Source organism: Pelmatolapia mariae, linkage group LG23, assembly GCF_036321145.2.
Source record: "Pelmatolapia mariae isolate MD_Pm_ZW linkage group LG23, Pm_UMD_F_2, whole genome shotgun sequence".
In the NCBI taxonomy this organism is placed as follows: domain Eukaryota; kingdom Metazoa; phylum Chordata; class Actinopteri; order Cichliformes; family Cichlidae; genus Pelmatolapia; species Pelmatolapia mariae.
This window is the reverse complement of record NC_086246.1, coordinates 19,786,552-20,772,500: the sequence shown is the minus strand read 5'-3', so window position 1 is coordinate 20,772,500 and position 985,949 is coordinate 19,786,552. Positions and strand designations below refer to the sequence as shown.

The 985,949-nt window shown below is 43.4% G+C and overlaps 20 protein-coding genes, 1 long non-coding RNA gene, 781 other non-coding genes and 17 pseudogenes across 814 annotated transcripts in view; 414 read left to right on the top strand and 405 right to left on the bottom strand.

Annotated features, from left to right (window-relative positions):
• The window catches only part of LOC134620895 (NLR family CARD domain-containing protein 3-like), an 8,941-nt gene extending 6,463 nt beyond the window's left edge, over positions 1-2,478 (top strand). Inside the window, exons 5-8 of the mRNA XM_063467238.1 lie at positions 425-598; positions 785-955; positions 1,426-1,472; positions 1,645-2,478. Of these exons, the coding sequence (XP_063323308.1) occupies positions 425-598; positions 785-955; positions 1,426-1,472; positions 1,645-2,180 (928 nt within the window). The 3' untranslated portion in view covers positions 2,181-2,478. The remainder of the gene's footprint in view (positions 1-424; positions 599-784; positions 956-1,425; positions 1,473-1,644) is intronic.
• A 15,760-nt stretch (positions 2,479-18,238) lies between these two features.
• Positions 18,239-19,739, top strand: LOC134620851 (C-X-C chemokine receptor type 2-like). Its single transcript, XM_063467169.1, has 2 exons — positions 18,239-18,370; positions 18,486-19,739. Exons 1-2 carry the CDS (start codon positions 18,334-18,336, stop codon positions 19,115-19,117), a joined length of 669 nt encoding a protein of 222 aa, XP_063323239.1. The 5' UTR covers positions 18,239-18,333; the 3' UTR covers positions 19,118-19,739.
• A 16,385-nt stretch (positions 19,740-36,124) lies between these two features.
• Positions 36,125-36,243, bottom strand: LOC134621683 (5S ribosomal RNA). Its single transcript, XR_010092430.1, has one exon. It is a non-coding gene; the product is annotated as a 5S ribosomal RNA (ribosomal RNA).
• A 357-nt stretch (positions 36,244-36,600) lies between these two features.
• LOC134621624 (5S ribosomal RNA) lies at positions 36,601-36,719 on the top strand. The gene has a single exon (XR_010092373.1). It is a non-coding gene; the product is annotated as a 5S ribosomal RNA (ribosomal RNA).
• Positions 36,720-37,566: 847 nt separating this feature from the next.
• On the bottom strand, positions 37,567-37,685 carry LOC134621531 (5S ribosomal RNA). The gene has a single exon (XR_010092285.1). It is a non-coding gene; the product is annotated as a 5S ribosomal RNA (ribosomal RNA).
• Positions 37,686-38,042: 357 nt separating this feature from the next.
• On the top strand, positions 38,043-38,161 carry LOC134622096 (5S ribosomal RNA). Its single transcript, XR_010092801.1, has one exon. It is a non-coding gene; the product is annotated as a 5S ribosomal RNA (ribosomal RNA).
• An 848-nt stretch (positions 38,162-39,009) lies between these two features.
• LOC134621698 (5S ribosomal RNA) lies at positions 39,010-39,128 on the bottom strand. The gene has a single exon (XR_010092444.1). It is a non-coding gene; the product is annotated as a 5S ribosomal RNA (ribosomal RNA).
• Positions 39,129-39,485: 357 nt separating this feature from the next.
• On the top strand, positions 39,486-39,604 carry LOC134622161 (5S ribosomal RNA). The gene has a single exon (XR_010092863.1). It is a non-coding gene; the product is annotated as a 5S ribosomal RNA (ribosomal RNA).
• Positions 39,605-40,445: 841 nt separating this feature from the next.
• Positions 40,446-40,564, bottom strand: LOC134621603 (5S ribosomal RNA). The gene has a single exon (XR_010092354.1). It is a non-coding gene; the product is annotated as a 5S ribosomal RNA (ribosomal RNA).
• Positions 40,565-40,921: 357 nt separating this feature from the next.
• LOC134621650 (5S ribosomal RNA) lies at positions 40,922-41,040 on the top strand. The gene has a single exon (XR_010092399.1). It is a non-coding gene; the product is annotated as a 5S ribosomal RNA (ribosomal RNA).
• An 848-nt stretch (positions 41,041-41,888) lies between these two features.
• LOC134621517 (5S ribosomal RNA) lies at positions 41,889-42,007 on the bottom strand. The gene has a single exon (XR_010092272.1). It is a non-coding gene; the product is annotated as a 5S ribosomal RNA (ribosomal RNA).
• Positions 42,008-42,364: 357 nt separating this feature from the next.
• Positions 42,365-42,483, top strand: LOC134622102 (5S ribosomal RNA). Its single transcript, XR_010092806.1, has one exon. It is a non-coding gene; the product is annotated as a 5S ribosomal RNA (ribosomal RNA).
• An 860-nt stretch (positions 42,484-43,343) lies between these two features.
• On the bottom strand, positions 43,344-43,462 carry LOC134621700 (5S ribosomal RNA). The gene has a single exon (XR_010092446.1). It is a non-coding gene; the product is annotated as a 5S ribosomal RNA (ribosomal RNA).
• Positions 43,463-43,819: 357 nt separating this feature from the next.
• LOC134622095 (5S ribosomal RNA) lies at positions 43,820-43,938 on the top strand. Its single transcript, XR_010092800.1, has one exon. It is a non-coding gene; the product is annotated as a 5S ribosomal RNA (ribosomal RNA).
• An 848-nt stretch (positions 43,939-44,786) lies between these two features.
• Positions 44,787-44,905, bottom strand: LOC134621555 (5S ribosomal RNA). Its single transcript, XR_010092308.1, has one exon. It is a non-coding gene; the product is annotated as a 5S ribosomal RNA (ribosomal RNA).
• Positions 44,906-45,262: 357 nt separating this feature from the next.
• LOC134622101 (5S ribosomal RNA) lies at positions 45,263-45,381 on the top strand. The gene has a single exon (XR_010092805.1). It is a non-coding gene; the product is annotated as a 5S ribosomal RNA (ribosomal RNA).
• An 841-nt stretch (positions 45,382-46,222) lies between these two features.
• On the bottom strand, positions 46,223-46,346 carry LOC134621776 (5S ribosomal RNA). The gene has a single exon (XR_010092518.1). It is a non-coding gene; the product is annotated as a 5S ribosomal RNA (ribosomal RNA).
• Positions 46,347-46,703: 357 nt separating this feature from the next.
• On the top strand, positions 46,704-46,822 carry LOC134622160 (5S ribosomal RNA). Its single transcript, XR_010092862.1, has one exon. It is a non-coding gene; the product is annotated as a 5S ribosomal RNA (ribosomal RNA).
• Positions 46,823-47,670: 848 nt separating this feature from the next.
• Positions 47,671-47,794, bottom strand: LOC134621774 (5S ribosomal RNA). Its single transcript, XR_010092517.1, has one exon. It is a non-coding gene; the product is annotated as a 5S ribosomal RNA (ribosomal RNA).
• A 357-nt stretch (positions 47,795-48,151) lies between these two features.
• On the top strand, positions 48,152-48,270 carry LOC134622094 (5S ribosomal RNA). Its single transcript, XR_010092799.1, has one exon. It is a non-coding gene; the product is annotated as a 5S ribosomal RNA (ribosomal RNA).
• An 848-nt stretch (positions 48,271-49,118) lies between these two features.
• On the bottom strand, positions 49,119-49,237 carry LOC134621736 (5S ribosomal RNA). Its single transcript, XR_010092480.1, has one exon. It is a non-coding gene; the product is annotated as a 5S ribosomal RNA (ribosomal RNA).
• A 357-nt stretch (positions 49,238-49,594) lies between these two features.
• On the top strand, positions 49,595-49,713 carry LOC134622159 (5S ribosomal RNA). The gene has a single exon (XR_010092861.1). It is a non-coding gene; the product is annotated as a 5S ribosomal RNA (ribosomal RNA).
• An 848-nt stretch (positions 49,714-50,561) lies between these two features.
• Positions 50,562-50,680, bottom strand: LOC134621735 (5S ribosomal RNA). Its single transcript, XR_010092479.1, has one exon. It is a non-coding gene; the product is annotated as a 5S ribosomal RNA (ribosomal RNA).
• Positions 50,681-51,037: 357 nt separating this feature from the next.
• Positions 51,038-51,156, top strand: LOC134622158 (5S ribosomal RNA). The gene has a single exon (XR_010092860.1). It is a non-coding gene; the product is annotated as a 5S ribosomal RNA (ribosomal RNA).
• An 848-nt stretch (positions 51,157-52,004) lies between these two features.
• Positions 52,005-52,128, bottom strand: LOC134621773 (5S ribosomal RNA). The gene has a single exon (XR_010092516.1). It is a non-coding gene; the product is annotated as a 5S ribosomal RNA (ribosomal RNA).
• Positions 52,129-52,485: 357 nt separating this feature from the next.
• Positions 52,486-52,604, top strand: LOC134622157 (5S ribosomal RNA). Its single transcript, XR_010092859.1, has one exon. It is a non-coding gene; the product is annotated as a 5S ribosomal RNA (ribosomal RNA).
• Positions 52,605-53,452: 848 nt separating this feature from the next.
• On the bottom strand, positions 53,453-53,576 carry LOC134621772 (5S ribosomal RNA). The gene has a single exon (XR_010092515.1). It is a non-coding gene; the product is annotated as a 5S ribosomal RNA (ribosomal RNA).
• A 357-nt stretch (positions 53,577-53,933) lies between these two features.
• On the top strand, positions 53,934-54,052 carry LOC134621608 (5S ribosomal RNA). The gene has a single exon (XR_010092359.1). It is a non-coding gene; the product is annotated as a 5S ribosomal RNA (ribosomal RNA).
• An 848-nt stretch (positions 54,053-54,900) lies between these two features.
• Positions 54,901-55,024, bottom strand: LOC134621771 (5S ribosomal RNA). The gene has a single exon (XR_010092514.1). It is a non-coding gene; the product is annotated as a 5S ribosomal RNA (ribosomal RNA).
• Positions 55,025-55,381: 357 nt separating this feature from the next.
• On the top strand, positions 55,382-55,500 carry LOC134622091 (5S ribosomal RNA). Its single transcript, XR_010092797.1, has one exon. It is a non-coding gene; the product is annotated as a 5S ribosomal RNA (ribosomal RNA).
• Positions 55,501-56,348: 848 nt separating this feature from the next.
• On the bottom strand, positions 56,349-56,467 carry LOC134621731 (5S ribosomal RNA). The gene has a single exon (XR_010092475.1). It is a non-coding gene; the product is annotated as a 5S ribosomal RNA (ribosomal RNA).
• A 357-nt stretch (positions 56,468-56,824) lies between these two features.
• LOC134622182 (5S ribosomal RNA) lies at positions 56,825-56,943 on the top strand. The gene has a single exon (XR_010092883.1). It is a non-coding gene; the product is annotated as a 5S ribosomal RNA (ribosomal RNA).
• An 848-nt stretch (positions 56,944-57,791) lies between these two features.
• Positions 57,792-57,915, bottom strand: LOC134621770 (5S ribosomal RNA). The gene has a single exon (XR_010092513.1). It is a non-coding gene; the product is annotated as a 5S ribosomal RNA (ribosomal RNA).
• A 357-nt stretch (positions 57,916-58,272) lies between these two features.
• On the top strand, positions 58,273-58,391 carry LOC134622156 (5S ribosomal RNA). Its single transcript, XR_010092858.1, has one exon. It is a non-coding gene; the product is annotated as a 5S ribosomal RNA (ribosomal RNA).
• Positions 58,392-59,239: 848 nt separating this feature from the next.
• On the bottom strand, positions 59,240-59,363 carry LOC134621778 (5S ribosomal RNA). The gene has a single exon (XR_010092520.1). It is a non-coding gene; the product is annotated as a 5S ribosomal RNA (ribosomal RNA).
• A 357-nt stretch (positions 59,364-59,720) lies between these two features.
• Positions 59,721-59,839, top strand: LOC134622131 (5S ribosomal RNA). Its single transcript, XR_010092834.1, has one exon. It is a non-coding gene; the product is annotated as a 5S ribosomal RNA (ribosomal RNA).
• Positions 59,840-60,687: 848 nt separating this feature from the next.
• On the bottom strand, positions 60,688-60,806 carry LOC134621607 (5S ribosomal RNA). Its single transcript, XR_010092358.1, has one exon. It is a non-coding gene; the product is annotated as a 5S ribosomal RNA (ribosomal RNA).
• Positions 60,807-61,876: 1,070 nt separating this feature from the next.
• LOC134621704 (5S ribosomal RNA) lies at positions 61,877-61,995 on the bottom strand. The gene has a single exon (XR_010092450.1). It is a non-coding gene; the product is annotated as a 5S ribosomal RNA (ribosomal RNA).
• Positions 61,996-62,352: 357 nt separating this feature from the next.
• On the top strand, positions 62,353-62,471 carry LOC134622252 (5S ribosomal RNA). Its single transcript, XR_010092948.1, has one exon. It is a non-coding gene; the product is annotated as a 5S ribosomal RNA (ribosomal RNA).
• Positions 62,472-63,319: 848 nt separating this feature from the next.
• On the bottom strand, positions 63,320-63,438 carry LOC134622181 (5S ribosomal RNA). Its single transcript, XR_010092882.1, has one exon. It is a non-coding gene; the product is annotated as a 5S ribosomal RNA (ribosomal RNA).
• A 357-nt stretch (positions 63,439-63,795) lies between these two features.
• Positions 63,796-63,914, top strand: LOC134621631 (5S ribosomal RNA). Its single transcript, XR_010092380.1, has one exon. It is a non-coding gene; the product is annotated as a 5S ribosomal RNA (ribosomal RNA).
• Positions 63,915-64,588: 674 nt separating this feature from the next.
• LOC134621783 (5S ribosomal RNA) lies at positions 64,589-64,707 on the bottom strand. The gene has a single exon (XR_010092524.1). It is a non-coding gene; the product is annotated as a 5S ribosomal RNA (ribosomal RNA).
• A 357-nt stretch (positions 64,708-65,064) lies between these two features.
• Positions 65,065-65,183, top strand: LOC134622090 (5S ribosomal RNA). Its single transcript, XR_010092796.1, has one exon. It is a non-coding gene; the product is annotated as a 5S ribosomal RNA (ribosomal RNA).
• Positions 65,184-65,857: 674 nt separating this feature from the next.
• On the bottom strand, positions 65,858-65,976 carry LOC134621733 (5S ribosomal RNA). The gene has a single exon (XR_010092477.1). It is a non-coding gene; the product is annotated as a 5S ribosomal RNA (ribosomal RNA).
• A 357-nt stretch (positions 65,977-66,333) lies between these two features.
• LOC134622167 (5S ribosomal RNA) lies at positions 66,334-66,452 on the top strand. Its single transcript, XR_010092869.1, has one exon. It is a non-coding gene; the product is annotated as a 5S ribosomal RNA (ribosomal RNA).
• A 674-nt stretch (positions 66,453-67,126) lies between these two features.
• On the bottom strand, positions 67,127-67,245 carry LOC134621516 (5S ribosomal RNA). Its single transcript, XR_010092271.1, has one exon. It is a non-coding gene; the product is annotated as a 5S ribosomal RNA (ribosomal RNA).
• A 357-nt stretch (positions 67,246-67,602) lies between these two features.
• Positions 67,603-67,721, top strand: LOC134622089 (5S ribosomal RNA). The gene has a single exon (XR_010092795.1). It is a non-coding gene; the product is annotated as a 5S ribosomal RNA (ribosomal RNA).
• Positions 67,722-68,395: 674 nt separating this feature from the next.
• LOC134621649 (5S ribosomal RNA) lies at positions 68,396-68,514 on the bottom strand. Its single transcript, XR_010092398.1, has one exon. It is a non-coding gene; the product is annotated as a 5S ribosomal RNA (ribosomal RNA).
• Positions 68,515-68,871: 357 nt separating this feature from the next.
• Positions 68,872-68,990, top strand: LOC134622103 (5S ribosomal RNA). Its single transcript, XR_010092807.1, has one exon. It is a non-coding gene; the product is annotated as a 5S ribosomal RNA (ribosomal RNA).
• A 674-nt stretch (positions 68,991-69,664) lies between these two features.
• LOC134621515 (5S ribosomal RNA) lies at positions 69,665-69,783 on the bottom strand. Its single transcript, XR_010092270.1, has one exon. It is a non-coding gene; the product is annotated as a 5S ribosomal RNA (ribosomal RNA).
• Positions 69,784-70,140: 357 nt separating this feature from the next.
• LOC134622088 (5S ribosomal RNA) lies at positions 70,141-70,259 on the top strand. Its single transcript, XR_010092794.1, has one exon. It is a non-coding gene; the product is annotated as a 5S ribosomal RNA (ribosomal RNA).
• An 848-nt stretch (positions 70,260-71,107) lies between these two features.
• On the bottom strand, positions 71,108-71,226 carry LOC134621601 (5S ribosomal RNA). Its single transcript, XR_010092352.1, has one exon. It is a non-coding gene; the product is annotated as a 5S ribosomal RNA (ribosomal RNA).
• A 357-nt stretch (positions 71,227-71,583) lies between these two features.
• Positions 71,584-71,702, top strand: LOC134622087 (5S ribosomal RNA). Its single transcript, XR_010092793.1, has one exon. It is a non-coding gene; the product is annotated as a 5S ribosomal RNA (ribosomal RNA).
• Positions 71,703-72,550: 848 nt separating this feature from the next.
• On the bottom strand, positions 72,551-72,669 carry LOC134621514 (5S ribosomal RNA). The gene has a single exon (XR_010092269.1). It is a non-coding gene; the product is annotated as a 5S ribosomal RNA (ribosomal RNA).
• A 357-nt stretch (positions 72,670-73,026) lies between these two features.
• LOC134622086 (5S ribosomal RNA) lies at positions 73,027-73,145 on the top strand. Its single transcript, XR_010092792.1, has one exon. It is a non-coding gene; the product is annotated as a 5S ribosomal RNA (ribosomal RNA).
• Positions 73,146-73,993: 848 nt separating this feature from the next.
• Positions 73,994-74,112, bottom strand: LOC134622179 (5S ribosomal RNA). Its single transcript, XR_010092880.1, has one exon. It is a non-coding gene; the product is annotated as a 5S ribosomal RNA (ribosomal RNA).
• A 357-nt stretch (positions 74,113-74,469) lies between these two features.
• Positions 74,470-74,588, top strand: LOC134622166 (5S ribosomal RNA). The gene has a single exon (XR_010092868.1). It is a non-coding gene; the product is annotated as a 5S ribosomal RNA (ribosomal RNA).
• An 848-nt stretch (positions 74,589-75,436) lies between these two features.
• LOC134621768 (5S ribosomal RNA) lies at positions 75,437-75,560 on the bottom strand. The gene has a single exon (XR_010092511.1). It is a non-coding gene; the product is annotated as a 5S ribosomal RNA (ribosomal RNA).
• Positions 75,561-75,917: 357 nt separating this feature from the next.
• LOC134622085 (5S ribosomal RNA) lies at positions 75,918-76,036 on the top strand. The gene has a single exon (XR_010092791.1). It is a non-coding gene; the product is annotated as a 5S ribosomal RNA (ribosomal RNA).
• Positions 76,037-76,884: 848 nt separating this feature from the next.
• LOC134621606 (5S ribosomal RNA) lies at positions 76,885-77,003 on the bottom strand. The gene has a single exon (XR_010092357.1). It is a non-coding gene; the product is annotated as a 5S ribosomal RNA (ribosomal RNA).
• A 357-nt stretch (positions 77,004-77,360) lies between these two features.
• Positions 77,361-77,479, top strand: LOC134622165 (5S ribosomal RNA). Its single transcript, XR_010092867.1, has one exon. It is a non-coding gene; the product is annotated as a 5S ribosomal RNA (ribosomal RNA).
• Positions 77,480-78,327: 848 nt separating this feature from the next.
• Positions 78,328-78,451, bottom strand: LOC134621767 (5S ribosomal RNA). The gene has a single exon (XR_010092510.1). It is a non-coding gene; the product is annotated as a 5S ribosomal RNA (ribosomal RNA).
• A 357-nt stretch (positions 78,452-78,808) lies between these two features.
• Positions 78,809-78,927, top strand: LOC134622084 (5S ribosomal RNA). Its single transcript, XR_010092790.1, has one exon. It is a non-coding gene; the product is annotated as a 5S ribosomal RNA (ribosomal RNA).
• Positions 78,928-79,775: 848 nt separating this feature from the next.
• On the bottom strand, positions 79,776-79,899 carry LOC134621766 (5S ribosomal RNA). Its single transcript, XR_010092509.1, has one exon. It is a non-coding gene; the product is annotated as a 5S ribosomal RNA (ribosomal RNA).
• Positions 79,900-80,256: 357 nt separating this feature from the next.
• Positions 80,257-80,375, top strand: LOC134622083 (5S ribosomal RNA). Its single transcript, XR_010092789.1, has one exon. It is a non-coding gene; the product is annotated as a 5S ribosomal RNA (ribosomal RNA).
• An 848-nt stretch (positions 80,376-81,223) lies between these two features.
• On the bottom strand, positions 81,224-81,347 carry LOC134621765 (5S ribosomal RNA). Its single transcript, XR_010092508.1, has one exon. It is a non-coding gene; the product is annotated as a 5S ribosomal RNA (ribosomal RNA).
• Positions 81,348-81,704: 357 nt separating this feature from the next.
• LOC134622082 (5S ribosomal RNA) lies at positions 81,705-81,823 on the top strand. The gene has a single exon (XR_010092788.1). It is a non-coding gene; the product is annotated as a 5S ribosomal RNA (ribosomal RNA).
• An 848-nt stretch (positions 81,824-82,671) lies between these two features.
• On the bottom strand, positions 82,672-82,790 carry LOC134621554 (5S ribosomal RNA). The gene has a single exon (XR_010092307.1). It is a non-coding gene; the product is annotated as a 5S ribosomal RNA (ribosomal RNA).
• Positions 82,791-83,147: 357 nt separating this feature from the next.
• On the top strand, positions 83,148-83,266 carry LOC134622080 (5S ribosomal RNA). Its single transcript, XR_010092786.1, has one exon. It is a non-coding gene; the product is annotated as a 5S ribosomal RNA (ribosomal RNA).
• Positions 83,267-84,114: 848 nt separating this feature from the next.
• LOC134621764 (5S ribosomal RNA) lies at positions 84,115-84,238 on the bottom strand. The gene has a single exon (XR_010092507.1). It is a non-coding gene; the product is annotated as a 5S ribosomal RNA (ribosomal RNA).
• A 357-nt stretch (positions 84,239-84,595) lies between these two features.
• LOC134622137 (5S ribosomal RNA) lies at positions 84,596-84,714 on the top strand. The gene has a single exon (XR_010092840.1). It is a non-coding gene; the product is annotated as a 5S ribosomal RNA (ribosomal RNA).
• An 848-nt stretch (positions 84,715-85,562) lies between these two features.
• On the bottom strand, positions 85,563-85,681 carry LOC134621553 (5S ribosomal RNA). The gene has a single exon (XR_010092306.1). It is a non-coding gene; the product is annotated as a 5S ribosomal RNA (ribosomal RNA).
• Positions 85,682-86,038: 357 nt separating this feature from the next.
• On the top strand, positions 86,039-86,157 carry LOC134622079 (5S ribosomal RNA). The gene has a single exon (XR_010092785.1). It is a non-coding gene; the product is annotated as a 5S ribosomal RNA (ribosomal RNA).
• An 848-nt stretch (positions 86,158-87,005) lies between these two features.
• Positions 87,006-87,129, bottom strand: LOC134621763 (5S ribosomal RNA). The gene has a single exon (XR_010092506.1). It is a non-coding gene; the product is annotated as a 5S ribosomal RNA (ribosomal RNA).
• Positions 87,130-87,486: 357 nt separating this feature from the next.
• LOC134622136 (5S ribosomal RNA) lies at positions 87,487-87,605 on the top strand. Its single transcript, XR_010092839.1, has one exon. It is a non-coding gene; the product is annotated as a 5S ribosomal RNA (ribosomal RNA).
• Positions 87,606-88,453: 848 nt separating this feature from the next.
• On the bottom strand, positions 88,454-88,572 carry LOC134621552 (5S ribosomal RNA). The gene has a single exon (XR_010092305.1). It is a non-coding gene; the product is annotated as a 5S ribosomal RNA (ribosomal RNA).
• A 357-nt stretch (positions 88,573-88,929) lies between these two features.
• LOC134622129 (5S ribosomal RNA) lies at positions 88,930-89,048 on the top strand. The gene has a single exon (XR_010092832.1). It is a non-coding gene; the product is annotated as a 5S ribosomal RNA (ribosomal RNA).
• Positions 89,049-89,896: 848 nt separating this feature from the next.
• LOC134621762 (5S ribosomal RNA) lies at positions 89,897-90,020 on the bottom strand. The gene has a single exon (XR_010092505.1). It is a non-coding gene; the product is annotated as a 5S ribosomal RNA (ribosomal RNA).
• A 357-nt stretch (positions 90,021-90,377) lies between these two features.
• Positions 90,378-90,496, top strand: LOC134621522 (5S ribosomal RNA). Its single transcript, XR_010092277.1, has one exon. It is a non-coding gene; the product is annotated as a 5S ribosomal RNA (ribosomal RNA).
• An 848-nt stretch (positions 90,497-91,344) lies between these two features.
• LOC134621512 (5S ribosomal RNA) lies at positions 91,345-91,463 on the bottom strand. Its single transcript, XR_010092267.1, has one exon. It is a non-coding gene; the product is annotated as a 5S ribosomal RNA (ribosomal RNA).
• Positions 91,464-91,820: 357 nt separating this feature from the next.
• Positions 91,821-91,938, top strand: LOC134621745 (5S ribosomal RNA). The gene has a single exon (XR_010092489.1). It is a non-coding gene; the product is annotated as a 5S ribosomal RNA (ribosomal RNA).
• Positions 91,939-92,398: 460 nt separating this feature from the next.
• Positions 92,399-92,522, bottom strand: LOC134621761 (5S ribosomal RNA). The gene has a single exon (XR_010092504.1). It is a non-coding gene; the product is annotated as a 5S ribosomal RNA (ribosomal RNA).
• Positions 92,523-92,879: 357 nt separating this feature from the next.
• Positions 92,880-92,998, top strand: LOC134622135 (5S ribosomal RNA). Its single transcript, XR_010092838.1, has one exon. It is a non-coding gene; the product is annotated as a 5S ribosomal RNA (ribosomal RNA).
• Positions 92,999-93,846: 848 nt separating this feature from the next.
• LOC134621551 (5S ribosomal RNA) lies at positions 93,847-93,965 on the bottom strand. Its single transcript, XR_010092304.1, has one exon. It is a non-coding gene; the product is annotated as a 5S ribosomal RNA (ribosomal RNA).
• Positions 93,966-94,322: 357 nt separating this feature from the next.
• On the top strand, positions 94,323-94,441 carry LOC134622127 (5S ribosomal RNA). Its single transcript, XR_010092830.1, has one exon. It is a non-coding gene; the product is annotated as a 5S ribosomal RNA (ribosomal RNA).
• An 848-nt stretch (positions 94,442-95,289) lies between these two features.
• Positions 95,290-95,413, bottom strand: LOC134621760 (5S ribosomal RNA). Its single transcript, XR_010092503.1, has one exon. It is a non-coding gene; the product is annotated as a 5S ribosomal RNA (ribosomal RNA).
• Positions 95,414-95,770: 357 nt separating this feature from the next.
• LOC134621521 (5S ribosomal RNA) lies at positions 95,771-95,889 on the top strand. The gene has a single exon (XR_010092276.1). It is a non-coding gene; the product is annotated as a 5S ribosomal RNA (ribosomal RNA).
• Positions 95,890-96,737: 848 nt separating this feature from the next.
• Positions 96,738-96,856, bottom strand: LOC134621511 (5S ribosomal RNA). The gene has a single exon (XR_010092266.1). It is a non-coding gene; the product is annotated as a 5S ribosomal RNA (ribosomal RNA).
• A 357-nt stretch (positions 96,857-97,213) lies between these two features.
• LOC134621744 (5S ribosomal RNA) lies at positions 97,214-97,331 on the top strand. The gene has a single exon (XR_010092488.1). It is a non-coding gene; the product is annotated as a 5S ribosomal RNA (ribosomal RNA).
• Positions 97,332-97,791: 460 nt separating this feature from the next.
• On the bottom strand, positions 97,792-97,915 carry LOC134621758 (5S ribosomal RNA). Its single transcript, XR_010092502.1, has one exon. It is a non-coding gene; the product is annotated as a 5S ribosomal RNA (ribosomal RNA).
• Positions 97,916-98,272: 357 nt separating this feature from the next.
• LOC134622153 (5S ribosomal RNA) lies at positions 98,273-98,391 on the top strand. The gene has a single exon (XR_010092856.1). It is a non-coding gene; the product is annotated as a 5S ribosomal RNA (ribosomal RNA).
• Positions 98,392-99,239: 848 nt separating this feature from the next.
• Positions 99,240-99,358, bottom strand: LOC134621510 (5S ribosomal RNA). The gene has a single exon (XR_010092265.1). It is a non-coding gene; the product is annotated as a 5S ribosomal RNA (ribosomal RNA).
• Positions 99,359-99,715: 357 nt separating this feature from the next.
• Positions 99,716-99,834, top strand: LOC134622078 (5S ribosomal RNA). Its single transcript, XR_010092784.1, has one exon. It is a non-coding gene; the product is annotated as a 5S ribosomal RNA (ribosomal RNA).
• An 848-nt stretch (positions 99,835-100,682) lies between these two features.
• LOC134621756 (5S ribosomal RNA) lies at positions 100,683-100,806 on the bottom strand. Its single transcript, XR_010092500.1, has one exon. It is a non-coding gene; the product is annotated as a 5S ribosomal RNA (ribosomal RNA).
• Positions 100,807-101,163: 357 nt separating this feature from the next.
• LOC134622077 (5S ribosomal RNA) lies at positions 101,164-101,282 on the top strand. The gene has a single exon (XR_010092783.1). It is a non-coding gene; the product is annotated as a 5S ribosomal RNA (ribosomal RNA).
• Positions 101,283-102,130: 848 nt separating this feature from the next.
• Positions 102,131-102,254, bottom strand: LOC134621755 (5S ribosomal RNA). The gene has a single exon (XR_010092499.1). It is a non-coding gene; the product is annotated as a 5S ribosomal RNA (ribosomal RNA).
• A 357-nt stretch (positions 102,255-102,611) lies between these two features.
• LOC134622152 (5S ribosomal RNA) lies at positions 102,612-102,730 on the top strand. The gene has a single exon (XR_010092855.1). It is a non-coding gene; the product is annotated as a 5S ribosomal RNA (ribosomal RNA).
• Positions 102,731-103,578: 848 nt separating this feature from the next.
• On the bottom strand, positions 103,579-103,697 carry LOC134621509 (5S ribosomal RNA). Its single transcript, XR_010092264.1, has one exon. It is a non-coding gene; the product is annotated as a 5S ribosomal RNA (ribosomal RNA).
• A 357-nt stretch (positions 103,698-104,054) lies between these two features.
• On the top strand, positions 104,055-104,173 carry LOC134622075 (5S ribosomal RNA). The gene has a single exon (XR_010092782.1). It is a non-coding gene; the product is annotated as a 5S ribosomal RNA (ribosomal RNA).
• An 848-nt stretch (positions 104,174-105,021) lies between these two features.
• Positions 105,022-105,140, bottom strand: LOC134621651 (5S ribosomal RNA). Its single transcript, XR_010092400.1, has one exon. It is a non-coding gene; the product is annotated as a 5S ribosomal RNA (ribosomal RNA).
• A 357-nt stretch (positions 105,141-105,497) lies between these two features.
• LOC134622074 (5S ribosomal RNA) lies at positions 105,498-105,616 on the top strand. The gene has a single exon (XR_010092781.1). It is a non-coding gene; the product is annotated as a 5S ribosomal RNA (ribosomal RNA).
• An 848-nt stretch (positions 105,617-106,464) lies between these two features.
• LOC134621600 (5S ribosomal RNA) lies at positions 106,465-106,583 on the bottom strand. Its single transcript, XR_010092351.1, has one exon. It is a non-coding gene; the product is annotated as a 5S ribosomal RNA (ribosomal RNA).
• Positions 106,584-106,940: 357 nt separating this feature from the next.
• On the top strand, positions 106,941-107,059 carry LOC134622073 (5S ribosomal RNA). Its single transcript, XR_010092780.1, has one exon. It is a non-coding gene; the product is annotated as a 5S ribosomal RNA (ribosomal RNA).
• Positions 107,060-107,907: 848 nt separating this feature from the next.
• LOC134621550 (5S ribosomal RNA) lies at positions 107,908-108,026 on the bottom strand. Its single transcript, XR_010092303.1, has one exon. It is a non-coding gene; the product is annotated as a 5S ribosomal RNA (ribosomal RNA).
• Positions 108,027-108,383: 357 nt separating this feature from the next.
• On the top strand, positions 108,384-108,502 carry LOC134622108 (5S ribosomal RNA). The gene has a single exon (XR_010092812.1). It is a non-coding gene; the product is annotated as a 5S ribosomal RNA (ribosomal RNA).
• Positions 108,503-109,350: 848 nt separating this feature from the next.
• LOC134621549 (5S ribosomal RNA) lies at positions 109,351-109,469 on the bottom strand. Its single transcript, XR_010092302.1, has one exon. It is a non-coding gene; the product is annotated as a 5S ribosomal RNA (ribosomal RNA).
• A 357-nt stretch (positions 109,470-109,826) lies between these two features.
• On the top strand, positions 109,827-109,945 carry LOC134622107 (5S ribosomal RNA). The gene has a single exon (XR_010092811.1). It is a non-coding gene; the product is annotated as a 5S ribosomal RNA (ribosomal RNA).
• Positions 109,946-110,793: 848 nt separating this feature from the next.
• On the bottom strand, positions 110,794-110,912 carry LOC134621547 (5S ribosomal RNA). Its single transcript, XR_010092300.1, has one exon. It is a non-coding gene; the product is annotated as a 5S ribosomal RNA (ribosomal RNA).
• A 357-nt stretch (positions 110,913-111,269) lies between these two features.
• LOC134622072 (5S ribosomal RNA) lies at positions 111,270-111,388 on the top strand. The gene has a single exon (XR_010092779.1). It is a non-coding gene; the product is annotated as a 5S ribosomal RNA (ribosomal RNA).
• An 848-nt stretch (positions 111,389-112,236) lies between these two features.
• LOC134621613 (5S ribosomal RNA) lies at positions 112,237-112,355 on the bottom strand. The gene has a single exon (XR_010092364.1). It is a non-coding gene; the product is annotated as a 5S ribosomal RNA (ribosomal RNA).
• A 357-nt stretch (positions 112,356-112,712) lies between these two features.
• Positions 112,713-112,831, top strand: LOC134622071 (5S ribosomal RNA). Its single transcript, XR_010092778.1, has one exon. It is a non-coding gene; the product is annotated as a 5S ribosomal RNA (ribosomal RNA).
• An 848-nt stretch (positions 112,832-113,679) lies between these two features.
• Positions 113,680-113,798, bottom strand: LOC134621546 (5S ribosomal RNA). Its single transcript, XR_010092299.1, has one exon. It is a non-coding gene; the product is annotated as a 5S ribosomal RNA (ribosomal RNA).
• Positions 113,799-114,155: 357 nt separating this feature from the next.
• Positions 114,156-114,274, top strand: LOC134622070 (5S ribosomal RNA). Its single transcript, XR_010092777.1, has one exon. It is a non-coding gene; the product is annotated as a 5S ribosomal RNA (ribosomal RNA).
• An 848-nt stretch (positions 114,275-115,122) lies between these two features.
• LOC134621667 (5S ribosomal RNA) lies at positions 115,123-115,241 on the bottom strand. The gene has a single exon (XR_010092415.1). It is a non-coding gene; the product is annotated as a 5S ribosomal RNA (ribosomal RNA).
• A 357-nt stretch (positions 115,242-115,598) lies between these two features.
• LOC134622100 (5S ribosomal RNA) lies at positions 115,599-115,717 on the top strand. Its single transcript, XR_010092804.1, has one exon. It is a non-coding gene; the product is annotated as a 5S ribosomal RNA (ribosomal RNA).
• Positions 115,718-116,555: 838 nt separating this feature from the next.
• LOC134621682 (5S ribosomal RNA) lies at positions 116,556-116,674 on the bottom strand. The gene has a single exon (XR_010092429.1). It is a non-coding gene; the product is annotated as a 5S ribosomal RNA (ribosomal RNA).
• Positions 116,675-117,031: 357 nt separating this feature from the next.
• On the top strand, positions 117,032-117,150 carry LOC134622068 (5S ribosomal RNA). The gene has a single exon (XR_010092775.1). It is a non-coding gene; the product is annotated as a 5S ribosomal RNA (ribosomal RNA).
• An 848-nt stretch (positions 117,151-117,998) lies between these two features.
• Positions 117,999-118,117, bottom strand: LOC134621545 (5S ribosomal RNA). The gene has a single exon (XR_010092298.1). It is a non-coding gene; the product is annotated as a 5S ribosomal RNA (ribosomal RNA).
• A 357-nt stretch (positions 118,118-118,474) lies between these two features.
• Positions 118,475-118,593, top strand: LOC134622130 (5S ribosomal RNA). The gene has a single exon (XR_010092833.1). It is a non-coding gene; the product is annotated as a 5S ribosomal RNA (ribosomal RNA).
• An 848-nt stretch (positions 118,594-119,441) lies between these two features.
• LOC134621508 (5S ribosomal RNA) lies at positions 119,442-119,560 on the bottom strand. The gene has a single exon (XR_010092263.1). It is a non-coding gene; the product is annotated as a 5S ribosomal RNA (ribosomal RNA).
• A 357-nt stretch (positions 119,561-119,917) lies between these two features.
• Positions 119,918-120,036, top strand: LOC134622116 (5S ribosomal RNA). The gene has a single exon (XR_010092819.1). It is a non-coding gene; the product is annotated as a 5S ribosomal RNA (ribosomal RNA).
• A 675-nt stretch (positions 120,037-120,711) lies between these two features.
• LOC134621720 (5S ribosomal RNA) lies at positions 120,712-120,830 on the bottom strand. Its single transcript, XR_010092465.1, has one exon. It is a non-coding gene; the product is annotated as a 5S ribosomal RNA (ribosomal RNA).
• Positions 120,831-121,187: 357 nt separating this feature from the next.
• On the top strand, positions 121,188-121,306 carry LOC134622067 (5S ribosomal RNA). The gene has a single exon (XR_010092774.1). It is a non-coding gene; the product is annotated as a 5S ribosomal RNA (ribosomal RNA).
• Positions 121,307-121,981: 675 nt separating this feature from the next.
• LOC134621505 (5S ribosomal RNA) lies at positions 121,982-122,100 on the bottom strand. The gene has a single exon (XR_010092261.1). It is a non-coding gene; the product is annotated as a 5S ribosomal RNA (ribosomal RNA).
• A 357-nt stretch (positions 122,101-122,457) lies between these two features.
• On the top strand, positions 122,458-122,576 carry LOC134622066 (5S ribosomal RNA). Its single transcript, XR_010092773.1, has one exon. It is a non-coding gene; the product is annotated as a 5S ribosomal RNA (ribosomal RNA).
• An 848-nt stretch (positions 122,577-123,424) lies between these two features.
• Positions 123,425-123,543, bottom strand: LOC134621504 (5S ribosomal RNA). Its single transcript, XR_010092260.1, has one exon. It is a non-coding gene; the product is annotated as a 5S ribosomal RNA (ribosomal RNA).
• A 357-nt stretch (positions 123,544-123,900) lies between these two features.
• On the top strand, positions 123,901-124,019 carry LOC134622115 (5S ribosomal RNA). Its single transcript, XR_010092818.1, has one exon. It is a non-coding gene; the product is annotated as a 5S ribosomal RNA (ribosomal RNA).
• Positions 124,020-124,694: 675 nt separating this feature from the next.
• Positions 124,695-124,813, bottom strand: LOC134621520 (5S ribosomal RNA). The gene has a single exon (XR_010092275.1). It is a non-coding gene; the product is annotated as a 5S ribosomal RNA (ribosomal RNA).
• Positions 124,814-125,170: 357 nt separating this feature from the next.
• Positions 125,171-125,289, top strand: LOC134622065 (5S ribosomal RNA). Its single transcript, XR_010092772.1, has one exon. It is a non-coding gene; the product is annotated as a 5S ribosomal RNA (ribosomal RNA).
• Positions 125,290-125,964: 675 nt separating this feature from the next.
• LOC134622164 (5S ribosomal RNA) lies at positions 125,965-126,083 on the bottom strand. Its single transcript, XR_010092866.1, has one exon. It is a non-coding gene; the product is annotated as a 5S ribosomal RNA (ribosomal RNA).
• Positions 126,084-126,440: 357 nt separating this feature from the next.
• LOC134622064 (5S ribosomal RNA) lies at positions 126,441-126,559 on the top strand. Its single transcript, XR_010092771.1, has one exon. It is a non-coding gene; the product is annotated as a 5S ribosomal RNA (ribosomal RNA).
• An 848-nt stretch (positions 126,560-127,407) lies between these two features.
• LOC134621702 (5S ribosomal RNA) lies at positions 127,408-127,526 on the bottom strand. Its single transcript, XR_010092448.1, has one exon. It is a non-coding gene; the product is annotated as a 5S ribosomal RNA (ribosomal RNA).
• A 357-nt stretch (positions 127,527-127,883) lies between these two features.
• LOC134622063 (5S ribosomal RNA) lies at positions 127,884-128,002 on the top strand. The gene has a single exon (XR_010092770.1). It is a non-coding gene; the product is annotated as a 5S ribosomal RNA (ribosomal RNA).
• Positions 128,003-128,850: 848 nt separating this feature from the next.
• Positions 128,851-128,969, bottom strand: LOC134621503 (5S ribosomal RNA). Its single transcript, XR_010092259.1, has one exon. It is a non-coding gene; the product is annotated as a 5S ribosomal RNA (ribosomal RNA).
• Positions 128,970-129,326: 357 nt separating this feature from the next.
• Positions 129,327-129,445, top strand: LOC134622062 (5S ribosomal RNA). The gene has a single exon (XR_010092769.1). It is a non-coding gene; the product is annotated as a 5S ribosomal RNA (ribosomal RNA).
• An 848-nt stretch (positions 129,446-130,293) lies between these two features.
• Positions 130,294-130,412, bottom strand: LOC134621502 (5S ribosomal RNA). Its single transcript, XR_010092258.1, has one exon. It is a non-coding gene; the product is annotated as a 5S ribosomal RNA (ribosomal RNA).
• A 357-nt stretch (positions 130,413-130,769) lies between these two features.
• LOC134622061 (5S ribosomal RNA) lies at positions 130,770-130,888 on the top strand. The gene has a single exon (XR_010092768.1). It is a non-coding gene; the product is annotated as a 5S ribosomal RNA (ribosomal RNA).
• An 848-nt stretch (positions 130,889-131,736) lies between these two features.
• LOC134621544 (5S ribosomal RNA) lies at positions 131,737-131,855 on the bottom strand. The gene has a single exon (XR_010092297.1). It is a non-coding gene; the product is annotated as a 5S ribosomal RNA (ribosomal RNA).
• A 357-nt stretch (positions 131,856-132,212) lies between these two features.
• LOC134622178 (5S ribosomal RNA) lies at positions 132,213-132,331 on the top strand. The gene has a single exon (XR_010092879.1). It is a non-coding gene; the product is annotated as a 5S ribosomal RNA (ribosomal RNA).
• Positions 132,332-133,179: 848 nt separating this feature from the next.
• Positions 133,180-133,298, bottom strand: LOC134621501 (5S ribosomal RNA). The gene has a single exon (XR_010092257.1). It is a non-coding gene; the product is annotated as a 5S ribosomal RNA (ribosomal RNA).
• Positions 133,299-133,655: 357 nt separating this feature from the next.
• On the top strand, positions 133,656-133,774 carry LOC134622059 (5S ribosomal RNA). Its single transcript, XR_010092767.1, has one exon. It is a non-coding gene; the product is annotated as a 5S ribosomal RNA (ribosomal RNA).
• An 848-nt stretch (positions 133,775-134,622) lies between these two features.
• LOC134621499 (5S ribosomal RNA) lies at positions 134,623-134,741 on the bottom strand. Its single transcript, XR_010092255.1, has one exon. It is a non-coding gene; the product is annotated as a 5S ribosomal RNA (ribosomal RNA).
• A 357-nt stretch (positions 134,742-135,098) lies between these two features.
• LOC134622058 (5S ribosomal RNA) lies at positions 135,099-135,217 on the top strand. Its single transcript, XR_010092766.1, has one exon. It is a non-coding gene; the product is annotated as a 5S ribosomal RNA (ribosomal RNA).
• An 848-nt stretch (positions 135,218-136,065) lies between these two features.
• LOC134621725 (5S ribosomal RNA) lies at positions 136,066-136,184 on the bottom strand. The gene has a single exon (XR_010092470.1). It is a non-coding gene; the product is annotated as a 5S ribosomal RNA (ribosomal RNA).
• A 357-nt stretch (positions 136,185-136,541) lies between these two features.
• Positions 136,542-136,660, top strand: LOC134622177 (5S ribosomal RNA). The gene has a single exon (XR_010092878.1). It is a non-coding gene; the product is annotated as a 5S ribosomal RNA (ribosomal RNA).
• Positions 136,661-137,508: 848 nt separating this feature from the next.
• LOC134621498 (5S ribosomal RNA) lies at positions 137,509-137,627 on the bottom strand. Its single transcript, XR_010092254.1, has one exon. It is a non-coding gene; the product is annotated as a 5S ribosomal RNA (ribosomal RNA).
• Positions 137,628-137,984: 357 nt separating this feature from the next.
• On the top strand, positions 137,985-138,103 carry LOC134622148 (5S ribosomal RNA). Its single transcript, XR_010092851.1, has one exon. It is a non-coding gene; the product is annotated as a 5S ribosomal RNA (ribosomal RNA).
• Positions 138,104-138,951: 848 nt separating this feature from the next.
• Positions 138,952-139,070, bottom strand: LOC134621497 (5S ribosomal RNA). The gene has a single exon (XR_010092253.1). It is a non-coding gene; the product is annotated as a 5S ribosomal RNA (ribosomal RNA).
• Positions 139,071-139,425: 355 nt separating this feature from the next.
• LOC134622056 (5S ribosomal RNA) lies at positions 139,426-139,544 on the top strand. Its single transcript, XR_010092764.1, has one exon. It is a non-coding gene; the product is annotated as a 5S ribosomal RNA (ribosomal RNA).
• Positions 139,545-140,392: 848 nt separating this feature from the next.
• Positions 140,393-140,511, bottom strand: LOC134621496 (5S ribosomal RNA). The gene has a single exon (XR_010092252.1). It is a non-coding gene; the product is annotated as a 5S ribosomal RNA (ribosomal RNA).
• Positions 140,512-140,868: 357 nt separating this feature from the next.
• Positions 140,869-140,987, top strand: LOC134622055 (5S ribosomal RNA). The gene has a single exon (XR_010092763.1). It is a non-coding gene; the product is annotated as a 5S ribosomal RNA (ribosomal RNA).
• Positions 140,988-141,835: 848 nt separating this feature from the next.
• On the bottom strand, positions 141,836-141,954 carry LOC134621495 (5S ribosomal RNA). Its single transcript, XR_010092251.1, has one exon. It is a non-coding gene; the product is annotated as a 5S ribosomal RNA (ribosomal RNA).
• Positions 141,955-142,311: 357 nt separating this feature from the next.
• On the top strand, positions 142,312-142,430 carry LOC134622054 (5S ribosomal RNA). The gene has a single exon (XR_010092762.1). It is a non-coding gene; the product is annotated as a 5S ribosomal RNA (ribosomal RNA).
• An 848-nt stretch (positions 142,431-143,278) lies between these two features.
• LOC134621754 (5S ribosomal RNA) lies at positions 143,279-143,402 on the bottom strand. The gene has a single exon (XR_010092498.1). It is a non-coding gene; the product is annotated as a 5S ribosomal RNA (ribosomal RNA).
• Positions 143,403-143,759: 357 nt separating this feature from the next.
• On the top strand, positions 143,760-143,878 carry LOC134622053 (5S ribosomal RNA). The gene has a single exon (XR_010092761.1). It is a non-coding gene; the product is annotated as a 5S ribosomal RNA (ribosomal RNA).
• Positions 143,879-144,726: 848 nt separating this feature from the next.
• On the bottom strand, positions 144,727-144,845 carry LOC134621494 (5S ribosomal RNA). Its single transcript, XR_010092250.1, has one exon. It is a non-coding gene; the product is annotated as a 5S ribosomal RNA (ribosomal RNA).
• A 357-nt stretch (positions 144,846-145,202) lies between these two features.
• Positions 145,203-145,321, top strand: LOC134621519 (5S ribosomal RNA). Its single transcript, XR_010092274.1, has one exon. It is a non-coding gene; the product is annotated as a 5S ribosomal RNA (ribosomal RNA).
• An 848-nt stretch (positions 145,322-146,169) lies between these two features.
• Positions 146,170-146,293, bottom strand: LOC134621753 (5S ribosomal RNA). The gene has a single exon (XR_010092497.1). It is a non-coding gene; the product is annotated as a 5S ribosomal RNA (ribosomal RNA).
• Positions 146,294-146,650: 357 nt separating this feature from the next.
• On the top strand, positions 146,651-146,769 carry LOC134622052 (5S ribosomal RNA). Its single transcript, XR_010092760.1, has one exon. It is a non-coding gene; the product is annotated as a 5S ribosomal RNA (ribosomal RNA).
• A 674-nt stretch (positions 146,770-147,443) lies between these two features.
• Positions 147,444-147,562, bottom strand: LOC134621671 (5S ribosomal RNA). Its single transcript, XR_010092419.1, has one exon. It is a non-coding gene; the product is annotated as a 5S ribosomal RNA (ribosomal RNA).
• A 357-nt stretch (positions 147,563-147,919) lies between these two features.
• Positions 147,920-148,038, top strand: LOC134622051 (5S ribosomal RNA). The gene has a single exon (XR_010092759.1). It is a non-coding gene; the product is annotated as a 5S ribosomal RNA (ribosomal RNA).
• Positions 148,039-148,886: 848 nt separating this feature from the next.
• On the bottom strand, positions 148,887-149,005 carry LOC134621493 (5S ribosomal RNA). The gene has a single exon (XR_010092249.1). It is a non-coding gene; the product is annotated as a 5S ribosomal RNA (ribosomal RNA).
• A 357-nt stretch (positions 149,006-149,362) lies between these two features.
• Positions 149,363-149,481, top strand: LOC134622050 (5S ribosomal RNA). The gene has a single exon (XR_010092758.1). It is a non-coding gene; the product is annotated as a 5S ribosomal RNA (ribosomal RNA).
• Positions 149,482-150,329: 848 nt separating this feature from the next.
• Positions 150,330-150,448, bottom strand: LOC134621530 (5S ribosomal RNA). Its single transcript, XR_010092284.1, has one exon. It is a non-coding gene; the product is annotated as a 5S ribosomal RNA (ribosomal RNA).
• Positions 150,449-150,805: 357 nt separating this feature from the next.
• LOC134622049 (5S ribosomal RNA) lies at positions 150,806-150,924 on the top strand. Its single transcript, XR_010092757.1, has one exon. It is a non-coding gene; the product is annotated as a 5S ribosomal RNA (ribosomal RNA).
• Positions 150,925-151,772: 848 nt separating this feature from the next.
• On the bottom strand, positions 151,773-151,891 carry LOC134621492 (5S ribosomal RNA). The gene has a single exon (XR_010092248.1). It is a non-coding gene; the product is annotated as a 5S ribosomal RNA (ribosomal RNA).
• Positions 151,892-152,248: 357 nt separating this feature from the next.
• Positions 152,249-152,367, top strand: LOC134622048 (5S ribosomal RNA). The gene has a single exon (XR_010092756.1). It is a non-coding gene; the product is annotated as a 5S ribosomal RNA (ribosomal RNA).
• An 848-nt stretch (positions 152,368-153,215) lies between these two features.
• LOC134621490 (5S ribosomal RNA) lies at positions 153,216-153,334 on the bottom strand. Its single transcript, XR_010092247.1, has one exon. It is a non-coding gene; the product is annotated as a 5S ribosomal RNA (ribosomal RNA).
• A 357-nt stretch (positions 153,335-153,691) lies between these two features.
• Positions 153,692-153,810, top strand: LOC134622047 (5S ribosomal RNA). Its single transcript, XR_010092755.1, has one exon. It is a non-coding gene; the product is annotated as a 5S ribosomal RNA (ribosomal RNA).
• Positions 153,811-154,658: 848 nt separating this feature from the next.
• Positions 154,659-154,777, bottom strand: LOC134621489 (5S ribosomal RNA). Its single transcript, XR_010092246.1, has one exon. It is a non-coding gene; the product is annotated as a 5S ribosomal RNA (ribosomal RNA).
• A 357-nt stretch (positions 154,778-155,134) lies between these two features.
• On the top strand, positions 155,135-155,253 carry LOC134622045 (5S ribosomal RNA). The gene has a single exon (XR_010092753.1). It is a non-coding gene; the product is annotated as a 5S ribosomal RNA (ribosomal RNA).
• An 848-nt stretch (positions 155,254-156,101) lies between these two features.
• On the bottom strand, positions 156,102-156,220 carry LOC134621648 (5S ribosomal RNA). The gene has a single exon (XR_010092397.1). It is a non-coding gene; the product is annotated as a 5S ribosomal RNA (ribosomal RNA).
• A 357-nt stretch (positions 156,221-156,577) lies between these two features.
• Positions 156,578-156,696, top strand: LOC134621518 (5S ribosomal RNA). The gene has a single exon (XR_010092273.1). It is a non-coding gene; the product is annotated as a 5S ribosomal RNA (ribosomal RNA).
• Positions 156,697-157,544: 848 nt separating this feature from the next.
• On the bottom strand, positions 157,545-157,663 carry LOC134621487 (5S ribosomal RNA). Its single transcript, XR_010092244.1, has one exon. It is a non-coding gene; the product is annotated as a 5S ribosomal RNA (ribosomal RNA).
• Positions 157,664-158,020: 357 nt separating this feature from the next.
• LOC134622044 (5S ribosomal RNA) lies at positions 158,021-158,139 on the top strand. Its single transcript, XR_010092752.1, has one exon. It is a non-coding gene; the product is annotated as a 5S ribosomal RNA (ribosomal RNA).
• An 848-nt stretch (positions 158,140-158,987) lies between these two features.
• On the bottom strand, positions 158,988-159,106 carry LOC134621678 (5S ribosomal RNA). The gene has a single exon (XR_010092426.1). It is a non-coding gene; the product is annotated as a 5S ribosomal RNA (ribosomal RNA).
• A 357-nt stretch (positions 159,107-159,463) lies between these two features.
• On the top strand, positions 159,464-159,582 carry LOC134622043 (5S ribosomal RNA). The gene has a single exon (XR_010092751.1). It is a non-coding gene; the product is annotated as a 5S ribosomal RNA (ribosomal RNA).
• A 674-nt stretch (positions 159,583-160,256) lies between these two features.
• LOC134621703 (5S ribosomal RNA) lies at positions 160,257-160,375 on the bottom strand. The gene has a single exon (XR_010092449.1). It is a non-coding gene; the product is annotated as a 5S ribosomal RNA (ribosomal RNA).
• Positions 160,376-160,732: 357 nt separating this feature from the next.
• On the top strand, positions 160,733-160,851 carry LOC134622042 (5S ribosomal RNA). Its single transcript, XR_010092750.1, has one exon. It is a non-coding gene; the product is annotated as a 5S ribosomal RNA (ribosomal RNA).
• An 848-nt stretch (positions 160,852-161,699) lies between these two features.
• On the bottom strand, positions 161,700-161,818 carry LOC134621486 (5S ribosomal RNA). Its single transcript, XR_010092243.1, has one exon. It is a non-coding gene; the product is annotated as a 5S ribosomal RNA (ribosomal RNA).
• Positions 161,819-162,175: 357 nt separating this feature from the next.
• LOC134622041 (5S ribosomal RNA) lies at positions 162,176-162,294 on the top strand. The gene has a single exon (XR_010092749.1). It is a non-coding gene; the product is annotated as a 5S ribosomal RNA (ribosomal RNA).
• An 848-nt stretch (positions 162,295-163,142) lies between these two features.
• LOC134621485 (5S ribosomal RNA) lies at positions 163,143-163,261 on the bottom strand. The gene has a single exon (XR_010092242.1). It is a non-coding gene; the product is annotated as a 5S ribosomal RNA (ribosomal RNA).
• Positions 163,262-163,618: 357 nt separating this feature from the next.
• On the top strand, positions 163,619-163,737 carry LOC134622040 (5S ribosomal RNA). Its single transcript, XR_010092748.1, has one exon. It is a non-coding gene; the product is annotated as a 5S ribosomal RNA (ribosomal RNA).
• An 848-nt stretch (positions 163,738-164,585) lies between these two features.
• LOC134621677 (5S ribosomal RNA) lies at positions 164,586-164,704 on the bottom strand. The gene has a single exon (XR_010092425.1). It is a non-coding gene; the product is annotated as a 5S ribosomal RNA (ribosomal RNA).
• Positions 164,705-165,061: 357 nt separating this feature from the next.
• LOC134622039 (5S ribosomal RNA) lies at positions 165,062-165,180 on the top strand. Its single transcript, XR_010092747.1, has one exon. It is a non-coding gene; the product is annotated as a 5S ribosomal RNA (ribosomal RNA).
• An 848-nt stretch (positions 165,181-166,028) lies between these two features.
• Positions 166,029-166,147, bottom strand: LOC134621484 (5S ribosomal RNA). The gene has a single exon (XR_010092241.1). It is a non-coding gene; the product is annotated as a 5S ribosomal RNA (ribosomal RNA).
• A 357-nt stretch (positions 166,148-166,504) lies between these two features.
• On the top strand, positions 166,505-166,623 carry LOC134622038 (5S ribosomal RNA). Its single transcript, XR_010092746.1, has one exon. It is a non-coding gene; the product is annotated as a 5S ribosomal RNA (ribosomal RNA).
• Positions 166,624-167,471: 848 nt separating this feature from the next.
• Positions 167,472-167,590, bottom strand: LOC134621676 (5S ribosomal RNA). The gene has a single exon (XR_010092424.1). It is a non-coding gene; the product is annotated as a 5S ribosomal RNA (ribosomal RNA).
• A 357-nt stretch (positions 167,591-167,947) lies between these two features.
• LOC134622037 (5S ribosomal RNA) lies at positions 167,948-168,066 on the top strand. Its single transcript, XR_010092745.1, has one exon. It is a non-coding gene; the product is annotated as a 5S ribosomal RNA (ribosomal RNA).
• Positions 168,067-168,914: 848 nt separating this feature from the next.
• Positions 168,915-169,033, bottom strand: LOC134621483 (5S ribosomal RNA). Its single transcript, XR_010092240.1, has one exon. It is a non-coding gene; the product is annotated as a 5S ribosomal RNA (ribosomal RNA).
• A 357-nt stretch (positions 169,034-169,390) lies between these two features.
• On the top strand, positions 169,391-169,509 carry LOC134622036 (5S ribosomal RNA). Its single transcript, XR_010092744.1, has one exon. It is a non-coding gene; the product is annotated as a 5S ribosomal RNA (ribosomal RNA).
• Positions 169,510-170,183: 674 nt separating this feature from the next.
• LOC134621635 (5S ribosomal RNA) lies at positions 170,184-170,302 on the bottom strand. Its single transcript, XR_010092384.1, has one exon. It is a non-coding gene; the product is annotated as a 5S ribosomal RNA (ribosomal RNA).
• A 357-nt stretch (positions 170,303-170,659) lies between these two features.
• On the top strand, positions 170,660-170,778 carry LOC134622034 (5S ribosomal RNA). The gene has a single exon (XR_010092742.1). It is a non-coding gene; the product is annotated as a 5S ribosomal RNA (ribosomal RNA).
• A 674-nt stretch (positions 170,779-171,452) lies between these two features.
• LOC134621707 (5S ribosomal RNA) lies at positions 171,453-171,571 on the bottom strand. Its single transcript, XR_010092453.1, has one exon. It is a non-coding gene; the product is annotated as a 5S ribosomal RNA (ribosomal RNA).
• Positions 171,572-171,928: 357 nt separating this feature from the next.
• Positions 171,929-172,047, top strand: LOC134622033 (5S ribosomal RNA). Its single transcript, XR_010092741.1, has one exon. It is a non-coding gene; the product is annotated as a 5S ribosomal RNA (ribosomal RNA).
• Positions 172,048-172,721: 674 nt separating this feature from the next.
• LOC134621543 (5S ribosomal RNA) lies at positions 172,722-172,840 on the bottom strand. Its single transcript, XR_010092296.1, has one exon. It is a non-coding gene; the product is annotated as a 5S ribosomal RNA (ribosomal RNA).
• A 357-nt stretch (positions 172,841-173,197) lies between these two features.
• LOC134622032 (5S ribosomal RNA) lies at positions 173,198-173,316 on the top strand. The gene has a single exon (XR_010092740.1). It is a non-coding gene; the product is annotated as a 5S ribosomal RNA (ribosomal RNA).
• A 674-nt stretch (positions 173,317-173,990) lies between these two features.
• On the bottom strand, positions 173,991-174,109 carry LOC134621482 (5S ribosomal RNA). Its single transcript, XR_010092239.1, has one exon. It is a non-coding gene; the product is annotated as a 5S ribosomal RNA (ribosomal RNA).
• Positions 174,110-174,466: 357 nt separating this feature from the next.
• On the top strand, positions 174,467-174,585 carry LOC134622114 (5S ribosomal RNA). The gene has a single exon (XR_010092817.1). It is a non-coding gene; the product is annotated as a 5S ribosomal RNA (ribosomal RNA).
• Positions 174,586-175,259: 674 nt separating this feature from the next.
• LOC134621612 (5S ribosomal RNA) lies at positions 175,260-175,378 on the bottom strand. Its single transcript, XR_010092363.1, has one exon. It is a non-coding gene; the product is annotated as a 5S ribosomal RNA (ribosomal RNA).
• A 357-nt stretch (positions 175,379-175,735) lies between these two features.
• On the top strand, positions 175,736-175,854 carry LOC134622183 (5S ribosomal RNA). The gene has a single exon (XR_010092884.1). It is a non-coding gene; the product is annotated as a 5S ribosomal RNA (ribosomal RNA).
• Positions 175,855-176,528: 674 nt separating this feature from the next.
• LOC134621481 (5S ribosomal RNA) lies at positions 176,529-176,647 on the bottom strand. The gene has a single exon (XR_010092238.1). It is a non-coding gene; the product is annotated as a 5S ribosomal RNA (ribosomal RNA).
• Positions 176,648-177,004: 357 nt separating this feature from the next.
• Positions 177,005-177,123, top strand: LOC134622031 (5S ribosomal RNA). The gene has a single exon (XR_010092739.1). It is a non-coding gene; the product is annotated as a 5S ribosomal RNA (ribosomal RNA).
• Positions 177,124-177,797: 674 nt separating this feature from the next.
• Positions 177,798-177,916, bottom strand: LOC134621480 (5S ribosomal RNA). The gene has a single exon (XR_010092237.1). It is a non-coding gene; the product is annotated as a 5S ribosomal RNA (ribosomal RNA).
• A 357-nt stretch (positions 177,917-178,273) lies between these two features.
• On the top strand, positions 178,274-178,392 carry LOC134622030 (5S ribosomal RNA). Its single transcript, XR_010092738.1, has one exon. It is a non-coding gene; the product is annotated as a 5S ribosomal RNA (ribosomal RNA).
• An 847-nt stretch (positions 178,393-179,239) lies between these two features.
• LOC134622180 (5S ribosomal RNA) lies at positions 179,240-179,358 on the bottom strand. The gene has a single exon (XR_010092881.1). It is a non-coding gene; the product is annotated as a 5S ribosomal RNA (ribosomal RNA).
• A 357-nt stretch (positions 179,359-179,715) lies between these two features.
• Positions 179,716-179,834, top strand: LOC134622028 (5S ribosomal RNA). The gene has a single exon (XR_010092737.1). It is a non-coding gene; the product is annotated as a 5S ribosomal RNA (ribosomal RNA).
• Positions 179,835-180,682: 848 nt separating this feature from the next.
• On the bottom strand, positions 180,683-180,801 carry LOC134621479 (5S ribosomal RNA). Its single transcript, XR_010092236.1, has one exon. It is a non-coding gene; the product is annotated as a 5S ribosomal RNA (ribosomal RNA).
• A 357-nt stretch (positions 180,802-181,158) lies between these two features.
• LOC134621537 (5S ribosomal RNA) lies at positions 181,159-181,277 on the top strand. Its single transcript, XR_010092291.1, has one exon. It is a non-coding gene; the product is annotated as a 5S ribosomal RNA (ribosomal RNA).
• An 848-nt stretch (positions 181,278-182,125) lies between these two features.
• LOC134621752 (5S ribosomal RNA) lies at positions 182,126-182,249 on the bottom strand. The gene has a single exon (XR_010092496.1). It is a non-coding gene; the product is annotated as a 5S ribosomal RNA (ribosomal RNA).
• Positions 182,250-182,606: 357 nt separating this feature from the next.
• Positions 182,607-182,725, top strand: LOC134622027 (5S ribosomal RNA). The gene has a single exon (XR_010092736.1). It is a non-coding gene; the product is annotated as a 5S ribosomal RNA (ribosomal RNA).
• Positions 182,726-183,573: 848 nt separating this feature from the next.
• Positions 183,574-183,692, bottom strand: LOC134621478 (5S ribosomal RNA). The gene has a single exon (XR_010092235.1). It is a non-coding gene; the product is annotated as a 5S ribosomal RNA (ribosomal RNA).
• Positions 183,693-184,049: 357 nt separating this feature from the next.
• Positions 184,050-184,168, top strand: LOC134622026 (5S ribosomal RNA). The gene has a single exon (XR_010092735.1). It is a non-coding gene; the product is annotated as a 5S ribosomal RNA (ribosomal RNA).
• Positions 184,169-185,016: 848 nt separating this feature from the next.
• Positions 185,017-185,135, bottom strand: LOC134621476 (5S ribosomal RNA). The gene has a single exon (XR_010092233.1). It is a non-coding gene; the product is annotated as a 5S ribosomal RNA (ribosomal RNA).
• A 357-nt stretch (positions 185,136-185,492) lies between these two features.
• LOC134622025 (5S ribosomal RNA) lies at positions 185,493-185,611 on the top strand. Its single transcript, XR_010092734.1, has one exon. It is a non-coding gene; the product is annotated as a 5S ribosomal RNA (ribosomal RNA).
• Positions 185,612-186,459: 848 nt separating this feature from the next.
• On the bottom strand, positions 186,460-186,578 carry LOC134621474 (5S ribosomal RNA). Its single transcript, XR_010092232.1, has one exon. It is a non-coding gene; the product is annotated as a 5S ribosomal RNA (ribosomal RNA).
• A 357-nt stretch (positions 186,579-186,935) lies between these two features.
• On the top strand, positions 186,936-187,054 carry LOC134621535 (5S ribosomal RNA). The gene has a single exon (XR_010092289.1). It is a non-coding gene; the product is annotated as a 5S ribosomal RNA (ribosomal RNA).
• Positions 187,055-187,902: 848 nt separating this feature from the next.
• On the bottom strand, positions 187,903-188,026 carry LOC134621751 (5S ribosomal RNA). The gene has a single exon (XR_010092495.1). It is a non-coding gene; the product is annotated as a 5S ribosomal RNA (ribosomal RNA).
• A 357-nt stretch (positions 188,027-188,383) lies between these two features.
• Positions 188,384-188,502, top strand: LOC134622024 (5S ribosomal RNA). The gene has a single exon (XR_010092733.1). It is a non-coding gene; the product is annotated as a 5S ribosomal RNA (ribosomal RNA).
• Positions 188,503-189,350: 848 nt separating this feature from the next.
• On the bottom strand, positions 189,351-189,469 carry LOC134621473 (5S ribosomal RNA). The gene has a single exon (XR_010092231.1). It is a non-coding gene; the product is annotated as a 5S ribosomal RNA (ribosomal RNA).
• A 357-nt stretch (positions 189,470-189,826) lies between these two features.
• LOC134622022 (5S ribosomal RNA) lies at positions 189,827-189,945 on the top strand. Its single transcript, XR_010092731.1, has one exon. It is a non-coding gene; the product is annotated as a 5S ribosomal RNA (ribosomal RNA).
• An 848-nt stretch (positions 189,946-190,793) lies between these two features.
• Positions 190,794-190,912, bottom strand: LOC134621599 (5S ribosomal RNA). Its single transcript, XR_010092350.1, has one exon. It is a non-coding gene; the product is annotated as a 5S ribosomal RNA (ribosomal RNA).
• A 357-nt stretch (positions 190,913-191,269) lies between these two features.
• Positions 191,270-191,388, top strand: LOC134622021 (5S ribosomal RNA). The gene has a single exon (XR_010092730.1). It is a non-coding gene; the product is annotated as a 5S ribosomal RNA (ribosomal RNA).
• An 848-nt stretch (positions 191,389-192,236) lies between these two features.
• LOC134621598 (5S ribosomal RNA) lies at positions 192,237-192,355 on the bottom strand. Its single transcript, XR_010092349.1, has one exon. It is a non-coding gene; the product is annotated as a 5S ribosomal RNA (ribosomal RNA).
• A 357-nt stretch (positions 192,356-192,712) lies between these two features.
• LOC134622146 (5S ribosomal RNA) lies at positions 192,713-192,831 on the top strand. The gene has a single exon (XR_010092849.1). It is a non-coding gene; the product is annotated as a 5S ribosomal RNA (ribosomal RNA).
• An 848-nt stretch (positions 192,832-193,679) lies between these two features.
• On the bottom strand, positions 193,680-193,798 carry LOC134621597 (5S ribosomal RNA). Its single transcript, XR_010092348.1, has one exon. It is a non-coding gene; the product is annotated as a 5S ribosomal RNA (ribosomal RNA).
• Positions 193,799-194,155: 357 nt separating this feature from the next.
• On the top strand, positions 194,156-194,274 carry LOC134622020 (5S ribosomal RNA). The gene has a single exon (XR_010092729.1). It is a non-coding gene; the product is annotated as a 5S ribosomal RNA (ribosomal RNA).
• An 848-nt stretch (positions 194,275-195,122) lies between these two features.
• LOC134621472 (5S ribosomal RNA) lies at positions 195,123-195,241 on the bottom strand. Its single transcript, XR_010092230.1, has one exon. It is a non-coding gene; the product is annotated as a 5S ribosomal RNA (ribosomal RNA).
• A 357-nt stretch (positions 195,242-195,598) lies between these two features.
• LOC134622019 (5S ribosomal RNA) lies at positions 195,599-195,717 on the top strand. The gene has a single exon (XR_010092728.1). It is a non-coding gene; the product is annotated as a 5S ribosomal RNA (ribosomal RNA).
• An 848-nt stretch (positions 195,718-196,565) lies between these two features.
• Positions 196,566-196,684, bottom strand: LOC134621596 (5S ribosomal RNA). The gene has a single exon (XR_010092347.1). It is a non-coding gene; the product is annotated as a 5S ribosomal RNA (ribosomal RNA).
• Positions 196,685-197,041: 357 nt separating this feature from the next.
• On the top strand, positions 197,042-197,160 carry LOC134622018 (5S ribosomal RNA). Its single transcript, XR_010092727.1, has one exon. It is a non-coding gene; the product is annotated as a 5S ribosomal RNA (ribosomal RNA).
• Positions 197,161-198,008: 848 nt separating this feature from the next.
• On the bottom strand, positions 198,009-198,127 carry LOC134621595 (5S ribosomal RNA). The gene has a single exon (XR_010092346.1). It is a non-coding gene; the product is annotated as a 5S ribosomal RNA (ribosomal RNA).
• A 357-nt stretch (positions 198,128-198,484) lies between these two features.
• Positions 198,485-198,603, top strand: LOC134622017 (5S ribosomal RNA). The gene has a single exon (XR_010092726.1). It is a non-coding gene; the product is annotated as a 5S ribosomal RNA (ribosomal RNA).
• Positions 198,604-199,451: 848 nt separating this feature from the next.
• On the bottom strand, positions 199,452-199,570 carry LOC134621593 (5S ribosomal RNA). The gene has a single exon (XR_010092344.1). It is a non-coding gene; the product is annotated as a 5S ribosomal RNA (ribosomal RNA).
• Positions 199,571-199,927: 357 nt separating this feature from the next.
• On the top strand, positions 199,928-200,046 carry LOC134622016 (5S ribosomal RNA). The gene has a single exon (XR_010092725.1). It is a non-coding gene; the product is annotated as a 5S ribosomal RNA (ribosomal RNA).
• An 848-nt stretch (positions 200,047-200,894) lies between these two features.
• LOC134621592 (5S ribosomal RNA) lies at positions 200,895-201,013 on the bottom strand. Its single transcript, XR_010092343.1, has one exon. It is a non-coding gene; the product is annotated as a 5S ribosomal RNA (ribosomal RNA).
• A 357-nt stretch (positions 201,014-201,370) lies between these two features.
• On the top strand, positions 201,371-201,489 carry LOC134622015 (5S ribosomal RNA). Its single transcript, XR_010092724.1, has one exon. It is a non-coding gene; the product is annotated as a 5S ribosomal RNA (ribosomal RNA).
• An 848-nt stretch (positions 201,490-202,337) lies between these two features.
• On the bottom strand, positions 202,338-202,458 carry LOC134621811 (5S ribosomal RNA; annotated as a pseudogene).
• Positions 202,459-202,815: 357 nt separating this feature from the next.
• On the top strand, positions 202,816-202,934 carry LOC134622014 (5S ribosomal RNA). Its single transcript, XR_010092723.1, has one exon. It is a non-coding gene; the product is annotated as a 5S ribosomal RNA (ribosomal RNA).
• An 832-nt stretch (positions 202,935-203,766) lies between these two features.
• Positions 203,767-203,887, bottom strand: LOC134621804 (5S ribosomal RNA; annotated as a pseudogene).
• A 357-nt stretch (positions 203,888-204,244) lies between these two features.
• Positions 204,245-204,363, top strand: LOC134622012 (5S ribosomal RNA). The gene has a single exon (XR_010092722.1). It is a non-coding gene; the product is annotated as a 5S ribosomal RNA (ribosomal RNA).
• An 848-nt stretch (positions 204,364-205,211) lies between these two features.
• LOC134621803 (5S ribosomal RNA) lies at positions 205,212-205,332 on the bottom strand (annotated as a pseudogene).
• Positions 205,333-205,689: 357 nt separating this feature from the next.
• LOC134622011 (5S ribosomal RNA) lies at positions 205,690-205,808 on the top strand. The gene has a single exon (XR_010092721.1). It is a non-coding gene; the product is annotated as a 5S ribosomal RNA (ribosomal RNA).
• Positions 205,809-206,657: 849 nt separating this feature from the next.
• Positions 206,658-206,776, bottom strand: LOC134621666 (5S ribosomal RNA). The gene has a single exon (XR_010092414.1). It is a non-coding gene; the product is annotated as a 5S ribosomal RNA (ribosomal RNA).
• A 357-nt stretch (positions 206,777-207,133) lies between these two features.
• LOC134622009 (5S ribosomal RNA) lies at positions 207,134-207,252 on the top strand. The gene has a single exon (XR_010092719.1). It is a non-coding gene; the product is annotated as a 5S ribosomal RNA (ribosomal RNA).
• Positions 207,253-208,100: 848 nt separating this feature from the next.
• Positions 208,101-208,219, bottom strand: LOC134621633 (5S ribosomal RNA). Its single transcript, XR_010092382.1, has one exon. It is a non-coding gene; the product is annotated as a 5S ribosomal RNA (ribosomal RNA).
• A 357-nt stretch (positions 208,220-208,576) lies between these two features.
• On the top strand, positions 208,577-208,695 carry LOC134622112 (5S ribosomal RNA). Its single transcript, XR_010092815.1, has one exon. It is a non-coding gene; the product is annotated as a 5S ribosomal RNA (ribosomal RNA).
• Positions 208,696-209,543: 848 nt separating this feature from the next.
• Positions 209,544-209,662, bottom strand: LOC134621591 (5S ribosomal RNA). The gene has a single exon (XR_010092342.1). It is a non-coding gene; the product is annotated as a 5S ribosomal RNA (ribosomal RNA).
• A 357-nt stretch (positions 209,663-210,019) lies between these two features.
• Positions 210,020-210,138, top strand: LOC134622008 (5S ribosomal RNA). Its single transcript, XR_010092718.1, has one exon. It is a non-coding gene; the product is annotated as a 5S ribosomal RNA (ribosomal RNA).
• An 848-nt stretch (positions 210,139-210,986) lies between these two features.
• LOC134621810 (5S ribosomal RNA) lies at positions 210,987-211,107 on the bottom strand (annotated as a pseudogene).
• Positions 211,108-211,464: 357 nt separating this feature from the next.
• Positions 211,465-211,583, top strand: LOC134622007 (5S ribosomal RNA). The gene has a single exon (XR_010092717.1). It is a non-coding gene; the product is annotated as a 5S ribosomal RNA (ribosomal RNA).
• An 832-nt stretch (positions 211,584-212,415) lies between these two features.
• LOC134621471 (5S ribosomal RNA) lies at positions 212,416-212,534 on the bottom strand. Its single transcript, XR_010092229.1, has one exon. It is a non-coding gene; the product is annotated as a 5S ribosomal RNA (ribosomal RNA).
• Positions 212,535-212,891: 357 nt separating this feature from the next.
• Positions 212,892-213,010, top strand: LOC134622006 (5S ribosomal RNA). The gene has a single exon (XR_010092716.1). It is a non-coding gene; the product is annotated as a 5S ribosomal RNA (ribosomal RNA).
• Positions 213,011-213,858: 848 nt separating this feature from the next.
• LOC134621802 (5S ribosomal RNA) lies at positions 213,859-213,979 on the bottom strand (annotated as a pseudogene).
• A 357-nt stretch (positions 213,980-214,336) lies between these two features.
• LOC134622005 (5S ribosomal RNA) lies at positions 214,337-214,455 on the top strand. The gene has a single exon (XR_010092715.1). It is a non-coding gene; the product is annotated as a 5S ribosomal RNA (ribosomal RNA).
• An 832-nt stretch (positions 214,456-215,287) lies between these two features.
• On the bottom strand, positions 215,288-215,406 carry LOC134621470 (5S ribosomal RNA). Its single transcript, XR_010092228.1, has one exon. It is a non-coding gene; the product is annotated as a 5S ribosomal RNA (ribosomal RNA).
• A 357-nt stretch (positions 215,407-215,763) lies between these two features.
• On the top strand, positions 215,764-215,882 carry LOC134622004 (5S ribosomal RNA). The gene has a single exon (XR_010092714.1). It is a non-coding gene; the product is annotated as a 5S ribosomal RNA (ribosomal RNA).
• An 848-nt stretch (positions 215,883-216,730) lies between these two features.
• LOC134621469 (5S ribosomal RNA) lies at positions 216,731-216,849 on the bottom strand. Its single transcript, XR_010092227.1, has one exon. It is a non-coding gene; the product is annotated as a 5S ribosomal RNA (ribosomal RNA).
• A 357-nt stretch (positions 216,850-217,206) lies between these two features.
• LOC134622003 (5S ribosomal RNA) lies at positions 217,207-217,325 on the top strand. Its single transcript, XR_010092713.1, has one exon. It is a non-coding gene; the product is annotated as a 5S ribosomal RNA (ribosomal RNA).
• An 848-nt stretch (positions 217,326-218,173) lies between these two features.
• On the bottom strand, positions 218,174-218,292 carry LOC134621685 (5S ribosomal RNA). Its single transcript, XR_010092432.1, has one exon. It is a non-coding gene; the product is annotated as a 5S ribosomal RNA (ribosomal RNA).
• A 357-nt stretch (positions 218,293-218,649) lies between these two features.
• On the top strand, positions 218,650-218,768 carry LOC134622002 (5S ribosomal RNA). Its single transcript, XR_010092712.1, has one exon. It is a non-coding gene; the product is annotated as a 5S ribosomal RNA (ribosomal RNA).
• Positions 218,769-219,616: 848 nt separating this feature from the next.
• On the bottom strand, positions 219,617-219,735 carry LOC134621468 (5S ribosomal RNA). Its single transcript, XR_010092226.1, has one exon. It is a non-coding gene; the product is annotated as a 5S ribosomal RNA (ribosomal RNA).
• Positions 219,736-220,092: 357 nt separating this feature from the next.
• On the top strand, positions 220,093-220,211 carry LOC134622001 (5S ribosomal RNA). The gene has a single exon (XR_010092711.1). It is a non-coding gene; the product is annotated as a 5S ribosomal RNA (ribosomal RNA).
• An 848-nt stretch (positions 220,212-221,059) lies between these two features.
• LOC134621467 (5S ribosomal RNA) lies at positions 221,060-221,178 on the bottom strand. The gene has a single exon (XR_010092225.1). It is a non-coding gene; the product is annotated as a 5S ribosomal RNA (ribosomal RNA).
• Positions 221,179-221,535: 357 nt separating this feature from the next.
• Positions 221,536-221,654, top strand: LOC134622000 (5S ribosomal RNA). The gene has a single exon (XR_010092710.1). It is a non-coding gene; the product is annotated as a 5S ribosomal RNA (ribosomal RNA).
• Positions 221,655-222,951: 1,297 nt separating this feature from the next.
• On the top strand, positions 222,952-223,070 carry LOC134622134 (5S ribosomal RNA). The gene has a single exon (XR_010092837.1). It is a non-coding gene; the product is annotated as a 5S ribosomal RNA (ribosomal RNA).
• An 848-nt stretch (positions 223,071-223,918) lies between these two features.
• LOC134621466 (5S ribosomal RNA) lies at positions 223,919-224,037 on the bottom strand. Its single transcript, XR_010092224.1, has one exon. It is a non-coding gene; the product is annotated as a 5S ribosomal RNA (ribosomal RNA).
• Positions 224,038-224,394: 357 nt separating this feature from the next.
• Positions 224,395-224,513, top strand: LOC134621610 (5S ribosomal RNA). Its single transcript, XR_010092361.1, has one exon. It is a non-coding gene; the product is annotated as a 5S ribosomal RNA (ribosomal RNA).
• An 848-nt stretch (positions 224,514-225,361) lies between these two features.
• Positions 225,362-225,485, bottom strand: LOC134621786 (5S ribosomal RNA). The gene has a single exon (XR_010092527.1). It is a non-coding gene; the product is annotated as a 5S ribosomal RNA (ribosomal RNA).
• Positions 225,486-225,842: 357 nt separating this feature from the next.
• Positions 225,843-225,961, top strand: LOC134622138 (5S ribosomal RNA). The gene has a single exon (XR_010092841.1). It is a non-coding gene; the product is annotated as a 5S ribosomal RNA (ribosomal RNA).
• A 1,297-nt stretch (positions 225,962-227,258) lies between these two features.
• On the top strand, positions 227,259-227,377 carry LOC134621998 (5S ribosomal RNA). The gene has a single exon (XR_010092708.1). It is a non-coding gene; the product is annotated as a 5S ribosomal RNA (ribosomal RNA).
• Positions 227,378-228,225: 848 nt separating this feature from the next.
• LOC134621464 (5S ribosomal RNA) lies at positions 228,226-228,344 on the bottom strand. Its single transcript, XR_010092221.1, has one exon. It is a non-coding gene; the product is annotated as a 5S ribosomal RNA (ribosomal RNA).
• A 357-nt stretch (positions 228,345-228,701) lies between these two features.
• On the top strand, positions 228,702-228,820 carry LOC134621609 (5S ribosomal RNA). The gene has a single exon (XR_010092360.1). It is a non-coding gene; the product is annotated as a 5S ribosomal RNA (ribosomal RNA).
• Positions 228,821-229,668: 848 nt separating this feature from the next.
• Positions 229,669-229,787, bottom strand: LOC134621684 (5S ribosomal RNA). The gene has a single exon (XR_010092431.1). It is a non-coding gene; the product is annotated as a 5S ribosomal RNA (ribosomal RNA).
• A 357-nt stretch (positions 229,788-230,144) lies between these two features.
• Positions 230,145-230,263, top strand: LOC134621996 (5S ribosomal RNA). Its single transcript, XR_010092707.1, has one exon. It is a non-coding gene; the product is annotated as a 5S ribosomal RNA (ribosomal RNA).
• An 848-nt stretch (positions 230,264-231,111) lies between these two features.
• LOC134621750 (5S ribosomal RNA) lies at positions 231,112-231,235 on the bottom strand. Its single transcript, XR_010092494.1, has one exon. It is a non-coding gene; the product is annotated as a 5S ribosomal RNA (ribosomal RNA).
• Positions 231,236-231,592: 357 nt separating this feature from the next.
• Positions 231,593-231,711, top strand: LOC134621995 (5S ribosomal RNA). Its single transcript, XR_010092706.1, has one exon. It is a non-coding gene; the product is annotated as a 5S ribosomal RNA (ribosomal RNA).
• An 848-nt stretch (positions 231,712-232,559) lies between these two features.
• LOC134621620 (5S ribosomal RNA) lies at positions 232,560-232,678 on the bottom strand. Its single transcript, XR_010092370.1, has one exon. It is a non-coding gene; the product is annotated as a 5S ribosomal RNA (ribosomal RNA).
• A 357-nt stretch (positions 232,679-233,035) lies between these two features.
• LOC134621790 (5S ribosomal RNA) lies at positions 233,036-233,144 on the top strand (annotated as a pseudogene).
• An 848-nt stretch (positions 233,145-233,992) lies between these two features.
• Positions 233,993-234,111, bottom strand: LOC134621463 (5S ribosomal RNA). The gene has a single exon (XR_010092220.1). It is a non-coding gene; the product is annotated as a 5S ribosomal RNA (ribosomal RNA).
• Positions 234,112-234,468: 357 nt separating this feature from the next.
• On the top strand, positions 234,469-234,587 carry LOC134622111 (5S ribosomal RNA). The gene has a single exon (XR_010092814.1). It is a non-coding gene; the product is annotated as a 5S ribosomal RNA (ribosomal RNA).
• Positions 234,588-235,435: 848 nt separating this feature from the next.
• On the bottom strand, positions 235,436-235,554 carry LOC134621462 (5S ribosomal RNA). Its single transcript, XR_010092219.1, has one exon. It is a non-coding gene; the product is annotated as a 5S ribosomal RNA (ribosomal RNA).
• A 357-nt stretch (positions 235,555-235,911) lies between these two features.
• Positions 235,912-236,030, top strand: LOC134622184 (5S ribosomal RNA). The gene has a single exon (XR_010092885.1). It is a non-coding gene; the product is annotated as a 5S ribosomal RNA (ribosomal RNA).
• Positions 236,031-236,878: 848 nt separating this feature from the next.
• Positions 236,879-236,997, bottom strand: LOC134621529 (5S ribosomal RNA). Its single transcript, XR_010092283.1, has one exon. It is a non-coding gene; the product is annotated as a 5S ribosomal RNA (ribosomal RNA).
• A 357-nt stretch (positions 236,998-237,354) lies between these two features.
• Positions 237,355-237,473, top strand: LOC134621994 (5S ribosomal RNA). The gene has a single exon (XR_010092705.1). It is a non-coding gene; the product is annotated as a 5S ribosomal RNA (ribosomal RNA).
• A 674-nt stretch (positions 237,474-238,147) lies between these two features.
• LOC134621670 (5S ribosomal RNA) lies at positions 238,148-238,266 on the bottom strand. Its single transcript, XR_010092418.1, has one exon. It is a non-coding gene; the product is annotated as a 5S ribosomal RNA (ribosomal RNA).
• A 357-nt stretch (positions 238,267-238,623) lies between these two features.
• Positions 238,624-238,742, top strand: LOC134621993 (5S ribosomal RNA). Its single transcript, XR_010092704.1, has one exon. It is a non-coding gene; the product is annotated as a 5S ribosomal RNA (ribosomal RNA).
• Positions 238,743-239,590: 848 nt separating this feature from the next.
• LOC134621528 (5S ribosomal RNA) lies at positions 239,591-239,709 on the bottom strand. Its single transcript, XR_010092282.1, has one exon. It is a non-coding gene; the product is annotated as a 5S ribosomal RNA (ribosomal RNA).
• A 357-nt stretch (positions 239,710-240,066) lies between these two features.
• LOC134621992 (5S ribosomal RNA) lies at positions 240,067-240,185 on the top strand. Its single transcript, XR_010092703.1, has one exon. It is a non-coding gene; the product is annotated as a 5S ribosomal RNA (ribosomal RNA).
• Positions 240,186-240,859: 674 nt separating this feature from the next.
• Positions 240,860-240,978, bottom strand: LOC134621590 (5S ribosomal RNA). Its single transcript, XR_010092341.1, has one exon. It is a non-coding gene; the product is annotated as a 5S ribosomal RNA (ribosomal RNA).
• Positions 240,979-241,335: 357 nt separating this feature from the next.
• Positions 241,336-241,454, top strand: LOC134621991 (5S ribosomal RNA). The gene has a single exon (XR_010092702.1). It is a non-coding gene; the product is annotated as a 5S ribosomal RNA (ribosomal RNA).
• Positions 241,455-242,302: 848 nt separating this feature from the next.
• Positions 242,303-242,421, bottom strand: LOC134621615 (5S ribosomal RNA). The gene has a single exon (XR_010092366.1). It is a non-coding gene; the product is annotated as a 5S ribosomal RNA (ribosomal RNA).
• A 357-nt stretch (positions 242,422-242,778) lies between these two features.
• On the top strand, positions 242,779-242,897 carry LOC134621990 (5S ribosomal RNA). Its single transcript, XR_010092701.1, has one exon. It is a non-coding gene; the product is annotated as a 5S ribosomal RNA (ribosomal RNA).
• An 848-nt stretch (positions 242,898-243,745) lies between these two features.
• LOC134621681 (5S ribosomal RNA) lies at positions 243,746-243,864 on the bottom strand. Its single transcript, XR_010092428.1, has one exon. It is a non-coding gene; the product is annotated as a 5S ribosomal RNA (ribosomal RNA).
• A 357-nt stretch (positions 243,865-244,221) lies between these two features.
• On the top strand, positions 244,222-244,340 carry LOC134621989 (5S ribosomal RNA). The gene has a single exon (XR_010092700.1). It is a non-coding gene; the product is annotated as a 5S ribosomal RNA (ribosomal RNA).
• An 848-nt stretch (positions 244,341-245,188) lies between these two features.
• LOC134621730 (5S ribosomal RNA) lies at positions 245,189-245,307 on the bottom strand. Its single transcript, XR_010092474.1, has one exon. It is a non-coding gene; the product is annotated as a 5S ribosomal RNA (ribosomal RNA).
• A 357-nt stretch (positions 245,308-245,664) lies between these two features.
• Positions 245,665-245,783, top strand: LOC134621988 (5S ribosomal RNA). Its single transcript, XR_010092699.1, has one exon. It is a non-coding gene; the product is annotated as a 5S ribosomal RNA (ribosomal RNA).
• Positions 245,784-246,631: 848 nt separating this feature from the next.
• Positions 246,632-246,750, bottom strand: LOC134621659 (5S ribosomal RNA). The gene has a single exon (XR_010092408.1). It is a non-coding gene; the product is annotated as a 5S ribosomal RNA (ribosomal RNA).
• Positions 246,751-247,107: 357 nt separating this feature from the next.
• On the top strand, positions 247,108-247,226 carry LOC134621986 (5S ribosomal RNA). Its single transcript, XR_010092697.1, has one exon. It is a non-coding gene; the product is annotated as a 5S ribosomal RNA (ribosomal RNA).
• Positions 247,227-247,900: 674 nt separating this feature from the next.
• Positions 247,901-248,019, bottom strand: LOC134621461 (5S ribosomal RNA). The gene has a single exon (XR_010092218.1). It is a non-coding gene; the product is annotated as a 5S ribosomal RNA (ribosomal RNA).
• Positions 248,020-248,376: 357 nt separating this feature from the next.
• LOC134621985 (5S ribosomal RNA) lies at positions 248,377-248,495 on the top strand. The gene has a single exon (XR_010092696.1). It is a non-coding gene; the product is annotated as a 5S ribosomal RNA (ribosomal RNA).
• A 674-nt stretch (positions 248,496-249,169) lies between these two features.
• Positions 249,170-249,288, bottom strand: LOC134621460 (5S ribosomal RNA). Its single transcript, XR_010092217.1, has one exon. It is a non-coding gene; the product is annotated as a 5S ribosomal RNA (ribosomal RNA).
• Positions 249,289-249,645: 357 nt separating this feature from the next.
• LOC134621984 (5S ribosomal RNA) lies at positions 249,646-249,764 on the top strand. The gene has a single exon (XR_010092695.1). It is a non-coding gene; the product is annotated as a 5S ribosomal RNA (ribosomal RNA).
• Positions 249,765-250,612: 848 nt separating this feature from the next.
• On the bottom strand, positions 250,613-250,731 carry LOC134621729 (5S ribosomal RNA). Its single transcript, XR_010092473.1, has one exon. It is a non-coding gene; the product is annotated as a 5S ribosomal RNA (ribosomal RNA).
• A 357-nt stretch (positions 250,732-251,088) lies between these two features.
• On the top strand, positions 251,089-251,207 carry LOC134621983 (5S ribosomal RNA). Its single transcript, XR_010092694.1, has one exon. It is a non-coding gene; the product is annotated as a 5S ribosomal RNA (ribosomal RNA).
• Positions 251,208-252,055: 848 nt separating this feature from the next.
• On the bottom strand, positions 252,056-252,174 carry LOC134621697 (5S ribosomal RNA). Its single transcript, XR_010092443.1, has one exon. It is a non-coding gene; the product is annotated as a 5S ribosomal RNA (ribosomal RNA).
• A 357-nt stretch (positions 252,175-252,531) lies between these two features.
• On the top strand, positions 252,532-252,650 carry LOC134621982 (5S ribosomal RNA). Its single transcript, XR_010092693.1, has one exon. It is a non-coding gene; the product is annotated as a 5S ribosomal RNA (ribosomal RNA).
• An 848-nt stretch (positions 252,651-253,498) lies between these two features.
• On the bottom strand, positions 253,499-253,617 carry LOC134621695 (5S ribosomal RNA). The gene has a single exon (XR_010092442.1). It is a non-coding gene; the product is annotated as a 5S ribosomal RNA (ribosomal RNA).
• A 357-nt stretch (positions 253,618-253,974) lies between these two features.
• LOC134621981 (5S ribosomal RNA) lies at positions 253,975-254,093 on the top strand. Its single transcript, XR_010092692.1, has one exon. It is a non-coding gene; the product is annotated as a 5S ribosomal RNA (ribosomal RNA).
• Positions 254,094-254,941: 848 nt separating this feature from the next.
• On the bottom strand, positions 254,942-255,060 carry LOC134621694 (5S ribosomal RNA). Its single transcript, XR_010092441.1, has one exon. It is a non-coding gene; the product is annotated as a 5S ribosomal RNA (ribosomal RNA).
• Positions 255,061-255,417: 357 nt separating this feature from the next.
• On the top strand, positions 255,418-255,536 carry LOC134621980 (5S ribosomal RNA). The gene has a single exon (XR_010092691.1). It is a non-coding gene; the product is annotated as a 5S ribosomal RNA (ribosomal RNA).
• A 674-nt stretch (positions 255,537-256,210) lies between these two features.
• Positions 256,211-256,329, bottom strand: LOC134621658 (5S ribosomal RNA). The gene has a single exon (XR_010092407.1). It is a non-coding gene; the product is annotated as a 5S ribosomal RNA (ribosomal RNA).
• Positions 256,330-256,686: 357 nt separating this feature from the next.
• On the top strand, positions 256,687-256,805 carry LOC134621979 (5S ribosomal RNA). The gene has a single exon (XR_010092690.1). It is a non-coding gene; the product is annotated as a 5S ribosomal RNA (ribosomal RNA).
• Positions 256,806-257,479: 674 nt separating this feature from the next.
• On the bottom strand, positions 257,480-257,598 carry LOC134621458 (5S ribosomal RNA). Its single transcript, XR_010092216.1, has one exon. It is a non-coding gene; the product is annotated as a 5S ribosomal RNA (ribosomal RNA).
• Positions 257,599-257,955: 357 nt separating this feature from the next.
• Positions 257,956-258,074, top strand: LOC134621978 (5S ribosomal RNA). The gene has a single exon (XR_010092689.1). It is a non-coding gene; the product is annotated as a 5S ribosomal RNA (ribosomal RNA).
• A 674-nt stretch (positions 258,075-258,748) lies between these two features.
• On the bottom strand, positions 258,749-258,867 carry LOC134621457 (5S ribosomal RNA). The gene has a single exon (XR_010092215.1). It is a non-coding gene; the product is annotated as a 5S ribosomal RNA (ribosomal RNA).
• Positions 258,868-259,224: 357 nt separating this feature from the next.
• Positions 259,225-259,343, top strand: LOC134621977 (5S ribosomal RNA). Its single transcript, XR_010092688.1, has one exon. It is a non-coding gene; the product is annotated as a 5S ribosomal RNA (ribosomal RNA).
• Positions 259,344-260,191: 848 nt separating this feature from the next.
• LOC134621693 (5S ribosomal RNA) lies at positions 260,192-260,310 on the bottom strand. Its single transcript, XR_010092440.1, has one exon. It is a non-coding gene; the product is annotated as a 5S ribosomal RNA (ribosomal RNA).
• Positions 260,311-260,667: 357 nt separating this feature from the next.
• LOC134621975 (5S ribosomal RNA) lies at positions 260,668-260,786 on the top strand. Its single transcript, XR_010092686.1, has one exon. It is a non-coding gene; the product is annotated as a 5S ribosomal RNA (ribosomal RNA).
• Positions 260,787-261,634: 848 nt separating this feature from the next.
• On the bottom strand, positions 261,635-261,753 carry LOC134621456 (5S ribosomal RNA). Its single transcript, XR_010092214.1, has one exon. It is a non-coding gene; the product is annotated as a 5S ribosomal RNA (ribosomal RNA).
• Positions 261,754-262,110: 357 nt separating this feature from the next.
• LOC134621974 (5S ribosomal RNA) lies at positions 262,111-262,229 on the top strand. Its single transcript, XR_010092685.1, has one exon. It is a non-coding gene; the product is annotated as a 5S ribosomal RNA (ribosomal RNA).
• Positions 262,230-263,077: 848 nt separating this feature from the next.
• On the bottom strand, positions 263,078-263,196 carry LOC134621455 (5S ribosomal RNA). Its single transcript, XR_010092213.1, has one exon. It is a non-coding gene; the product is annotated as a 5S ribosomal RNA (ribosomal RNA).
• Positions 263,197-263,553: 357 nt separating this feature from the next.
• On the top strand, positions 263,554-263,672 carry LOC134621973 (5S ribosomal RNA). Its single transcript, XR_010092684.1, has one exon. It is a non-coding gene; the product is annotated as a 5S ribosomal RNA (ribosomal RNA).
• An 848-nt stretch (positions 263,673-264,520) lies between these two features.
• On the bottom strand, positions 264,521-264,639 carry LOC134621692 (5S ribosomal RNA). The gene has a single exon (XR_010092439.1). It is a non-coding gene; the product is annotated as a 5S ribosomal RNA (ribosomal RNA).
• Positions 264,640-264,996: 357 nt separating this feature from the next.
• Positions 264,997-265,115, top strand: LOC134621900 (5S ribosomal RNA). Its single transcript, XR_010092615.1, has one exon. It is a non-coding gene; the product is annotated as a 5S ribosomal RNA (ribosomal RNA).
• Positions 265,116-265,789: 674 nt separating this feature from the next.
• On the bottom strand, positions 265,790-265,908 carry LOC134621604 (5S ribosomal RNA). Its single transcript, XR_010092355.1, has one exon. It is a non-coding gene; the product is annotated as a 5S ribosomal RNA (ribosomal RNA).
• A 357-nt stretch (positions 265,909-266,265) lies between these two features.
• Positions 266,266-266,384, top strand: LOC134621972 (5S ribosomal RNA). Its single transcript, XR_010092683.1, has one exon. It is a non-coding gene; the product is annotated as a 5S ribosomal RNA (ribosomal RNA).
• Positions 266,385-267,058: 674 nt separating this feature from the next.
• Positions 267,059-267,177, bottom strand: LOC134621657 (5S ribosomal RNA). The gene has a single exon (XR_010092406.1). It is a non-coding gene; the product is annotated as a 5S ribosomal RNA (ribosomal RNA).
• Positions 267,178-267,534: 357 nt separating this feature from the next.
• LOC134621971 (5S ribosomal RNA) lies at positions 267,535-267,653 on the top strand. The gene has a single exon (XR_010092682.1). It is a non-coding gene; the product is annotated as a 5S ribosomal RNA (ribosomal RNA).
• Positions 267,654-268,327: 674 nt separating this feature from the next.
• LOC134621454 (5S ribosomal RNA) lies at positions 268,328-268,446 on the bottom strand. Its single transcript, XR_010092212.1, has one exon. It is a non-coding gene; the product is annotated as a 5S ribosomal RNA (ribosomal RNA).
• A 357-nt stretch (positions 268,447-268,803) lies between these two features.
• LOC134621970 (5S ribosomal RNA) lies at positions 268,804-268,922 on the top strand. Its single transcript, XR_010092681.1, has one exon. It is a non-coding gene; the product is annotated as a 5S ribosomal RNA (ribosomal RNA).
• An 848-nt stretch (positions 268,923-269,770) lies between these two features.
• LOC134621691 (5S ribosomal RNA) lies at positions 269,771-269,889 on the bottom strand. Its single transcript, XR_010092438.1, has one exon. It is a non-coding gene; the product is annotated as a 5S ribosomal RNA (ribosomal RNA).
• Positions 269,890-270,246: 357 nt separating this feature from the next.
• On the top strand, positions 270,247-270,365 carry LOC134621969 (5S ribosomal RNA). The gene has a single exon (XR_010092680.1). It is a non-coding gene; the product is annotated as a 5S ribosomal RNA (ribosomal RNA).
• Positions 270,366-271,039: 674 nt separating this feature from the next.
• LOC134621656 (5S ribosomal RNA) lies at positions 271,040-271,158 on the bottom strand. The gene has a single exon (XR_010092405.1). It is a non-coding gene; the product is annotated as a 5S ribosomal RNA (ribosomal RNA).
• A 357-nt stretch (positions 271,159-271,515) lies between these two features.
• LOC134621968 (5S ribosomal RNA) lies at positions 271,516-271,634 on the top strand. The gene has a single exon (XR_010092679.1). It is a non-coding gene; the product is annotated as a 5S ribosomal RNA (ribosomal RNA).
• A 674-nt stretch (positions 271,635-272,308) lies between these two features.
• Positions 272,309-272,427, bottom strand: LOC134621452 (5S ribosomal RNA). The gene has a single exon (XR_010092210.1). It is a non-coding gene; the product is annotated as a 5S ribosomal RNA (ribosomal RNA).
• A 357-nt stretch (positions 272,428-272,784) lies between these two features.
• LOC134621967 (5S ribosomal RNA) lies at positions 272,785-272,903 on the top strand. Its single transcript, XR_010092678.1, has one exon. It is a non-coding gene; the product is annotated as a 5S ribosomal RNA (ribosomal RNA).
• An 848-nt stretch (positions 272,904-273,751) lies between these two features.
• Positions 273,752-273,870, bottom strand: LOC134621451 (5S ribosomal RNA). Its single transcript, XR_010092209.1, has one exon. It is a non-coding gene; the product is annotated as a 5S ribosomal RNA (ribosomal RNA).
• Positions 273,871-274,227: 357 nt separating this feature from the next.
• Positions 274,228-274,346, top strand: LOC134621965 (5S ribosomal RNA). Its single transcript, XR_010092677.1, has one exon. It is a non-coding gene; the product is annotated as a 5S ribosomal RNA (ribosomal RNA).
• Positions 274,347-275,020: 674 nt separating this feature from the next.
• On the bottom strand, positions 275,021-275,139 carry LOC134621450 (5S ribosomal RNA). The gene has a single exon (XR_010092208.1). It is a non-coding gene; the product is annotated as a 5S ribosomal RNA (ribosomal RNA).
• A 357-nt stretch (positions 275,140-275,496) lies between these two features.
• LOC134621963 (5S ribosomal RNA) lies at positions 275,497-275,615 on the top strand. The gene has a single exon (XR_010092675.1). It is a non-coding gene; the product is annotated as a 5S ribosomal RNA (ribosomal RNA).
• An 848-nt stretch (positions 275,616-276,463) lies between these two features.
• LOC134621449 (5S ribosomal RNA) lies at positions 276,464-276,582 on the bottom strand. The gene has a single exon (XR_010092207.1). It is a non-coding gene; the product is annotated as a 5S ribosomal RNA (ribosomal RNA).
• A 357-nt stretch (positions 276,583-276,939) lies between these two features.
• LOC134621962 (5S ribosomal RNA) lies at positions 276,940-277,058 on the top strand. The gene has a single exon (XR_010092674.1). It is a non-coding gene; the product is annotated as a 5S ribosomal RNA (ribosomal RNA).
• A 674-nt stretch (positions 277,059-277,732) lies between these two features.
• On the bottom strand, positions 277,733-277,851 carry LOC134621448 (5S ribosomal RNA). Its single transcript, XR_010092206.1, has one exon. It is a non-coding gene; the product is annotated as a 5S ribosomal RNA (ribosomal RNA).
• A 357-nt stretch (positions 277,852-278,208) lies between these two features.
• LOC134621961 (5S ribosomal RNA) lies at positions 278,209-278,327 on the top strand. The gene has a single exon (XR_010092673.1). It is a non-coding gene; the product is annotated as a 5S ribosomal RNA (ribosomal RNA).
• Positions 278,328-279,173: 846 nt separating this feature from the next.
• On the bottom strand, positions 279,174-279,297 carry LOC134621780 (5S ribosomal RNA). The gene has a single exon (XR_010092522.1). It is a non-coding gene; the product is annotated as a 5S ribosomal RNA (ribosomal RNA).
• A 357-nt stretch (positions 279,298-279,654) lies between these two features.
• On the top strand, positions 279,655-279,773 carry LOC134621960 (5S ribosomal RNA). Its single transcript, XR_010092672.1, has one exon. It is a non-coding gene; the product is annotated as a 5S ribosomal RNA (ribosomal RNA).
• An 848-nt stretch (positions 279,774-280,621) lies between these two features.
• Positions 280,622-280,740, bottom strand: LOC134621647 (5S ribosomal RNA). The gene has a single exon (XR_010092396.1). It is a non-coding gene; the product is annotated as a 5S ribosomal RNA (ribosomal RNA).
• Positions 280,741-281,097: 357 nt separating this feature from the next.
• LOC134621959 (5S ribosomal RNA) lies at positions 281,098-281,216 on the top strand. Its single transcript, XR_010092671.1, has one exon. It is a non-coding gene; the product is annotated as a 5S ribosomal RNA (ribosomal RNA).
• Positions 281,217-282,064: 848 nt separating this feature from the next.
• Positions 282,065-282,183, bottom strand: LOC134621719 (5S ribosomal RNA). Its single transcript, XR_010092464.1, has one exon. It is a non-coding gene; the product is annotated as a 5S ribosomal RNA (ribosomal RNA).
• Positions 282,184-282,540: 357 nt separating this feature from the next.
• LOC134621958 (5S ribosomal RNA) lies at positions 282,541-282,659 on the top strand. Its single transcript, XR_010092670.1, has one exon. It is a non-coding gene; the product is annotated as a 5S ribosomal RNA (ribosomal RNA).
• An 848-nt stretch (positions 282,660-283,507) lies between these two features.
• LOC134621646 (5S ribosomal RNA) lies at positions 283,508-283,626 on the bottom strand. Its single transcript, XR_010092395.1, has one exon. It is a non-coding gene; the product is annotated as a 5S ribosomal RNA (ribosomal RNA).
• A 357-nt stretch (positions 283,627-283,983) lies between these two features.
• Positions 283,984-284,102, top strand: LOC134621957 (5S ribosomal RNA). Its single transcript, XR_010092669.1, has one exon. It is a non-coding gene; the product is annotated as a 5S ribosomal RNA (ribosomal RNA).
• An 848-nt stretch (positions 284,103-284,950) lies between these two features.
• On the bottom strand, positions 284,951-285,069 carry LOC134621645 (5S ribosomal RNA). The gene has a single exon (XR_010092394.1). It is a non-coding gene; the product is annotated as a 5S ribosomal RNA (ribosomal RNA).
• A 357-nt stretch (positions 285,070-285,426) lies between these two features.
• Positions 285,427-285,545, top strand: LOC134621956 (5S ribosomal RNA). Its single transcript, XR_010092668.1, has one exon. It is a non-coding gene; the product is annotated as a 5S ribosomal RNA (ribosomal RNA).
• Positions 285,546-286,393: 848 nt separating this feature from the next.
• LOC134621644 (5S ribosomal RNA) lies at positions 286,394-286,512 on the bottom strand. The gene has a single exon (XR_010092393.1). It is a non-coding gene; the product is annotated as a 5S ribosomal RNA (ribosomal RNA).
• A 357-nt stretch (positions 286,513-286,869) lies between these two features.
• On the top strand, positions 286,870-286,988 carry LOC134622126 (5S ribosomal RNA). The gene has a single exon (XR_010092829.1). It is a non-coding gene; the product is annotated as a 5S ribosomal RNA (ribosomal RNA).
• An 848-nt stretch (positions 286,989-287,836) lies between these two features.
• LOC134621785 (5S ribosomal RNA) lies at positions 287,837-287,955 on the bottom strand. Its single transcript, XR_010092526.1, has one exon. It is a non-coding gene; the product is annotated as a 5S ribosomal RNA (ribosomal RNA).
• Positions 287,956-288,312: 357 nt separating this feature from the next.
• LOC134621955 (5S ribosomal RNA) lies at positions 288,313-288,431 on the top strand. The gene has a single exon (XR_010092667.1). It is a non-coding gene; the product is annotated as a 5S ribosomal RNA (ribosomal RNA).
• An 848-nt stretch (positions 288,432-289,279) lies between these two features.
• On the bottom strand, positions 289,280-289,398 carry LOC134621643 (5S ribosomal RNA). Its single transcript, XR_010092392.1, has one exon. It is a non-coding gene; the product is annotated as a 5S ribosomal RNA (ribosomal RNA).
• A 357-nt stretch (positions 289,399-289,755) lies between these two features.
• LOC134621954 (5S ribosomal RNA) lies at positions 289,756-289,874 on the top strand. Its single transcript, XR_010092666.1, has one exon. It is a non-coding gene; the product is annotated as a 5S ribosomal RNA (ribosomal RNA).
• Positions 289,875-290,722: 848 nt separating this feature from the next.
• Positions 290,723-290,841, bottom strand: LOC134621741 (5S ribosomal RNA). Its single transcript, XR_010092485.1, has one exon. It is a non-coding gene; the product is annotated as a 5S ribosomal RNA (ribosomal RNA).
• A 357-nt stretch (positions 290,842-291,198) lies between these two features.
• Positions 291,199-291,317, top strand: LOC134621952 (5S ribosomal RNA). Its single transcript, XR_010092664.1, has one exon. It is a non-coding gene; the product is annotated as a 5S ribosomal RNA (ribosomal RNA).
• An 848-nt stretch (positions 291,318-292,165) lies between these two features.
• On the bottom strand, positions 292,166-292,284 carry LOC134621739 (5S ribosomal RNA). The gene has a single exon (XR_010092483.1). It is a non-coding gene; the product is annotated as a 5S ribosomal RNA (ribosomal RNA).
• A 357-nt stretch (positions 292,285-292,641) lies between these two features.
• Positions 292,642-292,760, top strand: LOC134621777 (5S ribosomal RNA). The gene has a single exon (XR_010092519.1). It is a non-coding gene; the product is annotated as a 5S ribosomal RNA (ribosomal RNA).
• An 848-nt stretch (positions 292,761-293,608) lies between these two features.
• Positions 293,609-293,727, bottom strand: LOC134622311 (5S ribosomal RNA). The gene has a single exon (XR_010093003.1). It is a non-coding gene; the product is annotated as a 5S ribosomal RNA (ribosomal RNA).
• A 357-nt stretch (positions 293,728-294,084) lies between these two features.
• Positions 294,085-294,203, top strand: LOC134622150 (5S ribosomal RNA). Its single transcript, XR_010092853.1, has one exon. It is a non-coding gene; the product is annotated as a 5S ribosomal RNA (ribosomal RNA).
• An 848-nt stretch (positions 294,204-295,051) lies between these two features.
• Positions 295,052-295,170, bottom strand: LOC134622310 (5S ribosomal RNA). The gene has a single exon (XR_010093002.1). It is a non-coding gene; the product is annotated as a 5S ribosomal RNA (ribosomal RNA).
• Positions 295,171-295,527: 357 nt separating this feature from the next.
• LOC134621951 (5S ribosomal RNA) lies at positions 295,528-295,646 on the top strand. Its single transcript, XR_010092663.1, has one exon. It is a non-coding gene; the product is annotated as a 5S ribosomal RNA (ribosomal RNA).
• Positions 295,647-296,494: 848 nt separating this feature from the next.
• On the bottom strand, positions 296,495-296,613 carry LOC134621589 (5S ribosomal RNA). The gene has a single exon (XR_010092340.1). It is a non-coding gene; the product is annotated as a 5S ribosomal RNA (ribosomal RNA).
• Positions 296,614-296,970: 357 nt separating this feature from the next.
• LOC134621950 (5S ribosomal RNA) lies at positions 296,971-297,089 on the top strand. The gene has a single exon (XR_010092662.1). It is a non-coding gene; the product is annotated as a 5S ribosomal RNA (ribosomal RNA).
• An 848-nt stretch (positions 297,090-297,937) lies between these two features.
• Positions 297,938-298,056, bottom strand: LOC134622309 (5S ribosomal RNA). The gene has a single exon (XR_010093001.1). It is a non-coding gene; the product is annotated as a 5S ribosomal RNA (ribosomal RNA).
• A 357-nt stretch (positions 298,057-298,413) lies between these two features.
• Positions 298,414-298,532, top strand: LOC134621949 (5S ribosomal RNA). Its single transcript, XR_010092661.1, has one exon. It is a non-coding gene; the product is annotated as a 5S ribosomal RNA (ribosomal RNA).
• Positions 298,533-299,823: 1,291 nt separating this feature from the next.
• On the top strand, positions 299,824-299,942 carry LOC134621948 (5S ribosomal RNA). The gene has a single exon (XR_010092660.1). It is a non-coding gene; the product is annotated as a 5S ribosomal RNA (ribosomal RNA).
• Positions 299,943-301,233: 1,291 nt separating this feature from the next.
• Positions 301,234-301,352, top strand: LOC134621947 (5S ribosomal RNA). Its single transcript, XR_010092659.1, has one exon. It is a non-coding gene; the product is annotated as a 5S ribosomal RNA (ribosomal RNA).
• An 848-nt stretch (positions 301,353-302,200) lies between these two features.
• On the bottom strand, positions 302,201-302,319 carry LOC134621588 (5S ribosomal RNA). The gene has a single exon (XR_010092339.1). It is a non-coding gene; the product is annotated as a 5S ribosomal RNA (ribosomal RNA).
• Positions 302,320-302,676: 357 nt separating this feature from the next.
• LOC134621946 (5S ribosomal RNA) lies at positions 302,677-302,795 on the top strand. The gene has a single exon (XR_010092658.1). It is a non-coding gene; the product is annotated as a 5S ribosomal RNA (ribosomal RNA).
• An 848-nt stretch (positions 302,796-303,643) lies between these two features.
• LOC134622308 (5S ribosomal RNA) lies at positions 303,644-303,762 on the bottom strand. Its single transcript, XR_010093000.1, has one exon. It is a non-coding gene; the product is annotated as a 5S ribosomal RNA (ribosomal RNA).
• A 357-nt stretch (positions 303,763-304,119) lies between these two features.
• LOC134621945 (5S ribosomal RNA) lies at positions 304,120-304,238 on the top strand. Its single transcript, XR_010092657.1, has one exon. It is a non-coding gene; the product is annotated as a 5S ribosomal RNA (ribosomal RNA).
• An 848-nt stretch (positions 304,239-305,086) lies between these two features.
• LOC134621587 (5S ribosomal RNA) lies at positions 305,087-305,205 on the bottom strand. Its single transcript, XR_010092338.1, has one exon. It is a non-coding gene; the product is annotated as a 5S ribosomal RNA (ribosomal RNA).
• A 357-nt stretch (positions 305,206-305,562) lies between these two features.
• On the top strand, positions 305,563-305,681 carry LOC134621944 (5S ribosomal RNA). The gene has a single exon (XR_010092656.1). It is a non-coding gene; the product is annotated as a 5S ribosomal RNA (ribosomal RNA).
• Positions 305,682-306,529: 848 nt separating this feature from the next.
• On the bottom strand, positions 306,530-306,648 carry LOC134621585 (5S ribosomal RNA). The gene has a single exon (XR_010092337.1). It is a non-coding gene; the product is annotated as a 5S ribosomal RNA (ribosomal RNA).
• Positions 306,649-307,005: 357 nt separating this feature from the next.
• On the top strand, positions 307,006-307,124 carry LOC134621943 (5S ribosomal RNA). Its single transcript, XR_010092655.1, has one exon. It is a non-coding gene; the product is annotated as a 5S ribosomal RNA (ribosomal RNA).
• Positions 307,125-307,972: 848 nt separating this feature from the next.
• On the bottom strand, positions 307,973-308,091 carry LOC134621718 (5S ribosomal RNA). The gene has a single exon (XR_010092463.1). It is a non-coding gene; the product is annotated as a 5S ribosomal RNA (ribosomal RNA).
• A 357-nt stretch (positions 308,092-308,448) lies between these two features.
• Positions 308,449-308,567, top strand: LOC134621941 (5S ribosomal RNA). Its single transcript, XR_010092653.1, has one exon. It is a non-coding gene; the product is annotated as a 5S ribosomal RNA (ribosomal RNA).
• Positions 308,568-309,415: 848 nt separating this feature from the next.
• On the bottom strand, positions 309,416-309,534 carry LOC134621717 (5S ribosomal RNA). Its single transcript, XR_010092462.1, has one exon. It is a non-coding gene; the product is annotated as a 5S ribosomal RNA (ribosomal RNA).
• A 357-nt stretch (positions 309,535-309,891) lies between these two features.
• On the top strand, positions 309,892-310,010 carry LOC134622143 (5S ribosomal RNA). Its single transcript, XR_010092846.1, has one exon. It is a non-coding gene; the product is annotated as a 5S ribosomal RNA (ribosomal RNA).
• Positions 310,011-310,858: 848 nt separating this feature from the next.
• Positions 310,859-310,977, bottom strand: LOC134621584 (5S ribosomal RNA). Its single transcript, XR_010092336.1, has one exon. It is a non-coding gene; the product is annotated as a 5S ribosomal RNA (ribosomal RNA).
• A 357-nt stretch (positions 310,978-311,334) lies between these two features.
• LOC134621939 (5S ribosomal RNA) lies at positions 311,335-311,453 on the top strand. The gene has a single exon (XR_010092652.1). It is a non-coding gene; the product is annotated as a 5S ribosomal RNA (ribosomal RNA).
• Positions 311,454-312,301: 848 nt separating this feature from the next.
• LOC134621716 (5S ribosomal RNA) lies at positions 312,302-312,420 on the bottom strand. The gene has a single exon (XR_010092461.1). It is a non-coding gene; the product is annotated as a 5S ribosomal RNA (ribosomal RNA).
• A 357-nt stretch (positions 312,421-312,777) lies between these two features.
• Positions 312,778-312,896, top strand: LOC134621938 (5S ribosomal RNA). The gene has a single exon (XR_010092651.1). It is a non-coding gene; the product is annotated as a 5S ribosomal RNA (ribosomal RNA).
• Positions 312,897-313,744: 848 nt separating this feature from the next.
• On the bottom strand, positions 313,745-313,863 carry LOC134621583 (5S ribosomal RNA). The gene has a single exon (XR_010092335.1). It is a non-coding gene; the product is annotated as a 5S ribosomal RNA (ribosomal RNA).
• A 357-nt stretch (positions 313,864-314,220) lies between these two features.
• LOC134621937 (5S ribosomal RNA) lies at positions 314,221-314,339 on the top strand. Its single transcript, XR_010092650.1, has one exon. It is a non-coding gene; the product is annotated as a 5S ribosomal RNA (ribosomal RNA).
• An 848-nt stretch (positions 314,340-315,187) lies between these two features.
• On the bottom strand, positions 315,188-315,306 carry LOC134621581 (5S ribosomal RNA). Its single transcript, XR_010092333.1, has one exon. It is a non-coding gene; the product is annotated as a 5S ribosomal RNA (ribosomal RNA).
• A 357-nt stretch (positions 315,307-315,663) lies between these two features.
• LOC134622125 (5S ribosomal RNA) lies at positions 315,664-315,782 on the top strand. The gene has a single exon (XR_010092828.1). It is a non-coding gene; the product is annotated as a 5S ribosomal RNA (ribosomal RNA).
• An 849-nt stretch (positions 315,783-316,631) lies between these two features.
• LOC134622307 (5S ribosomal RNA) lies at positions 316,632-316,750 on the bottom strand. Its single transcript, XR_010092999.1, has one exon. It is a non-coding gene; the product is annotated as a 5S ribosomal RNA (ribosomal RNA).
• Positions 316,751-317,107: 357 nt separating this feature from the next.
• On the top strand, positions 317,108-317,226 carry LOC134621936 (5S ribosomal RNA). Its single transcript, XR_010092649.1, has one exon. It is a non-coding gene; the product is annotated as a 5S ribosomal RNA (ribosomal RNA).
• An 848-nt stretch (positions 317,227-318,074) lies between these two features.
• On the bottom strand, positions 318,075-318,193 carry LOC134622305 (5S ribosomal RNA). Its single transcript, XR_010092997.1, has one exon. It is a non-coding gene; the product is annotated as a 5S ribosomal RNA (ribosomal RNA).
• A 357-nt stretch (positions 318,194-318,550) lies between these two features.
• Positions 318,551-318,669, top strand: LOC134621935 (5S ribosomal RNA). Its single transcript, XR_010092648.1, has one exon. It is a non-coding gene; the product is annotated as a 5S ribosomal RNA (ribosomal RNA).
• An 848-nt stretch (positions 318,670-319,517) lies between these two features.
• On the bottom strand, positions 319,518-319,636 carry LOC134622304 (5S ribosomal RNA). The gene has a single exon (XR_010092996.1). It is a non-coding gene; the product is annotated as a 5S ribosomal RNA (ribosomal RNA).
• Positions 319,637-319,993: 357 nt separating this feature from the next.
• On the top strand, positions 319,994-320,112 carry LOC134622124 (5S ribosomal RNA). Its single transcript, XR_010092827.1, has one exon. It is a non-coding gene; the product is annotated as a 5S ribosomal RNA (ribosomal RNA).
• An 849-nt stretch (positions 320,113-320,961) lies between these two features.
• Positions 320,962-321,080, bottom strand: LOC134622303 (5S ribosomal RNA). Its single transcript, XR_010092995.1, has one exon. It is a non-coding gene; the product is annotated as a 5S ribosomal RNA (ribosomal RNA).
• A 357-nt stretch (positions 321,081-321,437) lies between these two features.
• LOC134621933 (5S ribosomal RNA) lies at positions 321,438-321,556 on the top strand. The gene has a single exon (XR_010092647.1). It is a non-coding gene; the product is annotated as a 5S ribosomal RNA (ribosomal RNA).
• An 848-nt stretch (positions 321,557-322,404) lies between these two features.
• On the bottom strand, positions 322,405-322,523 carry LOC134622302 (5S ribosomal RNA). Its single transcript, XR_010092994.1, has one exon. It is a non-coding gene; the product is annotated as a 5S ribosomal RNA (ribosomal RNA).
• A 357-nt stretch (positions 322,524-322,880) lies between these two features.
• LOC134621932 (5S ribosomal RNA) lies at positions 322,881-322,999 on the top strand. The gene has a single exon (XR_010092646.1). It is a non-coding gene; the product is annotated as a 5S ribosomal RNA (ribosomal RNA).
• An 848-nt stretch (positions 323,000-323,847) lies between these two features.
• Positions 323,848-323,966, bottom strand: LOC134622301 (5S ribosomal RNA). Its single transcript, XR_010092993.1, has one exon. It is a non-coding gene; the product is annotated as a 5S ribosomal RNA (ribosomal RNA).
• Positions 323,967-324,323: 357 nt separating this feature from the next.
• On the top strand, positions 324,324-324,442 carry LOC134622123 (5S ribosomal RNA). Its single transcript, XR_010092826.1, has one exon. It is a non-coding gene; the product is annotated as a 5S ribosomal RNA (ribosomal RNA).
• Positions 324,443-325,291: 849 nt separating this feature from the next.
• On the bottom strand, positions 325,292-325,410 carry LOC134622299 (5S ribosomal RNA). The gene has a single exon (XR_010092992.1). It is a non-coding gene; the product is annotated as a 5S ribosomal RNA (ribosomal RNA).
• A 357-nt stretch (positions 325,411-325,767) lies between these two features.
• Positions 325,768-325,886, top strand: LOC134621931 (5S ribosomal RNA). The gene has a single exon (XR_010092645.1). It is a non-coding gene; the product is annotated as a 5S ribosomal RNA (ribosomal RNA).
• Positions 325,887-326,734: 848 nt separating this feature from the next.
• LOC134622298 (5S ribosomal RNA) lies at positions 326,735-326,853 on the bottom strand. Its single transcript, XR_010092991.1, has one exon. It is a non-coding gene; the product is annotated as a 5S ribosomal RNA (ribosomal RNA).
• A 357-nt stretch (positions 326,854-327,210) lies between these two features.
• LOC134621930 (5S ribosomal RNA) lies at positions 327,211-327,329 on the top strand. Its single transcript, XR_010092644.1, has one exon. It is a non-coding gene; the product is annotated as a 5S ribosomal RNA (ribosomal RNA).
• Positions 327,330-328,177: 848 nt separating this feature from the next.
• LOC134622297 (5S ribosomal RNA) lies at positions 328,178-328,296 on the bottom strand. The gene has a single exon (XR_010092990.1). It is a non-coding gene; the product is annotated as a 5S ribosomal RNA (ribosomal RNA).
• A 357-nt stretch (positions 328,297-328,653) lies between these two features.
• LOC134621928 (5S ribosomal RNA) lies at positions 328,654-328,772 on the top strand. The gene has a single exon (XR_010092642.1). It is a non-coding gene; the product is annotated as a 5S ribosomal RNA (ribosomal RNA).
• Positions 328,773-329,620: 848 nt separating this feature from the next.
• LOC134622296 (5S ribosomal RNA) lies at positions 329,621-329,739 on the bottom strand. The gene has a single exon (XR_010092989.1). It is a non-coding gene; the product is annotated as a 5S ribosomal RNA (ribosomal RNA).
• A 357-nt stretch (positions 329,740-330,096) lies between these two features.
• Positions 330,097-330,215, top strand: LOC134621927 (5S ribosomal RNA). Its single transcript, XR_010092641.1, has one exon. It is a non-coding gene; the product is annotated as a 5S ribosomal RNA (ribosomal RNA).
• An 848-nt stretch (positions 330,216-331,063) lies between these two features.
• Positions 331,064-331,182, bottom strand: LOC134622295 (5S ribosomal RNA). Its single transcript, XR_010092988.1, has one exon. It is a non-coding gene; the product is annotated as a 5S ribosomal RNA (ribosomal RNA).
• A 357-nt stretch (positions 331,183-331,539) lies between these two features.
• Positions 331,540-331,658, top strand: LOC134621926 (5S ribosomal RNA). Its single transcript, XR_010092640.1, has one exon. It is a non-coding gene; the product is annotated as a 5S ribosomal RNA (ribosomal RNA).
• An 832-nt stretch (positions 331,659-332,490) lies between these two features.
• Positions 332,491-332,609, bottom strand: LOC134621629 (5S ribosomal RNA). Its single transcript, XR_010092378.1, has one exon. It is a non-coding gene; the product is annotated as a 5S ribosomal RNA (ribosomal RNA).
• Positions 332,610-332,966: 357 nt separating this feature from the next.
• On the top strand, positions 332,967-333,085 carry LOC134621925 (5S ribosomal RNA). The gene has a single exon (XR_010092639.1). It is a non-coding gene; the product is annotated as a 5S ribosomal RNA (ribosomal RNA).
• An 848-nt stretch (positions 333,086-333,933) lies between these two features.
• LOC134621801 (5S ribosomal RNA) lies at positions 333,934-334,054 on the bottom strand (annotated as a pseudogene).
• Positions 334,055-334,411: 357 nt separating this feature from the next.
• Positions 334,412-334,530, top strand: LOC134621924 (5S ribosomal RNA). The gene has a single exon (XR_010092638.1). It is a non-coding gene; the product is annotated as a 5S ribosomal RNA (ribosomal RNA).
• Positions 334,531-335,204: 674 nt separating this feature from the next.
• On the bottom strand, positions 335,205-335,323 carry LOC134621524 (5S ribosomal RNA). Its single transcript, XR_010092278.1, has one exon. It is a non-coding gene; the product is annotated as a 5S ribosomal RNA (ribosomal RNA).
• Positions 335,324-335,680: 357 nt separating this feature from the next.
• LOC134621923 (5S ribosomal RNA) lies at positions 335,681-335,799 on the top strand. The gene has a single exon (XR_010092637.1). It is a non-coding gene; the product is annotated as a 5S ribosomal RNA (ribosomal RNA).
• Positions 335,800-336,647: 848 nt separating this feature from the next.
• On the bottom strand, positions 336,648-336,766 carry LOC134621701 (5S ribosomal RNA). The gene has a single exon (XR_010092447.1). It is a non-coding gene; the product is annotated as a 5S ribosomal RNA (ribosomal RNA).
• A 357-nt stretch (positions 336,767-337,123) lies between these two features.
• LOC134621922 (5S ribosomal RNA) lies at positions 337,124-337,242 on the top strand. The gene has a single exon (XR_010092636.1). It is a non-coding gene; the product is annotated as a 5S ribosomal RNA (ribosomal RNA).
• Positions 337,243-338,090: 848 nt separating this feature from the next.
• Positions 338,091-338,209, bottom strand: LOC134622293 (5S ribosomal RNA). The gene has a single exon (XR_010092986.1). It is a non-coding gene; the product is annotated as a 5S ribosomal RNA (ribosomal RNA).
• A 357-nt stretch (positions 338,210-338,566) lies between these two features.
• LOC134621921 (5S ribosomal RNA) lies at positions 338,567-338,685 on the top strand. Its single transcript, XR_010092635.1, has one exon. It is a non-coding gene; the product is annotated as a 5S ribosomal RNA (ribosomal RNA).
• An 848-nt stretch (positions 338,686-339,533) lies between these two features.
• LOC134622292 (5S ribosomal RNA) lies at positions 339,534-339,652 on the bottom strand. Its single transcript, XR_010092985.1, has one exon. It is a non-coding gene; the product is annotated as a 5S ribosomal RNA (ribosomal RNA).
• A 357-nt stretch (positions 339,653-340,009) lies between these two features.
• LOC134621920 (5S ribosomal RNA) lies at positions 340,010-340,128 on the top strand. The gene has a single exon (XR_010092634.1). It is a non-coding gene; the product is annotated as a 5S ribosomal RNA (ribosomal RNA).
• An 848-nt stretch (positions 340,129-340,976) lies between these two features.
• LOC134621542 (5S ribosomal RNA) lies at positions 340,977-341,095 on the bottom strand. The gene has a single exon (XR_010092295.1). It is a non-coding gene; the product is annotated as a 5S ribosomal RNA (ribosomal RNA).
• Positions 341,096-341,452: 357 nt separating this feature from the next.
• On the top strand, positions 341,453-341,571 carry LOC134622176 (5S ribosomal RNA). Its single transcript, XR_010092877.1, has one exon. It is a non-coding gene; the product is annotated as a 5S ribosomal RNA (ribosomal RNA).
• Positions 341,572-342,419: 848 nt separating this feature from the next.
• On the bottom strand, positions 342,420-342,538 carry LOC134622291 (5S ribosomal RNA). Its single transcript, XR_010092984.1, has one exon. It is a non-coding gene; the product is annotated as a 5S ribosomal RNA (ribosomal RNA).
• A 357-nt stretch (positions 342,539-342,895) lies between these two features.
• LOC134621919 (5S ribosomal RNA) lies at positions 342,896-343,014 on the top strand. The gene has a single exon (XR_010092633.1). It is a non-coding gene; the product is annotated as a 5S ribosomal RNA (ribosomal RNA).
• An 848-nt stretch (positions 343,015-343,862) lies between these two features.
• Positions 343,863-343,981, bottom strand: LOC134622290 (5S ribosomal RNA). Its single transcript, XR_010092983.1, has one exon. It is a non-coding gene; the product is annotated as a 5S ribosomal RNA (ribosomal RNA).
• A 357-nt stretch (positions 343,982-344,338) lies between these two features.
• LOC134621917 (5S ribosomal RNA) lies at positions 344,339-344,457 on the top strand. Its single transcript, XR_010092631.1, has one exon. It is a non-coding gene; the product is annotated as a 5S ribosomal RNA (ribosomal RNA).
• Positions 344,458-345,305: 848 nt separating this feature from the next.
• On the bottom strand, positions 345,306-345,424 carry LOC134622289 (5S ribosomal RNA). Its single transcript, XR_010092982.1, has one exon. It is a non-coding gene; the product is annotated as a 5S ribosomal RNA (ribosomal RNA).
• A 357-nt stretch (positions 345,425-345,781) lies between these two features.
• LOC134621916 (5S ribosomal RNA) lies at positions 345,782-345,900 on the top strand. The gene has a single exon (XR_010092630.1). It is a non-coding gene; the product is annotated as a 5S ribosomal RNA (ribosomal RNA).
• Positions 345,901-346,748: 848 nt separating this feature from the next.
• Positions 346,749-346,867, bottom strand: LOC134621724 (5S ribosomal RNA). Its single transcript, XR_010092469.1, has one exon. It is a non-coding gene; the product is annotated as a 5S ribosomal RNA (ribosomal RNA).
• Positions 346,868-347,224: 357 nt separating this feature from the next.
• Positions 347,225-347,343, top strand: LOC134622174 (5S ribosomal RNA). The gene has a single exon (XR_010092875.1). It is a non-coding gene; the product is annotated as a 5S ribosomal RNA (ribosomal RNA).
• Positions 347,344-348,191: 848 nt separating this feature from the next.
• Positions 348,192-348,310, bottom strand: LOC134622288 (5S ribosomal RNA). Its single transcript, XR_010092981.1, has one exon. It is a non-coding gene; the product is annotated as a 5S ribosomal RNA (ribosomal RNA).
• A 357-nt stretch (positions 348,311-348,667) lies between these two features.
• On the top strand, positions 348,668-348,786 carry LOC134621915 (5S ribosomal RNA). The gene has a single exon (XR_010092629.1). It is a non-coding gene; the product is annotated as a 5S ribosomal RNA (ribosomal RNA).
• Positions 348,787-349,634: 848 nt separating this feature from the next.
• On the bottom strand, positions 349,635-349,753 carry LOC134622287 (5S ribosomal RNA). The gene has a single exon (XR_010092980.1). It is a non-coding gene; the product is annotated as a 5S ribosomal RNA (ribosomal RNA).
• Positions 349,754-350,110: 357 nt separating this feature from the next.
• On the top strand, positions 350,111-350,229 carry LOC134621914 (5S ribosomal RNA). The gene has a single exon (XR_010092628.1). It is a non-coding gene; the product is annotated as a 5S ribosomal RNA (ribosomal RNA).
• Positions 350,230-351,077: 848 nt separating this feature from the next.
• Positions 351,078-351,196, bottom strand: LOC134621541 (5S ribosomal RNA). The gene has a single exon (XR_010092294.1). It is a non-coding gene; the product is annotated as a 5S ribosomal RNA (ribosomal RNA).
• A 357-nt stretch (positions 351,197-351,553) lies between these two features.
• On the top strand, positions 351,554-351,672 carry LOC134622173 (5S ribosomal RNA). The gene has a single exon (XR_010092874.1). It is a non-coding gene; the product is annotated as a 5S ribosomal RNA (ribosomal RNA).
• Positions 351,673-352,520: 848 nt separating this feature from the next.
• LOC134622286 (5S ribosomal RNA) lies at positions 352,521-352,639 on the bottom strand. Its single transcript, XR_010092979.1, has one exon. It is a non-coding gene; the product is annotated as a 5S ribosomal RNA (ribosomal RNA).
• Positions 352,640-352,996: 357 nt separating this feature from the next.
• LOC134621913 (5S ribosomal RNA) lies at positions 352,997-353,115 on the top strand. The gene has a single exon (XR_010092627.1). It is a non-coding gene; the product is annotated as a 5S ribosomal RNA (ribosomal RNA).
• Positions 353,116-353,963: 848 nt separating this feature from the next.
• LOC134622285 (5S ribosomal RNA) lies at positions 353,964-354,082 on the bottom strand. The gene has a single exon (XR_010092978.1). It is a non-coding gene; the product is annotated as a 5S ribosomal RNA (ribosomal RNA).
• A 357-nt stretch (positions 354,083-354,439) lies between these two features.
• Positions 354,440-354,558, top strand: LOC134621912 (5S ribosomal RNA). Its single transcript, XR_010092626.1, has one exon. It is a non-coding gene; the product is annotated as a 5S ribosomal RNA (ribosomal RNA).
• Positions 354,559-355,406: 848 nt separating this feature from the next.
• On the bottom strand, positions 355,407-355,525 carry LOC134622283 (5S ribosomal RNA). Its single transcript, XR_010092977.1, has one exon. It is a non-coding gene; the product is annotated as a 5S ribosomal RNA (ribosomal RNA).
• A 357-nt stretch (positions 355,526-355,882) lies between these two features.
• Positions 355,883-356,001, top strand: LOC134621911 (5S ribosomal RNA). Its single transcript, XR_010092625.1, has one exon. It is a non-coding gene; the product is annotated as a 5S ribosomal RNA (ribosomal RNA).
• An 848-nt stretch (positions 356,002-356,849) lies between these two features.
• LOC134621723 (5S ribosomal RNA) lies at positions 356,850-356,968 on the bottom strand. Its single transcript, XR_010092468.1, has one exon. It is a non-coding gene; the product is annotated as a 5S ribosomal RNA (ribosomal RNA).
• A 357-nt stretch (positions 356,969-357,325) lies between these two features.
• Positions 357,326-357,444, top strand: LOC134621910 (5S ribosomal RNA). Its single transcript, XR_010092624.1, has one exon. It is a non-coding gene; the product is annotated as a 5S ribosomal RNA (ribosomal RNA).
• An 848-nt stretch (positions 357,445-358,292) lies between these two features.
• LOC134621540 (5S ribosomal RNA) lies at positions 358,293-358,411 on the bottom strand. The gene has a single exon (XR_010092293.1). It is a non-coding gene; the product is annotated as a 5S ribosomal RNA (ribosomal RNA).
• A 357-nt stretch (positions 358,412-358,768) lies between these two features.
• LOC134622172 (5S ribosomal RNA) lies at positions 358,769-358,887 on the top strand. The gene has a single exon (XR_010092873.1). It is a non-coding gene; the product is annotated as a 5S ribosomal RNA (ribosomal RNA).
• An 848-nt stretch (positions 358,888-359,735) lies between these two features.
• LOC134622281 (5S ribosomal RNA) lies at positions 359,736-359,854 on the bottom strand. The gene has a single exon (XR_010092975.1). It is a non-coding gene; the product is annotated as a 5S ribosomal RNA (ribosomal RNA).
• A 357-nt stretch (positions 359,855-360,211) lies between these two features.
• LOC134621909 (5S ribosomal RNA) lies at positions 360,212-360,330 on the top strand. The gene has a single exon (XR_010092623.1). It is a non-coding gene; the product is annotated as a 5S ribosomal RNA (ribosomal RNA).
• Positions 360,331-361,178: 848 nt separating this feature from the next.
• On the bottom strand, positions 361,179-361,297 carry LOC134622280 (5S ribosomal RNA). The gene has a single exon (XR_010092974.1). It is a non-coding gene; the product is annotated as a 5S ribosomal RNA (ribosomal RNA).
• Positions 361,298-361,654: 357 nt separating this feature from the next.
• On the top strand, positions 361,655-361,773 carry LOC134621908 (5S ribosomal RNA). Its single transcript, XR_010092622.1, has one exon. It is a non-coding gene; the product is annotated as a 5S ribosomal RNA (ribosomal RNA).
• Positions 361,774-362,621: 848 nt separating this feature from the next.
• Positions 362,622-362,740, bottom strand: LOC134621721 (5S ribosomal RNA). Its single transcript, XR_010092466.1, has one exon. It is a non-coding gene; the product is annotated as a 5S ribosomal RNA (ribosomal RNA).
• Positions 362,741-363,097: 357 nt separating this feature from the next.
• Positions 363,098-363,216, top strand: LOC134622170 (5S ribosomal RNA). Its single transcript, XR_010092872.1, has one exon. It is a non-coding gene; the product is annotated as a 5S ribosomal RNA (ribosomal RNA).
• An 848-nt stretch (positions 363,217-364,064) lies between these two features.
• LOC134622279 (5S ribosomal RNA) lies at positions 364,065-364,183 on the bottom strand. Its single transcript, XR_010092973.1, has one exon. It is a non-coding gene; the product is annotated as a 5S ribosomal RNA (ribosomal RNA).
• A 357-nt stretch (positions 364,184-364,540) lies between these two features.
• LOC134622147 (5S ribosomal RNA) lies at positions 364,541-364,659 on the top strand. The gene has a single exon (XR_010092850.1). It is a non-coding gene; the product is annotated as a 5S ribosomal RNA (ribosomal RNA).
• Positions 364,660-365,333: 674 nt separating this feature from the next.
• LOC134622278 (5S ribosomal RNA) lies at positions 365,334-365,452 on the bottom strand. The gene has a single exon (XR_010092972.1). It is a non-coding gene; the product is annotated as a 5S ribosomal RNA (ribosomal RNA).
• Positions 365,453-365,809: 357 nt separating this feature from the next.
• LOC134621906 (5S ribosomal RNA) lies at positions 365,810-365,928 on the top strand. Its single transcript, XR_010092620.1, has one exon. It is a non-coding gene; the product is annotated as a 5S ribosomal RNA (ribosomal RNA).
• An 848-nt stretch (positions 365,929-366,776) lies between these two features.
• LOC134622277 (5S ribosomal RNA) lies at positions 366,777-366,895 on the bottom strand. The gene has a single exon (XR_010092971.1). It is a non-coding gene; the product is annotated as a 5S ribosomal RNA (ribosomal RNA).
• Positions 366,896-367,252: 357 nt separating this feature from the next.
• LOC134621905 (5S ribosomal RNA) lies at positions 367,253-367,371 on the top strand. Its single transcript, XR_010092619.1, has one exon. It is a non-coding gene; the product is annotated as a 5S ribosomal RNA (ribosomal RNA).
• An 848-nt stretch (positions 367,372-368,219) lies between these two features.
• On the bottom strand, positions 368,220-368,338 carry LOC134622276 (5S ribosomal RNA). The gene has a single exon (XR_010092970.1). It is a non-coding gene; the product is annotated as a 5S ribosomal RNA (ribosomal RNA).
• A 357-nt stretch (positions 368,339-368,695) lies between these two features.
• On the top strand, positions 368,696-368,814 carry LOC134621904 (5S ribosomal RNA). Its single transcript, XR_010092618.1, has one exon. It is a non-coding gene; the product is annotated as a 5S ribosomal RNA (ribosomal RNA).
• An 848-nt stretch (positions 368,815-369,662) lies between these two features.
• Positions 369,663-369,781, bottom strand: LOC134622275 (5S ribosomal RNA). Its single transcript, XR_010092969.1, has one exon. It is a non-coding gene; the product is annotated as a 5S ribosomal RNA (ribosomal RNA).
• Positions 369,782-370,138: 357 nt separating this feature from the next.
• On the top strand, positions 370,139-370,257 carry LOC134621902 (5S ribosomal RNA). Its single transcript, XR_010092617.1, has one exon. It is a non-coding gene; the product is annotated as a 5S ribosomal RNA (ribosomal RNA).
• An 848-nt stretch (positions 370,258-371,105) lies between these two features.
• Positions 371,106-371,229, bottom strand: LOC134621749 (5S ribosomal RNA). The gene has a single exon (XR_010092493.1). It is a non-coding gene; the product is annotated as a 5S ribosomal RNA (ribosomal RNA).
• A 357-nt stretch (positions 371,230-371,586) lies between these two features.
• On the top strand, positions 371,587-371,705 carry LOC134621901 (5S ribosomal RNA). Its single transcript, XR_010092616.1, has one exon. It is a non-coding gene; the product is annotated as a 5S ribosomal RNA (ribosomal RNA).
• An 848-nt stretch (positions 371,706-372,553) lies between these two features.
• On the bottom strand, positions 372,554-372,672 carry LOC134622274 (5S ribosomal RNA). Its single transcript, XR_010092968.1, has one exon. It is a non-coding gene; the product is annotated as a 5S ribosomal RNA (ribosomal RNA).
• A 357-nt stretch (positions 372,673-373,029) lies between these two features.
• LOC134621899 (5S ribosomal RNA) lies at positions 373,030-373,148 on the top strand. The gene has a single exon (XR_010092614.1). It is a non-coding gene; the product is annotated as a 5S ribosomal RNA (ribosomal RNA).
• Positions 373,149-373,996: 848 nt separating this feature from the next.
• Positions 373,997-374,115, bottom strand: LOC134621674 (5S ribosomal RNA). The gene has a single exon (XR_010092422.1). It is a non-coding gene; the product is annotated as a 5S ribosomal RNA (ribosomal RNA).
• A 357-nt stretch (positions 374,116-374,472) lies between these two features.
• Positions 374,473-374,591, top strand: LOC134621898 (5S ribosomal RNA). Its single transcript, XR_010092613.1, has one exon. It is a non-coding gene; the product is annotated as a 5S ribosomal RNA (ribosomal RNA).
• An 848-nt stretch (positions 374,592-375,439) lies between these two features.
• On the bottom strand, positions 375,440-375,558 carry LOC134622273 (5S ribosomal RNA). Its single transcript, XR_010092967.1, has one exon. It is a non-coding gene; the product is annotated as a 5S ribosomal RNA (ribosomal RNA).
• A 357-nt stretch (positions 375,559-375,915) lies between these two features.
• On the top strand, positions 375,916-376,034 carry LOC134621897 (5S ribosomal RNA). The gene has a single exon (XR_010092612.1). It is a non-coding gene; the product is annotated as a 5S ribosomal RNA (ribosomal RNA).
• An 848-nt stretch (positions 376,035-376,882) lies between these two features.
• LOC134621673 (5S ribosomal RNA) lies at positions 376,883-377,001 on the bottom strand. Its single transcript, XR_010092421.1, has one exon. It is a non-coding gene; the product is annotated as a 5S ribosomal RNA (ribosomal RNA).
• Positions 377,002-377,358: 357 nt separating this feature from the next.
• Positions 377,359-377,477, top strand: LOC134621896 (5S ribosomal RNA). Its single transcript, XR_010092611.1, has one exon. It is a non-coding gene; the product is annotated as a 5S ribosomal RNA (ribosomal RNA).
• Positions 377,478-378,325: 848 nt separating this feature from the next.
• On the bottom strand, positions 378,326-378,444 carry LOC134622272 (5S ribosomal RNA). Its single transcript, XR_010092966.1, has one exon. It is a non-coding gene; the product is annotated as a 5S ribosomal RNA (ribosomal RNA).
• Positions 378,445-378,801: 357 nt separating this feature from the next.
• On the top strand, positions 378,802-378,920 carry LOC134621895 (5S ribosomal RNA). The gene has a single exon (XR_010092610.1). It is a non-coding gene; the product is annotated as a 5S ribosomal RNA (ribosomal RNA).
• An 848-nt stretch (positions 378,921-379,768) lies between these two features.
• Positions 379,769-379,887, bottom strand: LOC134622270 (5S ribosomal RNA). The gene has a single exon (XR_010092964.1). It is a non-coding gene; the product is annotated as a 5S ribosomal RNA (ribosomal RNA).
• Positions 379,888-380,244: 357 nt separating this feature from the next.
• On the top strand, positions 380,245-380,363 carry LOC134621893 (5S ribosomal RNA). The gene has a single exon (XR_010092608.1). It is a non-coding gene; the product is annotated as a 5S ribosomal RNA (ribosomal RNA).
• Positions 380,364-381,211: 848 nt separating this feature from the next.
• LOC134622269 (5S ribosomal RNA) lies at positions 381,212-381,330 on the bottom strand. Its single transcript, XR_010092963.1, has one exon. It is a non-coding gene; the product is annotated as a 5S ribosomal RNA (ribosomal RNA).
• A 357-nt stretch (positions 381,331-381,687) lies between these two features.
• Positions 381,688-381,806, top strand: LOC134621892 (5S ribosomal RNA). Its single transcript, XR_010092607.1, has one exon. It is a non-coding gene; the product is annotated as a 5S ribosomal RNA (ribosomal RNA).
• Positions 381,807-382,480: 674 nt separating this feature from the next.
• LOC134621634 (5S ribosomal RNA) lies at positions 382,481-382,599 on the bottom strand. The gene has a single exon (XR_010092383.1). It is a non-coding gene; the product is annotated as a 5S ribosomal RNA (ribosomal RNA).
• A 357-nt stretch (positions 382,600-382,956) lies between these two features.
• On the top strand, positions 382,957-383,075 carry LOC134621891 (5S ribosomal RNA). The gene has a single exon (XR_010092606.1). It is a non-coding gene; the product is annotated as a 5S ribosomal RNA (ribosomal RNA).
• A 674-nt stretch (positions 383,076-383,749) lies between these two features.
• Positions 383,750-383,868, bottom strand: LOC134621706 (5S ribosomal RNA). Its single transcript, XR_010092452.1, has one exon. It is a non-coding gene; the product is annotated as a 5S ribosomal RNA (ribosomal RNA).
• Positions 383,869-384,225: 357 nt separating this feature from the next.
• LOC134621890 (5S ribosomal RNA) lies at positions 384,226-384,344 on the top strand. The gene has a single exon (XR_010092605.1). It is a non-coding gene; the product is annotated as a 5S ribosomal RNA (ribosomal RNA).
• Positions 384,345-385,018: 674 nt separating this feature from the next.
• LOC134621538 (5S ribosomal RNA) lies at positions 385,019-385,137 on the bottom strand. The gene has a single exon (XR_010092292.1). It is a non-coding gene; the product is annotated as a 5S ribosomal RNA (ribosomal RNA).
• Positions 385,138-385,494: 357 nt separating this feature from the next.
• LOC134621889 (5S ribosomal RNA) lies at positions 385,495-385,613 on the top strand. Its single transcript, XR_010092604.1, has one exon. It is a non-coding gene; the product is annotated as a 5S ribosomal RNA (ribosomal RNA).
• Positions 385,614-386,287: 674 nt separating this feature from the next.
• Positions 386,288-386,406, bottom strand: LOC134621672 (5S ribosomal RNA). Its single transcript, XR_010092420.1, has one exon. It is a non-coding gene; the product is annotated as a 5S ribosomal RNA (ribosomal RNA).
• A 357-nt stretch (positions 386,407-386,763) lies between these two features.
• Positions 386,764-386,882, top strand: LOC134622113 (5S ribosomal RNA). The gene has a single exon (XR_010092816.1). It is a non-coding gene; the product is annotated as a 5S ribosomal RNA (ribosomal RNA).
• A 673-nt stretch (positions 386,883-387,555) lies between these two features.
• LOC134621611 (5S ribosomal RNA) lies at positions 387,556-387,674 on the bottom strand. The gene has a single exon (XR_010092362.1). It is a non-coding gene; the product is annotated as a 5S ribosomal RNA (ribosomal RNA).
• Positions 387,675-388,031: 357 nt separating this feature from the next.
• LOC134621888 (5S ribosomal RNA) lies at positions 388,032-388,150 on the top strand. The gene has a single exon (XR_010092603.1). It is a non-coding gene; the product is annotated as a 5S ribosomal RNA (ribosomal RNA).
• Positions 388,151-388,824: 674 nt separating this feature from the next.
• LOC134622267 (5S ribosomal RNA) lies at positions 388,825-388,943 on the bottom strand. The gene has a single exon (XR_010092962.1). It is a non-coding gene; the product is annotated as a 5S ribosomal RNA (ribosomal RNA).
• Positions 388,944-389,300: 357 nt separating this feature from the next.
• On the top strand, positions 389,301-389,419 carry LOC134621887 (5S ribosomal RNA). Its single transcript, XR_010092602.1, has one exon. It is a non-coding gene; the product is annotated as a 5S ribosomal RNA (ribosomal RNA).
• A 674-nt stretch (positions 389,420-390,093) lies between these two features.
• Positions 390,094-390,212, bottom strand: LOC134622266 (5S ribosomal RNA). The gene has a single exon (XR_010092961.1). It is a non-coding gene; the product is annotated as a 5S ribosomal RNA (ribosomal RNA).
• A 357-nt stretch (positions 390,213-390,569) lies between these two features.
• On the top strand, positions 390,570-390,688 carry LOC134621886 (5S ribosomal RNA). The gene has a single exon (XR_010092601.1). It is a non-coding gene; the product is annotated as a 5S ribosomal RNA (ribosomal RNA).
• Positions 390,689-391,362: 674 nt separating this feature from the next.
• On the bottom strand, positions 391,363-391,481 carry LOC134622265 (5S ribosomal RNA). The gene has a single exon (XR_010092960.1). It is a non-coding gene; the product is annotated as a 5S ribosomal RNA (ribosomal RNA).
• Positions 391,482-391,838: 357 nt separating this feature from the next.
• LOC134621885 (5S ribosomal RNA) lies at positions 391,839-391,957 on the top strand. Its single transcript, XR_010092600.1, has one exon. It is a non-coding gene; the product is annotated as a 5S ribosomal RNA (ribosomal RNA).
• Positions 391,958-392,805: 848 nt separating this feature from the next.
• Positions 392,806-392,924, bottom strand: LOC134622264 (5S ribosomal RNA). Its single transcript, XR_010092959.1, has one exon. It is a non-coding gene; the product is annotated as a 5S ribosomal RNA (ribosomal RNA).
• A 357-nt stretch (positions 392,925-393,281) lies between these two features.
• LOC134621534 (5S ribosomal RNA) lies at positions 393,282-393,400 on the top strand. Its single transcript, XR_010092288.1, has one exon. It is a non-coding gene; the product is annotated as a 5S ribosomal RNA (ribosomal RNA).
• Positions 393,401-394,248: 848 nt separating this feature from the next.
• On the bottom strand, positions 394,249-394,372 carry LOC134621748 (5S ribosomal RNA). The gene has a single exon (XR_010092492.1). It is a non-coding gene; the product is annotated as a 5S ribosomal RNA (ribosomal RNA).
• A 357-nt stretch (positions 394,373-394,729) lies between these two features.
• LOC134621884 (5S ribosomal RNA) lies at positions 394,730-394,848 on the top strand. The gene has a single exon (XR_010092599.1). It is a non-coding gene; the product is annotated as a 5S ribosomal RNA (ribosomal RNA).
• Positions 394,849-395,696: 848 nt separating this feature from the next.
• On the bottom strand, positions 395,697-395,815 carry LOC134622263 (5S ribosomal RNA). Its single transcript, XR_010092958.1, has one exon. It is a non-coding gene; the product is annotated as a 5S ribosomal RNA (ribosomal RNA).
• A 357-nt stretch (positions 395,816-396,172) lies between these two features.
• Positions 396,173-396,291, top strand: LOC134621882 (5S ribosomal RNA). Its single transcript, XR_010092597.1, has one exon. It is a non-coding gene; the product is annotated as a 5S ribosomal RNA (ribosomal RNA).
• A 674-nt stretch (positions 396,292-396,965) lies between these two features.
• LOC134622262 (5S ribosomal RNA) lies at positions 396,966-397,084 on the bottom strand. The gene has a single exon (XR_010092957.1). It is a non-coding gene; the product is annotated as a 5S ribosomal RNA (ribosomal RNA).
• A 357-nt stretch (positions 397,085-397,441) lies between these two features.
• Positions 397,442-397,560, top strand: LOC134621881 (5S ribosomal RNA). The gene has a single exon (XR_010092596.1). It is a non-coding gene; the product is annotated as a 5S ribosomal RNA (ribosomal RNA).
• An 848-nt stretch (positions 397,561-398,408) lies between these two features.
• LOC134622261 (5S ribosomal RNA) lies at positions 398,409-398,527 on the bottom strand. Its single transcript, XR_010092956.1, has one exon. It is a non-coding gene; the product is annotated as a 5S ribosomal RNA (ribosomal RNA).
• Positions 398,528-398,884: 357 nt separating this feature from the next.
• LOC134621533 (5S ribosomal RNA) lies at positions 398,885-399,003 on the top strand. Its single transcript, XR_010092287.1, has one exon. It is a non-coding gene; the product is annotated as a 5S ribosomal RNA (ribosomal RNA).
• Positions 399,004-399,851: 848 nt separating this feature from the next.
• On the bottom strand, positions 399,852-399,970 carry LOC134622260 (5S ribosomal RNA). Its single transcript, XR_010092955.1, has one exon. It is a non-coding gene; the product is annotated as a 5S ribosomal RNA (ribosomal RNA).
• A 357-nt stretch (positions 399,971-400,327) lies between these two features.
• Positions 400,328-400,446, top strand: LOC134621532 (5S ribosomal RNA). The gene has a single exon (XR_010092286.1). It is a non-coding gene; the product is annotated as a 5S ribosomal RNA (ribosomal RNA).
• Positions 400,447-401,294: 848 nt separating this feature from the next.
• Positions 401,295-401,418, bottom strand: LOC134621747 (5S ribosomal RNA). The gene has a single exon (XR_010092491.1). It is a non-coding gene; the product is annotated as a 5S ribosomal RNA (ribosomal RNA).
• Positions 401,419-401,775: 357 nt separating this feature from the next.
• LOC134621880 (5S ribosomal RNA) lies at positions 401,776-401,894 on the top strand. Its single transcript, XR_010092595.1, has one exon. It is a non-coding gene; the product is annotated as a 5S ribosomal RNA (ribosomal RNA).
• An 848-nt stretch (positions 401,895-402,742) lies between these two features.
• Positions 402,743-402,861, bottom strand: LOC134621632 (5S ribosomal RNA). The gene has a single exon (XR_010092381.1). It is a non-coding gene; the product is annotated as a 5S ribosomal RNA (ribosomal RNA).
• Positions 402,862-403,218: 357 nt separating this feature from the next.
• Positions 403,219-403,337, top strand: LOC134621879 (5S ribosomal RNA). Its single transcript, XR_010092594.1, has one exon. It is a non-coding gene; the product is annotated as a 5S ribosomal RNA (ribosomal RNA).
• An 848-nt stretch (positions 403,338-404,185) lies between these two features.
• Positions 404,186-404,304, bottom strand: LOC134622258 (5S ribosomal RNA). Its single transcript, XR_010092953.1, has one exon. It is a non-coding gene; the product is annotated as a 5S ribosomal RNA (ribosomal RNA).
• A 357-nt stretch (positions 404,305-404,661) lies between these two features.
• Positions 404,662-404,780, top strand: LOC134621878 (5S ribosomal RNA). The gene has a single exon (XR_010092593.1). It is a non-coding gene; the product is annotated as a 5S ribosomal RNA (ribosomal RNA).
• Positions 404,781-405,946: 1,166 nt separating this feature from the next.
• On the bottom strand, positions 405,947-406,065 carry LOC134621642 (5S ribosomal RNA). Its single transcript, XR_010092391.1, has one exon. It is a non-coding gene; the product is annotated as a 5S ribosomal RNA (ribosomal RNA).
• Positions 406,066-406,422: 357 nt separating this feature from the next.
• LOC134621877 (5S ribosomal RNA) lies at positions 406,423-406,541 on the top strand. Its single transcript, XR_010092592.1, has one exon. It is a non-coding gene; the product is annotated as a 5S ribosomal RNA (ribosomal RNA).
• An 848-nt stretch (positions 406,542-407,389) lies between these two features.
• LOC134622256 (5S ribosomal RNA) lies at positions 407,390-407,508 on the bottom strand. The gene has a single exon (XR_010092952.1). It is a non-coding gene; the product is annotated as a 5S ribosomal RNA (ribosomal RNA).
• Positions 407,509-407,865: 357 nt separating this feature from the next.
• LOC134621876 (5S ribosomal RNA) lies at positions 407,866-407,984 on the top strand. Its single transcript, XR_010092591.1, has one exon. It is a non-coding gene; the product is annotated as a 5S ribosomal RNA (ribosomal RNA).
• Positions 407,985-408,832: 848 nt separating this feature from the next.
• On the bottom strand, positions 408,833-408,951 carry LOC134621640 (5S ribosomal RNA). The gene has a single exon (XR_010092389.1). It is a non-coding gene; the product is annotated as a 5S ribosomal RNA (ribosomal RNA).
• Positions 408,952-409,308: 357 nt separating this feature from the next.
• Positions 409,309-409,427, top strand: LOC134621875 (5S ribosomal RNA). Its single transcript, XR_010092590.1, has one exon. It is a non-coding gene; the product is annotated as a 5S ribosomal RNA (ribosomal RNA).
• An 848-nt stretch (positions 409,428-410,275) lies between these two features.
• Positions 410,276-410,394, bottom strand: LOC134622255 (5S ribosomal RNA). Its single transcript, XR_010092951.1, has one exon. It is a non-coding gene; the product is annotated as a 5S ribosomal RNA (ribosomal RNA).
• A 357-nt stretch (positions 410,395-410,751) lies between these two features.
• Positions 410,752-410,870, top strand: LOC134622104 (5S ribosomal RNA). The gene has a single exon (XR_010092808.1). It is a non-coding gene; the product is annotated as a 5S ribosomal RNA (ribosomal RNA).
• Positions 410,871-411,711: 841 nt separating this feature from the next.
• Positions 411,712-411,830, bottom strand: LOC134622254 (5S ribosomal RNA). The gene has a single exon (XR_010092950.1). It is a non-coding gene; the product is annotated as a 5S ribosomal RNA (ribosomal RNA).
• A 357-nt stretch (positions 411,831-412,187) lies between these two features.
• On the top strand, positions 412,188-412,306 carry LOC134621874 (5S ribosomal RNA). Its single transcript, XR_010092589.1, has one exon. It is a non-coding gene; the product is annotated as a 5S ribosomal RNA (ribosomal RNA).
• Positions 412,307-413,154: 848 nt separating this feature from the next.
• Positions 413,155-413,273, bottom strand: LOC134621743 (5S ribosomal RNA). Its single transcript, XR_010092487.1, has one exon. It is a non-coding gene; the product is annotated as a 5S ribosomal RNA (ribosomal RNA).
• A 357-nt stretch (positions 413,274-413,630) lies between these two features.
• Positions 413,631-413,749, top strand: LOC134621873 (5S ribosomal RNA). Its single transcript, XR_010092588.1, has one exon. It is a non-coding gene; the product is annotated as a 5S ribosomal RNA (ribosomal RNA).
• An 848-nt stretch (positions 413,750-414,597) lies between these two features.
• LOC134621602 (5S ribosomal RNA) lies at positions 414,598-414,716 on the bottom strand. The gene has a single exon (XR_010092353.1). It is a non-coding gene; the product is annotated as a 5S ribosomal RNA (ribosomal RNA).
• A 355-nt stretch (positions 414,717-415,071) lies between these two features.
• Positions 415,072-415,190, top strand: LOC134621870 (5S ribosomal RNA). Its single transcript, XR_010092586.1, has one exon. It is a non-coding gene; the product is annotated as a 5S ribosomal RNA (ribosomal RNA).
• Positions 415,191-416,038: 848 nt separating this feature from the next.
• On the bottom strand, positions 416,039-416,157 carry LOC134621639 (5S ribosomal RNA). The gene has a single exon (XR_010092388.1). It is a non-coding gene; the product is annotated as a 5S ribosomal RNA (ribosomal RNA).
• A 357-nt stretch (positions 416,158-416,514) lies between these two features.
• LOC134621869 (5S ribosomal RNA) lies at positions 416,515-416,633 on the top strand. Its single transcript, XR_010092585.1, has one exon. It is a non-coding gene; the product is annotated as a 5S ribosomal RNA (ribosomal RNA).
• An 848-nt stretch (positions 416,634-417,481) lies between these two features.
• Positions 417,482-417,600, bottom strand: LOC134622253 (5S ribosomal RNA). The gene has a single exon (XR_010092949.1). It is a non-coding gene; the product is annotated as a 5S ribosomal RNA (ribosomal RNA).
• A 357-nt stretch (positions 417,601-417,957) lies between these two features.
• LOC134621868 (5S ribosomal RNA) lies at positions 417,958-418,076 on the top strand. Its single transcript, XR_010092584.1, has one exon. It is a non-coding gene; the product is annotated as a 5S ribosomal RNA (ribosomal RNA).
• An 848-nt stretch (positions 418,077-418,924) lies between these two features.
• Positions 418,925-419,043, bottom strand: LOC134621742 (5S ribosomal RNA). The gene has a single exon (XR_010092486.1). It is a non-coding gene; the product is annotated as a 5S ribosomal RNA (ribosomal RNA).
• Positions 419,044-419,400: 357 nt separating this feature from the next.
• On the top strand, positions 419,401-419,519 carry LOC134621867 (5S ribosomal RNA). The gene has a single exon (XR_010092583.1). It is a non-coding gene; the product is annotated as a 5S ribosomal RNA (ribosomal RNA).
• An 848-nt stretch (positions 419,520-420,367) lies between these two features.
• LOC134621580 (5S ribosomal RNA) lies at positions 420,368-420,486 on the bottom strand. Its single transcript, XR_010092332.1, has one exon. It is a non-coding gene; the product is annotated as a 5S ribosomal RNA (ribosomal RNA).
• A 357-nt stretch (positions 420,487-420,843) lies between these two features.
• LOC134621866 (5S ribosomal RNA) lies at positions 420,844-420,962 on the top strand. Its single transcript, XR_010092582.1, has one exon. It is a non-coding gene; the product is annotated as a 5S ribosomal RNA (ribosomal RNA).
• An 848-nt stretch (positions 420,963-421,810) lies between these two features.
• On the bottom strand, positions 421,811-421,929 carry LOC134621638 (5S ribosomal RNA). Its single transcript, XR_010092387.1, has one exon. It is a non-coding gene; the product is annotated as a 5S ribosomal RNA (ribosomal RNA).
• Positions 421,930-422,286: 357 nt separating this feature from the next.
• LOC134622169 (5S ribosomal RNA) lies at positions 422,287-422,405 on the top strand. The gene has a single exon (XR_010092871.1). It is a non-coding gene; the product is annotated as a 5S ribosomal RNA (ribosomal RNA).
• Positions 422,406-423,253: 848 nt separating this feature from the next.
• On the bottom strand, positions 423,254-423,372 carry LOC134622250 (5S ribosomal RNA). The gene has a single exon (XR_010092947.1). It is a non-coding gene; the product is annotated as a 5S ribosomal RNA (ribosomal RNA).
• Positions 423,373-423,729: 357 nt separating this feature from the next.
• LOC134622168 (5S ribosomal RNA) lies at positions 423,730-423,848 on the top strand. The gene has a single exon (XR_010092870.1). It is a non-coding gene; the product is annotated as a 5S ribosomal RNA (ribosomal RNA).
• Positions 423,849-424,696: 848 nt separating this feature from the next.
• LOC134622249 (5S ribosomal RNA) lies at positions 424,697-424,815 on the bottom strand. The gene has a single exon (XR_010092946.1). It is a non-coding gene; the product is annotated as a 5S ribosomal RNA (ribosomal RNA).
• Positions 424,816-425,172: 357 nt separating this feature from the next.
• LOC134621865 (5S ribosomal RNA) lies at positions 425,173-425,291 on the top strand. Its single transcript, XR_010092581.1, has one exon. It is a non-coding gene; the product is annotated as a 5S ribosomal RNA (ribosomal RNA).
• Positions 425,292-426,139: 848 nt separating this feature from the next.
• LOC134621665 (5S ribosomal RNA) lies at positions 426,140-426,258 on the bottom strand. The gene has a single exon (XR_010092413.1). It is a non-coding gene; the product is annotated as a 5S ribosomal RNA (ribosomal RNA).
• A 357-nt stretch (positions 426,259-426,615) lies between these two features.
• On the top strand, positions 426,616-426,734 carry LOC134621864 (5S ribosomal RNA). Its single transcript, XR_010092580.1, has one exon. It is a non-coding gene; the product is annotated as a 5S ribosomal RNA (ribosomal RNA).
• An 848-nt stretch (positions 426,735-427,582) lies between these two features.
• Positions 427,583-427,701, bottom strand: LOC134621662 (5S ribosomal RNA). Its single transcript, XR_010092411.1, has one exon. It is a non-coding gene; the product is annotated as a 5S ribosomal RNA (ribosomal RNA).
• Positions 427,702-428,058: 357 nt separating this feature from the next.
• Positions 428,059-428,177, top strand: LOC134621863 (5S ribosomal RNA). Its single transcript, XR_010092579.1, has one exon. It is a non-coding gene; the product is annotated as a 5S ribosomal RNA (ribosomal RNA).
• Positions 428,178-429,025: 848 nt separating this feature from the next.
• LOC134622248 (5S ribosomal RNA) lies at positions 429,026-429,144 on the bottom strand. Its single transcript, XR_010092945.1, has one exon. It is a non-coding gene; the product is annotated as a 5S ribosomal RNA (ribosomal RNA).
• A 357-nt stretch (positions 429,145-429,501) lies between these two features.
• On the top strand, positions 429,502-429,620 carry LOC134622154 (5S ribosomal RNA). Its single transcript, XR_010092857.1, has one exon. It is a non-coding gene; the product is annotated as a 5S ribosomal RNA (ribosomal RNA).
• An 848-nt stretch (positions 429,621-430,468) lies between these two features.
• On the bottom strand, positions 430,469-430,587 carry LOC134621579 (5S ribosomal RNA). The gene has a single exon (XR_010092331.1). It is a non-coding gene; the product is annotated as a 5S ribosomal RNA (ribosomal RNA).
• A 357-nt stretch (positions 430,588-430,944) lies between these two features.
• LOC134622145 (5S ribosomal RNA) lies at positions 430,945-431,063 on the top strand. The gene has a single exon (XR_010092848.1). It is a non-coding gene; the product is annotated as a 5S ribosomal RNA (ribosomal RNA).
• Positions 431,064-431,911: 848 nt separating this feature from the next.
• LOC134621578 (5S ribosomal RNA) lies at positions 431,912-432,030 on the bottom strand. Its single transcript, XR_010092330.1, has one exon. It is a non-coding gene; the product is annotated as a 5S ribosomal RNA (ribosomal RNA).
• Positions 432,031-432,387: 357 nt separating this feature from the next.
• Positions 432,388-432,506, top strand: LOC134621862 (5S ribosomal RNA). Its single transcript, XR_010092578.1, has one exon. It is a non-coding gene; the product is annotated as a 5S ribosomal RNA (ribosomal RNA).
• An 848-nt stretch (positions 432,507-433,354) lies between these two features.
• On the bottom strand, positions 433,355-433,473 carry LOC134621577 (5S ribosomal RNA). Its single transcript, XR_010092329.1, has one exon. It is a non-coding gene; the product is annotated as a 5S ribosomal RNA (ribosomal RNA).
• A 357-nt stretch (positions 433,474-433,830) lies between these two features.
• LOC134622144 (5S ribosomal RNA) lies at positions 433,831-433,949 on the top strand. The gene has a single exon (XR_010092847.1). It is a non-coding gene; the product is annotated as a 5S ribosomal RNA (ribosomal RNA).
• Positions 433,950-434,797: 848 nt separating this feature from the next.
• LOC134621576 (5S ribosomal RNA) lies at positions 434,798-434,916 on the bottom strand. Its single transcript, XR_010092328.1, has one exon. It is a non-coding gene; the product is annotated as a 5S ribosomal RNA (ribosomal RNA).
• Positions 434,917-435,273: 357 nt separating this feature from the next.
• Positions 435,274-435,392, top strand: LOC134621861 (5S ribosomal RNA). The gene has a single exon (XR_010092577.1). It is a non-coding gene; the product is annotated as a 5S ribosomal RNA (ribosomal RNA).
• Positions 435,393-436,240: 848 nt separating this feature from the next.
• Positions 436,241-436,359, bottom strand: LOC134622247 (5S ribosomal RNA). Its single transcript, XR_010092944.1, has one exon. It is a non-coding gene; the product is annotated as a 5S ribosomal RNA (ribosomal RNA).
• A 357-nt stretch (positions 436,360-436,716) lies between these two features.
• LOC134621859 (5S ribosomal RNA) lies at positions 436,717-436,835 on the top strand. Its single transcript, XR_010092575.1, has one exon. It is a non-coding gene; the product is annotated as a 5S ribosomal RNA (ribosomal RNA).
• Positions 436,836-437,683: 848 nt separating this feature from the next.
• LOC134621575 (5S ribosomal RNA) lies at positions 437,684-437,802 on the bottom strand. Its single transcript, XR_010092327.1, has one exon. It is a non-coding gene; the product is annotated as a 5S ribosomal RNA (ribosomal RNA).
• Positions 437,803-438,159: 357 nt separating this feature from the next.
• Positions 438,160-438,278, top strand: LOC134621858 (5S ribosomal RNA). The gene has a single exon (XR_010092574.1). It is a non-coding gene; the product is annotated as a 5S ribosomal RNA (ribosomal RNA).
• An 848-nt stretch (positions 438,279-439,126) lies between these two features.
• LOC134621574 (5S ribosomal RNA) lies at positions 439,127-439,245 on the bottom strand. The gene has a single exon (XR_010092326.1). It is a non-coding gene; the product is annotated as a 5S ribosomal RNA (ribosomal RNA).
• A 357-nt stretch (positions 439,246-439,602) lies between these two features.
• Positions 439,603-439,721, top strand: LOC134621857 (5S ribosomal RNA). The gene has a single exon (XR_010092573.1). It is a non-coding gene; the product is annotated as a 5S ribosomal RNA (ribosomal RNA).
• Positions 439,722-440,569: 848 nt separating this feature from the next.
• LOC134621809 (5S ribosomal RNA) lies at positions 440,570-440,690 on the bottom strand (annotated as a pseudogene).
• Positions 440,691-441,047: 357 nt separating this feature from the next.
• On the top strand, positions 441,048-441,166 carry LOC134621855 (5S ribosomal RNA). Its single transcript, XR_010092572.1, has one exon. It is a non-coding gene; the product is annotated as a 5S ribosomal RNA (ribosomal RNA).
• An 832-nt stretch (positions 441,167-441,998) lies between these two features.
• On the bottom strand, positions 441,999-442,119 carry LOC134621800 (5S ribosomal RNA; annotated as a pseudogene).
• Positions 442,120-442,476: 357 nt separating this feature from the next.
• Positions 442,477-442,595, top strand: LOC134621854 (5S ribosomal RNA). Its single transcript, XR_010092571.1, has one exon. It is a non-coding gene; the product is annotated as a 5S ribosomal RNA (ribosomal RNA).
• Positions 442,596-443,443: 848 nt separating this feature from the next.
• Positions 443,444-443,564, bottom strand: LOC134621799 (5S ribosomal RNA; annotated as a pseudogene).
• Positions 443,565-443,921: 357 nt separating this feature from the next.
• On the top strand, positions 443,922-444,040 carry LOC134621853 (5S ribosomal RNA). Its single transcript, XR_010092570.1, has one exon. It is a non-coding gene; the product is annotated as a 5S ribosomal RNA (ribosomal RNA).
• Positions 444,041-444,888: 848 nt separating this feature from the next.
• Positions 444,889-445,007, bottom strand: LOC134621661 (5S ribosomal RNA). The gene has a single exon (XR_010092410.1). It is a non-coding gene; the product is annotated as a 5S ribosomal RNA (ribosomal RNA).
• Positions 445,008-445,364: 357 nt separating this feature from the next.
• LOC134621852 (5S ribosomal RNA) lies at positions 445,365-445,483 on the top strand. The gene has a single exon (XR_010092569.1). It is a non-coding gene; the product is annotated as a 5S ribosomal RNA (ribosomal RNA).
• An 848-nt stretch (positions 445,484-446,331) lies between these two features.
• Positions 446,332-446,450, bottom strand: LOC134621573 (5S ribosomal RNA). The gene has a single exon (XR_010092325.1). It is a non-coding gene; the product is annotated as a 5S ribosomal RNA (ribosomal RNA).
• A 357-nt stretch (positions 446,451-446,807) lies between these two features.
• LOC134621851 (5S ribosomal RNA) lies at positions 446,808-446,926 on the top strand. Its single transcript, XR_010092568.1, has one exon. It is a non-coding gene; the product is annotated as a 5S ribosomal RNA (ribosomal RNA).
• An 848-nt stretch (positions 446,927-447,774) lies between these two features.
• On the bottom strand, positions 447,775-447,895 carry LOC134621807 (5S ribosomal RNA; annotated as a pseudogene).
• Positions 447,896-448,252: 357 nt separating this feature from the next.
• On the top strand, positions 448,253-448,371 carry LOC134621850 (5S ribosomal RNA). The gene has a single exon (XR_010092567.1). It is a non-coding gene; the product is annotated as a 5S ribosomal RNA (ribosomal RNA).
• Positions 448,372-449,203: 832 nt separating this feature from the next.
• On the bottom strand, positions 449,204-449,322 carry LOC134622246 (5S ribosomal RNA). The gene has a single exon (XR_010092943.1). It is a non-coding gene; the product is annotated as a 5S ribosomal RNA (ribosomal RNA).
• Positions 449,323-449,679: 357 nt separating this feature from the next.
• On the top strand, positions 449,680-449,798 carry LOC134621849 (5S ribosomal RNA). Its single transcript, XR_010092566.1, has one exon. It is a non-coding gene; the product is annotated as a 5S ribosomal RNA (ribosomal RNA).
• An 848-nt stretch (positions 449,799-450,646) lies between these two features.
• Positions 450,647-450,767, bottom strand: LOC134621798 (5S ribosomal RNA; annotated as a pseudogene).
• A 357-nt stretch (positions 450,768-451,124) lies between these two features.
• LOC134621847 (5S ribosomal RNA) lies at positions 451,125-451,243 on the top strand. The gene has a single exon (XR_010092564.1). It is a non-coding gene; the product is annotated as a 5S ribosomal RNA (ribosomal RNA).
• Positions 451,244-452,075: 832 nt separating this feature from the next.
• Positions 452,076-452,194, bottom strand: LOC134622244 (5S ribosomal RNA). The gene has a single exon (XR_010092941.1). It is a non-coding gene; the product is annotated as a 5S ribosomal RNA (ribosomal RNA).
• A 357-nt stretch (positions 452,195-452,551) lies between these two features.
• LOC134621846 (5S ribosomal RNA) lies at positions 452,552-452,670 on the top strand. The gene has a single exon (XR_010092563.1). It is a non-coding gene; the product is annotated as a 5S ribosomal RNA (ribosomal RNA).
• Positions 452,671-453,967: 1,297 nt separating this feature from the next.
• Positions 453,968-454,086, top strand: LOC134621845 (5S ribosomal RNA). The gene has a single exon (XR_010092562.1). It is a non-coding gene; the product is annotated as a 5S ribosomal RNA (ribosomal RNA).
• An 848-nt stretch (positions 454,087-454,934) lies between these two features.
• Positions 454,935-455,058, bottom strand: LOC134621787 (5S ribosomal RNA). Its single transcript, XR_010092528.1, has one exon. It is a non-coding gene; the product is annotated as a 5S ribosomal RNA (ribosomal RNA).
• A 357-nt stretch (positions 455,059-455,415) lies between these two features.
• LOC134621844 (5S ribosomal RNA) lies at positions 455,416-455,534 on the top strand. Its single transcript, XR_010092561.1, has one exon. It is a non-coding gene; the product is annotated as a 5S ribosomal RNA (ribosomal RNA).
• An 848-nt stretch (positions 455,535-456,382) lies between these two features.
• On the bottom strand, positions 456,383-456,501 carry LOC134621619 (5S ribosomal RNA). Its single transcript, XR_010092369.1, has one exon. It is a non-coding gene; the product is annotated as a 5S ribosomal RNA (ribosomal RNA).
• A 357-nt stretch (positions 456,502-456,858) lies between these two features.
• LOC134621789 (5S ribosomal RNA) lies at positions 456,859-456,967 on the top strand (annotated as a pseudogene).
• An 848-nt stretch (positions 456,968-457,815) lies between these two features.
• Positions 457,816-457,934, bottom strand: LOC134622243 (5S ribosomal RNA). The gene has a single exon (XR_010092940.1). It is a non-coding gene; the product is annotated as a 5S ribosomal RNA (ribosomal RNA).
• A 357-nt stretch (positions 457,935-458,291) lies between these two features.
• Positions 458,292-458,410, top strand: LOC134622110 (5S ribosomal RNA). Its single transcript, XR_010092813.1, has one exon. It is a non-coding gene; the product is annotated as a 5S ribosomal RNA (ribosomal RNA).
• An 848-nt stretch (positions 458,411-459,258) lies between these two features.
• LOC134622242 (5S ribosomal RNA) lies at positions 459,259-459,377 on the bottom strand. The gene has a single exon (XR_010092939.1). It is a non-coding gene; the product is annotated as a 5S ribosomal RNA (ribosomal RNA).
• Positions 459,378-459,734: 357 nt separating this feature from the next.
• On the top strand, positions 459,735-459,853 carry LOC134621843 (5S ribosomal RNA). Its single transcript, XR_010092560.1, has one exon. It is a non-coding gene; the product is annotated as a 5S ribosomal RNA (ribosomal RNA).
• An 848-nt stretch (positions 459,854-460,701) lies between these two features.
• LOC134621527 (5S ribosomal RNA) lies at positions 460,702-460,820 on the bottom strand. The gene has a single exon (XR_010092281.1). It is a non-coding gene; the product is annotated as a 5S ribosomal RNA (ribosomal RNA).
• A 357-nt stretch (positions 460,821-461,177) lies between these two features.
• Positions 461,178-461,296, top strand: LOC134621842 (5S ribosomal RNA). The gene has a single exon (XR_010092559.1). It is a non-coding gene; the product is annotated as a 5S ribosomal RNA (ribosomal RNA).
• A 674-nt stretch (positions 461,297-461,970) lies between these two features.
• Positions 461,971-462,089, bottom strand: LOC134621572 (5S ribosomal RNA). Its single transcript, XR_010092324.1, has one exon. It is a non-coding gene; the product is annotated as a 5S ribosomal RNA (ribosomal RNA).
• Positions 462,090-462,446: 357 nt separating this feature from the next.
• Positions 462,447-462,565, top strand: LOC134621841 (5S ribosomal RNA). The gene has a single exon (XR_010092558.1). It is a non-coding gene; the product is annotated as a 5S ribosomal RNA (ribosomal RNA).
• Positions 462,566-463,413: 848 nt separating this feature from the next.
• Positions 463,414-463,532, bottom strand: LOC134621526 (5S ribosomal RNA). Its single transcript, XR_010092280.1, has one exon. It is a non-coding gene; the product is annotated as a 5S ribosomal RNA (ribosomal RNA).
• Positions 463,533-463,889: 357 nt separating this feature from the next.
• On the top strand, positions 463,890-464,008 carry LOC134621669 (5S ribosomal RNA). The gene has a single exon (XR_010092417.1). It is a non-coding gene; the product is annotated as a 5S ribosomal RNA (ribosomal RNA).
• A 674-nt stretch (positions 464,009-464,682) lies between these two features.
• On the bottom strand, positions 464,683-464,801 carry LOC134621569 (5S ribosomal RNA). The gene has a single exon (XR_010092322.1). It is a non-coding gene; the product is annotated as a 5S ribosomal RNA (ribosomal RNA).
• A 357-nt stretch (positions 464,802-465,158) lies between these two features.
• Positions 465,159-465,277, top strand: LOC134621839 (5S ribosomal RNA). The gene has a single exon (XR_010092557.1). It is a non-coding gene; the product is annotated as a 5S ribosomal RNA (ribosomal RNA).
• An 848-nt stretch (positions 465,278-466,125) lies between these two features.
• LOC134621614 (5S ribosomal RNA) lies at positions 466,126-466,244 on the bottom strand. Its single transcript, XR_010092365.1, has one exon. It is a non-coding gene; the product is annotated as a 5S ribosomal RNA (ribosomal RNA).
• A 357-nt stretch (positions 466,245-466,601) lies between these two features.
• On the top strand, positions 466,602-466,720 carry LOC134621838 (5S ribosomal RNA). The gene has a single exon (XR_010092556.1). It is a non-coding gene; the product is annotated as a 5S ribosomal RNA (ribosomal RNA).
• Positions 466,721-467,568: 848 nt separating this feature from the next.
• Positions 467,569-467,687, bottom strand: LOC134621679 (5S ribosomal RNA). The gene has a single exon (XR_010092427.1). It is a non-coding gene; the product is annotated as a 5S ribosomal RNA (ribosomal RNA).
• Positions 467,688-468,044: 357 nt separating this feature from the next.
• Positions 468,045-468,163, top strand: LOC134621837 (5S ribosomal RNA). Its single transcript, XR_010092555.1, has one exon. It is a non-coding gene; the product is annotated as a 5S ribosomal RNA (ribosomal RNA).
• Positions 468,164-469,011: 848 nt separating this feature from the next.
• Positions 469,012-469,130, bottom strand: LOC134621727 (5S ribosomal RNA). The gene has a single exon (XR_010092472.1). It is a non-coding gene; the product is annotated as a 5S ribosomal RNA (ribosomal RNA).
• A 357-nt stretch (positions 469,131-469,487) lies between these two features.
• Positions 469,488-469,606, top strand: LOC134621835 (5S ribosomal RNA). Its single transcript, XR_010092553.1, has one exon. It is a non-coding gene; the product is annotated as a 5S ribosomal RNA (ribosomal RNA).
• An 848-nt stretch (positions 469,607-470,454) lies between these two features.
• On the bottom strand, positions 470,455-470,573 carry LOC134621690 (5S ribosomal RNA). The gene has a single exon (XR_010092437.1). It is a non-coding gene; the product is annotated as a 5S ribosomal RNA (ribosomal RNA).
• A 357-nt stretch (positions 470,574-470,930) lies between these two features.
• On the top strand, positions 470,931-471,049 carry LOC134621834 (5S ribosomal RNA). The gene has a single exon (XR_010092552.1). It is a non-coding gene; the product is annotated as a 5S ribosomal RNA (ribosomal RNA).
• A 674-nt stretch (positions 471,050-471,723) lies between these two features.
• Positions 471,724-471,842, bottom strand: LOC134621655 (5S ribosomal RNA). Its single transcript, XR_010092404.1, has one exon. It is a non-coding gene; the product is annotated as a 5S ribosomal RNA (ribosomal RNA).
• Positions 471,843-472,199: 357 nt separating this feature from the next.
• LOC134621833 (5S ribosomal RNA) lies at positions 472,200-472,318 on the top strand. The gene has a single exon (XR_010092551.1). It is a non-coding gene; the product is annotated as a 5S ribosomal RNA (ribosomal RNA).
• A 674-nt stretch (positions 472,319-472,992) lies between these two features.
• LOC134622241 (5S ribosomal RNA) lies at positions 472,993-473,111 on the bottom strand. Its single transcript, XR_010092938.1, has one exon. It is a non-coding gene; the product is annotated as a 5S ribosomal RNA (ribosomal RNA).
• Positions 473,112-473,468: 357 nt separating this feature from the next.
• On the top strand, positions 473,469-473,587 carry LOC134621832 (5S ribosomal RNA). The gene has a single exon (XR_010092550.1). It is a non-coding gene; the product is annotated as a 5S ribosomal RNA (ribosomal RNA).
• A 674-nt stretch (positions 473,588-474,261) lies between these two features.
• LOC134622240 (5S ribosomal RNA) lies at positions 474,262-474,380 on the bottom strand. Its single transcript, XR_010092937.1, has one exon. It is a non-coding gene; the product is annotated as a 5S ribosomal RNA (ribosomal RNA).
• A 357-nt stretch (positions 474,381-474,737) lies between these two features.
• On the top strand, positions 474,738-474,856 carry LOC134621831 (5S ribosomal RNA). Its single transcript, XR_010092549.1, has one exon. It is a non-coding gene; the product is annotated as a 5S ribosomal RNA (ribosomal RNA).
• Positions 474,857-475,704: 848 nt separating this feature from the next.
• Positions 475,705-475,823, bottom strand: LOC134621726 (5S ribosomal RNA). Its single transcript, XR_010092471.1, has one exon. It is a non-coding gene; the product is annotated as a 5S ribosomal RNA (ribosomal RNA).
• Positions 475,824-476,180: 357 nt separating this feature from the next.
• Positions 476,181-476,299, top strand: LOC134621830 (5S ribosomal RNA). The gene has a single exon (XR_010092548.1). It is a non-coding gene; the product is annotated as a 5S ribosomal RNA (ribosomal RNA).
• Positions 476,300-477,147: 848 nt separating this feature from the next.
• Positions 477,148-477,266, bottom strand: LOC134621689 (5S ribosomal RNA). Its single transcript, XR_010092436.1, has one exon. It is a non-coding gene; the product is annotated as a 5S ribosomal RNA (ribosomal RNA).
• Positions 477,267-477,623: 357 nt separating this feature from the next.
• Positions 477,624-477,742, top strand: LOC134621829 (5S ribosomal RNA). The gene has a single exon (XR_010092547.1). It is a non-coding gene; the product is annotated as a 5S ribosomal RNA (ribosomal RNA).
• Positions 477,743-478,416: 674 nt separating this feature from the next.
• On the bottom strand, positions 478,417-478,535 carry LOC134621654 (5S ribosomal RNA). Its single transcript, XR_010092403.1, has one exon. It is a non-coding gene; the product is annotated as a 5S ribosomal RNA (ribosomal RNA).
• Positions 478,536-478,892: 357 nt separating this feature from the next.
• LOC134621828 (5S ribosomal RNA) lies at positions 478,893-479,011 on the top strand. Its single transcript, XR_010092546.1, has one exon. It is a non-coding gene; the product is annotated as a 5S ribosomal RNA (ribosomal RNA).
• Positions 479,012-479,685: 674 nt separating this feature from the next.
• Positions 479,686-479,804, bottom strand: LOC134622239 (5S ribosomal RNA). Its single transcript, XR_010092936.1, has one exon. It is a non-coding gene; the product is annotated as a 5S ribosomal RNA (ribosomal RNA).
• Positions 479,805-480,161: 357 nt separating this feature from the next.
• LOC134621827 (5S ribosomal RNA) lies at positions 480,162-480,280 on the top strand. The gene has a single exon (XR_010092545.1). It is a non-coding gene; the product is annotated as a 5S ribosomal RNA (ribosomal RNA).
• A 674-nt stretch (positions 480,281-480,954) lies between these two features.
• Positions 480,955-481,073, bottom strand: LOC134622238 (5S ribosomal RNA). Its single transcript, XR_010092935.1, has one exon. It is a non-coding gene; the product is annotated as a 5S ribosomal RNA (ribosomal RNA).
• Positions 481,074-481,430: 357 nt separating this feature from the next.
• Positions 481,431-481,549, top strand: LOC134621826 (5S ribosomal RNA). Its single transcript, XR_010092544.1, has one exon. It is a non-coding gene; the product is annotated as a 5S ribosomal RNA (ribosomal RNA).
• Positions 481,550-482,223: 674 nt separating this feature from the next.
• Positions 482,224-482,342, bottom strand: LOC134622237 (5S ribosomal RNA). Its single transcript, XR_010092934.1, has one exon. It is a non-coding gene; the product is annotated as a 5S ribosomal RNA (ribosomal RNA).
• A 357-nt stretch (positions 482,343-482,699) lies between these two features.
• On the top strand, positions 482,700-482,818 carry LOC134621823 (5S ribosomal RNA). The gene has a single exon (XR_010092542.1). It is a non-coding gene; the product is annotated as a 5S ribosomal RNA (ribosomal RNA).
• Positions 482,819-483,492: 674 nt separating this feature from the next.
• Positions 483,493-483,611, bottom strand: LOC134622236 (5S ribosomal RNA). Its single transcript, XR_010092933.1, has one exon. It is a non-coding gene; the product is annotated as a 5S ribosomal RNA (ribosomal RNA).
• Positions 483,612-483,968: 357 nt separating this feature from the next.
• LOC134621819 (5S ribosomal RNA) lies at positions 483,969-484,087 on the top strand. Its single transcript, XR_010092538.1, has one exon. It is a non-coding gene; the product is annotated as a 5S ribosomal RNA (ribosomal RNA).
• A 674-nt stretch (positions 484,088-484,761) lies between these two features.
• On the bottom strand, positions 484,762-484,880 carry LOC134622234 (5S ribosomal RNA). The gene has a single exon (XR_010092932.1). It is a non-coding gene; the product is annotated as a 5S ribosomal RNA (ribosomal RNA).
• A 357-nt stretch (positions 484,881-485,237) lies between these two features.
• LOC134621813 (5S ribosomal RNA) lies at positions 485,238-485,356 on the top strand. The gene has a single exon (XR_010092532.1). It is a non-coding gene; the product is annotated as a 5S ribosomal RNA (ribosomal RNA).
• Positions 485,357-486,030: 674 nt separating this feature from the next.
• Positions 486,031-486,149, bottom strand: LOC134622232 (5S ribosomal RNA). The gene has a single exon (XR_010092930.1). It is a non-coding gene; the product is annotated as a 5S ribosomal RNA (ribosomal RNA).
• Positions 486,150-486,506: 357 nt separating this feature from the next.
• On the top strand, positions 486,507-486,625 carry LOC134621812 (5S ribosomal RNA). Its single transcript, XR_010092531.1, has one exon. It is a non-coding gene; the product is annotated as a 5S ribosomal RNA (ribosomal RNA).
• Positions 486,626-487,299: 674 nt separating this feature from the next.
• LOC134622231 (5S ribosomal RNA) lies at positions 487,300-487,418 on the bottom strand. Its single transcript, XR_010092929.1, has one exon. It is a non-coding gene; the product is annotated as a 5S ribosomal RNA (ribosomal RNA).
• Positions 487,419-487,775: 357 nt separating this feature from the next.
• Positions 487,776-487,894, top strand: LOC134621805 (5S ribosomal RNA). Its single transcript, XR_010092530.1, has one exon. It is a non-coding gene; the product is annotated as a 5S ribosomal RNA (ribosomal RNA).
• An 848-nt stretch (positions 487,895-488,742) lies between these two features.
• Positions 488,743-488,861, bottom strand: LOC134621618 (5S ribosomal RNA). Its single transcript, XR_010092368.1, has one exon. It is a non-coding gene; the product is annotated as a 5S ribosomal RNA (ribosomal RNA).
• A 357-nt stretch (positions 488,862-489,218) lies between these two features.
• LOC134621794 (5S ribosomal RNA) lies at positions 489,219-489,337 on the top strand. The gene has a single exon (XR_010092529.1). It is a non-coding gene; the product is annotated as a 5S ribosomal RNA (ribosomal RNA).
• Positions 489,338-490,185: 848 nt separating this feature from the next.
• Positions 490,186-490,304, bottom strand: LOC134621688 (5S ribosomal RNA). The gene has a single exon (XR_010092435.1). It is a non-coding gene; the product is annotated as a 5S ribosomal RNA (ribosomal RNA).
• Positions 490,305-490,661: 357 nt separating this feature from the next.
• LOC134621782 (5S ribosomal RNA) lies at positions 490,662-490,780 on the top strand. The gene has a single exon (XR_010092523.1). It is a non-coding gene; the product is annotated as a 5S ribosomal RNA (ribosomal RNA).
• Positions 490,781-491,628: 848 nt separating this feature from the next.
• Positions 491,629-491,747, bottom strand: LOC134621686 (5S ribosomal RNA). The gene has a single exon (XR_010092433.1). It is a non-coding gene; the product is annotated as a 5S ribosomal RNA (ribosomal RNA).
• A 357-nt stretch (positions 491,748-492,104) lies between these two features.
• LOC134622132 (5S ribosomal RNA) lies at positions 492,105-492,223 on the top strand. The gene has a single exon (XR_010092835.1). It is a non-coding gene; the product is annotated as a 5S ribosomal RNA (ribosomal RNA).
• Positions 492,224-492,897: 674 nt separating this feature from the next.
• LOC134621653 (5S ribosomal RNA) lies at positions 492,898-493,016 on the bottom strand. The gene has a single exon (XR_010092402.1). It is a non-coding gene; the product is annotated as a 5S ribosomal RNA (ribosomal RNA).
• A 357-nt stretch (positions 493,017-493,373) lies between these two features.
• On the top strand, positions 493,374-493,492 carry LOC134621769 (5S ribosomal RNA). The gene has a single exon (XR_010092512.1). It is a non-coding gene; the product is annotated as a 5S ribosomal RNA (ribosomal RNA).
• A 674-nt stretch (positions 493,493-494,166) lies between these two features.
• On the bottom strand, positions 494,167-494,285 carry LOC134622230 (5S ribosomal RNA). Its single transcript, XR_010092928.1, has one exon. It is a non-coding gene; the product is annotated as a 5S ribosomal RNA (ribosomal RNA).
• A 357-nt stretch (positions 494,286-494,642) lies between these two features.
• Positions 494,643-494,761, top strand: LOC134621757 (5S ribosomal RNA). Its single transcript, XR_010092501.1, has one exon. It is a non-coding gene; the product is annotated as a 5S ribosomal RNA (ribosomal RNA).
• Positions 494,762-495,609: 848 nt separating this feature from the next.
• Positions 495,610-495,728, bottom strand: LOC134622229 (5S ribosomal RNA). The gene has a single exon (XR_010092927.1). It is a non-coding gene; the product is annotated as a 5S ribosomal RNA (ribosomal RNA).
• Positions 495,729-496,085: 357 nt separating this feature from the next.
• Positions 496,086-496,204, top strand: LOC134621746 (5S ribosomal RNA). Its single transcript, XR_010092490.1, has one exon. It is a non-coding gene; the product is annotated as a 5S ribosomal RNA (ribosomal RNA).
• Positions 496,205-496,878: 674 nt separating this feature from the next.
• Positions 496,879-496,997, bottom strand: LOC134622228 (5S ribosomal RNA). The gene has a single exon (XR_010092926.1). It is a non-coding gene; the product is annotated as a 5S ribosomal RNA (ribosomal RNA).
• Positions 496,998-497,354: 357 nt separating this feature from the next.
• LOC134621734 (5S ribosomal RNA) lies at positions 497,355-497,473 on the top strand. Its single transcript, XR_010092478.1, has one exon. It is a non-coding gene; the product is annotated as a 5S ribosomal RNA (ribosomal RNA).
• Positions 497,474-498,321: 848 nt separating this feature from the next.
• Positions 498,322-498,440, bottom strand: LOC134622227 (5S ribosomal RNA). Its single transcript, XR_010092925.1, has one exon. It is a non-coding gene; the product is annotated as a 5S ribosomal RNA (ribosomal RNA).
• Positions 498,441-498,797: 357 nt separating this feature from the next.
• Positions 498,798-498,916, top strand: LOC134621722 (5S ribosomal RNA). The gene has a single exon (XR_010092467.1). It is a non-coding gene; the product is annotated as a 5S ribosomal RNA (ribosomal RNA).
• A 674-nt stretch (positions 498,917-499,590) lies between these two features.
• On the bottom strand, positions 499,591-499,709 carry LOC134622226 (5S ribosomal RNA). The gene has a single exon (XR_010092924.1). It is a non-coding gene; the product is annotated as a 5S ribosomal RNA (ribosomal RNA).
• A 357-nt stretch (positions 499,710-500,066) lies between these two features.
• LOC134621710 (5S ribosomal RNA) lies at positions 500,067-500,185 on the top strand. The gene has a single exon (XR_010092456.1). It is a non-coding gene; the product is annotated as a 5S ribosomal RNA (ribosomal RNA).
• An 846-nt stretch (positions 500,186-501,031) lies between these two features.
• Positions 501,032-501,155, bottom strand: LOC134621779 (5S ribosomal RNA). Its single transcript, XR_010092521.1, has one exon. It is a non-coding gene; the product is annotated as a 5S ribosomal RNA (ribosomal RNA).
• Positions 501,156-501,512: 357 nt separating this feature from the next.
• LOC134621699 (5S ribosomal RNA) lies at positions 501,513-501,631 on the top strand. Its single transcript, XR_010092445.1, has one exon. It is a non-coding gene; the product is annotated as a 5S ribosomal RNA (ribosomal RNA).
• Positions 501,632-502,479: 848 nt separating this feature from the next.
• On the bottom strand, positions 502,480-502,598 carry LOC134621637 (5S ribosomal RNA). Its single transcript, XR_010092386.1, has one exon. It is a non-coding gene; the product is annotated as a 5S ribosomal RNA (ribosomal RNA).
• Positions 502,599-502,955: 357 nt separating this feature from the next.
• On the top strand, positions 502,956-503,074 carry LOC134621687 (5S ribosomal RNA). The gene has a single exon (XR_010092434.1). It is a non-coding gene; the product is annotated as a 5S ribosomal RNA (ribosomal RNA).
• Positions 503,075-503,922: 848 nt separating this feature from the next.
• LOC134621784 (5S ribosomal RNA) lies at positions 503,923-504,041 on the bottom strand. The gene has a single exon (XR_010092525.1). It is a non-coding gene; the product is annotated as a 5S ribosomal RNA (ribosomal RNA).
• A 357-nt stretch (positions 504,042-504,398) lies between these two features.
• On the top strand, positions 504,399-504,517 carry LOC134621675 (5S ribosomal RNA). The gene has a single exon (XR_010092423.1). It is a non-coding gene; the product is annotated as a 5S ribosomal RNA (ribosomal RNA).
• An 848-nt stretch (positions 504,518-505,365) lies between these two features.
• LOC134621636 (5S ribosomal RNA) lies at positions 505,366-505,484 on the bottom strand. The gene has a single exon (XR_010092385.1). It is a non-coding gene; the product is annotated as a 5S ribosomal RNA (ribosomal RNA).
• Positions 505,485-505,841: 357 nt separating this feature from the next.
• Positions 505,842-505,960, top strand: LOC134621663 (5S ribosomal RNA). Its single transcript, XR_010092412.1, has one exon. It is a non-coding gene; the product is annotated as a 5S ribosomal RNA (ribosomal RNA).
• Positions 505,961-506,808: 848 nt separating this feature from the next.
• LOC134621738 (5S ribosomal RNA) lies at positions 506,809-506,927 on the bottom strand. The gene has a single exon (XR_010092482.1). It is a non-coding gene; the product is annotated as a 5S ribosomal RNA (ribosomal RNA).
• Positions 506,928-507,284: 357 nt separating this feature from the next.
• Positions 507,285-507,403, top strand: LOC134621652 (5S ribosomal RNA). The gene has a single exon (XR_010092401.1). It is a non-coding gene; the product is annotated as a 5S ribosomal RNA (ribosomal RNA).
• An 848-nt stretch (positions 507,404-508,251) lies between these two features.
• Positions 508,252-508,370, bottom strand: LOC134621737 (5S ribosomal RNA). Its single transcript, XR_010092481.1, has one exon. It is a non-coding gene; the product is annotated as a 5S ribosomal RNA (ribosomal RNA).
• Positions 508,371-508,727: 357 nt separating this feature from the next.
• On the top strand, positions 508,728-508,846 carry LOC134621705 (5S ribosomal RNA). Its single transcript, XR_010092451.1, has one exon. It is a non-coding gene; the product is annotated as a 5S ribosomal RNA (ribosomal RNA).
• Positions 508,847-509,694: 848 nt separating this feature from the next.
• On the bottom strand, positions 509,695-509,813 carry LOC134622225 (5S ribosomal RNA). The gene has a single exon (XR_010092923.1). It is a non-coding gene; the product is annotated as a 5S ribosomal RNA (ribosomal RNA).
• Positions 509,814-510,170: 357 nt separating this feature from the next.
• On the top strand, positions 510,171-510,289 carry LOC134622149 (5S ribosomal RNA). Its single transcript, XR_010092852.1, has one exon. It is a non-coding gene; the product is annotated as a 5S ribosomal RNA (ribosomal RNA).
• An 848-nt stretch (positions 510,290-511,137) lies between these two features.
• Positions 511,138-511,256, bottom strand: LOC134622224 (5S ribosomal RNA). Its single transcript, XR_010092922.1, has one exon. It is a non-coding gene; the product is annotated as a 5S ribosomal RNA (ribosomal RNA).
• Positions 511,257-511,613: 357 nt separating this feature from the next.
• On the top strand, positions 511,614-511,732 carry LOC134621641 (5S ribosomal RNA). Its single transcript, XR_010092390.1, has one exon. It is a non-coding gene; the product is annotated as a 5S ribosomal RNA (ribosomal RNA).
• An 848-nt stretch (positions 511,733-512,580) lies between these two features.
• LOC134621715 (5S ribosomal RNA) lies at positions 512,581-512,699 on the bottom strand. The gene has a single exon (XR_010092460.1). It is a non-coding gene; the product is annotated as a 5S ribosomal RNA (ribosomal RNA).
• A 357-nt stretch (positions 512,700-513,056) lies between these two features.
• On the top strand, positions 513,057-513,175 carry LOC134621630 (5S ribosomal RNA). Its single transcript, XR_010092379.1, has one exon. It is a non-coding gene; the product is annotated as a 5S ribosomal RNA (ribosomal RNA).
• An 848-nt stretch (positions 513,176-514,023) lies between these two features.
• LOC134621714 (5S ribosomal RNA) lies at positions 514,024-514,142 on the bottom strand. The gene has a single exon (XR_010092459.1). It is a non-coding gene; the product is annotated as a 5S ribosomal RNA (ribosomal RNA).
• Positions 514,143-514,499: 357 nt separating this feature from the next.
• On the top strand, positions 514,500-514,618 carry LOC134621616 (5S ribosomal RNA). Its single transcript, XR_010092367.1, has one exon. It is a non-coding gene; the product is annotated as a 5S ribosomal RNA (ribosomal RNA).
• Positions 514,619-515,466: 848 nt separating this feature from the next.
• On the bottom strand, positions 515,467-515,585 carry LOC134621708 (5S ribosomal RNA). The gene has a single exon (XR_010092454.1). It is a non-coding gene; the product is annotated as a 5S ribosomal RNA (ribosomal RNA).
• Positions 515,586-515,942: 357 nt separating this feature from the next.
• On the top strand, positions 515,943-516,061 carry LOC134621605 (5S ribosomal RNA). Its single transcript, XR_010092356.1, has one exon. It is a non-coding gene; the product is annotated as a 5S ribosomal RNA (ribosomal RNA).
• A 1,291-nt stretch (positions 516,062-517,352) lies between these two features.
• On the top strand, positions 517,353-517,471 carry LOC134621594 (5S ribosomal RNA). Its single transcript, XR_010092345.1, has one exon. It is a non-coding gene; the product is annotated as a 5S ribosomal RNA (ribosomal RNA).
• Positions 517,472-518,762: 1,291 nt separating this feature from the next.
• LOC134621582 (5S ribosomal RNA) lies at positions 518,763-518,881 on the top strand. The gene has a single exon (XR_010092334.1). It is a non-coding gene; the product is annotated as a 5S ribosomal RNA (ribosomal RNA).
• Positions 518,882-519,729: 848 nt separating this feature from the next.
• Positions 519,730-519,848, bottom strand: LOC134621568 (5S ribosomal RNA). Its single transcript, XR_010092321.1, has one exon. It is a non-coding gene; the product is annotated as a 5S ribosomal RNA (ribosomal RNA).
• A 357-nt stretch (positions 519,849-520,205) lies between these two features.
• On the top strand, positions 520,206-520,324 carry LOC134621571 (5S ribosomal RNA). The gene has a single exon (XR_010092323.1). It is a non-coding gene; the product is annotated as a 5S ribosomal RNA (ribosomal RNA).
• Positions 520,325-521,172: 848 nt separating this feature from the next.
• On the bottom strand, positions 521,173-521,291 carry LOC134621567 (5S ribosomal RNA). Its single transcript, XR_010092320.1, has one exon. It is a non-coding gene; the product is annotated as a 5S ribosomal RNA (ribosomal RNA).
• Positions 521,292-521,648: 357 nt separating this feature from the next.
• On the top strand, positions 521,649-521,767 carry LOC134621559 (5S ribosomal RNA). Its single transcript, XR_010092312.1, has one exon. It is a non-coding gene; the product is annotated as a 5S ribosomal RNA (ribosomal RNA).
• An 848-nt stretch (positions 521,768-522,615) lies between these two features.
• LOC134621566 (5S ribosomal RNA) lies at positions 522,616-522,734 on the bottom strand. The gene has a single exon (XR_010092319.1). It is a non-coding gene; the product is annotated as a 5S ribosomal RNA (ribosomal RNA).
• A 357-nt stretch (positions 522,735-523,091) lies between these two features.
• Positions 523,092-523,210, top strand: LOC134621548 (5S ribosomal RNA). The gene has a single exon (XR_010092301.1). It is a non-coding gene; the product is annotated as a 5S ribosomal RNA (ribosomal RNA).
• Positions 523,211-524,058: 848 nt separating this feature from the next.
• LOC134621565 (5S ribosomal RNA) lies at positions 524,059-524,177 on the bottom strand. The gene has a single exon (XR_010092318.1). It is a non-coding gene; the product is annotated as a 5S ribosomal RNA (ribosomal RNA).
• A 357-nt stretch (positions 524,178-524,534) lies between these two features.
• LOC134621536 (5S ribosomal RNA) lies at positions 524,535-524,653 on the top strand. The gene has a single exon (XR_010092290.1). It is a non-coding gene; the product is annotated as a 5S ribosomal RNA (ribosomal RNA).
• Positions 524,654-525,501: 848 nt separating this feature from the next.
• LOC134621713 (5S ribosomal RNA) lies at positions 525,502-525,620 on the bottom strand. Its single transcript, XR_010092458.1, has one exon. It is a non-coding gene; the product is annotated as a 5S ribosomal RNA (ribosomal RNA).
• Positions 525,621-525,977: 357 nt separating this feature from the next.
• On the top strand, positions 525,978-526,096 carry LOC134621525 (5S ribosomal RNA). Its single transcript, XR_010092279.1, has one exon. It is a non-coding gene; the product is annotated as a 5S ribosomal RNA (ribosomal RNA).
• An 848-nt stretch (positions 526,097-526,944) lies between these two features.
• LOC134621564 (5S ribosomal RNA) lies at positions 526,945-527,063 on the bottom strand. The gene has a single exon (XR_010092317.1). It is a non-coding gene; the product is annotated as a 5S ribosomal RNA (ribosomal RNA).
• Positions 527,064-527,420: 357 nt separating this feature from the next.
• LOC134622142 (5S ribosomal RNA) lies at positions 527,421-527,539 on the top strand. The gene has a single exon (XR_010092845.1). It is a non-coding gene; the product is annotated as a 5S ribosomal RNA (ribosomal RNA).
• An 848-nt stretch (positions 527,540-528,387) lies between these two features.
• Positions 528,388-528,506, bottom strand: LOC134621563 (5S ribosomal RNA). The gene has a single exon (XR_010092316.1). It is a non-coding gene; the product is annotated as a 5S ribosomal RNA (ribosomal RNA).
• A 357-nt stretch (positions 528,507-528,863) lies between these two features.
• LOC134621513 (5S ribosomal RNA) lies at positions 528,864-528,982 on the top strand. The gene has a single exon (XR_010092268.1). It is a non-coding gene; the product is annotated as a 5S ribosomal RNA (ribosomal RNA).
• Positions 528,983-529,830: 848 nt separating this feature from the next.
• LOC134621711 (5S ribosomal RNA) lies at positions 529,831-529,949 on the bottom strand. The gene has a single exon (XR_010092457.1). It is a non-coding gene; the product is annotated as a 5S ribosomal RNA (ribosomal RNA).
• A 357-nt stretch (positions 529,950-530,306) lies between these two features.
• Positions 530,307-530,425, top strand: LOC134621500 (5S ribosomal RNA). Its single transcript, XR_010092256.1, has one exon. It is a non-coding gene; the product is annotated as a 5S ribosomal RNA (ribosomal RNA).
• An 848-nt stretch (positions 530,426-531,273) lies between these two features.
• Positions 531,274-531,392, bottom strand: LOC134621562 (5S ribosomal RNA). The gene has a single exon (XR_010092315.1). It is a non-coding gene; the product is annotated as a 5S ribosomal RNA (ribosomal RNA).
• Positions 531,393-531,749: 357 nt separating this feature from the next.
• LOC134622141 (5S ribosomal RNA) lies at positions 531,750-531,868 on the top strand. The gene has a single exon (XR_010092844.1). It is a non-coding gene; the product is annotated as a 5S ribosomal RNA (ribosomal RNA).
• An 848-nt stretch (positions 531,869-532,716) lies between these two features.
• Positions 532,717-532,835, bottom strand: LOC134621561 (5S ribosomal RNA). Its single transcript, XR_010092314.1, has one exon. It is a non-coding gene; the product is annotated as a 5S ribosomal RNA (ribosomal RNA).
• Positions 532,836-533,192: 357 nt separating this feature from the next.
• Positions 533,193-533,311, top strand: LOC134621488 (5S ribosomal RNA). The gene has a single exon (XR_010092245.1). It is a non-coding gene; the product is annotated as a 5S ribosomal RNA (ribosomal RNA).
• Positions 533,312-534,159: 848 nt separating this feature from the next.
• On the bottom strand, positions 534,160-534,278 carry LOC134621560 (5S ribosomal RNA). The gene has a single exon (XR_010092313.1). It is a non-coding gene; the product is annotated as a 5S ribosomal RNA (ribosomal RNA).
• A 357-nt stretch (positions 534,279-534,635) lies between these two features.
• On the top strand, positions 534,636-534,754 carry LOC134621477 (5S ribosomal RNA). Its single transcript, XR_010092234.1, has one exon. It is a non-coding gene; the product is annotated as a 5S ribosomal RNA (ribosomal RNA).
• Positions 534,755-535,602: 848 nt separating this feature from the next.
• On the bottom strand, positions 535,603-535,721 carry LOC134621709 (5S ribosomal RNA). The gene has a single exon (XR_010092455.1). It is a non-coding gene; the product is annotated as a 5S ribosomal RNA (ribosomal RNA).
• A 357-nt stretch (positions 535,722-536,078) lies between these two features.
• On the top strand, positions 536,079-536,197 carry LOC134621465 (5S ribosomal RNA). The gene has a single exon (XR_010092223.1). It is a non-coding gene; the product is annotated as a 5S ribosomal RNA (ribosomal RNA).
• Positions 536,198-537,045: 848 nt separating this feature from the next.
• LOC134621558 (5S ribosomal RNA) lies at positions 537,046-537,164 on the bottom strand. Its single transcript, XR_010092311.1, has one exon. It is a non-coding gene; the product is annotated as a 5S ribosomal RNA (ribosomal RNA).
• A 357-nt stretch (positions 537,165-537,521) lies between these two features.
• Positions 537,522-537,640, top strand: LOC134622122 (5S ribosomal RNA). Its single transcript, XR_010092825.1, has one exon. It is a non-coding gene; the product is annotated as a 5S ribosomal RNA (ribosomal RNA).
• An 848-nt stretch (positions 537,641-538,488) lies between these two features.
• Positions 538,489-538,607, bottom strand: LOC134621557 (5S ribosomal RNA). The gene has a single exon (XR_010092310.1). It is a non-coding gene; the product is annotated as a 5S ribosomal RNA (ribosomal RNA).
• Positions 538,608-538,964: 357 nt separating this feature from the next.
• LOC134621453 (5S ribosomal RNA) lies at positions 538,965-539,083 on the top strand. Its single transcript, XR_010092211.1, has one exon. It is a non-coding gene; the product is annotated as a 5S ribosomal RNA (ribosomal RNA).
• Positions 539,084-539,931: 848 nt separating this feature from the next.
• Positions 539,932-540,050, bottom strand: LOC134621556 (5S ribosomal RNA). Its single transcript, XR_010092309.1, has one exon. It is a non-coding gene; the product is annotated as a 5S ribosomal RNA (ribosomal RNA).
• Positions 540,051-540,407: 357 nt separating this feature from the next.
• LOC134622121 (5S ribosomal RNA) lies at positions 540,408-540,526 on the top strand. The gene has a single exon (XR_010092824.1). It is a non-coding gene; the product is annotated as a 5S ribosomal RNA (ribosomal RNA).
• Positions 540,527-541,375: 849 nt separating this feature from the next.
• On the bottom strand, positions 541,376-541,494 carry LOC134622223 (5S ribosomal RNA). The gene has a single exon (XR_010092921.1). It is a non-coding gene; the product is annotated as a 5S ribosomal RNA (ribosomal RNA).
• Positions 541,495-541,851: 357 nt separating this feature from the next.
• On the top strand, positions 541,852-541,970 carry LOC134622306 (5S ribosomal RNA). The gene has a single exon (XR_010092998.1). It is a non-coding gene; the product is annotated as a 5S ribosomal RNA (ribosomal RNA).
• An 848-nt stretch (positions 541,971-542,818) lies between these two features.
• LOC134621660 (5S ribosomal RNA) lies at positions 542,819-542,937 on the bottom strand. The gene has a single exon (XR_010092409.1). It is a non-coding gene; the product is annotated as a 5S ribosomal RNA (ribosomal RNA).
• Positions 542,938-543,294: 357 nt separating this feature from the next.
• On the top strand, positions 543,295-543,413 carry LOC134622120 (5S ribosomal RNA). Its single transcript, XR_010092823.1, has one exon. It is a non-coding gene; the product is annotated as a 5S ribosomal RNA (ribosomal RNA).
• An 849-nt stretch (positions 543,414-544,262) lies between these two features.
• LOC134622221 (5S ribosomal RNA) lies at positions 544,263-544,381 on the bottom strand. Its single transcript, XR_010092919.1, has one exon. It is a non-coding gene; the product is annotated as a 5S ribosomal RNA (ribosomal RNA).
• Positions 544,382-544,738: 357 nt separating this feature from the next.
• On the top strand, positions 544,739-544,857 carry LOC134622294 (5S ribosomal RNA). Its single transcript, XR_010092987.1, has one exon. It is a non-coding gene; the product is annotated as a 5S ribosomal RNA (ribosomal RNA).
• Positions 544,858-545,705: 848 nt separating this feature from the next.
• On the bottom strand, positions 545,706-545,824 carry LOC134622220 (5S ribosomal RNA). The gene has a single exon (XR_010092918.1). It is a non-coding gene; the product is annotated as a 5S ribosomal RNA (ribosomal RNA).
• A 357-nt stretch (positions 545,825-546,181) lies between these two features.
• LOC134622119 (5S ribosomal RNA) lies at positions 546,182-546,300 on the top strand. The gene has a single exon (XR_010092822.1). It is a non-coding gene; the product is annotated as a 5S ribosomal RNA (ribosomal RNA).
• Positions 546,301-547,149: 849 nt separating this feature from the next.
• Positions 547,150-547,268, bottom strand: LOC134622218 (5S ribosomal RNA). The gene has a single exon (XR_010092917.1). It is a non-coding gene; the product is annotated as a 5S ribosomal RNA (ribosomal RNA).
• A 357-nt stretch (positions 547,269-547,625) lies between these two features.
• Positions 547,626-547,744, top strand: LOC134622282 (5S ribosomal RNA). Its single transcript, XR_010092976.1, has one exon. It is a non-coding gene; the product is annotated as a 5S ribosomal RNA (ribosomal RNA).
• Positions 547,745-548,592: 848 nt separating this feature from the next.
• On the bottom strand, positions 548,593-548,711 carry LOC134622217 (5S ribosomal RNA). The gene has a single exon (XR_010092916.1). It is a non-coding gene; the product is annotated as a 5S ribosomal RNA (ribosomal RNA).
• A 357-nt stretch (positions 548,712-549,068) lies between these two features.
• LOC134622118 (5S ribosomal RNA) lies at positions 549,069-549,187 on the top strand. The gene has a single exon (XR_010092821.1). It is a non-coding gene; the product is annotated as a 5S ribosomal RNA (ribosomal RNA).
• Positions 549,188-550,036: 849 nt separating this feature from the next.
• LOC134622216 (5S ribosomal RNA) lies at positions 550,037-550,155 on the bottom strand. Its single transcript, XR_010092915.1, has one exon. It is a non-coding gene; the product is annotated as a 5S ribosomal RNA (ribosomal RNA).
• A 357-nt stretch (positions 550,156-550,512) lies between these two features.
• On the top strand, positions 550,513-550,631 carry LOC134622271 (5S ribosomal RNA). The gene has a single exon (XR_010092965.1). It is a non-coding gene; the product is annotated as a 5S ribosomal RNA (ribosomal RNA).
• Positions 550,632-551,479: 848 nt separating this feature from the next.
• LOC134622215 (5S ribosomal RNA) lies at positions 551,480-551,598 on the bottom strand. The gene has a single exon (XR_010092914.1). It is a non-coding gene; the product is annotated as a 5S ribosomal RNA (ribosomal RNA).
• A 357-nt stretch (positions 551,599-551,955) lies between these two features.
• LOC134622259 (5S ribosomal RNA) lies at positions 551,956-552,074 on the top strand. Its single transcript, XR_010092954.1, has one exon. It is a non-coding gene; the product is annotated as a 5S ribosomal RNA (ribosomal RNA).
• An 848-nt stretch (positions 552,075-552,922) lies between these two features.
• LOC134622214 (5S ribosomal RNA) lies at positions 552,923-553,041 on the bottom strand. The gene has a single exon (XR_010092913.1). It is a non-coding gene; the product is annotated as a 5S ribosomal RNA (ribosomal RNA).
• Positions 553,042-553,398: 357 nt separating this feature from the next.
• On the top strand, positions 553,399-553,517 carry LOC134622245 (5S ribosomal RNA). Its single transcript, XR_010092942.1, has one exon. It is a non-coding gene; the product is annotated as a 5S ribosomal RNA (ribosomal RNA).
• An 848-nt stretch (positions 553,518-554,365) lies between these two features.
• Positions 554,366-554,484, bottom strand: LOC134622213 (5S ribosomal RNA). The gene has a single exon (XR_010092912.1). It is a non-coding gene; the product is annotated as a 5S ribosomal RNA (ribosomal RNA).
• Positions 554,485-554,841: 357 nt separating this feature from the next.
• Positions 554,842-554,960, top strand: LOC134621506 (5S ribosomal RNA). Its single transcript, XR_010092262.1, has one exon. It is a non-coding gene; the product is annotated as a 5S ribosomal RNA (ribosomal RNA).
• Positions 554,961-555,808: 848 nt separating this feature from the next.
• Positions 555,809-555,927, bottom strand: LOC134622212 (5S ribosomal RNA). The gene has a single exon (XR_010092911.1). It is a non-coding gene; the product is annotated as a 5S ribosomal RNA (ribosomal RNA).
• Positions 555,928-556,284: 357 nt separating this feature from the next.
• LOC134622233 (5S ribosomal RNA) lies at positions 556,285-556,403 on the top strand. The gene has a single exon (XR_010092931.1). It is a non-coding gene; the product is annotated as a 5S ribosomal RNA (ribosomal RNA).
• An 832-nt stretch (positions 556,404-557,235) lies between these two features.
• On the bottom strand, positions 557,236-557,354 carry LOC134621628 (5S ribosomal RNA). Its single transcript, XR_010092377.1, has one exon. It is a non-coding gene; the product is annotated as a 5S ribosomal RNA (ribosomal RNA).
• A 357-nt stretch (positions 557,355-557,711) lies between these two features.
• On the top strand, positions 557,712-557,830 carry LOC134622222 (5S ribosomal RNA). The gene has a single exon (XR_010092920.1). It is a non-coding gene; the product is annotated as a 5S ribosomal RNA (ribosomal RNA).
• Positions 557,831-558,678: 848 nt separating this feature from the next.
• On the bottom strand, positions 558,679-558,799 carry LOC134621797 (5S ribosomal RNA; annotated as a pseudogene).
• Positions 558,800-559,156: 357 nt separating this feature from the next.
• Positions 559,157-559,275, top strand: LOC134622210 (5S ribosomal RNA). Its single transcript, XR_010092909.1, has one exon. It is a non-coding gene; the product is annotated as a 5S ribosomal RNA (ribosomal RNA).
• Positions 559,276-559,949: 674 nt separating this feature from the next.
• LOC134622211 (5S ribosomal RNA) lies at positions 559,950-560,068 on the bottom strand. Its single transcript, XR_010092910.1, has one exon. It is a non-coding gene; the product is annotated as a 5S ribosomal RNA (ribosomal RNA).
• A 357-nt stretch (positions 560,069-560,425) lies between these two features.
• LOC134622198 (5S ribosomal RNA) lies at positions 560,426-560,544 on the top strand. The gene has a single exon (XR_010092898.1). It is a non-coding gene; the product is annotated as a 5S ribosomal RNA (ribosomal RNA).
• Positions 560,545-561,376: 832 nt separating this feature from the next.
• On the bottom strand, positions 561,377-561,495 carry LOC134621627 (5S ribosomal RNA). Its single transcript, XR_010092376.1, has one exon. It is a non-coding gene; the product is annotated as a 5S ribosomal RNA (ribosomal RNA).
• A 357-nt stretch (positions 561,496-561,852) lies between these two features.
• Positions 561,853-561,971, top strand: LOC134622186 (5S ribosomal RNA). The gene has a single exon (XR_010092887.1). It is a non-coding gene; the product is annotated as a 5S ribosomal RNA (ribosomal RNA).
• An 848-nt stretch (positions 561,972-562,819) lies between these two features.
• Positions 562,820-562,938, bottom strand: LOC134622209 (5S ribosomal RNA). The gene has a single exon (XR_010092908.1). It is a non-coding gene; the product is annotated as a 5S ribosomal RNA (ribosomal RNA).
• A 357-nt stretch (positions 562,939-563,295) lies between these two features.
• Positions 563,296-563,414, top strand: LOC134622175 (5S ribosomal RNA). The gene has a single exon (XR_010092876.1). It is a non-coding gene; the product is annotated as a 5S ribosomal RNA (ribosomal RNA).
• Positions 563,415-564,262: 848 nt separating this feature from the next.
• LOC134622208 (5S ribosomal RNA) lies at positions 564,263-564,381 on the bottom strand. Its single transcript, XR_010092907.1, has one exon. It is a non-coding gene; the product is annotated as a 5S ribosomal RNA (ribosomal RNA).
• Positions 564,382-564,738: 357 nt separating this feature from the next.
• LOC134622099 (5S ribosomal RNA) lies at positions 564,739-564,857 on the top strand. Its single transcript, XR_010092803.1, has one exon. It is a non-coding gene; the product is annotated as a 5S ribosomal RNA (ribosomal RNA).
• Positions 564,858-565,705: 848 nt separating this feature from the next.
• On the bottom strand, positions 565,706-565,824 carry LOC134622207 (5S ribosomal RNA). The gene has a single exon (XR_010092906.1). It is a non-coding gene; the product is annotated as a 5S ribosomal RNA (ribosomal RNA).
• Positions 565,825-566,181: 357 nt separating this feature from the next.
• Positions 566,182-566,300, top strand: LOC134622163 (5S ribosomal RNA). Its single transcript, XR_010092865.1, has one exon. It is a non-coding gene; the product is annotated as a 5S ribosomal RNA (ribosomal RNA).
• Positions 566,301-567,148: 848 nt separating this feature from the next.
• On the bottom strand, positions 567,149-567,269 carry LOC134621796 (5S ribosomal RNA; annotated as a pseudogene).
• Positions 567,270-567,626: 357 nt separating this feature from the next.
• On the top strand, positions 567,627-567,745 carry LOC134622151 (5S ribosomal RNA). Its single transcript, XR_010092854.1, has one exon. It is a non-coding gene; the product is annotated as a 5S ribosomal RNA (ribosomal RNA).
• Positions 567,746-568,419: 674 nt separating this feature from the next.
• LOC134622206 (5S ribosomal RNA) lies at positions 568,420-568,538 on the bottom strand. Its single transcript, XR_010092905.1, has one exon. It is a non-coding gene; the product is annotated as a 5S ribosomal RNA (ribosomal RNA).
• Positions 568,539-568,895: 357 nt separating this feature from the next.
• LOC134622140 (5S ribosomal RNA) lies at positions 568,896-569,014 on the top strand. Its single transcript, XR_010092843.1, has one exon. It is a non-coding gene; the product is annotated as a 5S ribosomal RNA (ribosomal RNA).
• Positions 569,015-569,846: 832 nt separating this feature from the next.
• On the bottom strand, positions 569,847-569,965 carry LOC134621626 (5S ribosomal RNA). The gene has a single exon (XR_010092375.1). It is a non-coding gene; the product is annotated as a 5S ribosomal RNA (ribosomal RNA).
• Positions 569,966-570,322: 357 nt separating this feature from the next.
• On the top strand, positions 570,323-570,441 carry LOC134622128 (5S ribosomal RNA). The gene has a single exon (XR_010092831.1). It is a non-coding gene; the product is annotated as a 5S ribosomal RNA (ribosomal RNA).
• An 848-nt stretch (positions 570,442-571,289) lies between these two features.
• On the bottom strand, positions 571,290-571,410 carry LOC134621795 (5S ribosomal RNA; annotated as a pseudogene).
• A 357-nt stretch (positions 571,411-571,767) lies between these two features.
• LOC134622117 (5S ribosomal RNA) lies at positions 571,768-571,886 on the top strand. The gene has a single exon (XR_010092820.1). It is a non-coding gene; the product is annotated as a 5S ribosomal RNA (ribosomal RNA).
• A 674-nt stretch (positions 571,887-572,560) lies between these two features.
• LOC134622205 (5S ribosomal RNA) lies at positions 572,561-572,679 on the bottom strand. The gene has a single exon (XR_010092904.1). It is a non-coding gene; the product is annotated as a 5S ribosomal RNA (ribosomal RNA).
• A 357-nt stretch (positions 572,680-573,036) lies between these two features.
• Positions 573,037-573,155, top strand: LOC134622105 (5S ribosomal RNA). Its single transcript, XR_010092809.1, has one exon. It is a non-coding gene; the product is annotated as a 5S ribosomal RNA (ribosomal RNA).
• An 832-nt stretch (positions 573,156-573,987) lies between these two features.
• Positions 573,988-574,106, bottom strand: LOC134621625 (5S ribosomal RNA). Its single transcript, XR_010092374.1, has one exon. It is a non-coding gene; the product is annotated as a 5S ribosomal RNA (ribosomal RNA).
• A 357-nt stretch (positions 574,107-574,463) lies between these two features.
• Positions 574,464-574,582, top strand: LOC134622093 (5S ribosomal RNA). The gene has a single exon (XR_010092798.1). It is a non-coding gene; the product is annotated as a 5S ribosomal RNA (ribosomal RNA).
• Positions 574,583-575,430: 848 nt separating this feature from the next.
• Positions 575,431-575,551, bottom strand: LOC134621793 (5S ribosomal RNA; annotated as a pseudogene).
• Positions 575,552-575,908: 357 nt separating this feature from the next.
• On the top strand, positions 575,909-576,027 carry LOC134622081 (5S ribosomal RNA). The gene has a single exon (XR_010092787.1). It is a non-coding gene; the product is annotated as a 5S ribosomal RNA (ribosomal RNA).
• A 674-nt stretch (positions 576,028-576,701) lies between these two features.
• Positions 576,702-576,820, bottom strand: LOC134622204 (5S ribosomal RNA). The gene has a single exon (XR_010092903.1). It is a non-coding gene; the product is annotated as a 5S ribosomal RNA (ribosomal RNA).
• A 357-nt stretch (positions 576,821-577,177) lies between these two features.
• On the top strand, positions 577,178-577,296 carry LOC134622069 (5S ribosomal RNA). Its single transcript, XR_010092776.1, has one exon. It is a non-coding gene; the product is annotated as a 5S ribosomal RNA (ribosomal RNA).
• Positions 577,297-577,970: 674 nt separating this feature from the next.
• On the bottom strand, positions 577,971-578,089 carry LOC134622202 (5S ribosomal RNA). The gene has a single exon (XR_010092902.1). It is a non-coding gene; the product is annotated as a 5S ribosomal RNA (ribosomal RNA).
• Positions 578,090-578,446: 357 nt separating this feature from the next.
• On the top strand, positions 578,447-578,565 carry LOC134622057 (5S ribosomal RNA). Its single transcript, XR_010092765.1, has one exon. It is a non-coding gene; the product is annotated as a 5S ribosomal RNA (ribosomal RNA).
• Positions 578,566-579,397: 832 nt separating this feature from the next.
• Positions 579,398-579,516, bottom strand: LOC134621622 (5S ribosomal RNA). Its single transcript, XR_010092372.1, has one exon. It is a non-coding gene; the product is annotated as a 5S ribosomal RNA (ribosomal RNA).
• Positions 579,517-579,873: 357 nt separating this feature from the next.
• LOC134622046 (5S ribosomal RNA) lies at positions 579,874-579,992 on the top strand. Its single transcript, XR_010092754.1, has one exon. It is a non-coding gene; the product is annotated as a 5S ribosomal RNA (ribosomal RNA).
• Positions 579,993-580,840: 848 nt separating this feature from the next.
• Positions 580,841-580,959, bottom strand: LOC134622201 (5S ribosomal RNA). The gene has a single exon (XR_010092901.1). It is a non-coding gene; the product is annotated as a 5S ribosomal RNA (ribosomal RNA).
• Positions 580,960-581,316: 357 nt separating this feature from the next.
• LOC134622035 (5S ribosomal RNA) lies at positions 581,317-581,435 on the top strand. The gene has a single exon (XR_010092743.1). It is a non-coding gene; the product is annotated as a 5S ribosomal RNA (ribosomal RNA).
• A 674-nt stretch (positions 581,436-582,109) lies between these two features.
• Positions 582,110-582,228, bottom strand: LOC134622200 (5S ribosomal RNA). Its single transcript, XR_010092900.1, has one exon. It is a non-coding gene; the product is annotated as a 5S ribosomal RNA (ribosomal RNA).
• Positions 582,229-582,585: 357 nt separating this feature from the next.
• LOC134622023 (5S ribosomal RNA) lies at positions 582,586-582,704 on the top strand. Its single transcript, XR_010092732.1, has one exon. It is a non-coding gene; the product is annotated as a 5S ribosomal RNA (ribosomal RNA).
• Positions 582,705-583,536: 832 nt separating this feature from the next.
• On the bottom strand, positions 583,537-583,655 carry LOC134621621 (5S ribosomal RNA). Its single transcript, XR_010092371.1, has one exon. It is a non-coding gene; the product is annotated as a 5S ribosomal RNA (ribosomal RNA).
• Positions 583,656-584,012: 357 nt separating this feature from the next.
• Positions 584,013-584,131, top strand: LOC134622010 (5S ribosomal RNA). Its single transcript, XR_010092720.1, has one exon. It is a non-coding gene; the product is annotated as a 5S ribosomal RNA (ribosomal RNA).
• Positions 584,132-584,979: 848 nt separating this feature from the next.
• On the bottom strand, positions 584,980-585,098 carry LOC134622199 (5S ribosomal RNA). The gene has a single exon (XR_010092899.1). It is a non-coding gene; the product is annotated as a 5S ribosomal RNA (ribosomal RNA).
• A 357-nt stretch (positions 585,099-585,455) lies between these two features.
• LOC134621999 (5S ribosomal RNA) lies at positions 585,456-585,574 on the top strand. The gene has a single exon (XR_010092709.1). It is a non-coding gene; the product is annotated as a 5S ribosomal RNA (ribosomal RNA).
• An 848-nt stretch (positions 585,575-586,422) lies between these two features.
• Positions 586,423-586,541, bottom strand: LOC134622197 (5S ribosomal RNA). The gene has a single exon (XR_010092897.1). It is a non-coding gene; the product is annotated as a 5S ribosomal RNA (ribosomal RNA).
• Positions 586,542-586,898: 357 nt separating this feature from the next.
• LOC134621987 (5S ribosomal RNA) lies at positions 586,899-587,017 on the top strand. Its single transcript, XR_010092698.1, has one exon. It is a non-coding gene; the product is annotated as a 5S ribosomal RNA (ribosomal RNA).
• Positions 587,018-587,858: 841 nt separating this feature from the next.
• Positions 587,859-587,977, bottom strand: LOC134622196 (5S ribosomal RNA). Its single transcript, XR_010092896.1, has one exon. It is a non-coding gene; the product is annotated as a 5S ribosomal RNA (ribosomal RNA).
• A 357-nt stretch (positions 587,978-588,334) lies between these two features.
• On the top strand, positions 588,335-588,453 carry LOC134621976 (5S ribosomal RNA). Its single transcript, XR_010092687.1, has one exon. It is a non-coding gene; the product is annotated as a 5S ribosomal RNA (ribosomal RNA).
• Positions 588,454-589,301: 848 nt separating this feature from the next.
• LOC134622195 (5S ribosomal RNA) lies at positions 589,302-589,420 on the bottom strand. Its single transcript, XR_010092895.1, has one exon. It is a non-coding gene; the product is annotated as a 5S ribosomal RNA (ribosomal RNA).
• Positions 589,421-589,777: 357 nt separating this feature from the next.
• LOC134621964 (5S ribosomal RNA) lies at positions 589,778-589,896 on the top strand. The gene has a single exon (XR_010092676.1). It is a non-coding gene; the product is annotated as a 5S ribosomal RNA (ribosomal RNA).
• Positions 589,897-590,745: 849 nt separating this feature from the next.
• Positions 590,746-590,864, bottom strand: LOC134622194 (5S ribosomal RNA). The gene has a single exon (XR_010092894.1). It is a non-coding gene; the product is annotated as a 5S ribosomal RNA (ribosomal RNA).
• A 357-nt stretch (positions 590,865-591,221) lies between these two features.
• On the top strand, positions 591,222-591,340 carry LOC134621953 (5S ribosomal RNA). The gene has a single exon (XR_010092665.1). It is a non-coding gene; the product is annotated as a 5S ribosomal RNA (ribosomal RNA).
• Positions 591,341-592,181: 841 nt separating this feature from the next.
• On the bottom strand, positions 592,182-592,300 carry LOC134622193 (5S ribosomal RNA). The gene has a single exon (XR_010092893.1). It is a non-coding gene; the product is annotated as a 5S ribosomal RNA (ribosomal RNA).
• Positions 592,301-592,657: 357 nt separating this feature from the next.
• LOC134621942 (5S ribosomal RNA) lies at positions 592,658-592,776 on the top strand. The gene has a single exon (XR_010092654.1). It is a non-coding gene; the product is annotated as a 5S ribosomal RNA (ribosomal RNA).
• An 848-nt stretch (positions 592,777-593,624) lies between these two features.
• Positions 593,625-593,743, bottom strand: LOC134622192 (5S ribosomal RNA). The gene has a single exon (XR_010092892.1). It is a non-coding gene; the product is annotated as a 5S ribosomal RNA (ribosomal RNA).
• A 357-nt stretch (positions 593,744-594,100) lies between these two features.
• LOC134621929 (5S ribosomal RNA) lies at positions 594,101-594,219 on the top strand. Its single transcript, XR_010092643.1, has one exon. It is a non-coding gene; the product is annotated as a 5S ribosomal RNA (ribosomal RNA).
• An 848-nt stretch (positions 594,220-595,067) lies between these two features.
• On the bottom strand, positions 595,068-595,186 carry LOC134621732 (5S ribosomal RNA). The gene has a single exon (XR_010092476.1). It is a non-coding gene; the product is annotated as a 5S ribosomal RNA (ribosomal RNA).
• A 357-nt stretch (positions 595,187-595,543) lies between these two features.
• LOC134621918 (5S ribosomal RNA) lies at positions 595,544-595,662 on the top strand. The gene has a single exon (XR_010092632.1). It is a non-coding gene; the product is annotated as a 5S ribosomal RNA (ribosomal RNA).
• Positions 595,663-596,336: 674 nt separating this feature from the next.
• LOC134622162 (5S ribosomal RNA) lies at positions 596,337-596,455 on the bottom strand. Its single transcript, XR_010092864.1, has one exon. It is a non-coding gene; the product is annotated as a 5S ribosomal RNA (ribosomal RNA).
• Positions 596,456-596,812: 357 nt separating this feature from the next.
• Positions 596,813-596,931, top strand: LOC134621907 (5S ribosomal RNA). Its single transcript, XR_010092621.1, has one exon. It is a non-coding gene; the product is annotated as a 5S ribosomal RNA (ribosomal RNA).
• A 674-nt stretch (positions 596,932-597,605) lies between these two features.
• On the bottom strand, positions 597,606-597,724 carry LOC134622133 (5S ribosomal RNA). The gene has a single exon (XR_010092836.1). It is a non-coding gene; the product is annotated as a 5S ribosomal RNA (ribosomal RNA).
• A 357-nt stretch (positions 597,725-598,081) lies between these two features.
• On the top strand, positions 598,082-598,200 carry LOC134621894 (5S ribosomal RNA). Its single transcript, XR_010092609.1, has one exon. It is a non-coding gene; the product is annotated as a 5S ribosomal RNA (ribosomal RNA).
• An 848-nt stretch (positions 598,201-599,048) lies between these two features.
• Positions 599,049-599,167, bottom strand: LOC134622191 (5S ribosomal RNA). Its single transcript, XR_010092891.1, has one exon. It is a non-coding gene; the product is annotated as a 5S ribosomal RNA (ribosomal RNA).
• Positions 599,168-599,524: 357 nt separating this feature from the next.
• Positions 599,525-599,643, top strand: LOC134621883 (5S ribosomal RNA). Its single transcript, XR_010092598.1, has one exon. It is a non-coding gene; the product is annotated as a 5S ribosomal RNA (ribosomal RNA).
• Positions 599,644-600,491: 848 nt separating this feature from the next.
• On the bottom strand, positions 600,492-600,610 carry LOC134622190 (5S ribosomal RNA). The gene has a single exon (XR_010092890.1). It is a non-coding gene; the product is annotated as a 5S ribosomal RNA (ribosomal RNA).
• Positions 600,611-600,967: 357 nt separating this feature from the next.
• Positions 600,968-601,086, top strand: LOC134621871 (5S ribosomal RNA). The gene has a single exon (XR_010092587.1). It is a non-coding gene; the product is annotated as a 5S ribosomal RNA (ribosomal RNA).
• An 838-nt stretch (positions 601,087-601,924) lies between these two features.
• Positions 601,925-602,043, bottom strand: LOC134622189 (5S ribosomal RNA). Its single transcript, XR_010092889.1, has one exon. It is a non-coding gene; the product is annotated as a 5S ribosomal RNA (ribosomal RNA).
• A 357-nt stretch (positions 602,044-602,400) lies between these two features.
• LOC134621860 (5S ribosomal RNA) lies at positions 602,401-602,519 on the top strand. The gene has a single exon (XR_010092576.1). It is a non-coding gene; the product is annotated as a 5S ribosomal RNA (ribosomal RNA).
• Positions 602,520-603,367: 848 nt separating this feature from the next.
• LOC134622188 (5S ribosomal RNA) lies at positions 603,368-603,486 on the bottom strand. The gene has a single exon (XR_010092888.1). It is a non-coding gene; the product is annotated as a 5S ribosomal RNA (ribosomal RNA).
• Positions 603,487-603,843: 357 nt separating this feature from the next.
• LOC134621848 (5S ribosomal RNA) lies at positions 603,844-603,962 on the top strand. Its single transcript, XR_010092565.1, has one exon. It is a non-coding gene; the product is annotated as a 5S ribosomal RNA (ribosomal RNA).
• A 759-nt stretch (positions 603,963-604,721) lies between these two features.
• LOC134620723 (transcription factor Adf-1-like) lies at positions 604,722-606,908 on the bottom strand. 3 transcript variants are annotated; one of them, XM_063466995.1, is made up of 4 exons: positions 606,551-606,908; positions 606,381-606,446; positions 606,168-606,248; positions 604,722-605,735 (listed from the first exon to the last, which is right to left on the bottom strand). In XM_063466995.1, the coding sequence occupies exons 1-4, from the start codon at positions 606,878-606,880 to the stop codon at positions 605,373-605,375; spliced, it is 840 nt and encodes a 279-aa protein (XP_063323065.1). In that variant the 5' UTR covers positions 606,881-606,908; the 3' UTR covers positions 604,722-605,372. The 3 variants fall into 3 exon arrangements, with proteins under 3 accessions (XP_063323065.1, XP_063323067.1, XP_063323066.1); XM_063466997.1 differs by having other exon boundaries at positions 606,381-606,415; positions 606,551-606,824; XM_063466996.1 differs by having other exon boundaries at positions 606,564-606,824.
• A 1,729-nt stretch (positions 606,909-608,637) lies between these two features.
• LOC134620991 (hepatic and glial cell adhesion molecule-like) lies at positions 608,638-615,082 on the top strand. The gene is made up of 11 exons (XM_063467379.1): positions 608,638-608,898; positions 609,449-609,610; positions 609,693-609,818; positions 609,932-610,092; positions 610,167-610,278; positions 610,375-610,467; positions 611,043-611,063; positions 611,678-611,698; positions 611,862-611,888; positions 612,000-612,056; positions 612,472-615,082. The coding sequence occupies exons 1-11, from the start codon at positions 608,817-608,819 to the stop codon at positions 612,495-612,497; spliced, it is 888 nt and encodes a 295-aa protein (XP_063323449.1). The 5' UTR covers positions 608,638-608,816; the 3' UTR covers positions 612,498-615,082.
• Positions 615,083-620,478: 5,396 nt separating this feature from the next.
• Positions 620,479-639,778, bottom strand: slc19a1 (solute carrier family 19 member 1). The gene is made up of 6 exons (XM_063467204.1): positions 639,499-639,778; positions 636,762-637,349; positions 633,283-634,063; positions 626,106-626,298; positions 625,314-625,455; positions 620,479-622,225 (listed from the first exon to the last, which is right to left on the bottom strand). The coding sequence occupies exons 2-6, from the start codon at positions 637,044-637,046 to the stop codon at positions 622,031-622,033; spliced, it is 1,596 nt and encodes a 531-aa protein (XP_063323274.1). The 5' UTR covers positions 637,047-637,349; positions 639,499-639,778; the 3' UTR covers positions 620,479-622,030.
• A 2,210-nt stretch (positions 639,779-641,988) lies between these two features.
• On the bottom strand, positions 641,989-643,889 carry LOC134620777 (C-X-C chemokine receptor type 2-like). The gene is made up of 2 exons (XM_063467071.1): positions 643,873-643,889; positions 641,989-643,166 (listed from the first exon to the last, which is right to left on the bottom strand). The coding sequence occupies exon 2, from the start codon at positions 643,162-643,164 to the stop codon at positions 642,091-642,093; it is 1,074 nt and encodes a 357-aa protein (XP_063323141.1). The 5' UTR covers positions 643,165-643,166; positions 643,873-643,889; the 3' UTR covers positions 641,989-642,090.
• Positions 643,890-649,094: 5,205 nt separating this feature from the next.
• LOC134620767 (uncharacterized) lies at positions 649,095-656,477 on the bottom strand. Of its 2 annotated transcripts, XM_063467054.1 has the most exons (6): positions 656,402-656,477; positions 655,859-655,897; positions 652,013-653,050; positions 651,763-651,918; positions 650,325-650,414; positions 649,095-649,705 (listed from the first exon to the last, which is right to left on the bottom strand). In XM_063467054.1, exons 3-6 carry the CDS (start codon positions 653,033-653,035, stop codon positions 649,388-649,390), a joined length of 1,587 nt encoding a protein of 528 aa, XP_063323124.1. In that variant the 5' UTR covers positions 653,036-653,050; positions 655,859-655,897; positions 656,402-656,477; the 3' UTR covers positions 649,095-649,387. The 2 variants fall into 2 exon arrangements, with proteins under 2 accessions (XP_063323124.1, XP_065325814.1); XM_065469742.1 differs by lacking the exons at positions 655,859-655,897; positions 656,402-656,477 and having other exon boundaries at positions 652,013-653,494.
• Positions 656,478-662,848: 6,371 nt separating this feature from the next.
• Positions 662,849-673,599, top strand: arpc2 (actin related protein 2/3 complex, subunit 2). The gene is made up of 10 exons (XM_063467314.1): positions 662,849-663,066; positions 664,801-664,835; positions 665,610-665,722; positions 669,695-669,740; positions 669,856-670,042; positions 670,203-670,296; positions 670,947-671,073; positions 671,168-671,268; positions 672,084-672,184; positions 673,267-673,599. Exons 1-10 carry the CDS (start codon positions 662,993-662,995, stop codon positions 673,286-673,288), a joined length of 900 nt encoding a protein of 299 aa, XP_063323384.1. The 5' UTR covers positions 662,849-662,992; the 3' UTR covers positions 673,289-673,599.
• A 2,787-nt stretch (positions 673,600-676,386) lies between these two features.
• Positions 676,387-680,351, bottom strand: LOC134621179 (keratin, type I cytoskeletal 18-like). Its single transcript, XM_063467615.1, has 8 exons — positions 679,968-680,351; positions 679,742-679,824; positions 679,470-679,626; positions 679,226-679,387; positions 679,018-679,143; positions 678,595-678,824; positions 678,003-678,037; positions 676,387-676,589 (listed from the first exon to the last, which is right to left on the bottom strand). The coding sequence occupies exons 1-8, from the start codon at positions 680,349-680,351 to the stop codon at positions 676,387-676,389; spliced, it is 1,380 nt and encodes a 459-aa protein (XP_063323685.1).
• Positions 680,352-680,717: 366 nt separating this feature from the next.
• LOC134621316 (intermediate filament protein ON3-like) lies at positions 680,718-684,183 on the top strand. The gene is made up of 9 exons (XM_063467750.1): positions 680,718-680,876; positions 681,599-681,807; positions 681,925-681,985; positions 682,068-682,163; positions 682,312-682,476; positions 682,567-682,692; positions 682,786-683,006; positions 683,392-683,417; positions 684,091-684,183. The coding sequence occupies exons 1-9, from the start codon at positions 680,718-680,720 to the stop codon at positions 684,096-684,098; spliced, it is 1,071 nt and encodes a 356-aa protein (XP_063323820.1). The 3' UTR covers positions 684,099-684,183.
• A 6,592-nt stretch (positions 684,184-690,775) lies between these two features.
• On the bottom strand, positions 690,776-691,801 carry LOC134621178 (G-protein coupled bile acid receptor 1-like). Its single transcript, XM_063467614.1, has 2 exons — positions 691,341-691,801; positions 690,776-691,265 (listed from the first exon to the last, which is right to left on the bottom strand). Exons 1-2 carry the CDS (start codon positions 691,799-691,801, stop codon positions 690,776-690,778), a joined length of 951 nt encoding a protein of 316 aa, XP_063323684.1.
• Positions 691,802-701,662: 9,861 nt separating this feature from the next.
• On the bottom strand, positions 701,663-709,258 carry aamp (angio-associated, migratory cell protein). Its single transcript, XM_063466332.1, has 11 exons — positions 708,968-709,258; positions 708,721-708,864; positions 708,508-708,627; positions 707,525-707,664; positions 707,302-707,446; positions 706,991-707,074; positions 705,381-705,496; positions 705,198-705,292; positions 705,019-705,109; positions 704,523-704,677; positions 701,663-702,248 (listed from the first exon to the last, which is right to left on the bottom strand). The coding sequence occupies exons 1-11, from the start codon at positions 709,056-709,058 to the stop codon at positions 702,173-702,175; spliced, it is 1,257 nt and encodes a 418-aa protein (XP_063322402.1). The 5' UTR covers positions 709,059-709,258; the 3' UTR covers positions 701,663-702,172.
• A 9,867-nt stretch (positions 709,259-719,125) lies between these two features.
• On the top strand, positions 719,126-799,104 carry LOC134621432 (histone deacetylase 4-like). Of its 7 annotated transcripts, XM_063467937.1 has the most exons (28): positions 719,127-719,957; positions 723,514-723,883; positions 742,980-743,048; positions 746,385-746,454; positions 752,771-753,084; positions 761,210-761,360; positions 764,690-764,813; positions 767,254-767,372; positions 774,862-774,990; positions 775,085-775,194; positions 775,691-775,825; positions 775,971-776,163; positions 779,274-779,497; positions 785,315-785,545; positions 785,861-786,056; positions 786,735-786,868; positions 786,973-787,075; positions 787,205-787,251; positions 787,370-787,477; positions 789,043-789,098; positions 789,393-789,480; positions 789,594-789,713; positions 790,658-790,755; positions 791,729-791,847; positions 792,037-792,170; positions 793,694-793,778; positions 794,165-794,309; positions 796,523-799,104. In XM_063467937.1, the coding sequence occupies exons 5-28, from the start codon at positions 752,821-752,823 to the stop codon at positions 796,563-796,565; spliced, it is 3,156 nt and encodes a 1,051-aa protein (XP_063324007.1). In that variant the 5' UTR covers positions 719,127-719,957; positions 723,514-723,883; positions 742,980-743,048; positions 746,385-746,454; positions 752,771-752,820; the 3' UTR covers positions 796,566-799,104. The 7 variants fall into 7 exon arrangements, with proteins under 7 accessions (XP_063324004.1, XP_063324007.1, XP_063324005.1 ...); XM_063467934.1 differs by lacking the exon at positions 746,385-746,454 and having other exon boundaries at positions 719,126-719,957; XM_063467935.1 differs by lacking the exons at positions 719,127-719,957; positions 746,385-746,454 and adding an exon at positions 719,984-720,473.
• A 4,467-nt stretch (positions 799,105-803,571) lies between these two features.
• On the top strand, positions 803,572-818,645 carry LOC134620642 (ribose-phosphate pyrophosphokinase 2-like). The gene is made up of 7 exons (XM_063466890.1): positions 803,572-803,885; positions 807,221-807,404; positions 809,507-809,605; positions 809,955-810,079; positions 812,086-812,259; positions 812,353-812,512; positions 817,562-818,645. Exons 1-7 carry the CDS (start codon positions 803,764-803,766, stop codon positions 817,652-817,654), a joined length of 957 nt encoding a protein of 318 aa, XP_063322960.1. The 5' UTR covers positions 803,572-803,763; the 3' UTR covers positions 817,655-818,645.
• Positions 818,646-821,023: 2,378 nt separating this feature from the next.
• On the top strand, positions 821,024-823,640 carry LOC134620775 (thymosin beta-12). The gene is made up of 3 exons (XM_063467069.1): positions 821,024-821,143; positions 822,420-822,532; positions 822,632-823,640. The coding sequence occupies exons 2-3, from the start codon at positions 822,433-822,435 to the stop codon at positions 822,661-822,663; spliced, it is 132 nt and encodes a 43-aa protein (XP_063323139.1). The 5' UTR covers positions 821,024-821,143; positions 822,420-822,432; the 3' UTR covers positions 822,664-823,640.
• Positions 823,641-862,414: 38,774 nt separating this feature from the next.
• LOC134620643 (transcription elongation factor A N-terminal and central domain-containing protein) lies at positions 862,415-867,979 on the top strand. Of its 2 annotated transcripts, XM_063466892.1 has the most exons (3): positions 862,415-862,516; positions 862,674-863,682; positions 867,882-867,979. In XM_063466892.1, the coding sequence occupies exon 2, from the start codon at positions 862,679-862,681 to the stop codon at positions 863,642-863,644; it is 966 nt and encodes a 321-aa protein (XP_063322962.1). In that variant the 5' UTR covers positions 862,415-862,516; positions 862,674-862,678; the 3' UTR covers positions 863,645-863,682; positions 867,882-867,979. The 2 variants fall into 2 exon arrangements, with proteins under 2 accessions (XP_063322962.1, XP_063322961.1); XM_063466891.1 differs by lacking the exon at positions 867,882-867,979 and having other exon boundaries at positions 862,674-865,454.
• A 7-nt stretch (positions 867,980-867,986) lies between these two features.
• On the top strand, positions 867,987-873,862 carry LOC134620645 (ras-related protein Rab-9A-like). The gene is made up of 2 exons (XM_063466893.1): positions 867,987-868,112; positions 872,070-873,862. The coding sequence occupies exon 2, from the start codon at positions 872,149-872,151 to the stop codon at positions 872,758-872,760; it is 612 nt and encodes a 203-aa protein (XP_063322963.1). The 5' UTR covers positions 867,987-868,112; positions 872,070-872,148; the 3' UTR covers positions 872,761-873,862.
• Positions 873,863-875,099: 1,237 nt separating this feature from the next.
• LOC134620098 (neuronal membrane glycoprotein M6-b-like) lies at positions 875,100-925,433 on the bottom strand. 2 transcript variants are annotated; one of them, XM_063466030.1, is made up of 7 exons: positions 925,314-925,433; positions 885,134-885,320; positions 882,002-882,161; positions 881,299-881,467; positions 879,213-879,286; positions 879,055-879,120; positions 875,100-878,410 (listed from the first exon to the last, which is right to left on the bottom strand). In XM_063466030.1, exons 1-7 carry the CDS (start codon positions 925,315-925,317, stop codon positions 878,258-878,260), a joined length of 813 nt encoding a protein of 270 aa, XP_063322100.1. In that variant the 5' UTR covers positions 925,318-925,433; the 3' UTR covers positions 875,100-878,257. The 2 variants fall into 2 exon arrangements, with proteins under 2 accessions (XP_063322100.1, XP_063322099.1); XM_063466029.1 differs by lacking the exon at positions 925,314-925,433 and adding an exon at positions 905,778-905,946.
• Positions 925,434-927,516: 2,083 nt separating this feature from the next.
• Positions 927,517-929,653, bottom strand: gemin8 (gem (nuclear organelle) associated protein 8). 2 transcript variants are annotated; one of them, XM_063466752.1, is made up of 4 exons: positions 929,585-929,653; positions 929,265-929,329; positions 928,716-929,058; positions 927,517-928,583 (listed from the first exon to the last, which is right to left on the bottom strand). In XM_063466752.1, exons 2-4 carry the CDS (start codon positions 929,265-929,267, stop codon positions 928,324-928,326), a joined length of 606 nt encoding a protein of 201 aa, XP_063322822.1. In that variant the 5' UTR covers positions 929,268-929,329; positions 929,585-929,653; the 3' UTR covers positions 927,517-928,323. The 2 variants fall into 2 exon arrangements, with proteins under 2 accessions (XP_063322822.1, XP_063322823.1); XM_063466753.1 differs by having other exon boundaries at positions 928,716-929,055.
• Positions 929,654-939,119: 9,466 nt separating this feature from the next.
• Positions 939,120-944,901, top strand: LOC134621077 (uncharacterized). The gene is made up of 10 exons (XM_065469758.1): positions 939,120-939,200; positions 939,325-939,505; positions 941,163-941,468; positions 941,548-941,671; positions 941,828-941,882; positions 942,025-942,146; positions 943,482-943,802; positions 944,109-944,253; positions 944,563-944,614; positions 944,694-944,901. Exons 1-7 carry the CDS (start codon positions 939,120-939,122, stop codon positions 943,510-943,512), a joined length of 900 nt encoding a protein of 299 aa, XP_065325830.1. The 3' UTR covers positions 943,513-943,802; positions 944,109-944,253; positions 944,563-944,614; positions 944,694-944,901.
• A 20,319-nt stretch (positions 944,902-965,220) lies between these two features.
• LOC135932286 (uncharacterized) lies at positions 965,221-966,393 on the top strand. The gene is made up of 4 exons (XR_010573398.1): positions 965,221-965,407; positions 965,720-965,858; positions 966,130-966,199; positions 966,283-966,393. It is a non-coding gene; the product is annotated as an uncharacterized LOC135932286 (long non-coding RNA).
• Positions 966,394-985,949: the final 19,556 nt, after the last annotated feature.

The following is a 985,949-nucleotide window of genomic DNA, read 5'->3' as shown; positions in this document are numbered from 1 at the left end:
CCCGAGTCATTTAGACAGCTGTTAGCACATGATTCTCCTTATGGGGACCTGATATGTTTAATATGCTGCTGAGAGTATACCCCAGAAGAAGCGTATAGTATAGCTTTTATTTTGGAAAGAGCCATTTCTCTGTAATAAACTCTCTTTTCCAAAGATGAGGGATTTCTCCATCAGATAGATTAATTTTTTTTATTACTTTGTTGTTTCAGCAACATTAAATTTAAAAACTGTACTTTGAGTTAAAATATATATTTATAATTTTAATAAATGACAAATTCAAAAAAAGCATGAACATTTTTTTGTATCGAAAAAATATCGAACCGTGACACCAAAGTATCGAACCGAACCGAACCGTGAATTTTGTGTATCGTTGCACCCCTAATATATATATATATATATAATTATTTTCTTGATGAATTTTCAGGCTGAGTAGCTGTAACCTCTCAGACCGAAGCTGTGAACTTTTGTCCTCAGTTCTCAGCTCCCAGTCCTCCCGTCTGAAAGAGCTGGACCTGAGTAACAACAACTTGCAGGATTCAGGAGTCATGCTTCTCTCTGAGGGACTCAAGAGTCCAAACTGTTTACTGAAAGCTCTCAGGTCAGGGTTCCTAAAGCTATTGATTTTACATGCTTATATGTATTTTGATGAACTCATTTAACATATTTTGTTATTTACTTTCTCCCTAAGCTATTGTAAATCAAAGCATCAAAGAGGAATCAGACCAACCTCCTGGTCCCGCAATAGCTTCAGATTCTGTGATTTATTGTGTGTTTGTTTCTGCAGTCTGTCAGGCTGTCTGATCACAGAGGATGGCTATGCTTCTCTGGTCTTAGCTCTGAGCTCCAGCGCCCACACTCTGGAAAAACTAGACCTGAGCTACAATCATCCAGGAAAATCAGGAATGAAGCCGGTATCAGCGGGACTAGACTGCAGGTTTCAAAACTTGGCTATACAGTTATTATTGCTTATGAATGCCAAACAAACCAGATTAGCTGATCCTGGATTACCCAGTAAATCTTCTATCTTTTATGACATGGTGGCTTTATGATATACCTTCATCTGTGGTAAATAGTCCTCCAGTCATTTGAAGCTCTCCTTGACTGAGGTCAGTTTATATCCCTAGTTTATATAAGGTTAGTTGGGGGCTCAGTTTGTGTAGTTTGCTTTCTCTCCAGGTATTCTGGCTTCCCGTCCAGAGCTCAAAGACATTTATGAATCTAAATTGGTTTGGCTAATCTTGTGATGAACCAGACAAATTGGATCAGCTAATCCTGGTCAGCCAGTTGACCTCTGATCTTTGAAGTGACATTTGGAGAAAGTATCAGCTGCCAATTTGAGCTGTAAACTGTGTACTAGAGTGATATAATACCCCTGTTAGCATGTTAAAAGGGACTGTGTTCATCTGTCGCCCCTCCTCTTTTCAGGGTGGAGCCCAATGGAGGCCGATGGTTGAGACCAGGTCTGAAGAAGTGTAAGTGTTTTTTTAATGTGATTCATGAAAACAAAGCAGCACACATTCAACCATCTTCAAACTCTCACATCACTCATTCACGTTTGCTGTTAGTAATCGTCAAAGTGTCAATGAACAGATCATGGATGATGATCAGTATCTGCAGCTCAATTGTGTTTGTTCTCTCCATCAGATTTCTGTGATCTTACCTTTGACCTGAACACAGTGAACAGACTTTTAAAACTGTCTGACAACAACAAGGAGGTGACACGTGGGAAGGAGGATCAGTCATATCCTGATCATCCAGACAGATTTGATATCTGGTGTCATCAGCTGCTGTGTAGAAATGGTCTGACTGATCGCTGTTACTGGGAGGTTGAGTGGAGAGGAAATGTCCACGTATCAGTGAGTTACAAAGATATCGGGAGGAGAGGATACAGTGACGACTGCGAGTTTGGAAGAAATGATCAGTCCTGGAGGCTGAGATGCTCTGATGTTGGTTACTCTGTCTGTCACAATAACAGAACAATAGTCCTGTCCTCCTCTGTCTCAAAGAAAGTAGCAGTGTATGTGGACTATTCTGCTGGCATTCTGTCCTTCTTTAGAGTCTCCTCTGACACTCTGATCCACCTCCACACCTTCAACACTGCATTCACTGGACCTCTTTATCCTGGGTTTGGATTCTGGGATCATAGATCTGGTTCTTCAGTGTCTCTGTGTTCTCTGTAGGAGAAAGAGTCAACCGACCTGATCTCTTACCAACTATAGATGCTGTACAGTTTTTGAGGTCAGAAAATCAGTGTTTTCTTAACACTCTTTTTAATTAAATTCAAATAACTATATATGTCCCTAAAAGGAAACAAAGGTAGTTCTTGTCCCACAAAACATTAAGCTTGCTACAAGACCGAGGCTGTGAGAGTTACAGACAGTGAAGAGCCAGGTATTGTCTTATATAAAACAATGACTTTATGAGCCAATGTTTCTCATCAGTAATCTATGGAACCACCTTTATCAGCAATAACTTGAAGTGTTCTGTTTTTCACACAGCAGTTCTGCATTTTGTTAAATAAATATTGGCATATATTATTAATATATCATGTGTAGTAGCTCATCCAAGGGTGTATTTAAATCATTTTAAAACCCAGTGAGGGCTGGTTGATGTTTTGTGTCCTCATATATAAAACCTAAGAATTTAAAAGAGGGTGTGCATTCTTTAGTCAGAGTAGATAAATAAACACATGACCAATTACTGTAAAAAAAAAAAAAAAAAAAAAAAACGGACAAGAGGGTTTCACTTCCTCCTGCTATGCAAAAGTGAAGCAAAACTTTCCAACATATGTAGGCTGGCATCTTGCATTTTTGTAGTCTGCACAGTAGTGATTTGGAGTGGAGTCATTTCAACCAGTTTAGAATTCTGCTGATGGTTTTACAGTCACTGGCAGCTCTTTGAATTAAGGTAGCTTCAGCTCCATTATATGATATATGTATATCATATTCTGATAATGATACAGATGGATATATTATTCCTTTGGACTTTTTGTCTTTAACATTCTCAGTGCTCAAAATATTTGTAGAGGGAATATAAAACCAGATGAAAGGGGGGGGGGGGTGTTTTAGATAGTTCTGGAGTGACATGCATTTTGGATTCTCAATTGGATCTTAAATCAGGACCTTGTTAGGGAGGTGTTCAATCAATAAACCAAATTCTAATTGCTTGTGAAAAATCCATTGCATTTTTTTTAATGTGACTTGCTGTGGTGTTTATTTTGCTTGTAAGGGAAAACATGCAATGCTGCTTGCAGAGTTTTGTTTGTTTGTTTTTTTTTTTCCCATTTCCTTTGGACAAGCTTCATACGACTGGATGAGTAAACAAGTAATAATACTTGAAACAGTTATTCCAATATTTTTTAGTACTTTATGCTTTTCTCTTGGCTCTTGGCGAAGGCGGTCGCACTTTTCTCCTCTCCTCTTCTCCCTTATCTTCCCTGCTTAGCCTCTTGTGTCCTTCTCTAGTCTCGTGTTTTTGTATTACTTTTCCCTGGAGCACTCTCTCACAGTCTGTTCTCTAAAACCTAAAAGAGGAATTATGGATTTGATCAACTGGTCCCTGAATGCAATTGACACCCTTTTCTCAACGAGAAGTCTGGGCTCGGGTGAGCCTGAGTGTCCTGGAGGTACTTTCCCTGCCGGATACACGATGGACAGGTGGCAGAAATGGAGGATCGTGTGCCTGGCGGGACTGTCGATCGAAGACGCTGAAGATATCTACCTATTCGGAACCATGATAACAGGGTTCTTGCTGATCGGAGCTGGCTTGGTCCTGGCTTATCGAAGAATTAAGAAAGCGGAACTGGCTGTTCAAACCCCCACAAGGCTGCCCGCTGGGACTGAAACGATGGGACGAGGCGTGAGTTCTCAAAATGGGCTCATTGAGTGCAGCACGGATAAGATCTTGGAGAAGCTTGCGGCTGTTGTGAACACTCAGAATAAGACCTCTGAGCGCAAATTGGATTACATCTTGGAGAAGTTCACTCAGATTAACACCTCTGAGCGCAAGTTGGATCACATTTTGGAGAAGCTCACTGCGGTCATGAGTTCTCAGAATCTGCTCTTTGAGCACAAGCATGACAACATCACGGAGCGTAAGTTTGATAACATCATGGAGAAGCTCACAGCTCTCCAACGGGAGATTGAGAGACCAGTGTCGGACTGTTAGAACAGCTTTGAAATGCTCATGAGTTGTTCGCACTAAAGTAAAAACCACCATCACTTCATGCGGATACCCCTTCGGTGCCAGCTGCGGTCTCAAGGCTGGAGCTGAACAACAACACCCTGATACGGACTGTGTTTAGACTGTTCTTCCCATTCTATGCAAGGCCACCTGGGTTGGCTGGAAGACTGTTTACTTAGCCTGGCAGGGCGAAGGACACTGTCTCAGCTGAACTCTGGACACACACACACACACACACATACACTGATACACACTCATCCCCCCTCCCTTTCCAAACGCCTTCGATGCTTGTCCCGTCCCGGGGACGACTGGACCAGCGCAGACATGCTGCAGGACCGGATGTGCTGTCTACACCGGCTCTCTCTTACCCTTTACCCGCCCCTGTTGCTTGTCTTGTGTTTCTATGGTGTATTGATGGTCATGTGCTTTTTGTGCTGAGGTGTTTTTTTCTGTTATCAAACTGTTTTCCCAGTAGGAGCTCAGTCTGAGTGGAGTTTTTTTTCTCCTCCTCTCACCTCATGTTGTGTATTTTTGTTGTTTTTTTCCTATCAGCCTACCTCTCTGACATGTCTTCCCAATGTGATGTTTGTGTAAAGTTTGGTCAGAAGGTTCCTTTGTAAGTGCGCATGCGCCATTAGCGTGCTGCCTGCTGTAACCTTAATTTCCTTCGGGATTAATAATGTATTCTGATTCTGAACTCCAACTTGCATGGGAATTTGTTATGTTAATTCTAAATTGCCATTTACTGTATCTCATCTTTTTTTTTTTCTTTATCACATCCGTTGCTTATCTTCATGATATAAATTCCAACCTTGTACAACAGAGTTTAATGCGGAAGAAGTGGCGAAGCTAAGCTAAGACAGAAAAATTAAAAGAAACTAGAAATAAATGCAGCAAAATGGCTACTTTGTTTGACTATTGATTTTGAAAGTTTTTTGAAAATGAAATATATACATAATATATGTATGCATGATTGATTGAGATATATATCCATCCAAAAAGATTTTACAATCACTTCCATTGACATTTTCATTTTTCATCGTTTCACATTTCACCACATTATTGGTTGATTTGTGTATTTTACTGTATTATTGCAAATAACTACAGTTGTAGTACACCATCACTTTTTTTTAAATCCCCAGAGAGGAAACAAAAGATTCAGTTAGCTTAATCAATTGAAATTCATTTATCATTTTAAAAGTATATCATGCATGAAAGTAGATGAAGAGAAAGAGAGTACACTGAAGAGGCCCAGTGTCAGTTTTGTGACTGAAGGCCGCAGGAGAAATTAGTATGACGATACTGTGATGTTTACAGAGATTTTATTTTGAAAGGTCGAATATAAGGCGAAAGGGGGGAGTAAGAAAAAGAACGAAAAAACTTTAGAGGAACAAGTTAGCGCTGCAGACTGTATTGCCGCTGCGAGCCTGAGAATTAAAGAATGGAACTGAGAAATACTGAAGGTGTCATCATTAATGTTTGAGGCATGCAAACATTACATTGGCAACGAGAGTAAAGGCTACAACCAAAGCAAGACGAAGGAATTTGCCCTACCCGAGCTTAGGAGACACAAGCATGGCTGCACACGCTTCTCCACTTCCACCCTTCGACACAGAGACCGACCTCGGTTCCGTCGGACCTCGCTGGACGAAATGGCTTCAGAGGTTTGAAAACTACACCACAGCAATGAATATTACTGGAGATGCGAGATTAAGAGCATTATTACTGCATGTGGCTGGTGAAAAAGTGCATGACGTTTACGACACTTTAGCAACAGATGGCGACAAGTACGCTGATACAAAACAGAAACTGTCAGCATACTTTGCACCTAAGAAAAACGTGCAGTATCAGATTTATCTGTTCAGGAAAGCGGTGCAGGAATCAGGTGAAACGTTGGACAACTATCACACCAGGCTGAGGATTTTAGCCAAAAACTGAGTTTGCAGACATGACTGCAGAGATTAAAACACAAATTATCCAAAGCTGTACATATTCACAGCTGCGTAGAAAAGCACTCAGAGAACCTGATTTAACGCTGGATGATCTGTTAAATCATGGCCGTGCATGTGAGTTGTCTGAATTGCAAGCTACAGGGATGGAAGCTGACAAGACAGCTGCAGTTAATAAAGTACAGCACAAGACAGGACGTGACACCACAGCTAGAAACAAATGGACACCCTCATGGCAGCCGAATAACCGCTGTCAAAACTGTGGAGGCAGGTATCCTCATGAGCAAGGCTGCCCAGCTATTGACAAAATCTGTAATGCTTGTGGCAAATTCAATCATTTTGCAAAGCAATGTCGCTCGAAGAGAAAAGAGACACACTGTGGAATGAAGTATAAGAAAAACCTGCCACAGCAAACTGTTCTTCAAGTAACAGATAGCGCTGCACATGTGGAGACAGGGCACACATCCAGCAGTGATGACGCTTATTTAATATGTGGTGAACACAGCTCAACATCCTAAACTCCCACACACTGAAGTCAGAGTAATTGGCACCCAGATACCGGTGCTAATCGACTCTGGGGCCACTGCTAACTGCTTATCTGAAGCCACCTACAACAAACTGACACCACGTCCTACGTGAACTTCTACAGACATTAAGATTTACCCATACCACTCATCTACGTCTCTCCCTGTGTGTGGTGCGTCCAGGTGCAGTGTGGAAAAACAAGACAAAACAGCTAGGTGTTCCTTCTTTGTCATTAAAGGAGAAGGTTTCAATATTTTGAGTTTTGAAACCTCAAAAGACTTGGGACTCCTTCATATTGTCACTGCGGTCTCTTCTCAGTCTCAACGTTCTGTTGCAGATAAGCTAGTAGAACAACACCCAGAACTTTTCCAGGGAATTGGGAAACTCAAAGATTTTCAAGTGAAACTGCACATAAACACAGATGTAAAATCAACCGGTCAACCACACAGACGTGTTCCCTTTCATTTACGTCAAAAAGTGGAGGACGAACTTCAGAAACTGGAAGCTGATGACATTATTGAAAAGGTTACGGGACCAACACCGTGGGTTTCACTCATTGTAACACTGCCAAAACCAAAGAATCCAGACGAAGTACGGATATGTGTGGACATGAGACAAGCAAACACTGCAATCGAATGAGAATGACATGTCACGCCCACGATTGATGATGTACTCCACGCGTTGAATCGATCTACGGTGTTCTCAAAACTTGATCTCAGGGCAGGATACCACCAACTTGAACTACACCCTGAGAGCCGCTACATTAAAACGTTCACTACTAATCTGGGACTTCGGAGATATAAAAGACTGAGCTTCGGAGTCTCTTCTGCAGCTGAAGTGTTCCAAAATGCTATTCATCAGACGCTGCAAGGACTGAACGGAGTCAAAAATCTCAGTGATGACATTATAGTTTTTGGCAGGGACCAGGCTGACCATGACAACAATCTTACAGTGCTCTTTAAGCGACCATCAGAGTCGGGTCTTACTCTGAATCGAGAGAAGTGTGAATTTAATAAAACAAAATTTGAGTTTTTTGGTTTCATCTTCTCCACAGGTGGCGTTTCAGCAGATCCTAAAAAGGTTGCAGCAGTTCAACACGCTCCCAACCCAAAAACACCTGCTGACATCAAAAGTCTCCTTGGCATGGCCAATTACTGCTCGAGGTTCATCAAGGACTTCTCATCGATCTCTGAGCCACTGTGCAGGCTCACAAACAAGGACACCCCTTGGACATGGGGTCAGGACCAAGAAACTGCATTGCAGGCACTCAAGGTCAGTCTCACAAGCGACACGACAATGTCCTACTTCTATCCCAGCAGACAGACTGAACTGATTGTTGATGCTAGTCCAGTAGGACTGGGCGCCATTCTCTGTCAAAAAGATGAAAAGGGGATGAAGCACATTATTGCATATGCAAGCAGAGCACTGAGTGACGTGGAAAGGAGATACTCGCAAACTGAGAAAGAAGCACTCGCCATTGTGTGGAGTTGCAAACATTTCCATTTGTACGTTTATGGACATCCATTCACACTAGTGACTGATCACAAGGCACTCGAAATCATCTGGAATAACCCACGATCAAAACCGCCTGCCAGAATAGGGAGATGGGGACTGAGACTTCAGCCATATAACTTCAGAGTGGAATACAGAAAAGGTGCTGATAATCCAGCTGATTTTATGTCACGTCATCCAGTGCCAACACAGGAGAATGAATGACTTCATACTCAGAGGCACGAGGATAGTTATTCCAACTGTCCTACAAGAAAGAGCAATACAACTGGCACACGAAGGGCACCAGGGTATCGTCAAGACCAAAGCGCTGCTACGTACCAAAGTATGGTTCCCAGAGAGCAATCGGAAAGCAGAATCTGCAGTTCAAAACTGTCTGCCATGCCAAGCTAGCACACCTGTCACACACACCGACCCTATGCAGATGTCTCCATTACCCGAAACACCCTGGCACAGTGTCAGTGCAGATTTTTATGGACCGCTTCCTACGGGGGAATATCTGCTCGTCATCACAGACGAGTATTCTCGCTATCCAGTCATTGAAAGTGTACGCTCAACATCAGCATCTTCTGTTATCCCAGTCAATGACAAAGTGTTCTCCATGTTTGGAATCCCAAGGACAGTAAAAACTGATAATGGTCCTCCTTTTAACAGTGAGGCTTTCTCAGTTTGCAGACTACCTAGGATTTCATCATTGCAAAATCACACCTTGTTGGCCTCAGGCGAATGCCATTGCTGAGAGATTTATGAGAACCCTAGGCAAAGCACTGAGAGTTGCCGAGCCACAGGGCACACCGTGGAAACAACAACTAAACATCTTTCTTCGTGAGTACAGATCTACACCTCGTAGCACAATGGCGAGCTCACCAGCTGAAATATTGTTTCAACGCCAGCTATACACCAAACTCCCCTTCTTCAACACCACTCCACGGAAGTGTTCAGATGCTGAAGTGAGAGCAAGGGATGAAGGTGATCACAGATGCAACCCATCACGCCAAACCACACTCACTAACTCTGGGTGACACAGTGCTGCATTGCCAACCCAAGCACAACAAATTATCCACACCATACAATGTAAAACCCTACAAAGTGACCAAGGTAAAGGGTTCTGAAATTACAGCTACAAGGGATGGACACTCGATTGTCAGGAATGCATAATTTTTCAACAAAATCAGACATGGACTTGAAAATGCCCCACCTGGACGGCATGTCGACCCCGCCTTAACAGACAAGCCCAGATACCCATCAGATCTAACAGACGCGTACCTATGCATCTGTCTGATTACATCAGATCTAAGACTTGAATATCTGAGTGACCAGTTAAAGGTTACGCTGTGTGAACATGTTTGATGTTCCTGAATCCAACACTGTAACCTGTATCCTAGTGTTGAATGTTGATAGTGTTTAGTCAGAGATATGTCCAAATGCAGTACTGTTCAATTGATGTTTAGATGTAGAGAAGCTTAAGTAATAAGAATGTTCAGTAATCTTGTCAGACTTGTTTGTCATAGGTTCAGATTAATAATTCACCTCACTGAGTACCTAAGTTTGTTTAAAAAAAAAAAAGAAAAGGGAGGTGATTGTGATGTTTACAGAGATTTTATTTTGAAAGGTCGAATGTAAGGCGGAAGGGGGGAGTAAGAAAAAGAACGAAAAACATTAGAGGAACAAGTTAGCGCTGCAGACTGTATTGCCGCTGCGAGCCTGAGAATTAAAGAATTGAACTGAGAAATACTGAAGGTGTCATCATTAATGTTTGAGGCATGCAAACATTACAGATACATGCACTAAAAATGCAGCCCAGACTTGGAAAATTATTTGGGTGATCTACAAACAGTGCGCTAGTTTATATAGGTGCAGTCAGTTCATTTCAATAATGGCCTACCAAGAATGGTACAGATTAGCAGCTCAAAAAAACAAGCATTTCCTGATGAGGTAGGGTAAAGAAACAAGTGGTGGCCTAAAAAACACCTTAAAAGCAGAGGTTTTACACATGTTTATCTCTGAAAAGAGCCTGGCAGTTCAGAGGAGGCTGAAAAACAATAAATATTTATTGGTTTTTCTTTATAAGGGCAAAGTACTAAAATTACTTACAGGGTTTTAAGGAAACTGATAAACACTCAATTTAAACAAAATTCCTTTTTAGGAAGATCTCAATTGCCCTTCCTCACGTACTATAGCAACTATTTTAAGGCTGTCCATTCAAACAAAGGACCCAACAGCTTCAGGGATCGTGTTGACATTCTATCACTTTATTAGTACACACTCTCACACACATACATCTTTCCAGTGTGCTTTGCCCTCATCCTCGCTTTTCAGCATGATGGTCCTACTGCTGCTGCCTCTGCTCTTCGACTCTTCTCTCCTCTGCATCCCAGCATGCTGCTTAAATAGGGGAGGCATGATTAAACAATGGTTACTAGCTGCCGACTCTCGACCATCTCCCCGGCACTGCCCCCTAAGCCCATTGCCCCATTCCCCCTCTGGAGCCAAACCACAAATAAACCACCTGTTACAACACTACCCGATCTAAAACCAGTTTTGGACCGGATCTAGAGTATGCTCCTTCTGACCATATCTTACAGGCTGATTACCAGTGACAATGCCTATTCAGTGGTCTAAAAACAATCATTTTTCTATTGTGCATTTATTAAAATTCACACAAGAACTTTCTGTACAAACAATCATGATCTTTTAGCCATTAATTATTTAACCACAACTCCTCCTGCCACACACCTACACCAGCAGCTATGGCAGCATTAATGATTAAGATTTTAGCAATATAGGCAATAAAAGGCACACACTGAGTCATATGAAAGGAAGCAATTTTTAAAGGTCTTTTTAATTAAATTCAGGAATGCACAGCTATGGATCTCTCTATGTGGGGCAGTCTGCACACAGAGAAGTGAGACACAACTCATAATTCATAGTATATATTAGACACATGAAAATAGGGAATATTTGTGATTGGTTATTGATGGGGAGAGGTTGTGGTTTAGACTCAGTGCTTTTGCAGTGAGAACAATTGCAGTTCACACCTTTGTGACTTTTTCTGCAGCACATACATTGCTAGGGCGTGGTGTTCACACCATAAATAAACCTTCATCCACAGTGTGATGTGTGGACAGCACGCCTTTGCTTAGAGTCATATTTTGAATTTGTTCACATGCAGGGTTTATGTCGGGTGAGCAATGGCCTCATGTTGATTTACTTATAGAAACCTTTCACTTTTAACGTCTTGATGCATTCTCAATCATCCAGGAAAATAAATCTCCAAAAGTTGAATCTGTTCATCTGGACGTAGCGTTTTGTGGGAGAAATGTTTCGTCACTCATCCAAGTGACTTCTTCAGTCTCAGCTGACTGCAGGTTTCCCCAATCTTATAAACAGTAGATTTGCATAATGACTGAAACCAGCCCGCTGGAGGAACAATGGGCTGTGAGGTCAGTTCCTTAATCATAATTATGCAAATTCCCATGACCATTGATCAACAATCACTGACCAAAACCCACTGATCACAGCCCACTGATCAATGGCCACGAGTACCATTCACAGAGAGTTGGGGAATGGCTGCAATGGCTGTTTATAAGGTTTGGGGAAACCTGCTGAGACTGAAGAAGTCACTTGGATGAGTGACGAAACGTTTCTCCCACAAAACGCTACGTCCAGATGAACAGATTCAACTTTTGGAGACTTTCACTTTTAAATAAATATCATAAATAAAAGGAATACTTTCAGATTCAAGATTTATTTATCGTCACTTTGTTGCTAGAATATAACAAAAAATACAGTGGTAATAGCCTAGTAATAAAGAAAACACAAAAAAGATAAATAAATAAATGAGACAGATTTTTTTTAAGGTAAACGCAGAAGTCTTAAGCAGTCTTTCGAGTACAGTAAATGGATGTGAGTGCACATGCAGGGGAGCAGAGGGAAGGGCAGGTTGGAAAAAGCAGTTCCTCAGCCGGGTGATGGTGGTCTTTATCTGTCTATACCAGGGGTGGGCAATCTCAGTCCACGAGGGCCAGTGTCCCTGCAGGTTTTAGATGTGTCCTCGAACCAACACAGCTGATTTAAATGGCTAAATTAGCTCCTCAACATGTCCTGAAGTTCTCCAGAGGCCTGGTAACGAACTAATCATGTGATTCAGGTGTGTTGACCCAAGGTGAGATCTAAAACCTGCAGGGACACCGGCCCTCGTGGACTGAGATTGCCCACCCCTGGTCTATACCATTTCCTAGATGGCAGCAGTACGAACAGTTCATGTCCCGAGCGAGTGGGGTTAGCAGCAATACGACTGGCCTTCCTTTGCAGTCTGCCAGCGTATACTGAATTGAGGTCTGTTAGCTATCCCCCGACAATCTGCTGGGCAGTTTTCGGCACCCGGGCCAAGTCTTTTTTGTCCTGGACTGTGCAGCTACATACCACACAGTCATGCTGTGGCAGAGGATGCTCTCGATCACGGCTCTGTAAAAGTTCTTGAGCAACTGGGGGAAGAGTCCAGCTCTCTTCAGTTTCCTGAGGAAGAAGAGTCTTTCTTTGGTCTTCCTCACCAGAAAGGCAGTGTTCAGTAATCAAGTCAGATCCTCCTGGACCTCCTGTAGTCTACTATGACCTCTTTGGTCTTGCTGGTGTTAAGCACCAGATTGTTCAGCAAACATCACTGGGACAGGTGCTGGATCTCCTCTCTGTAGAGCGTCTCAACATGGTTTGTCATGAGATCCACTTATCACAGCTTGGCCGTCAGAAATGAGAAGTAGACCCAAGAGCAGATTTAGATTCACACCACTACGGTGGTGTCATCTGCAAACTTCAGAACCGTGTTTGAGGAGTGGAGAGAACTGTGCAGTCGTTGGTGAATAGTGTAAAAAGGGCGAGAATAGCGTGAAATCCACGAATAGCATCCTAAGATAAGTGTCAGGATGCTGCAGGTGTGTCAGGGCTTTGTGGAGTGCAATGGAGACAGTGTCCTCTGTGGACCGGTTCCCCCTGTAGGCAAACTGATGCCTGTCCAGACCAGCAGGAAGGCTGTTCTTAATGTGTCCTCTCAAAGCACTTCATGGTGACTGCGGTCAGTGCGACTGGGTGGAAATCATTTAGGCAGCTGATTTTTTGGGCACAGGCACAATGATGGAGGACTTAAGGAACACAGGGACAGTGGAAAGTTGCAGGGACAGATTGAAAATATCCAGAAAGACCCCTCCCAGCTGGTCAGCACATGTCCTCAGAGCCCTCCCCGACACCTTGTCTGGTCCTGCAGCTTTGTTAGTGTTAATTCTCTTCGGAGAAGACGTCACTTGGTGAAGTTGCAGGATCAGGGCCATCAGGATGCCAGCTGCTCCTAAAGAAAATGTGACCTTTTATCACTATTAAATATTGAGTTAGGATTTAGAGTGATCTCAGTTGAAGTTTTTGTGTTGGATGATAAATCAGTTTCACTCTCGCTATCCTTTCTACATTACCATCAATGTTTTTGATGTAAAGCTGTGTAGTGGACTGAAACATATTCATCAGATAAAGACAAAGAACTGTCAAGATCCTGCTGCACAATGAAATAAAATACAAGATGAAATTACAGGATATTTAAATGAACTAAAAACATGTTTTTTGTACTATATCTACAGAATACTGCCTATTGTGGTCAATTACACTGGATATTTGGCTGTAACTTTGATATATTCTGACTTTACCTTACAATGTGGTTCAGTAATTCAGTTTAACTTCTAATCTTCTTTAAATCATAGGACAGGTGTCTGTCCAAGTGTATGACTCTGTCAAGGTTAGATCCACTTCAAAGAAACTTTCACTAACACTAGCTAACAGCAGCTAACAGAGGCTAGCAGTGACAAATACAGCAGCACTTTCTGTCAGAAAATTTTAGGAAATCCTCAACAACTCACCTCAGGATCATTGTCATTTGACAGAAGTGAGCTTCAGTGACTCACTGACTGATATCAGATAAGATACTTTAAGAAAAATGAGATAAGGAATACTGGAAAATGTTTAACTAAAAAGGTTAAAGCCTACACTTTCCATTTAGTATTTTATTTTCTTTACATGCAATTAAATATTTATTGCAATTCTGAGCATTTAGTGAACCATGGTGTTTTGGAAAACTGTAAATAATGACCGAAGAGTAGTAATAATAATAATGCTTATTATTAGCGGAAGTAGTATTATTTTTAAAGATGCTTGTTTAAATTTCTTAAGACGGCAAGGCTTTAATTTGCAGGTTCACATTCTGAATCTGTTCCATAAAGTACAAACAAGTTCAGGTACAGAAATATTGATAAATCACAGATTTGTGCATCAATGCTCATATACATGATTTTTAACACTGTTAGTAAATGTTTCAGTCATTGACAAAAGCACATGGAACTTCATCTTCATCTAACAAGGTTAGGCTTTGGTCGACAAGCTAGAACCATGAACTGAACATAAAGTAGAACTCTGATAATGTGTCCACTTTACCTTGTACACAGTTACACAATGTCCCCCACTGCTAATCTTCTTGATTGGGTTCCTTCTACCATCTGGGGTATCGCCCCAGCTGCCCTGTCAGATGTTTCGCCTTTGTTTAAGGTAAATGATTTAGCCCACTTTATGTTTTCTTGATGTGAAGAGTGAAGGCTTCTATTTCTTGGGTTTTCATTTTGACCCAGGGTTCATCCATATATTTGTACCAGTGGCTAGGTGCTGTCCCTTTGAAAGCGCTAAGAACTTTATGGATGAATGGAAATACTGTCATATCATTAAAGCTTTAGCCAACTTTTATTTTGATATAAGATGAATTGTGTTCCCCAATTTTGTGAAAGTAGTTTAACAGACAGCGTCATAATGTTTAATATTACAAGCAGTCTTTGACCAACAGACTGTGTCCTCCTTAGTGTTGCTCTCTCAGGCTGATGCTGCAGCAGTTTCCATTTGTTGCTTCAGTTGATGCATTTAAACACAATCATGGCAGCTGTCCAATTTTACATAGAAGCGATACCTGCAGCAAACAGGTGTGAGTCTAAAGGTGGGCACAGGGTGTACTAGACCAGGGGTGGGCAATTCCAGGCCCCGAGGGCCGGTGTCCTGCAGGTTTTAGATCTCACCTTGGGACAACACACCTGAATGACATGATTAGTTCGTTACCAGGCCTCTGGAGAACTTCAGGACATGTTGAGGAGCTAATTTAGCCATTTAAATCAGCTGTGTTGGTTCAAGGACACATCTAAAACCTGCAGGGACACCGGCCCTCGAGGCCTGGAGTTGCCCACCCCTGTACTAGACCATATTAATTACAAGATTTGTGTAACATTTTTCAGATTAAAAGTGAAATATTATTAAATATTGTATTAATTAAATATTAAACTGTTTAGAAATAAAAATGTAAAATAAAAGCGTTTCTAGCAGGCCAATAAAAATGTGCATGGGCCAGTAAACTCTGAGCCACTGACCTGAGGATTTTAGGTTGGACACTGAATTATTAGTAATATTAATTTATGGCTACATATCGTAACACAAAATCTTGACTTGTGTTAATGTCACAAACCCTTCCAAGATGACAGAGTAAAGGTAAATTTGTATGCCTTAGGTTAGATTGAGTATATATCTTATTGTTATTTGACTTTGACCTTTGACTGTACCTATGATATTTATATATTTTTCATTTAATGAAATGTTTTCTTTAAAAAACTACATTTCAATACACCACATACATACAAAGGCTTTGGTTGACGTTTTTTGACAGATGTATGCAGTTACATTTGAAAAGATTGCAATTTTTAAAATGGAAACAAATGAGCAGTTCATTCTGAAAGATCTGTTCTTCTCTTTTGAATATTTATAATTGCTCATTTATAAGAAAAGTATTTCTTATCTGATTAATCAATGGAATAATTCATAGATTAAATTAATTATTTCATCTATTACTAGATTAGATTAGTAAAATAACTGATAGCTGCAGCCTTTAATTAAATGCTTCATTTAGGTCAAGTAGTAAAGAACTGAACACTGGCCAGCATCAGCAGTTCTTAAGATACTATCATAAACCCTAAAAAGGAACAAAGTCTCTGTACTGTTTTGCTGTTTAAAACCTGCCTTAAATTTTTCAAACACGTTGTTCTGACATAATGCTTCAAGAAGCTGAAGACAAAGAAACTTCTCCAAGAGTTCTGCTATAACTTTTAGATTGTTCTACAATTGTTGGCCAGATTTTTTAGAGGACAAAGAAGTGTTGATTTTGGAAAAACAAACCAAGGGGCAGTGACATTCAGAACCTGACACAGAAATTTTGGACTTATGCTATCAACATGCCTTGAAGAATGCTTCAGTTGCACCGGAGTACTTAAAAGCTCATCTGCAGAGCCTGGCATAAATGAATATGAAACATTGTTTGGGTAAGGGACATCAACAAAGAATCAGGAGGTATTGTTTTGGATTAATTTTTATCCTTAAAAACGTTTAGACCGTTTAGAAATGTAAGAAATTCAAAATCTGACTAAAATTTGTAGGGTTAAAGAAATGGTCCACTTTATCAGAATTAATTCATGCATAGCTGACCCTTGACATCTTCACTGAATCATTAAAAGTGAACATTAACCTCCTAAGACCCAAACTCTCTCATGGCATGCATTTTTAATTTCTCTTTGCTATTTGGGTTTATTGGGACCTGATTAATGTAAAAACAAAGAATTATCTTTTGACCTGATTTTGCTCTACAAGGGCCTGATATCACATGTGAGGACATTCATTTTAAATTTCGATAGAACAGTGGCAGTATAATGTCCTCGTAAGTGGATATCAGGCCCTTGTAGAGCAAAATTTAGTACTGTGGTCTAGACAATCTAAAATGTCCACATATGTGTGCTTGTTTCCTGTCTTCTTTTGATAGTCTATTGTCCTGTGTGGATTATGTTCAGTTTTGCTTCCCGTCTCGCGTCTCGTTATGTCTGACTTGTTGCTCCTATGTTCCCACCTGTCGCCCAGCCTCGTTATCCTGTGTGTGTGTGTGTGTGTGTGTGTGTGTGTGTGTGTGTGTGTGTGTGTGTGTGTGTGTGTGTGTGTGTGTATTTGAGTCCTCAGTTGCCCTCTTGTTGTTGTGATCTCTCTCTCCAGCTATGTGTTCTCCCAGTTAGTTTGGTTTCGAGTTCCTCCTAGTTTGGGTTTTGTATGTTGTAACTTAGGAATATTTTTGTAATTTAGTTTCGCCTTTTGGTTCCTCAGTCTTGCCTGCTTCACACATATGGCAGAAACAGGAAATGTGTTTGCAAAGCTGTTGCTTTCTGCATGAATTCTGCTTGGTGTAGTACAAAAAGGGACATCACAGAGAAATCAGGGTTTATTGTCCTTTTGTTCCCTTTGCTCTTTTCCTTGTCTCCTTTTTGGATTTTTGATCGTCTGCTGCACACAGGTGAGTAGGTAAGCAGGGCCTTATCACCTGTCTTTTTTTTTTTTACTCATCCTGGCATCACCAAATGCCCACCTAAGCCACGGTAGTGTTGATGAGTGTAAGAATTTGGGCTCCGTCAAAATCAGCAACTTGGTTTTGTGTCTTTTTGAGGGTAAGACAAACAATTAGACTTGGGGCTAGATTTACTAAACTGGGCAAAAAGTTCTAAACACAGGCTCAATCTATGTCTCACGTATTGCCAAAGCTCATGCAGCTGAATTTGTGTAGGTTCACCACTAAAACGGGTGTTAGAGCACAGCTCATGCGATCACGTTGAAAACAGTGTGTGCTGTTCATGGTCCTAAAATTGCTTGATCAGCATCTATCAGAAACTTCAAAGAAAATGAAAACATCAAAATGAAAAATGGGCTGCTATGTCTTGTGCCTGACTTCCAGTCAAGTCTTGATCATTTTCAGGATAAGATCCAAAGTCTGTGTTGTCATCCCTTTATTTTTGTGCATACACTTCCAGGTTTGTTTGTTTTTTGTTTTGGTTTTTGTATATTTACTTTTGGCTAAGTCATTGCTTTTATTGCTATGGTTAAAATATCACTGTTTTCTGTCCACAGCCATGTCATTTGTCTATGTCTTTGAAGATGATTTATTTTGGAACAATCATTCCTATGATTACAACGAATCCAGTGAATCATTCTCTCCAGATCCAGATGCCTTAAAATGTGGAAATGAACCTCTGGAACCTACAGCAGTTGTGATCCTGTGTGTCATCTTCACATGCATCTCTGTATTGGCCATACTCGGAAACCTGCTGGTAGGATGGGTGATCAGAACCAGCCAAGAAATTTTGGCTCCATCAGATGTGTACCTGTTTCACCTGACAATAGCAGATGGACTGCTGGCTTTAACGCTTCAGTTTTGTGTTGCAGCACTAACTCGAGGATGGCTCTTAGGAGACTTTCTTTGGAAACTCCTCCACATCGTCATGGATGCAAACTTCTACACCAGCATCATCTTCCTCACCTGTATTAGCATCGATCGGTACCTTGTGATTGTGCAAGCCAGGGAGACACTCAAGAGTCACCAAAGCATGTACAGCAGGATCCTTTGCACAGTGGTGTGGGTTCTCGGTTGTGCCCTTGCTCTGCCTGCTCTTTTCATTCACTTTGACATCGGCAGATCTACCGTATGGAGGCTCACGATTCAGGGGTTCATTTGTGTTTTTGGCTTTTTGGTCCCTGCGATTGTCATGATCTCCTGCTACAGCATCACTGTTTCACGGCTGCTGCTCACTCGTGGTTTCCAGAAGCACCGAGCCATGCGGGTGATCATAACCATTGTGACTGCGTTTCTGCTCCTCTGGACACCATACCAGATAACCATGGTGATAGACATACTGCTGAGGGCTGATGTGGTACAGTATAGTTGTGATATGAGGAGGTCGTTAAACACAGCCTTGGTTGCAACCCACTGCCTGGCTCTGCTGCACAGCTGCATCAACCCTTTCCTCTATGCCGCTGCAGAAGAGAAGCTCAGGAAGAAGATGAAACTGTGTTTTTAGAGAAATGTCTGATGGGAAAGTATGTGACGCTCAAAATTCAGGAGGTCAACACTTCCAGTGCTTCCAATGCCTCAGAAGGTACTGGAACAGTTCTCTGAGCGCTTGGTGAACTTTTTGTTTTCACATGGTACCAGGGCTTCTACAAACAAGCTGCTTTTAAATGTTATCATCTCTGGCTCTCTTCCACGGCCTGTCTTTGTCCTGTCTTCCTCCCCCAACCAGCCAAGGTAGATGGCTGCCGTCTACCTTGGGGTATATGGTTGTTGGGCTTTTCTGTTGTTTTTTTGGCGGGTGATGGGGGTTGGACTATTGTTGAGTTTTTATCTTACAATGTAAAGCGCCTTTAAGCAACATTATGGGTTGTGTTTTTGGTAGTGTTTGTATGCGTGCCATTTTGTCATTCTGCCTGTAAACATGATAACTGCAAAAATTTGGGGATGAATTCAGGCAAAACATTGTAGGGGTGTAGAGCGGGGTCATGTTAACAATCCATTAAGATTTACTGTGCACCCACCAAGGTCTTTCAGGTCAACCTAATGATTCAGTAGTCAAAAATTAACAAAAAGCTTTATAACTTAACAAGTATGGTGTGTATTGTCAACATTTGACCTCTGACCTCTACTTTAAGGTCAATAGATTGATCTGACGCTCATAGTGATAATAATGCTATTTAAACTATGTTTCTTACTGCCATTGTTTGTACTGATAACAAATAACATATATTGGGAATGATTATATGGGGGATTCTAAATGTGTCACACTTGACCTCTGACCTCACTTTTACTTTTTATATCTGTTATTTTTACCACACTTTAAATCTTAAAGTATGTGTAAAAAGAAGAAAGATAACAAAATCAACATATACAAGTTACAATACTATTTCTGTAAAAGTAAATGCTGCCCAGGGAGTGAGCTGCCTTGGCTAAAATTTGGGCTCCCTGAGTGCGTCTTGCTTATTACTGTCATCATCACTAGTTGTAGTTGTACAAACTATCCAGCAGATGGCAATGAAGAACAAGAAGTTGTATAGACAAATATGTGACATTAAAATAATGAGAATTAGAAGGTACTCCCTCGTTTTTATCTTGCAGAATTTTCAGAAACAAATAAGTCATTAGTGAGGATCTGTTTCTGTCAGTGTCCCAAGGTGAGCAGCAACCTCCCGATAAACTTTGTTACTAGCCATTGGCTATGTTGAACCCGGCAGAGTCCCAAATGATCACTATTTGAACTTAAAGACTTAGACACACGACCTAAAATGTGTTTTCAGGCAGAGGATGAACAGAGGTACTGCATAAAGGGCCACTGTATGATAAATCATCACACCAAGTCAATTTACTTAAAATACAGAGCTGATAATGAGCACAGCAAAGTGTACTTAAATAATTGGACTAACTTTGAATTTGTGAGTTTAATTCTTTATTGACATCAGTTTTGTTTTGTTTGTTTTTCCCATTCAATGCACACTGTTAGAAAATAATTGTAACATGCTCTGCAGGCATTTGTTGTAAATTTTAGAGTGACCTTGATAAAATGTTGTATTAAAAATTGTGATGTAAGGTTTTTCTGTTTTGGTTTTGGTATATTAATTAAAAGTTCACGCCTGAACATGTTGTAGAACAAGCTATTACATATTAAATCTAAAACTGCACCCAGACGTAGAAAATGGTGTCAGTAGAGAAAGTAGGAAGTAAGCGCATCGCTTTTGTTTATACGCCATGTATGGGCTTAGAGTAGAGAAGTGAAGCGGACATGAAATGTGGGTGTCAAATCATCGTTATTTCTTTGATTCTCTTTGTTGTTTTCTTTTTGAGTAATCCAGATGAGTCTTTAGAGTCATTATATTTTGCCATTTTGATTTTGCAACTGTTTATTTGTGTATAACATCTGTCTTTGTGTGTAATAAAAATGAAGTAGGTCCTTTTGGCCTATTGAAAGGACAGGCATCTTTTCTTTTTCTTTGAATCTGTAAATGACATCCAAGTAATGGTACATCCATCCTGTCATGACCATATGGCCAAAAGTCACGTCTGTATTTGTGGTTTTATGGTCTTTATGGTCTTTTTTACCAGCAGGATTTTGGACTTTAACTGCTGGTCTTAAACATCAGTTGTTTTCTGAAATAATGAACATCCCAACAACTTATGAGGGCAGCTTTAAAAAAAAAATATCGTTAAAAATAAGTTAATATAGCTTGGATACTGGATACTGTATGTAGTGCTCACCAAGCAGAATTGAGCTTAGATGTTATTGTTGATCTAAATTTGTGTACTTTTATGATATTTTACTAAATTTACTAATTATGATGAAACAATATCTTCTACATTTCAAAAGAAAAAAAACATGATGAGACAATACAGACACACTGGGATCATAAGACTAAACCATAGTGCTCTAGTCTTGCATATCTAATAAATTGCCTCCATAGCCAGCATAGAGAGGTGAAGCTAATATGATGTGGATTCTGTGAGTAAGCAAATATTGGATAACGTATACGACTCACCCCACAGGGCCATTCTCCACCAGATTCACAGATTTTTCTTTGAAGATGTTTTCACCAATTAGTGCTGCACACACCATGAAATCATACCTAATGTAAAAGCAGAAACAGTAAAACATGAATCATGTTATGTTGATTATGTTGAGATTGGTTGTTATGGCAGTAACACAATGACGTGTTGTTACTGACAGCTTGGTGATGCTGATTCATCTGTCAAAGTATTATTGTATAATTTGTGTTGTTATTAATGTCCATATAGATCTATAGAGATGTATAAATGTAAATAGTAATTCATATTTTTATACTTGTGCTTGTTTCATATCTTCTTCTGGTTAAGGATTACAATGACACCCTCTCTTGTCTCCAATCGGACATTATTGCTGAGATGGCATGAAAACCAGATAAAGTAGTAACATAATAATTGTACCAATCTGTTTCTTTTGTCCTAGGACAGTCTGCTTATGACTCAATCACTTTATTTTCATATTTTTAAGAACTAAATGATTATATTTGACTCCTAAACTAAAACTGTGCTCGCAAGGCAAACACATATCCAGTCAATAGTTTTGTTTTTTTAATAAACCCAAATACATAAGTGGATCAAGCATAGTACTGCTGCTATTAGTTGAAGAAAATCATTTCATTACTTCTGGAAAACTGATTTGTTTCCACGCAAAAGTTCAAACCGGTCTGTTGCTGACTGACCCAGGAAAAGTGGTGCTGAGAAGTGGCAAAAAGCAGGACTGATATATTGTTATTTGACCCATAGAGAATATAAAACACAGACATAGTCACAGTAATATCACTCACTGGATTGGGACTCGACATTTTAAACCCTGAATTGTGCCGTTTTGGTCATCACTGTGTCATGTGGTATTTTTTGAAGCCATAAGTTACCTTATATCGATGAAAGGCTCGAGATGAAAGCAGCAAGCTCTGTTCATAAACTGTATCAGTGAAACATACAGAGACACATTTATATTAGTGGTAAGTAATTGACTAAATACTAGAATTTCACTCCCGAGATGGTCTGTAAAAACACAAATATTAGTCAGATATTAGTAATATTAGCTTAATATTAGTCAGATATTCAATTAATAATGGTTCAAAGGTCAACTCAGTGCACACACTAAAGAGATCCATCTTGGATGAGGCCTTGCAGACCTTTTACTGCCTACATCTGGCTGAATTAGGATGGCCACGCCCCTCAATTTTCCAGGTGAATCTGGCTGAGTTACAAAGAAATTCACCTCTATTTAATTAGATTGATTATGCAGTCTAGAACTCAGTGAAACTGTTTTTGGATCACGCTCTAAATATGCAACTTATAGGAAATGGCTTCAGGGTTTGTTTGGTATCCTGGATGCTCAGTTTTTTTTTGTGATGATTTACGGAAGAAAAGTTGAAGTGCATTTCCAGTAAACTTTCAATGGTCACGTGGGATAGGTGGCTGATCAAAAGTTACATAATATGAAAGGTCTTATTTTTACCAACAGTTTGATGCCACCCTTCATCTTGTAGCGATTATTTTTTCTGGGTAAAAAGAAATTCTCTCCATCCCACCTAAAAAAAAAAACAAAAAAACAAAAAGGTAAAAAATAATGTGTTAAAACAATGTAATCAGTGGCCGAAATTACTGATGAGACAGAGGGTTCCAGATAAAAAAAAAAGAAAAAAAGAAAGAAAAACAAAAAGGTGAAAATAGCTAAGAAAAACACTGCAATTCTTAAAGCATCGCTGTAAATACAGCTATTTATTGCCCACCAGTACAATAACACACACACAAAGCTGTTGTGTTCATCAGCTTTTCACAGTCATATCTGTAAATATTTGAGTATTTGTGAATATAAAAATGTTTGTAGTCTGGCCTCTCTACGCCACCGCAGTGGATTTTAAAAAACAATCAAGACTGTGATTCAAGTGTATCTTTTATGTAAGGGGTTTAACTTAACTATTGCATTAACTCTTTGGCTCTTTTAATATATATATTTGTTTTTATTTGTATCGTATTTGCTTTTATTTATTTTTTTTAGAGGGGGCAGATTATTTAACTTTTATATTTTACAGCTCAGTGTATATCAACCCACCAACCACTTCATTAGGCATGGCTATTCAACTGCTTATCAATGTGAATATCTAATCAGCCAGTCACAGCAGCTCATTGTATTTTGGTGCTTAGACCTGGTCAAGGTCACAAACTGAAGTTCATCCTGAGCACAGTGGCCCTTCCAGTCTTAAATCACCTTTCTTTCATTTTGGGGAAAAAAATGAATTCGAGCCAGGAGGAAGCCACACAGTTTTTCAGCCGTGTGTGGTTGTTGGTCCTGATGGCCATGTCATGCATTTTTATCCTTGCACTGTATTTTAGCTCATTTTAATCTTTCAGTCTTGCAAACATGCATGTTTTTGGAAAGATGTTATAAAATATTTGAGATGTTTAAAATGGAAATCCCTTTCTGTGCCAAACTCTGTTCTTAGATTATTAAGACTATTATTATTATTATTATTATTATTATTATTATTATTATTATTATTATTATTAAGACTAAGACTACAGTAACACCAAAACAGACCGAACTGTTTGAAGAGTACGGCCATCACCACCATCAGAATCAATGTCATTGAAGATATAAATACTGGAGCTCAATAAAAATACTAAAATGCCTTTAGTTGATTCAGCTCTCTTAGCTAATTATAGAGCAATCTCCAACTTTCCTCTTATTTTGGAAGAGTAGTTGTAGTAGATGAGGTCAGGATCTGGAGTGCTTTACTGACAACTGCTAAAGGTTACGAATGATCTAATCGCCTCTGATGATGGACTCATCTCTATGGTTGTCCTATAACACCTCATTGCAGTGTTTAAAACCATTGACCACAATATTTTACTACAGATTAAACATCATTGATATTAAAAGATATGCACGCCAGTATCTTGAACCGTATGAACCATGTGTCTTCTTCACACATGAATGTTAGTCAAGGAGTTCCACAGGGTTCTGTACTAGAACCAATACTTTGGCATTATACATGTTTCCCTTAAGTATTATTATTACTTTATCTACCCATGAAGCTAGGTAACACTCACCAATTAGTGAAACTGCAGAAATGTCTAAAGACATAAAAGCCGGATGACCTCTGATCTTCTTTTTCTAAATTCAGATAAAACTTAGGTTCTTGTACTCAGCCCTAAAACCCTTAAAAACATGGTGACTTGTATATACTTACTTGGCCTCCAGCAACGCTGTGAGCAACTGGGGAATTTTTGACAAAATATGTGCTTCAATGTCCATAATAAACAAATATGTAGGACTGCTTTCTTTCCTTTGCTCAACAACTAGAAACATTAGACATTAGAAACATCCTAAACAGAGTGAAAAGCTAGTCCATGATTTTTACTACTTCCAGGTTGGACTCCTGTAATTTGTTATTATCAGGATGTCCTAAAAACTCCCTGAAAAGCCTTCAGTTGATTTAAAATGCTGCAGCAAGAGTACTGACAGGGACTAGAAAGAAAGACCATATTTCTCCTATATTAGCCGATCTTCATTGGCTCCCTCAAAACCAGCTTCCTGTTTGGATTAAGGAGACAGACACCTAATCTATTTTTAATATTGGGCTTAAAACTTTTCTTTCATATAGTTAGCGTTGGATCAGGTGACCCTGAATCCTCCCTTGGTTATACTGCAGTAGGGTCAGACTGTTGCAGGTCTTCATGTGATGTACTGAGCACTTCTATACTAGTGACCTCTGTTCATGCCCCAGGTGTTTATAGACTACCACAGCATGTTTGTTTGTTTTTTTATATATTGGCCATGTCCAAGTGTCTGACCAAATCTCTAAAAGTTACAGATAAATAAAAAATAGAAACCAAAAATCTGCTTGTCATGCCAGTCACGTTCGAAACCATCAGGAACAACGTTAAAAAAATCTTCTTATCAGAAAATAAAACTTTCTCCCACCTTTCAATGTCCCATTTTTTGGTGCTCTATTGCAAAGTTGAAATGGTCAGTTCTGTGGTGTTCATGGAGACGGGGCCTTTGAAGACATTTTTTGCTTTTGAAGCCCTTCAGTCTCAGATGCCGTCTGATAGTTGTGGGGCTGCAGTCAGCACCATTAATGGCCTTAATTTGGGTCGAGGATCGTCCAGTGTCTTGACGGACAGCCTATTGGATCTTCCGGCTGATTGCTAGTGAAACTTTTTGGGTCTTCCACTTGACTTTTTTGTTCCATAACCCTCAGGATCATTTAAGAAGTTCCAAATCACTGTCTTACTACGTCCCACCTCAGCAGCAATGGCGTGCTGCAAAAGACCCTGCTTATGCAGTTCAACAACCCAAGGTTTTTTGCTTTTGCCATCAGAACATCATGACAGTGTGACCACCTGACAGAAAATGACAGTGAATCCACATTTTTGAAGTTAAGAAAACGTGGGATGAAAATGGTATATCCCTTGCCCACCATTACCTCCATTGTTTTCATCACATACTTAGAACAAAGAATGTATCAAATAATGGTTTTGCGTTTCTTCATAAAGGCTGTAGCTGTTGTGAATGCTGTTTGTGACCAGAAGTTACATAGTAATTCAATTTATTATTATTATTGAAGAAAGAAAAGAATTAGACAGAAAAGAATATACAGGGTGGGCCATTTATATGGATACACCGTAATAACATGGGAATGGTTGGTGATATTAAAGTCCTGTTTGTGGCACATTAGTATATTAGAGGGGGCAAACTCCTCAAGATGGGTGGTGACCATGGTGGCCATTTAGAAGTCGGCCATCTTGGATACCAGGGGCGATTCTAGGATCAGAGCTTTGGGGGTGCTGAGCACCCAGAGAACTGCCCATCCAGGCAAGGTAAACTTTACTCGTCACGATTAGACTTCTTCCCTGTCTCTGTCAGTCCCTGCATTCTTAAATGTCTCCAGTTGTCCCGAATTCCCTCTGACTGTCTCCTTGGTGCATTTAAACCCCTGTTCCTCCCTGTCCTCATCTTCTGTTGTCTTCATCTCCATTATCAGTCATCATAATTTTACCCTCTCTGTGCAAGTCTGCAAATTTCTTTATTAAATCATTAGATTCTTAAATTCATTAAGTCTCTCTGTGCCTGGGTCCTCGTCACAAAACATGACATCACTGTTTTGTACATTTTAACACAATTTAATCCCCACATTTGTGAAAGAAGAGCAAAACACTTCTTTGAAAAGTCTGTAACAAAACCATCAAATCTGATAAAGGTTATTTAAATGTTGCTAAAGTCGACTACTGCCAAAGAAGAATGGATTGGAATGTAAAACAAAAAATACATATCCTAACCTTAATTACTGGGGGAGAATAATGAATGATGCTCATAGTGAGTAAAAAGTAAACTGAGTGCATTTTTTGGACAGAGATTCACTTTTAAAGTGTGTGTATAATATAATATAGATACATAAAAAAAATACACTCCAAAAATAGAAGAGTGCTTGAAATGTACAAAATATTATTAAAAAATTTTGAAAAATTGAGACACCTTGGCCTATGGTACAATGTATACAATGTATGAAAAGATCTTTACTGCAGATACTACTATGGCTCTGCAGATTTTTTCTTTTCTTTCAACCTATGTCCCCAAACCTTGAGGTTGGTAAATCTGTCTATCACATTTTGGTGATCAAGTCTCTCAAGCATCTCTTTCTCAACTGACATCACAGCCAGGTGCTGGAGTCTGCTTTGACCCATGGTCCTTCTCAGCCAGGTATGGAGCTGACTCAAGACACTAAAAGACCTTTCACAGCTACAGCTGCTAACTGGGTTTGTTAGGGCAACCTGAATAACAGTTTTCAGTGTGGGGAAGATCCGATTATCCAGAAGATTGTACAATGTTAACATATCTGGAATGGCACCAGCCTCACTCTTGAGCTTCAAAAAGTTTTTGGCAACTGTGACTTCCTCTGACTGAAGTTCAATATGGTAATGCAGTGCCAGGGCTGACAACCCAGTTTGTTTTGCAGATTCTGTACAGCAGCTTTAATATAGGGAGGACACAACTTCCAGATTGTATGAGTAAAATCAGGTTTTTTCTCTTTGTCAGTTTAACAGTTTCTGTTTTGCCTGTTAGTATTCCCTGCCTGTTTTCTTACCTGGTTCTTCTTGACCTTGTACTTTCTCCTCATGTTCCCCTCTTTCCTCTCTCCCTCTTTGGACTGACAATCACACACAAATAGATTGTATTCAATAAGATTTAAAAAAAAAATACTATTAAGATCACTAATAAAAAAGTCCTCTCTCAGTGTACTTTCAACCAAAAGGCAAATAACCAAACCACATGAACATCTAATAAAAGATATAAATATTGATCCAACATTATTCTTGATTAACGGATCATTTGATTTTACACTTTTACCTGAATGTGGCTCCTTTTTTTGAAAAAACTTCCTTATATCCCTTATGAACCTGGCTGTCTCTCTGTACACACACACACACACACACACACACACACACACACACACACACACACACACACACCGGGAGTTATAAGGTTAATGGGCATTCAGTCAGTTAGCATCCATTTCAAACAGGACAGTGGTAACAACAGCAGGCTACGGCCAATTATAAGTTTTAGATTTTAAATAGGCTGTATACATTTCAATGGGAGCAACAGGACGGTCAAATGTCACTGATTTTACTACAGAGTAGGGCGGATTGTAGGGTAGCAAAAATCTTCGGAAAACACGTTTTCAACACTGCAGGTTACCTGGGTGTAATGTTTTTCAGCTAAAACCGTCTCAACCAAGTACTGTATGCTTTTTATATTTTTAGTAGTGTGTCACACAAATAGCAAATATTGTCCAAAAAAAAGTAAGAAATCTTTGGGGGTGCTTTGATTCATTTTGGGGGTGCTGAAGCAACCCCAAAAATGGGCTAAAATCGCCCTTGCTAGAGGGCAAGATCAAAGTAGCACGGAGGGAGGTTAGCCAACTAACGGAGTTGCAGAAAGGTGCGACAAAGAAGGTGCATAGAAAATACAGCAAGCTGTCCATACCTGAGGCCTTGGAAACTGCCAAGCAAAGACTCACAGCCTTGGCCAGCTGCTTGAGGAGGTACACCAGAGAGATAGAAGGCAGGAGAATAAACCAGCTGTTCTCCACAGAACCAGCAAAGGTGTACTCTCAGTGGCAAGGGAATAATAAGAGAACAGCACCACCAAGGCTGGAGACGGAGCAATACTGAAAGAGCATATGGGAGAAGGACGCAACCCATAACGGCAATGCTCGGTGGCTAGTGGATCTGAGGGCAGACCATAGCAACCTCCCTGAACAGGGTCCAGTAACCATCACGGTGGCAGACATCCAAGCAAGGGTCTCTAGTATGAAGAGTTGGACAGCACCAGGCCCCGACATGGTTCACGCCTACTGGCTGAAGAAGCTGACTGCACTCCACGAGCGTCTGGCAGCACAAATGAACCAGCTGCTAGTTGACGAGAGACACCCGGAATGGCTAACCGAAGGTCGGACGGTCCTGATCCCCAAGGACCCCAAGAAGGGACCGGTCCCATCCAACTACCGACCAATAACCTGCCTCAGTACTACATGGAAGCTCCTGTCAGGCATCATATCGGCTAAGATGAACAGGCACATGGGTCAATACATAAGCGGGGCACAGAAAGAGATTGACAAGAATAGCAGAGGCACAAAACACCAGCTACTGGTAGACAGGACAGTCAGCCGAGACTGCAAGACCAGGCTGACCAACCTGTGCACTGCCTGGATTGATTACAAGAAGGCCTATGACTCAATGCCCCACAGCTGGATACTGGAATGCCTAGAATTGTACAAGCTCAACAGGACCCTAAGAGCCTTCATCAGGAACTCAGTGGGGATGTGGCGTACAACACTAGAGGCCAACTCCAAGCCCATAGCACAAGTCACCATCAAGTGCGGGATCTACCAAGGAGATGCTCTGTCCCCACTGCTGTTCTGCATAGGCCTGAACCCCCTCAGTGAGATCATTAACAAGACTGGCTACGGATACAGACTACGAAACGGAGCGGTTGTCAGCCACCTCCTGTACATGGATGACATCAAGCTGTATGCCAAGAGTGAACGAGACATCGATTCACTGATACACACTACCAGGATATACAGCAATGACATCGGGATGTCATTCGGGCTGGAGAAGTGTAGTCGGATGATAACAAAGAGAGGGAAGGTAGTCAGAACTGAGGGGATCGAGCTACCAGAAGGCAACATTGCAGACATAGAGGACAGTTACAAGTACCTGGGGATCCCGCAGGTGAATGGGAACCATGAAGAGGCAGCTAGGAAAGCTGCAACCACCAAGTACCTGTAGAGGGTCAGGCAAGTCCTGAGGAGTCAGCTGAACGGTAAGAACAAGATCCGGGCCATCAACACCTACGCCCTGCCCGTGATCAGGTACCCTGCTGGGGTAATAGGCTGGCCAAAGGAGGAGATAGAAGCCACTGACATAAAGACAAGAAAGCTCCTGACCATGCATGGAGGGTTTCACCCCAAGTCCAGCACCCTGAGGCTGTACGCTAAGCGGAAGGAAGGGGGCCGGGGACTGGTGAGTGTCAGCACCACAGTCCAGGATGAGACAACGAACATCCAAGAATACATTGGGAAGATGGCCCCAACTGACCAAGTGCTCAGTGAATACCTCAGGCAGCAGAAACCCAAGAAAGAGGAGGGAGACGAGGAACCATCATGGAAGGACAGGCCCCTGCACGGTATGTACCACCAGCAGAGAGAGGAGGTGGCTGATATCCAGAAATCCTACCAGTGGCTGGACAAAGCTGGACTGAAAGACAGCACAGAGGCACTAATCATGGCAGCACAAGAACAAGCTCTGAGTACAAGATCCATAGAGGCTGGGGTCTATCACACCAGGCAAGACCCCAGGTGCAGGCTGTGTAAAGATGCCCCTGAGACAATCCAGCACATAACAGCAGGGTGCAAGATGCTAGCAGGCAGGGCATACATGGAACGCCATAACCAAGTGGCCGGCGTAGTATACAGAAACATCTGTGCCGAATATGGCCTGGAAGTTCCGAGGTCAAAATGGGAGACGCCCCCAAGGGTGGTGGAGAATGACCGAGCTAAGATCCTGTGGGACTTCTAGATACAGACGGACAAAATGGTGGTGGCTAACCAACCGGACATAGTGGTGGTAGACAAACAGAAGAAGACGGCCGTAGTGATCGATGTAGCGGTTCTGAATGACAGCAACATCAGAAAGAAGGAACACGAGAAGCTGGAGAAATACCAAGGGCTCAGAGAAGAGCTCGAGAGGATGTGGAGGGTGAAGGTAACGGTGGTCCCCGTGGTAATCGGAGCACTAGGTGCGGTGACTCCCAAGCTAGGCGAGTGGCTCCAGCAGATCCCGGGAACAACATCGGAGATCTCTGTCCAGAAGAGCGCAGTCCTAGGAACAGTTAAGATACTGCGCAGGACCCTCAAGCTCCCAGGCCTCTGGTAGAGGACCCGAGCTTGAAGGATAAACCGCCCGCAGGGGCGAGATGGGTGTTTTATATATGTATTATTTTTTTTTTTTATATATATATATATATATATATATATATATATATATATATAAAAATAAATAATACATATATAATACACACACACAAATTTTGGAAAACCACCGACAGAATACAAAGAGACCTGTAATTGCGTGTGTGATCACCTAATCCATCCCACACTTGATGGACTAATTAATTAATTAATTAATACTTTCATATGTCTTTAAACATGCATTATCTAAATAAACAATATTCTTTGAGTGAATTTGATCAATTTTGTTACTACTGTAATGATTTCAGTCAGAGTTGCCTGCTGTATGGTGAACATGATGGCAGACAGGTGATTTCATTAAATGGGAAAGGCAAGCTAAAAAACTGCATCTGCATGGTGTTGTGGTCACAGTCATCATATGTACATGATATATTCTAAACACAAACAGCGAAGTATGAAATCTTCACAGGCACGTTAAACTAGTGACGTAGGTATAGATGCAAATGATTACTTGAGGTGGTGCTACTCAAATGTATAAGAGTCGAAGTGCAGAGCCATGCATTATTTGCTCCTCTCTGACAGAAGTGAACCTGCTCAGGCAGACGTGACCTCTGCTCATTTCAACTCCTCATTTGGTAAGAATTTTTTATTTATGCATTTAAATCATTGTACAGGCACAAGCTTACACAGCGCTCTCTGCCGCCACACTTTTCAGGTCACATTCACTATCCAGACGGTTTGCGTCTTGATTTTTTATATTTTTAAAATGTTGAAATTTCAAAATAAAAGCTGTTTGAAAATGCTGCCAAAAATCACGTGACACATAAGGTCACAACACTGAGGACAGATCTGTGATAAGTGGGTGTTATAAAGTTGAAAATGTGCATCTGCAAAAGTTTCAAAGCATGTTATCCTGTTTGTTAGTAGAACAAGTTATAGTATCAACATTAACCAGAGTTAGTTGTAGTTGATTTTTGTTTGTATCCACATCTCATGCGCTGTGTAGCATTCCTTTAATACTGAACAGGTATATTGAATAGCTTAATAGCTTCTATTACCAGTATATTTAGGATCATTCATTGGCTTTAAATTGAGGGTTTATATCTGCAGACATGAAAAAGGTTCCACTGATCCTCCACTCCAGTTATAAACAACTGAAAACTTTGACCAATTTGACTTTAGTGCGTGTTCAATTTTAGTCTGCTTAAGACAAGAAGAAAAAAAAAAGAAAAAACCTCATCATCTCCCATATATGAACTGAGCCATATGACATAACCTTGATTGTTGATTTCTTTACATTTATGTATAGTTACAAATATACATATATGATTTTTACATTATATATAAGAACTCAAAGCAACCAACCTGAACTTTCAGAGAATTCTGTTCACTAAAGAGCTTCACCAACCGCTGTCTCATTCAGCTGACTCCTGTCAGACACCACAGGTGCTCAAGCCAGGCAATCACTCTTCAGCTCATTTTAAAACGAGGAACAGGTGAGACACCTCTACTCATTTTTAACTGAAGTGTTGGTGAAGATCATCGGTTTTAAATGTGTGATGGAATTTTGTTTTAATGTGCAAGCATGTTTAAATGGTAAAATGATTGAGAAACCAACAAAAAATACTGATTTACTTACATTACTTACTCTCACTAATAATTTATGTGTGTGTGTGTGTGTGTGTGTGTGTGTGTGTGTGTGTGTGTGTGTGTGTGTTGCGTGCATTTTGTTTTTGTTTATCTTATTACAGAAGTACGATGAAGATCTCAATTTTCCTGCTGGTGGTGCTCTCTGCCACTCTGCTCTGCGGTGACTCCGAGGCCAATGGAGATGTTACGAAATTCAAAAACCAGCACATATTTCCACAAGTACTTTGCGATGAATTAATTGAATTCAGGAAAATCAGAGATGACAATAACCACTGTAAGAGAGCGAATACCTTCATCTTTGATATGTTTGACAACGTTAAAAAAATCTGTGATGCAAAAAATCTTGTTGATTACCAAGTTTATGAAAGCCCTGACCTGTAGGCTGACTGCAGGAAAATACGGCTGTCCTTGTAGGTACAAAGAGGTCTGGCTGAAAAAAGAAGATTGAAATCATGTACGACACACATGGTCAGCCTGTACAATTTAAAAAGTTTGTTTGATCTGAGCGCTGATGTGTACTCGCTACGATCTTTATACATCATGTCATGATGTTGCTTTGGATTCCTTTCTTAAAAAATCATTACGTTTGATGAAATATAAATGGTAATTTGAATGTGGAATGTGGAAACATGCTAGACCTGACTTTCTTGTCTCACTTGCATTCAGTATATATTTGACGTTTTTGCATTATTTTCTCCATGACTGTGTTTAATCTTGCAGCACAGTCATTGTTTGCCTGTCAGCACTTGTTAAATAAACTAAAGATAACTAAGTTGCTGCTCCAGTGAATTTTATTATACTGAAAGCGAAGCACTTGTGAAACCACGTAAAGCTTTAAAATCTTAAAGTAAGAGCTTTATGTACATTGCCTGGATGAAGACTTTGGTTAAACAGAGCTAGCAAGAGTTGGTTATGAGACTTTCAGGCCAACTTCCAGAAAATATATTGAATCATCATTAGCAGAAAATCAAGGTTTAGATTCATCATCATTATAATGCTCTGCTGAAACAATCATAGAAGTGATCATTCTATTTCATGTCTTGATGCATGCTCAGTCATCCAGGTAAGAAAATCGCAAAAAGTTGATTCTTTTCATCTGGACTTAGTGTTTTCAGTGGGAGAAACATTTTGTCACTCATCCAAGTGTCTTCTTCAGTCTCAGCTGACTGCAGGTTTCCCCAACTTTTTAAACAGTACATTTGCAAAATAACTGAAACTAGCCCACTGAATGAACAATGGGTTGTTATGCAGTTCCTTGATCATTAATGTGCAAATTGTCATGACCATTGATCAACAATCACCGATCAAAGCCAATTCATCAAAGACCAGTGAGGAATTTTTTTTTTCTTCAAAACCTTCGCAGTTTTCTTCTGAGGTAGGTGTTAAATACCTGCAGAAGCATACAACATCCGTAACAGCAAATACTTTTTCAAATACTTAATTATTTGTAGACAGGATCTGCCAGGATCTGTGTTACTGTTCATTACCAGAAACACAAGAAATTACCAGGATTTCCTCTGATTACTCTGAGAAAACGCAACTAGCCTAGCTATTTGATATATAGTGGTCCCTCATTTATAGCACGAGTTACGTTCTAAAAGTAACCCACAAATGAGGGAATTCGGGAAGTAGCCATCTTTATTTTTTACAATTATTATAGATGTTTTAAGGCTGTAAAATGCCTCACTACACACTTTATACACTTTTCTCAGACAGGCATGGACGTTTTCACACTTTTCTCTCTTGTTTAAACACTCTCAAAGTTCAAACCTTCAAAGAAAAATCAATCCAGTATTATCCAGAAAGAAACCAAAGATCAAACCTTGTTTTCAGGTCCGGAACATGGGAATACAGCAGCAAGGAGAGAATTCAGCATTAATGAATCAATGGTACGGAAGCAGAGGAAGCAAGAAGAATGAGTTGAGTAAAGTTTGACTTATCTGACTGTTTTGTTTCGCTAATGCGCCTTCTACCTTCCTTTAGCATGTCCAGAAGTCCAACTTTTTGTGTGATGGTTAGCATCTTCCTCTGTCTTTTGGGTGCTACTCCAGGTGCCTTTGACTGTGCAAAACTGTTTCGTCGACATTGGTGTGTTTGTTGGGGAGAAAACTTCCAAATATACAGTACAGCACTTCAGAGTCTAACTGAAGATTTGACGATTGAAGATTTATGTAAATTTGACAAACTGAACGCATTCTGTACTGTACATGAGACACGGCACGAGATTGATTGACAATGGTCTACAGCCGATCAGGCAGCAGAACACAATGCACTGTAAAACAAAAACAAAAATAAAACATGCAAAATTGCACCAAAAAAAATCAGCGAAACAGAGAGGCAGCAAAAGGTGAACCTCGATTTAGCGGTCACATCGAGAATAGATGTGTAGCGTACCTGATAGGAAGTAGACTGCAATTTCACCTCTGTATGCCACCACAATTGATTTTAAATCAATTAATCAAGATGTGATTGAAGTACAGACTTTCAGCTTTAATTTAAGAGATTCAACAAATTTTTTCCCACCTGATGTGGAATTTCTCCAGTAAAAAGTCAAACCATGTCTGCTCACTCTGGATTAGACATGATGACCTGCAGGTTCATCATCTGGATTCATCCCATGCAGATATTGGGGTAGGCTGAGGTAAGTTGACCTACCGTTTCCTGAAGCTGTGTCCACTGAGTGAGCAGCAGCGCATTCTGCTGTTTGTGGTATTCCAAAGGGGGGCGCCGATCCAAGTACTGACGAGGTCAGATCCTGTTTAGCTTCCGAAATCAGACGTGTTCAGGGTGGTTCTTATTGGCTGCTGCCTGCATTCGGGAAGATTGATTTGCATCAATGTGATACCCTGACCAGGGAACATGATATCATGGAGTTTCTAACATGGAGCAAGGTGAAGGTGATGCTACTATCCAGGACCGCCCCTGCTTAACTTCAGAGGTCAGATGAGTTCAGGCGTGGTATGGCCATAAGTCAGAAACGTCCTCAATGACAGGGTTCATGTAGATACTGTAACCCATTTATTGTGATTTAAAAAACAATTTAGAGTGAAGGATATTGATTGGTTTCTATTTTTTTTAATACCTGCACATGACAGCACAGCTGTAATGCATACTCAATGCTGCAAACTTCACGTCATAAACATTTGTGAGTGTGTGCACAAAAACATCTACAGGTGCTCTGTGCATGTACAGTGATATTGATATAACGCTTGAAGATTTTGACATTACTACATCAGTGGAAGAGCTCTTTGCGCAAGACTAACCATCCTATTAGAAAATGAGCTAAAAGAGTGCCTCAGATTCGTTTCAATATTTAAACTGTCATTTGCGTGTTGAAGTGCAAAAGCTTACAGCACCCGGTATTCCCAGGCGGTCACCCATCCAAGTACTGACCAGGCCCGGCCTTGCTTGGCTGCCGAGATCAGACGAGATCGGGCGTGTTCAGGGCGGTATGGCCGTAAGCGAGGGAACGCTTCAGAAACAGCCTTTTTATATATGCTGTGATGACACAGTCATGCTTACGTTTCCATGTTCTGTATATAAGCTGAATTCTCCAAACCGCAAAAATGTTGGACTTCCAAATGGTCCTAACACACTGTGTGCTCGCTGTCACTTTAACACTGTGCTGTGAGAACCTAACATGTGTTATTATCGTGATGTTACTGCGGGAAAAGCATTTTTGCAGCTCAATGTTGAAGCTGCAGTTAACAACAAAGGTTTGCATGTTCTCGCTGTAACACATGAAGTTTAGCACAATACTATAGTTTAAACGGTGTGCCATTTGCAGCCTATAAAAGGTCTTTTATAGGGGGCTTCCCTCGCTTACGGCCATACCACCCTGAACGCGCCCGATCTCGTCTGATCTCGGAAGCTAAGCAGGGTCGGGCCTGGTCAGTACTTGGATGGGAGACCGCCTGGGAATACCAGGTGCTGTAAGCTTTTGCACTTCAACACACAAACGGCAGAGGGCGCTGCTGCTCACTCAGTGGAGGCAGCTTCAGGAAAAGCTTCGTGACAACGCTCCTGATTGCCTTTCGCTTTTGTGTAAAACAAAAAAACAACAAGAACGAAATATTTAGGAAATGCACAAACTTATTTATTCCGTAAATGCAGAAAATGTCTATGGCTAGTCCGTCTGGGCTCAGTAGTGAGGAACTTGTTAACCTTGTAGTGTGCAGCAGGCACAGTGTCCACCTGACACCCATGAGCAACGAGTTTTAATTCTTATTGGCTGCTGGCTGCGGTCCCGAAGAATACTGCGTAAATGCGCATCAATGTGATACCCTGAGCAGGGAACACGATATCATGGAGTTTCTAACATGGAGCAAGGTGAAGGTGATGCTACTATCCAGGACAGCCCCTGCTTAGCTTCAGAGGTCAGATGAGTTCAGGCGTGGGATGGCCGTAAGTGAGAGGCTTCCTTGACAACGGGGTTCATGTAGATACTGTAACCCATTTTGTTGTGATTTAAAAAACAATTTAGAGTGAAGGATATTGATTGGTTTCTATTTTTTTAATACCTGCACATGACAGCACAGCTGTAATGCATACTCAATGCTGCAAACTTCACGTCATAAACATTTGTGAGTGTGTGCACAAAAACATCTACAGGTGCTCTGTGCATGTACAGTGATATTGATATAACGCTTGAAGATTTTGACATTACTACATCAGTGGAAGAGCTCTGTGCGCAAGACTCACTAACCATCCTATTAGAAAATGAGCTAAAAGAGTGCCTCAGATTCGTTTCAATATTTAAACTGTCATTTGCGTGTTGAAGTGCAAAAGCTTACAGCACCCGGTATTCCCAGGCGGTCACCCATCCAAGTACTGACCAGGCCCGGCCCTGCTTGGCTGCCGAGATCAAACGAGATCGGGCGTGTTCAGGGCGGTATGGCCGTAAGCGAGGGAATGCTTCAGAAACAGCCTTTTTATACATGCTGTGATGACACAGTCATGCTTACGTTTTCATGTTCTGTATATAAGCTGAATTCTCCAAACCACAAAAATGTTGGACTTCCAAATGGTCCTAACACACTGTGTGCTCGCTGTCACTTTAACACTGTGCTGTGAGAACCTAACATGTGTTATTATCGTGATGTTACTGCGGGAAAAGCATTTTTGCAGCTCAATGTTGAAGCTGCAGTTAACAACAAAGGTTTGCATGTTCTCGCTGTAACACATGAAGTTTAGCACAATACTATAGTTTAAACGGTGTGACATTTGCAGCCTATAAAAGGTCTTTTATAGCGGGCTTCCCTTGCTTACGGCCATACCACCCTGAACACGCCCGATCTCGTCTGATCTCGGAAGCTAAGCAGGGTCGGGCCTGGTCAGTACTTGGATGGGAGACCGCCTGGGAATACCAGGTGCTGTAAGCTTTTGCACTTCAACACACAAACGGCAGAGGGCGCTGCTGCTCACTCAGTGGAGGCAGCTTCAGGAAAGGCTTCGTGACAACGCTCCTGATTGCCTTTCGCTTTTGTGTAAAACAAAAAAACAACAAGAACGAAATATTTAGGAAATGCACAAACTTATTTATTCCGTAAATGCAGAAAATGTCTATGGCTAGTCCGTCTGGGCTCAGTAGTGAGGAACTTGTTAACCTTGTAGTGTGCAGCAGGCACAGTGTCCACCTGACACCCATGAGCAACGAGTTTTAATTCTTATTGGCTGCTGACTGCGGTCCCGAAGAATACTGCGTAAATGCGCATCAATGTGATACCCTGAGCAGGGAACACGATATCATGGAGTTTCTAACATGGAGCAAGGTGAAGGTGATGCTACTATCCAGGACAGCCCCTGCTTAGCTTCAGAGGTCAGATGAGGTCAGGCGTGGTATGGCCGTAAGTGAGAGGCTTCCTCGACAACGGGGTTCATGTAGATACTGTAACCCATTTTGTTGTGATTTAAAAAACAATTTAGAGTGAAGGATATTGATTGGTTTCTATTTTTTTTAATACCTGCACATGACAGCACAGCTGTAATGCATACTCAGTGCTGCAAACTTCACGTCATAAACATTTGTGAGTGTGTGCACAAAAACATCTACAGGTGCTCTGTGCATGTACAGTGATATTGATATAACGCTTGAAGATTTTGACATTACTACATCAGTGGAAGAGCTCTTTGCGCAAGACTCACTAACCATCCTATTAGAAAATGAGCTAAAAGAGTGCCTCAGATTCGTTTCAATATTTAAACTGTCATTTGCGTGTTGAAGTGCAAAAGCTTACAGCACCCGGTATTCCCAGGCGGTCACCCATCCAAGTACTGACCAGGCCCGGCCCTGCTTGGTTGCCGAGATCAGACGAGATCGGGCGTGTTCAGGGCGGTATGGCCGTAAGCGAGGGAACGCTTCAGAAACAGCCTTTTTATACATGCTGTGATGACACAGTCATGCTTACGTTTTCATGTTCTGTATATAAGCTGAATTCTCCAAACCGCAAAAATGTTGGACTTCCAAATGGTCCTAACACACTGTGTGCTCGCTGTCACTTTAACACTGTGCTGTGAGAACCTAACATGTGTTATTATCGTGATGTTACTGCGGGAAAAGCATTTTTGCAGCTCAATGTTGAAGCTGCAGTTAACAACAAAGGTTTGCATGTTCTCGCTGTAACACATGAAGTTTAGCACAATACTATAGTTTAAACGGTGTGACATTTGCAGCCTATAAAAGGTCTTTTATAGCGGGCTTCACTCGCTTACGGCCATACCACCCTGAACACGCCCGATCTCGTCTGATCTCGGAAGCTAAGCAGGGTCGGGCCTGGTCAGTACTTGGATGGGAGACCGCCTGGGAATACCAAGTGCTGTAAGCTTTTGCACTTCAACACACAAACGGCAGAGGGCGCTGCTGCTCACTCAGTGGAGGCAGCTTCAGGAAAGGCTTCGTGACAACGCTCCTGATTGCCTTTCGCTTTTGTGTAAAACAAAAAAACAACAAGAACGAAATATTTAGGAAATGCACAAACTTATTTATTCCGTAAATGCAGAAAATGTCTATGGCTAGTCCGTCTGGGCTCAGTAGTGAGGAACTTGTTAACCTTGTAGTGTGCAGCAGGCACAGTGTCCACCTGACACCCATGAGCAACGAGTTTTAATTCTTATTGGCTGCGGTCCCGAAGAACACTGCGTAAATGCGCATCAATGTGATACCCTGAGCAGGGAACACGATATCATGGAGTTTCTAACATGGAGCAAGGTGAAGGTGATGCTACTATCCAGGACAGCCCCTGCTTAGCTTCAGAGGTCAGATGAGCTCAGGCGTGGTATGGCCGTAAGTGAGAGGCTTCCTCGACAACGGGGTTCATGTAGATACTGTAACCCATTTTGTTGTGATTTAAAAAACAATTTAGAGTGAAGGATATTGATTGGTTTCTATTTTTTTTAATACCTGCACATGACAGCACAGCTGTAATGCATACTCAATGCTGCAAACTTCACGTCATAAACATTTGTGAGTGTGTGCACAAAAACATCTACAGGTGCTCTGTGCATGTACAGTGATATTGATATAACGCTTGAAGATTTTGACATTACTACATGAGTGGGAGAGCTCTTTGCGCAAGACTCACTAACCATCCTATTAGAAAATGAGCTAAAAGAGTGCCTCAGATTCGTTTCAATATTTAAACTGTCATTTGCGTGTTGAAGTGCAAAAGCTTACAGCACCCGGTATTCCCAGGCGGTCACCCATCCAAGTACTGACCAGGCCCGGCCCTGCTTGGCTGCCGAGATCAGACGAGATCGGGCGTGTTCAGGGCGGTATGGCCGTAAACGAGGGAACGCTTCAGAAACAGCCTTTTTATACATGCTGTGATGACACAGTCATGCTTACGTTTTCATGTTCTGTATACAAGCTGAATTCTCCAAACCGCAAAAATGTTGGACTTCCAAATGGTCCCGACACACTGTGTGCTCGCTGTCACTTTAACACTGTGCTGTGAGAACCTAACATGTGTTATTATCGTGATGTTACTGCGGGAAAAGCATTTTTGCAGCTCAATGTTGAAGCTGCAGTTAACAACAAAGGTTTGCATGTTCTCGCTGTAACACATGAAGTTTAGCACAATACTATAGTTTAAACGGTGTGACATTTGCAGCCTATAAAAGGTCTTTTATAGCGGGCTTCCCTCGCTTACGGCCATACCACCCTGAACACGCCTGATCTCGTTTGATCTCGGAAGCTAAGCAGCGTCGGGCCTGGTCAGTACTTGGATGGGAGACCGCCTGGGAATACCAGGTGCTGTAAGCTTTTGCACTTCAACACACAAACGGCAGAGGGCGCTGCTGCTCACTCAGTGGAGGCAGCTTCAGGAAAGGCTTCGTGACAACGCTCCTGATTGCCTTTCGCTTTTGTGTAAAACAAAAAAACAACAAGAACGAAATATTTAGGAAATGCACAAACTTATTTATTCCGTAAATGCAGAAAATGTCTATGGCTAGTCCGTCTGGGCTCAGTAGTGAGGAACTTGTTAACCTTGTAGTGTGCAGCAGGCACAGTGTCCACCTGACACCCATGAGCAACGAGTTTTAATTCTTATTGGCTGCTGGCTGCGGTCCCGAAGAATACTGCGTAAATGCGCATCAATGTGATACCCTGAGGAGGGACCACGATATCATGGAGTTTCTAACATGGAGCAAGGTGAAGGTGATGCTACTATCCAGGACAGCCCCTGCTTAGCTTCAGAGGTCAGATGAGCTCAGGCGTGGTATGGCCGTAAGTGAGAGGCTTCCTCGACAACGGGGTTCATGTAGATACTGTAACCCATTTTGTTGTGATTTAAAAAACAATTTAGAGTGAAGGATATTGATTGGTTTCTATTTTTTTTAATACCTGCACATGACAGCACAGCTGTAATGCATACTCAATGCTGCAAACTTCACGTCATAAACATTTGTGAGTGTGTGCACAAAAACATCTACAGGTGCTCTGTGCATGTACAGTGATATTGATATAACGCTTGAAGATTTTGACATTACTACATCAGTGGGAGAGCTCTTTGCGCAAGACTCACTAACCATCCTATTAGAAAATGAGCTAAAAGAGTGCCTCAGATTCGTTTCAATATTTAAACTGTCATTTGCGTGTTGAAGTGCAAAAGCTTACAGCACCCGGTATTCCCAGGCGGTCACCCATCCAAGTACTGACCAGGCCCGGCCCTGCTTGGCTGCCGAGATCAGACGAGATCGGGCGTGTTCAGGGCGGTATGGCCGTAAGCGAGGGAACGCTTCAGAAACAGCCTTTTTATACATGCTGTGATGACACAGTCATGCTTACGTTTTCATGTTCTGTATACAAGCTGAATTCTCCAAACCGCAAAAATGTTGGACTTCCAAATGGTCCTAACACACTGTGTGCTCGCTGTCACTTTAACACTGTGCTGTGAGAACCTAACATGTGTTATTATCGTGATGTTACTGCGGGAAAAGCATTTTTGCAGCTCAATGTTGAAGCTGCAGTTAACAACAAAGGTTTGCATGTTCTCGCTGTAACACATGAAGTTTAGCACAATACTATAGTTTAAACGCTGTGACATTTGCAGCCTATAAAAGGTCTTTTATAGCGGGCTTCACTCGCTTACGGCCATACCACCCTGGACACGCCCGATCACGTCTGATCTCGGAAGCTAAGCAGGGTCGGGCCTGGTCAGTACTTGGATGGGAGACCGCCTGGGAATACCAGGTGCTGTAAGCTTTTGCACTTCAACACACAAACGGCAGAGGGCGCTGCTGCTCACTCAGTGGAGGCAGCTTCAGGAAAGGCTTCAGGAAAGGCTTCGTGACAACGCTCCTGATTGCCTTTCGCTTTTGTGTAAAACAAAAAAACAACAAGAACGAAATATTTAGGAAATGCACAAACTTATTTATTCCGTAAATGCAGAAAATGTCTATGGCTAGTCCGTCTGGGCTCAGTAGTGAGGAACTTGTTAACCTTGTAGTGTGCAGCAGGCACAGTGTCCACCTGACACCCATGAGCAACGAGTTTTAATTCTTATTGGCTGCTGGCTGCGGTCCCGAAGAATACTGCGTAAATGCGCATCAATGTGATACCCTGAGCAGGGAACACGATATCATGGAGTTTCTAACATGGAGCAAGGTGAAGGTGATGCTACTATCCAGGACAGCCCCTGCTTAGCTTCAGAGGTCAGATGAGCTCAGGCGTGGTATGGCCGTAAGTGAGAGGCTTCCTCGACAACGGGGTTCATGTAGATACTGTAACCCATTTTGTTGTGATTTAAAAAACAATTTAGAGTGAAGGATATTGATTGGTTTCTATTTTTTTTAATACCTGCACATGACAGCACAGCTGTAATGCATACTCAATGCTGCAAACTTCACGTCATAAACATTTGTGAGTGTGTGCACAAAAACATCTACAGGTGCTCTGTGCATGTACAGTGATATTGATATAACGCTTGAAGATTTTGACATTACTACATCAGTGGGAGAGCTCTTTGCGCAAGACTCACTAACCATCCTATTAGAAAATGAGCTAAAAGAGTGCCTCAGATTCGTTTCAATATTTAAACTGTCATTTGCGTGTTGAAGTGCAAAAGCTTACAGCACCCGGTATTCCCAGGCGGTCACCCATCCAAGTACTGACCAGGCCCGGGCCTGCTTGGCTGCCGAGATCAGACGAGATCGGGCGTGTTCAGGGCGGTATGGCCGTAAGCGAGGGAACGCTTCAGAAACAGCCTTTTTATACATGCTGTGATGACACAGTCATGCTTACGTTTTCATGTTCTGTATACAAGCTGAATTCTCCAAACCGCAAAAATGTTGGACTTCCAAATGGTCCTAACACACTGTGTGCTCGCTGTCACTTTAACACTGTGCTGTGAGAACCTAACATGTGTTATTATCGTGATGTTACTGCGGGAAAAGCATTTTTGCAGCTCAATGTTGAAGCTGCAGTTAACAACAAAGGTTTGCATGTTCTCGCTGTAACACATGAAGTTTAGCACAATACTATAGTTTAAACGCTGTGACATTTGCAGCCTATAAAAGGTCTTTTATAGCGGGCTTCACTGGCTTACGGCCATACCACCCTGAACACGCCCGATCTCGTCTGATCTCGGAAGCTAAGCAGGGTCGGGCCTGGTCAGTACTTGGATGGGAGACCGCCTGGGAATACCAGGTGCTGTAAGCTTTTGCACTTCAACACACAAACGGCAGAGGGCGCTGCTGCTCACTCAGTGGAGGCAGCTTCAGGAAAGGCTTCGTGACAACGCTCCTGATTGCCTTTCGCTTTTGTGTAAAACAAAAAAACAACAAGAACGAAATATTTAGGAAATGCACAAACTTATTTATTCCGTAAATGCAGAAAATGTCTATGGCTAGTCCGTCTGGGCTCAGTAGTGAGGAACTTGTTAACCTTGTAGTGTGCAGCAGGCACAGTGTCCACCTGACACCCATGAGCAACGAGTTTTAATTCTTATTGGCTGCTGGCTGCGGTCCCGAAGAATACTGCGTAAATGCGCATCAATGTGATACCCTGAGGAGGGACCACGATATCATGGAGTTTCTAACATGGAGCAAGGTGAAGGTGATGCTACTATCCAGGACAGCCCCTGCTTAGCTTCAGAGGTCAGATGAGCTCAGGCGTGGTATGGCCGTAAGTGAGAGGCTTCCTCGACAACGGGGTTCATGTAGATACTGTAACCCATTTTGTTGTGATTTAAAAAACAATTTAGAGTGAAGGATATTGATTGGTTTCTATTTTTTTTAATACCTGCACATGACAGCACAGCTGTAATGCATACTCAATGCTGCAAACTTCACGTCATAAACATTTGTGAGTGTGTGCACAAAAACATCTACAGGTGCTCTGTGCATGTACAGTGATATTGATATAACGCTTGAAGATTTTGACATTACTACATCAGTGGGAGAGCTCTTTGCGCAAGACTCACTAACCATCCTATTAGAAAATGAGCTAAAAGAGTGCCTCAGATTCGTTTCAATATTTAAACTGTCATTTGCGTGTTGAAGTGCAAAAGCTTACAGCACCCGGTATTCCCAGGCGGTCACCCATCCAAGTACTGACCAGGCCCGGCCCTGCTTGGCTGCCGAGATCAGACGAGATCGGGGGTGTTCAGGGCGGTATGGCCGTAAGCGAGGGAACGCTTCAGAAACAGCCTTTTTATACATGCTGTGATGACACAGTCATGCTTACGTTTTCATGTTCTGTATACAAGCTGAATTCTCCAAACCGCAAAAATGTTGGACTTCCAAATGGTCCTAACACACTGTGTGCTCGCTGTCACTTTAACACTGTGCTGTGAGAACCTAACATGTGTTATTATCGTGATGTTACTGCGGGAAAAGCATTTTTGCAGCTCAATGTTGAAGCTGCAGTTAACAACAAAGGTTTGCATGTTCTCGCTGTAACACATGAAGTTTAGCACAATACTATAGTTTAAACGCTGTGACATTTGCAGCCTATAAAAGGTCTTTTATAGCGGGCTTCACTCGCTTACGGCCATACCACCCTGGACACGCCCGATCACGTCTGATCTCGGAAGCTAAGCAGGGTCGGGCCTGGTCAGTACTTGGATGGGAGACCGCCTGGGAATACCAGGTGCTGTAAGCTTTTGCACTTCAACACACAAACGGCAGAGGGCGCTGCTGCTCACTCAGTGGAGGCAGCTTCAGGAAAGGCTTCGTGACAACGCTCCTGATTGCCTTTCGCTTTTGTGTAAAACAAAAAAACAACAAGAACGAAATATTTAGGAAATGCACAAACTTATTTATTCCGTAAATGCAGAAAATGTCTATGGCTAGTCCGTCTGGGCTCAGTAGTGAGGAACTTGTTAACCTTGTAGTGTGCAGCAGGCACAGTGTCCACCTGACACCCATGAGCAACGAGTTTTAATTCTTATTGGCTGCGGTCCCGAAGAACACTGCGTAAATGCGCATCAATGTGATACCCTGAGCAGGGAACACGATATCATGGAGTTTCTAACATGGAGCAAGGTGAAGGTGATGCTACTATCCAGGACAGCCCCTGCTTAGCTTCAGAGGTCAGATGAGCTCAGGCGTGGTATGGCCGTAAGTGAGAGGCTTCCTCGACAACGGGGTTCATGTAGATACTGTAACCCATTTTGTTGTGATTTAAAAAACAATTTAGAGTGAAGGATATTGATTGGTTTCTATTTTTTTTAATACCTGCACATGACAGCACAGCTGTAATGCATACTCAATGCTGCAAACTTCACGTCATAAACATTTGTGAGTGTGTGCACAAAAACATCTACAGGTGCTCTGTGCATGTACAGTGATATTGATATAACGCTTGAAGATTTTGACATTACTACATCAGTGGGAGAGCTCTTTGCGCAAGACTCACTAACCATCCTATTAGAAAATGAGCTAAAAGAGTGCCTCAGATTCGTTTCAATATTTAAACTGTCATTTGCGTGTTGAAGTGCAAAAGCTTACAGCACCCGGTATTCCCAGGCGGTCACCCATCCAAGTACTGACCAGGCCCGGCCCTGCCCTGCTTGGCTGCCGAGATCAGACGAGATCGGGCGTGTTCAGGGCGGTATGGCCGTAAGCGAGGGAACGCTTCAGAAACAGCCTTTTTATACATGCTGTGATGACACAGTCATGCTTACGTTTTCATGTTCTGTATACAAGCTGAATTCTCCAAACCGCAAAAATGTTGGACTTCCAAATGGTCCTAACACACTGTGTGCTCGCTGTCACTTTAACACTGTGCTGTGAGAACCTAACATGTGTTATTATCGTGATGTTACTGCGGGAAAAGCATTTTTGCAGCTCAATGTTGAAGCTGCAGTTAACAACAAAGGTTTGCATGTTCTCGCTGTAACACATGAAGTTTAGCACAATACTATAGTTTAAACGCTGTGACATTTGCAGCCTATAAAAGGTCTTTTATAGCGGGCTTCACTCGCTTACGGCCATACCACCCTGAACACGCCCGATCTCGTCTGATCTCGGAAACTAAGCAGGGTCGGGCCTGGTCAGTACTTGGATGGGAGACCGCCTGGGAATACCAGGTGCTGTAAGCTTTTGCACTTCAACACACAAACGGCAGAGGGCGCTGCTGCTCACTCAGTGGAGGCAGCTTCAGGAAAGGCTTCGTGACAACGCTCCTGATTGCCTTTCGCTTTTGTGTAAAACAAAAAAACAACAAGAACGAAATATTTAGGAAATGCACAAACTTATTTATTCCGTAAATGCAGAAAATGTCTATGGCTAGTCCGTCTGGGCTCAGTAGTGAGGAACTTGTTAACCTTGTAGTGTGCAGCAGGCACAGTGTCCACCTGACACCCATGAGCAACGAGTTTTAATTCTTATTGGCTGCTGGCTGCGGTCCCGAAGAATACTGCGTAAATGCGCATCAATGTGATACCCTGAGGAGGGAACACGATATCATGGAGTTTCTAACATGGAGCAAGGTGAAGGTGATGCTACTATCCAGGACAGCCCCTGCTTAGCTTCAGAGGTCAGATGAGCTCAGGCGTGGTATGGCCGTAAGTGAGAGGCTTCCTCGACAACGGGGTTCATGTAGATACTGTAACCCATTTTGTTGTGATTTAAAAAACAATTTAGAGTGAAGGATATTGATTGGTTTCTATTTTTTTTAATACCTGCACATGACAGCACAGCTGTAATGCATACTCAATGCTGCAAACTTCACGTCATAAACATTTGTGAGTGTGTGCACAAAAACATCTACAGGTGCTCTGTGCATGTACAGTGATATTGATATAATGCTTGAAGATTTTGACATTACTACATCAGTGGGAGAGCTCTTTGCGCAAGACTCACTAACCATCCTATTAGAAAATGAGCTAAAAGAGTGCCTCAGATTCGTTTCAATATTTAAACTGTCATTTGCGTGTTGAAGTGCAAAAGCTTACAGCACCCGGTATTCCCAGGCGGTCACCCATCCAAGTACTGACCAGGCCCGGCCCTGCCCTGCTTGGCTGCCGAGATCAGACGAGATCGGGCGTGTTCAGGGCGGTATGGCCGTAAGCGAGGGAACGCTTCAGAAACAGCCTTTTTATACATGCTGTGATGACACAGTCATGCTTACGTTTTCATGTTCTGTATACAAGCTGAATTCTCCAAACCGCAAAAATGTTGGACTTCCAAATGGTCCTAACACACTGTGTGCTCGCTGTCACTTTAACACTGTGCTGTGAGAACCTAACATGTGTTATTATCGTGATGTTACTGCGGGAAAAGCATTTTTGCAGCTCAATGTTGAAGCTGCAGTTAACAACAAAGGTTTGCATGTTCTCGCTGTAACACATGAAGTTTAGCACAATACTATAGTTTAAACGCTGTGACATTTGCAGCCTATAAAAGGTCTTTTATAGCGGGCTTCACTGGCTTACGGCCATACCACCCTGAACACGCCCGATCTCGTCTGATCTCGGAAGCTAAGCAGGGTCGGGCCTGGTCAGTACTTGGATGGGAGACCGCCTGGGAATACCAGGTGCTGTAAGCTTTTGCACTTCAACACACAAACGGCAGAGGGCGCTGCTGCTCACTCAGTGGAGGCAGCTTCAGGAAAGGCTTCGTGACAACGCTCCTGATTGCCTTTCGCTTTTGTGTAAAACAAAAAAACAACAAGAACGAAATATTTAGGAAATGCACAAACTTATTTATTCCGTAAATGCAGAAAATGTCTATGGCTAGTCCGTCTGGGCTCAGTAGTGAGGAACTTGTTAACCTTGTAGTGTGCAGCAGGCACAGTGTCCACCTGACACCCATGAGCAACGAGTTTTAATTCTTATTGGCTGCTGGCTGCGGTCCCGAAGAATACTGCGTAAATGCGCATCAATGTGATACCCTGAGGAGGGACCACGATATCATGGAGTTTCTAACATGGAGCAAGGTGAAGGTGATGCTACTATCCAGGACAGCCCCTGCTTAGCTTCAGAGGTCAGATGAGCTCAGGCGTGGTATGGCCGTAAGTGAGAGGCTTCCTCGACAACGGGGTTCATGTAGATACTGTAACCCATTTTGTTGTGATTTAAAAAACAATTTAGAGTGAAGGATATTGATTGGTTTCTATTTTTTTTAATACCTGCACATGACAGCACAGCTGTAATGCATACTCAATGCTGCAAACTTCACGTCATAAACATTTGTGAGTGTGTGCACAAAAACATCTACAGGTGCTCTGTGCATGTACAGTGATATTGATATAACGCTTGAAGATTTTGACATTACTACATCAGTGGGAGAGCTCTTTGCGCAAGACTCACTAACCATCCTATTAGAAAATGAGCTAAAAGAGTGCCTCAGATTCGTTTCAATATTTAAACTGTCATTTGCGTGTTGAAGTGCAAAAGCTTACAGCACCCGGTATTCCCAGGCGGTCACCCATCCAAGTACTGACCAGGCCCGCGCCTGCTTGGCTGCCGAGATCAGACGAGATCGGGCGTGTTCAGGGCGGTATGGCCGTAAGCGAGGGAATGCTTCAGAAACAGCCTTTTTATACATGCTGTGATGACACAGTCATGCTTACGTTTTCATGTTCTGTATACAAGCTGAATTCTCCAAACCGCAAAAATGTTGGACTTCCAAATGGTCCTAACACACTGTGTGCTCGCTGTCACTTTAACACTGTGCTGTGAGAACCTAACATGTGTTATTATCGTGATGTTACTGCGGGAAAAGCATTTTTGCAGCTCAATGTTGAAGCTGCAGTTAACAACAAAGGTTTGCATGTTCTCGCTGTAACACATGAAGTTTAGCACAATACTATAGTTTAAACGCTGTGACATTTGCAGCCTATAAAAGGTCTTTTATAGCGGGCTTCACTCGCTTACGGCCATACCACCCTGAACACGCCCGATCTCGTCTGATCTCGGAAACTAAGCAGGGTCGGGCCTGGTCAGTACTTGGATGGGAGACCGCCTGGGAATACCAGGTGCTGTAAGCTTTTGCACTTCAACACACAAACGGCAGAGGGCGCTGCTGCTCACTCAGTGGAGGCAGCTTCAGGAAAGGCTTCGTGACAACGCTCCTGATTGCCTTTCGCTTTTGTGTAAAACAAAAAAACAACAAGAACGAAATATTTAGGAAATGCACAAACTTATTTATTCCGTAAATGCAGAAAATGTCTATGGCTAGTCCGTCTGGGCTCAGTAGTGAGGAACTTGTTAACCTTGTAGTGTGCAGCAGGCACAGTGTCCACCTGACACCCATGAGCAACGAGTTTTAATTCTTATTGGCTGCTGGCCGCGGTCCCGAAGAATACTGCGTAAATGCGCATCAATGTGATACCCTGAGGAGGGAACACGATATCATGGAGTTTCTAACATGGAGCAAGGTGAAGGTGATGCTACTATCCAGGACAGCCCCTGCTTAGCTTCAGAGGTCAGATGAGCTCAGGCGTGGTATGGCCGTAAGTGAGAGGCTTCCTCGACAACGGGGTTCATGTAGATACTGTAACCCATTTTGTTGTGATTTAAAAAACAATTTAGAGTGAAGGATATTGATTGGTTTCTATTTTTTTTAATACCTGCACATGACAGCACAGCTGTAATGCATACTCAATGCTGCAAACTTCACGTCATAAACATTTGTGAGTGTGTGCACAAAAACATCTACAGGTGCTCTGTGCATGTACAGTGATATTGATATAACGCTTGAAGATTTTGACATTACTACATCAGTGGGAGAGCTCTTTGCGCAAGACTCACTAACCATCCTATTAGAAAATGAGCTAAAAGAGTGCCTCAGATTCGTTTCAATATTTAAACTGTCATTTGCGTGTTGAAGTGCAAAAGCTTACAGCACCCGGTATTCCCAGGCGGTCACCCATCCAAGTACTGACCAGGCCCGCGCCTGCTTGGCTGCCGAGATCAGACGAGATCGGGCGTGTTCAGGGCGGTATGGCCGTAAGCGAGGGAACGCTTCAGAAACAGCCTTTTTATACATGCTGTGATGACACAGTCATGCTTACGTTTTCATGTTCTGTATACAAGCTGAATTCTCCAAACCGCAAAAATGTTGGACTTCCAAATGGTCCTAACACACTGTGTGCTCGCTGTCACTTTAACACTGTGCTGTGAGAACCTAACATGTGTTATTATCGTGATGTTACTGCGGGAAAAGCATTTTTGCAGCTCAATGTTGAAGCTGCAGTTAACAACAAAGGTTTGCATGTTCTCGCTGTAACACATGAAGTTTAGCACAATACTATAGTTTAAACGCTGTGACATTTGCAGCCTATAAAAGGTCTTTTATAGCGGGCTTCACTCGCTTACGGCCATACCACCCTGAACACGCCCGATCTCGTCTGATCTCGGAAACTAAGCAGGGTCGGGCCTGGTCAGTACTTGGATGGGAGACCGCCTGGGAATACCAGGTGCTGTAAGCTTTTGCACTTCAACACACAAACGGCAGAGGGCGCTGCTGCTCACTCAGTGGAGGCAGCTTCAGGAAAGGCTTCGTGACAACGCTCCTGATTGCCTTTCGCTTTTGTGTAAAACAAAAAAACAACAAGAACGAAATATTTAGGAAATGCACAAACTTATTTATTCCGTAAATGCAGAAAATGTCTATGGCTAGTCCGTCTGGGCTCAGTAGTGAGGAACTTGTTAACCTTGTAGTGTGCAGCAGGCACAGTGTCCACCTGACACCCATGAGCAACGAGTTTTAATTCTTATTGGCTGCTGGCCGCGGTCCCGAAGAATACTGCGTAAATGCGCATCAATGTGATACCCTGAGGAGGGAACACGATATCATGGAGTTTCTAACATGGAGCAAGGTGAAGGTGATGCTACTATCCAGGACAGCCCCTGCTTAGCTTCAGAGGTCAGATGAGCTCAGGCGTGGTATGGCCGTAAGTGAGAGGCTTCCTCGACAACGGGGTTCATGTAGATACTGTAACCCATTTTGTTGTGATTTAAAAAACAATTTAGAGTGAAGGATATTGATTGGTTTCTATTTTTTTTAATACCTGCACATGACAGCACAGCTGTAATGCATACTCAATGCTGCAAACTTCACGTCATAAACATTTGTGAGTGTGTGCACAAAAACATCTACAGGTGCTCTGTGCATGTACAGTGATATTGATATAATGCTTGAAGATTTTGACATTACTACATCAGTGGGAGAGCTCTTTGCGCAAGACTCACTAACCATCCTATTAGAAAATGAGCTAAAAGAGTGCCTCAGATTCGTTTCAATATTTAAACTGTCATTTGCGTGTTGAAGTGCAAAAGCTTACAGCACCCGGTATTCCCAGGCGGTCACCCATCCAAGTACTGACCAGGCCCGGCCCTGCCCTGCTTGGCTGCCGAGATCAGACGAGATCGGGCGTGTTCAGGGCGGTATGGCCGTAAGCGAGGGAACGCTTCAGAAACAGCCTTTTTATACATGCTGTGATGACACAGTCATGCTTACGTTTTCATGTTCTGTATACAAGCTGAATTCTCCAAACCGCAAAAATGTTGGACTTCCAAATGGTCCTAACACACTGTGTGCTCGCTGTCACTTTAACACTGTGCTGTGAGAACCTAACATGTGTTATTATCGTGATGTTACTGCGGGAAAAGCATTTTTGCAGCTCAATGTTGAAGCTGCAGTTAACAACAAAGGTTTGCATGTTCTCGCTGTAACACATGAAGTTTAGCACAATACTATAGTTTAAACGCTGTGACATTTGCAGCCTATAAAAGGTCTTTTATAGCGGGCTTCACTCGCTTACGGCCATACCACCCTGAACACGCCCGATCTCGTCTGATCTCGGAAACTAAGCAGGGTCGGGCCTGGTCAGTACTTGGATGGGAGACCGCCTGGGAATACCAGGTGCTGTAAGCTTTTGCACTTCAACACACAAACGGCAGAGGGCGCTGCTGCTCACTCAGTGGAGGCAGCTTCAGGAAAGGCTTCGTGACAACGCTCCTGATTGCCTTTCGCTTTTGTGTAAAACAAAAAAACAACAAGAACGAAATATTTAGGAAATGCACAAACTTATTTATTCCGTAAATGCAGAAAATGTCTATGGCTAGTCCGTCTGGGCTCAGTAGTGAGGAACTTGTTAACCTTGTAGTGTGCAGCAGGCACAGTGTCCACCTGACACCCATGAGCAACGAGTTTTAATTCTTATTGGCTGCTGGCCGCGGTCCCGAAGAATACTGCGTAAATGCGCATCAATGTGATACCCTGAGGAGGGAACACGATATCATGGAGTTTCTAACATGGAGCAAGGTGAAGGTGATGCTACTATCCAGGACAGCCCCTGCTTAGCTTCAGAGGTCAGATGAGCTCAGGCGTGGTATGGCCGTAAGTGAGAGGCTTCCTCGACAACGGGGTTCATGTAGATACTGTAACCCATTTTGTTGTGATTTAAAAAACAATTTAGAGTGAAGGATATTGATTGGTTTCTATTTTTTTTAATACCTGCACATGACAGCACAGCTGTAATGCATACTCAATGCTGCAAACTTCACGTCATAAACATTTGTGAGTGTGTGCACAAAAACATCTACAGGTGCTCTGTGCATGTACAGTGATATTGATATAATGCTTGAAGATTTTGACATTACTACATCAGTGGGAGAGCTCTTTGCGCAAGACTCACTAACCATCCTATTAGAAAATGAGCTAAAAGAGTGCCTCAGATTCGTTTCAATATTTAAACTGTCATTTGCGTGTTGAAGTGCAAAAGCTTACAGCACCCGGTATTCCCAGGCGGTCACCCATCCAAGTACTGACCAGGCCCGGCCCTGCCCTGCTTGGCTGCCGAGATCAGACGAGATCGGGCGTGTTCAGGGCGGTATGGCCGTAAGCGAGGGAACGCTTCAGAAACAGCCTTTTTATACATGCTGTGATGACACAGTCATGCTTACGTTTTCATGTTCTGTATACAAGCTGAATTCTCCAAACCGCAAAAATGTTGGACTTCCAAATGGTCCTAACACACTGTGTGCTCGCTGTCACTTTAACACTGTGCTGTGAGAACCTAACATGTGTTATTATCGTGATGTTACTGCGGGAAAAGCATTTTTGCAGCTCAATGTTGAAGCTGCAGTTAACAACAAAGGTTTGCATGTTCTCGCTGTAACACATGAAGTTTAGCACAATACTATAGTTTAAACGCTGTGACATTTGCAGCCTATAAAAGGTCTTTTATAGCGGGCTTCACTCGCTTACGGCCATACCACCCTGAACACGCCCGATCTCGTCTGATCTCGGAAACTAAGTAGGGTCGGGCCTGGTCAGTACTTGGATGGGAGACCGCCTGGGAATACCAGGTGCTGTAAGCTTTTGCACTTCAACACACAAACGGCAGAGGGCGCTGCTGCTCACTCAGTGGAGGCAGCTTCAGGAAAGGCTTCGTGACAACGCTCCTGATTGCCTTTCGCTTTTGTGTAAAACAAAAAAACAACAAGAACGAAATATTTAGGAAATGCACAAACTTATTTATTCCGTAAATGCAGAAAATGTCTATGGCTAGTCCGTCTGGGCTCAGTAGTGAGGAACTTGTTAACCTTGTAGTGTGCAGCAGGCACAGTGTCCACCTGACACCCATGAGCAACGAGTTTTAATTCTTATTGGCTGCTGGCTGCGGTCCCGAAGAATACTGCGTAAATGCGCATCAATGTGATACCCTGAGGAGGGAACACGATATCATGGAGTTTCTAACATGGAGCAAGGTGAAGGTGATGCTACTATCCAGGACAGCCCCTGCTTAGCTTCAGAGGTCAGATGAGCTCAGGCGTGGTATGGCCGTAAGTGAGAGGCTTCCTCGACAACGGGGTTCATGTAGATACTGTAACCCATTTTGTTGTGATTTAAAAAACAATTTAGAGTGAAGGATATTGATTGGTTTCTATTTTTTTTAATACCTGCACATGACAGCACAGCTGTAATGCATACTCAATGCTGCAAACTTCACGTCATAAACATTTGTGAGTGTGTGCACAAAAACATCTACAGGTGCTCTGTGCATGTACAGTGATATTGATATAATGCTTGAAGATTTTGACATTACTACATCAGTGGGAGAGCTCTTTGCGCAAGACTCACTAACCATCCTATTAGAAAATGAGCTAAAAGAGTGCCTCAGATTCGTTTCAATATTTAAACTGTCATTTGCGTGTTGAAGTGCAAAAGCTTACAGCACCCGGTATTCCCAGGCGGTCACCCATCCAAGTACTGACCAGGCCCGGCCCTGCCCTGCTTGGCTGCCGAGATCAGACGAGATCGGGCGTGTTCAGGGCGGTATGGCCGTAAGCGAGGGAACGCTTCAGAAACAGCCTTTTTATACATGCTGTGATGACACAGTCATGCTTACGTTTTCATGTTCTGTATACAAGCTGAATTCTCCAAACCGCAAAAATGTTGGACTTCCAAATGGTCCTAACACACTGTGTGCTCGCTGTCACTTTAACACTGTGCTGTGAGAACCTAACATGTGTTATTATCGTGATGTTACTGCGGGAAAAGCATTTTTGCAGCTCAATGTTGAAGCTGCAGTTAACAACAAAGGTTTGCATGTTCTCGCTGTAACACATGAAGTTTAGCACAATACTATAGTTTAAACGCTGTGACATTTGCAGCCTATAAAAGGTCTTTTATAGCGGGCTTCACTGGCTTACGGCCATACCACCCTGAACACGCCCGATCTCGTCTGATCTCGGAAGCTAAGCAGGGTCGGGCCTGGTCAGTACTTGGATGGGAGACCGCCTGGGAATACCAGGTGCTGTAAGCTTTTGCACTTCAACACACAAACGGCAGAGGGCGCTGCTGCTCACTCAGTGGAGGCAGCTTCAGGAAAGGCTTCGTGACAACGCTCCTGATTGCCTTTCGCTTTTGTGTAAAACAAAAAAACAACAAGAACGAAATATTTAGGAAATGCACAAACTTATTTATTCCGTAAATGCAGAAAATGTCTATGGCTAGTCCGTCTGGGCTCAGTAGTGAGGAACTTGTTAACCTTGTAGTGTGCAGCAGGCACAGTGTCCACCTGACACCCATGAGCAACGAGTTTTAATTCTTATTGGCTGCTGGCTGCGGTCCCGAAGAATACTGCGTAAATGCGCATCAATGTGATACCCTGAGGAGGGACCACGATATCATGGAGTTTCTAACATGGAGCAAGGTGAAGGTGATACTACTATCCAGGACAGCCCCTGCTTAGCTTCAGAGGTCAGATGAGCTCAGGCGTGGTATGGCCGTAAGTGAGAGGCTTCCTCGACAACGGGGTTCATGTCGATACTGTAACCCATTTTGTTGTGATTTAAAAAACAATTTAGAGTGAAGGATATTGATTGGTTTCTATTTTTTTTAATACCTGCACATGACAGCACAGCTGTAATGCATACTCAATGCTGCAAACTTCACGTCATAAACATTTGTGAGTGTGTGCACAAAAACATCTACAGGTGCTCTGTGCATGTACAGTGATATTGATATAACGCTTGAAGATTTTGACATTACTACATCAGTGGGAGAGCTCTTTGCGCAAGACTCACTAACCATCCTATTAGAAAATGAGCTAAAAGAGTGCCTCAGATTCGTTTCAATATTTAAACTGTCATTTGCGTGTTGAAGTGCAAAAGCTTACAGCACCCGGTATTCTCAGGCGGTCACCCATCCAAGTACTGACCAGGCCCGGGCCTGCTTGGCTGCCGAGATCAGACGAGATCGGGCGTGTTCAGGGCGGTATGGCCGTAAGCGAGGGAACGCTTCAGAAACAGCCTTTTTATACATGCTGTGATGACACAGTCATGCTTACGTTTTCATGTTCTGTATACAAGCTGAATTCTCCAAACCGCAAAAATGTTGGACTTCCAAATGGTCCTAACACACTGTGTGCTCGCTGTCACTTTAACACTGTGCTGTGAGAACCTAACATGTGTTATTATCGTGATGTTACTGCGGGAAAAGCATTTTTGCAGCTCAATGTTGAAGCTGCAGTTAACAACAAAGGTTTGCATGTTCTCGCTGTAACACATGAAGTTTAGCACAATACTATAGTTTAAACGCTGTGACATTTGCAGCCTATAAAAGGTCTTTTATAGCGGGCTTCACTCGCTTACGGCCATACCACCCTGGACACGCCCGATCACGTCTGATCTCGGAAGCTAAGCAGGATCGGGCCTGGTCAGTACTTGGATGGGAGACCGCCTGGGAATACCAGGTGCTGTAAGCTTTTGCACTTCAACACACAAACGGCAGAGGGCGCTGCTGCTCACTCAGTGGAGGCAGCTTCAGGAAAGGCTTCGTGACAACGCTCCTGATTGCCTTTCGCTTTTGTGTAAAACAAAAAAACAACAAGAACGAAATATTTAGGAAATGCACAAACTTATTTATTCCGTAAATGCAGAAAATGTCTATGGCTAGTCCGTCTGGGCTCAGTAGTGAGGAACTTGTTAACCTTGTAGTGTGCAGCAGGCACAGTGTCCACCTGACACCCATGAGCAACGAGTTTTAATTCTTATTGGCTGCTGGCTGCGGTCCCGAAGAATACTGCGTAAATGCGCATCAATGTGATACCCTGAGCAGGGAACACGATATCATGGAGTTTCTAACATGGAGCAAGGTGAAGGTGATGCTACTATCCAGGACAGCCCCTGCTTAGCTTCAGAGGTCAGATGAGCTCAGGCGTGGTATGGCCGTAAGTGAGAGGCTTCCTCGACAACGGGGTTCATGTAGATACTGTAACCCATTTTGTTGTGATTTAAAAAACAATTTAGAGTGAAGGATATTGATTGGTTTCTATTTTTTTTAATACCTGCACATGACAGCACAGCTGTAATGCATACTCAATGCTGCAAACTTCACGTCATAAACATTTGTGAGTGTGTGCACAAAAACATCTACAGGTGCTCTGTGCATGTACAGTGATATTGATATAACGCTTGAAGATTTTGACATTACTACATCAGTGGGAGAGCTCTTTGCGCAAGACTCACTAACCATCCTATTAGAAAATGAGCTAAAAGAGTGCCTCAGATTCGTTTCAATATTTAAACTGTCATTTGCGTGTTGAAGTGCAAAAGCTTACAGCACCCGGTATTCCCAGGCGGTCACCCATCCAAGTACTGACCAGGCCCGGCCCTGCCCTGCTTGGCTGCCGAGATCAGACGAGATCGGGCGTGTTCAGGGCGGTATGGCCGTAAGCGAGGGAACGCTTCAGAAACAGCCTTTTTATACATGCTGTGATGACACAGTCATGCTTACGTTTTCATGTTCTGTATACAAGCTGAATTCTCCAAACCGCAAAAATGTTGGACTTCCAAATGGTCCTAACACACTGTGTGCTCGCTGTCACTTTAACACTGTGCTGTGAGAACCTAACATGTGTTATTATCGTGATGTTACTGCGGGAAAAGCATTTTTGCAGCTCAATGTTGAAGCTGCAGTTAACAACAAAGGTTTGCATGTTCTCGCTGTAACACATGAAGTTTAGCACAATACTATAGTTTAAACGCTGTGACATTTGCAGCCTATAAAAGGTCTTTTATAGCGGGCTTCACTCGCTTACGGCCATACCACCCTGAACACGCCCGATCTCGTCTGATCTCGGAAACTAAGCAGGGTCGGGCCTGGTCAGTACTTGGATGGGAGACCGCCTGGGAATACCAGGTGCTGTAAGCTTTTGCACTTCAACACACAAACGGCAGAGGGCGCTGCTGCTCACTCAGTGGAGGCAGCTTCAGGAAAGGCTTCGTGACAACGCTCCTGATTGCCTTTCGCTTTTGTGTAAAACAAAAAAACAACAAGAACAAAATATTTAGGAAATGCACAAACTTATTTATTCCGTAAATGCAGAAAATGTCTATGGCTAGTCCGTCTGGGCTCAGTAGTGAGGAACTTGTTAACCTTGTAGTGTGCAGCAGGCACAGTGTCCACCTGACACCCATGAGCAACGAGTTTTAATTCTTATTGGCTGCTGGCTGCGGTCCCGAAGAATACTGCGTAAATGCGCATCAATGTGATACCCTGAGCAGGGAACACGATATCATGGAGTTTCTAACATGGAGCAAGGTGAAGGTGATGCTACTATCCAGGACAGCCCCTGCTTAGCTTCAGAGGTCAGATGAGTTCAGGCGTGGTATGGCCGTAAGTGAGAGGCTTCCTCGACAACGGGGTTCATGTAGATACTGTAACCCATTTTGTTGTGATTTAAAAAACAATTTAGAGTGAAGGATATTGATTGGTTTCTATTTTTTTTAATACCTGCACATGACAGCACAGCTGTAATGCATACTCAATGCTGCAAACTTCACGTCATAAACATTTGTGAGTGTGTGCACAAAAACATCTACAGGTGCTCTGTGCATGTACAGTGATATTGATATAACGCTTGAAGATTTTGACATTACTACATCAGTGGGAGAGCTCTTTGCGCAAGACTCACTAACCATCCTATTAGAAAATGAGCTAAAAGAGTGCCTCAGATTCGTTTCAATATTTAAACTGTCATTTGCGTGTTGAAGTGCAAAAGCTTACAGCACCCGGTATTCCCAGGCGGTCACCCATCCAAGTACTGACCAGGCCCGGCCCTGCCCTGCTTGGCTGCCGAGATCAGACGAGATCGGGGGTGTTCAGGGCGGTATGGCCGTAAGCGAGGGAACGCTTCAGAAACAGCCTTTTTATACATGCTGTGATGACACAGTCATGCTTACGTTTTCATGTTCTGTATACAAGCTGAATTCTCCAAACCGCAAAAATGTTGGACTTCCAAATGGTCCTAACACACTGTGTGCTCGCTGTCACTTTAACACTGTGCTGTGAGAACCTAACATGTGTTATTATCGTGATGTTACTGCGGGAAAAGCATTTTTGCAGCTCAATGTTGAAGCTGCAGTTAACAACAAAGGTTTGCATGTTCTCGCTGTAACACATGAAGTTTAGCACAATACTATAGTTTAAACGCTGTGACATTTGCAGCCTATAAAAGGTCTTTTATAGCGGGCTTCACTGGCTTACGGCCATACCACCCTGAACACGCCCGATCTCGTCTGGTCTCGGAAGCTAAGCAGGGTCGGGCCTGGTCAGTACTTGGATGGGAGACCGCCTGGGAATACCAGGTGCTGTAAGCTTTTGCACTTCAACACACAAACGGCAGAGGGCGCTGCTGCTCACTCAGTGGAGGCAGCTTCAGGAAAGGCTTCGTGACAACGCTCCTGACTGCCTTTCGCTTTTGTGTAAAACAAAAAAACAACAAGAACGAAATATTTAGGAAATGCACAAACTTATTTATTCCGTAAATGCAGAAAATGTCTATGGCTAGTCCGTCTGGGCTCAGTAGTGAGGAACTTGTTAACCTTGTAGTGTGCAGCAGGCACAGTATCCACCTGACACCCATGAGCAACGAGTTTTAATTCTTATTGGCTGCTGGCTGCGGTCCCGAAGAATACTGCGTAAATGCGCATCAATGTGATACCCTGAGGAGGGACCACGATATCATGGAGTTTCTAACATGGAGCAAGGTGAAGGTGATGCTACTATCCAGGACAGCCCCTGCTTAGCTTCAGAGGTCAGATGAGTTCAGGCGTGGTATGGCCGTAAGTGAGAGGCTTCCTCGACAACGGGGTTCATGTAGATACTGTAACCCATTTTGTTGTGATTTAAAAAACAATTTAGAGTGAAGGATATTGATTGGTTTCTATTTTTTTTAATACCTGCACATGACAGCACAGCTGTAATGCATACTCAATGCTGCAAACTTCACGTCATAAACATTTGTGAGTGTGTGCACAAAAACATCTACAGGTGCTCTGTGCATGTACAGTGATATTGATATAACGCTTGAAGATTTTGACATTACTACATCAGTGGGAGAGCTCTTTGCGCAAGACTCACTAACCATCCTATTAGAAAATGAGCTAAAAGAGTGCCTCAGATTCGTTTCAATATTTAAACTGTCATTTGCGTGTTGAAGTGCAAAAGCTTACAGCACCCGATATTCCCAGGCGGTCACCCATCCAAGTACTGACCAGGCCCGGCCCTGCTTGGCTGCCGAGATCAGACGAGATCGGGCGTGTTCAGGGCGGTATGGCCGTAAGCGAGTGAAGCCCGCTATAAAAGACCTTTTATAGGCTGCAAATGTCACAGCGTTTAAACTATAGTATTGTGCTAAACTTCATGTGTTACAGCGAGAACATGCAAACCTTTGTTGTTAACTGCAGCTTCAACATTGAGCTTCGTCTGATCTCGGAAGCTAAGCAGGGTCGGGCCTGGTCAGTACTTGGATGGGAGACCGCCTGGGAATACCAGGTGCTGTAAGCTTTTGCACTTCAACACACAAACGGCAGAGGGCGCTGCTGCTCACTCAGTGGAGGCAGCTTCAGGAAAGGCTTCGTGACAACGCTCCTGATTGCCTTTCGCTTTTGTGTAAAACAAAAAAACAACAAGAACGAAATATTTAGGAAATGCACAAACTTATTTATTCCGTAAATGCAGAAAATGTCTATGGCTAGTCCGTCTGGGCTCAGTAGTGAGGAACTTGTTAACCTTGTAGTGTGCAGCAGGCACAGTGTCCACCTGACACCCATGAGCAACGAGTTTTAATTCTTATTGGCTGCTGGCTGCGGTCCCGAAGAATACTGCGTAAATGCGCATCAATGTGATACCCTGAGGAGGGACCACGATATCATGGAGTTTCTAACATGGAGCAAGGTGAAGGTGATACTACTATCCAGGACAGCCCCTGCTTAGCTTCAGAGGTCAGATGAGCTCAGGCGTGGTATGGCCGTAAGTGAGAGGCTTCCTCGACAACGGGGTTCATGTAGATACTGTAACCCATTTTGTTGTGATTTAAAAAACAATTTAGAGTGAAGGATATTGATTGGTTTCTATTTTTTTTAATACCTGCACATGACAGCACAGCTGTAATGCATACTCAATGCTGCAAACTTCACGTCATAAACATTTGTGAGTGTGTGCACAAAAACATCTACAGGTGCTCTGTGCATGTACAGTGATATTGATATAACGCTTGAAGATTTTGACATTACTACATCAGTGGGAGAGCTCTTTGCGCAAGACTCACTAACCATCCTATTAGAAAATGAGCTAAAAGAGTGCCTCAGATTCGTTTCAATATTTAAACTGTCATTTGCGTGTTGAAGTGCAAAAGCTTACAGCACCCGGTATTCCCAGGCGGTCACCCATCCAAGCACTGACCAGGCCCGGCCCTGCTTGGCTGCCGAGATCAGACGAGATCGGGCGTGTTCAGGGCGGTATGGCCGTAAGCGAGGGAACGCTTCAGAAACAGCCTTTTTATACATGCTGTGATGACACAGTCATGCTTACGTTTTCATGTTCTGTATACAAGCTGAATTCTCCAAACCGCAAAAATGTTGGACTTCCAAATGGTCCTAACACACTGTGTGCTCGCTGTCACTTTAACACTGTGCTGTGAGAACCTAACATGTGTTATTATCGTGATGTTACTGCGGGAAAAGCATTTTTGCAGCTCAATGTTGAAGCTGCAGTTAACAACAAAGGTTTGCATGTTCTCGCTGTAACACATGAAGTTTAGCACAATACTATAGTTTAAACGCTGTGACATTTGCAGCCTATAAAAGGTCTTTTATAGGGGGCTTCACTCGCTTACGGCCATACCACCCTGAACACGCCCGATCTCGTCTGATCTCGGAAGCTAAGCAGGGTTGGGCCTGGTCAGTACTTGGATGGGAGACCGCCTGGGAATACCAGGTGCTGTAAGCTTTTGCACTTCAACACACAAACGGCAGAGGGCGCTGCTGCTCACTCAGTGGAGGCAGCTTCAGGAAAGGCTTCGTGACAACGCTCCTGATTGCCTTTCGCTTTTGTGTAAAACAAAAAAACAACAAGAACGAAATATTTAGGAAATGCACAAACTTATTTATTCCGTAAATGCAGAAAATGTCTATGGCTAGTCCGTCTGGGCTCAGTAGTGAGGAACTTGTTAACCTTGTAGTGTGCAGCAGGCACAGTGTCCACCTGACACCCATGAGCAACGAGTTTTAATTCTTATTGGCTGCTGGCTGCGGTCCCGAAGAATACTGCGTAAATGCGCATCAATGTGATACCCTGAGGAGGGAACACGATATCATGGAGTTTCTAACATGGAGCAAGGTGAAGGTGATGCTACTATCCAGGACAGCCCCTGCTTAGCTTCAGAGGTCAGATGAGTTCAGGCGTGGTATGGCCGTAAGTGAGAGGCTTCCTCGACAACGGGGTTCATGTAGATACTGTAACCCATTTTGTTGTGATTTAAAAAACAATTTAGAGTGAAGGATATTGATTGGTTTCTATTTTTTTTAATACCTGCACATGACAGCACAGCTGTAATGCATACTCAATGCTGCAAACTTCACGTCATAAACATTTGTGAGTGTGTGCACAAAAACATCTACAGGTGCTCTGTGCATGTACAGTGATATTGATATAACGCTTGAAGATTTTGACATTACTACATCAGTGGGAGAGCTCTTTGCGCAAGACTCACTAACCATCCTATTAGAAAATGAGCTAAAAGAGTGCCTCAGATTCGTTTCAATATTTAAACTGTCATTTGCGTGTTGAAGTGCAAAAGCTTACAGCACCCGGTATTCCCAGGCGGTCACCCATCCAAGTACTGACCAGGCCCGGCCCTGCTTGGCTGCCGAGATCAGACGAGATCGGGCGTGTTCAGGGTGGTATGGCCGTAAGCGAGGGAACGCTTCAGAAACAGCCTTTTTATACATGCTGTGATGACACAGTCATGCTTACGTTTTCATGTTCTGTATACAAGCTGAATTCTCCAAACCGCAAAAATGTTGGACTTCCAAATGGTCCTAACACACTGTGTGCTCGCTGTCACTTTAACACTGTGCTGTGAGAACCTAACATGTGTTATTATCGTGATGTTACTGCGGGAAAAGCATTTTTGCAGCTCAATGTTGAAGCTGCAGTTAACAACAAAGGTTTGCATGTTCTCGCTGTAACACATGAAGTTTAGCACAATACTATAGTTTAAACGCTGTGACATTTGCAGCCTATAAAAGGTCTTTTATAGCGCTCTTCACTCGCTTACGGCCATACCACCCTGAACACGCCCGATCTCGTCTGATCTCGGAAGCTAAGCGGGGTCGGGCCTGGTCAGTACTTGGATGGGAGACAGCCTGGGAATACCAGGTGCTGTAAGCTTTTGCACTTCAACACACAAACGGCAGAGGGCGCTGCTGCTCACTCAGTGGAGGCAGCTTCAGGAAAGGCTTCGTGACAACGCTCCTGATTGCCTTTCGCTTTTGTGTAAAACAAAAAAACAACAAGAACGAAATATTTAGGAAATGCACAAACTTATTTATTCCGTAAATGCAGAAAATGTCTATGGCTAGTCCGTCTGGGCTCAGTAGTGAGGAACTTGTTAACCTTGTAGTGTGCAGCAGGCACAGTGTCCACCTGACACGCATGAGCAACGAGTTTTAATTCTTATTGGCTGCTGGCTGCGGTCCTCGACAACGGGGTTCATGTCGATACTGTAACCCATTTTGTTGTGATTTAAAAAACAATTTAGAGTGAAGGATATTGATTGGTTTCTATTTTTTTTAATACCTGCACATGACAGCACAGCTGTAATGCATACTCAATGCTGCAAACTTCACGTCATAAACATTTGTGAGTGTGTGCACAAAAACATCTACAGGTGCTCTGTGCATGTACAGTGATATTGATATAACGCTTGAAGATTTTGACATTACTACATCAGTGGGAGAGCTCTTTGCGCAAGACTCACTAACCATCCTATTAGAAAATGAGCTAAAAGAGTGCCTCAGATTCGTTTCAATATTTAAACTGTCATTTGCGTGTTGAAGTGCAAAAGCTTACAGCACCCGGTATTCCCGGGCGGTCACCCATCCAAGTACTGACCAGGCCCGGCCCTGCTTGGCTGCCGAGATCAGACGAGATAGGGGGTGTTCAGGGCGGTATGGCCGTAAGCGAGGGAACGCTTCAGAAACAGCCTTTTTATACATGCTGTGATGACACAGTCATGCTTACGTTTTCATGTTCTGTATACAAGCTGAATTCTCCAAACCGCAAAAATGTTGGACTTCCAAATGGTCCTAACACACTGTGTGCTCGCTGTCACTTTAACACTGTGCTGTGAGAACCTAACATGTGTTATTATCGTGATGTTACTGCGGGAAAAGCATTTTTGCAGCTCAATGTTGAAGCTGCAGTTAACAACAAAGGTTTGCATGTTCTCGCTGTAACACATGAAGTTTAGCACAATACTATAGTTTAAACGCTGTGACATTTGCAGCCTATAAAAGGTCTTTTATAGCGGGCTTCACTCGCTTACGGCCATACCACCCTGAACACGCCCGATCTCGTCTGATCTCGGAAGCTAAGCAGGGTCGGGCCTGGTCAGTACTTGGATGGGAGACCGCCTGGGAATACCAGGTGCTGTAAGCTTTTGCACTTCAACACACAAACGGCAGAGGGCGCTGCTGCTCACTCAGTGGAGGCAGCTTCAGGAAAGGCTTCGTGACAACGCTCCTGATTGCCTTTCGCTTTTGTGTAAAACAAAAAAACAACAAGAACGAAATATTTAGGAAATGCACAAACTTATTTATTCCGTAAATGCAGAAAATGTCTATGGCTAGTCCGTCTGGGCTCAGTAGTGAGGAACTTGTTAACCTTGTAGTGTGCAGCAGGCACAGTGTCCACCTGACACCCATGAGCAACGAGTTTTAATTCTTATTGGCTGCTGGCTGCGGTCCTCGACAACGGGGTTCATGTCGATACTGTAACCCATTTTGTTGTGATTTAAAAAACAATTTAGAGTGAAGGATATTGATTGGTTTCTATTTTTTTTAATACCTGCACATGACAGCACAGCTGTAATGCATACTCAATGCTGCAAACTTCACGTCATAAACATTTGTGAGTGTGTGCACAAAAACATCTACAGGTGCTCTGTGCATGTACAGTGATATTGATATAACGCTTGAAGATTTTGACATTACTACATCAGTGGGAGAGCTCTTTGCGCAAGACTCACTAACCATCCTATTAGAAAATGAGCTAAAAGAGTGCCTCAGATTCGTTTCAATATTTAAACTGTCATTTGCGTGTTGAAGTGCAAAAGCTTACAGCACCCGGTATTCCCAGGCGGTCACCCATCCAAGTACTGACCAGGCCCGGCCCTGCTTGGCTGCCGAGATCAGACGAGATCTGGGGTGTTCAGGGCGGTATGGCCGTAAGCGAGGGAACGCTTCAGAAACAGCCTTTTTATACATGCTGTGATGACACAGTCATGCTTACGTTTTCATGTTCTGTATACAAGCTGAATTCTCCAAACCGCAAAAATGTTGGACTTCCAAATGGTCCTAACACACTGTGTGCTCGCTGTCACTTTAACACTGTGCTGTGAGAACCTAACATGTGTTATTATCGTGATGTTACTGCGGGAAAAGCATTTTTGCAGCTCAATGTTGAAGCTGCAGTTAACAACAAAGGTTTGCATGTTCTCGCTGTAACACATGAAGTTTAGCACAATACTATAGTTTAAACGCTGTGACATTTGCAGCCTATAAAAGGTCTTTTATAGCGGGCTTCACTCGCTTACGGCCATACCACCCTGAACACGCCCGATCTCGTCTGATCTCGGAAGCTAAGCAGGGTCGGGCCTGGTCAGTGCTTGGATGGGAGACCGCCTGGGAATACCAGGTGCTGTAAGCTTTTGCACTTCAACACACAAACGGCAGAGGGCGCTGCTGCTCACTCAGTGGAGGCAGCTTCAGGAAAGGCTTCGTGACAACGCTCCTGATTGCCTTTCGCTTTTGTGTAAAACAAAAAAACAACAAGAACGAAATATTTAGGAAATGCACAAACTTATTTATTCCGTAAATGCAGAAAATGTCTATGGCTAGTCCGTCTGGGCTCAGTAGTGAGGAACTTGTTAACCTTGTAGTGTGCAGCAGGCACAGTGTCCACCTGACACCCATGAGCAACGAGTTTTAATTCTTATTGGCTGCTGGCTGCGGTCCTCGACAACGGGGTTCATGTCGATACTGTAACCCATTTTGTTGTGATTTAAAAAACAATTTAGAGTGAAGGATATTGATTGGTTTCTATTTTTTTTAATACCTGCACATGACAGCACAGCTGTAATGCATACTCAATGCTGCAAACTTCACGTCATAAACATTTGTGAGTGTGTGCACAAAAACATCTACAGGTGCTCTGTGCATGTACAGTGATATTGATATAACGCTTGAAGATTTTGACATTACTACATCAGTGGGAGAGCTCTTTGCGCAAGACTCACTAACCATCCTATTAGAAAATGAGCTAAAAGAGTGCCTCAGATTCGTTTCAATATTTAAACTGTCATTTGCGTGTTGAAGTGCAAAAGCTTACAGCACCCGGTATTCCCAGGCGGTCACCCATCCAAGTACTGACCAGGCCCGGCCCTGCTTGGCTGCCGAGATCAGACGAGATCGGGCGTGTTCAGGGCGGTATGGCCGTAAGCGAGGGAACGCTTCAGAAACAGCCTTTTTATACATGCTGTGATGACACAGTCATGCTTACGTTTTCATGTTCTGTATACAAGCTGAATTCTCCAAACCGCAAAAATGTTGGACTTCCAAATGGTCCTAACACACTGTGTGCTCGCTGTCACTTTAACACTGTGCTGTGAGAACCTAACATGTGTTATTATCGTGATGTTACTGCGGGAAAAGCATTTTTGCAGCTCAATGTTGAAGCTGCAGTTAACAACAAAGGTTTGCATGTTCTCGCTGTAACACATGAAGTTTAGCACAATACTATAGTTTAAACGCTGTGACATTTGCAGCCTATAAAAGGTCTTTTATAGCGGGCTTCACTCGCTTACGGCCATACCACCCTGAACACGCCCGATCTCGTCTGATCTCGGAAGCTAAGCAGGGTCGGGCCTGGTCAGTACTTGGATGGGAGACCGCCTGGGAATACCAGGTGCTGTAAGCTTTTGCACTTCAACACACAAACGGCAGAGGGCGCTGCTGCTCACTCAGTGGAGGCAGCTTCAGGAAAGGCTTCGTGACAACGCTCCTGATTGCCTTTCGCTTTTGTGTAAAACAAAAAAACAACAAGAACGAAATATTTAGGAAATGCACAAACTTATTTATTCCGTAAATGCAGAAAATGTCTATGGCTAGTCCGTCTGGGCTCAGTAGTGAGGAACTTGTTAACCTTGTAGTGTGCAGCAGGCACAGTGTCCACCTGACACCCATGAGCAACGAGTTTTAATTCTTATTGGCTGCTGGCTGCGGTCCTCGACAACGGGGTTCATGTCGATACTGTAACCCATTTTGTTGTGATTTAAAAAACAATTTAGAGTGAAGGATATTGATTGGTTTCTATTTTTTTTAATACCTGCACATGACAGCACAGCTGTAATGCATACTCAATGCTGCAAACTTCACGTCATAAACATTTGTGAGTGTGTGCACAAAAACATCTACAGGTGCTCTGTGCATGTACAGTGATATTGATATAACGCTTGAAGATTTTGACATTACTACATCAGTGGGAGAGCTCTTTGCGCAAGACTCACTAACCATCCTATTAGAAAATGAGCTAAAAGAGTGCCTCAGATTCGTTTCAATATTTAAACTGTCATTTGCGTGTTGAAGTGCAAAAGCTTACAGCACCCGGTATTCCCAGGCGGTCACCCATCCAAGTACTGACCAGGCCCGGCCCTGCTTGGCTGCCGAGATCAGACGAGATCGGGGGTGTTCAGGGCGGTATGGCCGTAAACGAGGGAACGCTTCAGAAACAGCCTTTTTATACATGCTGTGATGACACAGTCATGCTTACGTTTTCATGTTCTGTATACAAGCTGAATTCTCCAAACCGCAAAAATGTTGGACTTCCAAATGGTCCTAACACACTGTGTGCTCGCTGTCACTTTAACACTGTGCTGTGAGAACCTAACATGTGTTATTATCGTGATGTTACTGCGGGAAAAGCATTTTTGCAGCTCAATGTTGAAGCTGCAGTTAACAACAAAGGTTTGCATGTTCTCGCTGTAACACATGAAGTTTAGCACAATACTATAGTTTAAACGCTGTGACATTTGCAGCCTATAAAAGGTCTTTTATAGCGGGCTTCACTTGCTTACGGCCATACCACCCTGAACACCCCCGATCTCGTCTGATCTCGGAAGCTAAGCAGGGTCGGGCCTGGTCAGTACTTGGATGGGAGACCGCCTGGGAATACCAGGTGCTGTAAGCTTTTGCACTTCAACACACAAACGGCAGAGGGCGCTGCTGCTCACTCAGTGGAGGCAGCTTCAGGAAAGGCTTCGTGACAACGCTCCTGATTGCCTTTCGCTTTTGTGTAAAACAAAAAAACAACAAGAACGAAATATTTAGGAAATGCACAAACTTATTTATTCCGTAAATGCAGAAAATGTCTATGGCTAGTCCGTCTGGGCTCAGTAGTGAGGAACTTGTTAACCTTGTAGTGTGCAGCAGGCACAGTGTCCACCTGACACCCATGAGCAACGAGTTTTAATTCTTATTGGCTGCTGGCTGCGGTCCTCGACAACGGGGTTCATGTCGATACTGTAACCCATTTTGTTGTGATTTAAAAAACAATTTAGAGTGAAGGATATTGATTGGTTTCTATTTTTTTTAATACCTGCACATGACAGCACAGCTGTAATGCATACTCAATGCTGCAAACTTCACGTCATAAACATTTGTGAGTGTGTGCACAAAAACATCTACAGGTGCTCTGTGCATGTACAGTGATATTGATATAACGCTTGAAGATTTTGACATTACTACATCAGTGGGAGAGCTCTTTGCGCAAGACTCACTAACCATCCTATTAGAAAATGAGCTAAAAGAGTGCCTCAGATTCGTTTCAATATTTAAACTGTCATTTGCGTGTTGAAGTGCAAAAGCTTACAGCACCCGGTATTCCCAGGCGGTCACCCATCCAAGTACTGACCAGGCCCGGCCCTGCTTGGCTGCCGAGATCAGACGAGATCGGGCGTGTTCAGGGCGGTATGGCCGTAAGCGAGGGAACGCTTCAGAAACAGCCTTTTTATACATGCTGTGATGACACAGTCATGCTTACGTTTTCATGTTCTGTATACAAGCTGAATTCTCCAAACCGCAAAAATGTTGGACTTCCAAATGGTCCTAACACACTGTGTGCTCGCTGTCACTTTAACACTGTGCTGTGAGAACCTAACATGTGTTATTATCGTGATGTTACTGCGGGAAAAGCATTTTTGCAGCTCAATGTTGAAGCTGCAGTTAACAACAAAGGTTTGCATGTTCTCGCTGTAACACATGAAGTTTAGCACAATACTATAGTTTAAACGCTGTGACATTTGCAGCCTATAAAAGGTCTTTTATAGCGGGCTTCACTCGCTTACGGCCATACCACCCTGAACACGCCCGATCTCGTCTGATCTCGGAAGCTAAGCAGGGTCGGGCCTGGTCAGTACTTGGATGGGAGACCGCCTGGGAATACCAGGTGCTGTAAGCTTTTGCACTTCAACACACAAACGGCAGAGGGCGCTGCTGCTCACTCAGTGGAGGCAGCTTCAGGAAAGGCTTCGTGACAACGCTCCTGATTGCCTTTCGCTTTTGTGTAAAACAAAAAAACAACAAGAACGAAATATTTAGGAAATGCACAAACTTATTTATTCCGTAAATGCAGAAAATGTCTATGGCTAGTCCGTCTGGGCTCAGTAGTGAGGAATTTGTTAACCTTGTTGTGTGCAGCAGGCACAGTGTCCACCTGACACCCATGAGCAACGAGTTTTAATTCTTATTGGCTGCTGGCTACGGTCCCGAAGAATACTGCGTAAATGCGCATCAATGTGATACCCTGAGCAGGGAACACGATATCATGGAGTTTCTAACATGGAGCAAGGTGAAGGTGATGCTACTATCCAGGACAGCCCCTGCTTAGCTTCAGAGGTCAGATGAGTTCAGGCGTGGTATGGCCGTAAGTGAGAGGCTTCCTCGACAACGGGGTTCATGTCGATACTGTAACCCATTTTGTTGTGATTTAAAAAACAATTTAGAGTGAAGGATATTGATTGGTTTCTATTTTTTTTAATACCTGCACATGACAGCACAGCTGTAATGCATACTCAATGCTGCAAACTTCACGTCATAAACATTTGTGAGTGTGTGCACAAAAACATCTACAGGTGCTCTGTGCATGTACAGTGATATTGATATAACGCTTGAAGATTTTGACATTACTACATCAGTGGGAGAGCTCTTTGCGCAAGACTCACTAACCATCCTATTAGAAAATGAGCTAAAAGAGTGCCTCAGATTCGTTTCAATATTTAAACTGTCATTTGCGTGTTGAAGTGCAAAAGCTTACAGCACCCGGTATTCCCGGGCGGTCACCCATCCAAGTACTGACCAGGCCCGGCCCTGCTTGGCTGCCGAGATCAGACGAGATCGGGCGTGTTCAGGGCGGTATGGCCGTAAGCGAGGGAACGCTTCAGAAACAGCCTTTTTATACATGCTGTGATGACACAGTCATGCTTACGTTTTCATGTTCTGTATACAAGCTGAATTCTCCAAACCGCAAAAATGTTGGACTTCCAAATGGTCCTAACACACTGTGTGCTCGCTGTCACTTTAACACTGTGCTGTGAGAACCTAACATGTGTTATTATCGTGATGTTACTGCGGGAAAAGCATTTTTGCAGCTCAATGTTGAAGCTGCAGTTAACAACAAAGGTTTGCATGTTCTCGCTGTAACACATGAAGTTTAGCACAATACTATAGTTTAAACGCTGTGACATTTGCAGCCTATAAAAGGTCTTTTATAGCGGGCTTCACTCGCTTACGGCCATACCACCCTGAACACGCCCGATCTCGTCTGATCTCGGAAGCTAAGCAGGGTCGGGCCTGGTCAGTACTTGGATGGGAGACCGCCTGGGAATACCAGGTGCTGTAAGCTTTTGCACTTCAACACACAAACGGCAGAGGGCGCTGCTGCTCACTCAGTGGAGGCAGCTTCAGGAAAGGCTTCGTGACAACGCTCCTGATTGCCTTTCGCTTTTGTGTAAAACAAAAAAACAACAAGAACGAAATATTTAGGAAATGCACAAACTTATTTATTCCGTAAATGCAGAAAATGTCTATGGCTAGTCCGTCTGGGCTCAGTAGTGAGGAACTTGTTAACCTTGTAGTGTGCAGCAGGCACAGTGTCCACCTGACACCCATGAGCAACGAGTTTTAATTCTTATTGGCTGCTGGCTGCGGTCCCGAAGAATACTGCGTAAATGCGCATCAATGTGATACCCTGAGCAGGGAACACGATATCATGGAGTTTCTAACATGGAGCAAGGTGAAGGTGATGCTACTATCCAGGACAGCCCCTGCTTAGCTTCAGAGGTCAGATGAGTTCAGGCGTGGTATGGCCGTAAGTGAGAGGCTTCCTCGACAACGGGGTTCATGTCGATACTGTAACCCATTTTGTTGTGATTTAAAAAACAATTTAGAGTGAAGGATATTGATTGGTTTCTATTTTTTTTAATACCTGCACATGACAGCACAGCTGTAATGCATACTCAATGCTGCAAACTTCACGTCATAAACATTTGTGAGTGTGTGCACAAAAACATCTACAGGTGCTCTGTGCATGTACAGTGATATTGATATAACGCTTGAAGATTTTGACATTACTACATCAGTGGGAGAGCTCTTTGCGCAAGACTCACTAACCATCCTATTAGAAAATGAGCTAAAAGAGTGCCTCAGATTCGTTTCAATATTTAAACTGTCATTTGCGTGTTGAAGTGCAAAAGCTTACAGCACCCGGTATTCCCAGGCGGTCACCCATCCAAGTACTGACCAGGCCCGGCCCTGCTTGGCTGCCGAGATCAGACGAGATCGGGCGTGTTCAGGGCGGTATGGCCGTAAGCGAGGGAACGCTTCAGAAACAGCCTTTTTATACATGCTGTGATGACACAGTCATGCTTACGTTTTCATGTTCTGTATACAAGCTGAATTCTCCAAACCGCAAAAATGTTGGACTTCCAAATGGTCCTAACACACTGTGTGCTCGCTGTCACTTTAACACTGTGCTGTGAGAACCTAACATGTGTTATTATCGTGATGTTACTGCGGGAAAAGCATTTTTGCAGCTCAATGTTGAAGCTGCAGTTAACAACAAAGGTTTGCATGTTCTCGCTGTAACACATGAAGTTTAGCACAATACTATAGTTTAAACGCTGTGACATTTGCAGCCTATAAAAGGTCTTTTATAGCGGGCTTCACTCGCTTACGGCCATACCACCCTGAACACGCCCGATCTCGTCTGATCTCGGAAGCTAAGCAGGGTCGGGCCTGGTCAGTACTTGGATGGGAGACCGCCTGGGAATACCAGGTGCTGTAAGCTTTTGCACTTCAACACACAAACGGCAGAGGGCGCTGCTGCTCACTCAGTGGAGGCAGCTTCAGGAAAGGCTTCGTGACAACGCTCCTGATTGCCTTTCGCTTTTGTGTAAAACAAAAAAACAACAAGAACGAAATATTTAGGAAATGCACAAACTTATTTATTCCGTAAATGCAGAAAATGTCTATGGCTAGTCCGTCTGGGCTCAGTAGTGAGGAACTTGTTAACCTTGTAGTGTGCAGCAGGCACAGTGTCCACCTGACACCCATGAGCAACGAGTTTTAATTTTTATTGGCTGCTGGCTGCGGTCCCAAAGAATACTGCGTAAATGCGCATCAATGTGATACCCTGAGCAGGGAACACGATATCATGGAGTTTCTAACATGGAGCAAGGTGAAGGTGATGCTACTATCCAGGACAGCCCCTGCTTAGCTTCAGAGGTCAGATGAGTTCAGGCGTGGTATGGCCGTAAGTGAGAGGCTTCCTCGACAACGGGGTTCATGTCGATACTGTAACCCATTTTGTTGTGATTTAAAAAACAATTTAGAGTGAAGGATATTGATTGGTTTCTATTTTTTTTAATACCTGCACATGACAGCACAGCTGTAATGCATACTCAATGCTGCAAACTTCACGTCATAAACATTTGTGAGTGTGTGCACAAAAACATCTACAGGTGCTCTGTGCATGTACAGTGATATTGATATAACGCTTGAAGATTTTGACATTACTACATCAGTGGGAGAGCTCTTTGCGCAAGACTCACTAACCATCCTATTAGAAAATGAGCTAAAAGAGTGCCTCAGATTCGTTTCAATATTTAAACTGTCATTTGCGTGTTGAAGTGCAAAAGCTTACAGCACCCGGTATTCCCAGGCGGTCACCCATCCAAGTACTGACCAGGCCCTGCCCTGCTTGGCTGCCGAGATCAGACGAGATCGGGCGTGTTCAGGGCGGTATGGCCGTAAGCGAGGGAACGCTTCAGAAACAGCCTTTTTATACATGCTGTGATGACACAGTCATGCTTACGTTTTCATGTTCTGTATACAAGCTGAATTCTCCAAACCGCAAAAATGTTGGACTTCCAAATGGTCCTAACACACTGTGTGCTCGCTGTCACTTTAACACTGTGCTGTGAGAACCTAACATGTGTTATTATCGTGATGTTACTGCGGGAAAAGCATTTTTGCAGCTCAATGTTGAAGCTGCAGTTAACAACAAAGGTTTGCATGTTCTCGCTGTAACACATGAAGTTTAGCACAATACTATAGTTTAAACGCTGTGACATTTGCAGCCTATAAAAGGTCTTTTATAGCGGGCTTCACTCGCTTACGGCCATACCACCCTGAACACGCCCGATCTCGTCTGATCTCGGAAGCTAAGCAGGGTCGGGCCTGGTCAGTGCTTGGATGGGAGACCGCCTGGGAATACCAGGTGCTGTAAGCTTTTGCACTTCAACACACAAACGGCAGAGGGCGCTGCTGCTCACTCAGTGGAGGCAGCTTCAGGAAAGGCTTCGTGACAACGCTCCTGATTGCCTTTCGCTTTTGTGTAAAACAAAAAAACAACAAGAACGAAATATTTAGGAAATGCACAAACTTATTTATTCCGTAAATGCAGAAAATGTCTATGGCTAGTCCGTCTGGGCTCAGTAGTGAGGAACTTGTTAACCTTGTAGTGTGCAGCAGGCACAGTGTCCACCTGACACCCATGAGCAACGAGTTTTAATTCTTATTGGCTGCTGGCTGCGGTCCCGAAGAATACTGCGTAAATGCGCATCAATGCGATACCCTGAGCAGGGAACACGATATCATGGAGTTTCTAACATGGAGCAAGGTGAAGGTGATGCTACTATCCAGGACAGCCCCTGCTTAGCTTCAGAGGTCAGATGAGCTCAGGCGTGGTATGGCCGTAAGTGAGAGGCTTCCTCGACAACGGGGTTCATGTCGATACTGTAACCCATTTTGTTGTGATTTAAAAAACAATTTAGAGTGAAGGATATTGATTGGTTTCTATTTTTTTTAATACCTGCACATGACAGCACAGCTGTAATGCATACTCAATGCTGCAAACTTCACGTCATAAACATTTGTGAGTGTGTGCACAAAAACATCTACAGGTGCTCTGTGCATGTACAGTGATATTGATATAACGCTTGAAGATTTTGACATTACTACATCAGTGGGAGAGCTCTTTGCGCAAGACTCACTAACCATCCTATTAGAAAATGAGCTAAAAGAGTGCCTCAGATTCGTTTCAATATTTAAACTGTCATTTGCGTGTTGAAGTGCAAAAGCTTACAGCACCCGGTATTCCCAGGCGGTCACCCATCCAAGTACTGACCAGGCCCGGCCCTGCCCTGCTTGGCTGCCGAGATCAGACGAGATCGGGCGTGTTCAGGGCGGTATGGCCGTAAGCGATGGAACGCTTCAGAAACAGCCTTTTTATACATGCTGTGATGACACAGTCATGCTTACGTTTTCATGTTCTGTATACAAGCTGAATTCTCCAAACCGCAAAAATGTTGGACTTCCAAATGGTCCTAACACACTGTGTGCTCGCTGTCACTTTAACACTGTGCTGTGAGAACCTAACATGTGTTATTATCGTGATGTTACTGCGGGAAAAGCATTTTTGCAGCTCAATGTTGAAGCTGCAGTTAACAACAAAGGTTTGCATGTTCTCGCTGTAACACATGAAGTTTAGCACAATACTATAGTTTAAACGCTGTGACATTTGCAGCCTATAAAAGGTCTTTTATAGCGGGCTTCACTCGCTTACGGCCATACCACCCTGAACACGCCCGATCTCGTCTGATCTCGGAAGCTAAGCAGGGTCGGGCCTGGTCAGTACTTGGATGGGAGACCGCCTGGGAATACCAGGTGCTGTAAGCTTTTGCACTTCAACACACAAACGGCAGAGGGCGCTGCTGCTCACTCAGTGGAGGCAGCTTCAGGAAAGGCTTCGTGACAACGCTCCTGATTGCCTTTCGCTTTTGTGTAAAACAAAAAAACAACAAGAACGAAATATTTAGGAAATGCACAAACTTATTTATTCCGTAAATGCAGAAAATGTCTATGGCTAGTCCGTCTGGGCTCAGTAGTGAGGAACTTGTTAACCTTGTAGTGTGCAGCAGGCACAGTGTCCACCTGACACCCATGAGCAACGAGTTTTAATTCTTATTGGCTGCTGGCTGCGGTCCCGAAGAATACTGCGTAAATGCGCATCAATGTGATACCCTGAGCAGGGAACACGATATCATGGAGTTTCTAACATGGAGCAAGGTGAAGGTGATGCTACTATCCAGGACAGCCCCTGCTTAGCTTCAGAGGTCAGATGAGTTCAGGCGTGGTATGGCCGTAAGTGAGAGGCTTCCTCGACAACGGGGTTCATGTCGATACTGTAACCCATTTTGTTGTGATTTAAAAAACAATTTAGAGTGAAGGATATTGATTGGTTTCTATTTTTTTTAATACCTGCACATGACAGCACAGCTGTAATGCATACTCAATGCTGCAAACTTCACGTCATAAACATTTGTGAGTGTGTGCACAAAAACATCTACAGGTGCTCTGTGCATGTACAGTGATATTGATATAACGCTTGAAGATTTTGACATTACTACATCAGTGGGAGAGCTCTTTGCGCAAGACTCACTAACCATCCTATTAGAAAATGAGCTAAAAGAGTGCCTCAGATTCGTTTCAATATTTAAACTGTCATTTGCGTGTTGAAGTGCAAAAGCTTACAGCACCCGGTATTCCCAGGCGGTCACCCATCCAAGTACTGACCAGGCCCGGCCCTGCTTGGCTGCCGAGATCAGACGAGATCGGGCGTGTTCAGGGCGGTATGGCCATAAGCGAGGGAACGCTTCAGAAACAGCCTTTTTATACATGCTGTGATGACACAGTCATGCTTACGTTTTCATGTTCTGTATACAAGCTGAATTCTCCAAACCGCAAAAATGTTGGACTTCCAAATGGTCCTAACACACTGTGTGCTCGCTGTCACTTTAACACTGTGCTGTGAGAACCTAACATGTGTTATTATCGTGATGTTACTGCGGGAAAAGCATTTTTGCAGCTCAATGTTGAAGCTGCAGTTAACAACAAAGGTTTGCATGTTCTCGCTGTAACACATGAAGTTTAGCACAATACTATAGTTTAAACGCTGTGACATTTGCAGCCTATAAAAGGTCTTTTATAGCGGGCTTCACTCGCTTACGGCCATACCACCCTGAACACGCCCGATCTCGTCTGATCTCGGAAGCTAAGCAGGGTCGGGCCTGGTCAGTGCTTGGATGGGAGACCGCCTGGGAATACCAGGTGCTGTAAGCTTTTGCACTTCAACACACAAACGGCAGAGGGCGCTGCTGCTCACTCAGTGGAGGCAGCTTCAGGAAAGGCTTCGTGACAACGCTCCTGATTGCCTTTCGCTTTTGTGTAAAACAAAAAAACAACAAGAACGAAATATTTAGGAAATGCACAAACTTATTTATTCCGTAAATGCAGAAAATGTCTATGGCTAGTCCGTCTGGGCTCAGTAGTGAGGAACTTGTTAACCTTGTAGTGTGCAGCAGGCACAGTGTCCACCTGACACCCATGAGCAACGAGTTTTAATTCTTATTGGCTGCTGGCTGCGGTCCCGAAGAATACTGCGTAAATGCGCATCAATGCGATACCCTGAGCAGGGAACACGATATCATGGAGTTTCTAACATGGAGCAAGGTGAAGGTGATGCTACTATCCAGGACAGCCCCTGCTTAGCTTCAGAGGTCAGATGAGCTCAGGCGTGGTATGGCCGTAAGTGAGAGGCTTCCTCGACAACGGGGTTCATGTCGATACTGTAACCCATTTTGTTGTGATTTAAAAAACAATTTAGAGTGAAGGATATTGATTGGTTTCTATTTTTTTTAATACCTGCACATGACAGCACAGCTGTAATGCATACTCAATGCTGCAAACTTCACGTCATAAACATTTGTGAGTGTGTGCACAAAAACATCTACAGGTGCTCTGTGCATGTACAGTGATATTGATATAACGCTTGAAGATTTTGACATTACTACATCAGTGGGAGAGCTCTTTGCGCAAGACTCACTAACCATCCTATTAGAAAATGAGCTAAAAGAGTGCCTCAGATTCGTTTCAATATTTAAACTGTCATTTGCGTGTTGAAGTGCAAAAGCTTACAGCACCCGGTATTCCCAGGCGGTCACCCATCCAAGTACTGACCAGGCCCGGCCCTGCCCTGCTTGGCTGCCGAGATCAGACGAGATCGGGCGTGTTCAGGGCGGTATGGCCGTAAGCGATGGAACGCTTCAGAAACAGCCTTTTTATACATGCTGTGATGACACAGTCATGCTTACGTTTTCATGTTCTGTATACAAGCTGAATTCTCCAAACCGCAAAAATGTTGGACTTCCAAATGGTCCTAACACACTGTGTGCTCGCTGTCACTTTAACACTGTGCTGTGAGAACCTAACATGTGTTATTATCGTGATGTTACTGCGGGAAAAGCATTTTTGCAGCTCAATGTTGAAGCTGCAGTTAACAACAAAGGTTTGCATGTTCTCGCTGTAACACATGAAGTTTAGCACAATACTATAGTTTAAACGCTGTGACATTTGCAGCCTATAAAAGGTCTTTTATAGCGGGCTTCACTCGCTTACGGCCATACCACCCTGAACACGCCCGATCTCGTCTGATCTCGGAAGCTAAGCAGGGTCGGGCCTGGTCAGTACTTGGATGGGAGACCGCCTGGGAATACCAGGTGCTGTAAGCTTTTGCACTTCAACACACAAACGGCAGAGGGCGCTGCTGCTCACTCAGTGGAGGCAGCTTCAGGAAAGGCTTCGTGACAACGCTCCTGATTGCCTTTCGCTTTTGTGTAAAACAAAAAAACAACAAGAACGAAATATTTAGGAAATGCACAAACTTATTTATTCCGTAAATGCAGAAAATGTCTATGGCTAGTCCGTCTGGGCTCAGTAGTGAGGAACTTGTTAACCTTGTAGTGTGCAGCAGGCACAGTGTCCACCTGACACCCATGAGCAACGAGTTTTAATTCTTATTGGCTGCTGGCTGCGGTCCCGAAGAATACTGCGTAAATGCGCATCAATGTGATACCCTGAGCAGGGAACACGATATCATGGAGTTTCTAACATGGAGCAAGGTGAAGGTGATGCTACTATCCAGGACAGCCCCTGCTTAGCTTCAGAGGTCAGATGAGTTCAGGCGTGGTATGGCCGTAAGTGAGAGGCTTCCTCGACAACGGGGTTCATGTAGATACTGTAACCCATTTTGTTGTGATTTAAAAAACAATTTAGAGTGAAGGATATTGATTGGTTTCTATTTTTTTTAATACCTGCACATGACAGCACAGCTGTAATGCATACTCAATGCTGCAAACTTCACGTCATAAACATTTGTGAGTGTGTGCACAAAAACATCTACAGGTGCTCTGTGCATGTACAGTGATATTGATATAACGCTTGAAGATTTTGACATTACTACATCAGTGGGAGAGCTCTTTGCGCAAGACTCACTAACCATCCTATTAGAAAATGAGCTAAAAGAGTGCCTCAGATTCGTTTCAATATTTAAACTGTCATTTGCGTGTTGAAGTGCAAAAGCTTACAGCACCCGGTATTCCCAGGCGGTCACCCATCCAAGTACTGACCAGGCCCGGCCCTGCCCTGCTTGGCTGCCGAGATCAGACGAGATCGGGCGTGTTCAGGGCGGTATGGCCGTAAGCGAGGGAACGCTTCAGAAACAGCCTTTTTATACATGCTGTGATGACACAGTCATGCTTACGTTTTCATGTTCTGTATACAAGCTGAATTCTCCAAACCGCAAAAATGTTGGACTTCCAAATGGTCCTAACACACTGTGTGCTCGCTGTCACTTTAACACTGTGCTGTGAGAACCTAACATGTGTTATTATCGTGATGTTACTGCGGGAAAAGCATTTTTGCAGCTCAATGTTGAAGCTGCAGTTAACAACAAAGGTTTGCATGTTCTCGCTGTAACACATGAAGTTTAGCACAATACTATAGTTTAAACGCTGTGACATTTGCAGCCTATAAAAGGTCTTTTATAGCGGGCTTCACTCGCTTACGGCCATACCACCCTGAACACGCCCGATCTCGTCTGATCTCGGAAGCTAAGCAGGGTCGGGCCTGGTCAGTACTTGGATGGGAGACCGCCTGGGAATACCAGGTGCTGTAAGCTTTTGCACTTCAACACACAAACGGCAGAGGGCGCTGCTGCTCACTCAGTGGAGGCAGCTTCAGGAAAGGCTTCGTGACAACGCTCCTGATTGCCTTTCGCTTTTGTGTAAAACAAAAAAACAACAAGAACGAAATATTTAGGAAATGCACAAACTTATTTATTCCGTAAATGCAGAAAATGTCTATGGCTAGTCCGTCTGGGCTCAGTAGTGAGGAACTTGTTAACCTTGTAGTGTGCAGCAGGCACAGTGTCCACCTGACACCCATGAGCAACGAGTTTTAATTCTTATTGGCTGCTGGCTGCGGTCCCGAAGAATACTGCGTAAATGCGCATCAATGCGATACCCTGAGCAGGGAACACGATATCATGGAGTTTCTAACATGGAGCAAGGTGAAGGTGATGCTACTATCCAGGACAGCCCCTGCTTAGCTTCAGAGGTCAGATGAGCTCAGGCGTGGTATGGCCGTAAGTGAGAGGCTTCCTCGACAACGGGGTTCATGTCGATACTGTAACCCATTTTGTTGTGATTTAAAAAACAATTTAGAGTGAAGGATATTGATTGGTTTCTATTTTTTTTAATACCTGCACATGACAGCACAGCTGTAATGCATACTCAATGCTGCAAACTTCACGTCATAAACATTTGTGAGTGTGTGCACAAAAACATCTACAGGTGCTCTGTGCATGTACAGTGATATTGATATAACGCTTGAAGATTTTGACATTACTACATCAGTGGGAGAGCTCTTTGCGCAAGACTCACTAACCATCCTATTAGAAAATGAGCTAAAAGAGTGCCTCAGATTCGTTTCAATATTTAAACTGTCATTTGCGTGTTGAAGTGCAAAAGCTTACAGCACCCGGTATTCCCAGGCGGTCACCCATCCAAGTACTGACCAGGCCCGGCCCTGCCCTGCTTGGCTGCCGAGATCAGACGAGATCGGGCGTGTTCAGGGCGGTATGGCCGTAAGCGATGGAACGCTTCAGAAACAGCCTTTTTATACATGCTGTGATGACACAGTCATGCTTACGTTTTCATGTTCTGTATACAAGCTGAATTCTCCAAACCGCAAAAATGTTGGACTTCCAAATGGTCCTAACACACTGTGTGCTCGCTGTCACTTTAACACTGTGCTGTGAGAACCTAACATGTGTTATTATCGTGATGTTACTGCGGGAAAAGCATTTTTGCAGCTCAATGTTGGAGCTGCAGTTAACAACAAAGGTTTGCATGTTCTCGCTGTAACACATGAAGTTTAGCACAATACTATAGTTTAAACGCTGTGGCATTTGCAGCCTATAAAAGGTCTTTTATAGCGGGCTTCACTCGCTTACGGCCATACCACCCTGAACACGCCCGATCTCGTCTGATCTCGGAAGCTAAGCAGGGTCGGGCCTGGTCAGTACTTGGATGGGAGACCGCCTGGGAATACCAGGTGCTGTAAGCTTTTGCACTTCAACACACAAACGGCAGAGGGCGCTGCTGCTCACTCAGTGGAGGCAGCTTCAGGAAAGGCTTCGTGACAACGCTCCTGATTGCCTTTCGCTTTTGTGTAAAACAAAAAAACAACAAGAACGAAATATTTAGGAAATGCACAAACTTATTTATTCCGTAAATGCAGAAAATGTCTATGGCTAGTCCGTCTGGGCTCAGTAGTGAGGAACTTGTTAACCTTGTAGTGTGCAGCAGGCACAGTGTCCACCTGACACCCATGAGCAACGAGTTTTAATTCTTATTGGCTGCTGGCTGCGGTCCCGAAGAATACTGCGTAAATGCGCATCAATGTGATACCCTGAGCAGGGAACACGATATCATGGAGTTTCTAACATGGAGCAAGGTGAAGGTGATGCTACTATCCAGGACAGCCCCTGCTTAGCTTCAGAGGTCAGATGAGTTCAGGCGTGGTATGGCCGTAAGTGAGAGGCTTCCTCGACAACGGGGTTCATGTAGATACTGTAACCCATTTTGTTGTGATTTAAAAAACAATTTAGAGTGAAGGATATTGATTGGTTTCTATTTTTTTTAATACCTGCACATGACAGCACAGCTGTAATGCATACTCAATGCTGCAAACTTCACGTCATAAACATTTGTGAGTGTGTGCACAAAAACATCTACAGGTGCTCTGTGCATGTACAGTGATATTGATATAACGCTTGAAGATTTTGACATTACTACATCAGTGGGAGAGCTCTTTGCGCAAGACTCACTAACCATCCTATTAGAAAATGAGCTAAAAGAGTGCCTCAGATTCGTTTCAATATTTAAACTGTCATTTGCGTGTTGAAGTGCAAAAGCTTACAGCACCCGGTATTCCCAGGCGGTCACCCATCCAAGTACTGACCAGGCCCGGCCCTGCTTGGCTGCCGAGATCAGACGAGATCGGGGGTGTTCAGGGCGGTATGGCCGTAAGCGATGGAACGCTTCAGAAACAGCCTTTTTATACATGCTGTGATGACACAGTCATGCTTACGTTTTCATGTTCTGTATACAAGCTGAATTCTCCAAACCGCAAAAATGTTGGACTTCCAAATGGTCCTAACACACTGTGTGCTCGCTGTCACTTTAACACTGTGCTGTGAGAACCTAACATGTGTTATTATCGTGATGTTACTGCGGGAAAAGCATTTTTGCAGCTCAATGTTGAAGCTGCAGTTAACAACAAAGGTTTGCATGTTCTCGCTGTAACACATGAAGTTTAGCACAATACTATAGTTTAAACGCTGTGACATTTGCAGCCTATAAAAGGTCTTTTATAGCGGGCTTCACTCGCTTACGGCCATACCACCCTGAACACGCCCGATCTCGTCTGATCTCGGAAGCTAAGCAGGGTCGGGCCTGGTCAGTACTTGGATGGGAGACCGCCTGGGAATACCAGGTGCTGTAAGCTTTTGCACTTCAACACACAAACGGCAGAGGGCGCTGCTGCTCACTCAGTGGAGGCAGCTTCAGGAAAGGCTTCGTGACAACGCTCCTGATTGCCTTTCGCTTTTGTGTAAAACAAAAAAACAACAAGAACGAAATATTTAGGAAATGCACAAACTTATTTATTCCGTAAATGCAGAAAATGTCTATGGCTAGTCCGTCTGGGCTCAGTAGTGAGGAACTTGTTAACCTTGTAGTGTACAGCAGGCACAGTGTCCACCTGACACCCATGAGCAACGAGTTTTAATTCTTATTGGCTGCTGGCTGCGGTCCCGAAGAATACTGCGTAAATGCGCATCAATGCGATACCCTGAGCAGGGAACACGATATCATGGAGTTTGTAACATGGAGCAAGGTGAAGGTGATGCTACTATCCAGGACAGCCCCTGCTTAGCTTCAGAGGTCAGATGAGCTCAGGCGTGGTATGGCCGTAAGTGAGAGGCTTCCTCGACAACGGGGTTCATGTAGATACTGTAACCCATTTTGTTGTGATTTAAAAAACAATTTAGAGTGAAGGATATTGATTGGTTTCTATTTTTTTTAATACCTGCACATGACAGCACAGCTGTAATGCATACTCAATGCTGCAAACTTCACGTCATAAACATTTGTGAGTGTGTGCACAAAAACATCTACAGGTGCTCTGTGCATGTACAGTGATATTGATATAACGCTTGAAGATTTTGACATTACTACATCAGTGGGAGAGCTCTTTGCGCAAGACTCACTAACCATCCTATTAGAAAATGAGCTAAAAGAGTGCCTCAGATTCGTTTCAATATTTAAACTGTCATTTGCGTGTTGAAGTGCAAAAGCTTACAGCACCCGGTATTCCCAGGCGGTCACCCATCCAAGTACTGACCAGGCCCGGCCCTGCCCTGCTTGGCTGCCGAGATCAGACGAGATCGGGCGTGTTCAGGGCGGTATGGCCGTAAGCGATGGAACGCTTCAGAAACAGCCTTTTTATACATGCTGTGATGACACAGTCATGCTTACGTTTTCATGTTCTGTATACAAGCTGAATTCTCCAAACCGCAAAAATGTTGGACTTCCAAATGGTCCTAACACACTGTGTGCTCGCTGTCACTTTAACACTGTGCTGTGAGAACCTAACATGTGTTATTATCGTGATGTTACTGCGGGAAAAGCATTTTTGCAGCTCAATGTTGAAGCTGCAGTTAACAACAAAGGTTTGCATGTTCTCGCTGTAACACATGAAGTTTAGCACAATACTATAGTTTAAACGCTGTGACATTTGCAGCCTATAAAAGGTCTTTTATAGCGGGCTTCACTCGCTTACGACCATACCACCCTGAACACGCCCGATCTCGTCTGATCTCGGAAGCTAAGCAGGGTCGGGCCTGGTCAGTACTTGGATGGGAGACCGCCTGGGAATACCAGGTGCTGTAAGCTTTTGCACTTCAACACACAAACGGCAGAGGGCGCTGCTGCTCACTCAGTGGAGGCAGCTTCAGGAAAGGCTTCGTGACAACGCTCCTGATTGCCTTTCGCTTTTGTGTAAAACAAAAAAACAACAAGAACGAAATATTTAGGAAATGCACAAACTTATTTATTCCGTAAATGCAGAAAATGTCTATGGCTAGTCCGTCTGGGCTCAGTAGTGAGGAACTTGTTAACCTTGTAGTGTGCAGCAGGCACAGTGTCCACCTGACACCCATGAGCAACGAGTTTTAATTCTTATTGGCTGCTGGCTGCGGTCCCGAAGAATACTGCGTAAATGCGCATCAATGCGATACCCTGAGCAGGGAACACGATATCATGGAGTTTCTAACATGGAGCAAGGTGAAGGTGATGCTACTATCCAGGACAGCCCCTGCTTAGCTTCAGAGGTCAGATGAGTTCAGGCGTGGTATGGCCGTAAGTGAGAGGCTTCCTCGACAACGGGGTTCATGTAGATACTGTAACCCATTTTGTTGTGATTTAAAAAACAATTTAGAGTGAAGGATATTGATTGGTTTCTATTTTTTTTAATACCTGCACATGACAGCACAGCTGTAATGCATACTCAATGCTGCAAACTTCACGTCATAAACATTTGTGAGTGTGTGCACAAAAACATCTACAGGTGCTCTGTGCATGTACAGTGATATTGATATAACGCTTGAAGATTTTGACATTACTACATCAGTGGGAGAGCTCTTTGCGCAAGACTCACTAACCATCCTATTAGAAAATGAGCTAAAAGAGTGCCTCAGATTCGTTTCAATATTTAAACTGTCATTTGCGTGTTGAAGTGCAAAAGCTTACAGCACCCGGTATTCCCAGGCGGTCACCCATCCAAGTACTGACCAGGCCCGGCCCTGCTTGGCTGCCGAGATCAGACGAGATCGGGGGTGTTCAGGGCGGTATGGCCGTAAGCGATGGAACGCTTCAGAAACAGCCTTTTTATACATGCTGTGATGACACAGTCATGCTTACGTTTTCATGTTCTGTATACAAGCTGAATTCTCCAAACCGCAAAAATGTTGGACTTCCAAATGGTCCTAACACACTGTGTGCTCGCTGTCACTTTAACACTGTGCTGTGAGAACCTAACATGTGTTATTATCGTGATGTTACTGCGGGAAAAGCATTTTTGCAGCTCAATGTTGAAGCTGCAGTTAACAACAAAGGTTTGCATGTTCTCGCTGTAACACATGAAGTTTAGCACAATACTATAGTTTAAACGCTGTGACATTTGCAGCCTATAAAAGGTCTTTTATAGCGGGCTTCACTCGCTTACGGCCATACCACCCTGAACACGCCCGATCTCGTCTGATCTCGGAAGCTAAGCAGGGTCGGGCCTGGTCAGTACTTGGATGGGAGACCGCCTGGGAATACCAGGTGCTGTAAGCTTTTGCACTTCAACACACAAACGGCAGAGGGCGCTGCTGCTCACTCAGTGGAGGCAGCTTCAGGAAAGGCTTCGTGACAACGCTCCTGATTGCCTTTCGCTTTTGTGTAAAACAAAAAAACAACAAGAACGAAATATTTAGGAAATGCACAAACTTATTTATTCCGTAAATGCAGAAAATGTCTATGGCTAGTCCGTCTGGGCTCAGTAGTGAGGAACTTGTTAACCTTGTAGTGTACAGCAGGCACAGTGTCCACCTGACACCCATGAGCAACGAGTTTTAATTCTTATTGGCTGCTGGCTGCGGTCCCGAAGAATACTGCGTAAATGCGCATCAATGCGATACCCTGAGCAGGGAACACGATATCATGGAGTTTGTAACATGGAGCAAGGTGAAGGTGATGCTACTATCCAGGACAGCCCCTGCTTAGCTTCAGAGGTCAGATGAGCTCAGGCGTGGTATGGCCGTAAGTGAGAGGCTTCCTCGACAACGGGGTTCATGTAGATACTGTAACCCATTTTGTTGTGATTTAAAAAACAATTTAGAGTGAAGGATATTGATTGGTTTCTATTTTTTTTAATACCTGCACATGACAGCACAGCTGTAATGCATACTCAATGCTGCAAACTTCACGTCATAAACATTTGTGAGTGTGTGCACAAAAACATCTACAGGTGCTCTGTGCATGTACAGTGATATTGATATAACGCTTGAAGATTTTGACATTACTACATCAGTGGGAGAGCTCTTTGCGCAAGACTCACTAACCATCCTATTAGAAAATGAGCTAAAAGAGTGCCTCAGATTCGTTTCAATATTTAAACTGTCATTTGCGTGTTGAAGTGCAAAAGCTTACAGCACCCGGTATTCCCAGGCGGTCACCCATCCAAGTACTGACCAGGCCCGGCCCTGCCCTGCTTGGCTGCCGAGATCAGACGAGATCGGGCGTGTTCAGGGCGGTATGGCCGTAAGCGATGGAACGCTTCAGAAACAGCCTTTTTATACATGCTGTGATGACACAGTCATGCTTACGTTTTCATGTTCTGTATACAAGCTGAATTCTCCAAACCGCAAAAATGTTGGACTTCCAAATGGTCCTAACACACTGTGTGCTCGCTGTCACTTTAACACTGTGCTGTGAGAACCTAACATGTGTTATTATCGTGATGTTACTGCGGGAAAAGCATTTTTGCAGCTCAATGTTGAAGCTGCAGTTAACAACAAAGGTTTGCATGTTCTCGCTGTAACACATGAAGTTTAGCACAATACTATAGTTTAAACGCTGTGACATTTGCAGCCTATAAAAGGTCTTTTATAGCGGGCTTCACTCGCTTACGACCATACCACCCTGAACACGCCCGATCTCGTCTGATCTCGGAAGCTAAGCAGGGTCGGGCCTGGTCAGTACTTGGATGGGAGACCGCCTGGGAATACCAGGTGCTGTAAGCTTTTGCACTTCAACACACAAACGGCAGAGGGCGCTGCTGCTCACTCAGTGGAGGCAGCTTCAGGAAAGGCTTCGTGACAACGCTCCTGATTGCCTTTCGCTTTTGTGTAAAACAAAAAAACAACAAGAACGAAATATTTAGGAAATGCACAAACTTATTTATTCCGTAAATGCAGAAAATGTCTATGGCTAGTCCGTCTGGGCTCAGTAGTGAGGAACTTGTTAACCTTGTAGTGTGCAGCAGGCACAGTGTCCACCTGACACCCATGAGCAACGAGTTTTAATTCTTATTGGCTGCTGGCTGCGGTCCCGAAGAATACTGCGTAAATGCGCATCAATGCGATACCCTGAGCAGGGAACACGATATCATGGAGTTTCTAACATGGAGCAAGGTGAAGGTGATGCTACTATCCAGGACAGCCCCTGCTTAGCTTCAGAGGTCAGATGAGTTCAGGCGTGGTATGGCCGTAAGTGAGAGGCTTCCTCGACAACGGGGTTCATGTAGATACTGTAACCCATTTTGTTGTGATTTAAAAAACAATTTAGAGTGAAGGATATTGATTGGTTTCTATTTTTTTTAATACCTGCACATGACAGCACAGCTGTAATGCATACTCAATGCTGCAAACTTCACGTCATAAACATTTGTGAGTGTGTGCACAAAAACATCTACAGGTGCTCTGTGCATGTACAGTGATATTGATATAACGCTTGAAGATTTTGACATTACTACATCAGTGGGAGAGCTCTTTGCGCAAGACTCACTAACCATCCTATTAGAAAATGAGCTAAAAGAGTGCCTCAGATTCGTTTCAATATTTAAACTGTCATTTGCGTGTTGAAGTGCAAAAGCTTACAGCACCCGGTATTCCCAGGCGGTCACCCATCCAAGTACTGACCAGGCCCGGCCCTGCTTGGCTGCCGAGATCAGACGAGATCGGGGGTGTTCAGGGCGGTATGGCCGTAAGCGATGGAACGCTTCAGAAACAGCCTTTTTATACATGCTGTGATGACACAGTCATGCTTACGTTTTCATGTTCTGTATACAAGCTGAATTCTCCAAACCGCAAAAATGTTGGACTTCCAAATGGTCCTAACACACTGTGTGCTCGCTGTCACTTTAACACTGTGCTGTGAGAACCTAACATGTGTTATTATCGTGATGTTACTGCGGGAAAAGCATTTTTGCAGCTCAATGTTGAAGCTGCAGTTAACAACAAAGGTTTGCATGTTCTCGCTGTAACACATGAAGTTTAGCACAATACTATAGTTTAAACGCTGTGACATTTGCAGCCTATAAAAGGTCTTTTATAGCGGGCTTCACTCGCTTACGGCCATACCACCCTGAACACGCCCGATCTCGTCTGATCTCGGAAGCTAAGCAGGGTCGGGCCTGGTCAGTACTTGGATGGGAGACCGCCTGGGAATACCAGGTACTGTAAGCTTTTGCACTTCAACACACAAACGGCAGAGGGCGCTGCTGCTCACTCAGTGGAGGCAGCTTCAGGAAAGGCTTCGTGACAACGCTCCTGATTGCCTTTCGCTTTTGTGTAAAACAAAAAAACAACAAGAACGAAATATTTAGGAAATGCACAAACTTATTTATTCCGTAAATGCAGAAAATGTCTATGGCTAGTCCGTCTGGGCTCAGTAGTGAGGAACTTGTTAACCTTGTAGTGTACAGCAGGCACAGTGTCCACCTGACACCCATGAGCAACGAGTTTTAATTCTTATTGGCTGCTGGCTGCGGTCCCGAAGAATACTGCGTAAATGCGCATCAATGCGATACCCTGAGCAGGGAACACGATATCATGGAGTTTGTAACATGGAGCAAGGTGAAGGTGATGCTACTATCCAGGACAGCCCCTGCTTAGCTTCAGAGGTCAGATGAGCTCAGGCGTGGTATGGCCGTAAGTGAGAGGCTTCCTCGACAACGGGGTTCATGTAGATACTGTAACCCATTTTGTTGTGATTTAAAAAACAATTTAGAGTGAAGGATATTGATTGGTTTCTATTTTTTTTAATACCTGCACATGACAGCACAGCTGTAATGCATACTCAATGCTGCAAACTTCACGTCATAAACATTTGTGAGTGTGTGCACAAAAACATCTACAGGTGCTCTGTGCATGTACAGTGATATTGATATAACGCTTGAAGATTTTGACATTACTACATCAGTGGGAGAGCTCTTTGCGCAAGACTCACTAACCATCCTATTAGAAAATGAGCTAAAAGAGTGCCTCAGATTCGTTTCAATATTTAAACTGTCATTTGCGTGTTGAAGTGCAAAAGCTTACAGCACCCGGTATTCCCAGGCGGTCACCCATCCAAGTACTGACCAGGCCCGGCCCTGCCCTGCTTGGCTGCCGAGATCAGACGAGATCGGGCGTGTTCAGGGCGGTATGGCCGTAAGCGATGGAACGCTTCAGAAACAGCCTTTTTATACATGCTGTGATGACACAGTCATGCTTACGTTTTCATGTTCTGTATACAAGCTGAATTCTCCAAACCGCAAAAATGTTGGACTTCCAAATGGTCCTAACACACTGTGTGCTCGCTGTCACTTTAACACTGTGCTGTGAGAACCTAACATGTGTTATTATCGTGATGTTACTGCGGGAAAAGCATTTTTGCAGCTCAATGTTGAAGCTGCAGTTAACAACAAAGGTTTGCATGTTCTCGCTGTAACACATGAAGTTTAGCACAATACTATAGTTTAAACGCTGTGACATTTGCAGCCTATAAAAGGTCTTTTATAGCGGGCTTCACTCGCTTACGACCATACCATCCTGAACACGCCCGATCTCGTCTGATCTCGGAAGCTAAGCAGGGTCGGGCCTGGTCAGTACTTGGATGGGAGACCGCCTGGGAATACCAGGTGCTGTAAGCTTTTGCACTTCAACACACAAACGGCAGAGGGCGCTGCTGCTCACTCAGTGGAGGCAGCTTCAGGAAAGGCTTCGTGACAACGCTCCTGATTGCCTTTCGCTTTTGTGTAAAACAAAAAAACAACAAGAACGAAATATTTAGGAAATGCACAAACTTATTTATTCCGTAAATGCAGAAAATGTCTATGGCTAGTCCGTCTGGGCTCAGTAGTGAGGAACTTGTTAACCTTGTAGTGTGCAGCAGGCACAGTGTCCACCTGACACCCATGAGCAACGAGTTTTAATTCTTATTGGCTGCTGGCTGCGGTCCCGAAGAATACTGCGTAAATGCGCATCAATGCGATACCCTGAGCAGGGAACACGATATCATGGAGTTTCTAACATGGAGCAAGGTGAAGGTGATGCTACTATCCAGGACAGCCCCTGCTTAGCTTCAGAGGTCAGATGAGTTCAGGCGTGGTATGGCCGTAAGTGAGAGGCTTCCTCGACAACGGGGTTCATGTAGATACTGTAACCCATTTTGTTGTGATTTAAAAAACAATTTAGAGTGAAGGATATTGATTGGTTTCTATTTTTTTTAATACCTGCACATGACAGCACAGCTGTAATGCATACTCAATGCTGCAAACTTCACGTCATAAACATTTGTGAGTGTGTGCACAAAAACATCTACAGGTGCTCTGTGCATGTACAGTGATATTGATATAACGCTTGAAGATTTTGACATTACTACATCAGTGGGAGAGCTCTTTGCGCAAGACTCACTAACCATCCTATTATAAAATGAGCTAAAAGAGTGCCTCAGATTCGTTTCAATATTTAAACTGTCATTTGCGTGTTGAAGTGCAAAAGCTTACAGCACCCGGTATTCCCAGGCGGTCACCCATCCAAGTACTGACCAGGCCCGGCCCTGCTTGGCTGCCGAGATCAGACGAGATCGGGCGTGTTCAGGGCGGTATGGCCGTAAGCGATGGAACGCTTCAGAAACAGCCTTTTTATACATGCTGTGATGACACAGTCATGCTTACGTTTTCATGTTCTGTATACAAGCTGAATTCTCCAAACCGCAAAAATGTTGGACTTCCAAATGGTCCTAACACACTGTGTGCTCGCTGTCACTTTAACACTGTGCTGTGAGAACCTAACATGTGTTATTATCGTGATGTTACTGCGGGAAAAGCATTTTTGCAGCTCAATGTTGAAGCTGCAGTTAACAACAAAGGTTTGCATGTTCTCGCTGTAACACATGAAGTTTAGCACAATACTATAGTTTAAACGCTGTGACATTTGCAGCCTATAAAAGGTCTTTTATAGCGGGCTTCACTCGCTTACGGCCATACCACCCTGAACACGCCCGATCTCGTCTGATCTCGGAAGCTAAGCAGGGTCGGGCCTGGTCAGTACTTGGATGGGAGACCGCCTGGGAATACCAGGTGCTGGAGCAAGGTGAAGGTGATGCTACTATCCAGGACAGCCCCTGCTTAGCTTCAGAGGTCAGATGAGCTCAGGCGTGGTATGGCCGTAAGTGAGAGGCTTCCTCGACAACGGGGTTCATGTAGATACTGTAACCCATTTTGTTGTGATTTAAAAAACAATTTAGAGTGAAGGATATTGATTGGTTTCTATTTTTTTTAATACCTGCACATGACAGCACAGCTGTAATGCATACTCAATGCTGCAAACTTCACGTCATAAACATTTGTGAGTGTGTGCACAAAAACATCTACAGGTGCTCTGTGCATGTACAGTGATATTGATATAACGCTTGAAGATTTTGACATTACTACATCAGTGGGAGAGCTCTTTGCGCAAGACTCACTAACCATCCTATTAGAAAATGAGCTAAAAGAGTGCCTCAGATTCGTTTCAATATTTAAACTGTCATTTGCGTGTTGAAGTGCAAAAGCTTACAGCACCCGGTATTCCCAGGCGGTCACCCATCCAAGTACTGACCAGGCCCGGCCCTGCCCTGCTTGGCTGCCGAGATCAGACGAGATCGGGCGTGTTCAGGGCGGTATGGCCGTAAGCGATGGAACGCTTCAGAAACAGCCTTTTTATACATGCTGTGATGACACAGTCATGCTTACGTTTTCATGTTCTGTATACAAGCTGAATTCTCCAAACCGCAAAAATGTTGGACTTCCAAATGGTCCTAACACACTGTGTGCTCGCTGTCACTTTAACACTGTGCTGTGAGAACCTAACATGTGTTATTATCGTGATGTTACTGCGGGAAAAGCATTTTTGCAGCTCAATGTTGAAGCTGCAGTTAACAACAAAGGTTTGCATGTTCTCGCTGTAACACATGAAGTTTAGCACAATACTATAGTTTAAACGCTGTGACATTTGCAGCCTATAAAAGGTCTTTTATAGCGGGCTTCACTCGCTTACGACCATACCACCCTGAACACGCCCGATCTCGTCTGATCTCGGAAGCTAAGCAGGGTCGGGCCTGGTCAGTACTTGGATGGGAGACCGCCTGGGAATACCAGGTGCTGTAAGCTTTTGCACTTCAACACACAAACGGCAGAGGGCGCTGCTGCTCACTCAGTGGAGGCAGCTTCAGGAAAGGCTTCGTGACAACGCTCCTGATTGCCTTTCGCTTTTGTGTAAAACAAAAAAACAACAAGAACGAAATATTTAGGAAATGCACAAACTTATTTATTCCGTAAATGCAGAAAATGTCTATGGCTAGTCCGTCTGGGCTCAGTAGTGAGGAACTTGTTAACCTTGTAGTGTGCAGCAGGCACAGTGTCCACCTGACACCCATGAGCAACGAGTTTTAATTCTTATTGGCTGCTGGCTGCGGTCCCGAAGAATACTGCGTAAATGCGCATCAATGCGATACCCTGAGCAGGGAACACGATATCATGGAGTTTCTAACATGGAGCAAGGTGAAGGTGATGCTACTATCCAGGACAGCCCCTGCTTAGCTTCAGAGGTCAGATGAGTTCAGGCGTGGTATGGCCGTAAGTGAGAGGCTTCCTCGACAACGGGGTTCATGTAGATACTGTAACCCATTTTGTTGTGATTTAAAAAACAATTTAGAGTGAAGGATATTGATTGGTTTCTATTTTTTTTAATACCTGCACATGACAGCACAGCTGTAATGCATACTCAATGCTGCAAACTTCACGTCATAAACATTTGTGAGTGTGTGCACAAAAACATCTACAGGTGCTCTGTGCATGTACAGTGATATTGATATAACGCTTGAAGATTTTGACATTACTACATCAGTGGGAGAGCTCTTTGCGCAAGACTCACTAACCATCCTATTAGAAAATGAGCTAAAAGAGTGCCTCAGATTCGTTTCAATATTTAAACTGTCATTTGCGTGTTGAAGTGCAAAAGCTTACAGCACCCGGTATTCCCAGGCGGTCACCCATCCAAGTACTGACCAGGCCCGGCCCTGCTTGGCTGCCGAGATCAGACGAGATCGGGGGTGTTCAGGGCGGTATGGCCGTAAGCGATGGAACGCTTCAGAAACAGCCTTTTTATACATGCTGTGATGACACAGTCATGCTTACGTTTTCATGTTCTGTATACAAGCTGAATTCTCCAAACCGCAAAAATGTTGGACTTCCAAATGGTCCTAACACACTGTGTGCTCGCTGTCACTTTAACACTGTGCTGTGAGAACCTAACATGTGTTATTATCGTGATGTTACTGCGGGAAAAGCATTTTTGCAGCTCAATGTTGAAGCTGCAGTTAACAACAAAGGTTTGCATGTTCTCGCTGTAACACATGAAGTTTAGCACAATACTATAGTTTAAACGCTGTGACATTTGCAGCCTATAAAAGGTCTTTTATAGCGGGCTTCACTCGCTTACGGCCATACCACCCTGAACACGCCCGATCTCGTCTGATCTCGGAAGCTAAGCAGGGTCGGGCCTGGTCAGTACTTGGATGGGAGACCGCCTGGGAATACCAGGTACTGTAAGCTTTTGCACTTCAACACACAAACGGCAGAGGGCGCTGCTGCTCACTCAGTGGAGGCAGCTTCAGGAAAGGCTTCGTGACAACGCTCCTGATTGCCTTTCGCTTTTGTGTAAAACAAAAAAACAACAAGAACGAAATATTTAGGAAATGCACAAACTTATTTATTCCGTAAATGCAGAAAATGTCTATGGCTAGTCCGTCTGGGCTCAGTAGTGAGGAACTTGTTAACCTTGTAGTGTACAGCAGGCACAGTGTCCACCTGACACCCATGAGCAACGAGTTTTAATTCTTATTGGCTGCTGGCTGCGGTCCCGAAGAATACTGCGTAAATGCGCATCAATGCGATACCCTGAGCAGGGAACACGATATCATGGAGTTTCTAACATGGAGCAAGGTGAAGGTGATGCTACTATCCAGGACAGCCCCTGCTTAGCTTCAGAGGTCAGATGAGCTCAGGCGTGGTATGGCCGTAAGTGAGAGGCTTCCTCGACAACGGGGTTCATGTAGATACTGTAACCCATTTTGTTGTGATTTAAAAAACAATTTAGAGTGAAGGATATTGATTGGTTTCTATTTTTTTTAATACCTGCACATGACAGCACAGCTGTAATGCATACTCAATGCTGCAAACTTCACGTCATAAACATTTGTGAGTGTGTGCACAAAAACATCTACAGGTGCTCTGTGCATGTACAGTGATATTGATATAACGCTTGAAGATTTTGACATTACTACATCAGTGGGAGAGCTCTTTGCGCAAGACTCACTAACCATCCTATTAGAAAATGAGCTAAAAGAGTGCCTCAGATTCGTTTCAATATTTAAACTGTCATTTGCGTGTTGAAGTGCAAAAGCTTACAGCACCCGGTATTCCCAGGCGGTCACCCATCCAAGTACTGACCAGGCCCGGCCCTGCCCTGCTTGGCTGCCGAGATCAGACGAGATCGGGCGTGTTCAGGGCGGTATGGCCGTAAGCGATGGAACGCTTCAGAAACAGCCTTTTTATACATGCTGTGATGACACAGTCATGCTTACGTTTTCATGTTCTGTATACAAGCTGAATTCTCCAAACCGCAAAAATGTTGGACTTCCAAATGGTCCTAACACACTGTGTGCTCGCTGTCACTTTAACACTGTGCTGTGAGAACCTAACATGTGTTATTATCGTGATGTTACTGCGGGAAAAGCATTTTTGCAGCTCAATGTTGAAGCTGCAGTTAACAACAAAGGTTTGCATGTTCTCGCTGTAACACATGAAGTTTAGCACAATACTATAGTTTAAACGCTGTGACATTTGCAGCCTATAAAAGGTCTTTTATAGCGGGCTTCACTCGCTTACGACCATACCATCCTGAACACGCCCGATCTCGTCTGATCTCGGAAGCTAAGCAGGGTCGGGCCTGGTCAGTACTTGGATGGGAGACCGCCTGGGAATACCAGGTGCTGTAAGCTTTTGCACTTCAACACACAAACGGCAGAGGGCGCTGCTGCTCACTCAGTGGAGGCAGCTTCAGGAAAGGCTTCGTGACAACGCTCCTGATTGCCTTTCGCTTTTGTGTAAAACAAAAAAACAACAAGAACGAAATATTTAGGAAATGCACAAACTTATTTATTCCGTAAATGCAGAAAATGTCTATGGCTAGTCCGTCTGGGCTCAGTAGTGAGGAACTTGTTAACCTTGTAGTGTGCAGCAGGCACAGTGTCCACCTGACACCCATGAGCAACGAGTTTTAATTCTTATTGGCTGCTGGCTGCGGTCCCGAAGAATACTGCGTAAATGCGCATCAATGCGATACCCTGAGCAGGGAACACGATATCATGGAGTTTCTAACATGGAGCAAGGTGAAGGTGATGCTACTATCCAGGACAGCCCCTGCTTAGCTTCAGAGGTCAGATGAGTTCAGGCGTGGTATGGCCGTAAGTGAGAGGCTTCCTCGACAACGGGGTTCATGTAGATACTGTAACCCATTTTGTTGTGATTTAAAAAACAATTTAGAGTGAAGGATATTGATTGGTTTCTATTTTTTTTAATACCTGCACATGACAGCACAGCTGTAATGCATACTCAATGCTGCAAACTTCACGTCATAAACATTTGTGAGTGTGTGCACAAAAACATCTACAGGTGCTCTGTGCATGTACAGTGATATTGATATAACGCTTGAAGATTTTGACATTACTACATCAGTGGGAGAGCTCTTTGCGCAAGACTCACTAACCATCCTATTATAAAATGAGCTAAAAGAGTGCCTCAGATTCGTTTCAATATTTAAACTGTCATTTGCGTGTTGAAGTGCAAAAGCTTACAGCACCCGGTATTCCCAGGCGGTCACCCATCCAAGTACTGACCAGGCCCGGCCCTGCTTGGCTGCCGAGATCAGACGAGATCGGGCGTGTTCAGGGCGGTATGGCCGTAAGCGAGGGAACGCTTCAGAAACAGCCTTTTTATACATGCTGTGATGACACAGTCATGCTTACGTTTTCATGTTCTGTATACAAGCTGAATTCTCCAAACCGCAAAAATGTTGGACTTCCAAATGGTCCTAACACACTGTGTGCTCGCTGTCACTTTAACACTGTGCTGTGAGAACCTAACATGTGTTATTATCGTGATGTTACTGCGGGAAAAGCATTTTTGCAGCTCAATGTTGAAGCTGCAGTTAACAACAAAGGTTTGCATGTTCTCGCTGTAACACATGAAGTTTAGCACAATACTATAGTTTAAACGCTGTGACATTTGCAGCCTATAAAAGGTCTTTTATAGCGGGCTTCACTCGCTTACGGCCATACCACCCTGAACACGCCCGATCTCGTCTGATCTCGGAAGCTAAGCAGGGTCGGGCCTGGTCAGTACTTGGATGGGAGACCGCCTGGGAATACCAGGTGCTGGAGCAAGGTGAAGGTGATGCTACTATCCAGGACAGCCCCTGCTTAGCTTCAGAGGTCAGATGAGCTCAGGCGTGGTATGGCCGTAAGTGAGAGGCTTCCTCGACAACGGGGTTCATGTAGATACTGTAACCCATTTTGTTGTGATTTAAAAAACAATTTAGAGTGAAGGATATTGATTGGTTTCTATTTTTTTTAGTACCTGCACATGACAGCACAGCTGTAATGCATACTCAATGCTGCAAACTTCACGTCATAAACATTTGTGAGTGTGTGCACAAAAACATCTACAGGTGCTCTGTGCATGTACAGTGATATTGATATAACGCTTGAAGATTTTGACATTACTACATCAGTGGGAGAGCTCTTTGCGCAAGACTCACTAACCATCCTATTAGAAAATGAGCTAAAAGAGTGCCTCAGATTCGTTTCAATATTTAAACTGTCATTTGCGTGTTGAAGTGCAAAAGCTTACAGCACCCGGTATTCCCAGGCGGTCACCCATCCAAGTACTGACCAGGCCCGGCCCTGCCCTGCTTGGCTGCCGAGATCAGACGAGATCGGGCGTGTTCAGGGCGGTATGGCCGTAAGCGAGGGAACGCTTCAGAAACAGCCTTTTTATACATGCTGTGATGACACAGTCATGCTTACGTTTTCATGTTCTGTATACAAGCTGAATTCTCCAAACCGCAAAAATGTTGGACTTCCAAATGGTCCTAACACACTGTGTGCTCGCTGTCACTTTAACACTGTGCTGTGAGAACCTAACATGTGTTATTATCGTGATGTTACTGCGGGAAAAGCATTTTTGCAGCTCAATGTTGAAGCTGCAGTTAACAACAAAGGTTTGCATGTTCTCGCTGTAACACATGAAGTTTAGCACAATACTATAGTTTAAACGCTGTGACATTTGCAGCCTATAAAAGGTCTTTTATAGCGGGCTTCACTCGCTTACGGCCATACCACCCTGAACACGCCCGATCTCGTCTGATCTCGGAAGCTAAGTAGGGTCGGGCCTGGTCAGTACTTGGATGGGAGACCGCCCGGGAATACCAGGTGCTGTAAGCTTTTGCACTTCAACACACAAACGGCAGAGGGCGCTGCTGCTCACTCAGTGGAGGCAGCTTCAGGAAAGGCTTCGTGACAACGCTCCTGATTGCCTTTGGCTTTTGTGTAAAACAAAAAAACAACAAGAACGAAATATTTAGGAAATGCACAAACTTATTTATTCCGTAAATGCAGAAAATGTCTATGGCTAGTCCGTCTGGGCTCAGTAGTGAGGAACTTGTTAACCTTGTAGTGTGCAGCAGGCACAGTGTCCACCTGACACCCATGAGCAACGAGTTTTAATTCTTATTGGCTGCTGGCTGCGGTCCCGAAGAATACTGCGTAAATGCGCATCAATGCGATACCCTGAGCAGGGAACACGATATCATGGAGTTTGTAACATGGAGCAAGCTGAAGGTGATGCTACTATCCAGGACAGCCCCTGCTTAGCTTCAGAGGTCAGATGAGCTCAGGCGTGGTATGGCCGTAAGTGAGAGGCTTCCTCGACAACGGGGTTCATGTAGATACTGTAACCCATTTTGTTGTGATTTAAAAAACAATTTAGAGTGAAGGATATTGATTGGTTTCTATTTTTTTTAATACCTGCACATGACAGCACAGCTGTAATGCATACTCAATGCTGCAAACTTCACGTCATAAACATTTGTGAGTGTGTGCACAAAAACATCTACAGGTGCTCTGTGCATGTACAGTGATATTGATATAACGCTTGAAGATTTTGACATTACTACATCAGTGGGAGAGCTCTTTGCGCAAGACTCACTAACCATCCTATTAGAAAATGAGCTAAAAGAGTGCCTCAGATTCGTTTCAATATTTAAACTGTCATTTGCGTGTTGAAGTGCAAAAGCTTACAGCACCCGGTATTCCCAGGCGGTCACCCATCCAAGTACTGACCAGGCCCGGCCCTGCTTGGCTGCCGAGATCAGACGAGATCGGGCGTGTTCAGGGCGGTATGGCCGTAAGCGAGGGAACGCTTCAGAAACAGCCTTTTTATACATGCTGTGATGACACAGTCATGCTTACGTTTTCATGTTCTGTATACAAGCTGAATTCTCCAAACCGCAAAAATGTTGGACTTCCAAATGGTCCTAACACACTGTGTGCTCGCTGTCACTTTAACACTGTGCTGTGAGAACCTAACATGTGTTATTATCGTGATGTTACTGCGGGAAAAGCATTTTTGCAGCTCAATGTTGAAGCTGCAGTTAACAACAAAGGTTTGCATGTTCTCGCTGTAACACATGAAGTTTAGCACAATACTATAGTTTAAACGCTGTGACATTTGCAGCCTATAAAAGGTCTTTTATAGCGGGCTTCACTCGCTTACGGCCATACCACCCTGAACACGCCCGATCTCGTCTGATCTCGGAAGCTAAGCAGGGTCGGGCCTGGTCAGTACTTGGATGGGAGACCGCCTGGGAATACCAGGTGCTGTAAGCTTTTGCACTTCAACACACAAACGGCAGAGGGCGCTGCTGCTCACTCAGTGGAGGCAGCTTCAGGAAAGGCTTCGTGACAACGCTCCTGATTGCCTTTCGCTTTTGTGTAAAACAAAAAAACAACAAGAACGAAATATTTAGGAAATGCACAAACTTATTTATTCCGTAAATGCAGAAAATGTCTATGGCTAGTCCGTCTGGGCTCAGTAGTGAGGAACTTGTTAACCTTGTAGTGTGCAGCAGGCACAGTGTCCACCTGACACCCATGAGCAACGAGTTTTAATTCTTATTGGCTGCTGGCTGCGGTCCCGAAGAATACTGCGTAAATGCGCATCAATGTGATACCCTGAGCAGGGAACACGATATCATGGAGTTTCTAACATGGAGCAAGGTGAAGGTGATGCTACTATCCAGGACAGCCCCTGCTTAGCTTCAGAGGTCAGATGAGCTCAGGCGTGGTATGGCCGTAAGTGAGAGGCTTCCTCGACAACGGGGTTCATGTAGATACTGTAACCCATTTTGTTGTGATTTAAAAAACAATTTAGAGTGAAGGATATTGATTGGTTTCTATTTTTTTTAGTACCTGCACATGACAGCACAGCTGTAATGCATACTCAATGCTGCAAACTTCACGTCATAAACATTTGTGAGTGTGTGCACAAAAACATCTACAGGTGCTCTGTGCATGTACAGTGATATTGATATAACGCTTGAAGATTTTGACATTACTACAGCAGTGGGAGAGCTCTTTGCGCAAGACTCACTAACCATCCTATTAGAAAATGAGCTAAAAGAGTGCCTCAGATTCGTTTCAATATTTAAACTGTCATTTGCGTGTTGAAGTGCAAAAGCTTACAGCACCCGGTATTCCCAGGCGGTCACCCATCCAAGTACTGACCAGGCCCGGCCCTGCCCTGCTTGGCTGCCGAGATCAGACGAGATCGGGCGTGTTCAGGGCGGTATGGCCGTAAGCGAGGGAATGCTTCAGAAACAGCCTTTTTATACATGCTGTGATGACACAGTCATGCTTACGTTTTCATGTTCTGTATACAAGCTGAATTCTCCAAACCGCAAAAATGTTGGACTTCCAAATGGTCCTAACACACTGTGTGCTCGCTGTCACTTTAACACTGTGCTGTGAGAACCTAACATGTGTTATTATCGTGATGTTACTGCGGGAAAAGCATTTTTGCAGCTCAATGTTGAAGCTGCAGTTAACAACAAAGGTTTGCATGTTCTCGCTGTAACACATGAAGTTTAGCACAATACTATAGTTTAAACGCTGTGACATTTGCAGCCTATAAAAGGTCTTTTATAGCGGGCTTCACTCGCTTACGGCCATACCACCCTGAACACGCCCGATCTCGTCTGATCTCGGAAGCTAAGCAGGGTCGGGCCTGGTCAGTACTTGGATGGGAGACCGCCTGGGAATACCAGGTGCTGTAAGCTTTTGCACTTCAACACACAAACGGCAGAGGGCGCTGCTGCTCACTCAGTGGAGGCAGCTTCAGGAAAGGCTTCGTGACAACGCTCCTGATTGCCTTTCGCTTTTGTGTAAAACAAAAAAACAACAAGAACGAAATATTTAGGAAATGCACAAACTTATTTATTCCGTAAATGCAGAAAATGTCTATGGCTAGTCCGTCTGGGCTCAGTAGTGAGGAACTTGTTAACCTTGTAGTGTGCAGCAGGCACAGTGTCCACCTGACACCCATGAGCAACGAGTTTTAATTCTTATTGGCTGCTGGCTGCGGTCCCGAAGAATACTGCGTAAATGCGCATCAATGTGATACCCTGAGCAGGGAACACGATATCATGGAGTTTCTAACATGGAGCAAGGTGAAGGTGATGCTACTATCCAGGACAGCCCCTGCTTAGCTTCAGAGGTCAGATGAGCTCAGGCGTGGTATGGCCGTAAGTGAGAGGCTTCCTCGACAACGGGGTTCATGTAGATACTGTAACCCATTTTGTTGTGATTTAAAAAACAATTTAGAGTGAAGGATATTGATTGGTTTCTATTTTTTTTAGTACCTGCACATGACAGCACAGCTGTAATGCATACTCAATGCTGCAAACTTCACGTCATAAACATTTGTGAGTGTGTGCACAAAAACATCTACAGGTGCTCTGTGCATGTACAGTGATATTGATATAACGCTTGAAGATTTTGACATTACTACATCAGTGGGAGAGCTCTTTGCGCAAGACTCACTAACCATCCTATTAGAAAATGAGCTAAAAGAGTGCCTCAGATTCGTTTCAATATTTAAACTGTCATTTGCGTGTTGAAGTGCAAAAGCTTACAGCACCCGGTATTCCCAGGCGGTCACCCATCCAAGTACTGACCAGGCCCGGCCCTGCCCTGCTTGGCTGCCGAGATCAGACGAGATCGGGCGTGTTCAGGGCGGTATGGCCGTAAGCGAGGGAACGCTTCAGAAACAGCCTTTTTATACATGCTGTGATGACACAGTCATGCTTACGTTTTCATGTTCTGTATACAAGCTGAATTCTCCAAACCGCAAAAATGTTGGACTTCCAAATGGTCCTAACACACTGTGTGCTCGCTGTCACTTTAACACTGTGCTGTGAGAACCTAACATGTGTTATTATCGTGATGTTACTGCGGGAAAAGCATTTTTGCAGCTCAATGTTGAAGCTGCAGTTAACAACAAAGGTTTGCATGTTCTCGCTGTAACACATGAAGTTTAGCACAATACTATAGTTTAAACGCTGTGACATTTGCAGCCTATAAAAGGTCTTTTATAGCGGGCTTCACTGGCTTACGGCCATACCACCCTGAACACGCCCGATCTCGTCTGATCTCGGAAGCTAAGTAGGGTCGGGCCTGGTCAGTACTTGGATGGGAGACCGCCCGGGAATACCAGGTGCTGTAAGCTTTTGCACTTCAACACACAAACGGCAGAGGGCGCTGCTGCTCACTCAGTGGAGGCAGCTTCAGGAAAGGCTTCGTGACAACGCTCCTGATTGCCTTTGGCTTTTGTGTAAAACAAAAAAACAACAAGAACGAAATATTTAGGAAATGCACAAACTTATTTATTCCGTAAATGCAGAAAATGTCTATGGCTAGTCCGTCTGGGCTCAGTAGTGAGGAACTTGTTAATCTTGTAGTGTGCAGCAGGCACAGTGTCCACCTGACACCCATGAGCAACGAGTTTTAATTCTTATTGGCTGCTGGCTGCGGTCCCGAAGAATACTGCGTAAATGCGCATCAATGTGATACCCTGAGCAGGGAACACGATATCATGGCGTTTCTAACATGGAGCAAGGTGAAGGTGATGCTACTATCCAGGACAGCCCCTGCTTAGCTTCAGAGGTCAGATGAGTTCAGGCGTGGTATGGCCGTAAGTGAGAGGCTTCCTCGACAACGGGGTTCATGTAGATACTGTAACCCATTTTGTTGTGATTTAAAAAACAATTTAGAGTGAAGGATATTGATTGGTTTCTATTTTTTTTAATACCTGCACATGACAGCACAGCTGTAATGCATACTCAATGCTGCAAACTTCACGTCATAAACATTTGTGAGTGTGTGCACAAAAACATCTACAGGTGGTCTGTGCATGTACAGTGATATTGATATAACGCTTGAAGATTTTGACATTACTACATCAGTGGGAGAGCTCTTTGCGCAAGACTCACTAACCATCCTATTAGAAAATGAGCTAAAAGAGTGCCTCAGATTCGTTTCAATATTTAAACTGTCATTTGCGTGTTGAAGTGCAAAAGCTTACAGCACCCGGTATTCCCAGGCGGTCACCCATCCAAGTACTGACCAGGCCCGGCCCTGCTTGGCTGCCGAGATCAGACGAGATCGGGCGTGTTCAGGGCGGTATGGCCGTAAGCGAGGGAACGCTTCAGAAACAGCCTTTTTATACATGCTGTGATGACACAGTCATGCTTACGTTTTCATGTTCTGTATACAAGCTGAATTCTCCAAACCGCAAAAATGTTGGACTTCCAAATGGTCCTAACACACTGTGTGCTCGCTGTCACTTTAACACTGTGCTGTGAGAACCTAACATGTGTTATTATCGTGATGTTACTGCGGGAAAAGCATTTTTGCAGCTCAATGTTGAAGCTGCAGTTAACAACAAAGGTTTGCATGTTCTCGCTGTAACACATGAAGTTTAGCACAATACTATAGTTTAAACGCTGTGACATTTGCAGCCTATAAAAGGTCTTTTATAGCGGGCTTCACTGGCTTACGGCCATACCACCCTGAACACGCCCGATCTCGTCTGATCTCGGAAGCTAAGCAGGGTCGGGCCTGGTCAGTACTTGGATGGGAGACCGCCTGGGAATACCAGGTGCTGTAAGCTTTTGCACTTCAACACACAAACGGCAGAGGGCGCTGCTGCTCACTCAGTGGAGGCAGCTTCAGGAAAGGCTTCGTGACAACGCTCCTGATTGCCTTTCGCTTTTGTGTAAAACAAAAAAACAACAAGAACGAAATATTTAGGAAATGCACAAACTTATTTATTCCGTAAATGCAGAAAATGTCTATGGCTAGTCCGTCTGGGCTCAGTAGTGAGGAACTTGTTAACCTTGTAGTGTGCAGCAGGCACAGTGTCCACCTGACACCCATGAGCAACGAGTTTTAATTCTTATTGGCTGCTGGCTGCGGTCCCGAAGAATACTGCGTAAATGCGCATCAATGTGATACCCTGAGCAGGGAACACGATATCATGGAGTTTCTAACATGGAGCAAGGTGAAGGTGATGCTACTATCCAGGACAGCCCCTGCTTAGCTTCATAGGTCAGATGAGCTCAGGCGTGGTATGGCCGTAAGTGAGAGGCTTCCTCGACAACGGGGTTCATGTAGATACTGTAACCCATTTTGTTGTGATTTAAAAAACAATTTAGAGTGAAGGATATTGATTGGTTTCTATTTTTTTTAATACCTGCACATGACAGCACAGCTGTAATGCATACTCAATGCTGCAAACTTCACGTCATAAACATTTGTGAGTGTGTGCACAAAAACATCTACAGGTGCTCTGTGCATGTACAGTGATATTGATATAACGCTTGAAGATTTTGACATTACTACATCAGTGGGAGAGCTCTTTGCGCAAGACTCACTAACCATCCTATTAGAAAATGAGCTAAAAGAGTGCCTCAGATTCGTTTCAATATTTAAACTGTCATTTGCGTGTTGAAGTGCAAAAGCTTACAGCACCCGGTATTCCCGGGCGGTCACCCATCCAAGTACTGACCAGGCCCGGCCCTGCTTGGCTACCGAGATCAGACGAGATCGGGGGTGTTCAGGGCGGTATGGCCGTAAGCGAGGGAACGCTTCAGAAACAGCCTTTTTATACATGCTGTGATGACACAGTCATGCTTACGTTTTCATGTTCTGTATACAAGCTGAATTCTCCAAACCGCAAAAATGTTGGACTTCCAAATGGTCCTAACACACTGTGTGCTCGCTGTCACTTTAACACTGTGCTGTGAGAACCTAACATGTGTTATTATCGTGATGTTACTGCGGGAAAAGCATTTTTGCAGCTCAATGTTGAAGCTGCAGTTAACAACAAAGGTTTGCATGTTCTCGCTGTAACACATGAAGTTTAGCACAATACTATAGTTTAAACGCTGTGACATTTGCAGCCTATAAAAGGTCTTTTATAGCGGGCTTCACTGGCTTACGGCCATACCACCCTGAACACGCCCGATCTCGTCTGATCTCGGAAGCTAAGCAGGGTCGGGCCTGGTCAGTACTTGGATGGGAGACCGCCTGGGAATACCAGGTGCTGTAAGCTTTTGCACTTCAACACACAAACGGCAGAGGGCGCTGCTGCTCACTCAGTGGAGGCAGCTTCAGGAAAGGCTTCGTGACAACGCTCCTGATTGCCTTTCGCTTTTGTGTAAAACAAAAAAACAACAAGAACGAAATATTTAGGAAATGCACAAACTTATTTATTCCGTAAATGCAGAAAATGTCTATGGCTAGTCCGTCTGGGCTCAGTAGTGAGGAACTTGTTAACCTTGTAGTGTGCAGCAGGCACAGTGTCCACCTGACACCCATGAGCAACGAGTTTTAATTCTTATTGGCTGCTGGCTGCGGTCCCGAAGAATACTGCGTAAATGCGCATCAATGTGATACCCTGAGCAGGGAACACGATATCATGGAGTTTCTAACATGGAGCAAGGTGAAGGTGATGCTACTATCCAGGACAGCCCCTGCTTAGCTTCAGAGGTCAGATGAGCTCAGGCGTGGTATGGCCGTAAGTGAGAGGCTTCCTCGACAACGGGGTTCATGTAGATACTGTAACCCATTTTGTTGTGATTTAAAAAACAATTTAGAGTGAAGGATATTGATTGGTTTCTATTTTTTTTAATACCTGCACATGACAGCACAGCTGTAATGCATACTCAATGCTGCAAACTTCACGTCATAAACATTTGTGAGTGTGTGCACAAAAACATCTACAGGTGCTCTGTGCATGTACAGTGATATTGATATAACGCTTGAAGATTTTGACATTACTACATCAGTGGGAGAGCTCTTTGCGCAAGACTCACTAACCATCCTATTAGAAAATGAGCTAAAAGAGTGCCTCAGATTCGTTTCAATATTTAAACTGTCATTTGCGTGTTGAAGTGCAAAAGCTTACAGCACCCGGTATTCCCGGGCGGTCACCCATCCAAGTACTGACCAGGCCCGGCCCTGCTTGGCTGCCGAGATCAGACGAGATCGGGCGTGTTCAGGGCGGTATGGCCGTAAGCGAGGGAACGCTTCAGAAACAGCCTTTTTATACATGCTGTGATGACACAGTCATGCTTACGTTTTCATGTTCTGTATACAAGCTGAATTCTCCAAACCGCAAAAATGTTGGACTTCCAAATGGTCCTAACACACTGTGTGCTCGCTGTCACTTTAACACTGTGCTGTGAGAACCTAACATGTGTTATTATCGTGATGTTACTGCGGGAAAAGCATTTTTGCAGCTCAATGTTGAAGCTGCAGTTAACAACAAAGGTTTGCATGTTCTCGCTGTAACACATGAAGTTTAGCACAATACTATAGTTTAAACGCTGTGACATTTGCAGCCTATAAAAGGTCTTTTATAGCGGGCTTCACTCGCTTACGGCCATACCACCCTGAACACGCCCGATCTCGTCTGATCTCGGAAGCTAAGCAGGGTCGGGCCTGGTCAGTACTTGGATGGGAGACCGCCTGGGAATACCAGGTGCTGTAAGCTTTTGCACTTCAACACACAAACGGCAGAGGGCGCTGCTGCTCACTCAGTGGAGGCAGCTTCAGGAAAGGCTTCGTGACAACGCTCCTGATTGCCTTTCGCTTTTGTGTAAAACAAAAAAACAACAAGAACGAAATATTTAGGAAATGCACAAACTTATTTATTCCGTAAATGCAGAAAATGTCTATGGCTAGTCCGTCTGGGCTCAGTAGTGAGGAACTTGTTAACCTTGTAGTGTGCAGCAGGCACAGTGTCCACCTGACACCCATGAGCAACGAGTTTTAATTCTTATTGGCTGCTGGCTGCGGTCCCGAAGAATACTGCGTAAATGCGCATCAATGTGATACCCTGAGCAGGGAACACGATATCATGGAGTTTCTAACATGGAGCAAGGTGAAGGTGATGCTACTATCCAGGACAGCCCCTGCTTAGCTTCAGAGGTCAGATGAGTTCAGGCGTGGTATGGCCGTAAGTGAGAGGCTTCCTCGACAACGGGGTTCATGTAGATACTGTAACCCATTTTGTTGTGATTTAAAAAACAATTTAGAGTGAAGGATATTGATTGATTTCTATTTTTTTTAATACCTGCACATGACAGCACAGCTGTAATGCATACTCAATGCTGCAAACTTCACGTCATAAACATTTGTGAGTGTGTGCACAAAAACATCTACAGGTGCTCTGTGCATGTACAGTGATATTGATATAACGCTTGAAGATTTTGACATTACTACATCAGTGGGAGAGCTCTTTGCGCAAGACTCACTAACCATCCTATTAGAAAATGAGCTAAAAGAGTGCCTCAGATTCGTTTCAATATTTAAACTGTCATTTGCGTGTTGAAGTGCAAAAGCTTACAGCACCCGGTATTCCCAGGCGGTCACCCATCCAAGTACTGACCAGGCCCGGCCCTGCTTGGCTGCCGAGATCAGACGAGATCGGGGGTGTTCAGGGCGGTATGGCCGTAAGCGAGGGAACGCTTCAGAAACAGCCTTTTTATACATGCTGTGATGACACAGTCATGCTTACGTTTTCATGTTCTGTATACAAGCTGAATTCTCCAAACCGCAAAAATGTTGGACTTCCAAATGGTCCTAACACACTGTGTGCTCGCTGTCACTTTAACACTGTGCTGTGAGAACCTAACATGTGTTATTATCGTGATGTTACTGCGGGAAAAGCATTTTTGCAGCTCAATGTTGAAGCTGCAGTTAACAACAAAGGTTTGCATGTTCTCGCTGTAACACATGAAGTTTAGCACAATACTATAGTTTAAACGCTGTGACATTTGCAGCCTATAAAAGGTCTTTTATAGCGGGCTTCACTCGCTTATGGCCATACCACCCTGAACACGCCCGATCTCGTCTGATCTCGGAAGCTAAGCAGGGTCGGGCCTGGTCAGTACTTGGATGGGAGACCGCCTGGGAATACCAGGTGCTGTAAGCTTTTGCACTTCAACACACAAACGGCAGAGGGCGCTGCTGCTCACTCAGTGGAGGCAGCTTCAGGAAAGGCTTCGTGACAACGCTCCTGATTGCCTTTCGCTTTTGTGTAAAACAAAAAAACAACAAGAACGAAATATTTAGGAAATGCACAAACTTATTTATTCCGTAAATGCAGAAAATGTCTATGGCTAGTCCGTCTGGGCTCAGTAGTGAGGAACTTGTTAACCTTGTAGTGTGCAGCAGGCACAGTGTCCACCTGACACCCATGAGCAACGAGTTTTAATTCTTATTGGCTGCTGGCTGCGGTCCCGAAGAATACTGCGTAAATGCGCATCAATGTGATACCCTGAGCAGGGAACACGATATCATGGAGTTTCTAACATGGAGCAAGGTGAAGGTGATGCTACTATCCAGGACAGCCCCTGCTTAGCTTCAGAGGTCAGATGAGTTCAGGCGTGGTATGGCCGTAAGTGAGAGGCTTCCTCGACAACGGGGTTCATGTAGATACTGTAACCCATTTTGTTGTGATTTAAAAAACAATTTAGAGTGAAGGATATTGATTGGTTTCTATTTTTTTTAATACCTGCACATGACAGCACAGCTGTAATGCATACTCAATGCTGCAAACTTCACGTCATAAACATTTGTGAGTGTGTGCACAAAAACATCTACAGGTGGTCTGTGCATGTACAGTGATATTGATATAACGCTTGAAGATTTTGACATTACTACATCAGTGGGAGAGCTCTTTGCGCAAGACTCACTAACCATCCTATTAGAAAATGAGCTAAAAGAGTGCCTCAGATTCGTTTCAATATTTAAACTGTCATTTGCGTGTTGAAGTGCAAAAGCTTACAGCACCCGGTATTCCCAGGCGGTCACCCATCCAAGTACTGACCAGGCCCGGCCCTGCTTGGCTGCCGAGATCAGACGAGATCGGGGGTGTTCAGGGCGGTATGGCCGTAAGCGAGGGAACGCTTCAGAAACAGCCTTTTTATACATGCTGTGATGACACAGTCATGCTTACGTTTTCATGTTCTGTATACAAGCTGAATTCTCCAAACCGCAAAAATGTTGGACTTCCAAATGGTCCTAACACACTGTGTGCTCGCTGTCACTTTAACACTGTGCTGTGAGAACCTAACATGTGTTATTATCGTGATGTTACTGCGGGAAAAGCATTTTTGCAGCTCAATGTTGAAGCTGCAGTTAACAACAAAGGTTTGCATGTTCTCGCTGTAACACATGAAGTTTAGCACAATACTATAGTTTAAACGCTGTGACATTTGCAGCCTATAAAAGGTCTTTTATAGCGGGCTTCACTCGCTTATGGCCATACCACCCTGAACACGCCCGATCTCGTCTGATCTCGGAAGCTAAGCAGGGTCGGGCCTGGTCAGTACTTGGATGGGAGACCGCCTGGGAATACCAGGTGCTGTAAGCTTTTGCACTTCAACACACAAACGGCAGAGGGCGCTGCTGCTCACTCAGTGGAGGCAGCTTCAGGAAAGGCTTCGTGACAACGCTCCTGATTGCCTTTCGCTTTTGTGTAAAACAAAAAAACAACAAGAACGAAATATTTAGGAAATGCACAAACTTATTTATTCCGTAAATGCAGAAAATGTCTATGGCTAGTCCGTCTGGGCTCAGTAGTGAGGAACTTGTTAACCTTGTAGTGTGCAGCAGGCACAGTGTCCACCTGACACCCATGAGCAACGAGTTTTAATTCTTATTGGCTGCTGGCTGCGGTCCCGAAGAATACTGCGTAAATGCGCATCAATGTGATACCCTGAGGAGGGAACACGATATCATGGAGTTTCTAACATGGAGCAAGGTGAAGGTGATGCTACTATCCAGGACAGCCCCTGCTTAGCTTCAGAGGTCAGATGAGTTCAGGCGTGGTATGGCCGTAAGTGAGAGGCTTCCTCGACAACGGGGTTCATGTAGATACTGTAACCCATTTTGTTGTGATTTAAAAAACAATTTAGAGTGAAGGATATTGATTGGTTTCTATTTTTTTTAATACCTGCACATGACAGCACAGCTGTAATGCATACTCAATGCTGCAAACTTCACGTCATAAACATTTGTGAGTGTGTGCACAAAAACATCTACAGGTGCTCTGTGCATGTACAGTGATATTGATATAACGCTTGAAGATTTTGACATTACTACATCAGTGGGAGAGCTCTTTGCGCAAGACTCACTAACCATCCTATTAGAAAATGAGCTAAAAGAGTGCCTCAGATTCGTTTCAATATTTAAACTGTCATTTGCGTGTTGAAGTGCAAAAGCTTACAGCACCCGGTATTCCCAGGCGGTCACCCATCCAAGTACTGACCAGGCCCGGCCCTGCTTGGCTGCCGAGATCAGACGAGATCGGGGGTGTTCAGGGCGGTATGGCCGTAAGCGAGGGAACGCTTCAGAAACAGCCTTTTTATACATGCTGTGATGACACAGTCATGCTTACGTTTTCATGTTCTGTATACAAGCTGAATTCTCCAAACCGCAAAAATGTTGGACTTCCAAATGGTCCTAACACACTGTGTGCTCGCTGTCACTTTAACACTGTGCTGTGAGAACCTAACATGTGTTATTATCGTGATGTTACTGCGGGAAAAGCATTTTTGCAGCTCAATGTTGAAGCTGCAGTTAACAACAAAGGTTTGCATGTTCTCGCTGTAACACATGAAGTTTAGCACAATACTATAGTTTAAACGCTGTGACATTTGCAGCCTATAAAAGGTCTTTTATAGCGGGCTTCACTCGCTTACGGCCATACCACCCTGAACACGCCCGATCTCGTCTGATCTCGGAAGCTAAGCAGGGTCGGGCCTGGTCAGTACTTGGATGGGAGACCGCCTGGGAATACCAGGTGCTGTAAGCTTTTGCACTTCAACACACAAACGGCAGAGGGCGCTGCTGCTCACTCAGTGGAGGCAGCTTCAGGAAAGGCTTCGTGACAACGCTCCTGATTGCCTTTCGCTTTTGTGTAAAACAAAAAAACAACAAGAACGAAATATTTAGGAAATGCACAAACTTATTTATTCCGTAAATGCAGAAAATGTCTATGGCTAGTCCGTCTGGGCTCAGTAGTGAGGAACTTGTTAACCTTGTAGTGTGCAGCAGGCACAGTGTCCACCTGACACCCATGAGCAACGAGTTTTAATTCTTATTGGCTGCTGGCTGCGGTCCCGAAGAATACTGCGTAAATGCGCATCAATGTGATACCCTGAGGAGGGAACACGATATCATGGAGTTTCTAACATGGAGCAAGGTGAAGGTGATGCTACTATCCAGGACAGCCCCTGCTTAGCTTCAGAGGTCAGATGAGTTCAGGCGTGGTATGGCCGTAAGTGAGAGGCTTCCTCGACAACGGGGTTCATGTAGATACTGTAACCCATTTTGTTGTGATTTAAAAAACAATTTAGAGTGAAGGATATTGATTGGTTTCTATTTTTTTTAATACCTGCACATGACAGCACAGCTGTAATGCATACTCAATGCTGCAAACTTCACGTCATAAACATTTGTGAGTGTGTGCACAAAAACATCTACAGGTGCTCTGTGCATGTACAGTGATATTGATATAACGCTTGAAGATTTTGACATTACTACATCAGTGGGAGAGCTCTTTGCGCAAGACTCACTAACCATCCTATTAGAAAATGAGCTAAAAGAGTGCCTCAGATTCGTTTCAATATTTAAACTGTCATTTGCGTGTTGAAGTGCAAAAGCTTACAGCACCCGGTATTCCCAGGCGGTCTCCCATCCAAGTACTGACCAGGCCCGGCCCTGCTTGGCTGCCGAGATCAGACGAGATCGGGGGTGTTCAGGGCGGTATGGCCGTAAGCGAGGGAACGCTTCAGAAACAGCCTTTTTATACATGCTGTGATGACACAGTCATGCTTACGTTTTCATGTTCTGTATACAAGCTGAATTCTCCAAACCGCAAAAATGTTGGACTTCCAAATGGTCCTAACACACTGTGTGCTCGCTGTCACTTTAACACTGTGCTGTGAGAACCTAACATGTGTTATTATCGTGATGTTACTGCGGGAAAAGCATTTTTGCAGCTCAATGTTGAAGCTGCAGTTAACAACAAAGGTTTGCATGTTCTCGCTGTAACACATGAAGTTTAGCACAATACTATAGTTTAAACGCTGTGACATTTGCAGCCTATAAAAGGTCTTTTATAGCGGGCTTCACTCGCTTACGGCCATACCACCCTGAACACGCCCGATCTCGTCTGATCTCGGAAGCTAAGCAGGGTCGGGCCTGGTCAGTACTTGGATGGGAGACCGCCTGGGAATACCAGGTGCTGTAAGCTTTTGCACTTCAACACACAAACGGCAGAGGGCGCTGCTGCTCACTCAGTGGAGGCAGCTTCAGGAAAGGCTTCGTGACAACGCTCCTGATTGCCTTTCGCTTTTGTGTAAAACAAAAAAACAACAAGAACGAAATATTTAGGAAATGCACAAACTTATTTATTCCGTAAATGCAGAAAATGTCTATGGCTAGTCCGTCTGGGCTCAGTAGTGAGGAACTTGTTAACCTTGTAGTGTGCAGCAGGCACAGTGTCCACCTGACACCCATGAGCAACGAGTTTTAATTCTTATTGGCTGCTGGCTGCGGTCCCGAAGAATACTGCGTAAATGCGCATCAATGTGATACCCTGAGGAGGGAACACGATATCATGGAGTTTCTAACATGGAGCAAGGTGAAGGTGATGCTACTATCCAGGACAGCCCCTGCTTAGCTTCAGAGGTCAGATGAGCTCATGCGTGGTATTGCCGTAAGTGAGAGGCTTCCTCGACAACGGGGTTCATGTAGATACTGTAACCCATTTTGTTGTGATTTAAAAAACAATTTAGAGTGAAGGATATTGATTGGTTTCTATTTTTTTTAATACCTGCACATGACAGCACAGCTGTAATGCATACTCAATGCTGCAAACTTCACGTCATAAACATTTGTGAGTGTGTGCACAAAAACATCTACAGGTGCTCTGTGCATGTACAGTGATATTGATATAACGCTTGAAGATTTTGACATTACTACATCAGTGGGAGAGCTCTTTGCGCAAGACTCACTAACCATCCTATTAGAAAATGAGCTAAAAGAGTGCCTCAGATTCGTTTCAATATTTAAACTGTCATTTGCGTGTTGAAGTGCAAAAGCTTACAGCACCCGGTATTCCCAGGCGGTCACCCATCCAAGTACTGACCAGGCCCGGCCCTGCTTGGCTGCCGAGATCAGACGAGATCGGGGGTGTTCAGGGCGGTATGGCCGTAAGCGAGGGAACGCTTCAGAAACAGCCTTTTTATACATGCTGTGATGACACAGTCATGCTTACGTTTTCATGTTCTGTATACAAGCTGAATTCTCCAAACCGCAAAAATGTTGGACTTCCAAATGGTCCTAACACACTGTGTGCTCGCTGTCACTTTAACACTGTGCTGTGAGAACCTAACATGTGTTATTATCGTGATGTTACTGCGGGAAAAGCATTTTTGCAGCTCAATGTTGAAGCTGCAGTTAACAACAAAGGTTTGCATGTTCTCGCTGTAACACATGAAGTTTAGCACAATACTATAGTTTAAACGCTGTGACATTTGCAGCCTATAAAAGGTCTTTTATAGCGGGCTTCACTCGCTTACGGCCATACCACCCTGAACACGCCCGATCTCGTCTGATCTCGGAAGCTAAGCAGGGTCGGGCCTGGTCAGTACTTGGATGGGAGACCGCCTGGGAATACCAGGTGCTGTAAGCTTTTGCACTTCAACACACAAACGGCAGAGGGCGCTGCTGCTCACTCAGTGGAGGCAGCTTCAGGAAAGGCTTCGTGACAACGCTCCTGATTGCCTTTCGCTTTTGTGTAAAACAAAAAAACAACAAGAACGAAATATTTAGGAAATGCACAAACTTATTTATTCCGTAAATGCAGAAAATGTCTATGGCTAGTCCGTCTGGGCTCAGTAGTGAGGAACTTGTTAACCTTGTAGTGTGCAGCAGGCACAGTGTCCACCTGACACCCATGAGCAACGAGTTTTAATTCTTATTGGCTGCTGGCTGCGGTCCCGAAGAATACTGCGTAAATGCGCATCAATGTGATACCCTGAGCAGGGAACACGATATCATGGAGTTTCTAACATGGAGCAAGGTGAAGGTGATGCTACTATCCAGGACAGCCCCTGCTTAGCTTCAGAGGTCAGATGAGTTCAGGCGTGGTATGGCCGTAAGTGAGAGGCTTCCTCGACAACGGGGTTCATGTAGATACTGTAACCCATTTTGTTGTGATTTAAAAAACAATTTAGAGTGAAGGATATTGATTGGTTTCTATTTTTTTTAATACCTGCACATGACAGCACAGCTGTAATGCATACTCAATGCTGCAAACTTCACGTCATAAACATTTGTGAGTGTGTGCACAAAAACATCTACAGGTGCTCTGTGCATGTACAGTGATATTGATATAACGCTTGAAGATTTTGACATTACTACATCAGTGGGAGAGCTCTTTGCGCAAGACTCACTAACCATCCTATTAGAAAATGAGCTAAAAGAGTGCCTCAGATTCGTTTCAATATTTAAACTGTCATTTGCGTGTTGAAGTGCAAAAGCTTACAGCACCCGGTATTCCCAGGCAGTCACCCATCCAAGTACTGACCAGGCCCGGCCCTGCTTGGCTGCCGAGATCAGACGAGATCGGGCGTGTTCAGGGCGGTATGGCCGTAAGCGAGGGAACGCTTCAGAAACAGCCTTTTTATACATGCTGTGATGACACAGTCATGCTTACGTTTTCATGTTCTGTATACAAGCTGAATTCTCCAAACCGCAAAAATGTTGGACTTCCAAATGGTCCTAACACACTGTGTGCTCGCTGTCACTTTAACACTGTGCTGTGAGAACCTAACATGTGTTATTATCGTGATGTTACTGCGGGAAAAGCATTTTTGCAGCTCAATGTTGAAGCTGCAGTTAACAACAAAGGTTTGCATGTTCTCGCTGTAACACATGAAGTTTAGCACAATACTATAGTTTAAACGCTGTGACATTTGCAGCCTATAAAAGGTCTTTTATAGCGGGCTTCACTGGCTTACAGCCATACCACCCTGAACACGCCCGATCTCGTCTGATCTCGGAAGCTAAGCAGGGTCGGGCCTGGTCAGTACTTGGATGGGAGACCGCCTGGGAATACCAGGTGCTGTAAGCTTTTGCACTTCAACACACAAACGGCAGAGGGCGCTGCTGCTCACTCAGTGGAGGCAGCTTCAGGAAAGGCTTCGTGACAACGCTCCTGATTGCCTTTCGCTTTTGTGTAAAACAAAAAAACAACAAGAACGAAATATTTAGGAAATGCACAAACTTATTTATTCCGTAAATGCAGAAAATGTCTATGGCTAGTCCGTCTGGGCTCAGTAGTGAGGAACTTGTTAACCTTGTAGTGTGCAGCAGGCACAGTGTCCACCTGACACCCATGAGCAACGAGTTTTAATTCTTATTGGCTGCTGGCTGCGGTCCCGAAGAATACTGCGTAAATGCGCATCAATGTGATACCCTGAGCAGGGAACACGATATCATGGAGTTTCTAACATGGAGCAAGGTGAAGGTGAAGGTGATGCTACTATCCAGGACAGCCCCTGCTTAGCTTCAGAGGTCAGATGAGTTCAGGCGTGGTATGGCCGTAAGTGAGAGGCTTCCTCGACAACGGGGTTCATGTAGATACTGTAACCCAAAAACAATTTAGAGTGAAGAATATTGATTGGTTTCTATTTTTTTTAATACCTGCACATGACAGCACAGCTGTAATGCATACTCAATGCTGCAAACTTCACGTCATAAACATTTGTGAGTGTGTGCACAAAAACATCTACAGGTGCTCTGTGCATGTACAGTGATATTGATATAACGCTTGAAGATTTTGACATTACTACATCAGTGGGAGAGCTCTTTGCGCAAGACTCACTAACCATCCTATTAGAAAATGAGCTAAAAGAGTGCCTCAGATTCGTTTCAATATTTAAACTGTCATTTGCGTGTTGAAGTGCAAAAGCTTACAGCACCCGGTATTCCCAGGCGGTCACCCATCCAAGTACTGACCAGGCCCGGCCCTGCTTGGCTGCCGAAATCAGACGAGATCGGGCGTGTTCAGGGCGGTATGGCCGTAAGCGAGGGAACGCTTCAGAAACAGCCTTTTTATACATGCTGTGATGACACAGTCATGCTTACGTTTTCATGTTCTGTATACAAGCTGAATTCTCCAAACCGCAAAAATGTTGGACTTCCAAATGGTCCTAACACACTGTGTGCTCGCTGTCACTTTAACACTGTGCTGTGAGAACCTAACATGTGTTATTATCGTGATGTTACTGCGGGAAAAGCATTTTTGCAGCTCAATGTTGAAGCTGCAGTTAACAACAAAGGTTTGCATGTTCTCGCTGTAACACATGAAGTTTAGCACAATACTATAGTTTAAACGCTGTGACATTTGCAGCCTATAAAAGGTCTTTTATAGCGGGCTTCACTCGCTTACGGCCATACCACCCTGAACACGCCCGATCTCGTCTGATCTCGGAAGCTAAGCAGGGTCGGGCCTGGTCAGTACTTGGATGGGAGACCGCCTGGGAATACCAGGTGCTGTAAGCTTTTGCACTTCAACACACAAACGGCAGAGGGCGCTGCTGCTCACTCAGTGGAGGCAGCTTCAGGAAAGGCTTCGTGACAACGCTCCTGATTGCCTTTCGCTTTTGTGTAAAACAAAAAAACAACAAGAACGAAATATTTAGGAAATGCACAAACTTATTTATTCCGTAAATGCAGAAAATGTCTATGGCTAGTCCGTCTGGGCTCAGTAGTGAGGAACTTGTTAACCTTGTAGTGTGCAGCAGGCACAGTGTCCACCTGACACCCATGAGCAACGAGTTTTAATTCTTATTGGCTGCTGGCTGCGGTCCCGAAGAATACTGCGTAAATGCGCATCAATGTGATACCCTGAGGAGGGAACACGATATCATGGAGTTTCTAACATGGAGCAAGGTGAAGGTGATGCTACTATCCAGGACAGCCCCTGCTTAGCTTCAGAGGTCAGATGAGCTCATGCGTGGTATTGCCGTAAGTGAGAGGCTTCCTCGACAACGGGGTTCATGTAGATACTGTAACCCATTTTGTTGTGATTTAAAAAACAATTTAGAGTGAAGGATATTGATTGGTTTCTATTTTTTTTAATACCTGCACATGACAGCACAGCTGTAATGCATACTCAATGCTGCAAACTTCACGTCATAAACATTTGTGAGTGTGTGCACAAAAACATCTACAGGTGCTCTGTGCATGTACAGTGATATTGATATAACGCTTGAAGATTTTGACATTACTACATCAGTGGGAGAGCTCTTTGCGCAAGACTCACTAACCATCCTATTAGAAAATGAGCTAAAAGAGTGCCTCAGATTCGTTTCAATATTTAAACTGTCATTTGCGTGTTGAAGTGCAAAAGCTTACAGCACCCGGTATTCCCAGGCGGTCACCCATCCAAGTACTGACCAGGCCCGGCCCTGCTTGGCTGCCGAGATCAGACGAGATCGGGGGTGTTCAGGGCGGTATGGCCGTAAGCGAGGGAACGCTTCAGAAACAGCCTTTTTATACATGCTGTGATGACACAGTCATGCTTACGTTTTCATGTTCTGTATACAAGCTGAATTCTCCAAACCGCAAAAATGTTGGACTTCCAAATGGTCCTAACACACTGTGTGCTCGCTGTCACTTTAACACTGTGCTGTGAGAACCTAACATGTGTTATTATCGTGATGTTACTGCGGGAAAAGCATTTTTGCAGCTCAATGTTGAAGCTGCAGTTAACAACAAAGGTTTGCATGTTCTCGCTGTAACACATGAAGTTTAGCACAATACTATAGTTTAAACGCTGTGACATTTGCAGCCTATAAAAGGTCTTTTATAGCGGGCTTCACTCACTTACGGCCATACCACCCTGAACACGCCCGATCTCGTCTGATCTCGGAAGCTAAGCAGGGTCGGGCCTGGTCAGTACTTGGATGGGAGACCGCCTGGGAATACCAGGTGCTGTAAGCTTTTGCACTTCAACACACAAACGGCAGAGGGCGCTGCTGCTCACTCAGTGGAGGCAGCTTCAGGAAAGGCTTCATGACAACGCTCCTGATTGCCTTTCGCTTTTGTGTAAAACAAAAAAACAACAAGAACGAAATATTTAGGAAATGCACAAACTTATTTATTCCGTAAATGCAGAAAATGTCTATGGCTAGTCCGTCTGGGCTCAGTAGTGAGGAACTTGTTAACCTTGTAGTGTGCAGCAGGCACAGTGTCCACCTGACACCCATGAGCAACGAGTTTTAATTCTTATTGGCTGCTGGCTGCGGTCCCGAAGAATACTGCGTAAATGCGCATCAATGTGATACCCTGAGCAGGGAACACGATATCATGGAGTTTCTAACATGGAGCAAGGTGAAGGTGATGCTACTATCCAGGACAGCCCCTGCTTAGCTTCAGAGGTCAGATGAGTTCAGGCGTGGTATGGCCGTAAGTGAGAGGCTTCCTCGACAACGGGGTTCATGTAGATACTGTAACCCATTTTGTTGTGATTTAAAAAACAATTTAGAGTGAAGGATATTGATTGGTTTCTATTTTTTTTAATACCTGCACATGACAGCACAGCTGTAATGCATACTCAATGCTGCAAACTTCACGTCATAAACATTTGTGAGTGTGTGCACAAAAACATCTACAGGTGCTCTGTGCATGTACAGTGATATTGATATAACGCTTGAAGATTTTGACATTACTACATCAGTGGGAGAGCTCTTTGCGCAAGACTCACTAACCATCCTATTAGAAAATGAGCTAAAAGAGTGCCTCAGATTCGTTTCAATATTTAAACTGTCATTTGCGTGTTGAAGTGCAAAAGCTTACAGCACCCGGTATTCCCAGGCGGTCACCCATCCAAGTACTGACCAGGCCCGGCCCTGCTTGGCTGCCGAGATCAGACGAGATCGGGCGTGTTCAGGGCGGTATGGCCGTAAGCGAGGGAACGCTTCAGAAACAGCCTTTTTATACATGCTGTGATGACACAGTCATGCTTACGTTTTCATGTTCTGTATACAAGCTGAATTCTCCAAACCGCAAAAATGTTGGACTTCCAAATGGTCCTAACACACTGTGTGCTCGCTGTCACTTTAACACTGTGCTGTGAGAACCTAACATGTGTTATTATCGTGATGTTACTGCGGGAAAAGCATTTTTGCAGCTCAATGTTGAAGCTGCAGTTAACAACAAAGGTTTGCATGTTCTCGCTGTAACACATGAAGTTTAGCACAATACTATAGTTTAAACGCTGTGACATTTGCAGCCTATAAAAGGTCTTTTATAGCGGGCTTCACTCGCTTACGGCCATACCACCCTGAACACGCCCGATCTCGTCTGATCTCGGAAGCTAAGCAGGGTCGGGCCTGGTCAGTACTTGGATGGGAGACCGCCTGGGAATACCAGGTGCTGTAATCTTTTGCACTTCAACACACAAACGGCAGAGGGCGCTGCTGCTCACTCAGTGGAGGCAGCTTCAGGAAAGGCTTCGTGACAACGCTCCTGATTGCCTTTCGCTTTTGTGTAAAATGAAAAAAAGAACAAGAACAAAATATTTAGGAAATGCACAAACTTATTTATTCCGTAAATGCAGAAAATGTCTATGGCTAGTCCGTCTGGGCTCAGTAGTGAGGAACTTGTTAACCTTGTAGTGTGCAGCAGGCACAGTGTCCACCTGACACCCATGAGCAACGAGTTTTAATTCTTATTGGCTGCTGGCTGCGGTCCTCGACAACGGGGTTCATGTCGATACTGTAACCCATTTTGTTGTGATTTAAAAAACAATTTAGAGTGAAGGATATTGATTGGTTTCTATTTTTTTTAATACCTGCACATGACAGCACAGCTGTAATGCATACTCAATGCTGCAAACTTCACGTCATAAACATTTGTGAGTGTGTGCACAAAAACATCTACAGGTGCTCTGTGCATGTACAGTGATATTGATATAACGCTTGAAGATTTTGACATTACTACATCAGTGGGAGAGCTCTTTGCGCAAGACTCACTAACCATCCTATTAGAAAATGAGCTAAAAGAGTGCCTCAGATTCGTTTCAATATTTAAACTGTCATTTGCGTGTTGAAGTGCAAAAGCTTACAGCACCCGGTATTCCCAGGCGGTCACCCATCCAATTACTGACCAGGCCCAGCCCTGCTTGGCTGCCGAGATCAGACGAGATCGGGGGTGTTCAGGGCGGTATGGCCGTAAGCGAGGGAACGCTTCAGAAACAGCCTTTTTATACATGCTGTGATGACACAGTCATGCTTACGTTTTCATGTTCTGTATACAAGCTGAATTCTCCAAACCGCAAAAATGTTGGACTTCCAAATGGTCCTAACACACTGTGTGCTCGCTGTCACTTTAACACTGTGCTGTGAGAACCTAACATGTGTTATTATCGTGATGTTACTGCGGGAAAAGCATTTTTGCAGCTCAATGTTGAAGCTGCAGTTAACAACAAAGGTTTGCATGTTCTCGCTGTAACACATGAAGTTTAGCACAATACTATAGTTTAAACGCTGTGACATTTGCAGCCTATAAAAGGTCTTTTATAGCGGGCTTCACTCGCTTACGGCCATACCACCCTGAACACGCCCGATCTCGTCTGATCTCGGAAGCTAAGCAGGGTCGGGCCTGGTCAGTACTTGGATGGGAGACCGCCTGGGAATACCAGGTGCTGTAAGCTTTTGCACTTCAACACACAAACGGCAGAGGGCGCTGCTGCTCACTCAGTGGAGGCAGCTTCAGGAAAGGCTTCGTGACAACGCTCCTGATTGCCTTTCGCTTTTGTGTAAAATGAAAAAAACAACAAGAACAAAATATTTAGGAAATGCACAAACTTATTTATTCCGTAAATGCAGAAAATGTCTATGGCTAGTCCGTCTGGGCTCAGTAGTGAGGAACTTGTTAACCTTGTAGTGTGCAGCAGGCACAGTGTCCACCTGACACCCATGAGCAACGAGTTTTAATTCTTATTGGCTGCTGGCTGCGGTCCTCGACAACGGGGTTCATGTCGATACTGTAACCCATTTTGTTGTGATTTAAAAAACAATTTAGAGTGAAGGATATTGATTGGTTTCTATTTTTTTTAATACCTGCACATGACAGCACAGCTGTAATGCATACTCAATGCTGCAAACTTCACGTCATAAACATTTGTGAGTGTGTGCACAAAAACATCTACAGGTGCTCTGTGCATGTACAGTGATATTGATATAACGCTTGAAGATTTTGACATTACTACATCAGTGGGAGAGCTCTTTGCGCAAGACTCACTAACCATCCTATTAGAAAATGAGCTAAAAGAGTGCCTCAGATTCGTTTCAATATTTAAACTGTCATTTGCGTGTTGAAGTGCAAAAGCTTACAGCACCCGGTATTCCCAGGCGGTCACCCATCCAAGTACTGACCAGGCCCGGCCCTGCTTGGCTGCCGAGATCAGACGAGATCGGGCGTGTTCAGGGCGGTATGGCCGTAAGCGAGGGAACGCTTCAGAAACAGCCTTTTTATACATGCTGTGATGACACAGTCATGCTTACGTTTTCATGTTCTGTATACAAGCTGAATTCTCCAAACCGCAAAAATGTTGGACTTCCAAATGGTCCTAACACACTGTGTGCTCGCTGTCACTTTAACACTGTGCTGTGAGAACCTAACATGTGTTATTATCGTGATGTTACTGCGGGAAAAGCATTTTTGCAGCTCAATGTTGAAGCTGCAGTTAACAACAAAGGTTTGCATGTTCTCGCTGTAACACATGAAGTTTAGCACAATACTATAGTTTAAACGCTGTGACATTTGCAGCCTATAAAAGGTCTTTTATAGCGGGCTTCACTCGCTTACGGCCATACCACCCTGAACACGCCCGATCTCGTCTGATCTCGGAAGCTAAGCAGGGTCGGGCCTGGTCAGTACTTGGATGGGAGACCGCCTGGGAATACCAGGTGCTGTAAGCTTTTGCACTTCAACACACAAACGGCAGAGGGCGCTGCTGCTCACTCAGTGGAGGCAGCTTCAGGAAAGGCTTCGTGACAACGCTCCTGATTGCCTTTCGCTTTTGTGTAAAACAAAAAAACAACAAGAACGAAATATTTAGGAAATGCACAAACTTATTTATTCCGTAAATGCAGAAAATGTCTATGGCTAGTCCGTCTGGGCTCAGTAGTGAGGAACTTGTTAACCTTGTAGTGTGCAGCAGGCACAGTGTCCACCTGACACCCATGAGCAACGAGTTTTAATTCTTATTGGCTGCTGGCTGCGGTCCCGAAGAATACTGCGTAAATGCGCATCAATGTGATACCCTGAGCAGGGAACACGATATCATGGAGTTTCTAACATGGAGCAAGGTGAAGGTGATGCTACTATCCAGGACAGCCCCTGCTTAGCTTCAGAGGTCAGATGAGTTCAGGCGTGGTATGGCCGTAAGTGAGAGGCTTCCTCGACAACGGGGTTCATGTAGATACTGTAACCCATTTTGTTGTGATTTAAAAAACAATTTAGAGTGAAGGATATTGATTGGTTTCTATTTTTTTTAATACCTGCACATGACAGCACAGCTGTAATGCATACTCAATGCTGCAAACTTCACGTCATAAACATTTGTGAGTGTGTGCACAAAAACATCTACAGGTGCTCTGTGCATGTACAGTGATATTGATATAACGCTTGAAGATTTTGACATTACTACATCAGTGGGAGAGCTCTTTGCGCAAGACTCACTAACCATCCTATTAGAAAATGAGCTAAAAGAGTGCCTCAGATTCGTTTCAATATTTAAACTGTCATTTGCGTGTTGAAGTGCAAAAGCTTACAGCACCCGGTATTCCCAGGCGGTCACCCATCCAAGTACTGACCAGGCCCGGCCCTGCTTGGCTGCCGAGATCAGACGAGATCGGGCGTGTTCAGGGCGGTATGGCCGTAAGCGAGGGAACGCTTCAGAAACAGCCTTTTTATACATGCTGTGATGACACAGTCATGCTTACGTTTTCATGTTCTGTATACAAGCTGAATTCTCCAAACCGCAAAAATGTTGGACTTCCAAATGGTCCTAACACACTGTGTGCTCGCTGTCACTTTAACACTGTGCTGTGAGAACCTAACATGTGTTATTATCGTGATGTTACTGCGGGAAAAGCATTTTTGCAGCTCAATGTTGAAGCTGCAGTTAACAACAAAGGTTTGCATGTTCTCGCTGTAACACATGAAGTTTAGCACAATACTATAGTTTAAACGCTGTGACATTTGCAGCCTATAAAAGGTCTTTTATAGCGGGCTTCACTCGCTTACGGCCATACCACCCTGAACACGCCCGATCTCGTCTGATCTCGGAAGCTAAGCAGGGTCGGGCCTGGTCAGTACTTGGATGGGAGACCGCCTGGGAATACCAGGTGCTGTAATCTTTTGCACTTCAACACACAAACGGCAGAGGGCGCTGCTGCTCACTCAGTGGAGGCAGCTTCAGGAAAGGCTTCGTGACAACGCTCCTGATTGCCTTTCGCTTTTGTGTAAAATGAAAAAAACAACAAGAACAAAATATTTAGGAAATGCACAAACTTATTTATTCCGTAAATGCAGAAAATGTCTATGGCTAGTCCGTCTGGGCTCAGTAGTGAGGAACTTGTTAACCTTGTAGTGTGCAGCAGGCACAGTGTCCACCTGACACCCATGAGCAACGAGTTTTAATTCTTATTGGCTGCTGGCTGCGGTCCTCGACAACGGGGTTCATGTCGATACTGTAACCCATTTTGTTGTGATTTAAAAAACAATTTAGAGTGAAGGATATTGATTGGTTTCTATTTTTTTTAATACCTGCACATGACAGCACAGCTGTAATGCATACTCAATGCTGCAAACTTCACGTCATAAACATTTGTGAGTGTGTGCACAAAAACATCTACAGGTGCTCTGTGCATGTACAGTGATATTGATATAACGCTTGAAGATTTTGACATTACTACATCAGTGGGAGAGCTCTTTGCGCAAGACTCACTAACCATCCTATTAGAAAATGAGCTAAAAGAGTGCCTCAGATTCGTTTCAATATTTAAACTGTCATTTGCGTGTTGAAGTGCAAAAGCTTACAGCACCCGGTATTCCCAGGCGGTCACCCATCCAAGTACTGACCAGGCCCAGCCCTGCTTGGCTGCCGAGATCAGACGAGATCGGGGGTGTTCAGGGCGGTATGGCCGTAAGCGAGGGAACGCTTCAGAAACAGCCTTTTTATACATGCTGTGATGACACAGTCATGCTTACGTTTTCATGTTCTGTATACAAGCTGAATTCTCCAAACCGCAAAAATGTTGGACTTCCAAATGGTCCTAACACACTGTGTGCTCGCTGTCACTTTAACACTGTGCTGTGAGAACCTAACATGTGTTATTATCGTGATGTTACTGCGGGAAAAGCATTTTTGCAGCTCAATGTTGAAGCTGCAGTTAACAACAAAGGTTTGCATGTTCTCGCTGTAACACATGAAGTTTAGCACAATACTATAGTTTAAACGCTGTGACATTTGCAGCCTATAAAAGGTCTTTTATAGCAGGCTTCACTCGCTTACGGCCATACCACCCTGAACACGCCCGATCTCGTCTGATCTCGGAAGCTAAGCAGGGTCGGGCCTGGTCAGTACTTGGATGGGAGACCGCCTGGGAATACCAGGTGCTGTAAGCTTTTGCACTTCAACACACAAACGGCAGAGGGCGCTGCTGCTCACTCAGTGGAGGCAGCTTCAGGAAAGGCTTCGTGACAACGCTCCTGATTGCCTTTCGCTTTTGTGTAAAATGAAAAAAACAACAAGAACAAAATATTTAGGAAATGCACAAACTTATTTATTCCGTAAATGCAGAAAATGTCTATGGCTAGTCCGTCTGGGCTCAGTAGTGAGGAACTTGTTAACCTTGTAGTGTGCAGCAGGCACAGTGTCCACCTGACACCCATGAGCAACGAGTTTTAATTCTTATTGGCTGCTGGCTGCGGTCCTCGACAACGGGGTTCATGTCGATACTGTAACCCATTTTGTTGTGATTTAAAAAACAATTTAGAGTGAAGGATATTGATTGGTTTCTATTTTTTTTAATACCTGCACATGACAGCACAGCTGTAATGCATACTCAATGCTGCAAACTTCACGTCATAAACATTTGTGAGTGTGTGCACAAAAACATCTACAGGTGCTCTGTGCATGTACAGTGATATTGATATAACGCTTGAAGATTTTGACATTACTACATCAGTGGGAGAGCTCTTTGCGCAAGACTCACTAACCATCCTATTAGAAAATGAGCTAAAAGAGTGCCTCAGATTCGTTTCAATATTTAAACTGTCATTTGCGTGTTGAAGTGCAAAAGCTTACAGCACCCGGTATTCCCGGGCGGTCACCCATCCAAGTACTGACCAGGCCCGGCCCTGCTTAGCTGCCGAGATCAGACGAGATCGGGCGTGTTCAGGGCGGTATGGCCGTAAGCGAGGGAACGCTTCAGAAACAGCCTTTTTATACATGCTGTGATGACACAGTCATGCTTACGTTTTCATGTTCTGTATACAAGCTGAATTCTCCAAACCGCAAAAATGTTGGACTTCCAAATGGTCCTAACACACTGTGTGCTCGCTGTCACTTTAACACTGTGCTGTGAGAACCTAACATGTGTTATTATCGTGATGTTACTGCGGGAAAAGCATTTTTGCAGCTCAATGTTGAAGCTGCAGTTAACAACAAAGGTTTGCATGTTCTCGCTGTAACACATGAAGTTTAGCACAATACTATAGTTTAAACGCTGTGACATTTGCAGCCTATAAAAGGTCTTTTATAGCGGGCTTCACTTGCTTACGGCCATACCACCCTGAACACGCCCGATCTCGTCTGATCTCGGAAGCTAAGCAGGGTCGGGCCTGGTCAGTACTTGGATGGGAGACCGCCTGGGAATACCAGGTGCTGTAAGCTTTTGCACTTCAACACACAAACGGCAGAGGGCGCTGCTGCTCACTCAGTGGAGGCAGCTTCAGGAAAGGCTTCGTGACAACGCTCCTGATTGCCTTTCGCTTTTGTGTAAAACAAAAAAACAACAAGAACGAAATATTTAGGAAATGCACAAACTTATTTATTCCGTAAATGCAGAAAATGTCTATGGCTAGTCCGTCTGGGCTCAGTAGTGAGGAACTTGTTAACCTTGTAGTGTGCAGCAGGCACAGTGTCCACCTGACACCCATGAGCAACGAGTTTTAATTCTTATTGGCTGCTGGCTGCGGTCCCGAAGAATACTGCGTAAATGCGCATCAATGTGATACCCTGAGCAGGGAACACGATATCATGGAGTTTCTAACATGGAGCAAGGTGAAGGTGATGCTACTATCCAGGACAGCCCCTGCTTAGCTTCAGAGGTCAGATGAGCTCAGGCGTGGTATGGCCGTAAGTGAGAGGCTTCCTCGACAACGGGGTTCATGTCGATACTGTAACCCATTTTGTTGTGATTTAAAAAACAATTTAGAGTGAAGGATATTGATTGGTTTCTATTTTTTTTAATACCTGCACATGACAGCACAGCTGTAATGCATACTCAATGCTGCAAACTTCACGTCATAAACATTTGTGAGTGTGTGCACAAAAACATCTACAGGTGCTCTGTGCATGTACAGTGATATTGATATAACGCTTGAAGATTTTGACATTACTACATCAGTGGGAGAGCTCTTTGCGCAAGACTCACTAACCATCCTATTAGAAAATGAGCTAAAAGAGTGCCTCAGATTCGTTTCAATATTTAAACTGTCATTTGCGTGTTGAAGTGCAAAAGCTTACAGCACCCGGTATTCCCAGGCGGTCACCCATCCAAGTACTGACCAGGCCCGGCCCTGCTTGGCTGCCGAGATCAGACGAGCTCGGGCGTGTTCAGGGCGGTATGGCCGTAAGCGAGGGAACGCTTCAGAAACAGCCTTTTTATACATGCTGTGATGACACAGTCATGCTTACGTTTTCATGTTCTGTATACAAGCTGAATTCTCCAAACCGCAAAAATGTTGGACTTCCAAATGGTCCTAACACACTGTGTGCTCGCTGTCACTTTAACACTGTGCTGTGAGAACCTAACATGTGTTATTATCGTGATGTTACTGCGGGAAAAGCATTTTTGCAGCTCAATGTTGAAGCTGCAGTTAACAACAAAGGTTTGCATGTTCTCGCTGTAACACATGAAGTTTAGCACAATACTATAGTTTAAACGCTGTGACATTTGCAGCCTATAAAAGGTCTTTTATAGCGGGCTTCACTCGCTTACGGCCATACCACCCTGAACACGCCCGATCTCGTCTGATCTCGGAAGCTAAGCAGGGTCGGGCCTGGTCAGTACTTGGATGGGAGACCGCCTGGGAATACCAGGTGCTGTAAGCTTTTGCACTTCAACACACAAACGGCAGAGGGCGCTGCTGCTCACTCAGTGGAGGCAGCTTCAGGAAAGGCTTCGTGACAACGCTCCTGATTGCCTTTCGCTTTTGTGTAAAACAAAAAAACAACAAGAACGAAATATTTAGGAAATGCACAAACTTATTTATTCCGTAAATGCAGAAAATGTCTATGGCTAGTCCGTCTGGGCTCAGTAGTGAGGAACTTGTTAACCTTGTAGTGTGCAGCAGGCACAGTGTCCACCTGACACCCATGAGCAACGAGTTTTAATTCTTATTGGCTGCTGGCTGCGGTCCCGAAGAATACTGCGTAAATGCGCATCAATGTGATACCCTGAGCAGGGAACACGATATCATGGAGTTTCTAACATGGAGCAAGGTGAAGGTGATGCTACTATCCAGGACAGCCCCTGCTTAGCTTCAGAGGTCAGATGAGTTCAGGCGTGGTATGGCCGTAAGTGAGAGGCTTCCTCGACAACGGGGTTCATGTAGATACTGTAACCCATTTTGTTGTGATTTAAAAAACAATTTAGAGTGAAGGATATTGATTGGTTTCTATTTTTTTTAATACCTGCACATGACAGCACAGCTGTAATGCATACTCAATGCTGCAAACTTCACGTCATAAACATTTGTGAGTGTGTGCACAAAAACATCTACAGGTGCTCTGTGCATGTACAGTGATATTGATATAACGCTTGAAGATTTTGACATTACTACATCAGTGGGAGAGCTCTTTGCGCAAGACTCACTAACCATCCTATTAGAAAATGAGCTAAAAGAGTGCCTCAGATTCGTTTCAATATTTAAACTGTCATTTGCGTGTTGAAGTGCAAAAGCTTACAGCACCCGGTATTCCCAGGCGGTCACCCATCCAAGTACTGACCAGGCCCGGCCCTGCTTGGCTGCCGAGATCAGACGAGATCGGGCGTGTTCAGGGCGGTATGGCCGTAAGCGAGGGAACGCTTCAGAAACAGCCTTTTTATACATGCTGTGATGACACAGTCATGCTTACGTTTTCATGTTCTGTATACAAGCTGAATTCTCCAAACCGCAAAAATGTTGGACTTCCAAATGGTCCTAACACACTGTGTGCTCGCTGTCACTTTAACACTGTGCTGTGAGAACCTAACATGTGTTATTATCGTGATGTTACTGCGGGAAAAGCATTTTTGCAGCTCAATGTTGAAGCTGCAGTTAACAACAAAGGTTTGCATGTTCTCGCTGTAACACATGAAGTTTAGCACAATACTATAGTTTAAACGCTGTGACATTTGCAGCCTATAAAAGGTCTTTTATAGCGGGCTTCACTCGCTTACGGCCATACCACCCTGAACACGCCCGATCTCGTCTGATCTCGGAAGCTAAGCAGGGTCGGGCCTGGTCAGTACTTGGATGGGAGACCGCCTGGGAATACCAGGTGCTGTAAGCTTTTGCACTTCAACACACAAACGGCAGAGGGCGCTGCTGCTCACTCAGTGGAGGCAGCTTCAGGAAAGGCTTCGTGACAACGCTCCTGATTGCCTTTCGCTTTTGTGTAAAACAAAAAAACAACAAGAACGAAATATTTAGGAAATGCACAAACTTATTTATTCCGTAAATGCAGAAAATGTCTATGGCTAGTCCGTCTGGGCTCAGTAGTGAGGAACTTGTTAACCTTGTAGTGTGCAGCAGGCACAGTGTCCACCTGACACCCATGAGCAACGAGTTTTAATTCTTATTGGCTGCTGGCTGCGGTCCCGAAGAATACTGCGTAAATGCGCATCAATGTGATACCCTGAGCAGGGAACACGATATCATGGAGTTTCTAACATGGAGCAAGGTGAAGGTGATGCTACTATCCAGGACAGCCCCTGCTTAGCTTCAGAGGTCAGATGAGCTCAGGCGTGGTATGGCCGTAAGTGAGAGGCTTCCTCGACAACGGGGTTCATGTAGATACTGTAACCCATTTTGTTGTGATTTAAAAAACAATTTAGAGTGAAGGATATTGATTGGTTTCTATTTTTTTTAATACCTGCACATGACAGCACAGCTGTAATGCAGACTCAATGCTGCAAACTTCACGTCATAAACATTTGTGAGTGTGTGCACAAAAACATCTACAGGTGCTCTGTGCATGTACAGTGATATTGATATAACGCTTGAAGATTTTGACATTACTACATCAGTGGGAGAGCTCTTTGCGCAAGACTCACTAACCATCCTATTAGAAAATGAGCTAAAAGAGTGCCTCAGATTCGTTTCAATATTTAAACTGTCATTTGCGTGTTGAAGTGCAAAAGCTTACAGCACCCGGTATTCCCAGGCGGTCACCCATCCAAGTACTGACCAGGCCCGGCCCTGCTTGGCTGCCGAGATCAGACGAGATCGGGCGTGTTCAGGGCGGTATGGCCGTAAGCGAGGGAACGCTTCAGAAACAGCCTTTTTATACATGCTGTGATGACACAGTCATGCTTACGTTTTCATGTTCTGTATACAAGCTGAATTCTCCAAACCGCAAAAATGTTGGACTTCCAAATGGTCCTAACACACTGTGTGCTCGCTGTCACTTTAACACTGTGCTGTGAGAACCTAACATGTGTTATTATCGTGATGTTACTGCGGGAAAAGCATTTTTGCAGCTCAATGTTGAAGCTGCAGTTAACAACAAAGGTTTGCATGTTCTCGCTGTAACACATGAAGTTTAGCACAATACTATAGTTTAAACGCTGTGACATTTGCAGCCTATAAAAGGTCTTTTATAGCGGGCTTCACTCGCTTACGGCCATACCACCCTGAACACGCCCGATCTCGTCTGATCTCGGAAGCTAAGCAGGGTCGGGCCTGGTCAGTACTTGGATGGGAGACCGCCTGGGAATACCAGGTGCTGTAAGCTTTTGCACTTCAACACACAAACGGCAGAGGGCGCTGCTGCTCACTCAGTGGAGGCAGCTTCAGGAAAGGCTTCGTGACAACGCTCCTGATTGCCTTTCGCTTTTGTGTAAAACAAAAAAACAACAAGAACGAAATATTTAGGAAATGCACAAACTTATTTATTCCGTAAATGCAGAAAATGTCTATGGCTAGTCCGTCTGGGCTCAGTAGTGAGGAACTTGTTAACCTTGTAGTGTGCAGCAGGCACAGTGTCCGCCTGACACCCATGAGCAACGAGTTTTAATTCTTATTGGCTGCTGGCTGCGGTCCCGAAGAATACTGCGTAAATGCGCATCAATGTGATACCCTGAGCAGGGAACACGATATCATGGAGTTTCTAACATGGAGCAAGGTGAAGGTGATGCTACTATCCAGGACAGCCCCTGCTTAGCTTCAGAGGTCAGATGAGCTCAGGCGTGGTATGGCCGTAAGTGAGAGGCTTCCTCGACAACGGGGTTCATGTAGATACTGTAACCCATTTTGTTGTGATTTAAAAAACAATTTAGAGTGAAGGATATTGATTGGTTTCTATTTTTTTTAATACCTGCACATGACAGCACAGCTGTAATGCATACTCAATGCTGCAAACTTCACGTCATAAACATTTGTGAGTGTGTGCACAAAAACATCTACAGGTGCTCTGTGCATGTACAGTGATATTGATATAACGCTTGAAGATTTTGACATTACTACATCAGTGGGAGAGCTCTTTGCGCAAGACTCACTAACCATCCTATTAGAAAATGAGCTAAAAGAGTGCCTCAGATTCGTTTCAATATTTAAACTGTCATTTGCGTGTTGAAGTGCAAAAGCTTACAGCACCCGGTATTCCCAGGCGGTCACCCATCCAAGTACTGACCAGGCCCGGCCCTGCTTGGCTGCCGAGATCAGACGAGATCGGGGGTGTTCAGGGCGGTATGGCCGTAAGCGAGGGAACGCTTCAGAAACAGCCTTTTTATACATGCTGTGATGACACAGTCATGCTTACGTTTTCATGTTCTGTATACAAGCTGAATTCTCCAAACCGCAAAAATGTTGGACTTCCAAATGGTCCTAACACACTGTGTGCTCGCTGTCACTTTAACACTGTGCTGTGAGAACCTAACATGTGTTATTATCGTGATGTTACTGCGGGAAAAGCATTTTTGCAGCTCAATGTTGAAGCTGCAGTTAACAACAAAGGTTTGCATGTTCTCGCTGTAACACATGAAGTTTAGCACAATACTATAGTTTAAACGCTGTGACATTTGCAGCCTATAAAAGGTCTTTTATAGCGGTCGTCACTCGCTTACGGCCATACCACCCTGAACACGCCCGATCTCGTCTGATCTCGGAAGCTAAGCAGCGTCGGGCCTGGTCAGTACTTGGATGGGAGACCGCCTGGGAATACCAGGTGCTGTAAGCTTTTGCACTTCAACACACAAACGGCAGAGGGCGCTGCTGCTCACTCAGTGGAGGCAGCTTCAGGAAAGGCTTCGTGACAACGCTCCTGATTGCCTTTCACTTTTGTGTAAAACAAAAAAACAACAAGAACGAAATATTTAGGAAATGCACAAACTTATTTATTCCGTAAATGCAGAAAATGTCTATGGCTAGTCCGTCTGGGCTCAGTAGTGAGGAACTTGTTAACCTTGTAGTGTGCAGCAGGCACAGTGTCCACCTGACACCCATGAGCAACGAGTTTTAATTCTTATTGGCTGCTGGCTGCGGTCCCGAAGAATACTGCGTAAATGCGCATCAATGTGATACCCTGAGCAGGGAACACGATATCATGGAGTTTCTAACATGGAGCAAGGTGAAGGTGATGCTACTATCCAGGACAGCCCCTGCTTAGCTTCAGAGGTCAGATGAGTTCAGGCGTGGTATGGCCGTAAGTGAGAGGCTTCCTCGACAACGGGGTTCATGTAGATACTGTAACCCATTTTGTTGTGATTTAAAAAACAATTTAGAGTGAAGGATATTGATTGGTTTCTATTTTTTTTAATACCTGCACATGACAGCACAGCTGTAATGCATACTCAATGCTGCAAACTTCACGTCATAAACATTTGTGAGTGTGTGCACAAAAACATCTACAGGTGCTCTGTGCATGTACAGTGATATTGATATAACGCTTGAAGATTTTGACATTACTACATCAGTGGGAGAGCTCTTTGCGCAAGACTCACTAACCATCCTATTAGAAAATGAGTTAAAAGAGTGCCTCAGATTCGTTTCAATATTTAAACTGTCATTTGCGTGTTGAAGTGCAAAAGCTTACAGCACCCGGTATTCCCAGGCGGTCACCCATCCAAGTACTGACCAGGCCCGGCCCTGCTTGGCTGCCGAGATCAGACGAGATCGGGCGTGTTCAGGGCGGTATGGCCGTAAGCGAGGGAACGCTTCAGAAACAGCCTTTTTATACATGCTGTGATGACACAGTCATGCTTACGTTTTCATGTTCTGTATACAAGCTGAATTCTCCAAACCGCAAAAATGTTGGACTTCCAAATGGTCCTAACACACTGTGTGCTCGCTGTCACTTTAACACTGTGCTGTGAGAACCTAACATGTGTTATTATCGTGATGTTACTGCGGGAAAAGCATTTTTGCAGCTCAATGTTGAAGCTGCAGTTAACAACAAAGGTTTGCATGTTCTCGCTGTAACACATGAAGTTTAGCACAATACTATAGTTTAAACGCTGTGACATTTGCAGCCTATAAAAGGTCTTTTATAGCGGTCGTCACTCGCTTACGGCCATACCACCCTGAACACGCCCGATCTCGTCTGATCTCGGAAGCTAAGCAGGGTCGGGCCTGGTCAGTACTTGGATGGGAGACCGCCTGGGAATACCAGGTGCTGTAAGCTTTTGCACTTCAACACACAAACGGCAGAGGGCGCTGCTGCTCACTCAGTGGAGGCAGCTTCAGGAAAGGCTTCGTGACAACGCTCCTGATTGCCTTTCGCTTTTGTGTAAAACAAAAAAACAACAAGAACGAAATATTTAGGAAATGCACAAACTTATTTATTCCGTAAATGCAGAAAATGTCTATGGCTAGTCCGTCTGGGCTCAGTAGTGAGGAACTTGTTAACCTTGTAGTGTGCAGCAGGCACAGTGTCCACCTGACACCCATGAGCAACGAGTTTTAATTCTTATTGGCTGCTGGCTGCGGTCCCGAAGAATACTGCGTAAATGCGCATCAATGTGATACCCTGAGCAGGGAACACGATATCATGGAGTTTCTAACATGGAGCAAGGTGAAGGTGATGCTACTATCCAGGACAGCCCCTGCTTAGCTTCAGAGGTCAGATGAGTTCAGGCGTGGTATGGCCGTAAGTGAGAGGCTTCCTCGACAACGGGGTTCATGTAGATACTGTAACCCATTTTGTTGTGATTTAAAAAACAATTTAGAGTGAAGGATATTGATTGGTTTCTATTTTTTTTAATACCTGCACATGACAGCACAGCTGTAATGCAGACTCAATGCTGCAAACTTCACGTCATAAACATTTGTGAGTGTGTGCACAAAAACATCTACAGGTGCTCTGTGCATGTACAGTGATATTGATATAACGCTTGAAGATTTTGACATTACTACATCAGTGGGAGAGCTCTTTGCGCAAGACTCACTAACCATCCTATTAGAAAATGAGCTAAAAGAGTGCCTCAGATTCGTTTCAATATTTAAACTGTCATTTGCGTGTTGAAGTGCAAAAGCTTACAGCACCCGGTATTCCCAGGCGGTCACCCATCCAAGTACTGACCAGGCCCGGCCCTGCTTGGCTGCCGAGATCAGACGAGATCGGGCGTGTTCAGGGCGGTATGGCCGTAAGCGAGGGAACGCTTCAGAAACAGCCTTTTTATACATGCTGTGATGACACAGTCATGCTTACGTTTTCATGTTCTGTATACAAGCTGAATTCTCCAAACCGCAAAAATGTTGGACTTCCAAATGGTCCTAACACACTGTGTGCTCGCTGTCACTTTAACACTGTGCTGTGAGAACCTAACATGTGTTATTATCGTGATGTTACTGCGGGAAAAGCATTTTTGCAGCTCAATGTTGAAGCTGCAGTTAACAACAAAGGTTTGCATGTTCTCGCTGTAACACATGAAGTTTAGCACAATACTATAGTTTAAACGCTGTGACATTTGCAGCCTATAAAAGGTCTTTTATAGCGGGCTTCACTCGCTTACGGCCATACCACCCTGAACACGCCCGATCTCGTCTGATCTCGGAAGCTAAGCAGGGTCGGGCCTGGTCAGTACTTGGATGGGAGACCGCCTGGGAATACCAGGTGCTGTAAGCTTTTGCACTTCAACACACAAACGGCAGAGGGCGCTGCTGCTCACTCAGTGGAGGCAGCTTCAGGAAAGGCTTCGTGACAACGCTCCTGATTGCCTTTCGCTTTTGTGTAAAACAAAAAAACAACAAGAACGAAATATTTAGGAAATGCACAAACTTATTTATTCCGTAAATGCAGAAAATGTCTATGGCTAGTCCGTCTGGGCTCAGTAGTGAGGAACTTGTTAACCTTGTAGTGTGCAGCAGGCACAGTGTCCGCCTGACACCCATGAGCAACGAGTTTTAATTCTTATTGGCTGCTGGCTGCGGTCCCGAAGAATACTGCGTAAATGCGCATCAATGTGATACCCTGAGCAGGGAACACGATATCATGGAGTTTCTAACATGGAGCAAGGTGAAGGTGATGCTACTATCCAGGACAGCCCCTGCTTAGCTTCAGAGGTCAGATGAGCTCAGGCGTGGTATGGCCGTAAGTGAGAGGCTTCCTCGACAACGGGGTTCATGTAGATACTGTAACCCATTTTGTTGTGATTTAAAAAACAATTTAGAGTGAAGGATATTGATTGGTTTCTATTTTTTTTAATACCTGCACATGACAGCACAGCTGTAATGCATACTCAATGCTGCAAACTTCACGTCATAAACATTTGTGAGTGTGTGCACAAAAACATCTACAGGTGCTCTGTGCATGTACAGTGATATTGATATAACGCTTGAAGATTTTGACATTACTACATCAGTGGGAGAGCTCTTTGCGCAAGACTCACTAACCATCCTATTAGAAAATGAGCTAAAAGAGTGCCTCAGATTCGTTTCAATATTTAAACTGTCATTTGCGTGTTGAAGTGCAAAAGCTTACAGCACCCGGTATTCCCAGGCGGTCACCCATCCAAGTACTGACCAGGCCCGGCCCTGCTTGGCTGCCGAGATCAGACGAGATCGGGGGTGTTCAGGGCGGTATGGCCGTAAGGGAGGGAATGCTTCAGAAACAGCCTTTTTATACATGCTGTGATGACACAGTCATGCTTACGTTTTCATGTTCTGTATACAAGCTGAATTCTCCAAACCGCAAAAATGTTGGACTTCCAAATGGTCCTAACACACTGTGTGCTCGCTGTCACTTTAACACTGTGCTGTGAGAACCTAACATGTGTTATTATCGTGATGTTACTGCGGGAAAAGCATTTTTGCAGCTCAATGTTGAAGCTGCAGTTAACAACAAAGGTTTGCATGTTCTCGCTGTAACACATGAAGTTTAGCACAATACTATAGTTTAAACGCTGTGACATTTGCAGCCTATAAAAGGTCTTTTATAGCGGTCGTCACTCGCTTACGGCCATACCACCCTGAACACGCCCGATCTCGTCTGATCTCGGAAGCTAAGCAGCGTCGGGCCTGGTCAGTACTTGGATGGGAGACCGCCTGGGAATACCAGGTGCTGTAAGCTTTTGCACTTCAACACACAAACGGCAGAGGGCGCTGCTGCTCACTCAGTGGAGGCAGCTTCAGGAAAGGCTTCGTGACAACGCTCCTGATTGCCTTTCACTTTTGTGTAAAACAAAAAAACAACAAGAACGAAATATTTAGGAAATGCACAAACTTATTTATTCCGTAAATGCAGAAAATGTCTATGGCTAGTCCGTCTGGGCTCAGTAGTGAGGAACTTGTTAACCTTGTAGTGTGCAGCAGGCACAGTGTCCACCTGACACCCATGAGCAACGAGTTTTAATTCTTATTGGCTGCTGGCTGCGGTCCCGAAGAATACTGCGTAAATGCGCATCAATGTGATACCCTGAGCAGGGAACACGATATCATGGAGTTTCTAACATGGAGCAAGGTGAAGGTGATGCTACTATCCAGGACAGCCCCTGCTTAGCTTCAGAGGTCAGATGAGTTCAGGCGTGGTATGGCCGTAAGTGAGAGGCTTCCTCGACAACGGGGTTCATGTAGATACTGTAACCCATTTTGTTGTGATTTAAAAAACAATTTAGAGTGAAGGATATTGATTGGTTTCTATTTTTTTTAATACCTGCACATGACAGCACAGCTGTAATGCATACTCAATGCTGCAAACTTCACGTCATAAACATTTGTGAGTGTGTGCACAAAAACATCTACAGGTGCTCTGTGCATGTACAGTGATATTGATATAACGCTTGAAGATTTTGACATTACTACATCAGTGGGAGAGCTCTTTGCGCAAGACTCACTAACCATCCTATTAGAAAATGAGCTAAAAGAGTGCCTCAGATTCGTTTCAATATTTAAACTGTCATTTGCGTGTTGAAGTGCAAAAGCTTACAGCACCCGGTATTCCCAGGCGGTCACCCATCCAAGTACTGACCAGGCCCGGCCCTGCTTGGCTGCCGAGATCAGACGAGATCGGGCGTGTTCAGGGCGGTATGGCCGTAAGCGAGGGAACGCTTCAGAAACAGCCTTTTTATACATGCTGTGATGACACAGTCATGCTTACGTTTTCATGTTCTGTATACAAGCTGAATTCTCCAAACCGCAAAAATGTTGGACTTCCAAATGGTCCTAACACACTGTGTGCTCGCTGTCACTTTAACACTGTGCTGTGAGAACCTAACATGTGTTATTATCGTGATGTTACTGCGGGAAAAGCATTTTTGCAGCTCAATGTTGAAGCTGCAGTTAACAACAAAGGTTTGCATGTTCTCGCTGTAACACATGAAGTTTAGCACAATACTATAGTTTAAACGCTGTGACATTTGCAGCCTATAAAAGGTCTTTTATAGCGGGCTTCACTCGCTTACGGCCATACCACCCTGAACACGCCCGATCTCGTCTGATCTCGGAAGCTAAGCAGGGTCGGGCCTGGTCAGTACTTGGATAGGAGACCGCCTGGGAATACCAGGTGCTGTAAGCTTTTGCACTTCAACACACAAACGGCAGAGGGCGCTGCTGCTCACTCAGTGGAGGCAGCTTCAGGAAAGGCTTCGTGACAACGCTCCTGATTGCCTTTCGCTTTTGTGTAAAACAAAAAAACAACAAGAACGAAATATTTAGGAAATGCACAAACTTATTTATTCCGTAAATGCAGAAAATGTCTATGGCTAGTCCGTCTGGGCTCAGTAGTGAGGAACTTGTTAACCTTGTAGTGTGCAGCAGGCACAGTGTCCACCTGACACCCATGAGCAACGAGTTTTAATTCTTATTGGCTGCTGGCTGCGGTCCCGAAGAATACTGCGTAAATGCGCATCAATGCGATACCCTGAGCAGGGAACACGATATCATGGAGTTTGTAACATGGAGCAAGCTGAAGGTGATGCTACTATCCAGGACAGCCCCTGCTTAGCTTCAGAGGTCAGATGAGCTCAGGCGTGGTATGGCCGTAAGTGAGAGGCTTCCTCGACAACGGGGTTCATGTAGATACTGTAACCCATTTTGTTGTGATTTAAAAAACAATTTAGAGTGAAGGATATTGATTGGTTTCTATTTTTTTTAATACCTGCACATGACAGCACAGCTGTAATGCATACTCAATGCTGCAAACTTCACGTCATAAACATTTGTGAGTGTGTGCACAAAAACATCTACAGGTGCTCTGTGCATGTACAGTGATATTGATATAACGCTTGAAGATTTTGACATTACTACATCAGTGGGAGAGCTCTTTGCGCAAGACTCACTAACCATCCTATTAGAAAATGAGCTAAAAGAGTGCCTCAGATTCGTTTCAATATTTAAACTGTCATTTGCGTGTTGAAGTGCAAAAGCTTACAGCACCCGGTATTCCCAGGCGGTCACCCATCCAAGTACTGACCAGGCCCGGCCCTGCTTGGCTGCCGAGATCAGACGAGATCGGGCGTGTTCAGGGCGGTATGGCCGTAAGCGATGGAACGCTTCAGAAACAGCCTTTTTATACATGCTGTGATGACACAGTCATGCTTACGTTTTCATGTTCTGTATACAAGCTGAATTCTCCAAACCGCAAAAATGTTGGACTTCCAAATGGTCCTAACACACTGTGTGCTCGCTGTCACTTTAACACTGTGCTGTGAGAACCTAACGTGTTATTATCGTGATGTTACTGCGGGAAAAGCATTTTTGCAGCTCAATGTTGAAGCTGCAGTTAACAACAAAGGTTTGCATGTTCTCGCTGTAACACATGAAGTTTAGCACAATACTATAGTTTAAACGCTGTGACATTTGCAGCCTATAAAAGGTCTTTTATAGCGGGCTTCACTCGCTTACGGCCATACCACCCTGAACACGCCCGATCTCGTCTGATCTCGGAAGCTAAGCAGGGTCGGGCCTGGTCAGTACTTGGATGGGAGACCGCCTGGGAATACCAGGTGCTGTAAGCTTTTGCACTTCAACACACAAACGGCAGAGGGCGCTGCTGCTCACTCAGTGGAGGCAGCTTCAGGAAAGGCTTCGTGACAACGCTCCTGATTGCCTTTCGCTTTTGTGTAAAACAAAAAAACAACAAGAACGAAATATTTAGGAAATGCACAAACTTATTTATTCCGTAAATGCAGAAAATGTCTATGGCTAGTCCGTCTGGGCTCAGTAGTGAGGAACTTGTTAACCTTGTAGTGTGCAGCAGGCACAGTGTCCACCTGACACCCATGAGCAACGAGTTTTAATTCTTATTGGCTGCTGGCTGCGGTCCCGAAGAATACTGCGTAAATGCGCATCAATGTGATACCCTGAGCAAGGAACACGATATCATGGAGTTTCTAACATGGAGCAAGGTGAAGGTGATGCTACTATCCAGGACAGCCCCTGCTTAGCTTCAGAGGTCAGATGAGCTCAGGCGTGGTATGGCCGTAAGTGAGAGGCTTCCTCGACAACGGGGTTCATGTAGATACTGTAACCCATTTTGTTGTGATTTAAAAAACAATTTAGAGTGAAGGATATTGATTGGTTTCTATTTTTTTTAATACCTGCACATGACAGCACAGCTGTAATGCATACTCAATGCTGCAAACTTCACGTCATAAACATTTGTGAGTGTGTGCACAAAAACATCTACAGGTGCTCTGTGCATGTACAGTGATATTGATATAGCGCTTGAAGATTTTGACATTACTACATCAGTGGGAGAGCTCTTTGCGCAAGACTCACTAACCATCCTATTAGAAAATGAGCTAAAAGAGTGCCTCAGATTCGTTTCAATATTTAAACTGTCATTTGCGTGTTGAAGTGCAAAAGCTTACAGCACCCGGTATTCCCAGGCGGTCACCCATCCAAGTACTGACCAGGCCCGGCCCTGCTTGGCTGCCGAGATCAGACGAGATCGGGCGTGTTCAGGGCGGTATGGCCGTAAGCGAGGGAACGCTTCAGAAACAGCCTTTTTATACATGCTGTGATGACACAGTCATGCTTACGTTTTCATGTTCTGTATACAAGCTGAATTCTCCAAACCGCAAAAATGTTGGACTTCCAAATGGTCCTAACACACTGTGTGCTCGCTGTCACTTTAACACTGTGCTGTGAGAACCTAACATGTGTTATTATCGTGATGTTACTGCGGGAAAAGCATTTTTGCAGCTCAATGTTGAAGCTGCAGTTAACAACAAAGGTTTGCATGTTCTCGCTGTAACACATGAAGTTTAGCACAATACTATAGTTTAAACGCTGTGACATTTGCAGCCTATAAAAGGTCTTTTATAGCGGGCTTCACTCGCTTACGGCCATACCACCCTGAACACGCCCGATCTCGTCTGATCTCGGAAGCTAAGCAGGGTCGGGCCTGGTCAGTACTTGGATGGGAGACCGCCTGGGAATACCAGGTGCTGTAAGCTTTTGCACTTCAACACACAAACGGCAGAGGGCGCTGCTGCTCACTCAGTGGAGGCAGCTTCAGGAAAGGCTTCGTGACAACGCTCCTGATTGCCTTTCGCTTTTGTGTAAAACAAAAAAACAACAAGAACGAAATATTTAGGAAATGCACAAACTTATTTATTCCGTAAATGCAGAAAATGTCTATGGCTAGTCCGTCTGGGCTCAGTAGTGAGGAACTTGTTAACCTTGTAGTGTGCAGCAGGCACAGTGTCCACCTGACACCCATGAGCAACGAGTTTTAATTCTTATTGGCTGCTGGCTGCGGTCCCGAAGAATACTGCGTAAATGCGCATCAATGTGATACCCTGAGCAGGGAACACGATATCATGGAGTTTCTAACATGGAGCAAGGTGAAGGTGATGTTACTATCCAGGACAGCCCCTGCTTAGCTTCAGAGGTCAGATGAGTTCAGGCGTGGTATGGCCGTAAGTGAGAGGCTTCCTCGACAACGGGGTTCATGTAGATACTGTAACCCATTTTGTTGTGATTTAAAAAACAATTTAGAGTGAAGGATATTGATTGGTTTCTATTTTTTTTAATACCTGCACATGACAGCACAGCTGTAATGCATACTCAATGCTGCAAACTTCACGTCATAAACATTTGTGAGTGTGTGCACAAAAACATCTACAGGTGCTCTGTGCATGTACAGTGATATTGATATAACGCTTGAAGATTTTGACATTACTACATCAGTGGGAGAGCTCTTTGCGCAAGACTCACTAACCATCCTATTAGAAAATGAGCTAAAAGAGTGCCTCAGATTCGTTTCAATATTTAAACTGTCATTTGCGTGTTGAAGTGCAAAAGCTTACAGCACCCGGTATTCCCAGGCGGTCACCCATCCAAGTACTGACCAGGCCCGGCCCTGCTTGGCTGCCGAGATCAGACGAGATCGGGCGTGTTCAGGGCGGTATGGCCGTAAGCGATGGAACGCTTCAGAAACAGCCTTTTTATACATGCTGTGATGACACAGTCATGCTTACGTTTTCATGTTCTGTATACAAGCTGAATTCTCCAAACCGCAAAAATGTTGGACTTCCAAATGGTCCTAACACACTGTGTGCTCGCTGTCACTTTAACACTGTGCTGTGAGAACCTAACATGTGTTATTATCGTGATGTTACTGCGGGAAAAGCATTTTTGCAGCTCAATGTTGAAGCTGCAGTTAACAACAAAGGTTTGCATGTTCTCGCTGTAACACATGAAGTTTAGCACAATACTATAGTTTAAACGCTGTGACATTTGCAGCCTATAAAAGGTCTTTTATAGCGGGCTTCACTCGCTTACGGCCATACCACCCTGAACACGCCCGATCTCGTCTGATCTCGGAAGCTAAGCAGGGTCGGGCCTGGTCAGTACTTGGATGGGAGACCGCCTGGGAATACCAGGTGCTGTAAGCTTTTGCACTTCAACACACAAACGGCAGAGGGCGCTGCTGCTCACTCAGTGGAGGCAGCTTCAGGAAAGGCTTCGTGACAACGCTCCTGATTGCCTTTCGCTTTTGTGTAAAACAAAAAAACAACAAGAACGAAATATTTAGGAAATGCACAAACTTATTTATTCCGTAAATGCAGAAAATGTCTATGGCTAGTCCGTCTGGGCTCAGTAGTGAGGAACTTGTTAACCTTGTAGTGTGCAGCAGGCACAGTGTCCACCTGACACCCATGAGCAACGAGTTTTAATTCTTATTGGCTGCTGGCTGCGGTCCCGAAGAATACTGCGTAAATGCGCATCAATGCGATACCCTGAGCAGGGAACACGATATCATGGAGTTTGTAACATGGAGCAAGCTGAAGGTGATGCTACTATCCAGGACAGCCCCTGCTTAGCTTCAGAGGTCAGATGAGCTCAGGCGTGGTATGGCCGTAAGTGAGAGGTTTCCTCGACAACGGGGTTCATGTAGATACTGTAACCCATTTTGTTGTGATTTAAAAAACAATTTAGAGTGAAGGATATTGATTGGTTTCTATTTTTTTTAATACCTGCACATGACAGCACAGCTGTAATGCATACTCAATGCTGCAAACTTCACGTCATAAACATTTGTGAGTGTGTGCACAAAAACATCTACAGGTGCTCTGTGCATGTACAGTGATATTGATATAACGCTTGAAGATTTTGACATTACTACATCAGTGGGAGAGCTCTTTGCGCAAGACTCACTAACCATCCTATTAGAAAATGAGCTAAAAGAGTACCTCAGATTCGTTTCAATATTTAAACTGTCATTTGCGTGTTGAAGTGCAAAAGCTTACAGCACCCGGTATTCCCAGGCGGTCACCCATCCAAGTACTGACCAGGCCCGGCCCTGCCCTGCTTGGCTGCCGAGATCAGACGAGATCGGGCGTGTTCAGGGCGGTATGGCCGTAAGCGAGGGAACGCTTCAGAAACAGCCTTTTTATACATGCTGTGATGACACAGTCATGCTTACGTTTTCATGTTCTGTATACAAGCTGAATTCTCCAAACCGCAAAAATGTTGGACTTCCAAATGGTCCTAACACACTGTGTGCTCGCTGTCACTTTAACACTGTGCTGTGAGAACCTAACATGTGTTATTATCGTGATGTTACTGCGGGAAAAGCATTTTTGCAGCTCAATGTTGAAGCTGCAGTTAACAACAAAGGTTTGCATGTTCTCGCTGTAACACATGAAGTTTAGCACAATACTATAGTTTAAACGCTGTGACATTTGCAGCCTATAAAAGGTCTTTTATAGCGGGCTTCACTCGCTTACGGCCATACCACCCTGAACACGCCCGATCTCGTCTGATCTCGGAAGCTAAGCAGGGTCGGGCCTGGTCAGTACTTGGATGGGAGACCGCCTGGGAATACCAGGTGCTGTAAGCTTTTGCACTTCAACACACAAACGGCAGAGGGCGCTGCTGCTCACTCAGTGGAGGCAGCTTCAGGAAAGGCTTCGTGACAACGCTCCTGATTGCCTTTCGCTTTTGTGTAAAACAAAAAAACAACAAGAACGAAATATTTAGGAAATGCACAAACTTATTTATTCCGTAAATGCAGAAAATGTCTATGGCTAGTCCGTCTGGGCTCAGTAGTGAGGAACTTGTTAACCTTGTAGTGTGCAGCAGGCACAGTGTCCACCTGACACCCATGAGCAACGAGTTTTAATTCTTATTGGCTGCTGGCTGCGGTCCCGAAGAATACTGCGTAAATGCGCATCAATGTGATACCCTGAGCAGGGAACACGATATCATGGAGTTTCTAACATGGAGCAAGGTGAAGGTGATGCTACTATCCAGGACAGCCCCTGCTTAGCTTCAGAGGTCAGATGAGCTCAGGCGTGGTATGGCCGTAAGTGAGAGGCTTCCTCGACAACGGGGTTCATGTAGATACTGTAACCCATTTTGTTGTGATTTAAAAAACAATTTAGAGTGAAGGATATTGATTGGTTTCTATTTTTTTTAATACCTGCACATGACAGCACAGCTGTAATGCATACTCAATGCTGCAAACTTCACGTCATAAACATTTGTGAGTGTGTGCACAAAAACATCTACAGGTGCTCTGTGCATGTACAGTGATATTGATATAACGCTTGAAGATTTTGACATTACTACATCAGTGGGAGAGCTCTTTGCGCAAGACTCACTAACCATCCTATTAGAAAATGAGCTAAAAGAGTGCCTCAGATTCGTTTCAATATTTAAACTGTCATTTGCGTGTTGAAGTGCAAAAGCTTACAGCACCCGGTATTCCCAGGCGGTCACCCATCCAAGTACTGACCAGGCCCGGCCCTGCTTGGCTGCCGAGATCAGACGAGATCGGGCGTGTTCAGGGCGGTATGGCCGTAAGCGAGGGAACGCTTCAGAAACAGCCTTTTTATACATGCTGTGATGACACAGTCATGCTTACGTTTTCATGATCTGTATACAAGCTGAATTCTCCAAACCGCAAAAATGTTGGACTTCCAAATGGTCCTAACACACTGTGTGCTCGCTGTCACTTTAACACTGTGCTGTGAGAACCTAACATGTGTTATTATCGTGATGTTACTGCGGGAAAAGCATTTTTGCAGCTCAATGTTGAAGCTGCAGTTAACAACAAAGGTTTGCATGTTCTCGCTGTAACACATGAAGTTTAGCACAATACTATAGTTTAAACGCTGTGACATTTGCAGCCTATAAAAGGTCTTTTATAGCGGGCTTCACTGGCTTACGGCCATACCACCCTGAACACGCCCGCTCTCGTCTGATCTCGGAAGCTAAGCAGGGTCGGGCCTGGTCAGTACTTGGATGGGAGACCGCCTGGGAATACCAGGTGCTGTAAGCTTTTGCACTTCAACACACAAACGGCAGAGGGCGCTGCTGCTCACTCAGTGGAGGCAGCTTCAGGAAAGGCTTCGTGACAACGCTCCTGATTGCCTTTCGCTTTTGTGTAAAACAAAAAAACAACAAGAACGAAATATTTAGGAAATGCACAAACTTATTTATTCCGTAAATGCAGAAAATGTCTATGGCTAGTCCGTCTGGGCTCAGTAGTGAGGAACTTGTTAACCTTGTAGTGTGCAGCAGGCACAGTGTCCACCTGACACCCATGAGCAACGAGTTTTAATTCTTATTGGCTGCTGGCTGCGGTCCCGAAGAATACTGCGTAAATGCGCATCAATGTGATACCCTGAGCAGGGAACACGATATCATGGAGTTTCTAACATGGAGCAAGGTGAAGGTGATGCTACTATCCAGGACAGCCCCTGCTTAGCTTCAGAGGTCAGATGAGCTCAGGCGTGGTATGGCCGTAAGTGAGAGGCTTCCTCGACAACGGGGTTCATGTAGATACTGTAACCCATTTTGTTGTGATTTAAAAAACAATTTAGAGTGAAGGATATTGATTGGTTTCTATTTTTTTTAATACCTGCACATGACAGCACAGCTGTAATGCATACTCAATGCTGCAAACTTCACGTCATAAACATTTGTGAGTGTGTGCACAAAAACATCTACAGGTGCTCTGTGCATGTACAGTGATATTGATATAACGCTTGAAGATTTTGACATTACTACATCAGTGGGAGAGCTCTTTGCGCAAGACTCACTAACCATCCTATTAGAAAATGAGCTAAAAGAGTGCCTCAGATTCGTTTCAATATTTAAACTGTCATTTGCGTGTTGAAGTGCAAAAGCTTACAGCACCCGGTATTCCCAGGCGGTCACCCATCCAAGTACTGACCAGGCCCGGCCCTGCCCTGCTTGGCTGCCGAGATCAGACGAGATCGGGCGTGTTCAGGGCGGTATGGCCGTAAGCGAGGGAACGCTTCAGAAACAGCCTTTTTATACATGCTGTGATGACACAGTCATGCTTACGTTTTCATGTTCTGTATACAAGCTGAATTCTCCAAACCGCAAAAATGTTGGACTTCCAAATGGTCCTAACACACTGTGTGCTCGCTGTCACTTTAACACTGTGCTGTGAGAACCTAACATGTGTTATTATCGTGATGTTACTGCGGGAAAAGCATTTTTGCAGCTCAATGTTGAAGCTGCAGTTAACAACAAAGGTTTGCATGTTCTCGCTGTAACACATGAAGTTTAGCACAATACTATAGTTTAAACGCTGTGACATTTGCAGCCTATAAAAGGTCTTTTATAGCGGGCTTCACTCGCTTACGGCCATACCACCCTGAACACGCCCGATCTCGTCTGATCTCGGAAGCTAAGCAGGGTCGGGCCTGGTCAGTACTTGGATGGGAGACCGCCTGGGAATACCAGGTGCTGTAAGCTTTTGCACTTCAACACACAAACGGCAGAGGGCGCTGCTGCTCACTCAGTGGAGGCAGCTTCAGGAAAGGCTTCGTGACAACGCTCCTGATTGCCTTTCGCTTTTGTGTAAAACAAAAAAACAACAAGAACGAAATATTTAGGAAATGCACAAACTTATTTATTCCGTAAATGCAGAAAATGTCTATGGCTAGTCCGTCTGGGCTCAGTAGTGAGGAACTTGTTAACCTTGTAGTGTGCAGCAGGCACAGTGTCCACCTGACACCCATGAGCAACGAGTTTTAATTCTTATTGGCTGCTGGCTGCGGTCCTCGACAACGGGGTTCATGTCGATACTGTAACCCATTTTGTTGTGATTTAAAAAACAATTTAGAGTGAAGGATATTGATTGGTTTCTATTTTTTTTAATACCTGCACATGACAGCACAGCTGTAATGCATACTCAATGCTGCAAACTTCACGTCATAAACATTTGTGAGTGTGTGCACAAAAACATCTACAGGTGCTCTGTGCATGTACAGTGATATTGATATAACGCTTGAAGATTTTGACATTACTACATCAGTGGGAGAGCTCTTTGCGCAAGACTCACTAACCATCCTATTAGAAAATGAGCTAAAAGAGTGCCTCAGATTCGTTTCAATATTTAAACTGTCATTTGCGTGTTGAAGTGCAAAAGCTTACAGCACCCGGTATTCCCAGGCGGTCACCCATCCAAGTACTGACCAGGCCCGGCCCTGCTTGGCTGCCGAGATCAGACGAGATCGGGGGTGTTAAGGGCGGTATGGCCGTAAGCGAGGGAACGCTTCAGAAACAGCCTTTTTATACATGCTGTGATGACACAGTCATGCTTACGTTTTCATGTTCTGTATACAAGCTGAATTCTCCAAACCGCAAAAATGTTGGACTTCCAAATGGTCCTAACACACTGTGTGCTCGCTGTCACTTTAACACTGTGCTGTGAGAACCTAACATGTGTTATTATCGTGATGTTACTGCGGGAAAAGCATTTTTGCAGCTCAATGTTGAAGCTGCAGTTAACAACAAAGGTTTGCATGTTCTCGCTGTAACACATGAAGTTTAGCACAATACTATAGTTTAAACGCTGTGACATTTGCAGCCTATAAAAGGTCTTTTATAGCGGGCTTCACTCGCTTACGGCCATACCACCCTGAACACGCCCGATCTCGTCTGATCTCGGAAGCTAAGCAGGGTCGGGCCTGGTCAGTACTTGGATGGGAGACCGCCTGGGAATACCAGGTGCTGTAAGCTTTTGCACTTCAACACACAAACGGCAGAGGGCGCTGCTGCTCACTCAGTGGAGGCAGCTTCAGGAAAGGCTTCGTGACAACGCTCCTGATTGCCTTTCGCTTTTGTGTAAAACAAAAAAACAACAAGAACGAAATATTTAGGAAATGCACAAACTTATTTATTCCGTAAATGCAGAAAATGTCTATGGCTAGTCCGTCTGGGCTCAGTAGTGAGGAACTTGTTAACCTTGTAGTGTGCAGCAGGCACAGTGTCCACCTGACACCCATGAGCAACGAGTTTTAATTCTTATTGGCTGCTGGCTGCGGTCCCGAAGAATACTGCGTAAATGCGCATCAATGTGATACCCTGAGCAGGGAACACGATATCATGGAGTTTCTAACATGGAGCAAGGTGAAGGTGATGCTACTATCCAGGACAGCCCCTGCTTAGCTTCAGAGGTCAGATGAGCTCAGGCGTGGTATGGCCGTAAGTGAGAGGCTTCCTCGACAACGGGGTTCATGTAGATACTGTAACCCATTTTGTTGTGATTTAAAAAACAATTTAGAGTGAAGGATATTGATTGGTTTCTATTTTTTTTAATACCTGCACATGACAGCACAGCTGTAATGCATACTCAATGCTGCAAACTTCACGTCATAAACATTTGTGAGTCTGTGCACAAAAACATCTACAGGTGCTCTGTGCATGTACAGTGATATTGATATAACGCTTGAAGATTTTGACATTACTACATCAGTGGGAGAGCTCTTTGCGCAAGACTCACTAACCATCCTATTAGAAAATGAGCTAAAAGAGTGCCTCAGATTCGTTTCAATATTTAAACTGTCATTTGCGTGTTGAAGTGCAAAAGCTTACAGCACCCGGTATTCCCAGGCGGTCACCCATCCAAGTACTGACCAGGCCCGGCCCTGCTTGGCTGCCGAGATCAGACGAGATCGGGCGTGTTCAGGGCGGTATGGCCGTAAGCGAGGGAACGCTTCAGAAACAGCCTTTTTATACATGCTGTGATGACACAGTCATGCTTACGTTTTCATGTTCTGTATACAAGCTGAATTCTCCAAACCGCAAAAATGTTGGACTTCCAAATGGTCCTAACACACTGTGTGCTCGCTGTCACTTTAACACTGTGCTGTGAGAACCTAACATGTGTTATTATCGTGATGTTACTGCGGGAAAAGCATTTTTGCAGCTCAATGTTGAAGCTGCAGTTAACAACAAAGGTTTGCATGTTCTCGCTGTAACACATGAAGTTTAGCACAATACTATAGTTTAAACGCTGTGACATTTGCAGCCTATAAAAGGTCTTTTATAGCGGGCTTCACTCGCTTACGGCCATACCACCCTGAACACGCCCGATCTCGTCTGATCTCGGAAGCTAAGCAGGGTCGGGCCTGGTCAGTACTTGGATGGGAGACCGCCTGGGAATACCAGGTGCTGTAAGCTTTTGCACTTCAACACACAAACGGCAGAGGGCGCTGCTGCTCACTCAGTGGAGGCAGCTTCAGGAAAGGCTTCGTGACAACGCTCCTGATTGCCTTTCGCTTTTGTGTAAAACAAAAAAACAACAAGAACGAAATATTTAGGAAATGCACAAACTTATTTATTCCGTAAATGCAGAAAATGTCTATGGCTAGTCCGTCTGGGCTCAGTAGTGAGGAACTTGTTAACCTTGTAGTGTGCAGCAGGCACAGTGTCCACCTGACACCCATGAGCAACGAGTTTTAATTCTTATTGGCTGCTGGCTGCGGTCCCGAAGAATACTGCGTAAATGCGCATCAATGTGATACCCTGAGCAGGGAACACGATATCATGGAGTTTCTAACATGGAGCAAGGTGAAGGTGATGCTACTATCCAGGACAGCCCCTGCTTAGCTTCAGAGGTCAGATGAGTTCAGGCGTGGTATGGCCGTAAGTGAGAGGCTTCCTCGACAACGGGGTTCATGTAGATACTGTAACCCATTTTGTTGTGATTTAAAAAACAATTTAGAGTGAAGGATATTGATTGGTTTCTATTTTTTTTAATACCTGCACATGACAGCACAGCTGTAATGCATACTCAATGCTGCAAACTTCACGTCATAAACATTTGTGAGTGTGTGCACAAAAACATCTACAGGTGCTCTGTGCATGTACAGTGATATTGATATAACGCTTGAAGATTTTGACATTACTACATCAGTGGGAGAGCTCTTTGCGCAAGACTCACTAACCATCCTATTAGAAAATGAGCTAAAAGAGTGCCTCAGATTCGTTTCAATATTTAAACTGTCATTTGCGTGTTGAAGTGCAAAAGCTTACAGCACCCGGTATTCCCAGGCGGTCACCCATCCAAGTACTGACCAGGCCCGTCCCTGCTTGGCTGCCGAGATCAGACGAGATCGGGCGTGTTCAGGGCGGTATGGCCGTAAGCGAGGGAACGCTTCAGAAACAGCCTTTTTATACATGCTGTGATGACACAGTCATGCTTACGTTTTCATGTTCTGTATACAAGCTGAATTCTCCAAACCGCAAAAATGTTGGACTTCCAAATGGTCCTAACACACTGTGTGCTCGCTGTCACTTTAACACTGTGCTGTGAGAACCTAACATGTGTTATTATCGTGATGTTACTGCGGGAAAAGCATTTTTGCAGCTCAATGTTGAAGCTGCAGTTAACAACAAAGGTTTGCATGTTCTCGCTGTAACACATGAAGTTTAGCACAATACTATAGTTTAAACGCTGTGACATTTGCAGCCTATAAAAGGTCTTTTATAGCGGGCTTCACTCGCTTACGGCCATACCACCCTGAACACGCCCGATCTCGTCTGATCTCGGAAGCTAAGCAGGGTCGGGCCTGGTCAGTACTTGGATGGGAGACCGCCTGGGAATACCAGGTGCTGTAAGCTTTTGCACTTCAACACACAAACGGCAGAGGGCGCTGCTGCTCACTCAGTGGAGGCAGCTTCAGGAAAGGCTTCGTGACAACGCTCCTGATTGCCTTTCGCTTTTGTGTAAAACAAAAAAACAACAAGAACGAAATATTTAGGAAATGCACAAACTTATTTATTCCGTAAATGCAGAAAATGTCTATGGCTAGTCCGTCTGGGCTCAGTAGTGAGGAACTTGTTAACCTTGTAGTGTGCAGCAGGCACAGTGTCCACCTGACACCCATGAGCAACGAGTTTTAATTCTTATTGGCTCCTGGCTGCGGTCCCGAAGAATACTGCGTAAATGCGCATCAATGTGATACCCTGAGCAGGGAACACGATATCATGGAGTTTCTAACATGGAGCAAGGTGAAGGTGATGCTACTATCCAGGACAGCCCCTGCTTAGCTTCAGAGGTCAGATGAGCTCAGGCGTGGTATGGCCGTAAGTGAGAGGCTTCCTCGACAACGGGGTTCATGTAGATACTGTAACCCATTTTGTTGTGATTTAAAAAACAATTTAGAGTGAAGGATATTGATTGGTTTCTATTTTTTTTAATACCTGCACATGACAGCACAGCTGTAATGCATACTCAATGCTGCAAACTTCACGTCATAAACATTTGTGAGTGTGTGCACAAAAACATCTACAGGTGCTCTGTGCATGTACAGTGATATTGATATAACGCTTGAAGATTTTGACATTACTACATCAGTGGGAGAGCTCTTTGCGCAAGACTCACTAACCATCCTATTAGAAAATGAGCTAAAAGAGTGCCTCAGATTCGTTTCAATATTTAAACTGTCATTTGCGTGTTGAAGTGCAAAAGCTTACAGCACCCGGTATTCCCAGGCGGTCACCCATCCAAGTACTGACCAGGCCCGGCCCTGCTTGGCTGCCGAGATCAGACGAGATCGGGCGTGTTCAGGGCGGTATGGCCGTAAGCGAGGGAACGCTTCAGAAACAGCCTTTTTATACATGCTGTGATGACACAGTCATGCTTACGTTTTCATGTTCTGTATACAAGCTGAATTCTCCAAACCGCAAAAATGTTGGACTTCCAAATGGTCCTAACACACTGTGTGCTCGCTGTCACTTTAACACTGTGCTGTGAGAACCTAACATGTGTTATTATCGTGATGTTACTGCGGGAAAAGCATTTTTGCAGCTCAATGTTGAAGCTGCAGTTAACAACAAAGGTTTGCATGTTCTCGCTGTAACACATGAAGTTTAGCACAATACTATAGTTTAAACGCTGTGACATTTGCAGCCTATAAAAGGTCTTTTATAGCGGGCTTCACTCGCTTACGGCCATACCACCCTGAACACGCCCGATCTCGTCTGATCTCGGAAGCTAAGCAGGGTCGGGCCTGGTCAGTACTTGGATGGGAGACCGCCTGGGAATACCAGGTGCTGTAAGCTTTTGCACTTCAACACACAAACGGCAGAGGGCGCTGCTGCTCACTCAGTGGAGGCAGCTTCAGGAAAGGCTTCGTGACAACGCTCCTGATTGCCTTTCGCTTTTGTGTAAAACAAAAAAACAACAAGAACGAAATATTTAGGAAATGCACAAACTTATTTATTCCGTAAATGCAGAAAATGTCTATGGCTAGTCCGTCTGGGCTCAGTAGTGAGGAACTTGTTAACCTTGTAGTGTGCAGCAGGCACAGTGTCCACCTGACACCCATGAGCAACGAGTTTTAATTCTTATTGGCTGCTGGCTGCGGTCCCGAAGAATACTGCGTAAATGCGCATCAATGTGATACCCTGAGCAGGGAACACGATATCATGGAGTTTCTAACATGGAGCAAGGTGAAGGTGATGCTACTATCCAGGACAGCCCCTGCTTAGCTTCAGAGGTCAGATGAGTTCAGGCGTGGTATGGCCGTAAGTGAGAGGCTTCCTCGACAACGGGGTTCATGTAGATACTGTAACCCATTTTGTTGTGATTTAAAAAACAATTTAGAGTGAAGGATATTGATTGGTTTCTATTTTTTTTAATACCTGCACATGACAGCACAGCTGTAATGCATACTCAATGCTGCAAACTTCACGTCATAAACATTTGTGAGTGTGTGCACAAAAACATCTACAGGTGCTCTGTGCATGTACAGTGATATTGATATAACGCTTGAAGATTTTGACATTACTACATCAGTGGGAGAGCTCTTTGCGCAAGACTCACTAACCATCCTATTAGAAAATGAGCTAAAAGAGTGCCTCAGATTCGTTTCAATATTTAAACTGTCATTTGCGTGTTGAAGTGCAAAAGCTTACAGCACCCGGTATTCCCAGGCGGTCACCCATCCAAGTACTGACCAGGCCCGGCCCTGCTTGGCTGCCGAGATCAGACGAGATCGGGCGTGTTCAGGGCGGTATGGCCGTAAGCGATGGAACGCTTCAGAAACAGCCTTTTTATACATGCTGTGATGACACAGTCATGCTTACGTTTTCATGTTCTGTATACAAGCTGAATTCTCCAAACCGCAAAAATGTTGGACTTCCAAATGGTCCTAACACACTGTGTGCTCGCTGTCACTTTAACACTGTGCTGTGAGAACCTAACATGTGTTATTATCGTGATGTTACTGCGGGAAAAGCATTTTTGCAGCTCAATGTTGAAGCTGCAGTTAACAACAAAGGTTTGCATGTTCTCGCTGTAACACATGAAGTTTAGCACAATACTATAGTTTAAACGCTGTGACATTTGCAGCCTATAAAAGGTCTTTTATAGCGGGCTTCACTCGCTTACGGCCATACCACCCTGAACACGCCCGATCTCGTCTGATCTCGGAAGCTAAGCAGGGTCGGGCCTGGTCAGTACTTGGATGGGAGACCGCCTGGGAATACCAGGTGCTGTAAGCTTTTGCACTTCAACACACAAACGGCAGAGGGCGCTGCTGCTCACTCAGTGGAGGCAGCTTCAGGAAAGGCTTCGTGACAACGCTCCTGATTGCCTTTCGCTTTTGTGTAAAACAAAAAAACAACAAGAACGAAATATTTAGGAAATGCACAAACTTATTTATTCCGTAAATGCAGAAAATGTCTATGGCTAGTCCGTCTGGGCTCAGTAGTGAGGAACTTGTTAACCTTGTAGTGTGCAGCAGGCACAGTGTCCACCTGACACCCATGAGCAACGAGTTTTAATTCTTATTGGCTGCTGGCTGCGGTCCCGAAGAATACTGCGTAAATGCGCATCAATGTGATACCCTGAGCAGGGAACACGATATCATGGAGTTTCTAACATGGAGCAAGGTGAAGGTGATGCTACTATCCAGGACAGCCCCTGCTTAGCTTCAGAGGTCAGATGAGTTCAGGCGTGGTATGGCCGTAAGTGAGAGGCTTCCTCGACAACGGGGTTCATGTAGATACTGTAACCCATTTTGTTGTGATTTAAAAAACAATTTAGAGTGAAGGATATTGATTGGTTTCTATTTTTTTTAATACCTGCACATGACAGCACAGCTGTAATGCATACTCAATGCTGCAAACTTCACGTCATAAACATTTGTGAGTGTGTGCACAAAAACATCTACAGGTGCTCTGTGCATGTACAGTGATATTGATATAACGCTTGAAGATTTTGACATTACTACATCAGTGGGAGAGCTCTTTGCGCAAGACTCACTAACCATCCTATTAGAAAATGAGCTAAAAGAGTGCCTCAGATTCGTTTCAATATTTAAACTGTCATTTGCGTGTTGAAGTGCAAAAGCTTACAGCACCCGGTATTCCCAGGCGGTCACCCATCCAAGTACTGACCAGGCCCGGCCCTGCTTGGCTGCCGAGATCAGACGAGATCGGGCGTGTTCAGGGCGGTATGGCCGTAAGCGATGGAACGCTTCAGAAACAGCCTTTTTATACATGCTGTGATGACACAGTCATGCTTACGTTTTCATGTTCTGTATACAAGCTGAATTCTCCAAACCGCAAAAATGTTGGACTTCCAAATGGTCCTAACACACTGTGTGCTCGCTGTCACTTTAACACTGTGCTGTGAGAACCTAACATGTGTTATTATCGTGATGTTACTGCGGGAAAAGCATTTTTGCAGCTCAATGTTGAAGCTGCAGTTAACAACAAAGGTTTGCATGTTCTCGCTGTAACACATGAAGTTTAGCACAATACTATAGTTTAAACGCTGTGACATTTGCAGCCTATAAAAGGTCTTTTATAGCGGGCTTCACTGGCTTACGGCCATACCACCCTGAACACGCCCGATCTCGTCTGATCTCGGAAGCTAAGCAGGGTCGGGCCTGGTCAGTACTTGGATGGGAGACCGCCTGGGAATACCAGGTGCTGTAAGCTTTTGCACTTCAACACACAAACGGCAGAGGGCGCTGCTGCTCACTCAGTGGAGGCAGCTTCAGGAAAGGCTTCGTGACAACGCTCCTGATTGCCTTTCGCTTTTGTGTAAAACAAAAAAACAACAAGAACGAAATATTTAGGAAATGCACAAACTTATTTATTCCGTAAATGCAGAAAATGTCTATGGCTAGTCCGTCTGGGCTCAGTAGTGAGGAACTTGTTAACCTTGTAGTGTGCAGCAGGCACAGTGTCCACCTGACACCCATGAGCAACGAGTTTTAATTCTTATTGGCTGCTGGCTGCGGTCCCGAAGAATACTGCGTAAATGCGCATCAATGTGATACCCTGAGCAGGGAACACGATATCATGGAGTTTCTAACATGGAGCAAGGTGAAGGTGATGCTACTATCCAGGACAGCACCTGCTTAGCTTCAGAGGTCAGATGAGCTCAGGCGTGGTATGGCCGTAAGTGAGAGGCTTCCTCGACAACGGGGTTCATGTAGATACTGTAACCCATTTTGTTGTGATTTAAAAAACAATTTAGAGTGAAGGATATTGATTGGTTTCTATTTTTTTTAATACCTGCACATGACAGCACAGCTGTAATGCATACTCAATGCTGCAAACTTCACGTCATAAACATTTGTGAGTGTGTGCACAAAAACATCTACAGGTGCTCTGTGCATGTACAGTGATATTGATATAACGCTTGAAGATTTTGACATTACTACATCAGTGGGAGAGCTCTTTGCGCAAGACTCACTAACCATCCTATTAGAAAATGAGCTAAAAGAGTGCCTCAGATTCGTTTCAATATTTAAACTGTCATTTGCGTGTTGAAGTGCAAAAGCTTACAGCACCCGGTATTCCCAGGCGGTCACCCATCCAAGTACTGACCAGGCCCGGCCCTACTTGGCTGCCGAGATCAGACGAGATCGGGCGTGTTCAGGGCGGTATGGCCGTAAGCGAGGGAACGCTTCAGAAACAGCCTTTTTATACATGCTGTGATGACACAGTCATGCTTACGTTTTCATGTTCTGTATACAAGCTGAATTCTCCAAACCGCAAAAATGTTGGACTTCCAAATGGTCCTAACACACTGTGTGCTCGCTGTCACTTTAACACTGTGCTGTGAGAACCTAACATGTGTTATTATCGTGATGTTACTGCGGGAAAAGCATTTTTGCAGCTCAATGTTGAAGCTGCAGTTAACAACAAAGGTTTGCATGTTCTCGCTGTAACACATGAAGTTTAGCACAATACTATAGTTTAAACGCTGTGACATTTGCAGCCTATAAAAGGTCTTTTATAGCGGGCTTCACTGGCTTACGGCCATACCACCCTGAACACGCCCGCTCTCGTCTGATCTCGGAAGCTAAGCAGGGTCGGGCCTGGTCAGTACTTGGATGGGAGACCGCCTGGGAATACCAGGTGCTGTAAGCTTTTGCACTTCAACACACAAACGGCAGAGGGCGCTGCTGCTCACTCAGTGGAGGCAGCTTCAGGAAAGGCTTCGTGACAACGCTCCTGATTGCCTTTCGCTTTTGTGTAAAACAAAAAAACAACAAGAACGAAATATTTAGGAAATGCACAAACTTATTTATTCCGTAAATGCAGAAAATGTCTATGGCTAGTCCGTCTGGGCTCAGTAGTGAGGAACTTGTTAACCTTGTAGTGTGCAGCAGGCACAGTGTCCACCTGACACCCATGAGCAACGAGTTTTAATTCTTATTGGCTGCTGGCTGCGGTCCCGAAGAATACTGCGTAAATGCGCATCAATGTGATACCCTGAGCAGGGAACACGATATCATGGAGTTTCTTACATGGAGCAAGGTGAAGGTGATGCTACTATCCAGGACAGCCCCTGCTTAGCTTCAGAGGTCAGATGAGCTCAGGCGTGGTATGGCCGTAAGTGAGAGGCTTCCTCGACAACGGGGTTCATGTAGATACTGTAACCCATTTTGTTGTGATTTAAAAAACAATTTAGAGTGAAGGATATTGATTGGTTTCTATTTTTTTTAATACCTGCACATGACAGCACAGCTGTAATGCATACTCAATGCTGCAAACTTCACGTCATAAACATTTGTGAGTGTGTGCACAAAAACATCTACAGGTGCTCTGTGCATGTACAGTGATATTGATATAACGCTTGAAGATTTTGACATTACTACATCAGTGGGAGAGCTCTTTGCGCAAGACTCACTAACCATCCTATTAGAAGATGAGCTAAAAGAGTGCCTCAGATTCGTTTCAATATTTAAACTGTCATTTGCGTGTTGAAGTGCAAAAGCTTACAGCACCCGGTATTCCCAGGCGGTCACCCATCCAAGTACTGACCAGGCCCGGCCCTGCTTGGCTGCCGAGATCAGACGAGATCGGGCGTGTTCAGGGCGGTATGGCCGTAAGCGAGGGAATGCTTCAGAAACAGCCTTTTTATACATGCTGTGATGACACAGTCATGCTTACGTTTTCATGTTCTGTATACAAGCTGAATTCTCCAAACCGCAAAAATGTTGGACTTCCAAATGGTCCTAACACACTGTGTGCTCGCTGTCACTTTAACACTGTGCTGTGAGAACCTAACATGTGTTATTATCGTGATGTTACTGCGGGAAAAGCATTTTTGCAGCTCAATGTTGAAGCTGCAGTTAACAACAAAGGTTTGCATGTTCTCGCTGTAACACATGAAGTTTAGCACAATACTATAGTTTAAACGCTGTGACATTTGCAGCCTATAAAAGGTCTTTTATAGCGGGCTTCACTGGCTTACGGCCATACCACCCTGAACACGCCCGATCTCGTCTGATCTCGGAAGCTAAGCAGGGTCGGGCCTGGTCAGTACTTGGATGGGAGACCGCCTGGGAATACCAGGTGCTGTAAGCTTTTGCACTTCAACACACAAACGGCAGAGGGCGCTGCTGCTCACTCAGTGGAGGCAGCTTCAGGAAAGGCTTCGTGACAACGCTCCTGATTGCCTTTCGCTTTTGTGTAAAACAAAAAAACAACAAGAACGAAATATTTAGGAAATGCACAAACTTATTTATTCCGTAAATGCAGAAAATGTCTATGGCTAGTCCGTCTGGGCTCAGTAGTGAGGAACTTGTTAACCTTGTAGTGTGCAGCAGGCACAGTGTCCACCTGACACCCATGAGCAACGAGTTTTAATTCTTATTGGCTGCTGGCTGCGGTCCCGAAGAATACTGCGTAAATGCGCATCAATGTGATACCCTGAGCAGGGAACACGATATCATGGAGTTTCTAACATGGAGCAAGGTGAAGGTGATGCTACTATCCAGGACAGCCCCTGCTTAGCTTCAGAGGTCAGATGAGTTCAGGCGTGGTATGGCCGTAAGTGAGAGGCTTCCTCGACAACGGGGTTCATGTAGATACTGTAACCCATTTTGTTGTGATTTAAAAAACAATTTAGAGTGAAGGATATTGATTGGTTTCTATTTTTTTTAATACCTGCACATGACAGCACAGCTGTAATGCATACTCAATGCTGCAAACTTCACGTCATAAACATTTGTGAGTGTGTGCACAAAAACATCTACAGGTGCTCTGTGCATGTACAGTGATATTGATATAACGCTTGAAGATTTTGACATTACTACATCAGTGGGAGAGCTCTTTGCGCAAGACTCACTAACCATCCTATTAGAAAATGAGCTAAAAGAGTGCCTCAGATTCGTTTCAATATTTAAACTGTCATTTGCGTGTTGAAGTGCAAAAGCTTACAGCACCCGCTATTCCCAGGCGGTCACCCATCCAAGTACTGACCAGGCCCGGCCCTGCTTGGCTGCCGAGATCAGACGAGATCGGGCGTGTTCAGGGCGGTATGGCCGTAAGCGAGGGAACGCTTCAGAAACAGCCTTTTTATACATGCTGTGATGACACAGTCATGCTTACGTTTTCATGTTCTGTATACAAGCTGAATTCTCCAAACCGCAAAAATGTTGGACTTCCAAATGGTCCTAACACACTGTGTGCTCGCTGTCACTTTAACACTGTGCTGTGAGAACCTAACATGTGTTATTATCGTGATGTTACTGCGGGAAAAGCATTTTTGCAGCTCAATGTTGAAGCTGCAGTTAACAACAAAGGTTTGCATGTTCTCGCTGTAACACATGAAGTTTAGCACAATACTATAGTTTAAACGCTGTGACATTTGCAGCCTATAAAAGGTCTTTTATAGCGGGCTTCACTCGCTTACGGCCATACCACCCTGAACACGCCCGATCTCGTCTGATCTCGGAAGCTAAGCAGGGTCGGGCCTGGTCAGTACTTGGATGGGAGACCGCCTGGGAATACCAGGTGCTGTAAGCTTTTGCACTTCAACACACAAACGGCAGAGGGCGCTGCTGCTCACTCAGTGGAGGCAGCTTCAGGAAAGGCTTCGTGACAACGCTCCTGATTGCCTTTCGCTTTTGTGTAAAACAAAAAAACAACAAGAACGAAATATTTAGGAAATGCACAAACTTATTTATTCCGTAAATGCAGAAAATGTCTATGGCTAGTCCGTCTGGGCTCAGTAGTGAGGAACTTGTTAACCTTGTAGTGTGCAGCAGGCACAGTGTCCACCTGACACCCATGAGCAACGAGTTTTAATTCTTATTGGCTGCTGGCTGCGGTCCTCGACAACGGGGTTCATGTCGATACTGTAACCCATTTTGTTGTGATTTAAAAAACAATTTAGAGTGAAGGATATTGATTGGTTTCTATTTTTTTTAATACCTGCTCATGACAGCACAGCTGTAATGCATACTCAATGCTGCAAACTTCACGTCATAAACATTTGTGAGTGTGTGCACAAAAACATCTACAGGTGCTCTGTGCATGTACAGTGATATTGATATAACGCTTGAAGATTTTGACATTACTACATCAGTGGGAGAGCTCTTTGTGCAAGACTCACTAACCATCCTATTAGAAAATGAGCTAAAAGAGTGCCTCAGATTCGTTTCAATATTTAAACTGTCATTTGCGTGTTGAAGTGCAAAAGCTTACAGCACCCGGTATTCCCAGGCGGTCACCCATCCAAGGACTGACCAGGCCCGGCCCTGCTTGGCTGCCGAGATCAGACGAGATCGGGCGTGTTCAGGGCGGTATGGCCGTAAGCGAGGGAACGCTTCAGAAACAGCCTTTTTATACATGCTGTGATGACACAGTCATGCTTACGTTTTCATGTTCTGTATACAAGCTGAATTCTCCAAACCGCAAAAATGTTGGACTTCCAAATGGTCCTAACACACTGTGTGCTCGCTGTCACTTTAACACTGTGCTGTGAGAACCTAACATGTGTTATTATCGTGATGTTACTGCGGGAAAAGCATTTTTGCAGCTCAATGTTGAAGCTGCAGTTAACAACAAAGGTTTGCATGTTCTCGCTGTAACACATGAAGTTTAGCACAATACTATAGTTTAAACGCTGTGACATTTGCAGCCTATAAAAGGTCTTTTATAGCGGGCTTCACTGGCTTACGGCCATACCACCCTGAACACGCCCGATCTCGTCTGATCTCGGAAGCTAAGCAGGGTCGGGCCTGGTCAGTACTTGGATGGGAGACCGCCTGGGAATACCAGGTGCTGTAAGCTTTTGCACTTCAACACACAAACGGCAGAGGGCGCTGCTGCTCACTCAGTGGAGGCAGCTTCAGGAAAGGCTTCGTGACAACGCTCCTGATTGCCTTTCGCTTTTGTGTAAAACAAAAAAACAACAAGAACGAAATATTTAGGAAATGCACAAACTTATTTATTCCGTAAATGCAGAAAATGTCTATGGCTAGTCCGTCTGGGCTCAGTAGTGAGGAACTTGTTAACCTTGTAGTGTGCAGCAGGCACAGTGTCCACCTGACACCCATGAGCAACGAGTTTTAATTCTTATTGGCTGCTGGCTGCGGTCCCGAAGAATACTGCGTAAATGCGCATCAATGTGATACCCTGAGCAGGGAACACGATATCATGGAGTTTCTAACATGGAGCAAGGTGAAGGTGATGCTACTATCCAGGACAGCCCCTGCTTAGCTTCAGAGGTCAGATGAGCTCAGGAGTGGTATGGCCGTAAGTGAGAGGCTTCCTCGACAACGGGGTTCATGTCGATACTGTAACCCATTTTGTTGTGATTTAAAAAACAATTTAGAGTGAAGGATATTGATTGGTTTCTATTTTTTTTAATACCTGCACATGACAGCACAGCTGTAATGCATACTCAATGCTGCAAACTTCACGTCATAAACATTTGTGAGTGTGTGCACAAAAACATCTACAGGTGCTCTGTGCATGTACAGTGATATTGATATAACGCTTGAAGATTTTGACATTACTACATCAGTGGGAGAGCTCTTTGCGCAAGACTCACTAACCATCCTATTAGAAAATGAGCTAAAAGAGTGCCTCAGATTCGTTTCAATATTTAAACTGTCATTTGCGTGTTGAAGTGCAAAAGCTTACAGCACCCGGTATTCCCAGGCGGTCACCCATCCAAGTACTGACCAGGCCCGGCCCTGCTTGGCTGCCGAGATCAGACGAGATCGGGCGTGTTCAGGGCGGTATGGCCGTAAGCGAGGGAACGCTTCAGAAACAGCCTTTTTATACATGCTGTGATGACACAGTCATGCTTACGTTTTCATGTTCTGTATACAAGCTGAATTCTCCAAACCGCAAAAATGTTGGACTTCCAAATGGTCCTAACACACTGTGTGCTCGCTGTCACTTTAACACTGTGCTGTGAGAACCTAACATGTGTTATTATCGTGATGTTACTGCGGGAAAAGCATTTTTGCAGCTCAATGTTGAAGCTGCAGTTAACAACAAAGGTTTGCATGTTCTCGCTGTAACACATGAAGTTTAGCACAATACTATAGTTTAAACGCTGTGACATTTGCAGCCTATAAAAGGTCTTTTATAGCGGGCTTCACTCGCTTACGGCCATACCACCCTGAACACGCCCGATCTCGTCTGATCTCGGAAGCTAAGCAGGGTCGGGCCTGGTCAGTACTTGGATGGGAGACCGCCTGGGAATACCAGGTGCTGTAAGCTTTTGCACTTCAACACACAAACGGCAGAGGGCGCTGCTGCTCACTCAGTGGAGGCAGCTTCAGGAAAGGCTTCGTGACAACGCTCCTGATTGCCTTTCGCTTTTGTGTAAAACAAAAAAACAACAAGAACGAAATATTTAGGAAATGCACAAACTTATTTATTCCGTAAATGCAGAAAATGTCTATGGCTAGTCCGTCTGGGCTCAGTAGTGAGGAACTTGTTAACCTTGTAGTGTGCAGCAGGCACAGTGTCCACCTGACACCCATGAGCAACGAGTTTTAATTCTTATTGGCTGCTGGCTGCGGTCCCGAAGAATACTGCGTAAATGCGCATCAATGTGATACCCTGAGGAGGGAACACGATATCATGGAGTTTCTAACATGGAGCAAGGTGAAGGTGATGCTACTATCCAGGACAGCCCCTGCTTAGCTTCAGAGGTCAGATGAGTTCAGGCGTGGTATGGCCGTAAGTGAGAGGCTTCCTCGACAACGGGGTTCATGTAGATACTGTAACCCATTTTGTTGTGATTTAAAAAACAATTTAGAGTGAAGGATATTGATTGGTTTCTATTTTTTTTAATACCTGCACATGACAGCACAGCTGTAATGCATACTCAATGCTGCAAACTTCACGTCATAAACATTTGTGAGTGTGTGCACAAAAACATCTACAGGTGCTCTGTGCATGTACAGTGATATTGATATAACGCTTGAAGATTTTGACATTACTACATCAGTGGGAGAGCTCTTTGCGCAAGACTCACTAACCATCCTATTAGAAAATGAGCTAAAAGAGTGCCTCAGATTCGTTTCAATATTTAAACTGTCATTTGCGTGTTGAAGTGCAAAAGCTTACAGCACCCGGTATTCCCAGGCGGTCACCCATCCAAGTACTGACCAGGCCCGGCCCTGCTTGGCTGCCGAGATCAGACGAGATCGGGCGTGTTCAGGGCGGTATGGCCGTAAGCGAGGGAACGCTTCAGAAACAGCCTTTTTATACATGCTGTGATGACACAGTCATGCTTACGTTTTCATGTTCTGTATACAAGCTGAATTCTCCAAACCGCAAAAATGTTGGACTTCCAAATGGTCCTAACACACTGTGTGCTCGCTGTCACTTTAACACTGTGCTGTGAGAACCTAACATGTGTTATTATCGTGATGTTACTGCGGGAAAAGCATTTTTGCAGCTCAATGTTGAAGCTGCAGTTAACAACAAAGGTTTGCATGTTCTCGCTGTAACACATGAAGTTTAGCACAATACTATAGTTTAAACGCTGTGACATTTGCAGCCTATAAAAGGTCTTTTATAGCGGGCTTCACTCGCTTACGGCCATACCACCCTGAACACGCCCGATCTCGTCTGATCTCGGAAGCTAAGCAGGGTCGGGCCTGGTCAGTACTTGGATGGGAGACCGCCTGGGAATACCAGGTGCTGTAAGCTTTTGCACTTCAACACACAAACGGCAGAGGGCGCTGCTGCTCACTCAGTGGAGGCAGCTTCAGGAAAGGCTTCGTGACAACGCTCCTGATTGCCTTTCGCTTTTGTGTAAAACAAAAAAACAACAAGAACGAAATATTTAGGAAATGCACAAACTTATTTATTCCGTAAATGCAGAAAATGTCTATGGCTAGTCCGTCTGGGCTCAGTAGTGAGGAACTTGTTAACCTTGTAGTGTGCAGCAGGCACAGTGTCCACCTGACACCCATGAGCAACGAGTTTTAATTCTTATTGGCTGCTGGCTGCGGTCCCGAAGAATACTGCGTAAATGCGCATCAATGTGATACCCTGAGCAGGGAACACGATATCATGGAGTTTCTAACATGGAGCAAGGTGAAGGTGATGCTACTATCCAGGACAGCCCCTGCTTAGCTTCAGAGGTCAGATGAGCTCAGGCGTGGTATGGCCGTAAGTGAGAGGCTTCCTCGACAACGGGGTTCATGTCGATACTGTAACCCATTTTGTTGTGATTTAAAAAACAATTTAGAGTGAAGGATATTGATTGGTTTCTATTTTTTTTAATACCTGCACATGACAGCACAGCTGTAATGCATACTCAATGCTGCAAACTTCACGTCATAAACATTTGTGAGTGTGTGCACAAAAACATCTACAGGTGCTCTGTGCATGTACAGTGATATTGATATAACGCTTGAAGATTTTGACATTACTACATCAGTGGGAGAGCTCTTTGCGCAAGACTCACTAACCATCCTATTAGAAAATGAGCTAAAAGAGTGCCTCAGATTCGTTTCAATATTTAAACTGTCATTTGCGTGTTGAAGTGCAAAAGCTTACAGCACCCGCTATTCCCAGGCGGTCACCCATCCAAGTACTGACCAGGCCCGGCCCTGCTTGGCTGCCGAGATCAGACGAGATCGGGCGTGTTCAGGGCGGTATGGCCGTAAGCGAGGGAACGCTTCAGAAACAGCCTTTTTATACATGCTGTGATGACACAGTCATGCTTACGTTTTCATGTTCTGTATACAAGCTGAATTCTCCAAACCGCAAAAATGTTGGACTTCCAAATGGTCCTAACACACTGTGTGCTCGCTGTCACTTTAACACTGTGCTGTGAGAACCTAACATGTGTTATTATCGTGATGTTACTGCGGGAAAAGCATTTTTGCAGCTCAATGTTGAAGCTGCAGTTAACAACAAAGGTTTGCATGTTCTCGCTGTAACACATGAAGTTTAGCACAATACTATAGTTTAAACGCTGTGACATTTGCAGCCTATAAAAGGTCTTTTATAGCGGGCTTCACTCGCTTACGGCCATACCACCCTGAACACGCCCGATCTCGTCTGATCTCGGAAGCTAAGCAGGGTCGGGCCTGGTCAGTACTTGGATGGGAGACCGCCTGGGAATACCAGGTGCTGTAAGCTTTTGCACTTCAACACACAAACGGCAGAGGGCGCTGCTGCTCACTCAGTGGAGGCAGCTTCAGGAAAGGCTTCGTGACAACGCTCCTGATTGCCTTTCGCTTTTGTGTAAAACAAAAAAACAACAAGAACGAAATATTTAGGAAATGCACAAACTTATTTATTCCGTAAATGCAGAAAATGTCTATGGCTAGTCCGTCTGGGCTCAGTAGTGAGGAACTTGTTAACCTTGTAGTGTGCAGCAGGCACAGTGTCCACCTGACACCCATGAGCAACGAGTTTTAATTCTTATTGGCTGCTGGCTGCGGTCCCGAAGAATACTGCGTAAATGCGCATCAATGTGATACCCTGAGGAGGGAACACGATATCATGGAGTTTCTAACATGGAGCAAGGTGAAGGTGATGCTACTATCCAGGACAGCCCCTGCTTAGCTTCAGAGGTCAGATGAGTTCAGGCGTGGTATGGCCGTAAGTGAGAGGCTTCCTCGACAACGGGGTTCATGTAGATACTGTAACCCATTTTGTTGTGATTTAAAAAACAATTTAGAGTGAAGGATATTGATTGGTTTCTATTTTTTTTAATACCTGCACATGACAGCACAGCTGTAATGCATACTCAATGCTGCAAACTTCACGTCATAAACATTTGTGAGTGTGTGCACAAAAACATCTACAGGTGCTCTGTGCATGTACAGTGATATTGATATAACGCTTGAAGATTTTGACATTACTACATCAGTGGGAGAGCTCTTTGCGCAAGACTCACTAACCATCCTATTAGAAAATGAGCTAAAAGAGTGCCTCAGATTCGTTTCAATATTTAAACTGTCATTTGCGTGTTGAAGTGCAAAAGCTTACAGCACCCGGTATTCCCAGGCGGTCACCCATCCAAGTACTGACCAGGCCCGGCCCTGCTTGGCTGCCGAGATCAGACGAGATCGGGCGTGTTCAGGGCGGTATGGCCGTAAGCGAGGGAACGCTTCAGAAACAGCCTTTTTATACATGCTGTGATGACACAGTCATGCTTACGTTTTCATGTTCTGTATACAAGCTGAATTCTCCAAACCGCAAAAATGTTGGACTTCCAAATGGTCCTAACACACTGTGTGCTCGCTGTCACTTTAACACTGTGCTGTGAGAACCTAACATGTGTTATTATCGTGATGTTACTGCGGGAAAAGCATTTTTGCAGCTCAATGTTGAAGCTGCAGTTAACAACAAAGGTTTGCATGTTCTCGCTGTAACACATGAAGTTTAGCACAATACTATAGTTTAAACGCTGTGACATTTGCAGCCTATAAAAGGTCTTTTATAGCGGGCTTCACTCGCTTACGGCCATACCACCCTGAACACGCCCGATCTCGTCTGATCTCGGAAGCTAAGCAGGGTCGGGCCTGGTCAGTACTTGGATGGGAGACCGCCTGGGAATACCAGGTGCTGTAAGCTTTTGCACTTCAACACACAAACGGCAGAGGGCGCTGCTGCTCACTCAGTGGAGGCAGCTTCAGGAAAGGCTTCGTGACAACGCTCCTGATTGCCTTTCGCTTTTGTGTAAAACAAAAAAACAACAAGAACGAAATATTTAGGAAATGCACAAACTTATTTATTCCGTAAATGCAGAAAATGTCTATGGCTAGTCCGTCTGGGCTCAGTAGTGAGGAACTTGTTAACCTTGTAGTGTGCAGCAGGCACAGTGTCCACCTGACACCCATGAGCAACGAGTTTTAATTCTTATTGGCTGCTGGCTGCGGTCCCGAAGAATACTGCGTAAATGCGCATCAATGTGATACCCTGAGCAGGGAACACGATATCATGGAGTTTCTAACATGGAGCAAGGTGAAGGTGATGCTACTATCCAGGACAGCCCCTGCTTAGCTTCAGAGGTCAGATGAGCTCAGGCGTGGTATGGCCGTAAGTGAGAGGCTTCCTCGACAACGGGGTTCATGTCGATACTGTAACCCATTTTGTTGTGATTTAAAAAACAATTTAGAGTGAAGGATATTGATTGGTTTCTATTTTTTTTAATACCTGCACATGACAGCACAGCTGTAATGCATACTCAATGCTGCAAACTTCACGTCATAAACATTTGTGAGTGTGTGCACAAAAACATCTACAGGTGCTCTGTGCATGTACAGTGATATTGATATAACGCTTGAAGATTTTGACATTACTACATCAGTGGGAGAGCTCTTTGCGCAAGACTCACTAACCATCCTATTAGAAAATGAGCTAAAAGAGTGCCTCAGATTCGTTTCAATATTTAAACTGTCATTTGCGTGTTGAAGTGCAAAAGCTTACAGCACCCGCTATTCCCAGGCGGTCACCCATCCAAGTACTGACCAGGCCCGGCCCTGCTTGGCTGCCGAGATCAGACGAGATCGGGCGTGTTCAGGGCGGTATGGCCGTAAGCGAGGGAACGCTTCAGAAACAGCCTTTTTATACATGCTGTGATGACACAGTCATGCTTACGTTTTCATGTTCTGTATACAAGCTGAATTCTCCAAACCGCAAAAATGTTGGACTTCCAAATGGTCCTAACACACTGTGTGCTCGCTGTCACTTTAACACTGTGCTGTGAGAACCTAACATGTGTTATTATCGTGATGTTACTGCGGGAAAAGCATTTTTGCAGCTCAATGTTGAAGCTGCAGTTAACAACAAAGGTTTGCATGTTCTCGCTGTAACACATGAAGTTTAGCACAATACTATAGTTTAAACGCTGTGACATTTGCAGCCTATAAAAGGTCTTTTATAGCGGGCTTCACTCGCTTACGGCCATACCACCCTGAACACGCCCGATCTCGTCTGATCTCGGAAGCTAAGCAGGGTCGGGCCTGGTCAGTACTTGGATGGGAGACCGCCTGGGAATACCAGGTGCTGTAAGCTTTTGCACTTCAACACACAAACGGCAGAGGGCGCTGCTGCTCACTCAGTGGAGGCAGCTTCAGGAAAGGCTTCGTGACAACGCTCCTGATTGCCTTTCGCTTTTGTGTAAAACAAAAAAACAACAAGAACGAAATATTTAGGAAATGCACAAACTTATTTATTCCGTAAATGCAGAAAATGTCTATGGCTAGTCCGTCTGGGCTCAGTAGTGAGGAACTTGTTAACCTTGTAGTGTGCAGCAGGCACAGTGTCCACCTGACACCCATGAGCAACGAGTTTTAATTCTTATTGGCTGCTGGCTGCGGTCCCGAAGAATACTGCGTAAATGCGCATCAATGCGATACCCTGAGCAGGGAACACGATATCATGGAGTTTCTAACATGGAGCAAGGTGAAGGTGATGCTACTATCCAGGACAGCCCCTGCTTAGCTTCAGAGGTCAGATGAGCTCAGGAGTGGTATGGCCGTAAGTGAGAGGCTTCCTCGACAACGGGGTTCATGTCGATACTGTAACCCATTTTGTTGTGATTTAAAAAACAATTTAGAGTGAAGGATATTGATTGGTTTCTATTTTTTTTAATACCTGCACATGACAGCACAGCTGTAATGCATACTCAATGCTGCAAACTTCACGTCATAAACATTTGTGAGTGTGTGCACAAAAACATCTACAGGTGCTCTGTGCATGTACAGTGATATTGATATAACGCTTGAAGATTTTGACATTACTACATCAGTGGGAGAGCTCTTTGCGCAAGACTCACTAACCATCCTATTAGAAAATGAGCTAAAAGAGTGCCTCAGATTCGTTTCAATATTTAAACTGTCATTTGCGTGTTGAAGTGCAAAAGCTTACAGCACCCGGTATTCCCAGGCGGTCACCCATCCAAGTACTGACCAGGCCCGGCCCTGCTTGGCTGCCGAGATCAGACGAGATCGGGCGTGTTCAGGGCGGTATGGCCGTAAGCGAGGGAACGCTTCAGAAACAGCCTTTTTATACATGCTGTGATGACACAGTCATGCTTACGTTTTCATGTTCTGTATACAAGCTGAATTCTCCAAACCGCAAAAATGTTGGACTTCCAAATGGTCCTAACACACTGTGTGCTCGCTGTCACTTTAACACTGTGCTGTGAGAACCTAACATGTGTTATTATCGTGATGTTACTGCGGGAAAAGCATTTTTGCAGCTCAATGTTGAAGCTGCAGTTAACAACAAAGGTTTGCATGTTCTCGCTGTAACACATGAAGTTTAGCACAATACTATAGTTTAAACGCTGTGACATTTGCAGCCTATAAAAGGTCTTTTATAGCGGGCTTCACTGGCTTACGGCCATACCACCCTGAACACGCCCGATCTCGTCTGATCTCGGAAGCTAAGCAGGGTCGGGCCTGGTCAGTACTTGGATGGGAGACCGCCTGGGAATACCAGGTGCTGTAAGCTTTTGCACTTCAACACACAAACGGCAGAGGGCGCTGCTGCTCACTCAGTGGAGGCAGCTTCAGGAAAGGCTTCGTGACAACGCTCCTGATTGCCTTTCGCTTTTGTGTAAAACAAAAAAACAACAAGAACGAAATATTTAGGAAATGCACAAACTTATTTATTCCGTAAATGCAGAAAATGTCTATGGCTAGTCCGTCTGGGCTCAGTAGTGAGGAACTTGTTAACCTTGTAGTGTGCAGCAGGCACAGTGTCCACCTGACACCCATGAGCAACGAGTTTTAATTCTTATTGGCTGCTGGCTGCGGTCCTCGACAACGGGGTTCATGTCGATACTGTAACCCATTTTGTTGTGATTTAAAAAACAATTTAGAGTGAAGGATATTGATTGGTTTCTATTTTTTTTAATACCTGCACATGACAGCACAGCTGTAATGCATACTCAATGCTGCAAACTTCACGTCATAAACATTTGTGAGTGTGTGCACAAAAACATCTACAGGTGCTCTGTGCATGTACAGTGATATTGATATAACGCTTGAAGATTTTGACATTACTACATCAGTGGGAGAGCTCTTTGCGCAAGACTCACTAACCATCCTATTAGAAAATGAGCTAAAAGAGTGCCTCAGATTCGTTTCAATATTTAAACTGTCATTTGCGTGTTGAAGTGCAAAAGCTTACAGCACCCGGTATTCCCAGGCGGTCACCCATCCAAGTACTGACCAGGCCCGGCCCTGCTTGGCTGCCGAGATCAGACGAGATCAGGCGTGTTCAGGGCGGTATGGCCGTAAGCGAGGGAACACTTCAGAAACAGCCTTTTTATACATGCTGTGATGACACAGTCATGCTTACGTTTTCATGTTCTGTATACAAGCTGAATTCTCCAAACCGCAAAAATGTTGGACTTCCAAATGGTCCTAACACACTGTGTGCTCGCTGTCACTTTAACACTGTGCTGTGAGAACCTAACATGTGTTATTATCGTGATGTTACTGCGGGAAAAGCATTTTTGCAGCTCAATGTTGAAGCTGCAGTTAACAACAAAGGTTTGCATGTTCTCGCTGTAACACATGAAGTTTAGCACAATACTATAGTTTAAACGCTGTGACATTTGCAGCCTATAAAAGGTCTTTTATAGCGGGCTTCACTCGCTTACGGCCATACCACCCTGAACACGCCCGATCTCGTCTGATCTCGGAAGCTAAGCAGGGTCGGGCCTGGTCAGTACTTGGATGGGAGACCGCCTGGGAATACCAGGTGCTGTAAGCTTTTGCACTTCAACACACAAACGGCAGAGGGCGCTGCTGCTCACTCAGTGGAGGCAGCTTCAGGAAAGGCTTCGTGACAACGCTCCTGATTGCCTTTCGCTTTTGTGTAAAACAAAAAAACAACAAGAACGAAATATTTAGGAAATGCACAAACTTATTTATTCCGTAAATGCAGAAAATGTCTATGGCTAGTCCGTCTGGGCTCAGTAGTGAGGAACTTGTTAACCTTGTAGTGTGCAGCAGGCACAGTGTCCACCTGACACCCATGAGCAACGAGTTTTAATTCTTATTGGCTGCTGGCTGCGGTCCTCGACAACGGGGTTCATGTCGATACTGTAACCCATTTTGTTGTGATTTAAAAAACAATTTAGAGTGAAGGATATTGATTGGTTTCTATTTTTTTTAATACCTGCACATGACAGCACAGCTGTAATGCATACTCAATGCTGCAAACTTCACGTCATAAACATTTGTGAGTGTGTGCACAAAAACATCTACAGGTGCTCTGTGCATGTACAGTGATATTGATATAACGCTTGAAGATTTTGACATTACTACATCAGTGGGAGAGCTCTTTGCGCAAGACTCACTAACCATCCTATTAGAAAATGAGCTAAAAGAGTGCCTCAGATTCGTTTCAATATTTAAACTGTCATTTGCGTGTTGAAGTGCAAAAGCTTACAGCACCCGGTATTCCCAGGCGGTCACCCATCCAAGTACTGACCAAGCCCGGCCCTGCTTGGCTGCCGAGATCAGACGAGATCAGGCGTGTTCAGGGCGGTATGGCCGTAAGCGAGGGAACACTTCAGAAACAGCCTTTTTATACATGCTGTGATGACACAGTCATGCTTACGTTTTCATGTTCTGTATACAAGCTGAATTCTCCAAACCGCAAAAATGTTGGACTTCCAAATGGTCCTAACACACTGTGTGCTCGCTGTCACTTTAACACTGTGCTGTGAGAACCTAACATGTGTTATTATCGTGATGTTACTGCGGGAAAAGCATTTTTGCAGCTCAATGTTGAAGCTGCAGTTAACAACAAAGGTTTGCATGTTCTCGCTGTAACACATGAAGTTTAGCACAATACTATAGTTTAAACGCTGTGACATTTGCAGCCTATAAAAGGTCTTTTATAGCGGGCTTCACTCGCTTACGGCCATACCACCCTGAACACGCCCGATCTCGTCTGATCTCGGAAGCTAAGCAGGGTCGGGCCTGGTCAGTACTTGGATGGGAGACCGCCTGGGAATACCAGGTGCTGTAAGCTTTTGCACTTCAACACACAAACGGCAGAGGGCGCTGCTGCTCACTCAGTGGAGGCAGCTTCAGGAAAGGCTTCGTGACAACGCTCCTGATTGCCTTTCGCTTTTGTGTAAAACAAAAAAACAACAAGAACGAAATATTTAGGAAATGCACAAACTTATTTATTCCGTAAATGCAGAAAATGTCTATGGCTAGTCCGTCTGGGCTCAGTAGTGAGGAACTTGTTAACCTTGTAGTGTGCAGCAGGCACAGTGTCCACCTGACACCCATGAGCAACGAGTTTTAATTCTTATTGGCTGCTGGCTGCGGTCCTCGACAACGGGGTTCATGTCGATACTGTAACCCATTTTGTTGTGATTTAAAAAACAATTTAGAGTGAAGGATATTGATTGGTTTCTATTTTTTTTAATACCTGCACATGACAGCACAGCTGTAATGCATACTCAATGCTGCAAACTTCACGTCATAAACATTTGTGAGTGTGTGCACAAAAACATCTACAGGTGCTCTGTGCATGTACAGTGATATTGATATAACGCTTGAAGATTTTGACATTACTACATCAGTGGGAGAGCTCTTTGCGCAAGACTCACTAACCATCCTATTAGAAAATGAGCTAAAAGAGTGCCTCAGATTCGTTTCAATATTTAAACTGTCATTTGCGTGTTGAAGTGCAAAAGCTTACAGCACCCGGTATTCCCAGGCGGTCACCCATCCAAGTACTGACCAGGCCCGGCCCTGCTTGGCTGCCGAGATCAGACGAGATCGGGGGTGTTCAGGGCGGTATGGCCGTAAGCGAGGGAACGCTTCAGAAACAGCCTTTTTATACATGCTGTGATGACACAGTCATGCTTACGTTTTCATGTTCTGTATACAAGCTGAATTCTCCAAACCGCAAAAATGTTGGACTTCCAAATGGTCCTAACACACTGTGTGCTCGCTGTCACTTTAACACTGTGCTGTGAGAACCTAACATGTGTTATTATCGTGATGTTACTGCGGGAAAAGCATTTTTGCAGCTCAATGTTGAAGCTGCAGTTAACAACAAAGGTTTGCATGTTCTCGCTGTAACACATGAAGTTTAGCACAATACTATAGTTTAAACGCTGTGACATTTGCAGCCTATAAAAGGTCTTTTATAGCAGGCTTCACTCGCTTACGGCCATACCACCCTGAACACGCCCGATCTCGTCTGATCTCGGAAGCTAAGCAGGGTCGGGCCTGGTCAGTACTTGGATGGGAGACCGCCTGGGAATACCAGGTGCTGTAAGCTTTTGCACTTCAACACACAAACGGCAGAGGGCGCTGCTGCTCACTCAGTGGAGGCAGCTTCAGGAAAGGCTTCGTGACAACGCTCCTGATTGCCTTTCGCTTTTGTGTAAAACAAAAAAACAACAAGAACGAAATATTTAGGAAATGCACAAACTTATTTATTCCGTAAATGCAGAAAATGTCTATGGCTAGTCCGTCTGGGCTCAGTAGTGAGGAACTTGTTAACCTTGTAGTGTGCAGCAGGCACAGTGTCCACCTGACACCCATGAGCAACGAGTTTTAATTCTTATTGGCTGCTGGCTGCGGTCCTCGACAACGGGGTTCATGTCGATACTGTAACCCATTTTGTTGTGATTTAAAAAACAATTTAGAGTGAAGGATATTGATTGGTTTCTATTTTTTTTAATACCTGCACATGACAGCACAGCTGTAATGCATACTCAATGCTGCAAACTTCACGTCATAAACATTTGTGAGTGTGTGCACAAAAACATCTACAGGTGCTCTGTGCATGTACAGTGATATTGATATAACGCTTGAAGATTTTGACATTACTACATCAGTGGGAGAGCTCTTTGCGCAAGACTCACTAACCATCCTATTAGAAAATGAGCTAAAAGAGTGCCTCAGATTCGTTTCAATATTTAAACTGTCATTTGCGTGTTGAAGTGCAAAAGCTTACAGCACCCGGTATTCCCAGGCGGTCACCCATCCAAGTACTGACCAGGCCCGGCCCTGCTTGGCTGCCGAGATCAGACGAGATCGGGCGTGTTCAGGGCGGTATGGCCGTAAGCGAGGGAACGCTTCAGAAACAGCCTTTTTATACATGCTGTGATGACACAGTCATGCTTACGTTTTCATGTTCTGTATACAAGCTGAATTCTCCAAACCGCAAAAATGTTGGACTTCCAAATGGTCCTAACACACTGTGTGCTCGCTGTCACTTTAACACTGTGCTGTGAGAACCTAACATGTGTTATTATCGTGATGTTACTGCGGGAAAAGCATTTTTGCAGCTCAATGTTGAAGCTGCAGTTAACAACAAAGGTTTGCATGTTCTCGCTGTAACACATGAAGTTTAGCACAATACTATAGTTTAAACGCTGTGACATTTGCAGCCTATAAAAGGTCTTTTATAGCGGGCTTCACTCGCTTACGGCCATACCACCCTGAACACGCCCGATCTCGTCTGATCTCGGAAGCTAAGCAGGGTCGGACCTGGTCAGTACTTGGATGGGAGACCGCCTGGGAATACCAGGTGCTGTAAGCTTTTGCACTTCAACACACAAACGGCAGAGGGCGCTGCTGCTCACTCAGTGGAGGCAGCTTCAGGAAAGGCTTCGTGACAACGCTCCTGATTGCCTTTCGCTTTTGTGTAAAACAAAAAAACAACAAGAACGAAATATTTAGGAAATGCACAAACTTATTTATTCCGTAAATGCAGAAAATGTCTATGGCTAGTCCGTCTGGGCTCAGTAGTGAGGAATTTGTTAACCTTGTTGTGTGCAGCAGGCACAGTGTCCACCTGACACCCATGAGCAACGAGTTTTAATTCTTATTGGCTGCTGGCTGCGGTCCTCGACAACGGGGTTCATGTCGATACTGTAACCCATTTTGTTGTGATTTAAAAAACAATTTAGAGTGAAGGATATTGATTGGTTTCTATTTTTTTTAATACCTGCACATGACAGCACAGCTGTAATGCATACTCAATGCTGCAAACTTCACGTCATAAACATTTGTGAGTGTGTGCACAAAAACATCTACAGGTGCTCTGTGCATGTACAGTGATATTGATATAACGCTTGAAGATTTTGACATTACTACATCAGTGGGAGAGCTCTTTGCGCAAGACTCACTAACCATCCTATTAGAAAATGAGCTAAAAGAGTGCCTCAGATTCGTTTCAATATTTAAACTGTCATTTGCGTGTTGAAGTGCAAAAGCTTACAGCACCCGGTATTCCCAGGCGGTCACCCATCCAAGTACTGACCAGGCCCGTCCCTGCTTGGCTGCCGAGATCAGACGAGATCGGGGGTGTTCAGGGCGGTATGGCCGTAAGCGAGGGAACGCTTCAGAAACAGCCTTTTTATACATGCTGTGATGACACAGTCATGCTTACGTTTTCATGTTCTGTATACAAGCTGAATTCTCCAAACCGCAAAAATGTTGGACTTCCAAATGGTCCTAACACACTGTGTGCTCGCTGTCACTTTAACACTGTGCTGTGAGAACCTAACATGTGTTATTATCGTGATGTTACTGCGGGAAAAGCATTTTTGCAGCTCAATGTTGAAGCTGCAGTTAACAACAAAGGTTTGCATGTTCTCGCTGTAACACATGAAGTTTAGCACAATACTATAGTTTAAACGCTGTGACATTTGCAGCCCATAAAAGGTCTTTTATAGCGGGCTTCACTCGCTTACGGCCATACCACCCTGAACACGCCCGATCTCGTCTGATCTCGGAAGCTAAGCAGGGTCGGGCCTGGTCAGTACTTGGATGGGAGACCGCCTGGGAATACCAGGTCCTGTAAGCTTTTGCACTTCAACACACAAACGGCAGAGGGCGCTGCTGCTCACTCAGTGGAGGCAGCTTCAGGAAAGGCTTCGTGACAACGCTCCTGATTGCCTTTCGCTTTTGTGTAACACAAAAAAACAACAAGAACGAAATATTTAGGAAATGCACAAACTTATTTATTCCGTAAATGCAGAAAATGTCTATGGCTAGTCCGTCTGGGCTCAGTAGTGAGGAACTTGTTAACCTTGTAGTGTGCAGCAGGCACAGTGTCCACCTGACACCCATGAGCAACGAGTTTTAATTCTTATTGGCTGCTGGCTGCGGTCCTCGACAACGGGGTTCATGTCGATACTGTAACCCATTTTGTTGTGATTTAAAAAACAATTTAGAGTGAAGGATATTGATTGGTTTCTATTTTTTTTAATACCTGCACATGACAGCACAGCTGTAATGCATACTCAATGCTGCAAACTTCACGTCATAAACATTTGTGAGTGTGTGCACAAAAACATCTACAGGTGCTCTGTGCATGTACAGTGATATTGATATAACGCTTGAAGATTTTGACATTACTACATCAGTGGGAGAGCTCTTTGCGCAAGACTCACTAACCATCCTATTAGAAAATGAGCTAAAAGAGTGCCTCAGATTCGTTTCAATATTTAAACTGTCATTTGCGTGTTGAAGTGCAAAAGCTTACAGCACCCGGTATTCCCAGGCGGTCACCCATCCAAGTACTGACCAGGCCCGGCCCTGCTTGGCTGCCGAGATCAGACGAGATCGGGCGTGTTCAGGGCGGTATGGCCGTAAGCGAGGGAACGCTTCAGAAACAGCCTTTTTATACATGCTGTGATGACACAGTCATGCTTACGTTTTCATGTTCTGTATACAAGCTGAATTCTCCAAACCGCAAAAATGTTGGACTTCCAAATGGTCCTAACACACTGTGTGCTCGCTGTCACTTTAACACTGTGCTGTGAGAACCTAACATGTGTTATTATCGTGATGTTACTGCGGGAAAAGCATTTTTGCAGCTCAATGTTGAAGCTGCAGTTAACAACAAAGGTTTGCATGTTCTCGCTGTAACACATGAAGTTTAGCACAATACTATAGTTTAAACGCTGTGACATTTGCAGCCTATAAAAGGTCTTTTATAGCAGGCTTCACTCGCTTACGGCCATACCACCCTGAACACGCCCGATCTCGTCTGATCTCGGAAGCTAAGCAGGGTCGGGCCTGGTCAGTACTTGGATGGGAGACCGCCTGGGAATACCAGGTGCTGTAAGCTTTTGCACTTCAACACACAAACGGCAGAGGGCGCTGCTGCTCACTCAGTGGAGGCAGCTTCAGGAAAGGCTTCGTGACAACGCTCCTGATTGCCTTTCGCTTTTGTGTAAAACAAAAAAACAACAAGAACGAAATATTTAGGAAATGCACAAACTTATTTATTCCGTAAATGCAGAAAATGTCTATGGCTAGTCCGTCTGGGCTCAGTAGTGAGGAATTTGTTAACCTTGTTGTGTGCAGCAGGCACAGTGTCCACCTGACACCCATGAGCAACGAGTTTTAATTCTTATTGGCTGCTGGCTGCGGTCCTCGACAACGGGGTTCATGTCGATACTGTAACCCATTTTGTTGTGATTTAAAAAACAATTTAGAGTGAAGGATATTGATTGGTTTCTATTTTTTTTAATACCTGCACATGACAGCACAGCTGTAATGCATACTCAATGCTGCAAACTTCACGTCATAAACATTTGTGAGTGTGTGCACAAAAACATCTACAGGTGCTCTGTGCATGTACAGTGATATTGATATAACGCTTGAAGATTTTGACATTACTACATCAGTGGGAGAGCTCTTTGCGCAAGACTCACTAACCATCCTATTAGAAAATGAGCTAAAAGAGTGCCTCAGATTCGTTTCAATATTTAAACTGTCATTTGCGTGTTGAAGTGCAAAAGCTTACAGCACCCGGTATTCCCAGGCGGTCACCCATCCAAGTACTGACCAGGCCCGGCCCTGCTTGGCTGCCGAGATCAGACGAGATCGGGCGTGTTCAGGGCGGTATGGCCGTAAGCGATGGAACTCTTCAGAAACAGCCTTTTTATACATGCTGTGATGACACAGTCATGCTTACGTTTTCATGTTCTGTATACAAGCTGAATTCTCCAAACCGCAAAAATGTTGGACTTCCAAATGGTCCTAACACACTGTGTGCTCGCTGTCACTTTAACACTGTGCTGTGAGAACCTAACATGTGTTATTATCGTGATGTTACTGCGGGAAAAGCATTTTTGCAGCTCAATGTTGAAGCTGCAGTTAACAACAAAGGTTTGCATGTTCTCGCTGTAACACATGAAGTTTAGCACAATACTATAGTTTAAACGCTGTGACATTTGCAGCCTATAAAAGGTCTTTTATAGCGGGCTTCACTCGCTTACGGCCATACCACCCTGAACACGCCCGATCTCGTCTGATCTCGGAAGCTAAGCAGGGTCGGGCCTGGTCAGTACTTGGATGGGAGACCGCCTGGGAATACCAGGTGCTGTAAGCTTTTGCACTTCAACACACAAACGGCAGAGGGCGCTGCTGCTCACTCAGTGGAGGCAGCTTCAGGAAAGGCTTCGTGACAACGCTCCTGATTGCCTTTCGCTTTTGTGTAAAACAAAAAAACAACAAGAACGAAATATTTAGGAAATGCACAAACTTATTTATTCTGTAAATGCAGAAAATGTCTATGGCTAGTCCGTCTGGGCTCAGTAGTGAGGAACTTGTTAACCTTGTAGTGTGCAGCAGGCACAGTGTCCACCTGACACCCATGAGCAACGAGTTTTAATTCTTATTGGCTGCTGGCTGCGGTCCCGAAGAATACTGCGTAAATGCGCATCAATGTGATACCCTGAGCAGGGAACACGATATCATGGAGTTTCTAACATGGAGCAAGGTGAAGGTGATGCTACTATCCAGGACAGCCCCTGCTTAGCTTCAGAGGTCAGATGAGCTGAGGCGTGGTATGGCCGTAAGTGAGAGGCTTCCTCGACAACGGGGTTCATGTAGATACTGTAACCCATTTTGTTGTGATTTAAAAAACAATTTAGAGTGAAGGATATTGATTGGTTTCTATTTTTTTAATACCTGCACATGACAGCACAGCTGTAATGCATACTCAATGCTGCAAACTTCACGTCATAAACATTTGTGAGTGTGTGCACAAAAACATCTACAGGTGCTCTGTGCATGTACAGTGATATTGATATAACGCTTGAAGATTTTGACATTACTACATCAGTGGGAGAGCTCTTTGCGCAAGACTCACTAACCATCCTATTAGAAAATGAGCTAAAAGAGTGCCTCAGATTCGTTTCAATATTTAAACTGTCATTTGCGTGTTGAAGTGCAAAAGCTTACAGCACCCGGTATTCCCAGGCGGTCACCCATCCAAGTACTGACCAGGCCCGGCCCTGCTTGGCTGCCGAGATCAGACGAGATCGGGCGTGTTCAGGGTGGTATGGCCGTAAGCGAGGGAACGCTTCAGAAACAGCCTTTTTATACATGCTGTGATGACACAGTCATGCTTACGTTTTCATGTTCTGTATACAAGCTGAATTCTCCAAACCGCAAAAATGTTGGACTTCCAAATGGTCCTAACACACTGTGTGCTCGCTGTCACTTTAACACTGTGCTGTGAGAACCTAACATGTGTTATTATCGTGATGTTACTGCGGGAAAAGCATTTTTGCAGCTCAATGTTGAAGCTGCAGTTAACAACAAAGGTTTGCATGTTCTCGCTGTAACACATGAAGTTTAGCACAATACTATAGTTTAAACGCTGTGACATTTGCAGCCTATAAAAGGTCTTTTATAGCGGGCTTCACTCGCTTACGGCCATACCACCCTGAACACGCCCGATCTCGTCTGATCTCGGAAGCTAAGCAGGGTCGGGCCTGGTCAGTACTTGGATGGGAGACCGCCTGGGAATACCAGGTGCTGTAAGCTTTTGCACTTCAACACACAAACGGCAGAGGGCGCTGCTGCTCACTCAGTGGAGGCAGCTTCAGGAAAGGCTTCGTGACAACGCTCCTGATTGCCTTTCGCTTTTGTGTAAAACAAAAAAACAACAAGAACGAAATATTTAGGAAATGCACAAACTTATTTATTCCGTAAATGCAGAAAATGTCTATGGCTAGTCCGTCTGGGCTCAGTAGTGAGGAACTTGTTAACCTTGTAGTGTGCAGCAGGCACAGTGTCCACCTGACACCCATGAGCAACGAGTTTTAATTCTTATTGGCTGCTGGCTGCGGTCCCGAAGAATACTGCGTAAATGCGCATCAATGTGATACCCTGAGCAGGGAACACGATATCATGGAGTTTCTAACATGGAGCAAGGTGAAGGTGATGCTACTATCCAGGACAACCCCTGCTTAGCTTCAGAGGTCAGATGAGCTCAGGCGTGGTATGGCTGTAAGTGAGAGGCTTCCTCGACAACGGGGTTCATGTAGATACTGTAACCCATTTTGTTGTGATTTAAAAAACAATTTAGAGTGAAGGATATTGATTGGTTTCTATTTTTTTTAATACCTGCACATGACAGCACAGCTGTAATGCATACTCAATGCTGCAAACTTCACGTCATAAACATTTGTGAGTGTGTGCACAAAAACATCTACAGGTGCTCTGTGCATGTACAGTGATATTGATATAACGCTTGAAGATTTTGACATTACTACATCAGTGGGAGAGCTCTTTGCGCAAGACTCACTAACCATCCTATTAGAAAATGAGCTAAAAGAGTGCCTCAGATTCGTTTCAATATTTAAACTGTCATTTGCGTGTTGAAGTGCAAAAGCTTACAGCACCCGGTATTCCCAGGCGGTCACCCATCCAAGTACTGACCAGGCCCGGCCCTGCTTGGCTGCCGAGATCAGACGAGATCGGGCGTGTTCAGGGCGGTATGGCCGTAAGCGAGGGAACGCTTCAGAAACAGCCTTTTTATACATGCTGTGATGACACAGTCATGCTTACGTTTTCATGTTCTGTATACAAGCTGAATTCTCCAAACCGCAAAAATGTTGGACTTCCAAATGGTCCTAACACACTGTGTGCTCACTGTCACTTTAACACTGTGCTGTGAGAACCTAACATGTGTTATTATCGTGATGTTACTGCGGGAAAAGCATTTTTGCAGCTCAATGTTGAAGCTGCAGTTAACAACAAAGGTTTGCATGTTCTCGCTGTAACACATGAAGTTTAGCACAATACTATAGTTTAAACGCTGTGACATTTGCAGCCTATAAAAGGTCTTTTATAGCGGGCTTCACTCGCTTACGGCCATACCACCCTGAACACGCCCGATCTCGTCTGATCTCGGAAGCTAAGCAGGGTCGGGCCTGGTCAGTAATTGGATGGGAGACCGCCTGGGAATACCAGGTGCTGTAGGCTTTTGCACTTCAACACACAAACGGCAGAGGGCGCTGCTGCTCACTCAGTGGAGGCAGCTTCAGGAAAGGCTTCGTGACAACGCTCCTGATTGCCTTTCGCTTTTGTGTAAAACAAAAAAACAACAAGAACGAAATATTTAGGAAATGCACAAACTTATTTATTCCGTAAATGCAGAAAATGTCTATGGCTAGTCCGTCTGGGCTCAGTAGTGAGGAACTTGTTATCCTTGTAGTGTGCAGCAGGCACAGTGTCCACCTGACACCCATGAGCAACGAGTTTTAATTCTTATTGGCTGCTGGCTGCGGTCCCGAAGAATACTGCGTAAATGCGCATCAATGTGATACCCTGAGCAGGGAACACGATATCATGGAGTTTCTAACATGGAGCAAGGTGAAGGTGATGCTACTATCCAGGACAGCCCCTGCTTAGCTTCAGAGGTCAGATGAGCTCAGGCGTGGTATGGCCGTAAGTGAGAGGCTTCCTCGACAACGGGGTTCATGTAGATACTGTAACCCATTTTGTTGTGATTTAAAAAACAATTTAGAGTGAAGGATATTGATTGGTTTCTATTTTTTTTAATACCTGCACATGACAGCACAGCTGTAATGCATACTCAATGCTGCAAACTTCACGTCATAAACATTTGTGAGTGTGTGCACAAAAACATCTACAGGTGCTCTGTGCATGTACAGTGATATTGATATAACGCTTGAAGATTTTGACATTACTACATCAGTGGGAGAGCTCTTTGCGCAAGACTCACTAACCATCCTATTAGAAAATGAGCTAAAAGAGTGCCTCAGATTCGTTTCAATATTTAAACTGTCATTTGCGTGTTGAAGTGCAAAAGCTTACAGCACCCGGTATTCCCAGGCGGTCACCCATCCAAGTACTGACCAGGCCCGGCCCTGCCCTGCTTGGCTGCCGAGATCAGACGAGATCGGGCGTGTTCAGGGCGGTATGGCCGTAAGCGATGGAACGCTTCAGAAACAGCCTTTTTATACATGCTGTGATGACACAGTCATGCTTACGTTTTCATGTTCTGTATACAAGCTGAATTCTCCAAACCGCAAAAATGTTGGACTTCCAAATGGTCCTAACACACTGTGTGCTCGCTGTCACTTTAACACTGTGCTGTGAGAACCTAACATGTGTTATTATCGTGATGTTACTGCGGGAAAAGCATTTTTGCAGCTCAATGTTGAAGCTGCAGTTAACAACAAAGGTTTGCATGTTCTCGCTGTAACACATGAAGTTTAGCACAATACTATAGTTTAAACGCTGTGACATTTGCAGCCTATAAAAGGTCTTTTATAGCGGGCTTCACTGGCTTACGGCCATACCACCCTGAACACGCCCGATCTCGTCTGATCTCGGAAGCTAAGCAGGGTCGGGCCTGGTCAGTACTTGGATGGGAGACCGCCTGGGAATACCAGGTGCTGTAAGCTTTTGCACTTCAACACACAAACGGCAGAGGGCGCTGCTGCTCACTCAGTGGAGGCAGCTTCAGGAAAGGCTTCGTGACAACGCTCCTGATTGCCTTTCGCTTTTGTGTAAAACAAAAAAACAACAAGAACGAAATATTTAGGAAATGCACAAACTTATTTATTCCGTAAATGCAGAAAATGTCTATGGCTAGTCCGTCTGGGCTCAGTAGTGAGGAACTTGTTAACCTTGTAGTGTGCAGCAGGCACAGTGTCCACCTGACACCCATGAGCAACGAGTTTTAATTCTTATTGGCTGCTGGCTGCGGTCCCGAAGAATACTGCGTAAATGCGCATCAATGTGATACCCTGAGCAGGGAACACGATATCATGGAGTTTCTAACATGGAGCAAGGTGAAGGTGATGCTACTATCCAGGACAGCCCCTGCTTAGCTTCAGAGGTCAGATGAGCTCAGGCGTGGTATGGCCGTAAGTGAGAGGCTTCCTCGACGACGGGGTTCATGTAGATACTGTAACCCATTTTGTTGTGATTTAAAAAACAATTTAGAGTGAAGGATATTGATTGGTTTCTATTTTTTTTAATACCTGCACATGACAGCACAGCTGTAATGCATACTCAATGCTGCAAACTTCACGTCATAAACATTTGTGAGTGTGTGCACAAAAACATCTACAGGTGCTCTGTGCATGTACAGTGATATTGATATAACGCTTGAAGATTTTGACATTACTACATCAGTGGGAGAGCTCTTTGCGCAAGACTCACTAACCATCCTATTAGAAAATGAGCTAAAAGAGTGCCTCAGATTCGTTTCAATATTTAAACTGTCATTTGCGTGTTGAAGTGCAAAAGCTTACAGCACCCGGTATTCCCAGGCGGTCACCCATCCAAGTACTGACCAGGCCCGGCCCTGCTTGGCTGCCGAGATCAGACGAGATCGGGCGTGTTCAGGGCGGTATGGCCGTAAGCGATGGAACGCTTCAGAAACAGCCTTTTTATACATGCTGTGATGACACAGTCATGCTTACGTTTTCATGTTCTGTATACAAGCTGAATTCTCCAAACCGCAAAAATGTTGGACTTCCAAATGGTCCTAACACACTGTGTGCTCGCTGTCACTTTAACACTGTGCTGTGAGAACCTAACATGTGTTATTATCGTGATGTTACTGCGGGAAAAGCATTTTTGCAGCTCAATGTTGAAGCTGCAGTTAACAACAAAGGTTTGCATGTTCTCGCTGTAACACATGAAGTTTAGCACAATACTATAGTTTAAACGCTGTGACATTTGCAGCCTATAAAAGGTCTTTTATAGCGGGCTTCACTGGCTTACGGCCATACCACCCTGAACACGCCCGATCTCGTCTGATCTCGGAAGCTAAGCAGGGTCGGGCCTGGTCAGTACTTGGATGGGAGACCGCCTGGGAATACCAGGTGCTGTAAGCTTTTGCACTTCAACACACAAACGGCAGAGGGCGCTGCTGCTCACTCAGTGGAGGCAGCTTCAGGAAAGGCTTCGTGACAACGCTCCTGATTGCCTTTCGCTTTTGTGTAAAACAAAAAAACAACAAGAACGAAATATTTAGGAAATGCACAAACTTATTTATTCCGTAAATGCAGAAAATGTCTATGGCTAGTCCGTCTGGGCTCAGTAGTGAGGAACTTGTTAACCTTGTAGTGTGCAGCAGGCACAGTGTCCACCTGACACCCATGAGCAACGAGTTTTAATTCTTATTGGCTGCTGGCTGCGGTCCCGAAGAATACTGCGTAAATGCGCATCAATGTGATACCCTGAGCAGGGAACACGATATCATGGAGTTTCTAACATGGAGCAAGGTGAAGGTGATGCTACTATCCAGGACAGCCCCTGCTTAGCTTCAGAGGTCAGATGAGCTCAGGCGTGGTATGGCCGTAAGTGAGAGGCTTCCTCGACGACGGGGTTCATGTAGATACTGTAACCCATTTTGTTGTGATTTAAAAAACAATTTAGAGTGAAGGATATTGATTGGTTTCTATTTTTTTTAATACCTGCACATGACAGCACAGCTGTAATGCATACTCAATGCTGCAAACTTCACGTCATAAACATTTGTGAGTGTGTGCACAAAAACATCTACAGGTGCTCTGTGCATGTACAGTGATATTGATATAACGCTTGAAGATTTTGACATTACTACATCAGTGGGAGAGCTCTTTGCGCAAGACTCACTAACCATCCTATTAGAAAATGAGCTAAAAGAGTGCCTCAGATTCGTTTCAATATTTAAACTGTCATTTGCGTGTTGAAGTGCAAAAGCTTACAGCACCCGGTATTCCCAGGCGGTCACCCATCCAAGTACTGACCAGGCCCGGCCCTGCTTGGCTGCCGAGATCAGACGAGATCGGGCGTGTTCAGGGCGGTATGGCCGTAAGCGATGGAACGCTTCAGAAACAGCCTTTTTATACATGCTGTGATGACACAGTCATGCTTACGTTTTCATGTTCTGTATACAAGCTGAATTCTCCAAAACGCAAAAATGTTGGACTTCCAAATGGTCCTAACACACTGTGTGCTCGCTGTCACTTTAACACTGTGCTGTGAGAACCTAACATGTGTTATTATCGTGATGTTACTGCGGGAAAAGCATTTTTGCAGCTCAATGTTGAAGCTGCAGTTAACAACAAAGGTTTGCATGTTCTCGCTGTAACACATGAAGTTTAGCACAATACTATAGTTTAAACGCTGTGACATTTGCAGCCTATAAAAGGTCTTTTATAGCGGGCTTCACTCGCTTACGGCCATACCACCCTGAACACGCCCGATCTCGTCTGATCTCGGAAGCTAAGCAGGGTCGGGCCTGGTCAGTACTTGGATGGGAGACCGCCTGGGAATACCAGGTGCTGTAAGCTTTTGCACTTCAACACACAAACGGCAGAGGGCGCTGCTGCTCACTCAGTGGAGGCAGCTTCAGGAAAGGCTTCGTGACAACGCTCCTGATTGCCTTTCGCTTTTGTGTAAAACAAAAAAACAACAAGAACGAAATATTTAGGAAATGCACAAACTTATTTATTCCGTAAATGCAGAAAATGTCTATGGCTAGTCCGTCTGGGCTCAGTAGTGAGGAACTTGTTAACCTTGTAGTGTGCAGCAGGCACAGTGTCCACCTGACACCCATGAGCAACGAGTTTTAATTCTTATTGGCTGCTGGCTGCGGTCCCGAAGAATACTGCGTAAATGCGCATCAATGTGATACCCTGAGCAGGGAACACGATATCATGGAGTTTCTAACATGGAGCAAGGTGAAGGTGATGCTACTATCCAGGACAGCCCCTGCTTAGCTTCAGAGGTCAGATGAGCTGAGGCGTGGTATGGCCGTAAGTGAGAGGCTTCCTCGACAACGGGGTTCATGTAGATACTGTAACCCATTTTGTTGTGATTTAAAAAACAATTTAGAGTGAAGGATATTGATTGGTTTCTATTTTTTTTAATACCTGCACATGACAGCACAGCTGTAATGCATACTCAATGCTGCAAACTTCACGTCATAAACATTTGTGAGTGTGTGCACAAAAACATCTACAGGTGCTCTGTGCATGTACAGTGATATTGATATAACGCTTGAAGATTTTGACATTACTACATCAGTGGGAGAGCTCTTTGCGCAAGACTCACTAACCATCCTATTAGAAAATGAGCTAAAAGAGTGCCTCAGATTCGTTTCAATATTTAAACTGTCATTTGCGTGTTGAAGTGCAAAAGCTTACAGCACCCGGTATTCCCAGGCGGTCACCCATCCAAGTACTGACCAGGCCCGGCCCTGCTTGGCTGCCGAGATCAGACGAGATCGGGCGTGTTCAGGGCGGTATGGCCGTAAGCGAGGGAACGCTTCAGAAACAGCCTTTTTATACATGCTGTGATGACACAGTCATGCTTACGTTTTCATGTTCTGTATACAAGCTGAATTCTCCAAACCGCAAAAATGTTGGACTTCCAAATGGTCCTAACACACTGTGTGCTCACTGTCACTTTAACACTGTGCTGTGAGAACCTAACATGTGTTATTATCGTGATGTTACTGCGGGAAAAGCATTTTTGCAGCTCAATGTTGAAGCTGCAGTTAACAACAAAGGTTTGCATGTTCTCGCTGTAACACATGAAGTTTAGCACAATACTATAGTTTAAACGCTGTGACATTTGCAGCCTATAAAAGGTCTTTTATAGCGGGCTTCACTCGCTTACGGCCATACCACCCTGAACACGCCCGATCTCGTCTGATCTCGGAAGCTAAGCAGGGTCGGGCCTGGTCAGTAATTGGATGGGAGACCGCCTGGGAATACCAGGTGCTGTAGGCTTTTGCACTTCAACACACAAACGGCAGAGGGCGCTGCTGCTCACTCAGTGGAGGCAGCTTCAGGAAAGGCTTCGTGACAACGCTCCTGATTGCCTTTCGCTTTTGTGTAAAACAAAAAAACAACAAGAACGAAATATTTAGGAAATGCACAAACTTATTTATTCCGTAAATGCAGAAAATGTCTATGGCTAGTCCGTCTGGGCTCAGTAGTGAGGAACTTGTTATCCTTGTAGTGTGCAGCAGGCACAGTGTCCACCTGACACCCATGAGCAACGAGTTTTAATTCTTATTGGCTGCTGGCTGCGGTCCCGAAGAATACTGCGTAAATGCGCATCAATGTGATACCCTGAGCAGGGAACACGATATCATGGAGTTTCTAACATGGAGCAAGGTGAAGGTGATGCTACTATCCAGGACAGCCCCTGCTTAGCTTCAGAGGTCAGATGAGCTCAGGCGTGGTATGGCCGTAAGTGAGAGGCTTCCTCGACAACGGGGTTCATGTAGATACTGTAACCCATTTTGTTGTGATTTAAAAAACAATTTAGAGTGAAGGATATTGATTGGTTTCTATTTTTTTTAATACCTGCACATGACAGCACAGCTGTAATGCATACTCAATGCTGCAAACTTCACGTCATAAACATTTGTGAGTGTGTGCACAAAAACATCTACAGGTGCTCTGTGCATGTACAGTGATATTGATATAACGCTTGAAGATTTTGACATTACTACATCAGTGGGAGAGCTCTTTGCGCAAGACTCACTAACCATCCTATTAGAAAATGAGCTAAAAGAGTGCCTCAGATTCGTTTCAATATTTAAACTGTCATTTGCGTGTTGAAGTGCAAAAGCTTACAGCACCCGGTATTCCCAGGCGGTCACCCATCCAAGTACTGACCAGGCCCGGCCCTGCCCTGCTTGGCTGCCGAGATCAGACGAGATCGGGCGTGTTCAGGGCGGTATGGCCGTAAGCGATGGAACGCTTCAGAAACAGCCTTTTTATACATGCTGTGATGACACAGTCATGCTTACGTTTTCATGTTCTGTATACAAGCTGAATTCTCCAAACCGCAAAAATGTTGGACTTCCAAATGGTCCTAACACACTGTGTGCTCGCTGTCACTTTAACACTGTGCTGTGAGAACCTAACATGTGTTATTATCGTGATGTTACTGCGGGAAAAGCATTTTTGCAGCTCAATGTTGAAGCTGCAGTTAACAACAAAGGTTTGCATGTTCTCGCTGTAACACATGAAGTTTAGCACAATACTATAGTTTAAACGCTGTGACATTTGCAGCCTATAAAAGGTCTTTTATAGCGGGCTTCACTCGCTTACGGCCATACCACCCTGAACACGCCCGATCTCGTCTGATCTCGGAAGCTAAGCAGGGTCGGGCCTGGTCAGTACTTGGATGGGAGACCGCCTGGGAATACCAGGTGCTGTAAGCTTTTGCACTTCAACACACAAACGGCAGAGGGCGCTGCTGCTCACTCAGTGGAGGCAGCTTCAGGAAAGGCTTCGTGACAACGCTCCTGATTGCCTTTCGCTTTTGTGTAAAACAAAAAAACAACAAGAACGAAATATTTAGGAAATGCACAAACTTATTTATTCCGTAAATGCAGAAAATGTCTATGGCTAGTCCGTCTGGGCTCAGTAGTGAGGAACTTGTTAACCTTGTAGTGTGCAGCAGGCACAGTGTCCACCTGACACCCATGAGCAACGAGTTTTAATTCTTATTGGCTGCTGGCTGCGGTCCCGAAGAATACTGCGTAAATGCGCATCAATGTGATACCCTGAGCAGGGAACACGATATCATGGAGTTTCTAACATGGAGCAAGGTGAAGGTGATGCTACTATCCAGGACAGCCCCTGCTTAGCTTCAGAGGTCAGATGAGTTCAGGCGTGGTATGGCCGTAAGTGAGAGGCTTCCTCGACGACGGGGTTCATGTAGATACTGTAACCCATTTTGTTGTGATTTAAAAAACAATTTAGAGTGAAGGATATTGATTGGTTTCTATTTTTTTTAATACCTGCACATGACAGCACAGCTGTAATGCATACTCAATGCTGCAAACTTCACGTCATAAACATTTGTGAGTGTGTGCACAAAAACATCTACAGGTGCTCTGTGCATGTACAGTGATATTGATATAACGCTTGAAGATTTTGACATTACTACATGAGTGGGAGAGCTCTTTGCGCAAGACTCACTAACCATCCTATTAGAAAATGAGCTAAAAGAGTGCCTCAGATTCGTTTCAATATTTAAACTGTCATTTGCGTGTTGAAGTGCAAAAGCTTACAGCACCCGGTATTCCCAGGCGGTCACCCATCCAAGTACTGACCAGGCCCGGCCCTGCTTGGCTGCCGAGATCAGACGAGATCGGGCGTGTTCAGGGCGGTATGGCCGTAAGCGAGGGAACGCTTCAGAAACAGCCTTTTTATACATGCTGTGATGACACAGTCATGCTTACGTTTTCATGTTCTGTATACAAGCTGAATTCTCCAAACCGCAAAAATGTTGGACTTCCAAATGGTCCTAACACACTGTGTGCTCGCTGTCACTTTAACACTGTGCTGTGAGAACCTAACATGTGTTATTATCGTGATGTTACTGCGGGAAAAGCATTTTTGCAGCTCAATGTTGAAGCTGCAGTTAACAACAAAGGTTTGCATGTTCTCGCTGTAACACATGAAGTTTAGCACAATACTATAGTTTAAACGCTGTGACATTTGCAGCCTATAAAAGGTCTTTTATAGCGGGCTTCACTCGCTTACGGCCATACCACCCTGAACACGCCCGATCTCGTCTGATCTCGGAAGCTAAGCAGGGTCGGGCCTGGTCAGTACTTGGATGGGAGACCGCCTGGGAATACCAGGTGCTGTAAGCTTTTGCACTTCAACACACAAACGGCAGAGGGCGCTGCTGCTCACTCAGTGGAGGCAGCTTCAGGAAAGGCTTCGTGACAACGCTCCTGATTGCCTTTCGCTTTTGTGTAAAACAAAAAAACAACAAGAACGAAATATTTAGGAAATGCACAAACTTATTTATTCCGTAAATGCAGAAAATGTCTATGGCTAGTCCGTCTGGGCTCAGTAGTGAGGAACTTGTTAACCTTGTAGTGTGCAGCAGGCACAGTGTCCACCTGACACCCATGAGCAACGAGTTTTAATTCTTATTGGCTGCTGGCTGCGGTCCCGAAGAATACTGCGTAAATGCGCATCAATGTGATACCCTGAGGAGGGACCACGATATCATGGAGTTTCTAACATGGAGCAAGGTGAAGGTGATGCTACTATCCAGGACAGCCCCTGCTTAGCTTCAGAGGTCAGATGAGCTCAGGCGTGGTATGGCCGTAAGTGAGAGGCTTCCTCGACAACGGGGTTCATGTAGATACTGTAACCCATTTTGTTGTGATTTAAAAAACAATTTAGAGTGAAGGATATTGATTGGTTTCTATTTTTTTTAATACCTGCACATGACAGCACAGCTGTAATGCATACTCAATGCTGCAAACTTCACGTCATAAACATTTGTGAGTGTGTGCACAAAAACATCTACAGGTGCTCTGTGCATGTACAGTGATATTGATATAACGCTTGAAGATTTTGACATTACTACATCAGTGGGAGAGCTCTTTGCGCAAGACTCACTAACCATCCTATTAGAAAATGAGCTAAAAGAGTGCCTCAGATTCGTTTCAATATTTAAACTGTCATTTGCGTGTTGAAGTGCAAAAGCTTACAGCACCCGGTATTCCCGGGCGGTCACCCATCCAAGTACTGACCAGGCCCGGCCCTGCTTGGCTGCCGAGATCAGACGAGATCGGGCGTGTTCAGGGCGGTATGGCCGTAAGCGAGGGAACGCTTCAGAAACAGCCTTTTTATACATGCTGTGATGACACAGTCATGCTTACGTTTTCATGTTCTGTATACAAGCTGAATTCTCCAAACCGCAAAAATGTTGGACTTCCAAATGGTCCTAACACACTGTGTGCTCGCTGTCACTTTAACACTGTGCTGTGAGAACCTAACATGTGTTATTATCGTGATGTTACTGCGGGAAAAGCATTTTTGCAGCTCAATGTTGAAGCTGCAGTTAACAACAAAGGTTTGCATGTTCTCGCTGTAACACATGAAGTTTAGCACAATACTATAGTTTAAACGCTGTGACATTTGCAGCCTATAAAAGGTCTTTTATAGCGGGCTTCACTGGCTTACGGCCATACCACCCTGAACACGCCCGATCTCGTCTGATCTCGGAAGCTAAGCAGGGTCGGGCCTGGTCAGTACTTGGATGGGAGACCGCCTGGGAATACCAGGTGCTGTAAGCTTTTGCACTTCAACACACAAACGGCAGAGGGCGCTGCTGCTCACTCAGTGGAGGCAGCTTCAGGAAAGGCTTCGTGACAACGCTCCTGATTGCCTTTCGCTTTTGTGTAAAACAAAAAAACAACAAGAACGAAATATTTAGGAAATGCACAAACTTATTTATTCCGTAAATGCAGAAAATGTCTATGGCTAGTCCGTCTGGGCTCAGTAGTGAGGAACTTGTTAACCTTGTAGTGTGCAGCAGGCACAGTGTCCACCTGACACCCATGAGCAACGAGTTTTAATTCTTATTGGCTGCTGGCTGCGGTCCCGAAGAATACTGCGTAAATGCGCATCAATGTGATACCCTGAGCAGGGAACACGATATCATGGAGTTTCTAACATGGAGCAAGGTGAAGGTGATGCTACTATCCAGGACAGCCCCTGCTTAGCTTCAGAGGTCAGATGAGCTCAGGCGTGGTATGGCCGTAAGTGAGAGGCTTCCTCGACAACGGGGTTCATGTAGATACTGTAACCCATTTTGTTGTGATTTAAAAAACAATTTAGAGTGAAGGATATTGATTGGTTTCTATTTTTTTTAATACCTGCACATGACAGCACAGCTGTAATGCATACTCAATGCTGCAAACTTCACGTCATAAACATTTGTGAGTGTGTGCACAAAAACATCTACAGGTGCTCTGTGCATGTACAGTGATATTGATATAACGCTTGAAGATTTTGACATTACTACATCAGTGGGAGAGCTCTTTGCGCAAGACTCACTAACCATCCTATTAGAAAATGAGCTAAAAGAGTGCCTCAGATTCGTTTCAATATTTAAACTGTCATTTGCGTGTTGAAGTGCAAAAGCTTACAGCACCCGGTATTCCCGGGCGGTCACCCATCCAAGTACTGACCAGGCCCGGCCCTGCTTGGCTGCCGAGATCAGACGAGATCGGGCGTGTTCAGGGCGGTATGGCCGTAAGCGAGGGAACGCTTCAGAAACAGCCTTTTTATACATGCTGTGATGACACAGTCATGCTTACGTTTTCATGTTCTGTATACAAGCTGAATTCTCCAAACCGCAAAAATGTTGGACTTCCAAATGGTCCTAACACACTGTGTGCTCGCTGTCACTTTAACACTGTGCTGTGAGAACCTAACATGTGTTATTATCGTGATGTTACTGCGGGAAAAGCATTTTTGCAGCTCAATGTTGAAGCTGCAGTTAACAACAAAGGTTTGCATGTTCTCGCTGTAACACATGAAGTTTAGCACAATACTATAGTTTAAACGCTGTGACATTTGCAGCCTATAAAAGGTCTTTTATAGCGGGCTTCACTCGCTTACGGCCATACCACCCTGAACACGCCCGATCTTGTCTGATCTCGGAAGCTAAGCAGGGTCGGGCCTGGTCAGTACTTGGATGGGAGACCGCCTGGGAATACCAGGTGCTGTAAGCTTTTGCACTTCAACACACAAACGGCAGAGGGCGCTGCTGCTCACTCAGTGGAGGCAGCTTCAGGAAAGGCTTCGTGACAACGCTCCTGATTGCCTTTCGCTTTTGTGTAAAACAAAAAAACAACAAGAACGAAATATTTAGGAAATGCACAAACTTATTTATTCCGTAAATGCAGAAAATGTCTATGGCTAGTCCGTCTGGGCTCAGTAGTGAGGAACTTGTTAACCTTGTAGTGTGCAGCAGGCACAGTGTCCACCTGACACCCATGAGCAACGAGTTTTAATTCTTATTGGCTGCTGGCTGCGGTCCCGAAGAATACTGCGTAAATGCGCATCAATGTGATACCCTGAGGAGGGACCACGATATCATGGAGTTTCTAACATGGAGCAAGGTGAAGGTGATGCTACTATCCAGGACAGCCCCTGCTTAGCTTCAGAGGTCAGATGAGCTCAGGCGTGGTATGGCCGTAAGTGAGAGGCTTCCTCGACAACGGGGTTCATGTAGATACTGTAACCCATTTTGTTGTGATTTAAAAAACAATTTAGAGTGAAGGATATTGATTGGTTTCTATTTTTTTTAATACCTGCACATGACAGCACAGCTGTAATGCATACTCAATGCTGCAAACTTCACGTCATAAACATTTGTGAGTGTGTGCACAAAAACATCTACAGGTGCTCTGTGCATGTACAGTGATATTGATATAACGCTTGAAGATTTTGACATTACTACATCAGTGGGAGAGCTCTTTGCGCAAGACTCACTAACCATCCTATTAGAAAATGAGCTAAAAGAGTGCCTCAGATTCGTTTCAATATTTAAACTGTCATTTGCGTGTTGAAGTGCAAAAGCTTACAGCACCCGGTATTCCCGGGCGGTCACCCATCCAAGTACTGACCAGGCCCGGCCCTGCTTGGCTGCCGAGATCAGACGAGATCGGGCGTGTTCAGGGCGGTATGGCCGTAAGCGAGGGAACGCTTCAGAAACAGCCTTTTTATACATGCTGTGATGACACAGTCATGCTTACGTTTTCATGTTCTGTATACAAGCTGAATTCTCCAAACCGCAAAAATGTTGGACTTCCAAATGGTCCTAACACACTGTGTGCTCGCTGTCACTTTAACACTGTGCTGTGAGAACCTAACATGTGTTATTATCGTGATGTTACTGCGGGAAAAGCATTTTTGCAGCTCAATGTTGAAGCTGCAGTTAACAACAAAGGTTTGCATGTTCTCGCTGTAACACATGAAGTTTAGCACAATACTATAGTTTAAACGCTGTGACATTTGCAGCCTATAAAAGGTCTTTTATAGCGGGCTTCACTGGCTTACGGCCATACCACCCTGAACACGCCCGATCTCGTCTGATCTCGGAAGCTAAGCAGGGTCGGGCCTGGTCAGTACTTGGATGGGAGACCGCCTGGGAATACCAGGTGCTGTAAGCTTTTGCACTTCAACACACAAACGGCAGAGGGCGCTGCTGCTCACTCAGTGGAGGCAGCTTCAGGAAAGGCTTCGTGACAACGCTCCTGATTGCCTTTCGCTTTTGTGTAAAACAAAAAAACAACAAGAACGAAATATTTAGGAAATGCACAAACTTATTTATTCCGTAAATGCAGAAAATGTCTATGGCTAGTCCGTCTGGGCTCAGTAGTGAGGAACTTGTTAACCTTGTAGTGTGCAGCAGGCACAGTGTCCACCTGACACCCATGAGCAACGAGTTTTAATTCTTATTGGCTGCTGGCTGCGGTCCCGAAGAATACTGCGTAAATGCGCATCAATGTGATACCCTGAGGAGGGAACACGATATCATGGAGTTTCTAACATGGAGCAAGGTGAAGGTGATGCTACTATCCAGGACAGCCCCTGCTTAGCTTCAGAGGTCAGATGAGTTCAGGCGTGGTATGGCCGTAAGTGAGAGGCTTCCTCGACAACGGGGTTCATGTAGATACTGTAACCCATTTTGTTGTGATTTAAAAAACAATTTAGAGTGAAGGATATTGATTGGTTTCTATTTTTTTTAATACCTGCACATGACAGCACAGCTGTAATGCATACTCAATGCTGCAAACTTCACGTCATAAACATTTGTGAGTGTGTGCACAAAAACATCTACAGGTGCTCTGTGCATGTACAGTGATATTGATATAACGCTTGAAGATTTTGACATTACTACATCAGTGGGAGAGCTCTTTGCGCAAGACTCACTAACCATCCTATTAGAAAATGAGCTAAAAGAGTGCCTCAGATTCGTTTCAATATTTAAACTGTCATTTGCGTGTTGAAGTGCAGAAGCTTACAGCACCCGGTATTCCCAGGCGGTCACCCATCCAAGTACTGACCAGGCCCGGCCCTGCTTGGCTGCCGAGATCAGACGAGATCGGGCGTGTTCAGGGCGGTATGGCCGTAAGCGAGGGAACGCTTCAGAAACAGCCTTTTTATACATGCTGTGATGACACAGTCATGCTTACGTTTTCATGTTCTGTATACAAGCTGAATTCTCCAAACCGCAAAAATGTTGGACTTCCAAATGGTCCTAACACACTGTGTGCTCGCTGTCACTTTAACACTGTGCTGTGAGAACCTAACATGTGTTATTATCGTGATGTTACTGCGGGAAAAGCATTTTTGCAGCTCAATGTTGAAGCTGCAGTTAACAACAAAGGTTTGCATGTTCTCGCTGTAACACATGAAGTTTAGCACAATACTATAGTTTAAACGCTGTGACATTTGCAGCCTATAAAAGGTCTTTTATAGCGGGCTTCACTCGCTTACGGCCATACCACCCTGAACACGCCCGATCTCGTCTGATCTCGGAAGCTAAGCAGGGTCGGGCCTGGTCAGTACTTGGATGGGAGACCGCCTGGGAATACCAGGTGCTGTAAGCTTTTGCACTTCAACACACAAACGGCAGAGGGCGCTGCTGCTCACTCAGTGGAGGCAGCTTCAGGAAAGGCTTCGTGACAACGCTCCTGATTGCCTTTCGCTTTTGTGTAAAACAAAAAAACAACAAGAACGAAATATTTAGGAAATGCACAAACTTATTTATTCCGTAAATGCAGAAAATGTCTATGGCTAGTCCGTCTGGGCTCAGTAGTGAGGAACTTGTTAACCTTGTAGTGTGCAGCAGGCACAGTGTCCACCTGACACCCATGAGCAACGAGTTTTAATTCTTATTGGCTGCTGGCTGCGGTCCCGAAGAATACTGCGTAAATGCGCATCAATGTGATACCCTGAGGAGGGAACACGATATCATGGAGTTTCTAACATGGAGCAAGGTGAAGGTGATGCTACTATCCAGGACAGCCCCTGCTTAGCTTCAGAGGTCAGATGAGCTCAGGCGTGGTATGGCCGTAAGTGAGAGGCTTCCTCGACAACGGGGTTCATGTAGATACTGTAACCCATTTTGTTGTGATTTAAAAAACAATTTAGAGTGAAGGATATTGATTGGTTTCTATTTTTTTTAATACCTGCACATGACAGCACAGCTGTAATGCATACTCAATGCTGCAAACTTCACGTCATAAACATTTGTGAGTGTGTGCACAAAAACATCTACAGGTGCTCTGTGCATGTACAGTGATATTGATATAACGCTTGAAGATTTTGACATTACTACATCAGTGGGAGAGCTCTTTGCGCAAGACTCACTAACCATCCTATTAGAAAATGAGCTAAAAGAGTGCCTCAGATTCGTTTCAATATTTAAACTGTCATTTGCGTGTTGAAGTGCAAAAGCTTACAGCACCCGGTATTCCCGGGCGGTCACCCATCCAAGTACTGACCAGGCCCGGCCCTGCTTGGCTGCCGAGATCAGACGAGATCGGGCGTGTTCAGGGCGGTATGGCCGTAAGCGAGGGAACGCTTCAGAAACAGCCTTTTTATACATGCTGTGATGACACAGTCATGCTTACGTTTTCATGTTCTGTATACAAGCTGAATTCTCCAAACCGCAAAAATGTTGGACTTCCAAATGGTCCTAACACACTGTGTGCTCGCTGTCACTTTAACACTGTGCTGTGAGAACCTAACATGTGTTATTATCGTGATGTTACTGCGGGAAAAGCATTTTTGCAGCTCAATGTTGAAGCTGCAGTTAACAACAAAGGTTTGCATGTTCTCGCTGTAACACATGAAGTTTAGCACAATACTATAGTTTAAACGCTGTGACATTTGCAGCCTATAAAAGGTCTTTTATAGCGGGCTTCACTCGCTTACGGCCATACCACCCTGAACACGCCCGATCTCGTCTGATCTCGGAAGCTAAGCAGGGTCGGGCCTGGTCAGTACTTGGATGGGAGACCGCCTGGGAATACCAGGTGCTGTAAGCTTTTGCACTTCAACACACAAACGGCAGAGGGCGCTGCTGCTCACTCAGTGGAGGCAGCTTCAGGAAAGGCTTCGTGACAACGCTCCTGATTGCCTTTCGCTTTTGTGTAAAACAAAAAAACAACAAGAACGAAATATTTAGGAAATGCACAAACTTATTTATTCCGTAAATGCAGAAAATGTCTATGGCTAGTCCGTCTGGGCTCAGTAGTGAGGAACTTGTTAACCTTGTAGTGTGCAGCAGGCACAGTGTCCACCTGACACCCATGAGCAACGAGTTTTAATTCTTATTGGCTGCTGGCTGCGGTCCCGAAGAATACTGCGTAAATGCGCATCAATGTGATACCCTGAGGAGGGAACACGATATCATGGAGTTTCTAACATGGAGCAAGGTGAAGGTGATGCTACTATCCAGGACAGCCCCTGCTTAGCTTCAGAGGTCAGATGAGCTCAGGCGTGGTATGGCCGTAAGTGAGAGGCTTCCTCGACAACGGGGTTCATGTAGATACTGTAACCCATTTTGTTGTGATTTAAAAAACAATTTAGAGTGAAGGATATTGATTGGTTTCTATTTTTTTTAATACCTGCACATGACAGCACAGCTGTAATGCATACTCAATGCTGCAAACTTCACGTCATAAACATTTGTGAGTGTGTGCACAAAAACATCTACAGGTGCTCTGTGCATGTACAGTGATATTGATATAACGCTTGAAGATTTTGACATTACTACATCAGTGGGAGAGCTCTTTGCGCAAGACTCACTAACCATCCTATTAGAAAATGAGCTAAAAGAGTGCCTCAGATTCGTTTCAATATTTAAACTGTCATTTGCGTGTTGAAGTGCAAAAGCTTACAGCACCCGGTATTCCCGGGCGGTCACCCATCCAAGTACTGACCAGGCCCGGCCCTGCTTGGCTGCCGAGATCAGACGAGATCGGGCGTGTTCAGGGCGGTATGGCCGTAAGCGAGGGAACGCTTCAGAAACAGCCTTTTTATACATGCTGTGATGACACAGTCATGCTTACGTTTTCATGTTCTGTATACAAGCTGAATTCTCCAAACCGCAAAAATGTTGGACTTCCAAATGGTCCTAACACACTGTGTGCTCGCTGTCACTTTAACACTGTGCTGTGAGAACCTAACATGTGTTATTATCGTGATGTTACTGCGGGAAAAGCATTTTTGCAGCTCAATGTTGAAGCTGCAGTTAACAACAAAGGTTTGCATGTTCTCGCTGTAACACATGAAGTTTAGCACAATACTATAGTTTAAACGCTGTGACATTTGCAGCCTATAAAAGGTCTTTTATAGCGGGCTTCACTCGCTTACGGCCATACCACCCTGAACACGCCCGATCTCGTCTGATCTCGGAAGTTAAGCAGGGTCGGGCCTGGTCAGTACTTGGATGGGAGACCGCCTGGGAATACCAGGTGCTGTAAGCTTTTGCACTTCAACACACAAACGGCAGAGGGCGCTGCTGCTCACTCAGTGGAGGCAGCTTCAGGAAAGGCTTCGTGACAACGCTCCTGATTGCCTTTCGCTTTTGTGTAAAACAAAAAAACAACAAGAACGAAATATTTAGGAAATGCACAAACTTATTTATTCCGTAAATGCAGAAAATGTCTATGGCTAGTCCGTCTGGGCTCAGTAGTGAGGAACTTGTTAACCTTGTAGTGTGCAGCAGGCACAGTGTCCACCTGACACCCATGAGCAACGAGTTTTAATTCTTATTGGCTGCTGGCTGCGGTCCCGAAGAATACTGCGTAAATGCGCATCAATGTGATACCCTGAGGAGGGACCACGATATCATGGAGTTTCTAACATGGAGCAAGGTGAAGGTGATGCTACTATCCAGGACAGCCCCTGCTTAGCTTCAGAGGTCAGATGAGCTCAGGCGTGGTATGGCCGTAAGTGAGAGGCTTCCTCGACAACGGGGTTCATGTAGATACTGTAACCCATTTTGTTGTGATTTAAAAAACAATTTAGAGTGAAGGATATTGATTGGTTTCTATTTTTTTTAATACCTGCACATGACAGCACAGCTGTAATGCATACTCAATGCTGCAAACTTCACGTCATAAACATTTGTGAGTGTGTGCACAAAAACATCTACAGGTGCTCTGTGCATGTACAGTGATATTGATATAACGCTTGAAGATTTTGACATTACTACATCAGTGGGAGAGCTCTTTGCGCAAGACTCACTAACCATCCTATTAGAAAATGAGCTAAAAGAGTGCCTCAGATTCGTTTCAATATTTAAACTGTCATTTGCGTGTTGAAGTGCAAAAGCTTACAGCACCCGGTATTCCCGGGCGGTCACCCATCCAAGTACTGACCAGGCCCGGCCCTGCTTGGCTGCCGAGATCAGACGAGATCGGGCGTGTTCAGGGCGGTATGGCCGTAAGCGAGGGAACGCTTCAGAAACAGCCTTTTTATACATGCTGTGATGACACAGTCATGCTTACGTTTTCATGTTCTGTATACAAGCTGAATTCTCCAAACCGCAAAAATGTTGGACTTCCAAATGGTCCTAACACACTGTGTGCTCGCTGTCACTTTAACACTGTGCTGTGAGAACCTAACATGTGTTATTATCGTGATGTTACTGCGGGAAAAGCATTTTTGCAGCTCAATGTTGAAGCTGCAGTTAACAACAAAGGTTTGCATGTTCTCGCTGTAACACATGAAGTTTAGCACAATACTATAGTTTAAACGCTGTGACATTTGCAGCCTATAAAAGGTCTTTTATAGCGGGCTTCACTGGCTTACGGCCATACCACCCTGAACACGCCCGATCTCGTCTGATCTCGGAAGCTAAGCAGGGTCGGGCCTGGTCAGTACTTGGATGGGAGACCGCCTGGGAATACCAGGTGCTGTAAGCTTTTGCACTTCAACACACAAACGGCAGAGGGCGCTGCTGCTCACTCAGTGGAGGCAGCTTCAGGAAAGGCTTCGTGACAACGCTCCTGATTGCCTTTCGCTTTTGTGTAAAACAAAAAAACAACAAGAACGAAATATTTAGGAAATGCACAAACTTATTTATTCCGTAAATGCAGAAAATGTCTATGGCTAGTCCGTCTGGGCTCAGTAGTGAGGAACTTGTTAACCTTGTAGTGTGCAGCAGGCACAGTGTCCACCTGACACCCATGAGCAACGAGTTTTAATTCTTATTGGCTGCTGGCTGCGGTCCCGAAGAATACTGCGTAAATGCGCATCAATGTGATACCCTGAGGAGGGAACACGATATCATGGAGTTTCTAACATGGAGCAAGGTGAAGGTGATGCTACTATCCAGGACAGCCCCTGCTTAGCTTCAGAGGTCAGATGAGCTCAGGCGTGGTATGGCCGTAAGTGAGAGGCTTCCTCGACAACGGGGTTCATGTAGATACTGTAACCCATTTTGTTGTGATTTAAAAAACAATTTAGAGTGAAGGATATTGATTGGTTTCTATTTTTTTTAATACCTGCACATGACAGCACAGCTGTAATGCATACTCAATGCTGCAAACTTCACGTCATAAACATTTGTGAGTGTGTGCACAAAAACATCTACAGGTGCTCTGTGCATGTACAGTGATATTGATATAACGCTTGAAGATTTTGACATTACTACATCAGTGGGAGAGCTCTTTGCGCAAGACTCACTAACCATCCTATTAGAAAATGAGCTAAAAGAGTGCCTCAGATTCGTTTCAATATTTAAACTGTCATTTGCGTGTTGAAGTGCAAAAGCTTACAGCACCCGGTATTCCCGGGCGGTCACCCATCCAAGTACTGACCAGGCCCGGCCCTGCTTGGCTGCCGAGATCAGACGAGATCGGGCGTGTTCAGGGCGGTATGGCCGTAAGCGAGGGAACGCTTCAGAAACAGCCTTTTTATACATGCTGTGATGACACAGTCATGCTTACGTTTTCATGTTCTGTATACAAGCTGAATTCTCCAAACCGCAAAAATGTTGGACTTCCAAATGGTCCTAACACACTGTGTGCTCGCTGTCACTTTAACACTGTGCTGTGAGAACCTAACATGTGTTATTATCGTGATGTTACTGCGGGAAAAGCATTTTTGCAGCTCAATGTTGAAGCTGCAGTTAACAACAAAGGTTTGCATGTTCTCGCTGTAACACATGAAGTTTAGCACAATACTATAGTTTAAACGCTGTGACATTTGCAGCCTATAAAAGGTCTTTTATAGCGGGCTTCACTGGCTTACGGCCATACCACCCTGAACACGCCCGATCTCGTCTGATCTCGGAAGCTAAGCAGGGTCGGGCCTGGTCAGTACTTGGATGGGAGACCGCCTGGGAATACCAGGTGCTGTAAGCTTTTGCACTTCAACACACAAACGGCAGAGGGCGCTGCTGCTCACTCAGTGGAGGCAGCTTCAGGAAAGGCTTCGTGACAACGCTCCTGATTGCCTTTCGCTTTTGTGTAAAACAAAAAAACAACAAGAACGAAATATTTAGGAAATGCACAAACTTATTTATTCCGTAAATGCAGAAAATGTCTATGGCTAGTCCGTCTGGGCTCAGTAGTGAGGAACTTGTTAACCTTGTAGTGTGCAGCAGGCACAGTGTCCACCTGACACCCATGAGCAACGAGTTTTAATTCTTATTGGCTGCTGGCTGCGGTCCCGAAGAATACTGCGTAAATGCGCATCAATGTGATACCCTGAGGAGGGAACACGATATCATGGAGTTTCTAACATGGAGCAAGGTGAAGGTGATGCTACTATCCAGGACAGCCCCTGCTTAGCTTCAGAGGTCAGATGAGTTCAGGCGTGGTATGGCCGTAAGTGAGAGGCTTCCTCGACAACGGGGTTCATGTAGATACTGTAACCCATTTTGTTGTGATTTAAAAAACAATTTAGAGTGAAGGATATTGATTGGTTTCTATTTTTTTTAATACCTGCACATGACAGCACAGCTGTAATGCATACTCAATGCTGCAAACTTCACGTCATAAACATTTGTGAGTGTGTGCACAAAAACATCTACAGGTGCTCTGTGCATGTACAGTGATATTGATATAACGCTTGAAGATTTTGACATTACTACATCAGTGGGAGAGCTCTTTGCGCAAGACTCACTAACCATCCTATTAGAAAATGAGCTAAAAGAGTGCCTCAGATTCGTTTCAATATTTAAACTGTCATTTGCGTGTTGAAGTGCAGAAGCTTACAGCACCCGGTATTCCCAGGCAGTCACCCATCCAAGTACTGACCAGGCCTGCTTGGCTGCTTGGCTGCCGAGATCAGACGAGATCGGGCGTGTTCAGGGCGGTATGGCCGTAAGCGAGGGAACGCTTCAGAAACAGCCTTTTTATACATGCTGTGATGACACAGTCATGCTTACGTTTTCATGTTCTGTATACAAGCTGAATTCTCCAAACCGCAAAAATGTTGGACTTCCAAATGGTCCTAACACACTGTGTGCTCGCTGTCACTTTAACACTGTGCTGTGAGAACCTAACATGTGTTATTATCGTGATGTTACTGCGGGAAAAGCATTTTTGCAGCTCAATGTTGAAGCTGCAGTTAACAACAAAGGTTTGCATGTTCTCGCTGTAACACATGAAGTTTAGCACAATACTATAGTTTAAACGCTGTGACATTTGCAGCCTATAAAAGGTCTTTTATAGCGGGCTTCACTGGCTTACGGCCATACCACCCTGAACACGCCCGATCTCGTCTGATCTCGGAAGCTAAGCAGGGTCGGGCCTGGTCAGTACTTGGATGGGAGACCGCCTGGGAATACCAGGTGCTGTAAGCTTTTGCACTTCAACACACAAACGGCAGAGGGCGCTGCTGCTCACTCAGTGGAGGCAGCTTCAGGAAAGGCTTCGTGACAACGCTCCTGATTGCCTTTCGCTTTTGTGTAAAACAAAAAAACAACAAGAACGAAATATTTAGGAAATGCACAAACTTATTTATTCCGTAAATGCAGAAAATGTCTATGGCTAGTCCGTCTGGGCTCAGTAGTGAGGAACTTGTTAACCTTGTAGTGTGCAGCAGGCACAGTGTCCACCTGACACCCATGAGCAACGAGTTTTAATTCTTATTGGCTGCTGGCTGCGGTCCCGAAGAATACTGCGTAAATGCGCATCAATGTGATACCCTGAGGAGGGAACACGATATCATGGAGTTTCTAACATGGAGCAAGGTGAAGGTGATGCTACTATCCAGGACAGCCCCTGCTTAGCTTCAGAGGTCAGATGAGTTCAGGCGTGGTATGGCCGTAAGTGAGAGGCTTCCTCGACAACGGGGTTCATGTAGATACTGTAACCCAAAAACAATTTAGAGTGAAGGATATTGATTGGTTTCTATTTTTTTTAATACCTGCACATGACAGCACAGCTGTAATGCATACTCAATGCTGCAAACTTCACGTCATAAACATTTGTGAGTGTGTGCACAAAAACATCTACAGGTGCTCTGTGCATGTACAGTGATATTGATATAACGCTTGAAGATTTTGACATTACTACATCAGTGGGAGAGCTCTTTGCGCAAGACTCACTAACCATCCTATTAGAAAATGAGCTAAAAGAGTGCCTCAGATTCGTTTCAATATTTAAACTGTCATTTGCGTGTTGAAGTGCAAAAGCTTACAGCACCCGGTATTCCCAGGCGGTCACCCATCCAAGTACTGACCAGGCCTGCTTGGCTGCTTGGCTGCCGAGATCAGACGAGATCGGGCGTGTTCAGGGCGGTATGGCCGTAAGCGAGGGAACGCTTCAGAAACAGCCTTTTTATACATGCTGTGATGACACAGTCATGCTTACGTTTTCATGTTCTGTATACAAGCTGAATTCTCCAAACCGCAAAAATGTTGGACTTCCAAATGGTCCTAACACACTGTGTGCTCGCTGTCACTTTAACACTGTGCTGTGAGAACCTAACATGTGTTATTATCGTGATGTTACTGCGGGAAAAGCATTTTTGCAGCTCAATGTTGAAGCTGCAGTTAACAACAAAGGTTTGCATGTTCTCGCTGTAACACATGAAGTTTAGCACAATACTATAGTTTAAACGCTGTGACATTTGCAGCCTATAAAAGGTCTTTTATAGCGGGCTTCACTGGCTTACGGCCATACCACCCTGAACACGCCCGATCTCGTCTGATCTCGGAAGCTAAGCAGGGTCGGGCCTGGTCAGTACTTGGATGGGAGACCGCCTGGGAATACCAGGTGCTGTAAGCTTTTGCACTTCAACACACAAACGGCAGAGGGCGCTGCTGCTCACTCAGTGGAGGCAGCTTCAGGAAAGGCTTCGTGACAACGCTCCTGATTGCCTTTCGCTTTTGTGTAAAACAAAAAAACAACAAGAACGAAATATTTAGGAAATGCACAAACTTATTTATTCCGTAAATGCAGAAAATGTCTATGGCTAGTCCGTCTGGGCTCAGTAGTGAGGAACTTGTTAACCTTGTAGTGTGCAGCAGGCACAGTGTCCACCTGACACCCATGAGCAACGAGTTTTAATTCTTATTGGCTGCTGGCTGCGGTCCCGAAGAATACTGCGTAAATGCGCATCAATGCGATACCCTGAGCAGGGAACACGATATCATGGAGTTTGTAACATGGAGCAAGGTGAAGGTGATGCTACTATCCAGGACAGCCCCTGCTTAGCTTCAGAGGTCAGATGAGCTCAGGCGTGGTATGGCCGTAAGTGAGAGGCTTCCTCGACAACGGGGTTCATGTAGATACTGTAACCCATTTTGTTGTGATTTAAAAAACAATTTAGAGTGAAGGATATTGATTGGTTTCTATTTTTTTTAATACCTGCACATGACAGCACAGCTGTAATGCATACTCAATGCTGCAAACTTCACGTCATAAACATTTGTGAGTGTGTGCACAAAAACATCTACAGGTGCTCTGTGCATGTACAGTGATATTGATATAACGCTTGAAGATTTTGACATTACTACATCAGTGGGAGAGCTCTTTGCGCAAGACTCACTAACCATCCTATTAGAAAATGAGCTAAAAGAGTGCCTCAGATTCGTTTCAATATTTAAACTGTCATTTGCGTGTTGAAGTGCAAAAGCTTACAGCACCCGGTATTCCCAGGCGGTCACCCATCCAAGTACTGACCAGGCCTGCTTGGCTGCTTGGCTGCCGAGATCAGACGAGATCGGGCGTGTTCAGGGCGGTATGGCCGTAAGCGAGGGAACGCTTCAGAAACAGCCTTTTTATACATGCTGTGATGACACAGTCATGCTTACGTTTTCATGTTCTGTATACAAGCTGAATTCTCCAAACCGCAAAAATGTTGGACTTCCAAATGGTCCTAACACACTGTGTGCTCGCTGTCACTTTAACACTGTGCTGTGAGAACCTAACATGTGTTATTATCGTGATGTTACTGCGGGAAAAGCATTTTTGCAGCTCAATGTTGAAGCTGCAGTTAACAACAAAGGTTTGCATGTTCTCGCTGTAACACATGAAGTTTAGCACAATACTATAGTTTAAACGCTGTGACATTTGCAGCCTATAAAAGGTCTTTTATAGCGGGCTTCACTCGCTTACGGCCATACCACCCTGAACACGCCCGATCTCGTCTGATCTCGGAAGCTAAGCAGGGTCGGGCCTGGTCAGTACTTGGATGGGAGACCGCCTGGGAATACCAGGTGCTGTAAGCTTTTGCACTTCAACACACAAACGGCAGAGGGCGCTGCTGCTCACTCAGTGGAGGCAGCTTCAGGAAAGGCTTCGTGACAACGCTCCTGATTGCCTTTCGCTTTTGTGTAAAACAAAAAAACAACAAGAACGAAATATTTAGGAAATGCACAAACTTATTTATTCCGTAAATGCAGAAAATGTCTATGGCTAGTCCGTCTGGGCTCAGTAGTGAGGAACTTGTTAACCTTGTAGTGTGCAGCAGGCACAGTGTCCACCTGACACCCATGAGCAACGAGTTTTAATTCTTATTGGCTGCTGGCTGCGGTCCCGAAGAATACTGCGTAAATGCGCATCAATGTGATACCCTGAGGAGGGACCACGATATCATGGAGTTTCTAACATGGAGCAAGGTGAAGGTGATGCTACTATCCAGGACAGCCCCTGCTTAGCTTCAGAGGTCAGATGAGTTCAGGCGTGGTATGGCCGTAAGTGAGAGGCTTCCTCGACAACGGGGTTCATGTAGATACTGTAACCCATTTTGTTGTGATTTAAAAAACAATTTAGAGTGAAGGATATTGATTGGTTTCTATTTTTTTTTAATACCTGCACATGACAGCACAGCTGTAATGCATACTCAATGCTGCAAACTTCACGTCATAAACATTTGTGAGTGTGTGCACAAAAACATCTACAGGTGCTCTGTGCATGTACAGTGATATTGATATAACGCTTGAAGATTTTGACATTACTACATCAGTGGGAGAGCTCTTTGCGCAAGACTCACTAACCATCCTATTAGAAAATGAGCTAAAAGAGTGCCTCAGATTCGTTTCAATATTTAAACTGTCATTTGCGTGTTGAAGTGCAGAAGCTTACAGCACCCGGTATTCCCAGGCAGTCACCCATCCAAGTACTGACCAGGCCCGGCCCTGCTTGGCTGCCGAGATCAGACGAGATCGGGCGTGTTCAGGGCGGTATGGCCGTAAGCGAGGGAACGCTTCAGAAACAGCCTTTTTATACATGCTGTGATGACACAGTCATGCTTACGTTTTCATGTTCTGTATACAAGCTGAATTCTCCAAACCGCAAAAATGTTGGACTTCCAAATGGTCCTAACACACTGTGTGCTCGCTGTCACTTTAACACTGTGCTGTGAGAACCTAACATGTGTTATTATCGTGATGTTACTGCGGGAAAAGCATTTTTGCAGCTCAATGTTGAAGCTGCAGTTAACAACAAAGGTTTGCATGTTCTCGCTGTAACACATGAAGTTTAGCACAATACTATAGTTTAAACGCTGTGACATTTGCAGCCTATAAAAGGTCTTTTATAGCGGGCTTCACTGGCTTACGGCCATACCACCCTGAACACGCCCGATCTCGTCTGATCTCGGAAGCTAAGCAGGGTCGGGCCTGGTCAGTACTTGGATGGGAGACCGCCTGGGAATACCAGGTGCTGTAAGCTTTTGCACTTCAACACACAAACGGCAGAGGGCGCTGCTGCTCACTCAGTGGAGGCAGCTTCAGGAAAGGCTTCGTGACAACGCTCCTGATTGCCTTTCGCTTTTGTGTAAAACAAAAAAACAACAAGAACGAAATATTTAGGAAATGCACAAACTTATTTATTCCGTAAATGCAGAAAATGTCTATGGCTAGTCCGTCTGGGCTCAGTAGTGAGGAACTTGTTAACCTTGTAGTGTGCAGCAGGCACAGTGTCCACCTGACACCCATGAGCAACGAGTTTTAATTCTTATTGGCTGCTGGCTGCGGTCCCGAAGAATACTGCGTAAATGCGCATCAATGTGATACCCTGAGGAGGGAACACGATATCATGGAGTTTCTAACATGGAGCAAGGTGAAGGTGATGCTACTATCCAGGACAGCCCCTGCTTAGCTTCAGAGGTCAGATGAGCTCAGGCGTGGTATGGCCGTAAGTGAGAGGCTTCCTCGACAACGGGGTTCATGTAGATACTGTAACCCATTTTGTTGTGATTTAAAAAACAATTTAGAGTGAAGGATATTGATTGGTTTCTATTTTTTTTAATACCTGCACATGACAGCACAGCTGTAATGCATACTCAATGCTGCAAACTTCACGTCATAAACATTTGTGAGTGTGTGCACAAAAACATCTACAGGTGCTCTGTGCATGTACAGTGATATTGATATAACGCTTGAAGATTTTGACATTACTACATCAGTGGGAGAGCTCTTTGCGCAAGACTCACTAACCATCCTATTAGAAAATGAGCTAAAAGAGTGCCTCAGATTCGTTTCAATATTTAAACTGTCATTTGCGTGTTGAAGTGCAAAAGCTTACAGCACCCGGTATTCCCGGGCGGTCACCCATCCAAGTACTGACCAGGCCCGGCCCTGCTTGGCTGCCGAGATCAGACGAGATCGGGCGTGTTCAGGGCGGTATGACCGTAAGCGAGGGAACGCTTCAGAAATAGCCTTTTTATACATGCTGTGATGACACAGTCATGCTTACGTTTTCATGTTCTGTATACAAGCTGAATTCTCCAAACCGCAAAAATGTTGGACTTCCAAATGGTCCTAACACACTGTGTGCTCGCTGTCACTTTAACACTGTGCTGTGAGAACCTAACATGTGTTATTATCGTGATGTTACTGCGGGAAAAGCATTTTTGCAGCTCAATGTTGAAGCTGCAGTTAACAACAAAGGTTTGCATGTTCTCGCTGTAACACATGAAGTTTAGCACAATACTATAGTTTAAACGCTGTGACATTTGCAGCCTATAAAAGGTCTTTTATAGCGGGCTTCACTCGCTTACGGCCATACCACCCTGAACACGCCCGATCTCGTCTGATCTCGGAAGCTAAGCAGGGTCGGGCCTGGTCAGTACTTGGATGGGAGACCGCCTGGGAATACCAGGTGTTGTAAGCTTTTGCACTTCAACACACAAACGGCAGAGGGCGCTGCTGCTCACTCAGTGGAGGCAGCTTCAGGAAAGGCTTCGTGACAACGCTCCTGATTGCCTTTCGCTTTTGTGTAAAACAAAAAAACAACAAGAACGAAATATTTAGGAAATGCACAAACTTATTTATTCCGTAAATGCAGAAAATGTCTATGGCTAGTCCGTCTGGGCTCAGTAGTGAGGAACTTGTTAACCTTGTAGTGTGCAGCAGGCACAGTGTCCACCTGACACCCATGAGCAACGAGTTTTAATTCTTATTGGCTGCTGGCTGCGGTCCCGAAGAATACTGCGTAAATGCGCATCAATGTGATACCCTGAGGAGGGAACACGATATCATGGAGTTTCTAACATGGAGCAAGGTGAAGGTGATGCTACTATCCAGGACAGCCCCTGCTTAGCTTCAGAGGTCAGATGAGCTCAGGCGTGGTATGGCCGTAAGTGAGAGGCTTCCTCGACAACGGGGTTCATGTAGATACTGTAACCCATTTTGTTGTGATTTAAAAAACAATTTAGAGTGAAGGATATTGATTGGTTTCTATTTTTTTTAATACCTGCACATGACAGCACAGCTGTAATGCATACTCAATGCTGCAAACTTCACGTCATAAACATTTGTGAGTGTGTGCACAAAAACATCTACAGGTGCTCTGTGCATGTACAGTGATATTGATATAACGCTTGAAGATTTTGACATTACTACATCAGTGGGAGAGCTCTTTGCGCAAGACTCACTAACCATCCTATTAGAAAATGAGCTAAAAGAGTGCCTCAGATTCGTTTCAATATTTAAACTGTCATTTGCGTGTTGAAGTGCAAAAGCTTACAGCACCCGGTATTCCCGGGCGGTCACCCATCCAAGTACTGACCAGGCCCGGCCCTGCTTGGCTGCCGAGATCAGACGAGATCGGGCGTGTTCAGGGCGGTATGGCCGTAAGCGAGGGAACGCTTCAGAAACAGCCTTTTTATACATGCTGTGATGACACAGTCATGCTTACGTTTTCATGTTCTGTATACAAGCTGAATTCTCCAAACCGCAAAAATGTTGGACTTCCAAATGGTCCTAACACACTGTGTGCTCGCTGTCACTTTAACACTGTGCTGTGAGAACCTAACATGTGTTATTATCGTGATGTTACTGCGGGAAAAGCATTTTTGCAGCTCAATGTTGAAGCTGCAGTTAACAACAAAGGTTTGCATGTTCTCGCTGTAACACATGAAGTTTAGCACAATACTATAGTTTAAACGCTGTGACATTTGCAGCCTATAAAAGGTCTTTTATAGCGGGCTTCACTGGCTTACGGCCATACCACCCTGAACACGCCCGATCTCGTCTGATCTCGGAAGCTAAGCAGGGTCGGGCCTGGTCAGTACTTGGATGGGAGACCGCCTGGGAATACCAGGTGCTGTAAGCTTTTGCACTTCAACACACAAACGGCAGAGGGCGCTGCTGCTCACTCAGTGGAGGCAGCTTCAGGAAAGGCTTCGTGACAACGCTCCTGATTGCCTTTCGCTTTTGTGTAAAACAAAAAAACAACAAGAACGAAATATTTAGGAAATGCACAAACTTATTTATTCCGTAAATGCAGAAAATGTCTATGGCTAGTCCGTCTGGGCTCAGTAGTGAGGAACTTGTTAACCTTGTAGTGTGCAGCAGGCACAGTGTCCACCTGACACCCATGAGCAACGAGTTTTAATTCTTATTGGCTGCTGGCTGCGGTCCCGAAGAATACTGCGTAAATGCGCATCAATGTGATACCCTGAGGAGGGAACACGATATCATGGAGTTTCTAACATGGAGCAAGGTGAAGGTGATGCTACTATCCAGGACAGCCCCTGCTTAGCTTCAGAGGTCAGATGAGTTCAGGCGTGGTATGGCCGTAAGTGAGAGGCTTCCTCGACAACGGGGTTCATGTAGATACTGTAACCCATTTTGTTGTGATTTAAAAAACAATTTAGAGTGAAGGATATTGATTGGTTTCTATTTTTTTTAATACCTGCACATGACAGCACAGCTGTAATGCATACTCAATGCTGCAAACTTCACGTCATAAACATTTGTGAGTGTGTGCACAAAAACATCTACAGGTGCTCTGTGCATGTACAGTGATATTGATATAACGCTTGAAGATTTTGACATTACTACATCAGTGGGAGAGCTCTTTGCGCAAGACTCACTAACCATCCTATTAGAAAATGAGCTAAAAGAGTGCCTCAGATTCGTTTCAATATTTAAACTGTCATTTGCGTGTTGAAGTGCAGAAGCTTACAGCACCCGGTATTCCCAGGCAGTCACCCATCCAAGTACTGACCAGGCCTGCTTGGCTGCTTGGCTGCCGAGATCAGACGAGATCGGGCGTGTTCAGGGCGGTATGGCCGTAAGCGAGGGAACGCTTCAGAAACAGCCTTTTTATACATGCTGTGATGACACAGTCATGCTTACGTTTTCATGTTCTGTATACAAGCTGAATTCTCCAAACCGCAAAAATGTTGGACTTCCAAATGGTCCTAACACACTGTGTGCTCGCTGTCACTTTAACACTGTGCTGTGAGAACCTAACATGTGTTATTATCGTGATGTTACTGCGGGAAAAGCATTTTTGCAGCTCAATGTTGAAGCTGCAGTTAACAACAAAGGTTTGCATGTTCTCGCTGTAACACATGAAGTTTAGCACAATACTATAGTTTAAACGCTGTGACATTTGCAGCCTATAAAAGGTCTTTTATAGCGGGCTTCACTGGCTTACGGCCATACCACCCTGAACACGCCCGATCTCGTCTGATCTCGGAAGCTAAGCAGGGTCGGGCCTGGTCAGTACTTGGATGGGAGACCGCCTGGGAATACCAGGTGCTGTAAGCTTTTGCACTTCAACACACAAACGGCAGAGGGCGCTGCTGCTCACTCAGTGGAGGCAGCTTCAGGAAAGGCTTCGTGACAACGCTCCTGATTGCCTTTCGCTTTTGTGTAAAACAAAAAAACAACAAGAACGAAATATTTAGGAAATGCACAAACTTATTTATTCCGTAAATGCAGAAAATGTCTATGGCTAGTCCGTCTGGGCTCAGTAGTGAGGAACTTGTTAACCTTGTAGTGTGCAGCAGGCACAGTGTCCACCTGACACCCATGAGCAACGAGTTTTAATTCTTATTGGCTGCTGGCTGCGGTCCCGAAGAATACTGCGTAAATGCGCATCAATGTGATACCCTGAGGAGGGAACACGATATCATGGAGTTTCTAACATGGAGCAAGGTGAAGGTGATGCTACTATCCAGGACAGCCCCTGCTTAGCTTCAGAGGTCAGATGAGTTCAGGCGTGGTATGGCCGTAAGTGAGAGGCTTCCTCGACAACGGGGTTCATGTAGATACTGTAACCCAAAAACAATTTAGAGTGAAGGATATTGATTGGTTTCTATTTTTTTTAATACCTGCACATGACAGCACAGCTGTAATGCATACTCAATGCTGCAAACTTCACGTCATAAACATTTGTGAGTGTGTGCACAAAAACATCTACAGGTGCTCTGTGCATGTACAGTGATATTGATATAACGCTTGAAGATTTTGACATTACTACATCAGTGGGAGAGCTCTTTGCGCAAGACTCACTAACCATCCTATTAGAAAATGAGCTAAAAGAGTGCCTCAGATTCGTTTCAATATTTAAACTGTCATTTGCGTGTTGAAGTGCAAAAGCTTACAGCACCCGGTATTCCCAGGCGGTCACCCATCCAAGTACTGACCAGGCCCGGCCCTGCTTGGCTGCCGAGATCAGACGAGATCGGGCGTGTTCAGGGCGGTATGGCCGTAAGCGAGGGAACGCTTCAGAAACAGCCTTTTTATACATGCTGTGATGACACAGTCATGCTTACGTTTTCATGTTCTGTATACAAGCTGAATTCTCCAAACCGCAAAAATGTTGGACTTCCAAATGGTCCTAACACACTGTGTGCTCGCTGTCACTTTAACACTGTGCTGTGAGAACCTAACATGTGTTATTATCGTGATGTTACTGCGGGAAAAGCATTTTTGCAGCTCAATGTTGAAGCTGCAGTTAACAACAAAGGTTTGCATGTTCTCGCTGTAACACATGAAGTTTAGCACAATACTATAGTTTAAACGCTGTGACATTTGCAGCCTATAAAAGGTCTTTTATAGCGGGCTTCACTCGCTTACGGCCATACCACCCTGAACACGCCCGATCTCGTCTGATCTCGGAAGCTAAGCAGGGTCGGGCCTGGTCAGTACTTGGATGGGAGACCGCCTGGGAATACCAGGTGCTGTAAGCTTTTGCACTTCAACACACAAACGGCAGAGGGCGCTGCTGCTCACTCAGTGGAGGCAGCTTCAGGAAAGGCTTCGTGACAACGCTCCTGATTGCCTTTCGCTTTTGTGTAAAACAAAAAAACAACAAGAACGAAATATTTAGGAAATGCACAAACTTATTTATTCCGTAAATGCAGAAAATGTCTATGGCTAGTCCGTCTGGGCTCAGTAGTGAGGAACTTGTTAACCTTGTAGTGTGCAGCAGGCACAGTGTCCACCTGACACCCATGAGCAACGAGTTTTAATTCTTATTGGCTGCTGGCTGCGGTCCCGAAGAATACTGCGTAAATGCGCATCAATGCGATACCCTGAGCAGGGAACACGATATCATGGAGTTTGTAACATGGAGCAAGGTGAAGGTGATGCTACTATCCAGGACAGCCCCTGCTTAGCTTCAGAGGTCAGATGAGCTCAGGCGTGGTATGGCCGTAAGTGAGAGGCTTCCTCGACAACGGGGTTCATGTAGATACTGTAACCCATTTTGTTGTGATTTAAAAAACAATTTAGAGTGAATTATATTGATTGGTTTCTATTTTTTTTAATACCTGCACATGACAGCACAGCTGTAATGCATACTCAATGCTGCAAACTTCACGTCATAAACATTTGTGAGTGTGTGCACAAAAACATCTACAGGTGCTCTGTGCATGTACAGTGATATTGATATAACGCTTGAAGATTTTGACATTACTACATCAGTGGGAGAGCTCTTTGCGCAAGACTCACTAACCATCCTATTAGAAAATGAGCTAAAAGAGTGCCTCAGATTCGTTTCAATATTTAAACTGTCATTTGCGTGTTGAAGTGCAAAAGCTTACAGCACCCGGTATTCCCAGGCGGTCACCCATCCAAGTACTGACCAGGCCTGCTTGGCTGCTTGGCTGCCGAGATCAGACGAGATCGGGCGTGTTCAGGGCGGTATGGCCGTAAGCGAGGGAACGCTTCAGAAACAGCCTTTTTATACATGCTGTGATGACACAGTCATGCTTACGTTTTCATGTTCTGTATACAAGCTGAATTCTCCAAACCGCAAAAATGTTGGACTTCCAAATGGTCCTAACACACTGTGTGCTCGCTGTCACTTTAACACTGTGCTGTGAGAACCTAACATGTGTTATTATCGTGATGTTACTGCGGGAAAAGCATTTTTGCAGCTCAATGTTGAAGCTGCAGTTAACAACAAAGGTTTGCATGTTCTCGCTGTAACACATGAAGTTTAGCACAATACTATAGTTTAAACGCTGTGACATTTGCAGCCTATAAAAGGTCTTTTATAGCGGGCTTCACTCGCTTACGGCCATACCACCCTGAACACGCCCGATCTCGTCTGATCTCGGAAGCTAAGCAGGGTCGGGCCTGGTCAGTACTTGGATGGGAGACCGCCTGGGAATACCAGGTGCTGTAAGCTTTTGCACTTCAACACACAAACGGCAGAGGGCGCTGCTGCTCACTCAGTGGAGGCAGCTTCAGGAAAGGCTTCGTGACAACGCTCCTGATTGCCTTTCGCTTTTGTGTAAAACAAAAAAACAACAAGAACGAAATATTTAGGAAATGCACAAACTTATTTATTCCGTAAATGCAGAAAATGTCTATGGCTAGTCCGTCTGGGCTCAGTAGTGAGGAACTTGTTAACCTTGTAGTGTGCAGCAGGCACAGTGTCCACCTGACACCCATGAGCAACGAGTTTTAATTCTTATTGGCTGCTGGCTGCGGTCCCGAAGAATACTGCGTAAATGCGCATCAATGTGATACCCTGAGGAGGGAACACGATATCATGGAGTTTCTAACATGGAGCAAGGTGAAGGTGATGCTACTATCCAGGACAGCCCCTGCTTAGCTTCAGAGGTCAGATGAGTTCAGGCGTGGTATGGCCGTAAGTGAGAGGCTTCCTCGACAACGGGGTTCATGTAGATACTGTAACCCAAAAACAATTTAGAGTGAAGGATATTGATTGGTTTCTATTTTTTTTAATACCTGCACATGACAGCACAGCTGTAATGCATACTCAATGCTGCAAACTTCACGTCATAAACATTTGTGAGTGTGTGCACAAAAACATCTACAGGTGCTCTGTGCATGTACAGTGATATTGATATAACGCTTGAAGATTTTGACATTACTACATCAGTGGGAGAGCTCTTTGCGCAAGACTCACTAACCATCCTATTAGAAAATGAGCTAAAAGAGTGCCTCAGATTCGTTTCAATATTTAAACTGTCATTTGCGTGTTGAAGTGCAAAAGCTTACAGCACCCGGTATTCCCAGGCGGTCACCCATCCAAGTACTGACCAGGCCCGGCCCTGCTTGGCTGCCGAGATCAGACGAGATCGGGCGTGTTCAGGGCGGTATGGCCGTAAGCGAGGGAACGCTTCAGAAACAGCCTTTTTATACATGCTGTGATGACACAGTCATGCTTACGTTTTCATGTTCTGTATACAAGCTGAATTCTCCAAACCGCAAAAATGTTGGACTTCCAAATGGTCCTAACACACTGTGTGCTCGCTGTCACTTTAACACTGTGCTGTGAGAACCTAACATGTGTTATTATCGTGATGTTACTGCGGGAAAAGCATTTTTGCAGCTCAATGTTGAAGCTGCAGTTAACAACAAAGGTTTGCATGTTCTCGCTGTAACACATGAAGTTTAGCACAATACTATAGTTTAAACGCTGTGACATTTGCAGCCTATAAAAGGTCTTTTATAGCGGGCTTCACTGGCTTACGGCCATACCACCCTGAACACGCCCGATCTCGTCTGATCTCGGAAGCTAAGCAGGGTCGGGCCTGGTCAGTACTTGGATGGGAGACCGCCTGGGAATACCAGGTGCTGTAAGCTTTTGCACTTCAACACACAAACGGCAGAGGGCGCTGCTGCTCACTCAGTGGAGGCAGCTTCAGGAAAGGCTTCGTGACAACGCTCCTGATTGCCTTTCGCTTTTGTGTAAAACAAAAAAACAACAAGAACGAAATATTTAGGAAATGCACAAACTTATTTATTCCGTAAATGCAGAAAATGTCTATGGCTAGTCCGTCTGGGCTCAGTAGTGAGGAACTTGTTAACCTTGTAGTGTGCAGCAGGCACAGTGTCCACCTGACACCCATGAGCAACGAGTTTTAATTCTTATTGGCTGCTGGCTGCGGTCCCGAAGAATACTGCGTAAATGCGCATCAATGCGATACCCTGAGCAGGGAACACGATATCATGGAGTTTGTAACATGGAGCAAGCTGAAGGTGATGCTACTATCCAGGACAGCCCCTGCTTAGCTTCAGAGGTCAGATGAGCTCAGGCGTGGTATGGCCGTAAGTGAGAGGCTTCCTCGACAACGGGGTTCATGTAGATACTGTAACCCATTTTGTTGTGATTTAAAAAACAATTTAGAGTGAAGGATATTGATTGGTTTCTATTTTTTTTAATACCTGCACATGACAGCACAGCTGTAATGCATACTCAATGCTGCAAACTTCACGTCATAAACATTTGTGAGTGTGTGCACAAAAACATCTACAGGTGCTCTGTGCATGTACAGTGATATTGATATAGCGCTTGAAGATTTTGACATTACTACATCAGTGGGAGAGCTCTTTGCGCAAGACTCACTAACCATCCTATTAGAAAATGAGCTAAAAGAGTGCCTCAGATTCGTTTCAATATTTAAACTGTCATTTGCGTGTTGAAGTGCAAAAGCTTACAGCACCCGGTATTCCCAGGCGGTCACCCATCCAAGTACTGACCAGGCCCGGCCCTGCTTGGCTGCCGAGATCAGACGAGATCGGGCGTGTTCAGGGCGGTATGGCCGTAAGCGAGGGAACGCTTCAGAAACAGCCTTTTTATACATGCTGTGATGACACAGTCATGCTTACGTTTTCATGTTCTGTATACAAGCTGAATTCTCCAAACCGCAAAAATGTTGGACTTCCAAATGGTCCTAACACACTGTGTGCTCGCTGTCACTTTAACACTGTGCTGTGAGAACCTAACATGTGTTATTATCGTGATGTTACTGCGGGAAAAGCATTTTTGCAGCTCAATGTTGAAGCTGCAGTTAACAACAAAGGTTTGCATGTTCTCGCTGTAACACATGAAGTTTAGCACAATACTATAGTTTAAACGCTGTGACATTTGCAGCCTATAAAAGGTCTTTTATAGCGGGCTTCACTGGCTTACGGCCATACCACCCTGAACACGCCCGATCTCGTCTGATCTCGGAAGCTAAGCAGGGTCGGGCCTGGTCAGTACTTGGATGGGAGACCGCCTGGGAATACCAGGTGCTGTAAGCTTTTGCACTTCAACACACAAACGGCAGAGGGCGCTGCTGCTCACTCAGTGGAGGCAGCTTCAGGAAAGGCTTCGTGACAACGCTCCTGATTGCCTTTCGCTTTTGTGTAAAACAAAAAAACAACAAGAACGAAATATTTAGGAAATGCACAAACTTATTTATTCCGTAAATGCAGAAAATGTCTATGGCTAGTCCGTCTGGGCTCAGTAGTGAGGAACTTGTTAACCTTGTAGTGTGCAGCAGGCACAGTGTCCACCTGACACCCATGAGCAACGAGTTTTAATTCTTATTGGCTGCTGGCTGCGGTCCCGAAGAATACTGCGTAAATGCGCATCAATGTGATACCCTGAGCAGGGAACACGATATCATGGAGTTTCTAACATGGAGCAAGGTGAAGGTGATGCTACTATCCAGGACAGCCCCTGCTTAGCTTCAGAGGTCAGATGAGTTCAGGCGTGGTATGGCCGTAAGTGAGAGGCTTCCTCGACAACGGGGTTCATGTAGATACTGTAACCCATTTTGTTGTGATTTAAAAAACAATTTAGAGTGAAGGATATTGATTGGTTTCTATTTTTTTTAATACCTGCACATGACAGCACAGCTGTAATGCATACTCAATGCTGCAAACTTCACGTCATAAACATTTGTGAGTGTGTGCACAAAAACATCTACAGGTGCTCTGTGCATGTACAGTGATATTGATATAACGCTTGAAGATTTTGACATTACTACATCAGTGGGAGAGCTCTTTGCGCAAGACTCACTAACCATCCTATTAGAAAATGAGCTAAAAGAGTGCCTCAGATTCGTTTCAATATTTAAACTGTCATTTGCGTGTTGAAGTGCAAAAGCTTACAGCACCCGGTATTCCCAGGCGGTCACCCATCCAAGTACTGACCAGGCCCGGCCCTGCTTGGCTGCCGAGATCAGACAAGATCGGGCGTGTTCAGGGCGGTATGGCCGTAAGCGATGGAACGCTTCAGAAACAGCCTTTTTATACATGCTGTGATGACACAGTCATGCTTACGTTTTCATGTTCTGTATACAAGCTGAATTCTCCAAACCGCAAAAATGTTGGACTTCCAAATGGTCCTAACACACTGTGTGCTCGCTGTCACTTTAACACTGTGCTGTGAGAACCTAACATGTGTTATTATCGTGATGTTACTGCGGGAAAAGCATTTTTGCAGCTCAATGTTGAAGCTGCAGTTAACAACAAAGGTTTGCATGTTCTCGCTGTAACACATGAAGTTTAGCACAATACTATAGTTTAAACGCTGTGACATTTGCAGCCTATAAAAGGTCTTTTATAGCGGGCTTCACTTGCTTACGGCCATACCACCCTGAACACGCCCGATCTCGTCTGATCTCGGAAGCTAAGCAGGGTCGGGCCTGGTCAGTACTTGGATGGGAGACCGCCTGGGAATACCAGGTGCTGTAAGCTTTTGCACTTCAACACACAAACGGCAGAGGGCGCTGCTGCTCACTCAGTGGAGGCAGCTTCAGGAAAGGCTTCGTGACAACGCTCCTGATTGCCTTTCGCTTTTGTGTAAAACAAAAAAACAACAAGAACGAAATATTTAGGAAATGCACAAACTTATTTATTCCGTAAATGCAGAAAATGTCTATGGCTAGTCCGTCTGGGCTCAGTAGTGAGGAACTTGTTAACCTTGTAGTGTGCAGCAGGCACAGTGTCCACCTGACACCCATGAGCAACGAGTTTTAATTCTTATTGGCTGCTGGCTGCGGTCCCGAAGAATACTGCGTAAATGCGCATCAATGTGATACCCTGAGCAGGGAACACGATATCATGGAGTTTCTAACATGGAGCAAGGTGAAGGTGATGCTACTATCCAGGACAGCCCCTGCTTAGCTTCAGAGGTCAGATGAGCTCAGGCGTGATATGGCCGTAAGTGAGAGGCTTCCTCGACAACGGGGTTCATGTAGATACTGTAACCCATTTTGTTGTGATTTAAAAAACAATTTAGAGTGAAGGATATTGATTGGTTTCTATTTTTTTTAATACCTGCACATGACAGCACAGCTGTAATGCATACTCAATGCTGCAAACTTCACGTCATAAACATTTGTGAGTGTGTGCACAAAAACATCTACAGGTGCTCTGTGCATGTACAGTGATATTGATATAACGCTTGAAGATTTTGACATTACTACATCAGTGGGAGAGCTCTTTGCGCAAGACTCACTAACCATCCTATTAGAAAATGAGCTAAAAGAGTGCCTCAGATTCGTTTCAATATTTAAAGTGTCATTTGCGTGTTGAAGTGCAAAAGCTTACAGCACCCGGTATTCCCAGGCGGTCACCCATCCAAGTACTGACCAGGCCCGGCCCTGCTTGGCTGCCGAGATCAGACGAGATCGGGCGTGTTCAGGGCGGTATGGCCGTAAGCGAGGGAACGCTTCAGAAACAGCCTTTTTATACATGCTGTGATGACACAGTCATGCTTACGTTTTCATGTTCTGTATACAAGCTGAATTCTCCAAACCGCAAAAATGTTGGACTTCCAAATGGTCCTAACACACTGTGTGCTCGCTGTCACTTTAACACTGTGCTGTGAGAACCTAACATGTGTTATTATCGTGATGTTACTGCGGGAAAAGCATTTTTGCAGCTCAATGTTGAAGCTGCAGTTAACAACAAAGGTTTGCATGTTCTCGCTGTAACACATGAAGTTTAGCACAATACTATAGTTTAAACGCTGTGACATTTGCAGCCTATAAAAGGTCTTTTATAGCGGGCTTCACTGGCTTACGGCCATACCACCCTGAACACGCCCGATCTCGTCTGATCTCGGAAGCTAAGCAGGGTCGGGCCTGGTCAGTACTTGGATGGGAGACCGCCTGGGAATACCAGGTGCTGTAAGCTTTTGCACTTCAACACACAAACGGCAGAGGGCGCTGCTGCTCACTCAGTGGAGGCAGCTTCAGGAAAGGCTTCGTGACAACGCTCCTGATTGCCTTTCGCTTTTGTGTAAAACAAAAAAACAACAAGAACGAAATATTTAGGAAATGCACAAACTTATTTATTCCGTAAATGCAGAAAATGTCTATGGCTAGTCCGTCTGGGCTCAGTAGTGAGGAACTTGTTAACCTTGTAGTGTGCAGCAGGCACAGTGTCCACCTGACACCCATGAGCAACGAGTTTTAATTCTTATTGGCTGCTGGCTGCGGTCCCGAAGAATACTGCGTAAATGCGCATCAATGTGATACCCTGAGCAGGGAACACGATATCATGGAGTTTCTAACATGGAGCAAGGTGAAGGTGATGCTACTATCCAGGACAGCCCCTGCTTAGCTTCAGAGGTCAGATGAGTTCAGGCGTGGTATGGCCGTAAGTGAGAGGCTTCCTCGACAACGGGGTTCATGTAGATACTGTAACCCATTTTGTTGTGATTTAAAAAACAATTTAGAGTGAAGGATATTGATTGGTTTCTATTTTTTTTAATACCTGCACATGACAGCACAGCTGTAATGCATACTCAATGCTGCAAACTTCACGTCATAAACATTTGTGAGTGTGTGCACAAAAACATCTACAGGTGCTCTGTGCATGTACAGTGATATTGATATAACGCTTGAAGATTTTGACATTACTACATCAGTGGGAGAGCTCTTTGCGCAAGACTCACTAACCATCCTATTAGAAAATGAGCTAAAAGAGTGCCTCAGATTCGTTTCAATATTTAAACTGTCATTTGCGTGTTGAAGTGCAAAAGCTTACAGCACCCGGTATTCCCAGGCGGTCACCCATCCAAGTACTGACCAGGCCCGGCCCTGCTTGGCTGCCGAGATCAGACGAGATCGGGCGTGTTCAGGGCGGTATGGCCGTAAGCGATGGAACGCTTCAGAAACAGCCTTTTTATACATGCTGTGATGACACAGTCATGCTTACGTTTTCATGTTCTGTATACAAGCTGAATTCTCCAAACCGCAAAAATGTTGGACTTCCAAATGGTCCTAACACACTGTGTGCTCGCTGTCACTTTAACACTGTGCTGTGAGAACCTAACATGTGTTATTATCGTGATGTTACTGCGGGAAAAGCATTTTTGCAGCTCAATGTTGAAGCTGCAGTTAACAACAAAGGTTTGCATGTTCTCGCTGTAACACATGAAGTTTAGCACAATACTATAGTTTAAACGCTGTGACATTTGCAGCCTATAAAAGGTCTTTTATAGCGGGCTTCACTGGCTTACGGCCATACCACCCTGAACACGCCCGATCTCGTCTGATCTCGGAAGCTAAGCAGGGTCGGGCCTGGTCAGTACTTGGATGGGAGACCGCCTGGGAATACCAGGTGCTGTAAGCTTTTGCACTTCAACACACAAACGGCAGAGGGCGCTGCTGCTCACTCAGTGGAGGCAGCTTCAGGAAAGGCTTCGTGACAACGCTCCTGATTGCCTTTCGCTTTTGTGTAAAACAAAAAAACAACAAGAACGAAATATTTAGGAAATGCACAAACTTATTTATTCCGTAAATGCAGAAAATGTCTATGGCTAGTCCGTCTGGGCTCAGTAGTGAGGAACTTGTTAACCTTGTAGTGTGCAGCAGGCACAGTGTCCACCTGACACCCATGAGCAACGAGTTTTAATTCTTATTGGCTGCTGGCTGCGGTCCCGAAGAATACTGCGTAAATGCGCATCAATGTGATACCCTGAGCAGGGAACACGATATCATGGAGTTTCTAACATGGAGCAAGGTGAAGGTGATGCTACTATCCAGGACAGCCCCTGCTTAGCTTCAGAGGTCAGATGAGCTCAGGCGTGGTATGGCCGTAAGTGAGAGGCTTCCTCGACAACGGGGTTCATGTAGATACTGTAACCCATTTTGTTGTGATTTAAAAAACAATTTAGAGTGAAGGATATTGATTGGTTTCTATTTTTTTTAATACCTGCACATGACAGCACAGCTGTAATGCATACTCAATGCTGCAAACTTCACGTCATAAACATTTGTGAGTGTGTGCACAAAAACATCTACAGGTGCTCTGTGCATGTACAGTGATATTGATATAACGCTTGAAGATTTTGACATTACTACATCAGTGGGAGAGCTCTTTGCGCAAGACTCACTAACCATCCTATTAGAAAATGAGCTAAAAGAGTGCCTCAGATTCGTTTCAATATTTAAACTGTCATTTGCGTGTTGAAGTGCAAAAGCTTACAGCACCCGGTATTCCCAGGCCGGGCCCTGCTTGGCTGCCGAGATCAGACGAGATCGGGGGTGTTCAGGGCGGTATGGCCGTAAGCGAGGGAACGCTTCAGAAACAGCCTTTTTATACATGCTGTGATGACACAGTCATGCTTACGTTTTCATGTTCTGTATACAAGCTGAATTCTCCAAACCGCAAAAATGTTGGACTTCCAAATGGTCCTAACACACTGTGTGCTCGCTGTCACTTTAACACTGTGCTGTGAGAACCTAACATGTGTTATTATCGTGATGTTACTGCGGGAAAAGCATTTTTGCAGCTCAATGTTGAAGCTGCAGTTAACAACAAAGGTTTGCATGTTCTCGCTGTAACACATGAAGTTTAGCACAATACTATAGTTTAAACGCTGTGACATTTGCAGCCTATAAAAGGTCTTTTATAGCGGGCTTCACTGGCTTACGGCCATACCACCCTGAACACGCCCGATCTCATCTGATCTCGGAAGCTAAGCAGGGTCGGGCCTGGTCAGTACTTGGATGGGAGACCGCCTGGGAATACCAGGTGCTGTAAGCTTTTGCACTTCAACACACAAACGGCAGAGGGCGCTGCTGCTCACTCAGTGGAGGCAGCTTCAGGAAAGGCTTCGTGACAACGCTCCTGATTGCCTTTCGCTTTTGTGTAAAACAAAAAAACAACAAGAACGAAATATTTAGGAAATGCACAAACTTATTTATTCCGTAAATGCAGAAAATGTCTATGGCTAGTCCGTCTGGGCTCAGTAGTGAGGAACTTGTTAACCTTGTAGTGTGCAGCAGGCACAGTGTCCACCTGACACCCATGAGCAACGAGTTTTAATTCTTATTGGCTGCTGGCTGCGGTCCCGAAGAATACTGCGTAAATGCGCATCAATGTGATACCCTGAGCAGGGAACACGATATCATGGAGTTTCTAACATGGAGCAAGGTGAAGGTGATGCTACTATCCAGGACAGCCCCTGCTTAGCTTCAGAGGTCAGATGAGTTCAGGCGTGGTATGGCCGTAAGTGAGAGGCTTCCTCGACGACGGGGTTCATGTAGATACTGTAACCCATTTTGTTGTGATTTAAAAAACAATTTAGAGTGAAGGATATTGATTGGTTTCTATTTTTTTTAATACCTGCACATGACAGCACAGCTGTAATGCATACTCAATGCTGCAAACTTCACGTCATAAACATTTGTGAGTGTGTGCACAAAAACATCTACAGGTGCTCTGTGCATGTACAGTGATATTGATATAACGCTTGAAGATTTTGACATTACTACATCAGTGGGAGAGCTCTTTGCGCAAGACTCACTAACCATCCTATTAGAAAATGAGCTAAAAGAGTGCCTCAGATTCGTTTCAATATTTAAACTGTCATTTGCGTGTTGAAGTGCAAAAGCTTACAGCACCCGGTATTCCCAGGCGGTCACCCATCCAAGTACTGACCAGGCCCGGCCCTGCTTGGCTGCCGAGATCAGACGAGATCGGGCGTGTTCAGGGCGGTATGGCCGTAAGCGAGGGAACGCTTCAGAAACAGCCTTTTTATACATACTGTGATGACACAGTCATGCTTACGTTTTCATGTTCTGTATACAAGCTGAATTCTCCAAACCGCAAAAATGTTGGACTTCCAAATGGTCCTAACACACTGTGTGCTCGCTGTCACTTTAACACTGTGCTGTGAGAACCTAACATGTGTTATTATCGTGATGTTACTGCGGGAAAAGCATTTTTGCAGCTCAATGTTGAAGCTGCAGTTAACAACAAAGGTTTGCATGTTCTCGCTGTAACACATGAAGTTTAGCACAATACTATAGTTTAAATGGTGTGACATTTGCAGCCTACAAAAGGTCTTTTATAGCAGGCGTCCCTCGCTTACGGCCATACCACCCTGAGCATGCCCGATCTCGTCTGATCTCGGAAACTAAGCAGGGTCGGGTCTGGTCAGTACTTGGATGGGAGACCGCCTGGGAATACCAGGTGCTGTAAGCTTTTGCACTTCAACACACAAACGGCAGAGGGCGCTGCTGCTCACTCAGTGGAGGCAGCTTCAGGAAAGGCTTCGTGACAACGCTCCTGATTGCCTTTCGCTTTTGTGTAAAACAAAAAAACAACAAGAACGAAATATTTAGGAAATGCACAAACTTATTTATTCCGTAAATGCAGAAAATGTCTATGGCTAGTCCGTCTGGGCTCAGTAGTGAGGAACTTGTTAACCTTGTAGTGTGCAGCAGGCGCAGTGTCCACCTGACACCCATGAGCAACGAGTTTTAATTCTTATTGGCTGCTGGCTGCGGTCCCGAAGAATACTGCGTAAATGCGCATCAATGTGATACCCTGAGCAGGGAACACGATATCATGGAGTTTCTAACATGGAGCAAGGTGAAGGTGATGCTACTATCCAGGACAGCCCCTGCTTAGCTTCAGAGGTCAGATGAGTTCAGGCGTGGTATGGCCGTAAGTGAGAGGCTTCCTCGACAACGGGGTTCATGTAGATACTGTAACCCATTTTGTTGTGATTTAAAAAACAATTTAGAGTGAAGGATATTGATTGGTTTCTATTTTTTTTAATACCTGCACATGACAGCACAGCTGTAATGCATACTCAATGCTGCAAACTTCACGTCATAAACATTTGTGAGTGTGTGCACAAAAACATCTACAGGTGCTCTGTGCATGTACAGTGATATTGATATAACGCTTGAAGATTTTGACATTACTACATCAGTGGGAGAGCTCTTTGCGCAAGACTCACTAACCATCCTATTAGAAAATGAGCTAAAAGAGTGCCTCAGATTCGTTTCAATATTTAAACTGTCATTTGCGTGTTGAAGTGCAAAGGCTTACAGCACCCGGTATTCCCGGGCGGTCACCCATCCAAGTACTGACCAGGCCCGGCCCTGCCCTGCTTGGCTGTCGAGATCAGACGAGATCGGGCGTGTTCAGGGCGGTATGGCCGTAAGCGAGGGAACGCTTCAGAAACAGCCTTTTTATACATGCTGTGATGACACAGTCATGCTTACGTTTTCATGTTCTGTATACAAGCTGAATTCTCCAAACCGCAAAAATGTTGGACTTCCAAATGGTCCTAACACACTGTGTGCTCGCTGTCACTTTAACACTGTGCTGTGAGAACCTAACATGTGTTATTATCGTGATGTTACTGCGGGAAAAGCATTTTTGCAGCTCAATGTTGAAGCTGCAGTTAACAACAAAGGTTTGCATGTTCTCGCTGTAACACATGAAGTTTAGCACAATACTATAGTTTAAACGCTGTGACATTTGCAGCCTATAAAAGGTCTTTTATAGCGGGCTTCACTGGCTTACGGCCATACCACCCTGAACACGCCCGATCTCGTCTGATTTCGGAAGCTAAGCAGGGTCGGGCCTGGTCAGTACTTGGATGGGAGACCGCCTGGGAATACCAGGTGCTGTAAGCTTTTGCACTTCAACACACAAACGGCAGAGGGCGCTGCTGCTCACTCAGTGGAGGCAGCTTCAGGAAAGGCTTCGTGACAACGCTCCTGATTGCCTTTCGCTTTTGTGTAAAACAAAAAAACAACAAGAACGAAATATTTAGGAAATGCACAAACTTATTTATTCCGTAAATGCAGAAAATGTCTATGGCTAGTCCGTCTGGGCTCAGTAGTGAGGAACTTGTTAACCTTGTAGTGTGCAGCAGGCACAGTGTCCACCTGACACCCATGAGCAACGAGTTTTAATTCTTATTGGCTGCTGGCTGCGGTCCCGAAGAATACTGCGTAAATGCGCATCAATGTGATACCCTGAGCAGGGAACACGATATCATGGAGTTTCTAACATGGAGCAAGGTGAAGGTGATGCTACTATCCAGGACAGCCCCTGCTTAGCTTCAGAGGTCAGATGAGTTCAGGCGTGGTATGGCCGTAAGTGAGAGGCTTCCTCGACAACGGGGTTCATGTAGATACTGTAACCCATTTTGTTGTGATTTAAAAAACAATTTAGAGTGAAGGATATTGATTGGTTTCTATTTTTTTTAATACCTGCACATGACAGCACAGCTGTAATGCATACTCAATGCTGCAAACTTCACGTCATAAACATTTGTGAGTGTGTGCACAAAAACATCTACAGGTGCTCTGTGCATGTACAGTGATATTGATATAACGCTTGAAGATTTTGACATTACTACATCAGTGGGAGAGCTCTTTGCGCAAGACTCACTAACCATCCTATTAGAAAATGAGCTAAAAGAGTGCCTCAGATTCGTTTCAATATTTAAACTGTCATTTGCGTGTTGAAGTGCAAAAGCTTACAGCACCCGGTATTCCCAGGCCCGGCCCTGCTTGGCTGCCGAGATCAGACGAGATCGGGGGTGTTCAGGGCGGTATGGCCGTAAGCGAGGGAACGCTTCAGAAACAGCCTTTTTATACATGCTGTGATGACACAGTCATGCTTACGTTTTCATGTTCTGTATACAAGCTGAATTCTCCAAACCGCAAAAATGTTGGACTTCCAAATGGTCCTAACACACTGTGTGCTCGCTGTCACTTTAACACTGTGCTGTGAGAACCTAACATGTGTTATTATCGTGATGTTACTGCGGGAAAAGCATTTTTGCAGCTCAATGTTGAAGCTGCAGTTAACAACAAAGGTTTGCATGTTCTCGCTGTAACACATGAAGTTTAGCACAATACTATAGTTTAAACGCTGTGACATTTGCAGCCTATAAAAGGTCTTTTATAGCGGGCTTCACTCGCTTACGGCCATACCACCCTGAACACGCCCGATCTCGTCTGATCTCGGAAGCTAAGCAGGGTCGGGCCTGGTCAGTACTTGGATGGGAGACCGCCTGGGAATACCAGGTGCTGTAAGCTTTTGCACTTCAACACACAAACGGCAGAGGGCGCTGCTGCTCACTCAGTGGAGGCAGCTTCAGGAAAGGCTTCGTGACAACGCTCCTGATTGCCTTTCGCTTTTGTGTAAAACAAAAAAACAACAAGAACGAAATATTTAGGAAATGCACAAACTTATTTATTCCGTAAATGCAGAAAATGTCTATGGCTAGTCCGTCTGGGCTCAGTAGTGAGGAACTTGTTAACCTTGTAGTGTGCAGCAGGCACAGTGTCCACCTGACACCCATGAGCAACGAGTTTTAATTCTTATTGGCTGCTGGCTGCGGTCCCGAAGAATACTGCGTAAATGCGCATCAATGTGATACCCTGAGCAGGGAACACGATATCATGGAGTTTCTAACATGGAGCAAGGTGAAGGTGATGCTACTATCCAGGACAGCCCCTGCTTAGCTTCAGAGGTCAGATGAGTTCAGGCGTGGTATGGCCGTAAGTGAGAGGCTTCCTCGACGACGGGGTTCATGTAGATACTGTAACCCATTTTGTTGTGATTTAAAAAACAATTTAGAGTGAAGGATATTGATTGGTTTCTATTTTTTTTAATACCTGCACATGACAGCACAGCTGTAATGCATACTCAATGCTGCAAACTTCACGTCATAAACATTTGTGAGTGTGTGCACAAAAACATCTACAGGTGCTCTGTGCATGTACAGTGATATTGATATAACGCTTGAAGATTTTGACATTACTACATCAGTGGGAGAGCTCTTTGCGCAAGACTCACTAACCATCCTATTAGAAAATGAGCTAAAAGAGTGCCTCAGATTCGTTTCAATATTTAAACTGTCATTTGCGTGTTGAAGTGCAAAAGCTTACAGCACCCGGTATTCCCAGGCGGTCACCCATCCAAGTACTGACCAGGCCCGGCCCTGCTTGGCTGCCGAGATCAGACGAGATCGGGCGTGTTCAGGGCGGTATGGCCGTAAGCGAGGGAACGCTTCAGAAACAGCCTTTTTATACATGCTGTGATGACACAGTCATGCTTACGTTTTCATGTTCTGTATACAAGCTGAATTCTCCAAACCGCAAAAATGTTGGACTTCCAAATGGTCCTAACACACTGTGTGCTCGCTGTCACTTTAACACTGTGCTGTGAGAACCTAACATGTGTTATTATCGTGATGTTACTGCGGGAAAAGCATTTTTGCAGCTCAATGTTGAAGCTGCAGTTAACAACAAAGGTTTGCATGTTCTCGCTGTAACACATGAAGTTTAGCACAATACTATAGTTTAAATGGTGTGACATTTGCAGCCTACAAAAGGTCTTTTATAGCAGGCGTCCCTCGCTTACGGCCATACCACCCTGAGCATGCCCGATCTCGTCTGATCTCGGAAACTAAGCAGGGTCGGGTCTGGTCAGTACTTGGATGGGAGACCGCCTGGGAATACCAGGTGCTGTAAGCTTTTGCACTTCAACACACAAACGGCAGAGGGCGCTGCTGCTCACTCAGTGGAGGCAGCTTCAGGAAAGGCTTCGTGACAACGCTCCTGATTGCCTTTCGCTTTTGTGTAAAACAAAAAAACAACAAGAACGAAATATTTAGGAAATGCACAAACTTATTTATTCCGTAAATGCAGAAAATGTCTATGGCTAGTCCGTCTGGGCTCAGTAGTGAGGAACTTGTTAACCTTGTAGTGTGCAGCAGGCGCAGTGTCCACCTGACACCCATGAGCAACGAGTTTTAATTCTTATTGGCTGCTGGCTGCGGTCCCGAAGAATACTGCGTAAATGCGCATCAATGTGATACCCTGAGCAGGGAACACGATATCATGGAGTTTCTAACATGGAGCAAGGTGAAGGTGATGCTACTATCCAGGACAGCCCCTGCTTAGCTTCAGAGGTCAGATGAGTTCAGGCGTGGTATGGCCGTAAGTGAGAGGCTTCCTCGACAACGGGGTTCATGTAGATACTGTAACCCATTTTGTTGTGATTTAAAAAACAATTTAGAGTGAAGGATATTGATTGGTTTCTATTTTTTTTAATACCTGCACATGACAGCACAGCTGTAATGCATACTCAATGCTGCAAACTTCACGTCATAAACATTTGTGAGTGTGTGCACAAAAACATCTACAGGTGCTCTGTGCATGTACAGTGATATTGATATAACGCTTGAAGATTTTGACATTACTACATCAGTGGGAGAGCTCTTTGCGCAAGACTCACTAACCATCCTATTAGAAAATGAGCTAAAAGAGTGCCTCAGATTCGTTTCAATATTTAAACTGTCATTTGCGTGTTGAAGTGCAAAAGCTTACAGCACCCGGTATTCCCAGGCGGTCACCCATCCAAGTACTGACCAGGCCCGGCCCTGCTTGGCTGCCGAGAGCAGACGAGATCGGGCGTGTTCAGGGCGGTATGGCCGTAAGCGAGGGAACGCTTCAGAAACAGCCTTTTTATAAATGCTGTGATGACACAGTCATGCTTACGTTTTCATGTTCTGTATACAAGCTGAATTCTCCAAACCGCAAAAATGTTGGACTTCCAAATGGTCCTAACACACTGTGTGCTCGCTGTCACTTTAACACTGTGCTGTGAGAACCTAACATGTGTTATTATCGTGATGTTACTGCGGGAAAAGCATTTTTGCAGCTCAATGTTGAAGCTGCAGTTAACAACAAAGGTTTGCATGTTCTCGCTGTAACACATGAAGTTTAGCACAATACTATAGTTTAAACGCTGTGACATTTGCAGCCTATAAAAGGTCTTTTATAGCGGGCTTCACTGGCTTACGGCCATACCACCCTGAACACGCCCGATCTCGTCTGATCTCGGAAGCTAAGCAGGGTCGGGCCTGGTCAGTACTTGGATGGGAGACCGCCTGGGAATACCAGGTGCTGTAAGCTTTTGCACTTCAACACACAAACGGCAGAGGGCGCTGCTGCTCACTCAGTGGAGGCAGCTTCAGGAAAGGCTTCGTGACAACGCTCCTGATTGCCTTTCGCTTTTGTGTAAAACAAAAAAACAACAAGAACGAAATATTTAGGAAATGCACAAACTTATTTATTCCGTAAATGCAGAAAATGTCTATGGCTAGTCCGTCTGGGCTCAGTAGTGAGGAACTTGTTAACCTTGTAGTGTGCAGCAGGCACAGTGTCCACCTGACACCCATGAGCAACGAGTTTTAATTCTTATTGGCTGCTGGCTGCGGTCCCGAAGAATACTGCGTAAATGCGCATCAATGTGATACCCTGAGCAGGGAACACGATATCATGGAGTTTCTAACATGGAGCAAGGTGAAGGTGATGCTACTATCCAGGACAGCCCCTGCTTAGCTTCAGAGGTCAGATGAGCTCAGGCGTGGTATGGCCGTAAGTGAGAGGCTTCCTCGACAACGGGGTTCATGTAGATACTGTAACCCATTTTGTTGTGATTTAAAAAACAATTTAGAGTGAAGGATATTGATTGGTTTCTATTTTTTTTAATACCTGCACATGACAGCACAGCTGTAATGCATACTCAATGCTGCAAACTTCACGTCATAAACATTTGTGAGTGTGTGCACAAAAACATCTACAGGTGCTCTGTGCATGTACAGTGATATTGATATAACGCTTGAAGATTTTGACATTACTACATCAGTGGGAGAGCTCTTTGCGCAAGACTCACTAACCATCCTATTAGAAAATGAGCTAAAAGAGTGCCTCAGATTCGTTTCAATATTTAAACTGTCATTTGCGTGTTGAAGTGCAAAAGCTTACAGCACCCGGTATTCCCAGGCGGTCACCCATCCAAGTACTGACCAGGCCCGGCCCTGCCCTGCTTGGCTGCCGAGATCAGACGAGATCGGGCGTGTTCAGGGCGGTATGGCCGTAAGCGAGGGAACGCTTCAGAAACAGCCTTTTTATACATGCTGTGATGACACAGTCATGCTTACGTTTTCATGTTCTGTATACAAGCTGAATTCTCCAAACCGCAAAAATGTTGGACTTCCAAATGGTCCTAACACACTGTGTGCTCGCTGTCACTTTAACACTGTGCTGTGAGAACCTAACATGTGTTATTATCGTGATGTTACTGCGGGAAAAGCATTTTTGCAGCTCAATGTTGAAGCTGCAGTTAACAACAAAGGTTTGCATGTTCTCGCTGTAACACATGAAGTTTAGCACAATACTATAGTTTAAACGCTGTGACATTTGCAGCCTATAAAAGGTCTTTTATAGCGGGCTTCACTCGCTTACGGCCATACCACCCTGAACACGCCCGATCTCGTCTGATCTCGGAAGCTAAGCAGGGTCGGGCCTGGTCAGTACTTGGATGGGAGACCGCCTGGGAATACCAGGTGCTGTAAGCTTTTGCACTTCAACACACAAACGGCAGAGGGCGCTGCTGCTCACTCAGTGGAGGCAGCTTCAGGAAAGGCTTCGTGACAACGCTCCTGATTGCCTTTCGCTTTTGTGTAAAACAAAAAAACAAAAAGAACGAAATATTTAGGAAATGCACAAACTTATTTATTCCGTAAATGCAGAAAATGTCTATGGCTAGTCCGTCTGGGCTCAGTAGTGAGGAACTTGTTAACCTTGTAGTGTGCAGCAGGCACAGTGTCCACCTGACACCCATGAGCAACGAGTTTTAATTCTTATTGGCTGCTGGCTGCGGTCCCGAAGAATACTGCGTAAATGCGCATCAATGTGATACCCTGAGCAGGGAACACGATATCATGGAGTTTCTAACATGGAGCAAGGTGAAGGTGATGCTACTATCCAGGACAGCCCCTGCTTAGCTTCAGAGGTCAGATGAGTTCAGGCGTGGTATGGCCGTAAGTGAGAGGCTTCCTCGACAACGGGGTTCATGTAGATACTGTAACCCATTTTGTTGTGATTTAAAAAACAATTTAGAGTGAAGGATATTGATTGGTTTCTATTTTTTTTAATACCTGCACATGACAGCACAGCTGTAATGCATACTCAATGCTGCAAACTTCACGTCATAAACATTTGTGAGTGTGTGCACAAAAACATCTACAGGTGCTCTGTGCATGTACAGTGATATTGATATAACGCTTGAAGATTTTGACATTACTACATCAGTGGGAGAGCTCTTTGCGCAAGACTCACTAACCATCCTATTAGAAAATGAGCTAAAAGAGTGCCTCAGATTCGTTTCAATATTTAAACTGTCATTTGCGTGTTGAAGTGCAAAAGCTTACAGCACCCGGTATTCCCAGGCGGTCACCCATCCAAGTACTGAACAGGCCCGGCCCTGCTTGGCTGCCGAGATCAGACGAGATCGGGCGTGTTCAGGGCGGTATGGCCGTAAGCGAAGGAACGCTTCAGAAACAGCCTTTTTATACATGCTGTGATGACACAGTCATGCTTACGTTTTCATGTTCTGTATACAAGCTGAATTCTCCAAACCGCAAAAATGTTGGACTTCCAAATGGTCCTAACACACTGTGTGCTCGCTGTCACTTTAACACTGTGCTGTGAGAACCTAACATGTGTTATTATCGTGATGTTACTGCGGGAAAAGCATTTTTGCAGCTCAATGTTGAAGCTGCAGTTAACAACAAAGGTTTGCATGTTCTCGCTGTAACACATGAAGTTTAGCACAATACTATAGTTTAAACGCTGTGACATTTGCAGCCTATAAAAGGTCTTTTATAGCGGGCTTCACTGGCTTACGGCCATACCACCCTGAACACGCCTGATCTCGGAAGCTAAGCAGGGTCGGGCCTGGTCAGTACTTGGATGGGAGACCGCCTGGGAATACCAGGTGCTGTAAGCTTTTGCACTTCAACACACAAACGGCAGAGGGCGCTGCTGCTCACTCAGTGGAGGCAGCTTCAGGAAAGGCTTCGTGACAACGCTCCTGATTGCCTTTCGCTTTTGTGTAAAACAAAAAAACAACAAGAACGAAATATTTAGGAAATGCACAAACTTATTTATTCCGTAAATGCAGAAAATGTCTATGGCTAGTCCGTCTGGGCTCAGTAGTGAGGAACTTGTTAACCTTGTAGTGTGCAGCAGGCACAGTGTCCACCTGACACCCATGAGCAACGAGTTTTAATTCTTATTGGCTGCTGGCTGCGGTCCCGAAGAATACTGCGTAAATGCGCATCAATGTGATACCCTGAGCAGGGAACACGATATCATGGAGTTTCTAACATGGAGCAAGGTGAAGGTGATGCTACTATCCAGGACAGCCCCTGCTTAGCTTCAGAGGTCAGATGAGTTCAGGCGTGGTATGGCCGTAAGTGAGAGGCTTCCTCGACAACGGGGTTCATGTAGATACTGTAACCCATTTTGTTGTGATTTAAAAAACAATTTAGAGTGAAGGATATTGATTGGTTTCTATTTTTTTTAATACCTGCACATGACAGCACAGCTGTAATGCATACTCAATGCTGCAAACTTCACGTCATAAACATTTGTGAGTGTGTGCACAAAAACATCTACAGGTGCTCTGTGCATGTACAGTGATATTGATATAACGCTTGAAGATTTTGACATTACTACATCAGTGGGAGAGCTCTTTGCGCAAGACTCACTAACCATCCTATTAGAAAATGAGCTAAAAGAGTGCCTCAGATTCGTTTCAATATTTAAACTGTCATTTGCGTGTTGAAGTGCAAAAGCTTACAGCACCCGGTATTCCCAGGCGGTCACCCATCCAAGTACTGACCAGGCCCGGCCCTGCTTGGCTGCCGAGATCAGACGAGATCGGGCGTGTTCAGGGCGGTATGGCCGTAAGCGAGGGAACGCTTCAGAAACAGCCTTTTTATACATGCTGTGATGACACAGTCATGCTTACGTTTTCATGTTCTGTATACAAGCTGAATTCTCCAAACCGCAAAAATGTTGGACTTCCAAATGGTCCTAACACACTGTGTGCTCGCTGTCACTTTAACACTGTGCTGTGAGAACCTAACATGTGTTATTATCGTGATGTTACTGCGGGAAAAGCATTTTTGCAGCTCAATGTTGAAGCTGCAGTTAACAACAAAGGTTTGCATGTTCTCGCTGTAACACATGAAGTTTAGCACAATACTATAGTTTAAACGCTGTGACATTTGCAGCCTATAAAAGGTCTTTTATAGCGGGCTTCACTGGCTTACGGCCATACCACCCTGAACACGCCCGATCTCGTCTGATCTCGGAAGCTAAGCAGGGTCGGGCCTGGTCAGTACTTGAATGGGAGACCGCCTGGGAATACCAGGTGCTGTAAGCTTTTGCACTTCAACACACAAACGGCAGAGGGCGCTGCTGCTCACTCAGTGGAGGCAGCTTCAGGAAAGGCTTCGTGACAACGCTCCTGATTGCCTTTCGCTTTTGTGTAAAACAAAAAAACAACAAGAACGAAATATTTAGGAAATGCACAAACTTATTTATTCCGTAAATGCAGAAAATGTCTATGGCTAGTCCGTCTGGGCTCAGTAGTGAGGAACTTGTTAACCTTGTAGTGTGCAGCAGGCACAGTGTCCACCTGACACCCATGAGCAACGAGTTTTAATTCTTATTGGCTGCTGGCTGCGGTCCCGAAGAATACTGCGTAAATGCGCATCAATGTGATACCCTGAGGAGGGAACACGATATCATGGAGTTTCTAACATGGAGCAAGGTGAAGGTGATGCTACTATCCAGGACAGCCCCTGCTTAGCTTCAGAGGTCAGATGAGCTCAGGCGTGGTATGGCCGTAAGTGAGAGGCTTCCTCGACAACGGGGTTCATGTAGATACTGTAACCCATTTTGTTGTGATTTAAAAAACAATTTAGAGTGAAGGATATTGATTGGTTTCTATTTTTTTTAATACCTGCACATGACAGCACAGCTGTAATGCATACTCAATGCTGCAAACTTCACGTCATAAACATTTGTGAGTGTGTGCACAAAAACATCTACAGGTGCTCTGTGCATGTACAGTGATATTGATATAACGCTTGAAGATTTTGACATTACTACATCAGTGGGAGAGCTCTTTGCGCAAGACTCACTAACCATCCTATTAGAAAATGAGCTAAAAGAGTGCCTCAGATTCGTTTCAATATTTAAACTGTCATTTGCGTGTTGAAGTGCAAAAGCTTACAGCACCCGGTATTCCCAGGCGGTCACCCATCCAAGTACTGACCAGGCCCGGCCCTGCTTGGCTGCCGAGATCAGACGAGATCGGGCGTGTTCAGGGCGGTATGGCCGTAAGCGAGGGAACGCTTCAGAAACAGCCTTTTTATACATGCTGTGATGACACAGTCATGCTTACGTTTTCATGTTCTGTATACAAGCTGAATTCTCCAAACCGCAAAAATGTTGGACTTCCAAATGGTCCTAACACACTGTGTGCTCGCTGTCACTTTAACACTGTGCTGTGAGAACCTAACATGTGTTATTATCGTGATGTTACTGCGGGAAAAGCATTTTTGCAGCTCAATGTTGAAGCTGCAGTTAACAACAAAGGTTTGCATGTTCTCGCTGTAACACATGAAGTTTAGCACAATACTATAGTTTAAACGCTGTGACATTTGCAGCCTATAAAAGGTCTTTTATAGCGGGCTTCACTGGCTTACGGCCATACCACCCTGAACACGCCCAATCTCGTCTGATCTCGGAAGCTAAGCAGGGTCGGGCCTGGTCAGTACTTGGATGGGAGACCGCCTGGGAATACCAGGTGCTGTAAGCTTTTGCACTTCAACACACAAACGGCAGAGGGCGCTGCTGCTCACTCAGTGGAGGCAGCTTCAGGAAAGGCTTCGTGACAACGCTCCTGATTGCCTTTCGCTTTTGTGTAAAACAAAAAAACAACAAGAACGAAATATTTAGGAAATGCACAAACTTATTTATTCCGTAAATGCAGAAAATGTCTATGGCTAGTCCGTCTGGGCTCAGTAGTGAGGAACTTGTTAACCTTGTAGTGTGCAGCAGGCACAGTGTCCACCTGACACCCATGAGCAACGAGTTTTAATTCTTATTGGCTGCTGGCTGCGGTCCCGAAGAATACTGCGTAAATGCGCATCAATGTGATACCCTGAGGAGGGAACACGATATCATGGAGTTTCTAACATGGAGCAAGGTGAAGGTGATGCTACTATCCAGGACAGCCCCTGCTTAGCTTCAGAGGTCAGATGAGTTCAGGCGTGGTATGGCCGTAAGTGAGAGGCTTCCTCGACAACGGGGTTCATGTAGATACTGTAACCCATTTTGTTGTGATTTAAAAAACAATTTAGAGTGAAGGATATTGATTGGTTTCTATTTTTTTTAATACCTGCACATGACAGCACAGCTGTAATGCATACTCAATGCTGCAAACTTCACGTCATAAACATTTGTGAGTGTGTGCACAAAAACATCTACAGGTGCTCTGTGCATGTACAGTGATATTGATATAACGCTTGAAGATTTTGACATTACTACATCAGTGGGAGAGCTCTTTGCGCAAGACTCACTAACCATCCTATTAGAAAATGAGCTAAAAGAGTGCCTCAGATTCGTTTCAATATTTAAACTGTCATTTGCGTGTTGAAGTGCAAAAGCTTACAGCACCCGGTATTCCCAGGCGGTCACCCATCCAAGTACTGACCAGGCCCGTCCCTGCTTGGCTGCCGAGATCAGACGAGATCGGGCGTGTTCAGGGCGGTATGGCCGTAAGCGAGGGAATGCTTCAGAAACAGCCTTTTTATACATGCTGTGATGACACAGTCATGCTTACGTTTTCATGTTCTGTATACAAGCTGAATTCTCCAAACCGCAAAAATGTTGGACTTCCAAATGGTCCTAACACACTGTGTGCTCGCTGTCACTTTAACACTGTGCTGTGAGAACCTAACATGTGTTATTATCGTGATGTTACTGCGGGAAAAGCATTTTTGCAGCTCAATGTTGAAGCTGCAGTTAACAACAAAGGTTTGCATGTTCTCGCTGTAACACATGAAGTTTAGCACAATACTATAGTTTAAACGCTGTGACATTTGCAGCCTATAAAAGGTCTTTTATAGCGGGCTTCACTGGCTTACGGCCATACCACCCTGAACACGCCCGATCTCGTCTGATCTCGGAAGCTAAGCAGGGTCGGGCCTGGTCAGTACTTGGATGGGAGACCGCCTGGGAATACCAGGTGCTGTAAGCTTTTGCACTTCAACACACAAACGGCAGAGGGCGCTGCTGCTCACTCAGTGGAGGCAGCTTCAGGAAAGGCTTCGTGACAACGCTCCTGATTGCCTTTCGCTTTTGTGTAAAACAAAAAAACAACAAGAACGAAATATTTAGGAAATGCACAAACTTATTTATTCCGTAAATGCAGAAAATGTCTATGGCTAGTCCGTCTGGGCTCAGTAGTGAGGAACTTGTTAACCTTGTAGTGTGCAGCAGGCACAGTGTCCACCTGACACCCATGAGCAACGAGTTTTAATTCTTATTGGCTGCTGGCTGCGGTCCTCGACAACGGGGTTCATGTCGATACTGTAACCCATTTTGTTGTGATTTAAAAAACAATTTAGAGTGAAGGATATTGATTGGTTTCTATTTTTTTTAATACCTGCTCATGACAGCACAGCTGTAATGCATACTCAATGCTGCAAACTTCACGTCATAAACATTTGTGAGTGTGTGCACAAAAACATCTACAGGTGCTCTGTGCATGTACAGTGATATTGATATAACGCTTGAAGATTTTGACATTACTACATCAGTGGGAGAGCTCTTTGCGCAAGACTCACTAACCATCCTATTAGAAAATGAGCTAAAAGAGTGCCTCAGATTCGTTTCAATATTTAAACTGTCATTTGCGTGTTGAAGTGCAAAAGCTTACAGCACCCGGTATTCCCGGGCGGTCACCCATCCAAGTACTGACCAGGCCCGGCCCTGCTTGGCTGCCGAGATCAGACGAGATCGGGCGTGTTCAGGGCGGTATGGCCGCAAGCGAGGGAACGCTTCAGAAACAGCCTTTTTATACATGCTGTGATGACACAGTCATGCTTACGTTTTCATGTTCTGTATACAAGCTGAATTCTCCAAACCGCAAAAATGTTGGACTTCCAAATGGTCCTAACACACTGTGTGCTCGCTGTCACTTTAACACTGTGCTGTGAGAACCTAACATGTGTTATTATCGTGATGTTACTGCGGGAAAAGCATTTTTGCAGCTCAATGTTGAAGCTGCAGTTAACAACAACGGTTTGCATGTTCTCGCTGTAACACATGAAGTTTAGCACAATACTATAGTTTAAACGCTGTGACATTTGCAGCCTATAAAAGGTCTTTTATAGCGGGCTTCACTGGCTTACGGCCATACCACCCTGAACACGCCCGATCTCGTCTGATCTCGGAAGCTAAGCAGGGTCGGGCCTGGTCAGTACTTGGATGGGAGACCGCCTGGGAATACCAGGTGCTGTAAGCTTTTGCACTTCAACACACAAACGGCAGAGGGCGCTGCTGCTCACTCAGTGGAGGCAGCTTCAGGAAAGGCTTCGTGACAACGCTCCTGATTGCCTTTCGCTTTTGTGTAAAACAAAAAAACAACAAGAACGAAATATTTAGGAAATGCACAAACTTATTTATTCCGTAAATGCAGAAAATGTCTATGGCTAGTCCGTCTGGGCTCAGTAGTGAGGAACTTGTTAACCTTGTAGTGTGCAGCAGGCACAGTGTCCACCTGACACCCATGAGCAACGAGTTTTAATTCTTATTGGCTGCTGGCTGCGGTCCCGAAGAATACTGCGTAAATGCGCATCAATGTGATACCCTGAGGAGGGAACACGATATCATGGAGTTTCTAACATGGAGCAAGGTGAAGGTGATGCTACTATCCAGGACAGCCCCTGCTTAGCTTCAGAGGTCAGATGAGTTCAGGCGTGGTATGGCCGTAAGTGAGAGGCTTCCTCGACAACGGGGTTCATGTAGATACTGTAACCCATTTTGTTGTGATTTAAAAAACAATTTAGAGTGAAGGATATTGATTGGTTTCTATTTTTTTTAATACCTGCACATGACAGCACAGCTGTAATGCATACTCAATGCTGCAAACTTCACGTCATAAACATTTGTGAGTGTGTGCACAAAAACATCTACAGGTGCTCTGTGCATGTACAGTGATATTGATATAACGCTTGAAGATTTTGACATTACTACATCAGTGGGAGAGCTCTTTGCGCAAGACTCACTAACCATCCTATTAGAAAATGAGCTAAAAGAGTGCCTCAGATTCGTTTCAATATTTAAACTGTCATTTGCGTGTTGAAGTGCAAAAGCTTACAGCACCCGGTATTCCCAGGCGGTCACCCATCCAAGTACTGACCAGGCCCGTCCCTGCTTGGCTGCCGAGATCAGACGAGATCGGGCGTGTTCAGGGCGGTATGGCCGTAAGCGAGGGAATGCTTCAGAAACAGCCTTTTTATACATGCTGTGATGACACAGTCATGCTTACGTTTTCATGTTCTGTATACAAGCTGAATTCTCCAAACCGCAAAAATGTTGGACTTCCAAATGGTCCTAACACACTGTGTGCTCGCTGTCACTTTAACACTGTGCTGTGAGAACCTAACATGTGTTATTATCGTGATGTTACTGCGGGAAAAGCATTTTTGCAGCTCAATGTTGAAGCTGCAGTTAACAACAAAGGTTTGCATGTTCTCGCTGTAACACATGAAGTTTAGCACAATACTATAGTTTAAACGCTGTGACATTTGCAGCCTATAAAAGGTCTTTTATAGCGGGCTTCACTGGCTTACGGCCATACCACCCTGAACACGCCCGATCTCGTCTGATCTCGGAAGCTAAGCAGGGTCGGGCCTGGTCAGTACTTGGATGGGAGACCGCCTGGGAATACCAGGTGCTGTAAGCTTTGGCACTTCAACACACAAACGGCAGAGGGCGCTGCTGCTCACTCAGTGGAGGCAGCTTCAGGAAAGGCTTCGTGACAACGCTCCTGATTGCCTTTCGCTTTTGTGTAAAACAAAAAAACAACAAGAACGAAATATTTAGGAAATGCACAAACTTATTTATTCCGTAAATGCAGAAAATGTCTATGGCTAGTCCGTCTGGGCTCAGTAGTGAGGAACTTGTTAACCTTGTAGTGTGCAGCAGGCACAGTGTCCACCTGACACCCATGAGCAACGAGTTTTAATTCTTATTGGCTGCTGGCTGCGGTCCTCGACAACGGGGTTCATGTCGATACTGTAACCCATTTTGTTGTGATTTAAAAAACAATTTAGAGTGAAGGATATTGATTGGTTTCTATTTTTTTTAATACCTGCTCATGACAGCACAGCTGTAATGCATACTCAATGCTGCAAACTTCACGTCATAAACATTTGTGAGTGTGTGCACAAAAACATCTACAGGTGCTCTGTGCATGTACAGTGATATTGATATAACGCTTGAAGATTTTGACATTACTACATCAGTGGGAGAGCTCTTTGCGCAAGACTCACTAACCATCCTATTAGAAAATGAGCTAAAAGAGTGCCTCAGATTCGTTTCAATATTTAAACTGTCATTTGCGTGTTGAAGTGCAAAAGCTTACAGCACCCGGTATTCCCGGGCGGTCACCCATCCAAGTACTGACCAGGCCCGGCCCTGCTTGGCTGCCGAGATCAGACGAGATCGGGCGTGTTCAGGGCGGTATGGCCGTAAGCGAGGGAACGCTTCAGAAACAGCCTTTTTATACATGCTGTGATGACACAGTCATGCTTACGTTTTCATGTTCTGTATACAAGCTGAATTCTCCAAACCGCAAAAATGTTGGACTTCCAAATGGTCCTAACACACTGTGTGCTCGCTGTCACTTTAACACTGTGCTGTGAGAACCTAACATGTGTTATTATCGTGATGTTACTGCGGGAAAAGCATTTTTGCAGCTCAATGTTGAAGCTGCAGTTAACAACAAAGGTTTGCATGTTCTCGCTGTAACACATGAAGTTTAGCACAATACTATAGTTTAAACGCTGTGACATTTGCAGCCTATAAAAGGTCTTTTATAGCGGGCTTCACTGGCTTACGGCCATACCACCCTGAACACGCCCGATCTCGTCTGATCTCGGAAGCTAAGCAGGGTCGGGCCTGGTCAGTACTTGGATGGGAGACCGCCTGGGAATACCAGGTGCTGTAAGCTTTTGCACTTCAACACACAAACGGCAGAGGGCGCTGCTGCTCACTCAGTGGAGGCAGCTTCAGGAAAGGCTTCGTGACAACGCTCCTGATTGCCTTTCGCTTTTGTGTAAAACAAAAAAACAACAAGAACGAAATATTTAGGAAATGCACAAACTTATTTATTCCGTAAATGCAGAAAATGTCTATGGCTAGTCCGTCTGGGCTCAGTAGTGAGGAACTTGTTAACCTTGTAGTGTGCAGCAGGCACAGTGTCCACCTGACACCCATGAGCAACGAGTTTTAATTCTTATTGGCTGCTGGCTGCGGTCCCGAAGAATACTGCGTAAATGCGCATCAATGTGATACCCTGAGGAGGGACCACGATATCATGGAGTTTCTAACATGGAGCAAGGTGAAGGTGATGCTACTATCCAGGACAGCCCCTGCTTAGCTTCAGAGGTCAGATGAGTTCAGGCGTGGTATGGCCGTAAGTGAGAGGCTTCCTCGACAACGGGGTTCATGTAGATACTGTAACCCATTTTGTTGTGATTTAAAAAACAATTTAGAGTGAAGGATATTGATTGGTTTCTATTTTTTTTAATACCTGCACATGACAGCACAGCTGTAATGCATACTCAATGCTGCAAACTTCACGTCATAAACATTTGTGAGTGTGTGCACAAAAACATCTACAGGTGCTCTGTGCATGTACAGTGATATTGATATAACGCTTGAAGATTTTGACATTACTACATCAGTGGGAGAGCTCTTTGCGCAAGACTCACTAACCATCCTATTAGAAAATGAGCTAAAAGAGTGCCTCAGATTCATTTCAATATTTAAACTGTCATTTGCGTGTTGAAGTGCAAAAGCTTACAGCACCCGGTATTCCCGGGCGGTCACCCATCCAAGTACTGACCAGGCCCGTCCCTGCTTGGCTGCCGAGATCAGACGAGATCGGGCGTGTTCAGGGCGGTATGGCCGTAAGCGAGGGAACGCTTCAGAAACAGCCTTTTTATACATGCTGTGATGACACAGTCATGCTTACGTTTTCATGTTCTGTATACAAGCTGAATTCTCCAAACCGCAAAAATGTTGGACTTCCAAATGGTCCTAACACACTGTGTGCTCGCTGTCACTTTAACACTGTGCTGTGAGAACCTAACATGTGTTATTATCGTGATGTTACTGCGGGAAAAGCATTTTTGCAGCTCAATGTTGAAGCTGCAGTTAACAACAAAGGTTTGCATGTTCTCGCTGTAACACATGAAGTTTAGCACAATACTATAGTTTAAACGCTGTGACATTTGCAGCCTATAAAAGGTCTTTTATAGCGGGCTTCACTGGCTTACGGCCATACCACCCTGAACACGCCCGATCTCGTCTGATCTCGGAAGCTAAGCAGGGTCGGGCCTGGTCAGTACTTGGATGGGAGACCGCCTGGGAATACCAGGTGCTGTAAGCTTTTGCACTTCAACACACAAACGGCAGAGGGCGCTGCTGCTCACTCAGTGGAGGCAGCTTCAGGAAAGGCTTCGTGACAACGCTCCTGATTGCCTTTCGCTTTTGTGTAAAACAAAAAAACAACAAGAACGAAATATTTAGGAAATGCACAAACTTATTTATTCCGTAAATGCAGAAAATGTCTATGGCTAGTCCGTCTGGGCTCAGTAGTGAGGAACTTGTTAACCTTGTAGTGTGCAGCAGGCACAGTGTCCACCTGACACCCATGAGCAACGAGTTTTAATTCTTATTGGCTGCTGGCTGCGGTCCCGAAGAATACTGCGTAAATGCGCATCAATGTGATACCCTGAGCAGGGAACACGATATCATGGAGTTTCTAACATGGAGCAAGGTGAAGGTGATGCTACTATCCAGGACAGCCCCTGCTTAGCTTCAGAGGTCAGATGAGCTCAGGCGTGGTATGGCCGTAAGTGAGAGGCTTCCTCGACAACGGGGTTCATGTAGATACTGTAACCCATTTTGTTGTGATTTAAAAAACAATTTAGAGTGAAGGATATTGATTGGTTTCTATTTTTTTTAATACCTGCACATGACAGCACAGCTGTAATGCATACTCAATGCTGCAAACTTCACGTCATAAACATTTGTGAGTGTGTGCACAAAAACATCTACAGGTGCTCTGTGCATGTACAGTGATATTGATATAACGCTTGAAGATTTTGACATTACTACATCAGTGGGAGAGCTCTTTGCGCAAGACTCACTAACCATCCTATTAGAAAATGAGCTAAAAGAGTGCCTCAGATTCGTTTCAATATTTAAACTGTCATTTGCGTGTTGAAGTGCAAAAGCTTACAGCACCCGGTATTCCCAGGCGGTCACCCATCCAAGTACTGACCAGGCCCGGCCCTGCTTGGCTGCCGAGATCAGACGAGATCGGGCGTGTTCAGGGCGGTATGGTCGTAAGCGAGGGAACGCTTCAGAAACAGCCTTTTTATACATGCTGTGATGACACAGTCATGCTTACGTTTTCATGTTCTGTATACAAGCTGAATTCTCCAAACCGCAAAAATGTTGGACTTCCAAATGGTCCTAACACACTGTGTGCTCGCTGTCACTTTAACACTGTGCTGTGAGAACCTAACATGTGTTATTATCGTGATGTTACTGCGGGAAAAGCATTTTTGCAGCTCAATGTTGAAGCTGCAGTTAACAACAAAGGTTTGCATGTTCTCGCTGTAACACATGAAGTTTAGCACAATACTATAGTTTAAACGCTGTGACATTTGCAGCCTATAAAAGGTCTTTTATAGCGGGCTTCACTCGCTTACGGCCATACCACCCTGAACACGCCCGATCTCGTCTGATCTCGGAAGCTAAGCAGGGTCGGGCCTGGTCAGTACTTGGATGGGAGACCGCCTGGGAATACCAGGTGCTGTAAGCTTTTGCACTTCAACACACAAACGGCAGAGGGCGCTGCTGCTCACTCAGTGGAGGCAGCTTCAGGAAAGGCTTCGTGACAACGCTCCTGATTGCCTTTCGCTTTTGTGTAAAACAAAAAAACAACAAGAACGAAATATTTAGGAAATGCACAAACTTATTTATTCCGTAAATGCAGAAAATGTCTATGGCTAGTCCGTCTGGGCTCAGTAGTGAGGAACTTGTTAACCTTGTAGTGTGCAGCAGGCACAGTGTCCACCTGACACCCATGAGCAACGAGTTTTAATTCTTATTGGCTGCTGGCTGCGGTCCCGAAGAATACTGCGTAAATGCGCATCAATGTGATACCCTGAGGAGGGACCACGATATCATGGAGTTTCTAACATGGAGCAAGGTGAAGGTGATGCTACTATCCAGGACAGCCCCTGCTTAGCTTCAGAGGTCAGATGAGTTCAGGCGTGGTATGGCCGTAAGTGAGAGGCTTCCTCGACAACGGGGTTCATGTAGATACTGTAACCCATTTTGTTGTGATTTAAAAAACAATTTAGAGTGAAGGATATTGATTGGTTTCTATTTTTTTTAATACCTGCACATGACAGCACAGCTGTAATGCATACTCAATGCTGCAAACTTCACGTCATAAACATTTGTGAGTGTGTGCACAAAAACATCTACAGGTGCTCTGTGCATGTACAGTGATATTGATATAACGCTTGAAGATTTTGACATTACTACATCAGTGGGAGAGCTCTTTGCGCAAGACTCACTAACCATCCTATTAGAAAATGAGCTAAAAGAGTGCCTCAGATTCGTTTCAATATTTAAACTGTCATTTGCGTGTTGAAGTGCAAAAGCTTACAGCACCCGGTATTCCCAGGCGGTCACCCATCCAAGTACTGACCAGGCCCGGTCCTGCTTGGCTGCCGAGATCAGACGAGATCGGGGGTGTTCAGGGCGGTATGGCCGTAAGCGAGGGAACGCTTCAGAAACAGCCTTTTTATACATGCTGTGATGACACAGTCATGCTTACGTTTTCATGTTCTGTATACAAGCTGAATTCTCCAAACCGCAAAAATGTTGGACTTCCAAATGGTCCTAACACACTGTGTGCTCGCTGTCACTTTAACACTGTGCTGTGAGAACCTAACATGTGTTATTATCGTGATGTTACTGCGGGAAAAGCATTTTTGCAGCTCAATGTTGAAGCTGCAGTTAACAACAAAGGTTTGCATGTTCTCGCTGTAACACATGAAGTTTAGCACAATACTATAGTTTAAACGCTGTGACATTTGCAGCCTATAAAAGGTCTTTTATAGCGGGCTTCACTGGCTTACGGCCATACCACCCTGAACACGCCCGATCTCGTCTGATCTCGGAAGCTAAGCAGGGTCGGGCCTGGTCAGTACTTGGATGGGAGACCGCCTGGGAATACCAGGTGCTGTAAGCTTTTGCACTTCAACACACAAACGGCAGAGGGCGCTGCTGCTCACTCAGTGGAGGCAGCTTCAGGAAAGGCTTCGTGACAACGCTCCTGATTGCCTTTCGCTTTTGTGTAAAACAAAAAAACAACAAGAACGAAATATTTAGGAAATGCACAAACTTATTTATTCCGTAAATGCAGAAAATGTCTATGGCTAGTCCGTCTGGGCTCAGTAGTGAGGAACTTGTTAACCTTGTAGTGTGCAGCAGGCACAGTGTCCACCTGACACCCATGAGCAACGAGTTTTAATTCTTATTGGCTGCTGGCTGCGGTCCCGAAGAATACTGCGTAAATGCGCATCAATGTGATACCCTGAGCAGGGAACACGATATCATGGAGTTTCTAACATGGAGCAAGGTGAAGGTGATGCTACTATCCAGGACAGCCCCTGCTTAGCTTCAGAGGTCAGATGAGCTCAGGCGTGGTATGGCCGTAAGTGAGAGGCTTCCTCGACAACGGGGTTCATGTAGATACTGTAACCCATTTTGTTGTGATTTAAAAAACAATTTAGAGTGAAGGATATTGATTGGTTTCTATTTTTTTTAATACCTGCTCATGACAGCACAGCTGTAATGCATACTCAATGCTGCAAACTTCACGTCATAAACATTTGTGAGTGTGTGCACAAAAACATCTACAGGTGCTCTGTGCATGTACAGTGATATTGATATAACGCTTGAAGATTTTGACATTACTACATCAGTGGGAGAGCTCTTTGCGCAAGACTCACTAACCATCCTATTAGAAAATGAGCTAAAAGAGTGCCTCAGATTCGTTTCAATATTTAAACTGTCATTTGCGTGTTGAAGTGCAAAAGCTTACAGCACCCGGTATTCCCGGGCGGTCACCCATCCAAGTACTGACCAGGCCCGGCCCTGCTTGGCTGCCGAGATCAGACGAGATCGGGCGTGTTCAGGGCGGTATGGCCATAAGCGAGGGAACGCTTCAGAAACAGCCTTTTTATACATGCTGTGATGACACAGTCATGCTTACGTTTTCATGTTCTGTATACAAGCTGAATTCTCCAAACCGCAAAAATGTTGGACTTCCAAATGGTCCTAACACACTGTGTGCTCGCTGTCACTTTAACACTGTGCTGTGAGAACCTAACATGTGTTATTATCGTGATGTTACTGCGGGAAAAGCATTTTTGCAGCTCAATGTTGAAGCTGCAGTTAACAACAAAGGTTTGCATGTTCTCGCTGTAACACATGAAGTTTAGCACAATACTATAGTTTAAACGCTGTGACATTTGCAGCCTATAAAAGGTCTTTTATAGCGGGCTTCACTGGCTTACGGCCATACCACCCTGAACACGCCCGATCTCGTCTGATCTCGGAAGCTAAGCAGGGTCGGGCCTGGTCAGTACTTGGATGGGAGACCGCCTGGGAATACCAGGTGCTGTAAGCTTTTGCACTTCAACACACAAACGGCAGAGGGCGCTGCTGCTCACTCAGTGGAGGCAGCTTCAGGAAAGGCTTCGTGACAACGCTCCTGATTGCCTTTCGCTTTTGTGTAAAACAAAAAAACAACAAGAACGAAATATTTAGGAAATGCACAAACTTATTTATTCCGTAAATGCAGAAAATGTCTATGGCTAGTCCGTCTGGGCTCAGTAGTGAGGAACTTGTTAACCTTGTAGTGTGCAGCAGGCACAGTGTCCACCTGACACCCATGAGCAACGAGTTTTAATTCTTATTGGCTGCTGGCTGCGGTCCTCGACAACGGGGTTCATGTCGATACTGTAACCCATTTTGTTGTGATTTAAAAAACAATTTAGAGTGAAGGATATTGATTGGTTTCTATTTTTTTTAATACCTGCACATGACAGCACAGCTGTAATGCATACTCAATGCTGCAAACTTCACGTCATAAACATTTGTGAGTGTGTGCACAAAAACATCTACAGGTGCTCTGTGCATGTACAGTGATATTGATATAACGCTTGAAGATTTTGACATTACTACATCAGTGGGAGAGCTCTTTGCGCAAGACTCACTAACCATCCTATTAGAAAATGAGCTAAAAGAGTGCCTCAGATTCGTTTCAATATTTAAACTGTCATTTGCGTGTTGAAGTGCAAAAGCTTACAGCACCCGGTATTCCCAGGCGGTCACCCATCCAAGTACTGACCAGGCCCGGCCCTGCTTGGCTGCCGAGATCAGACGAGATCGGGCGTGTTCAGGGCGGTATGGCCGTAAGCGAGGGAACGCTTCAGAAACAGCCTTTTTATACATGCTGCGATGACACAGTCATGCTTACGTTTTCATGTTCTGTATACAAGCTGAATTCTCCAAACCGCAAAAATGTTGGACTTCCAAATGGTCCTAACACACTGTGTGCTCGCTGTCACTTTAACACTGTGCTGTGAGAACCTAACATGTGTTATTATCGTGATGTTACTGCGGGAAAAGCATTTTTGCAGCTCAATGTTGAAGCTGCAGTTAACAACAAAGGTTTGCATGTTCTCGCTGTAACACATGAAGTTTAGCACAATACTATAGTTTAAACGCTGTGACATTTGCAGCCTATAAAAGGTCTTTTATAGCGGGCTTCACTCGCTTACGGCCATACCACCCTGAACACGCCCGATCTCGTCTGATCTCGGAAGCTAAGCAGGGTCGGGCCTGGTCAGTACTTGGATGGGAGACCGCCTGGGAATACCAGGTGCTGTAAGCTTTTGCACTTCAACACACAAACGGCAGAGGGCGCTGCTGCTCACTCAGTGGAGGCAGCTTCAGGAAAGGCTTCGTGACAACGCTCCTGATTGCCTTTCGCTTTTGTGTAAAACAAAAAAACAACAAGAACGAAATATTTAGGAAATGCACAAACTTATTTATTCCGTAAATGCAGAAAATGTCTATGGCTAGTCCGTCTGGGCTCAGTAGTGAGGAACTTGTTAACCTTGTAGTGTGCAGCAGGCACAGTGTCCACCTGACACCCATGAGCAACGAGTTTTAATTCTTATTGGCTGCTGGCTGCGGTCCTCGACAACGGGGTTCATGTCGATACTGTAACCCATTTTGTTGTGATTTAAAAAACAATTTAGAGTGAAGGATATTGATTGGTTTCTATTTTTTTTAATACCTGCACATGACAGCACAGCTGTAATGCATACTCAATGCTGCAAACTTCACGTCATAAACATTTGTGAGTGTGTGCACAAAAACATCTACAGGTGCTCTGTGCATGTACAGTGATATTGATATAACGCTTGAAGATTTTGACATTACTACATCAGTGGGAGAGCTCTTTGCGCAAGACTCACTAACCATCCTATTAGAAAATGAGCTAAAAGAGTGCCTCAGATTCGTTTCAATATTTAAACTGTCATTTGCGTGTTGAAGTGCAAAAGCTTACAGCACCCGGTATTCCCAGGCGGTCACCCATCCAAGTACTGACCAGGCCCGGCCCTGCTTGGCTGCCGAGATCAGACGAGATCGGGCGTGTTCAGGGCGGTATGGCCGTAAGCGAGGGAACGCTTCAGAAACAGCCTTTTTATACATGCTGTGATGACACAGTCATGCTTACGTTTTCATGTTCTGTATACAAGCTGAATTCTCCAAACCGCAAAAATGTTGGACTTCCAAATGGTCCTAACACACTGTGTGCTCGCTGTCACTTTAACACTGTGCTGTGAGAACCTAACATGTGTTATTATCGTGATGTTACTGCGGGAAAAGCATTTTTGCAGCTCAATGTTGAAGCTGCAGTTAACAACAAAGGTTTGCATGTTCTCGCTGTAACACATGAAGTTTAGCACAATACTATAGTTTAAACGCTGTGACATTTGCAGCCTATAAAAGGTCTTTTATAGCGGGCTTCACTCGCTTACGGCCATACCACCCTGAACACGCCCGATCTCGTCTGATCTCGGAAGCTAAGCAGGGTCGGGCCTGGTCAGTACTTGGATGGGAGACCGCCTGGGAATACCAGGTGCTGTAAGCTTTTGCACTTCAACACACAAACGGCAGAGGGCGCTGCTGCTCACTCAGTGGAGGCAGCTTCAGGAAAGGCTTCGTGACAACGCTCCTGATTGCCTTTCGCTTTTGTGTAAAACAAAAAAACAACAAGAACGAAATATTTAGGAAATGCACAAACTTATTTATTCCGTAAATGCAGAAAATGTCTATGGCTAGTCCGTCTGGGCTCAGTAGTGAGGAACTTGTTAACCTTGTAGTGTGCAGCAGGCACAGTGTCCACCTGACACCCATGAGCAACGAGTTTTAATTCTTATTGGCTGCTGGCTGCGGTCCCGAAGAATACTGCGTAAATGCGCATCAATGTGATACCCTGAGGAGGGACCACGATATCATGGAGTTTCTAACATGGAGCAAGGTGAAGGTGATGCTACTATCCAGGACAGCCCCTGCTTAGCTTCAGAGGTCAGATGAGTTCAGGCGTGGTATGGCCGTAAGTGAGAGGCTTCCTCGACAACGGGGTTCATGTAGATACTGTAACCCATTTTGTTGTGATTTAAAAAACAATTTAGAGTGAAGGATATTGATTGGTTTCTATTTTTTTTAATACCTGCACATGACAGCACAGCTGTAATGCATACTCAATGCTGCAAACTTCACGTCATAAACATTTGTGAGTGTGTGCACAAAAACATCTACAGGTGCTCTGTGCATGTACAGTGATATTGATATAACGCTTGAAGATTTTGACATTACTACATCAGTGGGAGAGCTCTTTGCGCAAGACTCACTAACCATCCTATTAGAAAATGAGCTAAAAGAGTGCCTCAGATTCGTTTCAATATTTAAACTGTCATTTGCGTGTTGAAGTGCAAAAGCTTACAGCACCCGGTATTCCCAGGCGGTCACCCATCCAAGTACTGACCAGGCCCGGTCCTGCTTGGCTGCCGAGATCAGACGAGATCGGGGGTGTTCAGGGCGGTATGGCCGTAAGCGAGGGAACGCTTCAGAAACAGCCTTTTTATACATGCTGTGATGACACAGTCATGCTTACGTTTTCATGTTCTGTATACAAGCTGAATTCTCCAAACCGCAAAAATGTTGGACTTCCAAATGGTCCTAACACACTGTGTGCTCGCTGTCACTTTAACACTGTGCTGTGAGAACCTAACATGTGTTATTATCGTGATGTTACTGCGGGAAAAGCATTTTTGCAGCTCAATGTTGAAGCTGCAGTTAACAACAAAGGTTTGCATGTTCTCGCTGTAACACATGAAGTTTAGCACAATACTATAGTTTAAACGCTGTGACATTTGCAGCCTATAAAAGGTCTTTTATAGCGGGCTTCACTCGCTTACGGCCATACCACCCTGAACACGCCCGATCTCGTCTGATCTCGGAAGCTAAGCAGGGTCGGGCCTGGTCAGTACTTGGATGGGAGACCGCCTGGGAATACCAGGTGCTGTAAGCTTTTGCACTTCAACACACAAACGGCAGAGGGCGCTGCTGCTCACTCAGTGGAGGCAGCTTCAGGAAAGGCTTCGTGACAACGCTCCTGATTGCCTTTCGCTTTTGTGTAAAACAAAAAAACAACAAGAACGAAATATTTAGGAAATGCACAAACTTATTTATTCCGTAAATGCAGAAAATGTCTATGGCTAGTCCGTCTGGGCTCAGTAGTGAGGAACTTGTTAACCTTGTAGTGTGCAGCAGGCACAGTGTCCACCTGACACCCATGAGCAACGAGTTTTAATTCTTATTGGCTGCTGGCTGCGGTCCCGAAGAATACTGCGTAAATGCGCATCAATGTGATACCCTGAGCAGGGAACACGATATCATGGAGTTTCTAACATGGAGCAAGGTGAAGGTGATGCTACTATCCAGGACAGCCCCTGCTTAGCTTCAGAGGTCAGATGAGCTCAGGCGTGATATGGCCGTAAGTGAGAGGCTTCCTCGACAACGGGGTTCATGTAGATACTGTAACCCATTTTGTTGTGATTTAAAAAACAATTTAGAGTGAAGGATATTGATTGGTTTCTATTTTTTTTAATACCTGCACATGACAGCACAGCTGTAATGCATACTCAATGCTGCAAACTTCACGTCATAAACATTTGTGAGTGTGTGCACAAAAACATCTACAGGTGCTCTGTGCATGTACAGTGATATTGATATAACGCTTGAAGATTTTGACATTACTACATCAGTGGGAGAGCTCTTTGCGCAAGACTCACTAACCATCCTATTAGAAAATGAGCTAAAAGAGTGCCTCAGATTCGTTTCAATATTTAAACTGTCATTTGCGTGTTGAAGTGCAAAAGCTTACAGCACCCGGTATTCCCAGGCGGTCACCCATCCAAGTACTGACCAGGCCCGGTCCTGCTTGGCTGCCGAGATCAGACGAGATCGGGCGTGTTCAGGGCGGTATGGCCGTAAGCGAGGGAACGCTTCAGAAACAGCCTTTTTATACATGCTGTGATGACACAGTCATGCTTACGTTTTCATGTTCTGTATACAAGCTGAATTCTCCAAACCGCAAAAATGTTGGACTTCCAAATGGTCCTAACACACTGTGTGCTCGCTGTCACTTTAACACTGTGCTGTGAGAACCTAACATGTGTTATTATCGTGATGTTACTGCGGGAAAAGCATTTTTGCAGCTCAATGTTGAAGCTGCAGTTAACAACAAAGGTTTGCATGTTCTCGCTGTAACACATGAAGTTTAGCACAATACTATAGTTTAAACGCTGTGACATTTGCAGCCTATAAAAGGTCTTTTATAGCGGGCTTCACTCGCTTACGGCCATACCACCCTGAACACGCCCGATCTCGTCTGATCTCGGAAGCTAAGCAGGGTCGGGCCTGGTCAGTACTTGGATGGGAGACCGCCTGGGAATACCAGGTGCTGTAAGCTTTTGCACTTCAACACACAAACGGCAGAGGGCGCTGCTGCTCACTCAGTGGAGGCAGCTTCAGGAAAGGCTTCGTGACAACGCTCCTGATTGCCTTTCGCTTTTGTGTAAAACAAAAAAACAACAAGAACGAAATATTTAGGAAATGCACAAACTTATTTATTCCGTAAATGCAGAAAATGTCTATGGCTAGTCCGTCTGGGCTCAGTAGTGAGGAACTTGTTAACCTTGTAGTGTGCAGCAGGCACAGTGTCCACCTGACACCCATGAGCAACGAGTTTTAATTCTTATTGGCTGCTGGCTGCGGTCCCGAAGAATACTGCGTAAATGCGCATCAATGTGATACCCTGAGCAGGGAACACGATATCATGGAGTTTCTAACATGGAGCAAGGTGAAGGTGATGCTACTATCCAGGACAGCCCCTGCTTAGCTTCAGAGGTCAGATGAGCTCAGGCGTGGTATGGCCGTAAGTGAGAGGCTTCCTCGACAACGGGGTTCATGTAGATACTGTAACCCATTTTGTTGTGATTTAAAAAACAATTTAGAGTGAAGGATATTGATTGGTTTCTATTTTTTTTAATACCTGCACATGACAGCACAGCTGTAATGCATACTCAATGCTGCAAACTTCACGTCATAAACATTTGTGAGTGTGTGCACAAAAACATCTACAGGTGCTCTGTGCATGTACAGTGATATTGATATAACGCTTGAAGATTTTGACATTACTACATCAGTGGGAGAGCTCTTTGCGCAAGACTCACTAACCATCCTATTAGAAAATGAGCTAAAAGAGTGCCTCAGATTCGTTTCAATATTTAAACTGTCATTTGCGTGTTGAAGTGCAAAAGCTTACAGCACCCGGTATTCCCAGGCGGTCACCCATCCAAGTACTGACCAGGCCCGGTCCTGCTTGGCTGCCGAGATCAGACGAGATCGGGCGTGTTCAGGGCGGTATGGCCGTAAGCGAGGGAACGCTTCAGAAACAGCCTTTTTATACATGCTGTGATGACACAGTCATGCTTACGTTTTCATGTTCTGTATACAAGCTGAATTCTCCAAACCGCAAAAATGTTGGACTTCCAAATGGTCCTAACACACTGTGTGCTCGCTGTCACTTTAACACTGTGCTGTGAGAACCTAACATGTGTTATTATCGTGATGTTACTGCGGGAAAAGCATTTTTGCAGCTCAATGTTGAAGCTGCAGTTAACAACAAAGGTTTGCATGTTCTCGCTGTAACACATGAAGTTTAGCACAATACTATAGTTTAAACGCTGTGACATTTGCAGCCTATAAAAGGTCTTTTATAGCGGGCTTCACTCGCTTACGGCCATACCACCCTGAACACGCCCGATCTCGTCTGATCTCGGAAGCTAAGCAGGGTCGGGCCTGGTCAGTACTTGGATGGGAGACCGCCTGGGAATACCAGGTGCTGTAAGCTTTTGCACTTCAACACACAAACGGCAGAGGGCGCTGCTGCTCACTCAGTGGAGGCAGCTTCAGGAAAGGCTTCGTGACAACGCTCCTGATTGCCTTTCGCTTTTGTGTAAAACAAAAAAACAACAAGAACGAAATATTTAGGAAATGCACAAACTTATTTATTCCGTAAATGCAGAAAATGTCTATGGCTAGTCCGTCTGGGCTCAGTAGTGAGGAACTTGTTAACCTTGTAGTGTGCAGCAGGCACAGTGTCCACCTGACACCCATGAGCAACGAGTTTTAATTCTTATTGGCTGCTGGCTGCGGTCCCGAAGAATACTGCGTAAATGCGCATCAATGTGATACCCTGAGCAGGGAACACGATATCATGGAGTTTCTAACATGGAGCAAGGTGAAGGTGATGCTACTATCCAGGACAGCCCCTGCTTAGCTTCAGAGGTCAGATGAGCTCAGGCGTGGTATGGCCGTAAGTGAGAGGCTTCCTCGACAACGGGGTTCATGTAGATACTGTAACCCATTTTGTTGTGATTTAAAAAACAATTTAGAGTGAAGGATATTGATTGGTTTCTATTTTTTTTAATACCTGCACATGACAGCACAGCTGTAATGCATACTCAATGCTGCAAACTTCACGTCATAAACATTTGTGAGTGTGTGCACAAAAACATCTACAGGTGCTCTGTGCATGTACAGTGATATTGATATAACGCTTGAAGATTTTGACATTACTACATCAGTGGGAGAGCTCTTTGCGCAAGACTCACTAACCATCCTATTAGAAAATGAGCTAAAAGAGTGCCTCAGATTCGTTTCAATATTTAAACTGTCATTTGCGTGTTGAAGTGCAAAAGCTTACAGCACCCGGTATTCCCAGGCGGTCACCCATCCAAGTACTGACCAGGCCCGGTCCTGCTTGGCTGCCGAGATCAGACGAGATCGGGCGTGTTCAGGGCGGTATGGCCGTAAGCGAGGGAACGCTTCAGAAACAGCCTTTTTATACATGCTGTGATGACACAGTCATGCTTACGTTTTCATGTTCTGTATACAAGCTGAATTCTCCAAACCGCAAAAATGTTGGACTTCCAAATGGTCCTAACACACTGTGTGCTCGCTGTCACTTTAACACTGTGCTGTGAGAACCTAACATGTGTTATTATCGTGATGTTACTGCGGGAAAAGCATTTTTGCAGCTCAATGTTGAAGCTGCAGTTAACAACAAAGGTTTGCATGTTCTCGCTGTAACACATGAAGTTTAGCACAATACTATAGTTTAAACGCTGTGACATTTGCAGCCTATAAAAGGTCTTTTATAGCGGGCTTCACTCGCTTACGGCCATACCACCCTGAACACGCCCGATCTCGTCTGATCTCGGAAGCTAAGCAGGGTCGGGCCTGGTCAGTACTTGGATGGGAGACCGCCTGGGAATACCAGGTGCTGTAAGCTTTTGCACTTCAACACACAAACGGCAGAGGGCGCTGCTGCTCACTCAGTGGAGGCAGCTTCAGGAAAGGCTTCGTGACAACGCTCCTGATTGCCTTTCGCTTTTGTGTAAAACAAAAAAACAACAAGAACGAAATATTTAGGAAATGCACAAACTTATTTATTCCGTAAATGCAGAAAATGTCTATGGCTAGTCCGTCTGGGCTCAGTAGTGAGGAACTTGTTAACCTTGTAGTGTGCAGCAGGCACAGTGTCCACCTGACACCCATGAGCAACGAGTTTTAATTCTTATTGGCTGCTGGCTGCGGTCCTCGACAACGGGGTTCATGTCGATACTGTAACCCATTTTGTTGTGATTTAAAAAACAATTTAGAGTGAAGGATATTGATTGGTTTCTATTTTTTTTAATACCTGCTCATGACAGCACAGCTGTAATGCATACTCAATGCTGCAAACTTCACGTCATAAACATTTGTGAGTGTGTGCACAAAAACATCTACAGGTGCTCTGTGCATGTACAGTGATATTGATATAACGCTTGAAGATTTTGACATTACTACATCAGTGGGAGAGCTCTTTGCGCAAGACTCACTAACCATCCTATTAGAAAATGAGCTAAAAGAGTGCCTCAGATTCGTTTCAATATTTAAACTGTCATTTGCGTGTTGAAGTGCAAAAGCTTACAGCACCCGGTATTCCCGGGCGGTCACCCATCCAAGTACTGACCAGGCCCGGCCCTGCTTGGCTGCCGAGATCAGACGAGATCGGGCGTGTTCAGGGCGGTATGGCCATAAGCGAGGGAACGCTTCAGAAACAGCCTTTTTATACATGCTGTGATGACACAGTCATGCTTACGTTTTCATGTTCTGTATACAAGCTGAATTCTCCAAACCGCAAAAATGTTGGACTTCCAAATGGTCCTAACACACTGTGTGCTCGCTGTCACTTTAACACTGTGCTGTGAGAACCTAACATGTGTTATTATCGTGATGTTACTGCGGGAAAAGCATTTTTGCAGCTCAATGTTGAAGCTGCAGTTAACAACAAAGGTTTGCATGTTCTCGCTGTAACACATGAAGTTTAGCACAATACTATAGTTTAAACGCTGTGACATTTGCAGCCTATAAAAGGTCTTTTATAGCGGGCTTCACTCGCTTACGGCCATACCACCCTGAACACGCCCGATCTCGTCTGATCTCGGAAGCTAAGCAGGGTCGGGCCTGGTCAGTACTTGGATGGGAGACCGCCTGGGAATACCAGGTGCTGTAAGCTTTTGCACTTCAACACACAAACGGCAGAGGGCGCTGCTGCTCACTCAGTGGAGGCAGCTTCAGGAAAGGCTTCGTGACAACGCTCCTGATTGCCTTTCGCTTTTGTGTAAAACAAAAAAACAACAAGAACGAAATATTTAGGAAATGCACAAACTTATTTATTCCGTAAATGCAGAAAATGTCTATGGCTAGTCCGTCTGGGCTCAGTAGTGAGGAACTTGTTAACCTTGTAGTGTGCAGCAGGCACAGTGTCCACCTGACACCCATGAGCAACGAGTTTTAATTCTTATTGGCTGCTGGCTGCGGTCCTCGACAACGGGGTTCATGTCGATACTGTAACCCATTTTGTTGTGATTTAAAAAACAATTTAGAGTGAAGGATATTGATTGGTTTCTATTTTTTTTAATACCTGCACATGACAGCACAGCTGTAATGCATACTCAATGCTGCAAACTTCACGTCATAAACATTTGTGAGTGTGTGCACAAAAACATCTACAGGTGCTCTGTGCATGTACAGTGATATTGATATAACGCTTGAAGATTTTGACATTACTACATCAGTGGGAGAGCTCTTTGCGCAAGACTCACTAACCATCCTATTAGAAAATGAGCTAAAAGAGTGCCTCAGATTCGTTTCAATATTTAAACTGTCATTTGCGTGTTGAAGTGCAAAAGCTTACAGCACCCGGTATTCCCAGGCGGTCACCCATCCAAGTACTGACCAGGCCCGGCCCTGCTTGGCTGCCGAGATCAGACGAGATCGGGCGTGTTCAGGGCGGTATGGCCGTAAGCGAGGGAACGCTTCAGAAACAGCCTTTTTATACATGCTGCGATGACACAGTCATGCTTACGTTTTCATGTTCTGTATACAAGCTGAATTCTCCAAACCGCAAAAATGTTGGACTTCCAAATGGTCCTAACACACTGTGTGCTCGCTGTCACTTTAACACTGTGCTGTGAGAACCTAACATGTGTTATTATCGTGATGTTACTGCGGGAAAAGCATTTTTGCAGCTCAATGTTGAAGCTGCAGTTAACAACAAAGGTTTGCATGTTCTCGCTGTAACACATGAAGTTTAGCACAATACTATAGTTTAAACGCTGTGACATTTGCAGCCTATAAAAGGTCTTTTATAGCGGGCTTCACTCGCTTACGGCCATACCACCCTGAACACGCCCGATCTCGTCTGATCTCGGAAGCTAAGCAGGGTCGGGCCTGGTCAGTACTTGGATGGGAGACCGCCTGGGAATACCAGGTGCTGTAAGCTTTTGCACTTCAACACACAAACGGCAGAGGGCGCTGCTGCTCACTCAGTGGAGGCAGCTTCAGGAAAGGCTTCGTGACAACGCTCCTGATTGCCTTTCGCTTTTGTGTAAAACAAAAAAACAACAAGAACGAAATATTTAGGAAATGCACAAACTTATTTATTCCGTAAATGCAGAAAATGTCTATGGCTAGTCCGTCTGGGCTCAGTAGTGAGGAACTTGTTAACCTTGTAGTGTGCAGCAGGCACAGTGTCCACCTGACACCCATGAGCAACGAGTTTTAATTCTTATTGGCTGCTGGCTGCGGTCCTCGACAACGGGGTTCATGTCGATACTGTAACCCATTTTGTTGTGATTTAAAAAACAATTTAGAGTGAAGGATATTGATTGGTTTCTATTTTTTTTAATACCTGCACATGACAGCACAGCTGTAATGCATACTCAATGCTGCAAACTTCACGTCATAAACATTTGTGAGTGTGTGCACAAAAACATCTACAGGTGCTCTGTGCATGTACAGTGATATTGATATAACGCTTGAAGATTTTGACATTACTACATCAGTGGGAGAGCTCTTTGCGCAAGACTCACTAACCATCCTATTAGAAAATGAGCTAAAAGAGTGCCTCAGATTCGTTTCAATATTTAAACTGTCATTTGCGTGTTGAAGTGCAAAAGCTTACAGCACCCGGTATTCCCAGGCGGTCACCCATCCAAGTACTGACCAGGCCCGGCCCTGCTTGGCTGCCGAGATCAGACGAGATCGGGCGTGTTCAGGGCGGTATGGCCGTAAGCGAGGGAACGCTTCAGAAACAGCCTTTTTATACATGCTGCGATGACACAGTCATGCTTACGTTTTCATGTTCTGTATACAAGCTGAATTCTCCAAACCGCAAAAATGTTGGACTTCCAAATGGTCCTAACACACTGTGTGCTCGCTGTCACTTTAACACTGTGCTGTGAGAACCTAACATGTGTTATTATCGTGATGTTACTGCGGGAAAAGCATTTTTGCAGCTCAATGTTGAAGCTGCAGTTAACAACAAAGGTTTGCATGTTCTCGCTGTAACACATGAAGTTTAGCACAATACTATAGTTTAAACGCTGTGACATTTGCAGCCTATAAAAGGTCTTTTATAGCGGGCTTCACTCGCTTACGGCCATACCACCCTGAACACGCCCGATCTCGTCTGATCTCGGAAGCTAAGCAGGGTCGGGCCTGGTCAGTACTTGGATGGGAGACCGCCTGGGAATACCAGGTGCTGTAAGCTTTTGCACTTCAACACACAAACGGCAGAGGGCGCTGCTGCTCACTCAGTGGAGGCAGCTTCAGGAAAGGCTTCGTGACAACGCTCCTGATTGCCTTTCGCTTTTGTGTAAAACAAAAAAACAACAAGAACGAAATATTTAGGAAATGCACAAACTTATTTATTCCGTAAATGCAGAAAATGTCTATGGCTAGTCCGTCTGGGCTCAGTAGTGAGGAACTTGTTAACCTTGTAGTGTGCAGCAGGCACAGTGTCCACCTGACACCCATGAGCAACGAGTTTTAATTCTTATTGGCTGCTGGCTGCGGTCCCGAAGAATACTGCGTAAATGCGCATCAATGTGATACCCTGAGCAGGGAACACGATATCATGGAGTTTCTAACATGGAGCAAGGTGAAGGTGATGCTACTATCCAGGACAGCCCCTGCTTAGCTTCAGAGGTCAGATGAGTTCAGGCGTGGTATGGCCGTAAGTGAGAGGCTTCCTCGACAACGGGGTTCATGTAGATACTGTAACCCATTTTGTTGTGATTTAAAAAACAATTTAGAGTGAAGGATATTGATTGGTTTCTATTTTTTTTAATACCTGCACATGACAGCACAGCTGTAATGCATACTCAATGCTGCAAACTTCACGTCATAAACATTTGTGAGTGTGTGCACAAAAACATCTACAGGTGCTCTGTGCATGTACAGTGATATTGATATAACGCTTGAAGATTTTGACATTACTACATCAGTGGGAGAGCTCTTTGCGCAAGACTCACTAACCATCCTATTAGAAAATGAGCTAAAAGAGTGCCTCAGATTCGTTTCAATATTTAAACTGTCATTTGCGTGTTGAAGTGCAAAAGCTTACAGCACCCGGTATTCCCAGGCGGTCACCCATCCAAGTACTGACCAGGCCCGGTCCTGCTTGGCTGCCGAGATCAGACGAGATCGGGCGTGTTCAGGGCGGTATGGCCGTAAGCGAGGGAACGCTTCAGAAACAGCCTTTTTATACATGCTGTGATGACACAGTCATGCTTACGTTTTCATGTTCTGTATACAAGCTGAATTCTCCAAACCGCAAAAATGTTGGACTTCCAAATGGTCCTAACACACTGTGTGCTCGCTGTCACTTTAACACTGTGCTGTGAGAACCTAACATGTGTTATTATCGTGATGTTACTGCGGGAAAAGCATTTTTGCAGCTCAATGTTGAAGCTGCAGTTAACAACAAAGGTTTGCATGTTCTCGCTGTAACACATGAAGTTTAGCACAATACTATAGTTTAAACGCTGTGACATTTGCAGCCTATAAAAGGTCTTTTATAGCGGGCTTCACTCGCTTACGGCCATACCACCCTGAACACGCCCGATCTCGTCTGATCTCGGAAGCTAAGCAGGGTCGGGCCTGGTCAGTACTTGGATGGGAGACCGCCTGGGAATACCAGGTGCTGTAAGCTTTTGCACTTCAACACACAAACGGCAGAGGGCGCTGCTGCTCACTCAGTGGAGGCAGCTTCAGGAAAGGCTTCGTGACAACGCTCCTGATTGCCTTTCGCTTTTGTGTAAAACAAAAAAACAACAAGAACGAAATATTTAGGAAATGCACAAACTTATTTATTCCGTAAATGCAGAAAATGTCTATGGCTAGTCCGTCTGGGCTCAGTAGTGAGGAACTTGTTAACCTTGTAGTGTGCAGCAGGCACAGTGTCCACCTGACACCCATGAGCAACGAGTTTTAATTCTTATTGGCTGCTGGCTGCGGTCCCGAAGAATACTGCGTAAATGCGCATCAATGTGATACCCTGAGCAGGGAACACGATATCATGGAGTTTCTAACATGGAGCAAGGTGAAGGTGATGCTACTATCCAGGACAGCCCCTGCTTAGCTTCAGAGGTCAGATGAGCTCAGGCGTGGTATGGCCGTAAGTGAGAGGCTTCCTCGACAACGGGGTTCATGTCGATACTGTAACCCATTTTGTTGTGATTTAAAAAACAATTTAGAGTGAAGGATATTGATTGGTTTCTATTTTTTTTAATACCTGCACATGACAGCACAGCTGTAATGCATACTCAATGCTGCAAACTTCACGTCATAAACATTTGTGAGTGTGTGCACAAAAACATCTACAGGTGCTCTGTGCATGTACAGTGATATTGATATAACGCTTGAAGATTTTGACATTACTACATCAGTGGGAGAGCTCTTTGCGCAAGACTCACTAACCATCCTATTAGAAAATGAGCTAAAAGAGTGCCTCAGATTCGTTTCAATATTTAAACTGTCATTTGCGTGTTGAAGTGCAAAAGCTTACAGCACCCGGTATTCCCAGGCGGTCACCCATCCAAGTACTGACCAGGCCCGGCCCTGCTTGGCTGCCGAGATCAGACGAGATCGGGCGTGTTCAGGGCGGTATGGCCGTAAGCGAGGGAACGCTTCAGAAACAGCCTTTTTATACATGCTGTGATGACACAGTCATGCTTACGTTTTCATGTTCTGTATACAAGCTGAATTCTCCAGACCGCAAAAATGTTGGACTTCCAAATGGTCCTAACACACTGTGTGCTCGCTGTCACTTTAACACTGTGCTGTGAGAACCTAACATGTGTTATTATCGTGATGTTACTGCGGGAAAAGCATTTTTGCAGCTCAATGTTGAAGCTGCAGTTAACAACAAAGGTTTGCATGTTCTCGCTGTAACACATGAAGTTTAGCACAATACTATAGTTTAAACGCTGTGACATTTGCAGCCTATAAAAGGTCTTTTATAGCGGGCTTCACTCGCTTACGGCCATACCACCCTGAACACGCCCGATCTCGTCTGATCTCGGAAGCTAAGCAGGGTCGGGCCTGGTCAGTACTTGGATGGGAGACCGCCTGGGAATACCAGGTGCTGTAAGCTTTTGCACTTCAACACACAAACGGCAGAGGGCGCTGCTGCTCACTCAGTGGAGGCAGCTTCAGGAAAGGCTTCGTGACAACGCTCCTGATTGCCTTTCGCTTTTGTGTAAAACAAAAAAACAACAAGAACGAAATATTTAGGAAATGCACAAACTTATTTATTCCGTAAATGCAGAAAATGTCTATGGCTAGTCCGTCTGGGCTCAGTAGTGAGGAACTTGTTAACCTTGTAGTGTGCAGCAGGCACAGTGTCCACCTGACACCCATGAGCAACGAGTTTTAATTCTTATTGGCTGCTGGCTGCGGTCCCGAAGAATACTGCGTAAATGCGCATCAATGTGATACCCTGAGGAGGGAACACGATATCATGGAGTTTCTAACATGGAGCAAGGTGAAGGTGATGCTACTATCCAGGACAGCCCCTGCTTAGCTTCAGAGGTCAGATGAGCTCAGGCGTGGTATGGCCGTAAGTGAGAGGCTTCCTCGACAACGGGGTTCATGTAGATACTGTAACCCATTTTGTTGTGATTTAAAAAACAATTTAGAGTGAAGGATATTGATTGGTTTCTATTTTTTTTAATACCTGCACATGACAGCACAGCTGTAATGCATACTCAATGCTGCAAACTTCACGTCATAAACATTTGTGAGTGTGTGCACAAAAACATCTACAGGTGCTCTGTGCATGTACAGTGATATTGATATAACGCTTGAAGATTTTGACATTACTACATCAGTGGGAGAGCTCTTTGCGCAAGACTCACTAACCATCCTATTAGAAAATGAGCTAAAAGAGTGCCTCAGATTCGTTTCAATATTTAAACTGTCATTTGCGTGTTGAAGTGCAAAAGCTTACAGCACCCGGTATTCCCAGGCGGTCACCCATCCAAGTACTGACCAGGCCCGGCCCTGCTTGGCTGCCGAGATCAGACGAGATCGGGCGTGTTCAGGGCGGTATGGCCGTAAGCGAGGGAACGCTTCAGAAACAGCCATTTTATACATGCTGTGATGACACAGTCATGCTTACGTTTTCATGTTCTGTATACAAGCTGAATTCTCCAAACCGCAAAAATGTTGGACTTCCAAATGGTCCTAACACACTGTGTGCTCGCTGTCACTTTAACACTGTGCTGTGAGAACCTAACATGTGTTATTATCGTGATGTTACTGCGGGAAAAGCATTTTTGCAGCTCAATGTTGAAGCTGCAGTTAACAACAAAGGTTTGCATGTTCTCGCTGTAACACATGAAGTTTAGCACAATACTATAGTTTAAACGCTGTGACATTTGCAGCCTATAAAAGGTCTTTTATAGCGGGCTTCACTCGCTTACGGCCATACCACCCTGAACACGCCCGATCTCGTCTGATCTCGGAAGCTAAGCAGGGTCGGGCCTGGTCAGTACTTGGATGGGAGACCGCCTGGGAATACCAGGTGCTGTAAGCTTTTGCACTTCAACACACAAACGGCAGAGGGCGCTGCTGCTCACTCAGTGGAGGCAGCTTCAGGAAAGGCTTCGTGACAACGCTCCTGATTGCCTTTCGCTTTTGTGTAAAACAAAAAAACAACAAGAACGAAATATTTAGGAAATGCACAAACTTATTTATTCCGTAAATGCAGAAAATGTCTATGGCTAGTCCGTCTGGGCTCAGTAGTGAGGAACTTGTTAACCTTGTAGTGTGCAGCAGGCACAGTGTCCACCTGACACCCATGAGCAACGAGTTTTAATTCTTATTGGCTGCTGGCTGCGGTCCCGAAGAATACTGCGTAAATGCGCATCAATGTGATACCCTGAGCAGGGAACACGATATCATGGAGTTTCTAACATGGAGCAAGGTGAAGGTGATGCTACTATCCAGGACAGCCCCTGCTTAGCTTCAGAGGTCAGATGAGCTCAGGCGTGGTATGGCCGTAAGTGAGAGGCTTCCTCGACAACGGGGTTCATGTAGATACTGTAACCCATTTTGTTGTGATTTAAAAAACAATTTAGAGTGAAGGATATTGATTGGTTTCTATTTTTTTTAATACCTGCACATGACAGCACAGCTGTAATGCATACTCAATGCTGCAAACTTCACGTCATAAACATTTGTGAGTGTGTGCACAAAAACATCTACAGGTGCTCTGTGCATGTACAGTGATATTGATATAACGCTTGAAGATTTTGACATTACTACATCAGTGGGAGAGCTCTTTGCGCAAGACTCACTAACCATCCTATTAGAAAATGAGCTAAAAGAGTGCCTCAGATTCGTTTCAATATTTAAACTGTCATTTGCGTGTTGAAGTGCAAAAGCTTACAGCACCCGGTATTCCCAGGCGGTCACCCATCCAAGTACTGACCAGGCCCGGTCCTGCTTGGCTGCCGAGATCAGACGAGATCGGGCGTGTTCAGGGCGGTATGGCCGTAAGCGAGGGAACGCTTCAGAAACAGCCTTTTTATACATGCTGTGATGACACAGTCATGCTTACGTTTTCATGTTCTGTATACAAGCTGAATTCTCCAAACCGCAAAAATGTTGGACTTCCAAATGGTCCTAACACACTGTGTGCTCGCTGTCACTTTAACACTGTGCTGTGAGAACCTAACATGTGTTATTATCGTGATGTTACTGCGGGAAAAGCATTTTTGCAGCTCAATGTTGAAGCTGCAGTTAACAACAAAGGTTTGCATGTTCTCGCTGTAACACATGAAGTTTAGCACAATACTATAGTTTAAACGCTGTGACATTTGCAGCCTATAAAAGGTCTTTTATAGCGGGCTTCACTCGCTTACGGCCATACCACCCTGAACACGCCCGATCTCGTCTGATCTCGGAAGTTAAGCAGGGTCGGGCCTGGTCAGTACTTGGATGGGAGACCGCCTGGGAATACCAGGTGCTGTAAGCTTTTGCACTTCAACACACAAACGGCAGAGGGCGCTGCTGCTCACTCAGTGGAGGCAGCTTCAGGAAAGGCTTCGTGACAACGCTCCTGATTGCCTTTCGCTTTTGTGTAAAACAAAAAAACAACAAGAACGAAATATTTAGGAAATGCACAAACTTATTTATTCCGTAAATGCAGAAAATGTCTATGGCTAGTCCGTCTGGGCTCAGTAGTGAGGAACTTGTTAACCTTGTAGTGTGCAGCAGGCACAGTGTCCACCTGACACCCATGAGCAACGAGTTTTAATTCTTATTGGCTGCTGGCTGCGGTCCTCGACAACGGGGTTCATGTCGATACTGTAACCCATTTTGTTGTGATTTAAAAAACAATTTAGAGTGAAGGATATTGATTGGTTTCTATTTTTTTTAATACCTGCTCATGACAGCACAGCTGTAATGCATACTCAATGCTGCAAACTTCACGTCATAAACATTTGTGAGTGTGTGCACAAAAACATCTACAGGTGCTCTGTGCATGTACAGTGATATTGATATAACGCTTGAAGATTTTGACATTACTACATCAGTGGGAGAGCTCTTTGCGCAAGACTCACTAACCATCCTATTAGAAAATGAGCTAAAAGAGTGCCTCAGATTCGTTTCAATATTTAAACTGTCATTTGCGTGTTGAAGTGCAAAAGCTTACAGCACCCGGTATTCCCAGGCGGTCACCCATCCAAGTACTGACCAGGCCCGGCCCTGCTTGGCTGCCGAGATCAGACGAGATCGGGCGTGTTCAGGGCGGTATGGCCATAAGCGAGGGAACGCTTCAGAAACAGCCTTTTTATACATGCTGTGATGACACAGTCATGCTTACGTTTTCATGTTCTGTATACAAGCTGAATTCTCCAAACCGCAAAAATGTTGGACTTCCAAATGGTCCTAACACACTGTGTGCTCGCTGTCACTTTAACACTGTGCTGTGAGAACCTAACATGTGTTATTATCGTGATGTTACTGCGGGAAAAGCATTTTTGCAGCTCAATGTTGAAGCTGCAGTTAACAACAAAGGTTTGCATGTTCTCGCTGTAACACATGAAGTTTAGCACAATACTATAGTTTAAACGCTGTGACATTTGCAGCCTATAAAAGGTCTTTTATAGCGGGCTTCACTCGCTTACGGCCATACCACCCTGAACACGCCCGATCTCGTCTGATCTCGGAAGCTAAGCAGGGTCGGGCCTGGTCAGTACTTGGATGGGAGACCGCCTGGGAATACCAGGTGCTGTAAGCTTTTGCACTTCAACACACAAACGGCAGAGGGCGCTGCTGCTCACTCAGTGGAGGCAGCTTCAGGAAAGGCTTCGTGACAACGCTCCTGATTGCCTTTCGCTTTTGTGTAAAACAAAAAAACAACAAGAACGAAATATTTAGGAAATGCACAAACTTATTTATTCCGTAAATGCAGAAAATGTCTATGGCTAGTCCGTCTGGGCTCAGTAGTGAGGAACTTGTTAACCTTGTAGTGTGCAGCAGGCACAGTGTCCACCTGACACCCATGAGCAACGAGTTTTAATTCTTATTGGCTGCTGGCTGCGGTCCTCGACAACGGGGTTCATGTCGATACTGTAACCCATTTTGTTGTGATTTAAAAAACAATTTAGAGTGAAGGATATTGATTGGTTTCTATTTTTTTTAATACCTGCTCATGACAGCACAGCTGTAATGCATACTCAATGCTGCAAACTTCACGTCATAAACATTTGTGAGTGTGTGCACAAAAACATCTACAGGTGCTCTGTGCATGTACAGTGATATTGATATAACGCTTGAAGATTTTGACATTACTACATCAGTGGGAGAGCTCTTTGCGCAAGACTCACTAACCATCCTATTAGAAAATGAGCTAAAAGAGTGCCTCAGATTCGTTTCAATATTTAAACTGTCATTTGCGTGTTGAAGTGCAAAAGCTTACAGCACCCGGTATTCCCGGGCGGTCACCCATCCAAGTACTGACCAGGCCCGGCCCTGCTTGGCTGCCGAGATCAGACGAGATCGGGCGTGTTCAGGGCGGTATGGCCATAAGCGAGGGAACGCTTCAGAAACAGCCTTTTTATACATGCTGTGATGACACAGTCATGCTTACGTTTTCATGTTCTGTATACAAGCTGAATTCTCCAAACCGCAAAAATGTTGGACTTCCAAATGGTCCTAACACACTGTGTGCTCGCTGTCACTTTAACACTGTGCTGTGAGAACCTAACATGTGTTATTATCGTGATGTTACTGCGGGAAAAGCATTTTTGCAGCTCAATGTTGAAGCTGCAGTTAACAACAAAGGTTTGCATGTTCTCGCTGTAACACATGAAGTTTAGCACAATACTATAGTTTAAACGCTGTGACATTTGCAGCCTATAAAAGGTCTTTTATAGCGGGCTTCACTCGCTTACGGCCATACCACCCTGAACACGCCCGATCTCGTCTGATCTCGGAAGCTAAGCAGGGTCGGGCCTGGTCAGTACTTGGATGGGAGACCGCCTGGGAATACCAGGTGCTGTAAGCTTTTGCACTTCAACACACAAACGGCAGAGGGCGCTGCTGCTCACTCAGTGGAGGCAGCTTCAGGAAAGGCTTCGTGACAACGCTCCTGATTGCCTTTCGCTTTTGTGTAAAACAAAAAAACAACAAGAACGAAATATTTAGGAAATGCACAAACTTATTTATTCCGTAAATGCAGAAAATGTCTATGGCTAGTCCGTCTGGGCTCAGTAGTGAGGAACTTGTTAACCTTGTAGTGTGCAGCAGGCACAGTGTCCACCTGACACCCATGAGCAACGAGTTTTAATTCTTATTGGCTGCTGGCTGCGGTCCTCGACAACGGGGTTCATGTCGATACTGTAACCCATTTTGTTGTGATTTAAAAAACAATTTAGAGTGAAGGATATTGATTGGTTTCTATTTTTTTTAATACCTGCACATGACAGCACAGCTGTAATGCATACTCAATGCTGCAAACTTCACGTCATAAACATTTGTGAGTGTGTGCACAAAAACATCTACAGGTGCTCTGTGCATGTACAGTGATATTGATATAACGCTTGAAGATTTTGACATTACTACATCAGTGGGAGAGCTCTTTGCGCAAGACTCACTAACCATCCTATTAGAAAATGAGCTAAAAGAGTGCCTCAGATTCGTTTCAATATTTAAACTGTCATTTGCGTGTTGAAGTGCAAAAGCTTACAGCACCCGGTATTCCCAGGCGGTCACCCATCCAAGTACTGACCAGGCCCGGCCCTGCTTGGCTGCCGAGATCAGACGAGATCGGGCGTGTTCAGGGCGGTATGGCCGTAAGCGAGGGAACGCTTCAGAAACAGCCTTTTTATACATGCTGTGATGACACAGTCATGCTTACGTTTTCATGTTCTGTATACAAGCTGAATTCTCCAGACCGCAAAAATGTTGGACTTCCAAATGGTCCTAACACACTGTGTGCTCGCTGTCACTTTAACACTGTGCTGTGAGAACCTAACATGTGTTATTATCGTGATGTTACTGCGGGAAAAGCATTTTTGCAGCTCAATGTTGAAGCTGCAGTTAACAACAAAGGTTTGCATGTTCTCGCTGTAACACATGAAGTTTAGCACAATACTATAGTTTAAACGCTGTGACATTTGCAGCCTATAAAAGGTCTTTTATAGCGGGCTTCACTCGCTTACGGCCATACCACCCTGAACACGCCCGATCTCGTCTGATCTCGGAAGCTAAGCAGGGTCGGGCCTGGTCAGTACTTGGATGGGAGACCGCCTGGGAATACCAGGTGCTGTAAGCTTTTGCACTTCAACACACAAACGGCAGAGGGCGCTGCTGCTCACTCAGTGGAGGCAGCTTCAGGAAAGGCTTCGTGACAACGCTCCTGATTGCCTTTCGCTTTTGTGTAAAACAAAAAAACAACAAGAACGAAATATTTAGGAAATGCACAAATTTATTTATTCCGTAAATGCAGAAAATGTCTATGGCTAGTCCGTCTGGGCTCAGTAGTGAGGAACTTGTTAACCTTGTAGTGTGCAGCAGGCACAGTGTCCACCTGACACCCATGAGCAACGAGTTTTAATTCTTATTGGCTGCTGGCTGCGGTCCCGAAGAATACTGCGTAAATGCGCATCAATGTGATACCCTGAGCAGGGAACACGATATCATGGAGTTTCTAACATGGAGCAAGGTGAAGGTGATGCTACTATCCAGGACAGCCCCTGCTTAGCTTCAGAGGTCAGATGAGCTCAGGCGTGGTATGGCCGTAAGTGAGAGGCTTCCTCGACAACGGGGTTCATGTCGATACTGTAACCCATTTTGTTGTGATTTAAAAAACAATTTAGAGTGAAGGATATTGATTGGTTTCTATTTTTTTTAATACCTGCACATGACAGCACAGCTGTAATGCATACTCAATGCTGCAAACTTCACGTCATAAACATTTGTGAGTGTGTGCACAAAAACATCTACAGGTGCTCTGTGCATGTACAGTGATATTGATATAACGCTTGAAGATTTTGACATTACTACATCAGTGGGAGAGCTCTTTGCGCAAGACTCACTAACCATCCTATTAGAAAATGAGCTAAAAGAGTGCCTCAGATTCGTTTCAATATTTAAACTGTCATTTGCGTGTTGAAGTGCAAAAGCTTACAGCACCCGGTATTCCCAGGCGGTCACCCATCCAAGTACTGACCAGGCCCGGTCCTGCTTGGCTGCCGAGATCAGACGAGATCGGGCGTGTTCAGGGCGGTATGGCCGTAAGCGAGGGAACGCTTCAGAAACAGCCTTTTTATACATGCTGTGATGACACAGTCATGCTTACGTTTTCATGTTCTGTATACAAGCTGAATTCTCCAAACCGCAAAAATGTTGGACTTCCAAATGGTCCTAACACACTGTGTGCTCGCTGTCACTTTAACACTGTGCTGTGAGAACCTAACATGTGTTATTATCGTGATGTTACTGCGGGAAAAGCATTTTTGCAGCTCAATGTTGAAGCTGCAGTTAACAACAAAGGTTTGCATGTTCTCGCTGTAACACATGAAGTTTAGCACAATACTATAGTTTAAACGCTGTGACATTTGCAGCCTATAAAAGGTCTTTTATAGCGGGCTTCACTCGCTTACGGCCATACCACCCTGAACACGCCCGATCTCGTCTGATCTCGGAAGCTAAGCAGGGTCGGGCCTGGTCAGTACTTGGATGGGAGACCGCCTGGGAATACCAGGTGCTGTAAGCTTTTGCACTTCAACACACAAACGGCAGAGGGCGCTGCTGCTCACTCAGTGGAGGCAGCTTCAGGAAAGGCTTCGTGACAACGCTCCTGATTGCCTTTCGCTTTTGTGTAAAACAAAAAAACAACAAGAACGAAATATTTAGGAAATGCACAAACTTATTTATTCCGTAAATGCAGAAAATGTCTATGGCTAGTCCGTCTGGGCTCAGTAGTGAGGAACTTGTTAACCTTGTAGTGTGCAGCAGGCACAGTGTCCACCTGACACCCATGAGCAACGAGTTTTAATTCTTATTGGCTGCTGGCTGCGGTCCTCGACAACGGGGTTCATGTCGATACTGTAACCCATTTTGTTGTGATTTAAAAAACAATTTAGAGTGAAGGATATTGATTGGTTTCTATTTTTTTTAATACCTGCTCATGACAGCACAGCTGTAATGCATACTCAATGCTGCAAACTTCACGTCATAAACATTTGTGAGTGTGTGCACAAAAACATCTACAGGTGCTCTGTGCATGTACAGTGATATTGATATAACGCTTGAAGATTTTGACATTACTACATCAGTGGGAGAGCTCTTTGCGCAAGACTCACTAACCATCCTATTAGAAAATGAGCTAAAAGAGTGCCTCAGATTCGTTTCAATATTTAAACTGTCATTTGCGTGTTGAAGTGCAAAAGCTTACAGCACCCGGTATTCCCGGGCGGTCACCCATCCAAGTACTGACCAGGCCCGGCCCTGCTTGGCTGCCGAGATCAGACGAGATCGGGCGTGTTCAGGGCGGTATGGCCATAAGCGAGGGAACGCTTCAGAAACAGCCTTTTTATACATGCTGTGATGACACAGTCATGCTTACGTTTTCATGTTCTGTATACAAGCTGAATTCTCCAAACCGCAAAAATGTTGGACTTCCAAATGGTCCTAACACACTGTGTGCTCGCTGTCACTTTAACACTGTGCTGTGAGAACCTAACATGTGTTATTATCGTGATGTTACTGCGGGAAAAGCATTTTTGCAGCTCAATGTTGAAGCTGCAGTTAACAACAAAGGTTTGCATGTTCTCGCTGTAACACATGAAGTTTAGCACAATACTATAGTTTAAACGCTGTGACATTTGCAGCCTATAAAAGGTCTTTTATAGCGGGCTTCACTCGCTTACGGCCATACCACCCTGAACACGCCCGATCTCGTCTGATCTCGGAAGCTAAGCAGGGTCGGGCCTGGTCAGTACTTGGATGGGAGACCGCCTGGGAATACCAGGTGCTGTAAGCTTTTGCACTTCAACACACAAACGGCAGAGGGCGCTGCTGCTCACTCAGTGGAGGCAGCTTCAGGAAAGGCTTCGTGACAACGCTCCTGATTGCCTTTCGCTTTTGTGTAAAACAAAAAAACAACAAGAACGAAATATTTAGGAAATGCACAAACTTATTTATTCCGTAAATGCAGAAAATGTCTATGGCTAGTCCGTCTGGGCTCAGTAGTGAGGAACTTGTTAACCTTGTAGTGTGCAGCAGGCACAGTGTCCACCTGACACCCATGAGCAACGAGTTTTAATTCTTATTGGCTGCTGGCTGCGGTCCTCGACAACGGGGTTCATGTCGATACTGTAACCCATTTTGTTGTGATTTAAAAAACAATTTAGAGTGAAGGATATTGATTGGTTTCTATTTTTTTTAATACCTGCACATGACAGCACAGCTGTAATGCATACTCAATGCTGCAAACTTCACGTCATAAACATTTGTGAGTGTGTGCACAAAAACATCTACAGGTGCTCTGTGCATGTACAGTGATATTGATATAACGCTTGAAGATTTTGACATTACTACATCAGTGGGAGAGCTCTTTGCGCAAGACTCACTAACCATCCTATTAGAAAATGAGCTAAAAGAGTGCCTCAGATTCGTTTCAATATTTAAACTGTCATTTGCGTGTTGAAGTGCAAAAGCTTACAGCACCCGGTATTCCCAGGCGGTCACCCATCCAAGTACTGACCAGGCCCGGCCCTGCTTGGCTGCCGAGATCAGACGAGATCGGGCGTGTTCAGGGCGGTATGGCCGTAAGCGAGGGAACGCTTCAGAAACAGCCTTTTTATACATGCTGTGATGACACAGTCATGCTTACGTTTTCATGTTCTGTATACAAGCTGAATTCTCCAGACCGCAAAAATGTTGGACTTCCAAATGGTCCTAACACACTGTGTGCTCGCTGTCACTTTAACACTGTGCTGTGAGAACCTAACATGTGTTATTATCGTGATGTTACTGCGGGAAAAGCATTTTTGCAGCTCAATGTTGAAGCTGCAGTTAACAACAAAGGTTTGCATGTTCTCGCTGTAACACATGAAGTTTAGCACAATACTATAGTTTAAACGCTGTGACATTTGCAGCCTATAAAAGGTCTTTTATAGCGGGCTTCACTCGCTTACGGCCATACCACCCTGAACACGCCCGATCTCGTCTGATCTCGGAAGCTAAGCAGGGTCGGGCCTGGTCAGTACTTGGATGGGAGACCGCCTGGGAATACCAGGTGCTGTAAGCTTTTGCACTTCAACACACAAACGGCAGAGGGCGCTGCTGCTCACTCAGTGGAGGCAGCTTCAGGAAAGGCTTCGTGACAACGCTCCTGATTGCCTTTCGCTTTTGTGTAAAACAAAAAAACAACAAGAACGAAATATTTAGGAAATGCACAAACTTATTTATTCCGTAAATGCAGAAAATGTCTATGGCTAGTCCGTCTGGGCTCAGTAGTGAGGAACTTGTTAACCTTGTAGTGTGCAGCAGGCACAGTGTCCACCTGACACCCATGAGCAACGAGTTTTAATTCTTATTGGCTGCTGGCTGCGGTCCCGAAGAATACTGCGTAAATGCGCATCAATGTGATACCCTGAGGAGGGAACACGATATCATGGAGTTTCTAACATGGAGCAAGGTGAAGGTGATGCTACTATCCAGGACAGCCCCTGCTTAGCTTCAGAGGTCAGATGAGTTCAGGCGTGGTATGGCCGTAAGTGAGAGGCTTCCTCGACAACGGGGTTCATGTAGATACTGTAACCCATTTTGTTGTGATTTAAAAAACAATTTAGAGTGAAGGATATTGATTGGTTTCTATTTTTTTTAATACCTGCACATGACAGCACAGCTGTAATGCATACTCAATGCTGCAAACTTCACGTCATAAACATTTGTGAGTGTGTGCACAAAAACATCTACAGGTGCTCTGTGCATGTACAGTGATATTGATATAACGCTTGAAGATTTTGACATTACTACATCAGTGGGAGAGCTCTTTGCGCAAGACTCACTAACCATCCTATTAGAAAATGAGCTAAAAGAGTGCCTCAGATTCGTTTCAATATTTAAACTGTCATTTGCGTGTTGAAGTGCAAAAGCTTACAGCACCCGGTATTCCCAGGCGGTCACCCATCCAAGTACTGACCAGGCCCGGCCCTGCTTGGCTGCCGAGATCAGACGAGATCGGGCGTGTTCAGGGCGGTATGGCCGTAAGCGAGGGAACGCTTCAGAAACAGCCATTTTATACATGCTGTGATGACACAGTCATGCTTACGTTTTCATGTTCTGTATACAAGCTGAATTCTCCAAACCGCAAAAATGTTGGACTTCCAAATGGTCCTAACACACTGTGTGCTCGCTGTCACTTTAACACTGTGCTGTGAGAACCTAACATGTGTTATTATCGTGATGTTACTGCGGGAAAAGCATTTTTGCAGCTCAATGTTGAAGCTGCAGTTAACAACAAAGGTTTGCATGTTCTCGCTGTAACACATGAAGTTTAGCACAATACTATAGTTTAAACGCTGTGACATTTGCAGCCTATAAAAGGTCTTTTATAGCGGGCTTCACTCGCTTACGGCCATACCACCCTGAACACGCCCGATCTCGTCTGATCTCGGAAGCTAAGCAGGGTCGGGCCTGGTCAGTACTTGGATGGGAGACCGCCTGGGAATACCAGGTGCTGTAAGCTTTTGCACTTCAACACACAAACGGCAGAGGGCGCTGCTGCTCACTCAGTGGAGGCAGCTTCAGGAAAGGCTTCGTGACAACGCTCCTGATTGCCTTTCGCTTTTGTGTAAAACAAAAAAACAACAAGAACGAAATATTTAGGAAATGCACAAACTTATTTATTCCGTAAATGCAGAAAATGTCTATGGCTAGTCCGTCTGGGCTCAGTAGTGAGGAACTTGTTAACCTTGTAGTGTGCAGCAGGCACAGTGTCCACCTGACACCCATGAGCAACGAGTTTTAATTCTTATTGGCTGCTGGCTGAGGTCCTCGACAACGGGGTTCATGTCGATACTGTAACCCATTTTGTTGTGATTTAAAAAACAATTTAGAGTGAAGGATATTGATTGGTTTCTATTTTTTTTAATACCTGCACATGACAGCACAGCTGTAATGCATACTCAATGCTGCAAACTTCACGTCATAAACATTTGTGAGTGTGTGCACAAAAACATCTACAGGTGCTCTGTGCATGTACAGTGATATTGATATAACGCTTGAAGATTTTGACATTACTACATCAGTGGGAGAGCTCTTTGCGCAAGACTCACTAACCATCCTATTAGAAAATGAGCTAAAAGAGTGCCTCAGATTCGTTTCAATATTTAAACTGTCATTTGCGTGTTGAAGTGCAAAAGCTTACAGCACCCGGTATTCCCAGGCGGTCACCCATCCAAGTACTGACCAGGCCCGGCCCTGCTTGGCTGCCGAGATCAGACGAGATCGGGCGTGTTCAGGGCGGTATGGCCGTAAGCGAGGGAACGCTTCAGAAACAGCCTTTTTATACATGCTGTGATGACACAGTCATGCTTACGTTTTCATGTTCTGTATACAAGCTGAATTCTCCAGACCGCAAAAATGTTGGACTTCCAAATGGTCCTAACACACTGTGTGCTCGCTGTCACTTTAACACTGTGCTGTGAGAACCTAACATGTGTTATTATCGTGATGTTACTGCGGGAAAAGCATTTTTGCAGCTCAATGTTGAAGCTGCAGTTAACAACAAAGGTTTGCATGTTCTCGCTGTAACACATGAAGTTTAGCACAATACTATAGTTTAAACGCTGTGACATTTGCAGCCTATAAAAGGTCTTTTATAGCGGGCTTCACTCGCTTACGGCCATACCACCCTGAACACGCCCGATCTCGTCTGATCTCGGAAGCTAAGCAGGGTCGGGCCTGGTCAGTACTTGGATGGGAGACCGCCTGGGAATACCAGGTGCTGTAAGCTTTTGCACTTCAACACACAAACGGCAGAGGGCGCTGCTGCTCACTCAGTGGAGGCAGCTTCAGGAAAGGCTTCGTGACAACGCTCCTGATTGCCTTTCGCTTTTGTGTAAAACAAAAAAACAACAAGAACGAAATATTTAGGAAATGCACAAACTTATTTATTCCGTAAATGCAGAAAATGTCTATGGCTAGTCCGTCTGGGCTCAGTAGTGAGGAACTTGTTAACCTTGTAGTGTGCAGCAGGCACAGTGTCCACCTGACACCCATGAGCAACGAGTTTTAATTCTTATTGGCTGCTGGCTGCGGTCCCGAAGAATACTGCGTAAATGCGCATCAATGTGATACCCTGAGGAGGGAACACGATATCATGGAGTTTCTAACATGGAGCAAGGTGAAGGTGATGCTACTATCCAGGACAGCCCCTGCTTAGCTTCAGAGGTCAGATGAGCTCAGGCGTGGTATGGCCGTAAGTGAGAGGCTTCCTCGACAACGGGGTTCATGTAGATACTGTAACCCATTTTGTTGTGATTTAAAAAACAATTTAGAGTGAAGGATATTGATTGGTTTCTATTTTTTTTAATACCTGCACATGACAGCACAGCTGTAATGCATACTCAATGCTGCAAACTTCACGTCATAAACATTTGTGAGTGTGTGCACAAAAACATCTACAGGTGCTCTGTGCATGTACAGTGATATTGATATAACGCTTGAAGATTTTGACATTACTACATCAGTGGGAGAGCTCTTTGCGCAAGACTCACTAACCATCCTATTAGAAAATGAGCTAAAAGAGTGCCTCAGATTCGTTTCAATATTTAAACTGTCATTTGCGTGTTGAAGTGCAAAAGCTTACAGCACCCGGTATTCCCAGGCGGTCACCCATCCAAGTACTGACCAGGCCCGGCCCTGCTTGGCTGCCGAGATCAGACGAGATCGGGCGTGTTCAGGGCGGTATGGCCGTAAGCGAGGGAACGCTTCAGAAACAGCCATTTTATACATGCTGTGATGACACAGTCATGCTTACGTTTTCATGTTCTGTATACAAGCTGAATTCTCCAAACCGCAAAAATGTTGGACTTCCAAATGGTCCTAACACACTGTGTGCTCGCTGTCACTTTAACACTGTGCTGTGAGAACCTAACATGTGTTATTATCGTGATGTTACTGCGGGAAAAGCATTTTTGCAGCTCAATGTTGAAGCTGCAGTTAACAACAAAGGTTTGCATGTTCTCGCTGTAACACATGAAGTTTAGCACAATACTATAGTTTAAACGCTGTGACATTTGCAGCCTATAAAAGGTCTTTTATAGCGGGCTTCACTCGCTTACGGCCATACCACCCTGAACACGCCCGATCTCGTCTGATCTCGGAAGCTAAGCAGGGTCGGGCCTGGTCAGTACTTGGATGGGAGACCGCCTGGGAATACCAGGTGCTGTAAGCTTTTGCACTTCAACACACAAACGGCAGAGGGCGCTGCTGCTCACTCAGTGGAGGCAGCTTCAGGAAAGGCTTCATGACAACGCTCCTGATTGCCTTTCGCTTTTGTGTAAAACAAAAAAACAACAAGAACGAAATATTTAGGAAATGCACAAACTTATTTATTCCGTAAATGCAGAAAATGTCTATGGCTAGTCCGTCTGGGCTCAGTAGTGAGGAACTTGTTAACCTTGTAGTGTGCAGCAGGCACAGTGTCCACCTGACACCCATGAGCAACGAGTTTTAATTCTTATTGGCTGCTGGCTGCGGTCCTCGACAACGGGGTTCATGTCGATACTGTAACCCATTTTGTTGTGATTTAAAAAACAATTTAGAGTGAAGGATATTGATTGGTTTCTATTTTTTTTAATACCTGCACATGACAGCACAGCTGTAATGCATACTCAATGCTGCAAACTTCACGTCATAAACATTTGTGAGTGTGTGCACAAAAACATCTACAGGTGCTCTGTGCATGTACAGTGATATTGATATAACGCTTGAAGATTTTGACATTACTACATCAGTGGGAGAGCTCTTTGCGCAAGACTCACTAACCATCCTATTAGAAAATGAGCTAAAAGAGTGCCTCAGATTCGTTTCAATATTTAAACTGTCATTTGCGTGTTGAAGTGCAAAAGCTTACAGCACCCGGTATTCCCAGGCGGTCACCCATCCAAGTACTGACCAGGCCCGGCCCTGCTTGGCTGCCGAGATCAGACGAGATCGGGCGTGTTCAGGGCGGTATGGCCGTAAGCGAGGGAACGCTTCAGAAACAGCCTTTTTATACATGCTGTGATGACACAGTCATGCTTACGTTTTCATGTTCTGTATACAAGCTGAATTCTCCAAACCGCAAAAATGTTGGACTTCCAAATGGTCCTAACACACTGTGTGCTCGCTGTCACTTTAACACTGTGCTGTGAGAACCTAACATGTGTTATTATCGTGATGTTACTGCGGGAAAAGCATTTTTGCAGCTCAATGTTGAAGCTGCAGTTAACAACAAAGGTTTGCATGTTCTCGCTGTAACACATGAAGTTTAGCACAATACTATAGTTTAAACGCTGTGACATTTGCAGCCTATAAAAGGTCTTTTATAGCGGGCTTCACTGGCTTACGGCCATACCACCCTGAACACGCCCGATCTCGTCTGATCTCGGAAGCTAAGCAGGGTCGGGCCTGGTCAGTACTTGGATGGGAGACCGCCTGGGAATACCAGGTGCTGTAAGCTTTTGCACTTCAACACACAAACGGCAGAGGGCGCTGCTGCTCACTCAGTGGAGGCAGCTTCAGGAAAGGCTTCGTGACAACGCTCCTGATTGCCTTTCGCTTTTGTGTAAAACAAAAAAACAACAAGAACGAAATATTTAGGAAATGCACAAACTTATTTATTCCGTAAATGCAGAAAATGTCTATGGCTAGTCCGTCTGGGCTCAGTAGTGAGGAACTTGTTAACCTTGTAGTGTGCAGCAGGCACAGTGTCCACCTGACACCCATGAGCAACGAGTTTTAATTCTTATTGGCTGCTGGCTGCGGTCCCGAAGAATACTGCGTAAATGCGCATCAATGTGATACCCTGAGCAGGGAACACGATATCATGGAGTTTCTAACATGGAGCAAGGTGAAGGTGATGCTACTATCCAGGACAGCCCCTGCTTAGCTTCAGAGGTCAGATGAGCTCAGGCGTGGTATGGCCGTAAGTGAGAGGCTTCCTCGACAACGGGGTTCATGTAGATACTGTAACCCATTTTGTTGTGATTTAAAAAACAATTTAGAGTGAAGGATATTGATTGGTTTCTATTTTTTTTAATACCTGCACATGACAGCACAGCTGTAATGCATACTCAATGCTGCAAACTTCACGTCATAAACATTTGTGAGTGTGTGCACAAAAACATCTACAGGTGCTCTGCATGTACAGTGATATTGATATAACGCTTGAAGATTTTGACATTACTACATCAGTGGGAGAGCTCTTTGCGCAAGACTCACTAACCATCCTATTAGAAAATGAGCTAAAAGAGTGCCTCAGATTCGTTTCAATATTTAAACTGTCATTTGCGTGTTGAAGTGCAAAAGCTTACAGCACCCGGTATTCCCGGGCGGTCACCCATCCAAGTACTGACCAGGCCCGGCCCTGCCCTGCTTGGCTGCCGAGATCAGACGAGATCGGGCGTGTTCAGGGCGGTATGGCCGTAAGCGATGGAACGCTTCAGAAACAGCCTTTTTATACATGCTGTGATGACACAGTCATGCTTACGTTTTCATGTTCTGTATACAAGCTGAATTCTCCAAACCGCAAAAATGTTGGACTTCCAAATGGTCCTAACACACTGTGTGCTCGCTGTCACTTTAACACTGTGCTGTGAGAACCTAACATGTGTTATTATCGTGATGTTACTGCGGGAAAAGCATTTTTGCAGCTCAATGTTGAAGCTGCAGTTAACAACAAAGGTTTGCATGTTCTCGCTGTAACACATGAAGTTTAGCACAATACTATAGTTTAAACGCTGTGACATTTGCAGCCTATAAAAGGTCTTTTATAGCGGGCTTCACTCGCTTACGGCCATACCACCCTGAACACGCCCGATCTCGTCTGATCTCGGAAGCTAAGCAGGGTCGGGCCTGGTCAGTACTTGGATGGGAGACCGCCTGGGAATACCAGGTGCTGTAAGCTTTTGCACTTCAACACACAAACGGCAGAGGGCGCTGCTGCTCACTCAGTGGAGGCAGCTTCAGGAAAGGCTTCGTGACAACGCTCCTGATTGCCTTTCGCTTTTGTGTAAAACAAAAAAACAACAAGAACGAAATATTTAGGAAATGCACAAACTTATTTATTCCGTAAATGCAGAAAATGTCTATGGCTAGTCCGTCTGGGCTCAGTAGTGAGGAACTTGTTAACCTTGTAGTGTGCAGCAGGCACAGTGTCCACCTGACACCCATGAGCAACGAGTTTTAATTCTTATTGGCTGCTGGCTGCGGTCCCGAAGAATACTGCGTAAATGCGCATCAATGTGATACCCTGAGCAGGGAACACGATATCATGGAGTTTCTAACATGGAGCAAGGTGAAGGTGATGCTACTATCCAGGACAGCCCCTGCTTAGCTTCAGAGGTCAGATGAGTTCAGGCGTGGTATGGCCGTAAGTGAGAGGCTTCCTCGACAACGGGGTTCATGTAGATACTGTAACCCATTTTGTTGTGATTTAAAAAACAATTTAGAGTGAAGGATATTGATTGGTTTCTATTTTTTTTAATACCTGCACATGACAGCACAGCTGTAATGCATACTCAATGCTGCAAACTTCACGTCATAAACATTTGTGAGTGTGTGCACAAAAACATCTACAGGTGCTCTGTGCATGTACAGTGATATTGATATAACGCTTGAAGATTTTGACATTACTACATCAGTGGGAGAGCTCTTTGCGCAAGACTCACTAACCATCCTATTAGAAAATGAGCTAAAAGAGTGCCTCAGATTCGTTTCAATATTTAAACTGTCATTTGCGTGTTGAAGTGCAAAAGCTTACAGCACCCGGTATTCCCGGGCGGTCACCCATCCAAGTACTGACCAGGCCCGGCCCTGCTTGGCTGCCGAGATCAGACGAGATCGGGGGTGTTCAGGGCGGTATGGCCGTAAGCGAGGGAACGCTTCAGAAACAGCCTTTTTATACATGCTGTGATGACACAGTCATGCTTACGTTTTCATGTTCTGTATACAAGCTGAATTCTCCAAACCGCAAAAATGTTGGACTTCCAAATGGTCCTAACACACTGTGTGCTCGCTGTCACTTTAACACTGTGCTGTGAGAACCTAACATGTGTTATTATCGTGATGTTACTGCGGGAAAAGCATTTTTGCAGCTCAATGTTGAAGCTGCAGTTAACAACAAAGGTTTGCATGTTCTCGCTGTAACACATGAAGTTTAGCACAATACTATAGTTTAAACGCTGTGACATTTGCAGCCTATAAAAGGTCTTTTATAGCGGGCTTCACTGGCTTACGGCCATACCACCCTGAACACGCCCGATCTCGTCTGATCTCGGAAGCTAAGCAGGGTCGGGCCTGGTCAGTACTTGGATGGGAGACCGCCTGGGAATACCAGGTGCTGTAAGCTTTTGCACTTCAACACACAAACGGCAGAGGGCGCTGCTGCTCACTCAGTGGAGGCAGCTTCAGGAAAGGCTTCGTGACAACGCTCCTGATTGCCTTTCGCTTTTGTGTAAAACAAAAAAACAACAAGAACGAAATATTTAGGAAATGCACAAACTTATTTATTCCGTAAATGCAGAAAACGTCTATGGCTAGTCCGTCTGGGCTCAGTAGTGAGGAACTTGTTAACCTTGTAGTGTGCAGCAGGCACAGTGTCCACCTGACACCCATGAGCAACGAGTTTTAATTCTTATTGGCTGCTGGCTGCGGTCCCGAAGAATACTGCGTAAATGCGCATCAATGTGATACCCTGAGCAGGGAACACGATATCATGGAGTTTCTAACATGGAGCAAGGTGAAGGTGATGCTACTATCCAGGACAGCCCCTGCTTAGCTTCAGAGGTCAGATGAGTTCAGGCGTGGTATGGCCGTAAGTGAGAGGCTTCCTCGACAACGGGGTTCATGTAGATACTGTAACCCATTTTGTTGTGATTTAAAAAACAATTTAGAGTGAAGGATATTGATTGGTTTCTATTTTTTTTAATACCTGCACATGACAGCACAGCTGTAATGCATACTCAATGCTGCAAACTTCACGTCATAAACATTTGTGAGTGTGTGCACAAAAACATCTACAGGTGCTCTGTGCATGTACAGTGATATTGATATAACGCTTGAAGATTTTGACATTACTACATCAGTGGGAGAGCTCTTTGCGCAAGACTCACTAACCATCCTATTAGAAAATGAGCTAAAAGAGTGCCTCAGATTCGTTTCAATATTTAAACTGTCATTTGCGTGTTGAAGTGCAAAATCTTACAGCACCCGGTATTCCCGGGCGGTCACCCATCCAAGTACTGACCAGGCCCGGCCCTGCTTGGCTGCCGAGATCAGACGAGATCGGGCGTGTTCAGGGCGGTATGGCCGTAAGCGAGGGAACGCTTCAGAAACAGCCTTTTTATACATGCTGTGATGACACAGTCATGCTTACGTTTTCATGTTCTGTATACAAGCTGAATTCTCCAAACCGCAAAAATGTTGGACTTCCAAATGGTCCTAACACACTGTGTGCTCGCTGTCACTTTAACACTGTGCTGTGAGAACCTAACATGTGTTATTATCGTGATGTTACTGCGGGAAAAGCATTTTTGCAGCTCAATATTGAAGCTGCAGTTAACAACAAAGGTTTGCATGTTCTCGCTGTAACACATGAAGTTTAGCACAATACTATAGTTTAAACGCTGTGACATTTGCAGCCTATAAAAGGTCTTTTATAGCGGGCTTCACTCGCTTACGGCCATACCACCCTGAACACGCCCGATCTCGTCTGATCTCGGAAGCTAAGCAGGGTCGGGCCTGGTCAGTACTTGGATGGGAGACCGCCTGGGAATACCAGGTGCTGTAAGCTTTTGCACTTCAACACACAAACGGCAGAGGGCGCTGCTGCTCACTCAGTGGAGGCAGCTTCAGGAAAGGCTTCGTGACAACGCTCCTGATTGCCTTTCGCTTTTGTGTAAAACAAAAAAACAACAAGAACGAAATATTTAGGAAATGCACAAACTTATTTATTCCGTAAATGCAGAAAATGTCTATGGCTAGTCCGTCTGGGCTCAGTAGTGAGGAACTTGTTAACCTTGTAGTGTGCAGCAGGCACAGTGTCCACCTGACACCCATGAGCAACGAGTTTTAATTCTTATTGGCTGCTGGCTGCGGTCCCGAAGAATACTGCGTAAATGCGCATCAATGTGATACCCTGAGGAGGGACCACGATATCATGGAGTTTCTAACATGGAGCAAGGTGAAGGTGATGCTACTATCCAGGACAGCCCCTGCTTAGTTTCAGAGGTCAGATGAGCTCAGGCGTGGTATGGCCGTAAGTGAGAGGCTTCCTCGACAACGGGGTTCATGTAGATACTGTAACCCATTTTGTTGTGATTTAAAAAACAATTTAGAGTGAAGGATATTGATTGGTTTCTATTTTTTTTAATACCTGCACATGACAGCACAGCTGTAATGCATACTCAATGCTGCAAACTTCACGTCATAAACATTTGTGAGTGTGTGCACAAAAACATCTACAGGTGCTCTGTGCATGTACAGTGATATTGATATAACGCTTGAAGATTTTGACATTACTACATCAGTGGGAGAGCTCTTTGCGCAAGACTCACTAACCATCCCATTAGAAAATGAGCTAAAAGAGTGCCTCAGATTCGTTTCAATATTTAAACTGTCATTTGCGTGTTGAAGTGCAAAAGCTTACAGCACCCGGTATTCCCGGGCGGTCACCCATCCAAGTACTGACCAGGCCCGGCCCTGCTTGGCTGCCGAGATCAGACGAGATCGGGGGTGTTCAGGGCGGTATGGCCGTAAGCGAGGGAACGCTTCAGAAACAGCCTTTTTATACATGCTGTGATGACACAGTCATGCTTACGTTTTCATGTTCTGTATACAAGCTGAATTCTCCAAACCGCAAAAATGTTGGACTTCCAAATGGTCCTAACACACTGTGTGCTCGCTGTCACTTTAACACTGTGCTGTGAGAACCTAACATGTGTTATTATCGTGATGTTACTGCGGGAAAAGCATTTTTGCAGCTCAATGTTGAAGCTGCAGTTAACAACAAAGGTTTGCATGTTCTCGCTGTAACACATGAAGTTTAGCACAATACTATAGTTTAAACGCTGTGACATTTGCAGCCTATAAAAGGTCTTTTATAGCGGGCTTCACTGGCTTACGGCCATACCACCCTGAACACGCCCGATCTCGTCTGATCTCGGAAGCTAAGCAGGGTCGGGCCTGGTCAGTACTTGGATGGGAGACCGCCTGGGAATACCAGGTGCTGTAAGCTTTTGCACTTCAACACACAAACGGCAGAGGGCGCTGCTGCTCACTCAGTTGAGGCAGCTTCAGGAAAGGCTTCGTGACAACGCTCCTGATTGCCTTTCGCTTTTGTGTAAAACAAAAAAACAACAAGAACGAAATATTTAGGAAATGCACAAACTTATTTATTCCGTAAATGCAGAAAATGTCTATGGCTAGTCCGTCTGGGCTCAGTAGTGAGGAACTTGTTAACCTTGTAGTGTGCAGCAGGCACAGTGTCCACCTGACACCCATGAGCAACGAGTTTTAATTCTTATTGGCTGCTGGCTGCGGTCCCGAAGAATACTGCGTAAATGCGCATCAATGTGATACCCTGAGCAGGGAACACGATATCATGGAGTTTCTAACATGGAGCAAGGTGAAGGTGATGCTACTATCCAGGACAGCCCCTGCTTAGTTTCAGAGGTCAGATGAGCTCAGGCGTGGTATGGCCGTAAGTGAGAGGCTTCCTCGACAACGGGGTTCATGTAGATACTGTAACCCATTTTGTTGTGATTTAAAAAACAATTTAGAGTGAAGGATATTGATTGGTTTCTATTTTTTTTAATACCTGCACATGACAGCACAGCTGTAATGCATACTCAATGCTGCAAACTTCACGTCATAAACATTTGTGAGTGTGTGCACAAAAACATCTACAGGTGCTCTGTGCATGTACAGTGATATTGATATAACGCTTGAAGATTTTGACATTACTACATCAGTGGGAGAGCTCTTTGCGCAAGACTCACTAACCATCCTATTAGAAAATGAGCTAAAAGAGTGCCTCAGATTCGTTTCAATATTTAAACTGTCATTTGCGTGTTGAAGTGCAAAAGCTTACAGCACCCGGTATTCCCGGGCGGTCACCCATCCAAGTACTGACCAGGCCCGGCCCTGCTTGGCTGCCGAGATCAGACGAGATCGGGGGTGTTCAGGGCGGTATGGCCGTAAGCGAGGGAACGCTTCAGAAACAGCCTTTTTATACATGCTGTGATGACACAGTCATGCTTACGTTTTCATGTTCTGTATACAAGCTGAATTCTCCAAACCGCAAAAATGTTGGACTTCCAAATGGTCCTAACACACTGTGTGCTCGCTGTCACTTTAACACTGTGCTGTGAGAACCTAACATGTGTTATTATCGTGATGTTACTGCGGGAAAAGCATTTTTGCAGCTCAATGTTGAAGCTGCAGTTAACAACAAAGGTTTGCATGTTCTCGCTGTAACACATGAAGTTTAGCACAATACTATAGTTTAAACGCTGTGACATTTGCAGCCTATAAAAGGTCTTTTATAGCGGGCTTCACTGGCTTACGGCCATACCACCCTGAACACGCCCGATCTCGTCTGATCTCGGAAGCTAAGCAGGGTCGGGCCTGGTCAGTACTTGGATGGGAGACCGCCTGGGAATACCAGGTGCTGTAAGCTTTTGCACTTCAACACACAAACGGCAGAGGGCGCTGCTGCTCACTCAGTGGAGGCAGCTTCAGGAAAGGCTTCGTGACAACGCTCCTGATTGCCTTTCGCTTTTGTGTAAAACAAAAAAACAACAAGAACGAAATATTTAGGAAATGCACAAACTTATTTATTCCGTAAATGCAGAAAATGTCTATGGCTAGTCCGTCTGGGCTCAGTAGTGAGGAACTTGTTAACCTTGTAGTGTGCAGCAGGCACAGTGTCCACCTGACACCCATGAGCAACGAGTTTTAATTCTTATTGGCTGCTGGCTGCGGTCCCGAAGAATACTGCGTAAATGCGCATCAATGTGATACCCTGAGGAGGGACCACGATATCATGGAGTTTCTAACATGGAGCAAGGTGAAGGTGATGCTACTATCCAGGACAGCCCCTGCTTAGTTTCAGAGGTCAGATGAGCTCAGGCGTGGTATGGCCGTAAGTGAGAGGCTTCCTCGACAACGGGGTTCATGTAGATACTGTAACCCATTTTGTTGTGATTTAAAAAACAATTTAGAGTGAAGGATATTGATTGGTTTCTATTTTTTTTAATACCTGCACATGACAGCACAGCTGTAATGCATACTCAATGCTGCAAACTTCACGTCATAAACATTTGTGAGTGTGTGCACAAAAACATCTACAGGTGCTCTGTGCATGTACAGTGATATTGATATAACGCTTGAAGATTTTGACATTACTACATCAGTGGGAGAGCTCTTTGCGCAAGACTCACTAACCATCCTATTAGAAAATGAGCTAAAAGAGTGCCTCAGATTCGTTTCAATATTTAAACTGTCATTTGCGTGTTGAAGTGCAAAAGCTTACAGCACCCGGTATTCCCGGGCGGTCACCCATCCAAGTACTGACCAGGCCCGGCCCTGCTTGGCTGCCGAGATCAGACGAGATCGGGGGTGTTCAGGGCGGTATGGCCGTAAGCGAGGGAACGCTTCAGAAACAGCCTTTTTATACATGCTGTGATGACACAGTCATGCTTACGTTTTCATGTTCTGTATACAAGCTGAATTCTCCAAACCGCAAAAATGTTGGACTTCCAAATGGTCCTAACACACTGTGTGCTCGCTGTCACTTTAACACTGTGCTGTGAGAACCTAACATGTGTTATTATCGTGATGTTACTGCGGGAAAAGCATTTTTGCAGCTCAATGTTGAAGCTGCAGTTAACAACAAAGGTTTGCATGTTCTCGCTGTAACACATGAAGTTTAGCACAATACTATAGTTTAAACGCTGTGACATTTGCAGCCTATAAAAGGTCTTTTATAGCGGGCTTCACTGGCTTACGGCCATGCCACCCTGAACACGCCCGATCTCGTCTGATCTCGGAAGCTAAGCAGGGTCGGGCCTGGTCAGTACTTGGATGGGAGACCGCCTGGGAATACCAGGTGCTGTAAGCTTTTGCACTTCAACACACAAACGGCAGAGGGCGCTGCTGCTCACTCAGTGGAGGCAGCTTCAGGAAAGGCTTCGTGACAACGCTCCTGATTGCCTTTCGCTTTTGTGTAAAACAAAAAAACAACAAGAACGAAATATTTAGGAAATGCACAAACTTATTTATTCCGTAAATGCAGAAAACGTCTATGGCTAGTCCGTCTGGGCTCAGTAGTGAGGAACTTGTTAACCTTGTAGTGTGCAGCAGGCACAGTGTCCACCTGACACCCATGAGCAACGAGTTTTAATTCTTATTGGCTGCTGGCTGCGGTCCCGAAGAATACTGCGTAAATGCGCATCAATGTGATACCCTGAGCAGGGAACACGATATCATGGAGTTTCTAACATGGAGCAAGGTGAAGGTGATGCTACTATCCAGGACAGCCCCTGCTTAGCTTCAGAGGTCAGATGAGTTCAGGCGTGGTATGGCCGTAAGTGAGAGGCTTCCTCGACGACGGGGTTCATGTAGATACTGTAACCCATTTTGTTGTGATTTAAAAAACAATTTAGAGTGAAGGATATTGATTGGTTTCTATTTTTTTTAATACCTGCACATGACAGCACAGCTGTAATGCATACTCAATGCTGCAAACTTCACGTCATAAACATTTGTGAGTGTGTGCACAAAAACATCTACAGGTGCTCTGTGCATGTACAGTGATATTGATATAACGCTTGAAGATTTTGACATTACTACATGAGTGGGAGAGCTCTTTGCGCAAGACTCACTAACCATCCTATTAGAAAATGAGCTAAAAGAGTGCCTCAGATTCGTTTCAATATTTAAACTGTCATTTGCGTGTTGAAGTGCAAAAGCTTACAGCACCCGGTATTCCCAGGCGGTCACCCATCCAAGTACTGACCAGGCCGGGCCCTGCTTGGTTGCCGAGATCAGACGAGATCGGGCGTGTTCAGGGCGGTATGGCCGTAAGCGAGGGAACGCTTCAGAAACAGCCTTTTTATACATGCTGTGATGACACAGTCATGCTTACGTTTTCATGTTCTGTATGCAAGCTGAATTCTCCAAACCGCAAAAATGTTGGACTTCCAAATGGTCCTAACACACTGTGTGCTCGCTGTCACTTTAACACTGTGCTGTGAGAACCTAACATGTGTTATTATCGTGATGTTACTGCGGGAAAAGCATTTTTGCAGCTCAATGTTGAAGCTGCAGTTAACAACAAAGGTTTGCATGTTCTCGCTGTAACACATGAAGTTTAGCACAATACTATAGTTTAAACGCTGTGACATTTGCAGCCTATAAAAGGTCTTTTATAGCGGGCTTCACTCGCTTACGGCCATACCACCCTGAACACGCCCGATCTCGTCTGATCTCGGAAGCTAAGCAGGGTCGGGCCTGGTCAGTACTTGGATGGGAGACCGCCTGGGAATACCAGGTGCTGTAAGCTTTTGCACTTCAACACACAAACGGCAGAGGGCGCTGCTGCTCACTCAGTGGAGGCAGCTTCAGGAAAGGCTTCGTGACAACGCTCCTGATTGCCTTTCGCTTTTGTGTAAAACAAAAAAACAACAAGAACGAAATATTTAGGAAATGCACAAACTTATTTATTCCGTAAATGCAGAAAATGTCTATGGCTAGTCCGTCTGGGCTCAGTAGTGAGGAACTTGTTAACCTTGTAGTGTGCAGCAGGCACAGTGTCCACCTGACACCCATGAGCAACGAGTTTTAATTCTTATTGGCTGCTGGCTGCGGTCCCGAAGAATACTGCGTAAATGCGCATCAATGTGATACCCTGAGGAGGGACCACGATATCATGGAGTTTCTAACATGGAGCAAGGTGAAGGTGATGCTACTATCCAGGACAGCCCCTGCTTAGTTTCAGAGGTCAGATGAGCTCAGGCGTGGTATGGCCGTAAGTGAGAGGCTTCCTCGACAACGGGGTTCATGTAGATACTGTAACCCATTTTGTTGTGATTTAAAAAACAATTTAGAGTGAAGGATATTGATTGGTTTCTATTTTTTTTAATACCTGCACATGACAGCACAGCTGTAATGCATACTCAATGCTGCAAACTTCACGTCATAAACATTTGTGAGTGTGTGCACAAAAACATCTACAGGTGCTCTGTGCATGTACAGTGATATTGATATAACGCTTGAAGATTTTGACATTACTACATCAGTGGGAGAGCTCTTTGCGCAAGACTCACTAACCATCCTATTAGAAAATGAGCTAAAAGAGTGCCTCAGATTCGTTTCAATATTTAAACTGTCATTTGCGTGTTGAAGTGCAAAAGCTTACAGCACCCGGTATTCCCGGGCGGTCACCCATCCAAGTACTGACCAGGCCCGGCCCTGCTTGGCTGCCGAGATCAGACGAGATCGGGGGTGTTCAGGGCGGTATGGCCGTAAGCGAGGGAACGCTTCAGAAACAGCCTTTTTATACATGCTGTGATGACACAGTCATGCTTACGTTTTCATGTTCTGTATACAAGCTGAATTCTCCAAACCGCAAAAATGTTGGACTTCCAAATGGTCCTAACACACTGTGTGCTCGCTGTCACTTTAACACTGTGCTGTGAGAACCTAACATGTGTTATTATCGTGATGTTACTGCGGGAAAAGCATTTTTGCAGCTCAATGTTGAAGCTGCAGTTAACAACAAAGGTTTGCATGTTCTCGCTGTAACACATGAAGTTTAGCACAATACTATAGTTTAAACGCTGTGACATTTGCAGCCTATAAAAGGTCTTTTATAGCGGGCTTCACTGGCTTACGGCCATACCACCCTGAACACGCCCGATCTCGTCTGATCTCGGAAGCTAAGCAGGGTCGGGCCTGGTCAGTACTTGGATGGGAGACCGCCTGGGAATACCAGGTGCTGTAAGCTTTTGCACTTCAACACACAAACGGCAGAGGGCGCTGCTGCTCACTCAGTGGAGGCAGCTTCAGGAAAGGCTTCGTGACAACGCTCCTGATTGCCTTTCGCTTTTGTGTAAAACAAAAAAACAACAAGAACGAAATATTTAGGAAATGCACAAACTTATTTATTCCGTAAATGCAGAAAACGTCTATGGCTAGTCCGTCTGGGCTCAGTAGTGAGGAACTTGTTAACCTTGTAGTGTGCAGCAGGCACAGTGTCCACCTGACACCCATGAGCAACGAGTTTTAATTCTTATTGGCTGCTGGCTGCGGTCCCGAAGAATACTGCGTAAATGCGCATCAATGTGATACCCTGAGCAGGGAACACGATATCATGGAGTTTCTAACATGGAGCAAGGTGAAGGTGATGCTACTATCCAGGACAGCCCCTGCTTAGCTTCAGAGGTCAGATGAGTTCAGGCGTGGTATGGCCGTAAGTGAGAGGCTTCCTCGACGACGGGGTTCATGTAGATACTGTAACCCATTTTGTTGTGATTTAAAAAACAATTTAGAGTGAAGGATATTGATTGGTTTCTATTTTTTTTAATACCTGCACATGACAGCACAGCTGTAATGCATACTCAATGCTGCAAACTTCACGTCATAAACATTTGTGAGTGTGTGCACAAAAACATCTACAGGTGCTCTGTGCATGTACAGTGATATTGATATAACGCTTGAAGATTTTGACATTACTACATGAGTGGGAGAGCTCTTTGCGCAAGACTCACTAACCATCCTATTAGAAAATGAGCTAAAAGAGTGCCTCAGATTCGTTTCAATATTTAAACTGTCATTTGCGTGTTGAAGTGCAAAAGCTTACAGCACCCGGTATTCCCAGGCGGTCACCCATCCAAGTACTGACCAGGCCGGGCCCTGCTTGGCTGCCGAGATCAGACGAGATCGGGCGTGTTCAGGGCGGTATGGCCGTAAGCGAGGGAACGCTTCAGAAACAGCCTTTTTATACATGCTGTGATGACACAGTCATGCTTACGTTTTCATGTTCTGTATGCAAGCTGAATTCTCCAAACCGCAAAAATGTTGGACTTCCAAATGGTCCTAACACACTGTGTGCTCGCTGTCACTTTAACACTGTGCTGTGAGAACCTAACATGTGTTATTATCGTGATGTTACTGCGGGAAAAGCATTTTTGCAGCTCAATGTTGAAGCTGCAGTTAACAACAAAGGTTTGCATGTTCTCGCTGTAACACATGAAGTTTAGCACAATACTATAGTTTAAACGCTGTGACATTTGCAGCCTATAAAAGGTCTTTTATAGCGGGCTTCATTGGCTTACGGCCATACCACCCTGAACACGCCCGATCTCGTCTGATCTCGGAAGCTAAGCAGGGTCGGGCCTGGTCAGTACTTGGATGGGAGACCGCCTGGGAATACCAGGTGCTGTAAGCTTTTGCACTTCAACACACAAACGGCAGAGGGCGCTGCTGCTCACTCAGTGGAGGCAGCTTCAGGAAAGGCTTCGTGACAACGCTCCTGATTGCCTTTCGCTTTTGTGTAAAACAAAAAAACAACAAGAACGAAATATTTAGGAAATGCACAAACTTATTTATTCCGTAAATGCAGAAAACGTCTATGGCTAGTCCGTCTGGGCTCAGTAGTGAGGAACTTGTTAACCTTGTAGTGTGCAGCAGGCACAGTGTCCACCTGACACCCATGAGCAACGAGTTTTAATTCTTATTGGCTGCTGGCTGCGGTCCCGAAGAATACTGCGTAAATGCGCATCAATGTGATACCCTGAGCAGGGAACACGATATCATGGAGTTTCTAACATGGAGCAAGGTGAAGGTGATGCTACTATCCAGGACAGCCCCTGCTTAGCTTCAGAGGTCAGATGAGTTCAGGCGTGGTATGGCCGTAAGTGAGAGGCTTCCTCGACGACGGGGTTCATGTAGATACTGTAACCCATTTTGTTGTGATTTAAAAAACAATTTAGAGTGAAGGATATTGATTGGTTTCTATTTTTTTTAATACCTGCACATGACAGCACAGCTGTAATGCATACTCAATGCTGCAAACTTCACGTCATAAACATTTGTGAGTGTGTGCACAAAAACATCTACAGGTGCTCTGTGCATGTACAGTGATATTGATATAACGCTTGAAGATTTTGACATTACTACATGAGTGGGAGAGCTCTTTGCGCAAGACTCACTAACCATCCTATTAGAAAATGAGCTAAAAGAGTGCCTCAGATTCGTTTCAATATTTAAACTGTCATTTGCGTGTTGAAGTGCAAAAGCTTACAGCACCCGGTATTCCCAGGCGGTCACCCATCCAAGTACTGACCAGGCCGGGCCCTGCTTGGCTGCCGAGATCAGACGAGATCGGGCGTGTTCAGGGCGGTATGGCCGTAAGCGAGGGAACGCTTCAGAAACAGCCTTTTTATACATGCTGTGATGACACAGTCATGCTTACGTTTTCATGTTCTGTATGCAAGCTGAATTCTCCAAACCGCAAAAATGTTGGACTTCCAAATGGTCCTAACACACTGTGTGCTCGCTGTCACTTTAACACTGTGCTGTGAGAACCTAACATGTGTTATTATCGTGATGTTACTGCGGGAAAAGCATTTTTGCAGCTCAATGTTGAAGCTGCAGTTAACAACAAAGGTTTGCATGTTCTCGCTGTAACACATGAAGTTTAGCACAATACTATAGTTTAAATGGTGTGACATTTGCAGCCTACAAATAGTCTTTTATAGCAGGCGTCCCTCGCTTACGGCCATACCACCCTGAGCATGCCCGATCTCGTCTGATCTCGGAGACTAAGCAGGGTCGGGCCTGGTCAGTACTTGGATGGGAGACCGCCTGGGAATACCAGGTGCTCTAAGCTTTTGCACTTCAACACACAAACGGCAGAGGGCGCTGCTGCTCACTCAGTGGAGGCAGCTTCAGGAAAGGCTTCGTGACAACGCTCCTGATTGCCTTTCGCTTTTGTGTAAAACAAAAAAACAACAAGAACGAAATATTTAGGAAATGCACAAACTTATTTATTCCGTAAATGCAGAAAATGTCTATGGCTAGTCCGTCTGGGCTCAGTAGTGAGGAACTTGTTAACCTTGTAGTGTGCAGCAGGCGCAGTGTCCACCTGACACCCATGAGCAACGAGTTTTAATTCTTATTGGCTGCTGGCTGCGGTCCCGAAGAATACTGCGTAAATGCGCATCAATGTGATACCCTGAGCAGGGAACACGATATCATGGAGTTTCTAACATGGAGCAAGGTGAAGGTGATGCTACTATCCAGGACAGCCCCTGCTTAGCTTCAGAGGTCAGATGAGTTCAGGCGTGGTATGGCCGTAAGTGAGAGGCTTCCTCGACAACGGGGTTCATGTAGATACTGTAACCCATTTTGTTGTGATTTAAAAAACAATTTAGAGTGAAGGATATTGATTGGTTTCTATTTTTTTTAATACCTGCACATGACAGCACAGCTGTAATGCATACTCAATGCTGCAAACTTCACGTCATAAACATTTGTGAGTGTGTGCACAAAAACATCTACAGGTGCTCTGTGCATGTACAGTGATATTGATATAACGCTTGAAGATTTTGACATTACTACATGAGTGGGAGAGCTCTTTGCGCAAGACTCACTAACCATCCTATTAGAAAATGAGCTAAAAGAGTGCCTCAGATTCGTTTCAATATTTAAACTGTCATTTGCGTGTTGAAGTGCAAAAGCTTACAGCACCCGGTATTCCCAGGCGGTCACCCATCCAAGTACTGACCAGGCCCGGCCCTGCTTGGCTGCCGAGATCAGACGAGATCGGGCGTGTTCAGGGCGGTATGGCCGTAAGCGAGGGAACGCTTCAGAAACAGCCTTTTTATACATGCTGTGATGACACAGTCATGCTTACGTTTTCATGTTCTGTATACAAGCTGAATTCTCCAAACCGCAAAAATGTTGGACTTCCAAATGGTCCTAACACACTGTGTGCTCGCTGTCACTTTAACACTGTGCTGTGAGAACCTAACATGTGTTATTATCGTGATGTTACTGCGGGAAAAGCATTTTTGCAGCTCAATGTTGAAGCTGCAGTTAACAACAAAGGTTTGCATGTTCTCGCTGTAACACATGAAGTTTAGCACAATACTATAGTTTAAACGCTGTGACATTTGCAGCCTATAAAAGGTCTTTTATAGCGGGCTTCACTCGCTTACGGCCATACCACCCTGAACACGCCCGATCTCGTCTGATCTCGGAAGCTAAGTAGGGTCGGGCCTGGTCAGTACTTGGATGGGAGACCGCCCGGGAATACCAGGTGCTGTAAGCTTTTGCACTTCAACACACAAACGGCAGAGGGCGCTGCTGCTCACTCAGTGGAGGCAGCTTCAGGAAAGGCTTCGTGACAACGCTCCTGATTGCCTTTGGCTTTTGTGTAAAACAAAAAAACAACAAGAACGAAATATTTAGGAAATGCACAAACTTATTTATTCCGTAAATGCAGAAAATGTCTATGGCTAGTCCGTCTGGGCTCAGTAGTGAGGAACTTGTTAATCTTGTAGTGTGCAGCAGGCACAGTGTCCACCTGACACCCATGAGCAACGAGTTTTAATTCTTATTGGCTGCTGGCTGCGGTCCCGAAGAATACTGCGTAAATGCGCATCAATGTGATACCCTGAGCAGGGAACACGATATCATGGCGTTTCTAACATGGAGCAAGGTGAAGGTGATGCTACTATCCAGGACAGCCCCTGCTTAGCTTCAGAGGTCAGATGAGTTCAGGCGTGGTATGGCCGTAAGTGAGAGGCTTCCTCGACAACGGGGTTCATGTAGATACTGTAACCCATTTTGTTGTGATTTAAAAAACAATTTAGAGTGAAGGATATTGATTGGTTTCTATTTTTTTTAATACCTGCACATGACAGCACAGCTGTAATGCATACTCAATGCTGCAAACTTCACGTCATAAACATTTGTGAGTGTGTGCACAAAAACATCTACAGGTGCTCTGTGCATGTACAGTGATATTGATATAACGCTTGAAGATTTTGACATTACTACATCAGTGGGAGAGCTCTTTGCGCAAGACTCACTAACCATCCTATTAGAAAATGAGCTAAAAGAGTGCCTCAGATTCGTTTCAATATTTAAACTGTCATTTGCGTGTTGAAGTGCAAAAGCTTACAGCACCCGGTATTCCCAGGCGGTCACCCATCCAAGTACTGACCAGGCCCGGCCCTGCTTGGCTGCCGAGATCAGACGAGATCGGGCGTGTTCAGGGCGGTATGGCCGTAAGCGAGGGAACGCTTCAGAAACAGCCTTTTTATACATGCTGTGATGACACAGTCATGCTTACGTTTTCATGTTCTGTATACAAGCTGAATTCTCCAAACCGCAAAAATGTTGGACTTCCAAATGGTCCTAACACACTGTGTGCTCGCTGTCACTTTAACACTGTGCTGTGAGAACCTAACATGTGTTATTATCGTGATGTTACTGCGGGAAAAGCATTTTTGCAGCTCAATGTTGAAGCTGCAGTTAACAACAAAGGTTTGCATGTTCTCGCTGTAACACATGAAGTTTAGCACAATACTATAGTTTAAACGCTGTGACATTTGCAGCCTATAAAAGGTCTTTTATAGCGGGCTTCACTGGCTTACGGCCATACCACCCTGAACACGCCCGATCTCGTCTGATCTCGGAAGCTAAGCAGGGTCGGGCCTGGTCAGTACTTGGATGGGAGACCGCCTGGGAATACCAGGTGCTGTAAGCTTTTGCACTTCAACACACAAACGGCAGAGGGCGCTGCTGCTCACTCAGTGGAGGCAGCTTCAGGAAAGGCTTCGTGACAACGCTCCTGATTGCCTTTCGCTTTTGTGTAAAACAAAAAAACAACAAGAACGAAATATTTAGGAAATGCACAAACTTATTTATTCCGTAAATGCAGAAAATGTCTATGGCTAGTCCGTCTGGGCTCAGTAGTGAGGAACTTGTTAACCTTGTAGTGTGCAGCAGGCACAGTGTCCACCTGACACCCATGAGCAACGAGTTTTAATTCTTATTGGCTGCTGGCTGCGGTCCCGAAGAATACTGCGTAAATGCGCATCAATGTGATACCCTGAGCAGGGAACACGATATCATGGAGTTTCTAACATGGAGCAAGGTGAAGGTGATGCTACTATCCAGGACAGCCCCTGCTTAGCTTCAGAGGTCAGATGAGTTCAGGCGTGGTATGGCCGTAAGTGAGAGGCTTCCTCGACAACGGGGTTCATGTAGATACTGTAACCCATTTTGTTGTGATTTAAAAAACAATTTAGAGTGAAGGATATTGATTGGTTTCTATTTTTTTTAATACCTGCACATGACAGCACAGCTGTAATGCATACTCAATGCTGCAAACTTCACGTCATAAACATTTGTGAGTGTGTGCACAAAAACATCTACAGGTGCTCTGTGCATGTACAGTGATATTGATATAACGCTTGAAGATTTTGACATTACTACATCAGTGGGAGAGCTCTTTGCGCAAGACTCACTAACCATCCTATTAGGAAATGAGCTAAAAGAGTGCCTCAGATTCGTTTCAATATTTAAACTGTCATTTGCGTGTTGAAGTGCAAAAGCTTACAGCACCCGGTATTCCCGGGCGGTCACCCATCCAAGTACTGACCAGGCCCGGCCCTGCTTGGCTGCCGAGATCAGACGAGATCGGGCGTGTTCAGGGCGGTATGGCCGTAAGCGAGGGAACGCTTCAGAAACAGCCTTTTTATACATGCTGTGATGACACAGTCATGCTTACGTTTTCATGTTCTGTATACAAGCTGAATTCTCCAAACCGCAAAAATGTTGGACTTCCAAATGGTCCTAACACACTGTGTGCTCGCTGTCACTTTAACACTGTGCTGTGAGAACCTAACATGTGTTATTATCGTGATGTTACTGCGGGAAAAGCATTTTTGCAGCTCAATGTTGAAGCTGCAGTTAACAACAAAGGTTTGCATGTTCTCGCTGTAACACATGAAGTTTAGCACAATACTATAGTTTAAACGCTGTGACATTTGCAGCCTATAAAAGGTCTTTTATAGCGGGCTTCACTCGCTTACGGCCATACCACCCTGAACACGCCCGATCTCGTCTGATCTCGGAAGCTAAGCAGGGTCGGGCCTGGTCAGTACTTGGATGGGAGACCGCCTGGGAATACCAGGTGCTGTAAGCTTTTGCACTTCAACACACAAACGGCAGAGGGCGCTGCTGCTCACTCAGTGGAGGCAGCTTCAGGAAAGGCTTCGTGACAACGCTCCTGATTGCCTTTCGCTTTTGTGTAAAACAAAAAAACAACAAGAACGAAATATTTAGGAAATGCACAAACTTATTTATTCCGTAAATGCAGAAAATGTCTATGGCTAGTCCGTCTGGGCTCAGTAGTGAGGAACTTGTTAACCTTGTAGTGTGCAGCAGGCACAGTGTCCACCTGACACCCATGAGCAACGAGTTTTAATTCTTATTGGCTGCTGGCTGCGGTCCCGAAGAATACTGCGTAAATGCGCATCAATGTGATACCCTGAGCAGGGAACACGATATCATGGAGTTTCTAACATGGAGCAAGGTGAAGGTGATGCTACTATCCAGGACAGCCCCTGCTTAGCTTCAGAGGTCAGATGAGCTCAGGCGTGGTATGGCCGTAAGTGAGAGGCTTCCTCGACAACGGGGTTCATGTAGATACTGTAACCCATTTTGTTGTGATTTAAAAAACAATTTAGAGTGAAGGATATTGATTGGTTTCTATTTTTTTTAATACCTGCACATGACAGCACAGCTGTAATGCATACTCAATGCTGCAAACTTCACGTCATAAACATTTGTGAGTGTGTGCACAAAAACATCTACAGGTGCTCTGTGCATGTACAGTGATATTGATATAACGCTTGAAGATTTTGACATTACTACATCAGTGGGAGAGCTCTTTGCGCAAGACTCACTAACCATCCTATTAGAAAATGAGCTAAAAGAGTGCCTCAGATTCGTTTCAATATTTAAACTGTCATTTGCGTGTTGAAGTGCAAAAGCTTACAGCACCCGGTATTCCCAGGCGGTCACCCATCCAAGTACTGACCAGGCCCGGCCCTGCTTGGCTGCCGAGATCAGACGAGATCGGGCGTGTTCAGGGCGGTATGGCCGTAAGCGAGGGAACGCTTCAGAAACAGCCTTTTTATACATGCTGTGATGACACAGTCATGCTTACGTTTTCATGTTCTGTATACAAGCTGAATTCTCCAAACCGCAAAAATGTTGGACTTCCAAATGGTCCTAACACACTGTGTGCTCGCTGTCACTTTAACACTGTGCTGTGAGAACCTAACATGTGTTATTATCGTGATGTTACTGCGGGAAAAGCATTTTTGCAGCTCAATGTTGAAGCTGCAGTTAACAACAAAGGTTTGCATGTTCTCGCTGTAACACATGAAGTTTAGCACAATACTATAGTTTAAACGCTGTGACATTTGCAGCCTATAAAAGGTCTTTTATAGCGGGCTTCACTGGCTTACGGCCATACCACCCTGAACACGCCCGATCTCGTCTGATCTCGGAAGCTAAGCAGGGTCGGGCCTGGTCAGTACTTGGATGGGAGACCGCCTGGGAATACCAGGTGCTGTAAGCTTTTGCACTTCAACACACAAACGGCAGAGGGCGCTGCTGCTCACTCAGTGGAGGCAGCTTCAGGAAAGGCTTCGTGACAACGCTCCTGATTGCCTTTCGCTTTTGTGTAAAACAAAAAAACAACAAGAACGAAATATTTAGGAAATGCACAAACTTATTTATTCCGTAAATGCAGAAAACGTCTATGGCTAGTCCGTCTGGGCTCAGTAGTGAGGAACTTGTTAACCTTGTAGTGTGCAGCAGGCACAGTGTCCACCTGACACCCATGAGCAACGAGTTTTAATTCTTATTGGCTGCTGGCTGCGGTCCCGAAGAATACTGCGTAAATGCGCATCAATGTGATACCCTGAGCAGGGAACACGATATCATGGAGTTTCTAACATGGAGCAAGGTGAAGGTGATGCTACTATCCAGGACAGCCCCTGCTTAGCTTCAGAGGTCAGATGAGTTCAGGCGTGGTATGGCCGTAAGTGAGAGGCTTCCTCGACAACGGGGTTCATGTAGATACTGTAACCCATTTTGTTGTGATTTAAAAAACAATTTAGAGTGAAGGATATTGATTGGTTTCTATTTTTTTTAATACCTGCACATGACAGCACAGCTGTAATGCATACTCAATGCTGCAAACTTCACGTCATAAACATTTGTGAGTGTGTGCACAAAAACATCTACAGGTGCTCTGTGCATGTACAGTGATATTGATATAACGCTTGAAGATTTTGACATTACTACATCAGTGGGAGAGCTCTTTGCGCAAGACTCACTAACCATCCTATTAGAAAATGAGCTAAAAGAGTGCCTCAGATTCGTTTCAATATTTAAACTGTCATTTGCGTGTTGAAGTGCAAAATCTTACAGCACCCGGTATTCCCGGCCCTGCTTGGCTGCCGAGATCAGACGAGATCGGGCGTGTTCAGGGCGGTATGGCCGTAAGCGAGGGAACGCTTCAGAAACAGCCTTTTTATACATGCTGTGATGACACAGTCATGCTTACGTTTTCATGTTCTGTATACAAGCTGAATTCTCCAGACCGCAAAAATGTTGGACTTCCAAATGGTCCTAACACACTGTGTGCTCGCTGTCACTTTAACACTGTGCTGTGAGAACCTAACATGTGTTATTATCGTGATGTTACTGCGGGAAAAGCATTTTTGCAGCTCAATGTTGAAGCTGCAGTTAACAACAAAGGTTTGCATGTTCTCGCTGTAACACATGAAGTTTAGCACAATACTATAGTTTAAACGCTGTGACATTTGCAGCCTATAAAAGGTCTTTTATAGCGGGCTTCACTCGCTTACGGCCATACCACCCTGAACACGCCCGATCTCGTCTGATCTCGGAAGCTAAGCAGGGTCGGGCCTGGTCAGTACTTGGATGGGAGACCGCCTGGGAATACCAGGTGCTGTAAGCTTTTGCACTTCAACACACAAACGGCAGAGGGCGCTGCTGCTCACTCAGTGGAGGCAGCTTCAGGAAAGGCTTCGTGACAACGCTCCTGATTGCCTTTCGCTTTTGTGTAAAACAAAAAAACAACAAGAACGAAATATTTAGGAAATGCACAAACTTATTTATTCCGTAAATGCAGAAAATGTCTATGGCTAGTCCGTCTGGGCTCAGTAGTGAGGAACTTGTTAACCTTGTAGTGTGCAGCAGGCACAGTGTCCACCTGACACCCATGAGCAACGAGTTTTAATTCTTATTGGCTGCTGGCTGCGGTCCCGAAGAATACTGCGTAAATGCGCATCAATGTGATACCCTGAGCAGGGAACACGATATCATGGAGTTTCTAACATGGAGCAAGGTGAAGGTGATGCTACTATCCAGGACAGCCCCTGCTTAGCTTCAGAGGTCAGATGAGCTCAGGCGTGGTATGGCCGTAAGTGAGAGGCTTCCTCGACAACGGGGTTCATGTAGATACTGTAACCCATTTTGTTGTGATTTAAAAAACAATTTAGAGTGAAGGATATTGATTGGTTTCTATTTTTTTTAATACCTGCACATGACAGCACAGCTGTAATGCATACTCAATGCTGCAAACTTCACGTCATAAACATTTGTGAGTGTGTGCACAAAAACATCTACAGGTGCTCTGTGCATGTACAGTGATATTGATATAACGCTTGAAGATTTTGACATTACTACATCAGTGGGAGAGCTCTTTGCGCAAGACTCACTAACCATCCTATTAGAAAATGAGCTAAAAGAGTGCCTCAGATTCGTTTCAATATTTAAACTGTCATTTGCGTGTTGAAGTGCAAAATCTTACAGCACCCGGTATTCCCGGCCCTGCTTGGCTGCCGAGATCAGACGAGATCGGGCGTGTTCAGGGCGGTATGGCCGTAAGCGAGGGAACGCTTCAGAAACAGCCTTTTTATACATGCTGTGATGACACAGTCATGCTTACGTTTTCATGTTCTGTATACAAGCTGAATTCTCCAAACCGCAAAAATGTTGGACTTCCAAATGGTCCTAACACACTGTGTGCTCGCTGTCACTTTAACACTGTGCTGTGAGAACCTAACATGTGTTATTATCGTGATGTTACTGCGGGAAAAGCATTTTTGCAGCTCAATGTTGAAGCTGCAGTTAACAACAAAGGTTTGCATGTTCTCGCTGTAACACATGAAGTTTAGCACAATACTATAGTTTAAACGCTGTGACATTTGCAGCCTATAAAAGGTCTTTTATAGCGGGCTTCACTCGCTTACGGCCATACCACCCTGAACACGCCCGATCTCGTCTGATCTCGGAAGCTAAGCAGGGTCGGGCCTGGTCAGTACTTGGATGGGAGACCGCCTGGGAATACCAGGTGCTGTAAGCTTTTGCACTTCAACACACAAACGGCAGAGGGCGCTGCTGCTCACTCAGTGGAGGCAGCTTCAGGAAAGGCTTCGTGACAACGCTCCTGATTGCCTTTCGCTTTTGTGTAAAACAAAAAAACAACAAGAACGAAATATTTAGGAAATGCACAAACTTATTTATTCCGTAAATGCAGAAAATGTCTATGGCTAGTCCGTCTGGGCTCAGTAGTGAGGAACTTGTTAACCTTGTAGTGTGCAGCAGGCACAGTGTCCACCTGACACCCATGAGCAACGAGTTTTAATTCTTATTGGCTGCTGGCTGCGGTCCCGAAGAATACTGCGTAAATGCGCATCAATGTGATACCCTGAGCAGGGAACACGATATCATGGAGTTTCTAACATGGAGCAAGGTGAAGGTGATGCTACTATCCAGGACAGCCCCTGCTTAGCTTCAGAGGTCAGATGAGCTCAGGCGTGGTATGGCCGTAAGTGAGAGGCTTCCTCGACAACGGGGTTCATGTAGATACTGTAACCCATTTTGTTGTGATTTAAAAAACAATTTAGAGTGAAGGATATTGATTGGTTTCTATTTTTTTTAATACCTGCACATGACAGCACAGCTGTAATGCATACTCAATGCTGCAAACTTCACGTCATAAACATTTGTGAGTGTGTGCACAAAAACATCTACAGGTGCTCTGTGCATGTACAGTGATATTGATATAACGCTTGAAGATTTTGACATTACTACATGAGTGGGAGAGCTCTTTGCGCAAGACTCACTAACCATCCTATTAGAAAATGAGCTAAAAGAGTGCCTCAGATTCGTTTCAATATTTAAACTGTCATTTGCGTGTTGAAGTGCAAAAGCTTACAGCACCCGGTATTCCCGGGCGGTCACCCATCCAAGTACTGACCAGGCCCGGCCCTGCTTGGCTGCCGAGATCAGACGAGATCGGGCGTGTTCAGGGCGGTATGGCCGTAAGCGAGGGAACGCTTCAGAAACAGCCTTTTTATACATGCTGTGATGACACAGTCATGCTTACGTTTTCATGTTCTGTATACAAGCTGAATTCTCCAAACCGCAAAAATGTTGGACTTCCAAATGGTCCTAACACACTGTGTGCTCGCTGTCACTTTAACACTGTGCTGTGAGAACCTAACATGTGTTATTATCGTGATGTTACTGCGGGAAAAGCATTTTTGCAGCTCAATGTTGAAGCTGCAGTTAACAACAAAGGTTTGCATGTTCTCGCTGTAACACATGAAGTTTAGCACAATACTATAGTTTAAACGCTGTGACATTTGCAGCCTATAAAAGGTCTTTTATAGCGGGCTTCACTCGCTTACGGCCATACCACCCTGAACACGCCCGATCTCGTCTGATCTCGGAAGCTAAGCAGGGTCGGGCCTGGTCAGTACTTGGATGGGAGACCGCCTGGGAATACCAGGTGCTGTAAGCTTTTGCACTTCAACACACAAACGGCAGAGGGCGCTGCTGCTCACTCAGTGGAGGCAGCTTCAGGAAAGGCTTCGTGACAACGCTCCTGATTGCCTTTCGCTTTTGTGTAAAACAAAAAAACAACAAGAACGAAATATTTAGGAAATGCACAAACTTATTTATTCCGTAAATGCAGAAAATGTCTATGGCTAGTCCGTCTGGGCTCAGTAGTGAGGAACTTGTTAACCTTGTAGTGTGCAGCAGGCACAGTGTCCACCTGACACCCATGAGCAACGAGTTTTAATTCTTATTGGCTGCTGGCTGCGGTCCCGAAGAATACTGCGTAAATGCGCATCAATGTGATACCCTGAGGAGGGAACACGATATCATGGAGTTTCTAACATGGAGCAAGGTGAAGGTGATGCTACTATCCAGGACAGCCCCTGCTTAGCTTCAGAGGTCAGATGAGCTCAGGCGTGGTATGGCCGTAAGTGAGAGGCTTCCTCGACAACGGGGTTCATGTAGATACTGTAACCCATTTTGTTGTGATTTAAAAAACAATTTAGAGTGAAGGATATTGATTGGTTTCTATTTTTTTTAATACCTGCACATGACAGCACAGCTGTAATGCATACTCAATGCTGCAAACTTCACGTCATAAACATTTGTGAGTGTGTGCACAAAAACATCTACAGGTGCTCTGTGCATGTACAGTGATATTGATATAACGCTTGAAGATTTTGACATTACTACATCAGTGGGAGAGCTCTTTGCGCAAGACTCACTAACCATCCTATTAGAAAATGAGCTAAAAGAGTGCCTCAGATTCGTTTCAATATTTAAACTGTCATTTGCGTGTTGAAGTGCAAAAGCTTACAGCACCCGGTATTCCCAGGCGGTCACCCATCCAAGTACTGACCAGGCCCGGCCCTGCTTGGCTGCCGAGATCAGACGAGATCGGGCGTGTTCAGGGCGGTATGGCCGTAAGCGAGGGAACGCTTCAGAAACAGCCTTTTTATACATGCTGTGATGACACAGTCATGCTTACGTTTTCATGTTCTGTATACAAGCTGAATTCTCCAAACCGCAAAAATGTTGGACTTCCAAATGGTCCTAACACACTGTGTGCTCGCTGTCACTTTAACACTGTGCTGTGAGAACCTAACATGTGTTATTATCGTGATGTTACTGCGGGAAAAGCATTTTTGCAGCTCAATGTTGAAGCTGCAGTTAACAACAAAGGTTTGCATGTTCTCGCTGTAACACATGAAGTTTAGCACAATACTATAGTTTAAACGCTGTGACATTTGCAGCCTATAAAAGGTCTTTTATAGCGGGCTTCACTCGCTTACGGCCATACCACCCTGAACACGCCCGATCTCGTCTGATCTCGGAAGCTAAGCAGGGTCGGGCCTGGTCAGTACTTGGATGGGAGACCGCCTGGGAATACCAGGTGCTGTAAGCTTTTGCACTTCAACACACAAACGGCAGAGGGCGCTGCTGCTCACTCAGTGGAGGCAGCTTCAGGAAAGGCTTCGTGACAACGCTCCTGATTGCCTTTCGCTTTTGTGTAAAACAAAAAAACAACAAGAACGAAATATTTAGGAAATGCACAAACTTATTTATTCCGTAAATGCAGAAAATGTCTATGGCTAGTCCGTCTGGGCTCAGTAGTGAGGAACTTGTTAACCTTGTAGTGTGCAGCAGGCACAGTGTCCACCTGACACCCATGAGCAACGAGTTTTAATTCTTATTGGCTGCTGGCTGCGGTCCCGAAGAATACTGCGTAAATGCGCATCAATGTGATACCCTGAGCAGGGAACACGATATCATGGAGTTTCTAACATGGAGCAAGGTGAAGGTGATGCTACTATCCAGGACAGCCCCTGCTTAGCTTCAGAGGTCAGATGAGCTCAGGCGTGGTATGGCCGTAAGTGAGAGGCTTCCTCGACAACGGGGTTCATGTAGATACTGTAACCCATTTTGTTGTGATTTAAAAAACAATTTAGAGTGAAGGATATTGATTGGTTTCTATTTTTTTTAATACCTGCACATGACAGCACAGCTGTAATGCATACTCAATGCTGCAAACTTCACGTCATAAACATTTGTGAGTGTGTGCACAAAAACATCTACAGGTGCTCTGTGCATGTACAGTGATATTGATATAACGCTTGAAGATTTTGACATTACTACATCAGTGGGAGAGCTCTTTGCGCAAGACTCACTAACCATCCTATTAGAAAATGAGCTAAAAGAGTGCCTCAGATTCGTTTCAATATTTAAACTGTCATTTGCGTGTTGAAGTGCAAAAGCTTACAGCACCCGGTATTCCCGGGCGGTCACCCATCCAAGTACTGACCAGGCCCGGCCCTGCTTGGCTGCCGAGATCAGACGAGATCGGGCGTGTTCAGGGCGGTATGGCCGTAAGCGAGGGAACGCTTCAGAAACAGCCTTTTTATACATGCTGTGATGACACAGTCATGCTTACGTTTTCATGTTCTGTATACAAGCTGAATTCTCCAAACCGCAAAAATGTTGGACTTCCAAATGGTCCTAACACACTGTGTGCTCGCTGTCACTTTAACACTGTGCTGTGAGAACCTAACATGTGTTATTATCGTGATGTTACTGCGGGAAAAGCATTTTTGCAGCTCAATGTTGAAGCTGCAGTTAACAACAAAGGTTTGCATGTTCTCGCTGTAACACATGAAGTTTAGCACAATACTATAGTTTAAACGCTGTGACATTTGCAGCCTATAAAAGGTCTTTTATAGCGGGCTTCACTCGCTTACGGCCATACCACCCTGAACACGCCCGATCTCGTCTGATCTCGGAAGCTAAGCAGGGTCGGGCCTGGTCAGTACTTGGATGGGAGACCGCCTGGGAATACCAGGTGCTGTAAGCTTTTGCACTTCAACACACAAACGGCAGAGGGCGCTGCTGCTCACTCAGTGGAGGCAGCTTCAGGAAAGGCTTCGTGACAACGCTCCTGATTGCCTTTCGCTTTTGTGTAAAACAAAAAAACAACAAGAACGAAATATTTAGGAAATGCACAAACTTATTTATTCCGTAAATGCAGAAAATGTCTATGGCTAGTCCGTCTGGGCTCAGTAGTGAGGAACTTGTTAACCTTGTAGTGTGCAGCAGGCACAGTGTCCACCTGACACCCATGAGCAACGAGTTTTAATTCTTATTGGCTGCTGGCTGCGGTCCCGAAGAATACTGCGTAAATGCGCATCAATGTGATACCCTGAGCAGGGAACACGATATCATGGAGTTTCTAACATGGAGCAAGGTGAAGGTGATGCTACTATCCAGGACAGCCCCTGCTTAGCTTCAGAGGTCAGATGAGCTCAGGCGTGGTATGGCCGTAAGTGAGAGGCTTCCTCGACAACGGGGTTCATGTAGATACTGTAACCCATTTTGTTGTGATTTAAAAAACAATTTAGAGTGAAGGATATTGATTGGTTTCTATTTTTTTTAATACCTGCACATGACAGCACAGCTGTAATGCATACTCAATGCTGCAAACTTCACGTCATAAACATTTGTGAGTGTGTGCACAAAAACATCTACAGGTGCTCTGTGCATGTACAGTGATATTGATATAACGCTTGAAGATTTTGACATTACTACATGAGTGGGAGAGCTCTTTGCGCAAGACTCACTAACCATCCTATTAGAAAATGAGCTAAAAGAGTGCCTCAGATTCGTTTCAATATTTAAACTGTCATTTGCGTGTTGAAGTGCAAAAGCTTACAGCACCCGGTATTCCCGGGCGGTCACCCATCCAAGTACTGACCAGGCCCGGCCCTGCTTGGCTGCCGAGATCAGACGAGATCGGGCGTGTTCAGGGCGGTATGGCCGTAAGCGAGGGAACGCTTCAGAAACAGCCTTTTTATACATGCTGTGATGACACAGTCATGCTTACGTTTTCATGTTCTGTATACAAGCTGAATTCTCCAAACCGCAAAAATGTTGGACTTCCAAATGGTCCTAACACACTGTGTGCTCGCTGTCACTTTAACACTGTGCTGTGAGAACCTAACATGTGTTATTATCGTGATGTTACTGCGGGAAAAGCATTTTTGCAGCTCAATGTTGAAGCTGCAGTTAACAACAAAGGTTTGCATGTTCTCGCTGTAACACATGAAGTTTAGCACAATACTATAGTTTAAACGCTGTGACATTTGCAGCCTATAAAAGGTCTTTTATAGCGGGCTTCACTCGCTTACGGCCATACCACCCTGAACACGCCCGATCTCGTCTGATCTCGGAAGCTAAGCAGGGTCGGGCCTGGTCAGTACTTGGATGGGAGACCGCCTGGGAATACCAGGTGCTGTAAGCTTTTGCACTTCAACACACAAACGGCAGAGGGCGCTGCTGCTCACTCAGTGGAGGCAGCTTCAGGAAAGGCTTCGTGACAACGCTCCTGATTGCCTTTCGCTTTTGTGTAAAACAAAAAAACAACAAGAACGAAATATTTAGGAAATGCACAAACTTATTTATTCCGTAAATGCAGAAAATGTCTATGGCTAGTCCGTCTGGGCTCAGTAGTGAGGAACTTGTTAACCTTGTAGTGTGCAGCAGGCACAGTGTCCACCTGACACCCATGAGCAACGAGTTTTAATTCTTATTGGCTGCTGGCTGCGGTCCCGAAGAATACTGCGTAAATGCGCATCAATGTGATACCCTGAGGAGGGAACACGATATCATGGAGTTTCTAACATGGAGCAAGGTGAAGGTGATGCTACTATCCAGGACAGCCCCTGCTTAGCTTCAGAGGTCAGATGAGTTCAGGCGTGGTATGGCCGTAAGTGAGAGGCTTCCTCGACAACGGGGTTCATGTAGATACTGTAACCCATTTTGTTGTGATTTAAAAAACAATTTAGAGTGAAGGATATTGATTGGTTTCTATTTTTTTTAATACCTGCACATGACAGCACAGCTGTAATGCATACTCAATGCTGCAAACTTCACGTCATAAACATTTGTGAGTGTGTGCACAAAAACATCTACAGGTGCTCTGTGCATGTACAGTGATATTGATATAACGCTTGAAGATTTTGACATTACTACATGAGTGGGAGAGCTCTTTGCGCAAGACTCACTAACCATCCTATTAGAAAATGAGCTAAAAGAGTGCCTCAGATTCGTTTCAATATTTAAACTGTCATTTGCGTGTTGAAGTGCAAAATCTTACAGCACCCGGTATTCCCGGGCGGTCACCCATCCAAGTACTGACCAGGCCCGGCCCTGCTTGGCTGCCGAGATCAGACGAGATCGGGCGTGTTCAGGGCGGTATGGCCGTAAGCGAGGGAACGCTTCAGAAACAGCCTTTTTATACATGCTGTGATGACACAGTCATGCTTACGTTTTCATGTTCTGTATACAAGCTGAATTCTCCAAACCGCAAAAATGTTGGACTTCCAAATGGTCCTAACACACTGTGTGCTCGCTGTCACTTTAACACTGTGCTGTGAGAACCTAACATGTGTTATTATCGTGATGTTACTGCGGGAAAAGCATTTTTGCAGCTCAATGTTGAAGCTGCAGTTAACAACAAAGGTTTGCATGTTCTCGCTGTAACACATGAAGTTTAGCACAATACTATAGTTTAAACGCTGTGACATTTGCAGCCTATAAAAGGTCTTTTATAGCGGGCTTCACTGGCTTACGGCCATACCACCCTGAACACGCCCGATCTCGTCTGATCTCGGAAGCTAAGCAGGGTCGGGCCTGGTCAGTACTTGGATGGGAGACCGCCTGGGAATACCAGGTGCTGTAAGCTTTTGCACTTCAACACACAAACGGCAGAGGGCGCTGCTGCTCACTCAGTGGAGGCAGCTTCAGGAAAGGCTTCGTGACAACGCTCCTGATTGCCTTTCGCTTTTGTGTAAAACAAAAAAACAACAAGAACGAAATATTTAGGAAATGCACAAACTTATTTATTCCGTAAATGCAGAAAACGTCTATGGCTAGTCCGTCTGGGCTCAGTAGTGAGGAACTTGTTAACCTTGTAGTGTGCAGCAGGCACAGTGTCCACCTGACACCCATGAGCAACGAGTTTTAATTCTTATTGGCTGCTGGCTGCGGTCCCGAAGAATACTGCGTAAATGCGCATCAATGTGATACCCTGAGCAGGGAACACGATATCATGGAGTTTCTAACATGGAGCAAGGTGAAGGTGATGCTACTATCCAGGACAGCCCCTGCTTAGCTTCAGAGGTCAGATGAGTTCAGGCGTGGTATGGCCGTAAGTGAGAGGCTTCCTCGACAACGGGGTTCATGTAGATACTGTAACCCATTTTGTTGTGATTTAAAAAACAATTTAGAGTGAAGGATATTGATTGGTTTCTATTTTTTTTAATACCTGCACATGACAGCACAGCTGTAATGCATACTCAATGCTGCAAACTTCACGTCATAAACATTTGTGAGTGTGTGCACAAAAACATCTACAGGTGCTCTGTGCATGTACAGTGATATTGATATAACGCTTGAAGATTTTGACATTACTACATGAGTGGGAGAGCTCTTTGCGCAAGACTCACTAACCATCCTATTAGAAAATGAGCTAAAAGAGTGCCTCAGATTCGTTTCAATATTTAAACTGTCATTTGCGTGTTGAAGTGCAAAATCTTACAGCACCCGGTATTCCCGGGCGGTCACCCATCCAAGTACTGACCAGGCCCGGCCCTGCTTGGCTGCCGAGATCAGACGAGATCGGGCGTGTTCAGGGCGGTATGGCCGTAAGCGAGGGAACGCTTCAGAAACAGCCTTTTTATACATGCTGTGATGACACAGTCATGCTTACGTTTTCATGTTCTGTATACAAGCTGAATTCTCCAAACCGCAAAAATGTTGGACTTCCAAATGGTCCTAACACACTGTGTGCTCGCTGTCACTTTAACACTGTGCTGTGAGAACCTAACATGTGTTATTATCGTGATGTTACTGCGGGAAAAGCATTTTTGCAGCTCAATGTTGAAGCTGCAGTTAACAACAAAGGTTTGCATGTTCTCGCTGTAACACATGAAGTTTAGCACAATACTATAGTTTAAACGCTGTGACATTTGCAGCCTATAAAAGGTCTTTTATAGCGGGCTTCACTGGCTTACGGCCATACCACCCTGAACACGCCCGATCTCGTCTGATCTCGGAAGCTAAGCAGGGTCGGGCCTGGTCAGTACTTGGATGGGAGACCGCCTGGGAATACCAGGTGCGGTAAGCTTTTGCACTTCAACACACAAACGGCAGAGGGCGCTGCTGCTCACTCAGTGGAGGCAGCTTCAGGAAAGGCTTCGTGACAACGCTCCTGATTGCCTTTCGCTTTTGTGTAAAACAAAAAAACAACAAGAACGAAATATTTAGGAAATGCACAAACTTATTTATTCCGTAAATGCAGAAAATGTCTATGGCTAGTCCGTCTGGGCTCAGTAGTGAGGAACTTGTTAACCTTGTAGTGTGCAGCAGGCACAGTGTCCACCTGACACCCATGAGCAACGAGTTTTAATTCTTATTGGCTGCTGGCTGCGGTCCCGAAGAATACTGCGTAAATGCGCATCAATGTGATACCCTGAGCAGGGAACACGATATCATGGAGTTTCTAACATGGAGCAAGGTGAAGGTGATGCTACTATCCAGGACAGCCCCTGCTTAGCTTCAGAGGTCAGATGAGCTCAGGCGTGGTATGGCCGTAAGTGAGAGGCTTCCTCGACAACGGGGTTCATGTAGATACTGTAACCCATTTTGTTGTGATTTAAAAAACAATTTAGAGTGAAGGATATTGATTGGTTTCTATTTTTTTTAATACCTGCACATGACAGCACAGCTGTAATGCATACTCAATGCTGCAAACTTCACGTCATAAACATTTGTGAGTGTGTGCACAAAAACATCTACAGGTGCTCTGTGCATGTACAGTGATATTGATATAACGCTTGAAGATTTTGACATTACTACATCAGTGGGAGAGCTCTTTGCGCAAGACTCACTAACCATCCTATTAGAAAATGAGCTAAAAGAGTGCCTCAGATTCGTTTCAATATTTAAACTGTCATTTGCGTGTTGAAGTGCAAAAGCTTACAGCACCCGGTATTCCCGGGCGGTCACCCATCCAAGTACTGACCAGGCCCGGCCCTGCTTGGCTGCCGAGATCAGACGAGATCGGGCGTGTTCAGGGCGGTATGGCCGTAAGCGAGGGAACGCTTCAGAAACAGCCTTTTTATACATGCTGTGATGACACAGTCATGCTTACGTTTTCATGTTCTGTATACAAGCTGAATTCTCCAAACCGCAAAAATGTTGGACTTCCAAATGGTCCTAACACACTGTGTGCTCGCTGTCACTTTAACACTGTGCTGTGAGAACCTAACATGTGTTATTATCGTGATGTTACTGCGGGAAAAGCATTTTTGCAGCTCAATGTTGAAGCTGCAGTTAACAACAAAGGTTTGCATGTTCTCGCTGTAACACATGAAGTTTAGCACAATACTATAGTTTAAACGCTGTGACATTTGCAGCCTATAAAAGGTCTTTTATAGCGGGCTTCACTGGCTTACGGCCATACCACCCTGAACACGCCCGATCTCGTCTGATCTCGGAAGCTAAGCAGGGTCGGGCCTGGTCAGTACTTGGATGGGAGACCGCCTGGGAATACCAGGTGCTGTAAGCTTTTGCACTTCAACACACAAACGGCAGAGGGCGCTGCTGCTCACTCAGTGGAGGCAGCTTCAGGAAAGGCTTCGTGACAACGCTCCTGATTGCCTTTCGCTTTTGTGTAAAACAAAAAAACAACAAGAACGAAATATTTAGGAAATGCACAAACTTATTTATTCCGTAAATGCAGAAAACGTCTATGGCTAGTCCGTCTGGGCTCAGTAGTGAGGAACTTGTTAACCTTGTAGTGTGCAGCAGGCACAGTGTCCACCTGACACCCATGAGCAACGAGTTTTAATTCTTATTGGCTGCTGGCTGCGGTCCCGAAGAATACTGCGTAAATGCGCATCAATGTGATACCCTGAGCAGGGAACACGATATCATGGAGTTTCTAACATGGAGCAAGGTGAAGGTGATGCTACTATCCAGGACAGCCCCTGCTTAGCTTCAGAGGTCAGATGAGTTCAGGCGTGGTATGGCCGTAAGTGAGAGGCTTCCTCGACAACGGGGTTCATGTAGATACTGTAACCCATTTTGTTGTGATTTAAAAAACAATTTAGAGTGAAGGATATTGATTGGTTTCTATTTTTTTTAATACCTGCACATGACAGCACAGCTGTAATGCATACTCAATGCTGCAAACTTCACGTCATAAACATTTGTGAGTGTGTGCACAAAAACATCTACAGGTGCTCTGTGCATGTACAGTGATATTGATATAACGCTTGAAGATTTTGACATTACTACATGAGTGGGAGAGCTCTTTGCGCAAGACTCACTAACCATCCTATTAGAAAATGAGCTAAAAGAGTGCCTCAGATTCGTTTCAATATTTAAACTGTCATTTGCGTGTTGAAGTGCAAAATCTTACAGCACCCGGTATTCCCGGGCGGTCACCCATCCAAGTACTGACCAGGCCCGGCCCTGCTTGGCTGCCGAGATCAGACGAGATCGGGCGTGTTCAGGGCGGTATGGCCGTAAGCGAGGGAACGCTTCAGAAACAGCCTTTTTATACATGCTGTGATGACACAGTCATGCTTACGTTTTCATGTTCTGTATACAAGCTGAATTCTCCAAACCGCAAAAATGTTGGACTTCCAAATGGTCCTAACACACTGTGTGCTCGCTGTCACTTTAACACTGTGCTGTGAGAACCTAACATGTGTTATTATCGTGATGTTACTGCGGGAAAAGCATTTTTGCAGCTCAATGTTGAAGCTGCAGTTAACAACAAAGGTTTGCATGTTCTCGCTGTAACACATGAAGTTTAGCACAATACTATAGTTTAAACGCTGTGACATTTGCAGCCTATAAAAGGTCTTTTATAGCGGGCTTCACTGGCTTACGGCCATACCACCCTGAACACGCCCGATCTCGTCTGATCTCGGAAGCTAAGCAGGGTCGGGCCTGGTCAGTACTTGGATGGGAGACCGCCTGGGAATACCAGGTGCTGTAAGCTTTTGCACTTCAACACACAAACGGCAGAGGGCGCTGCTGCTCACTCAGTGGAGGCAGCTTCAGGAAAGGCTTCGTGACAACGCTCCTGATTGCCTTTCGCTTTTGTGTAAAACAAAAAAACAACAAGAACGAAATATTTAGGAAATGCACAAACTTATTTATTCCGTAAATGCAGAAAATGTCTATGGCTAGTCCGTCTGGGCTCAGTAGTGAGGAACTTGTTAACCTTGTAGTGTGCAGCAGGCACAGTGTCCACCTGACACCCATGAGCAACGAGTTTTAATTCTTATTGGCTGCTGGCTGCGGTCCCGAAGAATACTGCGTAAATGCGCATCAATGTGATACCCTGAGCAGGGAACACGATATCATGGAGTTTCTAACATGGAGCAAGGTGAAGGTGATGCTACTATCCAGGACAGCCCCTGCTTAGCTTCAGAGGTCAGATGAGCTCAGGCGTGGTATGGCCGTAAGTGAGAGGCTTCCTCGACAACGGGGTTCATGTAGATACTGTAACCCATTTTGTTGTGATTTAAAAAACAATTTAGAGTGAAGGATATTGATTGGTTTCTATTTTTTTTAATACCTGCACATGACAGCACAGCTGTAATGCATACTCAATGCTGCAAACTTCACGTCATAAACATTTGTGAGTGTGTGCACAAAAACATCTACAGGTGCTCTGTGCATGTACAGTGATATTGATATAACGCTTGAAGATTTTGACATTACTACATCAGTGGGAGAGCTCTTTGCGCAAGACTCACTAACCATCCTATTAGAAAATGAGCTAAAAGAGTGCCTCAGATTCGTTTCAATATTTAAACTGTCATTTGCGTGTTGAAGTGCAAAAGCTTACAGCACCCGGTATTCCCGGGCGGTCACCCATCCAAGTACTGACCAGGCCCGGCCCTGCTTGGCTGCCGAGATCAGACGAGATCGGGCGTGTTCAGGGCGGTATGGCCGTAAGCGAGGGAACGCTTCAGAAACAGCCTTTTTATACATGCTGTGATGACACAGTCATGCTTACGTTTTCATGTTCTGTATACAAGCTGAATTCTCCAAACCGCAAAAATGTTGGACTTCCAAATGGTCCTAACACACTGTGTGCTCGCTGTCACTTTAACACTGTGCTGTGAGAACCTAACATGTGTTATTATCGTGATGTTACTGCGGGAAAAGCATTTTTGCAGCTCAATGTTGAAGCTGCAGTTAACAACAAAGGTTTGCATGTTCTCGCTGTAACACATGAAGTTTAGCACAATACTATAGTTTAAACGCTGTGACATTTGCAGCCTATAAAAGGTCTTTTATAGCGGGCTTCACTCGCTTACGGCCATACCACCCTGAACACGCCCGATCTCGTCTGATCTCGGAAGCTAAGCAGGGTCGGGCCTGGTCAGTACTTGGATGGGAGACCGCCTGGGAATACCAGGTGCTGTAAGCTTTTGCACTTCAACACACAAACGGCAGAGGGCGCTGCTGCTCACTCAGTGGAGGCAGCTTCAGGAAAGGCTTCGTGACAACGCTCCTGATTGCCTTTCGCTTTTGTGTAAAACAAAAAAACAACAAGAACGAAATATTTAGGAAATGCACAAACTTATTTATTCCGTAAATGCAGAAAATGTCTATGGCTAGTCCGTCTGGGCTCAGTAGTGAGGAACTTGTTAACCTTGTAGTGTGCAGCAGGCACAGTGTCCACCTGACACCCATGAGCAACGAGTTTTAATTCTTATTGGCTGCTGGCTGCGGTCCCGAAGAATACTGCGTAAATGCGCATCAATGTGATACCCTGAGCAGGGAACACGATATCATGGAGTTTCTAACATGGAGCAAGGTGAAGGTGATGCTACTATCCAGGACAGCCCCTGCTTAGCTTCAGAGGTCAGATGAGCTCAGGCGTGGTATGGCCGTAAGTGAGAGGCTTCCTCGACAACGGGGTTCATGTAGATACTGTAACCCATTTTGTTGTGATTTAAAAAACAATTTAGAGTGAAGGATATTGATTGGTTTCTATTTTTTTTAATACCTGCACATGACAGCACAGCTGTAATGCATACTCAATGCTGCAAACTTCACGTCATAAACATTTGTGAGTGTGTGCACAAAAACATCTACAGGTGCTCTGTGCATGTACAGTGATATTGATATAACGCTTGAAGATTTTGACATTACTACATGAGTGGGAGAGCTCTTTGCGCAAGACTCACTAACCATCCTATTAGAAAATGAGCTAAAAGAGTGCCTCAGATTCGTTTCAATATTTAAACTGTCATTTGCGTGTTGAAGTGCAAAAGCTTACAGCACCCGGTATTCCCGGGCGGTCACCCATCCAAGTACTGACCAGGCCCGGCCCTGCTTGGCTGCCGAGATCAGACGAGATCGGGCGTGTTCAGGGCGGTATGGCCGTAAGCGAGGGAACGCTTCAGAAACAGCCTTTTTATACATGCTGTGATGACACAGTCATGCTTACGTTTTCATGTTCTGTATACAAGCTGAATTCTCCAAACCGCAAAAATGTTGGACTTCCAAATGGTCCTAACACACTGTGTGCTCGCTGTCACTTTAACACTGTGCTGTGAGAACCTAACATGTGTTATTATCGTGATGTTACTGCGGGAAAAGCATTTTTGCAGCTCAATGTTGAAGCTGCAGTTAACAACAAAGGTTTGCATGTTCTCGCTGTAACACATGAAGTTTAGCACAATACTATAGTTTAAACGCTGTGACATTTGCAGCCTATAAAAGGTCTTTTATAGCGGGCTTCACTGGCTTACGGCCATACCACCCTGAACACGCCCGATCTCGTCTGATCTCGGAAGCCAAGCAGGGTCGGGCCTGGTCAGTACTTGGATGGGAGACCGCCTGGGAATACCAGGTGCTGTAAGCTTTTGCACTTCAACACACAAACGGCAGAGGGCGCTGCTGCTCACTCAGTGGAGGCAGCTTCAGGAAAGGCTTCGTGACAACGCTCCTGATTGCCTTTCGCTTTTGTGTAAAACAAAAAAACAACAAGAACGAAATATTTAGGAAATGCACAAACTTATTTATTCCGTAAATGCAGAAAATGTCTATGGCTAGTCCGTCTGGGCTCAGTAGTGAGGAACTTGTTAACCTTGTAGTGTGCAGCAGGCACAGTGTCCACCTGACACCCATGAGCAACGAGTTTTAATTCTTATTGGCTGCTGGCTGCGGTCCCGAAGAATACTGCGTAAATGCGCATCAATGTGATACCCTGAGCAGGGAACACGATATCATGGAGTTTCTAACATGGAGCAAGGTGAAGGTGATGCTACTATCCAGGACAGCCCCTGCTTAGCTTCAGAGGTCAGATGAGTTCAGGCGTGGTATGGCCGTAAGTGAGAGGCTTCCTCGACAACGGGGTTCATGTAGATACTGTAACCCATTTTGTTGTGATTTAAAAAACAATTTAGAGTGAAGGATATTGATTGGTTTCTATTTTTTTTAATACCTGCACATGACAGCACAGCTGTAATGCATACTCAATGCTGCAAACTTCACGTCATAAACATTTGTGAGTGTGTGCACAAAAACATCTACAGGTGCTCTGTGCATGTACAGTGATATTGATATAACGCTTGAAGATTTTGACATTACTACATCAGTGGGAGAGCTCTTTGCGCAAGACTCACTAACCATCCTATTAGAAAATGAGCTAAAAGAGTGCCTCAGATTCGTTTCAATATTTAAACTGTCATTTGCGTGTTGAAGTGCAAAAAGCTTACAGCACCCGGTATTCCCAGGCGGTCACCCATCCAAGTACTGACCAGGCCCGGCCCTGCTTGGCTGCCGAGATCAGACGAGATCGGGCGTGTTCAGGGCGGTATGGCCGTAAGCGAGGGAACGCTTCAGAAACAGCCTTTTTATACATGCTGTGATGACACAGTCATGCTTACGTTTTCATGTTCTGTATACAAGCTGAATTCTCCAAACCGCAAAAATGTTGGACTTCCAAATGGTCCTAACACACTGTGTGCTCGCTGTCACTTTAACACTGTGCTGTGAGAACCTAACATGTGTTATTATCGTGATGTTACTGCGGGAAAAGCATTTTTGCAGCTCAATGTTGAAGCTGCAGTTAACAACAAAGGTTTGCATGTTCTCGCTGTAACACATGAAGTTTAGCACAATACTATAGTTTAAACGCTGTGACATTTGCAGCCTATAAAAGGTCTTTTATAGCGGGCTTCACTGGCTTACGGCCATACCACCCTGAACACGCCCGATCTCGTCTGATCTCGGAAGCTAAGCAGGGTCGGGCCTGGTCAGTACTTGGATGGGAGACCGCCTGGGAATACCAGGTGCTGTAAGCTTTTGCACTTCAACACACAAACGGCAGAGGGCGCTGCTGCTCACTCAGTGGAGGCAGCTTCAGGAAAGGCTTCGTGACAACGCTCCTGATTGCCTTTCGCTTTTGTGTAAAACAAAAAAACAACAAGAACGAAATATTTAGGAAATGCACAAACTTATTTATTCCGTAAATGCAGAAAATGTCTATGGCTAGTCCGTCTGGGCTCAGTAGTGAGGAACTTGTTAACCTTGTAGTGTGCAGCAGGCACAGTGTCCACCTGACACCCATGAGCAACGAGTTTTAATTCTTATTGGCTGCTGGCTGCGGTCCCGAAGAATACTGCGTAAATGCGCATCAATGTGATACCCTGAGGAGGGAACACGATATCATGGAGTTTCTAACATGGAGCAAGGTGAAGGTGATGCTACTATCCAGGACAGCCCCTGCTTAGCTTCAGAGGTCAGATGAGCTCAGGCGTGGTATGGCCGTAAGTGAGAGGCTTCCTCGACAACGGGGTTCATGTAGATACTGTAACCCATTTTGTTGTGATTTAAAAAACAATTTAGAGTGAAGGATATTGATTGGTTTCTATTTTTTTTAATACCTGCACATGACAGCACAGCTGTAATGCATACTCAATGCTGCAAACTTCACATCATAAACATTTGTGAGTGTGTGCACAAAAACATCTACAGGTGCTCTGTGCATGTACAGTGATATTGATATAACGCTTGAAGATTTTGACATTACTACATCAGTGGGAGAGCTCTTTGCGCAAGACTCACTAACCATCCTATTAGAAAATGAGCTAAAAGAGTGCCTCAGATTCGTTTCAATATTTAAACTGTCATTTGCGTGTTGAAGTGCAAAAGCTTACAGCACCCGGTATTCCCAGGCGGTCACCCATCCAAGTACTGACCAGGCCCGGCCCTGCTTGGCTGCCGAGATCAGACGAGATCGGGCGTGTTCAGGGCGGTATGGCCGTAAGCGAGGGAACGCTTCAGAAACAGCCTTTTTATACATGCTGTGATGACACAGTCATGCTTACGTTTTCATGTTCTGTATACAAGCTGAATTCTCCAAACCGCAAAAATGTTGGACTTCCAAATGGTCCTAACACACTGTGTGCTCGCTGTCACTTTAACACTGTGCTGTGAGAACCTAACATGTGTTATTATCGTGATGTTACTGCGGGAAAAGCATTTTTGCAGCTCAATGTTGAAGCTGCAGTTAACAACAAAGGTTTGCATGTTCTCGCTGTAACACATGAAGTTTAGCACAATACTATAGTTTAAACGCTGTGACATTTGCAGCCTATAAAAGGTCTTTTATAGCGGGCTTCACTCGCTTACGGCCATACCACCCTGAACACGCCCGATCTCGTCTGATCTCGGAAGCTAAGCAGGGTCGGGCCTGGTCAGTACTTGGATGGGAGACCGCCTGGGAATACCAGGTGCTGTAAGCTTTTGCACTTCAACACACAAACGGCAGAGGGCGCTGCTGCTCACTCAGTGGAGGCAGCTTCAGGAAAGGCTTCGTGACAACGCTCCTGATTGCCTTTCGCTTTTGTGTAAAACAAAAAAACAACAAGAACGAAATATTTAGGAAATGCACAAACTTATTTATTCCGTAAATGCAGAAAATGTCTATGGCTAGTCCGTCTGGGCTCAGTAGTGAGGAACTTGTTAACCTTGTAGTGTGCAGCAGGCACAGTGTCCACCTGACACCCATGAGCAACGAGTTTTAATTCTTATTGGCTGCTGGCTGCGGTCCCGAAGAATACTGCGTAAATGCGCATCAATGTGATACCCTGAGCAGGGAACACGATATCATGGAGTTTCTAACATGGAGCAAGGTGAAGGTGATGCTACTATCCAGGACAGCCCCTGCTTAGCTTCAGAGGTCAGATGAGCTCAGGCGTGGTATGGCCGTAAGTGAGAGGCTTCCTCGACAACGGGGTTCATGTAGATACTGTAACCCATTTTGTTGTGATTTAAAAAACAATTTAGAGTGAAGGATATTGATTGGTTTCTATTTTTTTTAATACCTGCACATGACAGCACAGCTGTAATGCATACTCAATGCTGCAAACTTCACGTCATAAACATTTGTGAGTGTGTGCACAAAAACATCTACAGGTGCTCTGTGCATGTACAGTGATATTGATATAACGCTTGAAGATTTTGACATTACTACATCAGTGGGAGAGCTCTTTGCGCAAGACTCACTAACCATCCTATTAGAAAATGAGCTAAAAGAGTGCCTCAGATTCGTTTCAATATTTAAACTGTCATTTGCGTGTTGAAGTGCAAAAGCTTACAGCACCCGGTATTCCCAGGCGGTCACCCATCCAAGTACTGACCAGGCCCGGCCCTGCTTGGCTGCCGAGATCAGACGAGATCGGGCGTGTTCAGGGCGGTATGGCCGTAAGCGAGGGAACGCTTCAGAAACAGCCTTTTTATACATGCTGTGATGACACAGTCATGCTTACGTTTTCATGTTCTGTATACAAGCTGAATTCTCCAAACCGCAAAAATGTTGGACTTCCAAATGGTCCTAACACACTGTGTGCTCGCTGTCACTTTAACACTGTGCTGTGAGAACCTAACATGTGTTATTATCGTGATGTTACTGCGGGAAAAGCATTTTTGCAGCTCAATGTTGAAGCTGCAGTTAACAACAAAGGTTTGCATGTTCTCGCTGTAACACATGAAGTTTAGCACAATACTATAGTTTAAACGCTGTGACATTTGCAGCCTATAAAAGGTCTTTTATAGCGGGCTTCACTGGCTTACGGCCATACCACCCTGAACACGCCCGATCTCGTCTGATCTCGGAAGCCAAGCAGGGTCGGGCCTGGTCAGTACTTGGATGGGAGACCGCCTGGGAATACCAGGTGCTGTAAGCTTTTGCACTTCAACACACAAACGGCAGAGGGCGCTGCTGCTCACTCAGTGGAGGCAGCTTCAGGAAAGGCTTCGTGACAACGCTCCTGATTGCCTTTCGCTTTTGTGTAAAACAAAAAAACAACAAGAACGAAATATTTAGGAAATGCACAAACTTATTTATTCCGTAAATGCAGAAAATGTCTATGGCTAGTCCGTCTGGGCTCAGTAGTGAGGAACTTGTTAACCTTGTAGTGTGCAGCAGGCACAGTGTCCACCTGACACCCATGAGCAACGAGTTTTAATTCTTATTGGCTGCTGGCTGCGGTCCCGAAGAATACTGCGTAAATGCGCATCAATGTGATACCCTGAGCAGGGAACACGATATCATGGAGTTTCTAACATGGAGCAAGGTGAAGGTGATGCTACTATCCAGGACAGCCCCTGCTTAGCTTCAGAGGTCAGATGAGTTCAGGCGTGGTATGGCCGTAAGTGAGAGGCTTCCTCGACAACGGGGTTCATGTAGATACTGTAACCCATTTTGTTGTGATTTAAAAAACAATTTAGAGTGAAGGATATTGATTGGTTTCTATTTTTTTTAATACCTGCACATGACAGCACAGCTGTAATGCATACTCAATGCTGCAAACTTCACGTCATAAACATTTGTGAGTGTGTGCACAAAAACATCTACAGGTGCTCTGTGCATGTACAGTGATATTGATATAACGCTTGAAGATTTTGACATTACTACATCAGTGGGAGAGCTCTTTGCGCAAGACTCACTAACCATCCTATTAGAAAATGAGCTAAAAGAGTGCCTCAGATTCGTTTCAATATTTAAACTGTCATTTGCGTGTTGAAGTGCAAAAAGCTTACAGCACCCGGTATTCCCAGGCGGTCACCCATCCAAGTACTGACCAGGCCCGGCCCTGCTTGGCTGCCGAGATCAGACGAGATCGGGCGTGTTCAGGGCGGTATGGCCGTAAGCGAGGGAACGCTTCAGAAACAGCCTTTTTATACATGCTGTGATGACACAGTCATGCTTACGTTTTCATGTTCTGTATACAAGCTGAATTCTCCAAACCGCAAAAATGTTGGACTTCCAAATGGTCCTAACACACTGTGTGCTCGCTGTCACTTTAACACTGTGCTGTGAGAACCTAACATGTGTTATTATCGTGATGTTACTGCGGGAAAAGCATTTTTGCAGCTCAATGTTGAAGCTGCAGTTAACAACAAAGGTTTGCATGTTCTCGCTGTAACACATGAAGTTTAGCACAATACTATAGTTTAAACGCTGTGACATTTGCAGCCTATAAAAGGTCTTTTATAGCGGGCTTCACTGGCTTACGGCCATACCACCCTGAACACGCCCGATCTCGTCTGATCTCGGAAGCTAAGCAGGGTCGGGCCTGGTCAGTACTTGGATGGGAGACCGCCTGGGAATACCAGGTGCTGTAAGCTTTTGCACTTCAACACACAAACGGCAGAGGGCGCTGCTGCTCACTCAGTGGAGGCAGCTTCAGGAAAGGCTTCGTGACAACGCTCCTGATTGCCTTTCGCTTTTGTGTAAAACAAAAAAACAACAAGAACGAAATATTTAGGAAATGCACAAACTTATTTATTCCGTAAATGCAGAAAATGTCTATGGCTAGTCCGTCTGGGCTCAGTAGTGAGGAACTTGTTAACCTTGTAGTGTGCAGCAGGCACAGTGTCCACCTGACACCCATGAGCAACGAGTTTTAATTCTTATTGGCTGCTGGCTGCGGTCCCGAAGAATACTGCGTAAATGCGCATCAATGTGATACCCTGAGGAGGGAACACGATATCATGGAGTTTCTAACATGGAGCAAGGTGAAGGTGATGCTACTATCCAGGACAGCCCCTGCTTAGCTTCAGAGGTCAGATGAGCTCAGGCGTGGTATGGCCGTAAGTGAGAGGCTTCCTCGACAACGGGGTTCATGTAGATACTGTAACCCATTTTGTTGTGATTTAAAAAACAATTTAGAGTGAAGGATATTGATTGGTTTCTATTTTTTTTAATACCTGCACATGACAGCACAGCTGTAATGCATACTCAATGCTGCAAACTTCACATCATAAACATTTGTGAGTGTGTGCACAAAAACATCTACAGGTGCTCTGTGCATGTACAGTGATATTGATATAACGCTTGAAGATTTTGACATTACTACATCAGTGGGAGAGCTCTTTGCGCAAGACTCACTAACCATCCTATTAGAAAATGAGCTAAAAGAGTGCCTCAGATTCGTTTCAATATTTAAACTGTCATTTGCGTGTTGAAGTGCAAAAGCTTACAGCACCCGGTATTCCCAGGCGGTCACCCATCCAAGTACTGACCAGGCCCGGCCCTGCTTGGCTGCCGAGATCAGACGAGATCGGGCGTGTTCAGGGCGGTATGGCCGTAAGCGAGGGAACGCTTCAGAAACAGCCTTTTTATACATGCTGTGATGACACAGTCATGCTTACGTTTTCATGTTCTGTATACAAGCTGAATTCTCCAAACCGCAAAAATGTTGGACTTCCAAATGGTCCTAACACACTGTGTGCTCGCTGTCACTTTAACACTGTGCTGTGAGAACCTAACATGTGTTATTATCGTGATGTTACTGCGGGAAAAGCATTTTTGCAGCTCAATGTTGAAGCTGCAGTTAACAACAAAGGTTTGCATGTTCTCGCTGTAACACATGAAGTTTAGCACAATACTATAGTTTAAACGCTGTGACATTTGCAGCCTATAAAAGGTCTTTTATAGCGGGCTTCACTCGCTTACGGCCATACCACCCTGAACACGCCCGATCTCGTCTGATCTCGGAAGCTAAGCAGGGTCGGGCCTGGTCAGTACTTGGATGGGAGACCGCCTGGGAATACCAGGTGCTGTAAGCTTTTGCACTTCAACACACAAACGGCAGAGGGCGCTGCTGCTCACTCAGTGGAGGCAGCTTCAGGAAAGGCTTCGTGACAACGCTCCTGATTGCCTTTCGCTTTTGTGTAAAACAAAAAAACAACAAGAACGAAATATTTAGGAAATGCACAAACTTATTTATTCCGTAAATGCAGAAAATGTCTATGGCTAGTCCGTCTGGGCTCAGTAGTGAGGAACTTGTTAACCTTGTAGTGTGCAGCAGGCACAGTGTCCACCTGACACCCATGAGCAACGAGTTTTAATTCTTATTGGCTGCTGGCTGCGGTCCCGAAGAATACTGCGTAAATGCGCATCAATGTGATACCCTGAGCAGGGAACACGATATCATGGAGTTTCTAACATGGAGCAAGGTGAAGGTGATGCTACTATCCAGGACAGCCCCTGCTTAGCTTCAGAGGTCAGATGAGCTCAGGCGTGGTATGGCCGTAAGTGAGAGGCTTCCTCGACAACGGGGTTCATGTAGATACTGTAACCCATTTTGTTGTGATTTAAAAAACAATTTAGAGTGAAGGATATTGATTGGTTTCTATTTTTTTTAATACCTGCACATGACAGCACAGCTGTAATGCATACTCAATGCTGCAAACTTCACGTCATAAACATTTGTGAGTGTGTGCACAAAAACATCTACAGGTGCTCTGTGCATGTACAGTGATATTGATATAACGCTTGAAGATTTTGACATTACTACATCAGTGGGAGAGCTCTTTGCGCAAGACTCACTAACCATCCTATTAGAAAATGAGCTAAAAGAGTGCCTCAGATTCGTTTCAATATTTAAACTGTCATTTGCGTGTTGAAGTGCAAAAGCTTACAGCACCCGGTATTCCCAGGCGGTCACCCATCCAAGTACTGACCAGGCCCGGCCCTGCTTGGCTGCCGAGATCAGACGAGATCGGGCGTGTTCAGGGCGGTATGGCCGTAAGCGAGGGAACGCTTCAGAAACAGCCTTTTTATACATGCTGTGATGACACAGTCATGCTTACGTTTTCATGTTCTGTATACAAGCTGAATTCTCCAAACCGCAAAAATGTTGGACTTCCAAATGGTCCTAACACACTGTGTGCTCGCTGTCACTTTAACACTGTGCTGTGAGAACCTAACATGTGTTATTATCGTGATGTTACTGCGGGAAAAGCATTTTTGCAGCTCAATGTTGAAGCTGCAGTTAACAACAAAGGTTTGCATGTTCTCGCTGTAACACATGAAGTTTAGCACAATACTATAGTTTAAACGCTGTGACATTTGCAGCCTATAAAAGGTCTTTTATAGCGGGCTTCACTGGCTTACGGCCATACCACCCTGAACACGCCCGATCTCGTCTGATCTCGGAAGCCAAGCAGGGTCGGGCCTGGTCAGTACTTGGATGGGAGACCGCCTGGGAATACCAGGTGCTGTAAGCTTTTGCACTTCAACACACAAACGGCAGAGGGCGCTGCTGCTCACTCAGTGGAGGCAGCTTCAGGAAAGGCTTCGTGACAACGCTCCTGATTGCCTTTCGCTTTTGTGTAAAACAAAAAAACAACAAGAACGAAATATTTAGGAAATGCACAAACTTATTTATTCCGTAAATGCAGAAAATGTCTCTGGCTAGTCCGTCTGGGCTCAGTAGTGAGGAACTTGTTAACCTTGTAGTGTGCAGCAGGCACAGTGTCCACCTGACACCCATGAGCAACGAGTTTTAATTCTTATTGGCTGCTGGCTGCGGTCCCGAAGAATACTGCGTAAATGCGCATCAATGTGATACCCTGAGCAGGGAACACGATATCATGGAGTTTCTAACATGGAGCAAGGTGAAGGTGATGCTACTATCCAGGACAGCCCCTGCTTAGCTTCAGAGGTCAGATGAGTTCAGGCGTGGTATGGCCGTAAGTGAGAGGCTTCCTCGACAACGGGGTTCATGTAGATACTGTAACCCATTTTGTTGTGATTTAAAAAACAATTTAGAGTGAAGGATATTGATTGGTTTCTATTTTTTTTAATACCTGCACATGACAGCACAGCTGTAATGCATACTCAATGCTGCAAACTTCACGTCATAAACATTTGTGAGTGTGTGCACAAAAACATCTACAGGTGCTCTGTGCATGTACAGTGATATTGATATAACGCTTGAAGATTTTGACATTACTACATCAGTGGGAGAGCTCTTTGCGCAAGACTCACTAACCATCCTATTAGAAAATGAGCTAAAAGAGTGCCTCAGATTCGTTTCAATATTTAAACTGTCATTTGCGTGTTGAAGTGCAAAAAGCTTACAGCACCCGGTATTCCCAGGCGGTCACCCATCCAAGTACTGACCAGGCCCGGCCCTGCTTGGCTGCCGAGATCAGACGAGATCGGGCGTGTTCAGGGCGGTATGGCCGTAAGCGAGGGAACGCTTCAGAAACAGCCTTTTTATACATGCTGTGATGACACAGTCATGCTTACGTTTTCATGTTCTGTATACAAGCTGAATTCTCCAAACCGCAAAAATGTTGGACTTCCAAATGGTCCTAACACACTGTGTGCTCGCTGTCACTTTAACACTGTGCTGTGAGAACCTAACATGTGTTATTATCGTGATGTTACTGCGGGAAAAGCATTTTTGCAGCTCAATGTTGAAGCTGCAGTTAACAACAAAGGTTTGCATGTTCTCGCTGTAACACATGAAGTTTAGCACAATACTATAGTTTAAACGCTGTGACATTTGCAGCCTATAAAAGGTCTTTTATAGCGGGCTTCACTGGCTTACGGCCATACCACCCTGAACACGCCCGATCTCGTCTGATCTCGGAAGCTAAGCAGGGTCGGGCCTGGTCAGTACTTGGATGGGAGACCGCCTGGGAATACCAGGTGCTGTAAGCTTTTGCACTTCAACACACAAACGGCAGAGGGCGCTGCTGCTCACTCAGTGGAGGCAGCTTCAGGAAAGGCTTCGTGACAACGCTCCTGATTGCCTTTCGCTTTTGTGTAAAACAAAAAAACAACAAGAACGAAATATTTAGGAAATGCACAAACTTATTTATTCCGTAAATGCAGAAAATGTCTATGGCTAGTCCGTCTGGGCTCAGTAGTGAGGAACTTGTTAACCTTGTAGTGTGCAGCAGGCACAGTGTCCACCTGACACCCATGAGCAACGAGTTTTAATTCTTATTGGCTGCTGGCTGCGGTCCCGAAGAATACTGCGTAAATGCGCATCAATGTGATACCCTGAGGAGGGAACACGATATCATGGAGTTTCTAACATGGAGCAAGGTGAAGGTGATGCTACTATCCAGGACAGCCCCTGCTTAGCTTCAGAGGTCAGATGAGCTCAGGCGTGGTATGGCCGTAAGTGAGAGGCTTCCTCGACAACGGGGTTCATGTAGATACTGTAACCCATTTTGTTGTGATTTAAAAAACAATTTAGAGTGAAGGATATTGATTGGTTTCTATTTTTTTTAATACCTGCACATGACAGCACAGCTGTAATGCATACTCAATGCTGCAAACTTCACATCATAAACATTTGTGAGTGTGTGCACAAAAACATCTACAGGTGCTCTGTGCATGTACAGTGATATTGATATAACGCTTGAAGATTTTGACATTACTACATCAGTGGGAGAGCTCTTTGCGCAAGACTCACTAACCATCCTATTAGAAAATGAGCTAAAAGAGTGCCTCAGATTCGTTTCAATATTTAAACTGTCATTTGCGTGTTGAAGTGCAAAAGCTTACAGCACCCGGTATTCCCAGGCGGTCACCCATCCAAGTACTGACCAGGCCCGGCCCTGCTTGGCTGCCGAGATCAGACGAGATCGGGCGTGTTCAGGGCGGTATGGCCGTAAGCGAGGGAACGCTTCAGAAACAGCCTTTTTATACATGCTGTGATGACACAGTCATGCTTACGTTTTCATGTTCTGTATACAAGCTGAATTCTCCAAACCGCAAAAATGTTGGACTTCCAAATGGTCCTAACACACTGTGTGCTCGCTGTCACTTTAACACTGTGCTGTGAGAACCTAACATGTGTTATTATCGTGATGTTACTGCGGGAAAAGCATTTTTGCAGCTCAATGTTGAAGCTGCAGTTAACAACAAAGGTTTGCATGTTCTCGCTGTAACACATGAAGTTTAGCACAATACTATAGTTTAAACGCTGTGACATTTGCAGCCTATAAAAGGTCTTTTATAGCGGGCTTCACTCGCTTACGGCCATACCACCCTGAACACGCCCGATCTCGTCTGATCTCGGAAGCTAAGCAGGGTCGGGCCTGGTCAGTACTTGGATGGGAGACCGCCTGGGAATACCAGGTGCTGTAAGCTTTTGCACTTCAACACACAAACGGCAGAGGGCGCTGCTGCTCACTCAGTGGAGGCAGCTTCAGGAAAGGCTTCGTGACAACGCTCCTGATTGCCTTTCGCTTTTGTGTAAAACAAAAAAACAACAAGAACGAAATATTTAGGAAATGCACAAACTTATTTATTCCGTAAATGCAGAAAATGTCTATGGCTAGTCCGTCTGGGCTCAGTAGTGAGGAACTTGTTAACCTTGTAGTGTGCAGCAGGCACAGTGTCCACCTGACACCCATGAGCAACGAGTTTTAATTCTTATTGGCTGCTGGCTGCGGTCCCGAAGAATACTGCGTAAATGCGCATCAATGTGATACCCTAAGCAGGGAACACGATATCATGGAGTTTCTAACATGGAGCAAGGTGAAGGTGATGCTACTATCCAGGACAGCCCCTGCTTAGCTTCAGAGGTCAGATGAGCTCAGGCGTGGTATGGCCGTAAGTGAGAGGCTTCCTCGACAACGGGGTTCATGTAGATACTGTAACCCATTTTGTTGTGATTTAAAAAACAATTTAGAGTGAAGGATATTGATTGGTTTCTATTTTTTTTAATACCTGCACATGACAGCACAGCTGTAATGCATACTCAATGCTGCAAACTTCACGTCATAAACATTTGTGAGTGTGTGCACAAAAACATCTACAGGTGCTCTGTGCATGTACAGTGATATTGATATAACGCTTGAAGATTTTGACATTACTACATCAGTGGGAGAGCTCTTTGCGCAAGACTCACTAACCATCCTATTAGAAAATGAGCTAAAAGAGTGCCTCAGATTCGTTTCAATATTTAAACTGTCATTTGCGTGTTGAAGTGCAAAAGCTTACAGCACCCGGTATTCCCAGGCGGTCACCCATCCAAGTACTGACCAGGCCCGGCCCTGCTTGGCTGCCGAGATCAGACGAGATCGGGCGTGTTCAGGGCGGTATGGCCGTAAGCGAGGGAACGCTTCAGAAACAGCCTTTTTATACATGCTGTGATGACACAGTCATGCTTACGTTTTCATGTTCTGTATACAAGCTGAATTCTCCAAACCGCAAAAATGTTGGACTTCCAAATGGTCCTAACACACTGTGTGCTCGCTGTCACTTTAACACTGTGCTGTGAGAACCTAACATGTGTTATTATCGTGATGTTACTGCGGGAAAAGCATTTTTGCAGCTCAATGTTGAAGCTGCAGTTAACAACAAAGGTTTGCATGTTCTCGCTGTAACACATGAAGTTTAGCACAATACTATAGTTTAAACGCTGTGACATTTGCAGCCTATAAAAGGTCTTTTATAGCGGGCTTCACTGGCTTACGGCCATACCACCCTGAACACGCCCGATCTCGTCTGATCTCGGAAGCTAAGCAGGGTCGGGCCTGGTCAGTACTTGGATGGGAGACCGCCTGGGAATACCAGGTGCTGTAAGCTTTTGCACTTCAACACACAAACGGCAGAGGGCGCTGCTGCTCACTCAGTGGAGGCAGCTTCAGGAAAGGCTTCGTGACAACGCTCCTGATTGCCTTTCGCTTTTGTGTAAAACAAAAAAACAACAACAACGAAATATTTAGGAAATGCACAAACTTATTTATTCCGTAAATGCAGAAAATGTCTATGGCTAGTCCGTCTGGGCTCAGTAGTGAGGAACTTGTTAACCTTGTAGTGTGCAGCAGGCACAGTGTCCACCTGACACCCATGAGCAACGAGTTTTAATTCTTATTGGCTGCTGGCTGCGGTCCCGAAGAATACTGCGTAAATGCGCATCAATGTGATACCCTGAGGAGGGAACACGATATCATGGAGTTTCTAACATGGAGCAAGGTGAAGGTGATGCTACTATCCAGGACAGCCCCTGCTTAGCTTCAGAGGTCAGATGAGTTCAGGCGTGGTATGGCCGTAAGTGAGAGGCTTCCTCGACAACGGGGTTCATGTAGATACTGTAACCCATTTTGTTGTGATTTAAAAAACAATTTAGAGTGAAGGATATTGATTGGTTTCTATTTTTTTTAATACCTGCACATGACAGCACAGCTGTAATGCATACTCAATGCTGCAAACTTCACATCATAAACATTTGTGAGTGTGTGCACAAAAACATCTACAGGTGCTCTGTGCATGTACAGTGATATTGATATAACGCTTGAAGATTTTGACATTACTACATCAGTGGGAGAGCTCTTTGCGCAAGACTCACTAACCATCCTATTAGAAAATGAGCTAAAAGAGTGCCTCAGATTCGTTTCAATATTTAAACTGTCATTTGCGTGTTGAAGTGCAAAAGCTTACAGCACCCGGTATTCCCAGGCGGTCACCCATCCAAGTACTGACCAGGCCCGGCCCTGCTTGGCTGCCGAGATCAGACGAGATCGGGCGTGTTCAGGGCGGTATGGCCGTAAGCGAGGGAACGCTTCAGAAACAGCCTTTTTATACATGCTGTGATGACACAGTCATGCTTACGTTTTCATGTTCTGTATACAAGCTGAATTCTCCAAACCGCAAAAATGTTGGACTTCCAAATGGTCCTAACACACTGTGTGCTCGCTGTCACTTTAACACTGTGCTGTGAGAACCTAACATGTGTTATTATCGTGATGTTACTGCGGGAAAAGCATTTTTGCAGCTCAATGTTGAAGCTGCAGTTAACAACAAAGGTTTGCATGTTCTCGCTGTAACACATGAAGTTTAGCACAATACTATAGTTTAAACGCTGTGACATTTGCAGCCTATAAAAGGTCTTTTATAGCGGGCTTCACTCGCTTACGGCCATACCACCCTGAACACGCCCGATCTCGTCTGATCTCGGAAGCTAAGCAGGGTCGGGCCTGGTCAGTACTTGGATGGGAGACCGCCTGGGAATACCAGGTGCTGTAAGCTTTTGCACTTCAACACACAAACGGCAGAGGGCGCTGCTGCTCACTCAGTGGAGGCAGCTTCAGGAAAGGCTTCGTGACAACGCTCCTGATTGCCTTTCGCTTTTGTGTAAAACAAAAAAACAACAAGAACGAAATATTTAGGAAATGCACAAACTTATTTATTCCGTAAATGCAGAAAATGTCTATGGCTAGTCCGTCTGGGCTCAGTAGTGAGGAACTTGTTAACCTTGTAGTGTGCAGCAGGCACAGTGTCCACCTGACACCCATGAGCAACGAGTTTTAATTCTTATTGGCTGCTGGCTGCGGTCCCGAAGAATACTGCGTAAATGCGCATCAATGTGATACCCTGAGCAGGGAACACGATATCATGGAGTTTCTAACATGGAGCAAGGTGAAGGTGATGCTACTATCCAGGACAGCCCCTGCTTAGCTTCAGAGGTCAGATGAGCTCAGGCGTGGTATGGCCGTAAGTGAGAGGCTTCCTCGACAACGGGGTTCATGTAGATACTGTAACCCATTTTGTTGTGATTTAAAAAACAATTTAGAGTGAAGGATATTGATTGGTTTCTATTTTTTTTAATACCTGCACATGACAGCACAGCTGTAATGCATACTCAATGCTGCAAACTTCACGTCATAAACATTTGTGAGTGTGTGCACAAAAACATCTACAGGTGCTCTGTGCATGTACAGTGATATTGATATAACGCTTGAAGATTTTGACATTACTACATCAGTGGGAGAGCTCTTTGCGCAAGACTCACTAACCATCCTATTAGAAAATGAGCTAAAAGAGTGCCTCAGATTCGTTTCAATATTTAAACTGTCATTTGCGTGTTGAAGTGCAAAAGCTTACAGCACCCGGTATTCCCAGGCGGTCACCCATCCAAGTACTGACCAGGCCCGGCCCTGCTTGGCTGCCGAGATCAGACGAGATCGGGCGTGTTCAGGGCGGTATGGCCGTAAGCGAGGGAACGCTTCAGAAACAGCCTTTTTATACATGCTGTGATGACACAGTCATGCTTACGTTTTCATGTTCTGTATACAAGCTGAATTCTCCAAACCGCAAAAATGTTGGACTTCCAAATGGTCCTAACACACTGTGTGCTCGCTGTCACTTTAACACTGTGCTGTGAGAACCTAACATGTGTTATTATCGTGATGTTACTGCGGGAAAAGCATTTTTGCAGCTCAATGTTGAAGCTGCAGTTAACAACAAAGGTTTGCATGTTCTCGCTGTAACACATGAAGTTTAGCACAATACTATAGTTTAAACGCTGTGACATTTGCAGCCTATAAAAGGTCTTTTATAGCGGGCTTCACTCGCTTACGGCCATACCACCCTGAACACGCCCGATCTCGTCTGATCTCGGAAGCTAAGCAGGGTCGGGCCTGGTCAGTACTTGGATGGGAGACCGCCTGGGAATACCAGGTGCTGTAAGCTTTTGCACTTCAACACACAAACGGCAGAGGGCGCTGCTGCTCACTCAGTGGAGGCAGCTTCAGGAAAGGCTTCGTGACAACGCTCCTGATTGCCTTTCGCTTTTGTGTAAAACAAAAAAACAACAACAACGAAATATTTAGGAAATGCACAAACTTATTTATTCCGTAAATGCAGAAAATGTCTATGGCTAGTCCGTCTGGGCTCAGTAGTGAGGAACTTGTTAACCTTGTAGTGTGCAGCAGGCACAGTGTCCACCTGACACCCATGAGGAACGAGTTTTAATTCTTATTGGCTGCTGGCTGCGGTCCCGAAGAATACTGCGTAAATGCGCATCAATGTGATACCCTGAGCAGGGACCACGATATCATGGAGTTTCTAACATGGAGCAAGGTGAAGGTGATGCTACTATCCAGGACAGCCCCTGCTTAGCTTCAGAGGTCAGATGAGCTCAGGCGTGGTATGGCCGTAAGTGAGAGGCTTCCTCGACAACGGGGTTCATGTAGATACTGTAACCCAAAAACAATTTAGAGTGAAGGATATTGATTGGTTTCTATTTTTTTTAATACCTGCACATGACAGCACAGCTGTAATGCATACTCAATGCTGCAAACTTCACGTCATAAACATTTGTGAGTGTGTGCACAAAAACATCTACAGGTGCTCTGTGCATGTACAGTGATATTGATATAACGCTTGAAGATTTTGACATTACTACATCAGTGGGAGAGCTCTTTGCGCAAGACTCACTAACCATCCTATTAGAAAATGAGCTAAAAGAGTGCCTCAGATTCGTTTCAATATTTAAACTGTCATTTGCGTGTTGAAGTGCAAAAGCTTACAGCACCCGGTATTCCCAGGCGGACACCCATCCAAGTACTGACCAGGCCCGGCCCTGCTTGGCTGCCGAGATCAGACGAGATCGGGCGTGTTCAGGGCGGTATGGCCGTAAGCGAGGGAACGCTTCAGAAACAGCCTTTTTATACATGCTGTGATGACACAGTCATGCTTACGTTTTCATGTTCTGTATACAAGCTGAATTCTCCAAACCGCAAAAATGTTGGACTTCCAAATGGTCCTAACACACTGTGTGCTCGCTGTCACTTTAACACTGTGCTGTGAGAACCTAACATGTGTTATTATCGTGATGTTACTGCGGGAAAAGCATTTTTGCAGCTCAATGTTGAAGCTGCAGTTAACAACAAAGGTTTGCATGTTCTCGCTGTAACACATGAAGTTTAGCACAATACTATAGTTTAAACGCTGTGACATTTGCAGCCTATAAAAGGTCTTTTATAGCGGGCTTCACTCGCTTACGGCCATACCACCCTGAACACGCCCGATCTCGTCTGATCTCGGAAGCTAAGCAGGGTCGGGCCTGGTCAGTACTTGGATGGGAGACCGCCTGGGAATACCAGGTGCTGTAAGCTTTTGCACTTCAACACACAAACGGCAGAGGGCGCTGCTGCTCACTCAGTGGAGGCAGCTTCAGGAAAGGCTTCGTGACAACGCTCCTGATTGCCTTTCGCTTTTGTGTAAAACAAAAAAACAACAAGAACGAAATATTTAGGAAATGCACAAACTTATTTATTCCGTAAATGCAGAAAATGTCTATGGCTAGTCCGTCTGGGCTCAGTAGTGAGGAACTTGTTAACCTTGTAGTGTGCAGCAGGCACAGTGTCCACCTGACACCCATGAGCAACGAGTTTTAATTCTTATTGGCTGCTGGCTGCGGTCCCGAAGAATACTGCGTAAATGCGCATCAATGTGATACCCTGAGGAGGGAACACGATATCATGGAGTTTCTAACATGGAGCAAGGTGAAGGTGATGCTACTATCCAGGACAGCCCCTGCTTAGCTTCAGAGGTCAGATGAGTTCAGGCGTGGTATGGCCGTAAGTGAGAGGCTTCCTCGACAACGGGGTTCATGTAGATACTGTAACCCATTTTGTTGTGATTTAAAAAACAATTTAGAGTGAAGGATATTGATTGGTTTCTATTTTTTTTAATACCTGCACATGACAGCACAGCTGTAATGCATACTCAATGCTGCAAACTTCACGTCATAAACATTTGTGAGTGTGTGCACAAAAACATCTACAGGTGCTCTGTGCATGTACAGTGATATTGATATAACGCTTGAAGATTTTGACATTACTACATCAGTGGGAGAGCTCTTTGCGCAAGACTCACTAACCATCCTATTAGAAAATGAGCTAAAAGAGTGCCTCAGATTCGTTTCAATATTTAAACTGTCATTTGCGTGTTGAAGTGCAAAAGCTTACAGCACCCGGTATTCCCAGGCGGTCACCCATCCAAGTACTGACCAGGCCTGCTTGGCTGCTTGGCTGCCGAGATCAGACGAGATCGGGCGTGTTCAGGGCGGTATGGCCGTAAGCGAGGGAACGCTTCAGAAACAGCCTTTTTATACATGCTGTGATGACACAGTCATGCTTACGTTTTCATGTTCTGTATACAAGCTGAATTCTCCAAACCGCAAAAATGTTGGACTTCCAAATGGTCCTAACACACTGTGTGCTCGCTGTCACTTTAACACTGTGCTGTGAGAACCTAACATGTGTTATTATCGTGATGTTACTGCGGGAAAAGCATTTTTGCAGCTCAATGTTGAAGCTGCAGTTAACAACAAAGGTTTGCATGTTCTCGCTGTAACACATGAAGTTTAGCACAATACTATAGTTTAAACGCTGTGACATTTGCAGCCTATAAAAGGTCTTTTATAGCGGGCTTCACTCGCTTACGGCCATACCACCCTGAACACGCCCGATCTCGTCTGATCTCGGAAGCTAAGCAGGGTCGGGCCTGGTCAGTACTTGGATGGGAGACCGCCTGGGAATACCAGGTGCTGTAAGCTTTTGCACTTCAACACACAAACGGCAGAGGGCGCTGCTGCTCACTCAGTGGAGGCAGCTTCAGGAAAGGCTTCGTGACAACGCTCCTGATTGCCTTTCGCTTTTGTGTAAAACAAAAAAACAACAAGAACGAAATATTTAGGAAATGCACAAACTTATTTATTCCGTAAATGCAGAAAATGTCTATGGCTAGTCCGTCTGGGCTCAGTAGTGAGGAACTTGTTAACCTTGTAGTGTGCAGCAGGCACAGTGTCCACCTGACACCCATGAGCAACGAGTTTTAATTCTTATTGGCTGCTGGCTGCGGTCCTCGACAACGGGGTTCATGTCGATACTGTAACCCATTTTGTTGTGATTTAAAAAACAATTTAGAGTGAAGGATATTGATTGGTTTCTATTTTTTTTAATACCTGCACATGACAGCACAGCTGTAATGCATACTCAATGCTGCAAACTTCACGTCATAAACATTTGTGAGTGTGTGCACAAAAACATCTACAGGTGCTCTGTGCATGTACAGTGATATTGATATAACGCTTGAAGATTTTGACATTACTACATCAGTGGGAGAGCTCTTTGCGCAAGACTCACTAACCATCCTATTAGAAAATGAGCTAAAAGAGTGCCTCAGATTCGTTTCAATATTTAAACTGTCATTTGCGTGTTGAAGTGCAAAAGCTTACAGCACCCGGTATTCCCGGGCGGTCACCCATCCAAGTACTGACCAGGCCCGGCCCTGCTTAGCTGCCGAGATCAGACGAGATCGGGGGTGTTCAGGGCGGTATGGCCGTAAGCGAGGGAACGCTTCAGAAACAGCCTTTTTATACATGCTGTGATGACACAGTCATGCTTACGTTTTCATGTTCTGTATACAAGCTGAATTCTCCAAACCGCAAAAATGTTGGACTTCCAAATGGTCCTAACACACTGTGTGCTCGCTGTCACTTTAACACTGTGCTGTGAGAACCTAACATGTGTTATTATCGTGATGTTACTGCGGGAAAAGCATTTTTGCAGCTCAATGTTGAAGCTGCAGTTAACAACAAAGGTTTGCATGTTCTCGCTGTAACACATGAAGTTTAGCACAATACTATAGTTTAAACGCTGTGACATTTGCAGCCTATAAAAGGTCTTTTATAGCGGGCTTCACTTGCTTACGGCCATACCACCCTGAACACGCCCGATCTCGTCTGATCTCGGAAGCTAAGCAGGGTCGGGCCTGGTCAGTACTTGGATGGGAGACCGCCTGGGAATACCAGGTGCTGTAAGCTTTTGCACTTCAACACACAAACGGCAGAGGGCGCTGCTGCTCACTCAGTGGAGGCAGCTTCAGGAAAGGCTTCGTGACAACGCTCCTGATTGCCTTTCGCTTTTGTGTAAAACAAAAAAACAACAAGAACGAAATATTTAGGAAATGCACAAACTTATTTATTCCGTAAATGCAGAAAATGTCTATGGCTAGTCCGTCTGGGCTCAGTAGTGAGGAACTTGTTAACCTTGTAGTGTGCAGCAGGCACAGTGTCCACCTGACACCCATGAGCAACGAGTTTTAATTCTTATTGGCTGCTGGCTGCGGTCCCGAAGAATACTGCGTAAATGCGCATCAATGTGATACCCTGAGCAGGGAACACGATATCATGGAGTTTCTAACATGGAGCAAGGTGAAGGTGATGCTACTATCCAGGACAGCCCCTGCTTAGCTTCAGAGGTCAGATGAGCTCAGGCGTGGTATGGCCGTAAGTGAGAGGCTTCCTCGACAACGGGGTTCATGTCGATACTGTAACCCATTTTGTTGTGATTTAAAAAACAATTTAGAGTGAAGGATATTGATTGGTTTCTATTTTTTTTAATACCTGCACATGACAGCACAGCTGTAATGCATACTCAATGCTGCAAACTTCACGTCATAAACATTTGTGAGTGTGTGCACAAAAACATCTACAGGTGCTCTGTGCATGTACAGTGATATTGATATAACGCTTGAAGATTTTGACATTACTACATCAGTGGGAGAGCTCTTTGCGCAAGACTCACTAACCATCCTATTAGAAAATGAGCTAAAAGAGTGCCTCAGATTCGTTTCAATATTTAAACTGTCATTTGCGTGTTGAAGTGCAAAAGCTTACAGCACCCGGTATTCCCAGGCGGTCACCCATCCAAGTACTGACCAGGCCCGGCCCTGCTTGGCTGCCGAGATCAGACGAGCTCGGGCGTGTTCAGGGCGGTATGGCCGTAAGCGAGGGAACGCTTCAGAAACAGCCTTTTTATACATGCTGTGATGACACAGTCATGCTTACGTTTTCATGTTCTGTATACAAGCTGAATTCTCCAAACCGCAAAAATGTTGGACTTCCAAATGGTCCTAACACACTGTGTGCTCGCTGTCACTTTAACACTGTGCTGTGAGAACCTAACATGTGTTATTATCGTGATGTTACTGCGGGAAAAGCATTTTTGCAGCTCAATGTTGAAGCTGCAGTTAACAACAAAGGTTTGCATGTTCTCGCTGTAACACATGAAGTTTAGCACAATACTATAGTTTAAACGCTGTGACATTTGCAGCCTATAAAAGGTCTTTTATAGCGGGCTTCACTCGCTTACGGCCATACCACCCTGAACACGCCCGATCTCGTCTGATCTCGGAAGCTAAGCAGGGTCGGGCCTGGTCAGTACTTGGATGGGAGACCGCCTGGGAATACCAGGTGCTGTAAGCTTTTGCACTTCAACACACAAACGGCAGAGGGCGCTGCTGCTCACTCAGTGGAGGCAGCTTCAGGAAAGGCTTCGTGACAACGCTCCTGATTGCCTTTCGCTTTTGTGTAAAACAAAAAAACAACAAGAACGAAATATTTAGGAAATGCACAAACTTATTTATTCCGTAAATGCAGAAAATGTCTATGGCTAGTCCGTCTGGGCTCAGTAGTGAGGAACTTGTTAACCTTGTAGTGTGCAGCAGGCACAGTGTCCACCTGACACCCATGAGCAACGAGTTTTAATTCTTATTGGCTGCTGGCTGCGGTCCCGAAGAATACTGCGTAAATGCGCATCAATGTGATACCCTGAGCAGGGAACACGATATCATGGAGTTTCTAACATGGAGCAAGGTGAAGGTGATGCTACTATCCAGGACAGCCCCTGCTTAGCTTCAGAGGTCAGATGAGTTCAGGCGTGGTATGGCCGTAAGTGAGAGGCTTCCTCGACAACGGGGTTCATGTAGATACTGTAACCCATTTTGTTGTGATTTAAAAAACAATTTAGAGTGAAGGATATTGATTGGTTTCTATTTTTTTTAATACCTGCACATGACAGCACAGCTGTAATGCATACTCAATGCTGCAAACTTCACGTCATAAACATTTGTGAGTGTGTGCACAAAAACATCTACAGGTGCTCTGTGCATGTACAGTGATATTGATATAACGCTTGAAGATTTTGACATTACTACATCAGTGGGAGAGCTCTTTGCGCAAGACTCACTAACCATCCTATTAGAAAATGAGCTAAAAGAGTGCCTCAGATTCGTTTCAATATTTAAACTGTCATTTGCGTGTTGAAGTGCAAAAGCTTACAGCACCCGGTATTCCCAGGCGGTCACCCATCCAAGTACTGACCAGGCCCGGCCCTGCTTGGCTGCCGAGATCAGACGAGATCGGGCGTGTTCAGGGCGGTATGGCCGTAAGCGAGGGAACGCTTCAGAAACAGCCTTTTTATACATGCTGTGATGACACAGTCATGCTTACGTTTTCATGTTCTGTATACAAGCTGAATTCTCCAAACCGCAAAAATGTTGGACTTCCAAATGGTCCTAACACACTGTGTGCTCGCTGTCACTTTAACACTGTGCTGTGAGAACCTAACATGTGTTATTATCGTGATGTTACTGCGGGAAAAGCATTTTTGCAGCTCAATGTTGAAGCTGCAGTTAACAACAAAGGTTTGCATGTTCTCGCTGTAACACATGAAGTTTAGCACAATACTATAGTTTAAACGCTGTGACATTTGCAGCCTATAAAAGGTCTTTTATAGCGGGCTTCACTCGCTTACGGCCATACCACCCTGAACACGCCCGATCTCGTCTGATCTCGGAAGCTAAGCAGGGTCGGGCCTGGTCAGTACTTGGATGGGAGACCGCCTGGGAATACCAGGTGCTGTAAGCTTTTGCACTTCAACACACAAACGGCAGAGGGCGCTGCTGCTCACTCAGTGGAGGCAGCTTCAGGAAAGGCTTCGTGACAACGCTCCTGATTGCCTTTCGCTTTTGTGTAAAACAAAAAAACAACAAGAACGAAATATTTAGGAAATGCACAAACTTATTTATTCCGTAAATGCAGAAAATGTCTATGGCTAGTCCGTCTGGGCTCAGTAGTGAGGAACTTGTTAACCTTGTAGTGTGCAGCAGGCACAGTGTCCACCTGACACCCATGAGCAACGAGTTTTAATTCTTATTGGCTGCTGGCTGCGGTCCCGAAGAATACTGCGTAAATGCGCATCAATGTGATACCCTGAGCAGGGAACACGATATCATGGAGTTTCTAACATGGAGCAAGGTGAAGGTGATGCTACTATCCAGGACAGCCCCTGCTTAGCTTCAGAGGTCAGATGAGCTCAGGCGTGGTATGGCCGTAAGTGAGAGGCTTCCTCGACAACGGGGTTCATGTAGATACTGTAACCCATTTTGTTGTGATTTAAAAAACAATTTAGAGTGAAGGATATTGATTGGTTTCTATTTTTTTTAATACCTGCACATGACAGCACAGCTGTAATGCATACTCAATGCTGCAAACTTCACGTCATAAACATTTGTGAGTGTGTGCACAAAAACATCTACAGGTGCTCTGTGCATGTACAGTGATATTGATATAACGCTTGAAGATTTTGACATTACTACATCAGTGGGAGAGCTCTTTGCGCAAGACTCACTAACCATCCTATTAGAAAATGAGCTAAAAGAGTGCCTCAGATTCGTTTCAATATTTAAACTGTCATTTGCGTGTTGAAGTGCAAAAGCTTACAGCACCCGGTATTCCCAGGCGGTCACCCATCCAAGTACTGACCAGGCCCGGCCCTGCTTGGCTGCCGAGATCAGACGAGATCGGGCGTGTTCAGGGCGGTATGGCCGTAAGCGAGGGAACGCTTCAGAAACAGCCTTTTTATACATGCTGTGATGACACAGTCATGCTTACGTTTTCATGTTCTGTATACAAGCTGAATTCTCCAAACCGCAAAAATGTTGGACTTCCAAATGGTCCTAACACACTGTGTGCTCGCTGTCACTTTAACACTGTGCTGTGAGAACCTAACATGTGTTATTATCGTGATGTTACTGCGGGAAAAGCATTTTTGCAGCTCAATGTTGAAGCTGCAGTTAACAACAAAGGTTTGCATGTTCTCGCTGTAACACATGAAGTTTAGCACAATACTATAGTTTAAACGCTGTGACATTTGCAGCCTATAAAAGGTCTTTTATAGCGGGCTTCACTCGCTTACGGCCATACCACCCTGAACACGCCCGATCTCGTCTGATCTCGGAAGCTAAGCAGGGTCGGGCCTGGTCAGTACTTGGATGGGAGACCGCCTGGGAATACCAGGTGCTGTAAGCTTTTGCACTTCAACACACAAACGGCAGAGGGCGCTGCTGCTCACTCAGTGGAGGCAGCTTCAGGAAAGGCTTCGTGACAACGCTCCTGATTGCCTTTCGCTTTTGTGTAAAACAAAAAAACAACAAGAACGAAATATTTAGGAAATGCACAAACTTATTTATTCCGTAAATGCAGAAAATGTCTATGGCTAGTCCGTCTGGGCTCAGTAGTGAGGAACTTGTTAACCTTGTAGTGTGCAGCAGGCACAGTGTCCGCCTGACACCCATGAGCAACGAGTTTTAATTCTTATTGGCTGCTGGCTGCGGTCCCGAAGAATACTGCGTAAATGCGCATCAATGTGATACCCTGAGCAGGGAACACGATATCATGGAGTTTCTAACATGGAGCAAGGTGAAGGTGATGCTACTATCCAGGACAGCCCCTGCTTAGCTTCAGAGGTCAGATGAGCTCAGGCGTGGTATGGCCGTAAGTGAGAGGCTTCCTCGACAACGGGGTTCATGTAGATACTGTAACCCATTTTGTTGTGATTTAAAAAACAATTTAGAGTGAAGGATATTGATTGGTTTCTATTTTTTTTAATACCTGCACATGACAGCACAGCTGTAATGCATACTCAATGCTGCAAACTTCACGTCATAAACATTTGTGAGTGTGTGCACAAAAACATCTACAGGTGCTCTGTGCATGTACAGTGATATTGATATAACGCTTGAAGATTTTGACATTACTACATCAGTGGGAGAGCTCTTTGCGCAAGACTCACTAACCATCCTATTAGAAAATGAGCTAAAAGAGTGCCTCAGATTCGTTTCAATATTTAAACTGTCATTTGCGTGTTGAAGTGCAAAAGCTTACAGCACCCGGTATTCCCAGGCGGTCACCCATCCAAGTACTGACCAGGCCCGGCCCTGCTTGGCTGCCGAGATCAGACGAGATCGGGGGTGTTCAGGGCGGTATGGCCGTAAGCGAGGGAACGCTTCAGAAACAGCCTTTTTATACATGCTGTGATGACACAGTCATGCTTACGTTTTCATGTTCTGTATACAAGCTGAATTCTCCAAACCGCAAAAATGTTGGACTTCCAAATGGTCCTAACACACTGTGTGCTCGCTGTCACTTTAACACTGTGCTGTGAGAACCTAACATGTGTTATTATCGTGATGTTACTGCGGGAAAAGCATTTTTGCAGCTCAATGTTGAAGCTGCAGTTAACAACAAAGGTTTGCATGTTCTCGCTGTAACACATGAAGTTTAGCACAATACTATAGTTTAAACGCTGTGACATTTGCAGCCTATAAAAGGTCTTTTATAGCGGTCGTCACTCGCTTACGGCCATACCACCCTGAACACGCCCGATCTCGTCTGATCTCGGAAGCTAAGCAGCGTCGGGCCTGGTCAGTACTTGGATGGGAGACCGCCTGGGAATACCAGGTGCTGTAAGCTTTTGCACTTCAACACACAAACGGCAGAGGGCGCTGCTGCTCACTCAGTGGAGGCAGCTTCAGGAAAGGCTTCGTGACAACGCTCCTGATTGCCTTTCGCTTTTGTGTAAAACAAAAAAACAACAAGAACGAAATATTTAGGAAATGCACAAACTTATTTATTCCGTAAATGCAGAAAATGTCTATGGCTAGTCCGTCTGGGCTCAGTAGTGAGGAACTTGTTAACCTTGTAGTGTGCAGCAGGCACAGTGTCCACCTGACACCCATGAGCAACGAGTTTTAATTCTTATTGGCTGCTGGCTGCGGTCCCGAAGAATACTGCGTAAATGCGCATCAATGTGATACCCTGAGCAGGGAACACGATATCATGGAGTTTCTAACATGGAGCAAGGTGAAGGTGATGCTACTATCCAGGACAGCCCCTGCTTAGCTTCAGAGGTCAGATGAGTTCAGGCGTGGTATGGCCGTAAGTGAGAGGCTTCCTCGACAACGGGGTTCATGTAGATACTGTAACCCATTTTGTTGTGATTTAAAAAACAATTTAGAGTGAAGGATATTGATTGGTTTCTATTTTTTTTAATACCTGCACATGACAGCACAGCTGTAATGCATACTCAATGCTGCAAACTTCACGTCATAAACATTTGTGAGTGTGTGCACAAAAACATCTACAGGTGCTCTGTGCATGTACAGTGATATTGATATAACGCTTGAAGATTTTGACATTACTACATCAGTGGGAGAGCTCTTTGCGCAAGACTCACTAACCATCCTATTAGAAAATGAGCTAAAAGAGTGCCTCAGATTCGTTTCAATATTTAAACTGTCATTTGCGTGTTGAAGTGCAAAAGCTTACAGCACCCGGTATTCCCAGGCGGTCACCCATCCAAGTACTGACCAGGCCCGGCCCTGCTTGGCTGCCGAGATCAGACGAGATCGGGCGTGTTCAGGGCGGTATGGCCGTAAGCGAGGGAACGCTTCAGAAACAGCCTTTTTATACATGCTGTGATGACACAGTCATGCTTACGTTTTCATGTTCTGTATACAAGCTGAATTCTCCAAACCGCAAAAATGTTGGACTTCCAAATGGTCCTAACACACTGTGTGCTCGCTGTCACTTTAACACTGTGCTGTGAGAACCTAACATGTGTTATTATCGTGATGTTACTGCGGGAAAAGCATTTTTGCAGCTCAATGTTGAAGCTGCAGTTAACAACAAAGGTTTGCATGTTCTCGCTGTAACACATGAAGTTTAGCACAATACTATAGTTTAAACGCTGTGACATTTGCAGCCTATAAAAGGTCTTTTATAGCGGGCTTCACTGGCTTACGGCCATACCACCCTGAACACGCCCGATCTCGTCTGATCTCGGAAGCTAAGCAGGGTCGGGCCTGGTCAGTACTTGGATGGGAGACCGCCTGGGAATACCAGGTGCTGTAAGCTTTTGCACTTCAACACACAAACGGCAGAGGGCGCTGCTGCTCACTCAGTGGAGGCAGCTTCAGGAAAGGCTTCGTGACAACGCTCCTGATTGCCTTTCGCTTTTGTGTAAAACAAAAAAACAACAAGAACGAAATATTTAGGAAATGCACAAACTTATTTATTCCGTAAATGCAGAAAATGTCTATGGCTAGTCCGTCTGGGCTCAGTAGTGAGGAACTTGTTAACCTTGTAGTGTGCAGCAGGCACAGTGTCCGCCTGACACCCATGAGCAACGAGTTTTAATTCTTATTGGCTGCTGGCTGCGGTCCCGAAGAATACTGCGTAAATGCGCATCAATGTGATACCCTGAGCAGGGAACACGATATCATGGAGTTTCTAACATGGAGCAAGGTGAAGGTGATGCTACTATCCAGGACAGCCCCTGCTTAGCTTCAGAGGTCAGATGAGTTCAGGCGTGGTATGGCCGTAAGTGAGAGGCTTCCTCGACAACGGGGTTCATGTAGATACTGTAACCCATTTTGTTGTGATTTAAAAAACAATTTAGAGTGAAGGATATTGATTGGTTTCTATTTTTTTTAATACCTGCACATGACAGCACAGCTGTAATGCATACTCAATGCTGCAAACTTCACGTCATAAACATTTGTGAGTGTGTGCACAAAAACATCTACAGGTGCTCTGTGCATGTACAGTGATATTGATATAACGCTTGAAGATTTTGACATTACTACATCAGTGGGAGAGCTCTTTGCGCAAGACTCACTAACCATCCTATTAGAAAATGAGCTAAAAGAGTGCCTCAGATTCGTTTCAATATTTAAACTGTCATTTGCGTGTTGAAGTGCAAAAGCTTACAGCACCCGGTATTCCCAGGCGGTCACCCATCCAAGTACTGACCAGGCCCGGCCCTGCTTGGCTGCCGAGATCAGACGAGATCGGGCGTGTTCAGGGCGGTATGGCCGTAAGCGAGGGAACGCTTCAGAAACAGCCTTTTTATACATGCTGTGATGACACAGTCATGCTTACGTTTTCATGTTCTGTATACAAGCTGAATTCTCCAAACCGCAAAAATGTTGGACTTCCAAATGGTCCTAACACACTGTGTGCTCGCTGTCACTTTAACACTGTGCTGTGAGAACCTAACATGTGTTATTATCGTGATGTTACTGCGGGAAAAGCATTTTTGCAGCTCAATGTTGAAGCTGCAGTTAACAACAAAGGTTTGCATGTTCTCGCTGTAACACATGAAGTTTAGCACAATACTATAGTTTAAACGCTGTGACATTTGCAGCCTATAAAAGGTCTTTTATAGCGGGCTTCACTCGCTTACGGCCATACCACCCTGAACACGCCCGATCTCGTCTGATCTCGGAAGCTAAGCAGGGTCGGGCCTGGTCAGTACTTGGATGGGAGACCGCCTGGGAATACCAGGTGCTGTAAGCTTTTGCACTTCAACACACAAACGGCAGAGGGCGCTGCTGCTCACTCAGTGGAGGCAGCTTCAGGAAAGGCTTCGTGACAACGCTCCTGATTGCCTTTCGCTTTTGTGTAAAACAAAAAAACAACAAGAACGAAATATTTAGGAAATGCACAAACTTATTTATTCCGTAAATGCAGAAAATGTCTATGGCTAGTCCGTCTGGGCTCAGTAGTGAGGAACTTGTTAACCTTGTAGTGTGCAGCAGGCACAGTGTCCACCTGACACCCATGAGCAACGAGTTTTAATTCTTATTGGCTGCTGGCTGCGGTCCCGAAGAATACTGCGTAAATGCGCATCAATGTGATACCCTGAGCAGGGAACACGATATCATGGAGTTTCTAACATGGAGCAAGGTGAAGGTGATGCTACTATCCAGGACAGCCCCTGCTTAGCTTCAGAGGTCAGATGAGCTCAGGCGTGGTATGGCCGTAAGTGAGAGGCTTCCTCGACAACGGGGTTCATGTAGATACTGTAACCCATTTTGTTGTGATTTAAAAAACAATTTAGAGTGAAGGATATTGATTGGTTTCTATTTTTTTTAATACCTGCACATGACAGCACAGCTGTAATGCAGACTCAATGCTGCAAACTTCACGTCATAAACATTTGTGAGTGTGTGCACAAAAACATCTACAGGTGCTCTGTGCATGTACAGTGATATTGATATAACGCTTGAAGATTTTGACATTACTACATCAGTGGGAGAGCTCTTTGCGCAAGACTCACTAACCATCCTATTAGAAAATGAGCTAAAAGAGTGCCTCAGATTCGTTTCAATATTTAAACTGTCATTTGCGTGTTGAAGTGCAAAAGCTTACAGCACCCGGTATTCCCAGGCGGTCACCCATCCAAGTACTGACCAGGCCCGGCCCTGCTTGGCTGCCGAGATCAGACGAGATCGGGCGTGTTCAGGGCGGTATGGCCGTAAGCGAGGGAACGCTTCAGAAACAGCCTTTTTATACATGCTGTGATGACACAGTCATGCTTACGTTTTCATGTTCTGTATACAAGCTGAATTCTCCAAACCGCAAAAATGTTGGACTTCCAAATGGTCCTAACACACTGTGTGCTCGCTGTCACTTTAACACTGTGCTGTGAGAACCTAACATGTGTTATTATCGTGATGTTACTGCGGGAAAAGCATTTTTGCAGCTCAATGTTGAAGCTGCAGTTAACAACAAAGGTTTGCATGTTCTCGCTGTAACACATGAAGTTTAGCACAATACTATAGTTTAAACGCTGTGACATTTGCAGCCTATAAAAGGTCTTTTATAGCGGGCTTCACTCGCTTACGGCCATACCACCCTGAACACGCCCGATCTCGTCTGATCTCGGAAGCTAAGCAGGGTCGGGCCTGGTCAGTACTTGGATGGGAGACCGCCTGGGAATACCAGGTGCTGTAAGCTTTTGCACTTCAACACACAAACGGCAGAGGGCGCTGCTGCTCACTCAGTGGAGGCAGCTTCAGGAAAGGCTTCGTGACAACGCTCCTGATTGCCTTTCGCTTTTGTGTAAAACAAAAAAACAACAAGAACGAAATATTTAGGAAATGCACAAACTTATTTATTCCGTAAATGCAGAAAATGTCTATGGCTAGTCCGTCTGGGCTCAGTAGTGAGGAACTTGTTAACCTTGTAGTGTGCAGCAGGCACAGTGTCCGCCTGACACCCATGAGCAACGAGTTTTAATTCTTATTGGCTGCTGGCTGCGGTCCCGAAGAATACTGCGTAAATGCGCATCAATGTGATACCCTGAGCAGGGAACACGATATCATGGAGTTTCTAACATGGAGCAAGGTGAAGGTGATGCTACTATCCAGGACAGCCCCTGCTTAGCTTCAGAGGTCAGATGAGCTCAGGCGTGGTATGGCCGTAAGTGAGAGGCTTCCTCGACAACGGGGTTCATGTAGATACTGTAACCCATTTTGTTGTGATTTAAAAAACAATTTAGAGTGAAGGATATTGATTGGTTTCTATTTTTTTTAATACCTGCACATGACAGCACAGCTGTAATGCATACTCAATGCTGCAAACTTCACGTCATAAACATTTGTGAGTGTGTGCACAAAAACATCTACAGGTGCTCTGTGCATGTACAGTGATATTGATATAACGCTTGAAGATTTTGACATTACTACATCAGTGGGAGAGCTCTTTGCGCAAGACTCACTAACCATCCTATTAGAAAATGAGCTAAAAGAGTGCCTCAGATTCGTTTCAATATTTAAACTGTCATTTGCGTGTTGAAGTGCAAAAGCTTACAGCACCCGGTATTCCCAGGCGGTCACCCATCCAAGTACTGACCAGGCCCGGCCCTGCTTGGCTGCCGAGATCAGACGAGATCGGGGGTGTTCAGGGCGGTATGGCCGTAAGGGAGGGAACGCTTCAGAAACAGCCTTTTTATACATGCTGTGATGACACAGTCATGCTTACGTTTTCATGTTCTGTATACAAGCTGAATTCTCCAAACCGCAAAAATGTTGGACTTCCAAATGGTCCTAACACACTGTGTGCTCGCTGTCACTTTAACACTGTGCTGTGAGAACCTAACATGTGTTATTATCGTGATGTTACTGCGGGAAAAGCATTTTTGCAGCTCAATGTTGAAGCTGCAGTTAACAACAAAGGTTTGCATGTTCTCGCTGTAACACATGAAGTTTAGCACAATACTATAGTTTAAACGCTGTGACATTTGCAGCCTATAAAAGGTCTTTTATAGCGGTCGTCACTCGCTTACGGCCATACCACCCTGAACACGCCCGATCTCGTCTGATCTCGGAAGCTAAGCAGCGTCGGGCCTGGTCAGTACTTGGATGGGAGACCGCCTGGGAATACCAGGTGCTGTAAGCTTTTGCACTTCAACACACAAACGGCAGAGGGCGCTGCTGCTCACTCAGTGGAGGCAGCTTCAGGAAAGGCTTCGTGACAACGCTCCTGATTGCCTTTCACTTTTGTGTAAAACAAAAAAACAACAAGAACGAAATATTTAGGAAATGCACAAACTTATTTATTCCGTAAATGCAGAAAATGTCTATGGCTAGTCCGTCTGGGCTCAGTAGTGAGGAACTTGTTAACCTTGTAGTGTGCAGCAGGCACAGTGTCCACCTGACACCCATGAGCAACGAGTTTTAATTCTTATTGGCTGCTGGCTGCGGTCCCGAAGAATACTGCGTAAATGCGCATCAATGTGATACCCTGAGCAGGGAACACGATATCATGGAGTTTCTAACATGGAGCAAGGTGAAGGTGATGCTACTATCCAGGACAGCCCCTGCTTAGCTTCAGAGGTCAGATGAGTTCAGGCGTGGTATGGCCGTAAGTGAGAGGCTTCCTCGACAACGGGGTTCATGTAGATACTGTAACCCATTTTGTTGTGATTTAAAAAACAATTTAGAGTGAAGGATATTGATTGGTTTCTATTTTTTTTAATACCTGCACATGACAGCACAGCTGTAATGCATACTCAATGCTGCAAACTTCACGTCATAAACATTTGTGAGTGTGTGCACAAAAACATCTACAGGTGCTCTGTGCATGTACAGTGATATTGATATAACGCTTGAAGATTTTGACATTACTACATCAGTGGGAGAGCTCTTTGCGCAAGACTCACTAACCATCCTATTAGAAAATGAGCTAAAAGAGTGCCTCAGATTCGTTTCAATATTTAAACTGTCATTTGCGTGTTGAAGTGCAAAAGCTTACAGCACCCGGTATTCCCAGGCGGTCACCCATCCAAGTACTGACCAGGCCCGGCCCTGCTTGGCTGCCGAGATCAGACGAGATCGGGCGTGTTCAGGGCGGTATGGCCGTAAGCGAGGGAACGCTTCAGAAACAGCCTTTTTATACATGCTGTGATGACACAGTCATGCTTACGTTTTCATGTTCTGTATACAAGCTGAATTCTCCAAACCGCAAAAATGTTGGACTTCCAAATGGTCCTAACACACTGTGTGCTCGCTGTCACTTTAACACTGTGCTGTGAGAACCTAACATGTGTTATTATCGTGATGTTACTGCGGGAAAAGCATTTTTGCAGCTCAATGTTGAAGCTGCAGTTAACAACAAAGGTTTGCATGTTCTCGCTGTAACACATGAAGTTTAGCACAATACTATAGTTTAAACGCTGTGACATTTGCAGCCTATAAAAGGTCTTTTATAGCGGGCTTCACTCGCTTACGGCCATACCACCCTGAACACGCCCGATCTCGTCTGATCTCGGAAGCTAAGCAGGGTCGGGCCTGGTCAGTACTTGGATGGGAGACCGCCTGGGAATACCAGGTGCTGTAAGCTTTTGCACTTCAACACACAAACGGCAGAGGGCGCTGCTGCTCACTCAGTGGAGGCAGCTTCAGGAAAGGCTTCGTGACAACGCTCCTGATTGCCTTTCGCTTTTGTGTAAAACAAAAAAACAACAAGAACGAAATATTTAGGAAATGCACAAACTTATTTATTCCGTAAATGCAGAAAATGTCTATGGCTAGTCCGTCTGGGCTCAGTAGTGAGGAACTTGTTAACCTTGTAGTGTGCAGCAGGCACAGTGTCCACCTGACACCCATGAGCAACGAGTTTTAATTCTTATTGGCTGCTGGCTGCGGTCCCGAAGAATACTGCGTAAATGCGCATCAATGTGATACCCTGAGCAGGGAACACGATATCATGGAGTTTCTAACATGGAGCAAGGTGAAGGTGATGCTACTATCCAGGACAGCCCCTGCTTAGCTTCAGAGGTCAGATGAGCTCAGGCGTGGTATGGCCGTAAGTGAGAGGCTTCCTCGACAACGGGGTTCATGTAGATACTGTAACCCATTTTGTTGTGATTTAAAAAACAATTTAGAGTGAAGGATATTGATTGGTTTCTATTTTTTTTAATACCTGCACATGACAGCACAGCTGTAATGCAGACTCAATGCTGCAAACTTCACGTCATAAACATTTGTGAGTGTGTGCACAAAAACATCTACAGGTGCTCTGTGCATGTACAGTGATATTGATATAACGCTTGAAGATTTTGACATTACTACATCAGTGGGAGAGCTCTTTGCGCAAGACTCACTAACCATCCTATTAGAAAATGAGCTAAAAGAGTGCCTCAGATTCGTTTCAATATTTAAACTGTCATTTGCGTGTTGAAGTGCAAAAGCTTACAGCACCCGGTATTCCCAGGCGGTCACCCATCCAAGTACTGACCAGGCCCGGCCCTGCTTGGCTGCCGAGATCAGACGAGATCGGGCGTGTTCAGGGCGGTATGGCCGTAAGCGAGGGAACGCTTCAGAAACAGCCTTTTTATACATGCTGTGATGACACAGTCATGCTTACGTTTTCATGTTCTGTATACAAGCTGAATTCTCCAAACCGCAAAAATGTTGGACTTCCAAATGGTCCTAACACACTGTGTGCTCGCTGTCACTTTAACACTGTGCTGTGAGAACCTAACATGTGTTATTATCGTGATGTTACTGCGGGAAAAGCATTTTTGCAGCTCAATGTTGAAGCTGCAGTTAACAACAAAGGTTTGCATGTTCTCGCTGTAACACATGAAGTTTAGCACAATACTATAGTTTAAACGCTGTGACATTTGCAGCCTATAAAAGGTCTTTTATAGCGGGCTTCACTCGCTTACGGCCATACCACCCTGAACACGCCCGATCTCGTCTGATCTCGGAAGCTAAGCAGGGTCGGGCCTGGTCAGTACTTGGATGGGAGACCGCCTGGGAATACCAGGTGCTGTAAGCTTTTGCACTTCAACACACAAACGGCAGAGGGCGCTGCTGCTCACTCAGTGGAGGCAGCTTCAGGAAAGGCTTCGTGACAACGCTCCTGATTGCCTTTCGCTTTTGTGTAAAACAAAAAAACAACAAGAACGAAATATTTAGGAAATGCACAAACTTATTTATTCCGTAAATGCAGAAAATGTCTATGGCTAGTCCGTCTGGGCTCAGTAGTGAGGAACTTGTTAACCTTGTAGTGTGCAGCAGGCACAGTGTCCGCCTGACACCCATGAGCAACGAGTTTTAATTCTTATTGGCTGCTGGCTGCGGTCCCGAAGAATACTGCGTAAATGCGCATCAATGTGATACCCTGAGCAGGGAACACGATATCATGGAGTTTCTAACATGGAGCAAGGTGAAGGTGATGCTACTATCCAGGACAGCCCCTGCTTAGCTTCAGAGGTCAGATGAGCTCAGGCGTGGTATGGCCGTAAGTGAGAGGCTTCCTCGACAACGGGGTTCATGTAGATACTGTAACCCATTTTGTTGTGATTTAAAAAACAATTTAGAGTGAAGGATATTGATTGGTTTCTATTTTTTTTAATACCTGCACATGACAGCACAGCTGTAATGCATACTCAATGCTGCAAACTTCACGTCATAAACATTTGTGAGTGTGTGCACAAAAACATCTACAGGTGCTCTGTGCATGTACAGTGATATTGATATAACGCTTGAAGATTTTGACATTACTACATCAGTGGGAGAGCTCTTTGCGCAAGACTCACTAACCATCCTATTAGAAAATGAGCTAAAAGAGTGCCTCAGATTCGTTTCAATATTTAAACTGTCATTTGCGTGTTGAAGTGCAAAAGCTTACAGCACCCGGTATTCCCAGGCGGTCACCCATCCAAGTACTGACCAGGCCCGGCCCTGCTTGGCTGCCGAGATCAGACGAGATCGGGGGTGTTCAGGGCGGTATGGCCGTAAGCGAGGGAACGCTTCAGAAACAGCCTTTTTATACATGCTGTGATGACACAGTCATGCTTACGTTTTCATGTTCTGTATACAAGCTGAATTCTCCAAACCGCAAAAATGTTGGACTTCCAAATGGTCCTAACACACTGTGTGCTCGCTGTCACTTTAACACTGTGCTGTGAGAACCTAACATGTGTTATTATCGTGATGTTACTGCGGGAAAAGCATTTTTGCAGCTCAATGTTGAAGCTGCAGTTAACAACAAAGGTTTGCATGTTCTCGCTGTAACACATGAAGTTTAGCACAATACTATAGTTTAAACGCTGTGACATTTGCAGCCTATAAAAGGTCTTTTATAGCGGTCGTCACTCGCTTACGGCCATACCACCCTGAACACGCCCGATCTCGTCTGATCTCGGAAGCTAAGCAGCGTCGGGCCTGGTCAGTACTTGGATGGGAGACCGCCTGGGAATACCAGGTGCTGTAAGCTTTTGCACTTCAACACACAAACGGCAGAGGGCGCTGCTGCTCACTCAGTGGAGGCAGCTTCAGGAAAGGCTTCGTGACAACGCTCCTGATTGCCTTTCACTTTTGTGTAAAACAAAAAAACAACAAGAACGAAATATTTAGGAAATGCACAAACTTATTTATTCCGTAAATGCAGAAAATGTCTATGGCTAGTCCGTCTGGGCTCAGTAGTGAGGAACTTGTTAACCTTGTAGTGTGCAGCAGGCACAGTGTCCACCTGACACCCATGAGCAACGAGTTTTAATTCTTATTGGCTGCTGGCTGCGGTCCCGAAGAATACTGCGTAAATGCGCATCAATGTGATACCCTGAGCAGGGAACACGATATCATGGAGTTTCTAACATGGAGCAAGGTGAAGGTGATGCTACTATCCAGGACAGCCCCTGCTTAGCTTCAGAGGTCAGATGAGTTCAGGCGTGGTATGGCCGTAAGTGAGAGGCTTCCTCGACAACGGGGTTCATGTAGATACTGTAACCCATTTTGTTGTGATTTAAAAAACAATTTAGAGTGAAGGATATTGATTGGTTTCTATTTTTTTTAATACCTGCACATGACAGCACAGCTGTAATGCATACTCAATGCTGCAAACTTCACGTCATAAACATTTGTGAGTGTGTGCACAAAAACATCTACAGGTGCTCTGTGCATGTACAGTGATATTGATATAACGCTTGAAGATTTTGACATTACTACATCAGTGGGAGAGCTCTTTGCGCAAGACTCACTAACCATCCTATTAGAAAATGAGCTAAAAGAGTGCCTCAGATTCGTTTCAATATTTAAACTGTCATTTGCGTGTTGAAGTGCAAAAGCTTACAGCACCCGGTATTCCCAGGCGGTCACCCATCCAAGTACTGACCAGGCCCGGCCCTGCTTGGCTGCCGAGATCAGACGAGATCGGGCGTGTTCAGGGCGGTATGGCCGTAAGCGAGGGAACGCTTCAGAAACAGCCTTTTTATACATGCTGTGATGACACAGTCATGCTTACGTTTTCATGTTCTGTATACAAGCTGAATTCTCCAAACCGCAAAAATGTTGGACTTCCAAATGGTCCTAACACACTGTGTGCTCGCTGTCACTTTAACACTGTGCTGTGAGAACCTAACATGTGTTATTATCGTGATGTTACTGCGGGAAAAGCATTTTTGCAGCTCAATGTTGAAGCTGCAGTTAACAACAAAGGTTTGCATGTTCTCGCTGTAACACATGAAGTTTAGCACAATACTATAGTTTAAACGCTGTGACATTTGCAGCCTATAAAAGGTCTTTTATAGCGGTCGTCACTCGCTTACGGCCATACCACCCTGAACACGCCCGATCTCGTCTGATCTCGGAAGCTAAGCAGGGTCGGGCCTGGTCAGTACTTGGATGGGAGACCGCCTGGGAATACCAGGTGCTGTAAGCTTTTGCACTTCAACACACAAACGGCAGAGGGCGCTGCTGCTCACTCAGTGGAGGCAGCTTCAGGAAAGGCTTCGTGACAACGCTCCTGATTGCCTTTCGCTTTTGTGTAAAACAAAAAAACAACAAGAACGAAATATTTAGGAAATGCACAAACTTATTTATTCCGTAAATGCAGAAAATGTCTATGGCTAGTCCGTCTGGGCTCAGTAGTGAGGAACTTGTTAACCTTGTAGTGTGCAGCAGGCACAGTGTCCACCTGACACCCATGAGCAACGAGTTTTAATTCTTATTGGCTGCTGGCTGCGGTCCCGAAGAATACTGCGTAAATGCGCATCAATGTGATACCCTGAGCAGGGAACACGATATCATGGAGTTTCTAACATGGAGCAAGGTGAAGGTGATGCTACTATCCAGGACAGCCCCTGCTTAGCTTCAGAGGTCAGATGAGTTCAGGCGTGGTATGGCCGTAAGTGAGAGGCTTCCTCGACAACGGGGTTCATGTAGATACTGTAACCCATTTTGTTGTGATTTAAAAAACAATTTAGAGTGAAGGATATTGATTGGTTTCTATTTTTTTTAATACCTGCACATGACAGCACAGCTGTAATGCATACTCAATGCTGCAAACTTCACGTCATAAACATTTGTGAGTGTGTGCACAAAAACATCTACAGGTGCTCTGTGCATGTACAGTGATATTGATATAACGCTTGAAGATTTTGACATTACTACATCAGTGGGAGAGCTCTTTGCGCAAGACTCACTAACCATCCTATTAGAAAATGAGCTAAAAGAGTGCCTCAGATTCGTTTCAATATTTAAACTGTCATTTGCGTGTTGAAGTGCAAAAGCTTACAGCACCCGGTATTCCCAGGCGGTCACCCATCCAAGTACTGACCAGGCCCGGCCCTGCTTGGCTGCCGAGATCAGACGAGATCGGGCGTGTTCAGGGCGGTATGGCCGTAAGCGAGGGAACGCTTCAGAAACAGCCTTTTTATACATGCTGTGATGACACAGTCATGCTTACGTTTTCATGTTCTGTATACAAGCTGAATTCTCCAAACCGCAAAAATGTTGGACTTCCAAATGGTCCTAACACACTGTGTGCTCGCTGTCACTTTAACACTGTGCTGTGAGAACCTAACATGTGTTATTATCGTGATGTTACTGCGGGAAAAGCATTTTTGCAGCTCAATGTTGAAGCTGCAGTTAACAACAAAGGTTTGCATGTTCTCGCTGTAACACATGAAGTTTAGCACAATACTATAGTTTAAACGCTGTGACATTTGCAGCCTATAAAAGGTCTTTTATAGCGGTCGTCACTCGCTTACGGCCATACCACCCTGAACACGCCCGATCTCGTCTGATCTCGGAAGCTAAGCAGGGTCGGGCCTGGTCAGTACTTGGATGGGAGACCGCCTGGGAATACCAGGTGCTGTAAGCTTTTGCACTTCAACACACAAACGGCAGAGGGCGCTGCTGCTCACTCAGTGGAGGCAGCTTCAGGAAAGGCTTCGTGACAACGCTCCTGATTGCCTTTCGCTTTTGTGTAAAACAAAAAAACAACAAGAACGAAATATTTAGGAAATGCACAAACTTATTTATTCCGTAAATGCAGAAAATGTCTATGGCTAGTCCGTCTGGGCTCAGTAGTGAGGAACTTGTTAACCTTGTAGTGTGCAGCAGGCACAGTGTCCACCTGACACCCATGAGCAACGAGTTTTAATTCTTATTGGCTGCTGGCTGCGGTCCCGAAGAATACTGCGTAAATGCGCATCAATGTGATACCCTGAGCAGGGAACACGATATCATGGAGTTTCTAACATGGAGCAAGGTGAAGGTGATGCTACTATCCAGGACAGCCCCTGCTTAGCTTCAGAGGTCAGATGAGTTCAGGCGTGGTATGGCCGTAAGTGAGAGGCTTCCTCGACAACGGGGTTCATGTAGATACTGTAACCCATTTTGTTGTGATTTAAAAAACAATTTAGAGTGAAGGATATTGATTGGTTTCTATTTTTTTTAATACCTGCACATGACAGCACAGCTGTAATGCAGACTCAATGCTGCAAACTTCACGTCATAAACATTTGTGAGTGTGTGCACAAAAACATCTACAGGTGCTCTGTGCATGTACAGTGATATTGATATAACGCTTGAAGATTTTGACATTACTACATCAGTGGGAGAGCTCTTTGCGCAAGACTCACTAACCATCCTATTAGAAAATGAGCTAAAAGAGTGCCTCAGATTCGTTTCAATATTTAAACTGTCATTTGCGTGTTGAAGTGCAAAAGCTTACAGCACCCGGTATTCCCAGGCGGTCACCCATCCAAGTACTGACCAGGCCCGGCCCTGCTTGGCTGCCGAGATCAGACGAGATCGGGCGTGTTCAGGGCGGTATGGCCGTAAGCGAGGGAACGCTTCAGAAACAGCCTTTTTATACATGCTGTGATGACACAGTCATGCTTACGTTTTCATGTTCTGTATACAAGCTGAATTCTCCAAACCGCAAAAATGTTGGACTTCCAAATGGTCCTAACACACTGTGTGCTCGCTGTCACTTTAACACTGTGCTGTGAGAACCTAACATGTGTTATTATCGTGATGTTACTGCGGGAAAAGCATTTTTGCAGCTCAATGTTGAAGCTGCAGTTAACAACAAAGGTTTGCATGTTCTCGCTGTAACACATGAAGTTTAGCACAATACTATAGTTTAAACGCTGTGACATTTGCAGCCTATAAAAGGTCTTTTATAGCGGGCTTCACTCGCTTACGGCCATACCACCCTGAACACGCCCGATCTCGTCTGATCTCGGAAGCTAAGCAGGGTCGGGCCTGGTCAGTACTTGGATGGGAGACCGCCTGGGAATACCAGGTGCTGTAAGCTTTTGCACTTCAACACACAAACGGCAGAGGGCGCTGCTGCTCACTCAGTGGAGGCAGCTTCAGGAAAGGCTTCGTGACAACGCTCCTGATTGCCTTTCGCTTTTGTGTAAAACAAAAAAACAACAAGAACGAAATATTTAGGAAATGCACAAACTTATTTATTCCGTAAATGCAGAAAATGTCTATGGCTAGTCCGTCTGGGCTCAGTAGTGAGGAACTTGTTAACCTTGTAGTGTGCAGCAGGCACAGTGTCCGCCTGACACCCATGAGCAACGAGTTTTAATTCTTATTGGCTGCTGGCTGCGGTCCCGAAGAATACTGCGTAAATGCGCATCAATGTGATACCCTGAGCAGGGAACACGATATCATGGAGTTTCTAACATGGAGCAAGGTGAAGGTGATGCTACTATCCAGGACAGCCCCTGCTTAGCTTCAGAGGTCAGATGAGCTCAGGCGTGGTATGGCCGTAAGTGAGAGGCTTCCTCGACAACGGGGTTCATGTAGATACTGTAACCCATTTTGTTGTGATTTAAAAAACAATTTAGAGTGAAGGATATTGATTGGTTTCTATTTTTTTTAATACCTGCACATGACAGCACAGCTGTAATGCATACTCAATGCTGCAAACTTCACGTCATAAACATTTGTGAGTGTGTGCACAAAAACATCTACAGGTGCTCTGTGCATGTACAGTGATATTGATATAACGCTTGAAGATTTTGACATTACTACATCAGTGGGAGAGCTCTTTGCGCAAGACTCACTAACCATCCTATTAGAAAATGAGCTAAAAGAGTGCCTCAGATTCGTTTCAATATTTAAACTGTCATTTGCGTGTTGAAGTGCAAAAGCTTACAGCACCCGGTATTCCCAGGCGGTCACCCATCCAAGTACTGACCAGGCCCGGCCCTGCTTGGCTGCCGAGATCAGACGAGATCGGGGGTGTTCAGGGCGGTATGGCCGTAAGGGAGGGAATGCTTCAGAAACAGCCTTTTTATACATGCTGTGATGACACAGTCATGCTTACGTTTTCATGTTCTGTATACAAGCTGAATTCTCCAAACCGCAAAAATGTTGGACTTCCAAATGGTCCTAACACACTGTGTGCTCGCTGTCACTTTAACACTGTGCTGTGAGAACCTAACATGTGTTATTATCGTGATGTTACTGCGGGAAAAGCATTTTTGCAGCTCAATGTTGAAGCTGCAGTTAACAACAAAGGTTTGCATGTTCTCGCTGTAACACATGAAGTTTAGCACAATACTATAGTTTAAACGCTGTGACATTTGCAGCCTATAAAAGGTCTTTTATAGCGGGCTTCACTCGCTTACGGCCATACCACCCTGAACACGCCCGATCTCGTCTGATCTCGGAAGCTAAGCAGGGTCGGGCCTGGTCAGTACTTGGATGGGAGACCGCCTGGGAATACCAGGTGCTGTAAGCTTTTGCACTTCAACACACAAACGGCAGAGGGCGCTGCTGCTCACTCAGTGGAGGCAGCTTCAGGAAAGGCTTCGTGACAACGCTCCTGATTGCCTTTCGCTTTTGTGTAAAACAAAAAAACAACAAGAACGAAATATTTAGGAAATGCACAAACTTATTTATTCCGTAAATGCAGAAAATGTCTATGGCTAGTCCGTCTGGGCTCAGTAGTGAGGAACTTGTTAACCTTGTAGTGTGCAGCAGGCACAGTGTCCGCCTGACACCCATGAGCAACGAGTTTTAATTCTTATTGGCTGCTGGCTGCGGTCCCGAAGAATACTGCGTAAATGCGCATCAATGTGATACCCTGAGCAGGGAACACGATATCATGGAGTTTCTAACATGGAGCAAGGTGAAGGTGATGCTACTATCCAGGACAGCCCCTGCTTAGCTTCAGAGGTCAGATGAGCTCAGGCGTGGTATGGCCGTAAGTGAGAGGCTTCCTCGACAACGGGGTTCATGTAGATACTGTAACCCATTTTGTTGTGATTTAAAAAACAATTTAGAGTGAAGGATATTGATTGGTTTCTATTTTTTTTAATACCTGCACATGACAGCACAGCTGTAATGCATACTCAATGCTGCAAACTTCACGTCATAAACATTTGTGAGTGTGTGCACAAAAACATCTACAGGTGCTCTGTGCATGTACAGTGATATTGATATAACGCTTGAAGATTTTGACATTACTACATCAGTGGGAGAGCTCTTTGCGCAAGACTCACTAACCATCCTATTAGAAAATGAGCTAAAAGAGTGCCTCAGATTCGTTTCAATATTTAAACTGTCATTTGCGTGTTGAAGTGCAAAAGCTTACAGCACCCGGTATTCCCAGGCGGTCACCCATCCAAGTACTGACCAGGCCCGGCCCTGCTTGGCTGCCGAGATCAGACGAGATCGGGGGTGTTCAGGGCGGTATGGCCGTAAGCGAGGGAACGCTTCAGAAACAGCCTTTTTATACATGCTGTGATGACACAGTCATGCTTACGTTTTCATGTTCTGTATACAAGCTGAATTCTCCAAACCGCAAAAATGTTGGACTTCCAAATGGTCCTAACACACTGTGTGCTCGCTGTCACTTTAACACTGTGCTGTGAGAACCTAACATGTGTTATTATCGTGATGTTACTGCGGGAAAAGCATTTTTGCAGCTCAATGTTGAAGCTGCAGTTAACAACAAAGGTTTGCATGTTCTCGCTGTAACACATGAAGTTTAGCACAATACTATAGTTTAAACGCTGTGACATTTGCAGCCTATAAAAGGTCTTTTATAGCGGTCGTCACTCGCTTACGGCCATACCACCCTGAACACGCCCGATCTCGTCTGATCTCGGAAGCTAAGCAGCGTCGGGCCTGGTCAGTACTTGGATGGGAGACCGCCTGGGAATACCAGGTGCTGTAAGCTTTTGCACTTCAACACACAAACGGCAGAGGGCGCTGCTGCTCACTCAGTGGAGGCAGCTTCAGGAAAGGCTTCGTGACAACGCTCCTGATTGCCTTTCACTTTTGTGTAAAACAAAAAAACAACAAGAACGAAATATTTAGGAAATGCACAAACTTATTTATTCCGTAAATGCAGAAAATGTCTATGGCTAGTCCGTCTGGGCTCAGTAGTGAGGAACTTGTTAACCTTGTAGTGTGCAGCAGGCACAGTGTCCACCTGACACCCATGAGCAACGAGTTTTAATTCTTATTGGCTGCTGGCTGCGGTCCCGAAGAATACTGCGTAAATGCGCATCAATGTGATACCCTGAGCAGGGAACACGATATCATGGAGTTTCTAACATGGAGCAAGGTGAAGGTGATGCTACTATCCAGGACAGCCCCTGCTTAGCTTCAGAGGTCAGATGAGTTCAGGCGTGGTATGGCCGTAAGTGAGAGGCTTCCTCGACAACGGGGTTCATGTAGATACTGTAACCCATTTTGTTGTGATTTAAAAAACAATTTAGAGTGAAGGATATTGATTGGTTTCTATTTTTTTTAATACCTGCACATGACAGCACAGCTGTAATGCATACTCAATGCTGCAAACTTCACGTCATAAACATTTGTGAGTGTGTGCACAAAAACATCTACAGGTGCTCTGTGCATGTACAGTGATATTGATATAACGCTTGAAGATTTTGACATTACTACATCAGTGGGAGAGCTCTTTGCGCAAGACTCACTAACCATCCTATTAGAAAATGAGCTAAAAGAGTGCCTCAGATTCGTTTCAATATTTAAACTGTCATTTGCGTGTTGAAGTGCAAAAGCTTACAGCACCCGGTATTCCCAGGCGGTCACCCATCCAAGTACTGACCAGGCCCGGCCCTGCTTGGCTGCCGAGATCAGACGAGATCGGGCGTGTTCAGGGCGGTATGGCCGTAAGCGAGGGAACGCTTCAGAAACAGCCTTTTTATACATGCTGTGATGACACAGTCATGCTTACGTTTTCATGTTCTGTATACAAGCTGAATTCTCCAAACCGCAAAAATGTTGGACTTCCAAATGGTCCTAACACACTGTGTGCTCGCTGTCACTTTAACACTGTGCTGTGAGAACCTAACATGTGTTATTATCGTGATGTTACTGCGGGAAAAGCATTTTTGCAGCTCAATGTTGAAGCTGCAGTTAACAACAAAGGTTTGCATGTTCTCGCTGTAACACATGAAGTTTAGCACAATACTATAGTTTAAACGCTGTGACATTTGCAGCCTATAAAAGGTCTTTTATAGCGGTCGTCACTCGCTTACGGCCATACCACCCTGAACACGCCCGATCTCGTCTGATCTCGGAAGCTAAGCAGGGTCGGGCCTGGTCAGTACTTGGATGGGAGACCGCCTGGGAATACCAGGTGCTGTAAGCTTTTGCACTTCAACACACAAACGGCAGAGGGCGCTGCTGCTCACTCAGTGGAGGCAGCTTCAGGAAAGGCTTCGTGACAACGCTCCTGATTGCCTTTCGCTTTTGTGTAAAACAAAAAAACAACAAGAACGAAATATTTAGGAAATGCACAAACTTATTTATTCCGTAAATGCAGAAAATGTCTATGGCTAGTCCGTCTGGGCTCAGTAGTGAGGAACTTGTTAACCTTGTAGTGTGCAGCAGGCACAGTGTCCACCTGACACCCATGAGCAACGAGTTTTAATTCTTATTGGCTGCTGGCTGCGGTCCCGAAGAATACTGCGTAAATGCGCATCAATGTGATACCCTGAGCAGGGAACACGATATCATGGAGTTTCTAACATGGAGCAAGGTGAAGGTGATGCTACTATCCAGGACAGCCCCTGCTTAGCTTCAGAGGTCAGATGAGTTCAGGCGTGGTATGGCCGTAAGTGAGAGGCTTCCTCGACAACGGGGTTCATGTAGATACTGTAACCCATTTTGTTGTGATTTAAAAAACAATTTAGAGTGAAGGATATTGATTGGTTTCTATTTTTTTTAATACCTGCACATGACAGCACAGCTGTAATGCAGACTCAATGCTGCAAACTTCACGTCATAAACATTTGTGAGTGTGTGCACAAAAACATCTACAGGTGCTCTGTGCATGTACAGTGATATTGATATAACGCTTGAAGATTTTGACATTACTACATCAGTGGGAGAGCTCTTTGCGCAAGACTCACTAACCATCCTATTAGAAAATGAGCTAAAAGAGTGCCTCAGATTCGTTTCAATATTTAAACTGTCATTTGCGTGTTGAAGTGCAAAAGCTTACAGCACCCGGTATTCCCAGGCGGTCACCCATCCAAGTACTGACCAGGCCCGGCCCTGCTTGGCTGCCGAGATCAGACGAGATCGGGCGTGTTCAGGGCGGTATGGCCGTAAGCGAGGGAACGCTTCAGAAACAGCCTTTTTATACATGCTGTGATGACACAGTCATGCTTACGTTTTCATGTTCTGTATACAAGCTGAATTCTCCAAACCGCAAAAATGTTGGACTTCCAAATGGTCCTAACACACTGTGTGCTCGCTGTCACTTTAACACTGTGCTGTGAGAACCTAACATGTGTTATTATCGTGATGTTACTGCGGGAAAAGCATTTTTGCAGCTCAATGTTGAAGCTGCAGTTAACAACAAAGGTTTGCATGTTCTCGCTGTAACACATGAAGTTTAGCACAATACTATAGTTTAAACGCTGTGACATTTGCAGCCTATAAAAGGTCTTTTATAGCGGGCTTCACTCGCTTACGGCCATACCACCCTGAACACGCCCGATCTCGTCTGATCTCGGAAGCTAAGCAGGGTCGGGCCTGGTCAGTACTTGGATGGGAGACCGCCTGGGAATACCAGGTGCTGTAAGCTTTTGCACTTCAACACACAAACGGCAGAGGGCGCTGCTGCTCACTCAGTGGAGGCAGCTTCAGGAAAGGCTTCGTGACAACGCTCCTGATTGCCTTTCGCTTTTGTGTAAAACAAAAAAACAACAAGAACGAAATATTTAGGAAATGCACAAACTTATTTATTCCGTAAATGCAGAAAATGTCTATGGCTAGTCCGTCTGGGCTCAGTAGTGAGGAACTTGTTAACCTTGTAGTGTGCAGCAGGCACAGTGTCCGCCTGACACCCATGAGCAACGAGTTTTAATTCTTATTGGCTGCTGGCTGCGGTCCCGAAGAATACTGCGTAAATGCGCATCAATGTGATACCCTGAGCAGGGAACACGATATCATGGAGTTTCTAACATGGAGCAAGGTGAAGGTGATGCTACTATCCAGGACAGCCCCTGCTTAGCTTCAGAGGTCAGATGAGCTCAGGCGTGGTATGGCCGTAAGTGAGAGGCTTCCTCGACAACGGGGTTCATGTAGATACTGTAACCCATTTTGTTGTGATTTAAAAAACAATTTAGAGTGAAGGATATTGATTGGTTTCTATTTTTTTTAATACCTGCACATGACAGCACAGCTGTAATGCATACTCAATGCTGCAAACTTCACGTCATAAACATTTGTGAGTGTGTGCACAAAAACATCTACAGGTGCTCTGTGCATGTACAGTGATATTGATATAACGCTTGAAGATTTTGACATTACTACATCAGTGGGAGAGCTCTTTGCGCAAGACTCACTAACCATCCTATTAGAAAATGAGCTAAAAGAGTGCCTCAGATTCGTTTCAATATTTAAACTGTCATTTGCGTGTTGAAGTGCAAAAGCTTACAGCACCCGGTATTCCCAGGCGGTCACCCATCCAAGTACTGACCAGGCCCGGCCCTGCTTGGCTGCCGAGATCAGACGAGATCGGGGGTGTTCAGGGCGGTATGGCCGTAAGGGAGGGAATGCTTCAGAAACAGCCTTTTTATACATGCTGTGATGACACAGTCATGCTTACGTTTTCATGTTCTGTATACAAGCTGAATTCTCCAAACCGCAAAAATGTTGGACTTCCAAATGGTCCTAACACACTGTGTGCTCGCTGTCACTTTAACACTGTGCTGTGAGAACCTAACATGTGTTATTATCGTGATGTTACTGCGGGAAAAGCATTTTTGCAGCTCAATGTTGAAGCTGCAGTTAACAACAAAGGTTTGCATGTTCTCGCTGTAACACATGAAGTTTAGCACAATACTATAGTTTAAACGCTGTGACATTTGCAGCCTATAAAAGGTCTTTTATAGCGGTCGTCACTCGCTTACGGCCATACCACCCTGAACACGCCCGATCTCGTCTGATCTCGGAAGCTAAGCAGCGTCGGGCCTGGTCAGTACTTGGATGGGAGACCGCCTGGGAATACCAGGTGCTGTAAGCTTTTGCACTTCAACACACAAACGGCAGAGGGCGCTGCTGCTCACTCAGTGGAGGCAGCTTCAGGAAAGGCTTCGTGACAACGCTCCTGATTGCCTTTCACTTTTGTGTAAAACAAAAAAACAACAAGAACGAAATATTTAGGAAATGCACAAACTTATTTATTCCGTAAATGCAGAAAATGTCTATGGCTAGTCCGTCTGGGCTCAGTAGTGAGGAACTTGTTAACCTTGTAGTGTGCAGCAGGCACAGTGTCCACCTGACACCCATGAGCAACGAGTTTTAATTCTTATTGGCTGCTGGCTGCGGTCCCGAAGAATACTGCGTAAATGCGCATCAATGTGATACCCTGAGCAGGGAACACGATATCATGGAGTTTCTAACATGGAGCAAGGTGAAGGTGATGCTACTATCCAGGACAGCCCCTGCTTAGCTTCAGAGGTCAGATGAGTTCAGGCGTGGTATGGCCGTAAGTGAGAGGCTTCCTCGACAACGGGTTTCATGTAGATACTGTAACCCATTTTGTTGTGATTTAAAAAACAATTTAGAGTGAAGGATATTGATTGGTTTCTATTTTTTTTAATACCTGCACATGACAGCACAGCTGTAATGCATACTCAATGCTGCAAACTTCACGTCATAAACATTTGTGAGTGTGTGCACAAAAACATCTACAGGTGCTCTGTGCATGTACAGTGATATTGATATAACGCTTGAAGATTTTGACATTACTACATCAGTGGGAGAGCTCTTTGCGCAAGACTCACTAACCATCCTATTAGAAAATGAGCTAAAAGAGTGCCTCAGATTCGTTTCAATATTTAAACTGTCATTTGCGTGTTGAAGTGCAAAAGCTTACAGCACCCGGTATTCCCAGGCGGTCACCCATCCAAGTACTGACCAGGCCCGGCCCTGCTTGGCTGCCGAGATCAGACGAGATCGGGCGTGTTCAGGGCGGTATGGCCGTAAGCGAGGGAACGCTTCAGAAACAGCCTTTTTATACATGCTGTGATGACACAGTCATGCTTACGTTTTCATGTTCTGTATACAAGCTGAATTCTCCAAACCGCAAAAATGTTGGACTTCCAAATGGTCCTAACACACTGTGTGCTCGCTGTCACTTTAACACTGTGCTGTGAGAACCTAACATGTGTTATTATCGTGATGTTACTGCGGGAAAAGCATTTTTGCAGCTCAATGTTGAAGCTGCAGTTAACAACAAAGGTTTGCATGTTCTCGCTGTAACACATGAAGTTTAGCACAATACTATAGTTTAAACGCTGTGACATTTGCAGCCTATAAAAGGTCTTTTATAGCGGGCTTCACTCGCTTACGGCCATACCACCCTGAACACGCCCGATCTCGTCTGATCTCGGAAGCTAAGCAGGGTCGGGCCTGGTCAGTACTTGGATAGGAGACCGCCTGGGAATACCAGGTGCTGTAAGCTTTTGCACTTCAACACACAAACGGCAGAGGGCGCTGCTGCTCACTCAGTGGAGGCAGCTTCAGGAAAGGCTTCGTGACAACGCTCCTGATTGCCTTTCGCTTTTGTGTAAAACAAAAAAACAACAAGAACGAAATATTTAGGAAATGCACAAACTTATTTATTCCGTAAATGCAGAAAATGTCTATGGCTAGTCCGTCTGGGCTCAGTAGTGAGGAACTTGTTAACCTTGTAGTGTGCAGCAGGCACAGTGTCCACCTGACACCCATGAGCAACGAGTTTTAATTCTTATTGGCTGCTGGCTGCGGTCCTCGACAACGGGGTTCATGTCGATACTGTAACCCATTTTGTTGTGATTTAAAAAACAATTTAGAGTGAAGGATATTGATTGGTTTCTATTTTTTTTAATACCTGCACATGACAGCACAGCTGTAATGCATACTCAATGCTGCAAACTTCACGTCATAAACATTTGTGAGTGTGTGCACAAAAACATCTACAGGTGCTCTGTGCATGTACAGTGATATTGATATAACGCTTGAAGATTTTGACATTACTACATCAGTGGGAGAGCTCTTTGTGCAAGACTCACTAACCATCCTATTAGAAAATGAGCTAAAAGAGTGCCTCAGATTCGTTTCAATATTTAAACTGTCATTTGCGTGTTGAAGTGCAAAAGCTTACAGCACCCGGTATTCCCAGGCGGTCACCCATCCAAGTACTGACCAGGCCCGGCCCTGCTTGGCTGCCGAGATCAGACGAGATCGGGCGTGTTCAGGGCGGTATGGCCGTAAGCGAGGGAACGCTTCAGAAACAGCCTTTTTATACATGCTGTGATGACACAGTCATGCTTACGTTTTCATGTTCTGTATACAAGCTGAATTCTCCAAACCGCAAAAATGTTGGACTTCCAAATGGTCCTAACACACTGTGTGCTCGCTGTCACTTTAACACTGTGCTGTGAGAACCTAACATGTGTTATTATCGTGATGTTACTGCGGGAAAAGCATTTTTGCAGCTCAATGTTGAAGCTGCAGTTAACAACAAAGGTTTGCATGTTCTCGCTGTAACACATGAAGTTTAGCACAATACTATAGTTTAAACGCTGTGACATTTGCAGCCTATAAAAGGTCTTTTATAGCGGGCTTCACTGGCTTACGGCCATACCACCCTGAACACGCCCGATCTCGTCTGATCTCGGAAGCTAAGCAGGGTCGGGCCTGGTCAGTACTTGGATGGGAGACCGCCTGGGAATACCAGGTGCTGTAAGCTTTTGCACTTCAACACACAAACGGCAGAGGGCGCTGCTGCTCACTCAGTGGAGGCAGCTTCAGGAAAGGCTTCGTGACAACGCTCCTGATTGCCTTTCGCTTTTGTGTAAAACAAAAAAACAACAAGAACGAAATATTTAGGAAATGCACAAACTTATTTATTCCGTAAATGCAGAAAATGTCTATGGCTAGTCCGTCTGGGCTCAGTAGTGAGGAACTTGTTAACCTTGTAGTGTGCAGCAGGCACAGTGTCCACCTGACACCCATGAGCAACGAGTTTTAATTCTTATTGGCTGCTGGCTGCGGTCCCGAAGAATACTGCGTAAATGCGCATCAATGCGATACCCTGAGCAGGGAACACGATATCATGGAGTTTGTAACATGGAGCAAGCTGAAGGTGATGCTACTATCCAGGACAGCCCCTGCTTAGCTTCAGAGGTCAGATGAGCTCAGGCGTGGTATGGCCGTAAGTGAGAGGCTTCCTCGACAACGGGGTTCATGTAGATACTGTAACCCATTTTGTTGTGATTTAAAAAACAATTTAGAGTGAAGGATATTGATTGGTTTCTATTTTTTTTAATACCTGCACATGACAGCACAGCTGTAATGCATACTCAATGCTGCAAACTTCACGTCATAAACATTTGTGAGTGTGTGCACAAAAACATCTACAGGTGCTCTGTGCATGTACAGTGATATTGATATAACGCTTGAAGATTTTGACATTACTACATCAGTGGGAGAGCTCTTTGCGCAAGACTCACTAACCATCCTATTAGAAAATGAGCTAAAAGAGTGCCTCAGATTCGTTTCAATATTTAAACTGTCATTTGCGTGTTGAAGTGCAAAAGCTTACAGCACCCGGTATTCCCAGGCGGTCACCCATCCAAGTACTGACCAGGCCCGGCCCTGCTTGGCTGCCGAGATCAGACGAGATCGGGCGTGTTCAGGGCGGTATGGCCGTAAGCGATGGAACGCTTCAGAAACAGCCTTTTTATACATGCTGTGATGACACAGTCATGCTTACGTTTTCATGTTCTGTATACAAGCTGAATTCTCCAAACCGCAAAAATGTTGGACTTCCAAATGGTCCTAACACACTGTGTGCTCGCTGTCACTTTAACACTGTGCTGTGAGAACCTAACATGTGTTATTATCGTGATGTTACTGCGGGAAAAGCATTTTTGCAGCTCAATGTTGAAGCTGCAGTTAACAACAAAGGTTTGCATGTTCTCGCTGTAACACATGAAGTTTAGCACAATACTATAGTTTAAACGCTGTGACATTTGCAGCCTATAAAAGGTCTTTTATAGCGGGCTTCACTCGCTTACGGCCATACCACCCTGAACACGCCCGATCTCGTCTGATCTCGGAAGCTAAGCAGGGTCGGGCCTGGTCAGTACTTGGATGGGAGACCGCCTGGGAATACCAGGTGCTGTAAGCTTTTGCACTTCAACACACAAACGGCAGAGGGCGCTGCTGCTCACTCAGTGGAGGCAGCTTCAGGAAAGGCTTCGTGACAACGCTCCTGATTGCCTTTCGCTTTTGTGTAAAACAAAAAAACAACAAGAACGAAATATTTAGGAAATGCACAAACTTATTTATTCCGTAAATGCAGAAAATGTCTATGGCTAGTCCGTCTGGGCTCAGTAGTGAGGAACTTGTTAACCTTGTAGTGTGCAGCAGGCACAGTGTCCACCTGACACCCATGAGCAACGAGTTTTAATTCTTATTGGCTGCTGGCTGCGGTCCCGAAGAATACTGCGTAAATGCGCATCAATGTGATACCCTGAGCAAGGAACACGATATCATGGAGTTTCTAACATGGAGCAAGGTGAAGGTGATGCTACTATCCAGGACAGCCCCTGCTTAGCTTCAGAGGTCAGATGAGCTCAGGCGTGGTATGGCCGTAAGTGAGAGGCTTCCTCGACAACGGGGTTCATGTAGATACTGTAACCCATTTTGTTGTGATTTAAAAAACAATTTAGAGTGAAGGATATTGATTGGTTTCTATTTTTTTTAATACCTGCACATGACAGCACAGCTGTAATGCATACTCAATGCTGCAAACTTCACGTCATAAACATTTGTGAGTGTGTGCACAAAAACATCTACAGGTGCTCTGTGCATGTACAGTGATATTGATATAGCGCTTGAAGATTTTGACATTACTACATCAGTGGGAGAGCTCTTTGCGCAAGACTCACTAACCATCCTATTAGAAAATGAGCTAAAAGAGTGCCTCAGATTCGTTTCAATATTTAAACTGTCATTTGCGTGTTGAAGTGCAAAAGCTTACAGCACCCGGTATTCCCAGGCGGTCACCCATCCAAGTACTGACCAGGCCCGGCCCTGCTTGGCTGCCGAGATCAGACGAGATCGGGCGTGTTCAGGGCGGTATGGCCGTAAGCGAGGGAACGCTTCAGAAACAGCCTTTTTATACATGCTGTGATGACACAGTCATGCTTACGTTTTCATGTTCTGTATACAAGCTGAATTCTCCAAACCGCAAAAATGTTGGACTTCCAAATGGTCCTAACACACTGTGTGCTCGCTGTCACTTTAACACTGTGCTGTGAGAACCTAACATGTGTTATTATCGTGATGTTACTGCGGGAAAAGCATTTTTGCAGCTCAATGTTGAAGCTGCAGTTAACAACAAAGGTTTGCATGTTCTCGCTGTAACACATGAAGTTTAGCACAATACTATAGTTTAAACGCTGTGACATTTGCAGCCTATAAAAGGTCTTTTATAGCGGGCTTCACTCGCTTACGGCCATACCACCCTGAACACGCCCGATCTCGTCTGATCTCGGAAGCTAAGCAGGGTCGGGCCTGGTCAGTACTTGGATGGGAGACCGCCTGGGAATACCAGGTGCTGTAAGCTTTTGCACTTCAACACACAAACGGCAGAGGGCGCTGCTGCTCACTCAGTGGAGGCAGCTTCAGGAAAGGCTTCGTGACAACGCTCCTGATTGCCTTTCGCTTTTGTGTAAAACAAAAAAACAACAAGAACGAAATATTTAGGAAATGCACAAACTTATTTATTCCGTAAATGCAGAAAATGTCTATGGCTAGTCCGTCTGGGCTCAGTAGTGAGGAACTTGTTAACCTTGTAGTGTGCAGCAGGCACAGTGTCCACCTGACACCCATGAGCAACGAGTTTTAATTCTTATTGGCTGCTGGCTGCGGTCCCGAAGAATACTGCGTAAATGCGCATCAATGTGATACCCTGAGCAGGGAACACGATATCATGGAGTTTCTAACATGGAGCAAGGTGAAGGTGATGTTACTATCCAGGACAGCCCCTGCTTAGCTTCAGAGGTCAGATGAGTTCAGGCGTGGTATGGCCGTAAGTGAGAGGCTTCCTCGACAACGGGGTTCATGTAGATACTGTAACCCATTTTGTTGTGATTTAAAAAACAATTTAGAGTGAAGGATATTGATTGGTTTCTATTTTTTTTAATACCTGCACATGACAGCACAGCTGTAATGCATACTCAATGCTGCAAACTTCACGTCATAAACATTTGTGAGTGTGTGCACAAAAACATCTACAGGTGCTCTGTGCATGTACAGTGATATTGATATAACGCTTGAAGATTTTGACATTACTACATCAGTGGGAGAGCTCTTTGCGCAAGACTCACTAACCATCCTATTAGAAAATGAGCTAAAAGAGTGCCTCAGATTCGTTTCAATATTTAAACTGTCATTTGCGTGTTGAAGTGCAAAAGCTTACAGCACCCGGTATTCCCAGGCGGTCACCCATCCAAGTACTGACCAGGCCCGGCCCTGCTTGGCTGCCGAGATCAGACGAGATCGGGCGTGTTCAGGGCGGTATGGCCGTAAGCGATGGAACGCTTCAGAAACAGCCTTTTTATACATGCTGTGATGACACAGTCATGCTTACGTTTTCATGTTCTGTATACAAGCTGAATTCTCCAAACCGCAAAAATGTTGGACTTCCAAATGGTCCTAACACACTGTGTGCTCGCTGTCACTTTAACACTGTGCTGTGAGAACCTAACATGTGTTATTATCGTGATGTTACTGCGGGAAAAGCATTTTTGCAGCTCAATGTTGAAGCTGCAGTTAACAACAAAGGTTTGCATGTTCTCGCTGTAACACATGAAGTTTAGCACAATACTATAGTTTAAACGCTGTGACATTTGCAGCCTATAAAAGGTCTTTTATAGCGGGCTTCACTCGCTTACGGCCATACCACCCTGAACACGCCCGATCTCGTCTGATCTCGGAAGCTAAGCAGGGTCGGGCCTGGTCAGTACTTGGATGGGAGACCGCCTGGGAATACCAGGTGCTGTAAGCTTTTGCACTTCAACACACAAACGGCAGAGGGCGCTGCTGCTCACTCAGTGGAGGCAGCTTCAGGAAAGGCTTCGTGACAACGCTCCTGATTGCCTTTCGCTTTTGTGTAAAACAAAAAAACAACAAGAACGAAATATTTAGGAAATGCACAAACTTATTTATTCCGTAAATGCAGAAAATGTCTATGGCTAGTCCGTCTGGGCTCAGTAGTGAGGAACTTGTTAACCTTGTAGTGTGCAGCAGGCACAGTGTCCACCTGACACCCATGAGCAACGAGTTTTAATTCTTATTGGCTGCTGGCTGCGGTCCCGAAGAATACTGCGTAAATGCGCATCAATGCGATACCCTGAGCAGGGAACACGATATCATGGAGTTTGTAACATGGAGCAAGCTGAAGGTGATGCTACTATCCAGGACAGCCCCTGCTTAGCTTCAGAGGTCAGATGAGCTCAGGCGTGGTATGGCCGTAAGTGAGAGGCTTCCTCGACAACGGGGTTCATGTAGATACTGTAACCCATTTTGTTGTGATTTAAAAAACAATTTAGAGTGAAGGATATTGATTGGTTTCTATTTTTTTTAATACCTGCACATGACAGCACAGCTGTAATGCATACTCAATGCTGCAAACTTCACGTCATAAACATTTGTGAGTGTGTGCACAAAAACATCTACAGGTGCTCTGTGCATGTACAGTGATATTGATATAACGCTTGAAGATTTTGACATTACTACATCAGTGGGAGAGCTCTTTGCGCAAGACTCACTAACCATCCTATTAGAAAATGAGCTAAAAGAGTACCTCAGATTCGTTTCAATATTTAAACTGTCATTTGCGTGTTGAAGTGCAAAAGCTTACAGCACCCGGTATTCCCAGGCGGTCACCCATCCAAGTACTGACCAGGCCCGGCCCTGCCCTGCTTGGCTGCCGAGATCAGACGAGATCGGGCGTGTTCAGGGCGGTATGGCCGTAAGCGAGGGAACGCTTCAGAAACAGCCTTTTTATACATGCTGTGATGACACAGTCATGCTTACGTTTTCATGTTCTGTATACAAGCTGAATTCTCCAAACCGCAAAAATGTTGGACTTCCAAATGGTCCTAACACACTGTGTGCTCGCTGTCACTTTAACACTGTGCTGTGAGAACCTAACATGTGTTATTATCGTGATGTTACTGCGGGAAAAGCATTTTTGCAGCTCAATGTTGAAGCTGCAGTTAACAACAAAGGTTTGCATGTTCTCGCTGTAACACATGAAGTTTAGCACAATACTATAGTTTAAACGCTGTGACATTTGCAGCCTATAAAAGGTCTTTTATAGCGGGCTTCACTCGCTTACGGCCATACCACCCTGAACACGCCCGATCTCGTCTGATCTCGGAAGCTAAGCAGGGTCGGGCCTGGTCAGTACTTGGATGGGAGACCGCCTGGGAATACCAGGTGCTGTAAGCTTTTGCACTTCAACACACAAACGGCAGAGGGCGCTGCTGCTCACTCAGTGGAGGCAGCTTCAGGAAAGGCTTCGTGACAACGCTCCTGATTGCCTTTCGCTTTTGTGTAAAACAAAAAAACAACAAGAACGAAATATTTAGGAAATGCACAAACTTATTTATTCCGTAAATGCAGAAAATGTCTATGGCTAGTCCGTCTGGGCTCAGTAGTGAGGAACTTGTTAACCTTGTAGTGTGCAGCAGGCACAGTGTCCACCTGACACCCATGAGCAACGAGTTTTAATTCTTATTGGCTGCTGGCTGCGGTCCCGAAGAATACTGCGTAAATGCGCATCAATGTGATACCCTGAGCAGGGAACACGATATCATGGAGTTTCTAACATGGAGCAAGGTGAAGGTGATGCTACTATCCAGGACAGCCCCTGCTTAGCTTCAGAGGTCAGATGAGCTCAGGCGTGGTATGGCCGTAAGTGAGAGGCTTCCTCGACAACGGGGTTCATGTAGATACTGTAACCCATTTTGTTGTGATTTAAAAAACAATTTAGAGTGAAGGATATTGATTGGTTTCTATTTTTTTTAATACCTGCACATGACAGCACAGCTGTAATGCATACTCAATGCTGCAAACTTCACGTCATAAACATTTGTGAGTGTGTGCACAAAAACATCTACAGGTGCTCTGTGCATGTACAGTGATATTGATATAACGCTTGAAGATTTTGACATTACTACATCAGTGGGAGAGCTCTTTGCGCAAGACTCACTAACCATCCTATTAGAAAATGAGCTAAAAGAGTGCCTCAGATTCGTTTCAATATTTAAACTGTCATTTGCGTGTTGAAGTGCAAAAGCTTACAGCACCCGGTATTCCCAGGCGGTCACCCATCCAAGTACTGACCAGGCCCGGCCCTGCTTGGCTGCCGAGATCAGACGAGATCGGGCGTGTTCAGGGCGGTATGGCCGTAAGCGAGGGAACGCTTCAGAAACAGCCTTTTTATACATGCTGTGATGACACAGTCATGCTTACGTTTTCATGTTCTGTATACAAGCTGAATTCTCCAAACCGCAAAAATGTTGGACTTCCAAATGGTCCTAACACACTGTGTGCTCGCTGTCACTTTAACACTGTGCTGTGAGAACCTAACATGTGTTATTATCGTGATGTTACTGCGGGAAAAGCATTTTTGCAGCTCAATGTTGAAGCTGCAGTTAACAACAAAGGTTTGCATGTTCTCGCTGTAACACATGAAGTTTAGCACAATACTATAGTTTAAACGCTGTGACATTTGCAGCCTATAAAAGGTCTTTTATAGCGGGCTTCACTGGCTTACGGCCATACCACCCTGAACACGCCCGATCTCGTCTGATCTCGGAAGCTAAGCAGGGTCGGGCCTGGTCAGTACTTGGATGGGAGACCGCCTGGGAATACCAGGTGCTGTAAGCTTTTGCACTTCAACACACAAACGGCAGAGGGCGCTGCTGCTCACTCAGTGGAGGCAGCTTCAGGAAAGGCTTCGTGACAACGCTCCTGATTGCCTTTCGCTTTTGTGTAAAACAAAAAAACAACAAGAACGAAATATTTAGGAAATGCACAAACTTATTTATTCCGTAAATGCAGAAAATGTCTATGGCTAGTCCGTCTGGGCTCAGTAGTGAGGAACTTGTTAACCTTGTAGTGTGCAGCAGGCACAGTGTCCACCTGACACCCATGAGCAACGAGTTTTAATTCTTATTGGCTGCTGGCTGCGGTCCCGAAGAATACTGCGTAAATGCGCATCAATGTGATACCCTGAGCAGGGAACACGATATCATGGAGTTTCTAACATGGAGCAAGGTGAAGGTGATGCTACTATCCAGGACAGCCCCTGCTTAGCTTCAGAGGTCAGATGAGCTCAGGAGTGGTATGGCCGTAAGTGAGAGGCTTCCTCGACAACGGGGTTCATGTCGATACTGTAACCCATTTTGTTGTGATTTAAAAAACAATTTAGAGTGAAGGATATTGATTGGTTTCTATTTTTTTTAATACCTGCACATGACAGCACAGCTGTAATGCATACTCAATGCTGCAAACTTCACGTCATAAACATTTGTGAGTGTGTGCACAAAAACATCTACAGGTGCTCTGTGCATGTACAGTGATATTGATATAACGCTTGAAGATTTTGACATTACTACATCAGTGGGAGAGCTCTTTGCGCAAGACTCACTAACCATCCTATTAGAAAATGAGCTAAAAGAGTGCCTCAGATTCGTTTCAATATTTAAACTGTCATTTGCGTGTTGAAGTGCAAAAGCTTACAGCACCCGCTATTCCCAGGCGGTCACCCATCCAAGTACTGACCAGGCCCGGCCCTGCTTGGCTGCCGAGATCAGACGAGATCGGGCGTGTTCAGGGCGGTATGGCCGTAAGCGAGGGAACGCTTCAGAAACAGCCTTTTTATACATGCTGTGATGACACAGTCATGCTTACGTTTTCATGTTCTGTATACAAGCTGAATTCTCCAAACCGCAAAAATGTTGGACTTCCAAATGGTCCTAACACACTGTGTGCTCGCTGTCACTTTAACACTGTGCTGTGAGAACCTAACATGTGTTATTATCGTGATGTTACTGCGGGAAAAGCATTTTTGCAGCTCAATGTTGAAGCTGCAGTTAACAACAAAGGTTTGCATGTTCTCGCTGTAACACATGAAGTTTAGCACAATACTATAGTTTAAACGCTGTGACATTTGCAGCCTATAAAAGGTCTTTTATAGCGGGCTTCACTCGCTTACGGCCATACCACCCTGAACACGCCCGATCTCGTCTGATCTCGGAAGCTAAGCAGGGTCGGGCCTGGTCAGTACTTGGATGGGAGACCGCCTGGGAATACCAGGTGCTGTAAGCTTTTGCACTTCAACACACAAACGGCAGAGGGCGCTGCTGCTCACTCAGTGGAGGCAGCTTCAGGAAAGGCTTCGTGACAACGCTCCTGATTGCCTTTCGCTTTTGTGTAAAACAAAAAAACAACAAGAACGAAATATTTAGGAAATGCACAAACTTATTTATTCCGTAAATGCAGAAAATGTCTATGGCTAGTCCGTCTGGGCTCAGTAGTGAGGAACTTGTTAACCTTGTAGTGTGCAGCAGGCACAGTGTCCACCTGACACCCATGAGCAACGAGTTTTAATTCTTATTGGCTGCTGGCTGCGGTCCCGAAGAATACTGCGTAAATGCGCATCAATGTGATACCCTGAGGAGGGAACACGATATCATGGAGTTTCTAACATGGAGCAAGGTGAAGGTGATGCTACTATCCAGGACAGCCCCTGCTTAGCTTCAGAGGTCAGATGAGTTCAGGCGTGGTATGGCCGTAAGTGAGAGGCTTCCTCGACAACGGGGTTCATGTAGATACTGTAACCCATTTTGTTGTGATTTAAAAAACAATTTAGAGTGAAGGATATTGATTGGTTTCTATTTTTTTTAATACCTGCACATGACAGCACAGCTGTAATGCATACTCAATGCTGCAAACTTCACGTCATAAACATTTGTGAGTGTGTGCACAAAAACATCTACAGGTGCTCTGTGCATGTACAGTGATATTGATATAACGCTTGAAGATTTTGACATTACTACATCAGTGGGAGAGCTCTTTGCGCAAGACTCACTAACCATCCTATTAGAAAATGAGCTAAAAGAGTGCCTCAGATTCGTTTCAATATTTAAACTGTCATTTGCGTGTTGAAGTGCAAAAGCTTACAGCACCCGGTATTCCCAGGCGGTCACCCATCCAAGTACTGACCAGGCCCGGCCCTGCTTGGCTGCCGAGATCAGACGAGATCGGGCGTGTTCAGGGCGGTATGGCCGTAAGCGAGGGAACGCTTCAGAAACAGCCTTTTTATACATGCTGTGATGACACAGTCATGCTTACGTTTTCATGTTCTGTATACAAGCTGAATTCTCCAAACCGCAAAAATGTTGGACTTCCAAATGGTCCTAACACACTGTGTGCTCGCTGTCACTTTAACACTGTGCTGTGAGAACCTAACATGTGTTATTATCGTGATGTTACTGCGGGAAAAGCATTTTTGCAGCTCAATGTTGAAGCTGCAGTTAACAACAAAGGTTTGCATGTTCTCGCTGTAACACATGAAGTTTAGCACAATACTATAGTTTAAACGCTGTGACATTTGCAGCCTATAAAAGGTCTTTTATAGCGGGCTTCACTCGCTTACGGCCATACCACCCTGAACACGCCCGATCTCGTCTGATCTCGGAAGCTAAGCAGGGTCGGGCCTGGTCAGTACTTGGATGGGAGACCGCCTGGGAATACCAGGTGCTGTAAGCTTTTGCACTTCAACACACAAACGGCAGAGGGCGCTGCTGCTCACTCAGTGGAGGCAGCTTCAGGAAAGGCTTCGTGACAACGCTCCTGATTGCCTTTCGCTTTTGTGTAAAACAAAAAAACAACAAGAACGAAATATTTAGGAAATGCACAAACTTATTTATTCCGTAAATGCAGAAAATGTCTATGGCTAGTCCGTCTGGGCTCAGTAGTGAGGAACTTGTTAACCTTGTAGTGTGCAGCAGGCACAGTGTCCACCTGACACCCATGAGCAACGAGTTTTAATTCTTATTGGCTGCTGGCTGCGGTCCCGAAGAATACTGCGTAAATGCGCATCAATGTGATACCCTGAGCAGGGAACACGATATCATGGAGTTTCTAACATGGAGCAAGGTGAAGGTGATGCTACTATCCAGGACAGCCCCTGCTTAGCTTCAGAGGTCAGATGAGCTCAGGCGTGGTATGGCCGTAAGTGAGAGGCTTCCTCGACAACGGGGTTCATGTCGATACTGTAACCCATTTTGTTGTGATTTAAAAAACAATTTAGAGTGAAGGATATTGATTGGTTTCTATTTTTTTTAATACCTGCACATGACAGCACAGCTGTAATGCATACTCAATGCTGCAAACTTCACGTCATAAACATTTGTGAGTGTGTGCACAAAAACATCTACAGGTGCTCTGTGCATGTACAGTGATATTGATATAACGCTTGAAGATTTTGACATTACTACATCAGTGGGAGAGCTCTTTGCGCAAGACTCACTAACCATCCTATTAGAAAATGAGCTAAAAGAGTGCCTCAGATTCGTTTCAATATTTAAACTGTCATTTGCGTGTTGAAGTGCAAAAGCTTACAGCACCCGCTATTCCCAGGCGGTCACCCATCCAAGTACTGACCAGGCCCGGCCCTGCTTGGCTGCCGAGATCAGACGAGATCGGGCGTGTTCAGGGCGGTATGGCCGTAAGCGAGGGAACGCTTCAGAAACAGCCTTTTTATACATGCTGTGATGACACAGTCATGCTTACGTTTTCATGTTCTGTATACAAGCTGAATTCTCCAAACCGCAAAAATGTTGGACTTCCAAATGGTCCTAACACACTGTGTGCTCGCTGTCACTTTAACACTGTGCTGTGAGAACCTAACATGTGTTATTATCGTGATGTTACTGCGGGAAAAGCATTTTTGCAGCTCAATGTTGAAGCTGCAGTTAACAACAAAGGTTTGCATGTTCTCGCTGTAACACATGAAGTTTAGCACAATACTATAGTTTAAACGCTGTGACATTTGCAGCCTATAAAAGGTCTTTTATAGCGGGCTTCACTCGCTTACGGCCATACCACCCTGAACACGCCCGATCTCGTCTGATCTCGGAAGCTAAGCAGGGTCGGGCCTGGTCAGTACTTGGATGGGAGACCGCCTGGGAATACCAGGTGCTGTAAGCTTTTGCACTTCAACACACAAACGGCAGAGGGCGCTGCTGCTCACTCAGTGGAGGCAGCTTCAGGAAAGGCTTCGTGACAACGCTCCTGATTGCCTTTCGCTTTTGTGTAAAACAAAAAAACAACAAGAACGAAATATTTAGGAAATGCACAAACTTATTTATTCCGTAAATGCAGAAAATGTCTATGGCTAGTCCGTCTGGGCTCAGTAGTGAGGAACTTGTTAACCTTGTAGTGTGCAGCAGGCACAGTGTCCACCTGACACCCATGAGCAACGAGTTTTAATTCTTATTGGCTGCTGGCTGCGGTCCCGAAGAATACTGCGTAAATGCGCATCAATGTGATACCCTGAGGAGGGAACACGATATCATGGAGTTTCTAACATGGAGCAAGGTGAAGGTGATGCTACTATCCAGGACAGCCCCTGCTTAGCTTCAGAGGTCAGATGAGTTCAGGCGTGGTATGGCCGTAAGTGAGAGGCTTCCTCGACAACGGGGTTCATGTAGATACTGTAACCCATTTTGTTGTGATTTAAAAAACAATTTAGAGTGAAGGATATTGATTGGTTTCTATTTTTTTTAATACCTGCACATGACAGCACAGCTGTAATGCATACTCAATGCTGCAAACTTCACGTCATAAACATTTGTGAGTGTGTGCACAAAAACATCTACAGGTGCTCTGTGCATGTACAGTGATATTGATATAACGCTTGAAGATTTTGACATTACTACATCAGTGGGAGAGCTCTTTGCGCAAGACTCACTAACCATCCTATTAGAAAATGAGCTAAAAGAGTGCCTCAGATTCGTTTCAATATTTAAACTGTCATTTGCGTGTTGAAGTGCAAAAGCTTACAGCACCCGGTATTCCCAGGCGGTCACCCATCCAAGTACTGACCAGGCCCGGCCCTGCTTGGCTGCCGAGATCAGACGAGATCGGGCGTGTTCAGGGCGGTATGGCCGTAAGCGAGGGAACGCTTCAGAAACAGCCTTTTTATACATGCTGTGATGACACAGTCATGCTTACGTTTTCATGTTCTGTATACAAGCTGAATTCTCCAAACCGCAAAAATGTTGGACTTCCAAATGGTCCTAACACACTGTGTGCTCGCTGTCACTTTAACACTGTGCTGTGAGAACCTAACATGTGTTATTATCGTGATGTTACTGCGGGAAAAGCATTTTTGCAGCTCAATGTTGAAGCTGCAGTTAACAACAAAGGTTTGCATGTTCTCGCTGTAACACATGAAGTTTAGCACAATACTATAGTTTAAACGCTGTGACATTTGCAGCCTATAAAAGGTCTTTTATAGCGGGCTTCACTGGCTTACGGCCATACCACCCTGAACACGCCCGATCTCGTCTGATCTCGGAAGCTAAGCAGGGTCGGGCCTGGTCAGTACTTGGATGGGAGACCGCCTGGGAATACCAGGTGCTGTAAGCTTTTGCACTTCAACACACAAACGGCAGAGGGCGCTGCTGCTCACTCAGTGGAGGCAGCTTCAGGAAAGGCTTCGTGACAACGCTCCTGATTGCCTTTCGCTTTTGTGTAAAACAAAAAAACAACAAGAACGAAATATTTAGGAAATGCACAAACTTATTTATTCCGTAAATGCAGAAAATGTCTATGGCTAGTCCGTCTGGGCTCAGTAGTGAGGAACTTGTTAACCTTGTAGTGTGCAGCAGGCACAGTGTCCACCTGACACCCATGAGCAACGAGTTTTAATTCTTATTGGCTGCTGGCTGCGGTCCCGAAGAATACTGCGTAAATGCGCATCAATGCGATACCCTGAGCAGGGAACACGATATCATGGAGTTTGTAACATGGAGCAAGCTGAAGGTGATGCTACTATCCAGGACAGCCCCTGCTTAGCTTCAGAGGTCAGATGAGCTCAGGCGTGGTATGGCCGTAAGTGAGAGGCTTCCTCGACAACGGGGTTCATGTAGATACTGTAACCCATTTTGTTGTGATTTAAAAAACAATTTAGAGTGAAGGATATTGATTGGTTTCTATTTTTTTTAATACCTGCACATGACAGCACAGCTGTAATGCATACTCAATGCTGCAAACTTCACGTCATAAACATTTGTGAGTGTGTGCACAAAAACATCTACAGGTGCTCTGTGCATGTACAGTGATATTGATATAACGCTTGAAGATTTTGACATTACTACATCAGTGGGAGAGCTCTTTGCGCAAGACTCACTAACCATCCTATTAGAAAATGAGCTAAAAGAGTGCCTCAGATTCGTTTCAATATTTAAACTGTCATTTGCGTGTTGAAGTGCAAAAGCTTACAGCACCCGGTATTCCCAGGCGGTCACCCATCCAAGTACTGACCAGGCCCGGCCCTGCTTGGCTGCCGAGATCAGACGAGATCGGGCGTGTTCAGGGCGGTATGGCCGTAAGCGATGGAACGCTTCAGAAACAGCCTTTTTATACATGCTGTGATGACACAGTCATGCTTACGTTTTCATGTTCTGTATACAAGCTGAATTCTCCAAACCGCAAAAATGTTGGACTTCCAAATGGTCCTAACACACTGTGTGCTCGCTGTCACTTTAACACTGTGCTGTGAGAACCTAACATGTGTTATTATCGTGATGTTACTGCGGGAAAAGCATTTTTGCAGCTCAATGTTGAAGCTGCAGTTAACAACAAAGGTTTGCATGTTCTCGCTGTAACACATGAAGTTTAGCACAATACTATAGTTTAAACGCTGTGACATTTGCAGCCTATAAAAGGTCTTTTATAGCGGGCTTCACTCGCTTACGGCCATACCACCCTGAACACGCCCGATCTCGTCTGATCTCGGAAGCTAAGCAGGGTCGGGCCTGGTCAGTACTTGGATGGGAGACCGCCTGGGAATACCAGGTGCTGTAAGCTTTTGCACTTCAACACACAAACGGCAGAGGGCGCTGCTGCTCACTCAGTGGAGGCAGCTTCAGGAAAGGCTTCGTGACAACGCTCCTGATTGCCTTTCGCTTTTGTGTAAAACAAAAAAACAACAAGAACGAAATATTTAGGAAATGCACAAACTTATTTATTCCGTAAATGCAGAAAATGTCTATGGCTAGTCCGTCTGGGCTCAGTAGTGAGGAACTTGTTAACCTTGTAGTGTGCAGCAGGCACAGTGTCCACCTGACACCCATGAGCAACGAGTTTTAATTCTTATTGGCTGCTGGCTGCGGTCCCGAAGAATACTGCGTAAATGCGCATCAATGTGATACCCTGAGCAAGGAACACGATATCATGGAGTTTCTAACATGGAGCAAGGTGAAGGTGATGCTACTATCCAGGACAGCCCCTGCTTAGCTTCAGAGGTCAGATGAGCTCAGGCGTGGTATGGCCGTAAGTGAGAGGCTTCCTCGACAACGGGGTTCATGTAGATACTGTAACCCATTTTGTTGTGATTTAAAAAACAATTTAGAGTGAAGGATATTGATTGGTTTCTATTTTTTTTAATACCTGCACATGACAGCACAGCTGTAATGCATACTCAATGCTGCAAACTTCACGTCATAAACATTTGTGAGTGTGTGCACAAAAACATCTACAGGTGCTCTGTGCATGTACAGTGATATTGATATAGCGCTTGAAGATTTTGACATTACTACATCAGTGGGAGAGCTCTTTGCGCAAGACTCACTAACCATCCTATTAGAAAATGAGCTAAAAGAGTGCCTCAGATTCGTTTCAATATTTAAACTGTCATTTGCGTGTTGAAGTGCAAAAGCTTACAGCACCCGGTATTCCCAGGCGGTCACCCATCCAAGTACTGACCAGGCCCGGCCCTGCTTGGCTGCCGAGATCAGACGAGATCGGGCGTGTTCAGGGCGGTATGGCCGTAAGCGAGGGAACGCTTCAGAAACAGCCTTTTTATACATGCTGTGATGACACAGTCATGCTTACGTTTTCATGTTCTGTATACAAGCTGAATTCTCCAAACCGCAAAAATGTTGGACTTCCAAATGGTCCTAACACACTGTGTGCTCGCTGTCACTTTAACACTGTGCTGTGAGAACCTAACATGTGTTATTATCGTGATGTTACTGCGGGAAAAGCATTTTTGCAGCTCAATGTTGAAGCTGCAGTTAACAACAAAGGTTTGCATGTTCTCGCTGTAACACATGAAGTTTAGCACAATACTATAGTTTAAACGCTGTGACATTTGCAGCCTATAAAAGGTCTTTTATAGCGGGCTTCACTGGCTTACGGCCATACCACCCTGAACACGCCCGATCTCGTCTGATCTCGGAAGCTAAGCAGGGTCGGGCCTGGTCAGTACTTGGATGGGAGACCGCCTGGGAATACCAGGTGCTGTAAGCTTTTGCACTTCAACACACAAACGGCAGAGGGCGCTGCTGCTCACTCAGTGGAGGCAGCTTCAGGAAAGGCTTCGTGACAACGCTCCTGATTGCCTTTCGCTTTTGTGTAAAACAAAAAAACAACAAGAACGAAATATTTAGGAAATGCACAAACTTATTTATTCCGTAAATGCAGAAAATGTCTATGGCTAGTCCGTCTGGGCTCAGTAGTGAGGAACTTGTTAACCTTGTAGTGTGCAGCAGGCACAGTGTCCACCTGACACCCATGAGCAACGAGTTTTAATTCTTATTGGCTGCTGGCTGCGGTCCTCGACAACGGGGTTCATGTCGATACTGTAACCCATTTTGTTGTGATTTAAAAAACAATTTAGAGTGAAGGATATTGATTGGTTTCTATTTTTTTTAATACCTGCACATGACAGCACAGCTGTAATGCATACTCAATGCTGCAAACTTCACGTCATAAACATTTGTGAGTGTGTGCACAAAAACATCTACAGGTGCTCTGTGCATGTACAGTGATATTGATATAACGCTTGAAGATTTTGACATTACTACATCAGTGGGAGAGCTCTTTGCGCAAGACTCACTAACCATCCTATTAGAAAATGAGCTAAAAGAGTGCCTCAGATTCGTTTCAATATTTAAACTGTCATTTGCGTGTTGAAGTGCAAAAGCTTACAGCACCCGGTATTCCCAGGCGGTCACCCATCCAAGTACTGACCAGGCCCGGCCCTGCTTGGCTGCCGAGATCAGACGAGATCAGGCGTGTTCAGGGCGGTATGGCCGTAAGCGAGGGAACACTTCAGAAACAGCCTTTTTATACATGCTGTGATGACACAGTCATGCTTACGTTTTCATGTTCTGTATACAAGCTGAATTCTCCAAACCGCAAAAATGTTGGACTTCCAAATGGTCCTAACACACTGTGTGCTCGCTGTCACTTTAACACTGTGCTGTGAGAACCTAACATGTGTTATTATCGTGATGTTACTGCGGGAAAAGCATTTTTGCAGCTCAATGTTGAAGCTGCAGTTAACAACAAAGGTTTGCATGTTCTCGCTGTAACACATGAAGTTTAGCACAATACTATAGTTTAAACGCTGTGACATTTGCAGCCTATAAAAGGTCTTTTATAGCGGGCTTCACTCGCTTACGGCCATACCACCCTGAACACGCCCGATCTCGTCTGATCTCGGAAGCTAAGCAGGGTCGGGCCTGGTCAGTACTTGGATGGGAGACCGCCTGGGAATACCAGGTGCTGTAAGCTTTTGCACTTCAACACACAAACGGCAGAGGGCGCTGCTGCTCACTCAGTGGAGGCAGCTTCAGGAAAGGCTTCGTGACAACGCTCCTGATTGCCTTTCGCTTTTGTGTAAAACAAAAAAACAACAAGAACGAAATATTTAGGAAATGCACAAACTTATTTATTCCGTAAATGCAGAAAATGTCTATGGCTAGTCCGTCTGGGCTCAGTAGTGAGGAACTTGTTAACCTTGTAGTGTGCAGCAGGCACAGTGTCCACCTGACACCCATGAGCAACGAGTTTTAATTCTTATTGGCTGCTGGCTGCGGTCCTCGACAACGGGGTTCATGTCGATACTGTAACCCATTTTGTTGTGATTTAAAAAACAATTTAGAGTGAAGGATATTGATTGGTTTCTATTTTTTTTAATACCTGCACATGACAGCACAGCTGTAATGCATACTCAATGCTGCAAACTTCACGTCATAAACATTTGTGAGTGTGTGCACAAAAACATCTACAGGTGCTCTGTGCATGTACAGTGATATTGATATAACGCTTGAAGATTTTGACATTACTACATCAGTGGGAGAGCTCTTTGCGCAAGACTCACTAACCATCCTATTAGAAAATGAGCTAAAAGAGTGCCTCAGATTCGTTTCAATATTTAAACTGTCATTTGCGTGTTGAAGTGCAAAAGCTTACAGCACCCGGTATTCCCAGGCGGTCACCCATCCAAGTACTGACCAAGCCCGGCCCTGCTTGGCTGCCGAGATCAGACGAGATCAGGCGTGTTCAGGGCGGTATGGCCGTAAGCGAGGGAACACTTCAGAAACAGCCTTTTTATACATGCTGTGATGACACAGTCATGCTTACGTTTTCATGTTCTGTATACAAGCTGAATTCTCCAAACCGCAAAAATGTTGGACTTCCAAATGGTCCTAACACACTGTGTGCTCGCTGTCACTTTAACACTGTGCTGTGAGAACCTAACATGTGTTATTATCGTGATGTTACTGCGGGAAAAGCATTTTTGCAGCTCAATGTTGAAGCTGCAGTTAACAACAAAGGTTTGCATGTTCTCGCTGTAACACATGAAGTTTAGCACAATACTATAGTTTAAACGCTGTGACATTTGCAGCCTATAAAAGGTCTTTTATAGCGGGCTTCACTCGCTTACGGCCATACCACCCTGAACACGCCCGATCTCGTCTGATCTCGGAAGCTAAGCAGGGTCGGGCCTGGTCAGTACTTGGATGGGAGACCGCCTGGGAATACCAGGTGCTGTAAGCTTTTGCACTTCAACACACAAACGGCAGAGGGCGCTGCTGCTCACTCAGTGGAGGCAGCTTCAGGAAAGGCTTCGTGACAACGCTCCTGATTGCCTTTCGCTTTTGTGTAAAACAAAAAAACAACAAGAACGAAATATTTAGGAAATGCACAAACTTATTTATTCCGTAAATGCAGAAAATGTCTATGGCTAGTCCGTCTGGGCTCAGTAGTGAGGAACTTGTTAACCTTGTAGTGTGCAGCAGGCACAGTGTCCACCTGACACCCATGAGCAACGAGTTTTAATTCTTATTGGCTGCTGGCTGCGGTCCTCGACAACGGGGTTCATGTCGATACTGTAACCCATTTTGTTGTGATTTAAAAAACAATTTAGAGTGAAGGATATTGATTGGTTTCTATTTTTTTTAATACCTGCACATGACAGCACAGCTGTAATGCATACTCAATGCTGCAAACTTCACGTCATAAACATTTGTGAGTGTGTGCACAAAAACATCTACAGGTGCTCTGTGCATGTACAGTGATATTGATATAACGCTTGAAGATTTTGACATTACTACATCAGTGGGAGAGCTCTTTGCGCAAGACTCACTAACCATCCTATTAGAAAATGAGCTAAAAGAGTGCCTCAGATTCGTTTCAATATTTAAACTGTCATTTGCGTGTTGAAGTGCAAAAGCTTACAGCACCCGGTATTCCCAGGCGGTCACCCATCCAAGTACTGACCAGGCCCGGCCCTGCTTGGCTGCCGAGATCAGACGAGATCGGGGGTGTTCAGGGCGGTATGGCCGTAAGCGAGGGAACGCTTCAGAAACAGCCTTTTTATACATGCTGTGATGACACAGTCATGCTTACGTTTTCATGTTCTGTATACAAGCTGAATTCTCCAAACCGCAAAAATGTTGGACTTCCAAATGGTCCTAACACACTGTGTGCTCGCTGTCACTTTAACACTGTGCTGTGAGAACCTAACATGTGTTATTATCGTGATGTTACTGCGGGAAAAGCATTTTTGCAGCTCAATGTTGAAGCTGCAGTTAACAACAAAGGTTTGCATGTTCTCGCTGTAACACATGAAGTTTAGCACAATACTATAGTTTAAACGCTGTGACATTTGCAGCCTATAAAAGGTCTTTTATAGCGGGCTTCACTCGCTTACGGCCATACCACCCTGAACACGCCCGATCTCGTCTGATCTCGGAAGCTAAGCAGGGTCGGGCCTGGTCAGTACTTGGATGGGAGACCGCCTGGGAATACCAGGTGCTGTAAGCTTTTGCACTTCAACACACAAACGGCAGAGGGCGCTGCTGCTCACTCAGTGGAGGCAGCTTCAGGAAAGGCTTCGTGACAACGCTCCTGATTGCCTTTCGCTTTTGTGTAAAACAAAAAAACAACAAGAACGAAATATTTAGGAAATGCACAAACTTATTTATTCCGTAAATGCAGAAAATGTCTATGGCTAGTCCGTCTGGGCTCAGTAGTGAGGAACTTGTTAACCTTGTAGTGTGCAGCAGGCACAGTGTCCACCTGACACCCATGAGCAACGAGTTTTAATTCTTATTGGCTGCTGGCTGCGGTCCTCGACAACGGGGTTCATGTCGATACTGTAACCCATTTTGTTGTGATTTAAAAAACAATTTAGAGTGAAGGATATTGATTGGTTTCTATTTTTTTTAATACCTGCACATGACAGCACAGCTGTAATGCATACTCAATGCTGCAAACTTCACGTCATAAACATTTGTGAGTGTGTGCACAAAAACATCTACAGGTGCTCTGTGCATGTACAGTGATATTGATATAACGCTTGAAGATTTTGACATTACTACATCAGTGGGAGAGCTCTTTGCGCAAGACTCACTAACCATCCTATTAGAAAATGAGCTAAAAGAGTGCCTCAGATTCGTTTCAATATTTAAACTGTCATTTGCGTGTTGAAGTGCAAAAGCTTACAGCACCCGCTATTCCCAGGCGGTCACCCATCCAAGTACTGACCAGGCCCGGCCCTGCTTGGCTGCCGAGATCAGACGAGATCGGGCGTGTTCAGGGCGGTATGGCCGTAAGCGAGGGAACGCTTCAGAAACAGCCTTTTTATACATGCTGTGATGACACAGTCATGCTTACGTTTTCATGTTCTGTATACAAGCTGAATTCTCCAAACCGCAAAAATGTTGGACTTCCAAATGGTCCTAACACACTGTGTGCTCGCTGTCACTTTAACACTGTGCTGTGAGAACCTAACATGTGTTATTATCGTGATGTTACTGCGGGAAAAGCATTTTTGCAGCTCAATGTTGAAGCTGCAGTTAACAACAAAGGTTTGCATGTTCTCGCTGTAACACATGAAGTTTAGCACAATACTATAGTTTAAACGCTGTGACATTTGCAGCCTATAAAAGGTCTTTTATAGCAGGCTTCACTCGCTTACGGCCATACCACCCTGAACACGCCCGATCTCGTCTGATCTCGGAAGCTAAGCAGGGTCGGACCTGGTCAGTACTTGGATGGGAGACCGCCTGGGAATACCAGGTGCTGTAAGCTTTTGCACTTCAACACACAAACGGCAGAGGGCGCTGCTGCTCACTCAGTGGAGGCAGCTTCAGGAAAGGCTTCGTGACAACGCTCCTGATTGCCTTTCGCTTTTGTGTAAAACAAAAAAACAACAAGAACGAAATATTTAGGAAATGCACAAACTTATTTATTCCGTAAATGCAGAAAATGTCTATGGCTAGTCCGTCTGGGCTCAGTAGTGAGGAATTTGTTAACCCCTTTGGTGCAGCAGGCACAGTGTCCACCTGACACCCATGAGCAACGAGTTTTAATTCTTATTGGCTGCTGGCTGCGGTCCTCGACAACGGGGTTCATGTCGATACTGTAACCCATTTTGTTGTGATTTAAAAAACAATTTAGAGTGAAGGATATTGATTGGTTTCTATTTTTTTTAATACCTGCACATGACAGCACAGCTGTAATGCATACTCAATGCTGCAAACTTCACGTCATAAACATTTGTGAGTGTGTGCACAAAAACATCTACAGGTGCTCTGTGCATGTACAGTGATATTGATATAACGCTTGAAGATTTTGACATTACTACATCAGTGGGAGAGCTCTTTGCGCAAGACTCACTAACCATCCTATTAGAAAATGAGCTAAAAGAGTGCCTCAGATTCGTTTCAATATTTAAACTGTCATTTGCGTGTTGAAGTGCAAAAGCTTACAGCACCCGGTATTCCCAGGCGGTCACCCATCCAAGTACTGACCAGGCCCGTCCCTGCTTGGCTGCCGAGATCAGACGAGATCGGGGGTGTTCAGGGCGGTATGGCCGTAAGCGAGGGAACGCTTCAGAAACAGCCTTTTTATACATGCTGTGATGACACAGTCATGCTTACGTTTTCATGTTCTGTATACAAGCTGAATTCTCCAAACCGCAAAAATGTTGGACTTCCAAATGGTCCTAACACACTGTGTGCTCGCTGTCACTTTAACACTGTGCTGTGAGAACCTAACATGTGTTATTATCGTGATGTTACTGCGGGAAAAGCATTTTTGCAGCTCAATGTTGAAGCTGCAGTTAACAACAAAGGTTTGCATGTTCTCGCTGTAACACATGAAGTTTAGCACAATACTATAGTTTAAACGCTGTGACATTTGCAGCCTATAAAAGGTCTTTTATAGCGGGCTTCACTCGCTTACGGCCATACCACCCTGAACACGCCCGATCTCGTCTGATCTCGGAAGCTAAGCAGGGTCGGGCCTGGTCAGTACTTGGATGGGAGACCGCCTGGGAATACCAGGTGCTGTAAGCTTTTGCACTTCAACACACAAACGGCAGAGGGCGCTGCTGCTCACTCAGTGGAGGCAGCTTCAGGAAAGGCTTCGTGACAACGCTCCTGATTGCCTTTCGCTTTTGTGTAAAACAAAAAAACAACAAGAACGAAATATTTAGGAAATGCACAAACTTATTTATTCCGTAAATGCAGAAAATGTCTATGGCTAGTCCGTCTGGGCTCAGTAGTGAGGAACTTGTTAACCTTGTAGTGTGCAGCAGGCACAGTGTCCACCTGACACCCATGAGCAACGAGTTTTAATTCTTATTGGCTGCTGGCTGCGGTCCTCGACAACGGGGTTCATGTAGATACTGTAACCCATTTTGTTGTGATTTAAAAAACAATTTAGAGTGAAGGATATTGATTGGTTTCTATTTTTTTTAATACCTGCACATGACAGCACAGCTGTAATGCATACTCAATGCTGCAAACTTCACGTCATAAACATTTGTGAGTGTGTGCACAAAAACATCTACAGGTGCTCTGTGCATGTACAGTGATATTGATATAACGCTTGAAGATTTTGACATTACTACATCAGTGGGAGAGCTCTTTGCGCAAGACTCACTAACCATCCTATTAGAAAATGAGCTAAAAGAGTGCCTCAGATTCGTTTCAATATTTAAACTGTCATTTGCGTGTTGAAGTGCAAAAGCTTACAGCACCCGGTATTCCCAGGCGGTCACCCATCCAAGTACTGACCAGGCCCGGCCCTGCTTGGCTGCCGAGATCAGACGAGATCGGGCGTGTTCAGGGCGGTATGGCCGTAAGCGAGGGAACGCTTCAGAAACAGCCTTTTTATACATGCTGTGATGACACAGTCATGCTTACGTTTTCATGTTCTGTATACAAGCTGAATTCTCCAAACCGCAAAAATGTTGGACTTCCAAATGGTCCTAACACACTGTGTGCTCGCTGTCACTTTAACACTGTGCTGTGAGAACCTAACATGTGTTATTATCGTGATGTTACTGCGGGAAAAGCATTTTTGCAGCTCAATGTTGAAGCTGCAGTTAACAACAAAGGTTTGCATGTTCTCGCTGTAACACATGAAGTTTAGCACAATACTATAGTTTAAACGCTGTGACATTTGCAGCCTATAAAAGGTCTTTTATAGCAGGCTTCACTCGCTTACGGCCATACCACCCTGAACACGCCCGATCTCGTCTGATCTCGGAAGCTAAGCAGGGTCGGGCCTGGTCAGTACTTGGATGGGAGACCGCCTGGGAATACCAGGTGCTGTAAGCTTTTGCACTTCAACACACAAACGGCAGAGGGCGCTGCTGCTCACTCAGTGGAGGCAGCTTCAGGAAAGGCTTCGTGACAACGCTCCTGATTGCCTTTCGCTTTTGTGTAACACAAAAAAACAACAAGAACGAAATATTTAGGAAATGCACAAACTTATTTATTCCGTAAATGCAGAAAATGTCTATGGCTAGTCCGTCTGGGCTCAGTAGTGAGGAACTTGTTAACCTTGTAGTGTGCAGCAGGCACAGTGTCCACCTGACACCCATGAGCAACGAGTTTTAATTCTTATTGGCTGCTGGCTGCGGTCCTCGACAACGGGGTTCATGTCGATACTGTAACCCATTTTGTTGTGATTTAAAAAACAATTTAGAGTGAAGGATATTGATTGGTTTCTATTTTTTTTAATACCTGCACATGACAGCACAGCTGTAATGCATACTCAATGCTGCAAACTTCACGTCATAAACATTTGTGAGTGTGTGCACAAAAACATCTACAGGTGCTCTGTGCATGTACAGTGATATTGATATAACGCTTGAAGATTTTGACATTACTACATCAGTGGGAGAGCTCTTTGCGCAAGACTCACTAACCATCCTATTAGAAAATGAGCTAAAAGAGTGCCTCAGATTCGTTTCAATATTTAAACTGTCATTTGCGTGTTGAAGTGCAAAAGCTTACAGCACCCGGTATTCCCAGGCGGTCACCCATCCAAGTACTGACCAGGCCCGGCCCTGCTTGGCTGCCGAGATCAGACGAGATCGGGCGTGTTCAGGGCGGTATGGCCGTAAGCGAGGGAACGCTTCAGAAACAGCCTTTTTATACATGCTGTGATGACACAGTCATGCTTACGTTTTCATGTTCTGTATACAAGCTGAATTCTCCAAACCGCAAAAATGTTGGACTTCCAAATGGTCCTAACACACTGTGTGCTCGCTGTCACTTTAACACTGTGCTGTGAGAACCTAACATGTGTTATTATCGTGATGTTACTGCGGGAAAAGCATTTTTGCAGCTCAATGTTGAAGCTGCAGTTAACAACAAAGGTTTGCATGTTCTCGCTGTAACACATGAAGTTTAGCACAATACTATAGTTTAAACGCTGTGACATTTGCAGCCTATAAAAGGTCTTTTATAGCAGGCTTCACTCGCTTACGGCCATACCACCCTGAACACGCCCGATCTCGTCTGATCTCGGAAGCTAAGCAGGGTCGGGCCTGGTCAGTACTTGGATGGGAGACCGCCTGGGAATACCAGGTGCTGTAAGCTTTTGCACTTCAACACACAAACGGCAGAGGGCGCTGCTGCTCACTCAGTGGAGGCAGCTTCAGGAAAGGCTTCGTGACAACGCTCCTGATTGCCTTTCGCTTTTGTGTAAAACAAAAAAACAACAAGAACGAAATATTTAGGAAATGCACAAACTTATTTATTCCGTAAATGCAGAAAATGTCTATGGCTAGTCCGTCTGGGCTCAGTAGTGAGGAATTTGTTAACCTTGTTGTGTGCAGCAGGCACAGTGTCCACCTGACACCCATGAGCAACGAGTTTTAATTCTTATTGGCTGCTGGCTGCGGTCCTCGACAACGGGGTTCATGTCGATACTGTAACCCATTTTGTTGTGATTTAAAAAACAATTTAGAGTGAAGGATATTGATTGGTTTCTATTTTTTTTAATACCTGCACATGACAGCACAGCTGTAATGCATACTCAATGCTGCAAACTTCACGTCATAAACATTTGTGAGTGTGTGCACAAAAACATCTACAGGTGCTCTGTGCATGTACAGTGATATTGATATAACGCTTGAAGATTTTGACATTACTACATCAGTGGGAGAGCTCTTTGCGCAAGACTCACTAACCATCCTATTAGAAAATGAGCTAAAAGAGTGCCTCAGATTCGTTTCAATATTTAAACTGTCATTTGCGTGTTGAAGTGCAAAAGCTTACAGCACCCGGTATTCCCAGGCGGTCACCCATCCAAGTACTGACCAGGCCCGGCCCTGCTTGGCTGCCGAGATCAGACGAGATCGGGCGTGTTCAGGGCGGTATGGCCGTAAGCGATGGAACGCTTCAGAAACAGCCTTTTTATACATGCTGTGATGACACAGTCATGCTTACGTTTTCATGTTCTGTATACAAGCTGAATTCTCCAAACCGCAAAAATGTTGGACTTCCAAATGGTCCTAACACACTGTGTGCTCGCTGTCACTTTAACACTGTGCTGTGAGAACCTAACATGTGTTATTATCGTGATGTTACTGCGGGAAAAGCATTTTTGCAGCTCAATGTTGAAGCTGCAGTTAACAACAAAGGTTTGCATGTTCTCGCTGTAACACATGAAGTTTAGCACAATACTATAGTTTAAACGCTGTGACATTTGCAGCCTATAAAAGGTCTTTTATAGCGGGCTTCACTCGCTTACGGCCATACCACCCTGAACACGCCCGATCTCGTCTGATCTCGGAAGCTAAGCAGGGTCGGGCCTGGTCAGTACTTGGATGGGAGACCGCCTGGGAATACCAGGTGCTGTAAGCTTTTGCACTTCAACACACAAACGGCAGAGGGCGCTGCTGCTCACTCAGTGGAGGCAGCTTCAGGAAAGGCTTCGTGACAACGCTCCTGATTGCCTTTCGCTTTTGTGTAAAACAAAAAAACAACAAGAACGAAATATTTAGGAAATGCACAAACTTATTTATTCCGTAAATGCAGAAAATGTCTATGGCTAGTCCGTCTGGGCTCAGTAGTGAGGAACTTGTTAACCTTGTAGTGTGCAGCAGGCACAGTGTCCACCTGACACCCATGAGCAACGAGTTTTAATTCTTATTGGCTGCTGGCTGCGGTCCCGAAGAATACTGCGTAAATGCGCATCAATGTGATACCCTGAGCAGGGAACACGATATCATGGAGTTTCTAACATGGAGCAAGGTGAAGGTGATGCTACTATCCAGGACAACCCCTGCTTAGCTTCAGAGGTCAGATGAGCTCAGGCGTGGTATGGCTGTAAGTGAGAGGCTTCCTCGACAACGGGGTTCATGTAGATACTGTAACCCATTTTGTTGTGATTTAAAAAACAATTTAGAGTGAAGGATATTGATTGGTTTCTATTTTTTTTAATACCTGCACATGACAGCACAGCTGTAATGCATACTCAATGCTGCAAACTTCACGTCATAAACATTTGTGAGTGTGTGCACAAAAACATCTACAGGTGCTCTGTGCATGTACAGTGATATTGATATAACGCTTGAAGATTTTGACATTACTACATCAGTGGGAGAGCTCTTTGCGCAAGACTCACTAACCATCCTATTAGAAAATGAGCTAAAAGAGTGCCTCAGATTCGTTTCAATATTTAAACTGTCATTTGCGTGTTGAAGTGCAAAAGCTTACAGCACCCGGTATTCCCAGGCGGTCACCCATCCAAGTACTGACCAGGCCCGGCCCTGCTTGGCTGCCGAGATCAGACGAGATCGGGCGTGTTCAGGGCGGTATGGCCGTAAGCGAGGGAACGCTTCAGAAACAGCCTTTTTATACATGCTGTGATGACACAGTCATGCTTACGTTTTCATGTTCTGTATACAAGCTGAATTCTCCAAACCGCAAAAATGTTGGACTTCCAAATGGTCCTAACACACTGTGTGCTCACTGTCACTTTAACACTGTGCTGTGAGAACCTAACATGTGTTATTATCGTGATGTTACTGCGGGAAAAGCATTTTTGCAGCTCAATGTTGAAGCTGCAGTTAACAACAAAGGTTTGCATGTTCTCGCTGTAACACATGAAGTTTAGCACAATACTATAGTTTAAACGCTGTGACATTTGCAGCCTATAAAAGGTCTTTTATAGCGGGCTTCACTCGCTTACGGCCATACCACCCTGAACACGCCCGATCTCGTCTGATCTCGGAAGCTAAGCAGGGTCGGGCCTGGTCAGTAATTGGATGGGAGACCGCCTGGGAATACCAGGTGCTGTAGGCTTTTGCACTTCAACACACAAACGGCAGAGGGCGCTGCTGCTCACTCAGTGGAGGCAGCTTCAGGAAAGGCTTCGTGACAACGCTCCTGATTGCCTTTCGCTTTTGTGTAAAACAAAAAAACAACAAGAACGAAATATTTAGGAAATGCACAAACTTATTTATTCCGTAAATGCAGAAAATGTCTATGGCTAGTCCGTCTGGGCTCAGTAGTGAGGAACTTGTTATCCTTGTAGTGTGCAGCAGGCACAGTGTCCACCTGACACCCATGAGCAACGAGTTTTAATTCTTATTGGCTGCTGGCTGCGGTCCCGAAGAATACTGCGTAAATGCGCATCAATGTGATACCCTGAGCAGGGAACACGATATCATGGAGTTTCTAACATGGAGCAAGGTGAAGGTGATGCTACTATCCAGGACAGCCCCTGCTTAGCTTCAGAGGTCAGATGAGCTCAGGCGTGGTATGGCCGTAAGTGAGAGGCTTCCTCGACAACGGGGTTCATGTAGATACTGTAACCCATTTTGTTGTGATTTAAAAAACAATTTAGAGTGAAGGATATTGATTGGTTTCTATTTTTTTTAATACCTGCACATGACAGCACAGCTGTAATGCATACTCAATGCTGCAAACTTCACGTCATAAACATTTGTGAGTGTGTGCACAAAAACATCTACAGGTGCTCTGTGCATGTACAGTGATATTGATATAACGCTTGAAGATTTTGACATTACTACATCAGTGGGAGAGCTCTTTGCGCAAGACTCACTAACCATCCTATTAGAAAATGAGCTAAAAGAGTGCCTCAGATTCGTTTCAATATTTAAACTGTCATTTGCGTGTTGAAGTGCAAAAGCTTACAGCACCCGGTATTCCCAGGCGGTCACCCATCCAAGTACTGACCAGGCCCGGCCCTGCCCTGCTTGGCTGCCGAGATCAGACGAGATCGGGCGTGTTCAGGGCGGTATGGCCGTAAGCGATGGAACGCTTCAGAAACAGCCTTTTTATACATGCTGTGATGACACAGTCATGCTTACGTTTTCATGTTCTGTATACAAGCTGAATTCTCCAAACCGCAAAAATGTTGGACTTCCAAATGGTCCTAACACACTGTGTGCTCGCTGTCACTTTAACACTGTGCTGTGAGAACCTAACATGTGTTATTATCGTGATGTTACTGCGGGAAAAGCATTTTTGCAGCTCAATGTTGAAGCTGCAGTTAACAACAAAGGTTTGCATGTTCTCGCTGTAACACATGAAGTTTAGCACAATACTATAGTTTAAACGCTGTGACATTTGCAGCCTATAAAAGGTCTTTTATAGCGGGCTTCACTGGCTTACGGCCATACCACCCTGAACACGCCCGATCTCGTCTGATCTCGGAAGCTAAGCAGGGTCGGGCCTGGTCAGTACTTGGATGGGAGACCGCCTGGGAATACCAGGTGCTGTAAGCTTTTGCACTTCAACACACAAACGGCAGAGGGCGCTGCTGCTCACTCAGTGGAGGCAGCTTCAGGAAAGGCTTCGTGACAACGCTCCTGATTGCCTTTCGCTTTTGTGTAAAACAAAAAAACAACAAGAACGAAATATTTAGGAAATGCACAAACTTATTTATTCCGTAAATGCAGAAAATGTCTATGGCTAGTCCGTCTGGGCTCAGTAGTGAGGAACTTGTTAACCTTGTAGTGTGCAGCAGGCACAGTGTCCACCTGACACCCATGAGCAACGAGTTTTAATTCTTATTGGCTGCTGGCTGCGGTCCCGAAGAATACTGCGTAAATGCGCATCAATGTGATACCCTGAGCAGGGAACACGATATCATGGAGTTTCTAACATGGAGCAAGGTGAAGGTGATGCTACTATCCAGGACAGCCCCTGCTTAGCTTCAGAGGTCAGATGAGCTCAGGCGTGGTATGGCCGTAAGTGAGAGGCTTCCTCGACGACGGGGTTCATGTAGATACTGTAACCCATTTTGTTGTGATTTAAAAAACAATTTAGAGTGAAGGATATTGATTGGTTTCTATTTTTTTTAATACCTGCACATGACAGCACAGCTGTAATGCATACTCAATGCTGCAAACTTCACGTCATAAACATTTGTGAGTGTGTGCACAAAAACATCTACAGGTGCTCTGTGCATGTACAGTGATATTGATATAACGCTTGAAGATTTTGACATTACTACATCAGTGGGAGAGCTCTTTGCGCAAGACTCACTAACCATCCTATTAGAAAATGAGCTAAAAGAGTGCCTCAGATTCGTTTCAATATTTAAACTGTCATTTGCGTGTTGAAGTGCAAAAGCTTACAGCACCCGGTATTCCCAGGCGGTCACCCATCCAAGTACTGACCAGGCCCGGCCCTGCTTGGCTGCCGAGATCAGACGAGATCGGGCGTGTTCAGGGCGGTATGGCCGTAAGCGAGGGAACGCTTCAGAAACAGCCTTTTTATACATGCTGTGATGACACAGTCATGCTTACGTTTTCATGTTCTGTATACAAGCTGAATTCTCCAAACCGCAAAAATGTTGGACTTCCAAATGGTCCTAACACACTGTGTGCTCGCTGTCACTTTAACACTGTGCTGTGAGAACCTAACATGTGTTATTATCGTGATGTTACTGCGGGAAAAGCATTTTTGCAGCTCAATGTTGAAGCTGCAGTTAACAACAAAGGTTTGCATGTTCTCGCTGTAACACATGAAGTTTAGCACAATACTATAGTTTAAACGCTGTGACATTTGCAGCCTATAAAAGGTCTTTTATAGCAGGCTTCACTCGCTTACGGCCATACCACCCTGAACACGCCCGATCTCGTCTGATCTCGGAAGCTAAGCAGGGTCGGGCCTGGTCAGTACTTGGATGGGAGACCGCCTGGGAATACCAGGTGCTGTAAGCTTTTGCACTTCAACACACAAACGGCAGAGGGCGCTGCTGCTCACTCAGTGGAGGCAGCTTCAGGAAAGGCTTCGTGACAACGCTCCTGATTGCCTTTCGCTTTTGTGTAACACAAAAAAACAACAAGAACGAAATATTTAGGAAATGCACAAACTTATTTATTCCGTAAATGCAGAAAATGTCTATGGCTAGTCCGTCTGGGCTCAGTAGTGAGGAACTTGTTAACCTTGTAGTGTGCAGCAGGCACAGTGTCCACCTGACACCCATGAGCAACGAGTTTTAATTCTTATTGGCTGCTGGCTGCGGTCCTCGACAACGGGGTTCATGTCGATACTGTAACCCATTTTGTTGTGATTTAAAAAACAATTTAGAGTGAAGGATATTGATTGGTTTCTATTTTTTTTAATACCTGCACATGACAGCACAGCTGTAATGCATACTCAATGCTGCAAACTTCACGTCATAAACATTTGTGAGTGTGTGCACAAAAACATCTACAGGTGCTCTGTGCATGTACAGTGATATTGATATAACGCTTGAAGATTTTGACATTACTACATCAGTGGGAGAGCTCTTTGCGCAAGACTCACTAACCATCCTATTAGAAAATGAGCTAAAAGAGTGCCTCAGATTCGTTTCAATATTTAAACTGTCATTTGCGTGTTGAAGTGCAAAAGCTTACAGCACCCGGTATTCCCAGGCGGTCACCCATCCAAGTACTGACCAGGCCCGGCCCTGCTTGGCTGCCGAGATCAGACGAGATCGGGCGTGTTCAGGGCGGTATGGCCGTAAGCGAGGGAACGCTTCAGAAACAGCCTTTTTATACATGCTGTGATGACACAGTCATGCTTACGTTTTCATGTTCTGTATACAAGCTGAATTCTCCAAACCGCAAAAATGTTGGACTTCCAAATGGTCCTAACACACTGTGTGCTCGCTGTCACTTTAACACTGTGCTGTGAGAACCTAACATGTGTTATTATCGTGATGTTACTGCGGGAAAAGCATTTTTGCAGCTCAATGTTGAAGCTGCAGTTAACAACAAAGGTTTGCATGTTCTCGCTGTAACACATGAAGTTTAGCACAATACTATAGTTTAAACGCTGTGACATTTGCAGCCTATAAAAGGTCTTTTATAGCGGGCTTCACTCGCTTACGGCCATACCACCCTGAACACGCCCGATCTCGTCTGATCTCGGAAGCTAAGCAGGGTCGGGCCTGGTCAGTACTTGGATGGGAGACCGCCTGGGAATACCAGGTGCTGTAAGCTTTTGCACTTCAACACACAAACGGCAGAGGGCGCTGCTGCTCACTCAGTGGAGGCAGCTTCAGGAAAGGCTTCGTGACAACGCTCCTGATTGCCTTTCGCTTTTGTGTAAAACAAAAAAACAACAAGAACGAAATATTTAGGAAATGCACAAACTTATTTATTCCGTAAATGCAGAAAATGTCTATGGCTAGTCCGTCTGGGCTCAGTAGTGAGGAACTTGTTAACCTTGTAGTGTGCAGCAGGCACAGTGTCCACCTGACACCCATGAGCAACGAGTTTTAATTCTTATTGGCTGCTGGCTGCGGTCCCGAAGAATACTGCGTAAATGCGCATCAATGTGATACCCTGAGCAGGGAACACGATATCATGGAGTTTCTAACATGGAGCAAGGTGAAGGTGATGCTACTATCCAGGACAACCCCTGCTTAGCTTCAGAGGTCAGATGAGCTCAGGCGTGGTATGGCTGTAAGTGAGAGGCTTCCTCGACAACGGGGTTCATGTAGATACTGTAACCCATTTTGTTGTGATTTAAAAAACAATTTAGAGTGAAGGATATTGATTGGTTTCTATTTTTTTTAATACCTGCACATGACAGCACAGCTGTAATGCATACTCAATGCTGCAAACTTCACGTCATAAACATTTGTGAGTGTGTGCACAAAAACATCTACAGGTGCTCTGTGCATGTACAGTGATATTGATATAACGCTTGAAGATTTTGACATTACTACATCAGTGGGAGAGCTCTTTGCGCAAGACTCACTAACCATCCTATTAGAAAATGAGCTAAAAGAGTGCCTCAGATTCGTTTCAATATTTAAACTGTCATTTGCGTGTTGAAGTGCAAAAGCTTACAGCACCCGGTATTCCCAGGCGGTCACCCATCCAAGTACTGACCAGGCCCGGCCCTGCTTGGCTGCCGAGATCAGACGAGATCGGGCGTGTTCAGGGCGGTATGGCCGTAAGCGAGGGAACGCTTCAGAAACAGCCTTTTTATACATGCTGTGATGACACAGTCATGCTTACGTTTTCATGTTCTGTATACAAGCTGAATTCTCCAAACCGCAAAAATGTTGGACTTCCAAATGGTCCTAACACACTGTGTGCTCACTGTCACTTTAACACTGTGCTGTGAGAACCTAACATGTGTTATTATCGTGATGTTACTGCGGGAAAAGCATTTTTGCAGCTCAATGTTGAAGCTGCAGTTAACAACAAAGGTTTGCATGTTCTCGCTGTAACACATGAAGTTTAGCACAATACTATAGTTTAAACGCTGTGACATTTGCAGCCTATAAAAGGTCTTTTATAGCGGGCTTCACTCGCTTACGGCCATACCACCCTGAACACGCCCGATCTCGTCTGATCTCGGAAGCTAAGCAGGGTCGGGCCTGGTCAGTAATTGGATGGGAGACCGCCTGGGAATACCAGGTGCTGTAGGCTTTTGCACTTCAACACACAAACGGCAGAGGGCGCTGCTGCTCACTCAGTGGAGGCAGCTTCAGGAAAGGCTTCGTGACAACGCTCCTGATTGCCTTTCGCTTTTGTGTAAAACAAAAAAACAACAAGAACGAAATATTTAGGAAATGCACAAACTTATTTATTCCGTAAATGCAGAAAATGTCTATGGCTAGTCCGTCTGGGCTCAGTAGTGAGGAACTTGTTAACCTTGTAGTGTGCAGCAGGCACAGTGTCCACCTGACACCCATGAGCAACGAGTTTTAATTCTTATTGGCTGCTGGCTGCGGTCCCGAAGAATACTGCGTAAATGCGCATCAATGTGATACCCTGAGCAGGGAACACGATATCATGGAGTTTCTAACATGGAGCAAGGTGAAGGTGATGCTACTATCCAGGACAGCCCCTGCTTAGCTTCAGAGGTCAGATGAGCTGAGGCGTGGTATGGCCGTAAGTGAGAGGCTTCCTCGACAACGGGGTTCATGTAGATACTGTAACCCATTTTGTTGTGATTTAAAAAACAATTTAGAGTGAAGGATATTGATTGGTTTCTATTTTTTTTAATACCTGCACATGACAGCACAGCTGTAATGCATACTCAATGCTGCAAACTTCACGTCATAAACATTTGTGAGTGTGTGCACAAAAACATCTACAGGTGCTCTGTGCATGTACAGTGATATTGATATAACGCTTGAAGATTTTGACATTACTACATCAGTGGGAGAGCTCTTTGCGCAAGACTCACTAACCATCCTATTAGAAAATGAGCTAAAAGAGTGCCTCAGATTCGTTTCAATATTTAAACTGTCATTTGCGTGTTGAAGTGCAAAAGCTTACAGCACCCGGTATTCCCAGGCGGTCACCCATCCAAGTACTGACCAGGCCCGGCCCTGCTTGGCTGCCGAGATCAGACGAGATCGGGCGTGTTCAGGGCGGTATGGCCGTAAGCGAGGGAACGCTTCAGAAACAGCCTTTTTATACATGCTGTGATGACACAGTCATGCTTACGTTTTCATGTTCTGTATACAAGCTGAATTCTCCAAACCGCAAAAATGTTGGACTTCCAAATGGTCCTAACACACTGTGTGCTCACTGTCACTTTAACACTGTGCTGTGAGAACCTAACATGTGTTATTATCGTGATGTTACTGCGGGAAAAGCATTTTTGCAGCTCAATGTTGAAGCTGCAGTTAACAACAAAGGTTTGCATGTTCTCGCTGTAACACATGAAGTTTAGCACAATACTATAGTTTAAACGCTGTGACATTTGCAGCCTATAAAAGGTCTTTTATAGCGGGCTTCACTCGCTTACGGCCATACCACCCTGAACACGCCCGATCTCGTCTGATCTCGGAAGCTAAGCAGGGTCGGGCCTGGTCAGTAATTGGATGGGAGACCGCCTGGGAATACCAGGTGCTGTAGGCTTTTGCACTTCAACACACAAACGGCAGAGGGCGCTGCTGCTCACTCAGTGGAGGCAGCTTCAGGAAAGGCTTCGTGACAACGCTCCTGATTGCCTTTCGCTTTTGTGTAAAACAAAAAAACAACAAGAACGAAATATTTAGGAAATGCACAAACTTATTTATTCCGTAAATGCAGAAAATGTCTATGGCTAGTCCGTCTGGGCTCAGTAGTGAGGAACTTGTTATCCTTGTAGTGTGCAGCAGGCACAGTGTCCACCTGACACCCATGAGCAACGAGTTTTAATTCTTATTGGCTGCTGGCTGCGGTCCCGAAGAATACTGCGTAAATGCGCATCAATGTGATACCCTGAGCAGGGAACACGATATCATGGAGTTTCTAACATGGAGCAAGGTGAAGGTGATGCTACTATCCAGGACAGCCCCTGCTTAGCTTCAGAGGTCAGATGAGCTCAGGCGTGGTATGGCCGTAAGTGAGAGGCTTCCTCGACAACGGGGTTCATGTAGATACTGTAACCCATTTTGTTGTGATTTAAAAAACAATTTAGAGTGAAGGATATTGATTGGTTTCTATTTTTTTTAATACCTGCACATGACAGCACAGCTGTAATGCATACTCAATGCTGCAAACTTCACGTCATAAACATTTGTGAGTGTGTGCACAAAAACATCTACAGGTGCTCTGTGCATGTACAGTGATATTGATATAACGCTTGAAGATTTTGACATTACTACATCAGTGGGAGAGCTCTTTGCGCAAGACTCACTAACCATCCTATTAGAAAATGAGCTAAAAGAGTGCCTCAGATTCGTTTCAATATTTAAACTGTCATTTGCGTGTTGAAGTGCAAAAGCTTACAGCACCCGGTATTCCCAGGCGGTCACCCATCCAAGTACTGACCAGGCCCGGCCCTGCCCTGCTTGGCTGCCGAGATCAGACGAGATCGGGCGTGTTCAGGGCGGTATGGCCGTAAGCGATGGAACGCTTCAGAAACAGCCTTTTTATACATGCTGTGATGACACAGTCATGCTTACGTTTTCATGTTCTGTATACAAGCTGAATTCTCCAAACCGCAAAAATGTTGGACTTCCAAATGGTCCTAACACACTGTGTGCTCGCTGTCACTTTAACACTGTGCTGTGAGAACCTAACATGTGTTATTATCGTGATGTTACTGCGGGAAAAGCATTTTTGCAGCTCAATGTTGAAGCTGCAGTTAACAACAAAGGTTTGCATGTTCTCGCTGTAACACATGAAGTTTAGCACAATACTATAGTTTAAACGCTGTGACATTTGCAGCCTATAAAAGGTCTTTTATAGCGGGCTTCACTGGCTTACGGCCATACCACCCTGAACACGCCCGATCTCGTCTGATCTCGGAAGCTAAGCAGGGTCGGGCCTGGTCAGTACTTGGATGGGAGACCGCCTGGGAATACCAGGTGCTGTAAGCTTTTGCACTTCAACACACAAACGGCAGAGGGCGCTGCTGCTCACTCAGTGGAGGCAGCTTCAGGAAAGGCTTCGTGACAACGCTCCTGATTGCCTTTCGCTTTTGTGTAAAACAAAAAAACAACAAGAACGAAATATTTAGGAAATGCACAAACTTATTTATTCCGTAAATGCAGAAAATGTCTATGGCTAGTCCGTCTGGGCTCAGTAGTGAGGAACTTGTTAACCTTGTAGTGTGCAGCAGGCACAGTGTCCACCTGACACCCATGAGCAACGAGTTTTAATTCTTATTGGCTGCTGGCTGCGGTCCCGAAGAATACTGCGTAAATGCGCATCAATGTGATACCCTGAGCAGGGAACACGATATCATGGAGTTTCTAACATGGAGCAAGGTGAAGGTGATGCTACTATCCAGGACAGCCCCTGCTTAGCTTCAGAGGTCAGATGAGCTCAGGCGTGGTATGGCCGTAAGTGAGAGGCTTCCTCGACGACGGGGTTCATGTAGATACTGTAACCCATTTTGTTGTGATTTAAAAAACAATTTAGAGTGAAGGATATTGATTGGTTTCTATTTTTTTTAATACCTGCACATGACAGCACAGCTGTAATGCATACTCAATGCTGCAAACTTCACGTCATAAACATTTGTGAGTGTGTGCACAAAAACATCTACAGGTGCTCTGTGCATGTACAGTGATATTGATATAACGCTTGAAGATTTTGACATTACTACATCAGTGGGAGAGCTCTTTGCGCAAGACTCACTAACCATCCTATTAGAAAATGAGCTAAAAGAGTGCCTCAGATTCGTTTCAATATTTAAACTGTCATTTGCGTGTTGAAGTGCAAAAGCTTACAGCACCCGGTATTCCCAGGCGGTCACCCATCCAAGTACTGACCAGGCCCGGCCCTGCTTGGCTGCCGAGATCAGACGAGATCGGGCGTGTTCAGGGCGGCATGGCCGTAAGCGAGGGAACGCTTCAGAAACAGCCTTTTTATACATGCTGTGATGACACAGTCATGCTTACGTTTTCATGTTCTGTATACAAGCTGAATTCTCCAAACCGCAAAAATGTTGGACTTCCAAATGGTCCTAACACACTGTGTGCTCGCTGTCACTTTAACACTGTGCTGTGAGAACCTAACATGTGTTATTATCGTGATGTTACTGCGGGAAAAGCATTTTTGCAGCTCAATGTTGAAGCTGCAGTTAACAACAAAGGTTTGCATGTTCTCGCTGTAACACATGAAGTTTAGCACAATACTATAGTTTAAACGCTGTGACATTTGCAGCCTATAAAAGGTCTTTTATAGCGGGCTTCACTGGCTTACGGCCATACCACCCTGAACACGCCCGATCTCGTCTGATCTCGGAAGCTAAGCAGGGTCGGGCCTGGTCAGTACTTGGATGGGAGACCGCCTGGGAATACCAGGTGCTGTAAGCTTTTGCACTTCAACACACAAACGGCAGAGGGCGCTGCTGCTCACTCAGTGGAGGCAGCTTCAGGAAAGGCTTCGTGACAACGCTCCTGATTGCCTTTCGCTTTTGTGTAAAACAAAAAAACAACAAGAACGAAATATTTAGGAAATGCACAAACTTATTTATTCCGTAAATGCAGAAAATGTCTATGGCTAGTCCGTCTGGGCTCAGTAGTGAGGAACTTGTTAACCTTGTAGTGTGCAGCAGGCACAGTGTCCACCTGACACCCATGAGCAACGAGTTTTAATTCTTATTGGCTGCTGGCTGCGGTCCCGAAGAATACTGCGTAAATGCGCATCAATGTGATACCCTGAGCAGGGAACACGATATCATGGAGTTTCTAACATGGAGCAAGGTGAAGGTGATGCTACTATCCAGGACAGCCCCTGCTTAGCTTCAGAGGTCAGATGAGTTCAGGCGTGGTATGGCCGTAAGTGAGAGGCTTCCTCGACGACGGGGTTCATGTAGATACTGTAACCCATTTTGTTGTGATTTAAAAAACAATTTAGAGTGAAGGATATTGATTGGTTTCTATTTTTTTTAATACCTGCACATGACAGCACAGCTGTAATGCATACTCAATGCTGCAAACTTCACGTCATAAACATTTGTGAGTGTGTGCACAAAAACATCTACAGGTGCTCTGTGCATGTACAGTGATATTGATATAACGCTTGAAGATTTTGACATTACTACATGAGTGGGAGAGCTCTTTGCGCAAGACTCACTAACCATCCTATTAGAAAATGAGCTAAAAGAGTGCCTCAGATTCGTTTCAATATTTAAACTGTCATTTGCGTGTTGAAGTGCAAAAGCTTACAGCACCCGGTATTCCCAGGCGGTCACCCATCCAAGTACTGACCAGGCCCGGCCCTGCTTGGCTGCCGAGATCAGACGAGATCGGGCGTGTTCAGGGCGGTATGGCCGTAAGCGAGGGAACGCTTCAGAAACAGCCTTTTTATACATGCTGTGATGACACAGTCATGCTTACGTTTTCATGTTCTGTATACAAGCTGAATTCTCCAAACCGCAAAAATGTTGGACTTCCAAATGGTCCTAACACACTGTGTGCTCGCTGTCACTTTAACACTGTGCTGTGAGAACCTAACATGTGTTATTATCGTGATGTTACTGCGGGAAAAGCATTTTTGCAGCTCAATGTTGAAGCTGCAGTTAACAACAAAGGTTTGCATGTTCTCGCTGTAACACATGAAGTTTAGCACAATACTATAGTTTAAACGCTGTGACATTTGCAGCCTATAAAAGGTCTTTTATAGCGGGCTTCACTCGCTTACGGCCATACCACCCTGAACACGCCCGATCTCGTCTGATCTCGGAAGCTAAGCAGGGTCGGGCCTGGTCAGTACTTGGATGGGAGACCGCCTGGGAATACCAGGTGCTGTAAGCTTTTGCACTTCAACACACAAACGGCAGAGGGCGCTGCTGCTCACTCAGTGGAGGCAGCTTCAGGAAAGGCTTCGTGACAACGCTCCTGATTGCCTTTCGCTTTTGTGTAAAACAAAAAAACAACAAGAACGAAATATTTAGGAAATGCACAAACTTATTTATTCCGTAAATGCAGAAAATGTCTATGGCTAGTCCGTCTGGGCTCAGTAGTGAGGAACTTGTTAACCTTGTAGTGTGCAGCAGGCACAGTGTCCACCTGACACCCATGAGCAACGAGTTTTAATTCTTATTGGCTGCTGGCTGCGGTCCCGAAGAATACTGCGTAAATGCGCATCAATGTGATACCCTGAGCAGGGAACACGATATCATGGAGTTTCTAACATGGAGCAAGGTGAAGGTGATGCTACTATCCAGGACAGCCCCTGCTTAGCTTCAGAGGTCAGATGAGCTCAGGCGTGGTATGGCCGTAAGTGAGAGGCTTCCTCGACAACGGGGTTCATGTAGATACTGTAACCCATTTTGTTGTGATTTAAAAAACAATTTAGAGTGAAGGATATTGATTGGTTTCTATTTTTTTTAATACCTGCACATGACAGCACAGCTGTAATGCATACTCAATGCTGCAAACTTCACGTCATAAACATTTGTGAGTGTGTGCACAAAAACATCTACAGGTGCTCTGTGCATGTACAGTGATATTGATATAACGCTTGAAGATTTTGACATTACTACATCAGTGGGAGAGCTCTTTGCGCAAGACTCACTAACCATCCTATTAGAAAATGAGCTAAAAGAGTGCCTCAGATTCGTTTCAATATTTAAACTGTCATTTGCGTGTTGAAGTGCAAAAGCTTACAGCACCCGGTATTCCCAGGCGGTCACCCATCCAAGTACTGACCAGGCCCGGCCCTGCTTGGCTGCCGAGATCAGACGAGATCGGGCGTCATAAACGTCATAAACATTTGTGAGTGTGTGCACAAAAACATCTACAGGTGCTCTGTGCATGTACAGTGATATTGATATAACGCTTGAAGATTTTGACATTACTACATCAGTGGGAGAGCTCTTTGCGCAAGACTCACTAACCATCCTATTAGAAAATGAGCTAAAAGAGTGCCTCAGATTCGTTTCAATATTTAAACTGTCATTTGCGTGTTGAAGTGCAAAAGCTTACAGCACCCGGTATTCCCGGGCGGTCACCCATCCAAGTACTGACCAGGCCCGGCCCTGCTTGGCTGCCGAGATCAGACGAGATCGGGGGTGTTCAGGGCGGTATGGCCGTAAGCGAGGGAACGCTTCAGAAACAGCCTTTTTATACATGCTGTGATGACACAGTCATGCTTACGTTTTCATGTTCTGTATACAAGCTGAATTCTCCAAACCGCAAAAATGTTGGACTTCCAAATGGTCCTAACACACTGTGTGCTCGCTGTCACTTTAACACTGTGCTGTGAGAACCTAACATGTGTTATTATCGTGATGTTACTGCGGGAAAAGCATTTTTGCAGCTCAATGTTGAAGCTGCAGTTAACAACAAAGGTTTGCATGTTCTCGCTGTAACACATGAAGTTTAGCACAATACTATAGTTTAAACGCTGTGACATTTGCAGCCTATAAAAGGTCTTTTATAGCGGGCTTCACTCGCTTACGGCCATACCACCCTGAACACGCCCGATCTCGTCTGATCTCGGAAGCTAAGCAGGGTCGGGCCTGGTCAGTACTTGGATGGGAGACCGCCTGGGAATACCAGGTGCTGTAAGCTTTTGCACTTCAACACACAAACGGCAGAGGGCGCTGCTGCTCACTCAGTGGAGGCAGCTTCAGGAAAGGCTTCGTGACAACGCTCCTGATTGCCTTTCGCTTTTGTGTAAAACAAAAAAACAACAAGAACGAAATATTTAGGAAATGCACAAACTTATTTATTCCGTAAATGCAGAAAATGTCTATGGCTAGTCCGTCTGGGCTCAGTAGTGAGGAACTTGTTAACCTTGTAGTGTGCAGCAGGCACAGTGTCCACCTGACACCCATGAGCAACGAGTTTTAATTCTTATTGGCTGCTGGCTGCGGTCCCGAAGAATACTGCGTAAATGCGCATCAATGTGATACCCTGAGCAGGGAACACGATATCATGGAGTTTCTAACATGGAGCAAGGTGAAGGTGATGCTACTATCCAGGACAGCCCCTGCTTAGCTTCAGAGGTCAGATGAGCTCAGGCGTGGTATGGCCGTAAGTGAGAGGCTTCCTCGACGACGGGGTTCATGTAGATACTGTAACCCATTTTGTTGTGATTTAAAAAACAATTTAGAGTGAAGGATATTGATTGGTTTCTATTTTTTTTAATACCTGCACATGACAGCACAGCTGTAATGCATACTCAATGCTGCAAACTTCACGTCATAAACATTTGTGAGTGTGTGCACAAAAACATCTACAGGTGCTCTGTGCATGTACAGTGATATTGATATAACGCTTGAAGATTTTGACATTACTACATCAGTGGGAGAGCTCTTTGCGCAAGACTCACTAACCATCCTATTAGAAAATGAGCTAAAAGAGTGCCTCAGATTCGTTTCAATATTTAAACTGTCATTTGCGTGTTGAAGTGCAAAAGCTTACAGCACCCGGTATTCCCAGGCGGTCACCCATCCAAGTACTGACCAGGCCCGGCCCTGCTTGGCTGCCGAGATCAGACGAGATCGGGCGTGTTCAGGGCGGTATGGCCGTAAGCGAGGGAACGCTTCAGAAACAGCCTTTTTATACATGCTGTGATGACACAGTCATGCTTACGTTTTCATGTTCTGTATACAAGCTGAATTCTCCAAACCGCAAAAATGTTGGACTTCCAAATGGTCCTAACACACTGTGTGCTCGCTGTCACTTTAACACTGTGCTGTGAGAACCTAACATGTGTTATTATCGTGATGTTACTGCGGGAAAAGCATTTTTGCAGCTCAATGTTGAAGCTGCAGTTAACAACAAAGGTTTGCATGTTCTCGCTGTAACACATGAAGTTTAGCACAATACTATAGTTTAAACGCTGTGACATTTGCAGCCTATAAAAGGTCTTTTATAGCGGGCTTCACTGGCTTACGGCCATACCACCCTGAACACGCCCGATCTCGTCTGATCTCGGAAGCTAAGCAGGGTCGGGCCTGGTCAGTACTTGGATGGGAGACCGCCTGGGAATACCAGGTGCTGTAAGCTTTTGCACTTCAACACACAAACGGCAGAGGGCGCTGCTGCTCACTCAGTGGAGGCAGCTTCAGGAAAGGCTTCGTGACAACGCTCCTGATTGCCTTTCGCTTTTGTGTAAAACAAAAAAACAACAAGAACGAAATATTTAGGAAATGCACAAACTTATTTATTCCGTAAATGCAGAAAATGTCTATGGCTAGTCCGTCTGGGCTCAGTAGTGAGGAACTTGTTAACCTTGTAGTGTGCAGCAGGCACAGTGTCCACCTGACACCCATGAGCAACGAGTTTTAATTCTTATTGGCTGCTGGCTGCGGTCCCGAAGAATACTGCGTAAATGCGCATCAATGTGATACCCTGAGCAGGGAACACGATATCATGGAGTTTCTAACATGGAGCAAGGTGAAGGTGATGCTACTATCCAGGACAGCCCCTGCTTAGCTTCAGAGGTCAGATGAGTTCAGGCGTGGTATGGCCGTAAGTGAGAGGCTTCCTCGACAACGGGGTTCATGTAGATACTGTAACCCATTTTGTTGTGATTTAAAAAACAATTTAGAGTGAAGGATATTGATTGGTTTCTATTTTTTTTAATACCTGCACATGACAGCACAGCTGTAATGCATACTCAATGCTGCAAACTTCACGTCATAAACATTTGTGAGTGTGTGCACAAAAACATCTACAGGTGCTCTGTGCATGTACAGTGATATTGATATAACGCTTGAAGATTTTGACATTACTACATCAGTGGGAGAGCTCTTTGCGCAAGACTCACTAACCATCCTATTAGAAAATGAGCTAAAAGAGTGCCTCAGATTCGTTTCAATATTTAAACTGTCATTTGCGTGTTGAAGTGCAAAAGCTTACAGCACCCGGTATTCCCGGGCGGTCACCCATCCAAGTACTGACCAGGCCCGGCCCTGCTTGGCTGCCGAGATCAGACGAGATCGGGGGTGTTCAGGGCGGTATGGCCGTAAGCGAGGGAACGCTTCAGAAACAGCCTTTTTATACATGCTGTGATGACACAGTCATGCTTACGTTTTCATGTTCTGTATACAAGCTGAATTCTCCAAACCGCAAAAATGTTGGACTTCCAAATGGTCCTAACACACTGTGTGCTCGCTGTCACTTTAACACTGTGCTGTGAGAACCTAACATGTGTTATTATCGTGATGTTACTGCGGGAAAAGCATTTTTGCAGCTCAATGTTGAAGCTGCAGTTAACAACAAAGGTTTGCATGTTCTCGCTGTAACACATGAAGTTTAGCACAATACTATAGTTTAAACGCTGTGACATTTGCAGCCTATAAAAGGTCTTTTATAGCGGGCTTCACTGGCTTACGGCCATACCACCCTGAACACGCCCGATCTCGTCTGATCTCGGAAGCTAAGCAGGGTCGGGCCTGGTCAGTACTTGGATGGGAGACCGCCTGGGAATACCAGGTGCTGTAAGCTTTTGCACTTCAACACACAAACGGCAGAGGGCGCTGCTGCTCACTCAGTGGAGGCAGCTTCAGGAAAGGCTTCGTGACAACGCTCCTGATTGCCTTTCGCTTTTGTGTAAAACAAAAAAACAACAAGAACGAAATATTTAGGAAATGCACAAACTTATTTATTCCGTAAATGCAGAAAATGTCTATGGCTAGTCCGTCTGGGCTCAGTAGTGAGGAACTTGTTAACCTTGTAGTGTGCAGCAGGCACAGTGTCCACCTGACACCCATGAGCAACGAGTTTTAATTCTTATTGGCTGCTGGCTGCGGTCCCGAAGAATACTGCGTAAATGCGCATCAATGTGATACCCTGAGCAGGGAACACGATATCATGGAGTTTCTAACATGGAGCAAGGTGAAGGTGATGCTACTATCCAGGACAGCCCCTGCTTAGCTTCAGAGGTCAGATGAGTTCAGGCGTGGTATGGCCGTAAGTGAGAGGCTTCCTCGACGACGGGGTTCATGTAGATACTGTAACCCATTTTGTTGTGATTTAAAAAACAATTTAGAGTGAAGGATATTGATTGGTTTCTATTTTTTTTAATACCTGCACATGACAGCACAGCTGTAATGCATACTCAATGCTGCAAACTTCACGTCATAAACATTTGTGAGTGTGTGCACAAAAACATCTACAGGTGCTCTGTGCATGTACAGTGATATTGATATAACGCTTGAAGATTTTGACATTACTACATCAGTGGGAGAGCTCTTTGCGCAAGACTCACTAACCATCCTATTAGAAAATGAGCTAAAAGAGTGCCTCAGATTCGTTTCAATATTTAAACTGTCATTTGCGTGTTGAAGTGCAAAAGCTTACAGCACCCGGTATTCCCAGGCGGTCACCCATCCAAGTACTGACCAGGCCCGGCCCTGCTTGGCTGCCGAGATCAGACGAGATCGGGCGTGTTCAGGGCGGTATGGCCGTAAGCGAGGGAACGCTTCAGAAACAGCCTTTTTATACATGCTGTGATGACACAGTCATGCTTACGTTTTCATGTTCTGTATGCAAGCTGAATTCTCCAAACCGCAAAAATGTTGGACTTCCAAATGGTCCTAACACACTGTGTGCTCGCTGTCACTTTAACACTGTGCTGTGAGAACCTAACATGTGTTATTATCGTGATGTTACTGCGGGAAAAGCATTTTTGCAGCTCAATGTTGAAGCTGCAGTTAACAACAAAGGTTTGCATGTTCTCGCTGTAACACATGAAGTTTAGCACAATACTATAGTTTAAACGCTGTGACATTTGCAGCCTATAAAAGGTCTTTTATAGCGGGCTTCACTCGCTTACGGCCATACCACCCTGAACACGCCCGATCTCGTCTGATCTCGGAAGCTAAGCAGGGTCGGGCCTGGTCAGTACTTGGATGGGAGACCGCCCGGGAATACCAGGTGCTGTAAGCTTTTGCACTTCAACACACAAACGGCAGAGGGCGCTGCTGCTCACTCAGTGGAGGCAGCTTCAGGAAAGGCTTCGTGACAACGCTCCTGATTGCCTTTGGCTTTTGTGTAAAACAAAAAAACAACAAGAACGAAATATTTAGGAAATGCACAAACTTATTTATTCCGTAAATGCAGAAAATGTCTATGGCTAGTCCGTCTGGGCTCAGTAGTGAGGAACTTGTTAATCTTGTAGTGTGCAGCAGGCACAGTGTCCACCTGACACCCATGAGCAACGAGTTTTAATTCTTATTGGCTGCTGTCCCGAAGAATACTGCGTAAATGCGCATCAATGTGATACCCTGAGCAGGGAACACGATATCATGGCGTTTCTAACATGGAGCAAGGTGAAGGTGATGCTACTATCCAGGACAGCCCCTGCTTAGCTTCAGAGGTCAGATGAGTTCAGGCGTGGTATGGCCGTAAGTGAGAGGCTTCCTCGACAACGGGGTTCATGTAGATACTGTAACCCATTTTGTTGTGATTTAAAAAACAATTTAGAGTGAAGGATATTGATTGGTTTCTATTTTTTTTAATACCTGCACATGACAGCACAGCTGTAATGCATACTCAATGCTGCAAACTTCACGTCATAAACATTTGTGAGTGTGTGCACAAAAACATCTACAGGTGCTCTGTGCATGTACAGTGATATTGATATAACGCTTGAAGATTTTGACATTACTACATCAGTGGGAGAGCTCTTTGCGCAAGACTCACTAACCATCCTATTAGAAAATGAGCTAAAAGAGTGCCTCAGATTCGTTTCAATATTTAAACTGTCATTTGCGTGTTGAAGTGCAAAAGCTTACAGCACCCGGTATTCCCAGGCGGTCACCCATCCAAGTACTGACCAGGCCCGGCCCTGCTTGGCTGCCGAGATCAGACGAGATCGGGCGTGTTCAGGGCGGTATGGCCGTAAGCGAGGGAACGCTTCAGAAACAGCCTTTTTATACATGCTGTGATGACACAGTCATGCTTACGTTTTCATGTTCTGTATACAAGCTGAATTCTCCAAACCGCAAAAATGTTGGACTTCCAAATGGTCCTAACACACTGTGTGCTCGCTGTCACTTTAACACTGTGCTGTGAGAACCTAACATGTGTTATTATCGTGATGTTACTGCGGGAAAAGCATTTTTGCAGCTCAATGTTGAAGCTGCAGTTAACAACAAAGGTTTGCATGTTCTCGCTGTAACACATGAAGTTTAGCACAATACTATAGTTTAAACGCTGTGACATTTGCAGCCTATAAAAGGTCTTTTATAGCGGGCTTCACTGGCTTACGGCCATACCACCCTGAACACGCCCGATCTCGTCTGATCTCGGAAGCTAAGCAGGGTCGGGCCTGGTCAGTACTTGGATGGGAGACCGCCTGGGAATACCAGGTGCTGTAAGCTTTTGCACTTCAACACACAAACGGCAGAGGGCGCTGCTGCTCACTCAGTGGAGGCAGCTTCAGGAAAGGCTTCGTGACAACGCTCCTGATTGCCTTTCGCTTTTGTGTAAAACAAAAAAACAACAAGAACGAAATATTTAGGAAATGCACAAACTTATTTATTCCGTAAATGCAGAAAATGTCTATGGCTAGTCCGTCTGGGCTCAGTAGTGAGGAACTTGTTAACCTTGTAGTGTGCAGCAGGCACAGTGTCCACCTGACACCCATGAGCAACGAGTTTTAATTCTTATTGGCTGCTGGCTGCGGTCCCGAAGAATACTGCGTAAATGCGCATCAATGTGATACCCTGAGCAGGGAACACGATATCATGGAGTTTCTAACATGGAGCAAGGTGAAGGTGATGCTACTATCCAGGACAGCCCCTGCTTAGCTTCAGAGGTCAGATGAGCTCAGGCGTGGTATGGCCGTAAGTGAGAGGCTTCCTCGACAACGGGGTTCATGTAGATACTGTAACCCATTTTGTTGTGATTTAAAAAACAATTTAGAGTGAAGGATATTGATTGGTTTCTATTTTTTTTAATACCTGCACATGACAGCACAGCTGTAATGCATACTCAATGCTGCAAACTTCACGTCATAAACATTTGTGAGTGTGTGCACAAAAACATCTACAGGTGCTCTGTGCATGTACAGTGATATTGATATAACGCTTGAAGATTTTGACATTACTACATGAGTGGGAGAGCTCTTTGCGCAAGACTCACTAACCATCCTATTAGAAAATGAGCTAAAAGAGTGCCTCAGATTCGTTTCAATATTTAAACTGTCATTTGCGTGTTGAAGTGCAAAAGCTTACACCACCCGGTATTCCCGGGCGGTCACCCATCCAAGTACTGACCAGGCCCGGCCCTGCTTGGCTGCCGAGATCAGACGAGATCGGGCGTGTTCAGGGCGGTATGGCCGTAAGCGAGGGAACGCTTCAGAAACAGCCTTTTTATACATGCTGTGATGACACAGTCATGCTTACGTTTTCATGTTCTGTATACAAGCTGAATTCTCCAAACCGCAAAAATGTTGGACTTCCAAATGGTCCTAACACACTGTGTGCTCGCTGTCACTTTAACACTGTGCTGTGAGAACCTAACATGTGTTATTATCGTGATGTTACTGCGGGAAAAGCATTTTTGCAGCTCAATGTTGAAGCTGCAGTTAACAACAAAGGTTTGCATGTTCTCGCTGTAACACATGAAGTTTAGCACAATACTATAGTTTAAACGCTGTGACATTTGCAGCCTATAAAAGGTCTTTTATAGCGGGCTTCACTGGCTTACGGCCATACCACCCTGAACACGCCCGATCTCGTCTGATCTCGGAAGCTAAGCAGGGTCGGGCCTGGTCAGTACTTGGATGGGAGACCGCCTGGGAATACCAGGTGCTGTAAGCTTTTGCACTTCAACACACAAACGGCAGAGGGCGCTGCTGCTCACTCAGTGGAGGCAGCTTCAGGAAAGGCTTCGTGACAACGCTCCTGATTGCCTTTCGCTTTTGTGTAAAACAAAAAAACAACAAGAACGAAATATTTAGGAAATGCACAAACTTATTTATTCCGTAAATGCAGAAAATGTCTATGGCTAGTCCGTCTGGGCTCAGTAGTGAGGAACTTGTTAACCTTGTAGTGTGCAGCAGGCACAGTGTCCACCTGACACCCATGAGCAACGAGTTTTAATTCTTATTGGCTGCTGGCTGCGGTCCCGAAGAATACTGCGTAAATGCGCATCAATGTGATACCCTGAGGAGGGAACACGATATCATGGAGTTTCTAACATGGAGCAAGGTGAAGGTGATGCTACTATCCAGGACAGCCCCTGCTTAGCTTCAGAGGTCAGATGAGCTCAGGCGTGGTATGGCCGTAAGTGAGAGGCTTCCTCGACAACGGGGTTCATGTAGATACTGTAACCCATTTTGTTGTGATTTAAAAAACAATTTAGAGTGAAGGATATTGATTGGTTTCTATTTTTTTTAATACCTGCACATGACAGCACAGCTGTAATGCATACTCAATGCTGCAAACTTCACGTCATAAACATTTGTGAGTGTGTGCACAAAAACATCTACAGGTGCTCTGTGCATGTACAGTGATATTGATATAACGCTTGAAGATTTTGACATTACTACATGAGTGGGAGAGCTCTTTGCGCAAGACTCACTAACCATCCTATTAGAAAATGAGCTAAAAGAGTGCCTCAGATTCGTTTCAATATTTAAACTGTCATTTGCGTGTTGAAGTGCAAAAGCTTACAGCACCCGGTACTCCCAGGCGGTCACCCATCCAAGTACTGACCAGGCCCGGCCCTGCTTGGCTGCCGAGATCAGACGAGATCGGGCGTGTTCAGGGCGGTATGGCCGTAAGCGAGGGAACGCTTCAGAAACAGCCTTTTTATACATGCTGTGATGACACAGTCATGCTTACGTTTTCATGTTCTGTATACAAGCTGAATTCTCCAAACCGCAAAAATGTTGGACTTCCAAATGGTCCTAACACACTGTGTGCTCGCTGTCACTTTAACACTGTGCTGTGAGAACCTAACGTGTTATTATCGTGATGTTACTGCGGGAAAAGCATTTTTGCAGCTCAATGTTGAAGCTGCAGTTAACAACAAAGGTTTGCATGTTCTCGCTGTAACACATGAAGTTTAGCACAATACTATAGTTTAAACGCTGTGACATTTGCAGCCTATAAAAGGTCTTTTATAGCGGGCTTCACTGGCTTACGGCCATACCACCCTGAACACGCCCGATCTCGTCTGATCTCGGAAGCTAAGCAGGGTCGGGCCTGGTCAGTACTTGGATGGGAGACCGCCTGGGAATACCAGGTGCTGTAAGCTTTTGCACTTCAACACACAAACGGCAGAGGGCGCTGCTGCTCACTCAGTGGAGGCAGCTTCAGGAAAGGCTTCGTGACAACGCTCCTGATTGCCTTTCGCTTTTGTGTAAAACAAAAAAACAACAAGAACGAAATATTTAGGAAATGCACAAACTTATTTATTCCGTAAATGCAGAAAATGTCTATGGCTAGTCCGTCTGGGCTCAGTAGTGAGGAACTTGTTAACCTTGTAGTGTGCAGCAGGCACAGTGTCCACCTGACACCCATGAGCAACGAGTTTTAATTCTTATTGGCTGCTGGCTGCGGTCCCGAAGAATACTGCGTAAATGCGCATCAATGTGATACCCTGAGGAGGGACCACGATATCATGGAGTTTCTAACATGGAGCAAGGTGAAGGTGATGCTACTATCCAGGACAGCCCCTGCTTAGCTTCAGAGGTCAGATGAGCTCAGGCGTGGTATGGCCGTAAGTGAGAGGCTTCCTCGACAACGGGGTTCATGTAGATACTGTAACCCATTTTGTTGTGATTTAAAAAACAATTTAGAGTGAAGGATATTGATTGGTTTCTATTTTTTTTAATACCTGCACATGACAGCACAGCTGTAATGCATACTCAATGCTGCAAACTTCACGTCATAAACATTTGTGAGTGTGTGCACAAAAACATCTACAGGTGCTCTGTGCATGTACAGTGATATTGATATAACGCTTGAAGATTTTGACATTACTACATCAGTGGGAGAGCTCTTTGCGCAAGACTCACTAACCATCCTATTAGAAAATGAGCTAAAAGAGTGCCTCAGATTCGTTTCAATATTTAAACTGTCATTTGCGTGTTGAAGTGCAAAAGCTTACAGCACCCGGTATTCCCGGGCGGTCACCCATCCAAGTACTGACCAGGCCCGGCCCTGCTTGGCTGCCGAGATCAGACGAGATCGGGGGTGTTCAGGGCGGTATGGCCGTAAGCGAGGGAACGCTTCAGAAACAGCCTTTTTATACATGCTGTGATGACACAGTCATGCTTACGTTTTCATGTTCTGTATACAAGCTGAATTCTCCAAACCGCAAAAATGTTGGACTTCCAAATGGTCCTAACACACTGTGTGCTCGCTGTCACTTTAACACTGTGCTGTGAGAACCTAACATGTGTTATTATCGTGATGTTACTGCGGGAAAAGCATTTTTGCAGCTCAATGTTGAAGCTGCAGTTAACAACAAAGGTTTGCATGTTCTCGCTGTAACACATGAAGTTTAGCACAATACTATAGTTTAAACGCTGTGACATTTGCAGCCTATAAAAGGTCTTTTATAGCGGGCTTCACTCGCTTACGGCCATACCACCCTGAACACGCCCGATCTCGTCTGATCTCGGAAGCTAAGCAGGGTCGGGCCTGGTCAGTACTTGGATGGGAGACCGCCTGGGAATACCAGGTGCTGTAAGCTTTTGCACTTCAACACACAAACGGCAGAGGGCGCTGCTGCTCACTCAGTGGAGGCAGCTTCAGGAAAGGCTTCGTGACAACGCTCCTGATTGCCTTTCGCTTTTGTGTAAAACAAAAAAACAACAAGAACGAAATATTTAGGAAATGCACAAACTTATTTATTCCGTAAATGCAGAAAATGTCTATGGCTAGTCCGTCTGGGCTCAGTAGTGAGGAACTTGTTAACCTTGTAGTGTGCAGCAGGCACAGTGTCCACCTGACACCCATGAGCAACGAGTTTTAATTCTTATTGGCTGCTGGCTGCGGTCCCGAAGAATACTGCGTAAATGCGCATCAATGTGATACCCTGAGGAGGGAACACGATATCATGGAGTTTCTAACATGGAGCAAGGTGAAGGTGATGCTACTATCCAGGACAGCCCCTGCTTAGCTTCAGAGGTCAGATGAGCTCAGGCGTGGTATGGCCGTAAGTGAGAGGCTTCCTCGACAACGGGGTTCATGTAGATACTGTAACCCATTTTGTTGTGATTTAAAAAACAATTTAGAGTGAAGGATATTGATTGGTTTCTATTTTTTTTAATACCTGCACATGACAGCACAGCTGTAATGCATACTCAATGCTGCAAACTTCACGTCATAAACATTTGTGAGTGTGTGCACAAAAACATCTACAGGTGCTCTGTGCATGTACAGTGATATTGATATAACGCTTGAAGATTTTGACATTACTACATCAGTGGGAGAGCTCTTTGCGCAAGACTCACTAACCATCCTATTAGAAAATGAGCTAAAAGAGTGCCTCAGATTCGTTTCAATATTTAAACTGTCATTTGCGTGTTGAAGTGCAAAAGCTTACAGCACCCGGTATTCCCAGGCGGTCACCCATCCAAGTACTGACCAGGCCCGGCCCTGCTTGGCTGCCGAGATCAGACGAGATCGGGCGTGTTCAGGGCGGTATGGCCGTAAGCGAGGGAACGCTTCAGAAACAGCCTTTTTATACATGCTGTGATGACACAGTCATGCTTACGTTTTCATGTTCTGTATACAAGCTGAATTCTCCAAACCGCAAAAATGTTGGACTTCCAAATGGTCCTAACACACTGTGTGCTCGCTGTCACTTTAACACTGTGCTGTGAGAACCTAACATGTGTTATTATCGTGATGTTACTGCGGGAAAAGCATTTTTGCAGCTCAATGTTGAAGCTGCAGTTAACAACAAAGGTTTGCATGTTCTCGCTGTAACACATGAAGTTTAGCACAATACTATAGTTTAAACGCTGTGACATTTGCAGCCTATAAAAGGTCTTTTATAGCGGGCTTCACTGGCTTACGGCCATACCACCCTGAACACGCCCGATCTCGTCTGATCTCGGAAGCTAAGCAGGGTCGGGCCTGGTCAGTACTTGGATGGGAGACCGCCTGGGAATACCAGGTGCTGTAAGCTTTTGCACTTCAACACACAAACGGCAGAGGGCGCTGCTGCTCACTCAGTGGAGGCAGCTTCAGGAAAGGCTTCGTGACAACGCTCCTGATTGCCTTTCGCTTTTGTGTAAAACAAAAAAACAACAAGAACGAAATATTTAGGAAATGCACAAACTTATTTATTCCGTAAATGCAGAAAATGTCTATGGCTAGTCCGTCTGGGCTCAGTAGTGAGGAACTTGTTAACCTTGTAGTGTGCAGCAGGCACAGTGTCCACCTGACACCCATGAGCAACGAGTTTTAATTCTTATTGGCTGCTGGCTGCGGTCCCGAAGAATACTGCGTAAATGCGCATCAATGTGATACCCTGAGGAGGGAACACGATATCATGGAGTTTCTAACATGGAGCAAGGTGAAGGTGATGCTACTATCCAGGACAGCCCCTGCTTAGCTTCAGAGGTCAGATGAGCTCAGGCGTGGTATGGCCGTAAGTGAGAGGCTTCCTCGACAACGGGGTTCATGTAGATACTGTAACCCATTTTGTTGTGATTTAAAAAACAATTTAGAGTGAAGGATATTGATTGGTTTCTATTTTTTTTAATACCTGCACATGACAGCACAGCTGTAATGCATACTCAATGCTGCAAACTTCACGTCATAAACATTTGTGAGTGTGTGCACAAAAACATCTACAGGTGCTCTGTGCATGTACAGTGATATTGATATAACGCTTGAAGATTTTGACATTACTACATGAGTGGGAGAGCTCTTTGCGCAAGACTCACTAACCATCCTATTAGAAAATGAGCTAAAAGAGTGCCTCAGATTCGTTTCAATATTTAAACTGTCATTTGCGTGTTGAAGTGCAAAAGCTTACACCACCCGGTATTCCCGGGCGGTCACCCATCCAAGTACTGACCAGGCCCGGCCCTGCTTGGCTGCCGAGATCAGACGAGATCGGGCGTGTTCAGGGCGGTATGGCCGTAAGCGAGGGAACGCTTCAGAAACAGCCTTTTTATACATGCTGTGATGACACAGTCATGCTTACGTTTTCATGTTCTGTATACAAGCTGAATTCTCCAAACCGCAAAAATGTTGGACTTCCAAATGGTCCTAACACACTGTGTGCTCGCTGTCACTTTAACACTGTGCTGTGAGAACCTAACATGTGTTATTATCGTGATGTTACTGCGGGAAAAGCATTTTTGCAGCTCAATGTTGAAGCTGCAGTTAACAACAAAGGTTTGCATGTTCTCGCTGTAACACATGAAGTTTAGCACAATACTATAGTTTAAACGCTGTGACATTTGCAGCCTATAAAAGGTCTTTTATAGCGGGCTTCACTGGCTTACGGCCATACCACCCTGAACACGCCCGATCTCGTCTGATCTCGGAAGCTAAGCAGGGTCGGGCCTGGTCAGTACTTGGATGGGAGACCGCCTGGGAATACCAGGTGCTGTAAGCTTTTGCACTTCAACACACAAACGGCAGAGGGCGCTGCTGCTCACTCAGTGGAGGCAGCTTCAGGAAAGGCTTCGTGACAACGCTCCTGATTGCCTTTCGCTTTTGTGTAAAACAAAAAAACAACAAGAACGAAATATTTAGGAAATGCACAAACTTATTTATTCCGTAAATGCAGAAAATGTCTATGGCTAGTCCATCTGGGCTCAGTAGTGAGGAACTTGTTAACCTTGTAGTGTGCAGCAGGCACAGTGTCCACCTGACACCCATGAGCAACGAGTTTTAATTCTTATTGGCTGCTGGCTGCGGTCCCGAAGAATACTGCGTAAATGCGCATCAATGTGATACCCTGAGCAGGGAACACGATATCATGGAGTTTCTAACATGGAGCAAGGTGAAGGTGATGCTACTATCCAGGACAGCCCCTGCTTAGCTTCAGAGGTCAGATGAGCTCAGGCGTGGTATGGCCGTAAGTGAGAGGCTTCCTCGACAACGGGGTTCATGTAGATACTGTAACCCATTTTGTTGTGATTTAAAAAACAATTTAGAGTGAAGGATATTGATTGGTTTCTATTTTTTTTAATACCTGCACATGACAGCACAGCTGTAATGCATACTCAATGCTGCAAACTTCACGTCATAAACATTTGTGAGTGTGTGCACAAAAACATCTACAGGTGCTCTGTGCATGTACAGTGATATTGATATAACGCTTGAAGATTTTGACATTACTACATCAGTGGGAGAGCTCTTTGCGCAAGACTCACTAACCATCCTATTAGAAAATGAGCTAAAAGAGTGCCTCAGATTCGTTTCAATATTTAAACTGTCATTTGCGTGTTGAAGTGCAAAAGCTTACAGCACCCGGTATTCCCGGGCGGTCACCCATCCAAGTACTGACCAGGCCCGGCCCTGCTTGGCTGCCGAGATCAGACGAGATCGGGCGTGTTCAGGGCGGTATGGCCGTAAGCGAGGGAGCGCTTCAGAAACAGCCTTTTTATACATGCTGTGATGACACAGTCATGCTTACGTTTTCATGTTCTGTATACAAGCTGAATTCTCCAAACCGCAAAAATGTTGGACTTCCAAATGGTCCTAACACACTGTGTGCTCGCTGTCACTTTAACACTGTGCTGTGAGAACCTAACATGTGTTATTATCGTGATGTTACTGCGGGAAAAGCATTTTTGCAGCTCAATGTTGAAGCTGCAGTTAACAACAAAGGTTTGCATGTTCTCGCTGTAACACATGAAGTTTAGCACAATACTATAGTTTAAACGCTGTGACATTTGCAGCCTATAAAAGGTCTTTTATAGCGGGCTTCACTGGCTTACGGCCATACCACCCTGAACACGCCCGATCTCGTCTGATCTCGGAAGCTAAGCAGGGTCGGGCCTGGTCAGTACTTGGATGGGAGACCGCCTGGGAATACCAGGTGCTGTAAGCTTTTGCACTTCAACACACAAACGGCAGAGGGCGCTGCTGCTCACTCAGTGGAGGCAGCTTCAGGAAAGGCTTCGTGACAACGCTCCTGATTGCCTTTCGCTTTTGTGTAAAACAAAAAAACAACAAGAACGAAATATTTAGGAAATGCACAAACTTATTTATTCCGTAAATGCAGAAAATGTCTATGGCTAGTCCGTCTGGGCTCAGTAGTGAGGAACTTGTTAACCTTGTAGTGTGCAGCAGGCACAGTGTCCACCTGACACCCATGAGCAACGAGTTTTAATTCTTATTGGCTGCTGGCTGCGGTCCCGAAGAATACTGCGTAAATGCGCATCAATGTGATACCCTGAGCAGGGAACACGATATCATGGAGTTTCTAACATGGAGCAAGGTGAAGGTGATGCTACTATCCAGGACAGCCCCTGCTTAGCTTCAGAGGTCAGATGAGCTCAGGCGTGGTATGGCCGTAAGTGAGAGGCTTCCTCGACAACGGGGTTCATGTAGATACTGTAACCCATTTTGTTGTGATTTAAAAAACAATTTAGAGTGAAGGATATTGATTGGTTTCTATTTTTTTTAATACCTGCACATGACAGCACAGCTGTAATGCATACTCAATGCTGCAAACTTCACGTCATAAACATTTGTGAGTGTGTGCACAAAAACATCTACAGGTGCTCTGTGCATGTACAGTGATATTGATATAACGCTTGAAGATTTTGACATTACTACATGAGTGGGAGAGCTCTTTGCGCAAGACTCACTAACCATCCTATTAGAAAATGAGCTAAAAGAGTGCCTCAGATTCGTTTCAATATTTAAACTGTCATTTGCGTGTTGAAGTGCAAAAGCTTACAGCACCCGGTATTCCCGGGCGGTCACCCATCCAAGTACTGACCAGGCCCGGCCCTGCTTGGCTGCCGAGATCAGACGAGATCGGGGGTGTTCAGGGCGGTATGGCCGTAAGCGAGGGAACGCTTCAGAAACAGCCTTTTTATACATGCTGTGATGACACAGTCATGCTTACGTTTTCATGTTCTGTATACAAGCTGAATTCTCCAAACCGCAAAAATGTTGGACTTCCAAATGGTCCTAACACACTGTGTGCTCGCTGTCACTTTAACACTGTGCTGTGAGAACCTAACATGTGTTATTATCGTGATGTTACTGCGGGAAAAGCATTTTTGCAGCTCAATGTTGAAGCTGCAGTTAACAACAAAGGTTTGCATGTTCTCGCTGTAACACATGAAGTTTAGCACAATACTATAGTTTAAACGCTGTGACATTTGCAGCCTATAAAAGGTCTTTTATAGCGGGCTTCACTCGCTTACGGCCATACCACCCTGAACACGCCCGATCTCGTCTGATCTCGGAAGCTAAGCAGCGTCGGGCCTGGTCAGTACTTGGATGGGAGACCGCCTGGGAATACCAGGTGCTGTAAGCTTTTGCACTTCAACACACAAACGGCAGAGGGCGCTGCTGCTCACTCAGTGGAGGCAGCTTCAGGAAAGGCTTCGTGACAACGCTCCTGATTGCCTTTCGCTTTTGTGTAAAACAAAAAAACAACAAGAACGAAATATTTAGGAAATGCACAAACTTATTTATTCCGTAAATGCAGAAAATGTCTATGGCTAGTCCGTCTGGGCTCAGTAGTGAGGAACTTGTTAACCTTGTAGTGTGCAGCAGGCACAGTGTCCACCTGACACCCATGAGCAACGAGTTTTAATTCTTATTGGCTGCTGGCTGCGGTCCCGAAGAATACTGCGTAAATGCGCATCAATGTGATACCCTGAGGAGGGACCACGATATCATGGAGTTTCTAACATGGAGCAAGGTGAAGGTGATGCTACTATCCAGGACAGCCCCTGCTTAGCTTCAGAGGTCAGATGAGCTCAGGCGTGGTATGGCCGTAAGTGAGAGGCTTCCTCGACAACGGGGTTCATGTAGATACTGTAACCCATTTTGTTGTGATTTAAAAAACAATTTAGAGTGAAGGATATTGATTGGTTTCTATTTTTTTTAATACCTGCACATGACAGCACAGCTGTAATGCATACTCAATGCTGCAAACTTCACGTCATAAACATTTGTGAGTGTGTGCACAAAAACATCTACAGGTGCTCTGTGCATGTACAGTGATATTGATATAACGCTTGAAGATTTTGACATTACTACATCAGTGGGAGAGCTCTTTGCGCAAGACTCACTAACCATCCTATTAGAAAATGAGCTAAAAGAGTGCCTCAGATTCGTTTCAATATTTAAACTGTCATTTGCGTGTTGAAGTGCAAAAGCTTACAGCACCCGGTATTCCCAGGCGGTCACCCATCCAAGTACTGACCAGGCCCGGCCCTGCTTGGCTGCCGAGATCAGACGAGATCGGGCGTGTTCAGGGCGGTATGGCCGTAAGCGAGGGAACGCTTCAGAAACAGCCTTTTTATACATGCTGTGATGACACAGTCATGCTTACGTTTTCATGTTCTGTATACAAGCTGAATTCTCCAAACCGCAAAAATGTTGGACTTCCAAATGGTCCTAACACACTGTGTGCTCGCTGTCACTTTAACACTGTGCTGTGAGAACCTAACATGTGTTATTATCGTGATGTTACTGCGGGAAAAGCATTTTTGCAGCTCAATGTTGAAGCTGCAGTTAACAACAAAGGTTTGCATGTTCTCGCTGTAACACATGAAGTTTAGCACAATACTATAGTTTAAACGCTGTGACATTTGCAGCCTATAAAAGGTCTTTTATAGCGGGCTTCACTCGCTTACGGCCATACCACCCTGAACACGCCCGATCTCGTCTGATCTCGGAAGCTAAGCAGCGTCGGGCCTGGTCAGTACTTGGATGGGAGACCGCCTGGGAATACCAGGTGCTGTAAGCTTTTGCACTTCAACACACAAACGGCAGAGGGCGCTGCTGCTCACTCAGTGGAGGCAGCTTCAGGAAAGGCTTCGTGACAACGCTCCTGATTGCCTTTCGCTTTTGTGTAAAACAAAAAAACAACAAGAACGAAATATTTAGGAAATGCACAAACTTATTTATTCCGTAAATGCAGAAAATGTCTATGGCTAGTCCGTCTGGGCTCAGTAGTGAGGAACTTGTTAACCTTGTAGTGTGCAGCAGGCACAGTGTCCACCTGACACCCATGAGCAACGAGTTTTAATTCTTATTGGCTGCTGGCTGCGGTCCCGAAGAATACTGCGTAAATGCGCATCAATGTGATACCCTGAGGAGGGACCACGATATCATGGAGTTTCTAACATGGAGCAAGGTGAAGGTGATGCTACTATCCAGGACAGCCCCTGCTTAGCTTCAGAGGTCAGATGAGCTCAGGCGTGGTATGGCCGTAAGTGAGAGGCTTCCTCGACAACGGGGTTCATGTAGATACTGTAACCCATTTTGTTGTGATTTAAAAAACAATTTAGAGTGAAGGATATTGATTGGTTTCTATTTTTTTTAATACCTGCACATGACAGCACAGCTGTAATGCATACTCAATGCTGCAAACTTCACGTCATAAACATTTGTGAGTGTGTGCACAAAAACATCTACAGGTGCTCTGTGCATGTACAGTGATATTGATATAACGCTTGAAGATTTTGACATTACTACATCAGTGGGAGAGCTCTTTGCGCAAGACTCACTAACCATCCTATTAGAAAATGAGCTAAAAGAGTGCCTCAGATTCGTTTCAATATTTAAACTGTCATTTGCGTGTTGAAGTGCAAAAGCTTACAGCACCCGGTATTCCCAGGCGGTCACCCATCCAAGTACTGACCAGGCCCGGCCCTGCTTGGCTGCCGAGATCAGACGAGATCGGGCGTGTTCAGGGCGGTATGGCCGTAAGCGAGGGAACGCTTCAGAAACAGCCTTTTTATACATGCTGTGATGACACAGTCATGCTTACGTTTTCATGTTCTGTATACAAGCTGAATTCTCCAAACCGCAAAAATGTTGGACTTCCAAATGGTCCTAACACACTGTGTGCTCGCTGTCACTTTAACACTGTGCTGTGAGAACCTAACATGTGTTATTATCGTGATGTTACTGCGGGAAAAGCATTTTTGCAGCTCAATGTTGAAGCTGCAGTTAACAACAAAGGTTTGCATGTTCTCGCTGTAACACATGAAGTTTAGCACAATACTATAGTTTAAACGCTGTGACATTTGCAGCCTATAAAAGGTCTTTTATAGCGGGCTTCACTCGCTTACGGCCATACCACCCTGAACACGCCCGATCTCGTCTGATCTCGGAAGCTAAGCAGGGTCGGGCCTGGTCAGTACTTGGATGGGAGACCGCCTGGGAATACCAGGTGCTGTAAGCTTTTGCACTTCAACACACAAACGGCAGAGGGCGCTGCTGCTCACTCAGTGGAGGCAGCTTCAGGAAAGGCTTCGTGACAACGCTCCTGATTGCCTTTCGCTTTTGTGTAAAACAAAAAAATAACAAGAACGAAATATTTAGGAAATGCACAAACTTATTTATTCCGTAAATGCAGAAAATGTCTATGGCTAGTCCGTCTGGGCTCAGTAGTGAGGAACTTGTTAACCTTGTAGTGTGCAGCAGGCACAGTGTCCACCTGACACCCATGAGCAACGAGTTTTAATTCTTATTGGCTGCTGGCTGCGGTCCCGAAGAATACTGCGTAAATGCGCATCAATGTGATACCCTGAGGAGGGAACACGATATCATGGAGTTTCTAACATGGAGCAAGGTGAAGGTGATGCTACTATCCAGGACAGCCCCTGCTTAGCTTCAGAGGTCAGATGAGTTCAGGCGTGGTATGGCCGTAAGTGAGAGGCTTCCTCGACAACGGGGTTCATGTAGATACTGTAACCCATTTTGTTGTGATTTAAAAAACAATTTAGAGTGAAGGATATTGATTGGTTTCTATTTTTTTTAATACCTGCACATGACAGCACAGCTGTAATGCATACTCAATGCTGCAAACTTCACGTCATAAACATTTGTGAGTGTGTGCACAAAAACATCTACAGGTGCTCTGTGCATGTACAGTGATATTGATATAACGCTTGAAGATTTTGACATTACTACATCAGTGGGAGAGCTCTTTGCGCAAGACTCACTAACCATCCTATTAGAAAATGAGCTAAAAGAGTGCCTCAGATTCGTTTCAATATTTAAACTGTCATTTGCGTGTTGAAGTGCAAAAGCTTACAGCACCCGGTATTCCCAGGCAGTCACCCATCCAAGTACTGACCAGGCCCGGCCCTGCTTGGCTGCCGAGATCAGACGAGATCGGGCGTGTTCAGGGCGGTATGGCCGTAAGCGAGGGAACGCTTCAGAAACAGCCTTTTTATACATGCTGTGATGACACAGTCATGCTTACGTTTTCATGTTCTGTATACAAGCTGAATTCTCCAAACCGCAAAAATGTTGGACTTCCAAATGGTCCTAACACACTGTGTGCTCGCTGTCACTTTAACACTGTGCTGTGAGAACCTAACATGTGTTATTATCGTGATGTTACTGCGGGAAAAGCATTTTTGCAGCTCAATGTTGAAGCTGCAGTTAACAACAAAGGTTTGCATGTTCTCGCTGTAACACATGAAGTTTAGCACAATACTATAGTTTAAACGCTGTGACATTTGCAGCCTATAAAAGGTCTTTTATAGCGGGCTTCACTCGCTTACGGCCATACCACCCTGAACACGCCCGATCTCGTCTGATCTCGGAAGCTAAGCAGGGTCGGGCCTGGTCAGTACTTGGATGGGAGACCGCCTGGGAATACCAGGTGCTGTAAGCTTTTGCACTTCAACACACAAACGGCAGAGGGCGCTGCTGCTCACTCAGTGGAGGCAGCTTCAGGAAAGGCTTCGTGACAACGCTCCTGATTGCCTTTCGCTTTTGTGTAAAACAAAAAAATAACAAGAACGAAATATTTAGGAAATGCACAAACTTATTTATTCCGTAAATGCAGAAAATGTCTATGGCTAGTCCGTCTGGGCTCAGTAGTGAGGAACTTGTTAACCTTGTAGTGTGCAGCAGGCACAGTGTCCACCTGACACCCATGAGCAACGAGTTTTAATTCTTATTGGCTGCTGGCTGCGGTCCCGAAGAATACTGCGTAAATGCGCATCAATGTGATACCCTGAGGAGGGAACACGATATCATGGAGTTTCTAACATGGAGCAAGGTGAAGGTGATGCTACTATCCAGGACAGCCCCTGCTTAGCTTCAGAGGTCAGATGAGTTCAGGCGTGGTATGGCCGTAAGTGAGAGGCTTCCTCGACAACGGGGTTCATGTAGATACTGTAACCCATTTTGTTGTGATTTAAAAAACAATTTAGAGTGAAGGATATTGATTGGTTTCTATTTTTTTTAATACCTGCACATGACAGCACAGCTGTAATGCATACTCAATGCTGCAAACTTCACGTCATAAACATTTGTGAGTGTGTGCACAAAAACATCTACAGGTGCTCTGTGCATGTACAGTGATATTGATATAACGCTTGAAGATTTTGACATTACTACATCAGTGGGAGAGCTCTTTGCGCAAGACTCACTAACCATCCTATTAGAAAATGAGCTAAAAGAGTGCCTCAGATTCGTTTCAATATTTAAACTGTCATTTGCGTGTTGAAGTGCAAAAGCTTACAGCACCCGGTATTCCCAGGCAGTCACCCATCCAAGTACTGACCAGGCCCGGCCCTGCTTGGCTGCCGAGATCAGACGAGATCGGGCGTGTTCAGGGCGGTATGGCCGTAAGCGAGGGAACGCTTCAGAAACAGCCTTTTTATACATGCTGTGATGACACAGTCATGCTTACGTTTTCATGTTCTGTATACAAGCTGAATTCTCCAAACCGCAAAAATGTTGGACTTCCAAATGGTCCTAACACACTGTGTGCTCGCTGTCACTTTAACACTGTGCTGTGAGAACCTAACATGTGTTATTATCGTGATGTTACTGCGGGAAAAGCATTTTTGCAGCTCAATGTTGAAGCTGCAGTTAACAACAAAGGTTTGCATGTTCTCGCTGTAACACATGAAGTTTAGCACAATACTATAGTTTAAACGCTGTGACATTTGCAGCCTATAAAAGGTCTTTTATAGCGGGCTTCACTCGCTTACGGCCATACCACCCTGAACACGCCCGATCTCGTCTGATCTCGGAAGCTAAGCAGGGTCGGGCCTGGTCAGTACTTGGATGGGAGACCGCCTGGGAATACCAGGTGCTGTAAGCTTTTGCACTTCAACACACAAACGGCAGAGGGCGCTGCTGCTCACTCAGTGGAGGCAGCTTCAGGAAAGGCTTCGTGACAACGCTCCTGATTGCCTTTCGCTTTTGTGTAAAACAAAAAAACAACAAGAACGAAATATTTAGGAAATGCACAAACTTATTTATTCCGTAAATGCAGAAAATGTCTATGGCTAGTCCGTCTGGGCTCAGTAGTGAGGAACTTGTTAACCTTGTAGTGTGCAGCAGGCACAGTGTCCACCTGACACCCATGAGCAACGAGTTTTAATTCTTATTGGCTGCTGGCTGCGGTCCCGAAGAATACTGCGTAAATGCGCATCAATGTGATACCCTGAGGAGGGAACACGATATCATGGAGTTTCTAACATGGAGCAAGGTGAAGGTGATGCTACTATCCAGGACAGCCCCTGCTTAGCTTCAGAGGTCAGATGAGTTCAGGCGTGGTATGGCCGTAAGTGAGAGGCTTCCTCGACAACGGGGTTCATGTAGATACTGTAACCCATTTTGTTGTGATTTAAAAAACAATTTAGAGTGAAGGATATTGATTGGTTTCTATTTTTTTTAATACCTGCACATGACAGCACAGCTGTAATGCATACTCAATGCTGCAAACTTCACGTCATAAACATTTGTGAGTGTGTGCACAAAAACATCTACAGGTGCTCTGTGCATGTACAGTGATATTGATATAACGCTTGAAGATTTTGACATTACTACATCAGTGGGAGAGCTCTTTGCGCAAGACTCACTAACCATCCTATTAGAAAATGAGCTAAAAGAGTGCCTCAGATTCGTTTCAATATTTAAACTGTCATTTGCGTGTTGAAGTGCAAAAGCTTACAGCACCCGGTATTCCCAGGCGGTCACCCATCCAAGTACTGACCAGGCCCGGCCCTGCTTGGCTGCCGAGATCAGACGAGATCGGGCGTGTTCAGGGCGGTATGGCCGTAAGCGAGGGAACGCTTCAGAAACAGCCTTTTTATACATGCTGTGATGACACAGTCATGCTTACGTTTTCATGTTCTGTATACAAGCTGAATTCTCCAAACCGCAAAAATGTTGGACTTCCAAATGGTCCTAACACACTGTGTGCTCGCTGTCACTTTAACACTGTGCTGTGAGAACCTAACATGTGTTATTATCGTGATGTTACTGCGGGAAAAGCATTTTTGCAGCTCAATGTTGAAGCTGCAGTTAACAACAAAGGTTTGCATGTTCTCGCTGTAACACATGAAGTTTAGCACAATACTATAGTTTAAACGCTGTGACATTTGCAGCCTATAAAAGGTCTTTTATAGCGGGCTTCACTCGCTTACGGCCATACCACCCTGAACACGCCCGATCTCGTCTGATCTCGGAAGCTAAGCAGGGTCAGGCCTGGTCAGTACTTGGATGGGAGACCGCCTGGGAATACCAGGTGCTGTAAGCTTTTGCACTTCAACACACAAACGGCAGAGGGCGCTGCTGCTCACTCAGTGGAGGCAGCTTCAGGAAAGGCTTCGTGACAACGCTCCTGATTGCCTTTCGCTTTTGTGTAAAACAAAAAAACAACAAGAACGAAATATTTAGGAAATGCACAAACTTATTTATTCCGTAAATGCAGAAAATGTCTATGGCTAGTCCGTCTGGGCTCAGTAGTGAGGAACTTGTTAACCTTGTAGTGTGCAGCAGGCACAGTGTCCACCTGACACCCATGAGCAACGAGTTTTAATTCTTATTGGCTGCTGGCTGCGGTCCCGAAGAATACTGCGTAAATGCGCATCAATGTGATACCCTGAGCAGGGAACACGATATCATGGAGTTTCTAACATGGAGCAAGGTGAAGGTGATGCTACTATCCAGGACAGCCCCTGCTTAGCTTCAGAGGTCAGATGAGCTCAGGCGTGGTATGGCCGTAAGTGAGAGGCTTCCTCGACAACGGGGTTCATGTAGATACTGTAACCCATTTTGTTGTGATTTAAAAAACAATTTAGAGTGAAGGATATTGATTGGTTTCTATTTTTTTTAATACCTGCACATGACAGCACAGCTGTAATGCATACTCAATGCTGCAAACTTCACGTCATAAACATTTGTGAGTGTGTGCACAAAAACATCTACAGGTGCTCTGTGCATGTACAGTGATATTGATATAACGCTTGAAGATTTTGACATTACTACATCAGTGGGAGAGCTCTTTGCGCAAGACTCACTAACCATCCTATTAGAAAATGAGCTAAAAGAGTGCCTCAGATTCGTTTCAATATTTAAACTGTCATTTGCGTGTTGAAGTGCAAAAGCTTACAGCACCCGGTATTCCCGGGCGGTCACCCATCCAAGTACTGACCAGGCCCGGCCCTGCTTGGCTGCCGAGATCAGACGAGATCGGGCGTGTTCAGGGCGGTATGGCCGTAAGCGAGGGAACGCTTCAGAAACAGCCTTTTTATACATGCTGTGATGACACAGTCATGCTTACGTTTTCATGTTCTGTATACAAGCTGAATTCTCCAAACCGCAAAAATGTTGGACTTCCAAATGGTCCTAACACACTGTGTGCTCGCTGTCACTTTAACACTGTGCTGTGAGAACCTAACATGTGTTATTATCGTGATGTTACTGCGGGAAAAGCATTTTTGCAGCTCAATGTTGAAGCTGCAGTTAACAACAAAGGTTTGCATGTTCTCGCTGTAACACATGAAGTTTAGCACAATACTATAGTTTAAACGCTGTGACATTTGCAGCCTATAAAAGGTCTTTTATAGCGGGCTTCACTCGCTTACGGCCATACCACCCTGAACACGCCCGATCTTGTCTGATCTCGGAAGCTAAGCAGGGTCGGGCCTGGTCAGTACTTGGATGGGAGACCGCCTGGGAATACCAGGTGCTGTAAGCTTTTGCACTTCAACACACAAACGGCAGAGGGCGCTGCTGCTCACTCAGTGGAGGCAGCTTCAGGAAAGGCTTCGTGACAACGCTCCTGATTGCCTTTCGCTTTTGTGTAAAACAAAAAAACAACAAGAACGAAATATTTAGGAAATGCACAAACTTATTTATTCCGTAAATGCAGAAAATGTCTATGGCTAGTCCGTCTGGGCTCAGTAGTGAGGAACTTGTTAACCTTGTAGTGTGCAGCAGGCACAGTGTCCACCTGACACCCATGAGCAACGAGTTTTAATTCTTATTGGCTGCTGGCTGCGGTCCCGAAGAATACTGCGTAAATGCGCATCAATGTGATACCCTGAGGAGGGACCACGATATCATGGAGTTTCTAACATGGAGCAAGGTGAAGGTGATGCTACTATCCAGGACAGCCCCTGCTTAGCTTCAGAGGTCAGATGAGCTCAGGCGTGGTATGGCCGTAAGTGAGAGGCTTCCTCGACAACGGGGTTCATGTAGATACTGTAACCCATTTTGTTGTGATTTAAAAAACAATTTAGAGTGAAGGATATTGATTGGTTTCTATTTTTTTTAATACCTGCACATGACAGCACAGCTGTAATGCATACTCAATGCTGCAAACTTCACGTCATAAACATTTGTGAGTGTGTGCACAAAAACATCTACAGGTGCTCTGTGCATGTACAGTGATATTGATATAACGCTTGAAGATTTTGACATTACTACATCAGTGGGAGAGCTCTTTGCGCAAGACTCACTAACCATCCTATTAGAAAATGAGCTAAAAGAGTGCCTCAGATTCGTTTCAATATTTAAACTGTCATTTGCGTGTTGAAGTGCAAAAGCTTACAGCACCCGGTATTCCCGGGCGGTCACCCATCCAAGTACTGACCAGGCCCGGCCCTGCTTGGCTGCCGAGATCAGACGAGATCGGGCGTGTTCAGGGCGGTATGGCCGTAAGCGAGGGAACGCTTCAGAAACAGCCTTTTTATACATGCTGTGATGACACAGTCATGCTTACGTTTTCATGTTCTGTATACAAGCTGAATTCTCCAAACCGCAAAAATGTTGGACTTCCAAATGGTCCTAACACACTGTGTGCTCGCTGTCACTTTAACACTGTGCTGTGAGAACCTAACATGTGTTATTATCGTGATGTTACTGCGGGAAAAGCATTTTTGCAGCTCAATGTTGAAGCTGCAGTTAACAACAAAGGTTTGCATGTTCTCGCTGTAACACATGAAGTTTAGCACAATACTATAGTTTAAACGCTGTGACATTTGCAGCCTATAAAAGGTCTTTTATAGCGGGCTTCACTGGCTTACGGCCATACCACCCTGAACACGCCCGATCTCGTCTGATCTCGGAAGCTAAGCAGGGTCGGGCCTGGTCAGTACTTGGATGGGAGACCGCCTGGGAATACCAGGTGCTGTAAGCTTTTGCACTTCAACACACAAACGGCAGAGGGCGCTGCTGCTCACTCAGTGGAGGCAGCTTCAGGAAAGGCTTCGTGACAACGCTCCTGATTGCCTTTCGCTTTTGTGTAAAACAAAAAAACAACAAGAACGAAATATTTAGGAAATGCACAAACTTATTTATTCCGTAAATGCAGAAAATGTCTATGGCTAGTCCGTCTGGGCTCAGTAGTGAGGAACTTGTTAACCTTGTAGTGTGCAGCAGGCACAGTGTCCACCTGACACCCATGAGCAACGAGTTTTAATTCTTATTGGCTGCTGGCTGCGGTCCCGAAGAATACTGCGTAAATGCGCATCAATGTGATACCCTGAGGAGGGAACACGATATCATGGAGTTTCTAACATGGAGCAAGGTGAAGGTGATGCTACTATCCAGGACAGCCCCTGCTTAGCTTCAGAGGTCAGATGAGCTCAGGCGTGGTATGGCCGTAAGTGAGAGGCTTCCTCGACAACGGGGTTCATGTAGATACTGTAACCCATTTTGTTGTGATTTAAAAAACAATTTAGAGTGAAGGATATTGATTGGTTTCTATTTTTTTTAATACCTGCACATGACAGCACAGCTGTAATGCATACTCAATGCTGCAAACTTCACGTCATAAACATTTGTGAGTGTGTGCACAAAAACATCTACAGGTGCTCTGTGCATGTACAGTGATATTGATATAACGCTTGAAGATTTTGACATTACTACATCAGTGGGAGAGCTCTTTGCGCAAGACTCACTAACCATCCTATTAGAAAATGAGCTAAAAGAGTGCCTCAGATTCGTTTCAATATTTAAACTGTCATTTGCGTGTTGAAGTGCAAAAGCTTACAGCACCCGGTATTCCCGGGCGGTCACCCATCCAAGTACTGACCAGGCCCGGCCCTGCTTGGCTGCCGAGATCAGACGAGATCGGGCGTGTTCAGGGCGGTATGGCCGTAAGCGAGGGAACGCTTCAGAAACAGCCTTTTTATACATGCTGTGATGACACAGTCATGCTTACGTTTTCATGTTCTGTATACAAGCTGAATTCTCCAAACCGCAAAAATGTTGGACTTCCAAATGGTCCTAACACACTGTGTGCTCGCTGTCACTTTAACACTGTGCTGTGAGAACCTAACATGTGTTATTATCGTGATGTTACTGCGGGAAAAGCATTTTTGCAGCTCAATGTTGAAGCTGCAGTTAACAACAAAGGTTTGCATGTTCTCGCTGTAACACATGAAGTTTAGCACAATACTATAGTTTAAACGCTGTGACATTTGCAGCCTATAAAAGGTCTTTTATAGCGGGCTTCACTGGCTTACGGCCATACCACCCTGAACACGCCCGATCTTGTCTGATCTCGGAAGCTAAGCAGGGTCGGGCCTGGTCAGTACTTGGATGGGAGACCGCCTGGGAATACCAGGTGCTGTAAGCTTTTGCACTTCAACACACAAACGGCAGAGGGCGCTGCTGCTCACTCAGTGGAGGCAGCTTCAGGAAAGGCTTCGTGACAACGCTCCTGATTGCCTTTCGCTTTTGTGTAAAACAAAAAAACAACAAGAACGAAATATTTAGGAAATGCACAAACTTATTTATTCCGTAAATGCAGAAAATGTCTATGGCTAGTCCGTCTGGGCTCAGTAGTGAGGAACTTGTTAACCTTGTAGTGTGCAGCAGGCACAGTGTCCACCTGACACCCATGAGCAACGAGTTTTAATTCTTATTGGCTGCTGGCTGCGGTCCCGAAGAATACTGCGTAAATGCGCATCAATGTGATACCCTGAGGAGGGACCACGATATCATGGAGTTTCTAACATGGAGCAAGGTGAAGGTGATGCTACTATCCAGGACAGCCCCTGCTTAGCTTCAGAGGTCAGATGAGCTCAGGCGTGGTATGGCCGTAAGTGAGAGGCTTCCTCGACAACGGGGTTCATGTAGATACTGTAACCCATTTTGTTGTGATTTAAAAAACAATTTAGAGTGAAGGATATTGATTGGTTTCTATTTTTTTTAATACCTGCACATGACAGCACAGCTGTAATGCATACTCAATGCTGCAAACTTCACGTCATAAACATTTGTGAGTGTGTGCACAAAAACATCTACAGGTGCTCTGTGCATGTACAGTGATATTGATATAACGCTTGAAGATTTTGACATTACTACATCAGTGGGAGAGCTCTTTGCGCAAGACTCACTAACCATCCTATTAGAAAATGAGCTAAAAGAGTGCCTCAGATTCGTTTCAATATTTAAACTGTCATTTGCGTGTTGAAGTGCAAAAGCTTACAGCACCCGGTATTCCCGGGCGGTCACCCATCCAAGTACTGACCAGGCCCGGCCCTGCTTGGCTGCCGAGATCAGACGAGATCGGGCGTGTTCAGGGCGGTATGGCCGTAAGCGAGGGAACGCTTCAGAAACAGCCTTTTTATACATGCTGTGATGACACAGTCATGCTTACGTTTTCATGTTCTGTATACAAGCTGAATTCTCCAAACCGCAAAAATGTTGGACTTCCAAATGGTCCTAACACACTGTGTGCTCGCTGTCACTTTAACACTGTGCTGTGAGAACCTAACATGTGTTATTATCGTGATGTTACTGCGGGAAAAGCATTTTTGCAGCTCAATGTTGAAGCTGCAGTTAACAACAAAGGTTTGCATGTTCTCGCTGTAACACATGAAGTTTAGCACAATACTATAGTTTAAACGCTGTGACATTTGCAGCCTATAAAAGGTCTTTTATAGCGGGCTTCACTCGCTTACGGCCATACCACCCTGAACACGCCCGATCTCGTCTGATCTCGGAAGCTAAGCAGGGTCGGGCCTGGTCAGTACTTGGATGGGAGACCGCCTGGGAATACCAGGTGCTGTAAGCTTTTGCACTTCAACACACAAACGGCAGAGGGCGCTGCTGCTCACTCAGTGGAGGCAGCTTCAGGAAAGGCTTCGTGACAACGCTCCTGATTGCCTTTCGCTTTTGTGTAAAACAAAAAAACAACAAGAACGAAATATTTAGGAAATGCACAAACTTATTTATTCCGTAAATGCAGAAAATGTCTATGGCTAGTCCGTCTGGGCTCAGTAGTGAGGAACTTGTTAACCTTGTAGTGTGCAGCAGGCACAGTGTCCACCTGACACCCATGAGCAACGAGTTTTAATTCTTATTGGCTGCTGGCTGCGGTCCCGAAGAATACTGCGTAAATGCGCATCAATGTGATACCCTGAGGAGGGAACACGATATCATGGAGTTTCTAACATGGAGCAAGGTGAAGGTGATGCTACTATCCAGGACAGCCCCTGCTTAGCTTCAGAGGTCAGATGAGTTCAGGCGTGGTATGGCCGTAAGTGAGAGGCTTCCTCGACAACGGGGTTCATGTAGATACTGTAACCCATTTTGTTGTGATTTAAAAAACAATTTAGAGTGAAGGATATTGATTGGTTTCTATTTTTTTTAATACCTGCACATGACAGCACAGCTGTAATGCATACTCAATGCTGCAAACTTCACGTCATAAACATTTGTGAGTGTGTGCACAAAAACATCTACAGGTGCTCTGTGCATGTACAGTGATATTGATATAACGCTTGAAGATTTTGACATTACTACATCAGTGGGAGAGCTCTTTGCGCAAGACTCACTAACCATCCTATTAGAAAATGAGCTAAAAGAGTGCCTCAGATTCGTTTCAATATTTAAACTGTCATTTGCGTGTTGAAGTGCAGAAGCTTACAGCACCCGGTATTCCCAGGCGGTCACCCATCCAAGTACTGACCAGGCCCGGCCCTGCTTGGCTGCCGAGATCAGACGAGATCGGGCGTGTTCAGGGCGGTATGGCCGTAAGCGAGGGAACGCTTCAGAAACAGCCTTTTTATACATGCTGTGATGACACAGTCATGCTTACGTTTTCATGTTCTGTATACAAGCTGAATTCTCCAAACCGCAAAAATGTTGGACTTCCAAATGGTCCTAACACACTGTGTGCTCGCTGTCACTTTAACACTGTGCTGTGAGAACCTAACATGTGTTATTATCGTGATGTTACTGCGGGAAAAGCATTTTTGCAGCTCAATGTTGAAGCTGCAGTTAACAACAAAGGTTTGCATGTTCTCGCTGTAACACATGAAGTTTAGCACAATACTATAGTTTAAACGCTGTGACATTTGCAGCCTATAAAAGGTCTTTTATAGCGGGCTTCACTCGCTTACGGCCATACCACCCTGAACACGCCCGATCTCGTCTGATCTCGGAAGCTAAGCAGGGTCGGGCCTGGTCAGTACTTGGATGGGAGACCGCCTGGGAATACCAGGTGCTGTAAGCTTTTGCACTTCAACACACAAACGGCAGAGGGCGCTGCTGCTCACTCAGTGGAGGCAGCTTCAGGAAAGGCTTCGTGACAACGCTCCTGATTGCCTTTCGCTTTTGTGTAAAACAAAAAAACAACAAGAACGAAATATTTAGGAAATGCACAAACTTATTTATTCCGTAAATGCAGAAAATGTCTATGGCTAGTCCGTCTGGGCTCAGTAGTGAGGAACTTGTTAACCTTGTAGTGTGCAGCAGGCACAGTGTCCACCTGACACCCATGAGCAACGAGTTTTAATTCTTATTGGCTGCTGGCTGCGGTCCCGAAGAATACTGCGTAAATGCGCATCAATGTGATACCCTGAGCAGGGAACACGATATCATGGAGTTTCTAACATGGAGCAAGGTGAAGGTGATGCTACTATCCAGGACAGCCCCTGCTTAGCTTCAGAGGTCAGATGAGCTCAGGCGTGGTATGGCCGTAAGTGAGAGGCTTCCTCGACAACGGGGTTCATGTAGATACTGTAACCCATTTTGTTGTGATTTAAAAAACAATTTAGAGTGAAGGATATTGATTGGTTTCTATTTTTTTTAATACCTGCACATGACAGCACAGCTGTAATGCATACTCAATGCTGCAAACTTCACGTCATAAACATTTGTGAGTGTGTGCACAAAAACATCTACAGGTGCTCTGTGCATGTACAGTGATATTGATATAACGCTTGAAGATTTTGACATTACTACATCAGTGGGAGAGCTCTTTGCGCAAGACTCACTAACCATCCTATTAGAAAATGAGCTAAAAGAGTGCCTCAGATTCGTTTCAATATTTAAACTGTCATTTGCGTGTTGAAGTGCAAAAGCTTACAGCACCCGGTATTCCCGGGCGGTCACCCATCCAAGTACTGACCAGGCCCGGCCCTGCTTGGCTGCCGAGATCAGACGAGATCGGGCGTGTTCAGGGCGGTATGGCCGTAAGCGAGGGAACGCTTCAGAAACAGCCTTTTTATACATGCTGTGATGACACAGTCATGCTTACGTTTTCATGTTCTGTATACAAGCTGAATTCTCCAAACCGCAAAAATGTTGGACTTCCAAATGGTCCTAACACACTGTGTGCTCGCTGTCACTTTAACACTGTGCTGTGAGAACCTAACATGTGTTATTATCGTGATGTTACTGCGGGAAAAGCATTTTTGCAGCTCAATGTTGAAGCTGCAGTTAACAACAAAGGTTTGCATGTTCTCGCTGTAACACATGAAGTTTAGCACAATACTATAGTTTAAACGCTGTGACATTTGCAGCCTATAAAAGGTCTTTTATAGCGGGCTTCACTCGCTTACGGCCATACCACCCTGAACACGCCCGATCTCGTCTGATCTCGGAAGCTAAGCAGGGTCGGGCCTGGTCAGTACTTGGATGGGAGACCGCCTGGGAATACCAGGTGCTGTAAGCTTTTGCACTTCAACACACAAACGGCAGAGGGCGCTGCTGCTCACTCAGTGGAGGCAGCTTCAGGAAAGGCTTCGTGACAACGCTCCTGATTGCCTTTCGCTTTTGTGTAAAACAAAAAAACAACAAGAACGAAATATTTAGGAAATGCACAAACTTATTTATTCCGTAAATGCAGAAAATGTCTATGGCTAGTCCGTCTGGGCTCAGTAGTGAGGAACTTGTTAACCTTGTAGTGTGCAGCAGGCACAGTGTCCACCTGACACCCATGAGCAACGAGTTTTAATTCTTATTGGCTGCTGGCTGCGGTCCCGAAGAATACTGCGTAAATGCGCATCAATGTGATACCCTGAGGAGGGAACACGATATCATGGAGTTTCTAACATGGAGCAAGGTGAAGGTGATGCTACTATCCAGGACAGCCCCTGCTTAGCTTCAGAGGTCAGATGAGCTCAGGCGTGGTATGGCCGTAAGTGAGAGGCTTCCTCGACAACGGGGTTCATGTAGATACTGTAACCCATTTTGTTGTGATTTAAAAAACAATTTAGAGTGAAGGATATTGATTGGTTTCTATTTTTTTTAATACCTGCACATGACAGCACAGCTGTAATGCATACTCAATGCTGCAAACTTCACGTCATAAACATTTGTGAGTGTGTGCACAAAAACATCTACAGGTGCTCTGTGCATGTACAGTGATATTGATATAACGCTTGAAGATTTTGACATTACTACATCAGTGGGAGAGCTCTTTGCGCAAGACTCACTAACCATCCTATTAGAAAATGAGCTAAAAGAGTGCCTCAGATTCGTTTCAATATTTAAACTGTCATTTGCGTGTTGAAGTGCAAAAGCTTACAGCACCCGGTATTCCCGGGCGGTCACCCATCCAAGTACTGACCAGGCCCGGCCCTGCTTGGCTGCCGAGATCAGACGAGATCGGGCGTGTTCAGGGCGGTATGGCCGTAAGCGAGGGAACGCTTCAGAAACAGCCTTTTTATACATGCTGTGATGACACAGTCATGCTTACGTTTTCATGTTCTGTATACAAGCTGAATTCTCCAAACCGCAAAAATGTTGGACTTCCAAATGGTCCTAACACACTGTGTGCTCGCTGTCACTTTAACACTGTGCTGTGAGAACCTAACATGTGTTATTATCGTGATGTTACTGCGGGAAAAGCATTTTTGCAGCTCAATGTTGAAGCTGCAGTTAACAACAAAGGTTTGCATGTTCTCGCTGTAACACATGAAGTTTAGCACAATACTATAGTTTAAACGCTGTGACATTTGCAGCCTATAAAAGGTCTTTTATAGCGGGCTTCACTGGCTTACGGCCATACCACCCTGAACACGCCCGATCTCGTCTGATCTCGGAAGCTAAGCAGGGTCGGGCCTGGTCAGTACTTGGATGGGAGACCGCCTGGGAATACCAGGTGCTGTAAGCTTTTGCACTTCAACACACAAACGGCAGAGGGCGCTGCTGCTCACTCAGTGGAGGCAGCTTCAGGAAAGGCTTCGTGACAACGCTCCTGATTGCCTTTCGCTTTTGTGTAAAACAAAAAAACAACAAGAACGAAATATTTAGGAAATGCACAAACTTATTTATTCCGTAAATGCAGAAAATGTCTATGGCTAGTCCGTCTGGGCTCAGTAGTGAGGAACTTGTTAACCTTGTAGTGTGCAGCAGGCACAGTGTCCACCTGACACCCATGAGCAACGAGTTTTAATTCTTATTGGCTGCTGGCTGCGGTCCCGAAGAATACTGCGTAAATGCGCATCAATGTGATACCCTGAGGAGGGAACACGATATCATGGAGTTTCTAACATGGAGCAAGGTGAAGGTGATGCTACTATCCAGGACAGCCCCTGCTTAGCTTCAGAGGTCAGATGAGTTCAGGCGTGGTATGGCCGTAAGTGAGAGGCTTCCTCGACAACGGGGTTCATGTAGATACTGTAACCCATTTTGTTGTGATTTAAAAAACAATTTAGAGTGAAGGATATTGATTGGTTTCTATTTTTTTTAATACCTGCACATGACAGCACAGCTGTAATGCATACTCAATGCTGCAAACTTCACGTCATAAACATTTGTGAGTGTGTGCACAAAAACATCTACAGGTGCTCTGTGCATGTACAGTGATATTGATATAACGCTTGAAGATTTTGACATTACTACATCAGTGGGAGAGCTCTTTGCGCAAGACTCACTAACCATCCTATTAGAAAATGAGCTAAAAGAGTGCCTCAGATTCGTTTCAATATTTAAACTGTCATTTGCGTGTTGAAGTGCAGAAGCTTACAGCACCCGGTATTCCCAGGCAGTCACCCATCCAAGTACTGACCAGGCCTGCTTGGCTGCTTGGCTGCCGAGATCAGACGAGATCGGGCGTGTTCAGGGCGGTATGGCCGTAAGCGAGGGAACGCTTCAGAAACAGCCTTTTTATACATGCTGTGATGACACAGTCATGCTTACGTTTTCATGTTCTGTATACAAGCTGAATTCTCCAAACCGCAAAAATGTTGGACTTCCAAATGGTCCTAACACACTGTGTGCTCGCTGTCACTTTAACACTGTGCTGTGAGAACCTAACATGTGTTATTATCGTGATGTTACTGCGGGAAAAGCATTTTTGCAGCTCAATGTTGAAGCTGCAGTTAACAACAAAGGTTTGCATGTTCTCGCTGTAACACATGAAGTTTAGCACAATACTATAGTTTAAACGCTGTGACATTTGCAGCCTATAAAAGGTCTTTTATAGCGGGCTTCACTGGCTTACGGCCATACCACCCTGAACACGCCCGATCTCGTCTGATCTCGGAAGCTAAGCAGGGTCGGGCCTGGTCAGTACTTGGATGGGAGACCGCCTGGGAATACCAGGTGCTGTAAGCTTTTGCACTTCAACACACAAACGGCAGAGGGCGCTGCTGCTCACTCAGTGGAGGCAGCTTCAGGAAAGGCTTCGTGACAACGCTCCTGATTGCCTTTCGCTTTTGTGTAAAACAAAAAAACAACAAGAACGAAATATTTAGGAAATGCACAAACTTATTTATTCCGTAAATGCAGAAAATGTCTATGGCTAGTCCGTCTGGGCTCAGTAGTGAGGAACTTGTTAACCTTGTAGTGTGCAGCAGGCACAGTGTCCACCTGACACCCATGAGCAACGAGTTTTAATTCTTATTGGCTGCTGGCTGCGGTCCCGAAGAATACTGCGTAAATGCGCATCAATGTGATACCCTGAGGAGGGAACACGATATCATGGAGTTTCTAACATGGAGCAAGGTGAAGGTGATGCTACTATCCAGGACAGCCCCTGCTTAGCTTCAGAGGTCAGATGAGTTCAGGCGTGGTATGGCCGTAAGTGAGAGGCTTCCTCGACAACGGGGTTCATGTAGATACTGTAACCCAAAAACAATTTAGAGTGAAGGATATTGATTGGTTTCTATTTTTTTTAATACCTGCACATGACAGCACAGCTGTAATGCATACTCAATGCTGCAAACTTCACGTCATAAACATTTGTGAGTGTGTGCACAAAAACATCTACAGGTGCTCTGTGCATGTACAGTGATATTGATATAACGCTTGAAGATTTTGACATTACTACATCAGTGGGAGAGCTCTTTGCGCAAGACTCACTAACCATCCTATTAGAAAATGAGCTAAAAGAGTGCCTCAGATTCGTTTCAATATTTAAACTGTCATTTGCGTGTTGAAGTGCAAAAGCTTACAGCACCCGGTATTCCCAGGCGGTCACCCATCCAAGTACTGACCAGGCCTGCTTGGCTGCTTGGCTGCCGAGATCAGACGAGATCGGGCGTGTTCAGGGCGGTATGGCCGTAAGCGAGGGAACGCTTCAGAAACAGCCTTTTTATACATGCTGTGATGACACAGTCATGCTTACGTTTTCATGTTCTGTATACAAGCTGAATTCTCCAAACCGCAAAAATGTTGGACTTCCAAATGGTCCTAACACACTGTGTGCTCGCTGTCACTTTAACACTGTGCTGTGAGAACCTAACATGTGTTATTATCGTGATGTTACTGCGGGAAAAGCATTTTTGCAGCTCAATGTTGAAGCTGCAGTTAACAACAAAGGTTTGCATGTTCTCGCTGTAACACATGAAGTTTAGCACAATACTATAGTTTAAACGCTGTGACATTTGCAGCCTATAAAAGGTCTTTTATAGCGGGCTTCACTGGCTTACGGCCATACCACCCTGAACACGCCCGATCTCGTCTGATCTCGGAAGCTAAGCAGGGTCGGGCCTGGTCAGTACTTGGATGGGAGACCGCCTGGGAATACCAGGTGCTGTAAGCTTTTGCACTTCAACACACAAACGGCAGAGGGCGCTGCTGCTCACTCAGTGGAGGCAGCTTCAGGAAAGGCTTCGTGACAACGCTCCTGATTGCCTTTCGCTTTTGTGTAAAACAAAAAAACAACAAGAACGAAATATTTAGGAAATGCACAAACTTATTTATTCCGTAAATGCAGAAAATGTCTATGGCTAGTCCGTCTGGGCTCAGTAGTGAGGAACTTGTTAACCTTGTAGTGTGCAGCAGGCACAGTGTCCACCTGACACCCATGAGCAACGAGTTTTAATTCTTATTGGCTGCTGGCTGCGGTCCCGAAGAATACTGCGTAAATGCGCATCAATGCGATACCCTGAGCAGGGAACACGATATCATGGAGTTTGTAACATGGAGCAAGGTGAAGGTGATGCTACTATCCAGGACAGCCCCTGCTTAGCTTCAGAGGTCAGATGAGCTCAGGCGTGGTATGGCCGTAAGTGAGAGGCTTCCTCGACAACGGGGTTCATGTAGATACTGTAACCCATTTTGTTGTGATTTAAAAAACAATTTAGAGTGAAGGATATTGATTGGTTTCTATTTTTTTTAATACCTGCACATGACAGCACAGCTGTAATGCATACTCAATGCTGCAAACTTCACGTCATAAACATTTGTGAGTGTGTGCACAAAAACATCTACAGGTGCTCTGTGCATGTACAGTGATATTGATATAACGCTTGAAGATTTTGACATTACTACATCAGTGGGAGAGCTCTTTGCGCAAGACTCACTAACCATCCTATTAGAAAATGAGCTAAAAGAGTGCCTCAGATTCGTTTCAATATTTAAACTGTCATTTGCGTGTTGAAGTGCAAAAGCTTACAGCACCCGGTATTCCCAGGCGGTCACCCATCCAAGTACTGACCAGGCCTGCTTGGCTGCTTGGCTGCCGAGATCAGACGAGATCGGGCGTGTTCAGGGCGGTATGGCCGTAAGCGAGGGAACGCTTCAGAAACAGCCTTTTTATACATGCTGTGATGACACAGTCATGCTTACGTTTTCATGTTCTGTATACAAGCTGAATTCTCCAAACCGCAAAAATGTTGGACTTCCAAATGGTCCTAACACACTGTGTGCTCGCTGTCACTTTAACACTGTGCTGTGAGAACCTAACATGTGTTATTATCGTGATGTTACTGCGGGAAAAGCATTTTTGCAGCTCAATGTTGAAGCTGCAGTTAACAACAAAGGTTTGCATGTTCTCGCTGTAACACATGAAGTTTAGCACAATACTATAGTTTAAACGCTGTGACATTTGCAGCCTATAAAAGGTCTTTTATAGCGGGCTTCACTCGCTTACGGCCATACCACCCTGAACACGCCCGATCTCGTCTGATCTCGGAAGCTAAGCAGGGTCGGGCCTGGTCAGTACTTGGATGGGAGACCGCCTGGGAATACCAGGTGCTGTAAGCTTTTGCACTTCAACACACAAACGGCAGAGGGCGCTGCTGCTCACTCAGTGGAGGCAGCTTCAGGAAAGGCTTCGTGACAACGCTCCTGATTGCCTTTCGCTTTTGTGTAAAACAAAAAAACAACAAGAACGAAATATTTAGGAAATGCACAAACTTATTTATTCCGTAAATGCAGAAAATGTCTATGGCTAGTCCGTCTGGGCTCAGTAGTGAGGAACTTGTTAACCTTGTAGTGTGCAGCAGGCACAGTGTCCACCTGACACCCATGAGCAACGAGTTTTAATTCTTATTGGCTGCTGGCTGCGGTCCCGAAGAATACTGCGTAAATGCGCATCAATGTGATACCCTGAGGAGGGAACACGATATCATGGAGTTTCTAACATGGAGCAAGGTGAAGGTGATGCTACTATCCAGGACAGCCCCTGCTTAGCTTCAGAGGTCAGATGAGTTCAGGCGTGGTATGGCCGTAAGTGAGAGGCTTCCTCGACAACGGGGTTCATGTAGATACTGTAACCCATTTTGTTGTGATTTAAAAAACAATTTAGAGTGAAGGATATTGATTGGTTTCTATTTTTTTTAATACCTGCACATGACAGCACAGCTGTAATGCATACTCAATGCTGCAAACTTCACGTCATAAACATTTGTGAGTGTGTGCACAAAAACATCTACAGGTGCTCTGTGCATGTACAGTGATATTGATATAACGCTTGAAGATTTTGACATTACTACATCAGTGGGAGAGCTCTTTGCGCAAGACTCACTAACCATCCTATTAGAAAATGAGCTAAAAGAGTGCCTCAGATTCGTTTCAATATTTAAACTGTCATTTGCGTGTTGAAGTGCAGAAGCTTACAGCACCCGGTATTCCCAGGCAGTCACCCATCCAAGTACTGACCAGGCCCGGCCCTGCTTGGCTGCCGAGATCAGACGAGATCGGGCGTGTTCAGGGCGGTATGGCCGTAAGCGAGGGAACGCTTCAGAAACAGCCTTTTTATACATGCTGTGATGACACAGTCATGCTTACGTTTTCATGTTCTGTATACAAGCTGAATTCTCCAAACCGCAAAAATGTTGGACTTCCAAATGGTCCTAACACACTGTGTGCTCGCTGTCACTTTAACACTGTGCTGTGAGAACCTAACATGTGTTATTATCGTGATGTTACTGCGGGAAAAGCATTTTTGCAGCTCAATGTTGAAGCTGCAGTTAACAACAAAGGTTTGCATGTTCTCGCTGTAACACATGAAGTTTAGCACAATACTATAGTTTAAACGCTGTGACATTTGCAGCCTATAAAAGGTCTTTTATAGCGGGCTTCACTCGCTTACGGCCATACCACCCTGAACACGCCCGATCTCGTCTGATCTCGGAAGCTAAGCAGGGTCGGGCCTGGTCAGTACTTGGATGGGAGACCGCCTGGGAATACCAGGTGCTGTAAGCTTTTGCACTTCAACACACAAACGGCAGAGGGCGCTGCTGCTCACTCAGTGGAGGCAGCTTCAGGAAAGGCTTCGTGACAACGCTCCTGATTGCCTTTCGCTTTTGTGTAAAACAAAAAAACAACAAGAACGAAATATTTAGGAAATGCACAAACTTATTTATTCCGTAAATGCAGAAAATGTCTATGGCTAGTCCGTCTGGGCTCAGTAGTGAGGAACTTGTTAACCTTGTAGTGTGCAGCAGGCACAGTGTCCACCTGACACCCATGAGCAACGAGTTTTAATTCTTATTGGCTGCTGGCTGCGGTCCCGAAGAATACTGCGTAAATGCGCATCAATGTGATACCCTGAGGAGGGAACACGATATCATGGAGTTTCTAACATGGAGCAAGGTGAAGGTGATGCTACTATCCAGGACAGTCCCTGCTTAGCTTCAGAGGTCAGATGAGCTCAGGCGTGGTATGGCCGTAAGTGAGAGGCTTCCTCGACAACGGGGTTCATGTAGATACTGTAACCCATTTTGTTGTGATTTAAAAAACAATTTAGAGTGAAGGATATTGATTGGTTTCTATTTTTTTTAATACCTGCACATGACAGCACAGCTGTAATGCATACTCAATGCTGCAAACTTCACGTCATAAACATTTGTGAGTGTGTGCACAAAAACATCTACAGGTGCTCTGTGCATGTACAGTGATATTGATATAACGCTTGAAGATTTTGACATTACTACATCAGTGGGAGAGCTCTTTGCGCAAGACTCACTAACCATCCTATTAGAAAATGAGCTAAAAGAGTGCCTCAGATTCGTTTCAATATTTAAACTGTCATTTGCGTGTTGAAGTGCAAAAGCTTACAGCACCCGGTATTCCCGGGCGGTCACCCATCCAAGTACTGACCAGGCCCGGCCCTGCTTGGCTGCCGAGATCAGACGAGATCGGGCGTGTTCAGGGCGGTATGGCCGTAAGCGAGGGAACGCTTCAGAAACAGCCTTTTTATACATGCTGTGATGACACAGTCATGCTTACGTTTTCATGTTCTGTATACAAGCTGAATTCTCCAAACCGCAAAAATGTTGGACTTTCAAATGGTCCTAACACACTGTGTGCTCGCTGTCACTTTAACACTGTGCTGTGAGAACCTAACATGTGTTATTATCGTGATGTTACTGCGGGAAAAGCATTTTTGCAGCTCAATGTTGAAGCTGCAGTTAACAACAAAGGTTTGCATGTTCTCGCTGTAACACATGAAGTTTAGCACAATACTATAGTTTAAACGCTGTGACATTTGCAGCCTATAAAAGGTCTTTTATAGCGGGCTTCACTGGCTTACGGCCATACCACCCTGAACACGCCCGATCTCGTCTGATCTCGGAAGCTAAGCAGGGTCGGGCCTGGTCAGTACTTGGATGGGAGACCGCCTGGGAATACCAGGTGCTGTAAGCTTTTGCACTTCAACACACAAACGGCAGAGGGCGCTGCTGCTCACTCAGTGGAGGCAGCTTCAGGAAAGGCTTCGTGACAACGCTCCTGATTGCCTTTCGCTTTTGTGTAAAACAAAAAAACAACAAGAACGAAATATTTAGGAAATGCACAAACTTATTTATTCCGTAAATGCAGAAAATGTCTATGGCTAGTCCGTCTGGGCTCAGTAGTGAGGAACTTGTTAACCTTGCAGTGTGCAGCAGGCACAGTGTCCACCTGACACCCATGAGCAACGAGTTTTAATTCTTATTGGCTGCTGGCTGCGGTCCCGAAGAATACTGCGTAAATGCGCATCAATGTGATACCCTGAGGAGGGAACACGATATCATGGAGTTTCTAACATGGAGCAAGGTGAAGGTGATGCTACTATCCAGGACAGCCCCTGCTTAGCTTCAGAGGTCAGATGAGTTCAGGCGTGGTATGGCCGTAAGTGAGAGGCTTCCTCGACAACGGGGTTCATGTAGATACTGTAACCCATTTTGTTGTGATTTAAAAAACAATTTAGAGTGAAGGATATTGATTGGTTTCTATTTTTTTTAATACCTGCACATGACAGCACAGCTGTAATGCATACTCAATGCTGCAAACTTCACGTCATAAACATTTGTGAGTGTGTGCACAAAAACATCTACAGGTGCTCTGTGCATGTACAGTGATATTGATATAACGCTTGAAGATTTTGACATTACTACATCAGTGGGAGAGCTCTTTGCGCAAGACTCACTAACCATCCTATTAGAAAATGAGCTAAAAGAGTGCCTCAGATTCGTTTCAATATTTAAACTGTCATTTGCGTGTTGAAGTGCAGAAGCTTACAGCACCCGGTATTCCCAGGCAGTCACCCATCCAAGTACTGACCAGGCCTGCTTGGCTGCTTGGCTGCCGAGATCAGACGAGATCGGGCGTGTTCAGGGCGGTATGGCCGTAAGCGAGGGAACGCTTCAGAAACAGCCTTTTTATACATGCTGTGATGACACAGTCATGCTTACGTTTTCATGTTCTGTATACAAGCTGAATTCTCCAAACCGCAAAAATGTTGGACTTCCAAATGGTCCTAACACACTGTGTGCTCGCTGTCACTTTAACACTGTGCTGTGAGAACCTAACATGTGTTATTATCGTGATGTTACTGCGGGAAAAGCATTTTTGCAGCTCAATGTTGAAGCTGCAGTTAACAACAAAGGTTTGCATGTTCTCGCTGTAACACATGAAGTTTAGCACAATACTATAGTTTAAACGCTGTGACATTTGCAGCCTATAAAAGGTCTTTTATAGCGGGCTTCACTGGCTTACGGCCATACCACCCTGAACACGCCCGATCTCGTCTGATCTCGGAAGCTAAGCAGGGTCGGGCCTGGTCAGTACTTGGATGGGAGACCGCCTGGGAATACCAGGTGCTGTAAGCTTTTGCACTTCAACACACAAACGGCAGAGGGCGCTGCTGCTCACTCAGTGGAGGCAGCTTCAGGAAAGGCTTCGTGACAACGCTCCTGATTGCCTTTCGCTTTTGTGTAAAACAAAAAAACAACAAGAACGAAATATTTAGGAAATGCACAAACTTATTTATTCCGTAAATGCAGAAAATGTCTATGGCTAGTCCGTCTGGGCTCAGTAGTGAGGAACTTGTTAACCTTGTAGTGTGCAGCAGGCACAGTGTCCACCTGACACCCATGAGCAACGAGTTTTAATTCTTATTGGCTGCTGGCTGCGGTCCCGAAGAATACTGCGTAAATGCGCATCAATGTGATACCCTGAGGAGGGAACACGATATCATGGAGTTTCTAACATGGAGCAAGGTGAAGGTGATGCTACTATCCAGGACAGCCCCTGCTTAGCTTCAGAGGTCAGATGAGTTCAGGCGTGGTATGGCCGTAAGTGAGAGGCTTCCTCGACAACGGGGTTCATGTAGATACTGTAACCCAAAAACAATTTAGAGTGAAGGATATTGATTGGTTTCTATTTTTTTTAATACCTGCACATGACAGCACAGCTGTAATGCATACTCAATGCTGCAAACTTCACGTCATAAACATTTGTGAGTGTGTGCACAAAAACATCTACAGGTGCTCTGTGCATGTACAGTGATATTGATATAACGCTTGAAGATTTTGACATTACTACATCAGTGGGAGAGCTCTTTGCGCAAGACTCACTAACCATCCTATTAGAAAATGAGCTAAAAGAGTGCCTCAGATTCGTTTCAATATTTAAACTGTCATTTGCGTGTTGAAGTGCAAAAGCTTACAGCACCCGGTATTCCCAGGCGGTCACCCATCCAAGTACTGACCAGGCCCGGCCCTGCTTGGCTGCCGAGATCAGACGAGATCGGGCGTGTTCAGGGCGGTATGGCCGTAAGCGAGGGAACGCTTCAGAAACAGCCTTTTTATACATGCTGTGATGACACAGTCATGCTTACGTTTTCATGTTCTGTATACAAGCTGAATTCTCCAAACCGCAAAAATGTTGGACTTCCAAATGGTCCTAACACACTGTGTGCTCGCTGTCACTTTAACACTGTGCTGTGAGAACCTAACATGTGTTATTATCGTGATGTTACTGCGGGAAAAGCATTTTTGCAGCTCAATGTTGAAGCTGCAGTTAACAACAAAGGTTTGCATGTTCTCGCTGTAACACATGAAGTTTAGCACAATACTATAGTTTAAACGCTGTGACATTTGCAGCCTATAAAAGGTCTTTTATAGCGGGCTTCACTGGCTTACGGCCATACCACCCTGAACACGCCCGATCTCGTCTGATCTCGGAAGCTAAGCAGGGTCGGGCCTGGTCAGTACTTGGATGGGAGACCGCCTGGGAATACCAGGTGCTGTAAGCTTTTGCACTTCAACACACAAACGGCAGAGGGCGCTGCTGCTCACTCAGTGGAGGCAGCTTCAGGAAAGGCTTCGTGACAACGCTCCTGATTGCCTTTCGCTTTTGTGTAAAACAAAAAAACAACAAGAACGAAATATTTAGGAAATGCACAAACTTATTTATTCCGTAAATGCAGAAAATGTCTATGGCTAGTCCGTCTGGGCTCAGTAGTGAGGAACTTGTTAACCTTGTAGTGTGCAGCAGGCACAGTGTCCACCTGACACCCATGAGCAACGAGTTTTAATTCTTATTGGCTGCTGGCTGCGGTCCCGAAGAATACTGCGTAAATGCGCATCAATGCGATACCCTGAGCAGGGAACACGATATCATGGAGTTTGTAACATGGAGCAAGGTGAAGGTGATGCTACTATCCAGGACAGCCCCTGCTTAGCTTCAGAGGTCAGATGAGCTCAGGCGTGGTATGGCCGTAAGTGAGAGGCTTCCTCGACAACGGGGTTCATGTAGATACTGTAACCCATTTTGTTGTGATTTAAAAAACAATTTAGAGTGAAGGATATTGATTGGTTTCTATTTTTTTTAATACCTGCACATGACAGCACAGCTGTAATGCATACTCAATGCTGCAAACTTCACGTCATAAACATTTGTGAGTGTGTGCACAAAAACATCTACAGGTGCTCTGTGCATGTACAGTGATATTGATATAACGCTTGAAGATTTTGACATTACTACATCAGTGGGAGAGCTCTTTGCGCAAGACTCACTAACCATCCTATTAGAAAATGAGCTAAAAGAGTGCCTCAGATTCGTTTCAATATTTAAACTGTCATTTGCGTGTTGAAGTGCAAAAGCTTACAGCACCCGGTATTCCCAGGCGGTCACCCATCCAAGTACTGACCAGGCCTGCTTGGCTGCTTGGCTGCCGAGATCAGACGAGATCGGGCGTGTTCAGGGCGGTATGGCCGTAAGCGAGGGAACGCTTCAGAAACAGCCTTTTTATACATGCTGTGATGACACAGTCATGCTTACGTTTTCATGTTCTGTATACAAGCTGAATTCTCCAAACCGCAAAAATGTTGGACTTCCAAATGGTCCTAACACACTGTGTGCTCGCTGTCACTTTAACACTGTGCTGTGAGAACCTAACATGTGTTATTATCGTGATGTTACTGCGGGAAAAGCATTTTTGCAGCTCAATGTTGAAGCTGCAGTTAACAACAAAGGTTTGCATGTTCTCGCTGTAACACATGAAGTTTAGCACAATACTATAGTTTAAACGCTGTGACATTTGCAGCCTATAAAAGGTCTTTTATAGCGGGCTTCACTCGCTTACGGCCATACCACCCTGAACACGCCCGATCTCGTCTGATCTCGGAAGCTAAGCAGGGTCGGGCCTGGTCAGTACTTGGATGGGAGACCGCCTGGGAATACCAGGTGCTGTAAGCTTTTGCACTTCAACACACAAACGGCAGAGGGCGCTGCTGCTCACTCAGTGGAGGCAGCTTCAGGAAAGGCTTCGTGACAACGCTCCTGATTGCCTTTCGCTTTTGTGTAAAACAAAAAAACAACAAGAACGAAATATTTAGGAAATGCACAAACTTATTTATTCCGTAAATGCAGAAAATGTCTATGGCTAGTCCGTCTGGGCTCAGTAGTGAGGAACTTGTTAACCTTGTAGTGTGCAGCAGGCACAGTGTCCACCTGACACCCATGAGCAACGAGTTTTAATTCTTATTGGCTGCTGGCTGCGGTCCCGAAGAATACTGCGTAAATGCGCATCAATGTGATACCCTGAGGAGGGAACACGATATCATGGAGTTTCTAACATGGAGCAAGGTGAAGGTGATGCTACTATCCAGGACAGCCCCTGCTTAGCTTCAGAGGTCAGATGAGTTCAGGCGTGGTATGGCCGTAAGTGAGAGGCTTCCTCGACAACGGGGTTCATGTAGATACTGTAACCCAAAAACAATTTAGAGTGAAGGATATTGATTGGTTTCTATTTTTTTTAATACCTGCACATGACAGCACAGCTGTAATGCATACTCAATGCTGCAAACTTCACGTCATAAACATTTGTGAGTGTGTGCACAAAAACATCTACAGGTGCTCTGTGCATGTACAGTGATATTGATATAACGCTTGAAGATTTTGACATTACTACATCAGTGGGAGAGCTCTTTGCGCAAGACTCACTAACCATCCTATTAGAAAATGAGCTAAAAGAGTGCCTCAGATTCGTTTCAATATTTAAACTGTCATTTGCGTGTTGAAGTGCAAAAGCTTACAGCACCCGGTATTCCCAGGCGGTCACCCATCCAAGTACTGACCAGGCCCGGCCCTGCTTGGCTGCCGAGATCAGACGAGATCGGGCGTGTTCAGGGCGGTATGGCCGTAAGCGAGGGAACGCTTCAGAAACAGCCTTTTTATACATGCTGTGATGACACAGTCATGCTTACGTTTTCATGTTCTGTATACAAGCTGAATTCTCCAAACCGCAAAAATGTTGGACTTCCAAATGGTCCTAACACACTGTGTGCTCGCTGTCACTTTAACACTGTGCTGTGAGAACCTAACATGTGTTATTATCGTGATGTTACTGCGGGAAAAGCATTTTTGCAGCTCAATGTTGAAGCTGCAGTTAACAACAAAGGTTTGCATGTTCTCGCTGTAACACATGAAGTTTAGCACAATACTATAGTTTAAACGCTGTGACATTTGCAGCCTATAAAAGGTCTTTTATAGCGGGCTTCACTGGCTTACGGCCATACCACCCTGAACACGCCCGATCTCGTCTGATCTCGGAAGCTAAGCAGGGTCGGGCCTGGTCAGTACTTGGATGGGAGACCGCCTGGGAATACCAGGTGCTGTAAGCTTTTGCACTTCAACACACAAACGGCAGAGGGCGCTGCTGCTCACTCAGTGGAGGCAGCTTCAGGAAAGGCTTCGTGACAACGCTCCTGATTGCCTTTCGCTTTTGTGTAAAACAAAAAAACAACAAGAACGAAATATTTAGGAAATGCACAAACTTATTTATTCCGTAAATGCAGAAAATGTCTATGGCTAGTCCGTCTGGGCTCAGTAGTGAGGAACTTGTTAACCTTGTAGTGTGCAGCAGGCACAGTGTCCACCTGACACCCATGAGCAACGAGTTTTAATTCTTATTGGCTGCTGGCTGCGGTCCCGAAGAATACTGCGTAAATGCGCATCAATGTGATACCCTGAGCAGGGAACACGATATCATGGAGTTTCTAACATGGAGCAAGGTGAAGGTGATGCTACTATCCAGGACAGCCCCTGCTTAGCTTCAGAGGTCAGATGAGCTCAGGCGTGGTATGGCCGTAAGTGAGAGGCTTCCTCGATAACGGGGTTCATGTAGATACTGTAACCCATTTTGTTGTGATTTAAAAAACAATTTAGAGTGAAGGATATTGATTGGTTTCTATTTTTTTTAATACCTGCACATGACAGCACAGCTGTAATGCATACTCAATGCTGCAAACTTCACGTCATAAACATTTGTGAGTGTGTGCACAAAAACATCTACAGGTGCTCTGTGCATGTACAGTGATATTGATATAACGCTTGAAGATTTTGACATTACTACATCAGTGGGAGAGCTCTTTGCGCAAGACTCACTAACCATCCTATTAGAAAATGAGCTAAAAGAGTGCCTCAGATTCGTTTCAATATTTAAACTGTCATTTGCGTGTTGAAGTGCAAAAGCTTACAGCACCCGGTATTCCCAGGCCCGGCCCTGCTTGGCTGCCGAGATCAGACGAGATCGGGGGTGTTCAGGGCGGTATGGCCGTAAGCGAGGGAACGCTTCAGAAACAGCCTTTTTATACATGCTGTGATGACACAGTCATGCTTACGTTTTCATGTTCTGTATACAAGCTGAATTCTCCAAACCGCAAAAATGTTGGACTTCCAAATGGTCCTAACACACTGTGTGCTCGCTGTCACTTTAACACTGTGCTGTGAGAACCTAACATGTGTTATTATCGTGATGTTACTGCGGGAAAAGCATTTTTGCAGCTCAATGTTGAAGCTGCAGTTAACAACAAAGGTTTGCATGTTCTCGCTGTAACACATGAAGTTTAGCACAATACTATAGTTTAAACGCTGTGACATTTGCAGCCTATAAAAGGTCTTTTATAGCGGGCTTCACTCGCTTACGGCCATACCACCCTGAACACGCCCGATCTCGTCTGATCTCGGAAGCTAAGCAGGGTCGGGCCTGGTCAGTACTTGGATGGGAGACCGCCTGGGAATACCAGGTGCTGTAAGCTTTTGCACTTCAACACACAAACGGCAGAGGGCGCTGCTGCTCACTCAGTGGAGGCAGCTTCAGGAAAGGCTTCGTGACAACGCTCCTGATTGCCTTTCGCTTTTGTGTAAAACAAAAAAACAACAAGAACGAAATATTTAGGAAATGCACAAACTTATTTATTCCGTAAATGCAGAAAATGTCTATGGCTAGTCCGTCTGGGCTCAGTAGTGAGGAACTTGTTAACCTTGTAGTGTGCAGCAGGCGCAGTGTCCACCTGACACCCATGAGCAACGAGTTTTAATTCTTATTGGCTGCTGGCTGCGGTCCCGAAGAATACTGCGTAAATGCGCATCAATGTGATACCCTGAGCAGGGAACACGATATCATGGAGTTTCTAACATGGAGCAAGGTGAAGGTGATGCTACTATCCAGGACAGCCCCTGCTTAGCTTCAGAGGTCAGATGAGTTCAGGCGTGGTATGGCCGTAAGTGAGAGGCTTCCTCGACAACGGGGTTCATGTAGATACTGTAACCCATTTTGTTGTGATTTAAAAAACAATTTAGAGTGAAGGATATTGATTGGTTTCTATTTTTTTTAATACCTGCACATGACAGCACAGCTGTAATGCATACTCAATGCTGCAAACTTCACGTCATAAACATTTGTGAGTGTGTGCACAAAAACATCTACAGGTGCTCTGTGCATGTACAGTGATATTGATATAACGCTTGAAGATTTTGACATTACTACATCAGTGGGAGAGCTCTTTGCGCAAGACTCACTAACCATCCTATTAGAAAATGAGCTAAAAGAGTGCCTCAGATTCGTTTCAATATTTAAACTGTCATTTGCGTGTTGAAGTGCAAAAGCTTACAGCACCCGGTATTCCCGGGCGGTCACCCATCCAAGTACTGACCAGGCCCGGCCCTGCCCTGCTTGGCTGTCGAGATCAGACGAGATCGGGCGTGTTCAGGGCGGTATGGCCGTAAGCGAGGGAACGCTTCAGAAACAGCCTTTTTATACATGCTGTGATGACACAGTCATGCTTACGTTTTCATGTTCTGTATACAAGCTGAATTCTCCAAACCGCAAAAATGTTGGACTTCCAAATGGTCCTAACACACTGTGTGCTCGCTGTCACTTTAACACTGTGCTGTGAGAACCTAACATGTGTTATTATCGTGATGTTACTGCGGGAAAAGCATTTTTGCAGCTCAATGTTGAAGCTGCAGTTAACAACAAAGGTTTGCATGTTCTCGCTGTAACACATGAAGTTTAGCACAATACTATAGTTTAAACGCTGTGACATTTGCAGCCTATAAAAGGTCTTTTATAGCGGGCTTCACTGGCTTACGGCCATACCACCCTGAACACGCCCGATCTCGTCTGATCTCGGAAGCTAAGCAGGGTCGGGCCTGGTCAGTACTTGGATGGGAGACCGCCTGGGAATACCAGGTGCTGTAAGCTTTTGCACTTCAACACACAAACGGCAGAGGGCGCTGCTGCTCACTCAGTGGAGGCAGCTTCAGGAAAGGCTTCGTGACAACGCTCCTGATTGCCTTTCGCTTTTGTGTAAAACAAAAAAACAACAAGAACGAAATATTTAGGAAATGCACAAACTTATTTATTCCGTAAATGCAGAAAATGTCTATGGCTAGTCCGTCTGGGCTCAGTAGTGAGGAACTTGTTAACCTTGTAGTGTGCAGCAGGCACAGTGTCCACCTGACACCCATGAGCAACGAGTTTTAATTCTTATTGGCTGCTGGCTGCGGTCCCGAAGAATACTGCGTAAATGCGCATCAATGTGATACCCTGAGCAGGGAACACGATATCATGGAGTTTCTAACATGGAGCAAGGTGAAGGTGATGCTACTATCCAGGACAGCCCCTGCTTAGCTTCAGAGGTCAGATGAGTTCAGGCGTGGTATGGCCGTAAGTGAGAGGCTTCCTCGACAACGGGGTTCATGTAGATACTGTAACCCATTTTGTTGTGATTTAAAAAACAATTTAGAGTGAAGGATATTGATTGGTTTCTATTTTTTTTAATACCTGCACATGACAGCACAGCTGTAATGCATACTCAATGCTGCAAACTTCACGTCATAAACATTTGTGAGTGTGTGCACAAAAACATCTACAGGTGCTCTGTGCATGTACAGTGATATTGATATAACGCTTGAAGATTTTGACATTACTACATCAGTGGGAGAGCTCTTTGCGCAAGACTCACTAACCATCCTATTAGAAAATGAGCTAAAAGAGTGCCTCAGATTCGTTTCAATATTTAAACTGTCATTTGCGTGTTGAAGTGCAAAAGCTTACAGCACCCGGTATTCCCAGGCGGTCACCCATCCAAGTACTGAACAGGCCCGGCCCTGCTTGGCTGCCGAGATCAGACGAGATCGGGCGTGTTCAGGGCGGTATGGCCGTAAGCGAAGGAACGCTTCAGAAACAGCCTTTTTATACATGCTGTGATGACACAGTCATGCTTACGTTTTCATGTTCTGTATACAAGCTGAATTCTCCAAACCGCAAAAATGTTGGACTTCCAAATGGTCCTAACACACTGTGTGCTCGCTGTCACTTTAACACTGTGCTGTGAGAACCTAACATGTGTTATTATCGTGATGTTACTGCGGGAAAAGCATTTTTGCAGCTCAATGTTGAAGCTGCAGTTAACAACAAAGGTTTGCATGTTCTCGCTGTAACACATGAAGTTTAGCACAATACTATAGTTTAAACGCTGTGACATTTGCAGCCTATAAAAGGTCTTTTATAGCGGGCTTCACTGGCTTACGGCCATACCACCCTGAACACGCCTGATCTCGGAAGCTAAGCAGGGTCGGGCCTGGTCAGTACTTGGATGGGAGACCGCCTGGGAATACCAGGTGCTGTAAGCTTTTGCACTTCAACACACAAACGGCAGAGGGCGCTGCTGCTCACTCAGTGGAGGCAGCTTCAGGAAAGGCTTCGTGACAACGCTCCTGATTGCCTTTCGCTTTTGTGTAAAACAAAAAAACAACAAGAACGAAATATTTAGGAAATGCACAAACTTATTTATTCCGTAAATGCAGAAAATGTCTATGGCTAGTCCGTCTGGGCTCAGTAGTGAGGAACTTGTTAACCTTGTAGTGTGCAGCAGGCACAGTGTCCACCTGACACCCATGAGCAACGAGTTTTAATTCTTATTGGCTGCTGGCTGCGGTCCCGAAGAATACTGCGTAAATGCGCATCAATGTGATACCCTGAGCAGGGAACACGATATCATGGAGTTTCTAACATGGAGCAAGGTGAAGGTGATGCTACTATCCAGGACAGCCCCTGCTTAGCTTCAGAGGTCAGATGAGTTCAGGCGTGGTATGGCCGTAAGTGAGAGGCTTCCTCGACAACGGGGTTCATGTAGATACTGTAACCCATTTTGTTGTGATTTAAAAAACAATTTAGAGTGAAGGATATTGATTGGTTTCTATTTTTTTTAATACCTGCACATGACAGCACAGCTGTAATGCATACTCAATGCTGCAAACTTCACGTCATAAACATTTGTGAGTGTGTGCACAAAAACATCTACAGGTGCTCTGTGCATGTACAGTGATATTGATATAACGCTTGAAGATTTTGACATTACTACATCAGTGGGAGAGCTCTTTGCGCAAGACTCACTAACCATCCTATTAGAAAATGAGCTAAAAGAGTGCCTCAGATTCGTTTCAATATTTAAACTGTCATTTGCGTGTTGAAGTGCAAAAGCTTACAGCACCCGGTATTCCCAGGCGGTCACCCATCCAAGTACTGACCAGGCCCGGCCCTGCTTGGCTGCCGAGATCAGACGAGATCGGGCGTGTTCAGGGCGGTATGGCCGTAAGCGAGGGAACGCTTCAGAAACAGCCTTTTTATACATGCTGTGATGACACAGTCATGCTTACGTTTTCATGTTCTGTATACAAGCTGAATTCTCCAAACCGCAAAAATGTTGGACTTCCAAATGGTCCTAACACACTGTGTGCTCGCTGTCACTTTAACACTGTGCTGTGAGAACCTAACATGTGTTATTATCGTGATGTTACTGCGGGAAAAGCATTTTTGCAGCTCAATGTTGAAGCTGCAGTTAACAACAAAGGTTTGCATGTTCTCGCTGTAACACATGAAGTTTAGCACAATACTATAGTTTAAACGCTGTGACATTTGCAGCCTATAAAAGGTCTTTTATAGCGGGCTTCACTGGCTTACGGCCATACCACCCTGAACACGCCCGATCTCGTCTGATCTCGGAAGCTAAGCAGGGTCGGGCCTGGTCAGTACTTGAATGGGAGACCGCCTGGGAATACCAGGTGCTGTAAGCTTTTGCACTTCAACACACAAACGGCAGAGGGCGCTGCTGCTCACTCAGTGGAGGCAGCTTCAGGAAAGGCTTCGTGACAACGCTCCTGATTGCCTTTCGCTTTTGTGTAAAACAAAAAAACAACAAGAACGAAATATTTAGGAAATGCACAAACTTATTTATTCCGTAAATGCAGAAAATGTCTATGGCTAGTCCGTCTGGGCTCAGTAGTGAGGAACTTGTTAACCTTGTAGTGTGCAGCAGGCACAGTGTCCACCTGACACCCATGAGCAACGAGTTTTAATTCTTATTGGCTGCTGGCTGCGGTCCCGAAGAATACTGCGTAAATGCGCATCAATGTGATACCCTGAGGAGGGAACACGATATCATGGAGTTTCTAACATGGAGCAAGGTGAAGGTGATGCTACTATCCAGGACAGCCCCTGCTTAGCTTCAGAGGTCAGATGAGCTCAGGCGTGGTATGGCCGTAAGTGAGAGGCTTCCTCGACAACGGGGTTCATGTAGATACTGTAACCCATTTTGTTGTGATTTAAAAAACAATTTAGAGTGAAGGATATTGATTGGTTTCTATTTTTTTTAATACCTGCACATGACAGCACAGCTGTAATGCATACTCAATGCTGCAAACTTCACGTCATAAACATTTGTGAGTGTGTGCACAAAAACATCTACAGGTGCTCTGTGCATGTACAGTGATATTGATATAACGCTTGAAGATTTTGACATTACTACATCAGTGGGAGAGCTCTTTGCGCAAGACTCACTAACCATCCTATTAGAAAATGAGCTAAAAGAGTGCCTCAGATTCGTTTCAATATTTAAACTGTCATTTGCGTGTTGAAGTGCAAAAGCTTACAGCACCCGGTATTCCCAGGCGGTCACCCATCCAAGTACTGACCAGGCCCGGCCCTGCTTGGCTGCCGAGATCAGACGAGATCGGGCGTGTTCAGGGCGGTATGGCCGTAAGCGAGGGAACGCTTCAGAAACAGCCTTTTTATACATGCTGTGATGACACAGTCATGCTTACGTTTTCATGTTCTGTATACAAGCTGAATTCTCCAAACCGCAAAAATGTTGGACTTCCAAATGGTCCTAACACACTGTGTGCTCGCTGTCACTTTAACACTGTGCTGTGAGAACCTAACATGTGTTATTATCGTGATGTTACTGCGGGAAAAGCATTTTTGCAGCTCAATGTTGAAGCTGCAGTTAACAACAAAGGTTTGCATGTTCTCGCTGTAACACATGAAGTTTAGCACAATACTATAGTTTAAACGCTGTGACATTTGCAGCCTATAAAAGGTCTTTTATAGCGGGCTTCACTGGCTTACGGCCATACCACCCTGAACACGCCCGATCTCGTCTGATCTCGGAAGCTAAGCAGGGTCGGGCCTGGTCAGTACTTGGATGGGAGACCGCCTGGGAATACCAGGTGCTGTAAGCTTTTGCACTTCAACACACAAACGGCAGAGGGCGCTGCTGCTCACTCAGTGGAGGCAGCTTCAGGAAAGGCTTCGTGACAACGCTCCTGATTGCCTTTCGCTTTTGTGTAAAACAAAAAAACAACAAGAACGAAATATTTAGGAAATGCACAAACTTATTTATTCCGTAAATGCAGAAAATGTCTATGGCTAGTCCGTCTGGGCTCAGTAGTGAGGAACTTGTTAACCTTGTAGTGTGCAGCAGGCACAGTGTCCACCTGACACCCATGAGCAACGAGTTTTAATTCTTATTGGCTGCTGGCTGCGGTCCCGAAGAATACTGCGTAAATGCGCATCAATGTGATACCCTGAGGAGGGAACACGATATCATGGAGTTTCTAACATGGAGCAAGGTGAAGGTGATGCTACTATCCAGGACAGCCCCTGCTTAGCTTCAGAGGTCAGATGAGTTCAGGCGTGGTATGGCCGTAAGTGAGAGGCTTCCTCGACAACGGGGTTCATGTAGATACTGTAACCCATTTTGTTGTGATTTAAAAAACAATTTAGAGTGAAGGATATTGATTGGTTTCTATTTTTTTTAATACCTGCACATGACAGCACAGCTGTAATGCATACTCAATGCTGCAAACTTCACGTCATAAACATTTGTGAGTGTGTGCACAAAAACATCTACAGGTGCTCTGTGCATGTACAGTGATATTGATATAACGCTTGAAGATTTTGACATTACTACATCAGTGGGAGAGCTCTTTGCGCAAGACTCACTAACCATCCTATTAGAAAATGAGCTAAAAGAGTGCCTCAGATTCGTTTCAATATTTAAACTGTCATTTGCGTGTTGAAGTGCAAAAGCTTACAGCACCCGGTATTCCCAGGCGGTCACCCATCCAAGTACTGACCAGGCCCGTCCCTGCTTGGCTGCCGAGATCAGACGAGATCGGGCGTGTTCAGGGCGGTATGGCCGTAAGCGAGGGAATGCTTCAGAAACAGCCTTTTTATACATGCTGTGATGACACAGTCATGCTTACGTTTTCATGTTCTGTATACAAGCTGAATTCTCCAAACCGCAAAAATGTTGGACTTCCAAATGGTCCTAACACACTGTGTGCTCGCTGTCACTTTAACACTGTGCTGTGAGAACCTAACATGTGTTATTATCGTGATGTTACTGCGGGAAAAGCATTTTTGCAGCTCAATGTTGAAGCTGCAGTTAACAACAAAGGTTTGCATGTTCTCGCTGTAACACATGAAGTTTAGCACAATACTATAGTTTAAACGCTGTGACATTTGCAGCCTATAAAAGGTCTTTTATAGCGGGCTTCACTGGCTTACGGCCATACCACCCTGAACACGCCCGATCTCGTCTGATCTCGGAAGCTAAGCAGGGTCGGGCCTGGTCAGTACTTGGATGGGAGACCGCCTGGGAATACCAGGTGCTGTAAGCTTTTGCACTTCAACACACAAACGGCAGAGGGCGCTGCTGCTCACTCAGTGGAGGCAGCTTCAGGAAAGGCTTCGTGACAACGCTCCTGATTGCCTTTCGCTTTTGTGTAAAACAAAAAAACAACAAGAACGAAATATTTAGGAAATGCACAAACTTATTTATTCCGTAAATGCAGAAAATGTCTATGGCTAGTCCGTCTGGGCTCAGTAGTGAGGAACTTGTTAACCTTGTAGTGTGCAGCAGGCACAGTGTCCACCTGACACCCATGAGCAACGAGTTTTAATTCTTATTGGCTGCTGGCTGCGGTCCTCGACAACGGGGTTCATGTCGATACTGTAACCCATTTTGTTGTGATTTAAAAAACAATTTAGAGTGAAGGATATTGATTGGTTTCTATTTTTTTTAATACCTGCTCATGACAGCACAGCTGTAATGCATACTCAATGCTGCAAACTTCACGTCATAAACATTTGTGAGTGTGTGCACAAAAACATCTACAGGTGCTCTGTGCATGTACAGTGATATTGATATAACGCTTGAAGATTTTGACATTACTACATCAGTGGGAGAGCTCTTTGCGCAAGACTCACTAACCATCCTATTAGAAAATGAGCTAAAAGAGTGCCTCAGATTCGTTTCAATATTTAAACTGTCATTTGCGTGTTGAAGTGCAAAAGCTTACAGCACCCGGTATTCCCGGGCGGTCACCCATCCAAGTACTGACCAGGCCCGGCCCTGCTTGGCTGCCGAGATCAGACGAGATCGGGCGTGTTCAGGGCGGTATGGCCGTAAGCGAGGGAACGCTTCAGAAACAGCCTTTTTATACATGCTGTGATGACACAGTCATGCTTACGTTTTCATGTTCTGTATACAAGCTGAATTCTCCAAACCGCAAAAATGTTGGACTTCCAAATGGTCCTAACACACTGTGTGCTCGCTGTCACTTTAACACTGTGCTGTGAGAACCTAACATGTGTTATTATCGTGATGTTACTGCGGGAAAAGCATTTTTGCAGCTCAATGTTGAAGCTGCAGTTAACAACAACGGTTTGCATGTTCTCGCTGTAACACATGAAGTTTAGCACAATACTATAGTTTAAACGCTGTGACATTTGCAGCCTATAAAAGGTCTTTTATAGCGGGCTTCACTGGCTTACGGCCATACCACCCTGAACACGCCCGATCTCGTCTGATCTCGGAAGCTAAGCAGGGTCGGGCCTGGTCAGTACTTGGATGGGAGACCGCCTGGGAATACCAGGTGCTGTAAGCTTTTGCACTTCAACACACAAACGGCAGAGGGCGCTGCTGCTCACTCAGTGGAGGCAGCTTCAGGAAAGGCTTCGTGACAACGCTCCTGATTGCCTTTCGCTTTTGTGTAAAACAAAAAAACAACAAGAACGAAATATTTAGGAAATGCACAAACTTATTTATTCCGTAAATGCAGAAAATGTCTATGGCTAGTCCGTCTGGGCTCAGTAGTGAGGAACTTGTTAACCTTGTAGTGTGCAGCAGGCACAGTGTCCACCTGACACCCATGAGCAACGAGTTTTAATTCTTATTGGCTGCTGGCTGCGGTCCCGAAGAATACTGCGTAAATGCGCATCAATGTGATACCCTGAGGAGGGAACACGATATCATGGAGTTTCTAACATGGAGCAAGGTGAAGGTGATGCTACTATCCAGGACAGCCCCTGCTTAGCTTCAGAGGTCAGATGAGTTCAGGCGTGGTATGGCCGTAAGTGAGAGGCTTCCTCGACAACGGGGTTCATGTAGATACTGTAACCCATTTTGTTGTGATTTAAAAAACAATTTAGAGTGAAGGATATTGATTGGTTTCTATTTTTTTTAATACCTGCACATGACAGCACAGCTGTAATGCATACTCAATGCTGCAAACTTCACGTCATAAACATTTGTGAGTGTGTGCACAAAAACATCTACAGGTGCTCTGTGCATGTACAGTGATATTGATATAACGCTTGAAGATTTTGACATTACTACATCAGTGGGAGAGCTCTTTGCGCAAGACTCACTAACCATCCTATTAGAAAATGAGCTAAAAGAGTGCCTCAGATTCGTTTCAATATTTAAACTGTCATTTGCGTGTTGAAGTGCAAAAGCTTACAGCACCCGGTATTCCCAGGCGGTCACCCATCCAAGTACTGACCAGGCCCGTCCCTGCTTGGCTGCCGAGATCAGACGAGATCGGGCGTGTTCAGGGCGGTATGGCCGTAAGCGAGGGAATGCTTCAGAAACAGCCTTTTTATACATGCTGTGATGACACAGTCATGCTTACGTTTTCATGTTCTGTATACAAGCTGAATTCTCCAAACCGCAAAAATGTTGGACTTCCAAATGGTCCTAACACACTGTGTGCTCGCTGTCACTTTAACACTGTGCTGTGAGAACCTAACATGTGTTATTATCGTGATGTTACTGCGGGAAAAGCATTTTTGCAGCTCAATGTTGAAGCTGCAGTTAACAACAAAGGTTTGCATGTTCTCGCTGTAACACATGAAGTTTAGCACAATACTATAGTTTAAACGCTGTGACATTTGCAGCCTATAAAAGGTCTTTTATAGCGGGCTTCACTGGCTTACGGCCGTACCACCCTGAACACGCCCGCTCTCGTCTGATCTCGGAAGCTAAGCAGGGTCGGGCCTGGTCAGTACTTGGATGGGAGACCGCCTGGGAATACCAGGTGCTGTAAGCTTTGGCACTTCAACACACAAACGGCAGAGGGCGCTGCTGCTCACTCAGTGGAGGCAGCTTCAGGAAAGGCTTCGTGACAACGCTCCTGATTGCCTTTCGCTTTTGTGTAAAACAAAAAAACAACAAGAACGAAATATTTAGGAAATGCACAAACTTATTTATTCCGTAAATGCAGAAAATGTCTATGGCTAGTCCGTCTGGGCTCAGTAGTGAGGAACTTGTTAACCTTGTAGTGTGCAGCAGGCACAGTGTCCACCTGACACCCATGAGCAACGAGTTTTAATTCTTATTGGCTGCTGGCTGCGGTCCTCGACAACGGGGTTCATGTCGATACTGTAACCCATTTTGTTGTGATTTAAAAAACAATTTAGAGTGAAGGATATTGATTGGTTTCTATTTTTTTTAATACCTGCTCATGACAGCACAGCTGTAATGCATACTCAATGCTGCAAACTTCACGTCATAAACATTTGTGAGTGTGTGCACAAAAACATCTACAGGTGCTCTGTGCATGTACAGTGATATTGATATAACGCTTGAAGATTTTGACATTACTACATCAGTGGGAGAGCTCTTTGCGCAAGACTCACTAACCATCCTATTAGAAAATGAGCTAAAAGAGTGCCTCAGATTCGTTTCAATATTTAAACTGTCATTTGCGTGTTGAAGTGCAAAAGCTTACAGCACCCGGTATTCCCGGGCGGTCACCCATCCAAGTACTGACCAGGCCCGGCCCTGCTTGGCTGCCGAGATCAGACGAGATCGGGCGTGTTCAGGGCGGTATGGCCGTAAGCGAGGGAACGCTTCAGAAACAGCCTTTTTATACATGCTGTGATGACACAGTCATGCTTACGTTTTCATGTTCTGTATACAAGCTGAATTCTCCAAACCGCAAAAATGTTGGACTTCCAAATGGTCCTAACACACTGTGTGCTCGCTGTCACTTTAACACTGTGCTGTGAGAACCTAACATGTGTTATTATCGTGATGTTACTGCGGGAAAAGCATTTTTGCAGCTCAATGTTGAAGCTGCAGTTAACAACAAAGGTTTGCATGTTCTCGCTGTAACACATGAAGTTTAGCACAATACTATAGTTTAAACGCTGTGACATTTGCAGCCTATAAAAGGTCTTTTATAGCGGGCTTCACTGGCTTACGGCCATACCACCCTGAACACGCCCGATCTCGTCTGATCTCGGAAGCTAAGCAGGGTCGGGCCTGGTCAGTACTTGGATGGGAGACCGCCTGGGAATACCAGGTGCTGTAAGCTTTTGCACTTCAACACACAAACGGCAGAGGGCGCTGCTGCTCACTCAGTGGAGGCAGCTTCAGGAAAGGCTTCGTGACAACGCTCCTGATTGCCTTTCGCTTTTGTGTAAAACAAAAAAACAACAAGAACGAAATATTTAGGAAATGCACAAACTTATTTATTCCGTAAATGCAGAAAATGTCTATGGCTAGTCCGTCTGGGCTCAGTAGTGAGGAACTTGTTAACCTTGTAGTGTGCAGCAGGCACAGTGTCCACCTGACACCCATGAGCAACGAGTTTTAATTCTTATTGGCTGCTGGCTGCGGTCCCGAAGAATACTGCGTAAATGCGCATCAATGTGATACCCTGAGGAGGGACCACGATATCATGGAGTTTCTAACATGGAGCAAGGTGAAGGTGATGCTACTATCCAGGACAGCCCCTGCTTAGCTTCAGAGGTCAGATGAGTTCAGGCGTGGTATGGCCGTAAGTGAGAGGCTTCCTCGACAACGGGGTTCATGTAGATACTGTAACCCATTTTGTTGTGATTTAAAAAACAATTTAGAGTGAAGGATATTGATTGGTTTCTATTTTTTTTAATACCTGCACATGACAGCACAGCTGTAATGCATACTCAATGCTGCAAACTTCACGTCATAAACATTTGTGAGTGTGTGCACAAAAACATCTACAGGTGCTCTGTGCATGTACAGTGATATTGATATAACGCTTGAAGATTTTGACATTACTACATCAGTGGGAGAGCTCTTTGCGCAAGACTCACTAACCATCCTATTAGAAAATGAGCTAAAAGAGTGCCTCAGATTCATTTCAATATTTAAACTGTCATTTGCGTGTTGAAGTGCAAAAGCTTACAGCACCCGGTATTCCCGGGCGGTCACCCATCCAAGTACTGACCAGGCCCGTCCCTGCTTGGCTGCCGAGATCAGACGAGATCGGGCGTGTTCAGGGCGGTATGGCCGTAAGCGAGGGAACGCTTCAGAAACAGCCTTTTTATACATGCTGTGATGACACAGTCATGCTTACGTTTTCATGTTCTGTATACAAGCTGAATTCTCCAAACCGCAAAAATGTTGGACTTCCAAATGGTCCTAACACACTGTGTGCTCGCTGTCACTTTAACACTGTGCTGTGAGAACCTAACATGTGTTATTATCGTGATGTTACTGCGGGAAAAGCATTTTTGCAGCTCAATGTTGAAGCTGCAGTTAACAACAAAGGTTTGCATGTTCTCGCTGTAACACATGAAGTTTAGCACAATACTATAGTTTAAACGCTGTGACATTTGCAGCCTATAAAAGGTCTTTTATAGCGGGCTTCACTGGCTTACGGCCATACCACCCTGAACACGCCCGATCTCGTCTGATCTCGGAAGCTAAGCAGGGTCGGGCCTGGTCAGTACTTGGATGGGAGACCGCCTGGGAATACCAGGTGCTGTAAGCTTTTGCACTTCAACACACAAACGGCAGAGGGCGCTGCTGCTCACTCAGTGGAGGCAGCTTCAGGAAAGGCTTCGTGACAACGCTCCTGATTGCCTTTCGCTTTTGTGTAAAACAAAAAAACAACAAGAACGAAATATTTAGGAAATGCACAAACTTATTTATTCCGTAAATGCAGAAAATGTCTATGGCTAGTCCGTCTGGGCTCAGTAGTGAGGAACTTGTTAACCTTGTAGTGTGCAGCAGGCACAGTGTCCACCTGACACCCATGAGCAACGAGTTTTAATTCTTATTGGCTGCTGGCTGCGGTCCCGAAGAATACTGCGTAAATGCGCATCAATGTGATACCCTGAGCAGGGAACACGATATCATGGAGTTTCTAACATGGAGCAAGGTGAAGGTGATGCTACTATCCAGGACAGCCCCTGCTTAGCTTCAGAGGTCAGATGAGCTCAGGCGTGGTATGGCCGTAAGTGAGAGGCTTCCTCGACAACGGGGTTCATGTAGATACTGTAACCCATTTTGTTGTGATTTAAAAAACAATTTAGAGTGAAGGATATTGATTGGTTTCTATTTTTTTTAATACCTGCACATGACAGCACAGCTGTAATGCATACTCAATGCTGCAAACTTCACGTCATAAACATTTGTGAGTGTGTGCACAAAAACATCTACAGGTGCTCTGTGCATGTACAGTGATATTGATATAACGCTTGAAGATTTTGACATTACTACATCAGTGGGAGAGCTCTTTGCGCAAGACTCACTAACCATCCTATTAGAAAATGAGCTAAAAGAGTGCCTCAGATTCGTTTCAATATTTAAACTGTCATTTGCGTGTTGAAGTGCAAAAGCTTACAGCACCCGGTATTCCCAGGCGGTCACCCATCCAAGTACTGACCAGGCCCGGCCCTGCTTGGCTGCCGAGATCAGACGAGATCGGGCGTGTTCAGGGCGGTATGGTCGTAAGCGAGGGAACGCTTCAGAAACAGCCTTTTTATACATGCTGTGATGACACAGTCATGCTTACGTTTTCATGTTCTGTATACAAGCTGAATTCTCCAAACCGCAAAAATGTTGGACTTCCAAATGGTCCTAACACACTGTGTGCTCGCTGTCACTTTAACACTGTGCTGTGAGAACCTAACATGTGTTATTATCGTGATGTTACTGCGGGAAAAGCATTTTTGCAGCTCAATGTTGAAGCTGCAGTTAACAACAAAGGTTTGCATGTTCTCGCTGTAACACATGAAGTTTAGCACAATACTATAGTTTAAACGCTGTGACATTTGCAGCCTATAAAAGGTCTTTTATAGCGGGCTTCACTGGCTTACGGCCATACCACCCTGAACACGCCCGATCTCGTCTGATCTCGGAAGCTAAGCAGGGTCGGGCCTGGTCAGTACTTGGATGGGAGACCGCCTGGGAATACCAGGTGCTGTAAGCTTTTGCACTTCAACACACAAACGGCAGAGGGCGCTGCTGCTCACTCAGTGGAGGCAGCTTCAGGAAAGGCTTCGTGACAACGCTCCTGATTGCCTTTCGCTTTTGTGTAAAACAAAAAAACAACAAGAACGAAATATTTAGGAAATGCACAAACTTATTTATTCCGTAAATGCAGAAAATGTCTATGGCTAGTCCGTCTGGGCTCAGTAGTGAGGAACTTGTTAACCTTGTAGTGTGCAGCAGGCACAGTGTCCACCTGACACCCATGAGCAACGAGTTTTAATTCTTATTGGCTGCTGGCTGCGGTCCCGAAGAATACTGCGTAAATGCGCATCAATGTGATACCCTGAGGAGGGACCACGATATCATGGAGTTTCTAACATGGAGCAAGGTGAAGGTGATGCTACTATCCAGGACAGCCCCTGCTTAGCTTCAGAGGTCAGATGAGTTCAGGCGTGGTATGGCCGTAAGTGAGAGGCTTCCTCGACAACGGGGTTCATGTAGATACTGTAACCCATTTTGTTGTGATTTAAAAAACAATTTAGAGTGAAGGATATTGATTGGTTTCTATTTTTTTTAATACCTGCACATGACAGCACAGCTGTAATGCATACTCAATGCTGCAAACTTCACGTCATAAACATTTGTGAGTGTGTGCACAAAAACATCTACAGGTGCTCTGTGCATGTACAGTGATATTGATATAACGCTTGAAGATTTTGACATTACTACATCAGTGGGAGAGCTCTTTGCGCAAGACTCACTAACCATCCTATTAGAAAATGAGCTAAAAGAGTGCCTCAGATTCGTTTCAATATTTAAACTGTCATTTGCGTGTTGAAGTGCAAAAGCTTACAGCACCCGGTATTCCCAGGCGGTCACCCATCCAAGTACTGACCAGGCCCGGTCCTGCTTGGCTGCCGAGATCAGACGAGATCGGGGGTGTTCAGGGCGGTATGGCCGTAAGCGAGGGAACGCTTCAGAAACAGCCTTTTTATACATGCTGTGATGACACAGTCATGCTTACGTTTTCATGTTCTGTATACAAGCTGAATTCTCCAAACCGCAAAAATGTTGGACTTCCAAATGGTCCTAACACACTGTGTGCTCGCTGTCACTTTAACACTGTGCTGTGAGAACCTAACATGTGTTATTATCGTGATGTTACTGCGGGAAAAGCATTTTTGCAGCTCAATGTTGAAGCTGCAGTTAACAACAAAGGTTTGCATGTTCTCGCTGTAACACATGAAGTTTAGCACAATACTATAGTTTAAACGCTGTGACATTTGCAGCCTATAAAAGGTCTTTTATAGCGGGCTTCACTGGCTTACGGCCATACCACCCTGAACACGCCCGATCTCGTCTGATCTCGGAAGCTAAGCAGGGTCGGGCCTGGTCAGTACTTGGATGGGAGACCGCCTGGGAATACCAGGTGCTGTAAGCTTTTGCACTTCAACACACAAACGGCAGAGGGCGCTGCTGCTCACTCAGTGGAGGCAGCTTCAGGAAAGGCTTCGTGACAACGCTCCTGATTGCCTTTCGCTTTTGTGTAAAACAAAAAAACAACAAGAACGAAATATTTAGGAAATGCACAAACTTATTTATTCCGTAAATGCAGAAAATGTCTATGGCTAGTCCGTCTGGGCTCAGTAGTGAGGAACTTGTTAACCTTGTAGTGTGCAGCAGGCACAGTGTCCACCTGACACCCATGAGCAACGAGTTTTAATTCTTATTGGCTGCTGGCTGCGGTCCCGAAGAATACTGCGTAAATGCGCATCAATGTGATACCCTGAGCAGGGAACACGATATCATGGAGTTTCTAACATGGAGCAAGGTGAAGGTGATGCTACTATCCAGGACAGCCCCTGCTTAGCTTCAGAGGTCAGATGAGCTCAGGCGTGGTATGGCCGTAAGTGAGAGGCTTCCTCGACAACGGGGTTCATGTAGATACTGTAACCCATTTTGTTGTGATTTAAAAAACAATTTAGAGTGAAGGATATTGATTGGTTTCTATTTTTTTTAATACCTGCACATGACAGCACAGCTGTAATGCATACTCAATGCTGCAAACTTCACGTCATAAACATTTGTGAGTGTGTGCACAAAAACATCTACAGGTGCTCTGTGCATGTACAGTGATATTGATATAACGCTTGAAGATTTTGACATTACTACATCAGTGGGAGAGCTCTTTGCGCAAGACTCACTAACCATCCTATTAGAAAATGAGCTAAAAGAGTGCCTCAGATTCGTTTCAATATTTAAACTGTCATTTGCGTGTTGAAGTGCAAAAGCTTACAGCACCCGGTATTCCCAGGCGGTCACCCATCCAAGTACTGACCAGGCCCGGTCCTGCTTGGCTGCCGAGATCAGACGAGATCGGGCGTGTTCAGGGCGGTATGGCCGTAAGCGAGGGAACGCTTCAGAAACAGCCTTTTTATACATGCTGTGATGACACAGTCATGCTTACGTTTTCATGTTCTGTATACAAGCTGAATTCTCCAAACCGCAAAAATGTTGGACTTCCAAATGGTCCTAACACACTGTGTGCTCGCTGTCACTTTAACACTGTGCTGTGAGAACCTAACATGTGTTATTATCGTGATGTTACTGCGGGAAAAGCATTTTTGCAGCTCAATGTTGAAGCTGCAGTTAACAACAAAGGTTTGCATGTTCTCGCTGTAACACATGAAGTTTAGCACAATACTATAGTTTAAACGCTGTGACATTTGCAGCCTATAAAAGGTCTTTTATAGCGGGCTTCACTCGCTTACGGCCATACCACCCTGAACACGCCCGATCTCGTCTGATCTCGGAAGCTAAGCAGGGTCGGGCCTGGTCAGTACTTGGATGGGAGACCGCCTGGGAATACCAGGTGCTGTAAGCTTTTGCACTTCAACACACAAACGGCAGAGGGCGCTGCTGCTCACTCAGTGGAGGCAGCTTCAGGAAAGGCTTCGTGACAACGCTCCTGATTGCCTTTCGCTTTTGTGTAAAACAAAAAAACAACAAGAACGAAATATTTAGGAAATGCACAAACTTATTTATTCCGTAAATGCAGAAAATGTCTATGGCTAGTCCGTCTGGGCTCAGTAGTGAGGAACTTGTTAACCTTGTAGTGTGCAGCAGGCACAGTGTCCACCTGACACCCATGAGCAACGAGTTTTAATTCTTATTGGCTGCTGGCTGCGGTCCTCGACAACGGGGTTCATGTCGATACTGTAACCCATTTTGTTGTGATTTAAAAAACAATTTAGAGTGAAGGATATTGATTGGTTTCTATTTTTTTTAATACCTGCTCATGACAGCACAGCTGTAATGCATACTCAATGCTGCAAACTTCACGTCATAAACATTTGTGAGTGTGTGCACAAAAACATCTACAGGTGCTCTGTGCATGTACAGTGATATTGATATAACGCTTGAAGATTTTGACATTACTACATCAGTGGGAGAGCTCTTTGCGCAAGACTCACTAACCATCCTATTAGAAAATGAGCTAAAAGAGTGCCTCAGATTCGTTTCAATATTTAAACTGTCATTTGCGTGTTGAAGTGCAAAAGCTTACAGCACCCGGTATTCCCGGGCGGTCACCCATCCAAGTACTGACCAGGCCCGGCCCTGCTTGGCTGCCGAGATCAGACGAGATCGGGCGTGTTCAGGGCGGTATGGCCATAAGCGAGGGAACGCTTCAGAAACAGCCTTTTTATACATGCTGTGATGACACAGTCATGCTTACGTTTTCATGTTCTGTATACAAGCTGAATTCTCCAAACCGCAAAAATGTTGGACTTCCAAATGGTCCTAACACACTGTGTGCTCGCTGTCACTTTAACACTGTGCTGTGAGAACCTAACATGTGTTATTATCGTGATGTTACTGCGGGAAAAGCATTTTTGCAGCTCAATGTTGAAGCTGCAGTTAACAACAAAGGTTTGCATGTTCTCGCTGTAACACATGAAGTTTAGCACAATACTATAGTTTAAACGCTGTGACATTTGCAGCCTATAAAAGGTCTTTTATAGCGGGCTTCACTCGCTTACGGCCATACCACCCTGAACACGCCCGATCTCGTCTGATCTCGGAAGCTAAGCAGGGTCGGGCCTGGTCAGTACTTGGATGGGAGACCGCCTGGGAATACCAGGTGCTGTAAGCTTTTGCACTTCAACACACAAACGGCAGAGGGCGCTGCTGCTCACTCAGTGGAGGCAGCTTCAGGAAAGGCTTCGTGACAACGCTCCTGATTGCCTTTCGCTTTTGTGTAAAACAAAAAAACAACAAGAACGAAATATTTAGGAAATGCACAAACTTATTTATTCCGTAAATGCAGAAAATGTCTATGGCTAGTCCGTCTGGGCTCAGTAGTGAGGAACTTGTTAACCTTGTAGTGTGCAGCAGGCACAGTGTCCACCTGACACCCATGAGCAACGAGTTTTAATTCTTATTGGCTGCTGGCTGCGGTCCTCGACAACGGGGTTCATGTCGATACTGTAACCCATTTTGTTGTGATTTAAAAAACAATTTAGAGTGAAGGATATTGATTGGTTTCTATTTTTTTTAATACCTGCACATGACAGCACAGCTGTAATGCATACTCAATGCTGCAAACTTCACGTCATAAACATTTGTGAGTGTGTGCACAAAAACATCTACAGGTGCTCTGTGCATGTACAGTGATATTGATATAACGCTTGAAGATTTTGACATTACTACATCAGTGGGAGAGCTCTTTGCGCAAGACTCACTAACCATCCTATTAGAAAATGAGCTAAAAGAGTGCCTCAGATTCGTTTCAATATTTAAACTGTCATTTGCGTGTTGAAGTGCAAAAGCTTACAGCACCCGGTATTCCCAGGCGGTCACCCATCCAAGTACTGACCAGGCCCGGCCCTGCTTGGCTGCCGAGATCAGACGAGATCGGGCGTGTTCAGGGCGGTATGGCCGTAAGCGAGGGAACGCTTCAGAAACAGCCTTTTTATACATGCTGCGATGACACAGTCATGCTTACGTTTTCATGTTCTGTATACAAGCTGAATTCTCCAAACCGCAAAAATGTTGGACTTCCAAATGGTCCTAACACACTGTGTGCTCGCTGTCACTTTAACACTGTGCTGTGAGAACCTAACATGTGTTATTATCGTGATGTTACTGCGGGAAAAGCATTTTTGCAGCTCAATGTTGAAGCTGCAGTTAACAACAAAGGTTTGCATGTTCTCGCTGTAACACATGAAGTTTAGCACAATACTATAGTTTAAACGCTGTGACATTTGCAGCCTATAAAAGGTCTTTTATAGCGGGCTTCACTCGCTTACGGCCATACCACCCTGAACACGCCCGATCTCGTCTGATCTCGGAAGCTAAGCAGGGTCGGGCCTGGTCAGTACTTGGATGGGAGACCGCCTGGGAATACCAGGTGCTGTAAGCTTTTGCACTTCAACACACAAACGGCAGAGGGCGCTGCTGCTCACTCAGTGGAGGCAGCTTCAGGAAAGGCTTCGTGACAACGCTCCTGATTGCCTTTCGCTTTTGTGTAAAACAAAAAAACAACAAGAACGAAATATTTAGGAAATGCACAAACTTATTTATTCCGTAAATGCAGAAAATGTCTATGGCTAGTCCGTCTGGGCTCAGTAGTGAGGAACTTGTTAACCTTGTAGTGTGCAGCAGGCACAGTGTCCACCTGACACCCATGAGCAACGAGTTTTAATTCTTATTGGCTGCTGGCTGCGGTCCTCGACAACGGGGTTCATGTCGATACTGTAACCCATTTTGTTGTGATTTAAAAAACAATTTAGAGTGAAGGATATTGATTGGTTTCTATTTTTTTTAATACCTGCACATGACAGCACAGCTGTAATGCATACTCAATGCTGCAAACTTCACGTCATAAACATTTGTGAGTGTGTGCACAAAAACATCTACAGGTGCTCTGTGCATGTACAGTGATATTGATATAACGCTTGAAGATTTTGACATTACTACATCAGTGGGAGAGCTCTTTGCGCAAGACTCACTAACCATCCTATTAGAAAATGAGCTAAAAGAGTGCCTCAGATTCGTTTCAATATTTAAACTGTCATTTGCGTGTTGAAGTGCAAAAGCTTACAGCACCCGGTATTCCCAGGCGGTCACCCATCCAAGTACTGACCAGGCCCGGCCCTGCTTGGCTGCCGAGATCAGACGAGATCGGGCGTGTTCAGGGCGGTATGGCCGTAAGCGAGGGAACGCTTCAGAAACAGCCTTTTTATACATGCTGTGATGACACAGTCATGCTTACGTTTTCATGTTCTGTATACAAGCTGAATTCTCCAAACCGCAAAAATGTTGGACTTCCAAATGGTCCTAACACACTGTGTGCTCGCTGTCACTTTAACACTGTGCTGTGAGAACCTAACATGTGTTATTATCGTGATGTTACTGCGGGAAAAGCATTTTTGCAGCTCAATGTTGAAGCTGCAGTTAACAACAAAGGTTTGCATGTTCTCGCTGTAACACATGAAGTTTAGCACAATACTATAGTTTAAACGCTGTGACATTTGCAGCCTATAAAAGGTCTTTTATAGCGGGCTTCACTCGCTTACGGCCATACCACCCTGAACACGCCCGATCTCGTCTGATCTCGGAAGCTAAGCAGGGTCGGGCCTGGTCAGTACTTGGATGGGAGACCGCCTGGGAATACCAGGTGCTGTAAGCTTTTGCACTTCAACACACAAACGGCAGAGGGCGCTGCTGCTCACTCAGTGGAGGCAGCTTCAGGAAAGGCTTCGTGACAACGCTCCTGATTGCCTTTCGCTTTTGTGTAAAACAAAAAAACAACAAGAACGAAATATTTAGGAAATGCACAAACTTATTTATTCCGTAAATGCAGAAAATGTCTATGGCTAGTCCGTCTGGGCTCAGTAGTGAGGAACTTGTTAACCTTGTAGTGTGCAGCAGGCACAGTGTCCACCTGACACCCATGAGCAACGAGTTTTAATTCTTATTGGCTGCTGGCTGCGGTCCCGAAGAATACTGCGTAAATGCGCATCAATGTGATACCCTGAGGAGGGACCACGATATCATGGATTTTCTAACATGGAGCAAGGTGAAGGTGATGCTACTATCCAGGACAGCCCCTGCTTAGCTTCAGAGGTCAGATGAGTTCAGGCGTGGTATGGCCGTAAGTGAGAGGCTTCCTCGACAACGGGGTTCATGTAGATACTGTAACCCATTTTGTTGTGATTTAAAAAACAATTTAGAGTGAAGGATATTGATTGGTTTCTATTTTTTTTAATACCTGCACATGACAGCACAGCTGTAATGCATACTCAATGCTGCAAACTTCACGTCATAAACATTTGTGAGTGTGTGCACAAAAACATCTACAGGTGCTCTGTGCATGTACAGTGATATTGATATAACGCTTGAAGATTTTGACATTACTACATCAGTGGGAGAGCTCTTTGCGCAAGACTCACTAACCATCCTATTAGAAAATGAGCTAAAAGAGTGCCTCAGATTCGTTTCAATATTTAAACTGTCATTTGCGTGTTGAAGTGCAAAAGCTTACAGCACCCGGTATTCCCAGGCGGTCACCCATCCAAGTACTGACCAGGCCCGGTCCTGCTTGGCTGCCGAGATCAGACGAGATCGGGGGTGTTCAGGGCGGTATGGCCGTAAGCGAGGGAACGCTTCAGAAACAGCCTTTTTATACATGCTGTGATGACACAGTCATGCTTACGTTTTCATGTTCTGTATACAAGCTGAATTCTCCAAACCGCAAAAATGTTGGACTTCCAAATGGTCCTAACACACTGTGTGCTCGCTGTCACTTTAACACTGTGCTGTGAGAACCTAACATGTGTTATTATCGTGATGTTACTGCGGGAAAAGCATTTTTGCAGCTCAATGTTGAAGCTGCAGTTAACAACAAAGGTTTGCATGTTCTCGCTGTAACACATGAAGTTTAGCACAATACTATAGTTTAAACGCTGTGACATTTGCAGCCTATAAAAGGTCTTTTATAGCGGGCTTCACTCGCTTACGGCCATACCACCCTGAACACGCCCGATCTCGTCTGATCTCGGAAGCTAAGCAGGGTCGGGCCTGGTCAGTACTTGGATGGGAGACCGCCTGGGAATACCAGGTGCTGTAAGCTTTTGCACTTCAACACACAAACGGCAGAGGGCGCTGCTGCTCACTCAGTGGAGGCAGCTTCAGGAAAGGCTTCGTGACAACGCTCCTGATTGCCTTTCGCTTTTGTGTAAAACAAAAAAACAACAAGAACGAAATATTTAGGAAATGCACAAACTTATTTATTCCGTAAATGCAGAAAATGTCTATGGCTAGTCCGTCTGGGCTCAGTAGTGAGGAACTTGTTAACCTTGTAGTGTGCAGCAGGCACAGTGTCCACCTGACACCCATGAGCAACGAGTTTTAATTCTTATTGGCTGCTGGCTGCGGTCCCGAAGAATACTGCGTAAATGCGCATCAATGTGATACCCTGAGCAGGGAACACGATATCATGGAGTTTCTAACATGGAGCAAGGTGAAGGTGATGCTACTATCCAGGACAGCCCCTGCTTAGCTTCAGAGGTCAGATGAGCTCAGGCGTGATATGGCCGTAAGTGAGAGGCTTCCTCGACAACGGGGTTCATGTAGATACTGTAACCCATTTTGTTGTGATTTAAAAAACAATTTAGAGTGAAGGATATTGATTGGTTTCTATTTTTTTTAATACCTGCACATGACAGCACAGCTGTAATGCATACTCAATGCTGCAAACTTCACGTCATAAACATTTGTGAGTGTGTGCACAAAAACATCTACAGGTGCTCTGTGCATGTACAGTGATATTGATATAACGCTTGAAGATTTTGACATTACTACATCAGTGGGAGAGCTCTTTGCGCAAGACTCACTAACCATCCTATTAGAAAATGAGCTAAAAGAGTGCCTCAGATTCGTTTCAATATTTAAACTGTCATTTGCGTGTTGAAGTGCAAAAGCTTACAGCACCCGGTATTCCCAGGCGGTCACCCATCCAAGTACTGACCAGGCCCGGTCCTGCTTGGCTGCCGAGATCAGACGAGATCGGGCGTGTTCAGGGCGGTATGGCCGTAAGCGAGGGAACGCTTCAGAAACAGCCTTTTTATACATGCTGTGATGACACAGTCATGCTTACGTTTTCATGTTCTGTATACAAGCTGAATTCTCCAAACCGCAAAAATGTTGGACTTCCAAATGGTCCTAACACACTGTGTGCTCGCTGTCACTTTAACACTGTGCTGTGAGAACCTAACATGTGTTATTATCGTGATGTTACTGCGGGAAAAGCATTTTTGCAGCTCAATGTTGAAGCTGCAGTTAACAACAAAGGTTTGCATGTTCTCGCTGTAACACATGAAGTTTAGCACAATACTATAGTTTAAACGCTGTGACATTTGCAGCCTATAAAAGGTCTTTTATAGCGGGCTTCACTCGCTTACGGCCATACCACCCTGAACACGCCCGATCTCGTCTGATCTCGGAAGCTAAGCAGGGTCGGGCCTGGTCAGTACTTGGATGGGAGACCGCCTGGGAATACCAGGTGCTGTAAGCTTTTGCACTTCAACACACAAACGGCAGAGGGCGCTGCTGCTCACTCAGTGGAGGCAGCTTCAGGAAAGGCTTCGTGACAACGCTCCTGATTGCCTTTCGCTTTTGTGTAAAACAAAAAAACAACAAGAACGAAATATTTAGGAAATGCACAAACTTATTTATTCCGTAAATGCAGAAAATGTCTATGGCTAGTCCGTCTGGGCTCAGTAGTGAGGAACTTGTTAACCTTGTAGTGTGCAGCAGGCACAGTGTCCACCTGACACCCATGAGCAACGAGTTTTAATTCTTATTGGCTGCTGGCTGCGGTCCTCGACAACGGGGTTCATGTCGATACTGTAACCCATTTTGTTGTGATTTAAAAAACAATTTAGAGTGAAGGATATTGATTGGTTTCTATTTTTTTTAATACCTGCTCATGACAGCACAGCTGTAATGCATACTCAATGCTGCAAACTTCACGTCATAAACATTTGTGAGTGTGTGCACAAAAACATCTACAGGTGCTCTGTGCATGTACAGTGATATTGATATAACGCTTGAAGATTTTGACATTACTACATCAGTGGGAGAGCTCTTTGCGCAAGACTCACTAACCATCCTATTAGAAAATGAGCTAAAAGAGTGCCTCAGATTCGTTTCAATATTTAAACTGTCATTTGCGTGTTGAAGTGCAAAAGCTTACAGCACCCGGTATTCCCGGGCGGTCACCCATCCAAGTACTGACCAGGCCCGGCCCTGCTTGGCTGCCGAGATCAGACGAGATCGGGCGTGTTCAGGGCGGTATGGCCATAAGCGAGGGAACGCTTCAGAAACAGCCTTTTTATACATGCTGTGATGACACAGTCATGCTTACGTTTTCATGTTCTGTATACAAGCTGAATTCTCCAAACCGCAAAAATGTTGGACTTCCAAATGGTCCTAACACACTGTGTGCTCGCTGTCACTTTAACACTGTGCTGTGAGAACCTAACATGTGTTATTATCGTGATGTTACTGCGGGAAAAGCATTTTTGCAGCTCAATGTTGAAGCTGCAGTTAACAACAAAGGTTTGCATGTTCTCGCTGTAACACATGAAGTTTAGCACAATACTATAGTTTAAACGCTGTGACATTTGCAGCCTATAAAAGGTCTTTTATAGCGGGCTTCACTCGCTTACGGCCATACCACCCTGAACACGCCCGATCTCGTCTGATCTCGGAAGCTAAGCAGGGTCGGGCCTGGTCAGTACTTGGATGGGAGACCGCCTGGGAATACCAGGTGCTGTAAGCTTTTGCACTTCAACACACAAACGGCAGAGGGCGCTGCTGCTCACTCAGTGGAGGCAGCTTCAGGAAAGGCTTCGTGACAACGCTCCTGATTGCCTTTCGCTTTTGTGTAAAACAAAAAAACAACAAGAACGAAATATTTAGGAAATGCACAAACTTATTTATTCCGTAAATGCAGAAAATGTCTATGGCTAGTCCGTCTGGGCTCAGTAGTGAGGAACTTGTTAACCTTGTAGTGTGCAGCAGGCACAGTGTCCACCTGACACCCATGAGCAACGAGTTTTAATTCTTATTGGCTGCTGGCTGCGGTCCTCGACAACGGGGTTCATGTCGATACTGTAACCCATTTTGTTGTGATTTAAAAAACAATTTAGAGTGAAGGATATTGATTGGTTTCTATTTTTTTTAATACCTGCACATGACAGCACAGCTGTAATGCATACTCAATGCTGCAAACTTCACGTCATAAACATTTGTGAGTGTGTGCACAAAAACATCTACAGGTGCTCTGTGCATGTACAGTGATATTGATATAACGCTTGAAGATTTTGACATTACTACATCAGTGGGAGAGCTCTTTGCGCAAGACTCACTAACCATCCTATTAGAAAATGAGCTAAAAGAGTGCCTCAGATTCGTTTCAATATTTAAACTGTCATTTGCGTGTTGAAGTGCAAAAGCTTACAGCACCCGGTATTCCCAGGCGGTCACCCATCCAAGTACTGACCAGGCCCGGCCCTGCTTGGCTGCCGAGATCAGACGAGATCGGGCGTGTTCAGGGCGGTATGGCCGTAAGCGAGGGAACGCTTCAGAAACAGCCTTTTTATACATGCTGCGATGACACAGTCATGCTTACGTTTTCATGTTCTGTATACAAGCTGAATTCTCCAAACCGCAAAAATGTTGGACTTCCAAATGGTCCTAACACACTGTGTGCTCGCTGTCACTTTAACACTGTGCTGTGAGAACCTAACATGTGTTATTATCGTGATGTTACTGCGGGAAAAGCATTTTTGCAGCTCAATGTTGAAGCTGCAGTTAACAACAAAGGTTTGCATGTTCTCGCTGTAACACATGAAGTTTAGCACAATACTATAGTTTAAACGCTGTGACATTTGCAGCCTATAAAAGGTCTTTTATAGCGGGCTTCACTCGCTTACGGCCATACCACCCTGAACACGCCCGATCTCGTCTGATCTCGGAAGCTAAGCAGGGTCGGGCCTGGTCAGTACTTGGATGGGAGACCGCCTGGGAATACCAGGTGCTGTAAGCTTTTGCACTTCAACACACAAACGGCAGAGGGCGCTGCTGCTCACTCAGTGGAGGCAGCTTCAGGAAAGGCTTCGTGACAACGCTCCTGATTGCCTTTCGCTTTTGTGTAAAACAAAAAAACAACAAGAACGAAATATTTAGGAAATGCACAAACTTATTTATTCCGTAAATGCAGAAAATGTCTATGGCTAGTCCGTCTGGGCTCAGTAGTGAGGAACTTGTTAACCTTGTAGTGTGCAGCAGGCACAGTGTCCACCTGACACCCATGAGCAACGAGTTTTAATTCTTATTGGCTGCTGGCTGCGGTCCTCGACAACGGGGTTCATGTAGATACTGTAACCCATTTTGTTGTGATTTAAAAAACAATTTAGAGTGAAGGATATTGATTGGTTTCTATTTTTTTTAATACCTGCACATGACAGCACAGCTGTAATGCATACTCAATGCTGCAAACTTCACGTCATAAACATTTGTGAGTGTGTGCACAAAAACATCTACAGGTGCTCTGTGCATGTACAGTGATATTGATATAACGCTTGAAGATTTTGACATTACTACATCAGTGGGAGAGCTCTTTGCGCAAGACTCACTAACCATCCTATTAGAAAATGAGCTAAAAGAGTGCCTCAGATTCGTTTCAATATTTAAACTGTCATTTGCGTGTTGAAGTGCAAAAGCTTACAGCACCCGGTATTCCCAGGCGGTCACCCATCCAAGTACTGACCAGGCCCGGCCCTGCTTGGCTGCCGAGATCAGACGAGATCGGGCGTGTTCAGGGCGGTATGGCCGTAAGCGAGGGAACGCTTCAGAAACAGCCTTTTTATACATGCTGTGATGACACAGTCATGCTTACGTTTTCATGTTCTGTATACAAGCTGAATTCTCCAAACCGCAAAAATGTTGGACTTCCAAATGGTCCTAACACACTGTGTGCTCGCTGTCACTTTAACACTGTGCTGTGAGAACCTAACATGTGTTATTATCGTGATGTTACTGCGGGAAAAGCATTTTTGCAGCTCAATGTTGAAGCTGCAGTTAACAACAAAGGTTTGCATGTTCTCGCTGTAACACATGAAGTTTAGCACAATACTATAGTTTAAACGCTGTGACATTTGCAGCCTATAAAAGGTCTTTTATAGCGGGCTTCACTCGCTTACGGCCATACCACCCTGAACACGCCCGATCTCGTCTGATCTCGGAAGCTAAGCAGGGTCGGGCCTGGTCAGTACTTGGATGGGAGACCGCCTGGGAATACCAGGTGCTGTAAGCTTTTGCACTTCAACACACAAACGGCAGAGGGCGCTGCTGCTCACTCAGTGGAGGCAGCTTCAGGAAAGGCTTCGTGACAACGCTCCTGATTGCCTTTCGCTTTTGTGTAAAACAAAAAAACAACAAGAACGAAATATTTAGGAAATGCACAAACTTATTTATTCCGTAAATGCAGAAAATGTCTATGGCTAGTCCGTCTGGGCTCAGTAGTGAGGAACTTGTTAACCTTGTAGTGTGCAGCAGGCACAGTGTCCACCTGACACCCATGAGCAACGAGTTTTAATTCTTATTGGCTGCTGGCTGCGGTCCTCGACAACGGGGTTCATGTCGATACTGTAACCCATTTTGTTGTGATTTAAAAAACAATTTAGAGTGAAGGATATTGATTGGTTTCTATTTTTTTTAATACCTGCACATGACAGCACAGCTGTAATGCATACTCAATGCTGCAAACTTCACGTCATAAACATTTGTGAGTGTGTGCACAAAAACATCTACAGGTGCTCTGTGCATGTACAGTGATATTGATATAACGCTTGAAGATTTTGACATTACTACATCAGTGGGAGAGCTCTTTGCGCAAGACTCACTAACCATCCTATTAGAAAATGAGCTAAAAGAGTGCCTCAGATTCGTTTCAATATTTAAACTGTCATTTGCGTGTTGAAGTGCAAAAGCTTACAGCACCCGGTATTCCCAGGCGGTCACCCATCCAAGTACTGACCAGGCCCGGCCCTGCTTGGCTGCCGAGATCAGACGAGATCGGGCGTGTTCAGGGCGGTATGGCCGTAAGCGAGGGAACGCTTCAGAAACAGCCTTTTTATACATGCTGTGATGACACAGTCATGCTTACGTTTTCATGTTCTGTATACAAGCTGAATTCTCCAAACCGCAAAAATGTTGGACTTCCAAATGGTCCTAACACACTGTGTGCTCGCTGTCACTTTAACACTGTGCTGTGAGAACCTAACATGTGTTATTATCGTGATGTTACTGCGGGAAAAGCATTTTTGCAGCTCAATGTTGAAGCTGCAGTTAACAACAAAGGTTTGCATGTTCTCGCTGTAACACATGAAGTTTAGCACAATACTATAGTTTAAACGCTGTGACATTTGCAGCCTATAAAAGGTCTTTTATAGCGGGCTTCACTCGCTTACGGCCATACCACCCTGAACACGCCCGATCTCGTCTGATCTCGGAAGCTAAGCAGGGTCGGGCCTGGTCAGTACTTGGATGGGAGACCGCCTGGGAATACCAGGTGCTGTAAGCTTTTGCACTTCAACACACAAACGGCAGAGGGCGCTGCTGCTCACTCAGTGGAGGCAGCTTCAGGAAAGGCTTCGTGACAACGCTCCTGATTGCCTTTCGCTTTTGTGTAAAACAAAAAAACAACAAGAACGAAATATTTAGGAAATGCACAAACTTATTTATTCCGTAAATGCAGAAAATGTCTATGGCTAGTCCGTCTGGGCTCAGTAGTGAGGAACTTGTTAACCTTGTAGTGTGCAGCAGGCACAGTGTCCACCTGACACCCATGAGCAACGAGTTTTAATTCTTATTGGCTGCTGGCTGCGGTCCTCGACAACGGGGTTCATGTCGATACTGTAACCCATTTTGTTGTGATTTAAAAAACAATTTAGAGTGAAGGATATTGATTGGTTTCTATTTTTTTTAATACCTGCACATGACAGCACAGCTGTAATGCATACTCAATGCTGCAAACTTCACGTCATAAACATTTGTGAGTGTGTGCACAAAAACATCTACAGGTGCTCTGTGCATGTACAGTGATATTGATATAACGCTTGAAGATTTTGACATTACTACATCAGTGGGAGAGCTCTTTGCGCAAGACTCACTAACCATCCTATTAGAAAATGAGCTAAAAGAGTGCCTCAGATTCGTTTCAATATTTAAACTGTCATTTGCGTGTTGAAGTGCAAAAGCTTACAGCACCCGGTATTCCCAGGCGGTCACCCATCCAAGTACTGACCAGGCCCGGCCCTGCTTGGCTGCCGAGATCAGACGAGATCGGGCGTGTTCAGGGCGGTATGGCCGTAAGCGAGGGAACGCTTCAGAAACAGCCTTTTTATACATGCTGTGATGACACAGTCATGCTTACGTTTTCATGTTCTGTATACAAGCTGAATTCTCCAAACCGCAAAAATGTTGGACTTCCAAATGGTCCTAACACACTGTGTGCTCGCTGTCACTTTAACACTGTGCTGTGAGAACCTAACATGTGTTATTATCGTGATGTTACTGCGGGAAAAGCATTTTTGCAGCTCAATGTTGAAGCTGCAGTTAACAACAAAGGTTTGCATGTTCTCGCTGTAACACATGAAGTTTAGCACAATACTATAGTTTAAACGCTGTGACATTTGCAGCCTATAAAAGGTCTTTTATAGCGGGCTTCACTCGCTTACGGCCATACCACCCTGAACACGCCCGATCTCGTCTGATCTCGGAAGCTAAGCAGGGTCGGGCCTGGTCAGTACTTGGATGGGAGACCGCCTGGGAATACCAGGTGCTGTAAGCTTTTGCACTTCAACACACAAACGGCAGAGGGCGCTGCTGCTCACTCAGTGGAGGCAGCTTCAGGAAAGGCTTCGTGACAACGCTCCTGATTGCCTTTCGCTTTTGTGTAAAACAAAAAAACAACAAGAACGAAATATTTAGGAAATGCACAAACTTATTTATTCCGTAAATGCAGAAAATGTCTATGGCTAGTCCGTCTGGGCTCAGTAGTGAGGAACTTGTTAACCTTGTAGTGTGCAGCAGGCACAGTGTCCACCTGACACCCATGAGCAACGAGTTTTAATTCTTATTGGCTGCTGGCTGCGGTCCTCGACAACGGGGTTCATGTCGATACTGTAACCCATTTTGTTGTGATTTAAAAAACAATTTAGAGTGAAGGATATTGATTGGTTTCTATTTTTTTTAATACCTGCACATGACAGCACAGCTGTAATGCATACTCAATGCTGCAAACTTCACGTCATAAACATTTGTGAGTGTGTGCACAAAAACATCTACAGGTGCTCTGTGCATGTACAGTGATATTGATATAACGCTTGAAGATTTTGACATTACTACATCAGTGGGAGAGCTCTTTGCGCAAGACTCACTAACCATCCTATTAGAAAATGAGCTAAAAGAGTGCCTCAGATTCGTTTCAATATTTAAACTGTCATTTGCGTGTTGAAGTGCAAAAGCTTACAGCACCCGGTATTCCCAGGCGGTCACCCATCCAAGTACTGACCAGGCCCGGCCCTGCTTGGCTGCCGAGATCAGACGAGATCGGGCGTGTTCAGGGCGGTATGGCCGTAAGCGAGGGAACGCTTCAGAAACAGCCTTTTTATACATGCTGCGATGACACAGTCATGCTTACGTTTTCATGTTCTGTATACAAGCTGAATTCTCCAAACCGCAAAAATGTTGGACTTCCAAATGGTCCTAACACACTGTGTGCTCGCTGTCACTTTAACACTGTGCTGTGAGAACCTAACATGTGTTATTATCGTGATGTTACTGCGGGAAAAGCATTTTTGCAGCTCAATGTTGAAGCTGCAGTTAACAACAAAGGTTTGCATGTTCTCGCTGTAACACATGAAGTTTAGCACAATACTATAGTTTAAACGCTGTGACATTTGCAGCCTATAAAAGGTCTTTTATAGCGGGCTTCACTCGCTTACGGCCATACCACCCTGAACACGCCCGATCTCGTCTGATCTCGGAAGCTAAGCAGGGTCGGGCCTGGTCAGTACTTGGATGGGAGACCGCCTGGGAATACCAGGTGCTGTAAGCTTTTGCACTTCAACACACAAACGGCAGAGGGCGCTGCTGCTCACTCAGTGGAGGCAGCTTCAGGAAAGGCTTCGTGACAACGCTCCTGATTGCCTTTCGCTTTTGTGTAAAACAAAAAAACAACAAGAACGAAATATTTAGGAAATGCACAAACTTATTTATTCCGTAAATGCAGAAAATGTCTATGGCTAGTCCGTCTGGGCTCAGTAGTGAGGAACTTGTTAACCTTGTAGTGTGCAGCAGGCACAGTGTCCACCTGACACCCATGAGCAACGAGTTTTAATTCTTATTGGCTGCTGGCTGCGGTCCTCGACAACGGGGTTCATGTAGATACTGTAACCCATTTTGTTGTGATTTAAAAAACAATTTAGAGTGAAGGATATTGATTGGTTTCTATTTTTTTTAATACCTGCACATGACAGCACAGCTGTAATGCATACTCAATGCTGCAAACTTCACGTCATAAACATTTGTGAGTGTGTGCACAAAAACATCTACAGGTGCTCTGTGCATGTACAGTGATATTGATATAACGCTTGAAGATTTTGACATTACTACATCAGTGGGAGAGCTCTTTGCGCAAGACTCACTAACCATCCTATTAGAAAATGAGCTAAAAGAGTGCCTCAGATTCGTTTCAATATTTAAACTGTCATTTGCGTGTTGAAGTGCAAAAGCTTACAGCACCCGGTATTCCCAGGCGGTCACCCATCCAAGTACTGACCAGGCCCGGCCCTGCTTGGCTGCCGAGATCAGACGAGATCGGGCGTGTTCAGGGCGGTATGGCCGTAAGCGAGGGAACGCTTCAGAAACAGCCTTTTTATACATGCTGTGATGACACAGTCATGCTTACGTTTTCATGTTCTGTATACAAGCTGAATTCTCCAAACCGCAAAAATGTTGGACTTCCAAATGGTCCTAACACACTGTGTGCTCGCTGTCACTTTAACACTGTGCTGTGAGAACCTAACATGTGTTATTATCGTGATGTTACTGCGGGAAAAGCATTTTTGCAGCTCAATGTTGAAGCTGCAGTTAACAACAAAGGTTTGCATGTTCTCGCTGTAACACATGAAGTTTAGCACAATACTATAGTTTAAACGCTGTGACATTTGCAGCCTATAAAAGGTCTTTTATAGCGGGCTTCACTCGCTTACGGCCATACCACCCTGAACACGCCCGATCTCGTCTGATCTCGGAAGCTAAGCAGGGTCGGGCCTGGTCAGTACTTGGATGGGAGACCGCCTGGGAATACCAGGTGCTGTAAGCTTTTGCACTTCAACACACAAACGGCAGAGGGCGCTGCTGCTCACTCAGTGGAGGCAGCTTCAGGAAAGGCTTCGTGACAACGCTCCTGATTGCCTTTCGCTTTTGTGTAAAACAAAAAAACAACAAGAACGAAATATTTAGGAAATGCACAAACTTATTTATTCCGTAAATGCAGAAAATGTCTATGGCTAGTCCGTCTGGGCTCAGTAGTGAGGAACTTGTTAACCTTGTAGTGTGCAGCAGGCACAGTGTCCACCTGACACCCATGAGCAACGAGTTTTAATTCTTATTGGCTGCTGGCTGCGGTCCTCGACAACGGGGTTCATGTCGATACTGTAACCCATTTTGTTGTGATTTAAAAAACAATTTAGAGTGAAGGATATTGATTGGTTTCTATTTTTTTTAATACCTGCACATGACAGCACAGCTGTAATGCATACTCAATGCTGCAAACTTCACGTCATAAACATTTGTGAGTGTGTGCACAAAAACATCTACAGGTGCTCTGTGCATGTACAGTGATATTGATATAACGCTTGAAGATTTTGACATTACTACATCAGTGGGAGAGCTCTTTGCGCAAGACTCACTAACCATCCTATTAGAAAATGAGCTAAAAGAGTGCCTCAGATTCGTTTCAATATTTAAACTGTCATTTGCGTGTTGAAGTGCAAAAGCTTACAGCACCCGGTATTCCCAGGCGGTCACCCATCCAAGTACTGACCAGGCCCGGCCCTGCTTGGCTGCCGAGATCAGACGAGATCGGGCGTGTTCAGGGCGGTATGGCCGTAAGCGAGGGAACGCTTCAGAAACAGCCTTTTTATACATGCTGTGATGACACAGTCATGCTTACGTTTTCATGTTCTGTATACAAGCTGAATTCTCCAAACCGCAAAAATGTTGGACTTCCAAATGGTCCTAACACACTGTGTGCTCGCTGTCACTTTAACACTGTGCTGTGAGAACCTAACATGTGTTATTATCGTGATGTTACTGCGGGAAAAGCATTTTTGCAGCTCAATGTTGAAGCTGCAGTTAACAACAAAGGTTTGCATGTTCTCGCTGTAACACATGAAGTTTAGCACAATACTATAGTTTAAACGCTGTGACATTTGCAGCCTATAAAAGGTCTTTTATAGCGGGCTTCACTCGCTTACGGCCATACCACCCTGAACACGCCCGATCTCGTCTGATCTCGGAAGCTAAGCAGGGTCGGGCCTGGTCAGTACTTGGATGGGAGACCGCCTGGGAATACCAGGTGCTGTAAGCTTTTGCACTTCAACACACAAACGGCAGAGGGCGCTGCTGCTCACTCAGTGGAGGCAGCTTCAGGAAAGGCTTCGTGACAACGCTCCTGATTGCCTTTCGCTTTTGTGTAAAACAAAAAAACAACAAGAACGAAATATTTAGGAAATGCACAAACTTATTTATTCCGTAAATGCAGAAAATGTCTATGGCTAGTCCGTCTGGGCTCAGTAGTGAGGAACTTGTTAACCTTGTAGTGTGCAGCAGGCACAGTGTCCACCTGACACCCATGAGCAACGAGTTTTAATTCTTATTGGCTGCTGGCTGCGGTCCCGAAGAATACTGCGTAAATGCGCATCAATGTGATACCCTGAGCAGGGAACACGATATCATGGAGTTTCTAACATGGAGCAAGGTGAAGGTGATGCTACTATCCAGGACAGCCCCTGCTTAGCTTCAGAGGTCAGATGAGTTCAGGCGTGGTATGGCCGTAAGTGAGAGGCTTCCTCGACAACGGGGTTCATGTAGATACTGTAACCCATTTTGTTGTGATTTAAAAAACAATTTAGAGTGAAGGATATTGATTGGTTTCTATTTTTTTTAATACCTGCACATGACAGCACAGCTGTAATGCATACTCAATGCTGCAAACTTCACGTCATAAACATTTGTGAGTGTGTGCACAAAAACATCTACAGGTGCTCTGTGCATGTACAGTGATATTGATATAACGCTTGAAGATTTTGACATTACTACATCAGTGGGAGAGCTCTTTGCGCAAGACTCACTAACCATCCTATTAGAAAATGAGCTAAAAGAGTGCCTCAGATTCGTTTCAATATTTAAACTGTCATTTGCGTGTTGAAGTGCAAAAGCTTACAGCACCCGGTATTCCCAGGCGGTCACCCATCCAAGTACTGAACAGGCCCGGCCCTGCTTGGCTGCCGAGATCAGACGAGATCGGGCGTGTTCAGGGCGGTATGGCCGTAAGCGAGGGAACGCTTCAGAAACAGCCTTTTTATACATGCTGTGATGACACAGTCATGCTTACGTTTTCATGTTCTGTATACAAGCTGAATTCTCCAAACCGCAAAAATGTTGGACTTCCAAATGGTCCTAACACACTGTGTGCTCGCTGTCACTTTAACACTGTGCTGTGAGAACCTAACATGTGTTATTATCGTGATGTTACTGCGGGAAAAGCATTTTTGCAGCTCAATGTTGAAGCTGCAGTTAACAACAAAGGTTTGCATGTTCTCGCTGTAACACATGAAGTTTAGCACAATACTATAGTTTAAACGCTGTGACATTTGCAGCCTATAAAAGGTCTTTTATAGCGGGCTTCACTCGCTTACGGCCATACCACCCTGAACACGCCCGATCTCGTCTGATCTCGGAAGCTAAGCAGGGTCGGGCCTGGTCAGTACTTGGATGGGAGACCGCCTGGGAATACCAGGTGCTGTAAGCTTTTGCACTTCAACACACAAACGGCAGAGGGCGCTGCTGCTCACTCAGTGGAGGCAGCTTCAGGAAAGGCTTCGTGACAACGCTCCTGATTGCCTTTCGCTTTTGTGTAAAACAAAAAAACAACAAGAACGAAATATTTAGGAAATGCACAAACTTATTTATTCCGTAAATGCAGAAAATGTCTATGGCTAGTCCGTCTGGGCTCAGTAGTGAGGAACTTGTTAACCTTGTAGTGTGCAGCAGGCACAGTGTCCACCTGACACCCATGAGCAACGAGTTTTAATTCTTATTGGCTGCTGGCTGCGGTCCCGAAGAATACTGCGTAAATGCGCATCAATGTGATACCCTGAGCAGGGAACACGATATCATGGAGTTTCTAACATGGAGCAAGGTGAAGGTGATGCTACTATCCAGGACAGCCCCTGCTTAGCTTCAGAGGTCAGATGAGCTCAGGCGTGGTATGGCCGTAAGTGAGAGGCTTCCTCGACAACGGGGTTCATGTAGATACTGTAACCCATTTTGTTGTGATTTAAAAAACAATTTAGAGTGAAGGATATTGATTGGTTTCTATTTTTTTTAATACCTGCACATGACAGCACAGCTGTAATGCATACTCAATGCTGCAAACTTCACGTCATAAACATTTGTGAGTGTGTGCACAAAAACATCTACAGGTGCTCTGTGCATGTACAGTGATATTGATATAACGCTTGAAGATTTTGACATTACTACATCAGTGGGAGAGCTCTTTGCGCAAGACTCACTAACCATCCTATTAGAAAATGAGCTAAAAGAGTGCCTCAGATTCGTTTCAATATTTAAACTGTCATTTGCGTGTTGAAGTGCAAAAGCTTACAGCACCCGGTATTCCCAGGCGGTCACCCATCCAAGTACTGACCAGGCCCGGTCCTGCTTGGCTGCCGAGATCAGACGAGATCGGGCGTGTTCAGGGCGGTATGGCCGTAAGCGAGGGAACGCTTCAGAAACAGCCTTTTTATACATGCTGTGATGACACAGTCATGCTTACGTTTTCATGTTCTGTATACAAGCTGAATTCTCCAAACCGCAAAAATGTTGGACTTCCAAATGGTCCTAACACACTGTGTGCTCGCTGTCACTTTAACACTGTGCTGTGAGAACCTAACATGTGTTATTATCGTGATGTTACTGCGGGAAAAGCATTTTTGCAGCTCAATGTTGAAGCTGCAGTTAACAACAAAGGTTTGCATGTTCTCGCTGTAACACATGAAGTTTAGCACAATACTATAGTTTAAACGCTGTGACATTTGCAGCCTATAAAAGGTCTTTTATAGCGGGCTTCACTCGCTTACGGCCATACCACCCTGAACACGCCCGATCTCGTCTGATCTCGGAAGCTAAGCAGGGTCGGGCCTGGTCAGTACTTGGATGGGAGACCGCCTGGGAATACCAGGTGCTGTAAGCTTTTGCACTTCAACACACAAACGGCAGAGGGCGCTGCTGCTCACTCAGTGGAGGCAGCTTCAGGAAAGGCTTCGTGACAACGCTCCTGATTGCCTTTCGCTTTTGTGTAAAACAAAAAAACAACAAGAACGAAATATTTAGGAAATGCACAAACTTATTTATTCCGTAAATGCAGAAAATGTCTATGGCTAGTCCGTCTGGGCTCAGTAGTGAGGAACTTGTTAACCTTGTAGTGTGCAGCAGGCACAGTGTCCACCTGACACCCATGAGCAACGAGTTTTAATTCTTATTGGCTGCTGGCTGCGGTCCCGAAGAATACTGCGTAAATGCGCATCAATGTGATACCCTGAGCAGGGAACACGATATCATGGAGTTTCTAACATGGAGCAAGGTGAAGGTGATGCTACTATCCAGGACAGCCCCTGCTTAGCTTCAGAGGTCAGATGAGCTCAGGCGTGGTATGGCCGTAAGTGAGAGGCTTCCTCGACAACGGGGTTCATGTAGATACTGTAACCCATTTTGTTGTGATTTAAAAAACAATTTAGAGTGAAGGATATTGATTGGTTTCTATTTTTTTTAATACCTGCACATGACAGCACAGCTGTAATGCATACTCAATGCTGCAAACTTCACGTCATAAACATTTGTGAGTGTGTGCACAAAAACATCTACAGGTGCTCTGTGCATGTACAGTGATATTGATATAACGCTTGAAGATTTTGACATTACTACATCAGTGGGAGAGCTCTTTGCGCAAGACTCACTAACCATCCTATTAGAAAATGAGCTAAAAGAGTGCCTCAGATTCGTTTCAATATTTAAACTGTCATTTGCGTGTTGAAGTGCAAAAGCTTACAGCACCCGGTATTCCCAGGCGGTCACCCATCCAAGTACTGACCAGGCCCGGTCCTGCTTGGCTGCCGAGATCAGACGAGATCGGGCGTGTTCAGGGCGGTATGGCCGTAAGCGAGGGAACGCTTCAGAAACAGCCTTTTTATACATGCTGTGATGACACAGTCATGCTTACGTTTTCATGTTCTGTATACAAGCTGAATTCTCCAAACCGCAAAAATGTTGGACTTCCAAATGGTCCTAACACACTGTGTGCTCGCTGTCACTTTAACACTGTGCTGTGAGAACCTAACATGTGTTATTATCGTGATGTTACTGCGGGAAAAGCATTTTTGCAGCTCAATGTTGAAGCTGCAGTTAACAACAAAGGTTTGCATGTTCTCGCTGTAACACATGAAGTTTAGCACAATACTATAGTTTAAACGCTGTGACATTTGCAGCCTATAAAAGGTCTTTTATAGCGGGCTTCACTCGCTTACGGCCATACCACCCTGAACACGCCCGATCTCGTCTGATCTCGGACGCTAAGCAGGGTCGGGCCTGGTCAGTACTTGGATGGGAGACCGCCTGGGAATACCAGGTGCTGTAAGCTTTTGCACTTCAACACACAAACGGCAGAGGGCGCTGCTGCTCACTCAGTGGAGGCAGCTTCAGGAAAGGCTTCGTGACAACGCTCCTGATTGCCTTTCGCTTTTGTGTAAAACAAAAAAACAACAAGAACGAAATATTTAGGAAATGCACAAACTTATTTATTCCGTAAATGCAGAAAATGTCTATGGCTAGTCCGTCTGGGCTCAGTAGTGAGGAACTTGTTAACCTTGTAGTGTGCAGCAGGCACAGTGTCCACCTGACACCCATGAGCAACGAGTTTTAATTCTTATTGGCTGCTGGCTGCGGTCCTCGACAACGGGGTTCATGTCGATACTGTAACCCATTTTGTTGTGATTTAAAAAACAATTTAGAGTGAAGGATATTGATTGGTTTCTATTTTTTTTAATACCTGCTCATGACAGCACAGCTGTAATGCATACTCAATGCTGCAAACTTCACGTCATAAACATTTGTGAGTGTGTGCACAAAAACATCTACAGGTGCTCTGTGCATGTACAGTGATATTGATATAACGCTTGAAGATTTTGACATTACTACATCAGTGGGAGAGCTCTTTGCGCAAGACTCACTAACCATCCTATTAGAAAATGAGCTAAAAGAGTGCCTCAGATTCGTTTCAATATTTAAACTGTCATTTGCGTGTTGAAGTGCAAAAGCTTACAGCACCCGGTATTCCCGGGCGGTCACCCATCCAAGTACTGACCAGGCCCGGCCCTGCTTGGCTGCCGAGATCAGACGAGATCGGGCGTGTTCAGGGCGGTATGGCCATAAGCGAGGGAACGCTTCAGAAACAGCCTTTTTATACATGCTGTGATGACACAGTCATGCTTACGTTTTCATGTTCTGTATACAAGCTGAATTCTCCAAACCGCAAAAATGTTGGACTTCCAAATGGTCCTAACACACTGTGTGCTCGCTGTCACTTTAACACTGTGCTGTGAGAACCTAACATGTGTTATTATCGTGATGTTACTGCGGGAAAAGCATTTTTGCAGCTCAATGTTGAAGCTGCAGTTAACAACAAAGGTTTGCATGTTCTCGCTGTAACACATGAAGTTTAGCACAATACTATAGTTTAAACGCTGTGACATTTGCAGCCTATAAAAGGTCTTTTATAGCGGGCTTCACTCGCTTACGGCCATACCACCCTGAACACGCCCGATCTCGTCTGATCTCGGAAGCTAAGCAGGGTCGGGCCTGGTCAGTACTTGGATGGGAGACCGCCTGGGAATACCAGGTGCTGTAAGCTTTTGCACTTCAACACACAAACGGCAGAGGGCGCTGCTGCTCACTCAGTGGAGGCAGCTTCAGGAAAGGCTTCGTGACAACGCTCCTGATTGCCTTTCGCTTTTGTGTAAAACAAAAAAACAACAAGAACGAAATATTTAGGAAATGCACAAACTTATTTATTCCGTAAATGCAGAAAATGTCTATGGCTAGTCCGTCTGGGCTCAGTAGTGAGGAACTTGTTAACCTTGTAGTGTGCAGCAGGCACAGTGTCCACCTGACACCCATGAGCAACGAGTTTTAATTCTTATTGGCTGCTGGCTGCGGTCCTCGACAACGGGGTTCATGTCGATACTGTAACCCATTTTGTTGTGATTTAAAAAACAATTTAGAGTGAAGGATATTGATTGGTTTCTATTTTTTTTAATACCTGCACATGACAGCACAGCTGTAATGCATACTCAATGCTGCAAACTTCACGTCATAAACATTTGTGAGTGTGTGCACAAAAACATCTACAGGTGCTCTGTGCATGTACAGTGATATTGATATAACGCTTGAAGATTTTGACATTACTACATCAGTGGGAGAGCTCTTTGCGCAAGACTCACTAACCATCCTATTAGAAAATGAGCTAAAAGAGTGCCTCAGATTCGTTTCAATATTTAAACTGTCATTTGCGTGTTGAAGTGCAAAAGCTTACAGCACCCGGTATTCCCAGGCGGTCACCCATCCAAGTACTGACCAGGCCCGGCCCTGCTTGGCTGCCGAGATCAGACGAGATCGGGCGTGTTCAGGGCGGTATGGCCGTAAGCGAGGGAACGCTTCAGAAACAGCCTTTTTATACATGCTGTGATGACACAGTCATGCTTACGTTTTCATGTTCTGTATACAAGCTGAATTCTCCAGACCGCAAAAATGTTGGACTTCCAAATGGTCCTAACACACTGTGTGCTCGCTGTCACTTTAACACTGTGCTGTGAGAACCTAACATGTGTTATTATCGTGATGTTACTGCGGGAAAAGCATTTTTGCAGCTCAATGTTGAAGCTGCAGTTAACAACAAAGGTTTGCATGTTCTCGCTGTAACACATGAAGTTTAGCACAATACTATAGTTTAAACGCTGTGACATTTGCAGCCTATAAAAGGTCTTTTATAGCGGGCTTCACTCGCTTACGGCCATACCACCCTGAACACGCCCGATCTCGTCTGATCTCGGAAGCTAAGCAGGGTCGGGCCTGGTCAGTACTTGGATGGGAGACCGCCTGGGAATACCAGGTGCTGTAAGCTTTTGCACTTCAACACACAAACGGCAGAGGGCGCTGCTGCTCACTCAGTGGAGGCAGCTTCAGGAAAGGCTTCGTGACAACGCTCCTGATTGCCTTTCGCTTTTGTGTAAAACAAAAAAACAACAAGAACGAAATATTTAGGAAATGCACAAACTTATTTATTCCGTAAATGCAGAAAATGTCTATGGCTAGTCCGTCTGGGCTCAGTAGTGAGGAACTTGTTAACCTTGTAGTGTGCAGCAGGCACAGTGTCCACCTGACACCCATGAGCAACGAGTTTTAATTCTTATTGGCTGCTGGCTGCGGTCCCGAAGAATACTGCGTAAATGCGCATCAATGTGATACCCTGAGGAGGGAACACGATATCATGGAGTTTCTAACATGGAGCAAGGTGAAGGTGATGCTACTATCCAGGACAGCCCCTGCTTAGCTTCAGAGGTCAGATGAGCTCAGGCGTGGTATGGCCGTAAGTGAGAGGCTTCCTCGACAACGGGGTTCATGTAGATACTGTAACCCATTTTGTTGTGATTTAAAAAACAATTTAGAGTGAAGGATATTGATTGGTTTCTATTTTTTTTAATACCTGCACATGACAGCACAGCTGTAATGCATACTCAATGCTGCAAACTTCACGTCATAAACATTTGTGAGTGTGTGCACAAAAACATCTACAGGTGCTCTGTGCATGTACAGTGATATTGATATAACGCTTGAAGATTTTGACATTACTACATCAGTGGGAGAGCTCTTTGCGCAAGACTCACTAACCATCCTATTAGAAAATGAGCTAAAAGAGTGCCTCAGATTCGTTTCAATATTTAAACTGTCATTTGCGTGTTGAAGTGCAAAAGCTTACAGCACCCGGTATTCCCAGGCGGTCACCCATCCAAGTACTGACCAGGCCCGGCCCTGCTTGGCTGCCGAGATCAGACGAGATCGGGCGTGTTCAGGGCGGTATGGCCGTAAGCGAGGGAACGCTTCAGAAACAGCCTTTTTATACATGCTGTGATGACACAGTCATGCTTACGTTTTCATGTTCTGTATACAAGCTGAATTCTCCAAACCGCAAAAATGTTGGACTTCCAAATGGTCCTAACACACTGTGTGCTCGCTGTCACTTTAACACTGTGCTGTGAGAACCTAACATGTGTTATTATCGTGATGTTACTGCGGGAAAAGCATTTTTGCAGCTCAATGTTGAAGCTGCAGTTAACAACAAAGGTTTGCATGTTCTCGCTGTAACACATGAAGTTTAGCACAATACTATAGTTTAAACGCTGTGACATTTGCAGCCTATAAAAGGTCTTTTATAGCGGGCTTCACTCGCTTACGGCCATACCACCCTGAACACGCCCGATCTCGTCTGATCTCGGAAGCTAAGCAGGGTCGGGCCTGGTCAGTACTTGGATGGGAGACCGCCTGGGAATACCAGGTGCTGTAAGCTTTTGCACTTCAACACACAAACGGCAGAGGGCGCTGCTGCTCACTCAGTGGAGGCAGCTTCAGGAAAGGCTTCGTGACAACGCTCCTGATTGCCTTTCGCTTTTGTGTAAAACAAAAAAACAACAAGAACGAAATATTTAGGAAATGCACAAACTTATTTATTCCGTAAATGCAGAAAATGTCTATGGCTAGTCCGTCTGGGCTCAGTAGTGAGGAACTTGTTAACCTTGTAGTGTGCAGCAGGCACAGTGTCCACCTGACACCCATGAGCAACGAGTTTTAATTCTTATTGGCTGCTGGCTGAGGTCCTCGACAACGGGGTTCATGTCGATACTGTAACCCATTTTGTTGTGATTTAAAAAACAATTTAGAGTGAAGGATATTGATTGGTTTCTATTTTTTTTAATACCTGCACATGACAGCACAGCTGTAATGCATACTCAATGCTGCAAACTTCACGTCATAAACATTTGTGAGTGTGTGCACAAAAACATCTACAGGTGCTCTGTGCATGTACAGTGATATTGATATAACGCTTGAAGATTTTGACATTACTACATCAGTGGGAGAGCTCTTTGCGCAAGACTCACTAACCATCCTATTAGAAAATGAGCTAAAAGAGTGCCTCAGATTCGTTTCAATATTTAAACTGTCATTTGCGTGTTGAAGTGCAAAAGCTTACAGCACCCGGTATTCCCAGGCGGTCACCCATCCAAGTACTGACCAGGCCCGGCCCTGCTTGGCTGCCGAGATCAGACGAGATCGGGCGTGTTCAGGGCGGTATGGCCGTAAGCGAGGGAACGCTTCAGAAACAGCCTTTTTATACATGCTGTGATGACACAGTCATGCTTACGTTTTCATGTTCTGTATACAAGCTGAATTCTCCAGACCGCAAAAATGTTGGACTTCCAAATGGTCCTAACACACTGTGTGCTCGCTGTCACTTTAACACTGTGCTGTGAGAACCTAACATGTGTTATTATCGTGATGTTACTGCGGGAAAAGCATTTTTGCAGCTCAATGTTGAAGCTGCAGTTAACAACAAAGGTTTGCATGTTCTCGCTGTAACACATGAAGTTTAGCACAATACTATAGTTTAAACGCTGTGACATTTGCAGCCTATAAAAGGTCTTTTATAGCGGGCTTCACTCGCTTACGGCCATACCACCCTGAACACGCCCGATCTCGTCTGATCTCGGAAGCTAAGCAGGGTCGGGCCTGGTCAGTACTTGGATGGGAGACCGCCTGGGAATACCAGGTGCTGTAAGCTTTTGCACTTCAACACACAAACGGCAGAGGGCGCTGCTGCTCACTCAGTGGAGGCAGCTTCAGGAAAGGCTTCGTGACAACGCTCCTGATTGCCTTTCGCTTTTGTGTAAAACAAAAAAACAACAAGAACGAAATATTTAGGAAATGCACAAACTTATTTATTCCGTAAATGCAGAAAATGTCTATGGCTAGTCCGTCTGGGCTCAGTAGTGAGGAACTTGTTAACCTTGTAGTGTGCAGCAGGCACAGTGTCCACCTGACACCCATGAGCAACGAGTTTTAATTCTTATTGGCTGCTGGCTGCGGTCCCGAAGAATACTGCGTAAATGCGCATCAATGTGATACCCTGAGGAGGGAACACGATATCATGGAGTTTCTAACATGGAGCAAGGTGAAGGTGATGCTACTATCCAGGACAGCCCCTGCTTAGCTTCAGAGGTCAGATGAGCTCAGGCGTGGTATGGCCGTAAGTGAGAGGCTTCCTCGACAACGGGGTTCATGTAGATACTGTAACCCATTTTGTTGTGATTTAAAAAACAATTTAGAGTGAAGGATATTGATTGGTTTCTATTTTTTTTAATACCTGCACATGACAGCACAGCTGTAATGCATACTCAATGCTGCAAACTTCACGTCATAAACATTTGTGAGTGTGTGCACAAAAACATCTACAGGTGCTCTGTGCATGTACAGTGATATTGATATAACGCTTGAAGATTTTGACATTACTACATCAGTGGGAGAGCTCTTTGCGCAAGACTCACTAACCATCCTATTAGAAAATGAGCTAAAAGAGTGCCTCAGATTCGTTTCAATATTTAAACTGTCATTTGCGTGTTGAAGTGCAAAAGCTTACAGCACCCGGTATTCCCAGGCGGTCACCCATCCAAGTACTGACCAGGCCCGGCCCTGCTTGGCTGCCGAGATCAGACGAGATCGGGCGTGTTCAGGGCGGTATGGCCGTAAGCGAGGGAACGCTTCAGAAACAGCCATTTTATACATGCTGTGATGACACAGTCATGCTTACGTTTTCATGTTCTGTATACAAGCTGAATTCTCCAAACCGCAAAAATGTTGGACTTCCAAATGGTCCTAACACACTGTGTGCTCGCTGTCACTTTAACACTGTGCTGTGAGAACCTAACATGTGTTATTATCGTGATGTTACTGCGGGAAAAGCATTTTTGCAGCTCAATGTTGAAGCTGCAGTTAACAACAAAGGTTTGCATGTTCTCGCTGTAACACATGAAGTTTAGCACAATACTATAGTTTAAACGCTGTGACATTTGCAGCCTATAAAAGGTCTTTTATAGCGGGCTTCACTCGCTTACGGCCATACCACCCTGAACACGCCCGATCTCGTCTGATCTCGGAAGCTAAGCAGGGTCGGGCCTGGTCAGTACTTGGATGGGAGACCGCCTGGGAATACCAGGTGCTGTAAGCTTTTGCACTTCAACACACAAACGGCAGAGGGCGCTGCTGCTCACTCAGTGGAGGCAGCTTCAGGAAAGGCTTCGTGACAACGCTCCTGATTGCCTTTCGCTTTTGTGTAAAACAAAAAAACAACAAGAACGAAATATTTAGGAAATGCACAAACTTATTTATTCCGTAAATGCAGAAAATGTCTATGGCTAGTCCGTCTGGGCTCAGTAGTGAGGAACTTGTTAACCTTGTAGTGTGCAGCAGGCACAGTGTCCACCTGACACCCATGAGCAACGAGTTTTAATTCTTATTGGCTGCTGGCTGCGGTCCTCGACAACGGGGTTCATGTCGATACTGTAACCCATTTTGTTGTGATTTAAAAAACAATTTAGAGTGAAGGATATTGATTGGTTTCTATTTTTTTTAATACCTGCACATGACAGCACAGCTGTAATGCATACTCAATGCTGCAAACTTCACGTCATAAACATTTGTGAGTGTGTGCACAAAAACATCTACAGGTGCTCTGTGCATGTACAGTGATATTGATATAACGCTTGAAGATTTTGACATTACTACATCAGTGGGAGAGCTCTTTGCGCAAGACTCACTAACCATCCTATTAGAAAATGAGCTAAAAGAGTGCCTCAGATTCGTTTCAATATTTAAACTGTCATTTGCGTGTTGAAGTGCAAAAGCTTACAGCACCCGGTATTCCCAGGCGGTCACCCATCCAAGTACTGACCAGGCCCGGCCCTGCTTGGCTGCCGAGATCAGACGAGATCGGGCGTGTTCAGGGCGGTATGGCCGTAAGCGAGGGAACGCTTCAGAAACAGCCTTTTTATACATGCTGTGATGACACAGTCATGCTTACGTTTTCATGTTCTGTATACAAGCTGAATTCTCCAAACCGCAAAAATGTTGGACTTCCAAATGGTCCTAACACACTGTGTGCTCGCTGTCACTTTAACACTGTGCTGTGAGAACCTAACATGTGTTATTATCGTGATGTTACTGCGGGAAAAGCATTTTTGCAGCTCAATGTTGAAGCTGCAGTTAACAACAAAGGTTTGCATGTTCTCGCTGTAACACATGAAGTTTAGCACAATACTATAGTTTAAACGCTGTGACATTTGCAGCCTATAAAAGGTCTTTTATAGCGGGCTTCACTGGCTTACGGCCATACCACCCTGAACACGCCCGATCTCGTCTGATCTCGGAAGCTAAGCAGGGTCGGGCCTGGTCAGTACTTGGATGGGAGACCGCCTGGGAATACCAGGTGCTGTAAGCTTTTGCACTTCAACACACAAACGGCAGAGGGCGCTGCTGCTCACTCAGTGGAGGCAGCTTCAGGAAAGGCTTCGTGACAACGCTCCTGATTGCCTTTCGCTTTTGTGTAAAACAAAAAAACAACAAGAACGAAATATTTAGGAAATGCACAAACTTATTTATTCCGTAAATGCAGAAAATGTCTATGGCTAGTCCGTCTGGGCTCAGTAGTGAGGAACTTGTTAACCTTGTAGTGTGCAGCAGGCACAGTGTCCACCTGACACCCATGAGCAACGAGTTTTAATTCTTATTGGCTGCTGGCTGCGGTCCCGAAGAATACTGCGTAAATGCGCATCAATGTGATACCCTGAGCAGGGAACACGATATCATGGAGTTTCTAACATGGAGCAAGGTGAAGGTGATGCTACTATCCAGGACAGCCCCTGCTTAGCTTCAGAGGTCAGATGAGCTCAGGCGTGGTATGGCCGTAAGTGAGAGGCTTCCTCGACAACGGGGTTCATGTAGATACTGTAACCCATTTTGTTGTGATTTAAAAAACAATTTAGAGTGAAGGATATTGATTGGTTTCTATTTTTTTTAATACCTGCACATGACAGCACAGCTGTAATGCATACTCAATGCTGCAAACTTCACGTCATAAACATTTGTGAGTGTGTGCACAAAAACATCTACAGGTGCTCTGCATGTACAGTGATATTGATATAACGCTTGAAGATTTTGACATTACTACATCAGTGGGAGAGCTCTTTGCGCAAGACTCACTAACCATCCTATTAGAAAATGAGCTAAAAGAGTGCCTCAGATTCGTTTCAATATTTAAACTGTCATTTGCGTGTTGAAGTGCAAAAGCTTACAGCACCCGGTATTCCCGGGCGGTCACCCATCCAAGTACTGACCAGGCCCGGCCCTGCCCTGCTTGGCTGCCGAGATCAGACGAGATCGGGCGTGTTCAGGGCGGTATGGCCGTAAGCGATGGAACGCTTCAGAAACAGCCTTTTTATACATGCTGTGATGACACAGTCATGCTTACGTTTTCATGTTCTGTATACAAGCTGAATTCTCCAAACCGCAAAAATGTTGGACTTCCAAATGGTCCTAACACACTGTGTGCTCGCTGTCACTTTAACACTGTGCTGTGAGAACCTAACATGTGTTATTATCGTGATGTTACTGCGGGAAAAGCATTTTTGCAGCTCAATGTTGAAGCTGCAGTTAACAACAAAGGTTTGCATGTTCTCGCTGTAACACATGAAGTTTAGCACAATACTATAGTTTAAACGCTGTGACATTTGCAGCCTATAAAAGGTCTTTTATAGCGGGCTTCACTGGCTTACGGCCATACCACCCTGAACACGCCCGATCTCGTCTGATCTCGGAAGCTAAGCAGGGTCGGGCCTGGTCAGTACTTGGATGGGAGACCGCCTGGGAATACCAGGTGCTGTAAGCTTTTGCACTTCAACACACAAACGGCAGAGGGCGCTGCTGCTCACTCAGTGGAGGCAGCTTCAGGAAAGGCTTCGTGACAACGCTCCTGATTGCCTTTCGCTTTTGTGTAAAACAAAAAAACAACAAGAACGAAATATTTAGGAAATGCACAAACTTATTTATTCCGTAAATGCAGAAAATGTCTATGGCTAGTCCGTCTGGGCTCAGTAGTGAGGAACTTGTTAACCTTGTAGTGTGCAGCAGGCACAGTGTCCACCTGACACCCATGAGCAACGAGTTTTAATTCTTATTGGCTGCTGGCTGCGGTCCCGAAGAATACTGCGTAAATGCGCATCAATGTGATACCCTGAGCAGGGAACACGATATCATGGAGTTTCTAACATGGAGCAAGGTGAAGGTGATGCTACTATCCAGGACAGCCCCTGCTTAGCTTCAGAGGTCAGATGAGTTCAGGCGTGGTATGGCCGTAAGTGAGAGGCTTCCTCGACAACGGGGTTCATGTAGATACTGTAACCCATTTTGTTGTGATTTAAAAAACAATTTAGAGTGAAGGATATTGATTGGTTTCTATTTTTTTTAATACCTGCACATGACAGCACAGCTGTAATGCATACTCAATGCTGCAAACTTCACGTCATAAACATTTGTGAGTGTGTGCACAAAAACATCTACAGGTGCTCTGTGCATGTACAGTGATATTGATATAACGCTTGAAGATTTTGACATTACTACATCAGTGGGAGAGCTCTTTGCGCAAGACTCACTAACCATCCTATTAGAAAATGAGCTAAAAGAGTGCCTCAGATTCGTTTCAATATTTAAACTGTCATTTGCGTGTTGAAGTGCAAAAGCTTACAGCACCCGGTATTCCCGGGCGGTCACCCATCCAAGTACTGACCAGGCCCGGCCCTGCTTGGCTGCCGAGATCAGACGAGATCGGGGGTGTTCAGGGCGGTATGGCCGTAAGCGAGGGAACGCTTCAGAAACAGCCTTTTTATACATGCTGTGATGACACAGTCATGCTTACGTTTTCATGTTCTGTATACAAGCTGAATTCTCCAAACCGCAAAAATGTTGGACTTCCAAATGGTCCTAACACACTGTGTGCTCGCTGTCACTTTAACACTGTGCTGTGAGAACCTAACATGTGTTATTATCGTGATGTTACTGCGGGAAAAGCATTTTTGCAGCTCAATGTTGAAGCTGCAGTTAACAACAAAGGTTTGCATGTTCTCGCTGTAACACATGAAGTTTAGCACAATACTATAGTTTAAACGCTGTGACATTTGCAGCCTATAAAAGGTCTTTTATAGCGGGCTTCACTCGCTTACGGCCATACCACCCTGAACACGCCCGATCTCGTCTGATCTCGGAAGCTAAGCAGGGTCGGGCCTGGTCAGTACTTGGATGGGAGACCGCCTGGGAATACCAGGTGCTGTAAGCTTTTGCACTTCAACACACAAACGGCAGAGGGCGCTGCTGCTCACTCAGTGGAGGCAGCTTCAGGAAAGGCTTCGTGACAACGCTCCTGATTGCCTTTCGCTTTTGTGTAAAACAAAAAAACAACAAGAACGAAATATTTAGGAAATGCACAAACTTATTTATTCCGTAAATGCAGAAAACGTCTATGGCTAGTCCGTCTGGGCTCAGTAGTGAGGAACTTGTTAACCTTGTAGTGTGCAGCAGGCACAGTGTCCACCTGACACCCATGAGCAACGAGTTTTAATTCTTATTGGCTGCTGGCTGCGGTCCCGAAGAATACTGCGTAAATGCGCATCAATGTGATACCCTGAGCAGGGAACACGATATCATGGAGTTTCTAACATGGAGCAAGGTGAAGGTGATGCTACTATCCAGGACAGCCCCTGCTTAGCTTCAGAGGTCAGATGAGTTCAGGCGTGGTATGGCCGTAAGTGAGAGGCTTCCTCGACGACGGGGTTCATGTAGATACTGTAACCCATTTTGTTGTGATTTAAAAAACAATTTAGAGTGAAGGATATTGATTGGTTTCTATTTTTTTTAATACCTGCACATGACAGCACAGCTGTAATGCATACTCAATGCTGCAAACTTCACGTCATAAACATTTGTGAGTGTGTGCACAAAAACATCTACAGGTGCTCTGTGCATGTACAGTGATATTGATATAACGCTTGAAGATTTTGACATTACTACATGAGTGGGAGAGCTCTTTGCGCAAGACTCACTAACCATCCTATTAGAAAATGAGCTAAAAGAGTGCCTCAGATTCGTTTCAATATTTAAACTGTCATTTGCGTGTTGAAGTGCAAAAGCTTACAGCACCCGGTATTCCCAGGCGGTCACCCATCCAAGTACTGACCAGGCCGGGCCCTGCTTGGTTGCCGAGATCAGACGAGATCGGGCGTGTTCAGGGCGGTATGGCCGTAAGCGAGGGAACGCTTCAGAAACAGCCTTTTTATACATGCTGTGATGACACAGTCATGCTTACGTTTTCATGTTCTGTATGCAAGCTGAATTCTCCAAACCGCAAAAATGTTGGACTTCCAAATGGTCCTAACACACTGTGTGCTCGCTGTCACTTTAACACTGTGCTGTGAGAACCTAACATGTGTTATTATCGTGATGTTACTGCGGGAAAAGCATTTTTGCAGCTCAATGTTGAAGCTGCAGTTAACAACAAAGGTTTGCATGTTCTCGCTGTAACACATGAAGTTTAGCACAATACTATAGTTTAAACGCTGTGACATTTGCAGCCTATAAAAGGTCTTTTATAGCGGGCTTCACTGGCTTACGGCCATACCACCCTGAACACGCCCGATCTCGTCTGATCTCGGAAGCTAAGCAGGGTCGGGCCTGGTCAGTACTTGGATGGGAGACCGCCTGGGAATACCAGGTGCTGTAAGCTTTTGCACTTCAACACACAAACGGCAGAGGGCGCTGCTGCTCACTCAGTGGAGGCAGCTTCAGGAAAGGCTTCGTGACAACGCTCCTGATTGCCTTTCGCTTTTGTGTAAAACAAAAAAACAACAAGAACGAAATATTTAGGAAATGCACAAACTTATTTATTCCGTAAATGCAGAAAATGTCTATGGCTAGTCCGTCTGGGCTCAGTAGTGAGGAACTTGTTAACCTTGTAGTGTGCAGCAGGCACAGTGTCCACCTGACACCCATGAGCAACGAGTTTTAATTCTTATTGGCTGCTGGCTGCGGTCCCGAAGAATACTGCGTAAATGCGCATCAATGTGATACCCTGAGGAGGGACCACGATATCATGGAGTTTCTAACATGGAGCAAGGTGAAGGTGATGCTACTATCCAGGACAGCCCCTGCTTAGTTTCAGAGGTCAGATGAGCTCAGGCGTGGTATGGCCGTAAGTGAGAGGCTTCCTCGACAACGGGGTTCATGTAGATACTGTAACCCATTTTGTTGTGATTTAAAAAACAATTTAGAGTGAAGGATATTGATTGGTTTCTATTTTTTTTAATACCTGCACATGACAGCACAGCTGTAATGCATACTCAATGCTGCAAACTTCACGTCATAAACATTTGTGAGTGTGTGCACAAAAACATCTACAGGTGCTCTGTGCATGTACAGTGATATTGATATAACGCTTGAAGATTTTGACATTACTACATCAGTGGGAGAGCTCTTTGCGCAAGACTCACTAACCATCCTATTAGAAAATGAGCTAAAAGAGTGCCTCAGATTCGTTTCAATATTTAAACTGTCATTTGCGTGTTGAAGTGCAAAAGCTTACAGCACCCGGTATTCCCGGGCGGTCACCCATCCAAGTACTGACCAGGCCCGGCCCTGCTTGGCTGCCGAGATCAGACGAGATCGGGGGTGTTCAGGGCGGTATGGCCGTAAGCGAGGGAACGCTTCAGAAACAGCCTTTTTATACATGCTGTGATGACACAGTCATGCTTACGTTTTCATGTTCTGTATACAAGCTGAATTCTCCAAACCGCAAAAATGTTGGACTTCCAAATGGTCCTAACACACTGTGTGCTCGCTGTCACTTTAACACTGTGCTGTGAGAACCTAACATGTGTTATTATCGTGATGTTACTGCGGGAAAAGCATTTTTGCAGCTCAATGTTGAAGCTGCAGTTAACAACAAAGGTTTGCATGTTCTCGCTGTAACACATGAAGTTTAGCACAATACTATAGTTTAAACGCTGTGACATTTGCAGCCTATAAAAGGTCTTTTATAGCGGGCTTCACTGGCTTACGGCCATACCACCCTGAACACGCCCGATCTCGTCTGATCTCGGAAGCTAAGCAGGGTCGGGCCTGGTCAGTACTTGGATGGGAGACCGCCTGGGAATACCAGGTGCTGTAAGCTTTTGCACTTCAACACACAAACGGCAGAGGGCGCTGCTGCTCACTCAGTGGAGGCAGCTTCAGGAAAGGCTTCGTGACAACGCTCCTGATTGCCTTTCGCTTTTGTGTAAAACAAAAAAACAACAAGAACGAAATATTTAGGAAATGCACAAACTTATTTATTCCGTAAATGCAGAAAACGTCTATGGCTAGTCCGTCTGGGCTCAGTAGTGAGGAACTTGTTAACCTTGTAGTGTGCAGCAGGCACAGTGTCCACCTGACACCCATGAGCAACGAGTTTTAATTCTTATTGGCTGCTGGCTGCGGTCCCGAAGAATACTGCGTAAATGCGCATCAATGTGATACCCTGAGCAGGGAACACGATATCATGGAGTTTCTAACATGGAGCAAGGTGAAGGTGATGCTACTATCCAGGACAGCCCCTGCTTAGCTTCAGAGGTCAGATGAGTTCAGGCGTGGTATGGCCGTAAGTGAGAGGCTTCCTCGACGACGGGGTTCATGTAGATACTGTAACCCATTTTGTTGTGATTTAAAAAACAATTTAGAGTGAAGGATATTGATTGGTTTCTATTTTTTTTAATACCTGCACATGACAGCACAGCTGTAATGCATACTCAATGCTGCAAACTTCACGTCATAAACATTTGTGAGTGTGTGCACAAAAACATCTACAGGTGCTCTGTGCATGTACAGTGATATTGATATAACGCTTGAAGATTTTGACATTACTACATGAGTGGGAGAGCTCTTTGCGCAAGACTCACTAACCATCCTATTAGAAAATGAGCTAAAAGAGTGCCTCAGATTCGTTTCAATATTTAAACTGTCATTTGCGTGTTGAAGTGCAAAAGCTTACAGCACCCGGTATTCCCAGGCGGTCACCCATCCAAGTACTGACCAGGCCGGGCCCTGCTTGGCTGCCGAGATCAGACGAGATCGGGCGTGTTCAGGGCGGTATGGCCGTAAGCGAGGGAACGCTTCAGAAACAGCCTTTTTATACATGCTGTGATGACACAGTCATGCTTACGTTTTCATGTTCTGTATGCAAGCTGAATTCTCCAAACCGCAAAAATGTTGGACTTCCAAATGGTCCTAACACACTGTGTGCTCGCTGTCACTTTAACACTGTGCTGTGAGAACCTAACATGTGTTATTATCGTGATGTTACTGCGGGAAAAGCATTTTTGCAGCTCAATGTTGAAGCTGCAGTTAACAACAAAGGTTTGCATGTTCTCGCTGTAACACATGAAGTTTAGCACAATACTATAGTTTAAACGCTGTGACATTTGCAGCCTATAAAAGGTCTTTTATAGCGGGCTTCACTGGCTTACGGCCATACCACCCTGAACACGCCCGATCTCGTCTGATCTCGGAAGCTAAGCAGGGTCGGGCCTGGTCAGTACTTGGATGGGAGACCGCCTGGGAATACCAGGTGCTGTAAGCTTTTGCACTTCAACACACAAACGGCAGAGGGCGCTGCTGCTCACTCAGTGGAGGCAGCTTCAGGAAAGGCTTCGTGACAACGCTCCTGATTGCCTTTCGCTTTTGTGTAAAACAAAAAAACAACAAGAACGAAATATTTAGGAAATGCACAAACTTATTTATTCCGTAAATGCAGAAAATGTCTATGGCTAGTCCGTCTGGGCTCAGTAGTGAGGAACTTGTTAACCTTGTAGTGTGCAGCAGGCACAGTGTCCACCTGACACCCATGAGCAACGAGTTTTAATTCTTATTGGCTGCTGGCTGCGGTCCCGAAGAATACTGCGTAAATGCGCATCAATGTGATACCCTGAGCAGGGAACACGATATCATGGAGTTTCTAACATGGAGCAAGGTGAAGGTGATGCTACTATCCAGGACAGCCCCTGCTTAGCTTCAGAGGTCAGATGAGTTCAGGCGTGGTATGGCCGTAAGTGAGAGGCTTCCTCGACGACGGGGTTCATGTAGATACTGTAACCCATTTTGTTGTGATTTAAAAAACAATTTAGAGTGAAGGATATTGATTGGTTTCTATTTTTTTTAATACCTGCACATGACAGCACAGCTGTAATGCATACTCAATGCTGCAAACTTCACGTCATAAACATTTGTGAGTGTGTGCACAAAAACATCTACAGGTGCTCTGTGCATGTACAGTGATATTGATATAACGCTTGAAGATTTTGACATTACTACATGAGTGGGAGAGCTCTTTGCGCAAGACTCACTAACCATCCTATTAGAAAATGAGCTAAAAGAGTGCCTCAGATTCGTTTCAATATTTAAACTGTCATTTGCGTGTTGAAGTGCAAAAGCTTACAGCACCCGGTATTCCCAGGCGGTCACCCATCCAAGTACTGACCAGGCCGGGCCCTGCTTGGCTGCCGAGATCAGACGAGATCGGGCGTGTTCAGGGCGGTATGGCCGTAAGCGAGGGAACGCTTCAGAAACAGCCTTTTTATACATGCTGTGATGACACAGTCATGCTTACGTTTTCATGTTCTGTATGCAAGCTGAATTCTCCAAACCGCAAAAATGTTGGACTTCCAAATGGTCCTAACACACTGTGTGCTCGCTGTCACTTTAACACTGTGCTGTGAGAACCTAACATGTGTTATTATCGTGATGTTACTGCGGGAAAAGCATTTTTGCAGCTCAATGTTGAAGCTGCAGTTAACAACAAAGGTTTGCATGTTCTCGCTGTAACACATGAAGTTTAGCACAATACTATAGTTTAAATGGTGTGACATTTGCAGCCTACAAATAGTCTTTTATAGCAGGCGTCCCTCGCTTACGGCCATACCACCCTGAGCATGCCCGATCTCGTCTGATCTCGGAAACTAAGCAGGGTCGGGCCTGGTCAGTACTTGGATGGGAGACCGCCTGGGAATACCAGGTGCTCTAAGCTTTTGCACTTCAACACACAAACGGCAGAGGGCGCTGCTGCTCACTCAGTGGAGGCAGCTTCAGGAAAGGCTTCGTGACAACGCTCCTGATTGCCTTTCGCTTTTGTGTAAAACAAAAAAACAACAAGAACGAAATATTTAGGAAATGCACAAACTTATTTATTCCGTAAATGCAGAAAATGTCTATGGCTAGTCCGTCTGGGCTCAGTAGTGAGGAACTTGTTAACCTTGTAGTGTGCAGCAGGCGCAGTGTCCACCTGACACCCATGAGCAACGAGTTTTAATTCTTATTGGCTGCTGGCTGCGGTCCCGAAGAATACTGCGTAAATGCGCATCAATGTGATACCCTGAGCAGGGAACACGATATCATGGAGTTTCTAACATGGAGCAAGGTGAAGGTGATGCTACTATCCAGGACAGCCCCTGCTTAGCTTCAGAGGTCAGATGAGTTCAGGCGTGGTATGGCCGTAAGTGAGAGGCTTCCTCGACAACGGGGTTCATGTAGATACTGTAACCCATTTTGTTGTGATTTAAAAAACAATTTAGAGTGAAGGATATTGATTGGTTTCTATTTTTTTTAATACCTGCACATGACAGCACAGCTGTAATGCATACTCAATGCTGCAAACTTCACGTCATAAACATTTGTGAGTGTGTGCACAAAAACATCTACAGGTGCTCTGTGCATGTACAGTGATATTGATATAACGCTTGAAGATTTTGACATTACTACATGAGTGGGAGAGCTCTTTGCGCAAGACTCACTAACCATCCTATTAGAAAATGAGCTAAAAGAGTGCCTCAGATTCGTTTCAATATTTAAACTGTCATTTGCGTGTTGAAGTGCAAAAGCTTACAGCACCCGGTATTCCCAGGCGGTCACCCATCCAAGTACTGACCAGGCCCGGCCCTGCTTGGCTGCCGAGATCAGACGAGATCGGGCGTGTTCAGGGCGGTATGGCCGTAAGCGAGGGAACGCTTCAGAAACAGCCTTTTTATACATGCTGTGATGACACAGTCATGCTTACGTTTTCATGTTCTGTATACAAGCTGAATTCTCCAAACCGCAAAAATGTTGGACTTCCAAATGGTCCTAACACACTGTGTGCTCGCTGTCACTTTAACACTGTGCTGTGAGAACCTAACATGTGTTATTATCGTGATGTTACTGCGGGAAAAGCATTTTTGCAGCTCAATGTTGAAGCTGCAGTTAACAACAAAGGTTTGCATGTTCTCGCTGTAACACATGAAGTTTAGCACAATACTATAGTTTAAACGCTGTGACATTTGCAGCCTATAAAAGGTCTTTTATAGCGGGCTTCACTCGCTTACGGCCATACCACCCTGAACACGCCCGATCTCGTCTGATCTCGGAAGCTAAGTAGGGTCGGGCCTGGTCAGTACTTGGATGGGAGACCGCCCGGGAATACCAGGTGCTGTAAGCTTTTGCACTTCAACACACAAACGGCAGAGGGCGCTGCTGCTCACTCAGTGGAGGCAGCTTCAGGAAAGGCTTCGTGACAACGCTCCTGATTGCCTTTGGCTTTTGTGTAAAACAAAAAAACAACAAGAACGAAATATTTAGGAAATGCACAAACTTATTTATTCCGTAAATGCAGAAAATGTCTATGGCTAGTCCGTCTGGGCTCAGTAGTGAGGAACTTGTTAATCTTGTAGTGTGCAGCAGGCACAGTGTCCACCTGACACCCATGAGCAACGAGTTTTAATTCTTATTGGCTGCTGGCTGCGGTCCCGAAGAATACTGCGTAAATGCGCATCAATGTGATACCCTGAGCAGGGAACACGATATCATGGCGTTTCTAACATGGAGCAAGGTGAAGGTGATGCTACTATCCAGGACAGCCCCTGCTTAGCTTCAGAGGTCAGATGAGTTCAGGCGTGGTATGGCCGTAAGTGAGAGGCTTCCTCGACAACGGGGTTCATGTAGATACTGTAACCCATTTTGTTGTGATTTAAAAAACAATTTAGAGTGAAGGATATTGATTGGTTTCTATTTTTTTTAATACCTGCACATGACAGCACAGCTGTAATGCATACTCAATGCTGCAAACTTCACGTCATAAACATTTGTGAGTGTGTGCACAAAAACATCTACAGGTGCTCTGTGCATGTACAGTGATATTGATATAACGCTTGAAGATTTTGACATTACTACATCAGTGGGAGAGCTCTTTGCGCAAGACTCACTAACCATCCTATTAGAAAATGAGCTAAAAGAGTGCCTCAGATTCGTTTCAATATTTAAACTGTCATTTGCGTGTTGAAGTGCAAAAGCTTACAGCACCCGGTATTCCCAGGCGGTCACCCATCCAAGTACTGACCAGGCCCGGCCCTGCTTGGCTGCCGAGATCAGACGAGATCGGGCGTGTTCAGGGCGGTATGGCCGTAAGCGAGGGAACGCTTCAGAAACAGCCTTTTTATACATGCTGTGATGACACAGTCATGCTTACGTTTTCATGTTCTGTATACAAGCTGAATTCTCCAAACCGCAAAAATGTTGGACTTCCAAATGGTCCTAACACACTGTGTGCTCGCTGTCACTTTAACACTGTGCTGTGAGAACCTAACATGTGTTATTATCGTGATGTTACTGCGGGAAAAGCATTTTTGCAGCTCAATGTTGAAGCTGCAGTTAACAACAAAGGTTTGCATGTTCTCGCTGTAACACATGAAGTTTAGCACAATACTATAGTTTAAACGCTGTGACATTTGCAGCCTATAAAAGGTCTTTTATAGCGGGCTTCACTGGCTTACGGCCATACCACCCTGAACACGCCCGATCTCGTCTGATCTCGGAAGCTAAGCAGGGTCGGGCCTGGTCAGTACTTGGATGGGAGACCGCCTGGGAATACCAGGTGCTGTAAGCTTTTGCACTTCAACACACAAACGGCAGAGGGCGCTGCTGCTCACTCAGTGGAGGCAGCTTCAGGAAAGGCTTCGTGACAACGCTCCTGATTGCCTTTCGCTTTTGTGTAAAACAAAAAAACAACAAGAACGAAATATTTAGGAAATGCACAAACTTATTTATTCCGTAAATGCAGAAAATGTCTATGGCTAGTCCGTCTGGGCTCAGTAGTGAGGAACTTGTTAACCTTGTAGTGTGCAGCAGGCACAGTGTCCACCTGACACCCATGAGCAACGAGTTTTAATTCTTATTGGCTGCTGGCTGCGGTCCCGAAGAATACTGCGTAAATGCGCATCAATGTGATACCCTGAGCAGGGAACACGATATCATGGAGTTTCTAACATGGAGCAAGGTGAAGGTGATGCTACTATCCAGGACAGCCCCTGCTTAGCTTCAGAGGTCAGATGAGTTCAGGCGTGGTATGGCCGTAAGTGAGAGGCTTCCTCGACAACGGGGTTCATGTAGATACTGTAACCCATTTTGTTGTGATTTAAAAAACAATTTAGAGTGAAGGATATTGATTGGTTTCTATTTTTTTTAATACCTGCACATGACAGCACAGCTGTAATGCATACTCAATGCTGCAAACTTCACGTCATAAACATTTGTGAGTGTGTGCACAAAAACATCTACAGGTGCTCTGTGCATGTACAGTGATATTGATATAACGCTTGAAGATTTTGACATTACTACATCAGTGGGAGAGCTCTTTGCGCAAGACTCACTAACCATCCTATTAGGAAATGAGCTAAAAGAGTGCCTCAGATTCGTTTCAATATTTAAACTGTCATTTGCGTGTTGAAGTGCAAAATCTTACAGCACCCGGTATTCCCGGGCGGTCACCCATCCAAGTACTGACCAGGCCCGGCCCTGCTTGGCTGCCGAGATCAGACGAGATCGGGCGTGTTCAGGGCGGTATGGCCGTAAGCGAGGGAACGCTTCAGAAACAGCCTTTTTATACATGCTGTGATGACACAGTCATGCTTACGTTTTCATGTTCTGTATACAAGCTGAATTCTCCAAACCGCAAAAATGTTGGACTTCCAAATGGTCCTAACACACTGTGTGCTCGCTGTCACTTTAACACTGTGCTGTGAGAACCTAACATGTGTTATTATCGTGATGTTACTGCGGGAAAAGCATTTTTGCAGCTCAATGTTGAAGCTGCAGTTAACAACAAAGGTTTGCATGTTCTCGCTGTAACACATGAAGTTTAGCACAATACTATAGTTTAAACGCTGTGACATTTGCAGCCTATAAAAGGTCTTTTATAGCGGGCTTCACTCGCTTACGGCCATACCACCCTGAACACGCCCGATCTCGTCTGATCTCGGAAGCTAAGCAGGGTCGGGCCTGGTCAGTACTTGGATGGGAGACCGCCTGGGAATACCAGGTGCTGTAAGCTTTTGCACTTCAACACACAAACGGCAGAGGGCGCTGCTGCTCACTCAGTGGAGGCAGCTTCAGGAAAGGCTTCGTGACAACGCTCCTGATTGCCTTTCGCTTTTGTGTAAAACAAAAAAACAACAAGAACGAAATATTTAGGAAATGCACAAACTTATTTATTCCGTAAATGCAGAAAATGTCTATGGCTAGTCCGTCTGGGCTCAGTAGTGAGGAACTTGTTAACCTTGTAGTGTGCAGCAGGCACAGTGTCCACCTGACACCCATGAGCAACGAGTTTTAATTCTTATTGGCTGCTGGCTGCGGTCCCGAAGAATACTGCGTAAATGCGCATCAATGTGATACCCTGAGCAGGGAACACGATATCATGGAGTTTCTAACATGGAGCAAGGTGAAGGTGATGCTACTATCCAGGACAGCCCCTGCTTAGCTTCAGAGGTCAGATGAGTTCAGGCGTGGTATGGCCGTAAGTGAGAGGCTTCCTCGACAACGGGGTTCATGTAGATACTGTAACCCATTTTGTTGTGATTTAAAAAACAATTTAGAGTGAAGGATATTGATTGGTTTCTATTTTTTTTAATACCTGCACATGACAGCACAGCTGTAATGCATACTCAATGCTGCAAACTTCACGTCATAAACATTTGTGAGTGTGTGCACAAAAACATCTACAGGTGCTCTGTGCATGTACAGTGATATTGATATAACGCTTGAAGATTTTGACATTACTACATCAGTGGGAGAGCTCTTTGCGCAAGACTCACTAACCATCCTATTAGGAAATGAGCTAAAAGAGTGCCTCAGATTCGTTTCAATATTTAAACTGTCATTTGCGTGTTGAAGTGCAAAATCTTACAGCACCCGGTATTCCCGGGCGGTCACCCATCCAAGTACTGACCAGGCCCGGCCCTGCTTGGCTGCCGAGATCAGACGAGATCGGGCGTGTTCAGGGCGGTATGGCCGTAAGCGAGGGAACGCTTCAGAAACAGCCTTTTTATACATGCTGTGATGACACAGTCATGCTTACGTTTTCATGTTCTGTATACAAGCTGAATTCTCCAAACCGCAAAAATGTTGGACTTCCAAATGGTCCTAACACACTGTGTGCTCGCTGTCACTTTAACACTGTGCTGTGAGAACCTAACATGTGTTATTATCGTGATGTTACTGCGGGAAAAGCATTTTTGCAGCTCAATGTTGAAGCTGCAGTTAACAACAAAGGTTTGCATGTTCTCGCTGTAACACATGAAGTTTAGCACAATACTATAGTTTAAACGCTGTGACATTTGCAGCCTATAAAAGGTCTTTTATAGCGGGCTTCACTCGCTTACGGCCATACCACCCTGAACACGCCCGATCTCGTCTGATCTCGGAAGCTAAGCAGGGTCGGGCCTGGTCAGTACTTGGATGGGAGACCGCCTGGGAATACCAGGTGCTGTAAGCTTTTGCACTTCAACACACAAACGGCAGAGGGCGCTGCTGCTCACTCAGTGGAGGCAGCTTCAGGAAAGGCTTCGTGACAACGCTCCTGATTGCCTTTCGCTTTTGTGTAAAACAAAAAAACAACAAGAACGAAATATTTAGGAAATGCACAAACTTATTTATTCCGTAAATGCAGAAAATGTCTATGGCTAGTCCGTCTGGGCTCAGTAGTGAGGAACTTGTTAACCTTGTAGTGTGCAGCAGGCACAGTGTCCACCTGACACCCATGAGCAACGAGTTTTAATTCTTATTGGCTGCTGGCTGCGGTCCCGAAGAATACTGCGTAAATGCGCATCAATGTGATACCCTGAGCAGGGAACACGATATCATGGAGTTTCTAACATGGAGCAAGGTGAAGGTGATGCTACTATCCAGGACAGCCCCTGCTTAGCTTCAGAGGTCAGATGAGCTCAGGCGTGGTATGGCCGTAAGTGAGAGGCTTCCTCGACAACGGGGTTCATGTAGATACTGTAACCCATTTTGTTGTGATTTAAAAAACAATTTAGAGTGAAGGATATTGATTGGTTTCTATTTTTTTTAATACCTGCACATGACAGCACAGCTGTAATGCATACTCAATGCTGCAAACTTCACGTCATAAACATTTGTGAGTGTGTGCACAAAAACATCTACAGGTGCTCTGTGCATGTACAGTGATATTGATATAACGCTTGAAGATTTTGACATTACTACATCAGTGGGAGAGCTCTTTGCGCAAGACTCACTAACCATCCTATTAGAAAATGAGCTAAAAGAGTGCCTCAGATTCGTTTCAATATTTAAACTGTCATTTGCGTGTTGAAGTGCAAAAGCTTACAGCACCCGCTATTCCCGGGCGGTCACCCATCCAAGTACTGACCAGGCCCGGCCCTGCTTGGCTGCCGAGATCAGACGAGATCGGGCGTGTTCAGGGCGGTATGGCCGTAAGCGAGGGAACGCTTCAGAAACAGCCTTTTTATACATGCTGTGATGACACAGTCATGCTTACGTTTTCATGTTCTGTATACAAGCTGAATTCTCCAAACCGCAAAAATGTTGGACTTCCAAATGGTCCTAACACACTGTGTGCTCGCTGTCACTTTAACACTGTGCTGTGAGAACCTAACATGTGTTATTATCGTGATGTTACTGCGGGAAAAGCATTTTTGCAGCTCAATGTTGAAGCTGCAGTTAACAACAAAGGTTTGCATGTTCTCGCTGTAACACATGAAGTTTAGCACAATACTATAGTTTAAACGCTGTGACATTTGCAGCCTATAAAAGGTCTTTTATAGCGGGCTTCACTGGCTTACGGCCATACCACCCTGAACACGCCCGATCTCGTCTGATCTCGGAAGCTAAGCAGGGTCGGGCCTGGTCAGTACTTGGATGGGAGACCGCCTGGGAATACCAGGTGCTGTAAGCTTTTGCACTTCAACACACAAACGGCAGAGGGCGCTGCTGCTCACTCAGTGGAGGCAGCTTCAGGAAAGGCTTCGTGACAACGCTCCTGATTGCCTTTCGCTTTTGTGTAAAACAAAAAAACAACAAGAACGAAATATTTAGGAAATGCACAAACTTATTTATTCCGTAAATGCAGAAAACGTCTATGGCTAGTCCGTCTGGGCTCAGTAGTGAGGAACTTGTTAACCTTGTAGTGTGCAGCAGGCACAGTGTCCACCTGACACCCATGAGCAACGAGTTTTAATTCTTATTGGCTGCTGGCTGCGGTCCCGAAGAATACTGCGTAAATGCGCATCAATGTGATACCCTGAGCAGGGAACACGATATCATGGAGTTTCTAACATGGAGCAAGGTGAAGGTGATGCTACTATCCAGGACAGCCCCTGCTTAGCTTCAGAGGTCAGATGAGTTCAGGCGTGGTATGGCCGTAAGTGAGAGGCTTCCTCGACAACGGGGTTCATGTAGATACTGTAACCCATTTTGTTGTGATTTAAAAAACAATTTAGAGTGAAGGATATTGATTGGTTTCTATTTTTTTTAATACCTGCACATGACAGCACAGCTGTAATGCATACTCAATGCTGCAAACTTCACGTCATAAACATTTGTGAGTGTGTGCACAAAAACATCTACAGGTGCTCTGTGCATGTACAGTGATATTGATATAACGCTTGAAGATTTTGACATTACTACATCAGTGGGAGAGCTCTTTGCGCAAGACTCACTAACCATCCTATTAGAAAATGAGCTAAAAGAGTGCCTCAGATTCGTTTCAATATTTAAACTGTCATTTGCGTGTTGAAGTGCAAAATCTTACAGCACCCGGTATTCCCGGCCCTGCTTGGCTGCCGAGATCAGACGAGATCGGGCGTGTTCAGGGCGGTATGGCCGTAAGCGAGGGAACGCTTCAGAAACAGCCTTTTTATACATGCTGTGATGACACAGTCATGCTTACGTTTTCATGTTCTGTATACAAGCTGAATTCTCCAAACCGCAAAAATGTTGGACTTCCAAATGGTCCTAACACACTGTGTGCTCGCTGTCACTTTAACACTGTGCTGTGAGAACCTAACATGTGTTATTATCGTGATGTTACTGCGGGAAAAGCATTTTTGCAGCTCAATGTTGAAGCTGCAGTTAACAACAAAGGTTTGCATGTTCTCGCTGTAACACATGAAGTTTAGCACAATACTATAGTTTAAACGCTGTGACATTTGCAGCCTATAAAAGGTCTTTTATAGCGGGCTTCACTGGCTTACGGCCATACCACCCTGAACACGCCCGATCTCGTCTGATCTCGGAAGCTAAGCAGGGTCGGGCCTGGTCAGTACTTGGATGGGAGACCGCCTGGGAATACCAGGTGCTGTAAGCTTTTGCACTTCAACACACAAACGGCAGAGGGCGCTGCTGCTCACTCAGTGGAGGCAGCTTCAGGAAAGGCTTCGTGACAACGCTCCTGATTGCCTTTCGCTTTTGTGTAAAACAAAAAAACAACAAGAACGAAATATTTAGGAAATGCACAAACTTATTTATTCCGTAAATGCAGAAAATGTCTATGGCTAGTCCGTCTGGGCTCAGTAGTGAGGAACTTGTTAACCTTGTAGTGTGCAGCAGGCACAGTGTCCACCTGACACCCATGAGCAACGAGTTTTAATTCTTATTGGCTGCTGGCTGCGGTCCCGAAGAATACTGCGTAAATGCGCATCAATGTGATACCCTGAGCAGGGAACACGATATCATGGAGTTTCTAACATGGAGCAAGGTGAAGGTGATGCTACTATCCAGGACAGCCCCTGCTTAGCTTCAGAGGTCAGATGAGCTCAGGCGTGGTATGGCCGTAAGTGAGAGGCTTCCTCGACAACGGGGTTCATGTAGATACTGTAACCCATTTTGTTGTGATTTAAAAAACAATTTAGAGTGAAGGATATTGATTGGTTTCTATTTTTTTTAATACCTGCACATGACAGCACAGCTGTAATGCATACTCAATGCTGCAAACTTCACGTCATAAACATTTGTGAGTGTGTGCACAAAAACATCTACAGGTGCTCTGTGCATGTACAGTGATATTGATATAACGCTTGAAGATTTTGACATTACTACATCAGTGGGAGAGCTCTTTGCGCAAGACTCACTAACCATCCTATTAGAAAATGAGCTAAAAGAGTGCCTCAGATTCGTTTCAATATTTAAACTGTCATTTGCGTGTTGAAGTGCAAAATCTTACAGCACCCGGTATTCCCGGCCCTGCTTGGCTGCCGAGATCAGACGAGATCGGGCGTGTTCAGGGCGGTATGGCCGTAAGCGAGGGAACGCTTCAGAAACAGCCTTTTTATACATGCTGTGATGACACAGTCATGCTTACGTTTTCATGTTCTGTATACAAGCTGAATTCTCCAAACCGCAAAAATGTTGGACTTCCAAATGGTCCTAACACACTGTGTGCTCGCTGTCACTTTAACACTGTGCTGTGAGAACCTAACATGTGTTATTATCGTGATGTTACTGCGGGAAAAGCATTTTTGCAGCTCAATGTTGAAGCTGCAGTTAACAACAAAGGTTTGCATGTTCTCGCTGTAACACATGAAGTTTAGCACAATACTATAGTTTAAACGCTGTGACATTTGCAGCCTATAAAAGGTCTTTTATAGCGGGCTTCACTCGCTTACGGCCATACCACCCTGAACACGCCCGATCTCGTCTGATCTCGGAAGCTAAGCAGGGTCGGGCCTGGTCAGTACTTGGATGGGAGACCGCCTGGGAATACCAGGTGCTGTAAGCTTTTGCACTTCAACACACAAACGGCAGAGGGCGCTGCTGCTCACTCAGTGGAGGCAGCTTCAGGAAAGGCTTCGTGACAACGCTCCTGATTGCCTTTCGCTTTTGTGTAAAACAAAAAAACAACAAGAACGAAATATTTAGGAAATGCACAAACTTATTTATTCCGTAAATGCAGAAAATGTCTATGGCTAGTCCGTCTGGGCTCAGTAGTGAGGAACTTGTTAACCTTGTAGTGTGCAGCAGGCACAGTGTCCACCTGACACCCATGAGCAACGAGTTTTAATTCTTATTGGCTGCTGGCTGCGGTCCCGAAGAATACTGCGTAAATGCGCATCAATGTGATACCCTGAGCAGGGAACACGATATCATGGAGTTTCTAACATGGAGCAAGGTGAAGGTGATGCTACTATCCAGGACAGCCCCTGCTTAGCTTCAGAGGTCAGATGAGTTCAGGCGTGGTATGGCCGTAAGTGAGAGGCTTCCTCGACAACGGGGTTCATGTAGATACTGTAACCCATTTTGTTGTGATTTAAAAAACAATTTAGAGTGAAGGATATTGATTGGTTTCTATTTTTTTTAATACCTGCACATGACAGCACAGCTGTAATGCATACTCAATGCTGCAAACTTCACGTCATAAACATTTGTGAGTGTGTGCACAAAAACATCTACAGGTGCTCTGTGCATGTACAGTGATATTGATATAACGCTTGAAGATTTTGACATTACTACATCAGTGGGAGAGCTCTTTGCGCAAGACTCACTAACCATCCTATTAGAAAATGAGCTAAAAGAGTGCCTCAGATTCGTTTCAATATTTAAACTGTCATTTGCGTGTTGAAGTGCAAAAGCTTACAGCACCCGGTATTCCCGGGCGGTCACCCATCCAAGTACTGACCAGGCCCGGCCCTGCTTGGCTGCCGAGATCAGACGAGATCGGGCGTGTTCAGGGCGGTATGGCCGTAAGCGAGGGAACGCTTCAGAAACAGCCTTTTTATACATGCTGTGATGACACAGTCATGCTTACGTTTTCATGTTCTGTATACAAGCTGAATTCTCCAAACCGCAAAAATGTTGGACTTCCAAATGGTCCTAACACACTGTGTGCTCGCTGTCACTTTAACACTGTGCTGTGAGAACCTAACATGTGTTATTATCGTGATGTTACTGCGGGAAAAGCATTTTTGCAGCTCAATGTTGAAGCTGCAGTTAACAACAAAGGTTTGCATGTTCTCGCTGTAACACATGAAGTTTAGCACAATACTATAGTTTAAACGCTGTGACATTTGCAGCCTATAAAAGGTCTTTTATAGCGGGCTTCACTCGCTTACGGCCATACCACCCTGAACACGCCCGATCTCGTCTGATCTCGGAAGCTAAGCAGGGTCGGGCCTGGTCAGTACTTGGATGGGAGACCGCCTGGGAATACCAGGTGCTGTAAGCTTTTGCACTTCAACACACAAACGGCAGAGGGCGCTGCTGCTCACTCAGTGGAGGCAGCTTCAGGAAAGGCTTCGTGACAACGCTCCTGATTGCCTTTCGCTTTTGTGTAAAACAAAAAAACAACAAGAACGAAATATTTAGGAAATGCACAAACTTATTTATTCCGTAAATGCAGAAAATGTCTATGGCTAGTCCGTCTGGGCTCAGTAGTGAGGAACTTGTTAACCTTGTAGTGTGCAGCAGGCACAGTGTCCACCTGACACCCATGAGCAACGAGTTTTAATTCTTATTGGCTGCTGGCTGCGGTCCCGAAGAATACTGCGTAAATGCGCATCAATGTGATACCCTGAGGAGGGAACACGATATCATGGAGTTTCTAACATGGAGCAAGGTGAAGGTGATGCTACTATCCAGGACAGCCCCTGCTTAGCTTCAGAGGTCAGATGAGCTCAGGCGTGGTATGGCCGTAAGTGAGAGGCTTCCTCGACAACGGGGTTCATGTAGATACTGTAACCCATTTTGTTGTGATTTAAAAAACAATTTAGAGTGAAGGATATTGATTGGTTTCTATTTTTTTTAATACCTGCACATGACAGCACAGCTGTAATGCATACTCAATGCTGCAAACTTCACGTCATAAACATTTGTGAGTGTGTGCACAAAAACATCTACAGGTGCTCTGTGCATGTACAGTGATATTGATATAACGCTTGAAGATTTTGACATTACTACATGAGTGGGAGAGCTCTTTGCGCAAGACTCACTAACCATCCTATTAGAAAATGAGCTAAAAGAGTGCCTCAGATTCGTTTCAATATTTAAACTGTCATTTGCGTGTTGAAGTGCAAAAGCTTACAGCACCCGGTATTCCCGGGCGGTCACCCATCCAAGTACTGACCAGGCCCGGCCCTGCTTGGCTGCCGAGATCAGACGAGATCGGGCGTGTTCAGGGCGGTATGGCCGTAAGCGAGGGAACGCTTCAGAAACAGCCTTTTTATACATGCTGTGATGACACAGTCATGCTTACGTTTTCATGTTCTGTATACAAGCTGAATTCTCCAAACCGCAAAAATGTTGGACTTCCAAATGGTCCTAACACACTGTGTGCTCGCTGTCACTTTAACACTGTGCTGTGAGAACCTAACATGTGTTATTATCGTGATGTTACTGCGGGAAAAGCATTTTTGCAGCTCAATGTTGAAGCTGCAGTTAACAACAAAGGTTTGCATGTTCTCGCTGTAACACATGAAGTTTAGCACAATACTATAGTTTAAACGCTGTGACATTTGCAGCCTATAAAAGGTCTTTTATAGCGGGCTTCACTGGCTTACGGCCATACCACCCTGAACACGCCCGATCTCGTCTGATCTCGGAAGCTAAGCAGGGTCGGGCCTGGTCAGTACTTGGATGGGAGACCGCCTGGGAATACCAGGTGCTGTAAGCTTTTGCACTTCAACACACAAACGGCAGAGGGCGCTGCTGCTCACTCAGTGGAGGCAGCTTCAGGAAAGGCTTCGTGACAACGCTCCTGATTGCCTTTCGCTTTTGTGTAAAACAAAAAAACAACAAGAACGAAATATTTAGGAAATGCACAAACTTATTTATTCCGTAAATGCAGAAAATGTCTATGGCTAGTCCGTCTGGGCTCAGTAGTGAGGAACTTGTTAACCTTGTAGTGTGCAGCAGGCACAGTGTCCACCTGACACCCATGAGCAACGAGTTTTAATTCTTATTGGCTGCTGGCTGCGGTCCCGAAGAATACTGCGTAAATGCGCATCAATGTGATACCCTGAGCAGGGAACACGATATCATGGAGTTTCTAACATGGAGCAAGGTGAAGGTGATGCTACTATCCAGGACAGCCCCTGCTTAGCTTCAGAGGTCAGATGAGCTCAGGCGTGGTATGGCCGTAAGTGAGAGGCTTCCTCGACAACGGGGTTCATGTAGATACTGTAACCCATTTTGTTGTGATTTAAAAAACAATTTAGAGTGAAGGATATTGATTGGTTTCTATTTTTTTTAATACCTGCACATGACAGCACAGCTGTAATGCATACTCAATGCTGCAAACTTCACGTCATAAACATTTGTGAGTGTGTGCACAAAAACATCTACAGGTGCTCTGTGCATGTACAGTGATATTGATATAACGCTTGAAGATTTTGACATTACTACATCAGTGGGAGAGCTCTTTGCGCAAGACTCACTAACCATCCTATTAGAAAATGAGCTAAAAGAGTGCCTCAGATTCGTTTCAATATTTAAACTGTCATTTGCGTGTTGAAGTGCAAAAGCTTACAGCACCCGGTATTCCCGGGCGGTCACCCATCCAAGTACTGACCAGGCCCGGCCCTGCTTGGCTGCCGAGATCAGACGAGATCGGGCGTGTTCAGGGCGGTATGGCCGTAAGCGAGGGAACGCTTCAGAAACAGCCTTTTTATACATGCTGTGATGACACAGTCATGCTTACGTTTTCATGTTCTGTATACAAGCTGAATTCTCCAAACCGCAAAAATGTTGGACTTCCAAATGGTCCTAACACACTGTGTGCTCGCTGTCACTTTAACACTGTGCTGTGAGAACCTAACATGTGTTATTATCGTGATGTTACTGCGGGAAAAGCATTTTTGCAGCTCAATGTTGAAGCTGCAGTTAACAACAAAGGTTTGCATGTTCTCGCTGTAACACATGAAGTTTAGCACAATACTATAGTTTAAACGCTGTGACATTTGCAGCCTATAAAAGGTCTTTTATAGCGGGCTTCACTCGCTTACGGCCATACCACCCTGAACACGCCCGATCTCGTCTGATCTCGGAAGCTAAGCAGGGTCGGGCCTGGTCAGTACTTGGATGGGAGACCGCCTGGGAATACCAGGTGCTGTAAGCTTTTGCACTTCAACACACAAACGGCAGAGGGCGCTGCTGCTCACTCAGTGGAGGCAGCTTCAGGAAAGGCTTCGTGACAACGCTCCTGATTGCCTTTCGCTTTTGTGTAAAACAAAAAAACAACAAGAACGAAATATTTAGGAAATGCACAAACTTATTTATTCCGTAAATGCAGAAAATGTCTATGGCTAGTCCGTCTGGGCTCAGTAGTGAGGAACTTGTTAACCTTGTAGTGTGCAGCAGGCACAGTGTCCACCTGACACCCATGAGCAACGAGTTTTAATTCTTATTGGCTGCTGGCTGCGGTCCCGAAGAATACTGCGTAAATGCGCATCAATGTGATACCCTGAGCAGGGAACACGATATCATGGAGTTTCTAACATGGAGCAAGGTGAAGGTGATGCTACTATCCAGGACAGCCCCTGCTTAGCTTCAGAGGTCAGATGAGCTCAGGCGTGGTATGGCCGTAAGTGAGAGGCTTCCTCGACAACGGGGTTCATGTAGATACTGTAACCCATTTTGTTGTGATTTAAAAAACAATTTAGAGTGAAGGATATTGATTGGTTTCTATTTTTTTTAATACCTGCACATGACAGCACAGCTGTAATGCATACTCAATGCTGCAAACTTCACGTCATAAACATTTGTGAGTGTGTGCACAAAAACATCTACAGGTGCTCTGTGCATGTACAGTGATATTGATATAACGCTTGAAGATTTTGACATTACTACATGAGTGGGAGAGCTCTTTGCGCAAGACTCACTAACCATCCTATTAGAAAATGAGCTAAAAGAGTGCCTCAGATTCGTTTCAATATTTAAACTGTCATTTGCGTGTTGAAGTGCAAAAGCTTACAGCACCCGGTATTCCCGGGCGGTCACCCATCCAAGTACTGACCAGGCCCGGCCCTGCTTGGCTGCCGAGATCAGACGAGATCGGGCGTGTTCAGGGCGGTATGGCCGTAAGCGAGGGAACGCTTCAGAAACAGCCTTTTTATACATGCTGTGATGACACAGTCATGCTTACGTTTTCATGTTCTGTATACAAGCTGAATTCTCCAAACCGCAAAAATGTTGGACTTCCAAATGGTCCTAACACACTGTGTGCTCGCTGTCACTTTAACACTGTGCTGTGAGAACCTAACATGTGTTATTATCGTGATGTTACTGCGGGAAAAGCATTTTTGCAGCTCAATGTTGAAGCTGCAGTTAACAACAAAGGTTTGCATGTTCTCGCTGTAACACATGAAGTTTAGCACAATACTATAGTTTAAACGCTGTGACATTTGCAGCCTATAAAAGGTCTTTTATAGCGGGCTTCACTCGCTTACGGCCATACCACCCTGAACACGCCCGATCTCGTCTGATCTCGGAAGCTAAGCAGGGTCGGGCCTGGTCAGTACTTGGATGGGAGACCGCCTGGGAATACCAGGTGCTGTAAGCTTTTGCACTTCAACACACAAACGGCAGAGGGCGCTGCTGCTCACTCAGTGGAGGCAGCTTCAGGAAAGGCTTCGTGACAACGCTCCTGATTGCCTTTCGCTTTTGTGTAAAACAAAAAAACAACAAGAACGAAATATTTAGGAAATGCACAAACTTATTTATTCCGTAAATGCAGAAAATGTCTATGGCTAGTCCGTCTGGGCTCAGTAGTGAGGAACTTGTTAACCTTGTAGTGTGCAGCAGGCACAGTGTCCACCTGACACCCATGAGCAACGAGTTTTAATTCTTATTGGCTGCTGGCTGCGGTCCCGAAGAATACTGCGTAAATGCGCATCAATGTGATACCCTGAGGAGGGACCACGATATCATGGAGTTTCTAACATGGAGCAAGGTGAAGGTGATGCTACTATCCAGGACAGCCCCTGCTTAGCTTCAGAGGTCAGATGAGTTCAGGCGTGGTATGGCCGTAAGTGAGAGGCTTCCTCGACAACGGGGTTCATGTAGATACTGTAACCCATTTTGTTGTGATTTAAAAAACAATTTAGAGTGAAGGATATTGATTGGTTTCTATTTTTTTTAATACCTGCACATGACAGCACAGCTGTAATGCATACTCAATGCTGCAAACTTCACGTCATAAACATTTGTGAGTGTGTGCACAAAAACATCTACAGGTGCTCTGTGCATGTACAGTGATATTGATATAACGCTTGAAGATTTTGACATTACTACATGAGTGGGAGAGCTCTTTGCGCAAGACTCACTAACCATCCTATTAGAAAATGAGCTAAAAGAGTGCCTCAGATTCGTTTCAATATTTAAACTGTCATTTGCGTGTTGAAGTGCAAAATCTTACAGCACCCGGTATTCCCGGGCGGTCACCCATCCAAGTACTGACCAGGCCCGGCCCTGCTTGGCTGCCGAGATCAGACGAGATCGGGCGTGTTCAGGGCGGTATGGCCGTAAGCGAGGGAACGCTTCAGAAACAGCCTTTTTATACATGCTGTGATGACACAGTCATGCTTACGTTTTCATGTTCTGTATACAAGCTGAATTCTCCAAACCGCAAAAATGTTGGACTTCCAAATGGTCCTAACACACTGTGTGCTCGCTGTCACTTTAACACTGTGCTGTGAGAACCTAACATGTGTTATTATCGTGATGTTACTGCGGGAAAAGCATTTTTGCAGCTCAATGTTGAAGCTGCAGTTAACAACAAAGGTTTGCATGTTCTCGCTGTAACACATGAAGATTAGCACAATACTATAGTTTAAACGCTGTGACATTTGCAGCCTATAAAAGGTCTTTTATAGCGGGCTTCACTGGCTTACGGCCATACCACCCTGAACACGCCCGATCTCGTCTGATCTCGGAAGCTAAGCAGGGTCGGGCCTGGTCAGTACTTGGATGGGAGACCGCCTGGGAATACCAGGTGCTGTAAGCTTTTGCACTTCAACACACAAACGGCAGAGGGCGCTGCTGCTCACTCAGTGGAGGCAGCTTCAGGAAAGGCTTCGTGACAACGCTCCTGATTGCCTTTCGCTTTTGTGTAAAACAAAAAAACAACAAGAACGAAATATTTAGGAAATGCACAAACTTATTTATTCCGTAAATGCAGAAAACGTCTATGGCTAGTCCGTCTGGGCTCAGTAGTGAGGAACTTGTTAACCTTGTAGTGTGCAGCAGGCACAGTGTCCACCTGACACCCATGAGCAACGAGTTTTAATTCTTATTGGCTGCTGGCTGCGGTCCCGAAGAATACTGCGTAAATGCGCATCAATGTGATACCCTGAGCAGGGAACACGATATCATGGAGTTTCTAACATGGAGCAAGGTGAAGGTGATGCTACTATCCAGGACAGCCCCTGCTTAGCTTCAGAGGTCAGATGAGTTCAGGCGTGGTATGGCCGTAAGTGAGAGGCTTCCTCGACAACGGGGTTCATGTAGATACTGTAACCCATTTTGTTGTGATTTAAAAAACAATTTAGAGTGAAGGATATTGATTGGTTTCTATTTTTTTTAATACCTGCACATGACAGCACAGCTGTAATGCATACTCAATGCTGCAAACTTCACGTCATAAACATTTGTGAGTGTGTGCACAAAAACATCTACAGGTGCTCTGTGCATGTACAGTGATATTGATATAACGCTTGAAGATTTTGACATTACTACATGAGTGGGAGAGCTCTTTGCGCAAGACTCACTAACCATCCTATTAGAAAATGAGCTAAAAGAGTGCCTCAGATTCGTTTCAATATTTAAACTGTCATTTGCGTGTTGAAGTGCAAAAGCTTACAGCACCCGGTATTCCCGGGCGGTCACCCATCCAAGTACTGACCAGGCCCGGCCCTGCTTGGCTGCCGAGATCAGACGAGATCGGGCGTGTTCAGGGCGGTATGGCCGTAAGCGAGGGAACGCTTCAGAAACAGCCTTTTTATACATGCTGTGATGACACAGTCATGCTTACGTTTTCATGTTCTGTATACAAGCTGAATTCTCCAAACCGCAAAAATGTTGGACTTCCAAATGGTCCTAACACACTGTGTGCTCGCTGTCACTTTAACACTGTGCTGTGAGAACCTAACATGTGTTATTATCGTGATGTTACTGCGGGAAAAGCATTTTTGCAGCTCAATGTTGAAGCTGCAGTTAACAACAAAGGTTTGCATGTTCTCGCTGTAACACATGAAGTTTAGCACAATACTATAGTTTAAACGCTGTGACATTTGCAGCCTATAAAAGGTCTTTTATAGCGGGCTTCACTCGCTTACGGCCATACCACCCTGAACACGCCCGATCTCGTCTGATCTCGGAAGCTAAGCAGGGTCGGGCCTGGTCAGTACTTGGATGGGAGACCGCCTGGGAATACCAGGTGCGGTAAGCTTTTGCACTTCAACACACAAACGGCAGAGGGCGCTGCTGCTCACTCAGTGGAGGCAGCTTCAGGAAAGGCTTCGTGACAACGCTCCTGATTGCCTTTCGCTTTTGTGTAAAACAAAAAAACAACAAGAACGAAATATTTAGGAAATGCACAAACTTATTTATTCCGTAAATGCAGAAAATGTCTATGGCTAGTCCGTCTGGGCTCAGTAGTGAGGAACTTGTTAACCTTGTAGTGTGCAGCAGGCACAGTGTCCACCTGACACCCATGAGCAACGAGTTTTAATTCTTATTGGCTGCTGGCTGCGGTCCCGAAGAATACTGCGTAAATGCGCATCAATGTGATACCCTGAGCAGGGAACACGATATCATGGAGTTTCTAACATGGAGCAAGGTGAAGGTGATGCTACTATCCAGGACAGCCCCTGCTTAGCTTCAGAGGTCAGATGAGCTCAGGCGTGGTATGGCCGTAAGTGAGAGGCTTCCTCGACAACGGGGTTCATGTAGATACTGTAACCCATTTTGTTGTGATTTAAAAAACAATTTAGAGTGAAGGATATTGATTGGTTTCTATTTTTTTTAATACCTGCACATGACAGCACAGCTGTAATGCATACTCAATGCTGCAAACTTCACGTCATAAACATTTGTGAGTGTGTGCACAAAAACATCTACAGGTGCTCTGTGCATGTACAGTGATATTGATATAACGCTTGAAGATTTTGACATTACTACATCAGTGGGAGAGCTCTTTGCGCAAGACTCACTAACCATCCTATTAGAAAATGAGCTAAAAGAGTGCCTCAGATTCGTTTCAATATTTAAACTGTCATTTGCGTGTTGAAGTGCAAAAGCTTACAGCACCCGGTATTCCCGGGCGGTCACCCATCCAAGTACTGACCAGGCCCGGCCCTGCTTGGCTGCCGAGATCAGACGAGATCGGGCGTGTTCAGGGCGGTATGGCCGTAAGCGAGGGAACGCTTCAGAAACAGCCTTTTTATACATGCTGTGATGACACAGTCATGCTTACGTTTTCATGTTCTGTATACAAGCTGAATTCTCCAAACCGCAAAAATGTTGGACTTCCAAATGGTCCTAACACACTGTGTGCTCGCTGTCACTTTAACACTGTGCTGTGAGAACCTAACATGTGTTATTATCGTGATGTTACTGCGGGAAAAGCATTTTTGCAGCTCAATGTTGAAGCTGCAGTTAACAACAAAGGTTTGCATGTTCTCGCTGTAACACATGAAGTTTAGCACAATACTATAGTTTAAACGCTGTGACATTTGCAGCCTATAAAAGGTCTTTTATAGCGGGCTTCACTGGCTTACGGCCATACCACCCTGAACACGCCCGATCTCGTCTGATCTCGGAAGCTAAGCAGGGTCGGGCCTGGTCAGTACTTGGATGGGAGACCGCCTGGGAATACCAGGTGCTGTAAGCTTTTGCACTTCAACACACAAACGGCAGAGGGCGCTGCTGCTCACTCAGTGGAGGCAGCTTCAGGAAAGGCTTCGTGACAACGCTCCTGATTGCCTTTCGCTTTTGTGTAAAACAAAAAAACAACAAGAACGAAATATTTAGGAAATGCACAAACTTATTTATTCCGTAAATGCAGAAAACGTCTATGGCTAGTCCGTCTGGGCTCAGTAGTGAGGAACTTGTTAACCTTGTAGTGTGCAGCAGGCACAGTGTCCACCTGACACCCATGAGCAACGAGTTTTAATTCTTATTGGCTGCTGGCTGCGGTCCCGAAGAATACTGCGTAAATGCGCATCAATGTGATACCCTGAGGAGGGACCACGATATCATGGAGTTTCTAACATGGAGCAAGGTGAAGGTGATGCTACTATCCAGGACAGCCCCTGCTTAGCTTCAGAGGTCAGATGAGTTCAGGCGTGGTATGGCCGTAAGTGAGAGGCTTCCTCGACAACGGGGTTCATGTAGATACTGTAACCCATTTTGTTGTGATTTAAAAAACAATTTAGAGTGAAGGATATTGATTGGTTTCTATTTTTTTTAATACCTGCACATGACAGCACAGCTGTAATGCATACTCAATGCTGCAAACTTCACGTCATAAACATTTGTGAGTGTGTGCACAAAAACATCTACAGGTGCTCTGTGCATGTACAGTGATATTGATATAACGCTTGAAGATTTTGACATTACTACATGAGTGGGAGAGCTCTTTGCGCAAGACTCACTAACCATCCTATTAGAAAATGAGCTAAAAGAGTGCCTCAGATTCGTTTCAATATTTAAACTGTCATTTGCGTGTTGAAGTGCAAAATCTTACAGCACCCGGTATTCCCGGGCGGTCACCCATCCAAGTACTGACCAGGCCCGGCCCTGCTTGGCTGCCGAGATCAGACGAGATCGGGCGTGTTCAGGGCGGTATGGCCGTAAGCGAGGGAACGCTTCAGAAACAGCCTTTTTATACATGCTGTGATGACACAGTCATGCTTACGTTTTCATGTTCTGTATACAAGCTGAATTCTCCAAACCGCAAAAATGTTGGACTTCCAAATGGTCCTAACACACTGTGTGCTCGCTGTCACTTTAACACTGTGCTGTGAGAACCTAACATGTGTTATTATCGTGATGTTACTGCGGGAAAAGCATTTTTGCAGCTCAATGTTGAAGCTGCAGTTAACAACAAAGGTTTGCATGTTCTCGCTGTAACACATGAAGATTAGCACAATACTATAGTTTAAACGCTGTGACATTTGCAGCCTATAAAAGGTCTTTTATAGCGGGCTTCACTGGCTTACGGCCATACCACCCTGAACACGCCCGATCTCGTCTGATCTCGGAAGCTAAGCAGGGTCGGGCCTGGTCAGTACTTGGATGGGAGACCGCCTGGGAATACCAGGTGCTGTAAGCTTTTGCACTTCAACACACAAACGGCAGAGGGCGCTGCTGCTCACTCAGTGGAGGCAGCTTCAGGAAAGGCTTCGTGACAACGCTCCTGATTGCCTTTCGCTTTTGTGTAAAACAAAAAAACAACAAGAACGAAATATTTAGGAAATGCACAAACTTATTTATTCCGTAAATGCAGAAAACGTCTATGGCTAGTCCGTCTGGGCTCAGTAGTGAGGAACTTGTTAACCTTGTAGTGTGCAGCAGGCACAGTGTCCACCTGACACCCATGAGCAACGAGTTTTAATTCTTATTGGCTGCTGGCTGCGGTCCCGAAGAATACTGCGTAAATGCGCATCAATGTGATACCCTGAGCAGGGAACACGATATCATGGAGTTTCTAACATGGAGCAAGGTGAAGGTGATGCTACTATCCAGGACAGCCCCTGCTTAGCTTCAGAGGTCAGATGAGTTCAGGCGTGGTATGGCCGTAAGTGAGAGGCTTCCTCGACAACGGGGTTCATGTAGATACTGTAACCCATTTTGTTGTGATTTAAAAAACAATTTAGAGTGAAGGATATTGATTGGTTTCTATTTTTTTTAATACCTGCACATGACAGCACAGCTGTAATGCATACTCAATGCTGCAAACTTCACGTCATAAACATTTGTGAGTGTGTGCACAAAAACATCTACAGGTGCTCTGTGCATGTACAGTGATATTGATATAACGCTTGAAGATTTTGACATTACTACATGAGTGGGAGAGCTCTTTGCGCAAGACTCACTAACCATCCTATTAGAAAATGAGCTAAAAGAGTGCCTCAGATTCGTTTCAATATTTAAACTGTCATTTGCGTGTTGAAGTGCAAAAGCTTACAGCACCCGGTATTCCCGGGCGGTCACCCATCCAAGTACTGACCAGGCCCGGCCCTGCTTGGCTGCCGAGATCAGACGAGATCGGGCGTGTTCAGGGCGGTATGGCCGTAAGCGAGGGAACGCTTCAGAAACAGCCTTTTTATACATGCTGTGATGACACAGTCATGCTTACGTTTTCATGTTCTGTATACAAGCTGAATTCTCCAAACCGCAAAAATGTTGGACTTCCAAATGGTCCTAACACACTGTGTGCTCGCTGTCACTTTAACACTGTGCTGTGAGAACCTAACATGTGTTATTATCGTGATGTTACTGCGGGAAAAGCATTTTTGCAGCTCAATGTTGAAGCTGCAGTTAACAACAAAGGTTTGCATGTTCTCGCTGTAACACATGAAGTTTAGCACAATACTATAGTTTAAACGCTGTGACATTTGCAGCCTATAAAAGGTCTTTTATAGCGGGCTTCACTCGCTTACGGCCATACCACCCTGAACACGCCCGATCTCGTCTGATCTCGGAAGCTAAGCAGGGTCGGGCCTGGTCAGTACTTGGATGGGAGACCGCCTGGGAATACCAGGTGCGGTAAGCTTTTGCACTTCAACACACAAACGGCAGAGGGCGCTGCTGCTCACTCAGTGGAGGCAGCTTCAGGAAAGGCTTCGTGACAACGCTCCTGATTGCCTTTCGCTTTTGTGTAAAACAAAAAAACAACAAGAACGAAATATTTAGGAAATGCACAAACTTATTTATTCCGTAAATGCAGAAAATGTCTATGGCTAGTCCGTCTGGGCTCAGTAGTGAGGAACTTGTTAACCTTGTAGTGTGCAGCAGGCACAGTGTCCACCTGACACCCATGAGCAACGAGTTTTAATTCTTATTGGCTGCTGGCTGCGGTCCCGAAGAATACTGCGTAAATGCGCATCAATGTGATACCCTGAGCAGGGAACACGATATCATGGAGTTTCTAACATGGAGCAAGGTGAAGGTGATGCTACTATCCAGGACAGCCCCTGCTTAGCTTCAGAGGTCAGATGAGCTCAGGCGTGGTATGGCCGTAAGTGAGAGGCTTCCTCGACAACGGGGTTCATGTAGATACTGTAACCCATTTTGTTGTGATTTAAAAAACAATTTAGAGTGAAGGATATTGATTGGTTTCTATTTTTTTTAATACCTGCACATGACAGCACAGCTGTAATGCATACTCAATGCTGCAAACTTCACGTCATAAACATTTGTGAGTGTGTGCACAAAAACATCTACAGGTGCTCTGTGCATGTACAGTGATATTGATATAACGCTTGAAGATTTTGACATTACTACATCAGTGGGAGAGCTCTTTGCGCAAGACTCACTAACCATCCTATTAGAAAATGAGCTAAAAGAGTGCCTCAGATTCGTTTCAATATTTAAACTGTCATTTGCGTGTTGAAGTGCAAAAGCTTACAGCACCCGGTATTCCCGGGCGGTCACCCATCCAAGTACTGACCAGGCCCGGCCCTGCTTGGCTGCCGAGATCAGACGAGATCGGGCGTGTTCAGGGCGGTATGGCCGTAAGCGAGGGAACGCTTCAGAAACAGCCTTTTTATACATGCTGTGATGACACAGTCATGCTTACGTTTTCATGTTCTGTATACAAGCTGAATTCTCCAAACCGCAAAAATGTTGGACTTCCAAATGGTCCTAACACACTGTGTGCTCGCTGTCACTTTAACACTGTGCTGTGAGAACCTAACATGTGTTATTATCGTGATGTTACTGCGGGAAAAGCATTTTTGCAGCTCAATGTTGAAGCTGCAGTTAACAACAAAGGTTTGCATGTTCTCGCTGTAACACATGAAGTTTAGCACAATACTATAGTTTAAACGCTGTGACATTTGCAGCCTATAAAAGGTCTTTTATAGCGGGCTTCACTGGCTTACGGCCATACCACCCTGAACACGCCCGATCTCGTCTGATCTCGGAAGCTAAGCAGGGTCGGGCCTGGTCAGTACTTGGATGGGAGACCGCCTGGGAATACCAGGTGCTGTAAGCTTTTGCACTTCAACACACAAACGGCAGAGGGCGCTGCTGCTCACTCAGTGGAGGCAGCTTCAGGAAAGGCTTCGTGACAACGCTCCTGATTGCCTTTCGCTTTTGTGTAAAACAAAAAAACAACAAGAACGAAATATTTAGGAAATGCACAAACTTATTTATTCCGTAAATGCAGAAAACGTCTATGGCTAGTCCGTCTGGGCTCAGTAGTGAGGAACTTGTTAACCTTGTAGTGTGCAGCAGGCACAGTGTCCACCTGACACCCATGAGCAACGAGTTTTAATTCTTATTGGCTGCTGGCTGCGGTCCCGAAGAATACTGCGTAAATGCGCATCAATGTGATACCCTGAGCAGGGAACACGATATCATGGAGTTTCTAACATGGAGCAAGGTGAAGGTGATGCTACTATCCAGGACAGCCCCTGCTTAGCTTCAGAGGTCAGATGAGCTCAGGCGTGGTATGGCCGTAAGTGAGAGGCTTCCTCGACAACGGGGTTCATGTAGATACTGTAACCCATTTTGTTGTGATTTAAAAAACAATTTAGAGTGAAGGATATTGATTGGTTTCTATTTTTTTTAATACCTGCACATGACAGCACAGCTGTAATGCATACTCAATGCTGCAAACTTCACGTCATAAACATTTGTGAGTGTGTGCACAAAAACATCTACAGGTGCTCTGTGCATGTACAGTGATATTGATATAACGCTTGAAGATTTTGACATTACTACATCAGTGGGAGAGCTCTTTGCGCAAGACTCACTAACCATCCTATTAGAAAATGAGCTAAAAGAGTGCCTCAGATTCGTTTCAATATTTAAACTGTCATTTGCGTGTTGAAGTGCAAAAGCTTACAGCACCCGGTATTCCCGGGCGGTCACCCATCCAAGTACTGACCAGGCCCGGCCCTGCTTGGCTGCCGAGATCAGACGAGATCGGGCGTGTTCAGGGCGGTATGGCCGTAAGCGAGGGAACGCTTCAGAAACAGCCTTTTTATACATGCTGTGATGACACAGTCATGCTTACGTTTTCATGTTCTGTATACAAGCTGAATTCTCCAAACCGCAAAAATGTTGGACTTCCAAATGGTCCTAACACACTGTGTGCTCGCTGTCACTTTAACACTGTGCTGTGAGAACCTAACATGTGTTATTATCGTGATGTTACTGCGGGAAAAGCATTTTTGCAGCTCAATGTTGAAGCTGCAGTTAACAACAAAGGTTTGCATGTTCTCGCTGTAACACATGAAGTTTAGCACAATACTATAGTTTAAACGCTGTGACATTTGCAGCCTATAAAAGGTCTTTTATAGCGGGCTTCACTGGCTTACGGCCATACCACCCTGAACACGCCCGATCTCGTCTGATCTCGGAAGCTAAGCAGGGTCGGGCCTGGTCAGTACTTGGATGGGAGACCGCCTGGGAATACCAGGTGCTGTAAGCTTTTGCACTTCAACACACAAACGGCAGAGGGCGCTGCTGCTCACTCAGTGGAGGCAGCTTCAGGAAAGGCTTCGTGACAACGCTCCTGATTGCCTTTCGCTTTTGTGTAAAACAAAAAAACAACAAGAACGAAATATTTAGGAAATGCACAAACTTATTTATTCCGTAAATGCAGAAAACGTCTATGGCTAGTCCGTCTGGGCTCAGTAGTGAGGAACTTGTTAACCTTGTAGTGTGCAGCAGGCACAGTGTCCACCTGACACCCATGAGCAACGAGTTTTAATTCTTATTGGCTGCTGGCTGCGGTCCCGAAGAATACTGCGTAAATGCGCATCAATGTGATACCCTGAGCAGGGAACACGATATCATGGAGTTTCTAACATGGAGCAAGGTGAAGGTGATGCTACTATCCAGGACAGCCCCTGCTTAGCTTCAGAGGTCAGATGAGTTCAGGCGTGGTATGGCCGTAAGTGAGAGGCTTCCTCGACAACGGGGTTCATGTAGATACTGTAACCCATTTTGTTGTGATTTAAAAAACAATTTAGAGTGAAGGATATTGATTGGTTTCTATTTTTTTTAATACCTGCACATGACAGCACAGCTGTAATGCATACTCAATGCTGCAAACTTCACGTCATAAACATTTGTGAGTGTGTGCACAAAAACATCTACAGGTGCTCTGTGCATGTACAGTGATATTGATATAACGCTTGAAGATTTTGACATTACTACATGAGTGGGAGAGCTCTTTGCGCAAGACTCACTAACCATCCTATTAGAAAATGAGCTAAAAGAGTGCCTCAGATTCGTTTCAATATTTAAACTGTCATTTGCGTGTTGAAGTGCAAAATCTTACAGCACCCGGTATTCCCGGGCGGTCACCCATCCAAGTACTGACCAGGCCCGGCCCTGCTTGGCTGCCGAGATCAGACGAGATCGGGCGTGTTCAGGGCGGTATGGCCGTAAGCGAGGGAACGCTTCAGAAACAGCCTTTTTATACATGCTGTGATGACACAGTCATGCTTACGTTTTCATGTTCTGTATACAAGCTGAATTCTCCAAACCGCAAAAATGTTGGACTTCCAAATGGTCCTAACACACTGTGTGCTCGCTGTCACTTTAACACTGTGCTGTGAGAACCTAACATGTGTTATTATCGTGATGTTACTGCGGGAAAAGCATTTTTGCAGCTCAATGTTGAAGCTGCAGTTAACAACAAAGGTTTGCATGTTCTCGCTGTAACACATGAAGTTTAGCACAATACTATAGTTTAAACGCTGTGACATTTGCAGCCTATAAAAGGTCTTTTATAGCGGGCTTCACTCGCTTACGGCCATACCACCCTGAACACGCCCGATCTCGTCTGATCTCGGAAGCTAAGCAGGGTCGGGCCTGGTCAGTACTTGGATGGGAGACCGCCTGGGAATACCAGGTGCTGTAAGCTTTTGCACTTCAACACACAAACGGCAGAGGGCGCTGCTGCTCACTCAGTGGAGGCAGCTTCAGGAAAGGCTTCGTGACAACGCTCCTGATTGCCTTTCGCTTTTGTGTAAAACAAAAAAACAACAAGAACGAAATATTTAGGAAATGCACAAACTTATTTATTCCGTAAATGCAGAAAATGTCTATGGCTAGTCCGTCTGGGCTCAGTAGTGAGGAACTTGTTAACCTTGTAGTGTGCAGCAGGCACAGTGTCCACCTGACACCCATGAGCAACGAGTTTTAATTCTTATTGGCTGCTGGCTGCGGTCCCGAAGAATACTGCGTAAATGCGCATCAATGTGATACCCTGAGCAGGGAACACGATATCATGGAGTTTCTAACATGGAGCAAGGTGAAGGTGATGCTACTATCCAGGACAGCCCCTGCTTAGCTTCAGAGGTCAGATGAGCTCAGGCGTGGTATGGCCGTAAGTGAGAGGCTTCCTCGACAACGGGGTTCATGTAGATACTGTAACCCATTTTGTTGTGATTTAAAAAACAATTTAGAGTGAAGGATATTGATTGGTTTCTATTTTTTTTAATACCTGCACATGACAGCACAGCTGTAATGCATACTCAATGCTGCAAACTTCACGTCATAAACATTTGTGAGTGTGTGCACAAAAACATCTACAGGTGCTCTGTGCATGTACAGTGATATTGATATAACGCTTGAAGATTTTGACATTACTACATCAGTGGGAGAGCTCTTTGCGCAAGACTCACTAACCATCCTATTAGAAAATGAGCTAAAAGAGTGCCTCAGATTCGTTTCAATATTTAAACTGTCATTTGCGTGTTGAAGTGCAAAAGCTTACAGCACCCGGTATTCCCGGGCGGTCACCCATCCAAGTACTGACCAGGCCCGGCCCTGCTTGGCTGCCGAGATCAGACGAGATCGGGCGTGTTCAGGGCGGTATGGCCGTAAGCGAGGGAACGCTTCAGAAACAGCCTTTTTATACATGCTGTGATGACACAGTCATGCTTACGTTTTCATGTTCTGTATACAAGCTGAATTCTCCAAACCGCAAAAATGTTGGACTTCCAAATGGTCCTAACACACTGTGTGCTCGCTGTCACTTTAACACTGTGCTGTGAGAACCTAACATGTGTTATTATCGTGATGTTACTGCGGGAAAAGCATTTTTGCAGCTCAATGTTGAAGCTGCAGTTAACAACAAAGGTTTGCATGTTCTCGCTGTAACACATGAAGTTTAGCACAATACTATAGTTTAAACGCTGTGACATTTGCAGCCTATAAAAGGTCTTTTATAGCGGGCTTCACTGGCTTACGGCCATACCACCCTGAACACGCCCGATCTCGTCTGATCTCGGAAGCCAAGCAGGGTCGGGCCTGGTCAGTACTTGGATGGGAGACCGCCTGGGAATACCAGGTGCTGTAAGCTTTTGCACTTCAACACACAAACGGCAGAGGGCGCTGCTGCTCACTCAGTGGAGGCAGCTTCAGGAAAGGCTTCGTGACAACGCTCCTGATTGCCTTTCGCTTTTGTGTAAAACAAAAAAACAACAAGAACGAAATATTTAGGAAATGCACAAACTTATTTATTCCGTAAATGCAGAAAATGTCTATGGCTAGTCCGTCTGGGCTCAGTAGTGAGGAACTTGTTAACCTTGTAGTGTGCAGCAGGCACAGTGTCCACCTGACACCCATGAGCAACGAGTTTTAATTCTTATTGGCTGCTGGCTGCGGTCCCGAAGAATACTGCGTAAATGCGCATCAATGTGATACCCTGAGGAGGGAACACGATATCATGGAGTTTCTAACATGGAGCAAGGTGAAGGCGATGCTACTATCCAGGACAGCCCCTGCTTAGCTTCAGAGGTCAGATGAGTTCAGGCGTGGTATGGCCGTAAGTGAGAGGCTTCCTCGACAACGGGGTTCATGTAGATACTGTAACCCATTTTGTTGTGATTTAAAAAACAATTTAGAGTGAAGGATATTGATTGGTTTCTATTTTTTTTAATACCTGCACATGACAGCACAGCTGTAATGCATACTCAATGCTGCAAACTTCACGTCATAAACATTTGTGAGTGTGTGCACAAAAACATCTACAGGTGCTCTGTGCATGTACAGTGATATTGATATAACGCTTGAAGATTTTGACATTACTACATCAGTGGGAGAGCTCTTTGCGCAAGACTCACTAACCATCCTATTAGAAAATGAGCTAAAAGAGTGCCTCAGATTCGTTTCAATATTTAAACTGTCATTTGCGTGTTGAAGTGCAAAAGCTTACAGCACCCGGTATTCCCGGGCGGTCACCCATCCAAGTACTGACCAGGCCCGGCCCTGCTTGGCTGCCGAGATCAGACGAGATCGGGCGTGTTCAGGGCGGTATGGCCGTAAGCGAGGGAACGCTTCAGAAACAGCCTTTTTATACATGCTGTGATGACACAGTCATGCTTACGTTTTCATGTTCTGTATACAAGCTGAATTCTCCAAACCGCAAAAATGTTGGACTTCCAAATGGTCCTAACACACTGTGTGCTCGCTGTCACTTTAACACTGTGCTGTGAGAACCTAACATGTGTTATTATCGTGATGTTACTGCGGGAAAAGCATTTTTGCAGCTCAATGTTGAAGCTGCAGTTAACAACAAAGGTTTGCATGTTCTCGCTGTAACACATGAAGTTTAGCACAATACTATAGTTTAAACGCTGTGACATTTGCAGCCTATAAAAGGTCTTTTATAGCGGGCTTCACTCGCTTACGGCCATACCACCCTGAACACGCCCGATCTCGTCTGATCTCGGAAGCTAAGCAGGGTCGGGCCTGGTCAGTACTTGGATGGGAGACCGCCTGGGAATACCAGGTGCTGTAAGCTTTTGCACTTCAACACACAAACGGCAGAGGGCGCTGCTGCTCACTCAGTGGAGGCAGCTTCAGGAAAGGCTTCGTGACAACGCTCCTGATTGCCTTTCGCTTTTGTGTAAAACAAAAAAACAACAAGAACGAAATATTTAGGAAATGCACAAACTTATTTATTCCGTAAATGCAGAAAATGTCTATGGCTAGTCCGTCTGGGCTCAGTAGTGAGGAACTTGTTAACCTTGTAGTGTGCAGCAGGCACAGTGTCCACCTGACACCCATGAGCAACGAGTTTTAATTCTTATTGGCTGCTGGCTGCGGTCCCGAAGAATACTGCGTAAATGCGCATCAATGTGATACCCTGAGCAGGGAACACGATATCATGGAGTTTCTAACATGGAGCAAGGTGAAGGTGATGCTACTATCCAGGACAGCCCCTGCTTAGCTTCAGAGGTCAGATGAGCTCAGGCGTGGTATGGCCGTAAGTGAGAGGCTTCCTCGACAACGGGGTTCATGTAGATACTGTAACCCATTTTGTTGTGATTTAAAAAACAATTTAGAGTGAAGGATATTGATTGGTTTCTATTTTTTTTAATACCTGCACATGACAGCACAGCTGTAATGCATACTCAATGCTGCAAACTTCACGTCATAAACATTTGTGAGTGTGTGCACAAAAACATCTACAGGTGCTCTGTGCATGTACAGTGATATTGATATAACGCTTGAAGATTTTGACATTACTACATCAGTGGGAGAGCTCTTTGCGCAAGACTCACTAACCATCCTATTAGAAAATGAGCTAAAAGAGTGCCTCAGATTCGTTTCAATATTTAAACTGTCATTTGCGTGTTGAAGTGCAAAAGCTTACAGCACCCGGTATTCCCGGGCGGTCACCCATCCAAGTACTGACCAGGCCCGGCCCTGCTTGGCTGCCGAGATCAGACGAGATCGGGCGTGTTCAGGGCGGTATGGCCGTAAGCGAGGGAACGCTTCAGAAACAGCCTTTTTATACATGCTGTGATGACACAGTCATGCTTACGTTTTCATGTTCTGTATACAAGCTGAATTCTCCAAACCGCAAAAATGTTGGACTTCCAAATGGTCCTAACACACTGTGTGCTCGCTGTCACTTTAACACTGTGCTGTGAGAACCTAACATGTGTTATTATCGTGATGTTACTGCGGGAAAAGCATTTTTGCAGCTCAATGTTGAAGCTGCAGTTAACAACAAAGGTTTGCATGTTCTCGCTGTAACACATGAAGTTTAGCACAATACTATAGTTTAAACGCTGTGACATTTGCAGCCTATAAAAGGTCTTTTATAGCGGGCTTCACTGGCTTACGGCCATACCACCCTGAACACGCCCGATCTCGTCTGATCTCGGAAGCCAAGCAGGGTCGGGCCTGGTCAGTACTTGGATGGGAGACCGCCTGGGAATACCAGGTGCTGTAAGCTTTTGCACTTCAACACACAAACGGCAGAGGGCGCTGCTGCTCACTCAGTGGAGGCAGCTTCAGGAAAGGCTTCGTGACAACGCTCCTGATTGCCTTTCGCTTTTGTGTAAAACAAAAAAACAACAAGAACGAAATATTTAGGAAATGCACAAACTTATTTATTCCGTAAATGCAGAAAATGTCTATGGCTAGTCCGTCTGGGCTCAGTAGTGAGGAACTTGTTAACCTTGTAGTGTGCAGCAGGCACAGTGTCCACCTGACACCCATGAGCAACGAGTTTTAATTCTTATTGGCTGCTGGCTGCGGTCCCGAAGAATACTGCGTAAATGCGCATCAATGTGATACCCTGAGGAGGGAACACGATATCATGGAGTTTCTAACATGGAGCAAGGTGAAGGTGATGCTACTATCCAGGACAGCCCCTGCTTAGCTTCAGAGGTCAGATGAGTTCAGGCGTGGTATGGCCGTAAGTGAGAGGCTTCCTCGACAACGGGGTTCATGTAGATACTGTAACCCATTTTGTTGTGATTTAAAAAACAATTTAGAGTGAAGGATATTGATTGGTTTCTATTTTTTTTAATACCTGCACATGACAGCACAGCTGTAATGCATACTCAATGCTGCAAACTTCACGTCATAAACATTTGTGAGTGTGTGCACAAAAACATCTACAGGTGCTCTGTGCATGTACAGTGATATTGATATAACGCTTGAAGATTTTGACATTACTACATCAGTGGGAGAGCTCTTTGCGCAAGACTCACTAACCATCCTATTAGAAAATGAGCTAAAAGAGTGCCTCAGATTCGTTTCAATATTTAAACTGTCATTTGCGTGTTGAAGTGCAAAAAGCTTACAGCACCCGGTATTCCCAGGCGGTCACCCATCCAAGTACTGACCAGGCCCGGCCCTGCTTGGCTGCCGAGATCAGACGAGATCGGGCGTGTTCAGGGCGGTATGGCCGTAAGCGAGGGAACGCTTCAGAAACAGCCTTTTTATACATGCTGTGATGACACAGTCATGCTTACGTTTTCATGTTCTGTATACAAGCTGAATTCTCCAAACCGCAAAAATGTTGGACTTCCAAATGGTCCTAACACACTGTGTGCTCGCTGTCACTTTAACACTGTGCTGTGAGAACCTAACATGTGTTATTATCGTGATGTTACTGCGGGAAAAGCATTTTTGCAGCTCAATGTTGAAGCTGCAGTTAACAACAAAGGTTTGCATGTTCTCGCTGTAACACATGAAGTTTAGCACAATACTATAGTTTAAACGCTGTGACATTTGCAGCCTATAAAAGGTCTTTTATAGCGGGCTTCACTGGCTTACGGCCATACCACCCTGAACACGCCCGATCTCGTCTGATCTCGGAAGCTAAGCAGGGTCGGGCCTGGTCAGTACTTGGATGGGAGACCGCCTGGGAATACCAGGTGCTGTAAGCTTTTGCACTTCAACACACAAACGGCAGAGGGCGCTGCTGCTCACTCAGTGGAGGCAGCTTCAGGAAAGGCTTCGTGACAACGCTCCTGATTGCCTTTCGCTTTTGTGTAAAACAAAAAAACAACAAGAACGAAATATTTAGGAAATGCACAAACTTATTTATTCCGTAAATGCAGAAAATGTCTATGGCTAGTCCGTCTGGGCTCAGTAGTGAGGAACTTGTTAACCTTGTAGTGTGCAGCAGGCACAGTGTCCACCTGACACCCATGAGCAACGAGTTTTAATTCTTATTGGCTGCTGGCTGCGGTCCCGAAGAATACTGCGTAAATGCGCATCAATGTGATACCCTGAGCAGGGAACACGATATCATGGAGTTTCTAACATGGAGCAAGGTGAAGGTGATGCTACTATCCAGGACAGCCCCTGCTTAGCTTCAGAGGTCAGATGAGCTCAGGCGTGGTATGGCCGTAAGTGAGAGGCTTCCTCGACAACGGGGTTCATGTAGATACTGTAACCCATTTTGTTGTGATTTAAAAAACAATTTAGAGTGAAGGATATTGATTGGTTTCTATTTTTTTTAATACCTGCACATGACAGCACAGCTGTAATGCATACTCAATGCTGCAAACTTCACGTCATAAACATTTGTGAGTGTGTGCACAAAAACATCTACAGGTGCTCTGTGCATGTACAGTGATATTGATATAACGCTTGAAGATTTTGACATTACTACATCAGTGGGAGAGCTCTTTGCGCAAGACTCACTAACCATCCTATTAGAAAATGCGCTAAAAGAGTGCCTCAGATTCGTTTCAATATTTAAACTGTCATTTGCGTGTTGAAGTGCAGAAGCTTACAGCACCCGGTATTCCCAGGCAGTCACCCATCCAAGTACTGACCAGGCCCGGCCCTGCTTGGCTGCCGAGATCAGACGAGATCGGGCGTGTTCAGGGCGGTATGGCCGTAAGCGAGGGAACGCTTCAGAAACAGCCTTTTTATACATGCTGTGATGACACAGTCATGCTTACGTTTTCATGTTCTGTATACAAGCTGAATTCTCCAAACCGCAAAAATGTTGGACTTCCAAATGGTCCTAACACACTGTGTGCTCGCTGTCACTTTAACACTGTGCTGTGAGAACCTAACATGTGTTATTATCGTGATGTTACTGCGGGAAAAGCATTTTTGCAGCTCAATGTTGAAGCTGCAGTTAACAACAAAGGTTTGCATGTTCTCGCTGTAACACATGAAGTTTAGCACAATACTATAGTTTAAACGCTGTGACATTTGCAGCCTATAAAAGGTCTTTTATAGCGGGCTTCACTGGCTTACGGCCATACCACCCTGAACACGCCCGATCTCGTCTGATCTCGGAAGCCAAGCAGGGTCGGGCCTGGTCAGTACTTGGATGGGAGACCGCCTGGGAATACCAGGTGCTGTAAGCTTTTGCACTTCAACACACAAACGGCAGAGGGCGCTGCTGCTCACTCAGTGGAGGCAGCTTCAGGAAAGGCTTCGTGACAACGCTCCTGATTGCCTTTCGCTTTTGTGTAAAACAAAAAAACAACAAGAACGAAATATTTAGGAAATGCACAAACTTATTTATTCCGTAAATGCAGAAAATGTCTATGGCTAGTCCGTCTGGGCTCAGTAGTGAGGAACTTGTTAACCTTGTAGTGTGCAGCAGGCACAGTGTCCACCTGACACCCATGAGCAACGAGTTTTAATTCTTATTGGCTGCTGGCTGCGGTCCCGAAGAATACTGCGTAAATGCGCATCAATGTGATACCCTGAGCAGGGAACACGATATCATGGAGTTTCTAACATGGAGCAAGGTGAAGGTGATGCTACTATCCAGGACAGCCCCTGCTTAGCTTCAGAGGTCAGATGAGTTCAGGCGTGGTATGGCCGTAAGTGAGAGGCTTCCTCGACAACGGGGTTCATGTAGATACTGTAACCCATTTTGTTGTGATTTAAAAAACAATTTAGAGTGAAGGATATTGATTGGTTTCTATTTTTTTTAATACCTGCACATGACAGCACAGCTGTAATGCATACTCAATGCTGCAAACTTCACGTCATAAACATTTGTGAGTGTGTGCACAAAAACATCTACAGGTGCTCTGTGCATGTACAGTGATATTGATATAACGCTTGAAGATTTTGACATTACTACATCAGTGGGAGAGCTCTTTGCGCAAGACTCACTAACCATCCTATTAGAAAATGAGCTAAAAGAGTGCCTCAGATTCGTTTCAATATTTAAACTGTCATTTGCGTGTTGAAGTGCAAAAAGCTTACAGCACCCGGTATTCCCAGGCGGTCACCCATCCAAGTACTGACCAGGCCCGGCCCTGCTTGGCTGCCGAGATCAGACGAGATCGGGCGTGTTCAGGGCGGTATGGCCGTAAGCGAGGGAACGCTTCAGAAACAGCCTTTTTATACATGCTGTGATGACACAGTCATGCTTACGTTTTCATGTTCTGTATACAAGCTGAATTCTCCAAACCGCAAAAATGTTGGACTTCCAAATGGTCCTAACACACTGTGTGCTCGCTGTCACTTTAACACTGTGCTGTGAGAACCTAACATGTGTTATTATCGTGATGTTACTGCGGGAAAAGCATTTTTGCAGCTCAATGTTGAAGCTGCAGTTAACAACAAAGGTTTGCATGTTCTCGCTGTAACACATGAAGTTTAGCACAATACTATAGTTTAAACGCTGTGACATTTGCAGCCTATAAAAGGTCTTTTATAGCGGGCTTCACTGGCTTACGGCCATACCACCCTGAACACGCCCGATCTCGTCTGATCTCGGAAGCTAAGCAGGGTCGGGCCTGGTCAGTACTTGGATGGGAGACCGCCTGGGAATACCAGGTGCTGTAAGCTTTTGCACTTCAACACACAAACGGCAGAGGGCGCTGCTGCTCACTCAGTGGAGGCAGCTTCAGGAAAGGCTTCGTGACAACGCTCCTGATTGCCTTTCGCTTTTGTGTAAAACAAAAAAACAACAAGAACGAAATATTTAGGAAATGCACAAACTTATTTATTCCGTAAATGCAGAAAATGTCTATGGCTAGTCCGTCTGGGCTCAGTAGTGAGGAACTTGTTAACCTTGTAGTGTGCAGCAGGCACAGTGTCCACCTGACACCCATGAGCAACGAGTTTTAATTCTTATTGGCTGCTGGCTGCGGTCCCGAAGAATACTGCGTAAATGCGCATCAATGTGATACCCTGAGGAGGGAACACGATATCATGGAGTTTCTAACATGGAGCAAGGTGAAGGTGATGCTACTATCCAGGACAGCCCCTGCTTAGCTTCAGAGGTCAGATGAGCTCAGGCGTGGTATGGCCGTAAGTGAGAGGCTTCCTCGACAACGGGGTTCATGTAGATACTGTAACCCATTTTGTTGTGATTTAAAAAACAATTTAGAGTGAAGGATATTGATTGGTTTCTATTTTTTTTAATACCTGCACATGACAGCACAGCTGTAATGCATACTCAATGCTGCAAACTTCACATCATAAACATTTGTGAGTGTGTGCACAAAAACATCTACAGGTGCTCTGTGCATGTACAGTGATATTGATATAACGCTTGAAGATTTTGACATTACTACATCAGTGGGAGAGCTCTTTGCGCAAGACTCACTAACCATCCTATTAGAAAATGAGCTAAAAGAGTGCCTCAGATTCGTTTCAATATTTAAACTGTCATTTGCGTGTTGAAGTGCAAAAGCTTACAGCACCCGGTATTCCCAGGCGGTCACCCATCCAAGTACTGACCAGGCCCGGCCCTGCTTGGCTGCCGAGATCAGACGAGATCGGGCGTGTTCAGGGCGGTATGGCCGTAAGCGAGGGAACGCTTCAGAAACAGCCTTTTTATACATGCTGTGATGACACAGTCATGCTTACGTTTTCATGTTCTGTATACAAGCTGAATTCTCCAAACCGCAAAAATGTTGGACTTCCAAATGGTCCTAACACACTGTGTGCTCGCTGTCACTTTAACACTGTGCTGTGAGAACCTAACATGTGTTATTATCGTGATGTTACTGCGGGAAAAGCATTTTTGCAGCTCAATGTTGAAGCTGCAGTTAACAACAAAGGTTTGCATGTTCTCGCTGTAACACATGAAGTTTAGCACAATACTATAGTTTAAACGCTGTGACATTTGCAGCCTATAAAAGGTCTTTTATAGCGGGCTTCACTGGCTTACGGCCATACCACCCTGAACACGCCCGATCTCGTCTGATCTCGGAAGCCAAGCAGGGTCGGGCCTGGTCAGTACTTGGATGGGAGACCGCCTGGGAATACCAGGTGCTGTAAGCTTTTGCACTTCAACACACAAACGGCAGAGGGCGCTGCTGCTCACTCAGTGGAGGCAGCTTCAGGAAAGGCTTCGTGACAACGCTCCTGATTGCCTTTCGCTTTTGTGTAAAACAAAAAAACAACAAGAACGAAATATTTAGGAAATGCACAAACTTATTTATTCCGTAAATGCAGAAAATGTCTATGGCTAGTCCGTCTGGGCTCAGTAGTGAGGAACTTGTTAACCTTGTAGTGTGCAGCAGGCACAGTGTCCACCTGACACCCATGAGCAACGAGTTTTAATTCTTATTGGCTGCTGGCTGCGGTCCCGAAGAATACTGCGTAAATGCGCATCAATGTGATACCCTGAGCAGGGAACACGATATCATGGAGTTTCTAACATGGAGCAAGGTGAAGGTGATGCTACTATCCAGGACAGCCCCTGCTTAGCTTCAGAGGTCAGATGAGTTCAGGCGTGGTATGGCCGTAAGTGAGAGGCTTCCTCGACAACGGGGTTCATGTAGATACTGTAACCCATTTTGTTGTGATTTAAAAAACAATTTAGAGTGAAGGATATTGATTGGTTTCTATTTTTTTTAATACCTGCACATGACAGCACAGCTGTAATGCATACTCAATGCTGCAAACTTCACGTCATAAACATTTGTGAGTGTGTGCACAAAAACATCTACAGGTGCTCTGTGCATGTACAGTGATATTGATATAACGCTTGAAGATTTTGACATTACTACATCAGTGGGAGAGCTCTTTGCGCAAGACTCACTAACCATCCTATTAGAAAATGAGCTAAAAGAGTGCCTCAGATTCGTTTCAATATTTAAACTGTCATTTGCGTGTTGAAGTGCAAAAAGCTTACAGCACCCGGTATTCCCAGGCGGTCACCCATCCAAGTACTGACCAGGCCCGGCCCTGCTTGGCTGCCGAGATCAGACGAGATCGGGCGTGTTCAGGGCGGTATGGCCGTAAGCGAGGGAACGCTTCAGAAACAGCCTTTTTATACATGCTGTGATGACACAGTCATGCTTACGTTTTCATGTTCTGTATACAAGCTGAATTCTCCAAACCGCAAAAATGTTGGACTTCCAAATGGTCCTAACACACTGTGTGCTCGCTGTCACTTTAACACTGTGCTGTGAGAACCTAACATGTGTTATTATCGTGATGTTACTGCGGGAAAAGCATTTTTGCAGCTCAATGTTGAAGCTGCAGTTAACAACAAAGGTTTGCATGTTCTCGCTGTAACACATGAAGTTTAGCACAATACTATAGTTTAAACGCTGTGACATTTGCAGCCTATAAAAGGTCTTTTATAGCGGGCTTCACTGGCTTACGGCCATACCACCCTGAACACGCCCGATCTCGTCTGATCTCGGAAGCTAAGCAGGGTCGGGCCTGGTCAGTACTTGGATGGGAGACCGCCTGGGAATACCAGGTGCTGTAAGCTTTTGCACTTCAACACACAAACGGCAGAGGGCGCTGCTGCTCACTCAGTGGAGGCAGCTTCAGGAAAGGCTTCGTGACAACGCTCCTGATTGCCTTTCGCTTTTGTGTAAAACAAAAAAACAACAAGAACGAAATATTTAGGAAATGCACAAACTTATTTATTCCGTAAATGCAGAAAATGTCTATGGCTAGTCCGTCTGGGCTCAGTAGTGAGGAACTTGTTAACCTTGTAGTGTGCAGCAGGCACAGTGTCCACCTGACACCCATGAGCAACGAGTTTTAATTCTTATTGGCTGCTGGCTGCGGTCCCGAAGAATACTGCGTAAATGCGCATCAATGTGATACCCTGAGCAGGGAACACGATATCATGGAGTTTCTAACATGGAGCAAGGTGAAGGTGATGCTACTATCCAGGACAGCCCCTGCTTAGCTTCAGAGGTCAGATGAGCTCAGGCGTGGTATGGCCGTAAGTGAGAGGCTTCCTCGACAACGGGGTTCATGTAGATACTGTAACCCATTTTGTTGTGATTTAAAAAACAATTTAGAGTGAAGGATATTGATTGGTTTCTATTTTTTTTAATACCTGCACATGACAGCACAGCTGTAATGCATACTCAATGCTGCAAACTTCACGTCATAAACATTTGTGAGTGTGTGCACAAAAACATCTACAGGTGCTCTGTGCATGTACAGTGATATTGATATAACGCTTGAAGATTTTGACATTACTACATCAGTGGGAGAGCTCTTTGCGCAAGACTCACTAACCATCCTATTAGAAAATGAGCTAAAAGAGTGCCTCAGATTCGTTTCAATATTTAAACTGTCATTTGCGTGTTGAAGTGCAAAAGCTTACAGCACCCGGTATTCCCAGGCGGTCACCCATCCAAGTACTGACCAGGCCCGGCCCTGCTTGGCTGCCGAGATCAGACGAGATCGGGCGTGTTCAGGGCGGTATGGCCGTAAGCGAGGGAACGCTTCAGAAACAGCCTTTTTATACATGCTGTGATGACACAGTCATGCTTACGTTTTCATGTTCTGTATACAAGCTGAATTCTCCAAACCGCAAAAATGTTGGACTTCCAAATGGTCCTAACACACTGTGTGCTCGCTGTCACTTTAACACTGTGCTGTGAGAACCTAACATGTGTTATTATCGTGATGTTACTGCGGGAAAAGCATTTTTGCAGCTCAATGTTGAAGCTGCAGTTAACAACAAAGGTTTGCATGTTCTCGCTGTAACACATGAAGTTTAGCACAATACTATAGTTTAAACGCTGTGACATTTGCAGCCTATAAAAGGTCTTTTATAGCGGGCTTCACTCGCTTACGGCCATACCACCCTGAACACGCCCGATCTCGTCTGATCTCGGAAGCCAAGCAGGGTCGGGCCTGGTCAGTACTTGGATGGGAGACCGCCTGGGAATACCAGGTGCTGTAAGCTTTTGCACTTCAACACACAAACGGCAGAGGGCGCTGCTGCTCACTCAGTGGAGGCAGCTTCAGGAAAGGCTTCGTGACAACGCTCCTGATTGCCTTTCGCTTTTGTGTAAAACAAAAAAACAACAAGAACGAAATATTTAGGAAATGCACAAACTTATTTATTCCGTAAATGCAGAAAATGTCTATGGCTAGTCCGTCTGGGCTCAGTAGTGAGGAACTTGTTAACCTTGTAGTGTGCAGCAGGCACAGTGTCCACCTGACACCCATGAGCAACGAGTTTTAATTCTTATTGGCTGCTGGCTGCGGTCCCGAAGAATACTGCGTAAATGCGCATCAATGTGATACCCTGAGCAGGGAACACGATATCATGGAGTTTCTAACATGGAGCAAGGTGAAGGTGATGCTACTATCCAGGACAGCCCCTGCTTAGCTTCAGAGGTCAGATGAGTTCAGGCGTGGTATGGCCGTAAGTGAGAGGCTTCCTCGACAACGGGGTTCATGTAGATACTGTAACCCATTTTGTTGTGATTTAAAAAACAATTTAGAGTGAAGGATATTGATTGGTTTCTATTTTTTTTAATACCTGCACATGACAGCACAGCTGTAATGCATACTCAATGCTGCAAACTTCACGTCATAAACATTTGTGAGTGTGTGCACAAAAACATCTACAGGTGCTCTGTGCATGTACAGTGATATTGATATAACGCTTGAAGATTTTGACATTACTACATCAGTGGGAGAGCTCTTTGCGCAAGACTCACTAACCATCCTATTAGAAAATGAGCTAAAAGAGTGCCTCAGATTCGTTTCAATATTTAAACTGTCATTTGCGTGTTGAAGTGCAAAAAGCTTACAGCACCCGGTATTCCCAGGCGGTCACCCATCCAAGTACTGACCAGGCCCGGCCCTGCTTGGCTGCCGAGATCAGACGAGATCGGGCGTGTTCAGGGCGGTATGGCCGTAAGCGAGGGAACGCTTCAGAAACAGCCTTTTTATACATGCTGTGATGACACAGTCATGCTTACGTTTTCATGTTCTGTATACAAGCTGAATTCTCCAAACCGCAAAAATGTTGGACTTCCAAATGGTCCTAACACACTGTGTGCTCGCTGTCACTTTAACACTGTGCTGTGAGAACCTAACATGTGTTATTATCGTGATGTTACTGCGGGAAAAGCATTTTTGCAGCTCAATGTTGAAGCTGCAGTTAACAACAAAGGTTTGCATGTTCTCGCTGTAACACATGAAGTTTAGCACAATACTATAGTTTAAACGCTGTGACATTTGCAGCCTATAAAAGGTCTTTTATAGCGGGCTTCACTGGCTTACGGCCATACCACCCTGAACACGCCCGATCTCGTCTGATCTCGGAAGCTAAGCAGGGTCGGGCCTGGTCAGTACTTGGATGGGAGACCGCCTGGGAATACCAGGTGCTGTAAGCTTTTGCACTTCAACACACAAACGGCAGAGGGCGCTGCTGCTCACTCAGTGGAGGCAGCTTCAGGAAAGGCTTCGTGACAACGCTCCTGATTGCCTTTCGCTTTTGTGTAAAACAAAAAAACAACAAGAACGAAATATTTAGGAAATGCACAAACTTATTTATTCCGTAAATGCAGAAAATGTCTATGGCTAGTCCGTCTGGGCTCAGTAGTGAGGAACTTGTTAACCTTGTAGTGTGCAGCAGGCACAGTGTCCACCTGACACCCATGAGCAACGAGTTTTAATTCTTATTGGCTGCTGGCTGCGGTCCCGAAGAATACTGCGTAAATGCGCATCAATGTGATACCCTGAGGAGGGAACACGATATCATGGAGTTTCTAACATGGAGCAAGGTGAAGGTGATGCTACTATCCAGGACAGCCCCTGCTTAGCTTCAGAGGTCAGATGAGTTCAGGCGTGGTATGGCCGTAAGTGAGAGGCTTCCTCGACAACGGGGTTCATGTAGATACTGTAACCCATTTTGTTGTGATTTAAAAAACAATTTAGAGTGAAGGATATTGATTGGTTTCTATTTTTTTTAATACCTGCACATGACAGCACAGCTGTAATGCATACTCAATGCTGCAAACTTCACATCATAAACATTTGTGAGTGTGTGCACAAAAACATCTACAGGTGCTCTGTGCATGTACAGTGATATTGATATAACGCTTGAAGATTTTGACATTACTACATCAGTGGGAGAGCTCTTTGCGCAAGACTCACTAACCATCCTATTAGAAAATGAGCTAAAAGAGTGCCTCAGATTCGTTTCAATATTTAAACTGTCATTTGCGTGTTGAAGTGCAAAAGCTTACAGCACCCGGTATTCCCAGGCGGTCACCCATCCAAGTACTGACCAGGCCCGGCCCTGCTTGGCTGCCGAGATCAGACGAGATCGGGCGTGTTCAGGGCGGTATGGCCGTAAGCGAGGGAACGCTTCAGAAACAGCCTTTTTATACATGCTGTGATGACACAGTCATGCTTACGTTTTCATGTTCTGTATACAAGCTGAATTCTCCAAACCGCAAAAATGTTGGACTTCCAAATGGTCCTAACACACTGTGTGCTCGCTGTCACTTTAACACTGTGCTGTGAGAACCTAACATGTGTTATTATCGTGATGTTACTGCGGGAAAAGCATTTTTGCAGCTCAATGTTGAAGCTGCAGTTAACAACAAAGGTTTGCATGTTCTCGCTGTAACACATGAAGTTTAGCACAATACTATAGTTTAAACGCTGTGACATTTGCAGCCTATAAAAGGTCTTTTATAGCGGGCTTCACTCGCTTACGGCCATACCACCCTGAACACGCCCGATCTCGTCTGATCTCGGAAGCTAAGCAGGGTCGGGCCTGGTCAGTACTTGGATGGGAGACCGCCTGGGAATACCAGGTGCTGTAAGCTTTTGCACTTCAACACACAAACGGCAGAGGGCGCTGCTGCTCACTCAGTGGAGGCAGCTTCAGGAAAGGCTTCGTGACAACGCTCCTGATTGCCTTTCGCTTTTGTGTAAAACAAAAAAACAACAAGAACGAAATATTTAGGAAATGCACAAACTTATTTATTCCGTAAATGCAGAAAATGTCTATGGCTAGTCCGTCTGGGCTCAGTAGTGAGGAACTTGTTAACCTTGTAGTGTGCAGCAGGCACAGTGTCCACCTGACACCCATGAGCAACGAGTTTTAATTCTTATTGGCTGCTGGCTGCGGTCCCGAAGAATACTGCGTAAATGCGCATCAATGTGATACCCTGAGCAGGGAACACGATATCATGGAGTTTCTAACATGGAGCAAGGTGAAGGTGATGCTACTATCCAGGACAGCCCCTGCTTAGCTTCAGAGGTCAGATGAGCTCAGGCGTGGTATGGCCGTAAGTGAGAGGCTTCCTCGACAACGGGGTTCATGTAGATACTGTAACCCATTTTGTTGTGATTTAAAAAACAATTTAGAGTGAAGGATATTGATTGGTTTCTATTTTTTTTAATACCTGCACATGACAGCACAGCTGTAATGCATACTCAATGCTGCAAACTTCACGTCATAAACATTTGTGAGTGTGTGCACAAAAACATCTACAGGTGCTCTGTGCATGTACAGTGATATTGATATAACGCTTGAAGATTTTGACATTACTACATCAGTGGGAGAGCTCTTTGCGCAAGACTCACTAACCATCCTATTAGAAAATGAGCTAAAAGAGTGCCTCAGATTCGTTTCAATATTTAAACTGTCATTTGCGTGTTGAAGTGCAAAAGCTTACAGCACCCGGTATTCCCAGGCGGTCACCCATCCAAGTACTGACCAGGCCCGGCCCTGCTTGGCTGCCGAGATCAGACGAGATCGGGCGTGTTCAGGGCGGTATGGCCGTAAGCGAGGGAACGCTTCAGAAACAGCCTTTTTATACATGCTGTGATGACACAGTCATGCTTACGTTTTCATGTTCTGTATACAAGCTGAATTCTCCAAACCGCAAAAATGTTGGACTTCCAAATGGTCCTAACACACTGTGTGCTCGCTGTCACTTTAACACTGTGCTGTGAGAACCTAACATGTGTTATTATCGTGATGTTACTGCGGGAAAAGCATTTTTGCAGCTCAATGTTGAAGCTGCAGTTAACAACAAAGGTTTGCATGTTCTCGCTGTAACACATGAAGTTTAGCACAATACTATAGTTTAAACGCTGTGACATTTGCAGCCTATAAAAGGTCTTTTATAGCGGGCTTCACTGGCTTACGGCCATACCACCCTGAACACGCCCGATCTCGTCTGATCTCGGAAGCTAAGCAGGGTCGGGCCTGGTCAGTACTTGGATGGGAGACCGCCTGGGAATACCAGGTGCTGTAAGCTTTTGCACTTCAACACACAAACGGCAGAGGGCGCTGCTGCTCACTCAGTGGAGGCAGCTTCAGGAAAGGCTTCGTGACAACGCTCCTGATTGCCTTTCGCTTTTGTGTAAAACAAAAAAACAACAAGAACGAAATATTTAGGAAATGCACAAACTTATTTATTCCGTAAATGCAGAAAATGTCTATGGCTAGTCCGTCTGGGCTCAGTAGTGAGGAACTTGTTAACCTTGTAGTGTGCAGCAGGCACAGTGTCCACCTGACACCCATGAGCAACGAGTTTTAATTCTTATTGGCTGCTGGCTGCGGTCCCGAAGAATACTGCGTAAATGCGCATCAATGTGATACCCTGAGGAGGGAACACGATATCATGGAGTTTCTAACATGGAGCAAGGTGAAGGTGATGCTACTATCCAGGACAGCCCCTGCTTAGCTTCAGAGGTCAGATGAGTTCAGGCGTGGTATGGCCGTAAGTGAGAGGCTTCCTCGACAACGGGGTTCATGTAGATACTGTAACCCATTTTGTTGTGATTTAAAAAACAATTTAGAGTGAAGGATATTGATTGGTTTCTATTTTTTTTAATACCTGCACATGACAGCACAGCTGTAATGCATACTCAATGCTGCAAACTTCACATCATAAACATTTGTGAGTGTGTGCACAAAAACATCTACAGGTGCTCTGTGCATGTACAGTGATATTGATATAACGCTTGAAGATTTTGACATTACTACATCAGTGGGAGAGCTCTTTGCGCAAGACTCACTAACCATCCTATTAGAAAATGAGCTAAAAGAGTGCCTCAGATTCGTTTCAATATTTAAACTGTCATTTGCGTGTTGAAGTGCAAAAGCTTACAGCACCCGGTATTCCCAGGCGGTCACCCATCCAAGTACTGACCAGGCCCGGCCCTGCTTGGCTGCCGAGATCAGACGAGATCGGGCGTGTTCAGGGCGGTATGGCCGTAAGCGAGGGAACGCTTCAGAAACAGCCTTTTTATACATGCTGTGATGACACAGTCATGCTTACGTTTTCATGTTCTGTATACAAGCTGAATTCTCCAAACCGCAAAAATGTTGGACTTCCAAATGGTCCTAACACACTGTGTGCTCGCTGTCACTTTAACACTGTGCTGTGAGAACCTAACATGTGTTATTATCGTGATGTTACTGCGGGAAAAGCATTTTTGCAGCTCAATGTTGAAGCTGCAGTTAACAACAAAGGTTTGCATGTTCTCGCTGTAACACATGAAGTTTAGCACAATACTATAGTTTAAACGCTGTGACATTTGCAGCCTATAAAAGGTCTTTTATAGCGGGCTTCACTCGCTTACGGCCATACCACCCTGAACACGCCCGATCTCGTCTGATCTCGGAAGCTAAGCAGGGTCGGGCCTGGGCAGTACTTGGATGGGAGACCGCCTGGGAATACCAGGTGCTGTAAGCTTTTGCACTTCAACACACAAACGGCAGAGGGCGCTGCTGCTCACTCAGTGGAGGCAGCTTCAGGAAAGGCTTCGTGACAACGCTCCTGATTGCCTTTCGCTTTTGTGTAAAACAAAAAAACAACAAGAACGAAATATTTAGGAAATGCACAAACTTATTTATTCCGTAAATGCAGAAAATGTCTATGGCTAGTCCGTCTGGGCTCAGTAGTGAGGAACTTGTTAACCTTGTAGTGTGCAGCAGGCACAGTGTCCACCTGACACCCATGAGCAACGAGTTTTAATTCTTATTGGCTGCTGGCTGCGGTCCCGAAGAATACTGCGTAAATGCGCATCAATGTGATACCCTGAGCAGGGAACACGATATCATGGAGTTTCTAACATGGAGCAAGGTGAAGGTGATGCTACTATCCAGGACAGCCCCTGCTTAGCTTCAGAGGTCAGATGAGCTCAGGCGTGGTATGGCCGTAAGTGAGAGGCTTCCTCGACAACGGGGTTCATGTAGATACTGTAACCCATTTTGTTGTGATTTAAAAAACAATTTAGAGTGAAGGATATTGATTGGTTTCTATTTTTTTTAATACCTGCACATGACAGCACAGCTGTAATGCATACTCAATGCTGCAAACTTCACGTCATAAACATTTGTGAGTGTGTGCACAAAAACATCTACAGGTGCTCTGTGCATGTACAGTGATATTGATATAACGCTTGAAGATTTTGACATTACTACATCAGTGGGAGAGCTCTTTGCGCAAGACTCACTAACCATCCTATTAGAAAATGAGCTAAAAGAGTGCCTCAGATTCGTTTCAATATTTAAACTGTCATTTGCGTGTTGAAGTGCAAAAGCTTACAGCACCCGGTATTCCCAGGCGGTCACCCATCCAAGTACTGACCAGGCCCGGCCCTGCTTGGCTGCCGAGATCAGACGAGATCGGGCGTGTTCAGGGCGGTATGGCCGTAAGCGAGGGAACGCTTCAGAAACAGCCTTTTTATACATGCTGTGATGACACAGTCATGCTTACGTTTTCATGTTCTGTATACAAGCTGAATTCTCCAAACCGCAAAAATGTTGGACTTCCAAATGGTCCTAACACACTGTGTGCTCGCTGTCACTTTAACACTGTGCTGTGAGAACCTAACATGTGTTATTATCGTGATGTTACTGCGGGAAAAGCATTTTTGCAGCTCAATGTTGAAGCTGCAGTTAACAACAAAGGTTTGCATGTTCTCGCTGTAACACATGAAGTTTAGCACAATACTATAGTTTAAACGCTGTGACATTTGCAGCCTATAAAAGGTCTTTTATAGCGGGCTTCACTCGCTTACGGCCATACCACCCTGAACACGCCCGATCTCGTCTGATCTCGGAAGCTAAGCAGGGTCGGGCCTGGTCAGTACTTGGATGGGAGACCGCCTGGGAATACCAGGTGCTGTAAGCTTTTGCACTTCAACACACAAACGGCAGAGGGCGCTGCTGCTCACTCAGTGGAGGCAGCTTCAGGAAAGGCTTCGTGACAACGCTCCTGATTGCCTTTCGCTTTTGTGTAAAACAAAAAAACAACAAGAACGAAATATTTAGGAAATGCACAAACTTATTTATTCCGTAAATGCAGAAAATGTCTATGGCTAGTCCGTCTGGGCTCAGTAGTGAGGAACTTGTTAACCTTGTAGTGTGCAGCAGGCACAGTGTCCACCTGACACCCATGAGCAACGAGTTTTAATTCTTATTGGCTGCTGGCTGCGGTCCCGAAGAATACTGCGTAAATGCGCATCAATGTGATACCCTGAGCAGGGACCACGATATCATGGAGTTTCTAACATGGAGCAAGGTGAAGGTGATGCTACTATCCAGGACAGCCCCTGCTTAGCTTCAGAGGTCAGATGAGCTCAGGCGTGGTATGGCCGTAAGTGAGAGGCTTCCTCGACAACGGGGTTCATGTAGATACTGTAACCCAAAAACAATTTAGAGTGAAGGATATTGATTGGTTTCTATTTTTTTTAATACCTGCACATGACAGCACAGCTGTAATGCATACTCAATGCTGCAAACTTCACGTCATAAACATTTGTGAGTGTGTGCACAAAAACATCTACAGGTGCTCTGTGCATGTACAGTGATATTGATATAACGCTTGAAGATTTTGACATTACTACATCAGTGGGAGAGCTCTTTGCGCAAGACTCACTAACCATCCTATTAGAAAATGAGCTAAAAGAGTGCCTCAGATTCGTTTCAATATTTAAACTGTCATTTGCGTGTTGAAGTGCAAAAGCTTACAGCACCCGGTATTCCCAGGCGGACACCCATCCAAGTACTGACCAGGCCCGGCCCTGCTTGGCTGCCGAGATCAGACGAGATCGGGCGTGTTCAGGGCGGTATGGCCGTAAGCGAGGGAACGCTTCAGAAACAGCCTTTTTATACATGCTGTGATGACACAGTCATGCTTACGTTTTCATGTTCTGTATACAAGCTGAATTCTCCAAACCGCAAAAATGTTGGACTTCCAAATGGTCCTAACACACTGTGTGCTCGCTGTCACTTTAACACTGTGCTGTGAGAACCTAACATGTGTTATTATCGTGATGTTACTGCGGGAAAAGCATTTTTGCAGCTCAATGTTGAAGCTGCAGTTAACAACAAAGGTTTGCATGTTCTCGCTGTAACACATGAAGTTTAGCACAATACTATAGTTTAAACGCTGTGACATTTGCAGCCTATAAAAGGTCTTTTATAGCGGGCTTCACTCGCTTACGGCCATACCACCCTGAACACGCCCGATCTCGTCTGATCTCGGAAGCTAAGCAGGGTCGGGCCTGGTCAGTACTTGGATGGGAGACCGCCTGGGAATACCAGGTGCTGTAAGCTTTTGCACTTCAACACACAAACGGCAGAGGGCGCTGCTGCTCACTCAGTGGAGGCAGCTTCAGGAAAGGCTTCGTGACAACGCTCCTGATTGCCTTTCGCTTTTGTGTAAAACAAAAAAACAACAAGAACGAAATATTTAGGAAATGCACAAACTTATTTATTCCGTAAATGCAGAAAATGTCTATGGCTAGTCCGTCTGGGCTCAGTAGTGAGGAACTTGTTAACCTTGTAGTGTGCAGCAGGCACAGTGTCCACCTGACACCCATGAGCAACGAGTTTTAATTCTTATTGGCTGCTGGCTGCGGTCCCGAAGAATACTGCGTAAATGCGCATCAATGTGATACCCTGAGGAGGGAACACGATATCATGGAGTTTCTAACATGGAGCAAGGTGAAGGTGATGCTACTATCCAGGACAGCCCCTGCTTAGCTTCAGAGGTCAGATGAGTTCAGGCGTGGTATGGCCGTAAGTGAGAGGCTTCCTCGACAACGGGGTTCATGTAGATACTGTAACCCATTTTGTTGTGATTTAAAAAACAATTTAGAGTGAAGGATATTGATTGGTTTCTATTTTTTTTAATACCTGCACATGACAGCACAGCTGTAATGCATACTCAATGCTGCAAACTTCACGTCATAAACATTTGTGAGTGTGTGCACAAAAACATCTACAGGTGCTCTGTGCATGTACAGTGATATTGATATAACGCTTGAAGATTTTGACATTACTACATCAGTGGGAGAGCTCTTTGCGCAAGACTCACTAACCATCCTATTAGAAAATGAGCTAAAAGAGTGCCTCAGATTCGTTTCAATATTTAAACTGTCATTTGCGTGTTGAAGTGCAAAAGCTTACAGCACCCGGTATTCCCAGGCGGTCACCCATCCAAGTACTGACCAGGCCTGCTTGGCTGCTTGGCTGCCGAGATCAGACGAGATCGGGCGTGTTCAGGGCGGTATGGCCGTAAGCGAGGGAACGCTTCAGAAACAGCCTTTTTATACATGCTGTGATGACACAGTCATGCTTACGTTTTCATGTTCTGTATACAAGCTGAATTCTCCAAACCGCAAAAATGTTGGACTTCCAAATGGTCCTAACACACTGTGTGCTCGCTGTCACTTTAACACTGTGCTGTGAGAACCTAACATGTGTTATTATCGTGATGTTACTGCGGGAAAAGCATTTTTGCAGCTCAATGTTGAAGCTGCAGTTAACAACAAAGGTTTGCATGTTCTCGCTGTAACACATGAAGTTTAGCACAATACTATAGTTTAAACGCTGTGACATTTGCAGCCTATAAAAGGTCTTTTATAGCGGGCTTCACTGGCTTACGGCCATACCACCCTGAACACGCCCGATCTCGTCTGATCTCGGAAGCTAAGCAGGGTCGGGCCTGGTCAGTACTTGGATGGGAGACCGCCTGGGAATACCAGGTGCTGTAAGCTTTTGCACTTCAACACACAAACGGCAGAGGGCGCTGCTGCTCACTCAGTGGAGGCAGCTTCAGGAAAGGCTTCGTGACAACGCTCCTGATTGCCTTTCGCTTTTGTGTAAAACAAAAAAACAACAAGAACGAAATATTTAGGAAATGCACAAACTTATTTATTCCGTAAATGCAGAAAATGTCTATGGCTAGTCCGTCTGGGCTCAGTAGTGAGGAACTTGTTAACCTTGTAGTGTGCAGCAGGCACAGTGTCCACCTGACACCCATGAGCAACGAGTTTTAATTCTTATTGGCTGCTGGCTGCGGTCCTCGACAACGGGGTTCATGTCGATACTGTAACCCATTTTGTTGTGATTTAAAAAACAATTTAGAGTGAAGGATATTGATTGGTTTCTATTTTTTTTAATACCTGCACATGACAGCACAGCTGTAATGCATACTCAATGCTGCAAACTTCACGTCATAAACATTTGTGAGTGTGTGCACAAAAACATCTACAGGTGCTCTGTGCATGTACAGTGATATTGATATAACGCTTGAAGATTTTGACATTACTACATCAGTGGGAGAGCTCTTTGCGCAAGACTCACTAACCATCCTATTAGAAAATGAGCTAAAAGAGTGCCTCAGATTCGTTTCAATATTTAAACTGTCATTTGCGTGTTGAAGTGCAAAAGCTTACAGCACCCGGTATTCCCAGGCGGTCACCCATCCAAGTACTGACCAGGCCCGGCCCTGCTTGGCTGCCGAGATCAGACGAGATCGGGCGTGTTCAGGGCGGTATGGCCGTAAGCGAGGGAACGCTTCAGAAACAGCCTTTTTATACATGCTGTGATGACACAGTCATGCTTACGTTTTCATGTTCTGTATACAAGCTGAATTCTCCAAACCGCAAAAATGTTGGACTTCCAAATGGTCCTAACACACTGTGTGCTCGCTGTCACTTTAACACTGTGCTGTGAGAACCTAACATGTGTTATTATCGTGATGTTACTGCGGGAAAAGCATTTTTGCAGCTCAATGTTGAAGCTGCAGTTAACAACAAAGGTTTGCATGTTCTCGCTGTAACACATGAAGTTTAGCACAATACTATAGTTTAAACGCTGTGACATTTGCAGCCTATAAAAGGTCTTTTATAGCGGGCTTCACTGGCTTACGGCCATACCACCCTGAACACGCCCGATCTCGTCTGATCTCGGAAGCTAAGCAGGGTCGGGCCTGGTCAGTACTTGGATGGGAGACCGCCTGGGAATACCAGGTGCTGTAAGCTTTTGCACTTCAACACACAAACGGCAGAGGGCGCTGCTGCTCACTCAGTGGAGGCAGCTTCAGGAAAGGCTTCGTGACAACGCTCCTGATTGCCTTTCGCTTTTGTGTAAAACAAAAAAACAACAAGAACGAAATATTTAGGAAATGCACAAACTTATTTATTCCGTAAATGCAGAAAATGTCTATGGCTAGTCCGTCTGGGCTCAGTAGTGAGGAACTTGTTAACCTTGTAGTGTGCAGCAGGCACAGTGTCCACCTGACACCCATGAGCAACGAGTTTTAATTCTTATTGGCTGCTGGCTGCGGTCCCGAAGAATACTGCGTAAATGCGCATCAATGTGATACCCTGAGCAGGGAACACGATATCATGGAGTTTCTAACATGGAGCAAGGTGAAGGTGATGCTACTATCCAGGACAGCCCCTGCTTAGCTTCAGAGGTCAGATGAGCTCAGGCGTGGTATGGCCGTAAGTGAGAGGCTTCCTCGACAACGGGGTTCATGTAGATACTGTAACCCAAAAACAATTTAGAGTGAAGGCTATTGATTGGTTTCTATTTTTTTTAATACCTGCACATGACAGCACAGCTGTAATGCATACTCAATGCTGCAAACTTCACGTCATAAACATTTGTGAGTGTGTGCACAAAAACATCTACAGGTGCTCTGTGCATGTACAGTGATATTGATATAACGCTTGAAGATTTTGACATTACTACATCAGTGGGAGAGCTCTTTGCGCAAGACTCACTAACCATCCTATTAGAAAATGAGCTAAAAGAGTGCCTCAGATTCGTTTCAATATTTAAACTGTCATTTGCGTGTTGAAGTGCAAAAGCTTACAGCACCCGGTATTCCCAGGCGGACACCCATCCAAGTACTGACCAGGCCCGGCCCTGCTTGGCTGCCGAGATCAGACGAGATCGGGCGTGTTCAGGGCGGTATGGCCGTAAGCGAGGGAACGTTTCAGAAACAGCCTTTTTATACATGCTGTGATGACACAGTCATGCTTACGTTTTCATGTTCTGTATACAAGCTGAATTCTCCAAACCGCAAAAATGTTGGACTTCCAAATGGTCCTAACACACTGTGTGCTCGCTGTCACTTTAACACTGTGCTGTGAGAACCTAACATGTGTTATTATCGTGATGTTACTGCGGGAAAAGCATTTTTGCAGCTCAATGTTGAAGCTGCAGTTAACAACAAAGGTTTGCATGTTCTCGCTGTAACACATGAAGTTTAGCACAATACTATAGTTTAAACGCTGTGACATTTGCAGCCTATAAAAGGTCTTTTATAGCGGGCTTCACTCGCTTACGGCCATACCACCCTGAACACGCCCGATCTCGTCTGATCTCGGAAGCTAAGCAGGGTCGGGCCTGGTCAGTACTTGGATGGGAGACCGCCTGGGAATACCAGGTGCTGTAAGCTTTTGCACTTCAACACACAAACGGCAGAGGGCGCTGCTGCTCACTCAGTGGAGGCAGCTTCAGGAAAGGCTTCGTGACAACGCTCCTGATTGCCTTTCGCTTTTGTGTAAAACAAAAAAACAACAAGAACGAAATATTTAGGAAATGCACAAACTTATTTATTCCGTAAATGCAGAAAATGTCTATGGCTAGTCCGTCTGGGCTCAGTAGTGAGGAACTTGTTAACCTTGTAGTGTGCAGCAGGCACAGTGTCCACCTGACACCCATGAGCAACGAGTTTTAATTCTTATTGGCTGCTGGCTGCGGTCCCGAAGAATACTGCGTAAATGCGCATCAATGTGATACCCTGAGGAGGGAACACGATATCATGGAGTTTCTAACATGGAGCAAGGTGAAGGTGATGCTACTATCCAGGACAGCCCCTGCTTAGCTTCAGAGGTCAGATGAGTTCAGGCGTGGTATGGCCGTAAGTGAGAGGCTTCCTCGACAACGGGGTTCATGTAGATACTGTAACCCATTTTGTTGTGATTTAAAAAACAATTTAGAGTGAAGGATATTGATTGGTTTCTATTTTTTTTAATACCTGCACATGACAGCACAGCTGTAATGCATACTCAATGCTGCAAACTTCACGTCATAAACATTTGTGAGTGTGTGCACAAAAACATCTACAGGTGCTCTGTGCATGTACAGTGATATTGATATAACGCTTGAAGATTTTGACATTACTACATCAGTGGGAGAGCTCTTTGCGCAAGACTCACTAACCATCCTATTAGAAAATGAGCTAAAAGAGTGCCTCAGATTCGTTTCAATATTTAAACTGTCATTTGCGTGTTGAAGTGCAAAAGCTTACAGCACCCGGTATTCCCAGGCGGTCACCCATCCAAGTACTGACCAGGCCCGGCCCTGCTTGGCTGCCGAGATCAGACGAGATCGGGCGTGTTCAGGGCGGTATGGCCGTAAGCGAGGAAACGCTTCAGAAACAGCCTTTTTATACATGCTGTGATGACACAGTCATGCTTACGTTTTCATGTTCTGTATACAAGCTGAATTCTCCAAACCGCAAAAATGTTGGACTTCCAAATGGTCCTAACACACTGTGTGCTCGCTGTCACTTTAACACTGTGCTGTGAGAACCTAACATGTGTTATTATCGTGATGTTACTGCGGGAAAAGCATTTTTGCAGCTCAATGTTGAAGCTGCAGTTAACAACAAAGGTTTGCATGTTCTCGCTGTAACACATGAAGTTTAGCACAATACTATAGTTTAAACGCTGTGACATTTGCAGCCTATAAAAGGTCTTTTATAGCGGGCTTCACTGGCTTACGGCCATACCACCCTGAACACGCCCGATCTCGTCTGATCTCGGAAGCTAAGCAGGGTCGGGCCTGGTCAGTACTTGGATGGGAGACCGCCTGGGAATACCAGGTGCTGTAAGCTTTTGCACTTCAACACACAAACGGCAGAGGGCGCTGCTGCTCACTCAGTGGAGGCAGCTTCAGGAAAGGCTTCGTGACAACGCTCCTGATTGCCTTTCGCTTTTGTGTAAAACAAAAAAACAACAAGAACGAAATATTTAGGAAATGCACAAACTTATTTATTCCGTAAATGCAGAAAATGTCTATGGCTAGTCCGTCTGGGCTCAGTAGTGAGGAACTTGTTAACCTTGTAGTGTGCAGCAGGCACAGTGTCCACCTGACACCCATGAGCAACGAGTTTTAATTCTTATTGGCTGCTGGCTGCGGTCCCGAAGAATACTGCGTAAATGCGCATCAATGTGATACCCTGAGGAGGGAACACGATATCATGGAGTTTCTAACATGGAGCAAGGTGAAGGTGATGCTACTATCCAGGACAGCCCCTGCTTAGCTTCAGAGGTCAGATGAGTTCAGGCGTGGTATGGCCGTAAGTGAGAGGCTTCCTCGACAACGGGGTTCATGTAGATACTGTAACCCATTTTGTTGTGATTTAAAAAACAATTTAGAGTGAAGGATATTGATTGGTTTCTATTTTTTTTAATACCTGCACATGACAGCACAGCTGTAATGCATACTCAATGCTGCAAACTTCACGTCATAAACATTTGTGAGTGTGTGCACAAAAACATCTACAGGTGCTCTGTGCATGTACAGTGATATTGATATAACGCTTGAAGATTTTGACATTACTACATCAGTGGGAGAGCTCTTTGCGCAAGACTCACTAACCATCCTATTAGAAAATGAGCTAAAAGAGTGCCTCAGATTCGTTTCAATATTTAAACTGTCATTTGCGTGTTGAAGTGCAAAAGCTTACAGCACCCGGTATTCCCAGGCGGTCACCCATCCAAGTACTGACCAGGCCCGGCCCTGCTTGGCTGCCGAGATCAGACGAGATCGGGCGTGTTCAGGGCGGTATGGCCGTAAGCGAGGAAACGCTTCAGAAACAGCCTTTTTATACATGCTGTGATGACACAGTCATGCTTACGTTTTCATGTTCTGTATACAAGCTGAATTCTCCAAACCGCAAAAATGTTGGACTTCCAAATGGTCCTAACACACTGTGTGCTCGCTGTCACTTTAACACTGTGCTGTGAGAACCTAACATGTGTTATTATCGTGATGTTACTGCGGGAAAAGCATTTTTGCAGCTCAATGTTGAAGCTGCAGTTAACAACAAAGGTTTGCATGTTCTCGCTGTAACACATGAAGTTTAGCACAATACTATAGTTTAAACGCTGTGACATTTGCAGCCTATAAAAGGTCTTTTATAGCGGGCTTCACTCGCTTACAGCCATACCACCCTGAACACGCCCGATCTCGTCTGATCTCGGAAGCTAAGCAGGGTCGGGCCTGGTCAGTACTTGGATGGGAGACCGCCTGGGAATACCAGGTGCTGTAAGCTTTTGCACTTCAACACACAAACGGCAGAGGGCGCTGCTGCTCACTCAGTGGAGGCAGCTTCAGGAAAGGCTTCGTGACAACGCTCCTGATTGCCTTTCGCTTTTGTGTAAAACAAAAAAACAACAAGAACGAAATATTTAGGAAATGCACAAACTTATTTATTCCGTAAATGCAGAAAATGTCTATGGCTAGTCCGTCTGGGCTCAGTAGTGAGGAACTTGTTAACCTTGTAGTGTGCAGCAGGCACAGTGTCCACCTGACACCCATGAGCAACGAGTTTTAATTCTTATTGGCTGCTGGCTGCGGTCCCGAAGAATACTGCGTAAATGCGCATCAATGTGATACCCTGAGGAGGGAACACGATATCATGGAGTTTCTAACATGGAGCAAGGTGAAGGTGATGCTACTATCCAGGACAGCCCCTGCTTAGCTTCAGAGGTCAGATGAGTTCAGGCGTGGTATGGCCGTAAGTGAGAGGCTTCCTCGACAACGGGGTTCATGTAGATACTGTAACCCATTTTGTTGTGATTTAAAAAACAATTTAGAGTGAAGGATATTGATTGGTTTCTATTTTTTTTAATACCTGCACATGACAGCACAGCTGTAATGCATACTCAATGCTGCAAACTTCACGTCATAAACATTTGTGAGTGTGTGCACAAAAACATCTACAGGTGCTCTGTGCATGTACAGTGATATTGATATAACGCTTGAAGATTTTGACATTACTACATCAGTGGGAGAGCTCTTTGCGCAAGACTCACTAACCATCCTATTAGAAAATGAGCTAAAAGAGTGCCTCAGATTCGTTTCAATATTTAAACTGTCATTTGCGTGTTGAAGTGCAAAAGCTTACAGCACCCGGTATTCCCAGGCGGTCACCCATCCAAGTACTGACCAGGCCCGGCCCTGCTTGGCTGCCGAGATCAGACGAGATCGGGCGTGTTCAGGGCGGTATGGCCGTAAGCGAGGAAACGCTTCAGAAACAGCCTTTTTATACATGCTGTGATGACACAGTCATGCTTACGTTTTCATGTTCTGTATACAAGCTGAATTCTCCAAACCGCAAAAATGTTGGACTTCCAAATGGTCCTAACACACTGTGTGCTCGCTGTCACTTTAACACTGTGCTGTGAGAACCTAACATGTGTTATTATCGTGATGTTACTGCGGGAAAAGCATTTTTGCAGCTCAATGTTGAAGCTGCAGTTAACAACAAAGGTTTGCATGTTCTCGCTGTAACACATGAAGTTTAGCACAATACTATAGTTTAAACGCTGTGACATTTGCAGCCTATAAAAGGTCTTTTATAGCGGGCTTCACTGGCTTACGGCCATACCACCCTGAACACGCCCGATCTCGTCTGATCTCGGAAGCTAAGCAGGGTCGGGCCTGGTCAGTACTTGGATGGGAGACCGCCTGGGAATACCAGGTGCTGTAAGCTTTTGCACTTCAACACACAAACGGCAGAGGGCGCTGCTGCTCACTCAGTGGAGGCAGCTTCAGGAAAGGCTTCGTGACAACGCTCCTGATTGCCTTTCGCTTTTGTGTAAAACAAAAAAACAACAAGAACGAAATATTTAGGAAATGCACAAACTTATTTATTCCGTAAATGCAGAAAATGTCTATGGCTAGTCCGTCTGGGCTCAGTAGTGAGGAACTTGTTAACCTTGTAGTGTGCAGCAGGCACAGTGTCCACCTGACACCCATGAGCAACGAGTTTTAATTCTTATTGGCTGCTGGCTGCGGTCCCGAAGAATACTGCGTAAATGCGCATCAATGTGATACCCTGAGGAGGGAACACGATATCATGGAGTTTCTAACATGGAGCAAGGTGAAGGTGATGCTACTATCCAGGACAGCCCCTGCTTAGCTTCAGAGGTCAGATGAGTTCAGGCGTGGTATGGCCGTAAGTGAGAGGCTTCCTCGACAACGGGGTTCATGTAGATACTGTAACCCATTTTGTTGTGATTTAAAAAACAATTTAGAGTGAAGGATATTGATTGGTTTCTATTTTTTTTAATACCTGCACATGACAGCACAGCTGTAATGCATACTCAATGCTGCAAACTTCACGTCATAAACATTTGTGAGTGTGTGCACAAAAACATCTACAGGTGCTCTGTGCATGTACAGTGATATTGATATAACGCTTGAAGATTTTGACATTACTACATCAGTGGGAGAGCTCTTTGCGCAAGACTCACTAACCATCCTATTAGAAAATGAGCTAAAAGAGTGCCTCAGATTCGTTTCAATATTTAAACTGTCATTTGCGTGTTGAAGTGCAAAAGCTTACAGCACCCGGTATTCCCAGGCGGTCACCCATCCAAGTACTGACCAGGCCTGCTTGGCTGCTTGGCTGCCGAGATCAGACGAGATCGGGCGTGTTCAGGGCGGTATGGCCGTAAGCGAGGGAACGCTTCAGAAACAGCCTTTTTATACATGCTGTGATGACACAGTCATGCTTACGTTTTCATGTTCTGTATACAAGCTGAATTCTCCAAACCGCAAAAATGTTGGACTTCCAAATGGTCCTAACACACTGTGTGCTCGCTGTCACTTTAACACTGTGCTGTGAGAACCTAACATGTGTTATTATCGTGATGTTACTGCGGGAAAAGCATTTTTGCAGCTCAATGTTGAAGCTGCAGTTAACAACAAAGGTTTGCATGTTCTCGCTGTAACACATGAAGTTTAGCACAATACTATAGTTTAAACGCTGTGACATTTGCAGCCTATAAAAGGTCTTTTATAGCAGGCTTCACTGGCTTACGGCCATACCACCCTGAACACGCCCGATCTCGTCTGATCTCGGAAGCTAAGCAGGGTCGGGCCTGGTCAGTACTTGGATGGGAGACCGCCTGGGAATACCAGGTGCTGTAAGCTTTTGCACTTCAACACACAAACGGCAGAGGGCGCTGCTGCTCACTCAGTGGAGGCAGCTTCAGGAAAGGCTTCGTGACAACGCTCCTGATTGCCTTTCGCTTTTGTGTAAAACAAAAAAACAACAAGAACGAAATATTTAGGAAATGCACAAACTTATTTATTCCGTAAATGCAGAAAATGTCTATGGCTAGTCCGTCTGGGCTCAGTAGTGAGGAACTTGTTAACCTTGTAGTGTGCAGCAGGCACAGTGTCCACCTGACACCCATGAGCAACGAGTTTTAATTCTTATTGGCTGCTGGCTGCGGTCCTCGACAACGGGGTTCATGTCGATACTGTAACCCATTTTGTTGTGATTTAAAAAACAATTTAGAGTGAAGGATATTGATTGGTTTCTATTTTTTTTAATACCTGCACATGACAGCACAGCTGTAATGCATACTCAATGCTGCAAACTTCACGTCATAAACATTTGTGAGTGTGTGCACAAAAACATCTACAGGTGCTCTGTGCATGTACAGTGATATTGATATAACGCTTGAAGATTTTGACATTACTACATCAGTGGGAGAGCTCTTTGCGCAAGACTCACTAACCATCCTATTAGAAAATGAGCTAAAAGAGTGCCTCAGATTCGTTTCAATATTTAAACTGTCATTTGCGTGTTGAAGTGCAAAAGCTTACAGCACCCGGTATTCCCAGGCGGTCACCCATCCAAGTACTGACCAGGCCCGGCCCTGCTTGGCTGCCGAGATCAGACGAGATCGGGCGTGTTCAGGGCGGTATGGCCGTAAGCGAGGGAACGCTTCAGAAACAGCCTTTTTATACATGCTGTGATGACACAGTCATGCTTACGTTTTCATGTTCTGTATACAAGCTGAATTCTCCAAACCGCAAAAATGTTGGACTTCCAAATGGTCCTAACACACTGTGTGCTCGCTGTCACTTTAACACTGTGCTGTGAGAACCTAACATGTGTTATTATCGTGATGTTACTGCGGGAAAAGCATTTTTGCAGCTCAATGTTGAAGCTGCAGTTAACAACAAAGGTTTGCATGTTCTCGCTGTAACACATGAAGTTTAGCACAATACTATAGTTTAAACGCTGTGACATTTGCAGCCTATAAAAGGTCTTTTATAGCGGGCTTCACTCGCTTACGGCCATACCACCCTGAACACGCCCGATCTCGTCTGATCTCGGAAGCTAAGCAGGGTCGGGCCTGGTCAGTACTTGGATGGGAGACCGCCTGGGAATACCAGGTGCTGTAAGCTTTTGCACTTCAACACACAAACGGCAGAGGGCGCTGCTGCTCACTCAGTGGAGGCAGCTTCAGGAAAGGCTTCGTGACAACGCTCCTGATTGCCTTTCGCTTTTGTGTAAAACAAAAAAACAACAAGAACGAAATATTTAGGAAATGCACAAACTTATTTATTCCGTAAATGCAGAAAATGTCTATGGCTAGTCCGTCTGGGCTCAGTAGTGAGGAACTTGTTAACCTTGTAGTGTGCAGCAGGCACAGTGTCCACCTGACACCCATGAGCAACGAGTTTTAATTCTTATTGGCTGCTGGCTGCGGTCCCGAAGAATACTGCGTAAATGCGCATCAATGTGATACCCTGAGCAGGGAACACGATATCATGGAGTTTCTAACATGGAGCAAGGTGAAGGTGATGCTACTATCCAGGACAGCCCCTGCTTAGCTTCAGAGGTCAGATGAGCTCAGGCGTGGTATGGCCGTAAGTGAGAGGCTTCCTCGACAACGGGGTTCATGTAGATACTGTAACCCAAAAACAATTTAGAGTGAAGGCTATTGATTGGTTTCTATTTTTTTTAATACCTGCACATGACAGCACAGCTGTAATGCATACTCAATGCTGCAAACTTCACGTCATAAACATTTGTGAGTGTGTGCACAAAAACATCTACAGGTGCTCTGTGCATGTACAGTGATATTGATATAACGCTTGAAGATTTTGACATTACTACATCAGTGGGAGAGCTCTTTGCGCAAGACTCACTAACCATCCTATTAGAAAATGAGCTAAAAGAGTGCCTCAGATTCGTTTCAATATTTAAACTGTCATTTGCGTGTTGAAGTGCAAAAGCTTACAGCACCCGGTATTCCCAGGCGGACACCCATCCAAGTACTGACCAGGCCCGGCCCTGCTTGGCTGCCGAGATCAGACGAGATCGGGCGTGTTCAGGGCGGTATGGCCGTAAGCGAGGGAACGCTTCAGAAACAGCCTTTTTATACATGCTGTGATGACACAGTCATGCTTACGTTTTCATGTTCTGTATACAAGCTGAATTCTCCAAACCGCAAAAATGTTGGACTTCCAAATGGTCCTAACACACTGTGTGCTCGCTGTCACTTTAACACTGTGCTGTGAGAACCTAACATGTGTTATTATCGTGATGTTACTGCGGGAAAAGCATTTTTGCAGCTCAATGTTGAAGCTGCAGTTAACAACAAAGGTTTGCATGTTCTCGCTGTAACACATGAAGTTTAGCACAATACTATAGTTTAAACGCTGTGACATTTGCAGCCTATAAAAGGTCTTTTATAGCGGGCTTCACTCGCTTACGGCCATACCACCCTGAACACGCCCGATCTCGTCTGATCTCGGAAGCTAAGCAGGGTCGGGCCTGGTCAGTACTTGGATGGGAGACCGCCTGGGAATACCAGGTGCTGTAAGCTTTTGCACTTCAACACACAAACGGCAGAGGGCGCTGCTGCTCACTCAGTGGAGGCAGCTTCAGGAAAGGCTTCGTGACAACGCTCCTGATTGCCTTTCGCTTTTGTGTAAAACAAAAAAACAACAAGAACGAAATATTTAGGAAATGCACAAACTTATTTATTCCGTAAATGCAGAAAATGTCTATGGCTAGTCCGTCTGGGCTCAGTAGTGAGGAACTTGTTAACCTTGTAGTGTGCAGCAGGCACAGTGTCCACCTGACACCCATGAGCAACGAGTTTTAATTCTTATTGGCTGCTGGCTGCGGTCCCGAAGAATACTGCGTAAATGCGCATCAATGTGATACCCTGAGGAGGGAACACGATATCATGGAGTTTCTAACATGGAGCAAGGTGAAGGTGATGCTACTATCCAGGACAGCCCCTGCTTAGCTTCAGAGGTCAGATGAGTTCAGGCGTGGTATGGCCGTAAGTGAGAGGCTTCCTCGACAACGGGGTTCATGTAGATACTGTAACCCATTTTGTTGTGATTTAAAAAACAATTTAGAGTGAAGGATATTGATTGGTTTCTATTTTTTTTAATACCTGCACATGACAGCACAGCTGTAATGCATACTCAATGCTGCAAACTTCACGTCATAAACATTTGTGAGTGTGTGCACAAAAACATCTACAGGTGCTCTGTGCATGTACAGTGATATTGATATAACGCTTGAAGATTTTGACATTACTACATCAGTGGGAGAGCTCTTTGCGCAAGACTCACTAACCATCCTATTAGAAAATGAGCTAAAAGAGTGCCTCAGATTCGTTTCAATATTTAAACTGTCATTTGCGTGTTGAAGTGCAAAAGCTTACAGCACCCGGTATTCCCAGGCGGTCACCCATCCAAGTACTGACCAGGCCTGCTTGGCTGCTTGGCTGCCGAGATCAGACGAGATCGGGCGTGTTCAGGGCGGTATGGCCGTAAGCGAGGGAACGCTTCAGAAACAGCCTTTTTATACATGCTGTGATGACACAGTCATGCTTACGTTTTCATGTTCTGTATACAAGCTGAATTCTCCAAACCGCAAAAATGTTGGACTTCCAAATGGTCCTAACACACTGTGTGCTCGCTGTCACTTTAACACTGTGCTGTGAGAACCTAACATGTGTTATTATCGTGATGTTACTGCGGGAAAAGCATTTTTGCAGCTCAATGTTGAAGCTGCAGTTAACAACAAAGGTTTGCATGTTCTCGCTGTAACACATGAAGTTTAGCACAATACTATAGTTTAAACGCTGTGACATTTGCAGCCTATAAAAGGTCTTTTATAGCGGGCTTCACTGGCTTACGGCCATACCACCCTGAACACGCCCGATCTCGTCTGATCTCGGAAGCTAAGCAGGGTCGGGCCTGGTCAGTACTTGGATGGGAGACCGCCTGGGAATACCAGGTGCTGTAAGCTTTTGCACTTCAACACACAAACGGCAGAGGGCGCTGCTGCTCACTCAGTGGAGGCAGCTTCAGGAAAGGCTTCGTGACAACGCTCCTGATTGCCTTTCGCTTTTGTGTAAAACAAAAAAACAACAAGAACGAAATATTTAGGAAATGCACAAACTTATTTATTCCGTAAATGCAGAAAATGTCTATGGCTAGTCCGTCTGGGCTCAGTAGTGAGGAACTTGTTAACCTTGTAGTGTGCAGCAGGCACAGTGTCCACCTGACACCCATGAGCAACGAGTTTTAATTCTTATTGGCTGCTGGCTGCGGTCCTCGACAACGGGGTTCATGTCGATACTGTAACCCATTTTGTTGTGATTTAAAAAACAATTTAGAGTGAAGGATATTGATTGGTTTCTATTTTTTTTAATACCTGCACATGACAGCACAGCTGTAATGCATACTCAATGCTGCAAACTTCACGTCATAAACATTTGTGAGTGTGTGCACAAAAACATCTACAGGTGCTCTGTGCATGTACAGTGATATTGATATAACGCTTGAAGATTTTGACATTACTACATCAGTGGGAGAGCTCTTTGCGCAAGACTCACTAACCATCCTATTAGAAAATGAGCTAAAAGAGTGCCTCAGATTCGTTTCAATATTTAAACTGTCATTTGCGTGTTGAAGTGCAAAAGCTTACAGCACCCGGTATTCCCAGGCGGTCACCCATCCAAGTACTGACCAGGCCCGGCCCTGCTTGGCTGCCGAGATCAGACGAGATCGGGCGTGTTCAGGGCGGTATGGCCGTAAGCGAGGGAACGCTTCAGAAACAGCCTTTTTATACATGCTGTGATGACACAGTCATGCTTACGTTTTCATGTTCTGTATACAAGCTGAATTCTCCAAACCGCAAAAATGTTGGACTTCCAAATGGTCCTAACACACTGTGTGCTCGCTGTCACTTTAACACTGTGCTGTGAGAACCTAACATGTGTTATTATCGTGATGTTACTGCGGGAAAAGCATTTTTGCAGCTCAATGTTGAAGCTGCAGTTAACAACAAAGGTTTGCATGTTCTCGCTGTAACACATGAAGTTTAGCACAATACTATAGTTTAAACGCTGTGACATTTGCAGCCTATAAAAGGTCTTTTATAGCGGGCTTCACTCGCTTACGGCCATACCACCCTGAACACGCCCGATCTCGTCTGATCTCGGAAGCTAAGCAGGGTCGGGCCTGGTCAGTACTTGGATGGGAGACCGCCTGGGAATACCAGGTGCTGTAAGCTTTTGCACTTCAACACACAAACGGCAGAGGGCGCTGCTGCTCACTCAGTGGAGGCAGCTTCAGGAAAGGCTTCGTGACAACGCTCCTGATTGCCTTTCGCTTTTGTGTAAAACAAAAAAACAACAAGAACGAAATATTTAGGAAATGCACAAACTTATTTATTCCGTAAATGCAGAAAATGTCTATGGCTAGTCCGTCTGGGCTCAGTAGTGAGGAACTTGTTAACCTTGTAGTGTGCAGCAGGCACAGTGTCCACCTGACACCCATGAGCAACGAGTTTTAATTCTTATTGGCTGCTGGCTGCGGTCCCGAAGAATACTGCGTAAATGCGCATCAATGTGATACCCTGAGCAGGGAACACGATATCATGGAGTTTCTAACATGGAGCAAGGTGAAGGTGATGCTACTATCCAGGACAGCCCCTGCTTAGCTTCAGAGGTCAGATGAGCTCAGGCGTGGTATGGCCGTAAGTGAGAGGCTTCCTCGACAACGGGGTTCATGTAGATACTGTAACCCAAAAACAATTTAGAGTGAAGGCTATTGATTGGTTTCTATTTTTTTTAATACCTGCACATGACAGCACAGCTGTAATGCATACTCAATGCTGCAAACTTCACGTCATAAACATTTGTGAGTGTGTGCACAAAAACATCTACAGGTGCTCTGTGCATGTACAGTGATATTGATATAACGCTTGAAGATTTTGACATTACTACATCAGTGGGAGAGCTCTTTGCGCAAGACTCACTAACCATCCTATTAGAAAATGAGCTAAAAGAGTGCCTCAGATTCGTTTCAATATTTAAACTGTCATTTGCGTGTTGAAGTGCAAAAGCTTACAGCACCCGGTATTCCCAGGCGGACACCCATCCAAGTACTGACCAGGCCCGGCCCTGCTTGGCTGCCGAGATCAGACGAGATCGGGCGTGTTCAGGGCGGTATGGCCGTAAGCGAGGGAACGCTTCAGAAACAGCCTTTTTATACATGCTGTGATGACACAGTCATGCTTACGTTTTCATGTTCTGTATACAAGCTGAATTCTCCAAACCGCAAAAATGTTGGACTTCCAAATGGTCCTAACACACTGTGTGCTCGCTGTCACTTTAACACTGTGCTGTGAGAACCTAACATGTGTTATTATCGTGATGTTACTGCGGGAAAAGCATTTTTGCAGCTCAATGTTGAAGCTGCAGTTAACAACAAAGGTTTGCATGTTCTCGCTGTAACACATGAAGTTTAGCACAATACTATAGTTTAAACGCTGTGACATTTGCAGCCTATAAAAGGTCTTTTATAGCGGGCTTCACTCGCTTACGGCCATACCACCCTGAACACGCCCGATCTCGTCTGATCTCGGAAGCTAAGCAGGGTCGGGCCTGGTCAGTACTTGGATGGGAGACCGCCTGGGAATACCAGGTGCTGTAAGCTTTTGCACTTCAACACACAAACGGCAGAGGGCGCTGCTGCTCACTCAGTGGAGGCAGCTTCAGGAAAGGCTTCGTGACAACGCTCCTGATTGCCTTTCGCTTTTGTGTAAAACAAAAAAACAACAAGAACGAAATATTTAGGAAATGCACAAACTTATTTATTCCGTAAATGCAGAAAATGTCTATGGCTAGTCCGTCTGGGCTCAGTAGTGAGGAACTTGTTAACCTTGTAGTGTGCAGCAGGCACAGTGTCCACCTGACACCCATGAGCAACGAGTTTTAATTCTTATTGGCTGCTGGCTGCGGTCCCGAAGAATACTGCGTAAATGCGCATCAATGTGATACCCTGAGGAGGGAACACGATATCATGGAGTTTCTAACATGGAGCAAGGTGAAGGTGATGCTACTATCCAGGACAGCCCCTGCTTAGCTTCAGAGGTCAGATGAGTTCAGGCGTGGTATGGCCGTAAGTGAGAGGCTTCCTCGACAACGGGGTTCATGTAGATACTGTAACCCATTTTGTTGTGATTTAAAAAACAATTTAGAGTGAAGGATATTGATTGGTTTCTATTTTTTTTAATACCTGCACATGACAGCACAGCTGTAATGCATACTCAATGCTGCAAACTTCACGTCATAAACATTTGTGAGTGTGTGCACAAAAACATCTACAGGTGCTCTGTGCATGTACAGTGATATTGATATAACGCTTGAAGATTTTGACATTACTACATCAGTGGGAGAGCTCTTTGCGCAAGACTCACTAACCATCCTATTAGAAAATGAGCTAAAAGAGTGCCTCAGATTCGTTTCAATATTTAAACTGTCATTTGCGTGTTGAAGTGCAAAAGCTTACAGCACCCGGTATTCCCAGGCGGTCACCCATCCAAGTACTGACCAGGCCTGCTTGGCTGCTTGGCTGCCGAGATCAGACGAGATCGGGCGTGTTCAGGGCGGTATGGCCGTAAGCGAGGGAACGCTTCAGAAACAGCCTTTTTATACATGCTGTGATGACACAGTCATGCTTACGTTTTCATGTTCTGTATACAAGCTGAATTCTCCAAACCGCAAAAATGTTGGACTTCCAAATGGTCCTAACACACTGTGTGCTCGCTGTCACTTTAACACTGTGCTGTGAGAACCTAACATGTGTTATTATCGTGATGTTACTGCGGGAAAAGCATTTTTGCAGCTCAATGTTGAAGCTGCAGTTAACAACAAAGGTTTGCATGTTCTCGCTGTAACACATGAAGTTTAGCACAATACTATAGTTTAAACGCTGTGACATTTGCAGCCTATAAAAGGTCTTTTATAGCGGGCTTCACTGGCTTACGGCCATACCACCCTGAACACGCCCGATCTCGTCTGATCTCGGAAGCTAAGCAGGGTCGGGCCTGGTCAGTACTTGGATGGGAGACCGCCTGGGAATACCAGGTGCTGTAAGCTTTTGCACTTCAACACACAAACGGCAGAGGGCGCTGCTGCTCACTCAGTGGAGGCAGCTTCAGGAAAGGCTTCGTGACAACGCTCCTGATTGCCTTTCGCTTTTGTGTAAAACAAAAAAACAACAAGAACGAAATATTTAGGAAATGCACAAACTTATTTATTCCGTAAATGCAGAAAATGTCTATGGCTAGTCCGTCTGGGCTCAGTAGTGAGGAACTTGTTAACCTTGTAGTGTGCAGCAGGCACAGTGTCCACCTGACACCCATGAGCAACGAGTTTTAATTCTTATTGGCTGCTGGCTGCGGTCCTCGACAACGGGGTTCATGTCGATACTGTAACCCATTTTGTTGTGATTTAAAAAACAATTTAGAGTGAAGGATATTGATTGGTTTCTATTTTTTTTAATACCTGCACATGACAGCACAGCTGTAATGCATACTCAATGCTGCAAACTTCACGTCATAAACATTTGTGAGTGTGTGCACAAAAACATCTACAGGTGCTCTGTGCATGTACAGTGATATTGATATAACGCTTGAAGATTTTGACATTACTACATCAGTGGGAGAGCTCTTTGCGCAAGACTCACTAACCATCCTATTAGAAAATGAGCTAAAAGAGTGCCTCAGATTCGTTTCAATATTTAAACTGTCATTTGCGTGTTGAAGTGCAAAAGCTTACAGCACCCGGTATTCCCAGGCGGTCACCCATCCAAGTACTGACCAGGCCCGGCCCTGCTTGGCTGCCGAGATCAGACGAGATCGGGCGTGTTCAGGGCGGTATGGCCGTAAGCGAGGGAACGCTTCAGAAACAGCCTTTTTATACATGCTGTGATGACACAGTCATGCTTACGTTTTCATGTTCTGTATACAAGCTGAATTCTCCAAACCGCAAAAATGTTGGACTTCCAAATGGTCCTAACACACTGTGTGCTCGCTGTCACTTTAACACTGTGCTGTGAGAACCTAACATGTGTTATTATCGTGATGTTACTGCGGGAAAAGCATTTTTGCAGCTCAATGTTGAAGCTGCAGTTAACAACAAAGGTTTGCATGTTCTCGCTGTAACACATGAAGTTTAGCACAATACTATAGTTTAAACGCTGTGACATTTGCAGCCTATAAAAGGTCTTTTATAGCGGGCTTCACTGGCTTACGGCCATACCACCCTGAACACGCCCGATCTCGTCTGATCTCGGAAGCTAAGCAGGGTCGGGCCTGGTCAGTACTTGGATGGGAGACCGCCTGGGAATACCAGGTGCTGTAAGCTTTTGCACTTCAACACACAAACGGCAGAGGGCGCTGCTGCTCACTCAGTGGAGGCAGCTTCAGGAAAGGCTTCGTGACAACGCTCCTGATTGCCTTTCGCTTTTGTGTAAAACAAAAAAACAACAAGAACGAAATATTTAGGAAATGCACAAACTTATTTATTCCGTAAATGCAGAAAATGTCTATGGCTAGTCCGTCTGGGCTCAGTAGTGAGGAACTTGTTAACCTTGTAGTGTGCAGCAGGCACAGTGTCCACCTGACACCCATGAGCAACGAGTTTTAATTCTTATTGGCTGCTGGCTGCGGTCCTCGACAACGGGGTTCATGTCGATACTGTAACCCATTTTGTTGTGATTTAAAAAACAATTTAGAGTGAAGGATATTGATTGGTTTCTATTTTTTTTAATACCTGCACATGACAGCACAGCTGTAATGCATACTCAATGCTGCAAACTTCACGTCATAAACATTTGTGAGTGTGTGCACAAAAACATCTACAGGTGCTCTGTGCATGTACAGTGATATTGATATAACGCTTGAAGATTTTGACATTACTACATCAGTGGGAGAGCTCTTTGCGCAAGACTCACTAACCATCCTATTAGAAAATGAGCTAAAAGAGTGCCTCAGATTCGTTTCAATATTTAAACTGTCATTTGCGTGTTGAAGTGCAAAAGCTTACAGCACCCGGTATTCCCAGGCGGTCACCCATCCAAGTACTGACCAGGCCCGGCCCTGCTTGGCTGCCGAGATCAGACGAGATCGGGCGTGTTCAGGGCGGTATGGCCGTAAGCGAGGGAACGCTTCAGAAACAGCCTTTTTATACATGCTGTGATGACACAGTCATGCTTACGTTTTCATGTTCTGTATACAAGCTGAATTCTCCAAACCGCAAAAATGTTGGACTTCCAAATGGTCCTAACACACTGTGTGCTCGCTGTCACTTTAACACTGTGCTGTGAGAACCTAACATGTGTTATTATCGTGATGTTACTGCGGGAAAAGCATTTTTGCAGCTCAATGTTGAAGCTGCAGTTAACAACAAAGGTTTGCATGTTCTCGCTGTAACACATGAAGTTTAGCACAATACTATAGTTTAAACGCTGTGACATTTGCAGCCTATAAAAGGTCTTTTATAGCGGGCTTCACTGGCTTACGGCCATACCACCCTGAACACGCCCGATCTCGTCTGATCTCGGAAGCTAAGCAGGGTCGGGCCTGGTCAGTACTTGGATGGGAGACCGCCTGGGAATACCAGGTGCTGTAAGCTTTTGCACTTCAACACACAAACGGCAGAGGGCGCTGCTGCTCACTCAGTGGAGGCAGCTTCAGGAAAGGCTTCGTGACAACGCTCCTGATTGCCTTTCGCTTTTGTGTAAAACAAAAAAACAACAAGAACGAAATATTTAGGAAATGCACAAACTTATTTATTCCGTAAATGCAGAAAATGTCTATGGCTAGTCCGTCTGGGCTCAGTAGTGAGGAACTTGTTAACCTTGTAGTGTGCAGCAGGCACAGTGTCCACCTGACACCCATGAGCAACGAGTTTTAATTCTTATTGGCTGCTGGCTGCGGTCCCGAAGAATACTGCGTAAATGCGCATCAATGTGATACCCTGAGCAGGGAACACGATATCATGGAGTTTCTAACATGGAGCAAGGTGAAGGTGATGCTACTATCCAGGACAGCCCCTGCTTAGCTTCAGAGGTCAGATGAGCTCAGGCGTGGTATGGCCGTAAGTGAGAGGCTTCCTCGACAACGGGGTTCATGTAGATACTGTAACCCAAAAACAATTTAGAGTGAAGGCTATTGATTGGTTTCTATTTTTTTTAATACCTGCACATGACAGCACAGCTGTAATGCATACTCAATGCTGCAAACTTCACGTCATAAACATTTGTGAGTGTGTGCACAAAAACATCTACAGGTGCTCTGTGCATGTACAGTGATATTGATATAACGCTTGAAGATTTTGACATTACTACATCAGTGGGAGAGCTCTTTGCGCAAGACTCACTAACCATCCTATTAGAAAATGAGCTAAAAGAGTGCCTCAGATTCGTTTCAATATTTAAACTGTCATTTGCGTGTTGAAGTGCAAAAGCTTACAGCACCCGGTATTCCCAGGCGGACACCCATCCAAGTACTGACCAGGCCCGGCCCTGCTTGGCTGCCGAGATCAGACGAGATCGGGCGTGTTCAGGGCGGTATGGCCGTAAGCGAGGGAACGTTTCAGAAACAGCCTTTTTATACATGCTGTGATGACACAGTCATGCTTACGTTTTCATGTTCTGTATACAAGCTGAATTCTCCAAACCGCAAAAATGTTGGACTTCCAAATGGTCCTAACACACTGTGTGCTCGCTGTCACTTTAACACTGTGCTGTGAGAACCTAACATGTGTTATTATCGTGATGTTACTGCGGGAAAAGCATTTTTGCAGCTCAATGTTGAAGCTGCAGTTAACAACAAAGGTTTGCATGTTCTCGCTGTAACACATGAAGTTTAGCACAATACTATAGTTTAAACGCTGTGACATTTGCAGCCTATAAAAGGTCTTTTATAGCGGGCTTCACTGGCTTACGGCCATACCACCCTGAACACGCCCGATCTCGTCTGATCTCGGAAGCTAAGCAGGGTCGGGCCTGGTCAGTACTTGGATGGGAGACCGCCTGGGAATACCAGGTGCTGTAAGCTTTTGCACTTCAACACACAAACGGCAGAGGGCGCTGCTGCTCACTCAGTGGAGGCAGCTTCAGGAAAGGCTTCGTGACAACGCTCCTGATTGCCTTTCGCTTTTGTGTAAAACAAAAAAACAACAAGAACGAAATATTTAGGAAATGCACAAACTTATTTATTCCGTAAATGCAGAAAATGTCTATGGCTAGTCCGTCTGGGCTCAGTAGTGAGGAACTTGTTAACCTTGTAGTGTGCAGCAGGCACAGTGTCCACCTGACACCCATGAGCAACGAGTTTTAATTCTTATTGGCTGCTGGCTGCGGTCCCGAAGAATACTGCGTAAATGCGCATCAATGTGATACCCTGAGGAGGGAACACGATATCATGGAGTTTCTAACATGGAGCAAGGTGAAGGTGATGCTACTATCCAGGACAGCCCCTGCTTAGCTTCAGAGGTCAGATGAGTTCAGGCGTGGTATGGCCGTAAGTGAGAGGCTTCCTCGACAACGGGGTTCATGTAGATACTGTAACCCATTTTGTTGTGATTTAAAAAACAATTTAGAGTGAAGGATATTGATTGGTTTCTATTTTTTTTAATACCTGCACATGACAGCACAGCTGTAATGCATACTCAATGCTGCAAACTTCACGTCATAAACATTTGTGAGTGTGTGCACAAAAACATCTACAGGTGCTCTGTGCATGTACAGTGATATTGATATAACGCTTGAAGATTTTGACATTACTACATCAGTGGGAGAGCTCTTTGCGCAAGACTCACTAACCATCCTATTAGAAAATGAGCTAAAAGAGTGCCTCAGATTCGTTTCAATATTTAAACTGTCATTTGCGTGTTGAAGTGCAAAAGCTTACAGCACCCGGTATTCCCAGGCGGTCACCCATCCAAGTACTGACCAGGCCCGGCCCTGCTTGGCTGCCGAGATCAGACGAGATCGGGCGTGTTCAGGGCGGTATGGCCGTAAGCGAGGAAACGCTTCAGAAACAGCCTTTTTATACATGCTGTGATGACACAGTCATGCTTACGTTTTCATGTTCTGTATACAAGCTGAATTCTCCAAACCGCAAAAATGTTGGACTTCCAAATGGTCCTAACACACTGTGTGCTCGCTGTCACTTTAACACTGTGCTGTGAGAACCTAACATGTGTTATTATCGTGATGTTACTGCGGGAAAAGCATTTTTGCAGCTCAATGTTGAAGCTGCAGTTAACAACAAAGGTTTGCATGTTCTCGCTGTAACACATGAAGTTTAGCACAATACTATAGTTTAAACGCTGTGACATTTGCAGCCTATAAAAGGTCTTTTATAGCGGGCTTCACTGGCTTACGGCCATACCACCCTGAACACGCCCGATCTCGTCTGATCTCGGAAGCTAAGCAGGGTCGGGCCTGGTCAGTACTTGGATGGGAGACCGCCTGGGAATACCAGGTGCTGTAAGCTTTTGCACTTCAACACACAAACGGCAGAGGGCGCTGCTGCTCACTCAGTGGAGGCAGCTTCAGGAAAGGCTTCGTGACAACGCTCCTGATTGCCTTTCGCTTTTGTGTAAAACAAAAAAACAACAAGAACGAAATATTTAGGAAATGCACAAACTTATTTATTCCGTAAATGCAGAAAATGTCTATGGCTAGTCCGTCTGGGCTCAGTAGTGAGGAACTTGTTAACCTTGTAGTGTGCAGCAGGCACAGTGTCCACCTGACACCCATGAGCAACGAGTTTTAATTCTTATTGGCTGCTGGCTGCGGTCCTCGACAACGGGGTTCATGTCGATACTGTAACCCATTTTGTTGTGATTTAAAAAACAATTTAGAGTGAAGGATATTGATTGGTTTCTATTTTTTTTAATACCTGCACATGACAGCACAGCTGTAATGCATACTCAATGCTGCAAACTTCACGTCATAAACATTTGTGAGTGTGTGCACAAAAACATCTACAGGTGCTCTGTGCATGTACAGTGATATTGATATAACGCTTGAAGATTTTGACATTACTACATCAGTGGGAGAGCTCTTTGCGCAAGACTCACTAACCATCCTATTAGAAAATGAGCTAAAAGAGTGCCTCAGATTCGTTTCAATATTTAAACTGTCATTTGCGTGTTGAAGTGCAAAAGCTTACAGCACCCGGTATTCCCAGGCGGTCACCCATCCAAGTACTGACCAGGCCCGGCCCTGCTTGGCTGCCGAGATCAGACGAGATCGGGCGTGTTCAGGGCGGTATGGCCGTAAGCGAGGGAACGCTTCAGAAACAGCCTTTTTATACATGCTGTGATGACACAGTCATGCTTACGTTTTCATGTTCTGTATACAAGCTGAATTCTCCAAACCGCAAAAATGTTGGACTTCCAAATGGTCCTAACACACTGTGTGCTCGCTGTCACTTTAACACTGTGCTGTGAGAACCTAACATGTGTTATTATCGTGATGTTACTGCGGGAAAAGCATTTTTGCAGCTCAATGTTGAAGCTGCAGTTAACAACAAAGGTTTGCATGTTCTCGCTGTAACACATGAAGTTTAGCACAATACTATAGTTTAAACGCTGTGACATTTGCAGCCTATAAAAGGTCTTTTATAGCGGGCTTCACTCGCTTACGGCCATACCACCCTGAACACGCCCGATCTCGTCTGATCTCGGAAGCTAAGCAGGGTCGGGCCTGGTCAGTACTTGGATGGGAGACCGCCTGGGAATACCAGGTGCTGTAAGCTTTTGCACTTCAACACACAAACGGCAGAGGGCGCTGCTGCTCACTCAGTGGAGGCAGCTTCAGGAAAGGCTTCGTGACAACGCTCCTGATTGCCTTTCGCTTTTGTGTAAAACAAAAAAACAACAAGAACGAAATATTTAGGAAATGCACAAACTTATTTATTCCGTAAATGCAGAAAATGTCTATGGCTAGTCCGTCTGGGCTCAGTAGTGAGGAACTTGTTAACCTTGTAGTGTGCAGCAGGCACAGTGTCCACCTGACACCCATGAGCAACGAGTTTTAATTCTTATTGGCTGCTGGCTGCGGTCCCGAAGAATACTGCGTAAATGCGCATCAATGTGATACCCTGAGCAGGGAACACGATATCATGGAGTTTCTAACATGGAGCAAGGTGAAGGTGATGCTACTATCCAGGACAGCCCCTGCTTAGCTTCAGAGGTCAGATGAGCTCAGGCGTGGTATGGCCGTAAGTGAGAGGCTTCCTCGACAACGGGGTTCATGTAGATACTGTAACCCAAAAACAATTTAGAGTGAAGGCTATTGATTGGTTTCTATTTTTTTTAATACCTGCACATGACAGCACAGCTGTAATGCATACTCAATGCTGCAAACTTCACGTCATAAACATTTGTGAGTGTGTGCACAAAAACATCTACAGGTGCTCTGTGCATGTACAGTGATATTGATATAACGCTTGAAGATTTTGACATTACTACATCAGTGGGAGAGCTCTTTGCGCAAGACTCACTAACCATCCTATTAGAAAATGAGCTAAAAGAGTGCCTCAGATTCGTTTCAATATTTAAACTGTCATTTGCGTGTTGAAGTGCAAAAGCTTACAGCACCCGGTATTCCCAGGCGGACACCCATCCAAGTACTGACCAGGCCCGGCCCTGCTTGGCTGCCGAGATCAGACGAGATCGGGCGTGTTCAGGGCGGTATGGCCGTAAGCGAGGAAACGCTTCAGAAACAGCCTTTTTATACATGCTGTGATGACACAGTCATGCTTACGTTTTCATGTTCTGTATACAAGCTGAATTCTCCAAACCGCAAAAATGTTGGACTTCCAAATGGTCCTAACACACTGTGTGCTCGCTGTCACTTTAACACTGTGCTGTGAGAACCTAACATGTGTTATTATCGTGATGTTACTGCGGGAAAAGCATTTTTGCAGCTCAATGTTGAAGCTGCAGTTAACAACAAAGGTTTGCATGTTCTCGCTGTAACACATGAAGTTTAGCACAATACTATAGTTTAAACGCTGTGACATTTGCAGCCTATAAAAGGTCTTTTATAGCGGGCTTCACTGGCTTACGGCCATACCACCCTGAACACGCCCGATCTCGTCTGATCTCGGAAGCTAAGCAGGGTCGGGCCTGGTCAGTACTTGGATGGGAGACCGCCTGGGAATACCAGGTGCTGTAAGCTTTTGCACTTCAACACACAAACGGCAGAGGGCGCTGCTGCTCACTCAGTGGAGGCAGCTTCAGGAAAGGCTTCGTGACAACGCTCCTGATTGCCTTTCGCTTTTGTGTAAAACAAAAAAACAACAAGAACGAAATATTTAGGAAATGCACAAACTTATTTATTCCGTAAATGCAGAAAATGTCTATGGCTAGTCCGTCTGGGCTCAGTAGTGAGGAACTTGTTAACCTTGTAGTGTGCAGCAGGCACAGTGTCCACCTGACACCCATGAGCAACGAGTTTTAATTCTTATTGGCTGCTGGCTGCGGTCCCGAAGAATACTGCGTAAATGCGCATCAATGTGATACCCTGAGGAGGGAACACGATATCATGGAGTTTCTAACATGGAGCAAGGTGAAGGTGATGCTACTATCCAGGACAGCCCCTGCTTAGCTTCAGAGGTCAGATGAGTTCAGGCGTGGTATGGCCGTAAGTGAGAGGCTTCCTCGACAACGGGGTTCATGTAGATACTGTAACCCATTTTGTTGTGATTTAAAAAACAATTTAGAGTGAAGGATATTGATTGGTTTCTATTTTTTTTAATACCTGCACATGACAGCACAGCTGTAATGCATACTCAATGCTGCAAACTTCACGTCATAAACATTTGTGAGTGTGTGCACAAAAACATCTACAGGTGCTCTGTGCATGTACAGTGATATTGATATAACGCTTGAAGATTTTGACATTACTACATCAGTGGGAGAGCTCTTTGCGCAAGACTCACTAACCATCCTATTAGAAAATGAGCTAAAAGAGTGCCTCAGATTCGTTTCAATATTTAAACTGTCATTTGCGTGTTGAAGTGCAAAAGCTTACAGCACCCGGTATTCCCAGGCGGTCACCCATCCAAGTACTGACCAGGCCCGGCCCTGCTTGGCTGCCGAGATCAGACGAGATCGGGCGTGTTCAGGGCGGTATGGCCGTAAGCGAGGAAACGCTTCAGAAACAGCCTTTTTATACATGCTGTGATGACACAGTCATGCTTACGTTTTCATGTTCTGTATACAAGCTGAATTCTCCAAACCGCAAAAATGTTGGACTTCCAAATGGTCCTAACACACTGTGTGCTCGCTGTCACTTTAACACTGTGCTGTGAGAACCTAACATGTGTTATTATCGTGATGTTACTGCGGGAAAAGCATTTTTGCAGCTCAATGTTGAAGCTGCAGTTAACAACAAAGGTTTGCATGTTCTCGCTGTAACACATGAAGTTTAGCACAATACTATAGTTTAAACGCTGTGACATTTGCAGCCTATAAAAGGTCTTTTATAGCGGGCTTCACTGGCTTACGGCCATACCACCCTGAACACGCCCGATCTCGTCTGATCTCGGAAGCTAAGCAGGGTCGGGCCTGGTCAGTACTTGGATGGGAGACCGCCTGGGAATACCAGGTGCTGTAAGCTTTTGCACTTCAACACACAAACGGCAGAGGGCGCTGCTGCTCACTCAGTGGAGGCAGCTTCAGGAAAGGCTTCGTGACAACGCTCCTGATTGCCTTTCGCTTTTGTGTAAAACAAAAAAACAACAAGAACGAAATATTTAGGAAATGCACAAACTTATTTATTCCGTAAATGCAGAAAATGTCTATGGCTAGTCCGTCTGGGCTCAGTAGTGAGGAACTTGTTAACCTTGTAGTGTGCAGCAGGCACAGTGTCCACCTGACACCCATGAGCAACGAGTTTTAATTCTTATTGGCTGCTGGCTGCGGTCCCGAAGAATACTGCGTAAATGCGCATCAATGTGATACCCTGAGGAGGGAACACGATATCATGGAGTTTCTAACATGGAGCAAGGTGAAGGTGATGCTACTATCCAGGACAGCCCCTGCTTAGCTTCAGAGGTCAGATGAGTTCAGGCGTGGTATGGCCGTAAGTGAGAGGCTTCCTCGACAACGGGGTTCATGTAGATACTGTAACCCATTTTGTTGTGATTTAAAAAACAATTTAGAGTGAAGGATATTGATTGGTTTCTATTTTTTTTAATACCTGCACATGACAGCACAGCTGTAATGCATACTCAATGCTGCAAACTTCACGTCATAAACATTTGTGAGTGTGTGCACAAAAACATCTACAGGTGCTCTGTGCATGTACAGTGATATTGATATAACGCTTGAAGATTTTGACATTACTACATCAGTGGGAGAGCTCTTTGCGCAAGACTCACTAACCATCCTATTAGAAAATGAGCTAAAAGAGTGCCTCAGATTCGTTTCAATATTTAAACTGTCATTTGCGTGTTGAAGTGCAAAAGCTTACAGCACCCGGTATTCCCAGGCGGTCACCCATCCAAGTACTGACCAGGCCCGGCCCTGCTTGGCTGCCGAGATCAGACGAGATCGGGCGTGTTCAGGGCGGTATGGCCGTAAGCGAGGAAACGCTTCAGAAACAGCCTTTTTATACATGCTGTGATGACACAGTCATGCTTACGTTTTCATGTTCTGTATACAAGCTGAATTCTCCAAACCGCAAAAATGTTGGACTTCCAAATGGTCCTAACACACTGTGTGCTCGCTGTCACTTTAACACTGTGCTGTGAGAACCTAACATGTGTTATTATCGTGATGTTACTGCGGGAAAAGCATTTTTGCAGCTCAATGTTGAAGCTGCAGTTAACAACAAAGGTTTGCATGTTCTCGCTGTAACACATGAAGTTTAGCACAATACTATAGTTTAAACGCTGTGACATTTGCAGCCTATAAAAGGTCTTTTATAGCTGGCTTCACTCGCTTACGGCCATACCACCCTGAACACGCCCGATCTCGTCTGATCTCGGAAGCTAAGCAGGGTCGGGCCTGGTCAGTACTTGGATGGGAGACCGCCTGGGAATACCAGGTGCTGTAAGCTTTTGCACTTCAACACACAAACGGCAGAGGGCGCTGCTGCTCACTCAGTGGAGGCAGCTTCAGGAAAGGCTTCGTGACAACGCTCCTGATTGCCTTTCGCTTTTGTGTAAAACAAAAAAACAACAAGAACGAAATATTTAGGAAATGCACAAACTTATTTATTCCGTAAATGCAGAAAATGTCTATGGCTAGTCCGTCTGGGCTCAGTAGTGAGGAACTTGTTAACCTTGTAGTGTGCAGCAGGCACAGTGTCCACCTGACACCCATGAGCAACGAGTTTTAATTCTTATTGGCTGCGGTCCCGAAGAATACTGCGTAAATGCGCATCAATGTGATACCCTGAGGAGGGAACACGATATCATGGAGTTTCTAACATGGAGCAAGGTGAAGGTGATGCTACTATCCAGGACAGCCCCTGCTTAGCTTCAGAGGTCAGATGAGTTCAGGCGTGGTATGGCCGTAAGTGAGAGGCTTCCTCGACAACGGGGTTCATGTAGATACTGTAACCCATTTTGTTGTGATTTAAAAAACAATTTAGAGTGAAGGATATTGATTGGTTTCTATTTTTTTTAATACCTGCACATGACAGCACAGCTGTAATGCATACTCAATGCTGCAAACTTCACGTCATAAACATTTGTGAGTGTGTGCACAAAAACATCTACAGGTGCTCTGTGCATGTACAGTGATATTGATATAACGCTTGAAGATTTTGACATTACTACATCAGTGGGAGAGCTCTTTGCGCAAGACTCACTAACCATCCTATTAGAAAATGAGCTAAAAGAGTGCCTCAGATTCGTTTCAATATTTAAACTGTCATTTGCGTGTTGAAGTGCAAAAGCTTACAGCACCCGGTATTCCCAGGCGGTCACCCATCCAAGTACTGACCAGGCCCGGCCCTGCTTGGCTGCCGAGATCAGACGAGATCGGGCGTGTTCAGGGCGGTATGGCCGTAAGCGAGGAAACGCTTCAGAAACAGCCTTTTTATACATGCTGTGATGACACAGTCATGCTTACGTTTTCATGTTCTGTATACAAGCTGAATTCTCCAAACCGCAAAAATGTTGGACTTCCAAATGGTCCTAACACACTGTGTGCTCGCTGTCACTTTAACACTGTGCTGTGAGAACCTAACATGTGTTATTATCGTGATGTTACTGCGGGAAAAGCATTTTTGCAGCTCAATGTTGAAGCTGCAGTTAACAACAAAGGTTTGCATGTTCTCGCTGTAACACATGAAGTTTAGCACAATACTATAGTTTAAACGCTGTGACATTTGCAGCCTATAAAAGGTCTTTTATAGCGGGCTTCACTCGCTTACGGCCATACCACCCTGAACACGCCCGATCTCGTCTGATCTCGGAAGCTAAGCAGGGTCGGGCCTGGTCAGTACTTGGATGGGAGACCGCCTGGGAATACCAGGTGCTGTAAGCTTTTGCACTTCAACACACAAACGGCAGAGGGCGCTGCTGCTCACTCAGTGGAGGCAGCTTCAGGAAAGGCTTCGTGACAACGCTCCTGATTGCCTTTCGCTTTTGTGTAAAACAAAAAAACAACAAGAACGAAATATTTAGGAAATGCACAAACTTATTTATTCCGTAAATGCAGAAAATGTCTATGGCTAGTCCGTCTGGGCTCAGTAGTGAGGAACTTGTTAACCTTGTAGTGTGCAGCAGGCACAGTGTCCACCTGACACCCATGAGCAACGAGTTTTAATTCTTATTGGCTGCTGGCTGCGGTCCCGAAGAATACTGCGTAAATGCGCATCAATGTGATACCCTGAGGAGGGAACACGATATCATGGAGTTTCTAACATGGAGCAAGGTGAAGGTGATGCTACTATCCAGGACAGCCCCTGCTTAGCTTCAGAGGTCAGATGAGTTCAGGCGTGGTATGGCCGTAAGTGAGAGGCTTCCTCGACAACGGGGTTCATGTAGATACTGTAACCCATTTTGTTGTGATTTAAAAAACAATTTAGAGTGAAGGATATTGATTGGTTTCTATTTTTTTTAATACCTGCACATGACAGCACAGCTGTAATGCATACTCAATGCTGCAAACTTCACGTCATAAACATTTGTGAGTGTGTGCACAAAAACATCTACAGGTGCTCTGTGCATGTACAGTGATATTGATATAACGCTTGAAGATTTTGACATTACTACATCAGTGGGAGAGCTCTTTGCGCAAGACTCACTAACCATCCTATTAGAAAATGAGCTAAAAGAGTGCCTCAGATTCGTTTCAATATTTAAACTGTCATTTGCGTGTTGAAGTGCAAAAGCTTACAGCACCCGGTATTCCCAGGCGGTCACCCATCCAAGTACTGACCAGGCCCGGCCCTGCTTGGCTGCCGAGATCAGACGAGATCGGGCGTGTTCAGGGCGGTATGGCCGTAAGCGAGGAAACGCTTCAGAAACAGCCTTTTTATACATGCTGTGATGACACAGTCATGCTTACGTTTTCATGTTCTGTATACAAGCTGAATTCTCCAAACCGCAAAAATGTTGGACTTCCAAATGGTCCTAACACACTGTGTGCTCGCTGTCACTTTAACACTGTGCTGTGAGAACCTAACATGTGTTATTATCGTGATGTTACTGCGGGAAAAGCATTTTTGCAGCTCAATGTTGAAGCTGCAGTTAACAACAAAGGTTTGCATGTTCTCGCTGTAACACATGAAGTTTAGCACAATACTATAGTTTAAACGCTGTGACATTTGCAGCCTATAAAAGGTCTTTTATAGCTGGCTTCACTCGCTTACGGCCATACCACCCTGAACACGCCCGATCTCGTCTGATCTCGGAAGCTAAGCAGGGTCGGGCCTGGTCAGTACTTGGATGGGAGACCGCCTGGGAATACCAGGTGCTGTAAGCTTTTGCACTTCAACACACAAACGGCAGAGGGCGCTGCTGCTCACTCAGTGGAGGCAGCTTCAGGAAAGGCTTCGTGACAACGCTCCTGATTGCCTTTCGCTTTTGTGTAAAACAAAAAAACAACAAGAACGAAATATTTAGGAAATGCACAAACTTATTTATTCCGTAAATGCAGAAAATGTCTATGGCTAGTCCGTCTGGGCTCAGTAGTGAGGAACTTGTTAACCTTGTAGTGTGCAGCAGGCACAGTGTCCACCTGACACCCATGAGCAACGAGTTTTAATTCTTATTGGCTGCTGGCTGCGGTCCCGAAGAATACTGCGTAAATGCGCATCAATGTGATACCCTGAGGAGGGAACACGATATCATGGAGTTTCTAACATGGAGCAAGGTGAAGGTGATGCTACTATCCAGGACAGCCCCTGCTTAGCTTCAGAGGTCAGATGAGTTCAGGCGTGGTATGGCCGTAAGTGAGAGGCTTCCTCGACAACGGGGTTCATGTAGATACTGTAACCCATTTTGTTGTGATTTAAAAAACAATTTAGAGTGAAGGATATTGATTGGTTTCTATTTTTTTTAATACCTGCACATGACAGCACAGCTGTAATGCATACTCAATGCTGCAAACTTCACGTCATAAACATTTGTGAGTGTGTGCACAAAAACATCTACAGGTGCTCTGTGCATGTACAGTGATATTGATATAACGCTTGAAGATTTTGACATTACTACATCAGTGGGAGAGCTCTTTGCGCAAGACTCACTAACCATCCTATTAGAAAATGAGCTAAAAGAGTGCCTCAGATTCGTTTCAATATTTAAACTGTCATTTGCGTGTTGAAGTGCAAAAAGCTTACAGCACCCGGTATTCCCAGGCGGTCACCCATCCAAGTACTGACCAGGCCCGGCCCTGCTTGGCTGCCGAGATCAGACGAGATCGGGCGTGTTCAGGGCGGTATGGCCGTAAGCGAGGAAACGCTTCAGAAACAGCCTTTTTATACATGCTGTGATGACACAGTCATGCTTACGTTTTCATGTTCTGTATACAAGCTGAATTCTCCAAACCGCAAAAATGTTGGACTTCCAAATGGTCCTAACACACTGTGTGCTCGCTGTCACTTTAACACTGTGCTGTGAGAACCTAACATGTGTTATTATCGTGATGTTACTGCGGGAAAAGCATTTTTGCAGCTCAATGTTGAAGCTGCAGTTAACAACAAAGGTTTGCATGTTCTCGCTGTAACACATGAAGTTTAGCACAATACTATAGTTTAAACGCTGTGACATTTGCAGCCTATAAAAGGTCTTTTATAGCGGGCTTCACTGGCTTACGGCCATACCACCCTGAACACGCCCGATCTCGTCTGATCTCGGAAGCTAAGCAGGGTCGGGCCTGGTCAGTACTTGGATGGGAGACCGCCTGGGAATACCAGGTGCTGTAAGCTTTTGCACTTCAACACACAAACGGCAGAGGGCGCTGCTGCTCACTCAGTGGAGGCAGCTTCAGGAAAGGCTTCGTGACAACGCTCCTGATTGCCTTTCGCTTTTGTGTAAAACAAAAAAACAACAAGAACGAAATATTTAGGAAATGCACAAACTTATTTATTCCGTAAATGCAGAAAATGTCTATGGCTAGTCCGTCTGGGCTCAGTAGTGAGGAACTTGTTAACCTTGTAGTGTGCAGCAGGCACAGTGTCCACCTGACACCCATGAGCAACGAGTTTTAATTCTTATTGGCTGCGGTCCCGAAGAATACTGCGTAAATGCGCATCAATGTGATACCCTGAGGAGGGAACACGATATCATGGAGTTTCTAACATGGAGCAAGGTGAAGGTGATGCTACTATCCAGGACAGCCCCTGCTTAGCTTCAGAGGTCAGATGAGTTCAGGCGTGGTATGGCCGTAAGTGAGAGGCTTCCTCGACAACGGGGTTCATGTAGATACTGTAACCCATTTTGTTGTGATTTAAAAAACAATTTAGAGTGAAGGATATTGATTGGTTTCTATTTTTTTTAATACCTGCACATGACAGCACAGCTGTAATGCATACTCAATGCTGCAAACTTCACGTCATAAACATTTGTGAGTGTGTGCACAAAAACATCTACAGGTGCTCTGTGCATGTACAGTGATATTGATATAACGCTTGAAGATTTTGACATTACTACATCAGTGGGAGAGCTCTTTGCGCAAGACTCACTAACCATCCTATTAGAAAATGAGCTAAAAGAGTGCCTCAGATTCGTTTCAATATTTAAACTGTCATTTGCGTGTTGAAGTGCAAAAGCTTACAGCACCCGGTATTCCCAGGCGGTCACCCATCCAAGTACTGACCAGGCCCGGCCCTGCTTGGCTGCCGAGATCAGACGAGATCGGGCGTGTTCAGGGCGGTATGGCCGTAAGCGAGGAAACGCTTCAGAAACAGCCTTTTTATACATGCTGTGATGACACAGTCATGCTTACGTTTTCATGTTCTGTATACAAGCTGAATTCTCCAAACCGCAAAAATGTTGGACTTCCAAATGGTCCTAACACACTGTGTGCTCGCTGTCACTTTAACACTGTGCTGTGAGAACCTAACATGTGTTATTATCGTGATGTTACTGCGGGAAAAGCATTTTTGCAGCTCAATGTTGAAGCTGCAGTTAACAACAAAGGTTTGCATGTTCTCGCTGTAACACATGAAGTTTAGCACAATACTATAGTTTAAACGCTGTGACATTTGCAGCCTATAAAAGGTCTTTTATAGCGGGCTTCACTCGCTTACGGCCATACCACCCTGAACACGCCCGATCTCGTCTGATCTCGGAAGCTAAGCAGGGTCGGGCCTGGTCAGTACTTGGATGGGAGACCGCCTGGGAATACCAGGTGCTGTAAGCTTTTGCACTTCAACACACAAACGGCAGAGGGCGCTGCTGCTCACTCAGTGGAGGCAGCTTCAGGAAAGGCTTCGTGACAACGCTCCTGATTGCCTTTCGCTTTTGTGTAAAACAAAAAAACAACAAGAACGAAATATTTAGGAAATGCACAAACTTATTTATTCCGTAAATGCAGAAAATGTCTATGGCTAGTCCGTCTGGGCTCAGTAGTGAGGAACTTGTTAACCTTGTAGTGTGCAGCAGGCACAGTGTCCACCTGACACCCATGAGCAACGAGTTTTAATTCTTATTGGCTGCTGGCTGCGGTCCCGAAGAATACTGCGTAAATGCGCATCAATGTGATACCCTGAGGAGGGAACACGATATCATGGAGTTTCTAACATGGAGCAAGGTGAAGGTGATGCTACTATCCAGGACAGCCCCTGCTTAGCTTCAGAGGTCAGATGAGTTCAGGCGTGGTATGGCCGTAAGTGAGAGGCTTCCTCGACAACGGGGTTCATGTAGATACTGTAACCCATTTTGTTGTGATTTAAAAAACAATTTAGAGTGAAGGATATTGATTGGTTTCTATTTTTTTTAATACCTGCACATGACAGCACAGCTGTAATGCATACTCAATGCTGCAAACTTCACGTCATAAACATTTGTGAGTGTGTGCACAAAAACATCTACAGGTGCTCTGTGCATGTACAGTGATATTGATATAACGCTTGAAGATTTTGACATTACTACATCAGTGGGAGAGCTCTTTGCGCAAGACTCACTAACCATCCTATTAGAAAATGAGCTAAAAGAGTGCCTCAGATTCGTTTCAATATTTAAACTGTCATTTGCGTGTTGAAGTGCAAAAGCTTACAGCACCCGGTATTCCCAGGCGGTCACCCATCCAAGTACTGACCAGGCCCGGCCCTGCTTGGCTGCCGAGATCAGACGAGATCGGGCGTGTTCAGGGCGGTATGGCCGTAAGCGAGGAAACGCTTCAGAAACAGCCTTTTTATACATGCTGTGATGACACAGTCATGCTTACGTTTTCATGTTCTGTATACAAGCTGAATTCTCCAAACCGCAAAAATGTTGGACTTCCAAATGGTCCTAACACACTGTGTGCTCGCTGTCACTTTAACACTGTGCTGTGAGAACCTAACATGTGTTATTATCGTGATGTTACTGCGGGAAAAGCATTTTTGCAGCTCAATGTTGAAGCTGCAGTTAACAACAAAGGTTTGCATGTTCTCGCTGTAACACATGAAGTTTAGCACAATACTATAGTTTAAACGCTGTGACATTTGCAGCCTATAAAAGGTCTTTTATAGCGGGCTTCACTCGCTTACGGCCATACCACCCTGAACACGCCCGATCTCGTCTGATCTCGGAAGCTAAGCAGGGTCGGGCCTGGTCAGTACTTGGATGGGAGACCGCCTGGGAATACCAGGTGCTGTAAGCTTTTGCACTTCAACACACAAACGGCAGAGGGCGCTGCTGCTCACTCAGTGGAGGCAGCTTCAGGAAAGGCTTCGTGACAACGCTCCTGATTGCCTTTCGCTTTTGTGTAAAACAAAAAAACAACAACAACGAAATATTTAGGAAATGCACAAACTTATTTATTCCGTAAATGCAGAAAATGTCTATGGCTAGTCCGTCTGGGCTCAGTAGTGAGGAACTTGTTAACCTTGTAGTGTGCAGCAGGCACAGTGTCCACCTGACACCCATGAGCAACGAGTTTTAATTCTTATTGGCTGCTGGCTGCGGTCCCGAAGAATACTGCGTAAATGCGTATCAATGTGATACCCTGAGGAGGGAACACGATATCATGGAGTTTCTAACATGGAGCAAGGTGAAGGTGATGCTACTATCCAGGACAGCCCCTGCTTAGCTTCAGAGGTCAGATGAGTTCAGGCGTGGTATGGCCGTAAGTGAGAGGCTTCCTCGACAACGGGGTTCATGTAGATACTGTAACCCATTTTGTTGTGATTTAAAAAACAATTTAGAGTGAAGGATATTGATTGGTTTCTATTTTTTTTAATACCTGCACATGACAGCACAGCTGTAATGCATACTCAATGCTGCAAACTTCACGTCATAAACATTTGTGAGTGTGTGCACAAAAACATCTACAGGTGCTCTGTGCATGTACAGTGATATTGATATAACGCTTGAAGATTTTGACATTACTACATCAGTGGGAGAGCTCTTTGCGCAAGACTCACTAACCATCCTATTAGAAAATGAGCTAAAAGAGTGCCTCAGATTCGTTTCAATATTTAAACTGTCATTTGCGTGTTGAAGTGCAAAAGCTTACAGCACCCGGTATTCCCAGGCGGTCACCCATCCAAGTACTGACCAGGCCCGGCCCTGCTTGGCTGCCGAGATCAGACGAGATCGGGCGTGTTCAGGGCAGTACGGCCGTAAGCGAGGGAACGCTTCAGAAACAGCCTTTTTATACATGCTGTGATGACACAGTCATGCTTACGTTTTCATGTTCTGTATACAAGCTGAATTCTCCAAACCGCAAAAATGTTGGACTTCCAAATGGTCCTAACACACTGTGTGCTCGCTGTCACTTTAACACTGTGCTGTGAGAACCTAACATGTGTTATTATCGTGATGTTACTGCGGGAAAAGCATTTTTGCAGCTCAATGTTGAAGCTGCAGTTAACAACAAAGGTTTGCATGTTCTCGCTGTAACACATGAAGTTTAGCACAATACTATAGTTTAAACGCTGTGACATTTGCAGCCTATAAAAGGTCTTTTATAGCGGGCTTCACTCGCTTACGGCCATACCACCCTGAACACGCCCGATCTCGTCTGATCTCGGAAGCTAAGCAGGGTCGGGCCTGGTCAGTACTTGGATGGGAGACCGCCTGGGAATACCAGGTGCTGTAAGCTTTTGCACTTCAACACACAAACGGCAGAGGGCGCTGCTGCTCACTCAGTGGAGGCAGCTTCAGGAAAGGCTTCGTGACAACGCTCCTGATTGCCTTTCGCTTTTGTGTAAAACAAAAAAACAACAACAACGAAATATTTAGGAAATGCACAAACTTATTTATTCCGTAAATGCAGAAAATGTCTATGGCTAGTCCGTCTGGGCTCAGTAGTGAGGAACTTGTTAACCTTGTAGTGTGCAGCAGGCACAGTGTCCACCTGACACCCATGAGCAACGAGTTTTAATTCTTATTGGCTGCTGGCTACGGTCCTCGACAACGGGGTTCATGTCGATACTGTAACCCATTTTGTTGTGATTTAAAAAACAATTTAGAGTGAAGGATATTGATTGGTTTCTATTTTTTTTAATACCTGCACATGACAGCACAGCTGTAATGCATACTCAATGCTGCAAACTTCACGTCATAAACATTTGTGAGTGTGTGCACAAAAACATCTACAGGTGCTCTGTGCATGTACAGTGATATTGATATAACGCTTGAAGATTTTGACATTACTACATCAGTGGGAGAGCTCTTTGCGCAAGACTCACTAACCATCCTATTAGAAAATGAGCTAAAAGAGTGCCTCAGATTCATTTCAATATTTAAACTGTCATTTGCGTGTTGAAGTGCAAAAGCTTACAGCACCCGGTATTCCCGGGCGGTCACCCATCCAAGTACTGACCAGGCCCGGCCCTGCTTAGCTGCCGAGATCAGACGAGATCGGGCGTGTTCAGGGCGGTATGGCCGTAAGCGAGGAAACGCTTCAGAAACAGCCTTTTTATACATGCTGTGATGACACAGTCATGCTTACGTTTTCATGTTCTGTATACAAGCTGAATTCTCCAAACCGCAAAAATGTTGGACTTCCAAATGGTCCTAACACACTGTGTGCTCGCTGTCACTTTAACACTGTGCTGTGAGAACCTAACATGTGTTATTATCGTGATGTTACTGCGGGAAAAGCATTTTTGCAGCTCAATGTTGAAGCTGCAGTTAACAACAAAGGTTTGCATGTTCTCGCTGTAACACATGAAGTTTAGCACAATACTATAGTTTAAACGCTGTGACATTTGCAGCCTATAAAAGGTCTTTTATAGCGGGCTTCACTCGCTTACGGCCATACCACCCTGAACACGCCCGATCTCGTCTGATCTCGGAAGCTAAGCAGGGTCGGGCCTGGTCAGTACTTGGATGGGAGACCGCCTGGGAATACCAGGTGCTGTAAGCTTTTGCACTTCAACACACAAACGGCAGAGGGCGCTGCTGCTCACTCAGTGGAGGCAGCTTCAGGAAAGGCTTCGTGACAACGCTCCTGATTGCCTTTCGCTTTTGTGTAAAACAAAAAAACAACAACAACGAAATATTTAGGAAATGCACAAACTTATTTATTCCGTAAATGCAGAAAATGTCTATGGCTAGTCCGTCTGGGCTCAGTAGTGAGGAACTTGTTAACCTTGTAGTGTGCAGCAGGCACAGTGTCCACCTGACACCCATGAGCAACGAGTTTTAATTCTTATTGGCTGCTGGCTACGGTCCTCGACAACGGGGTTCATGTCGATACTGTAACCCATTTTGTTGTGATTTAAAAAACAATTTAGAGTGAAGGATATTGATTGGTTTCTATTTTTTTTAATACCTGCACATGACAGCACAGCTGTAATGCATACTCAATGCTGCAAACTTCACGTCATAAACATTTGTGAGTGTGTGCACAAAAACATCTACAGGTGCTCTGTGCATGTACAGTGATATTGATATAACGCTTGAAGATTTTGACATTACTACATCAGTGGGAGAGCTCTTTGCGCAAGACTCACTAACCATCCTATTAGAAAATGAGCTAAAAGAGTGCCTCAGATTCATTTCAATATTTAAACTGTCATTTGCGTGTTGAAGTGCAAAAGCTTACAGCACCCGGTATTCCCGGGCGGTCACCCATCCAAGTACTGACCAGGCCCAGCCCTGCTTAGCTGCCGAGATCAGACGAGATCGGGCGTGTTCAGGGCGGTATGGCCGTAAGCGAGGGAACGCTTCAGAAACAGCCTTTTTATACATGCTGTGATGACACAGTCATGCTTACGTTTTCATGTTCTGTATACAAGCTGAATTCTCCAAACCGCAAAAATGTTGGACTTCCAAATGGTCCTAACACACTGTGTGCTCGCTGTCACTTTAACACTGTGCTGTGAGAACCTAACATGTGTTATTATCGTGATGTTACTGCGGGAAAAGCATTTTTGCAGCTCAATGTTGAAGCTGCAGTTAACAACAAAGGTTTGCATGTTCTCGCTGTAACACATGAAGTTTAGCACAATACTATAGTTTAAACGCTGTGACATTTGCAGCCTATAAAAGGTCTTTTATAGCGGGCTTCACTCGCTTACGGCCATACCACCCTGAACACGCCCGATCTCGTCTGATCTCGGAAGCTAAGCAGGGTCGGGCCTGGTCAGTACTTGGATGGGAGACCGCCTGGGAATACCAGGTGCTGTAAGCTTTTGCACTTCAACACACAAACGGCAGAGGGCGCTGCTGCTCACTCAGTGGAGGCAGCTTCAGGAAAGGCTTCGTGACAACGCTCCTGATTGCCTTTCGCTTTTGTGTAAAACAAAAAAACAACAAGAACGAAATATTTAGGAAATGCACAAACTTATTTATTCCGTAAATGCAGAAAATGTCTATGGCTAGTCCGTCTGGGCTCAGTAGTGAGGAACTTGTTAACCTTGTAGTGTGCAGCAGGCACAGTGTCCACCTGACACCCATGAGCAACGAGTTTTTAATTCTTATTGGCTGCTGGCTGCGGTCCCGAAGAATACTGCGTAAATGCGCATCAATGTGATACCCTGAGCAGGGAACACGATATCATGGAGTTTCTAACATGGAGCAAGGTGAAGGTGATGCTACTATCCAGGACAGCCCCTGCTTAGCTTCAGAGGTCAGATGAGCTCAGGCGTGGTATGGCCGTAAGTGAGAGGCTTCCTCGACAACGGGGTTCATGTAGATACTGTAACCCATTTTGTTGTGATTTAAAAAACAATTTAGAGTGAAGGATATTGATTGGTTTCTATTTTTTTAATACCTGCACATGACAGCACAGCTGTAATGCATACTCAATGCTGCAAACTTCACGTCATAAACATTTGTGAGTGTGTGCACAAAAACATCTACAGGTGCTCTGTGCATGTACAGTGATATTGATATAACGCTTGAAGATTTTGACATTACTACATCAGTGGGAGAGCTCTTTGCGCAAGACTCACTAACCATCCTATTAGAAAATGAGCTAAAAGAGTGCCTCAGATTCGTTTCAATATTTAAACTGTCATTTGCGTGTTGAAGTGCAAAAGCTTACAGCACCCGGTATTCCCAGGCGGTCACCCATCCAAGTACTGACCAGGCCCGGCCCTGCTTGGCTGCCGAGATCAGACGAGATCGGGCGTGTTCAGGGCGGTATGGCCGTAAGCGAGGGAACGCTTCAGAAACAGCCTTTTTATACATGCTGTGATGACACAGTCATGCTTACGTTTTCATGTTCTGTATACAAGCTGAATTCTCCAAACCGCAAAAATGTTGGACTTCCAAATGGTCCTAACACACTGTGTGCTCGCTGTCACTTTAACACTGTGCTGTGAGAACCTAACATGTGTTATTATCGTGATGTTACTGCGGGAAAAGCATTTTTGCAGCTCAATGTTGAAGCTGCAGTTAACAACAAAGGTTTGCATGTTCTCGCTGTAACACATGAAGTTTAGCACAATACTATAGTTTAAACGCTGTGACATTTGCAGCCTATAAAAGGTCTTTTATAGCGGGCTTCACTCGCTTACGGCCATACCACCCTGAACACGCCCGATCTCGTCTGATCTCGGAAGCTAAGCAGGGTCGGGCCTGGTCAGTACTTGGATGGGAGACCGCCTGGGAATACCAGGTGCTGTAAGCTTTTGCACTTCAACACACAAACGGCAGAGGGCGCTGCTGCTCACTCAGTGGAGGCAGCTTCAGGAAAGGCTTCGTGACAACGCTCCTGATTGCCTTTCGCTTTTGTGTAAAACAAAAAAACAACAAGAACGAAATATTTAGGAAATGCACAAACTTATTTATTCCGTAAATGCAGAAAATGTCTATGGCTAGTCCGTCTGGGCTCAGTAGTGAGGAACTTGTTAACCTTGTAGTGTGCAGCAGGCACAGTGTCCACCTGACACCCATGAGCAACGAGTTTTAATTCTTATTGGCTGCTGGCTGCGGTCCCGAAGAATACTGCGTAAATGCGCATCAATGTGATACCCTGAGCAGGGAACACGATATCATGGAGTTTCTAACATGGAGCAAGGTGAAGGTGATGCTACTATCCAGGACAGCCCCTGCTTAGCTTCAGAGGTCAGATGAGTTCAGGCGTGGTATGGCCGTAAGTGAGAGGCTTCCTCGACAACGGGGTTCATGTAGATACTGTAACCCATTTTGTTGAGATTTAAAAAACAATTTAGAGTGAAGGATATTGATTGGTTTCTATTTTTTTTAATACCTGCACATGACAGCACAGCTGTAATGCATACTCAATGCTGCAAACTTCACGTCATAAACATTTGTGAGTGTGTGCACAAAAACATCTACAGGTGCTCTGTGCATGTACAGTGATATTGATATAACGCTTGAAGATTTTGACATTACTACATCAGTGGGAGAGCTCTTTGCGCAAGACTCACTAACCATCCTATTAGAAAATGAGCTAAAAGAGTGCCTCAGATTCGTTTCGATATTTAAACTGTCATTTGCGTGTTGAAGTGCAAAAGCTTACAGCACCCGGTATTCCCAGGCGGTCACCCATCCAAGTACTGACCAGGCCCGGCCCTGCTTGGCTGCCGAGATCAGACGAGATCGGGCGTGTTCAGGGCGGTATGGCCGTAAGCGAGGGAATGCTTCAGAAACAGCCTTTTTATACATGCTGTGATGACACAGTCATGCTTACGTTTTCATGTTCTGTATACAAGCTGAATTCTCCAAACCGCAAAAATGTTGGACTTCCAAATGGTCCTAACACACTGTGTGCTCGCTGTCACTTTAACACTGTGCTGTGAGAACCTAACATGTGTTATTATCGTGATGTTACTGCGGGAAAAGCATTTTTGCAGCTCAATGTTGAAGCTGCAGTTAACAACAAAGGTTTGCATGTTCTCGCTGTAACACATGAAGTTTAGCACAATACTATAGTTTAAACGCTGTGACATTTGCAGCCTATAAAAGGTCTTTTATAGCGGGCTTCACTCGCTTACGGCCATACCACCCTGAACACGCCCGATCTCGTCTGATCTCGGAAGCTAAGCAGGGTCGGGCCTGGTCAGTACTTGGATGGGAGACCGCCTGGGAATACCAGGTGCTGTAAGCTTTTGCACTTCAACACACAAACGGCAGAGGGCGCTGCTGCTCACTCAGTGGAGGCAGCTTCAGGAAAGGCTTCGTGACAACGCTCCTGATTGCCTTTCGCTTTTGTGTAAAACAAAAAAACAACAACAACGAAATATTTAGGAAATGCACAAACTTATTTATTCCGTAAATGCCTATGGCTAGTCCGTCTGGGCTCAGTAGTGAGGAACTTGTTAACCTTGTAGTGTGCAGCAGGCACAGTGTCCACCTGACACCCATGAGCAACGAGTTTTAATTCTTATTGGCTGCTGGCTGCGGTCCCGAAGAATACTGCGTAAATGCGCATCAATGTGATACCCTGAGCAGGGAACACGATATCATGGAGTTTCTAACATGGAGCAAGGTGAAGGTGATGCTACTATCCAGGACAGCCCCTGCTTAGCTTCAGAGGTCAGATGAGCTCAGGCGTGGTATGGCCGTAAGTGAGAGGCTTCCTCGACAACGGGGTTCATGTAGATACTGTAACCCATTTTGTTGTGATTTAAAAAACAATTTAGAGTGAAGGATATTGATTGGTTTCTATTTTTTTAATACCTGCACATGACAGCACAGCTGTAATGCATACTCAATGCTGCAAACTTCACGTCATAAACATTTGTGAGTGTGTGCACAAAAACATCTACAGGTGCTCTGTGCATGTACAGTGATATTGATATAACGCTTGAAGATTTTGACATTACTACATCAGTGGGAGAGCTCTTTGCGCAAGACTCACTAACCATCCTATTAGAAAATGAGCTAAAAGAGTGCCTCAGATTCGTTTCAATATTTAAACTGTCATTTGCGTGTTGAAGTGCAAAAGCTTACAGCACCCGGTATTCCCAGGCGGTCACCCATCCAAGTACTGACCAGGCCCGGCCCTGCTTGGCTGCCGAGATCAGACGAGATCGGGCGTGTTCAGGGCGGTATGGCCGTAAGCGAGGGAACGCTTCAGAAACAGCCTTTTTATACATGCTGTGATGACACAGTCATGCTTACGTTTTCATGTTCTGTATACAAGCTGAATTCTCCAAACCGCAAAAATGTTGGACTTCCAAATGGTCCTAACACACTGTGTGCTCGCTGTCACTTTAACACTGTGCTGTGAGAACCTAACATGTGTTATTATCGTGATGTTACTGCGGGAAAAGCATTTTTGCAGCTCAATGTTGAAGCTGCAGTTAACAACAAAGGTTTGCATGTTCTCGCTGTAACACATGAAGTTTAGCACAATACTATAGTTTAAACGCTGTGACATTTGCAGCCTATAAAAGGTCTTTTATAGCGGGCTTCACTCGCTTACGGCCATACCACCCTGAACACGCCCGATCTCGTCTGATCTCGGAAGCTAAGCAGGGTCGGGCCTGGTCAGTACTTGGATGGGAGACCGCCTGGGAATACCAGGTGCTGTAAGCTTTTGCACTTCAACACACAAACGGCAGAGGGCGCTGCTGCTCACTCAGTGGAGGCAGCTTCAGGAAAGGCTTCGTGACAACGCTCCTGATTGCCTTTCGCTTTTGTGTAAAACAAAAAAACAACAACAACGAAATATTTAGGAAATGCACAAACTTATTTATTCCGTAAATGCAGAAAATGTCTATGGCTAGTCCGTCTGGGCTCAGTAGTGAGGAACTTGTTAACCTTGTAGTGTGCAGCAGGCACAGTGTCCACCTGACACCCATGAGCAACGAGTTTTAATTCTTATTGGCTGCTGGCTGCGGTCCCGAAGAATACTGCGTAAATGCGCATCAATGTGATACCCTGAGCAGGGAACACGATATCATGGAGTTTCTAACATGGAGCAAGGTGAAGGTGATGCTACTATCCAGGACAGCCCCTGCTTAGCTTCAGAGGTCAGACGAGCTCAGGCGTGGTATGGCCGTAAGTGAGAGGCTTCCTCGACAACGGGGTTCATGTAGATACTGTAACCCATTTTGTTGTGATTTAAAAAACAATTTAGAGTGAAGGATATTGATTGGTTTCTATTTTTTTTAATACCTGCACATGACAGCACAGCTGTAATGCATACTCAATGCTGCAAACTTCACGTCATAAACATTTGTGAGTGTGTGCACAAAAACATCTACAGGTGCTCTGTGCATGTACAGTGATATTGATATAACGCTTGAAGATTTTGACATTACTACATCAGTGGGAGAGCTCTTTGCGCAAGACTCACTAACCATCCTATTAGAAAATGAGCTAAAAGAGTGCCTCAGATTCGTTTCAATATTTAAACTGTCATTTGCGTGTTGAAGTGCAAAAGCTTACAGCACCCGGTATTCCCAGGCGGTCACCCATCCAAGTACTGACCAGGCCCGGCCCTGCTTGGCTGCCGAGATCAGACGAGATCGGGCGTGTTCAGGGCGGTATGGCCGTAAGCGAGGGAACGCTTCAGAAACAGCCTTTTTATACATGCTGTGATGACACAGTCATGCTTACGTTTTCATGTTCTGTATACAAGCTGAATTCTCCAAACCGCAAAAATGTTGGACTTCCAAATGGTCCTAACACACTGTGTGCTCGCTGTCACTTTAACACTGTGCTGTGAGAACCTAACATGTGTTATTATCGTGATGTTACTGCGGGAAAAGCATTTTTGCAGCTCAATGTTGAAGCTGCAGTTAACAACAAAGGTTTGCATGTTCTCGCTGTAACACATGAAGTTTAGCACAATACTATAGTTTAAACGCTGTGACATTTGCAGCCTATAAAAGGTCTTTTATAGCGGGCTTCACTCGCTTACGGCCATACCACCCTGAACACGCCCGATCTCGTCTGATCTCGGAAGCTAAGCAGGGTCGGGCCTGGTCAGTACTTGGATGGGAGACCGCCTGGGAATACCAGGTGCTGTAAGCTTTTGCACTTCAACAAGCGAGGATGCAAGACTAAAACCAGTTTAATAAAGCTATTTTAACAGCAAGCCTCATGGCTTTTAATTGCAAACTTGACTTTGTAGTCTCAAACGACAGAAATCCTTTTAACTTTTTTTTAACCAAAACGACGCCAATATCTAATATTTGTAATAATTCGAGACTTTAAAATAAGAAGTTTTAGGGACTTCAGTTTCAAAATGGCTATTCTTGTTTCTCCCAGAGTGAGAAGAGCATCACATCCACTCTTACATTCAGCTGACTGATTCCTACAAATCTTAATATTCATTACATTATATGTAGATGACTGGATGAGTGGCTGGATTTGAACAGTTCATTGTAAAAGGCAGAACAGTATTTTGCTACTAATTTAGGATATGTAATCACACTATTAACAATAGGTTTATGAATGGAATTGAACTGTTCCTGTTGCTTTTTCAGATTAAAAAAAGAAATAAATAAGCTGTGCATTGTTCTCCTTTTTCTAACAGCTGTCTGCTAGCTCTCACATTACGAGACATAAATCATTAGGAATTTCACAGAGATGCGCACATTTGGGTATCAAAAACTGTTTCTCCATTTTTCTCTACTATGTTAAATTACTGCTGTAATTACTAAGAAATCGGGCTGTTTCAAATTTGCAAATTTTGCAGTAAACAAATTGTTTTCTGTAGTTTCTTGAAAGGAAAAGTGGGAAGCTAATTTCTTTATACGAGCAATACTACCCTGATTTTCATTAGGCTTTAAACTTACATTCAACAAAGTCTCAACATTTAAGACGATTTGTTGGGCCAGAGCAGTCAGCTATTATCAGACTGGCGCTGTGGCAAAACAGCACAGTGACCATGATCAAGATACACTTGCCAGTTTTATGGTGTGTACAGTGTAGTAACAGTGCTCTTTCCCGTTGTCTATACAAACTACAAAGAGCGGCGACATCCTGGTAACTCTTGTCTTGCTTCTCATCATCGTCACAGTATTAGTTCCTAAATCAAAGTCAGTCTTCTGGTGTACCAGACAAACAAAGCACATAATTATAAATAAAAGTTCAAAGATTTTATAAATATACACTACACATTTAATATAAACATACAATATACACATTTGTGCTATACTAATTCCTGTATTTTTGTAATAAAGCTATTGTGGGACTTGGCGGATGTATGTGCACACGTATAAACTAAACACTTGACAACTATAAAAATGTCCTGAAACTGTCAGCAACAGTCAGTGTAGTGAGCTCACACTTCACAGCATGCTGTCAGACAAACTCTCAGCTTCTCTCTATGAGCCTCACAGACAAAAGCAGAAGATGGAAGCAAAGGTTTTATGATATTAAGAACAACGCGTAAGAATGGGTGAAAAAAAAAAAAAAAAGAACAATAAAGACGTGTCATCAGGTTTTCTTGTTGTCGTTTGTTGTTTGCAGCTCGAAAGCTTGTTGACGGAAGTTGCTCAACAGCACCATCACCTGTGCCATGGCATCTGCCCGCATTTTGTCCGGCAATGTCCGCAGCCCCTTCGCGACCACGATTCCGAAGTAGTGCGACTCGTCCAGCTCGTCCCCTTGCACAGCACACATGTCACGTAATGCTGCCATTTTGGAGCAGTCCGTTAGCAGGTCTTTTATGGAGGTGGTGGCGTGGTCCTCATCGTGTTCCTTCCTTTTATTAGGCCGACTTTGTGGGGTCGGGGTGATGCAGCGCCGTGTCGGGCTGCCCTCGGACCTGGAGGGGCTCGGCAGAGTCGACTCCATCAACTGCAACGAAACAGAATGGGAAATTACTAGTCAAGGAAGCATCATCAAGCAGTTATTAACCTTAATGACTGTATTGTATGGACCATATCTCCTCCTCAATGGGTCAAGATGAATTTGCAGAAACATGTCTGACATGAGGCAATTATTAATAACTGTTTCCAAAAACTTTTTATAAATCCAAATTCTTTTAATTTCCACATATATTATGTTTATTTCATCATCACCTTGTCAATGTAATGTTACATTCTCCATTTGTGTATGTGTATATTTCCGTTTTTTCCATATGTAAATATGGTTCTGTTAAGTGTTTATAAGCAACCAAGTTTTTGTCATCTGATTATACACAGTACTATAACAATGATATTTAAAATAGCATAATAGATGAACCACACATGTCTGTGTCAGTCAGGCTAGTCCTGTAAAAGCACTTACTTGTATTTCGCCTCCCTGGCTGCTGTTGTGTGGTGACGGTCCAGGGGATGCTGCAGCTGAACTCTGGGATTTATCAGGATACTAAAGGAAAACAGCACCAGTGTAAAAATACTGAGATTCAGTAACACCACCAAACACTTCCGCTACGACTGTACATAGCTAAACATACAGGTGAAGGGGATCAAAACATCACACACAAACAGGAATACTTACAGGGTTAGCCATGTCTTCCAGCACCTGGGTCGGCCCTGCGGGAGAGGATGAGAAGTCTTCGGGACTCTATTAAGGACACACGAACTGTAAATACCCCAAACCTTCTTATAGTTTGTTTATTTTTATTTATTTTATTTGTCTGCACAGCTGGAAGTTATTGCGTCTCGTACCTCTATTGTGTACCTCGTCACGGCATTCCTGTGTTTCACGTATCCGTCCAGCCACGACAGGGACTTCAGCAGCGGAGGGGTTCTCGCCGGTCTCGCTGGCTGGCTGCTTTTGCTGGTGAACTTTTTCTTGGCCCGAACATACCTGTCCCGAAGTTGCTTCCACTTCTCCCGGCATTTGTCCGGCTCTGTCTGGAGGACGGCTGCTATTTCTTGCCACGACTTGATGCTAACGTGCGGATTCTTGTAATACTTGTGTCCAGGGTCGTAAAGGTTGTGGTGTAACGCAATTTGTTCAGCTAACTGTTCCTCGAAACTTTCGAGCGCTGCCATTTTTGTCCACTTCCGTGAAGCTTTTCTCTTTCCCGGGTCAACTCAGTGTTTCAACCAATCAGCATTCGATCTACGTCTAGCGTCATCAACGTCGACTTCGTGCTGTTAATAATAATAATAATTATTATTATTATTATTATTATTAAATGTACTGTTTATAAGGTTTGTTTATAAGGTTTGGGGAAACCTGCAGTCGGCTGAGACTGAAGAAGTCACTTGGATGAGTGACGAAACGTTTCTCCCACAAAACGCTACGTCCAGATGAACAGATTCAACTTTTGGAGATTATTATTATTATTATTATTATTATTATTATTATTATTATTATTTTCCACTTGACAGTATTAAGACAGGGGCTCCCAATCAGTGTGTGCGACAAGTTTACACTGCTAATAATGGACAAACTGACAGCTCAACCACTGAAATACGGTTAAATATTGATTTTCACTGTAGTACCTCTGTTATATTTTAAATGGATTAAAATAATCACTATAGTGTCCACTCGTTCAGGAAATGTGTGTAGTCTGTTTCAATTTCATCATTTTGAAAAGCTTATTTTTTTATCATCAGGACATTAAAACAGGTAGGAACCACATGGGGATTTGATTGTGTTTGTGATAACCACTAGAACCTGAAACATTGAAAGCAAACACTATTTAAAAACTCTTTTGGGGAACTGGGTCCAATCTACTTAGTTATATTTTCATTTGACTTTTGATAGCATTTTTAACATTTACCTTTTGTCTTTAGGTTCACTGTTAATTCTTCTTTACTTATATGAAATGAAATGTCTTTTGGCATTTATTTGGGCATTTATTTTATCTTTAATTTCAGTGGTTACTGTGACACAAAAGAGCGTTTATATTGTACAATCAACAGTCAAAGTAAATAAAGTGAATGCTGTAATGTAAATAAAGCCCTTTCCTGAATTTAATAATAAGACATGAGATTAAAAAAATACCTGTAGTACAGCAAAGGGTAAACTACGGAAGCGTAGAGCTGCCACCAAGGCAAAAGAAAAATAGAAGTATATCACGTTATAACGTGAAAAGTTTATTGTTCTAACAAGATACTTTTCACGTTTGAACAACATAATATCACGTTATTACAATATACATAATTATCACGTTCGTGCAATATAAATATTATATTGGACGAACGTGATAATTATATTGTACGGACGTGATAATTATGTATATTGTAATAACGTGATATTATGTTGTTCAAACGTGAAAAGTATATTGTACAAACATGATAGTATATTGTACAAACATGAAAAGTATCTTGTTAGAACAATACATTTTTCACGTTATAACGTGATATACTTCTATTTTTATTTTGCCTGGGTGGCAGCTCTACGCTTCCGTAGTAAACAAAGGGAAGCATTACTCCTCTTTATCAGATTTGACTGGAGTGTCCACACATGGGTATGAGAAATGTTGGTCACTAGTAAGTGTGCTGCAATATGAGTTTTTATCTCATAACCACAGGATGCATACTTCTGAAAACATAAATGAGATTGAGTGGAGCGTTCTCTTGGATTGCAGTAACACGTTATTGTCACCAGGGGGAGAAAAATGACGTTTTGGTTTTGTTTTTTTAACTTTCCATTGACTTTCTAAAAAGTACTTTAAGTTTGCTTAACCTCGTTTAAAGTTAGTTTTATTGGTATCAAACGCTTTATGGTAATTACCCAACAATATAACAACTTTGTGGGTGTTAGTTTTGTACAGAGGTATGTCCGGGTTGGGGCGGGGACTCCCACCCTGCTTTCACTTCATCGTTTGTGCTGTTCGGCGTTTATGCTAGCTTAACTGTTTATGCTAGCTCGTGTGAATTACTGTGCTTTCGGTTTTTGACTTTAAGTTTATCTGGCATGTTTCTCGGTACTTCCAGCCTGGAGTTTTCGTCGTTTATCATCGTTTAAGTGACGAAGATGTGGCCTTCAAAGACGCTAACCGTGTGCCTCGGCTGTTTGTGTGTCCTCCTAGCTGCCGTGTCTCCTTCAGCACATGCGGGTAAGTCTACTGTCCTCTTGAAGGACAGTTTTGTAGCACATAGTGAAAATTGTGGTTTTGCGGAGTGGGTGGGTGTTTTTATGAAAGCTGAATCGTAGTTTAGTGATTTTCCCTGTTTGTGACCCCACCCAGTGCAAACCGGCGCTCGCATAGTGTTTTCAGCTAGTTTCTTACAGTCAACAAAAGCTAGCACACCAGGACTGAGTCCTTATAGACTCCAGAATAGAGGAGACGAAGTGTGGAAACTACAGCTGTAACAGCATGTGTCACACAACAGGTGATAAATATGTCAGGATTCAGTAGCATACAATGAGACAGACAACAGCGTGACACAGCAGCACGATGCATGTTTGAAATGCCAAAGCAGTTTTATAGAAACGTGTTGTATGTGTGCAGTTTAGCTTTATTCAGTATGAAACTTTCACACTAGTTTAAAGAATGAGTCACTTTTTCCTAAAGAACAGCTTAATCTTCATCATTGAACATCTGACCAGAGCTCAGTCACTAACAGAAACTTTAAAGTATTTTGTATGATTATTTATCCTGGCAGATACTACAGTCTATGGAAACGTGGGAGGAGAAGCTGTCCTAACACCACCTGCCAACTCTGTGTCTGGCTCCATCACACAAATCTTATGGAAAGAAGGTCTTAACAAAGCCATGGAGTGGGACACAACTGAAATGAATGCAACAGGCTATCGTCAGTTTCATGGTAAGCTGTGTTAGTGGTGCAGTGGTCACATCTTTGATTATCAGTGATGAGTTAAAGGTAACAGTATCATATATGTTTGAAGATCGTGGCCACCTGGACACTTCCACTGGTGTGATGACGATCAGCCGACTGTTATATGAGGACAGCAACATCTACAAACCAGAGATCAACGGCAAGCAACTCACTCCAGTTCGCCTCATCGTCCTCTGTAAGTGGATACATTAAACTGAGTTTGGCTTATCAAGTAAAACACTGGAAATGTTTCGTTTGTTACATCAAAACTACTGACGGTGAATCACATGATGATTTTTCTAACAACAGCTCCCGTCCCTGCACCCACTGTTAGCAAATCCTGTAATGAGAGCCAATGTGAGTTGACCTGTGAAGGAAACACAACCAGAGCCACTCCAGTCAACTACACGTGGAATTTAAATGATACTGGGATGCATGTTTCATCTGGGAGACAATATACTGTTCATAAGGTAATATATTTAGACTTTAGAAGGTGTGAAGACTTTTCTCAGTGGTTTCTGTGATATTAACTATTTCACTGCAGTCCCAGATAAACAGTTTAAGCAGTAAGTTCAGCTGTGGAATAAAAAACCCAATCAGCGAGAAGAGAAGTGACCCGATCACCATCTCTTCAGACTCATTCTCTTTGACATCTTGTGAGTTATTGCCATAAAACATTCCTTTCAAATTCATTAATGCTGCAGGTCACCAACTTTGAAAAGCCACTTACTGCTGCTGTCATTATTTTACAGCATCTGGTCCAAACATTTACATGGGAGTTACAGTGCTCATCGTGCTGCTGGTTATTGTCATACTGCTGGTTGCCTTTCATAAATGGAAAACAGGTGACAAAATAAATATCAGCATATTGATATTCAACAATAACAGTTAACATTAGTATTAAAGCTTTAACTTGCACACAGGCCTGTTTTGTGTGAAAAGTGATCCCCTGCCCCCCAAACTCATAAGCTCAGATGCCAGCAGAACATTTTTAAAAATGTCCTGTCGACCATGAAATGAACCTCAATGTAATTCCAAACTATAACATTTAGAAAGAAGACATTTTCATACAAACAACCCGCACGTGTTCAGTCTTTGTACTGTCATGAACTTCAACATTCATCCTGCTAAATGAGACCAGTAGAGTCTGAGATGTAGCTCTTGGGTTTTTTTGGAATTTCTCGTCTGACAGGAGTGAATTTGTTCGGGTGGAAGACATACCTGAATGCTCCAGGCCGACACACCACTAAAAACTCAGTATTGCTGATGATTGATTAATTAGTGCATTTGGCAAAGAGGGTTCAACCCAGTGAGTACCAAATAAAGTTGCTAGTGAGCGTAGGTTTTATTGAGTTTCATTTCTGATTGATAATGGTGGATCGCTAATCTAATGCTGTAATTTTCTTTTGATTTCTTCCAGGAATGTGGTTTTTTGAAAAAGGTAAGAAGTCTAAAACAAAGTCCTTCCTAAACAAATCTGAAGCTGGAAAGTAAACATTTACTTTTTATTTGCTTAATTTTATCTTATTATTCGCTTTGTCAGTTACTCTCTATTTTTAAATGGTGAATTAGTTATCAATACTATCTGATATTTTTGGTCAGTTTAAAAATACATCACATGTGATTCATCTTTAGACTGATGCGTTAGTTTTACAATTCACGTGCCCGTGGTGGATCTTGGTAACAAGAATAACATGGAGAGACGTGCAAACAGTTCGTGTTGTATATAAATGATCTGAGAACGTGACTGAAGGAGCATTTCTCTTCAGTTTCAGCTCTAATGTTGAAGCCATCATAGCTGAATCTAACTAACATTAACAGAACCAGCTGGCTTCAAGAAATGCTGCAGCGTTTTAGTGAACGTGGATGTGTTTTTAGTCCAAAATCAGATTCTCTGATCAGGCAATGAAATGCAGCATAATTATAGCATCATAAAGAAAATATCGTCCTTTTTTAAGGTATAAATATCAAAGTGTTGGCAGCTCAGTGATGACTATGAACAATAAAACAAAGACTGGTGTCTTTAACTGTCCTTTGCTGTAATTCTCTCTGCAGAGTCCATGCCGTGGGAAGGAGGTCAGTTAAAAATTGATTATAGTCACCTTTTTAAAAAAAAAAAAAAAATCAGTGTCTTTTAGAAAGTAAAACTCACTGAATACCTGTGGTTCTTCTGTGTGCTGTTTCTTGTTAATGTCATTGTTCTTTATGTTTTGTTTTGGGGGTTTTTCATCCACTTCAGATTTCTGGAGGAGGGATGAACGTCAGAGTAAGTTTCAGCCACACTGTGGTTCATAAATTTTATTTATTTTTGTGTTCACAGTGGGGATTTTTGTGGAATTAAAAGCTGATGTCTATATTTCTGTCATTAAAATAACAGGACAAGCTTCTGCAGCTAACGGCTCCACTGCTCAACAACGAAATGAAAACCCTGAAGGTAAAACTGTCTCAAACTACTTAAATCCATTTACAGCAGTAAATCACTCTGGGTATAGAGTTTATAAAGGATGTGTTAAGCATATCTCCAGCTCTGTGGCTTGATCTTGGACTCTGTGAAAGTTGCTTTGACTGACTCACAGCTTTAAAAATACTTATTCATCGTATACTTTCCCTCAGTTCATTTCCTTTCTCACTTCCTTTTCTGCTCCATGTGAGCCACCTTTCATCTTATCGTCCTCCTCTCACAAATGTACAGTTTAGTCACATGATACAGAGCTGAGAGTTGGGGGGCACCTGAATCGGCGTTTAATTTAATCTAAAACTTTAGCCATATTTATAAGGCCTTCACCTTCAGCTTTTTAATACCTGTGTCTAACTTTTTTCTTCTTCTTCTTCTTTTTGAAATCTGTCAGAGGAGACGCCAATGACAAACGGCTAAACATCAAGTAAGGACAGGTCAGGCGGAAACAGAGATGATCTGAAAGATCCAAACAGAAACTGAAAATGTTTAAGAATGTCAAGAAGTGCAGGAGTACAGTGGACGTTCACTGGGGGGAGGCTCCAAACCACACAGCAGTAAAACGAGTTCTACTTGTTTGTTTGTTTGTTTTTTTTATCTGTCTAGAGACTTAAGAAAATGAATCATGTAATATTTTGAAGTTATTTCCATCAGAAGAAGAATCCGATTTTGTTCACGACTCCGCTTTGTTCTTTATGTACCCTGCATTGTTACTGTGAACACATTTAAAGCGGACAGGAAATACTACATGTATAAAGGCTGATTTACAGCATCGAGTCCTACTCTTAAAAAACTGGCTATGAAGCTGGATTTAATAATAATAATATGTGTCTAAAGTTAAAATTTTAGTGCCAGTACGGAAAGTGGTGGTTGGTTGTTGGTGCTAATAGACTTACATTAGTTTATGTTGATAACTAGTGACAGCTGCAGTGAGTTTTATGTTAAAGTACCAAGGATATATTGTCCCCTTTCACTCTCTGTCTCTTCAGCACTGTGGTCATTCATTATTGACTAGTTGCACTGAAATATGGGAATCCACCTGTTAGCCGTATTGTTAGGGTTTGTAGAGCACTTTATAAATGAGCAGAGCTTGTTGGAGTTAGGTGGACTAGTGATTTACAAGGACGAGAAGCTTAAGTCTGACACTGTCCCCTTTGTCTTTGATTTTTTCTCCTTTGGTTGGATGTAGAGACACGGCACACAATCAGCTGGCAGAGCAGATGTTCAGAGGATGTGATCAGTGTTATTTTATGCAGTAAAACAGTCTTTCTTTCCTAAAACACACCTAACCAGTTTACAACATAAGTTACTACATGCCCATGACATCTCAAACACAACTGAGTTTCTTATCGAAGCACAGATCAGGAATCCTGAGATTCTGCAGGGGGAACAGAGTGATGTGTATAACAGGAACATCAGAGGGAAAGTTGCCACACTCTTTGGAGTGAGTGAGATGATGATGTCAGTGCATTACTTCATACTAGAAGTGGGGAAAATCAAAACCCTAATATAAGTGAAGGAGAGCGTAACATGGAAATTTTTTCCTCTGTGGACATGCTGATGGATGTTAGGATTTCCAAATGTGCATTGGTAAGAAAAATAGTTATATTTGTAACTATTGTTGTAAAACAGTTCTGTCACTCATTAGTTCACATATACTAAAGCCGTTTTCCAGTTACCTCAGAGTAGTATGTTGGAACTAAGGAATGAAGTCAGTACAGCAGTATTGCTTTCCAGTAGGAAATTTGGGAAAACCAGAGAAACAGGGTTTGATTCTTAGCAAGACGCAGCCATTCATGTGTCATTAGCACTTGGGGGTTGTTTTGTGCTTAAGAACACAGCTGTAGCACCTTCGTGGATAGAGCCTGTTCAGTGCTGTATGATTATAAGATTCATCTGTGAAATCACAGCAGTGGTAGTACAGATTATAAGTTTTACATTTTTACTGCTGTTTACATTCACTGCCGACATCTTGGATTGTTAAGTCACGGTTGGTGGGGCTGATCTGACTTTTCAGGTGGGAAATCTGAGTTCAGGATGACAGTTTAGAGTAGGGCTCCACAGTGTAAATCAGCCTTTATAAATGTAGTGTTTCATGTTCACTTTAATCTGATGTTTAATCTGACATGAAATTATTGGTTTTTTTGTTGTTTTGTTTTTTTGTCCTGCTTAAAGCTGCTGAAGTATTTTAATTACTAGCTTTTACTATTAAAAACCCTACAGATGTAGTTAGATGTAAAAAGGTAACTTGAATGAGATGTGACAGGAGTCAAGCTTAAAGCAGATCTCCAAGATTTTCCATGGAGGCAAAAAAAATTTTAAACAATAGCAGGAAACTCAGCAAAGTGCCATTTCCTGTGATTGACTGCATACCTGACACCGAATGGCACATCGACCACGTTAAAGAGGAACATTGGGGGATGATTTATTATAAGAGCCAGGTGTGGTGCAGCCTCACAGTGTGGTGGGGAGGATGTTAAACTGACAGCTTGTGGGGGCAAAAGGGACGCCATTGTTTGGTTTGGGCCACAGGCTCAAACAACAGTCAATGCTTTGTACAGTTAATGCATATGTGTGCGCTTCTGGGAAAATTGAAGTTGCAGGTTTTTTATTTACATGTCTTATTATTTCTATTAATTCATCTTCGAACATAGCTCTTATTTGACTTGTCTTCTCTGTTACAGTGAATTGTACAGTGAATTATTTTTGTAACAGTTTTTTTTTTTGTCTCATTCCAACCTACTTTGTGTGCAGAGGATGTTCTGTAGCTGTAGCGTTAGACTTTTGTCAGGCACAAGTAGCTAACTCAGTCAGGTATGAGCTGCAGTGCTGCCGCCATCGGTCTTTAACAATCTCCAGATACACTAAAGTTTCCACATTGCTTCATACAACAAGCACTGATATTTTTTTTATTCCCTTGGATTTGTATTTATTGTGGTTCAGTGTCTGAGGACGCAAATAATGTAAATATATATGTGTTGTTTTTATGAGCTATGTTTAATAAAACCTACAAAAATGCAGGTTGCAGTGTTTACATGTACGCATCACTCTTTTTACCGGTTTTTACTTTCACAAAAGCAGACTGTACACTTCTGGCAGTTCTGACCATTTCCTCTATACCATGCAAGAAATGAATCTCTGAATCCAAAAGGTGATGTGGATCTGGGTTAGTTTATAACGTGATGGTGATTCAGGGTTTTTTTTGTCTTTGATGTGCATTTGTGAAATGCGCACATGTCTCCATCTTCCAATGGTTAGGAATGTCTCCAAAAATTGTTCTAAGCACAACCTGTTTATGCAAAACCATTTATACATTTTGTTTTTTTTACTAATCATTCCTACAGACAAAAAGAAGAAAACTGAGTTCAGTGAGTTGATTGTTTTGGGGCGACCCAGTTCTGGATGTTTGGGACATAATGGAACTAGTCACTTGTTCTTCTTGTGGCGGTAATCCCAGAACAAGATGGTGGACAGTCCCTGGGTTGGTTATTTGTTCCTTAAGGCTCTGAATGTTGTAGGGTGTGCTAGTTGACGTATCTGTGCAACATTGTGAGGAGCTCCGGGGCTGTGTCCCTAAACTTGCAGACTGGATTGGTGTTTCCTGGTTTAAGAAGGGGGACCAGAGGGTATTCTAGAACTATAAGGGGATCGCACCCGTCAGCGTCTTCAGGAAAGTCTATGCCAGAGAGGAGAGCCCATCCGAATCTTGGACACAGGAGCAACAATGCTGTTTCAACACTGGATCAGCTCTTTATCCCCGCAAGGATATTCCAGAGTGCATGGGAGTTTGCACAAGCAGTCTACTTGTGTTTTGTGGACTTTGAGAAGGCAATAATCGGAAAAGGCCTATTCTGTACAGTTTGGTTGTTGTTGTTTTTTGTACAGAACAGGCGTGTCCCGGTGGTGGATGGTCTCCACTTTGGTGGCCTTAGGATTTTATCTTTGCTTTTTGCAGTGTTTCTGTTGGCTTCATCGAGTGGTGGGCTCCTGCTTGCACTGGAGCAGTGCACTGTTCGCCAATGTGAAGCGGCGGGAATGAAAGGACATCCAAGGCCAAGACCATGATTCTCAGCCAGAAAAGGTTGACGTACCCAGTCCGGGTCCAGGACAGGTTACTACCCCAGATGGTGTAGTTCAAGTATCTTGGGGTCTTTGTGGAGCATGAGATTGACAAATGGATTGGAGCAGCATCCGCAATGATGTGGAAATTGTACATTCCTTTCAAAGCATTCGTTTCAAACTCCTTGATGCTGCACGTCATCAAGTGTGAAAAACCACTTACTGCTGCTGTCATCTTTTACAGCATCTGAAGGGGTCTCAAAATGTCCACAGTACTGTGCGGTGTTTTCTGTTAATCTCACCATTCTTTATGGGAGTTTTTCCACCGGAGTAAGTTTCAGCCACATTGGGATTCTTACATTTTTTTCCTCAGTTTTTTCATGGTATTAAAAAGCTGTCATTGAAACAACAGGAGAAGCCTCTGCTCGTCAAAAGCATAAAAAGGCTCAAGGTGAGACCCTTTCAAACTAGTTAAGCTTCTGTCCACTGACAGCAGTAAATCTATCTGAGAGCAAATTTAAAAAAAGACATACAATATTAAGCCTATTTCCAGCTCTGTTTTTTAAAAAACTTTTAAGAGTAGAAGTATTTTTGATTGTACAGTAAAAAAAAATCATTATTTATCATATAAATATTTTACCACTGTTAAACTATTTATATCTCATAAAATAATGTACAGGTTACAGAAAATTGCTGTTGTTCTGCAAGAGGAGACAATTATCATATGAGGACCAGCCAGGTCGGAACTGAAATGACCTGGAAGATTTCTAAAACAATTAGATTCAGAAAATCAGGAAGTGCAGACGTAGTGTGGAAGTTCAGTAGCAGGGGGATCCAAACAACACAAATGCACTTAAACAGTTTTGTATCTGTGCAGAAACTTAAGCAAACAAGTCATGTAACCTTGACTACTGTAAGAAGTTAAAGCTATTTTCTGATTGTTTTTGATGCAAAGAACTGAACAGAAGCCATTATCAGATATTGATCAAGAATCAGCTTGGTCATCTTATACACTGCATCATTGCAGTGAACATAAACTCTTTCTTTTCCTTTTACTGTTTAAAACACTATAGATGTAGTTAGATGTAAAAACTTAACTTGTCCCAAAAAGCTTAACCTTAAATTCAATTTAACTTTATTTATACAGCACCAAATCACAACAAGAGCCACCTTAAGGGGCGTTATATTGTAAAGTAGACCCTACAACAATACATACATGAGATATAACAGGAGTCATAAAGGTTTTCAGGCTTGAAGCAGATCTCACATCTTCATGAGGTTTGTTCCAGGAGTTTCCAAAGAGGTAAAAATTTTAACAATAGTAGGAAACTCAGCACAATGCCATTTCCTGTGATTGACTGTATACCTGACACCAAATGACACATCAACCACGTTAAAGAGGAACACTGGGGGATGATCTGTGATTCGAGCCAGGTGTAGTGAGGAGGACCTTAAACTGACAGTGTGTGGGGGGGGGGGGGGGGGGGGGGGGGGGGGGAAGGGATGCCATTGTTTGGTTTGGGCCGCAGGGTCAAACAACAGTCAGTGCTTTGTACAGTTCATGCATGTGTGTGCGCTACTAAGAAAATTGAAGCTTGGATGAAGTTGCAGGTTTTCTATTTACATGTCTTATTATTTCTATTAATTCTTGACCATGGATCTTATTTAGCTCATCTTCTGTGTTTCACTGAACTTTAATTCTGTTTGTAACAATGTTTTGTCTCTTTCAAACCTACTGTGTGTGCGGAGGATGTACTGTAGCTGTACTGTCAGACTTTGTCAGGCACAAGCTAACTGGAAGTCAAATATAAGCTGCAGTGTGTGAGGATGCAAATAATGTAAATATATATGTGGTGTCTTTATGAGCTATGTTTAATAAAAACCTACAAAAAACAGTCTACACATCAATCTTTTTTTTTTTACCAGTTTTCACTTTAACAAAAATAGCCTGTACACAATACTGATTATTTCCTCTATACCATGCAATCACTGGATCCAAAAGGACATGTGGATGTAGATTACTTTATATTTTCTTCATAGTATCAATGTAATGATGATTCTATTTTTTGTCTTAAATGATTATTTGTGAAATGTGCAAATGTCTCCATCTTCCACTGCTGCTCACGCAAAGCTATCCATAAGCTTTTGTTGTAATTGTACTTAAAGACACACAAACAGAGTAATCACTGAGTTTATTGGTAAAGGTAATAATTCAAAATTTGAGTTGCTAAAAAAAAAAAAAACATCACTTGAGGGCAGCAAATCAGTGCAGTCTGACCGATGACAGCAGTTTGCTAGTTTCTTTGTACAGTAGAATAACCAGGATGCCTTGTTAAAAATGCAAGAGAATAATTATGTACATTGTCTCATTAATACAGGAACATAATTCATCTTGTAGCTTCTGATTAAGCAATTTATTTAATGGAAAACAGCAGCCGGTTACATGTGGAAACCACTTCATTTCGTTATGAGGAATCATGATCCGGCCATCAATAAATAAAAATAAATAAATAAATCCACAAACTTTTTTGAGAGAAGATTTTCACCAAATGATTGAAGTCAGGGTGCCTTCAATCTCCATATTTTACTAATACAGCACATCTGAAGCACGGTGCTGTACAGTGTAAACTCTCCGTAGTGTATAAAGTAGTGCCCATAGACACAATAAATGAACCAGATAAGAAAAGCACACGAAGACTATGAAAACTACTCACCCAATTAACCACAAATGAGTCACATAAGGTAACTATGTAAAAAAAATGTGAAAACTATGACACATGAATATATAGTGTCAAAAGAAGGATTTTTCTTTGCGAGCAGGCCAAGAAACATCTCTTGAGGCTCCAGATTATATGTTTTACTCCTTAAAGCAGATTTACGGAGACCATGATCTGTTCCCAGGTGTTTTTACAGACTCAGTATTTCCTTTAAACATCAACATGAGAATGAATTTAGTATAAAGGTAACACAAAAAATGTGAATCTGGGCCTGTTTACTCATATTACAGTAACAATCCACTATGTTATAATCACTTGAAAAAGGGGAATTCAGTGTATACTTTTCAACATAATTTATTTCATAATTTATTTATTTCATAATTTATTTTGTACTTTTAGAGAAGCAGAAACCAGGTGATGTGCAGATTCTCAGGCTAAACATTCATCACACGGGAGGATCATCACACCAGCTGTACAAACAGTCCAGTTAATAAATGGCCTCCTGCTAAGAAATGTACAAAAAAATAAATAAGAATCAAAGAGCTCTGTGTGATCACGCTGTGAGCAGCAACTGCAGCTGAGCAAACATCTGTATATCTGGTCCTTTAACAGTGTAACTAGAAGCGACTAAAACTGAACACTCGACTGTATTCATATCTGCAAATTTGGTTACAAGAATATCAGCTATTTAAATGCTTAAAATCAACAAAATATCAACCTATATCAGTACAGAGATTTTTTTTAAGAGTTACATCTACATTTTATAGACTTTTTATATTTTTGCTGCAGACGTACACAGGAGGATAGTTTCACAGTTAGAGTTTGAGATAATGTTGGTATGCCCCGTTTGATAAATGCATCCCTCGGCTTTCTCATCACCTTTCCTGCCCACCGAGCGGCTCAGTCTCAACTGAATCTTAGCTCCAAAAATTACAATGCATTTGAAGTGTGTCGTCTTCATTTTGGTTATAAATTGGCTATTGTATTTGATTATATATCAGTATCAGCATTTACAGTGTCAGATAAATAAACATTTTTCAAGTAGAAAGAGGAGAAATGCCTTTCAATCATAGTCAGTGTTGCTGTGCAAAGTTTGTCCACCAGAGGACATGCTGCATCTTGCTTGTTGGCAACAGCTTTGAAAGCCCAAACCTACCACCAGCTGATCCGAGCAGTCGATTGTTGTGACAGTAAAACAAGATTATTTTTAAAACACATATTGCAAATAACTACACAATAACAAATGTTAGGCAAATCTTAAAAGAAAAAAAAAAAAACATTAACAATATCGACCAATGTATTAGGTTTCTGCATCACCAACTATTGGTCCCAAAAATCTCATATCGGTTGTGCCTATTGTAAATCACTAGCTTAGTTAATGTATAAATGCAAGTAAAATTCCCACAAAAAAGATAACTGTTGACAAGGATGGGTTAAATTGATGAGTGTCTCATCATAGTAAAGGTTACTGACCCCACTGTAACACCTGACTCTCCGTTACAGTCATGTATTTATGTCCAATAATTAACTATAATGACACTAAAGCTCTATCACATGGTATCAAATTGTAAATGTGGTTTGCTGCACTCAAAAAAAGACAGAGGCAGCATGTTTTTATCCACTCTATCCAATTTATTTGTGAATAAAAAATAAACATCTCATTTCCTTGTTACAGCACTCAGACATGTTCACAGTCATTTCTCAGCAATGATTTCAATCACAAAATTCTGCATCATGTTACCATGTACTGCAGTTTAACCCTTCAAATACTAAAATGACACAATGGCAGTGCAGATATTCCTGATTTTACAACAAGTGAAAATGCACTTAACACTATGAACTGAAGCTAGAAAACAAATCTATACAGTAAATGTATTATCCCACTGAATACTCAATGCAGTAAACACAAACTACCATTGCATCTGCTGTAAGAAATGACTCATAATCTTCTGTTTAAGTGATCAAACAAAGTCATTTTAAAACCTACTTAACATTTCCGCTGAACTTCCTGTAGTGTTCTCCGGAGCAGGGGCTCTGAAATTCTCTGGGGTCAGTGGCCATTTAGAGGGGAGAGCCTTTCAAAGGACCCCACTCATTAAGCATGTTTTCTATTAATGTTTAAATCTTCTGTTATGTAACATGCTCTTCTATTGAGCCAAAGTTACTAAGCGTGGAAGTAAAAAGCTCAATATGCTGGTCTGGTGGTGTAAACTGCTTTTCCAAAGAATCACAGACCCAGCTTTGAGAACCACTGCTCTACAGCCCTGACGCCACATGTGTAAATGTTAAACAAAAGAAAAAGAAAGAAAAACAGCCATTCATTGACCCAAAATAAATAAAATCAGGTTTTACAAATTTTACTTGGTTTGTTGTTTACTAAACTTATCAACAAACTCAGGAGCAGCTCCAGTTGACTGAGGTACTCAAATTTAAGAACAGGTTTTATTTTCTGTAAAAATGTGTATAAATGTTAATTAGTCCTAAAAAAAGAAAAAAAAATCATTGTATCAAATGAAGATATTGCAATCATCTGTGTGGTGCTGCTCCTGCAATACAAACAGACACCAGACGACATTGCATTGAGCAGAGTACACTGCATAAAATCTGCAGTTTGCTGCTTGAAATTATCGGCAGTGAAGAAGATCTTACTGATCCCATAACACTGATGTCAGATTGTGATAATCATCAATAACTAAGGTGCATTCATATTCATATGTTCTTTAAAAATGCCACTAACACAGTAATTGTAACAAAGTACAATAGGAGTGTATTGTTAAAAACAAGTGTGGTCACGTCTCGTGAGCCTTGAATATAGAAAAGAATCACTCCAGCATATATCACAAGGTTGTTTCTTGTTTTCTAAGAAATCTTGGTTGTGATATTAAAGGTCCCAGGCTGCTTTAGCAATGTCTAAAAACACCAAAGTGACTTTTTTTTAAAGCAAATTACTCTAGAAAATCTCTCCTCAGACATCAGACACAAGCTGCTCTGACTCTTGGAGTGCAGCAGCTGTTCGCTGCACATGAGGCACTTCTGATTAAGGCTCAGAGGCATCACTGAACCCACCTGAGTATATGAAGGGGCTAAAACACTGATCTCAGTGACTCTCAAGAGCTTATTAGTAAAACTGGTCTAACAATGTTATGGAACTACATGTTTCTCCTCTTGTGTTTAGGGTTAGGCACTGTTGCCATTAGACAAAGGTTCTAGCTCCTTGTTTGTCACCACAGGGCTGAGCTCTGTGGGCGTGGGCTGGTCCCTGGTCACTCCTCCTCCCCTCCGCTCGTTTCGGTAGTGACGGCAGATGACCACAGCAGCGCAGGCAAAGTAGACGACAGTAAGAAGAGTGAAGTAAAAGAAGTACACCAGAAACTGTAAGAGAGATGTGCAATGGATGAGGCTTTTTATCCTGCACCTCATGAGATCCCAGCCCAAACAAAATTCGAATCCAATTTCCACTAAACTGGCAAAAAAAAAAAACACTATTCTCATTTGAATACGATAATGAAGTAAAGAACCTGTTAAATGGCAAAATAATGGTATGGAAATGTGGCCACTGACAGCTGTCAGGAGGGAGCAGAAACAAGTCCCCTAACAAGTTTTCCCAAAAGCAAGGAAATCTTTGTTTGGTTGATTACATTATGGGTTGAGCAGCAGAGTTGAGCATGTGGGTTACACCCATGGCTGTGTATGGTTCTTCCACATACAACTGAGGGTGCTGTTTGATAAATAAAGAAATTGTTATGTTGCAGAAGAAGCTGATTGGCATTTGGAGAGATAATTTGACAAGTTTTTAATGGGCACAACCCACATACTCAACTCTGCTGCTCAACCCAAAGTGGTATAAGATTTATTGCCAAGAAGCATCACTACAACAAAGAAACAATCGACCAAACAAAACTCTGTACTTTCTGTGCTACATTTATTTGAGACACATAAAAGCTTATCATATCTCCCCTCTCTTTTGTTTTGTTTTTTTTCTTGATACGGTTGTCAGAAACAACTTTACTTACCTTCCCTTTAAAGCAAAAAAAAAGCTTTGGTGTGTCTTGCCATTGCACTGGGACAAGTTTCACACCGAACAAGCTACAGACATCAAAAGACAGAGCACAAACATGGTAGCTACATCAGGCATGCAAACATGACATGGTCAGGTTTGTTGATGTATGCATCAGAGGAAAGCTACAGACTTGTAAGGTGCTGCCAGTTAAATTCAGCACTGCTGCTGCATCCAGCTGAACTCACCCCGCCAACACCTTCAGTTTGTTTCACTAACATGAAAGTTTGCAGCATTTTTCTGTTATGCAGCACTAACAGGAGGCCTGTAACAAACAGCCATTTTCTGTTTGCACAGCAGAAACTGAGAAACAAGTTTTAGAAGACACATGCCAAAGATTTGCAGAGGTTTTTCTACAGCAGTCCAGATGTTTTAACGTACAACATAGGTGTCAAAATCTGGCCCGCGGGCCAAATTTGGCCTGCAGCTTAATTACATTTGGCCTGCGAAGCCACACAAAATTACTATTAGAGCTGGCCTGCCAGTATTATACAGTGCATTTACTGCAAATACTACAATTCCCAGAATACTCTGTTGGTGTTTTGGCGCGTCAGTCACGACAGGACCCATTAGCACCCTCGCCTCTGTTGGCCATAGTCATAGCAACCATGCAAATACTGCCATGCTACCTACCCCAAAATGGCAAAAAGAAAGGCAGAAAAAAGGTGCTTTCTGGACAGGTGGGAGAATATGATGAGAATTTGATAAATGATGAAATGATGAAATTTAATTCAGAAGGCTGCAAATACAATTTTTATTTAAGAAATGAATTCCACTGATGTGTTATTTAATTGGAATTTTGATTTTGCATGTGTGCAATATTAAGTAATATATACGTTTATATAAGTTATATATATTGTTTAGTATTAAGCTTTGCTTGTTCCATACTCAGTTTTTCAGCAAAAACTTGTTTGAGTCCATAAGAAAAGATTCCTTGTTATATTTGGAGGAAGATTTTTTTCAATGAATATTAATGTTAGCCCGCGACTTTGATCCAGTTTTGAATTTTGGCCCACTGTGTGTTTGAGTTTGACACCCCTGACATACAACATAAAACTACACCAATAGAACACATTAAGGATACAGTTATGGTAAGAAGTTTACAAAAACTCATCATGAGCATGAATGTCATGATAATTTTGAGCTTTTAATTATTTCATTGAACTGCTCTTTTTCCAGGGTGGAGTGATTGTGCAGCACACATCTTCAGAAAACAAGTTTGAATTTATTTTAGACTTTCTCTAACCCACAGAGGGTCAAAATTATACATACAGACTCAAATATAGACATACCCTCACTTAAATATTTTAATAAAGTGTTGAAGTTTCTATAATGTCTTAATTTCACATTGCCAATGCCTACCAACTTCTCATTAATGATGATGAGTTACTATACCTGGGAGTTTATCTATGCAGCATAAGCAGCATTTGTTTGACAATGAACTCAGTAAATAAGTAGGGAGAATTGTCAAGTTACACAATTTGAGGAGGTCTCTTGGAGTCATTTCTAAACAACTGCAGATTCCAAGATCACCACTTCACACAACTGCATGGAACCACAAATTATTCAAATTTTTCACCACTTTGCAAAGGTCTTTGACCACAATGGCAAGATGTAAGTTTGGAGGAGTAAAGGCGAGGCTTCAAAACCTAAGAGCAGTGTATGAGCTGTCAAGCATGGTAGTGGTAGCATTATGCTCTGGGGCTGTTTTGCTGTCGGTGGCACGGGAACATTGCACAAATTGGATGGAATAATGAAGGACTACTTCCAAACTCTTCAACTTCACCTCAGATCAACAGCTAGGTGGTTGAAACTTGGTCAGCGTTGGGTGTACTACCAGAACAATGATCCCAAACACATATTAAAACTGGTTTTGGAATGGATAAAGCAGCCTAACATTAAGCTTCTGGAATGACGATCCCAAAGCCTCGATCTCAACCTTACTGAAAAACAAAAATCTGTGGACTACACTTAAAAACTGCGCCCATTCCAGGAAACCAACTAGTTTAACTGAACTTTATCAAGTCTGCCAAGAAGAGCGATCAGCTTACTGAAAGCTACCTCTGGTCAAGGTGCAACTTACTAAGAGACATTTAAATTGTAATCTAATGTTATTGGGGGTGTATGTATATTTCTGAAATCTGTATGTACACTTTTGATCCTTTGTGGATTAGAGAAAATTTAAAATAAATTTCAACGTGTGCACCCAATTCTTGTTTTTTTAAGTCATTAAGTTAAAAAAAAAAAAAAATTAATAGACCAAAATTATCATGACTTTACATACATTCATCATTAGCACGAAACTTCTGACAACTATAACTCCAGTTATACTGAAATGCAGCAGTGGACTCTCAAATCCAAGAAACACTGGTATGAAACATCACTGCTGTTTGACTGTTTTACCTGAGAGTGCACGTCCAAGGCCAGGCCCCTCTTATCAGTAAAGATCAGGCTGATAATGGTCTTCAGCACTGTCCCAAAGAAGGTGTTGATACCAAACACAAGAGCGCAGAGCTCTTTGGTGAGTGACGATGCAATCTGGAAACTGGCAAGACAATAACATCCAGCATGAGCAACTGTCTTGTATAAATGTATGATACGCTGTATATTCTTACTCGCTGTAGATGTATTTAGGCTATTTGAAATTACATGAAGTTAAAGCAACAAAATACTAGTGTAAACAGACACAACGTACTGAGGCTTATCAGATCGAACTTAAAGCTGTGTTATCTCATTAACGTTTTCATTAGGAGTTTAGCTGAGGGCTACAGTTATTTTCTTCATTATTATGCTGTTAACACTTGGTATAAATCATCTGAAAACAACAAAAATTGTACACCAGATGACCTATTCTGTACGATCAACAGCACAAAACATGTCAGCTTATGTCATTATAATAGATCGTTATCCTTCTTTGGCATTCTGCTTGAGCAAAGACTGAAAAAAAGAAGAAGAAAAAAGTACAGTTTCAGAGTGAAGTTTCTCGTGGCAGTTGATATTGGCAGCTGTGGTTTAGCTTCTGATCCTTTTTTCCCCCAAATATTTCTAGCCTAAATCTTCCAATAATAAGCACCACAGTTTTGGCCAAATTCCTATAGCACTTAACTTTACTCCAGCATAGTTACAACTAAGATCATCATAAGCAGATGCATCTTAAATAATACATTGGGCTTAGGGATTGTTTTTGGCACTTACGTGGCAATAGGCACCAGAAACTGGTAGAAGCTTCGGAAGAGTACATAACAAACATAGCAGACCCAGATGTCGTCTGTGGTTCTCATAAGAAGCAGCAGACCGGCCTGCACTGCTGTGATGATACCAATGACCAGCTCTGACCAGACGTTCCACCGAATTTTGACAAAGCCTGCTGTAAAGGACGCTATAGCACCTACAGAAAAATAAACAGGTTATAGTCTTTAAACTGATTAAGTTAAAGCACAGAGCAAGTAATCTGTAGAGAGGGACTGGGTAAACAGTCAGCTAAGCACTACTGTCTTATCACCAATAAAATGAAAGTTACTCATATTGGACATAAGTTAGTCTGTTCTTGTCATAAAAATATCAGCAGCAGCACAGAAGTCTCCTAATCACTGTTCAATTATCAGACTTTTGTCATCAAACCTCATTACTTACACATGACATCCAAATTATTGAAGCTGCTACCTGTAATCTTTACAACTGTTTAAAGTGCAATTATTGCTATCTAAAGCTGACGTAATCCCCTTACAGAGTAGGGCTGGCCAATCAATTATTAAACTTCTTCCAAACAGCTGAGCGTACCCTTTACTGCAGGCACCAGTTGCTCATCTGTTTATGTTACGACACATGCCACTTTCAGGACTACACTTTTAGAAAACCATTTTGAGCCTATACCTTTTTTCCAAACATTATTTAAAAGATAATTTCAAAAAGCTAATCATCAGAATCATAGGTAGAAATCCAACAGTTCATTTCATCTGGGTGTTTCTGATTTTGCCCAAAAAAAGATTCAAAAGAAAGGGTACCGCATGAAAACAGTAGATTTGAATCTGCGTTTCCCTGTAATAATAATAATACTCAATACTGTCAAGTATTTTCAGCCAGCAGCCAACAATATGACCCAATCAAAAGCACTGATAGATGATATCCTAAGTCAAATGCTCCTTGTTACCCTTCTACATGCTAATTTCCAAGAACTACAGATCCTCTAATGGTCTTAAAACTTGAGGTTTGTCCCCACAGACTCCCATATTTAAAAGCCCAACTTTAGAGCATGCTTTCAAGTGGTTACAGCTCAATTCAATTGTATTTATTATATTAGCACCAAATCCCAACAACAGTCACCTCAAGGCACTTTATATTATAAGGTAAAGATCCTACAATACTACAGAGAAAACCCCAACAATTAGATGACCCCCTATGAGTAATCAATTGGCAACAGTGGGAAGGAAAAAATCCCTTTTAGCAGGAGAAAAACCTTCCAACAGAACATGGCTTTGGGGGAGGACTGATGTATCACCCCAGAAATGTAACTACTAGGACAGGGCAATATGGCCAAAAATATTTATCACGATATATATTTAAAAATTTGGGATAACGATATAACTGATGATATAACTGATGCGAGACAAAATACTTTACAACTCCACAACATTATTAGTGCAAAAAACCCATGAATTTATTTTCACTTAAACAAGCAGCTGTTTTTTTATGTGCATTAACCTCCTAGGACCTGGCGTCCACATATGTGGACATCACATTTTTGGTTGTCTTATAGACTTATAGTCCGAAAAATACGGTAATAAGGATGGTCCGCTTGCATGTTCTACAAAAAAAAAAAAAAGTGCTTTGGTGGCTATCTGACGGACAAAAATGAAACCAGTTCCACATCACTGAAGTAGCACATTTTTAAAAACCAATTCTGGTTCATCTGTTTCATTCAACGATCCGCTTTTGCCCTTCTCGTTCTCTGTCGCCGCCATGCTTTTTCAGCCATGTGCGTATGAAAACAAAGGCATTGCGCATGCACGTTTTACCAATATTCTTTTCTTATCATTGCCTAACATTATACCGGTATTACCGTGAACGATATAATGTGCCCCAGCCCTAGTAACGACTAGGGGTGGGTTTTGATTATCGATTTATCGATTAAAATCGATTCTGGCTTGGATAACGTGATATCGATTCATTAAAATCCTGAATCGATTTTTTAATATAAATTTATTTTGCCTGAAATGCCAGAATCTCAGGTTAAACCTCACAAAATTTCAACAACCACCAAAGAGCTAAAACAGTAAATGAGAGCAGGTACACGGATTCTGCACAAAGACATAAACACAAAGCGCGAACCCGCCGACGCATCAGAATCAGTAAGATGTCGCCTTTCTCACCCAACGGCACTGACACGGTTGGGCTGAAAGCTGACAGCTCACTGATTCTGATGTTTCAGTGGGTCCGCGCTTTGTGTTTACGTCCTTTTTGCGCTAGATTCTGAAGCTGCAGGTTTTTATCTCTCTCCAAACAGTATTGACTGAACTAGCAGCAAAAGAAGATCCAAACTACGCTTCACATAAACATCGTCATGAATTCCCTCTTAGTTTTGCTGTTTTGCTTCCAGCACGATAAAAAAAAAATCACACTTCATGCAGAGCTCGCTGTCTCTCTCTCTCTCTCTCTCTCTCTGTGTGTACTTCAAGAACAGTTTCCCGTCTAAAAATCTCTGTTTTCTGCATTATTCGCTTGCTTGTTACGCACAAGTCTACCGTTGTTTACAGCGCTGTCGGACGCTGTTTTTTTCCTTTTACTTCTGACAAGAAAGCCTCATTTCGGCTGTTCAATACTGAACAAATTTAAACTTTTTAAAATTATGCAAAATTGCAAAACGCTAAGCTGTGTCTCTAATAAAACCTCTGTAACTTTGCTCTGCTTCACTTCAGCAGCATCAGGTAATGTTGATTAACGGTTTTCTTTCGTTTTTGATCTACTGCATGCAGAATATTTTTATAAAATCCCAGGCCAGGAAAATCACCTTCACGTTTTTCTGTGTTTTATCCTCAGTTACTTTGACACAAAGGCATCTGCTGTGACGCTTACACCTTTGATAAAGTCTCACAAGTGTCAGCTTTCTTTTTATACATATAAAAATATGGAAATGTACTGATGCATGATCTGAATTATAATATTTCTGACTGAGGCAAAATTTCCCCGATTCAAATCGAATCAAATCGTGGATCGAATCGATTCGGGACCTTGTGAATCGGAATCGAATCGATTCTAGAAATCAGTGACGATACCCAGCCCTAGTAACGACACAGTCACATTGATTGGCCCATTCAGTACCATTGTTTCCTTTTGAGTATTCCCTGATCCTACTTCTGCTTCCATTTTTTCTAATAAACTGGAACAGAAGGGATCGACTCAAAGACAGAAACTTCAACAACTACAGCAACCCAAGAACCCCACACATCAGTATGCTGGTAACAACACTGGCCACTTGCACAGAGTACATAACAGACTCAATACACAAGTGTAATTAAGGCTATGTCCACACGTACCCGGGTATTTTTGAAAACGCAGATTTTTCTGTGCGTTTGCACCTTTCGTCCACACGTAAACGGCGTTTTCGGTCAGTGAAAACGGAGATTTCTAAAAACTCCGTTTTTGCATTTACGTGTGGACGAGAAAAACGGAGAAAACGCAGCGTTAAAGGTGTGCGCCTGTTTTGACGTCACAGTGTGCGCCACGTTGTTGTTTCGGTGAAATGAATTTCTACAATACTGTTACTGTTAATTGTACTCTCTGCAGTGTTTAAATGCTTACATATACACACACAGTTACTGTCCCTCCACACATACGACTCGGTTCTGCTTCTATGCCCCAGCTTTGTTTACTATTTCCCACCGAGGCTTCTAGACTTCTGATTGGCCAACATTTCTACACGGTTAGGAATATAGCGCCACCTGCTGCTTTGGCATGTTCCTAGCAGCGTTTTCCTTCATTTCTGCCTTTACGTGTGGACGGGATTATTTTTTAAAACGAAAACGAAAAATCTCCGTTTTCAAAAAAACCCGGGTACGTGTGGACATAGCCTAAGTTTGAGGATGTGACCATCTTTCTAACAAAGCTAGTGAGTTACTCCCCAGCTAGACCCTCTGATTACAAAAAACCCCCACTAGATGTGGTGAGCAAAAACACCAGCCTGGGTGTATGGGCTCAAATTGTGGTCATAAACATTTTGTACTTGTAAAGCAGTTTTGTACTTGTAAATTAGGATTTGTATGTGTAAAAAGAATTTGTGTGTGTGTGTAAAACAGATTTGTATGTGTAAAAAGAATTTGTGTGTGCGTAAAAAAAGATTTGTGTGTGGACTTAGCCAAAAAATACGTGTGAAACTCTGCACTCAAGTTTCAAGTTACAAGTACGAATTTTGACCCCGTTTTTCTTCCTTTCATCTGATTGGCCAATGTCATGTCAATCACAAATTTAACTATCCAATCAGAGAACAGATGGGTTTGGCTGTCAGAGGGGCGCTTTTTTGAACTGCAGGTCCTTGAAGGGTAATACAGTTTGAAGCTGGAGGATCTCTATGTAAATATCCGATAGAAGCTAGGTCCCCTAACTTTCAGTAGCTGTTGAAAGGATAAAATTGTGGTATATCAGTGGTTAGAAATATCATTATTACTTTGGGATTAGTTTAACACAAAGTCAGGGCTGACCCGGGACCATTGCTGTGAGTCACAGCGCGCAGCATAAAGGTACTTTCACATCGGACGCAGGATGTGCTGCTAATGCTAACTGCTAACTAAAAGCAAAGGATCCAGAATTTGTTGCGCTGGCTGCTGAGCTCTGTGGGTTTTTGCAGCAGCTCTACCTGTACTAGATGCACCTGCTCCTTGTCGTTTCTATCTCTGACTTTATGTCCTCTACAAGAGTTTATTTTTGCTGGTTCTTCAAATGTTCAATAAAAACATGTATGCTCATTCATAACGAAGAAAGCTTTGTAACTATCCCCACTAGTGAAGACTGTCATTTCTACAATACTGCCCCCCCCCCAGGTCCGCAGCGCTGTTGAAAAGGCTCTGGAGGCCCCTGTATTAAGCACGTAAACCTGTGACACAAAAATAACCAAACTGAGACCACCACAGACTGTTTTCCTTCGTGTTGATGAAGGAAAACGCTGGGTTGGCATGTAAAAAGGCATTTATTTCCTTCAAGGACCTGAAGCTCCATAAAGCACCCCTCCAATAGCCAAACCCACCTGTTCTCTGATTGGATAGTTAAATTTGTGATTGACATGACATTGGCCAATCAGATGAAAGGAAGAAAAACAGGGTCAAAATTCGTACTTGTAACTTGAAACTTGAGTGCAGAGTTTCACACGTATTTTTTGGCTAAGTCCACACACAAATCTTTTTTACGCACACACAAATTCTTTTTACACATACAAATCCTGATTTACAACTACAAAACTGATTTACAAGTACAAAATATTTATGACCACAATTTGAGCCCATATGGGTGTCATTACATTGGTTAGGTCAATCTTTTATATCTAGTCTGGACCCAAACTGTCCATTTTCAGCTATCTAAAAGTAGTGCTGGGCGATATGGAAAAAATATTTATCACGATAACGATATATATCACGATATACCACCTGACCTGTGGTCATCTGGAAAGTATGCAGTCTGTAAACAGCGAGTGGAGAGGGTGCAGTCTTTGTTTTGAGTTACCGTAAAGCATGTCGCAAATCCGGGTGCACGTAAAGCAGCACCATGTCGCAAAACCACAAGACGGAGTTTCTTTGTGAAAAATAAAAATTTTTTATACTTTATTTTCTCTTGCATAAAGTTAAGAGTATGTATAGTGAGAAAACAACACTAATATATTTGCCACAGGCTATTTAACCCTTTAAGATCTACCATGAGACCAAGTCCACCAGAGCTTATCTTTACATTTTACATGCTGTAGTGCCATTTGTGGGAGCATTTCAAGTTGCTATACATCAATACAACCGTTATAGCCCAATTTTTAATAATATGTATGCATTAAGTCCATAGTAACTACATAAATTGCAAAAAAGTGCAATAAACTACAAAAAAATTGAAAATCGTTTTTGTTTTGTTTTTTTACATATATTTCTAGTTAGAGAAATTTAAGAGGCTTATCCCTCAAAACTGTAAATACAAGAAAGTTGCACTAATTTTTATATACTGCAGGAAAAATGAAAATAAATATTATAATGCAAATTTGCAAAAAAACAGCATGTGCATCAAAATAAACTATTTCCAACAGTGTAATTTGACTTCTAAGCATCCCAGAAACGATACAGAAAAGCATAAAGTCAAACATGACTTTTAAAAACACCAACATAGGCTTTGAAAGTACAAAACTACATTTTCCGCGAAAATGACGTCACTTCAGGTAATGGCGGACATGCGATAGCTCGCGCTGACTTATATTCCAACGTAGGAAGTGTTATGAACAGCCGATCGGATCGGCAAAGCCTGTTTCTGGAATATTGTTTTTGTTGCTGCAAGTCTGGAATATTATATTTTTGTTGCTGGAAGTGCTTTTTATGCAATTTTTGCAAAGCTATATGTGGAAGGAAACCGTGACTTAGGACAAGCTAATGGAATAAGATGCAAGTACAACTCCTACGGTTTCATGTGCAAAAAAAATTATTGCGCTACCTTACGTGGTTCCAGTTCTACAGGGATTTAAAAATAGTTAAAGTTAAAAAATAGTGCCTGCTCCGACCGGTTGTAAAGGGTTAATGATATATTTTATAGAATAATTTATAAAATTAGGGTTAGAAACGATAGGAATGATAGAACACAAATGGCACGATAGAAACTTTTCTATCGTCCACACGATATATATCGTCATATCGCCCAGCACTATCTAAAAGTGAATTTGCATTAAATAAAAGCCTAAAACTCCAAAAAGCTACTTTTGTATATGTGTGGACAAGTCCTTACTTTAGTCTTAAATAACAACACATATCATCATTCTTCAGCTCTTCCTGACCCACTCAAATTGGTTCCTGGAAAAAACACCCAATTATCTTCTATCACACTTTTGTTTAAATCAGAGTCATTATCATACATTTTTCTTCCTAAAAAATAAAAGTCCTGCAGATTGTGTCCTACATTAAGTAGTTGTTTGATGCTGTTACTGCAAGGCTAAATACATCCTGCCAGCCTTTAAATTAGACAATGGCTGATATTTAGTTTATACTTTGCACAAGTTGTTAAATTTTTTGTATCTAAATTTAGCAAGCTGCTGCATGCCCACATGCAACAACACCAAGCTGGATACAAAACAGATTAAATTTCAATAACACAGCACTATTTGTGTAAAACTATTTTTTAAAAATATCTGGAAATGTCTCACTGAGCAATGTAGAAGCTGCTTCCACTCCCCCATTGTAAACGTTCTTGTTCTCAGTGGCAGGGTAGACTTTGTTCCACAGGATGTGGACGTAGAAGAGCACCAGGTAATACCCTGTGGAGTTGAACACCCACCACAGGGACCAGAGCCTCAGGTTTGGCCTCTTCAGCACATTTCTAACCTCCAGAAGCATCTGCATAAACACAGAATCCTTCCAGGTTGACGCAGGACATGGAGGGGCAGCAAAGGATGGCCTTCCATCTTTTGGGTTCATTTTGTCCAGTTCAGATTTGGTGGCTACTTCTACCAGTTCCTTTTCCTCCTGATTCGTCCGGTTGAAAAACAAGGAGCGTTTAGGCCAGGGCAGGCACAGTGAGAGCAGCAAACCAAAGCTGACAAACCCCAGAGAGATACTGTTGAGGGTGTAGAAGGTGATGTTTCCCAAGGACATGCACAGCTGGCCCAGGATAGAGCTGGTGAAAACCCCCAAGAGGACTGAGGAGCGCGAGTAGCCTGCCACGCGCTGGTAGAGGACCGGGTTGACCAGGGAGAAGATGTAGGAGGAGTAGGCGACACGGCAGGCCATGGTGATGCCGTAGAAGAACTCCATGAACTGCATCTGAAGCAGCGTACCTCCAAGCAGCAGGATGATCCAGATGATCACCTGACTGATGCCCTGAAGAATCAGGACCGGCTTATAACGCAGAAGATCCGTTAGCAGGAAGGCTGGTACCAGCACAGCCATGTAGGAATACGTCAGCACTGGAGTGATCTCATTGGTCACCTGGAAATAAATCAATCAAATAAGGCGTGGGGGAAAAAAAAAAAAAAAGCAAAATCAAGCTTGAGTCTTACATGAACCTTTCTGACAGTGCACTTTCTACCCTAAATAGTGCCAATTTATTTTCTTCAAATATACAGTTTTGTTTACTTTTAAACGAAGGTTTAAAGAAAGAAAGGCATTCTTCTTCACATCTGTAAGGATACAACTAACATACAATTAACATATGACAAAGATCATGAATGCAAATGCAAATATTGCTTGTTTTGGCCAACCAATAATTCAAAATCCCCTGACCATCCTCATCAAGCAAATATTCTGCATTTTTGCCAGAATAGTTGCTGAAGAGCTTTGATGCAAAACACAATTCTGCATCACTTTAGTATTTTGCAAATACCAGCCTACTATCTTAACTATGCACACTGTTTTGGTTACAGTAACAGTCGTAACAGTGTACAAGATAAAGGGGAGGGGTTTTTTACTGATGAATAACAGCTGTGGCCTTCAGTGGGGTGAAAAAGAGAAATTTCACATGACTTTGTGGAGTCATGTGAAAAAAAAGAAACCTTTTGTGTTTCCTCATGAATTAAGAGGGTAAGTAGCAGCCAGCTGCTGCTAATCAAATGATTTATTAACTGATTTATCATCAGGAAGTGCGACCAACTCTGTAAAAGCAGAAATGTGAGCAGTTTGCTGGTCTGGAGCACTCAGACGTGTTAAAATACCAAGGAGGAAACACCTGAGCAATGATCTTAAAGAAGCAACTGTTACTTCCCATCAACATTTCAGTGATTATAAGGGCATCTCCACACAATCTGAAGTCAGAAAGATTATTCATAAGCAAAAGCAAAGTATTTAAGAGTCAAATGTGAGCCCATCTGTCCAACAGCTACAGTTTGGCCTGAACCGGGTCATCCAACAGGACAATGTCCCAAGCACAGCAGCAAATTAACAAAAGAATGGCTAAAAAAAAGAGAGATAAGAAGAAAAGAATGAAGATTTGCAAAGGTCCAGTTAAAGTCCAGACCTCATCCTGACTGAAATACTGTGCATAAGTTAACGCCTGAAAACATAAAACTGTGAAAACTTTCTTTTTACATAAATGTAAACAATCATGTAAGATAAGGTGGGACTTGAGAAACCTTACGTAGTACTTGAAAAACCATTCACCCCAATCACCTTCTGTTTATCTGACTTCTATCACAGCTGACTTCATGACAGTGGAACTGGTTAAAGCATTGACATCTGTCTGGCACTGATGTTTGTTTCACAAATATCAACTTCATATCACTGGGACTGATGACAGATAAACTGCTTGTTCCCTGGAATCCCAAAAACAGGAAAATCGATGGACTAAAGCTCTTAAATAACCTCAGAGGTAAACAGATATTTCTACATGGAGTTCAGCTCTGCTGTAAACCTGCTATTCTGGTCTTTGGAAGTGTTTTTCCACATGCTGTCAACACATTGGCAGCTCAGCTCTTGCTTATGGCCAGGCCAATAGGAAAACTAGAATAGTGATCACTTTCCAGTGATCCCACTCTACAAATCAACTCCACATATGCAATTACACTGACCCACTCTGAAGGAATGTGAACTTTGACCACAGTAAGATGGATCAGTAAACTCCCCACAGGGAACTCATTAATTCTATTGTGCAATACATGCTTAACTGCAGAGCTTGTTAGAGTAGGTTAACTTTTTGGACTGCTCGATTTCTCTAAGTGTGACTTTCAACTCTGCAAAACTCCTGTAAGCAGGACTGTAACTGGAAGGTCTTGTATCTCGTAATGTTGATGGGGAGTAGGGCAGGGCAATATGGCCAAAAATATTTATCATGATATATATTTGAAAATTTGCAATAACTATATAACTGACGATATAATCGACGTGAGACAAAATATTGTACAACTCCACAACTTTATTAGTGCAAAAAAAAAAAAAACTCCATCAATGTATTTTCACTTAAACAAGCAGCTGTTTTTTATGTGCATTAAAGTTATATAAAAATTTAACAGTGCAAATGCAAATTCCTTGCTGAGAGTTTAACCAAAAGTCATTTCCAGTGGAAATTGCCCGACATATCCTCAGCATAACCATGTATAATATCCACAAAACTTATAAAGAAGTTATCCACACACAATGTGGTAATATTATGTTGAAGCACAGTACGTATTATTGCACGAGGCTCCTGACTACGGTAGCCGTAATGCTCTGACAATCCATCAAGCCGTGTGGCTTCTTAGCTTAGCAATGTCGTACTAAACCATTTTTTGACAGATTTTTGAGCACCGTGTACCACATAAAATCGGTTCGGTAATAACAACGGCCCGCTTGCATGCTCTACCAAATAACGTGCTTTGTTGTGTATCTGACGGACGAAAGCCAAACCAGTTCCAAACCACTGAAGTTGCACCATTTTTACAAACCAATTCTGGTTCATCTGTTTCATTCAACGATCCACTTTCGCCCTTCTCATTCTCTGTTGCCGCCATGCTTTTTCCGCCATGCACGTATGAAAACAAAAGCACTGCAAATGCGCGTTTTACCCATGTTTTATCACGATATGTCATTTTCTTATCATTGCCTAACAATATACCGGTATTACCGTGAACGGTATAATATGGCCCAGCCCTAATGGGAAGGTTACCAGTCAACACAAACTTTCATCAAATTACGCAGAGAAATGTGCATCACTCACCTGCTCTCTGGTGAAGTTCTTCTCAGGACTCAGCAGATATGGCGTGATGAAGGGCTCCCCGGGTTTTATGGATGCCATAAACCCGTAGAAACACAAGAAAATCACAGACCACTTCCACTTTCTGGGATCTCTGACTTCATCCTCTCCAGAGGGAGACTCTGCGGCAGTGGCGGCCATCGCTACATCCCCGTCTTCCTGCCGCTCGGCGTCTTCAGATGCTTTCTGATCCATCTCTTTCTCCCCGTCTGATCTGTCCCCACTTCCTGCTGTGTCCTCTGCTACCATTGCACCGGCGTGTAACTTTTTCTTCTCCCCCTCACGCTATCAAATCAGCATGCGAGGATTCTTTTCGATAAGAAAAGCTGCCGACTTTCCACCTGGAATTTATGAAGAAAACAAACTCAACTCCTCTGCCTCTCTGTGTCAGAGAGGGCTGAACTGGTGAGAACGAACCATCCGACGAGCTGGTTAAAAAGCTACATGCTGCTGCTGGCGTGTAAGAGAAAATGTTGACCTTTGCTCCATTCCTCTCTCTGACATTGTCAGACAGAAAGCTTTCTAGCCGCTCAGTCCAATGTCATTGTTCACCTGAAAAACACAATCAATCATGTGAGCTGGGCAGTCTGTTTTGACACAGCAGGTCTTAGCTTTAACTCTTACTATTAATCTGTGTGACAAACAAGATTTTCATGCAAAGCCCCCCCCCCCCCGATTTAACAGTTTTCTTCACGTGTTACAGTAAACCAAATGTTTCTGTGCATTTCCATGAGTATTGGAAGATACTGAAAAACACTTCCTAGCACTGCAATCCACCTGACCTGTGTGTCTCCATACTTATCAATAACTCTTATCAATGCTGGTCTGCTGCGCCTTGCAAAACAGTGATGGCAGTGCAACTTTTGCACGCCTGAGGGGCATGAAAGCCTTTTTAAAAAAAACAAAACAAAAAAACAACCAGTTCTTCCACAGTGTTTAAACCTGAGTTATTATTTTTTTTCTATTTTCTACTTTTCCTTCTTTATTTGTGTGCTTTGCTTTGTGATATCCATACACTGTATTTACGAGGCTTATTACCACCAAAACAATCTATTACAGTTCTTAGTCTTTGTCACTGTCACATCTGAGTAGGCAAGCAGAGAAACTATAGCTTATATCAGGTAATATCAGTAGGCAAAACTGCAAAATTGATGAAAATACAGTTAAAAGTCCAAAATGTACACCCTTTTTCATATTTTCCAAAGCCATCCAGTTGGCCCTCCCATTCTGGCCTCCAAGCCTTGTTTCACACCCATGGTTTATATGGTTATGTCGTGCCTAATCCACAGCCTCAACACACTACTAAAAATCCAGCCAAAGATACTGAGGTCAAAGGTACTTTAAGGTGCTCTTTTTTATTCCAAGGTGTTGCCACAGTGGATAAATCTGCTTGTTTTAACTGGCGCAGATATTACCCTGCGTGCCCCCACATGACTGTATCTGCATTGTTATATGTAGCTCTGCACTACTACATCCAAGCTCAGCTAGCTATCTGGCAGAAAAGACTGCCTCCTTCTTATATAGACACAAGCCTTATGTTGTAATTTGTGGGTGAAAAGGACAACAACACTGGAGTGGCCAAGCATTAAAAGCTTTATATATAAAAGCTCTATATAGGCAATCATAAAAAATAACCACAACTGGTGAAGCTTTTTATAATCAAACCACTAAATTTCTTCCAATTCAGGGCTATAGATAGATAGATACTTTAAAGAAAGGCATGCTGTGTCTAGTTAATAAGTGTGCCTGCTGCTGCTCTTTCGAAGAATCACCAGGTGACGCTCACTGAAGAGAAGCTCCTGAGCTCGAGTAAACTCCGAGGCAAAACGTGGAGCTTACTGGTTGTAACTTGATACTACTGTTACCTACTCCAAATAAATGAGCAGCAGAAACATTCAGATACATGGCAGGTTACGCGGAGGTTAAACGGAGCATGCGCGGAGATTTTGAAAACTGTATTCACCTTTGTAACGTTTTCCCAGTATAGGTAGTTGTAACTTCAAGCATTACTTTTTAATGGCAGTTCCTTCACCCAACACATATAAAAAAAATTGTCAAGAAAATAATCTGATTTTTTTTTTTAAATTTAGACTGTTAGCCAAATTTTATTTACTGCCTTACTAATAAAGAAAGTCGCAAATATTGTGAATGTATATGCTAATGTTGCTAAGCTTTGGACAAAACTTTGCTAACTTATTTTCTTTTTTCCTTACCTTTTTTATTTATTAGTTTACTTTAGAGTGACACATCAGCACAACTCCAGGATTAATCTGCTTTCTCCTGACTGAACTTCAGCCTCATTTCCAAATTTTAGGGAACAACAAGTTACACAACTACTTCACAGGGGAGCTAAGTGTGTTAGCATGTCAGTGTTTCACATTAGCTCGACTTATTCCTACGTTACCTGCCAAACCTGGCTGTATTTAGGGGATTTGTTCGTGCTGCTGGAACAACGACCGAGACGTGCTGACTTCAGTTTGAAGCTCAATCACCCCGAACTGAGGCTGCTAGCCAACTGGCTAATAGCACATGGGCATAAAAAACAGTGCAGTCGTGACGCCTTCACTGCCACTAATAAATGACAGTGCTTGAAGCTATTAGCTGACCTATCTGGTGTCACACCATCAGATAGACTTTGCATTAATGAAGCGGCGTTTACATATCTCTAATCCTGGTAAATACGAAGAGGAACAAGGCATACCTTGTGCGTTCCTTTTGAGATGCAGCGCCTTCTTTCTTTCGCTCTGACTTCTGGGAAAAGTAGTTTTAGCCTTTATGGCTACGTTCACACTGCAGGCGAAAGCGCATCAAATCCGACTTTTTTGACCCTATGCGACCCATATCCGATCATTGTATGACAGTGTTAACAGCACAAATCCGATATTTTCAAATCCGACCTGGGTCACTTTCGTATGTGGTACTGATTCCGATACATATCTGATGTTTTAGAAAGCGACTGCTGTTTGAATGGCCATGTCGCATTAAATCCGTCTTTTACGTCACTGACACAAGACAGACGCCAATTATCAGCGCAGGACAAGCGCCCGAGAAGACATCGTGAACGCTTCCTGGACATCCAGTGTAGATGTCAGTGAAACTGTTGGGAAGACAACGTTGGAGAAACGTGAACATTTTATTTGTACTGTATAATCTGCAGATTCTGACAGAAATCTGCAACTATCCTTTGAAGCACCGCTCCTCTCTAAAACAGCAATAAGGATAGTAATAGTAGTAGTATAGTAGTTATTAGGCCATATGTAAATAACAAAATAACTTTATAACTTAAAGCAAAATTGGGAAACGTAAAGTCCGAAACAAGTCTTTATATTAAGGGCCATCAGTCAAACAATACTGTTTGGTCTGGATCTAAACAGAGCGCGTTGTGTGTGACGTCTTCTTTTGCGCATGCGGGCCGCTTTGAGGGTTCACACTAGAGCGCGTTTGCTGTCACATTTTATTTGTAGTGTGAACAAGCAGACAAAAAAATCGTGAACATAGCCTATCCCTACCATTTCGCTTACTAAAGCCAATAGAGTTGGGTTTTTAATACAACAGTAACCCGTAAATTGTAGATTGTGTACTATACATGCACAAGAGTCTCTTCTAATTCTGATTTTTATTTATTTCTCATTTTTATTTATATCTCATATTCGCCAGGAAGGGTATCCCACGTGAAGCTGCGGTAACCCTTGAGACGAGAGAGCAAAACTTCCTTTGCCTTCATCGCCATCTGCTGTGAAGTTGTTGCTTCTGCCGATTGGTGATAAAAGATTGGAGCTAAATTGGTAGGCTAGAAGGGGGAGGGGGAGAGTAGCAGGCCACATTATTATGTCTCCAAAAGTTTCCAGCGTTTTCAGTGGGAGAAACGTTTTGTCACTCATCCAAGTGACTTCTTCAGTCTCAGCTGACTGCAGGTTTCCCCAAACCTTATAAACAGTACATTTGCATAATGACTGAAACCAGCCCACTGAAAGAACAATGGGCTGGGAGGTCACCTTCATCATAATTATGCAAATTCTCATGACCAGATCAACAACCACTGATCAAGGCCCACTGATCAGTGGTACAGTGGGGCATTATTATGTCCCAGTTACGCCTGTACCAGTCATGGACCAGGCATGTTTACATAAGTAGTCACCCCCGAATTCCAAATACAGTAAAACGTCTCTTGGAAAACAAAAAAATACTATACACTATATATACATTCAACGTTCTTTAATAGGCCTTTTTGAAAAATATATATCTTGAAAACTTTTTATATATGTTCAAACTTTATACCATAAAATGTTTATACAAGTTGAAACAAGTAGATTTCATTTGATTTGAAACAGAATGACACAGAATTCAGTTGTGTGTAAAAATGAACATGGACTTGATCCAGATAGAGGAAATTCCTTATTACCAAAGTGAGTCCAATAGATGGCAGCAATGCAGCACGTAAACGTAATATGAAATCTGGGCAGGGACATTTAAATAGCGCACAATATCCACACTACCCTGTAGCAAGAGAAAAGAGACCTAGACTTTGTAATGATTAATCTTATTTTAAACCCTTATAAGTCATCTACCATAAGTCACAGTTGGTTTAGTTGATTGTGCGTGACAATAGTAACTAATAGATAAAAATGGTAGTCAATTAAAAGCCAGTTGAGTCACAAGAAGCTTTCAAATATGCATTTTATTTCTTAAATATCTATTTAATTCTCTTTCCAGCTACTCTCATATGATAGTAATAACAGTTTTATTCAGGTAGCACATTTTTAAAAAGTAGTTTCTAACGTGATTTGGCAAACAAGCAAAAGCAGGAAGTGATTCAAAACTGTAAGGGCAAACCAAACTAGATAAATTAAGGGTAAGTTAAGATTTTTTTAAAGTTCAATAATGTTCAATATGAATGTAGAAAAAAGAACAGAAGCAATAAAAAAAAATCCTCAAAAAATAAGTCAAGAAATGGAAATAAAAGATATTTACAGCTGTAAGGTGACATCATCAGGTCCAAATTCCCCTACATAACATTTAAAATAATTTACATGAGCCAAATTAAAAAAAATATGGCTCTTACATTTCTTTAATTGAGCACAGATTCTACTGGTGGCTATGTTTGCTATTCAGTCCATGATTTTAGTGCAAATTCAGTGGCATTAATATGTATTAAATGGTGCAGAAATGATTCACTCTAATAATGAAACTTTGGTCATTTTAATTTGTCTAGTTGTCCAATCTTTCCTTTGTGTATATATTTAAAAGCAGTTTGTTTTCTAGAAGTCTTGAGATAAAAAAATTCACCCAGCGCTCAGAGAACTGTTCCAATGCCCTCTGAGGTCTGAGATGTTGACCTGCTGAACCTTGACCCTGACATCCTTTCCTGTCTGAGCTTTCTATGAAGAAGCAGTTTCATCTTCTTCCTGAACTTCTCTCCCACAAAGGCATAGAGGAAAGGGTTGATGCAGCTGTGCAGCAGAGCCAGGCAGTGGGTTGCAACCATGGCTGTGCTCACCGACCTCCTCATAGCGCAGTCGAACTGTACTACATCAGCCCTCAGCAGTAGGTCTACCATGATGGTTATCTGGTATGGTGTCCAGCAGAGCAGAAATGCAATCACCACGGTTATGATCACCCGCATGGCTCGGTGCTTCTGGAAACCACGAGTAAGCAGCAGCCGTGCAACAGTGATGCTGTAGCAGGAGATCATGACAATCGCAGGGACCAAAAAACCGAAAATATGAATGAACCCCCGAGTGGCGAGCCTCCATACGATGGAGTTGCCGATGTCAAAATTCACAAAGCACATCATCTTCTCGGCATCTTTCTTGTTGACATCATTAAAAAGAGCAGGAAGAGCGAGGGCACAACCGAGGGCCCACACCGCTGTGCAGAGCATTTTGCTGCACATCCTCTGGCGACTCTTGAGTGTCTCCCTGGCATGCACAATCACAAGGTAACGATCGATGCTAATACAGGCGAGGAAGATGATGCTGGTGTAGAAGTTTGCATCCATGACGAGGTTGAGGAATTTACACAGGAAGTCTCCAAAGATCCATCCTTGGATCAGTGCTACAGCAAAGAACGGGAGTGTTAGAGCCATCAGTCCGTCTGCTATGGTCAGGTGGAACAGGTACACATCTGATGGAGTCAGAGTTTGTTGGCTGGTCCTGATCACCCATCCTACCAGCATGTTTCCTGGTATAGCCAGTAAGAAGATGCCTATGAGGATTAAACATAGGGTAATAGCTGCTGTAGGTTCCATTGGTTTGTATCCACATTTTAAGGTATCTGGATCTGGAGTGAATGTTCCGGAACCATTGGTCTCATTGGTACTGGAGTCATTCAAAAAGAAATCGTCTTCAAAGACATAGACAAATGACATGGCTGTAGATGGAAAACAGAATGATATTAGTGCACTACCAACACTATACAAACACAGATTCAGTCATTAGTAAATTTACAAAAAGTGGAAAAACAGGAAGTGTATGGACATAAGTTCATTTTTTGACTTTTAAGATTGTATAATGTGTGTTTGCAAAAGTTGCCTTTCGTAGCTTTAAATCAAACTTGTGCTGAACTAAACAGCTACCACTGTGACAGTTTAAAGAATACCTTTAATAAATTATAACCTCCAGAGAAGCACCTGACCTGATCTGATTAACTCATTTTATGTTTTCAATATTATATATATTTTATTCTCTATATGTGGTATTTATTTATTATGAATTGCTTTCAGTACTCCAATTTTGTTGTACTATTGTACATAGTGTGACTGTCCAATGAAAATAAAACTTAAAGTCAAATGAGATGCAGCACAATTAGGAAACACTGATACAGTGACTGAGTAATTAGATTACAGAGAAATATCCGTTTAATATAAGCTACGATTATTGTATAGCTCCTAAGTGGAAGGCTTAAAATATGTTTCATAGCTTAAAAGTCTTTTGTCATTTTTTCTGGTATGATATTTGGTATATATGATGTAATTTTATATACAAAAAGTCCCAGTTTATCACTTTAATTCTGCCCTTTTATTAATTTTTTCATGTGTACCCATGTATAAGAAGAATGTATTAAATCAGACACTCACCTCTAAAGATGACAAAGGCTGGGCACCCAAATGAGTCTGATGTTCAAGAGCAACTCTTTAAACGTGATACAATTTGGGGATTTTGTGCAGCACTGACCCAATGTCCTGTCTCCTTCCCCCATGTGTTACAGCACACGCTTGTGTCATCACATGTTTTTGAAATGTCTTTAAATGAAGACGTTGCGACATATTCTTAGAGCACAGATGCAAATATAAAATGAATTCTCCAGTTTGTGTCACAGTGATTGCTCACGGTGACAGTTTACAGCAGCAACGACTCTCTTCAGGTAATTATTAACATCTGTGACTTTTCACATTCTTTGTACCAGAGGGGAACTGTGGTCTAAAAATATGGTGAACTGGTTAAAAAAACCACACATGAGACAGGCTGGTATTTCATGAATTTATTTGTGTTCATTTAATCACAAGGTATCAGGCATAAGTGAAGCTTACCTGTTTGGTCGTTAAGCTATATGAAAAACAGGAATAAACTGCTAACCTATAATCCCATTATAATGTAAATGTATTAATCGGTTAAATATATTAAAGAAGCTCTAATTAGCAAACTATGACACTCACCAGATTATTAAGAACACCTGTTCAACTGCTCATTAACATGGGTAAAGCAAATATCAGATCAGCCAATCAGAGGTTAGCGAATAAGTGAATTTAAGCACAGAGAAAATATCCAGTGAGCGGCAGTTCTCTGGGCGAAGACAAATTGCTTTTGTCAAAGCTCAGAAGAAAGCAGGCAGGCTGCTTTGAGGAGGGCGACTTAAACCACCACTCATTCCAAACAACGAATGCAGAAGAGCATCTCCGAACACACAACACGTCGAACCTTGAGCAGCAGAAGACCATAGCGCACCACTAACGATGGCTAACAACTCAGAATTGAGACTATAGTTTGTGTGGCCTCATCAAAATTTGGCGATTGCTTGGTCGGTCTTATTTTTTCCTGCAACATTCAGATGATCAGGTCAGCATTTGGCGTAAACAACATAAAAGCATGGATCCATCTTGACTTGTATCAATGGTTTAAGCTGCTGGTGGTGTAATAGTGTTCGCGATATTTTCTTGGCACATTTTGAGGCCCTTAGTTCCAGCTGAGGATCATTTAAATCTTGGTCTTAATTAAGTATTGCTGCTGACCATTTCCTGCTGACCATTTCCTCTTTATGACCACACTGTACACATCATCTGATGGATAACACACCACATGAAAAAGCTCAAATCATCTCAAACTGGTTTCTTGAACATGACAGCGAGTTCACTGTACTCAGACGGCCTCCACAGTCACCAGATGTCAATCCAACAAAGCACACTAGGGATGTGGTGGAACAGGAGAGTCACATCATGGACCTGCAGCCAACAAATCTGCAGCAGCTGTGTCTGTCGCAACGATATGAACCAAAATCTCTGAGGAATATTTCCAGCAGCTTGCTGAACCATGAAGAAATGAGTAGTAAGGTGTACCTAATAAAGTGGTTGGTGAGTGCATATTAAAGCAATTCAGTAGATCATAAGATTATCTGCTAAAACAACAGAATAAAAGCAGAATAATGAAATAAACATAAGATGATCCTACTAAATGTTGTTCAAAGGGTGATGATTGAGAGCAGTTTACTTCTGTCACATGAAACCTTTTTCCATTTTGTGTTTTGTTGTATGTGTCATTTACTGGTTTTGTCTCACGCTAGTTTCTTCTTCTTTTTTTCTTCTTCTCTGGATCCCAATCATCCGTCACCCAAATACAAAGTGTTACAGGAAAACTTTATTTTGAAAATTGATGGGGCTTTTTTCCATTTCCACATCACTGAAGAAAAAAAATCCCACCATGCTAATTTCCTCCATTTTTAATGCCATTGTATCTGTGAAGAAAAAGAAAAAAGACACGCATGCTCAATCAGACACTCACATTTTGTAAACTTGCTGATAATTATCAAAGAAAGATTTTTTTTCCTTTCTGTCCTTAAAAAATCTTTATGTCACACTAATACTGACTACAGGAATTCGTTGGGTAATTAGCTATAAGATGTTTCACAAATCAGTGGGTTAGGATATCAGCCGTGTCACTTTCTGGAAATGAAACACTGACATGTTATTTCAAAAGTCCTGTTTTCCTTTCACTCATTTCTCAAACTGTGGCTGTTGTTAGGTAATGGTAGTTGACAGGTGGGCTACATGTTTATGCATATGCATCGCTATTTCAGCTATTTTCACGAGAATTTCTAGGCCGAGCACTGTTATACATGTCGTGTCAAACACCAATGAGTGTGAAGAGGAAAAATGAATATCATACATCTAATGATAGGGGACCAAAGTGCCTCCATGACAGCCCGTCATGCTCACGTATGTATAAAAAACATGTGTCCTCTACCTCTTCTTCGCCTCCATGAATCATTTCAGTTAGGCTTTCAGAGGGAAAGTACACAATAATCAGCCGGTAGGCTTTATCTGTTTGAGAACATAAGCTCAACCTCACTAAATTACATTATTGTCACGATGCCAGCCACCATCCGGAAGCACAACTGTCCCCTAACTAGAATGGCCTGTTTTTAATTTAATGTTAGTTTGGCAAACAAAGTTTGGGTCAACAGTGTGTGTGTGTGTGTGTGTGTGTGTGTGTGTGTGTGTGTGTGTGTGTGTGTGTGTGTGTGTGTGTGTGTGTGTGTGTCACACCTGGAGTTCAACTGATCAAGTGTTTGCAGTGTTACAGTTAAATGACTACAAAGACATCAGGGTAAAAAGAGATGCTTTTGTAGTTTAGTTTCAGTTTAGATTCTTCTGCTTTCTTTAGCTCGTGATCAAAAAAATACATTCAGTAAAAATTAACTGAATTCCTCTGCTAAAAACACATATTTCATGTATCTATAATATTATACTTACAGACAGTCAAACACAGTAACAATGATATTTGAAAATGTCCAACTAGACTTGAGTGAGCCCTGTCAGTTTGTATTTAGCATGTTTGTTTTGCCAACTGCTCGCACCTGTACAGGTCAAACTTTGCAATTTGCATTGCTTTTCATAAAAGACGTAAACATCAGTGTGAAACTTGGCACAGAGCTCTGGCTTCTTGGGAACTCAGGTTCCCAGGAAGACTTCGCTGTTTTTGTCAAATGCCTGACTGACACCTCTGTTCTTTTTTGTCTTTTTCCAGCGAAGACAGATTTTCTTTTCAGCAGACTGCCATCAACATTCCTTCAAGTGCTAATGCCGGCAGCTACAAACAATAGATTTAAGTACCTCTCATTAATGAGTTTCTTTCTAAATTAGTACAGGGGAAAATTTAGAATGTAAAATGTGAATGTCTGGATTGGGAGGGGGTTATAGTGAGAGTGTGTTGATATGTTTTATGTTTTTTATACTTCCCTGTTGCAGATTGCTTTCACTTTGAATCATTGGTTTGTTTTCACCTTCCTGACAGGCAGTTTTGTTCTGCATTATAATTTTTTTATTTATTTTTTATGCTCTTTATGATATTATCATTATCATATCAAAAACTAAGATGATTGATTGAAAACTGAAAAAGAAATGTTCATGAATCTCAAAAATACCATAAGAGTATAAGAGTGCGAGCTGCACTTTATTTTATATTGTGTATGTTGTATATTGTATGTTTAATTGATTGTGCTGTTTGTAATGCTGAATTAGTGTGATATTATATGCTCCTTTATTTAATGAGTCCAGCTAAAAAAAAATTTATTTATTCCTTTTTATTTAAAAAAAAACTTTATAGTTTTATGATGTTTTAATTACAGGGTGATGACATCGGCTTGTTATGGCATTGTGACATTGTAGTAAAAGACGCGTCGTAGTGACGTTGTAGCGACGTTGTAGCGATGTATTAAAATTAAAAAGTGTGCTGTAGAGCTCTCTCTATGCCCTTTCCTGTGATGAATTAATCAACATGGTTTATTGAACAAATTTTTCAAGGTCAACTTTGACCTTTGGGCGCTAAGAATGAAGGTCAAGGTTAAATTTAGTAAATTGTTGTGATGTTTGAAGATTATCCATAAAATATTTTGCATAAAAGTTTAAAGTTTGAGTGAACTTTTTTTTTTTTTTTTACCAACTTTTACATTTGGTGTGACCTTGAACTTGATTTTGAAATTGACTCAATTTTCACCAAAATTAAATTAGCTTCTGCTGTTATAGGTATCTGTCACCACACAAAATGTGAAAATAATATTTTTGAAAACTGTGGACACTAAACTGCAAACAAACAGACAAACAAACAAGCAAACAAATGGAACCAACTGCATTCCCCTGTCTTCAGGGGGATATAACAATATATAACAATATAACTGCAACCATCTTCTGTCCCTTGCTTACTCATTTTCTAGTATCTTAAAAAAAATGAAAGTGTGCAGCAGTTCATGCAATTAATTCATTGTTTTTTTTAAAAAGAAATGAAGAAAAACGAGGCCCACGTGGAGTTAATTTGTGTATGGTTTGTGAGGAGCCGTTTGTGTCTGTTTCCCAAGTTCTGCCTTAACTAACTTTACCTAATGCCAAAAACAGCCAATCAACCAAACAAGCAAAGTTATACTTTTTTTAAAACATAAAAACAGATATTTATTTGTTAAAACGTCTTTTTCCCCCTCTAAGATGGTTTCTGTCGTGCATGTTAATGGAAAAATAGTCCTTAACTTCAGATAAGGTATGAATTTCCTTCTATTTTTAGGAGCCGTCCATTCTCTATTCATACCTGATTTACAACTGTAGCCCACACTGAAAAAAAATTGGAGTGACATTTACTTAAAAAAAGCTAGGCAACTTTTTCCACACAGGAAGTGCTTGTAATCTTTACTCGGGCTATTTCTAAGTAATATTTACTTACTAGAACCATCTATTTTTTATGTGAAATACACAAGTAAATTGCACTGGCAATACTCATCTATAGATTGTAACTTTTACTCAGAATACCATTGCATCCAATTACAAAACCCAAGTGAACATTGCTGATATTTCTTTGTGTTTCTTACTCATCTTTTCTTTGTTATATTCTATGTAATTATTAAGTAATATTTATTATGAATGTACTAGTTAATATTAATCGAAATGAATAAATATTTTTATTATTCTATTAAATAATAAATCAATATTTTCCAAAACAAATATTTGCAGCTTAAGGGACACTTTTATTTCACAGTTGAAATGGCATAGATATATTTAAAATATCTACATAACATTATAACCACAAAAAACATGGCCATAGAACTTCTTGCTCGCAAATTTCAAAACAGAGCATATACACATGTACAAAAAAAACCATGCTATTCAAAAACTCAGTGTGCACTGTCCCCTTTCTTCTAATCAACTTTCAGAACACATACATCAACTCTGTCCATTAACAGTTGCAATCACTACCTTTGCAGACATTCTCAGAACGTTCAGGACAGAAAGAACTTGTATAAAACTGAGCAACACTTGAAATTACTGTCAGAAAACAGACAAAATGCAAACAAATTAATTGTGCTGGACAAAAGCACAAATAACACTGGAACACTCACGCTAAAAGTTTCTTGTGGAGAGACTGGACCTTTGGTGACATTTTAAGGATGTCAAGCTCAAGAAACAGCTTCTGAAATACCTCAAACGTATATTTCAGTTTCAGTGGGTAACTTAAGTTGACAGCATAGATGACACCCATGAGCAGGAGGCAAGCGTTTGTCACACTTCCGCAGTCCTCCAGAATTTCTGTCCCCTCAATGATGACCGACACGTTCACAGGATCTTGGTTTTCCTGTGCCACACTGGGATGGATTACGATGATCTTCATCATGTGATTACTGCAGTCCTCTTTCAATGCTTCTTGGCTGACGTCCTGTGAAAACAAACAAACCACAATTAGAAATAGCTAGAATAGATTCCAAGTAAAAGAAAAGGCTAAGAGAAAAAAAATGTAAAAATAAAAAAGAGGTATACTCAATTTAGTAAACTCAAATCAAACAATATTCATATGGCACTTTTCATACGTAAAGTTACAGAACGTGCTTCACAGAGGCTGACCCTGAGACAAAGAAAAACACTTTTGGGGGCCATCCAGCCTGCAGCTGTCCATGGGACGGCACGCGTGTTGGTAGACCAGAACCATTAAATCATTAAAATAGGTTATAAAGGTATAATCAAATTAAATACTCTTTTGCTCATAAAATAAAGTTAATAAGTGATCGTTAAATAGTCAGAAAAAAAATCAGACAAAAGGCAAGTTAAAGTTTAAGGCAGAGAAGATAAAGATTAAATATGATTTAAAAAATAAAGGGTAAGAGCATAAAGATTTAAGAAATTAGTTAAAAGCCTGATTAAAAATATTAATTTTGAGTCTTTTTTAAAAAACATCACGATCGTAGAGAATCTTTGACCTTCAATATATCATCACAAGTGAAGACCAGATTATAAGGTTAGACAATAATTTTAATACAGTCATTATGATCATCAGATACCTGATGGTCTTTGATCAGCTCCTCTCCACTCTCTCCAAGATACTCAACTAAGCAACGAATGATAATGTCCCTTCTGCCATCGACATGATGCTATTAAGCACAAATAGAAAATTTATTGCAGAAAATACACAACATAACATATGTAACATACATACATAACAGCACATACAGATGTAAACAGAAAGTTACCCATGGAGAATGTAAGCCTGCAGCTACATTCTAACGTTGTGAAGTGTGCAACTTAACATGAATTTCTCAACGATGTGTGTTAAGACAAGAGTCCAGTGCATGTCATAATCTGTGGGTCCAGAAACTGTCTCTGCCCAGTGAGGAAAGTTTTCTGCCTCATCACTGGACATGCAAATGAATTTTTCGCAACGTATCAGTACCTCCTATCACAATATTAGCCAGTCAAGGACAGGAATTCCCACACACAAGACTAATATTTTGGGAAATAATTGTATTGGAGTCTATGGGCAGCAGGAAGGGATCTCGCTGCACTCAGAGGGTCACTTTGAAAATTCTGTAAATTTCTCTGCTTTTGAGTGAATATTAAGGGAGAGATGACAGGTTTGTATACACTTGTAGAGACAATCATGTGCATAAATTGTTAACTGTGGCCACAGTGTCAGGATCAGGAGAACAGTTTCAGCCAACACAGACACTGATCAGATTAAAGGACAAGTTCAGTATTTTACACTTAAAGCCCTGTTTTCAGTTTATGATGAAATCGAACGATTTTGATTGAAATTTGGACACATGCTGCTGGCCCGAGCTTTTTTGGTTTCTGTAGTAGCACACCCCCACCTCCACAATGGCTGCATAGGTGCACTGGAACAATCCTTCCTAAAACGCATAAAACTGTCGTTTACAAAGACGTGAAACTCACCGAGTGGTCAGGAGTGTTATGTTCACACAAAAATTGCTGCAAAAGATACTTTCCAACTGGTTTTTATTGTAGTTTTTGTCCAACTCCATTGACTTGTATTAGATGTGCTGTGATGTACGGTATTAGTCCGCCGCTTTTCTATTCTATTATTCAAGATCTCGGTGGAAGAATGTACAGGTGTGAGGCGTTTAAAAAAAAATAGGTCCACAGTTTTACAACAAATGGTAAAACACCTGTTGGAAAGCATTTTTGCAGCAATTTGTGTGTGAACATATCAGTGAACACCCCTGACCACTCGGTGAGTTTCACGTCTTTGTATGAAGCCATTGTGGAGGTGGGGGTGTGCTACCACAGAAACCAAAAAAGCTCGGGCCAGCAGCATGTGTCCAAATTTCAATCAAAATCGTTCAATTTCATCATAAACAATCTGAAAACAAAGCTTTAAGTGTAAAATAACAAACTTGTCCTTTAAATAAGAGTGATACATTCTCAGTGTATGACCTCATCTTTTCCATTAGATTATGTAATTAAAATAATTTAAAATTTTACCTTATTCAGTGAGTCCAACATTGGTTTTATTTTGGTCCCTGCAGTCCCGCCCTTCCTTCGAAACATCTCCAGGAGTTTGGTGGTGTACCCGTCCAATCTGGACAAAAACGTTCGCTCCAGATGAATTGTGGTTATTCGCTTAAACTCCTCTTTGATCTGAAATGAGAGATAAAAACACAAAATCATGTCAAAGATGACTCATGAGATATCACATACACTTAGTTGCTGCATGAACAAGAACTGGATTTACCTGATTTTCACAGAACAGAGAAGGCCACCTCTCTAAGAGGTCTTGGATTGCGGGGCAATCCTTGACAACCTCTTTTCTTCTCATAGCGAAAGACTTCTCCATTTTCTCATTAATTGCCCTCTCATTGTTCTTCTTCTTCATTTCCTTCAGCAAATCTAGTCTCTCCATCTCTAAGGTTTCCTCAGTCTCACCGAATGGCAGTGGTGGCAGATAGTTGACTTCAGCTTTTTTTGCCCTTTTAAAGCCTTTAAGTGAACCCTCTTCACTGGAGCATCGTCTCTTCAGTGTGTTCACCTCAAGCTCTGGAATGGCTAATTGCCGACCTCTTAACTTTGCCCTGTAGTTGCCCATTTTATACTTTATCCTCTGTTGCCAACCATATAGGCCATTAAAAGACCCTGGCTCTTTGAGGCATGGGTATTTTGCTACCAAGGCTTCAGCAACAGCTAAAATCTGGACGCCAGTTGGATATGCTGTGAAGCCAAATATAGTCTCTGCAAGCTTCTCGAGAATGCTACTAGTTACGCTTGGGTTGTTCAAAAGTGTGCCATCATTTTCATAAGCTTGCTTTCCTGCTTCCAGTGCAAGGTCTATATCATAAGAGAAGTCTGGTATTTCAAACTTAAATGGCCATGGCTTAGACCTGTAGGATGGTCCACTCTCATCTGGGGAGGACAACAGGATTGTGTCGCATACAGATGAGGAGGAGCTTGCTTCTGTAGATAGTGGAACTGGAGATTCGACTTCTGACATGTCCACAGTAGTGAGACTCAAGATTACTGGTTCAGTTTTTACTACTTTGAGGTTAGCTTTATCTTGTACTTCCTCAATCGAGGTCAAAGTGAAGAACTGACCGTCGAAATCCATGTCCTGGTACATAACAGTGAATGGTCCTGTAATATCAAATGTCTCTCGAAGAACATCATTGAGGTCCTGAAGTGTGCTTGGGATTCCTGCAGGTAAAAGTAGTTTGTGGACATCATCCTCCCCAAAAATTATCCGCAGTTTCGCTGAGGGTGCCATATCAACAGGAAGAAGCTGCAACAACAGAGAAGAGAACTACATAGACATTTATTCACAAGCTTCTCTCCTCACATTTCAAAAGGATAGGCAAATGTGGTGCTTTAAAGTTGTCAGGCGTCTTCCTGCAAGGGTGTATGAAGCCAAAGGATAAAAATCTTTAAGCTCTCTTTGCTCAAGTAACTGCACACTCCCTGTGTTCTCCAGCTCATAACTCCTCAGGTGTTCATTGTACCATGTATTTTGTTGTCTCACGAAAAAAGTCAGTTTGTTACAAATCACCATTATCTGTAACACTTCAGAAAAGTCAGGCAGTCCTGCAGTGGAACCACAACACAACAACATTCCCACTGCATAGTTGGTGCCTAAACTGCACACATTATTGGCAACATACACAGATGTAACAGCAGGGAATCTGCATTTCACCAGGTCTTTTAGATCATCCTTAAGCACATCTAAAGAAACCTCTGTTGTTTTTGTGACTGCAAGTGATGATTTGACAGAATGTGATTGATGATATGCAACCATGAGCTGGTGCTTATTTGCAAGGGACAGCAAAATATTCCTGAAACAACCAGTGTGTCTGACCACTTTCTTGAAAAAGCTGTGTTTGGCCTCAAATCTCATTGTCCAGAGGGCAGCTAGGGGGCCAAATTCCCGAATGAGCTGAGGATAGTGCTCAAGGAAATGGTGCTTGGGAATGAGCTTATGTTGGGGGAAAACATCAAGGAATCTGCTTCGGTGTTCTGAAATGATGCTGTCAAGATAGCAAATGCTTTCTTCAGTATGGGCTCGAGACATGACAAGGTCCACAATGTCTTTCAGTGTCATCAGCATCTGCCATACAGGCTCTTGTTGGGGTACTTTTAAACCTATAATCAGAGGCAAAAGACGTAATAAGCACCAATTTTCATGTGCGTTGCCCCCTACTGATTTTCGAGTCGAAAAGTTAGCAGGAATGAGATGAGGGCGATTTGTTTTATCACTCCACTTGTATGGGAAATTGGAAATGGCATCATTCAGTTCTATGAGAGAAAAATATTTTTTCTTGATCAAGTTATCAAATGCCAAAGCCAGTTGCACTGGAACAATGCCCTCCAGCAGATCATGTAAAACATCTGGAGGGTAACCAGATGTAACATGAAAATGCTCAAGTTTTTCTGACAATGCACACTGTTTTTTTACACCATAACAATGAGGGTGATCTGGACTAGACACAGCTGTCTGTACATGCAGTGTATGTTGATCTTTGGTTCTTTGATGAAAAGACCCAGATCTCACTTCATTGGACTGAAACTTGGATCGCTCCCCAACACAAAACCGGCAGATGTATGACCCTGCAAAGCTTTCGACAAATCCTGCCACAGAGTGCGCCCCCAAATTATCTGCCACCACACTGACCACAGTCCCTTTAATGGCTTTCCCTAATGCTGGAACAAAAAGACCATCTTTCTCCAAGCTTTGGATATCTGTTAACAGTGGCTCTAAAACTCGCTGGAATCCAAACTGCTTGGTGTCTTCAGCCTTACACAGAATTGCAAGGTAGATTGATGTCAATGTGGAACGTAACTGCACCGGAATGTTTCCCAACACCCAATAGACAGCTGTGACTTTGTGCTTTTTTCGAGATGTCCCAAGAGGATTACATACCTCAAAGTCATCAACGTACAGGATGAGACTCACTCTGTTCTCCTCTACAGAGAAAAACTTGTTGTTTTGATAGTGAGATCCATCACGAAATGTCTGGTACTTAAAGTCATTTTCAGTTTTTTTTTCAACTTCAAATGTGTTTTCTTGAAAAGACTTACTTAGGACCTGCACCAAGGAGGGCAATATTGGGACATACTGAAAGGTTTTGCCCTTTTTTTTATCAAGTATGTGTTCTTCTGGTTCAACAACTGAAAAATGCTTCTTCATAAATTCTCTTCTCTTGTAATAAGTTGTGAAAGGGCCACCTGTCCCCAAGGCAGTACTTATAGGGTGTGTCTCACAAAGATTTTTCACTAAATCTGAGATAATGGCTGGATCCAGATCACAATTATGGCTTTTCAAGGTGGATACCACCACATCTCTTAAAAGTGGACCAGATGCAGAGGTGGATATAAACTGAAGCTCATCTACTATTTCATCAATGCATTTGTTTGGGACATTGAACATGCTTTCTAACTTTAAAAATAGATGGCCAAATTTCTCTTTTATATCTTGAGACAACTCCTGTGGTTCCCCATCCCAAAGCTCTAAGCTCTCTTCCTCACCGGTCTCATCCTGAGCAAACATGGGTTCATTAGGTTTGCTTTTTAATACTTCAGTTTTAAAATCCTCAAGGGTGTGTGACTGGTGTTTTCTGTGTCTATGAGTAGCAAAGGTGGAATAAATATTTGTACTGAAGTTGCAGTTTTTGAAGACACATGCAACTACTTCAAACTTCCTTAAGTGGTTGTTAAGATGCTCAAAATACTGCTTCTCTGAATTAAAAAAAACAGAGCAGCAAAGTAGACAAGTAAATGAAAGAGGTCCACTTTGTGTGACCATCTTCACATGGTGTCGAGACAAATGGGTCTTCAGGGCATTGAATGTTTTAAACGAGCAAGGGCAATCAGTGTGAAGACATGGGACTGACTGGCTGCGACCACCATTTCCATGCTTCAGTCTGTAGTGTTTTAACAATCCCAACCTCTTCTCTGACTCAAAGCTACATATCTTACACATCCATCTCATGTTGTGGCACCTTAAACAGACAAATTAATCATCTCAAAATTAAACCAAACTGCCACACAAAGAAATTATGTGACAAGTTAAACCTAATCGTTACTAATTTGATCTTACCTTGTGGAGTTCAAATTAGCAGTCAGAAGGTCCTATGTTCTGTTAAAAAAAAAAAAAAAAAAAAAAGGTTAGCTATATGCTTTTCAACTAATTTCTACTAACTCAAGGATGCACACTGATATTATTATTATTATTTTTATTTATTTATGTTTTTACATATGTCAGCTCGGTGTCAAATTTAAAACAGGTCAATATGAAGACTTGAGTGAAATCGAGTGCGTACATCGTTTTTTGGTTTTTTTTTGTTTGTTTTTTTTCAAAATACACCTCATGGCAGCGGTGCAGCAATTATTTTAAACTGGACTGTGGTCGTTTTATTCACAAAGACGTTAGTTAAGGCAGCAGGCGTGTGTTGTTTAGGTGGCCATCTAAGCTGTAAAGTGCTGTGGGAAATTCTGGACATACCTCCTGCCAGGAAAGTTAGTCAGCAAGTCTAGCAGGAAAATACACTATTTGCTAGCGCAGCTGCTTTCAGTGCGGAGAAACTGACTTAAGTAGGTGAGCCAACAGGAACGTACAAAGTTTGTTCCGCTTAAAACTTACATTCATGGTTCCACTTCTTCCCGTTTCCGTCAAGTCTACCAACCGTCGAAATGTGGACCACCATGGTATGTCTGAAGAAAGACCGCTCAAATGTTGGGAGGGGCTTTGACGTCATGCTCCGAATGCAGAGAAGGTGGCCATATTCACTGATGTCACTCCATTACATTTTACTTGGAAATATCAACTAATTAAGCCAATGAATTGGTTTAGTGAATATTACTTGGATCGAATGATTCAATTTACATACAAAACTGAGGACACATAATTACAAACAATCCTCAAGTAATGCACTACAAGAAAAACTGCTATTTTAAAGTAATAGCACTGAATTTGTATTTTTTTGTAAAATTTATATAGATAATTGAAATAATAATTACAGGGCCAAAAAATCATTTTTTTCAGTGCACGAATGCGGTTTCAGTTTTACTGTCTTTGAGGTATCAGTGTGGAATTTTGTTTACCGTGTCAGAAGCATTTTTACAAGTCGATAAGTGATATATTGAGCTTTGTGCAAGACCATGTGAAAAAAACAGCCTGATTCCAGCATGCAAAACAACTGAAGGGGGCGTGTCTCATCTGTGTGATTCAGAGACAGTTTCTTCCTATAGTACAGTAACCTCCAACACAGACAAAACAATTTAAATTCCATTCACCTCTATGTGCATATATGTGTTAACCCTACAGATGGTTATCTTACAGCCACAACAGCAGGTTTTTGCTTTTGCGTATTTGTTTTTGTGTGAAAATGTCTGTACAAACCAGGGAAATTGGTGGTATTTGAGACAACAAAACACCACATATAAACACCATATATTTGAAACACCACAATGACAACAGATTGTTCTTCCTCTTTTTTTAAATTCAGTGACTATTTCTTCTTTTTAAGTATTGCAGTTTCTTTCATAGACAAAGCAAATTCACTTCTGTTCATCTCTTTTTGTGTACGCGGGTATCCTCTGAAGTCGCGTATGTCCTGTGTTTTCATATGGGGGACCTTACAGTGACTTTCTTTGCACTTTGTACTCAGTAAACTCTTTCATACTTTGTGTTATCCTTAAATGAGGACATCTTTTTAAATACAAATTTTTATACTTACTTTTTAAAAAATACATACTTGAAAAAAATTCCAGCTAATCTCAAATAGGAGATTTTAAAACTGAGCTAATGTGTCAGGAAGTTAAACCCTTTAAATTGACTTCGACTCAATTCAGCAAAGTCTGTTTTTTAATAATTGATGAATAGACGCAGTTTTCCTATGTGGAAAAAGTAAGTAATCTGAAGGTACTATTGCAACCTTTATCTGAAACATGTTCTTCTTAGGTGTTAACTGTTCACCAATCTCTAAAATTCCCTCCATGAAGTTTTGTGAAATATTACTTTAGATGTCATGAGGTTTTCTTGCATGCACAGCTCGTTTTATATCTTTATATCCGTCCACTCAATGTCAAAGAGACTCAAATAACTTTTTTTTCCTTGACAAGGCCACGTCACCGTCTTCAGTTCTACTTAATCACAACATGCCATGGGTTGCTAGGGTCCTTCTCCATAATACTGCAGAGTGGTTATCTTTACAGCTTTGAATTTGCCATTGTTGTGGACTACATTCTCACCCCCATGCTTCACAGCTGACACGAGTTTCTTCAGGAAAGCTGCCTGGGGTTTGTGCCAAATATTTCTACAGTTACTGTGGTCGGGCAAACCGCTCTTATCTCTGCATGCCTGACTTTTTTTTACCTTTATCATTTTTAGAAAAGTAACTAGTACTCTTCCCCCTGTCGATACGTTTCAGTAAAAGATATAGTTTCAATAATTTAGATTTTTTTTTCATTGCTGGCCAGACTCAGAGGTGTCAATAACCATGACACCACACACGTGAACAGCAAAGAAACCATCACACCTCAGATGTCTGATTTCTAAAACCCCTAATTCTAATGTTATGGATTTTAAAGCGTGATAACTTCCCTTTTCCATGTAAATTACCTGTTTTTCATGTAATCAAATCACCCAAGCTTTTCTATTTTCAGTATCATTAGTTTAAGAATATAATACTGAAAAACTATTTAACAGACACTGTTTTCAAAATGATTTTGCCTTTTCAAACATGTAATATAATTTCTTGTCTAACTATAACTTGGATCACTGCTTGATTTATGTGTCTGTCACATAATGATGATGCACAAGTTTGCCCCAAGGTGGGACTGCTCATTCCGCAAAGAGAAAGCGAATTGCGTAAAAAATGAGGAATCAGATGGGTGCCAATGCAAATTCTGCAGCGCCTTGTTTCCTCAGTGACACATTGAAAATAACACCTGGCACGCTCACTATTTTTTTAATCTCAGTTTAATCCTATCAGTTTCTGTTCAGGAGAACTTGCGCAGCCAAACAAGTTATTCAGAAAGTCACAAGAGCAACATGCATGGTCACAGAAAGGTTTGTCTCCACAATGTTATGCACTTTTATAATAAACTGGCAATATTCTATTATAATATAAAACCTTATAGAAAACACAAGAAACTTAACTGAAGTTTTATATGTAAAATAAATCATATGAGCAACAATAAAATATAAAGAAATGACAATGAAAATTTAAAAGTGAAGGTAGGTTTTTTGTTTTGTTTGTTTTTACATTGGCCTTTTTTTCTTCAATAATTTGTGTACTTATGTAAAGGTTTAACTATAGGTAACTATTACATATATGCTTTTATTTTATTTATTAGCACATATTTAAAGCCTAAGTTATGACTGATTAGTTCTCTTCAGTAACTTTACTATTTTTTAAGTTACAGGTGTTTAATCATCTTAAAATGCATTAACACTGTATAAAAAATGTAAAAAGATGTGAACATAAATAGGTAAATGGTTAGAAAATACAGGATTTTTACAGATTCATCAATCTGTAAAAACAAAATATGGTTTAAATAAGTTTTACTGTAAAATCATGCATTTCATTGCATTTTTATGGATTTTCTCATCAATGTAGTAATATCCAGTCTCAACATCTTTCCTGTTTCATTGTAAAATATCTCCCAAATTATGGTTTGTCTTATGAAATGTATAATAGTGTAAAACCCACTGACAATAACTCCATAAGACATATCTCACTATTTGATGAATGATTTGTCTGGTAATTAAGTGGCTCCGTGATTAATACAAGTTCAGTAATAATATATGTAAATTAACACATTAAGCCCCGGCTCAAGACCAGGAGGGGACTCCACTCATTTGTGGAAAAGCTCTAAAATTCCTGTGGAGATTGTGTCAGGAGGGAGATCCGGGATAAAAATCTGTGCCAAATCAAAAATGCTGCGCTGTCTACAGTGTTTGTAGAGCGCTTGCAAATAAGGGGGGAGATAAAAGGGAACCCAATATAAACTTAAATTTGGTAATAAAAACCTGAATACTGTATAATTATATGCTTAGTCAGAGGGAGTCATTAGCTGCATCTAAATACCAGGTTTCTTGTTTTGCTTCTTTTCATCTTTACATGGTTCTTTCTTATTAATTGTATTGTTCTATTGTATTGCTCTAAAAATGTCAGGCTTGGCAGCTACTGACGGTTATTTTAAAATATCTTTTAATTACACCAACACCAACAGTTTGCTTTACGACTGGTTACACAGGTTTGTGCTGGAGAGTACATTTTATTTATCAGCAATAATATAAAAATAACCACACATCAAGTGTTTGGGTTGTTTTTGTTTGTTTTGGGGTGTTTTTATCACCTAACCTAAACACATTTGATTATTAAATTCAAACTTTAGAATGAATTGTACATAGTTACATCTTTAACCAAGAAAAACAGCACTGTTGTACTCACCAAGTGCCTTACATGCAGGTCAGACTGAAGAGTCCAGTTTCCTTGTAATCCCGTTGAGTGTGGTATCTAACAATGCGAGCAAAAGTCCTCTGTGAGGAAATTTAACAAAAATCCCAAAATGAAAAATGAAAATGCTTTGACTTGACCAAACCGGTTGGTCTGGGGGAAGTGGGTACCAGCAGCATCATGGTGACAGACACCAGATCACTGACAAGACCCTGATAAGAAATCGCGGAATACCAGTCATACTGCCAGTTAAACAGAAAATGTCTAACAGCATAAACAACAACAGCAGGGGTTGCATAAATGTTCAGGAATTTAGACTGTTTTGCTAATAACAGTGTCTGTATGAGTGATTAACATTATTGGGGAAGTTAACTTGGTAATCCTGCCAGGTACAAGGTGTTGTAAGATATTTAATGTATTTTTAATGTATAATAACATTGTTAACATATGAGCTTTATTACGGTACTAAAATGTTTTCCTCTCTTATACCGATGATAGATTTAATAATGTTGATTTACATAAAAGTCGAACTAAATGAAAGCCCTGGTTTGGATAAACAGTTGAGAATATTGATGACCTGATGATTTATAATCTCCAAACAGAGGATTCATGCTCATATCAAAACTTTTAGCACATCAAAAACATGTAACACATATTTGTGTTTTGGCATTATTTTTGGGAACCATCTTTTTCTTGGACCCAGAGTTTCTCAAAAATGTTTAAAGTGGTTTTGACCAATAGTTCGCCAGGCATTCTGAACACCTTTCAAGGTTGTGCTTTGAGCATTGGCTTCTTTTCACTCATTTCCAGTCAATAATTGTACCTGATCATTTCCAGAGCAAAGCTTTCTGTTTGTTTGCAGAGAGGTGGCTGCCAAATTGGTATTTGCCAAAGACTTGACTTGGCATCTCTACATGATGCGCAGTGTGTCCTTAAGAAATTTGAGGAAACTGGGCAGGTGGAAGACAAAAGAAAAAAATCTACCTATAGCAGATGAACAGAATCTGAAAGTCATGTCCTTAAAAAACATGAAAATATCTAGCAAAGACCTGATACAGGAGCCAAGAGATGCATGTGGACCTTCAGTTGATCCATCTACTGTTCATCAGAAATGGTCTCAGTGGAAGGGTGACTGTCAACAAGCCATTCTTAAGGAAAGGAAAGAAAAGGCTGAGGTGTACCAAATTACACAAGAGTTAGATTGACAATCAGTCGCATCAGGTCTGATGGAGTTTCTACAACCATCAGTTAAACATAGTTGAGTCTCTGTCATAAAACAAAAGGCAGCCAACACGCAAAGAAGAGCTTTGAATGTCCCCCAAGAAGCCTGGAAAACTATTCCTGCAGACTACTTAAAGAAATAATAAGAAGGCTTGACTAAGAGAACTCAGGCTGTGATGAAGAATAAAGATGATCACACCAATTTATTGATTTCTTGTTATTATTATTATCATTGCAGAGTTATACTTATAATTCTACAAGCTTTGTTTGTACATTACATACCGCATTTCTATTTATGTATTTATCTATGTGTGCATGTTAAAAAAAGGACTGCTGCACGTTTCACATTTGCCTAGCAAAATTTAAAGAAATGAGCGGTGGCTCAAGACTTCAAGATGTGCAATACTGCATGTTTCATTTGTAGTTAGATGGAGAAGTCACAGCTACTCTAAACCAGAAAAACAATGGCTCACTTTGTTTTCAGACTTTTTAAGAAACCAGACCTTCTTTTCCTTTTCCAACTAAGCTTGTAAACGGTTATCAGACAGGTCATGTAACATAATATGCATGTGTGTGTTGAGAATCATTATTCATATTCAACTTAGAAGCATTCGTGCCTTGCTGAGTATAGTGCCTTTTCTAAGTAATTCTTGTGCTTTCCCCACACTCAATTCACTTAATCTCAGGTTACTTAATTTTCACATCAGGTTTCCCTATTTAAATAAGTCTTTAGAGTAATGTAGTCTATTTGTTTTCTTTTCTTTTTTTGTCTTCTTTTAGCTGATTCCTTTAGAGGTCGCCACAGTGGATCATCTGCCTCATCTCACCCTATCCCAGCATCCTCTCCTGTCCTCTTTAACAACATCCATGAACCATCTATATGGTTTCCTCTTTTCCTTCTGCCTGCCAGCTCCATATTCATTTTGCGTTGTCCAATATATCCACTATCTTCCTCTGCACACATCCAAACCGGTCAGTCTTGCCTAACTTTGTTTCCAAACTACTCAACATGAGTTTTCCCTCTAATGTATGTCATATCAGTTCTAATTTTCTCCATCCTGCCACACCAAGTTTGGCCTTCTGTCTTTTTGTTAGTTACATCTTCAAACCATGCACCAAAGCAGGTCTCACTACCATCATGAAAACCTCCCCTTTCTCTCTCACAACAGTCTGTTATAAATAAATAAATAATCTTTTTTAGATAACAAGTATGAACAAGTATTTCCTGGTTAGTACAGTTGTATGGCCCTAAAATTGTGATTGATGTACCATTTAAACTTATTAAGGGACGCGGACACCTGTTTCTTTCTTATCAATCCGCCGCAGTACTGTCATTACGAATTTATTACAGGCATTATTTTAGACGCCCCAGTCTTATTTGGGCCCTGCGAGTAAAATACGCGGAAGTTGCAGGCGGAAGTAGCCTCGACGGAAGCGGTCGGGTCTGTCAGGGCAGGAAAAAATTTGCAGAATTTGACACAAAGAGGTGAACCCCACCAAACAACACCGCTTATCCCCCCTTTTCCTCGACACCGGCGTCCGCTGCGATGATCCTGTTAGAAATCAATAACCGCATTATCGAAGAGACGCTGACGCTCAAGTTCGACGGCGCATCCAACGGGTGAGAAATCATCGCTACACCTGGCTAGCACTGCTAGCTTCCCCTTTAGCTTCTTACAGAAGATGATGGCTTCATTTAAAGAAACGGGGGAGATCGGGTGCAGCAGGTTCAACACAGTTAAGCTATGTGGTGTTAATGAGTATTGATTTTTTTTTTTTAAGTGCCGAAATACACATAGAGTTAGCTTGTTGCTCTGCCTCGACGAGCCGGGGTGTGTCTGCACGGGCGGTGTTGTGCCAAAAATTGTAACCCCATTGAATTTTATCTCCCCTGGCGGTTCTCCCACATACCTTGGAGATAAAACAACAAAGCACACAATAGATACTTAGGTTATATTTACACTGCACTGCCAATAAATACGAAGCAAATATTTTTAAAAGGTTACATGGCCTTAAGGGAGCTAGCGGGAATAAAGCTAATTTATAAGCTTTTTTTTTTTTTTTTTAAATGATTAAGCTATTCCACACTGGTTGATAACATCATATGCAAAATCACAAACCGCCTATAAAAACTCTTTTTATAAATACAGAATATATTTTATATGAAGTGAGGACTTTATTTCTTTTTCTTTTTTTCGGACACAACAGGTTTGTCAAGGCAAACTATCTGCTCATTTCCGGTGTCACTCCACCACGGCAGATCAGATTATATGCCCGCGGTGTTTTCACTTAATAAAGACCATTTATTTGCCTTCCGCGGCAGTACATAAAGCTTTTAGTGGCTAAATGATAGCCAACCATCGCCCATCTCTCTCGCTTTTTCTCCTACTTCCGCATTCCTGTAGTCAGGCTGAGTCAAGTCTGCGCCCTGTGCACAGCCAGCAGCTGCAGCTGCAGCTCCTCAGAGCATGAGCGTGTGGACAAGTCGCTGCAGCATTGATTTGCTACTGTGCATTCCCCAGGGATTGCTTAGATTGTTTTTTAAAAAGACTGTCGTGTCGAGATGATTCATTAAAGCTGTGACTCCATCGTGACGTGATTACATAAAACATTAAAATGTTTTGAATTGTAGCAAGCGCACGGCTTCATCTTGCAATTAATTTGTGTCCCAGTCCTTGACTGACAGCGGGAGTAAACCCATATTGTACAGTACTGTAACTTGAACAGCAACTAACAGGTCCTGTTCAGATTATAATGTAGAAGAAATAATGAGGGTCAGTTCTGATTAACTCCCCATCCATGTATTTCACAAAGTAGTAACCAGCTTACCGTGAAGACCCTTGACTAAGCTACTCTACACGTGCTGTAAAGCTAGCGATACTGTTGAGCTTTTATGGTTTTATCAGAGGAAGTGATTTAGTTTGGTCAGCTGCAACTGCTACTAACAGTTCTTTTTATTTCTCCTTTTGCAGAATAATGTCTGCAAATTCAACCATGTTATTGCATTTTTTTAATCACCAAATATCGGTATTAGTATCATTCTTAAAAACCTATATTGGATGGGCTCTAATCATCTTTCATCATACAAATATAATAATCTTTTTAAGAATCTAGTGGCAGTAATTATAACAAACGGGAAACAAAGCAATAACTAGCTAGCTTGTTTGCAATGTGTGGCTTTGACTGGTGCGATGACCCTTTTTGTTCCCTTTTTAACCATCAAGGCTACTTAAACCTCCTCACTAGCTTCAATGTTTCTTTATTTTTTTAATGGTATTTAAGATGGTGAATTGAACTCCAGCTTTGCGGGCTTAACAAACTTCTCTCCTCATGTTGTTTCTTTTTCTCCTCACAGAACCAAACCAGAGGCCGTCGATGTGACATTTGCAGGTGAGCGTCTCGTGCAGCAGCGTGCTATTTTTGCCCCATTTGTAGTATATTTGAATATCCGTGTTTAGATTTTAACACACAGTTTTGATAACGTGGCTCTCTCAGCCGAGTTGAGTCGTCATCACCAGTGTGCCATTTTTGCTGTCTGGATAAGGAAGTTCTCCAAATTAAATAAGACCAAATAATATGAGCCAGTGTTGGATGGGTTGCATGACATTTCTTTAAATGACTGTAGTTTATATTATGGCTTATAGATTTCTGTGTGTGTTGTGTCGTGCAGTATTTTGTGTAACCCGCTGTGAAGAAGGTTGTAATGTAATGTTTGGATTTGATCAGACACAATCAAATTTTCTGCACGCCTATTTCAAAATTTGAAGGGTGGTGCTGATGGTGGTGTTGTCTTCAGTTTCCTATTATGCAGCCAGCTTATTCCGCATGTTCCTGTAATCAGTGTTGAATCTGAAAACATGGACTGAGATTACTAACTAAGACATCTCGTCTGTCTAAGTGAGGAATGAAAAGATCGAGGAGTTCATTGGAGTCTTTCTTGATTTGCTCACCGTGTCTCCTGTGCCTCTTTCAGCCGTGACTGAATGTGTTTAGCGCCTACTAACATGTATTTTACTTATTTCTTATCCATTCCCTCGTCTTGTTCTGTTTTATGTTTGTACAGCACTTTGGTTTACACGAGTTGTTTTTAAATGGGTTTCATAATTAATTTAAAGTTGAGCATTTCTCCCCCGCTGGTATTAACTCTGTGCCTGTGTGCTGCAGACTTCGATGGCGTCTTGTACCACATCTCCAACCCCAATGGGGACAAGACCAAAGTGATGATCAGCATCTCTCTGAAGTTCTACAAGGAGCTGCAGGAGCATGGAGCTGACGAGGTAAAACACACACACAAAACACAGAGTATTGATTTTAGCTGGTTTCACATCCTCTACAACACAAGCACATTCTTGTTATACAGAAAGTGCAATTAAGGATAACCTTAAAAGAGTTATTATTATCACATCTATAGTTTAAATCAGGGACTAAAGCTGCTTTGTATGATTAGTCATCTTATAGCTGTCCTTTCTGCAGCTCCTCAGTTCACCCTTTATCTGAACCCACACACTGTAGGTCCTGTCTCTTTAAGCCACGCTCCTTAAAAGCCCCTTTTTTCTGCTTAGCTGTCCCTCATGTGGGTTTTTACAAACAGAACCCACTTCTTATAAACTCTACTTTGGCTGTGGCTATGATGACCATATAAGGCGATCCACGATGATGTCAGCTCGGCACCAGAGTAGGAAAAAGCAGTTGTCAGCCGAGGCTTAAGTACAGTCACAGGGGGTTACCTTTCCATTCAGTCGCCTTTTTATGGCTATGCTTAATATGAGTCAATTATTGTTATATTGTTTTAATGTGAGTTTAATCTTCTTCTAACATGCTATGATGTCACAATAAACCAGCCCTGCATGTCGAGCTGCAAACGTGCGTAGAATCTGGTATAAACGTCCACCACACTGCTGGCTATCTGTTTACACCAGTACAGTCATGTGATAGAGTCTGTACCACGCTTCGGTGTCACTTAGAGGCCTGTGTCCTTTTATGTCTGTGTTGGCGTTTGATACACACATGCAGCATTATTCAGTGCTGTGCATTGGGCCATTTATGCTCTGTTATTCTAAGCAGTGAATAGAAGCTGATCAAAGGCAGATTAAGGGAGAAGACTGCACAACCAAGCAAAATATATGTTTTGGTTTCCTTTTAAAGGGGGTTAATCAGGGTGGTCATGGCACCTGCTGCTTTGTTTTGCATTTTTTTTGTGTTGTGTTTTGTGTTTCATCCTTGAGCGCACTAAAAATGCCCGAGGTTCATCCAGGCTTGAACATAAAGGACCTTTAGTTTTGCTTTGTTCTTCAGCACAATATATGATTATATTAATGAAAAGCACTATAACAAACGTGAGGTTTTTTTTTGGGGGGGGGGGTTAGTGGCATCTGATTGAAATATGCTTAGCTTAGCTTTGTTCAGTTTTCTTCTACCAGATCCCTGATTGGTACATGAGAGAGTTAATCTGGGACAGCGCGTGCAAGTGTCTTTCATTTCACATTTGATTTCAGTGATAATAAACCTGAGTGCAAGTGAAACTGTAAAAACAGCCATGGGTTCAGGCAAGGCTGCTACTGAATTTGATTCCTGGTGATGTTAAGTTGATCTGAGATATAAAATAAAAGTAGAATGAGGTCATTATTTCCCTCCGCACACACAAACACACACAAACCTACAGCACAAGTGCTCTGTTGCCATGTAAGGAAGAAAGCAGCCGCTGAGGCTTTTGGTAGAAACAGGAAGTGTGTGTGTGTGACTCACCCCAGGCGAGGAAGTGCTGACTGCGAGTAGCAGCCAATGTGTATGAAAGGCTTGGCTGCCGCCCAGCCGCTTCGCCCTTCCTCGTTCCCTAAAGCTGGGAATAGCGATGTGAATGGTGGCACATTCATTTTATTCTTCCTGTGACGAGTCAGTTTGGAAAACAGTTTTTGGATGAGCGGCGCAGGTGCTGTTTTTTAAGCCGCTTGCTCATTCTCACACACACTAAAAACAAAATAGGCGCTACACACATTCAGTGTTTGCATGAATTAACACAATGACAGTTTCAGAAATCTGCAGTTTCCTAAAGCTTGACAGAACGTCAGCTGAGATTTAAAGACAATCACAGTTGATGCTTGTCTGAGATTACTTGTGAGGTGATCCCAGAGTTTGGGTGTGATAACAGCAAAGGCACGAGCCCCCTTTGAAATAAGCTTCAACTGCTAAATAGTGAGAAGTGATCAGGAAGCATATCAAGAACATTTAAGGCTTTAAACTCAAACAGTGTCACTTTACACTGGATTCTGTAAAGCACAGGCTGCAAACTTTTTGTTTTTGATTTTTTTGTTTTTCCCAGTTAGTAATCTGGCCGCAGCATTTTGGACTAACATAAACATGCAAGATATGATTGAGCAACTCCAGTATGCAGCGCAAAACAGCAGTCCAGTCTGTGGGTGGAACACAAGGCATGCATAACCACAAAAAAGTTTGGAACAAACTGCTCTCTTGACTTGGCTGCATTGATTTGTCAAAGATTATCTTAAAGTTTTTAACCTGCGTTTTAATAAAAGGAGTTCAAAAGCCCAGGTTATCCATCAGCCACTCGGTTAGAGGACCAAACAATGTGAAACTTAACTTTCTTATGGAACAGCAGTTTCATAGGTAAATACAGTTGTAAACCATCTACATAGCAGAAAAATCAAATGTTATGTTGGTATGTCGAGTAATTTGACCTAAAGGGAGTAAGTACAAGAAAGAAAGAACAGACCCCTGTGAGGAGACTGTGTGTGATGTTTTTGTGTTGGATTCTTGCCATTGGTCTGATTTGCATATTGCTCTGATCATTCCTGAATGACAGGCATCTATTACAGAGGAGCCCCCGACCTTTCATTACCTCCTTGAAACTCACACACCTCCTTCCTGTCACCGTACAAGTCTTTCATTGTGCAGCAAGTTTGTTTAGCCACCTCTCTGCTCTGTCGTAAACCACATACTTAAAACAGACCTCTCACGCTCTTATCTCTTATACAGATGAAATTCCGGATGTTCAACAAGTCGGTGTATGTATGAGTAATTCCCAGGAGGTAGAAACTCCATTACAAACATTCGTTTTCTACTCTCAGCTCTGTATGATGTCAGTTAGAGTGGCTATATCACTAATATGATCGTCTCAGGTTCACAGCTGCTGTTCAGATCTTATGTTTGCAAGGGCCGCTCACCTGGAAGAAAATGAGTGTGATGTTATTAGCACATGCCATATTCTATGTGATGGAGCCACCAGTTGTTAGGGAAAAATGTGTATTCTCCCACTGGTTGGCAGTGATTCTTTAAAGAAGTAGAAGTAGAGAGCATTGTTTTTTAAAGTAAAAGTTATGCCACAGCACTGCAGCCAACATGTTTCAGAAGGTGAAACTTTTAGTCTGAAAGTTGACCTTTCCCATTTCCTGTTAGCGTCACACTCCTCACAGTATCACTATAGCTCAAAGTCCATCACTTCCCTTTAAATACAGACCACAGCGGTATGCTAGCTGACAAAAGCAGTCACAAGAAGGTTTTTTGCTAAACGGACAAGAACTGGGCGTTTCTCCCTATTGACAGGCGGTTGGCAAGGCATCATTGACCAGTATGAAGTCCTGCCTGATTGGGTCTTTAAAAGTTATTTTCCCCACCAACTCCCGTCAACTTCCAGAAACCACTTAAACCCAGTTAGAGAATACTATGCCGGTAGTGGCCATATGGTTGCAGACCAGTCTCTAGGCTTGGGTGACCAGGACCTTATTCACAAAATGATGGACAGGTTCACACCACATGGTTAGAGGCCATGTTTTTGCAAAATCCCAATTAAGTTCTTCCTCTTCTTTTTTTCTTTTTCTTTTTTTGCAAAGCTACCTTAGACATCTAGTCTAAAAATATGGAGCTGGAAGAGGTCCTCTTAGATCTCACAGGATTCCCGCCACATGTGAAAACTACTAAGATTTCCAAGTTTTGAAAATGGAAGATCTGTTTTGAAAGTGGTTAAAAGAAAGCCTCCAAGTTTTAACTATCCTCCAACCTGTGCGATTTTTTTTTTTCTCCATTGTGCTATTAAAGCCACACCTTTGGAGTGGGGTTCCAAGCCGGGCCTCTAACAATACTCTTCAATTAGCAGAGTAATTATTCAGTTTTTTTTAGGCCCATTGAGTAATCTGTCTTTTGCTGTTGTGCTACATTTGTTCTGTGCAGTGCAGCTCTTGAAAAACCGCAATACAGAGGTGTGTTACAAATAAAGTTCATATTTTTAATTCCAGTTGCTCAAGAGGGTCTATGGGAACTTCCTGGTTTCACCAGAGGCGGGTAAGGTCTTTTTGATCTCTTTTTTTCTGAAAGTTTCAGAAATCAACTGAGCTTTGATGCTATTTTTTTTTTCCTCGACTGTGAAAATAAAAGCTCTACATGTATTATATTACAGGCTACAACGTGTCCCTCCTCTATGACCTGGACGTTCTACCAGCCAACAAAGATGAGGTTGTCCACCAGGCCGGCATGCTCAAGAGGAACTGCTTTGCCTCAGTGTTTGAGAAATATTTCAAGTTCCAGGAGGAAGGCAAAGAGGGCGAGAAGAGGGCCGTGGTCCACTACAGAGAGGATGAGTCCATGTGAGTGTGTGTCATGAGAAACATTTAGAAAAGCAAAAGTTAAAGATATTTGTTAGTCATTTCAGCACAGGTCTTAAAGTATATCAAAAATAAATTGATGTATTTCGGAGCTCGTTCCTGTCATTTCTCTGAAAGCCAACATAACTTGTGGTCGCTGCAGGTATTTGGAGGCCAAGAAAGACAGAGTGACGGTGGTGTTCAGCACAGTGTTCAAAGACGACGACGACGTCATCATCGGCAAAGTCTTCATGCAGGTGTGTGTGAGGCCACATTTACTGATTTTCTACTGTCTTTGCTTAGCTCTTTTTCCATTAGTCCAAAGCCCCTTTTCCATTAGTACCTACTCGCCACGACTCGACTTGGATGGACGTCGAGGGAAGAATATGCGTGCTTCTCGGCCTGATCGGTCTGTGGCTATTTATCAGACTTGAGGGAACACTGCGTTATTTTTTTATACCCATTTCCTCTGTTGCCGAGTTTCAAAAATGGCGGTTTTAATTTTCATGAACGAGACGCTCTCATGGCTCATCGAGCGATGCCACTGACCAGCCAATCAGTGGCATGAGGTCTAATGATGACACATTTTAGTGCCTGTTTGGTTCGCTTGGAACCTCAGCAGAGCAGATATTAAAAAAGTATCTGGTTCCAAGTGAATGGAAAACCCTGAAAACAGTAGCAAACTGTGCCGAGTCGATCCGAGTAGGTACTAATGGAAAAAGGCTTTAATTTGCATTACCACCTCCTACTGGACCAGAGTGGAGCACTTTCATGTAATATATTCCTGTAATTCCTGTCATTCCGACCACTGACTCCAACTGTATTGCCCTCTCTCTTTTTCTTTTTTCATTTTGATAATTAAAGAAGCTTTTAAAAAGTGCTGCAAACATATTTTTCCTGTGTGTAGGAGTTCAAAGAGGGTCGGAGAGCCAGCCACACAGCTCCCCAGGTGCTCTTCAGCCACAGGGAGCCTCCTCTGGAGCTGAAGGACACAGACGCCGCCGTCGGGGACAACATCGGATACATCACTTTCGGTCTGTGCTTTGTTTTTAGTTTAACAAAGACTCGCATTTGCTTGTCACTTCACAGCTAACGCAGTGGTTTTAATTTGTTGCTTTGTGTTTTCAGTCCTGTTTCCGCGTCACACCAATGCCAATGCCAGAGACAACACCATCAACCTCATCCATACCTTCAGGGACTACCTGCACTACCACATAAAGTGCTCCAAGGTGAATTCACCTCAGCTAACACTTTATGGATTTGACTTGGCAGCACATCATACACAGAGAAGACTGATAGTAAAACTTTTCTGGGTTTCAAATAATTTTCAACAACAAAGGTTGTTTTTTCATTTTTACTTTCTTTGCTTTAAATCCTTGATCCAACCCGATCTTTGTCCCAAGTAATAAATGCTTGTTTTGTTCGTTTCAGTGTTATTTCTGAGCTGTTTGGTTGTGTTTGAAGGGCCCTGACAGGTGAACTAAAGTCAGTAAACACACCTGCCAAAACTGAAAGCTGAAAACTGAAAAACCACAAACAAGTTCTCCACAGCGATAGTGCGGTTTTTCTCTGTTTTTCTTTCTCTACAATACAGAGTCCCGCTGTCGGTGAGATCTCGTCTGACTACCCCCAAGAGGGCGTTTGTGTAGATGCGACGACCCATAAAACAAGACTTGCTTAAGCACGATTGCTCGAATGTCGTCCTCTTACTGTAACCCCTAATCAGTGCCATATTTGGATGACTGACATTTCAGAGATGTGGATGTTGGTTGTCTTTGTCTCAGACAGTGAGGTGACGAGGCAGATGTATTTATAGGCTTAAATGTTAGAAATGCAATGATGTAAACTTTGAAAACAAACAACCGCTGTTTTTTTCGAGTGTGAGAAGTTACGCTCGAGCCATTAGCACAGAGCAAAGCATGCATCTCTCCCCCTCCGCCCTGCAGCCTTGCGACCAGGGGAAATGTGCCAACACCAGAAACTAAACACTTAACATCATAAGGTTGCGATTGGCATTGAATCACGTGCCCCGTCTCTTCCGCAGGCCTACATTCACACACGTATGAGGGCCAAGACGTCAGACTTCCTCAAGGTGCTGAACCGCGCTCGACCCGACGCAGAGAAGAAGGAGATGAAGACCATCTCGTAAGTAGCCTCTGCTCTCCTCCCTGTTTCTGTCAAACTGAGTTCAACTGATTATATTTGACTTAACACAACCTTACCCGCACTTTAAGGCTTCCTCTTCAGCTTTAACGCATTTCAGATCTTGCACAAGGATGTGTTCGGGAATCAGAAGCATCTTTGTTCGTGATAACTTATAAAAAAGGCTCACCACCGAAAGCAAAACAAGAGGCGGATTCAGTCTGGGGATACTATCTCGGCATTTCTGTTTTTACAAGATAAAAGCACTTTTTTCAGCTTTCAGTCTGTGTGTTTTTGAGGTGTGCGGTCATGTTTGCCTGCATAGTTTTCCTACTGTTTGAAAGGTGCGCATACATACAGCGTGAGCTCAGAGGGGCTTTGCACCGAGGGTAATGTGTAACCGAAATGGGAACGATCGGAAAGGAAGACTGGACGAGTGCCACTCGCGGCTTCGGCAGTTAGTTGGTAAACATTTCTGTTGAATCTCAGGTTGACTTCGACTGACGGGAAAAAAATGTTGATGTGAACACAAAACTGAAATCCAAGTGTCAGTCACCTTTAATGTCACGCAATGACACGAAAGCATGCAACAGATTCCCTTATATGATTGGCTGATTAGATGTGATGATAGTGTTTCTTACTTGTGTAGCACTATCGTTTTTGATGTTCAGGTATGCACAAAGATGATTGGAGTCTTTCAGTAGCTCTCAGATGGCCTGCCAAAACACGATACAAACAGGAAGTGCACGAACAACAACCTGTAAATATTTCTTTTTTTTAACTACTGAGGATTACAACGTGCAGTCCTTTCCTTGAACTGGTTTTTTAACTTGACTCCGTTTCTCGGAAACTTGTTTACATTTGTTAATCCAAAGCTGGAGGCAGCAGTCAGCTTAGTTTTAGTATGTGTGACACAAATGAGGGGGGATGTAGAGTGTAGCTTCTTTTTAAAGGTACCTAAAAGGGCAGAAGAGAGTCGGGCTCGCTCACTTTTCACTAGTTCTGTCTTCATTTTTATCATAAGGACATGTGACGATGTTCATGTTCTCATCTGACAAATAGCTGTTTTGTCTTTACGTTTTCAGTGGAAAGACCTTCTCCCGCTGAGGCCGACCTAAACCTGAAAAAGTACAATCCACCCCCGCCCCCCCCCACCTCCTGTGGGCATGCCCAGACGCGCCACAATGAGACTTAACGCCACATCGGACAGGACTTCAGGACGCCTCTAATTCCCCGCCTGCCCACCCAGCCTCTCATGTCCAGACTTTTGTGTTGTTGTTTTTTTAATTCTTATTTGATTGAATAATAATGCTGGCCGTACTTGGGGTAACCTAAGGCTCACAATAAATGGAAAAAGGGCATTCCTTGCTTTGCATAGTTAAAAAAAAAAAAAAAAAGAAGAAGAATTATTAGTCCTATATAAATATATATATGAGAAAACTGAAATTTTTGATACGATATCTTTTACTCCATTTGGTACTCTTGCTTGCCCTCACCGTCATGATGGATGATTTCAGTCCCCTCTGTGCTTTCATGTCTTCTGTACCATTGTCATGAAAAAAAGAGAAATAAATCACGCTTTAAAAAAAGCATCTTTTTGTTCACTTTTTTTTCACTTGATAAAATTTATCAAGTGAACACAGTCGACCGAAGACTTTGCTTTGAATGTAACTCGCTGGAGATGTTTGTTTACTGTCCTGATAGAGGATAGCCAAGACTGAAAAAGCTGAACTCCTTTAGCAGTGTGTTTAGAGACACACTGCTAAAAGGAAGTATGAGTTTGTTGTGTGGAGCCAGTTGAGGTGGTTCAGGCATCTGACGAGGATGCCTTTTGAGCACCTCCTGGGTGAGGTGTTCCAGGCATGTCCCACCAGGAGGATGTCCAGGGGAAGACTCAGGACACGCTGGAGAGATTGTATCGCTCGGTTGGACTGGGAACGCCTTGGTGTTCCCCCGGGTAAGCTGGAGGAGGTGGCCAGGGAGAGGGAGGTCTGAGCTTCTCTGCTTAGGCTGCTCCCCCCGCAACCCAGCCCCAGATAAGCAGAAGGAGATTGATGGATGGGTTTGTTGTGTATTTATTTAGTTGAGGTTCTTCAATTTTCAAGGATTACCTGGTCCTGGAGAAATCGAGAACAAAGGCAACTAAGGTGACTTTAAACGTGGTATTGTTGTTGGTGAGTATTTTAGAAATTGCTAATCTACTGACATTTTTTTCCAGACAACCAACTCTGGAGTTTACAGAGAATGGTCTGAACAACAGAAAATAAACACAGTGAGCTGCAAAATGTTACTGTCAGAGGAGAACAGCCAGACTGCTTTGAGCTGAAATGAAGGCAGCAGTAATTCAAATAACCACTTGTTACAACCAAGGTATGCAGAAAAGCATCTCTGGATGTGCAGAAAATCACAACTAATAGGTGGGCTGCAGCAGAAGACCACACTGGGTTCCACTCCTGTTAGCTAAAAACATGAGTTACACAGGCTGACCAAAACTGGAATATGTCTGGTCTGGTAAGTGTAGATTTTGTTTCAAACCTTCAAATGGTAGGTTGGTGTAAACAACATGAAAGCATGGGTCCATTCTACCTTGTACCAACAGTTCAGGCTGCTGGGGATGGATAATGGTGTTTGGTACCTTTGCACTTTTGAGCCCTTAGTTCCAACTGAACATCCTTTAAACACCACGACCTACCTGAGAAATATTGTCCATTCTTTATGACCACAGTGTACCCATCTGCTGATCACTGTTTCCATTAGTCAACTCAAACTGCTTTCTTCAACATAAGAGTTCACTGTACTCAAACAGCCTTCACAGTCACCGGATCCCAATCCAATAAACACCTTTGGGATGCAGTGGAACAGGAAATTCACATCATGGATGTCCAGCTGACAAACTGTAAGATGCTGTCATGTCAATATGGACCAGAATCTCTGATGAGTTTTTCCAGCACCTTGTTCAATCTGTGCCACGAATAACTGAGGCAGTTCTGAAGACACGAAAGGGGTCCAACCCAATACTTGCAAGGTGTACTTAATAAAGTATATAAATCTCTGCCTTTCATGAAACTTTTGGTTTATTATGATGTTTAAATGCAAACTTAAACATAAATTGTATCAAAGCTCTTGGTAATAAAAAGACTAAATGACTGCTCTTTTACAATAACGTTTACATGATAGTAAATAAATGAAAATAGATACAGATGCACATATTGTTTACTGCAACAGCTACACCATTCTTGCACATGTTCTTTTTCAGCTATTTATTAACAAGTGACTTTTATGTATATATATGCCTGTATATATTGTGCTATTCTTAGTGTATTGTCTGTCTCTGTTAATGTTTGTTTATAATGGAGCACTGTAACGAAAAAATAATTTCCCCTAGGGATCAATAAAGTATTCTGATTCTGATTCTCATATAAGTGAGTTTGTTTGAATTTGTATTCATAAAACTGTCTTTGATGAATTGCTTTTAACCATCTATTTTTGTCACATCTGTTTTTACATACTTCTATTCGTTCATCTAATTTCACAGATGAGATAGAGGGATGCTTGTTAAGCAAACATTTGATGGCAAATGGTTCTTAAATGTGAATATTTTGCTCTTTTTCTGTCTTACCTTATGGCAAACTGTATAAGCTTTGGTTTGAAGCACTGGTGGACTTTCTAAAAGACATTTGAGGATGTTTCTTGTTGCTAAAGCTATAGTGAGTGGGCATATCTAAACATTAAGTAAAGAGTTTTAAGGCACCAAAAATGAACTTTAGCCTGTGAAGATCAAACTTATGCCAATTTGTAATCCACTTTTTCTGGGTGACTGCACTATCACTGCAGTAACTGCCAAGTAATTCATGTATGAAAGAATAAATCAATAAGACGCTGCTGAGCATTTGTCTTTCAAAACCACATGTTTTTATTTCATGCACAGCTGAGAACATAAACCACAACAGCACCTCAGAGTAACTTTACAGGTTTGACAGCACCAGTACAGAAGGCAGTTTTAATTTGCTGAACAGCAGGAAAAAAAATAACAGAACTGAAAAAAAGAAAGCATTAAAGATCAAGCTGTCACCGCTTCACCCTCAGTTACGGGCTTTTCTTCTTCCTTTTCGGAATCAGAGGAGGAAGAAGGGGAGGAGGAAGAGGAGGAAGAAGAGGAGGAGGAGGAAGCCTTTTAAGTTTTGGACTTCTTGGACTTTTTAGATTTACTCGTTTTTAGCAGAGCTGCTGACTGCAGCCTCTTCCTTGCTACTAGCATTTGTGTCAGCCTGGATGGGGGGTTCCTCCTCCATTTCAGGAGCTTCTGGGGGAGCTGATTGATTAGAGGGAGCGCTTTCTTGTTTTGCAAGTACTTCTTGTTGTATTGTTTCACCCTGTTCCGGAACGTCATCTTCTTTATTTCGTTGCTCTGTAAACAAAAAGACAGGCTTTAGAGGTTGCAAATATGCCTTTAGTCTGTTAGTTCCTGTTCCTGTTTATGAGTTTGCTGAGAATCAAAAATATTTTGTTTAATGGTGATAGATTAGCTTGTGAAAATCATTATTAATTTGATTAAGATGTAGAGTTAAAATATGGTGTTATTGCAGCGGTCTAGTGCATTTTAGTGATGTGGCTAGCTTTAAAGAGGCAGTTTAGAAATTTTGGGAAATGTGCTCATTTTCTTCCTTGCTGATGCCTAATTCTAGTTAGTGTTGGCACCAAAAGTATCAGTGGGTGACACTATGAAAGCTTTTTTATGCTACTGCAAAAAAAAAAAAAAAAAAGTCAAGATTTTTGGTTAATATCTCCAAAGTTTTATTTAATGACTCAGTGATTTCAAACTCAGTATTTTGACATTTTGACCACTCAAATTTTCAGATTAGGATTCTCAAATTTTTTAAAATAAATAACTCAAAATTTCAAATTTCAACTTTACTCAAAATTTTGAGTTATGCATCCCAAAACTTTGACTAAACTTGAAATTTTAAATTAGCTATCTTGAAATTTCAAGTGAATAACTAAAATTTCAAATTTTCAGGTCCAAAATCAATTCAACTCAAAATTTTGGTTAATATCTCAAAAAATCTGACTTAATGTTCACAATCTGAAATTTTGATAACTCAAAATTTCAAGTTAGCTATCTCAACATTTTGACATAATGCCTCAAAATTTTCAGTTATGTATCTTGAAATTTCAATTTAATAACTTGAAATTTTGAATTGGCCAACTGAACATTAATCCAAATTTTGTGGAGGACTTTTTTATAGTAGCAGAAATCAGCTTCCATAGTACACAGCTACTTGTATATATGTATATGTATATATATCTCTACAAGAACTGAAATGTTGTTTTTGTGCAAATTAAACTATAGATTTTAACATAACCTAAGTAGGTGATTCATTATTTTCTTTTTGTTAAACTAAGTTAAGCTAACTGTCTGCTAGTTATACTTAAGGGACTAAAGTAAGACTTGTAGCTACCTTCTCATCTAATTCTTGGCAAGAAAGTCAGTAAGCATACTTCCCAAAACTATTTACTCAGCCCACAGTGATGCAAAGGTAGCATTTGGGTTTCTATTTTTGATTTACTATTTTTCTATAATATTTCTATTTTTGTTCACATTTACAGTCCTAAAAGGAAGGCAAGGGTCAAATTCTGGTATCTTTACTTTGTTTCCTGTTGGAGTGGAGTCAGACCAAACTGAAAGCATCACAGGCAGTAACTGACCCAAGTCTTTTTTAGTGATATGAATCTTGCTGATCAGGTCTCGGCACGTGGATGCGTGATAGACTCATTCATTGTGATTTAACTTTTTTTTTTTCTTGGCAGATCTGAAACTTACCTTGCGGTATTGCATCCGTTAAAGCAAACTCTGCGCTGTCAGGGAAGAAAAGCATAAAGAGCTAACACACCAAGTGGGAAATAAGCACACAGTGCCAACATTCACATGGTGTTTTCCCTTAATGTTGAACTGTAAAACTACATTAGGTAAAGATTTGCAGGCTAGAGCAGCCCTTACCAGGAAATGCTACAGACATTAAAACACAACGTGGTTTCACGTTAAAGCAACAATACAGGAAATATAAAGAGAATAGTGCCTCTGTTTTCATTCTGAACTACTTATTTTATAGGTATATTCTTACCAACTGCCCTTGGCAGAAATGCTTTTAACAATTAATCAATTTTATTAAAGATTTATTTTCATTTTCTATAACTAACCGAATTAAATTAATCAAATTACAACAAATCTAAAGATCTGGGTTCATATAGGATGTCAGTCTTTTGGGTAAAAGTGCTGTGTTTGACTTATTATGTATGGAGGTAAAGCACCACATGACTAAACAGACACTCTGTTGCTACTGCCAGCTGGCAAACCTGTTTAATACCCACAACAGGTTTAAAAGTAAACAGGATGCATCTGCCATCATCCTTACCTCTCAACATCATCAAATAAGCGAGAAAGAAGTTCTTGGTACTGTTCGAGTTCCTTCTCCAGCTTCATCTTAACAGACAGCAGGTTTTTGTTGGCTTCTAGCTGCAGCTCCACCTGTTCCCTCACGTCTCTGAGTTCCTGCTCCAGCCCAAGAAGGATCTTGTTGGATGGCTCCAGGCGATGACCATACTCCATTTTGATGTTTCTCAGGGTTTGATCCACAGTGCGCAGCTACAAATGAAAAACAAACCTTAAGAATACTCTATATTGATATTTTCTTCATGTTCATAGTTTTGTGTTTCTGTGTCAACAAAAGATAAACTTCAATCTTGTCCTGATATTGAGATTATGTTGCATGATTTTGTTGCATTTTTTTTTAATGTACCGCATTTGAACAGTCTTGTATTCATTCTTGTGTGCTTACCTTGTTGTTCTTGGTCTGAATCTGAATTTCCAAAGTTTGCTTCTGTTTCTGGAGATCTTTGAGCTCATTCTTTCCAGACTCCAAGGCTTCATTGTTCTGGGCCTCTTCCACCTTGATGGTTTCAAACTGGGGGAGGAATCATATAATGAAAATAATAAGATAAACTGAGACAAGGAAACATATCACTGCCTGCTTTAATCTGCCATACCTTCTCTTTGTACCATTCTTCTGCCTCCTTCAGGTTCTTCTCAGCCACTTTGTCATAATGCCTGCGGACACTCTGGATAACATCACTCAGGTTGTTGTCCTGGGACTTAATCTCCACCGTCACATCTGAGTCCTTGATCTTCTCAAGCAGAGAATCAACCTCCTGCAAGACAAACACAAGTTACAAGTTTCACACAATACAGCACTAAGCGTGTGACTTTTAACGTGCTGGTTTTCCTCCTTACTTTCTTGTGTTCCCTCTTGAGACGCTCAAGCTCATCTTTCACCATTTTGATCTCTTCCCTCGTCTGGTCGCAGCTCAGTTTGGTATCATCTTTGGCCCTCTTCAGATCCTCCAGGTCCTTTTCTAATTCTTTGCATGCCTTATTCTCATCATCCAGCCTGCATCAACAGAAGGAGCCTGGCTTCAAACTTTACAAACACTACAAATGCTACGCTGCTGTTACAAAGTGTCTTTTATTTTCGGAGCCTTTGTCTGGACGGCATTCACACTCACTTGTTCTTGAAGTCTTCATTTGCCAGTTTGCTGTTATCAATCTGCAGCAGCAGCTTTGCATTGTCGTCTGTGATGTCTTTGATCTGATGAAATAAGGATATGCATTAATAGTTAGAATTTAAGATTTAAAAAAAAAACGTGACAGCAGAAGAAAAAATAAAGTACAGTCAGAAATATATTTGCATGTTAATTCCAAGAAATAAATAAAGAAAGAAATCTGACCCACCTCCTTTTTGAGGTTATCCAGGGGTTTCAGGATTCCATCCCAGTCACGCCCCTCAGGTACTTTCCTCTTGGCCAGGATGTCGTCGATCTCTTTCTGCAAATCGTTATTCTCCTCCTGAAGCTGCTTCACTCTGTTCAGGTAGCCGGACAGCCGATTGTTCAGGGTCCGCAGTGTCTGCTTGTCGTCACCGGGAGCGACCAGAGTTTCCGGGGCGCTCGGAGCCTGGGAGGCTACGGGCTTGGCAGCAGCTTTTTGGATGGGAGCCGAATCTTTTTCTGTCTGGTTGCCCAGCACTTTGCGCAGTCCATCCAGGGTCGACACGGACGCCTTGGCATCCCTTCCCCCGGCTCCACCAAACATGCTGGCAGCGCTGTTTGAAGGCATGGTGATCGTTGCTGGATGACAGAGAGAGAGAGCAGACACTGACACCGAGCGTCTAAGGCCGGAGAGTCGCCTGATGGAGGATACAGGTAGTTCTTATACTTGTTTTTTCGCACGAATCCGCCCCCCAGAGACGCCATTGGCCCCGGTGCTCCTGGACAGACTGGTTTAGAGTCGAAATTCAAGTATTTCACGTTGACCTTTCCATTTAATATCGCACTTGTCCTCTCGTGATTGGACGCACTCAGAGCTTGGGGCAGGTGAGGGGTTGTACCTGTCCACCTATAAAGCAGGTGATCTGCAGGGCTGCAGGCGCCTTCTCCCCTCACCTGTTCAGCCACACTCCAGCTCTCCGCTTCAAGCTTCAGCATGTCAAAACCAAGAGACTACAGCAGCCAGTCCTACTCCCCCAGCAGCAAGAAGCCGCTCAGAAGCGTCCCGACCGACAGAGTCGATTCATCGGGAAAATTCAAGGAGAAGGAGGAGTTGGTTGGACTCAATGACAAGTTCGTCGCGCTCATTGAAAAGGTTTATTATTATTATTATTATTATTATTATTATTATTATTATTATTATTATTATTATTATTATTGGGTTGTTGTTGTTGTTCTTATTTGTCATACTGCAACTTTTTGGTTTATAATGACATGCCATTTCACAAAAAATTGCTTAACTGGGTAACAACAATTGAATAATGAGTAAATAAACCCAAATCTGATGAATAAGCAGAAAACAAAATAAATAAATTACGCACACACACATACACACACACACACACACAAAATCCTGTTTATTTGTCCTTCCTTCGAGGATTATGTTTTTTGTTATATTTAAATGTTACAATTCTTAGTGTACAAAGTAAGTCTGCGTCTGCGCACTTTGTTTTTTACATTTTAATTATTATTAATTTTTGGATTTTTAATTTATAATTATTTTTCTTTTTAAGTGCTTTTACTGCTATTTGAAAAAGTGCAAATGGCCCATGAATACAGTGTTTCCTGTCGGCTCAAACCAATTATGTTACCGGAGGCCACAAAAAACAAGTCTATCTGCAGTTCATTTTCTTCATATGCAAATAATCAGAGATAGGCCTGCGCGTAGGATGCCACCTTGTGGAAAAATGAGAAAACTTCAACGTCTAGGGTCAGCAGTGAGTCGCCATTATCACATACAGTATGGAGATTAAGGACTCCACAGAGATACATTGTTGTGATGCATTCCTACCCATGTTGTCTGTCTGTGTCTTGTAGGTGAAACACCTGGAGAATGAGAAGAGAAGACTTGAGACAAAGCTGAAGATCCTCAGGGAGCAGGAGGACTACAACGGGAAGGTTGAGTATCTTGTGAAGCAGCTGGAGAACGAGCTGGAGCAGCAGATCGAAAGCTTGAAATCCGACCAGATCAAACTGCAGCCTGAGCTGCAGGAGGTCCAGGACGAGGTGGATGATACCAAGAAAAGGTCAGCAAATCACAGGGGGGCTGATTTACTTAACAAGTTGATTGTTGCAAGAAAACTTTTAACTTCATCAGTTTGGCATAATTAGTTTTTGACCTTTTTATTTGGAATTGGTTTCAGGTATGAAGACCAGTTGCGCAAGAGAGCTGATCTTGAGAACGACTTTATTGTGTCTAAAAAGGTACTGTGAGCTTTAACGTTTTATTTCATCACTGTATCATCACTGGAGGCACATGTATGTATATTTAATGTGTGTGTAACAGGAAGTAGACGAAGGCCACTTGGAGGCAGTAGCTCTGGCTGTGGATCTTGAGGACCTGATGAGAACAATGGCCTTCCTCAGGCTCGCATTTGATGAGGTAAAGATTAATAAAGTGATGAAAATACAGTTAGCTGCCATGAATTAACAGTATTGGTAATTACAGAAATGACAGGTGGTCTAATAAATTTGGAGTGTGTGTGTGTGTCTCCACAATAACTCACTGTCTCCATGTCTCCCACCTGCAGGAGATCAAGGAGCTGGAGTCACGCATCCAGAACAAAACAGTGGTCCTACAGGACAACACCAGACGTTCTCTGGACATGGACCAGTTCATCAAGGCTGTTGAGAATCAGTATGCTACCATGGCTACCCGCACCAGGGAAGAGGCTGAGCAGTGGAACCAGAGAAAAGTGAGAAAAGTATTTTTCTATGATTGCTTATATGACATTCAGTCTTACCACAGATGTTTTGAGTATTTGATCTCCCTGTTCCCGCTTTAGATGGAATCCCTGGTCCAAACTGTAGGAGAGCGCGAGCAAGAAGTCCGTGACATAAAGAGGGAGATTTCAGACTTGCTGCGTCTCATCCAGAGGCTTACGGCAGACCTGGAGAGTCTCAGAAGGAAGGTTGGTTCCCCATTATTTGGACAGTATTTAGTCAGCACACACATTGTCCATCTATTCACTGCTGATGTTATCTTATCTCTGTTTTCCCATTAGGAAGAGGCCCTCATGCTTGACCTTGATGATGCTAGAAAAGAGGGTGAGGAAAATCTGAACAAGGCCCGGGAAAATATCGCTCTGCTGGAAGACGCTTTGAAGCGGACCAGGCAGGACTTGGCTTCACTGATCCGTGATCACCAAGAGCTGCTGAACATCAAGCTGGCCATGGACATTGAGATTAACACCTACCGCAAGCTGCTGGAGGGCGAGGAGCAGAGGTATGTGAGCAAAGGGAGCATCGAAAAACAAAAGAGAAAAAATTATAATAAAATACAGTATGTATTTATACAGTGTGATGCAAAGTTTGGGCAACCATGTTAATAATATTGATTTCATTTCTTTTTTTTGTGGTGCCCAAATTTATGCACCTGCCTGATTTTGTTTAAACAATTATTGCACACTTTCTGTAAATCCAATAAACTTAATTTCACTTCTCAAATATCACTGTGTGTGTCTCCTATATGATATATTTAACTGACATTTTTTATTGTAACAACCAATGATTTATACAGGAAAATAATGACTATTAACAAGGTTGCCCAAACTTTTGCATCCCACTGTATGTAGTGCTTGTACTAATATCTGTGTCTGCTCTATCTCCAGAATGAGCTACCTAATGCGCCAATCAGGTGAGAACCATTGTTGTCTACTGACATATAAGTGTATACATTTTTATTCTTTATTTTACTAATTCTGTACAAATTTCACTTTAATAAAATCAAAAATCTAGATCTTCTAAAGACAGTGGTTCCCAATAGTTTTGGCTCATGATCCCTCATCATGTTCTTTACTCAGGAATAGTTGAGTGAAAATATGAGTGATGATTTTTTTTTTTTTCGTCCTTTTTTTTAGTGTGAATATTGTTGGTGCTAAAATTGCAAAAAGTACGTTCTTAACTTGCAGAATATTGTTCTCCAAGCCCCAGTGTGGGATCTGAGCTCTAGCTTTAAAACCACTGAATAGAAATTGATTCCTTTCTTTCTAATAAACCACTAACAAAGCTTTGTCATCCAATAATACATTACTGCTGATCAATGTGACTATTTCACATGTCCAAAAAGGCCTCAATTTTGGTCATCCAGTAAATCAGTAATGTCAGTAGAAACCAACAAGGGTTGAGAGGTAAATAAAGCAAAATGTTAACATATAAAGGCATAAAAAAATCAATCTAAATTGAAAAATAAATAAATGGATACATCAAAAGCGAGCCAAACCAGTAACACCCATTTCACACATATCAGCATTCTCATGCTTGATTAATTTTTTTTCATCCTACTAAAATCAAACCTCTTTTTTGCTCAGATTTCTAAAAATAAACCAACCAATCCAAGTCCTTACTTGCACGCAGACGTTCACCTGCCAACGACGCGATACGTGCCAGCCAAACCGAAAGCCACAGAACCAACCCCTGTCCCGGATATCGCCATCACCACCACCACGCCCACCATTGCCCCGGACACCACTATTGTCCCACCAGTGTCCCCTGCCACCAAGAAGCGCCTGTTGATCCGGTTGGAAGTGGAAGAAGGCAAACTTGTGTCTGAAAGTTACCAGTACACTGACTGATTGACTGGGACTGTCTATCATGCCTCTGTCTGCAGCGTTATAGTATGTCAGCTCAATCAGTCAGAGTCACCAATGGGGCTTTAAGCCTGTCCCAGCTGACATAGTGCCAGAAGAAGTGTGCCTGAGCTGGTCCAATCCATCACAGGCCGATATCCGCAAATGTGAATCAATGTGAATGAAAATGTGAAACTAATTCAAACGAAGTTAAATTTATTTAAATTAAATATCCAGATTTTTCTTAATTTGTTTTTTTTATATATAATAATCTTTTTTAGTTTGTGTGCTTTCTGGAAGAGTGAGCAGTAACAGCAGCTTCCCGGCAGGTTGAACGTTTGCCTAAAAATTGTGCGTGAATGTGATCGTGTCAAGCAGTGCTTCTGGAAATGTTTTCTTTTCTTTGTTCATAAAGACCTGTGGTGCTCCATTGTAGTTTTGGGTTTTTTTTTCCATTTCTCTTAAACGTTTGTGACCTAAATAGGAATCGGGCAGCTTTCTGTAAAAACACTGCAAAGGTTTCTCAGCGACATCAGCAGCAAAATGAGGAACTTGGAGGTTCAAAGGTGCAATTAAAGGAGTGGAGAGGACATATATGCACACATTTCTTCTTAAAGTGACAACAGGGCTTGGAATGGCTTTTCATATTCTCAATGTAAAAAAAGAATACTCAAAATGTTTCAGTGGTGCTGTAAGCTGTGCATCTTTACACAATGCTGCAAAGGGATTTTTTTTTCTTATGTGTGTCTGGAACTTCTTACCTCAGCTTATGCCAAAGTAATCGCAAGTGACATCTATCATTTGGGTGAATGTGTGCAACGCAATAGCAATAAAATAATTCATGAAGCAAAAATGATCAATGTGTCTGCTGTCTTAATACTTAGAAGAAAAGGCACAACATTATATAAAGCTATACCCTGCCTGGTTTCTGGAATTACCCAAGGAAATATCCATTGCTTTATTAGTGCAGTGATTCATATGTTTCAGCTGACAACAGGTTATTTACAAGCTGGGCCCATGTCCTCATTTTTGGTTTGACAGCGTTTTTTAGTAGATAAAGGCGAATGGCTTAAACATGAATTGATCTGCAGTTTGGCCTAACAGCTATCCAACGCAGTAATAAAACTTGGAAGGATAATGGTGAAGAATCATCTCTGAGGAAGACAGAAAAAGGTTTGAATGATCGTGAACAGAGATTTGATGAAATCAAATTGTAAGAAATCAACTGTAGAACTCAAAGTTTGGTTTAATAGTGAATGTAAGAACATTTTCAAGCAATGTACAGCCTTAAGAAAACACTTATCAGTGAAGCTAATGAGAAGGTTTCAGTTTGCTAGGGAACATAAAGATTGGCGTTGGGAGCAGTGGAAAAAAGTTGAGACCTGATGAGTCCCTGTTCCAAAGTGATAGAAAAATCAGGTTCAGAAGAAAAGTGAATGAAGTTGTGTACCAGTAACGCCTAACGCCAGGCAATCCTGTGGGGGCACTGGGGCAACTTACTTTTTTGGGGGGCAACTTGCCCTCTGACTCCTGTGGATATTCATCAGCATGAGCTATTTAAAATGAATCATGTACAACTTATGAAAAAACATCTTTTGGAAAGCTGCTACAGGGTCTCTACATTCATGTTGGAGCATTAGCAGACCCACATTAATGAGACATAATTTGATGCCCCTGGCATTGTGTTGTCTTTGTTCTGCTACTCCGGGTTTCTAGTTTCCTTATTTCGTGATTTCGTGTCTCTTCTCTGTTCTGTGTTTCTGTCCTTATTATAGTTTCTGCATTAGAGTGCCTTCAGTCCTCACTTTTCAATTATCTTTTAATTTCTTCCTGTTTCACACTGTGGGTTTGTTGTCTCGTGTTTCGGTTTTACTTCCTGGTTTTTGTTTCCCTGCTGTGGGATCACCTGCTCTGCCGTCAAGTACATTTTACCTTTACTTGTGTTACCTTTGTCTAATATGTAAATTTGTTTGATGATCTGAAACATTTAGGTTTAACAAACATACAAAAACATAGGAAATGAGGAAGGCAGCAAACACTTTTTCACACCACTGTATATCGTCGGGCTCATTCTGCATTTGGGTCCTCTCATTCTTTAATGACAGGAATTTTATAAGGGTCTCAGCAAATGTTTTGTTTACTATAATATCAAACTACTTATTAATAGTTTGACATTATATTTATAAAATCTCCAGACCAGAGATGTCAAACTCATCTTACATCATAGGGCCCACACAGCCTACTTTCCACTTTGGTGGGCCAGACCAGCAAAACTCCCTTTTCTGCAGCGTAAAGATGTTTAACTACACATTTAATCTAATTTAATATCAGAAAAGGAATTGCAAATTTAACAGTAGGTCTTGGTTTTTCTACATGATAAAGAAATGCTGCTGTAGTTAATGAAAACAATCTAGCAGTACACATAAATAGATGTCTAAAATTACAGAAAAGGTTCTGGTAGTCTACTAACCAGACTCTCCTGCAATTACAATTACAGAAGAGTAATTCACGTTTAATAAATCAGAATAAAAAATATTACAATTATAGAAATTTTGGTCTTATTGTTTATCTGTAACATTGGTATAGCATGAATGGATATGGAGGAGGTCTTTATCAGTAGGAGAAGCTGTAAAACCTATGAACGTACAGTTAAAAGTCCAAAATGTGTGCCCTTGTTTACATTTTCCAAAGATGCCCAGTGGACCGGATTTAAGTCTTTGCCAGGATAATTCTGATTCTGGCCCTCAGGCCTTATGTTTGACACCCTTGATTTAGACACATTTAAAGCCCAGTGCATATGTTAGACGAATATATCAGCGGGTCTCCAGCTGATTAAGATAAAAGTGAGTCTTTAGCAGATTAGCTGGAGCCCAGCAGTCTCATCCTGTTCCCTCCTTCCCCTCCCGGTTCTCCTCTGTCTTTCTGATTCATATGTACATGATATTCCAATGTTGGGAACATTGGAACGTGGCTTAGCAAGGCACCTTCCCTTGACTCTGGCTTTACAACTGTCAGTTCAGTTCAACCTTCCACTTAATTTGATTTGAGTCTCTTTTCCACCCGCATACTGTTTGCAGACATTTAAAACCCCATTTTGATTGATCGGGGAATCAAGCACAACGTGTTCTATGTTTAATCAAGCCTCAAATACAAAGCTCATTTCCCCTGGATGGATCTGTACATAGAAGTATCTAGAGGCAGCAGATGTTTCTCATGCTGCCTTTTTAAAAGGATTCACTACTTGCAATGATTTGTCTCATAAAATAGAAACCAGAATATTATAGTTTTGTGGATTTTTATGTAATAATTATTTTTTCTTCTTATTTTCACCACATGTCTCTCCCCTGTATGTTTCTGCTGCAGAGCATAATCTCTCTAGATGTATTACGGATCCATCTCCCCTCTTCAGCTTGCATACCAGTACATAGATAAATACTGGTGAGGGAAGTAGCAAATATTACGGGGGAGGGGTGCCAGATGGAAAAAAACTACAATTTGATGTCCAGAGTGAGCATTACAATGAGCTATGAAATGTACATCTGACACAAGGACACTTCAACAAACCTGCAATTAGATTGTGTTAGAGAAGATTTACACCCAGCTGTGATATTCTGCAGGCACTCAGTGTTTGTAGTAATACAATTCAAATAAACGGCATACTCGATAAACATCAACGTGCTAGTAAGCTGACATTAGCAGTTGTACCAAAGTGGCCGTGCCTAATTAGCTTCAAGGTTGCCAGCAAACTCTTGAGACCAACAAGAGATGGCCGTCTTTGACTTGCAACTTGATGGTAATTCTCTATTTTTAATCCTCCTCTGAGTCATGCCTAACTTAAATAGGATTTATCCAGCATTTATATTTTTTTCCAGGGCTAACAAATGAAGCCAATAAGGAAGAACTAATAATTGCATAAGCTAATAATAATTTCCTCTGGTGGCCACTTAAGGCAAAAACCTGTCAGTCCCCATAGGCTCCCATGTTAAAATTTCCAGAGCTCCAGCAGAAAAAAAATCAGATTTTGCAGTCATTATGGACATGTGACACTGTCAGGCCAAGTGAATATGCCTAGACACACAATCCTGACCATCTGTGTGTCTAGGGCTAGTCCTGACCATCAAGCAATCACCGGTTGCTAGGGGAGAATTTATATTTCATGGCCAGTTGACAAGTGGTGTCTGGAGGTTGTTGGCAATAAATCTGAAGTCAAGTGCTAAAGCCACTATGCAAAAAATGCGTGAGATGTTGTTTGCTGTTGCTGTGTGAAATTGGCCACAAAGAAGTATACAGTACTGCACCAAAAGCCTTCTTGCAATTACTTTAGTCATTAATAGGTCGCCAAAAATACGAATTGTCTGCAAAGCACCTGCCAGGTACTCTCCGAGCGCTAGTAGAATTGCAAAAAGTAAGACAAATGGGAAATGGAGACTATTTGCATTCAAGTAAAAGTTACACCTCATGTGGGCTCCAGCACTGAGGCAGAATATTTATTTTGAAAGCAAATGATTACTGTTTCCAGTTTTCATTAAACTTTTTTGAGTTTTACTACTGTTTGGCTAGTAGTTAGTGAGGGTTTGCATACAAGTAACAAGGTTTTTGGTGCAGCACCCTGAATGGAAGAGTCGCGTCATCTCCATTCACTCCAGCGGACCATTTTTTACAACAGTGGAACGTGGAGCCTCACAATAGTGCCAGAAGTTAGCAACATAAGCTGGCCGTACCATCAAAATATAGCTGCACAGAAGATTGGGATATACTTTTTAAAGGTAAGATGTTTAAAAGTAAAATTCCATGCTATCAGTACACTCTGATAAAATTAACTTGTACCATACAATGCATGCCTAATATATTGGTAGGTCTACCAAAACATTAGGAGATTTAGATGCTGTAAAAATCGACGGCCTGTCACTTGATTTAAATTTGCTGCGAAGCACAGCTGGAACTATTTGAAGTCTCCTTGTATCACATGACAATTCTAACCATAACCCCTCTGACACAACTTACTCAATGGCTCGACCTCTTTGTTACCAGTTCCACCTGGTGATTGCTAGCAATCTTGAAGAACCACTTGGCAACCAGTTAGAAAATTCTATGTTTCTGACGACTTGACAGATGACTCTTGATCAATAAGTTCATTATGTCACGAGAGACAACTACAAGGTTGAGACAATTTTGACAAACAGCTACATGCAGCTATATGCTAGATGTGTGCTAGGCTACAGCTAATTTGAATAACAGAACTGAACCACAATGCTGTTGGAACATTTTTAAAAGGAACTATCTGAGAAATAATTTGCTGTACTAACACCCCATCCAAGAAGTTTGTTCTTTAGTTTTGGTGAGTGAATTTGTTGCATTTATTTTAGTGAATATATGAATCTGTGTGTTGGACCTGTAAAGTCTACGATTCACCTTACTTACCAAATTTGCTAGCGTTAGTTGATAACCTAGCAAACCACAATCTCGTTCAAAAATGTTTTCTTCTGTATGGAAAAATGTGCATCTTTTAGGGATTTTTTATTATTAATGCTGAAAGACACCAGTCACTTAAGGTTAGGAAAGTTCAGAATACTTTAAGAATATAATGGAATTGTGCCAATTTAGAAAGTCCAAGCAGAACACCAAAAACTGTTTGTCTAAAATGCACGTATAAGGCTTTCAGAGGAAATGTTTATTCTAAAGTTCCAAGAGGTAACGTAAGAGGTTCACCTAGAGTTTCATTTACCTAAGCATAGAACATATTTGTACATGCACAAAAACTAAGATTTCTATGAAATAAAAAAAACACAGAGTCATTGTCTTTATATTAGTAGTGCCTTACTTCTGTGTCATTCTAAACTGCATAAAATACTAAAAAGCGGATGTATTTCTGGGCGAAAAGTTACCTTCTTCATCTTTGTGAGCTCAATTTATAATATTTAACATAAGTCAATTTCAATACCAGTGGAAAAATCTGTGAGCAAGATAGTGAAAAGTTATCAAATGAGGATAGTTTTCTCTTTAAAAAAAAGAAAAAGAAGAAGAAGTCCTGCAAAATGTCTATTACAGACTAGATCCTGTGTTTTCAAGATGGTTAAAATTCCTTCCAGAACTTAATCTGCAGAATAGCAAAGCTGAGTACTTTATTCACTTTTATACTTCTTTAGTCTTATTTGATTCCAGTCTTCATCTTTCTAGTTACCTTTGCTAATACATGGATATGCCTAACAATGGTAAACTTTAAGAAACTGACACTTCAAAACCTAGAAGTAATAGTGGTAGAACACTAGGGGACTTTTCTATAAAACACTGATAAATAAGTGTCCACACAGTCCATGTAGATGTGGGGGGTTTTCTGCTGTATAGCCATATTTCTTATTTCTCTTTCAGTGGTCCAGTGGCTTTCTGTAGAATATATTCATAAATATTTAGATAAACCAGTATCATTTCAGACTGTGGCTTCCTCTGATGCCTGTGTCCTTGGCCTCCACCTGTCTCTGAGTTTCTGGAGAAGTTTTAACGCAGGTTCTGTGTATTGCCTGTTGGCCAAGCCCAGCACAATCGGCACTACAGCCATGCTTCCGATACCAGTGCAGGACAGCACAATGTGAGTGGTAGAACTCCGCTTGGAGTCACTGACCACCAGTGCTATGGAGACATGCATGTAAATGAGGTAGGGAACCCAGCAGGCGAGAAAAGTCAGCGACACTGCTACCACGCAGCGCGTGTACCGCAGGTTCAACTTTTGCTCCTGGTCAGAGGCCTGACTTCCTCGCTCCACCGAACGATGGAGGCGGCATATGTCCTTCAGCTGGCCTCGGGTGATCCACAAAACATGGCCGGTCATGGCGGCGATGGCCAGAATAGCAGGTAAAACAAGTCCATACACCTCCAGGAAGATAAATGCATTGGGGAACACCCTCCTGTACGAGCAACAGCTGGTTGTATTTGCTAAGCAGTTTGAAAATGCCGTTAAATTTTGGGTACTTTCACAGCAACTGTTAAAATCTGACCCTGTCCAGTTATTCCAGCCAAAGGCAGGTAGAGATGCATACAAAAGTGCCGGAGTCCACACCACAAGCAGCGTTAAGGGAAAACTGCGATGCATCCACAGGTTACTGTAATGCAGGGGGTCAATAATGCATATGTAGCGCTCATAGTGAACCATTACCAGGTTGAAGAGGAACGCCAAGAAGAGGAAATTTGGGAACACGTGAGCCACCAGACAGGAGCTAAAACTTAAATGCCTGTTTAGACCCATCAGCGGGATGAACGGCAGCGCCACGCCCGTACACAAGTCGGCTACTAACAGGCTGAGGAAGAAGTAGTTGGGCGTGTTGTGGAGTTGGCGGTTCCAGGAGATGCCCAAGATGATGATGAGGTTGGCTAGAATGATGGAGGTCGACAGGGGAATGGTGATGATGTAGATGAGTTGCTCTTCAGAGAGCAGAACATAGGAGTCGTCAAAGTCCATCGTTAGTCTCTATAAACAGATATCTGCATATGAATATGCAGACTCTGTCAGCAGGGGAAAAGATTTCCGGTATAAGCTGCTTGTAGTTTGAATACCACTGACCAGTCTTGTGTAAGCAGGACTGGAGTGCTTTCAATTAAACAGTCCACTAGGAGACCAATGTCAAAACCACCTATTATCATATATCAGCAAGTTAGCATTTTAAGCTTAATTCACGCTGAGAGTTTGCCCCATGTTTAGTCAAACTAGCTAACGGTTCCCAGATTGACCCATTGTAGGTGACTTCCTTCAACTTCCTCTCATCTGCAGCCACCCTGTCAAGGTATCCTATAAGGAATGAGAAACAATGATAGTATAAGCAGAGGAGACCACAAAAACTGAAAAAAGAAAAAAAAAAGGTTAGAAGTGAGAGTTACATGTCTGATGTCAGTTAAGAGCATCTGCTAACCTATCTGGAGTACATGCGGTTTGTTATTTGTGGAGAAGCATAAGGAGGCTTGAAAGGGAAAGAAATGCAGGTGAATAAAGATCAATTATTAACAATTTGGTTCCTTTTCTGGTTTCAGAACAGGAAGAGAATGATGCCTGAACACTGAGTAGATAAGGATTAACTGTAAAAAAGTGTAAGACCTACTAGAAACAACATAAAATAAGTTCAAAAGCAAAACTAACCAGAATTTAACCTAACTATGATAACAATAAACAACAACCATGCCTTGTTAGTCTTGCACAACAATGGATTGTAAGAAAAATGATTTAAAAGTTTCTCATTTGTTTTTCAGTGACACATATTTTAGTGCCTTAAAGCAAGACTATGTGTCTTAAACTTGTGAAGTAAGACCTAAAAGTTATTTCAAGCTTTTAACTGTCATTTGAGCCTACGTGGTCACCACAAACCTCCAGAGGCAACTCAGGCCTACTGCAGATAATGAGGTAAAATTTAAATTGATTTATTCCCTCTATGGAGGGCCGATGAGGAATTTGGTCTGAAGGACCAAGGAAAAGTCGGAACGCCTCCAAAACCTAAACAGAGGCAATGAAAATCTGAGCACATTTCAATCAGATGAAGTTGACAAGAAAGTGAAAAAGTGGAAAAGGAAATTAGCGTGAGTACACGCTGTGCTACATTCAGCGCGCTTGCTATTTATATTCAGATCTAGAGATCGCATTTTTCTCTTGTATGAGTGAGCAGCTGAGTTAGACGGCAGTCCGACAAAGTGGTTTACATTAAAAAAAAACTCACACAAAGCAAGTTAAATGAGCAAGAAAAACGCCGACAGCTGTAGCCTGCAATGCTGGATACGAGGCACATGTCATTTAATAATTCATCAGCTGGGACTCTGCAGTTACAACTGCTTTTGTGTGTATTATAATTCACAGAGTGATGCATATCCTGTCACAGTTAGTTTATAGTCAGGGGAAAATGTGCAGATTCTCACAGTGACCTACAATAAACCACACCTATGTACTGCACGCATGTTTTATATCACCTGGTTTAAATCCTTTGAAAATAAAAGTTTTATAGCCGTTCAAAACAGGGGTATTTTCTATAACCATCCAACAGTTTTTACACAGTAATGCACTTTATGTATGACACGTGAATGTTTCCAGCATTCATATACATGTAAAAAAACTCGATGATGGGACTTTAATGGTATCAAAGTCCTGTTACAGTCTTAGCAAACAGTGTCTTTAAAAGGTCTTAAAAGGCGAATACACAAAAACACATTGATTTTTTTTAACAACACCGCCTTAATGTGTTATAATGCTTTCTGAGAAGCTTTGAGGGCTTCTTGAAATTATTTTTCAAGTCATTTTCCAGAGCTTTCCACTATTAAAAAGCGCTCAGGAGCAAAGCCAGTCATACACAAAATAAAATTGTGTTGTTTTAAACTGTAGATTTTTAATGGAGAAAAATATTAGATCACATCAGATCAGCATTATCACCAGATAACATGTCAGTACGCCACATAAAATATGTGAAACAAAAAAAACAAAAGCATCAATAAAGCCTTTACCTTTTTGTGATGAATAGTCCAGTCATGTATCGTTTGTGAGGAGAATTTAAAATTAAAGTTTAATGCAGTCCACTCTCTTCTTCTGGTAACTTATTATTTATCCTTCATATCATACCCAGCAGCTATAAACACTAACGAGATGCACCATAAACTACTACTTCTTTACCCTTTAAGATCTCTTCAGTGAACCTGACCCCAGCAGCCTTTGCAAAACCTAACCACAAACTAAAAAAGAGGCAGAGTGAGCAGCCAAGTGTGTGGCTTCCTCTCTGATACTTTAAAGGGGAAGTGCACTCTAAAAGGAGGAGGCGGCAGTTATGCTAAAAGTGTCTTTTCCTGAGGAGGAGCTGCTGAGGATGAGGCCCCAGAGCCCACTAACCGTTGACCAACTAATTCAATTTGTTGTTGGCCCTTACATTAATCAACCCAGTTATTTTGCTCCACTGTACATGAATGAAAGAGGATAACACTGTTATCACTGCAACCTTAAAACGATAAGAACATTCCAGGTTACTATCAGCCGGCATGGCATGTGAACCACCTCCATTTTTCCATTTTAGCTAAAGCAAATAAGGAAATTAAATCAGTTTCTTTTATATATCAATTTATAACTTTATACATATCACTTATTATTTTTTGACATACACCTGGATTATCTCTTCGTGCTTTGTGATACTTTTTAGTTAAATAACCTGCAGTCAGCAGAATAACAAAACCTGTTTTTTAATATTATTATTATTTAATATTTATGTGCTTTAAAAAGACGCTCTATCTATATGATTGAGATCTGGTAATTGTGGAGGTCATTTGATTATACTGAAATCTTTTTCATGTTGAAGAAACCAGTTTGGGATCATTTGAGCTTTGAGACACGGCACGTTATCCAGTGGAAGTCATTAAGACTGTGGTCATAAAGGGATGGACGTGGTCACCAATATTACTCAGGTAGGCTGTGGCACAGTTGATACCAATGGGTCCAAAGCATGCAGGGAATATATCACTACACCATTACATCTCCAGTTATCTGGATGGAGTCATACTTAGAAGTTGTTTTTACCAAATCTGAATGTCACAGCAAAACCTCATCAGGCCATGGATAGTTTTTTTGGTCCTCTATCGACCAATTTTGATGACCCTGCGTATAATTGTATCATCAGATTGTTGCATTTACCTGACAGGAGTTGTAAGTGGTATGGTCCACTCTTTTGCTGTTGTAGCCCATCTGTTTCAAGGAATGAAATGTGGTCCATTCAAAGATGCTCTTCTACAAATGTTGGTTGTAGCAAGTGGTTAGAGTTACCTTCCTTTCAGCTCAAAGCAGTCACACCATTATCCTTTGACTTCAGCAGCACATTTTCACCATGAGAACTGTCGCTCATTTTATAGTTTCTCTTTTTCAGGACATTTTGTTGCTAGAGATGATTGTGTGTTAAAATCCCAGTATATCAGCAGTTTGTAAAATATTCAGAACAGCCCATGTGGCACCAACAACCCATGTCACATTTAAGTCATGTAAATCACCTTTCTTCCTGACACTAAGTTTGAACTTTTGCAGGTGGTCTTGATTATGTCTACATGTTTAAATGTATCGATTTGCTGCCATGTGATTGGCTAATTAAGGATTTGCATTAAAGAGCAACAGAACTAATGTAACAACAAAGTGGCCAGTGGTGCAAATCATATTCACTTTGTAAATAAAAAGTTTCCAACAACAAGATGTAGTTTTAGCCAATCCTAACAGCCAGATGCACTGACCAACAGGAGAATAGTGTTAACTTTATTGGCACGAAATAGCTATATTCCTATTGTTTTCAGTATAACGAACCATACATTGAAGTTATTTTTATTTGATATATGTTTTTTTAATTGCTGCTCAAAAAAAAGAGACAAGTGTTCTTTTTTAAAGCAACATAAACAGATCATTTTGTCACGTTTCTGTCATTGTACCTAGCAATGCCATCAGTACTTGTAAGTAGGTCAAAACAAATGGTAAGATAAGATGATGTGACCTATATGTACAATAGCGTATACAGCAGAGTTCATAACAGCTGTCAAACATGTATAATATTTAAACACAGTGGTGGATGGAAGGCCAGAAGTGACCTGCTTTATTAGCCAAACACAGAGTCCTCCTTCCCTTCTACTTTTGTGCAGACCTAGGGTTGTACTGATGGACGAGCTCCAATCAGATAATGGGTTTTAAACACAAACGTTCCTGAGGCCCGGGACATCTGGAGAGACACTACACAGAGAGGACAAGAAAGCACAACATCTTCACATAACAAATGAGAAGATGGTGCATCCTGGCTTTCTCGGAAAACCAGATCCTACTCAACATTAAATCAATGATCTACTGGTTTATTATTATATACAATGGAAAAAAGTAATGTGGTTGGGATAATAGTGCCCAGCTGGCAAAGGAGATCAATGCTGGCTTCTGTAGAACTTTTCTGTTTGTTTTGTCACTTTTCTTTTTTTTACATCTTCCACTTTCTGTCATTTTTTTCACCTAACATTTATTTTGAATTATTTTAACAACATACAAAAAAGGCCTATTATTGACATCACTTTAAAAGCTCTGTTTCTTATGAAGTCAGTTTTTTGTAAAAGAGTTCTATTACAAACCCAAAATACAATTACCATACATTTTTGGATTACCATAAATGATATTACATAAATATGTCTAATTCTCTGAACCACACAAACAAACAAACAAAATGATAAATCGTGATATAATAACAATGTGCAGCGACACTTTAGCTAGCTGAGTGATGGTTAGGCTAAACCAGTCAATACTTTCATGTTTAAAATACTTTTAACTCAATTTTAATTCTTCACTATAGAAACTCACTTTGTTATACCACATGAAACACCTACATTTTAAATGATACTGTTAAAATAAAAGTAACAAAGCTAACTACTCTACCTTAGCTAAAAGCTAGCCTTGCTTGGTAAGTATGTGAACTGTCATAGAATACCAAGAATTTGCATATTTTAATATGCATAATTTATCAATGAACTATTCATATATAATTTACATAAATACTTTAGAAATCTGTTAAAAACTTAAAATTAAAACATACATCATTACTTATAAGGCAAATAACAACGTGAATATAAATTTTAATACCCAAATTTGAGCCAGCAGGTTTAATCATGCATAACGTTCAACAACTAAAATTATTCTTCCTGTTCACCAATCTAATAAATAACTGTAATTTGGCATCTTGATCAAAGACAATAATTTTCTTTATAATTTTTTCTTCTTTTTTATAAAACGGTAAATTTGAAAATTCATGGATAGCAACAATAATTATATCTTGTAACATTTAAATTAAAATGCTTGCATATACTGGTGAATTACAAAAAGATAAAATGATTTTGTTCATTACCAATATTGTTAATTTAGGGGAGCTGTAACAAAAACCTACATTGGGTGGAGCTCTAATAACTTTTTTTTAAATGCTACATGTAGATCTAAAAAAAATTATGCAGCTTGTAAATTTCTTTCACATCCCTTACTCTTAAAATTGAGTACTACAAAGTTTTGCATGCCAACTTTTAACCTTTCTTAGTAAAAGGAAGAAAAATGCATTGAGGTTATGTAGCTCATATATATACTGATTCCTGAAGTTTCTTCTTGCCCTGATGGTTTCTGTGGTTACTGCTTTCTGCCTTTGTGAGGTGGTATTGTTAATGGATTTGTCACTTGCCTCCTGTTCCTCCACTTATGTTTACCTTGGCATTAGCACCTGCCTTTCTCTGCTCGGCCAATTTGTTCAGCATCTGTTGTCAGCACAGCACTTCTCATAGAATACCACCTGCAATTTAATATATCAAACTGTGGCCCCATCAAGGTCTAAAGGTGGAAATCCATCTAGCCTTTGTATTTGGCCTCCTGCACCTGTAAGGCCAAATACACTGTTGTGACAAATGATCTGCTAGTCAGTTTGTACTGCATACTTTATAACCTGAATATAAAAGAGAATGAAAGCACTTTTCCATTGGTTTAAATCCCAATATCATATCTGCCAAAACAAAGTACCACAATGCACAAACGTGTTCATGCGTGCAACTGTTTGACTGCCTGTCAGGGTGAGTTATTCATGTATAACCACAGATACAGACAATACTGCAGGACTGTGGTACAAGGAAGAACCACTTGTGCGCAGGATACTGGCTGACGCTTGTTTTCGTCATCCTAAAGAAAGGCTGAGAGAGGAGAGGAGGAGCAGAGGGCAGAAACAACAGAACAACTGAATTTAAAGAACTGGAGAAAACCAGTGTGATTCAGTAAGATGCGGGCTTTATTAACGTCTGGGTAACCAGCCAGTCTTCTCAGTGCTCACTCCTGAATGTTTTTCTCATGAATACGTGATTGCACAGTGAGTCACTCCTGCAATCCTTTAACCCTACTTTCTAGCAGATGCAGCAATGCAGTACAACCTCATGACCTTTGTGTGTAATAGACCTCTGTCTCACACTAATGTAAACACATAAGGTCAAACTGGCCTTTTATTTTAATAAGCAACAGAGAGACTGGTCAGCTGTGTTTCCTGATTGTGAAAAATATGGTTCAGGCTACTAAAGTGCCTGAAAACCAGCCACTTGTTTCACTGTGAAATTTAATTATTACAAGAACTTTCACATAAACTAAACTGAGCTTTTTCTTTTTTTCATGCAACACTGCTAATACTTCTCTTACCACTGGGACCACTTTGGACTTTACATTCGACATCTGTTCAAGTTTTTCCTTCAGTCCCTGGTGTAGTCTTTTTCTTGACCTCATTCTTCCTAATGTTGCTGTCCACTGGGACAACTCTTCTCTTCTGCTCTTTGTCAACCACCATTATGTCTTTATGGTGGCCAGCAGCTGCTTGTCTGTCTTGACTGCAACTTAAAGTCCCAGTGGACCTTAGCCCTGTTGTTGTCATCCAGCTGTGTCTTCCACCAGAAATAGCTGCCAAGATGATCCCATACTGTCTCAATAATGCTGAAATCCAAGCTCTGGGGAGGACCATCCATGACTTACTGTGTTTTTATCTGTTCAGATATTGTTTAATGTATTGGCAGAATGTTTGGGATCGTTGCAGTACCAAAAAAAAAGACATCTTCCAGATGGTATCGTATGATTGATCAATATCTGACATTACTTTTCTTCATAATTCCATCAGGTTTCACAAGATCTCCAACACCACTGGCTGAAATGCAGCCCCAAACCATGACAGAGCCTCCACCGTGTCACTGTTGTCCTGCTCTCCTATGTTCACCATTTGAACCAAAACTGTAAACTTTGGATTCATGACTCCACCACAGATTTCCAGTCTGTTCAGTTTGTGTACATACTTCAGTCTTTTCTTCCTGTTTCCCTTCATTAAGAATGGTTTCTTGACAGCCACCCTTCCACTGAGACCATTTCTGATGAGGCTTCAGTGAACAGTAGATGGATGAGCTGAAGGTCCACATGCATCTTTCAGGTCTTTGCTGGATTCTTTTCCCATTTCTTGAGGTCATGACTTTCAGATACAGCACTGTTCATCTGCTGTAGATTTTTCTGCCTGCTTTTGTCCTCTAATGTCTCCTAAAAAATTTGAGGAGACGTTGCACAGCATGCTGAGATACACCAAGTTTTCAGCTAATAGCTGTTTGGGATTTACATTGTTGGTGTGAAAAAGTACTTTACCTGTCAAACTGTATTATCTACGGGATTTTCACTGACTCAACTGAAGAAACTGGGGGGAAAAAATGGTGTGTTTTTGGAACAGCCTGCTGGCCATCACCAGTAGGTGAAGTGTCTTGCCCAAGGACACAACGACCGAGACTGTCCGAGCCGGGGATCGAACCAGCAACCTTCCGATTACAAGACGAACACCCAACTCTTGAGCCACGATCGCCCTAACATATGGTTAACATTTTTTTTTTTTTTTTTTTGTCTGTCCCATTTGGTTCTTTAGCCGTCAGAATTGTTGTCTGAAGACCAACAAGGATACCAAATGGATTTATTTTGCCAGATGGATCATCATGGCATTGCCGTATTGGTCCATTTGATCAAACTTTGTTGTTATTATTTATTTTATTTTCAGTTGTTACAGATGGGACAGACATGACTGGGGGATAGGAAAGGGAGAAAGAAAGAGAGGAAGGAAAAGAAAAACAGAAGGGAAGAGGGACAGTGAGAAAGGGCACTTACAAAGACAAAGAGAAAAAAAAAAATCTCCTGGATCACCTGTTGAGAGAAAAAGAAGAGAAAACAAGCAAAAAAAACAAACAAACAAAGCAACATACTAAACACAACACCATCACGTTAATCTAGCTAAGTGTGAACAGCAGTAAATACTAAATATTGAATGTTGTTGTGCAGCACACAGGACAGACAGCGTACAATGTGCTTTGAAGTAGCAGCTAAGAAAGGTGTAGTTTATGTCTACGAACAGTGAACACCCGTGTGCACACCTGTGTGGATCAGCGCGCTTGTATACAGAAGGTTTCTCCATGTAACGGTCTGCTAGAGGGTGTGGAGGGCCATAGCCCCGTCCCCCAGGGCATGAAGCAGGCATGGAGGAGATCCAGGCTCCAGACATCCAGAGGCCCCAGAGTGCGAGAGCCCAAGGAGTACCACCGGAGGGGCATCCGTGCCACCCTCCTGGGAAGGGCTGAGGAGATCCCCAGACGAGGGGTCACCCAGTAGCCACGGAGCAGAAGCTAGAGGGGGCTGCACTGGCGTGCCCGCCGGCTCTGCCGGCAGCCAGCTGTGCCAGAGTGAACAGAGTTGCAGGCCCCGAGGCCGGAGGCCCGAGGGCCCCCTTTGCCCCGGAAGAGGCCTGACCGAGCAACAGGCACCAGGCCCCGCCAAGTAGCCACCGGGAGTGAGCTGGTGTATACCTGAGCGCCCAGCCCCGGACACCAAGAACCACCAGTACCGGCAGGGAGTGTGGTGAGGGGAGATAGGCCTCCACACTTTGGAGGGCCTGGGTGTTCCCAGAGAGGTGGAGTCTAAGACCCGACCTGACATACAGACACAGACAAACAGGCACACACAGACACAAACATGCTTTCCCACCCTCATGCACATATATACAAACACTCAGCACTCACCCAACGTAGTAATAGACATACATGGATATGTACACACAATCATACTCCCCAAACATACTCTATGCCCCGGGTCCAGGTACCCTCGCCCCCAGAGGGGGAAAAGGCACCCAGACCCAAGAGATGTGACCCTTTCCCCCAGGGTGGAGGCAAGCAGACCGCCCCAGGCAGCAGCAGGGAGGCCAATCGGACAGCCAACACCTCCTCCCAGCACCCCGCCCCGATGGCTAGTAGAGAACGGGGGTGTGTGAAGACCCCATACCATATGGTTAACATTTAACATTAACCATGTCTATGGTTAAGTTTATTTACAAAATGAATAAGATACATGTAGCTACATTGCAGACAGAAGGATTTAAGGCTCCTAGGTGACATTAAACTACTTTATCCAATCTGTTTTTAAACTTCAAACAACTAAATTAATTATTTTGGCTTTTCAAAGTCAAGTTTTCTGCTTTTATTTTAAATCGGAGTATCTAGGCTGCAGTTTGGGGAAAATCTGCTTTCATTGGGGGCTGTGGCGTGTTCAGACTGACTCACATCCTCCTCTTTCTTAAGCTGATTTCGAGATAAAACAGACGTAAGATGAAACTGAACCAACTAGAGACCACTTGAACTAAAAGAAGTTACAGTAAGTCGCAGGCTTTCCCATTAAAATGACCTCATGCTTCATCATGCAGCTCATCACTGATAAATGTAAGAAACTTGAACTAAGTTTGGAGCAAACACAAGAAACAAGTTCTAAGGGTTACCAAGAAGAAAGTATATTATTTATTTTTTGTATTTACAGTTCAGTTTACATTAAAAAAAATCTGTGTTTGAGAGCTGAGACCACACATCATCCTCTTTTTTTGTATTGTTTGATCTCTAAATTCATTTGGAGGACAGAACATAACAGGGGATGTCAGAGGCAGGACACTATGATGCATCAACGCTTTGACTTTCTTATCAATGACAAGTGTTCTGGGACAAAAATAGTGTAGAACAGTTTGTTTTAAAGAATCTCAGAGTTACTTGAAGAGGCTTAAACATCTGCCCATGAAACAAACATCAAGTGCTATGAGGACAAAAGAACAAAAAAACCAAAAAAAGGTAACAATAATCTTTTGGTTGCTACAGTCCTACAACAAAAATCAGATTAGAATCATTCAAGAGCACACAAGAGAGCATTTTAACATCCTGAGGAGAAAAGTGAACGGGAACAAAGTCTCATCTCCTAAAATATTCTCTCTTCTCTTTCGTTTGTCTTTTGTCTCGACTTTTATCGATCGGGTCTTTGGAGGCAGAAGACTTTCACCTGGTTGTCTCCTGAAGCAGTTACGGCAAGAGTGGCTTCCCTGTGGAGACACGAGGACAGCCAGGATGTGATTAAGAGACAGTGGAAACAAACACAGTAAATATTTACTTGAACCCTGCTCACAGTTGGCTGAGTTCACATGGATTTTTATTATAAATAGTTCAGTGATTTAACAAGTTGGGCAAACCGAGTTTTGCGTTGCAACGTCAGCCGTTTGTTTATTGAGTTATTCGTCACCACGGGGGGGAATGAAACAATAAGGAGGTTTCCATGGTAATTCATCACAAAATGTGAAACTGACAATGATGGATCTTCACTTTGTTTGTTTTTTCTTTCATTGGTCAAACAAACAAACAAACAAACAAACAAACAAAAAACCCCACAACATACGGAGTCAGACTCAGGCAGATTATCCTCATAACCAGGCTGTATGCAGGAGACTGGTTTTTTTTTTTGTTTGTTTGTTTGGTTTTTTTAATGCCACCAATCAGAGACAGCATTAGTTCAAGCAGCTCAAACTCACACTCGTGTAATCCTGGAGCTGAAGCTGATCTCAGTGCCTTTAACTGGAAAACCTCATACTGGGGGGACTCATGATGTAATTTGATATGCATCTTCAAGTAGCTTTACAAACCACCTCATCTGCTCCTCCTGCTGTGTATGATCTGTCATCAATGACGTCAGCTGTGCGCTGTGGGGTCTTTCTGCTGCTGCTGCTGCTCTTTTCACCTCTGGATTTCCACAGGGAGAACCAGAGTGGAGAAGAGCAGAACAGAGCCGTGTTTTACAGATGATGTGGTGTGCTTTGGATCATGAGCTGTTCCACACCTTCTCCATACTTTTTTTTCTGACATCGTTCTGGTAGAGGTTTTCTTGGTTTTCCCAAACTGTGCTGGCTTTAGATGGGTTTTTTTAGGGAAGTCAAATCTAGGCCTTCTGTTCTTGCATCATGAGCTGCGTGCACCTTGCAGTGAATCCTCTGTATTTACTTTCATGCAGTCTTCTCTCTTTACAGTAGACTTTTACATCGATACGCCTGCCTCCTGGAGAGTGTTGTTCGCTTGGTGGGCTGTTGTGAAGAGGTTTCTTTCCACCATGGAAATGATTCTGTGATCACCCACTACTGTTGGATTCCTTGGACGTCCAGGTCTTTGCTGAGTTGCTGAGTTCAGTGCTTTCTTGCTATTTCAGGATGTAACAAACTGATTTCGGCACTGCTAATGTTGCAGCAATTTCTCAGATGTTTTTTGTTTTGTTTTTGCAGGATGGCTTGTTTTACCTGCATGCAGAGCTCCTTTGATCTCATGTTGTCTGTTTGCAGCAAAATCTTTCAAATGCTCATCTGTGAACTTGTTTAAATTCAGCCAGACAGCAGGGTTTACGAGCATGAACGGTTAAGGTCATACCAAAGCATCTCAGTGTGATTCAAGTCCAGACTTCGACTCGGCCACTCCAAAACCTTCATTCTGGCTTTTTCGTTGAGCCATTCAGATGCAGACTAGCTGCTGTGTTTCACATCATTGTTCTGCTGCATAACGTGAGTGCAACAGTGATCCTTCAGCAAACTTGAGCTTCAGAGCATGACCTAATGGCCGTTCTGTTCATCCTTCAGAGAGCAGAATTCATGGTTCCATCAATTATGGCAAGTCGTCCCGAACCAGTGAAGCAGCCATCTTTATCCAGTTTTCTTCTTATTGTTTAATCGTGAACTGACCTCAGTCGTGACAAGTGAGGCCTGCAGTTCTTTAGATGTTGTTCTGGGCTCTTCTGTGACCTCGTGGATGAGTCATTGATGTGCTCTTAGAGTAGCTTTGGTAGGTCGGCCTTTCCTGGGAAGGTTCACCGCTGTTCCAGGTTTTCTCCATTTGTGGATAATGGTTCTCTCTGTGTTTCAATGGAGCCTCAAAGCCTTAGAAATGTATAACCCTTTCCAGACTGATATAGGTAAATTACTTTGTTTCTCAGCTGTTTCTCTGGATTGTAGCATGATGTGTTGTTGTTGTTTTTTTTGGATATTTTAGCCTACTGCACTTTGTCAGAGTTATCTTTGACGCATAAAAAAATTTTTTAATGATCTGAAACATGTAAGTGTGACAAATATGGAAAAAAAAAAAAAAAGAAAAGAATAAAACTAAATCAGGAAGGGGAAATACTTTCTCACAGCCAGAAATTGTGTTCTGCATTCACAAAATAAGAATAACTAGCTTTTCTGGTGCCTCCCAGTGAAAGACTACTTCTGCACATCCCTAATTTCTAATGCACTTAATTGCCCTTGAGCAGGGCACAGTCCTGGCAGTGTGCTGTGGAATCATACCTGTTCATGGTGAAGTCCAGGATCTCTGCGGTGTGGCCCTTGTACTCAGCCACCATGTTGCCTGAACGAGCGTCCCATAAACGCAGCGCGCCGTCTAAACTGCAGGTGGACACCACAGAAGAAGACTCTTCCCACTGCAGGTGAACGATGCCAGCCTGGAGGAACACAAAGAGCGATGAAAGCCAGCAAAGGCGACACCAACGTCAGTTTTAAAGTAACATAATGAGTAAATGCTTATTACAGACTGGAGGAAAGACAGTTGATGTTTTTAGCTCCTTTTTCGGTAAACTGTCAAAGAATGGCTTCCTGACTGAATGTTCTCTGTCACATTATCTGCACACAAGCAACATCCCTTCAAACAAACCTCCCTAACCCTGGGAGGATTTCTGATATGACTGCAAAGCCTCCCCACAAGACACAGAGCATAAACGAGTATGAACACAGGCGGGACCAGACTAAACGTGCACAAACTGTCCCGCTGTCTGCCGCTTCTCACCTCGTGTCGGCATCTGTGCCTCAGGGCTTGCGTCGAGAGATCATATATGGCCAGAGTCCCATCCAAGTACGCGACAGCGATGAGCGGCAGGCTGGAAAGGGCAACAACAGTGAAACGGTTGAGGAGGAGATGAGGCTCTGATATGTTTCTGTATTACTGTGAGTGTGCAGCCCACTCACATGTTGCAGAATCCCACAGATTCCACAGAGTTCGATTCTTCTTCATCTTTTGAGCCTTTTCCTTTGCCTCCTTCCACAGAGAACGTGCCGACCACCTTCACAAAGACACGTAGGTCAGACACAGGAAGCATCTGCTTCACTACACTTCCTGCCTGCTTGGTATTGGTTGGCTGTGGCACCCACCTTTCCCGTGGTGATGTTGATGAGCTTTGCACAGCCGTCCACTGAACCTGTCAGCATCAGAGAGCCGTCCTTATTGCAAGCCAGGCAGGTTAGCGCCCCCTGGTGTCCATCCTGACCTGTTAGGAGACAAACAGCATAAACTACATGCATCTTAGTAAAAGTCTTGAAGCACCGCTCACTTCTGTATATTCTGCTAGAAGAAAAAGAAAAAAAGAAACAGGTAAAAACAATCTGTTCTGTGTCAACATGATCCCACACTGCGTCAATAATGTTGATGTCCAGGCTCTGGGGAGGCCAATCCATGACTGGTAGTGTTCCACTATGTGTTTTTCTACACAGGTATGGTTTTACTGCACTGCCAGTATGTTTGCGATCACTGCCATGCTGGAAAATGAAGTTCTTGGCAAAAAGAGGCTTTCAAGAAATGCAAATGCAGACCCAAACCATGACACAGCCTCTACCGTGTTTTACAGACGGCTGTAGACACTCACTGTTGTATCTTTCGCCTGATGTCCTTTTGGATGCCTCACTCTATAAGACCTGCCACTTCTCTCACGTTCAGTTTCTTGACTTCCACATGCTGCTTATCTGCTGTAGATGATTTTTTTGGCCTGCCACTTCTCCTATCCTCCACTTGTCAAGTCTTCTTAAATTTATAGGACACACTGCACACCATGCTGAGATGTACCAAACAGTCGCCTAATAGCTCTTTGGGAATCGCCTTGTTGGCGCAAAAACTACTATTTTATGTTTGTCTCCAGCTTTATCATCTTTGGCATTTCTCTTAGAGTAAACCACAGAAATAGAACAACTGATGCATTTCTGTGAAACACTGCTAGCAACAAAGTGACTAAAGATAAGGGACGTGTAGAACTGGTTGACACATGGCTGGTTCATCGCTTGCGTGAGCTTTGTTTTTTTGTGTTTGAATCATTCAGTGATGAGGGGCTTGGAAAAATTCTTCTTGAAATAGTCAGAGACAAGGACTGGACTGAAAATGAGTGAGGAAAAAAAAGGCAATATCCAAAGAAAAACTTTGAAAGAGGAAAACTATTGCTCAAGACAAATGACAAGAAAGTCTGGCTGCTTGAAGGAAAATATAAAGAAATTTCGGGATGGCTCGAGACTTTCACACAGTACTGTTGTTTTAAACCAAGAATTATGATCAACATTTACTACTGCTGCTCATCCTAGTTGTTTACAACTGTTTACACATGTTAAACAACTTTCTCCAAATACAAGCTACAAATTTATTTACAGAAGACCTTAGTTTTGCTGTTTCTTTTTATTGAGCCATAACTCAACAAATCTGTATTACTCTCTGCTACTTTTATTGCTTTTCATCTGTTTATATGTAACTTTAATGTGGGAAAGAGCACCGAGACGCCTTTCATCCAGAATCTAAACTAAACTAAAGGCAGCTGCATCTCCCCCTGGAGTCATAACAGCACCATGACACGACATGCACAATAACACACCTTCTTTCATAAACACACCTCCGTCATCTGGCCATCAATTTCCTATAATCAAGATATAACTTAATATGTTTTCTTATTTATTAAACTCACAAATCACCTTAATAATAAAAAGAAACTATGTGTGAGACCCACCTTTAATGACGTGGATAGCATTTCCCTGCTTCAAGTCCCACACGCGTACTGTTCCATCCTCATAACCCACCACAGCCCGTTTACCTGGAGGAGAAAATATATATATTACATGACTTTTGAGGACTGAGGGGCATTAAAGGTAAAACAGTGCACAAAATGACAGTTTCATCCACATCAACCACATTCATAAAATTATTGCATACAAAATAACAGCAAGAGCTGCTTTCACACAGAATTTTCTAACTCTGGTTAAAAGTGGGCAGGTTTTTGTGGGTACTGTGTGGAGTGACTTTTTGTATCCCATCTCTCACCATCGGGGAGGATTTTGCCGCTGGTGGCCTGACAGGCCGGACTCTGGAAGGTTTTACAGTCTCCTGCGGGGATCTTCCACATCCACACGTTGCCATCATTCGTTCCCGCTAGCAGCACCGGAGCACAGGGATGCCACTCCAACCACTGAGATAGAAAGCAACAGCTATTACACACACGCACACACACACACGCACGCATGCACACACACACACACACTCTTACCTCCAGATCTCCCACTTCAAAGGACCAGATCTCCTCTTTAGTTTCTACTTTCCAGACTTTAATCAAGCCGCTCATGTCTCCGGATGCCACCAGGGAGGAGTCATGGCTGAACATGGCACAAGTCACTGAGTCCTTGTGACCTGTGTAGGCACAGAGGGCAAAGAGCAGCTTTGAGCATAATGAAGATGATGATTTTTTTTTTTCCCTGTTTTGCTTGAGGTCGCCAGAAAAGATACTTGGCCATTTTCCTGCCCATCTGGGACATCACAGTGTGTCCACATCTTTATGTAAACAATCTGAAAATGCTTGTGTGAACACATTTCACACATGGTTGATGTCAACACAGCGCTCACGCTATGCAAATAAATGCACTAGTGCGTTTCTACTTTAGAAGAGCACACAAAGCCACATTGAGCCATTCACACACACACATTCATACAGAGCTTTAGTCTGTGCCTTTGAGGATTTTCTTTCACTCACACTCTGATGTATGCACCAGCAGCAGCTTTGGGTTCAGTATCTTGACCAAGAAAGCTTGGACCAGAACCTGTTCACCCTTCTGAGCCACAGCCAGCCCCAAATTGATACAACCCTTGTTAGTATCTGCTGATGCCTATTTCCCAGAGTAATTGGAAATGCTAATTACCCTGTTTTTTGTTATTTTCTTTTGTTTTTGTTTTATTTGAGAATACCAGGATTGTGTTTAAGTCTGGAAAAGCAGGAAAGGAAGAGTTTTTGTAAAGACACCCATGTTTGCTCCTCACCTGCGTCCACAAATGAAGCCAAATCACACTGTAATTAAACTCAAACATTTTGTGATTTTAACCATGCTGTGCTGGTGCTTATGTTTTAATTGCCATGGTAGAAAGCTTTATGTGATCACCCCCAATCTACCCCCTGTCTAAACAACCGCCTTTGTCTTTAGTTCCAGCTCACTACAGTGATTTCCCTAAATCATCCAACCCTCTGAGCTCTACACTCACCTGTGCACTCCAGCAGAACTTCCCCATCGCTCACCCTCCAAACATAGGCCTTATCATCCTCCCCTCCGCTCACAGCCAAGTTGTTGGTCGCTGGGTCCAAACTCACACAGAACACCGAGCCTGGGCAGAAAAAAAAAGGGTCAGACCTTTTTAAACCTTAAGCAGCCAGGAGTAATCAGAGAGCAGCAGCAGAGACACGAGGGAGGTTTTCACCGGTGTGTTTGGAGAAGGTGAGATCGCTGTCGTCCTGCTCTGCTTCAGCCTCCATCTCGTCCTCAGTCTCCCAGCCGTCATTGTCATCACCTGCGTTTCCAGCGTCATCGAAGTCGACGTCCTCCAAGTCATCAGCCAAATCATCTACGAGAGAAAAAGCACAGCACACGACGGTCACCTGATCTATCTCTGCTATTGTCCCGCCTGTCACGGGAGAGGAGACGGGACAGGTGCTGCCGAGACCCACCTGGGCCAGGCTCCGTGTCGTTCAGGTCGATGACTTCAATAATTTCCTCATCTCCGTGGAGCTCAATGGCACTTTCCTCGGAGTTCTCCATGCTGCTAGCAAAACACCCGCAAAAAAAGCTCGGTTCACGTGACTTTTGAACGGCCTCGCGCTCTGCAGCTCCCAGTAAGCTTCAAAATGACACTCTGACTCTCAAACGTCGGTTTAAGTGACGCGAGGACCTCAGAAAGAAGAAACTACCTGTCAGAAGGAAAACTGACTCCCATGTTTTCTTCACGTTGTCGAGATTAGAGAGACTGGCGCATACTTATGACGTAGACGAGTCGCTCGCATAAAGCGTCGTTCACTATGTAATCCGCAAGATGGCGCCATTGGCAAAATTACACAACGTGGCGGGAAAATATTGGCTGACCGGCAGGATTAGCAAAATTAAAATTAATAATTTAATACAAGTAATTGTATAGTAAAGTCCCCGTGGGGATCTTGTCTGAGAACACTTATTTGTACAGTTATATTAAGTTAAGTTTAGTTTTTACTTAATTTTCTATGGATAAAATGATAAAATAAAATCATTTTAATGGTCATGGGGACACTACACACTGTATTAATAAAGGGTTTTTTTTTTTTGAAAATAAATGATTAAAACGTCTGTAGACCCAAAATTAGGTCAGTTAATTTTATATCTCTACCTAGTTTACTGTTTTAAAATTCTCAGAAAGATTTTATTTAAAATATCTCTAGTGGTAGTCACATCAATGTAGTAGCTGTAATAAAACGCAATCGTTCTTAGGCCTTATAATAATTTGAACCACATTCGAAGGACTAATCATGATTTGTCAGTTTCAAAGAAAAAAATATGACCAATATTTGAAAGTAATACTAACTATGTGAGAAATGTTGTTTTACTATCCAAGTATATTCTAGTCATATTCAAATCAAATCTCTTTTTAAAAATACGTACAAATAGATGGGTAACAAGCACAAGCTAAAGTGTATAAACAAACAGTTAATATGTGCTAATGAAACACAGTAGTTACCTGTTATATGTTTAACTAACTAACATACACTGCATTCAGAGTATTACGTGGTTTATGTTAAAACTAGATAATCCCAAATTTAAAGTCTCTATACAAACAGACCACAAAAAGATATTTGCGTACATAAAACAAATTAATCAGCCTAAATCCTCAGAAATAACTATTTACTGTTTTCTAAATTACGCTTGTCTGTGAATCTGTTTATTCATTTAGTTCTTTTCATTTATTTTATTAGCTGCTCAGTTATGTCCTTATTACTGATATGCCAAATATTACCAGTTTGGCTAAATAGAATTAGAACTTCATGACTCCTTTTGGGGAAAGAAAGTAAAGTGAACTGACTTATAGTAGAAAAAAAATAAAATGAAAGTGATTCAGAGAACTGATTAATTGTACTGACACCATATTAAGTAAAATACAATATTAAAACTGTTATGATGATAAAATAAGCACACTCTGATATCACAATGCAGCAACTTATTACATTTTTTCTCTTTTTTGCTGTTTTACAAATGTCATTTTCCTTGTTACACAGATAATGCTGCTGTCTTATAATTTATAGAGTATCACAAAATAACTTTATCATGATAGCCACTAAATATTGTGATCCTGTTGTAGCACAACTAATTCCCATTCTTAATATTCATCAGAGTCATCAGCGGCACATTTTATATTTTACACATTTTAGAATTTTTCGGTAAGAAACATGAAAGTCAAACATCCTTGTAAGGACAATCTTTGCTGTCCACCTACATGCTCATAAAACATCGCAGTGGCGTATTCCTCATTGTAGCTGTATAATCAGCCCTGACTGATTGTCCTTTCACTTATTTCCCTGCATGATTAAACCTCAGTTTTCCTTCTAGTGAAACGCTTGATGCATGGTCACAAAACTCATGCACCTGTTATTACAGGTTCAGGAGGTGAAGCAAGATTTTGATTTGCCGGAAAATTAATTTGTGATGTTATTGTTATTGTCGTGGTAGTACATTTTACTGTGGTGTTGTTCAGTGAAACTGATGCTGACTGTGAGTTTTAGCCTTCATTTATATGTGTTTCTATGAAATTCTGACAGTTTCCATAAAATAATGTAGACTGTTGGCTAATCATAATTAGGTTTATGTTTTATGAAACACAATGTGACTGTATTAGGCTGGATTATGCTGCACAGTAAGGGACACTGCTTAAGGATATTTCAGTAAGCCTGTAACAGCAGGAGTTTTAAAGCTGAAGATAACATGTTCCCTCTGATCCCTCAGCAGAAACTATGTTCTTGAGCATAGGTATCAAACATAAGGCCCGGGGGCCAGAATCAGTCTGGCAAAGACTCCAGGCTGGCCCAATGGATAGCTTTAGAAAATATGAAGGAGGGTGTAAATTTTGAACTTTTAATAATGGATTGCATTTATATAGCGCTTTTCAAGGCACCCAAAGTGCTTTACAATTCCACTATTCATTCACTCTCACACTGGTGCAGGCAACCCACAGTTGTAGCCACAGCTGCCCTGGGGAAGACACAACAACCAGGACAGAGAGAGCTGGGGGATCGAACCGGCAACCTTCCGGTTACAGATGAGCTTCCCAACCCCCCCCCCACGGTCGCCCACAAAATGTATTTTAAGACATTTTACAGGTAATAAAGACCCCCCACCCCTGATCAGTCATACCGTACCAAAGTAATTAAGTAATAGATTAATCATTTAATTACAGTTAAAGTTTCTGGGGGGGGTTTACAATGTTTCAACAGTAAAGTAACAATAAGAAGAAGAAGAAGAAGAAGAAGAAGAAAAGGACATATTAGGACTATAAATTACTAAAACTTTCTATTTTATAATTACAGGACAGTCTGGGCAGTGAGATATTAGAACTTTTTCTGTAATTTTACACATTTATTTCTTACAATGTATACCCAAAGAGTCATGCTGACAGATTTATTTCATTAACTGAAGCAACATTTCTTTATCGTGTGGAAAAACTGAGACATGCTGTTGAAATTACACTTCCTTTTCCTATATTACGATATCTCTGGCATTTAATGTGTAGTTAAATCTCTTTACACTGACTGAAAGGGCAGTTTCACCACTTCAGCCCACTTGAGATCAAGGTGGGTTATATGTGGCCTACTATGTAAAATGAGATTGGCTTCCCTGCTTTTTCTGCCTTCAAACCTAAAAGAGAGAAGAAGTACAAGGCCCAATTCCCATCAGCTTCACGTACGCTGAGCCTGACCTCTGACCTTTGTGTGTTTTAGGAATGATCGGAAGGTCACTTTTCTATCTGTGATTAAAACAGAAGGCATATTTCAGAATGCAATAACACTACAGGAAAAGCATTCGAAGCAGGTCTGCTCTCCATTTTAAAAGGAGCTCCACTCTCCCTTCCTTAATCCCTCCATCAAACATTCCCTGGCTGGAGATATTTTATGAACACTTAGCACAGTTTGTCTACATCAGGTTTTCGGTTGGAGTTTTATGTCTTTTGCTATATGCTGCTGGCAGGACTCAGTGACTGCATGCCCAAATAAGTTTTACTGGCTGCCCGGGCCCTCCGTGTTCAAGCTTTCTCCTGGAAAAATACAGCCATCTCATGATGTTGTGGCGAGATGTGGAAATATCAGGGTGTACGTTATTTAGACATTTTAAATCTGCAGCAGGCGAGAGATTTATAAACTCTCTGTTGGGTTATGACTAACGCTGGAAGAGGCTTTCTCTCCCTGGAAAGTTCGATGACATTAGTTACAACGCCGGTCGCAGCCCCTTTATTTCTCGAATCCATTTTTGCTGTTTTCTCTTTTCTTTTTTCGGTCTGTCAGGCCAATAAAAAGAACTTCATTCGACTCCTACGTGCATAATTTTTGGTTATGTGCGGCTTCTAACGCTGTCAGATTAAATTGGCAATATGAATCCCATTTTTGGACATTTTTAGTGCAGCTGCTTGACATCTGTTTTTGGAAGGATGATGCAAATGCTCTTCCAAGAGGTGATATTTTCCAGTGTAATCAAATTAACGCATTCTCATACCAAAATATGGCAACTACTGATTTTTTCCCCTTTTAAAAGAGCAGGTAGAAATTCTTTGAGGCTTAGCAGCTTCTCAATCCCATGTGGTCCTTCAATGAAAATACTGACAATACAACTGAATAAAGTCTGGGATGGTGGATATACAGGCTTACTGCTAGACTGTTTATACAGTCTTTGGTCGGGAGCAACAGGAAATAGCACATGACCTCAAAAAAACATGTGATGCAGTCTCAGGATGTCCACTGAAACATCAATCATAAGCTGCAAAGAAACTTTCTGCAGCCTTGCCTGTTCTCACCGCTACTAGGACATGTTTCGAGTTTACAGACAGATTTTCCACAAGCTCCTGTTCGCCGGGGGGCAGGATATTTGGTTGTGGTTTCAAGGTGAAACGTCACCAGCGGTGGAAAGCAACCGGCTACGTGAATTTCTGGACACACAGTTTGCTTCATGCTCCCGCTTCACTACAGTTCAGATGGAAATGTAGTGTTTAGAGATCATTTGCTTTTCAAAAAAGCAAACGTAAGAGCCTACGGAGGCGCCTCGCGGCAGGAAGGTTGTGGGTTTTAATCTCTCTCTTCATGGGCTGGGACCTTTTGCCGTGGAGTTTGCATGTTCTTGCTATGCCCAAGTCAGTTTCCTTTGGGCTCTTTGGTTTCCTCCCGCTGTCCAAAAACCTGCACATTGAGATAATTGTGACTATAAACTGAGAATGGATGTAGGTTCATAAAAACAAAGCCATGTATAAAATATCAAGCATATCACATTAAAAGTAATGTAAAAATCACTTTTGTTCCCCACTCTTTGAACTTCAGCAGATTGTTTTGATCATGTCTATATGCCCAAATGCATGGAGCTGCTGGCATGCGATTGGCTGATTCGATACTACTGTTAATAAACAGTGGAGCAAGTGTAGCTAAATAAGTGGTCAGTGAGCGTATATGGCAGTCCATTTCCACTCCATCCTAACATGCTCACCATGATGAGTTTGCCATTACTGTTAAACATGCCAGCATGAAACAAAACTATACAAGTGGGTATTTTTGCAGGTATTCAGTTAAACAGATCTGGACACATTTAAAGCTGCAGTTTATTTAAAAAAGAAAGTTTTGCTATGTTTTTGTGTGTGTGTGTGTGTGTGTGTGTGTGTGTGTGTGTGTGTGTATGTGTGTGTGTGTGTGTGTGTGTGCGTGCACTTATGGCAATATGGAAGAAGGCCAGTGGTTCTATCATGTTCAAGAGAAGGCAGGCATTTCTACAGCTCATACAGATCATATGTCATGGACTGCTTATGAAAATGATGTGGATCGCTAATGAGCACTGCTGCTCAGTAGGAAAATAAGTAAATTTGACCTCATGTCAGAAGAATTAGTCAAAGGCTCCAATTTAAAACCACCAAAAAGCCAAAAATGATCAGACCAATTACTTTATTGATTCTCACAATATCTCAGATTTATCTTGTGAATTGGGAACTGTGCCAATAAATGGCCTGATTTGTTTTTAAGGTTTGGAAATCACATAGTGGATTTTTTTTCTTGCTAGGAGTGCTCTTCAGTAAGGCTTTTAAGTCTGCTTTTTTCTCTCTTTTTTTTAACACCCAGATGCTCTGGAACATCATGTTGGGTGGGCTCCCCTCTGCCGTCATCAGGACAGCAAAGACCGAGAGCGACCCGTCATAACAACATTTCTCAGTTTATCGCCCCAGCGAGCTGGTTTATGTCTAAAAAGCAGGACAATGTGGGGTGCTATTACTTTATAGGCACACACACATACGGAAACGCACACTCTGCCTGAATGGAGTGAGCGCGTGCAGTACATGCACCTTTTACACACACACACACATATGCACACGCACATAAAAACAGTATCAGTAATAAGGCCTGGGAGCTGTTGCTGTGTGAGAAGTAATTACTCCATGCAGCTCAGCGTGGCTTTGATGGAAACTTTTAGACTAACTGGCTCGACTGTAAGAAGCCTCGGCTCTGCTTCTTTTTAACAAGAACTCTTTATGGCTTCATTTGCTCTCTTTTCTCTCTTAAACGCTCCTGTTTCAAGGAAACCTGGAAGGGCCTGATGCCTTTTTTTTTTTCTACACGCACGCAACCTAACACACAGAGAAAAAGTTGCAAACGCCACAATTCCACCGATACGTTAGAAGTTGTGGCTGCGCAGTCCGATCACATGCTGCCAAATGCGGTGTGAAGATGTTCAGAAGTGCTTTCTCCATGGCTGGCGAGGTTCTTTATGACACTGAGGTCTGCGAGCTTTGTCTGCACGCTGCGACTGACTCATGTGGGACCGTTCTGGGTGAGACGACGGCTTCCCTTCACAAACCACTAACAGCCAGTTGTGTGCGCACTGCAAGTGGTCTGGTCTACAGCCCGTGTGTGATGTGTCTGCTGTGGTAGCACAGCCGAGGTTTGCGCAGGCCCTGCACGCTCACCAGCCTGTTGACTTTCTAGCCTGATTACTACTCCTCTTCCCAGCCTCTGGCCAAAAAACATGGTGTATTTTTGGAACAACATTACTCAGGATCTGTGTTTTTTAGCCAGAACCATGTAAGGTTCTTTGGGACCGATGCTTTTAAACACATCATGCTTCAAAGAAGCACTCATGACCTAAACACTAAAGTGGAAGGAGGTGATGGCTACTCCCCTGGATGCAAAACAGTTAACACAATCAGTGATTTGGCAACCCGAGTGTGTTCGCTGAATTGCAAATGTGCTGCTCTGGGCAATATAAGCCAATCTAATCCCTGCTTTGACATCATTGCCCTGGACGCACTCACTCACACACTTGCTCGTACACGCACTTTTGAGTGTTTTATGCATGTCTGCGTCAGCAAAAGCTTGTACACAAACAATACAGATGCAGATGTCCAAGAGCAATTTGTGCTCCCTGACAACACAAGTATAAACTCTGTGCTTTTGTGCAGAGTATGAGACAATGAGGGCATATTACCTTCCAAATATACCGAGAGCCATGATTCTTCTTATTAACACAGCTTTTATGGCTGTTTATTCATTACATTTGCTCAGCTACCAACAAAATGTGTCATTTTGCTCAAGACAAAAGTAATTCTAACTACTGGATAGACTGTCATGTGGTACAAACGTTTAGTCAGACCAGCCATTAGTGTTATTTTTCACTCTTAACTTGACTTTTTTTTTAAAAAAACTTTTGGTAGTTGCCTTTCTATTTTCTATTTATTTTTTATATCGTAGAGAAAGGTATGGTTTTGCAGTTGGCCCTGAAAGATATTAATTAAACTGGAAAGCCATGTCTAAGTTCTGTAATTAGATGGTAAATGTATCTTATGTCTGCATACATAAAGAGAAAGAAGGTCAACAGCTCCAAAGACCTTACACGAGCATATCAGAGATGCCTTCAAGTCTGACCGCCTTATGTAACTGAAACTCTCTAGCTCATCCACAAATTATCATCTTTTGTTGCTATGGATACGGCTGTCCCTCAGGGGCCTGCTGCAAAAGAGGAACGACCTCGATTAATAAATGCAAGTCGTAGTGGAGCAGCACAAAGCTGGGCCTGAGTTAAAACTAATAAAGAAGGTCTTCTGATGGCAGTGAAAACCTTGACAGTGAGAAAGAGAAGGTCAGCTGGGGCAATAAAGCATCTGCCCCAGCTGAGGTGCCCTTGAGCAAGGCGAGGACTTGCTGGTGGACCCTGACCTCTGATCTCCCTGTAGAGGAGGAGAGTAAATGAAAAATGATAATGAACCAACTCCATTCAACATTAATGATAAAAGCAACAATGCTATGTAATTCTAAATTATTATAAATTATTTGGAGATAAAATAGAAAAATACATAATAATTTAAAGCATGTGACAAATTTTGTGTATGTACGCTAAAATAGTTACGCTAATATTAGATACAAATATTGCATGCTAAATAGCAGGCCAGCTAGAAGAACATAGCTAAAGTAGTTGATTATTTGTAAATTATACACTTAATCAACTGAAATACCTAAAAGGAGTGAAAGATTGAAATTTGTAACGGTTGATTCATCATGTTTGAAAATGTAATAGGTGAATAATTCAGCGAAAAAAATAACAACAAAAGCATTAAATAGTGGGCTAAGGTAAAAGTAGGCTAACTGTTAATGATAGCCAAATAGCCAATATTAAAAGTACTTTAAATTTATAAATGGTGCGAACAGACTGAAAGAGGAAGAAGGAATGTGTTAAATAAAAGTAGCCTTATCTGAAAAGCCTGTTAGTTGGAACGAAACTATAATTGAGCTTAGGTAAAAGTAATAAAAGGCAGAGTAATTTAACACATTTAACATATATTGTGTACCAATCACAACACTGTGGTTATAAAGGTATGACACGGTAGGAACAATACTCAGGTAGGCTGTGACGTTTAAATTATCCTCAATTGATAGTAAGAGACCCAAAGTGTGCCAAGAAAATATTCCCCACACCATTACTCCAGCATCAGCCTGAACTGTTGCATAGATCCATGCTTTCATATTAGTCTATGCCAAATTCTGACCCTACCACCTGTCACAGCAGAAATAAAGAACTTTTTTCAGTCTTTAATTTGTGCAATTTTGGTGAGCCTGTGTGAAGCGTAGCCTCAGTTTCCAGTTCCTAGCTGACAGTAGTGGCACCCTGTGTGGTCTTCTGCTGCAGTAGCCCATGTGTTTTAAGGTTCCAGGCGCTGTGCATTATCTTCTGTGAAGTTCAGCAGTGCCTAAATGCACTGAGTTGCTGCCATGTGATTGGCTGATAAAACATTTGTGCTGACAAGCAGTTGAACAGGCGTACATGGCAATAAGTGGCCGATGAGTGTAGTTCTTCAAGGTAATGGGTAAAAAAGTTTAAAACAGGTGCTTTACTGATGAAGCCTGGAGCTATATAAAACCTGGAGGTAGATAAAATATATGAAGATTTTAACTTGACCCAAATATTGACAGTTCAGTCATGTTGGGAAAATTCAAATCAAAGATGTTAAAACATCTACATACTAGATAAATAATGGCTTATTTGCTTGATATGACTGCTAAAATTATTGCACGTCACATGACAGCCTGGGAGACAAGTTTAGAAAATTTAGAATCAACATTTCTCCTTCAAATATATTGAAAATATTTGTGATGGAGCAATGTTCATGAAAATAAAAAATGAGCTTCTTTCCTTTCCTGAATAACAACTTCCGAATCAAATCTTTCCAAAACGTCTCCGTAGACTTCAGCGAGCCACCGAAGCAGCCTCAGGGTTATTAGAGCAGACTTAAATCATAGCAGAGCTCTGTAGTCTACCCACACTTGGTGAATAATAACGCTGTCTCCGCCGTCAGATGTAGCCTATATAGAGACTGGTTAGCATATTACAGTAATTGAGTCAGCTGAGGCAGGCAGTAGTGTTGCAGGTTTGCCTGTGGGTGGCTGCTGAGATGCACAATCAAATACAGAGTAATGGAAATAAAAGCATATTGGATTAGAGCAGGGAGCATGGAGGGCGTTTCATGTTGCAATGCACAGGAATTGGATAAAAATGTTTGTTCCATTTTGCCGCCGTTGGATAGTGTTGAGCAACTGAAGTAAGGCTAGAAATATTGCATTACAGGCAGAAAACTGCTGTCACATAGTAATTACAACATAAATAGTTTAATAACGCATTATGAAATGTTTGGTTACTGTTGAGGATTTGGTCTCTTTCTGCTTTTGATTTCAGTTAACACTGACTCGAACTCAGTCTACAGATTGACATCAGTGTTCTTCAAGCTCTTTCTTGTTCTGTTGCAGCAACAAGTATTGCTTTTACATAGGTGCACAGATACCAGTTTAAAACTCTATTGGCCTACTGCAATAGCACTGCAGTACTGCTACTACTAGAACCTTCTTGGAGTGTAGTAATGACACTAAAGCAGATAAAGCTGCTATAAACTAAGATAAGGTTATTAGAAAAAGTCATTTATAGAAGTCAATCAGCAGAACACGAAAGAGCAGATTAGAGCTATAATGATCACAACTCAGAAAAATGAAAGATTCAAGACTCTTTATTGCCATTATGCAAGCATCACAAAATGATGGCAATGCTTCCTCACCGTGCATAAAATTAAACACACACACACACACACACACGCCCATATATAACTAAACATAGATACGTACGCACATATGTCTATACACATGTCATCATCCACATAAACACATAAACGTTTGGCCTGAAGATGAGTTATTTACAGGCTATATATAGCTGTGATCACGTGGAGCAGACCATCATGATAAGCCATAAGGTAGCATAGGTGCCTCAGGATAGTAATAACAAAATAAAGGATAATAAATCCCAACATTTAGAGGCAATATTTTTAGGGGGGGAAATGCAACAAACTGCAATAGTGTCTAATTATAGTGCACTACAGGAAGGGAATAATGATCCCGTGATTCCATAAAAACGCAGTAAAAGTGGAAAATGTGTGCATGCACATCTATAGCTGGCTCATAAAGCTGCACAAAGTTATAAAAACAAAGTAATGCGTGTATAAGACGCTCGGGGAACCGCATGCACGGATATTACAATACAGGACACGCCCCAGAAAAAGTTCTTTTCCTCGGCCATAATCACAAGCATTTATCCAACCTGCCACACACACACATACAGAGACACACACACATACCACGCTGTCTGCTCGTAGATGATCACATTTTCATCAGCCTGACCCCGCCTCTGGTGAATGCAGGGGCGCTCCATGTGACGCTGGGGCTGTAACAAAAATCCAGTATGGCGGAATCTGTCAGGAGATGATTTTTTTTCTTCCCCTCCTCCTGCGTTGAGGAAAAGAGGAGAAAAAAACCCTCGGAGTGCTAACATGGGAGAGAAATAATTTTTTTCTTTTTTTAAAAAAAGGGCAGCCGCTTTGGGACACATGCTGGGACGACTGGCCTCCTCCTGGCCCGTGTATAGGTGAGCTGTTTTGGTGTGCCTGTGGCCGCTGTGGCTGAATGTGTAGCCTCGCTTTGATGTTGATATCCAAGGCAGGGATGCGATGCACAGGCAGGCTTCATGAAAAACAATGTCCGGCTGAAGTTTTCACTCCGCTCATCTTCGCTTTCGCCCTCTCGCTTGCGATTGAACGTTTTAAACGACACCCCTCGGAGTCTGAGTCACATCTGAATCCTGGTAGAAATTATTATTTTTTCTTTTCCTTTTCCTTTTCCTTTTGTAACGATTTAGCTACAAAATATCCTTCACCGTTTTATTGCACTATTTGCGGGCGGGAAGTGTGTAGGCAACAAGGAGAGAAGGGGGAGAGGAGAGGCAGGAGGAGTGGGGGGGCAGGCGGTGTTTATTATGCCGATTGTTGCTGAGCTATTTATAGAGCCAAAGGTTTTAACGCGATAAAACACTGAGCTCGTGCGCACTTTGTCGCTTTTTCCCCGTGCTAATGGCGAGGAAGGGAAAAAATTGCTTGAAATGAAGGTAGGGGCCCGCGTGAGTGTGTGTTTGTGTGTGAGTGTGTGTGAATGGTTCGGGATGGGCGGTGGTAATTCTCTGCATGCGTCAATCTTTCTGTTTTTTGTGAATGGGGGCGTACAGAGCCGTTAAAGCGACATCAAAGCAACGCGTTAGGGGCCGATTCAAAGTGTCGCCTTCCGCACGAAATAGTTCTTATGGGGAAACGTTAGTTTGGGAAGGTGAATGAAGCCGTTTGTCATGTTTGAGAGTTTGGGTTTGGGCTGAAAGGGGGAGGAACTGTGTGTACCCACCTTTTTTGTGCGCTTGTGGCTGTCATCTGTAGCTGTGATGTGCATATTAAATTTCTTTTAAGGGTTATTTTTATCTTACATGCGTTCTCTTTTGCTAATACTGGTGTAATTTTAAAGCATCACTCTGTTTTTTTCACTCTTTCCTCACTTTGGGCTTCAGGGCTTGTCTCCCCAGATCTGTCACCCTGCATCAAGCAAGCTCATTTTTAGGGACAATGGTCTGTGGGATATACACACGCACACACACACACACACACACACATATGAGTACCCCTCCCGAGACAGATGAGATGCCCCGGGGGGATTGGTGTTGCATGAAGCCCCCCTGGAGTGTCAGCATGACACACACAGCCCCCCCCCCCCCCCCGTCCCCCCCCCCCCCCCCCCTACCCTGCCTGCCTGTGCCCTCCCTCCACCAATCCTTGCTTTGCTTTTCCATCACAAAGCGCAAGTGTGCGTGAGCTGTGCAGTGACCGACTTTTTTTGGTTTGGGGGGGCCAATTTGTCCTGCGGCTGCAGTGTCTGGCCCTCTTGTCTTGAGAGTCCCCCCCTACCCCCACTCCTTTCCTTTTAATGCATACACACACACTCGCATGCACATCCCATCCTGCTTCAGAGGACGTTTGAGACCTCTGCAAACACACACACACACACACAAGGGCGCTGCCCCCATACCCCCTCGTGCCTCCGCGGCCAAATCTTTCAACCTCACCCCCGGGCAGTCTGGCCCCTTGAATTTTGTACTAGTAGTAAAGTCGACTTGATACTTTAGGGCTGAGCTGTTATTACATCTGACACTGGTGCTCCGGGCCCAAGGAATCCGGGCCGCTCTCCGTAAACAAAGAAAAGAACAATCGTACATTTCCAGAAGCAACAAGAAGACAAATCAGTTACCTCCAAAAAACCAAAGAAGAGCCCCCTACCAGGCAAATAACAGAATCAGCATTTTTTTTTCTTTTTTGCTTTTTAATGGGATCTTTCCACCAATTTCTGCCGTAAACGCAGTGCATCCTACTGGGGAATTTTGTGAAATCCCCAGTGCGCCTCAGTCAAAAAGACGCTATCTCAAGGAAAAGCTATTTATTGCCTGATTGGTTTACAGCTCCTCGCAGTGTATCATTGAACCCGGGGTTGCGTTGACTTCTTGGAACTCTGTATTTTACTCTGAAAACTCACCGGTGCATTTCTAGGAGCAGGATTTGATGATTTGCTAAGGTTGGAAATGTTTGCAAATCCACACTAAGATGGATTTTGTCCAGGGTTTGGTATACCTGCAGCCAGAAGACTTTCCAGTGTTGTGAAAGTTGTTTATTCTTATTAAGACTGCTTACAAAGTGAAACCATTAGTTCATTAACCAGCTGATTTATTTGCAAGTATGAGAAAGGATTAATTGTGCAAACCTGCTTTGGCTATTTTTGGGCCTCAATCTGTTGTTATGCCATAAAAGACCTAAAAGATGCTTTATTAGCTGCAGTTAACTCATGACTTCTACTTATAAACGCATGTTGCTAGACTTATAGCAACAATTATAGATGACCAAGCTAAATCTGTCTATAATGTAAGTGATATGTCCTCAGTCGTCAGTCAGCAGCTGGCACATCCATATGGAAGTCACTATAAGATCAGCGCTGTAAATAACTGCGAGTGAGAGGCATTTAAAGGATGCACGTGTTGTTTTTGATACTAGCAGCAGTCCTTGCAGTCATCTCGTGTACAGACCTGATAACAATACGGTAAATATCACGGATTATATAACTGTCTTTAATATCTGGATCGAATAGAGTACTAGAGCTTGGCCGATACTGGATTTTTAGGGGCCGCTCCTGCTTTGTTCATATCAGGGATGTCAAACATAAGGCCCGGGGCCCAGAATAGACCTGCCAAAGACTTCAATCCTGCGTGACTTATAAATGCATTTTAACAAGTTTTACAGCTGATAAAGACCTTCCCCTGCGGTCATTCATACTCCGCTAAAGTAAATAAGTAATAGATAAACAGTGAAATGACAGAAAAATTTAGTTTTTTTTGCTATCTAATTTAGAAATTTATGATTTTTAAAAAAGATTCACAGTAAAAAAAACACAAATGAAAAAGAAAACCCAGGATATTTTCTGTGTATTAGCAAAAACCTTTTGTGCTATAATGTCTTGAAAGTCTTGGCAATGAGCTAACAGAACTTTTTCTGTCATTTTACACATTAATTTCTTTCAATTTGACCGTGAAGAGTAGTGCTGGCAGATTTCTTTAATTTTTTAAAGCAGAATTACTTTATGATGTAAAAAAAATTAAACGTGCCGTTGAAATCCCAGCTCGTTTTCTTTGAATGAAATGTCTCAGGGGTTAAATGTGTAGTTAAACTTCTTTAGAGCGACAGAAAGGAGAGATTCACTGGTCCCGCCCACTTTCACATCCTCGGTTCATATGCTGTATAAATATACCGTGTACATGTAACTACAGTACATCAGAGCTGTTTTGAAACGATATCAGGGGGAAATTGCTACTTAACTTTCTACTAATGCATTTACGTGTGCTCAGTTGTTATGCTGCATGTGCTGCACGGTCCTGGGAGTGCAAACCATGTGAAGAGCATCTTTCTGCTGTAGTGTCTCCTGCAAAAAAGGTTTCCTATTTATTCTTATTGAGCAGCATACACACAGCACCAATCTGTGACAGGCCAGCTGGTGTATCTCCTTTGCTCTCTCTTATGTGAAGCGTTTAAATGAAACATTGTCCTTTTCATCCTCTCCCACAGGTTGGTGGTAAACAGCGAGTTGCCGCTCTGATTGGAGTTGCCGGATCAATAAGCTAATGGAGATTGGCTGCTGCCGGACGTCTGCTTCCTGTTTCCCGTTTGACTGTCCCGAGTGTTGGATCAGCCTGAACACGCATTCAAACGCACACTCTCCTCCTCCTCCTCCTCCCAGCTCTGGCTCTGGCAGGCTAACAGGCTCCTGATCACCATCCTGTGAACCACATCCGTACTTGAACTCAAACACACACACAGACATACATCTGTCCTTCAGTCCACACACACACACGCGACGAGCTGGGTGCACACTCGCCGTACTGCGTGGACGTCTACCTGACCGACCTGGCAGCAATGACTTCACACAGCCACCAAGGTAAGATGTTTGTCTACCACTTTTTACCTGTTATGCACCGGGTGGAAATTCCAAGGGCCTGCTCAGTCTTCTTCTAACTCTCACAAGAGTAAAAGGCCAGGCACATGCGTCCAGCTGATATTGCCCTTGTGTTAAACAAACAAATACCACAGTCCACAGCTTCATGCAGCTGCTGCTTCACTATCCAGGAGTTTCGGATAGATAGCAATGTATCAGTCTGCCTTGTAGTCAAGACGTATTTGCAGCAGAGCAGGGTTTAAATCGGAGAAAAGCTTTAAATACTTTTAATACATGAAGAAAAAAAGTGAAAGTCTGTGAATGTTGTTTCAGAAATACAGAAGTACAGAGACTGCACCTGTAAGCTGCTTTGCAACCCACCCCCAACCCAGCTCCTCCTTTTGTACCTTCCATTTATTGTCATATCTGATGTCACTGATGCCTGCCTCGCCTCCACACCACGAAATAGAAACCGCTGCAGGTGGAAATAGCAATCCTTTTTGATTATAGTGGACCTGGCTGAATAGTAGTTGTGTCTAGGATGCTGTTTAAAACCATTTTTAGAGACCTAAAAAACTACCTGTCATGTGCAGATTAATGAAAACGTATCCCCTTCGGCGCCGTCACATTAAGGGAAATCTGTCTGCCGCTACATCTGCCGTATTGGCGTATGCAAACGCTTTGATTGTGAACAGAGACGGATCGTGGCTCGCTTCAAATGCAATAAAACATTTTAATCTGGTCTTATAACTGTTAATGGGCTCGATTCAATATGAATGAGCTCCGGAGGGGCGAGAGAAAAACGTCCGCGGCATCGGCTCAGTAAAAACAGTCTCCCTTTTTCCTTGTTGACGACTGATCGCTGCTCCGTTTGGAAGCTTTGGCTCGCGCTTCTGCGAGCTGATACATTATTTAGCGACCAGCTGGTGGATGAAAAAGGTTAGCTTCCTGCCACTGGTTGACGCGGTACCTGACAGCGTTGGCTGTGTTTACTTTATACACCTGGGAGTGTGTGCAGTATAAATACCACAGCTGAGGCAACCGCCGGGCCCCGAGGGATCGGAGCGAGCCGTAGTCTCAGCCGGCGCCCTCAGTCCTGCAGCATCGCCACATGTGATGCACATCACAGAGGGTAGAGTGGATATTTGGCCTTACATGTGCACGTTGTTTAAGATGTCTATAGATCAGCCATAGAGGTCACACACTTTCTTTTTCCCTAAGCGTTTCCTTTATAAACTTGGATTAGAGCTGCGCAATATTTTCACACACACACACACACACACACACACACACACACACACACACACACACACACACACACACACACACACACACAGTCGTATTTTACTATCTTAGTGGGGACATCTAATTGACATAATGCTTTCCCTAGCCGCTTACCCCAACCCTAACAATCAAAAATGAATACCTGGCCCTAAACCTAACCATAACCTAATTGTAACCCACATTTTGAGTCTCAAAAATGCCTTCAAACTCGGGATGGGCATTTGGTCCCCATAAGGGCTGTTGGTCCCCATCAGTATAGTAACTTCCCAATTTTTTGGTCCCCACAAAGATATGTAAGCATGGCACACACACACACACACACACACATTAACTCATTGTCATCCGCCGAGCTGACAAAGCTAATAAACTGCTAATCCCAAGCCATGATTTTGACATTAATAACTGCTAATTTATGCAAGGTGACACGTTAAATGATGACAGTGGAAGTGTCAAATGGAAGATAACAAGTGTCAAATAATATTCAGTAACTACATTAATTGCACGTAGGCCTGTGAGCCTTTAAAGAAGTATGTTTTTATTTGTTTTTTAAATAAGTTTCAGTTTCTGTATTTTGTTTGAGGATGACTGAGCAGTTTCAACGAGTGAGTGAGAGTGACTTTAAAAGCTTTGAAATAGAATTAGACGGTAACAACGTTTGTTTGACAAGATAGAAAGCACGAAATAGGAAGGTTTGTGGAAAAAAACAACAACAAACAGCTGCAGGCGGGACACATATCAAAGATTCATGAGAGACCTGTCTGTCTTTAAAGAGCAGAATTACAGAAACATTAACGACGTTTTCATCTCGATAGGCTGATTTTTCCACTTTTCAAAAGCTCTGATGGCCTGATGGAAGGTGACCTTTTCACCTTTGTATGTAAGCACAGACCTAATATTAACCAGCAGAGCCCCAGTCACAAACATACAGTACTGGGCAAAAGTCTCGAGTCTCCCCTAACTTTCTTATATTCTGCTTCCAAGGAGCCAGACTGTCTTATAAATTTTTAAAGTGGCCTTTAGCAACAGCTTTCTGAAGATCCTTGGCTGCTTTTTCCACTGATTTTCAGTCCATTTCTTGCACCTGAGCATTTTCAGAGTTACTAGCAGCCTGTAACAAAAACACACCATTTGCCTCCGTTGGTTGAATCCACAAAAAACGCAAATATAGACAAAATATAGGCAAGAAAGCTACCTAAGAGAGCTCCTTACTCCTCCTTAGATTAGTGCCAACTCTCTTTTTCTCTTAGAAACGGTATTTCCATGCATATTTGCGCGTTTCAACAAATCACTGCACCTATTTCCCATTTTGCTAGTGAAACACAAAAAAACCAGAGGTGGCTCAAGGCTTTTGCACAACATAAGTGAGTGCGCAGGCGCCTGAGGGGTTAATAGGTGGTTGATATAATTCGGGGAAAGGTCTTTCAACGCTTTAAAAGTGGTAAGTAAGAATTTCAAATCGAGTTATGGTAGCTTTAATTTAAGGCTGTGAATGGACGTTAATGGAGTTAAACGCAGCGGTTCATATCGTTACGTTTACAGATGCCTTAAAGGGCTGATTTAGCATTGCACTTAGGAGACTTGCAAGACACCGATCCTCACCTTTTGCTCTTGAGTGTAGATTCACTTCCCAAAATATCTTTCATTAGACCCCGTCTGCTTTGCGGAGAGTAGCTGAACTCCATGAGAAAAATCAGCTTCGGTAAAGGAACTGAAAAAGTAACGCAGACTCACAGGCTTTTTACGATCAATAGCTGCTCTTTATTTATTTATTTATTGTTTTTCCTCCAAAAATCTCTGAAATAACACACCACTCATTATTTGATGGCAGTGTGACTGTGTTAGAACGTAAGCAAACAGTGATATTGAATCAATGCTCAGCTGTGAGCAGGAGGCAGGGCAGGAAGCTTCACTCTGTTCTGGGCTGATAGAAAGAAGATAAACTAACCAGCTCCTGTCACAATATGAAATGGAACCCTTTTTAATTTCCCTCCGCTCCCTCTCGCATCCTCAGTGTGCTTCACCCCCCCCCCCTCCGCTGGAAGCGTGCGCAGGGATGCCCCCCGTTAGCTCACCTCTCGCCGACACAGAAATAGCTGCGATCCTTTGTGCGAGGCCCGGAGATTACGAGTCATACCTGTTGAGCGGCTGTTTCCCGCTGAATTGTTTGCTGGCGGGAAAGCCTTCAAGAGGAGGCCATCCCGGCCCTCGAGAGTGCTGCCAAGCGTGTGCGTCAAATTTGAGGTGTTGCTTGTCTCGTTTGAATGACAGCTTCGAGAAGCACTTGTTGGATGCCGGCGCAAAGAGGGAGACAGAGAGAGAGATGGAGAGAGGCAAGCCAGGAGACATTTTAAAGGAATGCGACGCTGACCTTGCGGCACTTGTCTTCTGTTTCTTTTTTTTCCCTCATGAAAATGTGTGTGACAGCAGTTTTTACAGAGCGAGGAATTTCTCCTGAGATCTCTCTGCTAATAACTGCTCTTTTTTTTTGAGAAGCAGATGCAAGAGAGGCGCCTTAAAGACTGTCTGTTAAGGCGAACTACTTTCATTTGGAGTCGCAATTAAAACAACAGCACCTGTGTTCTCGAGGTGAACAATGAGACTTTCAGATCCACGGCTTTGTTGTGCAGTGTGATCCAAAGCTGCCAACTTTCTTCTGCTCTGCACTTATTTCCAATCAAGCTCTGATTGTGTGTGTGTGTGTGTGTGTGTGTGCCCTCGTGCAGCAGCTCTGGCGAGTGTTAGCGTGCAAGCCTGCTTGTATGCCATTTTTGTAATCTGTAAATGAGCTTACTAGCAAGCACTATTATTTATTTATTTTTTTCCCCTTCCAGGACTTACTCATTTTCTTTATTAAAGCAGCTAGATTGGCTGGATAGGTTAGATTAAATATCATTTATCACAAATCTCTTCCCAGAAAAATGAAATATAAAACGCTTTCTCAGGTTCGGATTTCCAAGAACAACAACAACAACAACAGAAAAAAGGGGGTCAGCCCTGATAAGGCCCTTATATCAGTTTTTTTTGTATGAATATCAGCAAACAGGCTGGAGTGTTTGCACAGAAGTGATTGCTCTGTGTGCCAGGAGCTTTAACACATTAGCCTGCGACATTTGTTTTACACTCGTGCTTAGCGGTGAGCTAACGCGCTCGGTGTGTGGTGTTAAACAGGGCGGTTGTCGCTCTAAATGTCACGCACGGGATCGATAAGAGCTCAGAGTATAGTGTCCTGCAGCGCCCACGCAGATTCAGAAACATCAGCATGACAAGTAGACGCTCAGGTCCTCGGCAGGTGTTGAGCTCTTCTCCGTGATGACTGAGGGATCCTTCATGGTTGTGGTCGCTCGGCGAGCACCCTTATCAGTTTCTGGGCTTCCGCCTATAAAAATAAAAGGAAGCAGGGCCCAATAAACTACACAAGTCCAAAAAAGAAAGGACAAAACCAAAAATTATTCATTATTAAGTAACACAGAAATGGATGAAAAGGAAAAGGGAAAAAAAGAGGTTTGGGTGATCCGGGATTTCTGTGTCTCTCTCCACTGTTACTGTCCAATAAAGGTGAAAAACAAACAAAGAAGAAGACACATGCGTTTTCCTGCAATCCATAAACTATTTGCATATAAACATAAAATGACTACCTTGGAGTGAAAAATACATCCTTTATTAAAAGTATTTGAAATATTAAAACCAGCTGAGCCAAACCAGACTTTAAATCCGCTTGATGTTACCAACAGTCTTTGATTTCTGCTGTTAGAGGTTGAAGCCGGTTGGCTGGGAGCATGCAGAGAGGGAGAGAGAGCAAGAGAGACGCTTTATTGTGGAACTGATGCGGGCTGGATGAGCTGTGAGTGGAAAAGGAAGATGTTAAAAAAAGAGCAGCTGGCCTCCTCAGGTGTTGCAGTGCCGCGCGCTGAAGAGGGAAGGTGATGCCGCTCGTTGGCAATGATTTGTTTTCATCTTAGTCAGAATCGCGCCGGCTTTCCAGGAAAGCCTGTATTGTTTACCACTTGGCCTGCAAATGAATCACACACACACACTGTCACACACGCTCTCACACATGCACACAAGCATGCACTCAGGCCACTAAATGGTTACTTAGTAAGTGCCAGGTGTTATTTTGTGAATGAGAGGTTTGAACTTTACATTGTTGCATGGGGGGAAAAAATTAAAAATTAACACGTTCCGCGAACGCTATCAAAAGCACGTTGACAGTGGGACATAAAGTGTGTTCAGATTAGATTTTTTACTGCTTTATTTTGCAGGGTCTGTGTGGGCGTGAGCGCCTTTTATGGCTCTGAACCGGTGAACTTGACACAGTGCTCTTTTCCTCGAAGGCTCAGCGGTATCTAGGTTACAAGCGCCCGTTAGGTTTACGCAGCTTGGAAACGCCACAAATCGGCGAGGAAAATAACATAATTTTAAAATAAACACTAATGAGGAGGGTCAGGAGATTGCATTGCATGGGCTGGTACCCAAGATTAGATAATTCTCTCGAGGTCTCACACATCCGCTGATTTATGTCTTAGACAAGCTAGTCATGCTGCGGTTGCATTAAAAATGGATTTATGGTCAGGGAATAGCAGTAATTTAGTACAGTCATTCCTGTCCTTTGCTTTTTGGTATATACAAATATTGCTTACTAGGTTAAAAGTACACTTTTAAAACAGTTTTTAAGTTAAAAGCTCTCTTGTGTTCCCCCAGAATAGTTTTTTTCATGTTTTCACCGATCACTGTTTATACTATGCTTATAAACATCTGGTTTAGCTGTGCAATAGACCGGCGACTTGTCCAGAGTGTACCTGACCTTTCGCCCTATAACAACTGGTATAGGCTCCCTGAATTGGACGAGCACTTAAGAAAATGGGTGGGTGGTTAGATGGACTCCTGGTTTGAGCTCTGCTCCACTCTGTAAAAGTGTCTGTAGCTTTAATGGAGCTACTGTTAATCATGAACCTTTCAGGAAGTGGTCTGCAAGATACTGTAGATAATGCTAGAACACCTACTCTCTGGATTTCTGTTTCCACTTGTGATAAACTCTAGAATTAATGCAACTGTGCACCAAATCTTCATCATCTTGGGGTAAACTTGTTCATTCTTCTGACATCGTTATCACATCATCATGTTTTTGATAGAAAGGCTTCAAGTCAATGGATGTGGTTCCATTATTGGATCTTTTTGCAGATTTTGATTGTAGTAAAGCATCTTTCTGTAAGCATCAGGGATGTCACAGCAATAGGGCTGCCACAATTAGTCGACTAGTCATGATTACTTCGACGACTAATTTAATAGTCGACGCGTCGTTTGAAGCTTTGTAAGATCCCAAAAGACGCAGGAATAAGTAGTAGGATTTAAGAGTGTAATAACGGACTGAAACAGAAAATGGCAGCACTGCATGTACAAGGATGCCAGCTGCCGTTAAACCCCGAAGCTGTGTCCAAATTCAGGAACCGCATCCTCCTGTGCCTGCATTTGTAGGCCGATTACGTTACAGCGACACGACAAAGACTGTTCAAATTTGAAGACTCCGACAAATGCGGCCGACAAATGCGCCCTTCATTTCCCCAGATTTGAAGGATGGGTCGGGTGTATACTTCGTGGCCCAACCTATCCCAGAATTCATAGCGCGGCCCTGCTCAGTTTCCAACAATGGCGGCAGCTACTTAGTTTTAATATTACTCTTATTATTCTTTCTGGGTCACAGAATAAACGTTTAACATATTTTCAGGCAAGAATGTAGCTGTGTAAACTTCAAATTTCTGCTCAGTTTATCAAGACACCACATATTTTCAAAAGCGCTCCGAGGTTTTCGGAGCCGTCTGTTACCCACCAGCTCGATAGCTAGCCGGAGGTTAAGGCTCATTAGAGCCGGTGAGAACACCGGACTCCCGGCAAATCGTTTTCGATCCCACCGCCGTCACTTAGATAACTTAAAAATGTTATTGTTTGCCTTTTTTCAGTATTTTATTTGTTCCTGAGTAAATCGGTTTGGCTGAGATTAAAGTTATAGTTTTTACACAGCTGAATAAACGTCAAGCAGACAACTGATTATCAGAAGTGTGAGATGCTCGAGAATATACTCCGGTGTCCTGTTATATTTTAGATAGCAAGGAGCAGACGGCTGAGTTTATTAAACTCCAACGAAACAATCTGCAAATTTCATTAAAATTTAATAAACTATCATGTTGTCTTTATTTTTAGTTAGCACATACCTTAAACACTTAAAGCTGTAAGCTAATGATAGTTATATAAGAGCAGATGCATGCTGGTGCAATAAGCTGTACTTTTACGTCCAATGGATGCATGATCTGATTAGTCGACTAATCGCAAAAATAATAGATAACTAGTGGACTATCAAAATAATCGTTTGTGGCAGCCCTACACGGCAACACGAGACGGTTTATGGCATCCAGGCATGAAGAGATCAGTAGCAGAGAATTTCTAGCAGCAATTCAGTGTTGCACCCAGTTAATCCACTAAAACACCAGACCTGCGCTGGCCTCTGTGCTGCATCTCTGAACGCACAGTAGGTTAGGAGAGAGGTACGATGGAGTTTTTTTTGCTACTTTACAGCTTTTGCCAGTAATAAAATATGATTTGTGTCACTCATAAACAGAAAAATAACCTGCCTTTATTTTGATTTAGTGGATGGATTATCAGCTGAACAGGTAAAACAGTATTAACTTTTAACATTTGCCTGGTTCTAAGCTTGTAAGATACGTGAGCTAACTTAACAGTGAAGCTTTCATATTAAAAAGAAAATTGTGATATTATGAAAGAGAAAAAAAGGTTTTGAACCCAACTACAGAATATTTAGTTTAGTTTGCTAATCGCTCAATCGTTTTAGAAAAGTGCTTTCCACCTGCATTCTCTTTAATAGCCAGCAGGGGGTGATTCCTCTGGTTGCAGAAAGACATCTGGTTGTGTAGAGCTCTATGGGAAAACAGCCCTCGGCTCTCTTGCTTCTGTGATCCCCACAAACACTTTCCTGATGACTCTATGACTTTAGCCGCTAGTTTGAAGTTATATTGAAACAAAGATGACGTTTAGTTAGTAAATTTTGGTCATTTGCAGCGTCAGAAAGGAGGTTTGTTAATTGTAACTCATGATGGGTGCAGGAATTTTGACACTGATACTTGGTGATTTTAACTATCAGATTTATCAGCTGCTGATTGTGTGTTTGTGGTTTTCCAAACGTATTTGTTACCAACACGGAGGTTGCAGTGTGCCCTCTGGTGGACAAACTATGCGACATCAACACTTCTAAAGTGAATGAAGCATGTTTGTGCTGTCTCCCCTTTGTTTTTTAATTGTCATACATCGGCCAGTAAATGACAATTATTTGATACCGAAATATTTATAAATAACTAATAGCAGCCCATCATAACAGGTAGCGATGGTTGGGTTTTATCTTTTACTAATGAGCGTTAGCCAGTGAAGTCAGATACACCCCTTCCTCGTCACAGGCAGTTTCAAAAGACCAAGATATTGATGGTGAGGCTTTGTTGCTGATGGTTGGACCTTTGCGGATTTTCCAGGATCTGGTTGCCTAGGTAACCCTCTAATTTGTTTACTTTCCGCTCATATGCTAATCAGCGTTATCCTCACCTTAAGGTTGAGAAAAGTTTAACTCAGGACCCACCCAATGCATATTGGCTGTAGTTGGGCGAAGGTTTCTTTTATCTCAGTAATGATAAGTTATCCAGTGTTAATAGTGTGAAAAAATATTCTTAATGGCTTATAAAGCTGGGCGGCTCTCTAGTTTTAGGGGTGCTAGAGAAATTAAAATACTAAGAATATCCTATTCTCACAACATTTCACACCATATAAAATGCATCATGTCCCAAGATCAAATTTTAATAGCTGAGGATTTACGGCTGCCTGACTCACATCGAAAAGAGTCAGTCGAGGTGGTTGAGGTATTTGAGTCGAATGCCTTCTGGAGGCATCCTAGGAGTGGTATTTTGAACATGTCCAGCCAGGAAGATGCCCTAAGGCAGATCCAGGACACTCTGGAGAGATTATAGCTCTCAGCTGCCTGTGGAGAGGAAGGTCTGAGCTTCTCTTCTGAGACGGCTTTCCAGGCACAGCTAAGCGGTAGAAGATGGATGGAAGGTTGGATGGATGGATGGATAAAAAGCACCAAACTCCAATGAAAACATATTTTCAACATATGGAACCATGAACCAGTATCTTAAATCAAGATCTACAGTATATGGTGACTTGTATGGCCACATGTTTTCAAGAGACTGTTTTTAGTGGTGTAGTACTATGTCAGAAATGGAGAAAGATGTAAGGTTTTGCCAACTGGGCAACAGAGATGCAATAGTTTCTCTACATAATAAAGTTTATTTCCATACCACCACAAACGACATCATTTGTCATGATCATAAAGTTGATTCAGCATCTCTAAAACATTTTTGAGAAAAGGGGAACACTATAACCTCCACAAAAGTAGGATTTATTGCTAGGCTGTATAACATTGCATTAGTTTTAGCTTACAGACTTCATATTAGATTTATAAAGCCATTTTTACATGCAGTACTGACTTCTGCCTTCCAGACAAGGAAGAAGGGTTAGGAAGAAGAAACAACTTCATAATCAAATTTCTTTTCGTCCCTCTTGTTCATTTGAACTTTTGAACTTAGAAGATTAATACATGTATAATTTAAAACATTTTAATATCTGAGTAGCATAACCACATCAAATCATGTGAATTCTACTGAAGCCAAGAGCTGAGATGGAAGTAAGTGCTGCAGTCCTCAGGCCCAGCTCTCTATATATCAGCCATGTTTCTGTTGAGCTTCCGTGTTTACTGAATTACTAAGATTTTGGATGACAAGAAATTTATATTATTAGTAATCACAGGAAACAGGATGCAAATAACAGATCCATGTAATATTTTCTAGCTGTGGACAGCTCATCAGCATACTACTTGCTCTCGTGTTTAAAAATTACGAATTAAAGATTTCTTTGATTTCAGAATTTCAGATAGTGACAGTTTAAAATTTTGACCAATTCTGATAAAATATTGTTCCGTAGCTGCTGCATTAGGTTTTGTGGAGCATTGCCGAGGTCGAGTTAAATAGGTGTAGGCGTCGTAATGGTTAGTTTGGTTTCCATGAAATGTTTTTCAAACTCTACTAGTATAAACACAGAGCCAAATTTTAACAGAATTCCTGTGAATGTGGCCAAGGGGGTGGTCAGCACAAACAGGTAAAAGACAGCTATTTTAGATGCATGAAAACATTTCATAATAAAAGCCCTGTTAAGAAATGAAGGGTCTCTGACAAGTGAAATACTGGGACTTTTTAACATGGTTACAATGTTTAGTTTGTATTGTGGCAAAGCTTAAGGACGTTAGCTAAAATGTTAGTTTATTTCTTGACAAAAGTCTCAAAAAAAACCTAATTTCTTTAGGTGCAATGATTTATTGAAACATTTCCTAACATAGATGAAAATACAGTGTATAAGGCAACAGAGTTTGCACAGTCCTAATGAGCTTGAAAGTCAATATTAGTTTTAGCCACCTTTATTCTTCCGCACTGCCTGAACCCAAAGCTAGCTTTCTTGTAATTTCTTTAGGTCGTCTTCAAGAATAGTTCTCCAGGACATCTTTTCTACAATAATTTTCTCCTTCTTTGGATGTTTCTGCCTTTTGACCTGTTCTCTGCCAAGATGATCCCACACTACTTCAATAATGTTGATGTCCAGGCTCTGGGGAGGCCAGTCCATGGCTGATAGTGTTGCACCATGTGTATTTCTATCCAGGTTTACTTTTACTGATTTGGCAGTGGAATCATTGATGGTACTTTTCTGTGTTCATAATTAAATCAGTTTTGACAGGATCCCCAACACCACTGACTGAAATGTAGCGCCAAACCCTGCCAGAGCATCCATTATGATGACTTGAGATACATATTTACATTGACATGAACCAGAGATTTCAAATTTGGGTTCATCACTCCATCAGACCTGTTACCACTGGTTGTCAGTCCAGTTCTTCTGTAATTTGACACACTTCATACTTTTCTCTGTGTTTCCCTCTCTAAAGAATGGCTTGTTAACAGCCACCCTTCCACTGAGGCCATTTCTGATGAAGCTTCAGTGAACAGTAGATGGATCAGCTGAAGGTTCAGATATATCTCTCAGGTCCTGTGCCAGGTCTTTGCTAGATTTTTTCCTATTTCTTAACGACATGACTTCTCTAGGTAGTTGTATGTCTTCCATTTGTCCAATTTCCTCAGATTGTTTGAGGACACTCTGCAAACTTTCGAGATATGGCAAGTCTTTGGGTGCTAACTCTTTGGGAATCACCTTGTGTTTGCAAAATACTATTTTATGCCTGTCAAACTGTGTTAAGTCTGGATCGTACTCAGACGAGGACAGCTGGAGAACCGGCTGTCAAATAGTTGTCCCTGTTATACTTCTTTGAAGTTGAATTGAAGTCCGCTGCCTGGGTATATGCATAGTTGCTGTAATGTGAATTCTCTGCAAATGAGTCTGCGCGATCACAAAAAATGAGGCAGGTCTGTGCGGACCCTTGCGCTCACTGTCCAATGCCGAAAGTTATGTCACAGGGACACAAGCAGACTTGTGGATGCCGAAAGTGTAAAAACTGGTTCATCTTTGGAATTTTTTATAGATTCACAGAACTGGTTCATCCCGTGGGTTAGGTGGCTTTTTATGCTTGAATGATTCATAGGCCAGTGTTAAGTGGCTGAGAACTATTGCTCAAGAGCGCTTTGCATTTTGCTTCCCAGGAGCCAGACTCTCTTTTATCTTTGGGTGGTTTTTTTTGTTTTTTTTATGTGGGGTGGCTGAAGATGTTTGCTGTGCATAGTTCAATATAAGTTGTCCTGTCTGCTAAAAAATAGCCTTTCAGTTTACTGAATGTGAAGCTGTGACACCATGAGTGCAGTGGGTATCAAATCCATTTAGAAGTGAGTCATCCTTGTTGTCCTGTAATACGTGAAAGGCAGCAGGTTAATGAGAGCAAATATAATGGATAAACATGGTTATTCAAACACAGGGACTTCAAATAAAATTGCCTTGTGTAGCTAGAAACAGGGATCTTCACAACGTTTAAACTGCACCACTTTGATTGTCTTAGTTTAAGAGTTCTGCTCCAGATCCTCGTCGTGTGTTTACTATCACCTTTACTATCAGGTCTGTGGGGAATTTTCGCATGTATGCCGTGGGACCTCTGCTGACGTCAAGCATACTACAGACACGCACATGCATATACCCATGGTGCAGGGTTTTCCCCCCTCATGCTGGTTGTGGTAAATCTGACTCAAGAGACCCAAACCACTGTAACTTGCTGTACAGTACAAGTGTGTATCCATGCAGTTTTCACTAACATCACCTTCCCAGGGGTCCATCAGACACTTGCATCCTCAGCATTGCGACTTGTGTTGTCACTGCTTCTCCTCTCGGTCCTATCTAAAGTGCTGAAAAAATAAATCCCCAGACACGTAGCCTCATACTTTCTAGGTAATTGTTGTCGTGACCAAAAACTAATTTTGCAAGTTTATTAAGGCAGGCTTTAATAAAAAACTCAGGCTCCCGCACTGTCACACTGCTGCTGACAGTCTTGTAGTTTGCCTTATCGCACATGGCAGGGCCAGAAAGGTGATTTATTACCTTTCGTTTTTACTTAAAAATTAAAGCCCCCCCCCCCTTCCCTTTTTTTTTGACAGGTTGCTGCTCTGAGAACCATTTTTTGGAGTCTTTACCCTTGCCTTGACAACCACCACAGTACAGGCATGCACACAGATCTCTGGATGGCTATACGTCTATATTATAGATTTGCTTTTTATTACACCTGCCAGATACTATTATTGGGGAAGCGGCAGCATAGAGATTTAAGGAATGGGGTTGGGACTGGAAGATCGGTGGCTTGTCCCAACTAGTAAATGGAAAAAGTGAATGAGAAACCTTTTTTTTCCCTTCATCCTATTGCAAGAGAAACTGAGGAAAGTGAAGCACACATAAGTATGACAGTGTGTTTCCTCACTGGTCCATCAGAGCTGCTACAGTAAAGCTGTAGTTTCCCTGTAGTTGGCTACTGAGATGCACTGAAATAAAGGAAGCTCATATCAGGAGTTTCAAGTAAAGTGAAAGCCACTTGCAGCAGTTGACCAAAGTTTAAAGGTGTTTCATGCATTAAATGCATTTGTTCTTCTAACTCTATTTCACCCTTCTGCTTTCACTGACCTCTGTCCTTTCTCCAAATGCATGCAATCTCTGCTCAAATCCAGAGGTGAAAGGGTTAAAAGCTTTCACTGCAATAAAGAGGGCCCGGCTTATCCCTGAGTCTATTTTTAGAAGCACACACACACACACACAGAAGAGATGTGCACGTGCAAGCACGGCGAACAAACGATCATTATTTTTGGTCTCCCGTGTTGATTCTCCTCATCGTGATTGAGCGCTTTGTTGCCGTGCGGCTAAAAATGGAGCACGGGGCGAGTGCATGCGTGACACGACCGCTGGCTCTTTTGTGCGGGCGGTCATTGTGCTAGGTGCATGAGCCTCATCGAGGGTAATTTCGAGCCTTATTGTCACGTTTGCCTGGCCGTCCACTTGTGCTGACATGTTGTTTTCTGCCCCTCCGAAACCCAATTACAAAATTGTGGCAGATTGCAAAATGCACTTCAGCGGCGTGTTCCCACAAATGCCGCACCCTCTCTCTCTCTCTCTCCCTCGCTGAACCCAGTGAACACAGATGAGGCTGCTGCCAGCCAGACGGTTTGTCAGCGCTGTCCTCCCATGCGCCACCAACTTGGCTGAACATGAGAGTCCCATCCCAGGACAAACCCAGGGGGTTTCTTGTGCAACGTCTGATTCACCAGGTTCACCGTGTCCTCACCAGCATCCTGCTGCTGCAGCCATGCTTGTCCTGCCTCCAAAAAAATAATAACACCTAAAACATGCTATTTATGCAGGATGATGTCTCAGTACATGAGAAAAGCTGCGGTTTTAATTGGTGGCAGGACAAAGACAGCGCAGAGCGAACATGAGCTAATGAAAGGAATGGGACGCATCTTTTGTCCCCGCGTCTTTTGTCTAGTCCCAGCCGAGAAACGGGATACACTGTGTTCTGCCAACAAGCTGTCAGCGGCAATTACGGTTTACACTGCTGCCTGGGAGCCCAATCCTTGTGCCTTTTGACATGGTGCTCCACAGTGCTTGACACGAAGCACAAATGTCTGGCCAGGGCATCAAGGAAATACTACGGTTACGCAAGAGGATCAACGCATCATCTTTGTCGGAACTCGAAGCACACGAGCGCTTAAAGAGTCGAGATGTGCGTGCATAGTAGGTGCGGAGCCACTGCGAGCTCTGATGCTGTGGGTGTTTGCTGTTGTAAGGCCCAGCGAGCAAAGCTTTACGGTTGCATCACAAATCTCCTAGCAACCATCATGGCTGCCCATTAAGTAGAGAATATTAGGGATGGACGCAAGATCGCTGTCAGTTGAAATAATTTGCACTTTTCAGGTTTTGTGGGTTAATTCGGGCTAATGTCTGCTTTTCTTGTCACCAAATAAACGAATAACAGCGCACACTTTGGAAACTCTTTTTGCCTTCAACAGCCAGCAGGACGATGACGTGCTCGACGAGCGCTGGAATCAAGTTACAGAGTTTTAACATATGTTCATAACTTATTGGGAAGCTCTCACTTTTCTGCAAGCTTTCTCGTTTTGTTTTGTTTTGGGTTTTTTTTGTCTCCATTAATGTAAAGTTGAACCATACAGCTCCATACAACCATACAGCTGCTCTCAAATTATATCAAAAAAGCTTATCACTGGCATCAGGAGAATCCCAGTTGATAGGGATTTGTATGGAAGAGGATTAGGGCCACTGAACAAAAGCCTGTGCTTTAGATTTTTTATGTGTGTTTTGTTTCTCACAATTCTGAGAGAAAAGTCAAAATTCTTACCTCAGAATTCTTTGGGGGGGTTTTTTTCCAGAAAGTCAGAATTCTGAGAATAATGTCGGAGAAAAGGTAATTCTCAGAAAAAGTCAGAATTCAGAAAAAAAGTCTGACTTTCTGAGAAAAAACGAAGAATTCAAAAACAGAAGAATACGAAGTTTTACTTCTATTTAAAAAGTCTTTGTTTTTATTTTGGGGGAATATACGCCCCATTTTTTAAGATGCTCTAATTGTCTTCCATATTTTCATAAAGCAGCGTTGACTGGATTTTTCGCTGAAGTTGATTTTTAAGTCGATTGCAGCTCTGTTTGTGTCACTTTGCCTCACTGCACAGTAGATTTAGTATGCATGTTGGGGTGAATCGAGCCATGCTGTTGTAAAACATGTTGCTGAAGTGATGAGGCCTTTCTGTTTTAAAATACCCCAAAACTTGTATTTATATCATTCAGCATTAATGGTGCCTTCACAGATGTGAAAGTTACCATGTGCACATGCATTACCGAACCCCTGAATGCATGCTTTTAGTGCTTGGTAAACGCTGAACAGGCTGCAGATTCAAACATCGTAAAATTCAGTAAGTACAGCAAGCAGCAATCCGGCAGCTGTCTTGGTTCCAACCAGGTTGTGTTATGAATGTACATTTGGCACTCTCATATTTGAGATCATAGTCGAAGGAAGTGGCAAATATCGTTATGTAACCTTGTGGTTCCTGTGCCACAGTCGAAACGGAGTGTGAAAGGGCCAATTTATGGGACCGTTCTTGTACAGTTGTGTGCAGTGGCAAGATGCCCGTTGCCACAACCCTCTATTGAATGTTGTGGCATTGTTTGCTTTTGGTGCACAGTGAATTCAGGCATGCACATACTGAACATGACTTCTTCAAGTATTCAAGATTTTGACTGCTGTGGAAGTCAAATTGGCCTACGCTGTTTGCTATGATGCAAGCAAACCAGTTGGTCTTCACTGTGTGGCTTTTGTGGTTTTCTCTAAATCAGGCACAATTTCTTAAATGTACGGCTTTTTTGAATAGGAGTTGCATATTATCTCACACCTAAGTAAGTCACACGTAAACCCTTATGGTCTCTGGCAGTTACACAGCAAAATTGTGTTTTGGACACGCGTCTGCAGCGTAATGACCAATTTCCAACTCATTTCTGATTTTTCTGTCAAATGTAAGATGTGTGACCGCTTTGTTTTTCCGAGTCTTCCAGCTTGAAACGAAAGGTCAGATGGTTGTTTTCTGACCGTCCGCAGGACACAAACTTGACCGAGGCTCACGCAGGGGTCACTCATTCTCTTTTTATCGGGGTCCATGACGTCAGCCGGTGCCCTCGGGAAGCGAATCCGCGACCCAGAGGAAAAAGCCTCTTCAAGGAGAGGCGTGTTTGATTAATCGTATTGTTCCTGTCTGGTTCACCTTGCTCGCTGGAGTCACCCTGGACAGAGCAGCCAGAACGGAAGTGCGCTGAATGTAATGAGGGCCGGAGCATCCTTCCTCTCTTTCTCAGTCACTGTCTCCCTTTGTAAATGCCACAGCGGCGCAGACAAACGTCTCATTCTCTTTTCTCCCGCATAACAAAGGCCTCTGTCAACATACAGTATGCTCTCGTTGCCAGGACCGGGTCAAGTTTGCCTCTTGTCTCTCCTGGGAGATGCGGCGGACAGAGCCCCTTCACCATTTTGCTCAGCTCGTTAGTCCTGCACCCCCCCCTCCCCACCCGTTTATATTCCCAATCACAACATATTTTTGATGTAGCTACGCTAACTTGAGTCGACTAACTCTCTGCCTGAGGGTAGAAGAAGCTATTTATGGCTCCCCGTCTCCCGATTCTTACCCAGTGGAACTGAAAAGATGGAAGGATGGAGAGGAATGGAGAAAGGAAGATATGAAGGAGCTACATTGAGGTGTTGGGGGGGGTCTGCTGTGTAACTAGGCTACATTTAAGATTGATGGATCCTGTTGCCAAGGTATAGGGCACTACTTTGGCGGGTTATCGCTTCATTACGTTGCTCTCCGACTGCTGTGTGTCCCACTCTCCCTCTTCAGTGCTCCAGCACACACCTATGCTCCCTCCTCCCCACGTGAGTGTCGGGTATCAACCCTGCGGTTTGGGGCTGAAAGCTTATACGCTTTGTCTAACTAACCACAGACAACGATGCACACACCCCTCCACCAATTCCCCACACTTAAAAGTCGGAGATGTAAAGCTCCCACCAGCAATTTGTGCAGAAGCAGGGCGTAGAATTACTCCAAGCCACAGGTGTCATGCACAGGCAGATGCACCTCATTTCCATTGCAAAATGCAGCAGCGTGTGTTTCATTTGAATAGGAACGTCAGGGGATATCAGCTCTCACCGATGCGGACGGGTTTGTTTTTGGAGAGGAGGCTTTGACCACCTTGTAATATTTCCTCGCTCTTTACATAAAGTCTGCAGGAGTTTGAATTTGAATGTCACCTGTTTTCAAACCTATGTGTGTGTCTGTGTGTGTGTGTAGATCTGTTTCAACAGGGCCAAATGTGACACTCAAGCCCACACCCAAGCCCTCACTTGTTGGGGGGGACAGGATGGTTGAAGGTGGAGTGTTCGGGGGTACTGGTGCATCAATTCGTGCAAGGTGGCGCGAGACGAATGCACGTACATAATCAGCGCAAATCGCATCCCTCCAGCTTCAAGGCTAATTAAGAGCGTTCGTCTGTGTGTATGTGCCCGTCTGGTCCAGAGAGAATTCCAGAAATAGATCACGCACAGCGCGACGCTCGTCCGTTTCCTTCTCCTTTTTTTTTTCTTTTTGATGCCTCTGGAGGGATTTTACATGGGTTTTCATCTCGCGTCCAAAAGGAATAATTGCATATTTGTGCCCCTCAGATGTTTTTGAGCCTTGTGCTCAGGATTTTTAGATATAAATGTATTTATATACAGATGGCTCAGGTGCTCGTGTTTACTATAAATACACACACATATAGAGGATGGATGCAGCATCAGTAGTCGCAGGTTTGTGTGCGGTTGCAATGCATGCACTATTTCAATTTCAGTGTTTTTTTCTCGTTTCGTTGTTTTTTCCTCCATCTTTCCATCGCCTCATCATCCCTGCTTCCCTCTACCTCTCTCCCCTCCTTACCCCCTCCATCCCCTGATGCATCCTCCTCCTCCTCCTCCACCACTACCCCTCTCCGTGGCTCTGCTTTTTATAGCCATGTCTTCCCAGGGCTCGGCAGCTACAAAAGCCTTTTCATGTTGCCACTATAATTACAGCCTACACACACACACACACACACACAGACATGCGCACACATGCACATTTGAGGAGTGTCTTTGTGTCTGCATGCATGTGCGTTGTGTGTGTGTGCCTGTGTGTGCTCCTGCATGTGCCGTTACACACAAAAGGGTGAGCTATTTTTACCTCTCTCCCTCCCTCCTTCTCCTCCTCTCCATCGCTCCCCCCACCTCCCCACCACCGCCACCACCATCCCCCTCATCCCTCTCTGCTGCCGCTGCTTGCTGCCAGCCACATTTGCTATGCTGAGCACAGGCAGCATCAGTCGAGCCCCAACTCCTCTCCTCTCCTCTCGCATGCCAAACTCGCGCGCCCCTCGGCGTCCCCTCAGAGCCTTTCCGAGCACCCCCGCGGTCGCGCAGACCCTCCGCGAATCCACCACTCGCTCTCTCTCTCTCCGGCCAATGGAACGCGCTCAGGTGTCGCTACCGTTGCCGCTGCACGCGCCGGCCGCAGCGCAGATGACCTGAAGCCCGCTTGTTCGCACTGTGGCTCTCTTTTTCTTTTTTTTTCTTTTAAAAAACTGTCCGATTAGGTTTGTCGCTGGAAGCTTGTCTCAATGTTGCGGACCATATTTGAAGCGGAGTGTTCTCTCTCTCCCACAGAGGGAATCCTGGGAAAGGAGCAGCCGCTCGAGGTCCTGAAGACATCGGCGCTCAACCACATCCCAACAGGTTGGACACTCTGGATGTTTGTTTGGGTGCACATGTATGTGTGTGTGAGCTTCTATAAACCAGAACCCGTGTGTGTGTGTGTGAACAGACGTGATTTCACTATTAACCACATCCTGTGTGACTTTGCATGCGTATTTGTTTCTCCTGGGATGTCATAAATTGTCGTGCCGTTTGTGAAGTGCCATCACGTCAGAGATTGTCACGTCTCTGCACTTTGTCCGACTGAAGGTTGACGGCGTTTGACGGGGGGACAACGCCGTACTTCTCTGTGTTTTATTTACGCTGGTGTCTCAGCGTGCCGTTTGTTTTTCCCTTTTCTTGTTTTTTTTTGCTGAATGACAATCCAGCAGTCTGTTTGCGAGCTCACGTGAAACTGCACCAAAACAAACTATTCCACACAGTTTCATCTCCCCCAAACAAATCACACCACTTCCTGTGAACCCCCCCACCCCGAGTATGCTCAAATCGCCAAGTGTTTATTAGCAGCATACAAACGTGGAGAGTTCATAGCAGTGAGAGGACAGAGGAGAGATGGAGCAGCGCAGAGGGAGGCCAGAGTACAGAAGTGAAAGGGGCACAGATGGAGAGATGAGGTAATCTGAAGGAGAAATGAGTCTGAGGTAATATATGCATAATGCATTATCTAATTCAGTAATGAGGGCGCTTCTAACGCTTCTAACACAGAGAACAATTTGGATTGTCGTGGTTGAAAAAATAGTTACAAAAGAAAACAAAAATGGCAAAAGGCTGATTCATAAATTTCCTCCCCATGCTGCTCTTTCCACGGCTCTCCCAGAGCAGCGATGAAGAAGTGCTGTAAGCTCGAACAGCCTGTTGCTTCAGGGGAACAAACAGCAAAGTTTCATCTTTGGTTCGACCCTAAGCGTCTTGGTCTTTCACGGGCTTCACGCGCTCTTTCTGTTGGGGTTGTTTTCTGCGCGCCTTCCGGCTGCGCTGATAAAATATTGAAATCTGCCGGAGTGACTTCATCAGATATTCTCAAAATCTGTTGTCTTGGATACAGAGCGGCTCGGGGCCCTCCGCTTTGGTGTGACCCCGGACCGTTTGGTTCTTTCTCCTGAGAAGCGAGAGCTGCGGAAAATCTTAACATCGTTGCATCATTAAAGCCCTGGCCACTTTTGTCATGTGATCCTAATGTGACCAGATGCTGGTGGTTGCATCTTAGCACACATTGAGTGCAAAGCTCTGGTCGGTGCACCTGCACACAGCTACGCGGGTCCATTTTTAACCAGCGTTGTGTTTATGTTTTTTTACCAAATAAATTGTGTTTCCAGCAAATCTGCAGAAGCTCAAAGTAGAGATGTTGTAATTTAGCCGCAGACTCTGGTGCCAGCTTCTTGTTTGTTAGGATGCTGACATATCTTATGTAATACTAAACCGACTGCTTGGAGGTTTTGAAGTGCTAGTTAGACATATCAGGCACGTTTGAAAACTGGAATTTAAAAAAAAAGTGGCACTGCTTTCAGACATTCTCTAGGCTAAGGAATAAATTGAAAAAAAAAAAATAGTCGGCAGATCACTCGATCAAAAAAATGACATCGTTGCACGGCGTTAGCTTGGGCAGGCCTCAAAGTCGAGCTCAGCCATAGTCACGTCAGACCAGCTGGTGGTGTGCTGCGCTCTGTTTGGTCAATTTCATGTGAGGTTGACTTTTTAAGTAGCTTTACGCTGCCCTTAGCTGCTGGGGATCTACAAGCTGCTTTGCAACCCACCTCGCCCCCTTTGTTGGACCCCAGCTCCTCCTTTCACGACCTTTTTTTTTTTTTTTTTTGCTACTGATTTGTGTTTAATAGTTCTGCTGCTCTCAATCTCTGGGTTTCCATGTCTGCAGTTTGAAGAGGAGGAGTTGCTAAAAATAATATAAAATTTTTTTTTATAAATAAAGAAAGAAATAAAGTAATGCAAATGCAAATGGCCGTTTTCCTGTTTTATTGCTTTCCTGTCACTTTAAATTGAATGTAGCATTAGAAGTATGAGAGAACAAATTTTTTCTTGATCTGAAATATGAACAAATCAGTTGATGATATAAAGAATCATCAGCTGAAGCACTGAACTGTTTGTGCATTACAAGGAACAAGGAAAACTTACAAATTTGACACCCCCTCCTCCCCCTGCAGAAGTAGATGTAGTTCAAAGAGCGCTCACCTCTCACTGATAGTGCACACCTACTCTACTGAACGCATCTTTGCGTTAAAGCCCTCACCATCCTCTATTTGTGCGTCATCCCAGATAGCGAGGTCTGACACGCTTAATTTAAAGCCTGGTCACAAAGCCGCGACGGACTTCTGCACGTACCGCACCTCGGCTTCACACGTCGCCCCGCTCTAGATCTCACATGTTGTGTCTCTGCCGTCTCCTTCCTGTTAGCCCGCGGTGCCGCAGACCGCTCTGTGATGTCATTGAGATGGCGACAAGTCGGGGCTTGCGTTCAGAAGAACAGGACTCGCTGCACCTCGACACGTTCCCCAACGCCACGCCTTACCTGTTTCCTTTCCCTACTTTGCCCGAGGTCTGTTTGTGTTTTTTCACTTTTTTCTTTTTTTGGAGGTCGCCGGGCCATTTCAGAGCCAGTCTTGCTCTGATAGCTCTCATTGAGAGAAAAACTAAAAGAGATGTTCACGCAGCCCGCTCTCAGAGGCCGATAAAGCGACCGCAGCTATTTTCCATCATCAACAGATGTGCTACTTGTTGCCTCTTGTCGCACCCTGCTGCTAAACTCACTGTGAAACCTGTTCTTTGTCTCTTTGCACGGCGCCAGAAAATAAAAAAGAGAGAGACCTCAGTCACATTTTACCGAAGCTTCTCTAAACAGCTCCGCTCGGCTCTCAGTATGACATCTATTAAGCCTAATGAGTGTGGAGCTCAGCGAGTCAGACCGTGGGATATACGCTGTGCTATCCGAGTCTCAAATCAGAGACGCCAGCCCTCTGCATTGTCTGGTATAAATAGATCCGCAATTGGAGCCAGAAGAGTTGTGGAGTGCGCCCGAGGGGTTGTAAACAGATTGTGATTTGTTGCGGAGAGATGGAGGGAAGAAAGGTGGAGAGGAGGGAGGGAGGGAGCTGCCGAGCGGGGAAGGACACAAAATAGGGCTGCAGGATAGGGGACATAGGGATGGAGGGTAGAGGAACCTGCTGACAGCGAAGGTGGCAAAGGAGGACAAAGTTGTTAGATGAAGGAGGGAAAAATGTTTAGGTTACGTGCTGTCAGAGAGGTTGTCGTTGATGCTCAGAGATCTTCTGTGGGAAAACTTCAAGGAAGAAAAAGGGAACAGAGATTTGAGGCTTCAGTCGTCTTTGTCTTTCCTCTCTGAAGCCTGAGCTGATCCAAGAGGAAACAAACTGGAACTGAGCTGGAGTCCTCGCTCCTGTCAAGCCTGATTCAGGTACAGCTGCGCAAGAAGCCTGGAAGTCCCTGCGGTCTCGCAGAGACGGCACATTTGTTAGTGTTTTGGTTTTGGTGGAAGTGCCCTCATATTATCTTCTATCTGGCCAACATCAGTAAACTGAGGTACGTGTTTGACGTCAGTGCTTGTACACAGAGACGTGCCGATACGAGAGTTTATCTTTTTCTTTTTTTAAGAAGCAGGTCGGTCTCAAAGGATTTTCACTGACTGTGAATGTTTTTGCTTTGTTTTTTTTTTGTTTGTTTTTTTGAAGTATGCCCCTCCTGTGCTCGTGCTTAGTTAAGATCACGTCACGTGTGTTTTGACATGTAAAGGCGAGGCTGCCTTGATATTCATTCAAGCGAAATAAGATTGTGAATAAACATCTACTGTATGCAGTTTATTGACCTTGACCAATGTAAGTCATTCACATAATAAAGCATCCACAGTAAAGACAGTGTGAGCGAGCAGACTCAGCCTGAAGAGAAATCTTTATTTATGCCCAGTGGTGGTGTGAAGATTCTCCAAATGCACAGTTTGCATCATACATTCATGTTTTTCCATGAAAAGGAGCTTAAAAAAAGAACTCAGTTTTTAATGTATTTCCACTTCACACTTTACCTGAAAAACCTTTAAACAGTAACCTTGAGAGCTGTATTGATTTTTTGAATTGATTTTCAACTAGGATAATCACAATAAGCACATCACATAAACATATATTCACATGAACACAAAACGTAAGCATTTGTCATTTACTTACCTCCAAAAAGTGGTCGGTTGCTCACTAGGCCTGTGTGAGACCAATAGTACGGATCATCTGGCAAGTTGCTGGGAAAATTTGTATTTCCTGATCAGTTACAAAAAGTTGCTGATAAATGCTGTAAAATGACTACTAGAGCCCCAGTGCCGCAGGCTTAGAGACTAGTAGTTTACCACCCGGTAACCACCGATTTCTAGGGAAAACTGCATATTCAGTGACTGGTTGGCAACTGGTTGCTGGAGGTTGCTGGCAGTCACTAGTGTGAGGTCAGTCACTGTGCTTTGGTCACTACTAGAGTGAGGCAGTCACCTGTACTTTGCATGCAAGGCACACACTTGTCTGGAAACTACCGGTGACGAGGGTAATCTGTTAGCGCCTAAAACAAAAAAGAACATTTAAAAAAGAGAGAAAAAAAACGTTGATTTTTAGACCAGTGGCCTCTTTGCAAACAGTTTCACCCTAGCAACCTCGAGCAACCCCTTACCAACCTGTCATAGATTACTCAGTTTTCCCTCATGAGCTACCTGGCTGGTGTCAGCATTTGATTTCACAGCATCTTCCAGAAATCTCCAGCAACCGGTCTCTGGGCCTGTTTACATTTACGCACTGAGCTGCTGCACTTAACTTTTACCAAGTTTGTGCGTCCCGTAGACGTTTTTGTTATAACACAATGAAACCTCTGCAGCCAGAGCAGCAGGATGACATGTGTGAAAGCATTATTGTATCATTTAAACGTTTAACCTACCTCTAAAAATACTTTAAATACTTTTTACAAGCATATATTTTATAGTTTACGGTCATTAAATGTCATAAGATGGACTTTTTCTTGTTGACTTTGTCAACCCGTTTGCTCACAAAATGCCTAATAAAAAGTAGCTGTTGTTACTGTTCAGAGCTCAGAGTTCAGCTAAACGTTCAGGCTGTAAATGTAAAACTCGCCTGTAGTACAGGAAGCTGTAAATACCAAATTCACATATCTTCTATTGACAGTTATTTTTAGTTTAGTAGAACAGTTTGCATGAAGGACAAACACTGTGCTTGCTGAAAGCCAGGTAATAGTCATTAGAGCGATGTTGCAGTAGAGAGAGGACAGAAGCTATTTTATAGCTCACGTGCACCTCCAGCTGTTCTTCTGAACAGAATTTCAAAATAAAATGAAGATCCTGGGATTTTAAAAAAAAGAAAGCCACTTTAGATTCATCTGAGTTGGTCGAGATATAATTGATTGAAGTGTTTAACATTAATCCCAAATTTAAGTACGATCCTGCAGCATTAATACATCTGGGATCCTCACTCTGTTCACCTGAAACCATTTTGCGGTTTTATTTGTTTGGGAAATGTAGGCAAATTCCAGGCTGGGAATACGAGCTCACAGCATTAAAACCGCAAGGGGGGGTGGGGTATAGTTATTACAAGTAAAAGGGGGAGGGAGGGGGAGAATGAGGAAAAAAAGGCATGGGAGCCGGTTCAGATGGGACGGCCCGCCGAGTGAGCGCGAGAGGGGGGAAGAGACATCAGTGTCTACAAACTAGCATGGAGGGTTTTCCTTGGCCTTAGAAGTAAAGAGAGCAGAGAGGGTATGGGAGGAGAGAGACAGAGAGCGAGAGAGCTGTGAGTGTGTGAGAGAGAGTGTGTGTGACGCTGGTTCCTGGAAAAGCAGAGGGCTGCAGAATAAACAGGCTGCATGCCTGAGACTGCCCTGTGATGTCACCACTGGGCAAACGAGGGACGAGGGGAGGAGAGAGACAGGAGCAGAGAGAGAGAGAGAGAGAGAGAGAGACGCCCATCAGGTTAAAACAGGAGGCGGGGGGGCGAATGCCGAGCCAAAAGTGACAGAGGCTGAGCTGGAAAAGAGAAGTCAGATGTGCAGGACGTACCGTCCTTCCTTGTAACAGCCCTAAAGGAAGACGAAGGAAGAGGGGAGGAGGAAAAACAAGGAGGAGAGGACGAAGAGGAGGAGAAGAGGAGGAGGAGGAGAGCACTGATGGGTGCGTTTAACGGCCGCTCTGATTCACACCTTTCTCTATTGTCTTTTCTGCATCATCTTCTCCTTTTGTGAGGCTCGCAATGCGAGAGATGCCATGTGAGGTGTGTTTGTGCGTGACCATCAGCGAGAGAGAGTGTGTGAGGCTTGTGTGTGTTTTCTTGTGGCAGAAGAACACAATGTTCGGGGAGAGAGTGTGTTTATGAGTTATGGATTTGCATTAGGCACGATTGGAGCCGCGGCACTTTGATAAGTGTAGTTTTCAGCCGTAAACACATCTCCCGTGTGCTCCCCCCCCCCACTCCTCTCTCTTAGCACTTGCTTTAGCTAATATTAGATGAGAAAAAAAATGAATGAAAAACGTAGAAATAGGCCTTATTCCAACCAGGATGTCAGATTGCAGGCCTGAAAGCGCAGCACAGAGTCCTTTTTAACCTTCAGCTAGCAGAGGACTGTGAAGTAGCTCGTACAGACGCGGGAAGAATGATGACAGAAGAGCAAGAAAAGCAACTTTTCAAAGGAGAAGAGGCCAATGCTCTTAAACAGTCTGCGGCAGCCTGGTGAAAGAATTATGCTGATAAGCTTTTGATAAAACTTTAGTTCTGTACAGGTTAAACTCACGCCTCAGTTCTTCGAAGGGTGTGATAAGATCTTGAATCTTTTCAGGACCTTTGGAGGTCCAGAGTTTAAATACAGCATGTGCATTTAACTGCTTGGTCCTATACTGGACTGTTTTGTGGAGCAGTTTGTCTCTTTTAAATAGTTGTGAGTGATTTTTACAGCTCCTGCAATGTGTCACATAGATAGAAGTCTGATTTTATTCATTACATGAACAGGTAGAGACATTCATCTATCCATCAGCTGCTTTAAGGCCTTTAGACACGTAAAATTTGATTATTTTGCGTGTAAAAAAGTTTTTTGGACTCAGTTATCACTAATGCAGAGGTTCACAATCACTGCAGAATTTCGCCGGACGAATTTGATACGTTTAGTTTTTTGGATCAAGCTCGATTTTTTCAGATTTTTCAGATCCAAATGAACAGATTTGACCAATAAGACCACTGCATTTGGCAACAAGCATGTTTGTAGCTCAAAAGTGCTCTGGTACTGAAAATGAAATCATATGGAAAAAGTAAAATAATACTATTTTACCTCAGGCACACAGCTAGACACTGCTGGGGGCCAACTGGCTCTCAGAAATGATTTCTTTGCCTCGTCAGATGTGCTCAATGTGCCCTACCTGACGCCCTTTATGATACAACTTCAACTCCTGGGTCAAGTTCTCTCTGCTTCTGCTTTTGGATGAACCCAGAATCGCTGGTTCTTCGTTTTTATGTTAAGAAACATCAGGAGCAGCTCGTCGTCGCTTTTGAGACTGAATTATTCGTAAAAACGCAACGTTTTCAGCATATAAACACAACAGGTTTGCATCTGAAAACGTCTGTATTTCGTGTAGTTTGTAAATCTCATGGAAATCTTCCATCAAGCCTTCACAATTACGGCTGACAGCGGTATGTGAGTTTTACTACAACCTCAGGAGCCGGGTTCCTTCTTTAAAAAGCAAAACCCAAAGTTTTCCATGCGTTTCATTTATCTTTAGATTGGACTCCTTCTCCGTCTTTCCTCTGCACAGTGATTCACGGCTGTGGGAGTTTGTCTGTCTTAAACGAGCTCACCTCGCTCCTTCCCTCCTCGCCTGCTGGTCGGTTTCCAGATTGTAACCATCGTCGCTTCTAAAATGAGCAAAGGGCCAGAGAGGAGCCAAAACTGAGGGCGTTGCTCCATTTTTAATTAAATATTGGGTACCTTGTTAAGCAGATTCACAAACGGAAAAGGAAATGAAAGAACAAAAAAAATCCAACCATGTAGGTTCTTTTCTTGGAAGGAAAGCAATAGCCGGCTAAAAGAAGAGATCTCATGACTGGGAAATGTCAAACCTCATGTCCTGCAGGGTTGAAACAAATCAACCAGCGCGGACCACTGACTCATATGTTGTGTTGTTGTTTTTTAAAATCCCCCACATGACGACAAGTCCTTAAGGAGCCGTTGGGTGTTGCTGCCCTGTTCTCCTATGGCGTGGATGGCAGCAACCATGTGGATGTGTTTCACCCCGGCACACGGAAAACACCGGCAAGAAGGCGGCAAGCCGAGTCGTTTGAGATGTGCAATTACACTGGAGGACATTCAGAAGTTTTTTCTCTGGTCTGTCTGCAATCCATTGCAAGGATCTTCCATAAGAGGCTTTTTACACGTCTCTGTGAATGATGCAGCGAGAGTGCGTCTGTGCTGGAGCCTGGAAAAAACTGGAAATATATCAGAGATTTTTCTGAGGAAAACAAAAAAGATGTGATCAGTTTGTGGCTATTTGAAAGGTCGAGCACGAATACGATATCCTCAAAAAAGAAAGAGTGTAAATGTGCCGCTGTGTGTGTGTGTGTGTGTGTGTGTGTGTGTGTGTTTTCTATAAGCAGACCTGGCTCTGAACCCTCCTATTAAGTGTGCCGCTGATGGCGTGTTTGCCTCTTTATTAACACAAAGTTCCCTTCAAGTATCTCTGGCTCTCGCTGCGCTCTCTGCAAACATGTAGGTAAATAATCAGCCAATCGACTCCTATTTATTCAGATTTAATGGGGAGGAAGCTGATTGGAGGGCTTCCTGGGCAGTGATTTGTGCGCAGCCCGGCTCCAGGTCAATGCGATCTTTGTGGGAGGATGCCGGGCTTCTGCAATTACACACGAAACCGGATTGTTTGGCTTTTTTTGTATATACAAAAGAGACGAGGGGACAAAAGGGCGCTATTTTTATGAAAGCTTTATTTAACACTTTCTCTCAGGGATCAGAGGTCAGGGATGACTGTTGGAAAACATTCCTGGAAGTGGTATAAGCAGGAAAAAGCAACATATATATGGCTATTAAGGTGACTTATTATCAGGTGAAATCCTTCAACCTTACATTGCATGTTCACTTGAGGCTGGGTTTTGAAATAAAGGCGAGCAGATACGCAGGTATGCTTCCGTCCTAAAACTGCACAGCTGCTGGGAAGCATGAGCGGCCTTGTTAATTAAAACCGCAGAGCTTCGAGTCACTTTTCAGGTGCTTTTCAGGCAGGTAGAAACACAGAACAACAGTTAGTAGGGCTTTGATTTAATCCCATTCATCTGTGCAACCTTGCAGCTTTAGTAAGTGCTCGAGAACAGGATCAATGTGACGCATGTGAACATGTTACAGAGAGCTGTTGGGATCCGCTCTCCTTTTTCCTATTTTCTGCTGCCTGCGCGTCAATAGACTTTTATTAATTGCTTTCACTTGATAGTGGGCCCAATCTGTAAGTTTCTAAGCTTTATTTTGCTACTTTTGATGCTGCTATAAATACTTGAGGAGCTGATGCTTGCTGAGTGTCTGGAGAGGCTTTCGGTTAGAAAATACGTCCTTGACTGTTTTAATAATCTGTGGTGAGATGATGGCGATGATAATGTTCGCAGCTTGCTTTGCTGTGAGGTGTCACCACCTGTCAGGAGCAAACTAAAAAAGCAGATGCCTTTCTTCTTCTCTCCCGTCATCTTCCCTTGCAGTCGACATCAACTCTGCGCTGCCCCTTCGTCTCCCTCCGGCCGCCATCCCCATGGATCTGCGCGTGGACCATCACCAGCAGCAGCAGGTGTCCTCGCTCTCCCCGCCCGCCCAGCAGTCGCCCGGCCAGCCCGGCGGCGGCAGCGGTGGCGGCAGCGTGGTGGCGGCATCGGTGCACGAGCAGCAGCTGCAGGCTGAGCTGCTGGCCCTGAAACAGAAGCAGCAGATCCAGCGGCAGATCCTCATCGCAGAGTTCCAGAGGCAGCACGAGCAGCTGTCCCGCCAGCATGAGGCCCAGCTGCAGGAGCACATTCAGGTACGGCCGCGATTGTGTTTGTCAATGAATGAAGTTCAAGTGCTGGAAAAAGGAGGCATTCAAAAAAAATCTGAAAAATTTGGCCCACGTTTTCCAGAAATAGTACTAACAGTCCTTAAAGCTGCAGTTTCACAGCAGCCAAAAGAAAAGCAGTTAAAGCAGTTAAAGCTGTGACGGCCCGGCAGGATTATTTGGACGTGATTGCACAGTGTTTCCACCAATCACAGTTAGTTCACCTGTGAGTCCATCTGTGAACAAAGGAAGGGCTGTTAACAATGCTGGAAGAAAATGTTTTTCTAGACTTGACAAGAAACACGCTAAAATCCAGTAGGAGGCTTTATGTGCCCGCCTGTTCAGAACATTTCAACTTAAAAGCAGCGCTTTCACCCCTTCCAACCCTGTTCTGATCCGGTTCGGAAATTATTTAAATCCATCCTCAGTAGTAGGCACGCTCCATGATTCAGTAGCTTGTAGACAAACCTTTTTTTTCTGTATGACTTTATCAGTCTGGGGGAATTTTTTCACAGTCTTCTTTAGTCTGTTTTAGTCTGCTTCCATTTACTGTGGAAGCTCGTTTATGCACAGTTCTCTTAAGGTCTGACTGCAGTATTTCAGTCGGTTTGAGGTCTGGACTTTGACTTTTTCATTCTTTATTTTGCAGATTTGTTGTTGAAAAAAAGAGTTGAAAATTCAGTTCAATTCAACTTTATTTATATAGGGCCGAATCACAACAAGAGTCGCAAAAGCGCTTTAGATAGGCACAACTTTCTAGAAGCAAATAATACACACAGCCTTATCTGTGTTGCATCACCTTTATCAAGTACTCCCACTCGAACTAGTTCACTTCAGTTTTATTTATATAGCGCCAAATCACATGAGTCGCCCCAAGGCACTTTATAATGTAAAGTAAAGACCCTTCGATAATACAGAGAAAAACCCCAACAATCAGACGCTCCCCTATGAGCAACCACTTGGAGACAGTGGGGAGGAAAAGCTCCCTTTTAACAGGAAGAAACCTCAGGCAGAATCAGGCTCAGGGAGGTAGGCCACCTACTGCGACTAGTTGGGGTTGAGAGGAGGAAGACAGGATAAAAGACATGCTGTGGAAAAGAGCCAGAGATTAATCATAACTAATAATCAAATACAGAGAGGTGTATAAGCACAGAAACACTCAGTGCATCATGGGAAGCGTCCAGCAGCTTAGATCAATTGTAGGATAACTAAGGGAGGATTCAGGGTCACCTGATCCAGCCCTAACTATATGATTTATCATATCTGCCTCCTGAATCCAAACTGGGAGCTGGTTCCACAGATGGACCTGAAAGCTGAAGGCTCTGCCGCCCATTCTACTTTTAAATATTCAACACTTGGCTTTAAAAGCAGCAGAGTATTGAAAACAGACAACAGCCTCTTCTGGTCCACATCTCAACAAATCAGCATTAGACCTGGTTGCGGTCTTTTCGGAGGACTGCACACAAGCACATTTACGTAGGTTGCAGACTCTGTGAAGGCCCAGTTTAGGCAAATACCTACCCACTTTACCGTAAATTCATTGTAACATGGCTATTGGGTAACTGCTAATAGCTAAACGGCTAACATTAATGTGTTGACGTTTATTATAACTTTTAAATATGTCAGCGTGGTTGAAACAGGAGCTTTACTGACCTGTTGAAATTCCTCATAGAGTGATGTTCAGTGTTTTGAGCGTCAGCCACTTCAGCTGGAGGAGGTATCGACACTGCTGCAAATGGGTAATCCTCAAAAAAATTTGAATTTTTTTGTATCGATTGGTTACTAATTTTAAATTTGTCAGATTTCTGGTAAGCATCTGTTCTCTCTCCACAATCATTGTAAATTTAGCTAATCAGCACTGAAGAGTGAAGTAATTAAAACTGTTAATATTTTTTTTGTTTTTTTAAATACGCAGGTTGTAATATTGTTGAGGTATTGTCAGCGAGGAGCAAACGCTGTGTTGGACACTGATTTCACTTTAATTCTTCCATCAGTGTAAAAGCAAAGCAGCGGGCCTGTTACTCAAACCTATTTAAAACTTTCCTAAACAAAGCAAAGACAGACTTTGATGTAGTCTGCCGCGGGATTCTTCATTAGCAGACTAAACTCAGCCTGTGAGAGCTTTAAATGCTGCGAGTGAAGAGGGAGCAGAGAACAAGGAGGCACTCTGCCTTCATTTATTTTAACTCCAGAGATGGAGAAGAGCAATATGAGCATGTGGTTGAAGTCGGAAAATGTGCGAAGACTTTTTTTTTTCCTGGTGTGTTACATAACTTATGCACAAGCCCTGTTGTAGCCTTACTTTAAATATCCAGAAATATACTGTGTGCTCAGGGGCGAAGTGAAAAAGTGAAAAGTACAGTTTCGTGTGAACAGCCTGGGCTGGACGCGCTTGGGGAACATAAACAGAACTGCACAGGAGTGTGTGCTGGAGCTTGGATCACATGTCACAGTGACCTGGAAATACAAAGTGAATCTAGATCATCACGCCCACACTGCGAAGCTTTAATACATCAGCCCCCCCCACCCCCACCCCTGAGAGCGCCGGAGCGCTCCCGAGAGGCAGAAATGTCATATAAAGATATTCCAGTATTTGCTCTTTTTTAGAAGAATACTGCTGTAATATGAATTGTAATACACGCAGATACAGCTGAACTACTTATTATTTCAGGACTTAGAATAAATTGTCTAAAAATGGATTGTGGGGGCAGAAGATTAGATGGCGACGTGCAGGATTACATTAGTTTGAATGTCACGTGCTGGTTGATTCAAACTGCATCTCCTCACTCACTCTCCTTTTTTTCTCTCTTGATCTCTTACTTGGTTCTCATTTTCCCTCTTTCCGAACCTTTTATTTATTCTTTTCTTTTCTCTTGTTTCTTTCTAGCTTGTCTTGCCTTTGTCTTTTTGTGCTTCCTTCTTCCTTACTGGTTGTGCTTTTTTCCCCTTGTTCTTCCCGTCTCTAATTTTCTCTTTTCCTGTTCCTTCTCTCACTTCTTCCTTCTGTCTTCCCATTTTAACCTTTTCCCTCATTTGTTTATGTGTCATCCGCTCCTCCTACTTTCTTCTGTCTCTTACTTTTGGTGTACATTTTTCTTCATTTAATTTTTTTTGTTTTGTTTTTGTATTTCACTGTTTTTTTTCTCTTCCCTCTAATTTCCCTCTCATCTATTGTATCTTTTTCCTTTCTAGACGTTTAAAATGATCCATTCAGTCTTGTGAGAAAGTGGGATCGTGGTCCTGTTGCACGACCCGGTTTAGGTCCAACTTTATCTATTGGGCAGATGACCTCACTTTGACTCTAGTATACTGTGGTATAGAGAGGATTTCATCATTGTATCAATGACTACAAGGTGCCGAGGCCAGATCGTGGCCCTTCACCACCATGCTTGACAGCTGGTATGATGTATTTAGTTGTTGTGCATCATGGTCAAACTTTGGTCTCATCTGTCCAAAGAAGTCTTGTGTTTTGGTCAGATGCAGCTTTGCAAACAGAAATTTTGTTGTCCTGTTATTTTAAAGAAAATATATTTGCCCCTTGTTACCCTCCAACAAGCCATACCTGTTCAGCCTTTTTCCAGTTGCAGTGTCATGAACTTTAACATTTACCATTTTAACTGAAGCCTGCAGAGTCTGAGATGTAGCTCTTGGGTTTTTTGCAGCTTCTCAGAGCATTGCACTCAGTGACCTTGAGGTGAATTTGGGGTGAATTGTCCACTCCTGGGAAGACTGGCAACTGTCTTGAATGTTTTGCACTTCTGAATAATCTTTCCCAGTGCAGAATAATGGACTTCAGATTGTTTGGAAATGACCTTACAATGCTTCCCAGACTGATGGGCAGCACGAGTTGCCTTTGTTTTTTCCTCCTTGGCATCGTGTTAACACACAACTGAATGCTCCAGACCAGCAACCTTACAAACCTTCTGCTTTTACAGAGGTGCTCAGAATTACTGATGATCAGCTAATCAAGTGCATATGATTAGCAGGACTTAGCTACTAATTACTAAGGAAGCTGGAAGGGTGCACCTCTGCATTTTGTTAAATAATTGCACTGTGCGATATCTGTTGTAGGTTGCATTTACCTCATGTTAAGAGCTACTAAGGACCAGATTACATTTTTACTATGTTCTGATATGTAAAACCTTCAGACTATAGGGAATTATGATGCATTTATTGTAAATTCCATACACACGGCTGCACATAAGTGGTCATTCACTGTCAAAATAAAAGACGCGCATCAGAACAGAAGTTGGAACGCGCATTTGCGTACATAAGATGTTCTGGAGGAGCAGGAATACGCGCTTCTTTTGCAGTGGAGGAACACCAAAGTAATTGCTTACGGAGCTTGCTTCTTCGACATCTTTAAGAGTTCTGAACAAATGTCTGTCCTCCTCCAGAACATCTTATGTACGCAAACGCTCGTTCCAACTTCTTTTCTGATGCACGTCTTTTATTTTGACAGCGAATGCGCACCTGCGGACCACTTATGTGCAGCCCTGTCCATACAAATGTTACCAGTGCTGATATCAATCTGGCTGATTCCTATACTGCTAATTTTTTTAGTCTTTTTTTTGTTAGTTGTACCCAAATTTCAAAGATATATGTTTTAAAGTTCTTGCACTCTTAATCACACAAGAGACAAGTAAAAATTGATGTAAAAACTAAAACAGCTAAATATCGGTCACTGATGTCAGCAAATATATCAGTATCACTGATATCACTGGTTAACATCGGCCAATACCGATATTGGGCTGTTATACTGGTGGTTTCCAAAGGTTTACTCTGCATATTTAGATTCCTCTGTGGGTCAGTAGTATTTATAAATCTACTATCGATCACGTTTTTCCGTCGTGTTTTGTCATTTTTGTGATGTCGAGGGATGAGCGAGGCTATCTGAAGGTGCGTTTGAGCCCGCAGATGGAGGAGAGTGACGCACAGACTGAGCAGTGAGGCCCGTCCTCAATCAGCCTCATTCACAGCTCCTGTATACACACACACACACAGAAATCTACAGCCATTAAAACTTAAACATCCTCTTAAATGTCAACAAACACTCAAACACATGCCCACAGTAGCACATACTCAAGTACCCATAGCAGCAGGCGCACACTTGCATACGCTGATTCACATGCTAACAACAGGGAACTCTCAGAAATTGAGACAGTCGTAAACTCTTCAGAGTATTTAGTCAAAAAGTGGCAACATTTTCTGTGTACATCTCTGGCCTAGTGAGCCACAGGGGTTTGGGGTGTGTGAATGTGGGTGGCGAGGTTACTTTGAGCCTTCCCACCCACTCAATCCCTTATCCCCCAACCTTGATTGAAAGACCAAAAAAAAAGAAAAAGGATTCAGGCGTCGGGCTGGAAGCCAGCCAGACAGCCGATGAGCTTTTCTCACGGGCCCCACCTCACCTTCCTCTCACCTTCAGCCGCTAATTTATTCACAGACCGGTCTTGAGCATTTGATTTACCCTGGCGGTAAACACGAGCGCATGTCCCAGCTACTGAGCGTTTATTTACACTTCTTAAAAAAAATAAAAAGACGCCATCACGACTTGATTACATGCCGTTACAGTAAACTAATCAAATATTGCCACTGGTTTCGCAATGATAAGGGAGAAACGAGCCCAGGGTGTTGATTCCTTGGCACATCAGCGAGAGGTCATTATGTTGCTGGCGGAGTGCGGGCACAGACAGCTTGCCTATTTATTCCATATTACGGAGTGATTCGGAGGCTTGATTCGGTACTTTATTTTGTTGAAATTAGGGCTGCGAAAAGGGTGAAAGTGAGCTTCAGCTTGCGTTTAATTTAATTGATGCTTTTATCCACAGTCAGGGTCTGGGTCTTATTAAAGGACACTCAAGTGGGATGAAGAGGTGTCTCCAAGCACAGTTTGGCTTTTACTGTGATTTTATTTTTGACCTTTTTGGTTTCAGGACAAGCCGTCAGGGCACAGGTGAGTTTGTTTCTGCGGTATAAAAGCACAGGGAAGGCAGATTTTAGAGCATTTAACAGATGCTCTTCTGTCTTTTTTCTGAGGAAGTAAGCAGATTGGATTATGTGTTTTTTTACTAAAGCCTCATCCCCCTGTTAAATTGTTTATATTTATTTAAAGGCTTAAGCTTCTGGCCTGAGGTTTTTGGGGATTTTTTTTATAGAACTGCAAAGGTTTTATTTCTTTCCCCCTCTTTTTTTTTTCTTTAAACAGCTGTCAGATGTATTTACTTCAGATGGCAACTCAAGCAAAGCAGAAATAGGACTACTCGACTTTTAAAGACGACCAAGTAATGAAATGATTGCATTTTAAAGATCTTTGTGAAGTGATGGTATCTGATAAGGTGAGTGGGTTTAGTCCGTGAAAAAGGCTTCGCAAGTGACCCAGTAGCATCAGCGGATTTCTTTGGTACAATAGATTTAGTATATTTAATTTAGGCATATAAAATTTTACCATCATGCTATGATTTTTTTTCCTTTAAGCTCCTGATGTTCTTAAAAGTCATTCAAATTTGAGCATCCGGAATGTCCGGGATCACAGACGGTGATTGTTTTGTTTCCTGTTCAGATTCTTTTGCCATATGATGATGATGTCACATGTCATATGGACCATCCATTTGCTGTGACACTAGTGTTTAATACTCAGATCATCCACTGATCTGGAAGAGCCACTGTGATTCAGGCCCTTATGTGCACTCAGATTGTGGGGATTTGGAAAAAAAAAAAACGTCTTCGGGACTTAAAGTTGTTCGATTGGTGCAAAAAGTGTGTCCAAAGAGCAAGTTAACACCAATATTGTCACCATTTCACAGCCACAAGGTGAAAATATGACTATATAAGAAAGTAATCATGGATTGAAGGTGAGCCTAGTATCAAAATGTAGGTAAAAAATGAGACCTTTCATATGCCGTGACCTGTTTTGATCAGCCAACCAATCCTTCATGTTGACATGACCTTTAAAAATGAAATGAATGAAAAAATTCCCTTCTTGAGGTTAAAGCAACAAATGAAACTTCTAAGGCACTAATGCTTGTTTCTGCTACTCTGCATCATATACATTAAATTGGTGCAGCTTTGCTACTGAAAATGTGATATATCCTGTCAAGTTGATGCAACAGAAATTGATTTTGGCTTCAGGTTGTGACATCTGGAGCTGAGTTTTAGGCCTGAAAATTTAATATGTCTGTCTCTTGTTCTTACAGACGTGAGGGCTCAAAAATGCTGAAAAAGAAAAAGTTTTGACCCACTCCATAGTGTAAAACCTTTGCATTTCTTCATTAAATGCACTAATTGTATCATACATAAAAAAATAAATGATGTGATTCTGAGGGGGTCACGTGGGAACTTTTTAAAAAATGGTTGATTTATGTGGAATGACCCAAGTGGTAATAGTTCTTCATATACAGTAGGCTTTGTATATGCCTACTGTATACTACCGACCCCAGCCAGTCGCAGCAGCTGGCCACCTGGATCTGCTGGAAGTTTCTCCCTGTTAAAAGGGAGTTTTTCCTTCCTACTGTCACCAAAATGCTTGCTTACAGGCGGTCATCTGATTGTTGGAATTTTCTCTGCATTATTGTAGGGTCTTTACCTTGCAATATTAAGCGCCTTGAGGTAACTGTCATTGTGATTTGGTGCTATATAAATAAAACTGAATTGAACTATTAGAAAAAGCATATTTGTGAGTTTCACGTGGTCACTGGTAGGTAGCATAGCAACAGCAGTGACTGTAGTGACTTGAGACATGCTCACAAAAGTATGGGATGAGTTTGACTATTGTTTGGACATGTGTCATGATTACGGAGAAGGAAACATGAAGCACTTGTGAATATGGTAAATATTGTATATAACCTTATATTTTTCTATGTATTTGCATGCTATTATTGTTGTTAACCTATTTATTCCTATTGTGTTCACTCTGCTGCTCTAACAATGTGAATTTCCCAACTCTGTGACTAATAAAGGCTATCTTATCTCATCTTATGATATGTAGATAGATAGATGTGAGGGCTAATAAGGAACAGTTCCAAACTTCCATGCAGGATACTTGGAATTATCTGCAATCAGTCGCCCGTTTGGTGAATATTTGCTAATGTGATTGTGGTCTTTCTTCGTGCAGCAGCAACAGGAGCTCCTGGCTTTGAAGCACCAGCAGGAGCTGCTGGAACATCAGAGGAAGATGGAGAACCACCGTCGGGAGCAGGAGCTGGAGAAGCAGCAGAGAGAACAGAAGCTGCTGCTGCTGAAGAACAAGGAGAGGGGCCAAGAAAGTAAGTTGAAGCAAGATAAGTGATACTGAGAGCACTAGCAGTCAAACTGAATCTGAAGCCAAGCCTGCGCCCTGAAGCCAACTTTCCCAGTTTGAACAGCAAAATCATATGAAATCATATATTGAACCAGTATAACAGCAAATGTAACTTATTTATTTATTTTGTCTCATCTTCAGTTCACACTTTGTCACCACTGGTGCCTCAGTATGTCACTATCTAAGCAGAGGGCCCAGGAGCATGATCAAAGCTCCTACAAACCTGCAGTTGTCATACAGAATTCTCTACCACATCTATACTCACAACAAAATCTGCTGTGAATCTCTGTGGGTCGTACCCAGTAATGAATTTAATCTGGGTTTAACTAAAACATAACAGGAGCCAAGTTGTGCTTGTTGCTAACCACTGTTTGTGGGAGTCTTTCCTCTGAGTTTAATAAATACCTTCAGGTTTATAGGATCCATATGAGTGTCCCCAAAGCAAGAGACTTGCGTGTATTTATGTTTTCCATAAATACATACAGAACTTAACCTACTGGGATACATCAACAGGATAACACTGAAAACAATAATTAGAGGTTGTCGTCCCCATGTTAGTAGCTTACGTTATGAACAGCATTTGATTTCACACTCAGTTCAGTGTTACAGTTACAGCATATAATGTCGTGTATAGGGTACCCCCCACCCACCACCACCACCACCACCACCACCACTACTGTGAACTATTGTTTCCTGTCTATACAGTCAGGAAGCTTGGTAGCATCTGCCAGAGTTATCGAGAACTCTCTGTTCAAAAGGACCGTTGTGTTTGTGCGCTTCTGTGCGTGTGTTTGCATGTCTGTGTATTTCCATTTTACTTGGAGAACCTGTGTATTTACTGTGGTAAACGAGCTGTATTAGCCCGGTGGCCTTGGCTGGAGCTTGGCCGAGTTGTTACCGCTGCCTGCTGGATGTCTCTCAACAGTTCATTGAAAGCAAGTGGACAGGAGTCCTTGAGAGCCGTTTACACACTATATGGAAAATGGTTACAGATCGAGGCTGCATTTGTGTGAATAGTGTGCGTGTGTGTATATGCATGTGTGTGTGTGTCCAAAAGAGCAAGAGAGAGGACTGCAGTGTTTGCTCTCACGTGTATCTGCAAGGGTGCAGTTTGTGGTCTGTAAATGTCGTAGTTTTTAGTGTTTTTCTTTCTGTCGCACACCACAGTTCTTTTGCGATATTCAAGAAATTTGTTGTAGCTGATTCACTGTAAGACGAGAGCATGGTTTTTTGATTGATTGGTTATTTTAGTAATTAATCCGCTGATTATTTTCTCAACTGATTCTTTTAATTTTTAAAATCGGGAGATAGTCACAGTTACTTAAAGCCCACTTTCGTGTCTTTCTATTCAGTACCCCAGATTACACAGAAAACTGAGACAAACACTAATTTCTACCCAAACTTCTGAGGAAGGTCAGACGTTTAAGTTTATTTTACTGTTCAATGACTTCCAGTTGACAAGTTGATTTTAACTTCCAGATGGGATTTATGCATAATAAGTTTGGAAAATACAAGACAACTTAACAAATTAGCCCTCTTCCTGTTAAAAGGGAGTTTTTACTTCCCACTGTTGCCAGACTGTTTGGGTCTTTACCTTACAAAAGAAGGCAGGCAACTGTGGTTGTGATTTGGTGCTATATAAATACATTGAAATTGAAATGCTCAGTATCTCTCATTTTCAAGCAATTTTTTGTCGACTTTTGAGAACTTTGGATCAGTGGTGAAGTCGTGTATTCATAAATGTCTAGACAAGGAACTTTGCTGCTCGTCACCCTTTCTTCTTTTATGTCCTTTAAGCTCTCTGGTGTCCACTAGACAACTAAAGACAGAATTGCCAAACCAAAAAGAATAAATTATACAAATGTCTCAAGTCTTTAAAAAGTCACTGTGCTCAAGTCCTTTAGAAGATGCCCATTTGTCAGTGTGGGAACTCATTGGCTTGGGCGCTGTCTAATGGGGGCATTATGCTCGCTGTTCTCCCCCCTGGCGAACAGTGCTGTACGACTTAAGTGATCTCATCTGCATGGCTCAGTTGTGGCACGAACCGCCGCTTTGGTGTTGTTTCAGTTGGGTATGCAACTCTCAATTTTTGTTACCTGCTGCGTTTGTGTCGCTGATGCCGCAACTGAGTTGTCATTTCCTTTTTTTTAATCACCATTTTAATGATAACAGCTCAGAGATTCTAGAGAGGGAGATGTAGAAGATAAAGATGAGACTTTCTGGAAAGAAAAAATTAATAAATCTTTGGTCCTGATTTTGACTTCTTGCCCTTATATGCTGGCAGTGATGTGGATGTTTTGTCTGAGTGGCAACAGCTTTCAGGAGAATACTGGAGCAGGTATTCGTGCCCTAAGTGGTGTTAAATGGTACAAAGCTGTGGCAATGTTTGAGTCCCCCCTTCGCTTCTGGGGGCAGTGTCCTATATCTCAGGAGTCTGGACTCAGGAATCCGTAGTCAGTTGATATATGTGTGCAAGTTTTGGTTTAAGATAAAAGCTAAATCACCGCCAAACGAACTCTAAACTTTTAACCTGCATGTAGTAATCGGTTATCCAAAATTACCTGATCTGAGGATTAGGAATAAGATCTCTCCTATTGGAGGTCTTAGTTGGGATAGTCTAGTTACACTGGAATACCAGAAGTCTCATCTCATGCCTATAGATGTTACATATGAACATGCAGATATGTGATTACAGAGATTAGCCATTTAAAACTGGAGTCCATCCATCTATTTCCTTCCACTAATCCAATTTAGGGTCGCAGGGGGGGTCTGGAGCCTATCTCAGCTGTCATAAAGCGGGAAGCAGGCTACTCCCTGGACAAGAGGCCAACATTCACGCCCACATTCACATGTAGAATCACCAGTTAACCTAAACCCATGCATGTCTTTGGACTGTGAGAGAAAACCAGAGTACTCACAGAGAATCCACACAAGTCTTGGATTCTAACCCAGGACTTGCTGTGAGGCAGCACTCTACCACCCACAGTATTAAAAACCTAATAAAGACAGATCAGCCAAAGACAGTATCTGCTTTGAAACAAAGCATGTGTTACAGTGGAAGAGTGTAATAGGGTTTCTTTCACACTTAAGGGCTCCCGAAGTGAAAAAGATCAAACTGATTATGATAATTGTGATGAGACATCCAACTATCACATCAACTACCCATGGACACTTGGCCCTTTTCCCCGCAGTCTTCCTACAAGTTCAGTTACTGTGGCTAACTTGTTATGGTAATTGCTCGTGATGTAGCATACATTCAGCTGTAATGACTTTATCCATGGCTTTCTCTTTCAGGCGCTGTGGCCAGCACTGAGGTGAAGATGCGTCTCCAGGAGTTCGTCCTGAATAAGAAGAAGGCACTGGCCCAGCGTAGCATCAACCAAGGAGGCCTCCCCAACGACGCTCCCTACTGGTACCGGTGAGGAGCATCTTTTGTGGTGTTAGCTCAGCTAGTAATGCACATGATACACTCAACCAAAAACTTTGTTTGACATCAAATCATTCTCCCTCCTGTCAGTGTGCGAGCCGCCACTGATTCTTTGTAATGACTGTAAGCAGCAGAAGACTCCTGAACGCATCTGCAGATCTTTCTAAGTTTAGGATGGTAATTCTGTCTCTGACAGCGGCTGAATAATGTATTGGATTGTATCTTAATCTGTCAGCGAGCTTCCTCTCCTCCACACCTGCCACACTGTGTGAGCCCGACTGAAAGATGGATCTAGCAGGGTTATGAAACAGAGATGGCAGCACACACAACATATATGCTCACACACATACACGTGATAGAGCTGCATATTGGAAGCTGATGATAGGGACCCTCACATTGAAGACCTGGCCTTGAATGGTTATTGTAGCATCTCGGGAGCCCTTTGCAGGTTTTTCATTGCCCGTCAGTGACCGTGTAGACAGCGTGCTCAATGCAAGCTAAAGAATTTAATATACAAACACACATCAGTTATATTTAGAAAACTCATACTTTTGCTGTGTTTGAATGAACAATGAAAGAGTTTAAAAATCAAAAGATTTGGGGACTCAGTCTAGAGATGGATATGTGTACAATCTGCCCAAAACGCTGACTTTAACTAATTCAATTACATCAAAATTTTCCTGATAATTTTGTTGCAAAAGTACAAAGTAAAAAGTTAGATTTAATGAAATGTGGTCAAATGAAATTTACATCACGTGCGCATTTTCCGTAATGATTAATTCTTTAAATATTATATATACCTTTAATGTGATATATTTCAACTGTTTCTTTATTTCTTGAGAGAAGTTGTTTTGGGTTTTGTTGAGTGTAGAAACTATTTTCAGCTTGGCCGTGTGTCTTTTTCATTTAAGTTCAGCTTGGGGTGCTCAATATTTTTAGTCACATTACAGCAAGAATTTCCAGCACACAATGGAAGCACTCACAGTCTACTGCAGATTTTCATCACCCCACAGGATGGAATAAGCATCCAATACTCCATCTCAAGAGTCTACTTAAACACCAAATCACAGTTACCTTAATTTAGGCCTATCAAAATCTAGCTGTAATTAAATTTAGTCAGCCATTATTAGTGATGATAAGTTGACATTTTTTGTCTTTAAAAGGCTTGTTCTCGTGAGCAATCCAGCTTGTTCATGAGCGACTTCAGAGTGGAGTGGGAGATTTACAGACAAATTGGTGCAGCATCTGTAGACTCTATGCTGGTGCGTTGCGGTGAAGAGAAAGTTGCTTGCAATTAATTGGCAAATGCAAAAAGACTCTGTCCAATCACTGGACGCCAACTTTTCCTACTCGCAAGGAGTTTGCAGTCCTGGTTTTACTCTGTGTGAATGAAACATAAGGAAATGGGAAGATGTGAGTTTAACGACAAATAGTTGAATAATGGTAAAATGGACATAGACTGGCGGTGAGTAAAGACAGTCCTCTGGGACTTTTGACACTGGGAACACAATTAAAATTCACATGTATTCATTCATACTTTACTGTCATTAATTAGTTTACTTGGAAAAAGTATATTTTCCAGTTTTGAATTGAATTTCCAGTAATATTAATTCTCAAAAACCCTTAGAACTTTGCAACTCAGGTGAGAGACTTTAGTTCAACCAATGTAACGTGCCATCAGCTAATTGTATATTTTGTATGAAAATTTATATGCAGTTGACTTTTTTTCTCTGTGTAAATAACTCAGAACTGTAGAATAAAAGCACAGCCCTTAAATTAATATTAACGTTCACTACTGCTGACACAGACCTGACATATATTTAGCTTTGAAGTTCAGCCCTGGATGTAGCACATCCGAATTATTATTCCCTATGATTGCATGTGTCTTTGTGCTACAACAAAAAAGGACTGAAACCACAAATTGCAAACACAAAACCAAATAAATAACGTTACATAATCTTGATGTGTGACCCAGTGAAACACCCACAAGTGTTGACTTTCAACAGCTCAAAGTAACACAAAGTGTATCTTTCTATATCTGCCTGCTTCTCTCCTTTTCTACGCCTCTCTCTGTAATCTAAATTTCTCCACTCATTGGACTCAGTTTGGAAGAGACAAGTGTGTGCATCTGCTTGTCAGGAACATGCATTTGGGTCAAAGCCAACTCGGCTTAACTTTGCCTGCAAACACCACCTTATTTTGCAGGCAGTGAACAGATGGCAGCACATTTCTGTGTTCTTGCCAAGGGATTTGCATGATGCTTTAATCATAAAGATCTATGACAGCCATGAAGTTAGTTACTTTGTCTGGATTACTCATTGAGTCACGTGTACAGTGAGTTATCGGTGCTTTGCCTTGTTGCACATGTTTTGTGATCTTGGTGGCCCCCTTTAATACTGTATATATGTGTGTGTGTGTGTTTGTTTTGCAGCAAAACCCAGCACAGCTCTTTGGACCAGAGCTCGCCTCCACAGACTGGCGTGTCCACCTACAACCACCCTGTGCTGGGCGTCTACAACCCCCGGGATGACTTCCCACTGCGAAAGACTGGTACGGTCCCCACACACACACACGCATGTGCATACACTTTGTTTTGGCAGTGCAGACTCATCTATTTGCTGCATGCACACATGAGAATTACACACACACACAAACACACACACACATTGAAAGTTTAATGTCCAGTAGCTGCCATGTAGACTCACATCTAGCATTATTTAGATGGCACTGAGCACTGCTCCATTAATCACATCCAGATTAGGCTGTCAGGGTCTCCCAGCATTCCCTACATGAGAGCAGTAGAGAGAGTGCAAGTGTAGGTAATTCAGTAGTTCAGTACAGTGAGCGCTAAGAAACTTCAGCTTGACACTGATAGTTTGAATAGTAAAAAGTTGCTGTTTTTTACCAAAATATGACAGCTATATTTACTTTTATTTCCTTTAATGTATTGGACATTTGAATATTAAGACTAACTGGCTTGAGGGCTATGTTAGTAGTGAAGAACTCCAATTACCTTTGGAGTTCCCCAGGGCTCTGTTCTTGGTCCTCTTAAACTTTGAATTGTTTCTTTCTGTCCCATTTCCACAGGGGCTTTTGCAGGTGTCTTTTCTTGAATGTTTATAAAGCCACTCTCCCTTTACATAACAACATAGCTCAGTGAATTTGGGTGTGGTACTACTATAATATGCCACCAAAGCAGCAAGTCAGTTGGTGAAATTTCTTTCCTCCACAATCAACTGTGATTGGTATAACTGCAAAGTGGAAGTGTCTAGGAACCACAGCAACTGAACCACAAAGTGGTAGACCACTTACAGTATACAAAACAGGGTCACCAAGTGCTGTGGCTCACAGTGAGTGAGCCATCGCTCTGGGTGCTTCGTGGCATGGGTTTCCATGCAGCCTGCATCAGCAGCCTGCAAGCCTTACATCAAGTACAATGCCAAGCATCGAACTGAGTTGCATAAAGCATACTACCAGTAAACTCTGGAGCAGTTTTAAAAAAATAAACCTCTATTTAACCAGGAGAAAATAAACTCTTGAGATTTAATCTCTTTTACAAGAGTATCCTGGCCAAGAAGGACAGCAGTACTATTATAAGTTGCATAAATTAACAGCACATACACATACAAAACAATACCCCAGGTGAGTACAAGCTTTGAGAACAGTTTGGGGAGGGTCCTTATTCTGTTCCCGCATGACTGTGATCCAGTACATAAAGTCCAAAAAAGGCATGGTTGGATGCGTTTTGGTGAGTTTAACCCCATTGAACACCTTTGGGATGAACTAGATCAAAAATTGTGAGTCCAGTATCAGTGTCTGACCTCACAAATGCTCTTCTGAATGAATGGGTAAAAATTTCCACAGATTTATTCCAAACTCTTGTAGAAAGCCTTCCCAAAGGAGTGGAAGCTTTTGTAGCTGCAAAGGGGGCACCAACACCATACTGATGCCTAGGGTTTTAGGATAGGATATCATAAAAGCTTTAGTAAATTTAATGTGTAGGTGGCCGTATACCTTTTTCACATAGTGTATGTAAGATATGTACAAACAAGCACAGCATGCACTTCTTATTGTCAAGAAACTAAAACAGATTCACAGAGCTGAAAGTTTTGTTTCACATTCGGTACTCATCATGTCAAAAATAATTAAAGCAGTTAAAAATGCTGAACACACCACAGAAATAGATAAAAGTTTACTTGTGGTGTACAATCTGTCATTCTTTGGGTCTGCTGCTCAAACATCAGATGTCTTTAAAGCTTTAGCGAGTAAACCCAGCTGTGTTCAGCGTGCTTTTGTCAGGTGTTTGTGTATGTGTGTAGCTCTGTGTGGGTGTGTGAAGTGCGAGTGGTGTGTGCGGTGGTGTAGCCGTGAAGCAGCGGTCGTCTTACAGTGCAATTATTCACTTAGCCCAGTGGCAGGCCGCTCCAGCCCTGTTGACTCTGAGCCTTCAGGCTGCTGGCTACGACAACAGATAGACCACAGTTGACACTGGCCCACACAGCTGCATTCCACCCTGGGAGAGCAGCAGAAGAAGAGGAAAGTGAGGGAGAAAGAGGCGAGTAAAATGAAGAAAGAAAAGGAGATAATGAGTAGAAATGAGTGAAAACAGAAAAAGGAGAATGAAGAAGGTGCTTGCTAGCTTCGCTGATCATTTCCTTGAGAAAGATGATTAGAGCATAGAAAATGAGAGCTGGCATGCAGGATTTAAACTAAATCCAGCAAGTGGCACGATGATTACACACTTAGCAAAATCTGCTTTATGTGCAGAATGGAAAAAAAAGAAAGAAAAAAACTGGAAGATGGCAGAGAGTGAAAAGATCGTCCCTGGAGTGTCAGCCCGTCCCTGGATTTCTATAAGGCTGAGGATTGTGCTCTGCTGCCGAGAGAGAGGGGAACCTGTGCCACCCTGATATTTGCCCACAGCGCTGACGTGCTTTGCGGGGTTTACTTATGGTAATGGCAGCTTGGGAGAGTTTAGAGGCTCTTTTATATCACCGCCAGGCCATAAAATAGAGGACTGGAACCCAGAAGTCCCAGCAACGGCCAAAGGAAGCAACAACGCTCTTTTGTGCATCTCCCTGTCGTCCTTTTTACCATTTTACAGTGCAACGACAGAACAAGCCAAAAAATTAGCTTTCTTTTTGAGTCCCGGCTGATTTGGTGACAACTGTGGTTACTTTTTGAACAGCGTGAGATTTAAGATTTAATGCAAGCAAATCTGTAAGCAGTAAAACAGACTCATTGTTTTCATGCTTTCCTTATGGCAGCAAGCAGCCTTTCACCTGTAATTCTTCGTCCATCAGTTCACTTTGACTACTTCTAATCTACACATAAGACTATGCAGAATGTTACAGCATGGAACAAGTCCCAGAAATGTTTTAGCTTGAGTTTTTGGTGCACTTGTTCTCCAAGTTACATTGTACACTCAGTGTGTGGAGAGCAAAAAAAGGAACCATATTTGCTGGAAATTGTATCTCAAAACCACCCAAATGTCATCAGGTGATGATTTTTTCTTTTTATGCTTGTCTAACAACAGAACAGGAAGTCTACACCAGATGACATTTCAACTTATTAAAGGCCAAGCTGTGGGAAAGGTGCAAAATTGTAATTAAACACATGGTTTAAGTTCTAAGCAAGCTAAAGGTGTAAAAGGTAGAAGAGTCAAGTGACACAAGGTGTTTCCTGAGGACCTTTTGTCCCAGAACATCAAGTGCATTCACTGTACCGTCCGTCTACAGAGGAGACGATGAACATGTACGTCTCATGCTGTCTTCAGAAATGCTGTGCACTTTCTTCCACATTCACTCTGCTGTCGTTACAAAGAAAAGCTGGTGTCAAACACCAAAGAAACATGCTGGCACTGCTTCTTGGCCTAACCATCCCACTACAGTGTGGTATGGGCAGGTGACGTCTTTGTCACTGCAAAACCAACCGTGGTCGAGAACCGCTGCTTCCTGTTGCAAACTACAGAGGCATTTGCAAAGCCAGCTAATACGTGATTTGAGTCTTTGACACCATTGCTGTATGCATTTGGGGGTGAAAGAGCATGACATGAACAATGCCCCTGTCTGGAACATGTTCTCACACACCAATAAAGATATGAGAGGGGAAAAACAAAGCGAAGCCTTCTTGTCTTTTCACTGATGAGCGAGGGTGTTTTGTGGCCTCACTGGGCAGCATGTCCGTGTGGAATACAATAACGCATACAGTACATGCTGCTGCTTGATAACTGGACCGTATAAATCTCCCGTATATACAAAGCAACATGCGGCTGCCTGATTGTGGGGGCGTCACTCACTGAATGCTAGCTGGGCGCCCTGGTTGAGGCCCCGTTTAACAGGGCCACAATACACCATTTATGTAGCGATATCGCTCTGATTGCGTGTGCTCATGCTTTTCACAGGCTTATAATACAACTTTCAGACTATCACTAGTCGGAGTTTGCAATTTTGAACAGCAAACTTAAAAAAATTAATTAATATAAAATTAATTAGCCTGTTCTGCACAATGATTGCCAAAATTAGAGAATGAAGATGGGTCCAAGAAACATGATAATGCAGCCTTAGATATAACCGATGCCTAATTTTTTTCCCTTAACACCGCGTGTGTTTTTATGAGCACCACATTTGGTCTTGTTTTCTCTTTAGCCCTCTCAAAGAGCAGAGAAAACCTATTTTCACAGTTATTGACATTTTCGTCAATTCCCCTCGGCTTTGACTTTTAAAAATGTGTCTTTCCTCTGTCCTCTGCTAATAACGAAACCAGAAATCTAATTACTCAAAGGGCCACTTGTTATCCTTCCTTCTTCTGTCGTCCCGTTGCTTTGTTTTCCTTACTAATAGGCATTTTCTTTTCTGTATTTTCAAATTCTAAGAAAAACAAGATCTATCATAAATCTTCAAAGATGTAAATGAAATGACAACTCAGAAAGGTGTCATTTCTGATTTGATGGATGCATTTATTCAAAACTCTTTCTCCTCGAAAGGTCGTGCTCATTCAATATTGATCATGACAGAAGACATGTTTCTTTTTACTTTGCTTTCAAGAAGATAGACTTTGTCTGAGGTTTTTTTTAAGTGGTTATAGCCAGTAGTTCCCCAGGCACCCTAAAGGTCTTTCAGAGTTTTTCTTGAGTGTCTTCAGCCATGTGTAAAACACGGAGGAGCCTCTGTCATGGTTTGTGACTGCATTTCAGTCAGTGGTGTTGGAGATCTTGTCAAAATTGATGAAATTATGAATACAGAAAAGTATAATCAGATTTTCATCCACTATGCAATAGAATCTGGCGTGTCCGATTGACACTGGCTTCAGTTTTCACCATGACATGCTCCTAAACACACTGCCAATACGATTAAAGCATACCTGGACAGAGAAATACACAATGGTGCACTACCAGTCATGGTTTGGCCTCCTGAAAGCCAGAACCTCAGCATTACTGACACTTAACAAAAGTTTTGAATGTCCTTGAAGAAGGACAACCAAGGCAACCTTGCATAAAGAGTTCAGGCTGTTGAACATTAAAGCTTATCATACGATATATTAACTTTCAAACTCGTCAGAATTGTGTAAATCATGTTTTTAACCTTATACAGTTTTTCCATACATGTGACCAAAGGGGAGTAGATCAAGACTTTTGTACAGTACTGTAGATACAGTAGTTTTACTACTAGAACAAATATTAAAACAGAACATATCAGAATCTCTTGTTGTGCTCGGTGAAAAGTGATGAAATACACTGGAACATTTGAAAGCAGCATTCAAAAAGTCAAAAGCCTTAATCAACAGCCTTCATTTTGACCAAATACTGTGTGTGTTATGACAAAGACCCTTTTGTTTTTGGTTTGCAATTGCTTAATTTAGATCTAAAATCTAAAGCAGAGTCATGGGGTCTCACAGAGTTTTTATTGGATTTGTAGTAAATTGGCTTTGAAAACCACCTCCCCTCAACGTTAATTGGTTTGACTCCATCTGGACTGAGCTCTCCTTCCCACTTTGTGTTACTGTACCTTCACACCTCATATTTCACACTTGTGTCTTCTCCACACATTTATTTTTACTTGACACTGCAAATGGGAACAAGTTCATCTTTGATCGTTTCCCAAAAGTAACAGTTGCTCCGGTGATGGTAGCTTCTGGGTGCTTGTACCTATCCTGTCAGTCTTAAAAGAGATATAGTAGACGATTAAACTGGTTATGTCATAATAAAGGTTAGAAGTGCCCTGTTTTTGATTTTATCTATCCTCTGATGACTAAAAATTGGATAATAAATAGAAAAATTATCCAAGGCTGCTGATTGGCAGGGTAAAATAAACAGAGCATTAGCCTTCATGGCCTGAGCCAAGGTGACATGCCGTTCCCTTCTGTCAGTATCCATTCACAAGTCCGTGACAGCGTACACAAAAGACCAAAAGACCTTTAGCCAGTCAGACACGGCTCCCAAATTGGAGCTAATTGCTTTTTAGCCACAATGTCTTTGGGAAAATCAGAATTTGGCTTGTTCGAAAGCATCTCAGTAGGCGGGGGGAATTGTACAGTAAATGAATAGCAGCATGTAACAGTTTGTCCACCTAACAGGTTTCGTAACAGAGCCGCTCGGTAGAAGGTGCTCCCCCGGCTGATCAGTGTGTAGAGCTCCCAGTTTAAGCTGAAAGTCTGCGTGACTGTAGCTCAGGTAACTCTCACTTCCTGCCGATTGATTCGTCCAAAGCTGCACTGCTGTCAGTTATCTGTTTAACATCAAGGAGGTTTGACAGGGGTGCTGGCTCCTCAGCTGGTGTTGGCAAGAAACCAAAATATCCCATTTACCAGAGGTAACAGAACTGGAGGGTAGTGCTGCGCTTCAGTGATTTCCAACCAAGGCTATGAGAACGTCAAGGGTTACTTCACAGGGGGAATTTGGAAAGATTAGTTTAAATATCGTGGTTAGCTAAAGAATTGAGCGAACCCGAAGAAGTTTGAGCAGAAAAGTTGACACTTATTGTATTGGACAGGAAGTGCAAAACAGCAGCCATGATGTTTTTAAAATATTTGATCCATTGGTTTCCAGACAAGAAAATATAGAGAAGTCATTAAAAGCAATGCCTAAACCATCTCATCTCATCTGCCTTCTTTCGATGTGGAGTAGTGGCTCTACGCTGACTAAAGCCGGGCATACACTGTGCGATTTTTGGCCCATTTTGAGACGATTTTTCAGTTGTGCGACCGTTTTGGGGACAGGCCTGAGTTTCGCCTTAATCGTGTGTCGTGCATCGTGTAGTATACATGAGGTAACGAGAAGTGATCAACAAGAGTTGGATGGACATTGCTGCTCAATTGCAGCTGCCTGGTCAATGTTTTTCATTAGCAATTTAGCAAAGTTGATGGTGGTGTGTGTGTGTGTGTGTGTGAGTGAAAGACAGAGAGGGAGAGCGAGAGACAGATTTTGTGTTATGGACGCACAGTGTGAGCCCTCAGGTCGCATCAGAGCATCAGGTCGTATAGTGTGAGACCCTGCATCGTGACCTACGAACTTCTCACCCCTGCGATTCAATCGTACAGTTTGACCAGGAGCTGAATAACGTGACTGAAAAAATTGCACAGTGTATGTCCAGCTTAAGTCAAATAACTGAATCTTCACCCTGTCTCTAAGGGAGTAGCCAGCCACCTTTCAGAGAAACCTTATTTCTGTCACTCGTATCCACAATCTCATTATTTAGGTGACCATAGAACTCGTCACCATAGGAGAAGGTAGAGACGTAGATTGACAGTACTAAAGATTAAGCTAAGTAGCTTTGAATTTGTATGACCTTTCTGAGAATTCAACAAGAAACAGTTAAACACTTCAGTACAAGTACATACAGGTCAAAAACACGAATGCATTAACCAAAAACCTCTTGAAAATGTTATTTCGAAATGGATTAGTGACATGTAGAAACTGTATTTTAAGTTTTTTTCTCATTTCAATAACTTAACAAAGCTTTCTTCATTAAGGTATTTATGCACTTACGATAACAGTGTTCAAATTGGATTTCAAGAAAAGAACTTTTCAATCTTCTTTCAGCATCTGAGCCCAACCTGAAGCTGCGCTCCCGGCTGAAGCAGAAGGTAAGCGAGCGTAGGAGCAGTCCGCTGCTGCGTCGCCGAGACAGTCCCATCACCACCGCCAAGAAACGCTCACTCGACATGGCAGGTAAGAGGCAAGCAAACAGCACGCTCAGAGAGTTTTATTCCACACTGCTGCTGGTTTCTTGTGTGTTTGATTTGTGTGTCTGCGCGCGTTTCAGACTCGGCATGTAGCAGCGCACCCGGCTCGGGCCCAAGCTCTCCAAATAACAGCTCTAACAACATCCCTAATGAGAACGGCATCACTGTGTCAGTCTCCAACAACACGGAGGTAACACACACGCATAAATTTGCTTATATCTTGTGCCGTTATAGATGCCATTTATCTTCTGGAAGAGTTTTTTTTGGTGTTGTTGTTCTTGTAATTTTAGCATAAAACTTATTAAACCTGATCTCTGAAATTGTAGCCTGGCTCCTTTGTGCCAGTGTTGTGCTGCAGGTTCTCTTATTAGCTTTAAAACATTGCAGCCTGGAGTATGTATGAAGGCTGTGATTGAGGGATCTTCGGATTATTGTTCTGTGGACAAGGAGGCAGGCTGAGGAGCTGGCAAGATGCTATTTGTGGCAGCCATTAGGGGCACTCAGGCAGTGTGGAGGAGGCTTCTGTCCGTGACAATTTTACATCAGCAGTGAGGGTGCAAATGTAGATCTTTCCCCGTGTGTGGACTTCTTCTTCTGTGTGCTGTTTTTTTTTTTTCTTATCTGTGTGCAGGAGGTTTTTTTTCTATGATGCAAACAAAGATAAATCATTTAAATGTGTTTTCCAGGCATCTTTGGCCCAGAGGCTGTGCAGCGGTGCTGATCGTGGCTCCGTTAGCCAGCTGTCCCTCTACACTTCCCCATCTTTACCCAACATCACCCTGGGGCTGCCAGCCACTGCCACGGCCACTGCTGCTTCTAATGTAAGGAGGAAACTGCTGCCAACTTGACTGAATATCTTGCAGACTGTGCATCTATCTAACTGTGAATTTGTTTTGTTTAGAGTGCACTGTCTCGAACTATTTATTCAAATATGCCCGCACGCTCTTTTCTCTTCCTCTTGTCCAGGTGACCTCAGCCCAGCAGGATGGAGGCCTGCAGCCGGCCCTCTCCCTCAGCCCTCCATTCCTCTCCGGTGGCCACTTGACCCCCTACTTGGCCGAGGCTGGAGCAGGAACAGGCGGGCACGGTGCACACAGTCCCCTGCTCCAACACATGGTGCTCATGGAGCAGAGTCCAGCGCAGAGCCCCCTGGTGACAGGTAGGGGAAACAATTCAGCTTTTATTTAATACCTTAAAGCATAGACTATATATACATGAAAGATGGCGATAGCCACTGGTTTCCAAATTAGCTATTTTTTGCAATCACTATAGTGATTTGAAGGCTGACATGACCGCATCTGGATGAGAGGGTAGACCTTGGGTGTTACCCGAACCCTGGGGACAGCAAGCTGCCTCCGTTAGATAAACAGGCTTAAAACAAAATATAGTTAGAGGAGAAAACAGACAGCTGCTTCCCTGGAGTGTCTTTTAAATAAAACTGAATATTGAAGAAGATAAAAGAGCACTCAAAGTGGCTAGATCCTTAGCAATGGGTTTGTAAACCTTAAGTATGCTTTGTGTAGTTATCACCAAGGTTTAAACTGTGAGCTCATATTTTGAAGGCTCAAACTCAGCCCTGTGCCAATCATCTTGGTTTTTGGGGGATAGACAAGAGGGTGTTGGTATTTATTGATGCTACCAAGGAGCATCCATAGACGCAGATACCTGCTAATGAGCGATAATGTGTAAATAAACATGCCACTGAAAAGGCAAAAGATTTCTTTGACAGTCGCACAATCAGCCATGTAATTTTGTGTTGCTTTTTGATTCATTAGTGATGGAGTCCTTGTGCCTTACTGTTTTCAGAGGAATGTTTTTTTGTTTGATTGTTAAGTTATTTAACACTGAACCATGAAACATTCAAGCATGTGTCTACACAGACAAGTTAGCAAAGAGCAAGTTTTTAATTATATCTTTAAGGACTTTGCAAGTAGCAGCATGATTAGCTAAAGATATAAAATTGTTTTGTTTTGTTTTTTGCACCAACAAGTTAATTCCCAAAGAGACATTAGCTGAAAACTTGGTGTGTCTTAGCATGTTGTGCAGTGGGTCATAAAAAAATTTGAGGAACCTGGACAGAGGTCGTCTAGGATGGATGCCAGGATGGATGTCAAAGAGCCATTCTTAAGTAAGGGAAACATTGTCAGTATGCATGGTAGAGGTAAGGAGAGCGCTACAGCAGTGAATGTACAGGCATCTGTAAAACACGGTGGAGGCTCTGTCATGATTTGGAGCTGCATTTCAGCCAGTGATGTTGGAAATCTTGGAAAAATTGATGGATCCCTCAGAGCCTGGACCCCGACATTATTGAAACAGTGTGGGATCATCCTGACAGAGAACAAAAGGCAGCCTAATCCGAAGAAGAGCTTTGAATGTCCTTCAGGAAGCCTGGAGAACTATCTCTGAAGACTGCTTAAAGAAATTACCGAAAGCTCCCTAAGAGAGTCCAGGCTATGTTGAAGAATAAAGTTGGGCCATACCAAATATTGACTTTCAGGCTTGTTAGAATTTTTTTTATGTCTTTTTTTCTGTATTTCCATTTATTTTTGCATGTTTCAATAAGTCACTTAAGCTATTTTCCATTTTCCTAGCAAAATATAAAGAAATGAAGGACAGCTGAAGACTTTTCCACAGTGCTGTATAACAGTTAAACCCCTGTGTAATTGTCACAGATGCTAAAATTGGCTGTAGATATCCAAAATGTCTGTAAAGATGTTATTTTTGCTCTAAAGTTGGACATTTTAATAGTGCAGTTAATGGGGAATTTTTAGAGTTAGAGTTTTAGAGTTAGAGTTAACACTTTTAGAGTTAGTCTCAAGTGGCCATTAGAGGAACTGCAGTTTTTGGTACTTACTGCTTCGTTTTACAGTCTCGGCTTGATTAAATGTTATATAAATAGCAGCGGTAGCTGAGAAAAAGCAACAAAAGAATCAAATGCAACGTAAACAAAAAGTAAAAATATTCAGTTTTGCTCCTGAAGCCATCTGGTTTCACACGCACACACATGCACGCGCACACACGCACGGACGCGCAGAAAAATAAAACCATCATCACTGTGTGCCCCCTCACACTGACAGACGTCCATTCATTAGCTCGACCTAATGAGCTCCTTTCATATGTCAGCATATGCTGTCTGAGTATGACATGGGTCCATTGTGTGCCCTTTCTCATCGGCTCATTCACTCACTACCACACTGCGTCTATTTTCAGTGGGGCATTAGCAGTGAATGAGCAGTGACGCAGATACAGACGCACGTACAGAATGTGTGTATTCTTGTCCAAAAACGTACAGACAAGGACATATCAATGCCCACGCACAGGCCAAGAGCTGGAGAGTGTGAATCTTTACGTGCAGCAACAAGCTACTTATCAGAAAGACGCACTTTTAACCATGAAAACTTAACACTAACTCTTCTGTTTCATATCAGCTCCTCCCCAGCTCCTTCTCTTTAAGTTATCAGTTTGAAAGCACAGCGATGTGGTGCCTCTGAGGCTCCGGCAGGGTCTGCTTTCTTACTTTTTCTCAGTGCTTCGACACTCCGCAAGCTGATCTGAGCTGCTGAGATTATCTCATGTCACTACAATGGGAGATTCACAGTATTGCAGCACAGATGGTTGTTTTTATTTGGTTCGCAAATACATCTGCTAACTAATCCGAGGTCCAACGACAACATTAGGAATGCATCATATATTTATCTTGAATATGAGCGCTCTCATCAGTGCAGTTTATACTAAGAGTTCGGGATTTTCCTCAGGTGTTTTCGCTCCAGTCTGTGGTCTGGGAAGTCTTAACCGAGACTCCTGTGAGCTGTAATCGAAGCCAGCTGGACTTTACCTGCTTCCCCTCCCCTCCGTTCAGACGTGAACCTGTTCGCGATTCGATTGTTCTGATTCTTGCTTCTGATTTTTAATTTGGAAAAACAGGGTCGCCATTCTGTAAATGCTGTCATATTTCCCCTGAGCTAACCGCCAGAATAGACTGCACACTCACATAACCATGAATCATTATGACACCTAGTCTAAATAGTCGCTCAGGTGCTCAGAGCCACTTTAAGACACGTCATTGACAAAACACTGCTTCAGCACAGTTTTCCTAAAAAGCTACACGAAACTGAAGTGATGTTGTAAGATAATGCATCAAGCGCAGGGCCCGTATTGGCCTGAAACAATGCTGTTGCTGTTACTGAGAAATCAAGCACCTTGCATTGAAACAATCCTTTGGTATCTGCTCTGCCTTATGTAGTAAAGTCTGCCTTGTTTGTGTCTTAGGTGTAAGCGGCCTGTCTATGTCGTCAGCAGCGTCCATGACCAAACTGCAGCGGCAGCACCGGCCCCTGGGGAGGACCCAGTCGGCCCCGCTGCCCCAGGGGACCGCGGCCCAGGCTCATGCGCAGGCCCTGGCACTGCAGCAGCTGGTGGTCCAGCAGCAGCACCAGCAGTTCCTGGAGAAGCACAAGCAGCAGTTCCAGCAGCAGCAGCTCCACCTAAACAAGGTATTCGATTTGGGTTTTAATTGAACTTGTGATTTGTTTTAAAGGCAACTTGTCTCCGGGCGCGTTTGAATGCAAAGTGGTGCCGTTTTGTTGAATCGTGCATCCATGTTGCTTTATAACATGTCGTCTCAGGCAGGTGATCCGAGTGGCCAGAAATCTGATATCACATTCACATAAACTGATAATTAATGGAGGCTATGAGTCTCAGAGGGCCAGCTCTGGAGCTGTAGTGTAGTAGTTTGCGTAGGCAGCACCGGGCAACACAGCCAATAATGTGTTAGCTTTGGCTGTGTGTGAAGTTGTTGACTTTCCTCTGCCCTTTCTTTCTCTCTCTGTAGTATTTTTGTTTGTGAGTAGGTGGAGGCAGGTATGGGTTAACATGTATAGCTGTGTGTGTGTGTCTATGTGTGTGTGAATGCTTGCATCCACGTCTCTGCGACTGTGGCCGAGACAGTTGCCACGGGCTGCGAGGTAACCATGCGCTGCCATGGCAACCGCGCCGGAAGCCTCTGCCTTATATGGGCAGGGAGGAAGAGAGCAGCTGCCGCTTTACCTATTCAAGCAGGGTACGTGCTGGAGGAGAGGTGGGTGGATGAAACAAGGGATTTCCTCTCCTCCTCCTCCTCCTCCTCCACCTCCCCCGCACTGCTCTGCTCCATCTCACTCCCTTCATATGTTTCAGAGATCTCAAGTGGCAGATTTTTACACAAACACCTTTCTCAACAGCCTCTGGCACGCCAAGGACGGCTTTCTGCTTGTTTTTGCCAGGACAAAAAAAAGAAAGAAAGAAAATCTCTATTTTAGCATGTTATTCTGTCAAATTAATACAAGAGGGTGATGAAAGAGCTGGTTTTGTTCCTTTTTTAAATATCTACTGTGAATGTAGATATAGATAAGATTTACTCTTTTTTACATCTGACAAGTTGATCTAAACTTAAGTCCTTTTGGTTTCAAACTCTCATACTAGGAGATCTCTGATTTGCCACACATGTAAAGGAATAGGTCAGCAACAGTGTTTTATATTTGTCCCAGAGTTAGATGAAAAGGTTGATTACTGTTATGCATGTACAGTAAATGCAATGCTGTAGTCAGCAGCTTATTTCAGCAGCTTACAGCCGGCCCAGCTCTGTCCTGATGTAGCAAAACCTACCTACCAGCACCTCTAAAAATCACTGCTACCTCATTTTTAAAATATGTGCAAATAGCTTTGTTTTTGAAAGGCTATGATCCACATTAGTCTTTGCCTTCCTTGAGTTCTGTCACCACGTCTTTTGCACTGTTCCTCTAAAATTTGTCCACATCTACTTACGTGCATTAGGCGCAACATCATTTTTTGACATGAACATTCTTGAAATGTGTCATTTTTGTTAGGTTTGTGCATTTTTTAAACGTTACGAAAGTGTCAGCTTCAGCTCAATTACATCTTCACTTGAAGACCAGTGCTACGATTAGGGTAACCAGATCCTAGCAAACCAAAGAGATTATTAATGTTGGCCACAGCCTTCAGTATTATGGTAGTCAAAAAGTTTTATTTAATGTATAGCTACTTTTGAAAATAACACACAGTAGTACGGTGGCTCTGAGAGGTCATACACACTGTAACTTAAGAAAATATCAGCAAATAGAAAAATTGTGCAAAAGGACACTAAACACAGTGGATTTTGAATAAAACACAACAGAAGTAGAAAAAAAAAGCAAACTCACAGAAAACAACAGAAGTGTTTTTGAGCAGACAGTTTGTACAAGCTAATGGCAAAGGGCTAATAGCAAACATGTATCTATAGTATTATATTAAAATGGTTATCATTTCAGGTGTTTTCTTTATTAATGGATACAATAGAATGAATATATGATCAAGTTAGGTTTCCTGTTAGCCAAATTTAGGTTACTCTTGTTGGTTTGTTAGTGAAAACTTTTAATAGCATTAGCTAACTTCTTGGCTAATGCTAATGCTGAATGAATTTCATTAAATGTAGCATTTTACATTGTACTTATGTAATACAATTACATGGAAAATGACATGTAATCAAATTAGCTAAAGCCAGCATTTCAGCCATAAATATTTTTGAGTGTAGGTTGCCTTTAGCATGTGTCATTCACTTTATTTAAATGACACTTTTTCAAAGCATACAAAGAGAATAAAAAAAGATGCTTATGTGGCTTATGAGGGCTTAAACTACACTACTGATGCATTAATAAATATATGAACTGAGGGTGAGCTAAAAGGCAGAGTGATACAGTTTGACCAAGGAACTCTCCCAGACATTATAAGTGTTCATATAACTGTAATCCATTCTTATTTTAAATAGAATTACACTCAGTGGTTCCTGCTTTTGCACTTTAGGTGACGCTTCATATTTTTTCTCAAGCAACCGTTATGAACACATGGCAGTACTGTAAAACAAACACCACATTTAAGATATTCAAACTTCTCTTTTATCACCACATATTGAAGTATAACCATATACCTAAAAGTCATTATTCACTTAAAGTTCATAAAGCCATCCTGCTAACACTAATCCAGTTACTGCACTTTAAAATGCACAAAAAATGTAAAGAGAATACATAAAAAACTGAAACAAGTCAGGAGGAAACAGGAACAAAAATCGGATCTTTTCAGTTTTGTCCATCACTGCAACAAAAGCAGGTATGCCCACACACGCTGTGCACTTAAGCACCCTGGAAAGAGGCTGGCTGAAACTCAAGAACTGCACTGGTTTAGTATTAAAATCTAGCACCACGCTGGAAACAGCACAAACAGTCAATTCTATAGCCTCAAAGTTCATCTTACCTTAGATGTTCTTCTTCGCTTTGTACTTTTTTGTGTGAGCATGCAGATTCCAAGAAGGCCTTCCCCTGGAGTGCATAGGTGTACAACTTCTTACAATTGTATCCAAAGTTCCTCTTGACTTGAATTTCACACTTTATGAGTTGTGCAGAGCGCCGTAGTGTAGCTGGTTTACATATTTGGTGGTTTAACAAGCGAAAGATCCCGAGTTCATCCTGGGAGGAGACAGAAATCCCTTTGGGGTTATGTCAGGAAAGGCAATGGAATACAAAAAAATAAAAAATCTGTCAAATCAAACATGTAGCAAAGCAACCCTTTGTTAATAAGGAGCACACCGGCTCTGTTGGTCAGCCCAAAAAGGAAAAACTCTCTCTACAAAGGCACTTGTAACAGGAATTTCAGAAGAGAAAACATACAACAGCAGCCATACTTGGTGTCTTTCTGCCTTGAAGAAAGGTTGCCCAGCTTCTTTTAGCCACAGTTTCCTGCAAGTGTGGTTCTGTTACATGGTATTCTTTATACAATTCATCCATGTCCAACTTTCCCCTGATATATAGTACCTCAGCTGGATCAGAGAAATGGAAGAACCTAAATGTAAACATGCTTCTATTAGTTGCTGTCTGAGAAGCCATACCATTTTACAACAGACGTGCGCACAGTTTGTGTAGCTTGAACAAATAAAAGCAGTGTTTAATTTGGCTAAATAGCAGAATAATGCTAAAGATCAAACCACACTATGTGTTCAGCACATATCTAAATACAAAAAGCAAGATGGCCTGGATCACGTATCAAAATGTCACAAATTAGTTTAGTAAGAAACGGATAACTATAGTCAAAAGAAGGTTAGTGACGATATGGTTTTGGCTTGGGACGTCCCCACACTCCTATGCACATAGGTGGAAACCCTAAGACAGGAAGAGCAGGTATCTGTGAGAGAAGATGTAGTCATGTTTCTGAACTTCAGATAAAATATCTGTGTTAGCAAAAGCTTCAAAACTATCATGGTCCCAAGGTCTTGACACAGAGTTGGTGATTTTTTGTGGGGATTATCGCTCACAGTGTTTTGAGTTTGTCTCCTTGTTGGCATTCTCTGTTTGGGTTTGCTGTGTTTGCACTCTTGGGTTTTCTCAGCTTTAGTTTTGCCCTCCTTCACTGTATTCCCTGTGTTCCTTAAAGGGAAGCCTCATTACCTTGTGTATTTATTGTCTGGGTCTTCGATTGCCTTTTGTGGTGTCGTCCACCGTCTTCCTTCTTTTCTTTCTTCAGTAATCCGACATATCATACAGGAGTGTTTGCATACACATACACAGAATAGTTTGAACTAGAGAGACCGTACCTACCTCTTGACAGTACCACGGTACTGCTTCTGGACGAGTGTTGAAACAGTAATGAAGTAGAGCCCAGAGGAGTAAACATTGTTTATATGTCAAAATTTAGTAAGTAAAATAATAATATTTCATGGATACTTGCTTCTTTGATTGGCTCCAGTCAAACTTTTAGCTAATAAATCTATTGATTGTGATTGTGAGCTGCTAACCTCCGGATTACCTTTCATCTCACTGCACTGAACGTCTCAACAACTTTAAAGTTAAGGGAAATATTTTCATCCTAAGTTTGTTTATTTAAAAATGGCAATTTTATAAAAGTTACACATGGGATTTTTTTCCCATTTTCCTGTTATACCTGGGAGAGACCACTAGACGGACTACCGTATTCTACTAATTATGTAACTGATATGATAAAAAAAATATATCTGTTTCGATAATATATGGTTTCAACATTGAACATCGATAATACAATTCTGGTGTCATTTGGCTCTTGAGTGGGCACCATGGGTTGTGGGTGCAAAGTGGCTTGCAGTTGCAGCAGAGACTATAGACAAGCTAAAGCAACTTGAATACTGGGCCCTATATATGAACACAGGTATTATCTGAGTGTAGACTGAGCTTGATTTTGTGGCCAAACATTATGCTCATTTAATAATTAGTCACATATAAATGTAATCAGTTAATTACTGCTATAGACAAACAGTCAGTTTACCAGTGTAAATGTGTCAGATTAGCACCAAGTTTAATAAAAACAGAAACTTTCCTGTCTTTTATCTATATGCCTGCTTTAACTTGGCTGTTTGATTATCCACTGCTAATGGAATGAAGGGCATCAGTTTGAAGCAGATAGGCAGGAGGATCTGGGAAAGTGGAGCTTGGAGGGGGGGGGGGGGGGGGGGGGGGGTCAGATAGGTCAGAGCAGGAGGTGAAAAATGGGGGTAAAGAAACGTCTGTTTGGATGCAAAGAAGACAAGAACAGTAGCACAGTGGAGGAGGAGGAGGAGGGGGTTGAAAGGGAGTTGGTGAATGCTCTGACGTCAATGCTGTCCCTTGGCACTGAGCCAAGGGGACCCAGAGGCTCGCAGCTCTGGGAACACACACACACACACACGCATACAGCCATTCCTACATCCAAACACAACTACACACACCTGCACATGTAGCTCACTCTTGAGACTTCCAGCAAACACTTCTCTTTCTCTCAGCCTTCACATCGTAAACTCTGTGGAGGCGAGTACTCTCGGGCCCTTTTATTGGTTCGTGTCAGTAAAAGTGAATGAAGAGACAACTGAGTCACCGCTCGGTTAACGGGAGGCCCCAGAATGAGTCGACTGAAAAGAGACGCGACGGGGAGCGGGGAATGTCTCTGTTCTGCGAGACACATTTTGCCCCGGAGTACAGTCGGGAGAGCGGCTACTCACATTCAATTAAAAAGGATAGGTTTGAAATGAGCAAGACACCAATCTGGCTGAGTAATCCAAATTAAGCTTGTTAAAAGAAGAATGCTCGAGAGAAAAGAGCGCTCTGCCAGGAATTTGTTTCAGAGGAGAGCGTGCCAGTTTGTCTTGAAATCAGCCTCACACGTTGGATTTGTCGCATCCCGCTGTTCGATTGTGAAATAAATTTCACATCGCGGCATCATGGCCCTCACTCTCCTTTCTGTCTCTCCCTCTCTCTCTCTGCCTGCGCCGTGTCCCGCAGATGATGGCCAAGCCCAGCGAGTCGCCCGTGGGCCGTCAGCACCAGAGCCACCCCGAGGAGACAGAAGAGGAGCTGAGGGAGCACCAGGACGGAGGAGGCCTGCCGCACGGGGTCACCATCAAGCAGGAGCCCCCCGACCCCCAGGAGCTGCAGGAGGAGGTGCTGCAGCAGCAGCAGCACAGGGAGAGGGAGAGAGAGAGGCAGGCTGAGCAGGAGCTCCTCTTCAGACAGGTAAAAGATGAGGAGTTAAACGACATAGGCCGAGAGGATCAATATGAACTTTTAGAGCACCTGATTGGCTTAGAAAGGTTGTAGGTGTTCCTGGGGAAGTCCTGGAGTGTGGTGGGGGGTGGTTTGAAAGAAATGGCACAGCATTCATGAGATTAAGAAGCAAAAGGGACGATCAAAGCCAGATTATTTGTTTTGGCTGCCACCTTTTGGCCACAAGTTGCGCTTGCAGTAAAAAAAAAACATCAAAGAGTTTTATTATCTAAACATTTTCCAGAATTCCCATCCTTTATTTTTCATTTTTGTGCGTGCAAGCAGCAGGCCCTGCTGTTGGAGCAGCAGCGGATTCACCAACTGAGAAACTACCAGGCCTCCATGGAAGCTGCCGGCCTCTCTATCTCCTTCCCGGGACACCGCCCCCTGTCCAGGGCCCAGTCATCTCCGGCCTCCGCTTCCTCCTTCCCGATCAGCGTCCCCACGCCCGATCCTCCAGTCAAGCCTCGCTTTACCACAGGTCAGCATCGCCCTCCTCTCCTCCCACTGAAGCATCCCGTACTGTGTGCGTGCTTGTAGTCGTTTGCTTACACTGTAACTCAAATCTACAATCACTGTAAAGCAACCAGTAGGATTCATTGCCAGTTTAGCAGCCTCCCTGTGAGTTTAATTTCCATCTTAATGCACTCGGGACTGGAAAGAAAAAAAAAATCACCCAAAAATCAGGTGAATTGGCCAGAAAACGCTGTGCTAGTTCCAGCCTCCATCTGGTAGCAGAAATAGACGAGCTGGATCAGTGAATCTTGCCAAAATCTTTGTCTCTCCCACTCTGTTGTTTCACTCGTGGAGGAGAAACCTTTTTTTTTTTTAAATCTCCTCCCAGCCACTTCAGCGTGTCTTTTAGGAAGCGGACTTTTGTGACAGTTTTTGCATGCGAGCACCACAGCTGAAGATATTTTTAGTTTGGCCTACTTTGCTCCGATTCAGTTCCAAACTATACAGAAAAATGTGCGGGAAAAGCACAGCTCAACAGCGAATATCAAACAAGGATCTGATGCCTTAGCTTTTCAAAATAAAAGAGTGAGGCGTTCATTTAGACCGCTATTGTGTAGATTAACAAAAATGAAGGTGGTATTTCACAATCAGTGCGTACGAGCATTTTAACCAGTGTAGTGAATGTTTCTATGTGTTTCCCAAGGCCTCGTGTATGACTCCCTGATGCAGAAGCATCAGTGCATGTGCGGCAACACCAACAGCCACCCGGAGCACGCGGGACGCATTCAGAGCATCTGGTCCCGACTGCAAGAGACTGGACTCAGAGCTCAGTGTGAGGTAGGCTTGCAAAAAATGTAGATAGCCACCATCCACCAGCCGTCGCGCAAAGTAGTGAACCGCTTATGTGAGCTGAATCCATCTGTGTGTCTGTCTGTGTGTAGTGCATCCGTGGGAGGAAGGCCACTCTGGAAGAGCTGCAGACAGTTCACTCTGAAGCCCACGTCCTGCTGTATGGAACCAACCCACTCCGACAGAAACTTGATTGTAAGCCTTTATACACACACACACACACACACACACACACACACACACACACACACACACACACACACACACACACACACACATTCAGCTGCTGATAGTGTTAAATTTAATCTTTATTTCCTGCAACAGGTTCAATCACTCCTATGTTTGTTCGGCTCCCGTGTGGAGGGGTGGGGGTAAGTAATGCTTGTTTGCTTTGTTTAAAAGGGGCTAAAACAGCTCACACTTTCTGCACTATTCAACATCGGTTTCCAAGCCAGTTTATCAACATGAGACTCGGTTTTCTGGTCTTAGGTGGACAGCGACACCATTTGGAACGAGGTCCACTCCTCCAGCGCGGCTCGCCTCGCTGTCGGCTCGGTGGTAGAGCTTGTTTTTAAAGTTGCTACTGGAGAGCTAAAGGTAACCTTGATTACACCTGTCTGGTGCTTCTTGCTCTGTTTCCCACTTCGATGAAGCAAAGTTAATGTGTTTTTATGTGCTGCAGTTCTGCCACAGTCTTTGAAAATTCAGAGTGAAGCCCAAAGTTGCCACTTAAAAATTTAAGATACCCCCTTTCATTCGTCCTCCATCACCCAGCCAGAGCAGGCTGAGCATGGTATTTCAAATGTCCTTTTCTTCAGCTTTTTCCAGTTCCACTTGAGAGATACCACAATGCTCAAAGGCCAAATGAGATATATATAAACCCCCCCCCCCCCCCCCCCCCCCGGGAGACCCCGGGGCAGATCCAGTGACTTCAGGATCTGCCCCGGGGTCTCCTCCCAGCTGGGGGTACCCGGAAAGCTTCTAAAGGGAGGCACCCTGGAGACATTTTAATAAGACACCTGCAACACCTCAGTGGGCTCTTGATGAGAAGGAGCAGGGTCTCTACTCAGAGCTTCTTCTTCTTCTTCTTCTGGATGTCTTGGCAACCACATGCTGCTACTGAAACATGTGGTTGAAGTAGCAACATGTGCCTGTTGCTGTCTCTAGGTGAAGTTAGTTGTAAAGAGGGTTCTGCATCCAAAACATCTTTGTGATTGCTTTGGTCACTAAAAGATTGACACAATCTCTTGAAGTTTGTCAGTTTGTCTCCAAACATTCACGAACTGGTGAGTCAGCAGTAGTGAAACTTTAATCAGTGCAGTTCACACTGAAAATCATTTGCCTTCAAAGTAAACGCCTCTCTGCTACAACCAACACGTTTCAATAGGTACAACTCCCCATGCACAGTTGGCCAGTGGTTGCAGACAACTCGGTGTCTACCTGAGAGCATCACTCACCTGAAATGAGATCAGGCAAAAGTTCAAGCAAGAAGTTTCTAGAAAAAATAGAGCACGCAGCTTAATTCGTATTGGCTGCTTCACCTTTATCAATAACTCCAGAGTAGTTTACCTGCAGTCCCCATGTTTCACAGCTCGCTGAGCTCAGTTCGTTTCAGTTTTGTTTATATACCACCAAATCACAACAACTGCCACCTTGAGGCACTTTATATTATAAGGTAAAGACTCTACAATAATTCAAGAAATCTCCTATGAGCAAGTACTTGGCAACAGTGGGAAGGAAAAACTCCCTTTTTTAAAAGGAAGAAGCCTCTGGCAGAGATTCTGTGGAAGAGAACCAGGGATTAATGATAACTCCTGGTTAAACGCACAAGGAGTCCGTTTAAATGCACAACGGTGAAGACGAAACACTCAGTGCATCATGGGAAGCCCCAAACACAAACGGTCATCATTGCTTGTTTTAACCCCAAAACTGTATGGGATCTTTGTTGCAGCCTTATTACAGTTATTAAACCCTCAGTTCACTTTGTATTGCTTTCTGTGATTTAATGTTTGTCACGCTCTCAGCGTTTAATTTGATTCATGTGTAATAGTTTCCCACTTAAAGGCTAAGTTATGATGTTTTTTTAATGGTGGTTACGATCACAGAGGAAACAGTGATCAGTGCTAACAGACTCCTGTCGCTCCTGCCTCTTCTTTTTCCAGAATGGTTTCGCTGTGGTCCGCCCTCCTGGACACCATGCGGAGGAAAGCACTCCCATGTAAGGCCAAAGCCATCACCGCACTGACTTGGAGACACTTAATCTGCACGTATACAAATACCAGAGCTGGAACGGGCTTGTCTGGAATAGAAATTACATAAACCATTGAGTTTATTTGCACATAAAATCCTGAGTGTCTTTATTCTGCCAGCTTTCTCGGGCCCTGCTTTATTTATTTTCCATATCCTCCTCAAAAAGTGTTTAAATTGTCCCATTAAAAAAATGAAAATGGAGCTCTGGCAAAGATATTCATAACAAACAGGAGCTCTTGCCCTCCGTCTGCTGCTGTTTCAGGGGTTTCTGCTACTTCAACTCTGTGGCCATCGCAGCCAAACTGCTGCAGCAGAGACTGAATGTCAACAGGATCCTCATTGTGGACTGGGTGAGTCTCCCGACTGCTGTCACATGATCCTCTGTCATGTGACGCTAATCAGAAGATGCAGATTTTTTCTTTTTTTAAGACCAGTTAGATTTATTTTCTTTTTCTACTCTCAGGATGTTCATCATGGCAACGGCACCCAGCAAGCCTTCTACGATGACCCCAACGTCCTTTACGTCTCTGTTCATCGCTACGACGACGGCAACTTCTTCCCTGGAAGCGGAGCACCTGATGAGGTGAGTGTGTGTGTGACCTGAACAGAATATTCCCACTTTTTACTTTTTAGTAATCCATTTGTGTTTTTATTAACTTGCGCTCACTGGCCACTTCATTAGGTACACCTGTGCAACTGCTTGTTTATGCAAATATGTAACCAGCCAATCACATGGCAGCAGCTCAGTGCATTTAGGCATGTGGACATGGTCAAAACAACCTGCTGAAGTTCAAAGTCAGATCAGAATGGGTAATTTAAGTGACTTTGAACGTGGCTGGACTCCTGATCTGCTGGGATTTTGCAGCCACGTGATTGGCTGATTAGATAGTTGCCTCAATAAACAGTTGACCTGGTGGCCAGGATACGCATATTAAATATGGCCAGCTTCACATAACAAGATAAAATTGTGTATAATTAAGCCCTGTCAGCTTCACACTGTGTTTTATGGCTCAGTGTGATGAAGAAAAGTTGCCTTAAAGGGAGATGAGCTAAAACGAGTTGTTCCACACAGCGATTGAACTGAGGGGTATAAAATAAATAAAGATAATTTTAAACATGAACTCGAGTCCAAGAATAAAAACCGTGGAGCTGCGAAGGAAAATGATAATTGGTCCACTTCAGCTTTTTGACAGTTTTTAGTTTGGTTGCCAGTTTTTTCAGTCCACACTTCTTGAAGCTGGTTGCACTCCAAGTTTATGTTATCTGTCGGCTCCGGGTGTATCTTGTTAGTTTCCAGTTGAACTCTCTCCAAGGATCACTTTATTAATGCTCTATGTTCTAATGGTAGTTTTTTTTTAAAGACATCTTGATCAAAAGGCAAGAAATAATCTGAAGTAGGGAAAAGCATGTGAAAAGCATCCTATAATTACCCAAAAGAAGCTAAAAAGCTTAAAAAAATGAAACAAGTACATTTTTCCTTTTTATTTGTGCCGTACCCTCACTTGAAGTTTGTGCTCCTCTCCACAGGTGGGCAGTGGCCCTGGAGTTGGGTTCAACATTAACGTTGCCTTCACCGGAGGTCTCGACCCGCCCATGGGAGATGCAGAATACCTGGCTGCCTTCAGGTACCAGATAAACCTTGAGCACATGTGAGGGGTTGGTTTAATTTTTGACGACAAACCTCGGAGTTAAGCACCCTGCCTTTAAAGCCCTACTCCCAAATAAAGTTTTCCCTTAAAGGGAGGGCGTATATAATCGCTTCCATTTGTTTGTTGGCCTTCAGACTTCACAACAATATGCGGGGCCTTGGGGGACACGAGGTTGACAAAGTATTTTACTTTGATCTTCATTGTTAGCAAATTCAAAATTGACCTTAAAAAACTGTTCAAGAAACCATATCGATTAATATTTATCATATGAAAGAGCGTGGAGAGAGCTCTATGACATACTTTTTACTGTTTCAGTACAACACCTTGTGGGGTCACAAAGACGCCATAAAGATTTCTGCCCATTCTGCTCCAAGCATATGGGTAAAGACAAGAAAATACACCATTTCGTTATGTATGGCTTCAAGATCAAAGGTGAAATGGTCAGACATCAGCGTATTGTTAAAAATTAAAGCCAACGTCAGCATGTTGTAATAAAAGCATCACAAAGATTCAAAGTTTTATTTCAGCTCTTGCCCTTCGGGGGGAGTTGCGCTCTCTGAGAGCTCCTGTTCCACTTTGTCATGATACCAAATGGGAAATCTGAATATGTTTCTTCAGGTGGATTGTTTTTGTTTGGACGGCCATAACTAATCACATGATACTTTCTTAATGGATTAAACTTGTGGTCTACAAAATGAAACCCAGATATATTCAGCTTTTTAGCTCATGAAACAAATAAAAGTAACTGAGAAGCCGGAACTGTGTGATGCTCATTTAATAACTGTTCATTAATAATCAGCTTTAATTATTTGCCAAACTTTAATGAAGCAACTGTTTGTCATGAAATCTTGAAGCTTGCTTCTCTTTTGTGTATCGCCTTTGTGCAGATGATGTTGAGATGTTGGCTGATGCACTGTTTAATCTTTGAACCCCGCCCTTCCACTCGCAGGTCAGTGGTGATGCCGATAGCCAACGAGTTTGCTCCAGACATCGTGTTGGTTTCTTCTGGCTTTGACGCCGTCGAGGGACACCCTCCCCCGCTGGGCGGCTACACTCTGACATCCAAATGTGAGTGGGAGATTATCGGTAGAGTGTTTCTTATCTCGCCCTCCAGCCGCTCCACACGTGCGCACACTGCTGACTGAGCTTTGAAACCGAGTCTAACAGAGTGCTAAAATGTTAATGAACTTCAGCAGCTGTGGAAGGCATTCAGATACATTTAAGTGCATTCACCTCCTTCCTGTAAACTCTCTTCAGGTTTCGGTTATCTGACAAGGCAGCTGATGACCCTCGCCGGAGGCCGTGTAGTCCTGGCTCTAGAGGGAGGTCACGACCTCACCGCCATCTGTGATGCCTCCGAGGCCTGCGTGGCCGCCCTGCTCGGCCAGGAGGTAAGGGGGTCACTGAAAGCACGCAAGGCTGGAATCCTAATAAAAGGACGTCTCAAAGGGTCGACATTAGAAACAAAGTAGACCGGTCAAAGCAGGACTCGGATCACGCTCCTTTATTCCTGCTCATCTTACACATGATAACTGATTGGAAGTGGACATGAGAAGAAATGTAGAAGTTAGTGATTAAGTAAACACATTATATATCTCGGCTCTGTATGTTCTCAAAACGTATGCAAGTTTTAGCCAATAAGAAGAAGTTTGGCTTAAAGGGGTGGAGCTAAAATAGCCAGTTTTAATAGTGTGAATCGACTCCATTTTACCCTACAGCCGTAAAGGCTAAAGTCGTCACAAAACCAGGCATGCAGTGTGGACACACAACTTTGTCGGTTCAATTCAGGTTAATTTTATTTATATAGCATCAAATCCCAACAACAGATTGCCTCAAGGCGCTTTTTGTTGTAAGGTAAAGAGCCTATAGTAATACAAAAAAAAAAACAGAGAAAACCCCAACAATCAAATGACCCCCCCCCGTCACCAAAGCGCTTACTCATATCATATGAGTAAGCGCTTTGGTGACAGTGGGAATGAAAAACACCCTTTTAACAGGAAGAAACCTCGAAAATAACCAGGCTCACGGAGGGATGAGTGCGATGACTCAAGAAGAAAGTCACCTAGAACAGTGTTTCCCAACCACTGTACTGCGAGAAATGATCAGGTGTGCCGTGGAAGATTATCTGGTTCCACCTGATTAGTACTCTAAATGACCGGCATGAGTAATGGGCAGAACAATTACATTCTCTTCCACTAGAGGGCAGTACAAATACCTGCTCTAATTAAATAGGTTGCCAAGTGCCAGTAAAACAGAAGACGAAGAAGAAATTACACAATAGTCATGCTGTGAGTGAGACAGCGCAGTACGTAATAGCAATAGATAAATATTTGAAAAGTAAAAGTAGTCGTATTGCCCCGAGGGGGGAGTCGTAGAGTAGTGTTCAAAAGAAAGCAAAATAGGTATACTGGGGACTAACCGAGCCAATTCCGGTATGCCTGGTGCCCAGAGAAAAATGATCAATATGCTTTTTGTGAAATTTTTGTTTGGTGGTGTGCCGTGTGATTTTTCTAATGTGAAATATGTGGCATGGCTCCAAAAGGTTGGGAAACACTGACATAGAACTTTCAAATGTCTACCACAGGGCCATCTTCTAGGATTCTGAAGCCGGGCAGCAATATTTTACTGGTTTATTTCTTTCTGGTTGTTTTCTTAAATAATTATTGTTATTCGTTTGATTTTTTTTTAGATATTTATATTTATTGTATTTATGTTATTTATTTATAAAATAGTATTTATATTATTATTGTATTTATTTGTTGATCCACACTTAAACTCCGGGGCAGTCTTGACTCGATAGACGTCGCTGTCCTGGAGCGGGCTGAGATTCATTAAAAAAGGATTGCAGGTCATCCTGTTGAAGCTGTTGCACGCTCATGTTTGCGTTTTCTCTCTGTGTTTTTGTCCCATGCAGCTGGACCCACTGCCCAAGGCTGTCCTCGAGCAGAGGCCAAACCCCAACGCTGTTCGCTCTCTGGAGAAAGTTTTGGAGACTCACAGTGAGTTCACCGTCGCAAGAGCACAGACTCATAACACCGATACCCACAGGGACAGAGTTTTTATTAGAAACCTAATCTGTATCTGTAGGTTCATAAACAATCCAGACCAGTGAAAGGTTTTAGCCTTCATGGAAGTAGTAATTGAAAGGCAAGCTGAGTAATACTCAACATGTCATTTCTCTGTGACAAAATAAAAAACAGTAAAGTCTGCAACATTTTTATTAGAAAATATCTATTTTTACTTTTTAAGATTCTCTCTGGTTCATTTTTTGTGTATGAGCTTCATATATTTAAGGTCAGCCCTCTTAATGCTTTACTTTTATTCAGTTCCTCTGTGTTTCTTGTTTTTTTCTCCCTCCTGTCTTTTATCTGCTCCGTCTTCTCAGGTAAGTACTGGCGCTCGGTGCAGCGCTATTCGCCGCGGCTGGGGCTTTCTTTGCTGGAAGCCAAACGAGGAGACTCGGAGGAGGCTGAGGCCGTCAGCGCCATGGCCTCTCTCTCTGTGGCCAACTCTAATGCCATGGATCAAAGGTAAGGAATCCAAAATCACAAGTAAACACAGTGCTTAAAGAGCAATAGTCTTAAAGAGCAAGAGTAGTTATACACTTTATATAACCTTTAAACCCGGCAATAGTAAAGTCACCCACCGGGACTACTTTCTGTCGTTAACATCAAGTCTGTGTAGTTGGAGTAACGTGTTATTAAATATATTTAATCCTGATGGAAACCTCCAATAAAACCTCCAAATAACTCAAAGATTCATTCGTTTACTGAACAAGTTCTGCATATACTGATCAACTGCACATATTGTAAATATAGTCCCCTGGACTATATTTGCAACTTTAAAGCCTTTAAAGAGATAACATAGATGAAATAATAGTGACTTTGTTTGTCTTTAGATAGGGTCAAAGGTCATTTATAAAGCAACCTAAACAAAGAGCCAACAAGAACTTTTTCTACTTCTTGTACCGTAGTCGATCCATCTCACCCTGTCCCTAACATCCTCCTCTGTCACACCAACCCTCTGCATGTCCTCCTTTACTACATCCATGAATCTTCTCTGTTCTGAAAATCTAAGCATCAACTCAGCTTCCTGTGTTGTTGTCAGGGGCATCATCTCCAAACCACAGCAGCCCTCACTAGCATCTTGTAAATCTTCCCTTTCGCTCTTGCTAAGGTCTTAAATTAATGTCATTTAATATTTAAATAACTGACTTCAGGATGCTAAAATGTCTAAAATCATCTGCATAAAAGAAGAAAAAAAAGGTGAAGAGGAAATCTGCAAAAATACTGTGAAGTGATATCAATTCTATCCATTCAAACTCTTCTAGCTGCAGGGAGAATTGTTTCTCTGGGTCTGTCCAAACTTTAAGACCTTTCATAAATAGTTAGTGACGATATTCAGTCCAAAGATTTGGAAGTCCAAAACTTTTTTGGGAGGTTTTTTTGGGTTAAGTTACAGTAAATATTCAGTGGCTGGCCCGTAATTTTACAAATAATGCTGATGTCACTTAGTATTAGTTGTATACCCACAATTTTGTAATCCCAGATAAATCAGTTTCCTATAAAAGTATATAAGGTGAAAGAAGAGAGGAACTTTTTTCTGATGCTACCCTTTGTTTGAATGGTTTGAAGGAGAGATTTAGATGCATGGGTGTAGATCTACCTGCGAACAAGTGCTGAGTAACGTCCTGAATGATAAAGCACAGACTTCCTGGGCAGCCTATTAGTGCAATTATGAGAAGCAATGTGTGTTATTTGTCAGAAAATAGCATTAAATGTGATCCAAAAGGCACAAACACAGTCCAGAGGTCCAGTTTACAAAGTTAAATTAGCTGAGATACCATGCAGCAAACAGCCGCCACATCGACCACTTCAGGTCAGTCAGAGACACGATCAATCATGCAAACTTTAAAGGCCTTTACACACCAGATGTGTAAAGTTTATGGCCATACACACCAAACGCATAATCAGCTCAAAATGCACCCGTACTGAATATACAATTATATGGAAATAGTAAAATAATACTATTTTAATAATAGTAGTAGTAATACTAATACTATTAAATCAGACGCACAGTTGGACATTGTTTTGGGTCAATTGGCTCTCTGAAATTATTTCTCTGCCTCCCATCAAGAGTTCAAACTGCTTCACTGACATCATGAAATATATGTGAAAGCGATTGTGATACAACTTTAACTGTAAAACATCAGGACCAGCTCATCGTTGCTTGATGTTGAGTCAATTTTTTTTCACAGTGCAATCTATGAGGACGAATTTCAGTGTGTGTACATACGTTACACAACAAATTTGCATCCAAAACATTTGGAATTTCGTGGGTTTTTTTGAGGGAGTTGGGGGGACAGTTTGCAATGTGCTTGGTGTGTCATGACCTTTAGTCTTAAAAAACTTTAAATGCCTCTATATCAATAAAAAACGACCCTCTGTGTAGGTGTCATGAAATAGCAAATAAGCTATCGAGACCATAACTGTTTTTGTTGTCAGCTGCCAACATGTTTTTTTCTGCGTTAGAGAGTTGTAGAGGCATTTTAACATGAGAGTCAATGGGGATTGACTCACTTTTGGTGCAAGCCCCAAGTGGCCGCTAGAAGAATTGCAGTTTTATCTTTCCACACTGGATTCCTATTCTTTCAGTCCTCGATGGTGCTGGTAAAGTTGAGGATGCATTTTGTTAATGACAGCCTGAGGTCTAATATTAATATTTCTGTGTTATATCTCCTCAGCAGGTCCGAGGAGGAGCCCATGGAAGAGGAGGAGCCGCTGTAGTGGACGAAAACGTGAGGGTGTCACCGCGTTACCATTGACCTCTCCGGAGAACGCCTCTTTGAGCAGCAAAGAGTCTCGACTGATCCCTTCATTTAGTCCCCAATAACCCCACTCACCACGTCAGTCACCTTGATTGGCGGCCCCTCGGCCAAAAAAAACGAGGGAGAGGGGGTGGGCTCAGCCTCAAGAGTAGGGAGCCAATCAGAAGACAGAGGAGGACTGAACTGGAAAAAACTTATTTAAACATACCGGCAAGCGCTCGCTCAGAGACGTTTTATCTGTCAGTCTTCGCACCCCCATGTTAGCCCTCGGCGGTTGACCAAGTGATCACGGCAGCGGGCGAGCGTATTTGGAGCGGAGCGATCGGGAGGGTGGAGAAGGCAGGGGCGAGATCAGATCTCGTCACCGAAAGGTGCGATGACACTTCTGTGCAGAAAAATACGGTGCTTTACGCGGCTGCCCTCTGACCACATCCAGTACGGACACCGGGGACAGCAGACGTCCCCAGCTGTCAAGAGGCAAGCTCGGGGATTTTTTTTTCTTTTTTTCTTGACTATTTTCCCTCCCTAAAGAAATGGGGTGGGGGGAGGGGGGGATCATGGCAACCGAGAAGATAATTTTACTAAATGTGTTCACTGTGGACTTTGGTTGGGCCGAAGTTTGAGTAGGCTTTTACAAAGATTTTAACGGTGAGACTCCGTCGCCTCGCCGGACCAGCCTGTTGTCGAAGGTTGACGAGTTAGAGGAGTGCCTTGGTGAGGGTCTGCTGGATTTCACGATTGTTCAGGAAAAGATTGCCTTAAGATTTTTCTCGCCGAGGAATCGGCGCGAGGGTGCGGGAGACGGAGGAGAGTTTCAAGTCCTTTCTTGTGGGGGGGGGGAGAATGATGAAAAATATAGCAAACAATCTTTCAGCATGTTTACTTGGAACGTGACGAAGACAGCATTTATGTCTCTCACGGCCTCTCTTGAAGAGTTACTTTACTTTTTTTTTTTTGGATGGATCTATTTTTCTGTAAAAAAGGAAGAAAAAAAGAAAGAAAGAAATGAAAGCGCTTTGTAAAGGTAGTTGCCAGCTTCAGTAGAGAAAAAAAATTAAAGGTGCAAACATGGAGACCTTCAAAGAAGGAATTAGAAAAACTTGCGAAAAGGTTTAGCCTTTAATGTAGCTTCCCTTTAATCGAAGTCGTCGCTTTGTAAAACGCATGCATTTGAGCAGAGAGGCCAGACATGTTTTTTTTGTTTGTTTCTTTTTATCTGCAAGATATTTTGAATGTTATCCAAAAGAGAAAGCCAAGCAAGAGAAAGCCAAAGCATGAGTTTGGATTTACAGCAGTACTTAACTCCACTTAGATGGCAAGCCGACAAACATTTCACGTATTGGCCCTTTAAGACGAGGCGCCCAATACCCAGTTCAATGTTTACTGATTTTACTCCTTCACAGATCAGGTGTGTGTGCCGATCCCATGCTTTGCCGGTTGGCAACTACCTTGGTTACTATTGTGAGCTAAACATCAGCCATGTATATTGAATTGAATATATTTTGAGAGGCAGTAATCGAGTATTGTCTTTGTTTGTATTTTACATGTATGATTTTCGCATCAACTTGTCAATTCTGCAATGTCAGAAGTGTGTTTGGTAAGCGTGTCCACTCCTTTTTTTTTTTTTTTACTTTTTATTGTATAAAATTATTTTTCTAACTTTTTCATCCATAGATTTTGTTCTGTGTTTTTATCCGTTTTCTGGATAGTTATAGGGCTGCCATTCACGTCCTTAGTACTATTGTTCTTTCTTTCTTGTATTTATCAAAACTAAGGAGCAACTCTTTCTTTCTTTCTTTCTACGGCTCCCTAAAGCCTTTCTGCATTTTCATCAATGATGTATTTATAACATGTACTGTTTATAGGAGATTTGTATATGGAAAAATTTATAAATGTACTCTAAACTAATGACAGCTATGATATTGTGAGCAAAAAAAAGAAGAAAAGCAGTATGGTGTAAGATGTTACTCCATGAACTTTGAAAAAGCAGCATATTTAACTCGTCATCGACTGCACTGTTTTCCAGTGGTCACTACGCGGCACCGCGGTTGACTTTTTAAACACCTACAGAGTCAAGACATTTGATCACTTTGTTGCCTAACATTTTCCTCTGGTGCATGTGTGACATGCGCTTACCTTTCAACTGTGATAACACCCAAAAAACAAACAAAACAACGTTTAGAGGCCACCTTATGTAGCTAGCTGAGTTTTCTGTGGTGGGAAAAGAAAAGAAGGGGACACCTATGTCAACGAAAGGATTTCTTTCTTTTTGTTTTTAAAGCAGCTCGGGATGGAAAACATCAGCCAATCATTTTAAAGTCCTTCTCTAAGCATTTGTGGCACTATCATGTCCGTGACGTCGGTGTTTCCTTCTTCCTTTTTCCTGCTTTGAACTGACCTGACACGAAGAGTAGATCGAATACATTCGAATGAGCCCCCATCTGTCAACTGCTTTGTTAAACACCTGATTAAAGACGACTGTCATGTTTATTTTTAAAGGGACTTTTCATCCCCCAAATCAAATGAGCGTGTTTTTCCTCTGGCCTGTAGTGATTTATCCATTTAGATTGTTCTGGTGCGAGTTGCCCATTGTTGATGATATCAGCTGTAGACATTCCTGTGGCTTTTGAATATAATGGGACTAAAAAGAAGTTTCCTTGTGGTGCTCAAAAAGAGGAAAAAAAGATGACCCACTTATACAAAAATATCCACAAATCTTGCTGTGAGGAGCTACATGTAGAAGCTATTTTCTTTCCACCAAAATACATCCACCATCTAACTGTGATTAGACTTAGATGCCATATTGCGGATGGTAATGCAGATGTATTTTTGCCCTTGCTATTTTTGTCAGTGGAGACTCGGGAGATCTGAGTTTCTGTTCTGACCCATTTCTATATAAAATGGCAACTTTTTTGTGCTTTTTGATGTTACAGTTTAGGAAATGTTTAAAACTAATAAACAGGGGCTTACGTATCACGGGTGTTAACACTTTACTGTTGCAAATATGACAGGATTGACAGGATTTCACAATCAAAAATCAACAACAACTGCTTCTTTTTAGCTGATTTCATGTTCAGTGGCTGTCCTGACACTAAATGAACCTAATATGAGCTTTAATACTATCTGCATACTTCTTTTGGCTAGCGGATCTAGTCAGTAGAAATAAATAAATTATACATAAATTATCCATGAAGATGTTTGATTTTTGGAGGACACGTTGTTGCTGAGTTTTTAAAATATCTTTTATATGTCTTTGAGCATCACGAGGTGAGTCCCATTTTTTTTAACCCCAATTGATTTATCAATGGACGGATATTTCAACCATAATTACTTATTTGCTATACTATTGGTATAGCATTAAAAAATAAAGAAGAGAAACACCCTTCACCAAGTTATGAGTGTTGACATTACATAGTATGTCCACCAGAGGCCACTATGCAGCGCCACAAAGACAACCAGCTGATTTGAGCATAGTTGGGCAGAGCGTAAATAAGTAATCGTTGCGCCCCCCCCGCCCCCCCCCCCCCCCCCCAAAAAAAACCCCAAAAAAACAAAATTAGGGTAAATTTTTTGGTTTGTCCAAAAGAAAAACGTATATTGGCCAATATATCAGAATATCGGATTTTCAGATCACCAAATGTTGGTATCAGTCTTAAAAATCCTTTATCAGTCAGGCTATGGCCAGAAAAGGCTGAGTTTTCTAATCCCAGCACAGTCGGGCAGAGCTTAAACAAGTAAATAAATAAGTACACCTAACAAATTTTAGGGAAATTTCTTCTGGTTTTTTGACAGGAAAAAAAATATCAGCCGATATCTCAAAATATATACATTTAAAAAAAATATATATATATATATTGGTACCTGTCTTAAAAATCCCATATCAGGCCAACTCTAGCCAGAGAAGGCCCAGCTGTCTATAACCAAAACTGGTCCACTTACAGCAGAATAATAGACGTGGATGAGCAGTAGTACAGGCCAGAGGAAAGAAATGTCTAAATTTGAGTTGATATAATTTTCTAAACTTGTAAGATTTGCGATTAAGTTGATATTTTTCATGTCTAACCAAACATTCCACTTGTTACTTGCTTAAGTTGTAGATTTTTTACTACTACTCTTTCTTTTTTTTGCTGTCTGCTCGCGCCAAACTTTAACTCTTTGCATGGTTTGTGAGTCAGCATGCCTGCTTGTCTGTGTAACAAAAAGTGTATTTGCACAATAGAAGAAGAACACTGGAGGACTTATATATTTAAAAAAAACAAACAAACAAAAAAAAACTTCCCTTGGCAACTCCCAAGAGCACCAGGAGGGATGTTTTTTTTTCTTCCTCTCTGGTGGGCAAACAATTCAAAAGACTTTGTCCAAATGACTCCACTGAGAAACATTTAATATCATTCTTATTGGATAAGTGATTTCAAGCACTTACGACTTGTATGAACTGTGTTTAAGAGAAACGTGCTCTGCCAAACCTCTGCTACATTCAGACCTTAAAAAGACGCTCCCAAAGAATGTTCCTCTTTCAAAGATTTCTAAACAAGCACTAGAGAAATCAGTTGAGAAAAAGGTTTGGGGGGAAAAAAGGGCATCGTCGTTTGATTGTCACACCCACCTCGGCCAGTTCTATACATATATATAACCACTGTGGCTCAAGAGCAATTCTTGGTTTACATGTAAATGGATTAAAAAAAAGTTATTTTTTGTTTGTTGTTTGTCTCTATTGATGAAAAATGTTATCTTTCTTTGGGACCTACGCTTTGGACATTTCATCTCTGACATCATCTATAAAATATATTTCTGAAAAATACGAGCGGCTCCAGTCGTGTTATTGGTTTGTCATCATTGACAGCATTGGGATAACTTGTTGCTACCTCGTGAGGTTTTGACGTCAGTGACCTGGATTCTGGGCCAAATCAATACAAGAGATATGGCGATCATTGGTGTCTGGTCACGTTCTAGCTGATGATGTTCTTTGATCACATAACTGAAATGATTACTCAGAGTCTGTGATAGTGCAAATCAATCCAAAATAATCAGTAGTATTGGTTTCAGGGTATCTGCAGAGCAGATAGTGGAGTCATGCTTTTTCTTGAGCTGAAAAATTAGCTGGCCACCACGTGACGGCAAGAAAGTGCACCACGAGAGGCATAAAGTCTCAGATGACTTCCCTCTGAGTAGTAAATCGAATTACAAAACCCAGTGTCACAAGTGTGCAGGCTGCATTTGGGCAAAGGCCAAGCAGTCACTATCAGCTGTGGTCAAACATTTAAACATTTAGTCTAGAACATAATTTAAACGTCTAAGTTTGAAAGATCAAAAACGCTGATAAATAAGAAATCTGGCATTCATCTGATTGCATTTCTATATATAGCTTAGAATTAGTTCAAGCAAAATGACGTACGGGGTCACAGGGATAAAAGCTAATCAGTCATCTCAAATCATCATGGGGTTTCTGCTCCACCATCTCTGGTTTGCCTAAAACTTTAATACTGCAAAGTTCAGATCGAGCTAATCACTGCTGATAGATCGATCTGTTATTTTGACATATTTACTTTTATGTACAATATTTTTTATTTGCACTTGTTGACTTTTAATAGCTTTTACTATTGTTTAAAAACTTTACGTGAAATATTGGATTCCTCCAGGGCAGTGTAAGTCTAACAATAGTAGGTAGAGTAGCTCTCAAAACTGAATATGAATATGCAAACATTTAACAATATTATTTATTAAAATAGTTACCATTTCCAGAATTCTGTTCTATTTGGATTAAACTATATACTGATATTTTTGTTTTTCTGGTAAGGGTTGTCATATTTGCTCAATCCAGCATGAAAGTTGAGTGAAAATATAACTTTATTCACTTTTGTGATAAAAAATTTTGTGATAAAATATTTTCTTAAAAATATTCTATATGCTTCATTTTGCATACTTGTGAACTGCAACGATATACCATTCAAAAATTATCACTAGTCTTTTTTTTTGCAATGCTAAGTTTTTTTTTGTTTTTTTTTTTAATTTTTATTGGTATGTGTTAATAGGTGTGACTTTACAGGACAGCTTGAATGTTTAAAAATATTTTAACTACCCAATACTCAGCTATTTTTCAACGTATCTGGCCCAGTTACAGATCCCACAAACACCAGTGAGAATTTCAGGCTTTTATCTTTAAGAGTTTCTGACGTCAGTGTCGTTTTCAAACATTGGCTCAGATTTTAAAGTCAAGAAAAGAAAAAAGAAAGGTAAAGTAGTTGGATGGATAATTTTTCAAAATAAATAAATAAATAATCTAGAGAAGTATTTCATATATAAAACTACAACTTCACAGCAATTATTATGTTTGTTCAAACGTTGAACCATACTATATTTGGGTAAATCTGGGGTCGTCGAGTAGAAAATGTTGGAAAAAATGTGAGGATGTGAGGATTTTAGATGGATTGATCCTTAATGAGAATAGTATGAGGAAAGGCTTTCGTGTATTAATAATTAACAGCGAATTTAAAAAGGAAAGCTTGTTTCTCTTGGAATGAATAATAGCTGTGTAGTTATTAATTCATAAGAATATTTAACAATTAGTTTGGCACATTATAACAGCATAAAAGCTGGGGTATTTTACATTACGATGCTCTCGACAAACAATAAATCAAAATGAGGGTATATATATTTTTTTTAAATAGAATAAAAGTTTAAGATAGATTGCTTACTGTGCACTAAATGGGAAAGCATATATATTTGTTGTGCAATAAAATGTTGATTCTGATTATAGTATCATAAAGTTCATTTATAAGGTAACAAAGTCACATGCTACACGGTGAAATCTGAGAAGACATGGGATAACCTGGGACAGTGTAAGTCAATAAAAAGATCGATTTGAAAGATGATGTCAAACAGTCTTGAGATAACGCTCTTCATTTATAAGTGGACAGCTCTGCCGTCCAATGAGGGGCAGGCACTTCCCCTCACCGTGCAAACGCTGAGCTCGTATTTCCTCTCCGCCGACGGTCCCAGCAGTGCAGCAGCGGTGCGATGCTCACTCTCCAACCTTAAGCTTCATTTCTTCCCCCTTCTCTTCCCCCCCAAGCACCCTTAAAGCGAGGACACCTCGTGTCTTTTATACCTTTCTTCATTTTTCTTTTTCTCGAACAAGCAGCTCCAGGTTTTTGGACATGCCTAACATCGTGCTTTTTAGCGGGAGCTCCCACCACGACCTGTCCCAGAAAGTAGCGGATCGGCTGGGACTGGAGCTGGGGAAAGTGATAACGAAGAAATTCAGCAACCAGGAGACATGGTGAGTATATTTGGGATTTGAAGACCATGCTAGTTATCTTGACATTAACGCGTGACGGGTTTATTGGCTTCTCTTTTTGCCCTCAGTGCTTTAGCTCGGTGTCCCCCATGTGGGAGGGTTAGCTTCTGGCTAACAATAGTTTACTATTCACGTCTACACGTGACTAGCTAACCACATGTAAACACAGCAGGTTAGCTTGCTAAAGTTGGGGCGTCCTTTATCGGACACCTGCGCTATCCTTATCATTGAGGACTTGTTTTATTACTTAAAATGCTCTGTTCACCTGTCTTGCGTGCGTTCAAAACAACAGGTGTAAACCAGCGTCACGTAACACTTTCTTAATGCCGTATTTTGTATCTGCGTCGCAAACTCCACAACGAGCTCGTGTCTTATAAAACTCGGCTTTGTAGCCATTTAAAGGGATTTTCTGTTAGCTAGGAAGATGCTACTTTTGAGAAGGGAATAGACTGTTACTGCTGTTAAATAATTTAAGTTAAATTGTGGTTATTACGGTATAACTGATTCAAGCCTCGCTCGTCGTTGTCTTGGTTAAAGTGCGCTGGTGTGCGGTTGACAACTACGTCCGATAATGGATGCTGGTTACCCTGCTGTCATTTTAACACACTCTTGAGTTAGCTTGCTAACTTCATAGACCGAAATATGGCTAAACGCTAGTAAAAGCATCTGAAGGCATTAGGATACATTTAAAAAGTCCACAGCAGCCACAGAGATACATTAAATGTTAAATAAGAGCACAGCTCGTGTTTCTGTGTCAGCAGTGCCTCTGTGTATGAGGGAAGTTAGTTAACTGTCCACTGGTTGTGTCACATGCGCTTAATTTGAGCTTATATCCACAATAGCCGAGCTCACCATTAGTTTATCCAGTGCCCACACGCATGCGTCTACCCTTGTTTAATAACTTTCAGCTTTCCACAGGGCTTTTATTACTTTTACTGCCTGTGGACTTGAATGTGTGCAGCCTGTCTGAACTCTTCTGCGGGATGACCTTTTGGTTTCATGTGTGCCTGTTTGCATGCTCTTGCTGACCCCAAGCTCTCAGTCCCCAGCAGCTTCAAATTCAGCACATATGGAGCTGCATGGGCTTCTTTTGGATGGAGTAACATGAGAAATGTAGTGTCTTGATTTTGTTTTGTTTTTTTTGGGGGGGGGGGAGCAGTGAGCATTTAATTGCTGAGGGGGTTACTCAGAGATGATTTCCTTGTGTGATGCACACTGGATTACAAGCATCCTCGTGCACTCGACTGCATCTGTTGTTTGGTAATCTGCAGTCTCTCTTAAAGGTGTCTGGATCCTTTTTCCACCCGCAGCTTTTAAAAAAACAAAAAAATCCAGGGAAAACTCTTGATTATCGGCGGCATGTTTGCTCTCCTGGGAACGCAGCTGTTTGTGCGACACAAAACAAAGATTATTTTCTCATCCTCTCACAATAAAGGGAGGCGATGGCAGCTCTTCTCAAATCTTCCGACTAAGACTTCACTTTGTGACAAAAACAAGAGCGTAAATCCCTGGGAATAAAACGGCATGGAGACTTTTTATTTGTGCTTTTTTTTTTTTCGTGATGATCAGGCTGGGGAAAATACTCTGTTTCTCAGCTCAAGCTAATGGAGTTGAAAGACCCAGACATAGAGAATAAAGGGAGAATTTGAGGCTATTAGTGGACTAACTTTGCAGACATAGGAGCGATATACAGTATCAGTGTTTGCACAGTCTCTGCTGATGTAATTAAGTTCTATTAACTGTTTGTCTAATCAATATTTGGGTAAGTCTGAGATTACCTCTTGACATCACCTGTCCCTTAAAAGAAAGCTGGCATTGAATCCAGGTCAGATCATTCAGTGATTTAATGAAATGATTTCAATATGCTGACCTGTTGCTGCGGTTACAGATGAAGCTGCAGATAGTGACACCTGAACAATAGAGTAGATCAGTAATTGGATTACATCAGCTTTTTATATAAACAGAGTAGTGGCTGCTGTCACTTCATCATACTTAATATGTTTGAGTTTTGGACAGCTGACTGCACAAAAGGACATGTAAACATGCCACCCATTTAAAAAAAAAAAAAAAATGCAGCTTTTGTGGCCGTGTGATTCTCCCTCTGCATAGCTGTGCGTGCAGTGATCACATGACTGAGGTTGACGGGACCTGGTCATCTCCCACAGAGGAATGTCTCACACACACACTGTGTCAGCTTCACACTGAATTTCTTCTTGTGATTGATGTTCAACCTGATTTTTACAGAGCTGGTAATTTTCCGAACATACTCCAGTGAGCAGAGGGACTCAGCCCAAACTTGGCCTTTAACACTAAAACCTGCATTGTCCCATAGTGCAGTTTGGTGTGAGTGTCAGCTGAGTGGGCAAACACTCGCTGCTTATAAAAGTAAATGTATAGTTGGGGATTTTATGAGCATCACAGAACACAGTAGTTTTAATATCAAATAGATTTACAATATAATGTGGTTGAGTACTTTTGGGGGGGGGGGGGGGGGGGGGGTTGGCTAATCCATCCTTGAGTTTTTCTTTTACCTGGATTTAAGCAACAAGACACTGGGGCCAAAGTTATTTTTCTGTCTTTGTGGTCAGTTTATGTCTCTGGTAATTTTGGGTTCTTTTTGTAGCTAATTTCGCATCTTCTTTGGCCTTTTGGAGATTTTTTGGGGGGGTTGTTTTGAGGCTATATTCTGTCTCTAGAGTCTTTTAAAGTCTCTTTGTGGCTTTTTATTGTTGCGTTTAGTTTCTCTTTGTGGTCTTGTGCCTCTCACTTGTATCTCTTTGGAAGTGGTTTTACCCTGTGGGTTTTCTTTATGCTTTTTTTTCCTTTTTGGGTCATTTTGAGTCTGTTTTTGGTGACTTTGAATCTTTGACTGTATTTGACTTTTTTGGCTGCTTTGAGTCTCTTTGGTAATTTTGAGGATACATTCTGCGTCTTTAGAAACTCTAAAGATTGTTTCTCATATCTCTCTCTCTCTCTCTCTCTCTCTCTCTCTCTCTCTCTCTCTCTCTCTCTCTCTCTCTCTCTCTCTCTCTCTCTCTCTCTTTTTTGTGGTCATTTAAAGTCTTCATGGCTTTTGTTGTGTTTAGAGTCTCTGTGGTCTTGTACCACATTGGTTGATTTGTCTGTTTACAAGTGGTTTTGGTCGTTTTGTCGAATGTCTCATTGGCTGCGTTCTCTCTTCGGTCTTGTGGGGGGTTTTTTTTGGTCGTTTTACTAAAAGATCACTGGGTCATGTGTCTGTGTGGCTGCTTGGTTTCAGTCCTAGCTCTAGTCTGAGGTGTAAAGTATATTCTTTTGCCTACATTTTTGTTATACAGTGTGGAAATTGGGGAAAGTGTGCGTGGTGAAGATGTGTACATCATTCAGAGCGGCTGTGGGGAAATTAACGACAACCTAATGGAATTGCTAATCATGATAAACGCCTGCAAGATCGCCTCGTCATCCCGTGTCACTGCCGTCATCCCCTGCTTCCCTTACGCCCGACAGGACAAGAAGGACAAGGTAAACGCCTCACCACTCTTAAACCCTAATACCAGAAAGTGTTCAGAACCAAAAAAGTACAAACGTCATCTCTGGTTGTTCCTGCGAGCTACTACACATATATATTTATATTACTTTAATCCTGTAAATTGGCATTTATTCACAGGCTGCAGTGCAGCTGTAAGCTTATACAAATATAAATGGTCCTGTGGGCACCGGCTCGAGTGGAGGCTGCTGGGTAAACACATAATGAGTGAAAATCTGTCTTTGTAGGAGACGTTAAAATGCAGATTTCAAAATCTCAAGAACAAGACCAAACGGGTCCCCGAAGAATGTTTCTGTTTCCCCTCTGGCAGGTTGACGTATTAACTTAATCGCAGTGATGTTTTAATAAGAAATCCCACAAGGTCAATAGCGGCGCTGGTTTGCAGTCAGAGACTGACGTGTCAGAAACCGGCTCAAGCTGCTGATCTTGTAAATCATTATCTTGTGTTGCCACAGTTGTTAATGTGATCAGTGTGGAAAATCACGTCTGTATGAAGCAGCGAGATGGCCGCGGTTTTCAACTAATTAGCACCTGCAGAGGTACTTATCCAGCGAATTAGTGTCCTCTCCTCTGACTCCTTCTTGTTTTCCACCACCTTCACTCTGCCTGCGTGTGCGCCGAGCTCCACTTATTTAACAAAGTCTCATTGTAACATGTGAGGGTCAAAGCTCTGTGAACACTTTGTCTTACCTAATCCACTTGTTTACACTAGATAAAGATTCTACTTTAAAAACGTGCCGATTTCAGGCTTCCTGCCAGATTCTGTTCATTTGGAAATGCTATACAAACTTAGCCCGGTTCATATTTCACAACACAAACAGCAAAGCTGTCGCTGGGATTTATAGTACATATATTGTCCAATATAGTGCATCTCTTGGTGGCTGTCAGGTTACCCTTCTTAAGGAAGGGAAACAGGAGAAAAGGCGGATGTATGTCAGATTACACAAGAACTGGACTGAAAATCAGTGGCAGCAGTGATGGGGGGATCAATCCACATACTACTTAAAGAAATGACAAGACAGCCGGCCTTGAGTTCAGGCTGTGTTGAAATATAAAGGTAAATATTGACTTTCAAGCTCATTAGAATTGTACAAACTCAGTTTTTGTCCTATATGTTGTATTTCTGTTTTGTTTGCACAAGCGTCAACAAATCTGCACTATTTCCCCAGCAAACTATAAAGACATGAGGTGTGGCTCTAGACTTTTGCACTATAGGATATAATAACCATTTTAAAATGGAATATTTACCATATTCATTCTGAACAACAAGCTCATTTTGTGTTTTTAAGTTTAGCTAAATTTTATCAAGGCTGAAAAAGCTGGATCTCTGAGGCCGCCCACCCCCACAATAAATAAGTGGAAGAAAATAGATGGATGGAGAAAACAACTCTAAGGGACAACTTTTTACAGAGCTGTAATGTGTTTCAGGTGAATAATGAACGTCCTCCTGACAGCTAAAATCTTTTTATCTCACATACTTCAGACTCCACTCACAGCTGCTCACTTTATCCTGATGCAGTGAGCATCTAGCCATCATGAATATCCAAGCTCCCCATTTAGTCTAATCACTGGCATAAGCGCCGCTCCACCGTCATGAACACGTATTCGAGTGTTCTGTCAACAAGCCCTGACGCGCACGTCTCCTGGCTTCTCTCGAGTAGACGCATCAGCTAAACTGCGCAGGCCCCGAGCGGCAGCCAGACCTACATTGCTGGAGTGACCCCCAAAGGAAGGACTCTGACAAAGACAGAGCAGTCTACATATGCCTCTGCTTCAGCAGCTGACAATTACAACACATAAACTTTGAACTTTGTAGCAAAACAAGGGAGGGGTTTTATTTAGGTTGCTAGAGCTTTTATAGCTTTAGTTTCATTTTTGTAAATAAAATGTGTGAAAAGGAAAGCCGGCTGGCTGAAAGGCTGCTTAACATCAGTGTAAATGTTCAAAGGTGCTGCGAGTTAACATAAAATGATTATACAAACAGTATGGTCACCATATAAAGGAGGGAAAAAAGTCCTTTCGGCGTATTTACCCGTGTATACTTACCTCGAACGACTGTGTCTCAATGCTTTCACAGAGCCGAGCACCCATATCAGCCAAACTGGTGGCTAACATGTTGTCGGTGGCTGGTGCGGACCACATCATCACCATGGACCTCCACGCGTCACAGATCCAGGTTGGTGCACCAGTGTTTCCACCTTTTACTGCCAAACGTGACGTAAAGACTGAGAAATCCCCACATAAAGATCATAAAATCTGCCTGTTATCACCTCTAAATCTCACACATTAACACTAAAAAGTAAATCAAGGTGGGTGATTTAGAGGGCTGCACAGGTGCTTGTAGATGGACCTAATACTGCTGGTAGCTTCGTATTAAGCTGCCAGTTTCACAGCAACAGTTTCTTAACAGAGTGATTTGAAGGTGAATGTATGTTTTGATCCAGTTACATTTCTGCTACACGTGTTGTGTTTGCATACATAAAGAGCTAATTATCGTTTTACTCTGGTCCGGTTTTGTTTTTAAGGGCTTCTTCGACATTGCTGTGGACAACCTGTACGCTGAGCCCGCCGTCCTGCAGTGGATCAAAGAACACATTCCTGAGTGGAAGAACTGTATCATCGTGTCTCCAGATGCAGGAGGAGCAAAACGGTAAGCTGCAACGATACGAGATAGCGGGGTTAAGGAGCACCACGTATCTCTGCATGATGTGAAATTCTAATAAGCTGCAGACGGACTGTATGCAGTGAACTATGATCACTGTTTTTATTTATTTGTGCCGTCTTCAAATTCAAACTTCATGTCCCATCATGCCTGTGTCTCCTAAGCGTCTTTGAGAGGTTTCTGGACCATGACTGGAGTCCAGCTTTGGGTGCGCAAGAACGTGACGTGCAAGGCTGTGCCATATCTGACTGTACGCAATTGTATTATTATATTGCGTTATCAGCGATATAGCAATGCGTTGCATGTCCTTTCCCTCGTGCTGTGGATGAAAATTACTGATGTGATGGTAAAGGAGGGCTTTAAGCAACTCCTTAAAGCGCTCGACCCAACACGAAGATCCCAGGTAGAAAAATGTTTTCAGTTTAAATTCTAGTGTGAGACTGTCTTGTGCAGGCTCATTTTATGCTATGTCACTGCAGTTGTGTTACTATGCTGCTGCTGCTGGCACCTCGTGGCAGTAGATTTACTCTTTGAATTAGGCAGCGTGTCGTCAGTGGCAGCGGCTCATTGGAAAAGTAGGATGGAAAATTAGTGTTTGCCCTAATAAATGCTGCCGTCTGCAAGCTGCAGTCACTGATAAAACACAGTTCAGTATTTCTTTTTTCTGTATTGCCATGAGTATTGAGATATCATTTTGGGGCTGTGTTGCTCACCCTTAGCAACGACGTGTCTGTAAATCCTCATTGCTGATAGTGACTGTGAGCAAAAACCACATCATAAGGTTGAAGGAATGACCCACAGAGCTCAGGCAGGAGTGTGTTAAGCACACGTTATGGGATCACTACAAAAAAAAATTATGCCTCATGGAAGGTTCCTGAAGGAGAGTATGGGCAGCTGGCCAAACAGCAACCTTGGGGGAGTAAAGGCCATAAAACCTGGGCTTTATGGTAGAGCATCCAGGCAGGAGCTTCTCCTTTAGTAAAAAAGCTTCTTTTCCACCAGCAGCTGCTTGACTTGGCTCATCTCTGTTTTTAGGGTTTCCCGTTAGGTGGTAGCATTTAAAATGTGACGTCAACAGACTGCGTGCCACCGATTGGACGAGGAAAATTATTCCACACTAACCAACGCTGCGGTCCAATGACAAGGTGCAGATGTTTACCATCTGTTTAGCAGCAGGTGTACCATCACCTCGACGTGCCCCATTGTTGTGTTGTGTTTGTGTCACATACAAATGACATCACAGGACATCCGGGCCACGTTGCTATAACAACTCCACCCACATTGAAGTGGTACTAATGGAAAACAACTGAAATAGAGTAGGTTGGGTCTATGCTAGTGGAAAAGAGGCAATAAAAAACTGACAAAAGGCTCTTATGTGTTTAGCTCCAATCCTGTGTGTCACGTTATATTTTATCACCTGCCCAGTATCATCTGATTGGTGCATGACTGGTAAAGCATGATGGAGGTAGCATCGTGCTGTGGTGGTCATCATGATGATACAGCTAAGACTGAGGGATGTGACTCCGACCACATCAAAGGTCCTGAAAGTGGCCGTGCACCTGGTCATATCAAGAACACACAGACTGCCAAGGATGCACTGACCCCCACCCCCCATCTGTTTGGCCATTCGTTTGTATTGAGTGTAGATCTATGATGTGGGGAAAATATATTTCAATGTTTAATGTAGGGGGAAAGTGAATGTACTTCAGGGTCTGCTGGTGCTGCAGATGGCTGATGTGCATATCGAGTGCTGATTAAAGCTTTAACTCTGAGTCTTTTCACAGTGACATTAGGAGAGATCAGCAGAACCTTGGTGATTATCATCTGCTTAGTTTGCCAACTGCTTGCCATTTTGGAAGTTATTTGATGTCATACTCTAGAGAAACAAGGGCGCACTCCGGGGATTTCAGTGACAGCTTTGTAGTCGACTTGTTTGAGAAGCAATTAAGGGTTGAGTCTGTGCATATCCCTCCTCTTTCCTGTCCTCCGCTCAGCGTGACGTCCATCGCGGACCGTCTGAATGTGGACTTCGCTCTCATCCACAAAGAGAGGAAGAAGGCCAACGAGGTGGACCGCATGGTGCTGGTCGGTGACGTCAAGGACCGCGTGGCCATCCTGGTGGACGACATGGCCGACACCTGCGGCACCATCTGCCACGCTGCCGACAAGTCAGTGTCACTTACATGGTTTTGTCTTTGGCTCGTTTTACATAAATGTATAAAAATGTAGTGACTTTTTTTTGGCAATTGTTCCACTTTTAGGCTAATCGATGCTGGAGCTGTGAAGGTCTACGCCATCCTCACGCATGGCATATTCTCAGGTCCGGCCATATCTCGCATTAACAGCGCCCCGTTCGAGGCTGTGGTGGTGACCAACACCATCCCGCAGGAGGAGAAGATGAAGGCGTGCCCGAAAATACAGGTATACACAACACCTGCTGTCTTTAGATTGAGATGGTGCACAGAACTCAACCGACTGATGTTCAGTTGATTGGGATCGCCACTGGCTACAGCAGTGCAGCAGCTTATTCTAAGTTTACCACTTTGGCAGTGCTAAAAGTGTCCAGACCTTCAGGGGTGGATAGTGTGGATCCTGTTTGACTTTCCAGGAACTAAATTTGGCTAATTAGGTGTAAAACTGCAGATGAAGTTCCTCAAACTCCCTCATATAGTTCTGCTGTGGTTAACCCTTGTGTTGTCCACGGGTCATTTTTGTCCTCTACAGAAATCTTTTGCTATCAAAAATATGTTTTTTATTCATCAAATGGTCTGAAAATAACAGAAGTTATTCATTACTATACTATGCATGATTGGAATAAGTTTTAAGTAATTTGATTTATTTATGGGGTTTTTATTGGATTTTATAACACCTGTGGTCCTCGTGGACAAAAATGACCCCAAAGTACAAAGTGTTGCAAAAGGCCGTATTTTCACAACATACTGCTTTCAAACATCTTTGATCTTGCATCACTGATGTTTGGGGTCAAGCACTGGTCATAACAACCACAACAACAACAACAACAGGCAACACAATGAGGAGGCAGGTGCTCTATATTCAATGAAATTTTATTTATACTGCGCCAAATCTAAACAACAGTCGCATCAAAGTGCTTCGTATTGTAAGGTCGATCCTACAATAATACATACACAGAAAGTATGCTCACAAGCCTCCATTGCACTAGAGATTTGCATACTTTGATGAGCATACTTTTTTTTTCCATGTTGTGCAAAGCAATGACGAGTAGAACAAAGCACATATTGTCCTCTAGTATAATGAGGAGGGAGAATCAATGTTCAGGAAGATCCAGGGTTAGAAGATATAGAAAATATTGTCAATATTTAGAGCACATGCTACCCTTTCTCTGAAAAAGCACATCACCCACCTGCAGAAGTGGAATTAGGCTATGAAGTGAAGAAAAGTGATGAAGAATCTGAACTATGTTCAAGTAGGTTCTCAGGCATCCAGGACATGGTTGTCTGAGGAGCTTGGAAAGAAAGTGACTGGGCTTCTGGAAGTTTCTTGAGTTTTCAGAATGTGAAACTGGAATAGAAGATGTGTCAGAGGACTGCACATCATCCATTTCAATTATGATGAAGACAAAGAATCAAGCAGGAAAGAGGAGTCAGCTGAGACAGAGGAATATTTGCAGTAATGTGAGGAAACATTGATCTGGTCTTCTATCCTTCCCAGTGACAGACGATGCATGACTCTCTCATGTGCCTCAGAGAAAGATAATCTATCACAGTCCAAGCACATGTGCCAGGTCCCATACTCCTTCATTGGCTTTCTACTCGAGTACTGAAAGCATTACACACAGTGTATTCTGCTTGTATTCTGCTTTTTAACGTTCACATGCCAATGGATGCATCAGAGACCAAGTTGGGGTTCAGTAACTTGCCCAAGGACACCTTGGTAAGAACTCCAGACTAGAGCACACAGAGATTGAACCAACAACCATCCAAATAGCAGATGACCTGCTCTACAGCCAACTCAATGACAAACAAGGAGGGACAACGAGAGAGGAAAAAGATGGATCGAATGCAGCTGTAGGCTTATGTGGGTCTGTTGATTCTTACTGCCGTGCATCCAGTAAAGTCGCTACGACCAGTTTATGACATCCTGAGTCTGGTAGAGCAGTTTTAAAGGTGACACAAGATTAATCATAGAAGCGCAAAAATGATATAATTTCTTGATAAAGACACAATAGATGATCATCGGGGGCTGAGATAGATTTTGGTCGCCCGACCGGAGATATCACTTGCTCCGCAACGTCGGGCTAGCGATTTTGCGAGCCCTGTTGTTCATGACACAAACGCGCTCCCATTTGAGGTGTATGGAACAAGTGGGTGTTTCTCCTGTGTGTGGTAAGATCCTGATACTGATGTGACTGTATGAGCACCAAGTCCCGTTCAGAAGACTCTGTCCATTCCAACAGAACATCCCAAGTAAACCTATGAGATAAAAACATGGGCAGCGTGTGATGCAGGTCCAGCTGTACATGGAACATGCTAGTGTACGATGGCAAACGGTCTGTCCTGCAGTCAGGACATGCGAGTTGTCCCTAACATTGCAGGTTTCCAAAAGAAAACAATCACCTGTAACAACTTGTTTACTGTATATGACCCTGGCCTGCAACTGGAGAAAAGAAAGCTGTCCATGATGGGACCAGTGCAGAGGAATAAACCTGAGCTTCCTCCTGCACTTGTGTCAAATATGGACATGAAAGTTTGCCTTCACTAATACCCATGCCCTGGTGTCCTACCATGCCAAAATATAGAAAAATGTCAGGTAATGAGCTGGAATAAAGTTGAATAAAACCTTGAAACACAGAGATGGATGATATTTTATACTTATGGCTTTATAAACAGTCAAAGCAAACAGGGTCATTTTTGAGCCCAGAGGACAACAGATGTGATTATTTGCTGCCAGTAAAAAACTTAAAGTAGTTTAAAAACAGCTTTCTAAATTAACTTTGACATAAACCCATTTGTGATCATCTGCTAAAGCAACCGACTCTGGTTGTGAAACAATAATCACAATAACTGATGATTTGATTTATTTTTTTACCCAAAACAAAGAAAAAATTCATTTTTATGAGGTTTTTATCAGACTTAAATTTGAAATGGAATAAAAAAAATGTGTCAGAATCTTTGAATTAAGTTTTAATTAAAAGTGGGGAAAAATCCACTTCATAGTAATTAAGTATCAATCAAACCAGATGGGGACATTTTTGACCCCTGAGGACCACAGGTGTGATTATGTGCTGCCATTTAAAAATTATAAATGGTTCAAAAAAAACTTTCTCACTAAAGTTCAACATACAGCACTCTGTAGTAAGTCAGATAGTCAAAATTATCTGAACATTTAAATATTTTATTTTCTCATTTTGTTTTTACTCAAAAACACAGTGTACTTTATGTAAACAAGGTCTGGTGGCCCTAAAATGTAAAATGTTGGGTAAATTTTGTGTTAATGTGTTGATCCTAAGTAAAACTAAGGTGCAACACTGAATTGATTGTCAATTTATAATTTATATTTTTTTAAAAACTCAAATGAAGAGGGGACATTTTTGACCCCTGAGGACCACAGGTGTGATTATGTGCTGCCATTTAAAAATTATAAATGGTTCAAAAAAAAATTTTTCACTAAAGTTCAACATACAGCACTCTGTAGTTAGTCAGATAGTCAAAATTATCTGAACAATTAAATATTTTATTTTCTTGTTTTATTTCCACTCGAAAACACAGTGTATTTTATATAAACAAGGTCTGGTGGCCCTAAAATGTAAAATGTTGGGTAAATTTTGTGTTAATATGTTGGTCTTAAGTAAAACTAAGGTGTAACATTGAATTGATTGACAATTTATAATTTATATTTTAAAAAACAGTCAAATGAAGTTTGGACATTTTTGACCCCTGAGGACCACAGGTGTGATTATGTGCTGCCATTTAAAAATGTTAAATGGTTCAAAAACAAAATTCTCACTAAAGTTCAACATACAGCACTCTGTAGTTAGTCAGATAGTCAAAATTATCTAAACAATTAAATATTTTATTTTCTTGTTTTATTTCCGCTTAAAAAACAGGGTGTATTTTTTGTAAACAAGGTCTGGTGGCCCTAAAATGTGTAATGTTGGTTAAATTTTGTGTTAATGTGTTGTTCTTAAGTAAAACTAAGATGTAACACTGAATTGATTGACAATTTATACTTTATACTTTAAAAAACACTCAAATGAAGTAGGGACATTTTTGACCCCTGAGGACCACAGGTGTATGGAAATCGGGAGGACATTATGAGGGTTAAAAATGCTCAGCTTTCGAGTAAAACCACACTGTAAGATCATAATGGAATACAACAGTGACATCCAGTGGTATGACCTGTTCAGCTTTACAGGCCTGGTTCTTAGCTTACAGTTTGATGTGTTAGGGGTATGTGATATAGCTGCTGAGGCAAACGCTTGGCATCAGATTGAGCTTTTGTTTGTCTGCAGTTTCTCTCCTTCAGGGAAATGTTGCTGTTGTAAGTCAGTTTTCTTTAATTCTGTTAGAAACTTCCAGATTCCTGGGAATTCAAACACCAAAACGTAGCTTTACAAAAATGGATGTTAAGTGTTAATTATAAGTTAGTTTTAATTTTTCTTTCTTTCTTACTTATGACCATTATACATATTTTCATCATCTCTTTCTTACTGTGTCTTTCTCCTCCTCCACTGCTATCTCCAAGCCTCCCCTCTGAGCTGAACTCAGGGCTCTGACACATGAAAACGTGCTTATTTATTGCCAATGTTGTTGAAAATTACTTGTTGTCTGCATATCAGACATGCGACTCTTCTGTCTCTAGATAGCTGACAAGAGCTGGCTAAACAACAACAACAAACAGCTGGTTATAAGCTAGCATAGTGTTGGCTAACGTTAGGCTCAAATTTCCTGAACGTCACACTTTTCCTCTGAACAGTTTAACTACACTCTCACGTGTGAGAGATCATTCACCAAGTGTCCAAGTCTGACAACGTTAGAGCCACTTCAAAGAAAGTTTCCCTAACAGCGGCAAAAACAGCAACGCTTACTGACTGCAAAGGTCTGGAAATCCTCAACAACTCCCCTCAGCATCGCTGTCATCAGTGAGCCTCACTGACTCATCGACTCGTATCAGGCCCCTTTCAGGAAACTTTACAGCCTCCTCCAGAGTAAATTGTTGTGAGTGCTTCACACCCAGCATGTTGGGGTAAACGGTGATCTGTCAGCCTGTGCTCACTAGATGAACACTGGCCAGAGCATTGTTAAAATGTGTTAAACAAAAGTGTTTTATACACACACAGTTGTAGAAACAGGGTGGCCAGCCACGGCTGTCGTGCAGTTAAACAGGCCGTGCAACAAAAAAGAAGAAGAAGAGCAAGGCTGGAGGAGGTATGCAGCAGATGTGATTTGCGCTACTTTCTATCTCACGTTGCAAACTCGTTATTTCCTGCAGGTCATCGACATCTCCATGATCCTGGCGGAGGCCATCAGGAGAACCCACAACGGCGAGTCAGTGTCCTACCTCTTCAGCCACGTACCCTTGTAGAGAACAGGAGCTCGTCAGGCCACGGGGCCAGCGCTTTCGGGCACACCTCCTCCAGTTAAGGCTGAAAACAAAAGAGGCCTGATGGGTTTCAGCCAAAAGCCCATGTGACTGTTTAAAGGTCACGCCCACTCATTGCCCTTTACATCTCACCCAGCAGACAGAGTGAAATATCACTTCCTCCTCCGAAGACCAACTTTGTATTTATGAGCTTTTTTTTGTTTTTTTGTGCCTTTTCCCCCTCTCTCTCTTTCAGTTTCAGTCTTGCTAACCTTGAGCCCAACACTCATTGGCCTCCACTTTAACCAAAGGGTCCATTATGTAACACCGTGTATTATTTGTACCTCACTTTAAATTAAGCATTCCACTGTGTCATGGGGTCAGCGATATTTATGGCCCATTATGCTTCACAAAGTAATAAAACATGAAAATGTATCCCCGTCCCCTGCTGTCACTGAAGTGCTTGCTTTTTAAGAGCCGCTGAAAGTATTCTAGTTGTAGCCTAACTCTTTAACACTTTGATTCTGGTAGTTTAAGCTTAGCGCCGTATTCCTGAGCGTAGTTTAAAAGCTGCATGGCGAGTGTAACTGTACCGACGTGACCACGGGCAAAGAGTCGAGTCAGAGAGCTGCGAACACTTTGTTTTAGTTCCTCGTTTCTTTTAGTGAGACTGCCTGGTTCAGCTGCACGATATTAGGGCAGCCTTCCTTCCTGAGAATCGCACTAAAAGGAGATTTAACTATGAATACGAGGTGTACAGGATGCTTACCCAAGAGGTCATGATGAGAAATAGAGTATAAAGCTTTGTTCTAGTGTAGATTTCAGCCATAATTTGTTTTGTTTTTTTGTTTTTTTTAAAGGTGAATCAGCTGTAATGGGTCACATTTGCCTGCAGGTGGATTGAAAAGTTGGCATAAAAAATGTGATTTCTTCTCTTTTTATATATACATATATATATCTGTGTAACACTTTGACAATAAAGCTTTTGACATTGGCTTACCGATGCTTTCCTCATCATCTCTGCTCTCCTGTTTAGTGGCACTAAAGAAAAACATGAGCAGCAACATTGTAAAAGTGGTAACATAGGGGTTAAAATGTTCTCAACTGACAAATTTTGGGTGGAATATACACTCATCTGACACTTTGTTAGGTACACCTTGTTAGTAGTTGGTTGGACCCCCTTTTTCGCTTTCAGAGCTGCTTTAACTGTCTTGTAAGGTGCTGGAAACACTCAAAGATTTTGATTCATATTCACATGACAGCATCACACAGTTGCTGTAGATTTGTTGGCTGCACACCCTCCTGTTCCAGTTTACCGGACTGAGACTGGTGGTGACTGTGGAGGCTGTTTGAGTCCAGTGAACTCCAGTTTGAGTGTTATTGTGCATAATCCTGCTGGAAGAAACCATGAGAAGATGAATGGACGTGGCCAGCAAACATACTCAGGCAGGTTGTTCAGTTTAAACAATGCTCGAGGGGCTGAAAGTGTGCCAAGGAAATATCCCCCACACCGTTACACCACCAGGAGAGTGAGCTGTTCTGATTCTACCTTCTGAATATTACAGCAGAAATCAAGACTCATCAGACCAGGCAACGTTTTCTAGTCTTCTAATATCCAACTTTGGTGGACCTGTTTGAACTGTAGCTTTAGATTGCTATTGTTAGACAGGAGTGACTCGCAGTGTGGTCTTCTGCTGCTGTAGCCCATCTGCATCAAGGTTCAATGCATTTTACACTCAGAGATGCTCTTCTGCATACCTCAGTTGTGAAATCATTTGAGTTATTGTTGCCTTCCTATCATCTCAAAGCAGTCTGGCCATTCTCCTCTCATCTCTGGCATCAACAAGGCGTTTTCTCCCAGAGAACTGCTGCTCACTGGAGATTTTCTCTTTTTCAGACCATTCTGATGGCTGTGTGGGAAAATCTCAGTAGATCAGCAGTTTGTGAAACACTCAGACCGGCCCACACTTAAATCACCTTCCTTCCCCATTCTGATTCTCAGTTTGAACTTCAGCAGGTCTTGATGTGTCTACATAAATAAATGAGGTGAGTTGCTGCCATGTGATTGGCTGATTACATATTTGAGTTAAAGAACAATTGAACTACTTGTAAACTTGCACAAATACACAGTTCATGTTAAAGCACGGAACCTCTTACTTAGAAAGATAAAAAATAAATAATCTCTGTCTTATCTTTATCTCAGAGGCCCTTTGACTTGTTTCTGATGTCTAAAAGGAGGTCACACCTTTAACTGTTCCCAAATTAGGATCCTATCATATCTGGACTTAACCTCTGCGGGCCACAGTCAGTACTCACAGAGTCCTGTGCGAGACCCCGTTTACAGCCCGACTATGTGAATGCACGCAGAAAAGCTGAATTGTTGCTAGGTGATTGAAGAAAGTTTAAAGACTGCATTTTGGGCAAATGCAGTTACATACATTGTTCTTAACACAGAGTTTTTACTGCAGTCTGCCTAAACAGAGAGCTTTCAGTATCAAAGCTCTTGCCAGTGAGGTGGGAGGAAAAGAAGAAGACCACAGAGAAGATCAATGGATGTATTGAAGGAGGTCGTAATGAGGTGGTATGACAGGATAGGGAGAAGAAGGCATGTCTGATGACCCTTCAGAGAGGCCTGACTTCAAAGAGAGACCTGAACTTCTGTATCGGTGCATTACTGTGTCTATATTTTCCTAATCAAAGCCTCTGAATATGCCCTCTGTGGAGGAAATGGATTTCTGCAGTTTAATCAGAGTCTCGATAAAGACGTCCAGGGAGTCTCTGGGGAGGTCAAAGGTCACAATTTAGTATAGAACTCCCTAACGTATGGTTGGATTTCCCACTTAAAGGCAGATCCTTTGGAGAAACTCATCTTGAATCCAATCTAATCTACAAATTAATCACAATGGAAATGCTGCAAAAAGAGTGAGACGCACAGTTCACATGAAGCTGCCACCAGGTGGAGCCCAGCACGCATGGAAGTGCAGTCAGTGGCAAGTGTAAGTCATATCAGGAAGGACGCAGTTTTTTAACAATTTTCCACAGGTCAGGCCTTCAGAGAGCAATTTCCAGATCAAACTGAGCGAAAGCAAAAGAGCCACTCAGTCAGACGCGTGCTGATGTTGCACTCAGTGCAGTGGCATCATGTTATGAAACTAGAGGAGTGGAGTGTACCATTCAGCTCAGTGGTTATTTCACAGTAAAAACACAGACACATAAAGCAGAAATCCACATCTTTCCATTCCTTTCATCTGCCAGGTAATAATAATAATAATACTAAGAGCTTACTTCAAGAGGTGGTGGTGGTGTGTGTGTGTGGATGGAGGATTCAGAGCTTTCCTCCAGCAGGGGGCAACGGTGGACGGTCTGGGGAAGCGGTGATGTCAGATGTCATTAGCATATTTCTGAGTATATCTAACGCTTGCGCAAAGACGCGCCACTACTGCTGCAACAGCGCGCCGAGCACAACCTTTCCAGACATCAGCCGACACATCGGTGAGTAAACAGCTGCTCGGCATCTCATGCTGTTTTTCTTTTTTTTTGTGATCAGCCTCTTTGTGCTTCACCGTGTGCAGCTGGGAGAGCTGAGACTGTCGGAGTCGATGCGGGTTAATGCGCAGTGGAGTGGATGTTGTGCCAAAAGTGATGCCACAGCAAAAAAAAAGAAAAGAAAAAGGAGACAGAAGATGATTAGATTTTTTCTTCTCTTTTCTTTCTGTCCTTGAGTTAAGAGGGTTGCAGATTTTTTTAAGCTCCCATCAGAGTGTAAATGTGACAGCAGGGTGGGCGTGTGTGCAGCGTCTTTGTCTCAAGCATATCAGCCCATTTCCTTTGTTGCTCTGTGTGTGTGTGTGTGTGTGTGTGTGTGTGGGAGAGAGAGAGTCAGAGAGGGAGCCCTGCACCTACCTGGTTCCCTTCATAAAACCATGCATTTAGATATTTTCCCTCGTGGGTTTGTTCGAGCAAATGTTAGGGTGGAGGTTTAAAAATTTTTTTTTCTTTTTTTAACGAGCTGGGTGAAGCAGCTGAATGCCAATCAGGGCGGTGGTTCCTTGAAGATTGCGCCCCAAAGGGAGAAGTACGTGACAAGTGAATTTTGCGGATGTTGTGCGCAGTTTCCATGCTAGTGGACGCTCATAAATCCACATTTTCCAACATTTAGAATATTACAGTTTTTATTCACTCAGCGTCATATTTTAAATAATGCGCACAAGTTGGGTTTTTTTTCCCCTTTTTTTCTCTCCCTCATATTTCTCCTCGCTGTGCCCAGCATGGGAACTCCTATTGTTATGTAAATGCGCGCTGAACGCCTTGGACTGGCTTCATTGTCTTCCCCCCTCCCTGTGTGCAACATACCGGGGTTGTGTGTGTGTGCACTTTTTGTGTGTGTGTGTGTGTTGGGTAACGGGATGGATGGCAGGCAGTCAAATCAGGCAGGGCTGAGCCGCAGGCGAACAAAAGAAGGCGGACTCATCGGCGGCACATTCGAGGGAAAAAGTAGTCTGCGGTTGCGCAGTCAACTTCAACTCGAGCCGTCGATTTCTGGTGGCTGAGATTTTTAGGCAACGCCCTTCGAGTGATTAAAAATGTCAGCTTGGTCCACATGCTCGGGTGCTTTCTGCCCTTTCCAGAAATAAAATAAAAGTCATTGACATGTCAGATTTGACGTGCTGTGTATATTTAGTGTTTTGTTTTTTACACAACTTTGCGTGGTGAGGCGGGAGGAACAATATTAATCATCTCCCTGGTTGTTCCTTCCATCTTTTCTCAGACTAACTGCAACAATGAGCGACAAGCCCGACCTTGCAGAGGTGGAGAAGTTCGACAAGTCCAAGCTGAAGAAGACAGAGACGCAGGAGAAGAATCCCCTGCCTACAAAAGAAAGTTGGTGTCCTCGTGTCTTCTGGATTCCTCTCTTTTTTGCACGATTCTTTTCGTATCATTCCTTACCCCCCTTTCTTTCCTCTCTCCTCTCCTTCACAGCCATCGAACAGGAGAAGCAAGCGACGTCGTGAAGCCCCCACCTCCCGTCATGCACTGTACACCCCTCACCCCTCCTCCTGCATTGCCTTGTTTTCAGTCACTTCTTTTTAGCTGTATAACTCTGTAACCGAAATTATGAAACGATAACCAAGCTGCACAGCCTGTGGATGGATGATGCCTTCGCCAGAGCGCCCACCCCGACCCCTTCCCCCACCCCTTTACTACTGTCACCTTTAACCACCGTCATGCTCGTCCTTCCGTCAGGGAAGAGATGAGGAAGATTTCTCTGAGGCAGAGAGGGAGGGGAGGGGAGGGGACTGCGGAAGATGGTCCGTGAATGTGCACGTCTCTCCTTTTAACACCGCCTTGACCACCAAGATCGACGTGCAGTGTCAAGAGGGCGAGAGCGAGAGGCCTGAGGGATGGGGCGTGGCCTGCGTCCCAGGAAGCTCATCACCGTCTCACCAAAACCCACCAACCACCACCCAACTTTCTGTGTGGCTGCTTTTGCGCCAAAGCTGAGGCGTCAAGCTTTTTTTTTGGTTTTGTTTTTATTGTTTTTCTAATTTTCGGAAATGCACAACTTCGTCTGTACGCTGGCCAAAATGTAACCCCCCCCCCAACCTGGAAAAAGAAACTGATACTGTTGTTTCAGTGTTTTCTTTTTTTCTTTTGTATGTACACAAGGATTTAAGAAAGTGTAACGGATGCCATCTAGATTCTGGGAGATGCGGTGAAAATGTAACGTGCTTTGGCCCTTTTTTGTTTGTTTTGTGGAGTGATTCAGGATGGCTTTTGTGTTGTCTCTGAATTGTTTCAAATGAGAGAAAAGGAAAAAAATGATTCTGCCAATCGATTCCATGTGTTTGCTTTGAACCGTAGAGCGAAATTCTTTTGGAGTTTTGTATATTCCCAGCAGTCATGTTACTCTGCCACAAACCATTACCAGAAATGGAAAGAAAAAAAAGCAGTGAAATGTTGTAATAAAAAAGAATTTGTTACTAAAGAAGTGTGCTGCGAGAGTGTTTATCTGCACATTTAAATAGGTTTTTAGTCAGTGTCCCAGTCCTCCACCCCCTCTGCTGCAATCCTCACACTTGAAGGTACAGTTAGCAGGAATTTAAATTGGCTCCAGCTTACAGTTCAAGTCTTAGTCTAACCTACTTTCCACACTACCTCACTCTTACCATCCTATAGCCTTACTTAACGGATGAGGCACCATTGAAAGGCTTAAATGTCTTCCACGGCAGGGATTTACCAGCACAGGAGATGAGGTTTTTTTAATGTTGTGTATGTGTCGAGGTGGCGGAAGGGAAATGAAAGTTGTTAAACCACCTGTCATGAATCTTTCCTCTAGAGGAAGCTGCGAACACCACTGTCAGCTCGAATTACACTTTAAAAGCCTGAGCTGTGGAGCAAATAATCTCAAGTTCAGAGTAGACCAGCTGAGGAACTGATTGTGTAGGGCACTCTAAAAGCTACAGGTCTGATTTGATGCAGCATGAACGTGCTATACTGAATGAAAGGGGAGAATAAGGGTGTACCTATAACAAGTTAGCTATTAGCTGGGTTGGTGCACTGGTGAGCGGTGGCTTATTGGGACAGGATGGCCGTGACCCAGCAGGAGATTTGCTCAGCCCTTCACCCTAAACTGCATTAATCCTAATTTAGCCACCGCCTACACAGCCTTACTGTTATTACCATGACATCTGTAAGATTTCCCGTCAGCAGCATGCATGCAGAGAACCTGCTGCATTTGTAAAGGTGGACATAATTCACGAGAGACCTTTTATTCAGGCTCTGGAGGAGCAGAGCCCTCATTGGCTTGCTTAGCACGGGCGTAGCGATGAATGCCTGAACTATCAGCTAATGAATTCTGCAAGCAAGTCAGATGAGTCTTTGCTGCAGGACTGACTCTGTGTATTTCCCCGGGGTGGGGGCTCGCAATCACTAAAGACAAATGCAAAGAGGAGACATCATCATCGTCAGAGTTTGCCTCTTCTCAGGCCGAAGACGGGCTTGATCTCGGGCCATATAACAGTCCGAAGATCTTACGTGCTAGTGTAAGTGGATTAGTGTTAAGTCAGAGGCTGTTAATAAGGTATTAATCTGCATTGAGGAGGAGGGGTAGGGTGCGAGGGTTAGTGGCTATGGCAGGGAGAGCGGGCCCGGTCTTCACTCGGATGGGATTACAGCCGCCTGCGGTTCAACAGCATGCTGTGCGCCTCCACTCGGGCCTGCATCAGGACCCCCAGAGAAAGTGACGGAGAATCGGGGTGGAGTCGCTGCTGTCTAGGGAAGAAGGGGAAAGGGGAGATTTGAGGGGAGGGGTGCGTCAGATGTGTCAGCACTGTGAGCTCGTTGGGAACCTATGGGTGTCCTGCCTGGTAACCCATGGCAACAGCTGCTGCTGAGTCATGTCCTGGGGGTTGGGCGGTTGGATGCTTGTTGTCCTCACGAAGAGCTTTTCTCCCTGGCACGCACTTGACATCAAACCTGTCCTCCTGGCGTGTTTTCAACACTTGGGAGATTATGAATGCGTCGCGTTCTGCCGTGCTGTTTCTGTTCAGACGTTTTCAACCATCTGGCCTCTGCAGCACGGTGACTCAAACTAAAGGCATGTCTTTGAAACTGGCCTAATTAACAGAGGGAAGTGATTGATTAACGGCTGCTCAGTGGACGTGCTCTATAGTTGCAACTCTATTAGCAGGCTGTTCGTCCCCCTACACTTAGCAGTAACTAATGGACACACGGTTTCTGGATGTGACTTGTTTGTGGCCACAAATAGGGCGGCAGTTTTTAAACGGCTGGATGGATTGCATGTAAATTTGCACAAGACGTTAACAGTCCTCAGATAAGGCGGGAGTGCCTTAATGGACCAACCATTGCAATAGCATGCAGGAAGAGATAACGGTCTATAAGTCACAGGTCTGTCGGCCAGAAATCTGTGCTTCGTATCCTGTTTAGAGCATTTTGTTTTGCACTTTGTTTTTACTTTCACTTTCACTTGCTGGTTAAATGAAGGCCCCAGAAATGTCTTGGTTACACTAAAGGTCATTATACACAGCGTGCTGCCAAAAAGCAATGCAAGATTCACAATTTTTCCAATCTGAACATGTCGTGTGATGTGTATGCACACCAAACGTGTTGTGCTTTATGGAAAATTCATCCTTAAAAAAACACACTGTGAAAAAATATACAGTTGACATCAAGCAGTGATGAGCTGGTCCAAGAGACGTTCTGGATTCATCCAATTCTCACCAGCAGACAGCACACAGGGAGAATTTCATACATATTACAGGATGTCAGTGGGGCAGTTTGAACCACATCGGAGGAGGCAGAGAAATAATTTCAAAGAGCTGATTGACCCAGAACAGCATTTAGTTGTGTGTCTGAAGTAAAATAGGATTATTTTGGTATATACTCAGTACTGGTACACATTTTACGCTACAGCGTACCTGTTGCCTGATGCAGTGGTCTGATTGGTCTGGTCTATTTATTTGCACGTAAAAATACAGCTTGATCCAAAAAAACCACAAATACTGCAAAGTCGTCCAGTGAAATCACGCGGTCAGTATGAGTGGCTGCATTAAGACTAGTTGAGTCAGAAAACAAATTTTAATACAGGAAATATTGGCACAGATTTTAAAAGTCCGACGTGTAAAGACCTTTACCAACCCCCCCCCCCCCCCCCCCAAAAAAAAAAAAACATAAAAATTGTGCATCGTGTGGTTTAAAAGATTTTCCCTTCACAACATTGCACATTGAAAACTGATGCCGTTCTAAGCGAGATGGCACGAGGTCATTTACAAGCATCTGCATGTGGCAAATTGAGTAAAAGCTGTCTCAACACGCTGTACAGTGGCACCAACTCTAAAAGACACATTTTGCACATCAGTGAGACACCAACAGCTTTGACAAAACATCGATATTTGGCATCCTGGAAATGAGTTTATTTCCCTGTTATGACACCGGCATCTGCTGCACAGCACAATGGATTAGCTCTTATTCCCCCAAAAATCCAGATCCAATGTCCCCCATAGCAGGTAACAAAGAAATGAAGAGCCACGTATTACTGCAGCACCTTCACCGCCATGTGTTAAATAAGATCTGCAGGTACAGCTAGGTTTTCCACTGAGCCGACTGAGTCAAACACTGGGTCTGCTGTGGATTTCCATGGCAACTACCCACCCAGGAGCTATATTTTCTGTTGCTAGTGGGGCGAGGTGTGCCTGCAGTGGCTCTCACGTTAACACCTGATTGTTATCATTAATAATATCTGCTGTGTCTTCAGCTGTTACTGCTGCGGAGGGGGCTAAACAGGAAAAACACATTCTGTGAGCGTCATGATTATGGTTTCCTGTCCAAAGCGTATCTCTCTGTACTATCTGTGGTGTCATTGTTGTGTGCTGGCTTTACCTCTAGAAGTAAAAACACATACATGAAAACAATGGCTAATATATAGCATTTGTTCCTTCTCTGCTTCTGCTACTGCGACTTAAAGGTCACTGAATGCAATCACTCCCCACAGATTTTTTGTTTTTTAAAGTCCAGCATGTGGTAAGTGTTGAGGCTACTAGGCTAGCTCATAGTATGTGACTCCAGAGTGTAATTTAATACAGCTAGCAAAGTGCCCGGGGACTCCCACATCATCATATGGATGAAACTAAAGCCGATGGAATCCTGAAAACAAATGAGAAGTAATATGAAAACTTTATTGGTTTATTTGATTTTCTGGCCATGCTCGTAACAGTAAACCAAACTACACAGCATTCATATCCATACACATGAAATCAAACAGGACTTTATTTTCTTAGCTGGTTATAATGTGGAGAAAATATCCTTAAATTAGCGATCTGCAGGGAGGCGACAGAATTACTCTTGTGATGATGTTTTTATGAGACAATGAGTGCTGGATTTTGTTACCCAGTAAAACAAATCACCAAATGGGATGATGATACATGGTTTTGTCTGGACAGCGCCGATGCGCTAATGGTCAACTTAATATTTTATTAATAAAGATTAGACTAGGAAAATGGTTTCCTTTTTTAAAAGGGCTTCTTGCATTTTTCATAGCGGGGTGGGCGTTGTCTACTGTGGGATGTTTTGTCATCAAGGGCTGCACATTTACAGCCCGACATGGCTCAACAACAAAAATTAAGAAGAAATCAAAGAAAAAAGAATTGTTATTGATAGGAGCAAAGAGATGCACGTGACACTGTCCTGCACTGCTATGCTGCAATTTTGAATGCACTGTAACGATAGATGTAAAATCAAAAACACTGCATGCTTATTGGCTAACAATTTATGAATGAAAAGTTGTTAGCCAGTGAGGACTCCCCATGATAATCCTGAAACTAGAGATGAGGCCCATAATATCATCAGGAAGCTTTTTACTGAGCACACAGAGTAAGAGAGCCAAGGACCTTTTCCTCATAGGCTTTCTTTACAACCAGAAGTAACCAGAGGAGTCGCCCTCTGTTGGCCAATAAAAAGAATGCAGGTGTAAGGTACATCTGTGGTGGCTTCGTCAGTCTTTTACGCTCTCTCTATGCAATGGTAATATTTCTGTTTGGGCCTTGGTAGATAAAGCAGGCTTTTCTCTAGTCCTAATGTTAGGCCCCAGTGACACAGGCCTAGAAACCAGCTTGGCAACCATTTGGCAACCGGTGGTTGCCAAGGAAAAATGTTTATTCTCTGACTGGTTGGTGAGTGGTCACTAGCAGTGGTTGTGAAAGCATTGCTAGGGACTGGTGAGTGACTCCCCCAGTAACCACCAGTTGTTAGAGAAAAGTATGTATTCCATGACCAGTTGGCAAGTGTTTGCTGGAGGTTGTTAGATTAGTCATAAAGAGGTGTATAGTGCTGCACCTCCTTGTGATTTCTTTTGATGCTTGCAGATTGGATGCCAGTAGTTTGCATGCATTCTGCAAACACTCGCAAACTAGCCAAGCAGAAGCAAAACTGTGAAAAGTGCCACGCAAACTGGAAGACAGGGAGCATTTGCCTTCAGCCTGGCACCATTTGAAATGCGTCAGTTGCAATGATAATGCATGTTTACTTTGATGGTAAATGCCCCGTGTTTCTGGTTTCACTATGGCTTGGCAAGAAGTGGCGAGTGATTTGCAGAAAAGTCGACAAACTACAGCAGAACAAAGGAATCACAAGGTTTTTGGTACCGCACCATCTTTGTGACTGATTTCACCTAGTGACAGCCAGACACAACTGTCAAAATGGTCACTGAATACACATTTTTCCTCTAGCCCTTAGCTGTCCAGGATATCAGCTTAGAACATAACAACATACGTAGCTCCTCACTAGCAAAACCTTGCTACTGGAAATGTAATCAGGTTTTGTTTTTGTCCGTATGAGGAGGCTGTGTTGGGGTATCGTGCTGGAAAGGTGCTTTTTCGTCGACACTGCAGTGATTAGTGGACTCCATTTTTAAGGTAGTGATAGTTGCAGCTCAGCGGAAGAGAGAAACTAAGGCAGGGCACACCCTTCAGATTTTCCTGGAAAATTAACCCCGAGTCTGTGACTAGAAATCAGTTCACAGGCATTTTTAAGGAACAGAGTGTTCAGATGGTCTGTTCTGTCTGTGCTACTCCCGAAAGTTACTCCTATACAAGGAGGCCTACATAAAATATTCTTTTGAAATATTTCAAGCAGGCATCAAAACCTTTTTTTTTTAGTTTTTTTTTTACCAGTCATGTCCTCTTTGTGCAATGTGTTTACAGATAAGTGATGTTCTGCATCCGGAGTTTATAGGAAAGCAGGAACTAACTTTTTTATAGCATTTTTCTGAACAAAGACACAGAGTGTTGTAAAGAAAAAAGTCCAGTAAAACACACATGACACTGTAAAAAGGAGCACACATGTTCTCTTCCCCATAAAGCCAGAGTTAGCGCTCTTGTTGCACAAAATCATAATTACATCAGAGCCCATGGATTGGTAACAGACCGTTAAACGGTTGTACGGCACCCTAATTACACCATCACACTGATGCATAAAAGCACAGCCACACTGAGCGGGCGTGGGCCCATATTACCGAGTGCAGCAGGCAGCTCTGCCTGTCTATAGCTTGGGTTGATTATTCCAGACATGCTCTATTAGCCTGGCCCCAGGTGGGGCCTAGATCAATGGTGTCTAAATGCTGTTGACGCTCTCCATTGCTTGTGAATGCATTAGCCCTAGCATTGTAGAGAATCAATGTGGCTGCACAGGCAGTAGAGCTCAGTGCAGCACATCACAGAGTGTCAAACTGACTCACTGTGACTTTATGAGGGCCTCCTGTAAATATAATTTCTCATGTGACAACCACAAGTGAGTGTGAATAAAAGCTGGTCCTGCAGGTTACATATAGCCGTGCATGCATGTGTGAGTGCATGCATGCGACGAACACATGATCGCATGAAGAGATGTGTTGGTGAGTCACCTTGGTGCACTTGTGAAGTGTAAACAGGGAGAAGCTCTCAGCGACTGCTCTCCTGAGGGCTTACACAGTGCGACAGCCGTGACATTTCCTCAGAGCGCAGAGGCTGTGGCTGCCACGCTGCAGACGCAACACTTCCTCCCTCGCCACGGGCACAGATCTGGGGCACTCTCTGCATCTCCTCTTCCTCCTCCCTGAAGCAGACACCTGACACTTTTGGTTTCTCTTTTGCAAAAGAGCACAGAGAAATGTTCTGCATTTGATAACTGTGACTCGGTCTACGGTGCTGTTCTGTTTTTTCACTTATCTGAAAAATTTTCAATTTACATAAAATGTTGCAATTTTTACTGTCTCTAACTTTTTAAACCTAAGGAATGCATTTGCAGCAAAAGGGCACATCTGAAATAATCCCTGAACCCTGATGAAATTTGAAACGACACAGACTGTGGCACCCTGAGACTCTCCGAGGCCAAGCTCATCGCTAGGAGAATGTTGATCATCAGCGTTAATTACCCTCTTAATCCCAGAAGAGATCTGCTTAATTACTGGCCCTTTGCAACTAACAAGGTTTACATGTCATGCCCTTATTTGGGTTTTATTAATCAGCAAGAGACCAACATGAAGCAGCACAGCACAGAAGGCTCAGGAAACCACCTTTCGAAGAAAGAAAGCATCTGCCTGGCTTCACATGCTCACTACCAGTTCTTGTTGTGCTTTTTATAATAGAATCAAGGTTTTACCAGTTGAACCACATGCAGACTGTACACAAGCTTTGGAGCTTGATGGCTGTTGCTGAAATCAAATATTCCTGAAGGGTGAAAAAGAACAAGTTTGTGCAAGCATATTTGAAGACAAAAATGTTTTATACATGAGCGAACAGCTATTCCTGCCAGTATGATGAGTCACAGAAAAAAGGCGAAATGATGGGAACGACAGCAATCATTTTTACCCAACATTATTACTGGTATTTGTGCAGGACTCCCTGCTGACCACCACATATGTGATCCATCTGTGTACAAGGGTTGATTGCAAAATTGTGTCACTTTTAGTGCAACTATTTTTAGAGCTTTTCTAGAAGTACTATCCTGACCACTTGTGTCCTCTACGATACTTGTTGGACGCATAGGATGTATAAACCAGTGTGATATGACTCAGTGCTTAGTCAAGCCTCAAGGTGAGCATTTCATACTTTGCCAGCTGGTGTTTTGAAATCAGATGTGTTGCGGGAGAGGCGGATAAGGTTCCTAAAAGATTGACAGTACACACATTCACAAAGTTTACACAAAATAACCCAACAGTAACCAGACTTTAAATCATAGTTGTAGAAATCAGAAGTTTTCAAAAGCTTGGCAAAAAAGGTCCGTCTTCAGCTTAAGATAAGATCACTAAATCTTTTTGGACCTGGAAACCATCTTTCATACTTTCTACGGTTGGATCTCCTCCTCTGTGAAATTAGCAACCCTCCACCTTTAGTCAGCCTCAGTCTTAGGGGTTTGCACCAGAAACCACCTTTTAATTACTTGGTCACCCATAATTTGCATGAAATGATGGCGACTTGTCTGCAAACATTCAACATTTACTCTCTGAGTGGTAGTGAAACTGGAAAAAGTGCAAAGCAAACCAGAAACAGAGAAGTAAATGTAAATGTGGTGCCTTTGCACTCCAGCTAACATGTTACAAAAAGTGCAGGTTTCACTACAACTTGGAGAGTAGTTGGCAAGTGTTTGCAGACAAGTTGCCATCTTCCATGCAAACTACAGGTGACTGTGGCAACCTGTTAGCAACCAAAACAAGTAGGTTTTCAGTACTAATTTCACCTTGCCACCACTGTGAACCTCCAGCAACCACTTGCCAACCAGCTGGAGAATGCACATTTGTCTCTTGTGACCAGTAGTTGCCCAGTGTAACTGGGCCCTTGTTCACGTTACTCTACGACACCACACGTACACAATAATGGCCAAGTTAATGTCACGTGATTAGCGGTGTGTGATTCCAAAACCAAAATACACCTAGACGCCTTTTGCAACCAAAGAGTTGCCCCCTGCTGGCCATTAAGAAGAATGCATCCTTAAGGCACTAACGCATTGGCTCCATTTTTAAGACAAGTGTGCACTTTGTCCATCTTTCATGTGGCCTCTGGTTCGATCTCTTCTGTGAGTGTTACAAGGACTAAAATCTAGCAAGTGCGACTAATGCCAAGTAAAGTGTTGGTGTAGCCAACAAACCCATGTGCCAGCGCACCTGAAATTAGTTAGGGCTTTTGATTTTTATTTGTAGATGTTTGACTTGGCAGTCTTTTGTTGCCTTGAGCCATTATCTTAAGACCCAGATAAGCCTTGGAAAAAAAAAAAAGAGCGAATAGATAAGTTTCCTCAAGCACTGCCACCTGTGTATGCCTCCACCTAAAACATCTGTAGATCAAGCCTATTTATTATTAAATTCTTCTCTCGCTCCAGCTGAACATGATGCTGAAATGCCCGAGGACTCCGTTTTCAGCCCACGGTGTTTGTGTGGCACAAATGCTGATTGATGATTCAGTTTTAGAAAGGCATGCTGCAGCTTTTCACACTGTCCTGACTCAAACTGTGGGCGACTGAATAAAGCTACTCTTCTCCTGCTGTAATTAAGAGAAGTTCCTGGCCTTTTGCCTCATGCTGCCACTTACACATTAAACCTGGCATGAATGGTATCTCTCAGTAGAGGTGCCAGTGTTGGTCAATTTGTGCCCGTGTTATCAGGGTGGGGTTGCACTGATAATTTAATCTGTCTGGGCCTGTGTGTGTGTGTCTCGTTCAATCTTGCAACAGTACATCTCAGTTGTTCTTGCCTGAAGGAACGTTTATTATTGTGCACATGAGTACAGGAGAGGGATGAATAATATGCTGTTCATTAACTTTGTTTTGGCGCCTCAAGGTTTATGGCATGCTCATATTGCTCTCCTCGACATAGCATTCAAGACTGCCTAACCCACTTCAAGGCGTCTCTCAGGCCTCCTCTGGGTGTTACATCATATGAAGCGTGTGACATGAGACTTTCAGAGTTGCTCAAACAATGTTGCTCAAAGGCTGTATTGTGCAACACCCAGCCAGGGTCTGAAATTCACACAAACGATCGATCTCAATATGTTTTAATCGAGGGCTCTCTCACGCAGACTCTGATTGAATCTCAGGGTGATAGCACCAGCTCCACACCCGTAATCCACTTAACGTATCTTGCAGTTGCTTGTCACGGTGTTTAGTTTTTATTTCCCTTTCTGAGGTCATTTAAGTGGTGATAACAGCTGCTGGTATTGCAGTGAGTCACTCTGGGCCAAGGTCGCCATTAAGCTGTGTCAACAACAGCAAGGCCCAGCATACTTGACGTACAAGGTAAGACAACAAGGAAGCTGGAGCCCTGCCATCATCCAAGAGAGTGCAAATCCAAAGATTAGCCCAGGTGTAAAAACTAATATTTATGGCTAGATGGTTGAAAGATATGTTCTCGTGACGTTCATAATCTTTTAATGCAAGTGTCAGATTACATTATGATTTAAATTGCCATTTATATTGTTTTGAAATATCTCCACTTCCTGCTGATGAAAATACTAACTAAAACCCCGGCTGTGTATCAATCTCCACTGAAAAAAGCCCCTAAAAGATTCTTTGTTTACTGCTGTTTGACTGACGGCCACTGTTTCAGAGGCTGTTTTAGAATAATGGTCAGCTTTTTTTGTTTTTGTTTTGTCAATGCCAAACGATATATCTGTATTCATAAACAGCCACCAGCTAACATAGGAACGTAAATATGACATATGACATATTAAAAGAGTGAGATGAGAAAAGAAAACAACTATTTTTTGAAAAAATAACCGCAGAGAGAAAAACTTGTTCCATGTTTTGTGAATCTGAGGTCAGCTTCTTTTCCCGTCAACCACCCGGCACTGTCAAGGACGCCGACACAGACACAGGCTACACAAAACCTACCAGCTTCTGCGGCATCTGAGGAATTTTGATGCCGCAGCACACCACATGTTGTTTTGTCTAAACGAGGTCAACGCTCATGCTGGCAAAACACAAATGTTATTGCTAACAAATAGGTTAGTGAACATAGCCCATTGTCGCCTCCCCCATAAAAGATGAAGATAAAATTAACATCTGAAACCTCAAGAACATGTAATAAATAGTTTTCATGCCTTGAGGGAGAAAACAGTGTGGTTTCCTAAGGCATTAGAAACAAATCTCCAGGATTGGTGCCTGACCTTTGACCCCTGCTTTGGTTCCCAACATGGATCAACGGAGTATGAGATTCATTATCATTTCAGCAGTTTACAAAACTTGATTTTGTACGTCTCAGCAACCAAACCCGCAGGCCTGCTTGCAGCCAAGATGTGCACAACTTCCTTGGCCTCCTGAATGTCCCAGCATGCCTTTCAGCGTGTGGTTGAATAAGGTCTTTTGTATGTCCGAAAAGAGAAGTTTGGCTACACTTTACTTCCTTTCAGTAATGACTTGTGCTCACTGCTTTTAGTTGGAAAGTTTCAGAGTAAGTTAATGTGATATGTGAAACTGTACAAAAAAAAAGTTTCACCAATTTAAAATGTCAAAAGTTATTTAAAGCAGAAGTTTATACCATTTTCATATGTTGTAGTCATGCCAGATGAACTAAAAAAAACAACCCTTCCCTACTCATGTCATGTTTAAATACGTTCAGCAGACAGACAGCTTACCATTTCTACATTTTTATTAACTCTTTCAGGCATCCATGTTTAAACTATTGTGCTATTTCAGCTATTTATCCAATGTTTAGCTGCTAACAGCAATTTAGCAACCAATTCCAGTGATTTATGTTGAGCTAACAGTTTTATTTTTACTGTTTGCTAACAACGTCAGCTGTTAAATCATATTTTAAGATGTTAACACAAACTATTACCTGACAGTTTAATTTGTTGGCAGACCTTTAACTATACAGTTTATCACTTTTCATTAATAATTTTCACTACCCACTGTAGTTCAACTCTTTGTCTATTATGTTTAGCTAATAATTCTGTTTATACTGTTAGTAATAACTTCAAGTATTAGCCATAAATTAGCAAGTTATGGTCAGGTTAACAACAGAAGATGACAGGTGGCACTGTTTCATTTAATTAACAAAAATTAAACCCAAATGCAGTCATATGAAAAGCTAAGTGCACCCTTAATGCTACCATAAGAGTTAAGATGGGAAGTTGCAACCAGATATTGCTAATGAAATGAAATTGATCAACTCATCAGCAATTGTGAAGACCTTTACAGTTTTGGTAGTTTGCTTGTCTGGATCGTTCATGGTAACACAATGCCAAAGAGGCAAGACTTGAGGATCAGCGTTATGGAAGCATCTGTTTGAAGGGTTATAAGGGCATTTTCAAATAATTTGAAGTAAATCATTCTACAGTGAGCAAGATTATTCACAAGTAGAAAGGATTCAAGACAGTTACCATTCTTTCCTTGAGTGGACCCCAAGGTCAGACCATGCAGTGCTCAGAGAAACTGCAAAACCCCAAAGAACATCTCTGACTCTACAGGGCTCATTTAGCATGTTATATGTCAAATTTCATGACAGTAAAGTAAGAAAAAGACTGAACAAATATAGACTGTTTGGCAGAGTTTCCAGGAGAAAGCCTCTTCTGACTAAAAAGAACATGGCAGCATGGCATATGTTTGCAAAGCTCCATCTGAACAAAACCAAAACCTCTGGAACGACGTCCTTTGGACAGATGAGACCAAAGTGGAGATGTTTGGCTGTAATACATAGCACCACATTTACACCACCACAAACACATATAACTGTCAGCACAGTGGTGGAGGCATGATGACTTGGGGTTGTTTTGCAGCCACAGGCCCTAGGCACCTTGCAGTTATTGAGCAGACCATGAGCTACTCTGTATACCAGAGTATTCAAGAGTCAAATGTAAGGCCAGCTGACAGCTAAAGGTTGGTCCAAATTGGGTGATGCAACAGGACAATGATCCTAAGCACAGCAGCAAACCTGCAAAGAAATGGCTGAAAAAGAAAAGAATCAATGTGCTGCAATGGGCTAGTCAAAGTCCAGACCTCAATCCAGTTAAAATATTGTGGTAGGACCAAAGAAAGATGGGCCAAAGGTCCACAATGATGTGAGAGACTTCAAGTTTTTGCTGCTAAAGGTGCATCTAGAACAGACTTGGCCAACTCCAGGCCTCGAGGGCCGGTGTCCTTCAGGTTTTAGATCTCACCCTGGATCTACACACCTGAATCAAATGATTAGTTCATTACCAGGCTTCTGGAGAACTTCAAGACATGTTGAGGAGGTAATTTAGCCATTTAAATCAGCTGTGATGGATCAAAGACACATCTAAAACCTGCAGGACACGGGCCCTCGAGGCCTGGGTTTATACACCACTGATCTAGAAGCTACAGAATAATGGGACAACTTAATTATGAAGGATTATTGACACACTAATAGATTTTCAAAACATTTTATATCAGTGGATATGCCAGTCTACCATTGTGTCCCAATCCCATGTGGTTTGAGTCACACTGTCAAAATCTTGCAGCCTGTCTGTTTAATCTTCACTGCAAACTATTAAATATATCTTACCTAATGTGTTTAACTAGAGAGCTTTAGTGCTCCTCTCATTAGAGCCTGTTGTGAAAATGAAATCAATCTAAACAAAGGGGTAACTAATATGGAAACTGATTGTTGGGGAAATGACTGTATTCTCTCTTTCACTTCTGATACAAAATGCTGCTTGTAAACTCTAGGAACCAGGGAGGAAATAGTGGACATTTTAGGTCATCTATTTTTTGCCGTTTTATCACAATAAAAACTGCAGACTACAGTCAAACCTCTTTTATTGTCAGATAAAGTAGCTCCAGTCCCAGACTTAGCAGACTGAGTCACTGATATCGTGCAAGCAATGTAGGTCAACATCCAGTCAATAAAGATAATGACACCAGATTTACTTACAGTGTGTACGTTATAATTTCAATCATAAAAATACAGCCAGTTACTGTTGTTGAGGCCTGGGAGATTATATCTCTGTTTGTGTGCGCACAAACCAACACGTCAGTGTTGTCCTCATGTTTACAACAAAAGTTCAAAGTATGAGAGCTGTTCGTGTGGGGCGGTGAAGTGTTCTGTTTCTTGTTATGTAAGAGTTTTGCAGGTTCCCTCTTGACCCACTGGAGTATCTGTGCTGGTGCTTCTGTACAAGGAAGTCAAGGAGCTGATTGCTCTTCCTGTTTTTGGGTTCAAGGCTTTGGCCAGGCAGCACTCTTTTCTGCCAAGTTTCCACCATCTGTGTATCAAAGGTGAGGCCACGTTGTTCTGAGGTCTGAATTAATGAATTATGAAGGTTTATGGCCAGAACACTTGTTTATAGTAGCAGATATTTCCAATGAAAACAAGTCATTAGGCACAACTTGAAAACAAACAATGAGCCATGAAGGGACTCCTAAGGATCTCTGATTTTTGGGGTACTGCTTCGAAATCTAAATCGCCCAAAATGCTTGCTTTAAAGATTTTAGCCGTTGTTGGGTGAATAGAATCCCAGATGCTTGAGTGCCCCTTGGTTTTAGCAGGGATAAACAGCTGGCCCCTGTGTCTTTGTTGTCCGTTGAAGCCCCCTCCTTGCATTCAGACGTGTGCCTGCACCCCCCTCCATCCACTCCACCTCCAACGTCGTAAGTTCGACTGGACCCCTGCCCAGACGAGCACCGACTCACCCTCTTTGTCTGCAGATCTGGCGCATGAGCGGCTCTGGCAACTGGCACGGTGGGCCGAGTTCCAAACGCCACCCACGCCCCTATTGTTCCCCGTGCCCTTTTTTTTTACCCCCTAAAAAACTCCCTGCTCTCAAGCGTAGGCATGCCGCCAAGACGGGTACAACAACAATCATGGCGTCAGTGCTCATGTGTAATGCGTGCGCTGTGACTGCCTCATTTGGCACAGCAGCATTGTTGTTACAACAAATTATTCGAACATCTTGAAACCAATGAGATCCCCGTTTGCAACATTATTGAATGTAATGAAACATGACATACATGTTGATCTTTTTTTTTAAGTGTTCAAAGGCTAAAAGCCTGTTTACACTATGTTTAAACTCACTATATGACACAAAATAGTGCACACATATAACCAAAACCAAAACCACGATGCAAAAAAAGCATCAAAAAATCCCTGGGGAAAGCCATATTTCACCACAAACAACAAGATCTAATGAGGCCTCAAATGTCAACCAAATGTCTGCAATTGTGCAACCCCATAACAACATTCCTCTCCAGAAACATTATGATAAGAGCTGAAATTTGTTCTTTTTCCCCTTTTAACTGTGGCATGGATGAATACAGGCAATAAAAAGTGGTGCACCACTTGTGCGAAGAGGTGAGAAAACACAGATATCGCCTCGTCTTCGGCAATTGCTCTCATCAGAATGTAAATGTTTAGATTGGCAGGAGAAAGCTGAGGTTTCACCCCCCCATCTGTTACACAGCAGATTAGCATTCCGATGGAGTTCGGACCTCGCTGGATGAAGGCGGGGAGAAAACTGATGTGGGCTGGGAGGGAATGTCAGCTGTGAGCTCGAGCGCCCCCGCCATGCCAGGCAAATGAATTCATGAGCAAGACAAATGGTGGTCTGATAACATTTACCCCAAAGGCTCGCTTTTAGGCACGAAAACTGATTTTCTTGGGTATTTAATTTAACCAAAGCAGCTGATTGAAGCTTGAGTATATCCCTAACTCAGGGATGTATATGTAAAATTGAACGGACTCCACCATTGCAGCCAAAACAATCACTAGTGGGAGCCAGTGCAGTGAATCCCCACTCAATCCAAACCTTGTTTTTATTTGATTAAGACGGAGTATTTCTCCACCCCGTGGCATTGTTATGAACATTGCTTGGCCCTTGGCTCCGATGAGAAATTTGAGACAAAGCACAAGTGGATCAACGTGAGAGATGGAGAGAAAGCTGGGTGGGGGCGTGTAGAAAGAGGTCTGCCACAATCCCCAAAGAATCCTCTTCTCCTTGTACATCCACCCTCCCCCAGCTTCTCCTCCTCAGAGGTCAGCACGGGGTTGCTTCCCAGAAACAAGCCCACCCTCAATCTCTCTCTTTCTTTCCATTACAAATCCACCCAAACACAAGAGCGCTCGTAGCCCCGAGGGCAACAAAAACTGTGCGCCTGATGTAGCTGGATGGTTTACACACAGCTAAGGAATGTTTCAAGTGTGTGTGAGGAGTGATACATGTCATCTGCAGTGTGTACGGTTGAGGTCCTGTGCGAATTTGTGTGAGGTCCTGTCATCCTTTTTGTTACGGTACACAAAGCTCACTGTCAGATTGCTTACCTGTGTTAGGAAGTCGGTTGTTGGTGTGACTCAAACAACCGCATTTCTGAATTGTTTTCATTGTCAGATTTGGTGCTCTTGTAAGCTGTTACAAACAAGCAGACAATGCTTGTTGTGGTGCTGAAAGCTTTGTGATAGCTTACAGGATTACTGTAGCTGGTAAACTAACTGCTAACTGAGCAGACTGGAGTAACACCATTTTGCTAGTCACAACAGCTCTCTGGGCCTTTTTGTATTTTGTCTGTAGAAATGTTTTGTTCTTACTCAATATTGTTTCACTGAAGAGGAAACAAAAGCTAGTTAGTGTGCTAGCTAATTAGCTTAATTGTGACCGCAATGCTGATCATTCATTTTCTTTTGTTTTACCTCATTTTGACTTCAGTAAATTCATCTGTTTTAAGCCAAAATAGGACACTGGTAGTTCTTTAATATAGTATTCAAATATTGCTTTAGCTCTCATATTTTCAGGGTGCCTGCTACTATGTGCTATTTCTAGCTAGTTTCTAGCTAGGTAGCACTTTTGACCAGCAATAAACAGTTACAACCTCATAACAATTTAAATTTTTAGAAAAAATTTATATGACAGGTGTAAATATGGAGAATTAGTCGATAGCTTCTTTGTATACACCATTGACTTTCCTCCACAGTGTTTTTACTACCATAAAGCCAACAGAGCGGTAGGGGTTAGGGTTCATGTGAATTTGTAGCCACTTTTTTCAGATTACTCTAACATCATTTATATGAGCAGCAAATTCAGTGTTAATTGCACCAGTTGTATGAAAAACTACAACAAATTACAATTCAACACAGGTTTATTTCTGCCGATTTTTTCAAGTACACACAGTGGACTTTGTTGTAATGTAGTAACCTGAGAGAACAATGTAAAGAAAAATAAATCTGATTGCCTAGGGTTAAACTCACAGTTATCACCAATGTTGACTCACAAAGCAAGCTGGGTATTTCCTGTACAGAATAAAGTTGTGTATTTTTCCATTCACATTCAAATGTTTGCAAAAGTTCCTAGACTGCAATTGGTGCTGAAGCAATCCCAAAAGCTTGAATTTTCTGGATCATGTGCCAAGTGAATTATTTGCATTCACTCGCCATATTTGTGGTCAATTTTGGTTCTCCTTCCATGATGACTGCGTGATTGGTTCTCTGAAAAGTCAACATTGTGTGATGGGTAGCTAGTAGACAACAGGGTTCATTTACTTCTCCAAACTTACAAAAGTGAATCTTGATATTTAAAAAAGTGCCAATATATAACTGATTATAACAATTACACTGAAGCAAGCTGATGATCCTATCGAATTCTGATGTTTAAAACACTAAAATAACTGGACCTTTCAGCTATGTGCAGGTAGATATTAACACTCCTTTTAAAAAAGATTTAATTAAAAAAAAAAAGCCAGTGCAGAGAAACCTTTAGCGAAATGTTGAGCATGGACAGTTTTTCACTGATTACAGTTTAGTATTGCTATGTTTTCCAGTTGCTTTGTAACATTAACATGGTTTAAATCCTGTGCCATATTACAAAAAGCTGTGCACTGTTTTGGCTTCTGTTTGTGTGGTAAAGTTACAAGTTGTATTTCTTGGTTCATTTTGATTGTTCTTGAAACAACATGCTGATCTTGGGATGTTGAAATGCACCTCTGTTTTTGGATGTAAATGACCTGGGGGCAGATTTCAGTTGCATTATGGCAGATGAAAAACAAATGTGAGCCAGCTATGGTTCAGATGGGCTTTCGGATAAAATATGAGTTTCTAGCCATGGGAGGATTGAGCTTAAACAGGATCATCTCCAATGATCTTAGGTCAACTCTTCATTGTGGCTGATGGTAAACTGAGCATGAAAGCACAGTGACTCTCTGCAGACCCTACGTGAACATCTGTATCGGATCTACCTGTGTAATCTATTGTAGGACAGTATTGTACTGCTAATACTTACCGATGCAGCCTGTAGGCAAAGCTAGGCTCTTGAAGTAATTACCTTCCATTTTCAGTTTTCAAGTACCTAAAATGAATAGACTTAATGCAAACATAGTGGTGTTATCAGTGTAACTATGCAGAACAAGGACTTTGCTAACTTTTGAGTCATGAAAAGGAAACAGTGATAGCTTGATAGGTTTGTTGACATTGTTTGACTCAGTGGAGACAAGTGCAAGAGTAGTTTTAAAGTTCCGCACTAAAAGGGCAATGAGATTAGACAGTGTTGAAATCAAACATCAAGTTTCCCTGACAATGCAAGGTCTGTCAACTCTCCAGCTACTGATATGGAAACAATAGGGGAACTGGCAGCCTCTCGCATTCCTGCATCCACCAGACAAGTGGCCTAATAGACAGCTCATAGCCATGCGAAACAAATCTATTTTCACATTGATGGGAACAGCTCTGCTAAATGGACTCCTGCTTTTTGTACTTCTGTGTCATATCAGGGCTTGCCCGGGCTCGGCAGCGGGAGCACCCAGTTGCCAGAGGGTTGAAATGCTTTAGCTGGATTGCGAGGCCGGGCTTGGTGCCGATAAATAGGACAACTAGTGCTCCTAGCTACAGTAATGCTGCACATTGGGAGGCTCTCTGCACAGCTATGGCTTAACTTTTTTTTCCTGTTTCCCCTGAATAGAAAAAACATGCTGATACATGTTCCTAACAGCATACAGAGCTTAGGATGCTTTTACGGCTAAGAAGATTTTTCATGTTGGCTTAAGCATAGTGTTTTCATACAAATTGAGTCACTGGAAGCTAGCCTTGGCCAGTAAAGCCAAACAATGCAGAATTTGTTGTATTGCATCATTTTGATGATATGATATAATTGTGTTTTGCCTGCGAAGTATAGGAAAGTAAATCTAGCCACATATTTATTGCTAAATGAGCAAAATCAAGAAGAAGAGTGCGTCTTAACTGGCACTACTCCACCAGCACCCACCGGCCTGTCAAAGAAAACACACTGACACTCAGACACGCTAATCCTCTCTGACAAGATGCTGATCAGATAGAGCAGACTGCAGCCAGATACTTCAGACAAGACATGCAGGTCCTGTCAGGCTCATGCAGTGTATGTATGTGTGTGTGTGTTTGACTTCAGGCTGGATGTTATGTAACTCATGACTGACAGACAGAAAGAAACACAGTCACACAGATTGGGTTTGAGGTACCCCGGGGCAATACAGTCCAAGTTTTCTGCTTCCTGCAGAGCTGACATGGCTTACCTACATTTTAAGCATTTATTTGGCACCCTCACAGATTGAAATGTTGGCGGGTTAACAGGCACGGGTCCCGGCAAGGACACTAAAAAAAGAGATGAAAAAACATTCGTTTTCATTGAAGTAGCAATAAAATGACTGAAGTTAAAACTGAACTTGCAGTTAAAGGTCTTTTAGAAAATACACTTCTCTATTTTTTTTTGAGAACTACAGCCTGCAATTGGCCAGTCTGCTTCTGGTAAGCTAAAGTAATACATTTACAAGCATCTAAAGCTTACTGATTAACATTTTCTATCCAGTTAATCAGTACAGATGCTAAATATACGCAAGAATTCAGGCTAACTGTTTCTCCCCTTTAGAGATTTTATCCTATATATCATTAGCAGATAAAATAAGTGCTGCATTGTTTTTAAAAATATTTCTTTTTGGTATTCTAGCCTTTATTGATAAGACAGTGTAGAGACTGAGGAGGTCCAAAGCTTGTCCAAAGTAAATATAATATTAGCTTTCTTGGAGAGGGTCAGGTGAAAAGAGCTAGCTCTGCCTGTTAAGGCCTCATCCCCATGGGCCTACAGACCAGTTGGAGCCTGACTGGTTGGCAAGTGGTTGCTGGAGGTTGCTGGCTGTTGCTCAGTAAAATAGGTTGCAAAGATGGTACAAAGAAGGTGCTGCACTTAAAACCCCCTTGTGATTGCTTTGGTTGCTAGCAGATTGCCGCAGTTGCCTGTAGTCTGTATGGAAGACTCTGACTTGCCTGCAAACATTTGCTATCCAACCACTGAGTGGCATGAAACTAGGAAAAAGTGAAAAACCAGAAATGGAAGATGTATATCTGTGTGGGTTCCCAGTCATCCAGTCTTTCCAAGCTTCTCAGACAGAAAGGATGATGTTGGCCTTCAAAATAAAAGCTGTTCCTTACTGGTGAAACTAACATGTTTTAAAAATTTCGGCTTTTACTTTGAAGTCAGGCGTTCTTAGTTTCAGGGTTGGTTGGCACTCGTCACAGTTTCACTTAGCAAGTACCGTATTTTTCGGACCATAAGGCGCACTGTCGATAAACGGGTCTGTTTTCATGCATAAGGTGCACCGGACTATAGGACGCATTAAGTGAAACAAAACAGTCAGATAAGTCAAACTTTATTCAACTCATTCTTCTAGCTTCCTCCACTTCTGTACCATTGATTCATTAATGTTGAATTCTCTCGCAGCTGCTCTATTCCCATGTTGTTGCAGTATATTAATGACTAACCTCGTATTTTGGATGGATTAGCTCAGTTGTTCTCCTGACTGAAGTTTGGTCCTTTTACAGCATCCTGCCATGCGATTGCATTTGTCCCTAACCATCGGGAGCCCTCGCGTTAATGTTTATCGAGTGGAAAAAAGTTAGCATTTATCCTCCAGCTTCACTGTGTTTATGTTATGCTAACATAGCTGTGTCGCTAGCGATCAGGTAACACATCATTATATACCAGCTAGCCCAAATTCAGTAATGCTACAAAAGTCACTGCTGTTTAGTTTTCTGTCTTCATTTATGTTGGAAGTGATAGCAGAGCTGTACGTTTGAATTTTCTCAGAAATCTGTCAGTCAGAACACTCTATATCATGTTTAGGTGGAAACTAGCGAGCTAACTTCCTGCTAACTTCTAACTCCGTTAAATTGAATAAATTCTGTTTTCATGGATGCCTGGATGTTAAACTTAATTGTTACACCTGGTAAAGCAGCAACACTGCTGTGTTCGTTTGACTTTGGGACCTGAAGCGGACGGAGTTTAGGACCCGGATTACTCCACGAGGCTCCTGACTACGGTAGCCGTAATTTTAAGTGCACCTTATAGTCTGAAAAATACCGTACCTGGCAAGTGTTTGCTGCCAAGTTGGTGTCTGCTGTATAAACTACAGGTGACCACAACAAACTGCTAGCAGTCAAAGTAATTGCAGGTTGCAAGGTTTTTAGTGCAGCATTTATCTTTTTATCTTTTATTTATCTTTAGTGCAGCTCATATCTCTCTTTGAGATTAATTTTACCTAATGACAGCAAGCAAGAATCTACCAACCAGTCAGGGAATATTAATTTTTTACTAACAGTTGTTGCAAACCAGTCTCTAGGCCTGTGTTACTGAGGCTTAAAGTAACCCACTAAGGTACTGGAACTAAGGACTGGAAATAAATAACCTGGTTCTTTTAAAAGATAATTATGGAGGCTCGGTATTTCAGTTTGCATGAGCTTTGCATTTGATTGATTCAGAGTAAAAAAATGCTTTATATTTATATACATGCTCTTTAGCTACGCTTCACTTAAACCTATGTTTAAGTCCACCACTTCAGGTCTTGTCTTGTTAAGTCAGTACTCTCCAAAAGCCCCATTTCTTTTAGTGTGTCAGCTTTCGGAAGCCTCCTGAAGGTCTGTACTGTATGTACATGTTTTCCCTGTAGCAGAAAGAAATAGACAAAAAGCTGACGTCAGCTACAAAACAATTTAAAATCTGCAAGTGAAACAGGCAAAATCTGTGGTACCCTCTGAACTGTAGTAACACATTTTTTTTTACTTTGAAGTGCAATAGTCTTTGAAGTAGAGTGCTGTCGCGACAATCAGTAAGGAAGTTTATATATGGTTAATATGGAGAGCTGCAGTATTTTTATCTACTTCCTATTTTTAAATATGCAGTCTGTAATTAACAGCAAATTAAAGTGCTAAAACCCATTATTAGGTCTGTTTGTTCCTGAAAGAAGAGACAAACCTCACCCTGTAATTCATTGTCTGTGTGTCCTAAACACGAGTTTTCCATTGAAACAACTTGTCTGGTCACTTTTGAAGTCATGCTACAGTATGTGCAGCATTGTGATGGAGATTTATAGCCTTCATTCTGCATTCATTCAGCAGGTTATAGCACTGTACTATCAAGTCGGACAAAAGGTTGAAATCTGTAATAAAACATGAGTGCCACGAGTGGGAGTGGACGAACCTATGAGGAATTGAAAACTTGTGGTTATAGCACAAATGTAAAGGTCACGGGAAAGCGGATCTCCTCGCAGACAAAAGGCGAACAACTTGTTTTCATGGGAACGGGAGTAGCAGTGGGTATGCTGTGTTTTGTTTGCTGGGTCTAGAGTACAGTTACAAAACCACTATGTAAACTTCCTCTAAATCAAATTGATATTGTGATGTGGTTTGGGTTTGCGCTAAATGGGTGAGAACCATTTTAGGATGTTTCTCGAGATCCTATTTTGGTGACTTTTCAGCTTAAGATCTAAAAAAATCCCCACTTATTCATATTATGGATGCCAAGTTATTTCTCATTCCTGATGCTGATAATGTTTAAAAATCTGTGTTTGTGTTCCCATCCTCAGCAACTTCCCCTCAGTTATGAGAATTTTGATCCAAGGATTACAGCTCATCTCTGTCAGGCAACTGCATCAGCCAGCGACAGCCTTTTTAATAAACATACAAAGGAAGAAGAGCAGGACTGACTTCACTACATGAGCAGATTGCAGACTTAAATAACACTCCCCTCCATTTATCAACACCACGTTGTCATGGAGATGTTCACCAGGGCCAAAAGCAAGCAGATGGCTTGAGAAATCGATGGCTGAGACTCAAACGAGCTGATCCGCTGATTTGTTTCAGACCCAGGGGGAGAGTATTTGGGCTCGCTCTCAGCTTGTGTTTGTGCCGCCCGTGTGTGGGTGTGTGTCTTTGCAGTGCGAGATGGGGTCAAACGTGTACAGGACTGCCACAATCACCCAGAGCATGAGATTATTGTCTTTTACCTCTACTTTTGGCTGACATTTCAGATATTTCCACTAAGGGTGCTTGGAATGAGACGTTCCCAACATGAAATCAACACTATACACATTTAATGGTTGCTTAAACCTGAAGAAATTGTTTGTTTTTTGTTTTTTGTTTTGCCTTTAAAAGTTATTTTTAATGACAAATGTGAATACTTGGCTCTTTATGTTGCTTCTGGCAGTTAGCTGGGGAGACCTATCCATGCTTTCAGCCATGCCTGTAGGGCAGGGTCACATGATGGCTGGGCTTTACAGCCTAGTCTTATTCAATCACCACAACATGACCCATGAGAGATAGAAAGCTAACCCCAGCTAAATGTTTATATAATACCTCATTGTAGAAGAGCTGCCAGCGACTGAGCAAAACATTAGCAGGCCTTTCTAGCATCTTTGTTTTGTCTGGAAGCTAGCTGGCTTATCAGCTCCCTCTTAACAAGTAATATACAAAGTGAAGCACAATGGTCTCTCAAATATTGTACACACGGGGCTAAAATTAATTCAAATGGAGGAAATCACTGTTTTTCACCTTCCTAGGCTCCACAGAGCAAGCTAAACCGTGCTATTAGCAACACTTTCACATATCAGCCATGGGAAATGCCTGCCAGAGGCCCAAATGATAAAATAATCAGTTTGACTAAATTCAAGCGTCCAGTTGGAGACAACCAAGTAAACAAGCAATCATCTTCACCTAAAATGGCTTTTTAATATGTCTTTAGTCATGTCCTTATGCAATATGTAATCCTGTCCCAAGTGTTCATTAGTAACTTTGTTCCGTTTATGCTTTTACCTGCAAACACTATTTTTAAAGCTTTTATTTTGAAAAATACAGTGCCTTTCGCAGCACAAATACGAGTATTATTATCAATACAGTTCAGAGAGAGAGCGAAAACAGTCGGTCAGACAGACAGTCTGCCCTTAATGCAACTTTCCAATATTACCCATAATCCACCGGGATGTATCTGTGCAGGCCAGTCCAGTTATCGTGCTCAGAAGCAGCCAATCAGACCTCATCTTATGTAATCCCTGCATTCATCTAGCAGCACAGCGAAGGCTGACAAATTGTGGAGGAGAGGTTTGCATGTGGGTGCGCGCGCGTGCACACACACACACACACACACACACACACACACACACACACACACACACACACACACACACACAGATACAGTTAACCCATTATTTTCCCTTTGAACTACACTACGCTTTTTCCCACTGTCCATCAAGACACATTCATCTCTTCTTTTATTCTTTAGTATTTCAGTCCTTTTACACACACACACACACACACACACACACACACACACACACACACACACACACACACACACACACACACACACACCTCCACTCAATCCAGACCAGAGTAATTTGAACATTCCTCCTCCGCGAGCCAGCGTCTCCTGCTGCACATTCCTCAGACATTAGACTGAGCCGCTGCAGCAGATGGGAATTACTGTAACCGCTTCTGTTCCACTTATGTCATCACACACATCGTATGTGAATTAAGAGTGAAGTATAAATTACCGCATGTTTGGGATGTTTTGAATGACGATGATGTTTTGTTGATGCTGTGAGGCAGTAATGTGCGCTGCATGGCGAGGAATGTGGAAAGTAAAACTGCTATTTATTATACAGCCGGGGGGGATTATGGCAGTAAAATTGTTTAATGGATTATTCTGGCCGCAGCAAAACTGAAGCCCATTTTCCAGCATGCACTCACTCCCTGCTCTAAATCTTTGAATATGTTTACATGCTAATAGCAGAGGGACAGCTATCCTGTGGCTTATTTTCCTACATCTTAAAGGGTTTTTTGCCTACATTTTCATTAAACATGAAAAAGAAAAAAGATGTCCAGCGATCAGTTGCACAGTTTCACCTGCAGCTCTCTTCACCAATAGGAGGTTGGGTTTAGGTGCAATTAACTCAAACTTTGTGCTAGTTAAACTCTTATAGCCTAACTTGTTGTATCTCACCCTATAATTTACAAAGACGGGAAGCAGCTTTTAAATGTGGGGCTTTTATCTTAGACCCTGGAAATCTTCTGTTATGCCTGCTCCTGTGGTATTCAGTTGATAACACTCCCCCATGATTCTTTCTCTTCTTTCCTTTTTTTTTTTTTTTTTAGCACTGGACAGCAATGTTGGATAGCCAGCTTGTGCTAGCTGAAGTGACTCAACCCCGTGCCCTCTGAACCATCACCCGCCTCCTCTCCTGTCTTCCCTCTGCTCCTTCACTGCCAGTTATTCTTGTTCCCCGTCTCTCACTGCACAGTGTTAACACACCCGTGGCGGGAAAAGCCATTGTCTTATTGGGGGAGGAAGGGGCACTGTTGGCTGCGGACAACAGCCGGCCAACAAGAAGACCCCCTGCTGCGACAGCTGCCGTGCTGTTCCACTGATCTGTGGGCATTCCTGCTCATTAGCAGTCTTTGTTGTTCATTTTGTGCGTGTCTGTGTGAGTGTGTGTGTGTGAGTGCGCACATAGCTGGGTGATGAATTGACTGTGGCAGGTAAAGTAAGAGGCGCAGGATGAATATGCATTAGACTTCCCAGAAAGCCAGAAAATATATAGTATGAGGGCCATCGCTGGGACTGAAAACAAACTTCACAGCAGGTGTGCTGAGCACAGAGTTCTTATTAAGTCCTCCTAACAGTCTGAACTCTCACTCTTTGTGACCACACCTGAGCTCAGGAGGTCACTTCTCATGTTTTCGTGACGTGGGCGTTGAAAAACGAGCTCTCTCCTTTTGTGTGTTGTGTGGAACACATGTCCAGGCTCAGATTTGTCGTTCTTACCTCATGTTTTCACTTTTGTGCCAAGTGCCAGCATGCAGCCTTATTTGGACATGAACGAACATGCTCCCATTTTCTGCGCAGGAATTTTCTTAATGTGTCCCTTCTTCTGTGGTAATCGATGCCATGATAAGACGTACTTCTGGCTCACAATCTCCTGGGGAAAAAGAAAGAGGAAGAAACAAAGCTCACCGAAAACCAAGCAATGCTAAATATATGCTTATCTTCCTCAATGTTTGCAGAAAGGAGGAACCTCCATTAAGACTCTATGCATGTTTTTATTGAAAAGCTTTCATCCTTCACACATTTTTAATGTGAAAACCGCAGGTGAGGGTATGACTGCAATATTTACAACACCCTGGTGCTGGGTGGCAGGAATGAATTAAAGGTAAAAGGAAAACAGGTACGCGCGCTGCAGCAAATTATCCACCTCAGTCTCAGCTGGTTGTTGGATTTTAAAGCAAGTATTGAGGGTTTTCAAGCATGAGCTCACCTCTAAAGAATGTGGGCTGCCCCTTCCTCTGTTACACTGAAACCAGCCAGATAACCTGCCCATTACAAGGACAATATGCTACCACATCAAGAGGGAATTTTTCTCTCTCTACCACACATCCCTGAGCTGAAGAACCATTGTATTTGGTACAGAGAGCAGCCATTGTTTCAGGAATGTGGGAGGGATGATGTGTTTATTAAGGCGAGGATATGAGCTTGGCCCTGAAGAGTCATCCAACAGCGTGCAATTTTTTGTGGTTGTCAAAATGGAAATGCCAACAACAGGAAACTTGTTTCCCAGTCTGTTTGTTATGATAAGGCTATCTGTTATCAGACTGCATATGGTGCTTAATGTCTGCAGTTTCTCTATAATATGTCGGCCTATTTTTTGTCACTGTTTATCGGTGTAGGTGGTTTCAATACTGCCGTTGTAAGTATAAACACGCCTGACATGGAGCTGACTCATAGCTGGTCATAGATCATATTTAGTGACCTTTGGGACAAACATTATTAACAGTTTATAGCTACAGTAAGAGTACTGAGCCAGGTGAAATATATACTTAGGAAGTTGCCAACATTTATCTAAATACACTGGAAAGAAGCTCCCCTGTTAAATTACACTAAAGTATTAGCAGCTGGCTTTGCAAGCTAGCAAGGGACCCAACTATGGACAAACATTGCAAACTAGCTGAGGTTATAAAAGGTGGTGCATGGCTGGTTCATGTAACAAACTTGTGCCTATAAAAAGAAGCCATGAATAAAAAAAACCAAACATCTGATATTTTACAGTGCTCCTACCGTAATCTGAAAATGTCTCTTTTTCTATACAAACATGTATTTTACTTTGCTTCACACAACATATGCTTTGCAGTATAATGCTTATATGTTATGTTCCCATAGAAACACTGTATTATACTGTAAAAATGGCACATTACCGTTAATAATTTCCTGAACTTTTACAGCAATTTCTCACAGTGCGTCTAAATAATTTTACCACAGGTTTTATTTCAGTCATAGAAGGAAGTGTCCCACAACAATAACACCTCATCGCTAATGACAAATAAAGGTTGCCTCATGGTCAAGCTAGCTAGTTCATGCAAGGCATTATCTGACAGCATGTGAAAGCAAAAATATTTAAAGGTGTTGTGAAAGTGGAGTAAAATGCACCTGCAGCTGAACAAAAGAAATCCCACTTTGGCAGGTGTTACAGTTTTTTTTCTGTGCTGACTTTTTGTGAACTTAGTTTCGGTTTATTTGAACATGGATAATCATTTTTTCTTCTTCTTGTCACTCCTTAAGTACAAACTTGTTTGGCTAATTTGTGTTCTAACTGGTATCTTAGTGTTTTGGCAGATATGAGCTCCATGTGTCTTAATTTATTTATTCGTTTTTATTTTGCAAAAGAAGAACAAACATTAACACTTGTCACTTTTTTGCTTTGTAGGTTGAGACTCTTTGTTCAAAACTGATGCATAACAATGTGGAACATCCCTGTCTTTGTGAATTCTGATAACAGGGAGGAAGAGGACGGTGAAGAGTTTCTGAATGAGAACTGAGCGCGACCTTTCTCCTTCTCGAAACCCTCTGCACTTCTGCATTTGCCCTCGCCAAGGAGGAAGTGGGAGCGCTGACTTCCTGCTGCTAACACAGGTGGGCGGGGATGAGGGGGGCAGACCCTACTTCATCATGGGTCCCTTTACCCAGAATCCATCGCGTGAATTCAAGCAGCAGAAAGGCAGGAAGTGTGACCCAGGCTTGATAACAGCGGGGGCGGCTATTTCTGAAAACGGCGAGCACAGAGCAGACAAGGAGGTGTCTGTTCTGCTTCCTGTTGGTTGTTTTGTCAGATGTGAGCGGCTGAATGTGTCTTTATGTGTCAAAATGAACTGTTTGTGCTCCGAGGTCACCATACTCAGTGACTCAGAGAAACCTCTACATGGGCACCGACATGAGTTTGCATGGCAGATTTTGCACTTCTCTTTTTTCTTTTTTCACATGAACACATTTTAGCCACAACGCTTAAGCAGAGGAAAAGCAGCTAAGGTAGCAATGAGTCCTATCTTTGTTGCAAAGACTTCAGGCTTCAAAATGGCGGCCTTGATAACCTCCAGATATTGTTATTCTGTGTTCACGCTGTGCTTTAAAGGCTGCTGCTGACTCCAGATCAGTCTTTGATAAAAACCTGATGTGGAATTTTGGCCTTCGCCGCCCTCTTTCCTTCCTCCCCCCCCCTTGCCTGGGATGCCAAATAAGGCCGGGTTGCCACATCTGCTGAAACTCGAGGCCTGCTTTGTAGCTGCCTTTCAGAGTCTCCACATGAGACCAAAAGAATGAGACAAAAGGGAAAAAAAAAAAGTTTGGTGTTTGTGCGTTTGCCCTGCTGACTTGATCCCGTTCTTTTACTATGAAACCCATGACATCATCTGGTTTCTTTTTTCTCCCTCTCCTCTATCGTTCCCTCTCTCTCTTTTTTTTATTCTCCTGCACTTTTTTTTGCTTTCATATGTTCACTGTTATGTAAGTCTGTCGAGGCAGCCAGGGTGAAATTGTGAACCATTTTTTTGCCTTGTGGAGACAACATTTCCCCTTTTCCACCCCTGGCCACAGCTGCTGTGTTTCACGGACTGTCAGCGTCAGAGTGCGCACAATTAACCCAACAGTCTCCACATGTCTTTTCTTGAGCTTATGCGAAGAAACAAGATGGCCTAAAATGGTCATTTAGCAAGTCTCCAGAGCTGATGTAAGTGCCTGGATTTAAAGAGGCTATAAGATAGTTTGATGTGTAGAAGGAAGTTGAGTGATATGAGAAGCAACAGAGGCTCACGTGAAGATTGAAGGACTGCATCTTGCTGCTTTGATAGACTTTTGTGTGGAGACACGCCTGTGAGACAACACTGAGACAAAATGTATATTTTCTGTCACGATGCAAATGTGGTGGCGTCAGCAAAACTGAATAAGCTGCATTATTCCTCCCTGCTTGCAACTATTTCCACCTGATTTTAGTAAAACAAGCCTCGGGCTAGATATCTATACACCATCTTCCTGTCAAGCGTTACTTCCTCAAAGCTGTGTACCAGCACAGTGACTGTGTGTGCATGTTTTTTTACTCTAAAGTTCCCCTTTTGGAATGAGAGAAGCGCCGCATGTTGCCTCAATGCGAGGAAGTGAGACGCAATGTTGTGGTTTACCTCAGCTCAACCAAGTAGCTCAGCACTCAGTTCAAAGCCAAGGGGATTAAAAGGAGCATGACCTGCACTCTGTCTTCAGATGTCCCCTCCTCCCCCTGCTCAGTGTGTTATTGTACCAGTCTCATTGTAAGAGCAGCTTTCATCCCCTGAATAGATTTTTATCTGCAGACAAGATTCGCCTCCTCCGTTTGACACGTCTTCATATCACACTACACATTCCACACCTTCAGCAGTGCAGAGGTTAACTATTTGTAGAACTGACAGGACTGAAGGAGACACCGACTTTCAGACAGGCAGTCATCAAATGCGTGAGTTGGAGGAGTCCAGATTTAAGGGTGTGTGCTCATACTGCTCATGTTTGGAGAGGTTTGTTTGACCTGCACAGCAAGCCTTTACGCCTTTATCTTCAATTTGATGAAACGCACTCTGGGCTCTTGACTAGAATTAAAGTGGCTGAACCTGAAATTTGAGGTTAACTTGGAAAAAAAAATGCCATTATCTGTCTGAACTAAAAGTACAGTCCTGACTGGATTTGTTTGGTGCTTCCAAATATACAGGCATGAACACAGCTCTGCAAAATTGTGCTGATGTCATTAGGTATCTTCAAGCTCACATGAATTTCCCATAAAGTTTCCAGTTTCATCATGTGTGGATGAATGTTCATTACCTCTGGAAGTTGCGTGTGAATGCCTTTGGTGATGTTTTTAACATTATGAACAGGTATCATCACGGTTTTCTGCTAAAACAAAACAAGGAGTTTTAGTTCCTGAATCTATCCAAGCATCGGGTGACGAAGGGTCCACATGGGACATGAGTCAAGGTTCAACGAGTCAGTCTTACTGTTTGGTAAAATTGGTTTTGCATATCCGGTGTTACCTGATCCAGTCTTATCACAAAAAAAACATCTAAGAAGTTGTCCATTTAGATACCTAGCAGATGATTGGCTGAACCATGTGTCTGTCACCATCTAAGCCTTAAATGCTGTTAGACTATTCCTTATCTTTGTAATAAGAGCTCACCTTCAAAATAAAATCCTAGCAACATAAAACATGAACTGCAGCCTTATTGGCCAGTAGTTCCTTGTAGAATGCTGATTGGTCCGAACTCACTGTGGTTTTGTGTAGGTTGGCGTCTAGCAAGATGGATTTCCTTGCAACCGTGATCTTATAAATACTGTGTTAATTCCACAATGCTTCATCCCCTCCTGTTTGTTTTCAGTGTCCGTTATTGCTACAGTTGGTACATCAAAGATATCCAAACTTTGCTAACATTACAGTCATGTGACTCTTAGCAGCCTTGGCCCAAATTAGGTCACACAAAAAGACAATGATCCCAAGCAGAGCTGCAAAGATACAACAGAATGTCTGAAAAAGAAAAGAATCAAGGAATTGCAATGACCCAAACTTCAGACCTCAAGTAGAATGAAATGCTGTGGTGGGACCTTAAAAGAGCTGTGCAGAAACAAATGCCTGCAAACCTCAATCAACTGAAGCAACGTTGTAAAGAACCATAACCCTAAGCCTCCACAGCGATGCGAGAGGCCGATAAAGTCATACAGAAAAAGAGTTACTGCGGCTAAATTTGGCCGTGCGGCCTTTTGAATTTAGAGATGCGTTTCATGTTCGGTGACCACAGTCACGTCTGTAGCTAACACGAGCAACTAGTCGTACCGTACTTAGTTAGACTGTTTGACTAAATATTAAAAGTAATGAAATGAGTAAAGGTGTGTTTACTGCTTTCATGTTAACCATTTTTTTCTCTAAGTAGACTGAATGCGGCGTTGTGTTAACAGCTGCTTACTTATATTGTGTTGTTCTATGATAATGAAAGCGAAGTCCAACAACGCAATGATTTTTTTAATGTTTTTATTTTTGTTCAATCAGAACTGTAGGTGTGATTCCACTGCTTATAACACATTTTCTATTGTGTTTGTTGTGTGAGTCTGTGTGCATACATACATTTGTGTGTGTGTGTGTCTGTACATCCCCTTACTGATTATTCAAAGGGAGCGGCGATGACTTCTGCACTCTGTTGGCTGCTGTTGTATTTAACACATGACCAATCAGCAATCTGTAAGAGCATGCATGCGTGTTTGTGTGTGTGAACACAAACACATGAACTCAAAATGTGTGTGTACATTCCCATGGCTTGTGCCCAGGCACAGTCTCACAAGCACACCTCATCCCACACTTTTCTTTTCCCCACTCTTTTCTACCTTCAGCTTTCCATACTCTGTGTCACACTGCGGCTCCCGATCGTGCCTCCATCAGACAGCTGAAGTGGAGGACAGGCGCCGAGAGGAGAAATGGAGGATGTAAGAGGGGAGGGGAGGAATGTATTTGGTAAATCTACAAGGGGTTTTTTGGAGGGTGGTGGTGGTGGTGGGGGCAGCAAAGTGAAGGAGAGCGAGAAGATGAAGGAGAAAGAAAAGATGGGGAGCAAAAAGAGAGGAAAAGGGAAAGGTAAAAGAAAGTTAAGGGGTTAAGAAGTGTCCTGTCCACACACACACACACACCGCAGGGCTATGAATCTTAACTGTGGGATATCAGGAATTCAGGCTCAATCACCCAACGGAAATCACCAGAGAGGGGAGGGGGAGGGGGAGAGGAGGGGGAGGGGGAGGCAGGCTAAAAATGTAAAAAAAAAAAAAAAAAGAAGGCCAGAACGTGCACTCTCTGTCCTTTCCTTTTTGAAAAACAATAAATCACAAGTTTGACTGTTACGTGCATCCCCTACCTTGTGTTAACCTTTTCCCCCTAAAAGCTAAAAATGCATAATGGATGAATCATTAATCTCTTGCGGCGGAGAAACTTTCTCATGTTAAAAAGTAACAGAGCTATCTTGGGAAATTTAGATTCCGAGGAGTTTATACCAAAGCTGGTCCCTGAAACAACTCGATATATCCTGCCTCTGCTTCATGTCAGGGTGAAAGAAGATATTATGGCTCACACCAGACAAAGGCCTTCTGTTGTTGTGCGGCCATTTACACACAAGGCAGCGCCCTTCCAGATAAAGGCACTTTCAGCTGTTAACGTTCATGTACTTTGTCACACCTATTTAAATGTTGTTTACAAAGAGTTGTTTAACTGTGTGTGCACACTGCTTATGCAGTTACAAAGAAAAAAAAAAAAAAGGGGGGGGGGTTATGTGCAGGTTTACATTTTATGAGAAAGTGAAAAATCTTTGTGAGAGATTCCCAAGCACTCTGATGTGTGTGCGTGATGATTTGCAAAATTGCTGCAGAAGTCAACTTTAACGAATCAGAATAGAAATAATTAGCATTGTCAACCTTTTCCAGCATTATTTAATGTTATTTTTTATAGGAAACGTTTATACACACAGTGGGCCGGAGCCAACCTAGTGTGATATTTATATCTAATGACACATTTATATAAATCAAATTAAATTAATGGGAAATTCAAAGCAGAATAAGGAACCCTCCAGTTGTCGCAGAGGGAGGCTGGCCCTCCCCGAGTCCTACTGTTAAAAGAGAGTTCTTCCTTCCCACTGTTGCCATCTGCTTGCTCATAGGGGGTTGTCTGATTGTTGGGTTTTTTTCTGTGTTACTGTAGGGTCTATACCTTAAAATATGAAGTGGTTTGAGGTGACTGCTGTTAAAATTGAATTGAAAAAATATTTCAAACAAAAAACACTGAAATGTAGACACGAAGGACTTGTAAATGGCAACAAATATTACGTAAAGTCGCCTGATTTCAGTGCCAGTGCCCATCAGCTGATGTTTTTGCGTTACACTTGGCCATCCTATTACTAAATCATATATAGGGCGTGTGGTTTAAGCAAGTATTAGCAGGTTTTTGCTACACTGCAAACCACTTTGCAACCCACTTCCACCCCATTTCCTTACTGTCTGCTGCCACTAATGCCTGCCCTTTTCTTTTGGCTCTTGCTTCTGCTCTTGTTGCCCTAAGATGTCCAGATATGAGCACAGAACAACAAATGTTAAAAATAAACCACCAGCAGCACAAGTGAAATTTATTTTAAAATGCTATATAAAATAAACTGTTCTGCCAACTGTGTGAGGTGTAAAAGAACAAGGTTAAGGACAATGTTAGCCAACACTAGATGCTTATTTGTGATTGTTGGTGGGCTTCAGAAGTGACACAGGTGAGCTTAGTTGAGACCTATATGAGCATTTTTTCACGAGTCACCAAAATTGTATTTGTTGGGCAGAGAAGTTTGGTTTCTTTTCTCTGCTCAGTTGAAGTTCGACGTCATGTGGTTACTGTGAGTAACATGTGTCATCATCTATCAGACATACTTGCTCTGAATCCCTTAGACTCGTCATTTGGTGTGTGTCTTAAAATTGAGTGTAATTGATGTCACACGCAGCTGAACCAAAGCAAAGAGCAGGACCTCACACCTGTGCACACTTTGAGCCTCAGACCTCCGCTGTGATCACATTACAAAAGTCCAGTGGATGCTGCACAACTGTGAGCAACGTGGGGAGGATGTGGTTATTTGTAACCCGGGCCCACCGGCTGGTGGATTTCCCATAAGGCAGAGCATGCGTCCAGTTGGTGTGTGTGTGTGTGGGAGAGAGAGGAAGGCGGGGGGGGTTCATGGGAAAACAAATGTGATGAATCAATGTGGATAATTATTTGTACAGGGGAGGAAACATATGGTTGAACCCTCAGAGGATCAGAATAGCAAAATCAATGCTAAAATTTTCTCTTTGGTACAAAGGGTTAACAGAGGCAGTTATACAAAAGGAAACAATTTAATGAAACTATTTCAGAGTGTACAGTTTCTGCTATCAAGTGCTGCGTCACATCCCAAGAGACGCTATGAAATTGAGTTGCTTAAAAAAGTACCTTGCACAGCATTGTTTCACCATAATCAAGAAAAGGGTTAGAGTGAGTCTCGTGATTCTGCTTTGACTCCGCTGTTGAGCAAAGCACAAACAAGTCACAATCGTCTGCACTTCCTCATCGCTTCTGATAAAACAGAGGGTTTTTTTTCTTAATCAAATGGGAAAAATATTATGATCAGCAAGAGAAGACATAGCAACTATTCTCTTAGCGGTTTCATGTTTGGGGAGGCTCATTTCCTGCCTCGGGGTTTGCAGGACTCCAAATAAGCACAAGCTAAAAAAAAACATGACACTTTGTCTATACTTTGCCTCTTTATAACATTTATTAACCCCCCCCCCCCCCCCCCCTACTCCTGCCCCTCCCACACACACACACACAAACAGAAGCACCAAAAAAATCTTTGCAGAGCTTCAGACAAAACAGAATGAACCCTGAGGCAGAAGCAAAGAGAAAACAAACAGAATCCAGTCCAGTCATCAGTGATTACCCTCAAGGTAATGACGGATGGGAAGGGTATGATGGGTACGGTACTGCCAGACAAGTCCCTCTCAACACACACACACACACACACACACACACACACACACACACACACACACACACACACACACACACACACACACACACACACACACACACACACACACACACACACACATGACCTGTCAAGAGCATTAAGCATGGATACAAAATAAGAGTTGATTTTGCTCTCACAGCATAAAAAACCCCACAGTCTCTTTCGCATGTGTTTTTACAAAGAGAGATCACATTGATAAATAAAACACATCATTTTCATCATATTTAATAACATCTGAAAGGCAAATCACTCTAATTATAGAGCATTACATGATAAAACTTGTTTCACTTTAAACAAATAGGTAACAATAAATATGCTGCTGTTTGCGGTAAAATTCACATTTTTTTCCTTTGGAATGTCAAAAATGGGAAGAAAACTAAAAAACATTTCCTCTTCCCCCACCGAAAAGTCAGATCAGACTTCTGCCAAGAAAAAGCAAATATGCGTAGCTCTTCCTGTTTTCTAACCTTCTCTCACCCTGTTAAGAACAAGGCTTATTATTGCACTGACACTGGCCGTTTTAACTCAGCAGCATGTGACTGACGATTTCTTATAACACCTTTTCACTTTGTTGTCTTTCACACATGCACTTGGCAGCGTTGGGAGTATTTTCAGGTCGTGGTTGCGGGTGTAGGGACTTACCATGTTGTCATGAATGTCTGACCATGAAAAAGCTGATCACTCTAACAAGAAGGCCTTGCTCCTCCTCAGAATTTCTCAAGCTCAGGGCGGGGTAGTGTGTGTGTGTGTGTGCTCATGCGTACACGCCATCTAGAAGGCGGGGACAACAAAAGCAGGATGTGATACAGCAGGACTCCACTTCCTCATAGGGCTCTGTTCAAACCAGCGCAGTGCAGAGAGCGCCACCTCTCGGCGCTCGGCTGTCACAGCAGCTGCGTGCTGGTAAAATTCCATTCCCACTGATAAGAAAGTGCACAAGTGCAAGCAGGCCGCACTGAAATGACTTGATAAGATGCAAGGTGTCTTGTGACTCTTGTGATGGAAATCAGTTGCATGTGTTTGAGGGTTGAAAATTCAGCAGGTTTAATGTATTTAACCACAGAAAGAGGAGTTTTACATGTGTTCACTGATGGCTCAGCCGGACCCCACCCATCTCAGTCCACACCTCGGAGGGGGTCAACACTCAGGATCCTTCTGCTTGTGTGAAAGGTTGGAGTTTTAGTTCACAAAATGCACTTAACAAAAGAAAGCTCGCTCACAGAACCTCGAATATCCCGCACAGCACATTTCCTCACACGCTCAAAGAAAACTCCTCAAGCCAGAGAAGAAAAGTTAAACATTAACGCTGCTAAAAGCCTCCTGGAAGCTTTAACTTCCATTTGGGGTTTTAAAAGCAGCTCTTTAAACTTGAGAACCAGAAGCTATTATGCGAAGAGACACCGAATCAATTTTCCCTTGAGGCCTCCACTGCTATCGGCCCCAGCTGCGTGAATCTTGAAAGCACATTTTTAATGTAAGATCAGGAGAGTGATGTCACACCAGCAGTTGCATAATGGCGCCCTGCTCGTCTAATTACATTTCATCTGGGCTTTTGTGTGTGAATAATAACATATATGATTTGGCAGGACTATTAAACGTGCATCGGTGAATAAAAAGCTCATTTTGATATAAAGGCAGCTCGTGGTTTCTGTTTATCTCTAATTTATGAATGCAATTCACAGTCAAAGGAGTCTTGGAAGGCTTTACAACTTCTGCCACTGCAGCTATCGCCAAATTTGTTGAAACCAGCACCTCAGATGTGAAAATAATACTTCCTACATGGGCAGAAAAATACATATATTCTCAAGTAACTTATAAAGGGCTGTACAAAAATATTTGTCCTTATATTTAAGATTTTGAAAATGTAGAGGGTTTTATGTTTTGTTTCGTGTGTAAAGGAACTCCTTTTGACATCAGCCTTTGACATTAGCCTTATGTTGCAAGATAAGTCGTTATAATCTTCTCTACAATATCCCCCACACCATTACACCACCAACTGGTTATACAAGCCTGCATGATCCATGCTTTCATGTTATTTACTCCAAATGTGTACTACTATCTGAATGTTGCGTTAGAAATTGAGACAAACCAATCAATCTTCTAATGTCCAATTTTGGTGAGCGTTTGTAAATTGTAGCCTCGGCGACCCTGGGTGTGGTCTTCTGTTACTTCAAGGTTTGATGTGTTGTGCATTCAGATGCCTTGCTGATGGCTGAGGTCAGAATGACCAGACTGCTTTGACCTGATCGAAAGGCAACAGTAACTAAAATAACCACTCATTACAACCAAGGTTGTAATAAGCATCTCTGAATGTAAATGTAAAAAAAAAAAAGCTACAGCAGCAGTAGAACACACCCGGCGCCACTCCTGCCAGCTAAGAACAGAAAACTGAGGCTAAGATTTTCACAAGTTCACCAAGCATTTCTGCTCCAGCGTTTAGAATTTAGCATAAACAACATCCAGCCTCAGTTCAGGCTGCTGGTGTTGGTGTAACGGTGTAGGGGATATTTTCTTGGCATGCCTTTCGACCCTTGAGTACCAACTGAGCCTTATTTAAACACCACAGTCTACTTGAGTGTTGTTGCTGACCATGTTCATGCCGTCATGACCACAGTGTACCATCTTCTGCTGGCTGCTTCCAGCAGGATTAAACACTGTGTCACAAATATCCTTCACAGTCATGAGATCCCAGCGCGATGCAGCACCAATGAGATGTGGTGAAACAGAAGATTCACATCATGGAGCCATGTGCAGCCAACAAATGGATGATGCTATCATGCCGATATGGATCAAAAACTCTAAGGAATGTTTCCAGCAGCTTGTTGAATCTGTGCAACACAGAACTGAGGCTGTTCTGAAGCCAAAAGAGAGTCCAAACCAGTACTAGCAATACAGTTGGGGAGTTTACATTTGGTCTTCTTTGCTCACCATAGAAATGAAAAGCACTAACTCCTTTTCGTTATATTATTTTAGTAGTTAGTATGAGTGTGTTCGGGTGAGTCAGTGCTGCATGTTTGGAAACAAAAAATGATGAAGAATGTGCCGTGCTGTTGGGAAAAAGGGAATAAAGCAGCAAAATAGACAAACTGTCTAAAAAACAAACACAGACTAAATCAGCCTCCCTCATCACTTCAGCAATTTCTGTACACTCCATAAATCCCTAAAGGTATTATTGAATTGTTTTGTCAATATTCAGATATGCTCCCATTCAGACAACATCCAATTAATACATAATCAACCTTTCAGCCATGCAATTAAGCCTGCATTTTTCTCTCATTCACGTCACCGTCGATGGTGTGATTACATCAAACCATGTTCCAGGCTTCCACGAAATACTAACAACTACCTGCGAACTGATACGTCCGCTGGAACTTTTCTGGTCTTAGCTCCACAACCACGAATTATCCTAAACACTCAATCATCTTCTTCCATCACAACATGTAATTGCAGCACAGCTGAAAGACTTGCCTCATCTTGTCACGAGATGTGTTCCACTGAATTCCTGTCTGGAGGTCATTTGGCTGCTTGGATGCAAGAATTACACGTCTCTGCACGCTGAACCAAATATCTTTCATCTCGATCTCAGGAGCTGAAAAGAAGGAACACAAGGCTATAATAATAGCCATTAATGCAACACACATTTGAAATCGAACACTTTGTCTGGACGACACCCTCAGCTCCTCGTGTGGTTTAGCGCAGGTTCATCCACATTTGTTATTGTGGGAAAAACAGGAAAGAGGCGTGAAAATAGACAGAAGTTTGGCCGTGGGAGTAACCTGGAAAATCCAAAAGCACACACCTAAATCCTCACATAAAGCACTAATCCCACAGTACATTTTAGATAAATCACAGACTGACAGCACAGCTGGAAGGCTCTGCTGGGATACTTTCAGATTAAACAGGCCACAGTGTACTCAAAGGATGATTCGGGGATTCAGGGTGACACTTTCATTGCAAAGAGGTTTCATTTGTAATATTGCATTAATCCCTGTTTTTAGTGAAAAAAGATCGCATACATACATATATATATATACATATAGTTCCATTTTAAGAAACTGATGGGAAACTACCTGCACTATCCTCATGAACACATTGACTTTGTGAGGCTACAGCTCCATCTAGAGGTGAATGCTGGCATTTTTCTCCCGTGAAGACACGTTCAACATGGCTGCTCCCATGTAGACGTTTGCTAGGTTCACTGTTAGCAGGAAGAAACTGCAAACCATGAAGGAACTCAGGTAAACACGTGCAAAAGTCTATTTTAATGTGTTGCTAAGTGGTACATACTGCTGTGCTTTCTGGAGAGCAGTGCTTCATTTTGCAGTGAGGGGCAAACATCACCACATTAAGAAAAAAAACATTCATTGTTTCATCTTTGCTTTTGTGTCTTTGCAGCCACGATGGATCCAAAGGAGATGCTCCGCTGTGCTCTTCAGATAGAGAAATTCAGTGCAGACAGAAGCTATGGGAACATCATGACCCTCCTTGGTGACCTCCAGAAGTCTCACGTTACAGCAGAACAGCTGGAAACAACGGACATCGTCAAAGTGCTCTACAGGCTCCTGAAAACCTGCACTGATGACAGCGTGAAGAAGACAGTCAAGAGCTTGCTGTCCAAGTGGAAGAGACAGTACACGAAGGACAGGCAAGGGGTGAAGTGCACAGAGGAGAGTGAGGATCCTGAGCTCCCTGCCGGTGTTTCTTTACCAAAAGAGGCCGTGGGTGGTGCGGTTTTTGCCCAAACATGTGATGGTGGAGAGGGGAATGTTGCAGGAGAACAGTCATCTATGCAGGCTAAACCCAAAGCTCATACTTCTGCTTCATCTCCAGATAACGTGAGAACCAAATGCGTGCAGCTCCTCCTTGCTGCCCTCTGCCCCTCTGCCCCCGATCAGCACAAGGCTGCTGAGTTGGCACGAGACATCGAGCGGCACGTCCACGAACTTCATAAACACAACCAGGTCAAATATAAAGCCTGTGTGAGGAGCAAGGTGGCCAACTTGAGGAATCCCAAAAGCGGCCACCTGCATCAGGGCCTCCTGAGCGGCTCCCTGTCCCCCGAGGCCTTCGCCCGCATGTCTGCGGAGGATATGGCCAGCGCAGAGCTGCGGCAGCTGAGGGAGGAATACTCCTCCCAGGGCGTGAGTGAGAGGCAGCTTCCTCAAGGGATAGAGGGGACGCGGACGGAGAAGATTCGCTGCAAAAGATGCGGGGGGTCAGACTGTAGGGTGACGCAGGTGTCCAGAGGGGTTCTGTTCTTGCCTGCGTGGGTGAGGCAGGGCGGCCCAGACGAGGATGCAATGACCTTTGTGACCTGCAGCGGGTGTGGCCAGCAGTGGTACCACAGCAGCTGGGTCTGCCTCTGAATCCACATGGAGATACATGACTAAGCAGCTAAGAGCAGGTTAACTGATAATAAAAATAACAGATTTTTAACCATTCTGCACAACAGTCATGCTGTGTAGAACTTTCATTAATGATTTACTTTCTTATTTTCGACATCTATGGAGTTAAAAATGTTCAAAAATCTGGAACATGACCTTCTTAGATTCCTAGCTCAGATACTCAGTGTTGCTAGTTTTGAAATAATACATTTTGAAGGCTTTTCTTTACACATTTACATAATACATTGACTTAAACTGCCATTGTTGCAGATGAATCGCCAGCCATTTAGTTGATTGGTTGTTTCAGCTGTTCTGCCCACTGTAAAATTGCACTTGTTTGAGTTGGTTTTCCAAGTTTCACCCCTAGTACATAATTTGGTATTATAAAGGCTTTCCTGTGACCAGTTAAATGGTTTGAGTGTTATAAACTCAGCTCTGAAACAGGAGGATTGGTCACATGGGATGCAGAGTGGAAACTTTCCTGCAGGATGAAGTGCATACTTGTGGTTTAAACCAGATTTTTTCCCATAGGATTTGTGCTTTGTCTTTCATGCATTGACCACTAAAACCCACAGCTGAAAGCCTAAACTGTATCTTTACTGGCTGAAATGCCAAGTCATTGCAGTCTCCGACTGAAACCATGGGTTTTCAAGAAGTAGCTGTCGTCATCTTCTTCCCGCTGAATCATTTCCTGTGTCTCCACTCTCTGTAATATCCCTTCATTTTATTTCTACTTACAGTAGCTCATTTAACTGCTTTTACTGGCCGCTCTCTCTTACATTACTGATCTAAAGATCCATTAATGCCTTTAAAACATGCCTCTGCTCTACAATATCCCATTCATTTGTGGCAAACTGAATCCAGCAGATGAGACATGTGACCCCCGAAGTACTCTGAGCATGTGAGCCAGTAATCTGCCCTCCCCAGCAGCCGCATGGGCGGATATCTCATGGTGCTCCAGCCAGCGTGGCACAATGACTCACATACACGTCACTGTGATGTCACATGAAGCAGTCTTTTTTTGTGTGTGAAGATATTACAGAGAAAATCACTTATTTTTATCCTCAGCTGTTCTTCCTGCGTCATTATTTATGTCACGTCCTGGCCCATTGCAGCTTTTCTGATCTTTGCAGCAGACTCATTCCAGGATGGCCGAAGGTAAAATGGCCAAATATGAAAAAAAAACAACAACATATCTTTCCAGTAAGTGTTTGGTATCTCAACACTGGTGCATTTGTCTGTATTCCATCTCCTCTCATGTGCTCCTTATCTTTTTAGTAGATAAGGAGCATTTTAGTGACATGGCCTGTCAGATTGATGCTCTGCAGCCACATACAGCTGTGATGAGAAGTTTACATCCGCTCATCAAGGGCATGACTGTGATGCTAGTTTTGGGCTTTTAATGATTTCTTTGAGCTGTTTTGTTTTAAGGTTGGAATGATTGTACGGAATCCATTTTTAATTACTCTAAAGAACAGTCATTTTAATATTTTAATAGGTGGTGCTGTAGGTTCTACAATGTCTTAACAAAGCTAAGGCCTATTAACTCCTCATTAGGGATTATGATTGGGTACAGCAGGGAGTTTATCTTTGCAGCATAAAAAGGATTTGTTTGACAGCACTCATTGGACTGACTCAGAATACTCAGAACAAGTATGTGCGGTGTGCTGAACGGATAATTGGAGGTGAGCTTCCCTCCCTCCAAGACATCTACAGGAAGCGGTGCCTGAGGAAAGCGGGGAGGATCATCAAGGACTCCAGTCACCCCAGCCATAAACTGTTCAGACTACTACCATCAGGAAGGAGGTTCTGCAGCATCCGGTCCCGTACCAGCAGACTGAGAGACAGCTTTTTCCATCAGGCCATCAGACTGCTGAACACTTCATAGACACCTCACCCTCATTACTGGAACTTCAACATTATTCACTCCATACTGTATATAAATACCACTGTTTTGCACATACCAACCTCTGTATATTTTATATATCTTATTTTATTGTTTACTTTATTTCATTTGTAAAACATGTATAAAACATGTATATACATACTATATACACACTCAAACACACACACGTAGAAAAACATATTTAGTATACACATTCAGTAATGTATATATCTTTACATATTGTACATATATTTATTACTTTTTAGATTAGCCATTTTTATATTTTGCTTGTTTTACATTATTGTATTTTGCACAACTCTGTTGCTTGTGAAGCTCGCACACAAGAATTTCACTCACATGTACTGTACCAGTGTACCTGCACATGTGATGTGACAATAAAAGTGATTTGATTTGATTTGATTTGACAATTGGAAAATTCAAGGAACTCACTGAAGAGACCTGTAGATTTACATAAGTTGGAGTGGCAGCTGTTGGCGAGATAGTTGACTGCTGTCTTGTAGCAAGAAGGTCTTGGGTTTGAATCAAACATTTTTCTGTGTAGAGTTTGCATGTTCTCCCCAAGTCTGCTTGGATTCTCTCTGGTTACTCCGGCTTCCTCCCACAGTCCAGTTAGTGGGGTTAGGTTAACTGATGAGTCTAAATTGCACGTAGGTGTGAATGTGAGTGTGAATGGTTGTCTGTCTCTGTGTTAGCCCTGCGACAGACCGGCAACCTGTCCAGGGTGTACCCTGCCTCTAGTCCTATGGTAACTGGGATAGGTTTCAGCCCTCCTGGTTCCCTGAATTGGTTAGAAGGAAGAGAATGGATGGATACGCAAGTTGGTAAGGTCTCTTGGAGCCATTTCTAAGCAACTGCAGATTCCATAATTGTCAGTTCAAACAATTGTACAGATGTGTCACCATTGGAAGAAGAACCAGAATGTCAGATTTGTTAGGATGAAATTGGTTAGGATATTCCAGAACAACCCAGGAACCACCAAGGCTTAAGCCTGAAATGAACTGGAAAATCCTGGAATACCAGTGTCACTGTCTAAGGTAAAGTGAGTTCTATCCCCTGGTCCAAAGTTGACACTTTTAAGGTCAAATGAAATTTAACAGTTGCTCACATAGACAAGCCCAATGCCAATGATGTATGTTTTGAGGAGTTAAGGTGAGGCTCTCAAACCTAAGAACACTGCACTAGCTGTCAAGCATGGTGGTGGCAGCATCATGTTCTATACAGCACAAGGTGGATGCAATAATGAAGAAGGAGGATTACCTCCAAATTCTTCAAGTTAACCTCAAATTGGAACTTGGACACAGTTGGGTGTTTCAGCAGGACAATAATCCCAAACACACATCAAGTTGATCAATTTTCGCTTTGAAATTGATAGAGCAGGCTAACATTAATCTTAGGTCTTCTCAAAGTCCTGACCTCAGTCCTACAAATGTGTGGACTATGACTAAAAGCCAGTACTGTGCAAGGAAACCAACCAATTTAAATAAACTCCACTCTTCTGGGAAGAATTATTAATAAAATATACAGAATTATACACAAAGCTTGTTGATGGCTATGAAAAGCATCTGGTTGAAGTACAACTTGCAAAGCAACATTTACCAAATATGAGTGTGTGGGTTTATATATTTGAGCCTGTATGTATACTTTTGACCCTGTGTGGATTAGAGAAAATCCAAAATAAAGTTGAACTTTTGCACCCAGTTTTAGTTTTCTAAAGTCATCAAAGACGTGTGTTGTACAATCATTCAACAGCCCCATAAATGATTAAAAGCCCAGAATGGCCATGGGACTCATGCCCATGAAGAGTGTATGTAAACTTCTTACCACAGCTGTACCTACTTTCCTTCTCGTACATATTTGCAAAACACTAGTCTGAGCTCTTTACTTCTGCAGACGTATAAACCTACAGAGGTGCATAAATGTTTAATATTTGCACTTGTTGTTGTAGTGCAGGAGGGATAGTGTAGCAGGGTGTGGATTATGATCCCTTCAAACAATTCATATCTGCTTAAAACCTCTTAATACAAGCTATGTCATAGTGATGGTTTATAGAGGCCTGAAGTAGTAAACGTGCATTTCCCAAAACAAAAGCAGGACAAACAGACAGATAAAAATAACAGATAACAGAGTGATAAAAATATGATAAAAATATTAATATAATTCAATAAAACTGAAATCTTTGACTTTGTTATACTTTCTGTCATTTTCTGGCTTATTCTGGAACACTGTGGAGGATCGCAGTGTCTATTTCAAACCTGCACACACGAACAGCAGGTTATATTGCCAACTGTATATTTCACTTTCATTTCTTCACAGTGAGAAACCCACATTAGACGGTGGATGCGTCGGTTTGATCCAGGAACGCGCTTGGTGACAAGAGGCGTGACAGCCCCTGCCGGGTCATATGAGCGTCATCCGCAGCTGCGGGGCCAGAGAGCAGCGGCAGGGACACCGCAGCGCCATGTCACCGGCTATCAGCAGCGGCCCACCGGGGAAAACGGGAGGAATTTAACCGCTAGAATCCAGCACCGATTGGCACATCGACAGGTACGGTTACCGAAATGCGAAAAGTCCAATTTCAACCGCGAAAATACCAACTTTCTGTGGGTTTAATTGGATTAGGAAAGTCGCGAATGTGCAACTACCAGCGCGCCCATTATCGGACAACAACAGTTTTAGGAGAAGCTTCCATTATCGGACAAGCTCAGACTTCTCTTTAAAAGGATTTGTCTCCAGATTTTGACGTCGACTAAATACGCGTAACAATAATTACATTTTCATACGTCATACGTCATGTGCGCTGATTCTGCAGTGATGGACACCTAATTTGAAAGCAAACTTAGAGTTTATGGCTATGTTTCATCGAGGTGTTTCCTTTAACTGTTTTAATGCTGTTTTGTCAGCATGTGTTTTGCGTAAGTGGTGCAAATGACAACATTATTCAAAATAATAATAACAATAATAATAATAATAATAATAACAATAATAATAATAATAACAATAATAATAATAATAATAATAAAAAGAAACTATGAAAAACATAAGCGTTACCCGAGGTTTCCTGTGTGTCCGAAATGGATCTAGTGCGTGTTTGCCAGCTGGAAACCCCAAAAATGCTGACTCTGTGCTGTCATTGTAATGTAGTAACTTATAGTGCAAACGCTTCCTGTGCCTCTCACGGCGAAGTTTACAGCCTACACACAGCCAGCTTTCTGAGAGGGCTTAACTGGTATCACATGTGGCTGCAGCTGTTTCAGCTCTTCGTGTTGTTTGGATAAGAAATACTGTCAATTATTAGCTCTCCCTCAGCTGAGGTGTGTCACCTGAACGACCTGTGCTGCCATGACTCATGGCTGATGATTACCCTGCTGACTGAGCATAATGGCTGCTGCTTTGATTTGAAGATGCAGGATACAATGTTGTTTTATTTTGAAGGGTCAGAAGTGCAACATTTGGAGGAAACGCACATTTTTATGGAGGGAAAAATAAAGATGCACACAGAGACACAGACGCATAGCAGCCCTCTCTCCAAATTGTATCCTGCTGAATGAAGCACATGACTCTTGAGTGAGTCACTGTGTGTGTGTGTGTGTGGGTGGGTGGGTGTGTGTGTGTGTGGGGGGGGTTCTTTCCCGTTTCTTTTTTCTGCTGCATTGCTGCTTTTAGAACTGTTACAGGTTCTTTGAGCAGCTCTGTGCTTAAAGTTTTAATTGCAAAGACATTATTTACCCCACTTTGGTCCTTCAGCCCATTTTTCACTGCCGGTGCATGTGACTGCAACTCAAACTTTCCTATGGTGCAGTGGGTTTAGTCTGTTCTTCCCCTAAACTGTTGCAGACAGCACGTGATTTTTACATGTAGGACATATTATATAACAATGCTCAGAAACGTGTCTGAGCAATAACTTAAAGTCACAGTCATGGTTATTTAGAGCCGTTAGCAAGCACCGTCACCTGGAAGCAGCATCATGGACATGTGGAACAGCCGCTATCGTGGGCTGTTTTGGTTCCTTTACTTCACCCCCCTGCGTGGAGAAGACAGAAGTCACAATAGACTTTGTAGTGAAGTGAAACTGAGCGTTAAACCAGTCAAAACCACCCACTTTTTCCACTTTATGTGTCTCATGTGTGCTTTTTGAAATCTGAAATGTTTCTCTTTGCTCCTTTGCTCCTGTAGTCTCTGCAGTGGTTGAACTACCATATTTGTTCTCTTGACAGTCAAAGGATCAAAATCCTGCAGAAAACTACAAATGATAATTAGTGTACTTTTAGAATAATCAAACAAAATGGTAACATTGCAAAAAGGTTTTGAGGGCCGTTCCTTTCAATATATTCTGAGCAGAGACTGTATTACGCTGAAGGAGTGGTTCAGCCACTGAAACCCACTGCATGCATGACATCAAAAGTATAACATAAGGACTTGTACCTGTGTGTGAGTAATGCGGCGGTGCAGTCTCACCGTGGCTGTGATAGATGAGGTGATCGTGTTCGTGTAACAAAACCGCTAGATTGCCCACGTTTGCCTCAGAGATGATCCTGAAGCGGCATGAAAAGTATGCCAGTGTGTGGGACAGGATTAAATTTACACTTAAATCCTCATTAGGCTGTTTTTTTTTTTTTTTTTTCTTTGCCGCTGAGCCTTAGTGGGTTAAACCCTTGGCCACTTCACGATCTGCGACTCTCTGTCTGTCTTACAGGCAGCTGATGCTGAAGTGATCGCTGTGCAGACGTAACGGTGGGGAAAAGTCATTCACAAAACTCATTCTTGTGAATGACTCACCAGTCCTGTGATCGGTGTCCATGTGATGTTTAGCAGGGGTCATTTCATGCACAACATATTACACATGGTATAGTAGCAAGTGTATTTGTTGCATAGAGTAATGAGGGGGCTGTGGTGGTTTAATAGGATTAGCTAGTCTACTGACTTGAATCAGATGTTCACGTGGTCGAAGTTGGAAATCATGCAAATAATACTTGAAGGCCACAAATGAACTTGGAGAAGTTTTATCGATCCATTTTCTTCCACTTATCCGATTCAGGGTTGTGGTAGGAGTCTGCTCCGGCTGTGATACGTAGGCCCCGGGCAGGTTGTCAGTCTGTCACAGATCTAACCACTGTCATGATCATATCCACACCTACAGCCAGTTTAGAGTCACCAGTTAGTCTAACGTGATTGTCTTCGGACTGTGGGAGGAAGCCACAGTACTCAGAGAGAACCCACACAGAAAGGCCACAGATGATGGATTTGAACCCAGGACCTTCCTTTGTTGTGACCGTGCAACCCACAGTTCATCTGATCTCAAAGTATTTGTAAAGCAACGTGTCAATGTGTGGAAAATGCTCATACAAAAAAACAAAGAAAGCAAATTTGACAAATTTTCCTTTTCCTTTGGTTCAGTTGCTGTTTCCAGATAGCTCATATGTGCATCGATGTATCGACAATATTCTCTTATTTGCGGGATTGATAGTGTTTAATCCAACAGCAGTAACCCAAGTTTTTTTTGTGTGAGATTCACCTTTTGTTCTTAAATAATTGAACTGCAAGTTTATTTCCTTGATTATTTAAAGAACTCTAGTCTTGATTAGAAAACTGTAAAAGTGCAATGCCTGTTAGCATTTTTCACATATGACTTCTTTTACATCTAAATTTCACAAAACTCGAATCTATGATGGGCAGCCAGTCAGAACAAGAGGACACAGAAGATGAACTGAGAGGCTGCTCCAAGCCCCTATATCAGATAAATGAGGATTATTCTGAACGCTGAAATCATGCAAAGCTACTTTAGTAGAATCCAAGAATAAAAATATGAAATAATTTCAATAGTTCCTGTTTAAACATAAATTGTGCAGCCTAAAATGCCAACTAATGTCATTGGCAGTATTGTTTAGCACAAGGTCACTAACTGGAAGTGTTTTGAACCTTGCAGCGTGTTGTGGGGCAAACAACCACACCCTGCAGGTAGCCTCATCCTTCCTCATTCTCGTGCTTCCTCATAATTCTTACCTTTATTTACTTTTTAGCAGAATGGCTACTTGAACACAATGTTTCTGAAGCACATTCAATAACATACTTTTGTAACTATGACCTTAAATTAAGGTATTTTGCCTCCGCCTGCTGTTGGAGCTACATTGTGTACCCCACATTTGCACATATATACTGGTAGAGTACTAATACTCCAGTGCAGAGCCGAACTAATTAGTCTGTTTGTCTCATTTTTGTATCATTGTGCAGTGCTGTGAAATTTTCTCTAGGAAAATGGGGCAGCGTTTTACTGAATTCATGAAAACATACATGCGATTACAGTAGATGAGGCAAAAACAGAACATGTGCAATTCCAACCAGCTTGAGGGTGAATATTTGGTATGACCACCTTTATTCATCATGTTACCATGAACATTTGGAACTTAAGTAAAATAAAGAAATCTGTTTTTATTTTCTTTTGTTTGAACATTTCCATATTTAAAACTATTCTTTGAGTTGATCGTGACTTTTTTTCCTCTCCAGGTCAAACTGCTTCCTTCATCGTTCAGCCGTCCCATGCGGTCTCCCTGCTCAGAGTAGTCAGTCCAAAGCACCAGGCTTCATGATGTCCAAATCCGCTCTCTTAAAGGTGATCCTTCTGGGTGACGGTGGCGTGGGCAAATCGTCACTCATGAACCGATACGTCACCAACAAGTTCGACTCGCACCTTTTCCACACCATAGGCGTGGAGTTCCTGAACAAAGAGCTGGAGGTGGACGGGCGCCGCGTCACCCTGCAGATCTGGGACACGGCGGGTCAGGAGCGTTTCCGCAGCCTCCGCACGCCGTTCTACCGCGGCTCCGACTGCTGCCTGCTCACCTTCAGCCTGGACGACGGACAGAGTTTCCAAAACCTGGCAAACTGGAAGAAGGAGTTTACTTACTATGCTGACATAAAGGACCCCGACAGCTTCCCCTTTGTGGTGCTGGGAAACAAACTGGATATTCCTGAGCGTCAGGTGTCCGGGGAGGACGCTCGAAAGTGGTGTCGCGAAAACGGCGGACACCCGTACTTTGAGACGAGCGCCAAGGATGCTACGAATGTAGTGTTGGCCTTTGAGGAGGCAGTGCGTCGCATTCAGGCGACAGATGACAGAGATGGTCACCTCATCAACACTGACACCAACACGGTGGACTTGCAGAGGAAGAGTCAGGCTCAGAACAGCTGCTGCTGAGCTCAGCCTTCAGTGTGTGATTAGAAGTGAGCGAGCAGGAGATCATGTGATACTCCTGCAGAGGGCACACGAGGGGTGTGTTTTCTGCAGAGAATGGGAACTGGCGGTGGCTCAGCAGCTCCTCTACAACACAGCCTGTGACGTCCTCGGCTAGAGTCTTGATGCAAATCAGCAGTTTTGTGCAGTTATTCATGATTTTTACACGTTATGATCTCGCTTACATTTAGTCCCTCACAGAAACAAATTGAATCATTAACATTTCTCATTTGGATGTTTCGATTTATAAATTGTGAATAACTCAAATGGGTTTTCAATTTATTAAAAAAAAGAAAGAAAACAAGCGAAATTATGTCACCTCTAAACCACTAAACACAGGATTTCCACCACAGTTGGTGTTTCAGACTCGCTGATGGTTTTCATGTCACTGATGGAGCTGCGTCTGGAAGCCACAGAAAGTCCTTTACGATTGTTTTTGCACACCGAAGGAGATACTGCGCTCAATATGAAGGAGTAAAACTTAAGCTACAAAATGGCTTTTACAGCAGTTTAATACTAATTATCCTTAAACAGACCTGCAAGTCAGATGCATACCTCTCAGAAAACAACCTAAATTTAAAGCTAGTAATGTTTTTGCCTTAGAAACACACGACACACCTTCTTTTCCATCTATATAAACACATAAATGGATGTAAACTAAATGATATTATTTTCTATTTTGGCAGCATAATAATGCCAAACCAGAGATTTTCAAAATGTTGCTAGCTGGAGTTAATGTTTTGTGTTTATTAGTATTTATTCATCAGCTATTGTAATGCTTAAATTACTGTAATTATGGTTAAAGGAGTTTGTGTTTTTTAAACTGATAATAAAACAGAACCCAAAACTGGAGAAACACCTGTTATCTGTACGGTTCACTTGTGTTGCAGTACCATTGTAATCCACAAGGTGGTTCCCCTGTGTCAGAAAATGGTGAGATCGTTCCAGCGTCACACTATTCTTTTGATATTGAAGAGGAGGAGGTCCTGTATGTTAGCATTAGACCTCAGATGTGTTAGAAATTAGGCTGAATGTTAGGAGAGCTCTTCTTGGACTCTAAATAATATTCATTAAATAATAAAAAATGTTTTGCTTCCATAACAGCTGCAGCAATTTTAGTAGAACATGAGTGAAAACACCTGTGTGGGCAGACTGAGTTTGTGTGGCGTCTTTCAGTTTCTTTATAGTCTGGAACCGTAGGTGTTCAGTACTTTCACAGCTCAAATATTTAGAATCACATGCTTGCCTGAACAAAAATGATCATATCTGCTAATTTCCTTTGGCATTCTGAGAAAGAAACATCTACTTTTCTCTTCCCGTGACACAGAAGGTGGCAGCAGCATACAATTATCTCAGCTGGAATTACCTGTGATTTCAGAAATGACTTGTTCTTTTTGTCCTGCTGGCGAAGCTGCCAAGCTCATGAATCATGTAGGATTTTTATACTCTGGAAATGACTTCAAAGATTCAGCTAATCTAACGTTTTAATTTGATGTATGCATTTGCTAGCTAGAATAATAGACAAACAGGTGTTACTAATGCTATTTGGCACAGTCTTAATTAATGTAATTATTAACGCTTGTGTTTATCTACTATTTTAGATCAAAAAGGCTACTATGCAAATGATTGTTTTAATTAGAGCTAAAATGTTTAGATAGATCACTATTGAAGCTTCTTCATGCCACTTGAAAAATAAATAATTAGATAAAATGTATTTATTTACCATGCAGCCAAGTCAAAATTTCAGGTTACTGACTTAAAATTTTGAGATGATCTGATTATTTATCCATTGGAACAAGCTTCCATAGATAACTGCTTAGTCAGTGAACAGAAGATTAATTTCTATGCCAAGGCATGATCCGAAGAGGAAGTATTAAGTGTTCAATGCCATTTGTTTGCCATCACGATAACACAAAAAATACCAGGATGAACTTGGAAAGTTTAAATGATCAGTAAAAATGATTAAATCCCAAATGAATCCAGATCACTTTTTAAAAACAACAAAGTAGCGTAACGACGTTAAGAGAATATGCTCATGTGTGCCCTTTTTCCTTCAACACTGCATTTTATTTAGAGAAATGTTTGATATTTAAGCTGAAGTCTTGCATTTTGTTCCCATTACTGTACAAAAATGCACTCCAAGTGCTATTCTGCTGTTTTTTTGTTTTTTTTTGTTTTTTTACACATTTTTGATTCAAATCACCAGTTGGAGCCTTAAGATAAGTCTCTTATCTATACCTTCACTTTAATTTTTTAAATAAGTGTCCATAAAAATCACAAGGAAGAGGCGGGAGGCAACGGTGTCACGATAATAAAAAATATCGGTTTTACTAGAGAAGGTTACAAAAATCATCACTATATAGGAGTCATAGAACTATTTCCAACTTAAAAAATAAAACCATAATGAAACACCTACAGGGACTACAATGCCATCAAAGTACAATGGAGTTTTCTTTAGAAAAGAGTGGGTGGAAGGGGAGGAAGGAAGGGGGCAAACACCGCCTACCATAGTTGTCATTACAATTGACTACACATCACCTGAAAAACTGCAAAGACACAGTCATGTCTCCTTCATGCAAATAACAAGGAAACAACAACACCCTGACACGCATCGTCTTATAGGAAATTGAAGTTTGCCTTTACATCGACCTGGCGGCAAAGCACGTATATTTATCAAACATAACACACATGGCAATATAGTCCTTTTTTATACAGAATAGACAGCTGCACACATGGACGATACTGACATGCTTCATCTCATCAAAGTTCAAAAAATTGTTTTCTTCAGTGTTTTTTGAGGGTGAACTAACCAGTAATGACTGATATAGAATATAGTTCATGATTATTAAACAATATCTGGTTATAAAATTAATGTCTGAAAATTCCTGACTTGTTTTATTCAGTGTAAACATCCAAAAACAGTCTCTGTGGCTCATTTGAGAGGCATGACGTATAAAAAAAGGAAATAAAATAGGAGAAATGAAGAAAAGAGTGACTCCCCCTCATGTCTCGAGTCACTCACTTGGTCGGCCGTCGAAAAAATAAGCACAGACATGTTCCATAAAATAATTAGTACTAATTCACAAGAAGAACTCAGCTGCCTAAAACTGATAAAACATTAAAAATCAATTTCCACTATATATTTTTTTGTCACATTTTAAAATGTATACGTCACAAGCACCTCAATCCATCATATCATATCATATGACTGCACTTTATCCCTCTCACGACATATCATTTAAGATGTTACATTACAATTATTATATCAAATGCAGAACTAGTATCTGAGTGCTAAACACATATCTCAAAGGGTACATTTACATATATTTGTGGAAAAAAAATTGCATGGCAAATCACTGATTGTGTTCTCATTGGTTTGGGAACGGAGCTATTTCATGTTTTTAGGGTCATTCAGCTATTTACAGGTGAACTTTCTCAAAAGAAGGAAGTGAAAGAAGAAGGTTTTACTGTATAATTCACACAGTACTGCAGTCTGGAGAAGAGTTTAAATGGTGATGTTTTAGGAAAAGAACACAACTGGTGGAAAATCAGACTTGGTTTAATACCTGAGGTGTGTGTTTGTTTTTTAAGACCCGGACAGATTTATCTTTGATTTCTGCTGCGGCTGGTGGTGAGTGTAGCAAAACCCCATTTTGGTCTTCAAAAGAGCAGTTTCATATTCAGAAGTATGCTAATATGTTTTCTTGCCAAGAGCTAGATGAGTAGATCCATACCACCTTTGTCAGTAAATAAACATTAAGCACTAAAATGCGTAAGAAAGTACTAAAATGATGTACTTCTTTACTTGCACTTGCTGTTTTGAATGCATAAATGCATTAATACCAAAAATTATGGCTACAGGAAGTGTGTAAGGCTGAACTTCTCACTTTTAATAATGGCCACCATCTTGTAGCGGAAAAATAACAGAAAAAGAGGAACCAGCAAACATTAGCCAAGAACTGGAAAAAGAAGGCCCTTCAATTAATTATTAGCCCAAAAGTGGTAACGGAGGACCCATCAAGCAATTTTTAGCTATGAACTGGAAAAGGAGGGCCTTACAAACAATGTTTCAGCCAGCAGGCCCTACCAATGCTAGTTAGCTAGCTAGCTAACAGCAGCAGATATCTTTCTTCAGCTGCTTGCATTAGTGTTTTTGTGTTTATTTTTGGATTGATTTTTGCATTTTATATTACTTAATCATCTTCATTGTAGAGTGAATTAGGTTAATATTTGGTCAGCGTCTCAACAAAAAGGAATGTTCACAAAATACATTAGCTAGCGCAACAATCGATCCAACGCTGCAACTGTTATTTCTGTAGGTGCATGACTTGCTGAAACAAATCAAAATTCATACACTACATGATTATGTACATTGTGTACTACACTGAAGTGAAACATCTTAAATCAGACACAATACCAGTCTTTGTGTTTCCAGTCTTTATGCTAACCGTAGCGCTATGATGAAGCTTTTTACAAATCATACAGACAACTTTTAATCATTTCCTCTAATCCTTGACCTGAAAGCAAATGAGCGTATTCCTCGAAGCTTTTCCTTGCTTCAAAGGTTGCTACCTCTCCGGTCTTAAATAAACTGTGAGTGCCTTGATGAGTAAATAAACTCTTATCATGTAAATGCATAATAATCCTTGAGATACCACATGATTTGACATAATTCTAGGTATTTCTATGAGAGAAGGGATTGGAGTGGTTCATGTTTTTTAAGGGATTTTCATTGTCCCTTTTTTTTCTTTATTTAATAGTGCAACAACGAGCATTAGCAAAAGAAGTTAAAGATGGAAAGAAAAGTAAAGGAGAAAAACCTATGAGCGCAAAAACATAAAGAAGAAAAAAGATCATAATAGTATCTGGCATACTTTTCAGAGAGTATTAAAAAAAACAACAACATTCGTACACATTCGCACAATATATTCATATTCATATATATATGCATATAAAACACCAAAAAAACAGAGGAAGTTGATCACTGCCTGGCTTTTTTATGGTCAATGCAGGCAGTGAACAATGTTTATCTTTTTTAGGCTGTTAGGAGCTGTGTGTCGAGAGGCTGTGTTGGCTCAGGGCGCGAGGCCATCACAGCCGGGCCACGTTCACGAGTCGCCGCCCAAAAGCACGAGGGAAGAGACGCTTCTGAACTGATGTACTGTACCTGAGCTCGACCCCGCGGGCGAGCTCTCCCATTCTGAAAGCATCCGCCTCCATCTGGGCCTGCCACTTCTCCTGACTTTCTATTCTCTTCCCCTCAGGTGTGAGGACGTGCCCACAACCCTTAATGAACACTGCGGAAGGGAAGAGGATGGAGAATCAGGAGGTTTTGGGACTATCAAACATGACCGAGGTGGTTTGTTTTAACGGAGGGAAAGGGTGGGTGTTAGTTGTTGCAAGGGGATGGAGGGTTGTGGTGTGGAGAGAAGACGGACGGTGGTGTTGGGCTCTCTTGTCCTTATGAGTAGGAGGACGAGTTCTGGCCCTCCTTGGAGCGTGCCTCAGCCTCCAGATCCTGGTCATCCTTGGTCTTGATGTCCTGGTAATCGTGCGTGGAGGCGGCACTCTTCAGATAGGCCCAGTTGGCCCCCAAAATCATCAGGTAGTGGATCTGAAGAGATACAAGATTTTTTCTTCATGTTCAAGCACAGGAACTAACTCCATACTACTACTACTTCTATTACTACATGCATTCAAAATGTGCTCAAAAACCTCTGCGTGCATGTTTTTGGTATGTCCTGTTACATCCTGTTTTACATCTGTGTGTCAAATCCCCAAGTGTCTGATCCCACACTACTGATTTTTGCCCACTGAAGTTTAGCGATGTCTAAATGTAGAAAACATCCAAATATATTAATAGAAACCAACCTGAGAACAATGAAAATGTTCCAGAGCAACATTACTGTACAAGCCAGTTTTCCTCAGTGACTTTTTTCTAGCACGTCTTTCCACCTTTTGTAACACATCAGAGTACACAGAGCTTCCAGCTGACCCTGTGCCAACATCTGGAGTACTGCTTAATGCTTTTTTTTTAGCATCTCCATCTCCCTGGACTCAAAACAAAAAAGCCCGCCTCCGCAGCAGAGTAAAACACTGACCCTTGGTGAGCACATGCACAGAGGCGGGCTGCAGAAACCCATAGAAGGACATATGTGAGAGGCGGAGAGGTTGCCGTGGAAACAGATAATCATGCCATAGCAACATGCATATTTTGAGCGGCACACTACCGCATCGGTGGGATCATGAGGAGCTTACCAGTGCGATGACGGTGGCTCCGGCGCCGGCTAACGCAACGATGTAGAGGTGGTAGGACAAGTAGAACTGCGGGGAGAAAGAGAATCTAGGTTAGTGAAGGGAGGAAAGGAGAGCGAGGGAATAAGGAAAAAAAACAAAGGAGGTCAGCATCCTCTCACCTCACTGGTGTTACAAATCTCTCCCAGCGTGGCTCCGCAAGCTTTTCCTGGCGTGGCATTATAGGGAATAACACCTGCGGGATCAGAGAGATGAAACGTCACAGGACTGAGACAAGAAGCTTTTTCCTCCCCAGAGACTGTGTGATATGATTGAAGGCATTATGCATTAGGCGCAGATAAAGATTAAAGGAAACAGGGCTGCTGCTGGAAAAATGTGGGTCATTGTGAATCCCTTTTTCCTTTCTTTCTTTCTTTCTTTTTTTTTTAACTGTAGAATCACTTTAGGGGATTGCTGCTATAGGCTGCTATTTGTAAAAAAACAAAACAAAACTGTGTGCATTTGCTTGTTTTAGCCTCTAAAACCTTTCCTCAATCACTCATCAGCTGGAGCTCCAAAACTGCTGACAATAATTTGACGACTGTGAGTAATTGGGGTTAATATTTCACACGCCGTGCTAGTGCAGCACCGCAGCCAATGAAGCATATGTGATCCTCATCCTACTTTGTAAGCGAGCCAGCTGTCTTTCAAATGTGGGTCACGTACTGTACGTTGGGCCATCAGACTGATGACCACATACGCAATCACAGGGGAGTGTTGCTGTGCTGTAACACTGCTTTGAGGTGGATTTTCATAGAGATCCAGTCACGCTCTCAATAATCTAAATGTATTCGTTTGACCTCTTCGTGCATAGACAATGACATTTAAAGCGGATGGAGATGAATAGGTGGCGTTTATAAGGAGGGGAAAGCCTGAAAAAATGTTCCAGATTTTTCTGCCTGCAGGTAACGCCTGTGTGGAAATGAGAGAGGCACCTGGATGTTTTTGCTGCAGACTTTTATGGCTAAAGTTAGCCAGAATATTTCTTGATCAGGGGAATTTCTCCTGAACTTTAAAGACAGGTACCATGACAGATTTTTACATTTTTTAAGACATCTTTTGAAGATGGTTTTAAAGTGAACTGATTAGCATGAAAGCAGGTTTCGTCATCTAAATCTTTGGTCTGGTCTACACTGTGCAGCAATGCCACAATTCTATTACATTTTATACAGCACGTTAAAATATTTTATACAGATTTTCATAACCTATGATTTTCAAGCGTTGCATATCTTCTTGGATGTTCCCATACATACTATACTGTACATAGTAAACAGATACAGTGTATATATGTATATTTTTCATTGTGAGGTAGGCCATTTGCCTCAGGAAGAACCACTGTGTATACATTGTCAATATGTGGTTTTACATTTGATTCGAAAAAAGAATAAAATAAGCCTAATAGGTTTAGGAGAAGGTAGTTTAGCTTTGTTATTCCTAATTTACATATAGCACATTGGAATAAACAAGCTCTCCTTCAGGCTGCATGTAGCCCTGCATATGAGCTAACATGAGTTTGGAGCAACAAGGAATGGTTGTTGAGTTACAAACGACACATCATCTGTACATATTTTTTGCAAACTGTTTATAACCAAGTAATGGAGGCCCACCTGTCTGGCAGGTACTACTCCTGCACAAACTGTGATGAAAATGTGTCAGCTGTGATAACATAAGGTGGGCAGAACTAGGAGCTAGAGGAAAAAATAAAGGGCAGACTGGCCTTGTTGGCTGGAGAAGGAGGTAAGAAACAATGCTAGGGAACTGCAAAGCCTTACAGCAATGACTATTAGAATAAAAACCAGGCTTTCAAAGATTTACTGGTGCTAAGTGATGAATTTATTTTGACAGGCTGCATCATTTCAAAAACAACTATTAAATTGACAGATTTCTCATCGTCAGTATCTGAACATTTATTATTGTTCCAGTGCTAATTTATGTAAGATATTTTAGCCTCTCAATACTAATGCTTATCCTTTATAGGGAAAAACTATGATATTAGTACGGAAAGATACAAAATATCTCATAAAAAATTCAGAGAATTATGAGCTAGCCTATACCTAGCTAGCCAACCTAGCTCAAATTGGCTAATGTCAGCCAATTTCACTTATAAAATCTACGTATGCCACACATGTACGGTTCATTCAATCACCGAAAGAATGCATCAGACATAAACTTAACTAATACAGTTCACGTCATTTCTAAGTTACTGACCGTACTGCCTGACATCCACACAGATGGAGTCAGGAGAGGTGATGTTAGCATAGGGAGATTTCATGGTAGCACAGGTATTCCACATGTTAAAGAAGAGGAAAACCGGGATCGCCGTGAAGCCGAAGATGGCAAGGAAGGCCAGGAAGAGGATGTAGGTCAGGAACATGAACTGAAGAGAGGAGACAAGTGGAAATAAAGAGAAAAATTGTGATTTTATAAAAAAGAAAAGAATATTCTTTAAAGGCTGAGATTGTTTATACGAACACAAATCAGAGGCAAATCAGGGTTTACGCTAATGTTAGCCGACATCTGCAGCAATTAGAGTAATCAGGGTAGAAAGGACAAACAGTGCCAGAGTTACCCTGAAGGCTCAAGTGGGATTTTAAGCATTTGTGTATGTGCAAGTATTTGTTTATATCTGTCTTCGTCATGCGCATGTGTTCATAAATGTGTAAATGCATGTGATTGGGTCTCTGAAATACTTTTAAGATGACCCTTATTCAGGCATGTAAAGCATACTGAAGGACCGTTTTCTGTTTGTTGTTTTAAGCCACTAAACTACTTTAAGCAGGAACATTTTAAAATACACATCGAAGTCATTAAGTCTCATTTGGAGGCTTTAATTTGAAGTGTAACTGGGTCAGTGGGTGTGATGATTTGCAGCTGCTTATGTGTGCGTGTGTGCATTTGTGTGTTCACATACGAAGGCGGTGATGCAGCGTCCACAGACGGTGGTCTTGAAGTCACTCTGCAGCTCTTTCTTGATGGCGCTGGTGGTGTAAAAGCCCTCAGCCAACAGGACGATTGCGTAGACAAAGAAGAAGGAGCCAATGCCATAGATGATGTACTGAAAAATCTGAATCCTGAACAAAAACAGAGGCAAAGCAAGGAATTAGCTTTAAATATCAAGGTTATATGAACCTGCACCAATTAAAACCCTAAGCTAATGTTTTATGCTGGTTAATGTTAGCTTATGTAAGCTAAAACCCTTTTTATTTTATGTTTCATTTAACTACTTTTACCTTTTTTTAAAAGAGATAAAGATCAAGATTATATTGTTTTATATTGACTATTGTTGGGTAACCTTAGATAATAGTACCATTAGCTCATGGTGGTTAATCTAATGTTAGATGCAGTTTTTGTGGCTAAAGTTGGTTAACGTTAGACGTTTGTGATAAGCAATTTAAATTTTACTTAAAATGTAGACTTTTAGGACAAAGGGATGTGATACAGAGCTAGATTAATTGGTCAGGAAGCTTTGTCGTGCTTAAAGTCAGAATTTTCTACCAGTCTGTCTTTTTCCTGACTAAATCATTGTAATAACTTATGCTGAACACACCTGGTCAGGAGCAGGTTATGTTCTGAGTTTTGGTTTAAAATAGATTCAGATCGCACAGTTTCACTGATTCTTCTATCCACAACATGTTTTAAGTATAATATAAATTCTCTACTGTAGGATATGTGCAACTTCAGAATGAAGCTCAAGTGTAATGTTACAGCAGCAGAACTGCAGCACAGTGTCACTGGCATTTGAATGCAGTTGGTGATGCAGACAATATATATATGTTTTAATACTTGGTTCTAATCTCTTGCTAAGACTTTTTTCCACTGCTGGAACTGAAGCTAGAATATTAGATTAAAAAATGGATTAGGGTATTTATCATCAAAAACACCTATTCAGGCAACTTAAAGAGATTTCCACATTTCTTTTGTTAGGCTATGGGACAGTAATGTTTAGTGTTTAAATTTAAAGTTTCACAGCTCTAAAGTGCACCCATCAGGTAAGAAGGAAACAGCAGCGTTAAAATACATGAACTTAAGTTAAAATGTTTATTTTAATGCTGTGCGCTAAATCCCAAGATTACGATAGATAAAGATTGAAATATGAATTTGTCTTTCTTTCTTTTTTATGTTCCTTATAAATTTTAATCACCACTTTATCATCATAATCTGACAACATCTCTGAGTGGACTAGACAGAACTCATAGGGATGACTTTGTCAGTAAGAAGAGTCAGATGACACATGAAACACCCCTCTTATGTGTACAAGTAGAGAACATGAAGCAGAAAGGATGGCTTAACAGACCAAGTTGATAACCATCGTACTGAAATCTGTTTTCACTGACTAGGGTTTTGAACTTTATGATGATATGTAGACTATAGTGAAGGCTAATCAAAGACAGTTATATCCACTAACTTATGGTTTATGAGAGCTTTTGTTATATTTCTAATAATTTTTTTAACATGTTTAAACCAAAATACTAGGGGGATTTGATAGAGGTTTCTTTTGTGGGGCACATTGACGAGAGTTGTTCACCATATTGGACAAAATACAACCACTGGTTGCTGGGGAAAGGTTTGCATTCCCTGACTAGCTGCCCTTTGGTTATCGGAGGCTGTAATTGGGAGAAATCTATCACAAAGAGTGTGCTGCACCAAAAAACCTCCTTGTTACTACAGATTACTGCAATTGCATGTAGTTTGCATGAAAGACGGTCACTGTTACAGCCCTCTGCAACCCCTACTCAGCTTACAGTGGCAGCGCAAGTGTCTCTGGGTGTTCCTAAGGCATAAATGTCTATTATCTACACCTGACAAGGTGTGAATAAAAACATGCCTGAGGTTGGCTTAGGGTAGATGCCACTTTTTGCCTTCATGCTATTTGGGCTGTTAAACAAAATACAGTCTCCTCTTTAAGTTGCTGCTTTTGAGCTGGGTCACTTCTCCGCAAACAATTGCCAACTAGTAGTCGAGTGGTAGTGAAACTTCGAAGAAATGCGATGCCAATCAGAAAGGGAGACTGTTCACACTCCAAGTAAAAGTCGTGTCTCAGTGCTGAAGCCAACACATTACAAAAGGCCCAACTTTTACTTTGAAAAGAATGGTCTGCCTTTCTGCTTTGCGTCATAGGCTTTACAGTTTCATGATCACTCAGTGAATAGTTGGCAAGTGTTTGCAGATGGGTCATTTTCAACATAAACTCTGGGTGATCAGAGCCAAAAGTATTCACAAGGAGGTTTTTGGTTTTTGCACCTCTTTTTGACCAATTTCACCTTGTGGCTGCGAGCAACCTGTAGCAAATATTTATGGAATTCACTTTTTCTTCTTCTTTCTTTGCTTAACCTTAACCTGGTTTACATATCCAAAATAGTTTATGTCATGTGGTTAGCAGTCATATAACTGCAAAACCTGAATAAATGAAAACAGAACTATACGGTCCATCCATCGACTCATTTTCTTTGCTGATTATCCAGATCAGCATTGTGGGCGTAACTTAAGTTAGATAAAGATTTCTGAATACCTGACATTACAGAGTGTATAAACACCCCAAGATCTTAGTTTTCATTTACATTTATGTCAGGATCCATTTTGAAAATAATCACCAGAAAAACATATTTCATTCCTGTGGGAGAAGATTAGGACCAAAAAAGGGGGGTTGGGGCTGGATTTTTGCTTTCCAGATTTTAATCTCAGATCCCTCTTTTGCGTTTTTTTCCCTTTCAGTGGCCCTAATCCTCTTCCATACATTTCTAACCTTGACCTTTTAAGTAATAATTTTCTGACTGTTTTTAACATGACCAGTTTACCAGTTTAAGGGTTCTAAGTTATGGCACACAATGTGGCGGGTTCTTCTCAGCAGATGCAATCATTGCAAGCATAATATCAGTAAATTCTGGTCATACCAGTTTTTAAGTAAAAGAAGGGGAGTAAGTGAAATACAGTGACAGGACTTATCCATGTCTAATCTTTTCCATAAGTTACATGTGATAAAATCATAAGTAAGAGAACGCCTTAGTGATGAACTACACTTGGATTAGAAACTCAATGGACTTACACCACAGTGAGGGTGGCGTGGTCGCTAGATACCCTGGAGAAGTGATTCTCCAGCATGGTCAGAGTCCCAGTCAGCGCTACGTGGCCACATCCGCAGAACAGAGCCACGCCTATGAAGCAGAGGATGGTGGCCACCAGCGAGGCATAGGGCACCCCGCCCAGACACTTGATGCAGCACTCGAAGCATCCTATAGGGGGAGACAAAGAGAGCCTGATCCATAGGTGTTCTTTTGCATTTAGCTGCTAGAAAGCTTCAAAGACAGAACGCTTTAAGGAAGGATACAAGAGCAAATAGGTTAGGTCAGATTTGAAAGCACACACATGGCAAAATTGCAATTCAAATGTATGATTTTAACGATAGCAACGAGAGCTGACTGTGGCAACGTGACATCTCACATAGAGACTTGTTCGCCTCTGCTGATGACACTCAGCGCAACACTCGACGGGCCTTTTTGTCCACCGCTCTTTGATTTTTACTCAGGCAGAAACCTGCATGGATGTTTGCACTGCTGGGGCTGAATCAAGCGTGCACGCTTCAAGAGCTTTATGCTCATCTTTCGGAGCAGAACACCTCTCCATGTCGGGCATGTCGAGCGGCTAATCACGGCATCATTCACAGTAAGAGTGTGTTCACTTTGAGCTCAGTCGGGTGTGCTGAATATTACATGTAAGCTGTGCTACTGTACATGCTCAAATCTTAAAACTACTTAGTTTTTTTCTTTGTTATGACCAACTTGCAAGATTAACTCATGACCTAATCTACATGAGTTTAAAATAAATTCCTATGAGCTACGTTATTTTTGTAGACCAGAATGATTACAACAGATTTGGAGTTCTTACGCTTTAAGTATTTGGGATTTCTATGCAACAAAAAATTGACAAATTGGACATTTTCTTAGGGGAGGCGGAAAACGACTGAGATTTGCCTGTGCTCGTGTACATATTTTCCAGCTTTCTGCAGCTGATTTTGCCTTTTTCAGAAGTCAAAAGAGAGTGATGAATAATTTAAAATTATCCCTTGTGCACGAGCAGTTTCTACACAGTGATGATGATGAATTAGTAAATTTGTTTTCCATTAACCGCAGCAGTGTATGAGGCTTCCTGCATGAGTTATGAGCTTGGGAGATACAGGTGCTGCAAACACCATGCACCCTGCTGCCTCTGCTCCCTCTCACAATCAAGAGGATAAGGACTGATGATAAAGAGGGCAAATAAAACACTGGGCGTTTCTCAATATGCGTACTTGTGCGTACTTGCGTTCTCGTGTACTCGTGATACGTCATCAGTCGGAGACCAAGTACTGTTCCAATTCGAAGTACGCATTAAGCCGAGAACGCGAAAAAGTCCCGGATGTGTTCTCGCTCCGCCCGTTTTATCGAGCATGCATCGGTGTGGACTTGGTACAGCTAAATATCCCAGAATGCATTTTGTCCAGAACAGCGGACTCCCGGCACATCGTTTTCAACCCCCACCCCCGCCCGCGGTCTTTTCGCTACTCAGGTTAAAGAAACCCCAGCAGCTGTCTATTGTATTAAATGTCCACTAAAATAAAAATAAAAGCGTTCTAACATCTCACCTGCATGTTTTTATTAAGGTATGTACACGTATGTACATGTACACTATTTTTATTAATAGAGGTTTCACTACTGAGGTTAAAAATGATATATAAGTCACTTAGATCACTTCTAAATGTTAATGTTTGGTTTATTTCAGTGTTTTATTTGTCCCTGAGTAAACCGGTTTGGCTGTGATTAAAGTTAAGCTTCATAACATGTTACTCACAGTTAAATTAAGAGGGGACGGCAGTAAAAACTCCGGACCTGTGACATCATCACGTACGCTGGTGTTCCAATTGTACAAATCGCGAGTCCGTGCTCGCGTTCTCGGCGAGTCCGTACTCCCGTGCGTTCTCGGTCAGTACGTACTCGCCGAGAACGCGAGTACGTACTCGCGTACTTGAGAATTGAGAAACGGACACTGTGTTAAGCTCGAGAGTTCGAATCTTAATAACTCCTCGAATAAACCATGAAGTTACTCCGGGAAAAAAGACAAAATGAAATGTCTTGTGCGTGCCACTTTGCTGTTTCCATGACAACCCGCTCCAACCGGAAGCTCTGAAGCATCATAATTTTATTTTCAGAAGTTTGTTCAATTCAGACATTTCTGTATGTGAAACCTTGGAAATGTGATTTATCACATTACGCGTGTTTCAGATCCTGCACATGAAGGTCTGCAGAGATCGGATGATCTATAGCTGACAGCCTCTGCTACTAAAGTTGATAGTGAGCATTAGAGAATAACACCCTTCGTGCTAGTCACGGCTCTTTAATGCATTTGACAGTTGATTCTATCAGAACATGAAATTCACTTCAACATCCACACAAGCCGGCGCTAAGACTCTCTGACAGCTTCTATCAACGTCAAGCTCAATCAATAGACTCTGGCAGGTGATGACACGAGGTGATATCCTCCCACACAAAGCAATTAAACCGCACACTTGAATACGTGCATACGCAGAAAGACACAAGGCTATCTCAAGGTTGGAAATTTTCACCAAAATGCAACAAGAGTGTAATTTTATAGTGAAAAAACCTTCTCTGCCACTACACTGTTGAGAGCATGGTAGGGTTGTAAGCTTGTGGACACTCGTTATTGATGAGCTTAAAGGAGCAGATTGGATTTCAGCCTCCCCGGGGGAAAGAATCATCAATAAAATTACTGCTGGGAGAAAATATACTCCACCATGCTGAAGCTAAATGTGGCGATTATTACCTTTTAAATTTAGTTATCACATTATATGCTCCCATTTAATTAAGTCACTTATATAATAAGCTAATTAACTTATAAATAACTTGACAAAGTACAAACAACAATAGCACTTTGCTTCCTGAAATAGACCGGGGATTAGCCTTGACTTCCATGACCTGAATACTATAAATTGTGTTTTATTCATCCATGCTAGTGGTGCAGCGAGATGGTAATGCTTATCTTTTGGATATTAATTTGTTCCAGACTTAAAATATTTAACAACAGAGTGGATGATGACATATTCTGACGACTACTGGTGATCCCTTATATGCTTTCTTCACACCAAATTTTACTTGATTAATGCTTTAGGTGATAACCAAATGCCTTCAAAGCTAACATTTTAGGTTTCCTCAGATTTCTTCAGGGTTTAGTTCTAAACCAAAACCAAAAGTTGACCTGCTTACACACTACACTGTGACTATTGTAAATGTTATCATTTGAACCAGCAAGGCTTCAATATGTTATCGTAGTTTGCTGTTGTTAGTATTGATTATTAGCAAAGATTAGCGTGCTAACACGCTAAACTGCTGGGGAAAAAGTATTCCTGCTGTCACTATAATGTCACTATAGCACATTGACATGAGAATTTGTGTTTTGAGCTGATAAAGCAAACTTTCACTACCAGAAACATGATTTGTTCTATGCACAAGTATAAAAATGTGCACTTCCTGTCACTGTTACAGTTTAAAAGGAATTTTTCTTCTTGCGGAATTTAGAGTAAAATCTTAACTGTAGAAATTAATAAAGGAAAGGCTTGCAAGCGTCATTTTTAAATGTCAACTGTTACATATCTCTCTGTTATTGAAGGGTCTTTACCTTACAGTTTAAAGCACCTTTAGGCAACTGTTTTTATGATATATAAATAAAATTAAATTGAATTTAATTACATATCCTTACATATACGTAATGACAAAAAATGTTTAGTGTGACTTTTATTCCACCCCTTGAATAATTATAAAAAAGATTATATACATATATATATTTTCACAATTTAATAAACAGCATTACTTTACAAAGCTTACACACATTTTTAAACAACTTCCAAAACAGATTTTATGCACAGCAGTCACACAGTTTTTTGTTTTTCACTGATCTAAAAAGAAATGTTCACTCTGGTCAATGCTCATGTCCCTCTTTAAAAGCTGAGACTCTACATCTGAGTGAACATAACTGAACCATAAGTCTAAGATGCAACTGCTCCCCTCCAAAGAGTGTTGCTGTTGATGAAGACTCTACGTTGCATAATGTAGCGGAGCCTCGTTGCGTAATAGATCCAAATCCTATTAATGTTAATGAAGAAAACGGGCTGATGGAAAAGTGCAGCTAATAAGGCTGGATGGCTCTAAAATCCTGAGCCCAGAAGCAGGCCAGGCCTCAGGGGGCCTGCAATGGAGTCAGTGGTCGATACAATGACAACCAGGAGGTTTAAAAGCTGCTCTCGACTGACACTTCATCCTGCTATAAAATGTCTGTGTCAACAGGCAATTTAGTGTGCAAGTCTTCTGACCTTTCTTTCTTTTTCTTTTTTTTAATTTGGAAAAGAGAGTAAAACCAAAAGAGATGTGATAACCCTTCTTTTTCAAATGCAAATCAAGAACTTCCAGGAGATATTATCGTCCAGGTCTATTCATGGATGTGACCGAGGTGACTTTGTTCATTTAAGGCAAATCCTGAGATTGTGTGATTGGATTTTAAGGCTTATATTCTGCTGTTAACTCTGTATTTTCCTTGGCTCTATGCAGCTTCATGGATGAATTCATAGGTTTCTTTAAACACTGGTCAGGCTGCTTCTTCCGGTCTGCCTCTGGCTATGACTGTTTGTCAGCCTCAGTTTAAAACTGCGCTAATGGGAAACAGACAGGCCAGAGTGGTCAGCTCTAGCCAGCCCTAATGGAAATCAATGGGCTATTCATTAGAGTAGAATTTAGGTGAAACACTGAGGCTGGCCCATCTTTCTTGTTTTATAGCTCGCTGCATCTATCTCTGCCTTCTTCTCTGCTCTTCGACTGAAATATGACTGCACGCCCATGCAGTACTTACAGTGAGCCAGCTGGAGTTAATCGCTGAGACAATATGTTACGCTCCCGCTACGATGCTGCATCATATATCACCTCAACAATCTCACACCAAGGACAACGCATCAGTTTGTGGGGACATTTCACGGGCTGTCTGTGAAGGTGCCCCACCAATAAGTAAGAACAAAAGACTCAGGGCTTTCTGCTAATATTGTCAAATAACAGAGCAGCAAATGATATGACAGTCAAAAGCTGCAATTGAGGATTAACATCCCCCTACTGTTAAAAAGCTTGTTTTCCTTCCAAGTGAGCTGCTGAGGCCTACACTGCAAAACTATACATTTGTGGCTGCTGGTAAGAGTTAAGAGAAAGGATGATAATAGACGCCTGCTCTTTTTGTTTTCTGCACAGAGCGAAGGCTAAAGACACAGGGATAGACTAAAAGAAGTGAAGGCAGCATAAAGTCAGGAGTTTCAGAGAAAAAAAGGAAAAGGGTGAATGGAGATGAAGAGCGGGGACAAGATGGATAAAAGCAGGCAGAGGAACAAAGGGATGAGTAAGAAAAAGGAAAGAGAGAAGGAGGTGAAGAAAGGAAAAGCGAATGAGAAACAACAGAGAGAAGAATGAGAAAGAGTAAGTGAAAAGCAGTTCTTGGCCCCAGGGCTGGCAAATGGCAGTTGCCATAGCAACGTGTTACCCGCGACCCAGTTCAGCAGTAGCGTAGTCCTTAGCAGCCGCTGCGCTCTTCTCACACGTACACACAGGGTGATGTAGCCTGAATCAAAACCCAGAGATCGGTGCTTAATGGAAGTCAAAACAAAAATAACAACCAGCTGCAGGACGTTAAAGCAACCGAAGCGATAACACAGGAAATATGGAGGGAAGGCAATATCTGGTTTACTCTAAAGTCACTTTTTGGGAACTGGGTCAAACAGAAATTGCAGTATTGGGCAAGTAAGAATGGTATACTGTTAGTACATGCCACAAAAAGTCACACAGACTGCTGATGTGGAAGTATCGTGCCCCACTCACAGATATTATAACTTATAACTATTATAACTACTGACTATGATAAGCTTTCATGGTCTGAATTTACACCTTTCATTAAGTGATGCAGGAAATTCAGCTAACAGATGCTTCACCAGGAACTAGTCAAAGCTTAGTTTTCTGAAGTGGACGTACATGAGATACTCATCTATATTCATGTGTATTAATGACAGTGAGTGACTGCTGGCAAGCCCCCAGTTTAGAAAAGCAGGAGTTGCAGCAGTAGATGTGCAGCCTTAAAGAGTATTTTAAGATTTTGAATATTTTCACAGTTTTGCAGTCTCTTATGAAGGGAAACTGAAGCCATTATGTTCTCCAAAGATGTCTCTGACCAAAACAGCGCCTTTTCTCCAACAAATCATGGGAGTTGACAGTCAGCTGCTACATCTGTTTGTGTTACAGTGGGACATTAATGTGGATTCATTCTAACTATTTCACTATTTCAGCACATCCTTAAATCGGATACTTGTGTGCTTTGTGAGGTAAAAGTGCCTCTATCATCACAAAAAGCTTGAAAACTGGTGATGTAAAAACTTCCGCTACCCACCACAAATGCCTGCCTACTGTCAGTGTAAAGCAATGCAAATATTTTAAAAGTGGCATACAGTCCAAAGTGGGGCACACCTACCACCATCAACTGCAGCTAATACAGCAATCAACAGGAGGTTTCTGGTGCAGCACCAACAATAACCAGCAAAGAGTTGCCAACTGGTAATACACCAAGAGTACACATTTTCCCCAAGCAACCACAGGTCATGAGGGTTTCACCAGCTGGTCTCTAGGCCTGTGTGGCTGAGGCCTTAAATATTTAACAACGGTGGCATTTCTTCATCCTCATTTCAGGTTTTCTGAACAGTTAGCCTTGTTTTAGAACCTTAGTTACAAAGCCTTATTTTTTTCATCAAATTCAAACCCAAGTCTTATTGGACAAGAGAGCCTTTGAGGCTCTTTGACTGGATAAATGAGGCCTGGCATGCAGTAGATGTGGTTGGAGACAGAAGCTGTCACAGATTGCTGACATCTTTTGTGATTACGCTCCGCTTCCTGTCAATCACCTGACACCCACGACACAAAATGAAGAGTGTTTGCTATGAAATAATCCCTCAAATACACTTCGCATTATAAACTTTGTCACATTTTGTAGCATTTGGTTTTAATAACAGACATCTAAGTAGATATGAAGGGAAAAATAACTGAGGTCAATATGTCATTGTTTTCTCAGTCGGTGGCAGGATCTGCTAATGTCTAGTTAATATTGCCTAAATTTATGCACTATATTTCTCTGGCTACATCGATTTCTGTGCCGCCGTGTCTATAAATCAGATTTAAATATAAACTGAGAGTAAAGGCGAGAGAGAGATTACATCCCACTGTCCTGATAGTTAATGATTTGCCATAAACTGTACAACCCAGTGGCACAGCATGATTATCGCCAACTGTGAGTGCGCACAGTGCATCTGCCAGGAATAACAGTGTTATTAAAGCTTTGTGAATATTTCAGCGGCCGATCTGGCCACTGCCTGAGGCTCCATTCAAATTTAGAAGTGTTGTATTCATTATGGGGTAATTTCCTCACAGTGCATTATGGGTAGATTCCCACAAAAGAGAGAGGGAGCAAGAGAGAAGAGAGTGGGAAAGGTGTGGGAAAGTGAAGGAAGAAAAAAGAGATGGGAGGGGGGGATGGATGACTGCGCCTCCTCTGGTGGAAATGAGAAAAAAAAAAAGCCCCATCTGCTCAATGGCTGCAGACTCCCAGCACAGCCACGCACAAACTCGTAACTACAGCTTGGGAGATTTCTATTGTTCCACTTTGTGGAGAGGGATAAAATGTTCTTCAGAGCTTCTTCAAAACTGCAAAAGAGAACATCAAAAGCGCAGCATTACGAAGCCAAGAAAACGAGATTGTTCAATTTGCTTTTTCTCTGGATTTTCTTTAACCAGTTTTTCCACCAAAATTATTCACTAAATCTGGGAACACGGCTACATCACCGCAACAAAAAGAAACATGAACAGTTGGATAATCAGCCTGGTTGTAAGGAAGCCAACAGCTAGGCCAGATTATGCACATTGGCACAAAGTTGCAAATGCTGATTGGTTGCAACCATTGTGATGTGCCAGTAATGTTCTGGGTAAACATTTTAATAATTCTGACTATAAAATGTTAGAAAAAAATTACCATGAGAAATTCCTGGAGCCCAGATAGTCTTCTACAAAGGATCTGTCTACACAACAGCAGCAATTTCAGTCCTTTCAGTGTCTACCTGTGATTGAATCAAGCACAGTGCTGGGTGTAGGCCATATGCATTTTGTCTGAAGCCATTTAAGTAGTTATGCAGATAAAAATGTTAAAAAGCAGAATTTAGAGTGTATTTCTTGCACTTTTAGCAACTGGATTGATCAAAAAGACAGCAGATGATAAGCTGTCATGGTCCTGAATCTAAAGATAATCAGTATACTGTGGCGTAGATGTAAATAGAAGCCAAAACAATTACTCACTGCAATTAATTTTAATCAAATTTGACTAATATACTATAAACAGGACAATCTGCATTCTCTCATCTCTGTAATAAAAAAATAATTATCTCACGGATTATCTGGCAGGTTATTAGCACATGCACAGTTGCTGTATCTGCATGATTTGTCAGATCCGTCTTCTGCAGACCGTTCTGTGCAAAGAAACAACATGAGAATACTCATTTTGTTTTATTTTCTTTCAATTTTCTCCTCATTTTGCCTCCATCTGTCACTGATCTTACAACGACACTTTGAAGTTGTTTTCGGTCGCTTTTCAGAACAATAAGAAACAAAGCAGCACATAATGGTTTACCCGCAAAAAGCCTGTAATTCGCTCAAAACGTTTCACTTATTGCTCAAAAGAAAACATTTGTTTCCGTGAACAAATCAGTGTCAAAACCTTGACAAATTTACCATCCTGTCAGTGCAACAGAGTTGAGTTTAAGTAGTATGGTGGTATGGTGGTTAGAGCCACTGCCTCAAAGCAAACAGGTCCTGGTTTCAACCCCAAGCTGGCCTGGGCTTTCCGTGTTGAGGTTGCTTGTTCTCTCTGTGCTTTTGTGGGTTCTCGCCAAATACTCTAGCTTCCTCCCACAGTCCAAAAACATGTGTGGGTAAAGTGGTGTTTCTAAATTGGGTGAGCATAAATGTCTGTCAGACTGGCAACCCGTCTCTCCACCGCTTGACAGCTGGGGTAGACTCTAGTTCTCCTGCAGCTCTGAACTGGAAAATCGATGGATAGGGCTTTTCTGATGAGGAGTTTCGTCTTAAATTCTAACAGCAATAAGTTACATATTACCTGTGTGTGGTAGAGCAACTACAATTAGACATCTTTCATTTTTGTTTTTTTCTTTTCAGCATCCCGATGACTTGGTCACATCAGGTTATGTTTGCAGAAAAACAAAATATGCATGATGGATTCTAACAACTGGCTTAATCATTGTGCGTTAATGGACTTACCCAGAAGACGTCTAAGTATGTTCAACTGAGAAGGACATGAAATTTCATATGTGGAAAGTGTGGACTGCTCACAAGCATTTGCATTTAGTTAAAAGGAATGATAAGTTTCCTGATGTGGGAGTTAGTTTCTGATCTTTTGATTTCTGTTCTGAGGAATGTACCAGCTTGTAGCTGATTAAAAGGACGTGCTGTTTTTTTTTTGCTGTTTTTTTTCCCACGGTACATAACTGACCCAAATCTTCTGTTTGTGAGAAACCCTTGGCTGATTTTGCAGCATTACGAAGGGCTACAGGGTCAGCATCTGTCCTGGCGTAACTGAGCTTGATGGAGCGTGCGGCGCTCAAATCCCGTTCTCGGCACTCCGCTGCGTGATCAATACTTTTTTATCCCGCTGATCTGTGCCGTGTTCATTCCCCTGCAAAGCTCTCTCTTTCAGCAGTCAATCTGAGCTAAACGCTGCCAGCTGGGAGAGAGAGAGAGAGAAGCAAGTCCCAAGACACACATAGCAAACACACTTACCCATGTTAAAATAAATTCTACAGAAATGCCTACACAGATGGGGCGCACATGAGAGCGGATGCTCACACAGATGTAGAGCAAAACACACAAACTGTCAAAATCAGCTTGTTGCCAGTTTGCATCCAAACCACCACGGTTGACACTGACGCTTCCAAAAAGGGGACACGCCAAGAACAAAAATAATGAGCAACATGAAGTTTAGGACCCCTGATTTATCTTCAGGCAGTCACGTCATTTGGAGCGTTTCATCGCACAATATGATGAAAGAACACTGTATTCCTCTGGGGCTATTTGGCATAATGAGGCGAGTGCAATTAACATGCACCGCACTAAAGGAGTTCATTTAAAAGCACCTGCCTTAAGCGTGCAGTGACACGATTTAAAGCCTGATGGCAGATAGTTCACTGACCTCATACCCAGTGTGAAAACTACTTAAACCGCTCTCCATTGTCTCCTATCGTCTCGTATTCAGAGGCAGGGTCACCTGTCCTGAGCCACCGTCTGCTGGCTCAGTGGAGCGCAGTCAACGCTATTATTTTGAGTCTTGTTCCACCAAAATGTAAAATGGCCCCTCTGGCCAGAAGTGCGGTGCCATTGGAGTGAATGGCTCAGCGGTTACGCAACCAACTTGGCTAATGTCACTTTCCCTGAGATGTCAAAGAAGTCAGTGGCCCTCCCCTGGCCCATTCGACTCTCCTCCAACTCGCCCTCCTCCCCCTCGATGTGATTATGAAGATTCACTTTTCAGCCGCCTCAGGGACTCTCTGCACGTTAAGTCTGTGTGTGTGGCACAAAGGCACCACTGAGCATGAACTTTAAAATATGAGCTACAAGTCTCATTTACAATAACACAAAAGCACGTTCTAAGGTGGCTGACTTTACATAGTTACATCTCTTATATATATAAAAAGATCTTAAAAGGCTACGAGATGAATCGTACATAAAAAAGCAGGACTAAGACAGACTCTTGCCTGAAATCGAGCCACAGAATGACCTACACGTAACTCAGGCGAGTCACTTATTGATGTCAGCTGTGGCTAATGATCACAAGTGCTAATCGGCGTCAGGAATTTTATTAGGTATGGATGAGAGAAGCAGATTGGACATCAGTGGGTGATGGATGGGGGCCAGAGGAGGTTGGCATCACTCAGGAACAAGACATGCTGCGCCAACCTGCCACTTGCTGCTATTCATATACTCACTGCAGTCTGGGATTCAAACATAGATGCAGTGTTGGAGGGTGATGTGTACAGATTACAGTTTTTTGGCACTAGCATGGGTATTTGTTTCCAAATTCTAGCAATCTGTTGCTTCTTGCTAGGGCAACACAGTTATAGACATTAGCGGTTTGGGTGTAATTTTGTTTTTAATTTAGTCCTCAGTTAGAATGTTAGAATGTTAGAATTAGCGGATAATGTTGGTTAATGTTGGCATGATTGTGAGGCTAATGTGAGCTAAGAGGTCCTTCTTCCACAGTAGGAAGTGGCTAGCTGTCTTAGAAAGGCCTGCACCTTCACTAATATTTATACACCACTTTGCATTCATTCATTAGTTATAATTAATCTGTGGTTCTCTTTCACAGTGTGTCTTTTGACCCCTCATCTCAAACCAATTGTACCAGATGGCTGCCACTCACTGATTCTGGGTCTGTTGGGCGTTTCGTATTGTAGGATCTTTACTTTAAAATATAAAGTGCCGTGAAGCAACTGTTGTTCTGATTTGATGCTGTATAAATAAAATTGAACTGAATTGGTGTTTGTGGAAGAACTGGCCCTAGTAGGACCTCATCCAGGGAAGTTCTGGGGGATAACAAGGTATTTAATGCGAGGTAGGTTGCATACTTTAGAGTAATAAGAAAAGCTAAGAATGGTAGGATGTATACTGTTAAACATCACCATGAAAAACATAATATTCATGATGCAGTCGGAACAACAAAAACAGTGCAACCATCTCAGTCGCATCTATTTCTCATAGAATCACATTCAGGCTGCATAACTTGCATTGTTTTAGCCTTCTCTGGATGCCCAAAGATTATTACATTATTATTACATCATCATTAAGTCCTAGATTGCAATGAAAACAGAAAGCCTGAATGGGCTCCTTGTGCCTCCTAAGGTCCTGCAGTGGGAAGGCAGCTAATGCGACCAAACTTCAGATGTTACAGTGTTACTGATTTTACTGTGCTGACATAATGAGCCTTTTCTAGGTTTCCTGTTGTATTCATCAATTTACTGTTGTAAAGTAGCAGTACGGTTAGTATTGGGCTAACTACAAGTAGGTTCCCATAGTTCCACAAGTAAAACTCCCAATCACAAGAATGATAATTTTCCAGTAAATAATGAATTGTAGGGTTTTCCGTATAGGTTTTGGGGCAACGAATTTAACTGTGACTCCCAAGATCCATTTTAGAAAGCAAACATGGCATTTATTTAAAAGACCAGTTTACAGAATAGTTGCAGACAAACTGTCTGATGACCAATTTTATATGACACACAAGGGAGGACGGCTCCATGCTTGTTTATGCCAAATTCTGATCCTGCCATCTGAATGCTGCAGCAAAATTTGAAAGTCATCAGACCAGCCAACCTTTTTCCAAACATCTGTTTTTAGGAGTGGCACCCAGCGTGGTCTTCTGCTGCTGTAGACCAAAATTGTGCATTCAAAAATGAAATGCTCTTCTGCATGCCTTGGTTGTAACAAGTGGGTATTTGATTTACCTATTACCTTCCAATCAGCTTGAAGCAGTCTGGCCATTGCCCTCTGACCTCTGGCATCAACAAGACATTTTCATCCAGACACCTGCTGCTCACTGGATATTTTCTCTTTTTCTGGCCATTCTCTGTAAACCCCAGAGAGGTTTTGTGGGAAAATCTCACCAGATCAGCAGTTTCTGAAATACTCAGACCAGCCTGTCCGGCACCAACCATGCCACGTTCAAAGCCACATAAATCGCCTTCCCCCAAGTGTTAACTTCATAGTCATGTTAACTGTTTCTGAATGCATTAACTTGCTGTCATATGATTAGCTGAACGAAATTATGGCACATTCTCAAGTTTAGTTTAGTCACTTTGGGCAAATTTACATGCTGATGTAGAAAAATCTCCTAAATCATCTATCTGATGTCCATATTTTAATAATTAAAAAGACTGGACCTACCACTGTAAGTCACACAATAAAAACTAAGCTGAAATGAGTTAACCCATTCTAGAAACTAAGTGAAATTAAACTAACAATATTAAAACTCATAGGCACTCTGTTGACATGTTTTAAAACACCATGCTTTCTTTTTAAAACTCCTTTGTGACGCAGTGAATACAAAGATTCCTTTTAAGGTGAGAAACAAAAGGCTCTTTTAAAGGGAGTTTCCTCAGTGCAGCGAGCTTTCATGCAGGCAATAAATAGCGAGGCACTCTAACACTAAATAGTCCTTGTTTTGTGTGTACACAGAGATCAGAGCCAAATAAAAAAAAATGTGACCACAGTGCAGGGACCGAGAGTAAGAGCACAATGGTGTACCACACGGTCTCGCCCACATGTGTGTACAAAAATAGAGCTTTTCCTTTAGTGCAAGCGAAGCACTGACACAGACATTCCCCTCAACCACTCCTGGTCATTGACACGTAAACAAATACAAGCGCACACACGGACACACACACACACATATCCAGATGGAGGCTGACAGCATGCTTTGGGCAAATGGCTTCAAATGAGGAACACATGAGCCTCTCTCTGTGTGACGGCTTTCACATGCTCCCACAACCTCACACACCTCCGGGGCGGGAGGAGGATAGGCGAAGGGTGTGTGTGCATTAGTGTAAATGTGGGAATGAGAGAGAGGGAAAAGGACAAGACAAAGAGGAGAAGAGAGGAGACAGAAGAAGCAGAGGAGAGAAGCAGAAAAAAAAGATAAATGTGGCACTTAATGACAAATTAATCAGTGGGAACAGTGAAGATGCCAGAGCACATGGGGTCAGATTTGTCAGAGGGATTTTGAAAGCATGTAAAGACAGAATCATAAGTGTAGTTTGTGTTTTGCACAGAAAAAAAAAAGATTTCCCTTTAGTTTTGCTGATTCCTTGCATGCAACATTGACCTGATAGCATAGCAAATCACTGGCTACATAAAAAACGCATGTAAGATCATCCATTTATGTATATTTTGAAGCCTCAACTTTGGCATCTTTGACTATCTTGAGAGGATCTGACTGAGAAACCAAGCACACAGGACGCTTTTGTGACAGAGAATCACAAGGTAGCCAGATCTGAAAGCAAATGCTGCGATATGGTCTATTTGACTAAAATGGGACCATATTTTCATGTGTCGCCAAATACAGAGTTTAAACTGGCGATAGAGACCATAAACCCATAAGGAACATTTCTGCTGTGACATTAAATCAAGTGGGAAAAAGAGCCATTTTCCCATGCACTTCTAATCTTTTTTTGCAACCAGAGGAGTCGCCCCCTGCTGCCCATTAGAAAGAATTAAGGTTTAAGGCACTAGCAAATAAGATTTCACTTTTTAAAAGACAAACTATACTTCTAAAGTTTTTCTTATTTGTCTTTGATGCTTATCTATATAAATAAATAAAGCCTTGAATCACAATTAATGTAACTTGTCCTTGTTTTAACCCTGTAAAGCCTGAACTATGAAATAAACTTGCGTGTTTACTGAACTTTCTGACAAATTTAAAATAAAAGAAATTAACTGGCAACTTGCATGTACAAGTTTGAATTTGTATAATTTTTGCTACTTCAGTGGCTCTAAATGTGTCTGGTTGTAAAAAAAATAAAGTCATACTGATGATGTAGAGGTCTCAAAAATTCATATTAAATATGATGCAGTTGGTGTTACAGGTTCATATAATATTTTTGGCAGTGATGAACAAACAGATTAAAAGTTCACAAGGACATAACTACATATAGTTGATGTGTGGGAGCTTTTTTCTTTTTTGTCTACCATAAAAAATAAGCAAGTGAAGGGAGTAAAAGCCTTAGTGAGAGGAGGCTGTTTGTAACAAAGTCAAGTAGGAGACCAATTCCAGCACAGGCGAGTCTGTGCATTCGAGTAGACGTGGGTGTGTGAGAGAAAGAGCGAGGTTTGCATTTGGCCGGACTGTTAGGTGTCAGCTCCCAGTTTAATGGTGACTGAATCACTGTGTCAAATATTTTGAGCACCGATAAAGGAAGCAGCACCTGTAAGCATGGCTTACACCAACACATGTCTCAAAAAATATTCATATCAATGTAACTTTGGTATATAGTGACCTGAACTTTATCTAATTTCTACTTTGCAAGAGAGAAAAATATTGGGATGCTCCACAAAGCCGCTGAAGATAAATGTGTGTAGGCCGAGTGATGAATTTACCAGTTTCCTGCCCTGAAGACAAATATAAGAGCTGAATAATGAGTGGCTTTCTGGTAAATCTTACTCCTTCACAAGTGGGGAGAGGAAGCTTCTTAAGATTTATGTGTATGTGTGTGTGTGTGTGTGGCAGCAGAGCTTTGATTTGGTCTGTAAAGTGGATTACAAGGCAGAAAAAGACTGAACACAGGCGGCATGCTCATTCAAAAAAGGAGCAAAAATCTCCATTGGACATATATTTACTTGGCAAATAAATTCTCTGTTGGTGCTTTATATCTACACATAAATAAAAAATGAGAGGTCAAGAGAGGAGCCCAAACTTTTTAATATGACATTAAAGAATAGCTTGATTGAGATGTAGTAAAGAAAGCTGGGGAGAGAAACTACCCCGATATTCACGAGAAGCACAAACCAAATGTCAGCAGGGAGAACAACCCAGCCCGGCTCCTCCACTGCCGCCTCACCTGATTGAGGATCATCAAACAGAGGTTGGCCTTTAAATTCAAAGTGTCAGCCTGGGCTCAGCTGGACTGTAGCACTGAAGCTTTTTTTCTCCAGTGACCCCTGTCTGCCCCCCTTCACCCCCCCAAAAATATACACGTACAAGGCCAGGATGTTATCACACCTCACAGTGGTTATTTTCCTCTTTGTGCAACCTTGCTGTCACTTTATGAATAAAACTGAAGCATATTTTCAGATTGTTATTTTTGTGATGTAAAAATGTGTTAAAAATGAGCAAATTGGCATTACTGGCACTGCCTTTACTTGGTGCCGGATCCATACAAAAAATTTGCAGTATCACACAGCAGCACTAATGGCTACTAAGTCTCTGATTGGATGCCCAGTCGATGGTCTTAGAAACCAGTTCTTACTGCATCCTGGATGAGCTTAGTGCAGCAAAGCAGCTCTCTACCTGCAGCAGGGTCCGCTTAGAGTGACTTTTCAGCTCAAAGAAGACTCCTAGAGCAGAAAGAAAACTAGTTATGGTGGCTCTGGAGTCTGTCGACCATGGGGCGAGAGATTCTCTAGGAAACATGTGACAGGAAGGGCCAGGACTGGTTGTTTAGCGGAAACAGAACTTTCAAAATAAGAGTGAAAGGATTGAAGTGAATTGATTTGATTTAAAATTAAAAAAAATCTTTTTTTTTTCTAAATGAGCTGTCAAATCTGGCTAGATTCTCGCTGGCCTGGATTCTAGGCAAGAAAAGGAGCTTTTTGAAATTCACAAAGACATCCAGACCCTTCAGTCTGCTTTAGCGCGAGAGTCTTGTAAGATTCAGAATTTTTAAATGCAGATACGGGTAAGACAGCAGAAAGCAAAAAAATTAAAAAACAAACAGCCTGATTAAGAGGAACTCGCTTTGTGCTTCAGAAGCTGCAGCAGCAGCTCTGCCCTTCCATGCAGAAAATTCGACTAAACCTGTATCCTTCCAGACGATGATGTAATCTCTTACGGTTCTGATCTGAACATCATAACCAAGGACGGCGAGCCGGCACTGGGTTACGTAAGAGCAGTCCTGCACGTACACACAAGCAGGGGAGAGAAGGACGGTGTGTGTGTGTGTGTGTGTGAACAGGCCAAGCATTTACAACAAAGGGCAGGACAGAAGCAGCAAGTTGAAATGCGCTCAGGGGCACTTTCAAGCGCTTAAAGCCGCTTCAGGGAGTCACATTAAAGGTAAAAAAATTCTTTTAAAAAAGAGATGCTTGCTTTTGCTAATCAAACTGTCTCAGCCTAATGAAATCTGATATAATTGCACCTCAGAGAGCATAGATGATGTCTTGTTATCTGAGCTCAGAGCACCTCAACGCACAAACACACACGCACAGATTAGAGATTATAGGAAGCAATCAAGCAAAAGGATCAATCCGAACCCACCAAAACACCACCCGCCACCCACCCCCTGATTATAAACCACGCCTGTGTTCTGTGTTCATTTTCCAGTTTGTAATTACTCTCAGCGAAATGTCACACAATGAAGGTTCAATTAAGAACATAGACTCTGTTTACCATGATTGGCTAATGGAGCTGAAGCTAAGGGAACATGTAGCTAATGGAAGCAAGTAATGTGAAGAGAAATAATCCAAAGTATGTGCTAAAATATCATACTTATGACTCAGTTCACTTATAATATTCTAAGAATAACCAAAACTAGATACACCATGAAAGCCAGCTGCTTCACTGCTTCCTGTCTTCATGCTAAACGCTAACTGACAGACTTGACTTTGGCAAGAAAGTTAAAAAAATTATATCTAACTACACATCCTCTAAAGTACAGAACCTTTGAGCATGAAACTCAAAATATTTACATTATGGACAGATTTTTCAATTGTAATGTTTTCACTTTGTCTCTCTTTGTCACAAAAATGATCCTAAAGACATACATACTGTATATAAAAGATGGACTTTGGTTAGCATAGTTTTGGAACAGATGGGAAATGGGTGGGTTTAACTCAGGCTCAGAAGGATGCTGGGTGCTCATTCAATAGTAACTTGTCAGTCACAATGTAGAACCCACTCAAACATATCCTTCTTGGTCATCTCTTTGGACAGAAATAAGGGGCTAATTTAAAAAATGAGCATTATGCTGTATTCAATAAAACTTTAAATTAGTGCTTGAGCCCATAAACTCATGAGAAAAAAATTTCCTGAGGTCACAGATCAAGGCAACAAACGGCAGTTTCCCTTTTGCCTTTTGTACAATTGGAATTCCATCGGAGCCGCCCTCTGCTGACCGTTAGAAAGAATGCAGGTTTAAGACACTTCGTAAATCCGTCTTTTATGTACAGGTGGAAACGCCTGCTATAATAAGAACTATCACAAAGATGCTGTTCGAGCTATTTGGCGGGAGCTGGCTGTCTCCATTGGGGTGGAGGCCCCCATTGCTTTTGCAGTGTATTCTATTAGGTAGCACTTAGCATTCATTTAGATTTTCACAAAATGTGTCCATGACATTGAGTGGATGTTACAATGAAAAAAGCGTAAGCCTCTACAAAGATAAAAAACTCTACTTTTTGTTGCTCTTGCTACAATTTCCTGTTACCCACAGTGCCACAATGGATGTAACCGCAATCAGCTGACATAAGCAGTTCTTTAATCAGTCGTTTAAAACTAAACATGAAGAATCCGCTGCAGAAATAGGAACTCAAGCATCACAATTTAAGCACAAATCCTGCCTTGAGCCTCCGACTGTGACACCAAGCATCTGGGATTGTTTAAGTGTTTACTCCAAACTTCGTACATGTGCTTCCTGATTCAGAAATGCTGGCACACACCGACACAAGCGCCTTACACGACAGTGCTCGCCTTGTTGCCCCAACTTTAAGTCTTCAGCTTCTTAAGGGATGTTACAAGCTTATGGTCACATTCCAGATGTCAAAGGCACACACAAATGATTACACCAACAAATAGGCCATCCTCCAATCTGGTCTATTTTGGGCCACTGGTGTAGGTGGACTTGGTTGCGCAACGTCACACCTGGAGCACAGCAGCCGAGGCTGCAGAACTGGGAGAAAGCAGCTGTGTTATAATTTCGCTAATTCAGAAAATAGTCATTAATGAATTCAAGGGCTCAATCAATAGCTATAAATATGGCTCTCTATCTTTAGAGGCCTTTAAAGAGGCTTCGCCCACTCTCTCAGCTGAAGTCACACAAAAGGCTCTCATTGGACATGGGCGTGCGCGTGGCAGGATGCCTTGGGAGAAGATGATGTAATATCTTTTTGAAACATCACTATTGAGGGACACCCCACTCTTTTGAACTTTACGTCACAGACAAACGGTGACCCAGCAATATCACCGAGACGGGACCAAAGAATAAAATAGTCAGAGTTCCAGCAAAACCATGTAAACTTACTGACAGAGTATGTGCTTCTAGTTTAATTTCTAACTAGGAATAAAGATACTAAAAGTACAAATGTAAATATTTGCTTCCAATCTAGTCATTTTTAGCCTGTTTTATACATGCTGCAGAAATATATTTATGTTTTCAAGCATAAACACTTCATTTTAAGATGGGTTCACACACAACTGTGAATGCAATCTGCAGAAGAGGAAGCAATACAGCAGAAGACACTGCATGGCGATGTGAGGTGAGTGTCTGTGCAAAGCCCTCCGGGCGTATGCACTCTGACTTGGTGTCACCTATCCTCCTCTCTAAGGAGGCCTAAGGGCAGGATGTCTGATCAGCTGAAACACAACCCTTCCCCAGGTGTAAACATAAAAAAAGGTGTTTATCTTTAAAACACCCATCACTGACTAAATTACGACTTACACCTCAGACTGTTTGTGCTGCACATTCACATTTTAGTAAGTCTATAATCACCACGGCCTGTTTTCAGCTGCCCCCAAACTGCAGGATGTGATTTTTACTACCAGGCCACAACGAAAACAAATCAGTCATATCCACTCTGTATGGACGTCGAGTCCTCCGACGCACAAAGACACGCCTACACAGAGTCAGTATGAGCAACAGTTTGAGCACGATTTTGAGGGAAAAATATCTAATTGCTTGCTTGTCTTTCACAGGTGACAGGCTGTTTGCACATTTGCGCCTGTAAATTAATTTCATGTGCATGTAAAGGTCTAAATGTATTTTAACCACTGATGGTGTGACATACATTGTTGCATTTTCATTGTATTATATAAAAACGAGCATGGCGCAGGGGTCCAAATCGGCATGCGTGCACCACACAGAGGCTCTGTTTCGAGTGCGCCTGGGTTCTAAATGATGGACGCGACCATCTTTTTGCGCCAACAGGATCATTGATTGTTTCGTAGCCTCCAGTTCGTCTAATAAAAGCTGATTTTTTATTATTATTTTTAAACAACAACAAATAAGAATCTCTTCTATATTCGATTAATCGCGCTCCTGACAGTTCAGCCCTTATGGAGACCGCCGATAACAATCGAAGCGGCTGCGGCGGGAGGATCCACCTGGCGGAAAACAATAATGCAGCCGTGCACGGCGCGCGGCCCCGTTATCAGCCGCTCATTAGGCAGGAATGAGCTCACGATCGTGCAGCAACGCAAAAGCAAATTGGCATTAATGCATGCTCCATAAAACCAGAACGAGCAACCTTCCCGAGCGCATCAAGCCGCCCACCCCCTCATTGTCTCCCCCCTGCATCCGTCTCCCCCCCTCACGCACACACATTCTTTGAAATCGCAAACCAAGACGTTAAATTGCGCTCGAAACCGCGCGCAATAATCTCGATCACCATATTCCCACGTCGCCAAATCGCCCTCAAATAGGTGTGAGGCCGCAGAACAAAAAAAGCCATGCTATTGTGTCGCGCGCAAGCGAGAAAGCCATTGCAAGTAGGTTAAACCAGCTCGCGCTGGCGCAGACGCAAATGTCTCCAAAGACAGGGGGAAAAAATGCCAAAAACGCGCAAATGCCAGCGGCGGATTTAGCGTACCTTTGCTCTCCTGCCCCTCGTCCTGAGTCTCCTCTGCGTTGGACTCCATGGCAGGCTTTGTCCCGTCCATTATTTTAGGGGAATATAGTCTCCTTGCAGGCTACTTGCACTTGTACCTTACAGTGTGTGGATGATGGAGCCTATCCTGGTGACTGGATGCTCTCTCTCTCTCTCCGTCTCTCTCTCTCTCTCTCTCTCTCTCGTACACACCCTCCCTCTCTCTCTCCCGCTATCTCTCCTTCTCCCTGTTTAAGCTCGCCACCGTCTCTCTGTCTATATCAACAATTCAGTTTCGAAATGCAAATGCACACGCATCGGTGTTACAGAATAATGCCCCCAAAATAATGACTAATATATAACGACTCCCTTTTTGGCGCCCAAAATCATCCTCATGATGTAAATTACTTTCTAAATATATTTTGGTAATATATTATTGCAAATATATATATATATAATAATAATAGTAATAATAATAATAAAATCCTGTCAGGCTGTTTCATCTGTGGCTTCCTGTGATTTTGATTTTTTTTATTGTTTGCTTGGAGAAGGACAAAATGTGCAGGTGATTTCAATATGCAAACTCACGGGTAACCATGCAACCACACACACACACACACACACACACACACACACACACACACACACACACACACACACACACACACACACACACACACACACCGCCCCCTCTCCATCTGGTGAGCTAAGAGAGAAACAGAGAATGAGGGAGGGAAGGGAAGGATGGAAAGAGGCAGAAAGAGGAAGGGAGGGAGGGAAAAGGGAGGAAAAGAGGGAGATGCTGTAACAGAGTGTAACTGTGTGAAATAAAAGCGAGCAAGAACCTGAGCAGGAAGGCTGGGAAAAGGGGGTAGTGACTGATTTTCAGCTTTCTCTCACATTGAACATCAGTTATTTTAACACTTCTGAGCAACCAGTCAGCTCTCATTAACAGCCAGCACGCTCGGTTGTGTGTTGCATAATGGTTATGTTTCACTCAAAATTAATCTCTTGCTTTCCTGTTGTGTTTAAGTAGCTTCAATTAAACTCATTTGAGCTCTGACCGAACCATCTTTGACCAATTAGAGCTTCCGAACTGGTACGAAGCCACGCGTTAACCTCTGCATTTCACTGCTGATTAGTTGTTCCCACAATCGAATGAAAAACCGACCAAGGTGGGTCCTTGAATAGCAGAGAAATGCCTACAAAGTGGGGGTGTTTATGCAAAGTGGGGTTCGAGGGAGTGTGTTGTGCAGTTTTCATCATTCACCCCATTTTCTAATAATAAACACATCCCCAAACAATGGGACACCATCTGTCCCGAATCCTCTTAAATAAGATTTTAATTTGAGCCCACGCGTCCCTGTTTTAGACAAAGCTCAGCTCACAAAAACAGTTTAGGAAATCCCCCCTCACCCCACCCCACCCCACCCCACCCCAACCCAACAGCCCCTGATGTTTTAATTCTAACAAAACATCAGACGCCAGAATGGCTAACGTGGCATATATGACATTTAGTGGGTCCATTCACCCTGAGGGTTGAAATTCACACCCTGCCCTGCACCATATGCTGGTGAATCCAAGAGGATCTCCAATCACACTGACTTTTTGACATTTGAATGGCTCTAAGCACCATGAGGAAACCTGAGCCTGCTGCATAAATGAATGACCACCCAACGAGACACCACAAAAACATGTAGGAGTCAAGGGAGTTTGGTAAGAAGTATTATTCCCTTTAATGACAGCACACTTCAGCACCGGAGCCAGATGATTAGTTGAGCTTCTACCATACGAAAACATGTAGTTATCATAGAGCATAATTATTTCTTTGTGTGGTCCACAAAAAAAAAAAAAAAAAAAAAAAAATCCACAGTGATACAAAGGCTGTGAATAGCTCCCATAATGATTCATCTGGGGTTTTTAATTAACAAGTTAATCATTATAATTTCATGAAGGAAACTGTTCTGCTCGAGAACCTGAAGCAGCAAATGTTTGCCATTACTGCTTAAAAAGTGAGAGAAAATGAATGGATACAGCTTTAAAAGGGAATTTAGACACAGAAATACAAAATAAAATAAAAAAAATCAGCAAAAAACATTTTAAATGAAAGGAAATTCCATTTTAGTAAATATTTTTTTAAACTATGAGCTGAATTACCATTTTTGCATTTACGCAAACATCCATAGAAAAACGGATCATGTATTGGCTGAAAATTACCAGTAAATTTTCTTTCTTTCTTTTTACAATGTAGCCAAAAAAAAAAAAAAAAAAAAATCCACCTTATTTATGAATACATTTTTGCATTTATTGCCCAATAAGCACTGATAGTTTGAGGCTAAAGTCATCATCTTGTTAAAACAAAGCATTTCCCACTAAAGTAAATAGAAACAGGATCAGCAATAACCTTGGGAAATGTATCCAAATACCTCAACATGAAGCTTTTTTCTAAACGAATGTCCCTCTGGACACATAATGTGAAATTACTGGGCTGCTATGCTTAAGGTGGCCATTTATATCCACTGTCAAATTAACCAAATTAATTCAGTTTAAGTCTGGGGATTATTATTTTCCTTTTCACTTAGCTGTACTAGTTGCCGAGCACTACAGTCTATGCAGTTCTGTAGTCCATATAGAACAATGAGAGCTCATACAATGAGGATATTGAATAATCAGTAAATGGTATAATTCTGTTTTGTAGTTAATTTGATCTGTAGCAAAACACAGTCATGCGTTGGGACAAAAAAGAAAAAAAAAATGGAAGAAAGGAGGGAAGAAATGCAAAAGGACAGAGTCACACAAACTCAAACTGTCAGTTACCAGGCTGGAAGGGTGAGCTTCAAGTCCCATTTTTCTCTCAGAACCCCCATAATCCCTTGCTGGGTCACACAGATTAAGGACTTGTCCACAAGATGAGATACAGTGCTTCCTGGCACTCTTCACGATCACCCTGTCACACACATGCACATGTGCACGATGTTAAAAACACACACGCATACACACACAACATGCAGTTTGGCGTTCCAGAGACGTCAGAAAGTCCGAGTCCTCATAATTCCTACCAAGTAAGGCGCAACAAAACTGTTTTCTTTTTATGGTGGAATTCCAAGCAGGATTTCTTAAGACAGAGTTCTTCCAAACTTCTCTTACTTCATCTCACAGATTATTGTATAACATTATTAAGTGTGTGAGTCACAGAATAAGCCAAAACCTTCACAAATGCAACACCACCACAGACTATTTGGTTTTCTGACTATTTGACTGTCAAATAAACTCAGTGAAGATGCTGTGTAGCACTAAAAGTTCAGGACCTGCACTAAACCAGGTTCTGCACAACCTGCCAGTTGATTTTTCACATCATCCTCTAATAATAATGGATTGCATTTATATAGCGCTTTTTGAGACCCTCAAAGCGCTTTACAATTCCACTAATCATTCACACACTGGTGGAGGCAAGCTACAGATGTAGCCACAGCTGCCCTGGGGCAGACTGACAGAAGCGAGGCTGCCATATCACGCCATCGGCCCCTCACCAGTAGGCGGTAGGTGAAGTGTCTTGCCCAAGGACACAACGACCGAGACTGTCCGAGCCGGGGCTCGAACCGGCAACCTTTCAATTACAAGACGAACTGCCAACTCTTGAGCCACAATCTCGCCTCTAGTTCCTCTTTCACTTGGATGACTTACATTTACTGCTGTCAAACAGAAGAAGCCCTTGAACTGTAAACACCAAGGGCCTAAAAACCAGCTTATTGTCTAAGCTAAATGATACTTTTAACAAATGAGACTGTTGTCCCTGAGAAAAAGGAACACATAGGCTGCTCCTGTGACCAATAGTGACCAGGTAACCAATCAGTTTTGGTCACTTCCTCCCCTCACTCACAACTGTTCCTGGTAGATGGCTGCCCCTCCCTGAGCCTGGCTCTGCTAAAAGATTCTTCCTGTTAAAAGGGATTTTTTCCTTCCCACTGTCATGCTCGCTCATTTAGGGTCATATGATTGCTGGGGTTACTCTGTTTTCTTTGTGTTATTGAATTCTGTTAATTTATTTATGTTCATGTGTGGGTGGAAGAAAATGGTGGAGTGGCCTACAACTTTTGAGGAGTGGAGATACAGAAATAAGGACAAGAGCATAATGGTGAAATGCAAACTGCATCCAGGAGAGAAACAACTGCATTACGATGCTAACACGACTTGGATCTTTGCAAACATCTGCACAGACAGCATGCTAATGCAACCTAGTTGACCCCAGACCCTGAACTTCAACAGGTAACAAAAGCAGTGAGGAGCAGTCAGGCTTGCAGCCTCAGTTCCTACCTGTTCATGCTTCTACAGAAGAATCACTGTGGCGATTGCTTTAAAGTCTCTTTGAGCTGGATTGTTGACTTTGCTTAGTTGCATACTGCAATACTTTACAGAAAAGTAGCGAGTAATGTGCAATATGTTACTGTTTTTGAATAGCAATCCCAACACTGATCATGACTATACTAGTATGACGACAAAATAAATGTTCACTTTTGTTTAATGTGTTAGCATACAAATAATTGTGAACTAGAATTTATTAAAGATGAAAGCATTGCAGCTAAAATCTGTTGGTGGTTCTACATGGAAATTTAGTGGAGAGCTTGAATTCATTGTCCAGACATTTCACTAAAACAACAAACTGGGGAGATTACCAAAGTCAGCAGGATCTGCCCCTTAGGAAGAATGAATATTTGTACCAAATTACATGGCAATTAATTTAAAATTAAATACTGTAGTCTGAAGGAAAAGGGTGCACCAACTGTGCCACGTTGCCATCCTTAGAGTCATGCTCCTTTGTACTGAACTGACACATCAAAGGGATGCATACTGTGTTTGGGGTGGCAGTCAGGTATAGAACTGTGCCTCTGTGTATTATTGTGAAATGATTAACAACAGAGTGAGACTAGGACTGTAGTTTGGACCCTAAACAGTGTGCTTGTTTGTGTGGGCATGCAGGGAAATGTCAGTGACGCCAGTAAATATTTAAAATGCAAACTTTTGAAGCCCGTGCTCAGAAGTGACCCATGCAACAGCTGATTTTGGGAAATATCTAACATCTAGGTCATTTTAAAGTAGTTGTTAAGCTTGAAAAAAAGCCTCTGTGCTTCTGCAGCACTGCAGAAACTTTCTTATCTGCCTCCACAACTCTCTTAGTCCATTAAAGGCAAAGGAATGAGTGCCTGTCGACTGCCTGTCTTCCCTCATTAGAAAGACACAGAAGGGAAAGTGGCGCTCAAATTGGGTCGTACTACAGTAACGAGCACACTGCAGCTCCTTCATGGGAGCAGATGTGGAGCTAATGTTGAATAAAAGAAGGAAGAAAAGGAGAACACCGGGGCCTATGAGTGCCTCAGCAACGATAGCCATGAGCAGCTTCAAACTGACTTTAATCTAAATATTTCTACACCATCATGATACTCTGGAGGTGGTCACATCCTCTTTATCAGAGCAGTCTCGTCTCAGAGTGATACAGGCTCTGCTGTTTCCATGGAGACGGGAAACACTGCCGGCAGGCTGCAGTGATTGAGATCTTTTAGCGATCCTATCAGTTCCTAGAAAACTTCTCATGTGGCTGTGGCTCTATGTCCCATCAGCCAAAACTTAAAATCTAATCAAGGAGATAACCATGACATGAAACTTCTCAATGTGGTATCAGTAAAATCGTTTCTGCTCCCATGACCAGCTCGGCCGAAGGCTACTGTTGTTGACATGCAGCCAGTGTATTGAACGCTTCCTGTTGTTGTGAGGAAGAATCATCTCGTGCACTGTTAGAGTGCGTGTAAATAAATAAGCAAGTTGTCTAGCGTGAATGGAAGCAATCACCCACAAGACGCTTCGCATCTTCTGAGTGCACATCTGTAAGTGCAGCAGGAAGCACACTTAACCATATTTATGGAGATGACTGAAATCTTTTTACAACTACATGATGGATTAGAAGAACTTTCCCAGAGATGTTCATGATCCCCAGAGGATAACTATTGACTATTGACTTTAGCAAGCTTTGTTTTTTTTCATCACCATCAGTAAAGGTTAAAATATCAATACTACAGTCTAAATATCAGGAGAGCAATTTTCTGATTGTGAGTGAAATTTCTCAACAACTGCTGGATAGTTCACTCTAAATTTCCCCATTAGGAGAAATGGTAATAACTTGAGGGATCCTTTGATCTTTCATTCAGCATCATTGACAGGTCAGTGTTTTTTAATTTATACTGTACTTTAGTTATACTAAATATCAGCTATATCTTGCGTTTATTTATCATCTTGCTTTCCATTAGCATGTTCATTCGGAATTAGCATTTGGCACACACCACTTCTGTGTTGTGAGCTAACAGAGCCATTAGCATAGCTGCACAACAGTTTAAATGCAAGTTGTTAAGATTTAAGCTGTATCCACGTAGGAAGTGATCAATCATCACTCGTCGCATTGAAACTCAGGGCTGCCAACCTTTTAACGATCAAATAAGGGACACTCTGGTGTGCCAGAAGTACAATGCACAGCTAGCTGGGCATAGTGTAAATATGCACAGTATGTTCATATTCTTATAATAAAAATGCAGTAAAATGTTGGTATTCAGTTCAACCAATACCTCATCTAAAACAATAAAGAAAATACAGTAAATAATCACATGGGCATTTCCTTTGAAAATTAAGCAAAAAAGAAAAAAATATTCAAGTAAAATACTGTAAATGGGTGCTTCAATTACCCAGTTTATCATGCTATGCAGACCAAAGACCAACTTATTTTATGAATCATGTATTACTCCTCACATCTGGTGCACTTGACGGGCCATCACTGACGGTTGTGGATGGACGCAGGTAATCGTCTGATACAATTGCATCTGTTAGACAGGAAGTGGCACTGCAGGTAATGGTCAATATACGAGACATTTAAGGTAGAATAAGGGACGAAACAATTTTGCTCACTATACGGGATGGTCCGGCTAAAACAGGACAGTTGGCAACCCTATGGTTGGTCGCTAGTTGATAAGTTGCCTAGATAATCTTTTCATTCGCTGTGAGCATGTCCTCATTTTAGGTTTGACAGCGTTTTAGTAGATAGAGGTGAATGGCTTAAACATGAATTGAGCTGCAGTTTGACAAAGGCCTTGAAGGGGACTGGTGGAGGCTGGCAGATCCCCATGTACCACATAGAAGTGAAGAAGTGAAAGAATTGAAAAGGGGAGGGGGGGGGGGGGGCACGAAAATGAGAACAAACAGCTTGTAGAACTGGGGGATCATATATAGATAAGAACTGGAAGGAGAGTGTTTGGAGGTGTGGTGTCCTGAAATTCAGATACTTTATCTCCAGCTGATGTATTTGGTAGGTAAATAGCTAGTATCTTGTGCTCTTGTTGGTAGTTGCCTCAGTTGCTTCTCTCAAAGCTAGGAACAGTTTACTGCGGGAATTGCACACTTTGTCTTCCTATGTTTTGATCTCTTTTGATTATGTTTGTACCCACCCAGACAGATGATACCACCGTGGTGGGGCTCATCTCCGAGGGAGATGAGACAGCGTACAGAGCTGAAGTTCAGAGGCTGTCAGAGTGGTGTGTAGATAACAACCTGGACCTCAATACTACCAAGACAAAAGAACTGGTAGTCGACTTCAGAGGAGGAGACTTCAAGGAGGAAGTCTGAGCTGCAGCCTGTCAGCATCAATGGGGAGTGCGTGGAAAGGGTCTCCAGTTTCAAGTTTCTGGGTGTGCACATAGACACAGACCTCCAATGGAGCTCTGTGGTTTTAAACAACGCCCAACAGCATCTCCACTTTCTGAGAATCCTCAGAAAAATGGACCTGAAGAAGGTGCTGCTGACTGTCTTCTACCGCTGCTCCATTGAAAGTGTGCTGACATATTACATCGGTGTATGGTTCTCCAGCTGCACCACAGCACACAGAAAGGCACTCCAGAGGGTCATCAATATGGCCCAAAAAAATCATTGGACATCCTTGTCCCTCCCTGAAGGACCTGTACAGCACTCGCTGTCTCAAGAGGGCATCCTACGAGACTGTACACACCCAGGACACCGGGTGTTTAAGCTGCTGCCATCTGGCAGGAGGTTCAGGCTGCTGAGGTCCCGGACAAATAGACTCAAGGACAGCTTTTACAACAGGGCAATAGCCCTAATCAATGCAAATAGCTGACCTGATTGGCTACCTCCCTGGACTTTTTTTGGGGGGGAAGTAACAACGGTAAAAACAATAACAATAATAATATTTATATTTATAACAAGGTGCAATAATATTTAATGTGCAATAATAACAGTGTGCAATAACACATACACTTATTCTTCATTTTTTTTATTACTAAGTTAAGTTAAGTTACTGTGTTGTGTTGCATTGTGATGTGTCATATCGTGTCGTGTTGTGTTGTATGTAGTGCCGACGTAGGACGGATTTCCAATTTCATTGTACTATTGTACTATGTATGACTGTACAATGACAAGGAAGAGTTGTCTTATCTTATTTTACATGTACAGCACTTTGGTCAACAGTTGTTGTTTTAAATGTGCTATATAAATAAATATAACTAGTTTTTTTTTTTTTTGTCTGAGTCACCGAATGTGACTGACCTTCTGGAACAAAATGACTGGGTGTGCATCAGAAGTTATTGAGTCTGGTCTGGTCTGCCCATGAGCTTTTAAAAACCCAAAAACTATACTAAGGGTCATTAAACCACACCTTTACTGATATATGCTGAGGTCACAACTGTCATTGAGGGTACAGGGGAGTTTGTCTTTATGTGGAAAAGAGTTAAAAGGGTCTTGACCTTACTATGTCAAGTGCCTTGAGATGATTTATGCTACGATTTGCTGCAAAATAAATACATCTGAACTGTTGCATCACTTTGTAAAAAGACCAACGCAAACAAATTACAGGATGAAGATACAGTGACAAAGAGCACTAAAGTTCAAATGCCTGTTATTGTTTCCATAATCTGCTCCTTTGTCTCGTGTGTGACGCTCAGTCGCACTACAGGCATCGCGTTGACCTTTTAACTGTCTTCCTGACACGCTGTTCAACACCAGCATCTGTTTTGTTGCGCTATGAAGCCATGAGCTCCGATCCCAGAGGATGACCTCATGATGACCTGCAGTATCTGTTGGTCCGTGCCTAGAGAAATCAATTGTGCGCCACTCAGAGCTATTTGTGCTTGTCTTTGTCTAATGCAACTTCTATGTCACTGAGAATCAGAGGATCCTTCAGGAGAAACAGTATATGGAAAATTAAAGGTGGGCCGTTTCTTCTGCTTTGCAGTTGTGTAGACTTTTTTGGTTGCATGGATATAAAGCTTTCAGTTTCAGTTTGACACATACCTATTTTAAAATAACTGTTGTAACAACAATTGAGCGACTGCAGAAAGTTTAGCTGAAATGATGACACAGTTAGCTGTAGCTACAGGCTACTAATAAGTGATGTACTTAGCTACCATGTCAACCAAGTAAGCTTTTAGGAACAAATGTCTGAAAAATGGACTATTAGGGCATGACAGGGTGGAGTATAAAATACCAGAATTGAACAGTTTCAGTTCAGCTTGAATTACGCAACAAAAACAAGCCAACCATATTTGTCCAAAAGGACAGCACCAGCACAGTCTGGCTCTGCTGGAGGTTTCTTCCTGTTAATAGGGAGTTTTTCCTTCCCACTGTTGCCAAGTGCTTGCTCATGGGTTAGGGTTTTTTTTTTCTCTATTATTGTAAGTTTTTAATTTAACAGTACAAACTGCCTTGACATGAGTTGAACTGAATTGAAGTAAGTGGCTGCCAAATCAAAGGAACCATGCCACTAACTTTTAGAATATGAAGAAGGATACTAATTATTCAGACCAAAGCCATTTTTGTACCAGGCTGCAAAGATGTTTATATCATCATATATAACCTGTCCAGGGTGTACCCCGCCTCTCGCTCTATGATAGCTTGGCTAGGCTGCAGCCTTCTGCGATGCTGAATTGGATAAGGGGATATATATTACCGTTGCAACCAAAGCAATCACCTTGAAGTTTTTGAAATCTAACTTTTAAGGTAAATAGAAAGCATTGATTAAGTTACTTTTTTTAAACTTTACTTATTGGGCTCATGACTCAAATTGTATTGTGTACTAGGGCTGGGCCATATCATACCGTTCACGGTAATACCGGTACAATGTTGGGCAACGATAAGAAAATGAAATATCGCGATAGAATATGGGTAAAACGCGCATGCGCAGTGCCTTTGTTTACATACGCACATGGCGGAAAAAGCATGGCGGCGACAGAGAATGAGAAGGGCAAAAGCAGATCGTTGAATGAAACGGATGAACCAGAATTGGTTTGTAAAAATGCTGCAACTTCAGTGGTGTGGAACTGGTTTAGCATTCTTCCGTCGGATACACAACAAAGCACTATTTTTGGTAGAGCATGCTAGCGGGCCGTCGTTATTACTGTGTTTTTTTGGAAAATACGGCACACTTAAAATCAATCCTTTGATTTTTCTGAAAATCGACGATTTTATGTGGTACACGGCGCTCAAAAATCTGTCAAATGTTTTAGTACGACTTTGCTAAGCTACGAAGCCGCACCGCTTGATGGATTGTCGGAGCATTACGGCTATTGTAGGCAGGAGCCTCGCGGAGTGATACTTACTGTGCTTCAACATAATATTATCGTATTGTGTGTGTATAACCTCTTTTTAAGTTTTGTGGATATTATACATGGTTATGCTGAGGATATGTCGGCCAATTTCCACTGTCAGCAAGGAATTTGCATTTGCACTGTTAAATTTTTATATAACTTTAATGCGCATAAAAAACAGCTGCTTGTTTAAGTGAAAATACATTGATTTTTTTTTTTGCACTAATAAAGTTGTGGAGTTGTAAAGTATTTTGTCTAGTGTCAGTTATATCGTCAGTTATATCGTTATCGCAAATTTTCAAATGTATATCGTGATAAATATTTTTGGTCATATCGCCCTGCTCTATTGTGTACTCGTTCTTCTTTCCACAGCTTGCTTGTTTCACCCCACAATAACCAGTTTCAAACATACACTGGAACACTGATTTTTCTTTACATTACTCAGCCAGACTGGTCATTTAATGGTCTCTAACCTGTCAGTCTCTGAGTACAAAGTCCAATGTGGCCATATAAGGATGGAGCGGGTGACTGTCGGCAAAATTCAGAGCCAGTGATTGGGTGTGACTTGTCCTGCCTCCTGCATGCGCTAATGTGTCTGAATCTCCTGCTGCTAAATGTGAGAAAGGGCAACCACAGACAAAGTCCTGAGCTGACTCTGCAGACACTGTCCAGAGTTCATGTGTGACAGCAGCTGATGTTTGGGTGTTTGCCTCCATTAGTCAAATATAAGAGTTGTATCACTAATGCTGAAAACAGGCCATCACTTAAGCGAGCAAAAACATGCAAAGACTCTGGTACAAACACTAACGCACACACACACACACACAAACATTGTCTCAGCGACGGCTTTATGAGCCTCCCGCTGTCGCTTTAGTCTAATCCTTGCTTTTTTAATGGGCTTTTGGCTTCCCCTAAAAGGAAAACCTTTGCCAGAGAGTGAGGCTGAAGTTCTGCACCTTGCTCATCTCTAACCTGAGACAATCCTTTTAATTTATCAGTAGAAACAATGTTCCTTTGTGACTTATCTGGCTTTATTCATCTGTGTGTGTGTGTCTGCTCATTGGTGTGTGCATGTACGTCCAGATCCGGGCTCTTAATCTGTGGTGGTTATGATGACCCAGTTTCGCCTCCGCCCTCTGCCGTCGGTCGCCAAGGAGACACTTCCCTCTCATTCCTGAACCAAAACGTCGGATGCTGACAAAGGTTAATCTACCTTGAATGCACACACACACACACACACACACACACACACACACACACACACACACACACACACACACACACACACACACACACACACACACACACACACAAACTCTAAAGATGTCAACACAAATACAAACATTTCATTCAGGCCAGTGTTTTTGTGGATTTTTAAAGGAATGTTCCAAACAAATGGGATTTCTTTCCCTGTTCCTGTCCCCTCCATCTCTAGCTCCACTCCATACTTGAAACAGGCACACGGGCAACTTTAATGCAAATTCATGCAAACTAATCCCATCATGCTTCGTCATCATCCATACTGCCTGAAACACCTGCACTTCTGTGTGCTCTGAGTTTTCCCTGCGATTGCGATTTCTTAGTCTTAATTGCAATACAACAAAGCACTGAAGCTTCTGTTTCAGCCTGTCATCTCATACTCATCCTCACACTCACTCACACAATCAAAACGCTTGACCGAACGCCCACCCTCTCCTGTACAGCAATAAAATCTAACTGGGAGAGCATCTCCCATACATTTCATTTTATTTACAATATCTGACTCCTGTCACTACGCATGGGTTAACCTACACACACCTACAGACACACATACACTCACACACACACACGCCTACACGCCCATCCCCCCAGGGCACCCTCCGCTCAGCAATTTATCAGACGAGCCACTAATCCTGCTGGCCCAGATTTGGTCCACAGTCTGCTCCACATGATGTTACGTTGTCATCGCCATCCAAACAACTGCGCACACACCCTGCCTCGACCTCAACCACGCACAAACAAACATACATATATATACACACCCCCACCCCACTTCAGACTGCCTGCCTGCATCATATGACCCCCCCCACCCCCTTCAAGAGTCATGTGACTCTGGGGCTGCTGCACCTGTGACCTACTGCACGAAACTGCAGCACACACCGGCAGCAATGTGGCATAAGAGATGCTTCCCATCTACAGTGTGCAGGCGCGCCATGAGTCACTGTGTGGAGGAAATGCAAAGCAGGGTGGGATCATCATCTTCTTCACCATCATCATCACTGCAGAGGTGGGGGAACAGCAGGGGAGGGAGGGGAGGTGAAGCAGAATGGCATCCCCTGCTGTCTGTGGGTCATGTGTATGTATTTTTATGTACTGTCTATTTTTTGCCCGCGTGGGCTCATGAGATCCGATGTGTGACTGTTTGCATGTGCCGGGATTTGAAACGACGCCCGCCTCGCAGCTTTGTGCATCAGTGCGTTGTCAAGGCAACAGGTCCTCTCAACGCCGACTGATTCCGACACATAAAAAGTGGCTGTTGAGCTGAGTTTAAGGAGCCTGAATATGAAAGCAAGTGTGAGGGCTGTGTTTACATATTGGCCTCAGTCAAGGCCGAATCAGTGGGGTGGGTACTAAGCAACAGCTTTCAAAACATTAAAAAACACTGTTCAAAGAGTAAGATGCCTTCAAACAATAGCAAAATCAATAAAAAGCGTAGTAAGAGAGAAAAACAAATACTACTAGCTCATTTCTTACATTGTTATGGGCAAAATAATGATAATTTTTAAGACTGTTACTGATATTTGGTGATTCAAAAATCTCCAAAGGCTGATATTTTTTTCTTTTAGACGAATTAAACATGAACAGATTTCCTTAACATTTGTTATCTGTAACTATTTATGAGTTTTTAAAGTTACAGTGTGTAAAATCTCATCACTAGATGCCAGTAGATTGAAGACTGTCAAGTCAACTGAATTCAGTTTTCTTACCTATTTCAGTTCTATCCCAGCTATGGAGGCTGCAGTAGGACAAACACGTTTTAGTCAGCCAAGTGAAGACCGTTCCCAATAAGGGCTGCAGCTGATCCATCCATTTATTTTCACTTATCCAGGGACGGGTCACGGGTGCAGCAGCCTAAGTAGAGAAGCCCAGGCCTCCCTCTCCCCGACCACCTCCTCCAGCTTGTCTGAGGGAACACCAAGGCATTCCCAGACCTCTCCGGTGTGTCCTGGGTCTGCCTGGAACACCTCACCCAGAATGCGCCCGAACTACCTCAACTGGCTCCTTTCGATGTGGAGGAATAGCTACTCTAGTCTGAGACCCTCCCCGATGGCTAAACTCCTCACCCCATCTCTAAGGGAGAGGCCAGCCACCCTTCGGAGCAAGCTCATTTCTGCTGCTTGTATGCGCAATTTCATTCTTTTGGTCACTACCCAGAGCTCGTGACCATAGGTGAGGGCAGAGACATAGACTGGTAAATCAAGAGCTTTGCTTTTACGCTCAGCTCTCTCTCTCTCTCTCTCTCTCAAAAAAAGGCATACACTATATTTGAACATAAAGACAAGACAAAATGAGAGCTCTATAGTGGAAATGAATACAAACAAGTAATTCTAGATTATCTTCTTTTCACAACCACTGGAAGTCAGAATATCTTGTAAAATGGAAAAGGTTCAAGTCATGTGTTCACAGGGGTAGAGTTAAATAGATGCCTTTCTTTCTTTTTGGTAATGAGCAGTCTGGAGTTAGAACAAGGTAGTAATGAATGGCCTCTCATGTGCTTACACATACAAAGTTCTGTCCTCTCTTTTGAGATGTTAAAGGTTGTCAGATAAACACAAACTTAACAAATCAAGAGACTCACCACTGTACAGCTAGTTTACTAAATGCACTTCAAAGTGAGAGTGGGCCACTTTATCTGTTGGAATCACGCTCAACAAGTTAAACAGTGATACTGATTGAATCTTAAAAGAAATAGAAAACACTTAAAAGTCATTACAAAGCAGAGACCATCTCTCTCATACTCAGCAGGGAAACTTGGAGGCCATGAATCATGAGGAATATAAACCACTCAGCTGTTTGTGAGCTCAGTGAGTGTGATTGCACAGCTGGAGCTCCGATCAAGCACTGCACGATTCAGCAAGCAAATCTTTTTGAGGAACTAATTCTCGTCATTCAGGAGACTGTAAAGAAGCGCTTTGTGCATAGCTGCCATGGAGGCTTACAAACAGGTATTTATTAACTCTCAGCAAACCACATCAACTGTTGTTGTCTTTCTCGAGCTCCATGTATGATCATCGACAGTCCACCATGCCCTCTGCACCTGCTTCCAATCCTCTCACCAGCCCCACAGAACCTCATCAAAGTTCAGCTTTAAAAACTGAGGTCTGTGTTGCTCCAGTCAGTTTAAATCGAACCTCCTCTGAGAGTTTCAAGAGGGAGGGATGCTGTTTTAGGTAGTTGCAGGAGTTAAAAGCATACAAGCTTTTCACCTAACTGTTACAAGGGTCTTCCTTGACTCTCTTGACTGAAGAAAAACGACACAAGCCTGAGAACAACATGCCACAGGGAATAACGGCACAATAGAAAGGTGCTTGGAGAGGTGTGACTGGCACTAAAATGTTAGGACTTTCCTCACAGTATGACAGTAACGCATTACTACTGCAATAAAATCTGTGACCACACTTACGGCTATCTGTTTTATCCACAGAGTAATTTTGTTGCAGAAGCACAATGTAAAATGAACTTTACTTGTTTCAGTTCATTCAGAAATTTACATTCAATTTTTTTTGAAGCACATTTTCTTTAATGATTAACTATCTGAATGAATAAAGCTTTCCTTTTTTAAATATATTTCAGTTGCAGTTTACTCAAAATTATTGCTTCATGAATCATTTTTCAACACTGCAAAAAAACAAAACAAAGAAGTAATAAAAACATAATATTTTTTCCCCACAACTTTGGTTTATTATTTCAAAATTTTCACTTGCTATCTCAAACGTCTTAAGAAATCAGTCAAAATTAAAAAAGAATAATTAAAAAAAAGAGTTATTAAGTTGAAACTTTGAGTTAATAACTCCAAATTGTGACTCACAGATCACAAATTTTCTTGTTCCAGTGGTGGAAACCAGCTTCCATAGTTCGAGTGAAGCTGGACTACAAGGAGCAAACCTATGCAGACGCATTCTGCTAATAGTATGACTCCATACTGGCGCTGTTTCTGAACAGGCACTGCAGCCCTGAAGTTTTCTAGACATCATCCAACACAGGTGCAAATGAGAATGCAAATATCCAGCATCGGTAGATCACATCAGTCGCTTTGACCTGCTAGCTTCCAAGTGCAAATTTCATGTGATGTTGGATTGTGTTGATGTGCAAACAGCACTGGGCACCATGTGCAAGTGGGAACCATGTGAGCAGCTTCCTGTGCGCTTAACTAAGGCATTTCCAACTGAGCCATTTCCAGTAGCGCGACTACATCTAAAGTTGACTATTTCTTGAGTACACATGCACAGTTGAAAATCTGGGAACCCATCAGCTACTCTGCTGACTTAGCCTTTGGGCGTCACGGACAATTTTACGGGGCTTCCTGTGCATTCAGCAAACTAAAGTCTTTGGAGATTCCCATATCTGTGCACCAGCCATTGTTTACAAGTGTACATTAAAAAAAGGAAAGCTAAATGACTATCAGGTGGTCACCCTCCCTGCTTTTCTCCATGCAAAAGATTGTTTACCTGCACACAACGAAAGCCTGCTGAAATGATTGGTGCAGATTTTATGCATTTACATATAGTAACTGTTTATAGAGATTACATAGTTGGTTACTTTATACAGTTTTCTACACAAGCATACCATGCAGTGACTTCATATTTGCAAAGTTAATAAACAGAGATTAAAAACAAGTATTTGTGGTCTGTTTTGGGGCACAGTCAAGCTGTCATAATGTAAGCAGTGCTTTAGTCTAAGTGTCAGTACTCTGCTGTTCTAATCAGCTCAGTGGATCGGTCCACTTTTCTCCCTTTTTGCCAGCTCAGTGATCATTTATTCCTTCAGAATAAAACAGTCCTTGAAAATCTGAAGCCTTTGAAGTCTGTCTGCTTGACGGCTGTGGTGCTCAGTATCTATTCTGCAGATCAGCGCCGAGCAAAATCCACAGGAGAGGATGGAAGAGGACACGAGTTTCCACGCGCAGTCGAGCAGAGACGAACTGCAGCAAAAAAAGAAAAAGAAAGAAAAAGAAAAAAGAGCACAAAGAGCAGATTCACGAAGGGGGACGCGGAGGGGAGGAGGGGTGGTGGTGGAAAGAATAATGATGAAGACAATGAGCAGGGGGATGATGAGAGGAGCAGATGCAGATGAAAGATGGGATGATGATGCTGACGATGATGGGACTAAAGTAGCAGTTTGGGGGGAAATAACAGGCAAAACTGGAGAGCTGAAAGTAGAGAAGTTTACGACGGCTGCCTGTAGAAAAATGGCTCCTGTTCTCCATCGCAGTAAATCATGTCATTTGGCTACATCCTGTCTGTTCTCAACTTCTCACCAGCCTAAAGGAGATAAACAGGCCTGCTGGCTTATTGGAAACAGATGTTATGAATGGGAGAGAGAAAAGCAAAGAAAGAGAGAGGGGGAGATCCAGACGCGGAGAGAATAGGCAGAGAAGTAAGAGGTAGAAACACTTTGAATAAGTGGCCTAATGAGATCAACTTGAACGCTGCTGGTTTCAGGTCAGCCTCCAGTAAAACACAAACAGACGAAACTGCTAGTTTAACAAAAACATGAAACATGCGTCTCTTCAGTTTTTCTGAAATCTGTTTCTCCTCTGTGCACGACAGTGAAAAAAATGACACGTGAACATGAGCACTAGTCCAGACTGTGCCTTGTTCTCTGTTTGTTTTTTCTTTTCATGCCATGAAGAAGAAGTGCTAGCATGTCAACAGCTATCCCTCTGCACCCATGAATTAATACTGTATACTATAAATATGCTTGGTATATAACCTCTGTTCAATATCACAGAGCTCAGTTTATCTTCTTCCTAAAACAAAGGACCCTAGACTTCAAATATACTAACCTTAGCATGAGGTAAGCTGCATTAGATTAGAGAAAATGTGCATTTTGATTTTAAATAATTCTAAATGACTACAGCAACTATAAGTAGGGACTAACCAGTATTGGTGCCATAGTTGTTTGGTGTCAATTTCTAGGGAGCAAAAAAATTACAATATGTATATATTGGCATATATTATGTAGGTATATTCACACATTATATATAATGTACATATGCAAATCTGTTGATTGTTTAAATGCTTGTCCACTTTAAAGCCTCTTGATTCTGTGTATCACAAAAAAGCAGGATGGTCCTCCCAAGCAAACAGAATAGAGCAGCATGGTTTATTTACAAGGTTTTTGCCTGGTTAAGTCTACATTTTTAAAAATTTTAAATGAAATCTAAATGCAGTACTTACAACATCAGGCAACAGGACATTGTACGTTTAGCTGAGCCTCTTATTCACTCTGACCTTGGAAAAGTTGGATTTAAACTCTTTGCTGCTCACACATGGAACACATTTGACGCTGCGTTGTCTGATTTATTAAATTGTATATGTTTTTGCACACAGGTCTGTATTAAAAACGAGATCTCAATGAGAAAATCAGTTTAAATACAAGAATTATTATTATTATTAATAATACTAATTCAATTTTCCAAACCAATAAGGTAAGGACCCATAATTTGGTCAACGGTGATGCCTCTCTGCTGCATGTGCTGCGAGAAGTAAAGTTGGTGCCCCTGCTGGACCAAGTATGCAACAACATAATTTCTAAATTATTTTTCTTCATTGTTTTCAGCTAGAAAATAAAACTAAATAGTGTACATGGCATTAGTAATACAACTATGGTGGCCATTTATATCAGTTCCTCCAATTTATGAGTCAAGAGGAGAACATCAAACTGTCTTTGCACAACTACTTACAAAGATATTTCCCTTCCCACTGTTTAAATAAAACCCATTAATTCTGAATAATTCTTGTATTTCTTTATTTCTCTTCTCATTTCCTGTGCCATACTTTCTGTTTCCTTTTGAAAACAAAGCAAATCTTAATCGCAATGAGATTGCCAATCTGATTTGAGCTAATAAAAGAATAACGAGTGTGCAAAAACCCTGGAACAAGCATCCACCTCTACGCAACAACTGTCTTCCGTGTCCAGCCCGTTTAATCCACAGCGGGGAGCGGATCACTCCCTCTTAATCCAATCAACATCAACTCTCACATGAGTAGATAAGGTGGGGAGAGGTAACCGCTGTGTGCTAGCCGAGAGTCAAGGAATGCCAAATTTTTACCTTGCAACAGGAGAAATTTGGCGAGGATGGGATTTTTGTACATTTTTATACTTTTTATACTTTTAATGGTGCATTACTTTTATAAAATATCTTAAAAAAGATCTGGAACATGTATCCGGATTATTTGAAGGAAAATTAGTCTAAATCTAAAATGAAATCTACACCCACCCTCTCTCTGAAGGTGTAAAAGCTTTAATTCATGCCCTTTCTACTCACACGCGTGCACCACTGCCAAGACACCAACAGCGTCTTCTGATGGCACAGTGTGACATCAATCAGCAGATACACGACCGCGCAGGAGAGCGCGGGCACGTTGATTTGAAACCATAACTGCCTAATGAGCTTCAGAAGAGTGATCGTGTGACAAAAGGCTGCAAAGATATTCAGAGTGAAACGGTGAAAGTTAACACGCCCGAGGCTTCAAAGTGATAATCAGACATGCAAATAAGAATCCATCACACCGACAACACGCAGCTCAACACGGCCAGGACAGATCTCTGCAGCATCCAACACGAGATGAACCCGCTCCTCTGTGCAAGAGTTGAAATGCAAAATAAGCAAAAACAGGAAAATGTAAAAACACCGTTCGCCTACCCATTTTTTTCAGCTCTTGTGGAAACTGGTCCGGACACTGTAAGTGACTGTAAGATGATGTCCACAGGTTGTCTGGAGAGGAGGGGAAGGAGAGGGGAGGGGGGAGGCAGGATGAAAACAACTGCACGTCCCGTTCTGGAATCAGAGGGAGGAGGAGGGGGTGGCGTGTGACGTCACCCCCGGGGTTAGAAATGGATAAGGCGTCATTAATCCAAACGCACAAGACAAGTGTCCTCGTCAGTTCTTCGTGCCAAATTATAAGACAGACGTCCACTTTAACAAAGCACAGCCCAGCTTTAATTCATTTAAATCAGTTTTACATTTGTTTGTTCGCTCATTGAATATTTATGTATGTATTTTTTCTTTTTAAATAGCTTATTATTTATTTATTTATTCACTGGCAATAAATAAATAAATTATTCATGAAAATATTTGTTTATTCTTTGCTCATAAAATTATCATATCATCACATCATCATGTCATTTACTTTTCTTGTGACACGCATAATCACATAATGACTCATGAGTCATAATAACAATTTTGAATATACAACTTATATGAAAAATATTTCTGAAAAATATTTACATTTTTTTCAATATTTATTTATCAATAAAAATAGTATATTTTAACATAACCTTGTTTTTATTTATAGTTTTCATTTTTAATTGAATTTTTTTTAATTTTTACTGAAAAGATTTAATTACCCGATGTTCTCTAATGTGTTCCTGTGACTTTCATAATCATAATGAGGAGTTCGACAACAAACATGTTATATTGTCTTATAACATGTTTGTTTACTCATGTATCTATTTATGGATAAATGTGATTTTTAAAATTAATTTGCATTTATTTACTCTATTTACTAGCTAATTAGTTCGTTCATTGGTTAAAACAACAAGTTCAAGTCATTCCAATGTGTCACCACTTTACAAAGACCTGGAAGAAGAACCAAACATTCATCTTTAGGAAATTGGTTAGGAGGTTTAGAAGCAACCCAACCCCAACCAAGATACAAGCAACTGCTCCAAAACCAACACCTTTATGCTCAAATAAAATTTGCAGTTGCCAACGTAGACGAGCCAAATACCATCTGAAGAAAAGTTTTATAGTTGAGGTGTTTGGCCACAGTTTGGAGGAGTAAAGGTGAGGCTTTACAACCTAAGAACAGTGTATCAGCTGTCATCATGCTCTGGGGCTGTATTGCTGCTACTGGCAGGAGGTCTACCTCCATATTCTCCAACTTCACCTTAAATCAACAGTTAGATGGTTTCAAATGTGGACACAGTTTGGTGTTCCAACAGGACAATGATCCCAAATATACATCAAAACTGGTTTTGGAATGGATAAAGGAGGCTAACATTAAACTCCGAAAAGACCTTCTGAAAGCCTCAACCTCAAGCATTCTGAAAATTTGAGGACTGTGTTTAAAGGTTGGGTCCATGCTAGGAAACTAAACAAATTAAATGAAGTCTACCAATTCAACAAAGAAGACTGGTCAAATATTTAATTTTTCTATATTTAAATTTCAATTTTATTTATATAGCACTAAATCACAACATCAGTCGCTCAAGGCGCTTAAAAGCTCTTTAGAAGCTCACTGAGGGGAAAAAAGTATCCAGTATTTCACAAAAAGATTAGAGAAAAGCCCAAGAAGTAAGAACTTTAGTTTTTCTCGTATCCGCTCCCGTTAATCTCGCGACCCATCCGATTTATCTCATGACCCCGCAGAGGGGAATCAGAGGACTGAAATACCAAACGACATGTAAACTAATGAAAACTCGTCCCTTCTGAGCAGCTGAATACAGAGTACTGAAAGTGCTAGCATCACAGTTTCACTTCCTTTTTTTTGTGGGAATTAATTCTGGGCATGATAAGTAAGAAAAAAACAAAACGCCTGCATATTTTTTTTTTTTTAGTGTCAACACTTAATAATTAAATCTTTACATTTAATGAAAAATAAAACTGCATTTGCATCCACTACCCCAAAAGTTCAGAAATAAATCTTCCAAGTCTGACACTAAAAGCTTTAATTTATGTTGAGTAAATAAAATTTCGAATTAAACAAAAGTCCTACCAACTTGAATTACTTGGCCCAGTTTTATTTCGGAGTACAGAAATGTGCTGAAGAGCAGTTATATAACCGGATTTCCATCTCACAGCGATGCCACTAAAAATCACCACAGGCAAAGGAAGTTTCATGTGGACATAAAACACTTTATTACAAACAGAAATCATATAAAACATACATCCTCCAGTTTAAAAAAAAATGGAGCAGCTTGGTGCAAACACAAACAAGATAAAACAGAATAGTCAACATCCCCCCCCCCCAGAGAACTCACACGAGTGGCTTTGAAGCCAGTGAAATGTCAGAATCGGAGAACCGCACTTTAGAAGTAACAACAACAAATCACTCTTGTTGTGTAGGAATAGCAGAGGCAGCCATGCAGGAACGCTCTCAAATCTGAACACAGGGAGTGGACGGAGGGGGGAGGAGGTGGGGCTGACAATGTTTTCTGTTTTTTGTGGTTAAACTAAGTTGACAGGCATAAGAGGAGCTACTGCAGCATGAAACATCACTGAGCCAGAGGGTAAACAAAAAGAGATTAGGAGGAAACACACAGGCGCAGGCTGTTTGAATACATTTGCATCACCTGTGGGGGCAAATTTACTGTAACTCTGACCCTCAGCTCACGCTGCTTCTCACTTTTTAGCGCCGAACCAACAGGATGTTTTGGGGGACTAAGTGCTGGTGTTTAATGCCATAAATTAAAAACCAATTTATGCAGAAGGGTAAACCTCGAGGAGATGTCGTGTTCCGCGTACTGCCACAGCCAGAGGTTTTAAATCTGGAGCAGCAGCCGACAGATCAGAGATGTTTGTGTTTGGCCGAGCAGAAGTTTTGTTTTCTTCCTTGAAATAACTTCAAACCTCCTAAACACGTTAGTTCTACATCAGCAGCTTGCAGAGGGATCAGAGCATGGATCTCCTCCAGATCAAACTGTTTACAGTGTCATAGCTTCAGCGGGATCACGGGCCAGTACTTGGGCTGCTTCAGGTCACAGTTTCTTTCGAAATTGAGTTGCATCGCCGCCTCCATTGCCATGATCTTGGCCGCATCCCCACCGTACAGCTTCTTCATCTCGGCCGTGCGTCTTTCGCCGGGTCGCTCCAAGGGAGGTGCGACACTGCTCCGCAAGGAGAAACTGTGTAGGTCCTGATCAGCCGGCACGTAGCTGCCCTGCTGCTCCGCCTCCATCTGCTGCTGCTTCTCTGCAAGAACGACAACACAGACCATTTTTGGACACATACCAGACAGGCTCCTCACCTTAGACTAAACATCTAGAGAGGCTGCGCTTTTAAAAAATGACCTTTTAAAGCACCTGCTCCCCTTTGTTTACTTACTGAGCTCCTCCCTGTGTCGCTCAGTCTGGGCGAAGTACTGCCGGAGCTCCTCGCTGATCTCCATGTTGGTCACATCGCACTCAATCTCGCTTTCCGAGCTGCTTTCATCCACACCGTCCTCCTCTTCTTTGCTGTTGCTCTCTGCAGAGCTCCAGTCAGCATAGCGAGCCCGGTCACTACGTCCCTCCTCCTGGTAACAGCAGGGGCCGTAGGCAGCCTCCAAGGCCTTTCTGTAGGCGCGCCTGTGCCTCTGATGCCACGCCATGGCCTGCTGGTAGTGCTGCCAGTATCGGCTGTACACCGGGCTGGAAAACCAGGACATCACAGTGCTTATGTCCTCCTGCTGATGAGAAAGATGAGCAAAGGTCTTATCAGCTTGATCATTTCCCCAAGAAAATGCATACTAGAGTCCTCTCTGAGTGATCACAATGATTAGCATGCAAGAACATGAACTAAAGAGTCTCCTGATAAAGCCTCGTTTGTCAGTTGAGGGTAAAATAAGGGGCATGATCCTACAAAATAAAAGCATTACTATCTCAGTTTACTCACCATGACTGCAGACAGCTGCAACTTATGAGATGTTCCCCTTTTTTAATGTTACGTCATCGGCAAACCTGCAATTTATGAACAAAGTGGTTTACGAAGGCAAACCAGCCAACAGAGAGTAAGCTAAACATTGCAGGTGTTTGAGAAACTCTCAAAAACACGTTGCGGGCTAGCGAGGCGCGTGCTGACATCTGGCAAACAAAAATGGACGCTACGTACGTCACTTTTCACCCAGCCACACGCCAACAACACACTCCAACTTTTCACATCATTAATGTAAAACGTTTTGACCCAATAAATGCCTCACATTATCAAACTCTTACCTCTGTGGAGCCAAGCAGTTTACCATCTCATCTTACTTCCTCGGAGAAAATTTCCCATCAGCCCTTGAGTCCCTACACAATAATTGCTGGCTATTTGGCGCCACCCAGTGGATCCAGTTCGAACATGCACCCACATTCAACAATTGGACGTCGCACGTGACAATAAAAACGCCGCAGCATATTACATTTATTGGTGAATTTATTCATTCTTTCCTCCTTATACTAGTAAAACGGTAGGCTTAGTTTATTTCACTGGCTTTTAGTTATTAGCTTTACACGAGAGACACTCGCTTTGCTGTTTTTTTAAATTACACATTTAATCATCTAACTGCAAAAAATCACTAAAACATTGTGAAACTCTTAAGGTGCTTTGTCATGAAATAAATAAGGTAAATAAAGGAAATAATTTAGAGGTTTTTATTTGTTTTTGTTGATGTCATTTGTGCATTTGCCTAAAGTATGGTATCACAATGAAAGAGATAATAATAATAAAAACTCTAAGACAATTTATTGCCCTTAGTCTCGTCCCTCATCTAAAATCTGTTTGCGAGACCATGCCAATTTTTCTGGCCTTAGGGACCGCCCCACATTTAACGCTTCTTTTATGCTTCAGCAGGTGCAGTGTGAAGCCCAAATCTACCTGAAGACAGTGCTTGTTGTCAAATGGAGGAAGTGTTGCTTGTGCTATTGTTGGTCTACCAGGCAGAGTTCTAACATGCAAAGTTATGAAATGAAACTGAGTGTTAAAAACAATGCCCACTATAGCCACTGTACTTTCAGGTTTCTCCCATTCCTCATAAACTCCACTTACTCCCTATTCTGGCCAACTTGTCAACCAATCAGCATCTGACTGACTCGGAGATCATCCATGTACAGCGGTGTGCAATTGGGTGACAGGTGGGTGAAAACACCTTTGAACAGAAATCCAAATGCTGATGAACAATGTTGACTATATAATGTCTGTTCTTGCTCATTATACATCTGGCACAAGCATTATTGTGGTTTACTGTGCTGGACTGAAATAAAATGACCCAGCAGATGGTGCAGTTTTAAAAGGTGAATTTAAGTGAATGTCTCTATTTAAAAAAAAAAATTCATGATGTGATATTATAGTATATAGTATATCAGAAATCTGTTCACTATTTTTATTACAAATTATATCAGTAAGGAAGCTGACTAAATATTAACTGATAATTTATGGCAAAGGGGTGGGATTTAATAAGTGTTTACTTCTTCCCACTCCCTTTCAACATGTAAATTAATCAGAACGGCAGCTATATTGAAATGTATTGATTTTTTTGTATAGTATTTTTTTTCTCTCTTATTTTCTTTTCTAAATGTACCTGTATATTGTTTACATGTTTGAAATAAATTACCAATAAAGGTTCACTGTTATTTATTCTGCTGCTTTTTTCTTCTTCTTCTTTTTTTTGTTTTCAGCCACAAAGACACACATGTTGTGTGTCTTCAGAGCTGGGGTCAGCTCTGAAGACACACAACATGTAAATTTGTGTGTGACCCCAGCATGAGCTGGGGTCACATTAAATTGTCAGTCTGTTAAAATCCACCCATCCATTCTCTTCTGCTTATCCTTATCAGGGTCTCAGGGGGGCTGGAGCCTATCCCAGCTAACACAGGCCGAGAAGCAGGGTACACTCTGGACTGATTGCCAGCCTGATGCAGAAAGATGGACAACCATTCGCACCTATGAGTTATTTAGAATCACCAATTCACCTAACCCCACTAAGTGCATGTCTTTGGACTGTAGAACGAAGATGGAGTACCCAGAGAAAACCCACTCAAACATGGGGAGAACATTCAAACTCCACACAGAAAGGCCCCCATATTTTACTTTCTACTACAAATATAACACATACACAATAAATATACATTTATAGACCTGTCCTATGTAACATTTGAAGTGCTCTTGGGAGGCTCCAACCTGCTTATCAGTCTACTCATGCTTTGGGGCCAGTTTTGTTTACTAGGGACACACTTGAAATTCATCCAGTTAAAATAAACTGTTATCACAGCCATATTGAGACAGAGGTCTTGCATGAAAGCGTGGCGTTATAAGTTGTCAGCTAAGAGTTGCGGGTTGGTTAGTAGGCTGCAGATGCAGCTCATGTATTCAGCACCCTAGCAAAATCCAAGGTGTTGCACATGATTTTTGATGGTGTTTAGTGGGGCTATTTCACATGTGAGTCCATCAGGACTGACTTGCTTTTGGGGCTGCCATTAGATAGACCAGTGTCTGTATTGGTAGTGCATTATATGTAAGGGGTTATTGTGTGATTGTGCGGTTATAAAAGGCCAAAATAGGCATTTATTATTTTTTTCAAAGCTATAATAAACATTTTTCATTCTTCCTTAAATTGCTTTTATTTTGAAAAGCAGTATTACATACACTGAATTTATTTATGGGACTAGATGCTGCCTTTTAATTCATATTATGCACAAGGACACGCTGTAACATGCATGCAGGCAGAGCAGCAACACACTCAGTTGATTTTTTTCATGAATTCATGAACTTTGCAATCAATAATGACTGCAGCACTAACATATATACACATATCTATTTCTTTATTAGAAATAATTTTATTTTCTATTTTTGTGAATATTTTGATTTGCTTTTCTTTTCACTGAATGGATCAGGATATAATTTCATTGTGCTTTTGGTAAAATGACAATAAAAGATTCTGATTCTGTTTTCAAATTTGCCGAACTGGTTTCGAGTAATTTGAATGAACTTATTGTAAATATGATTTGGAAATAAAGATTTGATCGCAGAGTGATAGAAACGCCACACGTGACCTTATACAAGCGAGGACGCTGTCATAATTCAGTAAGGGGGTGTAAAAACTGAAGAGAGTGTTTGAGTGCTGCTGAGATGTCTGACTGTATAACTGGGTCATGCATTGGCTTCAGGCTTCAAAGCTTTTAGAGGAAATGCAAAAAGACAGATGTGTCTTTTCAGTGTTGTTCACATGGATGTGTTAACAAGCATAAAAGTAAAATAAGTAATTCATTTTCTATTTCGGTGGCCCTGGATATCATCAAGTATGTTGTCAATGCTTCCCTAAATATCACCCCATGCTCCTGACTGAGTGATAATACCTTGTGAATAGCATACAAGATGAATAGTAGTTTAGATTATTATTTTAATAGAGATAAATTCATCATTCAACATCTGGATTAATTTTATTGCCTCATCCCCAAAGTGTGAAAGTGGACACAATTAATGAGAACTTAATTATAGGTCACTGATGCATGATTTATGTACCAATATCTGTAGTGTTTGTAATCTCAACGGAACAATCTGGGGGTCATATCTGTGATTGCCTCTGCTTCTCCTTCTGCTGGCAGGTCTCAGAAATAATTGTTTATTTGTGACCCACAACAATATTTAGAACAAGGGTGAATCTGGTCAGGCAGCATCTGTTATACTTGATTTTGAGCTTTGCTTTTTTTTGTTGCATAGCTCAGATGAAAAAGAGAAAGCCATTATCTGACAGTGATCTAACCAGCATTACTAACAAACAAGAGCAAACGGCAGAGAGGAGGCCACAAAAACCCACACCTGAAACTATGAGAGGTTCCTGAAGCTGCGGTTTTTTCTTTTTTCCTATGAAGTTCTTGTAAGCTGTGTATGTTTTGGAGTATTACCGCCCCCTCCTTATGTGCACATAGCCTTGCCTCTGCTAAAGCATCTTGCATCTTGGAACAATGGACTATCATTGTCACTGTTAGTGTGTAGGAGGGGGGTCTCGCTCTGGGGTGCTATCTGTTGCATCCTGTTAAAAAGGCTCATGACTTGTTTGCTTTGCAGCTGATGGTGCAGCTCTTATAATACAAACGCCTCCATCAAAACATCTGTCGTAACCTGATGCATTTAGGCATGTAGACATGATCAAGATGACCTGCTGAAGTTCAAACTGAGCATCAGAATGGGAAAGAAAGATGATTTAAGTGATTTTGAATGTGACATGATTGTTGGTGTCAGACTGGTTGGTCTTAGTATTTAAAAAAATTGTTGATTTACTGGGAGTTTCCCACACAGCCATCTCTATGGTTTACAGAGGAAATATCAAGTGAGTGGCAGTTCTCTGGGGGGAAAAAGGCCTTTCTGACACTACAGGCCAGCTGACAATGGCCAGACTGCTTCAACCTGAAGGTAACAATACATTAAATAACCAGCTATTACAATCTAAGTAGGCAGAAGAGCATCTCTGAATGCACAACACATTGGGCCACAGCAGCAGAAGAGCACACTGTGTCATGGTCCGCGGCCCGGTGTCCGAGGAGCTGATGCGATGCCCACACCCACGGGTGTGGCTGTCAACTCCACACCTGCATCCCATCCCAGGCGATCATCAGGTGGACTATTTAATCCAGCTCAGCCAGCGGCTCCACACCAGTCCGTTAGTCGCCTCTCAGCGGTAACGTGCTGGAACAAACGCTAATCCTTTCCTTGTGCGCTCAGGTAACAGCTCGGCGTGTTTTGAGCCCTCTCCTGCCTGTCTTCCTGCCCGCCTGGAGTTTGGATCACTACCGGTACTCATCTCCTCTATTTTCCTGGAGCTCACCCGCGGACCCTCACCCCTCCCTCCGGTTCCCACGGCCCCGCCTTGACCGTAAGATTAATACTCTACCCCCACGTATGCTGTTATTTTCCCGTTCCCCAGTAACTCTCTTCCTCTTTCTGTTGCAGCCTCCCACAGTCCCGATTACGGCGTTCCTGAGTTATTTATCTCCCGGTCCCTTGGTTTTCTAGTTACTCAGCGTGTTTTCCTTTGACCCTTCTGGGACACCCTTAGTTAAAATAAAGTTTATTTTGCGTGCACCTTGGCGTGTTGTCTCTGCTTCTGGGTCCAGCTTGTGTGCTGAACTACGGTAAGCACAGAAAACTAAGGTTACAATACAGGCTCACCAAAGTCAGACAGTAGAAAACGGGTAAAACTCTGGCTCGTCTGATTCTGCAGTGATAACAGCTGAGGCTGTTGTTGGTGGTGTAATGGTGTAGAGGATATTGTTTTGGCACAGACTGTTATGTTTGATCAGATCCTCTGTGCCAGCTCTGTGAACATGAAGCTGGGAATACTGCACATAAATTAAATGACAAGAATAAATGCAGTGCCTGTACACTTAAATTATGACACAGCTTAGCTGAAATTTATTCTATAAACACGTAGTAACAGCAACATTACATTTGTTTAATGATTTATTCACACCCATACCGTAAGAGTACTGCACAGTCACATATGTCTCTATGTTTATGGAGGGAGTTATCTAATGTTTGACCCTAAACACTGCTTCTGTATCTGTCCCATTTGTGCTTTGCTTACCATTTAAAGCCTCCATGCTTCACCCAGGAGCAACATCTGTCCCCAGACAGCCACTTTGAAATAGCAGTTAACATGCATTATTGTGATGTTTTGACCTAGTTTCATTTGTTCACTACTTGACCATATCATTCAACTATATCATCACATGCACATTTACCGCAGTGACAACCTTTCTGATCTATATTGAAGACAACAGCAACAGCTGCTCTGTGTCTTTGCTTGTTCGGTCTGGTGTCTATTTTTACATTTCTGTCTGTTTACCTGTCTCTGTTGCAGTTTCAGTTGTCAACTGCCTGCTTGTAGCTGAGGAACTATGTTTTCATGCACATCTATGCAACTCTCATACAAGATTAGAGGTCTGGACTTGTACTGGGCCATTGCAACACCTTCATTCTTTACTTTCTGTTGTAGATTTGCTGCTGTGCTGTGCTGGGATCATTGACCTGTTGCATGACTCAGTTTGGGCGAGGCCTCACATTCGGCTCTAGTATACTAGAGACCCAATGACCGTAAGGTTCCCAGGTTGTGTGCCTGCAACAAGCCCAAATCATCACCCCCCACCACCGTGCTGACAGTTGATATGAGGTGTTTGTGGTGATATGCTTGTTTAATTTTAGCCAAACGTGGTGCTGTGCATTATGACCAAACATCTCCACTTTGATCTTTGTTCCAGATGTCTTGTGGTTTGCTGAGATGCAAGTTTGCAAAGCTAAATCATGCTGCTATGCACTTTCAAAAGAGGGGCTTGTTTTAAGGAAACACTTCCAATCAAGCCATACTTGCTGTCTTTTTCTTTCATGAACTTTAACGTTTAACATGATAATTGAGGCCTGTCGAGTCTCAGATGTAACACTTTTTGTAACAGACCTTATGAGTGGATTTACTGGCACGTCCACTCATGAGAACATAATGTATTAAAACACACCTGAATGCTCCAGACCAGCAAATCCCCAAAATTCTGTTTTTGCTGATGATCAATTGATCATGTCTATTTGATTAGCAGCATCTCACTGCTATCTTTGACAGTCATATAGAAGTAGTAAGGGTGTGTTGAGTGTTTGTTAAAGAGATCATGAGACGGTGTAATAGGTCACGTGTAGGTTACACATTTGGTTGACAAGCAAAAAATCCTCAGTTCAGTTCCAGGAGAAGGCACAGATCCCTTTGGGATCACATCAAGAAGAGCATCCCATGTAAAAGGCTGGCAAATCAAACCAGCAGAGCTATCCGCTGTGACTAAAAGTGGCTGTTAGCATTCATCTGAGACTTAAAAAATCATTTTAAAAGGTGTAAAGGGTTATTATGATACATTATTTTACCCTTACATCTAAAACCTTTGATGTGAAAGCTGCTGTAGAGTATAAACACTGTAAACAATGTGCTTCAGTTTAGTCATTGGCTGAATGTTACCGGATAATTAGAAACAGTTGCTTGTTGCGCTTCCCTGTCTCGGCACTTCTACCTTGACTCTACTTCTACTTGATACTTTTTCTCTTGTGGTTTGATGATTACTGTGTCAAAGGATTGCATTCAGCATGTATCGTTTTCTTCTGGGTATAACGTCTTGATTTGTTTGGACATTGCTGCAGTTATGGACCAGAGGGCTTTGTGGTTTGCTCTGTTTCTGCCTCTGTCTTTGAGTTTTGACACTGAAGGTACTGTATGATTTATACACATCCAATCAGTTTTAAAGTCTTGTAGAATAACAAGCAGACTATAGCACTGATCTATTGTATTTAAGGCAGTCTTTAACCCCTTTTATCGAGACAGTCGGACCAATTAAGCCAAACAGATCTTCATCATATCTTCTTTAATTGCAGAGACGATCATGAGAACCATTGGGGGAAAAAAAGATGTCACCCCACTTTGCTCCAAGTCTAGAGTGGATTACATTTCGATAGTGTGCACGATAAAGACAAAAGGGAACAGGGCAAAAGGCTGTCGTCTGCAGTATCAACATGGACGGGGCTTTGAGAACAAGTGCGACTCCAGGTTCAGGCTGGTAAAAGAAAACCGGGCGGTGTTTCTCCAGCTGATCAATTTAACAGCAGAGGATAGTGGGAAGTCCACCTGTGAGTGTTCACGTAGCGATGGGACAGATATTATCCATCTCCTTATCTCGGGGGAAGGTACGTGTTTGCTTTGTTCTTTCTCTCATGCCTGTTTCTGTTTGCCTCCTGTGCTGTTGTTCAAGTTGTGGGCAGACTGCTGTTGAATAAATCGGACCTGCATCACAGACTCATTCTTTTGAACCATGGCTCAAATGAAAACTGATTGAGGGATATTAGCTCTAGTACTGATCCTAAAATTAAAACTGGAGGTAATGTCTAAAGTCTGGTTTTACGGTGGTTTGTACTCTATTTTTTCTACATTTTCTAACTTTTCTTTTGTGATTTATTCTAGAAGCTCACACTTCTCCAGTGAGGCAGCTGATGTCTGCCACTGTGATTTGTATATGTACTGGAATTGTCATTGTAGCCGGAGTTGTCCTCGGATTTATCCTGAGACAAAATCATTGCAGGTGAAAATTTGTTTCTCGTACCTTAAATTTAAGCAGTTTGTGGTTACAATACACGAGAAAAGAACTGTAACTTAAACAACTGGACAATCAGTAATCAAACAATTTTAGTTTGTAAAGACGATTTAATTGTGCATGTGAACATTTAGAGATTAGAGAGAACATTAGAGACTAATTTCAATCAAACTATATGTAACTGACCCTGTAATAGATTTAGGATTACCTCATCTGTTTCACTTCAGGGTTTTGCATGGCTGTAACTGTCACTTTTGTTCACAGATACCCTACAAGGAAAGAGCCACCTATATCAATAGTAAGTGAATCCCATTGTTCTTTATTCTGGTGTTCTGCGTTCTTATAACAGAGTAAAAAAAGCAAATTTATTGTGTGCATTCCTACAAACCATACATTTAGAAATCTAGCTAGCCCTCTTATCCAATGCAACATAAAAAACTTGGAGAGATGCATAAATTCTGTATAAGTTAGAAAATATAAGTTGAGAAATGAAACAGCTTGAAAATCCTCTCACATACTTGGCAGCTGGCACTTCACCATGTGCACATGTCACTGCAGCAGTGCACTTGTTATTCAGAGAGAAGGTGTAACAAAAAAAAAAGTTACCCTTGGCATAAAGCGCTAAACCTCACGATTGTTGCTTAGAGGATCAAATAAAAAAGTTTGACACTCTCAAAAACTTGCCTGTGACAATTATGCTGCCAGTGTTTAGAGCATAATGCTTTGGAGGAGCCCACTTAAGACAAACAAGGATGTCTTTTAAAGGATGCACATCTTAGAGACACAGAGAACTGAGAGTCAAAGGGATTTTTCTTTCCTTTCAGGGTCAGTAGTGAGAGAGAAAGACCAGGGGGACTTTGGTAAAGCGAATAGCTCAGACTTTCAGTATGATTCAGGTTTCACAACAACACTTGTAGTAGGCCATGAAACATTATTTCCAGCTTAATTATGTGGAAAACTTTATTAACCTTTAAAATGCTCGAAATGGCACGATCGGGCTTAAAGTCAGGCACAAACCAGAGTGCAGAGCAGAACGAAAGCCAAGCTTCACTGTGAGGCTGGTGGTAAAGTCCATATAAACGCAACAAAAGGAGGAATCACCCAGAAGTACAAAACTCCAGAAACTAACAGGGCATGAAGAGGCCAAGGAAAACTCATAAGAGACACAGCGAGGAAATCAATGGACAGTCAAGTGCAAAATGAACAGAGAGCGAGCACTCGGTAATTACAATAGAATAACAAGGGAACTGTCCAAAATTTTAAGCACCAAAATATAAAGAAACCTCGGTTTGTCATTCAAGTCACTGACCCTTAACACTTGTTTTAATCTAAATCAAGCTTAACTTTTACACCAAAATGATGTGGAGATGTTAAATCTGATAGTCACCTTAATACATAATAAATATAAAGCAAGCTCTTATTGGTTGTGCTGCAGTCTGTGTTCCCTGCAGCTCATGCCACCGAGATACTCGTTCAGCAAACACAAATGGGGTCACGCCTGCATGCAGGTCAAAGGTGGCAGTCTTCAATTTGAATTTAAGCTGATGATACTCTTTGCAATCACTTCCCAAATCCCACCTTTATGCTAGCTTTAATCTAGCAGAAGCAGAAGAAAGTTGGGAAGCAGCCATTATTGCTCATGTAACATCTGCTTGCAATGAAGCTGGCTAAACCCCACAGAGAGAGGGTAAACATCAGCGGCAGTAGCACCATCACAGGTCTCCTGATCACAGCCCAAGTGCATAAGCTCATAGTGTAAACTATTATGTGACCTTGTGTTTTTTAAAGTGAGTCACTGGCTGCCAAATTTATATAGCTTGTTTATGAGCACAAAAACCTTACAAATTTTGATGTTATTACAGGGTAAAGTCGATTATGATGCTACATACACAAGCCTTCACGGGGCGTCAGATGAGTTCTACCAGACTGTGCGACATCAGGCTGGTGCTTACAACAGCGGGGAGGCGACAGATACAGATACAGCCATCACTATGGTGACCGCCCAGCTGAAACAGGAAATAGACAAAAGAAAGAGAGATCAAAGTTTTGACATATATCAGAATATATCTTTTTAAGAAACAACGATTTCTTTTCTGTTTTTTTCTTTTTGTTATAGATGTTTTCATATCTTCAGCTAGTTTTTTGTTAAACTAAACATGGAAGAAAACCATAGAGCAAGCTTTATATCATTAAATCATATTCTTTTTTTGCTCTGTGCCTCTAGGCCCTCAATTTCACAGCAATATGATATGGGGATCTGCTTTTAGCGTTTCATATTCATTCAAATTAAAAGCAACTGTTTTTAACTTTTTACACTGCTGCCTGTGAGTTGTGTTGTTGTGACCAGTGTCAGATGTTACTCCCACACATACGCACGTGTTTACAAAAAAACAAAATCACCAAACGTCGACCACAAACTAAATTGACCACAGACGTCTTATATGAAACTTAAATAAGAGCTGACATGAAACATTTTTGCATTCATGCACCTGAAAGTGAGAACTGAGAAGTTGAAGTTTACCCATCAGCCTTTGTGAAAAAGAGAGTTTCACAGGACTCCTCTGCACTCCTACGCACCATCATCAAATAGCTTGTAGAAACACTTCTAGCTGAAATAACTAAGTAATCATTTTCTGTATCAGTCGTTTAAATCATTGTGCATTTTTAAAGCGTTGCTTAAGTTCATTGATGTTTGGGGACTTTCTTTTAGGCCTTAAGGTCCTACCACTGCATTTAAGTTGAGCTGAGGTCTAGATTTGTGGTGTGCTTGGGATTATTTTCCTGTTGCATGACCCAGTTAGGGCCAAGCTTTAACTATTGTACAGACAGCCTCACATTTGACTGTAGTATACTTTGCTACAGAAGGGTTCATGGTCGATTCAGAGACTGCAAAGTGCCAAGGCCCTGTGGCTGCAAAACAAGGGCAAAACATCACTCCTCCCACACCGTGCTTGACAGTTGGTGTGAGGTGTTTGTGCTGGTTAGCTTTGCAACTTTGCTACCAAAGTTGCAGCCGCGCTGCCATCTTCTTTTCACAGAGCAGAGGTTTTCTCCTGGCAAGCTTTCCAAACAAGCCATACTTGTTCAGTCTTTTTCTAACTGCTGTCATGAACTTTAATATTTAACATGCTAACCAGGTTTTTACATTTTTTTGCACGGTCTGAGCTTGAGGTGAATTTCTTGAAAAGATTGTGGCAGAGTGTCAGCACAAACCTTAATGATCCAGACCTGAAAACTGTCAAAGCGTCTGTTTTTATATAAGTGCTCACACTTTATTTATTAGAGTGCATTTGATTAGCAGTACGTGACTGCTAACCTGTCCCATGGAGAAAGTAAGGGTGTGTTTAGTTTTTTCACAGGTCTGTGTTAGTTCACATGACTGTATATGAGACTTATAGGAACTGATGATGTATTTTAACAGGAAAGTAGAAGCAGTCAGGTTCACTTCTGTTTCAATCCACGTCACATCAGGTCATGTACAGGTTACTGTACCTTAATACAGATTATTAAAAGAACATAGCAGGTAGACTTGAGTTTAATCTCTTAGGCTCTATGGACGGATGGAGACGTGGATGGCTCGTTCTTCTGCCTCTGTGTGTGTGTGCTGACAGCAGAGGTACGGTACTAAACCTATTTTACGACAGAAAACTACTCTTTGTACTGATGTTGGTAAAATGTTAATTTTGTCCTTTTCTCTCAGTGACACTCGTGAAAACCACTGGAAAAGGGCCAGACATCACTCCAGTGTGCACCAGTCAGAACTTGGCTTTGGTTTTAGTGAAATGTTGGATCAGCACAGAGAGACACACAGGGGAAACCTGCTGCCAGCTATACAGAGAGCAGCCGTTAAAGTGTGGCTGTGACTCCAGGTTCACACTGATAGACGTGAATCATACTGTATTTCTCCACCTGACCAGTTTAACAGCAGCAGACAGTGGCAACTACACCTGTGAATGCTCATATGAAAGAGAAACTCAGGTTTTGAGTCTTAATATCACAGTGGAATGTAAGCTTGTTTGGTCTTTTTTATATTTTTCAAGATAATGTTGATCGTCTCTGATTTATTTTTTTGCATCAATGTTCAGTAGAGGACGACGCGTTTTCTGGCATGAAGTTCATGGCAACAGTCATCATCATCTCTGCTGTTGCTACGCTCATCATTGTGGCTGGGATAACGTGTTGTGTCACCCTGAGGAGAAATCCTCCCAGGTGAAAACTTTTTAACTTGTAAAATAACACTTCATGATTTAAAAATGTCAGATTTTTTCTTAGCTTCTTTGAAAGCAGCATGAAGAGATACCCACATTAGCAGGTTTGAGGTATTTAATGTTCACCCTGTGAACTCTGATGTTTTTATTCTAACAGAGAAAACCAATCAGGACCATCTAACTTAACCAGATCTGAAACTCTGCAGACTTTGGTGAGTTTGACGTAGTTCTGTTTCACACTTCTCAAAATGTTTAGGGTCATGTGACAGCGTGTCTATTTTTAAACAGCACTGTAATTAAATATTATAATAAATATTAAATATTAAATATGTTTAAATCCGAAATGTTGTTTAGGATGAAGTGGACCCCTACATGAGCCTTCAACACCCGACCACTGATGTCTACCAAACTATCACGTCAGGTCGCCCCCAGCAAGATGCTAACTCCAGTCCAGCTACCTGTGATGTCACAGTGATGTACATTAATACTCAGGGAATGGATAGAAAAGAGTTACATGTTGATTATGCAATCTATGAAACTATCAAGTACTAAGTTGGAAGTATTCAATATCCACTTAGTATACAAAGTGCAGATAATATCTTTTTATAATATCTGTAAAGTAAAGATAGATACTTTGTTGTACAGAAAATGGGTACTATAGACTAATATATCAATCAGAGGGTAGAAAATGTGCTTAGAGGCCTTTTTGTTCTTTGTTTCTATTTTAAAAAACTTATTTTTTTGCATTTTATGTATTTCTGTGTGAAACCATCAACCTCACAACTGTGAATCTCAGACAAATCTATGTTATTTTATTGCTTCATGTCTGTTTGTTTGACTAAAATCACATTTAATAAATACAGAATTTCTAATAAAGTATTTTTAATCCCAAGTCAATCACCTCATCCACACAGCTGCATCTCAAAGTCCAGAGGATTTTAAAGCAACACAAACTACCACAGGGTGTATATGTGTCAGGTTTGACATGCGACACGTGCGCATTAATCCTCTGTTGTTGTTGTGAAATGTTTTGCAAAGATCACTGGGTTGGGTTTTTAAAGTGACCTGAAAGACACTTGAAAATAGGCAGATCTTCAAATTGAATTTAAAAAAGGAAGAGGAAAACTTTATAAAAGAGGGAAGACTGTTCCAGAGATGGAGAAAGGTGTGTCACTTTTAGATGTTAAGTGGGAGTGTGGAACCATTAGAGGACTGCAGGGTTTGAGTGGATTTGGCTGACAGATGTAATGTGAGTGTTATTTGGTAACACATCAGTCGCATGTAATATTTACATTTCTTGGCGTTTGGTTTTCATTCAATGTTTTTGCTTCATGAATTCCAATTTTAACCTGACAATAATGGGTGAGGCTACATTTCAATCCATAAAAGCACTTCCTGCTTTGACAGCAGCTCAGTCCTCTGAGCTTGGGTAGCTGCAGATAAACGCAAAGGGGTGTATCTGACTTCCACCCTGCAGCACAGTAAAGTACAGTGTACACAACCAGCAGCAGTTAAAGACTTGTTTAGATGTATTGACCAGTATGGATAGATGGAAACTGTGGTTTGCTCTGCTTCTGCTGCTGTTCTGTACAGGCACAAAAGGTATTGTGTATGAGTTGCTTTTATTTGTAAATGATCGCTTATGTAGCACATTTTGATACTGAACGGTTAATATATGTTGGTTTTTAGAGGGAGAATGTTACCTTTACCAATAAATGTTTTGTATTTTTAAATTTTTTTTTATACACAAAGTGCTAACATAGCAGCTTCATTTCATACTAAACTGACTTTTATTTTTTTTTGTACTGCAGCTTTTCAGGAGCAACGTGTGAAAACCATTAGTAAAGAAGCAGATGTCACTCCACTGTGCACCAATGAAACAACAAAAGTTATCCTGCTGATAGTGTGTAAGATTCACACAGAGAGGAGCAGAGGAGAAAACTGTAGTCTGATGTATCGACATGGACACGACTTTGAGCATGAATGTGACTCCAGGTTCACACTGATGACAGAAAATCAGACTGTGTTTCTCCACCTGACAAATTTAACAGCAGAGGACAGCGGGAACTACACCTGTGAGTGTGTACGGACTGGAGGATCAAATAAGCTTCATCTCAGTGTAACTGTGGAAGGTAAACTGTAGATTTATTTAATAACTTTTATGATTTACACTTTTTGTATTTCTCTCATTATTTTCTGCAGTGGTAACATTGTAATAATAATCATCACTGACATGCCTGCTGTAATTGTCAAAGAAATCAAACTGCTTTATTTAATGAAAAATGTGAACCAGTTAATCTGACCAAACCAATTAGGAAACAATGTTCAGAATTTAAATATATTACAACACACTTGAAATTAATATTACAGGACAGGCAAAGAGTAGGTAGCATCCTGATGTTCCCTTATAACTGATCAGAGCCTGTTTTACTTTTCAGCATTTTTAAATAATGTAGACGGAGTCAATACCACCACAAACAGTTCTGCAGAAGTAACTTTCTTCTATGCTGCAACTGGATCAGCTGTATTCATCATCACATCTGGAGTCATTCTTGGACTGGTCTACAGCAAAAAAAAAAACAGGTAAGAGATTTTTATAGCTCAAATAGTTAACGGCTGTATAAATATCATCTAATGCAATGCTCTGTCACATATTATCTGATGTAAACGTATTAATTTTATCCTTCTTTAGTTTTAATGAGAGGAGTGTCTTCAATTTTGTACTGTTCATGCAAAAGCTTTGTTTATCTGAAATCCTGGTTCATATATGTTACTGTTTTGGGGGTGTGAATGAATATATATATATTCATACATATTTATTTATTTATTTATTTGAGAATCAAATAGCTAATTTATAACCACCTTTTCTTTTTTAATTGTGTTGTTTCTCAGCAGAAAACATCAGGCACTAATAACCAGTCATGGAAACGACAAACTGTACACGGTAAAATGTTGCACTTACCGAACTTTTCTCTGCTGTTCGTTTTACTTTAAAATGTATTTTTTCATCTTTTCTTTTGCAGGAAGCAGAATACCGAGCCACACAGTGTCTTCATGCAAACGAAGAATGGCCTTTAATTACAATGACTTCTAAAATCAACACACTTACTATTTATGTAAATGTTTGAAGAGACATGATTAGGGAACATTAATATCGTTGTTATTATTATTATTATTATTATTGTTGTTGTTGTTATTAAAGTATTGCATTTAAAGAGATTTATTTTTAATATAACATGATGAATGGTTTTCTGGTGAATAAAAGCTGAAGCAGGCTTGCTGCCATTGTTACTTTGCTACCTGTTTCACTCACCTGTAGATGTTTGAGTAAATTTTGTTTTAATGTTTTACATGATCATGTTGAATATTTCAAACATTAAAAGTACAGTTTGACTGTTTTACAAAGAAAGTTTTGTCTGTAACAAAAATAAAATATTGATCTTTTTCATACCACAAAGTTTGTCTACTACCTGCAAAGCGTTAGTGACCTTATGTTACTAATCTGAATATTTTAAAGGTTTTATTAAAAAGAGGCTCACCCAGACATCATCTGGAGGAACACTGATGTTTCACTCTTAAACAAATATTTATGTTTTGTTTAAGAGTGATGTTTATGATTGATATAAGCTGAGTGTTTCACCAGTAATTAATGAGTCGTCACCTTGACCTAACACCATCTTCAGTCTTCCTGTGTCAAGCTCCTGTCCTTAAAAACACACAGAACTCTTTTTCACTGTTCAGCACTGATTAGCCTTTAAACATGCCCCAACCATCAACTTACAGACACCTGAGCACAAACGCTTGATGGGCCCAAACCACCTGAATTTTAATGTGCAGACATTTTGTCCTTTCTTCAAAACTTAGCTATAACATTACGGTGCAGTGTTAAATCATTATAGATGGCACTTTACATTTAGGCATCTAGCGAGTGCACTTATCCAGTTTTACTGTATATGCTAAAGAGTCTCCGATTCGTTAGTAAACAGACTGCTCATACTCTTCTTGTATACAGCCTCTGTGTTGGTCTTCCAGTTCAGCCTGCTGTCAGTGGTGCTTGTACTCCACCAAATCAACATCCTGTCCTGTTATAGATACCAGCCATGTAGCCATCGTCTTCCTTATCAAGTCGATCACCAACTAATGGGTCTTTTTCACATTCAGGCCAGATGATTCCTCTGAGACCACACCGCAAAATCATACACTAGTGCTTTGTACTCCTCCACCTGCCCATCGCTAATACATCTAAAGAGTGAGGTGCACAAGCTGAGCAGGAATGGAGACAGCACAGCCCCTGTGGAGCCTGAATGCTGTCTAGTCTTATAGGCTGTGGCCTTTCTGTCAGGTAATCAGTAATCCGTGAGATAGCAGACTAGTTTCCTGACATTTTCTGCAGTTTCTGTCTCAGAAACAGTGACTGGATTGTGTTAAATGAACTCAAGAAAATCAAATATGATGCTCACTGCGTCAATTTGCTCAATAACTCAAAACATGTTTTATATTTTAGAGTCTTTAAAATAGCCACTCTTTGCTTTGACTACTGCTTTGCACACTCTTGGAATTCTCTTGAGCTTTGTGAGGTAGTCACCTGAAATGGTTTTCCAACAGTATTGAAGGAGCTCCCAGAGATGCTGAGCACTTGTTGGCCCTTTTTCCTTCACTCTGTGGTCCATCTCATCCCAAACCATCTTGACTGGGTTTAGGTTGTGTGACAGTGGAGGCCAGGCCATCAGGCACAGCACTCCATTACTCTCCTTCTTGGTCAGATAGCTCCTACACAGCCTGGAGGTGTGTTTGGGGTCATTGTCTTGTTGAAAAATAAATGAGGGTCCAACTAAACGCAAACCAGATGGGATGGCATGTTGCTGCAGGATGCTGTGGTAGCTATGCTGGTTCGGTGTGTCTCCAATTTTGAATAAATCCCCAACATTGTCACCAGCAAAGCACCCCCACACCATCACTCCTCCTCCATGCTTCACGGTGGGAACCATGCATGTAGAGACCATCCGTTCACACGGCGGGTGGAATGGAAGTTCTCAAATTTGGACTCATCAGACCAAAGCACAGATGTCTACCAGTAATATCTGTTCCTTGTGTTTCCTGGCCCAAACAAATCTCTTCTGCTTGTTGCTTTTTCTTAGTAGTAGTTTATGAGCAGCTATTTGATCATAAAGGTGAAGATGAATTTAACCTCAGCAGCAGAGGTGACTCTTGGTCTTCCTTTCCTGGGATGTTCCTCATGTGAGCCAGTTTCATCGTAGTGCTTGATGGTTTTTGCTACTGCACTTGGAGACACTGTGATGGACTGAGCAGTAAAGGAAAGTCTGGCACAGGTTAAAGTCCAATTTTTTTTTTTAAAAATTTAACTCAAAAAACAAACTTGGTTAAATTATACAAATAAATAAATACATTTGGGGCCCATAAAAGAGGTCAGAGTAACGGAACTCTTCTCAAAACCTGGCAACAACCAATACTACAGACTCAAACAAACTGACCTATCTAAATGAGACAAAAGGGAAATTTAAATAGTAGCTGATCAGCCCAGACGGACACAAAAAGGGGTACAACACATAAAAACCTAGGTGAAACCACCATGACACCTGATATGACCCAATTTGCAGGTCTCCATATGCCCCTTTTACTGGGAGCAGCTGCTACTGAGGTCACTCAGAAAACAAAAAAAGACTAAATCATACACATAACAGTGTAAACTAAAATGTGCACACTTATTTTAGAATACAGTATCATGTCACTGTATAAGTAAAATAATTCTAAACCAAAACCAATTTTATTACCCTGTAAATTAATTGCTATTTTTAAAGAAAGAAAAATATAAATGTAGCGTTATGTATAAGTCTATTGTAGCACTGTGATGTTTGGTATTGATGATATTACCACTATCTGTGGCTTTAACTGCAACCATCACAGACACATTCAAAGTTTTAGCAAATCTCCAGACTGCCTGACCTTCAGTTCTTAAAGTAATGATGGACTGTCACTTCTCTTTACTTAGCTGATGATTTTTGCCATATTATGAATTCTTACAGTTGTCAAATAGGGCTGTGAGCTGTGTAGCAATCTGACTTCTGCACAACACAACTGATGGTCCCAACTCCATTAAGAAGGCAAGAAATTCCACAAATGAACCCTGACAAGGCACGCCTGTGAAGTGAAAACCATATCAAGTGACTACATCATGAAGCTTACTGAAAGAAGGCCAAGGATTTGCAGCGCTGTCAACGAAACTAAGGGCGGCTACTTTGAGGAATCTAAAATATCAGACATATTTAGAGTTAATGATCAATTTTTTCTTTGCTACATAATTCCATATATCTCGCTTCATATATTTGATGTCTTCACTTTGAACCTACAATGTAGACAGTAGTATAATTCAATCAATTAATCAATAAATGAGAAGATGTGTTCAAACTGTTGACTGGTAGTGTATATAAATTAATATCTCCGTCAACTCCATCAAAAACAACTTTTTGCATTTTATGTCATGCTGTATTTTGGTAAAATTGAAAACTGAAAATGTGTTAAATTAAATCAAATTTAATTGACAGGTTTCTATTGCAAACTAATTTTTAACTCCGGGTCAACCAAGTTATACAACAGACATGAGGTGTAAGTGGGAATCTTTCATATGCATTTCAGAGCCTGGAAGATTTTATTTTTCAAACCCACCGTTTTCTTTATTTTTGGCAGAGTGACATTTTGTTATGTTGCTGCTTTGAAATGTTTGGTAAACATCAAGTTATGCCTGTTGTGCAGTAATGTCTGCATACATATTTGTTCTCTTTGCTATAAAGTCATTGCGTAGCTTCTAAATTAACTGCTATTTTAAGACAGACGTCTTCCTTTGTGTAAGAGATGTGATGTGAGTGCTATTTGTTAACACATCAATCACATATAATAGTTTCATTTATCAGTGTTTGATCTTTATTCAACATTTTTACTTCTTGAATTTCTTCATACAAGAGTTTCTTCATACAATAGTTAAGGTTATTTTAATTTGACACAAATGGGTGAGGCTGCATTTCAATCCATAAAAGCACTTCCTTCTTTGACTGCAGCACTAAAACCTTTGACAGAGGTTTTAGTAGCTGCAGATAAATGCAAAGGGGTGTATCCGACTTCCACCCTGCAGTACAGTAAAGTACAGTGTACACAACCAGCAGCAGTTAAAGACTTGTTTAGATGTATTGACCAGTATGGGTAGATGGAAACTGTGGTTTGCTCTGCTTCTGCTGCCGTTCTGTACAGGCACAAAAGGTATTGTGCATGAGTTACTTTTATTTGTAAAGAATCGCTTATGTAGAGCATTTTGATACTGAACGGTTAATATATGTTGGTTTTTAAAGGGAGAATATTACCTTTACCAATAGATTTTTTTTTTATATACAAAGTGCTAACTTAGCAGCTTCATTTCATACTGAACTGACTTTTATTTTTTTGTACTGCAGCTGTCCAGGAGCAACGTGTGAAAACCATTAGTAAAGAACCAGATGTCACTCCACTGTGCACCAATGAAACAATGCAAGTTATCCTGCTGATAGTGTGTAAGATTCACACAGAGAGGAGCAGAGGAGAAAACTGTAGTCTGGTGTATCGACATGGACACGACTTTGAGCATGGATGTGACTCCAGGTTCACACTGATGACAGAAAATCAGACTGTGTTTCTCCACCTGACAAATTTAACAGCAGAGGACAGCGGGAACTACACCTGTGAGTGTGTACACCGTGGAGGAACAGATAAGCTTCATCTCAGTGTAACTGTGGAAGGTAAACTGTGGATTTATTTAATAACTTTTATGATTTACACTTTATATATTTCTCTGTTAATTTTCTGCAGTGGTAACATTGTAATAATAATCATCACTACATGTCTGCTGTAATTGTCAAAGAAATCAAACTGCTTTATTTAACGAAAAATGTGAAGCAGTTAATCTGACCAAACCAATTATAAAACAATGTTCAGAATTTAAATATTATATATTATTATATATATATTAATATTACATGACAGGCAAGAATGCGTGGCATCCTAATTCCCTTATAATCATCAGAACCTGTTTTACTTTTCAGCATTTTTAAATAATGTAGACGGAGTCAATACCACCACAAACAGTTCTGCAGAAGTAACTTTCTTCTATGCTGCAACTGGATCAGCTGTATTCATCATCACATCTGGAGTCATTCTTGGACTGGTCTACAGCAAGAAATACAACAGGTAAGAGCTTTTTGTTACCCAGGCAGGGGTCAGACTCATTAGTAAAGCATAACAGCCATTTAAAGACCATCTAATAAAAATTCTTTCAAATAATATCTAATGAAATTTTCTTTTTAAAAATCTTTAATACATTTAGTTTTTAGGAGAGGTGAGCTTTTATCACGCAAAGGCTCTTTTTTAAAAAATCCATGCTTATCTGACATAAATAAATATAACATAACGTATAAAACATTTGTTTTATCTGAGTGCCAAATACAGAATTTTCAATCACCATGTTTTCATGTTATTTGTCCAACAGAAGACAACATGCGCCTATAACCATCTTTGAAAACACAGAACTGTACACGGTAAAATGTTGCACGTTGAACTTTTTCATAATGTGCATTTTACTTTGTTTTGGCTTCACTTTGACTCTGTGTTTTCTTTTGCAGCAAGCAGAACCGATTGAGCCATACGAAGTCTTCATGCAAACAGAGAATTTAATTTATGATCTCTAACTTTAGAAATTTAACATGCATACTATTTATTGAAAATGTCTGAAGAGAGGTGATACACATTAAGGAGTAATGTGTTGTTATTAATGTTATTATTATTATTTCCCAATACAAATTAAAGTAGAAGCTGCTGTATACAAATCAATGTTGCTTTCCTGTTTCACTCACTTGTGATGGTAATTATATGAGTACATGTTATTTTATTGTTTTAATGTTCATGTTTAATGTTTCAAACTTTGAAATTAAAGTTGAAGTGTTTTAAAGCGTACTGTGTTGTATAACAGAAGTAAACAATTGGTCTTTTAGACTTTTTAAAAAAATCACATATTCAGTTTGTCAAATACCTCCAATGCTGTGGTAGCAGTATAGTAATAATCAAAATTTTCTTAAAGTTTAATGTAAAACTTCCTCAACCGGATATCATCTTGACGCACTTTGAGATTTCACTGTAAACCACTGTGTGAAACAATAATCACCAGCGACACATGTAGAGGTTGTTGGTTTTTTTGCAGGTGTAAATGAGTCGTCGCTTTGGCTGATCACCATCATCATGCTTCCTGTATCAAGTTCCTGTCCTTATGCACTCATTTGCACTTCAGTTACCTTCAACATGCAGATCATCACCTTACAGACCCCCTGAGCACAAATGTTTGATGGCCCCTGGATTTTATTCTTCAGACTTTTTTCCCCTCTTCAACAATTAGCAATAGCATACATGTCATTACACAAATAAATACAGAATAGCTTAGAATAATAATAATTCAGGGTTGCAGGATGGTAAGTGGTCAGTCTATCACAGTGTAAACACTGCATTAGCCTGCTCATTCATTATTTTTGTTTAAACTCTTAAAACTCAATACGAATACATTCATATTTTGACATCTTGCAAGTGCTCTTATCCAAATAAACATGGCAAACTGAGTCACATTAGAACTTACGTGACATATCAAAAGTGACTCAGTTTGTCAGAGGATAGTGTGGCAATAAGTTTTACATAGCATAAAATATTACAATTGCTTTCATATACTGAAGATGCTAAAAGCCCAAATGTCTCAACACCATCAAACAAACAGATTTTAATACATTTATATATATATATGGTATATTGATTTTAAGATTAAGGCAACTTGTGGGGATTGCAGAATACAGTACAATGCTTTGAAGCCACATGATGGCCATATTGTGCTGTGGAGGAGATTACTAAAGACAAGCAAATATGGCTTTTGAAGTAGCCCCTGTATGCATACGCTAAAGACACAGAGGTTTTTGTGGGTCAGGAGTGAGAGAGGCCGAGGGAGCTGTGGTGAAGCGATAAGCTCAGGGTTTCAGTATGACTCAGGTTTCCTGACAATACTTGGATTGGCCTGTGTGAACCAGTTTTGCAGCCTATACGTTAAGGCTTCAGAAACCACTATCAGAAACACTGCTATAAAGAAGTTATTGCTTAGGTATTTTTTTTTTTTTTTTACAGCAGCTGAAATAATAGTAATAATATGCAACACACATGACAACACCTCTACCTCCAATGTACAGGAAGTAAACTGGGAGGATACAAGTATACCAACCTCTGTTGGTAGCACCAGAGAGGCAACTTTCCATCTCCCAAAGGTTGCAACTAGGAGCCCTCCCTTGACCACTGCAACTTTGTTCTAAAATCAATCAACAACTACTGAGTCTCATGACCTAGATTTGTACTAAAAGTGGGAGGTTCACATGGTAAACAATGTCACAGGGAGGCCTGGGATCTCTAATTCAATTCAATTCAATTTTATTTATATAGCGCCAAATCACAACAAAAGTCGCCTCAAGGCGCTGTATATTGTACAGTAGATCATACAATAATAAATACAGAGAAAAACCCAGCAATCATATGACCCCCTATGAGCAAGCACTTTGGCAACAGTGGGAAGGAAAAACTCCCTTTTAACAGGAAGAAACCTCCGGCAGAACCAGGCTCAGGGAGGGGCGGCCATCTGCTGCGACCGGTTGGGGTGAGAGAAGGAAAACAGGATAAAGACATGCTGTGGAAGAGAGACAGAGATTAATAACAGATATGATTCGATGTAGAGAGGTCTATTAACACATAGTGAGTGAGAAAGGTGACTGGAAAGGAAAAACTCAATGCATCATGGGAATCCCCGGCAGCCTACGTCTATTGCAGCATAACTAAGGGAGGATTCAGGGTCACCTGGTCCAGCCCTAACTATATGCTTTAGCAAAAAGGAAAGTTTTAAGCCTAATCTTAAAAGTAGAGATAGTGTCTGTCTCCCGAATCCAAACTGGAAGCTGGTTCCACAGAAGAGGGGCCTGAAAACTGAAAGCATACTGCAGTGTTGTTAATCTAATTGTTGTGTATATTGATGCCACATTAATTTTAAAATCATGAAGAGAATTGCTTAAAATTGTAAGATTCCTGTCTAATCTGTTTCTCACCTCTCCTCCATCTGACAAAAACCCAGTAACTGTTTTTTTGGTCTCCTTCTATGGTAAAATTCATGAGAGGAAATGTTCCAAGTGTAGTACAGGGGAGGGGGTTAAAGAGTGTGTTGATTTTAAACATTTACGGAACTGGGGCACTTTCTAAATATACTGGTGTTAATGTTCCCAGTGTTAATTTATTATCATTATATTTGAATGACAGCTTAAGCATTGCTATTAACTTATGTAATCCTTAATTGATATTTAATTGTTATTTCAAGGAGTGGGAGGAGCCACTGGCTATTTAGAATAGAATAGAATAGAATAGAATTCAACTTTATTGTCATTGCACATGTCACAAGTACAAGGCAACGAAATGCAGTTTGCATCCATCCAGAAGTGCTTTAGCCATAATATAGATATATTACAAAATATATATTAGCAATAATATAGGTATATATTATAGAAATGGGTCTGTTATAGATATGAGGGTACAAAAATGGGTCTATTATGGGTCTGCTACAATGTACACGGTATGAAGGTATGTTATGAATATGTACAGGCCGTAGTGGGTATACAAGCTATGTACAGGCTATGAACAGGATATAAATATGAAACTATACAGAAATATGCAAGTTATAAACAGTTGTAGAATTATAATTATCGTATTGTTCAGAATGATTGTTTATACAGAATTATACAGTAGTGCAGTTAAGATAAGTGAAATATGTGTCTACTTTCTACAGAGGCTATATAAAGTGTTAGTGGTTGTGTGGTTGTTTAGTCCATTATTTTAACGTGGGTCAGATGTCAGGAGACAGAGTTCAGGAGTCTGACAGCTGTGGGGAAGAAGCTGTTCTGGTACCTGGTGGTCTTAGTCTGGAGGCTCCTGTATTGCCTCCCAGAGGGCAGGAGTGTGAAGAGTCAATGTGCTGGGTGACTGGGGTCTTTTATGATTTTCCCAGCCCTTTTCAGACACTGCTTCCTGTAGATGTCATTTATGGCAGGAAGTGGTGCTCCGGAGATGCGCTGGGCAGTCTTCACAACCCTCTGCAACGCCTTACGGTCCGAGGCAGAGCAGCTCCCGTACCAGACTGTTATACAGTTGGTCAGGATGCTCTCGATGGTGCAGCAATAGAAGTTCACCAGGATGTCTGAGGACAGGTGGTTCTTCCTCAGAGTCCTCAGGAAGAAGAGGCGCTAGTGAGCCTTCTTGACCAGCTTGGAGCAGTTGGTCGTCCAGATGAGATCCTCGGAGATGTGGACTCCCAGGAACTTGAAGCTGCTCACACACTCCACAGCCGTCCCTTTAATGTAGATGGGTGGATGTGGGTCAACATTCCTCCTGTAGTCCACGATGAGCTCCTTGGTTTTCTCGGTGTTGAGCAGCAGGTTGTTTGTGTCACACCACTCAGCCAGACGATCCACCTACTCCCTGTAGGCGGCCTCATCATTGTCATTGATGAGGCCAATAACCGTGGTGTCATCTGCAAACTTAATGATGGTGTTGGAATCATCGGTAGGTCTGCAGTGCTGTCATTTAGTCAGGGACTGCAGCTCCTCTTGAGGACTGTGTGTCCCAGGTCATGACTGAGAATAGACCACAGTGGTTTATTGTCCAGGGCCTTTGTTAAAGGGGAATTATTTTTCATTTTTTCCTTGTAAAGATTTTGCATGGCATATATAACACACTGCATCACAGTTCCTAACGAAAGAATAAAAAGAGTGGACTGTCATCCTTCTGAACTATTTATTTCTGCCTTCTCCACTTGGTCAGCCTTCACATGGGGTGTCAGAAGTAAAGAAACTTCTAAAAATGCCACCTAATAATCTACAGATGCGACAGGAGAAGCAGCAACAGTATAAGAAGCCACCAGAGCAGAGCAAGAAGGGGCTGTACGGGAGCCACTGAGGATGACTGCCATTCTACAGTGAACCCTGATAAAACATCAGAAGCAAAAGCCTCCAGTTTGGGCCAGATATTTGAGACCTTCATGCAGTTTCACATTGGGAGGGATAAAAGAGAAAGAAACAGAAAAACAAGAACAGAAGCTCAGCGTCCTCAGTCACCAGGTTACTCAGCTCTAATCGGACTTGGAGGTAAGCAGGGTAGGATGGTCCACAGCATGAACCACGAGATTGCCACCTGGGGAGCCTAAACTGGTGAGATTGTAGGAAGATGATGATGTTGAACAATTTTTGACAACTTTTGAAAGGCTGGCAACTGTTTATAAATTGCCAAAGCATCAGTGGGCAATACGCCTTATTCTATTGTTAACAGGCAAAGCTAGGAGTGACATATCCAGCTCATTCTACAAACTATGAGACACTGAAAGAAGCAGTGTTGAATAAATATGAACTCAATAGACATATTTGCTGATAACGATTATCCAGGTCTCTTGACACCCCAGCGAAAGAATCTCCCAAAAGATATACACCCATCTGAGGGACTTGTTCTGCAAATGTGTTGGTTACACTACATCCACAAAAGAGGAAATTATGGAAGCTGTTGTGCTGGAGCAGTACCTTAGTGCGCTTTATCTAGAAGTGAAGATGTGGGTCAAGGAGCATGACCCTGACACAGCAACAAAGTCAGGAAAACTAGTGGATACCTACGCCTTGGCACATAAAGGCCCAGGAACACATCGATATGCTGGACTGCTGTGTCAGGTGAAGGGTAAGCCAGAGAGTATGGGAAAAGGGGTGGTTCTTTCAGCAGTTCATCTTCTCAGACTAACAACATACTATGATTAACATCTAACAAACCATCAAATATCACATACAATACAAGTTTGAGGAAAAGGAACGGTGAGATTTACATAGAGGTCAATAATTAGGTCTATCTGCTAAAAATAGGTGTAACTCCCAAATTGCCCTACCCTATTCTGTTGGGAACAGATCTCCCTATCGTATGATCTTATTGCAGAGAGGGAAAAGAGTTTATGTGGTGTAGTCAGTAGGTCAAAGGCATCTATCCATCCATTCTCTTCCGCTTGTCCTTGTCAGCGTTGCCGGGGGGCGACCCAGCTACCATAGGGCTAGAGTAGCCAGTCTGTCGCAGGGCCAACACATAGAAACAGACAACCATACACACTCACATTCACCACTGGGCAATTTAGAATTACCAGTTTACTACTCAGGACCTTCTTGCTATGAGTTAACAGTACTAACTATTGTGCCACTGTGCTGCCCGGTCTAAAGCAAGTAAGCTTAAAAATCCTTCACCTAAGAACACACCAGCACCGGTTTAGTTAGATGAGAAGTCCAGAGGGAAACCTTGGAGGAAACTGATGAGGCTCAATACAAAAATGTCACCTCTTACGTCCCTGACAGTTTAGAATATTCAAGATTTTTATTTGCCATTTGCGCACAGGACCAACAGTCCGTGCACACTGGAATTCTGGTGCAGAGCTCTCCAGGTCAAGTTAATCTTTTTTAAAGATAAAGACAAAGCAAGTAAAAAAAAGGAAAATAGAAATAAAGCAAGGAATGGAGCAATCATAGTATTTACTATGTACAAAAACACTGTACAGAGAGGGTGGTAATACACTTCCTAGTATTGCACATGTAATATTGCACATTTTCACAAATCTGTTTCAGTGAGTATATTGCACATTAGTCAGTGATTTATCCCATCGTACATTCGAGTGAGGTGAGGCAGTGCTGTGTTATCTCAAGTTTTCAGTGTTTTACTGTTCTGTTTTGCCAACAGTCTGACTGTGGCGTATTCAGTGTTGTGTGAGTATTCAGTGTTTGTGTTTTGCCATCAGTCGGTCAGTTGTGGGGAAGAAGCTGTTGAAAAACCTTGTTCTGTGTGTGATGATGCTGTGTGCTCTGATGTGTCTAAGATTGTATGTACAGTATTGTGTCTGAGCAGAGGGTGAGCTGGATGGTGTGGGTCCCTGATAATTCCCTCTGCTCTTTTTCAGCAGTGTTGTGTGTACAGAAAGTCTATGGAAGGAAGTTTTGTTCCTATGATCCTCTCCACAGACTTTATGACTCTTTGCAGAGCCTTCCTCTCTGTCTGTGTGGTGTTCCCATACCAGACAGTGATGCCTGTGGTGAGGATTCTCTCTATCAGTCCTCTGAGCAGCTGAATGAAATAAAGCCTTTGCTCGGCTTTTTCACTGTTGCTGTGGTGTTAAGAGTCCAGCTCAGGTCTGATGTAGGAATCTCCGGTCGTTGGCCCTCAGCACCTCCATCTCTTTGATGATAAGAGGCTGCAGGGGGTGGGGGTTCTTACTGAAGTCCTGTGTTAATTCCTTGGTCTTGTCCTTGTTGAGGATGAGGTCGTTTTCCTCGCCACAGACAAGAACGTTGTCTATCAGAGCCATGTACCCAGACTCATCCCCCCCCCCTGTATTAAAAACAATTTTCTTTTATTGGTCGGATGAAATATGCAAATTTTTTGAGACAGGAATTTTGGGTTTTCATGAGTTATGTATGCCAAAATCATCAATATTAAAACAATGAAAGGCTTGAACTACTTCAGTTGTGTGTAATGAATCTAAAATATATGAAAGTCTAATGTTTATCAGTACATTACAGGAAATAATGAACTTTATCACAATATGCTAATTTGTTGAGAAGGACCTGGGTGAAGAGTTTGGGGCTGAGACAGCAGCCCTGTGGAGATCCAGTGCTGACGGTGAGCTCAGCAGACATGCGTCCTCCCATTCTCACCACCTGTGGTCTATCTGTCTGTCAAAAAGAATAGGATATTCCCCCCACTTCTTGGACGTGAAATAATTCACATAGACTGACATTTAAACTAACTGTAGAGTGTGTTTGTGCCTGGCTTGTCTGGTTTGACTTATGACAAGGGTGGATTAATACCACACTGCTTTCTGGCAGAGACACGCTCACAGATGCAGATATGCATGGTGCAGTAAGGTGCATACAGCTTTCTTGCTCATAAAGGTGTGGGGTAGCCTACATATTTACTTGTATTTTGGCAGTATATTGGGTGTGTGTTTAATGTTGTGTTGTGTTTGTTCATAGGTAACACAGCAATCATATGTAATGGTTACATTTACTAATGTTAGGCCTTACTTTGAAAATAATTTTTTGCTTCTTGAATTTCATTAAACGAGGTGTTGAAAGTAACCATAAAGAAATTCAAATAAATATGTATATGTTTTATTTTTTATGCATTTGTTCTTTCTTCCAGTTCTAACATAAAAAGCAGAAATATCAGCACTTCCTTCCTTGGCTCACCTCTGTGACAGCTGGCGATCTGAGGTTTGGGTGTATATGTGAAGAGCAGTGTGTATCTTTAACCCTGCAGTAGAGTACAGGCTACACTTCAAGCAGCAGTTAACAGTTGTTTAGATGTCTTGACCAGTATGGGTAGATGGAAACTGTGGTTTGTTCTGCTGCTGACTTTCTGTACAGACAACAAAGGTATTGTGTAAGAACTAATTTTTTTATTAAAAAGTATAACTTTCAAGCAACATTGTTTTTGTGCTGTTAATTTGTCTTGTCAAAGTTTTTAAAATGAATATGTTAGCAATTAATGTTGGTCATGTTTTATAGATATACAGCAAATGATATTATTTAATAATGAACTGTTTTCTATTTGAACATATTTCAGCTGGTACGGAGATTCTTATGAAAATCATTGACAAACAACCAGATGTCACTCGAATATGCAGCAACGAAACGCTGAACGTTATCATGCTGTTAGTGTGTAAGATCAGCACACAGAGGAGCAGAGGAGAAGAGTGCAGTCTGCTGTATCAACATGGACAAAACTTTGAGCATGAATGTGACTCCAGGTTCACACTGATGAAAGAAAATCAGACTGTGTTTCTCTACCTGACAAATTTAACATCAGAGGACAGCGGGAACTACACCTGTGAGTGTGTATGTACTGGAGGAACATATAAGCTCCATCTCAATGTAACTGTGGAAGGTAAAGTGTGGATTTAATACCTTTTATAATTGTGAGTCACTTTTACTGATAACTAGTATCATAACAATCAACAATGAAGCTGTGGACAGTGAGCTGTGCCCACATACCCTTTTGTAGAGAAACTAGCAATTACACCAAAAAAATCTGCTGTTAAGCAGTATAAAAGTTAAAATTAAAAAAATCACTTAATGTAAAGAATATGTTACATGACTCTATAGCAACAGAGGTTAATATCATGATTTTGATTTATAAATAACGCGTACCTATCGTACTTTTCTGATTTGTTTTTCTTTTTTTAGACATTGAAAGCCATAAAGCAACCACCAGTCCAACAGAAATACCTTGGTCTCTCTCTTTCTATGTTGTAATTGTAGTGCTTGTAGTTATCATCATATCTGGAGTCATCCTTGGATTTATTTACAGAAAGAAATGCCACAGGTAAGAGATTATTATAGCTCAGAGAGGTTAGATAATGGTTAGATAAATGGCTACAAATTCTATCCCATATTATTTAAGGTCACAGTACGTTAATCTTAACTTGAGTTCTTAAAATCCATCTATACTTTACTTGTTTATGTATTTTGGTGCCTTTTATTTGTACATTAGTTTAAACAAACTGTTTCTATCTTAGTGCCAAGCCAATAGAATGTGTGTGTATTATCCCTCACAGAAGACACCAGGTGCCCACAACCAGTCATGAAAACACAGAACTGTACACGGTAAAATGTTTCACCTAGTGCACGTTTGTCTGCTGTTAATTTAGTTTTAATAGTATTTTGTAATGATGTGTTTTCTTTTACAGCGTGCAGAATACACTGAGCCGTCTGTCTTCATGCCACCAGAAAGTGAGCTTCTTTTAATTTCTAAAGTCAACACATGTACCATTTATTTCAGTGTTTGAATAAAAATCCAAATTTAGGGATTTTTCTTAATAAGTAATTGAAAATACAGAATTTGTATTTGTAATCTTTCTATGTAACATCTACCTCTATAAGATGCAGGTTTTTCTTGTGAATAAAAACTAAAGCAAGCTTGCCGTCCATATCTGTGTTGCTTCGCTTTACATTTCACTCATCTGTAGCTGTTTGAGGAAATAGGTGTTTTTTTACAGTTTGTTTTACAGTTCATGTTTAATGTTTAAAACCAGACAAATAAAGGTTGATGGTTTTATTAAGAAAGTGTATCACGTGTACATGTGCTGTACCAGTGTACCAGTAATGTGACGTGACAATTAAAGTGATTTGATTTGATTACCATCCTCTTTAACCAAAATAAAATGATCTTTTTAATATCACACAGCGAATTAGTGAGTTTGCTTTATCTATAAACTACAATCTACAAACTGTAGTGGCTTCATAGTACTAACCAAAATATTCTCAGAGTTTAGGGCAGAAAGCTGTTTGCTGTGACTTGTTGGGAAGTGAGGGAAAAGTGAAAGGAAAGAATAGCTAGACCATAGAAAGACAGGACAGAACAGACAGTGGAAAAAAGAAGACAAAAATGTGTTGACATGCTGCAGGGGTGAGTGGAGACGTACACAGTACATTGCAAGAACGCCCACAGTAGTCTGAGCCTATAGCAGCATTACTAAAAGATCACATCGTCCCCGCCTAAGTATAAGCTTCACGAAAAAGGAAAGTCTTGAGACTAGTCCTAAAAATAGAGTATATGTGATTTGCCTGTAGACTCAAAGCAGCCCTGCAGTGCCTCCAGTTCCTCTTCTGTCCACTGTGGATACAAGTTGTCATTTGAAAGGAGGAACTCACATTAGACTCGATTATGGTAATGCCTGTTAAGAAGAAGGGGATTGGACTGTATGTATTAGTATTTACATACAGTAGGCCTGGCAATTGATATATTTTGTGCAAAAACTTTGCATCTGTTCAGTTGCTAAGATCACCAGTAATCGTAAAAACATCGGATGCTGGGTTAGCAGGCCATCTACAGTCTACAGTGATGTCACATTGTACCTCTGCACCACCTGATGTTTGAATGTAAACAGAAACAACAAGAGCAGATGAGAATTCACTAAAATCAGTTTGTTAAAAAGACAATTTCATACTATCACTGTAAAACTTTAACAAAGTACGGTTTCTTAAATTGGGAAAACATGATTACATTTGGAGATACTGTACTTGTATATAAAATTCTTCATGGCCTGGCCCCACCTCCTCTTGATGAGTTCATGAAACAAAATCAAAGTTCATCTGTATCTACCAGAGCACTTTTCAAAGGTAGCTGTAAAACTGCTCCGAACTAAAGCTGATGATTTTTAGGGTCACATCCCCTTTATCACCTCAACACCATGTGAGCAGAGGTGAAATGTGCAGAGATTCAGGCAAACTAGACCGGCAGTGATTACAGTGGCTTTCTTCTTTTTTGGACTTGAACTCCTTATTAAAAACTTTGTTGACATCCACCAATATATACATGTGCATGCCAATTACAGTAACTCTCATTGGCTGCATTAACTCCAGATTCTCTGTGTCACAGTACAATATGAAGATGCTCTTCCTGTAATTCAGAGAAATTTTTTTTATGGATTTTGACACCTTCACTTGATATTTTGACACATTTTATAGAAGTCATAGAGTCATATTTAATGAAGAATTAACAGCTTTATAAATAGCATTTAATGAAATTACTCCATCACATAGTATTTAATGTAATCCGTTTATCTTACACTGAGCTCTTAGAAGAGATTGATGTGTGTCTTTTGTTTTGTAATTATTCCTACACAAGCAGTTTATTGTATAAAATCCATGTATATCTGTCATATTTACACGTTACATTTATACTTACACTTTCCCACTGTTCCCACTGGAAGAAGATGTAGGCTGGACTGCCCTTGTCATCCCCAACAAAAGCTCTCTTTTCACATCTCAAGTCCAGTTTACTCTTGTCAGGTCTACAGGTCTATAAGTCTGAAGTCATTAGCCATGTCTGGGCCCAAACTCCACTGCAGGTCCCAAAGTCAAACAATCACTGCAGCATCACTGAGAGTTGAAAAACCATCTAAATTCTCCGATCTTTAATAAAATGATCTGTGCGGCTGCTCTACCAGGTGTAACAATTAAGTTTAACATCCAGGCATCCATGAAAACAGAATTTATGAAATTTAACGGTGTTAGATTTTAGCAGGGAGTTAGCTCACTAGCTTCCATCTAAATATAATATACCATGTTCTGACTGAGGGATTTATGAAACAAATTAAGACGTACAGCTCTGCAATTACTTCCAACATAAATGAAGACAGGAAAGTAAACAGCAGTGATGTTTGTAGGGTTACTGAAGTTTGGGGAGCTGCTATATAATTGTGTTCTACATGATCGCTAGCGACACAGCTATGTTAGCATAACATAAACAGTGAAGCTGGAGGATGAATGCTAACTTTTTTCCACTCGATAAAAGTTAATGTGAGAGTTCCCAATGGTTAGGGGCAAATGCAATTGCATGGCAGGATGCTGTAATCAGACCAAACGTCAGTCAGGAGAACAACTGAGGCAATCCATCCACAATACGAGGTTAGTCATTAACATACTGCTGCATGGGCTGGGCTCTAGTTACAAATGAATAGCGGCAATAAAAACCAAAAGAGGCCGACAGTGATCACTGACTGTTTTAGGGACTTGTTCAGATTAAATAGAACAAGCTGCAAAGCATTAAAACATGTTAAAAACACAACAGCCTTATTAAACGCAGAGTAGTCTGGACCTGCAAGCATGGTTTCATCACGTCATCACTTAAAGATAGGAAGGAGTAAACATTTCCATTCTTTAAACATTTGGCCTTCATCCTGTTAGCATTAAATATGGTGGGTTTTGTAATTTGTTGAAATAAATGTTCCTCACTACAGTTGCTGTTTGTGTGGTTAGGTCCACACCTCCTTAGATAACTGACTCTCTGTTAGCATACACCTGACCGTTTTAAACAGTGTGCAGCAGTTTCTCTCAGCAGTAGCATTTTGATGTGGTGAGTATGGCGTTTAAGTTTTATGCTTCATTACATTATTTGCCTGGTTATCCTTTACCATAAACTCAGATACATTTAATCTGCCCATACAGGGTATCAGACAGAAACTTCTCTGTAGCTTGCACTGGATCGTTCTTATTTTTTAGAAAATAGACAAAAACAGCACTGGAATAATCATGAGTGAATGATAATGCAAACCCATCTCTGGTCCCGCTAGGTCTGTGTGTGGCCCTGTGCGCACACCTCACAGTGTAGGGCAGGTTTGTTTGTTACCTTTGATTGTCATATCATCAACAACATTTTCCTATTTTTGAATGTCATCATAATTATAGTGCCCTAGTATTACACGCTGTGTCTGCTTAACATATCAACCCTTACATTGGTCACTTGCTGTATGCAGGTAGTGCTTTGTACTGTCTCTGTGCTGCATGTTGCCTTTCTCTTTGTTGAAAGTCACATCACCCAACTGGGAAGCAGCTGCTTTCACAGAAAAGATGTCCTGTAACTATAAGGGGATGTACAGTGCCTGTTCACTGCACTCTAAGACTAAACTGCATTTTGTACAATTAGCCAACTTCACGCAGTGTGTCCTCAGCCCAGTATCACGACAAAACGTGTAATAGACACGCCAGTCCACTGTGTCCATATCACACTTTGGAGAGTCAGAAGTTGTAATACGTTGTAGTAAGCTGCAGTACCAGCAGAGGGTGATGTTGTATTTCAAGCCAACATTAAAAAAATCACAGGAAAGTGTTTAAGACATTATTACACATTTACATGTAAATACATATTTGCTGTGTAGCATAATTGTTTCTGCAATGTACCTAATCATGCCTACCTTGCTCACTACCGACTTCTTGGCTTTGAATATACTGTCTCCCTCTGCTGGTAATGCAACCTCTGCATGCATGCATGCCCATTTCAGGTTTTGAAGAGTCAAAGCGTGAAATAAACACCGTGGATCAGCGTGTATATTACTCAACATGATATCGGTTTGGTGTCTCAGTCTGGAAACTTAATTTTTTGGAACTTGGCATAATGATATGTAAACTTGCCCCCGTGTCTGCGATCAGACTCTTTTTCTGAGTGGAGCTTTGTATCCTTGTTGCTTATCTGGACCAGGAAACCACAAGTGGCATTGAGACTGCTGAGGTCAGGGACTGCTCTGGCTTGGGAGCCTCTGGTATGGGGACCATGAGATGTACAAATGCTAAAGGGTTGTGTATTTAATTCAGTGATTAAGGGACATTGTTTTAACATGTATTTGTAATTTTTAATAGGATAAAGTCAATCAAGATGATGCATACACAATCCTTCATCAACCTTTCGTCTGTTTTTACAGAGTTGATTTGAATCTCTATACTGGTCTTCAACATATTTCAAAGTTCTCACATGTAAATTTACAACAAGCCATGTGTTTAGATAAGGATATTAAATAATTTATGTAATAATGAATACAATGCTCACTTAGTATACAAGGTGTAACTACAGAGGATTCTATAAATAAATGAAAAAAAGGGAATTTGCCTTCCGGCTGAAGCAAACGTGTTTCTATCTTATCTCTCGGTAGTTTTTGGAATTGCGCAACACTGCAACCTTCTGGATACTGAAACTCCAGCTAGTAAATCACACATCAGTCAACAGTCAAGATAACATGATTAGGAAACTCAGATATGTCTAGGTAATGGGACAGTGGTGTCTATTTGTTCAAACATGAGATTCTTTCATCTGTCTTTCATGCATCTTCAAGTAGATTACAGACGCAGTATGACTTTGAAATGCTTGACAAAGGTCAAGGCATGTGCTTGCAGATGCAAAATCTCAAAAGGTTTTGCATTAATTTTCATCAGACATCACTATAAGAGTGATCATTAAGTCCTTTTAATTACCATGTATACGAGTGTTGCTATTTGTTTTCCTCAGACAGAATATATTTTCTGTGTTTATGCACTGGCTCTCTCTTCCAGCGCTCACATGAAAACAGAAGCGTCGTCAGCACTTCCTTCCTCCACACCAACACAGACCTCAGTGAAGCCTGAGAATCAGAGGCTTGGGTGTATATACCCTTCGCCCTACAGTAATCTACAGTGTAAACTGTCAGCAGCAGTTACACTGTTATTTAGATGTTTTGACCAGTATGGATAAATGGAAACTCGGGTTTGCTCTGCTTCTGCTCCTCACTTCCTGTATGGACAACAAAGGTTTGTAAAACAGTTACTTTTATTTATGTAGGATCGCTTATGCAGGGCATTGTTGTTGTTTTACAGTTAATCTATGTTAGGTTTTATTACCTGTATTTACCAATAAATGTTGGTAATGTGCAAGTGGTAACTTAGCAACTTAGCAGCTCACAAACAGAACTGACTTCCAGTTTTACATATTTCAGCTGGTACGGAGATTCTTATGAAAGTCATTGACAAACAACCAGATGTCACTCGAATATGCAGCAACGAAACGCTGAACGTTATCATGCTGATAGTGTGTAAGATCAGCACACAGAGGAGCAGAGGAGAAGAGTGCAGTCTGCTGTATCGACATGGACAAAACTTTGAGCATGAATGTGACTCCAGGTTTACACTGATGAAAGAAAATCAGACTGTGTTTCTCCACCTGACAAATTTAACACAGGAGGACAGCGGGAACTACACCTGTGAGTGTGTACACACTGGAGGAAGATATAAGCTTCATCTCAATGTAACTGTGGAAGGTAAAGTGTGGATTTAATACCTTTTATAACTGAGACTCACTATATTACTCTGGTTAATGGTAACTGGTATCATAACAATCAACAATGGTTTGTATGAAGCTGGGGTCACCTCGCAACTGCCTACATATCTTAAAAAAAAGCAATTAAATCAACAAAATCTGCTGTTAAGCAGTATAAACAATAAAATTAAAAAAATCACTTAATTTCAAGAACATATTACATGACACTATAGCAACAGAGGCTAATATCATGATGTTGCTTTATAATTAACGAGCAGCTGTAGTGATTTTCACATTTGTTTTTCTTTTCTAGGCATTGAAAGCCATAAAGTCACCACCAGTCCTACAGAAATACCTTTTTCTTTGTCTTTCTTTGTTTTAATTGGAGTGCTTGTAGTCCTAATCATATCTGGAGTCATCCTTGGATTTATATACGAAAGAAAATGCAGCAGGTAAGAGATTATTATAATACGATTAGGGAGTATAATCATATTTACTGAGGCATTCACAATATCTCATGCAAATTCTGTCATATATTATTTAATGTAACATTTATCTTACGCTGACGCTCATCTTATGCTGGTCGATGTGTCGTTATTTTTGTAATTCTCCTGCACAAGCTCTTTATTTAAAATCCACATATATAAAATAAATATTTTTATCTCAGTTCTAAGAAAATGCAGAATTTTTGAAAAACATTTTTTTGGTAAATTGTTTTCCCAGCAGAAGACGACAGGTGCCAATAACCAATCCTGGAATAATAACTGAACCTGGAAACACAGAAGCGTACATGGTAAAATGTTGCACTTACTGCATTTTTTACCTGCTTTTCATTGACTTAGAACTTTTTACTAACTGAGTGTGTTTACTTTGCAGGCAGCGGGAGAAATTGAGCCATACAGTATCTTCATCCAAACAGAAAATGGGCTTTATTCAACTTCTAAAATAAACTTAAATCATATTACTTGAAATACATTTTATGCAGCACTTTTATAATAAGTATCTATTTCCTAGTGAATAAACAGTGAAGCTGGACTTGCAATCTCCAAAGCAATGATGCTTTACTATTAGTTTCACTCATTGTTACATTAGTAGAAGTACAGTTTATTTTAATCTTTTAAGAGTAACGTTTTATATCTGAAACTTAAATATCAAGTCACACTGTCTTGAGTGACAAAATAGACTTTTATAGCACATATTCAGTTTGTTGATTTCAGAGTTGTAATAGCTTTATAGCAATATTTAGATCGTGACTGATGTTGGATGTTTAAGACTGATACTGATACCAATATTTAGTAATTTCAAACTCAGATATTTATTCAAATATACCTATTCTGGTGTTTTTGTCTTTCAGACACACAAAGATAAACAAATTTCCCAAATATTTTTTAAGGTTTAGCTATACATGAGTCCTTACTAAGATAATATCATAATGCAGTTAAAAACAAAATCCTGTTTTTTTTTATTGTCACAACAAGTCATGGATTACTTGTTTGTTCTCTGCCCAGCTTTGCTCGGATCAACCGGTTCTTGTGTTTGGCGTTTCAAACACATCTGTAGCCAACAGGGGATCTGCAGAGTGCCCTCTTATGGACAAACTATGTAACAGTTATGGTTGAATGGTGTTTCTCCCGTCTCTACTTTTAAATTTTTTTATTTATTAGTTAATATAAATACAATATATTGACAAATTGCTTATATTGACTGATAGATTAGCCCAGCTGATATATCAGTTAAATATAAATAAATATAAATATAAATAAATTAATAATGATAATCCAAAACCAAGTTTTTATGTCAAACAGCGTTATGCAAAAATCTTTTTTGAGGCATGGTGCGAGTTCACTACACTGAGATTTGTAACCCACTTTAAACCACTACGTGAAACAATAATTAGCATTTCCGCTTATCGTTATCTAAGTATGGGTTGTTGAGTGTTTCAGGGCTTTTTCAGTTAATGAGCCGTAACCCTGACCTCACACCATCTTCGTGCTTCCTGTATCAACTTCCTCTTCTCACAGACAGATTTTGCTCTTTTGCACTTTACCAATGTTCCCCACGCAGTTGGTTTTAAACAGGGACTCCCCAGCAACAACCACCAAACCTCTGTACACAAGTGCATTTTCCAGGCTCTCTTCCTGGAATTTAATATATATGAAACTACTGAAAAGGCCAACAGGAAAATATTGTGCCTGAAAGAAAAGGCCTTTACTGTTTCGTGAATTGTGCACACATCTGTACATAACAATTTTTTTTTGTTTTTTTGTCCTGTAATTAAAAAAAAATAATCTGAAAAAGACCCTAATAAAATACCTCATGTTAGACGCAAAGTTATTCCTTTACTTTTTTCTTTCTTTTTCTTTTGCCTGCCAACTGCAGACAATTTTAAAACAATCATATTCATTTCATTTCTCAGATTTGCACGTGGTGACCAAAGTTGCACATAGACTTAGCCTACATAAAAACTTTTTATATTTATCCTTTAAGTCTGTTGAATGCCACCAGGGCTACAGGTCAAGAAAATAAAACTAAAGCGGCCATATCACATCTAATTATTAATTTAATTATAATCTATCAGATTCACCTGTGTCTTGATGACAAAGCATAGATACTTACATAATGTTACTTTACACATTTGGCATTTTTGAATGGTTTTTGTGGTGCCTCAACCTTTTGCATATCATGGTGTTTTTCTGGTCTTCCTGACTGAAGCACTTACAGAACGCACACAGGGCTTTTTATGGGCATTTTGTAGCATTTACTTGATAGAGCTGCAAAGAACGTTGAGGTCGAGAGAGAGAGAGAGAGAGAGAGAGAGAGAGAGAGAGAGAGAGAGAGAGAGAGAGAGGGGAAATGGCACACAGGAAATTGCCCGGGGCATAGTCAAACCCAGGTAACTGCCTGTCTCTGAGCATGTGGGTCACTGGTTCAACCCAATGAGCCACAGGGGCACTTGTGCAGCACTTTGTAATTCTGCACAGCACAATCATACTGCTGACTTCAGAAACTGTGTTAGTTCCACTCTGCATTATGCATAATTTTTCTAATATTGTCGCTTGCTCCCTTTGTAAAATTAGCCACTTTGCTACCTTTTCCATGTGAACATGGTAGTACCTAGATTAACAAACCCTGGATTCATTTATGGCGTTTGTAACCACCTTTAAGTGACCGCTTAGCCTGATTGTTGAAGTTAGAGAGTGAAGCCACATAACAGAAAGACGTCCTGGGTATGTTGATCTTGTTTCATGGTGCAATGTCTTACCGTCACGGTCCTGGCATAACTTACTGTATGAGTAATCTGAACACCATACCTAACTTTAACAACTTACCACAACATGTGCTTTACAATTTATAGATCAAAGTGTATCTACAAATGCACAGGACATCCATTAGTCTAGTGTTTTGACTAAACTAAAACTGTAGTATTTCACATTTTTATGATTCAGAATTTAACATTTTCATGGATTTGCACTCCTATATAGTGATGCTGTTATCCCCACAATAGCAATGGGAGTTCATTTTATTGAAAAGTTGAAATAAATATTTCTTTTCTGGAATTTTCATGCTCTGCAGAATCATTTAGTGGGCCACACTGGATGGGTCATGCACCACGGGTCAGAGATGGAAAATCAAGAAACTCAATCTTAAAATAAGGTTTGGCTTTTTTTTTTTTTTAAGATTTACTAGAGTCCAAATGAGTAAAAAAAGATACAAAAATACACTCAAAATAAGCCAAAATAACACAGGAAACAAAGTTGTGAACTCGGAAACATATGTGAAGAACACAGGAGAAAAAGTGAGTGAACTGAAAACAGGAAAGAGGAGAAGGCAGACTGAGGATACACAGCAGAGAGAAGCAAACACAGGTGAAACCAATGAAAGCCAGAAAATCCCAAAAGAAGGAAAAGAACAACAAGAGGAAGTGAAACACAAAACAAGACATGAGAAAAACATCCTGAAACAGCAAGTAAAGCATATCTTTCATTTATTCCATGAAATCGTGGTGATATTATACAACACATTATTACACAATACATTATACAATACATTATTAGACAGGTAATGATGTATATGAAATATCATTTTAGTTGTATTTAGTTTGTGCCACGCTGAAGATGTTAACATTTTAAATGAAATTGTCATGAGATTTGCTTTTAGACTAAACATCAAAGTGCTGTCCTGCTTTTGAAAAAAGACCCTGAATGACTTTGTGATGTGAATTGTGGACTTTTATTAATGGAAAGTTTAACTTGTCTTACACTTAAGTCTTACACTTTCTGAGAAGATGCAGCGTCACTGATATATTAAGGTGTTAGTTTGAGGTTTAGGCAGTAAAATGTGTGGTTGTACTTCCGCTCGTCAGTTACATAAAGTATAATGTGTACAAATCCAGATTATGTGCATGCTCACTGAACTCCTTTGTTATAATGTGGAGCGAATGAAGCTGAAGCTATTTACCCCTCTGTCTACAGAGGCTATTTATTGCATGCTATTTTTGACACATCTAGCTTGTAAAACTCAGCTACATACATATATATATATATATATATATATATATATATATATATATATATATATATATATATATATAAAAGCTACGTTTACGCAGGTCATTTTAGTGCAGTCTAAATGGGGTTATTTTTGTATTCACGTGCTTGCTTGCTATTTACTTTTTCAGTGTCCTACTATAGCACGCCTGCACAGGAACTTCCTTTTTTGAAGTGCCAATACTTTGATGTTCAGATAGTCAGAGAAGTATTAAAGTGGGCATCGCTGTCCTCCAGTTTTCAGTATATGAGCTGGCATATGTGCGCTGCATTAGTGTTTACTTCTTTTATTGATATGGATCAATGGAGGCTGTGCTTTATCCTGCTCCTGCCGCTTTCTGGGTGTTTTCAAAGTGAAGGTAATGTTTTCTATTTACAAATTTTCAGCCCATTTTTCATTTACATCAAACACAATTATCTGTAATTTTCACTATTGGGTTTGTTGACCCAGACTATATTGCACAATACATAAACTCTTAATTGATTGTTTGCAGTGACTATTATGAAGACTATTGGGAGAGAAGACCAAACTCCAGCATGCACCAGTGCAACACTGAATATTAAAGTGATTGAATGTAAGATCAGCACAGAAAGGAGAAGAGGAGAAGAGTGTCTCCTGAAGTATAAGACCAGAGAGGAATTTTTTCATGGCTGTGACTCCAGGTTCACGCTGATAAAAAGAAATCAGACTGTGTTTCTCCACCTGAACAATTTAACATCAGAGGACAGCGGGAACTACACATGTGAGTGTGAAACTGCCGAAGGAGCATTTGTTCTGGATCTCATTGTTACCGTGAAAGGTCTTGATGCATTCTCAAGGAAGGTGAACATGGAAGGTGAACACAAGCACAAAGGTAACACTGTGCAAACTTATTCCTTACTTTTCTCTCACATGTGAGTTAAGGTGGTTACTTTCCACTGCTTTAACAGTGTTTATCAATTGTTTCAGTGATGTGATATCCACGCTTTCATAAGAAGGTAGAACTACATGGTTTTTTAAAGGTTTTGTTAGCGGTTAATATTCACGAGGTTTTGCTTTTTATGTTCATTGCTGTGTTTGTAGCATAGTTTCTGCAGACAGAAACATCAGCTGTAATAAACTAGCTGAGATAATGTTAAGGTTTTTCTTTGCAGACGACGTCCAGAATGGTGGCCGCAGCTTAAAGAGAATTGTAATTTTACTCTCCTCAGTTGGTGCAGCAACCGTCTTCATTATAATTCCATTTTTTTTGGGAGTTATCTACTGTATTAAACGTCACAGGTAAAAGACTTAAAAAATATTCACAATGCAGATCTAACAGATAAAATGACAGGACGATTTACTTATTTTATTTAAGAATGTAGAGTAAATCAAAATTTTATTACAAGTTTTAGCTTTATTTTTGTGAATACGTGTTTCACTAATGTCGTTCTTTCTCATCCAAAATGGCAATGCAAGGTCAGAGACACCGGGATTATATATACATGAAACTCCTCGTATTTTGGTGAGTAGTACACCATCTGGCCAAAAGAAATAAAACAGTAAAACTCTCTAATATTGGCTTGTCTGGCTTTAGCTTTAGTTACCTACCTTTAGCTACTTTTGGCAACATTTCAATAATCTTCACAATCTGTCACAGGATTTACTCACGTCCTCTCCCGCCTTTGTAAACATGTGAATTTGACCTTCCCCAGTATGCTATCAGTGATATCCCAATTCCATTCAAAGAGAGCAAAATGCACCACAGAGAAACCCAGAAACAAAACACTCAAGCAATAATAAGCAATAAACAATGACAGGCAGTGTGGTCTTTTATGTTGTGAGGACACCCGCACCCCCAGCAGAGCCATCGGAGTCCAGACATCAGAACACAGGGTGGGTGATGAGAAACACATGAGCACAGAAACCCCAAATGTCCAAAACCGAGAGAAGACCAAAGTGTTGTGGAGACCAGCGTCCTGAGCAAGAAACATGCAGGAAGGTCTCCACTGATTCCCAGGGCACCCCGCTGAGAGCCAACAGAGGCCAGACAGCAGAAGCCAGTCCCAACCAGGCAGCATGGATACCAAGGAATAGGAGCACACATGAGGAGCCAAGGGACAGCAAACAGTCCCAAAGCCCAGGAAGCTCATCAGCCGGCACAAACAGGATACTAGAGTCCATCTCCAGTTACACAGGATAACCCAGCCTCACTGGGTATCCACCTGAGCCTCCACCACACCATGACAAAGCAAAACGTACACATCCCATCCCAGAGTGCTGCGTGCAGGGACCAGGCACCAGGCTCTGAGGAAGGACCCCACGCCTGCACCGTGGATGCCTGCACAGCTGAGCAGAGGCAGACCAAGGGAAACTTACACTGATTTTTTGATCTTGTATTCTATTGATAATGGAAGAATTGGACCTCTGTCTTCTCCAGAAGCTTCCCAATAAGGTCTGGACTCTGGTAAAAATGATGTCTCACAGTCTCTGTATCCCTTTTTCACAATTTGAGCCAGATGAATCCTGGCATTGTTCTCTTGGAATATGCAAGTGTGTGCCAACCTGGGAATAAAAAAAATCCACAGATGGAGAAATCTGGTCACTCAGGATATTTCGGTAGTCAGTTGATTTTTTTTTTTTTTGACGCATGGCATTGCTGAAGCTAGAAGTTTGAGATGATGAATAATCCACCTCGTCTTGCCCTGATGTGCATATGTGAATATGGATCTTCATTTATTGCACCAGAGCCCAATGATTATGTTTCCTAGCATAACTGAAGAAGTTATTTCTGATTAGCTTATAGTATAAACATAGCTGTGAATTCTACTGATTTCTTTTACATTCCCTTTCTATTTAAGACTTTATTTTAAAGGCCCAATAATCAATGGAACATATGAAGAGGGTTTTAAGGATCAGTAAGTGTGTGCGGTTTAGATTCAGCAGAGATTATTCCCTGAACTACATTGAAAAGTTGAGATCACAGTGAATGTGACCCAGCAGTGACTCTCTCATTGGTTATTGTTCTAACTGAGATCCAGAATTATTTTTTTTAAATCTACTGATTACATCCATGTTATTGTCTTATAGGATGATGTTGATCTCGAATATTCCTACGAAAACCTTCAACTGCCAGGACATGATGATATCGATCAAACTGTCGTCTCAGGTCACCATTAACAAGGCACCAAAAGAAATTTAGTGAGAACCACAGAAACGGTCGACTTGGATGATCAGGAAACTGATCTGAATCATGAACACTATGAAAACATGTAAACCAAAAGTGATTCTAATATCAAATATCAACAAATACAGCAGAGCAAATGGAGTGCCTTGAGTCTGTTCCTTTATTTACCTTTTTCAGTCAAAGTTTTGGTATTAAATGTAATATGTAAATCATCCACTAGACCCATGTGTTGCTATTGAGAAAGAAAATAAATGACTGCATAGATTTGAATACATAGAAAGTATTATTGTCTCCTATTTTTAGAACTGAGAGTAATGTTTGTTAAACATCAATGTGTAACTGGCCTATATTTTACTCATGGAAGTTTCATTTGAGCAAAGTTAAGTAACATTACACAAAGAGTTTTTGTCGCCTACTAAGTTATAACGCTGTGATGCAAAAATTGCACTCTGCTTTTTATTATGTGCAATGCAGTGAGCTGCACAGCAAATGCTGTTCTCTATTTAGAGATCAAATTCAGGCCTCCTAATATGAGAGAACCACAAACGCAAGCTTCAGCACTTCACTTCATCTCAGTAACTTGATAATCACACATATTGTGTCGTTACACTGCTTGGCGAAACTTTGCACCTTTTATTCAGTCTCTGTGGGATGCCTCATTACAAAGTGATGCAAAGTATCGTTGCATTTATCTGCAAAATGGTGATGCAACACATTACTGTCCCGTGTACTGTAAGTTTGTTACCATGCCTTTTCTTGCACATTTGAGCAACAATCATTTGATCTCAGTTCATGGACACAAAAACAGGTCATCCTAAAACTTATAAGCCATGCAGATACAAAGCACACCTGTTCACCTGCACCTATGTAAATAAATAATCAGCCAATCATATGGGAGAAACTCGATGAATTTAGGCTTGGAGACATGCCTAAGGTATCCTACTGAATTTAGACTGAGTTTAAGAATGTGGAAGGGTTGACAGAGGATGGCCTGATAAAGAGAAAATATCCTCTGCACAGCTGTTCTCTGGGTGAAAACGCCTTGCTGATATCAATGGTCAGAGGTCAGAAGAGAATGGCTTAACATCTTCGAGCTGAGAGAAAGTCAGCAATACAGAAGGGCATTTCTGAACACACATTAAACCTTCAAGCAGATTACCTACAGCAGCTGAAGACCACACTGAGTGCCCCTCTTGTAATTCAGAGCTGCCTGAGTTCTTCATGACATGGATTGATAAGGTGACAGGAACATTCCTGAGATGCTATCAGATGATGTTGATAAAATGGTGATCAACAATCTCTAAATAACACAATAAAATGACAGTAAAATACAACACTATTACAAATAAGGGAATAGGACAGGGTTATTCCTTTTGATGAGAGAGACAATGAGGATGGTGGATTCCCTTCAGATTCAGGTCTGATTATGAGTTAGGAAGTCAGGGGGCAGTTTGAGCACAGAGAGTGAGATGAAGGGAGATGAAAGGTAGTGGGATGAAATGGTATTCCAAACATTAAAAACACCAGAAATGTGATGTCCACCTCAGTTTCACATCCACCAGCAACTTCTTCCTGAAGTTCAAAGAACAAAGAATAATTTTCAGTGTCAGACGCACAAATAGGCACAGTCTCACTAACCCATGCTTGTGCACACACACAGATATTTTATAAATGCTTGTATGAAAATGAGTTTGTAAAAATAAAAGTTAACATTTTGAATCAGATGCTTGTTTTTCCTTGAATCTGTTATATGAGTATGTATAGAACTGGTGTACCTGTGTAGCACATTGTTGCCTTGAAGCAGCAAACGAAGGAACCCGCAAGCTCACAAAATGTAAGGTTAACCTTCTTTGCCATAGATATTTATGTCCAGCATTATCCTTGATTTGACCTACAGAAATTAAATGGTATTGTTATAGTACAGATGGGAATAGACTGATAAGTAGTAAAGATTAACATCTACAGTATATAAATACCATCTAATGTGAATTCTGTTGCATAAGATTTGATGTAATCCTGTTTATCTTACCTTGATTAAAGAGAACATGATTACATGTTAATTATTTTGTGTAAAACAGCACCACCCAGATATCATCTTGAAGCACAGTGAGATTTCACTGTAAACAAGCATTCTTCTTTCAGCTGCTCTCTTTAGGGGTCAACACAGGAGCTCATCTGTATCTCTAGCACCCTCTTCTGTCACACCAAACCTCTGCATGGCCTCCTTCATTACATTTATGAACCCCCTCCGAGACTCATCTTTTTTCCTTCTTCCTGGCAGCTCTGTATTTGGCATCCTTTCTCCAGAATATCCTCTATCCCTCCTCTGCACATGTCCAAACCATCTCAGCTTTGGCTCTCTAACTTTGTCTCCAAAATGCTCAATCTCTCTACTGCTCTCTACTGACTTTCATTGTTCTTCTGTCCAGAGCATACCTACATCTCTCCAGGCCCTCTTCCACCCACTCCCTATTCTCACTACAGATCACAGTTTTTGAGAATCGGGACAATTGTAATGACATTGTCAAACCTTATAATTCACATAGATTCCCACCTAACGTTGGACTTCCGGCCTATCAGTGTTCGCAAACACCCTGCAACTCATTGTCTCATATCTCTCCATTTCACTGTAAAATACTGTGAAACAATACTGACTATCTCTTCATCAGTGACATAAGAGGGAGTTGTTGGATATTTCCGGCCTCTCTCTAAAACAACAGCAGCAGTGGTTAATGGGTTGTCACCTTGACCTTACACCATCATGATGCTTCCTGCATCAGCTTCCTGTCCTGATACATGCATTCAGCTCCTTTGCATGCAACAGGTTTTAAAGAGACACTCCCCAGCAAAAGCTACTTAACTTCCATGAATAAATATTTTTATTTCCATACTCTATACTGTGCATTTTTAATGTACACGTACATAATGTACAGAGTTGGTCGGGAGGATGCTGACAGAACTGGCACAAAAGGAGCTTTTATCATTTTGTGAACCTGTGCATGGATCTGAGAATTCTGCATGTTTTTCAGAACTAATGCTACTTACAGATACACACAATGAAAACTTCTGAAAAGCTGTGAACATTAAAACAAACACAAAACCCTGCAAATAAGGCGTTATGTCTCTGTCTACCACTAAGGGTTTAAAAGGAGTCCCCTCTCTGCTCCTCAAACCACAGTCTAATGAGAAGTTTTCAGTTAAAGGTGTTGTTTTTAATACACAAGGCCAAGAAAAGGAAACAAAATCAGCTATATTTCAATGAAATATACTTAATTTTTCAAAGACACTGAACCTAAGCCCCTAAATAAGCAGAAACAGCAGAAATCTGTGCAAAAGAAAAAAAAGGCAGTTCATTCGTTCTGCTTTAGTGATATTTACAGTGAGTAACACTGTGCAGGTATGCAGTATAAGCAACATGCATTTGGTTCAGCAGCAGGTACTGTGATTGTTTAGTGCAGACACTATGTGAGCGATTTAAGTGCTCATCAGAGGGAACGCCTGTGGAAAGTAACTTGCTTTTTAGCGCCTCCCAGAGGGGAAGAGTTGGAACAAGTTGTGTGCAGGGTGAGATGGATCTGCAGTGATGTCTGCTTATTTGATGAGTAGACAATATCTGTTCATCAAATAAGTCAGGACTTGAGTCAGGACATGAAAATATCATGTCCTGGCTGCTCTTTTTAGTCTGTTCTTGTCCCATTTTGTGGCTGGTCCAAACCATACAGTGATGGATGTTCAGAGAACAGACTGGATTATTGCAGATTGGAATTCAGAGGCAAGCTGGACTTTCTCATCTGGGACAGGAAGCTCTGGGTTGTTTAGAGTGCACCACAGGGGCTGTTCAACATTACATCTGTTTGCAAACTAATGGCCTTCCTTGATGAGTCCAATGACCATCATTTGCAGATATCACAGTTTTACCAGATGGGTCTTGTGAGGTGGAGTCATTTTTGTACAGGGAGAAGAGCAAAGGGGAGAGGCTGCATCTTTGCTGATTCTACAGGTTCTGGATGTGATTCTCTCCAGCCTTACTTGATGCTTCGTATCTGTCAGAAAGTTTGTAATTCACAGACAATTTGGAGTGCAGGACTATTGCTACTACTGAACGCCGAGCTGAAGTCCACAAACAGGACGCTAACATATGTCCCTGGGCAGTTGGGATGTTGGTGGATGTAAGCCAGTCCTATTATTAAAGCATCATCCACTGACCTAGGTTTAGATTATATGCAAATTTGGTCACCAAGAACAAATAGGTGCTCTGTTTGAGACCATATATTACTCACTATAGTTGTAGTTATGGTTTAATGTAGTGAAAATGTCAGATTCACTGAATAAAGTCTAAGAATCTATACTGATGCTGAAAAGGTAAGGTCAAAGACTTTAGATGCTCTCAGAGAAAACTTTAGACCAAGCTACTTTTGTGTCACTTTATCTCAAATTGAAAAAGAATCACATTCTTTGGAAAGAAGGTTTGAAATTAGCTTTTAGACTATCAGAGTGTTTTTCTTCTTTTAAAAAAGCCTCTCACAAAATTTAGCATGATGTGAATCAAAGGCAGAACCCCACTTCTTCAGAAAAGTAGAAAGATGCAGGCCTCGGCTAGTTTTAAATGTTTAATATAGAAAAATATAAAGAACCTTGCCAAGAGTGCAGTCAGATCATCGTGAAAGTTGAATCTGTCGTGTCTCGTACTTTCTGTGAAGCTCTATCATCATTGGGTTATTGACCTACAGAAAAAGGTGCTACTTTGAGGTTTTGGCAGCAAAACCTTTGTTTGTACTTTCCCTTGTGTCTTAAGTAGAGCGCAGTGCACACAGTCTTAGATGGTTAATGCCCACTTAACTTTTATGTCATATTTTTGACCGAAGACATACAGAGTAATTCTGCTTTTGCCTCTGTGTGCACACTGGCTCTGACTTTTAGTGAATTGAGTCTAGCCAGTAGCACTTGCTTTAAAATCTACAGTTTATTTTACTGAGTTCTTTTTTTTTAATGTTTAATTGTGTTTTATTTTTGTTTTCACATGCTTGCTTGAAGTTGTCTTAATATGGCACAAGTAAGCAGTCCTGTCAAAGCACTTCCTTTTTAGAGATGCAACTAATTTCAGGTCCCTAGAGAACAGCACAGATGGGCGTTACAGTCCTCCTCTCTATGTCCTCTCCTCTCTCACTATAAGACGTAGTACGCTAAAACCTGCTGTACTAGTTAATTCTCAACCAATATGGGTGTACGAAGACTGCACTTTCTCCTACTTCTGCCAGTATTTGTGTATTTTAGCAGTGAAGGTAATGAGGTTTTTCCTCTATTACTTTTCATCTCTTTTATTCAGATGACATCATTTTCTGTCATTTGCAGCAGCAGCAGTTGCTAACCCATGCTGTAGTTCATGCTTATTGTAATGTTTTGCAGAGACTATTGTGAAGACTATTGAGAGAGAAGCCGATGTTACTCAAATTTGCTCCGGGGAAACGCTGAACAATATCACATGGACAGTGTGTAAGATCAGCACTGAGCGGCACATGACAGGAGAGTGTCGTCTGCTGTATCAAGATGGACAAGAGGTGTTAAACAAATGTGACTCCAGGTTCAAACTTATGAAAGAAAATCAGACTGTGTTTCTCCATCTGACGAATTTAACACAAGAGGATAGTGGAAGCTACACCTGTGAGTGTGTACACAACAGAGGAACATATGCGCTCCAACTCAATGTAACTGTGGAAGGTAAAGTGTGGATTTATTAAACGCCTTTTAATCCAGACTTAATGTATTCCTGTGGGCACTGGTACTACATATGTGGGTGTACAAAACACAGAGGGCTCTCATGGAAGGTGAACACAGGTTAACATTATGCTTAATATGTTGCAGGATCTATTTTCTCACCTCTTTTTCATTGTTAATCTTTTGAGCTTGAGCTGATCTTTCATACATGGTTTGATTTTTTTTTCAGGCAAGGAAGAGTTGACCGGTTCAACAAAAATATTAACTTTAATCCCTTCTGGACTCCTTGGTGCAGTAGGGGCCATCATTATAACTGGATTAATTCTGGCATTTACCTACTGGATGAAAACTCAACACAGGTAACAGACTTCAATTTTATTTATGTGATACTGCAATAGCTTAACTTGAATACTAACTTTTTTCTTTTTTTTCTTTTAAAATTTTCTGGAGCAAGTAACTTTTTAAATCTAGATTTTCATGCATATGCATGTTTCACGTTTCATGTTTAACACTATCCTCTGTTATTATCTAAAGCTACTCAGTACCAGTAACATCTGGATTATCTGTGCGTGAAGGTCCCGGCTCTTTGGTGAGTAATGTATTTAAAGTCTAGTTTAGGTTAAAGAGGACAATTAAGTTTGAGATTTTGACTTCAGCTGATGCTTCTTTGAGTGGCAACCGATTAACACAAAAGTATAAAGAAGGCTGTGTATGAGCGTTCCCTGACACAAAAGCAGTTGTGCCATGTACTATATAATTTTCTGTCCATTTAAAGTTTGTTTTCCTATAATTTATGCAACACATAAGGGACAACTATGCAGATTGCAACTTTTTCTCAACATAATTAAGATTAGTTAATTATTTACGTTAAGTAATTTATGCAAAGTGGCATTTTGTTTTTAAAATGCAATTATTATGATTGTGTTTTGGGTGGAAAAGCAACTTCCAGATTCTCCCCAGACTGTTTCATTATTATTTCTATTATTTTATTTTATTTGTTTTTTCTTTTTTTCAAATGTATTTGTTTTTATTCTTCTTTGAAAACAATAAAAATTAAACATACTTCAGTACGACGAAGTGCGTTGGGATACCTCCAATTATGGTAGTCCCTAGTCCCAGTGACTGATATATAAAGAGGCCCCCGCAGGGTATGGGGGCTGTTTTTGGTGGTGCTCATCCTTTGAGCTGGCAGACTGCTGTCCAAAAAATAGTGATGGTGTCAAATTTTGGAAATCTCTAACTGTTTTAGTTAGCACCGAAAGCTGCTCTTTTGTGTGTTATGGGCTGCTCCTTTCTTCTTCTTCTCAGATACTCCCAACAAATCCCTTCCTCTATTGTTTACTAATATTGACATTTAATTTATTTATTTTCCTTACTACTTATATATTTGTATGAATGTACATGTATGTGTGCACGTATGTACAGGTATATATTTACATGTTATGTATGTATATATTAGGGGTGCAACGATACACAAAATTCACGGTTTGGTTCGGTTCGATACTTTGGTGTCACGGTTCGATATTTTTTCGATACAAACAAATGTTCATGCTTTTTTAATTTTTCATTTATTAAAATTATAAATATATATTTTAACTCAAAAGTACAGTTTTTAAATTTAATGTTGCTGAAACGACAAGTAATAAAAAAATAAATATCTGATCGAGAAATCACTCATCTTTGGAAAAGAGAGTTTATTACAGAGAAATGGCTCTTTCCAAAATAAAAGCTATACTATACGCTTCTTCTGGGGTATATTCTCAGCAGCATATTAAACATATCAGGTCCCCATAAGGAGAATCATGTGCTAACGGCTGTCTAAATGACTCGGGTAAAGTTTGTAGCATGCGTGCTTGTTGTTTTTGTCTGCTTCCACTTGTCTTTGCACTAGGATGATGTCGGAGTAAATGTGCAGTCATATTCATTGTGTTCCCACTAGTGCCGTCAGCGTTAATCTGAAATGACGTTAACGCCACAACACGGCAAATCTCCGTTAACGAGCTACCGCGGATCGCCCCGTGTGTGGGGCTGGACGGCATCAACACGTTAACTGCGCTAACGCAGTAGTTCACACACATGTAATTGAGCATTGCGTGGCACATCCGACATACTGTTTTACTTTTGTCCATGACGCGCTTACCTTCAGGGTCATACTTCACATGAAGACCAAAATAGTTCCAAAGGCCAGATCTGAATGAGGGTGGGGGAGGTTCAATTTGCCATGTTGCAACGAGCTTAGCTTCTGTCTTGCTAGCTTGCGCTGCGCTCAGTGGATCTGCGCTTGACAGTGCAGCCTAGGCGGAGTAGTCGAACGCAGATCCACTGAGCTCTCAACACAGACAGCATCGTCAGAAGAAAAGTTGATAAAATAAATTAAAAATTTGTATTGTTCGATACACATGCGGACCGAACCGAAAGCACTGTATCGAACGGTTCAATATCGATACAAGTATCGTTGCACCCCTAGTATATATGTGTACATATGTGGATAAACTTTAATGTCAGGTTAATGATTGTTATCACCGTGGATATTCCTTCTTTCTTATGTCATTTGATTTCATTTACATCTCTCTGCCCCCTTTCCTTATTCTATGTCCTTGTCTTGTTTTTGCTTTGTTAAAAATAAGATTAAAAAGAATTTAAAAATATCTTCTTATAGGATGAAAATGACACAGAGAACCCCTATGCAAGCCTTCAGCAGCCGACAAATGATCTCTACCAAACTATCAGCCCGGTTCATCATCAACACAATTTCGGGAAAAACTTAACAAGAACCACAGAAAGTTTCTGCTGTGACGATCAGGACAATGATCCAGACTATTGTCTTTATGAAAACATTTAAAGTTAAAGTCAATCTAGTGTGCAACATCTGAGCATTTTCTATCACCACTATTCTCACCAGTCACAAATATGTATATGCATCACAAGTCACCGGTAAGTTCAAAACAATATTCTGGTGGATAAAGTCTTAACATGTCAAACTCTTTAAACTGTGCTCACATATTCTCTTTAGTACAATACAAATACAACAAACTGTGAAATATCACTCGCTCAAAGAGCTGTTTCATGCCTCGAGTTCTGTATAATCACCTTCAGAGCTGCCTGCTACAGACTCGTCACTGCCAGACTCCATGAATCTGCTTAAAGATATAACAGAGAGTTAAGTCTGAGCATTTTAATCATGATTGTACTGTGTTGGCTATAAATGACTCATATGTAATCACTATTGTAGAAGAAAATAAACCAAAAGATTTTAATGTTTAAGTTTTGAAGGCATGCAAAATAATTTTAATCATGAAATCTTAATTTGATAAAAGTTAAGTCATTGCATTGCACAGAGTGCATTTTTATCATGCACTTGTGTTTTAAAGGTGCTATATGAAAGTGACTTTGCAAAGAACTGCATAGAGGATGCAGACTTCTATTTACAGATCAAATTTAGGCCTCTAGCTGAAAACCACCAGAGCCAACATGTCAGTTTTAGCACTTTACTTGACGCAGCAACATCTCACTTATTTTCTCATCAGATATGGTAAGACCCTTGGTCATTAAAAAGTAACTTTTAAATATTTTTAGTTGCTCGTAGTGAATTTGATGTTAGCAAATTAAAAAATGCACTACAAAGCATCACTCAACTGTTATTTCTGCAACACTGCATCAGATTTAAGGGAGTGAGGAGACCAGTTTCAATAGTTTTTGTTAGGTTTATCTAAGCACAAACCTTTGCTGGAACAAACGAGACAACTTACTGCAGCAGCAAAACAAGACACATGATGGAGCTCTTTGTGTAATCTCACGCATGAGGGAGGCCGACTGAGGTCAAGCGCTGTTCCTCCCACTTGAACCCTGTCAAACTCTCTGCCGGCTTTACTGTAGCGCTCCTTTTATTGTGGTTACATGAATATGTGACATCTTAAACAGGCATGTGTGTGAACAGAGTATACCTGTCTGTGTGTAAGTGTGGGTGTGTGTGTGTGTGGGTCAAAATATGACCCTGTGAATGACTCCACAGATAGCTGGCACCAGGAGTCTCCTGGGAGTCCTCCTTGCAGCAGTCCACCTAAACAAAGGACTCTTGTAACTGAACAGATACAGAGTATGTATTCCGCCATACCATATGTCACAGGATGCGACCTTCCCATGAACTTAAGAGGTATATGAGGTATGCCAGAACACCACAGGGAGTGAACGTCCTCCCATCTCATGGTGCACACAGAATCTTAGCAGACTTACTAAGGATGAGACATCCTATCAACATACAAACGATTATATATCTCTAAGCATAAATGATTATATGTTTCTAAGTACAAATGACAATCATAAATTATTACTCTCACAGTTTTAAACCTGAAATGTTTGCTCTTATTGTTTGAAAAAAAAAAGAAAGAGCAAAATTGTGTTAAATTTGTCAGAAAACAAGAATCCTGGCACTTTTAAAATTATTGGGAAAAACCCAACAACGCCACCCTGGGACATTAACTTGGAGAATATCTTGTTTGAAACTACGCTAATTACCAAGAATTCACTCAGGTCTGTTAAACCTGAGACAGAGACGCGGTTCAAGGTGTAAAAACAAGAATTTATTGACAGCAATTTAAAATATGTCAAATTAAAAGAGCCGGTCACTGAATTGCATATGTGCTATAAATTCAGAGCTGAGACTTATGGGTGAATGGGATGCCCAGAAAATCACCAACTCACACCTGCAGCTCAAACCACCAGTGCATAAATAATTATGGCACACAAAAGTTCCCACCACCAAGGCACCCAGTCACCAACACTTTAGGCCTTCAACTTCTGAATAAAGGAAACACAATTTATTAATATATCCAAAACATAAAAACTGTCAAATACACCGTCTGTGGTTAACCCTACTGCAGAAACAAACTGGTGACAGTGACAGTGGTGTTCGAAAATAATCCAAATGTACAATCAATCAAAAAAAAAAAAAAAGAAGTAGCCAATTAATACTGAGGCAGCAAGAACATGTTTGTGACTCTGATCTGTAACAGCTGGGAAAGTCAGATGACCAGAGACCTGGGCGGAGCCAATGAAGGATGCTTACATAGCAGCTGCTATTTTTTTTAAACCATATAACCTCATTGTCCACTAATTAGCTACTTTGCTACTGGCAATTAGCAATGCCAGATTAAATATAATATTCATTCTGCTACACACAGCTGGATAGATCCACGTTTTTGTGTTGTTTATGCCAAATTCTGACCTTAAACTGTGAATGCTGCTACTGTCTACTTTTGGTGTCCAATTTTGGTGAGGCTGTGCAAATTGTAGCTTTAGTTTCCTATTCTTAGCTCATAGGAGTGGCACCCAGTGTGGTTTTCTGCTGTTGTAGCACATCTGCTACAAGTGTTCAGAGAACTCTTCTGCATAGCTTGGTTGTATCAAGTGCTGCCTTCATCACAGCCCCACACAATGTGGCCATTCTCCTCTCACCTCTGGCATTTCTCTTTCAGACCATTGTCTGTGAACCCCAGAGATGGTTTTGTGTGAAAATCCCAGTAGATCAGCAGTTTGTGATATACAAAGACCTCCAGCAGCCATGCCATGTTTGAAATGCCTTTCTTCCTGATTCTGATGCTTGGTTTAAACTTCAGCAGGTTTCCTATTCTTTGCATGCTACAGTTTTATCTTGCATTTAGGGATTCAGTGATAACTGTGTTCACTCTTCCTGAGGCTTGGAGTGGTACCTGAAGGCTAACTATTATACTGTACTTATAATAACTAAGGGCCCTGATATTATTTTTGTTTTTCAATAGTCAATCAATGACCTCGTGAGCTGGCAGATATTTCAGCTGCCAAGTTTTTAACATTATTAAAGTTTCCCAGGTGTTTCTGAATGCTCTGAAATTTATTAAGTTTATGCTTTACTAAAACAGAAGACAATAACTGCAAATAACCTTTTAGTGATTTGCAAAATACTGCATTCTGCTTCTATTTATATTTTACACAGCATCCCAACTTTCTTGGCAATAGGGTTATACTTTCGGTACCTTTTTCCAGTAAATGAGGTTTATCTTGTTAAAATGACAGTGAAAGTGAAAGGGATTACTTTCTGACAGTAGTGGGAATATATGACTGTGGACCTGGTGTTTAGTGATGTCACTTTTTTTAGCATCACTGTGCCAATCTGCTGTTTTGCTTTCTTTTTCAGTCTACAATTACTGTAAATGATCTTCCTCTGTAAGAAAATTCTCACCTAGATGTACCTCTGTGAGAAGTGGTCGTTTCAGGTTCACCGATGTCTTCCTCTTTTCAGTAGATAATCATCTGCACTGTTGACACGTGTTACACTGTTGCCCAAAGACGTCTCGATGAGTGTGGACATACTGAAACTGGGCTTTATTCTGGTTTTTCCAACAACCATGTGCTTCAAAAATCAATGAGAAGGTAATGTAAGGAAACTAGTTTTCACAAAATGTTTAATCTAAGGTGAAAAACGAAATATTTAGTGGTGGGATTAAAATCATCGCAGTAGCTTCTGACACAGATTCATTTCACTGTTTGTATTTCATTGTCACTGATTGCAGAGACTGTTGTGAAAAGATCGAGAGGACAGCCGGTTATGACTCCATATGAAACTCACATACAGTCAGGTCCATAAATATTGGGACATCGACACAATTCTAACATTTTTGGCTCTATACACCACCACAATGGATTCCAAATGAAACGAACAAGACATGCTTTAACTGCAGACTGCCAGCTTTTATTTGAGGGTATTTACATCCAAATCAGGTGAACAGTATAGGAATTATGACAGTTTGTATATGTGCCTCCCACTTCTTAAGGGACCAAAAGTAATGGGACAATTGGCTTCTCAGCTGTTCCATGGCCAGGTGTGTGTTATTCCCTCATTACCCCAATTACAATGAACAAATAAAAGGTCCAGAGTTCATTTCAAGTGTGCTGCTTGCTTTTTGAACCTGTTGCTGTCAACTGCCAGGATGAGATCCAAAGAGCTGTCACTACCAGTGAAGCAAGCCATCATTAGGCTGAAAAAAACAAAACAAACCCATCAGAGAGATTGCAAAAACATCAGGCGTGGCCAAAACAACTGTTTAGAACATTCCCAAAAAGAAGGAACGCACTGGTGAGCTCAGCAACACCAAAAAAC

Coding starts and splice junctions, on each gene's coding strand:
- LOC134620851 (XM_063467169.1), top strand. CDS start 18,334: ATGCATCTCTGTATTGGCCATACTCGGAAACCTGCTG. Junction 18,371..18,485: donor CCATACTCGGAAACCTGCTG/GTAGGATGGGTG, acceptor TTTGTGTTGCAG/CACTAACTCGAGGATGGCTC.
- LOC134620723 (XM_063466995.1), bottom strand. CDS start 606,880: ATGGCAGCGCTCGAAAGTTTCGAGGAACAGTTAGCTGAACAAATTGCG. Junction 606,447..606,550: donor TGACGAGGTACACAATAGAG/GTACGAGACGCA, acceptor TGTCCTTAATAG/AGTCCCGAAGACTTCTCATC. Junction 606,249..606,380: donor TGGAAGACATGGCTAACCCT/GTAAGTATTCCT, acceptor GTTTTCCTTTAG/TATCCTGATAAATCCCAGAG.
- LOC134620991 (XM_063467379.1), top strand. CDS start 608,817: ATGTGGCCTTCAAAGACGCTAACCGTGTGCCTCGGCTGTTTGTGTGTC. Junction 608,899..609,448: donor GTCTCCTTCAGCACATGCGG/GTAAGTCTACTG, acceptor TTATCCTGGCAG/ATACTACAGTCTATGGAAAC. Junction 610,279..610,374: donor CTCATTCTCTTTGACATCTT/GTGAGTTATTGC, acceptor ATTATTTTACAG/CATCTGGTCCAAACATTTAC.
- slc19a1 (XM_063467204.1), bottom strand. CDS start 637,046: ATGGTAGCAGAGGACACAGCAGGAAGTGGGGACAGATCAGACGGGGAG. Junction 626,299..633,282: donor AGCAGCTTCTACATTGCTCA/GTGAGACATTTC, acceptor ATTTTTCTGTAG/GTGCTATAGCGTCCTTTACA. Junction 625,456..626,105: donor TTTCTGGTGCCTATTGCCAC/GTAAGTGCCAAA, acceptor TTGTCTTGCCAG/TTTCCAGATTGCATCGTCAC.
- LOC134620777 (XM_063467071.1), bottom strand. CDS start 643,164: ATGTCATTTGTCTATGTCTTTGAAGACGATTTCTTTTTGAATGACTCC.
- LOC134620767 (XM_063467054.1), bottom strand. CDS start 653,035: ATGGCACCCTCAGCGAAACTGCGGATAATTTTTGGGGAGGATGATGTC. Junction 651,919..652,012: donor CTCTGTTCTGTGAAAATCAG/GTAAATCCAGTT, acceptor CTCTCATTTCAG/ATCAAAGAGGAGTTTAAGCG. Junction 649,706..650,324: donor AGCTGATCAAAGACCATCAG/GTATCTGATGAT, acceptor TTGTTTTCACAG/GACGTCAGCCAAGAAGCATT.
- arpc2 (XM_063467314.1), top strand. CDS start 662,993: ATGATCCTGTTAGAAATCAATAACCGCATTATCGAAGAGACGCTGACG. Junction 670,043..670,202: donor TACAGAGAGGATGAGTCCAT/GTGAGTGTGTGT, acceptor TGGTCGCTGCAG/GTATTTGGAGGCCAAGAAAG. Junction 670,297..670,946: donor TCGGCAAAGTCTTCATGCAG/GTGTGTGTGAGG, acceptor TCCTGTGTGTAG/GAGTTCAAAGAGGGTCGGAG.
- LOC134621179 (XM_063467615.1), bottom strand. CDS start 680,351: ATGCCTTCAAACAGCGCTGCCAGCATGTTTGGTGGAGCCGGGGGAAGG. Junction 679,627..679,741: donor AATGAAGACTTCAAGAACAA/GTGAGTGTGAAT, acceptor CTGTTGATGCAG/GCTGGATGATGAGAATAAGG. Junction 678,038..678,594: donor TTATTTGATGATGTTGAGAG/GTAAGGATGATG, acceptor CTTCCCTGACAG/CGCAGAGTTTGCTTTAACGG.
- LOC134621316 (XM_063467750.1), top strand. CDS start 680,718: ATGTCAAAACCAAGAGACTACAGCAGCCAGTCCTACTCCCCCAGCAGC. Junction 682,477..682,566: donor AGCAGTGGAACCAGAGAAAA/GTGAGAAAAGTA, acceptor TTCCCGCTTTAG/ATGGAATCCCTGGTCCAAAC. Junction 683,007..683,391: donor CTGGAGGGCGAGGAGCAGAG/GTATGTGAGCAA, acceptor CTCTATCTCCAG/AATGAGCTACCTAATGCGCC.
- LOC134621178 (XM_063467614.1), bottom strand. CDS start 691,801: ATGGACTTTGACGACTCCTATGTTCTGCTCTCTGAAGAGCAACTCATC. Junction 691,266..691,340: donor GGCTGGAATAACTGGACAGG/GTCAGATTTTAA, acceptor AAATACAACCAG/CTGTTGCTCGTACAGGAGGG.
- aamp (XM_063466332.1), bottom strand. CDS start 709,058: ATGGAGAACTCCGAGGAAAGTGCCATTGAGCTCCACGGAGATGAGGAA. Junction 708,628..708,720: donor CACCTTCTCCAAACACACCG/GTGAAAACCTCC, acceptor TTTTCTGCCCAG/GCTCGGTGTTCTGTGTGAGT. Junction 707,665..708,507: donor AGTTCTGCTGGAGTGCACAG/GTGAGTGTAGAG, acceptor GTGCCTACACAG/GTCACAAGGACTCAGTGACT.
- LOC134621432 (XM_063467932.1), top strand. CDS start 742,934: ATGTTGCGGACCATATTTGAAGCGGAGTGTTCTCTCTCTCCCACAGAG. Junction 776,164..779,273: donor GCAGAGCCCCCTGGTGACAG/GTAGGGGAAACA, acceptor TTTGTGTCTTAG/GTGTAAGCGGCCTGTCTATG. Junction 789,714..790,657: donor GAAGCGGAGCACCTGATGAG/GTGAGTGTGTGT, acceptor TCCTCTCCACAG/GTGGGCAGTGGCCCTGGAGT.
- LOC134620642 (XM_063466890.1), top strand. CDS start 803,764: ATGCCTAACATCGTGCTTTTTAGCGGGAGCTCCCACCACGACCTGTCC. Junction 807,405..809,506: donor GACAGGACAAGAAGGACAAG/GTAAACGCCTCA, acceptor ATGCTTTCACAG/AGCCGAGCACCCATATCAGC. Junction 810,080..812,085: donor GATGCAGGAGGAGCAAAACG/GTAAGCTGCAAC, acceptor TCCTCCGCTCAG/CGTGACGTCCATCGCGGACC.
- LOC134620775 (XM_063467069.1), top strand. CDS start 822,433: ATGAGCGACAAGCCCGACCTTGCAGAGGTGGAGAAGTTCGACAAGTCC. Junction 822,533..822,631: donor TCCCCTGCCTACAAAAGAAA/GTTGGTGTCCTC, acceptor TCTCCTTCACAG/CCATCGAACAGGAGAAGCAA.
- LOC134620643 (XM_063466892.1), top strand. CDS start 862,679: ATGGATCCAAAGGAGATGCTCCGCTGTGCTCTTCAGATAGAGAAATTC.
- LOC134620645 (XM_063466893.1), top strand. CDS start 872,149: ATGATGTCCAAATCCGCTCTCTTAAAGGTGATCCTTCTGGGTGACGGT.
- LOC134620098 (XM_063466029.1), bottom strand. CDS start 905,847: ATGGACGGGACAAAGCCTGCCATGGAGTCCAACGCAGAGGAGACTCAG. Junction 879,287..881,298: donor TGTGGATGTCAGGCAGTACG/GTCAGTAACTTA, acceptor CTGATCCCGCAG/GTGTTATTCCCTATAATGCC. Junction 878,411..879,054: donor GAGCCACCGTCATCGCACTG/GTAAGCTCCTCA, acceptor GTATCTCTTCAG/ATCCACTACCTGATGATTTT.
- gemin8 (XM_063466752.1), bottom strand. Junction 928,584..928,715: donor GCGACACAGGGAGGAGCTCA/GTAAGTAAACAA, acceptor TCGTTCTTGCAG/AGAAGCAGCAGCAGATGGAG.
- LOC134621077 (XM_065469758.1), top strand. CDS start 939,120: ATGAAGCTGGCTAAACCCCACAGAGAGAGGGTAAACATCAGCGGCAGT. Junction 941,469..941,547: donor TCTTAATATCACAGTGGAAT/GTAAGCTTGTTT, acceptor ATCAATGTTCAG/TAGAGGACGACGCGTTTTCT. Junction 941,883..942,024: donor CTGAAACTCTGCAGACTTTG/GTGAGTTTGACG, acceptor AATGTTGTTTAG/GATGAAGTGGACCCCTACAT.